The following is an 813,550-nucleotide window of genomic DNA, read 5'->3' as shown; positions in this document are numbered from 1 at the left end:
GACAGGCAAGATAATGCCAGCAACATATCCAATCCCATACGCGGCCAGAAGAGGGCCAATAAGCCGAAGAGATCTTGAGATAGCCGGAATGACAATAGTTTCTGGGAATTCAACATTGTTCCAAACAGGTGTGAAAAAACGCGCGGTCAATTTTAACCAAGGTCAAATAGCTAACATGTTGACATAGTTACTCTAAAGCAAGATATTTGTGAGATATGTCTGGAGTCTTTCGACTCATCCAGCTCTTACCGTCAACTTCAGTGCGGATGTTTCTGTCATCTCCCTTGCATAGACCACTGGCTTTGCCGAAGAGACGCCAGCTGTCCGCGTTGTCGCACCACTTTTTACCATCTGCGAGCACCTTTGGTCGAGGAGACAGCTAGCGTTGGACATTATGATGATAGGGACAGAATTTCTCCTGCTGTTATATCGCTTGTAAGGTGGTGTAAGAAGAAAATTCATGTCTCAACCGCCGAAAGTGTGGTTACTGTGAGTTCTTTTTTTTTTTTTCCTACTTCAATTGTTTGCGACTCACTTGCACATTTAATTAACATTGTTCGTCTCAAAAGCATCGCCAGTCGTCGGGGTCGTTGAGGAGATACTGAATATGACCTGGTATTTAAAGCAGAAATAATTCCAAAGTTTTCGTCGGTAAGTTATTCATATTCAAGGTATTGGCTTGAACCTACACCAGCTTATTTTCATACCGCGCATTCTCACTAATACCTTCAGGAACAGATGCCCAAGGAAAGGTATCGATATTCTCAAACAAAAAGAAACATATATCTTGATCCAACAGATAAAAAGCCGCAAGTCAGTAAGCAGGTAATTACGGCTTCATGTACAGGTTTACGATTGATGATGATGATGATGATGATGATGATGATGCTGTTTAATAACTATTTTGGTAGGAAATACATTGATTTTAGCAATAATGAACATATTGTTCCAGTATTATTTTAATGTTAAAAACTTTTATCAAATATCTGCTTTGGATTCCATCGCCATGTAGGACCATTTCCGCGTAAAATATATACCATGTACGGGCTTCATTTCAATTTGCTGATGTCCTCATTGCCTTAGCGAAGTTGATGCTGTAATTCATAGCTGAGTTGTTATCCCAATATTCCCTCCCTTCCACCATGTAAAGAATGCATAATATAAGTTCTTTGGTTTCCAAATTTGTAACTTCTGAAAGATTGATATCGAAAACAAAAAAGGCGAACCGGTCACCTATATTCTGACATTGAATTCCAGGTTCATATTCAGCTTGCACTTCGGATATTGTAACCCAATTATCTAGAGTTTATATCTATCCCTGTGCCTAACCCTTAAGGTCTAGAGGAACGTTGTCGATTTTAAAGGTTCTAGGAGATATAGAGAAGCTCTAGATGCCATCAACAGGCGTTAGATTTCAAAAAGTCGATTTTTGATTTTCCTAGCAGGGATTTCTTTATATGTAAGAAATTAGATTATTAAAATTAAAATAATATTAGATTATAGTATAATCTGTTCAAGAGAAATATATTAGTAGAGCTACATTTAAGTAATTAGATAGACCTAATCAATATATAATTTAGCAGTCTTTTTATAAGGATGGTTTGTGTGGCCCCACGATCCAAAGATTTCAACTTCGCATAGAAGGTCAAGATGAAATGATGTCTAGTTACTCTGGAATCTAGATATAGGTCTTTCAAACGTCCAGATATCATTCAATGGTGTTACTACGTGCGATTCTACTAAAGGAAAACCAAGAAAATGGTTCCCAATATCTACGCCTCCAGATATTATCTAATCTACGTTGGGGCATTATGTAATATTCTCTTCACACGCATAATATTGTGGAATACCCCTTGGAATACCCAAGTCTTGTCTATATAAGTACATCAATGTAGCATTCATCGAATTCTTCAACATCACGGTTCACGTTTTTGCGCCATGCCTTCAATCCAAGCAAGTTGTATATTCTTCCAATATTTCTCAGGATGCATTTGCATGTGTCTAACATGCCCGCTTCCTTCGTAGATCACGCCGTCTGCTTGCCAGCCTTGTTCTCGAGACATTGCAATATGCTCCTCAATGTCTGACCAAAGAATAATCTGGTCATCCTTGCTAAACAAGTATAGCCTTTTAGCACTTTTTTCTTCCATTTCCGGATCTTGGAATGTCTTTAAGGCAGTGAGAGGAGCGCTATCCCTCCCCGTTATTCTTTCCACGAGATGGTTTGCAGCGAGAAAGGTGGCCCACAGGCACTGAGTTACCAGAAATGGCCATGGAAACCATGCTGCCGTCCCCAATGTCATCGCATGCGACAGACGGGGTAATGTCCGGAGCGAAATTTCCGTAGTCCCTGGCGTCGAGTCGAGCACAACGAGCCGGTGCGGCAATGGTCTATTGTATGCTTCTCGATAGGCATGTAGAGTTGACGTGTAGAAAATAGCACCAGTGTTTGACAGCATATGTATCAACACAGACCCCTCATCGTGAGTGCCGACATCTTCATTGGGGAAAGCTGCTCTAACGACATGTGCCATATTTTTGGCCCGTTGCTCTCGGCTCTGCCACATGGCGCGAGAAATTGGCGACAAAACCATAATCTGGTTTGCGCTGGGAAACAATTGCTGGAAGCCATCGGCGTATTTGGCTACATGTTTGGCTTGACCATCTCCCCAGCCATAGATTATGACTGTTCGAGGTTGCTGTTTTGTTTTATCGGCGGGCTCAGTTGTGCTTGCAGCCCGGAAGAGAACCTGGTCAGAAAGACCAGTGAACCCCGGATATTCCAGATTTGGCATTGTACCTCAATCTAAGTGATATTAAATGTTAAAAAGGCAGGAAAAAAAGAAATCAATAGGCGATAGGCTGTTTTGCAGAACAATTTAGCCGCCAAGACCTCGGCAAAGTACAAATTTCTTTTATGCGATTATAAATCAGGTAACCAATCGTATCATGACTCAGGGGTTCATAACTATTTGGGCTTAGATTCAGGCCACAGTGGCAGGCTGGCAGCATAGATGCTACGACGCCACGATACGATAGTCACGGCCGATAAGCCGTAACGGGTTTAAGCGCGCCCCAACATGATCGGATCAGAACTGGAAATGGCTCGTTGGGCTTTTCTGTCTCGGGAGCAGTAGTATCTAGGTTATTTTTACATCAACTACCCCGTGCAATTTTTAAATGGATGCTTACGAGTTATTTCCACTGTTCACCAGTTGATGCGATGACTGGCAACGTTTTGCGACATGCAATCGTTAAAACGTTCAATGTTGCGCTAAAAATATGGTTGATTTAAATACGTCTCGAATATATATAGCTGTCTATATAGATATCAATCATGAAAGATAGAAAATGAAAGGTTCGTTTTGTCACAATATTGCCACCAATTTCGGGCCTCGTTTTCGATGTCACCCAATGGACACCTCCAATCTTCCAAAAAAGCTCGCAAACGTTTAAATCATTGGCAGCCGATTTCTACTCGTAGCGACTGAAAACACTTCTCTACCTAGTGGAAAAAAACAAACTTTCATTCAGTGACCAGTAAAGACGATATTTCAAACTCGACCAGTTGACAAGACGATCACCGGATTTCAGCCACAAACCCTGTCGGATCCAGAGATGGGTAGTCTTTCGAGTCTGCATAAGATGTTTTGAAACCCAACTCGGTGTATGCTATATGTGACCAGTTCATAATATGACACATAAGTCAAAACTTCAGATGACTGTTTGCGTCACTATGTGATGAGTTTCCAGGTCACTTGGCATACTGGCAGTACATTCTTCCGCGCATATACGAAGGCTGGTTTATTGGCAGCTGCATCAATCTGAAGGAACTGCAGACCCATGTCGATTTCACTTCAATCAACAACACGTCATGGTTTTCATCAGGGATCGTTATGCACCATCTCAGCTCGCCACGCACCCGGCCCCCTACATACTGGGACAATCTGCAATGCATTTAAAAAGCGTCGACTATGCAAGCCGCGCCAACAATGTACGTGTGGAGAATTTCCCCGCTTTGGCTAATGCTGTAGTATTAATTAGCAGCGATCAGAAGACGATCTTTACTCAACAAGCTGTTTTCTTTCGACATCTGGACTTGCCAACTTGACATATCAATGTGATAGAATCTATGCAAGTGGTTGCTGTAGGTAGCCAACGCAGAACACGGATGCTCTTTAACTCTTTACAGAAGACCTTGCTGCGACTAGATGTACATGCAGATTTCAGATGTGATTGTGTTCAATGTTCTTGACAAGCGAGTTTGGGTCTATTGTATGGTGGGCGCGACTATAAATCCAGCGGATAATCCGTCTTCCATGTAACGATTAAACAAGCATTACATACCCATTGATTTACTATTACATTGACTAGTGCAATATCACGCTGCCAACATGTCAGTTGACGAAACCGCCCACCATACCATTAGTTCCTACTTTATCGGCCCAAAGGCGGAAAACCTGGACGATTTCCAAGCCAACATCAATGTCATTCTAGAAGAACTACGAAACAGAAGACTGGCATTTTACGGTGATGATGAAGTGAGGCCTTTTTCCTTTTTATTTGAGGTCACTCGCTTATGAGTATAGAAATTTATCACGGATGAGATCCGTAACTCTCCCCGTTTCGTCGAAATTACCCGCAACTTTGGCAATGCCGTGCGGACAGCAGCAAAATTACTAGGGGAGCATTCGGTTCCCTTCTGGTCTCCACGATATGAGGGACACATGTGCACCGACATGACGATGTCTTCGCTGTTGGGTTACTTTATGACCATGATATACAACCCCAATAACGTCGCCGTTGAAGCTAGCCCGTTTACTACGGTGGCCGAACTACAGGCTGGTCAGCAACTGTGCAAGCTATTTGGTTATAACCTCAGCACCGAACGCCAACAGCGTGATGGAACCCCAGTAGCGTGGGGTCATATTACCTGTGACGGTACTGTCGCAAATCTTGAGTCTATATGGGTCGGTATGTCAAGTCTTTCTACTACTTTTCCTTTCGGGGTTTCAACTCTTCGCGTGTTTCGTCATGCTAATATATTGTAGCAAGGAACCTTAAGTTCTACCCCCTTGCACTGTTTCAGGCAATGAAAGAGGACGAACTGTCATTTATTGCCGATACCTTCAAAGTAACTACTTGTATAGGCGAGGAGAAGCTTTTTCAAAAGCTCAGCGTATGGGAGCTTCTCAACCTCCGTTCCGAGACAATTCTCGGCCTGGCGGACGCACTTTACGATCAATTTGGCATTACCTCAACCTTTTTAGAAGGTGTATTAGACCGTTATAACATCCAAACCGCTGGAAAAGAGGCACTGGAGAAGTACTTTGGTATCGACAAACCAATCAAGTATTTCCACGCTAAGACTCGTCATTACTCTTGGCCTAAGGGAGGAGCCATTGCTGGACTTGGGTCAGGCAATATGCATGGGATCGAACTTGATCTCGACGGCCATATAGACTTGGCTGATCTAGAAGTAGAGCTGGAGAGGTGTCTGCAAGAACGTCAGCCAGTGTACACCGTGGTAGCTGTCATGGGCTCAACAGAAGAAGGCGCCGTTGATCGACTGAGCGAGATCATCAAGATACGCCGCAAGTTCCAAGCGAAGGGGCTCTCATTCTTAGTTCATGCTGATGCTGCCTGGGGAGGGTATTTTGCCACAATGCTTCCTCGAGAGTTTGTTGATCCCACCTTAGGTATGCCGATAGAACTCGTGCCAGGTGCTCCTAGAAAAGCAGATGGATTCGTACCATCTTTGACGCTGAAAAAGGGCACCATGGTGGACATGCTCGCCCTGCGCGAGGCCGACTCAATCACAGTTGACCCTCATAAAGCTGGGTATATCCCATATCCAGCTGGCAGTCTGGTATACCGCGACGGTAGAATGCGATTTCTAGTAACTTGGACAAGTCCGTATCTCTCGCAAGGCTCGGCCGAAAATATTGGTGTGTATGGCGTCGAGGGTAGTAAGCCTGGCGCTGCTGCCATGTCGACCTGGCTCTCAAACAAGACCATTGGGCTCGATCCAGACGGCTATGGAAGACTGTTAGGAGAGGCTGCTTTTACTAGCGCCAGGGTGAGTTTCCACTTATGGAGTCTGGACTATTAGGGGTTATACTGACACCTTGCAGCTTTCTGCTCACTATGCAGCCATGCATATAGACGAGGAATGCTCCGATTATTTCATTTGCATCCCCTTCAATCGGCTGTCAACTGAAATTGCTGGTCACGAAACCCTCTCAGACGAAGTCAACAAGGAGAGGGAGCAAATTCGGAGAATCATGTTCCAAACCAATCGAGAAATTAGTGGAGATTCTGACAGTATGGATAAATTGCGCGAGCTAGGATCCGACTTGAATATCAATGCGTTTTCGCTTAACTGGCGGTATGAGGATGGAACGCTGAACACGGATATTGAAGAAGCAAACTACTTTATGAAACGCATCGTGGACCGATTGTCTATCACCACAACGGCAACCAACCCCGCATCAATTCCACTGTATCTAACATCAACCCTGTTTACACCAGAGCTATATGGGAAATGCGCACAGGAATTCATGAAGAGGCTCCAGGTGGATGTGTGCAAGCAGGATCTGTTTGTGATACGCAACGTCGTGATGAGCCCGTTCCCCACCGATGCCAACTTCATTAGCGAGCTGATGCAAAAGTTCCAAGAGGTCGCACGAGAGGAAGTTGAAATTTGTCGCTCCCGCAACAAACGGGGTGCGTACGAGGTTGAATTTGTTATGGCTGGCACGGAGACGCTCTTCTTGGACTTCCAGCCTTCTTTCCATCGAGCAACCCAGCGACAGCAGATCATCCTCGAAGCCTCTCTTGACTCGCAAGCTTGGGCAAAATATCAAAGACACCGGTTTGCTCATAGCGACAAGCAGTTTTTCCTGAAATCAAATGATGTCGTTGATATCCAGGGCCTGGTAGAGCAAACAGTGGCAAGTGCCATGCCTAAATTCCAGGCCACATTCTGGTTTGAAGCCGAGGGGTAAGTTAATTTAACCCCAGTAAAGCTAGAGAAGAAAAAAAGGAAAGAAGAAAGGCTAACATTTTACAGAAAACGACAAACAGAGTCCTGTGAAGTTATCTTACGGCGGGTCGTAAAGACCCTCCCGTTGAATTCAGCCAATCGTGATGAGAGCTATCCCAAGTTGTACACGCCGTTCTACCTGTACGGAACCCAGAACCAGAAGCACATATCGCACATGCTCCTGCGCGCTCCAAATGCAGTGTTGTCTGCGAGAAACGTTGATTTGAGTGACAATCTCACGGCCATCATTAATGCCGGTATTTACTACGGCCTGATTCTAACTCTGACCAACGTGCGTGAGGCGTGTGTACAACCTTTTCCGAAAAACAATGAGCAGGTTTCCAAGCAATCAAACTTTTTCTTTAAAAAAGGTCAGGTTTTTGATGTCAAGATTTGGTCCGATCCGAAGTCGACTGGCGAAGGGCCGGGACTGCTGGACAAACTCATACGGCCTATTGCGAGTGGGACTATGACTCTGAAAGATGATGTCTATGTCGATGTCGAGTCGTTGAATAAGGATCCGTTTGAAGAAAAGCAGACGCTCATCCCGTGGGAGAAGGAGCTCGAGAAGATCGAAGCTGTGTTGAATGGCAAGTATGAGTCTCCTCCTCCTTAGCGGTATTCGTGTATACAAAGTAGCGGCATTTTCATCAACGTCAACACCGAATACGTCGAGATTTCAAAGTCAATGTGTCGTCGTCACAGGGGGGATACTACTACGTAAAGTGTTTCGGTTCATATTACTTTTATTTCGGGCTAGTAAATAAAAGAAAGTAAATTATAACAGGGCACGATACTTCCATGCAAGGAATGCAAAATTAAATTAATGATGAACCAAACGCCAATCGTTTAGCTTACGATAAAAAATAAAAATAAAAAGCCCCAAATAATGCCAGCTTTCATATAATTGAAAAGGAGTTCTCTAAGAAGAACTTGGGCAATTACCACGCTGATACAATCTAACGCTCTTCACTGTCATGCCTCGAGCATCGCCGCCTCCCCAGGTGGGTTCCCAAGCCGAGGACGCATTCCAAAACTGCTCCATGGCAGTATCCGATTTGTCGACCCATGGTTTATTGCCATAACCGTCTCTAAAGAGGCACTATTAGACTAAATCCAGAAGAAGGGAAATCAAGACTCCAGAGGAACTTACGCGAAGTAACTATCCGTTGCACCGACGGCTACATTCAAAATGAGATAGAATGCCTCATCAAACGGAGTATTATAGCGACCTGTCACCGACCAGGGGTCAAGCTAAAATCATTCGATTCAGTCATAGTACAAGCGACATCATTGCTAATAATGCAGAACATACTGGGATTGATCCGTTAACGCTCATAGAGGCAAATTTGCCTCGGTCGTACATTGTCCCGTACTTTTTCCCAAAAGGGACATACAAAGATTGCTGTGATTTAAAGTTAGTAACTTATCGTAGTTTTTATAGATGGTTATTGAAATAAAACATACCGCAAGTCGACTGTCAACCCATGTATAAATGTACGAGTCGCTCCATTCCATGCCAAAAGTATGGAAATCGTCCGAATAATCCCCCCTTGTCATGTAACGAACCCCATTCGTGCGCCAGAAGGCATCAAGCTCACTATTAGGAGCCCAGTGAAGTGTTCCTCCAACTTCATTGCGACCTCCTTTATACCTGTGCATTGTTTAGCGTTTCGGGGTTGTAGTAGAATGTATCTAATAGCCCTTACTTTTCTCCGTCATTTCCTTTGGATTCCATGATGTCGATTTCACCACTAAGTGGCCATGCTCCGTAGGTATCGGTCTCCGGTAACATCCTAAAAAAGACCGCTTATTAGACCTTCCCCTGTGTAAAGAGGGAGAGATATGTCTACTTACCAGATAGCCGGCCAGAGCCAATCTCCACGAGGGAGCTTGGCAGTCACCTCTACTTTTCCGTAAGTAATGTTATGCTTTCCCCTCGTTGTCGATCTCGCACTCCTAACGGGGTTAATCATCGTCTGAGTTGTGATGTTGCTCACTCGTACACAGGAAGCGGCATCAGTGGCGGTGCACACTCCCTCCTTAGTGAGATTCAATGTATATCCATTCAGTAGCTGGTCCAGACTGATATCAGCAGAGCTACTTTGTGTCGTGAGCGTAGGAACAATATGCAGGCCATTCGTGTCTGTATAAGCATTCTCTGGGTCGTTTGTAGCCCAATCGAAAGAGCCGACGCCGAATCCACCGACTTGGAGCTCATAGTTCCAGTCGTCTGCGCCGAGGCCTTTTTGAAAATCATCCTCGAAAACTAAGCAATACTAGGATTGTATCAGAGTTATATTATACAGAAATGAAAAATGGGCTCCTGAAGATCAAAAATTTGACAAAAACTTACCGGTGGGTTCTCTACACTTTGCCAGCCGCTATATATGATATACGCCCCAATGCCCAACCCGACGATAGTGAGTGCTATGAAAAAGATCTTGTCCCATATCATTCGTGGATCTTTCTTTGCGGTCCATGGCTTTTCATAGACACCGATTAGTCGAGCTGATTTGAATTTTCTCTGCCTGAGAGGTTTTGCTTCTACAAATAATCAGTAGATAGGCCTTTCATAGTACACGACAGTGCATAGTTAGAGCGTACCAGAAAATGTGGCTGAAAATACAGCGTATGAGGAATGCTGTGCAGAAGAATTCAGCGATCTTCGGTCTTGAGGGGTGAGAAAAGGGTTGTTGCGGCCTTGCGAAGCATCCGGAACCGACCGCTCCTCAACGCTCGTGACAGATTGAGACTCATGCGTAACGTATGCAATAGACTCGTCCATATTGTTTAGTTTTAAGAAGCTGTGGGAAAAATTTCATGGTTGGGAGCCCAGGCACTGATCCAAGCAAGGAGACAGATCGAACTTTTATGAAGCGAAGAGAGTATAGCCGGTGGATTTTTAACCTTTGGAAACATTGCCGCCAACTAAGTGAAGGAAATACAAGCGAGAGGCCATTTGTGATTCGTTTGTTATTATTTCCATTGATTTTTTTTTTAGCGCGAGCAGCGATGGCTACGCCTAGAGCATGTGGACGGATAAAGCAGTAATACGCCTTGGTGGCGTTTGTACTGTGAGAACTTTCGTTTCGGGAAAATGGAACATCTTCTGAGGATTAACTTATCACTAATCTGAAAATAACTCTCAGCTATGGAAATGAAAGATTAGGCGACCACATGTGCTTATCTCTAGCGAATGCTGCTGCTTTTATAAGGAGTACGCCGCTAGGCTGGCTAACTTCTGCAGGTAGAAGACATCAGATCCACTTTGGTTCTAGACCCTTAGTCTACTCCATGCATTAATACCAATCTTTCATTGAAATACCAGTGCTTTATATTTGCTTCGCTATACGTTTACAAGCCAACTTAGGCAACATTAAAAACCACAACCATAGTAAAAATACCCACGACAAGCCCTATACCCATTCGGCATGTCGTGACATGGGTTGAGTCATTACTGCTAGAGCCATTACTGCTACTAGTAGAATTATTCAAAGTAGGTTCATTGCCTGTTGCAGAACCGCCGAGGTACCAGCTTCCTATATCCGTAAGAAGGCCATCTTGGGTCAGCATCGCAGCATTAGGGCCCACGTTAGAGACAGATGAGCGAAAAGAGCCAAAGTAAGAGTAACGCTCAATGTAGTCAATACGATCAAAGTATTCGGCCGAGATCTGGAAGAAAGATTGCGAATCTGATAGACTGGCATCAGCGAGTGCGTATTCCGTGACCCAAATGGAGGTATTTGGATATCTGTTTACCATAGTCAGAAAACCACAATCACACACCAAATCCTTTATTTCAACTCACGTTGCAACCACTTGGCCAATATAGCTTGCTAAACCTTGAAAATCCCCATACCAATGTATAGGAATAAAGTCGACGGTGCAGTTGGTATTTTGAGAGGAACAATTCCCAAAGAATTCGCTCAACCAAATAAATCCGCTCTGACTTCCTGTCACTGCAGGTGCTCCGAGTTTGACATTCAATTTTCTGAGCGGCGCAATATCATTGATCCAAATTGTCGCTGCTCTCTCGGGAGCAATATCACTTCCCCCAGCTGAGGATGATCCATCGGGTTCGTTGAATGTTAGAACCTGGGTGATATTCCGCCCTTCATTTTTAATTAGAGATTCCACATTGGATGCAAAATCGGAACTGTTTGATGATCCCCAGAGCATTGGTACGAATTCAAGGTCAGCCTGGCTCCGGTTGGAGTAGGCATCCGACGGAGTGGAATCATAATTGTAGTACCAGGTGAGATCCGTGCCATTCTCAACCCAAACCTGAGCGTCAGACGGGTGCTCTGAGGATGGAATGTAGATAAGCCCGCGTTTCGTGGATGATTGAAACTTGGTACTTCCATTCACGTCGAGACAATGGGCAATGGGGAGGTAGCTCGAGGCGAGCAGAATTGCAGCAGTCGGCATCTGCATTCTCATTTCTTCTGTCCCGACGACTACCCAAGCTTCTTTCGCTGATTTTTATTATGAAGAGTAACTGCAAGAAGTATTATTTATTTTCTATTATGACCTTTACGGCTACTTGCCATTTTCACGAGCCATAAGAGGTAAGCTGGAATAAACATCGATAAACTCGCAAATATGCTCTAATTACATGGTCGGCAAAAATGCTCGAAGATGTAATCGTAGATGGGGCTTATCAAGTTTTCCAACACAGACCACGTCAAACGTCATCAACCAAAAGCCTATCGCTGGCTGTTAGTGGCTCACTGTTGGCGCCTTTGTATGTAGTTAGGGCTAGCGGCAGCCACCCGCCGTCGGCACCAACCCTGTCTTTGACACGTCCATCGAAACTACATCTTAGTTGCTTTGCTAGCGTCCTAAGACCGATTTGCCGCTGTTACTGAGACCGCAGGGTGTGCAATGGGGGGTTATTCCGCTCACCGGTTCGGCTGTAATCAACCCACTGTTAAAGGGCTCGGTGGCTAACCACAGAGAGCTGTTCATTTCGCGCCCTGGATCCTCTTATTTCCGAGTAGACCACTCACAGTCGTGGTACTTCCTCGCTCTTCTCGACTATTTTTCAATAGTTTGCTCTGTGGCGGGGGGCGAGACCAAGCCAAATAACCCTGTGGCTACTGTTCCTGCAACGAATACAGCCACACGGCGTATCCGATAACAAACGGTACCATGCTATATGCGTTTGCTCATATGGTATCAACTCGACTTTCTTTTTGACTCGGACTGGGCTAGACTCGCTGTTTGGAGACAAAATGGGATTCAACAAGCGAGACAGGAAAGAAGGTAATATTAACAGACGGTGTCTGATTTTTGTTTTTGTTGTCGTTAGCTAGTAATTCAGCATGGTAGCTTAATCATTTATCTCATTGGATATCCAGATTATCATGGCGCCCTGACGGCTTTTCATAAACTTGGTCAACCGTCCGTTCGGTGGAAGAACAAGGGACAAAGCAAAAGCAGCCTTCTTGTAGTTTTGATTTCTCCAAGCAAGGTGAAAGCCGTAACATGGCAACTATCAATCATCCTAGTGCATCCTACAATCCGCAGCCGACATCAACTATGTCGCCGAGATATTCTCGCCATCAAGTACCAAAGAAATTGTTTGAGGGCATGGGAGATGTTGATGGCTACACACGCTCTATCACTGTAAGAGAAACATGAATCTTTACTAAACTGGACCTAACATTGTAATTTCTTTTTTAGATGTCTCAATTTCTCCATCGACGGTTTAACGAACAAGGTTGGCTCCAGCCTGATCCGGCCGCGAGACTCACCTCATCACTAGGAATGGTGATGCGTGCAGAGGACAGAGATGGCGAGGAAGAGGATGCTAGATACATCACTAAGCCCGAAACCGTGGATTCGGATCTTAGGGCCATCAGCGAACAACTTGGTCTTGCAATCGTTTTCACCATGTCCTCAGATATCACAGCACTAGTTTTCAAGCGAGTTGGTCCTAACGACTCTGAGATAACGTTGTCTCCAAATAACATCACAGTACCGGTTGTCGAGTCGTTGAAATTACTAGCTGGCGATCATAGCAATATGAGGAGAAGGGACTTTTGTTGTTTCGTTCGGCAAGAAAAAGTCGTCCTTGTATGGAGCAACTCGGCAGACGAAGTTTTGCTACATGCATCCGATGTTGAAACGAAGCTTATGAGTTCGGTATGATTCTCTCGCAATAATATATTGAGCGGAAGACAATTTATAAACTGGACATATGCTGACGAGATCCTGAAGATCTGGGGAACAATGATCACATCAGGGCAACAAACTCCTCACCATAACCTTCATCATACCGGAGGTCACTCATCCTGGCATACAGCAACACCGAGTGTTGTCTCAGGGACGCCAAGCATGATACATGGACCGATCAATGAAAAGAATCTTGTCGCTCTTGACGAAGTTGATCTGACTGCAGAAGATGAGGAATCAAAAACACCAGTGTCACGGCCGTTCCTTCTTTCTCACTCTATGATGGTTGGTCTCGCCATGTGTCTTCTCATGGTCATTGAGTGTCTCGCAGTTCGTTTGATCATCATCGAAATCAAAGCACTTGGAAGCCCGATGCTTCCTCGTCTCGCTCTTTTAGCCCCGTTGCCTATTTTCATGTTCTTCACTCTATTCTTCACCATTGTCCTAGTTGGAACAGTGTTCCAGATATTTGGTCCGATGAATGACGTGAAGCAAGGTAACTCGCGATACTACAGTTCTCAACCGCCAAATGTGAAGCGCCATCCTGATTTCCAGTTTCCTCATGTCACTATTCAGATGCCTGTGTACAAAGAAGGTTTGAAGGGAGTTATCATCCCGACGATTGAGAGTTTAATGCCCGCCATTCGACATTATGAGTCGTTGGGTGGAACTGCCAGTATATTCGTTTGTGAAGATGGTATGCAAGCAGTCACCGCAGAAGTAGCTGAAATGAGGAAGAATTTCTACAAGGCGAACAACATCGGTTGGTGTGCAAGACCGCCCCATGGTAAAATTGGGTTTAACCGAGCTGGGAAGTTCAAAAAGGCATCGAATATGAACTACTGCTTGAGTTTCAGTTTGCGAGTCGAAGATGAGCTATTGCGGCTCATGAAGGACAAGGCGGATGCTGAAAGACGAAGCCAAGAGTCTCTTTCTATCGATGAAGAAGAAGAACTGTACCAGCAAGCTCGGCAAACTATTATTGAATTAGACGAAGGAAGGACCTGGGCTGAGGGCAATGTTCGCATGGGAGAAGTTATTCTCCTCATTGACTGCGACACTCGAGTGGTGAGTACAATATCCCCCTATCTTATCACGTCTTTTTCAGGATTATTTATTTTTTTCAGCCCGTCAACTGTCTCTCCTTGGGGGCATTGGAGATGGAGGAAAGTCCTTCGGTTGCCATTATTCAACACGCGTCTGGCGTGATGCAGGTCATCAATAGTTTCTTCGAGAATGCCAGTGCGTAATTCATCATGTCTCCATGGTGCTATCATAAACTAACAGCACAGTCACTTACTTCACCAACCTCGTCTACCTGCTGATCAAATTTTCTGTCGGCAACGGTACTTTCACAATTTTTCTCTCTTCATGACAGCACATGGCTTATTCGTTGTATAGGTGATTGTGCGCCATTTGTCGGCCACAATGCGTTTCTCCGCTGGAAGGCCATTCAAAGTGTTTCTTTTATGGAAGATGGGGTGGAGAAGTTCTGGTCTGAAAGCCATGTTTCTGAGGATTTCGATATGTCTCTTCGCCTACAGACTGCTGGATTCGTAGTTAGGTTGGCCACTTACGGTACTTTCACAATTTTTTACTCTTGATAACAGCACATGGCTTATTATTCTAATAGACAAGGGAGAATTCAAGGAAGGTGTTTCTCTCACGGCCTTTGATGAGTTGCTGCGATGGGAGAAATATGCATATGGCTGCTCCGAGTTGGTATGTTCTCTCCCCTCCTTCTCATTTGGCCTTTTGTTGATTATTTACAGATCTTCCACCCTGCCTATCAATGGATCTATCGCGGTCCCTTTACCGAGCTCTTCCGTCGTTTCCTCTGGTCCAATATGAAGATCTCCGCCAAATTTACTATCTTGGGGTACATCGGCACCTATTACGCTATCGGCGCTTCCCTACCGCTTTCAGTGGTTAATTATTTTATTACTGGTTGGATTGCCGACTCCCTAGATCACAGCTACTTGCCGAGCTGGGATATGCTATGTGGCACCCTATTCATCTTCTTGCTTGTCAGCCCTATTACCTTTGCATGGTATAGACATCGTCTTGGTGATAAGAATCTATTTTGGGCGTTACTCGAATCTTTTAGGTGGATGCCATTTTTCTGTGAGTATCAAGCGAAAGCCTCCCTGCCGTCTTCCAAGCTGATAAGTGTCTGTGTATAGTTGTCTTCTTTGGAGGAATTTCCTGGCACATTTCCTACGCTCTTCTGGCTCACCTATTCTGCCTCCCTATCGAATGGTCCTCGACGGCCAAGGAACTTGAAGCTGGGGGGTTCTTCGTGGGTATGGAGAGGATTTGGCAGTCATTCAAGTATGTCTTGTTCTTCATGGCTTGTCTCACTGCTGGTGTCATCTATTTGGCCTTGTTCGCTCCCACTGGGTGGAAAATCAGTGCGTGGACGAGTATTTTCCCGGTTGCGAACCAGATTGTTGGTCACGTACTGCTGCCTGTCATGACAATATTGCTTTAGATGTTGGACATTGATGGTTATGTTGGCTATAAGCTAGATGATCTTTTCTTATTTGTGGTCTCTATGATTTTCTTTGTCTTTGTTTTGTGGGAGGACAAGGTATTTGAAAAACCAGTTTACCTCTCTAATATTAGTCGCACTAAACACTTATTACTAGTGGTCATAAGTTAATTGACAAGAAACATATCTTAACGATGGCATATCAGTCGTTTGGGCACCTCCGTTACTCAATACTTTACATTTGACCTTCTGGGTCTGCATGGCTACGAAATTGACCACTTTGGGGATAGGGCTGAGACGACCCCCTCGTATATTTCAGACCACAGACGCAACTTAAAACATTATCACTTTCGAGTAACCCGAAGAGGTATAACCAGCACTTACACCTCGAGATGACCCTACCTTGCCTGAGAATTCCAGCCGGGTAAATTAGCCATACGCCTGCCAGGAATAGCTTCGCAATTCAAACTCACACCAAAAATACTGCCCTGTTCATCCTTTACCACTCATCTATTAACTGTTGGAAGCATGCTTCTTTCTTTGTTCTTTCTTTCATCGCTGGTAACGTTCTCATTTTTTGGCTTTTCGTGCCATAAATCATTAACTGATATATGAAAGAGTATGACTACAGGAGTCACTAAATCTAAACTGATTTATGAATATTTCACTAAGGCACCGATCTGGTTGTTACTTTTTTGACAATTCGAATCCTCTTTCTTTCAGCAATTAGATAAATGCACCAACAAAGGACACAAGGAATTGTTCGTTACAGCCTATACATTGTCTATCGTTGAGAATATTCTCATAAAGATGCTTTGTTTTCATGGTGACTTTTCGTGGCATACAAAGACCCTTCGCCACAGATATAAGAAATGGAGGATTTTTCTAAATCAATGATTATAACGTCCTAAGAAAATACACTTATCTACTTAAATCATACAGTACGGATCACGATCTGCAAAATGTCAACCTCGAGGGTTACTTTTCCCACCACCTCTACTCATAATAGCAGCCGCCCTGCTGCGTCAGACACCGAAAGCATACAACCTCGTACCGCATTCACACTACTGGCACCACTTCGGATACTGCAATTCGCATTTCTAAGGGGTCTTCGTATAATATTTACCATTGCAGCCCCAGTTCTCATCGTTATCATGTTCTTCAAAGTGTGTAGTTTTTCCGTATTCATAGTGCGGTATATCTGGAACAACATAGTAAAACTGGCGCTGTAATTAACGAATGTTTCTTCTTCAAAATTGATTTTGATCCATGAGATAATGATCACATAGATCATCATTTGGTATTTTGAACTGGAAAAAACCACCTCATTCATCTCATCATTGAAAACACATGCGTCTTGGTCACCGTTTTGGAGTACTATTATCTCAATATCGATTTATGTTCTTCTTTTTCTTCATAAGATACCAATGTATAGTCAGTAGAGTCTCAAATACATAACTATTACACCAATCCATGATGATCCAGAAGGGTTGCATCAGTCGGGTGAGCCCGCGTGTCTCAAGACATGGTTTACCGCCTTTGAAATTACCATGACAACTATCCATCACCCTCCCCCAAACACTACTTGAAAACTCATTTTTTGGATCACAGTTTCCGCCCCTTGTGATATTATGTATGTTTTCATGCTCCTGTCTAGTGAAATAGCTCTAACATGCCGCGCCCCAGGCATCATGTCACAGCCTTCCTCTCGTCAGACACAACAACAAAGTTTTGATCCCTCCAGAAGGGACAGCCCAAGAATCAGCCCATGGGCGTCTGCTCCAAGACCTCCTCCTCATCAGACCACACCGTCAACAGGGCATGAACCATCTCGCGCTACAGCGTCCACCACCCGGCCTGGCGCGTCAAACAGGACTCGGTACACCAGGCAAACTCGCCGAAGCTATCGTGATAGACACAGTAACGACGTCAACACCAACAACACCGCCACCACGATCAACGACGACGACGAGAGTGGAAGTGATGATACGTCTGTTGACAAAGAGGATGACTACGAATGGATTGAACCGTTAATTCCGATTGTCGTATTTGGGCCGTTTGTTATGTTGGTCTACGGTGCGCTGTTGTTTACGTTGCTGGGTATGAAGGCATGGATAGCTGGAATTCCCCTGGAATCAATTCTGTTGTTTCTCTAGGTCTCAGCAAGGGTAATAAATCTATCGATAATGATTGAAAGGATAATATTTGAGTTTTTGCTGATGATGTTGACCACGCTTCCCGCACAAAGATTGTTTTGTCAAGATAGTAATATTTGGTAGAAAGTCCTATTCAAAGGGAGATGGTGCAATAACAAACGAATTCATTTCAACAACCTCTGTTTTTTAATCCATCCGTATTTCACAAAATCCTATGCCGAGAAAACACAACCCTCTAACATAGGCCCGTCTTTTTGTTTGTTCTCACTCACTCTGCGTCTTTGTATCCTCCCTGTCATTACAGCGCAATGACAACCCCACGAGAGTCATTATCAGGGTTATGAAAGCCCATCGCTCGTGACCATAATGGCCTCCGCGAAGCCCTGTAAAACATGTGAATTAGAACCATGATGACGAGCACTGTTGCAGCTAGTTTTATTTTCACGTCTATTGCGAATTGTATGGTCAATAAAATCTCCTGTCTCCCTGTGTTCAAATTTTCACAAGATTGTAACGGAGATGACGGTTTCGAGATGAGATTTTGAGATGTCTTCTCAATACTTGTCATCATGACATAGTATTTCAGATGATATATGGTCATGGCACCGTGATATTTCAAATGAAATATTTCTGTATTTTAGCGTCAAATGGCTAACAAAGGTATATGGAAGCGGAAGAAGGAGTTTGTATTTAGCTTTGATATCTTTTCAAATATTTGGAGGAATCGAGGATCCAAAGACACTCGTGACGCCTTTTCCTGCCTTTGTGGTTGCCAATAGCAGATGCTATGAGCATACTTGTTCAACCCAACCCAGTCAAGTTTACAGATACTTAGATGGTAGTTTAGATTCGCGTATATTTATTGCTACTTAGTGCTTGGTTCACGATGTTAAAGTTATGGTATTTTGAATACTAGTTTAAACTATATCAACCATTTTCCACTTCTTATCTAGAATTCACGTAAACCGTTTACAGCAGAAAAAGCTAGACAAACGCTACCGAGAAATACAAAAAAAGACACGAAAGAAGGATCCAGAAGCATTATTCAGCCCAGAACCCGAAAACAAGTGGTGATTGGCAAGGATACAGGCCAAGACTGTAACCACCAGGATAAATTTTCAAAGGAAACTTTTCATTCCTACTCGATGGCCTTTGTCTCTTACTCGAAGGTCCGATACCACTGAAATTGGGCGTACCCGGGGCTAGATGGAGAAAATACAGCGGTAAACACCGCCAGTATCAGGCTATATTTGTTAGGCTCTTTCTGATACGGTCTAGGCAACAAGTATCGATGGTGGAATTGGCGACTCTAGGGTGTCGCGGTTCTTGTGTAACCTCCATTTTTCCTTCCTTTTGAAGGACTCGAACTCAGTGTAAGAAGGGTTATTTTACCGTAACCCCTTTATAGCTACACCAACGACCTGTGGTGCCTTTGGGCAGTCATTCTATGGTTTACCGCGGCCGGCAACATGTAAAATTCATTAGCAACGATATACGGGAAATGTAACCTCCCGAGAAAAACGCGTGTCTTTATTTAGACTTGCATATCACCATAGCTTGCTGGCCCTGTAACGTCAAACTTGGACTCATTTGGCCCTTTCAGGGACCCCCTCGGTCTCTGCCAGCGAAACCACAATCTTGTCAAAGCCACGACGAACGTACGCCCAGATCACCCAGCAGCCAATAATCCACGGAAGCGCCATGGCCCCAACCCAGAAAGCCACACCAAAGAAACCCAGCAACAGTGTTCCGCCGAGGATGCAGACGACAAGCCCTTTCTCTCGGCCGTGGATAGTCTTCAGCTGCTGTTCGATGTCGTCGAGAAAGGCGAGAAAATATGAGAACAGAACGATGAGGCTAGCCATGACAGCGTCGCTGCTTGTGTTTTGAGGCTGTTTGTGGTTGCATTTCTCGCAGGTGATCGACGGCCTTGTGGTGGCAGGGTTGTGGCCGTTGAGAGACTGGAACGGGTTCAAGCGAAACAAAGGCATCGAGGCGATATTCTTCGTTAGTTGTCTTTTGAGTCAGCATGCATAGTAAATGATTCCAGGCTGTCACGTACCTACATGGAACTTCTGTGTTTGGATAATGTCTCGTGGGCCAAGAATACAGGCAGCGGGGTGTTGTCAAGGTCAGGTGGTGGTGATGCTCTAGATGGCTCTTTCCATTCACGCGTCGGCTATAGCCACAACAAACAGCGCGTTTGCTTTGTGGCACGAAGCGCATTTGTCACGTAATATTTATAGCAACTGAAGACTGTATCAGATTGTTTCAAGTCATCCATTATCCGCTGATAGGGACAGTTGTATCATATGAGATGTGCATACAACGTTTGCAAATTACTGCAAAATATTCAAGTTTAATACCCAGTAATTGCCAATAGGGACCAATTGACGTCGACTGTAGTACAAAGAAGAGACAACAATTTGCATATGTCTTAATAAGTTAGCTAAACTATCAATTGATACTATATATGGCATCTATATTGATGAATCTCAATTTCAGTTAGTGTCGTATCACTAAAGATAACCATACAAGTACATGTTGCATTCTATATACTTTTATCATTGTGTCCATTGTACTGACCGTTCGGCGACGTAGCGGCAACATTGGGTGGCCTGATAACAGTCATACAAGCCAAAAGTGGTACGGTTACCGGTATATCAACGATACGTTGCCGATTTATTAACGTCTAGATGTTTTTATATGTAATATAAAACCACACCGTAACAAATTTCGATACGTTACCACTTTTTACATGGCAACCGAATTTCTGCACCATATCAAAATATTGATATGCATTGAACTTTGTCTCAGTATGTAAACAGCTAACCAAAAAGCCTTTGGTATCTCAAAGTTTGGCCAGTCCTTATTATCCATCACTTTGCAACGCATTAAGAAATATAAACATATTGAATTTCTGGAACTAGCAAGCGGTTTACATTTGCAACGGTTAAATGTAGATACCATTTTTTTTTCTCCGTCGCAAAACTATATAATGTTGTAGAATCGATATCGTATATTAATATTCCAAAAGGAACCCCTCAGTGGGGATTTATTAGTAGTAACCGTCAGCAGTTGATCCACCCACGTCAAGAAACCTCATGTTGGCCAGAATCAGCCAAGCGATCTGGTTGACTTGAGTAGTCATAATGAATCATTCGACATTAGCATCTTATGATTGGCTACTCCCTGGCGGTTGCCGGGGATAGGAGATAGCGACGGCCGAAGTGCTCCGGTGCCTCGGTTTAAAGCCAGTGTATCTTCAGTGAAGAAGTTAGTAATACTTGACCATATCAAGCGATATTATTATTGTTGTTGTTATTATTATTCAGGTACATTACTCCTTTCTTTTCTCTTTCGCTCCACCATCCACCACCATCCACATGGCCCAACCCCAAAACCAGGCCGCCTGGATCACGGCCCCCAATAAAAAGCCATTCGACATCCAAGATGCTCCCTATCCGTCTCCAGGACTAGGCGAGCTCGTTATAAAAAGCGCTGCTACTGCTATTGTAGGATATTATCACTGATTTCTCACGGATATTTGACTGATCGCTTTGCGTAGAACCCTGTTGATTGGCAGATCCAGTACGTCCTGGTCGGCTTTTTAACTACTATAACAATCTAACCTCCCCGTGTTCACTATAGAGCCAGGGACCAAGGCTTTTTGAAGTATCCGTTTATCCTGGGCGAAGATGTAGCCGGTGTCGTGGTCGAAGTCGGCCCAGAGGTCACACGTTTTTCCAAGGGACAAAGAGTCCTCGCGTATGCTCCCCAACTCATTTTATAGGCAAAATAATACCGTCTAAAACGCTTTAAAAAGATACCTCGACGGCCTGGGAACGGGTAATCCCGCTCACTCGTCTTTCCAGCTGTATGTCCTAGCCAAGGAGATTTTGACAGCCGAAATCCCGGATTCTGTAGCCTTTGAACAGGCTGCCGTACTCCCCATCGCACTAGCCACCTCTGCAGCCGGTCTTTTTCAAGAAGACGCGCTCAATTTCCCTTTGCCATCGGCCGAGGAGCCCAAACCGACTGGGAAAACCGTGTTGGTCTGGGGCGGCGCGTCTTCTGTTGGCGCGACGGCAATCCAGCTTGCTGTTGCTGCTGGCTTGACGGTGATTTCGACTGCGTCATCTAAGAACTTTGAATTGGTCAAGTCGCTTGGCGTGAGCGAGGTGTATGACTACAAGTCGCCTTCCGTCATCGAGGATGTCGTCAACGCCATTTCCGGCACGGATTTCGCTGGTGTTTTTGATGCCATCTCCGAAACGTCGACATTCGATGCAGTGCGTGCCATCTTGGCTAAATTAGAGTCGAACGTCAAGGTTGTCACAACTTCGCCGTACGATAGGCCGACAGAGCAGCCAGGTCCAAAATTTGGTAAGCCTTTTCTTACCCGATCTAGCCTCTCAACATCGCTAATATCTTTTTTTTCCCTTTTCTACTAGTAATCGCTGTTACTGTTGCCCAAGACCCACATAAGCATGTAGCCAAGGCAATTTGGAACGACTTTGTCCCAAAGGCGCTTGAGAATGGGCGTCTCAAGACAAAACCGAACCCGGAAGTTGTTGGCAAAGGCCTGCATGATATTCAGCATGCTGTCGACGTTCTCAAGGAGGGTGTGTCGGCTAAAAAGATTGTTGTCAACTTTTAGTTTCTTGTGGCATGCTGACGTTGGTGGATTTCTGCTTTTGCCAGCATCTTGAATCACCTCTAGACTTATTGAGAATTCGGTTATGGTTTTTTTTTTTTTTTAATAAGCCCTTTGAATAGAGTGTAAACTATCAACCGAGTTTAGGAAAGCACTGTCCTACAGTAGGGTTGAGAAAACCACGTGATATAAATCGTCGTTTTTGGCAGTCGTGTTAACATTTTCTTGGTGCTACATTAATTGATGTACCGTTGGTTCAAACAATGTTATTGAATATATCATGGGTTAATTCATCGAGTGATGCACTAATAATTTATTGTCTACGAATGACAATCATACATATTAATACATCAATTGATATATATCACTATCCATAATATTCAACAACTCCAGTTCCAACGCCTATCCTAACCAATACACACTGCAAGAAATAACAAATTACCCATCCCACTAAAATATGCTTCGTTTTCCATAATCGACATTTTAGACATTGAACAGAACTAGCCGAAGGGTTTGCCATCAAAACCAAAGCATATAATAAACGCCAGCTATGCAAATAGGGTATAAGGACTAATCGAGAAAAAAGCTACAACATCGTACAAGTTGACAAGTCCATTGTCGTGTCTGGACTCAGCTCTTAAAGCTGTACATGCGCACGTCGCAGTCTTCGCTTCCAGTGACGAAACAGCTGTCACCGAGACCAATGCAGGTAACAGGTCCGGAATGGCCGGTAAAAGTACGCTCGCATTTTCCGGTTCGTGGGTCCCAGATCTTGACCATACGGTCCTCCGCTCCAGATACGATGCGTAGTGTGTCGGCAGACAAGGCCCAAACACCTTCCAGGTGTCCGAAATATGTGCGCAAGCATCGACCTGTGGTTGTTTCCCACAAGCGAATAGTCAGGTCAAGGCCGCTGGTAACAATGTACTTTGGTGGCGCGGGACGATCTCCTTCGAAGAATGAAGCAGTCGAGGCAAGAGAGCCATGTCTGTCGGTGGGTTCCTCGCCGTTGTCCGAAGCGCCACTATCGTCGTCACTATCCGGGTGCTCCTCTTCCAATTCAAACTCTCGCGGAAGTGGGATGACTTGCTGCACCTGACCCACATGGCCATGGAATGTCTGAATGCAGTTCTTGGAGTCAAGGTCCCAGAGTTTGACGGTACAGTCATCCGAAGCCGAGAAGACCGTCCGAGATACTGTGTCAACCCGGACTGCATTGACCCAATCCGAGTGTCCACGCAACAGGAACGTGGACTTGTCCTCGAAATTCCAGATTTTAACCGTAGTGTCGACAGATCCAGATGCAAGGATACTACCATCAAAGTGAAGGCCGATAACACCGCCAAGATGGCCCGTGTATGTGGATATACACTCCCCAGTCCTCCAGTTCCAAACTTTCAAGCTGCGATCCAAGCTACCGCTGATGAGTTTGGTGTCGTCAAACTGCAGGCAGCGAATGCCAGACGTGTGACCAGTGAGAGTTCGTAATTCCTCGCCAGTCTCAATATCCCAGATTTTAATTGTCGTATCATAAGAGCCAGTTGCAAGGATGTTGTCTTCAAATTGTAAGCACATCACGCCATTGGTGTGTCCTTTGAACATCTTGACAGAACAACGACCATATTTCCAATTTGTACCGACTTTGAAGCGATCTTTATAGACGTCCTTCCACGGTCTGAACTTGGTCTTGTAGTATTCACTATCGTCGGCGCGGCATGATGAAACTTTGGCACACTGCGGTTTCACGACCTGGGTGGGTGAATTGTCTACCTCTTCGATTTCCGGTTTTGCTTCCATAGTATTATCTTCTGGCGTTGTAACGTTCTGGGCAGAGTCCCCAGGTGCAGATTCGGAAGAGGCATCCCAAGTGAGAGCACGTTCCTCGATCTGTGCCTTCGAGGCACGCAGTCGCTTACGTTCCAGCAGCGGCAATCCCCAGCCACATTTCTTGCACTTGCGATGAATATGCTGTTCGCACATACGATGCCATACGACATCATCGTCGGCTAGAGCCCTCCAACCGCGAGATACTTGAGCGGCGCGGCACAGAGAGGCGGTATCGAGATATGACAAAATGCTGAAGGAGATTTCCGGAGGTAGGGCCGTGATAAAGTCAATTCGGATCAGCTCTCGTACGCTGGCGGAGATGAAGGACAACTGCGGGAAGCAGCATTGAGCGAGGATGCCTTGTAACATGAGCATACGTTGTTTTGCCGGGGCTGCTGAGAATAATGACCAGACGTGTGCGATGCCTTGCTGATCACTTTGTGGGAGGGTTTGGAGTTCCTGTTATTTGTCAGTGTGCCTCTCCTTGAGTTTCATCTCATGCTATACATACTTGTTGCATCTGGTCCATTGACGGCTCGCCGGCCTGTCGGCGACATTTGAGGTCGGGTCGGTGCCGGTAACAATACCTTGAGTTCAGACTAGGTGGTGGCGGGCCCTTCAGAGACCTGGAATCTGTTCCCAAAGGGGCATACTGAGTAGGTATATGTCGGGCCAGAAAAGGCGCAACATTCTCGTCTGCTAGTTTCGCCTTTGTTGCAGGTCTTTCTGGTTCGGCATGTTCTTCCGTCGAGATAGGGTAATTGGAGGCATTATTGAAAATCGATCGTCCTGATGTGTACGTGGTTGAGCCATAATCGTCCGACCGCCGACGCTTGCGGGTGATTTCGTTGGTCATGATGCTGTTGTCATTTGGCGACTTCTGTTCCTCGGTGCGCATACCGAACGAGAAAAGCACTGGAAATGGTCGAGTGAAGTAGCCGCGATGAGAAATTATGAAGCTGTCGCTGCGCTGGTGAAATTCAATATCTAAGCGGCGGGGTGTGGCGAGGCGAGGTGATTCTCATTCAGGCCCGGGAGGTCCTCAGAAACGTTTTGCCACACTGCTCGACTGTCGAGATAAGCAGCAGGGCCGATTTCATATAAGGGGCAGCAGTGGCGGTGAGAGGCGGCTCAAGGGATTCCGCAAGTAGGCTGAGAAATTGGAAATCAAAGACGCAAAAACGAGCGGTGATTATTTGATCGCAATGTCGCCGCCGCGCTGGCGTGATTGCGATCGGAGCGGTGACGCCATCACGTGCTCTGGCGCTAATCTGCCGCCATCGGGCCCGCTTAGCGCGATGTCACGCGCGGATCACGCAATTTCTGCTCAGACTAGCCTGCTTTTGGGCTAGCGTTGCCGGTGCCGCGGTTCCCCCCGGATTGGCTAGCCCTCCCGCGAGCAGGATCCACCCGTTCTCACCGCCCGAGTCCAACAACAACCAGCCAGCTTCTTCTAGCCTTCACTACTCTCCCCCGGATCTGCTGTGCTGAACCCACCGTCCCATTTGCTGGAATGATCGGCGACAGCAACGCAATAAATTAGCTATTATGAAACCGAGATTGCGAGTTCCTGCCCCCAGCTCCGTCGCCCACTTCTAGACGCCTGATCTGACGCGAGACGACACCGCGTCCTTGCTGCTGTCCACATTCCATCGAAACGACCACCAACGTGTTAACACTCTGTCCCGCCATTCATACCGTTTAGCCTGTATCACCGGATCCAGGCGGAAGTCAAGCCTACGCCTTCAACAGGCGCATCACCCTGGCCGTCTCACGCTGACGAGCAGGGAAAGGAAGGACCCTATTACGCGAGCTCCGACCACCCCCGACCCGTCCCAGCGGGTGCGGCATTTATTGAAGATAAGGACTATCGATATCATACCTGGCTATACGTAGGCGACACGTACCGCGCGATGTCGCAATTACGGTCCCCGGGGAAATCATCACCGTCAAGATCGCCGTCACTGAGGGAATCAAATTCTGCAAAGGATATTGGACGAAGCGCCCATTCATTGGCTGAGGAGCCAAAATCACATTTGGATACATTGATTGCCTATCTGGTAGCTGCAAAGAAGTCGCTGTCATCAATATACCATGTCTCCCGAGCAAACGAAATTGTAAACAGTGCTCGGTCGGCACTCGAGGAAAGTGTAGTGGTATCTGCAAGAACCGGCTTTCTACGACGCGGCGAAAAAAATCAAATTCGTTTATTATATAATGTTCGCACTGAGATTGAGAATATATCGCAACGAGGACGCGACGAATTCTCCAACGTGTTGCAAGACCTTGATCATGCCGACGAACGATTAAGGCACACGCTGAATAAGCTACAGCAGACCGTGGTTCACCCCTCCTTCCGCCCTGGAGGCGAAGAGGAAAAGAGTCTCCATGACTTTCTCGATGAGCGTGGGGTTGAGGAGTTACAAAATGGTCTAAAATCGTCCATTGACAGAATCAATGAAGCCCAGGCACAGCTTGATTCGTCCAGTTCAGCTTTTGATCAAGAACTACAGTCGCTTCAACAAGCGCTAGGGAAATACCGAACTGCAATGGAGATGGTTTCCTCACGCTCCTCATTATCAGGATCCTCGTCAGGTTCATCTAATCCGGCACTCGCATCACCCACTGCTATACCGGCGATGCTCCGATCACTAGAATCTCACGCGCAAGAAATGGCCGATTTGCTCGAATCTCTAGTCCATCATTTTGATAGATGCGTAACTGCTGTTAAACACACCGAGGGTGGTGGGGCCGCTGCCCGTTCGATTACCGGCGACATGCCAGAGGGCTTAAATGTATCTCTCGGAAAGGAAACCCAAGGTGTAGACAATGCCGCCCACGACTCGGTGGACCCCATGACAGAGTCCGACTATCAGGAGATGCTAGGTGTTCTCATCAAGGATGCTGCCGAAGCCGAAGACGTAGTCTTGGAGATTCAAGAGCGTATTAATGACATGGAAGCTACGCTAGAAAGCGTCATCGGACATCGGGATGCTGTTATTGCTATCGGCCATGCCACATATGATGTATTCGTGCATTTGTCAAGCCTTGCTTCAACCCGCTTACCAGAGTTCATTGCCCAGGCGCACAGCTTCACTCAGACATGGAACGAAGAGCACGAGCGGATACGGTCGGGAATGGCAGATATTTCCGATCTTCGCACCCTCTACGCCGGCTTCTTAGATGCTTACGATGGCCTTATCCTCGAAGTATCTCGCCGCAAGCACATGCGTCAAGGTGTCGAACGAGTTTTGCGAGAAACACGAGCTAAACTTGACCAACTCCACGACGAAGACGTCAATGCTCGCGAGGCCTTTAGAGTAGAGCAGGGCGACTACCTGCCGTCAGATATCTGGCCTGGTCTTGGCCGAGGTCCTATGAAGGTAAAGTTTGTAAGGCTACCGGGCGACAAACTCGACCCGGCAGCAGTGACCACACCAGATGACACCGCAAATGCAGACGTCTCTGTTGACGATGAGTCACCGGCAGATGGTGGCGATTACATTCCAAACTTGCCAAAACATGTTGTCGATGACGCTATCGCACGGTTAAAAGCAAGAGCTAAAGGTGACCCCTTGGGATAGGAAACATTGCGCCGAACTGTAGGATTTCGTTTTGACATTTCTCCCAACTATAAGCATTGGGGGTTTTCATGCAATAGCCTGTAATTCTTTTTCTATGCAGTAGCCTTAGAAGCACTATCTGTTTGTTGTTCCCAAATGATGAACACAATATTCTATCTTCAGTGCAGATCTCCGGCCTGTTCCTATTTGTGAAGTATACTCTTTCCTCAAGAGGAAACGATGTAAGCGAACAATTGGGATCTGGTTTCTGATATGAAGACCAAAGAGAGCTCTGATGGGATGTAATTTTGAAAGCAACTGGTGTTGTGGACGGGTGTTTATTTGAAACGCACATTGCTACATATATAATACCGTGCAAGGTGGAGATTGCCTATCCCAATCTAGTTTGTGCGGCTTGCCGCTCTGAGGAACAGTAGAATACACATGAGCCACATGAGCCAAAAGAAGCATCTTGCGTTCAGCTGTTTATATGGCTCTTTTTAATTGCATATTACAGAATCGGGGTTAGCAAAACATATCTATTATTATTACAACTTATCTCATACATATATTATTCTACCTAGCAAAAAGTCTTTTATATTCAATGTTATCTACAAAGAGCTAAGTACCCTACATGATATAAAGTAAGCGGATGCTATTTAATACTTCTCTACTAAAGCCATCAATCTCACTTCTTTAATTATTTAGCATTACTTAATTTAACATAATTCAACTTGTTAGGCTTCAACAGTATATTTGAATTATATTATGTATTCTATTAATTATGAACATTAATATAGCGATACTAATAAGAAAATATTTGACAGCTATGATTATCGTATTGATTGTTTTCAAGTATATTCCAGTTATTAGAAGTGTCTATGCATTACTGCAAGACTAGTTTTTAAGGGAAATATTAGATAATTGCTTTTCGTAGAAAGAAATGAGGTGACAGAGAGAGTAAAACACTTGAAGCAAATAAATGGCGCCGTCATACTCAACTACGGCGAGAGAGACAATACCCCTCAACAGTACTAGATGAATGGTGATAAGCAGTTATTAGTCATTTACTGCATTAACTAAACAACTCAAGGGTATGATTGGCAAAAGATATGGAAAAGAGTCACGTGCAAGCCCCCAGACTCAATAGCAAGCCATCAGACAAGGCTGTGAGTTTCAGGCAGCAATTGCACCAAGACAGCTTTTAAATACCTCTTCTACCCGATTCAATCGAGAAAAGACACATCTGTACAATCTTTGAGATTTCTCGTGCACTAAGGAAGCAAAAATCAGAGATGACTTCTGAAGTGATACCGGAAACATCGTGCCTTGGTGTCGCCATCGATCATCGAATTAGACGACTTTTTCAGCCTGTTGCCTCAGTTCCTTCCAGCGCACCTCGCGGCGGGCATGTCTCTAGAATCGGAATTCAAGGACTTACCCTTAAAAAACAAAAAGATGAAATACAGGTGACAAGGCAGTTGGCCGGGCCCAATACTACAGGGGGAATCGCGATAGCGTTGCAGCAGCCGTCGGATTATCACCCCTTCGGAGATGGTGTCAACGCTGTAGTCGACAGTTCTCCTACCCTTTCAGCTCTAGGGGATCTTTTCGCTGTCGTGTCCTGCGGTACACTAGATATTATTTCTGATATATCTGTGATTGATCTTCTCCCCTATACAACCGAGGGTGATATGGAAGAAATGGATGCTAAGATGCTCAGAAATGGTTTCCAGACATCAACTGAAGTATTTTCTGATAAGAAGCCCGATGTGCTCCTTTGTGCCGGAAAAATTTGGCTAAAGAAGCTGGAAATGTTCCAGGATGATTTCGATGCACAGAAGCAGTGCAAAGGGGACGCATGGCAATTGGAGAGTATTGGGATCGGAAAAATATTTGACAAATACGCACATGCTAAAATTCACGATGAAAATAAGAGCAATGTCCGGATTCGACGGGTTAATGGGTTCCATCCCAGCCACGCAATCAGATACAATCCACATCAGAGTTGTCTGATTCAACTCCTCTTGCTTATTGTGTCGGAAACGTGTGGTATCCTCAGAGGTGACTGGAAGGAAGAGGAATGGATGCGCTATTTACGGGTTAAATGCTCGGAATTGCCCAAGGAGAGTGGACTATACTTTCTCTCTGACTATGCGGATCACTATGGTCTAATCATAGATAAAATCCGAGAAGAAATTTCAGACATAGCGGGTTCTAATTCGGAGACCTATAATGGGCTCCTAGAAAGCGCTCTTAGTGAACAATTGAATAACGCATCCCTTGTTCTACAAGTCATGGGTAGCCAGGATGGCATTCCCTCAAAGATACTGAAACAAGCGGCCAGATATACCATATCCTTGACTACGGCGTCCTGGAAGGGAAATGGATGGCTCAGGAGCAGAGACATAAAACAATTGATTTTGAACGGAATTGAAGTCATCAGCCTTTCCGTACAAGATGTACAGAATTTGACACTAGACCCAAGAGTTACCAGTAAGGCATTTTTTGATGCAGCTGAAGCCATTGAACTGTTTTTATGGGATCAACCACAGTTTAAGAAAGACACCGCGGCAAACTACAGTCATACGGAACCAGACGATATTGCTGACAGGATCGAAACGAGTCTGAAGCTGGATGATTAGCATATGGTTTTGAGGTTCCATTATGATGGACATTATAGTTACATAGGGGTAGTTGTTAGTTAGAATGAAATTTTGACACCTTTGCCTTATTTGTTCCGATATAACACTTCGAAATTAGACAGTGTGCTCGTTTTATCGTGGTATTTTTTAGCTTTTCGGTTGAAAGTTGAAAATTAGTGCTTTCTAGGTATGCTATGTTGCAAGAACCTGGGGATTTTGATGTACCAGGCTATGTCGGCAAATTGTTGAATGTATGTTGAAACTGAATATAATATCCTAATACAGGTTGCCCAGCTGTTTTATTGGAATGATTGGGGGAATGACCCGGTCCTTTTGCAACTGATATTCCCAAAAATGTAATGATACATCATGCATTCCCTGAAGGAGTCAGGTTGAATAAATGCAATGACAGCATGCTTCTAAAGGAAGCGGGATTGAATAACGAATATAAGCCCAAGACTTGATTACCTGCATACGTCTTCCTCAAGAACTCTTTGCTGTAACATTTAGACTGGGATATCATATGGGGTAAATTTCGTCTTTAAACAAATGAAACCCCCAGACATGTTTCAAGAAACATAATGAACCTCCCCAGAAAGCTGATTTTCTGATATGTCCTCTCTAGGCCTAATGACGCCAAAAACCAGTCGTCACCCACTTTCTTCCACGTCTCAAAATAATAGCCTCCACCTCTCATCTCTACCAGTCCTGCCGAACCCTTTAGTATAATCTGGTCTTCCATTCCCCATATCGCGGTCACCTCATCATCCGCCGTTTGTTCTAGATCTCCGGGACCAAAAATATGAAGTGACTGCGCATTGGCGAAGAACTTGCTGAAGAACATTGTAAATTCTTGAGAAGAGGAAAAGGTGAGATGTCTTTTCCCGGCCTTCAGGACCGATCCATCTCGGTTGTGAAAGCTAAGTTTGGCGTTAGGTAGTGCAACTTCACTGAATTTATCCCATTGTTTGGTGTCAATATATCGGCCATATTGTGATTTTTTCCGGTAGACTGCCTGCGCAGTTTCAAGGGGAAGCGGCATCGTAATGTAGTTTATGTAACTTTTGGGCAATGACCTTAAATGATCGCGATCCGAAACCCTGGAACTTGGGTGTTTGTCGGTATTTGAATGACGAGACAATCGTTAGCAAGGTTCTACCGAGGCAGCGCCATATCTCTCTATATTGCGGGGTACACAACTGGGGTACAAAATGAATAGTTAATATTTTCGAATTCGGACATGAACCGGTTTTCAATTGGATAAATACGGGAGTGGTACTCGAACCGGATTCATTCCGCTCTAACATTTCCACAGCATGGGCTTGGCGGTTGACGTCAACTACATATTGCATCGAGGCATGAGATGATCGAATGAATTTACACTCAAAGTGGAAGACAACGGAGTCATAGAAAAGGGGATCTATTAGTAATAACAGAAGTCACCTTGAACAATAGACATCACATAGCCATTGAGACCTGACGCGGGCTAGTGGCCCTAGACGAGAGACATCCGGAATCATCCCGTAAAAGGTTGCGGATAGCAGCCGGCGAGGGTGGAGACAGTTGATTGACTGTTATTTCTTTCCACTTCCCCTTGACTCACCAAAGGACTGGACTTTGAGTGTTTGTTTTTATCTACCGAGCTAAATATCTATGGCTTCGGGTTTCGGGTGTCGGGTGTCGTCAAAGGGCTCGTAGCCCTTCATTCTCCGTATAGTATAGGAATGACTACGAAGCTTATTTTCAAAAAGAGCCGGCTTAGAATACCCTATTCGGACTTGAATTTCTTATTCTTTGATACTTTCAACAATAGGAAGACCAAATCCTGAAGAACGATTCATTAGAGTTATTTCTCCCATCTATAACTCGCTGGAGACAACAAAGTTATTAAGTTACATTGAATGACAATCACTCCGTCCTAGTGGCATAATAGATAGGCATGATCTAGGATGTCGGCACGAAATTGCCTAGGTAGGACGATAGGTGTTGAGGGTAATGTATGTAACAATCAATACTCGTACAAATCATGAATATATGTCGGACCATCCCTCGAACAACTTTGATATCATAGGTTTACATGTATACTAACGAAAATTCAATCACTCTTATTAAATCATCTTAATCTCAGAATCCAATCCAAACCTTTGCAGCTACCGACCTGTTCAAAATGCATTTTCTTTTCAGTTCTATCATGACTATCTTTTCGGTCACAATTGTCAATGCTACGAGCACTAATGTCGTAAACGCGTTAACCAACGGTGACTCTTCTGCGGCCGCGACTGGCATTCTTTCCTCTGGACAGTGTAACGTTGCAGGTATGTGTGTTGTCACTTTGAAGTTCAAAAGTTAAAAGCTGAGCAAAGTATAGCATGCGTCGAATTTTTGGAACCTATTGTCTCTGCCTGTGGAGAAGCGGTCGACGGTGAAGGAGAGGATGCAGAAGCTGACTTGGAATGCATCCTACAAGTTGTAGAAACTGTGTCTAACTCGGTAAGGACTATCGGTTCTTACTGTTTATAGTACTTATGATACGTTCTATGCTAATAAATACATCTACCTAGAGTGACCCTTGCGTCACTTGTATCGTCGATGGAATTTCCTTTATTGATTCAACTATTGGCGGTAGCTAGGCACTGGAAGTATGATGGCTATGGTGGAAAGAATATAGATATAGATGGTTATTATATTCTACATAGACAAGTCTACTTTGGGGTGTTATACTTGCATTATTGAAGCTTCGGGACTTTGGTCTCTTTCATTTCATTTTCTATTTCAATTAGTTAATACCGAACTGAACTGTAGTTTGTTACCTTTGAAACAGCGGTTGTAATGTATTGACTTTTGTTGATGAAGAGATTGAGATATTGAAGCAGCAGCCGATTATTCTCTTAGTCGTTATCAAAGTTTTAACATTCAATCGTAGCCTATCTTCGTTGTTCCTCGAGGTCTAGGGTACTAGGTTCGAGCGAAGGTTACTGGAAATGAGAGGCACATGACTTTCATTGCACAAAAAGGGGTCGAAAAATTGCTGATGAGGAGACAAAAAGAGTAATTCCAATGTCGAGGAAGGACCAAGTAAGAAGCCCCAAATCCGGAAACATATCTTTTGCGTCCTCAAGGACGTGAACATACAAGAACCTCACTATGGTCGCAATGCTTGCACTGGAAATGAGAGGTGTCATCAGCTAGATGCGATAGGGTTGGCTCAGTTAAATTTAAGAAAGACAAGCGTCGACAGTGCCATTGGATTGCTCAAATCACATTTAATAAATGTAAACCCCGGTCACGAGATTCTCGGCGAGTGGGTCTGTGTTGAGATAAGAGAATGTGGCAAGCCTCCAACTTTGACATCTAGCTATCTGCAACATCTTTGTCACAAACAAATATAAAAGATACTCGGAAATGAAGCAGAAGAATATTGTGGTGATAGGGTAATCCCGAGGAACATTTCGTGCTGATAAGCTAATTCTGACTCATACCCAGCGCGGGCGTTGCCGGTTTGACAACGGCCTTTCTCTTGTCCAAGAGATCCGGCTACAAGATTGTGGTAGCGGCCAAGCATATGCCAGGTGACTATGATATTGAATATGCTTCTCCGTGGGCTGGAGCCAATTATATGCCGTAAGTGATTGCAGACGCTGCAAATGCGATGATTAACACTAGCTGATGACTGTAGTGTGGGAGTGCGCGGAACTCAGGCAGCGGAGTGGGAAAAGGCCACTTGGGGCCCATTAGAAAACCTCGCGAAGAATAACCCTGATGCCGGTCTTCATTTCCAAGGCAAGTTTTTGACCTGTTGTTTGTAACCTGATTAGCCCGCCCTGCTGACGGAGAAACGGAAGACTGCGAGATACGGAGTCGTTCTAAGGACCTCGGATCGGCGACAGCAGACTGGTTTTCCGAGTTACTGTCTCCTAACCCGTGGTTCAAGGACGTTGTCCCAAATGTGAGTGATCTGTAATTAGAGAAATAAGCAAGCTATTCCTAACATAGGTCAAGTTCCGTGTTATCCCTAGCGATCAGCTAGCACCAGGGATCGACTCTGCCACTTCTTTTACTTCTGTTTGTATTAACACCGCGATTTATTTGCCGTGGCTGGTATCCCAGTGTCTCAAAAATGGCGTCATTTTCAAACGCAAGGTTTTCAAGCACATTTTGGACACCACTAAGCCCGACGTACACCCATCTGGTCAAACTGATCTGGTCATCAATTGTACAGGCCTGATGGCATCGCAACTCGGTGGTGTTGAAGACAAGTCCGTCTTTCCTGCTCGTGGACAGATTGTAATCGTTCGCAACGAGACTGGAGGGAAAATGCTTGATGTCTCCGGTACAGATGACGCAGATGATGAGGCGTGTTATATTATGACGAGAGCAGCCGGCGGGGGAACAATTTTGGGTGGCTCTTATCAGAAGGGGAATTGTGAGTCACAATTCGACCCAAATTTGGCAAACAGGATCATGAGGAGAGCCATCGACATGTGCCCTGAACTTACCCGTGGAAGAAAAGGAATCGAGCAGTTGGATATTGTCAGGCATGCCGTCGGATTACGACCAGTGCGTGAAGGTGGAACACGAGTCGAGAGAGAGCGGCTTGAGAATATATGGGTGGTGCACAACTATGGACATGGAGGTGCTGGATATCAATCGTCCTACGGCTGCGCGGAAACTGCAATCGACTTGGTCGAGGAGGCTTTTCAAAAACTAGCACATTTATAATTTAGAGACCATTTTTCAGGTTAACATTTAAATTGTACCGCTATTCATGAAGCTCAAGCTGCTGCCGATTATTTATGTCGCTATTGAGAAGTTGGGCTAGAGCCAACATTTAAAATGGAGTGATGATCTTTTCTACACCTCCGTGAGGAATAGCATATTAACAGAGGTTAGTTGAGATGTGAGTGTGTTTAGTGGTCCTTCGTGACTGGACACATCTGGATAACATTGCTGATGGTCTATTTTAATTTTGCAACAACCATTCGAGTGTTTTGTATGACTTTATTAACCCTAGGTGATTATAAGTTAGTTTTCACATTTTTGTGGTGCGTGACTAGCATGCCACATACTCAAGTGACTTCATTATAGCTTTTCTTGAGCACAGGCTTTTGGTTGATGTGTACACAGAATGGTAATTTCCAATCCTTTGCATCATGGTTTGGGCATTGGTCGGGAGTTTCTGGAAAGACTATATGAGGGTACCAGTTACTACTATGCGCACATTTATCCTCAGATTGATTGTTAGTATTATATTCTACTGACTAATAGAAAGGTTCCTGGTTAGATCTCCTCGCTCCATCAATTGATATCCCGGATATATACACATATATCCAGACAAGAGTGACTTCTTAACCCAACGTACAACAACATTAAAAAGAATAGAGAAGAAAAGGAAGCAATAAGACGAACCTGGTAGGTGGCAGGACTCATCTCATGACACATAGAAATTGATTGACCAGAATGAAGACAAGAGGGCTAGAAGATGCACAATTACACCTAAATCCCAAACTATCCTACTCTCACAGGGTGATCTGAATAGTGGCCGCCTCACTGGGAACCCCCTTTCCATCCAAAACAAACAACATCCAATACCCCGGCAGGGCAATGCCCCCATCATCTGGAATAGACACAGTGTAGCTATTATTACCACCAGCCGATACGAGGTTAAGAGGAATGCGTCGCTGATCCGTGTTCACGGTATGTGTCGTGGTACCATACCGAATTAGCGAGGCAGTGGCAACAGAAGATCCGGTGGTAATGCTGATTTGGCCACCAAGTCCGATCTTGGCTGAGGAAACAGACTTGATCTCTGGACGAGTAGCGCGACTACCGTTGCCCGTGAAAAGGTAAGGGGGCGTGTAGACCTGAAGGTTGTAGTGGTTGGTGGAGCAATTGGCACAGAGACCGCCACCGCCATTCATCACGGTGGCATCTGGTAGTAAGAGAGAGATGCTGTGATAGACACGAACAATGCTATTTGGCTGCTGTGTGATGAACGAATCGTCTTTCGGGATGTATCGCTCGGGGGTGAATCGATTGTCGTACTGGGGATCCTCCACAAAAGGCATACCGTGACGCTGGCCCCCTGCAATGAAGACGCTACCGTCCGGCAGCACGACTGATGTGTGGAACACGCGACTATACCGCAGGTTCTGCCCTGCCTGAACGATCTCGATGCTGTTATTAGGATCCCTGAGTGTGATCAAAGCGGCGTTGTTGACACTATCACTATCCTCGTAGTTCGGAGAGCCCCCAAACGTGAGTATCCGCCCGGCTGAAGCATCGAACATGACCGCATTCCCAGACATCTCGTCTGAGTTGCCAAGACGGCTCCCTGCAGCCGAGACAGACCCTTGCCCTTCAACCGAGTACCAGTTCATAGCCTTGCTGGGTCCGGCCTGGAAGATGCTGGTGTTCTTCCAGGCAAATAGCCAGCCATGATTGTCCGCATGGTAAGGGCCCGTCGCATCGTTGGTTAGCATGGGCTTGACCAAAGCACCATCCAGAGGACTCCATTCATCAGCAATCGGGTCATATATCTCACCATTTTTGGAGTCCGACACTTCGCCGCTCCAGGAGCCACCGATAGCAAAGATACGACCATCAGACAAGGTGGTGGTAGCCTGGTATCCACGCTCGGTGGTCATATCTGCACCGATGATCCAGGTGTCGTTGAAGGGCACGTAGATACTGGTGCGTTCCGCGTCATTGCCCCCAGTAACAACAATGTAACCGCGTGGATCCATGGAAATCCCGGGGCAAAACATATCGTGATGCGTATTGGTCACCACACGGTGGGAGACGTCGGCTGTTTTAGGATCCCAAATGGATGTCTGTGTGACTCCACCGGGAGTACCCCCAAAGCGATCCTTACCCCAGGACGACCACACGAGAACCTTGCCATTGTTGGGTTCGACAGCAGCGGCTACTGGAACGATGGGGAGATCGATCGTGGCGCCCCATTCCCCGAGGTTGGAGTTCTTTACGTTATAACTGTTGGCGCCGTAGATGTTGAGGTCGGCAATGCTGGTGGTCTGACTATCGGTGGCACCTGAGAGAGACTCCAATCGGACATAGCGAACCGGCTGAGGCTCGATGACGGCTAGCTTCTCACTGTCGTCGGAATACCAGATGCCATAAGCTACAGGTTGTCCCCAATTGTTGCCATCGGTGCTGGTGAAGACCCGGTGTTTGACGATCCATCCGTTCTGCGACCCGTCCCGTCGGGGGATCATTGCAATGCCACTTACGTTCTGTTTTGACCCTATGTCCACTGTGATGAAGTGGGGATAAGTCGTATTGCCAGCTGTCTCCCAAAAGGTGGCGTTGTTGCCATCAATCGCCTTAGAACATTCGTATCCCGTGTTTTCGCTGTCACAGGATGCTTTCCAGACTCCGCGGTCGAGTCTCTTGCTGTCATAGGGCTCGGCTTGGTATAGCCCTGGTATGCCCTCTGCGTTGGCGGGGATATCATCAGTTGGAACTCCTTCCCCTGCGAATGCGCCAACGACAGAAGAGTCAGCCTGGGCTTGTGCAAACCCAGCGAGGATGAGAGAGGACCAGGTCCACTCGGAAAACTTCATCTTTTACTGGTATCATATACCTTCAATGGTGGTTGATCTCAATGCCAGTGCTGAATATCAGGTTTGTTCGGTTCAACATCTATAGGAAACATGTTTTTACATATATTGAAAGAGAAGGACTGGAACTGCAAGGGACGTTTATATTTTATCCAGTTGGAAGACATTTTCTCTAATTACCGGAATGAAGGAGGTTGTTCCAGCTGCACGGGGTAGCTTCAAACCTTTGTGTTACATAAAAAGGTCGGTTTTGCACGATGAACAGTGTTGAGGTATGTGAGTGAGAATTTACTGTCCGCATTCGTTGTGAACAATGATAGAGCCTGTCCCTATTCACCCAATTTTTACATTGTCACGCTCGACTTGAATACCATGACAGAGTCTTTGAGGTGTGCGTATTTAGATGCTTACAGTTGAATGGTGTGCAACACGCAAACAGATTCCCGAACCTGTGACTTTGACATCCTATGAGTGGAATGATGTGTAGCCTACTACCTAGAAATTGGATACTACATTAACATTAAACCGGCCATCTAGGATGCTGGCCGATTTATCAACTGCATTCGGTAATGAAACAGATGTCAGACCATAGTTTTCGTGAATTTTGGGCTGCAAACAGGTAGTCCCTTAATGCCATATCCTGCCAGATGCAGTTCTTCAATGACAAGTACAATGATAATTGTTTCCGCATTTATGCTATCAAGCAATCTGCAAAAAAAGAAGGCTTAAAAGGATGGTGGTGTTCGTCAATGAAAGCTCATTAGCACCTTTCGATATCCACCCCCTTTCTAGATCTGTAGGTAGCAGATCACTCCATCCAAAAATATGACAGTTGAACCCGTTCCGAAGGACAATATCCAGGGTGATGTCTGGTTAGTCGAGATGGTATATCACATGAGAGATAAAACAGAAACAGCTAATCAACTCCTCCAGGCCTGGTCTCCCCAAGAAGTATGAAACTTTCTACTTCTTCGATATCCGCAATGATAAAGGGCAGGAAAAAAAGTACGAAGTGTTCAAAGGCCGTCTGAAGGACTTTATCCCCAAAATTACCACCGCTCAACAAGCCCTGGTTGCGAGAAATAAGATCAAAGACCACAACGGGAAAGTCACTGAATTGGAGGGAGACCAGGGCCACCTCCCTGAAGCTCATTCCAACATCAGTTTTGCCCAAAGAGGCCTGATCAAGGTAAATTACACCAGGTCACAGGTTCTAATTTGCCGCTGACGAGTCAACAGTTGGGTAAACTGGGTATCAAAGAGATTTCCTTTGTCCAAGGGATGTACACAGATTTGACAGCGGAAAGCCGAGATGAGCCGAGCGACTATAAACAACCATACACGTCCACTGATGGGGTATTTTTGGTCGCCGGCAGTAGTAAGGAAATTGTTGAGGCCAAGGTGAAGGAGATCGTGGCCCTTTTCGGAGACAGTATTACCAAGCAGTTCATCGAATGTGGACAGGCCAGACCCGGTGAATATGAAGGGAAAGAACAGTAGGGAACTCTGTTAATCATATATTAAATGGAGAAGGCCTCATTGCTAACTGGGTATTCCGTGCTCTCTATCTCTACAGTTTCGGCTTTCGTGATTTGATCTCCCAACCCCTGATAGAAGGTCTCGATAATCCTCCAACAGGAGAGAAAGAGCCCAAATTAGTTCTTCCAGGGTAAGTACAAAATTCATTTCTTAAAATTTGTCACCGCTGGTCAATTAATTATCTCTACAGCAAGATCTTTGTCGACCGTGAGGGCAGGTCTGCTCCACAGGACGGTGCTCCGTGGGCCAAAGACAGCAGCTTTATGGTATTCCGCAAATTACGCCAGAATGTTCTGGAATTTGATAAGTATGCTGATTTTTAATTATTCGATGCTCGTTCGCTTACAATAGTCTTCAAGGTTCTGCGAGGGAAAGAAAGACGAGTACCATATGAGTGCAGATGCGTTGGCGGCACGCATGTTTGGAAGATGGAAGAGCGGTACGTGATTCAATTGAGGTCCCCAGGAATGAGAGTTAAAGACAAGAAGAACAAAGTTAAGAATCAGTTTAGGATGTCCTGTCGATCTCTCGCCAGACAAGGACGATAAATCCCTTGCCGACTCTAATAACTTCGACTATAGACCTATCAACAACCAAGAAAAATGCCCATTTACCGCACACATCCGCAAGACTAGACCTCGTGGAGACAAGAAAGACGACGGATCCCCCATCCTTCGTCGTGGTATCCCCTATGGAGAGGAAGTTAAGGATGACGAGCGGCTAAAGCAAGAAACCCTGCACAATCGTGGATTGCTATTTGTCTGTTACCAGGGGAGTATTGTTAATTCATTCCTGAACATCCAAAAGCGTACGCTCCATCAAACCTTCGTCGGAATTACAGGGCTGATCTCTTCATAGGGTGGTGCAACATGAGAACCTTTCCCCCTGGCAAATATAGCGCCACCAACAATGAAGAACCCGGCCTGGATCCCATCATTGGCCAGCGTGGGCCCAACATCGTCTTCGACATGAGCATTGTTGATGGAAACAAGCAGACTGTTCGACTTCCTCTCGAGACCTGGGTTCTTAATCAGGGTGGCGAATATTTCTTAACCCCTTCTATATCTGCTCTTCGTTCGATCTCGGAGGTGGCATAGGCTGTTTAAACAATTGAAATTTTTCCTGCTTTAAAAATATCTATACCGATGTTCTACGTAGGCGACTTGAAGTTTCGTTTCCTCGCTCATCCTATGCTGGAAGATTATTGACAGTAACAAAAGAATGCTCCCATGTGGGGCTTTTTGATCCTGCTTCAGATATGCATTGCCTGTGGTCCTTTTTGTAGGCTTATTCCGACCTGTAATTTGGTATAACAGTTGCTCCAACTCGGGAAATGTAGCCAAATGTCATCCTCCTCCTGTTACAAAAGCATCGTTACCTCACCAAACCTCTGAAATGTATGAGCCATGTGAATCCCTTACGAGAGATTTGACATGCAAGATTTATTCACGTCGTTTCAATACTCTCTCCTGGAAGGCAAGTTGCAATGTGACATTGCATTCTTCGCTACGGGCCGTGCGTTTAAGCCTATATAGTATAGTGGAGACACGTCAACTAATCCCTTGCAGCGCTAGGCTTCCGTGCTACATGACGGCGGGAAGAATGCCTGCCCGTTCATGTCACTGAGGGTAAGAACTGAACTCGGTAATATTCCGTTTGCATAGGTGTACGAAGTAGGCTCACGCCGCATCGAGAAATTCACAGAAGGACCTGGTTTGAAGAACGCTGCGTTCCTGCTTATTACTGCCTCGAGACTTACCCCTTCTTTTCTGGCCAGAACTAGCTCACACCAATTCCACAGCCATCATGCAAGAGGAACTGCAATACCTGAAGGGTGACCCTAAGGTTATCTTTTTCACAGATTTCGATGGAACTATCACGTTGCAAGATTGTAAGACAGCTTCACTCGGGCAGACAATATCTCCGTACTAATGTTGAGAGGGGGAAATAGCCAATGATTACCTGGTACAGAACCCCGCTATCTTAACAGCGTTCCGAAAGTATCAGCTAACGGTCTTTCGCAGGTGGATAATCTTGGCTTTGGAGTTGACAAGCGCGAGGTACTGGAAGAACAACTCTCGAGTGGAGACATAACCTTTAGGTATGTGAATGCAAGTCCTGGAACAAATTGTCTAGATATTGAATAAACATTCCACCTCGTCTTAGGGAATCATTTCAGACAATGTTGGACAGCGTGCGAGCTCCATTGGATGAATGTATTCAGGCCCTCTTAGAGAACATCGAGTTCGACCCACACTTCCTGGATTTCTACCAGTGGGCGAAAGAACACAACGTCCCTATCGTAGTGCTCTCCTCCGGGATAGCGCCAGCGATACACGCGTTGTTGGAGAGGCATTTGGGCAGCAAGCCAGAAAACATTTCAGTGATAGCTAATGACATCCAGCCTCGCAATGGCAAGGGTATCAACGAGCATGGCGGTTGGCAGATTTCCTTCCGTGATAAGAGGTAAGAGAAAACGATCATACCCACGTTCCCGGTTCAATTTTGGCTTACTTCTGAATCCAATATCATTTCAGCCACTTCGGTCATGACAAATCGCATTCGATCAAACCATACGCGGCCCTTACCGGTCCATCCCGTCCAGTTCTGATGTATGCTGGAGACGGGGTCTCTGATCTGTCTGCCGCGTCTGAAACAGACCTGCTCTTTGCGAAGTGCGGGATGGGTATGTCTATTGCGTAATCAAAAAGCAAAAAATAGTATCACTGACAGACAGTCTAGGCCTCGTCCGATACTGTGAGAAGCGTTCAATTCCGTTCGTCCCATTCGATGACTGGACCTCCATCCTCGCCACTGTGCAAGATATCCACACAAAGGCATGAGCGGAGGATGAAAAAACAGCAAATTCGTGTTCGGCATGGTGGAGAGAGAAGATTATGCCGTAGGCAAATCAGGACTGGAGACCGGATACGAGTTTGAATTGTCCCCAGTGTCTTTCCTATTCTGGGCTGGAATAATGTTGGTAGTTGTTAATAGCAAAATCATACGTTACGCGAAATAGGTGTACCATGGAGTATTCTTCCACAAGTAGTAGTAACCAAGTCAATCGCAGCCACATTCGTATACTTGAGTGATGTCATCTGGGTGCAAAGAGCCGGAAATATCGAGTCTGGTGGGCTCACATCATGGCCGTTGTTCGAAAAAGGAGGCTTCTCGCTCTTTTTTCACTCTCTTCACCCACAGACAATCACAATTCTGATTTACCTCATTACTGATCAATCCTACCCTGATACCGTACTCGTCATGGCGTCCATGAACAAGGTGTTTGCGGGATACTACGCCCGCCAGGAACAGTTAGAAAAGAGTGAAAACCCGTTCGCAAAAGGCATTGCTTACATTGAAGAGGAATTTGTCAAGCCCAAGGAGGCCCGCATACCGCTTCTCGATGAAGGGTTCATGCATAGCGACCTTACCTATGATGTGACCACGCTCTGGGACGGCCGCTTCTTCCGGCTCGATGATCACCTAAAGCGGATCACTGAGAGCTGCGACAAAATGCGACTCAAGTTCCCAATTCCACTGACCAAAGTAAAGTCGATTTTGACGCAAATGGCAGTCAAGAGTGGGATTCGCGACGGCTTTGTAGAGCTAATCGTCACGCGCGGTCTCGTGGGTGTTCGAGGCTCTAAACCAGAGGATCTGTGGAAAAACAATCTATACCTGCTTATCCTTCCTTATGTCTGGGTGATGAATCCAGACGAGCAGCCTACTGGAGGTAACGCGGTGGTTGCACGCACTGTGCGCCGAACCCCTCCTGGGGCTTTTGATCCGACAATCAAGAATTTGCAGTGGGGAGACTTGACGAGAGGATTGTTTGAAGCGATGGACAGAGGCGCCACTTATCCTTTCCTTACCGATGGAGACACTAACCTCACCGAAGGATCGGGCTTCAACGTTTTTCTCGTCAAGGATGGCGTCCTCTACACGCCAGACCGGGGCGTGCTACGTGGCATTACCCGCCAGAGTGTGATAGATGTTGCGCGAACCTCCAAGATTGAGGTCCGTCTTCAGGTTGTCCCGATAGAACAGGTTTATCATTGTGATGAACTCTTTATGAGTACCACAGCTGGTGGGATCATGCCAATCACGTCGCTAGACGGCCAGCCCGTCAATGATGGTAAGGTTGGTCCCATCACCAAGAAGATCTGGGACGGTTACTGGGCCATACACTACGACTCATCATATAGTATTCCGGTTGACTATGAGTAGAACCGACTGTTTCTTGTCTTTGCCCTGTTTCAATTTTTTTTTTCTGTATGTATGTATGTATAAGTTTGAATAAAAACATGTTATGAGCACATCCAGGGTCTTCACATCCCTTGCGTTACAAGTAGTAGATGAGAATCACTGCTGTTCAACACACGAGGTTACATGGAGAACTGTCATGAAAATTGCCCTGTCAATTGCCTTGCATTAATATTAATTCCTTGGACCCCTCAAGGTTCCTCTGCTGCCATCGTTAAACTGTAGGAATAATAAAACCTAGAACAAACAACCGTTTGCGGTATTGGATGTATAGCAATATTAATGTAACCAACCCTAAAGACATCACCTACCACTTACTATGGGCTCGATGTCTTCCCAAACGCTGTTCATGACTTTCACCACCCGCGTGACGATCTCGTCCACGTCCTGCTTCTGCACGATGTAAGGCGGTGCCAAGAGAAATTGGTCTCCATTCCAACCATCTGCGGCCCCAGTAGCACTGAAAATACATATGTCATATCCCTTTTCCAGTCCCCGAGACCGGATGCGTTTGGCCAGGTTTAGTCGTGGGTCCCAAGGAGCTTTGGTGATCTTATCCTGCGTGAGCTCCACAGCCCAAAAGAGTCCTCGTCCACGGACGTCGCCCACCAGAGGGTGGTCCATCAGATGCTGCTGGAGTTCTTTTCCGAGGTATTCTCCCATGCAGCGAGCATTCTCGACTAGGTTGTTCGCCTGGATGTACTGCTGGGTAGCTAGCGCGGCTGCACAGGTCAGGGGTTGTGCCTGGTAGGTTTGGGCATGAATAAAGCTTCCATTGCCCTCTTGTAAGCCCCGAATTACCCGGTCGTTAACCAACATGGCGGATATCGCAGCGTATCCGCCTCCCAGCACCTTACCAACGGTCTGGATATCAGGGACCACCCCGTCGTGCATCCAGGCATGCTGGGCCCCGGTGCGACCGAGTCCACACATTATTTCATCGAAGATGATCAGGGCACCGTGGCGATCACAGACTTCCTTCATGGCGCGTAGATAGCCCGGCAACGCCACAACACAGCCGAGGGCCTGGAGAGTAGCAGAAATTGGCTAATTAGCATACACTCTCCGGAGATTGTCAGTCTTGAGGTGGCTAGCTTACCGTGCCAACCATCGGTTCCACGATGAAGGCGCAAACCGTTTCTGGACCGAGCCTCTGGAATTCATCTTCTAGCTCCTGTTTCAGCCGAGCCACATACGCCTCCTCGGTTTCCCCTTTCCTCATGTCGCGCCACGGATGACAGGGGGACACCTTGCTGACATTCTTCAGCAGAAGAGGCTCAAAGAGCGTGGTTCGGGACTTGATATCGCCTACGGACAGAGCACCGATGGTACAACCATGCCATGAGCCCCGTCGCGAAATAAAGTTGATTCGGGGCGACTGCGGTGTCAATTCGGCGAAGTACTGGTAGGCCAGTTTCAACGCCGCTTCAACCGCTTCAGAGCCTGTTTATTACCTCACCGACATTAGTACACATATACGGCAGCCACGAAGCAGAAAGTACACCGGAACAGAGCGAGGTAAATGGGCGAAGGGGCCACAAACCGGATCCCAGGATACAGGCCCGGGACATTTGCCCGCCAGTCGATGCGACCAGCCAGTCTGCCAGTTCCCGGGCAGGAGCGTTCGAGAAATACCCAGGATGAGCGTAAGTCACCGTATCCAGCTGACGAATGATGGCTTCTCGCACGGTTTTGTTGCCATGACCGATGGCCGAAACCGCTGCACCCCCCGTTGCATCCATGACCTTTTGGCCATCTTCCAGAGTAAAATACAGGCCTTCAGCTGACTTCGCAGTGGCAGCCTGTGGACCTCCAGTCACACATTGATACAAGTAAGTGTCCAAGTTTTCTTCGTAGGAACCCATGGTATAGGATATTCTTGACAGTCAAAGCCCGGGTACTGTAAATTCAGATTCTGGTCTCTTGCCTTGGGAATTTTGGGGAGAACGTATGTTCCCAGAGCAATGAGCTAGGCATAGCTCTAGATATAAAACATCAGGAACAAAGTTTCATCTCCTCTATACAGTAACGGTTGCATTTCACGATCATGCAATGGCGAGAAAGGTTCGAGAGAACGCCACATGATTTGGGAGAGCTGATGATGTTCGCTTTCGTCAACGTTGTGATACCAGTTGACATTGAGGTAGTATTTCCCAATATTGCCGATATGCCATTCACTGGTTTCATACAAGTAAGAATAGTGTGAACGTTACTTCTCTCTCTGAACCTTTCGATGGCTCTCACATCATCTCCACACCTATATGACAGATCTGCTCCGGATGCAGTTACATTGTCCCAATCACACCCTCTAAATCAATGGCTCTGCATGATTTACGGTAGCAACAACGCCGGGTTAGGCTGGAGCTCCAGCCCCAGCCGTCTTGATGCTCAGAGAATAAGGTCTGTCTATGGTCGGCGCAATACAATCTAGACTCAGAATCAGCAAAACCTCTCAATTCAGGATACTTTGAGGGGATATACAGAGTTTTTCCTGCTACGAACCGAACGCAGTGGCTGGTTCCTGGTTGGCTCAACCAAATCAGGGGATTCTGGCGGCCGGAGAAATCTCGACCCCGAAATTTACAAACTCACTTTCACCATCTTCAGCAGAGAGATTTCGCCTCATTCATTCCCCCAGTTGGACTGCAGGAGTTACAGCTCTAGCACAATGTCGTCTTCTACCCTTTCAGTTGATGCTACAACCCCTCTTCTACAATCGGTGAGCGAGGCAGCAGGCAGATATGTAAATGGTGAGGCCCTGCCCAAATCAGAGCCTGAACACGCAGTGCAAAAATGGCACAATCCAATCATCAATGCTTGGCGCATTCTCGCGGCCTTCTTCAGTTTTATCGTGGTCGGTGCAAATGATGCAATATATGGTGTACGTCCATGTTTACCTCTCCCCGTCCCCAAAGGTTTTGCAAGGCCTGCGCTAACATGACCGTTCCTTTTAGGCCTTGGTCCCTTACGTATGTGAAATCAATCCCCTCTCATCCTATCATATGGAGAGCCGTCCTACCCCAGAGTTTCGCCAATGACGGGATTGACTAACTGTGATATGCAGCTGTGTGATCACTACGGGTTAGACTATGCTTCTGTGTCTATGGTATTTCTTTTCCCTTGTCTAGGATATGTCGCTGCTGCTCTTGTGAGCAACTGGATTCATGCGCGATTTGGACAACGGGGGGTGGCCTTTCTGGGATCTGGATTTCACGTCCTAGCTTATACCATTGCGATACAGCATCCTCCTTACCCTGTACTGGTTGTTCTTTTTGTCCTGGCTGGATTAGGCAGTGGACTTTTAGATGCAGCATGGAACGCGTGGATCGGCGTCATGGAAGACAGTAGCCAATTGATGGGTATCCTGCATGGTTTCTATGGTCTGGGGGCAGCATTGGCCCCGTTAACTGCTACCTCGCTGATCACGCACCGTGGATGGCACTGGTATCAGTTCTACTATATCATGGCGGGTGGCTCTATCATTGAAATTCTGGCTTTAACTACTGCGTTCTGGTCGGCGCGAGGAAGCCCCGTCACAAAGGAGCTTCACACCGACAGGGACGCCGTCTCCTGGTGGAAAGCTTTGCGCGCGAGCCCGACAATCCAGTCGCTGAGCTATGGCGCCACGTGGATTATTTGCCTATTCATATTTCTCTATGCCGGCGTCGAGATCACTTTCGGAGGCTGGGTGTTTACCTTCCTAGTCCGCGAACGAGTTGTCCCTCCATTCGCAGCCGGGATAGCCAACTTTGTGTACTGGGCTGGACTCACCGTAGGCCGTGTCCTCCTCGGTTTCGTGACGAGCTATCTCAATATCGGCAAGTACACGGTACTTGTTTACGTGACCGCGTGTATCATTTGCCACATCACCTTTTGGCTAGTAAAGGAGTTCACGGTATCTGTCGTTGCAGTGGCCTTGCTCGGATTTTTCCTCGGCCCCTTGTTCCCTGAAGCCGTCATCGCGTTTGCCGACCTTTTACCAAAGCATCTGCATATTTCAGGCATTGGGATTGCCGTCGCTCTCGGGAGTGCGGGTGGCTGCGTGTTTCCTTTCATAACAGGGGCACTGGCAAAGCTTGTTGGCCTCCAAATCCTGCAACCTATGGTTTTATTGCTGCTGCTCCTGTGTTTGTCCAGTTGGGTTCTCTTTTTAATGGTTTCACGACGCCAAATTTCTTCGTGCTGAATACCGCCGTCTTGGTTATCCACTGGTTCTATATCAAATCATTCTTAGCTAATTTCTCTCGAGTTTTATTGTGCCACTGTTGAGTGTTTGTTTACAGGGGTCTTTGCTTGTTGACAATTTGACACCATCCTATTATTCACGCTTAACCGGCACTGCTGCTTTTTCTTTCCATAACCTCAGTTGGAGAACCCAGTTGTATTGTATGATGCAAGGGAGATTTCAGGGTTCAGAGGACTTGCACCGAAATAAGTGGCTAAGCTAGTGTTTCGGATGGTGAAAGTGTCCAATAGCAGCAGTCAATCAATACGTGACTATTTGATTAATCTCATACAGAACTAAAGTCAGTATTCCAATCTTTTGTCATACCAACGACATTTAACGGAGCTGGCACATACTAGGAGAAAACCCCAGCATGCTACAGGCACATTGAAGAACGACTTGTTGGGTGATATTCAGAATGTCCCCATAAAAGGCAATACAGAAACGGCATATTTTCTGAAGAAAAATCGATGTTGAATATCTTCACTGCCTGTATATAAGCCTCATTCCTTACATTCTTTACAATCCTATGATTCTGGGATAATGTCGTAGCTTTGACGCCCATTCTAGACTGCTAGTCGTGCTACAAAAAAAATGAGCTGTACATTATAATCTTTATAAAATTGCTTATACCTAGAAAACAATATTATTGCATAGTCTATTAGTCATTTGTACATATTACACAAATACGATAATACACCTAAATCTACGTTTAAAATAATAGATACTAGTATATACGCAGTCAAGTTCTCTCTTTTCATCTTAATTATGCTCTTTCTAATAGATTAATTAGAGTAAACAATATATGATTGATCAAATAAAAGGTATAAAGCTATGGTAGTTACATCCTAGATCTAGGTGAAATACGGTTAAACCCTTTATTTACTCTATATATTAACCATATACTTCATTTTTTCTATATTGGATCATCTTTATTTGTTTTTGATTTTTTTAACATATTCCAGTTGGATTTTAATAAGAGGAGGATATAGTATTACTTTATTGTTATATAATTCTTTCTGTCTTTATTCTCCGATTGGCTACTAACATTTTAAGGCTGTCAGTATGGTATCCTTTATTATATAAAGTTACTGGTTGCTATGTCACAAATTTTGCGAAAGAGTCCCGAAAATCCCGGTCACAATCACAGATCCTGCCATCCGCCAAGCCGCTATTCCAAATGAGCCTTGAGGATCCTTCTTTAGAATCCCCCACAACAATCCGAATAACAAGCTGGGAGGGAAAAAGCCAATCGCAAGAATCCAGCAAACCTTGAACCGGTCCCAGTCTTCTTTATAATATATCTCCCATGCTTCTTTAAATTCGACATGATCAGATTTGAGTTCTCCACAGGTCCTTTTCGGAAGCTGCTGAATAACCAACGTATTATTAGGCTGTAAGTCATTAGGATGGGTAAATAAGTCCATTAACATTCGCGGCCCAACCGGGGGTGACAGTTTGGGTGGTATTGGGCGACATTCATATTCTGTTCCATTTGGGTGGACAAGATTAGCTGGCGGTATACATTTGCAAAGCTCTCCATTTTCACAAATTTCCTCATGACATCGCACATCGACATATCGGTGGCCCCCGTATGTGAACTTTTTAACTCGTTATTAGAACGGCTAACCTTTATACTATCTTGATCTCGTAGGATTTCTCAAAACTGACATACCTTCATGAAATGGATACTGTCAATTGTTCTCAAAGACCAATATGGTTTTGATTTCCCTCTTTGCTCGTAATAGATGCGTTTCAATGCATGGAAAAGCTCTCGATCATCCATAACGTGTGTAATAACCTCTTGATGGAGCTTAGCACCATATCTCCCATTTTCCATACAGAGAAGAAGATGCAGTGTACTTGTACTGCCTGGAAGCTCGCCAAGCTCTATATCTTGTATAGCACAGCCATTTACAGTATTGGTGGTGGTATTGTGTAGATGGCCGACAACATCACCAGTATTAGAGATGTTTCCTGCTGCTGAACTGCTGTTGAGATTATGGAACCGGGAAGGATGAGGGGATATATAATCATTACCACTCTCGGTCGCTGTTTTTATTTTATACGCTGACGTATTCAAATAATCTTGCATTGCTTGTAGGGAGCCTTGGTCGTGTTCAATATAGTCATCATAAAGATGTTCACCTCTTGCCTTGGTTGTTTAAGCATGTGACTGGGCTTGATAAATTCTAAGAAAGGGGTACATCGAAGACACGTACATTTATCCACCTAATGCGCTGATGGCCTCGCGGTATACCTTTCTCTTTGACCCCCAGACAAGAGAGGAGCGCTTCTACTATTCGAGATATCTTCATCACTAAGCTCAAATAGGGTTCCGGTACTAACTCAGCAAAGGTTTCAAGATCAGTCTCACTTGAGGCTAGCGCACTGAGCCTAATATCTTGCTTGTGAGATGGTTGAACAAACTTTCGAAGGTCTTCAAGCAACTCTTTAAACGCATTGCTGTCCACAAGGAAGTCTCGTCCATTGGTCAATAGCGTGACAAAATGATCTTCGTCTGACTCTTCATCAATGAGGGTGGTATATTCATTTCCCTGAACAGACAGTCCGCTATCCAAGGTTGGTCCACTGTCTCTTGTGCTGGCCCCTCTTCCATATTGCTGGGCATGATGGTGTTACGGCTGTCAAGCCCCGGTTTGAGAATATGTTGGACTTTAGAAGCCACGAAACCGGCTTTTAGCGAAACAAATTTCGCCAATTCGTAATGGGATGCCTCTTGACTTTCTTTTTTTCAAATTCCTCGAGAATGCTTGGAGCAATCTCTTAAAATTGCGGACAAATCGGTCAGGGCCAATCCGTTGATCATTCATAGCCAGTTTATATAAATTATTAAGTTCATCGTTTCCCAGGAAGATATCGACGAGTTTATCAGTAGCCTTTCGTATCTCGGCTTGTGTGAAGGAACTGTTGTTAGTAACTGCAGTGGACTGCACGCTTGGTAATGAAAAGATCTCTGATTCTGAATCAGATGCACCACCAGACTTCTGATCAAAAAACATATCCCCAGGGCTTTTACTAATAAGCTCTACCGCCTCCCTTGCACTTGATGAATTTGATGCTGCTATTTTGGCAGTCTCTTCAGAGATTGGAAAGTCCACTCCTCTTTTGTCAAGAAGACGATCTATTAGGGCCACTGCATCGCGATGTGCTAATGCCATCTTAACAATCTCTTCAGAAATTGGAAAATCCGCTCCATTTTGATCCAAGAGAAGCGTCATTGTATCCAATGAGTCTATCACAGACAGTAGCTGCTTCGCATAAACTGCGGCTGATCCTGCCGCATATGGCTTCCAAGCACTATTATTGTGCGAATCAGCGTAATCACATATGCCTCGAATGTGAAGACATGGGATTATATTCATCAGATCGGCTGCGTCAATCTCAATGCAAAGGACCCCGCCTAGATGCGAGCTGAGCTTGTCCCTCACAATAGCATCCCTTATAACACGATTACTGGATGCAATCGTGCCGTAGTGAACCTTGACTTTCTCAGACCTTGGTTTCCGCTCCACCAAGTTCATTCGATCGCACCTTCGACAATCCGGCCCCCCAACATGGGGATAACCTGCTTCAAATAAGAGATCAGGTCCCGTATTTTCGCGTCTAAACATGGGAAATTCGCGGAGCCTGTACCCGAATTTCATGAACCTGTCGCTTGGCCAAACTTGGGCGGTTCGCAGGACTGAGATAGCATTTTGTAGAACGCTTGGGGGTACATGCCCAGTCTGTTTCTGTTCATTCGGTTCTTTTCCAAGGGCATATTTCACTATTCCACCATTCAATGAATTTGGCTGGCTAACAACCACGTCACCTAGACGTATGTCTGCTTTTGCTGTTGGGACACCTGCTCCGATCCCAACTATCAAGGCGAACTGAATAGACGGGAAAGAAGATCTTATTTGAGCAGCAACGGTTGCGGCTGGACGTCCTAGTTTTTCGCCTGCTGATGGAGAGACTATTACAACATTATGCTCGTCAATGCGACCGAGCGTGTATATGTTCGTATCATCTCCATCAAGTCCAAATTTCTCGTGTTCTTCATCAAGCATCGCCCGCGCTGCGACATATTCGATATCTAGCGAACAAACCCAGCCAACCAAATAAGCATTGCGTTGGGGACACCCTTTTTTTGTTTGTTTCATCATTGTTGCAGTTTGTAAAATGTTATATATTGAGGTTCAAAGTACCTATACCTTATATCAGGTTTGCGGGAGTGTTGTAGATACCCTGTCTCGCGATGTTGCATTAGAACACACTTTGCTCAGCCTCGTCGACTTGATAAACCATTAGTAAAGCGTAAGGCATCAAGGGCCGCTATGCATGATACACTATCAATTCTACGGCGCGGGGCCAATAGGAAACCCTCCGACATGGGCAACGCCGCCAACTACTGGAAAGGTGCGTCTCTTTAGCTTCCCAATCCTGGGTTACTGTCAAGGAAAGCGTAGTGCCTATGAAGCTAAAGTGACGGCTGATCTCCAATTTCCCATTCTCAACATACAAGCCAGTATTACATGGTGATCATCCATTCTTCCTGTTCAATTAGTATTGACATCACCCACTTGCTTCCTATACATATGTCCTATTTCATTGCAATGCTCATCAAATAACACTTCCATAGCATCGGCCTCTAGAGGAAGGGTACAGATCATTGCGATTTCGAATTCATCACGGGGCTGTGGAGGCATCTCCGCATAGCTTTCCTCATTCCGGATTGGAAACACTCATAGAGAACGAGCCGTATCACTGAACTTCTTTTCGCGTAGTAAGTAGCGGTAGCTATGACGGCCCTAAAATCCACCAGGTCATCTTTTGGAAGGAAATTGAGATAGGTCAAGCGGGGCATTAGGCTGAGAACAGAGCGTCGGAATTTGATTGGTGTTGGAAACACGTCAACATAGGCACGTCACGTGAAACCTCCTGGAGGTTGGACTGAGCTGTTCCTCATATCTCCCTGATACACTTCTGTGGGGTTCTCAGAGTACGTAACTTAATCGACACTTGATCTGGCCTGATCTTGAGTATATTTCTAACGCGGTATAGCGCATCACGAGGGCGCCCACGCTGTTTCCTAGGTTTCTCCAACCGTATCGTGAGATCTTAGCTGCTTAAGTTGATCTGGGTGATAGAAAGATGCATTATCTATAACGAGCACCAGCTTTAGCTCTGGATACCTCTTACAGTGCTAGAGAAGCTGGTTAATAAAGTCTTCAAAGAACTCGGCATTAGTTGAACCTTAAGAGATACAAGGCAGAACAATACCATCTCGAGCATGTAATAGCAGTTTTTGATATCGTTAACTGCAGTAGAATTCAAATATTTGATTTGGCGTGACGCCCAGTAAAGACCAACCAGATCATGAATATCCTACCCATTTATCACACGCAGACTCATCAACATACACTTAACCTCTAACTTATATGAAGCAGTAATACCTATATATTTGGAAACTTAACATTGAAATTTGCTTTTGGGTATAAAAAGGGGATTGATGCGAGAACCCATCCGTCTAGTCATCCCACATGCGACCTTAAAAAATTATCAATTTACAATATCAATTCAGTTATTTTAAAGAATGCAAACCCTTTCTAGGCCCTTAATCCTAAGTATAAGTATTGGTATTATTGAGTATCAAACTACCAGGAAATTTAATTTCGTGTGGGGCTACATCAACATTGAATTGATATGTATGGTGGAATTGGCCTAGTGGGAGTCAATCCTCTATGTTCATGTTATATATTTCCAGATGTCAATGTTGATGTGCGATGATCACAAAGTGAAAAAAATATATCCGTATTTAAATATCATAAACAAAAGGCTGTAACGAGCTGTTTACATGTAGAAATACATATATCCCTAGCCGTAAAAAGTTCGTTACAGTGTGCTAACATTGAAGGTGATAGAGGTTGTTGGAAATGTTTTTCGGGTCAGGTATGATATCCCCCTTTACATGGTGGGTCGCGGCATACCTAGGCCTCGGACAAGCTTGCTCATGAATACATTATTTTCAAAATTCCATGCCAACTACAACCGTATCAGGCATTATCACATTTGCACTGTCGACAGATATCACTTGATGCTGGTTCGGCCAAGGCCATCCCGGTTATGGCAGTGAACGCCGAGCAGGCGTATATATCCGAGCTGGTATATACTAACAAGTGGGAGCCCACCGCAGCTAAAAGTTTTATCGCAAAAGTCGCACAAAAGCCATACCTACCTTGATGTACCAGTCGTCACGCCGTACGGTTTTACCTTGATTCGATCATGTTTCCTGAGACTGCAACAAAATTTCTCAACCCCAGTGGAGTTCCGCTTTGGCGAAAGGAGTTTCAACAGAAAGAAGATAGCAGTACTAGTGACGTGTTCAGAAGCCCTGTAAGAGGAGAAACTTTGATACTTTTCCTATGAGAAGCATACTGCTAACATGCTCTCTTTACGCGACAGGAAACTTCCGTCAAACCTCAAGCAAAAAGATGGGACAGCAAGTGACACCATACTTCCACGTACCTACTTCTTGGCTGACTGGAGAGCGAGGATAGACTATTTTTCCGAGGAAGCCACGAAAAGACAGGTAGACTACATGTTCGTCGGTCGCTATTCATGCTGATTGAAACAGCCGTCTAGCATCAAAGTTGCCGCTCGGGACTCTCAAGCACCAGGTTGTTTGAAGCCCTGTGATTGTTTGAGCAATATATGCCGACTCATTATGCTAACAGTATAAATTAATGTATATAGGCATGATTTCACTTGGCGCTGGTACCCCGTCAAGTGCTTATTTCCCATTTGAGGAGATTAAAGTCAAAGTATCCAACCCTCCTCGCTTTGCAGGCGAAGTACCCGAGTCAACTCTTCACCTGGCCAAGTATGACTTTGAACCACGCGTCAGTGATTACAGTAGGTCCAAGGTTCAGCATTGGAAGCTTCGACTATTGTTAATGCATGCTCGGTTTGCTGTACTTTGTAGGCCTAGATGTTGCGCTGAACTATGGCCAAGGTACTGGTTCTGCACAGATGCTACGATTTGTCACTGAACATACTGAAGTAAGAACCATTTCTATCAAAAAAGAATGGGTGGTAATTAACTGCCCACACAGCTTGTGCATAGTCCTCCATATGGCGACTGGGAATGTTGTTTGACAGTGGGTAGCACCTCCGCATGGGATTCTACTCTACGGATCTTTTGCGAAAAAGGTGACTATATTATCGCAGAAGAATACGCTTTCTCCAGTGCCTTGGAAGCAGCTTTACCGATGGGTATTAAAGTACTGTCTGTCAAGATGGATGAACAAGGTCTAGTCCCCGAGTCTCTAGATGACCTTCTCTCTAGCTGGGACGAGGGCGAGCGAGGAGCCCGAAAGCCATTTCTCCTTTATATGGTTCCCACTGGCCAGAACCCTACAGGCGCTACACAGCTTCTTGAGCGGCGCAAGGCAATTTATGCGGTTGCCCAGAAACATGATCTTTATATCGTGGAAGATGAACCTTATTATTACCTACAACTACCGCCGTATACCCCTGGTGAAAGTTCTTCTCACGAAGGGAACAAACCCTGCGCGTTGATTCCGTCGTATTTGAGTCTTGATGTCGATGGTCGAGTTCTTCGACTAGATTCACTATCCAAGGTCCTTGCACCTGGCTCTCGCACGGGTTGGGTCACAGCCTCTCAACAGGTCGTCGAGAAGTTTGTTCGGATGAACGAGGTTTCATCCCAACATCCCAGTGGTTTCTCACAGGCGATACTTTTCAAGCTCTTGAACCACCATTGGGGTCACGGAGGTTTCTTTCAGTGGCTGGAGAAAATACAGACGGAATACACATGGAGAAGGGATACATTCCTTGATGCTTGCAACAAATTTCTCCCCAAGGATATTGCGAGCTGGAATCCGTCACGGGCCGGGATGTTTGTGAGTGAAATAATAAAGTGGCTTTCTGTCCAAGAACATTGAATTTCGCTAATGATTTGTGTTTTTCCATAGCAATGGATTGAGATCGACTGGAGATCTCATCCGTTATACAAAACTGGGGCTAACCATCGAACAATTCAACAAGTAATATTTGAATGCGCCATGCAGCAGAAGGTCTTTTTAACGCAAGGGAGTTTTTTCTGGTCCGACAGTAGTACAACAGAAAGTCGAATGTTCTTCCGCGCCACCTACGCGACAGCCTCCCAAGACGATCTCACAGAGGCGGCTAGAAGATTTGGTGAAGCACTGAAGGATCAATTCAAGTGACTGGTTGCCATATCTTAAGTAAAGCTATGTAAGGTTAGCTAGATAGTTTGAATATATTCAGTTTCGGGAAAACCTTCCCTATCGTACCAGATCAGTCTACATATGCAAATTATGATAAAGAACAACGCGTTTCTTACGATGCTAGTTAATTAGAGCATTCTGTGGTACCTGGAATGGCTTTAATATGATTTAATTTCGTCTAAATACTACCCGGCTGATCAATTCATATTTATTTCCGCTTTGTAGAGCTTACCAGCTTTTTCTTAACATGCTTTGGAATTTTCTTCGTTCTTTGTTCCCTCTTCTCCTCTTTTACCTTTTGCTTGTGTTGACGCTTTTCCTCCTTGTCTTCGTGTTTCTTGCCACGCGGCGTCCCTTTTGCGAATCTAGCTTCGTCGTCTGTTCCCTCTGACCCAGACCCGTCGAGTAATGAAACGCCGCCACTCTGATCAGAATCGTCTTCATCATCAGCTTCCGCTCCAGTGACTGGGTGTTCAGCTCCTTTTTTGGATCGTAAGGGGTTCGGTCTATCAGCAAGCAAGTCCCGGTAGACAAGGTCGGCGCCTTCGCCGAATTTGACTTTTTCTGCGTCCCGTTCCACGTCATACACCTGCTCAAGTGTCTGGGGGATATACTGCTGACGGAAAACGGCAGTGTCGACTTCGTCGCCGTCTGGAGCACCTCCTGGTTGGTTTTTAATGTCATACAGTTTCTCGATGGCTGCTGTCATGGCTTCCTTGTTGCCATCAACAAAGTCAGGCCCTTGGGCGCTGATGATAAATTCGAAAATGATACGTTCAGATAAAGTGTTGACTCCCTTGCGACTGAAAAAGTCGCTGACGTTTTTGATGTCCATTCGGAGGAATTCCAAACTGCGAGGATGGTCGTGTTCCACACTTTGACTGACATCAATGATGTAGAGTTTGTCTTTGTGGTATAGTATATTGTATTCACTCAAATCGGCGTGCACTAGTCGGCAAGTCTGATACATGGTACGCATGTAGCCGATCAACTCCATGTATAATTCCTGCCAGCGAGACTCAGGGTCCGGAACGTCGAGAGTAACATCCTTTAGCCGCGGGGCTGGAATACCTCGTGAATTGCCAATAAATCCCATGGCAAGAACGTGAAGTTTGAGATAGAGAGGTTCCGGGCTGGGAATGCCTGAAGAGTGAATGCGTCGTAGGTTCCGCATCTCTTTCTCTGCCCACACCTTGACCATGGCGCGGTTGTTGCTCTTGTTGTAGCCCTTGCGGAAGCGGAATTCACCGGTGACGTACTTGTCTCGATCTTTGAAGACCAGGATACTAGTCTTGTAGACCTTGATAGCCCGATGGATGGTTTCAACGTCACCTTCATCAGTATCCCGCAGTGTGACGGCATGGTAGACATTTGCTTCTTTTCCAGTCGACAAACATCCGTTAATCTCAGACACCACATTCCTATTTATCATCTGCAAAAGAATCATCCTTGTTCGCGGGTCGAGCACCTGTTCCGAGGTGGCACGGTCGCTCTTGTCCACTACCCTAGCATCCTTTCCTCGGAGCCCCGATTGGGAGTCATCCAGCCTGATCTTAGTGGCATGTTTTGACAGAGATTCAATTTGATCATCGACTGCGGCGCTAACGTTTGCCTTTGGTCGCTGAGGGTTCGTCTTTGGGTAAGACGACTTGGGCGCATTAGAGTCGGCGATGGCTTCGTTGAGCCGACGCTGGCGGTTGTACGATTTGGTGAAATCATTGGGGTTTGCGGCACCCAGACTGTCCTCGAGCAGTTCTTCTTCATTGTCGTCGCTGAAAATGTCATCATAGTATTCCTCCTCGTCGTTTTCCTCGCCGTTTTCTTCTGATACGGGATCAGTTGCGGGGTCGTTTGAGGTGTTGATATAGCCTGTGTTTGCGACGAATTGATGGGGAGGGACATGGCCATCTGCCACTCCATGGGCAGACGCCTCTGCACTCCCTGGTTCCATGATGGTTCGTTGTATGAGGGGTAATTTTCGTGGTTGGCACAGACTGCTGGGAAAAAACTTGATAGCGATAAAAATAATTTATACGATAAGGGTCGACCCCGCGATGTGTGATTGGCAGCCCTGTGTTAAGGCGGCGACAAATGTTGTATTTTCGGTAAGGTGAAGTGGGGGAGAAGTCTGGGTGGGCCAAGGAACTGCCGCTGCTTTAAGCAGGGCTGCCAGGGCTCGAGAAATCTACGGCTACCTTGAATTCTATAGGAAATCACAGTGAAGTATGTCTTTAACGAGATATGATATTTGATTTCCTTGCATCAAATAATCAACTTCATCGGTGCCTTGGCGTCTCTCAAGTCGTGGGCTGGTCACGTGCCACCACTCTAGCCAAATCGGGCCGCTACACGTCGAGCGGCAGGAACGCGTCGCAGGCAACTCGACGTGCGAGAAACCACTGTCACAACGTCGACCAGCTTAGTCCGTCAAGCACAGCTCGATATTCTTTCCGGCCTGGCAGCCTGCAGCTATCTGCTCTGTATCGTCAACCGGGTCATGATAGAGTCTTCTTGAAGGGATCCCTTTTCGCGCCTCGCGTGTCGCTGTCAAGATGTATATCAAACAGATCATCATCCAGGGCTTTAAGAGGTATCGCATTTTTTTCTCTTCTTGTTTCTGCATAAAAACGCTAACAAGTCAATTCTACAGTTACAAAGACCAGACGGTCATCGAACCCTTTTCCCCGAAACACAATGTTATTGTCGGCCGCAATGGTTCCGGCAAGAGTAACTTTTTCGCCGCTATTCGCTTCGTTTTGAGCGATGCCTACACGCAGATGGGACGGGAAGAGCGCCAAGCTCTGCTTCACGTATGGACCCATTGCATTCGCTTTGTTTGATCCTTAAACACAATTAACAAGACGATAGGAAGGCTCCGGTTCCGCAGTCATGTCGGCCTATGTCGAGGTGATTTTCGACAACTCGGACGAGCGATTTCCTACCGGCAAGCCAGAACTAATTCTCCGGAGAACGATTGGTTTGAAAAAGGACGAATATACCCTGGACCACAGGAACGCGACCAAGGCAGATGTCATGAACCTGCTGGAATCTGCCGGTTTCTCGCGATCTAACCCATACTATATCGTCCCTCAAGGTCGTGTCACAACATTAACAAATATGAAAGATTCGGAACGTTTGGTGCTGCTAAAGGAAGTCGCTGGTACTCAGGTCTACGAAGCCCGTCGAGCCGAGTCACTCAAAATCATGAACGAGACCAATAACAAACGAACGAAAATTGACGAATTACTTGACTATATTAACGAACGTCTCGATGAACTGGAGGAAGAAAAAGACGAGCTACGGAACTATCAGGAACAGGATCGTGAGCGTCGGTGCTTGGAATACACAATCTATTCTCGCGAACAGCAGGAGATTGCAAATGCGCTTGATAGCCTCGAGGGCCAACGTCAAACCGGTGTCGAGGACACCGATGCAAACCGGGAAAACTTTATTCAGGGTGAAAAAACCTTGACCCAAATTGATGCAGAAATCGCCGAGTGCAAGCAGCAGATTGAATTTTTGAAAGTGGACAAGGCGCAGCTGGAGGATGAACGCCGCGAGACTTCTCGCGCCCTTGCTCAGGTCGAACTACAGGAGAAGGCTCTCAAAGATGGCCAATCTGCTGCCCAGCAGTTCAAAGCTCGACATGATAACGACCTTGAATCTGTCCAGACCGCCATTAAGCAACGTGAAACAGAGCTACAGACGCTATTGCCTCAATTTAACGCTGCTAAAGAGCAAGAGGACGGCGTCAAGTCGCAATTAGATCAAGCGGAAACTGTTCGACAACGCCTCTATGCTAAACAAGGCCGAAATTCTCGCTTCAAAAACAAGTCCGAACGTGACAAGTGGATCCACAACGAGATTCAGGAGACCAAGAACTCTATTAAGGCTGTTAAGAAAGTTGAATCTCAAACCAAACAAGATATTAAGGACCTCGAGAATACTATTGAGACCTTGGAACCGGAGATTGAGAATTTACGCAAGCAGATTGATAGTAGAGGAGATACTATTCAGTCCATCGAACAAGAGGTGCAAAACGGCAAGGATGAAAGGGATCAGCTCATGGACCAACGAAAGTAGGTTTGCACGGCAATGTATTTCGATTATGAATGCTGACAATGATTTTAGGGAACTATGGCGAGAAGAGGCCCGCTTGGATTCCGTGCTGTCGAATGCTTCCCACGAAGTTGATCGTGCCGAGCGTAATCTCTCGCACATGATGGACAACAGTACCAGTCGCGGCATCGCAGCTGTCCGAAGAATCAAGCGCCAGCACAATCTAGAAGGCGTTTATGGCACACTAGCCGAGCTCCTAGATGTCAACGAGCGATATCGCACCGCAGTCGAAGTTACTGCTGGCACAAGCCTGTTTCATTATGTCGTCGATACGGACGAGACTGCCACCAAAGTCCTTGAAATTTTGCAAAAAGAGAAGGCTGGTCGAGTTACATTCATGCCACTGAATCGCTTGAAGTCTCGTCCAATGAACCTGCCCAAGGCAAGCGACACGATTCCCATGATTGAAAAACTAGAGTACGATCCCAAATTTGAGGGCGCATTTCAACAAGTGTTTGGCAAAGCAATTATTTGTCCAAATCTTCAAGTGGCTGCCCAGTACGCTCGAAGTCACGGCGTGAACGCCATCACCCCTGATGGAGATCGGTCGGATAAGCGTGGTGCATTGACTGGAGGTTTCCATGATTCCCGGCAATCTCGCCTTGAGGCTGTGAAAACCTTGACGAAGTGGCGGGACGAACATGAAACGAAGAAGAACCGTGCCACCGAGATTCGCAAAGATCTAGAAAAGCTAGATCAAGAGGTCACTCAAGCGGTTGGCGAGTTGCAAAAACTGGAGCAGCGCAAGCAACAATTCCACAGCAGCAGCGGACCGATGCGACAAGAGCTCCGAAGCAAACGTGAGTTGCTGCAGAACAAGAATGATAATCTTGATAGCAAGCAACGAGCTCTTCAGAACATTGCAAGCAACCTGACTGCCCTGGATGGCCAGGTCGGTGCATTGGAAGCGGAAGTGTCTTCGGCATTCCAAAAGGCACTCACACCAGAGGAAGAGGCACAGCTTGAATCGCTTGGATCTACCGCCCAGAAACTTCGCCGCCAATATGCAGAACTCTCTGGCCAACGCAGTGAATTTGAGGCTCGGAAGTCGGTGTTGGAAGTGGAACTTCGCGAAAACCTTTACCCACGTCTCGACCAGCTCAGCGGTAATGGGATTGATATAGGCGATGAGGGCGCACAGGGTAATCTCAAAACCGCTGAGCGGGAGATGAAGAAATTCCAGACTGCACTTGGAAAGATATCGCAACGTCTTGCCGATGTTGACAAGTCGATTACAGAAGGCAATAGTCAAGTTGGAAAGCTAGAAAGTCGCAAGGCCGAGATACGAAACGAACTTGAGGCGCTTGCCAAGTCGATTGAAAAGCACCAGAGACGAATGGAAAAGAGCATGCAGAAGAAGGCAGCGCTGACCAAGCAAGCTGCCGAGTGTAGCTCAAACATTCGTGATCTGGGTGTCTTGCCGGATGAAGCATTCACCAAGTACAACAAGACGGACTCGAATAGTGTTGTCAAAAAGCTGCACAAAGTCAACGAGTCACTGAAAAAGTATTCTCACGTCAACAAGAAGGCGTTTGAGCAGTACAACAACTTTACCAAACAACGGGAAACCTTGACAAAGCGGAGAGAAGAGCTCGACGCGTCCCAAAAGTCAATCGACGAGCTTATAACGGTGCTTGACCAGCGCAAGGATGAAGCTATTGAGCGTACATTCAAGCAGGTATCGCGCGAGTTCCACAACGTGTTTGAGAAGCTTGTACCTGCAGGCCGCGGCCGCCTAATTATTCAGCGCAAGACAGACCGAGCTCTTCGCCCGGAAGACGAGATTGAGTCCGAGGACGAAGACCGCCGAGAGAGTGTTGAGAATTACGTTGGTGTTGGAATCAGTGTTAGTTTCAACAGCAAACACGACGACCAACAACGTATTCAACAGCTCAGTGGTGGCCAAAAGAGTAAGATTCCTTCATCGCAGATATTTTTGGACTATTTAACTAATTTCTCCGAATCTAGGTTTGTGTGCACTTGCACTTGTCTTTGCCATTCAAGCCTGCGATCCTGCACCGTTTTATCTCTTTGACGAGATCGATGCCAATCTAGACGCCCAGTACCGTACCGCAGTGGCTCAAATGCTGCAGTCAATCTCGGAGGCCACCAACGGACAGTTTATCTGCACGACTTTCCGGCCGGAAATGCTGCACGTGGCGGAGAAGTGCTACGGGGTCAGCTTCCGCAACAAGGCTAGTACAATCGACGTGGTGTCGAAAGAGGAAGCACTCAAGTTTGTGGAGGAGCAAAAGAGTTGATCACATAATCGGGGGGACAATCCTCTGCGTGGTTTAGCTACGTGGAATTATGGCCAAGGCGTTATTTGCTACCGTTTGCTATTTTAATATCCCACTGTTCTCAAATAATTTTCTTCGTCAAGTCATGATCTATTTCTCGTTAGCTGTATGTATGTATATAGGCATATTCAACAAGTCTTTGCTAGTCGTCAGAAGCCTCTACTAGTATGCCTATGCCTGTATGAACAAAAATTGTGTAAAGAATCAAAGAATGACCTGCACGACACTCTCTTCTTTCGTCCACTCGGTGATGATTTCGTCTGGAATCCCCCTGACCAGCAAATGGAAATGCTCCAGACTCCTCACACTCTGCAGGGCCGCCCAATTCTTAAACCACAGGATATTCTGCTCCCGGATGGCATCCTTGGCCAACCCCGCAAAGGCCGGATCGCTCTGCAACCTGGACACAAATGTGCGGTCCACAAAGGCCTCGATCAGGGCCCTCGACTCGTCTGTCACATCGCCATTCTCGGGCTTTGTGGCAATCGGTGTTTTGGACCAGACTACGATGTGTTTAATGTCCGGGGTCAGGCCGTAGGGCCAGTCGTTTCGGAGGACTCTGTAGTCAGCCGCGTCGGCGAACGGGGTGGGATTGATGTATTTTATTTGGGCGATGTCGGGGGACGAGGCGGATGTCCAGTTTAGGCGCTTTTGGCAAATGTAGTTGGTGATGGAGCCGTAGGTGGTCTTGATTTCGGATGTCCAGGCCATGTACCGACGGAGATCGGAGGGTTTGCGGCGGAGGACAGCGAGGTCATTGCGGGCTAGTTGGATGGGGGAATATGTTAGTTATATTTATAGCAAGGTATTGTTAAATATAATAGTAGACGGGGGGTTTGCGTATTTCTGTCCCCAATAATAAATAATAACAGCAGGGCTGACACTTACCAATAATGCCACTCAGCTCCTCCCAGTCATGGTACACAAACTCGTCGTCGGTCTGGGCAAGGATCTGACGGTCAACCTCGGTGAGGTGGAATGGCGGCGGTTTCTGCATGTGGTCCTCATTTTGAATGGAGCCCATGGTCGCTAAGTTCGACGTTCCAACGACTGTGCAGATGGTGAATGGCCAGCCAGGAACACAGAGCGCGGCTGGTGGTTGAGTTGTTGTGTCGGTGATTGTGGGGTTGCCTAGCAGGTAGCAAATAGTAGAGTAGCGCGCTATCAAATGTTGAGGGCCATGTTAGTAGACCTCGGGTGTCATTCTCAACAAGAGTGAATTCCGACACGGCAATTGTACAGCGACTAGTCAGTTCAACGTAGCGTAGATCCTTGCGTGTGATTGATTGCAATAATCATAATAACAATACTAATACACAGCGAATACCTCGGAGTGAGTGTACACCTACCGAGCCCGGGATTGCCCAGCAGAAAGCGTGCTTTTCCGGCCCCTCACGGCCAGCGCGGAGGGCATTCCGCGGGGGATGCCGGTATAGCTGGTCGAAATGGGCAATAATTCCCGGCTGTGAGCTGTGTACTATGTATAACTGTATACTGTCGGTTGTTGTCGACTCCGGCTATTCGTAATAATAATAGCAGACGTCAGGCGTAAGGGTCGCCTAAGGGTTAACCAGGCTAAGGCCCGCTAATTGCCAGCACTGACCGCCAAGACACCTGCCCATGTCGCCGGAATCGCTTTCACCTAAACATCTATTTATTTCTTTTGCGCGCCCCCGGACTTGCTCTGTTCCCAACCCCGGAGACTCATTGGACCCTTTGACTGCGATCGCAGAGCCGTCACGATGAGGTGTGTTTCCGGTGCACATTCCTGTCCTGATATTTAATGCTAATTACCTTCCTCAGCATCCTATCGACCGAAACCCTGAGCGGCGTTGTGATCCCGTCGGCGTTGCTGCTTGTCGGAACGTTTGTCGCCAAGCAGGAACTGTTTCCTTACGCTGTTGCGCTGGCTGCTGTCTTCTCTGCTGTCAGACTGTCGACCAGCGGTGGTACGAATCAGGGTCAATGTTGTTGCTGTTGGTGTGTAGCTAACCGGGTTTGCAGGCTCATCACGCAAAGTCCTCAACCCCACCGATTTCCAGGACTTTGTCCTCGCGCAAAAGACCAATGTCTCGCACAATGTCGCCGTCTACCGCTTCGCCCTGCCTCGTCCCACCGACATCCTCGGTCTCCCCATCGGCCAGCACATTTCCCTGCAGGCTGAGATCCCTGGCAACCCCAAGCCCGTGGTCCGCTCCTATACCCCTATCTCCTCCGACAATGAGACTGGACACTTTGATTTGCTGGTAAAGACCTACCCTCAGGGCAACATCTCCAAGCATCTGGACAACCTCAAGGTCGGCGAGACTATGAAAGTGCGCGGCCCCAAGGGAGCCATGGTCTACACCCCCAACATGTCGCGTCGCATCGGTATGATTGCTGGCGGAACCGGCATTACCCCCATGCTGCAAGTCATCAAGGCTATTATCCGCAACCGTCCCCGCAATGGAGGCAACGACACCACCGAGATCAACCTGATCTTTGCCAACGTCAACCCTGACGACATTTTGCTGCAGAAGGAATTGGACCAGCTGGCTGCCGAGGACGACAAATTCAGCGTTTACTACGTCCTGAACAACCCGCCAGAGGGATGGACCGGCGGTGTTGGTTTCGTCACCGGGGATATGATCAAGGTATGCAAAAGCTTCCGTGGACTACTTGGTTTCGTGGACTAACTTTTTTTCAGGAACGTCTTCCGGCACCCGCTAGCGATATCCGCCTTTTCCTCTGTGGCCCTCCCCCCATGATCACGGCCATGAAGAAGACCACCGAGGCCCTGGGTTACAACAAGGCCGGCCCCGTCAGCAAGCTCCACGACCAGGTCTTTGCTTTCTAAGCTCGTGGAAGCAGAGTTGTGACTACCAACACCCTCTTGACTTTCAACGATACCTAAATTTATTCAAGACTACTATATATACTTTGGTGTCCAAAATGAGACCGGGTCGTTCCGATTTGGACACGTTCGTTTCGTCCCAAGGTTGTTGGCACGTTATAGGAATAATTCTTTATTATTTTTGTTCTTATTTCTGAAGGAGTTGTTTACGTGGGTTCGGTTGGGTGGCTCTATAAAACAAGGCAGAAGACTTTTGTAATAAGAAATTTACGTAATAATCCAATTCGCTGTGAAATTTGATATGAACTTGCTGACCCCATTATTCACCCCCATTTCCACCCATATATTCGCTTATTACATGTATTATTTTGCCAGCCTGCACTCTGGCTGATCATCTGTCAGTTCCACCAGTCCGTCGGCCATTTGCAGAAACTTCTCGCGGTACTCCTCGGCAGTGGTGGTGATAGACATGGGCCCCTTGCGTCCGACAACATTGAACGTTTGCACAACCCCCGTCATGGCCTGTGCCGGCAACTTGTGTTTAGCCCAGAAGAAATCAAGCAGCACAACGCGATACTTCCATTTCCCATCTGTCGACGTCACTCCGCGACTCCACTCACTCGACGACTCCAACGATTCTGTAGACAAGATATGTGCGGGATACCGGATAAGAAAGAGTGAGTAGTCGACCGTGTTTCCAGACTTGAGAAACATGGTATCCTGCTCGAGGAGTCTGCGCAGGTTTTGGAATTGGGTCTTGGTTACTCGCACTTTGTCCTTGAAGTGGTCGTATAGCCGGGACTTGACGGCGCGGCTAGTCAGGGGCTCGGGCACCAGGTCTCGTTCCGGGTAGAAGTAGTCAATGGGTTTCAGGTCGTATGTCTCCCATAAATTTGGTTCGGTGGATTGCTCTCTATCGTACATGATATTTTCCATGATGACGTGGTGCGACGGTGCATACCCGACCATGGTGCCGAGGACCGGGGACGGAACGCCCAAAAGGTCGGTGATGTGGACAAGCAGCGAGTCTGTGTGAGCCTTCATGTATTCATAGTATGGAACGAGCAGCTCTTCTTTGAAGAAGCGGTGCTCAGCGCTGCGCGGCAAGCTCTTGGCCAAGTACCTTGAATTGGCAGTCCGGAAGAACGCCTTGAAAACGGTCAGCAGTCTATTTCTGTAGCTAGTTTTGTTTTTCCTTCATCTTCCTTCGCAGCGTTTCTCTTTCTTTTACCACTTTGGACAGGGGATATGAAAACAAGAGAGAAATACAGATCCGGAATATCCCAAATCCCCCACAGCCACCAATCCGGTATTGGGACCCTGATGGCGAAAGGCGTTTGTGTAGTCGGTATCGTCAATCTTCCAAACCTCATTTCGAAGATGCTTAAACAGCTCGGCGGACACTCGCGAGAGCCTTACATACGATAGGGAGAAGAAGTTATATATGCACATTACCCAACTGTGGGACTGTATGCCCTGGCTGTAGGGCTCTCGCGTTAGGGCACGGTGGATGGACCGGCTGATGGCCTTTTCACGCCCGTGAGATTCCCACATTGTTTTGTTTTTTTGTTGATTTGCGAGATGTCATGAAGCAAATTAAGATGCATGTTTGACGAAGAAAAGAAAAGAAAAGAAACAGTCTGTTCCTGACGTCAGTCGCCGGTCATTGTATGCATGTCCCGAATAGGAAATGACAGCGGACACCACGTGACTCACCGCCCGGCAGTATGGAACGGGGAAGGCCCGACCAACCAGAGGCAAAGAAAAAAAAAAAACGACCCCTCGTTGCTGGTGTGAGTCAAAGGAACCTCTCGCGTCGCCCAATGCGCCGCCATCTGCTGAGCGGGGCCTGGCGACTTTCGGATTTTGTGATACAGCCTTCGCCAATAATCCCAAAGGCCAGCCATTCTTGTGTTTTTGCACTGCGAAGATACCCTTTTGCTGCTGCTGCTGCTCCCTCCTGGCTTTCTCGTCCTCTCGTCGTTGCTACCCCGCCTCGCTCTGCCCGCCGCTCTTGTCGGAACGCGCTGTATAGCACCATGGCGACCACTCTTCCTGAGGGCCAGTCACTCCCTGCTGTCGAGGGATTGAGTCTTCATTCCACCGCCGAGCAGTCCAAGTTCCCCGGCTGCTATCCCTCGCTGAACCCGGTCGATATTTACCGCCAGCACATTGCGGAAACTTTTGCCAGCATTGCGGATGTCGATCCAAAGGTGGTGTATACAAAGCTAGCATGGACCAATTCTCTGGACAAGGGTGATTTGAACCTTGCGGTATGTGCTGCATGACGGTTGGGAACTGTGTTGGAACAAACATGCTGACGGAAAGATGTATGTCGTCTAATAGGTGCCTGCTCTCCAAATCAAGGGACGAAAGCCCAACGAATTGTGCACCGAGTTCGTGGAGAAATTCCCCGCCACAGACCTGATTGAAAAGCCCGTCGCTTTCGGCGTTCACATCCAGTTCTTCTTCAAGGCAGGTCCCCTGACGAAGACGGTCCTCCACCAGATTCTGGAAAGCAAAGCTGCATATGGAACAAACGGCAACCTGGGTCTGCATGACCCTGCCGACGCTTCCAAGGGACGGAAGAAGATGATTATTGAGTTTTCGTCGCCAAACATCGCCAAACCCTTCCATGCTGGCCACTTGCGCAGTACAATTATCGGTGGTTTCCTCTCCAACCTTTACACGGTCGCTGGATGGGAGGTGATTAAAATGAACTACTTGGGTGACTGGGGAAAACAATATGGCCTTCTCGCCAACGGATTGAAACTCTACGGAAACGAAGAAGCCCTTCTTAAGGATCCCATCAACCACTTGTTCGACGTTTACGTCAAGATCAACCAGGACATGGCCGTCCAGGAAGGTCCTATTAAAGAGCTAAAAGAAACCATCAAGGCCAAAAAAGAAAAGAATGAAGATGTCTCTGCGGAGGAAACAAAGCTCCAGCAACTAGTTGACGAAAGCGAGGATGAAAAGGCTCGTCGTTACTTTAAGAGTATGGAAGATGGAGACCCAGAAGCCCTTGCTCTCTGGCGACGATGCCGTGACCTCAGTATTGTCAAATACAAGCAAACGTACGCTCGCCTTAACATCGACTTTGACGTTTATTCTGGCGAGTCCCAAGTTCTGCCAGAGAGTCTCCAGAGGGCATACGACTCGATGCAGAAGAGTGGTGCGTCGGAGGACTCGGATGGAGCCGTCATTGTTGACTTTACCAAACACGGAGCTAAGAAGCTCGGCAAGGCCATTGTCGTCCGAAAGGACGGTACTCCCTTGTACCTTACCCGAGACATTGGTGCCATTGTGGAGCGTTACGAAAAGTACCACTTTGACAAGATGATATACGTCGTTGCCTCCCAGCAAGACTTGCACTTGGCACAGCTATTCAAGGTCACCGAGATTTCGGGCCACAAGGAAATTGCAGACAAATGCCAGCACATCAACTTTGGTATGGTTCGCGGTATGAGCACTCGCAAGGGAACCGTCAAGTTCTTGGATGATATCCTGCGCGATGTGGGAGACAAGATGCACGAGGTCATGAAGAAGAACGAAGCCAAATATGAGCAAGTCGAGGACCCTCACAAGACTGCCGACACGCTTGGTATTACGGCTGTCATGGTCCAGGACATGTCAGGAAAACGGTACGTTGATATGTTTTCCTCTCTTTATTTTTTTAGGTAATCTAACAAACCGCAGTGTAAACGGATACGACTTTAACCTGGAAGCCATGACTTCTTTTGAAGGCGACACCGGTCCTTACCTCCAATACGCGCATGCCCGTCTCTGCTCCATTATTCGCAAATCGGGCATTGATTTGGAGAAACTGCCAGAGGCTGATCTGTCCATTCTCACCGAAACGCACGCCATCGACCTCGCCCGGTATCTCGCCCAGTGGCCTGACGTCGTTATCAACACGTACAAGACCCTTGAGCCAACTACTGTGCTCACCTATCTGTTCCGCATGACGCATATGCTTAGCTCGAGTTATGAAGTTTTGCGTGTTGTCGGCCGTGATGAAAAGACGGCTAATGCCCGCATGGCCCTGTATGCCGCCGCCCGACAGGTGTTGTACAACGGCATGAAGTTGCTGGGCTTGAGCCCTGTTGACCGGTATGTTCTTGTCTTTTTTTTTGCTTGCACAGACTTGCTAACATCAGATGCAGGATGTAAATTTATTTAGATTCCCACGTGTTAGGTGGCCATGGTTAAAAGGGTTAATCAACAAGGCGGATTCTTTGTTACTTTTTTCGGGAATGTTAAAAAGCATTAAAAAATCAATTTCGCACGTCTAGCCGGTATTATTCAAAAGTAAAATTGAATAATGCATTACCTAGGAGCCATTGATGTCAAGTCGTGGTGGCCAAAAATTACCCAATGAGGAGTTCCCATCACTACAAGCAATAATGCTTCTCTTCCCCCCTAGTTACATATACAACCAATTCTCCACCAACATTTAAACATTTTTACAACATTTGAAGTAAGGAACGCACACCTAATAATGATTCGGTACGGAGTATCTAACATCTCAAAACTACGTATCCGCTGAAATAACTCAATTTTGGTCTTTTACCAGATTGTCGATCCGCTTGCATTAGTGTGATCAAATCGGGGGGGCTAAAGAGACCTATGCATGTATACGCGATCGACCAGGCCATCGAGTGGTAGAGAAGTCCGAGTTGCGTTCGATTAGCACACCGGTTGATTGGCTACAAAGTAAGCAAGTTACGCCTTATTTTTGCCGGGCTGTACAGGGGGGGGGATTCACTAGTTGCCAATGGTTTCTGCAAATCACATATAAAAAAAGGTTTGCTGGACCGCGTGGTGGGGTTGAGCTAGTGGTGGATAACTAAATAGCACGATAACATGCAACTACTGCTAGTATTCTGGTAAACCGATCAATCCGGTCCGGTTGGTTGTGTTCAATTTGTCAACTCAATGTTGCATTCACATGTGGGTGGAGGGGATATTTGGCGTATGAATAGATAATAATGCCGGGCCTTTCGGTCGCCCAGTGTCTTCGGTCTGTTTTTTTTTGGATGTTGCTGTTAAATTCATACATCAATTGATTATAAAACGAGCATATCCAATATCCTTATACTCATTCATCAATATTCATATTCCCCACGGAATCAACCGATCATATCCAACATTTAAAAAAAAAAAAAAACTTCAAAATGGCAATAGAAACAAAAGAGGAATATATGCCTCCATTCGGCCTGCAATACGGCCGGAATCCCGTTCCTAATATATTTGACGCCAAAGCTAACGACCCAGCCTCACGGCCATATGCCTACATTGCCAAATCAGCGACCAACCCGGCTGACGGATTCGACGAAATCGGGTATCCGAAAATCGCCAATGCAATCAACCGAGTCTCGTGGTGGCTTGTTAACGAAGCCGGGCTTGCGGAGGGAGATACATTTGCGTATATGGGGCCGAGTGATTTGAGATATATTGCTTTTACGATTGCGGCGCTGAAGACAGGGAGGAAGGTAAGTTTTTCTTTTTTGTTTCTCTTTTGTCGCCGATTGGAGTGTTGATTGCTAAGGGTTGGGAAAGATATTACTGCCATCTTTAAGGAATACAAACGAGGCCCAGCAGATTCTGTTTGAGCGCACCGGCTGCCAGCTTGTTATATACGCTATTGAGGTGGAAAAGAGTCTACTGTCGTTATTTTCGTTTGTTCCCGGAATAAAAACAATACTCGTTCCCGGATATGACACCATTATGGATGAAACCACGAAAGCCACGCATTATCCTGCTAGAGAAATACCAGATGAAAAATACACCGATCCAATTCTTCTGCTACATACCTCCGGATCGTCAGGTTAGTTGACATAAACACAAATAGTATCCGAGCTAGCTTTAAATAGGGAAACATCTGACGAAGGAAAAATCACTAGGAAACCCTAAGCCCGTCGGACATAGCCCGGAAGTAATGCTCCGTTTCTTCGCAGCCGATGCGGTACCGACAGAGGAGGGGATTCACACCAGTGTTTTCGCATATACAAGGGAGAATTACCTGCATACTCTCCCGCCGTTTCATGTAAGCTCGTTTTTGTTTATTATAAATCCAGCACAGTCAGATACGGAAAGGTTCTAACTTGAGTAGTCTGCTGGGTGTTATCTGAGCTTGGTAACTCCACAGTTCGACGCAACGGTGGTTCTACCCCATCACAATGCAGCCATGACAAAGGACTACATGACGGGTCTGCTACAGCAAAACGTGATAACGGTGCTCTGCACGGCGCCGTCGATACTGAACGACATGTCCAAGACAGAGACAGGCATCGAAGTGCTATCCAAGCTCAACCACGTCTCTTATGGTGGCGGACCACTCCCCGAACAGGCAGGCAAGATTCTGTCTTCTCGGCTCAAGCACCTTTGGAGCATGATTGGATCCACTGAGAATGGGTTTTATAGCACCATTCCCGGTGATAGCAGCAAATGGGACTGTATAAAATTCAACACCAAGGTCGGGTATCGATTCGATGAGATCTCGCCGGGGATCTTTGAGCTGGTTATTCCATTTAATTCAACAACTCGCAAATATCATGGCTCAGTTTTGCTTTTTCCTGAAATGAAAGAATACTCAACCAAGGACTTGTGGATGAAACCCGACGGAGAAGACAGTCAAGGCTGGTGGCGATATGTCGGCAGGCGCGATGACCTGATTGTTCTCTCGAACGGTGAAAAGATCAATCCACGTCCACTAGAAGACACAATCGGCAACCATCCGGCTGTCAAAGGTGTTCTGGTTGTCGGCGAGTACCGTTTTCTGCCGAGTCTTTTGGTCGAGTTACAGGATGGATACTCTGTCACCACTAAAGAAGAACGTGAGACGATGGTGGATCTACTTTGGGATACCATCAGCCAAGCCAATCTCCAGGCCCCACGGTTTTCTCGCGTGCCAAAATCTCTCGTCTACATTATTTCGTCCACAGAAGCATTTAATCGTGCTGGGAAAGGGACAATCCAACGACAGTCCACCGTACAAAAGTTCGCTGCCCAGGTTGATGAACTATACTCGTCAGCAGAAGAGGGACTACTAGCCGATGGCTTGGAACTGAGTGATCCGTCGGATTTAACGTGTATCCTGAACATGGTTAAAGGTCTATACTCGCAAGTTCTTGAGGCCGATAAATTGGGAGACGATGATGACATCTTCGAACTTGGCATGGATTCACTACAGGTCACAATTGTGGTACAGCGATTAAAGGCCGTCTTGAGGACATGTAAATTGAATCTTGATTACGACAAGATCAACCCTCAGGTGATCTACAGCTCGGTATCAATCCGCGGGCTTGCTCACGCCATGGATACTATTATAAATGCTCATAAAGGAGAGAATGGTGTGCATACATGCGCTACTACTGTCATAAAGGAACGCAATGCCCGTCTACAAACGACAATTGACAAGTATTCGACAGGACTTGACGCGACACTACCGGCAAAGAAGGTACAACAAGACAACTTGACGGTCATTTTGACTGGGTCAACGGGCTCCCTAGGAAGCTACCTTTTGCATTTCCTTTTACTTAACCCACGAGTGGCCAAGGTTGTCTGCCTCAATCGATCCGTTGATGCCGAAGCAAGACAAACAGCGGGCAACAAATCAAGAGACCTCCCTATCCTATGGATAGCACCGGATATGCCTAAACAAGTCGAGTTTTTTACCGCGGATATGTCAAAGGCGGATCTCGGTTTGGGAGAGTCCGTGTACACCCGGCTTTTATCAGAAACTAATGCAATAATACACTCCGCGTGGAAGGTCGACTTCAACCACAGGATCGAATCATTCGAGAAAGGCCATATTGCAGGCACACGGCACCTTGTTGACTTTAGCAATAAGTGTGTCCATAAAGCGCCAATATTGTTTGTTTCTAGTATCTCCACTATCCTAAACTGGATAAATGAGAATCCAGGACAGCTGGTACCAGAGGCTATGATCCATGATCTCGCAGCCCCGGAGCTCATGGGGTATGGAGAGTCTAAATATGTTGGCGAGCGGTTGATAGAGTCCTTTAACAGGTTCTCTGGTACTCCGTGCGCCGTTTTACGAGTTGGTCAGATCGCCGGCCCGGTGCTTTCAACAGCTGGTAGTTGGAATGCACACGAGTGGTTCCCTAGTTTACTGGCTAGTTCGAAGTATTTGGGACTGTTGCCAGACTCTCTTGGGGCAATGAATACCGTTAGTTGGGTGCCGGTCGACATTCTGGCAAAGGTCATCGTGCAGCTTATGGACGTTACCTATGAGCTTATCAGCGAGACAGGGAAGTCATCAATTAAAGAGCCAGCAGTTTATAACCTTGTCAATCCACAAATTTCGGTCTGGTCTGATCTCATAAAAACTGTACAAGAGGGCATAGGAGGACCGTCGAATATCCAAGTGGTTTCGTTTGGCGAGTGGGTAGAAGCGTTGGCGAGAAGTACCAACGATAACCATGGATTCGTGGTCGAGACAAACCCGGCAACGAAATTGCTCGACTTTTTCCGGCTGATCTCGAGAAATAGTCACCAGTTGACACCTGAGAAAGGAAATGAAAAGCTAGAGTACGAAGTCGAGAGATTGAAGAAAGATAGCTCGGAAGCTGCCCAACTCGGCCCTGTCTCGCCCGAATGGGTGAAAATATGGCTCAAGCAGTGGGCTTTTTAATTGAATAGGGGATATATGATCTAACGTTGGTGTTTTGGAACGATCGGATTTCCAACGTTAAATGTTGATCAATTGTGTGGAGATTACTTATGACAGCGATTGTATAGAATACGCATAGAAATATCAAAATGCCTAATATGATGATAATAAAGAGCTAAGCATAAAGTTTGGTGCTTCGGAAGTTAATATTTATTGATGATGCTGCTTAACACTACATATCGATGTATTACTTTGTATATAATGAATTATTTGGTTACTGATGTCGTCAGCTTCAATGTTTTCCAGGTGCTCTTGGTCACTGTCTAGGAATGCCTGGATGAATATTCGAAACGACTACATACATCAACATTGACATAATATTCAATGTTAATTCATACTTGCTAGCTTACACCAGTTGACGGACCTAAAAACTACATATAACATTGGATTGATAATACATATATTAAACAATCATACATCTTCAATGTTTAATCGATGTCAATGACATCTGGATGGATGCTATCAAGCGCAATATATATTAATTGATATTTACGGTAGCGCACAGATATTGTCAAATTTGACAATGGCTTTCACGAATACAGCAAGAAAATAACTTTTTATATAGTTGACAAATAGAACTTCAACAAGCTCGGTATTTTGTTGAATGGCTTCGAATCAACCTCTATTACCAAAACATTCAGTCATCTGACTCGGGCTCAGGACTCGCATGCTCGGACAATAGCCACGGACAAACGGGCCAAGGAAATTTAATATCCTGAACAATCACGTTAGCATCCAGAAACTAGCGTCTATCCCTTGCTTCTATCGAGTTGTGGTGGACAGTGCGCACGAGGGTGTTGCAGACCGCTTCTTCACCTGTGATGACGTAGCCAATCACGGTTGAACTTGAAACTGCATGACATTATGCCGTCCATGCTGATATGGCTAGTCAAGGCCTGGATCATTGATTTGTGTTGCATTCTAATGCGAACACTAGACATTGCAGGACCTTTATTTTGGAATACCAATGCAGTTGTGCTGGTGCCTTTGATTAAACCTCGGCTATCTGCAGTCAATGGCTCAATGGCCACCAGATGGTATTAATTGATGATCTGAGACATATGCCATATTCGTCATGTTTGAAAGGAACAAAATACCGCATTTTCACGCATTGCAAGGTTCAGGGCAGAGCAGGCTCATCTCGCTATTATGGTGAACGATGTAGCAATATTGTAAAGATGTACCTAGCATTGACGGTTCCAGTTCCTAGAATTTCAAGCACCTGGACAATTGAACTTGATTAATAAAAACATTAGTAGTTCGCATGGACACGCTGGGTCTTGCAGGCCACGATTGCAGTGCCAAAAACTACGCCCCTTGCTTTAATTGCACGCGTTGCTGCGGTGAAGCAGACACGATGCCACTGCAATTATACAAGAAATCCGGTTTCTTGTGCGGAGAAAAATTGAATTTGAAACTCCGATTACATATCTGCATCTGCCAATTTCCCTTCATGTCCAAAAAGAGTATTGCACATCGTAGTGAACCAAGAGGCCGCATGAGCGAGGCGATCCTGATTTGTCAGACAGCAGTAGCGTCAACATAGCTCTTGTGGACCGATTTGCTGCAATCATAGAACCGTAGTAGCACAAGCAATGACAAGAAGCTATTGGCTCGCTGGACCCTCCACACGTGTGGTCTGCTCGAGGCGGGTGGGTGAATATCTCCGCAGCAGTGGCGAGCTGCATGTGATGTGTTTGTTGTGCGTTAGCAAGCGCGACGCTCCTGACTCAGGACACTGTAGCCTGGCAGGCAATAGTGAGAATCCCCTTATACAGTGCCAATATCAAGGGGCTTTTCTGAAACAAGAGACGGGTCGTGCATCGTGGAGTAGGGTCTGCGTGCTAGGCAAGAGTCGATCGTTGGAGAGGCCGAGGAGAGGTGAAACCCTGCTAGAGCTGTATGTTTATTCATATGTGGAGTGAAGAGAGAAACTGTAGAAACGCAGTGAAGCCGAGAAGGCGCCCAGGAGGTCCCGTGACTGTGGCCAATACTCAAGCTCCTTCCGTTGTGGCATCACAGCATCAGCCGACATCAACTGATGCGTCAACGTGCAACTCTCCTAAGTGCGACGCGTACTATCATGCAATAAGCGACGTCTCTAGTGGTTCTTGCCTGCCTGGCCACCTAGGTTGAGGCTCAGCATGCACCGCGATTCCTCATCGGTAGCACACCATGATGAGCATCTTCGTCCATTGGTTACACGATCGCCCGACTAGCCTCAATCCTAATCCGCTCAAGCCCGCACGTCTAAACAGATTCCCGAGATAGTGACACGCCTGCCGGCAATCTGCGGGCTCATTTGGGGTTGTGACGGGGCAGCTTTGACTGATGCTTGTGGTGGCTCAGCTACATCTAGCTATGTTTGTTTGTCCGTCTCCCAAGCCAATGAGGGGAAACCAAAACAACTTGCCCAGACTGCGTGATTTCTTGTGCGATGAACACTGGCTCCCTCGGCAGAATTCTGATGCGAATCCAGCTATTTGGCAGACGGTTTTCCGCATCAACAATACCCGCCAGTACAAGAACAGACAACCCGGTTGCCGATTTTACCCGATCGGGAAATCTTGTGAGATTTGCCCTACATCACTGCGGAGAAAAAAAAAAAGCCAGAGGTAGCCAGTTACGATCGTCAAGATAAACTGCTCAATAATATCTTCCAGAAGTACGTCACTCTTCTCGACTAGCCCTATTTTCAAAGAAATCAAAAAATTTCTCTTTTGGCTACGTCACAACAGGAAACTGACAGCAAGAAAAAGAAGTGTATTCAATATTGTTTGCGTGTGTCAGAGGGATTTGGCCCACCAAGGTGGATCAATATGCAGTACGGCTCTAACCTGCATCAGTGCATCCACATTGAGGCCCGATAGTGTGAGTCATTGCAGTGAGATCTTTTCACTCGACGAGACGTAAACCGTCGAGCAAATATTGCGATGATCACTTAATCACTTTGATCCATGACCCTGTTTGCTGACTGGTTGCCACAGGTCTCAATAAAAATTAAATGCCCGTGGCCTTCGGGGTCATCGAGGGCAGTTCAGCTCAAGGCGGGAAACGAAAATAGCCGCCGCAGCATCGCTGCCCAAGTCCGTTACGGTCTCATCTGAAGGAGCACAGTGGGGAATTTTTCCCGTACCGTGACATACATGCGCCTTGTACTATAGTTCGCCAATGTCCAAAGTTGCATTTATCCGTAAGATATTATTCAATTGATATTGTGATATGCGATACTGGAAGGCAGCTAGATCTTATCGTGCTGACTCGCACGATCACACTGATCTAGGACGATGACTACAACGTAGACGCGGACTTTGAGACTTGACTGCAATTAGTCAAGACAGACACACGTCCCCGTCCGAGCTCTGTGCAACTAGAGCATAAGACCTATTAGTTAAGGATTGATTCTCGACAATTATGGGAACCCTCCCTACGATCACCGATAAGCAATATCGCGTCATCACAAGATCCGGCCGTGATCTAATAATTCCCCAGTCTCAACGGGCTTTTCCGTTTCAGGAAATTTTGCACTCTCGGATCGTGTTTTCGGCCTGCTACGTACTACTTTATGCTGTATGGATAAAAGTCACTGTTGCTGTAACCAAACTTTGGCTATACGATGCTGACCTTTCTGGCTGACGACAAGACACCTGTTTGCGCCCAGCTTACGGAGTCTGATCGGAATCGCTGAAGAGCCGGCGATAACGCGGCCCCTCATTCGACGAGCAGTGCGATGCAGCATTATTTGCAGGGATGACCGCTGTTGACTAGATGCACGACAGCAAGCAGCCCAATTGCTGTCCAACACGTTCCTCCCGCTTCGGGCAGCCAACCACGATCAGCTTCCTTTGATTACATCTATGCTTGCGCCGGTTTTTTTTTTTTTTTTTCAATAACACCACCTTTTTAATGGGCGATCCAACAGGGCAATGGCCGCTCAATCAATACTATCACCCGGAAAGCACCGAGGTTGGAGCGGCCTGTGTACTCTATACGGTCCCCGACCGTTAGGGTTTCCGTGAGTAGATGGGACACACTAACGTTTCCCCGGATCCAATTCTGCTCTGTATGGAACGAATGGGTTTCAGTCTTGTCTGCCTAAGCGGCTCAACAACAGTATGTTACGCGTAAAAATAGACCGTCGGAACCCGACACACCGGCATCACTCTTTGAGAATTATTATGGGACCGAAAAAAAAAAGTTTCTCAGGCAGGCTGCATCCTGAGAGGATTGTTGCAGCCTTACGATCAACAAAATGCTAAGCGCTACGGCTTGTGGCTGGACAGAGAATAAGAACCTAAAGACGGCCCATCCGCTTTTCCAGCAATTGCGAATGATCTGGCGAGAAGAAGGAAGCGGAAAAAGGAAAAAAGAGAACAAAAGAGAAATAAAAAGAACCACATGCCCCCGAACCCGGGCATTTCATCACTGTTTCATCCAGCTCTTTTCTTACTCACCCCGTATTTCACGCTTGATTTCCACCTGAAGCGGCCCCATTTCGCCCACGACGTATTATTATTGTGGCCAGTGTGTTTCCGAAAATACCCTCGCCACAATCGTTACTACTACTATTACGACGATGCAGCCCAACGTAGTCTCAGTCTCTGCGCTTTGCTCGAGTTCGACCCGATCAATACCCCCGAGGCCGGAATTCCCCTGAAGCCGAGCTTGACAGTTGACGTAAAACGAGACTCTCCCAGAACTATCACTACATAGTCACTTGGTTCTCCTCTTTCTTTCTCGTTTTCTTTTCCCAGTGTCATCCATCTTGCAGCTTCCATCGTTTACCGCTAGGCGGGACGTAACAGCAAAGGCGATCCTGTCAGCCTGCATTGCAGAAAAAGGTACGTCTCTAGCTCTTACTATTTTGATTACTATTTTTTTTTCTTTCTTTTCCTTTTTTTCTCCCCCCCTTCTGGGCTTGCAGCCTGGAGAGCCAGCAAGCACTGCAGTCAGACTACTGCACGAGGCGGCCTATCACGACCAGGCCGGACGGGAAGCGGCAACTCCCTCGCGTCCCCTCCCCACCAGCACATCCACCCACCCGCTTTTTTCTCTTCTCTCTCGCACCCTCAAAACCATCGCCACGACGAGCACTCGCTGTCCAACCCCCAGTCAGCGTCTGTTCACGGTCAAGTCAGTCGGGCTGTCTGCATCCACCCGCAGCAACGTCGCTAGCCGTCTGTTTGCTGCCCAGCTACTAACCGCTCACCACGACACTGTTCCTCCTGCCCCTGCTGCTTGCCTGTTTTGTCTGACTCTGCCTTCACTCCATTCTTACCATTTGTCCAGCCTCAGTCGCCGAAAACTGTCAGCCTCTCCTCTCGCCCAGGCGTCTCAATTCGTCTTGGCTTCGCCCACACTCATCCGCAATTCCGGAATTTTTTTTCCCTGCCGTTGTTTACTCGACCCTTCCGATCTGCCCGCCACCACCACCACCACCAACCCTCGACTGACTGACGGACATTCACCACCTCTCTACACTTATTTCGACCAGAGCCCCTCGCTGTTTGGGCCTTGCTGCACCGTACCACTGTCGCTGTCTTCTATTTGAGACGACAAGACACACCTCCACTCTCCCAACCCCACCGCTGCTCTGTCAGTCTGCCAGATCATCCAACCGTCGACCGCTTTCTGCACGGGGATCTTTTCATACCCAGCGAACTGCCACACTTGCCCATTCACAGCTTGCCAGACTGTCAGTCTCACGCTTGACTCATCGCCCGCTGCTGTTCGCCTCGCCCAACTTGGCCTTCTAGATTCCGCCGCCGCCGTCATCATCTTCTGCCCGCCAGGTTTTCGATGGAGCACTGTTCGACTATTGTGGATATTCATCACCGATTAAGTGTATCTGCCGGTCGTTAACACAACTTTGAACCACGCCGTTGCCTGCCTCTCTACCTGCCTCTACCTGCTGATCAGCAGGTCTAGACACAGTAGGGCCCCCGCCTACGGGTCTGCTCGCAGACAGCATTGGGTAGAAAGGACAGAACCCACTTGGGGACGAATTGGGTGGCAGCCTGCTGGTGATTTCTCGTCTGTCGGGCCCTAGCCCGCACACCGTTCTCCTCCCTGCCAAATAAAACCCTGGGGGCACCGCGCCATCACCATGGCCAGGAAATCTCCCCAAAAACCTGCTGCCGCTTACGTTGAAGAATACGATGACGACGCAGGAAGTGTTATCCCTCACACTCGCCAAAGCGCTAATATTGCTGCGAAGCGATCCAAGTCCGACTTTGGGCCATTGGAACTTGTGCCAATCGACTTTGCCAGCGACTCGGGCTATTCAAGCCGTACTGCGGCGACCGGGAATAGTAGCCAGTCTCGCGCAAGTGGAAAGCCTAGCCCTCTGGCTTTGAGTCTAGATACCAATCCCAGGAGCAAGACCGCCGACGCTGTCCGAACAAAAGAAAGCCGAAGGGACAGGGACAAGGGAAAACAACGGGACGAAAAGCGTGCGTCTGCTGATATGATGTACATGAACCCTCGGACCGTTGCTCCTCATCAAAGATCTCCTTCAAAGTCCAGACGTAGGGAAAGCGTCACAATGCAACACCAGCCCCCGGAAGGTTATTGGCCCTATGGTAACAACGGATATCCCCCGGCCGCCATGCCTGCGTATCCTGTGCCTACTGTGGACCCTCGCCCCATGGATTACCACCATTATTACTCTCAGCCGCCTCCTCAGGCGAATGAAATACCTCCCCCTTCTCCCCAGGCTTCTCGATACCCTTATCCTTCTTATGGACCAGAGATGCATGTGGCCCAGTCACCTATCCGTCAGCGACGTCCAAGCCGCGTGTCAGCCTATCACTTGGATGAACGGCCTTTGAGTTACCATGCAGGAATGCCAGAAAACATGTATAACCCAGGTGCATTGCCAGCTTCTTCTCCCTTTGAACATTATGGTCCTCCTCCTGCCACGTCTGCTTATTATACCCAACCCTCAACGCCACAACACCAATACTTTGGCGAACCAGCCTCACCGTATGACACGGTTTACGAAAAGTCTCGCACATCTTCGGCGTCTCGACCGAGAGAGCAGCGTAGGCGGTCTTCGGTATATACGCGGCCCGTGATTGAGCAACCTACTCCCAAGGCTTCCTATGAAGACGGAGGCTACCTAGAACGCCATGTTTCAAGAGAGCACCGGTCTTCTCGTCGACAATCTGAGAGTCGAAGGCCTGAGAGTCGGCGGCCAGTCGAAATCGACGGCTTGGACGAAGATTACTACCGTATGCCACCGCCTCCACCGCCGGTGCCCAAGCCCAAGGCCAAGATTATTCAGAAGCGACCGGAGCACCCTCCCAAGTCGATGACCACAGGAAGTGTCCCTCCGACCGGTCGCCGCATGTCTCACTCCAGAGACTCCTGGGATCTGTCCGAGTTGAAAGAAGCGCTACCACACCAGCAGCTTCGCAAGATCGTTGGCGGGCCGGAGCGCAGCCAAAGTATGAAAGCTCCTCGAAGGATGTCTTACAATACTCCTGACGGCGCACGTCGGATTGCTATCGAAGACTCTCGTCGTCGACGTACTCTATACTACGATGACGAACCCGAACCCCGACCCGACTCGACGGTCGACATGGAGCAACAGCATCGAAATGCTGAAGAATACCAGGCTGCGAAATCTGGCCGTACCGGCGTTCCTCTGACGGCAGATGCCTTGAAACTGAAAACCCGAATTGCTCAACAACGCCAGGAAAGCGACAGCGGCAGTCAGAAGAGTCGATCTAACAGTAGCCGGGGAAGCGATGCACGCACACGGGACGGTAGCGGAGTTGGTTCACAGTTTGAAAGTGACAACACCATTTCTATGAACCTGGGTGGAATGAGTATCAGTTTCAATCCAGACACTGTTAGCGGCAAAACTATCCACATGCGGGCAGATGACGATGGTGCCTTTGGTCTCAATATTGAAGACCGTCGGCCCAAGAAGTACATCATGCCAGCGGGTTCGGAGTTTACTGCCCCTATCAGCCGGAGAGAAATCGAGGATGGTCGACGGGCTCGAGAAGACAAACGGTCTGATCGAGCTAGTCGACTGTCAAGTCGTTCCACCTTCAGTAGTCGTTAGACATTGTCGCCTTTAACAATTCTGATCCGTCTTGCGAAAAGTCGTTTACCCTTGTTAGAAGTCTCTCTGTTGTCTAGTGTTCTTGACAAAAGCAGTGACAAAAAGTTGGTCGTTTCCGTTGTTGGGTCTGCCTGGAGAAATACAAACAGCACCTCGGCTCTATCCCGACAATATTTGCATCATATCGAAAATTCAAAAAGATAAAAACACGAAGGAAGAAAAAACCGTTCGCATCGCTGTTAAAAAGTATTTTTGGGTGGGAACTTTTGTTTTCTTTTTGTTTGCAAAAGGTTAAAAAGCCTCTATTTTGTTGTCATGGCGGCATGACTGTACGATGTAATGACCATTGGAATGATGTTTTTCTGAGCGTTGCCTTTTTTTTTTTTTGAATACCTTGCATAAGTCATGTCTGTTTTTGTTAATGCCTGTATGACCTTAATGATGATGATGTTTTTTTTGGTTGATTTCCCCGTATCATGCATTGCATACACTTTGATTCCCAAATTTTACCTTTTTGTCTCCATAATAATTTCTTTCCATTTCCTTCGTGCCTGAGAAAGCGGGCTTTCGTCAACTTCAACATGATATACCCCATTGAGCCTTATATTGCTATCGCGAGTCTTACGTTTGTTGGCCTTTCATCACTGTGCCGACTTTCTCCCGCGATCAATTGATAGTTTTTTTTTTGGACTTGTGGACTGTTCGATTTGCGACTTTATGCCCCGCCCCTTTTGTCTCTTTTTCTTTTTCTATTGACGTTTTACACGTGTATACCATATATACATCTTTCCACAATATGTATTTTTTTGAGACGCGACGAAGTGAGTGGCCGTTCTGGAATTGGTCATTGTTTTGCCGTCTACGATGGATGTACTTCAAGCTTTTTTATATATACGTCATTTTATGCGAGCGATCGCTGACTACAAATTCAACTTTTTACCTGAATCTTTCGATGTTCTTTCTAGAGTCTTGAGAGAATTAAATGCTATCATAGACTCAAGTGCTGATTTAACATAGACTATCACTGAAATGTAGTAGTAGAAGGCCGATTTTCTCCAATACATGATTGATCAATCTGCGATGGTTTAGGAATATACATCCCAATATTGGTGGATAATTGACGGTACGGTAAACGTACACAGGTTGGAATGTTTAGTTCTATAAAGGTGAAAATTTACATTTGCCTTACCAAGGAACTTAGATCCCCCCTCTTGGTGTCTACAGCTTATACTAGATGGGCTGTGTTGGCGGCCAGATGAAACCAACCATTGGATCTGATTGGCTACTGGAGATCTATATCTCTTTTTGGCTTGGATGTCTCGCCCTGTCTTGGCTGGATCAATTGCTAAGTGGATCTACTGTTCCATCCGCTTATTTAGAGCGAGGAATTAGCTTTGACTGCCGAATGACTCATAGCTAGGAAACCAATCAACCGTTTCTATTGATAACCAATTTGTAGATTTACAACAAAGAATAAAGTAGGTATTACGCATTGACCCGACATATAAAATGAGATGGGTGCCAAAAACGTGGCTTTCTCTTCCCCATCCCTTTTCCCCCCTCCCTTCCTCATATTGCTAACTATTGACGATACGGGAAGAAAATGTCAGCGACGTCAGTAGTCGAGCTTCCGCAAAGAGCGGCTTTTCAGTCAGACAGAGACCACATATCTGACGTTGTCTCGTCGCCTGCTGCTTCGTTGGAGGACGCTCCCCCTCAGGGTGTGACCGTCGCAACTGTCAAGCAACGATGGAATGACCCACCAATCAACAAATACAAAGTGGCAGTGACTTTCCTCAGCTTCTTTATTGTGGGAGCTAATGATGCTGCATATGGCGTATGGTAACCTTGTAATCGTATAGTCAAGGCAGATGATAACTGACATTTTTTTTTAAGGCTTTGATTCCATCGGTATAGATTTCCAAAAACTGGCTGTCAAGGGGCTTTCTTTGCTAACAAAGAAGAAATACAGCTGCGAACACACTATAACCTTTCAACCAGCCTTGTTTCTGTAATTTTTATCACTCCTTTTGCCGGTTACACGTTGGCAACAGTTTCAGTAACGAAAATCCATATGACTCTGGGACAACGTGGAATTGCCATTATCGGGCCGTTGTGCCATTTGATTCCCTTTGCTATTTTGTCAACTAAACCGCCATTCCCTGTCGTTGTATCTGTATATGCAATCATAGGTATGGGAAACGGGCTTGTGGACGCAGCCTGGAGTGCGTGGGTTGGGGACATGGTAAACGCTAATGCAATCATGGGTTGCTTGCATGCGTGCTACGGAGCAGGGTAGGCCCTTGCCTATTTATGATTTTTTTTTCGCACGGAAGAAATACTAAATAGAGACTACAGTGGAACTGCTTCGCCTACAATTGCAACCTCCATGGTAGGTGCTGGCCTGGGCTGGTGGTCATTCTACTATCTCATGGTGGGAGCTTGCGTTCTAGAGCTTGTGGCAAGTACAATAGTGTTCTGGCGCGAAGATGGCGAAACATTCCGAAAGGCCAACGCGCGGACTGGAAGTAGCCAAGGTAGTGGTGGTAGCAGGACGACAGAGGCCATGAAAAACCGCGTTGTGTGGACTCTGGCCATCCTCTTGTTCACGTACATGGGAGTTGAAGTCGCCATCGGTGGCTGGCTCGTCGAATTTATGCGTCAGGAGCGGCATGGCGAGAACTTGGAATCCGGCTTGGTCTCGACAGGGTTCTGGTTGGGTATTACGCTCGGGAGACTGGTGCTCGGGTTTGTCAACGACCGGCTCGGTGAACGTGTCGCATTGATGTTCTACCTCGGCCTCGCTATTGTGTTTGAGCTCTTGTTCTGGTTAATTTCGCAATTCGTCGTCTCGGCTGTCATGGTTGCCTTTTTGGGGTTCTTTATCGGTCCTCTGTTCCCCGTTGCCATGGTCGTGGCTGCCAAGTTGTTGCCTAAGCATTTGCACACAGCTGGTATTGGATTCGCAGCAGCACTCGGCGGTGGAGGTGGTGCAGTGCTCCCTTTTATAGCTGGGCTGATTGCCCAGGCTAAAGGGGTGCAGAGTCTTCAGCCTTTCGCGCTGAGTTTGTTGGTTGTGCTGGCGGGGTTGTGGTTGGTGCTTCCGAGGAAGGCTCCTGAGCACGAGACGTGATTATTTGCGGAGGAGGGCGTGATATCGGTCATATTTGTATAGGACGCAACGTAAAAAGGAGTTATGTCAAATGAGCAGAATGTATATAGGGCACGTCCTGTAAAATGGAATGGGGACATTATAAGCTTAATTCGTTGAACGCATGGTTGAGTCTTATCGGGGTCTTTATCTAAGCTTTAACGCTAAGCTGTGCACGTGATCCCGAGACACATGACATATGCGGGGTTGCCGTGACAACACCCGTCCACAACAAAGCCGCCTCCCCAGCCTCTCCAATTTGCCCATTCGATCAACCACCGCAATTCCATAACGACCCTGGTGTGGCTGTAAGATGCAGCCTTTGTCATCGTGCAGCTGAGTTGACTCCCCCTGTTTACCTCTTCTCAACAAAATCGACGTTCTTTTCATCACCAGAGTCTAGGAAACCCAGTGAGCGGGTATACAAATACTCTTCTCGCATTCCTGGTCCCCGACCGCCCAAGCATCTCGACCTCATCTCCAGCTCTCCACATTCTTCGCATTTAAGCTTGCGCTCCATCTTTAATTTTTACCACGAGTCGCTGCAAAAAAGTCGTTAGATTCCGACGGTTTCGATTTACCGAGTACGAACGCCGCTTGTCGACGATATACGCCTCGACTGATCATTGCGTGTTCAGCGCCTGTCTTGAGCCCCGGCTCTTGGCTCATACACGATGGCTCCAGTGATTGTAACCCCCGATCTCGCAGGGGGTTATAGCGATCCTGTTGACATTCTACTTGACAGCGATGCCACCGGCACCCCTACTGCTATTGAAGATGTCACAAAAACTCTTGCAGCACGGTCCACCTCGTCAACAACAACAACTGGAGTATCATCATCCAAAGGAGAGGGTACTATTAGCCCTACCAGTATCAATATGCAAGGAATGTTAGCCCTGTTTGCGATTCTCGGCGCAGCCTTTGTTGTCGCTAGCATTTGGTTCTTCTTTTGGGCGAAGAATGGCGGCTTTATTTGGCGAAAAGGCGACTGGGATGACTACAAGTCTACAGTTTTACGTCGGAAGGGCCCCGATGGTCGAACTTTGAGTAATGCTACAAAGAGTACCAGGCTTGGTGGTGGAACCGTACGCGGTTATAGCGACGATGGTGGCACTGTGACGGATATGACCGAGACAGCAACTACTATCACAAACGAAAAAGCACCCCCTCGGAAAAAGAAATTCAGGGAGACTGCGAAAGAGAAACTGCTACGGAAACGCAAGGACGAGAAGTGGGAAGGCGAGGCGGATGATGATATGCGAGCTTACCGCAGAGAGAAGGCAGCGCGAGTTGGTGGTATCAATGCGGATTCCGACGGCACCTACTACGGTACTGAATACACGCCGAGTTCGCCCCCAACAGCGTCAGCATACACTGAAAGCGAAGCGTATGATCCTCACGACCGCCATCCTCGACGCTCGCAGGATCACACCCGCCGAGACACACGCAATGTTTCTGGGTTCTCATTCACAGCTGGAAATGAAGATGTCATTAGTCAATCAACGGCAGAAGAGTCTCTCATGGGAGATGCTAGGAAAAGTCGTCGTGAATCCCGACGCCCCCAGCAGCAAAGCAAAGACCGTCAATCTCGACACAACAGCCCACGCAAACGGGAGGCGCCTCGTTCTTCCATGCCTGGCGGCTACACTGAGCCATTGGATCTTTCATCTCATGCAACTAATTCAGCATACCAATATTCTACTGTCGAAAGTGAGGATGATCTTGGCACAAGGTCCTATCACCACCCTATTCCGGGTTTGACCAAGGGCTATCGTCGGGATCGTGATGGTGGCGGACGACGACGGAGGGATAGTTTAAGCGACAGCGAGTAAATTTCTTTTCTTAATTTGGGTTCTGGCGGAAACTGTATTGCAAATGATATTACGATGGGTTATGCAATGGACTGGGATTCTTCTGTGTTTGTGGTTTTGCATTTAATTTATTTGTCGTGCAACAGATTAGTATGATCATTGAGAATATTATCTAAATCTTTGACATTGTATACACAATATGAGCTCGATACTCTTCGCTATTCTATTCGCCTTGTATGAGACACCGATGGTGTCATCACGTTGTGTCCCCAACCTCAATTTCAGGTATTTTTTCTTTGAGCGCTTCCATCCACTGTCCAGATGAGATTAATATACCAGATGGTAGCTGTTTACGATTTTTTACGTATTGGTAGTATTATTAGTCTCATTGTAACCTTGTATTTTCTATTTACCTGGCCTAAGTTTACCGGTTAGGCTCTTTCCGGGTATAACCTCAATCTGAATATGTAGAAAATTGCTACGTTTAATGGCTTTTACTTTCTAGTTTCTCTTTAATACGATACTCAGGTTAGTCGTATTTGGAAAAGAAGACATGAATAAACATCCCAAGATATTCTAACGTTATAACTAGAAGTCCCATACAATTTGTTAAATAATTCCAATAAGCACTTACTCGATTGGCCTCGCCCCAGAGACATCCGGTACACCTTCGCCCTCAACTACCTTTGCACCGACGATTTCATAAACAGGCACTTCAGCTAACCGAGAGATTACATGATGAAGTGTCGGTAACTGTTCCCAATTCAGAGGGTCAATCTCGAAACTAGCCTTGGTTGTCTTGAAAATCTTCTGAGGTCTCGGCTTTGGGTCTGCTTCTGAAAAGGGGTCGAAGGTCACATGTTCCTCAGCAGCTATGCCCTTATTTACCCGACCAGCCTTCGGTATGTATTTGTAGGCAAGAATTCCGTCGTCGGAGTCTCCGGTAATACCACCCAATTCCGTAGAAGGATCCGTTTCCACAAGGTCTTCAAGAAGAAAGTTACCCCAAAAGGCACCTTGCCAACCTGTCCGGATACGGTATGATTTTTCTCGCCGATAGACATCAATAGATGCATACAACTTAGGCATGCCGAGCTCCTCGCGACCAGAGACTATCGGATCTGTGAGAGACTCGAAGAGAATGGGTAAATAAGCCCCTTTGGCAACAGATCCGTCTTTCTTCACATATTCAACACCGTGAACATACAAACCAATATGGTTGTAACCCGAGCCTCCAAGCCATTCCATTTTATTCAAAGTGGTCTGCGAAAAGGAGGCATAAGCTACCGTATCCGGAGCAGTGAATCGCCAGCCAGAGCGGGATGGCGGAAATAAGTTTTGCAATACTGTACGAGATGTCTTGAACTTGATCGACGCCGTTATGAATGTGGATTTAGTCCCATTTCGTGGAAGGCCAAAGTGCGTTTGGCGAGGACCAGGCATTGGTCCAAACGCGATGGGCATTCGCCAGTAGGTATTTGGTATGCGGCTCCAACTCCATTCACGAAGCTTCTGCGTGGAGTTATCCCATTCATCGTGGCCAAAATTGTAATTTGTGAATGCCATCACTGTAAAAGCTGTTATTAGAAAGAGGATTAATAAAAAAAAGGGAATCATTAGCTTACTGTCCAGACTTTTTCTGTCCTCTGTTTTGTCTTGACCGATTACTCGCGAGAAGTCCTGGATCTGGTGCGCCCTCTCGTATCTAATCTTGTTGTACAACTCTAGTCTCCCTGGAATTTCAGACACAGGAGTTCCCGACGGAAGAACCACAGATAGAGAAGCAGCATCCTCTATGGCGACACCGGCACCTTGTCCCTGGTGAGGCAAAAATGGGTGAGCTGCATCTCCTAGTAAGGCGAGCCGGCCTTCATTCCACTTCGGCATTCGATCCATGTCCAAGAGGTTCCAAACGTTGACACTTTTAGGATCTGCCTTGTCGAGTAGTTTGAGTAATGCTGGGTCAAAAGAAGAGAATATATGCAACATTCTTTGTGAGTTACTAGTTTTACCCCAGGTATCTCCGTCGGTCTCGTCGGCAGATTCGGATTCAGGGTGTATGGCGACAAAGTTCAGAAGGGTGTTATTCGACGTCGGGTACATGACAACCCGACGGTCTATCCCGTACCAAATACAAAGTTCACAATCATGTTTTACAAGATCTGCGGTGATAGGGTCGTCTAGGGCCGCCTGCTTCGGGACCAGAAATCGGAATGCACTTTTACCGCTGGAGAATGCTTCGAGATGGCCACCTGGGACTGCCTTTCGCGTTACGGAGTGTACACCATCAGCCCCGATAACGACGTCACCAGAGAATATAGTGCCATCCTGAAGTACAACTGATGCATTTGTGGGGTCAACACTGATGACTCTGGTCGCTGTCTTGAACTCAATAGGCGGATTTCCGTCCTGTGCAGTCGTCGCTAGTGTTTTTAATTGGTTATGAAGTTCGACACGGTGAACGAGATGCCATGGCTTAATATTGTGTCAAGATACATTTAAAATCATCGAAAAGAGTGAGTCGACATACATGTTGCCATCGCTTGTTTGGTTCTGTTGAATCCATAGACCTAAGTTTTTCACCACCAGCAGAGTACTCGGTCAACTTCAAGCCATCAGCAATTAATCCATGTCTACTGCTTTAAAAGTTTCGGGGGAAATAACGTACTCTTCTCATCAAGTTCGCCCCAAAGTTTTCTGCAAATAGCCCTAGGCGTCGCAGAATGCCATTAGCGTTGGGTGCCAGATGCATGGCTGCACCCATCTCTGTTGCAAGTCGAGATTGTTCAAAGACCTGTTCATAAATATATCAGTGTTGAAATTGACATCCATTAACTTTTTAACTTACATGTACATCGTGTCCCTGTTTTCGAAGACCAATCGCTGCCGTCAAGCCCCCGATACCGCCTCCGACAATGATGATTTTGAGAGGCCTTTTGTCGTCGGACAAGCCATTGCTAGTTGCATCTCCCATTTCGCCTAGCCTCTTTGAAGATACTGATTGCTTCGAGCAAAAATTTCGCACAACTTAACGAGCCAACAAGTAGTCTTACGCAGCGGCTAGTAAAAGCATATATGAGGCGATGCTATCTGTTTCTTATTCCGCCTCAAAATTTCTAGATAAATTCCATGCATAATAAATGCTATGGGAACTGTGTTATTACTAACTACTATGCGCCCCGCATTGTTATTGTCCGTGTGGAGGAAATCATTTCGGGACCACCTTCGGATCCGGGTATTGTTCTCCACGGAAACCACTATACGAGGGAATAATGATGATGAATACTGCGATTTTTAAGACGGAGTAGCACGAAATCCACATACTGTCACGCTTTAAGCAGTATGTACTCTCAACGACTGACCTGGGATGACAATGTGTCACATGTTTGACCATGATCACTGCTACATGAAAGATTCCACATTGGAGTAGAGGAACAATGAGAACCTGAAGTTATGTATTGTAATCAGTAGTCTTATCTAGCATATTTGCTATGCTAAATACCGAATGGTCTTAATTGAAACAACGCTGATTCTCGTTTTGGTGCTGGTGACTTGAACTCTATAGTATATTGGAGCCTTCCCATTTTGCTAGCCGAATAAAGGCAAGGAAAAAATATATTTTGGATATGGTCTGTAGCAATGGTCAAATTTCAGGAAATATTTCTCTATCTACCAATGTAAACAGGATATTATACTCTACTCTGTTTCATGGTGAGTCCAGCCAAGAATATTTTGTGCCTTGGCAATAGACCAAAACGCCTGGTTTTTGGACATATCTCCCCTCAGTTCAGCTCGGGGAAAGTATTTTTTTGCTAGACTTTCAGATGATTCCTCCTGGGTCGTTTTTGGAGCCACAATGTTGAAAATCTCGCATCCTTTCATGTTGTCTGCTTTCTCGACCGTAAGCAGACAAGCCCTCGCTACCGCTTTGGGATGAACCCAACCCCATAGCTGTTTGACAGCGGAGTTTTCCCAATCTTCCTTGTGCTTCTTTTGCACGTCTTTCAACAAAGCAACTTCATGAATCCGCAGACAACCGATTTTCATTCCAGGGAACCAGTTGACGAACGACTGGGCTTGATACTCGGCTTCTTCTTTTGCAAGTGCATATGGATCTGTCGGCCGCTGAGGTGCCTCTTCGTCAATCGGAAAGTAGTCAAACTGTAACGGCTGGTTGGAAAAAGCAAGACCAATCGCGTTTACAGATGAAGCGTAGCAAATCTTGTTGATGCCTAGCGTAGCTGCGGCATGGAAGCCGTTAAAGGCGGTATTCACATTGTTATTGTGTACTTTCCAGTGGTCCTTTTCAACAGGGTCTGGAATCGCCGCAAGATGAACTACGGCGTCGCAGCCAGTAAATGCTTTAAGAGTAGCGTTATAGTCACTTGCGACGTCAGCTGTTCTCATCTCTGACCTGGGAGTCCCGTCGTGTTTTTGTTCAGTTCGATTGATCTGGACTGTCTCGTGGCCTTCCGCGCTGCACAGCTTCACCAGCTCTCTGCCCACACCTCCCCGGGCACCGGTTACAGCAATTTTCATGTTTATAAGACGTTAAAATTCTTTTGAGCGATTCTTCTATACTTGATGTTTAAAAGAAATTGTGAATAGATGAGTAGTCTGATCGTCAACGAAAGATTCGATTCTCGTTTGAGATAAGTGGTGCTTAATCGTATCCTGAACAATAGATCGCTTTGTATTAATTTTAGCATAGAAGAGGACAATTGTGGTACTCTACAAAAAGCAAAAACAAACATTGCCACTCACGTACTGGCGGAGAACTAACCCAGAGTGCGAAACACAAAGGTCATGATGACCTAATGTTAAAGTGAAAATATATAGCATGACCCACGCTTAATTCTCTCTAAATGCGATCATTTTGACCTCTCCATAATGTAAGGGAATACAGTATGCAGTCCCTAGGTGTCGTATTTAAAGTCGCAACAGAGGGGTGTAAAACTACTACTAGATAAAACAAAATTTGATACACCAACTCACCATGTCTATCTCCACTAAATATCGCGATTCAAGGGAATGTACTTCCGGGTTAAATTGATTGAATCATTCGTTACGTCATTCATAATGAAGAGGCATCTGGGAGTTCCTAATTATACGTAACGGCACAAAACATAAGTCATGTTTGCCCGCGTGTCCCTCGTGAAATCGACAAATATATCCCATTTTCTGTTTGTTCAAATATTTCTATTAAATATAAATTTAAGAAAAACCAGAGCTCTTGCACGTTCATCTTATCAAAGGTTGATTGTTCAATGTATGTCAATGTTCTGGATGTTTACATTCCTTGGTGATTACATTGAATTTACAGACATATATATTGATCAATTGATATATTCCTCGTAACTGATGAAGGTAAAAAGGCATCTGTATCTGCCAGTAATCAATGTGGGATATAAATTGGTAAAAAAATCTCTTAATTTTGAATATTTTACTTCTAGGTGCAGTGAAATTGAAAATTAAATCTCATTAGACAAGTGCAACTGCTGGCGGTTCTCCATTAGACACAGAACACAAACCTTAACAAGGTTAGTTAGCCAATGTATGTCCTTTTAAAGCATCTTGGTCTATGTTTCGTCTTATAAATTATTATCTTTTATAGAGATTGAGTGTGTTGAGAGGGTTTATAGTCAACTAGTACATACGAGTGACGTCACGTTGATATTATAATAGTTGTATATATATTAAGATTTCCAGGGCATATTCTACTCTAAACAGTCCCAGTCTACGCTTTCGTGATTAAAAAATGGCGTATCATTCAAGACAATCTCCAACCCCATTCATTCTCTCAACAGTCTTCCTCGGCCTGGGAGGTCTACATTTTCTGGCCCCAATAACCACGTATAACATGTTCGGTCTTCCCGTCCCCCGGTACCTACCAGAAGCTGCGGCCAGTCTGAAACCCATGATGGAGCCGAAATATAGCCCATCGCCATTTGTTTACGCAAATGGGGGACGGGAAATAAGCCTAGGAATTACCTTTTTCCTTTTGGGCAGGCAAGGCAATAACGACGCAATCAAGGCATTTATGATGGCTCTAGCGGTGTGTTCGCAAACGTCCTAATTATGTGCTTGTTGAGAATATCTGACAGCGGTAGGTCGCTGCGCAAGTGGATGCGTATATTGTCTGGAAGTACGGAGGCGATCAGTACGGAGGCTGGAAAGGAAGGTGGATTATGCATATGCTAGGAGGAATAGCTACAGGCATTATTGCCTGGAGCGAATGGGGATTATACAATAGCGGGAAAGGGGGTTTCTTGAACACCAAAAGTCTGACGGTAGAAACGTTTTAAAATAGAGAGACGTTTAATACCTGTATCTACATATAAAAAATATGGTATAGAACCTCCCCCTGAAATGTATCCTAGTAGTGTTTTGACGGTATCCGGGAACCCCAAATTTCCTCTATTGTAGGTTGAGGTCAATATAACTGACCAACATTGAGGTGAGTCGCTGTATTTAAAAGTGATAGACCCAATTCTCTACAGTATTCAGAGACGAGGAATATATGAGAACCGGTTCCATCATTAACCCTATGGTGCCTATTATATAAATCTAAAGGAAATACCAGGATAATACAATACATCGGGCTGGACAACACCACTTAGCACGTAAATTACGTATGGATCTGTCTTTACGCTCACATGCCGATATTATTTCCCGCAATGAAGAACCCCCACATCGTGCGATTCGTAATTGAACGAGATAGAATAGTTGTTAGTTATCAATGCTTCTTCTTCTGATGAATTCCAACCATCACTCATTATGTTTTACCAGCCGGGGGTTACAAACCATGGCCTTCCGCACGATCCATTCAAAGTAAGAATCCTTTGCCACGAGCCAAAAAAGCTTATTAAAAGCCAAGATAGGCATGTGTTGTTCCCCGCCCCATCGGATGGATCTCAACTCAGAGCACAAAAGGCCAGGCCAACTTAGCCCCATACTCTCAGTTCAACAACTTGACCTTTGATCCGCCCTATGTCATGTTTTCCTCCAACCAGACTGCCAGTGGTCAGCGCAAAGATACTGTCATCAACGCTGAAGAAACTGGCCACTTCGTCTGGAACTTGGCAATTTGGGATTTGCGTCAAGCCGTGAATATCACGGCCGAGCAATTTCCTTATGGAGTTGATGAATTTGAGCGAGCCAAATTAACGAAAGAAAAGGCTACATTGATGGATGTGCCAATGGTGAAGGAGTCGCCTGTTAAGTTTGAGTGCGAATATCATTCAACCCTTCGCCTGCCTGGAAATCCACCCATGGGCTCAGTGGACATAGTGATTGGAAAGGTAGTTGCCGTGCATATTGATGACAATGTCCTTACCGACGGAATTCTGGATGTTAAGAAGACCAAGCCGATTGCTCGATGTGGGTACTACCAGTATGCTGTCATCGAGGATACGTTTGATATGATCATACCAAGCACATCCACATCTACAGATGTAAATTATGGCTTAGTTGGTAATGTGGAAAGCAACCGAGCTAAAAACAAGTTAAATGGTACAAATTAGAAATGTAGAATGTCATTGCTACATTTTGAGATTATATCAAAACTAGCTAAGATCTATATATGGATATTATATTGTCTGGTTAAAGGGGACTATCGGCATATTGGTCCTCAAACTAAGCACGAGCTTCAATCAAGCCAACGTTCTGGTCAACGACATCCTTGATTGTGGTCTCCAATGACACATAATCAATCCCTAGCTCCCTCTCTGCCTTGGACCCATCGATTGGTAAAGGGCTTCCTGGTGCGTTGTCTGTCAACTTGAATCGTCCGATATCCGCATAGTTCTTCTTTAATAGCCGAGCCACTTCCTTCCATGTTGTCTTCTTAGCGGCAAGGGCATAGCTAGATCCATCTGTAATGCGAGAGTCTAGGGCGTTAATATGGGCAGTGGCCACATCCCGGACATTGACGTAGCTCGACCAAAGTGACGGTTCCCCAGAAGTCAGTGCATTCCATAAAAGTGCATTTGTCCCACCAATTTCTTCAGGTGTAGTCTGTAAGAGGTCGCGGCCGTAAACGAAGGTCGGATGAATGGTCACGAGATCAAAATGAGGTTTTTTCTGTTTTTGGAAATCCCAAGTGGCGTTGTTGGCGAGGATCTTAGAGGCTCGGTACAGTGAAAACGCGGTTGCCTGGTTGGTTGGACCGGAAAAGTCCGAATTAACGTCAACGCTGAGGTCCCATCCTGATTCCTCTAATATGTAGTTCAGCAATAAGCTCTAGTCAGACAATTAAAGGGAGTGGCACATACCAGTGACAATTCCACCTTCGGGAACCCCGGCCAGAGGGATGAGAGAAAGAACTGACGAGGTGATAACCACCTTTTTAACACTTGGCACTTTTGAAGCTTCTTCAAGAATGTTCACAGTTCCTTTGATTGCAGGGTCAAAGTAATCGGTTTTGTCCAGAGTTCGAGGCATGGGTGACGCAATGTGCAGAACAAAGTCCACACCACCGAGTTTTCCCGTATACGCGTCTTCAGCGACAATTTCAGGAACGATAGTAAATTCAAGGCTGTCTGCATATTCCGAAAAAACACTTTTGATCTTTTCGATCTGTGACTCTCGGCGGATAGCGATTCGCAGACGATACCCTGCCTTTAGGGCTGCCAGGGCTGTAGCACTGCCAATAAAGCCCGTTGCGCCTGTGATGAAGACCAATCCTGATGCCATGGTTTTGTACTTTCTTTGTCGTTTTAATTTGGAATTTTAAATGAGCCTCTGAGATGATGATTTAGTTTATGGATTGGGTGTACCACTTGCTTTTATAGTATTACGTTCGTGTGTCTAAAATCATGGTTAGCCATGGAAACATATGGGTTGCAATTAATAATATCATGTAGATTAAAATCCATTAAGAGTTATATTAGTAAGTATCTGTTTTCGTGGAACTGAAATTTATGATTATCGTATAACCTACCAAATCCGATTACTGAACGCGGGTGTCTATTCAAGATCAGTAATCATTTTTGTGAGCCGGCCGTAATCAATAATCTACTTTTAGGAAACAAATCACTATTTGTAATTTGATTATTATTATGATTATTATTATTTAGAATAGCCAAAAGGGAGTCGTCTCATTGTAAATAGACCAAAAAAAGTGGTTCTACATTGGATCTATTAACAAGCCTAAATATCCTGATCTAGCTAGCTACCCGCAAATATCTTCCAACCCTCTATGGACTACATGTAGGATATACCGTACAAAAAGTTATTTCGTTATGAATAGAAAACAGAAAATAAAGGAATACAAAAATGGAGCCTGAACTGCACTAACTGAAATCCCACAATGTTGCTTTCCCAAGTGGAATAAATACTAAGGGCAAGTATAGGAAAGCTCGTGTGTATGTGTGTAAATGAATTTCACATTTTCATGTGGCTGCTTATAGCACCACCCGTTGAGTAATAGTCTCTCCCACGAATTCTCTTATCTCATCTCTACTAAGACGTGCTGCGTGAACTATTCCGCAGTGATACTGACATGATCAATGTCCAACTTCTCAGAAATGGTCGACCTGTTCTTAAATTGTTTGGTTTGGGTTCCCGGTACAATCCATGGCTCATGCGTAAAAAGATGATTCATTTCTTCCAGTGGTCGTCGAGCCGTTTCGGGCAGTACCAACCAGAAGAAAATGGCGTTTGTAAAGTTGCACACGCAAAAGAGCACATAGAATTTCCATCCTCCGATGCGTTCAATCGCCACGCTAGTGACTTGACCGATCATTGTATTGAAGGCAAATGACATCATGGTGGCAATCTACCCAGTAATGTTAGGCACCGCTTTAGAGACTGTTCACTAACTCTAGGGACTCACAGATACGCCTTTGGATCGTGTCTTCATGTCGAAGATCTCAGAGCAGATGATCCAGGTCAAGGGGCCAATGGTACAGCTAAAAGAAAAGTTGTAGCACCATGTCATGACAATGAATGCCCAACTAGCTGAGTGATTGTTTGATGCCCCAGGGGGAAATTTTGCGATGAGAATTGTCGGTATAATCTGATTTTACGTTAACTATTTGAAGGCCGAATGGTTCGCATCGGGATTACTCACGAAGAAAACACAGTTGACCAAATTGCCAATGATCTGAGGCCATCTTCTACCAGTTTTGTCAATGAACAAAAGACAGCACAGTTGGGCGACAATGGCAATTATTGAATTGATTCCCTGGTACTTCAGTGTATCGTTCGCTGCAATGCCGATCTGCTGGAATATAGTTGTACTGAAATACTGGATAGCGCTGACTCCGGTCATTTGACAAGCTGCTTGTATGGAACAAGCTAAGAATAATCTACGAAGACAAGACCGATCTGTGAAAAGTTCCATGTAAGACTTGGCCTCTGCTTCATGCTCATGTTCTATGGAAGAGCGGATCTGTTCAAATTCGATTTGGACCCAGCTGTCATTGATGTCACCGCGCGAATGTAGTTGAGCAAGAGTCTGGAGGCCTTCATCTACTTTCCCATGGTCGATTAACCAACGTGGTGATTCGGGGAAGAACAGAATTAATCCAGCCAGAAATACTGCTGGCACCATCTGAATCCCGAGTGAGATGCGCCATTGTCGGGAGTCATCGTCAGCAAAGTTGATAAAAGTTCCCCATGAAATCCAGGCGGCAACGAGAGACCCAACTCCTAACATTAATTGTTGCAGTGATGTAATCCGGCCGCGAATGTCAGGATGTGCTATTTCAGCTTGGTAGATAGGAACAATCATGACCAAAATACCAACTCTGTATATCGCGTACTTAGCGTACGAAAGCAAACGGTTCAAGGAAGACGACTTACCCAAGGCCAGCGATGGCTCTACCCGCATACAGATACGAAAGGCTCTGAGCAGCGGTTTGCAGACAGCTATAACTATTATTAGCACATCTACTGAAAAATTAAGAACTTCTCATACTCACCCTCCTAGCAAAAAAACGACTGCGCCGACAAGGATTGTTATCTTTCGACCGTAATTATCACCCATTGGACCAGCAAAAAAGGCACCAAAAAAGGCACCACCTGTGAAGACCGATGTTACGGCTCCTCGCTGAGTGGCATCGGCGTTGAATGCATTGATCAATGATGGGCTCGCAATGGCTTCAGCAATGACACCTAAATCATAGCCGTAAAGTACAGATCCCAACGACGCGAACACACACACGAGAAACTAAAAATGGTTAAGTAGAATATTTATCAAAAAGCCGTTTTCTCTCCTACCTGATACCATTTTGGGGGCAAAGCCATGGTGTTTTTAGTGCACTTTCAAGCCTCGGATCAGAGTCTTGTTCTATTCCCTAAAATAATGAGATAGAGCCCAATAAATTATCAAGGATATTTGAACATATTCATATATTTCTTGAGCCCGAAAGCCGGTAACTTTTGATTGGAGGAAATTATTTGATGCAAAAAACCGCCCACGTTGGCTAGAATTGGCTAGTGAATCACCCCCCGCAGGGTCTTTTCTATATACAGACTAGAAAACTATACGAGAAAGAGAACTATCATGCGGGGCGTTCCCCTCAAATAAAAAAGCACGTTGCTTGTTCTCTCATCTCACCAATGAAAAATACAACCCCAGCAAGGCGTTTGTCTCCGATTGGATTGGAATGCTATGCGGTCATGCCGAATGCCTAGACATCGCTTCGCTTACATGGCGTGCTATTCAATACGGACCATCTACAACCGAATAGACTAAAAGCCTAGCTTCTATTTGACCTCTGGTAGACTTTGAACTGTAGGCTCATTTTAGGAGAAAGTAAGCCCTTTTATAGTGCGTCGTGTGCCTTACCCCGAGTGGTCTAAACTAGTCTTGATTTTGCTAGAATTGGCTGCTATCCAGCCTACCCCGTTGCTCCGCCCGTGTAAAACGAGCTCATGGTAAAACATCCCAGAGTGACCCAGGATTGGCCATGATAACGGGTGCGGATACCAACGAGGAAGCATCGAGGACATAACTAGGATGCTCTAGAATAATATTTGGATTCCTTCATTACCATTGGCTGTCACTTGTGACTTATTAATCATGCAGTTCTCGAGAGGACACCGATATAGCTAGCTAGTGGAAGGGCGGATTGAGGTAGTGTGAATCGTGGTAGCATCGTTAGCAACCTTGGTGAGCCGTATTAGGTAAAGCCCGATTAAGAGCAGGGTATTTTCCCAGAGACGCGATGGTTATTTCAGCTTCTTGTTCCTTTTCATTCTTCCTTGTAGTCGTATTCATGTTAGTGAATTTGAGCTTGATTTGATATGACGAGATAAACTCCGCGTTGCCCCCGTACAAGAATGTTGACTGAATGAATACCCTTCCTTGAAACTAGTTTATCTACACAACCATGCAATTCTATCAAAACGGGTAAGTAATATCTTCCTACTTAATGTATAATGTTTAAAATTTTAATCTTCGTCTCTATGTCGTCCTAGTATTATCTTGATAAGGGTCCTGATGCTAAGCGATTATTTACAGCTTCTTCCTACCATCTTTGACAACATCGACCAGCGCCGCTACTTCATCCAAACACCTATTAGATAAATACACAATGATCTTCCTTGTCGCTGAGTCCTTCGTCTACACCGTGATATTCGTAGTATGAATTACAATAAGTCACTAGTTACTGGGATGGATTCAAGCAATACCAACTCTATGCCTATCTTCTCCAGTGTTGAAGACCAAGAAACTCGATGATTAACGTACCACGATACGGACGGGGAGATGGAGAAGAAGAAAGAAGAACCAGCCGCTGAAGCCAAGAAATTAGAAGAGGCAAGTATACCCATACGCTCCAAAAGGCACAAGTTAACCATTTAGTCTGATTCCGAGTCTGGAAACGGGTGTTATCTTGATACGATCAAATAAGACCGATGAAACGGTTCACTAATACAACTGAGATGGGCACCGAGGAGGAAAAGCCTCGTAAAATAGGCAAATACACAAAGAGCGCCACCAATGGCCAAAGAAAAGCCCAACGGGCGAGAAAAGAGGAACTGGCGGAACTTTAAAGATAGAAATGCATCTTATTATGGGAGAAAAAAATTAATTGAGAAAGGTGGAGGCGGCGATCGCTCTGCTTTTAACCGTACAAAAGTGGTAGAAGCATATCAATTATCTCCAGCGAAAAATAAAGAATATCGAGTAGTGATAGAAAGGTTTTCGTTTTCCTTTTTGAAGTACCAACCAGAAGCCGGATGGTATTGTTTTTTTTGGACTGTGTTCGAGAAAAAGTAACAAGCTAGCGCTTGAGGGTGATGGGTTACGCTGCCATCTTGGGGTATCGCATCGTGGCATATACAGCATATACAGCATATACATGTAATATTACTACGTCATTAGAACCTCGTCATACTACTGACCTTGAACATGGAGCACTAAACAACGTCCTTTGCTGACCTTTCCGTTAATCATGGAGCAGCTCGGATGATGTGGCGATTCTTATTATCGAACTATCGGCTCCACTCTACCGATTCTCCTGACGAGCAAACATATATCAATACTGGGTACCAGATGTACCTTTCTTAAAACTAATTCCAAAGATTCTGGCATATTCTTCCATCCCTATATTCGCCCGACCCTTCCTCTCAGATACCAAAATGTCGGACACTTTGGACAACGGGCTTCCGAGTATTAAAAGATTTCTCACTGACCATGACTCGCATGGCAAGACGACGTTCCACGAAAACATTACCGAAGTCATGAATTGGCAACAACTTGACAACGGGGCTCGGTTCTCCCTCGGATACGCTACGAATGAAATACCAGTCACCCTGTCAGCGGACAAAGATTTAGCCACTTATCAATCGTACCTCCAAAATCCTCCTGGAATTACCATCCCAGGGGGCACAGTCCTGCGAGTTGTGGATATGAACCCCGGTGCAATTTCACCAATGCATCGAACTATCAGTCTTGATTATGGAGTCGTGCTAGAAGGCGAAGTTGAGCTTATCCTAGATTCCGGAGAGACGAGATTGATGAAGCGAGGCGACATTTCGATCCAGAGGGGAACAAACCATGCGTGGAGGAACACAAGTACCACCAATTGGGCTCGCATGCTGTACGTGTTGCAGGAATCACAGCCGTTGGAATTCGATGGTAAACAACTCGGTGAAGACTACGGAGGAGGAATGGATGATATTAAGGCGTCGTCGAAATAAACCCAATTATATCCGTAATTGGTCTTTAGGTCATCTAAATCCAGAAAAGACATTATATAGATGCCTACTCATATTTTTTGTGCTCATATCTTTTATCTATTTACTGTTGATGTACACTATAAGCCGTTCACTGAAAAATATCCAGCACATGTGCAATGTTTAATGACTGTTTTCTTACGTAAACACATATCGCAATGAAGCCATTTCAGGCAGAATATGTCCGATAGAACACAATACAAGAATACAGTGGTTGGTAATTAATTCCATTCTCGAATTCCTCCCACGTTGATCATTAAACTGATGTGGTCCCGATAGGCTTTCTGGTTGTTGTAAGAGCCAAGTTCGCCCACTATGTCCCGATGTGGGGGATTGGAAATATACGTAAACATACGGATAGGAAAAGAATGTGAAATCCCACTGTAAAAGAAAGAGATACATATTCGTATATTGGACTATTTTTATTATTCAACCGTAACATTCATCTTTTACATTTCATTAGCAGGCTACAGACTGCTATTATCATCTAGCACCATGCCGAACGAAATCAAAGATATCCATACAGTGGACGTCACATCTTTTCCATACTTCTTCGAGCAGAATGTGACGGTCCCATTGAAATCAGGAGCAGGACTTGTTCGATGCAATGTTTACAGACCGAAAGGTGAAGATACAGACAGCACTCGTGTGCCAGTCCTCGTGACATACGGACCGTACGGAAAGGACATCCACTACAAGGAGTATATATACGAATCACTACATTTATGATGCATTCGTGAGCTAACATATCGTGACTATGTGAAAAGCTTCCACCCTGTGTCCTACTCCGAAGTCAACACAGAACATCACTCCGATCATTCTGCCTGGGAAACACCCGACCCTGGATTCTGGACAAAACATGGCTATGCCGTCGTACGTGCAGATGAAAAAGGCCTGGGGCAATCCCCTGGTGTGCTAGATACTATGTCCCGAGGTACTAGCGAGGCGTTTTTCGACGTTGTTGAATGGGCAGCCGAACAGCCATGGTCTTCTGGTAGAGTTGGACTATTAGGCATCAGGTAAACTCTTACTCCAACGCTGAAAAGGAAATAAAAATTAACCGGTTGGTAATATATAGTTACTATGCCGGAAGCCAATGGCGTGTTGCTGCCCGTCAACCCAAGGGACTCGCTGCCATTGTTCCTTGGGAGGGCATGTCCGACTATTACCGTGACCGATGCCGTCAAGGCGGTATCTTGTCCAATGGTTTCATCAAATTTTGGTGGGATCGCCAAGTCATCACCAATCAATACGGACGCCCAGGTAGAAAGGCTCGCAATTGGGGACCAGACACTATCGAGGGCGACTTACCCGAAGATGAACTTACTGCCAATCGCCGCGACCAGAATGTCGACAATTTGAATAATAAATTCAGAGATGACCCATACTACGCGTCTAAGGAGTACCACATGGGAGATATTAAGGTTCCCTTACTTAGTGTCGCTAACTGGGGCGGGATTTGTCTGCACCTTCGAGGAAATGTGGAAGGTTGGACATGGGCTGGATCAGAAATGAAATATCTTCGTTTCGTTACTGGACGCCATGACCTACCATTTTACTACCATGATGAAGTGGAGATTCAAAGAAGTTTTCTAGATGCGTTTCTTAAAGGAGAAGACAGGGAAGGATGGACCGTGAAAGGAAAGGTTCCGAAAGTCAGCGTTGTCTTACGCAAAGGCGATGTGGGCTTCAACAATGCCCAGGCTGAAAGGGCATATGTTCGCCGAAGTGAGAGCGAATGGCCTATTGCTCGAACTCAATATACCAAATTTTACCTCACGCCGCAGGGAATTCTTGATCCTTTTACAACAAGCGAGGAGTGGCAGTCAAAAGTTTCTTACAAGGCTTTGGGCACGCTTGACACACCCCAGGTACTAAAATTTGAAACAAAGCCATTTGAAGTCGAAACTGAAATTACGGGGCATGTTGTTGCTCGATTGAATGTGTCGGCAACGCCACTTTCAACCAGCGAGACTATTCCTACAGATATTGACTTATTTGTCACTCTGCGCCATATTTCAGCCGAGGGCAAAGAGGTCTTTTACACTGGGACGGCAGGTGACCCCGTTCCTTTGACTAAAGGGTGGCAGCGAGTTAGTCTACGCAAGACAGACTCTAGTCATAACAAACATCGGCCATGGTTCCCTCATCGTAACTATACCAGTGTTGATGTGCAGCCAGTTATCAACGGGGAAGTGTATCCCGTGGATATTGAAATCTGGCCTACAAATGTTGTAGTTGAAAAGGGCGGAAAGATTGTTTTTGAAGTATCGTCTGGAGACACTCAAGGATGTGGTATATTTGTGCATGATGATCCATTGGACAGGTTAGTTAAAGTATTATTCCTTTCTAGGCCACTTCGCTGACATCGTCAATATCTTAGGTCGAAAGAAAAATTTGACGGTTATAATCATATTTACTTTGGACCGGAATTTGACAATCACGTTACTCTGCCAGTCATTCCACCAAAGCTGTTTGAATAATACGCAGGCACACAGCGGAACATAGCAGACACCTCCACGATATCTTTGTTAAGTTGACCATAGAGAGCATTTATCATACATAAACCGAGTATTTCAGTGTTCTATTTTAAAATTGACTCATACGGTTATTTCAATAAATTGATATTTTGAAGTTTATAAATTTATCAACTGTCTCAGTATTCTCCGCCGACCTTGTATTTAAAGAACTCCTTTGTTATTCTTCCACCAGTAGCAACCCACAGACGATTCACCATCTCAGCTGGTCGTCAGCTTTGGAATTCTCCAAAAACAGAGAATCGAGAAAGAACCTACCACATTTGTTTCCAACCCAGTAAACATCATTGTCAAAAAAATTCGCTCACCAGTACTTGTAGCTGTACGTCTCTCAGTCTGGTCCTGATTTCGATCTATCGGTCGGTAGGTGGGAATCCGACGATAGTTTTCTGGCCAATCTGGCGGATTAATGTTTGTATCGTTACGGGTTCCACGATAATCGTTTGTCTCTGACTGCGACGGCGAACTTCCAACCGAGGGCACATCTGAATGGTGGACATCGTAGTCTGAAGGATATCCTCTAGATCTCGTTCGTACGGTCGTTGTAGTTGAAGACATTTTCAAGATTTTGTGGTATGTCTAGTCGAGGTTGCAATATGACGGCGGACAAGCCTCCCAACAAGAAAAAGAATGAGTATGTCCTAGTTGAATGGAGTTCACAGAACGCAAGCTCTGTAGTTTAGTTACTACTCTCATATCCGCCTCATCCGATCCAATGCCCAGCAAACTGGAAAATCGGGATGTGGGGGATTAGGTTTCATCGCACTCTCCCGGTACCTAGAAGTGGAGGATGATCTAAGAACCAATTCACAGGAAGCGTGCTTAATGAGTGCAAGCAAATTTTTTATTTTAAGACAAGTTTTACAAAGGCAGTTGTTTATCAATTTCACTTCTCGGATCATTTTGATTCATGCGAAGCACTCAGGAAAGTCACTATGGCCCGGAATCTCCAAGCGGTCCGCGAGGCTGCCATTGACGGGCGTATGCACAATGTCATTTGCCGACAGCTACAGCTCGAGAGTCTCCAAAGGACTCTTTTTGAACATGCTGGTGCTATTGAGAAAGCAATTTTCGAAGATAGTGGTCACAGTGCTAACGAAGTCTCCATTGAATACTTGTTGGCTATGAATAATTTGAACGCCCACTACCAATCACTGGATTTTAAAGCTACCCTGAAGGACGAATATGCCGTTCTTAGGAGCGAAGACAGAGAAGAAAGGCACGAGCCCTTTGGTATTGTGTACATTGTACCAACCAGCTATACGCTATTTTACTCTGTCATTGTGGCAGTGAGTGCTGCAATTGCAGCTGGGAACTGCATCGTCATCGAGGTATAGCAGCTATCTTCATTTCTTGATGAAAGTACAAGTACAATTACTAACCAGAACACTTTCAAGTTGCATAATACTCTGCAAGCAGTTCCTCCTTTACTGAGAAAGCTACTCAAGTCTAGTCTTGACCACAGTGTCGTCGAGTTCGTATCCAGTCGAGCATCAGACGAAGACCTAGGGCCCCATCATATTCGCCTTTATCAAGAAGAACCAAATCAACCTTTGCCTACGAGTGGTATTATTAACGTACCGCTATCATCACCCTCGTCGGCCCGCACAGTTGCAGTAGTCGACCGAACAGCCGACTTGCTCAAAGCTGCAGAAGCACTGGTCACTGCCCGCTTTAGTTTTTCAGGGAACTCTCCGTACGCCCCGGACGTTGTTTTTGTCAATGAGTTTGTGAAAGAGCCGTTCTTGGTTGCTGCTATGAATGCCGCAGTTAACCTAACGACGAATTCATCCTCCAATGATTTCGATACGCACAAGCGGAGTCATAGAATCACCCAGCAACTAGATTCCTTGGTACAAACTGAAGCTGAGAACAATGGAGTCAATGTTATTTCGTCCCTTGGAAGAGGGAAGATATTGGAGGTAACAAAAAGGTATATTCTAGGAACTCCTAACCCTCCCTAATAACGTTCTAATATTATTATCTTTAGAAAATCCCCACTGCTTGACGCCAAGATTTCGGGCTGCAATCTCGTCATCCACAGCGTTCGATCGCTTGACGAGGCAATCGACTTGTCTAACAGGTGAGGTTACCCCCAACTGCGGTAATCAAGCTTCAACTCAACTAACAATGTCGATCCAGTAACCAAACACTACTAGGATCATATCTCTTTTCAGATGCTGAATCCGCGAAATATCTTAGCCAATTCATCGACTCTCGTGTTTCTTTCATAAATCAAATTCCTGTTGAGATTTTACGTAAGTTGATTCACGTTCCTTCAAAACTCTTCTTCATCTGCTAACAATAAAAAAAGTCGGCCCCTGTTCTCCTGAGAACACCAAGTTTAACCGATCACTACGATACCCCGAGGATATTTTCTCAGTTTCACGACCAGAGTACACCACTAAGTCATCGCTGTCTGAGTCTCTCCATGAAGCAATAATCACAAGCAAACGGCGTGCTTCAATTGTTCGTCTGCAGTCACAGGTATCAAGCGCAGTAGACCTGGCTTCAAAAAGAGCGGCAAGGCGATCTGCGGAAGGACGTATTCAAGTTGGCTTTTTTGAACAGGGTATTCTGACTGGACTAACATTGTTTTCTGTCCCAATTCTGGTTGGGCTTGGAACACTGGGCTATTTTGGCGTGGGTACGTTATTGAAATACAGATGGCATGTATAGTACACATGTAGCATGGCCTGTTACATGTGTACTTGCAACAATAAGATTCACTGTACTTCATACAACATAATATCAGTGCAATGCAGACAAAGCTTTTCTCAGCTAAAGAATACCAACGATCGATATTCAACAAATAACAGCCAGGTTATTAAACCCGTACGTGTTTCTATAATTAATCGAATTTCAATACCTAGTCCCCTCACGTACTTTTTCAATTAGGTGGATCAAATTCACCACTAAGGGAGGCTTTTTGACGGATGGTTGGACGGGATAGTTGCTTTCCATGACGCTCAGCACCACATCAAGAACCGCCTTTGGATCATCTAGCAACACAAGCAGTGTTTCAGGTAGTGTACCTCGTAAAGCTGGTACTCCACGTTCAAGTGAAATGTACCGACGCACCTCTTCGGTTTCCTCCCCATCAAGCCAAGCATTTTCCTGTTCATAAATACCTGCAGCAGATGCCAGACTATCTAAACGACTCCTGTCTAGACGCGATTCATAAAGGGGGTTCGTAGCATTTCTAACCCGGAGGGATAGTCCATAAGCCCAGAGGACTAATCCAGCATGATAAAGTAGGACTGCAGTGAAATCTCGCAAAGTCTGCGGAGGGAGCAATTTCACATGTCGTATCACTTGACCAGCGTGCCATATGGCTTGCCGAGCTTCTCTCTCTTTTGACCACCGCATAATTGAGGAACATTGCTGGGTTTTAAGAGCCTTAATAGGATCATCCAAGGTAGCCAATACTTGAATCTCCTCCAAGGAAACATGCATATGCATTGATATCACCTCTAATAATATGCCACTCTGATCTTGGCATCCAATGCGGAAATAGCCAAGAAGTTTGGCAAGTTCCTGGTAGCGAGATGTCATCAAAAGACCATTGTCCCAATACCGGGAGTTGTTGCCGAGTAGGGACTTGAATCGTCGATACTCCCACACTATCGCCCACATAGTATGCAATATCGCATCACATAATATGGTAGTATCTGAAACAGACCTGTTCGATTCTAAAACGTCAAAGTTGGCGACACAGTCACTCAGCGTTGGAACTGGACCCGACGCAAAAACGGCATTATCTTGTAAATAAATCTCTTTCCATTCTTGAGCAGACGCCGCAGTCCAAAGCCGGGGAGAAGCTGGCAAGGGAACGGAAAATTCTGCATAGGAAATCAATGGGTTGATAAGAAGTGCCATAGAAGATTGCGCGTCGTGTTTCAGAACACGATATGCCAGCCGTTTCGCCGATTCCTGCTTAGCCCATGACATCCACTTCTGTTCTAAAACATCTCCATCATCACTATCGTGAACAGTAATTGCTGGGTACGAAGAATGGTGGAGCATTCCTCCGCGGCGTATCATAGTTAGTAAAGGCTGAAGAAAGCTTTCAGCAATTTCCATTTTCCGGCTATTCCCACTCCATATCGCAATTTCTAGATTCAACAAGAATGCTTCATGTAGCTCCACTTCTCGAATTAATGTATTGTCACCTTCAAAGATTATTTGAAGTTGATGGCGGACAACTTCCTGCATGGCAAACCCCAATTTCCGAAGAGTGGAATCTGGAGTCAAAACAGCCCCAGCCGCCGCCATTGCAAGCAGAAGTTCGGGCCGGACCCTTTTGGGATTAAAGCTAGCTCGATGAAACCATAAATTTCCGCTTGAAAATGGTGCAGTGAGGTAATATTGGATGAGACTGTCCAGCAATTCGAGTGAGGGAAAGGAAGACACTGCTAGAGAGATCGGTTGTTTCAATTGACTGACGGCGATACTAAGAATTTTGTCACGGGATAATAAATCAAGCCTTCCAGGTGTCGACCGGCTATCAAAATCGACTAAACTTTCAGGAGTTGGGTTAGAAACGGCTTTTGGTGGTAATAAAAGATTATCATGTTCGCAAAAGCCATGGTCCTCAGAGGTTGGAACGAAACGCCATATTCGCCGGTGTGGAGAATATGAATCCTTTGTTTCATTAATACCGTTGTCGTTCATAGTTTTATCTATGGACTCGAATAAAGGCGTATAAATCGCTAGTGTGTCGAACTCGAAGGGGTTGTGAGTATTGTAAGAGTCGAGAAGGCTGAGGTCGACCGTACTGAAGTCAAGATCTGTTTCTAGACCAAAAGTAATCATAGTTCTTGGAGTTCTATTGCCACTTATAGTTCCAAAGTTCAATGAGCCAGGAAAGAAATCCATTGGTTCTGGGGCCAGCAGTCCCCCATAATCATGGGATGAGATGGGCTCCAGATTGGGATTAGATTCCTGTTCATTACCGACAGTCATATCAGACTCATCATGTAGCCACAACTGTGGGTCGATCGATTTGTATGACGGATTTGAAAATTGACCGCCTAGCTGGTGATCAATTTCGGTCTGTAGTTGCTGGGAAGCTTCGTTTTCGCTTCCTAGAACTGTTTCATTTTCCACCGAGCTATATTGCTCCATTGATGTAGGTGTTACTATGTTAACATCCGTAAGGGATTTTTGCGGAACTTGACATGGAATTTTCCGCTTTATGCATCGCTTGCAGGGCTTTCGGTCTTCGCATCGCAGGTGGTTCTCGGCGCAGGCACCACACGCTTGTGTAACTCTAGCAACTACGCCAGCATTGCTATGACGGCGACGTTTTTTGGAAGATTTATCGCCATCCGTATTGTGAAGAGTCGCGTGTCGATTTAGAAGATCACTAGATGATGCGTTAGAATTCGTGGGGTGGAATTGTGATGACGTTGCCACCGAGTGAATTCTCCAAACAATCTTACATTCTACCGAATCGTTTACTGCATACCAAACACTCATAGGGCTTTTCTTGCGTGTCTTCCCACCCGAAAGTATTAGCGTTGCAATTAAAAAAAAAACTCAACGTCGAAGATTGTAGAGTACATACGAGACCGAATATGGCGTGTCAGATGATCCACACGCGTGTACGACTGGAAACATGTCCCGCATTGATAGAGGTGGCGGCTTGGAGGCTGGGTGTCGGGCACGGTAGGTAAGGGAGCTCGTGGAGAAGACATTGGTTTCAATTCTGTCACAGCGACGAGCTATGAGCATCCGATAGTGGAGTTTGAGGTGGAAAGAGAAACTGAGATTGCGATGTAATAAGGATTGCTTCCAGGTGCCGCTAACACAACCGAACCCCGCGTCATCACCCCGGATTAACACCCGGGGTTTGCAAATTAGGGGTACGTAGTGGATTCCGTAATTTGTATTTAGAATAAATTCCACTGGTAGAAGACTGCTTACTGCGCGATTTCTATTGGCCGCATTCGAATGGAATCAATCTATGCTTTCCCAGAATGTCTCCGGGCTGTCGAACAGCCAGTCGTACCTGTTACTCGTTTTGTCATCCCACGAAACAACCAACAAGAAGGATAAGCTGCGATAGAAGTCTGCTTTGCGAAACTGAAAATCATTACAACTACTATAGCCACCAATTGCGTTAGCTACCCCCAAGACAATAATTTGGGGTATGGGTCGTTTCGGGTGGGCTCCCTCCACCTCGGGAATTAGTGCTGCCCTAGCTATTTAGTCCAAAAGAGGACTAAACCGGGGAAAGGTTGAAATGGGAGATGTTTTGGCATATGTTCCAGAACAAATACAGTCTCTTCTTCTCTTCATCTAGCCGGTTAGATTGAAAGTGTATTGTTAGCTACCAAGATCAATATGAGTACGTGTCAAAGAATCAACCCCGGAGTGAACGATAATGACCATTTACAGCAGCGTTGACCCCGGTTCTTTTTTTATCTCATGGATCGACTATGATGCTCGGAGAAGAGTCTGAATCCGCAGACTATTGGAAAAAATGCGGCGATGATGCAAATGCCTATGGTATTAAAGGCGTGATAATGATGGTATGGGTTCCCGTCAATACATACTCGCTTGAAGCTAAATCGCTGATGGCGTATACAAAAAGGGTGCTCATTGGGACTGCGTTGGCACAAACAAAATCGAAGTCTCTATGAAACCTCACCCCGGAAAGTCACCAGTAGCGTACGTCAAATCGTCCAAGTATATGGACTATGAACTTGTTTCCGACTTGAAGACTGGCGAAAAGTGCATCGAGGCGTTGTCGGCCGAAGGTTTGGAGGTAACCGGCAATGATGAATTTGACTGGATCCACGACACATATCTAATTCTAATTCGAATGTTTCCCAACAAATGCCCACCAACAACTATTATCTCCATGAATGCTCGGTACGATCCGCACTTCCATGTGCGAGTGGGTGCGGCTCTCCGCCCTTTTCGAGAACAGGGCTATCTTCTTATCGGTACCGGAGGGGCAGTTCATAACCTGTACCGCAATGTTTGGAGTCCCATGACGAAATATCTTGACAATTTCGCCCAGGAGACGCCCCCAGGAGACTGGGCCATGGACTTCCGGCAGGCCGTCGAAGACGTGATTTCGAATAATAGTGGGCCTAGTCTACGCCGTGCAATGACGCGCTTGATGAAACATCCGAAATTCAGGGATGCTCATGGCAGTGATGATCATTTTATGGCTGCTCTGTTTGTGGCAGGGGCTGCCGGCAGTGAGGACGACAAGGACTCATATGGAAAGCTAAAAGCAGAGACGTGGGAGCTTACGAACATGTGCAATTCGCAGTACATTATTGGAAAATGGCCTCAGCAAGTGCAATCCACGGCTTGATCTCAACCTCCGAGGGAACCTGGATTATATGTAATTGTGCTGTGGGTGCAAGGGATGGCGTCTCATAAAGACGACCGCATATGGCTTGACAGGTAAAAGATATATCAATTGATACATGTAGCCAACACTTGATTTATCTGGCTCTTAGATTAGTTAATTTCAGCCGCTCCTGCTTCCGTTCTTTATTCGGCCCAACCTCGCCTTATCTTTTCAGCAACCGTGTTTTCCGAATTTTTTCGGTGTTGGCACGGTTCCAGTATCTTTTTTCTACACAATTTTCGGCATTCATAGCTAGGCAGCAATACTTAACGGAGTTCGGAGTACTTTGTTAATCGCACGCCATCTTCCTAGGGTGGACGATTAGAGGCTCAACCTTACTAGATAAGGTATAGGCTAGCCAGCAGCTTTATCGCTTATTGACAAGGTCAACAATATACTTAAACCCATGCATTCCTTCAAATGTAGTCAGAATGTTGCGGAAAGTAAATAATTCGGTCCAGTCGAAGCGTAATGGCGCACATCTTTCGAGACGTGTACAGCCCACTGTCGGTGACAGACGCAGCGCCCACCTCCGAGTGTCCCATAGGGAGTGACAATAATTTTGGGCCGCGAATTTCTGTGGGCTGTCGCTCGTTTGACTTTGCCCTGTTGTTTGAAGATTCCTTCTTTGTCCTTCTACCAGCCGCCGTCTTCTTGCTTCTCTTACCATCCCGTTGGCGTCAATTGCAGCATCAAGCGGTCAAAGTAGTGGGATATAAGCTCGCGATTCAGAAATTGGTCAGAAATTTACCAACGGTACATTTGGTTCAAAATTTGCTAACAGTCATAGATACTTCTGGCCACTTTATTCATTCTCCACGTTGTCTACACGGCTTTCCAAGCCAAATCCCCGGCCCTTCGAACAGGAGCATCTATCCCCGCTGCTGTGATCAACATTGCCGCCACTCTCGCAGCCATATGGACATCATTTCTAGAAGACCAACGCTCCATTGCGCCGTCTTATATCCTTGTGCTCTACTTTTCCTCCGCGAGTCTTCTAGCATTGCCGCGACTGCGGTCACTCTGGTTGATCGCAGGTGAGGATGGGGTCACCGTTTGCCGCGGTCTTTGGACCACAATCTTCATCGTCACGGTCCTGGTTTTATTTGCGGAGTCTGCAAGCAGGTTCACATCATTGCAGCCTCTGTATCAGCTGCGTAACAGAGAAGAGCGCAGCGGTTTCTGGGGTCGAAGCTTTTACGTTTATTTGCTTCCCTTGCTCAAAGCGGGTAATTCCAAGGTGCTCGAGGTTGATGACTTGCCAGAAGTCGATGCTGAACTTCAGGGCGAAGATTCAGGAGATAGACTACGGCGGCAATTTGCGACAAGGCGTGCATCAGGCAAGAATATACTAATTAGGGCTGCATTTGCTGCTTACAGGCCTATTTTCCTTTGGGCAATTCCGTCTCGTCTTGCTCTCAGTGCTTTTAGCTTCTCACAGCCTTTCTTAATTACTACCACTATCAATTTCATGGGGGCCTCCCCAACCCCAGAGAATAAAAATTATGGGCCATCGCTAGTTGGAGCATATATTCTCGTGTACTCTGGCATTACTGTGGGTACAATAACAAAAGGCTATAGTGCCAAGGCTCACAAAATATAGATCTCAACCGCCGTCTACTGGAGACAAACCAATCGCCTAATCTCTGTTTTGCGAGCTGGCCTAGTATCTATGATCTACGATAAAACACTTGGCCTTCAGCCTGAGGATCTAGAAAACTCGGCGGCTGTGACACTTATGGGCACTGATATCGAGCGAATTGCTTATAACCTAAGAACGGTTCATGAACTATGGGCGTCTATTGTCGAAATTGCCATAGCCCTATGGCTTCTAGGACGTCAGGTCGGCGTGGCTTGTGTTATTCCATTGGTGATTGCACTAGGTATGGACAAACCACGGCCCTCGATCGCTATGTACACGGTACTAACACTGGTTGAATTAGTCTGCGTAGGAACAATGATTCCTATCTCCTCTCGATCTGGTGTTGCTCAGAAGGAGTGGATCGAGCGTGTACAGAAGAGAGTGGCCATTACATCGACCATGGTAGGAGATATTAAAGCCATGCAAATGCTAGGCCTCTCAAAAGCCTTATCGACAATTGTGTCGAAGCTTCGACAGATTGAAGTGCAGACTTCTTTACGATTCAGAAAACTCCTTATCTGGCAAGTTGTCATTTGTATGTTTCTGGTTTGACTTTTTCCTCGATAAAATTTACTGATGCCATATTTTCAGCAAATGTACCGCTTGATTTCACTCCATTTGTGACTTTGGTAATCTACGCTGGCATTTCAGTCTCCAAGAATGACGAATCTTTACTTTCCGCTCAAGCTTTCACTTCTCTCGCTCTTATATCTCTCCTCACGTCACCTCTTCTTCAATTTTGCCAAGCCATTCCGTCGTTTAAACAAGCCATTTCCTGCTTCGATCGGATTGAAGAGTATTGCAACAAGGATTCGGACTACGACCCACAGGATCTCGCTTCTCCTAGCTCTGATTCGAGTGACCTTGAATTACATAATATCTTGACTCCTCCGCCGATCGCCTCATCATTGATCTCGTTTCAGGATGCAGCAATTTCAAGGTCTCCCACTTCGCCACCAATTCTAAACAACCTTAATTTTGAGATTCGTCGTGGCATAACTGCTATAATTGGACCAATTGCTAGTGGGAAAACAACCCTGCTTGAGGCTATGCTAGGCCGTCATGTCCTTCAAGGAAGTCCCGCGCCTATCCCCATATCTCGTGCCGCCTATACCCCACAAACTCCGTGGATTATGAATACGACAATCAGAGAAAATATTATTGGAACAAATGAGTTTGAGCAAAAGTGGTATGACTTTGTGGTATCCTCCTGCGGCCTTGAAGATGATTTGAAGAATCTCTCTGGTGGCGACCAACGATTGGCGGGAAGCAAAGGGGCATCTCTAAGTGGTGGTCAGAAACAGCGTGTGGTGAGTTTTTTTTGCTACAGAATAAGTGATAGTTTCTAAACATTGCTGACACTTGCGCTTTATTTTAATAGGCCTTGGCCCGAGCTGTCTATTCCAAACTTGACTTGCTTGTTTTTGACAGCCCGTTTAGTGGACTCGACTCTAGTGTTCTAGAAACAATTACACAGCAACTATTCAGTGAAGATGGACATTTCAAGCAAGCGGGGCGGTCAGTGGTTCTAGTGACCAACAATTGTGAGAATATTCAGTCCGTGCTGCATGCCATTACTATTCTAATCCGTGTAGACCAAATCCTCTCTCATGCAGACGACATCATTGTCTTAGATAAAGGAACGATATTCGCCCAAGGTCCATATGCTGATATAGTAACTGATATGCCTCATATCTTCAGCAAACTCCAACTGAATACACCCGAGGAGCAAGTCGAGCTCCAGCCTGCTCCTCAGCAACTAACCATTGAACGCTCGCGCGAGGAGTTGGATGAATATGAGGAAAATTTGAAGACAAAAAACTCTACATTGGCACAAAACGGCTCTTGGTCGGTTTATTCATACTATATCGGAGCCGCTGGTTGGACCTTATTTATATTCTCACAGGCAGCAATTATGGTATCGTGTTTTTCTTCTAGCTTCTCCTGTTAGTCTCTCTTCCATTCGACATGAATTGTCAACATCCTTTTTTTTCATAAACACTGACGATTTTTGAAGCTATCTGGGTCCAGTGGTGGGTCGACGCAAATACCGAGAAACCAAATCAACGCCTTGGTCTCTATATCGGGGTTTACGGAGTATTGACCTTTTCATCAATATTTGGGATCGCAGCGTGTTGCAGGTACGTTTATTTTGTTCTCCTTGAACCTTATTTCGTTCCCTATTTTTGTTACCGCAGTGGTTAATATTGGCAATGGCTAATCTCCGCATAGGCTATATATAATAGACATGCTCTCCCGAACTTCTCTGAAATTACACGCCGATTTGCTGAATGCTGTGCTAGGGTAACATTGAACTGGTCGCAAAAGTATTTGATCTCTTTCCTTGCTAACTTTCTCCAAGGGCCCCATTCGCATTCTTCCAAACTATTGATACTGGGTCAATCATAAACAGGTAACTAACCTCACTGCCCTCGGAGGGGAAAAAAAACGCCTGCTCAACCTTTTCTAGATTCAGCCAGGATTTGGAACTAATGGATTTGATGTTTCCTACATATTACCTAAACTTCATTGATGGTATGTTTTGTTAAAAGCCCCGCGCCCAGAAGCCGTTGAAATATGCTAACGATGTACAGCCCTGGGCAGTTTGACCGTTAAATTGATCATAATCTGCGTGGTTGGCAAATATCTCGCCACTTCAGTGCCTTTCGTTGCTGTTGTGGTTTATTTCATCCAGTCCTTTTATCTCCGCACCTCACGCCAGATCCGCATCATGGACATCGAGGTGAAAGCACCGCTATACACACAATTCCTTGAAACCATTGACGGAGTCGCCTGCATTCGTGCTTTTGGCTGGAGGTCTACATTCCGTGCGCGCAGTCAACACAGACTCAATGAGAGCCAGAAGGCGTTTTACATGTTTTGGAGCATTCAGCAATGGCTTCAACTTGTTATTAATTTATTGGTCGGCGCGATTGCAGTTATTTTAGTCGCAACGGTCACCTCGTTGAAATCGCAATTTAATGCGGCCAGTGTCGGAGTCGCGTTAAACTTGCTTCTATCGTTTAATGAAAATTTGACGCGGGCGATCAAGATGTGGACTATGGTTGAGATGAGTATTGGTGCCGTCACTCGCATCCAGACTTTCTCGAAGGATACGCCAAGAGAGGAAGAGCAGACAACAGGTCTTCTCGACGAATCAACAAGGGATTGGCTTCAAAAGGGCGATGTTCAGTTTCACAACATCAGTGCGGGATATAGGTATGACTACCACGCCTACAGATTATCTTCCCATTCTAATTTTCTCCCTTTAAACAGTACCTCGCCGAGCACTATTCTCAGGAACATTTCTCTTAAAATCCGGCCCGGCGAAAAAGTTGCAGTCTGCGGCCCTTCGGGTTCGGGGTGCGTTTATTTTCTCATCTAAACTTTACTTTGTCCTCACTTTTCTAACCTCTATCCACTCAACAGGAAAACATCTTTTATAATGGCCATTTTGCGCATGCTAGATATACGCGCAGGAGAAATAAAGGTGTCTGGCACTGATATTACAACAGTCCCGCGCTCACTACTCCGTAGTACCATCAATGTTATTCCGCAAGAGCCACTACTTCTTCCCGGCACCATCCGCTTCAATCTCGATCCACAAGGCCTCGCTTCCGACGACAAAATTGAATACGCATTAACAAAAGTTGACATGTGGAAACTCGTGCTGTTGAAGGGTGGCCTGGATGCGGAGTTGGAAGTCCAACATTGGTCAGTTGGACAAAAGCAGCTATTTGAATTGGCTAGGGCGATTGTCGTGCAGAGTCCTATTCTAATCCTAGACGAGGCTACGAGCAGGTATGTTAAACCACTTGCGCTTGCAGAAAGAATTTCAGCTCTTTGCACTAGTTCTCTTTATCTGACCTAACTGTGCGTCTTAGCATGGACTGGGAAACCGAATCAACAATGCAGTCTGTCATCGAAACCGAGTTTGCCGAGCAGACTGTCATTGCTGTGATCCATCGCTTTCGATACATCGATCGATTCGACCGAGTTTTACTATTGAAGCATGGCTGCCTGGTGGAAAACGGCGATCCAACCTCTCTGCTGGCTGCAGACTCGGAGTTTCGGAAATTGCATCAGGCGTGGAAGAAGGAGTAGAGCATGCATGCCTTGAAGATAGATTTTGATACCCGTCTTATACAAATATTACGACTGTCTGCATTCCACCAAGGTAGTAAATACCCAATCATAGGCGCAAACAAGAGTTGGTATTACTAGTTCCATTCGCTGGAACCGTACAGCTGGGTAGATGCAAGAAATTCGGGTTCAGCTGATCTGTAAAGTACAGCAATCGAAAAGCAAGGTGCATGGCAGCACTACCAAGCAGCTCACCTCATTCGCCAATTGAGTCATTAGTTTTATCGCTTGTTCCCGTGAGGATGTTCATGGAGGGTGACAACAAATCCTCGGCATGATAGGGCTCCTCCACGTATCCGGAACTAGCCCACCCCTCCCTCATCCGTGCATTGTCTAATCACAGCTCGGGATCTAGGACACGCTAATGCACATGCCAGTTGTAGCTCCCGTAATGTTGTACATCGATGAGGTCCAAGATTTACCTACATGACGTGCGCCATGCTGGACTCGCGATCTCAAGGCAAGGCAACTGAGCGGGGCTACCCAGCAGCTGAACTGAATGGATATTGGGGGTGGGGAAATGGAAATTAAATGTAGACTGACTAAAAGAGAAATATATACGGTTAGTGCAATGCCCAGCTATTCCCATGGCTCCGGAGCGAGGATGAGGGAATGGCGTGCCATCTGCGATTGATGAGTTGGGCGTTTAAAGAGCCGCATCAGTCGGTCAAAGGGTATTTAAGCAGAGGAGGAGAGGAGGAGAACAATGGAATTTTTCTTCTTTTCTACTTCTAATCCAAAGCGACTTTGATCACTGCTCATTTATGTGAATGGTATATATCCCATCAATCCATTCAATTAGAGCTTTCACAAACCTCAGTCATATTTCATCAACCGTACATCCCAACCCCACTCCCTCTTTCTTGATTTCCTGACACGACAATGGGTTACATCGAGGGTGCGTAGTATCTCTTCCGATTGTTAAATTCCTTAACTGACACCGATAGGCTTCACTACTCAAACAGCAAAGGCACCATATGATAATGTAGACGGAAAAGGAAACTTTTGGGTTCCGCAGTAAGTAATTTGCTCACTGATTCGGTAAAATAATTACGCGAAGCGCTTATAATTATCAGGCAGTCCCGATCTCCTGACAGCCCTCGCCCAGACCCCGAAAGTCCAGATATCGTCGAACCGTGGGGATATCCAAGGCGGCATCAAATGTTTGGACCGATTTTGTGACTGTCATAAGTATATTCAGGTCCAGGCGTCTATGCTTGTGGTAGGCGTACTCTACTATTTGTAACAATTAGAAAGCTATTCTAACACTCTCTTGCCAGACTATGCATCCCCCTACTTATAGGGTTTCACGATATTGGATTCCGTGCTGCATAACATTGAAATTGAAATTGCATTTGTTCAAATATTTATTTAATCTCGGCAGCATTCCCGGGTCTTGTTATTTGTTTCGTCTTTCATTTTGCTTTCTTCCTAGTCTGACATGACATCCTCATGAATCAGTCTGTGCATTTGGATGTCTTTATTATCTCGTTTTGGTAGTCATTCTATTTTGTTGTCAAGTAAAATTGGGGCTGAGCTCTGGTACATATGTAGCGTAAGCTGCATCTGCACATGCGGCCTCGTTCAAGACGTCAGAAACGTCCACATGTGTAGTTCGCACTAAACAGTCTTGATGACGTCGGATATATCTCGGCACTCGTTGACACCACATCAGTTCATATATGTAGTGAATCGGTTCGGCATGTACCATATGTGTCCACTGTATATTGTGCTTTTAATGAAATTACAACGCGCTTCATGAAGATGGATTTTTCTTCATAACGAAAGCTGGAAGATTATTTTCCTGTACTTACTATCAGATCTTATCGATAAGAGCGGAGCACAAAGTTTAAATGCGGGGGTGGTGGGTCTGGTAATTGCCGAAAGCGTATCGTATTGGTTGAATATCGCGGTTGGCCCCATATATTATTAAACGCTATTACAAACATGGCTAGCGTCTTATTCTCATCGCTTTTTGTTCTATAATAATTTCCGGAGGATCCAGATTGCTGGATTGGTCCAGATCCATCGGATCAGATGGAACTCTGATATTTCTATGGCGAACAGTGAATCACCCGAGCAGTTGCAGGGTAGCAACGGTGCATGTCTGTATTTGAAATAACAAAGGTTGCATTTAGGCTCAACGCCCAAAACCTACCATGACCTGGCTAGGAGAAGAAAGCTTTAATGTTCACATGTTCGTGCATGGTTGGGCACTAATCCGTAATATCCTAGTCTTATGTATGGAAGAAATTCGATTACCATGATAAGTATGAACTAATGTCAATGGCTCCGATAAAATCAAACGAACAGAAAATGATCCCACAATTCCGCTTCAACGCTCTATTCGACCACATGAGGAACAATTGTAAGTGTAAGAATTATTTTATAGCTTGGCACTTCTTTTAGCGAGTGCGTTGGTGAGGCTAAGAAGGTTGTCCTTCTCTTGTGGTGTGAACTCTCTTCTCTTGGGCCCTCCACGACTACCGTCGCCACCTTTTCGACTCTTGGTGCCTGTAAAGACGTCATCTTTCTCTTGTTTGTTGTATTCTGTATGGAATTTCCATTTCTGCAGTAGCTCAGGGGAGAGCTTTTGTTGGAATGCCCCAGCAATATACTTGCCGATTACTGGCAAGAATTTGTATGCGCTGTTTGGTATCATGTTAGCATTCAGTTATAGTAGATTCGTTCAAGACACGTACTGTCCAGTGCCACCAGTGGCAATAAATAAATTCTTGTGGTCTGGGTGATAATCAAAGACAAAGTCTCCAGTTGGCGTTTCGTTGTACCAACATATCGCCGTCTTTTCAAATCCTCTCGAAACAAGCTGCGGCAAAATCTCCCCTAGTCCAGCAAGAAGTCTTTGTCGCCCTTCTTCAGGGATAAAATTGGCGCGTGCAGAAATTGCACTACTCGGTGGGGAAGAAACATCCTCCCCTTCGACTAAGGAAGAAAGAGTGTACCCAAAACTATGGCAAGCAACCTTTAGATACCCCGAGTCTTCATGCGGCGGAAAAATGAAGAAACCGGTAGACAGGTTGAAAACGATTGGAAGGTCCTTCAGGGCCTTGACTTCCTCAGGGGTAAGTCTCAAAAATCCGACAATCTGGCCGGTGGCAACCATGGAATTCCAACTTGGAATCAAACTGGCAGTCCACGCACCAGTGGCGAAAATAAACTTGTCGCCTCGGATCAAGTTTCCTTCAGCTGTTTTCACTGCTGTAATCGTACCATCTGCTCCCTTCTGGAGGCCCGTCACTTGGCCATGCGTGCCCGTCACGAAGTTGATTCCGGCAACGATGCAGCGATCACGGAGACCAGCTATCGCAAGGCCAGCATCAGCCCATCCTGCCTCAGTATTATAGAAGCCTTCAAAGCCATCCCCAATTGGGTTCCCGCTGATTGTCGGGAATCTGGCCTTTAATGCCTCCATATTTTCAAGGCCATGCCATTCCGCCCCCATGTTAGTCAGGATCTCCTTGGTCTTTCTAATGAAGTCGGAACCACCAGACGAGACTAAATTTGCAGGCCCTGACTGTTGGGCGGTCCATACGCATGGTGTCTGATGGAATGAGTTTGCATACTCTGGTTGTGTGTTCCATAAGTCATATGCCTCCTTTCCCATTTCCGCATAAACTTTGTCGCCATAGTCGAAGCGAATTACACGTGAGATGTCATTGCTAGAGCCATCAGGTACTGGAGGCATAGACCGATCAAGCACGGTGATGGATCGGAAGCCGTCCTGGGCCAGGTTCAGGGCGGTTGACAGGCCGAACACACCCCCTCCGACAATGATGATGGTCTCACGCTTGTCCATGACCCGCGATTTCTACAGAGGAAATTGACGGCTGTGAAGAAAATTGAATCAGACTGGACAATGTCAAGACGATGGTTATAATTGACTGCATTGATACCACCACCGTATTTCGGAACAAGGGCGGGGGTTTCGCCAGCCGACCCGAACCGTGTTTCCCGCGGAGGGCGTCGCTACTGATAAACATTGACCCACGACAAACACCGAACACGTGTATGTATGAGTGACTGATAAAACATACGCGGCTAATGACCTGCAAGATCGAGCCGTTCTGGCAAGTCTTATCACCGTTCCAGCCTCCCCAGGATCTAAGCACCGCATTTGGTTTAGCCCTGGGCGAAGAGACCGCGGGAAACATGGCTACACTCCAGCTGTCCCATTACAGTATGGATCGACCTGCGTTATCGGAACCGTTGTTGTGGAACATTATTACAGACAATGGCTGGATACGAGAATATACACGGAGGCCCTAAATAACAAGGAAATCGGGCTTTTTTTTTTTTTTTTTTTTTTTTTTGGATACAGTGCTGTTGTCTTTCACCGACGTTTCATACCACAAACAACAAACCCAAAAGCTGTCAGGCAACCGATCCAGCTTGAAAACGGCTTTTTTCACATCGAAAGCCTAATAAAGCGATTATTTCCCCCCAGAACCCCATAGGAGGATCGGTAGTTGTGCTGTTCTGCTCGTAGGCGTTGATCGAAGGGGCCTCCCATACAAGGTCTACTTCCTCGGGCTTGAGCCATCTGCTGCCTTTTAACAGCTTCCATGTGACAAATAGTACAGGCGCTACTATGACCATGGTGTAATGAGTGAAAAATCCCGTTAAATCCCACGGGTGAAAGCTAGTATAACCATAGCAAGTGACAATTATAGCCATCCAAGCAAGCCCGATGTATCCACACCATGGCTGGAATCGTCCTTTGTATGGAAGAGCGCTGCGGTCGAGTCCTTGGATTTGGCATGCGCGGTAAAAACAGATATATGTCACACATATCACAATGAAGTCAATGATCCCGGCGGCTGTGCTCAGATTGATCAGCCAAGTTAATACTGTTGACGAGTTGTTGGAAAGCTGCAGGAATGAAAGGAAAGGAAACACCATCACGATGGCAAAACAGTATATCGGCACCCCGTTGTTAGTACATTTGGTGAGAAATCTGGGGGCCCGACCATCCAGTGCCATCCCGTACAATGTTCTGGTGGCGCAGTATGTGTACGTGTTACCGGCCGAAAAAATACTAGAGACCAGCAGGGCATTCACAATATGGGGCAGCACTTGAATGTTGAGGTTGGCCATGGCGATGACATACGGTGAAGCAGCTGCGGTACCTGAGCCTCCAGCTTTCCCAGAAAGGATTTTGACCAAGGTTGGGTCATTGTATGCTATGACGATACCACAGCACAGTGCACTGCCTATAAAAAAGACGCCGAATCTCCAGTACACTATGTTGAATGCACTTTTGATGTTGGTACGAGGATGCTTGGCTTCTGCAGCTACTATCGAAATATACTCAGGCCCGACACAGGCAAACGAAGCAGCCCAGAGGGCCGCTAAGAATCCTTCGAAACGCCCAGTATTACCGATACTCCGATACTCAGCAAACGCACCTGGATTTTGCCAGTAGCGGAAGCCGTAGACATCGCCCTGAGGGTTACCACCCACCATGGTGATGAATGTGAAGGAAAAAAGGATGCATATCAGGAAAACCTTGCCGCTAGAGAGCCAAAATTCGGCCTCTCCGTACGCTTTGACGGCTAGGATGTTTAGGACACTATATGGAGAGATATTTCAGCATGTATTTTTTTTATGGGTTACAGAGGTCATTGGCTTAGGGAATATAACGAAATGTGAGGTTGGAGATTAGGGTTAAAAATCGCATTGGGCAGTCTTACGCGTATAATGCGATACAAGCGCCACATACAGCAGCAACGGGAACATCATCTCTCCAAAAAGAGATCACCATGTTCACTGCTGTGATCTCAAATGGAATAAGGAAAGCTTCGTAGAAAAAAAAGTTCCATCCAGCCATGAAACCAAAGGCCTCGTCAACCCATTTTCCTGCCAGGCGTATGAATCCCCCACTAACCGGCATATACGTTGACATTTCAGCCACACAGTTGTTCACCAACGACAGCATAAAACTGCATATGAGATAAGCCAGCAGGAGGCTACCAGGGCCGCCTTGGTTGAGTCCTTCTCCAATACTCACGAACAAGGCGGTCCCGATTGAGCCCCCAATTGCGAATAGCTGAACGTGACGGTTTCCGAGTTTACGCTGCAAGCTGTCCCCATTTTCAAACACGGAGCCGGGTTTGACATCCAATTCATGATGCAACCCTCCACAATCTCGATTGTTTTCGGGCCCTTTTTCCTTGAGGTTTTCTCTGCCCAAAGGCGTGATAAAATCTTGTGTGGGCGACATAGCTAGATCCTGCATGACACTGCATTAGAGATTGCTAGTCTCTACTGATACAGAGAATGGAGGGGTTCCTATAAGGGTTACAGAAGCCATGTTTCCCCAGACGACACGAGTTCGCCTCGGGGAAGTCCTGCAGTGAACTGTTTAGACTCCTGCTTAGAACCCGATATGGTTGCATCGTGATGGATCACTTCCCCTGTTTAGGTAGACCCCTCCTGTTATCTTTCAGGACATATGGATGTATATTTTTCTAGTTGAGATCAGAGCGCACTTGGTGTTCTAGCCACTCGGCTCACGGGAGGTTAGGGTTTGAGTGAGCCGTGTCCCGCGCCACCACCGGATTTCCTTACGTTTCATTCCAGGCCGCATGGATCGGGTGACGCACCGTGGATCGTAGCAGTCACTAGTGGATACGAATAAAAATAGTCTTATCATTAAACTATCGAGCTATCAGGCCGACAACAATGAACCGCCCCGTAGAGCAAATCTCCGTTCCGGTCTTGTGATCGGCAGCGTTCCGTCTGCTCGGCAGCCACCATACGGCTTACGGGGGGCTTCTCCATGTCTCGTTGTTGTTTGACATAGTGGTGAGATAAGGAAGTCATGGGATGAATATGTATATATGAAGGTTCCCATCTTCCAGGGCAGAGAGTTTGAAGATATCAAAGAGTTTTCAAATTTCATCTCCTAGTCCCTAAGATTCTTTTTTAATTACACTACATCACAATGGCCTCGACCCTTTGGAACCTACTCGGTGTCCGAGATACCTCAAAGGCCGCTTCCACCAATGAGAACAGTCCAGTTAGGGCTCTACCTGCCTCCTGGTATACTTCTCAGGAGATGTTTGAGCTTGAAAGAAGAGGCATTTTCTGCAAGAGATGGCTCTTCACCACACACAAAGCACGTGTCCCTAATCCAGGTGACTGGGTTCGCTATGATGTGGCCGGCTTTCAATTCATTGTCGTCAAGGACCGCGAAGGAAATATCAACGCCTTTCACAACGTCTGCCGACACCGAGGTTTCCCCGTCGTCACGGGAGACGAAGGGTCATCTAAGATCTTTGCCTGCAAATACCACGGCTGGTCTTATGGCCTAAACGGCAAGCTGGCCAAAGCCCCAAGTTACCAGGGCCTGGAAGGATTTGACAAGAACAAAAACGGTCTCTTCCCTATCCATGTCCATGTTGATACCAACGGCTTTGTCTGGGTCAACCTGGATGCAGGTGAAAAGCCCGAGATCGCGTGGGAAGACGATTTCAGGGGAATCGATTTGCAGCCCCGATTCCAGAACTACAACTTCGAGGACTATGTATTTGACCACAGCTGGGAGCAGGAGGGTGATTACAACTGGAAGATCCTTGCCGACAACTATAACGAATGCTACCACTGCCCAACAACACATCCTGATATTCCGGCCGTGGCTGACCTGTCCACTTACTCGGTTTCCACAAAGGATGGAAGTATTATTCATGACGCTCACTCCACCGAGGAGCAGATTTCCAGTGGACTGCGAGTTGCCAGCACTTACTACTTCCCTAATGCATCCATGAATGTCTCGTGAGTATACCCTTTTTGAATTTGATCAATTCCCTAGCTAATGACCTCTTCTTCAAACAGGCCGAACTTTTTCTTCATGCAACGATTCGTCCCCGTGTCTCCCACTAGTGCCGTCATGAGATATGAAGTATACCGCAACAAAAACGCCACCGATGAGGACTTTGACTACGTCAACAGCATGTACAAGCGCATCATGTCGGAGGACAAGTATCTCTGTGACTTGACACAGAAGAACCTCAACAGAGGCGTTTTTGTGAACGGACTGCTACACCCCGAAAAGGAAAAGGGCCCTCTTTACTTCCAGAAGATGGTGCGCGATGTGGTGACGGAACACTACAACCGGGAGCAGAAGGCGAAGCGAGAGATATGGCCCGCTCGACAGACGTTGCCCGAACTGTCTATAGCGAGCGAGAAAGATATCGAATTCTGCTCTGGTCTATCATGCAACACGGGCAACGACTGTCCAGCCACACTTGATGAGGGCATAGCGTGGTAATTAGTTCATTCTTGTTTGTTTGTTTTTTCCCTTTCCTAATTCTTCATGACGACCCCCTAACGAGATTTTGGATTTTGTTTGATTCTTGCAAGCGCAGTTCAGAACGTTACCCTAATAAATTAGCGAAGTTTATTTTGTTTTCAGGTACTCTTTGTAGTGGTATTTAAACTGTTAAGTAACAATAAGGTTTCATAAAATATTATGCACTCGAAGTATAGAAGATAGCCGTCTGTGATTGGTGGGGAGGACAGGGATCACCCTTGTAGACAGTAACAATAATACCAGCCGTTACAAGTTACCAAAATACCAAGTTACGTACCGTGTTATCAGTTCGCACGGCCCCACAACAGCCCCTCCCTGCGATGCCCCTCAGTGGCCAGGCGGCCTATCTATAAGCCAATCTCCCAATCACGGCGTGCGGAGAGCCCAGATTGTCAGCGTAAAATGGACCAGTTGTCCAGACAAGGTTAACGAATCCCGGCACCTCCTCGCCAGTCACCTGATCAGGCCACCTGACCACCAAGACCCATACGCAGTAAGTAGGCCATTGTCTTGTCACCACACAGCAGGCCGGACTGTAAGTAGGCGATCTCGCGACTCCTTGATCTCCGTCTTTTGCTCCAGCCTCGCTAAGTGGTGCTCGCAGCGTCCCTGTCGACGATGCCGCCAGAGAGCTCTCGCCAGAGGTTGCGCTCCAATCATGCTTGTCTCAACTGCAGGTTTGCTTGTTCACTGCCTATCCCTATCGAGCTTCTAGGCGAGACCTGACATCATATTATTGCAGGAGAAAGAAGATCCGCTGCCCTGGCGAAAAGCCGGCCTGCTCGTGCTGCGTGCGCCTCAATCAGCATTGTTCTTATGCCACGGCGCCCCCACGAGCGGTGCTAGGTGAGCAGTCTGTATGTATCGCTGCCTTGCCCACCTTTCAAGTGCATCTCTTCGATGTTTTCTGACTCTCTTCACAGCGAGACAAGCTTGCCGACCTCGAAGAAAAGGTAAATCTCATCTTGAGCGGAAATATGTAGATACTCTCCCCGAAGATCTGCTATTTTGAACTTGTTCTAATCAACCTATCCAGACCCATTCAAACGACACGTCAAGAGCAAATCCTCGAGGAAATCAAGACATCGTTATCAAAGTCTATCCATCCGCCAGCATCGGGCGACAGAAGATACAGTGTCAATGATAGCACTCACCCAACCAGATTTGGACTAGAAGACTCCAATCGTGGGACATCCTCGTTGTCACTGTCTGTCCCCAAAGCCATAGATATTTACTTCAAGTATTGGCACCGTCAGCCGCTATGGTGTTTTAATCTTGACGAGCTTGAAGATCAGGACGATCTTCCAGATGAGCTGGTTTGGAGCATCCAAGCGCTGGCTGCACCCTTAACCCAAGATTCCGATCACTGGCAATACTACGCCAACAACGCCAGAGGATTGATCATGTCTCGCGTTGCTAATGGCACTGTGGAGCTATCAACCATGGAAAGCTTGTGTCTTCTTTCATACGGCTTTTTCATAAGTAAGAAGATCCTACAGTTGATGTTGTTTTATGACTAACATAAAGACAGATGGAGAAGATAACCTTGGCCGATTTCATCTCTCTCTTGCGATTCAACTCTGTCGATCTGCCATGTTGGATGTCGAGTCTACATATACCAACAATGACCCACTCACAGAGCGAAAGAAACGACTTTTCTGGAGTCTTCAATCTCTGGAGCAGACTTATGGTCGACAAACTGGGCTTCTGAGCATTTCAACCGAGACATGGCGTCCTTGGTTTTCAACATATCCAAAATCGAATAAACCCCGGCCGCCTCCTCTACCGAGAGACAATATCGGATGCACGACACCGGACGATATTGGGATCTGGAGTATGACGGTTTACTTCGGATGGATCTGGAGTAGGGTGAGAACTTATGTGTATGAATGTTCCTGCCATCGGATGAAAGAACCTTGGTTCCACGACTCTATGTACGCCATGATCCTTTCGGATTTGATGGAGATTGAGAACCGAACCCCTCTGTGTCACCGATATGAATCAGTAAAGTTCTACGAACGAAAGGCCGAGGAACTGCGATTGCATAGAGCTTACTGGGTTCCTTGGCTAAAGGCACAATTTCTGTACCATGCTATTCACACCATACTGAACCACCCATTTCTATACATCGTGTCATCACAGCATAATCAGAATCTAGCGATTCCCAACAGCTTCTGGCGGAGATCATCAGAGCTAGTTTTGTTACATGCTACGTGGATCGTTCGCCTGATTGATATGGTTCAGGATAAGCAAGTACGAATGGTGGACCCCTCCATCTGTCACATGGTTGCTATCGCAGCTACCGTTCAGCTTTATTATTGCTGTTCTGCGGATCCCAGGTTGAAGTATAAATCCAACGTGGATCTCGCAAAATGCAGACGATTTTTGAAAAATTTTGCGCCCTTGTCCCGCGCTTGTGAATATTTGGTACGCAATCGAAGAAAAATCGTCGGCTTCAGGAGGATCGTGTCCCCCTATACTAACAGCTTACAGGACCGAACCCTCGATAAACTAATGAGCATTGCATCCGGCTCCGAGAGTATGGACTATGAGGATTGGATGCCGTCAAAAATCCATCTCAACATCCCCCTGATGTGGGAAATTCTCCAATTCAGTTGTAATGATAACCAGTCGTCACAGGAGATGCTCACCAGCAATTTACTTCACTCCTCACTCACTCCCTCGACAGCAGCAGCAACCATTGACCGGGATGATGAGATGGACGAAGATAGTTTGACCCTAGAAATCATAGCAACGACTTCACCCGAAGTCAACGTCAACACTGCCGATGGGGGTCAGGCTGTGCCCATGCCATTCTACCGTCCGCAGCCAGTTCCCGCAGTGCCACCCGGAAGTAGTGCTACGTCTAGCACAGGAACGAAAAATGCCATGCAAGAAAAAATGATTGCTCCCGAAAACCTCATGTTTACCAGCAACACGCCCTGGCTATGGGCGGAGCCCACGCAGTTTGAGGATATGGAAAATATGAGCCATCTCGATTTTCAGGCCCTTACTGGCACTGCTGGTGGATCTGCCTGGTGGGACCTTGGAAACCTTTAATCGGACACTCCCTCCCTTTAGCCTTTCAAAGACTAATTGATTTTACCAATACCATCATTGTGATAAGCGTTGTCTACGTTTGTTCCCCTGCGTCTAGCGATGCTCGAACCATTTTTGCTCCTACTTGTTGAACCAAAATCATTTGAATGTATTTCAATACTGACATTATACATATCTTTCTTCGATTCTCCATGCATATTGGATCTATGGATTTTAATACCTAGGATACACATTCCAAGACCGCCTTTGCGACTGCCCAAGCGACAATTTTACGGATCCCTGTCCCTACTCAGGTTTCAGAAATATCTATGGTCCACGTCCCTATTGTCGAATCTCATAAGCCTTTCCTGGGTGTCAACGGTGCAATATTCAAATTCCCGGATTCTTCGCATATGCGCCCTTGAAGCAAAACCCCGGAGCCCATCCCTGACTATGGTAAGATAGCATCGGTAAGGTTAATTCTTTATCACTTCCAACTCGATCCACACGACACCAGTGGTCATAGCAATACTTCGATAGGCCAAAGAAATCCTCCCTTGCGACCATGCCCTGTGCGCTCCATTTTACTTTCAGCTTTTCATTACCTGCATTCTGTTTAGAAGCGGAATGAAACTACGGACTAATTATCTATCATACTTTTACCTCTAATGCACAACCACTTACAAGTGGCTATGATTCTCTAACCGACTTCTGTCAATACTGACTTGAAAGCCAAACCACGAAAATCCTAGCATTGCCTTAGGAAAGTCCCCACTTCATATAACTTTGAACTGCGCGTTAAAAGCTAACATGAAAACAGTACGCTAAATATTAAATACTATCAGAATCGTCAACAGGTCACAACGATGTGCAATCACCAAATCCAGCCAAATCGAGTATATCTACAGACCCGGGTTCCATATGATATCACAATTTCACCTTATAGACGAGCTTTAAAGCTTTGTCGAGGCTCTGATACAGTAGCTTGACTATCGTCAAGTAGGCGTCTCATTTGTGAGTCGTACAGTGGCTCCGCCGTAACTCGAGCCCTAATCGATTTACCAAAGTAAACAATGTCGACGCGCTCTCCCACGGCAATAGTGCTGGGTAGCCATGAATATGCCATAGGCTTGCCAAACGTGTAACCGAACCCAGCGCTCGTAACATATCCTACCGGCTTGCCTTCGTAGTACACAGGCTCCTTGCCCATTACTACCGAGCGGCTGTCATCAATGGTTAGGCAGCATAACTTTCGGGAAGGTGTGATTCCATCTTGATATCGACGTTGGAGAGCAATCTTGCCAACATAGTCTTCTTTTTTGTCCTTCTGAATGCCAAATTCAACACCGGCCTCATATGGATCGTGTTCGCTTGTCATATCTGTGCCCCAGATTCGGTAACCCTTCTCCAAGCGCAACGAGTTGAAAGCACTACGTCCCACTGCAATGACTCCATGTGGTTTTCCGGCTTGCCATAGAGCGTCCCACAGGTGCTGGCCGTATTCAGCGGTTGTGTAAATCTCCCATCCGAACTCGCCAACGTATGACTTGCGCATCATGACGACTGGGATTCCGGCAACAGTTGCCTTCTTAACACACATGTATGGGAGTCCGCTATTTGAAAAGTCATCGGCACTGACAACTTCGATCACGTCTCGAGCACGAGGACCCCAGAGGCCGATACAACATGTGTTTCCGGTGATGTCGCGCACTTGAACCCACTTTCGAGGGACTTGTGTGCTTTGACGACGAGCTTCCCTGGTAAGATAAGCCAGATCGACAGCAGAGTTGGCACCAATTTGAAAACCATCATTCGATAATCTCGCCACAAAGATATCACTGCGGGTACCGCCATTTTCATTGAGTAGAAGGGTATATGTTATGCTGCCTGGCTTAGTAGTAAAATCACCTGTGCTGAGCCGTTGGAGCAAGTGAACAGCCCCCGGGCCAGTCATCTCAAATTTGTGGAATGAGGCCATATCATACATCCCCACCGCATTGCGTACCTTCCAGGCTTCTGCGGCTGCAATAGGTGAGTGAAACCGCGCTGACCATGGGTCTCGCTCGGTGGGTTGCCAGTCGGCAGGGAGGCATTTGACCAGCTCCGCATTGGCCTCGTACCAATATGGAATCTCCCATCCTCCAACCTCAAGGAAGAAGGCACCCAGTTCTTGCTGTCGGTTGTAGAAGGGACTAATTCGTAAATTGCGAGGGGAGTCTTTCGGCTGAAGAGGATGTATGATGTCGTAGACTTCGACAAAGCTCTGTTGAGAAGTCTCGTTTACGTAGGGTCGGCTGAGCTGGACTTCTTCAAAGCGAGATAGATCACAGTCAGTAAGGTCAATGTCAGAGGCGCCCGTCGTAAGCACCTGTGCGACGGCGCGCGCGACACCAGCAGAGTGAGTGACCCATACTGCTTCAGCCACGTAGAAGCCATCAAGGTGAGGCGCTTGGCCCACGATAGACCCTCCATCTGGAGTAAACGAGAAGATTCCATTGAACCCATCATCGATTTCAGTTTGCTGTAGAACAGGTAACAGCTTTTGGGATTCTCTCCACGCTGGGTCGAAGTCCTCATTTGTGAATTCGAGCCGAGACGGCATATTCTTTTCATCGACATCCTTGGATGTCAAGCCCAGTGATGCTGCCACGACTGGCATGGGCCGGTGACCGTAGTACCCGATTCCATATTGATCTCCATGCTCGCGGTAGTATAGATCTTGGTCTTGGTGTCGCAAGATGGGCATAATTGCGTTTTTTCCGTTAGGTAAGGCGTTCACACTGCGGCCAGCCAGAGCTGGAACGGTAGTTGTCTTTGCGTATTGATGTGCCAGTGGAACCAAGGGAATTCGAAGGCCAACCATCTCTCCCACTTCAACGCCCCAGAAACCTGCGCATGAAACAACAATGTCCGCCGCTATCGTGCCGCTGGGAGTTATCACTCCAGTTACACGATGATCTCCCTGCGCAATACCAGTCACCGGTGTTGAGGCCAAGTAGCGAACACCGGCCTTGCTGGTACGTTCAATAAGTAATTGTGTCGCACGTGCAGCAAGTGCAAGGCCATCACTAGGAATATGTAGACCGCCAAGCACGAGGTCCTTGTTCAATAAAGGGTACATTTCGAGGCATTCTTCAGCCGTCACCAGACGTGCCTCAATTCCCCATGAATAGGCATAGCCGAGCTTTCGCTTGAGCTCTTCCAGTCGTTCTGGTGTCGTTGCTACCTCCAGGCCTCCTACTTGATTGAAGCAATTCTGGCCGTCTTTTTCTATTGATAACAACTTTTCGACTGTGTACTGCGCGAATTTGGCCATGGTTTTGGACGGATTCACCTGGAAAACGAGACCGGGCGCGTGCGATGTCGAGCCACCGGGCATGTGCAATGGTCCCTGCTCGACGACTGTAATATTTGTCCATCCTCGCGAGACCAGCTCGTCGGCAAGATTGGTGCCCACGATTCCAGCTCCTATAATGACAACGCGCTGAGCTTGTGCCATTATTATGAATTGAATTGGCCGAAGAAATAAAGATTATGGGCTGGTATTCAGCAACAAAAAGTAGTAGAACATCGGCCTGAGTCCCCGCCTCACACTCTGCGGATATATGAAATATTATAGAAGTATTAAGCAGAGCAGCTGTTGAAACCCCGCACGAGCTCATGTGGTGAGTTGGAGTAATTAGGGCTTGTAAGTTTACAATACAGGATGGGTTTACGATACACGGCAGACCCATCCATAAACTCGCCTTCTCTAAAGACAGGCAGTTATCAAGCCCATGCGGAGCCGCTATCTGACATATTGATGACCTCGTCTTGACCCACACGGTATCTCCATGTAAATTTGTAGAGATAAGTAACAAAGAGTATACGCACGGCTCGGAACCGGGGCACAAATCACGAGGCGCGGTCTCGACCCAGCACGGCTCGGCATCGGTTCCGCTTCCGTGTTGCTATCTCTTTGATACACCCATTGTCGGGCATCATCATGCTGACGAGGAGGCCTGGTCGACAAGATAAGGTCGAGACCATAATCGGCGATTTCGTCCAACTTGGGCAAATGAGCCACGATCGACAGATATCGTCAGGCATGGCGATAGTGACGGCCCGGCCTTCATCAATATTGGGGGCTAAGCTTATACTATCGATAACGGCGGGCCAAAGCTTACGAACAGTGGGGACTGGCTCTTTGGATCGGGCTATTCCAAATATAGAAAGCAATGTGTCCTGGTTGAAACTTATACCTGCAGGGTTTCATGACTCATCTTTAAAGCGGTGAAGTTATATGGTTATTAGAAGTACGAAAAGGAGATATTGGAGATTTTAGTATCATAACATAATCATATACTAAGACAATATCCGTATTCCTTCAAGTACTATAGGTACAATTTTTTATTCATTGATACTCTACTAAGAAGTAATGGCTGTGACTTTTAGCTGCTAGTGGTGGTGGTGGTGTTGTTTAGGCTTGCGACCTTCTTTATAGCATCATTTCGCTTCAAATGTCACCAAAAGTCACTCTTCTATAGAGAAAATTCCCATCACTTAGAATTACCAGAAACAAAGTTGTCGGTGGTCCTGGACATTGTTATTCGTTTCCTCCACTTGTCAAACCGCAATTGTTCTACGAGGCGACAATTTCCGGAATATGATAGGTTTCAGGCAGGTTGAAACAATCCTCCGGCCTGTAGGGGTAACTCCGCTAACTCAAGATCTGGAATCTGGTCTCCTATTCATTTACCTTTTATATAGTTATTCTTATGCATATCCTCGACAATCCCGACGCGTTGACATCATTCTATGTAAGTATTCATTAACTTTAATGGAGCAGAATGTCTCATCTGTATCATGAAGCTCTCGGGGAAATATTTTGCTTTTTATTCAAAATATTTTGAGGTGCAAGTGTCTAGCAAAGTACGATTTTTTCTTAATTTCTCCCATCTAGTCACCAACAAAACATTTACTCTGTTTTTAATAAATTGGTTCTCTTTCTCATCATTCTAACTCTGGGACCATGGATATAGCCGTCAACTTTGGGATCTCATGATTACCCTGATACAAACTAAATCTCGAAGTCTACACGTCACATCTAATGAAACGTCACAGAGTACAAGAAGTGATATAGAAATACCGTCGTTTAACAGTCCCCGTTACAAAATGGCGTCGCAAGACAAAACCGGTAAGTAGGTTTTCTAAAAATTCCACATATCGAATACAGCGTACTTACAGGTATTCTGAGAACAGAAAAAGAACTTTCCTCTTTGACTGGTGATACATTCATCAGTATCGCGGATAAGTTCACACCTTTGCCTCTTAATAAGCCGATGGCCCCTTCAAAAGCCTCATTCACGGTTACCATGATCGATACAGAAAATGCAGTATCGAGCTTGGTAGATAACATGAGCAACCTCCCGAACAATCCTCCTTCGATTTATTTAGACCTAGAGGGTGAAAACCTATCAAGGCACGGCACTCTTTCCATTATTCAAATTTACATTTCGACCACCAACGAAGCGTACCTAGTGGATGTTCATACATTGGGCAACAAGGCGTTTGTTACTCCAGGAAGTAAGGGTCAGAGCACTTTGAAGCAAATACTCGAGTCTTTTGAAATACAAAAAGCAATTTTCGATGTCAGCAAATGATTCGGATGCTCTCTACAGCCATTTTGATGTTTCCGTGGCGGGAATTCAAGACATACAGTTGATGGAGGTTGCCCGGCGACCATCGTTCAAGAAATACTTAAGCGGCTTATCCAAATGCATTGAAAAGGATGGGAAACTCTCCACGGAGGAACAACAAACCTGGCTAGCTGTGAAAGACAAGGGCCGCGGGTTGTTTGCTCCTGAACTCGGGGGCAGCTATAAAGTATTCAACCAACGACCCCTGAGTAAGGACATACAGTCCTACTGCGTCCAGGACGTGCAATACTTGGCCCGTCTCTGGAAAATATATGACGCTCAGTTAACATCCTACTAGAGAAAGCAAGTCGAAGATGCCACTATAAATAGGATCTTACTTTCACAGAGTAAACATTTCAATGGTAAGGGAAGACACATGGCAATTAGCCCCTTTTAATCAACATTGAACGTTTGCGAACGGACGGAGCCTAGAACGGTATTTTTGTTCTCAGGATATATCGATTCCATGGTCACTTGCTAATCCAAATAAGTTTGCTGCAATGGAAACCAGTCTTCCTGTGCGCTTTGGGCATCAAAATTTTCATGGGTCATTGATTTAAATGAGAATATCAACCACAATATTCTAACAGCTATCATGTGTGTTCAATGTTCTCTTAAAGTGTATTGTTATAAATTAGTTCAAAGTATACTATATCAATTGATAATGTCATAGCTACAGCCGAATATGCGTCAATTCTATGTAATCCAACTATTCAAATTTCAATTAATTGGTGCTTACCTTGAAATACTTACATATGTCAACTGCACGTGGTTCACATGTAATTGATGTTGACAACATTTGAATCGGTCAACTGGTATATTCCCAGCTGCCACAGGAAAATGCAAAAGTATTCACGAATTTTATATATCCAAGGATAGTCTATGTTTGCTACGTCAAATAGTATATGCAGGTAATTGAAGTCGGAGGTTTGATATCACAGTACATTTTGTCAAATCCCTTAAGAGCCATAATACTCCGTAGGGTGTTCCAGAGCAATCAATTTGAAACACGCATCACAATAATCGATGCGAATTACATGTCATGAATACATGTGCATGTATGCGGCAAAAAAGATGCCGATATGAGGGCGGTGAGCCGGAAAATCTAGCGGGCCGGATATGCTGATAGGGCCGAGCACCAAAACTTTTTTTTCGCGGGAGGCTTTTATCAACAACATCAGCTACCAACAAATCAAAATCTGACGCATTCAAAATGAAACGAAAGCTCGACGAAAATGATGTGCCGTCTACTGAGGTGGTGGAAGCCACAGATGAGCAAGAAATCACATTTGAGAGCCTCAATCTCGATTCGCGATTACGCCAAGCGCTTGTGAAAGAGAATTTCTCGAAGCCGACGCTCGTCCAATCCCAAGCCATTCCATTAGCCCTTGAGGGGAAAGATATATTAGGTATGACATTGTGTGAATTCATTCGTTTTCATACTGAGCGACTGACATGTTCAATATAGCCCGTGCCAAAACTGGATCTGGCAAGACAGCAGCATATGTGCTGCCCATACTGCAGTCTATCCTCCAAAGAAAAGCTGTATGAGATTTGACTTGCCTCTACTTGTGGATTGGACTAATAATAGTTGCTATTAGAATGAAACCTCGTTAAAGGCAATTTCTGCTCTCATCTTGGTTCCGACAAGAGAACTTGCCGAGCAAGTCCAACGAGTCGTCGTTTCGTTTTCGTCGTTCTGCGGAAAAGATATTCGCTCTGTTAACCTCACACAAAAGGTCTCGGATGCTGTGCAACGTGCCATGCTCGCTGATTTCCCGGATATTGTCATTTCAACACCTGCTCGTGTGCTCGCGAATGTCAACAACTCTGCACTGTCTCTCGACCAGCTCACGCACGTAGTCATCGACGAGGCGGATCTGGTGCTTTCATATGGCTATGATGATGATATCAATGCGCTATCCAAAGCTGTGCCCCGGGGCATCCAAACGTTTTTGATGAGCGCAACTCTCACGGACGAAGTCGACACTTTGAAGAGTTTATTTTGCAGGAGCCCGGTAACACTCAAATTGACCGAGGCGGAGGATGAGGGTGATGGCATCTCGCAATTTGCCGTTAAATGTGCCGAAGACGAAAAATTTCTTCTTACCTACGTCATCTTCAAGCTGCAACTCGTCAAGGGAAAGTGCATCATTTTTGTTGGTGACATCGACCGCTGTTATCGTCTGAAGCTGTTTTTGGAACAGTTTGGCATTAAGAGCTGTGTTCTCAACTCTGAATTGCCGGCCAATTCTCGTATCCATGTTGTTCAAGAGTTCAACAAGGGCGTTTACGATATCATTATTGCCGCGGATGACCAAGAAGTGCTAGGCACGAAGAAGATTAAAAAGCCCTCAACCGCAATAGAAGGGGACCCTGAAGATGCCGAAACCGAGATTGAAGATTCTAGTGACGACGAGGTCGATCAAGGGCAATTGACCAAGACCAAGAATAACAAGAAGCAAAAATTGACCGGCAAACAAAAGGATTACGGCATTTCTCGCGGTATCGATTTCCAAAATGTTGCCTGTGTCTTGAACTTCGACCTCCCCACGAACTCTAAATCTTATACCCACCGCATCGGTCGTACCGGCCGAGCTGGCCAAACCGGCATGGCCCTGTCATTTGTCGTCCCCAAAGAAGAATTCGGCAAGCACAAGCCGACCAGCCATCCGACCGCCAAACACGACGAAGCTGTCCTCGCCAAGATCGTCAAGCGTCAAGCCAAACTTGACCGCGAAGTAAAACCCTACCACTTTGAAATGAAACAGGTCGACTCCTTCCGCTACCGGATGACAGATGCTCTGCGCGCAGTCACTCGGTTGGCCGTCCAGGAAGCTCGGGCTCGTGAAATCCGCCAGGAACTGATCAAATCAGAAAAATTGCGTAGGCACTTTGAGGAAAACCCGGAGGAATTGCGACAGCTCAGACATGACGGCGAGATTCGCGCCGTCAGGATTCAACCGCATTTGAAGCATGTCCCTGAATACTTGATGCCTTCCAAGGGTAGAAAGGGCCTTGTCGCAGACGGATCGGCAGGGTATGTCGGTATTGGCAAGACGAATGAGAATAGGATTCGCAAGGCGAGAGAAAAGAATAGAAACAAAGGTAGAAAGGGCAGTGCTGGAGGACGAAAATCAGATCCATTGAAGACGTTCAATGCACGAGGACGGAAGAAGTAAATATGTTGATAGTTAATATCGTGTCGGCCGATTGGCCTGTAAATCAAAAGTCTCCAATATTACTGGAATTAAATGCATATGGATGTGACGATTGTACTGCTACTTGTGTTGGAACGTTGAAGTAGATTGGTTGATATGTAATGACATAGTCCGGTACATCAATTGGTATATGCTCGTTTGCTTCTTAGCTAGCGAAGCTTTTTAGACTGTCCAAAGATACCATTACGCACCACATATGTAGCCTACCGCCTGTCTATATTTCTCAAAGCCTTCTCCAACAGTTTCCTCTCCTCGTCACCGTCGCCGCCAAATGAAAAATGAATCCATTTCCCGCCACGTTCGCGTCTGATGGCATGGACGTGATTTTCTACTTTGCGAGCCTTGCGGAGTTCATCCTCATAGGCTTTCCATTCGTTGACTCGCTTCTGTCTTTCAATTGCTAGATTGGCTTGTCGTAAGTCGTCATCGGTCAAAATAGATGTTAGGTCGTCTGGGCCGGCACGTGGAGGTAGTGACTCTTCGACTATGAGGCGGACGCCCGGTGGGAAATTGGCGTGCATGGATGCTCCAAGTGGGAGAGCCGACGAGGCACTGTCATCATCAACGCCTTTGCATGAAGGGAGCCATCCCGGTCCCAGGCCAATCCACTCGATATCTCGCCACGATCCGTTCCATTCAGGCCATGGGGAGGCGTATGGCTGTCCACCGTCCGTAGCGCGACCATCCCAACTTAGAGCGCCGAGCCATTCACCGCAGCCTTCGAGGTCAAGCCACTTGAGGCAATAAGTGGCACGACAAAGCTTGCGAAGAATGCCCGCTGCTTCGACCCAGTTGTTCTCATCGGCTGTATACGTGTCTGTTCCACCAGCGGCAAATGTGAGAGACGGAATGGTAGGATGGCGGACGCGGGTGTGGATTGCGTTTGGAGTAAATGTTGGTATGGGCCAGTGGGCAAGAGAGAGATGGGTCAGCGTAGAAATGTGGGGAAGCATGCTGAGAAGCGACCCCCATTTAGCATTTACAGGGTTTGGATGCGCCAGCGACAAATATCTCAAGTTGGAAAACCGAAGGATATGGGATGTCGGCTTGGACAATGGTGACGATGGAAAAAGCACCGGGTCAAAGTCTTGTTCAACATCAGCAGCATCGTCCCATGACACAGGAATAACCTTCTCTTCTTGGATAGTTGCTGAATTTCTTGCCGGGGCGGGGACAAGAAGCTGGCTACTTAAGGCTTTGACGCTGATCCAAGAGCCCACTGCAGTGCTCATATCAAGACGGGTGATGTCCTTTACCATACTGATGTTGTCTTCGTTTGAGATCGCAAATAGATTGTATAGTCCATACGCCCGGAAATTCTGATGAACGTCCCGCGAGTACATGCCGATGTAGCTCAACAGTAAAATTTTGATGCGATCAGGAAGCTCCAGCAAGAATTCGCCATCATAATCCACATGCCACATCCAATTAGTCGCCATAGACTTCAAAAGCATGTGCTGTAGGCTATCTTTCGGCGGGAACGTCACCCCAGGCAGCCTTTCAAGACGGTGAAGCACTTGACTATCGCCTACAGACACACCCTCTCTTTTCCTTGTTCTTGTATCATCCGGTGTAGTATTCTCGAGCCAGCTAGACGGAGGAGGGGGACCTGGGGTCCTACGAAACCGCGCTCTCGCATTGTTTCGGGGTCGTGGTGGCGGCGTCTCTGGAACGGCAAAGATATTCCTAAGAGTCGGATGCAATGTTCGTGGAAGAGCAGTGCTCGTGTTCGTATTCGCAGAGCCCTCCCCGGGGGTATTTACCTGGGTGCGACGTAGGTGGTGGATGAGGTCGTTTACCGAGCGGTCCCCAGAGGCTGACGAGGAGCCATGTTGCCGACCAGTGGACGACCCTTGTAGCGACGGGTGGACGGTGTTAGCGGGTTTGATAGAGGCGTATTTGTTATATTTTTTGGGCATGGAGAACTAGGTATCACCGTGCAGCCAAGGCATACAGACGGTGTTGAAAGAACAGATGACGGGATGTGCGCGGAGAAGTGACTCCGTAGTGTACATAGACCCGCCACCACGCCACTTTCCGGAAAGGGAATAATTGTTACTGCCAAAAAAAAAAAAAAAAAAAAAGACAGTAGATCTCCATACGCATGTAGTTTCGAATATTGTTCGATGTTTCTGGGCTCACTTATTCTATTTGCACTGATATCATTGCCACCTATCGCGTAGGTGCAATAGACACACGTATATGCTACAAAAAATACTTCCCTGTCACCCCATGTCCTCTTCTAGAACTACCGTAAATAATACATTTTTGTACATCAAACACTCCTCGAATTTTGGTCGCTTAGGCGTCCCGCACCCAAGAGTCATCCTTCATCTTCCCCTCCTTCTTCGGCCCTTCTTGGATCCAGGTGTCGACCAAGCTTGCCTTTGGATCCTCGTCGGGGAGGCCTCTAGACCGGCGCACTTCTAATACAAGCTCGCGAACTTTTCTTGTGCATTCTTCTCGGAGCTGGACGGCCTCTTTGTCGAACATCAGCTCCTCACTTAGGACACCCAGAGGAAGCTGGGCCACAGCAGGATTGGCCTTTTCTGCCTTTTCTCGTAACTGTTTCCACCTACGCCGGAGGTCGCCAAAGATGGCTTCTCGATCTGCTTTGTTGCCAAATGTGACGCTGATCGACTTGAAGGGCCGCGGTAAAAAGCGAGGGAATTTGCGGTCTTCGTGCATGACTTCATCGGTGCCTTCTATCCAGATTGGAACGACGTCTGGGCATTCCGAAGACTCCAGAATGAGCCGAGACACTCCCCATTTAAAGTATCTCATAATCTTCTGCGGGGTTTGGTGAATTTTCCCCTCGGGGAATATATGGATCCACGAGTGCGAGTTGCAGGAGTATGCCGACGGGGCGATGGTCGCATCCTCTCCGGTGGTGGTGTATGCGGTAGGAAGCTCGGAGAATGGATCAACACAGACACTGCGAGAGCTCCAACGCTGCATATCAACTTTGGCGAAATGAGGGTCAGCCGGGAAGGGTCCCTTTGAGAGCAAGCGGATGCCTTGTGTTATGGTTGACTGGAATAGGCCGCCGTGAGGTGAATAAGCAAGACGGTGGGTAGGCAGGACTTGACCCAGTGTGAAAAATATGGCGCCAGGTCTGAATTTGGGGTGTTCGTTAGCCATCTTGTTCCTAACCCGCCCACAAAAAGCAATCGCGAGGGTCATTACCGAGTAGCAAAACAGATGTCATGACTGCCAAAGCCCCAGCGTCGATTGTACGAGGGTAGATTAAAGTGATATTTCAAGGGCAACGCCCCCCACATAAGAGGATCATCCATCCTAGAGTCATCGATCAGTCTTTTGCCGGCGTAATTTCTCGTGGGCATCGCATTCGGAATGCTCTTGTACGTACGTACACGCTTATATGGTTCGAAACTGCGAGCGAAAAAAAAAAATCAATTAGACCGTGCTCTCGTCTGGAATGGACAAACCAGGAGCCGAAAAAAACTTACCAGTAATCAATCCGCGTGTCCTCGTGGTAGGATCTCGCCTGGAATCGAGCAGCTCAGTAAACGACTCTAAGCCATTGACCTCCAACTTGCTCAGTCCCAGCAAGAAGCCGCGACATAGAGCCCCGATCTCGGCCATGGTCATTGAAGAACCGGCCCTCCACCAGGCAGAGGGCCGGTCAGCGGTTGCGCCGACAGACATTGCGATCAAGGTAGAAAAATATTTTGCGATGGGCCGCGGGCCAGAGTCACGACAAACCCATATAAAGACGCCGGCCAGGCATTGACCAATGCAGCCTAGGAATCGAGGAGGTGTGTATCAACACAGTAATGAAGATAAAGGTTGTAAAGAAAGAGGGAAAAGAAACAAGAACACGATGTCAATAATAATAATACTAGACGACGGGCCACTCACGGGCAAAAGCGCGGGCTCGTGCTGAGTGGCCAGCCGGCTCTGACCGCCCGCACGCGGCCTGGCATTTTTCTCCCGAGCCGCAACACCGAGGATGCTTGCTCTAAACATCACAAGGTACTGAAACTAGGACCACGCCATCTTCACACCATGTTCAAGCCGACGTTACCGCGGTTGGGCGGTCTGCTCTGGTACGTGATCTGACATCCATTACATTACGCTCGCTATGCACGCAAGACTGGAATGATTCCTGCGCCGCTACCATTCTATCAGCCCACACGAAAACAAGCAAACATCCTCTGGCTAACCTAACTCTCTACGCAGGAAAATCCCATGGCGTCTCTCTCCCCGACAGAAATTCCGTCAACGAAGACGACTTCGCGCAGTCGATACTGTCGTTGATACCGTGGCAGCAGCCCTCGAGCGCAATGGCATGCCAATGGCCAAAGCAATCGACCGATGGTACGACGAGATGCCACGGGAGCAGGAGATGTTGCCAAAGGACAAATACACAATCTACGATCGCAAGGAAAAGAAATACCGCAAGGGAATTCATAGTGAGTTGGTCCAAAGTCCCGCTTGAGAGATGTAGGAAGTGCTAATCAGATGTGTCAAAAGAATTGCCCAAGTGGACACGAGTCAGCCAACGTGTGAATCCTCCTGGTTTTTAAGCGCAATGCTTTTGTGCAGGAGAATCTATTGTATTTTATTTCATACGGGGTTACACTCATTCGTCCATGAACCCGTCGCGCGTCTTTTCCCCTGCGCATGACTCCTTACCAGAATCTCGCGACAATCCCGGCCGGTTCCATGCAGAGGGATTTTACCAGCAGTTGGAAGTGAAGTCAGGAGTTCCGGCATTTTTCTAATCAAAACACTTGGCGTCATTGTAATATACACAGGCACATATTAGCATGAATTATTTGAAAGTACGTGTTTGTTTCTATTGATATAACTTCTATCATAACGAATATATAAACTTCAACAAGCGCTTGAACCAGCAACTAAACGAATCTAATAATATGCGTCACTCCGTGAATGCCGAAGGAAAACCAGTTGGGATGACCAAGCTAGATTGCCCCAGACAGGGACCCTTTTTTGCCCTTGCCAGGGCAGTAACTTCAACATGTAAGATAAAATCGATATCACATCATTTGCCGTCCATCTGCCAACCCTCGAATTTTTCCCACCTACCGGCTTCGCAACAGTAATAAGCATTTTTCTGTTTCGTTGACATTGGAAACCCCTGAGGAGGACGTCGAAGAATCCAACTTGATGGGTCAATAACGCTGTCCGGGGGCTCCTCGGCCGAGCTTCCACACTGTACAATGCTTTTTATCTCCTCAATTTCACGATATCTGCGCCATTTATTCACTTGTGCCCTCCAAGAGTTGATACGAGGGCTGGTACGAGTGGTGTTTGGTCTTTCCTGGGGAACTATTGTCGATATCCTGTCGCGTGATTGATTTCTCGTCCATCCTGCTGAGTTCCTAGAATCACCGTGGAGGCGCATGAGTTCAACAGAGGCGCAACAAGGATATGTATAAACAATCGGTGGACGTTTGCTCATGCAGGTCCTAGGCAGAATCGGGAATCTGAAACCCCTGCGACCAGGTTGGCATTCACCAAGTAGCCATTCCAGTCTTCGGTCCAGTCCGTCAAGAAACCATAATTCACCATCGAGCAAACTGTCAACAGACATATTCTTTGGACTTGTTTTCTGCCTGTTATTTTTGGTCTCTTGCGTTGCTGCCGATGCGATGGTGATATTGCATTTTTGCCAAAGAGAATGTATCCCACCGTTGACTACCAAGGTCCAATCCGACCTAGCATCAAAATCAAAGGGAATATTTTCTTGATATTGCGGGACATTTCTTCTGGTCGTGCCAAAACCTGCTTTGTCCCGGTCAGGTTGTTGCAGCGAGCTCAGCTGATTCGAGCATCTACTCAAAAACTCCGACACGGGACTTCCTGGACAACCATTGAGGGAACCTTGATATGGTAACATAGAGCGAGGACGTTGAATTTGCATGTTTACAGCCCACATTCTAAGACGTTTCGCTCGTCGGTTGTTGCAAAGCGAGAATAGTTCGTTTCCTTTGCCGTTAGCATGTCGCCGCGCCCGCCATGCAATTATTCTGTATGGATCTGAACTTGTGAGACAAGCCCACTGGGCATCTGGCCTAGCTCTTTGTGGAATATTGTCAGACTCGCTGAGGCGAATGCAATCCGGTCTCGATCTTGGCGGCTTGAGGTGGAGAGGATATGTAAGATATATCGAATAATGCAACGATACTCGAACATCAGGGGTATATTTCCTAGTGACAACAGACGGGCTAGCACCTTCACTATCAAGAAGAGGAACGTGAGAGGTCTTGGTGGTTTTGACTGGGCGTGTTCTAAAAGTTTGCTTGGATGGCGTTAACCGATCATCGGAAGGAGGGAAACTCGACCTGGACTTTGGACCAGGATGCTTGTCTCTGCGTTTGAGCTTTTGGAACTGGCGACGAGATTCCCTTCGCGTCACCTTTTCCGACTTGGAGTAAGACGAATCCCACCAGACCCAGCTATAGTCGTCGTTGGAATCCGTCCAGGAAAACCACCTCCACGGCTTGCCCAGGACTCGTTTCCACGCCCTGCGTTGCGAATTGTACCGATCCTGCGGGACCCAACCGTACCATGTTTTTATATACCGAGTCTTGAAAGACTTTTGGCTTTGAAGAATGCGTCCTCGAGTGAATTGGCGTACAAAAGAACCGAGCTTCCAACACAGCACTACGACACCAAAGACAGCAGCGGTGCCTAGCAGGACGTAGAGCACCACTTTGAGACTGAGAAACTTCTGGACCGAACCCGCTAGGCGCGTCGCGGCCTTGGAGGGTGATCTGCGTGGACGAAGTCGTGGCGGTGGGGGGATTCGTTGTGGAGGGATTGGTGCCATGCCCAGGACGCAAGTAGTCCTATTAGATACTTGCCATAATGATAAGGAGCATGCTGTAGGGCAACAAAAGATGGAGATGGAAAGGAGGACACCAGAGGTAGCGAACGGTAAAGCCCCATTCAAGCCAGTTCACGTGCTTTCTTCATGTCGTACGAAACAGGAAGGTATGACACCCATCGAATCTTGATCCGACATTCCCGGTCAAAGACAATTCTCTGCAAGCCCAATGACTACAAATCGATCATATAGGTACTAGCTGAATACAACAGAAGGCTTTGGTGGGGCTCCGTATTGATATGTGAGCGGTCGTACCCCTCCTCGTATTCGCCTCTTTACTTCGTCTTCATTAGCTTTTCGCTTTTCTGCTATCAACTTGTTTGTATTCAACTCGAAACTGAAAGATATATAGCGACTTTGAAGATATCTAGGAGAAAAACCGACTGGCTCGATCAAGAATGGCATTTCTTCCAAAAGAAGCAACGACGCTAAAAGGGGGATGTTTTTGCAAAGCAATTAGGTATACCATCGACATCCCATCCATCGAGGATCGCCAGCTTGTTCCTGATGCGCTTCCTACCACTATTTCACATGATCCCACAAGTGCCGTATCAACTCGATTTCCTCTGGTTAGTTTGGATCACTGCGAATCTTGTCGGCGCACTAGCGGTGGAATTGTTCAATGCTGGGCTATATGCCCAGCAGATTGGATTCATTGGAGGTTCCTCCTCCGTGACCAGGACGATGAAATTATTTCTGGCCAGGAAACCGTGTCGAATTTTAAACACGACGAGAACGTCGAGGAAAATCCTCACATCACTCTATCTACCCTGGATGCTGTGACACCACGAACGCCTAAAAAGGGGGCTATAAAAAGGGATACCTCTAACCCCTCCTTGTCACTGACAGCACACACGTATATAACACACGTGAATTCGTCCCCGGATGCTTACCGCTCGTTTTGCGCACGTTGTGGGACGAACTTGACGTTCTTTTACGACCGGCCAGAATCAAGCCTGATGCCGCCTATCGTTGACATCACCGTTGGAAGTCTTGATCCGGAAAGTCTTGAGAAAATTCGCCCAGACCGTCATGGATGGTGGGATGATGGGACCGAATGGGTTAAAAAGTTGCTGCGAGAGGGAGACGGCGGTGTACTAATCAGACATCCTACCGGAAGAATCAACAATGCTGTTGATAGTTGACGGATGAATTGTGTTTTGTTCAACTATTTGGACATATTTTAATGAATCCAGTGTATTTTGATCACAATTGAAACCTGCCCCTAAATTATATATTATCAATATTTCGAGGTGACTCTTTGTGTCTATTTTTGGAATTAAAACGACATAACATTGGTCCACAAGCTGCACTCTAATGCTAAATGGAAAATCGGTAATACTAGTTGGCATTTCATAGCAACTAACGAATGCCTATGGACTGCTACTTTCCCGTTTCAAATGTTTATCATGAGTCATCACCATTGAAGCCATGACTATTTACAGGGGCTGTCGATAATGAGTGAATTTGGCTGGAAAAACCTCACAATTTTACCATTAGCATTAAAATTTACTTTCTCTTTTGTCTAAAACTAATTATAGAATTCTTATGTGGTTTGTTTGGTAAAACTATCTTTCAAATGTTGGTTGCTTTTATATGACTCATGGTTGATCTGAGACAAATTGTGACAATGAAAACCACCGAATATTCGTTTATGACTCCCGCAGAAAAAGGAAATGACAGGCTGATTAACAGCTAGAAAAGAATGTCCATCTTCCTCTGAGTTATTCTTTTGCCATTTCTCGCACCCTCGCACCACCAACCGACAGACTCTATCGAAACAGCTTTCTTGAAGTTAGTTTTTAATCATAAATAAGTAGGCATATTGCCTTGAAGTCTAGTGAGGTAATATCTACAAATACAGAACTACCGAGGCCAAATATGGCTGTCGTCCTCAAGAAAGACGCAAAGCCCGACTTCGAAATCACGGTTGACGTTCTCTTAAGCCCGGGGCCAAAAATTCGCCCAGGGGAACTGCCATATCCCTTCCTCCTGAGGGTCTCAGTGCCTGAAAGTAGCGGCATGCAAGATACCACCGCGCATATTCGTTGTATAATGATAGATTCCCAGGGCAGATGTGCAGAAGCGCTTGCGAATAGTTATACACGTGGTTCTGAAGTCTGTTGGTACGCTGATATTGACCTAAACATGACCTCTCTGAGAGGTACATGTGAGATGGAATTTAAGATCGAGTTCTGGGATGATTCATGCCCCGTGTATGAATTGTGTGACGCTGAATCGTTTTTCGTATCAGTCAAAGCGGGTAATCTGATCGTTGATGAGAATGCTCCTCCACCCAGTTTAAGTAAGTATAACATTCCACCTAGTTGCTACATATATATACGATTTAGTACTAACATTTTTTGAATCTACAAAAGCCGACGAACAGAAAGAAGCTTATCATAATTTCCCGCACAATTATCTGCAGCGTTGGGAGAGGGATAAATTCAACAAGTTCTTGTGATGGTGCAACTATTTTGTATGGGTTTCTCGCAGAGAAATATTCCATAGTATTTCTTATGTTATATGAGTTTCTCCTGTGTTCGAACACACCTCTTCTTTAGTATGCTGTGCTTTATAATGTACTAGATGCGGCAGGTCGGCTCATCTGACTCAATAAATGACCATCTAGTGGTATTTCTTCCTTGAATTTCCTTTTTTTTCTCCCATATATATTTGAGTAGAAATAAAGAACCCTTCTAGACAGGGAATACGAAACTAATAAAATCAAGGTCGCTGTTACACGCGCACAATTAACCCTAACATGGCAAAGCCCTAACCAATCGGAATGTTACCGTTGCAGCCTATCGCGAGATTTTCGGGCATGTGATGCGTTGGCCTGCTGACACCAACCTGCTCTCCACGAGTGCAAATCATCGAATCTAGCGCTTCCGATTGAACCGCTGTCAAAACAAGGTTCTGAGAGAGGACGTGCTGCATGCAGTGCGCCACCGCCATGATTGTTGGAACTCGGAGTGTACATGGGGGACATCCATGCTCATCTCATCTTGAAAAGCGAATCAATCCAGATGTCACGACTCTGTAGTTTGACATTTTCTTTATATCCATTACACGACTCATTATCCAACATACATACCACCGTGTTTCTCTTCTCAGTTTAAAGTTTCTGAGCGGGCTGCTTACATTCCTCGTGATGCCGAACGTGACCTCAACAAACATTCACCAAATCAAGAGAGCAGTGGTCACCCGGGCAGTCCCTTACTCAGCCTACCATCTCATGTGTGATTTGTTGCACGTGGTGGCTGTATTCGCCTCCTCGAGTGATGGCTTTTAATCTCGATCGTGGCACATTCTTTGTGTTTTATTTCTGTTGTTGTTTTACACGGGCTCTGGATGTCAATACTGTCGTATTGACATTGACAAAATTCGATTCTATAAACTTTCGTTCGCAGCTTTTTTTCTTTTTTTCTTTTTTTCGTATTTTTATTTTCTTGTTGTCTGCCTCAGTCGTTACCGAGAAGATGTTGCGAGTTCTAATCTCATAATCGATCTCACTTACCGGGAAGCCCTAATCGGCCGGACCAGTTCGCACCAACACCCGCGTTTAGGTGATTGACATACATGGACAAACAAACCCATGCATGTCTATTCATCATAAATGAAACACAGCATGTCCAGCCGTCGCCACTACTCCTGGCCGTTTAGCGGCTCTTCCAAAGCCCAGGAACTGCCTTTACCCTACCACCACCACCACCACCACCATCATCATCCTCAACAACGCCCATTCACCTCATCGCCATCATCGTCCTCATTGCAACAACACCGTCTGCAGAGAAAACGTCCTATCGGCTCGTTAAAAGATACGTTCAACCGGCCCCTCTCGCCGGATACTTTGACTTTTCCGTATAGTTCGTCGGACGAAGAAGACGTTTTTGCGTCTGCCGGGATTATCTCGTCAAAGGAGAAACCTAGACGAAGACGGAGTAAACGAAGACGTCGGTCTCGTGTTGATAGGTCTGTGGCCAAGAAGAGTCACAAAAACGAGGAAAAATTGGAAAAGTTAGAGAATAATAAAACAAAAGAAGCAAGAGGGGAACCGGAAGAAGAAGAAGAAGTCATCGTCTCCTCCATAACAGAAGCCAACCACCTCCCAAGCGCCGTGCTGCGACGCATTATTCGACCGCGCCTTGAGAAAGCGAAACAGTTTCTGATTCCTTTACATTTACATTTTTTATCATGGTCAGCGGCAACAACAACAACACCATTACCGATTAGAGGACGAGAAGAAAAGGTTGTTTTGTCTTGCGCAAGTACGCCAGTGTTATTAACCAAGTTTGATGATATGCTTATGGATGTACCGACTCCAATTATGCCCGAAGACTGGGGATTTCGCCCCGGTCGACGGCATCGTCGGTGTCATTCTGAACAGCCGCGGGCATGGAGGGAGCCGAGCCCGGGACTGTGGACGTTGGCTGAAGAGTGATTATTTACTTGCTTTTGTTATTATTTTATGCTATTTTTGGGGTTTTTGGATTCATGTCTGTTGCTAGATTGTTCCGGGGTAAAGGATTACATCTCACATGCTTCAGAGATCTGTTTCACTTCAAGTTACTTCACATTCTATTGATTTAGTAAATCAAAAATACACGCAGTCGCCGTGTTTCGCATTAAATTCTTACAAGTAAATATCGAAAAGATCAATTCTATTAACTAAAAATAGATCAATGATGAGGGTTATAAATGTCTTTGTGTTTTATCTACATGTTACGGAGCCGTATCAATATCAATTGATGTTAAATGTCTCAAGTTGAACGCTGATGCAGATGAAATGTGTTATTTTATGTTAGGTAATGGACACCCTTGTTTAAGGGGAACCTCGGTTATGATTTGCGTGGTTTTTATAGAACAAGCCGATATATTAATAGTAAGACGTAAAAAACGGGCTGCAACGTCATTTAATGACTCAATAATGATCTGCCAAGAGTATAGAATTGTCACATTCACTCGAGCCGAGATACGACACGTCCAATAGCATCAACGAATGGTTATATTGATGATGAATACAGGATATTATTCATTACTGATTGCCGTGTCGTCACCAACAGAATTGGCAGGCAAATGAATTACATTAATGGCCAATGTGTTTCAGACGGTACCCCGCAAGGCGTTTTCTATTTTGAAGTTGTCCGGAGGACGTGCCGAGAGGTTTACATAACACACACAACGTTGCCGAGTTTTCCGTGCTAGGCAGAAACTTAAGGAACAAAGGACGCAAAGTGACACACTGGGTTCAGTAGTCGGAACGCAAGGCGCACGATGAGTGGCCGTGTTTAGGACGGCTTGTACGGGGCGTAATTCTCGGACTGTTTCCGAGCACCTCTAAAAAAGAGAAAAGGCCTCGTCTTCTAGAATGACGCTAGAATGTCACGTTACCTTGGGCCGGGGGAAGGAATCGGGAAAGGTCGTGTCGGAAACAGCCAATAACAAAGCCCAGAAAACGATGGAGATGGGGCCGCTTTTGTTTTGTTGCCCCAGGCAGGGACGGTCAGCTGAGACCGGCCGAATCCACATGCGACGGCTGGGCGTTCCTCGTTTCGGCTTGTTGTGTTTCTTTCAAATGGACAGATATAGAATCCATGTCGATCTATGTCGATATATATATATATTTATAACGCATAATACACAATTGCACAATTACACAATTACAGCAGAGAGAGGAGGCTCTTCGGCCGTCGGCAAACACATCCTTCAGCGCTTCCGGCCCGGACGCCTTAATCCAGATACAGGCTAGCGCCAAGTATGAGCTGGCATCTTGGCTGGCCAACCACAGCTGGCGCGGCAGCAGGGCTGACCCACAGTTCCCCACTTCGCGACGGGCCCGGCCAGCCCGAGCGGTGAGACGGGAGCAATTGGCAGCAATTGACGCCCCGTGATTGGCCAGTAGCGCCCCGGGGGGCCCCGCACACGCCCGACGGGATGGGTGAGTCACCGACTCTCGCTCCGCCAATCAGCGGCTGCCAGTGGGGTCAGACTGTCGTCCTGATTGGCCGGAAGTGTGCCCAGCGCGATAAGGAAACGCTGACGTCGCTCACGGTCGGGACAGAATAAATACATATCTTGTTCCCCGGTCTTTCTTGTTTTCTTCTCAAACTTGTTCCTAGAAATTTGGCAGTATAGCAGACTACCCTCGTTTGACATCTCTCTGCCATTGAACAATACCAGTTCACCACTATAAACACCTGCAATTGGATGGATATGCCCGACACCCATCCCATCGAGCCGGAGCCTCAAACACAACAAGCACAAGAAGCCACAAGACAGTCCAACCCAGCGCCCTTTCAACCGGCCGCCCTCTCTCCCTCGTCCACCTTGTCTGTGTCCTCATCCAACACTTCTTCGGCCCCTTCATCTAGACAGCCGCACCACAAGCGCTTCTTCTCGCTCAGTAGTTTGGAGAGTTCGTCGACTACCATCCTCAACACCATCCGCTCGCGCTCTCCTCTACCCCGCGCGTCCACCCCGGTAGACTCCACTGAGCGTCACCAAAACCGCCGTAAATCATCTTCACCACCACCCACGGGCCCGGCAACGGAATCGCCTATTCCGCGTAGCAGCTCGCCGACAGAAATGTCGCCGACCTCGTCAGTCATCTCGCCGCGTCCGAGCTTCTCTCACAGTCGCATGCCCTCGGACGGGATCATTGGCATCTCGTCAACACGGACCAGAACCGACAGCCACAAGCGATATAGTGGTACGCTGAACCACCACGGACGGCACACTAATGATTGGCTGTTTGGCGGGTTCAGTGTCCGGGACACTTTCCGCGATGGAATCGACAGGCTGAAGGGTCATAACGACCGGGATTGATTCTTGGTCATATACATCCCTTCGCATTTTTGCCTAGATCGTTCTCACTCTCGTTTTCTCATCCATTATTTTTGATTTGGCTGGCTGGGTTCTAGCTTTTTCTGCCCTACTATTCGACTGTGTCGGATTCAATGATGCCATTCTTTTACAGAAACACGTTGTGACACACGTGAAACAAGAAAAGGAACTGGATTTCTGCGATGATTGATTCACCGCCACATGTATGCAAGCTGCACTGGTGGATTCGAGATCCACCTAGTGTTAGTTGGTTGATGATTACGAGCCCTACGAATGGTACTTAATGTCTTTTTTCCCCGGCGAGCCCGCTCGATTGTATACCTATTTGGATTTAGTTATGATTCAATGATTACAGTCGAATGCCTACTTTACTATCTTCCTTAACGTAAACACTCCGTATACCATGTATACACTGTATACTATTTACTAAAAACGATTAAAAAGCCCTAATAAGCCGGATATCATACATCAACTACTCATCCAAAAAACCCTTGAGCGGTTTTGACACACCCATTGCCGTACTGCCGCATATTGCCCAACACCGCCCTCTTCCACAGCCTGTCGATCATTTCTGGTGTCAACTCGTGACATGCCTGCTTCAGCCAGGGCATAAACACGGAAACTCGGTCCACCAATGCCGCAACTGTCGAGTCCACAAAACACTTGCTGAACTGACTACTACTCGACGTGTCCGAACCAGAGTGCTGATACTGAAGCAGCGACTGCTTAGCCGGACACAGGCTGTGAATGTGGTATGTCGCAGCACACGTTTCTGCAATATCCGTGACGAGGCGAGCCACGTGCAACAAGTCGGGCAGTGGGGTCGGATATTTCATGTCGATTCTGGCCATGAATGAATATGCTTCTTCAATAGCTGGTCGGATAATGTGCCCAAACAGGTCGTCGACGGTGCTGTATTGCGAAGATAAGACCGGATCGACAATGCCGACGCGACAGCCGCGATGGCATACTGATGACTCGAACTCAGAAGGTAGTGAGTGCAGCTTGGTCAGGAGCGCGTCCCAAATGGTTGGTGAGCATTGTGAAGATATTCCACGGACCGCGACTGCGTCTGCCCGATATGACAGATAGTAGGTGATGATTGTCAGAGGAAGTAGCCACCTCATCTTCACAATGATACACTGACAGCGTCAGCGATTGCAGCTTCTTTGTTACTTGGTGGGAAATTATTTCTTCTACGTACATGCATAAAAAGGGGTGCAGTGCAGCCTGCTACTAATATATCCCCACCTAGAATCCAGGCCAGGGCGCGCGCGCGCGCCGAAGGTTCAAATTGGAATTCCCTGGTCAGCTGAAAACAGGAAATCTCTTCCGGCCAGGGCCGAGACCAGGATCATAAGTTTCTGCATTATTGTGTGCCAAACCACGTTGTACGTACTGTCGTGTTGGGTTGGATATCGGACATGCGATAACAAGTCGGCAAGCAAGGGGTACAGGTCTATTGACAGCATTGGCAGGGAATGCAGACTTGAAATGGGCAGCGTGATACGAATAGGCATGGCTATGCCATTGTGTCAACTGAGTTTCATTGTTCCAGTGATACTTGAATGACTGTTCGTCGAGTAGATTGCATGTGGTGAAATCGAGAATGGAGACTCGAGGACATGTCCTAAAAGGGAAATTGCGGGGAGGATCCAACCCGAACGCGCTTGTCCCAAAGAGGCAATGGACCCCTGGAGCGCGTCGACGCAAGGGATCGACAGAGCGACACTTCACAACAACACTTTCCTCTTTCTCCTCCTCCTCTGCAAGACAATAATCCATTATCTACGTCTCTACGTGTGGTTTATACTCGTCACAATCGCATATTGCGATTCATCATTCCCCGAATTCGCGATCTCATCTACCACTAAGTTGCACTTACGCGGCAACTATCGCGAAATAAAAAATGTCAGAACTCAATGCCTTCGTGGCCGACACGCCCACCCTTCTCTCTATCGGCTTCGCCCTCTCCTTCATGCCAATCGCCTTCAGCCTCGGCACCTGGCTCATCCCTTCGCACCAGCTCCGCAATCGCGTGCTCTTCTTCTGGCATGCCTACGACGCGTTGACCCACCTGTTCATCGAGGGCTCGTTCCTATACGAATGCTTCTTCAGCTACGTCAACGTGCCCGTGGGTCTGCTGCGCGAACCGTTTTTCCTCGGCCACGCCGATCGTCTGTATGGCGCCAAATACGGCACTTTGCCCAGCGCTCGCTTGTGGCAAGAGTATGCCAAGGCTGACCACCGCTGGGCTACTGCTGACACTACCGTGATTTCGCTGGAGTTGCTCACGGTGTTTCTGGCGGGGCCTGCTGCTGTGTATATCTGCTATCTGCTGTACCAAATCGGTAACCCCAAATTGAGTGCCCAGGAGCATGGCGCCGCAAAGGGGAAGCTCTGGCTTGTTGCGCCCGCTGTCGCAACGGCTGAGCTGTATGGCGGATTCATGACGTTTGCGCCCGAGTGGCTGAGCGCGAACTCACAGCTAGATGGGAGTAACCCGGCGTTTCTGTGGTTGTACCTTGTTTTCTTCAATATGCTTTGGGTATTCATCCCGTTTTGGATCTTGACTGAGGCGTACAAGGAGATCAAGGCTGTTTTTGTCAAAGCCGAGGCTTCCTCTACCGGGAAGAAGAAGGCTTGAAGCTGGTATTTGTGATTTGCGTACTTGACGAAGTCTATGACAGTGATATTTAGCTTGATATTTAGTACTTAATGGCTTGTTGTCTACTGTTGAATATTGAACATATGGATAGTTTATCCAACGGATACTCAAATGACTTTGAACTAATTTTAATGTAATGTTTCTGCCGCTAGAGGCATCGTCGTGGATGTAGGTTATATTGACTACATGTATAGGTTGCAAGCTACTTTGTGGAACTTGAATTTCCTTTCCCCCTTGACGATTCCTATTGCTTCTTCTGCCAACATTGTCTGCCTATTTTGCATATAATGAATTGTTGAACTACCGACCTGAGATTGCTGCTGTGATATAGCTTTCTCTTCTAGACGCGTGTCGTATCCCTTGCCACGTGGTGAAGATCGGAAATTCACCTTCTAGCGCCATGAATCCCAGGAAATCGATGTCATCCTGTTTCAATCTCGTTGAGCATGTTCTCAAGGGCGTTAAAAGATATTGTCATTGTCCTTTGACATTGCCTCCCCTAAAACTACCGATCAAAGTTGAATCTAGGTCAAACGGACTTGCTGCGAATTGATATGGAACAGGCAACGTCACGGAACCCATCGACATCCTTATGGGACTTTCACATTTTTGACACACGAGACGGCTAACCTCATCACATTGGGCTGCTCCAGGATTTGCTAGGAGCGCAAGCAAGTGCCCTAAGTGGCTTTTGCAGCGTTGTTAAGTTTCAATATTTTTGCTGTATATCGAAATCAGGTGCTGCTGTTCTTTTCGTCTTTCGTCATTTGTGAGTTCCGCCCAATTCTTCAAAGAGTGGTTCGATAAGGTAGATCCTGATTTTGCGAATAGCCTGGACTATCACAATCATTTGTCAAAAGTTCAATTTTTTGTTTTTCAAAGCAAGGCCTTTATATTTCCCTCGCTCGTCAATAGGGGGACGGGACACATGGTACTGGATTTTCGTTAGGTCAATCGACGCTAGGATCTAGGAACTTCGATAGTTCGTGCTTCATAAACGACCCCGGTATTGTATTTGTTGGACATTCCGAAAGGGTGAATATCAAGAGAAGCTTTTGGGAGATGATTCCTTGATTTCTGCCAACCTGCCCCCGTGTTTGGTTCTATTTGCGTGTTTTTGTCTGTCGAGTCGTTATAATGGCAGGGGTGAGAGCGTTTGGCCTGTAGACTATTTCATTGGATAGCAACAGAAGGAATTGGATTTGCATCACGCCCACTGCATGGAATGTTAACTCTTTTTTTTGCGTGGAATGTTGAGAGAAATACTCACGGTCGCCATCCGGATATACACGAATCAATGTGTAGCCTTTTTTCATGTTTCCTAAAACAGGATGATTTATGAGTTTCCAAGGTTCTTCAACATTTGAAGACTCAGGAACACCGACGGTTGCTCCATCTCAAGACTGCATATGTGCGAATCCACTCGACGGAACAAATACTTGTTAACTTTGTCTCGTCGGTACTGATATTGCTATCCCAATATTGAAGTATTCTCCATTCGTTTCCTGTCGTAGGTTATCATTGAACCCAAGAATCCCAATATCCTTTACACAGTTTTCGGTGACAGTTGCAAACCGGATGCATGCCCTCTTTCGCTGGTTCGTTTCTTTCTCTCCTCAAACTGCCAAAATGAAGCATAAATGTTAATATAAGGATCGTTGTGTCCCATACAACGTGCAGTCCCCCATACATCTCATGAAGAGTACCATTTCACGAAGCACCTTCGAGATATAGTGTTGGATCAAACGGTTGCGTGTTCCTGGTCGGCTTTATCTCAGATAATTGGATTGTGATTTCGAGGTGATTATACCTTATTTCATGTTGCTTTCTTGGAACGTGTTTGTATAAATGCCTTCCAGGGTACTTCGATTTTGGCTTTCATTGACCATGACTATATCCCATTCATCTCACTGTGATTCTGTGTTTCTCGAAGTTGTGGCTGGCCTTTCGTAGAGTAAAGGCCATCTCATACTGCTACCTAGGGATTCAACTAACGTTCTGGGTGTCCAAGATTTAGAAGGCCGGTATGGGTAACCGCATATTTCTGTCCTGTGTCTCTCTTCCAATGGCATGTCAGAATTGACCGGCCATTACTTCACGCCAGCACCGCCGGATTCCAATAACGCCCAGTCCACAATCGAAAAATCTTTTATCTTCAAATGAAACGTCTGGAATATTATTTGTCTTGATGGTTCGTTCAATGCTGTCTGTGCGGATGGAGACCTTTACCAATACGGGTCCAAGTACCACGTCCCCTGGTACAATTTGAACCCCGTGTCTGTAATAATTAAAGACAGTGGGTAGGTAGAGGTTAGTATACCCCTTGTCGCATGCAGCTCGTATCTCGTATTTCTCTGTTCCATGTTCTGGTTTCACACAAGGGAGTATCTAATTGGTAGAAATGGTTCGACCACTTAATTCTCGTTCAAGGCGTGCTGCCCTTCGTCCGTCATGAAGTACATAAACACTAGATGTCGGTTCGTCGACGTTATTAATATCTGGTCACCCAAGTATGTAAAAAAAAACTCCGCCGCTGCGCCGATCTTAAAAAACATTCATCTCGGGAGGTGCCACCCAGGCATTGGATGGAAATATGAGGCATCCCTCTCCTTTCTGCCACGAGAAGGAGGTGTGTTCTTTCTCGGTCGGAAAGGAATCAGCTGTCGGCTTTGTGCTCGTGGAGTTTGTTTCCAGGAACAGAACATGCTTGTTCCTGTATCCCTAGGACAGAATGCAAGGGGCCAGGGTTTGTTGGTCATTGATAACAACGAGAAAATGTCATCGAGGTCAAGAATGACCCGGTGAGAGAGACATGGTCCAGAAATGCGGCTTTTGTTTCTGAGCAAATTGTTCCACCATTGTTTTGTTCATTTGTTGGTATTAGACGCCGGTTGGTGGTATTTATTCCCTGGTACCTCCAAGTATTGGAGCGAAAGTCACATAAACCCAAAAGTATGCCCTGGCAAATCGAAGAACACTCCCAAATCGATATATATGGCATACTAACAGGAGCCCGTGGCACCTGAGCTCATAAATCTCGCTAGAGATTGCGATGGCCATTTCCAGTTTTCAATACTCAAAGAACGATCCTCAATTTGGATCGGTGCAAGTGACGAGTAAAACGACGAGACGATAGAGAGAGCCCTGAAGCCAAGTTGCAAATTGGGTATGCGCCATGAACTCTTTTGACGGAAACCAAAAAAAAATTGCAATCCAGAAAACGCATTGCTTTACTGAAATATTTGCTGGCTGTCCTCCATTTTTGAGATGTTGATGTGCAGGGTACTGAGATCGAAGATCCCCCAACAGGGGTCTCTACCATTGCCTCAAAGTTTCTCACCAGGTTCCAGGGCCATTCATGGGCATTAAAATTGGGCTTCATTTTGGACGGGTCTCAGACGGTCAATACTCATGTATCACATTTGTAGCAGATGTCGCAGGCTCGGGGATAATCTCCGATATAACCCGGAGTTTCTAGATGTGGTGTCACTGCACGGCGTACTTCCTAAGGGCTCATGAACTTTTGGACCCTATATGGGGTGTAGAGACTGATATATTGTTGCATTAAGCGACGGAATTCTGAGTATTGAGATCATCCGCCGGCTTAGATGTCGACTAGCTAGGTGACCGCTAGTATTTTGTTGAGGAAAAGTCTCCATATGTAGATAAGGGCCGCATATGTCGTACATGCCAGCGTTGTTTATCTTTGGAGAGAAGTTCTTGGCATACTATGGAGAAAAGAATATGAAAACGACCCATCCATTGTTTTGGCCGTCGATGGTCTGAAGTTCGTTGGATATCCATAAAGTGGCCCGAGGAAGGTAGTGACAGCAGAAGTAATTTCATTCGCCAGAAATTATCAGAGACCCTGTTACGCAATCTCTTCGACCGGTGTGTGTGTGTGTGTGGATGTAGTCTTGGACCGTATTGATCTCCAAGGGTTTGACGTTTCCTGAGATGGTGATTCAAAGGGTATCTGTAGCCAGGGTTAGATAATACGTAAAAAACAGACTCAAGTCTTCGACAAGAGACTTTGGGGTGATGGAACTAACATGGCCTTGTAGAGGATTGGAAAAGACAAGTGGCGGGTTCGTCGAGGTCGAGTTAGCCGAAGGGAGGAGATCATCTTTTATGCGTACTGTAATGACAGCTCTTGAGAGGACGATAATGAGAACGAAAATGGAGCTGTAATGTAACGTTAGCATTTCTCTCACTACATCGTATTATAAGTGACGGTTTCACTTACAGTTAGCGGGAGCAGATACCGTCTAGGCATTTAATATTATTCTTCGTAGGTTTGGTCCTGTGATTGTGGTTCCACTTCTCTGATTAGGTTCTCGAAAGCCAGGGACTCGACATTGTATCTGAGTTCCAGTATACTCAGCACGATGGCGATAAATGTCAAATGGAGATCGGCAAAACCGGCGCGAGCATCCGACGATCGGCTGTAACTAAAAGTTTCATCAGTTACGTTTTTGAGAAGAAAACACTTGTCAACGCACCTGATTTTTATGTAAGGCATATCCAGGCATTAAGAACATGTTTACTCTGGAAACATTCACGTGCTCGGCACCCTTTTGCATGTTTTCGAGGTGTAGCGTAGAGAAACACATTGTTCGACCCTACTGCCAACTCAGTAACATGGAGGTATATCCAGATTTCGAAACTGACCTAATCACCAGTTGAAAATATAAATTGAGTATAACATCACTTGTATCCCGTGATCCCGATAAATTTTCCGGGGGGTTCACCGTGGTGACTTTGTCGTACGTGGGCCAAGAGCTGAAATGGTATGTTTCCTCGATTTTCACCATCGATACAAAACAAAAGGCCTGTGAAACTAGATGCTCGACAGGATTTGATGTTCCAGGCCCGACTAGCAAGATACTATGTTGGTCGAGTGAATCGTACCGGAGATGGCGTCCGCCGAACTAGAGCGTCAGATCCCGAGTCGCCGTCTCGCATCAGATAGGATTTGAGGGCTAATAAAGCAGATCGGCGTATTCGAGGTGAAACTTGCTTTAAAAACCCATTAGTGTCTGGTCGCTGAGAAATCTTGCTATGTTATACGTACTTCGTGTGAGAGTTCTGGTTCAGTGACGGATGCAGTAGCAGAAAGCCGAGAATGCTAATTAGAACACGTCGGTGTTGGTGACAAATAATAGATTGACTGCCCAAGAGACCTTTTGTCTTTCGGTACAGTTGTCAACAGAGGACATTACTCTGGGCACACATGGAGAGACGAGGTGTCTTGCGCACGGTACAAATCGGATGGGAAATATTATGAAAAGATTGACGGCATGTCAAAAGTTAGATGGTTGGGGCCTGGGTGGAGTAAATACATGTTCGAAGCATGCTAAAGTAATGCCATCCCGTCCTCAGGGAATACAGTTGAGGGGGTAGAGCAAACGGAACATGCAGCCACAGCCGCCTCCGACGTAAGACGCGTCGCCTTTTTGGAAGGTCGGGCAAAGAAATGTGGATCAAGAATAGTCGTATTTAAAACTCGCAAGATTATCTGTAACGTCGCTATACGATCTGCATAGGACTGATCTCCGGGGCTATTCAGAGCTCCCGGTCCAGGCTCTTTAGAGCTCTCACACCGCTTCTTCCGCGAGAATGGCGTTTGCTCAGGGGTCCATTTTAAGAGAGCTAGATCTCCATGAAGACCATATTTATTCCCCGGTGTGTTACACGTGTTTTTATCATATGACTTGGCACTGCAGTGTTTGTGAATCTACCAGTGCGCGTGTGGAAACAAATTACCGCATCCGGCAACCGTTTCCCTATTTGGCACCGTGCTTCCCCTGGCACCACACTAGAGGAACAAGGCTATCTGAAAAGACACGAAATAGGTTTCATTTTAAATCCAAACTATTGGAGCATCGGATATTTCACCAAGGCACAACGGGATTAGTAAGATATGCCCGTTCTGACCGAGAAAACTGCCCTGGGCCGCTCTAGTTTTCCAGACCAGATCCAAATTATTTTGGCTCGAGGAGGGACATGTATACCTTCCGAGAGCCCCTGCATGAAGATCGGAGTCACTGAGTTTATACCGAAGAAAAAAAAGTACACGCCGTGCAAAGACAACTGGTTTCGTTGTGTGGCCGCTTCATGGCCGTAGAGGGGAGCATCTTGAAAAGAGGGAAGTTTTCTACCCAGCCAGCATATCTAAATATTTTTTTTTGGGCCTCGATATTAACTATATCCAAGACATGCTAGTGCACACACCTTGACAGAGAGAAAGGACATGCCAACTAGTAGGTGATACAGCAGCAAACAGTACCAATAAAGCTCCACTAACTATCGAAAACTAAAAATATCATTGCAGATACTTGAATCGCAACCGTCTAAAATTAGCAAGGCATATGATATGACGCAAGCCCAGATGGGATGTTGGTGCCTGCGTGGTCAGGCAGACAGCGGCTGCGCCACGGTCGGTGGCTCATAGCGCGGCCCAGCCTTGTGGATCGCCTATGACGCAGCAGCTTCGCGAACCGTTCTAGGCAGGCGGGGTTCGCGTATATAGTTTGTGACTGTTTCCGCCGACGTCGCTCGTATTCTCCATTTCCTCTTCTCCAGTTCCTCTTCTACGTCGACAACCACGTCCGTTTCTACTATTTGATCCACAAACATACATACATAAACACACACAAAAGACAAAAAATGTCATACAATAGACCACCGCGTGAGTGTGCTCCTCTAGCTGTCTTTCATCCCAGTCTAACCAACAGCAGCACCGCCTGGAGGCTATCCTCAACAAGGACCTCCTCCACAAGGACACTCGCCTTATCCTCAACATCAGCCTTACGGCCCTCCTCCAGGCGCCCCTCCACCACAAGGGGGATATTATCCTCCTCAACAAGGCGGCTATCCACCCCCAGGTCCTCCTGGTGGTCCTTCCCCCGGAGCGTACGGCGGTCCTCCACAAGGCCCCCCTCAAGGTTACCCACCACAAGGCTATCCCCCCCCTCAACAAGCCTTTGGTCATCCGCCTCCTGGACCATATGGTCAACCTCCGCCAGGCGCATACGGTGCCCCCCCTGGTGCCCCCCCTTCTCGCCAGGGATATGGACCTCCCGGCTTCGGAGCTGCCCCGCAGGGACCTCCCGCGGGTCCATCGCTCGGATATGTCCCGAACCAGACCGCCCCAGGCGACTTTACCGAACAAGCAAATACTTTGCGCAAAGCGATGAAAGGATTTGGCACGGACGAGGCAACTCTGATCAATGTTCTCGCTCCCTTGGACCCGCTGCAGATGGCTTCCGTACGTGACGCATACACTCGGCATATCAACCGCGATTTATACAAGGACGTGAAGAGTGAAACGGGAGGCTATCTCAAACAAGGTCTTCTTGCTGTTATCGAGGGCCCGCTATCAAATGACGCAGAACTCGTGCGCGAAGCTGTCAAGGGCCTTGGCACCAAAGAGTGGCTGTTGAACGATATCCTACTTGGTCGATCCAATGCCGATCTCCACGAAATCAAAAACGCCTACCAGCGCAATCATAACCGCAATCTGCAACGTGATGTCGAAGACGATTTGTCGGGTGAAACCAAGAATCTCTTCACGCATGTCATCTCTGCGACCCGGCACGAAGAATCCTATCCCGTGGACCCCCAACTTGTCGATAACGAAGTCCGTAGTATACACGGTTCAACGGCAGGGCGAGTGATCAACAATGTGGCAGAGATCTGTGCAATTTTCGCCAAGAGCTCGAACAACGAGTTGCGCGCCATCAGTCACGCTTTCCACCAGCGGTATCATAGCGACCTCGACAAGCACATTGAAAAGAACATATCTGGACACATGAAAGATGCTCTGCTCCACATTCTCCGCACGGCCACTGACCCTGCTCTCCGTGACGCAATCGCATTGGAAGAAGCTATGGCTGGGGCAGGAACTAAGGACTTTAAACTGGTCACTCGGATCGTACGGTTACACTGGAACAGAGCCCACCTTGACCAAGTCAAGAAAGCTTATCAGCACCACTACCGAAAAGATCTGCGCCAGCGTGTCCAGGGCGAAGTTAGCGGCGACTACCAGAAACTGATGCTTGCGTTACTGGGTTGATTGATTCGTTGGGGTTACTGGTGGTGTGAAGTTTGTTTGATGCAACCAACATGGGAGGTTTTTATTGCTTGTATTCGTATTAATGTATATATTTTAAGTAATTCGATTGACGGATCTTTCCAAGATTCCATATTTCTCTTAACACTCCCATCACTTAGTCCTATTTGCTCCCAGCGTAGAATTGTGCTAGAGATATATTTGAGCACATGTGAATTTGATAAAAATCTGTTTATTAAAAAAAATCTCCTCATCAATGCTATGCCATGCACTATACTATAGAAATCATAATCATCATCGTCGTCGTCATCGTCATCATCATAATCAACACTTCATATCCATCCACACAACACAAATACTAACAAGAAGAATAATAATATCCCATAGACATTCATTCAATCAAGTAATTTCCTTGACCAAGACGCAATGGTTCCCTGGGAATAATCCCGTGTGTCCAGCGTAATAGCCCCAGTACCACTCATCATTGATATTTTCTGCCTCTGTGATTTCTGCGCCGCGCGGGAATGACAGCTCGTCCGTGCAATTGTCATCTGCGAAATATGACCAACTAGCATTCAAGACCAGGCCTAAGCCACCGTCAGGTGGGAAGACAGTGCCTACTACGCGACGGCCAGATGGTGGTTGAGACACATTTGGCGACGAAGCATCTGGTGTAGGTGAAGAAGCGTCGGTGTGCGTAGTGCGAACGCGACTGGCCTTTTTGCGTTTTGTATTTCCTTCTTTCCAGGACCAGTCTCCAGTACCAAGGTCGGGTGAGGCGAGTGAAGCTTGAGAGTCGGAGCGACTAGAGGGCTGCGGGATCTCGTCTTTCAGAGTATAACCGCCAACAAGATCTCGAACGATAGCCCGTCGCTGGCCTTTTTCATGGTCCTCGTATCCAACCACGATCATGCGGTGACCGTTCAAACACCGACGCCAGCCACTGTGTCCGTTTTCCTTGCTGATCTTCCCAGACGCAACCAGTTTCAGGTAGCAATTTGTACAAACATCATAATCCCCCTCGTTGCATTGAAGACAGTGAAATCGGGTCGATGATGGTGCGATGGGATATTTGCAAATGTCGCATTCAGTTGAAAATGATAACACTTGGTAAGCCGTCGAACCAGGAGATGTCAATGACGCGGGAACAATAGCTAGTCCGGTTGGTGTCGCTTCTGTAGGAGATGTAGCAGTCTCGGTTGGCAATACTCTGCGAATAGGCAGCAATGAATGGTTACAACAGCGTCCCTGGTTTACACAGCGACGACAATAGCCCCATTCTCCATCATTACAATCGCCACATTGCCAAAAGCAGTTGCTAGCCGCAGATTGGCAAATATCGCAGAACATGCCGTCTTCCAATCGAATGGCTGGATCTTCGTTGGTTATCTGCTTTCTATCGGACGTGCCACGCAGCGAACTTTCTTTCGGTTTTCGATATCGTTGTGAAGTCAAAACATGAGGTTGCTCCACTGCCAATCTAGTTGCTGGGTGATGTTGCTTCTTGAAAACAGCCTCGCCGATACTACCAACTCCATAATAGTGGGGGCATCCCTGGCCGAGGCGATAACAGTGAAAACAGACGTGATAATCGCCATCTTTGCATTTTGTACATCGCTTATGAAGACTGTATTGAATATCCGTCTTTCCACAACGTTCACATGATATAGAAGGCTCCCTGTAATGAGTAGAGGGCACACGGATTGGATGTTGTCTTGCTGTCGGACGCGATACTGCAGTTCGTCGTGCCGCAATTGGTAAATTGGGAGCACTGGAAGAAGGAGAGGGTGTATCGACTGCAGACACACCTGCTAACCCACTATTGGAACTTGAACGTGTCCGTTCCGTTTGTGTCATTACACTTGGACTGCTTGTATCCGTTGAAGCGAGCACCTGTCTTCCAGTCTGTGGCTGCTGTGAACTGTCTCTGGTTCCAGCTAGCCACATGTCCGAGGCACGACCTTCGGGCTCGGTCGATCGCCGCGAAATAGAAGCTGCCGATGACTCTCTAGTTCTAGGCTGAGATGGAGAGCCACTAGGGCGATTGTTTGTCATGTCGCTAGAGGACCGCATTGCTGGTCTAAGGGCAGTTTCAGACGTCGATGCTGGAGACACGGGAGTTGGAGATGTTCTTCGTCGTCGAGTCTCGTCCGATGCTCTTCGTTGATGCCGCAATGGAGTGGGAGTTGCTTCTAGGAGATGGGGCCGGGACACGGGAGGGCGCCTCCCAGCTTCTACCGTCGATGACACAGGGTTTCCACTCTGGGCAGTATGTGATCTAGATCGACGATGTTGCTGTGATGAAGGTGATGGACGCTCTGTGTTTTCGCTGCTCCTTCTTGACCGCTCGGGGTGTCGGCTAAGGAAAATCTGCACGAGTCGATCGCTCAGCTCTTCTTCTTGAGCCTGGTCTAATCCACTCAGGTCTATCCCATCCAACATCCCTTCTTCCATGATCAAACGGACAATTTCGTCTTGCGTTGTATCTGCGACGTCCGACGCACTTAGTAGGGAACGTAGACTCGATTGATGCTCTATCCGCCGAGCAGGATCATTATCCGGGCCGACGGTCACACCTGCTCTAGCAGCATTCATGGCAGCATTCTGCTGGGCTCGTCGTCTAGTAATACGCTCATTATTGTGGCGACTTCTGCGTTCGTCGTCCGACCTTTCTCGGTTGTCCGCGCTTCTTGTTTGTCGCCTGCTGAACGTTTCCCCTGCATGACCACTGGATGCTCTTCGTCTGTGAGCCCTAGAAACTTCGGCCAGGCTTTGCTGTCTCACGTTGTCGATCAGTTGTCGGTCTTCTTCATCAGCATCGGAACCCTCTGGCGAGACAAGCACAGAATCCCCGGGCTTGTATTTCTTCGCGATTTCCTGTTTGTCTTGCTCCGATCTCGCGTGCTCCGGATTTGCCTTCAGCACCATATCTAGCAGTGTCGTTACTGTGGCATTTGGTCTCGTTGCACGAACGCAGGCTCGACAGGACGGACAAGTGAATCGAGGAGCTGAGCTCGAAGTGCGCGGCCGCACAGCTTGCCACGAAAACCATTCTTTCAAACAAGAGCCGCAAAAAGTATGCAAACAGTCGAGCAAGGTGAGAGGCTGATACAATAGCTCTGTGCAAATCTAATTGTTTTGCGTCTCGTGTCAGCGATGGTGACGATACGGAATACCCACTTTTCCCCGCCATTTCCAGAACGAAAATATCCATGGGTTGAAAACAACGCTATTCGGGGAATATTCGACGTACCGAGCACACTAATTCTTTTTCCAAATCGCCGAGTCCAGGCTTGGGAGCGCTGGGCTGTCCCTCGGTTGTGGCCATTCCTGAGTCTGTGAGACCGGCGATTGTCATTGGAAGGAAGCGGTCGTTGCCCAAAGCTATCGGAGTCGATCGATCGGAGGATTCGGAGCCAGCGGCATCACATGACGGCGCTAAGCCGCTCCTATCAATTTGTTCTTCTCGCACTGCTCGAGTTGCCAAGTTCATTATTTAGTATCGTGTTTCGTTATTCATGGACTGATAGGCAGTCATCGACCCCTGACTTACGGCTATCTATCCCGATACAACATGAATTGGCCAACAGATGAAACGAGCCGCTAACATGAGCAGACAAACTACAAATCGACGCCGCCCTCAAAAGCATATCCTCCAGCAGCCTCGTCAATCTTGACGCTATCGTCCAGCCCACACACCCGGAATAGCTGCTGCGGTGTGAACTCTGTCTTTGGAAGGCCGGTTTCCTTTAGCTGCTCCATTGAATCGCTGATTGCTTTGTATGCTGGGGCGAGGCCTGCAAAAGGCACAATCATGATTTTGAAGCCTATTTCTTGGGCCTCTTTGGCCGAGATCGTCGGCGTAGCTCCGTGCTCGACCATGTTCAGCAAAACTGGCCATGGCTTCAGATCTTCAATCACTTGGCGGGCTTCCGTTCTAGACCTGACCCCCTCTAGAAACCCAACGTCCGCACCTGCATCTCTCGCACCACGCAGTCGGGCAAGAGCGTCGTTGTAGCCAAACTTCTGAAGTGCATCAGTTCTGGCAATGACCACAATGTCGCTTTCAAGTCGCTGCCGTGTCTGCACTGCGGCTCTGATACGGCTGACAAAGGTAGGCGTGTCGACTAGGATTTTCCCTGCTAAATGGCCACAGCGTTTCGTTTGGATCTGATCTTCGATGTGGAAACCAGCAACGCCGGAACGTGCGTACTGTTCTGTTGTGCGGGCCACCATGATGGGACCGCCGTATCCGGTGTCTGCGTCTGCAATCAACGGCACAGAAGAATCGAGATTGGCGATCATTTCCGCATTTTGACGCATGTCGTTCAATGTGGATATTGCTAGGTCTGCCTGACCATGCATTGAGGCTGTTGTGCCTGCTCCTGTCTAGAAGAGATCTTAGCACGTTTTGATCTGCCAGGAATGTTGCCATGTGTACGGTACCATGTAGAGAGCATCAAATCCAACCTGGAGAGCGATGCGGGCAGAAAAACCATCATAAACACCAGGAGCCAGAATGAACTCTCCATTTTCCAATTTCTGACGGAGAATAGTTGCTGCCGACTTGACTGACATGTTTCGATACACTAAACAAGATGGTGTGCTTTTTAGTGATGTATGGAAGAGTTGACGGTATCCAGAGAATTCAACGGCCAGCTGAAGAAGGACGTAGTGGTGCCGAGTGAATATCTGTGTAGAAAATAGAAATGAAGGCGAACAAACAAAAACCAGTTTCTCCATGCCAGTTGACGTAGAGGACTATAGGCATCGGCGACCATCGGCGCCGACTTGCCTCGGCCTGACTAAGCCGTGGCCGACACCGGAGATGTCTGTTTGATATGCAACGAGCATCATACACTTAGTACTATATGTACGGAGACTGCAACAGATCAAGTCTGCTAAACGTTTCGCTAACAAACTGACTTGCCACCTCTTGTTTCTCTTAATCGCGACCATGGAACTGCAGCGGACGACGCGAAGCTACCAAGGACGCTGTTTCTTCCACACAACTGGGCGACCACCACTACGTTCTCTCCATGATGTCAATATTCTTTCATTGACTCGTGCCTAGAACCATGAACCTGAGGAATACCATTGGTACTGGTCTGGATTAGCATGAAAGTGCTAAAAGTTACCTTTGTACCTGCTACGAAAGTACTTAACCATTCTCCTGGTTGTTGAATGAAACTCGCCAAGCGAAGACAGACTGGCATGACCGCTCCATTGTGTCGATTGTAGACCGGTAATGCTAGCCCGATGATTGAAAAAAATCACTCATGCTAGAGCAGATTGCTGTTGACTGTAAGCTACTCGGAGCTCAAGCGCGCTACGTCTGCCAGAGCCGCTTCTTCCTTCCTTTTCTTTCGCTCGTCACGACTTCATCCGCTGTTCTTCTACTCAACACTCATGTTACTTCACGGATTGATATATCACAATTGATCTTCTCGTTGTTATCTCGCTTAGACAGTCTGTCGCCAACTCATTGGACTATCGATTAACCTACGATATCATGAACAGCAGCAAGTCGGCCCAGGGAAACGAATATCTGGTGCGTCTCAAGGAAGGATGGTACACAGAATTTGCACTAATGATTGATCACTTATCAGAGTGAACCAAAACCTGACGCCTTTTGCCCCAACCTTTCGGAATTCCCTGAACTCCGGCGTCTCTGTTCGAGATTGACATTTCGACCCGATAGCTCGTTCTTGCTTATTCGTGCATCTTTCTCAATACTTAACCATCATTTTCCCCCGTCCAGAGGATTTGCCATCATCTCCGGAAAGCCGGGTGAGCACGACGGAGCACCCGAATTCGCGCTCGTTGTTAGAAATGCCCCCGAACAACCTGCCTACCATGGACTTATCATCGATCATGTGATGATCATGTTCTTGCCGGCCCAGTCGCCGAGAGATTTTGCTGCTTTACAAGACGACAGACATATTCGAACCGAATTGGAGATGAAGATAGAAAACCGCGTGTTCCCAGCTGAAGAATGTCATATTCCACATGGGTGGCCATTTTCCATGGTAATCCACGGCGTTGGTTGGTTTGGGTTCTACCAATACGACGGAAATAAGCCCCCAGGGTCTCGAGTGTTCAAATACGGAGATCTTGCCCTGCAGCTCCCTGAAGACTGGTATCATTTGGTCGACGATTGGAATCTAGTGAACAGGGTCCTCCGGCACATGGCTATAGCGAGATTTCCTTTGCACCAAGAGCCTCCTTATCCGTCAATCTTCCGCGTGCCTCAACTATTTACGATGGCCACGATGCTCATGTTGTCCGATCATCCTGCCATGCGCGCAGAAGTGGAGTCCGAATTCTTTCCTCAAGACCCTTCGGCTACTTCAATTGCGAAAACGCCCACTCCACAGCAACCGGTTGTTAGCCAGGAGTTGACGCGCCCAGAGAGTCCCGGTACGAGTTTCATCGACCCAAAGACTCTGCATCCACCGAACTGGAGAGACCCTACCCGAAAATGAGTAATTGTTCGCCGAACTTTGTATACTTTATTTTTACTCGTATAACTCTCACCGGCGATGTTATTCATGTTTTAGAAGTTGTGAAAGTTTAAATTTGTGTCAGGCAGGACTTGTTATCATTATTATTGCATACAGTACGTTTGAATGTCAATCACCTTCATATTAATGATTGGAAACGAATCACACTATTTCATCAATTCACATTTCCAGAGACTTGGACAGGCTTTTGGGGAAGCACCATATTAATCACTACATATAGACATAGGATTGGCCTTTACAGAGACGAAAGCTATTTCGACACCTGGTTGTTTTATTACCATGAGGCAAGTCCACCCCACCACTTGTTCATGTCTGCTTTTAATTACAGGGGCCAGTATTATCTCGTTTCTTCTAGCTGAAGTAGACTACATTATCCAATTTGATATTACAGTGTGTATGGAAAAGGATTTGAATCCTGGTCCAGCACCTAGAAGTTTTTCGTCAGTAATATTCATACCGCGAATGGCCTGGACTGCTCCAGAGGCTTGGTGGTTTATGATTCTTCCACAATATCTCAGACTCCCTGATTATCTGTCATGAGAGTCGACCCACCCAGCACCGAATATCAACAAACTCGCGTCTCGGTGCCCACTTTCTTTACCACTCTTACTCACCACCTCACTCATCACTCTCATTCACCACTCTTACTTACTACTCTCACTCACCACCCAGTTCCTACTTATAGTGTTTGAGTCAATATTTCCTTGGTCCAAAAAATACATCAAAGGTTTGAAACAATAATGAGATGTCCTTAGTCGCCCCTGCTAACATTTGGCTCTGTATTCATCGGTCCAGATCGACCAGTGTATCCAAATCTTGCAACAAAAATGGCTTCAGAAAAGAAACGTCCTTCCTTAACAGATTCGGCTGAGAGTGTACCTGAAACCAAGAAGCTGCTTACTGCGATATCCACGCCCAGCATGAACGGAAATGGGACTGATCGGAGCAACTCACAACCCGCAACGCTTCTATTCAGGTCACAAGCATTTTCCATCCCACAACCCACAACGGTTTTAGCCAGCTCACAAGTGCTTTCAATCCAACGTCCATCCCCTTCTGCGGGACATTATTACATGATCCGCGACTCGGTAACTAGGCGGGTTATTGCTATTCGAGAGGGCATTTTGATTGTACTCCCAGAGTCAGAGATTCGTCGTGACTTTCGCAAAGTTACCAGCCACTGGCTCTGTTACGAGCGGAGCCGCGTTTTGTGTTTTAAGAGTACAATCACTGGCTGTTATATTGATATAAAGAAGAGCAATGCCTCTTTGTTCCCCTTGAAAGCCGCCAAAGAAGTGCCACTCCAGATGACTGGGACGGGATATTATAGCTACTTCACCATTCGAGTGCAGGATGCTAGAGAGGGAACATATTCGTTGCTAATGTGGATTTCCAATGGTCTTTGGCCGGTGAAAATTAGTTCTTCCAACCATGAGCAGCTTGTTGTGTGCTCTCAAGATTACTCTGGAACAATGTGGGAGTTCATACCAGTGTAACGCTCTGTTCAAGCGTGCCATACTTGACTGTCAAGTATGTTTCGGAGCTGACGCACCCCCACGAATGTATTTTTAGAAAATTGGCCCAACAAAGATGGGAAAGTTAGCTTTTGTCGAAGAAATTAAAAGGACAGAAGTGATTTTCTCTCATGGATTTTTCATAAGTGTGCGCAAATTTCGAGTCTTCAGGGTTATGGTTTGAAGACAATATTTTCTCTATGTGTTCAGTGGGTTGTCTATTGAAAATAAGAAAAATTCATTGAATGCTACTTTCAATGTGAAACTTTTTTTCTTCGTCTACCTGAAATCGTGGAGATCGTAGAAAAACGACCTTCCTGGTCCACCAGTTGACTCTTGATAAACTAAAGAAACATGCACTCGGGCAAGAAATGCTAGTCTAATATACCAGCTAAGCGGCTGCTCATGCTAAAAATTTTCACAGATGGAAATTCCCCCGAAAGGAAAAGTGATCTGGGACGCTCAAGCTCGGTCATTAAGACACTCTGTATGTCCAGGTACAAGAATAGCAAAAGCTAGATGCACAATGGTACAAGTTGTTTAATCATGGCTACAAGTTTGAAGAGGAAATATTATTACCTTGTGTGTTTGAACGTTGCTCTCTATATACTAGACTTTGCGAGTCCGTTTTGCGCCGTGGTCACAGATTGATAATCTTACATGCCATAAAATTGAATTCACATACAACGCACTAGTGATGCCTCAAATGTTCAATGTTGCTAAAACACAACTGATTTAAATATTCGCCACACGGATTCGTAAATAATTTATATGTAGTATTTGCTCAGGGTAAACTCGAATTTATTGCACGATATGCGTCGCAATATTCCCACCTGACACTTCTACCGCTGGTGAACCAGATAGTTTGGAGTCAAACGACACCGACAATGTAATGGACTCTTCCGGAAACAATGTGACATAATTATCCGACCAATATGGGGGGTTTATATTTTCATTCGTCTTTGAGTCAATCAGCACAAGTCTGATGAAAAAGGCAGGTGTCTTGGATTTGTTGTTGAGCTGCACTTGCAATGTTGTCGTTGAATTAGAGCTTTCGGTTGTGGGTGTGACGGTCGTTTTGACATTAGCAGTTGATAGATTCTGCAAAGCAGTATAGTTCGAGTATGTTGTTATCGGTGTATAGTACCAAGTCGAGTTGTCCCACTGTAATACATCGTTCTGAGGTGTGAGCCAATAGACATTGCGGCTAAGGACGTTTTCTTCTTTATCGGAAAGAACAAGACGTAGAAAGGCGACATCATTGATTTTTTCATATGCGGTGAGGTTGGCAATCTCTTTTGAATGGTTCGGTTTTGTAGTAGTATTGAGCTGCTTGGTCGAAAGAGAAGTACCCGTTGTATCAATCAGTTCTACATAGACTGAGCGAGAGCCATCATCCCCGTCGTTCAAACCATTCAGACGGTTGATTAAGTAGATGGTATTGTTCTCATAGTTGTAGGAAACATGCTCTGGACGAGCACCGACTTTGACCCCGTAGAAGCACCCTGCGGTGTTAAGATAGTAATCAAATAGCTGCCAGTGCAGATTAGGCCAGGCGCTATTCATCATCCAGTAGATTCTATGCACATTAGATATTTGTCTGGTGGAAAAGCAAGTGGTCAAACTTACACTCCCGTGGCCGGATGATGAGCATCCTGAAGGGACGCAAATCCTTCATATTCGGCACGAGTAGCCTCATAATCCATAATCTGTGCCTTGAGAAGATAGTCCTCTAGACTAGTGGGCGCGCCATATCGGTTGTACAAGGCGTCATTATAGATCGAGCGGTCGTAGAACGAGGAGACATTGCTTGACATGTGGAAGAGACCCTTTTTCGGCTTCGTCCACAAATCGTTCAAATCGTCATCCGACAAAAACTTCTTCAAACTTCGAATCTCCGGCGTCCCCACACCAGGGCCCTCTTCAGACCCGAATCCCATAGCAGCACCGACCTGGCCGCCATACCAATAGTTGGGGGGGACATAGTCGTAGGGACCGAGCATCTTTGCTCCCGAAGAGCCAAGAATTTTGGGAGATCCTAGTTCACCGGCGGATGCAACAATTGGATTGGGCCAGTCCCAGGTTTTCAGACCGTCTACATAGATAGATGCAGCTCGATTATCGGGCCAATAATCCGATCCCACTAAAAATGCAAGAATACTGGGATGCGTCTGCATCATGGATGCCTCGTGTAGCATGGAATAGTTGGCAATCCAGTAGTCATGGTGGTCAAATCGGACATAGTCGGGAACATCAGTGTTGTACTAGAATCAATAAAATTAGAGGCGCGACAATTGCCAAATGAAGGCTTGCTTACTGTCCATCCCTCCCACCAGTCACAACACTCCCATCCTGGCATGATCATAAGACCAATTTCATCAGCCATTTCGAACAGTTCCGGGTGTTCCTGTTTCCCTTCTAGTCTGACGGTGTTCATGCCCAAATCAAGCATCAATTCAAATTTTTGCCGTACATATTCCGCATCCCATCGCATGAACATATCCGGGCCGTAGCCGCCACCCAACGGAAGGAAGCGCTCTCCGTTGACCTTAAAGGTACGGTCTCCGAAGTCGTTCAATCCTGATTCCACATAGCGAATGCCAATTTTCCGAGGCTCTGCAATGTCTGAAACTTTGTCGTTAACTGTTACCTTAACACCGACATCGTAAAGGGGTTGATCGCCCCAGAGTCGCGGCCACCAGATCTGTGGGTTCTTGACAGTCCCAGTTGCAGTCAAGACCTTTTCCTCGTTTGCATCCAAGGAAAACGGTTGAGAAAGAACAAGAACGTGGTCCGATTCAAGACTAAGTTGGGCAGAAAATGTGCCGTGGATGAGGTGGTCCTCAAAGTTGGTTGCATTAACTTTGATGGTGATATCGACTGACTCCTTGCCAGGCGTCCAGTCGTGCACAACACGAATCGGAGCCAAAGCAACGGGGCCGGTTTGGGAGATTTCAACATCTCGCCAGACGCCGGTGCCGTTGTCTGGTGGATACGGGTTCCAGTCAACAAAGCCCATGGCGGAGTCCAACAGGTAGCTGGTTTCGTGGGCTTGGACCAGGATTGCATTGGGGCCCTCCTGCAGGAGCTTGGTGACTTCATATTTGTGGCCGCCGTATGCACCCACTTGGTAACTCTTATCGGCAATCTTCTTGCCATTGACCCATATATCCGCTTTGGAGGTGATTCCATGAGTGACGACGAAATAATGCTGACCCTTCTTTGGGCGCAACGTGAACTCATCCCGGTACAGCCATGGGGAGCCGAAGACTGAGCGATCGACAACATGATTGAGGTTGTCGGAGAACCACAGCTCGGTATCATTGTACACACCGGCTTCAATAAGGCCGGCCATTACCGTCTTCCGGGAGCTCACTCGATACCATTCTGACACATCGGCGCCTGGCTGGGCCAGCGCGGTGAAGTTGTCAGGGGCATGCAAGACGGATTGTATGCTCCACCCTGGGATTGTGCCTGTTTGTCCCGACGACGAAACTATATCAGCGCCGTTGGCACCGAGAGGCGCTAAAGCACCCAGCACCAGAGTAGCGAGTGACAGAATACCCATTGCTGCTGTTATGCTCACCTGCAGGTACGATCAGGTGGGACGGGTTGTGAGGGAGCTCTCACGCAGCAGTGAGCGAGCCGGCATTAAATAACGTGGTGAGCTATTTATATCTCTTGATAAGCATGTCGTGAGGTCGCATCGTCTGCCCTGAAACTCAATTGCAGTAAAGCATCACAAGGGAATGTCCGGTCATTCAGCCGAAAAAGACCGGGTTCGCCGGTAGAGAAACAAATCGCGCGCCTCCATTGGCTACAAGTGGATCAGTCTGGGGTAGGATAGTCCAGGCTAGCCTGTTTGGGTTAGCGGATGACAACGCTGACGATTTTCTACTTTGGGAAGGTGGTAGTCACGTGCCCCCGCCATCGCTGCCTGACGGATATGGCAGCGACTCGACCGTGCTTAATCAGGGTTAGGGCTACTATCTAGGGCTTGACTCTCAAATCTTCCCCATATGCTAGCAATACACACAAACAATGCTGATATAAAAGGGAGAGCCAGAAAAGGCCCCCCTTAACATATGCCGCCATATTCATTCCCTTCGTGCTCCGATAGCCCCGGGAAGCCGTTGGATGATTGATCCGACCGAAGATAACGACATGCGCTCAGGAAAAGGTTAGAACAAACATCGCTATGAGGCAGCGAAATCGTGAGCGGCCCATGGAAGCAGTTTCATCTGCGTCGTGAATATTGAACCTCGGCCACGAATATCCTCTCTAGGATATTACTATTTAATCATATTTAACGTCTTTACCGAGCCCTAGGCTATGACAGACAGCCTAGAGAGGATAAAGTCTTGGGTTGAAAAAATAATTGCAGTCACACAAGATGGCCGACAAAGACCATATACCTCAGTACAGAGGCGACAGAATCTCACGGTATGGGTGTTTCGCTAATGAACATTTTATTCCAAGGGTTCTATGAGAGTATCGCAAGGTGGCACGGGTAATTCGACTAGCTACCTAAAGGCCTTGTAAGTCTCTGCAAGCATTCACCCAATCACAGAAACTGATTTGCAAATGCAGCCATCTCAAAGGTGTATTGACATTTCATTTCCATACCAACAAAACTTTCTTCAAATTCTGAGAGGAAATGCTATCTTTGCAGAGCATTAAATTATTTCTTCTGAGAAAGCTAATTTTGGTTTCAACCAATGTCTTTTACAAGGCATACGACCTCGAAAAAAACATTGTATTAATAAATAAGACTATACAAATTTTTAATAGAGCCATTGTGCCTACTAACTTAATTACAATCTTGAATTTGCTCTGTCCATAGCCCCGAAGGACAGCAGTCCAAATATTTCCACATTAGGAAATAAATTACGGCCGATGATCGTATCTCCGCCCAGCACGTGCAGAAAAGCCCCGCATAGGCAGCCCGAAGAGCAAACCAGCTGCGTCCAACACACTGCGTGATCATCACTTCCCACTTACAACAAGGGCCTTGAAAACCATACGATCAAGAAGCAGAATATTCACCCTGCCGTCAATAATGCCTGTCACCCATGTCGTCATGTTCAAGTTCAAGAACGACGTGCCTCCCAAAGAAATCCAGTCTGTACGTGGCAGCCTGATGCGGGGTTCTTGTGTTGCACCAGTTCTGTAAAAGTACTAATAAGAGGTTTGTATAGATAGTCAGTCGCATGCTCGATCTAAAAAACCAGTGTCTTCATCCGGGAACATCCAGGCCGTATATCATATCCTTAAAAGGAGGCCGTGAGAACTCTATCGAAGGGTTACAGGTATCAGACGATTTCATCAGCTCCTATACCGAAGTAGATGTATCTAATACTAACCGATGATTATTGCCTGTGTAGAACAGCGCGACCCATATCTTTACGATGGATTTTCAGACCTCTGAGGATCGAGATTACTACGTCAGAGCGGACCCTGCCCATTTATTATTTGTCCAGAGCATCGGATCGGTTGTGGACAAAGTTCAAGTTGTTGATTTTGCGGCGGGGGTTTGGTGATATTTCACGTGTATTCTAATTTCTAATCAGGTAATAACAGCATAAGATAATAATTTCTAGAAAGGTTCCACAACCACTCAGAAATCCTCTATCTCCCTCTCATACCCCTTTTCTTTTCACCCCCCAATCTTTTCAAAAAGCAACATTATTGTTCCTTCCTGTGAGAAGAAGAAAGGATACTTTCTCCGCAGCAAACATGCAGTGTACGACGTAATACAATACTGTATATCAAGTGAGTCGCAAATCCCTGCTTGAACGAGTTGCAAAAGTGGTCTAAGAAATCATGTATAGTGCTGGAGAGTACTTTTGTGCGATAAACTGTTTTTCTAGGAGTACCCAACTATTAAAGTCGTCGCCAACCATCTGTTACATGTTTTCATCCCAAACATGCGGATTTTCCAATCACGAATATGGCCATGGACAACAGCGAAGATCCACAATGGATGAACGCTCTCAGAATCGACTCACTTCACGATAATTACCAAACTCAAATCAATACACTTCATGGTACTTACCACGCTCAAATCGATGAGCTTCAAGAAAGGCTTGCGGCCGTAGAAAACAACAGCAAAGTGTATCGAAACCAAGCCGCCACGCTTCGAGAGGAGCTCAAACCTCTGAAAGAGAAGGTAGACTTGATCTACATTGCGGAACTTTCAACTTTCCTTCCTCGCGAGAAAGTGCCCGATCGCTTCAGCAGGAATGAAGCAATACATGGAGCTCGAGTCAGATTCGACCTCGCGTTTTTACAACGCCCTTCAGAGGCAGGTCTAAAGTTCTTAGACCGCAATGGCCTCACAAAGTCAGACATGGTGAAAGCTTTCAGGGCTCGGTACAAGTACTCCCCAAGGAGTCTTGGAGATCCTTCTAGCATTCCCGAGCACATTGCCAGCGCTATCAATATGAAAACAGACCTTGAAAATCTCAAGTCCTGGAAAGAACGTTTCGGACCCGATGACACATTTTACAGCGACATGATATCAGACTGCAAGCCTCTCATCAAACACTGGGCTCATCCTACAGAAAACCATCCGTACTCACTTGAGGAGACCGAAAAGGGTTTTGAGGACCTTAAATGTCGGTATTGGTCATAGGTACCAAGGGAATTTCAGATCTGTGCGACAGAGGGTGCTTCTATTTTCATTTCGTTGGTTTTTAGAAACACAAATTTTGTTTTGCGTTTTTGGCACGAACAAAAGAAATCAATCAGCAGGATCGCATTGCAAGACACAGCCCACAAAGAACCCCTGGATTAAAGATGAATTTCACCTCCTCGCTCTGTAATAATACACAAAAGCCACAGTAATAATAAATAGCCTACGGGTATATAAACAGATTGGTATCTCGCAATACGTGCAAGGCATCCGTATCAAGCTTTGTCTCACCACCAGATCTTCCATTCACAACACCGATTTTCAAAACGTACTTCCTCCAAAAAAGTGAGGAGTGTGGGAAACAACATTAGCCTTAAAATGATATACGACGAGAGTTACTTCAAGGCGAGAGATGCTGCATACGAAAGGAATAAGAGTTACTTCGAAACAGAAGCGACGAAACTTCAAAGACGGATGAATGAGATGAAAGAGCGGATTCTCAATATCCGCCGGGAACGAAGGAATTTCTACGCACATCGCAATGACCATGACCCATTTCAAATTCAAACCTCTGAACTTTTATGTTACCTATCTTTGTCCAAACAGCCAAGGCGTCGGACCATCAATAATGCAAATGTGAAATTTGACCTTGAGCTGTACGAGACTCTGATACTCAATGGCGAAACCAAATATGTCAAAGATAGACTTATCAAAATCTCAGACGTTGACGTAGCAATAAATGCTCGGTACGGCTTTCATCCACAAGATTTTAAATTGGAATCCTCCGAAATTCCCGATGATGTTGTGGGGCTGATAAATACAAAACAATGGCCGACCTTACTCATCTCTATTTCTGGAAAGAAGCCACAGGTGAGAAGTCCAAACTGCGCGATATTCTCAGAGACAAGTGCAGCGATCTCCTGAATCGTTGGATGGACCCAACCAATGACCGTCCATATTCGAAGAAAGAGACGGAATTATTAATGAAGGATCGTCAGTATTGGTCCATGTAGTCACTAGAAGAATTTTGGGATTACGTGACCAATGTAAGCAAAATTAAAGGGGGCGCGTTCAAATATTGTATGGATATACATTGGTATTGTTGGTTTTCTTTTCTAATGTATATGTTCATCAGTCTGATTCCTCGGTCTTCTCCTCCATATTGTTCGTGTCACTATAATGTATCCTTATACCTAGACTTGTCTCCTTTTATTTTCGATGTTACCCCAAAATAAAAAAATAAAATAAAATAGAAAAAAAAATAAAATTAAAGACCAAAAAAGACAAAACAAAACAAAGAAGACAAAAAGACGACCAAGAAACAAAGCACCGGCATTGTTGCTATTCATAGATCATGAAAGACGTATTGTTGGGCAGGTTACGCCGGATATCAACTGATGCCGGATATCAATTGATGATTACGGGTATATCCTTCAAAAATTAATGCTTCAAAGCCATAGTATTCCCCTATGGAAATAAGAATCTGACTTTTCTTTTTTAAATTCTGTTCCTGAACCGTACTATTTTCTTGGAAATATTCCTCTATCACGTAGCAATATTTATATATATCGCTAACTACGAGTGTTATAGGTCTAGTAGTCGTTGCGTTTCTTGCTTAGAATAGGGAAATCAGATCGTACACAGCGCCAGGGTCAAATATGACCTGGACTTTTACGACTGTCTATTGCCTACCGGCCAGACCTACTTGAACAATCGTCTTTATAAAACGGCAGATGCTGAACAGGCATTCCAAACCCGATACGGACATTTCCCGAAAGAACTGAGAAAGAATTACTCAGATATTCCTAGTCATGTGGTGGCCTTAACCAACCTAAGGGCAGATCTTACCCATCTAACTTGCTGGAAAGAATACCGCGGCGAAGATCTCGACTTCCGTGACACACTCATTGGAAAATGCAATGACCTCATTGACCGGTGGTTAAATCCTATCCGTATTTGACAGAACAAACACAGCAAACGGTCAATGATCTTTATCGAATGTACCTTGATGGTCTTGGTTGTTCTTAATAATCGGGGTCGAACGTCTACTTTCCTATTACATTCTATGGTCAGTTTGATCAATTGATCAATGCCCACACAGTTAGCTAGATTTCGGTAGAAGGCAATGGTTTATTTTGAATTGAAGTCTTTAGAAGCGTATGGTTCCACAGAAACTATCCCCTAATGAGTCGCTATAGCTCAATATAAAAGTACAGCCTGAAAACATAGCAGTATGATAATTAAAGTAGAAAATTACATGTAAGTAAACTTGTCTTCCAACACACATATTTGGAAGGCTCTCCCAATGCATAACAAAAGGCCGTATCTCGTTGCATATGTAGCAAATAGCAATCTATCGAATGGCCAAGCCCGAGACATCTACCAGATCAATAGCCACAGGTTCACCCGAGGATGTCGACGAGCCACCCTTGGAAGCTGACCTAAAGCTGGACGTACTAGAAAGCACAGAGGGAGTATTAGAGGTATTTCTCTTTGTCACCATTTTGGGGGTTCCTGGCGGTGGTGGAATGTCGACCTTGCTGGCATCTGACCTGAACGCGGCATGTCGCGAGGACTCGGTGTGTCTTATTTGCAGTGGGACCAGTCGTTCGCGGATCCAGGACTCAAAAGCGCCGGCGTCTTTGTTGCGTCTTTTCCATAGCTTTGAGGATTCCTGGAAAGCGTGTGTAACTTCGGATCGGCGGAGAGAATCGTATACCTCAAAAGTCTTTTGCAGAGGGAGGTCGATATACTGCGTGAGAACGCGCGAGAAGACGATGGCATCGTCGATGGCGTATGCCGCTGATTCGTCGCGCGGTAGCATCTATAAACAGTGTCAGTTTTCTTTCCTCAATTCGTCCTTCTAGATGTCTAAACATACTGCGTGAGCCGCATCACCGAGCAGTATTGCTCTTTCGGTAAACCACTTTCCCCCCAGTGGGACTTGGTATATCGGATACAACATCCAGTCAATGTCGGAGTGGGCAGCGACCTCCTTGATGCATGGAATAGAAGACTGGCCGTACCGCAGTGACACTTCATGGCTCAAGGAAGCTTTGATCATAGAACGTTTGGATTGATCGTCGTCGTCGTGCACTGTGTGTCCCTCCACCGCTTCTTCGCGACACTCCAGCATGACAGACAGAAAGAGGTCTTCATGGTGTTTGGTGCAAAAGGCCATTAAAAGCGTACCGGATTTGGAAAAATTTAATGAAGTTGCCCGGAAATGCGGCGATGTCCTCAAGCTATTCGTTTTGATTGTGCTCTGTACGAGGGAAAAGCGGCTGTACTCGGCTTCTCTGCCCGGGTCGATGAATTTCCTGCGTGTGGCCGAATGGACACCGTCACAACCGAGCAGAAGATCCCCCGTCGCCGTAGAATTGTCTTTGAAGACGAGTTCGACTTTGTTGGCTGGGTCCAGTGGAATGACCCCGGAAAGTGCCTTGCCAAAGACAATCTTGATATTCGGCCGTTTGTCGATTGCTGCTAGCATAGCCAGTGACAGATTGATCCTCAATACACGGCCGCCTTTATACTTTTTTCCGTCCTGGTTTCGTATTGTTCTCCCACTGATGCCGTGATATATGTTATCTGCACTGAACCCAGTCCCTTGTTTTCCCTTATAATCTACCTGGCCCAGACTTTTCCCCGTTCGGGCAGAAAATATCTCGATAGCGTCGACATCCGCGCCAGCGTCAGGGCCGAATCGCGCAAGTTCGTCAAGAACACCCAAATGATCGAGATGTCGGAAAGCGACAGGTGACAAGCCAATGGCTCCGCCTGATGTCGATGGCACGAAATGGCGTTCGAAGATGGTGATACGGAGATCCGGGATCAACGGTGAAAGGTGGTTAGAGAGCGAGAGGGCAGCAGACAATCCGGTAATCCCAGAGCCGATAATTAATATATCGCGAATCATTTTTACGACCCTGCCAAATGCTTCGTTTTTCTCTTTAGCTTTGGCGATGCGTGCCGGTCACCAACTTATATGATGAGTTCGCGGTGATCCCAGAAGATGAGTGAGACCCGAGATATCACAGCCAGAAGTACTGATTCAGAGCAGAATGAAAATCCAAATCCTTCACTCCATATGATTCCCATTCGATTGTTCATACAGTGGGGATTTCTTCCTGGTTTCTTTTCTTCCTTTCCCAGACACAGACAACTGCCCAAGCGAAGCGGCTATTAGTTTGGGGGTATTTCCCCAGAAAAAAGTCTGTGGTCTCCATTATTTAAGAAAACAGCAATCAGATAGTAAAAGGCAAAAAAAAAAAAAAAAAAAAAAAAAAACCAAGAAAAAAGTTTCTTTTGTCTCATGAATGTCATTACTCAAGTGCTACTGATAATCGCCAATGGGAACGCCACCCGAGTCACCCGAGGCCGAGAAAACTCAGAGCTGTGGCCGAGACACACGCAACGTTGGGCCACTAGACCCGAAATAGAGACTGAAGAAATCAACTGATTCGTTGCTGATTAGATTGATCGGCTGCATAGGTAAAACGTCCCGGTGTCAGGGTCCATGACTCTATGCAGACTACAGTGGAGAATGTGGGCTACTTTAGAATTGGCATGGAATGGCATGTCGGATTGTGAATTGCGGCCAGTGCGAGAGCCATGGTCTAGCCAGGGATGGCAATACAATGCTTTCCTTGCTTGTCCTTTATACATAATATTTTGCATTTTTTAGGGCTGTTTGGTGAATATACAGTGCGAATGACATGATTGGTCGAGTCACGTGCACCGAGCCAATCACCGCGAGAGGAATTTCGACAACAAAAGTCGATTCAACATCGATACATCGATTGATACCAGGACAGTTGTGTCCGGCCCTGCAACGAATAATCCAATATTTACGTTTTTGTGTTGTTCTCTATGCTTCCGTTATGCCATGAACGGGTAGGAGCTGAAATTTCTTTTCTCCCGCCTCTGAACTGATGATCCGGATCATCCGACGTCAACTTATCGCCATCACCACCGAACATCTTCAAGGGTCAATTAAAATCTAAGTCCAAACGGAGAGAAACAAAGGCAATGGCGTCCCTCTTCTCCTCGTCGGCGATTATCTTTCCGCTTGCTGCGCTGCTGCGCGTCGGGCTCCTTTTCTATGGCTTATACCAAGACCACAACTCGGCCATGAAGTACACGGACATTGACTACATGGTTTTCACCGATGCATCGCGCTTCATGTCCCAGGGCCAATCGCCATACTTGCGAGATACCTACCGCTACACGCCACTGCTCGCCTGGCTGTTGATTCCCACCGCATGGCAGCCTGGCTGGCTATGGTTCTCGTTTGGCAAGGTCCTGTTTGCCCTCGCCGATCTCGTGGCCGGGTGGCTGTTGCTGCTTGTCCTGCGCACAGAGCATTCGGATATGTCGGAAAAGTCCCGTCTGAAGTATGCCAGTATCTGGCTGCTGAATCCAATGGTCGCCACCATCAGCACCCGCGGCAGCTCCGAAGGTCTGCTCGGGGTCTTGGTCATGGCCCTGCTATGGGCGGTGCTGACTCGTCGGACCGTTCTCGCTGGCTTGTTGCTGGGGTTTGGAGTTCATTTCAAAATCTACCCATTCATCTATGCCCCAAGCGTGATCTGGTTTCTATCTCCTGCCAACAAGGACAAACCCCCAAGAGGAGAAAGCATCTCGTTGTTGAACCAGGTTCTCAGCTTCGTCACCCGGGAAAGAATCACCGTGACAGTTGTCTCACTACTAGCGTTTTCCGGCCTCAATCTGTGGATGTACTCTCTATACTCCCACCCGTTTCTCCAACACACATACCTCCACCATCTGACTCGTATCGACCACCGACACAACTTCTCCCCATACAACACCCTGCTATATCTGTCGTCCTCATTCGCTGGAGATTCTTCTGCCGGAGAAAGCTTGGAAATCCAATTCGAGTCATTGGCGTTTATCCCACAATTGATCCTCTCCACTATCGCTATTCCGCTCATCCTAGCGAAGAAATCGCTGGCTGGTGCCATGCTGGCACAGACCTTTGCCTTTGTGGCGTTTAACAAGGTTTGCACGAGTCAGGTAACACCTTATACTCCTCTAACTTTCCCTACACCCCACTAATTATTTTTATATTTATTCTTTCTATTAAACAGTACTTTTTGTGGTACCTCGTCTTCCTGCCCCTCTACCTGCCGTCTTCATCATTTATGAAATCTCCACTCCTAGGTATCGGTGCCTTGCTCATGTGGGTAATTTCTCAGGTACGTCAACTTCCTTCCACCTACATACCATATACTTAATTCTGAAACAACTAATCTCTTCTTTTATAAACTGTGCACAGGCACTCTGGCTCCATCAAGCGTTCCAACTTGAGTTTTTGGGTGTTTCAACCTTTGTGCCGGGTCTATGGCTTGCCTCCCTGCTCTTTTATTTGGTTAATTGCTGGATTCTGGGCGTTATTATTACTGATGTTGGCAAAGGTGGTGCCGAAACGTCTTTGGAGACGAAGAAAAGGGTTTAAAATTGGAGGGGAAAGTCGTCCGTGACACTTGTATACATGATTACATACATACATACTATTTAATAAACAATTAATTCTATTTTTCGCCATTTCAAAGGTTATTGTTCAAGTGAAATAATAATTTTGTCATTAATAATTATTATCTGGCAGGCATCAACTGACTGCCGAATTGAAATCAAAGAAAACCTAGAGGCACATCGTCTGCTTCGGCAAGCACCTAGACACTACTACCCCTATCCCGCAGTTCTTAACAAGAGATATACCGAGAAATTCAGGAATAGTGCTACAGCTCCTCCATGCTAGATCAATATCAATCGATAAATTCCATGCCACAAGCCGAAGAGGAAAAACAAGAAAACACACAGAGTAACATCAGTAAACACCGGACAGATGGGGTATTATTCGCAAAAAGTTCAATCAATCACAACCTTAAAAAACAATCATTGCAAATAAATTGCCAAATATAGCTAGGAACCACTTCACGACTTGGCCGCGTCAGAAAGAATCTTGTAATTGCTAGCGTTGATGCTGAGGGGGCGTGTGCGAGGATATAGAGCGCCGATGATGGTATGATTAGCACCAAGTTGTGGATAAATGCCATCGGACAACTGAATATAGTGGGTGGATGGCCGCACTTGCGCAAGAGTCTCGATTATCTGGATATTCCACAGCCCCGTGCATTCATAGCCCACCATTTGAAAGTATGGGTTGAGCAATGCACATGTCGAGTCGAGGTCGATGAAGCGAATTCGTATATACGACAACGACAGGTACGTTTCTAGTGACCGGACCGCACCCAAGACCAATTTCTCAAACGACTGGATGAACTTGAGATTGGTGATTCCAGATGGCTCTTCCAGAACAGGAGACGAGGGCTCGCTGCTTGCCTCTCGACAGCAGGTCTTGACAACAAGGTCGAGAGATCTGAGCCTTGCATCTTGTGGCCGATGAGATATGGCTGCGCGTGCAGCATTGAAAAAGCTCGAACAGACGTTGCCCGTGAAACTGAGATGTTCCAACCGCGGCGCGATACTCCCCAACAGTCGGCAAAGGTGGTTACGGTGGCTCACCTTGTCACCATGCCAGTGAGATTGATCGTTGCTGTGGAAGCCTTCAAGGCTAATATCGAGGTGTACCACGCTAGATGATAAGTTGGACAATGCCTTGTAAATGGTGTGGCATGCTTCCGTTTTTGGCTTGGCATATGCGCAATGCCATTCCCGCAGCGAGGGCAATGCTTCCGAAATCGTTGCCCAGTGACGATAGTCCCGCATGATATTCCACGCGCCACGCATAACAAGTGTTCTGACATTGGGGAGCGGCTCAAGATGGAACTCGCCCTTCAATCCATACGGATCACCGGCGAAATGTGTGATTAGAGGAGGTTTCTTGCAATGGCCGGCTTCAAGTGTCAAGATTTGTGCTGCGGGAAAAAATATCCCTACATGCCGGAATATGTCCTCGAGACTCGCATTGTGGCTAGCCATGTGAAATGCAAAGTTGTTTGAGGCATAACTGCCGTGTTCCTGCTCCTCCCATCTCGACACAGTCCCCTGTAGCATTGCATTGACTCCCGCCAATCCAGTGTCTTCATTCAAATGCCGTCGTCCCGCTAAAAACTCACGAGGCTGTGCGGTAATATTCTTGCGAGCCCGGTTTCCCCAGACAGGGACCCAGACTTCGATATGTCGCACGTAGGATACGAGATGGGGGTGAAGTCCAAACCAATCTTCAGTTTCCGTCAGACCATCCTTGGTCCCTTTGACCTTGACTAAATGCGAGTCAGCAAAAAGAGCACTCCCCAAAGGCAAACTATACTCACTGTGTCTAAAGATTCGCTCTTGTACCAGGGTCCTCCAAAGCGGCGATATCAAAGATAGGTCCGACAAGGCTTTCCTCCTAGGATGTCGCAACGCCTTGACCCAACTCCGAGAGGCTGGGCCTGACCCGTTGTTGCCCGAAGCTGGTGCACGTTCTCCAAACAAATGGTCGAGAATCGCTTCGTGTATTTCAATAGGCAGGTGTTCAAATTGCAGGCTTGATCGGTTGGTGGGACATGGTACGTCGGATTGGATCCCGGTATCTTCCATTTCCGCAGCCACACTGGGATGGTACTCGAACGAAACATTCAGCGACTGCGTTGAGTCCACATCGTCGTTGTGAATATCCGCGCTCGTACATCTGCTTGTGCTCTTGTGGGTGGCCGAATACGTAGACGACAGGGGAAGGATCGAGGAGTTGACCGAAATTGGTCGTGGAGGAGGTACGGCGGAAATCATGGTTGGAGATGTCGACATAAGTAAGGATGAGTGATTTTTTTTTTGGCGTGTCTTTTATGCCCAGTTCGCCAGCGCCAACAAGGTACTTTCTGTTGTGATGAAAAGCAGTAAGGTCACTCGGACTAACCAGCCTCGCTCTCTCTCTCTCTCTCTCTCTCCCTCTTTCAAGGGGTGCACGAGAAACGGCAAATGGCGCAAGATATGGACGGCTGTTAAAACAAGGGCCAGAAGTAAAGTACAACACCCGGCCAGCGGACCCCCAACGCGGGGCTGCTGGTGGGCTAGATTTTGGCAGAAGAGACTAGTCAAATAACGAGTGAAGTCGTTTGCATTGGGCGTCAAAAGGCAAATCGACGTATAAGAAGAAGCGGAGAGGGATGACGATACGCGGGCGGAGTCGGGCTTCGCTGATAAGTGCAATCGGTCAATCAGTTTCGATCGGTGGATGCTGATCAAACCGGCGTTGCAAGCCAAGCAGGACCAGACAGGTTTCGCCGGTGACTGCAAACAAGCCACTTGATGTGTGTGTTCTGACCAAGATGCAAAGAGCAAAAGAGAAGACGGCAAGGTGAAGTGTCGACGATCCGATCCCTTGATAAGCAGCGAGGGAAGGCGTGGGGACGCTGGCTCCAACGGCGGGCGGTTTCACTTGGCGCTGGATGCTTAACTATCGCAAGCCACGGCGTGAGCGTCCAGTGCATTGGGCGGCAATATCTGTGTCGTCGCCAATCAGTCGCAGATATCGCGAATTATAAACATATACTCTACTCTTCGTCTCACCGCGTTCTCGACTCAGCCTCAGCAGATTTTTTCCCTGGAACCACGTGACTTGGGCAGTCTACGACTACTATTAATAACGGGCCAATCACACGCTGTATGGCAGGGGCTGGAGTGAGATTGTCCCAGGGAAAATCTGCACAATCGTGGGCGGTTAATCAATTGATTGGTTAGTTTTATCATTGTATGTATGTGTGTGTGGGTGTGTTTATGTGTTTATCTAGAGGCTGGCATATTATCTGTATGTTTCAAATATCTTATTGCCTCATCTCCTCCGGCGAAATTTAAAGCGAAGTTCCTCCTCATCACTGCCATCTTCTCCTGCGCCTTTCGAACGAGCGTCTCTCGTCCTTTTCTGGCTCGTCCGTTGGCTCTTCTGCGTCGTCGATGCGGAGATACGCGGAGTCTCTGAACGTGCCGATGGGGCTGGGAGCGATGTAGGGGCTTCCTCAGAAACTGCGAGCGAAGCCTGGCTCTCTGCACGGCTGATGGATCGCCGGGTGCTTTGCTGCTGCTGACTTGTGCGCCGGAAAATAGGATCAGGGCTTTCTTCTCGTTCGTTGTTAGCCCAGTAATGATCGCCGATCCCGTAATCTTTGCGCTTGACTTCATCTAGAGGAACGATGACTGCTTGGATACGGGATCGAGCAGCTCCCGGTTCCCCTCTTTTGCGGAACTTTTTGAAATTCTTGCGGCCATTCCAGCGCTCGTCCCATCGATCAGTCTCTTCCGCTGTGGTCTCTTCTCTTGGGCGAATAGGAACTTGGAATTCTTCAACAATGACAAGGTTCTTCATTTCCTCAATAGCCACGCCATCAACATTCGCTTGAGCATTGAGGTCGTCCTCATGTTTTTGTTTCAGCGCGGCCGCCTCTTCTTCTTGTTCGCGTCGGCGGCGAGCTGCTGCAAGAACGTCGACCTTTTGCCGCTTCGGTTTCGGCGCATCTTCGACTTGGACGGCGTCACGATGTGAGCGAGTGCCCATCTCCGCTCGCCGTCGTTTCATGGCGTTGGCTCCTGGAAGAAGGCCGGACATGCCATCATCTTCTTCGACGGGTTGTTCCGGGGGACTCTGCGGTTTGGTTTGATGTACTGATTCGTGTGTCGAGTCGTCAACATCACCGGGTTCAGAATGGTGTATTGGAATATCTTTCATGTCAAATCCATCGTCAAACTGTTTTACTCTACTCACAAAAGGGCGACTTTGTGACCGCTTTGCCCGTTTTGCTTCTGTCTGCGTTTCTGCTTGAGACGGTTCGGATTGCACAATATCCTCAACCTGGGTGGGTGTAACATCGATATTTGAAGATAACTCCCGTACAGATGTCCGCCGGCGACGGTCCGTTTTGGGTTGAGCTTCTCGGGAAGTCATAGAGTCGTCACGAGGTAAGGAACGACAGAGTGAAGCCGCGTCATTACTCAGTATGGCATCTAAAAACTCGCTCTGCTCAATAACACGCCGGTCCATCATCAAAGCAACGTCGTTCCCTAGTTGAATAGACCAGTCCTCATAGCCCTTGGCCCGGAACCGTACAAGCACAACTCCTCCATCGCTATTAGATGTCGAACAAGCATCCTTTTCACCTGCAGCATTTCTCATGAACTGCAACAGCTCATCCGCCGTGGTCTGGCCATTGTCAACCTGATAAAAGAGGGCCTTTCCGTGGCCGTTGTTTATAGGCGGTGACAAATTGTCGAATTGACCCGCATCGCAAAAGACAAATGTGTAGCCCTCAAAAACATGGACGCGGGACGGATTAGGGGCAAAGGATTCAGCTGGTCGTTGAACTGGTTCTTTACCGGCCGGCGGAAGATGCAGGTTAGCATCAGGCCAGTTCGCATCAAAATCAACTTCCAGAGGCGATAGCGATTCTAGAGTCTCTAGATCTCCAGGCGTCGCAGCATAGACCAAGGCGTCAAGGTATGAATCTTGGACTATGTATCGTCCGTTGATGAGAGATTGTAGACCTTTTGCGGTGTTTCGTTTATTCTGTATGACATGCGTAGTCTTTTCCACAAATGGAATAATGGTTTTGATATCCAGTTCCTCCAACCGACTGCGGGCAGGACCAAGGGGGTCCTTCGCTTTTAGTTCCTTGGAAGAAAAGGAAAAGCTGAGAACGGTAGGCTGCCATCTTATCCTGTACGGATAGAACACACATGTGTCAGCCTTCCAAACACGAATTACAAGATATCGACATACCTCAGCGCCGGCGGATAGCGCCCTAATTGCAGCGTATGCTCGTCCTCCGTCAACACTTTACTGGATCCTCGAATTTGGAGGCCATCGATTGTCGTTCCGCATTTGGATCCTTGGTCGGCAACGGTGAGAATAGATTTTTTGTGCACATGCGCCTATTCGTGTTAGTAAAACTTGACCGAGGCGAACAGAAGTGTAGAAAACATACGCCATCACCGGACTGCACTGGAGACACCTCGACCACTAGATGCTTTCTTGATATGGAAACGTCCTGAATGACATGACGGACTATCCACATACAATAAAAAAACATCAGCTTCCAACTCCACCAGTTTGTAATTTTGCTCTCCATCGACTTACCGCCTGCTTGCTTGATGCGGCCAAAGAGATACTTTTTCCCAGGCTTCAACCAGACTCTTTTTCCTGGGAGAGATTCTTAGTGACTCTTCAAACTGGTGGATCACGCATGCAGTGTACCTCCAAGTAGGTCCCCATCGGACTCCAGAATCCACATGTCGAGGACCTCAGCAGGTGGACGATCATCGTCCGAAGAGTTGTTGGAGAACAAAACCGATAAGGCTGCGACGGGGGAAGCGTGTCTCCACTTTCGCACTTGTGACGCGTGGTCACGTGTCGTCGCATTTCCATATTGCTGCCTTAGGAAGTCTCGTTGCTCGATCACTGTCGTTGTTTGGCGCCATTCGCCATGGACAGTGCAGAAGAGAATGGAGACGCACCAGATGCAAATACCGAACTGGGCCCGCAGTCCTCCCAAGAACACAAAACTCTCAAATATTCATTACTAGGACCCTCGCTGCTGAAAGCGGGTCAAGACGCGGTCGACCAACGTCAAGTAAGCGACACGCGGTCTTTTTCTAGCACAAGCACAACCATTAACCACATCATTAAAAAAAAAACAGGTTTCGGAAATTATTTACAATGCCTCCAAGGGCTCAAAATTCTTCAACCATGAGGAAACCAGGGACAAAGTACTGACCCAAAAGATCGAGCAAATCATAGCACGGAAAGCGCGTTTGGACCGGTTGGATTTATCCGTCGACAGTCGCCGGGCAGATGAATACATCGCAGAGCTTGAAACGACTCGAGACCTCTCTCAGATCGTAGTTCACGTTGACTGCGATGCCTTCTTTGCTGCTGTTGAGGAGCTGGACCGGCCCGAGCTCAAAACCGTGCCGATGGCCGTGGGCAAAGGCGTGCTGACGACCTGTAACTATATTGCACGGAAATACGGCTGTCGAAGCGGCATGGCTAGCTTTGTAGCAAAAAAGCTATGCCCGCAGCTAATATGCCTACCTCAAAACTATGAAAAGTACGGCGCCAAGGCAGAAGAGATCCGATCCGTTTTCGTGGAATACGATCCCTGCTTCGAAAGCGCGTCCATCGACGAGGCATACCTCAACATCACGGCATACTGCGATGAGAATAATATAGATCCCCAGGAGGCTGTTCAGGAAATGCGAGCGAGGATATCCGAGGAAACCAAAATCACCGTTTCAGCAGGCATAGCCGCGAACGCGAAACTGGCCAAGATCGCATCAAATCAGAACAAACCCAACGGACAGTTCTACATCCCAAGTGATCGCCAGGAAATAATGACATTTGTCAAGGACCTGCCAGTTCGAAAAGTCAACGGCATAGGACGCGTATTCGAACGAGAGCTAAAAGCAATCGGCATCGAAACATGCGGCGACATCTACCCTCATCGAGCTTCGCTAAAAAAGCTTTTTGGCGAAAAGGCCTTTCAATTTTTAATGCAGTGTTATCTTGGTCTGGGACGAACAAAAATCCAACCGGCTGAAGAGTATGAACGGAAGAGCGTGGGCACCGAAAGCACGTTTTCGGAAATGAGTGACAAGGGCGCTATCCGCGCACAACTTCGATGGACGGCAGAGGAATTGGAAAGGGATCTTACACGCACGCAGTTCAAGGGGCGAACGCTGGTGCTCAAGGTAAAATTGCATACTTTCGAAGTGTATACACGACAAGTGGTGCCGCCCAAAGCACTCTCTCAGGCCGATGACTTGTATGATTACGCTTTGCCGATAATGACCAAACTCGAGAAGGAGATACCGAATATGCGCTTGCGACTGATGGGACTGCGATGCACCAACCTCGTCAGCACGAAAAAAGGAGGTCTGAACTTGTTTGGTTTTCAACCAGTTCCAAAACCTACCATATCCTCCATCGAGGATGTTCCTCCAGAGTCCGAAAATGTTATCAGCTCTCCGAGTGGCGAAACGCAGCTGATCACAGAGCAAGATTTTGAAAACGCTGCACGGCAGGAACGAGAAGATGAGCTTGACGAGCTAGAGAAACTGACCCAGGAAGACAACGACTATAATGAACCACCTGCTGGCCATTCTGCTCAACCCGATGATAACGACAATCCAACAACCCCAAAAGCCCACCCAACAGATCCACCAACAGAATACTGGACCTGCCCTATCTGCTCCCGGCCCCAACCCGCTGACGACAAGAAGTTTAACGAGCACGTCGACTATTGCTTATCAAAGGGTACAATTCTAGAGGCCGTTCAGAGCTCTGCTCCTCCCGAACCGGCAACACATTCCTCGTCGTCGACAAATTTACAGCTGCCAGCTGAGCAGTCTTCCAAAAAGCGGAAGTCGGGTGGTGAAACGGATATACGACAGCGAAGATTGTTTTTTGCTTAGGTGTTGTTTATTGTCTGCTCTTGTACATACTTTTTTTTGGCTCCTGATACCCACATTTAAAACTACGCAATGCATATATATATAAATGAAGAGATCATTTTTGACTGATTTAGAACAGTATTCAATCAATGGATTGATGCTATATATATATATATATATGTAACAATCCATAAACACACATGTTATAATGGGCAATACCAAGACATCTAATATTGCTATACACTGGTCAACCAAGATATATACATATGAAAACATTGAAAGGGTATCAATAGACAAACACGCAAAATCGAGAGAAAAGAAAAAGAAAAGAAACGAAAAGCGATAGGACAGGAGTGGCGAGAGTTTCACAGGAGGTATCATATGTATCAAAATTTAATAAAAAATCAACGCCATCAGAAGTATTCCCCAATGACAATAGAATGCTCTTCTTAGTACGCCCATGCTCCAAAATCATTGCTGAACAACCGCAGAATGCGGCTAATTGTAAGTAATAGTAAGACATTTGAGATGAGTTCATCTCCAACAAAAGAAAAGGAAGAAAGAAAGAAAAATGGTTGGTCGAAAGAATGACTGGCTCGGCCATGTCACGCAATGTATAAGAAAGAGAGGAAGCTGTCGTCACTGTTCAAGGCGGGGAAAAGGTTATAACTCGTCTGGTGAGGATACCGGGGTATGGTCTTCGCCAGCGGTATCAAAAGCGAGAGGAGCTTCGTCCATTTCAGCAGCAGGACTCAAGAGGCCTCGGCCACCTGCAAGCTCCTCTGCAATCTCCTCTGGGGCCAAGACACGACCTCCGACGTCGACATCACTAACGTGAACGTTATATTCGAGGGCCTTTTTGCCCTCGTTGATCAGCTCCTCCGTCAACCCAAGACATCGTTTTAGGCTTTGGTTGAGTTTCTGGCTATCGACAAGTAGTTCTTGATGCTTGGCGATATCGAGCATAAATCGTTTCTCGTCGCTGGCACGATGTCGTGCATCATGGTCGGCCAAGCTATTTGGACTATTCGTGCCATCGTCGGCGAAGGAATCGTTATCGCTCTCTTCGGATAGTTCGTCGTTCGAATGGACGGACGAGAACTCGCTCATATCGCCAGATTCGCTTACTATCGATAACGCGCCGCCAGAGATGGACCGGACAGAAGCCGTCATGGATAAACGACCAGACCGACTCAGACGTCGGAACCTGCGTAATTCGGTATTCTGTTTGCGTAGTTCTCGTTCAAGGGTGCGGTTGATTGCCAAGAGAGAAGAGTTGCTGATCTCCAGATCTAAAATCTTCCTCTCTGTGCGGGCATTAAGAGCACCATCCCCAAATGCGTTGGGCCCTTCCAACTTTACTGGGCTTTGAGGTACTGTATAAGGGGATTCACGGTTTGGCACGGGTTCGATCAACACGTTGGTCACGATTTGAGGGCTAGGGTGAGATGGTTGTTCTGGAGTGGCAGCAAGAACATCTGCTAGGAGCGGAGGTGACGAAATTGGCGTTACTCGACGAGTGCTTGCTCGAGGTGAGATTAATTGCGTTGTAGAATCGAGACTACAAGACTTTTGGTGAGATGGACGAGATGGGACCTGCTGCGATGGTCCAGGTGAGACCACATTGGGAGAAATAGAAAGTCTGGGTTCGGGGTTCTCTTCAATATTCGGACTGGGCTGTAGATTGCTTTCACTGGAAGATCGAGAAGCCGAGTCGACCAGCTGGGCAGTCCTGAGCCTAGGGGAAAGCATTGCCTGGCCCTTGGGAGGAAGGCGAGAAGATGACCCTGTCGAACGTCGTTTGGTCGACCCGGGTCTACTCAAGTCATCGCTTTGACTACCCTTATCAAGCGTTCCATCTGCATATAAAAATGTAGACGCTTGAAGCGGTTTTGAGAACGAGGCAGGCCGTGTCTCTGCTTCCGACGACCCGGCAGAGGAGCGTGCATCACCAGCACGGAAGAACCTGGGCGAACCGCCCAAACTTTCCGACGATGAATGCAAGAGAGCGGGCGCTCTTAAATTCGACGCATCTGACAGTACACTCTTTGCTGTTGTTGCTTTCCCTGCCTCCAGCCTCAGCCCTCCTCGCACCGGGCTTCTTTCACTGCGGACATAGGCTGTAGCAACGGGGAGCGAGGGACGGGGGAGCTGTGCCCCGGCAAGAATAGCGACTGGGGTATTATTCTCAGGGGACGGGATCGGGCCATCGCGTCGAGAGACCCGGGGACCTGAGCGCGGCGTGACATTGTTGCTGAGGGGGGTCGATACAGGAGTTGTGATGGTGGTGCTGGTGTTGGTGGCATCCTCCCTTTTCGGCGGGAGAAGAGGGGCGTTGTCGGTAGGATTTGTCTTCTTCGGCGTCTGGTAACCCCCAGCTGGGGCAAGACGAGGGGTGAGAGGGTATGAGGGTTTATTTGCCGTCCTGAATGCGGCGCTGAGGCTGGGCTTGAAGGGTTTGGCAGGCATGCCATTGCTTTGTTTATCGGAATTCATGCTCGGCGTCGGTCGGTTGACAGGAGAGCGGTGAAACTGGTCGCGCATTATGGCATTGCGGGGGGAAGCAAGACGCTGCCAGCATTGCGGGCCCTGCCTGAATCGCCGTCGAGTGCGAGGGTTATTGCTTGCATGCGTTGCTGGAGATGATGGCGAAAAGCAGCCGTTTGGGGGGCAGAGTTGATCGCCGCTTTTTTGAGGCGATTGCAGCGACATCCAAACATCGCCCCAAACGCGGTTTAGCGCCAGCCAAGATGCGCCGCGCAGCACGTGAATCTCTACATGGACAACAAATTGCATACCCTTTCTATTAATGGTCGCGTGGTATGCCCGGGCGAGAAAGATTCACATATATACAATTTCTCTAAATGAATTTGTGGAGCAGAGACATCGGTCTATCGTGTAACCCGAAAAGAAACACCAATAACAGGCGCAACAGTGACTAGGTGCAGGCAAAGGATATCGAAAAGGAATGAGATGACAATAAACATAAACAATTCATATCAACGTGGAAGACTGCGAATGTATAGTAGTAGTGCACCGACTACGGGCCATCGCAAAACACAAATTAAGTAGAAGCTGTCGGTGTCTCAGGTATAGGGCTCTTCGCACCCGCGCTCTTGTCGTCCTTTTTCTTTTTCTTGTCATCTTTGTTCTTCTTCGTTGCTGCTTCGGCCATCAATTGTTCAAAGGCCATGTAGTCACCTTCCTCGTCAGGGTCGCGATCGGCCTATAAAGGGGGTTAGTTGTTAGTGGAAGGTGGTCCGGGTCAGGGAGAAATGAGCTTGCCTTTTGATATATTGTGCCAATAAGGACCAAAGCATGCGCCCTTTCTATGCGCTTGTCGAGCTTGACGGACTTGTCATTCAGAACCTTATCACAAACTTCACGCAGAACCCCTTGGATTTCAAACTTGCTGCCTTTCCAAGCTGCCGCAAGGATTTTCCCTGTAACCTTTCTCTCATACTCAGCCTTCTTTTCGTCAGTCCACTCAGCACCACCCTTCTCTTCCATCTTGGCCATTTCTTCCATGGTCATTTGAGCATCAATTGCTGTCGAAATGGTGTTCCAAGTATCCTTGGCCAAGGTGCCCTTATCTTTCAGGCGCGAGAAGAAGCCGGAAATGCCCAAGAACTTCTGGGATTTGAGGAACGATGTGGCCTTTTGGAGGTAGCTCTGGGCAACGGCATGCAGGATCTCCAACCCGAAGGACTCCATCTTGAGATTCTCGACCTCGAGGCGGATCTTCTCTTCGAAGGCGTGCGTCACTTCAGGTCCCTTATCTGTTTCTGTCCAGACGCTAATTCTATCAATAAGCTTGCGCACCAGTGTATCAACTCTTTCCTGGCGGGCTTTTCGTCGCTCCTCTTCGTATTGAGCGAGACGCTCCTGTTGTTCCTTGGTAAGACCGCCTTTCTTCTTTTCCTTCTTACGCAGTTCCTTCTCCTCGGCTGTGAGCCCTGCGGCTTCCATCCTGGCTTCTTCTTCGGACTTGTCCATAATAGCCTGTTGTCCCCAGTTGCGTCGGGGCGTGCTGGTACCCGAAGCGGAGCCGGTTTCGGCAGAAGGCGCCGGGGTTGATGCCGACTCGGCGGGAGCAGTCGTTGACGATGCCAGTTCAGGCTCCTTGTGATCCTCGGTCGTGGCAGTCTTTGTTTCTTCCTCGTGGATATGCAGCTTCTCTTCGGCGGATTGGGCTAGTTCCTCCTCCTCCATCTGCTGCATGGTGATGTCCATAGTGGCAGTCAGATCCTTCATCAGAGAGATTTCACCAATGAGATCAACAAAGGCTTCGCCACCGAATATCATGGAGAAGAACTGCGATGGGTCCTCTGTTGCCGGGCATGAGTTATTTTTTCTTCTCTTGTTTGCATCTTCAATGAAATCTTACCAAAACCACCGCCCGGCACGGCCTGGTCCTTGCCGAATTTGTCATATTGCTTGCGGAGCTCATCGTTGCTCAACACCTGATAGGCCTCTCCAATCTAGAGAGATAGAGATAAAGAGAAACATGTCAGTCGCAACATTCAAAACATATGCAAAGAAAAACAACGCCAATCGCTAGGCAGCACACATACCGCTTGGAATCGGACGTGGGCGGTCTCGTCTCCAGGGTTTTTGTCTGGCGGCACAAAGGATCAGAGGTGAACTGCAGGCATGGGTTAGGCTGTGTGCGGCCATACCTGGGTGGGTGGTGATGGCAAGCTTCCTGTAAGCTTTTTTAATTTCTAGCTCGGTGGCCGTTGGCGGGACACCGAGCGCGTCGTAATAAGTAGTGTCGACAACCATGGTGGCGGGGAGCAGGCCACCAGCACCAGCAGAGCGGAGTATAGAGTCTTGGTAGTCTATGGACAAGGACTCCAGCAAGGATCGATGGAGATGGGTTGACAACTTTGGCTGTTGACAGCGTTCAGTCAGTCTGCAATGCCAGGATTAGGTTAGAGCCTGCACCCCACCATGTTTGCACGCTTTGCACTGCCGGGCTTGGCGGCCACGGCCACGAGGCGCTAGTACCCGCATGGTGCGTGCGTCCAACACCCCCGTGAATTTTTCCGGCCCTTCCTTCCCTTCCCTCCCCTTTAACCAACGTTGCTTCTTCTCTCCCCCCCCCCCCCCGTCTTATTATTCTTCTGCCTAGCCCGCGAGAGACGATGATGGAGAGCTGTGCTTGCCTGCCTTCAGATCCAGCTTGACCGACAATTGTCTCCTCTCGAGTAGTTTCTTCTCTCTTGCTCTCCTTGCCACTGTCCTCGTCCCCAAGTGCTGGAACACCGGATCTTGTGACGCGCCACCACCATGGGTTTGCTTTGGAATATCGCCTACTACAGCTGCCATCCCATACAGCTGAGGTCCATTCTCCAATGGTTCGTGCTACCTGCCACCTATGTACCACGGCGGCCTTGAACTGACGATGCCCGTGTAGGAAAGTATGGCACAATCCTCCGCACGAACGGGATGCGTCGCAGGACCCAGAGACACGCAAAAAGAGCTTCCACTTCCTTAAATTGACCAGCCGGAGCTTTTCGGCTGTCATCATGGAGCTGCATCCGGAGATGCTGGTTCCCATTGCTGTCTTCTACCTCGTCTTGCGTGGACTCGATACCATTGAAGATGACACCTCGGTGCCTCTGGATGTAAAAGAGCCGCTTCTACGTGATTTCAAAAATATCATCGAGAAAGACGGCTGGAACTGGAATGGCAACCGCAAAGAGGAAAAGGACCGCCAGCTCCTTGTCGAGTTTGAAAATGTTATCGCCGAGTACAAATCCCTGAAACCGGCGTACCGTGCGATCATTAAAGACATGACGAATAAAATGGGCAACGGCATGGCTGACTTTGTCGTCAAGGCTGCCAGCGATGGCATCAGCGTGCAGAAAATTGAAGAATATGATCTGTACTGCTACTATGTTGCCGGTCTTGTCGGCGAAGGCTTAACCCGCCTATTTGTCGAAGCCAAGTTCGGCAACCCCGCACTGCTGTCTCGCCCCAAACTGCACAAATCGATGGGTCTTTTCCTGCAGAAGATCAACATCATCCGTGATGTGCGTGAAGATCATGACGATAACAGGCATTTCTGGCCCAAAGAAATTTGGTCCAAGCATGTCGACCAGTTTGAAGATCTCTTCAATCCCAAGTACAAAGAAGCTGCGCTGAACTGCAACTCGGAGATGGTTTTGAATGCTCTGGAGCATGTTGAAGACTGCATTTTCTACCTTGCTGGCCTCCGCGAGCAAAGTGTGTTTAACTTTTCCGCTATTCCGCAGGCCATGGCCATTGCGACTCTGGAGCTTTGCTTCCGCAATTACTCTATGTTTCAACGCAATGTCAAAATTACCAAAGGTGATGCTTGCCAATTAATGATTGAGTCTACACAAAATTTGCAAGTGCTTTGCAACACGTTTCGCACTTATGCCCGCCGGATACACCAGAAAAACACACCCAAGGATCCCAACTTTGTGAAGATCAGTATTGCCTGTGGCAGTGTTCGTTTTTACCCTTTCTTGCTGCGTGTGTAGCTGCTAATGTTGCTTCAACAGATTGAGAAATTCGTCGAGACGCTCTTCCCATCGCAGCAGATCGAGGACGCCCAGCGAAAGGTCGCTGGAGAGGTGTCAAAGGAGGATGAGGAGGCCAAGAAACGACAACAGGAGTCCTGGGATGACATGAAAGTGATGTTCGCCATCATGGGCGCTATGGTCCTTAGTATCTCAGTAATCCTGGTACGTGTACTTTCAAACCCTCAGGTACAACCGTATACTAAACTACAAAACAGTTTTTCATTGCCTGGATGTTGGGTGCCAGATTTGATTTGGCTATTCAAGAGCTCAGGAAGGGCAACTTTAGGCCACCCAACAAAATCAAGCACTCCGAACTATAGTTTGATCGGAGATCTTTTACGCTTCTCGCCATGTATTATCTATCTACTCTGTGCATCGCTTTCTTTCAAAGATGGTGCTTCACAGATATTTATGTACAGGACCCAGTAATGCTAATTAATGACGAGCCACAGCTTCTTCCTATCTTGATAGACTTTGGTTCCTCTGGGGGGCAACTTAGCACGGATGTCAAATTGCGATTCAGCCCTTTCATGGCTGCAGTTGTGCCGAAGAAGTGCTTACATTGACGATATCATTATCAGTCGGGGACGTACTAGATGTATGTCTATTCTGCGCAAGCAGTACAGTGGCAGACATCCATTGAAGAACCTGAACATTCACGCGTAGATCATACATGCAATTTAGTCAATCAATATACTTTAAATCAAGTTTCATATCCACGGCGTTTTTAGTCCTTCGTTCTGTTAGCTCTTTGTCAAGGCTAAGACCATGCCCTCTTCTGAATTTCATAAATCGGAAAAGAAATAGACGAGTTCCAACAACCTCCCTCGAGAAAGTCACCCGTGATATTCTTCACTGCTGTCCCGTTGCCAAACTCCAGGATGAGCCCACCGTGGGCCGCGTCGGCGTCGAAAGCAGGCCAGCCGACGGTATCACTAACAGTTGAAGGATCTTTAAGAAATGCCAATATATAGTCTTGCATTGTCTCCGAGGTAGCAACCTCGAGCTCCGAGATGTCGCCCTGGTCAGTCATGTACGTGCCAAAAATCATCAACAGATCTGACCAGTGAAAGGCCCCGAGGTAGGACACGGGGCTGATGTTTGAAAAGTTTCCCGCCCACATGTATCGATAAGTGTCGAGGCCCAGGGATGACCGCAAGATGGAATCTGTGTAGGCAGTGCATATCCACTCGCCTTCGACTTCCATGGTCACGGATTCATTGGTGTTGGCTTGCTCTCTGGAGGCATCTGACCGAATCGCTGGTCCTCGGGCGACTTTGCCAGCGGTATATCGTTTTGTCTCGTTTGAGAAGATATATCTCTCGTCCGCTATATCCAGTCAGCTTAATCCACCATACAAGCATCGTGTGCCGAGACGACTAACGGATATAGTTGCTAAAGGCTATCGATGGACTGCTATTGTACCGGTTTATGTACTCCTCGATCTGAACCCATGAGACCTGGCGCATGCATTCGAGTTCGGCATCCGCATCGTCACCATAATTACATCCAAGCCCCTGTGCCACAATGTGAAAGTCTTGATAGACGTCGTCTGTCTCGGTCAGATTGATGGTCACCGATGGTGGCTGCGAGATGATGCCGAACTTGGTTGCAAGCGAATCGTGTGGGAAGGCGAGGGTGTACAGGTGAGTCAATGCGGCACCTTGGGATTGTCCCCAGAGCTATTTGAGGAAGGATAGGTTAGGTGGTAGGAAGCTGTTTGTTTAACGACCAAAGACTCACCATAATATTACCTGGATCCCCTCCAAAGGCCTCGATGTTTTCTGATACCCATTCAACTGCAGCCCGTACATCCAGCAGGGTCAGCGAGGTCTCTTTTAACGCTTTTGATTTGGGATCTAAAACATGGAATAATTCCGTTAGTACGTCCTTTTTACACGAAAGATTGTAGGGCTCTCACTTCCGAATATATTCAACCTATAGTTAATCGTCACCACAATGTGCTCCTGAGAGCGCGACACCCAGTGTGATGGTAATTGAGATTCCATCTCAATTCCACCACTAACACCGCCACCCCCAGTCACAAACAGGGCCACAGGCAGTTTCGATGCTCGTTTTGCGTCCGAGGGTGTCCAGACAGCCAGCGATAGACAGTCTTCGGCAGAAGACCAAGCCGTCGATCCCTGGTTGTCGGCTTCGCCGACACTGAGTAGTAGACTGGTTGGTTCGTACTCGGACCAGATGGCATCGCTCGAGGATACATATTGCGGGCAAGCTACGAGTACAGTCAGCACATTTCATAGCAAAGCAAATAAAGAAGATCAGTAGTGGATGACTTACCGGGCCCGTACCGAGTCGAGTCAATTCTCTTCGACGAGTTCGGCAGTCGCTGTGGAGGAAGCCATCGGAGATCACCAACTGGTGGCTAATATAAATGTATACTATCAAAATCTACACAGAACACCAGTAGAGATGAACTCGGTATCTCTCACCTGGGCAAACGGAACACGAAGGAATTGGCGGACATTAGGATAAGTATCGTTCAAGGTGCCAATGAACGTGCCAGTGCGAGTTTCTACGGTCAAATTGGACCAGTTGGACAGCGTACGAGCTGGCTGCCATGTCAAGTTGGCATAGTAGGGAGGGTTGAGCTCGCTGAGGGCTAGGGCGACAATCCCTAACAATGACAGCGTACTAGTCAGCTGGAACATGGCTGTGGTTATTTCTTGGGGGATGTAGATGCATTTTCGAGCACCCGGGATGCACCTTTAGATCATTATGTACCTGAACCCTCCATTGGTTACCCCATACAAAAAAAAAAAACATTTGAATGCAATGTGATCGGCGCCTTTTCCACTGTGGGATGGCAGGCTGGCATAACCGGATCCTCTACTTACTGTAAGATACGCGTCAGCACAGATCTAAAGCCAAAAGCTTTGATCAATGATTCGCGGTAAAAACAGCACTAGTGCAATGTAAAGAAAAGTATTATCCGGGGGTTACTTCGATGAAGCGGAGCACCGCATAAGACTTTAGCCATGTTGCAGGGTCGTTAAATAGACTCCATCCATACCAAGCTACTAGTGGTAATCGTTTTCCCCCCAGAAAAGTAGGATATGGATGGCATTCGCTATTTGGAGCGATGAATACTACTGAACAAGCGGTGCCGCCTTATGGATGATTGCCAGTCCTGATGTAGTATTACTTACTACTCGCAGATCAGGACCATGGTCTGGATGGCTTGTGCCAACAGAATTAGCACGGAAAGATAAACAACACGTAGATCAATGATTTGTTTCAAGGAAACTAGGTGACGACGCATCAGGGAAAAACAGGGGCCAAATACTACTATAAAACCCTCCCCTCGAGGATGCCCCTCTCCACTGGGCAATTGAACACAGCCATTGCTTTTGTTCCATTCAGCCAGTATGGACAAAGCCTTATCTTTCGCCGCCTTTCTCCTATTGACGAGGCTTTCTGCGGCCACTCTCTACGACACCATCATCCAGACCAAATATGGTGCTGTCCAGGGCTACCCGGCCTTTAGCAGCGAGACCGCCGGCAATCTGACTCACTGGCAAGATGTTGCTGTGTGGAGAGGTATTCCGTTTGCAGCGACAACTGCTGGTAAAAACCGTTTCAAGGAACCGCAGCCAGCCAGTCCATGGAATAGCACGCTATATGCCTCATCTTGGGGCCCTGTCTGTCCGTCCGCCACCTCAGATACCGGCAATTACACCATTAATGAGGACTGTCTCAACCTCAATATCTGGAGTGCTGCAAATTTTACCGATAGTAGGCTACCTGTGGTCATGTGGACCTACCCTGCTGCATCCACCGCTGCTGATTCCTTGTTTAACGGCGGCGGCATGGCTGACAAGGGCATCGTCTTCGTGAACTACAATTACCGATCCGGGTCCTTTGGCTGGCTGTCGCATCCAGACCTCTCAAAGGAGTTTTATAAGGTCTCGGGCTCCAACTCGTCTGGAAACTGGGCCATGCTTGATCAGTTCGCCGCTCTGGAATGGGTTTACAACAACATCGCTGCTTTTGGCGGTGATCCGGACCATATCACGGTAATGGGTCAGTCGGCTGGGTCTGCAGCCACACAGCACATGCTCAATAGTCCCTTGACCAAGGGGCTCATTGTCGGTGCAATTATTGAGAGTGGTGTGCGCGACCCACAGGATCCATTGTGCTCATCTCTGGCCGAGAACTACATAACGCTCGCCGACGCCGAGCTCCAAGGTATTGAATACCTCAAATCTTTGAATGTAAGCACCATTGAAGAGGCACGGGAGCTGCCCATGGACGATCTCATCTCCGGTTCGTCTACCCCGGGCAGCTCCTCATCATTCAGCTTTACTGCAGTACTCGACTACTACGCCATGCCGGACACTTATTACAACACTCTGGTGAAAGGATTGGCGCATAATGTGCCCGTGATCACGGGAAACACCAAGGATGAAAACGGTGCCACTTATAACCTGAGTATTACCGTTTCCGAGTATCTGTCAGACATGAACGAAACGTTCTCGGGGGTGTGGCTGGACCACTTCCTCAAGCAATATCCAGCTAACGACTCTGTTACTGCGCGAGGCGCGTACGATTCACAATGGACTGATCGTTCCAAAGTTGGCACCTGGATGTGGGCGCAGTTGTGGAACACAACGCGCACGGCGTCTGTGTATACTTATTTCTGGGACCACGCACCGCCAGGCCAAAACCAGGGTGCCCACCACGAATCGGAGATTAACTATGTTCTAAACAACCTGTATGACACGGATCTGCCCTGGGAGTCTGCGGACTACACCATTGCCGAGAAAATGAACTCCTACTGGGTTAACTTTATCAAAACGGGAGATCCTAATGGGTTAGATTCTAATGGAAATGCTCTGGTAGAATGGGCAGCAACAAACTCCTCTAAAGTGGTCCAGCACGTTGGTGACGGCTGGGGAAATATACCTATTTCGCCTCCGGCTAGGGTGGAACTGTTTGAGCAGTGGTTTGCGACTCTACCTTATTTCTAGCGCGCCAGTCATCGTTCTGTATAGTTAGGTTGTGTATAACTTTAGGGGACTAAAGCCTGTCAAAAGGGGCTAGCGTTATATAAAATTATTTCTGACGCATTCTAACACGCAGGTTGATTATTACATGTACATGTAAAAATTGAACTTGGACTTTAATTTTCAAACCGTACGCGAAGAAACACCTTTGACATACATAACCATGTAGTGCGATCTAAATGGCAACATACATACTGGTGTATTTAAAATCAATTGATAGACTTATGAAGGATATCCTATTGAAGAATGCTTGTATATAAATATTAGATTAGTAAATTTTTAATCATATGTTATTCAAATGATTTAAATTTTATATTAAAGAACTAGAGCAACATTTCAAGTTGATATCGACACATGTCCAATAGATCCCAATCAATAAATCAACATAACTGGATTATACCTCAACATGAAATGTTGGATACGTCTTTACGTCCCCCCCTCCCCCCCCTCATTCTCATTCTGCAGGAAGCTTCCAGATCTCTTCCTCTTTACCTTCCTCAGTGGGTTGGTGGTAAAGGTATTTCTCAACCTCACCCTCAAGGGTGAAATTATCTAACTCTTCCGTCAGTGGTTTGCTGTTATCGCTGGAGAGAAATGTAGCGCCGCGGGTGTGAGCCTCTTCAACTCGCCACTGACTTTTTCCAAACCAGCTATGCTTATAACGGATCTTCAAACACTGAATACCAACTACAATGTCGCTGGAATCCCCGAAGGCAGATACAGATTTGTTCTCGACCTTGGCCTCCGTTCTCGGGCCAACTTGGATATTCGATCCCACAGGAATATTCAGTCCCAGACCCAGTTTTCCCTCCACTTTAATAGCACTCTCCTGCCGCACAGAGACCCCTTTGGCAACCTTTATCCCGGTGACGAGATACACGGGCTTCTTGTACTCTGTAACCTCCAGGTATTCTTGGACGTCGGAGAGCTCCATGCACTGCGAGATGTAACTTTTCGTTGGGAAGAAAAACTCTGTATCAAGACTGTTGAATTTGTACGTGTCCGTTTCGCTGCGGTTGGCCGTCATGCTAGCCTCGCCGTTGATTCCACACCCCATAAATTTGGACCAGAAGCCAACCGCGCCGCTCTTCAGCTGGGATCCGGTGAGCTCGACTCCATCCTTGTGGTCCCGGTGAATATCGGTGTCTATTCTGATTCGTTTGTCTTTACCATACATGTCCTTGCCAGAGTTAAGCGGGCACATCTGTTTCTTGTGTTCGACGTCCCGGATAATGGTCCCCAGGTGATATGGCCCTGTAGGAGGAGGCGGCGTAGAAAAGTTCGGGGGAAGATGGTAAGTTGGCTGCATTATTGTACTGGCTGTTGTCGACATTGTAACTGCTGTATGGAAGCCACAGAGTAAGGGTACAAGTTATGATTCCTTTGCTGAAATCTGGGCAATTTCCCCTCTTGTGGGAAGATATCTGCTCAAGCATGGCCTATTGTGGGGTATAATTCAGTTGCCCCCCCCAGCCTCGTTTAAGCAGTCAAAAGTAAAATACAGAGTGCTTTGGTATAATCACCTGACAGAAAGTAGCCAAAGTTTGGGCTCATCGACTTATCATTACGTGCTGAGGTCCTAGTGTGGAAACCTCTTTCAGTATTGGAAACACGTCTTTTTTCTTTATTTTTTTACAAGTGTTTCTCACAAAGAATGTAATCACAAAATCCAATGTGTTGGCTATCTTGGGATATTCTTCAAATTAACGAGGGTACACCGAAGCGTCTAATTCAAAACCAGGGTGATTAATCTCATACGCATAGAAGCGCGAGGCTGGAATCTCAATAATTTCTTTCGTATTTTCATTAGACCTCATCCCTTTGAAAAACTGCCAAGTAAAGATCATTGCCGTATCTCAACCCTTGATATTCTAAGCATAGGCGAACCGTAGAGGTATGCCACCAAATTGCTTATATTGGTTGGCCGCGAGCAATCTTATACAACTTTCTCACAATATCCTCTTGCTCCTTCTCATCCCAGTTTATATGGAAAGGATAAACATAATCGTATTCCTGTCTTTCCTTGGCCATGAGACGTAGAATGTCACGAGCGCCAGTAAACGCGCATAGACGGCTCTTCTGCTTCTCGGTAGGATTACATATATGACTGGAAAACTCGAGTACATTTGCTACTAGAGCTGCCGCAATCGGAGTTGCAAACGAAGTGCCCGATTTCAGCACGTCGTTCCCTTTCCACTTCGATGGGACGGAGATGCCCAGGGTGGAGAAGTTATGCAACTTTCTTTCGGGCGATGGGCTAATTCCACCATTGTTTCCAAGGCCATCGCTGGCATGAACGCATATCACACCGTTAGACCTGTTGGATGGATACGGTCGGTCTCTGTTGCCACCACTGTTTGAGGCAGCGGCAAACATGGCGATGTCATCTTTGTATGCCGCATGGATAGCCTCATCGACTTCGCTGTCATACTCGATGCCGAAAGACATCGAGATGATGTTCGCATTCATCTCCCTATGAGCCCATGTTATGGCCTGGTATAGTCAGCGTACGCGAGAAGAGAAAAACAAAAGGTGCTAAGATGAAGAACTAACATGTGCTATGCGACGATACTCTGATGGTTTCATGGTTGAACCGTCAGATACCTTGGCAATAACAATCTCCGCCTCTGGGGCCACTTGTAATATTAGCCTTGCAACATGCGTGCCGTGACCATTGACATCTTTGTAATCGCCGTTGTTACCGGTGGTAAATCCGCGGCAATTTGTGATGCGACCGGAGTCTCGGGCGCCTTTGATCAAGATATCGTCTTCGTCGTCGATGCCAGTATCAATCACTGCTATCCGTATCTTCTTCCTCCGAGAATCTGAGGAATTTCTTGCTTTCTTAATTATGGTGCCGAAAAACTTAATCGCCTCCATGAAAGTTTCTGCGTTTTTGATATCTCTAACAGGTTCGCATCTGTTAGTAGAATCCCGGTTAATATGGTTCGCAATACAGAGCCACACCTATCGTCGTGTTTGTCGCAGTCGTCAAATAGAAGTGAAGTGGATTGGTTGGAGATGCTCTGCCCGGCGACGAGGGATGCATGGAGGGTGTCAGGAAATTCCTTAAACAAAGTAGAGAGATCTTGTCATGCTGCTGTGTAACAAGTCGATACAATGGTGCTAGAATGTACTTGTAGAACGTTCCAATGTCGTTCATGCGTTCGGGCAAGAGTGGATCGTAGAAGGTCTCTGACAGCTCTCGAAATCGTAAACATGCAGTAGCAACATTTATATATCTGTTATCAACTTCGCGGCCCCAATCTTGCACAATCCTGTTTAACATAGCGTCCTTGGGAGAGAGATTTGTCTCCCATCCATTGTTCCTGGCTCCTAGACCTGCAGACCGCTTTGCTTCAATCTCCATGAGAAGGATACCAAAAGATGAAATAACATCGTAGGTCTTATCGGAAAGGACTTCGTTTTTGAGGCTACACACAACGTGTGGCTTCCACCGTCTATCGAGATTCGGTGTAGCAAGAATAAAGATATTCTGGACATCCAAGTCGGTACCCAGCCATGCGCTGGCATCCAGGTTGAGCAACGAGTATGCAATAAGAAACTCGACAAATTTTTGATCCTCATGCACAAAACTGTCCGCCTTAGAGGTCAAGGTATCATCATCATCGTTTCTTTTTGGATGCAATAAATCGTAAAGTGTTGGAATGGAATCCAAGTCTGGACCTTGCCATATCGATGGCTTAAACCTCTCGCCGTTCGACAAATGGTCATTGCTGAATGCTAGGTGCATAGTTTTGGGGTTGGCTGCCCCGTATTGCTGACCAGTGCGGAGGGTATATTTGAGAGGAGGGCTGCATTTTTCAGGGGGGGTACTATAGGAACAGTTAGCGAGACATCGGGACATAAATGGGACAATGGTCTGACAATATGCAGTTAGTCGATGTCCAATCTTGCTTTTCACATTCGATAACGAATAATTCGAAATTTTCATTGCAGTCGAAACCAGAGAGATGCAACCTGGCTGGGTGCTCCCTAGAACAGCCTATGCTCTTCATAAGCATTTGAACAATGAACAAGACGTCGAGTTCAGACGGCCTGCTCTTTCGATGAAACGTATTTCATGTTCTTTGAGGTTACCAGCATCCGCCAGTTTCGCCTTCAGAGCTTCAAGCGATTCGCTCAAGAATTTGTCCTTGAGATTGTTCATCATCGCTGCCACTTGGGGAAGGTCGTTCTGTCCGGAATTTTCGGGATCGATATAGTTGATATACGTTTCAAGTCGTGTCGTCAATGGCATATTGGATTCTGAGCACCTCACCATGCTCCTCAGAATGGCTAGTTTCGGGTATTTGGCAAACAACTGTTAACAAGATCGTTAGCTGCATTTAGGACGAAAAGAAAAAAGGTCTGATGCCATTCGCACATCTGACTCCTCTTCAGAGATCGCAGCCTTATGTTTCATTTCTAGCACCTCTTCTTTGACAAGAGTTTCTAGAAATTCTAACAAAGGGACTAGGGCCGTTGAAATGGCACTATGCCTAGGATTCTCGAGATCGTAGTTTAGGTCGATTTTGGGAAGGACAAATGAAACGGAAACGAGTGTTTCACGAATGAGTTTAACATCAACATCGTGTACAGAGCCTCTGCACGTCTGGGGTAGAGCTTTCTGGAACAGAGGATGAACAGCAACAAAAACACTCCAGTGCACCCGGATGTGCATCGTTAAAACCTGAAACCGTTTCTTCCTGATCCCCTGGACGATCAAACTCGGTCGACTTCCACTCAACAAAGATAACTGCAATTGATTCGGCTTTACTTGACTGACGTCAGATATCAGACAGAAATGCGGTTATATTTGGCGTTTTTTGCCAACCTTTTTAAGTTTCTGATCAAGGCCCATAAATCCCCAGATCTTAGGGTAATCTCTTCAGAAATTAGTGGCTGGTTAGCCCACCATCTTACTGGTTGCTTGTTTCCTTTTTTCGAAAACATTTTAACCGCCGTGCCAGTAGTAATTTAGACATGCATTGATGCCCAAAGTCAACACTGAAATGGGTATAAAAGTGGAGTTGCCCTGATCTTAGGTATTTCATCATTTCCTAAATCAGCAAGTATGTAGATCGTCTAATCCCAGTATAGTTAGTCCCAGATCTCGGCTACTATCTGAACTTGTACTATTTCTCAGTATCATGCATGTGCAGGGTTCCATTATCATCTGGCCTGGTTATTTACAGAATTCTTTGATTAATACGGTTCCATTATCATCTCACCTGGTTATTTACAGAATCCTTTGATTAATACGTTTCATGGTGAAAATACACAAGATACATTGGCTAGTCAATGCATTAAAAACACCTAAGCGGATCTGAAAAGCCCAATAGGATCACACTGAGGGATATGAGAGTTCGCTGTGGTTCGCTTTATGACGCTGTTTCCTTTGTTCATTTATCATGCAGATAAGCTGACAATTTCCAGTCAGTTCCTCAATCGTGTACTCATCCTGACCTGCTCTTAACAGCTGTTCTAAGCCGTCAACACTGCTCATTACCAAGCCCGACATTTTCCAAAGCACTAATTGACGACAGTGTCAGCATGGCGGCAAAAAGCAGTCCAGAACCGAAAATTAGTTCTACCGCTATTGAGTGCAGAGCGGTTTTTGGCTCCCTGACCGAGGGGTCTATGGGCCCTGGGCACACGAGAAGCTTCATTGAAAAAATGGAAACAAGCTTTAACTACTGGGTCTACAAGACTAAGGCTCTGTCTGGTACCTATAGCTGTCTTGATGATCGCTTAGAGGATTACTCGGATGCCAAGGACTCGATCATTGATCTCCTCGAAGTGCTTGCCATAAGTCTTCAATATTGTAAGTCTCAAGCATAATCGGTGGATATGACATCGCGAATCTAATTATCAAACATTCAGTTAACGGAAAGGGTAACTATGATGAGACAGAAGAACACGCCACGTGGGCAATCGATTTTTCCGTCAGAGAGTTACACTTCATGTGGGATAGAATCGACCAGCACTTTAATCGCCCCGACAAGTATACACTCTCAATCCGTCCCAATACTGACGACGATTATTATAAGCAGTATGCCTCCACCCTCGTGAGGAACTTATTCCCGAACGCTAGACAATATCTGCGCGATCAGCTTGCTACATCTCTTGTAATACGCCGCATACGTTTTATTCAGACGGCACGGCGCTTCAAGAAAAAGTACCTCGGTCATAATCCATTTCAGGCCCTCCTGGAAAACGATGAATATTCAGCCCATCTATACTCGATGGCGTATCCCGAAATGCCCAAAATTTTTAAACGTCACGATTTCTGCGTGTGCCCATACTGCTCTGAACTGCTCGGCACTGGTATACTAAAAGGAGATAAAATGTACTGGAAGTAAGTATAATCATTCTACCCGTTTGTTTTGCTGGAATCTGCTTGACAATTTCTTAGGAACCATATAGATGGAGATACAAAGCCTTATGTCTGTCTCTCAGAGTGTTGCACGTATCCCTTGGTTTTTTTCTCCAACATGAAGGAGTGGATAGACCACATGGAGAACAGTCATTCACCTCAGTGGAACAGAAAAGTTCACACGCACACCTGGGATTGTGACACCGGTCACGACACTGTACTTCAGTTTACCGAACGTGAGAGTTTCCGGAAACACATGATGGACCCGGCCAGCCACCCCGGTCGAAAGCCTCCGACTGAGGATGAACTCGAGATGCTTTTTCTGGGATGGCAGAAATGGCCTGCCCGGGAGGATGAGTTCTGTTGCCCCATCTGCGAATGTGTTCCAGACTTTCTAAAGCCTTTGATCTCGAAGAATGACCCCAACACCAAGAAAGGCTTGTACGAGCACATTGCGTGGCACCTGAAGGATCTCGCTTTCAAGTTTATTCCGAGATTCGATTGCCCAGAGCTAAAAACAGAACCCTCTGAGACTGATGATGAAGAGAAAGACCATCTGAGGGCCGAAGGTTCTGACGCTTCATATCCAAGTGGGTTTGATGAGAGTCTACGCGAAGCACCCCTGACCTTCGATGAGAATCCAATTAGAGAGGAGCATTGTGATGTTAGGGAAACCGCTGACACGTATTTTGACGATATCGGTTTCAATGACTTTCAGAGACTTGGGAATGCTCAGGTTCGGCATTTACCAGGCGCCATTCTTGAGCCCTCCTCCCAGACCCAGCAGAGCAAACTGCGACCTAAAAGCAACGACGATTTTGCAGTCGCAATTCTCTGCGAGTCTTATATAGTGTTTGAGGCTGTGTATACATTCTTTGACGAAATATACGATGACCCCGGCAAGGTTTCTGATGAAGAACAGGGAGATCTCGACTCACTTTTGAAGGGAAGAATCGGTAACAATAATGTTCTCCTATACTACCAAGGTGAAGATGACACTGCAGAGCAATTTATCTCAGACTCACTGCCCGACTACCCTGAAATACAACTTGTCCTGATCGTGGGTACCTGCGGAGGGGCTCCATATCCACCAGGAGATAACGAAATATTTCTAGGTGATGTTATCGTCAGTAACAATATGATTAGATATCATCATGACTATAATCCTAGCAGACGGCCCTTCGAAAATTTCCCGAAAAGCTCAATTCCAGAAGTTCGAACCCTTCTTAACAGCCTGAATGAGACTGAGGACCTTGAACTATTTAATGGCCAGATATCGCGGTACCGTTACCAACTCCAGCAATCAGAGATAAAGTGGCGACACCCAGGCTTGGAAGACGAACTCTTCGGTAATGATAGGAAGCAAATTATTCGTCGTCGAGACAGCTCAGAAAAAGCCCGAGTAACTGCGCACATTGGGAAAGTTATGCCCATCGAGATAACCAGCAAGTCTGCAGAATACCGTGACAAACTTACTCAAGAATATGGCGTGATTGGTTTCATTAATAAATCAGAGAAAACATGTCACCCTCAAGGTATTAGTATCAAAGGGGTATGCGACTATGTAGACAGTCACAGGAACACGACATGGCAATACTATGCAGCAGCCAATGGCGCTTCTGCTGCCAGGGCTTTCTTGGACTATCGAGACTCGTTTACAGGCAAGGAGTAAAATCATGACCAATTTTCAGTATACTAAACATGTTTTGTAGGTCGTCTACGCCACTGGATGCTTCCTTCACGAAACACACGATTTGTGGGCCGGAGTGATGAGCTCAAAAACCTTGAAGAATGGGTCATGCAACGGAATGGACCTTGTAGGGCCATTCTGGATGGGCCAGATGGAATCGGAAAGACTCAGATTGCCCTTGAATTGGCACATCGCATCCGAGACAAACATCCTGAGTTCTCGATATTCTGGATTTCATGTACTACCTCCGATTATATTCAGCGGTCCTACAGACAGATCGCAAGGTCAATTGAGATCAAAAGGTTGCATCCTGGATTAGGAATTGAGCAAGTTCAAATCCAGTTCCACCAAAGAGCTTACGGGAAGTGGCTTTTTATTCTCGATGGTTGTGATGATATAGAGGTGTTTAATACCGCAATGTTTTCTGCGCAGTTGCAGTTCGAACCCAGCACCGAATTTCAGAGACATCTCGAGCCATTCCCTCCGTTTCATGGGCTGCGGGGTCGTTGTCTTGTTACCTCACGCAATCAAAAACTATCTATACCACTGCAGTCATTTCACAAGGTGACAGTCTTAAAACCAGATCCAGAGACTGGGATAAAAATACTCGAGACATTACTTAGAAAAAAACGCCTGCCTATTGACAGAGGTGCTGCCATTACACTTCTTGGCGAAATTGACGTTCTTCCGTCGGCAATCACCCAGGCAGCCGCTTATATGAATAGACACGGCTGTGGAATTTCGGATTATATCAAGGTTCTCGCCAGCAGAGGAGCGAGAAGGAGGGTGGAACTTCCCAGCAACTAGTCGAGGCCTAGGCGGGTATTTACAGGGTCTGAAAATTGGGAGATATCGTGATGGAATTGGAGTCTTGTCATTCGTGCCTAAAGTTTTCCTAGGGTGAAAAAAGCAACAACAGATAACAAAACTTCCTACTCTAATGAATTTGGTCTTCGTAGTTTAAAAAAATGAACCTCATTACTTTATTGTTTAATATCTATGCTCTTTAATTCCTAAGATATGGCCTTTTAATCAACTACCTATATACAACCTATGGAAAGAACTGATATAAGACAATGAAAAGCAACAGGCTATACTTGATGCTCAGGAAATATATCCATGCATGACTCATTGCCCCCATTGTGTATTCCGGCTAATTATATATATGATACGTTGAGCTGCTTTGCCTTTATAATAATCAGACATGAATTGTAAACTGTAAATCGATATCTTGTACGCATATCTGATTCGCTTGTGCCGCCCCACAACAGCCACGCCTGCCAATCAGCGTCTGGGATTAAAAATATCTTCATTATTATTAATTTCTTTGTAATCAGGTATCAGCGTTCTCAACTTAAAAAGGAAGGGGTTTTTTTTCATCTGATTATGATTTCAGATGATATAGTCGCTCAGCCATACCGACAAGAACATACATGCGTTGTTGCATTGGGCCAGCGAGCAAACTGCGAGCCATCGCCACTTGCACTCGGCAGATACTACCCTCATCAATCCCACAACGCAGGTATTTGGACTCTGTCAGGGTTGGGACGGTTGCCAAGTTATCTGCTCACAGGCATCGTATCAGTACCATGAGTACCAACCCAGATGCTCCGTCGAAAGAGACCGAGGCTCTTCCTAAGCTGTCGGCATCGGAGTTTCGGGAATATAACCGGTTGGCTGAGCATATGGAGTATTTTGTACGTCCCTTTTCATGCTTAGTGTTGGTATAATGGAAGAAATATTACTAATTCACATCAGCACAACCATTTCCGGCACACCTGGAATACACTCTACGACGCCTGCTGCGCCAATAAAAGACCATCGGGCGTCTCAATCCGCCAGTTCATGAACATGGGGATGGAGTTCACCTCGCAGCTCAACATGCATCACAGCATCGAGGAGCAACACGTCTTCCCCAACCTTGCCAAGAAGATGCCACAGTTCAAAAATGGATTGGATCTGCTTAAACAGCACAAGGAGATCCACAAGGGCATGGATCGGTTGGAGGAGTACTTGGAAGCTTGTAGGACTGGGGAGAAGGAGCTTAGGCTGTCCGAGATGAAGGGGGTCATGGATACGTTTGGTAAGGTGCTGTGGGAGCATCTGGATGACGAGGTTCGTACTCTTGGGGCGGAGAATATGAGAAAGTATTGGACAATAGACGAGATGAAGCGATTTCGTATGTAATTATTCAATTCTTAAGTTTAAAAAAAAAATCAACAAATAAACAAATCAACTTGGTCTTCATAAATTGGGCCACCTCCTTCACTGCTGGTCCAACAAAATCCGATTTATCATAAAGATCCATATGTGTGGCCTTTGGTATCGTAACCTTTGTGCTAGTACCCCCAATCAACTTGTCTAGCCTCCCTGTATGCCATCTCGACCCGGCATTCTCCCCGGCAATTAGCAACACTGGCTGCGTCAGGTACAAATCTGCCAGATGGGATGCGTCAAAATTGAACAAAGGCGGTAAACTCCGAAGAAGCATCTTGTTTGCCACCCTAGGATGCTGGGCGCGTGGCGTTAGGTAGTACTCATGGGCCTCCTGGAAGTCCTTTGGCGTGTTCTCGTCCACTTGCGGTGGCACATACGGCGCAACACCCAGCTCAGATCTGCTTCGCGACCATTTTCAGAGTGTCGATATGCTTCGAGGCATCTTCGTCGCCATACCATCCTAATCGGTACATATCGCCAATATTAACCATACTAACCGTCGCAACCGCTCTAAGGCGATGATCCGCCTTGGCCGCTGCAACAGCGTAACCACCGCCAGCGCAGATGCCCAGGATGCCGATGCGGTCTGGGTCGACAGTGTCGAGCTGTGAAAGGTAATCGATGACGCTGAAGACATCGGTAACCCGCTGCGATGGGTCTTCGAGAAAGCGTGGCTCGCCCCCGCTTTCGCCTTGGTGCGAAGCGTCGAAGCAAACAGTGATGAAGCCGGCTTCTTCAGAAAGATTGCGAGCGTAGAGACTTGCTGTTTACTCCTTGACACCACCCCCGGGGTGAACAACGACCAGCGCGGGGGCTTTTGTGGGTATGGAGGGTTTGTAGAGGAAGCCGGTTAGCTGGATGGAGCCTTTTGGGATGGAGATTGTAGACTTTTTTTTTCCTCCTTGAATGTAGTCAATACAAAGTAGATAATAGTTTAAGTCTCAATAGATTATTTTCAACAAAATTGCCAACTACACCTCTATGTTTATGGTCATCCAGCTTCAATATCTACATACTTATTGCGGCCCGAAAATCGAAGGGATTCCCGAAGGATATCGCATCGTAATCTTCGGTCTTGCACGTCATGGGCCCGCCGCTCTATTACTACTTCTTTATTGACAATACGGATATTGTAATCGAAGTGGGGCGCTATAATTTAAATTCGGTAAATGCGACATTAAGATAATTTTTAGCCTTTCTACATGTAGTTTACACGCAGAGATATGCCAAAATATAGCCCGCGGCCAAGGAGATGAACTATTCCAGTCAACTCTACACATAAATACACATAAACGCCTCGAGCTATCAATTATTTAAGAATAGATATGTAAAATAGAGAGAATACTCATTCAGTAAATTTTTGTCAAAAAAGCAATTTGAGTGAAATCCAGTGATCACCTCAAAATATATATATACACTATGAAGGGGTTTACTCTCTGACCGGACACAGCATCGAACCCAATGCCATCTACTAGTTGATCAGTGGGCATCAATTGATATGTATTGAGATTAAATAACAAAACTATACGTGTGCTATATGCATGCCACTTTTAAGGCGAAGATTTGCTGAACAAAGAAAAAACCGCGCGAAGAATGTGCGACATACCGGACCGCCTCCTAGAAACGACGGTTTCTATAGCATGTGCCGCGTGGTATGTAGGCTGGATTACAAACCTGTGGCTTAACACGTGGTTGCATCAGGGCTAAGGACGCGATTATAAGAAATCTGAAACGTTGACCAAGCTTCAAAGGTACGTAACGTATACCTCGGCGAGGTTCGCGGGTTAGGGCAAAATCACTTGTATGTCCAGCATCGGAAAGAAACTCAAGTTATCTAGCACGATCTACTTATACGAACTGGTGTATTAATAAATACTATACATGAACTTTGAAAGGTGGCGATACTAGCTTTTTCTCACCTGATCACTACGACTCGCAAAATTACTCAAAATGGAAAAGCTGGCCATGCAGTACCACACCACCAGCAATAATACACTTGAGGTAGTACGTACTACTGTAGATATGTACTAAACGCCAATAAATAATTATTGGAAATGAGGGTGCGCCACCATGTCAGCATGCGAGTCCTCGTGCCATCTGCTTGGTTACGCAGACAGACAGGCTCGTATTTGATTAGGCTCTGATTTAGCAGCGCCGATCTTTCGATCTCGTCTGACCCCTGGTCAGTGGTCACGCAGGGTCGAATGCTTGCCTGCAGCGATGTCGCTCGTAGCAGCTGGATTCCTGGATAGCTACGCTGCGACTGTTAGTCCGAGCCCCTCGAACTCATCACCTAGCTTATCCATGACCTGAGAAAGGCATGGGTAGACGTACGAAGCATTAGAGTAATAATCAAGCTCGCCTTACCTAACGGGGCGCCTTGCTGCATGTCACCAAGGGGCCGGACGCCAGCCCTAAATGCCTTTAGCCGAGGCCAAAATCACCGCCGGACGCAAAACTTTGGGATCGGTGGAATCTGGGCCTGTCTACTACTATCTCCTTAGCGGTTTCTCTTTATTTAGCCTCTATTTCGATTGGCTTCTACTGATTAACGCACGGCGGCATGCCAGCACGCCATCCCAAAAAGGCTTGCCCTAATCCACCATCTCCATGTTCCCGCTTGCGGGATGATTGGATTGACTGCGTAGTATGTACAACCCTCATTTGCGCGAAAATGCTTTTTGTTGCCGATCGCTCCGGACCTCCTGCCATGCCGGAGTAAATGCTCTCTGTACCGACAGGCGTGGTGTGTGGTATATAATGTCGCCGGGCCCTGTGGAATGTGCTCCCCCGCCAGGCTCGCTTTCCATACTGTTTGCACCTGTTTTTGCCTTGAGCAGCACAGCAGAATCGATAAACTAAACTCACATATTGAAGCTTGTGATCAAGTGTCAACATGAAGCTTTCTATTGCCGCCCAACTTCTGCTCGCAGCTTCTGCTGTTGCTGCTCCCTCTGGCCATGGCCTCACTTCTCGCGTTTCTCGCCGTACCGGACGGGGAGTCGAGCGTCTCACCCATCCCAAGATCCCTGCTCCGGCCTTGACCGGCGACGAGAAATCCAGGATTGAGCAGGCCAACCGCACTCACGTCGACTACAGTTCTAACTGGGGTGGCGCCGTCCTCACCGCGCCTCCGTCCGGCACCACCTTCACCTCGGTGAGCGCCCAGTTCACTGTGCCAACTCCCCAACTGCCCTCAGGCGCCACTGCCGACTCGTCTGCCTCTGCCTGGGTTGGAATCGACGGCGACACCTACTCTGCGGCCATTCTCCAGACCGGCGTGGACTTTACTATCTCCACGGCTGGCGATGTTTCATACGATGCCTGGTACGAGTGGTTCCCGGACTACGCCTACGACTTCTCCGGCATCGACATCAGTGCTGGTGATGTGATCCAGGTGTCCGTCTCGTCGAGCAGCAGCAGTGCCGGTACATGCGTGATCGAGAACCTGACCAGCGGTCAGCAGGTTAGTCAGGATCTGACGGCGCCTTCGTCCGACTCCAATCTCGGAGGCCAGAATGCCGAATGGATCGTCGAAGACTTTGACTCGAATGGCAGCCAGGTGCCATTTGCCAACTTTGGCACCATCCAATTCACCAACTCGGCCGCTGGAGTCTCTGACGGGTCCACCGTGGGCACCGACGGCGCCGATGTTTTGGATATTCAGCAAAACAACGTTGTGTTGACCGATGTTGAGGTCCCCAGCTCTTCCGAAGTTGACGTTACATACACCGGCCCTTGAAAAGACTCTTACCTTCATGGATGATTTACTACTACGTACTGTGTTTTCAGCCGGAGAAAGGGAGCAATTCAACCGCTTCGACAGCCGCAGGAGTAATTTATTCGATTTGTTTCTGTTTTTACTGCTGTACAAAACTCCGTTTCCTCCGACTGCCAAGTTAATGGAACCTTTGTCGTGTGTGATCTGCAACATTCCAGTACCCTGCAAATATTGTACATAGTAGTCAACAGCCAATCATAGATGTTGCTATTACTCCAGCCAAGAAAAGGCAACGCATTCCATGCAACTAGCAATTTCCCCATCGATCAATTTTTCGATCACCAGGTATATCCCGGTGACTAGTATTTGGTGCGCATGTAGATCGACATGTACTAGTAGTTACTATTAGGTGAGAAGGGAAGTAGAGAAACTCCGATGATATTGTGACGTGTCCGTTTTCTATCAACTGTCAGGTGAGCAGATTATTTGCCCTCTTTTGATTTTGAGTTTTGACTTGTTTTCTTCTTTTATCCTGTCACTGAAATTTGATTGTATCCTAATTATATGGTGCAATATTTTCTGAATGTGTATCAAAGATGCGTAGGTGTGGTTTGAGAGTCTAATTTACATGTAATCCTTCTAGCTAGAAGCACAATACATGTGATTGATGTTGGCAACGACTGGCGCATAATCAGAAATAACTGATACGGAATAATTTAAATAAAAATAATATTATTTTTACAAAACATGCATTACTACCAAGACAACTATAGTACTATACAGATTACAGAGTACAGACCAGGGAAAACACGCTATACCCGAATCGGAGCTCTCCCCGCACTCACAATTTCCTGTCCCGCACCGCATAGCTTCAATTGTTTCTTCTCTACATCCAAAGCATCACTTCTTCTTTTTTTTTTCCCCGAGTAATCTTTCACAACCCCATGGCCGGCTCTAAAAGGTCTTTGGAAGGGCACATTGTCAACCACAACTCGAATCCTAGTGTCCTAGGCACAGCCGACTCCGCCGCCAGCATGGCTGATGATAATACAGCATCCGCGTTCCAGTCTGTCTTTGAGAACTTTCGCAGCGAGCTAGATCAACATCACGATCGGCGAGAAAGAGTTATCAAGGCGTCTCGGGATATCACTGCATTGAGCAAGAAGATGTGCGTGGTCCTTTTTTTTTTTTTCCAATGTGTTGTTCAACTGCTAACTTTTGATTCGCAGTATCTTCGCACTACAACGGTAAAAAAACCCTCGACAACGTATTTTTTTTCTCTTCAAGTTGGAACATTATTTCTAACAAAAGCAAAGTCTACGAGCAGTCAACACGCAAATACCGCCATCCATCGCGAAAGAAAACAAAACGCGTCTGGACCAAATCCTAGATCTCTTCCGATCCATCGTCCCGGATATCACGGGGATAAACGCTTGGCGATACCAACGTCAGATCTCGGGGGGAATCCAAGAGTATATCGAAGCTGTATCATTTCAGCACTACATCGAAACGCAGCGATTGATTACGGTGGATGAAATCACTTCTCAGCTGCCGGCAGGAGTCATGGTTACCGAGGAGGACTATCTAATGGGCGTGTTTGATCTGACAGGGGAGATGATGCGATTCGCCGTGACGACTCTGTCGACGGGCGGGCAGATTAAGAAAGAGGAGGAAAAGGAGGAAAAGGAGGAAAAGATGGACACATCCGATGATGCAACCAACAGAGGCGACGACGCCGTGAAATCCGTCCCGACTCTACCGGCGAGTAAAGCGGGGATCGTGGTTGATCTGAGATATATGCGTGCCATGCTGGAGAATCTAAATGTTCCGCGACGACATAGAAGCCACATGATGCGTGACATGCACAAGAAGCTTGGGGTCATGCAGAACAGTGTGGAAAAGGTCGAACGCGCGGCGTACGGTATACTGGTCCGAGGCAGTGAGCGGCCGAGTGGATGGACTCCGGATCTGTCCACGGCAGCAGGCGCAGGCGCGGCCAGTGTTGAGGTTGAGAGTTATTAACCAAGTCGGATTTATTAAAGAAGAAGGTGTTTAGTTTTGTACGGCGTCCGGTTACGGGTACTGGTATGAATTTCCAGAGCAGACTCCAATAGATTTGCATCTACATGAACGAGTGACAATATGCACATTGAAAAAAAGATAAAAAAAAAAGTTTGTCAACACGTATTGCATCCCTGACAAACGAGCGTGTCCCAGTTGTTATAACTCCCCAAACGAGTGACTCGTATCCATCGTCCAAAGACAAAACTCCACAACCAATACCCCAACAAAAAATCACAATTTCAAAAGACGTAATATATAATCCTTGTCGAGTCGAGCATCTTGCTTGACATGATCCATTCTCATTTCAACAGACTACTCAGACGGTCTTCGCGGATTCTCGCGCTCATCCAAAATCCCCCGCTCAATCAAGTTCTCCGGCTCAGGACGGTCTTTGATTTTGTGTTCGAGGTTGTCGACGAGCATGTTCTTCTCCAGCTCGCGCGCGTTTGCTTGCAAAGACGGGGCCATGTCGGTGCGGCCAGTGAGAAGGATGTTTTCTGTTTAGACCCATGTACTTAGGAAAAAAGAAAGAAAAAAGAAAGTGCATACGAATAGACTCACTCTCGATAAGTTCGTCGCGTTCAGGGCGTTTCTCTAGGTGCTTTTTCAGATTGTCAGATGCCCGGTGGCGTGCAAGCTCGGCTTGGGCAGCTTGGAGGCCCCTGTTACGATTATGGTTAGCTTAAAGACTACATAATTTAAGATAGCTGATCGGGCATCAATAATAAACCAAGAAAGAAAGAAAAAAACATACGGAGCAGCAGATGTATCTAACAAAATGTGCCTGTCCTTTAGGTCCTGCAGTTCCGGACGAGTCTGCAGGTGTTTCTCCAGCGAGTCCCGGCGGGGCTGGATGGCTGTAGGACTAAGGGTAGTGTCGTCAATTGCAGAAGACATTGTTTGTTATTTTCTTGCTCAATAGTCCTGAGTTCGTACGATGGTTAATATATAAACAAGACGTCGTCGTATGGAGTGGAGTGACGCTACGAGAGACGATATGATGTTGAAAATGCGGGGAAAGCTTGGCTTTTGCGGTACGGGCTGGTTGTTGACGTCAACAACCAAAAAAAAAGGGGACTTTTGGGCGCTTTTTGAGTCCGAGAAGGAAAACTGTGGTACTTGTAGTAGTATTGTTTGGAGTGTTAATAGAAGGAATAAACACAGGGAGAACTCGTGTGATCGGGGTTGGCCCAGAGTCAAGTGACTTGATCGCCCGGTCAACTGCTTCCTGGTGACGCACGAGGTGGGGCGGCTTATCAGAGTATGTATACACAATAATAATATCAATCGCTATAACCCATTCGCTTCTAGTAATTGGTTTCTTGTTGAAACTTGACTAATCATATTTCAATCTTTTGTTGGGTTTAGGGTACTTATGTGCTTGCTGGGAGAAGACCAGACTGAGATCAATTTAGTGTCTGTCGCGTTAACTAGCTAGAAATGACAAATTCAGTAATTGACAATAAAACACAAGTCGAAAGCAGAACAAATATTGCAAAGATGACGCAAATTCACAATCAGCGCTGCTATATAATAACAAAACGATCGATGTGAATAAAAGTTTCCCGATGCCATATAGAGACCACATCGCAGGCGAGGAGACTGTAGAAGCAAAGTCGAAAGGTGACATGTTGCAAAACTGTTTCCGTTCCACGCCTCAGACGACCCTCGATCGTCCAGAAATTCCGGTACGAAAGGAGAAAAAAGGGCCAACTAAAACAGTCTCGCCGGTCTGAACACAGACGCCAAGTCAAGTTCCCAAAACAACTCGTGCAAAAGACTGGCATCTCTGAAAAGAAAAAAACCGATCTCCGGCTTTATTGAAGATGTCCGAACATTAAGTAAGGGTCCTTGAGTTCCGGCAATCACCAGGTATGGATGGCGACCACTTGATTTGCCTAGCGGCAAGATGATCCTAGTTGATAAATTTTGAACGAGATATTTCCGGCTTCATTTCTACGAATGAAACCACATCTCTCGGGGTTTATGGAACCCACAGTTTTCCGTGACCACGCCCACCACGAGACGAGTTTGCGCGAGAACCGCCAGCACGACGACCGCCTCCCTGACGCCGAGAGGAAGCCGAGAGGCCCCGAGCAGCACCGGACTGCGTGCTCAAGTCAACCACTTGTTGCTTAGATGGAGTGCCTGGGCCGAGCGAACGACTAAACGAGTTTGGATCAATCGGCTGAGAGGGGACTTCGACAGAAGCCTCGGTTGGAGCCGCCGCAGCCGCGGTGGCTGCAGCAGCCCTAGCTTTGCGACTGGTTCCTCCTCCTCGACCGCCAGCATTGCGAGAGGCGCCTTTGCCTCGTCCGCGGGGAACAAAAACCAGCTCATCCTCTTCACTGTCATTGTCGTAAGAAAAAAGAGGCTTGGGATCGGGAATGTCATGCTGGGCTTTCTCGGCATACTTGACGCGGTTCTTGTATTCCTTCTCTTCGTATTGAATAGAAGTACGTAGCTGGTGGATATTCTTGGTCAAAATTCCGAATTTCTGCGCCCAAGCCTGGGTGTCATTGTCGTTGGTTACTAGTGTCAGGCCCTGGACCGGGTGAGATTCCTTGTTGCCGTGAACACGCCAGAGCAGCGCGCTGAGCAACGGTTGAATTGCAGTAGGAATCGAAGGTATAGCGGAAGAGTTTGATGCTGAACGGCGGTGGCCGTTGGCCTTTTTGGTGCCGTTCTGCTCCGCATACTCGGGGCTTGTGCCAGAGCTGCGAGAAGACGCTCGCGAGCCCTGGTCGCTCTGGGTTCCAGTTGAAGGGAGCGATGCCGAAGATTTGAGGTCATTGTGGTGGATGCTGGTAATAGGTGCAGGTTCCTTGAAGTTGAGCTTACTCAACAGCATTTGCGATAAATCACTCGGCAGGCCGGGAAGCCCCGGGCCCTTGGGCGATTCTTTGGCGACACCATTGGCGACACCATTGGCCTTGATTTCCGTCTCTATCTTCGGAGTAGAGACACCTTCGTGGTCGTCGGTTACCTCGTTCACTTCGTCCGCCTGGTCTTCAAACTCGGGCAGGAAGAATTGTTCGGCGTCCGTCCAGTTTTCATACTGTTCCATCGGGCCTTGGAGGACAACGCGATCGGCGGGGATATTGTCTTTTCCGGACGTAACACGATCAAGAAAGCGTACAGCCTCGCGGGAGTTTATGGCGGCCTGGGAAGCGCCGCGCTTTGGGGCCTGGAGACGTTCGAGAGCTGTGTACCTTGTTAGCTAGCCAAACGAGGACACCGCGAGCGCCTCGGCGGAACGCACTGTAAAGCGGCACAAACAGGGTAATGGCGCCATTGGAGGCCCATCGTTTGACCTCGCTGATATTGGTGGTTAGGACGGTGTCGTCGACGGCGCAGTGGAAGATCTTGCGGCCGGCTGACATGGTCTCGAGGGACATTCGCAAGGGCAAACTGAGAGCGACGAGAAACGAAAGAGAGCACCACGACTTCTAGAGAAAAGTGCGGTGCGAAATCAGTGTAGCGACTGCAACCATCAAGAAACCATTAGCCAATATACAATTATATATGACAAAGGCGACTGGAGGGGGATGTGGGGGGGTCTGTCAACTGTGCGGCGTTTGGTCGAAGTCGGCGGAGAAAAGAGCGGCGGCGGAATCAGCAACTCACCGTTGGGACAAATGTGAAGTGGCGAGCGAACCTGCAGCATTTTATCATCGGCTATGTCGCTCATGGCATGGGATATAGAGGAAAAGAGACAGCGCATGGACGTGGTGAATGCAAAACGCCGTTGACGGATGGCGATTCTCGGGCCGCGATTCATGCTTGCAGCAATAGGCTTAGTTCCTGGCCGGCCCTGACTAAGCGCCGGTGGATCCGTTGACTCTTGACTGTTATTTCTTTCTAGGCCTTTGTTTTATTTTATTTTTATTTTTTCCTTCTCTTCTTCTTCTTCTTTTCCCTGTTCTATATGATTCAAAACAATATCACAGTGTGGGGGGGGTTGAGTGTGGTGAACCTTTATGCAACGGCCTATCCTGGATACAACATAGTTCTAAAAGGAGATTCTGCACGTAAAGCGTCAACTAAACAATACATTAACTAGAGTTTCTTGATCAAGCCGCTACCCTCTTTGACACGCTGAGCCCACTCCCTATTGCAAATTAGAATAAACTCTCCACCCGGGGGGGAGTCGGGATGAAACTTACGTCCAGCTGCCATCGTAAAGTCGTCTTTTGGCAGGATCCCCGAATCCAGACACATGAAGCGCGGTCTCAATCACGGCGGCCGTCACGCCGGATCCGCAAGAGCTGATGATGGTCTTTGACGGATCCACGCCCTTGCCCTCGATAACCTTGCGCAATTCGTCCGGAGAAAGGAAAGCCTTGGTCTTGGGGTCAAGCAATTCGCCAAAGGGGAGGCTCGTAGAACCTGGCATATGACCAGAGGACAGTCCAGCACGGGGCTCTGGCGCTTCACCCGACCAGCGGCCATACGGTCTCGCATCGAGAATCTCAACTTCATCCGCACCTTCCTTGCCATAGTCCTTGACAATTTCCTTCATCTCTGGGAAGAGAACAACGTGGTCGGTGTCATATGCCGGGATTGGATACTTTGTTTTCTCGACCGGTTTGGGATCTCCCGATTCCACAGGGAGTCCTTGTTCGACCCACAGACGATAGTTGTTTAGTACGTGTACATTCGGATGGCCGAAGAAACGCAACGTCCATCCGACTCGAGGAGCGCTGAGAATGCCCTGTTCGGCGGTATCGTAAACAACGATTTCGTCGTCGCGCTGTATCCCAAGCTCTCTCATGGCCTCGGCAAAGTGTTCGTTTGTTGGCAGCATGTGTGGGTATGGGGAATCCTCATCTTTGACGCCGTCAATGTCAAAGAAACGCGCATGAGGAATATGGCCCTGGCGAAAGGCTGCAATGCCAGTGCGGCCCTCGGGATCGTTCGGCATGAACCATGCCGCACAGAGGGGGATAACACGCGGGGCAGTCGAGATACTGCTTGAAGGATACTTCTTCAGCGCCGTATTCAGCTCTTGGGGCGTGACGAGGTAGGAGGAGAACGAGCTGCTGAAGCGTTGCTGCGACATCGCCATGGTCTGCACGGGCAACTGGAATCGTCGAAGGGGAGTAGGCCGGAAAGAGGATCGTAAAACGGCCAAGGCCATGATCATTAAGCACTATTAAGCATTCGGGGAATGATGGACTAATAAATCAAGGTCCGAAGAGGAGCTCGCATGATGCAGGGTCAATTGCCGTGGAAAGCGACTTGACTCATGTAATATTGCTGCGCGGGGGTGAAGCGTGATAAGAAGCTTGGACGTCGTCGTTCTCGCCGACAGCGGCTTCCTTAGTGGCTCCACCTCTCTGCTGTTGACTGAATACTTACGCAGAGACATCATTGTCAGTCGACTTCTTTGAGGTTGTTTTTCCACCTCTTTTTCGACTGGAGAGCGTAACGATGAAGGTCACAATAAAGGAATGGAACGCTGTCGCTTCGTGGCGCTGGAACATGCCCGAAGACGAGGTGTGTGGTATCTGTCGCGTACAATTTGACGGGACTTGCCCAACGTGCAAGTTTCCTGGGGACGACTGTTCGCTGTGTATGTTTTGGGCAGATTTCTATTGGGGTCTAGCTGACCTTTTTTTTTTGCCTTTAAGTGCTCGGAAAATGCGGTCATTCTTTCCACATGGTTCGTTGTCGCCTTTCTTTCTAGCTTCTCCGCACGCGTCTTTGATCTGATAAACGAGCAGCATTGCCTCTTGACATGGATCCAACAAGAGTCCTCGAAGGGGCTCTGTCCGATGTGCAGACAAAGTGGGTCACTGCTGGTCCAATGCGTTGAGAAAAAGAAGCTGACAGTGGCATGCGCTGCACAGAATTCGAATGGAAACAGAGCGATGAATCGGCATGACCCTGAAAAACGAAACCCTCGGGGTAGATATCATTATGAATCACGGTGCATGGATGGCTGGCGTTACTGGATATACACACAAGATACCTTTTCCATACAATACTTATTACTTGCGAATAATACTACGTACTCTGTACTATAATTATTGTTTGACGCGGGGTCACATGACCTCCCCGACAAGGCTCAGGGCTGATCCGGTGGAGCGTCTACTGCGACTTCTCTCCTCATCCCACCTACATGGTCCAGATCCCCAACATGTAGCCCCGTAGTAGTACTCGGAGATGTCGTCGTTGCCAAAGCAATACAACCCTGTGTTTTCGTCGTCGCCCTCTAGACACTCTCCCTTCCGCGAGGGCGCCGCTGCTACCGCCACCAACACCAACATCGCCGCCTCCGCATCGCTGCCAATCGAACGAAATGGCCAGCCTCAGATAACACAGCGCCCCTCACTAGGCACTCACGAAACGCATGGCAACTATGGTCACGATGAAGGATACGGAGATGAAGAAGAAGAAGAAGGGGACGTGAATCGTCCAGATCCCGACTTCAAGCCCTTCTTCACATTAATCGAAGACGAGAATTCGGGCGACTACCATCATCCAACCGTGCACTACATCTTTTCAGACGACGACCCGGACTTGATCACCGAAGCCTCGCTTCGCGCCCTACAGGGGGATGGCCATGATTCTCTAGGGCAGAATATACAGGGAAGCAACATTGAAGAAGGATCAGAAGACATATTACACAAGCCTTCATTCCTCCCTCCACCGATGCCGGGCGTAAAAGAGCGATTTCTCATTCTGGATGTGGAACAAACGAATAGCAGCAATAACAACCAAGGAGGCCCATCTTCAGCCCCAGATGCGCAACCCCAGTTTGCTACATCTGCAGGCACGGTGGTGTCTACCTCGCCAGCTCAGAAACAAGCAACTCACGGATATCGAATTGCATCGGCGCATAGCCTGACACCAGACTGGCAGGTGCTCAACACATCTCTCAGCCTGGCACCTACATTTGACACGCCCCAAATGACAAACGACCCGGACGCCGATCCCAATGCCTCGAGTAGCGGCGCCTTGATGCTTAGAATAGAAGGCACAGCTGGATTTCCTCGTGATGTGGCCAGTGGCAAGGACAGAGACGCAAAGTCACAAACACTGGAGGAAATGATGGAGCAGTTTGAGAAACGAATGTCTGAACTGAGACGTGTTATTGAAGCTGGTGGAGACCGTCATCGCGCACCCGATGGTGGAACAGAGGCACACGAAGCCCAACCTACAGGTGCAGGAGTTGTTGCACATGACGCAGAGCCATCGGTTCCTGAAGCAAGCCCTACATGAGTACTCAGTGCTAGCACGGGAATGCCTTGTAATGATATTATGAGAATGAAGCATTGGCTTTTTGAAAAGATTTCTTTTGCCAATATTAACTGTATTATTATGAATCCACACTCCTCCAAACAAACGACGGAATTAAACGAGGGAACAATCATATGAACATATGGGGTATCTAACACTTGTATCCAAGACACAGAATGCGAATGAAAAGAACAGGTACAACGAAACGATAAAACTTTAAAAAAAAAACTTATTTATGGTCAGCCGCTAGACTGCCTATTTCGCAAGCGCCGTCCAGTAGTACTCGCGCCGAGAGGGATGTTTTCCCTCCCATCCAAGGTAATTCCAGTTGGCGCTCGCCTAGCAAGGGCCTTTTGCGGAAGTTTGCTGTCCGAATATGTTTGTTGCTTTTTCAACGGTGGCTGGGTTGAAGAATCATTGTCGTCCTTTTCAATAGTGATTATTTTGGACACCTCCGGTGACGATAACGGATTAGAAGATTTGAGTGGTTTCGCGGCGACGTTTATATCGACCTCCCTAAGACCCGTGTTGGATGATGATGTGACTGCGGTGGTGGTAGATTCTCCTACCTCGTCCTCAGTGTCATTGTATACCCGAGTCTTTGATGGTGATCCCAGCCGGCTTTTCGATGGTGAGCCAAGTGGTGCCAGTTCGTCTCCTTCGAGGCATGTGGGAAGGAGCTGTGTTCCTTCTTGCTTTAGTTTCGAAATCAGGCTTGTATGTGGCTCCGTTTGCGGCAAGGTCTGAACGTATTCGTAACTGGTCCTAGGAGGAGTGTTTCCAGTGGGTTGGTATTCCGACATAGGAGCTCCTTGGATGTTTTTCCGTAGTTCCTCCAAAGGCTGGCGAACGTCCTTGGAAAATGGCTCCACGGATTGGTTGATGCTGTCCTTTTGCTGGGTGATCATGTTTTCGAAAGCGTGTACGCGGTCATCCAAACCATTAAACTCGCCACCCATGGAGCTATAGGATTCTTTGACATTGTTCAACAGGTCCCCAAACGTGGACATATAGGCTTCATGCTGTGCTCCATTTTGAGATCGCGCCTTGGTGACAAAATCATCCAAAGCCTCCATCTGGGTCTCCATGCCTTGCATTTGGGCGTCCACAATCCGAACTGTCTCCTGGTGTACGGATTCAGTCGCCTTTTTGATGGAAGCATTACGCTCCTCAAACACCTAAAAAAAAGATATCAGAACTGCCAACCTTATATGGTGATTACAACTTACCGCCCAGTCTTCCTGCATGCGGTTCTTAATATCATCCCTAGATGTTGCCACATCTGTCATTGTTTGCGAGTCCTTTTCAACCCACTTCTCCATTCCATTCTGGTACGCATCCGTGGCATGTTGCAGTATCTCTGTCGAGTGCGTCATATCGGACTTGACCTTATCCACGCCACCTCTGAGTCTCGACGACCGTTTCTGTCCAGACTCTTCGATCAAAAGCTTAATCTGGGAAAGCAGGTTTGCACGATCAGTCTCAGCAGCGCGTTGCTCTTCTTCAAACACCTTCTCCAGTTCTATCGACGTTGCTTGGCTTTCTTGGATGACTTGGCGATTAGAGTTCAATAGCTGATTGCGAAGTTCCTCAATTTCTGCTTTTTGTGCCCTGGATTGTTCTTCCATATTCTCAAAAACTGTTTTCAGGTCTCGGCCCAAATTGCTATAAGATGAGTGTATCTAAACTTTATTAGCAGGATGCATGGCAAAGTGATTCGCATTCAACAAACCTGAGTGTGGAAACCAGTTAATTCATTGATTACCTCCCTCGAGATACGCTCCGCAGCTGCTGATAGACCATTCAAGCCTTGACCGACTTTTTCCTTGACTTCCTCTCGGAGAACCTTGATCTCTTCGAGTACTTCGTTCATCTCATCGTGCGCCGTTGCTGATTGTCCTGTGAAAGTTTCCTCTGCTTTGTCCAGAAGAGACTGATATTTGTCTACCTGAGATTTTCCGAATCCCACGCTTCGAAGCTCTGATGAAACAAACTCGGCAATCTGACCTCCCAGAACTTGCATTAGGGCGCTATGCTGGGATTCAAACACTTCGACCCTGTCTTCAACCAACTTTGTCACATCAACAACATCGCCGGTTGAGGCCTCCCACGTCCCGCGATTAAGGCTGTGGAGATCAGACTTGCGACGCAGTTTAAGATGAAGACCATTGACATGCTCGACAGTCTGGTCCAATTTAGACAAAAGGTCTGTGCCGACTTCATGGAGTTGACCCTCAGTCTCTTGATGTGCTTTGCGCAGCACTTCCTCTTGCTTGAGCTCTCTTTTCGTGTCACGAAGGACTATTTCGGTTTGCTCCAGTACATCATTTGTCTCATCCAACGCCGCGCGGGTTTCGTCGTTATCCTTCTTTAGGTTGTTGAAATTACTTGTCAACGCAAATAATTCCTCAGTCTTGTGTTTCAAACTCGCTTCTTTGCTTTCAACCTTGGCACGCTGTTCTTCGAGGATGATTCGGCGGGATTCACTCTCGACCTTCATGTCTTCGTACGCTTCGGTGGATAGATAAACACCATTGCGATGTCTTGTTGCAATAAGGTCGCTCTTAAGTTGCTCAATTTCTATGGTATATTCTTTGAGAAGTGTCTTTTTGGGGAGCGTAGAGTTGACTTGCGGTTTGTTGCGGATGTTCTTGGCCCGGAAGGCGTAGTCAAGTGTCGAAATGGTCTCCTCCAAGTTGTTTCGAGCAGGTGAAATCGTAGCAATGATGCAAGTTTTTGTCTGGCCTCCAAGCGAATCTTGGAGTAATCGTGTGAGTTTCGACTCTCGGTACGGGATATGTGAGCCCTTATCCACCAGGGCGTTGATTACTCGGCCCAAAGTCAACAGACTTTTGTTAATAAGACCGGCCTCAGCCGCACGTTTATTGTCTGCTCCACTGCGCTGGACATTCTCGCTGCCAGCAAGATCAACCAGGTTTAGTTTTCCAGTGCTGATATACTCTTCGCCTGATTCCGTCGTACGCTTCACTGACGTGGTGATGGTGAAAACGGTATGGCTTCGCGAGCTGAGATCGTTGCACTTGGTAGCTGCCACTTGACGCTTGTGGCTGCCGCTCCGAAGAAGTTTGATTCCCGAGGTGGCAGAGTGTATGAAGTGCTCTTCCATGCCTTGCACCAAGGTACTGCCGTTGTGGCCTCTTTTCGACTCATTTTCGTAAATCTTCAAGTTCGATTTGTCGTCGAACGATAGCAAATCTCGAAGTTCTTCGTTATAGAGTTCGATGAAGGAGCATTTAACAGTGCACTCCTTTTCCTCCAGCTTCTGGAACAGAGAATATAGCACACGCGGAATGATTCCTGCATTCTCGGACAAAATTCCCAGGGTATCGGTCATGTCACCGGACATGGTATAGGTCTTTCCTGTGCCTGTTTGTCCATATGCGAAAATAGTACAGTTATACCCAGAAAGCATCTACGAAGAGCTCGTTAGTTAATATTGCGCATGCGATCTATTGAGTTGCAACATACCTCATTCAAAAGGGGAGTGACAACATCTTCGTAGAGTGTCGACTGGTCTGCTGCAGGCGAAAAGACCTTGTCAAAGCGGTATGTTTTGTTGCTCAAGGCATTTGGGCCCATGGATAAATCGATCCCATTGTCACCGTCTGCTGACACGACCACGGCACTGTTCTCTGTGATCTCGCGATCATTCCGCCCGCGGCAGCGAACAACGACATGTATGCTGGTATCTCCGATAGAACTGGGTTCAAACTCCCTTTCCTTCCGCTTTGCTCCCGCCACCACGGATTGCGAACTAGGCGATCGTTGAAGGCGCATGATGTTCGTATTGGACGGCTTGAGTGCCTCTGTCATTGAATTTGGTCTCTCGGACACAGTTGAGGCTATTCGCCGTGAGGGCTGCCGCAATGAAGGCTTTTTGGCAGCCAGGCCAGAGGCAGGCCGCGAATGCTGCACCGGCATGTTGACGGCAGCAGCAGTGTTGTGTTGATTGATACTGGTGTTGGCAGTGACTGGATGATGACTCCCGAGAAATTTCCAATGTGCAATTTCCAGAACACGCGGGGCTGGCGTCTGTACGAGTGTGCGCAGGAACTCGACTAGTTTCGCCGGGGTCTGACTGACAGAAATGTCGCTCCGGGCTTGTTTGGGTGTTGATGCACAAGGCAAAAGGTAAACAAACCCGCATGCGGACTAGCGTGCGGGAGACGATCCACAACGCCGGTTCTGCCGGCCTCACCGCCTCCGGACTCGATCCCTTATCTCCCAAAGGCGGTCGCGATAAGGCGGCAGAATGCGGCGTCATCGGTCATCGGAACGCTTCACATGACCAGCTGTCTGACTTCGATCACTTCATACAAACTGTCAGCGACCTTATCGTTTCTTTTCTCTCGATATTTGCATTTCTACTCTCCCTTTGAGCTGCGACCCATGTTTGATTTCTATAAACCCTGGTCATGAACAGGTAGTACCCTGCGTGTCCGCCATGTCTACCTCGAGGCCGCCAGCAGCTATGCAGGTATCTCCGGGAAAAGGGCTGGGGTTCTTGAGTGAGTATAATATTCTTCATACTGCGGAATGTGGGTAGCTTACATTTTATTTTCTCTTTCCAGCACTTGGAAGCTCACTGCATAATGTCCTTGGCCGGATCAAATCGCGGCCTCAGGCTTACCCCGCTATCGACGTCGCCTATTCCCCTACAGAACCGCTCAACGAACCCGTTATATTGAACTTGCCCAGTAACGGGCTGAGATTACGTTTTGATGGCCCGGATCAACGGCTCCGGCTGATAGAGATTCTAAACTTTTCAAAGGTCCCCCTGATATATAAAAGTCAAGACGTGGTCAAAGGCTCCAAGCCATCCGATCAGCCTTCTACATCGACAGGGCCGAACTTCCGGCATGTATACAACCGACTTTTTGGTCCATCCTATCCCGGCGAATATCTTCCACCGGCGGGGGACTCACCTTACGGAACTTATGTTTTGTCCTACCCTGGTGTGGCTTTCTCGTTCCCCTTGCAGGATTCAGCGTGGTCCGATAATTGTGATTTTGTCGCGCTTTTATCATCGTCTGCCGCTTCTCCTGCGACATCGATGGCCATATTTCAGGGCCCTTCGTGGACTGAAGTGCGCAATAATTTGTTTACAGCCCCACCGCAGTTTCCGCGGTCGCCAGCCTTGATCGGAAAGGGTAGAGAAGCAGTCCCGGATGAGGTCGAAGAAGTGAGAGTTCTCGGGGCTGGCAGAATCGAGCTTGCCCGGAGGTCTAGTTCTTCTTTGCTGATCACTCTTTCCGAAACTACTCCCCAAGATCTGATTGCTGAACTTGGACCCCCTGATGCAATATACCGCAAAAACGACCGTCGAATATCAATCCACGGAGCTGCTGGTCCTATACGTCGGAATATGATGAGCCCTTCTCCAGGAAGGGGTCTTGATATGTTAGAGGCCGACCACTCATCGAACAATAGTCCGACTGATGATTCTGACGATGAGACTACGCGAGGAACGGACGTCGATGCCTCATCGCTTCCAGCAGAGTGCTTTTTAAATTACTTCCACCATGGATTTGACGCTTTCATATCCTATCCCACAACATCAGGGCCAGCATTCCCAGGTTCACATGTTACAGATCTCGCCCCTCCCATTTCCTCCTCTCAACTCACAGTTACAAAGCTTATTGTTCACGGGAACGTCCCTGGATCTTATCCTTTCAACAGACACCGCCGAAGCCGATGGCAGATTATTCTTGATTCTACCGGAAATTCTTTAACCTCGGAAACAAACTACGACGAGATATCGAGACGACTGAAGAAAGTCTGGAGAGGCTCTTATTCGTCATCGGCAGAAGAGACGGCTCTTCAACGAGGCATGGTCCTGAATCGCGGCTGGGGAGATAGCCCAGAAAGCAGCGTGGAACTTCTCGGCGGCTGGGAAGAAAGCGCAGGGGGTAAGCATAGATCATCGTCTACTGGACAAGACAGCGGCCGGGGACTGGGAAATACAGAGCTGTTTGGGTTTCCGGGGCTTTTATTTGAGGTGTTGAAGAATGGGGCAGTCAGTTCGATGACTATTTATTGAGCCCTGTAACATGGGCGTTTTGGCGCATTGGAAATTTACTGTTTATTTATTGATACTCACCAGTGTTTATTATTTGTTCCCATATGAGAAGAATACCACATGCATTGTTTGGAATATTAATTGACAGGAGCGTATTATCATTACAAGGATACAGGACACCAGGGCGGACAAAGTGGAGCCAATCCCGTCCCACATGGTAATAATACCCGCAAGCTAAAACTTACCTTGCGCGATCACTTCCCTCTTTCTTTCTCTCTTGCGCTGGGAAATAGAATAACAGCAAAGCGCGCGCCTCTAAACGGGCTAGATGAGAGTAGCATGACGCGCTCCTGGGCATCAACGCTCAAGCTCCCGCGCTCGACATTCCCCGCGCGAGTTTCGGCCGCGGATCGAGCAAAATATCTGCAGCGATGTACGGACGAGTTGTACGACTGGCAACGCCGAGTCCGTCCAGCCGACAAAACAACATTTGTCTTGCATGATGGACCTCCGTATGCGAACGGCAGTCTGCATGTTGGTCATGCTCTTAATAAGATTACAAAGGATATTGTCAATCGGACACAATTAAGTCGCGGAAAGCGGGTGCATTACGTGCCTGGCTGGGACTGTCATGGGTTGCCGATTGAATTGAAGGCGCTACAATCACAGAAAGATCTCAACAATAAGGTCGATAGGACCCCCGGATCGGCCGCCGTTATTCGAAAAGCTGCGCGAGCGCTCGCGGAGAAGACAGTGCAGGAGCAAATGAAAGGGTTTCGGGATTGGGGGGTAATGGGAGACTGGGAAGGGCATTGGAAAACACTGGACAAGGGGTTCGAGATGAAACAATTGGGGATTTTTAGGGAGATGGTTGACAAGGGACTTATATACCGACGCTTTAAACCGGTATACTGGTCACCTTCGACGCGCACGGCGCTGGCAGAAGCAGAGCTGGAGTACAAGGATGACCATGTCTCGACAGCAGCTATTATTCGGTTCCCGTTGGTCAAGCTACCTGAATCCCTCGCCAATAATCCCTCGATAGATACTTCTAACTTGAGTGCTGTGATATGGACGACGACGCCATGGACCTTGCCGGCAAACGCAGCAATTGCAGCCAGTGAATCGCTGGATTATATGATTGTTCAGTCACCCACACACGGACAGCTGTTGATCGCCAACTCGAGATTGGAGTACCTCCAGGAAATGTTAAAGGAAGAGCTTACGGTTGTGGTGCCTACGATTCCGGGTTCTACACTGTGTCATCAGACCACGTATCAGCCCTTGTTCCAACGACCAGGTGTCGAGGAGCAACCTCTCATTGCGGCTGATTTTGTGAGTGCCGATTCCGGGTCTGGCCTTGTTCATTGCGCGCCTGGACACGGTATGGATGACTACGAGGTCTGTTTGAAGAATGGGATCGAGGTTTTTGCACCTGTGAATGACGAGGGTCGGTTTACAGACAAGGCCGTGCCCAGTAATCCGGGTCTGTTGAGCAGTAAGCACGTACTAGAAGACGGAAATGCCGCCGTCTTGGAGTATGTCGACTCAGTGAATCAGCTCTTGAACAGCCATAAATACCAACACAAGTATCCATACGACTGGCGATCGAAGCGGCCTGTCATTGTACGCGCGACTGAGCAGTGGTTCGCAGACGTTGCCGATATCCGGGATGCCGCTGTAGCCTCACTTGAAGATGTCAAGTTTATTCCGGCATCTGGCAAACAGCGACTAGTCAACTTTGTGAAAAATCGCACCGAGTGGTGTATCTCGCGCCAGCGAGCGTGGGGTGTTCCTATTCCGGCTTTGTACGATATCGCCACTGGTGAAGCAGTCTTGACAAAGGAAAGCGTGTCTCATATTATGGGTGTGATCGAAGAACGCGGTGTTGATGCATGGTGGACCGATAGTCTGGACGACTCTGCGTGGATTCCTGCGTCTCTACAAAACACTGCATCTAGCTATCGCCGAGGCACAGATACGATGGATGTCTGGTTCGATAGCGGTACAAGCTGGACCCAGGTAGAAAACGCTGTGGCTGAAAATGACCGTCCGGCAGATGTCTATCTTGAAGGAACAGACCAACACCGCGGCTGGTTCCAGTCCGGGCTGCTCACGTACGTAGCGCACCAGCTTGCTACAGGAAGCACAGTTATCAAGGCACCGTTTAAATACCTAATCACCCATGGGTTCACACTTGACCATCTCTCGCAGAAGATGAGCAAATCCATCGGCAATGTCCTCGACCCAGATGCGATCATGAACGGGACCCTTTTGCCCCCCATGAAGCAGAAGAAGGTCAAAGGTGCGAAGAAAGATGCACAACCACGAGGTCCTGTGTACGACGCTCTTGGACCGGATGCACTGCGTCTATGGGCTGCCAGCAGCGACTACACTCGCGATGTTGTCATTGGACCGCAAGTGCTCCAGACAGTGCATACCAGTCTGCAGAAATTCCGCGTTACTTTCCGACTCTTGTTGGGAGCACTGGAAGATTTCAACCCGGCCACGAATCTTTGCTCATATGAATCTCTTCGCAAGATCGACTGCCAGGCTTTGATGCAACTAGGCGAACTGGTGAATGCTTGCCGAAATGCCAGCGACAATTTCGAGTTCCACAAAGCCGTCACTGCCCTGAACAAATGGGTGAACCTAGATTTCTCGTCATTCTACATGGAGACTGTCAAGGACCGACTGTACACGGAAGCGGAGGATAGTCTCAATAGACGGGCAGCGCAAACGACGCTCTTTCACATCTACAACTCCCTACAAGAACTGCTCGGTCCACTCACGCCATTGTTAGTCGAAGAGTCCTGGGACCATGCCCCGGAAACGATCAAACCCCACATGGAGCACCCGCTGCGACGTATCGCGAGCGAACCCCCAGCAGAATGGCTTGACGATGTTCTGGGCCAGCATTTTGCTGACTTGATGGCCGCCAACACAGCGATCAAGGCATTGCAAGAAGAGGCCCGTTCCAAGAAGCTGATGGGCTCGTCTCTGCAATCCTTTGTACATATCGAGCTCCCGGACAGCGAATCACTGTCCGTATTTGAGCGCTATTCCAGCGAGCTCCCGGATCTCTTCGTTGTGTCTTCTGCCACACTCAATGTGAAGCCACAGCGGTCGGAAAGCATCACGGGTGCGGAATGGAGCTACAGCGCGGATTTCGAGCTGCCAAGTAACCAGGGCACCGCGACTGTGCATGTGTATGCGCCGCAGGACGCCAAATGCGTGCGATGCTGGCGATATGCTGTGCCAGCGCTTAGGGCTCACGAAGAGGATGCGCTATGCGAGCGCTGCCATGACGTCATGGGCCATGATTCCCACGATGCATAAAATCTGTAATAAATCTGTACAATACAATGTATACTACTACTACCTACTCTTATAAATAGAATCTCATGCAATAATCAATTGACTCCGTATTACATATGTGCATATATATCAATGGATGTGTGTATACTAAGAGCGTACGGCGGATCTCGCCCGATTGGATCGCTGCCCCCGGAATCGCGTTTGCGCGTAACGATGACGATGATCTGTTTGCATCCATCATCAGCATCGCGCTCTGCCAATCAGCCAGCAATCTCAAGGGATGTTCTCCCTCAACAGGCGGCAAACTACTAGTTTTCTTGGAAGGATGTGGCGTGGCGGGTGATAATCATCGACGTCAGGTGTCAGGAGATGATGCTTCTTGCAGGAAGTGAACCCAAACTTTGGCCATGAGAAGACCCAGCTGGGTTCGTTTTTCAATGACGCGTTTTTTTGGTGAGGGACTCTTGCACGGTACTATTTAAACATTATATCACCTGCAAAGCCTCAACTCTCCTCTTATCACCCGGCCTCAACTATCGTATCAGCTTCTTTATTTTACGGACTAGAAATCAGAGATAAAGCGAGAACCAGCCATGGAAGCCCTCAAGAAACACACGACATTTTCGACTCTGCCTCCTTTGCCTGTCCCTACCTCATCATCTGTTGGGCCAGTGCCCACGGTGATTCCGGGCGACTGGCCGGTTTTACAGGAAATCCACCAGACAGGGAAGCGGACATTATGGTGAGTCTATACTCGCTTCTTTTTTATACTTATTGATCTAATCGAGTGGTTCTTTAGGGTCGTCGTCGTGCTCATGGCGATTTCCTCTCTCGCGTTTTATGTCCTCGCAGCTCGGGCTCGAGTGGTAAGCAAATATATATCCACTGGAATAAGCCATGCCAATTGACAAATGATCACTAGCAAAACCGTCTCTTCCACACTATAACCGCGCTCATCGCCACAATCTCATTCCTCGCATACCTCGCCATGGCCACCGGCGACGGCGTCGTCTACAAACACTCCATCGCCCACCAGCCGCACAAGCACGTCCCGGACACCCACCAAGAGGTCCTCCGCCAAATCTTTTGGGTACGCTACGTAAACTGGTTGCTCACTACACCACTGCTACTCTTCAACATTGCCCTACTGGGCAACATGAACGGCGCGAATCTGTCGGTCGCTGTTGCTGCCGATCTGGTCATGTTTGTGGCCGGCTTGGCCGCGTCGTTTGCGCGCCATGAGCAGCGATGGGTGTGGTTTACGATTGTGTGTATTGCGTTTTTGACGGTGGGTTATCAGATTGGGGTTAATGGGTCGCGCTCGGTGTTGCGACGGTCGCAGGAGCATCGTGCGCTGTTTGGCTCGTATGTTGGCGCGACTTTGGCGGTTTTTTTGCTGTATCCAATGTGAGTTCCCTTCTTTTTTTTTTAACCTCTTGACCACGAAATATGGAAATGGAAATGAATATGTGCTAACAACTATATAGTATCCTGGCCGCATCGCCTCTCGCGCATCGCATCAGCGTCGACGCCGAGGTGGTCACTTGGGCGATTCACGATATCTTGATTCAGGGTATCTTTGGCTACTGGCTGCTAATAGGCCATGATAAAAGAGAAGCCGGGTAAGCTTGCTGTCTCTCCTTGTATTAATCCATCTATATAAACCCTCAAGTCTAATAAAACACTCATGAATAGACAACTCGTCGTCGAGGGCTTCTGGTCTCATGGCGTCAGCCAAGAAGGCGGCATTCGCGTCGGCGAGAATGAGGGAGCGTAGACACCCGGGGTATCTTACAAAACGACCATGGGAAATGTTCTTTTTTCCCCATTGACAGTCTGTGTAAGAGTGAGCCGTTAGTAGTGCTTGGGGATGGATGAAACTGCAGCATTGGGGAAACATTTGAGATTGCCAGTTTCCTTTTTGGGGTTTGAAGTATCTTTTCGGCTTCGCATAATCGATATCACCAGTTGATTATTTTGGAATGTGAGGGGGGAAAAAGCGGAGTTCATTTATATTAAAACAATTAATACTTCTTAATTTGTATATTCAATTAGTAAAACGAATGGTATCCTTTAATTGCTTAATGCTGCTGACTCCTACCATTGAATAACATTGAATAACATTGAACCCTGTCAAATGACAAAAAAAATCGACAAACCAGATTGACAACTCCATCATTAGAACATTGAATAACTGACTGAATGGCTTTGCTCAAGTAAAATAGAACCCAAATGAACTCCACCGATCCAAATTCTTGAACGGCTTGAATGACACAAATCGAAGCTGAAGAACAGTAATCCCCCGTTAATATTCCTCTTCCTCCTCTTCAATAACCGAATTGAAATCGAGCTTGCGACGACGCCACGAGAACATAGATAATCGAGCTCCTGTAGTTTTATGAGCCTGCCCTCCAAGAGTGACATGTCGGTGGGGGTTCTTTCCAGGGCTATATTGCGGCGGTGCTATGACGGCGTGACTGGTCGCAGCTTCTCTAGAAGGTAACAACACCCTTTGATGGAGACGAGATTGGATAGGGCGCTTTTCCACTATTCTGCCTTCCTTGATGGTGATGCGATTCAGCTCCTTTGGAATATGATGAACAGGGACCACCGTCGCTGGTTCGAAACCACCGACATTAATCTGAACCTCGTCAATCAAGTCTCCTGGAAGACAAAAGCCGGAATCGTAGCAGTCTGTGAATGTAATCTTCCGCAAACGGTTCTCGTCGAAACAGCTGAAGAACGGCAGAGCATCGACGACAAAACCTCGTAGCGTGAGGTGCACAATCGACAATTTTTTATTCGACCATTTATCAAAATCGCCGAGACCATCGTAATGTCTCTCTCGCGCCAGCTCGATCACGATGTTGTCAAGATATTCGGCAATCCCAAACCGCCTCGAAATACGTCCTTTGCCGTTACCACTACCACAGAATCACATTAGCTTGAATAAACAAAGACACCCACTCAAATTTATCACCTACGGGCATTGGTAATTCTGAGCTTCACGTTTTCGAGGAACCCATCCTTTCTCGATACGACGCCAGTACACCCCAGGCGAAAGCTGCGGCTCCTCAGCCATTCTCAAATCAAGATGCTCCAACGACTCCATGTTCCAAACAGCTCGAAAGATTTCTTTTTGGTACGACTTTAGCATGCCAGTGATCTTGAGATATCGAAGGCCAAGAAACGATCTCAGTGACGACAAGTACTGCGCGTCGAGGGGAATCACTTTGTCACCAGCTCTGATTGGAATCCAGAGATCAACCCACACGCTTTCCTTGTTGGGGATGTTAGGAACCTTGAGTAGGGCCGCAAAGTCTTCGCCCAAAAATAGTGGTTCATTTGGAATGTTAAGCAATGAATCACATCTTTTACCAACAACGACATCAGAGCTGACAGGCGCAACGTTGAAAGCCTGGAGAGATTTGATTGCTTTTGAATGACTCATCAGTTCGCGTTTCAAAAATTGCACTAGATGGCAACTTACTAGATTTAGAACGAAGAGGGGAATGGCCAGCGGTAAATGGGTCGTCATTTTGAGAAATGGCATTCGCCTGGTCGGGCAGGACGCGCTGTTCTTTGCCTTTGGGGCTTCTTGTTACACGCCGAGGTGTCTTGCTTGATCCAGACGAGGACGTATCCGGTTCCTTTGATGGTTTCCAGAGGCGAGTGATAGTCGATATAGGAATCATCGACTTGCCTCGAGGGCTCTCCTTCTGGACGACGCAAGTGCCTGATTGTGTTGGCGACATTTAAGATGCTCTGCTGCGGTGTGCCCAAGTTGAGATGAGATGATGAACCTCTGAGAGGGGCTGAAAGGAAAGTCACTGAGGCAGCCTAGATGGATGCATGGGTGGGGGAGAGGAGGGAAGGAAGAGGAGGAAGAGAAGTAAAGACAAGGAAACTGCCAGGCGCGCCTTCCCCAGTGACTGTTTGCCCTGGCAAGCCACACTATCAATCAGGAACACTCCTCAAAAAAGACGCATTGATCCTTTGTCGCCACACAGTGAATGCAATCCCCAGGGGCTCTGTTTTAATTCACACGAGGCTGAGACCAAAAGAGCCATATAAAAGAAATGGATTCAGCGGTCAGCTCCAACAGAATTGAGCGGCAAGTTTCTACAAAGACAATGCTTTGTACATTTACAACAAAAGAAACATCTTATCTGCCGAATCTTCAGCTGATATTGTCATTCTGAGGGATTTTGCTTGGCTAGAGGCACTTCTCTGACTATTCAGGAAAACAATGGATTGTAATTCGAAAATTCGCCGAGGAGGAATATTGAAGAGATTAAAAAGCAACAAGTATAAGCATGTAGAGTGCAGCAACATTTGAAGTTTACACATACGCGGTTCCGAGTCATACAGTCAAGATGATCTGCAAAAATATAGCATTCCGAGCGGTGGCTATTATTTTCAACCTAGCCTCGAGATCATTGACCATTGAACATCATTGTTTTCCGCAAACACCTTGAACTAAACGCAGGTGATTATCAACATCTCGAGGCTTCTTAAACATTTGTGATATTGAATTCAGCCGTGTGGTCGGTTGTCTTCGGCTGAAATCGGAGGGTAAATGGTAAGACGGCGAGCATCCAAATCCTAGATGTAGCCATATTGACGCGCTGGAATGACAAAGGACGACCAAGTCCTATAATTCAATAATCCTTCCTCACCTTTGCATGCATATATATATATATATAATATCGATGACAATTAAATGAGAATATAGCTATGCTTGTGCCTTGTGTTACCACGCCGAATTGGCGAATCAGTAACATTTGAAGGGTTGACCGGTGTCACATGCCAGGGGTTAAATGTTAAGAGTGTTTCATGTTATCAAAACAAGGCTGCTTCAATCTGTCAATGTCTTTGTCGATCCGCAGTATCCTCGATGGACAAAGGCAATGCTAAAATACCCTACAATCTTAACCCAACGAATATAGAATAGGATCGAGTAACGCTTGTATTCACAATTGATAAACTAGCATACTGATCCCCCGCCTTGCTTGACGTTTAAGAAGCAGGTCGGTGCGGAATCGTGTTTTATGGGGAATGAAAATAAAGGTGTCATGCTCCGGCCATTATAAAAAAAACAAAATGCATTTTTCTTCTCAGAAACCCAGTCGTCTAGTATCGCTTGCCCTCACGCAGAACGTCACCAAACTCCTCCAACGGGCTGCGGATGAGCTTAGTCTCCTTCCACAAGTTGGGGGTGAGGAATCCGTAAGTGTTGCCGACAGCAAGGAAAGTGGCCTTGAGAGTGTTCTCGAGGGTCTTGGTCGAACCGGCGGAGGTGGTGTAGGCATCCTGGACACCAGCAAGCTGGAGGAGACGCTTGACGGCGGGCGAGGCAACGAGACCGGTACCACGGGGAGCGGGGATAAGCTGGGATAATGGTCAATACGCATATTGTGGTAATATAGGATTGGCGATACATACTCGGACAGTGACGGAACCACACTTGCCGCTCTCCTTGGTGGGGAGAGAGTGAGGCTCACCAAGGTTGGAACCCCAGTAACCACGACGGATGGGTAGAACGCTGAGCTTGGCAATGATGATGGCAGCGCGGATGGCGGTAGCGACTTCCTTGGAGGTCTTGATACCGAGACCGACGTGACCCTCGCTGTCACCAATGATGACAATGGCCTTGAAACGGGTACGTTGACCGGCACGGGTCTGCTTCTGGACGGGCTTGATCTGTTTTCACGAAGGTTCTTGTCAGCACAATCTGATCGTTTGATATATTCCCGTCCTCCAGACTGCGTAAAAAACCCCCAAACTGTCGTGTTCCACGCTAATGCCTCCGCATTGCGATCCCCCCTCTCGCAAAGAAAAAAACAAGGTAGCCGTACCTTCATGACCTCATCCTTCAACTTGGGCAGGAAAAAGTCGACAATCTGGTACTCCTTGACGGGGAGAGAGTGCAGGTAGATCTGCTCCATCGAGGTGATCTTGCCAGCCTTGACGAGACGGCCGAGCTTGGTGACGGGCTGCCACTCCTTCTCTTCCTTGGGGCCACCGCGACGACCACGACGACCACGGCCACGGCCACGGTCACCACCGCGGTCACCGCGAGAACCAAATCCTCCACGACGGGGAGCGTCAGCCATGATTGCTGGATAGTATGGGGGGGGGAGGAGTCGACGGGGTGGTGAGGGCGAAAGGGTTGTCGTTAGGGTCGGAGGTTGTCGACTTGTGAGGTTGTCCGGCTCTATACAGAATAAGTGTGGCTACTGCGGGTCCGCCAGTAATTTTCCTCGAGGGGAAGCGTCGCCCTAAGCGAGCGGGTGCTGCAAAGCCCTAGCTGCGGAAGCCCTAAGCCCTAAGCACGATGCCGCTTTGGGGACGTCAGCGCGGCAACACGAGCCAAGCCCCCGAGACGAGCAGCGAGATCAGGTGACAGCTCACATGCAGTGCCGGGCTGCCTTATTGGGCCAGCCGCCCCCGTGACCCGCCGCCAGATTCCCCAGCGCGGCCAAATCGGGCTTGGCGCGCTTCCTGCCCCTTGTCAAGCGCTGGACGATCTTGAATCCATCTCAGGGCGGAGAAGCAGCATCGTTCTGTCGTCATGCCCGCCTGCATTTTTTAACCCCAGCGCTGTCTTCTTTTCTATCTGTCTGCATCATTCCCCTTTTCAGCTGCCATCAATCCATCTCGTCCTGGTGCCTTTTTGTTTTTCTGTTTACAGCATAGAGAACCAGCATATATAGACGGTCACTCTTTATCACAATGTTGCGATGGTGGGTCCCGGGACGAGCTGCTTGTCATAAACAAAGCTGATGGACGATTGCGTTCTTAGGTATGCGGCCAAGATGGCCCAGCGGCCACTGCTCACATCGAGTATCACCACCGGAGTACGTCGCCATTCTGCAATTGAAACGAGGCATTCGTTTATTGACTTTTGTTTTTGTCTCTAGACGCTCTTTGGAGCCGGTGACGTGCTAGCGCAACAGGTCGTCGACAAGAAAGGCTTCGACAAGCACGATTACGCTCGGACGGGTCGCATGGTTCTCTACGGCGGAGGTAGCTTCAATTCCTCGTGAATGCCACCCAATTACATATCTGACAAGCATCCTCGTACAGCAATATTTGGCCCTGCTGCTTCAGCCTGGTACGGCGTCCTCCAGCGCCATGTCGTGTTAAAGAACACGGCCACCACCGTCATCGCTCGTGTTGCCGCCGACCAATTGGTTTTCACACCTGTCAATCTGTTCTGCTTCTTGTCCTCCATGTCCATCATGGAAGGCACCGACCCCATGGAGAAGCTGCGCAAGGCTTACTGGTCCACATACAAAACCAACTTGGGGGTGTGGTCAACGGTGCAATTGGGCAACTTTGCGCTTGTTCCATTGGAATACCGTGTGCTGGTGGTTAACGTTGTCAGCTTGGGTAAGTCGATCTGTACCGGCGAGCTCAGCTGTCTCTCGGGTGTCACTAACAACTTTTCCTTGTTTGTAGGGTGGAACTGCTACCTCAGCTTTGTCAACAGCAAGGCATAAAAATTGGGAATGAATTCCGTCAAAAACTGCGGTATAGATTTCGGGTTTGGGTAGAAATGGATAGACGTTTCTGGTCGTGATGGGTTTTAGTTTTGGTAATTTTTTTTTAGCGATCGGTCTGTTGGCCTGGCATCTTTGTATTTTCTGGATATACCATCAAGTCTACTACAACTAGTGCACATAATCAGAGAATGAATAATAATGTGTAAAAGCAACGGTGTTGAAGAATTATTGTTGTCGAAAGAACTGGCCGGGCTCGCCGCTTCCGCGGAAAAGTCTTGGCGCGTAGCGATGGCGCCTTCCATTGGGCGGCCAAAAACATTAAAAGTTACAGCACTTCAAACCTCCGCCACCCCAAGCACCACAATCCCGCTACAGGCGTTTGTGGCCTCTCTCTACTCCATACAGTTTCTCGTGGTCTGCCTGGCGCAGAGACTTTCTTCTACTCAAAGCATTCAGACTGGTGCCTTTGTGCTGGTCTTTTGAGTGTGGCTGTGGAATCGCTGTCTACGCCGCAGTTAAAATCTCTCGCGAAGCGACGTCCACTTTTCTGCGCGGCGTTTGCGACCATCAACGTCTCCCGATAATTTACCCTTTTTCTGCTCGTTTTCTCTTCGGAAAAAACATTGCCCATCATGGCGACTGCTACCGAAAACGGCGCTGCTCCTGCGATCGACGAGAAGGCGACTGCTCCCACCGGAGAAAACGAAATCGTCACCGTCTTCCACGACCCTGAGAACTTCAATGTCAAACACCCCTTGATGAACGAGTGGACTCTTTGGTTCACTAAGCCTCCTAGTGGCAAGGTACGATACTGGCAGGACTTGACCAGAGTGAGATGACCGGTGAAGGCTGACTGGTGATAAAAAAAAACAAACAGGGCGATAACTGGAACGATCTTCTCAAGGAGGTCGTCACATTCAGCTCCGTCGAAGAATTCTGGGGAATCTACGTTAGTATTTTGGTGTCCCTTTGGTATTGAGTTTTCACTGATGGGTTGTGTGTAGAACAACATCACTCCGACTTCAGAACTTGGCCTCAAAGCCGACTACCACCTTTTCAAGAAGGGAATCCGTCCGGAATGGGAGGATCAGCAGAACAAGCACGGTGGCAAGTGGTCATACTCTTTCAAGGATAAGCGCGCCGTGCCCATCGATGAGCTGTGGCTGCATGCTCAGCTGGCCGCTATTGGCGAGACACTCGAAAACGACGACGACAAGGAAGTCATGGGCGTCGTTGTCAACGTTCGCAAGGGCTTCTATCGTATTGGTCTCTGGACCCGTACTGTTGGAAAGAGCCTTCCGAATGACAAGAGCACTGAGGGTCGCTCTGTCGCCAAGGGCAAGGAAGTTCTCGAGAGCATCGGTCGTCGTTTCAAGGAGGTCTTGCGTCTGAAGGAGGCTGACATTGTCGAATTTTCTGGTCACACTGACAGTGCCCACAGTGGTAGCACTCGTGCCAAGGCCAAGTACACTGTCTGAGCTGGTCGATCCATTTGACTAGTTGCGACATACATATCAAGTCAAAAAAAAAAAAAAAGAGGCCCGACAAGGGGTCAGCCCATCCGGATCTGGGGTGGAGATACCAAATATCAAATAGAACTGATGAATGACGAGGGGACTATTTAAAAAGGAGAGCGAGTCATGATACCATGCAGTGATAATGATTTCCCGTGAGGTGGATCGTTGCATTTTGTCTACATGTCTGGGAAGGACTGACTCGTGAGATATTGCAACCGGAGCAGCGTGTGTATTTTACTTTGTTGTTACGATTTTTATGTCAACATTGAACAAACTGCATAAACTTAGAGTCAACGGTCCAGCTTAACGATAGATTCAATATCCACATTAGTCGTATGTTTTGAACCTGTATTCAACCATCGAGGTTGTCTAGACTACAACGAGAAGGGACTGGTGTATCTGTTATCCAACGTGAATTATTATTTCTTCAAATTGAACCTAGATTTTTTGTTTAATTTAATTATTTTTAAATAATAATATATTCTTCATTAGGAGACTACTGCTGCTAGTAACATTGAATTGTTATATACAGCTTCCTCAGCTCGTGCACAACTCCGCCTTAAATATTCCCCACGCATCCCGGCTCTGACGTACTCTCTCCCTTCACCTTTACAACAACCACGACAATAGAGAAGCCAACAACTAGTTTGGAAGATGAACAAGGATTTCAAATTCATCGATGGCACCAAGACCGATAAATCAACCCGAAGAGTCGCACTCAGTCATGCGATGAAGGGTAAGAATACTGGCAAAACTCACCAGCGCCGTTCGAGGTTGGATCGAGGTCAGCCGCAGAAATACTATACAAAACCCCCCGTTCGATGGAATTGTCGCGACAAAAATAATATAGATATTACTACTGCCAGGCTTCTGGCATATGGCGAGCAGCCTCTGGTCTGCCAATCTCTGCCTGTCCCGCTCTTGCTTGAGACTACGCCTAGGAGCTTGGAGGTTATTAGAAATTGCAAGTGTTTTGGTATATTGACAAAGAAAGATGAAATGCTAATAATATGGACTAGACTTTACATTCGTTGTAGAAGCCGTGTATCCTTCTGTGCTCTGTCTTTCGTTAGACCGGATCAAATCATACTGGATTCAGATGATGTATATAGACAGGACTTGTGAGATAACTGTTATGATTCAATGGACAAAGATAGATATGCTAACTCAACATTCTATAGCATACCACTGCTCACTCGCCCTCATGGCTACATTGAACGGATTTGTTTTCGACCGCGAAGCCGAGTCTTTAGAGGCTGTCCACCATCTCGGCAAAGCAGTCGGTTTAATAAACCAAAAACTCGACACTGCGGAAGCCCTGTCAAACTCTAGCATTTCAGTTGTAAACTTCTTAATTATCCGAGAGATGTTTAGAGATGAACAATATAGTGCTGAGATTCATTTGAAAGGCTTGCAAAAGATGGTCAGATTACGTGGTGGTCTCTCGCGGTTAGAAGGCGACCGTACATTGGTCTTGAAAATTTCCAAGTGAGTTAGTTCCGTTGCAGTCTTCTCGGAGAATTTATAATCTCATTTTTGGGTTTCCTATAGGACTGATATCGACTATGCGTTTCGTTATGGCACACCAACTGGCTTTTACCGAGACGGCATCGCCCAAGCTGCCAAAGAAATGGCATTAAACAAGTTTATTATCATCGCTGACTACTCGGTTTGCTCTGGAACAAACTTCGATAAAATAGATCCATTTCTCTTACGAATACTACTGGACATCATCGGGCTTGCACATTGGTTCAACAGGGACGACAAGAGGCACAAAGCTGACCCAGACATGCTTCAAGAAGCCATTGTCTCAGTTTGCTATCGTCTGGTCCGATTCCATGCATTAGGGAATCCTCCACTCGAAAGCAAATTGGACGCTGCATATCATATCGGATTAATAGCCTTTATGACCACCCTGTTTCTCCAATTCGATGGTCGACGTTTTCTGAGGTATTCTCTCGTTTCTCGATGCCTAAAGGACATTATAGAGCGGGGGCTAGAAGGGTGTGATAGTGATTCACTTCTGTGGCTTCTTTTTATTGGAGGGATATCTGTTTTGGAAGCGGCAGATCAGCGCTGGGTGCTACTGGAGATAGCCCACATGGTTCAATTCCTGGGCATCGAAAGCTGGGTGCAACTGCGCCAACTGCTCATTAAATTTCCGTGGATCGGTGCCATCCATGACGAACCTGGAAAGGCTCTGTGGGAGACAGTAATGACAAGTTCCATTGAAAACAGCTGAACAGAGAGGGAAAAAAGACAACAATAAAAGATCTTGGGTTGGTTTTTCTTTAACTTTCTAGAAATTATTATCAATATTAATAGTCGTTATCTTCCGTTCCGATATACGAGAATACCCCCTACGCTATCTCTCGACCATCGGCTTTTCCCTCTCATATGCTCGGACTTTGGACTGGACTTAAAAGGACTTTGCAACTTCTCTGAGGCATTTTCTTGTGGCCCACAGGTTATTAGCACGGAAAATGTATGCTTTTTAAATTTTCGTACTACTTCAAAAGCTGATCCTGCATAGTGGGTTGAGAGGTTTTTACGTCTTTCACTTCCGTCAGCCAACGAGAGAAGCATTTCCTAATTAGGAATGTCCCCACAGTTTACCATACGAGGCTAGGCTGGTTAGTCTAGGTACAGATCGACTTCAGCCAATAGGAGAAGCCATTCCTAGATGGGAATCATGGGATATGTATTGAAAAGGGCTATTGTTGTGGATAATTATAATTATTAGGGATTTAAGCCCGACACTATATATACCGAGGGTTTTCAACATCTCCTGTCCTCTTTTTTCTACACATCACCCACCGCGATCCCAACATAGGATTCCTATACAATGACACAGCAACAAGACACCCACGATGCTCTGGAGAGTCAATTAGTTGGCGCATGTAGCAAAGAAATACCGGTAGTATATCCGCCCTTGTTGACCCGGAGCATCGTTGTTTTCAGTCTTATGTTGGCCACCTTCCTGGTAGGAACAAGCTCCTTGATACTTCAAAACACCAGCTAACTTTCCATAGATTGCACTTGACATGGTATGTCTGAATTTATAATCCAAGTTAGAGGTTCGTTCTGACAGTCGCTTTAGAGCATTATCGGTACCGCCGTCCCTATGATTACCACTGAGTTTAACAGCACGGCCGACATAGGCTGGTATGGCAGGTGAGCAATGATTCCTACACTTCATCATAGCATACAACGCATTTTACTTGCATGTTTTTGCTCTGGGAATATCATATGTGTCTGTGTACGTTACTGACTTCTTCTATGGCAGTGTCTTCTTTCTTACATTGGCTACCTTTATATCTCCCTGGGGTAAAGCTTACAAGTACTTCTCGTTACGAATTGTATATATCACAGCAATTTTCGTATTCGAAACCGGCAGCCTTATCTGTGCCGTATCACAAAACAACATCACCCTCATTGTTGGTCGTGCTATTCAGGGTGCCGGAGCCGCGGGTTTAGCTGGCGGTGGTTACACTATCACGGCTTTTATTGTGCCACTTGATGCACAACCAGTCGTTGTCGGCCTGATGGGTTCTGTTTTTACAATAGCCAGTATCGCAGGTCCGTTGTTAGGAGGCGTTTTCACATCCGACGTGAGCTGGCGATGGTGCTTTTATATCAATCTACCCATCGGAGGAGTCACAGTTCTCTGCATACTGGTTTTCTTCAGAACACCTGCTCATTCCAAAGTGAGCCATGGAGCACCCGCCAGAGAGATCATAGCAAGCTTTGATCCTATTGGATTAGTTTTGATGTTTTCAGGCGTCCTCTGTTTCTTCATTGCTGTGCAACAGGGAGGTGTGTCGAAGCCATGGAATTCGGCAGAGGAAATCGGTCTCTTGGTCGGTTGTGTACTCTTACTAACCCTGTTTGTCATCAATGAGTGGTATCAGGGAGACAGTGCTCTAATCGTGTACCGCATATTGAGCACGAGGTCGATTGGTGTATGCTCCGGCTTTATCTTCTTGTGGGTGGTCCTTCCTCCTTGCTTTACAATTTGTTTAACCATTGACATCGAAGTATAGCCTCAACGCCGGAAACATTGCACTACAATATAACCTGCCTATCTATTTCCAATCAATCCAAGGTAACTCTGCTGTAGAAAGTGGTATCAAGATGATCCCATCGATCCTAGCGACTGGTACGTTTATCATCATGATATATCATCACCTTCAGTCACATTTTCGGTGCATCTAGGAAAGACTGACATTTATTCTGCTGATAATAGCTCTTTCAACGGGAATTGGCTCGGCGGCCATCGGGAAATTGCACATCTTCCAACCTTTCCTACTGGCTGGAGCAGCCATTGCTACTGTTGGGATCGGCCTTATCTATACTTTTGATATCAATGTGGGCTTGGGTCCCATCATTGGATACCAGATATTATACGGTGTCGGCACTGGCCTCGGAGTACAGACGCCTAATCTCGTGGCAACCGTCACGAGCCGGCCGGAAGACGTGTCGATTGCCGTTGCTACTGTTTCATGTAAGTGACCACCCCATATGACACACCTTTTTTTAAAGGCTATAATGGCAAAACTGCTGCTTTTAGTGGTCTATTACAGAACTGACACTGTTGCAGTTTTCATGTTCACTGCTGGTGGCTGGGGAGTAGCGGTGGCAGACGCCATTCTGAACAATCTGCTCCTTCAAAAGTTGCCTCAGTACGTACCTGACATCGATCCCCAATCTATATTGAGCGTTGGTGCTGGGGGGATCAAAGATGTATACCATGGAGAAGTACTCAGAGGTGTGCAGCAGGCATATCTCGATGGTCTTCATGGTAGCTGGGCTCTCGGAATCGCAGCTTTTGGAGCTACGTTCCTCTGGGCTCTCGTCCCTGAGTGGCCGGGAAGGCTTCTATCGCCATCTGAAGAGAAACACGATGCTCAGGTAAATGAGGAAGACCAGAGTGACCGAGGTGTGGGAAAAGAGAGTTGAGAATCCACAGCCGGACTACCGAAGATGCGACGCAGTTCTCGGTAGGGTTTTAATTGAATACATGAAGGAGGTTTTCCGAACGATAAGGAAAATCTTACTTTTCCAATGCCCAAAAGGTAGTCACTGATCACAAGTATCAAAAGAGCGGAGTGTGAGTTGAAAATTTTCTTCTCCAAGACTTCATTTGTAATTTAGATAATCATTTTCATCCTTGGGTCCTTCTGATATGGCACATCTCGACATGTATTTAGCTACTCTATATAATGAAATTAGATTTACCTCTTCGAATCCACCTTGTAAAAACAACTAGACATTTTTTAACCAAGAGTGTTCCAGTGCTTGCTTTGCTGTTGGCCGCTTCGCAGAATCCAGTGTCAGCAAGTAGCAAATAAAGTTGACACACCCTCGCTCGACCTGCCGGTTACATAATTCTTCTTCCAGTGGTGTCATTGGAAGGGTCTTTTGCTCCACCAGCCTTTCTGCCAGGTCGAATTCCTTGGAAAATTGCGGACTCTCATGCCGGGAAATTGATCCGATGAGTTGGATGATCTTTGCAATGCTGCATGCTGCCTGGCTCGTGGCTAGTGGTACAGAGCTGACTTTAAAATTGACATCCGCGACACCGAATAGAGGCCTGCCAGAGATAAAATGCGCTAGCTGAGAGAGAGAGACGTATTAGGCCACTCGAACTGTAGTAAATATAGGGGAAGGGCTAACCAACACTAACGCCCAAAGACCACACATCACATGCTGAAGAAGGAGCATGGCCCATCCATATCTCGGGCGCTCGTATGGAAAATCCCTGAAGACGATGCTCTCTGTGTTCTCCGGCAGGTATTACTAAGTAGTTAACATTCGCTAGACTTAAAGTCAAGGTGGATGCAGTCTTACACCCCTCAAGATCTGCCAACTTCACCGAAGGAGAGGCACTAGAGGCCTCGGAAACAAGAATGTTGTTTGGGTTGACATCTAGTAAAAGGTTAACACGTTTTTACACCCTCGAATTTCAGAGAATCTTACCTGTGTGAACAGCGGCACCATTTCCGTCCATGTCTAGAAATGCTACTAGAGCGTTAAGAACAGAACTTGCGACGGTTTTCAAAAACAAAGAATTCGATGATTGCTGTTTATTTCTTAAAGACCAGAGGTCACAGCCCATCCATTCAAAAACCATGCACTGGTTGTTTTCTGTTACTTCTCGTTGCGATCGAATGTACGGTGATCGCTTGATGCAGTCGAATTCATATACGCTGGCTTCTCTCTCATACAAGACAGGATGCGCTGGAGTTTTCACCATCACCCTATGTTTCTGATCAGTAGGTTGACTGCATAAATGTGGTTTTTTTGTTCTGTTCTCATACGGAATGGACGTGCCATCAATGTGAGCCTTGAATACATTTTCCTTCAAGGATTGAGTAATCAGGTACGAGCCTCTTCGTCCGGGAATGATAATTTTCTGGCCATTCGCAAGAAGTTCATAGATTGGACGGGTCATTTTGTTGTGTTAGATAGAGGTGTTAACACTATCTTATGGAGGCTCATGTTGTAAAGGACAAAGGGAATACCGCGAGCCGCGCATGTTGGAAAATTCTTGGCGTAAGCTAATTGGATATTTTTTCTAACCCTGCTCTCGCATATTTGACTATACAACTATAGTGGAATTATATCACATGAAACCTTCTACCTCGCCGAACAACAAGGTATTGATGCTACAGGAACATATTTGGCATGAGATAACATGCTCTTGCCATTGAAAATAATTCCAATGTTCACTCTCCGCTTTCGGGTTCATTAAGGAAGCAGGGTCATCTACAAGCTTATTAAAAGACAACTGTTCTGGGAGAGATATCATGCCATGACTGAGAAGGATAGAATGGGTAGGACTTGTGATCTTCTTGTCATCTCCTGGTTTAATGGAAAGCTTAGGTAATTTTACCTTTAATACAAAGTATAAAATAGGTAGCTAAGCTAACATCAATAACCCTATAGCCCTAACTTTAGTATAGAAACTGTTTGTCGATTTGTAAAAAGCATTGTCACTTTTTATAATATCCACCCGTTGCTCTAAGCTTGGAACGTTTTCCGCCCCTAATTCCAAATCCTTGAGCCAACTGAGAATTCTAGGCATGAAAATAAGGTCGTCAGCTGCTTCAACTGCAACTCGACTCGGAAATCTTAACCCATCCTGGCTGTAGTTCTTCGCATCTCCTCGAGAAACAAGGAACGTAGCTGTGTCAGCTTATATTCGTCACGATATTCCCAATATAGCCCATTGACTTCTCTGTCTTTATCTTCCCATTGACTCTTAATTGACTCGATGTTATTTGTCTTTCCTTCCAAAAATCCAGGATACTGGCAAGCTATGGACAGAGGCATAGCAGAGACGCATTCCCAATCAACGACAGCACTGAGGGAACCGGTTTTCGTCGATGAGAATGTTGTGTTGGTTTAGGTCATCGTGGAAGATCATTGTCGGCTCGGGTTCTAGTTGTGCGCTGGGGAAGAAGTTGTCGAGCTGGTCTTGAAGTTTCGCGATGATTATGAGGGCATTCTCTAGATCTTCGGGGTCTTCTTCTTCATCCTCGTCATCTCCGTTGTCTTTTTCTTTTCTTCCTCTACCCTTTAAGTTTTTCAATCTTGGCTTTCTCAGGAACACTCGCCGCCACATATACAGGCTTTATCAGCCGCCAGGTTCTCAAAGTTGTCACTTTGGCAATCTTGATGAGATATTTGGGCCAAACGCTGGCGACAATCAATCTCTGCGATATCTAATCGCACAGATAACCATTCTTTGCTAGTTGAAAACGGACCACGGCTTATATTGGAACGAGGGTCACGGGTGATAAAAGATGTGTAGACTAGTCCCTGGACTTTGAAAGTATGAGAGTCCTGGTTGTTGAGAGGGAAGTCGATGACATCCGAATCAGGAAACAAGCTACCGATGCCGGTCAGTTGTCTTTGGAAAGTATCTGAGCATAGATCGGCAAGTTGGCGTACAATCTTTTCCTTGTCACTGAACGAAAGTTCGTGCCAAATATCGGCCGATGGCTTGCCTGGAACTTTGTCCATCATTATCCACTCAAAACCAACAGAATTTGAGCGGTCAATATTGTATGCCAAAACTTGAGGTACTGGAAGACTGCTATTCTGGGCAACCCATTGCGGGATTGCGACCTCACCGAGAGTTTTCCATTTTGGATAAATGGGCAAAGTGACCCTGACAACAACTTCCTTATCGTCAGAGGCGACAATGTAAAGTCTGTTGAACGCTCCTTTTGCTAGAAACTTAACCTCTGGGTAGGCCAAGCGCTGCCTTGGCAGCTTCTTTAATTGTGTTTTTATCGAGCTTACTGGCCCATCGAGGTTCACGACCCCATCTGGTGCGAGTCCACTTCGAACCGCGCAGATCTGGGAGTACATCCATCTCTGGTAGAAATTTCGGAGAAGAAAATGACGAGCTTAAAGAAAAGTAAAGGGAAAATGAAGGGAAGGGGGGAGAGAGCCGCAATGAGTTTTCCTCCGTGGCAGACAAATCGGTATTCGATCTAGAAAAGGGCGAGTATTGGTGACTATCACCGCGGTTTTAATTAATTTATTAATTAGCTTATATTACCGCCTCTATACCGCCTTTCTAATATTATTCGTACAGATTATAATCAATATTAGAAATGACTTCACAAAAGTCAATTATTGGGTACCGGTACCGCCCGTAGTTGCCAAAATTAGAATTTCTATTAAATAAACTGAAATAAGTCTGCTAGTAGTGACACCCAATCACGCAGTTTAGTATAAATTGGGTGTAAAAAAAGTAACCACCGTGGAAAAAGCATTCGCCCCAACAGATGGGACGTGGAGTGCTTCAGATGTCAGGAATTCCCTAATAGAGGAAACTCGTATAGGGGATTATTCAACCATATTGGAAATTTACAGGTCTTGTTTAGATTTTGACTCGCTTTATATATGTATTTAGTAGTAATTAGCAGTAAATTCCCTCCACAAAGTTTAACATCCAATCATCAACAACTAAGAACAACTTGAAGTGTATTCAAGTGGTGGCATTGCATACAGGGCTCGGGGATAGCGTTAGGCCAGGAATGATAAAGCGGGTTCAATGAAAATCAATTAGATACTAGCTAGCCAATTCTTTCCATGAAAATCTATCAATACAGCTCCATAGCCCATTTAAGAAATTACCAAGTCTGTTTTCAAATTCAGCAACATTAAAAAGACTCTAACCCTAACCCTAGCCCTAGCAGAGATCCCCACCGGCAGTTACATAAGCACGTCACGATAAGCTGATAAGCAGATGCTTATCGGCGGATTATGTATTATTCCGCGCTCTCACTTAATTTTTTTTAGGTTATGCGGAGAATGTTTCTCGCAGCTCTCAACTTCATTTTCACCGGTCAGGCATTTTTCTTCGTCTCTCTCTAGACTGGAACCTTTGGTAGGAACATATCCTCCATTTTTGGCCAGGGACCGCAACAATGACCACAGAACTTACGAAAAGTACCTCATTAGAGGATGAATCTCCCGTCGTTCAACCCGAAACCGAGACTGCTCCCGCGCAGACCTTTCGGGAATTAGGTGTTATAGATTCACTATGTGAAGCTTGCGAAAACCTTGGATTCTCAACACCAACGCCAATTCAAGCGCGCTGCATCCCCATCGCTTTACAAGGACGAGATTTGATTGGCCTCGCAGAGACCGGTAGTGGGAAAACAGCAGCATTTGTATTGCCGATACTCCAGGCGCTGATGGAAACCCCTCAACCACTTCATTCGCTTATCCTCGCACCGACTCGAGAACTTGCGCAACAGATCGCCCGTACCGTGGAAGCTTTGGGTGCTACGATCTCCGTGCGATGTACGCTATTGATTGGTGGTATGGATATGATGCCGCAAGCTATTGCTCTGGGAAAGAAACCGCACGTCGTCGTTGCGACTCCGGGACGTTTGCTGGATCATTTGGAAAACACAAAGGGGTTTTCGTTGAGGCAGATCAAATTCCTCATTCTGGATGAGGCCGACAGGCTTCTCGATCTCGATTTTGGACCAATTATAGACAAGCTTCTCCGCCTCTTACCGAAGAGAAAAACATACCTCTTTTCGGCCACCATGTCCAGCAAGGTTGAATCACTTGAGCGGGCGTCATTATCGGACCCAGTGCGAGTTTCAGTCTCAACCAAGAACCAGACAGCCTCAAAGCTATTACAGTCTTACTCATTCATCCCACACAAATTCAAAGATGTTTATCTTGTACACCTGCTCAACGAGCGTACGGGGCAAATGGGCATACTTTTCACTCGCACAGTCCACGAAACCCAGCGACTATCTTTCTTGCTACGGAATCTCGGGTTTCCTGCTATCCCGATCCATGGCCAACTGTCGCAAAGCGCTCGTTTAGCATCCTTGAACAAATTCCGCACGCGGTCTCGCAACTTACTCATTGCAACTGATGTTGCCGCCCGAGGATTGGATATCCCTGCTGTGGATTTTGTGCTCAACTATGATCTGCCTCAGGACAGCAAGACTTACATTCACCGAGTGGGAAGAACTGCCCGTGCGGGAAAGAGTGGTATAGCTATTTCATTCGTTACCCAGTATGATGTGGAATTATGGTTGCGAATTGAAGACGTTCTGGGCAAGAAAGTGGACGAGCACAAGCCTGAAAAGGACGAAGTCATGATCTTTGCCGAGCGAGTGAGCGAGGCACAGAGGAGAGCTATCATGGCGCTGAGGGATATGCAAGAAAAAGACACCAAGGGCCGGGGAGGCAGACACAAGAAGAGAACCAGAGATGACATGGACAAAGAGGATAATTAGAGTGAACCGCCGGCGAATAATATTTCCGCCTTGCATAGGCGATGACTCTCGAATTCTTCAGATGGAGAAGTCAATTTGAAAAAAAAAAACCAATTACCCTCGCCAGCCCCATGATATTCTGGAGACGGCTATTTCTACAGCCAGTTTCATTGCTGCTATAACTCCTTTGTCAATCTCGGTGGATATGATACAACTTGGAGAAACTAGCGATGTACGGACAGGTCCTTTTCCTGTGTCGAATCAACCACATCGTGCACCTTTAGTGCTCGCACAACAGGCGATGAGCAGTCAGTGATGGAGATTTTATATCATTATTTCACGAAACATTATAGGACTCCAGACGATCATTCTGCCAAGCTTGGTTCTGGCTCACGGAGATGGCCATGACGAGACCCTCAGGTCAGCCTCTTGATGGGAGACTGTCAATCTCAGGCTGGTCCCGAATTCTATATCAAAAACAGTTTCATCTTTTTTGTTGTTTCCTCGAGGTAATTATCGACTTTGGAATGCAAATAATGGCTCCTACTTTGAATGTATTGATGACTAGCATAATGATGAAAGAGCGTGCTTTTAATGGAATTAAATAGAAGTCTCGTATATTAGTTGAATTGAATGCAAACCGTCACAGTTAATGATATGTGCGGCTGTCAAGAGTATAAATAATATCAAGACAGCTCCATCCAGACATTTACACAACTAAACCACCTTTCACTTGACATCAGACATGGAGCCAGCTCAATCTAGCCTGAAAGCCACCCGCTGTAGGTCCCGACCAAACAGTTGGGTGGAATATACTGCCAGTTTGTCTGCCGCACGGTTTTTCTCGACGCGTGGACTTGACCTACCTCTTCAGTCTTTTCGGCAGGTATATAGTAAGATCGAGTTTCTGTGTAATTCAGTTTTAAAATGACTGAGCGGGAATCAAAAGGCGTAGAAGAGAGGGCATTCTATTCCTCCTGCCTTGACTCTAGCAATTCCAAGTTTGTTGGACTCAGAACCCATGTCCCCGTGCTAGCAGTGATTAGTATTTCGTTTATAGTCGCACTTTTGAAACACGATCCGTTTGAATCTGAGTCTGGTTGAGAAGGTATTGACGATAATTTCAGCGATATTTTACAGCTGGCCGTTTCCATGCTCGAGAATGACGGTCATGTGAGGATATCGTACCCTAACGTGGTTTCCGACACTTTGTTTCAACGGCGGGAGACTCGGCGGCTTCTTCGACACAGCCAATGACCCTGATAGCTGGGTTTTGCGAAATTGTCTATTTAGTGGCTATGCATTGCTGTGCGACAAGCATTAGGCGCCAAGCTATCCGTCTGTTAAAGGCGTATCCCCACAGAGAAGGGATTTGTGACACAACGTTGCTTGGAAATACGGTCGAGGCGATATTAAGAGAAGAAAGCGCCGCACGAGCGACTTGGGCCGGTGATCGGCTATTATATTCTAATAATATTAGGGATGATGGAATCAAATGCTAGAATGCTAGTGGGATTGTTAGACTTGGTGATCGTCTCGGATTTTTCCTGCTAGCCATCGATCGACATTGGATTTCAGACCGTCATTTCTTTTTGCGATCCGTGTGTATAAGGTTTTAAAAGTGAAGATACGCTGTGCAACAACAGATTCGATTGCTGCCCCGGCAGAGTTTCACTGTTTAAACTGTGACTGGTGATATTGCAATAATCTTAATGTCTTGAGAATATCTCTATAATAAAATTTACGTTTTAGACAATATTTCCCTGTCTTGCCAATAAGGCCAATCAGGATTTACTCGTATAAACAACTCGGAACTGTTGGTTGTCAATTCATTGCCTATGATTATTATTGGAAGAGATAGCATGCAGATAGTCGGGGTGCAAAAGGGAACCCTGTCCGACCATTGACGTGCCACAGCTAGCCTAATAGTGGCAAGCCTCAAGCTGTCGGGTTTCATCGGTGAATATACGACATGAGTACTAGCATTTAGTAGCGTCGCAAGATAGGGAGCCGCAGGTGGTAGTACTGCGTCGGCCAATAAAAGCCAATTCTCAGAGGATTACCATAGCATTTAGTGTTATCATTCATCCGTGCGATCACGTTTCAATAATAATAATAAGTGGCAACTTGCAAGGGCTGGACAGTGGACACGCGACATGCCCAAAGGAGCTGGGTCCAACAGCGGCTCAATGTGCACTGGCTACTAGTGTGGGATCTTTACTTTTTTCGGCAAGGCCGATGCGAGGCTCATGGACAAATAATAATAAAAGTTTAAGTAACAGCAGCAGTGAAGGGGGAAAATGTCTCACTTGGCACTGTTAAGAAATTAGAATCGGATCTCGCCGACGTGGTGATCTTCTTGCCTCCCCTTTTGATTCGCTGGCGGTACGGGATCTATCATGTAACCTGTTCAACCTCACGTATTATGTGTTATTTATTAGCAATCCAATCCCAATGCAACGAAAGGGCTGAATCAGTGAATCCGTCAAGGATTTTTTTTTTTTTTTTTTTTCCTTTTTTCTTTCTAATTTTTCTCGGTCGGCTATAGCCGTATGGACAAGTTATTGGGAGAACCACGGTAGCGACTTGGCCCACAGCCACCGAGTCTTGGCAGAGAAGCAATTTCGCCCCCGGCTGTGGTATACAGAAAACTCAGATGGTAGATGGGATGGTGTTTACCACGGAGTGCTCGTGTAGTGTAATTACATCCCCGCAAAAATAAAGGGTCAGAGAGATAAGACTCGGCTCAAAAAGGCAGGCAGAAAGAACGGCCACACGGTGGACGCGGGGAAGGTGGATTTCATTATGCAATGGAAAAATCCAAACAGGCAGCTGAGATATCAAGTATCAACGCTTCGTCTGGAGTACTAGTAGGGGAGCGGTTTCTGTTACCTATTCGGTTGGCCTCGGAGCGCATTAAGTCCCGAATAGGCTAGCGCGGCAATTTGCTTGGCGTGCGAGTCCAGTCCATGCGTTGGATGCAACATCCAAGAGACCCCGTCCCCATTTATTCTTCCAGGCGTGCTACTTTACGAGATTAAATAAATAAGAAGAATATAACAATAACCAGCTTGACAAGGTTCGCGGATTTCCCGGCTGTGGCAAATGTCCGATGCAGATATTTTCCATTTTCCATTTTTCCCCTTTCCATATTTTCCACCCGGCGGAACTCTTCTGGAAGCAGATAAAGAAGCCCGCCGGCTAATTAGCGCCAGGGTTACATCGAGGGCCGCGCTCCACCGCCGCGCCAAGACCACGGCTCCGCCAGTCACGGTGCCGCAAGCAGCGACAGCCGAGCGGGGGGTGGAACATCGGCCGTCTTGGCGCGCCTCGGCTGGGCCACTGAGCGTTGCGCAGCTTATCGAGGGTGCCATGCGCTCCTGAAAGCTTGGCGCACCAGCGGGGCCTGCTCTTGCCTCGGCCACATCAGGAACAGCGCGCCCGCATGCGTTTTGCTGTTTGTCTATAACCTCGCCTGGCCCCGTCCCATTTTTTTGTCCTTTTTTTCTTTCTCTTCCTCCTTCCATCCTCGCCTCACTTTCACCTCGTTGATCCTGCTTGCTTCCCGTCAAACTCGTCTGAAGCACGGAGCACTTCTTTCGCCATGGCCGAGCACGAGTCTGAGGTTGCCCAGTAAGTCTTGGTTTGCGCGAACATGGAAAGGAAAGAAATTTCTAACTCGCCTCGCGCTTAGGGTGCACCAGTCTACCGACAATGTCGAAAAAGTAGCTACTACTGATGTTGCCGTCTCCGATGTCGTCGACGAAAAGGCCCCCTTCGCCACCCCCGATGGAGAGGAGCCCAACGAGGAGGAGAAGCGCACGCTGAAGCGCGTCGCTGAGCACTTGCCCGCCTCTGCCTGGCTGGTCGCCGTCATCGAGCTGTCCGAGCGATTCACCTACTACGGTACCCAGGGTATCTTCCAGAACTACATTCAGCGTCCTCTCGACGGCAGCGAGGGTCGCGGTGCTCTGGGCATGGGCCACCAGGGTGCCACCGGTCTTTCCACATTTTTCCAGTTTTGGTGCTACGGTATGTAATATCCTTCTCGCGCGCAAATATATTTGTGGCTAATTATTGAAACAGTGACTCCTATTCTTGGTGCCGTTATTGCTGACCAGTACTTGGGTAAATACAAGACCATTGCTGTGTTCTGTGGTGTCTATATCGTTGGTCTTCTTATTCTGCTCCTCACCGCTCTCCCACCCGCCCTTGAACATGGCTCTGGTCTCGGCGGTTTCATTGTTGCTATCATCGTCATCGGTCTGGGTACCGGCGGTATCAAGAGTAACGTCGCTCCCCTGATTGCCGACCAGTACACGCGCAAGAAGATGGCCATCCAGACCAAGCCCAACGGCGAGCGTGTCATTCTCGACCCCGCAGTGACCGTGCAGCGGATCTACATGATTTTCTACGGTTGTATCAACGTCGGTTCGCTCTCGCTGCTCGCCACCCCTTACATGGAGCGCGACATTGGCTTTTGGTCCGCTTTCTTGCTCTGTCTGTGCATGTTCCTCGTCGGTACTGGCGCCTTAGTTCTCGGCCGCAAGTACTACGTGGTGCGCCCACCCCAAGGCCAGGTCATCACTGATGCTTTCCGCTGCATGGGTCTCATGATCAAGCACTTCAACATGGATGCCGCCAAGCCCACCTGGCAAGCTGAGAACGGCTATAACAGCGTCAGTCGCTGGGACGACCACTTTGTTGACGAGGTGAAGCGTGCCATTATTGCCTGCAAGGTCTTTGCTTTCTATCCTATCTACTGGGTTGTCTACAATCAATTCTCCAACAACTTCGTCACCCAGGCCGGCCAGATGGAGGCACATGGAATTCCCAACGATTTGATGCAAAACTTTGATCCCATCTCCATCATTGTGTTCCTTCCTATCCTTGAATTGGCCATTTACCCTGTTATGCGCAAGCTGCACATTCCCTTCAAGCCCATCACCCGTATCGCCGTGGGATTCTGCGTCGCTTCCCTCGCCATGGTCTACGCCGCCATTGTACAGCACCTGATCTACGCCGCCGGCCCTTGCTACGATTCTCCACTCTGCGATGCCTCCATAATCGATGGCGTTGCTACGGGCAATAAAGTCCACATCGCCATCCAGACCCCAGCCTACGTGTTGATCGGTCTCTCCGAGATTTTCGCTTCCGTGTCTGGCCTCGAGTACGCCTACACCAAGGCTCCTCCTTCCATGAAATCGTTTGTCCAGTCCATGTACCTGTTGACCAACGCCTTCGGATCTGCCATTGGCGAGGCCTTGACGCCTGTTGCCTACGACCCAGCCATCCTGTGGATGTTTGTCGGCTTGGCCGTTGCTTCCTTCCTTGCTGGTATTATCTTCTTCGGCTGCTTCTACAAGTTGAACGCCAAGGAAGAGGAACTGAACGCATTGGACGCTGACGAGTATGGCCCGGACCAACACGGTGTGGCTCCTGCTACTCAGGTGGGAAAATAGTTGAAGTATAGTAGTGATGATGTAAATGCTAATTAATATATGTTATTTGACGAGACTGGTTTTCAAATTACAACAACTTGTAGATTATAAACGTATTGATCGCTACACGTAATTCCTGTTTTAACCATCACTCTGTCGAGAGTTTGATGTAAATCAGTATGTCTTTGAAACAGGATTCCCGGGTAGGGTTAGGGCTAGGGCTTCGGCATTCTACCTACCGGCTTTACCAAACACTACATCTATCCTACGCATCATCAACATCCCCCAAAAAGGAGAAAAGGAATGAACAAAGACTATCCCATCGTCAAAGTTACATTCACCCCCGCCGACGCCATCTCCCCTCCATTCTCCATCAACGCAAACACATACTCCCCATCCTCCACCGTCCACTCGTAGCTTCTATCCAACACAGTCAGATACCGAGCAACATCAACATCTATTTCAACCCGCACCGCCTCATCCGGATCCAGATATACGCGCGAAAAGCCTACGAGTTGTCGGACGGGACGCGTGATGGATGAAACGCGGCCGAGCAGATAGACCTGTGCGACGTAGCTGCCTGGTAGGGTTCCGTTGTTTTTGATTTGGCAGGTGAATTGGATCGTCGATGTTGCTGAGAAGGTTTTGCTTGCGCTGCTGCTGCTGGTGGTGTTGTTGTCGCTGACACGAGCGTTGAAATTAGACACCTGGAAAGTGGTGTATGAGAGGCCGTAGCCGAATGGGTACTTGATGGTATATTCGTCAGCGAAGGCGATCGGCCAATAAGAACAATAAACATACAATTGCTGTTGACTGAATGTCGGTATAGTTTCGAGGAAACGACGGCTTATAACTGAAACACGGTTAGTATCAAGATACTTGTTAGCATGAACAGTGTCATACTTGTAATAAACAGGAATTGTGCCAGCATCGTACGGCACACTCAACGGCACTCGACCGCCGGGATTCACGACCCCAAAGATTGTATCTGAGATTGCCTGGCCGGCTGATTGACCGCCGAAGAACTACATGTAGGATCAGGAGTTAGTATGCCGGTTTCCTTCATAGCTGGGAGTAATTTGACATGCCGTATTCAAGACTGCCGCAGATTTGCTATAGTAGTCCGGGATGACGAATGGCCGGCCGCCCTCAAGAACCAAAATTACGGGCTTCCCAAGGGCATAAATTGCGTCTGCTAACACGGCTGATCGACATTATTAGAATACTAGTGTGCGGTAGTTAAAGTAGTACTCACTCTGATCCGACGACAAGCTTAGAGTAGCTCGATCCGCACTCTCGCCATCAGAGTTCCAATTTGCTCCGACAGCGAGGACAATCACATCCGAGGACTTGGATAGGTCGATTGCCTGTTAATTTTAATTAGAAGAAAACAACCCCTAAATAATACTTGAATAAAACAGGGCATTACCTTTCCAACCGGGTCGTTCCGATCCACCAAATTCCAAAACAGGATAATCTGCGCATTGAGAGAATTCATATTCTCAATCTTCTGATGGTAATTCCAAGCCTGATACTCAACCCTAATCTTATGCACGGCCCCCTTCCTAAAGGTAAACGGCGCAGAGCCAGGAGGGGCTGCAGTGCTATTCACTGCCGAGTACTCTATTCCCGGTATATTCGACAGCAGATTTCCAGAAGTTGATTTTGATGCCTCGACAAAAAGTTTCCCGTCAATGTATAACTTTGAAGTCGTGTTTGCGTACACTGCAATACCGAGCCAGCCATCAACGTCTGCGTCAACGGGACTCGACAGGCTCCCTTCCCATACCACGCTAAAATTGTTCGAAGGTAGACCACTTGGCGGATACAGACCCCAGTCTAGAGTCGGTGTTTCGATTTTCTCAATCATGGGTTCTGTAAAGTTGGGGTTTGCGTAATATGTAGCCCGTAGGCCGCCAGATGTTGTCCCGTTGTTAGTAGAAAGCAGGTAGGGCGGGATATTGTACTGCCCGTTGTACGTCCACGAATTGGCGCCCCAGCTCGTCACCATCTCCGTCTCGGGGAAATTTTCCGCAAGATATTTGGAAGTTGCCCGGCGTATTGTGGTTGCGTGCTCAACGGGGTATCCGCCAAACTGCCCAGAATAGTCTCCATAATTGAATGTGTCCACAAAGGGGCCAACCAGAGCTATTTTTTTAATATTTTGCTCGCCAGGGACGAGAGGAAGTGTTGAATTGCGGTTTTCCAGCAAAATTATACTTTTTTGAGCAGCTTCCAACGCTAGAGGTATATGAGACTGGGTGATCGCGTCCGAGTCGATATCGTCGGCAATAAAGCGGTTGTCGAAGAGGCCAAGGTCATACTTTACCCCTAGCACTCTTTTGGCGCGGGATTGCAGGGTTGATTTTTGCAGTGTGCCGTTGTTGACGAGATCTTCAATTGTCTGGATACGTTAGGTTGCCCTACTCAAGATGCTGCTTGTCTTACGGTGAGAAATGTGTCTAGCGGAAAGTCATAGTATTGGACCATGCCACCGGCGTTGAACCACTGGGTCAGGGTATCTCCAGTCGAGCTGGTGACCATATGTGTAGAGAGAAGTTCGGCTAGGCCTAGCAAATATTTAGCATTGTCTCAAACATTGTTCAACTTTATCTAACCGGTATCATCAGCAGTGATATAACCTGTTCTCAAGTCAGCTCTCAACCATCTATACTTTATAGCAGTTTTTCAGCTCACCATCAAACCCCCAATCATCCAACGCTTTGTACAGAATCGGGTTTACCGAGCACGGAACGTCATCGAGTTCATTATATGCCCTGCCCTTCAAATTAACATGTGCTTTTTCAACCCCTCGTTAAAATGCTCACATCATAACCCCCTTTGCACCACCAAGATCAACAACCGCTTTGAACGGCACCAGCATTTCTTGAAGAACCTGTCTAACTCCATATCCCATGAAAGGAGCTGCGTTGTGACCTGCCTGAGGCGAGCCATGTGCTGCAAAATGCTATAACTAATTGTTAGCAAGTTGGGATGAGTTTCATAATTTCTGGAAGAATACCTTCATCACCGGAACAACCGCATCAGGATCCGACCAAGTGCTATTTTTCGACAGGCCGGAAGCGTATGCAACGCCCATGTGCGCAGTCAGCACCATATCCTCGCCCCATGCCTCTATTTCTACAGTCAGATCTCAAAGCACACTTCCAAGTTCAAAAGCTTGTCAAACCTTGAGCCCTCCCCCACCTAGGATCCTTGCCCAAATCCAGCACGGGCGCAAAACATGCTCTAATACCAATCGAACTTGCTTCTTCGCCAATCGCCCTGCCCACGCGGTGCACAAGGCCAGTATCAAACGAGGCAGCCATGCCAATGGATTGCGGGAACATGGATTGTTTAAAGGAGCCGATGCCGTGTAGACACTCGCCTGTTTGCAGGATGGGGATGTCTATGCGGGATTTGCGTGAGTTTAGGCGTTGCATGTCATTGTATTGGGATTTGTTTGTTGGGTACCAGTCGTGCATGAATCCGATGGGGGCGTTGGGTGCGAGATGCATTCGTTCGTCTATTCGATGTCAATTTTTTATAGCCTTGTTTTTTTTTTTAAAAAAAAAAAAAAAAAAGACAGCGACGAACCCCATAGTGCATTGTCGGAGTTTGGACCAATGATACTATCGGCAAACATGAGTTGGAGCTGAAGAGCTAGAAATTTGATTCAATCAGTCGAGGTGCACTCTGTTAGCAGTCACTGGCTAAACTTACCCAGCTCTAACACAGTCATGTTCGCGACAAGTGTGTCCAAAAAGGCATCTTTCTGAAGCGCCCGCGTGTCGTACGAAACCGCTCGGTCGTTCTCTCCAATTCTTTGTCGGGGGTTGAAACTGAAGTCATTCGGAAATAGTTGGGATGCAATACATGGTCCAATGAAGAACCCCACAGTTATTGCTTTTAGGGCTAACATCTTTTTTTGTAGTTTAGACAACCACCAATCGACAGTTACACACTGCGTCTGGTGTTTCTTTCTCAAAACTTGAACTATCCTCGGGGTAAAAAGTCCTGCTTTACCCCGCGTGCAAGACTCCACATCATCTAGCTAGACACTAGGCCAATTTTCTATATTAGCAGGCGGCTAAATTGGTGATGGAAACTAACTAGTTGAAACTATTCACTAGCTTGCGACTTTGTTAGGTAGTAGTTAACTTAGGGCAGTGAAAAATGTAACATTACTTGTTAGACTTTTTGTTATATATGTATACCTTTTTGCATCCGTAAATTTGGTGTTGATTCCTGTCGATGTAAATTCAGTTGTAAGAATCCCAAATAGGCAGGTGAAAATATTTCCTAAAGCGGAATACAGGGTTGCGCAAGGTGCGCCTCAACATTTGAACGTCATCGCATGACTTGGCAACTACAAACCTCGACAACTCTCTGTTTTCTGTATGCTATAATACATACCAACATTTAAAATCCGATCTGTCTTAAACCAGCCCAGAAAATGCAAATTATTTAATTCTTACACACCTAGTTACACATGTTTTTACAACAAACCAACAGTTACAAAAGTCAACTAACCAGAAGTATGACTTCCCTTGGAACCTTCCTTTCCTTTAGGTATCCTCATTTCGACCCAAACTCATCACCTCATAACGACACAACATCTCACACAACCCCCCTCCCCCTTCATGATGATGAGTACCGTGGTGAGATGCAGACTCTTCCTTTTCAACCTCGGCAGGCGACGACACCATCGGTTCGTCATGGTCATAATTATCGCTCGTAGCCTCGCCGTCATCAGACGACGTGCTACTACTATCCCCCATTTGCGACTCTGAATACGTCGACGACTCTTCCTCTTCCTCGAGTATTTCTCTCAACCCGTCAGGCAACTCATCCCAGCGTGTTGATTCACGATTATCCTGCGTTTTCCGTATCGACCGTCGGAATATAGAAAGCACACGATTGCCGAGAATGGACCGTGTCGTGATAACCGCAAAGGCAGAGGTAAGCGCAATACAGTCAGGATCCGAAATCCGAAAAGCGCCGCGCTCAAGAAGCACAAAAAGGGCCAGGTTGACGGCATACAAAGCAAAAATGTGCGAGCGGCTCATGCCGTATTCTCTTTGGTGGATGCTGACTAGTCTTGCGATTTCACGGGCCGATGAGATGGCGATGTAGTTTGTGTTCTGGCCCTCGCCGGCGGGTGATTCGACTTTGGTGGGTTTGGATTGGTGGTTGTGTCCTCGGGGACAGTTGAACATGCTTATGAGGGTGGTGTAGTACCGTATGCTACTTTTGTTAGTTTATTCACAGTAAAAATCGTGAAAGTGGGGAGATACTGAAGTAGGAGAATATGAGGAGCAGGTTTATGCGCCGGATTCAATTCATCAGGGAGATTATCGTGCCACCTTCGAAGTCTCCGGTAGAGAGCCTCAATAGTCTGCGAGAGATGCGCTTTGTCATCATCCAGCGCTTCATCATCTGTGAAAAGGGTATGAGAGATATCCCTCGAGATCTCACTAAGAGTGCAAGATTCATCAAAGTAAGTAGTGACATAGGCCGGTCGTGGCGGTTTTTGAGCAGGATACGGCACCCAGGGCTCGGCATCGTTTTGCAGTGATATACGTGGAGGTCTCTTCAAATGAAGATGTCTGATACGATTTGGTTTCAGAAATCCAGCATGACAGACCCTAGAACTCATCAGCCTAGTATACAGGAAGAGAAAAGGGGAGTGAAACACCAACGTATCGACTTGAAATAGCCCCCAAATTAATTTTGTAATCGATGCAGTCATATCAATAGGCTTTCCGCTCAGATCTTGGTCTTCTACCTTCGGTACTTCATCTTCATCTACATATCCCATCCTGACGGCCAAATCGGTTGCCTTTTTCAGCATCGCATAGCCCAGGTCATCTTGACCAGATATAGAGTATCTGTGAAAATCCTTTAGTTAGCCATTCCCCAGAGCGAAGATTCAGCTGCGAATTACCGTTCATAAAGAATCAGAGTACCCTGGAGCGTAGCGAGCTTCAGCTTATCCGCCTCTTGCTTGTAGTGTTTCTCGGCCTCGTGAAGAAACCCTTGTCCCTTGGTAGCCACATCGCCTGGGTCTCCATATGCTTCTGAATACTCGGAAAAATGCTGTTGCAAAAAAAACGGACAACTAAGAATGTGCCTACAGAGATAGCTTCAAATGATGAATAACTTACACAAGCCTGCGCAAGTAGAGCGTTAACCAGGAACGGCGAACAATAATCCGAATCCGCGTTTCCAGCACGCATATGATCCACCAGCACATCCCTATCCAAGAATGCATTAAACGGATAATCCCAAGTAAAGTACAACGAGACCAGATGAGACACAAACGCATCTTCATCGCTCACCGTCGTCCACGGCTTGGCGGGGACCTGGATTGGCGGAGTATCACATAGAAAATTCACATCCATAACTTTTCTACGAAAAGATGGGGCAGCACCTTGCATATTGGCACTATCTCGGAGTGCTTTCAGTTGAGCTGCGGTTTCCTGCTTGTCTTTACTGGTTGGTTCTGTGGCCTGTAGCTCAGCGAGGATCTCGTCAATGAAGAGGCGGATCTCTTCTGGAGTGGCGTCGTTTCGGATGAGTTCCATTAGCTTTTGGGCCTGTGGTTCGCCCGCAGAGCGTATCACTTTGAGGAGATCATTGAGCATGTCGCGATGATACTCGAGCTCTTCTGCAGTCCGTTTTGCGGCGACGCGACGGCGCTGGTCGAGCGATTCGTCGAAGATGCATTCTCTTCGAAGCGTGCGACAGTTTTCGCACGGCGCAGTTCCTGAGCACTGGCTCACAGTTAGTTATCCAAAAAAAAAAAAAAAAAGGCGAGGATATCCCTCCCTACCTTGCGTTTTGACTTTTTGCACGCCAGGCATGCCGTTGATACCCTCTTCTTCCATCCCGGCACCAGATTCCTACCGCGACTTGTTGATGCCTCGCCGCTCGTGTGAGGAGTCGCTAGCGAGGAGCCTGGTACAATGGGCCTGAATGGTACTGAGCTGCTCATCTTTTTTCGAGACGGCGGCCTTGGTTCGGGAAAAATTTAGGATGTCTAGGGTACGAATAAGTGTATATCGTCCCAAGACGATGTCCCAGCATATCGGGACATACCAAAGCCAGGAACACAATATGACGTGAGAGAATAAAAGGGGTGACGTTGAGTTGATATCATTTTTGTTAAGCTGCCTGCGGTTCCGAACCACGGGGAAAACACGGTTGTATAAGCTGCGTGTGATGCCTCAGGCCAACAAACACCAACCACATGTACGTACAAGCTACTGACGGAATATTTAAAATGCCCATCTCCCAGAGAGACAGGATATGGAATTAATATCGTTAGCTGGAGCGTTATTTATGTAACAAAAAAAATGCGTTTCTAGGTGACACTGGAGGTCCAACGCAGCCTAGTCGTAACACCGAACTTTTCATCAAGCCTGCACTTTCGCAGCATCTACTTTCCACTTTTCACTCCATACACGTACTCATTTGTTGTAATGAAAGCAAAACACGAGATGTAGAAATGATTGATTAAAAGTCCTGATCCATATAGGTGAAGTAGTCTGCACGGAAATTCTTTGGAATGCAGCAACGAAAAATAAGAAAATTAGTGTTCCAAGATTCTCAGACTGCCTTGGACGACACAGTTCTCCAGAACAGAACCAGGGGGGACGTCGATCGTGCTGCCTTCAGTAGCAACAATGATGACGGTTCCCTTAAGAGTGACGTTGCGGCCCAGGTTCACGGGACCAGTGATTGTAAGATGGTCCAGCTCAGCAATGCGTGGGATGCTAGGAATGCGCTTCTGGAAATCAGACACCTTCTTGAAGTCAGATCCAAGCTTGATGATAGGGGCGCCGCCGAAACGGTTGGCGTCAATGACCAACTGGCCGTGCTGCAAGCTGTAAAGGTCGGATTTGACAAGCATGAGGTCAGAGCAGGTCTTGACGGGCAAGAAGCGGCGACGGGGAACGTTGACACCGTGAGCGTTGCGGAAGTGGCGGATGGCGGCACCGACGGCGGTCTCGAGCTGAATGATGGACAGGTCGGCCTCTCCCTTCTTGTCAGCGGGGATGGACTTTTCGTTGGGAATGATCTCCATCTCGAGCTCATTTTCTTCCACAACACGCTTGATGGCGCGGAGGTTCATCCAGATGTTGTTGGTGTTGAAGTACTTGAATTTCTTGATAGACTTGAATTCGTTGACGTGCTCCTTGGGCACCTGGGCAATTTCGAGCAAACGGACGCGGCCGTCGTAGTCAATGATGGTACCACCCTTGACATCAGCCTTGGTCTTGTCGGTCAATTCCATGATGTATTCAGACTTGGAGTCAACCATGTGCTGCAAAATGCGCAGATCAACAACAGCACCCAAGTTGTCGGCATTGGAAAGGAAGAGGATCTCAACACCGCGCTCGAGGAGCTTGTCGAGGGTTCCGGAGTTGTACAGAGACTCGAAGACGTCACCGTGGCCGGGAGGGTACCAGTCGGAGATCTGGGAGTCGAAGCTCTTGGGGGCTGGGAGCAATGAGTCCTTCAGCACACGGGGGTAGCGGGACTGGTTGAAAGTGATGATGTCGATGTTGTGACCCTCGTACTTCTTGATGATGCTAGAGGTATCATCATCGGTGTTGAAGGAGTTCATGAGCACAAAGGGAACGTTAACGTTGTAGGTGCGGTTGAGGTACTCGATCTGGCGGACGGACAAGTCAAGGAAGGACATGCCCTCGCGGACCTCGATGACGGACTTGGGGCCGACACAGCCCATGGAGGTACCGAGACCACCGTTGAGCTTGAGGACGGCCAGCTTGTTGAGAAACTCGACCGAGGCGGAGTTGCCAAGGTCGGCGTAATCAACGACCTGGCTGGGCTGGGGGGGAGCGATGCGGTCCCAGTTGACGGCATTGCCCTTGGCGCGGTCATTGAGGAAGCGGCGGAAGAGGGCAAAGAAGTTGTCCATCTCGGCCTCGAAGCGGTTCTTGATGTTGGGGTCCTCGACGGTTTCGGAGAGCGCATTCAAGGCATTGCGCATCTGCGAGGCCGCCACACTGGTGGAGGCATTTTCGAAGGCCTGTATTTTTGCGATGGTTAGCTCTTCGACTCCAGACAAGCCCTGGGACTGGTGACAGAATCGACCAGAACAAGGAGCACCTGCAAAGACACTACTTACCATGTGCGACTGGGACTTTCCGTGGTGTTTGCGCTCAAAAGCAGAATCGCCCTGGGAGCCAGATTCTGCTTGAGCCCTCAGGTGGGAGGGGATCGCTTTAGCGGCGGCCATGGTCAGAAGGCAGGGTTAACTTCCCGAGAAGTCGGTGGACTAGCGAGAAGCGGATTGATGGGATCTGGACCGAAACAGTGGCTTGTTAGTAGTGAACTCTTGTCTCAGCGATTCTGAGGCACAACACACAAAAGGACGACGAGAGAACGAGATTGAGGGGTTGTGAGTAAGAGGCAAAAAGGCAAGAGGGAAAAAAAAGGCTAAACGAAAAATGACAACATGGTGAGGGCGAGGACAGCAATGGCGGGCAAGTTGCGGTCGCCACGCAGAACTGTCGATCCCGTGCGGCGTGGGCGAGCAGGAGCGTCGATTGGACGGGGTGGGCACGATCGACAGCAAAAGGCACTGAGGGGCACGAAACGAAGGGGCGTTTGACTCGCAGACTTACCAGAGGCGCAATCGAATTGAGAGCGAGGAAGACGAGAGGCGAGGGGGAAGAGAGAGGAGGAGAGAGAGAGAAAAGATAGAGCGAGGTCTGGTCTAGTTATTTATTGTTGTTGTGCTTGATCGAGCTCCTTCCCTGCGTGTCGTCGCCAGGGGCCGCGGAGGCAGGCAGGTGGGGCGCCGGTCACGTTACGCCGGGACAGCTCCAGTGCCCCTCTCTCGATGTCTCTCTCCTGTCATCTACAGCTAATCGATCGATATCATTAGCACGATTACTCCGTACAGGCACGACTACGAGGCTAGCAGGTGAGGCTGTTAGTATTAGGTTTGTGCTCGCCAGTGACCTGACTGCTAGCAGTATACTCCGTTTCGCTCTGTCCAGACTCCAGGCTCAATACTCAACCACCACGTCAGATCGCCTCCGTCTCTCTATTGACTCTCTCTTATACCGTTGATTATTTCGTTGTCAAAGCAACTGGCCGGTCGTCAATAGCACACAAGACTATCGTCAAATCCTTTGTCCGATTGGTATTATCTATTATCCAAGAAAGGAGCTAATACGAACCCCCTTTTTTTTTTTTTGATCGACTACGTTTACCCTGTCAATATCCAACCAAGAACGCACGCTCGCTGATCTACTACTACGTACTTCCAACTAACTGTGTACTATTAATACCATTTCGAATTTGTCCCACGCTCTCGCTCCGTTTACCCGGCGGCTGTGCACTACTGCATTGAGGAATTGAGGAATGTGTACCCCCTTGAATGGCATTCCCCGCCGATGGACTCGGCCTTTTTCCCCTGACTCATGATTCATGACTTGCCTACTTTCTCCCTTTTTCTCTCTCACCATGGAAAAAGCCTGTAGATTCTTCACAAAAATCATCATCATATCAATTATGTACACAAACGATCGACACCGTTACACTGCCATGGCCCATTTAGTAGTATTGCCCGGGTCGTTCACCACCAGTCTAGAAAAATCGATTGAACTACATACTACTACTACCACGCTAGGAGTATAATTTTAATTCTACCCACGAAAACAAAATCGACCCTAGCCCTATTACGTCTCTGTCTCCTATCAGGCTATTTATTATTATTATTCACGGAGCAGCCAAAAAAAAAGCCCCCTTTTTTTCAATTTCATCACACGGAAGCTCCTAGCTTAATCAAATAAGATAAGCTATCCACATCGGAAACGTGTGCGTACTAATAATTCCGGGTCTAGATCTTCCAGACATGACACCCCTCGTTTAAGGTCTTCCTTTTGGTTTTTTTTTTTCCCAACCCCCCCCAGTTAAAACGGTAAGGCATGCAATGCACGTCTACGACTCTAGAATCTAGATCGATACATTTCAACATCCCGTTGCCCCACCCGGCCCTGAATACAACCACATAATCCCATCCTACCCATAATAATAAAAGAACGTTCTGCAGCTACCCGGCCCAGATCACGAATCGTAGAGGGGGGGGAGCCCCTCTAAAACAGCGCCGAATGTGGCAGTGTGTCAGCAATTAATATTAATATTTACTAGAATGAAGATCATCATCCATCCGAGAAAAAAAATTTTCTGATCGTTATCGGTCGCTTCCGGGATATTCCTCACGCTGCTACCACATAATAATTTTACCTTGGCTGTCGATCACGCTAATACTACTTACTAGTCATCGGAAGATCACGTTTTTATAAGATTTCATTCGTAGTACGACATAAAATATAAGAAAAAGGATATCACAAAACAAGACTTCCTGAGGTCATCGGACCTAGTTTTCTTTTTGTACCACTCATCTGTAGCTAAGAATATCAACAGTTCATCAATAAGTACACAATTCATCTAAACACCACTAGCGCTGCGCTTCGACAGGAAGCTACGTCGCTTCTTGTCTGGTGTTTCGCCTCCAGCGTCAAGCGCATCCCCGTTTATAGAAGTTGCAGTGCTGGGACGGCCATTGGCGATTTCATTCGGCGTAAAGCTGCTCTTAATCACCACCTTGCCTGATCCCACACCCACGGTCTTTTCTTTGCTCATAGACGATCCCTGATCATCGACAAAGAAGTGTGCCTCGCCAAGTGCCTCGTCTGCTCCGAACGTGCTGTGGTTGACCACCTTCAACAGATATTGAGCATCCGCTGTGACATTGGGGACCTTGAATGTCTCGTGTGTGCTGTCAAACTGAACAGAGCCGTCAGCGCTCTTGATCGCCTTGGTCTTGTGAATGTCCTTGGCACCCTTGGCGCCCAAAAGTCGAACAAGGCAGCGAATATTTGCCGAAGGAGGAAATCCGGTGGCTGAAACAACTGTGAATAATGCAGTTCCGCCCTCTGCAGACCCATTGCCAAATTGAGACCTGATGCTGCGAGTACGGCTATGGCGACGTTGCAGGTCCGGCGAACCTAGAGGAGAAGATGGCGATGCCGGGTCCACGACCAGTCCAGGGGCACGCGGGAGACCAGTGTCTGTCTTTGCAGGTGTCCTTGGAGGCGACTCTTCACGAGGAGGCGTTGCTACTTCCGCTTCGCCGTGATCTTTATCTTTCTGGAAGCGATTCCTCAAGCCCCGGCCAATAAACGATGCTCCCTTGACAACACCGCCACCCACGAGGCCGACGGTCTTGACAGGCGCCCCGACAATCTTGCCGGGCGTCGCAAACGTTCCCGAAAAGGTTGACTGTCCTTGACGGGCACGCGTCACGTATGATGGCTTGAAGACCAATTTCAATCGGATAGCGCCAGACTTGCCGTCCAGGTTGAGCGTTACTTCTTCCGACTGGAATGGCTCGAGCTTCTCCAAATTGATGACAGTTCCGCCCAGCAGGTCTGCCTTGTCACCAAAGTCCCAATCATATACATCCACGCGGAAGTCTCCCCCGATTCTCGATTTGATCGGCGTCTCAAAGTATTCGTTCCAGGCCGGGTGCAGGGTTTTCTTTTGCACTTTGGTCTTGTAAACGTCCTTGCCATCCACTTTGAATTTACAATACGGATCACTAAAACCGTTGCGGTCAGCGGATGGAAGGTCGGCCGCATCAAGAACGTCGACACGAAGATCGCCCGAATTGTTAATTGACTCTGTGGGATCGAGTTTCATCGACACCGGAATGAACCGCAGGCTAACCTTGACCTTGCTGATTGCACCGTTGTCCGACCGAAGCTGTAACTCGGTAGGCGTATAGAGACACTGTTGCAGCGTGGGCAGTGTTGGGCCGGTCAGCTTGGCAAGGACGTGTGTATCATCACTATCACCTTCAACAAGTCGAAGTGTGATTTGAGACGCTTCCAATTCACGCACAAATGCGTCGCCAACTACACCAAGTTGGTTAGATTTTTATTCAAATTTCGCAGTGCAGAATAACTTACTATCTTCAAATGTTGCAGTTTTCGACTTGATCTTCATTGAAGTGTACGAGGGGAACAAGTGGTCATCAATGACAACCTCAAGAAAGACGTTAGAGTGCGAGAGGTTTCCGTCGATGAATTTGAACACAATCAAACCGGATTCTGTAACAGGATTAGTAATTATTTTCTTAAGCAAGGCGTAACCAAAACTCGTAAAGACTTACCGTAGTTAGACAAGTCCTCTAGCCCGATACGAATCTTAGGAATCTCTTTGCGTATAGAAGACGATGAAGATGTTGGAAATGAGGAAGAAAGGGGAGAGATAGGACCCCCGTTACCTGTACGCTTGGATACAGCAGTGTCGAGACTGGGTCGGCCATTTGATTTGACGTCGGTGCTGGTTCTGCCCGCATCGGTGCTACGACGATCCACGCTGTTGCGTGCAGTAGAATCAACGCTATTGCGAGAGCCTTCTGCGGCCTCTGCCGCTTCTTCCTCTGCTTCTTCCGATTCTTCATCTGGGTCAACCACATTGACTGTTGGATAAAACGCGATGGTATAGTTAAGGAGGCCCTTGGCAGCGCCACGTCCGTGCATACGGAGTCCGCTCTTCGTGTCCTGCTTCTCATCGTCGACTTCGTATTCACCGTTCTCATCGTCACGGATATAATCTGCCAAGGAAATCTCGACCTCGCCAAGACTGCGATCCTTACCGAGGCTTTCTTCATCCATGACCTCCAAAGTAAGCTTCTCGCGTGCACTGTGAACGGGAACATAAATAATTTCATCCCAGTCCGGGTTAAGATTGTTCTTGAACGTAACAGTACGGCCGCTTGGGACGCCGTTTAGCAAAGGACGAGCATACGGGTCTGATTTGCCCATAGTTTCCATGTTGCGTAGATCACTGGCACCTTTGAAATGAATCCGCACAACACCAATTGGGGAAATATAACCTGCGCCACCTACGATACCTCTCAGCCCAACAGGCTTCCAGTCGAGCATCATCTTGACGCGACCGCTTTTGGCACCAGCCAAGTGGTACCATTCATGGCCCTTCTCCATCATTTTGAGCATATCATTCAACTTGATCTGGTATTTTCCAATGACAGGATCAGTCGACAAATCACGATCGTCTTTAATGACAAGGCCTAGTTTGGCGTTCTTGCGGTCCGTGATAAGGAGTTCCTTAGACGCGTCTTTGAAGATGGGGTTATTGGTACGCTTGAGCTTGCCTGTCACATGTGCTTCTTTGCCATTCACCAAGAGGACAGCATATGGGCTGAGGGATCCAACCAAGCTCTTGCTTCCATCCAGCTCTTTCGCTTGTTCAACAGTGAATCGTGCAATACCGGTGTTGAGTTCCGGTGCAGGCTCCTCGGTACCGTCCTCCAATTTGCGACCTTCCAAAACGGGGAAGAAGCGCACTTCGGCTTGCAAAACACCGCGATTACGGCCACTGAAAGAAATGTCCAAGTTAAGACCTTCATGCTCGTGTTCCGATTCGAGCTTGTCAAGGGGGAAAGTGGCAATACCCAATTCCTGGTCTTTGCGGAATTCGTTGTAGTCCCACACAGCCATGGTCAATGCATCGGTAAACGAGGTGATGATAATGTACACAGTTTCGTTCCATCGAGGATTGTTCGTGTCTTGTATAGTCTTTGTGCGTGCCAGTTCGTTGCGGCTGTTGAGGGAAAGAGAAACATAAGGATCGATAGTGTTTCCGATTCTGCCGGAACCTTTCAAGTTGGCAGCACCAGAAAGAGTGACAGCGATAACACCAATTGCGTTATCAACTGGGTTACCTGCCAGCATCTTGGCAATTTCGATCGGGAAGACATTGGGCTCGTACATCATTGGGCCAAGGTTGCCGTGGATCTGCTCCTTAATGAAGCCTTCGAGACCGGGAATGAAATTGATGTCGAAACCTAAGGTGTCTCCACCAAGAGGCTTGCAGACGTAGTCAATCTCAGGACGTCCAATAAAACAGATGTCGACACGCTCCATATGGGGGAAGGGGATCTGGAGCTTCATCTTTACTCGCATCAAGCCAGAAAAGGCGAAATCCTCGACAATGACATCCAGGCCATGGCTGACCACTCCCTTACCAACTCGTACCTCTAATACGACCTTGGGGTTAATTTTGTCCTTGACTTGGCGGGCAGTCATATCCATGGTGTCGTTGGGGGTGAAGCTAAACTTCCAGTCCATAACGACAGTGTCGACTTCGGTCTTGGGGTACGTCTTCACGTGCTCCAGGCGTGGAGGCTTGGTGCCGAGAACAAATGTCTTCATGCGCAAGCTGTCCAGGAAGGCAGGAGTCGAAGTACTCAACACTTGATCTACCGAGTTGATGATGGTGTCGCACAGGACTGGTGAGTAAATTGGCCAGAATTTAACCAGGAAGCTGTTGATCCATTCCAAACTCTCAGTGTCGGTCTCCAAACGCTGTTTGGCCATTTCTCTGTGGATGTCGTCCCGGAAGTTGCGCCGAACGCGTCGAATTGAAGTGCGATAATAAGTGCCACAAGCAGCCATCACCAAAAAGACCCAACCAAGGCCACCTCCGAGAACGGCGATGGTCCAGGATATAAGACACGCAAAGACAATAACGGCGGCATTGTGGTACCAATCTAAGTCCATTAGCTGCTAGTCCGCAGTAGCAGAACGGGACATGACAAACCTCCAAAGAACTTGTCACTTATTTTGTCTTCCAAAAATGTGCGGTGATCCAGCAATGTCTCTTCATCTTCTGGGGATGCATCGGGCTTGGCGAATTGCGGCGCCCACCCTGTACGGTCCCGTGCCCAGCGTTGTTCGTCAGTCAGTTCTCCGGGGGCGAGAGATTTCTTCTCATCATCCTTTGCCGCGGGAGCTGTTGTCACCATCTCGGTTGCTTTATTTGTTGATGGCAAGTCATAATCAGCGGGGCCCTTTGTCTACATCGATTTCAGTGAGTCGCTCGTGGATTGTAATTTGATCTGGGAAAAGCAGGTGCCTACCTGGTCTGATACTAAGGCCGCGCCGGCTAAAGCTTTAGGCTTGGGGAATTGGGGAGGTAGGGCCTGCACAGGACACGGAAAAATGTAAGCAAGACAGCGGGAGATAATGGTCTGGCGCAGCAACTCACCGATTTGGCAGCCTCTGCTTTCTCTTGAGGAGAATCATCTGGGTTGAACTGGAAAGCCGGCGCGCCTGCTTTGAGACTCTCGTCCACGAGCTTCTCCTCGGCCAATTCAGGCTGGATGTGCGATTGAGGGTCGTTTCCTGCTGCCTGGGCGGTCTCGATGATGCCCTGCTGCTTGGCCTCGGCATTGGAGGCGGGTTCTGAAGCCATGGTGGACTGGGTAAGAAGGAAAAGAAAAGGAGAAGAAATTGGCACAAGCTGCAAATGCCAGCAGCCGTCACGATCGTCGAGACAATGGGCTGTGCTGTGGCTGTTTCAGGATTTGAGTGAGTCGACGTCACTGGTTCAGCGCGGGCGGCTCCAGGGCCGCAGGACAACGAGGGAGCAATGCGATTAGCAGCTGGGCTAGCTCGCAAGAGATTGTGAGATGTCCAGGAGGAGGGGGTAGAAAATGAGGAGTAATCGGAATGGAGAAGAGAGAGAGAGAGAGAGAGAGAAAGAGGAGTGAGTGAATAATGCAAGATAGAAGAGACTGACAGGCAGGAAGGCACTGGGACCGGCGGGCTGGGCGGGCTCCTGCCTTGCCCTTGGCTCGGCCGGCACGCTAGCCGCTTCCAGCTCGAACTGGAGACACGGACCAATGATCGGCGCATAAATGGGCAAAATGCGTAATTTGCCCCACCTGCAGAGCTTGAGTGGGGCGGGCGCCTCAGCCACGCGGCAACGACTGGCGATTGGACGCCGGCCCGGAATGTGGCTGGTGCTGGGTCCTCGTCTGATTGGCGCACTACTGCGGGGCTTGCATTTTCTGTGGCGCAGTGCCTGCAATGGCGACGTTCATCTTTCTTCCTCTCTATCTCTCTCTTATCATTATTTATTTATTTATTTCAGACCCCTTGTTTTTTTCCCAGCCTGTCACTCCAGACGTATCGCCATTCGGTTGGAGCTACGCACTAGCGCCAATTCCCTCGATCGATAGACGCGCGATGGTTGGTCTTAGCACGGCTCCTATGCACGCTATCGACACTACCATCGCCCTAATCCGGCGCACTAGAAGCGAGATTGCAAAGGCTAGCAGCTACTAACCAGCTCGGCGACAACTTTCTCCCAGTTCATCGCAGATCTCCCAGTCCAATTGGTGGAGCTGCTCGCGCCCGAGATCTGGTTGGCGACTCCAGCCACGAAGTTTTTCGGATCGTGGGAAATTTCCACGTAGCATTGGCATTGGCGCGTGCATGTGAGAGCACACTTTTCTTGCTTGGAATTCTGCTGCAATGAATTATTAATTACTGAAAAAAAAAATCGACTTGTTGACCTGCAGCTACCTGGTAGGTGAATTATTATTCTGCAGTTATGCAAAGCTAATGACGCAACGACAACTCAGTCGACTCAGTGAACTCTCGGACTAGCCCCGAGCACGGCACTTGTGAGGGGGAGCCAAGGAACAGATTTTTTTTCTTACAAAACTAATCGGGACAAACCGTGGGCCCTATTGTTAAATAATATTAATTAAAAGTAATCTGGTTCATGCAGGCCATGGCCCCCCACCAATAGGAGCCTCTACATACTCTATCAAATGCATACAGAGCAGCTCGTGTCGTACAAACATAATCATGCTACATCAAAGTGATCTATCATCTGTAACAAGACGATCATGTGACACTCTAACCTTGAGCACGACATTGACCCCCGCCATTAGGGCTAGAGACAAGAAAGGTACGTGGTACTTCATCGACCGATGTATATTTCAAATACAACAATGCATGCATAAAGGCTGCAAGACTACGCAGGCATCACACCGCCCGTGTGATGCATAAAGGCGCTCACAACATCTGAAATATAAATATATATGTTGAGATGGCTACCAACTCACGGCGTGAAAAATATATTTCGACAACTGAGCTACAAGTTTTAGGTTTGCGAGAGTTTACCCCGCGTTCAATGTTGCTTTGAAACCCGACAACCTGGTTCCAAAGTTGCATCTCTCATATATATACTAACTTGTCATAACATATCGACATGTAGCTATTTTTTGGTATTAATTGACACCGTTTGAGAAAAACACAGTGTAGCACAACTGATCGGAAATGTTCTCCGCACTGGTATTTAACAACATATAGTATGGTGGTTAAATAAATCTATCTTTGCGACCATTCTGCCACCATATATTTATAATTCAATCTCTATAGGGAACATTGAAGCCTGTACCATTTTTGAATTGGTTGATCTACAACACAGATTTCCTTTTTAGTATTTACGCGTTAGCGCCTCTATCCTTACGTACAACACGTCGTATAAATTATTGAAACCGTTCCGTTGTCTGGTGGCGTTGTCTGCTAGATAGTATTTAATATTTATAAACTTCCTTTTTTTTATCTAAAAACCAGAGATCGCCGAGTATATGATATTATCAATTGATATACAAATATCAGAAGAGCCGTTGATTTGTCACCGATGACATCATTCGACGAATACCCGACTACGTACGTATTCTTTTCCCAAACTCCGAAAGAACTCAACCAACAGACAAAAAGCTCCACGGGCAAATAGAAATTCCAAATCAATGACGAAAGCAGTGATGGTGGAGTAGTATCGCAAGTTCCGGAGTAGCGGGACCTCTCCACAATGGCGATCATCGACCTGTCCTCGTGCCCCTCCTCTGATAGCGCACAATCTTTTGTCACATAAAACCCCCAAACCGCGACAATTCTATAAACCTACATTTGTAGTTTTTGTTCCTCATCAACAAAAATGGCTGAACAGAAATACAACCTCAAAGTGCTCCACGGCACGGCCCCGTCCGGCGCAGTTGCCGAAGGCACCATCGAAGCGACTCTTGGGTATGGGCAAGTTTACATTGAGACGACACACTCGGGCCTCTGCGGCACCGACCTCAGCCAGCTCACACGAGGTACCGTTTTGGGGCATGAAGGTATCGGGATCGTGCGCAAACTCGGCGAGGGCGTTACCAACTTGAGCGAGGGGGACAGAGTGGGATTTGGCTTTACGCACTCGGTGTGCGGCGCGTGCGAGAGCTGTCTGACGGGTGTCGATCAGTACTGCGTGAACCGGAGCGACTACTCGCGCAAACTCGTCAATATGGGCTCGTTTGCGTCTGGTGTGGTGTGGAGTGCAAACACTGTGTTTAAGATTCCAGAGGGCTATACGAGTGAAAACGCCGCGCCCATGCTATGCGCCGGCGCGACTATTTTTACTATCCTGAACGACTACGATGTTAGGCCGACGGATCGTGTGGGCATTATGGGTATTGGTGGACTAGGCCATTTGGCTATCAAGTTGGCTGCTGGTATAGGCTGTCATGTCGTTGTGCTGTCGAGATCAGAGGATAAGAGGGCTGAGGCGATGAGCTATGGAGCGAACGAGTTTTACGTCTTTGACCCGACCAAGGGGAAGCCCGAGGGGTGGGATGAGCGTGGGTTGAAGCATTTGATATTGACAGCCAAGGCACCAAGCGAAGGCTTTAACACGTTAGTTTTTTTCTTTCTGTTCCATATTTCCATGTTCCATGCTAACAGTTCATGCTATTCCAGACTCTTTGAACTAATGTCCGTCAACGGCGCAATCTATCCTCTCGGCGTATCCGGCGAGAACACTCCGGTCAGGCTGACCGGGATGATCACCAAGGGAATCCGAATCCAGGCCTCCCTGACGGCGTCGCGCTCGACGATCAACAAATTGCTCGACTTTGTCGCGCAACACAACATTGTGCCCACCGTGGAGACGTTTCCGATGACCGTAGAGGGTGCCGAAGAAGCGATTGAGAAGCTCAAGACGGGGAAGATGCGGTATCGTGGCGTTCTCGTGCGGTAGTCGACTATAGTTTGTTGCTCTTTTAAGTGACTAGATAATAATTATAATTAAGACCGGGGGCCTTCTTTATAGCTTACTGGATAGTTCTCTCCCTGTAAGATATTATCTTGCCCAACCCACACTATAAACGAGGATCACAAGAGCTGGAAGCCTTTATATGATGGGCTAGAGCGATGAGCAAGTTCCCTATCTAGTGATAATCGCCATCGGAGGGCCCTCGAAACTTACATGCGAGAATGGCCACGAACAAACCCTTTTATTTAATGGATAACATCTACCGCTATCTACTAATCCTCATTCCGATCAGCCTGACTCTGAACATGACTCGCCACTGATCCCTGCGCAGGCAAATCCTGAAAAGCCCTCATCTATACACAACTCAGTTTATCTGCCGCTCATAATCCCCAGGTCTCGTTCAAAAGTAGGGCAAATTCAAAACTAACCTCCTGTCGATGAATATTCTTGGCATCTTGTTTAGTTATTGCACTAGCTGGCTTTTCGTGTAGCACGTTGTTTGCAGATTCGAGCCACTGCGATTGGTTTGGGTCTCCGGGTGCTTTTCGGGAGGGGTATCGATTCAGCGCAAGTGACAAATATGTTGATAAGATGGAGAAACTCACCCGGGTCAACGCCAGCTAATTCCGTCGATTCACGAGTAATCTGGGCAACCTCTTCGTTTGAAAGAGGCTCGTTCTGGCGAGCTCGTTGATGCACGAGGTTGCGGAACTGGAGTGTTGATCGTGGTTGTTGGTGGGTCATTTTTTCTCTCTCTCAAAAATATTGCTGTGGTAGCTGTTTTAGATATCAAGTCTACGTGGTTTATAAGTACGATGGGTGGAAAGTGCCACCACCCCGTCTTATCTGGATAGCCAGTGAGGTACAGTCTCAGCGTCGCCATTGCCATCGTTGACGCAACCAAGACGTGTGGCTGTCACGCCGTTGATGCATATTTAGAGTACGCCTCAAGAAGCAATGTTTTGAATATAAAGAAATTTCGTTAATTGTCTTGTACGTAGTGAGATCCAAGTCAATTCGGGCTGTTCAGGCGGATGATCAATATGACATCATCTTATCAAAATACCATATCAGGACTAGTGCAGGCAGAATTTCTACAATGACCAATCGCTACAGCTTCTAGTTCAAGGACATCACCTTGCCTTGTATGACGCTAATACACAACTGTATAGGCTATCTTGCATTGATATAAGTTTTTAAGCTAAGCAGCGATATCATGTACCGACTTTGGGCAAGTAAAGACGGCCGAAGCCTCGCTTTTGGTACATGCGACATGATCAAGTAACGGGGCTGAGACGTGATAAGATCAATGACTCTTTTTTTTGTACGATGGAATATGGTCTCATGTACAATCTAGACTCGTTACATTCCCTAAACTAGTGGCTATCTAGTTACAACTCCTGCAAAGGTATGGCAATGAATTTTGTTTTTAATTTAGTGACGCAGCAGGGTAGTGAGGTTAACACTGATGTCGCTCGCGACACACAAAAGCTGATACTGCTTCCATGAAGATTATTGCCGTAATGGCCATGATCTTCCTGCCCACAACTGCCGTTACAGGGTCCTTTAGTATGTGTTTTCACCAGCCCTAATGCGGGTTTGGTGGTGTCGAAGCAGATTTGGGCCTTTGTTGCAATGGTTGTGCCGTTGACTGATGTACCCTCGTTGAAGATGCTTGTGTCAGTCGGGGGACCTTGAAAACTAACCGACTTTGTTAGTGGAGCATGCATAAACCTCGTAATTAACCTTGGTATACAAGCAAGAGAGCCAATTCCGAGTCAAGTATCAGCCTTTAAAACTTCACTTAGTTTCATTCCTTTATTATCGGGCGTCGTCCCAGAATTATTCAACGCTCAACACACACTTTGGAATGAAGTATAAATAGTGAGAAATTCAATCTTGTAACATTTGAACGTTTATAATACAAAAATATTAGATATATTGCAGGCCGCAAGTTTCTGAAAGCCAGTCTTCTTTTCTATACAAATCAACTTTTACAAACACATCATCTATCCTTCAACCACACCCCAACGAACCGAATAATCTCGTCCCACGCATCCGTAATCCCTTTTGGCGGCAGCCCTACCGGAAACGTATCCGTTGCCTCGCCTACTATTTCCCAATGGTGCACGGCACCACGCAGACCATCATAAACCTCATCCTCATGCAAATCAATCTGAATGACCGGCTCATCATCCGTCGACGGACGAAGCGGGTACAACTCTTCCGCTAGAGGGGTTGCTGCACGCCATGGGTCCGCAAACCCGCCAATCGCAGCTACACGGGGGAACGTAAAATTCAGACCGCCGTAGCGGTTTATGCGTTGTATATCTGGCGGGGAGGTGACATCGAACATGGCACAGGTTGTGGATTGGGAGGCGACGTTAATGAGGCGGGAAATAAGGGGACGAATGTGCTCTGGGTATCCTGCGCCGGTGTGGAAATTGCCCCATTCCGTGCATTGCTGGTATACCCAGTTGAACCCGTCGCTTCTGGGGAGGACGGTATCATTTGTTGCAGCTATTTCTCCAGAGGACGAAGAAGAAGAGGAGGAGGTTGAAGGGTTAATGAATTTGAAGAGCCGATTCTTGAAAAAGCCCGCTTGGTTGACAACCCTCGTCACCAAATCCTTGTCTGAAGCATTATACCCAGCCAGCCCAACAATCCCCTTGAAAAAGTCCTTGGTTGGGACTATATCCTCATACAACACATGATCCGAAGCCGTGATATTCCCACAAAAATCATGGAAAAACAACGATCCATTTGGCGGATTCCAATTCCGGGACTGCCACGAGGTTACACCCTGGGCCAGCTGCTGAACAAATTGCACATTGCTAGTATCATTCTTGGCGCCCACCGCAGTTTTCAGTTGCAGCGCCAGCGTCTTGTTGTCAGCGTGGTCGATTAGCACGCGGTCAAAGATATCTGCAAAGTCCTGAATCGCCGAGACACATGCTGCAGGCGCGTACTGGCGGATAGGCTCAAAGTATTTCCAGAAGTCGACAACTGCAGCAGTCGTTCCAGATGAGGAAATCGCCCCGTAGAAGGTATCCGGATAGAGCTTGCGCAGAAATGAAACAAAGCCACCGGCATACGACACGCCATAGGCAATCCACGGGGTCGACCCATTTTTACTCTGCGGTGTGATATCAACATGTTCCATACCGGGCAGAGTAACATGCTCCGCGAAATAAGCATAGTCCGCCATGGCCTGCTCCGTGGTCAAAAACCTGAGACTCTCGGGCGTGACCTGGTCGACTGGGTAACTAGTGCCGTAGTAGCGATGCTCTAGCACCAGGCCAACGCCATGGTACGTCTTCATCAGCTTCGCGAAAATGCCATGCGAGAGAACAGGCAAGATTGCAGAGGCGTCTGTCTCGCCGCCTGCCATGACAAAAACGGGGCCGCCGGGTTGGTATTGGCTAGCATCGAGCCAGTAGCGCAGGTTGAAGAAGGCGTTGGTGTGTGGTTCGTAGTGAGTCTCGTTGTGGAAATGGTCAATTGGGACGGAGAAGTTGTGCTCTGAGAAGGAGGCGCATGCTGCCAGAGGCGCGAGGCCTAGACTGAGCAGGTGTAGATACTTCATCTTGATGGTGCATGAAAAACTACCATTTGGAAAGTAGATGCGGCTGGGCTATAAGTAGCCCACCAGCCAACATCTCTAAAAATGATTATACCCCGTACTAACTTTAAATAGGCTGACAAAAAATCAGACTGAGACAAACCTTCCTGTCTCAGCTGTTATGTAACCCCAGCGTCTACACCGACTAAAACAGCAGCGCTAGATTCCCTACAAGAGTGGCTTAGTTGGGACCCCAGCTAAACTCCTATACCATGCCAAAACGGGGTTAAAACGTCAGCCCTGGGAGAGTGGTTCGCGCTTTTATTTTTATTTAATTTTTGTCTGTGATCGCCGTCTTGGCACCAGCGAACTCCATCAGCCCTGTAGAAGAAAGGGATATAGTCTTGGAAAGCTACGTACGTATTATTGGACTGAGAATTGTTGCGGGCGCCCGCCCTAAATCCAATCCGTCCAATATAGTCTTTTCTATTTAGATTTAGGGGTGTGTGCCCATAATAAACTGGGGATTCCTTCTTGCTTTTTCTTAAACTCTTCTAACCTTATTTGAACTAATAGCATAGAAGCCTTTCCTGATTAGGTTAGTGATATCCAACAATAGACAAGGTAGTCAAAACAATGTATACGATCAAGTCTACATACAATCTATTATATCGACCTGATCAATGTGTTTTTAAAAAAAGATAATAGTATTTAAATAAATAAATTCCGAATTAAGCCTAGTGCGCCTCGCTCGCCATTTTAATTCTTATCCTGAACACCCTTGAATTTTCTTCAATCCAAATCGGTAGGTAACTCCTTCTTATTTGATGTATCATCACCATCATCATCATCATCATCATCATTCTCTTCGTTGTCGTCGTCGATCTTCATCCTCAATCTTCATCTTCAGCCTGAGGTTCTTGATACTAATCGATTAGTTACAGCTTTCAATATGCAAACCTCCGCCGCCACCCAGCTGCTCTCGATGCTCTCCCTGCATCTGTTGTCCCTGGGTTGGAAATGATGAGAAGGCAATGTGTGTGCCATGTCTGGACGTTCCGCGACTAGCTGTGTTTGAATTCAGACGTTCAACCTCAACATTATAGGTCTCGACATGTTTGTAACGAACAATATGATGCTACTGCCGCATAGATACATTACTATAGCTATAACGAACGGGGTACGGTACAACATCAATGACGAGCGCATTTTCTTTTGTATCTTCACTGCGGCCAAGGGCTTCCTCAGCAACCTGACCACCACCAGTGGCCACCTAGACAATGTCTTGAGGCTGTTGGTCATCATATACATCACCATCGATACGATCAAGAAGTTGTACACTCTGGTTTTTGGTCAAGGGCCCCGAAAGCGATACTGATGGCGATTATTGCCTTCCCCAATGGGATCAAGAAGTGAGTGCTAATATTCCTTATTTATTGAAAAGACTATTGACTGAAATCTAGCAGGTTCTCCAATAGCCATCCGAAACCCGCCTCCAACAGGAGTATACTGATACTCTCCTCGACGGCAACAAGTTCGAAACGTTCGCAATTCAATACAAAGTTTACAATATCGATTGCCAATACAAGCTGTTTCGCCTAGCCCAGACCAACACTAATCCTAAGATCTTCCCTAACACAGCATAATGTCGTATCTTCAGCCCTCCTATATCCAATCAGCTTAACAGTGATAACACAGCATGACTAGCACTTCTTGCATTTTCCTTTTACCCTTTTATGCCCAGTCAGATAGACAACAAAAACGCCATCCCCTTTTTTCAGACACCAGGATTTATTACATGACTAGACGTTAGGTCATATAACATTATATCACATAACGTTATGTTACATAACATCCTCTGACGATCCCTTTATGTATATAGCAAGATAGCTACCGAACGAAGCATCTTTAATCTTCCTTCACACTGACGTATGCCTATCGCATTACAACCTGGCCAATAACCATTTATTTTTGTTCGTCTTTTATCCGTTCTTGAAGGGCTAAGTAAGTCCAGCTATGCTATCTATACTTACATACAAAGTAACATCTATAACAAGATCAATCACTCCAAACACGCCATCCTGCAGCAATTTGAAATAGGCATTAGCGATCAGCCTGTCAAAATCATGGCACGCCTTTTGCAATCCCCGACCATTCAGTTTAGAAACACAAAGGTTGAGCCGATAACCTAAGATCGCTGGAATTTTCGTGGTAAGAAATTTTGGCGGTTTTTAACTATAAGGCCCGGATGAGCAGTTTCTTTCTGAGATGTTTCCAGTTTAACCTTTTTAATCTTTATGGAGTTTGATTTAGTCTCAATACGTTCCTCGAGCTCTTCTAAATAAGCTAGTTGGGTCTATTAAATTATACTACCAAAAGCCTGTCCCTGTAAAAGACTATAGATTGAAGTAAAAGTTCTAACTTTATCTAGGACATTTCTTGAGACACTAAACATATTTAGGGAAAGAATAGTTAATGAGTTATGTTCTCTTCTGACTCTATCTGCTCTTCCAAGTGGTTCTGGGATTTATTTTGCTTTATTGGTATCAAACAAGGGGAAATTGATGTTTGGGGAGTGGTTAAAAATCATTGGCTTTATTGGCTTTATAAACCTTAGCCAGTTCCCAACAAATTTGCCCAAAACTATTCACACCTGATTTATTAGGGTGGGTGGCGAACATGAAGTCACCCTTAGCTTAATCCGGACTAGTATTATGGCAGCCTTTCCTAATTAGGTTTTTCGTGCCCAACTTCACGACAATATAGTAGAAGAAATATATTTGATCGAATGTATATGCAATTTAATATATAGATCTGATCAATGTACTTTCGAATTGAAGATAATAGCAGTTAAGTGAACGAATTCCTAGTTTGGATTAGTGCTTTCTAGAGGATTCCACACGAGAATAAAATCTCTCTCCCCTTTCCCCTTTCCCTTTCCCTCCTGTCAACCCCTGACTTGAGAAGACCCCGAGCGACTTTTGACCCCAGGACCGGTCTTCACCTTTGTCGTCAACAAGTGACGACCGACTCGATAGCAAGTACGATTCCTGTTGGGCTTTGATCACAATGTCACATGGAATTATGTCGTTCAGTGGCACAGGATGGGCGCTGAACTAACAGGTGGGAAGCCGCGCAGATGCTAGTTTTTGTTCAGGAATACTTTTCTGGTAAGTAATCCAACTCATCACTATCATCACCACCACTCATTACTATCATCTTCCTGGCCTTTTTTTTTTTCGTTGTCGTTGTTGTCGTCCTCAATTTTCATCATCATCATCACCACCTTCTTCGTTGTCGTTGCCCTTGTCGTTATCGTCGATCTTCATCCTCAATTTTGTCCCGGTACTATGTCTTGATACTAATCGATTATCTATAGACTCGAAAATGGAAGACTTCTGTGGGCCCGGCGCTCTGCCTGGCGACCCCGCTCAGCCTGTTCCCGCTCTGCCTGGTAAGTAATGAGCATGTGCTATATTTCATTCTGATGTCTCATGTTGTATCTAATGCCATGTTTGCTGTTTACTTTTCATATTGGTGGTTCAATGATTAGAGTATAAATGCTAATATTATATTTACAAGCAGACGATATCGAAATGGATGGACAATTTTAAAAGACCCTGAATATTGAAATGAATACTGCGCTCTTCACTCAAGATGTGAGTAGCAATTAGAGTATACTAGTACCTATGTATACTATTATATCACTGACGATAATTGATAGGATGATTTTGAGTTACAAATCTACGACGACAAGGACAAGCCCCCATGGAGAACCCCCCCCCCTCTTCCCCCCCCCGGCCGCGGAGAAGAAGGCCAAGAAGAACAAGAAGGAAGAAAAAATGTTCAAGCAAGTAAGTCTACTTTGTAGTTATATTTCAAAGTATTAAGCTAATCATTACTTCTAGTTTATGGCAAGAATGAAATGGGTATTGCTATTTCAAACAAAATCGATGCAAGCAATGATACGATTCAATTATATAGACAGCCGACGACAACGACAACGAAGATGCCGATAGCCCCGAGGAGGCAAAACCTCGTAAAAAAAAAAAAGCAAGTCGAACAAGAGCTCTGCCGCTCCAGCTAACGCTCGGGGTCTCCCCGGCGCTGCATTTGTTCCCGGCGCCCCCCTCACCTCCGGTTCCGTCGCCGCCCTCGGCGGCCTGACAGTGGCACAGCTGGCTAGAAAGGAAGATTAGAAGAGAATCTGAGGATCGAGACGGCTAGTATGATGGAAATAAGCAAAAATTGAAAAAATTGGAGAGATAGATTCGGAAGAAGCAAGAGACAATCAACAGCTTATATAGGAAGATCAAAAACATCCAGCGCTGGAAGATAGGTCGGCGGCCTGACGGTGATCCAGCTGGCAAGCAAGGAAGAGTATGAAGATTGAAACGGCTAGTAATATGATAGATAGTTCATAGTTTAGAACCAAAATTCAATAAGCCAGTTTCTTTTATCTCATATCTATGTTCATATCCAGTGTTCCATATCGTGTCCAGTGACACTTTTACTATTTATTTGTGTCAGTGATTGATGCTCAGAGTACAAACGCTAATTTATTAAGTTTAGATGATCAAACGAAGGGCTTATAGAAAGTTCGACAGGCCCCAGAGACCGCACTTCTCATCCCTCTCCCTAACGACTCAGAGGTAAGGGGCCATTATAAATACGCCGGTACCTGTGTTATGGCTGACGATAATTAGCAGAACGAAGAAGAAGAAGACGGGGAGAAGAAGGCCTTGAAAAGGGCCAAGGAGGGAAATCTACTCAAACAAGTAAGTATATCCATGTATTCAACTACGCAGTTATATTTCAAGGTATCGAGCTAATTATTACTTCTAGTTGATGACCAGAATGAAGCGGGTACTGTTCTATCCTATCCAAAAGAACTCGATACAAGCAATGACTAATAAAATTCAATTATGAGACATCGACAAAACACTCGCTCTCACTTCAAAACAATCAAGTCAGTTTTCCCTTGGAAGCAGTGTTGAGAATAACCCATGGCAAAAACGAACATTTAAGAAAGCAAATTTTCTACTGTTGCACGACAGCGGGTCTGTTGCTTTTCTCGCCGCAGCAGGTATTTTCTACAACTATCGAATACATAAACCAACAAGTCCATCAATCTATGAATAGGTCAAGTCATGTTTTCCTGTTCTAAGCTTCAGAATTTATACCCATCCATCTCATATCGGGTGTTGATACTGATAAATCTTATCGGCAGCCATGAGCTCCTTGCCGTCTGTAAGCTTCCAAGCTTCCTGAGTACGCTGCCAACCCCCCCCCCCCCCCCCCCCCCCTCTATATAGCCTTTTTAAATTTAGAAGGGGATTATGTAGAACAGTATTCTAAATTGCGTTCTGCGTCCCACTGGCGTTTATGCCCCCCGCAGTAAATTAGAAGTGCCCGGAACAGTTTCCTTTATGGATAATTGATTGATTTGTTCACACAGGCATATAAACCAACAAAGGTCGGCCGGTTGCAGGTGTGCTGGGTCTAGCGAAGGCTCCTATCCAATATTGTTGTTTATCGCCTCGGATCTGCTAAATACATCATGAATCTGCACAAACTATCTCTGCACTTTTGTAACCAAAAATGTTTCTTGCTCAGAAAAGAAGTAGTACATACGGAGTAGCTTGCCATCGAAAAAAATACAGAGTTAGGGCTACGAAGAGGTCACATGACGTATCGCTGCGGCTCGGCGAGCGGCGGGTGGCTGATTCCGCTCCGGGTCTTTTTCGACGTCACCACACACACCTCGCATCGCACCTACAACAAATAGTTAGTTACTTTACAAGATACGCATTCGTTGACACCGGATGATTTATTTGAACAAATAATATCTATATCCATATTTAATTGATGATTACATTCACACGATGTCGTCCGTCAACGACACGACAAAGAAACAACAAATGACAAGTGCGGTTGTCCTCTCCAAGCCCCTCGATTTACGAGACCACTTGATGAGGGCATAATAATACGAGGGAGGGGACGGGGCATACATACCTTGGACTTACCAGTGGTCCAGACCGAGGACCTGAATAAGGCGAGGAGTTAGTGAGGCAAGAGCCTCGGGAGACAAGATTCCGGATCGAAAAAAAGTTCGAAGATTTGTACCAAGTATGTCGTGAAAGAAGCTCAAAGGCGAGAGTGTGTCAAAAACATGTATCAAGAATAACCGGTGTGTATGGTATGTGTCGAATGTCGAATGTCGAATGCCGAAGATCGAGTGTCGAAAGTCAAGTGTCGAATGTGGAAGGTCGAATGCCGAAGGTCGAAAGTCGAGAGTCCAGAGAGTGACTAGACACGAGCTAGCCAAGACGAAAAGACCTATCCCAGGTCTACGGAGACACGAGCTCCAATGACCAGACACGAGCTGATCCCAGATCCTTACCAGGACTGGTGTGTATGCATGGGCCAATAGTGCAACAAAAGGGAGATGGTCGCAGACCGATCGACAACTGAGATGACATTAGCTTTTGTCCTAAGCATATGTTGAGAGTACTTACCAAGTGGAAAAACCATGCGAGCTGGGCACAGAATAAATCAGGCAACCAAAATGGAGATGGTCGCAAACCCGTTCAACAGGCTGAGACGAAATTAGAAGTTGTCATAGTCATGTCGGGTGTACTTACCAAAAGAAAACCCATGCGGGCCAGGCACAACAACAACAACAATAAATAAAAATATCCTCCGAATCTCAATATGGTTCGCTTGGTCGAGCTTAGGGAAGACAAGAAGCATCAAGACCAACGACCTGCGTCGGAGGTGCCTCCGCAATCTCAGTATGGTTCGCTTGGTTCGAGCTTAGGGGAGACAAGAAGCATCGAGACCAACGACCTGCGTCGGAGGCAAAAGCAAAGCAAAAGCAAAGCAAAGCAAAACAAACAAAAAGCCAAAAACAAAGGAGATTTTTTGGTGATTGTTTTCTGTTTTCAATTTTTTTTTGTGTTTTTCAAATTTTCTGAATGCAAAACAAAAGCAGCAAAAAAAAAAAAAAAAGACGGCATCGGCTTGGTCGGGAAGCCGACTGTCGTCAAACGAGCGGAATGGTGTAATGACCGGAATCGGCAAGCTAGGGAACAGACGACGGATCTAGACCGAGGACCACTGCCCACATAACAAGATGTGAGGGGTTTGGCACCACTAGAATTATCCAACCCATGAGGACCAGCCTCAGGTAAAGGATGCTCGAGATAGCGGCCCAACTGACGAGAAGTGCGCGGCAACTTCGGGCGGCACGCCCCTTAGCGAGGGGGTCGTCGGCGTTGGCCAAACGCTGGATCCAACGGATCATAGGCGCGATCTGCCTAGTGCCTGGAGGGTGTGCATAAAAGCACCATGGGGGTCAACAGCCGGAGCTGAGACGGAAGGAGGTGAGTCAAAAGGAGAGACGAAGGTCGGAAAGGGACTCAGAAGCACATGTGCTCGTAAACCTCGTCGTCGTCCTCACACTCCTTGATCCATCGCGAGACCTCGACGACGGTCGTGTTTTCTGCCCAGACAACGGCCTTCTTGGCGGGCTTGATGGCCTGGCACGCGGGCCGACTAGGCTTCAAGATCCCACGAAGGTGCTGGGGTGCCCGGCGGAGTTCAGGGGCGCAGGAAACATCGGGAGCAGCGGCGGAAGACAGGGCTGCTGGCGACGAGGTCGAGGATTGCAGTCGAGGGGGAGCGGAAGCCGGTCCTGGGCGGGCCCAAGGACGGTCACGCTCTTGACGAGCTCGACGGCGTGCCTCAAAGAGAGGATCACCCTTGAAAAGGCGGCGGGGGCAGAGAGAAGCGGCTGCGAGCTCGGCGGCCGAGGGTCGCACGGAGCGCGGTTTGGCAGGAGCCCAGGTCGACCTGTCGGACCAAGGTCGAGGGCGGGCATCCCGGGCAGCTCTTCTCTCATCAAGGCGCAAGGATGAGGAGGGGACGGGGGGCAAAGGAATGGCGACCCGGCGCTTGGATGGCGACTTGCAAGGAAGGGGCAAGCACGACCGAAGCTGGGGGTGATCGAAGGAAGGAATGGCAGTACGCGAGAGACAAGGCGTTACTGGAGGGCGGCTGTACAGTGTCCGGCAAGCCGGGCAAGGACAGCCAGAGAAGGGCACATGGCGACCTACATCGACGGTGCGACCAGCGCAGGGCCGAATAAGGAAGAGTACCCAGAGGGCGGAAAAGGACCAGAGGGCCACAAAGGGAAACCAGCTTGCAAGAGTAAGAAACATCCTGACGAAGCCAGCGAGGTACGGAGTACTGGGAGAGGAAAGGAAGAAGGAGGAAAAAGGAGTATTTATGGTTGCTGGAGGCAGGTGGATCACCGACTGACAGCTGCCAGATCAGCCGGAAGGCGTGCCGGATCAGCGCTGCCAGATCAGGATGCAAGTCTGGTAGCGAGCGCTAAGCGAAAGGGCCCGGCCAATGGGCGCGCAGGATCAGTGCAGAAGATCAGAGCTCCTTCCTGCTGGGCATTTGCCTGTGATGGCGCTTTGTTTACATCCATCATCCTGACGACATGCAGCGCGAGAACGGGCAGGACGGCACAGAGGACGGCAGAGGGACAGCAGCTGGAGGAAGAGGGTGGAAAGGGACTGAAAGAGAACAGAGGGAGCTGGAGTAGAAAGAGCAATGGCCGTAAAGCACGGCTGGGAACATCCAGGGGAGCAGTCAGTAAGATGTGGTGTTGCATTCAGTAACATGTGGTATTGACGTTTTGGCTTGTATCCTAGCAACGGTATCAACCTGTCTGCACATATGGACAGAACGCGAAACACCACAGACAGTAAGTACAGTATCAATTGATGGTATACACGATCAGACAGCTCCAAAAACGACTACCAATGCTTCAGAAACAAAGTTTGATATTGACAAATAGATTCTAGCAACGGTATCAATCTGTCTATGTGCAGAACGCGAAACACCACGCAGATAGTATATACGACCAGACAGTCTCGAGAAACATCAATGCTTCAAGAATACTTCAGGAATGCTTCCTTTATATCCATTAATCCACCAAAACCTCCACTATCAAACCCCTCCATACCCGTTCTGCCGCTCGCTCTCCACGCGTCCCATCAGGGGCTGCTGCTCAGCCGCCAGCTCAGCACGCGCCTGTCCCAGCACCGAGGCCTGAGTTGACACAAAAGTGACCAAGAAAAATCCAACAACAGCAACGGCTACCGTGAGTATGACATTGACCGGCGTCGGGTTGCGCTCAAACACTTTGAACGTCAGAGCATCAAGCCCCGTCTGCGCAAAGTTGCACACTCCAGCCAGCGCGATGATCAGCCCGTATACCTTTCCAAACGTCTGAAATCCAAACACCTTGGCCACGTAGTCGGACACGGCTGTGTAGTAAAAAGGGCGGTAAAGAACGAAAAGAACGATATTCGCGTAGCCAGCACCAACACTGCCAGGGATACAGCCCAGAATCCCAATCGCCGTCGAGACTATCACGAGAACAAACAACACCACGGTAGTACCAGCTCGATCGAGCGCTGTTCCAATGAAAGGTATAGCAATTAAACCGCCAATGGGCAAGGCCAGGTCAAAGGCCTCGTTGAGCTCGCGAGCCAGCACGGTCGAGCCGAGAAGGTAGTCGTATTGAGACCGGATCGTCGCCACAAAGTAGTTGATACGAAGCATCTGGAGAACTGTGAATATAGTAATCAGAATAAACCACCCGCTGCGTATTTGCTGGAAAGCAGACGCCCCGTGCATGGCTCCCCAGACGCCGCCAACCTTGTGCCTGTTATCGTTACTAGCTGGTGGAGGAGGAGGAGGAGGAGGAGGATGGTGGTCTATTTTGGGAGACGACACGCTGCCACCGCCATTGTTTGTCGGCCTGCTTCCATCAAATATGCCAGTGTGAACCATCCCTTCGTTGGTTCCATCGTCAAGCAAACCCTTGATATTGCTGACAATGCTCTTTCGACGCGTCCGCCGGGTCCGACGTTGCTCCGCCTCGCCCGGCTCCACGACAGACTCATCCACTGGGTCATTTACCTCTGCCACAATATTCTCTGCTGCCTGCAGCACCAACTCGCCAGTCGTCTTGTACGAAGTCCCCGGCATCACCAAAATCTGAGCCAGCAAGATGAAAACCGGCACGACAAGGTACGCCGTAAAGAACTTTTGCACAGTAAACCCACCATCGGTCTTTTCATTCACAAGCCGAAATATCAAAAACAGTGCACTCGAGGCATCAAACGCACCCGTCAGCAGCGAGAGAATCAGACCAGACCGCGTGGGAAAGGCATTGGACAGCTGGAACGACGAGATGAACACAAACGGTCCGCCGAGAGCGAGGAACAGGTATCCGGGGATGTACACATCAAACGAAACCTGTGGGCCGACAACAAGTAGCACAGCACCGACTGCGAGCAGGAAGCTCCCCATGATGCCGCACACGCGAGGGCCGTAGGTATCCAGCACAGTGCCGACAGGCAGAGCGCAGATGTTGGTGGCGACGGCGGCGATGGTGAACATCAGATTGAGCCTGAAAATGTCAGTCTGCTAGAAAAGAGAAAAGAAGACGAAAGGAAAAAAAAAAAAGAAAGACCTACCGCGTCTCCTGCCCATAGCACAGCCCAAACCCGCGCTGCAGCTCGTCCGGCGTGCACTGGTCGCGGTATACTCCTTCCCGGATAAAGACCGGCTTGATAGCCGCAAAGCCAAAGACCGTGCCCGCCGCCAATAGACAGTACAAAACAGCAACAACCACCTGTGCCACTCTCTTTCTGGGGCCAACTTCAAACGCCGGCGTCGTCTCTGCCAGATTCCAGTTGGGATCTTTAAACGCTACTTCTGCTGCTGCCGCTGCTACTACCTGGGGATCATCTGCACCCCTGACCGAAGCCAACTCTGACAAATTCGTTACCGACCCAATATCCGAGCGCAGCAGGGACCGAGTCTCCTCGTCTGCGGCCGCAGAACTGTGTGCCCAGCCGCGGCCGGCATACGGGTTGAAGTTCAGTTTGTGGCGGATTGCGCGTCTTGGGAAAGTTGATGGAAAAGAGGAGGACAGAAGAGCTGCCTCGGAGGTGTCATCATGGGCATGGGCACGGGAATCATAGGCCGAGTCATTGTCATTATCATTATCGTCGTTGTCGTTGTCGTTATCGTCTCCGGAGCCAAAGTCGTTAGAGTCGCGGTGCTGTCGGATAAAGGGCGGTGGTTGGTGCTCCCATGATTCGAGATAGGAGACACGACTGAGAGACATGTCGAGGAGGGATCAATATGATATACGAGATATTCAGATCACTTTTAAGGATAAGAGAGAGAGTATCGCTGCTCGTCCTATCGTTGCTCGTCCTATCGTTCTACAGCTGCGATCCAATCAGGAAGCTGCCAGCCTGCAGTGACAGAGCTGCACCGGGGCTAAGCTATATACCACACAGCTGCGTAGAAGGTAACAAGGATTATCCAGATCCAAATTATGTCTATAAAATATAGTAAAAGACAATTATTTTCCCACTCTCACCAACTCTTTCAGCATGCGACGTTGAAATAGCAGTGCGGGCGGGGATCATCGGAAGCTCCACCCGCCAAGCCGAACCAGCCTTATCGGGCAGTGATGTCATTTATAATATCAATCTGATATACGTTGATATATAAAGCAATGTTGATGATTGTACATAGTAAAACTAGAAGGACTATCGCTATCAACCTGACGCATGCATATTTACAAGTACATTATGCCGTGATTCATCATGAAAGTAGGGAGGTGAGTTCGTCATGGATAAAAGATGAGATGAGTGCAAGAGATGAGGGAAATGAGATGAGTAAATAGACGAGTAAAGAGATGGTATGATGGTATCAGTCGTACACAGGAACCTTCCTCGTTCCAGCCCGACTCGCGCTTTTCCACGGCACCCAGCTGGCCGGCCCACTGGACGAGCGAGGCCGGTCGCGATCAGAGCTGCTCGATCCGCTGCCATTGCTCAGCGTCGATCCGCGCGCAGCATCAACCGGTGTACCATCGGACCGGACATGCACCCGCGGGATCTGGCTCTCCTTGATCTCGTACGGCAGCGTGGAATTCGCGTCGCGGCTGGGACGAGCGACAGGCTCGTCAAACATGTTTTCGTAAAACTTCATTTTCGACGGTGGGTACCGGCTAGAGTCTCTTTTGTTGTTGTTGTTATTATTATTATTATTATAGTCAGTATGATAGCCTCGGTCGCGCGTCTTGTAGTAGCTTGCATCATGAGAATGCCGTCGCTGAGACTCTGCATCATTAGATGGCGAGAGATGAGATGACCTTCGCGGCCTCCGTTCATCAATCGACCCTCGCCTACGCCGGGGGAAAACTCCGTCCTCATCATCAGAAGATTCCGACAATGGCTCCGGTCGCTGTTTCCGATACGGTTGCTTCCTCTCTTTTGTCTTCTTATCCTTCTTCGCACTCGCTTTCTCAGGGTATTCCCGATTATTCCGCGGACGCGTTGTCTTGGATCGCATCGGCATTCGCGCCGCCGAGGACGATCTGGGCTGCGCAGGCGATGGATTCCGCGAGCCCGTCCACCCATCCAGATCCGTTTCGAATCTATGCAGGCGCGATCTCTGGGCATCTTGACTGCGACGTCTGTGGTGTTGACGCAGAGTCTCATCATCCGTGTCGAAATAAGTGCGTCGGTAAGACGAGGCATCTCCTCCATTCCGGCTGTTGGCTTCTGCGGGCGACGTACGCGGTTGTGGTGTGTTCCAGTGTGCATGGTCCTTTTCTAGTCGTCGACTCACTCTCTCATGCCAGCGCAGCATGTCTGCATCGGCAGTTTCGGGAAATGCAGTTCGCGGAATCACTTTTGGGAACGTGCCCCCAGCCGGATTGGGTACATCCCACCGACACAGTGCATCTTGTATGTATAGCGAGTGCTCGTCGGGACACAGGAGGATTTGGATTACCTGCCACCGGACAAAGCCCATGGGCAGCAGGGCCGGGATTGACGGGGCTTCGTATGGGTTTTTTGTTGGTTGCAAAGTGTGGAAGCAGCCCAGAGCTTGGTAGATGAACGACAGCGCAGGCCCTTTGGTTTCCAGAAACAGCGCATCGTAGTTGCCGCCCACTTGGCGATAGAATCGGGCGAGTTTGTCTGGCGTCAGGTCGCATGATGATCCGTGACTCGACTCGAACTGGACCTGCTTGATCATTAGACTAGGAAGGAAGACAATATCTAAGGATCCAAGGATCTTTACCATAAGTTGCACCAGTCCGAGACACAGCTGCTCGAGGAGCGGAGCCGCACTCTTGTCGGCGTTGATTAGCGTTCCCCAGTAATCGCCATCTTGGCTATGAGGGGCCTCCATGTGTAAAGTCTGTGTTTTCGTCCAAATGTTTTTTTTTTGGGGGGTAACACAAGGAAATCGGCTGTTAAAGAAGCAGCGACGGCGTCAGGCACAGCCGACGGCACAGAACAACAGGCAACCAGCGCGCCCGAGTCATGCAGCAAGAGGGGCAACAGCGAACGCTAAGCAGGCCCATTTCAGGGCTGCAGCCTGGAAATCGAAATCACGCTGATAACTACTAAGTAGTATAGAGTAATGGGTTGGAGCAAAGCGGGGATCTCGATTAGGTCATCCGGGGTGGGCACGTTCGATGCAAGCTTGGATCACGGGCCGGAGCGTGGTTAGTGGACCAGACTTGCTGTACTAGATAAGTAGTTAGTAACTAAATAGTAAAAGAATGAAATAGTAGTAACAGGAACATCAGTGGACTTTTAAATAAATGGGAGAAAGGGCGTGATGTGGCAGCAGTGGGGGCGGGGCTGTGATCTTTGCCTGTGATGCTCGTCGAGGCGGTGTACTTGCTTGTGCTTGTACCTTCCTGCAACCATCACGTGGAGCATCTCATCGGTTTTCTACTCTGTAACTAGTTTGCGACTCGTACGATAAAATGTCGGAAGATTCATCGACTCAATCATGGTCCCCCGATCTGGATGATCGTACACTGTGATCGCGACGATCGAGATGCGCGATTACGTCATATGTTCTTCGTGTCATTATTGACTAACTACTAACTATCTTCTATATCCTAGATATTGATTTGATACATCACTCTACCTCCAACAGCGTATACTGCGCGTTGGCCTTTTCCAGCGCTTTCTGCACCGCGGTCATGTATCCCAACACCTTCTCCTCCTCCCAGCGCCTCCCAACGACCTGCACGGCCGTCGGCAGTCCGGCCATTTTTTGCGCGTCATAGTGCATCCAGGCACCACGCGCCATCGCATGGTTGGCGCCCAGCTCCTGCAAGGCGCGTCGATACCCTCGCTTGCCGCTGTGCGCCAGGGCGTCTAGTTTCGCGTCGACGTGCCCCACGGGGATGACGCCGGCCGCATAGTCGAGCAGGTTCCAGAGGAATGTGTAGCCGCATGAGGAGACGGCATCGTGCATTGCGCCGTGAGGGAGTGCTGGGGTGGCGTTGGCCGGACACAAAATGAAGTCATATTGCTGCGGCTCTGCGTCCCACCACGAGTGCCAGCGTTTCCGGTACCCTTCTCGCTGCGCCGTGATCTGCCACAGTTGCGCCGCCGTTTTGGGTCCAAAGCCCTGGATCACCTTGGCCCATTTCACGTCTCGCCGGATGTATCGCACGTACAGGTAATACAGGTATCGGAGGGGCCTAGGAAGGTTCGCGATCCGGCTCAGTTGCGCCGCGCCAGCGTCTGTCGGTTCGCCCGAGTATCGGAAGGAGTTGAATGTCACGCATCCGTCAGAGTTGAGCAACTCAGAAGCCAAGCAGAACCCGGTGAATGGATCGGCTTCTGCCGGTGGTGTGACTTCTGTCAGCGTGTGTCCAGCCGCCGCCAGCGCCGTCACTGTAGTGTCAATGGCTCGAGAAATCGCGGGCGTGGGAGGGATGACTCCTGATATTGAAAATTAGATAAAACCCCTTCAAAATAGTAAACATACGTACCGTCCGTTCTCAAAACCCCGATTCTCAACTGCTTACTGCTCGCCTCCTTCTCCTCTTCGGCCCTCCATGCAATCGGGTGCACGGTGTAGTCGTACTTCCAGGGCTGCATGCCAATAATGCTCCTAGTAAAGTAGGCAAGATCATTCAGAGTACGCGCCATAGGGCTAAAGACACTGGGAACCCCTTCCTGGCCAGGCATACTGGTGTCCACGCCCGTCTTTGGCCAGCGACCGGTACTGCAGCGGAGAGAGTAGATTCCGCTCCAAGCAGCCGGCGCGCGCACACTGCCTGCGACGTCTGATCCAATACCTATGCGACCACCGAGTGCCAGCAACGCCCCTTCTCCGCCAGTTGAGCCGCCGGGCGAGTATTCAGGCAGGTGGGGATTGCGACAGGTTCCCCAGAGTCCATTGGCAGACTCGAAGCTGAGGAGCGTGATGGGCAGCGCCGTTTTGACGTAAGGAATTGCGCCTGAACATTTCATTATTAAACAACATCTTTAACATGTCCAAGTGTATGTACTTACCGGCGTCCTTGAGTATCTTGACAATCACTCCATCCTCATTATAAGGCTTGAGCGACTTGCTAGCATATCCAACCGAAACATCAAACCCCTTGACCTGAACCGTATCCTTCAGCGACACCGGGATACCCGCAAGAGGGCCCTTCAAGTTGACTTCAGAGGTAGCCCACTCCTCGGCCTCGGGCAGGAGCAGCTCCGTCACACAGTTGGTCTTCTCGTGCGCCTTCACCGCAACTTTGCCATATGTGTGAAGCACGTCGACAGGCGAGATGGTTTGGGTCTGGATATCGTGCACGAGTTCTTCGATGGGCTTGTTAATGAGCTCCTTGTCAGCCGCTGAGAAGGGGGCGTGGTAGGCAGGACTGAGCGAGGCAAAACGGGCTGCGCGCTGGCGCTGTTTGATGTCCCTGCATTCTTATCAGTATAAGATAACACACGCTGTCACTGCAGATATTGAGAAAACATAGAAACATACCGTATCCGGGCGTACTGGAAGTAATCAAAGGGAGGCAACATCGTTAATTGGTATCAATCGGCTGCACGCTCGAGATGTCAGCGAGTTGATGCTCAGGAGCAGAACGTGGAAGCTGGAGAGAGCTCTAGTCGTCGTTAATGCGGAGACGAACAGCTTAATAAGGGCGCTGCGGGGAGCCGCTGATAAGCGCGCTTATCCATGACTCGGGGACCACGCGATGATATCAATTGATGATAGAGACAGATTCGTGTTTATGTTGGAATTAATTCATTTATTGATTGATATTTGTTAATCTAGACATTTAAGTGCCCCATTTTATATGGTAAATATGGCATATTTGTGCATTGGTGTTGGGTTGTGGAGATTCCAATGTTGAATATATATCCGTGTATGTTTCATTACGACGTGCTGCAGTATATTTTAGTTGACACTGTAACAAATAAACTCAAATAGCTTCAAGTTGTGGATATCAATTACCAAAGACACTCTTAACCACGCCAAATTCCACTGTAATCTTATCGAATGCTCCATGACTTGCTGGCCAATTCCCAACAAGAACATTTCGTGATGTGCTCTTCGATGTTCCTAGTAATAGTATGTATCAGTGGCCGACCAGACATGCAGCAACAACAGTTGAGCTTCACACATAGGGAATACTAGAAATACCAGAACTTAATTTAATAACAAAGTTTCATAATATCCATAGAAACATTTCTAATAATAACTAGACAAGATACAAAAACACTCTTGGCGCTTCTGGAAAGCGCTAGACCAAAGCGGCTTAGTCACGACATCCGCCACCGAGATTTGGTTCGATTTGAATCTTTGAGTCGCGGACATTGCAAATTCACCTTCACCGTCACCTTATCCACGCCATTCACTGCTGCTCGTGTCTCTCATTCCGAACCAAATACAGAGATTTTCTTCGCTGCGACCCTGTGACAGTTGAGCTCCCGCTCCCTCCAACACGACACCATGGCCAACTATCTCGCCTCCATTTTCGGAACCGAGCAGGACAAGGTCAACTGCTCGTTCTACTACAAAATCGGCGCCTGTCGCCACGGAGATCGCTGCTCGCGCAAGCACGTCAAGCCATCGTACTCGCAGACCATCCTGATGCCAAATCTCTACCAGAATCCCGCCTACGACCCAAAGAACAAGATGAACCCGAGCCAGATCCAGAACCATTTCGATGCTTTTTACGAGGATATCTGGTGCGAGATGTGCAAGTATGGCGAGATTGAGGAGGTTGTCGTCTGCGATAACAACAATGACCGTACGTATCAGAAGTGAAAAAGAAGAAAAATAATAACAAGAAACTAACGTGTTGGACAGATCTGATCGGCAACGTGTATGCGCGATTCAAATACGAAGACTCTGCACAAGCCGCATGCGACGCGCTCAATTCCCGATGGCACGCCGCCCGACCCGTATACTGCGAGCTCTCCCCCGTCACGGATTTTCGAGAAGCCTGTTGTCGGCTGAACAGCGGCGAAGGCTGCGTGCGAGGCGGCTTCTGCAATTTCATTCATCGCAAAGAACCCACCCCGGAGCTGCAACGCGATCTTGACTTGGCAGTCAAGAAATGGAAGGAAGAGCGCGGTCGCGACGAACGCAGTGTCACTCGAAGCCCTAGTCCAGAGCCAACTCGCAGGAGGTTTTAAAGAACGAAAAAAATTCTCAACAACAGCAGTTGTATAATCCATCTTTTACTATTGGGATTCGGAACAAACCACCCTCCAAAAAAGGATATCCTCCGAAGCATGGCGTTATTAAGATTTTGGAATTTTATATTTATTTCTTCTTTTGTTGCGGTTATGTCTGGTATTATTTGTATAAGTAATTAGTAACCTTTGATATCCAGTTTCATCATCAATCACGTTAATTATACTGCTAGTTGCAGATTCATATATGTACATTTGAACTTGACGAAGCCCGATTCCAGCGCTTATCAACATGTGCTGGCACATAGCTTCCTATGTACAGGACACTACCGTAAACTCCAAGCCACGCGGCAAAAAAAAAGCAGTGCTGAAAAAAAGAAAAAAATCAAGAATCATCGACCGAAAACTCGACGTGAGTTTCGCAGAGGCAAAAAATCACGGCCTTTGGCCCTTTCTGAAATAGCCATTCTTGCTTAGATACCAAATAGCCACTGCGGCGCCAGCTGCAACCAGCACAATGACAAGGGCAATTAGAAACCCACAGATCTTGGAGCGACGAGTTTTCTTGCGTTGCCGTACGAGCCATGAATCTCTAGAGAATGAGATTAGCAAGGTTGGAGTCTTTTGTATCAAATTTAAGGTAGTTAGTTAGGCTTACTGTGTTTGCGTCTCCTCGGTCTCGGTTTTTGCTAGCTCTTCGTCTCGATGTACGGCCATGGAGAACCGACGCCAGAATTCGGGGTCTTTGACGAGCGAGACGTCGCTGTTGACAGAGTGGCATAGCGTGGTGTTGGTCATTGTGGCCGGGGAGATGGGTTCGGGCGTTGCTGGAAGGGCTCCGGGCATATGTGGCTTTTCCAGTTTCTCCATTGTAGTTTTCTTTCTTTCTGGGTATATCCGGATAGATCTGGATAGATCTGTGTGTCTCTGTGTCTCTCTGAGGGCGATTATGGTTGGTATTCACGTGTATATGGCGTATACTGTGTATCGAGACTGTCTGTCTGCTTCCGCTCAAGTCAAAGGGTGTGCACGCTGTATCTCATGCTGAGGATCAATCAAGTACTAAGATGATGCATGTAGCTAGAGAACAAAACTGCCCTGGCAAAGCAATTGCCGTTCACGCTGAAAAGAGAGTCTTGTGAATCAAGATCCGGTCATGTCGACCGCATCAAGGGGGAGGGAAACCGTCAACATACATCCTAAAAAAGACAAAGCCCACTACGATGCTTCCGGAAAAACAATAACAACAGAACGAGCACAAAGGAACATTAGTATTAGGTAGCTGCCTTCATTGCAAGCGGTTCTTTGAGAGCAGATGTAAACAACAAAGCCGCATCCGAAAGGGATGGAATGCTGGGTTGACCAATGGTAACGGGCCAGTGCTATAATCGGAACGCTGAACTCATCAGGAACAGGGATATATGGACGGACAATTAGAAGAAAATAATGGGTGGAATTTGACGTGGATGGAAAACGGAAAAGATGATCTATATCAATATTGGTGATTGGTTGGACTTGCGCTGGCGTTGCATTTCGCGCATGCTTGACAGATGCGTTCGCAGATTGCATGTATACAATTTGAAAAGGTCTTTGTCAGAATCCTCGAGCGACTCCAGATGTCAAAGGTTGTGCTATCATGTCCTGATCCTGTAGATAGAAAATTCAATGATTCATGATCTATACCAGTTGACGACAGTTGTACACATAGCAAACGGGAAGACTCCCCTGTCATATAGGGACTAACTCTGAGAGATTCATTTCGTATACATATCAATTTGAAATTATGTTAACGTGTTCAACTATTCTGACCGTGCTGCCTCTGCAACCGCCAAACTCCAGATTCGGAAGAAGCAAGGGGCACCTGAAATTCATTGATATGACGTACCATGATAGTAGCTTGCATGTAAACCTTGAAGCCAACGAGGGATAAACCTGTTCTTTGACAGCTGAGTATCCCTGGTAATCGACCACTGGTCTTGGCTCGTTTGTTGATAACGCCGTCAAGTCTTCATGTCGTATGAGCTGACGCGGCTTCTTATATGAAATGCTTGTTATTTGATGATATTATCGACTACCAGCATGTCATCTAGGTAATAGAGAGCAGGTGCTTGTATCGCAAAAGCATTTCTGCGACGAGGCCGGCCTCCAGCAGCGAGACCAGCAGCAGCTGCAAAAAGGCACGCCCTTCCGAGTGATACTGTCACGGACAGGAGAGCCAGGGAAAAAGATGCATCACATTGCCCAAGGAGCAACTGACCCAGGGTCAATAATCTATGGTAGAACAAGGACATCTGATAGAGGGTCCCGAGGGCAGCAGCCTGATTGGCCAGGCCCGCGGGGGGCTTTATTTGGTGATCACGAGCGACTGAATAATCCCTTTCGAGTCTCGACATGTTCGGAGCTGAACACCCGTCGTCGCCTGCTGCAGGGTTGACTTTTGTCTTCTTGCAGAATACCTTTTGCTGCCTGTGTTGACCAAACAAACCCCAAACCCCAAACCCATCATCCGTGACGCTCCGCTCGGCGTGTGGGACGTCAACAGCAGATTAAGGTGGGCTTCCGCCTTATCAGTGCCTGAAAGTGCCATCAACAACATCTTCTTCTATTTCGCCAGTGGCGCCTGTTCGAGGCTGGACAATTGATGAGCCTCATCAGGTACATGCAGAGTTGATTAGGAGCTGATCAGGGCAGTGTCCAGCCGAGTCGCTCCGTATTTGTTTTCGCTCACGTGGGCCTACCAACAACAGCACTTGCCACCGGGTGACTATAGTGACTATCGCATTCAACAAGGCTATTGCTTTTATCTTTTCCATCTCTCGATATTCGCAGACGCTTTCTATCTATCTATCGGAAACATACCATCTCGCGGCTTTACACTACAAGAAAATAACGATCCGTCATAATCCGAGCTGTCGCACTTGCAACCAAGAACACGCCTAGCCTCGCCCGTATACCATTTTCATCGAGCTTGGAAGATCGTCAATATTTGTGTGAATACCGGTACGTTGTTGATTATTTACGACGACTGCGTTGTCATAATCGGAATGATAACCCTCGCGAACACGGTTTACGGTTGATTTGATGCTGGTGGGATACCAATACTGGTATAAACCTCAAAACCGATTGGGCAGGATCATCGCTATGGATCGCAAAAGAAGATTGACTGCTACATCCCACGAGGATCGAGAACCTCCGAGGCGACAATCCGGAGTAGAGCCCTCGTCTAGCAGGGTAGAGCACAATCGGCCTCTACCCATGTTGCCTCACGACGGTCATGAAACACCACCGGGAGCTCCTGGCTCCACCCAAGAGAACGCAATAAACATTTTATCATCGCCGTCCTTCCCCGACCCAAGTCTTCACTCCTCTCGCCGGCCGAGTAACACCGTTTCCACCCCGTCGCAGCCTTCACAGAACCTCATGGAATATACATTGCCTCGCTGGCAGCCTGATTCCGAAGCTACACACTGTCCTATATGTGACACTCAGTTCAGTTTCTGGTATAGAAAGCACCATTGTCGGAAATGTGGGCGTGTGGTTTGCGCGTCGTGCTCTCCCCATAGGATCACTATTCCTCGACAGTATATCGTCAGACCGCCCGAGCCGATAGAAGAAGCAACTCCGGAAAGAGTGTCTCGTCGACACAGTTATTCAACTTCATTTGTCGATCTCACAACGGACACTGGCCATGATTCTCCCGTTGCAAGCCGGATAGATTCGATAGACTCGTATCATCCTGCCAACCCCGCCTTGGGAGGAGGCGAAGAAGTACGACTGTGCAATCCATGCGTGCCAGATCCTAACCCAGATCCGCCTTTGACATACAGTGCTGTCCGAGCTAGTTTTGACCGCCTGGCCGACCCAAACTGGGCTACGACAATGCCTTCGCTTCCAACGAGCCACCCCCTTCATCGATCGCATCGATCCGTGTCGGGGCCTTATGTATCCAGTTCGCGAACAGATACTGATAGAGATTCTGGTCGTTACCGACATAGAAATAATTACGTATGTTTCACGTGTGCTAGGGATAGATTCAAAACACTGACCGTTTATTAGGCGAGCCATCAAACAACCTCTGATGTGTCTTCTGGCCAGCATGTTTATCCTTCTCGTTATGCTTTCCCATTTGATTTCCACCCGTCGCACTCCCCTCCATCCCCTTCTTCGGCCAGAGAAATATCCTACTTTGTAAGTATCAACTATGGTGTGTTCTTAGTTTATCTGCTAATTCGAAGCAGCTCTCTGGACACCAGTCTGGGCCGGCGAGTTCGAACTTTCGAAGCGCATTCTCAACGAATCCACGCAACCGGCCAACTCATTCTCGTTCGGTGATGGATTATGATCGACCGCGCCATCTACAGCAATCTTACCGAACTCCCATCGACGAGCGAGATATGTGTCCGATTTGTAGCACGAGGCTGCCTCCACGCGGCAGCGACGGCAACGAAGATGACCGCGAAGCTCATATTCGGACCTGTATTCAAAATTCCTCTCGCATGGGTCGATCCCCCCCAGGGTCCAGCCCGCCTCAGTCACCACCGCATCCGTTGCGCATGATCTTCTATATCGCGACCGAAAAGGACTGTACCAACGAAGATGGCACGCCGCAGGAATGCACCATATGTATGGAAGAATACGAAGTCGGAGACAAACTAGCGCGGCTAGAGTGTCTCTGCAAGTTCCACAAACTCTGCATTGTAGAATGGTCTGACAGGAAGAAGGAATGCCCTGTCCACAAATTCTCCTGATATCTACACACAACTCACTCGACATTTCTCACGACATTTGATACCCTTGACATTTTTTTTAGTTGTGTGTTTCAGAGGCGTTTTATGGCTGATTGTTGATCGTCTCTTTGGGTGGCTTATGCATGTTTTATGTTGTTTACGATACCGACCAATCACCCTATATTAGCATCTAGTCGATGATAGAATTTACACAGTTTGATATGACGGTAACCATGCACACCTGTAGTCGATATTCCAATATGCGATGCGATATCATTTAATCCATGTAGTCGGACACGCAGTGCTAGCCCCATTGGGAGAAGCCGCCGCCACTTCCAGACGTCGCGATCAACCATCTGCAAGCCTGTCCAGTGTCTTGCATTAATCTTCTTTCTTTTTTTGGCCTGAACCCTGCATGCAGCCAGATTCCAACTTGGCGGCTGCTCGGCTTATCTCTCCTTGACAGCCGATAAAAGCATCCCCAACCGATCGATCGCTCGTGAAACGCGCAGGGTCGGCGTCACCGGAGAACCGACTCGCCGCTCGCCGATGCGCGTTCACTCGCTCTCCGACGTCGTGACACTCTGGTTTAGAAGACTTTTGAAGTAGCCTTGCAGGGCTGTCAACTAGTACTACTACTACTGGCCGTTGGTGCGTTGTTGTTGTTGGTTTCTTCTTCTTCCACTCCCCCATAGTAAATGGCACCGGCGCATTCCTCAATTCTGATTCTATCCACCACGCACCTCTGGTATCGTGTGCAGCCATAGCTAACATGGAGTCAATGATGGATTGGCTTTGGCAGCCGTCTTCGGTGCTAGAATTAATGTCCCTGGGGCCACACAGAAATCGGGCATCCACGGAATGGACATCGATCCGCGTTTGCAATCGGCCAACGACCGGCTGAACAAGGGCTCTGCCAGCCCAAATCGAGACCGCTATCATTCTCGCCAGCAGCAGCAGCAGCAGCAGCAGTACCAACAACATCGCCCTCTGTCGTATACGAATACTTCAAGGACAGACGACCCCGTCAAGGCGGCCAGCGACTATCACGTCTCCCCGGACTCGTCACACAGCCAAGTACCCGGATCAACGCCTTCTCCGCACGATGAAAATACGAATAATGTTGGGGAGTTTGGGAATTACTTGAATGAGATGTCGATTGGCCTCAGCGACGCCCACGACGACCCTCTTGCTGACTTGAAACGGCCGCGGGCCTGCGAAGCTTGTCGCCAACTCAAGGTTCGGTGCGAGTTGGATAATAACCATCCGTCCGGATCGTGCAAGCGCTGTGCCAAGGCGAAGCGAACATGTGTTATTACAGCGCCGTCGCGCAAGCGTCAGAAAAAGACGGACAGTCGGGTTACTGAACTTGAGAAGAAGATTGATGCTCTGACCGCCAGCTTGCAGGCTTCGAGAAGGGCAGCAAGTACTTTTTCGGACGAAGGGGCCCATGAACAAGATGTCGTTCCTCCTCGACGATGGCTGGGAGGGGGCCCTCCACCGCAGTCAACAACATCACACCCCAGCTCTGGAAATTCTCCTGCTCCGGCAACAAAGCGTACTGCCAGTGGCGACGTCAAGCCGAATTCTAGGGTAGCGACGTCTTATAATAGTGGCTTGTTTGCGGCATTTGGTCGCGACGGTGCTTCTGAAACGAATGAGGGAACTGCTTCTTGGCCGCAGGCTCAAGGACCGTTCCTAGAAAATGCCAATGAATTCGCTGATGTGATTGACCGCGGGGTGATTGATGTTGAGACTGCATCCAAGGCTTTTGATCGTTATGTCAATGAGGTTGCGCCCACCTTGCCGATTGTCGTGTTTCCCCCGGGAACGAGTATGTCATCAGTTCGACGGGACAAACCGAGTCTCTTTCTTGCCATCATGTCCGTTTCTATCAGCCCGTTCCGGCCAGAGTTGCAGATGCCTCTGACCAATGAAGTGCATCGTTTGTTTGCCGACAAGGTTGTGATACGGGGTGAGAAGACGTTAGAATTGGTGCAGGCAATTGTCCTGTCGTGTACGTGGTATAACCCGCCTGACCATTTCGAGGAACTCAAGTTCTTTCCGTTCATCTACATGGCTGTGGTAATGGCATTGGATATCGGCATGGGCCGCGTTACGCGAAGAAAAGGCAACAAGCAGCTGGGAATGCTGCGAGAGATTCTGGGCAAGAACCGCAGTTCTATGGACCCGGATTCGGTGGAAACAAGACGTACGTGGCTGGGAGCGTATTTTCTGGCCGTCAACGCCTCGATGGCTCTTCGGCGGCCCTTGCTTTGTCGGTGGCATCCGTACATGGACGAGTGTATCGATATATTGCAAACCTCGCGGGACGCACTGCCATCAGACAAGGTATTGATCCATTGGGCGAAGCTGTCTCATATTGCGGAGGAGGTTGGGTTCCAGTTCTCAATGGACGACCCATCTTGCAGTGCATTTTTGACCGATGCCAAGGTGCAATTTGCACTGAAGGGGTTCGAGAACCAACTTGACCAGTGGCGGCGCGAGATAGCGCCTGAGAATTATACCCGTAAGTAAGATCTTGGAACAATGATTTTCTGTATGGCTGACAAGACTAGTTTTATTGCGACATGCGGAGAGCATCGTCAATATATACATGCACGAAATATCAATGCACACAGAGCACAACTTTGACGATTTCAAACCTCCATACCATGATGGGTTTAGTGACGATAGCAAGATTACAAACGTAACGGCCGCCCAAGTCGATGCACTCACAGTGTGCCTGACATCAATCCACAAATCGATGGACATAATCACCTCGTTTGATTATGACGCGGTGGTTTGTCTCCCGACGGTGTATTTCGCACGCACGGCGTATGGATTCGTCGCCCTACTCAAAATGTTCTCGGCCATTTCTCAGGACAACGGGCTGGGCCAGGTGTTTTCGTCGAATGATCTCCGAGCAGAGCAATATCTGGAAAAGGTCATTACGCATCTGAAAATCAGCGGTGGCAAACCGGGCGGTCGAACGGCGGGCAAGTTCTGTATGATTCTGAACTTGCTCAAGAACTGGTTTGTCAATCGCAGGTTGGAGAAGTCGAAAACCAAGACTGGAAGTGCCCAGGCTGACAAGCCGGTAAGTAATATCTTTGCTGTAGTAGTTGATTGTTTGATGCTCATTTGAATAGTCTGTTTCGCATACTGTACTCCCACCCATCAACGAGGCTGTAGCTGGATCTCCAGAGCCATCAACTTCTACTCCGCTAGCAAGCCTTGTTGGCATTTCCTCTGGTGACGGACTATTACCCTCTACCACTGGCGAACCAACACCTGCAGCCGCATCCCAGCAATGGCCTCAATACGGCCCTGCCACATCGACGACTCCAGCATCAGCTTTCACCATGCCGCCGCAGGGCTTCGACATGACGGCGCAGCAGCAACCACCAGCCAACTTTGGCGACGCCACAAATCCGATGATGACCGGTATGATGGCCACAGCATCGCAGGCCGAATTCGCGGGGTTTGCGCCAGAGCTCGGCTTGCAAATGCCATTTGACCCGGAGGGACTGTTTTCGATTGGAAATATGCTTCATGACGGGATTTTTAATATGCCGATTGACGATGAGGGCAATTTCTACCCGGGGTAAATATCTGCACATGCAATATATGTTCCAATGGGACATTGAATATAATAGGGTTTGTATATACTTTTAAAAATTGAAGGCGTTGACTGGTATGGGGGAGGGGTACCGGGGGGGGGGGGGGAAACATATTATGGCTGCATGGTAATTAAATATAATTCTACTCATTCAACGACTAGGAAATACCCTAGACATAGTAGAATTCGATTCCAGTGTCTATTTGTAGAACTAGTTGACAAGGCTGATAACAAAAACAACATTAAATACGAGATCATGCATATCCCCCAGCCGCCCATGCATATTATTCGCTACCAGCCCGGATCGATTGTAAAATAATGCAGTAAAACCAACACTAAACAATCCGTAACTTTAGCAGATTGGTTTTTGGGTTGTATTGCATATTTAGTATGTGAGTCGAAATGAGTAATCGTTTTTGAGTGATGTGGGGGGGTATTAAAAGCTGGAAAAACTCAGAAGAATATGAATGATGTCAATACACTTCCATATACTCTATAAATATTACTTTCCGGCAAGCCAAAATTCCTTGACAATAGCATAGAAGAAAAAAAAAGGAAGAAGAAGAATATGGCAACAGACGCAGACGTCGAGGCAGCAACGTTCACTCGTCTCGCAGAGACAGGGTTGTTTGCGTGCTCAGCGCTCAAGAGGATGAATGGCGGCACAGCAAATTTCGTCTACAGCGGGAAACTGCTTCCTTCACAGGATGTTTTACAAGATGAAAGGCCAGATGTGGTTATTGTCAAGCATACGACAGATTATGTGGCGCTGAATCGGGCGTTCAAGTTGGATAGAGAGCGATGTGTGAGATTTAACCTTTTTTTCTACGTGCTCTTTTTCGTCTACGTGCCTCTATACTGATGGGTTAGTTTAGGTTTTTGAAGAGACGATGCTGAGAGCATTGAATACGTTTCCCCCCGTGCGTGACACGCTGCTGTCGCCGCCTCTCACGGTCAGAACGCCCAGGCTGTACCATTACGACCAGCAAACGTATACGCAGGTCATGGAGCATCTGGCCGACTCCAAGGATCTCAAGAGCTGGCTGCTCTCCGAGGAAGGCGGCAAAAGTGTCTCCCGGGCCTCTGCGACAGCGATTGGGCATGCACTGGGCGCGTGGATCGGAGCCTTTCATGCGTGGGGGTCCCAAGAGCAGCAGGCCGCGTTGAGGGGCAAGATGGCGCAGAATATACCGATGCAGAAGCTTAAGAATATGATCAACTATGAGAAGCTGCCGTCCATGGTCGATACATACCCGCATATTCTGGAGTCGAGTCGCGCTATCTTTGAACAGGCGCGAGATCGTGCTGCTGCGGAATTAAGTAGTAGTACTGCAGCAAGCGACACGCAAAATGAGGACTATGGACTTATCCACGGCGACTTTTGGACGGGCAATGTGCTCATTACAGACCACACGTTGTTCGTGGTCGACTGGGAACTGAGCCATATTGGTCTCCGCGCTTTGGATCTCGGACAGATGCTTGCAGAGCTGTTCGAGGCCAAACATTTCAAGGATATCGATGCGGCCGTGTGGATAATGCAGGGACTGGCCGAGAGGTATGAGCTGCTCACGCCGGACATGGCGTTTCGCGCGGCAACGCATGTTGGCGTGCATCTGGTGTGTTGGAGCGTGGTGCCGGGATGGGGCACGCAGCAGCAGATCGAGGATGTGGTGCGCATTGGCAGGGACTTTATCGTCAGGGGCTGGCAAAAAGATCGAGACTGGTTTATCAACGAGGGCACGTTGGCATCTTTGTTTGAGAGAGAGTATCGGTCGTGATTGATTGTATTTAGATTCCCAACAATGGATAGGGAAATGTCCGAGATGATTGACGAGTGACAAACCACAGTCTCGACGCCAAGCGATATAATTAAAGTCTTAAGGGTTAACGTCGCTTTGCAGCACCACAACTGCCATCGGCAAAAAACCAGTTTGTTTATCTTGAGCTGTAATTCGCCTGCTGTGGCCGCGGTGGAGAGCAGGCTGGAACGATAGGCCGAGAGCGACCAGCGACAATGGCCGAATGAGCCGGGGAACAGGCTGGGAGGCGAACTAGCATGTCTAGCGTGCTCGTTTTGTCGTAGCTGAAACGCGAAAGACTAAGTGTGTGAGACACGTCGACACGAGTCGGTGGTTAGGCTCGGTTGCTGCCTACAAAGTCGAAAGCGGAGAAAGCAGAGGCTGAGGCTGATTAATCCGGCCATCCGTATAACTGGCAGCTTTCCTCCTCTTCCCCCGCCCAGCCTCGCAACTTCATCCACCACTCTCGTTTTGTTGTTTACCTCTATACTCTGGCTGTGTTCTGACCGTGTTGACTGTCTTCATACACTGCTTTCATTTCATAAGATGGCGTCTTTTACAGTAGTCTCCAATTACCTGGCCCGGCGTGGAGACGAGCAGCCAGACCAGCCTGATGCCCCATTTCCCGTCTTGGGATTCAGCACCTTCGTGATCACGCTGATCGCCTTTTTCGTGGCTAGTGGATGTATCGACTACGTCTACGGCAAAGTCGTCGCGACCCTGGCCGCCGTTGAAGACCCGAACCCCGACGTCTACGTGCGCATCGAGAACGACCGCGATGTCGAGAACCCCATCAATGACGCCGACCTACCTCCCCCCAAGCCCATCACCAGCTCGCTCCGAAGCACCCTAGCCCATCTCAAGTCCCGTGCTGGCCGTCTGTCGCGATTCCGGGGCATCCGGCTGTACCTGTTGATTGTCATCGCCGTCAATCTGATCGCCTCTCCCCTGGCTGCCATCACCGGTAGCGGCCTGCTTGGCAATGCCCTGGGCCAGTTTGTCGCTGAAATCGTCGTGTCAAACCTCCGCGTCGGCTGGATCCATCTCGTCATCTCGGAGCCCTCGACCAAGTCGCTGTGGTCTCGCATTCCAGCCTGGCGCAAGACCACCATGAAGATTGCCCCGGCTGCCGCTATTCGCGCTGTGGCCTCGCAACTGGCGACATTTATTCCTCTCCTCGTTGCGTCTGGCACTAGCCTGATGGCTGACCCGACCAATATTGCCCCGACTGTGTTTGTTTCGGGCGGTCTGGGTCTGACTGCGCTCTACCTGGTCCTGTACGTGCTTGTTCAAATGCCGGCCGAAGTCACTTTCATCCGCGTTGCTGCGTCGATGCTGCCCGAAGACGACGAGGCTATTGTCCCCTTTGATCGCTCATTTGGCGGCAAAGTGACCCCCGAGATTGTCGGTGGACAGGGAAAAATAGGTATTGTCGATGCGTGGAGATCCTTCAACTGGGGCTCGCGCATGCGCTTCCTCAACGTCGTCGGCCGGGTCTTCCTCCTGCAGATTGCCGTGTCGCTGGTCTTTGCTCTGGCCCTAATCTCACAGGTGTTTATCTTTTTCGGCGACCGTATCCAGCAGTCTGGCTCGATTGAAATCACCATGTAATCATATATAAAAGATCACGATGTTCCTGGCTGTCGGACAACTCTTATGTTAATATAACTACTCTTTTGGTTTATCATACTGTGCTTGTAGCTCGTAATTATCGGTGGCGGTATATACATCCTCATGCGGTGGCGGTGGACGCTTTCGGCTTCACTAAACCGTAACTCTTACCCGCCCCACTCGCTTTCTCCCACTCTCCCTTTCCTTCAATAACTATCGCTGTCTGTCCTTGTCAATCTTCAACGCCTTTTTCTTTTGCTCAACCTACCAGCTTCCTTCTCTCTACGTCTCTCGTCCTGCCGATCAGCCGCCGACGTTCTCCCCCGCCGTCGATCCCAAGCGGCCAACCCCTCACCGTCACTCTCAGGTCTACACCAGACAAACACCGACAGATACACATCACAATGGCCACCTCAGCGGCTGGCCGCATGCTCTCGCGCCAACTGCAGCAAATGCAGTCGGACAAGGACATTCCCGGAATCAGCTGCGGCCTGGTCGACAGCAGCGTGTTTGAATGGGAAGTCATGCTCATGATCTCCGACGACTGCAAGTTCTACGGCGGCGGTTTCTTTCGTGCCCGACTCAGTTTCCCCTCGGAATACCCTCACATGCCCCCGAAAATGAAGTTTGAGACGCCGATTTTCCACCCGAATATTTACCCCAATGGGGATGTCTGCATTTCGATTCTGCACCCGCCAGAGGAGGACAAGTATGGGTATGAGTCCGCTGCCGAGCGATGGTCGCCCGTGCAAACGCCCGAGACGATTTTGTTGTCTGTGATTTCCATGCTGTCGAGTCCGAATGACGAGAGCCCGGCAAATGTAGAGGCTGCTCGACTGTGGAGGGATGATCCGAAGGAGTTTAAGAAACGAGTGAGGAAGTGTGTCCGAGAGAGCCTTGGAGAGGATTGATTTTTTTTTTCTCTTTCCATTTCTCTTTGCACTTTCTATTTCTCGTCGTTCTGATTTGGCCTATCCAAAAAAGCCATGATTACCCCTTCGGATCCTTTTACTCTCAACTCCACTCCGCACCTCTGATTCTCAAACGGACGCAGTGACTTTCGACATACTTTCTACAACAGCACAAAACAAGGTTTGATCCTTGATAAGTTGCATACTTGGGCTGGTTTTCTCAGCGGGTGAACCACATTCTTGCCTTTTTTTTGTTTTCTTGCCTGGATTGCATTTAGGTCGGTTTTCGGTCGGTCTCCGTGCGATGCGTGCATGCTACTTCTTTTTGATATGACTTTATGCTCATGCCCAGCGTCTTTTGTTTCGAATGGAATTACCACTCCGGTTGGAAGCTGGGGCGGCGTTATTTACTTTGTTTTCATACATGTTGATATATGGTTGGTAGTGAATAGGCATTTTCAATTTGGTCTTGTCAGTATGACTCATAAGTTGCGTAATATGTAGAAGAATATTTTCATCCACGTAATATGAACCTTTGAATACGTTCTTTCAAATATAAATTAATATTCAGGTGGTGAGTGAGTGATCTAATGTCCCAAAACGGAAGCCGCGCCAAGCCTTTTCTGATGAATGTTTTCCACGACCTTTTTTTTGATCTCTGCTCGACTCGTCGCAGGGCAAGTAAAATTATTCCAGCAAATTACAGTACAATGTGAACAAATTGCAAGAAAAATTTAATCCGACATGGGAGACGCGCTCGACCTCAACCTTTTCCCCTCTTGCTACAACTGCCTCTCATGGTCCGACGACGGCGAGCTGGCCATCGCCGCCGGTGACGCGGTGCATCTTCAGGTGCGCCCCTTCTTCTCTCTTGATATAAATACAAAGGCAGTTTGGTATTCTAACTGAATAAAGCTCCCCCAATGGAAACCCAAATGGGTGCATCCTCTCTTCGAAAAAGAAAAATCCACACCGTGGACATCTACCAAAATCCGCGCCAACGTCTTCACCCACCGCGAATGGGAAGTTAACTGGCCGTCAAACCGCGATGATTTCTCCATTGGTGCCGAGCAGTCGCTAGGCACTGTCGTCGCACTGGCCTGGTCGCCCCAGGGTCTGGGCAAGCATCGGCGCTGTGTGCTGGCTGTGCTGACGTCGAATTTGTTGCTGTCGCTGTATGAGGCCGATGGCCAGCGAAGGACTTGGTCGCGCGTCGCGATAGTTAATGATGCGATTGATGCGTATTTCCGTGTTGAAGAGAAGAAGATGAAGCAAAAAGGCGACGATTCTTCAAGTAATTTGCTGCGCAAGGGCAGGGTTAGAGCGTTTGCGTGGTGTTCGCCGTTGAAGAGTGAGGATGGTCACGATGATCATGGGGATGGTAGTGTGCGCTGGGGAGAGCAGATGCTGGCTGTGGCGACGGATGATAATGATGTCGTTCTTGTTCAGGTGAAGCGTGATGATGTGTCCTCGGTTGATAAGAGTGTCTATTCTTCCAATGTTGTCTCACATCTGGAGTTTGACCAGCAAGCCAAAAAATACCCTATGACTCCGGGGCCGTCACTGTGGGCAGATGCCTTGGAACAAAAGGCGAGAATACTGCATGTAGCATGCGGACCATGGAGGAAAATGACAGCATCTGCAGACGGCTTCGGTGCCATGATTGCGGTGGTATACGGATCTAGATTGCAGCTTGTCAATATACAAGCCGACACAGTTGCTGGAAAAAATGGCGAAAGAACAGTCAGAGCTCAGATGTCACACACCCCGGAGAAATGGCTCTCCGGGTTGGATTCGAGCAGTGTTAATTTCACCGGGCCCCTAGGATGGATTCCCTCAGTATGTTCCCTACGCTATAGTATGTGGAATTGGTGCTGATAGGAACAGGACGACAATAGAATTTTACTGGTGGTAGGATGTTTTGGTGGACGTGCCACTATCTGGTGCGATACCAGTGCCTATCTCAACCAGCCGACACCCAAAAACCAACCAGTGTTTCGCCAACTTTCCTTTCAAGAAGAAGGAAGTGGCTTCATCAGTATGGGTGCTACATACTACCAACACAACGAGCCCATGACCGGTATGTCTCGTCCACCGATACTATTTATGTCATACTGACAATGATGATAGGAATAGTAGCACTCGACAGCCCAGACACCCCCAAAGTCTACATAACCACACTGGGTCCAGTCTCCGAGACCATTGCCCTCTCTGTGATTGGAACACCCCTCGAAGAAACTGTAGCCAAGATGCGTTCTCCATGGATAGAGCACATGGAGCGCTACAGACAGCGCTACAACATCCAATACGAACTCGGCGACATGACCGTCGCGCGGACATGGGGGCTCGCCGCGTTTCGCGGCTGGCTGGCCGTTGCGTTCTCAATGCATCCTGGCGATGTTTTGGAGTATACCATCCGAGCAGAAGAAAACACCGTTGTTCTGTTTGTTCCCCCGGACGCGGACGCGGTATTCCCGACTCCGCCTGATACATCTGAAGAACATGTGGCGGCAGCCAGAGACGATATACTGAGGTTGATTCTATCCTCTGCTCACGAACTGCAGAAGAATGATACGCGATCCGCCAGACTCGTCTATGCAGCATGCATGTGTGCTATAATCACCCACCAGCCACAGGAGCAAGAACAAGACCAAAATCAAACACCGCTCCTTACTCTAACCCACAACGCGCTCACACATCTCTCCTCCAGTTTTGACCTTCCCATCACCGAAGAACTATCCTATTGCGCAGATATAGCCTCGGTTCCTATTACTACTACTACCACTACCACCGACACACAAGACATTAGAATTGAAACAACAGTCCTCACCCCCGCAAAACCAGCATTCACCCTCGAGGGCCCCGGCGGCTGGATATTCGAGTCTTGCCAGACCTGCTACCGACGGAAAAACGAGATTGTCGGGTTGAACTGGACGGGGTATGAGATGGCGGTTTGCGAGTATGGGCATCGATGGAGTAGGGCCCCATTTCTTTGTTGTCTTGGAAATAAACACTGACGGACTATAGACCGCTGCAGACTCACATTCCTCGCCATTCAAGAGCCGTATATATCACTATTCTGCTCTGTCTGTGATACAAACTGTCTCGCGCGGAATAGAGGTGTTGGATACACGTTGAACCGGGGCGATGTTGTCATGGCCGATAGTGACGAGACGAATATAATCAAGGGGGAAAATATAGAGAATGGGAACGGGCACGAAGAAGAACATGCAGAAGAGAGAGAAGAAAGAGTAGAACTGTATGAGAGGCTGTATGATCGATATGATGTTTGTGCGTATTGTGGGGGAAAGTATCAGGACGAATGACGACGACGAAGCATTAGAGACTAGTTCTAGAAATACCAATATCAAAAAGCATCTTGATTAATATACCAACGCGAGAAATATGTACAATGCTATCAATAGTAACACCCCTTATGTATCCACCGACCCATCGGTCCTTTTCTTAAATACAACACATGAACAAATCTCAAGCTATGTAATTGATGTTGTTACTACTGTATATACGGCGTCCTATTGCCAGTCCCATTCCCTACACACCAGCATTTTCCTTCACCTTCTCGCTCGACTTGCACGACGACGTCCATGTTCTTTTGGCCGAGATACTCCACGGTTCGTTTGCGCACGTCTTCGAGATCAGCGCTGCGAGAGGCGATGATGTGGATCATGCCAAAGGCTTTTGCCTCGGAGTGACCGTGGCTGTGATCATGGTCGTGGTCATGATGGTGATGGTCATGGTCATGGTCATGGTCGTGATCGTGATCGTGGGAATGAGAAGGAGAATGAGCATGGTGAACATGGCTATGGGAATGACCGTGTCCGTGACCATGGTCATGTCCATGGTCATGACCAGACGACGACGAAGTATCGTCGAGCCAGAACTTGGGAACCGTGTATCCAACCACACCCCTCAACGTACTGATTCCAGCGAGGGTGTCCCTCAAATTGTACTCGACATCAGCAGGCAACGTGAGCAGCAGCGACGACGCGGTGCTCGATACGAGCGGAACGGCAGAGGCAAAAATCAAAATGGCAATGATGCACGAGGCGATGGGATCAAAGCCCGACCATCCGTAAAAGTGGACGAGGATCGTCGAGATGACCACCGCCACGGACCCGAGTGTGTCGGCCATAATGTGCAGGAAGATGCCGTGCATGTTTTCGTTTCCGTGAGAGTGGTCATGGCCATGCGAATGACCGTGATGAGCATGGTCAAAGGCCATGATGCCGACAAGATTGACGGCAAGGCCGGCAATACTGACGATGAGCAGTTCTTGAATTCGACGCATTTCGCTGCCGGACATTAACCGCTCAATAGCCTCGTAGACGATCTCAACGCTGATGATCATGAGAAAGATCCCATTGGCAAAGCCTGAAAGGGTGTCGACTTTGCCATAGCCATAAGGGAACCGCTCGCTGGGAGGCCATCTGCTCATGACTGCGGCCGACAGGCCAACGACAAGAGCGAGGCAGTCAAAGAACATGTGAATACTGTCGCTAAGCAGGCCAAGTGAGCCGGTAACAAACCCGTACGTCAGTTGGACAAGCATGAAGCCAAAATTAAGACTAGTCTCGTTAGCATGAAACTTTCCAATTCTGAATGAAAAACATACCACATAAAGTAGAATATCCGTCGAGAGTCCTCCTCCAACAGAATGCTATGTAAAATTGGCCACGATTCTCCTTTTTGGATCAAAAATTTTGTGACAAATGACATTTCGGTCTTGAAACGCGTCGGCTCGCCTGGTTTGGGGTCGTCAAAAAGTGCCGCAAAATAGCAACCAGTCGCCAATATCGACCATGACAAATGAGCAATGCGACTGGTCTCTTCGTGTGGCGCGGCACTGGTGAGTACCATGACTAGAGCTGCCGCCACAAAACCCACTTTCTGACGAGAACGCAGTCCAAAAGGCGAGGAGAATGTGTATGACAATGCAAAGGTGCCAGCCACAGCTAGTGCTTTGATCAAGTCCAAAAACCCAAACGAAACTTGCGAATCATTAAACGGTGAGGTTAGGATGGCCAAGATGGCAACTGCTCCACCAGCAACCAAGGTGAGCTGAACATCTTCTGGAGACGCAGCCAGCGGACTGCGAAGTAAAGCCAAGGTTTGCTGATCAGCAAGGGCAGAAAAGAAATCCCCCAGCTGTGACGCCGAGTCGACACTCGGTTTCTGAGTTGCCGGGATGGAATCTCTTGCGGCAGGAAAAGGCGGACGAAGAACGAATATCGAAACTGCGAGTGCAACATATCCACGAAAAGGTTGGGTATCAATAGGAAAATCGTATCCAAGCACATTCAAGACCACAAACAACGACAAAACGAATAGCGATGCTTTTTTACTTCCGAGCCGTTCTTGCAGTGAGGCGATTTTTTCGCCCTGGTTGAATATTACCGGGATACCAGCTGCATACGTCAAGCCCAGCGCGAGAGCAACCATTGTTCCACCAATAATCATCCCAGAGTATATCGGAAGCGCAATCGACACGACATGTATCAAGGCCTTTTTCGCCGAGCCAGCGTTAATCTGTACACTCGTCATGTTCGGAAGAGCCTGCCCAGCTCGGAGGCGTCGAAGTAGGGATATACCGCCAATGAAAAGCATCGTAAAGGAAACCAGAATCAGCGTGCGCCACCATACTGTATCCACGGATGTTTCTGGGGAGTATGTCTTCATGAGCTTTTTTTTGGCAGCCGCCGACTTGAGCATTCGCCAGACTTTGTGCGATGTCGGTGCCGTGTATGCCCTTAGATACCACGATAGTACGGACCATGGCAGCGCCGTGAGAACGCCGGTTACGAGTTCATAGCTGTTAATTGTTAGCGTTATATTTTACAACAGCTCAACGCCCCAACATACCTCAGTGGAATCTGCTCCGAAGCTTGGAACGGAATTGAGTATGCGTCTGAAGCTTTGCTTGCTTGGACCGGGTTCTCCTCGGAGCCGTCTGGTTTTATCCCCAGCCCATTGCTAACCAAGGAGTGAGAGTGCCTGTGGCCGTTCGAGTGCGAGTGCGAGTGCGAATGCGAATGTGAGTGTGAGAGGGAGTGTGAATGGACATGCGAATGCGAGTGGGAATGACCATGGGCGTCCGTCGCCGGCGGACCGGAAGTCGAATTCAATTCATGTGTATGCTCCTCATGGTGCTGGACATGGCCCGGAGAGTGATGTTCATGGTCATGGTCGTGGGCATGGTGTTCTTCCTGAATGCCGCCCTCATTGATCACTGGCGATGCAAAAGTAGCCTGTGACCAGTTCCCCGAGCGCGTGTGGCCGCGCGGAGGTCTTCGACTGTGTCCGAACGAGCCGGAGGGCATGTGTGAGACGCCCGGTCTCGTGGACGAAGTTGACATTGTTCCTAGCCCTCGCCGGGTATGAGATCCAACAGCATTTATCCTGAAGCCTTTATCTGCCGAAAGACATTGGGGGGGGGGGGGGGGGGGGGGGGGGATCAAAGGTCGATAAGCGGGGGAGAGCGTCTGCGCGGCCGTCAAAGAGCAGGTTAAAAAGCGAACACCGACTCGGGCAGTCCGATTAATGGAGATTCTTGCTCTGCCGGTCTGCAACAGCGTGGCATACAGGAATTGCCAACAGAACGAGATGTCAGCCTTGGTCTGGTCACTCCGGTCGTCGTCAGTTGCAACTCTGATGAAGGCCCGCCTTGGCTGAGCGTGGCCAATCGGCGCCGACTGCGTGCGCAAAAAGGGGCGGCTTTTTCTTAGTGCACGATAAGCAGCAGCCTTGCAGCTCCCCGCATTAGTTCGCGACAATAATAATATTACGTTCGTCTTTGCTCGACTGGCAGAGCTCTGACTGCCTTGTCGTCCTATGGCTGGTTTTGGGAAGTGCCGCAGCTCGATGGTGACGTCGTGACTCATGAACACCTGGGATTATCCGCGGCAATGATCGACACTGCTATCAGCATCGCCTTTTGGGCGTCCAGCCTCCTCACCTTGGCTATTCTTCTCTTGCCGTCGCAGTACAATCCACAAAAAGCTCGCCAGAATGGGTCCGACAAGAGTCAAGTCCGCGTGCAGATTCTCGTCCTGGGGGACATTGGTCGCAGTCCGCGAATGCAGTACCATGCCTTGAGCATAGCTCGTCGCGGAGGCCACGTCGACATTATCGGCTATAACGGTTAGTTGTTGTTGTTGTTGTTGAGCTTTTTACAAGAGACGATGATGAAATATATCTAATACGCGATTACTGTAGAGTCCGATCCCCATCCTGACCTTACATCCAACGCGGCCATATCAATTGTGCCGCTTCCTCCGCATCCAGCGTTCCTCCAGACAAGCAACAAACTGTTATTCCTCGTCTTCGCACCGCTCAAAGTCCTCTTCCAAATTGCCTCTTTATGGGCCTGTCTCGCGTACCGAACAAAACCAGCGAAATGGATGCTGATCCAGAACCCGCCTTCCATACCGACCCTCGCCGTCGCATCTGTTGTCTGTTTTCTTCGCCAGACTCGGCTCGTCATCGACTGGCACAATTTTGGATACTCGATACTGGCGCTGAAACTGGGGGATGGGCATCCAGTAGTCCGGCTGTCGAAATGGTACGAACGGGTATTTTGCGGCATGGCGACTGCGCACCTGTGTGTTACAAGGGCCATGGCTCGCGTCTTGAAAGAGGACTTTGGGATCATGCAGGCCCCGATTTTGCCTCTGCATGACCGCCCGGCCAGCCACTTCAAGCCTATACTGGATAGTAAAGAAACAATACAATTCCTACAATCACTACCGGAAGCCGCAGCAGTGAAAGCCGAACTGGAAACCGGAGAAGCTCGGGTACTGGTCAGCTCGACGTCTTGGACCGCAGACGAAGATTTCTCAGTCCTGATCGATGCTCTGTGCCAATATTCAAAAATCGCATGCACCGAGAATACATCATTACCTCGGGTGCTAGCAATCATCACCGGAAAAGGCCCACAGAAAGAAATGTATCTCAACGAAATATCCGCCCGCGAAGCCGCCGGCAAGCTCGAAAAGGTCACCATTAAGACCGCATGGCTCACGACGCTGGACTATGCGAAACTCCTGGGCTGCGCGTCACTCGGCGTCAGCTTACATACCAGCAGCAGCGGCGTAGACCTGCCCATGAAAGTCGTGGATATGTTCGGTGCTGGTCTGCCCGTTGTGGGATGGAGTCGCTTCGAGGCGTGGCCAGAACTCGTCACCGAGGGCGTTAACGGGCGAGGATTCGGAAGCGCACAAGAGCTGTCCGAGCATCTTACGGATTTGTTTGGCAGCTCAGGTAAGCTTCAGACTCTAAGGGAAGGGGCTCAAAAGGAAAGCTTGCGTCGATGGGATCAAGAATGGGATCCTATTGCAGGGAAACTCTTCGGACTGGTAGATTAACTACGGACAAAATTTATGTAGAAAACAAGTCAATTGATAATGTCGTCAGTATTTACATACATCAAATACACAATATAGCCACTCATCATAATGTGAAACACGCTGTGCAGAAACCAAATCACCAAGGGTATTTTTTTTTTCTTTTTATCATGCAGAAGTTTGTTTACTCGACCTTGTCGAGTTTCTGGACAACAATAGCCGTTGCAGCGCCACCACCGTTGCAAATAGCTGCAACACCGTATTCGCCTGGCTGCAGCTGATGAAGAAGGGTGGTCAAAATACGAGAGCCGGAGCTGCCGAGAGGATGGCCGAGCGAGATGGCGCCGCCGAGTTCGTTCACACGAGCATTCTGGAGGCCGAGGATCTATAACTTTGTGTTAGTATGGGGGTATTTTTGTATGGGTAAAAGTTTCGGTAGGCATACCTTTTCATTGGCCTTGATGACTGCGGCGAAAGCTTCGTTGAACTCCCATACGGCGACCTGGTCTTTGGTGATACCGGCCCTCTCAAGGGCGATTGGCACAGCCTTGGCGGGGGCAACTGGGAAATCGACTGGGTCGATCGCCGCGTCCGCAGATGCGACAATACGTGCGAGGGCGCGGTTTCCAGCGCCATATTGCTGGGCAATCTCGCGGCTGGCGAGAACTAGCGCAGAGGCGCCGTCGTTGAGAGTGGAAGCGTTTCCAGCCGTGACGGTGCCGGTACCATCGCGAACAAAGGCAGGCTTGAGGGCCCTGAGCTTGTCGATGTTCAAAGACTCAAAACCTTCGTCCTTGGAAATGACTGTCTCACTCTTCTTGCTCTTGACGGTGACGGGGGCGATTTCTTCGGCGAACTTGTTCTCCTTCCATGCCTGCTGGGCGCGTTGGTAGGATTGGATGGCGTATTCGTCTTGCTCCTCGCGGGAGATGCTGTGCTTGGAAGCGGTCTTCTCGGCGCAGACTCCCATGTGGAATTGGTTGTAGACGTCCCAGAGACCGTCCTTGACCAGTCCATCTTCAAGCTTCAAGTTGCCGAATGCAGGCAGTTGGCTGGAACGAGGCAAGTAGTATGGAACCTGCGTCATGCTCTCCATTCCTCCAGCGACTTGAGCTTCGGCGAGACCCAGCTGGATGTTCTGGGCGGCCAACACGACTGCTTTCAAGCCGGACGCGCAGACTTTGTTGATCGTGGTGGCTTCAACTGTGTTGGCCAGACCGGCCAGAATAGCGGCTTGCCGGGCGGGTGCTTGGCCGGCATTTCCTTGGAGGACTTGTCCCATGTAGACATCTGTGATTTTCTCGAGGGGCACGTTGGACTTTTCGAGGGCGGACTTGATGGCGACAGAGCCGAGTTGAGGGGCAGACAGAGAGGCGAAAGCACCGTTGAACTGGGGAAGGTATCAGTAACACTGCGGTGTGTTTTTTTTTTGTCCCAAGGAAGGGGAAAACTCACCTTTGCAGTCGGAGTTCGAGCAGCACTCAGAATGTATGCTTCTTGGATCTCCTTTGCGAGCTTCCCAGAAGTGCTGAACTGCCGTCGGGGCAGGTGGCCCGCCTGGAGGGCGAGGCGGGCTGTTGCTCTTGATGCCTGCATCGTGGGTATTATTTTAAAGTGGCAAACCGAAGCCAGAGGCTATATGAGGCAAAGGATAAAATAGAAGAGAAGAAAAGAGAAAGATTGATGTGTGAATTGGAAAGAAGAGAGACAACTATCACGGCGTGGTTCCGCATGCATGCGTTCCGCCTTGAATATCCGAGCAGTCGGGCCGAGGCTATCCGCCGAGGCAGGGAACTGCTACTATAAATGACAAGACGAAGCCATGGCAATGCATATAAATAAATCTAGTGTAATAATAGAACCTTTAGAAACTTCAATGTTTATTTTTATTGGGCATTAGGGGGGTTTGTGACGATTGCATGCTGGTCGTCTCGACTTGCTATACTAAACTGATTTGCATGTGCTTGTCAGCATCTTATCAATCGATCCCACCACGTCTAAATTAAGCTTCGCAGCTTCAGTGATGTTGATCCAACAAACAACGTTATGATCATCGATCTCTCTAGCCTTCAAAAAGAATGACAATTAGCTATTGTGGTCACAAAAGGCATGTTTACCCGGTCACGTGAGCGTCCCCAATGTGGGCGCTGTGATTGGCGGGCGGCCCGGTTATCGGCGAGACTATCGGACGCCTCCACCGCCCGCATCACCTGGTGCCGCTGTCACCAGCTCTCCGCAGCACCTTCTCAACTGTTGTTTCTCCTAGCATTGAAATACCATCATCTCGTCTGCCCACGTCTCCAAGAGCAGTGCCTGCTGAGAGACTTGACTTTTGGGATAACCATCCCCTTTGTATCTCTTCAGCTCCCTATCTCGCTCTTCCTGATACCCACCCCGCCGAAGCAATGTCGACTTCCGCCCGCCGCCGTCTGATGCGCGACTTCAAGGTTCGTTCCCCCCGACGATGCCATGGCTCATCTCAGAGATCAAGAAGCTTTGTGCAATATCGAGTTTACTAAATACTGATTATCGGCAGCGTATGCAAACAGACCCCCCCTCCGGCGTTTCCGCGTCCCCTGTCGCCGACAATGTCATGACCTGGTACGCATTTGATTACCATAATCATCATCCACCTCTCGCAGACAGCACGATTCTAACAAATTTGCTACACAGGAATGCCGTCATCATTGGCCCCGCAGACACTCCGTTCGAAGATGGGACTTTCCGCCTCGTCATGAACTTTGAGGAGCAGTATCCCAACAAACCCCCCGGTGTCAAGTTCATCAGCCAGATGTTCCACCCCAATGTGTACGGAACCGGCGAGTTGTGTCTCGACATCTTGCAAAACCGTTGGAGCCCCACCTACGACGTGGCCGCCATCTTGACCAGCATACAGAGGTATGAGTCCTGATTAGGAATCCCCCGGAAATCACGTGCTTATGCAGATGACAGTCTTCTCAACGACCCCAACACTTCGTCACCCGCAAACGTTGAAGCGTCCAACCTCTACAAGGACAATCGCCGTGAGTATGTTAAGCGAGTGCGCGAAACGGTGGAAAAGAGCTGGGAAGACTAGCGGTCCCAGTCGACGGACTAACTGACTAACTGGCTGGCCGGATGCGCGTATTCATTCCATTTGTTCCTTTCTTTCATATCTCCTCACGATACGCGCAAGGAAGCGGTTGTGACCCGGACGGCCCCGGGGCTTTCTTGCATCTTGCACAGCGTGGAGTTCTGGCGTGATACAGGGGTTTATGATGCTGTCTGCTCTTCAACCACGACGCCGATGTTTATCTGCATTTAGCGGTTTGTGGTTTTTCTTTTATTGTTATTTTTTCTTGTTCTCGGACCATATGATAGGTAAATGGGCTACTTCCACAGACACACATAAAAAAAAATCAAATAATTCTGGCAAAACATGGATATGACTTGTAAAGCAACCCCTAGTTATCACTCACTACCCCTCCAGGCGATCACGTTTAGGCTCAAATCATGCAGTACCGTGGCGCTAAGCCCAAAGGGGACGACTCCACCCAGTAACCGGCAATCAACAAGTTGTTTACACCGAGCCCAACACAGATGCTGCAGGCAAGACTATTTTGTACATCTTTGCATTCCCGGTGACGTCTCGCTGTCATCCCTCCGTCCCTCTCTCTCTCCTTCTGTTTTACTTGTACGTCACAACTTCCGCTCTGGAGTGGATGATCTGTTTCCAGTAGCGGCGGGTGCGCGTGTTTCGAGACCTCCGCACGTGAACCCCCTGACGTTCTATCGATTTCCTATCTTCCGAATCCTGCCAAGTCGCTGCGACCAGATACCAATCCCCCAGTCTCTGCAACCGGTCCTTGTTATACTGTCTGCTGCGTCTGTATCGACTCCTTTCACGAGCTTCGCATCCCCCCGCGCTGGGGGCTAATAACCTATTCTCCGGATCTTGTGGTGTGGCCCGTGGTGGGATTGACCGATAATTCAAGATGGCGTAAGAACTCGCTCGCTTTTTTCCCTCTCGCTTTGCTGCGCCCTTTGATTCTTTTGGATTTGCACTTGCAATCTGCATACTGTCGGATTTCGTTGAAACGACTCCTATACTGACGCTATATTTTGCAATGACAGGTCCGCCGGCTCCAACTCCAACACCATCAAGGGTATGTGTCACCTGCGCTTGTCGGTAACAATCCGCTCACCTTTTCTACAATAGTCGTTGCGAGGTTTCGGCCGCAGAACAAAATCGAACTTGGATCTGGAGGGGAGCCGATCGTGGAGTTTGAATCGGAGGACACATGCAAAATCAATGTAAGGATAGCTAACAGTGAAAGAGAAAGAAAAAAAGGGCGGACGTAACTGACTTTGCGCAGTCGCGGGAGAACTCCGGCTCCTTCACTTTTGACCGGGTGTTTGGCATGAACTCGAAACAAGCAGACGTCTTCGACTTCTCTATCCGGGGCACAGTGGACGATATTCTCAATGGTTACAATGGAACCGTTTTCGCCTACGGTCAGACTGGTGCTGGTAAATCGTATACGATGATGGGAACGGACATTGATGACGACATGGGAAAAGGAATTATCCCCCGTATCGTCGAACAGATGTTTGCCTCGATTCTGACGAGCCCGAGTAATATCGAATACACCGTGCGAGTGAGCTATATGGAAATTTATATGGAGCGCATCCGCGATTTGCTCGTCCCTCAACACGACAACCTACCCGTCCACGAAGAAAAGTCGCGCGGAGTCTATGTCAAGGGTCTTTTAGAAATCTACGTTTCCAGCGTGGAGGAAGTTTACGAGGTCATGCGCCGTGGAGGAGCCGCGCGAGCCGTGTCAGCTACCAACATGAACCAAGAATCCTCTCGATCGCACTCTATCTTCGTCATCACCGTTACCCAGAAGAACGTTGAGACCGGCTCTGCAAAGAGCGGTCAGCTCTTCTTGGTCGACTTGGCAGGTAGTGAAAAGGTTGGCAAGACCGGGGCAAGCGGGCAGACGCTTGAGGAGGCCAAGAAAATCAACAAGAGTTTGAGTGCACTCGGAATGGTTATCAACGCTCTTACCGACGGAAAATCGACACATATTCCTTACCGTGACTCGAAACTTACCCGTATTCTACAAGAATCCCTGGGTGGTAACTCTCGAACGACCCTGATCATCAATTGTTCTCCCAGTAGTTACAACGATGCCGAAACGGTTTCAACATTACGATTTGGTGTGCGGGCCAAAGCAATCAAGAATAAGGCGAAGATCAATGCCGAGTTGAGTCCTGCCGAGCTGAAGCAGCTACTAAGGAAAGCCCAGGGACAGGTTACAAACTTTGAGAGCTATATTTCAAATCTAGAAGGAGAATTGAATATGTGGCGATCAGGAGAGTCAGTCCCCAAAGACCGTTGGGCGGCGCCAATATCCGATACCACCGTTGCTCCTAAACCTCCTCGTCCGGCTACACCATCACGTTTACAAACCGAAGTCATCCGCGCAGAAACACCTAGCCGGCCGGATTCAAGACTGGGAGACCGGTCCAGCACTCCAAGCATAGTGCTTGAAAAAGATGAACGAGAAGAATTCTTGAGGAGGGAAAATGAATTTCAGGATCAAATTTCGGAAAGAGAGACTTATATCAGCAACATCGAGCGCAGTCTCCACGAAGCAAAGGAAGAACTCAAGGGCATGAAGGAAACGTCGTCACGAACTGGAAAGGACAATGAGAAGCTTAATTCCGAGATAAACGAATTACGGATGCAGCTCGAAAAGGTGTCCTTTGAGAGCAAAGAAGCGGGCATTACGATGGATAGCTTGAAGGAAGCTAACTCGGAACTCACCGCTGAACTAGATGAAGTTAAGCAGCAGCTCCTTGATGCTCGTATTCGCGCCAAGGAGACAGGCGCTGCTCTCGACGAGAAGGATAAGAAGAAAGCGGAACGCATGGCGAAGATGATGGCCGGATTTGATTTGAATGTCAACGTCTTTTCGGACAACGAACAGAGATTGAAGCATTTGATCGAGCACGTGGACTCGCTTCACAAGGTCAGTGCCGCTGGAGAAGCAGTTGCACCTGATGATATCCTCGAGCTACGGGCTAGTCTTTTGGAAACTCAAGGCTTTGTGCGACAAGCCGAACTCTCGATGAGTGATCGAAGCGAGATTCACGAGCTGCAGGACAGCAAGCGAGCTGAACTTGAGAGGCGAATCGTCGAGGTCGAGGGCCAATACCAGCAGGTGCTAGAGCAGAACCTAGGCGAGGGAGATGCAAATGAGATTCGCGAGAGACTAGAGAAACTGTATATCGACCGCCGGGATGCTGAATCCAAGACCGTGGCCGACATAAAGGTGGATCTGGTTCGCAAGGAAGAAGAACTCGTCCAACTCCGTCAAAATATCGCCGACTCGCAAGTCAAAGCGGCGACCAACGGCACAGCGTCCGCCGCGGCCACAAATAAGACTCTGCAGCAGCAGATTGCAGACTTTGACAACATGAAGAAATCGCTGATGCGGGATCTCCAGAACCGCTGCGAACGGGTTGTCGAGTTGGAAATCTCGCTGGACGAAACCCGCGAGCAATACAACAATGTCCTGCGCACGTCGAATAACCGTGCCCAGCAAAAGAAGATGGCCTTTTTGGAACGCAACTTGGAGCAACTCACTCATGTCCAGCGGCAATTGGTGGAACAAAACAGCAGCCTAAAGAAAGAAGTTGCCATTGCCGAGCGCAAACTCATTGCTCGTAACGAGCGCATCGCTAGCTTGGAAAGCTTGTTGCAAGACAGCCAGGAGAAGCTTACCGCAGCCAATCATCGGTATGTAGATTCGTATGAAACCCAATACATGGAAAGTTTAGGATGATTAACAAGACGGGTCTAGATTCGAGGCTCAATTGACGGCAGTAAAGGAAAGGTTAGAGGCAGCCAAACAAGGATCGACGCGCGGGCTGGTTACATCCATGGAGGGCCCATCTGGCTTCAGCTTTGGGGGATCACGCATTGCCAAACCGCTTCGTGGTGGCGGTGGGGGCGGTACAGAGACCAATGGCTCATCAGTACAGCAGCAAGAACCATCCACAAAAAGAGGGAGTTGGTTCTTACGAGGATGATAAAGCACGGAACGCAATTTCATGGAATGGCATATCTGCATTGACTTTTTTCTTTTCCCCGCTCCCTCTCCTTGGTCTTGTTCACAATTCGTAAGCACAAACACACACACTACAGTAGAATATTATTCCCCCATTCGTCATTGTCTTTGCACTACTTGACGTGTTCATGAGATATATACTTTTTTTTTTCTCCATTGATTTGTCTTTATCTTCTTTGTCTTTCAATATCCATCCCGTCTTTTTTCCCTTAGTTTTAGACCTTTTTCTATGTGTTTCAACCCGAGGAAACATTTTGAAGGCGTTAGACAAAGTTACTGAGATGAATGAGCATAATAAGAAGAACGTGCACATGTGGAATGTTTTGAAATGATTGTCTGCTCAAGAACAATAGTAAGGATAGCCAAAGAATCCTGGAGAACAATAGGCTGGACGGGAGAAGAACAATATTAAGCTGCCGGCCGCTTAGAGCTGAGGCGTCAACTGGCGTTTTCTTTCGGAACTCGAAGAGATCGAAGAAATCGAAATAACCAAAGAGTTTGGGGCGGTCTTGAGAACAATTAACCATTATCACACGCAGGGAGATTGGCCAAGATCAAAGAAAAAAAGGAGGGCAATTGAACAGAAATTCGGTGTGTATGTGATGGTCGAGAACGACCTGTGTCAATATCCATGAAGCTTTTTGACACCAGCATTGAACATGAAAGAAGGTCATGTCTGACCTTTAGGGACTGAACAGTACTAATGAGTACGTGCTTGAGTGTAAGAATATGCTCTTTGAAGATACATAAATTGACGAGCACTGCCCTCCGATGAGAAGTGTTTCTTAATCAATTATAACACATCTGAAAGAGAAGCAGGCTTCTATATCAACAAAAAAAAAAACCAGTAAGTCATGAAATTAGAATGGTGCATCTGATACTACTTCGTTCTATAATGCTAATACAAGATAGATACCACACTACTGTATAAATTTCTCTTAGTTTAGGAGCATTTTATTTTAATCAACACAAAACAAAATGGGTCCCGAAATGTCTTCCATGTCTTCTACTACTATCACCGCCCAATACGAGGCACCTGTGAAGACCACTTGCAACATCAGCTCAACTGGTGGGTGGATTTGCACCGTTATGTGAACAACAACAACAACAACTTTCGGAATGTTGACCGAGATACCCATTGACGGGACAATATCATTACGCTTCTCCAGATGGATGTCAGGAAAGAACGGCACACGGAGGACCAATTAATATGGGGAGTAATCGGGGGAATTATTATTTGATTCCAAGCTCCCTTTTCTTTTTTTCAATTTCAATTTCAATTTCAATTGTGATTTTATTTTCTTTCTTGATTGATTCGTCTATGTCAAGTGGACATCTAGACGGATATTTTGATTCTATTTTCTTTCTTAATTGATTCGGCCATGTCAAGTGGACGGATATTTTGATTTCACTTCTCACATCCGACTTTTGATTGAATATTTTTTATATTTATTTTCTATTTGGAATGTTTCTTACTGGGCTGGTTTACCTACATGACTCATTTCATGTAATTACCTTTCATTTTACAGCCAAGGTTATCTTGAATTAACTAGTCTGTGAATTCTTAACTGGATTTTTTATTAATGGTTCTGATATTCAACTACTATTGTAATTTTTGTGAGTTGATGTAGTCTGATAGCAATTAAAGCATAACAAATACCATAGTAATAGTTTGTATGAACTCATCCAAGTCCTAGGATTAGTGCCATGTCATTCCCAAGCGTTGAACGAATGCGAACAACGACTCGTTTGAGACGTATCCATCGTAGGTTGATTGCCACCAAGAAGCAAAAGATCTCTCTGCAGCCCGCCAAAAGCATTCCTGACCAAGTGAGTTGTTACATTGCTGTCTTCGACCGTGAAGCTTTCTGGTGCGACAATCCAGTTGTAAGGGAACCCTTGTCCCTTTTGTTCATTTTTGTTAGGACCGCATGAGAGTCTCGTGCCAGTCATCCGTGTCTACATCCAGGACATACCCATTCCTATCTTGGGCTTCAAGCCAGAGACCCACACAGTATACTGTATCGTCTAGAACTGCGCGAGAATCGCTTAGACATGCAACACGAATAGTATAGCTTTCTTGTAAGTGAGCGGAGCGCACACGAGCCTGAACTTGCAGGTGCAATTCGGGATATAGCCTCATATACTTTTCTGACTTTTGCTGGCTTGGAAATGGAAACCCCCCTTTCTTCCCTCAGCTTTACATTTGTTTCAGGAAGAATCAAAGGCGGATGGGTGGTATATAGTCACTCCATTGTTGTGGAAATGACTATACTGAGTTCTTATGACAAAGAAAAATAGGTGATACAAGAGAGCATGAACCGTTTTATTGGGATATCAGCAGAAAGAAGATAATTCCATGTTACCGGTGAGAATCTACAAATTGTCGGTACCTTATTTGGTGACCGCCCACCGCACAACCGATTAATTGTTTATCATCTCAAAAAGACATCCAAATTACTTCATTCTCTGTATTTCCTGCTTCCCCATCCACCCACATCATGTCGGCAAGACCACCAGAGAACCCAGCGCTCTCTGACATGCAAGGAGAACATGATGAGCCCTCAACGCAGACGATCCAGGAATGCCTAGCATGGATGGGCAGATACACTCAGCCTGATAGGGTAGCTAATCTCGTTGAACGGAATCGCTACCTATCCATCGACGGAAATCTACTCCTTCACCTGATACAATGGATGCCCTCTCTCTTCCCGAAGGCGCAGTGGATTGAAGGGCCTGCAGTAACGACCGAGCCATCCCAGAATACGTTGGCAACAGCAATGCTCATTACCGCTTTTAAACGCGTACAAATTCCAGTTATTTCATATTTCTGTTGCAACGACCAAAGAAACCACGCACCAGTTTCTTACGGAACGGAGCTACTGAATATGGTCTTCGCCTTGATCTACCAAATCTCAACTATCATCCCGGAAGATCTTTCATCATGGTTAGATTCTGAGGATATACCTGACCTATCAGCCTCGCGGCTCAACTCTCTCCAGCCAGATCTGCAAAGTCTTCCTGCCGCGATTGAGCTACTCGGAGACATGCTAGCTATCGTCCCGTCGTCGGTATTTGCCTGCTGTATCGACGGCCTCCAATTTCTCGACAAAGAGGACGAAGGGGAAGGGTACAAAGCCTGTTTCCAACAATTTGTTAAAGTGTTGGGATATGCCCAAACAGGATACCCGCGCGTGCTGAAGATATGGCTTTCGACTGACGGGCATAGCGGGTCACTTCAAGATGCAGTGGAAGAGAGATGGATGCAGACGCGCAAAACTGTTTGTGAGAACCAGGATGAGTCGCTGAGAATCGATATGATCCAATCACTGGAGCAACTGGATATGATGTACATGATCGACGGACTTGTATTTGGGGACCACTGAGTCGAAATGATTCATTCGAGGGAATAGCTGCTGAGCAAATGGAAGCTGTTCAACAAATCTTGATGTAATCACTATGCTTGTCTCTTTACTTTTCTCGTGCTAATTGAAGGTGATATTAATCGATAATTCATCAACCTGTAAAAATATTAACGGAAAGGGGCTTATATTAACTTGTAATCGAAGTGTTAACATGTGATTTTATCCGTGACATTGAATTATCAGCGGGTTATTTTAAACGATGGCTTCAACTGGTACGGTACGGCCATCATTACATATAATGAAAAATTGAAAGCACTGTTCAACGCTGGTGATTATTTATATATGGAGCATTCAAGCTATTAAGTACATAAATGGTGTCATATGTAGGTAGATTTTACGTGTCGTAAAAGGGGGGAAAAGAGGAAAACGTTATAGGCGGCGATGGTCATTTCCTGGATAAGCCAAGTAGTGTTTCGATGCTTGCAGAGGCGCCCCCCCAACACCAAGCGCCAATTGTCTGACTTTATCATCTGGGCCCGAGATATCCCTGACCACGCCAGGTAAGTCGTCCAGGGCCGTGATTCCTCTCGTACTCTTTCCAACGAGGAATGGTAGATGTTCCTGACCAAACGCGGCGCCCATACGTAACATGGTAAAGGCGTCCAGGGTATGGGTCCAGCGAGGGGTGGCTGCAGAATAGAGTGCCAGGCACAGCAATGGGATGATATACAGTGCCAACAGTATAGAGCCGGCGATCAGACCTCCGAGGGGCATTGACGGAATAGATATCTGTTCTATGGCAGAAGAACTGTAAAATATCGTGAAATGGCCATAAGAATAAGAGTCAAACATGGCTTTGATGGCTAAAAAGCTGGCCTGTGTGAAGGCTGAAGTGGTGGCTTCCAGGTTTTGGTTGTAAGAAAAGGCCATCATCAATGTTTCGATTGCAAGGTTGCCCTCAATGGGTGGTTTGAGTCCCAGATTTTCGAGTGGAATTGGTTCATAATACGATACTCTGTCAAAATACTGGTTCCATCCAGTGTCGTTCGTATGAAGGTAATTGGTATCGGTCGCATTTTGTTGCGTGTCGGTAAATGAGCCGGGTCCAAAAAGGGCCAGAGCTATCATGGTAAGGGGGCCCGGAAGAGCTGCTTCAAAGCGGTTAACGTCCTGGCGAGGATATCCCCTCCCGTTGCAGAGATAGCCCAAGCATAGCGACGAGTTCGCATCTAGTGGACCCGATTCCTGATTTGTCATGATACTTGGCAACTTGAATGCACCTGCGGTCGTGTTCATAGTGACTATGAAGGGAGTGGCGTTGACAAAACCGTGTGCTAAGTTTTGGAAATTTGGGTTAACATATAACACCTCGGAAAAGTCCTGGCGCCCGTCAGTGCCCTTCCATGGAGACTGAGACCCGTTTACCGGCAAGCAAACTTCCAGGGTCAAGTTCAGATAGCTATTGGGGTACGTATAAAAAGCGTAGAACCAGTCTTGCATTTCGGAGCAATTGGATGGAAATTCACCCGCTGTCATATTCTGAATGCTGACGGAAGAGTTTACTCTCGGAATATATTGGTCAGGGTATAGGCCAGTGCTGAAATTGTTAGGTAGCTCTGAAAACCAGTTGGTGTCGGGGTTGATCTCGCTCAGCACACCGGTATCCCCCCAGAGCTGGCTCTGGAAGCCATTTATCCCGTCTACTTGTAGCGCATTACGCAATGACAAAATGGGGGTTATAGAGACAGGCTCGCCCAGGAATTGTTGTATGCTTTTCCCCGACAATTGGCTGGGATAATAATTGTGGTCACCCCACCCTTTAACTGGCTCAACATAGACAAGGCGATGTGAGAGAAATAGAGACTGAATCGGATAAGTAATCGCGCCGATAATATGCATAAAGATAGCCAGGACGAGTAGCGCACTGCCATAGCGCTTAAATCCGGAAGGGTGGAACAGCAAACGACACCAGGTGAGAGGATTCATCCAACCACGATCTGCTAGGGTCATGACCTGGCGCAAACGTAGACTGTGAGCATCACGCTGGTTTTGCACATAGACAGCAGAAGCCCACGCGCAAACGAGGGAAATAATCGGAATTGTTGCGACGCTTGTAATGATTTGGAAGACGCGTGCGGCTTTGTATTGAGTGAGCTTGGTGTTATGCTCATTGGTAACTAAGTCGCCTGCCTGCGAAAGAAGGCAGAAGGTCACCCAGGAATAGAGGGCCATGCACGTGTAAATTGCAGTAGGAATCAGGATATAGATATTCCGACTTAGCGGCGTAGAGTCCAATTTGACCAGATTTCTCCGCTCGTAAGGTGGAAGCGCATCCCCCCTTGTTGCGTCATACGACGGTATTTCATGTTCATCGGAATGATATGTGTTATTGGCTTCATGAAAGAGCGTCTCTCGCGAGACCGGCGAGACCGGCGAGACAGATCGAAGAGGGATATCGTTTCTGGCCTCCATGTCAAGGTTGCTTGGACTTTCGCTTCAACCTGAGGCAGACGGCGATGGCCGCGGAGGGTGCATACTTATGTATGAACAGCTCACCCAATACTCACTAATCCAAGACATCAGCCTCACTGCCAAGAAGAATAGTTTGATACAAATTTTCGTTACGGCTTGTTTGGCCCGGCGTTGGGCGTTATGGTTGCAGTGATATGCAGGCAGGCACCCCATTGGGCGGGCCGGGCGCAATCCTTTGTTGGGCAATCAGCTGCCGAGTCATACCTGTTCTGAGAGAGTTGTAACAATGTGCAAAAAAAGAGTTTAGACATGAATAAAAACAAGTACACATGCGAGAGAGAGTTCAAGAGTCACGTCGATGCGGCGGTAGAGGGAAGGAGCGAGGGGAAACGCGCTGATTGGCTAGCGGCCAAAAATAGAAGCCACCCCGCGCGCTTGCCGCTCATTGGCTGATTCATTTGACTCGGAGTAAGCTAGTACACTATAAAGACTAGCTCGTATCCACACAAGAACCAACCAATTGGAGGCGATTCACAAGGTCAGGTGACTGTAGTGTCTAAATTTACATGAAATTATTGGAATGAATGATGCAATTTAGCCAGCCTCCAAGGTACCCCAACAAAGTCACGTTCGCGGCTGCGGATTGGCTGAGATCGGGAGCTCTTATCTGACCCCGCTTATCGGCACAAGCACGCATGACCCCCCAGCGTCGTCTTAACTTGCGCTTCTTCTCTGCATCTCGCTCTTCTGTCTGTTCTTTGCAAAGCAACAGCCAGAATGGGGCAGTATCCATCAAAGCCGGAAGTCGTTGACGAAAAAGAGGCCATGGTTCGTCGCATGCGCCGCCTGAGCCTCGACAAACCTGACTACGTCTTCGTCCAAAATGAGCTGCGTGAGTTATCTTCGTGCGCTTGAGCCAGGTTTGGTCTGACGAGGTAGACCCAGCGCCGCCCCCGTACGAGAATGGCGACCGAATCAATACTCTTTCCTTGGACCAGACAAAGCGCTGGGAGCAGAAACTTCTGTCCTCGCCAAGGGTAAGGACTGCTCGATCAACAAATTAGTTCACTTCAACTGACTTGTTCAGAACCGCCTCGCGATTTCTGCGCTGAGCAACAACCCGATATCGAGTATCTTGACCAACCAGGATGCAACCATTACCGACAGCCAAGTCTTCAACATCAAGATCCCCTTCGAAGGTGCTCCCATCACCAACCAGCGTTCTTCGGGCCGATGCTGGCTATTCGCTGCCACCAATGTGTTCCGTGTGGCTATCATGAAGAAATACAACCTGAAGGAGTTCGAACTCAGCCAGTCGTATCTGTTCTACTGGGACAAGATTGAGAAGGCAAACTGGTTCCTGGAGAATGCAGTTGATACCGCCAACGAAGAACTTGAAGGCCGTCTGGTCAAGGAGCTCTTTTCCCAGCCCGTGGGAGATGGTGGCCAATGGGACTTTGTTGCTAACCTTGTCAAGAAATACGGTCTCGTGCCGCAAGTGTTGTATCCTGACTCGTACAACGCCAAGAACAGCGGCAAGATGGACTCGTTGATCACCACCAAATTGCGAGAGCAGGCGTTGACCCTGCGCAAACTGGCTACCACTGGAAAGGGTCACTTGATCGAGCAGTACAAGCAAAACTCTCTACAGGAAATCCATACTATTCTTACCATCATGCTGGGACCGCCTCCAAGCCCGGAGAAGGAATTCACTTGGACCTTCTACGACGCGAATGAGAAATACACCAAGGTTACTGCGAAGCCCACGCAGTTTGCTTCTGCCTTGTCGGAAAAGCACACGGTTCGTGCATGTGGTGGAGCAGACGTTAACCAACTTTTTAGTCTGGTGCACGACCCTCGCAACGAATTCAACCGTTTGATGACCGTGGACCGTCTTGGAAACGTTGTGGGTGGCCTCCCCGTTCGATACATCAATTTGGAAATGGACGTGAGTAAACTCTTTTCTGCACTATGGAATCGGAAAAATTAACTGTTCATAGACCATCAAAGCCGCCGCAATTTCCATGCTCCGCGCTGGAATTCCAGTTTTCTTCGGCTGCGATGTCGGCAAATTCTCTGACTCGGCCGCTGGAATTATGGACATCGATCTCTATGACTTTGATCTTGGATTCAACATTAAACTTGGGTTGACAAAAGAGCAACGCCTGAAGACCGGCGAGTCTGCCATGACCCACGCCATGGTTCTGACAGCCGTACACATTGAGGGTGGAAAGCCGGTCCGATGGAGAGTGCAGAACTCGTGGGGTGACGGTGCCGGGGACAAGGGCTGGTTCGTGATGACGGACAAATGGATGGATGAGTTTGTCTACCAAGTCGTGGCTGACCCACGCTTTGTGAGCCAAGAAACGCGGGATATTCTGAAGCAAACTCCAATTGTCCTGCCGTTGTGGGATCCCATTGGCGCGTTGGCCTGAACTTAAGAGTGCTTTTTTGTTTCGTCTGCTAGATTGTATGGCCTGTTTGGTTAAGCGTATTACGAGGATATGAGAATGAAGTAGTCACAATTGATTATCGAAATACAAGTCATCAATACATTGGCATTACTAAATATACACAGGTCCAAATTATGTCGTGTACCACCATATACATGCTAGGCGTTTTTCACCTCCTAATTCCAACAGGTCTAGCCCACAAGATAATAAAAAAAAACACCCCCTAGATATCCTTGGTTCTCTCTCGGACCGTATCCTTTACCCCATTGACGAGCCCCGTTACCTCGCCAAGCACATACCTCGCCGCCGCTTCAGACGCATCCACGATGTTTCCCTCATCAATCTGTGGCTTGGTCCTTTCCGCTGCCAGCTTCTGCTCTGCCCATGAAATAGGCCACAAGAACAGAGCACCAAGCACGCAGCCAACCGTGGCAAACAAATGCCAGAAAAATACAAGGAGTGCACCGATTCCAAAGGGCAAAAAGAACTTGACGAATTCTGTCGTTTGGTAGAGATCTTCCTGTGCAGATATCCAGTATTTTGTGTTTGTGTTTTTGTCTGCAGTAGTAGAGTCTTTGCCTTTTGATGGGTCCGAAAAGTCGTAATGGCCGCGGTATTCATTGGGGTCGGTTGTCAGAGTTAATACGGTGGTTAGAGTGACTGGGGCGGAGTAGAATGGAACGAGAAAGACCGAGAATATCTGCGAGATGGTGACGTAGAGTTTTAGATGTTCTTCATCAAAAGCTGTTTCAATTGGTCAGGAGTTAAATCATGACAAGGTACGAATAATATGAATGCACAAACCTATGGATTTGACATCAAGCTCGATCCGAGGCGACATGATCTTGTAGAATCGATAGATCATCTGGACCAGCCATCGCGACCCATTGAACGACCATGTACGGCAGAACGGATGTGAGAAGGAGGCATTCGGAGTGAAGAATTTTTCGATTGTGTATGCCTGGATGGTTGGCGGGGATTGGGTGAGGAGCTTGATGACCGTGGGGATATCGCGGACTGGTTTTGGCGTTAGTTATGCAGTATGGTGAGAGATGAGGGGGGGGTTTTAGTACCTGGGTCTTCCATGATGAGGGTGATGGATGGATTGAGTGTATTGTTGAAGTTATGGGAATTGCAAAGATTGGAATAGAAAGAGTTCTGTGTGGTTTCAATAACGTTGTGGAAGCAATCAAGATTCTGACGGACGCATGTGTTAATGATGTCATCGCATCAATGTCTCCGCCGGACGCTCCGTGGACAATCCGACAGCATAGGTTCACATCAGTCATCCTTTCTTTGATTCTGAGTTTTAGTAGTCTACTATTAGAGGCTTTGATAGGCTGAGATTTACGTTAGTCCTTCCTTTTTTTTTTAATAAACCCCTTGAAATACAGATGTCAATTGTTCTTTATCTACTTGTAGTACTTGTAGGTTTGCTTTACCTACAACGACACAGCTTCTAAAACTGGAAATTCCTATTTATACAAATAAGAAATTGGTCAATTAATTGCACACTATTCAAATCTTCTGAGGCTGGATAGGTAAGAAGTACATACATAAAAGTAGTGAGACCCAAAAGATCGGGCTCGGGCTCGGCCTCGGTGTGGGCGACAAAGCTCGGACTGGGAAAAAATACACCTAGTTCACATACATACATCTGATAATTCCACGGAAAGAGAAAACAACTATAAATATAGTAAGTAGGGCACTGCACTCTCAAATTATTTCAGATCATCAACTTCAAAGATAACAGAATATTTATTTCCTCTATCGCCCTTTGCTATCGCATTACGGAAGACCTCTCTACAACTACTGGTAACAAACCAGCATCATGTCACCCAAAATTGCTATCGTCGGCGCTGGCCCTGCTGGGTTAGCACTTGCTTCTATCCTCTGTCGTAATGGCATTACTCCCACGGTCTTTGAGAGCGATGCGTCTCCAACGGCACGTCCTCAAGGCGGTTCTCTCGACTTGCACCCCGCCACAGGTCAGGCCGCCCTCGCAGCATGCGGACTAACCCCTCAATTCGAAAAGTACGCACGCTATGATGGGCAGGACTTTATTCTGAGTGACAAAAAAGGAAATCGACTGTTCGAGATCAAGGACCAAGAAACGGGTAGACCTGAGATTGATCGTGAGCAGCTGCGAAGGATTCTGCTCGACTCGATCCCGGAAGGGGTGATTAGATGGGGCCAGCATCTTGTCTCTGCAACGCAGGATACTCTTCAGTTCAAAGAGGGCCATTCAGAAAGCGGCTTTGACCTAATCGTTGGTGCGGACGGTGCGTGGTCAAAGATTCGTCCACTATGCTGCTACGTGAATCCCTTCTACTCTGGCATCACCGGAGTAGAGATGACGCTGCGAGAAACCAGCACTAAACACCCAGAACTCTCAAAAACAGTTGGAAACGGGTCTTTTTTCGCCTTTGCTTCAGAAGACGGACGCGTATTGCAGTTCCAACGAAACGACAATGACACAATTAAATGCTATGCATTCATGCGAAAGCCAGACAACTGGGCCAAGAATTCCGGGATCGATTGGCAAGACCCCCAAAGTATTCGTGCCTCGCTCAAGTCAGACTATGCAGACTGGACCCCGGAGCTGAGCAGAGTGATTGAAGAATTTGATGGAACGGCCGCTGTGCGACCACTATACACTCTCCCTCCCATTCTCCGATGGCCTTCGCAAAAGAAAGTGACTATTATCGGGGATGCCGCGCATTTAATGACCCCGTTTGCGGGCGAGGGAGTGAATATCGCTCTGGCTGATGCTATGAATCTTGCCAAGGAAATCATTGCGCATCCGGATGATATCGCTGGCGCAATCCATGAAGCAGAGGTGAAAATGTGGGATGGGGCCAAGGATGCCGCCGCACTCGCATGGGAGAATACCCTGTTGAGATACGAACCAGGTGGATTGGAGAAGACCATGGAGCGGGTGACTACGATGCTGAAAAAATTAGATGAACACTGAAATACTTAGCGTGGCGGTGGGTGATAGTGTATATTGATATTCTCTGTGTAATTCGGCCTAACTAGTATATCAACATCTTCTTTAATCAATTTATAGCCATTTCCTCTCTCAAAAATGCTCTACTCTATGGCTCAAAAACTCCCTTTCGCATCGTCACCTTTGGCTTCTTGGTCTGCACAGCTGCGATTTCCGGACGTGTTTGCTCAAAATGAACACTTCCATATCTAAGAAGCTCGGCAAAGGTTCCCTTTTCGAAGTCCTTACCCTGATTCTCAGGCAGATCCCACAGCAAACCCAGCGCTGGGGTTTTGGTAAGATTCTTACCACGCGAAACCTTTTGCATGCTCGACTTGGTCAAGATCCTCCAAGTCATGGCATGAGCCATCTTGTACCTTTCCGAGTTTGGGTCAGCATCCAGCCTTGTGGCCAGGGCGTCAAAGACGCTCTGACCCGTAAAGCCGGCGACTGTTTCGGCAGCCCAGTCTTCTTCTAGTGCGTCAAACCACAGGATATTGTCACGCGCGTAGTCGGCGCAGCTGAATCCGTCTCCAGCATCTTCCAGCGCGCACAATCTGTCCCACGAGACGACCTGCATGACGTATTCAAAAATAACGAGCGGTTCAATCTTGAACTGCCAGCCAAACCCACGACCGGCCGATTCGGACAGGTCTTTTTTCAGAATATAGCTTACAAGGGGATTGGCAGACATGCCCTCGTACGTGTCGCGGCCTTTCCAGAGATGGATAAAGAGGTCATGCCAGCGTTTAATAAATGGATCGTTTTTGCGGGCAGCGACAAAATGATTCGCCATGGTCGTGCTGTACATCCAGGGCACACTGACCTGGCGCGGGTTCTGAGGGTCGGAGAGTATATTCCAGCACATATCGTCCATATTGCGCACAAGAATATTACCAACATCCATGAACACACCGCCGTAGAGATATAGGAGCGCACCCCTTAGGAAGTCGGCGCTGTGAGGGCCGACGTAGACGCCCGTCATTGTGCCCTTGACAAACGTCTCAGGGAGGAGTTCGGCAGGAATGTACTTCAAAGCATTGTTTGGCGAGCCTGGAACCGTGTCGAGCACTCGGACAGTCCAGGAGGGACCGCACAGTCTAGCCCAGCCCACGACGTTGCGCTGTGTCCAGCCCGGCATGCTATCGAGGCCAGAGTGCCAGAAGGCCCATATATTTTTTTCTGAAGTATCCGCAGATACTTGCGGCTCTCTGATGGAAGCCAGGATTTCCTCTTCTGACCGTGTATCACGGGCTTCGACATATCGGAGCTCGTCCTTGAATGCCGCCTCAATTTCAAATGCCATGACTATGATGATGGTATATGTTTCACAAAGTACTCAACAAAAGATATTGACATTAATTTCGCACTCTGGCTCATCCATGCGTCCATATTTATAGCTGAACACAACTCCAAAACGTCTTAAAATACATGTGGAGATTTCCTATTTCCGCCATTTCTATACGATCTGGCCAATCACACACTGGCCAACAAGTGGGCGTGGTTAAGCTCAAACAGCTCCAGCCAACCATGAGTTGATATAAGCCCCACTGCCTAATTCAACCTAGCCTTATTATTACGGCTGATATCTGGAAGGATCAGGCAACGCGTCAGAGGTATAAGCATGAGCCAGTTTTTTTGATGACTGACATGGTTAAAACTTTCCATGAACATCCGACTGGAGGGGTTCGAAGGCTAGCCTGTACCCCAGGGCCCCCTTTCCAACTACCTGGCTGCCCAGTTGATATCACTATCCCTGTGTTCTTACCTATATTCTTATCTCCGACCCGACCAGCTGATTGCTGCGCCTTGCGCAAAGTAGAAGATATGTACTGGTTTGAGGAGAATTGACTGACAAGCCTTGTCCTGTTACTGAGAGTCAGATATTATAGTTATTGTTGACCGTATAATCATGTACGTATAAAACTCACTGGAACATCCGAGTCGCACCGTTGGAATGAACGTGCGTCTGATTTTGAAAAGAACCCCTAGGCGATAATAACCTATGAGCACAGCAATTCGAACTCCCGATGTGCAACCTGCTCATCTAAGCAATGCGTAATGAGGCAAAAGCCCACTCCATCTTCTATAACACTCATCATTTCCCACATGATAAGGCATCTCCCACTTTGTGCGACGATAAACAGGTCCTCTTCAACGGTGCTAAAGCGAGCATCGTCAAGCTCTATGGGGGCACCGTTGTTGAAATCGTTGATAATCTCAATATGTGAAGATTGCAAGCACACTCGAATCGTCTTTGCGTGGCCATTCAGCGGTGCTGGGAATGCCTTTATAAGTACGAGGAAAGTTTTGTATGTTGTAACAATCCACTCGCCGTCAGGGCTGATTCTAGAACTCTGTACACGCTCCTCTTTCTCACTAGGTGAAGATGAAGACGGCTGATAAAACTGACAACGCCCGAGGTTCCAAAAGTAGGGTATTTTGGTGTCCTCACGGCGCTCATTTTGATTGTAATATGGCATTAAAGAAAGAAATGCTTGTTGAATAGCTTCTTGCGCCCATTCGGCACTAAAGAGGCTAGAGGCCATTTTCTTCGCCCAATGGATATGCTGAACCGGGTATTCGCATAACCAGTCTGTTTCCTGAAAGGCCTTGTATAGCTCTCGAGCTCTAATGCATGACGACTTCTTCGATGATTTTTCATGAAGATTAAATGGCGGAAAAGCCTTGAATAAGCCCCTCTCAAGCAGTGCGTGTAGAGACGTCGCCGACGACTTGCCGCGGACATCGAGTTCCCCCTGCGACACATACTCGCTATCATAGTTCTGACGTTTAAAATAACCCTCGTTTGGTACAAGTAGGGCGTCCATAAGGGCACTTGCTGGCAAGAATATACCACGATCAACACGACGGGTATCCAAAACGCAAATCCTGATATTGGCGCCTGCCACCAGGACATCCGACCGAAGTTTGCAAATCGCCTGGTCTATCGCGACAACAATCGAACCCGTCCACGATATGAGATTATTCTCCGTCGACTCTCGCTGCAGAAGATGCTTTTCGAGCATACACTTGGCCATCTCCCTGTCACGGCCGAGCAGGTCTCCATCGTTGCGTCCGTTCCATATCGCTGCCGAGCGGACGAAATTGTGCGAGCTTTTGCTATGCGGAGCGAGGAAATATGTTCGAAATAAAAAGGGCGGGACTTGGTCAAACTTGCTTTCCAAGAACTGTAAATCATCCTGAGGCTGAAATCGCCATTTGGAAGGGGGCGACTCCATGTGAAAACCATCGAATTCGGGGGACTCTGATGTGCATTCAAGGGAATGATCGATGCTGTACAGGTTTCGCAGTGGCAGGCATGTTTGAAATAAATATGGCCTTTAAGAGAGTCGAGGTTCATCGTACCCAGGAAAAAAAAAAGGGTATTCTATTCATGAAGGCGCGTAACATGCCTTGCGGATGTAGAGGAATGTAGACAAACGCGATCATAACAACGCTTGTATTAGGCATCAAGCTCATAGATAATTAAACTTTGGCATACAGACAACAATTGATAGTTATCAGGGGTGTTACTACGTATCAAGACAAAATTAGATGCGGCCGTTGTTTGACTATGTTGAGATTTGTAGCTTCTACTACAACAGCATCGCGACAAACCATACGTAATGGGATACTATAGGAAGAATTTTTAAGAATTTTACAACTCTCAACAAAACGTAAAGTGAAGAATTTCAAATAGGAACGAATAGTTTTGGCATCGGACGGCAGCCGAGCGAAGTGTCAGTATGCATCCGTTTCAAACAGCCAAGTTTTTGCCTTCGTTACGCAGGCAATCTTGGGATAAACACCAGTGCAACATTATCTCCGAGAATGATCAATTTGTACACACAGTCCACGCAAGCTAATAGCGTATTTTGTACGCATTTGAACAAAACGGAAAACGGTGTGCTCCCAAGTTGTCCAATCACAAACCGATAATCGTGCGTCAGGAATGCACCTATCCTGCTACGTACATCGTGATGTCCACCTGTGCCCCTCCATGATATCACATCTGGTCCATAAATCACAGTCGCTTCCTGCGAAAATACTCTGGATACTATTTTTTTGGTACATAATATACTCTTATTCAATCAATATTCGAATCTTGCAAGACATCACCGGAAATTGAAGATGACAACCACACAGTCCCAAAAAGTCTCAGACTTGATCAAGCAGCTTTCAGCCATTGAAAAGTTGTCGGAGAGTGCACTCTTTGAGAACGATAAGCTGCGTTCAGATGCTGCGCATATCGTGAGAAAGCTTTCTGTGGAGTTGGAGAAGCCCGAAGATGCGATTGCATTAAACAGTGGCCAAGCAAGTCACATACATGTTTCTAGATGTCAGGTCTATGTACTAATAAACAATTCAGCCAGCTCAAGTTGCAGCGGTGAAGGTCGGAGTCGATTTAGAACTGTTCCATCATCTCGGAGATGGACCGGGAGCAAAAACTGTTGATGAGTTGGCCGTGCGGACGGGTGCAGATGCAGAATTGCTAAGTAAATTTGACTTCTATTTCATATTTGTGGGATTAGGCTAATGTGGGGGGAAAGTTCGCATTCTTCGACTTCTCGTGGCCATAAACTGGGTCGATCAAGTGGACGAAAACTTGTTCAAACCAACACGCATTACCAACACTTTGAAAGACAGTAAGCCAATGCAAGCGTCTGTCAAGCACATGTACCAAACTGCCCATCTACTGTAACTTTTTGCTTCATTTTCTGACAAAGTAAAGGTACCTTGCTCTTCCAATCTACGCCAAACTCCCAGAATACTTGAAGAAAACCAATTACAAATCCCCAACGGATGTCCAGGACGGGCCTTTTCAATATGCATACAACGTGAAAGAACCGGCCTTTGATTATTGGGCAAAGGACCCCGTTGCAACGGATACATTCAACACGTTCATGACAGGCGTTCGCGCTGGTAGAAAGAACTGGGTTCAATGGTTTCCCATTCAAGAGCATCTAATTTCCGGATCGACTGGGAATGATGAAGATACATTGATTGTTGATGTCGGTGGTGGCAGAGGACATGATTTGAATACATTCATCAAAACTTTCCCAGGTGCCAAGGGGCGTTTTGTACTTGAGGATCTTCCAGTTGTCATTGACGACGTGAATGATAGGAATCCTCAGATTGAGGCAGTGAAGCACAACTTTTTTGACAAGCAGCCAATACATGGTTCGTTCCTTTCTTTCTTTCCTTTCGCAAGCATAAGACGCTAATTTCAAACTAGACGCTCGAGTTTATTTCATGCACCACGTCTTGCATGACTGGCCAGATGACGACGTCGTCAAGATTCTGACCAATGTCGCAAAGGCAATGAAACCGGGATATTCGAGGCTCTTACTTGGGGAAAACGTGTTGGTAGACGTAGACTGTCATCTTTACGCTACCCTCATAGACTGGGGTATGATGGTACTGCATTGCGGTATGACCCGGACGGTTGGCCGATGGAGGATGCTTTGTGAGCGGGCTGGATTAAAGCTAGTCAAGTTTTGGCCACCTCCTGGTGATGGTGATGGAATTCTCGAGGCAGTTTTGGCTGGTGATGAAGTTATGTGAGGTGTAGACGGTTGGAGATTGCACGTGGGCAGGGAAAGACATATCGGGATATAGAGATTAGGGGAAGTTAATAGGAAATGATCTGGTGTTGTAAGTGGCTTTATGGGAATAATGAACAATAGCATTAATTTTTTATAACCGATTACTTTACTTCTCATATACACCAACTATCATTACGTATTCACCACACAGGTCAACTGGGGCTTGAAGTGGTATTTTTTGAAATTCATAGACTAATCACAACAGCTGATTAGTCCGAGATCATGCAATTTCATCGTTGTCAAGCGATTTCTTAACAGCTCCATCCAAGACATCAGAGTCTACCGGAGGTTCCAATGAGAGTTTGACAGGATCAAAAATCGATTTTGACTGACGGAAAATTTGGTCAATCTGCTCGAGCGAGCGGCCCTGGGTCTCGGGATAGAAGAAATAGATACCAACTACTGCAGCGGCGCTGCAGGAGGCATAGATCACATAGTATCGCCACGTTATGCTAGCGATACCAACGGGTGTGATTTCAGCAATGAGAAAATTGAACAGCCAACTGCTGGCAGCCGCCATGCCCGCGTACGTTTGCCGCATTGCCACCGGGGATATCTCAGAGGCGTACATAAATGGGATCATAAACATGCCAATGGGTAGCAAAAGCATAGCTAGGAAGTAAAATACTAGAGCCACTTTACCAGCTGTAGGGTTTTCAAGGTCGGAAGAAAGCCCGGCCACAGCAGCCTGGCAGACAGCCATCGATCCCGTGGAGAAAAGCATTAGCTTACGACGGCCGACTCGCTCGATAAGGAGACACCCGATGATGGCCCCTATCACAAGCATAATCTGCATGCAACCAGAAACTATCCGTGCAATGCTTCCAGAGTAGCCCAGTGTTGATTCAAGAATGCTGTTAGAGTAGAATGGGATGATGTTGATACCAGTCATTTGTGTGATCATGGGAGCCGACACAGCAACAAGAGTTCGATAGAGGTGTCGATCAGGGCCAAGTGAGAAAATGCTCTGAGATGATGAGTTTTGCTGCGATTGGTGATGATCGTTAAGAGCCGAGTTTATAATGGCTACTTCCCGAGATACTTCAAAGCTATCCGAGGATTTGTCCATGAGGCGAGACATCACATTCTGCCCTTCTTCTAACCGATCCTTTTTGATCAACCAACGCGGAGATTCAGGCAGTATTGGTTGCACGACAATCATGAAAAGGGCAAATATGAGTTGAAAAGCAATGGGAAAGCGCCAATTGACGGCTCCTTTGACATAATAAAAGCCAAAGTTTAGCCATGCAGCTAGGACAATTCCGGAGAGGGCAAAGACTCCATCTAAGAGAACAAGCGGCCCACGATGCTTCGCATCTGCAGTTTCGCTAATATACATGGGGATGATGGCAGTGTAAATACCGATACCAAGGCCTAAATGCTATTAGTCACAGCTATAGGTGTGATGCAGCAAGTGACGAGCAAAACCTACCGGTGATGATCCTGCCAGCAATCAGCTGCCCCAAAGAGTACGTAGCAGCCTGAATGACCACGCCAACAATAACAATGCAGCTAGCAGTCAGAATTGACTTTGGGCGGCCAATTCGGTCACCAAAAAAGATGACCGACAGAGCACCAAAGGCACAGCCGACTTCGTAGATGGCAACAGTGGCACCTGCAGGCTGTTAGATGGCGCAAAAGCTCGATTGAAAGGATACATACCCTGCACATTCGCATTATGTTCATTTTGAGCCCCAGTCGTATGCAAGGTATCGATCTCGGGCATGGTGGAAAGAAAGGTACTCAGCGTGAGTAGCCCATTCATAATGGACTGATCGTAGCCCTGCAGTAAAAAGGCCACGGCACAGACGGTTGCTAGCACACGCTGCAGAGCGAGGCCGCGGATATTCTGAAAAGCGGCCATATTGAATGTCAGAGAGAATAGCCAAACATCGAAGGGATCAAAACAATCAGCATCAATTGAAGCAATCCCTGCGCATGGAGATCCGGGGAACTTGCCGATCTCCACTGCGGAGACCCCGATGCCGGGCTGGTATCCAGTTACATCTTGCATAAACCTGGCCTAAAATGCTTAAGTCTCTGCTGATATAGCTCTCGGAGGGTTATCGGAGTCGGTCAAGAGCTGCTTTACAATGTTTTGGTTATTAATTCATTGTGTATTATATACTGTTCTCAATATTAATTCACGTAAGGTACGGGTTGTAGAAACCCACTTAACCCTAATGCACCCTTGCCATATCTGGCACGCATATACCATGACGAGATGACTCGGAGTCGAGTGGTAACTAACTATGTAATAATAAGTAGGTAGAAAGTCCGAACTCCCCAGGATGACGCAAGGAGTGTAATTCGTCTGTTATACGCGTCATAATGCAATCTAGACAAAATCCACTTGATTGGTAGCTCCAACCAACCCAGCTTATCCTCTCTGCAGAGTCAGTGCTCAGTGCTCAGTGCCCAGTGCTCACTCAGTACGGACTCAGTAAAATGAAGCTTGTCTCGCTCGGACTCGCTCCGATTTCATCGCGGCGCAAGCCGACCTGGAGACTAAGCTCCTTTGCGGGGAATTGGGATGACCCCGGCCCCCGCAGTTTTAGCGACAATTTCAGCGAGGCGGCGAAACTGAAGGTTTGTTTATTTCCGCTGGGTTATTTCGCCGCTTTCTTTGTTCCTAGAATACTCGATCCATGTATGCAATTAATGACAGCGGGCCGGGTAGCTTTCCCCATACTTCCAGGCACATATTGCACGCCCGACGGCCATCCCGACCCAGGGAAGCTCGCCAGGGTGACATCGCGCGCGCCAAATTATCTGCAGAGACCGCACAGGCGCGCAATTAACGCTCCCACGGGCCTCAGTCAGTGTGTAGCTGTGTTTCTGGTAATTTCCGTGGTTCTCCAGAATTCTCGCTCGGTCTTTTTTTAGGCTCTCGCGTGGAGAAGTGAGGGGGCCCGCCCGGAATGCAATAATACGACAGTATAGCAGCGAAAAAACGAGCGAGCTATCACTCGATTATTTAAAGGGCAGCTCCGCCCTCTTCGCGTAGGCTGAGATTGTAGCGGCTTATTCCCAACCATCCGCCATCATGAGAAATTACTTGGCTGCGGCGGCCTGCCTCATCTTGGGTGCTGATGCTGCTGCATTGGCGACTCGCAGTGCTACAGCATCGTGCCCAGGTTACAAAGCAAGCAATGTGAAGAGACACCATGGCGCGGTTGTCAGTGCTGATCTCTCCCTTGCTGGCGAGGCTTGTAATGTCTATGGTACCGATTTGGATAATCTGAAGTTGGAAATCGAGTATCAGACCGGTAGGATAATCTCGTTGTGATTTACGACATTAGCTTCGGCTACTGACAGTCAATGCAAGATTCTCGAGTCCATGTCAAGATTTTCGATGCCGACGAACAAGTTTACCAGGTGCCAACGTCGGTTCTGCCTCGCCCCAACAGCACGGACGCCCATCCCGCAAAATCGGACTTGAAGGTCTCTATCAATGAGAATCCGTTCTCGTTCAAAGTGACACGTCGGTCCAATGGCGAAGTTCTCTTCGACACGTCCGGCCATCCGCTGATATTCGAATCGCAATATCTGGGATTGCGCACAAGTCTGCCGGACGAGCCCAATCTCTACGGTCTGGGTGAGAGCACCGACTCCTTCAGACTGCAAACCGATAACTATACCCGCACCCTCTGGTCACGAGATGCGTATCTCACACCGGAAGGCACCAACTTGTATAGCAACCACCCTATTTACTTTGATCATCGCGAAGACAAAGGCACACACGGCGTGTTTTTCCTCAATAGTGATGGAATGGACATTAAGATCAACAAGGATGCGGATGGACAATACCTCGAATACAACACCCTGGGTGGCGTGTTCGACTTTTACTTCCTGGCCGGGTCGACGCCGAAAGAGGTGTCGGTCCAGTATGCAGACACTGTCGGCAAGGCCGTCATGATGCCTTACTGGGGTTTTGGCTTCCATACTTGCCGATATGGCTACCAGGATATCTTCGAAGTGGCTGAGGTCGTTGCTAACTATAGCGCTGCCGATATCCCACTTGAGACACAGTGGACTGACATCGGTAAGCTGACCATATCTCAATTTTTCTTGATGTGGAGCTAATGAAACAATGCAGACTATATGGACTTGAGGAAAGTGTTCTCCTTGGATCCTCTCCGCTATCCCCTGCACCTCGTACAAGAACTCGTCTCGTATTTGCACAGCCATGATCAGCACTATATCGTTATGGTAGACCCTGCCGTGGCTTACAGCAATTACACTCCGTTCAACGACGGTGTCGAAGACGGTGTCTTTCTGACCAATTCAGACGGCTCCGTCTACCAAGGTGTCGTATGGCCCGGTGTTGCAGCCTTCCCGGATTGGTTTGCCCCCAAAACGCAGGACTACTGGAACGAGCAGTTTGCAAGCTTCTTTGACGCAGACAAAGGTGTTGATATCGATGCCCTCTGGATTGACATGAATGAAGCTTCGAACTTTTGCCCGTGGCCGTGCTCAGACCCCGCCGCTTTTGCACTGAAAAACGGCGATCCACCTAACCCACCGGCTGTTCGTCTGTCAGCCCCAAGACCTATTGCTGGTTTTGGATCAGACTTCCAGCCCAAGTGTGTTGCCTCGGTCTCATTTACCGTGAATGCGTCGACCTATACCGGCGAAAGCATTTACGTGCTTGGTAGCTCTCCTACTCTAGGTGGAGGAGACCCTCAGAACGCGGTTGCCATGGACTCAGACAATTACCCGGAATGGCAGATCAATGTGCAAATGCCTGTTAATGGAACCTTTTCCTACGAGTACCTCCGCAGAGAGTCAGATGGTAGCTGGATTTACGAGAAGAAGAACCGCACAATCACCACTGGTGACTGCAATGCTGGTGTGCAACAAGTCTCTGACAAAATCAGCACGAGCTCCGGGTCGCAAAAGAGATCCGAGTCTACGCATTCCTTGCCAATGGCTCGGTCTCCCATGGGTGACGCCAACATGCAGAAGCGAGACAGCCCTATGTCCGGCCTTCCTGGAAGAGATCTGATCGACCCACCGTACCAAATCAACAACACTGCCGGTTCGATCAGCAACTTGACTCTTCGCACGGATCTTACCCACGCCAATGGTCTTAAGGTTTACGACACTCACAACTTCTACGGCAGCATGATGAGCGCCGCTAGTCGAGACGCTATGCTTAACCGCCGGCCAACAGAGCGGCCATTGATGTAAGTACAGGAAACACGGCACCAAAAAGGAAAATAGTTACTGATCTCTTGACAGCATCACAAGATCCACCTATGCCGGTGCTGGCCGTCAAGTCGGTCACTGGCTAGGAGACAACAACGCCGACTGGGACCACTATCGTTGGACCATCGCCGAGCTCCAAGAATTCGCCGCACTCTACCAAATTCCGATGGTAGGCAGTGATGTCTGTGGATTTGGAGGCGACACCACCGACGCTCTCTGCTCTCGCTGGATCTTCGTCGGCGCTTTCTCGCCGTTTTTCCGCAACCATCAGAACATTGACACCGTGCCGCATGAGTTCTACCGAACCCCGGCCATTGCCGCCGCCGCTCGCGCCGCCATCGATATTCGTTACCGTCTGCTCGACTACGCCTACACGGCCTTGTGGACGCAAACTCAGACTGGAGAGCCCATGATCACCCCGATGTTCTTTGAGTACCCTCATGACAGCAACACGGCGAATCTGCCATACCAGTTCTTCTGGGGCCCCGGTATCATGGCCGCTCCTGTCACGGATGAGAATTCCACTTCGGTGTCCGTGTACCTGCCCAAGGATACATTCTACGATTTCTACACGGGTGCTACTGTCCACGGCAAGGGTGAAAACGTCAACTTGACTGACATTGGCTACGACACCATGCCATTATACTACAAGGGTGGTAACATCATCCCCCAGCGCATTTCATCTGCCAACACAACGGCACTGTTGCGTAAGCAAGACTTTGAGATCGTAATCGCCCCCGACAGAGACGGAAGGGCGTCTGGTACGTTGTATCTAGATGATGGCGACAGTGTCGACCAACCTCATACCTCTGAGATCTCGTTTGAATACCGCCACAAGAAATTCTCCGTGACTGGCAACTTTGGATATGATGCTGGCGATGTGGTGATCAGCCAGATCCGGGTGCTGGGCGACAAGGTGAAGAATCATACCGTTAACGTCAAGTTGACGAAGGAGTATCATGTACACTTGAATTAGAAATAATTTCAGCTATTTATTAGAGATACTATATAAATCAAACTTATGGAATTGCTTAGCATGGGCGTTCATACATGGTAAATCTAGCGAGATATGTCTTAAGGTGTAGCGAAAACTAAGAATACATGTAGCCTTGATGTATAGTAATAGCTAGGGATTCATAGAATCGTTTCGATTGATGATAGGGGCCTCTTTAATATTTATTGGGTTGAGCATTGGAAATTGTCGTCGGACCTTCAATTCAGAGAACCCGAGTTAGGGTTTGGTCGACACGTGCCGACTGGCTACCACGTGAGTTCCTCAAGAGCAACCAATCCAATCGCATGTAAAAATAAGGTATATTTTTGAAATCAACATTTCTCTTATCTCATGAAAACACAATATGATACTCAGATAATACATTCCAAAAAGAGCAACTCACCCTTTGAGGGCATTGGCTCGGCCACTTAAAGTGTTACATAACACACAATCGATTATTCAACAAAAAGAGGACATTTCATTCCGCCGAGAGTCACAAAAAAACTCAGCCGCTGCAGCGTGACTTTCTGCATGAATGAGTTTGGAGCCTCTCACTTTGTGTTTCCTACTTCCCGTGTTTCACGCAGTGATTGATGCACTGCATCTCGCAGTCCGGATTGATATCATCAAGGATGTATTTCAAGTTGGATGCATCATTAAGGACCAAAAAATGGTCCTTTTCTCTTCCTGCTGCACATGTGTGCAGTATGCGGGCGACGGAGCAACATATTTAATACCGATCTGGATGTCCGCTGTTTAAACGACCTAGGCATTGATACAAGTCGTCGTCACACAGTCGGACGGCATGACGGACTAACAAGCAATGCCTCGATAGAAGTCAAAGCACAAAGCGAGAGACAGAAAGGAGTAACACCTGTAAATGTAAATGCATAGGGTGATACCGGTTACACAGCACGCCCGGATGTGTAACCATATAATTGGCCCGGGTGCAGTGGAACGATATACGAGGGGTACATACGGACAAAATGCACTACAGCACATTCCGTGTAACCCATCAGGGATTTGGACGGAAGTTGGTTTCTAAATGTACAAACATTTGTCTTGGTTTCGTCGATTCGTACATGGAACTGACCAGTTATCCTCCGTAGAAGGGACTCCGATATTCGGAATGAAGTTGATTGCACAGCTAGGGGGAAAAAAGAGAGAAAAAGAAAAGAAAAGTAAAAAAGAAACATGAAAGACAAGACACGAAACAACACAACACAACACAGAGATACATGCATGGTCCAGAATATAATTAATTCGAGTCACAAGAAGGTATAATCTCAGCGAAAATCGACCACTCGCGAGAAATCGGTTGGCTGCGAGCCACTCTCCATCGACTTTCAACATGTAGGGTATTATTAATTTTCTTTTTGAGTTTATGGCTCTCGACTTGACATGAGACTCTGGCACATATCAATAAGCCACAAAAGATATTAACAAGTTTAGTGGTAGTGAGATCAAGTCATACAGGACCAGCAACAATATTTGCCTTGAGCCGCCGTTGCCGTCAATATTCCTTACCATGGTACAATAATCAAAGGCCAGAGGACTCAAATGTTCGGTTGAATGAAAATTTCAAAGTACCCTGTCCTGTTTCTCTCAAGGACTACCCCTCTGCGAATATGGAAACACATGTAGCGACTAAATCGGCCGTGTGCGAAAGATAGGATTTCCATTCTATCTAGCTCGGTACCTATTCCCAATATTTTAAAGACATATGCGATAATTTAGATGTTCTAATTGTAATATATTTGTGGATTATGTTGAAGTTCGACAATAGTATAACTCAAAAGTTGAAGTACTGGTTGACTATCCCGAGGATTTATTCTTTAAAATGAATACGGTATCTGGATGGCAAGATTATCTATTATTTGAAAGGCGTTACATAAAATAAGATTAAACGACATTAAATCTAAATTAATAGAGTTTCATCACGTAGAAAGCATATGATGATATCACTAACTAGCACTTCTGGAGGGCAACAATAAAATAAACACAGCACATGTGCAAACTTAACCACCCTTGACGAACCAAAGTTTATCTCCTAAGCTCATACGAAATCCAACTCGTCTCTCAATAGCCAGCTTCATCAAAAGCTCCTTCACAAATGGTACGAAAATGCTGTCTACAACATCGTCCGGCAAGTCTCCAAACACTTGCGTCACCAGATCCCTCGGCAGAGCACCTATACTTCCCTGGTTTCGCTTCTGGAGTGTTTTAAGACCGGCTATAATCTGGCGCTCCCGGCGCTGCTTGCGCCCAATTTCTGTCTGCATGACCAATTTCAAATCACCAATTACCTCGCCGTGACCTGGATAGCCGATCTTGCAGTTTTGTTTTTGCATAACAAAGAGGCTATTCATGTACGTGGCTAGGTCTTCAACTGCCGTAGTTCCGTGGCCAAGCATGTTGTCGCCAGTAAATAAGGCTTCCTCTTCTTCCAGCAGAAAACACATGTGATCGACGGAATGCCCGGGAGTGAAAACCGCACGAATGGTGGCCCCCTCTGTCTCGAACACCTCGCCATCGGAAATGGGGTTTTGACCAGCATCAGGTCTATTCTTGAAGATTGACCCTTCCAATTCTGGATACATTCTAACCAGGTCTGGTACACCTCCAGTATGATCCCCATGCCAGTGAGTCAAAAGAACTTTTTCGATGGTGATGCCATGTTCTTCAATGGCAGATGATATCCATTGTGCCCACTGAGGTATTCCTTGACCTGTGTCAACTAGGATACGTTTTGAACCAGTACCAACAATATACGTATTTGTTCCTTGGAGTTGCATCTGTTATTGATGTTGTTAAGATCCGAAACCAAGTCGAAGTCCGGCAGGTAACGTACGAGCCCGGGATTCCCGCCCAACACGCGGATTACCCGTGGTGAGATTTTCTTTATCTCCGGTAGATCTGGCAGTAGAGATGCCTGGGCACTGAGATATTCCTCGAATGCGTAGAGATTGACGCTCTTGTTGATAGATCGCGACAAAACATTGACCTCTTTCATTTTGGCACTTTTTTTCGCCTTCTAGCAGAAACTTAACTCCAAACTGCGTGAGACTTGGGGCGATGCGGAAGAGTTTTTCGACATGACAGAGCTGGCCTGTCCTGCATCGATGCAAACCGGTGGCAGGATGTCTACGTGCAGAAAAGAAATAGCTGCATTTGAGTGGTCACTAACATGTCGGACAACATAAAATCGGAGTCGAGTCGTATGCCTTGGGACGGATGGGGCAACAGCCAAATCCATGTAGCTTGGGGCATTTGTTCGTGTTGGAAAATTCTAGACTCGTCTGCAGTCCCATATATAATGCCTCTCATGCCATACTTTCAGCACCACTAAAAATTTGAAGGTTACAGGACGAAGATATTCCAATTTGGACGGATGCCGACATTTTCGAATCAACCTGGCTGCTTCTCAATCTATTACAGCCTCACGCATAAACCCTTGCTTTAGCCATGTTCCACGGCGTTCAAAAGATACATATATCGCAATAATCCTTGAAAAGTAGGTTTACGAATATAAGAGGCTTGCGTTGTCCTAAAATATCGGTTTAATGTGCATATGCGAGACAGGGTTCGGTGATTATCAAGGCACCGCGGCACAACGCCGGGATTTAATCTTCTAGGAAGCGCCGGTTATTAACACTTGATAAAAAAAGGGGGGGTATCAATACAATGTAGATATTATATTGACATTCAAGTGTAACAATTTTACCCAATTTACAACATTTGAAGTCGATACGTAACCACCTATGCATGCACTTCTTAATGTTACCTAAATATTATGAATGAAATGTTATTTGTTCTGTAGTCATGCACATATTCGATTTAGACTGAGATATTCGGTTTGCTCAACGCATATCCAAGGTTAGCCAGGCAGCTGCATAATCGTAGTATTACTAGACTCCAACACCAATGTTTCAATATAGATTAAAGGGTTTGATCAAGATATGGCTGAAACCTCTCCATAATATCCTCAACAGTCATCGTAGTTTTTGTTCCAAACAGCTTGACTTTTATTTTGTCCCAAATAGAAATACTGCCCTGGCCATCCTTTGTGGTACTGGCACCCAGCTTTGGTGGGAAAATAATATCATCAATTCCGTGGATCACACCATCTTGAACAACAATATCTGGCTGTGTCACATCGACTTCATCGTTGACCCGGATTTTTCCACTTCCACGCTCTCTATTGTAGTGGATGTTCGCTTTCAGCTGAAGAGGTGGTATCATCGTTGACATGTTCAACTTGAGGAGAAAATGACATTTAGAGGAACTCAGACAAGAAGGGAATCAATAATCGTTGCTTACCTCAAATCCTGGGGCTACCTCGTTATTGATTAACCCCGGTCCTCTGCCATTGGCCTTAAAATGGGAATCTGTGAAGAGGGTTTCGTTCGCAACGACATGGTACTTCAGCAAGGCTCTAAGGCATTCTCTTCCCCACGGACCAAACAAAAAATCAGTGACATCCTTACCGAGCTTGGCAAAAGCCCTGTTTGATGGAGCGAACAATGTCTGCCCGTTGTGGGTTGAGGTATCATTGACTATTACGGCAAGTCCGGTATCATCGAGACCTTTCCGGAGAAGGGTAAACTCAGGCCAATTCCTTGTAACATATGCTGTAGATATCGGCATCATCATAACACGGTCAACATAATGAAGATACCCGTTCTTCGCTTTCTGTTTGAAATATATTAGCCGTTTTCATCGTCTGAACTAGGACAGGGCTGTGCTCACCAAACTGGGTTTGACAATGGTCGCCCTATGGTTCAGTTTCACCGTATCTGAAGATAATAACTGAGTGCTTATACGCTGTCTGTAAGACATGTAGATATCCGCCCACAGAACAGCTGGTACGGTAGGTTTCGCCGCTAGGTCTTCCAGTGAGAAATTTCCTATAACATAATGATACGCTTCAAGAAACATCCAGTAAAAATTCGGGTTATCCCACTCAAATGTTTCTAGATCGTAGGCTTCATCAACGGGGGCGAAGACGGTCAATTGATCGTGTGATTCGAAATAAGCCCTGTATGCAGCAGGCATATCCGCTAAAATGCGTTGCAATCTTGACAGCCTGGTGTCGCCAAATATGAGTTCTGTGAGTGAATGGAGCGATGAATCGTTAGCAAGAATGTTGCTAGGGCTTGGTTGTGTACTAGTAGAGCCCTTCGGAACATGGCTTTCGATATCATTGACCACTGCTCTGATATAAATTTGAGTACCAAGTGCGAACAGAGCAACTGCAAAAGCAGCGCGAGTGACTTGATACAGCACACTTATTAGCTTAGGCATCGTGTTTTATCAAAGGAGATTGTTCAGTAATTTTTAAGTTTGGGACAAAAAATCTCTAGGCATATTTAAACAGTCCGTGGCTAGAAGTGTGAAACACCTTGGCATTAGGACGGCGAATGGAGACATCATGTTGCACAGCATCTCTTGGTTTTAACAAATGCTAGACCCCGGAAAAAGAAAAATATATATATATCACATGCACAACGCTGCATTTGGAAATTGGTCTTACCCTGGTCCGATAATAGCAAGAAGCTATAGTGCGAGCCAGAAACACTGGTCAAGGATAAAAGTTGTCTCTTTCACACCATCAAGTTCGGGTACGATTTTACTCCATTGTTTTTCTTTCTAGCTTCTTTTAAGACTAGATACTTCTTATCGACCAGTTTAGCATTTATAATGAATTCTCTATTTCGTGCCTTGCCCATCTTGCTACTTTGTCATGTCTCACTTTGCAAGGTAGTGCGCGAAGTTCTTACTTTGACATGGGAAGAAGGGGCGCCCAATGGCCAAGTACGAGAGATGGTGAAAATGAATGGCCAGTTTCCTGGGCCGAATTTTATATGGGAAGAGGATGATGACATAGAGGTAAGTCTATGGCCTTGGTTCCTTTCTCAGCGACAAAATTGTATACTGATTTGAAATGTGTGTGTGGCTATAGATTCTCGTTCACAACGTAATGCCTTTCAACACCAGCATTCATTGGCATGGGATTGAGTACAATGAACTTTCAATCTCATTATACGGATAGTTATTGATTCACAACAGGCAACTAGGAACACCTTGGTCAGACGGCGCCACAGGAGTGACCCAAATACCTATCGAAGTAGGAGAAAGCTTCATTTACCGATTCAAGGCGATTCCATCTGGTACGCACTGGTATGAATTCTTACACATCCTCTTATTAGGCTTCTCTAATATTTTTAATGTTTCCTACAGGTATCATGCCCACACCAGGTCGACCATTTTGGATGGGCTATACGGCGGTATTTTCATTCGGTAAAACTGCGGCTCTCTTGGGATAGTCTTTTATTACATGCACTGACAATAGAAAAGGCCAAAGGAAGATACCCCAACACCATGGCACATGGTTTCTGAGGATCCTGTTGATATCGCTGCGATCCAAAAAGCCACCGAAAAGCCTGAGTTTGTGGTAATTTCTGACTGGAGTCAATTCAAGTCCTGGGAATATCTTGAAGCCGAAGATGATGCTAACATCAATCTATTGTATGGTTGTTTCTTTCAAGTGCTTGTTACATACTGTAGTTGACAAATGATAGTTGTGTGGATAGTATTCTTATTAACGGAAAAGGTAGCTTGTTTTGCCCCGGAGAGGATTACCTTATTGAGAATACGATGAGGTTCATTAAATGGGCGATATACCCACATGAGGTTACGGATAAGGGGTACGGCATACCTGTATGACACATAATATCCGGTGAATATCTAACGTGTTTTTTCCCCTTGAATAGGTGCTTGCCTCACGTTTTCTCCACACAACGCCACTTCTTGCGTATAGCGAAGCCAGAAAAAGTACCTCTTCATTTGCACAAGGGTTGTGTTTCTACTGAGGGAAGTCGCGAAATAATTGAAGTTGACCCAATCGATGGTTGGGTCAGCTTAAATTTCATTGACGCGTCGACGTTCAAAGCAACAGTTGCCGCAATCGATGCGCATCAAATGTGGATATATGAAGTGGATGGTCATTACATTGAGCCACAAAAAGTCGATGCTATGCTGCAGTTTACCGGAGAAAGGTATGCTGCATTGATCAAACTCGATAGGCCTGGAAAAGACTACACAATCCGAGTTGCAGACGATGGTAATGCGCAGGTCATATCCGCCTTTGCGACTCTGAGATACAAGAACAGAGTCCCAGATCTCACAGAGACAAAAGGGGTCATTGATTATGGTGGGCAGAATGTCACACCGGTTATTTGGCTTGATCGCAATAATCTTCGGCCATATCCTCCCCTATATCTTGCTGACCATGCCGACACTTTGTTTGTCTTCAGGACTGCAAAATGGTCGAAGGCCTGGCAGCATACCCTAAGCGGCGGAGGAATGTGGCTGGAAGACACCACGGCATACGACCCACTGCTTCATAATCCATATTCAGACACCGCACAGAACGATAGTCTGGTTGTAACGACAAAGAACGGATCCTGGGTCGATCTTGTCATTCAAGTGGCGTCGTTTCCCGGTCAGGATAAGGATGCGCCTCACACCATACACAAGCATACTACGAAGATGTGGCAAATCGGTTCTGGGGAAGGTGACTGGAATTATTCCTCTGTTGAGGAGGCAAGATTAGCCCAGCCTGAAGCATTCAACTTCGACAACCCTAACTTTCGGGACACATTCGTTACGGGTTTCGCCGACGGACCGATATGGATCGTCATGCGGTACCAGGTTACTAACCCCGGACCGTGGATGCTCCACTGTCATGTGGAAACACATCTGGCCGCAGGTATGGCGGTGACCATACTGGATGGTATCGATGTCTGGCCGGAGGTTCCTCCCGAATACGCAAACGGACGCAACGGAATGCTTGATGGCCAAAGTATTGACTGGAAAATCTGGAAGAACGGCGTTGAGAACCCGATTAATTCTGCGGGAGTTTCTGATTCCTCAGATGGTACTACTTCCCAGGATAATGCATCTGCAGAAGCCGGCCAGAATGAAGCTACATGGAAAGGCTTTACCGAAAAGCTCACCCACTTTCTGCAAAATTGGTCCCCACAGCGCCGAGCTTAGAGAAATATCACTTCCGGTGATACTTTACTCGATTGTTCGAAAATAATTTCCAGTCCATCTGTGATCACCACGATAATTACTAGAGATTAGAGAGCGCACAACCCCAATATAGTCGTTAAGAGGGTAGGTATAGCAGAGTTTCCAGTTAATTAAAATGAATTATATACATAAAGTCTGCTATGTGCGAACCAGTGTTCAGTAAACATTGACTTTTCCCCAAATCTCGAACCATTTGTGTCCGAGACTTGACTAATCTAAGATATCACGAACCATACGAACTAACTAGATTGATGACTGACTATTTGATAACAGAAACGATATTCCTTGAGCGGACTTAACGTTCATTTGTCCGTTTACAGAGTGACCGAGCTTGTGTCGAGAGTACATATGGTACTAATGAGATTAGCGCCCCAGTTGTATCCCCAATGGCGTACATACATGGCCTAGCCCAATTGAAAATACTTCAATGTGAAACCTCGTGATCACAGAGCTCCGAAAAGCTTCCCATTTGTTCGTTCCTTTTGTGCAACTTATGTCATGTGTACCGGATGGGGTACAACAAAGTACATCTCGATGTACAACCGAAGATTGAGTAAAATTGTAGCAGGGGTTAAATGATAAGTGTAAAAAATGCGCATCATTCATTTTTCAACCCGGTCAGAATTGAGATTCTGCCGTGCTCTAGGTGAAAGTAGTATGTTGCGAAATTTCCTAAACAGGAAATAGTGGGTCGTGAGTATCTCTGAACATGACCATTCATATAATGCATCGGTCTATAATGATGCTTGTTAATTTTAATATGCAACTGTTGTGCGTATGGTAGCAGCCGGCTAACGAAATGCTAACCTTGCCATACCTACATTCAAACCTTTTCTTATCCCAGTCTTCAGCTGCACATACAATCCAACATCTAGACTGGACATCTGACTATCGGTCTTCAGCTTTTATGCATGGTACGGAAAGTACCCAGAGTTCCATTGGGTCTAGCCACCGAAAGCCTATCGGTTTTGCCTCACCTGAGGAAGTGGCTGGCTGGGAATTCATGCACACAACAATCAAATGAATGGAACGACACTACGATGATTTTTCGGTATATTGACTCAGATTATGTATGTCTTTGATCAGTTGAAAACGGGCTACTACCACTCCGAAATCCGGAGCTACCAATTGAGAAATCATCCCACTCGGGAATAACAAACACACTGGTTTCGATAGGTCAGACGATCAACGTATAAAGAACCAAAACCTTAAAATGGTTTCATGTTTATTATCACGCACTGAATCTCATTGAGCACCACTATTCGTTTTGCTTTCCATTCTTGCTTTTGATGTCGTTATGGATAGCCGTTCTTCAAGCTCTCCGTCCTCGTTTTCGATGCTTGGTGCGGAGAAGTTGAAGTTATACCATTTCCCAAACGAGCACCCAACAGAAGATGTAGGGAAAACAATGCTACTGCTGCGTCGTCGCAGCAAAAATGTTGATCATTTGTTTCTTCGCCAATTTTTGGACGCTGCCACAGTAACTCTACGGGACGAACTGCGTCAATTGCCAGATCACTTGAAGGCATGTCTGCCTCCGTTTGAACATATTCTTGACTTGGCAAATTTGCCACAGCTACGAAAATCGTCCATGGGAGCATTGTTGGACTCTTTAATGGTACTTGTGGCACAACTTGGCCTGGTCATTGGGTAAGCTTTCTTCTTGTGCCTCAATACGAGTCAACGTGAACTGATTGTGAAAAGCTATTATGACAAGAATCCCTCTGAGTTCTCCTTCACAAAGGGGCAATCATGCTTTACAGGAGTAGGACCTGGTCTCATGGTGGGCGCAGCAGTCGCCTCATCGCGAACCTTGTCAGACCTACCTGTAACAGGCGCCGAAGTCATTCGCATTGCTACACGTCTTGAAATACTCACACGTGAAGTAGCGGATGACCTCGAGGCTGTAGAACCCGGAGAGGAGCTAGCTAGCTGGGCAACTTTAATCAACGGAATGAGTGCGGAGACGGTGCAGAAGGAGCTCGATATTTTTAACTCGGAGATGGTAAGTGATCATTCTATAAAACGAATGGAAAATACCTAACTAAACTGGAAATAGCAAATTCCTCCACTTGCACGTATTTTCATAAGTCTCAAGTCAAAAGAAGTCACTCTTGTGAGCGGTCCACCATCACATCTACGCAATCTTTTCCGCTTCTCCGAGAAACTTCGATACTCTCGGTTCCTGTCAATGCCAATATATGGGGGTCCTTGTCACGCTCCGCATATTTACAATGACAGCCATGTCCAAAGGGTTATTGGAGGCATGCTAGCTTCTGTATTAGAACGTAGCATTGGCCGTGTTCCGTTCATTTCAATGGGCACTGGGAAGCCGTATCCTGCAGAAACTGCCCGCGAGCTGTTCGAGTGCGTCCTCACTGAAATATTGACGGGAACGGTTCTATGGTCGAATGTTGTCCAGTATGTGGTGGAGAGAGTCGGCTCTGCTTCAACACCTGAGCTGCAGCTACACACACTTCACTCCTATCACGCGACGCAGGAGGTTATGTCAGCCATAGAGGCAGAATACCCGACATGCACTGTGAATATTACCGACCTTCAGGGCTGGTCGATGGCAGAAGAAGATCATTCCAAGCCTATTGGAACGGCTGACTGCAAAATTGCCATTATTGGAATGTCATGCCGTTTCCCCGGGGGTGCCGATGACACTAATCTATACTGGGAGCTTCTTGCTGAGGGACGAGATGTACACCAAAAGATCCCTGCAGACAGGTACGATGTTGAAAGCCATACAGATCCAACTGGAGAAAAACGGAACACTAGCTTGACCCCATTTGGTTGCTTTATCAACGAACCAGGTCTTTTTGATGCGGGTTTTTTCAACATGTCACCACGAGAGGCTGCTGGATGCGACCCTATGCATCGGCTTGCTTTAGCCACAGCATATGAAGCCCTTGAACAATCCGGATATTCGTACAACCGCACCCCATCAACGAACCAGCGGCGTGTTGCTACATTCTACGGCCAAGCCAGTGATGATTACCGTGAAGTCAACGCTGGACAAGAAGTCGACACATATTTCATTCCAGGAGGGTGTCGGGCATTTGCGCCGGGGCGAATTAACTACTTTTTCAAATTCTCCGGGCCAAGTTTTGACTGCGATACAGCCTGTTCATCCAGCGCAGCGACGATACAAATTGCCTGCACATCACTAGAAAATGGGGACAGTGACATGATTGTTGCTGGTGGTCTTAACGTTTTGACTAATTCTGACGGTTTCGCCGGTCTAAGCCGTGGTCATTTCCTGTCCAAGACCGGAGGCTGTAAGACTTGGGACGTCAACGCAGATGGATATTGTCGTGCAGATGGAGTCGGTTCGATAATAATGAAACGGCTCCCTGACGCAGAAGCAGATAATGACAATATCCTCGGTATTATCTGCTCAGCAGCCACCAATCATTCTGCAGAGGCAATTTCAATTACCCACCCGCATGCACCGACACAGTCAGATTTGTACCGACTTGTCTTGGGACGTGCGGGCCTTGATGCTCGCGACATTGACTTTGTCGAGCTTCACGGTACAGGAACCCAGGCAGGCGACTCAACTGAAATTGAGTCTGTGACCAATGTGTTTGCTCCAAGCAATCCACGGAGGAAGACGCCGTTGACCATTGGTGCAGTTAAGGGAAATGTAGGCCATGGAGAAGCAGCAGCCGGCGTCATGGCCTTGATAAAGACATTACTGGTATTCAAACACAGTAGTATCCCGCCACATGTTGGCGTCAAAACCGGACTGAACCCTGCATTTCCAGATCTAGAGAAGCTCAATGTCCAAATCCCTTGGGAAACAGTCTCCTGGGAAAGATCCCCGAGCAGAAAAAGATATGCAGTGGTGAATAATTTCAGTGCCGCTGGAGGCAACACGACCCTTGTTCTTGAAGAGCCTTCGATCCGTGATCGTCCAGAACCAGATCCTCGAGCAGGGGCTGTTGTTGCCATTACTGCTAAGAGCAAGAAGTCTTTCAAGAGCAATATTGAGCATCTTATTGACTATCTGTCCGCTAACCTCGATTCGCCCTTGGCTGATCTGTCTTATACAACCACAGCTCGACGTATGCACCATAATCACCGTATCTCGGTTAGCGGCAGAACAATCTCAGACATCAAAAGTGCTTTGCGAACATATCTGCCATCGGCGGAAACTCAAAGACCAATTCCCAATGTTCCACCTGCCATAACCTACGTGTTCTCGGGCCAGGGAACTCTCCATTCAGGTATCGCCAAGCAGCTGTTCGAGGAACATCCTGGATTCAATTCTCAAATCCTACAGCTCGATTCCGTGAGTCAACGGCATGGATTCCCATCATTTTTACCTGTCATATTGGACACCGAAAACCAAAAATTCCCTCCCATTGTTAATCACTTGACCCTGGTGGGTGTGGGTATTGCATTGGTCCGCCTCCTTGCCACTCTCGGAATAAAGCCAAGCGCCGTGATTGGAGCCAGTCTAGGAGAATATGCCGCTCTGTATGCTGCCGGCGTTCTATCTGCAAGTGACGCACTTCTTCTCACCGGCCGGAGGGCAGCTCTTCTCCAACAAAAATGCGCCATGGATACACACGCAATGTGTGCCGTACGAGGCACTGCCGACCAAGTGGCACAGCACGCTAACGGCGGTGTGTATGATATTGCCGCCTTCAACGGCCGGAAGGAGGTATGCATCAGCAGTACTGTTGAAGAAATTGTGCGTATTAGAGGCAGTCTAGAAGCAGCTGGTCTTCAATGTCACCAGCTGAACGTTCCCTATGCGTTTCACTCTCCTCAAATGGATCCTATACTTGATGAGTTTGAGAAAACTGCCGAGGCTGCCGTCTATAAAGCCCCAACAGTCCCTATTATCTCTTCACCACTTGGAGAATGTATCTTCGATGGCAAGACTGTCAATGCAAACTATATGCGACGAGCAACCAGAGAGACAGTCCAGTTTATTCCGGCCGTGGACAAGGCCTGGGAAGACGGTATTGTGGATCCCAAGACAATATGGCTCGAAATTGGACCACAACCAACGTTTGTGCAATTCATCAAAAACGCCATCCCGGAAATTTCTACCACGGCCCCAACTCTTCGGCGCGGAATTGATAACTTCGTTAGCATGTCGGAGATGCTGTCTACGTTATACAATGCGGGTATCGATATCAACTGGCACGAATGGCATACACCGTTTGAGAAGAACGTCAGGCTGTTAAGCGACCTCCCAGCGTACAGCTGGAACAATAAGAGTTACTGGATTCAGTATGAGGGTGATTGGATGCTTAGTAAGAACCAGGTTTCCTCACAGAGTGTCGTTCCCGCAGCAGTTCCATCGACTTTGCGTACTTCGCTTGTTCATCAAGTTCTTGAAGATGAAATCGCGGATGACGCGGGATACCTTGTCATTCGATCGGACTTGATGCAACCAGAATTCTTGGAGGCCGCCAATGGACATCGTATGAATGGTCACGGAGTTGTCACATCGGTAAGTGGTTGTCCCACCTATGCACGAGTAAAAATCAATTAATACTTACTATGTTTAGTCTATCCACGCCGATGTTGGCTTTACACTAGGTAATTACCTTTGGTCACGTATTCGACCGGGCAAGAAATGCCCTGGAATGAATATGAAGAATCTGCACGTTCTCCAAGGTCTTATTGTGCGCAAGAACAAAGCAATTCCGCAGCAAATCGAGATTGTCGCAACAACCGACTTCAAAGAAAAGCTGGCCGTCAGGCTTGAGTGGTTCAACGTCGATCCAGAAACAGGCGAGCTCGATGATGGATTTGCATCTGCGGAGATCGAGTACGGCGACAACGAAGTGTGGCTCGAAGATTGGTCCAAACACACACACTTGGTGACCTCTCGGATCGAGGTTCTCGATAAACTTGCTGGTGAGGGCGTGGCTAACCGCCTATCACGCGATCTAGCATACACACTATTTGCCAATCTGGTCAATTACGCAGAACGCTACCGCGGAATGCGACAGGTTGTCTTGAACGGACTCGAGGCGTCGGCGAATGTTACTCTGACAACAGAGGCAGGGGGCTCCTGGACCGTGGCTCCACACCATATCGACAGCGTGGCCCATATTGCTGGGTTCATCCTGAATGGAGGCAACGGAGCTGATCCTCGAAACAATTTCTTCGTCACCCCGGGCTGGAAATCGATGAGGTTTGCCCGGCCCCTTGTAGGTGGTGAGAGCTACCAGTCGTACGTACGCATGGTACCTCAATCCGAGCCAGGTTTCTATGCCGGTGACGTGTACATTCTTCAAAATGGAGAGATTATTGGTTTGGTTGAAGGAATCCAGTTCCGAACCTTCCCTCGGTTGCTGCTAGGAAAGCTGTTCAATCCTACAGATTTAAACAAACCGATCAACACACAGAAGGCCGCCTCTGCAGTAACCCACCGACCTAAGAAAGAAAAGACTTTGGCTGTTGCTTCTACCCCTACTGCTACGGCCTCGCCTCCGAAAGAGATTACGCAGCCGGTTGTTGCAGAGGCTTCTGCTTCCTCACCAGCGACTACGCAAGAACATCCCAAGGAGGAACCACCCAAGACTGCCCAATCAAACGCTGCAGCAAGCGCAGAAGATGACGGTGTATTAGCTTTGATTTCTGCTGAAACATCCATGGACATCTCCGAGCTAAACGACGAGACTGAGTTCGCATCTATTGGAGTAGATTCGCTATTGTCACTTGTCCTAGCAGAGAAATTCCGCGACCAGCTAGGATTCGACATAAAGAGTTCGCTGTTCATTGAATGCGCTAATATTGGTGCTTTAAAGGCCTGGTTGGCTGACTATTGCTAGTTATCTTTCTTCGCGTTTCCGTTTTTCTTATTCAAATGTTGTGTCTTTTCTTCTTAATGATTTGTCATCCGCTTCGTTTTCTACTTGATCGCCTGTCTCTGATTCCCAAATACCAAACACATTTCGTTGACTTTAATAATTTGTCATTAGCCTAATAAAGTCGATAGTGAAGAATGAAAATTTTCCCTCTTGTTCTATAACCTAGTGCCAAGCTTGACAATTGCTTCTTCAGAGATTATTCACCAGCCGAATATAAAATGCTAGGGAAATCCTCCAGTCGCCAATAGAGAAATAGAAAACAAAACTAGCTGTACTAGACACGTGCCCTTTGGGCCCTCCCCACGTCTCCAAAGAATATAACCTGAACAGTGATATCATCCCTCTCATATCGAGAATCAGGGCTTTGCAGGCTCAGCTCACCGCAGAAATGCTCCCTGCGATTCCCTCCAAGAGCATTTCTTACCAAATGTGTTGCCACGTTCTCATCTTCCACAACGAATGTATCAGGTGAAACCTTTCCATCTGGAAATCCTACGCCCTGTGATTTGTGGATGCTCCATTCTGATAATCCACCTTTCTTCGATGATGACTCGCGATTGATCCATTTAGTCACACACCCGACAGCATCTTCGTTGGTGACGCGATCCCAAAAGCCATCACTTGCGAGAATAACAAAATCTCCCTTCTGTACTTGAGTTGTTGTAATGACTGGCTCGGCAGTCATGTAAGGAGGGGTTTGATAGTGTGGTCTGACACCACTACCAAAGAAATGCTTACTGAACCGCTCTATGGCCGCGGTTGGCCATTTCCAGCGATGGTCGCCAAATGCTCGCGTAATTGCTATTCCCATCAATCGTCCTGATTTAGGGTCGATTATTTTAGACTCTCCAGGGTGGTTCTCTGCAAGGCGTGCGCATTCGTCTGGGTTGAATCCTGTTTGGTCAGAGGAGAGTTCAATTGTTGTCCAATTGCTGCCCTCTCCTCCGGGGGGTGGTCGACGGCCAAGTACTGCACGCGAGTCTCCGGCACAAGCAACTCTTAAAATCGAGTTAACTGGGTCATGGACCGCAAGAAGTGCACATGAGCCGGCCCGAGCAGGCGCTGTTCTTGAGACAGCTTCTCCGGGTGTTTGAGAATCAGTCATAGCTTTGAGACCATCATCTATGATCTCGCCATCGAGTCTCAGGAATGCAGACGTGATTGCGGCATCAATAGCTTCGGGTGTTGCTACTCCGCCTTGCATCGTCATCAAGTCTCTTATTTCACGACCGACATAGGCAATCAAGGAATGTCGAAGGAGCGCAGAAGTCGCCCATCCTCTGTTCCGAAATGAGACAAGAAAATATCGTTGTTATATTGGAAGTAACTTACGCATGACCGTCATAAACGCCCCAAAATTGCCAATCCCGCTCTTGGCCAACATCGACGGTATCAAAAGCAAATTCATCTTCACAAGGTGAATTACTCGGGAGTCTCAAGATATCAAATCTGCTTACGGAGCTCTCCCCAAAAGCAGAATTTGCATCAGAGCTATACGATTGTTCGCTGGCTTTGAGCTTTGCATTAGCAGCGTCGAGATCTAGCACGGGATAGATAGCCTGTTTTATGTCGGATGGCTCCTTCACCTGCGCAATGGGAGGTGCGCGAGGCACAAAGTGTGAAGTTAGAGTTATTTGCCAGAAACGATTTAAAAATTCAGATCTCAGTTCGTCAAAGCGTGGTCCGACAATGGCCAGAACAACTGCCACGCTAATGCCGACAGCATAGTAGTGCCTGCGTGAGTCACTCTTCCGTCCCTCGCCAGCAGATATGTTGCTAACTTTGCGATTAAAAAATGTGGAATCAAGTCGACCTCTTGCGCCACCAATGCTGCGAGCCTTGCTCGAAAATAATAGTGGACAATCGGCTCTGTTCAATCCAGGCTGGAGTCGTCGAAATGGCCAGCTGGCCGAGTGCCGAACACCAGCGGCTACCCGAGGCAACATGTTCGTATTTCTATTGTTTCTTGAATATGAAACTAATGGAACTGACAATGTAGTAGTCGTTTCATAAACGAATTACTCGGATCTTGCAAGAGGTGAAAGGGAAATGTAAAGTGAAGCCTGTAAGTGGTGGCTGGTCGAAGCTTGGCGTGTCTAGTCCTCTTTCGGAAGTCCAAACGTCATGCTTCAATTTATCTACTTCGATGAGTCTGGAAAGCGGCAATTACCAGGTAGAACTGGAATTTACAATATCTTGGAAAGGGAAAGCTACTAATCGTGCCAATTGCGCTCCCAAAGATTAGTTGACAAGGTTCACCTTAACAGCAGCTTATGTAAAAGCGGGGATTCGGGGATTCTTCCCGCTTTCTTTGAGCATCATGAATGATTTTTCTCCAACGCTTTTCGTCAACATTCAGTAGATTTCGAATATGGAGGCCGAAACGCGAGAAATGCAAAACCTCCGGCCTGTAGATAGCCCTCCAGCCGATGATGCAAGCCAAACACCCCAATTACCACCTGTAGACGGCGGGAAGGATGCCTGGCTGTTTTTAGCAGCGTGCTTCATCATTGAGGCTCTGGTCTGGGGTAAGTCACTGTTCTCGAGAGTAGATGAATACATCCTTTTAACCTGAATGCTTCAAGGCTTTACGTTCTCCTTCGGAATCTTCCAAGATTACTACAGCAGCCATGAGCCTTTCAAGGGCTCGGGCAATATTGCCATCATCGGCACCTGTGCAATGGTAAGTGCAGTGCCGCCTTTGAAACCTGTTTACCAGCCATGACTAACACGATTGAACAGGGAGTATCCTACATTTTGGCACCTTTGGCGTTTGCGCTGTTGATCGCTGTTCCTCGATTCCGTCGCTGGGCAACTCCCGTTGGCTTTGCGATCATGTGTCTCTCGTTGGCTCTCAGTTCATTCTCGACATCTATCACCCACTTGATTCTCTCTCAAGGCATAGCCTATGGAATTGGCGCGAATATTGGATATGCGCCAACAATAATCTTTATGAACGAGTGGTTTGTCAAGAAAAAAGGTCTTGCTTTCGGCACTATGTGGGTATGTATTTCTTTCTTTCCCCCGGTTTAATACCTACCTCATTACAGCAGCTGACTGGAACTCAGGCGGGCACCGGGCTATCAGGAGTTATCCTACCCATTGTTTTACAGTGGCTCCTTAACTCCTACGGATTCAAGACCACACTTCGGATATACGCTCTTGTTCTAGCTTTCCTTTCAGCGCCATTACTATACTTTGTAAAGCCTCGACTACCAATCTCACAATCATCTCGATTCCGTCCATTCGACCTTCGGTTTCTAAAAAGCTCGACCTTTCTGGTCTATCAAGCTTGTAACGTTATCCAAGCACTCGGCTTTTTCCTGCCAACTATTTATCTACCCAGCTATGCCCGCTCCCTAGGAGCTAGCAATCTCACCTCGTCTCTCACTGTTATTCTTTTCAACCTAGCATCTGTCTTTGGATGCATCATCATGGGGCACATGACCGACCGCTATGACGCCACGACTTGCTCGCTTATCTCGCTCGTCGGAAGTGCCCTTTCTGTCTTTTTTATCTGGGGATTTTCAGTGACACTGACTCCACTATACGTATTTTGCATCACTTATGGCATCTTTGCTGGGTCGTTTACTTCTTCCTGGCCCGCCGTGACCAATGCAGTCCACCGAAAAGACCCGTTGGCTGAAAGCAGCATCATCTTTGGATTTTTGGAGACTGGTCGCGGTATCGGGAACGTGGTCAGTGGACCATTGAGCGAAGCTTTGATCAAAGGTTACCCATGGATGAATGATTTGAAGGGAGGATATGGCACTGGATATGGAACATTGATCATCTTCACCGGGGTTACGGCAACACTCAGTACACTGAGTATTATGGCGCCTCCTTTGAAACGATTGCTTAGTACTTATTTCTAGATTGCATCTAAAACTATCCGAATCGGCTCCTTTCCATCCGTCCGATTCGATAAACATGTCCTCCATGCGTGACGCTTACATGTGTTGCCGTTTAGGCCGTCGTCCGGTTTAAATTACGGCGGAAAATATCTTTACCGGTCGTTTCCTTGTCAATATTTCGATTTTATATATCAAATTGTACTTGGCTAGAGCTTCCCCACACTCAAATAACTGCGGGGGATGCTAATATGCAGAGTTTAGATAGTCAAATTTGTCATTTCTTTATGCGAGAACCTTAGTAAATGGACATATGCGTCTCAATTTAGGCTTCTTCCAGTAGTCGACTTTTCTCTTCTACAAGAGAATGTAAAAGTTCCAGATATCTACAGGATTCATAGGAATTTCCGAGTGACATCTACCACATAATCTGCAAACACCTGTGGATGAGAAACATACGGGAAATGCAAACCAGGAAGTGTGCCGAAATTGCACGAGGGTCCAATCTTAGTCGCCGTCACGATGTTATCCAGGAAAGCTCCCGTAAATGTCGAAGCGCCAACTGTCCAATCCAACGGTCGCTGTCTCAACGCTTCCAGATTCCCAATTGGTGTCGAAACTGGTATAGTGGCTGGATATCCGCGTGCCCAGCGAATGCAGTTCTTTTGAATCCTCGCATGGACCTCCTCCCCAAGGGCGTCCCATGCCTCTGGGTCCCCAGAAATATTCTCGCGAACTGGAGCTACCAGGTTACTTAAGATGAATTCTTCGTCCGCATCGCCTAGTTTCAAGAGGTTGTCCATCTTGTACGTAGGTGCCTCGTGTAATAGCCCGTTGCGAACACGGTCAGGATAGTCTACCACAAGGGCCAACACTGTTGATGCACCGGAGCTGCAGCCCCAGAAAGTAGGTTTGTCAATCTCCAATTTGTCCATCAGAGTTATGACATATCGTGCTAACTTCTGGGCGGTTACGTCTTGGTAGGTCTCTGGCGGGGCATTTTCGGATCTCGACATCCCAGGCATGTCAAAAGTGGTGACTCGGAATCCTTTGGCTGCTATGAGGGACATCGGTTTGTCGTACATTTGACATTCGCCAAACCCATCAGGTATGAGGACAATATCAGGGCCGGATCCTTCTTGTTCGCAGTACCAGTTGATACCATCTGAGGTGATAGTGGTGAATTTATTGCGCATGATTGCAATCAATTGATATTTCAGCAAATTCAAGTAGATTAATAGATCAGTTGATGTGACAGTTTAACGACTCGCTGCAGTTGGTCAAGAGGGGACATGTGGATTATATACTTGACATTTCAAAGCTAATGCCCGCCGCGACGGCGGAGTCCTGGTATAGAACACTCGAAAATAAAGATTAAGTTTTTATATTCAATGTTAATTTATAATTATTATGGAAATAACCGTAAATGTTCTCTGTCCTTTTGTATCTAACTGGCGTCTATTCTATACGGGGCCGGAATCTAGCGGAGGAGCTCGTCCGCCGCGACGGCGGAAGTACACGTATTACTATTCATGTATTCTATGAGATCGACAGCTTTGCTGGCTTTCAGCCTTTAACAACAACGCTCACGCTAAAACAAAAATCGCTTTTCCTGCTAGTCCTTCTTGGCTTCATTATTTTGATCCCACAAATCTCTCAATACCAGATCCCAAATAGCCCCCACGCCCACCTTGTGCCGGATTAGCGCGGATCGTCTTTGCACCGAGTTGTCTCGCAGCCGTACATATATCGTCCAAATCTTCACCCCACGAGGTTGGGGGATCATCGCTATAGTCGTCTTGCTTTTTTATTGTCAAAGTGAATTAAGGAGTGGTTACTGGAGAGACAGTAACCTGGATAGTCAGCGTTAATAATGGTCCGCCCGGACCGGCGGAAAATCCGCAAAGGAACAAAGAGCTGCTGGGAATGCAAACGGAGAAAAGCAAGATGCATCTCCACCACCGAGACACAGATCTGCGATGGGTGTCAACGCCGCGGAACTCGGTGTATTGGCCAGGAGCAGCCCGACCCAGGCAGCTCAAGCCAGACTAGCGATAGGCTGGGTCGGATTGAAGACCTTCTGGGGCAGTTACTTGAGAGACTATCAAATAATAGCGGTTCCTCTGGGGTGGAATTCGATACTAGCTCTTTAAGTTCTCTTGGTATTAGACTGACAGTAAGACGAAATACCGTCATTTGCACAAGAGATTGCTGATCTTCTCAAAGCCTGATGTAGCCCTACCACAACTCTCAAGAACTAGGTTCTTGCCATCGCCTTCCATCCTTCCGTCGACAATTCAGACGGCACAGCATGATCGGATACGAAATTGGTTTCTTGAGAAATGGCCTAGTCCAGGAGAACTTGAAATTCTCCTCTGCAATTCTGTCCAAGTTGAGGGCTGTACGCATGGGCTAGTTTCTCCTTTCTGTGCGCTTGACCTAGACCGCATGACACAAAAGCATCGCCTATCTCGGCAAATGCTCCAGCCTCCTCCATCAGGATCTCATCCGGTGCTATATGCACGAAAGATGATGCAGCTGGCGTCTTGCTTACAAGTTACGGCTCCTCCTGAGCCTCAGGTACAAAACCAGATTTCTGGTAGCTTCGATAACTTGATGCTCCGAGCCATAGAGACAGCTCGCAGTCTGGTTAATTCCAACGACGAAATGGTAGGATCTATTGAGGGGATAGAATGTATTGCTATGGAAAGTATATACCACAGTTATACGGGGGATCTCTGTCGCGCCTGGCTTACCCTTCGCCGGGCTATGCTGATTGCCCAGACAATGGGCCTGCACCGTGGAGTCCACCCGCCATATATGGGGATGACGACAGATGGCCATCGCCAACCTGATCCAGATCAATTGTGGTTCACTCTAGTACATCTAGATCGCTACTTCTCACTCATGAATGGGCTCCCGCAGTGCTCATCTGAGAGCAGCTTTGCGGCGCCAGCCAAGCTGGAGAACTGCACACCAGAAGAAAAGCTACGCCGTCTTGACTGTGCGGCGGCAGGAATCATTCTAAAAAACAGAGAAAACCCCGTGTGTGACTATGAGATGGTATTAGAAGCCGACAGACTCCTTCAGAAAGCAGCTGCTTGCATGCCCCCAGGATGGCGGCTACTTTACTCCTTCACAAATACGCTAGCGAAAAATACGGAGGCAGAACATTGGGCTCGGCTAAAAGAAAATGTGAGGCATTATCATCTGCTGGTTCAGTTACACTGGCCGAGTCTACTGTGCAATAATGACGACTGGGAGCATGAATACAGCAAGATTTCCGCCGTAAATGCAAGCCGCGAAGCACTTGTGCGCTGCATTGCTTTGACAGATAGCAAATATGTGACGTACCACTCGCCAGCTTTCAATCGTATAGCATTTTTTGCCAGTTTGGCTCTGTGTCTTGGATACCTGGATGTCAGCCGGCGTGACTATCAGACGGCATATGCTGCCCTCTTCAGCCACCAGCGACAGAACGATCGGGATATGATGGAGCAGGCTCTTTTTAATATGGAGCACATGAAGCTGCTCGAATATGACACTGCCTCGGCCAAGATAAAAACTATCTTTCAGCAGCTCCTCGCTATTGATGCATCGGCATCAAATGGAACCAAGTACGATTTCAGAGTATTGGCTGAAAACAATTATAATGGTGAATTTAGTAGCGAAGTGATAGATGGGAGGGGCCTCCGAGTCCATATTCCATCGCATGGCACCATCGTAATTGAGTCTTGCAAGGAGGCATATGACTCTAGGGAAACAGCTGCAACAACCTATCCCAGTGAACAAAACGCTCAGGAGACGGCTTTTTTCCCATCATTCAGTCCTATTATGACCGATGGTGTGCATTTTGGATTGGACTTTAACGCGCACGAATGGACCCTGTAAGCACGTCAAACCCCGGTATTGACAGGAAAGGGCAAGCTTCGTATGGGAAATTTGACGTGCGCCGATTTTACAGTTGAACGTCGCGTAGACGCAGACTTAGACCATGCGATGATACGCTATAATCAATACCCAGGGGATATGTTTAGTGTCTAGTGGAAAAAGTCTTTGCCGGTAGTAACGTTGCCTCACGCCACTTTATTACTCCTCTAAGACTTCTTCACTTCCATGACAAAGGGGCGTTCGCATGTAGATAAGTAGAACTAATTAGTTTATAATGAAGTATGTAGTTCTAACTAGTCGGTCTTGATGTTTTATCCGATGATAGATACTTAATACATAACATGTAACGTTTAAGTCACGGTTCCCGCCAGTTCTACATATCGGCAAAGAATATAGCCACAGTGACAACAATCTAAAGCAAATGACAGTGGAGTAGCTTACGTTGCCAGCCCCAGATCTGCCCCAAGATCAAATAAACTTGAGTTACGCTATTGTTGTTTCTAGATTGGTGAACAAATGGGAGCGGATAATTGGGAAGCTAAGTTGCCACTAGACATGCAAGCTGTTTGTCCCCTGAAAGTACTCCGTATTCATACCTAGCATCGTCTAGGCCACTGCCGATCATCAACAGATGGATAAATTGTCAATAAGCTAGGCCCTGACCTAGGCCCGGGTGACCGGAGTGAAGAAACAATTGACCTATATATTGGTCGGGTATGTCTTGTCGGGTTAATTCATTTGGTTTCGATAGCGTCCTCCAATGAGTTTTGGAGCTCATTGTTTTGCTCTTCCTCCTATATTTCACGCTTTGAGAAAGCAAATCAACAAGGAGAAAATATGATTTCTTCTCTTCCCCTGCTCGCTGCAGCATCTGTAGCATCAGCTTCTAGCAAGTCTCTAAGCGACATCTGTTCCAAGAGCATCGCCCAGGCTGCTCTGCCCTCTGATATCATCCAGGGGATTACCCTCGATTCTACTTCCGTTACTGCCGCAGTTGTCACCAACAGCTCAGTCAGCAGTGATTTCTTCCCAGATGCAATCATCGACTATTGCAATGTGACATTCGCCTATTCTCACGACGGGATTGCCGATGACCGTGTCCTGCTCGAGATATGGCTACCTGCACCGTCCGAGTTCCAAAATCGCTGGTTGTCCACCGGCGGAGGTGGTCTTGCGATCAACTCCGGCGACAGTTCTCTCCCTGGAGGCATTATCTATGGCGCGGCAGCGGGCATGACTGATGGCGGCTTTGGTAGTTTTAGCACCAACGCCGATGCCGTGATGCTTCTCGCCAACGGTACACTTAATTACGAAACTCTGTACATGTTCGGCTACAAGGCACATTGGGAGCTAAGCAAGATCGGCAAGCAATTCACCAAGAACATCTTCGGTCTTTCTGACTCCCAGAAGCTCTACTCTTACTACCAGGGCTGCTCCGAGGGTGGCCGAGAGGGATGGAGTCAAGTGCAACGCTACGCCGAAGAATGGGATGGGGCGGCAATAGGTGCTCCAGCTTTCCGCTGGTCGTTCCAGCAGACTCAGCACTTGTACTCCAATGTAGTCGAACAGACACTGGACTATTACCCACCTCCCTGTGAGCTCGAGAAGATCGTCAACGAGACCATTGCTGCGTGCGACCCGCTGGACGGGAAGACCGATGGGGTGCTTTCGAGATCTGATCTCTGCATGTTGCATTTTGATATCGAAAGCACGATTGGAAAGTTATACTATTGCGCCGCATCAACTGGACCCAGTGGCCCGTTCAAACTGTCCAAGCGTCAATCTCCAGGTGGCAGTTCCACTCCAGTCCAGAATGGTACGGTGTCGGCCAAAGGCGTAGAAGTTGCAAAGACAATCCTCAACGGACTGCATGACTCCGAGGGCCGCCGCGCATACTTTTCCTACCGTCCTGGTGCAGGATTTGATGATGCTCAGACGCAATACAACTCCACTACTGGCAAATGGGAACTGTCTATCGACCAGCTCGGTGGCGAACATATCGCGTTGTTGATCTGGAAGAACGGGACCACTTTAGACTCTCTTGACGGTGTCACGTATGACACCCTCAAGGAGTGGATGATCTCTAGCATGCAAGAGTATTACTCAACTTTACAAACCGTCTGGCCAGATCTTACTCCGTTCCACAAGGCTGGCGGAAAAGTGATTCATTTCCACGGTGAAGCCGATGCTAGTATCCCCACTGCCTCGTCAATCCGCTACTGGGAATCAGTGCGTCAGGTCATGTATCCCAACGAAAGCTACACCGATGGAGCAAACGCTCTAAAGGAATGGTATCGTGTCTACACCGTTCCGGGTGCCGCCCACTGCTCTCCTAACCCGCTCATGCCCAATGGCCCTTGGCCACAGACATCACTGGGCAATCTCATCGATTGGGTTGAGAACAATGTTACGCCGACTACACTGAATGCTACTGTTTTGCAGGGCGACAATATTGGTGACAACCAGCAGCTTTGTGCCTACCCACTTCGTCCACTCTGGAAGAACGGCACGATGGACTGTGTTTACGACCGGGCTTCTATTGATACATGGAACTATGACCTTGATGCAATCCCGGTTCCAGTTTACTAGGATTATGCTTTTAATGCTGTCTCTTCCGATTTCACTCTTTAAACAAGTCAATTATTCGACGCAATTTCTCGTGTCCTTAAGCGAAACAAATATTAGGTTCCAAACCCCCATGTAGAAATAGCAAAAAGAGAGCAACGAACGTAAACACGCAAAACGGTGGCAACTATCTTAATCAGAAGGCCGAATCGGGTAAAACAGGAATGTACTTGTATTGTCAAAAGACGACTCCAGATGCCTGTCTGTGGCTCTTTCAGGGGTCACACTTCCATCTTCACTACTCCTTTCATCTCCATCATCTTCTATCTCCTCCATTTCATCATCTGGGGAGCACTCCTGTACCTCTTCCTTTCCCTGTTCGGGGGTGGGAGTAGATTGGTGCTTCATTTTGATACTCTTCTTCAGGGCAGCCAGGTCTCTGACTAGCTCATAGGACTTTTGGAGGTATACCTCGCGTAATATGTCCACAACCTCTTGAACGAATCTTCCGTGCAGTGTCCGATTGAGTTGCGAAAAGTCTCGGAAATCTCCATCCAGCTGGTCATACTCACTTTCACATGCGGCTTTGACGCGTTCCCGAAAATGGACCTCTGACATCCATTTATCAGGGTGTGCATCATCGGAAGAGTGGACTTTGAATTTCTCCCAGTTGACATCTCCGAGAACATTGAATATCTCAGATATGGGCATCTGCGTCGCAATATCCGTCATGTGCCCCTTTGCAAGCTCTTGAAGCCCCGTAAGCTTATAATTTTTGGATACCATGTATATCTCGATGCCTCGCCGGTACTCTGTTTTCGCCATACTTGTATAATCATACGTCACCGTGGCGATCGTTTCGTAAGCTCCAGTGGCATAGTAATGGGCTATTGTATGGGCAATAGGTCCACCCACATCCCTCATTCGAATACAATTTATCCAGTCTTGAAATTGGTGGCGTGAGGTATTTTGAAAAGTAAGGTACCATTTGCTGGTGAATTCTCTCGTCCCTTCATTATGAGCTTCTTCAGGAACTATGTAACGCATCTTTTCATTACCTTCCCCAGTCATGATCATGGTATGGGAGAACTCGTATGGACTACTTATGTAACAGTTAGTAAATAAATATGTAGAAGCTAAAAGACAAAGTGTGTGAAAAGAAAAGGCATAAAACAACATACGGCCTAGTTGTCTGGTTATAGCCCAGTTTCAGATTCTCGCCCTGCTTAACGTCTGCCATGTTCAAAATTCGTAGTCAATGTTTAAAGAATTTGAAACTGAGAAAAAAACGAAGCGGGATACGATCTCGTCGATGCGAAAATATTAAGGTGGGCGATGTTAACTTTTATAATAGAACCAGGTAAGGACGAACTTCAACCAACTCCAGGCAGCGAAGCATTACACGTTGATAACATCTATCTATAGTTTCGTGGCTATTTTTAATTACCACAAATAGTGGATATATTCACAAGGTGTAATTTTGACATAATAGATAATTACACATGTTAACACCACACTAGAGCCAACATTTGAAACGCTTTATAACGCGGGAGATTTTGGATTGAAAAATCTCTATTTCTATCGCCTACAGTAGTAGCACTTAATGATATTTCACAACTACGGATTTTGACAATATTTTTAATTTTCCAATTTCTTGACCTACGTGTGCCTAAGATGGATGCCCCAAAGTCTGGTTACCACCCAACACACAGGAAATTTCGACGGCGATATACTCTCTAGTAAATAAAGAAACCAGTCATTCTCGTCAACTAGACTTAACGTTCGAGTGATCACACTAGATTCATGATAAGCCAGATAAAAGCCACTGTCCTCCCAGTCGATGATCCCGCTGACAACGTAGGCATCGCTCTCAGGATTTTTCTTCACCATGATATTCGCAGTCCTCACATCGCCATGTGTGAACACTGGATTTTCTATCAATGTCGACCTATCATGCTCCAAAAGAGAACGCAGAAAATCCACGTAATTATTGCTGCCATGATGGGGTGCGGAGAATTGCAGCTCGTTGAATTATGCGGTCGTGGTGATGTCTTTGAAAAGCGCGCATTCATCGACATTAAGCTCCTTGACCCCTTCTCCACAAACTCCTCCGAGTACACTTCCATCGTTTTTTCGAAGTGTTCTGAGTCGGTAGAAAATGACATCGAGCTCGCTCTGTATAGATAGTTTGTTCTCGTGGGACATGTTAGGCCATGCTTGGGCCAGTGTCATATCTATTATGTATGACATGAAAATGACACGAAAGGGCCCAAGCGCAATAAGCCCATGAGGTCTTGGAACGGGAATGTCGGGTGCTTCCTTTGCAAGGTATTGAAGGCTTGTGTATTCCGTATGGTCAGTGTTTCCGTTAATCACCTTGGCGACGATGTCGTTGTTACATTTGACTACTATGCCTCTAATATGACTTTCCCATAGTTTCACCGAATCCCAAAGGAACTGTTTCAAGGATGCCGTGAGCAATTTCTTTGGGTCTCTAGACTCACCCACAGGCGTCCCTGAATATTGGGAAAGCAAAGAAGTCACACTTTCAGACAATGGAAAGACAATATCAGCACTGGTAACAAGTTCCAGACGATCTCGGAAGTCAGGCTGATCGTTAGTTTCTGAACAAACTTTGTCTTTGTTTGGCTCAACCTTTGGTCCAGTCGCCAGTGTGATGCTGCGGGTATAATTCTTAGGAATTGCGGATAGTAAATTGACTTCAGGGTCGTCCCTGAATTCATTGTATAGCTCAGTTAATGTTTCAAGATTAATTTTCGCACCCTACGAGAGCGGGTGATGTTGAGTATTGTAGTGTTCACGCTGGTATGAATCGGAAAACATGAACATCAGATCCGCCGCTGGATCTTGTTGAAGAGCAGCCTCGAATTTAAACATCAAGTCTCTGTTCCACTGCGCAGCCTCATCATTGAGAAGTGAGACGACTAGTGTAGAATCACCCATGATTATGTCCTGATGCCTTGGGGCGAAATTTAAAGGCACGTCGAAGTACTTTTGTAGAAAAGTAAGAGGATATATGGGGCCGTCATTACATACAAATTGAGTTTTGTCATTGTCTTCGGTTCTGTCCGCCGTAAGTACGTATGTTTTCAGCCGGCCTGCATTTCAAATCCAAGAGTAACAACTCATATTCGAGTGAATCGGAGCATTTTTCACCATACGGTATTATTCCAACCTGTTGAGGCGGAATACTAATATGGCATCGGTGCCCTTCCAAGCGGGCCATGTCGAGCCGCTGAAGATCCATTGCGGAGTAATGAACAAAGAATTTGTTGACCGGCCGTCCCCGCTTGATCATCCGCCTACATTTTCTATCTATTGTTCCGTACAGAATATGTTAGTCACACTGTGAAGATCTTCAAAGTATCTCTACCCTCTACCCAGAGTACATGTTCTATTGGCCCTGGACCGTTTCAATGTTCTGTTTGTATTCTCTAGAAAGGCGGTGCTTGATGGGCTTCTTCAAATGGGGTTCACACTCACGCTCTTGACGCGGTCAGAATCCTCAATAAAGGATGCCCCCGCCGACGTTGAGGTTTGCGAGGTAGATTATGCTTCTGATAAATCACTTTTCAATGCATTGGGGGCCCACGATGCGGTTGTCTCTATAGTCGCCGGTGCAGCCGTCGCTGGTATCAAACACTTCAGCCCAGCCGATTACGCAATGTGTCTGAGAAGACTTGAATTGCTCATAATGTCACCGTATACGGGTGCGATTGACTGAAATGTTGTCGCCTGTGGTGGGTTTTCAGATTAGATTTTTGACTTGCCGTTTGTGATTGATCTGGGAAATCGCAAGGTAGATACTGTCAATACAGGAGACGTTCCCTTCGGTAGTTATAAATTCGGTACAGCAGCGAAAGCTGTCGCGGGCGTGCTCCAAGCCCCGGAAAAGGTGGTTGATCACTGTGTTCAGAGCCATGGTACAACAATCGTGCAAAATGAACTTTCCAAAATGTGAAGGACGAAAGCGACCTACCGCTAGACCGTCAATCATCAGGACGGTGACGTCAGTTTCAAAGGGGGGGCGACATGTTGAAGAGAGGCGAACATGGAAGCTGCTTTAACTGTGATAGCTGGAGCCATATGGAGCGGTAAGTATAATGCAGGTTTTGAGTAAACCGAAAACTGGCTGGGAGTTGGGCTGATTTCCAAGCAACGTCTCAAAGAGATTGTGAAGAGCAAGGTCCTGAATGAATTCTGAAAGGACTATTGAGGCCATATCAAAGGGTGGTTAACAAATTTAGTAGAGAGAAACAACACCTTGGGAATTTTTCTTCTTCTTAATATCGAGATTTGAAATTCCCCTGGTAAAGAATGAGACCACACTAACTAATGTTGAATTCTCATGCACAATACGTGGTATCGGATCCCCTCCCGAGCGGGCCATCTTCTGCCGCCGGAGATCTGCCGACTATAGAAAAGGGCCCTGCACAGGGCCTCGACTGTCGATACTTACTGTATTCTACCACGCTGCAACACGGTCCTTGTGTAACAGATGCGGGGTAAATATGGCAGTTGTTTGAGCGGGGAAAGCAATTTTGTCTTAGGTGGTTTGTTTCTTCTTTTTTTGAGCCTTATTACTCTCTGGTTGTGATTATCATAGTATAAAATCTAGACGAAAAATAAGGATACTCTTGGAGAGGTTCCAGTTTTTCAAATTATCATCTAAACCAGAGTGTCGATTATAAGATCTTTGCAAATACAAGCCAGTATGTCCTCTAAGCAAAGAGAGACGAAACCATCAGTCGGAGGTTCCCACCGATCCATACAAGATCTATTTCGCCTCGACGAACGAACAATCGTGGGTACGTGAACTGGCCTCACATTTGTTTCTTAAGCACAAACAGAATAACAAGCACAATGATAGTTACCGGTGGAGGTGGTGTCGTCGGGCTCGAGGCTGCACGATCTATTCTCGAAACCGGCGGCGACGTGGTTTGTCTAGACCGCCAGGATGAACCTCTTCCAGAGCCATGGAGTGCGGAACCCCTTCGAAGTATTGTAATATACCCACCTAACATTAATTTTCTGTTCTATTTTGAATAGAAATCGTCGAGAAAACTGCCGCCAAACACGGAACAAAAGCCTGGTACTATCAATGTGATATCACAAAAGAAGAGGATGTCAAGCGTGCTTTTGCCAGTGCAGTCTCCGGAGCCCGCTTCAAGCTACGTGGACTTCTCTGTTGTGCAGGAATAAGCGGCGAAGGTCCATCTTTGGACTTTCCTATTGAGCAACTGCGACGAATTGTGGACATCAATATAGCCGGAACTTTTCTATGCGCACAAGCAGCCGCTCGAGAAATACAAAAGCATGGAGAGCCCGGTAGCATCGTGCTCATTGCTAGTATGAGTGGGCATGTATACAACAAAGGAGTTGACACCACCGCGTACAACTCTTCCAAGGCCGCCATCGTCCAGATGACGCGCTCTTTGGCTGCCGAATGGGGTAGTCGGGCAGGTATTCCCCTGATCAGGGTTAACTCAATTTCACCGGGGTACATCAACACTCGGATGTCGATTGGCTCGATGTCGGAACCTGGTATGCAAGAGCTATGGACAAGTGGGAACATGTTGTTGCGGATTAGCGAGGCGCACGAATACCGCGGTGCAATCATGTACTTGCTGAGTGATGCGAGTAGCTATATGACTGGAGCTGATATGAGAGTTGATGGAGGACACACTGCTTGGTGAATTTTATCTAGGAATAAATTATATCGTGAAGTCTACAGTAATTAATTATGTCCGCTCGACTTCCTTTGTACTAGCAACACTGAGGACACTTTTCTTTAACCAGTCGTGCGCCTCTTGGTATATTTTCTCGCGCTTTTCTTTCGGCACTGCAACATCTCCCAAATCTCCAAGGCCGTGTGTAAAGCCATGGGAGCAGCCCGTGGCCAGTGTCCATTTGTAGTTTCCTTTCTCAAAACTAGTTTTCAACTGTTCCACTCGATCGTCCAACCCAGCCAAGCGGTGCATCATGAGCTGTGCTTCCAATCTCAGCATATCCCATTGTGCCCCAATTATGTAGATCCAAGGAGGAAGATCTTCCGGTTTTGCATAGCAAGGGCTCAACAGTGGGTCCCGCCGATTCTGTCCGGGAGAGACGTATCCCCAATCGAAAAACCACGCGGAATGCTCCAGCGCATCTCTTGGGCCATCGGTGTACGGCCTCGCGGCCAACTTCACGTTTGCTGGGTACCCAAAGTCCACAACAGGATAGTATGCCACCGTTGCTTTGATGATTCCCTTGAGGCCTGGCAACTGTGCCGCTGAAAGTGCCAGGTTTCCCCCTGCGCTGAAGCCGCCAATAGCTACTCTGGATTTATCGATTGGTAGCAGTTCATCTTCCAAAACGGCTGTAACAACGGCGGCGATGTCATAAGTAGCCGTGGGGAAAGGGTGTAGAGGAGCTTTGCGATAATTCAAGCTCACCACTAGCATCCCAGTTCTTTTAGCCCAGGACACACAGAATCGGTCATCAAACTGCGCGTCACAAAAAGCAAAGCCGCCGCCATGAATGTCCACGTAGAGCGGTAATAAGCCCGGAGTGCTTTTCGCATAATAATCCGGAGGAAAAAAAATTCGGGTTTCCAAATTCGGTCGACACGGATATCTTTTGGTCAGTGTGGGACGGTTTATAGCATTGGGACGAAAGAAAAACCGAGCGACGATGAAAAAAGTCCTGGCGATGGATTTGAGGAGCCATAGTCTAACAAAACAATTGATCCTGTGCAAGAGTGACGACTGCTTCTTCGGAAGAGGTGGCAGGTCTTCGGCGGTGGTTTTCTGTCTCGCTGGTTCTACGTAACCAGCTGCCGACTGCGTCGAGCCGAATGATTCTATGGCCATACTTAAAATTGGCTTTGGGCACGTTGGGTTCCCAGTGCTGAGTCTGGATCGCTAGAAAATGAAAGATGTTGCGATCAAACTCGATTTATACTATTCCACTTTCGTCGTAGTGGATTGTTCCCCTCACTTTTTGTGGGCTATCGTAACAGTTGATGCTGCGCGCATCGACAGGGCTCTAGCTTAATATATTAGGTTTGAATTAATTTTAAAAGTTTCAATGGCTCTATTATTTTTATACAAAAAACACACCTAGATACTGCATTGAACGTGGAGGATTCATAGATAGTGTAGTCTTAGATATATTCCGCTATGAAGTAATTGCTTAAACGGTCAATTGATATCACCATATTTAATTGATATGGGTTGATTGAAGGATTGAAATTGAATCTACATACAAATAAAGCACTAAACAAAGGTCTGAACTAGTTTAACAATTGTGAGAAATACTCCAATACTCGCTCCAGAACTACTGAAAACTGACGATGCGGCGCCAGTCTGGTCAGAAGCGGCCACAGTGGACGTGGGAGATAATCCGGACTGTTTGATATATATTAGTTTCGCCGTCAGATGTTCAAAAAATATCAAAGGTAATAAATAGCAGGAAAGAGGTTGTTAACGTCAAGCGAAAAGAGGGGAGACCCTTACAGAGCCGGTAGCAGACGCAGTAGAACCAGAACCCGTGGCTGACAATGCCCCCACACTAGTTGGAGTAGCAGCAGCTGTTGTTGTAGCAAGGACAGACGAGGTTAATCCGGCGGCTGTACCTGTAGAGCCAGGGCCAGTTGCCGTTGCCGCAGAAGCCGAAGAGGGGCTAGGCGTAGCACTATCACTGCATGTCTTTGCTGCACTTGCGACCTCATCTCCGTAATACTGCCAAATATCCTCTGTGAGAGCACATTCTAGACAGGCTTCCAAACCCGAAGTGAAAGTGGAATTTGAGCAGTAATTGTCTGTGCGCGAGATGAGAATTGCGTTGCCTGTCGATTGTGATGGGTTAGCAGGAAGATTCCAGATATTGATCTTCTCGTTTTCTTGAAGTATTAAGGTAAGGAATACCGCAGTTGGCGTGACACTCGTAAAGAGGAGTTCCGGGTGCCACCTCTTGGCGTCTTTCAGCGCGTAAGTTCCCTGGCAGTTTAAAAGCAACACTGCAAAGTAGAAAGGCGAAAAAGGTAAAGATTTGAGAAACCCTCATTGTGAATCTGGCGTCGGTGTTGCGTTACTTCAGTAAATAAAAAAGCGCAATATAAAACAACCCAATGCAATAAAAGGCGGGCATGTAACTGACAATGTAGAAAAGGTCGGTTATAAACCATCCACGTGAAAGCCTCCATATACTAAACACGCAAAAGGCGGCGCCGAAAGTCGGAATCTGCCGAGTCATGCTTTGACCATGGGTGGCCTCATGCGGATGCAATACTCACCGATTAGTGGATGTAAAATGTAGCGAAGGAAGTCTTTGGGGTTAAGGTTACATGGAAAACCCGGAAATGGTGCATTCTAGAGTTATCTGATCCGAAGAGACCCACCTAGAGAGACCATTTGCACTACTTATTGGCTGTGTTAAAAGAGGGGCATATATTAGCCAATAGTAGACTGTTAGATCATCTAATCTAATCTTATCTGATTCTTTCCCGAGTTCGGAATCAGCCGACTCGACTCGCCAAAAGGGAAATCCTCGCGGAATGGACATAATAGCCGGGCATCTAATGCTTAATTAGTGGCTTGACTGTTGCTACATTGACTAATAGGCTAATCGATTCAACAAGTAGCCAACGCACTACTCGTTGACCTATGCGGGTGTGTGTCTAGGCCTTGTCACATAAGTTCTACCTCCGATGTTCGCTAACTTGGAGGGGTACTAGGCGTGTATTTACAGCCAGAATTCCCGCGTACTTTTTCTATCTTTCCAAATTATAACCGAATCATGAGGACTATTCAGATTTTGCCCATTGTGTGCTTGTTGAGCACCACCGTCGTAGGCCAGATGGATGATAACATGGGCCCGGCTGCCTTTCTATGGCCTTCCGATAGAGCCTTTTCAGAAGCTAATGACAATACTGCACCATGCGGGTCAGCCGCTGGTGTGTCGAATCGAATGGATTTTCCAATGAGTATGTATTCACTCGAACGAATCTGGAGTTGAAGGATGAAAATTTGACGCAGTTAGGCAACGGTGCGGTTGCTATTGTTTTACAAGACGAGTCTTATAATATAAATTTAGCCGTCTCTTATGATAGCAGTAAGTCTCTCCGCTAGCACTAACCCTATACCTTGTCCGCTGACCACCAACCCTTGTAATCAGATCCAACCAGCGTCGACAACTTCACCACTCTCGTCTCCTCCAAGAGCTTTCCGGAGCTCGATGCTGGTCACGAATGCTACTCAGTTCCCAATGCGCCCTCGAGCGTGTCTTCAGGCTCCAACGCGACATTGCAGCTGAGCTACATTTCCGAAGGCGAAACTGATACCAACAAAACTTACTATGTCTGCGCGGACATCACTTATGTGCCATTAACAGACTTTACGACGGACATTCCGTGCTTCAATGTTTCCATTGACAATCCCACTGCAGTGACAAGTTCTCTAGCAGCTGGTGCGACGGCTACATCTACCAGCTCTGCTTCATCGTCGCCTTCGTCATCATCAACAGGTGATGGTGGAAGTAAACTCTCTGGAGGTGCAATTGCCGGTATCGTGGTGGGATCGGTAGTCGGCGGTTCTCTCATCCTGGTTGCGTTGGCCTTCTTGTGGCGGCGCAGCCAGCAGAAAGCACGGCGAGACAAGAACGTTGCGTTGAAAATGAATGAGCTCACAAGTGTGCATCGGTCGGATCATTCTGGAGAGAGGAATTAACGTTTGCATTTAACTTACGATAGCGACTGTCCAAATTAGTCAGCTCAATATATGCGTAGTTTCGTGCTGAGATTGAGTGACTAAATGTTGTACCAGTAAGCTTCAAGTGCCTAAGACCATCTTGGTATATTCCTTGAGTAACACCGTGTAAAATGGCAAACAGGTGGCTAACTAGATATGTTGGTGCGGAGGCCTCTACATACAAACCTTACCAAAACTAGTTCTCTTGAGGTTCTCTAGTCTTTGCCACAGGTATTTTCTTTAAAAACCTTTGTTCCTATTTGGGACTAGTTTCCTAATTGGGTCAGTGTTATATAAGAGGGGATACACTACTAGAAGCGATGTAAGCGATCAAGTTTATATACACCTTACCATATAAACTTGATCAATATATTCTCAATTTGAAGATAATAAAATCTAAACGAGTTAATTCTAAATTCGGCCTAGTCCTAGAGGATCCCACATTAGAATAAAAAATTCTCTTTCTCAATTTCTCTCCCTTCTCTTCCCGTCTTTCCATCTCATACCTCTATCCCAAAACCTTGTCAAATCTCATCCAAATTTTATCCTAAAACTATGAGATGTCTGTTCATTTTCTTTGCTAACACGTTTATCATTTCGTTGCACCAGAAAGTGTTGGTGTCTGCCTACCATAAATTTATTTCTCGAGCGGCCCTCCGTCTTTAAAAAAATACGATCAGGTAATCGACTTGATGGATGAGCCAACGGTTCAGTAGCGCTCTCAAGCAAATCCAAGTGAGTCTCAGAACCATTTATCCAGAGGTCGTGCAGCGATGGTTGAATACTGACGAAATGAAACAGATGATTGACACGCCCAGGGAACCGCTACTTCATCCAAGCGCCTTTTAGATAAGGATCATCAATATACTACAACGGTCCCCCTCTCGTGGCCGTTTTCTTCGTCTACTGACTCGTATCAATTACAATGAGTCGGTCAGTAGTTGGATTCTATCGAAGCCAACTATGAGTCTGGCTTCGCATGTGTTGAAAACCTGGCAACCATACCGTTGCCACCATACATGACACCCCGGGAAGAAAGGAAAGAGATCCCTGATTCTCAAGAGGGGAGTGAATTGTTCAACCAGGAATAGTCCGAGTGCGATATGGCCCTTGGCGAGAGCGATCTTGGTGATGACAAACGCCTTGTTGAATCCGCATGTCCTGGGTTGGATGGGCCAGCCTATTCATTCTTAGACGCAGTGGTTTTTTCGTCAAAGCCATGGATACCCGCTTACCCAATTACTCGGCAAGACCATGATCGCTCTGAATCCCCCGTGCCCCCTAAGAAGAAGCAGCGTACTGGTGTTGAGAGGTTCTTGGACATTGCTGCTGGCTCGGATGGGGAGTCTCAGGATGGCTCTGGAGACGATGATGATTCGATGAGCGCGTTTTTTAATAATGATGAAGATGTCAACTCCGAAGGATCTTTTGATAATAGTGATGTGAACACTGGACTCATCTTGAAATCTACTGAGGGTAGTCTTGAGTCCGAAGGAGATGAGGATAGTGATAATGAGCACGACAATGTGTCTTCCTCTGGTCTGGTGCGTGGTGAGAAGGGGGCTGTAGGGCTCCCATGTCAGCGTTGTATCCGCGCTCTGAAGACTGAGTCCACGTCCGCGTGTGTCTTCGTGAGCAATTACGAGCCTTGCCAGAGGATATGCAAGAAAGATTCTCGCCTAGCCTGTTTGCCCCAGGTCTCCATGCAAGAAGCAGCTCAAGTGGTCGCCTGGGTAAGACAGTATCCATCGGATGAGAGGCAGTAAGTTCAGTCTGCGGAAAGCCAACTTTATTTGGAGACTTATAACTGATCACCCTCATAGGCGCGTTCTCGCCGTTAGCATGCCTTTGGTAGTAGAATTATGCAGCTACGCATTCCTCGTTAGTATCGACCTGGATTCATCGATCAATTTTTGGATATGCATCTTCCAGCAATCACTAGTAACGTACAGTTACTGTTTGAAAAGGAAAGGTAGTCAGTAGACGACTTCCCCGATCTTGTTTCAGAGTTCCCGGTAGATGGAACAGCCCGATGGGCATATATGCCAATTTCTTTCTATGCGAGCAGCGGGGTGTTGAAAGAATTATGGGCTATGTCGGTTCTACATTTGATTTACATAAACAGATCCGTGAGCATCGAAGAATCACAAACTACACACTTCGGAACCTTCCTAAGGTCACAAAATCTCAGGGCATTATAAGTTCATCTGTCGCGATGATGTTTAGCCCAATACTGCGGCTATCGCCGTCTTTGAGAATTCAATCGAAAAGGAGCTACTTACTTCTTCTACTGGAAGGAATTTTTATGGCCTTTTTTTCCACTCCGGCCGCCGCCATATTAATTCTTAACCTGAAAACCCTTGAACTTTCTTTCTTCAATCCGAATGGGTAAGTCATCCCTATTCAATCTATCTATCATCATCATCTACAATCTCCCCCTCTTTCGTAGCAGAATTATAGCGATAACGATCTTGATGCTGATCAATTATTTACAGCTTTCACTGTCGAAACCCATGGCGCTGCCCCTACCCCTGACGGTACCTCTCTCGCCCCAAGTGGATCGGTTATACAACGAAGACATCCGGAGGTCCTCCGCAGGAGATCTATGATATTATCGATGGTATGGCACAATCATTGAAGAATTAAACTTCAGCTATCCAGAAATGACCTTTGAATGATCCATTTCCTCATTCTGCCTTTTCCAAAGAATCGCCATGCGTGAAATGTCAGAAAATAGCTTGGCCCAGAGCAGCGATGCACGGCTGGAGCGAAAGTCGGAACGCCTTTCTTTAAATCCGGCCGGTATCTCTGATTACTGCAGAGTAATCCAAGAGTATGCTATCTTTATTATAGACGAACTGGCTGTCTTCGCGATATATCAATCTGGACTACGTCTAGGATGCCAATGAAAGAGGCGGGCCTGTGGAGTACCATTATTACGGTGCGGTCAAGGACATTCGTGTGACAATATTTCAATGTTAGCAGGCGCAAGTCAGGAAAAGTTCCTTATTATACAAGACATGAATGTACTATGAAAGATGTGGCGCGGCGCGGCTGCAAGCCGTAATAAAAGTGAAGAGGTTTCCGGGATTTGTAGGTAATGTCGGTGTCAGTACACCATAGATTGACTGCCCAGGGAACCTTTTTTCTTTTGCTGCAGCTGCCAAGAAGTAATTTTTTAAATACAAATCAAAATTTGAGCCAAATGTGTATGTTTCTCTAAGGTTTAGTAACTAATTGTGGTCGTAAGCCACCTATATCACATCGGAGGGCTCCCCAAACTGATTAAATAGTCTGCTGGCTTAAGAATCGTGTGTAATTAGGGAGATTGGATATCGCGCTTCTCTCCGACGTTTAGCTTACTGCAAGAAAGCTTAAACCCCGGAGCTCCCCCGGATTCCCCACATTTCCGTCTGCGCGGAAACTCTACGTACGTATATAAATCGAACGGAATTGCTACCGATTTAAATCTCCATTTCTTACCAAGTACACGCGCAAACATGGCAGGCAACACTGAAAGAGACTCTTTGGATATCAAAAAGGATACAGCAACTTTAGAGTATGTACCGTTGGAGGATCCCTGGGGTTTCTCGCAAAGGTCTCAGGAATGGCACCAAGCATACAACAAAAAACTCCTTCGCAAGATTGACTTGCGAATGCTACCGTTGCTGGCCTATATGTTCTTGATGAACTATCTCGATAGGAGGTACGCTTTTCACACCAACTGCACTTCATGAGCCGGCCGAACTGACTTTTCTTCCAAGCAATCTTGCCCAAGCACAACTAGGCGGACTTAGCGAGGATATCGGCCTTCGTGGCACTCAATTCAATACGGCTACATCGATTTTGTTCGTTGGCTATCTGCTCATGCAGCTTCCATCCAACCTCATTTTCACTCGATTGCGACCGGCAATCTACTTACCAACTGTCATGATCATCTGGGGGGTAATATCAGGTTGCCAGGCGGCTACAAACAGCTTTGGCGGACTTCTGGCGACAAGATTCTTGCTTGGATTTGCTGAGGCGCCTTATTTCCCCGGTGCAGTCTATTTGATGTCAACCTGGTATACACGCAGTGAGCTATCCCAACGATTCGCCTATTTCTACGCCGGGCCTGCCTTGGCCAATATGTTCGGCGGACTAATTGCTGCGGGAGTGCTACGTGATATGCAGGGATACAAAGGCCTGCAGGCTTGGCGATGGCTTTTTATCATCGAGGCCATTATGACTGTCTCTGTTGCCGCCTTTGCCTTCTTCGTGCTCCCTAACTTTCCCCATACAACGACATGGCTGAGCGAAGAGGAGCGTGCTTATGCTGCTTGGCGGATTGCATCTGACATAGGTGAAGCCAGCGAGCACGATGCCGAGGAAGAACAAACGAAAAAATCCTTGTTTCATGCTGCTAAACTAGCGATCATGGACTACCGCACTTGGGTCTTCGTTTTGATGCAACATTGTGTGCTACTCTCGCAGACGGTGACTTTCTTTTTCCCATCCGTGGTAACCACACTAGGGTACGACAACATAAAAACCCTGCTACTCACTGCGCCCGTCTGGGTAGCAACTTTCCTGCTGAATATGTTTGTTCTATGGTCCGCTTCTCGGACAAACGAACGCTGTCTGCATCTGTGTCTGTCAATGCTTCTCACCATCATTGGCAATATCATGCTCATCACCATCCATCTCCGAGGCCCACGCTTCCTTGGAATGTTCTTTATGGCAATGGGAGCCCAGCCCGCGTTTATGATCGTCCTGACTTGGATGTCAAACACCTTTCCAAGACCACTGGGGAAACGAGCGGCCGTGACTGCGATCGTCAACATGATTGGAAACACGTCGAACATCTACGGGGCCTACTTGTACCCGTCCAGTGCCGCGCCGCAGTATGTATCTGCCGGAGCGACCATTGCTGCCGTAGGGGTTTTGTGCATTTCTCTTGCGGTGGTGATGCGGTTTATCCTCATACAGGAGAATAAGAAGCTGGATGAGATAGAGCGAGAGGGCATCTCTGCTGCGCCTGGGTTGACTGTGAAGGACCGAGAGAGGAAAGACCTGGCACGGACAGGGTTCCGGTATATATATTGATTTAGAGTTATTGATGAAAACCTTGACAACTTGATCCTTTACGGAAGAATCTCCGCGATGCATTTTGATGTAGCTCCGCCGCCGCTAGACCTAATCGGGTGGCACAATTTGGCTTACGGTATTTGAGCCAATAGCGGGTGCGGAAGGATATGTGGCTCACTCCTATCTCCGGCCCTGCACTGTCGTTATTTGCCGCACAACCATAAGCCAAGTCAAGATGAAAAGTTTTTGTGTTGGCGCCACTTCCGGTGTTAGATCGTCTAATCGATGCCCGTCAAATTACATGGAGCTGTGGAGGAGCAAGACGCTTCAAAATACTTCCAGTCACGGAATTCCGTGACGTCGTGTCTTATGTCCGCCTATCGCCGTTACATGTATAGAGGCGTGGGAAAGCTTTGCATATAAATACCTTGGATTGGCATCGAAATAAAATTGAATTATTCGGCCCAAGCAATTAAAATTGAAAAGAATAGTATCGGACCTTCTCAAGTGTCAGCATCACTTTTGTCGTTGACTATCTTTGAGACCATCAAATAAATATATCTCGTATAGAATTCAAACATGCCTCAACGACACAAGTTCAACAAACTCGAGGGCGCTCGCGTCTTGGTTCTTGGAGGAACATCAGGTATCGGTTTCGCCGTCGCTCAAGGCTCTCTCGAATATGGCGCCTCAGTCGTCATTTCTTCTTCCAACCCCCAAAAGGTTGAAAGGGCCGTATCTCGCCTCCGCGAGGGCTATCCCGAGCTCTCATCGCGCGTCTCTGGCCAGGCATGCGACCTATACAACATTCCGACAATGGAGGCCAGCATTAACTCGCTTTTTACTTTCGCCACCAAAGACGGAAAGAAGATCGACCACCTCGTCAACACAGCCGGCAGCCCTGGTTACGCCCCGTCGCTATCTGAAATCACACCTGAGCAAATCGGGACCAGTGATCGGCTTGCCGGTATTATGATGCTTGCTAAGCATGCTCCCAAATACATGGAAACCGGGCCTCAGACGAGCATCACCCTAACAACTGGGACCATGCTCTTCAAGCCGGTCAAAGATTTCGTCACCGCTATCCCATGGGCTGGTGCAGTCGATGCAGCCTCGCGCGCGCTCGCTATTTCGCTGGCACCGTTGCGTGTCAATGCAGTGGCCCCTGGCGCCATAGATACCGAGCTCTTGCAATCGATGGGCAATGGAAATGAAGAAATAAAGGAGGCTACATACAAGCTGTTCCGGGATACCAACTTGCTAGGTACCCTAGGACGGCCGGAGGATACTGCCGAGGCATATCTGTATCTGATGAAGGATCGATTTGTTACTGGTCAAACTATCCTGACCGATGGTGGAAGACTCCTCAAGTAGAAGTTCTTTGGGATGCCGGCCACGAGGATGTGTGCTGAGAGGGGAAATCATGAGTAGTAATCATAGGAGAATTCCACAAGGAAAATACAAACTATATCATTAAAACTGTGCTCCGCGTACAATTTTCACAATTTTCACATTCAGTTCCCATTTAACACGAACTAAACTGTATACGCCCTGGTTCAACTATTATTGTGTGTCGGAAGATCTCGCCGGGCATGCGGCCCGCGCGGCCCGCTACGATATGAACCGGTTCTTATTTAATATTATTTGAACCCTCCACACCAGTCGCATACTTGAATGAAAAGGGAAAACAATGATATTTATATAGTGTATAACATCATGGAAGTTAGCAAAAAAGACGAAACGACATTGCAATCACCAGCCATAAACACAGGCTTAACGAACGATGCTTCTAGAGACTTGGAGAAATCTACCGCAGAGCGGGGTGCAATTGAATCAACAAACGAACGAACCAAGCCCAAAGGATTTTTGCCATTTTTAGCATTAGTGTCAATTCCAGACAATGCAAAGAATGCGGATCGTCGATTGAAGCTTGGCCTCACTTCGATTATTTCTTTGGCGGCCATGGCAGCTCCACTAGGAAGTACAATTTTGATGCGTATGTAATCTTCCATCACAGAAATTCCATATTCCATATCTGCAGAGTAACTCTAATATACCATATAGCTGTTTTGAAAGACATTGCTAAAGACTTGGACTCAACTCCTACAGTTGTCAATTTGTCGGTTGCTTTCTACTCCCTCGCGGTAGCCTTCACACCTCTATGGTGGTCCTATCTCTCTGAGCAATATGGTCGCCGAGCCATTTATTTGATCTCCTTTTTTCTGTTAGCAATCTTCAACATTTTGGCTGCTGTCAGTGTTGATATTGGCATGTTCATCGCCACTCGTGTCTTGGCTGGTGGAGCCTGCGCCAGCGTTCAAGCTGTTGGAGCAGGTTCTATTGCGGATCTCTGGGATGTTAAAGAGAGAGGAAAGGCTATGGGAATTTTCTTCCTTGGGCCAATGCTTGGTCCCCTTATATCGCCAATAATTGGAGGTGCTGTCGCTATCAAATGGAACTGGCGCAGCACTCAATGGGTCATGGTTATCTACGGCTTTTTGGTCTTCCTTTTGGTCCTTTTCTTTCTCCCAGAGACATCAAATATGGAAAGTCGTCAACAGAAAACCACTACCACGGAGAATGAGAAGCAGCAAGGCAAATCTGCGACGCGGTGGATATTCACAGTCATAAATGTGATTATTGCTCCAGTTAAAGTGTCTCGCTTGTTACGTTTTATGCCAATCCTGATCACCGTTTTCTATACCGGCATAACCTTTGCGAGCTACTATCTTGTTAATATCACCCTACAGACGGTTTTCTCATCTTCGCCGTACTCTTATTCTCCATTGATTGTTGGTTTGCTCTATACGCCGAGCGCTTTGGGTGCAATTATTGGCTCAGTCTTGGGCGGGAGGTGGACGGATTATATTATGAATCGAGAAGCGACAAAAGTCGGTCGATATGATGAAAATGGGAATATCCAGTTTCTTCCCGAAGACCGCCTGCGAGAGAATGCTTGGATTGCAGCGTTTATATACCCCGCGGCCTTGGTATGGTTTGGATGGACGGCCGACAAGCATATCTTTTGGTTTGTACCGGTAAGTCGTTCTCGTACCAAGCACGTAAAAACAGTTAACTAAAATATATCCAAAAAAAATACAGTGTCTCGCCACGTTTTTCTACAGTTTCGGGATGATGCTAGTCTCCAACGTTATGACCACAATGCTCACAGAGTTTGTGCCCAAACGCTCGAGTACGGGAGTAGCAGTCAATAATCTCTTGCGCAATTCATTAGCTTGTATTGCGCTCGTGGTTGCTGATCCGCTGGCTAATGCTATTGGCACCGGGTGGTTGCTAACGATGGCTGCGTTCATTTGCTGGCTTAGTGGTCTTGTACTCATTCCGATGAGGTTCTATGCAGACAGATGGAGCAAAGATATGGCCGAGAAGCTTCCAGCGCTTTCGTTATAGTGTTTCATCATTCTGGTTGGCAAATTTTCATAGATGGTCTAATTAAATCAAGCTCGTTTCTGTATAGTATAAATAATGAATATCCCTACCCAATAGTATCATTGATATAGATAGTATATGATCGCACAAGCTTATTCGCGATTGGTTTACGCTTGTTGAACCGTGCGTTGCGGCTCAGGCAGCAGTCAACACTCCCAACAACAGCCAGTAAACAAACAAAACGCGTCGCAGCCACAATCAAAATAGGAGACTACAAGGCGTCTGTGGCCTCGATTTTAGTGAAGTCAGCGAACACACAGCCGCAGTTCTGTATTTCCAGCCTACTTTAACGCAATATCCCGCCCGAAATGGACAGATTTTACCTCGAAAATGCGGCTCAATACCGCAACATGGTCCAGGCGTTCAACACCACGCCGGTGCCACGGCCAAAAGAGTCAGCCTCAGAGACAACAAGCCCAGAAATGATTGTCAGTGCCAGGATCCGGCCTCTGCTGGACGAGGACATTGCTGCTGGGTTTCCATGTGCTGTCTACCCACGGTCTGCGCAAATCGGCGAGGCTGGTGTGGTAGACATTCACGATCTCTATAATCACCCGAGGGGGCGGCCTATACTCAAGGTATGATAGAATTTAAAGGGTTTATATCTGAGGCTTTACTGATCACATTGCTCAAGTCCTTTAAATACAAGGTGGACAGACTATTCAACTCACAGGCAACCACCGAAGAGATTTACGAAGATGCCGTAGAACATCTTGTTCCGTTTGCCTGGAATGGCGGTATTGGAACTTTTTTCGCCTATGGCCAGACAGGCTCCAGCAAAACTTTCACCGTCAGCCATTTAGAAAAACTCGTGACCGCATCCTTGATGGACGGCAGTCTCGAGGGCCAAAGGGAAATGTACATGACCATCATCGACCTCGCCGGAAACTCGGCCTACGACTTGCTTAGCTCCCGAAAACCCATCTCAATTCTTGAAGATTCCTTTGGAGTGACTCAACTGGCCGGGGTAACCGAGCACCCGGTAAAGGACCGAGACGAAGTGATGGATTTAATTGAACGAGCTGCATCCTTCAGACGGACTGCACCGACCCTGAAGAATGACGCTTCGTCTCGCTCACACGGTATCTGTCGCATTCGTATCAGAAACCCAGCTACAGGGTCAGATGGACTTTTGTATCTGGTTGATCTAGCCGGGTCCGAAGCTGCTCGCGACGTCGCAGTTCACGGAGCTGACCGCATGCGCGAGGCGCGTGAGATCAACATGAGCCTGTCAGTGTTGAAGGACTGCATTCGCGGTAAGGTCGAGTCAGATGCCATCGCATTGTCGGACATGCCCAAGTCAAAGCAGAAAAAGCCGCGTGTGCCGTTCCGGCAAAGCGCACTGACAAAGGTCTTGAAACACGTTTTCGACCCTACTGGCCGCCGAGCCTGCAAGACGGTTGTTATAGCCTGTGTAAATCCAAGTCTGGCTGATGTGTCGCCAAGTAAAAATACCCTGCGATATGCCGAAATGCTGCGTGTTCTGGTTCCGACGAGCACAGCTCCCAAGGAATCTAACCCAATGGCTCCCATGGCTTGGACGAATGCACAAGTAAAAGCCTGGATAAGTAGAAACGTAAGATTCTAAACTTTTTTTTTCCATTCTTTTTATGCTAACTCCTTGCTAGTCAGGTGTCCCTCCAATCGACTCTGCTGTGCTGGCTCCTACGGAGTCAGGCGCTCAACTACTTCGCCTGCCAGCCGTTAACTTTGAACGGCGATGCTTAAAGACACCCGGTGTCAGCACGCAGCAGGCAAAAGCGTTTAGGTCAAAGTTGTGGCAAATGCATGTTGACTCACAGCGTGCCGGCGACAAGTCGAATACAACGCAGTCAAACTCCAACGGGTCGACTGACCCTGACACCATACTTTCTCGGCTCGTATCGTCGAGCCGAGACTCCAATCCCACCGCCTCAGAAATACCATTCAAAGATCGCATTCGCCCGAGCATGGTTGTTAGCTGGAATGAGCAGCCTGGTCATGACTCCAAGATCGACATCCCTGGTGACATTAAATTGGCTACCATACTTTGTCCTGTTGCAGCGGTACAAGAAACCGCCAAGGGAGCCTTTGAGCAGGCATTGGATCTTACGGGAAGGGATACGAGTAATGGCACGCAGTATTTGTGCGCGCTAATAACGCCGGGGCAAACGCCAGATTCTTATGAGCTCAATCTATGGCGACAGATTATCATCGATGTGAGTATGATGGAAAATGAAGTTATCCTTGAGTATGATGCGGGGACCAGGTACTACTATATGTCTGTTTAGCCGAAGATACATGGAAGGATACACGTAATATAGTTAGATCCAAGTCTTTTCTTCAGAGTTTAGATACGGAGGATAAATTCAACATCTACAACACGAATTAGCCTATTACTATATTACATCAAGGCCCAAGGATTAAGAATAAACGAATCAAATCGTAGCTATAGATCGCTTATTTACTCTCTGCATCACGAGTCATAACATAAGGGCGCTCGGCTTGCTATCCGACAATGCGGGGAAAGATACGCAGTCTGACTGGTCAATGTAAATGCGGGGAGCGCTCCCAAAGCGGGCATCGGAGAGAAAACCTTGTCCCAAACAGGCATCGGATACCAGCCCGCATCTCGTCGCCACCCTGATTGGTAACCAAGCAATTGAACGGAGAATCCCCGTGGGGTTTATTAGTCTCCGATCTCTCTCCAAGAAATATCGATCGTTCATCTACTGCAGCTGTCTTTTACGAATTTCTTTAAGAAAAAAGACAACAATGGAAGCTCCCGAAAAACTAGATCCCTCGTGCCACATTGAGCTGTCGACAGCCGGGCTACAGGGAGTCGATGCTGAGCGACAGGCCATGTCGGTCGAGTTTGCCTCGCGCGATGCCGACTGGCACAATGCGAACACGAAGAAACTACTACGGAAGATTGATTTGCATCTGCTACCGTGGGTTGTGCTGATGTATTTGACGAATTTCCTGGATAGAAAGTATGTTTCCTCCGTGCTTATTCAAATTCGACGTGCTAATGACGGTTATAAAAATGCAGTGCACTTGCACAGGCGAGGCTGGGAACTTTGGAGCAGGATTTGGGCTTGAAGGGAACGGAGTATAACACAATTACATCGATTTTATTCATTGTGAGAGAACTCCTTCGCTATCAAGTTGGGAAAGGTGGTCTAACGAATTAGGGCTACATTCTACTTCAACTTCCTTCAAATCTCCTCCTGACCCGCGTGCGACCCTCCTTGTATCTGTGCGGAACCATGGCTGTGTGGTAAGCTACTCCTGAATAACGTATATTCGACGCCTATTTAACGCGAGCCAGGGGTATGATCTCGGCATTGCAATCAACGACTCAAAGCTTCGTCGGAGAGCTCATCTGCCGACTATTTCTCGGTGCAGCCGAAGCACCATTCTTCTCGTAAGTGCCATAATTCGATTTGAAAGATTTGGTTTATTGATATGCGAACAGAGGATGCATCTTCTTGATGTCGTCCTGGTACCGAGCCCACGAGCTGGCTCATAGAATCGGCTTGTTGTACGCCGGTGTGGCCCTGGCCAATATGTTCGGCGGTCTCATTGCTGCTGGCGTCCTTTCAGACATGGATGGCGCCCGAGGATTAGCTGCCTGGCGATGGCTTTTTATCATCGAAGGTTCCGCCACCACAGCAATTGCAGCGGTCGCAGTGTATGTCGTCTAGGTTACTTTTCTCTACAAACACAATAGCTTACAGAAGAAACAGGTGGATCATGCCGAACTATCCAAGCACCACGCGTTGGCTGTCGCTAGAACAGCGCCACTATGCCGAATGGAGACTTGCGCAAGATGCCGCTGGCGAAGTCGATGATCGATATGCAATCAGTCCGATAAAAGCGGTCAAGATGGCGTTCAAGGACTGGCGGCTGTATATGTTTATGATTATGCATCATTTAAATCTGCTGGCGCAGTCTTTTACGTATGTATCATTCCACTGTTCGAGATTGTTGTTCTAAACTGAACTAACAAATGTTAGCTACTTCTTCCCCACCATCGTCCAGTCTCTTGGGTTTCCCAATATCACCACCCTCTTACTCACCGTCCCTGTCTGGTTTGCAACTTTCCTCGTTGTCTTGATTGTGTCATACCACTCTTCGCGCACCAATGAGCGTAGCATGCATATTGCTGCGTGCATGATCGTGGGCGCAATTGGTAATATCATTGTCATTTCAACCGGAAACACAGGTGCGCGCATGTTCGCCATGTATCTGATTCCCATTGGCGTTCTACCCCCTTTCCAGATTATCCTTGCCTGGATCACGTCCAGCTTTTCGCGTCCACTGGCAAAACGGTCCGTTGTAGTGGCTATATGTGGCATGTTTGGAAATTCGGCGAGTATCTATGGCTCGTATCTCTATCCAAGCTCGCAAGGGCCGAGGTACGTGCCGGCCGGAATTACGCTGGCGTGCGTTTGTACTGCGTGTGCTGGGATGGCGATCATTATTCGGTTTGTGCTAAAGGCAGAGAATCGCAAGTTGGATGAAGAAGACGAGAGGAACGGTGTAGTTGTGAAGGGCTTCAGATACATTCTGTGATTGTGTGTATTATTAGGAGTGAAGAAGAAAAAAAGTCCCTTTCAAAGTTCAGGTTAATTTTGTGTTATCTGATTAACTAAATCTACTAAAGAATCTTCCAAGGCAATCCAATCATTCATGCTCAATACGGACTCGCAGTTGCGTGAGTCAATGTCAAACATCGGAGGCAGTTCCTGTATCTCCTCTGACGGATGCAGGCCAAGTCTCTCCTTGGCTATCTTCGCAAAAGCCGAAGGAGGAACCTTGTTCGGAGCAAGAATAAACCGCTCGCCCCTGGCTTGCGGATTCGTCAAGGCGAGGAGGTGCGCAAGAGCAACATCTCTCACATCGACCCAGTGCGGAAAGTCAATCAAGGGAAGATTATCCTTGGGACTCGACAGCGCGACACCCGAGGCAAGATGACAACTAAAGCTCAGCTTCTCGCGGGATACAGGCAGCAAATAAGGGCCGAGGATATAGGTAGGATTGACAAAGGATAGATCCCATGCTGGCTTATGTTCAGCCCACCAGTCCCATGCCCCGCGTTCTGCAACTTTCTTCGAGGTCGTGTACGTGACAAATGGACGATACCTTTCTGGCCACCTAGACAGATCAAGGGCAGGGTCGGCCGCGAGTTCGTAGGTCAATGGGTTCCAGTCCTTGGGAGTGTAGGTGTATCCAGGGCGCAGATCTTGCATAAGGTCAATGACGGACGCAAAAGAGCCTGTTATGACCACTGATTTCAGCTTATTGGCCTTTTCTGCTGATGCCAAAAGAGACAACGTTCCTCGTAGAGCGGGCTTCAGCACCTCGTCTTCGACATTGGTCGACCCAACCACCAGGGGCGACGCCACATGCGCTACATGTGTGCAATCTCGAAGTGCAGTGTCAAAGACCCCTTCCTGTGTGATGTCGGGGATTTGGATGATTTCCAATGACCCAGAGGCCACGTAATTTCCGAATACTGCTTGCAAGGCGGCTTCGGATGTAGCTGTTCGGACCGTTCCTCGAACCTTGACTGAAGGGATTCTCAGGAGTTGTTCGAGCATATGCTGAGCCACATGTCCATTGGCTCCGGTCACCAAAACGGTAGAGTTTTCTGGGAAGTTTAGAGCAGAAGACATTTTTGTAGCCTAATTGAATTTTGAAGACCGTGTCAATTAACTCCTGAGGTGATAGCCCGGTTTATATACACTCAACGTGTAAACTATGCCGGAAGCAGAATCGGAGGCAGTTCGATCATGTGAATACCTCCGTGATAAATCCGGTTCTGGTATACATGAAGTGTTCAAATGCCCAGCCACTACTATCGCCGAATTTAACTCCGTACATCACAAAGATAGATGCGGGGTGGGCCCGCACCAGACCCACACCAGATTCAGGTGTTAGGGTTAAATGTTGCATACAATGTCGAAAATACCTAATGACAGTTTTCAGTGGTATATTATTCTTAAGTCTGATTACTATAAAGTACTAGTACTCAATCTTCCCTCAGTTACTAGGGTCACACATGATTATGGTTTTGTCGTGTCATCTCTCTTGCAGAAATAGCATAATTATGCCTCCATTTGGTCATTTACCATTATCTTCTCTAGATCGATTAGTCTGATGACCCTTGCAGTGACCATCTCAATACATTGCTACCCACGACGTTTCCTATTATCAAAGGCAAATACCACAAAGTCCACCAGCCTGTGGAGACCATGAAGTCAGGATCTGTCTCTCAATGCGGGGTGGGGCCGCATGCATATCAAGGAATGGCTGGTATAAACAGCAAACACCCTCCTCAACCTTCCTCAAATTCTATTAAACTCAAAACCAGAAAATTTAAATCATGAGTCCCCCCTCTCCTAATCAAAATCTGCTCGGAAAAGTGGCTATAGTCACTGGGGCATCTCGGAGCATTGGAGCTGGAATCGCGTTGGGACTCGCAAGCAGAGGCGCCAAAGTCGCAATAACATACACCTCCTCAAAAAGCGATGCCAGTGCCAGCGACTTGGTGAAGCAAGTCGCATCAATGAGCCACCACAGTGGCTCTACAGCTGCAATCGCCATCAAGGCGGACTTGCGCATTCCATCATCAGCTGCAAGAATCGTCGAACAAACTACGAAGGCTTTTGGCCCGCATATCGACATTCTCGTGAACAATGCGGGTGTCGAGCTAGTAAAGCCGGTGCAGGATATTTCGACAGACGACTTTTCTTTTGTCTATGATTTGAACGTGCGTGCGCCAATGTTGATGCTCCAACAAGTCCTTCCGTTCCTCAGAACTCCAGGCCGAGTAATCAACATCGGCTCGGTGGGTGCGCGCTATGGATTCAAAGAGCTATCCACGTATTGTTCATCTAAAGCTGCCCTGGAGGGACTGACGCGCTGCTGGGCAGCAGAGTTGGGTGCGGCAAAGCACACTGTTAATACGGTAAACCCTGGTCCTGTGCAGAGCGAGTTGCTAGATAATATTCCTGCCGATATTGTTGATATGCAGCGCAAGAACACACCGGTTGAGAATAGGCTCGGTACAGTGGATGATATTGCTCAGGTAGTAGCTTGGCTAGCTAGTGAGGAGAGTCGCTGGGTTAGTGGTCAGGCTTTGGCAGCGAGTGGTGGATGGGTCATGTATTAAAACTGCCCATTCGTGTGTGATAAGCTCAAAGAACTAGATACGATTATACAAGATCTATATACGTATGGAGAGTAATTAATGTACAACTTCGAAAGAAACACATCCATCCATCAAGCCTTTTCGAGTACAGTGATGGCGTATCCCTGTCGCGCATCAAACACATGCACCTGTGCAATCTTCAATCCAGCCCGATCAACAATTTCATGCCACTTGCGGCTGGTTCGTTCGGCTCCTGCAAAAGCAACCATCATTGTCAAGTCTGCCAGTGTTGATTGCCAATAAGCTCCAGTATCGGGTAAAACAACCTCATCGAGCAATATCCTCGAGTCATGGCCAAGGGCATCCGCAAGCCGCATAAGAATCTTGACACAATCATTATCGGGCCAGTCGTGCAAAATGCGGCGCAAGTAGTAGAATTTAGCTCCTTGAACTGTTTGCGGTTCGAAAAAGTCTTGCGTGATGTATTCAATCCCATCCACGTGTTCAGCCTTCTCGATAGCTTCCGATAGGTCTTCCAATGTGAGCCTGCCATGGAGACCAGGGTATTTCTTAAGCAGCTGGAGGCATTGATGTCCATACCCACCACCCACGTCGACGAAAAACGGTGGCTCAGAAGGTGGTACAGTAATGGCGGATAGTGATTGGACTTGTTTCTCAAATAGATCAAACCCTTCGGCCCAGTTGCTTGACTGGAGAGATGTCATGACTACCTGCATTGAAGCGAAGAGCTTCGGGTGCTGTGGAAGCCACTCAAAGGGCTTCAGTTCGGTGTTGAATGCTTTCTGAAATGGAGTCTTGGCCGTGTCAGTGATGTTTTTGTAGCCAGTCTCCGCAAGGAAATCCGGTGTTGAATTCAGAATAGGGTTGATCAAGCAGGCCCTAATTTCCCAATGTTAGTCGGGGTTGGTCCCTGTTTTGCGGGTATAAATAAGGTAGTACTTACACATGGACTACCGCCGCTTCAACTTCATGATGGGCAAGAATATGAGTAAATTTTCCTGCGGTGTAAGTATCAATTCCTACTTCCTGGACATACCGGACGGAAGCAAGGAATCGTAGAATGCGGGCTATTCAAGATCGTAAATATTGGCAACAGTGCTCAGATAACGGCCACGTGAGAGTAAAATAAAACATACCAAGAAGTTCCGGGTCCGCACCGGTGTCCTGTGACAGCTGAACCACCGTCTTTGACGATCCCTTTTCGAGTGTAGCCAATTTGCGGAAAAGGCCGAGGTCGACGGCGATCTTGATCGATGTGACCTGAACAACCTACAATACGATTTCAGCACTTTGGCTCGTCAATGCATGCCAGTCAATAACAGGCAAGCTTACGGAGCAGTATATTCCAAAAACTTGCTCTATCGGGTCTTGCAATTCGACCTGAAGCTCATTCAGAGTGTTGAGGATCTTAAGTTGTTCCGCGGCATTGGCCTGGGCGGCGAGGCCCCGAATCTGGTCAGCGATGGAGTCCATTGTTCATACACAATATCTGGTATATCGAAAAGAGAAATCTATAGGGTGTCAATGAATGCTTTTCGACTTTATATACCTTCGCCCTTTTCCCGATGCGGACAGAATTAGGGCTAAATCCCTCCGCGGATGGAGCGGAACTTCCGCGGACTTTGCACCCGCTGATTGGCTACATTCTGCGTACCAGGAAAATTCTTACTGAGTTGGATTTCAATGGAGTTGTAAATGCTTCTGAATAAGAGTTGCTTTTCAGTACACTAATCATACACACCGAAAGGTCGCCGGTCCGGTTTCGGCTCGGGCAAGCAATCGTTTTTTTTGTTAATCTTATCAGATCTAGTGGCGACTCCGAGTGATCAGTTATTTTTAGCCGCCCCCGCGTTTTGTATCAGCGAACTTCATCGCCCGAGAAGGAGGAAAATCGAAATGGGCACTGGGGAGCGCAGGTCAGTGCCGCGTAACCGGCCAGTGTCGTGCTATTTCTGTCGTTCTCGCAAGCTTCGCTGCAGCAGACAGGCGCCCTGCTCCAATTGTTTGTCCAGGGGCATTTCCTGTACGCTGCAGCCATTCACGGCGCCAAACCCTTCGGAAAGAAGCCACATTACTTCATCCACACAGGCACCTGCTCGACCTACTTCTGATTCAGCATCAAACTCTGAGCTTCTAGCCCGCGTCCGGCTTCTAGAGGAGGTTGTTCTCCAACAAACCGAGGATACCCGTCATGGCCGTCCTAGAAAGCGTAGTCCACCAGCGCAGCCAATCCAGCGCCGGACAACTGTATCTCCCAATTACGGTGCTGCTTCTTCAGAAATAGAGGCAGACGTACTGAAAAACGTCTCTGTTAATGAAGGGCTGCTAGTAAGTTTCTCGTCACCCTTTTTTTATCAGGCCCCTTTTTTGAACAAAGGATATACCTGACAGCGTATGTTCATTTCTTAAATAACACTCCAAGACATTGCTCGGACCCATTAGAGTGACCTTTCGGGTCTGCTCCATCAAATACATCCCGGAATCACCATTGTACATATGGCCTTCCGGGGCAATACAGCAGGCCGTTGTCGAGCCAGTCAGATGTATATGGATTCCAAGACACGAAGAAGCAAAACATATGTTCGAGAAATATGCCCGAGACATAACATATATTCATCACGTCATACATACTCCGACTGTACGGGCCATGGTAGATCAGATCTACAATAAACTAGCAAAGGATGAGCCAGTGGAACCCCCTCAAATTGCATTACTTCTTAGTATCTTTGCCAGTACCACATACTCTTGGACATCTCTCGACTTGACTGCTCACCCTGGCCTTTTTGAGAACGTCGAAGAGGCGAATGCCCAGTCGCCGCTGTGGGTGAAAGGCTGTCTTGACCTGGTGGATCGCGCGGGCCGGTGTGCTTCTCGATCAGTAGAGAATATCCAGGCAATGATTATTGCTTTTTTCATGCTCGTCAATTTTGAGGGCATAACTCTTCGATACACTTCTTTGCTCAACCAAGCCATTTCAATGGCGCGCGATCTCGGTTTTCATCGCCTGGATCACTCACACCCTATAGCGAATACCGCGAGACCAACACCGGGCACCGTTGCAGAGGAAATTGGTCGCAGGATATGGTGGTATTTGTCGGCTACAGACTGGTACGCTTTCTCTGTATTTTTCTTCTCTGACATGAAGCTTTTGCTAATCATAAATAATTACAGGATGTACGTTTTTTTGTATCCTTTTTCTGGTATGAAGCTTTTGCTAATCACAAAGAACGACTAGGATGTCCAGGTACGCAAGCCCACACGAAGGCATATATACTATAATTCCACACCAGATCACCACTCGCAAACCATTTAACGCGAACGATGATGACCTATTCGATGGAATGCCAAACAGCATCAACAAACCGCTTTGTGAGCCGACTGAAATGTCCTACTTTCTTCAACGGATTCGACTGGGTGAGCTCTGTCGGGAGCTCTGCGACCGCATGCCAGTAGACGCCATGCCGGGAGAGCCAGCCTCTCATGCCCAAGTACTAGAAGTTGACGCCAAATTCAACAAGTTCATGATGGGTATTCCTGTGTTTTTCCGACTTAGTTCTTCGGAGAATAGCCCGGAGTTGACTCCCGGAATAATCATTCAACGATATATTCTAAATTCTCTACTACATTCACACCGCTGCAAAATGCACTTGCCTTACATTACTAGCAAATACGCAAATTCCGCAAGTTATGCATACTCCCGCAAGACATGTCTAGATGCGGCGAGACAGATCATCCGGACAGAGCGCCTGCTTGAGCGAGAAGCCGTGGCTTTCGTGCACACTCGCTTTCGCATATCAGGTGTTTTGCAGTCCGTTTTCATCGCCAATATTGCCTTTTTGCTCGACCTTTGCTTTCATAGTGATCACGGAGAATACGATCCAATTCGAAAGGCAGAGCTATTGGACGCATGCAGCATTCTCGAGGATGCCTGGAATCAGTCACCCATGATTTCTGGGTTAATTGAGTCTCTAAATAGTGTGGCACGTAAGTACAAGCTTCCGCTACCATTTATGGCCAACATAGATCGTTCTTCTACTGCCAATTCCTCTACTCTATCCACCGCAATGTCAGGCCTGGGGTTCACGCCGTCTCACGTTGCCGATGTGAATGCACCCTCTTCGACCAATATTACTGCTTCTTCTAATAATGACCTTTCATCGGTTCCTGGACCTGCTCAAGTCAATCTCGACATGCCTTTTTTTGACTGGGAAAGTTTCAGTGCCGAGATGGAGGTTGACTCGCTAGATTGGAATGCACTGTTGAATGAGCTAGATTCCCAGTATTTTGCTAGCTCTATGCCTTCTACTAGATGAGCATCACCTTATTGCAATTTTATGTATATTATATTAGAATTAAAACGGGAACTATGAAGAAATAGAAATTCATCGACGCTGTTTTCAACTTCCTACTAGATGTTTCTCCTACGTCTTGGATGTTAACGTATAGCATTCACAATCAACAAACCCTAGATAGATCCTTCTTTGTTATCTTCACTGTCTCTGTGAGTACTTCGCCAGTCATATCAGTCCATTCCTTGTCCTGTTCCGTAGTTGGTAACCTATAATTCTTGTTGTCAACGCTTTTTTGCATTGGCGCCTTAATATACCCTTTTAGTTTTCTCGCGATTTCATCAAACTCATTCGCAAGAAAACTCATCAGCACAGTCATTAAGCTTATATCAATTGATTAAATTGAACTTTATTTTCGTGAATGCCCCTTTCTGCCACCCAGGCCTGCTTTGCCTGCGAGGTGATTCCATCGATATTGAATTTGCACCTTTTACAATACATTCCGCCAATGATTTTAACTCCAAGTACATCTTATCTTCATTTGGGCCGATCGATGGCCAAGGTGAAAGGAGTCTCAGTAGCTTTAACATCGTTGAGGGTTTTTCTGTGTTGGTATTTTCGATAGCTACAAGTAAAATACTGAAATTTCAAACCAAGATATCAAGTGTACTACCGATGCTTTCGAGCTCTGAGCAAATTACTTGGAGGAGCTCAAGGCCTTTGCTAATCTCGAGGACAAGCAAGGCCCGTTTCTATTGGAATTTTCGTCGTTACAACACCTAAATTTAATCCATATACAAAATCAGCTTGCCTTTCGCAAATCGACTCTCTAAAGATGCATCTCCTAATGTCGGAAACCATATTTGGTCCACTTACGGCGACTAATGCATGAATATGGTAAATCTACTCTACGAGTCTACTCGAAAGGTTCGTGGCTAATTTGGCTAACAATAAACTACAAACACGACATAGTAACTGCTATCAAAAACTTTCATCAAATGTCAAACTTGTTCCAAATTCATGATTCCGGCATATTAACCCCCACGGAGAACGTTGCTAGATAGCTTTTTGCGAACATCTCGCTTTCTCAGAATTCAGGCGAGCCCATATGACTCTGCATTGCTCGGCTTTCCAGGAATCCCCGTGACAGATTACGGCCGACTCCGAGAATTGCTCCGGAAATATCTTTGGCGCAGACTTTCCTGGAGCAAAGAGGAGCGGGGTTCGAGTACAGAATCATCTCTCAGGTACGATGACAGGTTTCCGCCATACAAGTATTCGAGTTTTGTTGATCGTTTTGCGCGCTTTCTGGTTGCAATCGCCGGTAGTGTGCTTCTAGTCTGTCCGATGTTAGTAATGACATTGAACCCATCAACTACCAAAAGCCTAGTCACTGTATCAGTTTCTATGATTCTGTTTGCTTTGTCGATAAGCCTTGCATTTCGCACGGACAATAAGGAAACTTTGGTGGCTGCAGCCACATACGCAGCAGTTCTTGTTGTTTTAGTAGGTACGAGCTCTTCAACGACATGATTTGAGAAACAGGAGTCATGTGTTATAGAAATGAAGAAGATGGAGACGATATTGATTAGAGTTGTCGTCATATTGACTGTGTGATTAAGCAACACAATTTATCAATAATAGTCTCGTGACACTCGTATTCTCGTTTCTTCAAAGCTGATTGGAAGGATGTCTTGGCTGACATCCTCTATACTTTCTTAAATTCCAGCCAGGGGTTTTCTCTAGGCCCTTGTCAAAGCTTCATTCAAACTTATTTTACATGGTTTTTAGTTTACGTACATTTAAGTTTGCGTTATGCCTTTTACTGTTTGTAATGACGCGGTCTATCTTGAAATTCCCGACATTTTGACTGGAACCTTTCTTTTTGTTGTTTCAATGATGAACCGTGTGACCTGTTACAAAGTGCACGTAAGGAGCGGCATTCTTTTCTCACTTGCAAGTTGCAACTGGCTCGGCTTGAAGGGATCACATATCCGGGACCAAACATGTTCAATTCTCACGTCATATGTCCAATGACAGATTAATTTACCGGTTCCTTTTAATGATTGATTCAAACTGAGATGCATGTTTTGATTGGGTAGAATATCCACGCATATAATGCTGATGTTAACCCTTCATTCCAGTGTTCTCCTTCCTTAATCCGATATCTGGAGTGGATGTTTCCCGACACCTCCACAGACCAGTATTTGAGTTCAACGTTCATAATAATGTCTATTATTATCTTGAGCTTTAGTGGAGAGTAATTACGTTATGTCGTTGATCGCCGTTAGCACAATATTATTCAAGGGGTGGCGCCCCCTTAGGAACCACCTTTTGGCATCGGTTTATGAAGTGCATAAGTCACTGACTCCCTTGATCTATGCTATAAAGCAGGTATTATGAAGTAATGATCAACATACCCGTACTATAAATGGCAATATCACGTAAACTCATCGATAAAAAACCAGATAGATCAACATTAAAACTTTTGAAATGGCATTCTTTAACGTAAAGTCCATCCCGGTTGGTAGTTCCGGTATGCATATAGCTGCTCTTTAAGAGGCTGGTTCTACATAAGCTCAGACATTTATTCAAAAGTTTAATTACTATAAACTTTTCTTTTCTTTTTTTTCATATTAATGCTACACTACTCAAAAGAATCCTTTTCGTGTCTTTTTTGGTTTACTAGAAGGTACAGTAGTCATCAAGTTGGCAGCATCTCGACGGAAATTCTCAACACCAAGACTATTCATCTCCGATGAGGATGTTGAGCCATGCAACGCGTCTTAAAATCGGTGTTTTGATGACATTCGCGTCATCAGCATCGAGTGGATACAATCTTTGTCAGATCAATGGACTTCTGATGCTTCCAGAGTGTAAGCCCATTTCCACCGTCGTGTTCTTTTGTTGAAAGCTGATTTTTGGGGGGGGGGGAGAAAGTTGCCGTATTAGCAGATGATATGAGCAAATCTGTCTTGGGCTTAATAATCGGCGCTATAGCTCTAGGCAGTGTTTGTTCCTTCATCCCCGGTTCTCATGTGGCCGACCACTTCGGCCGAAAAACAGCTATTAGGATAGGATGCATCATCATGCTATTCGCAACAATCATCGAAGCATCTTATATAAAAATCTGGGTTATTTTTGGGACAAGGGTTATGCTCGGAATTGGTGCAGGTTTCATGCAATCTACTGCACCCAGTCTTATAACAGATGTTGCCCATCCTAGGTATCGTGCTGCCGTCACATCCCTGTACCAAACGGGGTGGTACTGGGGCGCTGTCTTGTCTGGTGTTATGACCATTGGTATGCTTTCGGTCAATGGAGAATGGTCTTTCAGATGGCCGTTTTTGTTGCAGGCCTTGTTCCCAACTATCCAGTTGATAGCCCTTTGCATTATACCCGAAAGTCCCCGATGGCTTGTGGCCAAGGGCAGACAGGAGCAAGCTTTGGCTCTGCTGGCTGATTATCATGGGAATGGAGACAAGAATAACCCACTGGTGCAGCGGGAACTGCAGGATATGGTTGCTAACATTTCACGAGAGGCCGCCATGAAAGACCATGCCGGGTGGAAGGCATTTTTCAAGACCAGAGGCAACTTGCACCGCTTCGCAATTTGCGTGTTTAGTGGTATCATAAGCGAGTGGGTTGGAAACTGTATGAAACTCCAATAACAAAGCACTATGAAGTGATTAAATACCTGCTAATACTTACCAATCACAGGTGTTATCACATTCTACCTCGCGCCAGTTCTCATATCTATCGGTGTCGACAATCCTAGGGCACAAGCATCAGTCAACCTTGGTCTACAACTTTGGAATGCAGCCACATCTGCGTGCGGCGCTTTGTTATCGACACGCTTTGGTCGCCGAACACTCTGGATGAGCTCCATCTCAGTTATGTTCTTTTTCTTCTCATTGATTACCTGCTTTTCAGGTCTTTTTATTGAGCGGCACCTGATATCGGCAGGTGTGGCTGTTTTGCCAATGCTGTTTCTCTTTTACGCAGGCTACAACTTGGCCTGTTCTACCATTTCCGTCGCCTATGCGTTGGATATATTGCCATTTTATTTACGGTCAAAAGGAGTCTCACTTTTCTTTACCGTGGATGCTGCTGCAGCCTCGCTCAGTCAATACATCAACCCAATCGCATTCAACGCTTTGAGCTGGAAATTTTACTTTGTATATCTTGGCTGTCTCTTTTCATTTCTCTGGGTTGTCTATTTCCTCTTTCCAGAAACCAAGGATTGTTTGCGGGAAGAGATTGCGGTCATTTTTGATGGTCCCAAAGCTGCGGCGGACAGCGACATGATTCTTCTCCGGAACAACAGTGTCCAAACCGAGACGGATGAAGAGAAAGGGCTTTGAGTTTAAACTTAACATCACGACCTTACTAAGTTCTATCAGTTTGAAGGCTTTGGGTTTCATATCGTTTTTATGTGAGTTCAGCAAGGCGCTACTTTTGGTTGGAGGAAAGCATTCAAGATGTTTGTATCACGACTTGTTAACTGGCACCCTGGAAATATCGCCTCTTACTACTTCTGTTTGCATAGTTATGCTTATATAAAATCGATTCTGTGACCAGTTTTGTTTCCATTATTCTTTAATGCGAACCACTACAAAACAGTAGGTAAAATGACTCCTAGTACCCCCGTACTAGCCTAAGTCTCAGTAAGCTGCTATGAAAAGATAAATACTAGCCCAAAAGAAAGAAAGAATTATATAACCAATTTTAACCATACAGTTCGAAAGTAAGACCTTTTTACTTGACAACCCATTTGTTCATGAAGGTGATATATGTATAACGCTCAGAAGCTAGTGTAATAAAGGAATAGTAGTCAAGTGTAATAACAGGACCAGGAGCGAAGGGGGTTGATGCGTAAACGCACGCTCGGACTTTACGACTAAACAGGGTAAAATGCCCTTATGAATAAATAGCAGTAAAAAGCATTCGACTGGACTATAAATTGTCGCGTATGCAATGCGATTTGATAGTCACCTCACCACCATTCGTTGAGGGGTTGTCGGCGTGCGGCTCAGCCTCGGACTAATCGATTTATAAGCTGGACTAAACACTTGAGCGAAATCAGATAAACTTGAACCAAAGTCCTGTGCAGATCGAATGGCAATCCGAAAAATGCCATCTGGCCGACAGTAGATATCGACATCTACACTACTTTTGATATAAGAGGCGCAGTTTTCCTTCGTTTTCCACTGTGGACATTCAACTCCACATCTTGAAACAACGAACAAAAATAGCCGTCGAGTACCTTTCTCGATTTTCGTTCCTACATTTCCAGAGCCAAACGTCTCATCTGCATAAAATAACAGCATACATCACGATGAAGTCGCGAAAGGACAAAGATTATATTGACCGTCGTCGGGTTCAGAATCGCATGGCTCAGCGCAGGTTTCGACGTTAGTAACCCAATTACTCTTGGAATTTTTCCCCCAAAATCTAGCTCTTCCATTTTAATATCCAACTAATTTTATTATTCATGCCTTCTAGAAAGACAGGCTCAGGTAAAAGAGTTAGCAGAGACAGAGCCCCAAAATCAGCCCACTACTCCGAGTCCGCCAAATTCATCTAATATTCACGTCGAGCAAGATGTGGATACATCAATCAATGCCACCAGTTCGGTGGAAGTCGGCGCGTCTATCGCAGATATGAGCACGAAAACCTCTACAGCCCTTAATTCTCTTCCGAAAGCTTACGGCTTTGGCGTGACATGTCTACTAAGCCGTAACAATGGCCTTTTGGGAGTTCTAGATCGTACGAATATGCATAATGTCAAGTTTTCTTCGTCGTCAGAAGTGGACTTTAATTTTACTAGCAGTGTCTCCGTCCCATTCTCTGCGGGTGGCCGAGGCTTTCCTGAAAATGGCGATACAAGAAAGTCCGAAAGTCTCGAGGCCGCTGATCGCTCTCTACCAACGTCCTGCATCGACGAACCCATGGCCTCATCACCCTCTATTTCAAGACACGCCGAGAAAGAGAAGAATGCGGATCCTAATTCAGCCTCGGGCTTTCTCACCCCTCTCCATATAGCCGCGAAGAACGGTAATGAGCGGATTGTCCGCATGTTGTTGCAGCACAACGTCGACTGCGACGAACCGGATAGCGAAGGCTTGACTGCGTTAATTCACGCCACCATCAGTGGCCATGAAGATGCCGTCTCTGTGCTTCTCGCTCATGGTGCACAAATTGGCCCCGTCGATGGTCACTACAAATCGGCGCTTCATTGGGCGGTCTTGCATAGAAGAGTATCGATACTGAGAGCTCTGTTGAAGCATTGCGCAAATGATCAGAGTCTGATAGATGGCTGCGACAGCGAGGGTATGACGCCCTTACTTAAAGCTATTGATATTGATTTTGAAGCCGGTGTGGAGTTATTATTACATGGTGGTGCTAATGCGCATTACAAAATGAAAAAGTCGCTAGTGCAGTAATGAAAATAAATTCTATGTCTATAGTATTTGAGAAATCCAGAGTTTCAATCATTACATATATTTAATCCTCCCAGTATTTAACTCTCTAGTATTATCATACTAGATTCGTCAGAATTCATGAATACTCCGATTCTAACTGAGATGCGTGCTGACCCGCTCGGGGTGATTACATGCCGACTGGGGGGTAAGCAAAGCGCTATCACAGGTGGAGTTCACTATTATTGACTCTTTGCTTATTATTTATGTCTATATTTTATCGGTCCGGATCTCGTGGTGTGTCGGAATTACCCAAGCTTTACTGAGAAATTAGCAGGTTCGCTGATATTTCAACATTTTACGCTGCTATTTATAGACTAGCAATTGGGGTTAGGGTTATAGGCATAATCGCATCCCGCGTAGATATTTATCAGTAACCAGACTACGACCTCGGTGAAACATGCCACAAAAGATAAATAACATATTCTAGAATCAGCAAGTTAACATACTTACAAACGTTCATATTATATGTAAGATTTCCCCGAAATGCGTAAGCTTTGGAACACACCATTCCCACTGGCTTTTGCGTGTAAAGTTATAAACAACTCTTGCCGCTGTCCACATGGATTCAAATAATTCTAACCTTCTAAATATTCATTACATATGTCTTCTCAACGCACCGTTCTCATAACCGGCTGTTCCGACGGCGGTCTCGGGGCTGCCCTTGCACTAGCATTCCACACCGCCGGGCTCAAAGTCTACGCTACAGCACGCAACAGTGCCAAATTAGGTCAATGTTCCTCTGCTGGTATTGAGACATTAATAATCGACGTCCTATCCTCTGAATCTATCCAAAATGCGGCCTCGAAGTTACCATATCTCGATATTTTGGTCAACAATGCAGGTGCTGAATACCTCATGCCCATTGCGGATCTTGATATCGCCGATGCCAAGAAGATATTTGATCTAAATGTGTGGAGCTACATTGAAGTGACACAGACCTTCCTCCCCCTGTTAGTGAAGAGTTCATATGGCGGGGTTGTTGTCAACCATACCTCATTGGCCTCCGTTGCCACGGTACCCTTTCAAGGGGTATATACCGCATCCAAGGCGGCCATTGCCATGTTGTCTGATACACTTCGACTTGAATTGGGAGCTTTAGGTGTTACTGTGGTGGACATAAAAAGCGGCATCGTGCTCTCCAACTTGATAAAGAATGGACGAGACGCCAAAACACCACAACTTCCCGATACCTCATTCTATAGCCCGGCCAGAGATGTCGTGGAGAAAACACTCAGCCAGGAAAAATTTGTAGGTGTTGGATCTCCGGCACCGGTATGGGCAAAGGCCGTTGTGAGAGATCTGCTTAAGAAGAAACCACCTATGATCATATATAAGGGGGAGCAGGCTTGGCTAGCCTGGCTGATTGGATTCTTACCATCTGGGGCTTTGGATGGGACAGTTAAAAAACTATCTGGATTAGACGTTGTTGAGAATATTATGAAGGTGGGTCAATAGATCAATTGATGTGAACCTGTATATTATATGAATACCGGAGGCTTGTTGCTCTTTACCGTGCAATTTTGAATCCGCCGTGTTCGTCTTCATATTCTTGTAAATGTTGGTATACGTGAGACTGGTGCTGTAGATCCTTATGAAAAGGGCCGTGTCTTTTCTCAGATAGACCTATTCGCGCGGGCGGCCACGATCTTATATGTGCCCCTGGATTAGGTAGTTCAATGTTGAGAGTATATACATGTAACCGCATAAATTGATGCATGTGGTTAGCAATAATATAAGATATAGATGGTTAAGCTTCTTTTAGTTTATTACTCGAATAGTAATACTGGATACCACTAGTTAACATGAAGATGTAAGCACATACCTGATTTCATGCTTAGAGTTATTGGCTATCATTTCAATGTTTTAGCCTTTTATCAATTAATGCAATCCATCAATTGATATTTATAGTATCTTTATAACATTGAAGATACAATCTCAACACATGATATATCAGCACTGATATAACACCCATCAACCCGAGCTTTCCTGGTACATCCACGTATCCTGCAATAGAAAATACCTATTGCCAGCCGACAATAAAAGTATAAATTGTCAGCACAGACGAATATAGCGTGTGTAGTGGTTGAAAGGCATTGCATTAAATACCAGCACGACCTCCTCCTCCTCCTCCTCCTCCCCGGCCACCGACCGTACGCACTGAAACTGTGCGTTGTTTGATATCCGTATCCTTTTCTGATGTCTAATGTCATATTTAAAGTTTACTTTGCGTGTTAGTGATTTAACAACGAGTGCTAGATTAAATTTAGACCAAGACGACGCCGCCATGATCAACGGCACCTCAGAGCAGAAGCTAGACCTACACTCAATACCCCTCTTCAACGAGGTAAGTAGCGATGAAAAATATTGTATAAAATACAGATATAATGTATATCTGATGGTGAATAAGGGAACAGAGCGGAGGTAGATAAGAAGAAGAAGAAGAAGGAAGAGAAGTACCTGATGGAAGAAGTGAGTATATCTATCTACTATTCTGTTACACTGGTTTTAAGAGACACAAGCTAATCATGCATTCTATAGTTTCTGGCCTGGAAGAGACAGGTATTATTCCAATATAATCAAACGAAACTCATAAAATCAATCACTAATACAACTCAATCATGTAGCGCAAGAGCTACGAAACCGCTGAGGATTAAAAACCTCGTTAATTTTTCAGAACAACCGCCAGTGGCCTCAGCCCGGCCCAACTAGCTCGACTTGAGGAGATTGATAGTTGTATTGGGGCTGAAATAAACCTCATTAAAATTTAAAAAGCTGCGCAGAAACAGGCTCGGCAGGAAACTGCTCGTCTGGAGCTGACAGTGAAAAACCGCCAGAGAGCGATCGATGGCTTGAGGGCGAAAAAGAGCATTCAAGATTTTTAATGCCGCTTTGATTCATTACACCAAAAACACTATTGATGCTAGGTTAAAGGAATACAAATCAATCATTTTTTTAATCTCCGTGGATGTGCCTTATTGAGAGAGCAAAACCTCTAGATGCAAGTATCACGAGTACTAAAATATTATCATACAAACGTAAAATTACTAACTGAGTGCTAACATAGTCTGCCATGAGATATTAGAGAATTAATGGAAAGCAATGCCGGGCCTGCCAAACACGGATTCCACGTTTTCTGCTACAGAAAAGCCTGTGAGAAGAGACACGAGCTTGGCGTGGTCAATAACTTCCCACAGAGGTTTCTTGCTCAGAAAGATTTGGAGCGAGGATAATCAAGCGATGCTCAGCTGTAATGAGAATGTCATATTCTTGCTTATCAGCATTTCGTTCGGCCCTTGTTGCAGCTGGAAGGTGGGCGACTCCTGTTAACCTCTCGCCGAGCAGACTGACAGCCCCCAATGTCGACACTCTTGAGCGATTCGATGCCTCAATTGTTCCAGATAGTTTGACGGTGCTCCTCCATAGGGATAGAAGGCTAGGTATTGTTGCAATTTGGTCTCCATGGCGTATCAGGATCGATTCCTCTGGAAGTGCCGCTCGTGATGAGTTGGTCTGGACAACGGATATCTCGCCATGTAGGGACGGAGCGGTCGGAGTCTGGGCCCCCCTAAACAAGATATCTTCGCGGACACGTCTCGTTGAAGGTGTCATAGGAGCAAATTTGGTTCGCTGCTCTGGAACCGCGTTGCTGGCGCCCTGGGATTTATTTGACTGAGGGCCGCCGACAATGCGGCCGCTAACTGAGAATGCCGTCAAAGAGCCGCCAGATACGCCGCGCACGCTAGATTGTCCGACAAGAGGCCCTGGTTCTGAGCCCGGACCTGCTCCTTCGACATCCCAGACTCCCCATTCACCATCAGCCAGCAGCACCATGATGGCCCTTCCAGAGAGGACCCATGAAACATCCACAATTGTCTTCCTCCGGCCAAGATCTTTTGGAGACTGTTCAAATCCAGCATACAAGGTGATAAGCCATTTTCCATCTGGCTCTGGCGCGTCATCGTCACTGATACGTCGACCCTCGTCGGAATATTGCAAGCAACCCAGAATCTTCACATAACCATCAGGAAATGAAACCAGTAGATTGGAATGGCGCGTAGAGGGATATGAGAAAGGATTAAAAGAAATCGTTTTTGCAGGGGCAGGTAAATAGTGGGTTTGAACAAGTCGCGCATCTTTTGCAGCAATTGTATTATCTTGCCCAATAGGAATACGATATAGAAGCAATGTACCAGAAGCCTCCGCAGCATGAGTAGCGACAAGTAGCTCCCAGTTGCCTGTTTCAGCATCGATGCGGTGCTGTCGCTGGCGTGTACGAATGGCGTTCCCCTCGTTGTCGTTTTCGCGCGTGAATGTAAGTGAGACGCCCCTGGGTATTTCATTATGAGAGACTGTAGCATCAAGAGTAGTTGTCTGAATATTCAGGTCGGAGTTTTTCGAGCTCGGATGCGGAGGAGAAAGCGGTAAAGTTACAACTCTCAGCTTGGAGTCGGCGCAAACTGCTGTGACGACGATTGATTCTGTCAAAACTGGTGGCACGTTATAACCCAATGAGCGAGCCTTTTCAGGGAGTAAAGATGGCACAGCTAGATCAAGTGCCTTTGAACCAAGATGAATGTCCACATAGCGGATTACCGGTTCATATGGATATGACGGGTCGATTTCAGTTTCTTGGTTCTCGAAGACCTCGAATTCGACAGCTTGTTGGGTATGCGAAGGCGCCGGGGCCGGTTCATCGTCATCTGAATCAATGATCATAATAGAATCATCATTATCTTGAACCTTGCTGGGCTTCGCCACAGGAGATTCGTTCTGCGACTCCTTTGGTATAGGCGACGGAAGAAACGGTCGACCCCCTCTCCACACGATGCGAATGCCGTTGTCGTAGCCATAAACGATTATTGTCGATCCATTTGGGGCAAGCACGGGGTAAGGCTTCGCAGCGAACACGCGATGAGGTAGAGTATAGCTGCATCACTGTGTTAATCTTTGAAAATCGCGCAGACCAAACATCAGGGTAACCTACCTCAGCTGCAATCCATTGTCCCTCCGACGTACCATGGGCTTCACGAAGGAGCTTGTCATGGTGGGCAACAGCAACTGGATAGCGGTATGTTCGAGATCGAGATCAGTGCATCGCTCTCGAGGGCCTTGATGTGAAGGGAAATGGAAGTTCAAATCGAAATTCTGCCGAAAGTCGAGGTTATTGTGATTTGGAGAAAACTAAGCTTCGGCCGCCAAGCGCGTCGTCGCCGTCACGGTCTCCGCACAGCGGGAAGGCGGGAGCTCCAGCATGAGCAAGAACAAAACAAAGCAAAAAATAAAAATAACAACAACACTGAACACGTCTTCATCCCATGGCGCGCATCATCGCCTCGACAGAGCAGCCAGTAACTACCCTACGATGAATGTTTCCCATATGGAGGGCAGCCTTGCAAACCTCATCTCGAGTCACTCTCAACAGCGTCGCCAACAATGGCATCGGTGCAATCCCTTGGCCTGCACGAACCCCCTGCATTGCCCTTCCTCATTGCTGAGGGCCTCCTCCCTCTAGAACCGTCGCAGCAACACTATACGTGGATACCGCAAGAACCGGGTCGAGATGATGATGTGGTATACACGAAGAATTGCGCCGTCTGGTCGCGAGGGGGTGTTGTGAAGCGCGTCTTCAAGGTGGACATCGAAAAAGAAGATATACGGCATGTCGTCCTCGCATCATTTCCTTCTATATGCTCTCAGGACGCCGATCAGGGTACTCGTCGTGCACCTATGCCTCATGTCCATGCGCTACCTGCATCAAAACCCCGCGAACGAACGAAAGCCAGCACGGACGATCTAGATTCGATTATGGGCACGAATGAAAGCCAGGCTAGGCGAGGACGCCTTAGCATGTTCAATGATCCGTCGAAAGCCTTGGTTGTTATTCTCAAAACTCAAGCACATATCTTTTTTCTAGCCGGAAACAGCCATGTCATACCCTTGCCGTTCGAAGTTGATTCTGTTTTCGCCTCGCCTCGGGGGCTGGTCTTCCAGAGCAGATTGCTGGACGAAGCAGAGACACTATCTGTTATAGCGCCTCCAAACTCCTTCATGTCGCAACAGTACTTTCCTGAGTCCCAGCTAAATCAGTCTTTTACGTCTTCCAGGGGCAAAGACGCTCGGCTATCCGCTACTTTGACATCTACAACTCCGTCTCGACCGCGGAAAAGGCCCAGAGAACCAGACATGCCTCGGACGTTTTCGTTGACAGATCCTCATGCAGAAATGGGCTTAGTCGTTTCGAACCAGTCAACCCGTAGTAATGGATTCGATGCTCTGGACCCCGCGGATGAAATTCTTTACGTCTCTAGCGCCAATGAACTACCAGGAGATAAATCCGATGGCCCTCCACTGATCATAGTAATAACGATGAATACGAAGACTGGTCTGTACACTATCTGGACAGCCCGCTATAAGTTGGAGGCCACCAATCAGGAGTCGAAGCAACGCAAAAAGCCAGCACATAGCGGTGCACGCTCAAACAGACGCAGCTCTCACTTTGGAATGACACCAGGTGCATCAACACCGGTTGCTCGTCCTTCCGGTATGAGAGAGAGTCTCGGCACGAATAGAAATATATCCGGCCCTTCGTTCTCACAAGCACTTCAGGACGACGACAACTCCGAAAAAGCTGATTTTGCCTCTCAAATGGGCCAAGAATTTGCAGAAATGGGTGGCCCTTCAAAGACCTCACGGCGTATAAGCTCCTTGTTGGCAAGGGCGGATCTAGGGACCAGTCAAGATAGAACAACTTTCTCAGATCTTGCTACGGGAAACCCCGGAATGGTAACGAACCACGGTAGCCTACGACAATCAATAGGTGCACACAGCAATCGAGCTAGCTTTGGTCATAATTTGAGGGGCTCTCTCGCTGGGAATGCTTCAGTGTTTAGCGCCGCAAGTGGTTTCCTAGAAGGCCCCGTCGACCGTCTCCTTGAGGAACTCAACAATGGCGGTGATTTTGAAGGATTTGAGAGTATGGGTCTGACAGGGTCGATTTCTGAACTGCCGAAAGAGATGATGCTACATAAAATTGAGAGCTTCTCTTCCGCCGTATCGAGCGGCAATCTTTCCTTCTCTGAGTTGAGGACTGCTGAGAAACCCAAGATATTTACACTGCGGTCTGATGAAACACGCCGAGCCAAAGCCAGAAACCCCATTAACATCGGGCTCTGCTTGCTTGACAAAAACTCCAAATCACTCGTCGTTGTGGATCTCAAAATTGAGAATGTGGGCCTTTCCGATAACGAGGCTATCTCTTCCCACAGGCAAAGGAAATCACAAAAGAAAAAGCCGAATACCCTGGTAGTTCAAGCAACAAGCATACGACATGCTCCTAACGTGATAGATGCTTGCAAGATTGTGGATGGAGATGTATCAAGGATATTAGCTTTATCATCTACCATAAATGGCAAAGGAGAGCTGACTTTGCAATCACCATGGAGTCCGCCGATCAAAATCGACCTTCCAACCAATCTAACAATGCATGCGCCAAGCCGCTTGTCTATCCTTCAAAGTCGAACACAGGACACAGGTTTGACAAGAACTATCAACGACCAAGATTTAAAACTGGTGGGAGTTGGACACTCCTCTTCGCGTGGTAAAGTGGATTTGTTTGACTCTGAGAATCGTCGCCACCATATTGTGATCCAGCTTCAAGCTAAAAACCCTTTCGTCAAAAAGGCTTTAGACGTCTGCCGTTTCGTGCTCAGGGACTCTCTTCGCGCTGCCGACGGCCTTTATACAGCCTGGTTGGAAGTTCTGCGGTGGTTATACTCTAGAGAGTCGGACGAAACCGATCTAGAATGGACCGCGTTCGTTGTTGTGCTCTTTACGATGGCGGTCGGTTTCATCGATTCACATTCATCCCGCACTCCCAGTGCAGGGAAACAGAGACGCAAGAAGGGCCTTTTGCGGTCCAGCAGTGGTAGCCACTCCGATCAGGAGAGCTGGGAATCCATGGTAAAATCAATGGCGGGGTCTTCCGGGGTCACATCATCGTGGATGATGAGCAACTCGTGGTCATGGCTTTCAAGTATGAACCGCGATGACGGTGACGAGTCACCTCAGCTGGAGCAGCAACAATTTATAAAACCGACCGATCAATCGAAAAACTCCTATGTGATCCGCTGCGTGGATCTTGCCCGTGAATTTTTCGAAAGCCCCCAGGGCGAGTCTGCTTCTGGCTCCGAGGGATATCTTCCCACAGCTCTGTGTCAAAGTCAGAATACACGGCGCATGGCATTGTGTAGCATTCTTGTCGGCCTTCACCTACTGCGAGAAGAGCAAAAGCTTTCCATTCACGAAAGCGAAAATTCATATAATGAGACTGGATTGCTCGCACCGATTCTGGCTCAGATCGGTAGATGGGTGGGATGGGAATCATGGACCTGGAAAGACGATAGTTACTATGGCACGGAGATGGCTACGATGTCTTGTTGGGAATTCCAGGACAATCAAATAACAAGCTTGGAAATTCCCTCCGAACCTTTCGTTCCGCCCTCTATTTTTGACCACCTACAGAACTCGATTCGCGAAACGCCAAGACGCCCCTTTTTCACTCTCCTTGATGTTGTCTCTGCCACTGATCGGAAGCCTGGTAAGGGCAGCTCGTGGAAGGATGTGTATAGACTCACCCCCAGGACTCTGGCAATCAACGGTTACATATCTGAAGTAACTCAAACGTCTACTACAGTCGACAAGGTCAAACTATTCCTCCGCTGGGGGTTGACAAATAATGTCATTGAGACGTTTCCAGAGGGTGTAAGTGCACCGTTGTCCGAAACAATTGTGCGCTGCCAAATGGAGCCTCCAGCGTCATGGACATCCGCCTTGGCGGAACTCATTGATCGAGATGACCTTCATCTGTCTATGGAAACAGAGGCTGTTTCTGTACCAGCTTCGAAGATGCACCTTACAACAACCCACAACTCTATCCGTGACGTCCATCATATCGGCGCTAACACTTTGGAGTTTGAACTTGCAAATTCATTTGAGGCTTCCGTTGAAGCGGATCGTATAGCCATCACGAGGCTGATATTCCGGGAGGACTGGCGATTTTTGGAAGCGGCGAAGCTTCTCAATCAGTCCAAGGCACCAGTGGCTCAATGCACTCCAGAGCCAGAATGGTCTGATTCTGACCTCCTTGAAGCGCAAAAAGAGGTTGTCCAGCTAGTGACTTTGAGGACTTTATCTGTTCCTGCTGGTCGAGCCATGTTTATGTTCAGTGGTCGTTCGCCTTTATTGACCGAAAAGCTACCGATACCATCGTTTTCTTTGCAGTGTGTTATGAAGCCATCGAACGTGACCATTAGTGCCGATAGGTCCGCTTTCAACGAAGAGAAAGTTTGCTGGGCCTTCTTCCATAACGGGGCTGCCACGGGCCTTGCCATATCTCGGGCTTCCCGGGGTATCGATACCTCTTGGATTCTATATAACAAACCTCAGGAACTGACCAACAGACATGCCGGGTTCCTTCTCGCTCTTGGTTTGAACGGACATCTAAAGAACCTAGCCAAGTGGGTTGCTTTTAAATACTTGACCCCCAAACATACAATGACATCAATCGGCCTTTTATTGGGCTTGTCAGCATCGTACCTAGGGACGATGGATACGCTTATCGCGCGTTTGCTCTCGGTACATGTTACACGAATGTTGCCTCAGGGCGCGGCGGAGTTGAATCTGTCGCCACTTACGCAGACAGCTGGCGTTATGGGCATTGGGCTGTTATATTGCAGTTCTCAGCATCGACGAATGAGCGAGATTCTTTTGTCCGAAATCGAGAATATTGATCAAGACGACGGCTCGATTTTGCAGGACGACCTGCGCGATGAGGGTTATCGACTAGCCGCTGGCTTCGCCCTCGGACTCATCAATCTTGGCAAGGGTAAAGACCTTCAGGGGTTACGCGATATGCAAGTGGTCGAGCGGCTTCTCACTCTGGCCGTAGGAACGAAGAATGTGGATTTGGTTCATATTTTGGACAGAGCCACTGCCGGTGCTACGGTTGCTCTCGCGATCATCTTTATGAAAACAAACGATGAGACAATTGCCCGTAAAGTCGATATCCCGGACACAACAGTACAGTTCGACTATGTACGGCCAGACTTGTTCCTGCTACGGACAATGGCTCGACATATTATTATGTGGGATTCTATTGAGCCTAGTTCCAAGTGGCTCCTCCGCAGCATTCCAGCGGCGTATAGGAAGCGTTATAAGCTTACGGAATTTCGCCGCCTGTCGAGTGATGATATGCCCTTTTTTAACATAATTGCCGGTCTCTGCTTTGCACTTGGTCTACGATATGCCGGTTCAGGTAATCCCAAAGCAAAAGACTTATTGCTGTTATATCTCGATCAATTTATTCGCATTGTTCGACTTCCCGCTTTGCACTACGATGGCCGGTTGGCGCGCAACTCTGTGCGTCACTGCCAGGATATCGTAGCAATATCTGCGGCTGCTGTTATGGCTGGCACTGGAGATTTGGCTCTTTTTCGCCGATTACGTTCTCTTCACGGCCGGGTCGATCCTGATACCCCTTACGGCAGCCATATGGCAGCACACATGGCTGTTGGGTTGCTCTTCCTAGGCGGCGGGAACTATACTTTGGGAACTTCCAATTTAGCGATTGCATCGATGATGTGTGCTTTCTACCCGATCTTCCCCATGTCTGTATTAGACAACAAATGCCATCTCCAGGCTTTCAGGCACCTCTGGGTTTTGGCCGCTGAACCGCGCTGCCTGGTTGCCAGAGATGTGGATACAAGACGGCCGATATCAACACCTGTTTCTCTCGTCATGAAAGACGGGTCCACGAAAGATACCGTCGCACCATGTTTGCTGCCTGAGTTAGATGAGCTAGCGATGGTCAAGGTAAATGGTCGAGATCACTGGCCATTGGTGCTCGATTTCGGCAGAGACGGACGTCTGCGCGACAAATTCCGACACGGCGGCCAGTCCATCTACTTACGACGGAACACAACGTACGATCCGTCTGGGAGCTCGGTCTTTGCATCGACACTATCTGGACTGAGTGAAGCACAAGATATTCTTCCAAATTCGCTGATAGGATCAGCCAAGGGACCAAGTCATCTGCCCAATGCAGTTGCACTACTTCTCTCCCAGGGCCGGCGCTACAAGACGCCCCAGTACGACCTCTGGGACTGGGTCTTTGCACTATCTTCGCTACAGGGGCTAGATGTAACAGAGCGATCGTCAGTCTTACCGCCATCAGCTTTCCAGTTCCGACCCCATCGCGGCATAGCAAGTCCACCATGGCTTCGCCTGTCCGCGGTAGATAGCCGTCTTGTGCTCGAAAGCACGGTGCAGGATGCCATTGACTCGGCATCGGGACTATGCCCTAGCTCAGACGAAGTAATAAAGGATCGTCTTTGGCAACTCCGTCTTCTTTTTGAATGGCTGGATCTCGAAAACGAGACAGGACGGCGGAAGGATGTAGAGGATACGACGCAAGACTCGTCGTTGTCGCAGGGCTCGACCGCGGAGGTCCGTAGGCGGCGCCCTGGGCTGTGGCTTAAGAGAGACGTGATCGAGGAGGCACGATGGAAGATCTGGAGTGTCCAAGTCGGGGAGATAAACGTATCGCGCAAGTGAAGAACCAACCCTTCATACCCGCCAGGTTCCCTGAAGCAGCGCGCAGGCATAGATCGCAATATTATTATTAAGTAGCTCGAATAATACATTTTAAAAAAAGTTTGAAGAAAAGAATACTCTTAAACTATAATGCCAATGTAAAGTACTATAAAGAAAGCAATGAAGACTTCAAAATGTTCTAAGCACAAGAAAAAGAATAATAACAATATGATACATGTATTGCAGGAACTTATCACTAGCCTTTCATGTCAATATTGGTTGTCAAGTTAGTTGAGGGATTGGGCTCAGGAAAAGCCTCATCAGACAGCTCTGCTTAACAACATTGAACAATACCGGTTTTTGGGGAACGCGGATATCGTTCTGCAACGTTGCAAAAAAAATCTACACATACCTTACCATTACCAAAGTCGCTACGTAGATAATTTTATGAGCGTAGTGACTTTCTGCGACGTATCAGCAATATGGTAACGTTGCGGTAACGTCGCAAAATGCGAACAGTTGCAAACCACTTGCAAGTGGCAGAAATCTGATGCGTTGCAGAAAATCGATATGTCTATATTTCTTGATACGTTGCAAATTGAATTACAATTCATATAGAAATCGCTTGTATCTTTGGTATTGTAATTACAAATTGAGAAGCTGCAGCGAGGCCAGCAGCTGCGCCCCACCGATTTGACGCGCCTGAGAAGCCTGCAAGTCGTTTAGTGAGGCCTCATAAAGGGGATCTCAACGTACTGAGGAAGCTCGCAGGGTGGCCTCTGCGCGCACTGATTAGTGAGGCCATCGGGGGTGGTTGATGTTAGTGCGCAGCCTGGTTATATATATATATATAAGAGGGTGGTGTTGAAATATATAAAGGTAAAGCGTGTACGTGGGTAAATATTGGGTTGTTCACATTATTCCTATTTAGGAAAGAGCGTTCGGGAATGCGTTAAAAAAAGACCAAAAAACTACGACACCCCTTGGAAACGTCTCAAAAAATTGAGATGTCTCTAAATTCTAATACGTTTTGTAAATACGGGTACGAATTTTAATACTTTACTTATTATTTAACATCTTTTGGAAAATATCCATATTTGCGACGTCTTTTACCCGCAGATACGGGTATTAAACGTCTCCCTATTTCAAAACGTTTCCACCACCAGGCTTTTGGTGTTCAAGAAACTGCAAGAATAATATCCCGAGATTCCCACTGATTAATTATTAAATTTTTACTAATAAAAATAAGAACTAATTCCTGGACCATTTTAAAATGAGAAAAAAAGTTAGTCACCACTCGTAATCGAAACGAGGACCCTTCGAAGGCATGAAGTCACTGCAGTCGAAAGCTCTACCGCTGAGCTATAGTGACTGTTGATGTAGTAAAGATTAAAATTATAATCTATAACTATGTTAGTAAATTGTAAATGAAGTGAGTGAATTGTGTTCGCTGCGGATGCACAAGAGAATGTCGTAGAATGTCGTGTAATCTGCAAATGCCCGCAGTTTGCTCCAGACACTGTGGGCCAATGGAAAGTGGATACAATCCACCATCTGGATAGTATTTGAGAAAGAACTGGTCGAGCAACCAAATTTCATCCCCCGGGTCAGCGGGAAGCAGTTTGAGAACTTCGGGGCGTTGGTTTTTTCGCCTTTGGGTATATGAGACATAACGCAGGGGGCGCTGCTTGCCGATCTCGAAGAACGATTTAGGAATGACCATGTTATGGCCCCCAATGCTCTCTTGCCCAGGATTGTCCAATGTATCACCAGCGGTCATGGTATCCTCCAGCGTTTTTCCTGTCTTGTGTCTCCAGAGGCTTTCGAAAGCCTTACCCCATGGGTTGTCGGCAAGCACTCTAACCAGCTGATGAGCAGGGATAGTAGCGATCTGAAGCTTGAACATAAGTGCATCGGCCTCTAAACCCAGAGTGTTGCCGAAGGTATCGCGGATGTCAATTCCGCCGGCCGTGAAGACAAAATACCGCTCATCGTCAATGTCCTCGGGTACAACATCTCGGGGGAAAGTAAAGTTGTTGAAGAAATGGCCACGGCCGAATTCATCTTGCCAGCTAGTGATGTACGTGTCATGAGAGTAGTGCTATCGACCTCCTCGGGAGTAAGGATTACTCGATACCTATTTGAAGGTTCTGAAGGTCCATCGTCCTCGGTAATTTCTATCTGTGCAAAACTAGACAGGTCTTCGATTGCAGTCTCTATGGAGAACCTGGACTTCTTTCGCATTATCCACTGATAGAGGCTTTTCCATGCGTTGCACAGGACTTCTTTGTCGTCGAGGATTTTTGAGTTCTCTTGCTTCTCTGGTGTGAGAAAGCAGCAGAGGAGGTTTGGGATTGCAGTAGTCAAGCAGAAAAGGCGAGTCGCCGCTGGTCGCACATGTGCCGAATAATACAATGAACCAGGGTCATTTGAGAGGACAATCACGGCCCAGTCGCAGTCCTGTTTCCGGTCGGGTAGAGCGTCAAAATTGCGGAGATGAATGGTACCGGGACGATGGAGGGCACCCGGGCGAGAGCGATCATAGTGGTACCTAGATCTGGCTTGATATGTGTGCCCAAAATCAGCCAGAGCCATTTTGCTCGTCTCGCCGCCGAGTGTGAGAATGACCAGGGGGTCCACGGCGTGGATCCCTCGACGGAGAAGTTCCAACGCGCTTTGCGTATCGGAAGAAGACACACGGGGCCAAGGAAACACGTCGAGAAAAGGCAGGCAATGATCCTGCACCAACTGAGTGATGATGTCGCTGTCTAACGACTCTGAAAACTCCCCAGTGGCCTCCCAAGCCGAAAAATGAGCCAGGGTATTTGCTGCGGCGTTTGGACCACGCCCTGGTGTCAAAAAGTAATCCAAGTTTTGATGGAAATGAGTCATTCCGACTTCATATACGATTGTGAGGAGAGCCGATTGGCTTCTCCTATGAATTGACCTTGGAATAGCTTGTTGAACAATTGTCCTTTGACGGCTCTCCGGGAACTCCTGGTCACGAATTCCAGTGCTTGTCTTGTTCGCGTTGGCATACTTCCGAATCGCTTCGGCGTAATCACGCACAAGTTTGGTCTTTGTGGCTGAGCATACTGACGTAGCTTGGTAAAGTAATGCTTTCGTGTTGGTCTGCAAAAGACCAAAGACACGCAAATCATCCTCTCCAAGCATAACATGTCTCTTGCCGCCAGGATCCATATTCAGAACCCCATTCCAAAAAAGTGCGACAAGTGCTTGCTCACGCTGATCTGCTATTCTATGAGAGACTATCTCACAGATAGTCGCAGGCAAGAACTCCTGGATAAGAGCCTTCCTGATAACATCTGGAAACAAAGCCCTTGTCGCCGACAGGAACTTTGTCACGAAAGAAGACACCGGAGCATAAGCGTCCCCAAAGTGGCGACGTTGTGGACAAGTTGTGGTTTGACCCACGTACCCAGGAAGGTTGCAGCGAGGCCTGCAGCAAAGCCTGCAAGCCGTTTTTTAAAGCTATATAGAGGGTGTCGACAACATATCAGGCTCAGGAAGCTTACATATTGGAGAAGTAAAGGAGATAAAATAACCCCAAAAGGAAGTTTTGTACAACGGTCAACCAATAACATTCAGGCCAAGAGGCTCCACTTTATTCTGCATTTTGACAGAAGTCAAATTCATGAACGTGATGCTCGTTTAGCATCCAACATGGCAAGAGTAGTCTTATACAGTTTCTTACATTAGTAAAGATAAAACTCCTACACTGTGAAGAAGTAAATTCATTGGATAGTTCCGTCACATAACATGTGACAAGTATCTAAGAAGCAAGGACTAGCAAAGAAATAGAAGCAATAATAATTAAGAAAGTAAGCAAGCATGCAAATAAGTAGAAGTAACAAGCAAGCAAGCTGATCAAAGGTAAATAATGAATGAATAAATAGCCATTATTTTATTTTATTTTAATTTTTTGTCAAAAAAGAACGCTAGGATCATCACTAACTACGCCGTGTTCCACCCCAACCGGAACGGCGCGAATCTAATCTCCGGAGGGTAAGGCGGATTGTGGGGATTGTGATCCTGATATAACGGGTGTTTGTTGTTTCCCTTTTCTTACTCTGTATCCTTGCTCTTCATTTTCAGTCGCAAGGTGGTGGACTTTTTGGCGGCAGTTCCTGTTGCTGTGCTGTATTATTGTATAATAATGTACGGAGTATGCTCGGCGGTGTTTGCTTGTTTGTTTAGCATGGCAGCCTGAGGCGCCAACCGCTGGACTAGGCGGTGTGTGACGACGACGCTTTCCCCATCGGGGCGCTGTCACGCCGCCATCTCCGCTTTATTATCTTCATCATCATCTTCTTCTTCTTCAAATTATCATATTATAAATTCATTGTGAGCGACATGCTTCTGATCCTTCGTATTCTGCACACCGCCTGGGAAAATCAATGCCAATGCAGCAAACTTCATCAAAAGAAGTTGCGTTTAGGCCGTCGGCTGTAAACCGTTTAGTGCTCATCTCCATGCTACATTGCTAAATTATTATTGACTAAGGGATTAGTTTCTATTTTTTGAGACGGACTCGCTATATTAATAATAATATCTTCCGCGGAAGCGCGAATCGCAGCCTAGCTTCTTCGTTTGCTGCAATCGACTGCATTAAGCTGCCGCCATGTCCACAAGGGGCAAGGATCTCGCACGCCATGAGAAGTCCAGACTCCTGATCCCTGAATGGCAGTGAATGGCGCCAAATGCAGCTTGGAGTCGCAAAGTAGCGCGGAGATAGCGAAGGCGGCATCATTAATGGCCGCTTGTTTCTCATTGCTTTTTTTAGCGCTTCGGTCACGACGCTCAGACGCCTCTTTAGACCCGAAGGGGTCCGTTATCCTGGGGCCCTGATGTCCCAGCATGGGTATGATTCACTAGCAGGTATCGCCAGTTGCCCGGTGGTGCCGGGTCAGCAGCTAAGTTGATTCCGGGGCACGCCGCGCAGGGGCGCACGGCGCACGACGTGGTGTGCGCAGAACATCTGGATGTCCAGCTGGATTGATCTGACATTAAACTTTACTGCGGCGGGCAAGGCTACCTTTGCCTGGCTCCTCCGTTCCCGTGGTTCTAGATTGAAAGCTACAATATGTCTCGCTCTCGCTTGCATGTGTGACTCTCAAAAAAAAAAGTCAATTTCAAATCTTTCAGCCTAGCTCTTAAAAGTTGAGGCGCATACTCGGGGAGCTGGCATACCACACGGGGCTAGAACCTCACTCAGCTTGAGAGGAACTAATGACTAGATCTCGATCCCCTGCCTGCCTGAGAACCTGGAACTTCGGCCTTTCGTTATATGCAAACGTCTTCGCCCGTACACCCACGAATAATTCACCCCCTCCAATACCATCCGCATGCTCTGTCGATTAATCAGCTTGTCCCATTTCAAGAGGCCCGACCACTCCAGCCAGTTACCATTGTCAGCCCTCTTGAGTCGAAGCGAAGGGGGGAGGTATGCCAAGTCGCCAGCGAAAGCAGCCTGAGAACCGAAGAAGAACTGGCTGTTTCCAATGCAAAGGTTGTCTGAATCATCCGGTAGCACATTTATCGCAATCCGGGCTGACCGATTTGAAACTAGACAAGCATGTTCAATGCACCGAAGAGAAACCCAGTTGTAGGCGATGTCAGCGACTAGGTCTTAAGTGTCAGCGGGGTATCAAACTTCTCTTTCGGGAAGACGCCATTCAGCGAGGGATTCAATTTGGGCGAGAAGGTAGTGCATATATAATCCATGTTTGCGCTTCGAATCTAGGCTAACACAAAGTGATATGTTCAGGTACTTGGTCAAAACGATGTAATCGAATCCGAAAGCCACCAGTCTTGAAACTAGACGATGACTTCACCGGCGTCCCTCTGGAAGAATATGTTGGAAGATGGATTTGGTTGAACACAACATATGACGATTTTATTGGGGGAGAAAATGGTCGAACTCTGGACATTTCAAGCGACGCCTTGCTTCAAATCGACGGAATCAAAGTCGAGAGCGGACGCTTCATCCAGGGAAACAGTTCAGCGGACAGTCACTACCTGGAAAGACGACCATTGGGAAACCCCTTCAGTCATTATACGTATAGAGAGGGGTATCTTCTTGACTACTTTATTCATGGAATTGGGCCGAGTTGCTCGCTGAGCCGATCGAACAATCCGTACATGTCCTTGGTTCCTCTACTGTCGCATACGACGCTGAGGAACACCATTCTTGCCGTTTCCGCCAACCAGCTCTTCCTGCTCGGTAATGACGTATGCTCTCAGGAAGATTTCATGTACAAGGATAGAGCGCTCCAAGGACTACAAAATGAAATCAAATCTTCCACGCTGGAATTTGGAACGGTGGCTTCCATCTTGATGATGTGTTTTCACGATGTTGGTCTTCCACTTGTCGAAAATTCACGTTATAGACATTTCTGACAAAGTTACAGATAACCGATGGAACCGATGGGTGTGCGTCTTCTTGGCTGTTCCATCTGCGCATCGGCATGCAGATGACAAGTCAACTTCCGGCATACTCGGCGCAAGCAGAGTCTTTGAAGCGTTTCTTCAACATGTATTTTGTTGCACATGATATCATGAGCCGAACTGGCCGAACTCAGTGTGAAGGCCAGTGGGATAACGATGTTCCATCTCATGTTTGGTTAGAAAATGACGATCTTGACGAGGTACGTGTTCTATTGCGTTGGCATTTCCCCAATATGCCACTTACATTGTATACGCAGATCGACAATACTATTGGCTGTTCTCGCCAATTGATGTCACTTATCAGCCAGATATCATCTCTTACTCGGAAGAAATCCAAGGTAACGAAACCAATAACATTATTGGTAACCCTAACTAATCCAAGCATTTTAGATTATCCCCTCCAAAGTTGATATTGATTTCATCTCCAGTTGTGAAGAAGTTGAAGCCGCACTCGAAAACCTTCAGCAGAATTATTCCGCACATTCATCCCCTACAGACAACTACATTCTTCAAATCGCAGAGATCAAACGTTTAACTGCGCTGCTTTATTTTAATGAAAATCTCGGAGAATTCGTTTCTTTCATACCGCCCCTCTACCGGAGCATGTCATTAACGCCTTCGTCATCGTCGTCATCGTTGTCGTCATCCTCATCTCTAAACAACACGTTAGGGGCCAAACAACGGCTCGTTTCTAGTATTATTGAGCTCATATCAGCTCTCCCCAATCCTGACACGGCCAGTGTCCTCTGGCCTCTCTACGTGATTGGAACTAGCATGGCTCTTGAAGACGAGACTCAACGACGGTTTGTCCTCGAGCGACTACACAATATCCAGCAGACACGAAATCTGGGCAGTGTGCGTGCTGCAAGAACGGCGGTGGAGCGTGCTTTTCGGACAAGAGATCTTGAATTACGTGAACAGCAGGGGAAGTGGGTTATTAGTCTGGCTTGAACTTGTTTTTCTTGTTGAAAGGAATTTGCGATGCTCTTGCTGCTGTTTCTACGGATACCCCTAATTGCGAACTGTCATACCCTTTCTTTTTTTTTTTTCTCCCTACGGTGTTCTTTAGTTACAATAGAGCGGTCAAAAGGTTGGTTTAGGTGGAGTTAGGACCGAGGTTAAGCTAATTCCGATATTATGACCGACATTTTAAATCTATCGATTATTGCCACCTGACAAGAACATTTCAAGCTCACACTTACAAAAATAGCAATACCTCGCGACCCAGCCAATGACAGACAGCATGGCTATTATTACTCAAAAAAAGGAAAAAGATACAAACCTTGCCAATCAACCCCACCTTTATCTAAAACATATTCATACGGAGTATATATATATAGAATTAATTAATTAATATAACAGCGGGAATTTATTATACCCTGAAATAAGTGCCCGCAACTAGTAAGATTCAGTTTCCACAGCTGGAGCTGCTTGTACACCGCCAGAAGGGCAAACCAACGCTTAGTCTGCAGCCTGGGTCTGTTGGTGGTTCTAGATTTGATCGATATCGCTAGTGTCTTGTTGGTGCATGTGATATTTTTTTTATTTTTATTTTTATTTTTGGTTGCTCGTATGGGTTTATTATTTTGGCTATTATTATCATCTGGATTTCCCGGATAGGAAAATCCCGACACTAGGTTACAATTATTGGTTTAACAAGCCACATTCCATAGCCATGCTGAGTCATATAGTTAAGTAACATGCAAGTTATACAGCTGACTATTAAAACCGAAAAGCCAAGGGTGAAAAAACAGTATCGGCTAATTAATAAGGTTCATATAATAGTACTATTAAAAAAAAGCAAGGAATACGTGTATCTTTATACGAAGTAACGAAGTACGGAAAAAGAAAAAAAGAAAAGAGACTGAGATCTGATCCCCAGGATTTGCTGATCACTAACACCGAATCTCCTCAGACTGGATTTTGTAATAATGTCAGATTTCGAACTAATATACACGTAATGTGTTACGAATTATACCATACGTTTTAAAAACAGCATTATTAAACAAGATATATTTTGTAAATTGTGGTTGGAGGAAAAATATATCCTCGGCTGTTATTTATGTGATTTTTTGTTATAGCGTATCTTTGCAAAACGTCTAATAATTTTTTGGCTCGTGAGGGGGAAGTTCTTGGCCAAGCCAGTAGTACAGGGATAGTACATTATTATCTTTCGGGGAGATACTACTACCAGAAAAAAAAAATAGCTCATACAAGGCACAGAAGTAACGCAAAGGGGAGGAGGAGCTATAATGGCCAACATTTTAAATTCTTGGCAGTAAAAACGCATAGACTTGGCAATGACAAGTTAGCCCACAACAATTAGATAAAAAGATAAAAAGATAAAAAAAAGCCAGCGAAAGAATAGTACTACTACGTACCCCGCTATTCGAATGATATCAAAGTTTCGGATTCTATTCATTTATATCGAGCTAAACGGGACTACGATGGTTTGAGGACAAAGCTCCGGGACTATAAACCGGGGGAATACGAGGAGGTTCAATTAATAGTACCATTATGAAATCCAAAAGTTTACTGAACATCTGGTCTTATCATGCATGTGGCCTCAGCTTTACTAGTGCTTAATTTACATAATGAATATATGCACGGCGCAGTTTACCACCGAAAACAGCAGTGAAGAACAAAGCAAAAAAAAAGGGTTATTATTAAATTCTATGTCGTATACTTGAACTCTCTCTGCTCATAGTCAGTCATATCGGCAAACGGAGATTCGGCCAGGCTATCCCCATCTGAGGAGTAATAGTTAGCCGCCGCTGTCGTCGTTGTTGATAGAGTCTCGCGTCGGGTGTTGAGGACAGCCGCCAACGCCCAGTATAGCACCATCAAGCCGATGCAGAGACAATAACAGACAAGCATGGCGGCAAAACCTGTCGTGTATTCTGGGGCTTGGTTGGCCCGAAAGGTTTGGGGGCCGATTAGGTTACCTGTTATTATATTTTATATATTATTAGGATATACATGTATATATTGGTTGGATACTGCCCGATGGGATTGGATACGTACCGACAGCGTAGCCAATGTACATGATTGAATATTGGACGTTTTTCTTGGTGTGTCCGGCCGTGTTGGCTTGTCCGAGGGAGATTCCTAGTTAAGTAATTGTTAGAGACCACTGTATAGACAGTTTAAAACGCTGACTAGGGCACTGTCTACCTAGAACATATGGCCCAAAGTATGTATACAACTATTCAAAACGAGAAATGATAATTAGCGCGGCCAAAAAGAAGAAAAATCTGAATAGAGATAATAGTACCAAGTAAATCCCCACCATCTGACCACCGATATTCGTTCTAGGTAGAATATATACCAAAATCGCACCGACAGCAGGAATACATGCTGCAATTATTGTGACGAAACACCGTCTATTCGTCCATTTGGCTGCAACCCAGGAGAACAAAAAGGCAGACAATGTCGACATGATGCCAGTGGGCATGTTCAAGAGCGAGGTTGTAACGGCGCTGAAACCGAGGTTGTTGATGATGATTCCGCTGAAGGTTATTAAGCCTATAAAGTCAGTATAAGCTAGTTAAGATATTAGATGCTGAAGAGAAAAAAAAAGCAATATCAAACCTCCATTGGGCACATTGATGGCAATGTTAAACAAAAAGATAATCCATGTTTTCGGGTCGGCGACGGCCTCGATGGCTTGCTGCCGTTTCCACGTCTTGTTGACAATGCCAGTCTTGTTCTCTGCTTGTCTCGATATCGCGTAGAATTTCTCCTGCTCACTGAGGAACCAGGCGTTCATCGGAGTGTCTGGGAGATATACTACCGCGACTAGAGACCATGCGAGGGATATGGAACCTGGAATAGAATGTTAGTTTTTAACTTTATGAAATTTCTAAATGCATGTTCATCTATCTTTGTGTGTATAAACTGGACAGGAAAAAAGGAAAAGCTTACCAGTAATCAGAAACAGATACTGCCATTTCGAAAGACTAGTAGACGACGGAATCTGTCCAACAGCCCACGACAAAAAGCCATTAATCACCGAACTAACAGCAGCAAAAGCTATTGCATTGCGAGGTGGCTGCTCGGATTTTTTATAAAAACCGGCAATGACAAGCGAAATCGATGGGACAATGATACCCTCAAGACAGCCTGAACGGGAAAAAAAAAAGAAAAGGTTAGATTGCGGAAGATTCTTCGCTTCTCTGTGTTGGATAAAGATTTTACGTACCCATCAAAAACCGCAGGACCATTAGGTCACTGAACTGACGACACGCCGGGATCAGGAGGGATAGTATAGACCAACCGATCGAGCAGCATGCGAGGTATTTTGCAGATGGCACTCTTTGAAGGACGTATGATGATGGCCACATGCCAACAATGCACTGTATATATCAGTAAACATGGAATCATACAAAAACGGTTTACTAAATTGGGTACTGGGGAAAGGTGTCTTACACCAAAATATAGAATCGAGCCTGCCCATGAGTACTGGCTGCCGGAGAGATGCAAGTCTATTCCCCAAGTCAGTAATTCAAATATTGTCACCAGTCCATTTTTTAAAAAAAACCATACCATCTCTCAAACCGTATATAGCTGCTGTGCTAATGGCAACTTTGTCTACTGCACCTAGCGTTGCTGTAGTAAGGAGCTAGCATAACGCCACCGATATTTGATAAGCTGCTGAGAAAGGAGGAGAAAATATGCTCGGAACGTAGGTTTGTACTACTAGTCAGGAGAGAGAACTCACCATTGGCACAAGAATCCAGTCCATCTTGCGTAAGAGGCGTTTTTCTTGAGTAGGGGACATAGGGGGGTATTCCCCGACTTGACTAAGGTACTCTGCAGCTTGGTCCATTATGTATATGTATGGTGTAAACTAAAATCCAAGCTGAGGTCCTGTAGGGAGGAGGGATATTAAAACGAAGGGGGAAAGATATTAGTAAAAGAGAAAATAAAACAAAAAAGAACCAGAATATTGCATGGTATATTCATTATTTAAGCTTCAGTAAATAACAAGTTAATCCATACAACGCACTGGACAGTGCTTATGCCCTCCGTCATAGGAGACGTGTAGCCGTTGCTAAATTGCCAATGGATTATTGTCCGATGGCTACTAGCGGGTAAATTATCCAGCAAGTAGGGCTGATATCTCAGTGTTGGTTGCATATCTAGAGAAAACCGGAATTATGTTCAGGCATACACGATGGATCCAGAGGTATGGATAGCCCCCTGTTCGTGATAAGAAGGCGGAAACTCGGGTCGGCACGGTCATGTGCGACCCAAAGAAGTCGGAATTATCCACTTGATCGTCAGCTCGAACGAGGGGTAAGAGGATATGTACTCCCAGAAAAATTAGTCATCGCTTTCTGCTCCATTTCAGGCTGGCTCACGGTAGCTTATTTGGCGTCTAACTACTTCGCAGTAGTCGGCTAGCTCTCCGAAATGACTCGCATGATCCGGCATAGCCCTAAGGACCGTTGATGGACACATAGCTTGCTTTGTTCGGTATATGGTCATTGAAAGATCGTCTAGTGTGGTGTCCACATACTTCTGTATATTTTTGGAAGGGCAACCGGATCGATCATATATCGAACTAAAGCAGACGCAAACTTTGGAATTGCCTCCTCAATATCAGTATCAAACCGGTGCCACCAGGGTGGCAAGCAACGCGGCTGAAGGCCAAAAAAAAAAGAAAAAAAAGACGCCATGTTCTGACTGCATCATGCAAGCTAGTCTCAGTCAGCTGGTTATCCGTTGTCCTGGTACAGGATTTCTCACTCAGCTCTTTCAGTTAGGGCTAGTCGTCATAGGCTCTGTGCGCAGCGCCGACGTTAGGCAGATATCGAGTTTTTTTTTATTAAGTTTTTTTTTTAAAAAAAATAAAATGGAAAAATCCACAGTGGAATCGGCCCGTGGTAGTAGTCGGCATCTGCTTGGCAACTCTTTCAGCATGTCGATTTTGAGCCCGAGGCTTAATTGAACGGCGTACTGAGGTCGATGGAGATGAGGGGTCAGCTTTATCACCCCGTGACCACTAGCCAACCACGACGGCGATAGCGATGAGGCAGCGCAAACTAGTAGATATGCGTGTCGCTCTCTTGGGTGAATTTAATGCGCTGGAACGTGGTACCAAGGCCAATGGCGACTTGTAGTTCGGGACCTGCTCCAGCACAGCAGGGTGCCGAGCATTTAGAACGTGATGATGGAGACTAAAAGTCGTTCCCGGCATCGTACTCGGCGGCCTAACGAATGAAAGTTCAGACGGACCGAGAATATGGGTTTGAGATACACCGATGATCAAGGCCAATGCTAGTATTCAGGCATCGAAAGACCAAAGAAACCGAGTCAGGAAAAGCCTCGCACATGATGCCTGAGCGAAACGAGTGTCGAGGATCGCGGTCAAGACAAGCAAAACATCAGACCGGGTGCTTACGTACCCCACCACATGGTCTTCTTCCGCGGTGATTATCCGCCGCGATTATTATACGTATTGAGTAAGTCTCCGATCTCCCATTAAGAGGATCGTGCATAGAGTAGCAGATGCGTCGTTACCAATAGTGCAGGTCTCGATGCTTAGTTGTCAATCGGCACGGCACGCCAGTTGGCTGTGCGGGCTTTGCTCCCTGAGGGCTCGATCGTTTAGTGCGTGGTACATGGGGCCATATTGATATTGTGAACGGTAGTGTTATAATGTTCCCGAGCCTTTGGGGTTATTCCGTTGCCGCCGTGTATTGTCAAACATTGCTAGGAATAGTAGAATGTCATCGCTGTAAACGCTAGTAATACAGTGAGACTGGACCAATGCACCAAGACATTGATAGCATTACTGAGGTCATCGGATCACATTCTTGTCTCGGCCGATTTGAGGATGCCTCGTTTGCCTCCTCCCATTTGCCATAGCCAGATGCCCTCTACTGCCCATGCCTTGGCACTGGCATGTTTTCCAATATTCGACTTGGGCCCTGTGGCCGCGATCTGAGGCTTATTCTCCTGGCTTCCGCCACCCTCCGCCTCGTCCATCATTCTAGGGACGACAGCCTCTCGTTCGATGACGGTCCATAGGCCGTCGACGAGATCTTGTTCTGGATCTCCAAATTCCCCCTTGCCCAATCGATATAAAACACGCCCGATAACTTGCCACGCTACACATCTCTGTGCAGGGAAAGTGGAACGGCTAAGTATGGAAAGTTCGGATATGGTGTACCCGGCGGCCTCGGGGTCATCGGCATGATGATGAAGTCCGAGAGAAGTAGGGAGCGACAGGGACTCGGACGGGGGTAGTATTTCGCCGCGAAGAGAAAAGCGTAGAGCGGATGGCACGATGGTAGTAGCAGAACTAGAAGAATGATATGGGGATGAGGTTGCATGATCATCCTTGTCGTTTTCGACCGGCTTCAACCATGACAGAGTAGAGGGATCATGAGGAATATCTGGAAAGTAATGCTCTTGTAGATCGGCGTAGAACGAGGGCGAGTTCGGATCGAGATTGGGCACGGGGCCTTGGCGGGGAGGAGGGGTAGGAAAATGGACGGGACCATTTGGAAATTCGGATGCCGGAAGTAGATCTGGAGGATGAGCGGCCGGGGCTCGCTCGTCGATACCAGAAGATTGTATCGCTGTCGTAATTTCCTCGCTGCCATCTAAAACAGACCGTTCTGTCGATTTTTCAGTCTCGGCTTCGGGGAGGTCGAAGGAGACTGACTTTGCCGTGCTTTTAGTTTTATTTTCTGTTAGATTAGCTCCACCGGTAGGTAAAACAGCCGAATAATGCTGGTCAGAGTTGGATGGCTCGTCAACTTTATTTGCCCTCCGCAACAACCTTTCAACCAGGGAGGGCGAGAGATTAGACATCAACTCGGCCCTTTCGCTCTCAATCTCGGCATCAGACATGGCCGCTAATCTTTGGTTGTTTTCCTCGTCAATGATTTGCTTTTCTTCATCCGCCATGCTAGATTCTCGGCCCGGCTGAGTGTTTGATGCGGCGGCTGGCCGAGCGTGGCCGACCGGGTTGGAAGCAGCAGCAGCATTGTGGCTGGCGGCGCGTCTCTGCTTGAAGGCCGAACGTCCGCGTCGATCCTTGGCGACGGGAAAGCCAGTCGAGGTCTTCGGAGTCGGGGCCGTAGCTGCCTTGGGAGTGCGTTCCTTGATCTCGCCGATGAGATCGATGAGAGGTGCGGCGGCGGCGCGGGGCTGGTCGACGGGTTGTTCGGCCTCGTCGTCGGACAGATCGAGCACAAAGCGCTCTCCGGGAATCGCCATGGAGGGTAGAGGAATAGTGTGTAGAGAGAATTTCAGGATGTTGGAGACCGCAGGAGAAGCGAGAGAGGGCAGTGAGGAAGGAAGAGAGGCAAAAAGCGGCAGGATGGGAAGGAACGACGCGACGCGAGCTTCCCGGCGGGCTGCGGCTTAAAACCCTAAAATCGGCTCATGCAGAAGCCGCCTTGCCGTAACGGGACTAGCGCATCTTTGGATAGCCGCGCACGAGCCACCTCGAATGGAGAGTCCAATCAACGCGAGCCGGACTCTACGTGGCTAGAAGTGTATCTCGGTGGTGATATGCTGCTGCGTGGTTACTGGTATCTAGTTGATGTCTCTGTTTGCCTTTCCTTTCCAAGACGGTGTCTTCCAGTGTTGGTCTTGATGCGAAACTACGGATTGCCGTACTTTTGGTCCCAGCATTATGTCTGGAAATGCGCTGTTGATGTTATTGCTTTATTTGTATTGTTTTATCTGGATTTATTTTTCATTCAAGATACAATTATATGTCAGTTTCCAAGGATGGGGCCCATGCAGGGCATCTTCCGGCAAGACCGATTGCAATGTAACAGCCGCCAATCTTGCAGCGCCAAGGGTATCAACGAATGCGGCAGACCATCTATCTCATTTTTCTCCGTGATAGAATACGCCAAGTGTCCATGCGCGTTTCAAATGTGACCAAGGTTTCACAAGGGATGTCAAGTAATTGTCATCTGGGCTGGGGTGTTCGTAGTTTGGCTGATGTGTACGAGGCAAATAATATGACCTGTAACGCGGGCTATTGGTGTTTCATTGTTAGTGACAGCGTATAATGCCAGTAACCTAAGGATGTCTACACGGGATGTCTATATATGCTTGTATTCAGGTGAAAATGGATACATTGGCACATTATTTACATATAAAATGATATAGATGGGTCAATATAACAAGACCAACTACCCTGGTTCGGGCGCGACTGCAGCAGTAGCAGCAGTATGTAGCAGATTGCAAAGAAACCCTGGCCTAGCACTAGCAAGCTGATTGCAGCCAGTCATGGCAGTTGCAGCCCCGGGTCGTCATACCCAATGGCAAATGCCTGCTCCAGATGCTCCTTCCTGCTTCTTGATGCCAGCGCGCGCCTGCCCATTTCTCCTTTCCGAGCTCCTTCCCCCGTCCGTTCCATCTTTTCTCCTTCTCCTCTGCCTCTTCTCTCTCTCTCCTTGTTTTCCCTCTTACACTCACTCTCTCCTCTCTCCATCGCGCTCCCGGCAGCGTTTCCATCGATAGATAGCCTTTTAGATTCGCGCTTGATGATTGTCGCCTGATCGATCGCCCGCCACGCCTGCGCCTAGTGTTCTCTTCTCCCGACGACAAACATTTGAAGCGTTTCCCGAGTGCTTTCGGCCACTTTGCGAGGGCCGTTATCCCTCGCCATCCAAACCCGCGTATTTTCGCTTTTTTGTCCCTTTCCAACCAACCAAGGCATCATCCAACGTTCTTTTCTCCCCCACGCTCACTGCGAGCTTGTATTGTGCACTTGTTGTGCACATGCGTTTGTTTCTTCATTAATTTCGCATGCGACGTTGTGCCTATATTTACGTTGCGTTTGATACTTGATACTTAATTATCGCATTGGCTTCTGTTTTCCGGTCGTCATTTTCGCTTTACTTCCGACTCATCTGCCATTCATCGCCATTCATCTCTACAACAATAACTCGGGGTTCGTATTCAATTTTTGACGCGGTGGTCGGATGCCGCGTACGTCTTGAACATGGCCAGTGATGCGCCGGGCAGTAATGGAGGTGTCAAGGCCGAGGCCGACACGTCAGTTGCCGCGATTGCGACCGACGTCGAGATGGCTCCTCCGCCTCCTGTAGAGCCAACCGCGACTGCAACAGCAGAAGCTCCCGAAACAATCGACAAGGAGAAAGGGAAGGAGACTCCAACAGCGCCAGGCAGAGATACCCGCACCAGACGCGCTTCCGCCGCCGCCGCCTCCAATCAGCCGAGCACGCCAGCACCTATAACCCGCCGAACGCGCCGCAAGAAGGACGAGGCCGAGCAGGAGAAGGAGAAGGAGAAGGAGAAGGAGAAGGAGAAGGAGAAGGAGAAGGAGAAGGAGAAGGAAAAGGAAAAGGAAAAGGAGAAAGAAAAGGAGAAAGAGAAAGAGAAGGAAAAACCGAAAAAGGGCAAGGCCAAGGCCAAGCCAAAGGAAGCAGACAAGGACAAGGCCAAAGACAAAAAGGAGGACAACGAGAGCAAGGAAAAGGCAAAGGACAAGCCCAAAGAAAAGGAAACGAAACCGCGCGCTTCTCGGCGCACTCGGGAAAAGTCCAATGCCTCTGCTCAGAACACGCCGCAGTCATCGCGGAAGAAGCCCAAGCTGGAACACCATGCCGAGCCGCAAAGCGTAAACAGCAAAAACAAGGATAGCCAGGGCGACAGCGTGGATAAGAAGGAGGCCACGCCCAGCAAAGTTCCCACGCCAGTCTCATTAGCTCCAGCTCCAGCTGCAGCTCCGATTGCAGCTGCTGTCGACGCGTCGCAACAGCAAAATGCCCCTTCCGCCCCTCCAACACCAGCACCTGCAGTTTCCCAAAACGGAAACCATGAAGCTATCCCAACCCCACCTTCTCATCGCTATCCTGTTCAAACTCCCGTGCAAACGCCTGTACAGACACCGGCGCCACTCTCAGCACCTTCTACTGCAGTGTCGCCGCACAGGACGTTTGGCACCTCGGCCTTGGCCCAACCACCTGTGTCTGCAGCCTCGACTCCTCCCGGCATGATGCATCCTCAGACTTTGTCTCGTTCTCATTCTTATGAAAATGGCTTGCAGGCACACTCGACACCGACATATCAGTCGCCTGCACCTACACAGCCGGCACCGCAGCCGTCCCCACACCGGTCGAGCGGGCGCAATTACGATCCCATCCGCTCCGCTTTTGACAATCCAGCACCTCCATCACCGCCTCCGCCATCGCATGGCCCATCTCCTGTCAAGAATGGTACTGCGCAATTCAGTCCACCACAACACAACACTGTGTCGCCACGTGGAGGCTACAGGGCAAGCGCATCACCTGCCATTGCTAGTATTATCGACCCTCCGGCTGCGTCGGCTCCTATGCATCAACAATTGCCCGCCCACCAGACACAGCACCAACCACAGCCTGCTGTCTATTCTAATCATGTACACAGCTACTCGCCATATGGAACGAATATCTCATTACACCACTATGGACAAACACAGCAACCGCAGCAAACACATGGTCAAATGACTCACGGGCCCCCAGCTCCTCCACAACCTGCTCAACAACATCCACAACAGTTGCACCTACAGCAGCCGCCACCTCAACCAGCGGCCCCTCATCCTCCTCAACAATTGCCTCCACAGCAAGCCCACCCAGCAGCATCTCAGCCGCAGTATTCACCGCCACAGCAAGAACAGTCGGTTCAAGCGGTCCCTCAGCAGATTACAAAGCCTGCCGAAAAGACAACTCTCCTCCAACAGCCAGTTGCAATGGAGGTTGATTCAGAGCCTACGAGTGCCCCGCCTGTAAAGGCTACGAAAGCGTCTAAGAAGGAGAAGGGCACGCCAACAGCCTCAAGCGCACCGTCTCCGAAGCCAGCACGTGCAGCGAAGGATGCCCCTCCTCCTTTGCCACAGGGATCTGGTCTCATTACAGGTGCACTGTTTGGAGTGGATGACAGCTCATCTGGGGCGTCAAAGTCTACACCCAACATTGTCTTGCACGTGCCACTTGCGGGTCAAAACAGTCAGATCATCAGTTTTGCACGCTTGGCTGAGGAGAAATACGGGTTTGCAGCACTACACCCACGACTTGCAGCGCAGAAAGAACGACTGGCTCGGGTAGCTGCAGCGGGAGCGGCTCTAGAGAAGAACGAGAAAGGAGGAGGGGCCCGTGAAAGTGCGGATGAAGATCTCAGCGTGGATATCGACCGCGATAGTGATGTTGATGGCGACGTGGCCATGGGTGGGACAGAGTTGACGGGCGCAGATGAGAAAGGGGATGGCAAAAAGAAGCGACGCAGGAAGAAAATGGAGGACTACGATCGTGACGACCCTTTTGTCGATGACAGCGAAATGGTTTGGCAGGAGCAAGCTGCGGCCAGCAAAGACGGCTTCTTCGTGTACAGTGGACCTCTTATTGCTGAAGGCGAGAAGATCCAAGTCGAAAGGTATGTATTAGTGGTCGATTTCTACTTGTTTGTTTTTATACTAACGCTATTCTTAAAACAGAGCGGATGGGACGATCAAACGCGGGCGTGGTCGTGGCCGTGGTGGCGTGAGGAGAGGCGGTGGACATCTTCATGTTCCTATTGCGTCGAATATCCCGATCTCGCCAGACACCGGACTGCCCGTTCGTGGGCCAGGCTCTCGCGGCGGAAGCTTGACTCGCAAGCCACGAAGCAACAAAGCACGACAGCAGCAGGCAGAGGACAAGCAGGATATACGCATGGTCAACATCTCGCAAGATGGCCGTGGACGAGGCGGCGGTGGTCGCGGTGGCGGCGTCAGTGGCAGCACGACCAGCAATCGCGGTGGCAAGCCAGCTACAGCAGCGACTCCAGCATTGCCTCTGGCGCCTGCTCCAGCCCCAGCGGCACCCCAGCTTGCACCAGCGCCAGCGCCAGGGCCGATGCCAAACCCGAGCATGATCATCCGGTAGCTATAGCTATATACTGGAGGGAGTTTCTCTTCTATCGACCATGTCGCCTGTGCATTTTGCCTAGACATCGACATCGGAAACGGGATTGTGGGATGGTATTTATTTGATTTACGTTCTAAGATTGATTTTGGTTGCATCGACTCTGAGTATATTGCGTTGCTAGAGTCTCAGGGTTAGGGAATGTCTGTCTGTCTTTTTTTTCTTTCTCTTTCTTTTCATCACTTTTTCCTATGACGGTCGTTCGGAGTTTATGGCAGGGCTATTCTGGTTTTCTCGATATGGTTTACTTTTAGATTGCGGTTGCTATTCTATTACTCCTACCAATCGGACATGTATTCTTTGGTTGTTGCCTTACCATGTGTCGATCAGTTAGTTGCTACTCGGCCCTCGCTCGGGCGTGCGCAATCCAGTGGATTTTACATGCATGAACATGCTGCAGTGCTACGTAGGCTTTTTAATCTCCATGTATACCGGCCGGCTGGCATTGGTCCGGGTCAGCCGACAGGGCAAATTGGCGGTCGTCTGATTGGGCGGTTCTGGCTGGGATCAGTGCGATGGTGTGTAGCGAAGGGGCACGAGCGAGACTAGTTGGCCTCTAGAAAAACGATACGTAGATGGGACTGGACTCGTCTTATTTATTTCCATGTCGTTGTTATTATTGTACAGCGTATGTAACAACAAGCAGAACAATAGCAATAGTAATCAAACAAAACAAACACAACAATGCGGGGGCGCGGTCAATACGGCGTATTCACAAATCACATGCATTGAATGCGCCCCACACTGCCGTTGCCCGCCAATTACATGGTGCGGGCGCGGCAGGTGGCTTGACCGCTTTGGGCCGTCACGTTCTGCCCTCTTTGACTTTTAGTTGTCGCCTTGTGCTGCAGACTCTCTCTCTCCCTGTCCACCAACTCACTTATCTTCTCCCTCCCTCTCTCTCTCACTTTCCTCCTTGTGATGTTCTTGTCCATCGAAATGCGCTATCTGCACCCGTCTAACCTTGCTTTATACAGACCCTCGGTGCCCATAGGATAATCACGCTCTCTCTGGAGTCTTATCGATTGCGCTGCCTTGCCTAACCTTATCTAGTGGGCTGTCTCGCGATCCATCAACCTATCGATTTGAAATCACTATACTACTCTGATCACCTTTTTTTTTCATCTCTTACTCATTTATTCAAATTTTTCTCTGATCATACATCCTCCACCATGCACGACCTCCGTCGAAAAGCCCTTTTAGAAAGCGGCAAGACCGTGTCGCGCAAAACACAGTCTCGTGAGGTCTCGCGGCAAACATCGCGGGCGGGCTCTGCCCAAAACTCTCGCCAGTCGTCGCGCGCTGCGAGTCGGTATCCCTCGGATGATGAGGATACTGGGGATTTGAGTGATGATACGACTGCTCTCAGGTATTTTTTATCTCTCCTTTTTTCATGTATCATTTTTTGCCCTTTTTTTTTGAAGGGGCATATAAATAAAAAAAAAGTTTAGTGTGCGGTTCGGGATGATGTCACTGCCACTGCCACTTTCGTCACAACAAAAAAACTTGCTAACACAAACTTTCCCACAGTACCACTTCGCTCGACGACTTGGCTGAAAACCCCGAGGCCGATAATAGTGATTGGCCCGAGGAGCTGGCCGACCGAATCCACGAGATCCTCGATCGCAAGCGCAGCAGCGTACAGGGCAGGGAGGAGTCGCTGACGGCATTCTGCCGCCTCTCGAAATTCCACTACGTCGAAGAAGAAATCCGCGCACATATACAGGACCTGCTCGAGGCCTTCTCGCGCAGCATCAAGTATGAAACGAGCGTGCGCGAGTCGACTTTGGCCCTCAAGGCACTCGAGTTTCTTGCGTTGACTGCCTACGATGATACGATTTATGGTCATGTCGAAGACCTGCTGGCCCGGACGATTCGCGACTCGACTTCGACGGCAGTCAAGACCGCGGCGATCTACTGCCTCGGCACGTGCACATACTTTGGCGGAACAAGTGAGGATGCCAAGTTGGACCAGATGACGTTTTTCCTCGACATTGTCGCGTCGGACGGGCGGTCGATTGACGCAGCAGACGATGCAGCGACAGTGACCGCGGCACTACAGCAATGGGGGTTTCTCGCAACAGAAATTGAAGACCTCGAAGGCGAAAGCGAGGAGGCGATCGACTCGTTTATAGACCAGCTCGACAGCAGCGACTCGAGCGTGCAGATTGCAGCGGGGGAAAACATTGCCCTGCTATACGAAAAGAGCTACACGCCTCAGGAGGACGACGACGACGACGCGGGATCGTCGGAAGAAGACGACGGCAATGATAACGGCTCAGTCTCGTCCAACGGCGACGGGCCGCGGCTCATCAAACGATACACGGCGTACCACAACACGCCGCAGCTCGAGCGAGTGCTATCGTCTCTAGCAACCGTGTCCGGGAAACGCATCAGCAAACGGGACAAGAAGAGCCTGCACACCAATTTTGCGTCGATTCTCACAACAGTGGAAAACCCGCGGCGCGGACCCATGTTTAGCACGGCAATCGACTACAACACCAACCGGCACTACGGCAGCAAACGGCAGGTCAAGATCGGAAATGAAGGAGTGATGAACATTGACCGATGGTGGAAATGGCTGCGGCTGGCAGCGCTGCGACGCATCTTGCAGGGGGGGTTCATGGAGCATTACTACCAGGGGAACCGCGCAGTCCTCAATAGCTTGCCGGTCATGCTGCGTGAGTCGACGCGCACAACTACGGACCGTTTGGGCTACAAAAAGGCGGCCAAGCTTCGAAATTCGACTCGCCGGATGCTGATGGGGGATGACGACTAGTTTCGTACATGTGATTGTTTCGTACATGTGATTATGTATCGGCGATATATGCTGCATTCTTTTTATAGCACTGCAAACACGAGATATTTTACATTCTATACACTACTACTCCTAGTATTACCATAGACCCATCAGCTTAAATGTATGGCATAGACAATCAGTCCACTGCAACCCCATGCGGCGGTCGACTGGCGACCAGGACCCAATAAGCACCCATCTTAAACGGCGATGAAACACGCCACCGGCCAATCCATCGACAAGCTTTTCTGGAAACTGTTTTAGAACGTAAATAACCCCAAGATTTCATCTATCGGATCGTTCTTGGGGTTTGGGGGCATATACCCAGTCGGGCGATGCGCCAAGCCTGATTGAGTGCGGGCTGTGCCTGCCGTTCTGAGAGTAGAAAACGATCGACCCGATGGAGTCAGGAACAACTGAAAATGACATTTGGGGCTCAACACAGAGGATTCTTGTATCCAGCTCTTAATTCTCTCGAGAGATGGAACAGGAATATAAATATGGGTGGATGCGCCGTGTTTTTTTTTTTGTTTGGGGCTGATCAAGCAGCTTCTTTCTATACGGATTGCTTTGAATGATCAAAGATGAGGCCCTCTCTTTCTCTCGCAGCTGCGCTTCTGGCAGCACCGCTCGTCAATGCCGCGCAGTCCTTTGCTGGATCGAACTTGTATTATGCGGCTGGTCTGACGGATGATCAGTCGACGACATTGTTCCAGGGTCTGCAGGGTGCTGGCGTCAAGGTGCTTCGCGTGTGGCTTGACGGTACGTCCTCTTCCTCCTCATATCCAAGAAAGAGAAGACTGACTGACAAAAACAAGGCCAATCCGGAAAAACAAAGGGCACAGAAATCGACTCCTTCCCCTCTCTCGAATCCGACAACCCCGGAAACTGGGACGACACTGTGCTCACACGCTACGACGACCTAATGGTGAAAGCCAACGGGTACGGAATCAAGCTGCAAATCTCGATTCACAGCTACAACGCGCTGACCGCGGATCCACCGGATATCTATGGGCAGTGGTATGGAAAGGGGGATTTTTATACGAGTGAAGATGCCATGGGATACTTTAAGAACCGCATTGCGCATGTGCTGGAGCATGTGAATCCAAACACCAACAAGACGTGGGCGGAGAGTTCCGAGTATATTTTTGCGTTTGAGGCGGAGAATGAGGCGATGCATGATCAGGTTTGTTTTTTCTACACCGGGGAAAAAAAAAAAAAAAAGAAGAAGAAGATATGCTAATTGATATGTAGGAAAACCCAGATGCGTTGACCAACTGGCAGTGCATCATGGCCGGCGCCATCAAGGACAGCCTCAATGGCAACACGGACATCCTGGTGACCACCGGCGGCGGCGCATGGCTGGACAACTCTCTGCTCGACGCATACTTTACCTGCGACAGCCTAGACATCCTGGCCATCCACGCCTACGGCACCGGCGACTTCGCCACCGACAAGATCCAGCCCTACGTTACCAAGGCACAATCCAACAACAAAAAGCTCATCATGCAAGAATGGGGCGCCTGCTACTGGGATTCGGAGAACAACAGCTGCGGAAAATCGTCGCCGCTCGACGAGGGCACACGCGAGAGTAATATCAAGACGTGGGCTGACCAGATCAGCGCCGCCGGTGTCCCGTGGTTTTACTGGCAGATTCTGCCGAATGAGGATACGCATTCGGATTGGGATTATGAGGTTGGCATTGACGGGACTGCCTGGGGTGCGCTGGAGAGTGCAGTTAATGGGACCGCTGGGTACGAGGCTGCGTTTGATTTTTCGAGCTATCTTTTGTAGTGCTCGGTACGTAGCAGTAGTATATTGTCACATATTACCCAATTACATCAAATGTAAACATACAAATATTTAGACCTTGGCCACAGACACACTCTGTCCAAACTCATGCTCATGCTCATGCTCCATGGCTGGCACCCCAACCACAATCTCCATCCCATCCACCACCAGTCTATCATGCGCCAGCCCCGTATCAATAACCCTGGGCACATTCCCTTCAAACACTTCCCCCTTATTTCCTCCCAAAACTTTCCTCGCCGTCACAAAACATATAACAGCATACGACGTCCCGCCAACAACATAACTCAAGAGCCATCCAAGCTCAAACATATGCGTCGCCGCCGCACTTACAGTTGTCGTTCCAAAACTGCCGATGAAACCGGGTAGTGGCAGTACGAACCCAATCACAAAAGCGGCAATGCCACGCAAATTGACGCCACGAGTATAAAAATACCGACCTAGTGGGGACGTAGTAAACATATCGTGAAGATACAGATTACCATTGCGCACAAAAAAGTAGTCGACGGTCATGATGGAGACAACGGAGCCTTGGAAGATGGAGTATCCGCCGAGGAAGCTGAGGAACCCGTTGGCAGAGGAGACGATGCGCCTTCAACCTTTTTGTTAGAAGTGATAGCAAGTAGGAAAGAAAAAAAAGGGACTTACCAAGGAACAATAGCAAAGGCAACAATCAAACAAATAAACTGTCCCCGAATGATATTCACATACTTTGGCGCCAAACACGTCACATCTGCCGCAAAGGGGACAATATTACACGCCACCGACGTCCCCATCGTCGCAAACGCAAACGCCGCCGCTGCAAAAAAGATGCCAGCGCGGGATTTGGACGTATACGAATGATCCAACACTGAATTCAGCAAATCATACGGATTCCAGTATAACTGGCCGTACATGTTGTGCACGGCCGAGGTAGTAATAACCCCAAACGCAGCACAAATAGTCTGCGCGATGGGCAGGCCGAGCAACTGGCCATATAGCTGCGCGTTTTTGGTCTTGGAGTAGCGCGCCAGATCGGGGACGGTGACGAGTAAAGCGGAATTAGCGCCCATGACCGAGTTGAATTGCGAGACAATGCCCCATGCGAACACGGTGCGTGACGACGAGCGTAGGGATTCGTCGACGAGTGTGTCTGAGGAGACGCCGCCGTTGGATGTGGTTGCCCAGCATACTACGCCGAGCGCGGCGAGTGGGAATATCACGGCTTTCAAAGTGAAGAGGTGTCGGATTTTGGACGTGTGGATCATCATTAGGGGCAGGGTGAAGACGAAGGCGAGGAAAAAGGCAACCATGACCTGGGTTGTGATTTCTTGGCTCTGATACAAGTTAGTTGACTTCTTTGAGAGACACTTGAATGGCTTACGGCAGGGATCTTGTTGGGAATACTCGTCCAGCTCGGAAATATGCACCGCAGGCAGATGGAGATGAACTGGCCCTCAAAGTACAGCTGTACGCCGCCTATTCAAATCAGCTGCGTCCATTTATATGAGGGCGATACATACCCCAGATAATTCCCAGAATAGCTCGCAGCACAACAAAGAAATAAGAGCCAAAAATCCCAAACGTCACGCGGGCGAGCACCGGATAGCCAACATGATACTGCGCGGCAGCACGGCCATTGAGTATAATGACCACAGAAGACAAAATATTGGCAAACAGAATCACAAGCAGAGAATCTCTGACTGACGCTCCCAGCGCAATCAGAGAAGACCCAAGACTCCAGGTCGACACGGCCCAGGACTCGCTCCACCTAGAGCTGTCAGATTTGGATCAAAGTAGTAGTAGTAGTAGTAGTACGGAGTACTATTATTGTGTCCACTTACCAATAGGCAAAAAAGTTCCACACGGTCCACGTCTGCCGCTCTGGTGGAGACGGCAACAAGTCCTCGTTGGCAAGCATCGACGACGCGCTTTTCAGGCGAATGGCATCGTGGAATGCCGACCAGGAGGTCAGGGCATGCTTGGTCTTGGACCAGCGCGAAGCACTTGGAGCGGACATTTTACTAAACTTTTGCACTTTCACTTCCTTTCACTTCCACAAAACCGACAAACCCAGGGACCCGGCCTGGTGGTAGATATACATGGCAGGCGACAAGCAGTGGCAACCAAACGAGTCATTCAAGCAGGCATAGATAGGTCCATCTCGTTATCGCGGCGGGGCCTGCGCGGGATGCGATATTGATTTCCGGGGAACTCCCCTTTGCGCGGGATGCATTATCATCTATCAACTACTACTAATATTCAGTTGAAATAATTATATCATTGAGAATAATACTTCCTTGCCAGTACTCTATCGCCGAAACATCTGAAGAAGAAGAGAGAAAAAAAATGGCCGGCCTCGAAGTCATCTCCGGCGGAAAGCCGTTCTACTACTGCCCCAAAGGACAGATGATTCTCGGCGAAGCCCCGATCTATCGCGCCAGTGACTCTACCTTGCATTGGGTTGACTGTCTGGCCGAGCCAGGCGAACTGTACATTCTCAAAGTCGACCCAGACACAGGCGATGCAGTCGGCGAAGCCCGCGTGCTGCATTTGGATGACAGCGTGACGGTGCAATTCTTCCGTAAAGGCAAACCGGGCAGCTATATTGCCGCGTATTACCAAGGGGTGTGTTTTATTGATGAAGCCACTGGCAAGATGGAGGTTGTCAAGGAGATTATCCCCACTGATCAGCGCGATAACTTGCGTTTCAATGATGGTGGTGTCGACGCCAAGGGTCGTTTTTGGCTGGCGGAAATCGATAAGAAGGCCATGGCTCATGGCCCGAATCAGCTTCCGGCGAGTTATGGCACGCCCAAGGGCCGTCTTTGGCGGTATGATCCGGATGGAAGCTTGCATTTGATGATTGAAGATGGGGTGGTTTGCGGTAATGGGCTGGGATGGAGTCCAGATAACAAGACTTGTAAGTCTCTCTCTCTCTCTCTTTTCGTCTATGTGTGTGTGAGACTTATAGATGTAGTCTACTTCCATGATTCTGTCGCCATGCTCGTTTATGCGTACGACTTTGACCTCGAGACCGGCAACATCTCAAACAAGCGTATTTTGATTGACCGCCGCGACTCCTTTGGCGAGCCAGACGGGATGGTTGTTGAGTATGTTTTTCTCTTCCCTTATACCATGAATGAAGACTAATTGTTACCAGCACAAACGGCAATCTATGGATCGCCATGTTCGATTCTCACCGTGTCATGGTATTCACCCCCGAGGGCCGGCACCTGAAGGATATCACATTTACTGCGCGCAACCCCGCCTGCACGGCCTGGGGAGGAAAGAATTACGATATTATTTTCCTGGCTAGCGGGAAATGGAGAGGCAAGAGAGAAATGCCGGGGGATGAGGGGGGGCATATGTTCAAATTCAAACCGGACGATGCTCGCGGCCAGCCCAAGCATGAGTTTGCGGGATAAGAAGTAGGTGTTGTAGATTATAGCGTGCATATAGTTGAGAATGGATTGATACTATTATTATAGATCAATTGATGTAATTACATTCAAATGTTATAGATGGTAAGTATTAAGTTTGGCCCCGGACTGGTTATTGTATTGCTGATTGTTAGTTCTGCACCAACAAGGCAACCTGTATATCACATCTTATACTATGTAGCACGTTTCACCAGCCAACCAGGCATTGGCGCAACCGTGCACTTTTAAGATCGGTAGTCACTTGTAGATGGACTTGAACTGTCTATACAGCACCCATATCCAGTCCACGTGTTGTGCTTGGGGGAACGGGGTCGGACACGGCATGCCCATTCGGCCTCGACTATCGACTATCGTAACACTGCTCCGTACTACACCGGACAATATTTAGGGGCAGGTGTTCTGTATAGGTGCAAGGCGGTTATATCTGTTAATGCTGTAGCCTGTTGATTAATGCATGAGCCAAAGCGTTCCAACTCCACCTCCCTTGTTCAACAGTTGAACCAGCTGTCTCCATATTAATATGAACGGCCAAATAATGATATACCACCCCACTTGGGGAATTGCTGGGCCGACACGTGAAATCATCCGAGGTTGTGATTACAGGAACCTCCGGCCCGTCGCTGTTAGTGTCGCCGACTGGGGCTAGTCAGGGACATGGCGCGCAAGCAACCAGACACATGAACGAGACGAGAATGGCCATGGTTTTGTTCTGATAACCAGGAAGATGACAGGCAAGGATGACTGGCGAGCCGGGGAACGAGCTGTCACGGGGGATGTCATCAGTCAGCTGCATCACACCAGTTCAGGCGCAAACGACAGGGCAGATGTTTGTGCCCCGCGCTCGACGAGGGGCATCCATCGCATCCGGATTGTTGGGATCGGTGATCAGTGACCAGTGATCACAGTACGTATCCATTATTATTAACGCAGACATACCCATGGCGATAGAGCCTCGGCTCCTGGGCGGGGATCTCGCCCTACGTCACGGCGCCAGAAACGATTGATTGGTTCGAGAAGCGTCGTTGAGAGGATTCGTCTGGTAGTAATGCCGGGCGCCGCCGGCCAGTCGGGAGTAGCAAGCGCAGGTGGTTGATCGTTTGTAGGTTGTGGTACGTAGTTTGTAAGAAGCCTTTGAGGATCTGGCCGAGCTGAGGAGTTGAGCTTGCCGCAGCTTTCCGTCCGCTCGGGTCCGCGTGCCACTGGCAGAGAACCAGCTGGCAACATCCGCGACATCCTACTAATACCGCCCTACGAACTCCTGTCAGCATCTTTTGCTCCTCCTCCTCTTCCTCCTGCTGGTTGCAAACCGTCGCCTCTGTTCATTATTCCATCCCTCTCCCTCGCCAGTCGCAGGCAGACCGCGACTGACCGGCCACCATGGCGGCAATGGAAGAGCTTGAGATCCACAGCAAGGTAGGCTACCACGAAACTGCCTGAATTCTTATTCTGGGCCTGAACCAAGAAAAAGATAAAACAAAAGAGAGAAAAAAAAACGTACTGACCGCCGAAACCAGTCCTACCTCGTCCGATGGGTCAGCGTCAAGGGCGACCACACCATCTCCTGGAGCCTGCAGCCGCACAAGAAATCGCTCAACTTTGGCATCTTCAAGCACCTCGGCCAGTCTGGCGCTGCCGGTGCCGCCTCGTCCGATGTCAACAGTGTCGAATCCTCGTCCGAAGCCCCCGCCGTGATTGACAAGCTGCGCGGCGCCGGCCTGAAGCCGATCCAGTGGGTGGGAAAATGCGAGGCCGACAAGATCTCCCAGGGCACCTACGGCGTGTCGCTGCACGAGGCAGGCAACTATGCGCTGATTTTCGATAACACATTCTCCAAAACGACCGGCAAGATGGCCACTTTTGTGCTCGTGACATACCCTACCGCTACGCCGCCGCAATCCGTACACCAGACTCACCCCTCGCAGTCGCTCGGGGGCGTCAACGCCGTGGGTGGCTCCGGCCATCGTAGCTCGCCAAAGCTTCGTACCGCAAACACCGGCTCGACCGACGAGCTGCGTCCGACAAAGGGGCGCTCTGTGTCGGGTGGAAAACGTCCCCAGAGCTCTTCCTCCGTCAACGGCGCGTCCGCATTGCTACATACCGGCGTTTTACGAAAGAGACGTCGCAAGCGACACCAGGGCTGGGCGCGCCGGTTCTTCTCGCTCGATTACACATCGTCGACCCTGTCCTACTACCACGATCGCAACTCTTCGGCCTTGCGGGGTGCCATACCCCTCCAGCTAGCAGCAGTGGCCGCCAATGCGGCTTCGCGCGAGATTTCCGTCGATTCCGGTGCCGAGATATGGCATCTCCGGGCAAGCAATGCCCAGGATTTTGCGGCATGGCGGACTGCTTTGGAAAAAGCTTCTAAACAAACAAAAGACGACAAGGTCCTTTCGCCCATGACCCCTCTTCTACAAACTCCTTCAAACTCGATGGTTCGCCACCTGCCGAACCCAGCCGAGGAACGCGAATGGGGCCAGATCGAGAGCCTGGTTAGTAAGGTTTCTGGGTCGAGAGACGCCGTGCGACGCTTGGCCAAGGATACAGACCCTAAATATCTTTCCTCTACTCCGAATACCGGCCCTGACCGACGACGCTCGCCCAGCCCACAAGCCAGTCCAGCGGATCCAGCCCAAAATGGAGACGACTATTTTGCTCAGCAGCAAAGGCGGCCGCCATTTTGGAAACGCAAGAGCAGCGCCCCCAGCATGGCCAAACGCAACAACAACAACGGCCTGGCTGCGCCAAGTCCTATAACCGATGTTTCGACCGTCCCTGAACGAAAACCGAGGAGTATCATTAGTCACCCAGACCACGACGACGAAATCCACGATCATCTCATGGCTCTCCTTGGCGATCTCGACAAGGTTGTTTCCGAGTTCTCTGGACTGATTGCGGAAAGCAAACAGCGCCGACACCCGCCCGTTGCAGTCTCGAGTTCGCGACTCAGCATGGAATCGGACGTTTCGCAAGAGTTTTTTGACGCAGAGGTTGGCCCGTCGTCCCCTCTTCTTACCATTCAGCACGACTCGGATGTTGAAGCTGAACTGGAGGATGAAGAGGACGAGGAAGACGACGCTGCCTCGACGGCTAGCGAGGGCGAAGACCACACGCGAAAGGGTGTCCGAAGCGAGAGTGCCTCTGCTTTTTTGTTTCCAGTCAAGCCAAAGTCCTTGTCTCCTCTGCCAGTGGACAAGGTGACGCGGCGAAAGACTGTTCCAGCTCCTGTTATGGCGCCACCCAGTCTGATTGGGTTCCTGCGAAAGAACGTAGGCAAGGATCTGTCAGCAATCTCAATGCCCGTGTCAGCAAACGAGCCTCTTTCGCTGCTCCAGCGGGCGACGGAATGTATGGAGTACTCGGCTCTTCTTGATAAAGCTGCTGCTGCAACCGATGTAGTAGAACGGCTGATTTATGTCACGGCGTTTGCTCTGTCCAATTTGTCGACTAATCGGGTCAAAGAACGGGCAATCCGAAAACCGTTCAACCCGCTTCTCGGAGAAACATTTGAAATGGTTCGTGAGGATCGAGGGTTCAGGATGATTGCCGAAAAGGTCTCGCATCGGCCCGTGCAGCTTGCCTACCAGGCCGACAGCAGAGACTGGAGCTTGACGCAATCGCCCAAGCCAACACAAAAATTCTGGGGCAAATCAGCAGAGATTAATACTGATGGCAAGACACGGTTAACTCTCCATGCGAGCGGGGACCATTTCAGCTGGGGCAGCGCTACTTCTTTCTTGCGGAATATCATTGCAGGAGAGAAATACGTCGAGCCCGTGGGAGAAATGAGCGTGTTTAATGAAACAACGGGGCAAAAAAGCATTGCAACTTTCAAGGCTGGAGGCATGTTTTCGGGCCGTAGCGAGGAGATTACTGTCAAAACATACGATATTCACGGCCATGAACTGCCATTGGGTCTGTCGGGCACATGGACAGGCTCGCTACAGCTTACAGAGCACGGATCGGTTACGAACAAGACCATCTGGGCAGCAGGTCCTCTAGTAGACGAAGCCGCCAAACGATACGGATTCCCTACGTTTGCCGCGTCGCTGAATGAAACCACCCCAATCGAGCAAGACAAACTGGCCCCGACCGACTCCCGACTTCGTCCTGACCAGCGCGCGCTTGAAGGCGGCGATCTGGATACAGCCGAGGATCTCAAGGCCAAACTAGAAGAAAAACAGCGTGAACGGCGTCGCGAGCTCGAAGAAACCGGCGGCGTGTATCGTCCACGCTGGTTCGCCAATGTTACAGAGTCTGCAGGCGACGAAATTGTCTGGAAGCTCAAGACTGGCAAGGATGGTTATTGGGAGGAGCGAGCCAAGGGTGGTTGGCCTGGGGTGACTCCTATTTTCAAGCTGTAATTTTTTTTTCTTCTTGGTTTATACCCTTTCATGTGTTGGTTGCATAAGCGGTGGTGTATATAGGCAAGCAATTTATTATTATCTTCACTCTATTCGCTAGTTATTCAAATGAGAGTTAGTACAGTCATGGCGCTTAGCGCTGGTGTGGCGTCCATACATGTACAATGATTACAAGCCTCTGAGCCTAGGCCCATCGGGCCTCCTGACTGAAATGCCGACGGTACTATTACTATTTAAAGATGAGAGAAGAAGCTTGTGGACGATTTTTTTTGGTTGTATATAGGGGCATTGTTTAATCTCGAAAATATCCACGTTTATTTTCTTTTGCGCTCTCGCTATAATATCGCATTTGTCGCTCGTTGATCATTACGCTCGTTAACACCAGCCTCGCTATTCCATACGATATACCCCTTCTCAAAAAAAAGAAAAAAAAGCGCAATGTTCAAATCAATCATCCTAATCGCCCTCCTCGCCACCACCACTCTCGCCCGCACCGACCTCTCCGGCTGCACCAGCAGCATCGCGGGCGCCAGCATTATCTGGTACGTGCCTGGCACCGGCGAGCTGTGCCAGTTCCTCGATTGTGGAGGAGGTAGAGCTCCGCCCAAGACGGATGTGCCGGGATGCCCATTGTATACGGGCACAGCGACCTATTCGCCGTCGTATTTGCCGGTGACGACGACTGGTACTGATACTGGTACTGATATTTGGGCGGAGGCGTCGGTGACGGGGTCGGCGACTCGTCAGGAGTTGTTTACATCTATTCCTACAACTGAAAGTTCGGGTTTGATAACGGCGACCACGGCGACCACGGCGATCACGGCGGCGCAGAGATCGTCTGTAGTCAGTTCTGCTACATCGGTATCTTCGTCAACTTCTGTGTCAGTTTCTAACTCTGAAACGCCTTTGACGAGTACGAGCACCGGGCCTGTGTCGACTGGCGCTGCGGTGGGTGTGACGATGAATGGCGACCTGGGCTTTGCTGTGGCTGTGGCTGGACTAGTTGGTGCTGCTGTGCTATAGAAGTTCATCAATGGATGATTAAGATGGATAATATCAAGTGTTATTCAATCACGAACGTGGAGCTTCGAATGTTGCAAGTGGGAATTTCCTGTTCGGGTAATTTCTACATAAATAGACAACTTTGAAGTTAGATATGATGTGCAGCATAATATGTCTACTTCAATGTTGATGCATTAAAATTTTTTTATGGAATCTCCCGAAACCTCGATCCAATATTCTTCAACACCTTTCTCTTCACGCGAATTCTCAATTTAGGCAGATTCGTCTCTTCTCCACCAGTTTGACTGCACAGGCAATTCAAAACCCCGATATACCTAGACAATACCACCCCTTCTCCTCCTCCTCCGTCTCCTCCCCCTTCTTCTTCTAACCCCTCTCGTTGAGACGATGTAGTAACCCTCAAATGCCAGTCCGACCCACACAGATACCTCTCTACATTCGTCGACGACGACGACGCAAATCCCTTATCCTTTTCATACTTTGGCGCAGCCAACAAAACATGTACCTGATCCATCGTGCCATCGCAACCGCCCAACCCCAACTCCAAAAAATCCACAGAAACAAACTACCCATCCCCTAAAAGACTGCCCTCGTCGAGGTTCCGATACCCCGATACAATACTCAGTCCCGTTGGCGCATGCACATTTGGCTGAACGCGTATTTCGCCGTAGCACGACTGTGTATGTCGATGAGCAAGGCTCTTTATGAGAGTGTATGCTGCACGTGGCGTTTCAGGCGCAAAGAAGAGTTTGTTGAAGTGCGTCGTGTAGAAGAGGCTGCTAGCTTCGGCGTGGATTTGGCGGGTTGTGAAGAGGAGTTGGATGTGTGGGTTGTATGAGGATGCAGATGTGATTCTGGCTGTAAAGTTTGTTGTGTCGTTTTGTGCCTTTTCGGTCTTGCTGAAAAACTGCGTAAAGTAGTAGTCGTATATACAGTCTCGGACTTTGCGAGGTAGAGAGATGAATGTAGCTGGAGGTTTCTGCGGTGGCTGCGGCGGCTGGGTCAGGATGTGTTTTCCGAGGTAGTCAAAGTCTTGGATGTCCATGTTTGAGTATTGATTCGAAGGTAATTTTGTTATTAAATAACTTTCTGGTATCACGTGTGGCGGAAACCCTATATCTTTCATCAACAAGTCGATCGATCGACTGAATAAAAGAGGATTCACGGGTAGATAAGCCAGTCTGTCTCTGTCCTGTCACACCAGTTGACCAGTTGACCCTGTGCTACACACATTCTTGAACCATCTCTGTCAAGGAAAGTCAAGAACTCTCACGCGGAAAGATGCATTGATGGATGTTAGCCGTATTCAAAACAGAGCCAAGACTGGATATTGCATGTGTATTCTACTAAAAGAGTGCAGAATACTCGTGCAACATACATTGATGTATTCAGGGGAACCAGTCAAGCCCTGTTCATTCACGGTGAGTATAAGACAGCACTCATAATCCAGTAATGTAATTTGATTATCCTCAACTATACTGACTGCTTTTGTTCAAATATTGAGACAGAAAAAAAAAGGCTAGAAATACAATATAATAAATCGCCCTATGCAAAACCCCAATTATGAAATGTGATTTCAACCAAATTTATAAAAACAATATTAAAAAAAAGTTATAAAAAAGTTATAAAGGGATCACCTCCGCGGTATACCCTGTCCAACCCGGCCAACCTGCATATTCGTAAACAGCAGCTTGAAACCATTACACAGCGCGCGCATATCCGGGTACGGGTTGCGCTGAAGCTCATAACCCTGTGGGATGACTTTGACATTCCAGCTCTGCAGTTCGGCGTTTTGGCCGGCTTTGAAACAGAGGAAGAAATAGCCTGGGTATTTGGGGTTGATGCAAAAGGCGTAGACGGAGCGCTTAGGGTTGGCCATGGTGTAGGTTGTGAGCCATTTTTCTGTTCAAATTAGCAAAATATACTTGTATATATAAATAAGGAAAGAAAACATACCGGTGTCGGCGCGAGTGCCGTTTTGGTACTTTTCATGCGCCATCATCTCATCTACCTTCCTCGCCATGGTCTGCACGTGGCTGACAATCAACTCGTCCAGATCGCTGTACGTGTATTTCCCGCCAATCTTCAAAATCCGGCCGACGGAATACTCGTTCTCCTTGTCCAGCTCCAGCACATCAATATGCTGGTACACACCATCCGACACCTTCCATGTGACTGTAAGATGGTCAGGCCCCTTGGAAGACGGCCTGATCACGCAGTCGCCACGGTTCTGTCCTCCCAGGTATTCTTCTGCTTGCTTGGAGCTGTACGCTCTGAACAGAGGATGTTTGATCACTCGCACAAAACGGCTCTCGGTCTTGGTCTTTTCCTGCAGCAAGTCTCTGTCCTCTTGCTCCTGCCGGTCGTCCCATTCACCACGGGGCCGCTCAATGGGTCGCTGGTAGCCTCGGCTTACTTTCTCTTCCAGGAGGCTCATATTGCAGGTAAAAGTCTTCTTGTTCAAGTAGAGAATCTTTCCCTGCACAGACTGGTGGATTTGGAAAAGAGCCTTGGGCGGGATATCATGCCGGTCTGTGATGTCCGACTCGGGCACCAACACTTCTACACCGCAGTCAAGCTTGCCCTGGATGTTGTCTGGTGCAATTCGTTTGATAGACATCGACACAATCATGCCGTCGGCCAGCGTTTCGTTGGTTTCTCCTGTGAGCATAGTGAAAATCTCATCCGTGCTCGGGAAGACAAATTGCTTTCGCAGCTCCTCATACGGTTGCTGTAATTCGGCTCGAATTGTTTCCAGTGTAGCTCGTTTGCGTTGGTTCAGATTCTTCTCGAGCTGTTCGGCATATTCTTCAAGAATCAAATCGTTGACACGGTCCTGGAGGTCGTCTTTGAGAAGCTTGCGAACAATCGCGCCGGGACCGGATTCGTCCGTTTCTGCTTTGATATCCTCTTCGTCGAGCTCCAGCGCATCAGCAGCCATCTTACGGGCGATATCGTAGTCTTCAGGGTGCACTCGAGTGTTGTCCAACGGGTCAGCATCGGTTTCGACATTCTCCCAATCGAGATAAAGAAAGCTGGCGCAGTTATTCCACACTTTGACTCCCATGGCTGGGTACTGTGCTTCGACACCGAGCAACTCGACACGGTTGTTGACAGTGCCACCATTCATATTGACAATCTTTACCAGATGTGACGCCTTTCGAGGACCGAGACCGCATACATATTGCAAGAGGTTCTGTGCTCCCGTGTCACTCACGGCGTCGTTGATGTCAACACCGCAGAGGTTGACCATGTCAACGAGTGCACTCTCCAGTTGCTTCATGACAGCCTCTTCGGCAAGATATCGTTGACCGGGGATAAACTGAATAGAAACTAAATCTTTTCCGAGTGCGGCATATTCTTTCAGTGGATTCTGCAAGTATCGAGCAATTCCACAGCAATAAGACGTAAGCCAGTCGGCCTTGACTGGAAAATCGGTGGCAGCCCTCGGGCTGTGAGCATATAGCTGAGCAGTTTCATCGTTCACCATTACAACCTCTAGCCGATCAGTAATCTCTTTTGCTTCCTTGCCCTCACCCACGCTATAGGGGGCCGTTCGCAGGTCCTTGTGCTCGACAATATCAGACAGTAACTTGTAGAGCTTCCGGGTCTCAGGCGATTTACCCGAGACCGCAATAACATCTGGAACGCGACGACGAACAAGGGCGACGAATGCAGCAACATCGAAGCCGTCTGGAACACCGCGTTCGGGGTCACCCAACTGTAATTTTGCGAGTTTTCCATGCTCTTGCGGTCGACCTTCCTCCTCAACCCATACCCAGTGGATAAAGTGGTCACCGCCGACTGGGGCATCGCCATTGGAAAAGGCGAGCACTCGGGGTACGGTGCCGAGAACCATACCCTTTGGCTTGTACGGAGACTGGTCAAGTTTGTTCGAAAAGACTTCGCGGAGGTCTTTGGCAACGTTGTTCTCGCAGTTCTGTCGAATGTTTTCTTTCACGCTGCGAGTCAACAATTTCAGTAGCCTGCCAAGGGCAGCGTCAAGGACATCGCGTCGCTCTCGGTTCCAGGCATCAGCCACATCACTCTGGCTGTCCGATTCAATGTGGCTGTATAAGCTTCGGCGGTACCGCTCAAAGTTTTGGAAGGTCACTTTGACATTGACCAAACCTTCTTCCTCGGCCTTCAACATGCTCAAGAACAGTTCTGGACGTCGTGCAATGTCTGTGAGTTGCTGGTCACGCAGGTATTTAAACTCGTAATACGGATGCTGTTCATCAATTCGTCGCAGACCTTTTTCTGTGCGGAAGCAGTCGACAACGCCGTTTCTGTAACATTGCTCGCGGATGACCTTGCGCATTCTAGGGTTGAGAACCAACTCTTCGATAAACATGGCCTTGGCAGCACGAAGAGCACTTGTCGAGTTGGAGTAGTCGGAATCCAAAACACCGTCGGCGATTTCCTCCGGCGGCTGTTCAGGATCCTCGGCGTACTGTCCACGACGATTCTGTGATGCGGCTTGCGCAAAGGCATCTGCAGTGATGCCGAAGGCACGAACAAGGTGATAGACACTGCTTTTGCGGATTCGTTCGAAGAGAGTGTTGGCACCTGCTTTCCGCCGTTGCGTGGGTTGACCATTGCCATTGCCATTCACTTCACCGTCGACATCGCCGTTTGCTTCATCGGACAGAGAAATATCCTTGATCTGAGGACCGTACTGGAAGTGCATGTACTCTTGGATATCCTGCAGCTCCTCCATGGTAGTTGCAGAGGAGAGCATCTCATCAACGATTTCGTCGTCGATTTTCATGTCTTGGAGCTTGTGGTAGGTCTTTTGCAGGGTGTGTCGTTTATCGATGTAAGCGCGAAATTTGAGGTCGTGTTCGAAAATGTCCCACAGATCGTTCATGTTCAGCAGCTTTTGGGCTCTAACCACGAATTCTGGGGCGTCGGGGTTGCCTGGGTCCGGCGACGAAGGAACCTTGGCGGCGTGAATAAGGTAGTCCTTGCGGTGTTGGAAAATAAAAGGGACCTCAAAGTCGTCGGTGACCATGAATTCCAACACTTTTGCAACCGCACGCTGGAATGGCTCTTGCAAATTGTCTTCGATTATGTGTTGCTTCCTCAGGAGCATCAAATTGGATATCCAAATAGCTTCCTCGCGGAATTCGTCATCGGTAAGAACAAGGCCCTTGTACGGCTTTCGTGCAATTTGATGGCGTTCTGGCTCGTCGGTGAAACGGATCTCGTTGTCTTCGTCCGTCAACATTTTCTCGGCCAGCAGGGTGGGTTCAAAGACGTCCTTCAGATCGAGGCGTTTTTCTTCTTCTTCCTGTTGCTCTTCCTCATCTTCTTCCATTTCGAGGGCAAAGAGATAGTCGGTACCGTCTCCAAAGGCGGCGCGCATATCTTCGAGGGAGTTTTCGTCGAGCCCGGTAGCTTCGGTGATAGCAAGCCCGGAAATTCCCTTTCGGACAGGACGGGCAATCTCTTCGTCGTCTTCTATACGCTGGCGCTCTTCATCGGAAAACTCGTCTTCTTCGATGAAACCCTCCATTTCGTCCTCGCGACGACGGTGGACAGGTCTGCCATAGTCGGCTTCTTCCTCTTCGTCCCAGTTGAAGACATCGGTGGGGGCTTCGGTTTTGTGGCCTCTCTTTAGGCGTTTGAACTTGGACTGTTTATGTTAAATATATTAGACATGCGCAATATGAGACAAAAAGAATGGACGCCTACTTCTGTAGTCGGGGGTTTGAGATTCGGATTCTGCTCGCCGATGAGATCGAGATCTTCCTGGTCGAGGTGGACGTCGTCACGCTCACGCTCTTCTCGACGGCGCTTTTTTCGTTCTCGGCGGCGTTCTGCTCGTTCTTCAATCTCTTCGTCTTCGTCGACGATGAAACCTTCCCGGACCTGATGAAATTAGCTAACCATAGAATAAAGCTGGATCTAGCAAGCATACCGCGCGAGCAGCTTCCTCGTCGTCTTCCTCTTCATCATCTTCCTCACTGGAGTCATTGTACGAGGGAACCTTGCCTGTGGACGGTCCGTGCAGAGGCTCTCCGGTTTCTTCGTCGAATTCCTCATCGTTCTCCTCGTCGTCCAGCATGGCCTCGCCTTCGATCAGGTCCCTGGTGCTCATGATGGCGGTGTTGTCAAGTTAGGTGGAAGTGGGTGAGCAGGGCCACAAGCTCAAAGCACGACAAAGCACGACAGGCAGCGACAAGCGACAAAGGCAAAGGGGGCGCCTGGCAACCGAATGGGAACAAACAGCTGGTCGTGAAGGAAGGCTGGAGTAGGCGCGATCTTGCGCTCGGCACAAAAACGCGCACCGCCTTGGATGCCAGAACGGGACTAGCTGTGGCGTAGTGTGGCGCATTAACCCAGATCACGTGATATGAAACCGTCCAAGTCTTGGCAGTGAAGCACGTGACTCCCGGTGCCTATACAGGCTATACTCCGCGCTCCACGCAAGCCGTTATGTTCTTTGTGCGCCGTTACGCCTTATTGTCTGGTCTCTCAATAATAGGATGACAACCACGGAGGATTATTGTGCAATCCCTGTACGACCGGCAATCAAACATTTAGATTATTAGTGATTCACGAGTGTCTGACCAGCCAGTAGCATCCCCACCTCTCCTGACCAGCGGGTTTCAGGCTCGGCGGCGCACGCTGTTTGGCTGCGACTGAGTGCCCAACTCCACCCTCTATTCAACTATTGATTCTTAGTGTTGCCATTCAAGTTACTCAAGGCTCTCGGTAGGATTATTTCTATTATTATCGCTGATCAGTGCTATTACTATTCTTATTATTGTCGAGCCGGTTAGCGCCTGTCACCGCCCCAAGCGCGCTGATTGGCCCCGCTGCAACGCACCTCCTGTTCTGGGACCTGAGGGACGGTGACTGACAACTTCAGTTTCCAAAAGTCTTCCACCTTCGTTTGCTCGACTTATTTCCTACGATGCGATTTCTGTAACGACCGCTCTCACGACACGGGAAGCGCAGCGCTGTGACTTTGCTAGAGGCTACGTACCGCTGAAATACCACGTCAGGGCCCAGTTTCCCCGCCGCAGCCGATAAACCAGATAAAGCTGCACCATCGTCCCCTTTTTCTCGACTCCAGTCGATAATATTGCGTACCGCTGCAGAGCAGCCAGCAGCCAGCAGCCATGGCGGACCCGTTCAAGCCCCGTACTATGAAGCGCAAAAACGTCAAGGGCCTTGCGTTGAATGGAGCTCCCAAACCCACATCAAAACCATCAGAACAAGATGCCCAGGCCCCTGGGGCCGCGGGGAACGCAGAGCCCAGCCGCTCAGACACGCTGGAAATCGGACTAGAGTTCAAGCTCGATCTGCGAAGCGAGGACCTGATCACGCTGAAGGAGGTTGGTGCCGGGAATGGCGGGACTGTTGCAAAGGTGATGCATGCCACGACGAAAGTAGTCATGGCACGGAAGGTATGAACATTTTCCCCCTCTTTTTCTTCTAGTAGTCGGTCTGACAGAGTAGATCATCCGGGTCGACGCCAAAGAAAAAGTCCGCAAGCAAATCATTCGAGAGCTACAGGTCGGCCATGACTGCAACTCGCCCAATATCGTCACATTCTACGGAGCATTCCAGAACGAGTCCCGCGATATTACGCTGTGCATGGAGTACATGGACTGCGGGTGCGTTTACACTCAACGTTTGGAGAGTGTCATACTGATTAGACAGATCGCTTGACCGCATATCGAAAGAATTCGGACCCGTGCGCATCGACGTGCTGGGCAAAATTACAGAATCTATCCTCGCCGGACTGGTATATCTCTACGAAGCCCACCGGATCATGCACCGCGACATCAAGCCGTCGAATGTGCTGGTCAACTCTCGCGGAAATATCAAGCTGTGCGACTTTGGCGTCGCCACCGAGACGGTGAATTCGGTTGCGGACACGTTTGTCGGCACATCCACATACATGGCACCCGAGCGTATCCAGGGCGGAGCCTATACTGTGCGGTCTGATGTATGGAGTGTTGGACTGACGGTGATGGAGCTGGCGGTGGGACGCTTTCCGTTTGACTCGAGCGAGGCTGCGGCCGGTGACCGGGCGAGCGCTGGACCGATGGGCATTTTGGACTTGCTGCAGCAGATTGTGCATGAACCAGCACCGAAGCTGCCCAAGAGCGACGCATTTCCTCCGATTCTGCACGATTTGGTGGCCAAGTGTTTGCTGAAGAGGCCGGACGAGCGGCCCACGCCGCGAGAGCTCTACGTATGTTGTCTCTATCTCTACCATAAGTCTTTAAATATACTAATCGTTTGCAGGACAAAGACGCCTTTTTACAAGCAGCCAAACGGACTCCGGTGGACCTGCAGAAATGGGCGCGCAAGATGATGCACGCACAGGACCGGCACTCGTACCTGGAACCCCCAGCCCCGGCGTCCCTGAAGCAGGCTACATCGCGGAGCTCGTCGCCAGATCCAGCACGAAGCACACCACGCACTGCCATTTCGACAGCTCCAACACAACATGCGCCTTCACACGGGACGCCGACGTTTGGCGAGATTCCGCTGAGGAATGATATCCCGTCGGCCAAACACCGCCAGCCTTCACCGCAACCGCCTAGTGTCTCTCAATATAGCCACGCTAGCCAACCCGGCCATCATCACACTCCCATTTCCAACTCGCACAGCTCCCGACAAGCGCCGTTCCTCTCCCTCGAGCATCTTTCTCTGGAAGGCGACGACTCGCGCGAACGTACACGGCCAATGCGCAGCTACACGGGCGAGCCACGGTCAGCAGTCGACGCGCCCTCGCGACCACATTTCCCGCGCACGCTGAGCTCGACACACCAAAGTGGACTGCATACGGCGACTCTGCCCATGGGCGCAGCAGCTCCGCCGCCGTCGGGGCCGTTGCCTGCGCCGCCAGCGTCAGCAGCTGGCGAGGCGTGGCGGAACCAGTACAGGACACAGAACATGACATGATCTATGATTACGGCCGGATTTTATTTTTCTCATTCTATTCATCTCATTCTCATTCATCTCATTTGTTCTTTTTGCATTCTTCATCGACAGTTCTCATCCCATTACCATGTACCTAGATGCTTGAGGCTATCAATCGATACATAACGTGTCTATCTATATCTATACAAACTACAGAGTACTTCTCACCCCCTCCACCATATGCGTAATAGCATCCCTTCCCGCCTGCAACACGCCATCCATAGCCAAAAACGGATGCGGCATGCCCTGCATCACATGCACCGTAGCCTCAACTCCATTTTCTTCCAGTTTCGCTGCATACGCCTCCCCTTCTCCGCGCAACACATCCAACCCGCCAACAACGACCACTGCAGGCGGCAACTTTGCCCAGTGTCCGTCTTGATTGGGATACAACAGCGGCGACGCCTCTGGATTGGCCCATTCTTTACTTTCTGGCAAATAATGGTTCCGATACCACATCATCTTTGGCGCGGGCAAGGCGGGCGTATGCTCGAATTCCTTCCATGACCAGCTTGTTTCGGTGGTTGCGGTGTTGTCGGTGACAGGCACGATGAGGATTTGTTTTGTGAATTTGATCTTTTCGGGGCATTCCAGCAGCACTTTGTGAGTGAGCACGGCTGCTAGATTTCCGCCAGCGGACGATCCACCGGTGGACAGGCTCTGCGTGTTGATGCGCAGGTTGGCAATTGTCGAGGGCAAGTGTAGCCAGAGCAGGGCTTCCCAGCAGTCGTGGACTGCCGCAGGGAATGGGTTTTCGGGGGCGAGCCTAGTCATTATCAATAAAAGTGTCTTGTTTGTAAATCCAGAAGAAAAAAAAAGGGCATATATACCGATAGTCAACAGAGACAACAACCACACCCGCACGTTTACACACGTTCGAGCACACGGTATTCTCCGTATCGATATTCCCCAAAACCCATCCACCGCCATGGAAATACAAAAACACACTCCATCCGGCTTCTGGCGCCGTTCCCTCGGGCGTGAACACGCGCACTTTTACCGCGTCGTCCCCTTTTGAGGCAACACGATCAATACTGAAATCCTCGGTTTTGCCGACAGGTAGAATCGCGCCGCCACCGGGGATGATCACGCCGCCGACACGCGATGCAGACACGGGCTGCAGGTGGACTTGCTGTTTGTCGATGATGTATTTGTTGTAGAAAGCGGCGTATTCGGGGTGGACGCGCGCGGCAACGGAGGGATGTAGGGGGTATGGGGGTTCCATCTTGCCTGTACGTATGCTACACAATTTTTTTCTTTAAAAAAAAAGGTATGTATATATATGTACGTAGAGTAAACGCAGGGCAAGGAAGAGAGAGGGTATTATTACTACTTTGTAGTAGAATACAGTAATCATCCCACATGATTCGTATAGAGTATGGATACCCCGCTTGGTACGCGGGATGCGATAAGATAAGCTTATCCTTCCTATAGAGTATAGTCCGGAGGAACTCCGATCCGATATCCAATACTGTACTAAGTAGTAAGTACTACTGTCCATATTATTCTGTTATTAATAAAAAATAATGTAGGAGCTTATATGTAACACTATCCTACCTTTTTACAAAAAAGTCTGGCTTGGCATTGATCATATGACCAGACGACCAGCGTGGGATGCATACATGCCCCTCAGAGGGGTAGGTACCTTTGGACGCAAGGGATTCATCCCACGTTCTCCCTTTTGTAACATGGAACATGACTATTATTAGAGGGGTACTACTACTGAGCTGAGCTGAGCTATTAAACTTCTTCTTCTTCTTCTGAAACTTTTTCCTACCACTCTACTCTACACTTCCTATTTCTCTTTTCTATAGCTTCTCCATCCTTCGCTCACGCCAAAATGACTACCAAAACCCCCGTCCTCACCGACAAAGCCCCCAAACCTCTACCAGGCATCTACTCACAAGCCATCATCGCCAATGGCGTCGTCTACTGCTCCGGCGCGGTCGGCATGGACCCCGTGACCGGCGCGCTTGTTGAGGGTGACGTGAAAGCGCGCACCGTAAGCTCTCCTTAAAACCTTTCAAGAAAAAAAAAAATTTCCCCTTTCAAAAAGAGCATATGTTAACTGGTAATGATGGTACAGCACCAATGCATTAAAAACCTCACAGCCGTGCTGCAAGGCGCCGGCACGAGCATCGACAAGGTCGTCAAGGTCAATGTGTTCCTGGACGACATGGCCAATTTTGCAGAGATGAATTCGGTGTATACGCAGTACTGGGGAGATGTTAAGCCGTGTCGGACGTGAGTTTTCCCTTTTTTATATCTTATATATATATAAAAAAAAAATGCAGATGTACTGATTTTGTTGTAGATGTGTCGCCGTCAAGCAGCTGCCGCTCGGCACGGACGTTGAGATTGAATGCACTGCTGTGCTATGATCTAGCTAGCAGTAGTCTAGTCTAGTCTAGTTTGGCAGAAATAAAAATAAAAAAGTTATACACATACACAAACACAAACACACACATATATATACAAGAACTATTTGATCAACCGCCCCAGCGTCTCCCACGCTTCCTGCAACAACTCCCAGCGACACCCCTCGAGGCTCTCGCGCACAGCCAGCAGCAGCTCGCTCGTCTCCTGCGCAATCACGTCGACTTGGTCCGACTCGTTGCGGAGAAGCATCAGCATGCGCACGAGATACTCTTCTGCGCTGTAGGATATTCGTTGTTGTTCGTGCTGCGGGTTGCTCCTTTCTCTCGCCATCGCGCCGTATGCCCACAATATCAGCGCGGCGTGGTATATAGACCACGGTCGTAACGCGATATTGTCGCTAGCAGCGCTATACAACTGGCCCGTAAAGATGGTTTCTTGGATGAGTAGTAAACAATGATAAAGCGCCTTTTTGGAGTCGTGTGACTGGCTCCACGCGCGGACGCGCGCCGTGGCTCGCATGCGGTCGGTGGCCGAAAGCATACTGCCTAACAACGAAGGCGCACCGGCCAGGATGTGGATGTCGTTGATGTCCGTGTAGATAGCCGCGTAGGCCATGCGGTGCAGCGGGCGCGATGCCTCGAGGGCGAGCGATGAGCTGCGCGAGACGAGCGAGAAGGACCAGATGTCCATGGCGCGCTCGACGGTTTCTTTCCATGTGTCGATTGCGTCGAGACGCGGAGAGTTTGCTGTCGACGGGCCACCACGCCCGACTCCGAGAGTGACAGAGTCGCGCGCTTTCAGATGTGCAGTCACGCTGAACAGCCCATGCAGCAAGATAAGCCGCGAGAATGCGCTGCAGTGTGGCGGGATGGGCGTGCGCGCGAGCAGGCGTTTCAGTACAGGTAAAAAACCAGGCGACTCGGGCGTCTTGCGCATCATGCGGTCCCATTCTTCGGGTCTGCTGCATTCCCAGAGAACGTCGGCGCAGGGTAAAGGAAGGCGCACGTCGTGTACTGACAGGATGCACGTGTGGCCGAACATGAACGTGTGCTGGGCGTCCATGACAAAGCCAAAAAACGCAGTCCGGTTCGAGGCTTGGATCTCAACCCACTGGTGCCACGAGCGCTCTGTCGCGGTTGAGCCGGGGGCATGTGTTGTATGTTGGTATGCCACGCCGCGCTTCATGAGCGTGATGATGGCTCCGTGGAAGATGTGCGCCAGCTGGTGGTGTTTTCGCGTGGAAAACATTTTCTCGTGGGCTTGGATGATGAGCAGAGTCTGCACGCACCAGAGGGATGCCGGCGGGTCGAAATCCGGAGTCTATATGGCCAGTCAGGAGAGACGCAATGAAATGAAACGAAGAAACGCACCCCAAAAATAATATACCGCAGCGAATCGTGTATCTTATTCGCAACATCAAAATGGCCGGCGTCGCCCGACAGCGTCGATCCCAGCGTGACTATCGCCGCCACCTGCAGCGGCGACGCGCTCACCGGATCCAGCGTCGGTTTGTGCAGGATAGGAAAATGCGGGTGGTAGTTTTCAAAATACAGATCCCAAAACCCGGCCAGGTTGTTTGGGTAGAAAAACGACGACATCAGCACGTCTTGCGTTAGACTATTCAACGCTTTTAGCAGGTTTGTGCGCACTTCGGCCCAGGGCGAGGATCCGGACGACTGCGAGGAAATTGAGTGGCGGATTCGCACTGGAGATTGGACTGCGCCAAAGGCTGGTGGAGAGATGCCTGGCAGCGACACACTGCTCTGCGGCGAGACCACCGAGGGCATTCCGCCGGGGTTGTTGAGGTCGGCAGACAGATTGTCAAACAGCCATTCAAAGTCAAGAGCCGGATCGGGTATGGTAATCGACGGGTCGAAGAAGAGCGAGGTGACTTCTTGATCGGGGAGTGCTGGGAGGAAATCGGTGTTGTTCACTTGCATATTCTCGATTTCATCCATCTGGCCGTATGTCTCTGTTGGTTCCTGCTCGCCGTATGTCTGTGTTGGTCCCTGCTCGCCGTACGTCTCTGCTGGCTCCTGCTCATACGGCAGCATCTTCACACTCTCGTCCGACATGCGCACATCGTCCTCTTGCTCGCGATCCGTAAACATGGCAGTCGACTCGAGAGCGCGCTGCGGGGATTCCTGGGTATAGCTAGTAGAGTCATGCAGTAGACTCGCCGTATCATTGTCCCCCTCAGCCACCACGCCGCCCGAATTACGAAACCACATGCCCTTTTCATGGCGGCGTTCGTGGCGGCGCAACAGGTCCTTGCGGACGAAGCGCTTGGGACATGCTGCGCACTGGAAGATTTGCTTGGGCTGGTCTTGGTTGGTAGCAAGTTAGCTTTTTGCTCACAAACACAACAGGAAGCAGGACCGTACGGTTCAGACGGTGGCGTGACAGGTGCTCAGCTCGAAGAAACTTCTTTCCGCACCCGGGCTCGGTGCACGAGTGCTCCTTGGGCATCAGGATGGGGGTCGTTTACATTGTGCTGCGACAAGCCTAGATGATGAGATGAAGTCGGGAGGATACAGTTTGGCCGCTCCGCACGGCTTATGTCATCTGATTACTAACAACACTTTTTAGTTGATGAAAAGATAAAAATACAATATCTATAATAAAAATATAAGATATATAAAATTGCTTCACTTTTGTTCCGCTCAATACCAGTCGTTGCGCTTCTCGCCACCCCTCTTGTTGTCCGGGTTCATCGAGATGATGCGCCGCCCAGGAATCGTATCGTGCGTAAACGCCGACTCGAAAATGCCCGAGATGGCACGCTTCCCCAGCCTCTTGAACGAGTCGTACTCGTCCGTCTCTCCATTGCACGCCGCCCATTCCTGCGACAAGCTTGGTGTTGAGCCGTCCCCCAAATCGCTCCAACGCGTCACCACCAGGGCATGGCGAAAGCTGACAGCGCGCGGGTCACGCCGGTCCTCGGCCAGCTTGATCTCGATCTGGTATTCAGTCGGGCAAAACGGACAGCGGCGCATGGGCTGGCACCGGCTGCACTGGCTGGGGATACCAAACGAGTTGTCGCTGCGAGTTCCGGGCCGGATGGCGTCCTTGAATTTGCCCTCGATGCCCTGCAAGCCGCCAGTGTCGCGCGGCACAGGCACATGGTCGAGCGCGCATTTGCACACGTTCATCAGCTCGCCGTCACGCCAGTGCGCGCACGCCGAGAAGAACGGCCAGTAGTCGTCGCGCGAGTAGAGTAATAAACGTTTTCCACTGGGAGGCAGCCCGCACGGGGCGAATCGCTGGCTGATGACCCGCATCAGCAGCCGGCCTTCATGCACGTAGTATCGCGTGGCCAGCGTCCACTCGTCGTGCTTCCACCGGCGGCCCAGCGAGTCGGCCGGGATGCCGTATCGCGGCGAGAAGCGATGGGCACGCGTGGTGAGCTGTACGAAAGCAAAAGGAATGTTCCGGCCGTGGGCAATGCGATGGCGCGGCGGCCGGCGTACCATGTTGCGCTCATTGGGACATGCGAAGAGCGGATTCAGCACGCGTGCTGACTGTAACTTTTCCTGGCCTTCTTGCGTGCGCCGGTGGTATTTTCCGCAGGGGAAACACAGCAGATGATGGGGCAGGTATACATCTAGCAGATTCAAAAACTCGATTTTGTAGCCGTAGTTCTCCGGAAGTTCAAGCATGGTAAACGGACGTCGGCCGAGGCGGCGATAGAGGGTTCTGCTGGCCAGCGCCAGACACACCGTCGACTTGGGATCGAGATAGTCTGTAATACAGCGCCATAATTGCCAACTGAGACTTGCAATGGCTTTGTCTCCCGGTGGCCGGTTGTCCCGCCCGGTCCGTCTCACGTCGTTGGCATCAAACGTCTCTTGCAGGCTCAGCGCGTGCAGAATCGCCGTATAATCGCGATTCTCGCCGAGCTGAGTATCAATGCGCGATGTCGCGTCTCGGTATTTCTCGCGATGGGCTTGTAAGGGTGCAATGGGCAGCGGAGGCACTGGCTCGTGCTCGTACGAGGGGCGGTAGTAGCTGGTGTGCACGCTGGCGAGCGTAGTGGTGCTGGCGGACATCAGCGACTCGGCGCCGCGCTTGCGTAGCGTCTGGCGCGACTTTTTGGGCTTCAGCCAGTTGGTGAAGCTGCGTTTGCGGCCGGGGGAATCGTTGGACATGGTGTGAAGTGTCGATGTCGAAGTCGAAGTCGATGTTCTGTTCAGATGCAAGCGGATGTCGGATGGTTGAAATGTTGCCTTATCGCTTATCTTATCTTATCGTGCCCACTACAGTTCTTCACCATATACTAACTAATGATCCTATATAGTACTACGCAGTCAATTGGTTAATTAATCAATGGGTGATCAAATTAGCACGCGACTGACAGGTCCACCCGAGTCCTGATAGATTGACACCAGTCTGACTCGATATGGATATGTAGTATGGACTCTGGAGATCTGTGAGATTTGTGATCATGCATCCACCTTCCAAGTTTCTCGTATGGCTTGTTTCAAGTTAATCGAGCTAGGCCCGTACTACAGCTAGTATAGTAGTCCAGTCCTATAAAAACAATCTAAATCTCCAATCTGCTCTGCGAAACGTGGCGGTGAACGGACTCACCGGACTCGCTAAAGGGCGCCGGCGCAACTAGTGTCTCCCCGCACTTTGAGTCGGACATTTGCACTCGAATCGTTTGTTTCTGAATAGAAAAGATCAACCAGGTTATTGGATGCTGTGAATATCAAGTCGTGTTGCACGGGGTGCCAAGTCAGCCGGGTAGCACGAAGAGCAGAGGCGAGGGCGAATATTAATAATTGAATCTTCTCCACCCAGCCTGGCGACTAACTTTACCCCGTCAACTTACCCCTCAGACTAGAGTCCACTTGGTCTGCCGAGGCTGGCATAAGCCTGGACAGGCACACACATGAGATCATGCATCGGGCGAATAGTGACTGACTAAGACTAGACGCTGTCTTCTGTCTTCTGGTCGTCCTCCCCGAGCCTCTCCCCTGAGTCTACACTAGTTGACACACACACATGTATATTGGTACATATACATCCAACTACATCACCACCACCATCACTGTCAATTGAGCAACAGCCCATGCTGAGTCGACATGCAGGTCCCCACGGGCGTGCTGGGCAATCTGACGCCTGACCAGGAAGCCCGCCTGCAGCAGCTATGGATGTTTCTGCTCAACGCCTTTGAGGGCGCCGACTCGTCGATTGCCAGTCAAAACACATTCACGTCGCGCACCAGCTTCGACGAGCTGCCGCGCTCGCCCAACAGCTTCGACACGGTGCGCACTGGCAGTCGATACAGCCTGTCCAGCCATGCAAATAATAACAACGCGGACTTGCATCTGCCTCCGACGCCGACCAGCCCAGTCTCGGGTCCCAAAAGGGCATATACGCAGCCTGTTAATAATAATTATGATAACAACAACAGCAATAACCCCAAAAAACTGCGCCGCCGCACTTCCATCCTCAGCAATGCATCCGAATCGTTCGTCGCCCGCACCGCCTCCACGCACAAGCGTGCCATGAGCTTTCATGCACAGTCCATGGGTGGCGTCAATCTGCGTCCCAGTCCGCAGAATGCGCAGGTCATGGCACGTGTCATGGCCTCGTACAAGCTGTCCCCGGACGAGCTGCGACAAACACTGCTCGGATCCGTGAAAAACGACCACCCGGACTCCATGCTCCTACGCTTTCTGCGCGCCCGGAAATGGGATGTCGGGAAAGCGTTTGTGCTGCTGGTGTCGACCATGGCCTGGCGAGCGAAGAAGATGCACGTTGACGACGACATTATCCCGAGAGGGGAGTTGTATGCGATGCAGCAGATGGCAAGCCCGAATCGGCGTGAGAAGCGCGCGGGAAATGACTTTGTGAAGCAGCTGCGTATGGGCAAGAATATTATTCATGGGGTTGATCGTGCTGGGCGGCCGATTGTCGATATCAGGGTGCGTCTGCACCATGCTGATGACCAGAGCGATGCGGTGCTGGAGCGTTATATTGTGCATACCATTGAGGTGTGCCGCTTGCTGCTGCGGCCGCCAGAGGTTGAAACTGCTGTTCGTATATTTGATTCGGTTTTGTATTTGCGTATGCTGATTCATGTAGGTCCTCATCTTCGACATGACCGACTTTTCCATGTCCAACATGGACTACACGCCCATCAGATTCATTATCAAATGCCTAGAAAACTTCTATCCAGAATGCCTCGGACTAATTATCATCCACAAAGCGCCGTGGTTTTTCTCAGGTGAGTCCATGCCACTTACTAGTAGATCACGAATATACTAACCCACTGGCGTAGCATCCTGGAAAATCATCAAAACCTGGATGAACGACTCGCTCAAGTCCAGAGTCCACTTCACCAAAACCCTCGACGACCTGGCTCAATTCATCGCCCCGGAAAACATCCCCGCCGACCTGGGCGGCCCAGACGCTTACAACTATCGCTATCTCGAGCCGGACACCAACGACAAGGCCGAAACACTCTCGAACGAGACATACTCTCCGACACGCGAGTTCCTGCAGGGCCAGCGCCAGCGCATTGCCTCGGAAATGCTCGACGCCACGCGCCTGTGGCTGCAGACGTCGGCCATGCGCGACCGCATCGGCACTGCGCTGCAGCATGATCGAAGGGTTGAGTTGATTGAGGAGTTGCGGCTGAATTACTGGCGTCTAGACCCGTTTGTGCGTGCGCGCACGCATCTTGATAGAGAAGGGGTGATTGTCGGTGACGGGGTTGGGTCGGTCAATATTTATCCGCATCGGGTTGCTGCTATCCTGGATGATATGGCTGAAGAGGACTCGGATGAGTCTGGGTCGGCGGCGTCGTCGGCGACGGCGTCGTTTGCTAATGGACTTGCCAATGGACATGACCATAGACACAGTGTGCAGAGTGTGCAGAGTGTTCAGAGTGGTAATAACGACGGCTTCGATTTCGGGCTCACAAGCCATCTCAGCGACGACACTGAAACAGAAAGCAGCATGTCCATGCGCGACAGCTTCATGCGCGAGTACGACGATAGCATGATTAGCGAGGATATGATCAGCGAAGTCGACGAGCTGCCAGCAGTCGCCCAGCAGCAACAACAGCAACAACAGCAACAACAGCTGCAAACCACCCAGCATACAACAACCCCCCCAGCACAACCCAAAACACACACCCCTATCGAAGAACCCTCAACTCATAGCCACCGCGAGAGTTATAGCCAAGACGAAGAAATGAGTGACTTTGACGACGACGATTTCGACGACGATGATGAAGACGTCGAAATCCACGACGCCGTGACGCACATGGTCGGCGGACGCGGCAGCGGTATTGTGCACCGCGCGGCTGTGCGCGTTGTCAACGTTTGATTTTGATTTTGAGTTTGATTTTTTTGCTATCTGAAGCGTTTTTTTTTTTTAAATATTCTTGTACAGTTTTTTTTCTGTTATTCGATTCATGGACACTGATTGTATTATGAGCTTGCGTTTACTTTCTTTTTTTATCTTTACTTCGATAGTCATGTTCATGGTCATATTCAATGATATAACGATGATATGTTACATACTTAGCAGCTACAATTTTATATACTACACTATACATCTACAAGGGGAAAAGAAAAAGTAACATTCAATATTCTCAATTCAATTCAACTCCCAACCCCACTTGCTTCACTTTTGTCGCGCAAATAAGGCGGTCAGCCAGTCAAGATAGTAGTAAATATATATATATATATGTAAGTAGTAAACCGGGTAGTGTGTCCACGGCAAGGCAAGTCAAAGAAAGTAATATGTGGTAAAGCATGCAAGACCGCCGATGATTTCAACAACAAAAAACAAAACAAAAAACCCTATAAGGCAAGGTAGCCATCCAACGCCGAATCAAAAGTTCATACACATAGCAGAGAAGACGGTAGCAGGAGCAGCAGCAGCAGTAGTAGTAGTAGTAGTAGTAGTAGTAGTAATAGTGTGACGACACGCGTTCAGTCGAGTTTGAATTCACGACAGTAGACAATAAAAGAAAAAAAAATAGTGAGTGTGGCGACAAAAAAGGGTATTAGTCGCAGGAAGTAGTATGCATAATATATATGTTATGTAGACGGGAAAAAATAAAAAGGAAAAATGCGGACGAATGTAGATGGTCGGTATATATATATATAGGATCTCGGAAATGTGAAAATATAGAAATTATCGCGCGGCGCGTGTCAAGGTAAAAGGATGCAAAGTGCGTTGACCGTAACGCGTCATTCGGAAAGCGGTGATATCAATCGAGACTTCAGACGTGTCGGAGCGATCGTCAACTTCGAGGATGGCGGAGTTGAGGTCGTCGGGGCTGTCGGCGCCATCGATCAACACGCCGCCTGGGCGTTTATCATCTTCGGCTTCCTTTTCTGTTGTTGCTAATTCGGATTCTTCTTTTTGTAGTCGTTCTTCCTCCTGCTCGGCCATGGTCGTCGCGGCCTCCAGGACCAGTTCATAAGCTCCGACCAACCCCTCCAGCTCGTCTAGACAATTACCCTCACGCAAGAACCGGTACGCGGCCGACTCGCAGAGATTCTGTGCGGCGTCGAGTTGCGCCTCGATAAAATCGTATGGGCTTTCCTTCTGGCGTGCGGGTCTGCGTGTGATACGAAAGTCTGGTATCTCTTCCGGTTCGGCGTTGTCGTCGTCTGGGGCGAGTGCGTTGTCATCGACTTCAATGGCCGACAGCAGGTCTGTTGACGGCGTTTCTTTTTCTTTTTCTTTTTCTTCGGTAGACGCCATTCGCATTCTCATTCGACCGCGGAGGGCGCTCTGCATTGAGGTTGAGATTCGAGATGACCGGATGCTGCTCTTGGCTGACCAGATATGTCGCACCATCTGCTCGAGGGCTTTTTGCGTGTGTCCATCATATAAAATGACTGGCTTTACTTCTTGTTCTTCCTCCTCTTCTTCTTCTTCTTCTTCCTCTGCCCCCTCCTCCTCTGCGTCCACACGGCGTCGCTTGGTGACTTCTCTGATCGACTCTCGAGACAAGATCCGTTTCAATCCACGTCTCGTCGACCTGGCTCGTAGACTCAAGGGGCGCTGGCTGTTGCAGGAAGACAGACTGGCAGTGGCGGGCTTCTTCCGTAATCCAGTTTTGGGCTTGTTCCTCGTCTCGGCGGCGAATTCTGCGCGTTTGGTGTAGACATGAACGGACAACTGGTTGGCGTCTGAGATCCACGAAGGGACGCTATCGCGGAGGTGAGCGAAGCAAGCCATTCTTCAAAAGAAAAATGGCAAATATATATATATATATAACAAGAGTATTATCTACATGGAGATAATAATAGAGTTATACAAGGGCATTGTATTGTTGAAAGGATGGGGAGAAATAAGAAGATGGGATGAGGCGAGAAGGGATGGACGGTGGAAAGTGCGGAGCCGAAGAGTGGTAAAGTCGAACAAAGGGCTGGGCCGGCGGCGGCGGGACACCTGGGGACAAAGGCGCGCGCGCGCGGACTTGGCGGATTTGGACCACAAAAAAAAAACTTAAAGAGAAAAAAAACAAAAACGGACAAATAAAGCGGAGCAGCCCGTTTGGATGGGGCGGATACTAGATAGAGAGCATAGGAAAGGGCCGATCCGCTGTTCTAAAATCCTTCGGCTGTGGTCCGGCGGTTCTTATTTGTTGATTTTCTGGTAGTGATGACTAGTGGCCACATTCAAAGCATGGCTATTGGCCCGGCGTACCGGGAGGTGGGTGCCTAGCGCCTGTGGTAGGACCAACCGCGGCACTGCGGAATGCCCACCGGGCTCCACCGTTTCGCCCCTCCTGAACCAATGGCAGTCAATAACTCACGCCACAGCCCACATTTCTGCGCTGGCCCCGGGCGAGTACCATGGGTAGACTCCGGGCTCTGCTGCAAGCGGTATGCCCGCCTTCTCCGGTCTGTCTTTGGCATCACTACATAGTACATTCATCATACTACTGTGCGGTGCGTTCTCCGTACCATCTATTTCAATTCACTACATGCGTCCGTTGCAAAATCAGAGTAAATCCTACGTACACTACTTGTAGATCACCGATCGACCCAAGGGAACCATAACTGACTCGATCCAAGGCAGGCCTGACTCGTTCAACACCATTTTTGGATCTCGGCGCGCCGCCACGGACTTTGCCCAGGCATCCTGACACATACCGGATTTCTCGCTATTTAACAAGCCGCGACCCAGCGATCTGTCTCTGATCTGCCGCGACTGAAATTATAACGTCGCACTGACAATTATTTTTTTCTCCATACAGATCGGACATCCCGTCTGCTGGGAAAGCTGAAAAGTATGAATAAAAGTATTAAAGTATAAAGTTGGGGGTCTGGAGTCTCCGGACTGCAGGAAGGGGGTTATCCGCCGTGACGGATTTGTCATGTTGCAGATCAGGTGACGCCCAACAGCCAATGGGTCGGGCTGGAACAGCTACTGATGCATCATGCATCATATTAGTAGTAGTAGTAGTAGTAGTATTCGTTTTTTTTTATTCGTACATTCTGATGATTTTACGTGGCTTCTCGTTCCCGTACTAAGGAAATCATCCAATTCATACCCTGTCATTTCGTAGTTGTTTTACCCTGTCGACCCAGCGTGTCGGTGCCGATAATACCACCGCTATAGTCTATCGGCATCAAGATTATCGGATCACCGCACAGGGCAGTCTGTTGAATCTGTCGCTGTTAAATCTGGTCGCCGTTACTGCGGGCCGCCTCAGGCGCCCACTTGGCATTCATCCACTGAGTCAATGACTAACGAGTCCATGAGTCAGCGCGGGCGTAGAGGCTTGGCATGTCATGTGACCCTTATCAGCACCTCCCCCTCACGTGACGATAGCGACTGCCGATCCCTCAGAATTTGGCCCGCGATTCTTCTTTTTGGCGCTTAATGCGTTCACCTCCAATTCAGCAGTCCGACCGAGTCAGATAGTCTGTCAGCTGCGTTGCATTTCTTTTTTTCCTCCCCTGTTTTGAGCTGACCCAACAACATGGGCATCACAATTCTCCCCCCCGTGGTGGAGGACATTCGCCGTCCGTCGAGTGACGAGCTGGACTCGGACGGCGATGTCGACATGGACGACCTGGACCAGCTGCCGACTAAACGACCGCGTCTCGCCAAAACGTCCAGCGCCAGGGGCAGCCGATCAGCCACGGGGCTTGTCGTTCCCGGTGAGTCGGTAACCAGCGATCCACAATGGATGAGGTGAGTGCCCTCTCTTGGTTCTTGATTCGCCCCTCTAACTATATCCGACAGAGGCCATGGCACCTTTACAACCCCATACTCGGCATCCATCATAGCCACCGTCGCCGGCACCGTGCAAAAGACAAACAAACTGCTCTCCGTCCATCCTCTGCGCGCCCGCTACATTCCCGAGATTGGCGATCTCGTCGTCGGACGCATCGTCGAGGTCCAGGCCCGTCGATGGAAAGTCGATGTCGCCGCGCCGCTGCTGGCCCAATTGCCCCTGTCAGCAATCAATCTGCCTGGTGGGATCCTGCGCCGACGAACCAGTGCCGATGAGCTGCAGATGCGCACGTTTTTCGTCGAGGGAGATCTTGTCGTTGCCGAGGTGCAGAGCGTGCATGCCGACGGCTCGGCAACGCTGCATACGCGCTCGCTCAAGTACGGCAAACTGCGAAACGGCGTGTTTCTTGCTGTGACAGGCACGGGCGGCAATGGCGCCACGTCGCGGACAGCCGCAACAAAGGGCAGCGTTGGAGCACACGCAGCGCCAGCGACGTCAGTCGGCGGAGTCGTCAGATCGCGCCGCCAGACGTGGACCGTCAGCACAGCCAACGGCGGCGGCGACGTCGATGTGGTGCTGGGCGTCAACGGCTACATATGGATCTCCAAGCACGCCGACGGCACGGCGGCCACGACGTCGACCACCGAGAACATCTCCATCACGCGGCTGGAAGATGTCGCACCGAGCTCGATCTATTCGAGTCAAAACGACGAGATTGCGCCGCAGACGCGGCGCGAGATTTCGCGCCTGTCGGGCTGTATTCGCGTGCTGGTTGAGGGCGGCATTCGCGTGGATGAAGACACGGTGATGCGCGCGTACGAGGCGAGTTTGCAGGCTGATTTGGAGGACGATGAGGATGATAATGAAAGTGCTGGCCAGGGGAGGGAATACCTGGGCGGAGCCAAGGGGCGGCGGGTTCTGGATGTGATGCTGGCTGTTGATTGATTGATGTATTATGTCTAGATATGCATAGATAGATACCCTCTCGTTGATTCTTGTCTTGATCGGTCTTGTATATTAAATTTGCAATCTTGTTCAAATGTTGATATGGCTTGCAGTATTAAGTCCTATGATAGCTTTGAAGGTCTGAACCTCAGTTTCAGGTGGTCAGTTGAGCACGTACTGTTGACTACATTGCATTATCATACAACTCTTTGGTGTTTATTTACCACTTGAATTCGTAAAATAATCGATACATAAACTAGTCAATTGAGTATAAAACATTGAATTAACCTTAAAATTCTTGGTTATCTCATATCGTGCCCGGACCACATGTGCATTTTAACATTTTATATATCAATTGCTGTATTTACCTGATCGATGACTTGAACCCTTGGTCAAACATTAACTGATACAAGCTTTAAGAGACTCCTAGTAATAATTGCCCAACAGACCAACGACAAGCTACTGCCAGTGAGAAGTTTTTGTTTGAGGAGTGTCAGATGTATACGATGGCAGCATTCGTCATCGCGCCCCACCGACTCCACCGCGGACGATGTATGTATCTGACGACGCATGTCTGGATCAGACAAGAAAATGCCTATTAACTCTCATATTGTATACGTATACATATATTAAAACCTCTACTCTGCTAAGCAATACCCAAAAACAGATTGAGACGCTCGAGAAATAATAGACAACCCATGGCAGATCGCATGGATCTGAAACCGATCCATCACAATTAGATTTAGCACAGCCTTCACATGCCCTTGAAATATTATTGGTGATGAAAAGTGAAACGTCACTGCACCCGCTTATTCTGGTTAAATTCAAACCAAAATAATACGTACCTCTCTGCAGTACTCGGGACCCGAGACAAGGTTTTGGCTTGTCACTGGTCTGGTCTGCCCCTCCCCTCTCTTGTGGCTTTTTTTCTCCGGCTTTTTCCAGGCACCACCCGTTTCTTTCTTCTCTTCCTGCCATCATCATCAACATAATAATGCTGTCTCGATGGACGACTGGTCGTTGATGTGGTTCGACACCTCATCGATTTCTTAGCATTTCATCACGTTCTGATCGTTCCGAAACGAAATAAAAGAAATGGCCCTCTCTGCATCCGCCGTCATCGTCATCGCCATCTGCGGCGCCGCCGTCGCAGTCACAATCCTCTTCGCCTTTGCGCGCTACTGGGGCGGACCGAATATACTCGCTGAGGAGAATTTCAATCGCTCAGAAGCGCAGGAAATGTATATGCGTCAGGTTCGGCAGCGATCGCGCGAGTACGCTTATACCGAGGCTGCTAGTGTTGCTGCTGCTTCTGGTGGTGGTGGTGGTGGGGCTGGATTTGGGCTTTCGACACGCACGTCGCAGGTTTGGTCGAATACAGGAGGAGGGCAGACGACGCCTGGGACGCCGGCTGCAGGAGGATACTGGCCACGACAGCAATATGGATATCCGTCACCCGGAGGAGGAAATGGTTATGGGAATGAGAATAGTCCTGGATATGTGAATTATTCGTCATATGACGAAGCAGGAGGCGGACAGCATTACTACGAGCAGCAGTCGCCGTACGGCAATGAGTACTATGAATACGAACAGCAGCAGCAGCAGCAACAGCAGTATCCCCCAAAACAGGCACAGGTGCAGGGACAACAGAGTACAAGTCCGGCAGGGAGTAGGCCGGTTAATGGCGAGAGTTCAAGACGGTATGTCTGACTATTTGATACCCCAGAAGAAACAAAAAAGAGATGAATGCTAATGCAGATATCTTTTTCCAGTCCGCTCGATGAACACGCGCCTCCGCCTGTTTGAGTTCTGAGTTCCGAGTTCTGAATTCATCGAGCTGTGGACGATAACCATGTCCGATTCGGGTTTCATGTATATTTATTGATTGATCTATTTATTGTTTTGATAGTGTTTGTCTGGACTGGATTGCTAGGGTTTGATGTGCTGGATGTGTAACGATTTGATGCGATTTTATCATATTATACCAGGTTCAAAATTACGGCGCGGAATTGATTGTTAAATATTGGTATATCCTATACTTTGTACATGTATATGTATTTTTACTTTATGCAAGTTGTGCTCGGACTGGACGTCGTATTGTGGACTTGCCTATTTAGGAAATATCGGGCAGCACATATGGAACATATCAACAATTTCCATGTTCACTATTGAATTGTTTATAGATAGGTAAGAAACATACGACGATGCAACAATTATCCAATTAATCTCATTATTACTAGATATACTTCCTACATGCTATGTATACTTGAATCATACATAACCCACCCACACCCACACCCACGCCTCACCCACCCCCCACACACACATTGATACGTAAGTCTTACGACTACTCCTCCTCATGAACCACAGCCCCCGACTTCTCCATCTTCAAATCCTCCACCTCAGTCGCCCCAGCCAAGCCAAGTTCCTCATAGATACGCTGCATGCGGTCGCGGTCCGCTGCCGCAATACTGCCCATATCACCACCAAAAAACACATCCAGCTCTTCGAGCGTCTTGTCCTTGGTTTCCGGGAAAAACTTCCAAATGAAGAACCCACCACCAGCACTAAAGACAGCAAAGAAGATATATGTGCCGTATTTCATCGTGTCGAGCATGTCCTTGGTGGTCAGGCCGATAATAAAATTGAACATCCAGTTTGTCGAGGCAACCAGCGAAACACCGCGGGAGCGCATGCTGGCGGGGAAGATTTCTTGGGCGAGTACCCAGGAGACAGGGCCCCAGGAGTAGGCAAAGTTGACAGCGAACAGCCAGATAAAGGCAATGGCGACCCAGCCCTGCGTGACAGCCAGGTGTTCGTTCAGGTTCCACTGGTCTTCGTAGACACCCTCGACGCTGGCGACGATGACGTGGCAAATACACATGCCAATGGCACCGATAATCAAAAACGACTTGCGACCAAACTTGTCAAGGAAAAGGACGGCAGGCAGAGTGAAAATGATTTGCAGAATGCCAGTGACACCCGTAGCCAGCAAGGTGGTCGTCGTGGACGAGAAGCCAAAGCTACTGAAAATCTGGGGCGCGTAGTACAGCACCGCGTTGATACCGGTAAACTGCTGAAACACCATCATGCCACATCCCAAGAACACACGTCTGAACATGTTGGGCGCGAAAAGTGCCTTCCACGGGGCAAAATTGCCGCCTTGGCCAATCAGTATCGCTTCTGTTTCCTCGTCAAACTGGACGGCTGCCTTGATTTCCATCAACTCGGCCTGGAGCAGAGGGTCATGGGGCTCGAGACGGCGAAGCTTGCTCAACGATGCTCGGGCTTCGTCTTCGCGGTGCTTCAACATCAACCAACGGGGGGAGAAGGGGAAGAAGAACATGCCGAAGAACACTAGGAAACAAAAATGTTAGCAAGTCTCTTACAATGCATGTTAAGACAAGACATACAAATCCAAGCTGGAATCAGCTGCAAGGCCAACGGTACACGCCAGGAAGCGTCCGTCTGACCAGTGCAAGGGTGTCCGTGGTTCTGTGCATAGTTGTACGACCCATCTGGGAGATAAGGGTTGGCGATTCCCTCGGGCTTGCACTTGTTGCTACCCACAAAGGAGAAGCCAAAGTCGAGCCAAAAGGCAATGGTAGTACCGATAGTAATAGAAAGCTGCTGCAGCGAAACCAGCGATCCACGAAGCTCCGGAGGCGCAATCTCGGCCTGGTACAGCGGAATGACCATGGAGAACATGCCAATGCCGATACCACCGATGATACGACCGGCGAAGAAGTAGGCAGGCGACTGAGCACCAGACTGCAGGCCAGTGCCGAGGGTGAAGATCAATACAGCCACCATCATACTATACTTGCGCGAGATTTTGTCGGCCAGCCATCCGTTGAAAAGAGCACCAGCCCATGCACCAAGCTCGAGCGCAGCCACGAGCCAGCCCTGGATGGTCGATCCCATCAAGCCGGGAAACTTGTTTTGGAAGCTCTCCATAACCAAGATAGGCGACATGACTCCTTGATCGTAACCATACATCATACAACCGAGAGAGGCGAACACGCAGGTCATGAAGACGTACGGGTTCTTGACCATGCCCACGATTCCGTGAGGCTTGGTGGCATTTTTGCGACCAACCAGGGACTGGCTGTTCTTTGCCTCCTTTGCACCGGCTAGGACGGCCATGTTGCTGGTTTGTCTGATAGCAAACAAGGGTAGCAGACGTAAGTACTGAACGAAAGAGGGGTGAGTAACCAAGGACAAGAGGGGAGAACGGGGCCCCCCAGGGCTCTTTATGTATTTACGCCTTTGTGCATTTGGCCGTTACCGCGTACGCCCCGTTACACCTTTTCATCTGGGATTCTGGAGCGTGGCTGAAGTCTCCCCGGTCCCCCCTCCCCCAAATGGGGTACTGCATGGCACAGAAAGGTAGGAACAGAGCATGGGGTGGTGCACTTGTGCAACTAGCGGTTGTCGACTTCAGACTGGGGTCGCCACAACTGTAAACACTAGCCTCGTATGGGCATGGATTCAATACGCTCACGGCGTGTTTCCAAACTAGCGTCATTATTAAGCATTTATTAGAGAAATCCTTTTGGCCAATCCGACGAGTGTTTGGTTCGCAGACGCTGGGGACGCGCGGCCAGAGTTAGGGCTCTGTTGTCCGGCACCGACGGCAATAAAACGCTCCGCAACATTATTGTTGCACTGGGGCCCTCCATCTGGGGTACAAAACGCCGTCCTCGTGACAAATATTCTGTGTATCCCTGGAAGCGGTGTTCGCTGGAAATAATTTAATTACCAACTCTGAAGGTGCGTTGGTTGTCTTCGCTAGCAGCCGCTTTCTTATTCGATGCCATCTGCCAGCCCGGCAATAACGTCTGTGACCGTCGCTGAGATTGACCTACTATGATTTTTAAACGAGCTGCAGATGGCTACAACCTTGCGCCGGGGTTGCAGTGGCTTGCACTAGGCGGTTACCCCGAGCGAATAGTTTGGTGGTTACCAACAGAGGTGAGACAACCTGTTGGTTTTTTAACAGCTTCTTTGAAGACAACAACGATTGACCCAACTGACCATAGTCAAACCCCAGGTTCTGACACTGCCTTTTGCCTTTCGGATTTGCCCTCGATTAGTTGTCGGTCGTACAAAGTAGCTTTATCCCAAAATCATTCCATGCGGCTTGTATCCTCAGATCATTAAATCCATCCCTTGGCAAGGCTTAACAAAGCTTGTTTTGCTGTTGATGTCTGACTGCCAAGCGGACAAACTCTGGCATTACGCCGCGTCGAAAGTTTCGGTAATGAGGACGGAAACAGGCTGAAGGTATTGGCTGTGATTGGATTAAAATTTCCGGTGGTTTGACTAGAAGTTTTTCACGTGGTTATTTCCCCCCTAGCGCTGTGCGAAAGAAAGAACCGTTGGCCACCCGGAATGTTAACTTGGAATGTTGTAACCTGATCTCAGGTACGTTGGATGTGGAGACGCGTGGTTGACACGACCGAGCGCCGAGCGGGCTCCTAGGCCGATAAGACTCCATACCTTGATCCCGATAATTCTCCATCCCGAGTAATAATTCGCCGTTGTTTCACTCATCGGTAGTTCCGAGTTGCTGCGGAGGCGGGGAAACACGAAGCAATTTGTGCTAGTGCTTTCTAGAAAAGGCTAACCTGTCAGTTGATGCGAATCTTGCGGGCTGTCAATCTGACTCATGTTTAATATAGATCCTAGATCAGGGCACTGAGCTATTGAATCTGGTACGGTCTGTGTGTTGAGGATAAAAACAGGACAAATGACGACTTGACATGAATATTGTAGAGTGACCTGCAGCCAGTGGCAGTCTTGAACTGCTGGTTGGAGTGTTGAGAGAAGGAGAGTTTGGGAGGGGGATGGCCGACCAAGGAGCAAAAAAGGCAGGCAGCCTACATGTGTAAGCGAGGACCGCCCCTTCCATCTCATTAATACATATATGTATGCATGCAAATGCGAGGATGAGCAGACTGCACGACGCAGCCGACTGACACAGTTGAATGATACAGGCATAGAGTGCATGGACACAGCTATTTGTTTTCCCAGTCACTCTATATCGTACCGTTCAAGACCCACAACTGGTTTCTGCCGCGGGAATCAGGCAACAACATCACGTGACAAGCCTGGCGCGGATGCCTGAAAAGCGAGGCAGCACTGGTCACCAAAATCACGTGACAAAAAAGAGAAAACTATTCCTGATATAGCCTAATTCTGATGCTAGCAAAATCAGGCAACAATAATCCCAAAGAGGCACTCGGTACTCACGTGACAGCACGCTATTGACGCCAAGGCAGGAGCTGTGACAAAAGTGGGGTCTCCGAACCATCCCAGCACTGCGATTGGTCCAATTAATCTGACATGGAGTGAGCGGCCCGCCAAGATCTCCGCTGCGGGGCCAGCTAACTGCCTGGCCCAATCAGCAACGCGATCCCCGAGAACAAGTCACCGCCAAGATCTCCAATAAGGTTAAATCACCTTGAAAAAAGGGACTGTTCTTAGGATTATTGAGATTTGACAGGGCTCTGTGTAGGCTTGGCTTCTGCAGCTTTTTCCTTTTATGTTTCGTGTTTATGTTGCTCGCAGCACAGCCACATCTGGCCCAGTCCATGTCATCGTGAGTGGGCATTCATCCGTCTTGCTTTTCTCGTGTGACTTGTCGCTCCGTATTATTCTTCTTTCCTTTATTCTTCTCTCCTTTATTCTCCTCTCCTTTATTCTCTTCCTCTTCTTTTTCTATCCTTTACCGGTCCTTCTCTTGCCATCTATCTATTTAATTGCAATTACGTTCATGTGGTCTTGACCCGAAAAAAGTTTTGAGTGTCAACAATGTCCTCGCTCAGCCAGCGCCGGCCTGCCAGCGCCACCGCCGACAAGATAGAACCCGAGCGCGAGCTCCCACAATACAGCTCCAACGACTCCGAAAAACAGCAACACTCTCTTGCTCTTGGGAGATTTCGCGTCGCAACGGCCGGAGAAAGTGGCCGATCAGGATTCCACCCGTGGTATTTCCTGAAAGTATGTTTCCGAAGCACATGCACCCTGTCGATGGTCGTCAACATCTTCTGGCCTGTCGTCCCTGCTGCTATCGTTCTCGGTTTCGCTCGCCCCGACCTCAAGGTCTGGGTGTTTGCGCTCAATTATATTGCTATGGTCCCGAGCGCCAATCTGATGGGCTTTGCCGGCGGCGAGCTGTCTCGGAAATTGCCCAAGGTTGCCGGAATTCTGCTAGAGACGAGTTTAACTTCGGTCGTCGAGCTGATCCTGTTTATGGTCCTGATTAAGAAAGATGTAAACAATAGTTTTATTCCTGTCATCCAGGCCGCTATCTTGGGTTCCATTTTGGCCAATCTGCTTTTGTGCCTGGGTCTGTGCTTTTTCTTTGGTGGTATAAGACGAGAAGAGCAGATTCTGCACGAAGCTGTCAGTGAAGTCGGATCTGGTCTTCTTCTGGTGGCTGGTTTCGCCCTGTTGATTCCGACTGCCTTTTATTCCGCCTTGTCTGGAACAGCTCAGGGAAATTCCACTTTTACGTCAGAGGAGCTTATTGTTAACACCCGGACAATCAGTCGGGGGACATCTATCATTCTCTTAGCCGCGTTCGGCATGTACGTGTTTCGATTCTTTTTTGTTAAACCTCGACCGACAAAACTAACCAAGCTAGGTTCCTATGGTACAATCTACGTACCCATCACGGTATTTTCGATGAAGTGCTCGAGAACGACGAGAACCAGGACGAAGATGGAGACAGAGAGCGAAGGCGGCCGAAGCTGACTTTGCTTGAGAGTCTTATCGCAACGGTCGTTGCACTGGCACTGGTCGCCATTTCGGCTGTCTTTTTGGTCGAGAACATCCCTGCCATCAGGGAGCGAGGCGTGCCGGACAACTTTATCGGTCTGATCCTGGTTCCTCTGGTTGAAAAGGCGGCAGAACATTTGACTGCAATCGATGAAGCATGGTTAGTTTTCTCTCTCTCTCTTCTAATACCGTCCGTCAACTAATATATTCCAGGGACAATCAAATCAACTTTGCCCTCTTCCACTGCCTCGGCCCTTCGATCCAGACTGCCCTGCTTAATTCTCCTCTGGTCGTCATTGTCAGCTGGGGACTCGGCAAAAACATGGATCTCAACTTTGAGATTTTCATGATTGTCCTCCTGGTCATGTCCATTCTCGTGGTAGGCAATTTCCTGCGCGACGGAAAATCAAACTACATGGAGGGCGGCCTTTGCGTGCTTGTCTATCTGATTATCGCCCTTACGACATGGTATTACCCTAACCCAGAAGAAGGCACGACAAACGTGCAGATGCCTGGGGAATGACAGGGGAAAAAGTGCTATAGATTTCATCTTTCTTTTTTCTCTCAGCATATGGACGCATGGCGAAGATTGAAATTACTGGCGCAGAATCGTTTATCCAGCATCCTCATATATATATCCTTAAGCTCTTATCATTTACCATCTGATTACATATTCGCATATATATCTATATATATCTAATTCCATTATCATCATTTCTTCAAAACATACAAAAACGAGTCTCGCTTCGACGGAGTCTTCCACTCAATCACATAATCCCCCTTTTCCATCTTCTCCTCCACAAATCCACACTTTTGTAACACTTTGATCGACCCAGCATTCTCCGTATCCACCCACGCCGTTAATCGGTCAAACTGCGGCTTTAAATGAAAATAGTGCTGCACATACACGCGCAAGGCCTCGGTTGCGTACCCATTTCCCCATGCTGAGGGGTGCAAGATGTAACTCAGTTCCACTGGGGTGGGGTTTGTTTTGTGGGTGCCGATGACGCCGATTATATCATTATTGTTATTGTTATTTTCATTTTCATTTTTATTCTGGTCTGGTTTGAGAAGGATGGCGTAGACTTCGACGTCGGGATTTGTTTCAACTAGTAGCGCAGACATCCAGGTGCGGGTGTCTTCTAGGCTTTTGCAGATGCCGCGGGAGCTATACATTCAAATCAGTTTACATGTACTTGTGTCTTTTTTTTTCAGAAGAAAAAGTGAATACCTCCATTGAGTAGCTTCTTTACTCGACCAGATGCGGTAATACCCTTCCAGATGATCGCTGGTGAAACGGGTCAATATCAATCGAGGAGTTTCCATTGCGCCGTATTATTATTTTGACTTGTATGTAGAAGGAAAGTTGGTGGGAATTGGGTTCGCAGCTTATATTTATACTCATGTGGTACCATGGTTAAAAGTGCCACAACGAGGCTGAGCCGATCCGCGAATTGCCCGTTTGGGTAATTATGACTCACCAGCTGTTGAGGTTTTTTTTTGGAATTTTTTTTTTCAGCTTTGTACTTTTATAATTCTACATTTTTATGGCTAACTAAAATGATTTGGTGCTATTTCAGTAAGCGACAAATATTCTTATTTGTCTATTTCTAAAAAGAGTACATATATTTCTCACCTTGGCGATAGCATTTTGCACATGCCTATTTCTTATTGTTGCTATTCTACTAGATTTTCGGCCTGGATCACAATGAATGCACATTCCAAATTCAGGCCAGCACTGTCAGTTCCACTGGTGATGAAAAGGATGTCGTTGCCATTGGCGTGGAGCTTTTCTTGTACGTCGCATGATGGTTTTTCTTCTTTCCAGGTTTTCAAGGAGTTGGCGATGACTTTCAGCAGAGCCTTGCAAGTAGATGAGGACATCTTGATCCAGAGATCTTATCTTGGGGTCACCTTGGACGTATTCAGTATATCCTGAAATCACATACGATGTTTCTTCTGATGTCAGCCATAACCGATTGGATGACCCAACCACCTTTGATGACAGAAGATGGTAGAATAGATAAAAATCGAAAAGAAAAAGCTAGCTATACTGGGTTTGAGAAGCTTGGTTATCGAAATCGGTTGCTCCATAGGTAGTCACGATACGGCTTCTTTAAGACACGTCTGGTGGACATGCAAACAAAGTAATACACCGAGAGAAATATAGCTCTCGGTAATGTGTAAAAGATTAGGAGAAGAATAAGAGGTGAAAAAGATGAAGTCAAAGAGACAGAAAAGCGGGGTTGACCATGTCTGGGCGAGAAATTTTCGTAGCTTGCACCATATTCGGTCGTTCCCTGCTGACCGAAAGAAAGGAAAAGCGACTGTAGTATAACCGATCACGGTTGTATTTCATACGCTTCAGGCAACTGTTTCAATTGTCTCCCATCCTTTGTCGACACTGAAATCGAGTTTGCTTGCATTGATATTACTGGCGCCGCTGTCTACATGCTTGCTATACGAACTTGCTTATAACTCATCATTGTTTAGAAAAGTTCATGGGTTAGCTCTGTCACTCAACTTCAACTTTAAAGGTCCCATTTTATTATCAATTGATATCAAGATATACATATGTTGGCTCCTTCCCTGCCCCACTTCTAAGGCTTTGTAAGATACCTTTATTATTAAGCCAACCAAAAAGTGAACCCATACCGTTGATGTCATTTGTAAAGTTTAAATATTTCCCCGTTATCATAATATCGCCTCCACCCACTGGATAGGACTTTCGCGATGGTCAGCAAAATGAGCTATCAAGAAAGCACCCAGAATAACTTCAAATGATACGTTGGCGGTCGCTTTTATCTCTTTTACGAGAGGCATGATATTTTCTAATATCAACATTGAATGCTTGGAAGGCTAATCTCTGAGTAGCGCCATGGTATATCCAAGAAACATGTACGCCACTTAAGTCTCCTAGAACACCATTCACATCATCTTCTGAAACGTGTAAGGCAGACCGACTATGCAGTAACATAAAGTTATTGAGACTCACTTCTACCAGTTCAACATTAATGTTCCCAATGGGTTTGTAGTCAAGAGTCCCGAGGCAGCTTGGGATGTCGTATACAATATCGGTGAGTTTTTGATGGAGCGACTGGGTTTGACCGTTGCGAGGAATCCAAGGTCACTTCTTCAATGCTAAGACAACTCTAGATGCACCATCAGTTTTGAAGGCTCAAATCCTCGCGGGTGGGCGTGGTAAGGGCAAGTTCAAGAGCGATGGCAAAGGTGGCGTTCGCATTGTCAAATCGTGGGTTCCTGAGAAACACCCGATGATTTACCAGCTCTGATAAACCTTTAGACCGGATGAAGCTTTTGAAAACGCGTCTCAAATGCTCGGTTCTTATCTCGTCACGAACCAAACCCCACCCGGTGGTCTTCCAGTGAAGAAACTATACATCTACAAATCTGTGGATATTTCCAAGGAATTCTACCTGGCTATTACCTTTGATCGCGAAAGGTACATGCCTGTTCTCCTAATATCTGATGAGGGGGGCGTCAATATCGAGTCAAACGTGAATAAACTTCAGCGGTTTTGGTTTCATCTCACTACTGGAATTACCCCTGAGATTATGGCCTATATCGAAGCACAGTTTGGATTTTCTGACAACGAAATGAGGGTGGTCTCACATATATTGTCTCAACTAGTAAAGTTGTTCCGGGACAAAGACGCTACTCTCCTCGAGCTGAATCCTCTCGTACGTACAACGGAAGGGACCTTTATTTGTCTAGATGCAAAATTGAACTTTGATGAATCGGCAATGTTTCGACAGACTGACTTGTTTAGCCTCGAGGAACATTTGCCGGAGGAGAAAGATGAGTATGAAGCTTCGAAGCTGGGTCTTTCCTACGTTCGTCTTGACGGTAATATTGGTGTTATTGTGAACGGTGCTGGTTTGGCAATGGCAACCAATGACTTGGTCACTTGGAACGGCGGGAAATGTGCGAACTTCTTGGATATTGGTGGTGGTGCAACCGAGGAGACATTATCAAAAGCATTTTCGATTCTACATGGCGATACCCGCGTAAAAGGGCTGCTCATAAATATATACGGCGGTGAGTGTATCGTTTTTGCCGAAAATGATCATAGCTAATTAGTAGGAATTGTTCGCTGTGATATGATTGCCGATTCGATACTTGCTGCTTCTGCTGCGACGGGAGGATTCAATATTCCAGTCGTGATTCGCCTACAGGGTACAAACTGCGAAACGGGCTCCAAATTGGTAAGTACATATCTTCTACTTCTTACTGCTTGCTAATCATTAATGCTACTGCTAGATCCGAGAATCTGGCCTGGATAATGTATTAATGGAAGCTGATTTCGAGGAAGCTACTAAAAAGATCGTCGAGCTTACAAATAATTAAGGCTTGTGTATTGGATGTTAAAAAGTCTTTAGGGGATACCTCACTAGGACTACCGGATTTGGCGCTGGTGTGAGCACCTACACAATATTTTCCCCTTTTTGCAGTCCGTGGCTATTGGTTTATTTTAGCAAGTCTCCTACTTGCAGGAGTCAATATATATTGAGGAAAAGAGTACCATTATCCCTGTAACAATTTTGGTAAGCTTTGAATATACGAATATCAATTAAGATAGCGAATTTCCCATTCAAATATGAAGAACCCTTCTTGACTTATAGCATCTGTTGATTCAAGAGCTTGGCGGGTGTCATCTCACGCTCTAAGAATCGGCATTTCATGCATACTATTCGACACCTTCGTTTGGCTTAAACAGGAGTTCGCCATTGATGTTGACGATATGTTCATCAAGATGACATTGAGCGGCTACGAATTCACTCGATTGATTTTGAAGATTGGCACGAAGTATGGGCAGTCGAGATGGTCCTTCTCTGTATAGCTGTAGATCCCGACAGGTCTGAGTCACGTTCTTTCCGCCCCAGATGAAACGCCCTAGTATGGATGTGGTTACCATGCGCCAGAAATGTTATTGAAAGAGATACATAGACCTTACCATTATCATTACCGAGAAAGTCATCAAGCAAGATATGACTGGTCAGACCTGATCCTTCCTCGTTATTGCATATAGCAACCAGAAAGGTTGTCCCTGGTTCACGCCCAGGACTCAGGTGAACATCGCAGGCGCTTTCATGAAAAGACATTGCGAGAAGGCAAGGAAATCGCTTCTTGTTCAATGTATGTTCGGATTTGATAACAGATGGCGGACATTATTGCCATGGGGTGGGTCGTAGGGTGTGCATGCCCACTTACATAGATAACGGATCGTTAACGCTGAGATTAGGTTAGGACTGCATAACTATGACGCAGCGGGTCAAGATCGCCACCGTAGGCTAAATGATATCGAAGTGATTAGTGGAACTAACAAAATGGTTGTAAGCTCACATGATACTGAGAAAACTAATGATTGAGGGAACAAGACTCGAAACGGCCGTAGAAGCTACCGTTTTTGGCCACCTGCGAACCATCATATCTTGAAATGGAGTATATCCTATACACATAATGATTGATTGGGAATATATCATATATAATATACCGAAATAATATACGACATATATATACAGAACTAGGAAGGACGGATAGATAGGTACGAGCGTTTTCATGAATCTAATTTTATTCTTCGCAGTCAATTAACCCATATTATGTTTGCGAAAATGCAGCGCAGCAACCGCCAAACTATTATATGAAGCTGTATTGACTAAAGATTTCTAGATGAAAAAGAATATTAGAAAATATCTATAAATCTAAAGATAAATAGATTAGTAAACTGATTTAATATCTAGTCAGAGCTTATAGCTAATAAGAAAAAAGTTTCTTAAAAAGGTTTTGTATATTTAGAAATTCTATATATTCTTCTGAATACATTTTTAGAAAGATTCTTATATATATAAATAGTAAAATATTCAGTAATTTATTAGTAATACTACTATCTAATTATATCGTTAGGCCATTGCTGGCCGCTCCCCACTGACATGCTCCATTCTAGGGCTCTAGAGCTAACCCAAATCAACGCCGTCAGAATCCCACACTACAGAACACTTGTGAACTTGAACTTGCTATTCCCAGCTTGCACAGACGGAGCAAGCCCAATAATACCTAACCTGATAATTAGTTAACTGGGGTTGTAGATGCGGTGGCTCAACTTACCACAAGCTAGTCTCCCTCCAGCATTTCCTGTTTTCTTAGACTCTTCGTTTCCTCCACGCCCAAGATCGTCCGTGCCAGCGTGCACAACAGTCATGCGCTATATTCGATAAAAGCATTAGATAACTTCGTCTGTGTGTGCTAGCGAACTCACCCCAATTACACTCTCGGGTCCAACCAACTTCACTAGACGATCCTCAAGGGACCCCGTAGAATCTCCCATTGAATCAGTTTGGAAGTTGCCTAGGTCGCCAACATGGCGGTCCTCATCCGTTGGGGCACCGTGTGAGCGACTGAAAGGGTTAACTATTACGCAAGACATTTCATTAGATACGTGAATGCAAACTGCGAGGATCGGAAAAAAAGTACTTACAGTGCGGACCGGCAGAAGTACACCCATTAGTATTATCCCCGAACTCATGAATGTGAAATGCCCTCTGGGAGTTGGGACTATTGCCTCGGATATGCCATGAGATGATGGTCGGTGCAGTTTCGCTTGCCTGGTCAAACGTAATCGTTCCAGTAACAGTTGAGTTACCACGAAGCAGGGCGACTGGGGGATAACTTGGTTAATGAAATGATACCGGGAGGCGTAACACAAGCACTTACTTGCTTTCACCATACTTAGTCGGACTATTGTAGTGTGTGAAAGACGAGCTCCAAGTAGTAAAGGTCCATATCGAGATCGCAGTCGTGAACCACTCGTCTTAATAAATCCATAATACAAGCAGTGGGCGCAAACTTAGGGTTTGGTATAGAGATGGGCTAGGTCTTCATTCTTGGCGGATATTGCGGATGTGTCGGCGTTAACTCCAACATATATGTAAGCCAAGATAAGAAGTCCTCACATCTCCACGCCTAAAGATCTTTACGTAATAATATCACTGGTCGTGATTTCCAGAAATTGCGTCTATTAGGCTCAGGAACCAAAGAAACAGAAGACCAGACAACGTCGTAGCACTCATGAAGCAACTAAGCCATGAGGGAGAACGAAGACGGCAGCTAGATGAAACGCATCTTTCTACGGACTACTCCGTTGGAAACTGGGCCTCGCACAATCAAAGGGGGTATTCGTTGACTGGGTTTTCAATTTGATTTGGATCTACAGGAATAGAGGAGCCATGATGACTTCATTGCCTCTGGAATGCGTTTCGAAGTCCTTGCTTGACGGATCATGCATGATGAAAATATTGCTGGCTTGAGTCCACTGGAGAGAGGCTTTTTTATTGTATAATTTCAGTAATTGGTAAATGAGCAGCCAAATCATAGTCCTCTACCGATTATTGATTGCATAAAGGAAGACGTTAGAGAATGCCTAGATTGAGCACTGCTCAGTGGCACAAGGAAAGTTGGCAAGTGACAGTCTATTGGTGTGATATCGAACTCAATTCTCCGCGGAGCTGGTCATCACATGGATAGATAACCCTTATCGGGGTATATTGTGGCGCTATAAGGGTTACCCTATACTCGAGGCAGGGAATACCGTATAACTAGTGTTGAGATGCTGAATCGGCTCATACTTTCGTAGGGGTACTTTAAAACGTTAGATCTTCTTTGCTTCTTCCCTCTCTTTTGCACGCAATTCGCGACTTCTGCTGTCTTTCTCTTCTCTCGGTAGTAGCTCGCTTTTATCTTTCTCCCTACTTCCCTCATCAAATCTCTGGGAGATCCTATAGGCTTGCTCAACCTGTGAGCTCAGAAACTGAATTTCTGTTGCACGTATGGAGTGAAATTGAACCTGAAATTCGATCCAAGATGACGTTTTCGAGCCTCTCACATGTTAAACTTGATTATCCATGGACGGCAGCTCCTCTGATTGTCTCAGCACCAATGCTTAATATCGCCACTGCGAACCTCGCGGCGGCGGTCTCCCTTGCTGGCGGACTGGGGTTCATTGCTGGCGGATACGATCTTTCGCACCTCGAAAAAGAGCTCGTGGATGCGCGACGTCTCATTAACGAGGTCACCTTCAAGACTTCATATCGCCAACAGAATCCACCACAAGAGTCACCTGTTCTACCCGTCGGTGTTGGTTTCTTGAACTGGGGCGCATCTCTGGAGACTGCGCTGCCCTTGATCAAAACCTACCGCCCGTGCGCTATCTGGCTATTTGCACCAAAAACTGGGGCGGACGATCTCTTGCCTTGGGTGCAAAGGATTCGTTCAGAAAGCCCTTACAACGTCAAGATTTGGGTGCAGCTATGCTGTGTGGTCGATGCGATGGAATGTGTCCAGAAATTGCAACCCGATGTTTTGGTCGTCCAAGGATGCGATGCCGGTGGTCACGGATATGCTAGGTCGGCGAGCGTTATCACTCTTCTTCCCGAGATAGTGGACCAGTTGGATCTGTCACGACCGCACAAGCTTCACAGGCCTTCCATTGTGGCAGCAGGGGGCATTGTCGACGGCAGAGGGGTCGCAGCGGCGGTGACTTTGGGTGCTGATGGGTGTGCTATGGGGACTCGTTTCCTGGCATCCCCCGAGGCGCAAATCTCGAAAGGCTACCAAAAGGAGATTCTTCGTGCCTCAGACGGCGGTGTTTCTACGGTACGGTCAACTGTTTACGATAAAGTCCGAGGAATCTATGGATGGCCGGGAAGATTCGATGGACGCGGCCTCATTAACCGATCGTACGAGGACATCCTCAACAAGGTAGTTACCGAAGACGAGAACAGACACTTGTACGAGAGGGAGAAATTAAAAGGGGATCATGGTTGGGGATCGCAAGGTCGAATGACTACATACGCGGGGACCGGGGTAGGGCTTATTCGCGAAGTGCTGCCTGCAGGGCAAATCGTAACAAAGACAAGGCAGGATGCGATGAAACCATTACAGCAACCATCCTTTACTGCCAGGTTATGAAAATGGTCTTTCTGTATGCTTACAATTGCGTTTAGAACAAAACATCTTCAGTTTGGGATGAGCCTGTGGCCGAGATGACTAAGAGACCCATTATTTTCTAACCAACTCAAAAACTCTCTATTTGCATAGAACAGCCCATGCCTCTTACGAGACGAAGTAACTCATCTACATCGGTGAGTCATAACCTCCCGACAGTAAATGATGTCTCTCATAACAATGGACATGGAATTCTACTAGGTGCGTGTTAGGCCTTGCTCCTCACAGTCTAGGCCCAACGTTCCTATCAACGATATGCCTCCAACTAGGTGTATATGCGGTAAGAAAGCCAGAGCTAGTGGTATATACTAAATGGACGAAAAGGGGATATTGCCAAAAGGGGGAACAACATGATAGATACTTTTTGTTTGCGTGGAGGATATGTCATGTGAGGTTCAAAGAGACACAAACAATGCTGGTAAAGTTTTCCCCATTGCATCAAAGATGTAATATCCAATTCTATTGTTGATGCAAACACGGTTTACTAAACGTGCATGGCTTTCACTTATTTGGTTCCGAAAATATCAGTTAGTCTCGTGAACCCTCCTTAGTTGGGGGTTTTTTCCTGCTCCTTTCAGGCTCGCCTGGGAGAAGTTTGACCTGTCTAGATGGAAAGGGCACGCGCCGAATAGTTCCACCTTGATACGTTCCAAACCTACCCCAAACCTCAGCAGCGTGGCTCGGGTTATCTGCATAAACGGGGAGGGGCCGCAGATATAATACTCAGTCTGCAGGTTGTTCAGGAATAAGTCGTTCTGCTCATGAAGACGCCGCAATCTAGACGTCCGACATAAGTATAATCAACGCCAGCGCGGTCACCCAGTTCAGGTTTCTCGATAAAAAAGGTGGTCTTAATATTTGGGTTCCCAGAAGCAGCCTTAGCAGCCTTCTCAATGCTCTCTCTGAAAGCGCGGGCTTTCGTGGTACGCGCTGTGTGAATGAAGTGAATCTGACGCTTCACGCTCGACGAGTTCAACGCAAGGAAATTGAACAGATATTAAAGGAGTGGGTCCGACCCCAGCAGCAACCAGGACTACTAGAAAACTCCCTCAAGGATGCACAGACCTGCTCAAATAGTCCTCTTGCCGCTTGGAAAACCTGGAGCCTATATAGAAATACTTAGATAAAAGTAAATACTAATTATCTTGCATAATCCCCACGGACTATATGCACAGAGACTCATTGAAGCCTCAATCTCCCGGAGATCGTGGCTATTGCGGATGATACGGAAGAAGTGCTACCAAGTCCGAAACAGATAGGGACAAGCAGTATTGGAGACAGCGTCATAGTAGCAACAGAAATTACCTAGATAGTAACCCAGACTCCGAGCTGATGGGTATATTAACAGACAGGCCCATTTCGTAGCAGGTCTAGTGCACATTTGATATTGCACATGCACATGCACATGTTTTCTTTTTCTTTTCACCCTACACTAAGAAGTCAAGATGCCACTCGTTAAAATTGATCTGATCAAAGGAGCACGATTCTCGAAGGAGCTAAAACAACTCGCCGACGTGGTCCAAGAAGTGATGTTGAAACATTTCAATGCCCCTGAACGAGATCGCTATCAAGTAAGTAATGCCTATTTGAGTGGCAATCTGAATTGATTCTAATAGACTTTGGTTCAAAGATTATCACCCAACACGAGCCGTACGAGTTGATTTGCGAGGATACCAATCTAGGGCTCAACCGAAGTAACAAATTAGTTATACTGCAAATCTTCCAACAAGGTCGCAATTCCGAGCAGAAGAAAGCGACATATAAAGCACTTCATGCGCGACTCTCTGAGGTGTGTGGGCTACGTGGGGAAGATCTCATCATAAGCTGTGCTGAGAATACAAAGGCGGATTGGAGCTTTGGAATGGGAGAAGCGCAATTTTTAACCGGGAAACTGTAATTAGTGGTGATGCTCAGACATGCAACATTGAGCAGTGTTGTTTCTCTTCTTCCGGCACCGAAAGGTAATAGTGGAGGTCAAGGAAGTCGTGATTTGTGTCTTAAATCTAAGTAAATTAGACTGATTGATCGCGAAAAGCTAACTACCTAAGGGATATGGATGATTGTCCTTATCTGTCCTATTCCGGTAGTCATGTAACCCTTGATGATACCTATATAAAGCTGATGTTTTCCAAAGCTCCATTTAAACTTCCGCGGGTGGATGGGACTTCTGTATGGATTGCCCATTTATCCTTTAATCTATCTATCAAAGCGCATAAAGAAATCTTAAACAAGCTAAAATAAGAAAATAAATTGATAATTATTCTATATAGCTTCTTAAAAAATCTATTAATTAAATAACTGTTATCTATCTATTATAACTATAATAATTTTAAGACTAGATTTTGAATAGCTGTTTATATGCCACTGTATTCCTATCTATCAAGAACATCAACAGTCTCTTCAACAGTAGAACTTATATCCCGGCCTTTTCTTTCCGGTCCGATGAGTGTGAGTACAATGATGTAGGAATAGACCTTGTATGATTAGTCGCAAATTGCAGTAGGGGTCAATCACGGGCAGATGCTCACAGCAGCCATAAATAAACACATCACCAATCCATAGTTATACCGATTCACGTTACCCTTGCTATCCAAAGGGAATCGTTCTCCGAGTGTAGCTTCAATTGTGGGCGATGCAGAAGATATCAGATTGCCGATTTGATAAGAGGCACCCACAACAAGAGTTCGGAAAGCAGGGGGTGCGAGTTCCATGAGGTAAATGCTAGAAAAACGTTAGCTAGACAGTCCGTGCGCATGATGATCAATAAACACTCACGGAGCAATTCCAAAGATTCCTAACACGCATCCCTGCTCAAAAAAGGCAGCCGCTGAGACTGCCTTACTGGAAACAAAGCTATATGGATAAAGCAGTGCCCCGCCCAGGACAGCGATGATAATGATTGTTAGCCTCCGCCCTATTATTTGGGAAAAATACCCCGAGGCAGTTGCTCCCGCCATCGCCCCTAAATTAGCTATTACTTGTGTGACTGTAACGTCATTTGCAGAGAATGAGTACTGCTCCCGGAGCAATGTAGGGTACAAATCTTGCGACCCATGAGCCTTATGCTAGGTTAGTACTGTGAGCTTGTCTTAAGACGAGGATAAACATACCATGAAGTTCATGCCGGCCATCAGGGCCGTCAGATAAAGAGTAGTGAGCCAATATCTGCTAAAGGCTTTCTTAGCTTGCGAGTCAAATTGATTTTTAGCATCCGGTCCAGATCTTCTGACTGTCCTCCCTCTTAAGAATGAATCGTTTTCGGGAAGGGCTAGACGAAAGATAATGATCAAAATCGGAGGTGCCGCGCAGAACCAAAAATAGGCACGCCAACTATAGCGCGTAGGGAGGAGTGCCCTGGCAAATACAGTTGCGAGAAGATAACCAAAGGCGTATCCTTGCTGGAAAATTCCCGAAAGTAAACCTCTGGCCTCAGCAGGAGCATCCTCTAACGCAGTTGCAGCCGCAAGACCGTATAATCCACCCATGCTGGAAATCGAGTCAGAGACGAACGCCATCTAGCCATTTCGATTATGCTCACCATATTCCAAATAATGCCCGGACGGCGAGAAACTGCCGATATGTCTGCACGAAACCAGTTCCCAGTTCGAGGATTATGAAAAGGATATTACACGCAATGAATGGCCACTTTCGACCATACTTATCACCCAGGAGCCCAAAAATTATGGCTCCAACTGAACGAAACATTAGAACAAGCGTTAAGCCCCAAGTAATATCGGCATTTGATTTTCCAAACGTCTTGGCTAGTTCGGTAATGGTCAATGAAACTATGATATTGTCAGCTGTAGGCATTGCAGAGCAGAAGGCCATATATACCGGAAAAGAAGTCACATGCATCCCATGACCAAGCCAGATAGCCGACCTGTTCTCTATATTTAGTGTAATCTAGCTGCAGAGAGGCGGGGATATTGGCCTTACGGTGAAGAACATCCATTGCTTGACAGTTAAACTGCGCAGCACCCTGAGCATGTTGGGAGGGCGTTCAAATGTTGGATTGAGCGTAGTGATGCGAGAGACAAGGTAAGCTCGAACATCTGATGTAACCTTCATGTTGTCTACTATGGTATTCAACTTACACCGTAAAATGATTATTACTTCGTAGGCACATTAATAACGGCTGTCATCGACCTTTTAAACCAGCACGTATTTGCTATATTCTCAATCTAATCTCTTCGACAATATGTACACTTGCAATACAAAGGACTCGAAGTACCAGTCAAAGGCTTCTCCGCGGAGACACGTGCTTTGACAAATAGTAGACCAACTAAGTTTGGTCTTATCAGCAATGAAGTGTGAATAATATGCAAACCAACTTCATGGTGGAACAATGCAGGGAGTGAAGTCCTCCAGGATGTGTTTAGTCCATTCATTCAGAGCACACTTGATAAGAAAGCACCAATCACGGAGCTTTTTATATTATGGTTTAGAGATAAGGTCTCATCGTAAATGGCCATTTTTAATTTGATAAAAGAAGTTTTTCTATAGACAGAAAATATGGATCGGGTGCATCATATCCACTAATTTTTCCCGCAATATCCGCTATATACTTGCTGTCGACAAAAGTTATCAAAGATTCTCCTGACGTAGTTATCAACTCCCCGTGGAGAAAAAAAAGAAAGAAAAAATCAGCAATATTTCCTCTATCTCACACTATTTGAGTCCCCGATAACCAAAAAATACCTTATCAATAAGCTATGCTTTACATAACTCGCGATTGCATGCTTCCTTATCACGTTTTTGTAGGGGCTTAAGACGAAAACTGATAGATATGCCGGTATAAACTGACTATATTAACAGAGAACAGATATTTACAGAACTGTTGGTGTTCTTAGTAGATAGGAATACAGTGGCATATAAATAGCCATTCAAGACCTAGTCTTAGAAGATTAAAGTCTTAAAAATGGTGTAGTTATAGTAAATATATAATAATAAATTAATTAATAAGCTTATTTTTTTATTTTTTTTAAGTTTATTTAAGGTTTCTTTATGTGTTTTAATAGATAGATTAAAGGATAAATAGGCAATCCATACAGAAGTCCTAAATGGGTAGGAGACTATCCGTTGTGCTAAGTTTGCGGATGGTCCTGGCGCGACTGTGGAGTATACTCGCAAGCATTGCCATTATCCTCGGAGGAATGTATTCAAGGGACCAGGGAACCACACCGATGAGAATGCATGGCAGTGCATATAGTGGCTTATTATCCTTTCCCTGAATATATGTGTATTTCACTATAGGTTTCGATGAAGTGCATACATATACTTCACATACAAAATAGAAAGATAGCGACTAGGGTATAGTTTAAGGTTTATACCTAGCTAGTGGGGGCCGTTAGTACTTTCTTGCGTTCTGATTGGTGGAGATCATTTCGAAAAATTCAAAAAATTTAAAATTTGCTTAATATTCCTTCCGCTTTGCCCGCAAATCCCTCTTAGATATCACTCGCTGGCTGCGCCTTCCAACTAGATGAGTGGTAGATAAAAGATAAAGAGAGTAGATAACAGTAATAAAGCAGCTAGAATAGGGGTTGGAGGTAAACTGATCTAAGCACTATAAGAGTTGACATGAGCAAAGTATAAGCTTATAGGATTTAAGGGAGTACTGATAGGAGTATAATGGGTGCTAGTAAGCCTCTTGAAGGGAGCAAAGCGGCGGGAGGCTAAGTCACATGCATCATCGACGGCGTGGCCTTTTAGGGATCAACAACCTAAGTTACTTTGATATCTACTGCAAGAGGGTCAGCAAGACAATCATACTTATAGTGGTATACTTTGGTATAACTCTATAAGGATCTCTTCTCGCCTAATCGGGTCTATCCATTAGCTACTAAGGCTCTATTAATCTATCTACCTATTACCCTCGGTTGGGAATTGGTGTGTGGCTCAACCTTCCGTATCGTAGCTAGAGACACATTTGTTATATAGGTACTACTATTTTTAGTCCTCGGCACCTAGGAGTGGCGGCTAACTCTATAATAACTCTATCCTTCATGGCAATCTGATCGCCAGTTGAATCACGACTCCGGCCTATTAGTAGAAATGCTTAACAGACAATTTGATATGGGGAATAACATGTCATCTGCCATTTGACATTATGGGGCTAAGAATCCGGGGCAGGGCGAGAATGATGGGGGCGGCGCTGTGACATTTCAGTCTTCAGTCTGGGGGTATTAATGAATAAAAAAAGAAAACAGTCAGGAAAATAACCAAGGATAGAAATAATAATAAAGTGTACATATGTATGTAACATTAATATCAAAGTCGTCAAGAGGAGGGAAAACCCGGAGTCTTTTTTTTTTATCGGGTCGTCGGCTGCAAACAGTAATACCGCGGTAAACGGGAGATACGTCATCTATATAGCCCCCGCGGCTGAAGGGATGCGATGCGGCTTACTCCCAGTCACGGCCGTTTTATTTTTATGACCGGCTTCTGGCTCGGTATATAACTAAGAGGGGGGACATACAGTAACACGGCGTGTAACCAGTCATCTTTGTGCATTATCTCGGAGTCCGAACGGGTTTAACCCGCCATTCTTTTGTCTACTCTTTATCATTCAGCCTCTTTTTGTTCTACCAGCGTGTTGGATTTACCATTTCCCATCAAATCCATGTTTCATTAAATATGCAACAGAACTGAAAAAAAAAAAAGAAAGAAAGAAAAAACCACCAAACATTTAAAGCGACAGCCATGGCGCGGCTCACCCCGCAAGTCCGGATCGTCGAGGTTGGCCCTAGAGACGGACTGCAGAGCATCAAAGACGCCATTTCAACCGAAACAAAAGTCCAACTGATTCAAAGACTGCATGGTGCCGGACTAAGAGCTATCGAGCTTACCTCGGTAGTTTCTCCTCGTCGGGTCCCGCAACTAGCAGACTGCCAGCAGGTCCTGGCAGATCCCGTCATCCGGGAATTGCTAGCTGCCGATCGAGAGGATCTTCGATTGCCCGTTCTTGTTCCTAATACAAGGGGACTCGATGTTGCAATATCACACGGCGTGAAAGAAGTGGCTGTCTTTATCAGCGCAACAGAGGGATTCAGCAAGGCAAATATAAATGGTACAGTCCAACAAGGAATTGAAAGGGCACGCAGGGTAGCTCGGAAAGCTATAGACTCTGGAATTGCAGTGAGAGGGTATGTCTTACTTCTTAGTTACTGTTTGGCCAGTACTAACGCTCTCTCGCACAGCTATGTATCCTGCATCTTCGTGGACCCATACAATGGCCCGACCGAGCCATCCAGTGTGCTGCGCTGTGCAAAGGAGCTGCTTGATATGGGTTGTTACGAAGTTAGTCTTGGTGACACAACAGGAGCTGGTACTCCGGCCAAGGTAACTAGTCTAATCCGGTATCTCGAGAAGGGTGGAATCCTCCTGGACCGGCTAGCTGGCCACTTTCACGATACTCATGGACAGGGCACCGTCAATGTTCTCCAAGCTTATCTCTGCGGAATCCGTGTCTTTGATGCAAGCGCTGGCGGACTTGGAGGGTGTCCATTTGCACCCGGTGCAAAAGGGAATGTTTCCACGGAGGATCTTGTGTTTATGTTCCACAATGCTGGTATCGATACCGGGATCAACCTAGCCGAGCTAGTCGAAACTGGCAAATGGATAGCAGATCGGCTCAGGCAGCCGGGAAGCAGAAGTAGCCAGTCAATGAGAAATATTCAGCCAAGGGGACGAGAACTACGGTTGCCCGCCTTTCGATCCATGCTATACATGAAGAAGTCGTGGCCGCGTCCCAAACCAACCACCAAAAACATTCATTTTTACCAGACCGGAGATGATATCAAGATCGTATTGAACCAACCAAATAGCGGAAACGCGCTCACAAAACTGATGATTTCGGAACTGATAGACTGCTTCAGAACTCACAATTCCAACCCCTGTGTTTCTCGCATCATCCTCACGGGTACCGGAAGATATTTCTGTGCTGGCCTGGACATTCCAAGGAGAAACGGTATTACTACACAATTCGACGATCTCATGCAACTATTTGAAACAATAGATCAATCTCCAAAGACTGTGATCGCCTGTCTCAATGGACACGCTCGCGGCGCAGGAGCTGCCCTGGCTTTTGTCTGTGACCGACGTATCATGGTCAAAGGCGCGACCATTGAGCTCGGCGAAACAAGACCAAAAAAATTCCCGGGCCTCGTATACCGATATACCGGTTTGGGATGGAATAGCAGCACGTCTGGTTTATCAGCACGGCCTATAAACGGATCAGAACTGAAGATTTTGGGCCTGGTGGGCGAGATCGCGGACGGACAGGAAGATCTACAGATAAAATTAGAAATGTACGCGAACGGACAAGATGTTTCGGAAAAGGTTCTTGTTCCGACAGCAACGAAGCTGAGTATCGAAAGGACTGGAAGTTAGCTACATACTGTCTGGACATCGTGAAGCATGTGTATATGATTTGTGAAATATATGAAATCGGTATAGAATGTTAAATTATATGATTTAATACGTGTAGTGCGGTTGAAACGCTTCTTGCTGTTTTTTGGACTGCCATTTTCATCGACAGCAACTTTTACTCTAGAACACAAGTCTTTTATACAAAGCAATCAACAAGACTGGCCAGCTTTGCTCTCAACACACTCATTCCAACAAGACATTAACCAACAGTACATTACGCATGCACTATGATCTAATGCACCCCTGACCAGACCCACTCTTTCTTTCTTAATTGTGCATGTGTAGTAGGCGCGCTCAATTCGCTGCTTTTTCACTACCATTGTTAACTGCTTGGCTCCAAGACGCGTCAATCAGTCTCCGGTATTTTCAGACGGCGTTACACAATAAATAACGGGCTACAAATGTGGCCTGGAAGTAGTGTAACTGTAGGAACTCTCATGCTGTCTATACGTATGCTAATACGAGACCTCAAGCGCAAAGATTGATATCCTTTCACGGCATGGCTCATCGCTTTGCCAACATCTACAACCCAGGCCTAGAATCCGTTGAGCTCTCTCCACCCGATGAATATATTCTCTAGTCGTTTCCAACAATAGACGAATCGCGCCCTTGCATGACTAGTAGTAATACAGCCTCACGGTACAGGGTCCGCACATCGCCAGACCAACCGTGGATATTTGATCATAAAAATAACAACAACACTGCGTCTATCAATAATAATACTATGCCTACTACTATTAGTAACTACTGCGATAAAAATACCGAAGCAAGAATCTCTCCGCATTGAGAAGTGATGCAGTAGTTGTGCCGGACATGTGTTTCGACGCTATGCGTTTGCAACAGATGCATCAAACTCCCTGATTTGGCGGGCCCAAAATAAAACATGTGGATACTAGGGTTTTTTTGATTGAATCGAATGGGCTATTACTTATGATGTCATATAATTATACAACTATACTAACTAGTACTCACTTTAAACTATTCCGACCTATAGAAGTATAAATCCTCCATACTGAATTTTACCAACGCATTGACTAATCAATTTAAAAATAAATAAAACCCTCGTAAATGCTAATAATAACAATATAGATGCACTGCAACTCGATTGACCCCGCCAACACCAATTTCGAAACTACTGCACACTATCCGTACTAACTCACCAACATACATATGCACGTTTGCGTTGTACAAATTAAAACAAAATTAGCCCAAAAAAAGCAAAAAAACGAAGCCAGAGAGTGGCAGAGACAAACTAGTACATGCATACAGATCCGCCCCGCTCCCCATGTTCATGCTGGTGCAGCAGCAGAGTTGCATTGACTATTGAATGATAATGCAATACGCAAATACCTCCTCGGGTACTCCGTAAAGGCCCCCCCCCCAAAACTAGGACGAATATGTACCTCACTCTCTTGGGAAGGGAAAGTGGAGAAGCTATATCCAGCCACGCGAATTAATAATTAATGGGGATTATTGTTATTATTATAAGAATGAGCCTTTGTTACTATTACTTTTGCATATAGATTTGCTATTATTGAATACTATTCTTTTATATTTTTTTCCTTTTTTTTTTTTTAACGACTTTGGACGATGTAATGACTGAAATACTGGGATGAACTGACGACACGAGATTTCTTTATTTAGACGCCCTAGATAATCCGGGATAATATTCTAGCGAAATCGATGGCAGTGTCTACGGAATATATTGTTATGAATTGAAGAAAATGACGACAAACAATGCCTCGCAGAGGCCGCCTTTGGCCGGGGTGAAAGGCAAGTAGCAAACCGACTAATGTGTGTATACCTGTATATGAAGTTAACAATTATGATAGTCCTCGAACTGGCTGGCACTGTTATAACACCCTTCACCGGCATGCTTCTGGCTGACCTTGGTTGTGAGGTTGTCAGAGTAGACGCGCCAGTAAAGTCGAAGCGAAGTCCGTGGGTGGACTCATTATGCCGCCGCAAAAAATCAGTGGTAATCGATTTCAAGTCGCCGCCGTCACGCCAGGCTTTCTTTGATCTGCTACAGGCCGCCGATGTCTTGATCGACCCGCATAGACCTGGTGTATCCGACCGCATGTTTGGCATGAGTGTAGATGAGATGTGTCGACGATACCCCAGGCTGATATATGCCCGCGTGACTGGCTTCGCCCGCGATGATAAGATTTATGGTCAAACCGTCGGCCATGAGAGTAATTATATGGCAGTTTCGGGTGGACTACCGGCACTACATCATGTGCACAGCAAGGCTGGTATCTTGTCCAAACCGACGACGAATTACTTGGCCAACTTTGGTGGCGGTGGTATGGCAAGTATAGTTGGCATATTGGCCGCGATTGTCCATCGGGCGGCGTCGGGCAAGGGCCAGGTTGTCGATGCTAGCGTCCAGCAGGGTACCGCCTATATGGCGACAATCCAGCTCCAGAGAAGAAACGGCCAGCCAGAAGGTGAGCCATCACTTGACATCAATGACGCTCCGTACTCGGAGGTCTACCGCACTTTGGACGGAAAGTACATGATGGTCGTCTGTGTTGAGGACGTTTACTACAATCGAATGATCCGACTGTTAGGGCTGGACCACATGGCTATCCCGAGCCGTGAAGACCGGAGTAACTGGCCCGTGTTGAAAGAGCTACTCGCTGAGAGATTTGGCTCCAACACGCAAAGGCATTGGAGAGACGTGTTCGACGGTACCCAGGCTTGTGTCAGCCCCGTCTTGGACGCTGAGGACATTAACTCTTCTCAACCATTGGTACAGCTGAGCGAGACGCCATCGCTCCCGCCGACAGACGAAGCTGGAAGGATTCCTCAACTGGAGCCAGGAGAGGGCTGCGAAGAGATTTGCCAGAGCTGGCTGGGACCAAGGAGTACATTGGAGCCGGCCGGTCTTTTAGTTGATAGCTCGAGCCGCGTCCTGAGCAGGCGGACTGTCAGCCGGGGGTCCAAGTTATGATACCCAGGTCATTTCGGAGGACGAGATGGACGATCATAATCATCAGCTTTACTTGGAGGATTTGGGTTGGGTCATCCTGCCAGCAAAAAGGGGCAAGAATCCTGGTGTTATTTCCGAAGAAATAGTATAGGCGCAATTTGATATGTGTCGAAAATGGGGTCCTGAACGCAGACGAGGCGGTGGGATCTGTATACGTCAGCGCAGAGCAGGCGGGATCGAAATAAAAATAATAATAGCAGAAAATATAGTCCGGAAAGCGCTGTATTCCTGGCTTAGAGCAGTAATAAGTTATAACGAATATAATGATAGCGTGCAACGGTCAACGGCCAACGGCAATCACACACATCGATCACAAAACTAACGAGGATGCGGAAGTAGGCTGGCCTGGCTAGCAGCAACGGGCTCTCCACCGGTCCCAGGCTGCTGGAAAAGCACACAGCAATCTTCTTCAGCACGAGTCATGACAAGGCAGGCTAAATCGACCGACTGGCCTGGCTAGTCCACAGCGGGCTTGGTCGCCGAAGAACCCTTTTACCGGATGCGGCGAAAGCCACTTGCCGGCTGCAGTCTGGAGCACACAAGTACGAAGCCACGGCTTCAAACTGAGCAAGTGATTATTGTCATAGGCGATTCGCATCCGGACTGTGTCCTCCCATGCTACGGCGTGGCACGGGCCCAAGCGCGGGGCTGAAGAATACAGCTTCATGGTTTCATCATCAGATTCTCATGCACCAGTAAGCCGGAGCCTGGCCGAGCGATCAGACGGACGAAAGAGTCGATAGGGCGGACAAAAAAGGCCCATCTCACGCAGTCATACCCTTTTTTCTTTCTCTTTCTCTTATTTTTTTCATCCGCGAGTCTCGAGAGGGTCCGGCCGAAAAGTGAATGACCAAAGCAGCTGCATGCGTCGTCCCAGCGCTGTGGTTCTGGAGACGGGGGCCCGCGCCAAGGGTTCCGGCGGCATGCTGACGGCGTAGCAGTAATAAGCACGTTGATAATGGCCCATCACAGTAATACGTCGTAATAAAGTAATAGCAATGGGCAAAAGAAGAGGATGCAATAGAAGGGATGCTAAGAACACACCACACAGCTCGAGGAGGAACGATTATCAAGAAGGAAGGTGCCGCCGGCTAATTCCCGACCCAAGACGTGCTAGCCTCTAGCCCAACCTAATAAGCTCACTAACGCTCTCGCCTCGCTACCAGCAGACAAGAGCCCAACCCAACCAGCCCCTCCTCCGTCTTTCTCGCTCTTCAAGAATCGTCTTCAATCGTCTTCAATTGCAACCCTCCAAAGACTATCGTCCAGCTCTCAGTATCCCGGGTCGACACCCGGGAGATCGCCTCACCACCTCCGCGCTCGTCCCCGTCGCATTAATTACTAAGAGTAATCATAATAACTGCCGGTCCATCTTTTTTTTTCCTTTCCCCTACGAAGCTGCCTCGATATCGCAGAGACGCCTTCAGAAGAATGCGCCTGCTGTCTTTCGCCTGAAATCGACCGATCGATGCGCGAACACAACCGTCTGGTGTGGGAGGAATTAATCGTGGCAGAGCAAAGCGACTTCTTGCTCCCAGCGTAAGGACACAAGTCACTCTTACTCGGTCATCATATTGTCCAGTATACTGCACATTTTGCGCCATACTCATACGACATATCGCCGAACATCGGCTGGCTGCATCATTCTGAGCGCGCCGCCCCCGCATACACAGTTCGCCACGGCCCCTCAATCGCCACGGCTAGGGACCCACGAAAGAAACCAGATAGCCAAGAAGAAGAGGCTTATAAAAAGAAGAACAAGAGAAAAATGAGCGGACCAAGCACGCTCGAGGTCGATGTGAGTCTAGGCCCCTGCTCGTTAATATTGTCGAGGCTGACCAATGACATACATAGAGCGGGGAGTTGTATGACGCCTCGTCGTTCATCAGCGGCGAGTCGGATAGTCGTGAGTGCAGTGCCTGTATGCGCAGTCAACTTTTGCTGAACAAGAACCCGCAGGTTATGGCGCCCCGTCATTGCAGAGCTTCAGTTACGAGAACGGCCGCCGGTACCATGCTTTTCGCCAGGGCTCGTACATGATGCCCAACGACGAGAAGGAACAAGAACGGCTCGACCTTGCTCACCACATCTTCAAGCTGGTCTTGCGCGGCCGGTTGGGACGAGCAACCTTTCCCTCGCCGCCGCGCCACGTGCTCGACTTTGGCACTGGCACCGGGTCGTGGGCGATCGAGTTTGCCGACGAACACCCAGACTCCCACGTGGTGGGAATCGATCTGTCGCTCATCCAGCCGGGATGTGCGCCGCCAAACTGCCGTTTCTTCGTCGACGATGTCGAGTCCACGTGGACGTATGACTCCAAATTCGACTATGTCCACGGACGGGGCATGGCTGGGTCCATCAAAGACTGGGCCACCCTGCTGGAACAGGCATATGCGAACCTCAACGAGGGGGGAGCCATTGAGCTGCAGGAATATGAAACGGTATACAAGTCAGACGACGACACTTTGACCAGGACGCCTGCCATTGCTACATGGCAACAGAAATTGAACGAGGCCGCCGAACAGTATGTTTTGGACTTTTTGTTTTCGCATAAGAATGATAATTAACCGTATTAGAATTAATCAACCGCTAAATATGGCTCAAACTATGAAACGACGGCTGGAAGACGCCGGTTTTGTGAATGTGCGTGATGATGCATACAAGGTAGGCTTTTCTGGCACCAGTGACTGGTTCGTAGCTAGTTTCTAACCTAGCATGAATAGGTTCCTGTTGGCCCATGGCCGAAAGATCGACGACTCAAGGAAATCGGATACATGATGCTTTTCCACTGTCTGGAGGCACTGGATGCGTTTACACTGGCACCATTCAGCCGTGTTCTGGGCTGGTCCAGAGAGGAAATGCGCCAGCTGACGGAAAGAGTCAAGGGCGAATTTGTCAATGGGAGCAATCACTTGTATGTGATTGTCCATTACATCCACGGCCGGAAGCCGGCGGCAAAATGACGAAGCGCGTTAGCGTGTACGCCTGGCAGGTCGTGATACCCCTTTTTATTATTATTAATTGATTCCCTTTGTTTTGTCCCTTTTATGGCGCCTGGGAAAAGCATGGGGTTGTAAACAAGCATTTAGGCGGATGAAAATGGGTGGCTGTCTGATATCGATTTAGTTATATACTGTTTTGCTTTTTTTTTTCCTTCTCTTTTTTTTTTTTGTGATGGATCTACTTATCGATGGACATTGTCGATAGGCTCGGTGCTGGCCTGACATCAAGGTCAGCACATGGCTCGGACACGGACTTTGATCACTCATCAGACAAAAGTCTACAGCTGGTGACTCGTGGGCGCAGTCAAAAAGGCATCCCCCGGAAAGAATCCGGGTATATCGTTCCAGCTCGAGTCGAGCGAATCGAGCTTGTCTAAATGTCTCAAAAGTCAGTCGTACGGCTGAAGAAGCAGCCGGCCACAACATTGTGGTAAGATGACACTTTCATGTGGCAAGGAAGAGCAAGGTTTCAATAGTTTTGTAGGTGAATATTTACTTATTCTCGTCACGAGGATCGTTTCTTCTGATAGTACATTGAGCATGACATTTTCCAACAAACCAACCCCTCAGCGGGGTTACTCAGTATGTAGTAATAATGTATGCTCTGACAGGATGACAGGATGGAAAATGCAATCAATCAAATCAAGTAATACCATGACACGTGTATATCAAAGCAAAAACAAAAGAAAATGAAAAGCTGGAACTTAGCTGTTTGGTCCAGCTGAATCCTTTTTTTTTTTAAGTTTAGATACAGGTCTTCTTCATCAAGCTGACAACCGTTGGAAAATCCCACTCACTGTCCAATGGCCTTTCATATCAATACACCACCAAACTCTCCTTACGCCATGAAGTCAATGCAAACGTGCATCATTCAGCCGGTGTGGGTTACACAAACCTACCTCGTTCCTGCAGTGTGCGCTAGTTAGTAGTTATCGAATTATTGGGACAAGACTTGATTGATTGAATTTTTTGGTGCATTTTTTTGTTGGTCTTTTCTTTTTTTCGTCACGAACTTGAGATGAGCGGGGGAAATGGGAGTGGTGGTGTTTACGGAGTTTCAATGTTGTCGAGTCAGGGAGCTGTTCAGCTGACGTAGAAGGAACAGTGCTGTTACATGTGTCTTCTGATTTAAAAAAAATACATATTAAAAATACAATAAAAAAAAAAAAAACAAAAAGAAAAGAAAAGAAAACGGGCTGTTTGTCAAACAAAAAAACCGGCACATACATTAACGACGTAGCCGAAATCAACAGCAGAGGTAACATACAAGCAAATGCCCGTCTATAGAACCGCATCTTACATCTTAACCAACCAACTGGTTACTGGTTACTAGTTGACTCATAACCTAGGGCCTGATAGGCCTGACCTAGTCATGTTATAATAGAGCACGCTTAGTATTATATCGCAAGCTACTAATAAAAACAAAAGCCTGTCTTATCTACGGCCCAGTGAAACGAAACATGTTAGTATAACGACCAAAATCATAAAAGGAACACCCGATACAACCTTTCATCAAGCAGTGCCAAGTCATATGAATAATAAAAGCAGTAATATAGCAATAATGAAAGGAGGGGGGGGGGGGGGATGAGGGATCCTGCTGCAACTCGACGAAAATGGTAATTCTGTGACGTCTTGGTCCTGCAGCCATGATGAGTAGAATCCACATAGATGCATAATAAACGTCTTTTTCTTTTCTTTTTCTTCTTCAACCCCTCTCTGTTGGTTTTAAGACTGAATATTGGGCAAAAATGAAAAAGCAAACCTGACAGGAAAAAAAAAACGCACCGTCGGTCCCAGCAGTCTGGTAACTGCCAACGCAAACCTGCACAATGTCACATACGGCTTCCGAGACACCGGTGCTAATTAACAGGGGTGTGCAGGACGGGACCGTTTACTGGTTAGATTTTTTTAGAAAAATTCTGGAGCTAGCTTCTGAATAGTTGGCTTTCCTTTCTTTTCCGTCAATCCTTTCGTGCTTTGTTCCCCGTGATTCCCTGCGATATAATCATATACTATATGGGCGGTAAACTCGGATATCCATCAAGAGATATGACGACTTCAGTGTATAGAATAGCCTTTTGGTGGGGGCTGCTTAATGGAGCTCACGAACCTCTCCACGACTCCGAGTCTTACTCTTGAGTGCTGAGTAATGACTCTTGACTCTTGACTAGTAATTCGGACTAGCCTGGGCCAATGTTCTGAGTACAGACTCCGGAGTAGTAATTGGTCCCATGATAAACCAGGCAATGATAAACCAGCAGGGTGTTTGCCACGAGGGCCAATAAGGGTCCGTGAACAGCTCGTTTAAGACGATCGGTATAAGGCTGTCTGTCTGGTGACAGGGGTTGCGAGATTTGATCACGGAACGTTTCTAGTCAAGATCGGCATGTACTGCGTATCTCGATACCAGCCAGCCTCTTTAATTCTGCGTTGTTATTTCGTACATATAGTACGTAGTATTAGTATATGATGCTATGTCCCATAATTCAAGTGATTATGCACTCAGTGCTAGTTACAGCCTAAAGCCACATGCAATGCTCCGTAATTCAATCCCACTTCCCATACTCCCCGGGCCTCGCTGGCTCTGTCAATCCCTGACCTCGCGTGTATGGCTCTGCTAGGGCCATGCACCAGCCTGGGCCCGGGCCCCCCGAATCCACCTGGTCTGTTGAACACGGCGCAAGTTTTAGTTTTAGGGGCCATACGTTGACTAACTGACTTCCTTCCCGGTTAGTAAAATAATATACGGATAGCTTTACCAACTACGGATAGCTAGCAGAAACAAACAAAAAAAAGAAAGGAAAAAAAAAAGAAAAATCAACACTGGAGAAAAACCCACAGCGGGACGGGACGGCTCGCAACGGGAGGGACAAAATGACGCGCGCAATTTACGGGTATGCACATGCAAGTCGAAAAGTTGAAACGTACAAGCTGACAATTGGAGACTCAGGGACGGAGTAATTTTCCCCGGCAGTTTTGGGTGATTTTGTATGGAGTATAGGCCGGGGATATTATTATTATTATCATGCGTAATGCCTTGTTTTGTTTGTGCTGCGGGTCGGAGACATCTCTGTGTATAAGCAATTTAACAGTAATAATAACACACGTAGCCTTAGATTTAAGTATTACTACTGTTTATTAAGATCAATAATATAACTGCTAAGATCACCATCTTTGGCAATCCGAGATTTGCACGCAAAGCCTCTAGAGACAGGTGGTCAACGTTCCTCGGCAGAGTCGATTCTGGCAATCATCTGATAGGCCATGGTCGCCACGTAATCGTATCATGCAAGAGAGTCTCAGCGGTCCGCTTTAGCAGCAGCAACGAGGAAACAATGCCTCATTTTGTGCCAGGGAATCTAGAAGCGCCTGGATACATTCCAAGGCTAGAATATCCAACAGCGTTACCAAACACGGAAAGCCCCGGGCGTAACCACCCGGAATAGACGGAGGGGCTCGTTAGTAAAGTCACAAGAGTCTAGAGGCGCAGGCTGCAGCAGGTTTGAGCTAAAGAGATGACCCACCGGGCTAGTTCATAGTTGATCATGCAGCGTTGTGAAGAGTCCGAGCCAAAACCAAAGAAGAAAGGGTCCCCCAGCAATTAGCAACGAGTCCCGCCAGGACGGACGCACTTGCAAGGATTATTATTTCCCTAGCCAATCCGTTCCACACGATGCCGAAAAAGTACCCGGTGGACTGGTTTCTCTATCTCTACGACGTAACTTGTAGAAAAAACAAGGCTCTTCCGGATTTCACATGAAACTGATAGAAAATTGTGTTTTGTTTCAACTTATTTCAAGCAATAATAATAAAACTAGACTAAATCCCTGCATGACCGGTACGGAGGAAAGTCGATGCCGAATGGCATGATGACTTGGCTGCGAGTCGACCGAATCAGTAAGCGAGCCATGCATATATGCATGTACTCAAGAGGGGCTCTAAAAGTTCCTAGTCATAGTACTCCTAGTAGTACTCCGTATCGTAGTTAGTCTTGGTAAATCACTTACCGATATTCTTTTTACTGCGCCGCATTACGGATACGGAGTACGTAGTACGTAGAAGAGGAAGAGGGAGGGGAAGGGGGAAAAAAAAAAAAAAAAGTGGGCAGATTTCCGAGTCAGGCCTTCCAAGTTGGAACATGTCTGAGGGGTTCCCTGGTTTTTCGTGGATTGGCAGCCAAACGATCACACACTAAGGGTCGACTGGGTTGATTTTGACAGTGGAGACGCCATGATAGAGGGGGGCCCCATGCGACCAAAAGCTTGGACGGGCGCCCATGACTAGGGAGTGATGGAATGCTGGGTACGTCGTTCTCTCTGTATTTCTGGGGGCCTCGGATTTTAGAGGAGTGAGGACGAGGGTCGAAGAATGAGGGGCAAAATCGACAGATGATAATCCCGAGTCTCTGGGTTTGTGCTGCAACAACCAGTGGATTGGCAAATTATAAATAGCCCCTAGAAATACCCACTATCTACGTTTTATATTTCCTCATCACTTTATCTTTTACTGACATTATTTATATACCCCTCATAACCTCTTTCCGGTTTATCTACTACTACTTACTAACTACCCGGTTGCTTTCCGACGTTGAACATTTTGAACAATCACCGCCTATCTTTGATCAATTGATCAACCACACATATCATTTTTGATCTTCAACCCCCACTTCACATCATATTATATTGTTCTATCTAAAGGATAGCCCCCATCATGTCGTCCGCAGACCTCGACAAGCTCCTCGGCCTCATCGGCGCTACCAAGCCACTGCCCGAAGACCCTGTCAAGAGAGCAGACATTGAAACTGTTTTGAAGGATGGCTATGTCGTCCTCGACGGACTCCTCGACGAGGAAGACGTCAAGACCCTGGCCGACGAGGTCGACCGCATGACGGGCGATGATCCCAAATTTGGCCGGAAGACCTTTGAAGGCTGGGCTACTATCCGTATCTACTCTTTGCTCAACAAGTGTGTTTCTTTCTTTCTTTCTTTTTTGACGGAAAGAAAACAAAAATGTTGACTAAAATAGGACTCGCAAGTTTGACAAATGCTGCCTTTTCGACCGCGTTCTCTCGCTGAACAACTTCTTTATGCTGGAGGGCTACGGGCTCTCGGCGACATCGAGTATCCAGATCAACCCGGGCGAGAAGGCTCAGCTGATCCACTACGGTATGTGACTTGATTAGAAAGAAAGGCAAAAATGTCATGCTGACTACTAATAGATGATGGATACACATATCTGCCTCGTCCTCGTCCTCCCATGAGCACCGCTATTATGATTGGTGCGTTATCTATGCCACGTCCGCATGCTTCAATTTTTGCCCCTAATTACTAATCTCTCAAAAGCTATCGACGAATTTACTGTAGAGAACGGCGCGACTCGTATGGTTCCCGGAAGCCACAACTGGGACTCGAAGCGGGTGCCGACTCCTGACCAGGCCGTTCCTGTGGTTGGCAAGCCCGGAACAGTGGTGTATGTCAATATATATATATACTCACACACCAGAAAGTCACATAACTAACTGGACTGGGAATAAAACAGCTTCTTTCTCGGAACAACATGGCACGGTGGTGGTCCCAACACAACCGACAAGCCTCGCCGCGCAGCCACTGTACAATACTGCCAACCATACGTACGTTTACTACCTTCTATAATCTTTCTTCATGGAAAGGGGGAAAAAAAAAGAGAGACAACGCTGACTTGTTTAGATCCGCCCCGTCGAAAACCAATTCCTCGCCGTCGACCCCCGTCGTCTTCCAGAAATCCCAGACGAGATTGTCAAGATGATGGGCTACGGAATTCTGAAGCCATTCATCGGATACGGTTCGTCCCCTTGAACCCTATTATATTGTTTAAAAAACACACAGCTAACAAAAAAACAATTATTAGTTGACGGCCTCGATCCCCTCAAAGGCGCACGACGCATGGTCGATTGGCTGCAGCAACCACTGGATGCTCAACCCCCTGCTTTTGCTACCATGACTTGAGATTTACTATAACCCTCGCCAATCTGCCCAAACCTCTCTCCCTTTTTCTTTCCTTTTCTTCGTCTAGCTTTTGATTTATCGTTTATGCGCGCAAGACACTGCTAGTGATACCTCTTTGGCCCATTTTATATCAATATATTATATAGCGTGATTACGAGTGAACACTAGTTTTGATTTTGGATTTGGATTTGGTTTGATGTGTTTATTGGACAAGTTTATTCTTGTTTACTGGTGTTTGTTTCAATGTTTCAAATGTTACTACGTAAAGTGTACGTGTACAAGAGCGTTTAGTTTCATCGACTAGTTAGTTGCCAATTGATGTTCTTGTCATTGAAAGTTATACTAGCCGACGATAGATATTGATAGAATTGAGCTATACTTACTGTGGGTGGATCCGTTAATGTATTCTAGCTTAAATAAAACACAAGAATAACCATCAATTCAATGTTGATCACTCGATAATTATATGAACGCCATTCATTCCTAATCGTACAAAACCTCACATCCAAAGTATTGCAGCGAATATCTCACCAACTTGAAAATAAAGTATAAATATAAAAAAAGAAAGATATAAGCTGACCCCCAAAACGCCGTTCTTTGTGTTCCATATTGACCCTGCCAGGTCATGTTCCAAATCAACACCTTGAACCCTTCCATGAAACGCTACCAATGGTTTTTCAGTGGGAGACCTAATTGGCCTCCACTCGAATGATGTAGTCCATCAGATGATAGCATATGATAGCCTAAAGCGAGAAAAAAAAAGCCGCATAGTCGAATAATCGAGTATTGGCATCAAATATTACAGTTGAAAGTCGAGCCGGTCAAAAGCAAATTAAGCTCCAACCCCAGATGAGCGTTTAGATCGACGACCCGAAAAGTTGGTGTTGGTGTTGGTGTTGTTGTTGCTCTCCGTCTCCTTCTTTTTGCGGCTGGTACCGCCGCTTCGTCCACCCTTGGGTCGATACCCAGTGTCTTCCTCACGCTTGCGCTTGCCCTTGGAGCTGGTGGGCTCGGGCGTATCCAGCGCAATGCCATCTTCATCGTACATGTCTTCTTCCTTGGCGGGATTGCGTACACTAGAGGCTCGCTTCGAGGTACGCAGATTGCTCGGGCGCGGGCCGCCACCGCCGCCACCACCACCCTTTTCAGACGAGTTGTCGTTGTCTTGAAGGAAAATCTGCGGTGTGTTGCGCCGCAGCCAGTTATACACCGAGCTCGGGTTTGCAAGATTTGCATCACGCATTCGCTCTGTGAAGGTGGTCGACTTGTCGGGCAATTGAGTACTGAGTTGCGCGATCGCGTTTTGATCGCCCAATTCTATATCCGTTCGGAGGAGGTACTCGGTTTCATGCTCCGGGGTCAAGTATCCCAGCTTGTACCGCAATGAAACCTCTTCTGATTCATCTTGGTAAAACTCTGAAGGATCATTGTGCGGAATCTGCCGTAATGAGGTGTATTTGACTGCCGGTTGATACGTGCTGTTTCGCTTTATACCCTCTTCCAAGCGACGGTACGAGTCCGGGGTTATCACTCCAGCTTCTAATTCGGCTCTCGCCTCTCTCAAGGCTGATTTAGCAGCCGCTGCACTGTACGTTGTCGTCGCAATGTCTTCGGATTCTGGCGATAACGGGGCGTCCTCTTCGGGAGCAGCGAGATCGTAGCGAAGGCTGGGCTTAATGTGGAGGCTGTCATTGAATTCCATGAGCACATCTAAAAGTTGACTTTGCCAAAAAAAAAATTGTCAGTTGAGTTTCGTCGCACAAGAGGATGAGCGAAACTTTACTCGTTTGTTTCTTGGATCGACTTGGAGAGATCTTCAACCCGTAGTCGCTCACGCACGAGGTTCTCGCTCTCGCGCATTTTCAATTCAAACTGGACCTTGAGCTTGACGAATTTCTTTCTATATGATTGTTAGAGTCATCCTTGGGGAATGAGATCCATGGGCAGCCTTACTTGAACGAACGATACGGCTGCTTCGGGGCAAGAGCTGAAGCATCGGGCGCATCGCCGGCCGTGGACACGGCATCCTCCTGGTCTGAAGGCATTTTCTCTTTCCGTTGCAGCAAAATCGACAGTTGTGGATGAATCCGTGGAAAGCCTTGCTTGCTGGCAAAAAAGAAGCGTGACAAAGGGAAAACAAGTGATGAGGCAGTCGCGCTCCGCCTTGTCGAAAGGGAACGAAAGGCGAACGCGGCCGGGATGCGCCAGTGCGGATCCCGCCTACCGTAAAAAGTTGCAGTCTGATGCTGCACGAGAATTTCCGCACTTGACCTACCACTCTTCAGCAGGAACCCTTCTTTAAGAAAAAAAAGATGTCAGGCTCCGAAGACGACACCAGCACAAGGAAGCGGAAATTGAACGATGGCCCCGAAATAGAAATCGACGTCGCCGCGCCTGAGCCGCCGTCCAAGAAAGCTCTGCGCAAAGCCAAAAAGAAGGGAATCGATCCTGAAAATGCCGTTGAAAGGAATGAGCCAGAACAGCCGTCGAATAAACGATCGCCTTACGGGGTTTGGATTGGAAATATGCCATTCACCACTACAAAAGAGGACGTCCGCAAGTTTTTTACAAGCAACTGCACCTTCACCGACTCTACGATTACGCGGATCCATCTCCCCCAGGGACCCTCGAAGCATGGAATGGCCCAGAACAAGGGCTTTGCCTACGTCGATTTTGCAAACCAAAAGGCCATGGACGAGGCAATTGGGCTGAGCGAACTCCTCATCTTGGGCCGGCGAGTGTTGATCAAAGGCTCGCAAAATTTCCAAGGTCGACCAGACCAGCAAGCGGGTGCATCCAAAGCATCGGCCGCTTCAGCTCACCCTCCCTCCAAGCGCATATTCGTTGGAAATCTCAGTTTCGATGCCACCAAGGAAGCACTCGAGGAGCACTTTGCGCCGTGTGGGACGGTTGTCAGTATCCATCTGGCTACGTTTGAGGATTCCGGAAAATGCAAAGGGTATGGATGGGTTGAATTTGAGACGGTGGAAGCTGCTCAGCACGCCGTCGACGGCTTTGTCAGAGTCGCAGAGGATGAGGACGAAGACGAGGAAGTTGAGGACGACGGCGACAAGGCTGCATCTGATTCAGATGAAGCCAAGCCCGCAAGGAAGAAGACAAAGCAGAAGAAAACAAAAACAAAAAAGATTTGGGTCAATCGAATCCTCGGCCGCCAATTGAGAATGGAGTTTGCAGAGGATGCAGCAACCCGGTACAAGAAGCGTTTTGGAAAGGAAAGCAAAGACCGATCTGACGATCAGACTGAGGAAGGGGGCGAGCAGAATCGCAGACCTCAACGCCCAAAGAAGGTAGACAGTACGCCGTCACGGTATTCCAAGGACACTGTGCACAGGCTTACTGGAGCCATTGTCGAGGCCAAGGGCCAAAAAGTTACTTTTGATTAGAATGTTAAAGTCGTTTTCTCGTTGCTATTGCCACCATTCTCTCCCTATTTGCAAACGGACTCGTATTCATTAGATTCTGCCGTAAGAATTTGGCAAACCAAGTAGATATAGGGATAGCGCCTATTCTCGAGTCGATGGATCGACTCACGCCGATTGTGTCTGCCCTAAGCCCTCAGGGCACGTCAGCACGCAGCACACAGCACGAAAGTCTGGGCGCCCACAAAAGCAAAACGAGGTCAATTAGCAGAGGACAGCCGAGACGTTTCGTGTAGATGCTAGTACAAAAGCCGTTGTTGGCAGCCTGGGGAAAGAGAGCAAGGAATAGAGATGCGCGCTAATCCCGATCGGGGCGGTTGACATCGCTCGGGCCGTCTTCAGATGTCATGGCTCGCAGCAATTTCGTGGACCTCACTCACCTCATCCTGGCCCGCCTGCCAACTTTTTTATCTGTTGTTCTTTTCTCTGCATCCTAATTTCTTTTCGATATTTGCTGTTGCTGCACGACTTACTACTGCCCTTTTAATCTGGAGCCCCAAGCTTCCTTGCGACCTGCCAGCGCCCCAACACAGGTGCTTCCCCGCTGAGCGACAGCCAGCTTGCTTCCCGACTCCCCCCAGCCAGCGGCATTTCGATCCCATCGTTTCCTGCAGTGCTATTCAGCTGCCTACTTCGATATTATCTCGCGGCGGAAAACAAGATCCCCAAGTCCTCGTCTGGCGACTGGGCCGCTGCGGTGTGCTCGCCGCACCCTAACTTCAACGCTTGTCAATCAAATGGCTCCTGCTCGACGTCATAGAATTGGAGCTAGCCGGCGAAGGAGGGAAGACGATGGCGAAGAAGAAGGATCTGTGGTTGGAGCCGCCGAGGATGATTCCATGAGTGATAGCTCGGCGTTGAGCCACCAGGAAGATGATGACGATGATGCCGATGAAGAGGGAAGCGATTTGAGCGAAGGTGAACGTACCACTGCCTCGCCACGCATCAACAAGACCAACGGGAATGGTGCTACTAGTCGCAAAAAACAAGGTCGCTCGGGGGAAGGCAAACTTGCTGTCCCGGTCAAGCCACAGCTGACAGCGACTGTGTCGGATACAGAGGCGATGATGAATGGATTGAGCATTGCTGATCGGGCCGGCGAAGTCACGGAAATACAGTTTGAAGATATTGGAAAGGAGGAAAGGAATGGTCTGGGCCGGGCGCCATCCGCGCCGCCTGCAGAGACCAGGAGGGACACTATTGCTGATCGGAAACGACGGGATCATGACGAATATATCAAAGCTCGAAATGAGGACCCTTCTTTTGTCCCAACACGTGGAGGCTTTTTCCTTCATGATAAACGATCTATAGGCCCAGAGTCTACCGGGAATCGGCCGCCCAACAACAAAACCAAGTCACGGCCATATGGATTGATTGTCGATGGCAATGTCGGGAGGTGAGATTATTCTTATTCTTTTTTTAACCAAATTACAATTCTAATCCCCAGTGCAGGCGCCCAAAAACCGACGCTACTGATAGCCAATGGACTCACGACCTACACGAGTCCATTGCTCGCAACGACGGCCGTAGTTCGACGGTCCTTCCCCCATCCCATCACAATGCTGCGTTAACAAACGGGTCCGTATCTGTATCGGTCGCTCCTCGCTCCTCACCTCCAAACCGCTCTTTTTCCACGACTGTTTTGATCGGAAATGTGCCGGTTAAGGTCTCCCTCCCGGGAACAGCGCCCATCCTCTTCCAGGCTGTGCCGAAACGGCAGCACACTCGTCTTCCACAACACCGACCCCCTTTGAGACGAGACAAACCCGTGCGAGTCTCGCTCCCGGGAGCCCAACCTAGATACATCCTCCCGGCGCCGGAACGGTCGTTCATTTTCATCCCACGGGCACTACGCCCCAACCAGCAGTCCTACAGGGGGCGTGGGCGCGGTGGAGGATACTACAACGGCCGAAGACCCAGCTTATACGCGGGCTCTGCCCATTCGCCAAGCTTATCGATGAGCCGTCGGTCCTCTCTCCGCGACAGCATGCATTCCCCCGCGGGATCTGTACTATCTAGACACACGTTTGTATCAGGAGAGAGTAAACCGGTTGTTCGTCTTCCACCAATGGCCCGGCCTCCAGGGCCTGGGCATCCGTCTATGCCTGGCATGGTGGCTCCTGGACCCATGATGCCTGCCCCCTCTGTTCTACCGCAGGGCTTTAGCACTGCATACCGAGAAAGTCGAGGTGGGCCAATTATCATGCACCAACCCCGACCACAAAAAACCGTCTCGGTTGCGGATATTGAAACCCCTGCCAACTTGCACTTCAACCCACCGCAGCCACAACAGGAACAACCGTTTCACCAACAGGTGCCAGTGGCGGTTGCAGGCCCAGGGTACATGCCTGAAGCAGGGCATTATCCCCACGGCCGTCACCCGTCACATGCGAGTCAGACATCTGGGACTCCGCTTTCCCAAATTCCAGAGCGTGCCATTCACGCACAACCTTTCCAGCCATACGGTTTCCCCTCTCAGCAGGGTTACTACAACACTGGATATCATCCCGGTGCGATGTACTATCCTATGCCCCACGCGGATTATCCACAGTACAATGCCCCCGCTGGCCCTGGAGGAGGTGGCGGTGCTTTTGTTGGGCCACCTCCTGGCCAACCTTATGTCATGCCAGCACCTCCTCCGCCAGCGCCTTTACCACAAAGCCAAGCCACTGGAGGAGAGCAAGCCTCGCAAGCAGGTACTGTAGCCCACGAAGCCAATGGTACGGTTTATTTCTACGATGCCGCCGAACTTTATTCCAATCCTTCATATCCCCAAGGGGGTGTTGTTGGGATGGGAGGCATGATGACGCCGCCTGGAACGACGTATTACTACCCGCAGCAATCTGGAGGCTATTATCCGGCTTAGTGACGGCGTGGCTATGAAAGAGTTTATTTTTGATGTCCGCCGGTGACAACCCATCATCATTTGTTTTGGTTACTCTCGCCGCTATCAATAGCATTCTCTTTTTGGTTTTTGGGTCATTGATGCTATTCTCTACATCTACCATTGGTTAACGCATTTTGAATTCCCAGCCTGTGTCTTGTGATGCACGTTGTCTTCCCTCAGCATGCTTTGGAGAGCCTTTTCTGTTAGATTCATGTCTTCACACCATGCATGCATTCCAGCGATCATTCTTTATTCTTTATTCTTTAATTCCTGCCTCGCTTCGTGTTGTAGCTCGGGGGGTTTTGGGCCAGTATTATTCCTTTTTTCTTTTCTTTGCCCATGTCTCTTCTTGATTGTTCTTTGGTACTTTCCCTTTTGCTTCCGTTTTTCGATATCTCAATATCATGTGGAGTAGCACGGCGCGCAGCGTTTTCAAGCGATTCCCCTATCCGCAACCAGCTCTACAGCATAGTATACGGACCGTCGGAAGCGGCCGGCCTCGGCGGACAGGGATCAGGAAAATGCAAAAGTTGTTTCAGCCATTATTGTTATTGTACCGTAACCTAAATCCACGTGTCATGTGACACCGCATTGCGTGAGTCGTATGATTTTTGTCCCACATCATCGTCATAGGAAATCTAGACCTGTCACATCAATGGACTTCCCACCAGCCAATCAGAAGCTGTGTAGCGGCCAAGCGGGGTCCGCTAGACCCTTTAGGGCTAGTTTATAGCATCACGGCCAGCAATCCCGACGATGGTTCTTGTGACTCGGCGGACACCTTGGGCCAAATTGAAGCAGTTGACGAAAGGAAAACCGGCTAAATGTACTTAGATGCGACCCGTATTGGTATATATACAAAATAGTATTTATACATGCATTTATTATACACACACATATATATATATATATATATATCTGTGGCATATACAGATGGGGAAGTAGGCGGCGGCCCCACTTTGGTATCGATCAGTGCAGTCTGATTGGCCATCCCCGCACTGCTACACTTGCCCTTAGTACGTACTTACTAACTAGGCTCCGGCGGGCCCCCTCATTAACTCCTCCCTCCCGTCCTCACCTTTTCATTGCTGCCTCCATCTCTCTCTCTCTCTCTCTCCCTCCAACATCTCTTTTTATTTCATCAGCCTGCGTGTCTCTCCATCACTTACCTCTAGCCTCTTCGCTAGCGTTGTCTTCACGATTACCATCGAATCATCGATAGATAGTTTTTTTTGCCTAGCTAGCTTATCTTCGGGCGCTTTTTACGAGTGAACTCTTCCGTCATCCTCCGCGTCCGCCATGGCGACTCCCACGCCCCCAGCTCCGCCCGTTGGCCCTGACACGCTGGTCACCATCAAGATCCTGCAGAACGAATCTGTCAACCGCCGCGTCAAGATCCCTCTGCGAGATCTGGGCGCCCGTGTCTTTCCCCAGAAGGTATGCTTTGCTGATTGCGTGGTCCTTCCTGCCCCCCTCACCGCCTTCTTATCTCGGAGCTCCCGTTCCGAGAGCCTAGCTTAGTCTTCCCCGATTAACCTCGCTCTTCTGCCTCGAGTCCTCGACTACCCTTACTAACATCACATTCTGTCCATCTAGATTCGCCAACTCCTCGCCATTCCTCCCCACTTTACCTTGTCTCTCGAGCGCTACTCGGACAGTGCTGCCAGCTACGTGCAGCTGGATAGTGAGAACCCGGCCATCTACAAACAGCTCTACCGTGCCGCCAAAGCGAAGCTCAAGCTCCGTATCAAGGTGACTTCGTCCCCGACGACACCCAGTGCCGAAGCTCCCGCAGCTTCCATCCTTGAACTCCCATCGCAGAAGGAACAAGCTTCTCAGCGTCACAGCTATCTGGATACTGTTCTCAGCTCGCCGCTTTCCAACACCATGCCTCAAGACGCCGAGGCTTCTCGCTCGCACGGCGTTGCTCCTCTGCCCTTGTCGTTCAAACCGCCACAGTCTGCATATGCCCTTCGGTTTTCCAAGGATGACACTGCAAATGGTTCGTTCTGTATAGATTGCAACCACTGTGGACGCGTGATCTCTACCGACCACTACCACTGCGCCATTTGCGATGACGGAGACTACGACTTGTGCCTTGGTTGCGTCGAGGCGGGTGTGACCTGCTCTGGCGACGAGCACTGGCTTCTTAAACGCCTGGTTCAGAATGGACTTATAAAAAATAGCACCACCGAAACCCTTGCTCCAAAGCGGGTTCAAGAGCCTTCGGTGCACAAGCCATCCAACGACCTTCAGAAATCAGGCTGCTCCAAGACAGCCCCACTAGCTAAACAAGCGGCCAATATTATCGCCCAAGCCCTTGATGTTGGCGATAAGCGCACCTGTGACGCTTGCTTCCGTGGTATGTTAAAATTTGCTTCCTTCGTGATGTATAAGTGCTAATAACTGATAGAATTCCCCGAGGCCAAGATGGTGACGTGCAACACCTGTGAAGACTATGACTTGTGCTTTGCTTGTCTTTTGAAAAACGCCCATAGCCACAGTCACAGCTTTTCGGCCATTCAATGCGGCGAATTAGCTTCGAACAACTTGCCTGCCGGCCCAGTTCGCCATCGAGCACTGTGCGATGGATGTGACAAGGTAACTTCAATCCGAGTACTGTAAAGGGATCCCAATGCTAACTATCAACAGCGCATTATAGGAGAACGCCACAAGTGCCTTGCATGTCCCGATTTTGATTATTGCTCGTCATGCATCAAGGCGGCACATCAGACTCACCCCGGCCACGGCTTCGTCCCCATCTACATGCCTCTTCCCAGCTCTATTCAGCCCCAGGAACTTCACCACAACATCTACTGCGATGGACCTCTATGCCGCAACAAGACTTCGGCGACTTGCATCATTGGCGTTCGCTACAAGTGTGCTATCTGTCACGATACTGACTTTTGCCAAGCCTGCGAAGCCCTGCCTACCAACCCACACAACCGTACCCATCCATTGATCAAGTTCCAGACTGGTGTACGCAATGTGAGTGTAAGCACGCTTGGCGATGATGGCTTTGGTGGTCGCCAAGTTGTCATGGGCGATCGTAGCGCTCCAGTGTTGCCGCCCACTTCTACGGTAGTCAGCCAAACTTCGGCTACACAGACCACCAACGAGGGTGAACAAAACGACGAGAAGGCAGAAGAAGCGGAGCAGCCTGAAACCCACCACCAGACTGCGGCATCCGTAGAGGAGCCAGAGCCTGTGACCACTGAAGAGCACGGCGCCTACTTTACGCGGGACACAGTACCCGATGGCACGCCCATCGCCCCCTCTCACGTTTTCGAACAGACATGGACGCTCTACAACCCTGGTCCGCTGTCATGGCCTGTTGGAACTAGTGTTGGCTATGTTGGTGGAGATGTCATGTTCAACATTGACTCGGACCACCCTTCCAGCACTCAGGCGCTTCGGTCGGCCATGTCCAGCAACGAATTGACTAGCCCTGTGGGCCCATCTGAGTCGGCTAACTTTACCGTTACTCTCAAGAGCCCTCAGCAAACCGGCACGGCCATTTCGTACTGGCGTTTGAAGCTGCAAGACGGAACTCCATTTGGACACAAGCTGTGGTGTGATATCAAGGTCGTTGAAGAGCCGCAAGCCGTGGAAGACCCAGTTGAAGAGCCTGCCGAAATCAAGTCTGAGACTGCTCTGACTGAGAGTAACATGATTTTCCCCAAGCTCGAAAAGGAGTCCCCAGTCTCTAGCACCCATGAGGCAATCTCGACCGCTCCCCCGGCCCCTCCGTTGTCTAGCTCGGACGAGCGGGATATTTTGGAAGATATCGAGAGTCTGAAACTCGAAGATGTCGACACCGAGGACGAGCCCGGGTTCCTCACCGATGATGAGTACGATATTTTGGATGCCAGCGACCAGGAGTGCTTAAACGGCAAACACGCCTAATTGAGGACCGTCTCGCCATGTCAAGATTAGTAATGAGAGATATGGAAGCTTTTTATTTGTTCCACCTAACCACGAATGGCTCAACTTGCACTTATTTTGTACCGAATCCTTTACTTTAGCAATAGTCGATTTCGTTTTAATTTAATCTTTTTGAGACTCATTAGACGTGGTAAATATGTAGCGATACATCAATAACTACTGCTCCTTCTACTATTCTATGTACACTTAAGTTCTATTTTGCTAGTAATAGCAGCCTACAAATCGCCTCCAGTTCCCAAGGGCTGAATATACTCAACGGATCGTCCCCGTACCATTGGGGGAGGGTGAGTGTTTTGCAGCAGGTTACTGGGGAGACAAATATGTCGTGGATGTTGTTGATATGCTAGATTTACTTACTATATTTCGATCAATTAGGCGAATGGACAGGAGGGGTTAAGAATCCTTTGGGTGTTACTACTCCTGGGGAAAGAAAAAAATAAAAAATCAACAGCGACTAAAACAAGTACATGTTCAATGTTGCAACTACTAAATCAAAAATATAAGGATTAAACAAAACCCCAGATAAATCAAATCAGTATACTTACAACAAGCCATACTCACCGGTCCGAATTCCACGTGCACTTCGTATAAAGCAAATTCAGAGTTGACACCTGCTATCCCTCCATGACTCGGACCCTTTTGTCTTCCGGGGACCCCCCTTTCGACCTTTTACTCGACGGTGGTTCTTCTTGGGTTTTCTATGAGTGTTATGTCTGCAACTTCTCTCTCAGTGCTCTCACGAGGACGTGGAGGGTTTTCATCTCTAAATCTATGACCTCAATGCTTATCTGAAGTGACGCTATTTCGACGAGTGGAAGGATTGCTATTATTACTCGATTCCTCAAAGGATGGCGCTGTCGATGGAGGGTCACTAGGGCTTGGTCAACAAGGTGTATCCGCCGAAGCTGGACTTTCAGCTTGGCTTTTGGCGACACTTTCTCCTTTTTCTCGCATTTCTCGCATGAACTCGACTCCTGCATTGTCAAGTACGGTAACGACTGGTTTGACTAGGAGGTAATCTGGTTCGGTTTCGCTTGGTGCGGTTCCTGCCTGAGATACTCCAGGAAATAAACAGCAGAAGAAGGCACCGTAAAACCCATCCAACGTGCTTAGCTCTCTCCATCTTGCCAGGTCTCTGAGAGTGAAATCACAAAACCTGTCCTCCATGACGGATCGTTCTGGTAGCTCGGGCACTGTGAAGTAGTATTTATCCGACGAACAAGCCATGTTTTGTTTGAGCTCAGTAGCTGGACCAAGCACTTCTTCTTGAAAAGTCTTGAAATACTTGTTGCAAGTTTCCAAATCGAGAGAAAATTTGTTTCGTAACAACGGCACCACAGGGGCATACGAATGGTGCTTCCAAGCCCAGAAGTACTCGAACCTCGGACACAAAGTCCACGAATGGTTTAAACTTGGTCTCTGTGATGGCTTTGAAGTGCGCCGGGCTCGAGAATCAGAGCTTATAAATAAGTACAAAAGCCAGACTGCGTTGCCTCCTGTCAAGGGCGAAGAATGCGAGAATCTTGTCGCAAACTTTCTCAGAAGCATCAAAGAGTCTGTGGACAGCTTCTTTGGTCTCAACGCAAATAAGAAACTGAAAAATTTCCCCAGAGACTATATCATCACCGTTCCAGCTCTGTGGGATCATGCTGTGCAAGATAAGACACTACGTTGCGCTGAGAGAGCTGGTATGGGTGACGGTAGCCAGCTCCAGGTCACCTCGGAGCCAGAGGCTGCATGTCTCTATGCAACCCAGACGATGGTTCGGTTGGACGAAAACGAAACATATGTAATTTGTGATGCTGATGGAGGGTAAGTTCTGTCAATTCCGGATTAGGAACAATAGTTAACAATGAGTAAACCCGACCAGCACAGTCGATGTTGCTTCTTACACTGTCAAGTTCTTGCCAACGGAGCCCCTATGTCGCAAGCTTGAAATGGCGGCAACACCGTCAGGCGGACTCTATGGCAGCATTTTTTTGAACAGGATATTTGAAAAATATCTCCAAGAAAAGTTTGCGGATTATCCTGGCTGGGAACCTTCATTTATAGAGGAATCTTTGAGAAAATTTGAGGAAGTCATTAAGCCTGAATTCACGGGCGAAAATGTAGAGGATGCATCAGTTTGGATTGAAGGCCTGGTTCCCAGCAGGCGCCATGGTGTGAAGAAGAACCTTTTTACTTTCACGACAGCAGAATTGCGTGAGAATGTTTTTGACGAGGTTATCACTAAAGTCCAGGGTCTTGTTCGTGACCAAATTTCCCACACCAAGGGGAAGGTGAACTCAGTCATTCTTGCTGGTAGATTTGGGCGGAATCTTTATCTGAAGAAAAAGATCGAAGAGACTGATAATGTCATCAAAGATGGGATAATAGTCGAACAGATTGACAACAGGTAAGGCTTCTGAGTGAACCCCCCCCCTCTTTTAACTCTCCCCAGATCCATTCTGCTAAATTTGTAAGCAGCTGCACAGCAATTGCACGCGATGCCCTGGCCGCCGGATTTGCTGGGATGGGAATTATTGGACATGATGATGGAAGCTTCAATGTCATCTCGACTATGGTGTTGTCCCGGGTTGCAGGTAGGAATTACGGCACAAAGGCCTACCATGACTTTCGTGAAGGCAGAGATCCAGAAAGTAGAAGGCAAGTGTAGTTTTTTATTGAAAATAGCTGGAAAGTTGCGGCTAATGACGGTGTAGAGAGATTCGAGAGGATGGGAATAAGATTAAGATGATCCAATGGTTCACAAGAAAGGTATGTAGATGTTACTAAAAGTACACGCTGCGGTGCAAACGCGCTTTATTTATTTGCCATACCTCTTGCTAATAACACGGAAGGGCGCAAGCATCCGGGATGGAGAGCCAATGTCGTTTGAATTTCGGCAGCTGCGACGAGTTAGGCCTGGAATCCCGGCGCACAAGGCATGTAAACCAGTTATTCACATATATGCATGTGAACAGGAGATTCCAATGAAATACGAAGATGATGAGAGTATGCCAGCCTAAACCAATTGTTATGCATTTAGCTCAAAATATTATGCGCAGATGTCAGTGAACTTGTTAGTTTTCAACTGGACCTTCATGGTCTCAATATCCCTACCATACAGATAGGATCTACGGAATTTCACCAGGCTACTTTCACTATTAAGATGTCTTTAAACTCTGCAAGTTTGTCTTTCTGCGGTGTGTACGTCAAAGGCACTCCGGATGAAAAACGGTTCCCAGCGGAGCAAGTCCAGTTTCAGTGAGGAATAAACGGGGTTATCAAAGTTGTATAGTGGCTTGTAGCATTGTATAAACTTGACATACATTTAACCCTAAAAAAACAGGAGAATATCCTAAAATAAAATTTTAATATGAAGGGCTTCTTGTATCTTTCGTCATATAGGTTGCAAAGATTAGATTTCTGCAATGTTGCGTTCAACTTCTGTTCAAACATGACTCAAGAGTGGGTCTCATACATCTATGCAAAAGAAACTAATACCTAGGACCTCCCATAAGCATTGAATAACCCAAAAACTTATTCACCAAGCAACCTTCTTATTGTCTGTTGCGTGCACTAGGCATCACATTAAATGCACCATCATCTTCATCAGTATTTTGAGCTGATCTATCACGCTTTTCGCTCTGCTTGCCAGTCACATTGGGATCACCAGTGTCAGGCACAGACACCGAATTTGAGCGAGGTGAGCGAGATGAGATAGTTGACCGAGTTGGACGTGTTGACCGAGATGAGCGAGTCGGGCGAGTTGAAGTTGTGGGAGTTGTCTGCTTCCTTGGGGCTTCTGGATGCGAAATAACTCTGCTTTTCGCTCGGGGCCGGTGTGACGGGCGGGAATTAATCTCTTGCCGAGAATTACGCTCGGAATTGGCAGTACCGCCTGATTTCGAGGAATAAATATTGGAAGATAGTGGCTCACTGATAGGGAGTCCGCGTCCACGTCTACGAAGGCACACATTTCGCCTGTGGCAGATACAGACACCAACGAGAGTACATAACGCCACAAAAAGGTTGAGAATGATAGCAATAGTGACGTTTTCTTTGGCCATGGTAGTAATGTAAAGGAGATAACGTACCAAGAGGAGAAATGTGTAGATGCCGATTTAATGTTCTGGCAAGTTTGAACAAGATCGATGCTTCAGGATCTCAACTAGTCTTCTGTCTACATATATATAACGAACAATAAGCAAATATTGTACTCGAGTTGAAAAATAATATTGCAACACATACAAACGGAAACGTTTGCCCCGAGATTGCAAGGCTGAGAGAAGGGATTCGCGATAAGAGGCCGAAAAACGAAGTATGGGGACCAGCCAATAGCAGCACGGGGATGTGCGCCCGCCCCATATCTCCGTTTGTTTGTTCCAACCTCATCTGTTCTCTTCTCGGAGAAAATTATCCCTAGCACATCAACAATTGACGTATGATGGCGTCGCCTCGACAGCACAATCCCGGCATGTCCCGGTCGCCGCCGTCCTTTCTCGAATTGTCGCCGCAGCAGGACTGGGGGGTGATGTCGACTCGCGGGCAAAGCCTGCCGGGCTTGATCAGGCGCTATTCGCTGTCCGAGGGCGCTGCGACGAGAGACACGGATGATATGGAGCAGGTTGCTGGTGCTCAGGCTGATCAGGCCTCGGGCTCGTCGATCGAGAGACCCCATCGGCGAGGCTCCATTCTGATTGGAGATACAACGTCACCTTTTCGATGGTAAGTAAGCATTAGGTTCATCTGAGGGATATCGCACTCAAGGTGATTACTAACTTGTATATCGACAGGTCAGGATATTATACGCCGCCAGTACAGTTGAAAAGCCTCCGAAAGCCAGTGTAAGTGGCCCATTTTATGCTTCTAATACCTGCGCTAAGCTCATAGCCTAGCCGCGAGTACTATGAGCGGATGAACTATTTGGTATCGCGATACAGCTACGTAGACCGTCTGTTAGACTCGTCGATTGCCCGTGATCTGCTGGAAGACTACGAGCGACATTGGGCCAAGAATCAGGGCCAGTTACATACCATTACAGAAGAGCAGTCTGCTGCTCCTTTGCAGACTTCTTCGGAAGAAAGCGCGGCTATTAATAACCAGGCAGGTTATAACCATTTGACCGAGAGAACTCCGCTTTTGGTCTCGCCAGATAACGAAGTGGAAACAGGGGGGTTTGGCCATGATCATGCATCCGACGCGCGCAGGATCGTGATGACTGCCATATACATCAATTTAACAGCAAACTGCATCTTGCTGGCTGCCAAGATTGTCGTGACCGTCATGACGAGTTCCGTGTCGGTGCTTGCCAGCTTGGTCGACGCTGCGCTGGACTTTTTAAGCACGGCGATAATATGGAGTACCACTCGGATAACCACCCGACGCGATCGATTTCGATACCCGGTCGGTCGACAGCGGCTTGAGCCAGTTGGGGTGTTGATATTTTCGGTGGTCATGATTACATCGTTCTTTCAGGTCGCCTTGGTCTCGCTGCAGCGGCTGATAGGAGATGATCACTCTTTGATCGAGCTAACTCTTCCAGCTATCATTATCATGGTGTCTACGGTTGCTATCAAGGGGCTTTGCTGGATATGGTGCCGTCGCGTCAACGATTCCAACGTACAGGCGTTAGCGCAGGATGCTATGACAGACATAGTGTTTAACATTTTCAGTATCATCTTTCCACTTGGTTCGTGTTTCCAAAATCAATCGGCCAGCTTGGGAAGCCCCTCGTGCGTATAAAGAACTAACAAACTTTTACAGTTGGCACATTTGCAAACCTCTGGTTTCTCGATCCCACAGGCGGTCTGTTCCTCTCCTTCTACGTCATTTTCAACTGGGCGAGCACAGCCAAAGAGCACATTGCCCATCTCACAGGCGCGGCCGCCAGCCTCGATGATCGCAGTGTGTTTTTGTATTTGGTCATGCGTTTTGCGGCTTGCATTCGCTGGGTCCAGAACCTCGAGGCTTACCATTCGGGCGACCGGCTGAATGTTGAGGTGGATGTGGTGCTGGACGAGACAACGACGTTGCATGATAGCCACGATATTGGCGAGAGTCTGCAGTACATGCTAGAGAATGTGACCAATGTAGATCGCGCGTTTGTGCATTTGGACTATACCGAGTATAACTTGCCGACTCATGTTGACCATACGAGATAGGTTAATAGTTTAATATAGATACTGATTTTATTAGAAGAGCCAGAATAGAATATTATGAATTGATTTTGTAGATTGGTTATATAGCAATTGCTGGCATTAAACTCTATTCACAGTCACCTAGGAGTTGCTCTATGTATTAGTAACAAACCATACATGTAAAGAGAAAATGCTCGTTCACAGAATGTGAGCACCATTATCTTCAAATGTCATTTACACATTGCATAATTTATACGATCTCCTCATCGTCAAATTAATCATTGCACAATCCTTGCACAATAGCTAGCTTAGCTAAAAATTATCACACAAATCCTTTTCTCATATTCTTCTCCTCTCACAACAACATACCCCTTGTCCAAGACAACTGTCTTTCAACACTTTTCTTTCACTCCTCTCCTCTTTCATTCTTCTCACCATAACCAAAAGGTAAAATGGAAATACATCAACCACTCCCTACAAATATTGACTACAACCCCTCCAAACACGGCAAACTCATCGGCATCCAATTCGGCTGTTTCGTCTTCCAGGACACCATGGGAAAATGGTACTGTTTCCGCCACCCACGAGAAATGCACAGGGGCGCTCAATGGGCTTTTTGCCTACACCCAGGCTTCCAGATGGACACGCCTTCTGGTATGAGCCCTGGCTCTTGGCACGCATGGGTTGATCATCAGAGAGAAGCTTTGCGGGGGAAGCCTCTAAGCAAATACCACCATGAAGAAAATGGACATGAAATTGAGGAGGAATGGACAGAGGTGAATTCGGTCACCGTTGCGAAAATGTTTCGCGTTGAACGCCCGTCGGAAACAGAGCTCTGCTACTTGCAGCAGAAGCTTGAGCAGTTTGCGAGAATGTATCCGGAGCGGGTGGTTAAGCAGGAGGAAGAAAAGGAAGAAAAATTGTGTGCGCTGGGCCAGCTGAAAATCTCAGCAGTACAGTCTGTCAACAAAGTCGACGATGGGAAGAAGCAGGAAATCGAATAATCGGCCATTTTGAGACAGATGGGTCAGGGTCTTGTTAGGTGTGATTCTTGGAATGGGTTAGGCTTCAATTTTGGTCTACCTCATATCATCTTAGCAAGACTGTCATCATTTTTCTTGTTTGGAATACGACTGGAGACTAAGTGTGGTGGTATGGATCAATTGGTACATGTATGCATGTATGAATGCAAATTCTGTTTAAACAATAACAGTCCCATGCTTAATTAACATCACAATGTCCCTTCAATCTGAAAACTCAACATCTAAAATCTATTCAAAAAAAAAAAAAAAAAAAAACAATGGACAAAACCTCACACTACTCTGCATTACCAGCTCTAGAGGCAAAGCACTGATGGCGGCTACAATCTTGCGCACTAGGTCGTTCTTGAACTTTCCAACGCAGCATATCCCGGATGAGACTCCTAACATCAGTCGTGCTGCCCTCTTCAAGATCACCCATAGCAATAGTATAATCTATGCATCGGTTAGCCCAGGCTTCATCAAAGTGCAGCGTGCCATCGTTTTCCACCGGCAAGCTTGCGTAAATTGGGTCCTCTTTCCACGGATTTCCAAAGTAGCCGGCCATCCAAGGTAGATTGTAGGAGACGAACATTTGGTAAGCGACAACTCCCAAAGACCAGATATCTACTTTTTCGTTGTATGGATGTGATTCTACCTCTGGGGCCATGTACTCTGGCGTGCCGGCTCCGCCTTGTTGGGGGGCGATATTTTCGGTACCTTGGCGCATCCAGTCAAAGTCAAGAATCACTGCCCTAGGTTTTGGGTAGAAAACAATGCCCAGGTTAGCCAACTTGATGTCTCGATGGACAAGGTCGTTGAAGTGCAGCCATTCGAGTCCCTGAATGGCATCGTGCAGTAATGAGAGCCTGTCCTCGGGCCAGGCAGCCCGCCTTGTAACCAAGTCGAAAAAGGTCTGGTTACAAAGAGGCGTGTAGATGATATGAACCTGCTCTGGGCTCTTTCCGTCCCATTCCTCTTGATCTCGGTCGTATTTTGGCTCTATCAACCTCAAAATAAAGGGACACGGCTTGTTTTTCAACAATGTCCGGACGTGGACAGCGGTTTTTATCTCATGCGAGACTACCTTGGCTGACGAATCGTCAAAACGTACCATTGTCTTAATAGCTGCAAATTGCGGAGGTGATTTCGATGCTGCTCGGACATCGCCCGTGCCTCCACTCGCAATATTTCGGTGGATTACCCAATCCTTGACTTTGGGAAAGCTAATTGTTGGGGTTGCGGACGTCCAAAAGATGGGTGGGCCAATTTTGAGCCGTTGCGAAAAGAATGCGGTTTTATCCTGTTGAAAAGGAAACTCATAGGGGCTTGTCTCCCCAAACTCGTACCGGAAAGTATATTCACAACGTCCGAATTGAAGCTTGTGGGAGTGTTCGTTGAGCAGCCGTGTGCTATTCGATGCATCGCAGTTGTCTAGAATCACACTTTTTGATGCTGGGTCACAGCGGCCTCGAAGAGTCAATATCCCACTTGGCTTGTCGAAGGCGAACTCAGCTTCATGGTATTCCTCGGGGGGTTCGTCTTTATCCCAGAGCAAAAGGTCTGAGACCGTTTCCCCTCGCTCGTACACAAATGCGTCTATATAATGCACCCCACCAATCCGCCACTTGTTGTGTCGTATAGGAGGGTCTGGTCGAAGATACAGAACGAATTCTCCGGTGTAGACCAGCCGTGCCAAATCGGGGTTTATGGAAGGTGACCAATTCACCCAGCGTTGCGAATGCCCTGGCGCCCTTCCTAGCTGTACCTGGTCCAAGTTTATCCTGACAAAATTCTTTTGGTGTCCAAGGAGCTTGAATACCATGGACTCTGCGACCTCGTGAAAGTGTTTTATGGCATGGTCGTTGCTGGGACGGATCCTGGCAAAAATCGTGTCTGGTCCTGGCTCAGTATGAATACTATTGGCAAACGCCATTGTGGTCGATGTGTGCTCGGTTATCACTGGTGACTCTGGGGGGTTTCAGGTATAAGAGCCAGAGACTTGATAACTTGTCCGAAGACGTGGGGCAAGCGCGGGAAACACAAGGAAACAATCGTTTGCGCATGTTCTTATTGAGATTGTCCGGTGTAATTTTATGCGATAACAAAGCAGTTGGTCTTTTTTCCTTATCTTTTTTTTTTTGTACCGGGACATTCGACGGTACTAGATTCAAGCCGAGAGGATCAAATAGCGCGATTTATTTTTCGGTTTCCTAATTAGGAAATAATGAGTACTGTCTGTTTGTTGCATTGTCGGCTTTGAGTTTATTGTCCACCGCGAGTGCCTTAGAATTATTAGATGAATTTGTATTCAAAGCTGTCTATTCTACCGAATTATTCCGGGTTTCGCAGATGGCATTCATTCATTCCTACATTGTCACCGTGGGGAGTTGCTGCTAGCGCCGACCTTGTTGCCACATAGCCCTAACTCGAGATAGCCAAATCTACCCCGCCAGAGCGTCGACGACATCCTGCGTAGCGAAAACATCGGCAAACTCTCCCTCCAAACTCGCTACCGAAACAGCATGGATCGTCTCTGCGTCGATCCCTCCCTTGGCAAAAGTCGCTGTCGCGTCTGCCACCAGCACAACACGGCCAAGGTCAATGTTTGTGTTTTCTGGATGTGAGCCGTCTGCATTAACCGTCACACGCTTTCCCTCTGGAAATATGTCGACGACACCCAGGTTCCTAGCCATGCGGGTCGTCGTCGACACGCAGTGGTCGGTGGTCAGACCGGCGAAGAAAACCTGACGAACGTCGTTCTGGCGGAGGTACGCCTCTAGGTTTGTTCCGATAAAGGAAGAATTGACACACTTCCACATCACGGGCTCTGACCCATCGGCCGCCGGGGCCGCAAAGTCAAACGGTTGCAAGGAGTTTGCGTTTGGGTGAAGAGCGCTGCCGGTCTCGATGGAGGAATGGAAAATGTGGATGATGTGGATGAGCCCCGGAGGCGAGCGCTGGCGAGCGGAACGGAACGCGCCCAGTAATGCGCCCATGTTAGTCTCAAAGGAGGCATTAGAGCGTGCTGGGCCCCAGTGTGTTGGATGGTTGAAGGCGACTTGGTTGTCGATGAGCACCAGCGCCGTCGGCTGCGCAAAGGACAAAGGCTGCATTGTTTTTCCTTTGTTCTTGTTTTGATCCTGTGTGATCCTGTTTGTTTATTTTTTCTTCTTTTTTTTCACTTGCTTTGTTCCAGCAATGCAACCATTTATATAGACTCCATATTATGTTCTTATTATACGAGCAGCATTTGTCAGCGTCGTTTATTTCTATCGACAATTTCTCTGCGCCCTTTTTTAGCCTTATTACAAACCCCACAATTTCCTAATCCGGAAAATCGTGACTCACTCCTCATTTCACTGCAGGATAGATTTTACTTAGATATTTTTTTATCCGATTCGAATGATTCATACCGAGCTCTGACTCAGTGTCGACAACTGGTTAGTGTCTTGTCACTGGCTGTGACGACGACTACAACAACGGCAATGTTACTCACGACATCTCGACGGAGTCAATCAAAATGACTGTTAGCTAGAGGTTGTCTTCTACCTGCAATTATAAATGACAATATCTAGGAATAACACCATTCTCTCGTTACAATCAAGCATAGAGAAGCAGAGAGTTAGCACACCCAGCCATCCTGCATATACATACAAACGTTGAAGCTAATGAAACCTATTTTGAACAGCAGTCGATCGTTATACGGCTTGTTTCTCAAAAACCATTGATCTAATTTCGACGGCCTCGTTAAGTCGTCAAGTCACCTCTCGGTCTCTTTCGCCAGAGAAGTCATCCACCATGTGCCAAGCTCATATAATCGAAGCTCGCAATATACAATGTCCTTGGCAATGTGTAAAGATTCAAAGAATTATGCTTCCCATAAACTGCCGCGAATTCCTGGCCACAGGACAATTCTGCACCGTTGCAAGCACTTCTCACATGGAAATAAAGACACCTCGCACCAGCTGTCCAGCACACAAGATCAACTAGTGTAGGCTTCGGGCGCGTCTTTGACCTGGTGCAGGCTTTTGAGATGATAGGAAGGGAATCTTTTTCTTTCGGTTTTTTTTTTTGTTTTTAAATCCTACTTGTTATGCTCGGCCTTCAGGAATTTCATGTTCTGGCAATTTAGCTCTTTAAAGGCCAAGTCCGAGGTTCGATAGACAGTTGTGATTGAGTCACTTGTCACTTTGTCCGAACTTGAGACTAATGATAGTCATTTCTAAAATTCTGGATCCAATTGCTTGGTAGATAATTTGCAAAGTAGAATAATGTAGTTGTCGTATTGTTGGGCTGACGGACTAGCGCAGAAAACCGGCAAACTTTTGTCCGCAGAAATCGCGAGACACTTCATTCCCTCCGCGCCGACAACAATCAAACCCGACTCCAACACCAAAAAACATTTCAGCGTCAAGCAATGAACTAGCACACCTAAAATGCTTCATACAATCTGTGGCCGATGCGCCGCTGCCGGTCCCCGGCCCTCCCAGCGCCAGTTACCTTCACGAAAAAGCTGGAGCTATACATCCGAGATCCGACGTCAAAAATATTCCTCGTTTCTAGCAGGCCACCAATTCGTCCAAAACCACGGCCAGGTAGTCCGTCGATATGCGTCCTCGTCCTCCTCGTATACCAAAAAGAAAACACCATTGAAAGCAAAACCGAAGCTGTCGAGCAGCCTGCCCAACGTCAACCCGTCGGCGAGCACGCGGCCTGCAGAGCTCGACCTTCCAGCCAAGCTACCGAACACCGTTCCATTTTCGCAAAAGGCTGCTTGGGTGTTCTCCATGGGTCGGAGCTATCTTCAATTCTACAAGGCGGGTTTGAAGAATGTATACCACAATTACAAGGCCTCGCTGAGCTTGCGGACTACGCTTGGGCTCCCTCGATACCTACCTACATCGCTACCACCTGCGCGAGGTCGTCATGGTCCTTCTAGCGCGGCGCTCGTCGCGCAGATGGAAAGCCTCAGTATCAGCCGCGCAGATTTCCAGCTGGTGCGCCGGTCCGCACACGATATCCGTCGCATGCTTCCTTTTGCCTTGGTACTGCTTGTCTGCGGCGAATTCACGCCGATAGCCGTGCTAGCACTCGGCAACGCAGTCACACCGCTTGCATGTCGCCTTCCCAATCAAAACAGGGCCACGAGAGAGAAACGTTTTTTGCTGAAGCGGCAGGCCCTTCAAGCCACACAGGCAGACCTGGGATCTGCCACGCCCATCCTCTCCGGCTCAAACGAGGAAATGACATGGCTGGCCCAGAACTTTGGGAATCGCGATTTGGTGGCCAGTTCGCGAACTGCGTCTGCACAGATGGCGCTCCGTGGCTGTGCCGTGTTTGGCCTGGTCAAGTCACTAAAGCGGGCGCCGTGGTGGGTGCCATTGATCTACAGGCCACGGCTCATTCGGTGGGTGGAATACCTGGAGCTCGATGATAAGATGCTACTCCGAGGCGGCGGTGTGGAAGCATTGAACGCTGAAGAAGTGCGCATTGCGGTGGAAGAGCGCGGCGGTGTTTCCTTCGAGGATTCGAACTTGGGTCCAGCTCAGAGCGTTGCTCGGGACCGGGAATGGCTTACGAGGTGGTTCGCGGCGAGGAAGAGTATACTCGGGCTTAAGGATTAGTGTAATTGTATTTCTACTATGTATGTGTAAGATACTATGTATAGATGTTTCACCGCAAGAGCAGAGTTTGGATAGATGAAAGTAGGTGGTTCTATATAGACATAACGCTCTCAAAGGTGGAGATGGTATAAAATATATGTACAATTCATGTTAAAATAAAAAATCATTATACAGATAATGATGTCCTAATCCGCTGAAACTCGTCAAAGTTTGCATTTAGCGCCTGGCCAAGGATACTGCCGTCCCCATCCCATCTTCTCGCGGCCAGCTGAAGACCAATATTCGCACTGGACATGATCTTTTGCAGCTCCGCGGTCCGCACACACTGCAATCCGACATCGTTTAGATAATTGGTGGGATCCTGAATACACAGGTGCATTGCCGCGGGCAAGTTTGACCTTTTGCTGGCGTTGGCTTTGAAGCGTAGTAACGCTCGTTGCCCGACAAGCACTGGATGAGGATGTTGAGCGGTCTCGTACTTGTGGCGGACGCTTGCGAAGTCAAAGAACTCGGCAGGATCAGCTGACACGCCTGTGGTCTGTAGGTCGAGGCTTGAGCCGTATGTATCTAGTAGGGCCAGGAGCTGCTCTCCCAGACCTTGTTGCTGGAATTGAGCATTTTGTTGCTTCAAAAAGGCGGTAACGAGTAATATGAGGCCATAAGAGCCGACAGAAGCTGTTTCCCATCCAAAGATATTTCGGCTTTCCAGTATAGACCTCAGAACCATGTACAATGGTCGGAGAGACGGAGTACCCGCCAGGCTGGTCTTGATAAAGTCGTCGGAACTAGGCGATTTATTCCCGCAAAATATATTTATCGGTAGACTTGAGGCCTTGTGGATCATGGCAAGCGTTGCGCTTTTTGCGGGGAGAATTCGAAACTCATCATAGTCCGGGTGTTGACGTATCGCAGCCTCGAGTCCTTGGATTATGCCGGTGAATGTTTTGCTGGTCATTGTATTCAATGCGCGTTGTCCAGATGCCGAGAAATTCTCGTCTCCCACGCGCACCATGAGATCAATGCCGGAAGAGCTAAAAGCTGTTTGAGTAGACCGTGAGCCGACGAGCTGGGGCGGAATCGGCACTACCCCAGAGACCTGTTCTGATATTTGGCGCACGATACGAGCGATAGCCACGTTTTCCGACGACGAGGGTTGGAGGTATTCCGCAAGAGCTGTAATCTCAGCGTCGAGACGTGCCATGCCATTTTGATCTTTGCGCCGGGACTGCACCAAGTCGAGCCAAGGATGCTGCGCAGCACGATCTCCCTGGGCACTGAGCGACACGCGACTGGCTAGTTTGGGGGTCTGTTTTTCAGGCTTCGGTTTCTTCCGTCGCGGCGTATTTGTCGTTGACTGGGCTAGAGGCAATTTCTGAATCTCTTGAAGGAGCGGTGGTCGATAGACGCCGAGGCTGGGCGAATTATAGGCGTACACGGGGCGAATAACACTGGCGCGGTTGGCGACACGGTGAGCCTCTAGCGTCTTCTTCAGGCTGGTTTTGAATATGTGCTTGTGAGAAATGGCTGATTTCAGTCGGTAGCACCGCGCCTGGGCAGCAGTCGGCAGTGTTGTTGAGATCGACCATGCTCGGCCACCATTAAGGGCCATTGTGAGATCATCCAGGACGCGACATTGCGACGGAGTGGCACGCTGCGCAAATAGCATGTGCAGCGATAGCGAGATTTCTGGTGGCGTCGCTGGGTGGACCACTGGACACACGCAAGTTCAAATAATAATGTTCGAGATCCAAGTTTCAAGCTTCAACGATAGACCAGAAACAGTTTAGCGCGACGGGGGTGGAAAAACAGTTTAGCCTATTAAGAGCTAAACCTAAAGCAGACGATGTTATATCCACCCCGTCGGCCAATCATAGCGCGATTGATACGCATCACGAATTATTGAAGAATCCATGGAGATTGATTTTTACAGTATTGCATTTCTCATATCTGTGCTTCCAACTCATGTGCAGACTACAAATAATCTACAGAAATGATACCCGAGTCACGGGCTCGTCGTATCACGTCACCGCCAGATCCACCGCCAATCAATCAATCACACACAGAAAACCAAACGTCAGAGCGTCGTCAAGAAGGCCAGTTGCCTCGAGTCAGTGCCACGCGGGTATCTTTTCCTGTACAGATACATGTATTGAAGGCTGGTATAGTATATTAGATGTCGAGTGGACGTCCTGTCCTCTAGCAAGCTGAAGATGCGAACGAAGAGTTTTGGCTGCAGACAGTAAAGACCAACAATAAATCTCTGTATTGCGTACTTCCCCAAGCAATTATTATTGCTGGACTCTGGCGAGACTCAATGGCCACAGTCTAGAATTCCACAGCCAATACTTCTCCGTACTGGTAATAATCAATAGTTCCTAGACCGTTTGGCTCTAGCATCCGCCGTGATCGCTCACTAGTTAGTTAGTTGCCAGCAAGTGACTATTTAAAAGGAACCCCAAAAGACCTCGCAGCGAGCACACGATCAAACTTCAAGGCCCTCCGAGTGTTTCCTTGCGAGTTGCGTGCGCCGGGGCAATCCTGTAATCGTATCCATCCATGGCGGGAGACAGATAAGCCAGCTCCGTCACTCGCCCCTCGGCCCTTCCTTGCCTGCTCACAGGTACCCCCCTCCACTCTCTCTCTCTCTCTTTCTCTCTTCCCCTACGCCTCAGTATTCTCTTTCCTGCGTCTTTACTTCGGGCCTCAAAATTCTCCTCTACAACAGACCATGTGCTGACCAGCTGTGCCCCCTGCTTGTGCGATCCAGTCTTTTCCCTCGAGTCGCACTCGCCGCATCCGGACCACCAGCGACCATCGAGTCGGTACCATGGCCTTTGAACAAGGTACTCCGGACAGAGTGCCCCAAGACCAGCCAAACCCTGTGATTGTCGGCCCCGGTCTGTCCGCCTTGGGCGAAGGCGCATACAAGAAAGCCTCCACTGCGACGCCCGCGGTCGTCGCCGACGGAGCGGTCAGAGACAACACCCCGTCGTACTTCTCCGACGTGCCTGGAAAGGGGACCACCAGCACCAAAGATGCCTACGTGAACTCGTCTACGAATCCCGCACATGCTGCCTCAGGCGACTCGTCAGGTCCTGCTCTTCTCCGACGACTCAGCCTGGTGGGAGGTGCCCACCTGACTCCCGCAACCCCTATGTCGAATGCCATGGCCGACCATCCTGGCCTCCAATTGACGGGCAGGATTATCAGCGCGGCTTTTTGTATTCCATACAAAGTCGTCCATCATCCGGGCGCCGATTGGGTACGAGCGAACCCTCCTCGTCCATTTGCTAGTACCATGCTAACTAATCCTCTCTCACCTGTAGGAACTCAAACCCCGTCCCGGTATGTCCGCTTTGTTCGACTCCTTTGCCCATCTCGCTTCTACCAAGTCGGTCTGGAAGCATCTTCTTGTCGGCTGGACCGGGGAGGTGGATACGGTCGCGGACGAACGCTCTCCTTTGCAGCCTATCACGGGAAACGGCGCCAGTGCTGCGCCGCTGCCTGTGAATAAAGCTGCGGCGCCTGTCCCAGTCGATTCGACCCAGACACAGCCTGCACATCCGTTGGTTGAAGGAATAAAGCTATCTATAGACGACCGGACGCGTCTCGAATCCCAATTGCAGAATACCAGATATGGCCCGATCCACCCGATCTGGGCCACAGCGGAATCCGATGAGCCCGAGGATGATATCACATTGAACGACCAGTCCCGATGGAGGCGCTATGCCGAGCGCGAGCTATATCCTCTCCTCCACTACAAGCAAAAGGGACCCTCGGATGGACGCTCTGAGCGGAAATGGTGGGCGGATTATTTGCGGTTAAATCGGCTGTTTGCCGACCAGATTGCGCAGGTTTACCAAGCTGGGGACATTGTTTGGATTCACGACTATCACCTCTTCCTTCTACCAAGTTTGTTGAGACAGCGGATTCCCAACATTTACATTGGCTTTTTCTTGCATGCGCCCTTTCCGAGCAGTGAATATCTACGTTGCCTGGCTAAGCGGAAGGAGGTCCTCACAGGCGTTCTTGGAGCAAACATGATTGGTTTCCAAACTTACTCATACTCAAGGCACTTTTCGTCTTGCTGCACCCGAGTTCTCGGGTTTGATTCAAATTCCGCTGGTGTGGATGCCTACGGAGCGCATGTGGCAGTGGACGTTTTCCCGACTGGTATAGACGCCCAGAATGTCCAAAGAGCGGCATTTGGGTCCGATGAAACGGAAAGCGTTGTTCAAGGTATCAAGAAACTCTACGGCGGCAAAAAAATCATTGTCGGCCGAGACCGGCTTGACAGTGTGCGAGGTGTGGCGCAGAAATTGCAAGCGTTTGAAACATTTCTGGAAAAGTACCCTCAATGGCGAGACGAGGTTGTTCTTATACAAGTAACCAGTCCGACGAGCATGGAGGAGCAGAAAGAGGACCCTGAAAACAAAATCGGGAGCCAGGTATCGAACCTGGTGTCGACGATAAACGGTCGATTTGGATCCCTAAGCTTCTCGCCTGTTCAATACTACCCTCAGTATATTTCTCCAAAAGAGTACTTTAGTCTGCTGCGCGTCGCCGACGTTGGGCTCATCACCAGTGTTCGTGACGGTATGAACACGACGAGTTTGGAATATGTGCTCTGCCAGCAGGGCAACCACGGGCCTCTAATTCTATCAGAGTTTTCGGGCACCGCGGCAATGCTGCCAAGTGCAATTCACATCAATCCCTGGGACATGAGTGGAGTCGCAGCGGCAATCGACCGGGCCTTGAGCATGAGCGACGAGGAAAAGGCAGACCAGCATAGCAAGCTCTACAAGCACGTCACATCCAACACAGTGTCGATGTGGTCGCAGCAATACATCCACCGCCTACTCACCAATTTGTCTTCTTTTGACCAGTCAATCGCTACCCCGGCTCTAGACCGATCCCAGGTTCTCAAGCAATACCGCAAGGCGAAGAAGAGACTCTTCATGTTTGATTACGACGGAACGCTTACTCCGATCGTCAAAGACCCTCAAGCCGCCATCCCATCAGACCGCGTTCTACGAAACATTAAAAGTCTGGCCGCTGATCCGAGGAACGCCGTGTGGATTATTAGTGGGCGAGACCAGGCCTTCTTGGACGAATGGATGGGCCACATCCCCGAACTGGGACTGAGCGCAGAACACGGCTGTTTCATCCGCAAACCGCGCAGCGACGACTGGGAGAACCTGGCCGCCCAGTTCGACATGGCGTGGCAAAAGGACGTCATGGAAGTGTTCCAGCACTACACCGAGCGTACCCAGGGCTCGTTTATCGAGCGCAAGCGCGTGGCTCTCACCTGGCACTACCGCCGGGCCGATCCAGAGTACGGCGCGTTCCAGGCCAAGGAATGCCGCAAACAGCTAGAAGACACGGTGATGAAAAAGTACGACGTCGAGGTCATGGCCGGCAAAGCCAACCTCGAAGTCCGGCCGACGTTTGTGAACAAGGGCTTTATCGCGACGCGCCTGGTGAACGAGTATGGCGTGGGGCCAGGCGAACCTCCCGAGTTTGTCTTGTGTTCAGGAGACGATTTCACAGATGAGGGTGAGTTTCTCTTTGTTTTCCTTTTGAAGGTGGTTTTTACTGATATACAAAACAGACATGTTCCGTGCCCTCCGAAACTCTGATCTTCCAACCGACCATGTCTTTTCCGTCACCGTCGGTGCCAGCTCAAAACAGACGCTGGCTAACTGGCATCTCCTTGAACCAGCAGATGTGATTGCGACGATTGGAGCGCTTAATAACAGTTCGCTCGATACGGAGTATTAAACTTTCCTTCCTAAAAACAAAAAAGAAAAGACCTCTAGAGAGAAAGACTTTTTTTAGACTTTTCATTCTTTATTTATATTTTCTCTTTGTTTTTGTTTTTTTTTTTCTCTTGTTGTTACATGTCGTTTGCCCAGATATGTTCGATTGGACTGGAGGTATGAGCCTTTATTTTTTTGTTTCTGCACGGTATTGATACAAATGTTTGAATTTTAGTTGCATTGCTCAATGCTATATATAGCTAGCACACAAACCGGAGTCGACTATTTTATATTTTTTTTATACATGTATGGTTTTTATTGTTGTTGGTGGTGGGTTGTTGCAAATGTTTATTTTTGTTATTGAATGAGAGGTATACATACATACATACAGATGAACTCATTCTTGGATAATTTTACTTCTTTCCCTTTCACTTCATGGAGCTGGTATCAGCAGATGAAGGTCAAGCTTTCATGGTGTCTTGGGGGTGGTATTATTACATGTCAATTGGTAGTGAATGATTGATTAATTCATGTACTTGAAACCTGACTTTTTAATGATAGTTGCAATTTGATATGATCTGAATTGATTTTGATTTTGATTTTGATAACCCCCCTAAAAAATGTAGTAATCGTCATGACCACTTTCCTCTCGACAAGAAAAGAGTATGTAGTAATTAAATACATAAAACAGCGTCTCGTTGTTGAAAGAACCAAGAGCGAAAGAGAAAAGGGTAGCAATTTTGAGAGTAAGAATGAAGAAATTATACAGTTAATAGTAAGAAATTCGTCACTGACAGGTTCAAAGTCGTGTTTTGCTTAAAAAAAAAAACGAACAAACCGAAAGATGAAAAAAGAAAAGAAAAACAGGTTTCCCACAGGGATAGGAGATAGGTAGAGAGGAATATAAACAGGATTCATGAAATTATTATTTACAAAAAAAAATTGATGATTCAAAAATTCGTCAGTCGTCAAGTGGAAGAAGTAATGGCAGTCAGGTCAAGTGGCAGGGGTAGGATCCTCGCGAGAAGCATACAGTTTCTCTCGCTGGCCCTTGGCCGCCTGTAAGCAGTCGATATACGTTCGAAACTTGACAATTTCTCTCAGCAAATAAGACGATTTGCGTTCCCAGTTGGCCATGGCCTTGGACGAGTTTGGATGGCGCGGCGAGAAAGCAAGCATCATGGCGGAGCGCAGTTCGTTGTGCTTTTGCAGCTCGTCTTCGACGTTCTTGACGTAAGTTTGGAGAGCGCCGAGTTGATCCGGCTCAGTCAGGCTGGATGCGCTCATTGTTTGCTGCGGTGGAGTCCAGTCGCTCAGGTGCACACGATCTGCAGGGAGCTTTGCTCTGATGCTGCCACCGCTCTGTTGGTCCAAGGAGCTGCGGATTGAGCTTTGGATGCTGGGGCGTGGTCCACCGGTGGAGTTGATGGTGGGTGAGCGTCTGTCCATCTGGACAATGGCGCTGTTGATGACGCTGTCGCCCCAGCCGTACTCCATGTTGCTGACTCCACCTACCAGGGGTTGTTTGGACAGTCGAGCACTCCAGTAATTTGCCGTCGTAACAAATTCCTTCACAATCTCGGCTGTGCCGACTTGAAACAAATGCACTGCGCCGGTAGGCAGACTAAGAGCCCACACATGCGGACGTGACTTTGAGTAGCCCGGGGGAGGTAAAGCGCTCGCAATGGTCTGGCGGAGAAGGAATTTCCAAACTTCCTCTGCGTTTTCCATCCAGTTTCCTCCTCCCACGACGCCGCCGCCTCCGTTTTGTCGCTGTTTCGACTTCATGCGCATCGACTTGCTGTTGGCATTAAACGAGAAGAGCCGCAGCCATCCGCGTTGGATGACAGCGAAACATTCGTTCCAATTGCGGTCCTTAGCACGCTTATCGACAGCCTCAAGGTGCTGCTTGTGTTTAAGACTGCCTTCTTTGGCCCATGGAGCTCCCGCAAGTTCCAATGTTTCGTCTTCGAGTAGCGGAGCATTTGTTTCAGGATCATCGTAACTCGTAATCGAGTGTGCCGAGTCCTCTCGGATAATCGCATGGCTGAGTGCATTGGCAAACCCAATAGACTGCTGATAACCACCACCGCGAGGATATTCGGAACCAAATGAGTCTACCGACATGGAAGTAAGGGTTTTCCCAAGTGAATACTTGCTCCATGTACTTGACCCTGACGGACTCCAGATAGACGATTGGTCGTCCAGGCTGGTACGACTCGAGCCTAGCGTTGATGATGGATATAATCGAGCTCTTGACCGTGGCTTCGATGCCCACCTTCCTGCAACCGCTCGTGAATCGGTAGATCGGCCACGAGGGATGATATCCGAACCGGACTTGCTGAGCACACTAGGACTGCGACGAAGAACATTACCGGTAGCCGAAGGAGGTGCAAGACCCTCTTGTTCCACGGGTGCATTATACAAGGGAAGACGTTGCTTTTGGATAGAATTGTAAAAGTCTTTCAAGACGATCTCAACTTGAACCTCCCATGCTTTGATTGTGCCTTGGAACGGCGTGTTCACCAAAGCCCCAGAGGAACCAGACTTCTCCATTAGGACGGAGCCTCTTTTGGACCTTGTCTCTCCTTCGTTCGAAGGCATCAGCTCAGATGAAGGTAGAGTAGGAGATTTGTATACTGAGCTCAATTGTCCGCGAGATTTGGTATTACTCGCTTTGATTGTCTCAAATCCGTCAGGGGCGGCATCGGACGCCACGCGATTGATCGTCGGCAATGTGTTGCGTACAAACTGGGATCTCGTCATTTTTGATTCAATATCTGCCAGGTGCAAGTCGGTATTGAGAAGGAGCAGAGAATAGCAAATGGTATGAACCACATCTATATCAAAATTAGTCACATTATTGAATCGAATATCTCAAATGGATAAACTCACCGACGGCTTTGAATCCATGATTAGGATTGCATTCACACCACCTGGTAGACAGGGCATCCAAAACTCTGTCGACCTGCTGCGTCTCTCCTTTCAAGGCGATCTTTGTACAAAGACTTCGCAGGGCGGCCAGGATATCCATATTAGTCCAATTATAAAGACTCATGTAAGCCTTTCGCACCGTGACTCGATCAACGCTTCCCAACCAGGACGCTGCAGGCTCATTGCCTGTTATTTCTTCTTGGTCCTCAAAGAGTTTTTGGGCCAGCTCTCGATCTGCAGCAGTAACTGGATCATCGGTAATTTCGACTTCAACATCAGTCGATTTTCCTGGAGATCCTTCAACTACGTCATGGAATGACTCAGTCATGATGATTGGTGTCTCAGTTAATGGAGTGTTCGATGCTGTGTGGTATTGCGATATTTCGGAGGCGGACATATTCGGGTCTACTGGTAAGTCTTCGCGCAAAGAGCCACGACTGGAAGTGGCCGAGGTATGGAGGAAGCTGGTGCCCGGGGTTTCGAGTTGTGGCAAGAGATTTTTTGACGCTTTTGGCGGTAGTTTGTCATCGATACCGAGTGCATAGGAGCTATGATCCAAAGTGCCGCGAGGAGCAGGGCTCGTCTTGGGTCTCCAATCTCGCTGGCCATCCGACTTGCTGCTAGCTTCAGTTGGACTCTTACCGACCAAAAAAGTGCCGTTATTGGGGGTCTGAAGGTTGAGACTCTGTTTGTTTTTCAAAGCACTCTTCTTGGCCGAACCATCCGCGGTGTGAGTCAGTCGAGCTGCATTGCGAGGAGGGGGGTCTCCAGGGAAAGAAGTATCTGAATCCCCAGTTCCCCTACGCCCAAAGCTTCTTGGGCTGTCATCCGGTTGGTCTTGGGAGCTTTGAAGTGTCGGGGAAGGTATAGACTCGCCCAAATAAGGGTCCATTACCTGGCGAAGGCTGCTCGCCGGGCTAGGTTGTCCTTGCATGTCGAGCGCTTTCAGCGTATTAGGGGCGAGAATCAATGGCGGAGGAGTATGGTCAACCACTGACTTCTTCCGGCGACGGAAGAAAGATGGCTTCTTAGACACTACCGGATGTTTCTCATCTTGGCGGGGCTGGTTATTCGAGGGAACGCTGGGCCTTGTTGGTACCTTTGCGGTTTCAGTCGGCGGCGTTTGATCGGGAGTGGTCTTGTCGGGAGTAGGGGTCTTGGACGACCCACCAAAAACTCGTCTGAAGAAGCCAGGCCTTTCCTTGGCCTGAGGTGACTCGGCGGATGTAGGCGTGGGCTTCTGATAAGAAACCGCGGGACTAGGCGCAGTCGGGTCAATTACATTCGACGGCAAAGGAGGTGCTGGTTCTTGGTTTCTGATAGTCGAAGTTCCAAGCGTCTCGGAATGGCCCTTTCGGGTAGCGACGCTCTTGGATGATTTGTTGCTGTTGCGGCGAGACATAGCAGGAGTTCGCGGCTGAGGGAAGTTGGCAGGTATCCCTGACAGGTCGCGTGGTAGGTCTCTTCTAGGGCCAGCAGGCACAGTTGGGGTTGGTGCCGCTTCCAGATCATCTGTTGACGGCCGTGAGTCAGTTGCGGGGTCATAATCCAAACTCGCGGAGCTTCGTTCGTTGTATTCAGTCACGTTCTCCCCGATAGTGGGTTCATAATCAGTACTAGAGACGCTATCTATACTTTGTTGCCGAGTCGAATGTCCAGAGTATAGATGCTTAGCACGAGGGCCCTCGGTGGGCTCATAGTTCCTAGAACGATAAGGGGCGCTGGTGTTTTCTCCAGTGCGTGAGCCATCATAGTGACGTTGGGGAATTTGAAAAGCGGAGCCATTGTTGCTTCGAGGGCCGGCAGAACGAGGCACCGAGGGATAATCACAAATGTCTTCGTGGTATGGTCCGGAGGATGCAGACGACGAATAGGTATGGCCCCTCAAGCGACCAGAATCGGGAAAACGATTGGCATCATAGCGATCGGGTTCGGGCGAGCCGCCAAAAAAGCGAGGCTCAGAGAACAATGGCGAGCCGGGGACGAATTGGTCTAGCGAAAGGAGCATGTTGTCAACGACGGAGGTCCGAGTGATATGCTTGGGCGACAATGCCAAATCGTGTGGATCCGGCTCGTCTCCAGACTCGCTCGGGCGGCTTGGTTCGACCGGCGTGGTATCTTCGAAGAATGTCTGAGGGTACGAGGGGCGAATATCCAAATTGAGAGACTGCGGCGATTTTTGCTTCCGGACCAAAGACGGCGGGGTGTTTGGGGGAGAGAAGCCTTCATGGCGATTACGGCCGTGCCTGGGACTCCCAGGTGCCGCTACGCCACGGCGATTTGGCGGCCGAGGGAATTCGTCCATGACCATTGATGTCGTTTTTTATGTTGTACCGAGACAGAAGAGATGCGAGCGAGAGACGTCAAAAACAGGAGACAAAGTGAAGGACCGGCGGCGATGGCGCGAGGACAAAAAAACTCAAGGCGACGAGGTGACAACGACGCATGAAGACACAGGCTGCTTATTGCATTGCTTGTCGAGGGGAGGCATGCAGCGTTTCGCCAGCATGCAACACGGAAGACAGCAGATGGCCGGCTCGTCACAAACGAAGATGATGCTGCAGACGGGTTGTTGCAGGCAGCGACAGGCTCTCGAGCGTCGGCCGAGGGAAAAACAGGGAAGACGACACGAAGGAGCGAGATGGAGACGAGAAAGACGAGGCAAAGACAAAGACGGCGATGAAGGTGAAGATGGAGACAAAGATGGAGACGGAGATGGGGAGCGAGACGAGCGCCGTCCGAGCAATGTCAAGAGTGGAGCCGCCCTTTAGTCCGCTCTCCTGGCCCACCGAGTTAATTATTCTGCAACTCCCTTATTTTTTTTTTCTCCCTCTCTAAATCCCCCCCCTCCTTTCTCTGCACTGGCTTGATTAGCCTCACGCCCCAAGCCAGCGCTAGCCAGGGATCCCATACACGCCGTATCGCAGGCTAGCAGGGGGTGTCAGCGACGCAAGGGACCACGGCCGCTACTGTCCACGTTGTCAGCGCTCAGGGGCAAATCGCAGCACACAGACGCAGTCCTGCTGCGCACAATTGGCTGCCACCGGGCCTTGCTGGATGCCTCACATCGGGGCTATTTTGACTTTGGACTCTGGTGATGACAGTTGGACTCCTCTAGGAATGCAGCCTCTGTCTTCAGACCGATCCTTTCCGGAGAATTTCCAGGGTTCTTAGTCCATACTCGGTGGGTTGATCGATAAGAATCCAAAATGTTATCTCACATCGTAGTACGACAATTCGGCCCTCGACTCCTCATGTGAGCTGTATCAATCAACTGGTCTCTGCGTGATGCAATGCAGAGCGGTGCTCAAAAATTTGCCCTCCTACATTAACCATGGCAAAACGTAATTTACCCTGCTGCTAGGAGAATTCTCATCGATTTCCTCCAACAGGCTACGTACGTTACCGATCGATCGGACGATGCGGCGCAGCGAGATATTATGATTCTAACCAACTACTAAGCAATGGTTCGTACCTACCTGCTGTGGAGTTCGTGACTCAACCACCTAGATTGAGCACGGACAATGATACACAGGATGGATGCATCACAGACCTGGATCGATCAGTGGATAACAATTCCTCAACTCCGGAAAGCTGAAAAAACGCCGACTTGCCTAAACCGGGAGCAAGCCCATGTCTAATGACCTCAATAGAATCAACATCGAGGGCTAAATTCGCGCTTGATCTGCACGATTTCACTAGATTGAAGAGATGTCTGATGGTCTCCTGCTAAAAGTACCGAGGTACTACTTAGGCTGAACTTTGTCGATGGGCTCAAGGCTGAAGACCCACCTCCAGGTATCCGGATTGGCCGATTGTGATGGATAAACCAAGCGAGCAATGAAACCAGTCAACTCGATGACTGTTACCCATGACAGTTGAAAGGAAAACCTGTACGGTGACTAGACTGATTTGATACGTATCCCTGTACTCCTCATATGCAGTGTAGAGTGAATGAGACTGGCCTGTCTTTTTTTTGGCAGCTAGGGTACATGTCGACTAATTGTGGTGTAGATCTAATTTCATTTGGTAAGAACATTTGGAGTCGCCAGCCCACACTTGTATAAAAACTACATGTACCTAGAAGTACTATCCAGCGGCCTCAAGTGTTGCATCAGACATGCAGATAAGTTGTTACCGCAGGGTGGCCTACACCTGCATCTGTGCTGACCAAAAGATCTTTCCAAACTGGGAAGAAAGAGCTGACAAAAAACCATTAATAATCAGTCCATGCTTATTATTACCACTGTTCTATTTCTCTCCTGTCCTGACTTTTCTTTCAATCGATGATTGTTAGTGTGCACACTGGACAGTCCGGACTATCCCAAAAAGGAAATTTAAAACCCGGGGGGCACCCATTGGCATTTTGCATATCCAGAAGAATCTCATCTTGCGCATTATATACAGATGGCTATGATGAATTAATTGAGCTTTTATTTTTCTAGTTCTTTCTCGTATTTACTGCCATTCAATGTTGGTTCGATTGGTATGGGAAGCCCGGCACTGTAGATATGAACACGCAGCGTGGATTATAGTTGATAGTCGGAAAATGAGTATTAAGTTCCTTTTTATAGGTAATATTATTAATAATACAAATTTAACGGTTGCAGAGGAGTTTTGAACGTGGAGATAATATCATTTATTCGATGTTGCTCGTCAATCATCCTCCGGAAAATTCATTTCCTAAACGGGAAACAATTTTCCGGTGATGAATTGCAAATCACCCAAGCTATATAAATAAACCTCCTAGCAGTATGTGACAGTTCAATTATCAAACTTTCACTAGCATCTTTCGTCACGACAAAAAAAAACAATGGCAGGGGAGAAGAGAGACGAAGAAAGTGGCCAACAACAGGTATGTCTCGCTGACATCTTTGAGATATGCCGCTAACGAGCTATAGCTATATGGACATACCACCAGTAACAGCGAGAAAACACACGATCTCGAACAAACCACGCCTTCGCCTGCCATGCCCGATGAGAATCCATCAGATCCGAATGAAGTCGACTGGGACGGGCCAGACGATCCACACAACCCACGCAATTGGCATGCTTGGAGACGGGCCATGCTCGTCGGGGTAATTACATGTGTGGTTTTCTCAACGTGAGTTAGTGGTACAGTGTCTAATTTCACGATGTCCCGATAGCTAAAGCTAGGGTCCTAGATCTATCGCCTCTTCGGCAATTGCCCCGGCCGTTCCTCGGATCTTGAAGGAGTTCAATTCGAGTAACGAAGAAATTGGGACACTGGTTGTTACAATCGAGGTTGGTTGAATGAACAAAAAATTGAGGAGAGGCCTAGTTAATAAGTCATTTCTCTAGCTGCTGGGCACCGGTGTAGGCCCTATCATCATGGGACCCATGTCCGAAGTCGTCGGCCGCCGCATCATCTACAACTGCGCGAATATAGGCTTCAGCGCATTCTCGATTGGATGTGCCCTCACGCCGTCATTGAGTGGACTAGTCGTGCTACGGTTTCTGCAGGGTTGTTCGGCGTCATGCTCTCTCAACAATGCCGGTGGAACGATTTCCGATCTTGTGCCTGTTCATCGACGAGGGTTGGCCATGTCTATGTATACAGTAGGCTTCTTGCTAGGTCCGGCGGTTGGCCCTGTTGCTGGGAGTTATTTGGCTGCGGCGGCAGGATGGCGATGGGTGTTTTGGCTATTGTTGATTGTGGTGAGTCTTCCTGATGTTCTAGGGAGACGTCTTTGTGTGTTGATTCTAATTGATACAGAACGGAACCATGGGAATACTTTGCGCCACCACATACCCAGAGACATATGCCCCCGTCATACTCGAACGCAAAGCCAAAAAGCTCCGAAAAACCACGGGCAATCCGGATCTGTATGCCAAAGGCCAGCGTCAACTCCCAGCCAGCGCTGTGCTCAAACGAGCCATCAGTCGTCCTGTCAAGATGTTCCTGTTCTGTCCCGTGGTTACAGGTCTGGCCATATACAACGCGGTCGTGTATGGATTCACGTACCTTCTCTTCTCCACCTTTTCCGTCGTTTTTCAGGGCCAGTATCACTATGGTGAGGGGAAACTTGGTCTAGTGTATTTGGGGCTGGCAATTGGGTTTTTGGTCTCGTTGAGTATTGCCGGTTTTACCAACGATAGAACACACGCGCGTTTGAGTAAGAAGCATGGCGTGGCAAAGCCAGAGTAAGTCGTTGTCCACAACATTTGAATGGCTACTAACCACAAAAAAAAAAAGATACCGCCTAGATTCGTTGATCTATGGGGCGATTGCAATTCCCATTGGGTTTTTTATCTACGGCTGGACGGCTGAAAAACACGTCAACAGTGCTGTTCCAATTGTTGCAACAGGCTTGGTCGGGTTTGGAGTCATGTTCACTTTTGTGAGTCAAATTACCACTCTATATCTCAAAGTTCACTTTATTGGCTAACTTTCTGTTGTTCTTTGAAGATTCCTTTCAATGTGTACATGATCGACGCATACACAAAGTATGCTGCTAGTGCAATCGCTGCCGGTAACATATTGCGAAGTATATCTGCGGCTCTCCTGCCCCTGGTCGGTATTCCGTTGTATGATAAGCTGGGATATGGCTGGGGGAATTCACTTCTGGCTTTTATATCGCTGGGACTGGGTGCAATGTCTCTTCTGTTTCGCAAGTATGGAGAAGAATGGCGGGAGAAGTTTTCGGTTGAGTTCGATTGAGATGTAGGCAGTGTCCTGGTGGTGTGGCTCTCGCTGTGCAATAGAAGTTTAGATCTAGAGTGAATAATTTATGCAACAAGTTCCCGCAACTGATATTGCCGGAAATGAACAAACGCGTGTGTAATCAAGACGAATCACAATCTTTCCCGTCAAAAACTCCCGTCATCAGGCAAAAGAGCTTTTTAAAACTAGCCGCTGCTTCTCGTACATAGTTTCGATTGAGCTGGTTCAAGCAGGCAGGAGAACGGTTCATCACCTTGACACCACTATTGCTCCGCGACATGAACATGTCCTCTGCAAGAGCACACACCGAGTCCAACAGCACGTTGGCTTGCTTGATAAGGTCCAAGACCAACATGCGTTTCAAAGAGGCATCGTCGGTGAGTGAGATGCAATAGGCGCCAATACCCACCTTGACAGTTCCGCCAAACCCGGATTTTGCAATGTAGTCAAAACAGGCTGCCGTCTGCTCAAAGACAGCCATTATGCAGACTAGATCCACGGGGTTTACATGGCATCCGCAGTTTGTCGACTCTTGACAGCTTCTGATGACGTCCCCGGTAACTTTGAACATGGTGTCGAGTTGCTTTTCTTGGATGGCAATTTCGAGTTTGGGGACTTGGAGCATCATGTTTGTTCGGCACTGACAGTTGTGTAAGGTGAGCTGAGTTTGGGTTTGAGATGATGAGCCTGCAGTTTCAGGCGGTGGTTCTGGGAGATCACTGTTTTCTGGCCGGACAGGAGGAAATAACTCGAGGCCATTTCGGTCCGGGTCATCAGACAGCTAATTCTTTGTTATTACAAAAGTTCTATGTATCTGTAGTAGTAACTTACGTTGAGGCTAAAGTCTGGCTCTGGAAATACCCAATTAAACTCCTCCAGCGCCTGTTGAAAGGTCTCTTCGCGCCAGTGGTCCATTGGATTAGTAGTTGTAGACTGACCAGTGCTTCCAGCATGGTCAGACATGGGAAATACATCACCGGGCACATCGACCGACATTGGATCTGACGTAGCACCAGTTACTACTATTCCCTGGCCATTTGACGGAGATTCTCCGGTTGGTGTCTGAGATGCAGGGCTTTTGCTTTTTGAATTTCTGTTGCGGGCAGCACCTGATGAGGCGCGGGAATATGTGCACCGAATGCCGCGGGTCCTGCATCGCTCGCAGCTCTGCTGTCCATTGCACTTGGCCTTTGCAAGACGACAGGTTTTGCATGCTGTCATGGGACGGCGGCGAGAAGTATGAATCTCGGGCGATTGCCATTGCAACACAGAGGTGCCGGGGATCTGTCTCTTTTTGGGAGACGAGCCGGCGGCAGGTGGCATGGTCAGTAAGGTTTTTATATGGATTTTTTTTTTTTGAATGTCTTTAGGAGGAATCGTCAAAGAATCAATATTATTACTGACCAGGGCTGGGAATGTGATGGGTTGGATTACTAATCGTCTCGTCTCACCTGCCACTAACACAAGACTCACTCCCCCCCTTTATTTTGATATAGACTCTGGAACTAAAGAGTATTACATAGACAGTATTCTTGATATAAGATGGCAGCATAACATTAGGTTCACTGCTCAATGCGGGGTACTAGAGCTCCAAATGTGTATCAAGTTATTTAGGACCTACAACCCCGAACCAAGTACAGAACTTTCATTTTTGGTGACTTGATGAATCTCACTCTAGCATACTAGGTATCTAATTAGTGAATGACACCCATATTGCAGGTAACGCCAGCGGCGGGACACCGCTTTGTACTCATTTTATCTATGAAATATAGTATGTTCTGTTATTAACAATTACAGATGATATAGGAGTTGAGTGGTCACCCAGTTGTCAAGTACTATATTATTTAGTTAGTTGTAGATCATACCCTAGTGATTAACTTAATTCCACTTTACATCTGTCGACGTTGTAGACAAAAAGTCATTGATTAGCGATAAAATAGTACTTTGCAGATTGTTGGTGACCGCGCGCGCAACTTTTTGCGAGAGAGATCTGTCACGCAAATTCCTATGTGTGGAAGAGGCGTAATATAAAAGGGGCCGTAGAGAAGGATAAAAAGGTAGGTTTAAATTGCTTTTGAACATTAGCTAGACCTCTATTCCAATATTTTCCTCCAAAGCGATGCTTAGAGCCAGGAGAGAGGCCCGACAAAACGGGCCAGCTGGGGGCGGCTACAGTGGGCGATTAGGTGCACGCCGCAGTACGACCCATATCAACAACAGCAATACGGTCCTCAGGGACATGGATCTCAGGGATATGGACCTCAAGGGTATGGAGGGGGACATGGTCCACCGCAACAGCAGTACCCCCAGCAACAATATGCCCCCCAGCAACAGCAGTATCAGCAGTACCAGCAACAATATAGCTCACCCCAGCCGCAGTACGATCATTATAGTGCATATAGCGGACAGCAAGACATCTACGCCCCAGAACCGCTCCCTCAGCTCGCAGATTACCAGTCAAGCGGACCCCGGCCCTGCGTTGTTCCTCGTGAGTACAGAAACTAGCCAGGCATTAGGACCAAAAACAACTGACTATATATACGCCATCCCAGAGGTTGGTCACCAGAGATTCAGCGATGAAAACATGAGCCCATTCGTGCGCGTGCGCGTACCAGAGATGGAGCAAAATTACGGAATCACCCCCAACGAATGGATTGTCTTTCTCGACAAATTCAACGAAGCGTGGATGGCGAACCCAGCCCTCCAAGTCGCCAACCAAGCAGGCAACATTGCCGGCATGGCCCCGTCCATGATCGCCCAGATAGTCGGTGTGGGTGTCAACGTGACTGCTAGCATTGGCTCGGCAGTTATCACCAAAGTGCGCACAAAGAAGTACCTGGCAAAGGCAAACGAAAAGCTCTTCAATCCAAAGGGCTTGCATGTCCAGGTCTGTAAGACGGAGAAGATGCTCGAGTATGTTGGCTTGAGTGGTCAAGACAATGTCTTTTCTCGGTACAAGCAGGCCTTTGAGTATACGCAGATGAGCGCTCCTATGATACAGGGAAATAACAACCCTACTTTGCAGCGCATGCAATCGCTGGGTAACCGAGTTATGACCATATCATTCGATAATGTAGAGGCTCCGACTAAGCCTGAGGGGTGGATGAAGAAGTGGGGTGCACATGAAGCTCAAAAGGCTGAACATAAGCAGGATGAAAAGAATGCCAAGGAGCAGCGGAGAGCAGGCAGGAGAGCAGGTCGGGGGGAGCTCTCGGAGGGAGGAGAGGAATGAGAAGAAGAAGGAAAAGGAGACCAAAAAAATCCGGTGGCTTGTGATTGCGCCAAAGGAACAGGTTGCTGGAAAGGATAACGATCGGGATTCGGACGAGGAGAAATCAGAGAAGAATTGATCTAAGACTTTGTTCGCTTAATAGTGTTAGTATTTATTCTAAAAGATATGCAGAATATATGAAATTTGCACGTGAGGTTATAACAACAATCGAATATATCATCACGGAACGAAGTGAAGCGATGACTGGAACTTTGCAAGTAGGGCTACAAACCAAAGTTGATATTTAGTTGGAATATATGTTGTCCAGTATTACTCCAAACATTTGAAGCTTTCCATTCAACAGCCATTAATACAACATAGATGAATCTTGCGGGTGTAGTGTTTCGAGTGATGAGTAGAAATCCATGTGTTGATATAGTTACCACGAGTGCTAGTACAGCATAACTCAAAGTACTAGAATATATTTAATTATGTATTTGAAGTCAAATTAAGCATCAAATACAAACAAACGCTCGTTCGATATGTAGAGGTGAGCCAAGACGCTAACCGCATCGGGCCTAGCAGAAAGCCAGCATCGTCATCTGTCGTGTCCACAGCTTGTTGTCCTGGACCTCGAATTCACTTTCTGCCAACGGTGCGGCTGGCGTCGCTCACGATCTACTTTATTATTCAAGGACCGGAAACTACATACACCAGTCTACACACTGCATACTCCACGACTGGCCACGATAACCCATACAGTACATCCGTACACGCCAACCTTCGCAATGAATCCACACATCTCCGTCCCCCGACAGCACAGCATTCCGACCAGTTTCGGCGCCAGCTCTGGTGCTGGGTCGGCTGGTCGAGGCGGATCCAGCCTCAGGATGCCGAGGTTCTTCAAGAGGTGCGTCAGTCTCGGGTTGATGATGGGTGTTGCGGGCATGCTGACCGGCGCCAAATAGATTGTTCAAATTTCCGCAAATGGACTTTGAAATGGCAATCTGGGAGATGACTTCGCTGCTGATTGCGCCAAAGAAGGTTTTCAAATCAATGTACTATCATGTATGTTCATCATCTGTCTCTTGTCACTCTTATGCTAACCAGAACGGACAGAAACGTACGTCCTAGCCCTAGCAACCCTCCCGAGTATACGTATGTTCAAGCTGACCGAAGCAGAAACGAAAAACACATGGCACAGACCGGACCCCTCGTTCACATACCTGCTTTCGTTTTTCCTGCTATTGACCGCATTGGCCTGGGGCCTGGCCTACTCGCCCAGATTCGGCTCGATCATTCGCATATCGTTCATGTTCATCTTTGTACATTTCATCGGGACTTCGCTGCTCATCTCCACGATAGCGTATTTCCTCATCGGCCGCATCTTTGGGCCTAATGGACCAGCAGCGAACCTGACTGGGTTTCGCGGGTCGCGAACACGGAGACGCGGCGCAGCACAGGGATTGTTTGTGCAGCCGGGCGAAAAAGAGCAGGTTGAGTTTGGATACTGCTTTGATGTTGGTTTCCCTCGGACTTTCTCAGAGCTTTTTACTAACTTGACTCTCTCAAGGTATCCAATCGTGCCTTCTTCCCGCTATATCTGCACCTCTACGTGGTGCAATTTCTTCTACTCCCGCTGCTGACGCGGAATCCGCCCAACTTCTTCACGACCTTTTTGGGCAACACGCTTTATCTGTCTGCATTGCTCTACTATACATATATCAGTTTCCTCGGATACAACGCGCTGCCATTTTTGCACAACACTGAACTGCTCCTGCTACCCATTCTCGTGCTGTCTGTTTTGTGGCTGGTCAGTCTGATTGCAGGCTGGAACGTGGTGACTCATGGCCATGGCGTCGAGGGACTGTTTTGGGGGGTTTAATAAGTACATTTCTTGTTGGGCGTATAAGCAGTTGAGGTATTTCAGTCGCATTATTTTCCTTATCTAGTTTGGGATTTTGTTTCTGCATGCATGTACTATTCGGCAACCGGCGTTGGTATAGGTTGATGATTGTTTTCTGTTGGTCGTTACACGGACTTGTACAGGTATAAAATATGAACGTTTCACATTCATAGCCCCTATGTTCTTTCTTGATATGGACCTCGATGAAATGAAGATGGGGAAAAAAAAGATCACTTCTTAGCCCCCTTCTTAGCTTTAGCAGACTTCCCCAACGCCGCCTCACGCGCCTTCTTCTCGCGCTCTTCATACTGCTGCTGCCGCTCCTTGCTCTGGGCGTCTTTCTCTTCACGCTCCGCATCGCGCCGCGCCTTTTCCGCCTCACGACGCTCGCGCACCAGCCGCAACCGCTCGAGATCGGCGCGCGCCTCGTCGGTTTTGCCTTCCATGTGCAGTTTCATATACCGCTCGCGCGCCTGCTGGGCCTCGAGGGCCTCGCGCTCACGGCGGGTTAGCTGTTCTGAGCCGCTTTTTTTACTTGCTGCTGCTGCTCCCCCTCCGTTGGCCGCTTCGTCTGCAGGTCTGGGTATGGTAGCAGCAGCGGCTTGCGAGCGCGATTTGGACGTGTGGTTCGGGTTAGCAGGCAGACCCTCTTCGCCTTCTTCTTCGTCGTCGTCGTCTTCGTCATCATCGTCTGATGATGGCATGTCGCCTGGCTGCGCGGCTGTTTGGTTGCGTTTTCTGATCGCTGCTTCCTTGCGTGCTTTGGCGGCTGCTTTGCGTTGCTCGCGCGTGAGTTCTTCGGCAGCGGCGCCGCTGCTCGATGGGCCGGCTTGGTTGTTGTTGTCGGAGGAGGATTCTTCGGAGGAGTCTTCATCAGAGTCGTCGGAGTCTTCGTCGGAGGGGACGTCGTCGGGGTCCTGTAAGCAGTTTCGCATCAGTATCTCTTCTTTTTTTTGAGGGGTGGCAAGGAATAAAAAGACGACATACCCGCCACATGCCTACTGCATTGCCATCTTTGTCGACGGGTTGCACGTCTCGACTAAAGTGTTTTCCACCTGGGAGAGTCAAGTCAGCTTTGCTTCTTCCTTTTTTGTTTTGGAACAAAAAGATGTACCTCCTCTGGTAGGTTTTGAAAACTTTCCACCACGGCCTCGAGGCGCCATATTGTCAGACTGGCAGACAGCTATTAGCAAGAGCTTTGATTTATGCGAGAGAAAATGGACGATTGACATACCTTTTTAACGGAGTAGTGGAAGTATTCAGCAAAAAAATATGCAGTGGTAGTGAACTAACTACTTCCATGGGTTAGTCGATATCTTAGCACTTCGATTTCGTAAACATACAACAGAAACCGGGCTCTTTTTGCGCAGATAGGGCTGGATAGCAGGCAGATATTGTCTCTGACTGACTCCCAAGGAACAAACCCCTCGATGCCCCTCGTCGCGTGAGGCTCCACTTGGCAGTGGGTCTGGGCGGCCAATCAGCGCGTTGATGATTGTGACAGGTCATATCTATACTATATGCTATAGTTACTATATACTACATACTATAGTATATACTGTTAAAAAGAAGATTCCATTGTTCCAATATGCATCTATATGCATCTATATATCTATATCTCTATTTACCCAACATACCCCTCATTATTACTAACGTCACAAGTCGACAAATCACCCCTTGACCACCTCAAATCCAAACCGACTCACCCTCGCCAAACCCACCAAAACCGTGCCCAGCAGAATCGAACTCCCCATAAACATCTGCATATACAAAAACCCGCCATTGTCCGCCTGCACGAGCGCGCCCGCTATGGGACTCCCCGTCAAGGCCGCAAAGCTGACAATGGTCAGCACCATGCCCATGCGCACGCCGATCTTTTTCAGGTCGGTTGTCAGCGAGCTCAGCGCGACGGGAAAAATCCCTTGAACACCCGCAGAGGTGATGCCGTAGATGATGGAGAAGCCGATTAGCCCGGGGACATTCACGACGCCGGCCCAGCCGTATGCGGTGATGGCGGTTGCGAGGCAAAACGGTATGAGCAGGTTGAGCGGACCGGTCCAGCGGTCGGATATCAGGCCTGGGATGATGCGTGCGGCGGTGCCGACGGCGCTCATGACCATGATGATATCGGTCGATGTGGAGAGCGAGGCGTGCAGGGCATTGCGCGCAAACGTGCTAACGTAAAAGAAGCCTACGTACAACCCCCAAAGGATGAGGAACATGCCTACTGCAAAACAGGTGTAGGGGATTTCCTTGAAAGCGGCTAGTTCTAAGATGGGTCCGCTCTGGCGCGGAGGCAGTCTTTGTCGGAGAAAAAACGCACTGGGAAGTAAAGTGGCGAGCGTGAAAAACCCCAGCACACGCATCGTCCATGCATAGCCGATCTTGGGGAGAAGCGAGTTGACGATACCCGGAAATATCAGTCCGCCCACGGCCGAGCCGGCAGCCACGGTGCCCATGGCGAGAGCGCGCCGACGGTCAAAGTATGTTGGGAGGAGGGAGAGGGTCGGGCAGAACATGAGTCCGCAGCCGATGCCCTGCAGGATGCCCTGGGCGAGGAATATTTGGTAGTATTTGGTGCAGAGCGAGGTCAGGAAGATGCTAACAACCTCTATGACTGCTCCCACGGTCCAGATGAACTTGAAGTATCCGGCATCGGTGGCACGACCAGAAAAAGTTCCGATGAAAAACACGAGGAAAGTTTGCACGCTCCCGATCCACGAGATATCGGACTGCGAATGGTGTAGCTGCTCGGTATAGTACGTCTGGAACACACCAAAGGCATTGATATATCCCCACGTGTTGCAAATCACCAAATGCGCTAGGCCAACCTGCAACCAAGCCGTGAAACCGCCATCGGGAGGTGGCCCGGGGTCGCGGCCAGAATCTCTGGTCCGGACCAGAGTGAGGCTCTTTGCGAGTGTTGCCTTGGCCAGACTACCGGATGTTGGGTGTTTGGTGAGCACGTTTCCGTCGGCATCTCTGGTCTGGATTGCTTCGATGAGGTCGTGAGGCGAGTTCAAATCGTTTTCGTGGAGAGTGCGCTCTGAGCACAAGGCCTTTTCCGGGTCCTCCATTTTGTGTATAAGCTCTGAATTGAGAGAAATCCAATAGAGTAGTAGCACGAGAGAAGATTAAATATCAACCCATTAGCATTAATAATCATCAATTAATAGCCAAGAGATCGTTCAGCGCTGATCATTACTGGAGAACGGTCCATGTGAAAAAAAAAAAAGAAAAACACCGACAGGACTTGCGCTGGAAAGCTTTGAATGGAAAGTATGACTGGAAATGTGCTAGAAAATGCACTGAAGAATGTGCTGGAGAAACAGCAGCTTGTCAGAAGAGGCAGAATATTTTTCGCTTATATATGTGTGATCAATTGTCTACCTGATCGACCACGCTGACAGTTCGCAGAGAAATCCGAGATGCCCAGAAAAGGATCGTCGCAGGATCTGCCCGTAGTTCGGGGGGTATTCCGACCTGATAAGCAGCGATAACGCCAACCTAACATTGAAGCATGTAGCAGAAAATATATTTTGTTTCTCGACGAATTGGAGTTTGATTTTGATTTTGAGCCCTTTTTTGGGTATGCTTATGTTTTTTTTTTTTTTTTTTTTTTTGCAATGACATGTGTGGCTGCACATTGCACCAGTTTGTACAATCACAGACAGTCGCGGTTCAAGAAGCGTTCCCAGGTCTTTCCTAACTTCCTGGAACTGCAATCTTACGCACTACCGAAGGAGTTTCCTCTCTTTGTGTTTTTGGTGTGACAGGCCTTATTGGCTCTATGGAGCCCCCTAGTAGGTTGGCGTTTTCATCGCAAATCTTGGCCATGTGAAAATCCTTTTCCGACAGCCCCGGAGGGGAGTGCGTTGTCCAGTGGATTTTGACTGAGTTAGGCGGTCTCTATATCAGAAATAAAATTAGTGCCGATGCTTTTTGTATTTGGAGTCAAGCCAAAGAAAAATAAGGGATGTCCTACAAAACTTATGTGTGGATGATGGGATTTAGCCTTGCTGTTAATGCCGACGATTTGAATAAAGTCCTGGCAACTTAGCATACAACGAAGAAGAAGAAGGAGAGAGGGAGAGAAAACTTACCAGACCCCTAGAATAAGTTTTAAAGAAGAATGTCTTGTACAAGCCGGTGCCAGCGGTAGTCAATTTCCATGCGTTCTCCGTGGTTAGAAGTTTATATTCGGCAGATAGTTTGGCGACATCACTTCCTTGGGAGAAAAAGGGCTTGCTGCGTGTATAAGACGTAAAAGACGATGGTTTGGCTTCATTGGATAGAGATTTAACTTCGTCAACGACCTTGACGATCTCTTCGAATCGCTTGCTTAGGACATCGTGTTGGTCATATAGCTCGGTGGCATCGTTCAAGGCAGTCTCTGCGCTTTTGAGACCAGACTCGATCGTGGAAGTGGAATCAGACTCTGCGGTGGACGAGAATCGTGGAGTCGCGAATCGACTGCTGGGCACACGGGGCAGGGCTGCAAGAGAGCGCACGAAACGAGGCGATTGCGTCAAGGGCCGCCGCGCAAAGGGGGCGAGCATGATTGCTGAAGGAAACGACAATAAAACTAGCGGGTGTCAATAGGCCAATGTGTGTTGGCTGTTGGCATTGGCAAGCTGTTGGTATGTTTTGTTGATGTTGTGAGATGTCGCAGTTGCCATGAGGTGCTGCGGGACGTGCACGCTAGGCCTAATCGGGAAAATTGCACACATGTCTCTTAAACAAGGTGGTGATTATTATTATTGACTGCGATTCCAAGTACTCTGTAGTATGAACCAGAAGCACCATGTCGATGTCCTGCTGCGACAGAAGCATGATGTAGATAAATAGGCTAACTGCAACAGGTTAGTTGGCAGCGCTCAAAGTGCCGGATTTGGCGACAACATGCTGATGTCATGACTCGTTATCTTTCAACATGCAATTGATACTAGTAGGCCCACTGCAGAAGTTCTTTGTACAGTGTACGGAGTACACAGTACAACTACAGACTACAGAGTACATGTTCTCTTACTCCGTATTAACGCAAATAATAATACGCGTACGAGTGCGTTATTATGAATGCATAATGAACAAGTTATGCAACATATAGCGGCCGCTCTCAAGCCGACCGCCGCGGAGCTTTCGTCCGGGCGCGCAACGACGGAGAGCGGGTCGAAGATCTCCCGCTTAGGGCGGCGACGTATTCTATTGTAAATGACCAGTACCGCTGTATAATCATGCACGCCGAATGCATCGTGTCTTCGCGTCATGGGAGAGGGAAAAAAACCCTGGACTTGATTTCCGCCTCGGCGGATGAGCAACCTTACCACTTTACACTACTTGCTGTATTTCATTTGAGTTTTCTGAATGCAACAAGCTACCTCGGCGGAGTTAAGTCTGGCTATGTCCGGGTCTCATACAAGTAATACGTACGTACGTAACTCGGTATAGGAGGGAGAAAAAAAATTATCACACAAAGAACAGAATGATCGACTGCACTGCCAAGGAGAGCACGATTTCTAAAATCCTGGCGCCAAGATTATTTTTTTTTTACCCTTCTCCATTCTGGTTCAACGGAAGCAGGAAGCCTATTCTGGAGCTGGCTGTTCGGAAAGTTGAAAAGCCGTCAGCCCGCTGGATTCTTTACTCCGAGTTTCCGATTATCCGTCGTCCGATCTGGGCAGCCGTCACAATAATACACGACAAGGATATCGTTATGAGTGAATTACGGACTGCTGAAAATGGACACAATGAACACTGCATAATGAAGCGATAAGATTTATACGAAGCGATCGATATAGTATATGCTGCTTTCTCCAAACCAAAAAATTAAAAATAAAAACAACATAAATATAAATAAAAAAAGAAGAAGAAGGCAGGGAAAGAAATCAAAGAATACAGACGGTACCGGAACCGTACCGGATACGGTATCGTACAGCGGGCTCCACAGCATGCACCAGCAAGGTAATGCAGAAAGCTGTCAGCATATGGAGCAATGAAACGAAGCATAACAAGTTCACACCTGCTGGGGCTGACTTTACCTAGCGCGCCTAGCACCCGTTAAGTTACTAATGCTGCCCCCCTCCCATCGCGCCTTGTCGTCACTATTACTACCCACTATCGAACGTATTAAAAAGACTCGTCTGCCCACTCTTGCTTTCTATACTTTATTTCTCTTCTGTCTCAATACTTCTATGCACCTCCGATCCTTCTAGCTTGCTCTAGTGCTCGTGGTCTTTTGATTGACAGAAACTCGATCTATACTCGATCTACGCACTAAAGCTCCGCACACTCTATATACTCTGGTACCAACCACATAACCATGACCGCGCGACAATCAACCCCTTCGTCAGAGCATTCGGCTCACTCCGACAGCAATGTCCGCAAAAGGGTCTGCAAGGCCTGCGATCGTTGTCGCTTGAAAAAATCCAAGGTATGTTGGTGTGTTGTTATCATAAGGAGAACAGGACTCAGCTCATGTCTGCAGTGTGATGGCTCCAGCCCCTGTGGCCGCTGTCGTGCCGACAATGCCATTTGCGTATTCGGCGAGAGGAAAAAGACGCATGACAAGGTGTATCCCAAGGGGTGAGTTTTGTCTTTGAAAAAAAAAATTTTAAAAAAAAGCTGTATTAATCATATATCCAAGATACGTCGAGATGCTCGAGCAACAGCAGGTGTGGCTGGTCAACGGGCTGCAAGAACTATACCGACGCGCTCAGGACAATGAGGGCTGGACCGGCGAAGCCCTAAAGCTCGAGCCCAACGGCCACCCTCTGACACACGATCTGCTCACACGCCTGGGCGCTCTCGACCATACCAAGGGCGAGCACTTTGAAGAAAACCCCGAGACGATGCAGCAGGACCTATGGCGACAAAACAACACGGGCTTTATGCAGCGACAAGAATCATCCGATGGCAGCTCGGACGTTGCCCATTCGCCTATCAATAATGAAACCAACAACAAAAACAATAATAATAGGGGCTCGCGCTTTGCAGATGCCTTTTCGCGACATCAACTGCCCCCGACTCCGCCTAGTTATAGCCCATCGTCGCGCACGCAGCAATTGTCTATCAAGGCCGAAGCACAGACTCCTATTATGCCAACACTCGCTCACAACAACCAGGGGTTCGCCATGCCCCAACACGGCGGCGTCAACCCCATGGCATTGCAGCAACAGGGAGGACAACAGGGCTGGACAGGAGGCAACGAGCTCAACTCCTTTGACGACATTGACATGCTCGGCAACCAGTACACGTTATTCGACGACCAAATACAGGCCACTGGTGCATCGCCCATGTACGGCCGCCAAATGTCGATAAACTGTCTACCGCCGAGTATGCTGTTTGATCCGAATGACGATTTCAATCAGTATTTCAACCCGAATACGGAAATTCCGTCTTTATAGTTTTTCTTTCTCTTTTTTTTTTAACGACGTAATGCGTGTGTACATTACCGGTCTGGTGGGGTTGTCTTCATTGTGTACAGTGGTTGGTTTCTGGGTTTGTTTGGCGCAAGGCGTTGGGGTTACGAATGATATGTATACCGATATTTATTACTATTATAATAGAGCGACGCTCTTTACTCTTCATCTACAGCCAATTTCAGTACATGTGTAGTTTCTAGTGATTCAATAACATCTGAATCAGCATTTAAAAACCATGGATATAAAAAAAACCCTGATCGCGGGGAGTATTTCCGTCTACATTTTCACCCTGACAGCACCAAACTTGAAAAGTATGAACCACCTGATCTAAAGATTTAAAATCGCGCAATAAAAAAAAAAAAAAAAAAAAAAAAAAGCGTACTAATCACGTATCAAAATCAAATCATCGATAAATAATAATGAATCATCATTGCTGCGTGCAATTAGTAAGGCGACCTAGCCAGACTACTAAACTTAGTTTGGACACTATAAAAGTGGCCGATGCCGATTCCGAACCCGAAAGCGCGAAGGTCCAGTGTTATATCCGCTTAGCCGTGGCCTGACTGGACGGGATTTGAGTCATATATCCTCGATAATAACGATAATAGTACCAATAATCATAACTAATCACAATTTACTATTACTACTACTTTACTGTTTAGAGGCTTAGACCTGGAGGCTAGTGAATCGGACTAAACCGTCCATGCCAAGCCCCGCGGACTTTGTGTGCAGAATTTAACGTTTCATGACATGACAGGAATGTTGTTTGTTCGCCTCGATATTAAAAAAATACGGAAACGAGGTGCGAGCAGAATCCTTCATATTAATTTAGTTAATTACCGCCTTCTAGAAGGCCGTTTTTTTTTTCCCTTCAGGATTAGTAATAAGGAAGGATTCCCCAGGCCGATGATTATTCATTTCGGTTTTATTCCGCATAGAGTAAGATTATTCGAGCGAGTTGTTTTAAGCATGAATCATGGCAGTGCTAGGAGTACGATCAGGCTACCCCTTTTGGCATCCGCGTATTCGTACGACTTGCCGCATTTGGAAATTATCTGCGACCTAGCCACAACGACTTGAATTGACATTTAAAAAATATTTCTGCCTGCTGGGATTATTATTAGGGCTGTGAAATGGCGATGCAAAATGAAACAATGGACACAATAATGATCATATGCTGTAAATAGACATGCAGCAAGTCTTGGCCGGCGAAATGGGCATTAATGCCGGGGTAGTGTAGTGTAATGTGACACAAACAAAACAGGCCTCGTAAGCTGTGACTTGTAAGATTAACAGAGCTGCATGCATGTCGATCATGGCCGTTTCATTGTTTTCTTGAATACTGTAGTTAATAACAAAATCCTGTAGCCAGGGGTACTCGATACAACTCGTAAATTTGGGGTACGACTAATCGGCTGCCGGAACGTGGCTGATCCGCCCGGAGATAACAGCTCCGGCCACGAGTTATAGTTGCATGTCTGTGCTCTGTGAAGGTATGAGTGTTGTTTTATGGAAATATGGAAATATGGAAATAAGAATATGTCAAGATTAACTTTTATTGCCAGTCTATTATCACTGGGACAGTTGGTATCGGTGTGTAATTGTATTCTATGTATGGTGTGTTTTGAACGTTCTATATCTGTCCACCGGGGCTCTAGCTTAACGACGCATGGTAACAAATCAGCAGACATTCATAATTAATAGTACTAACACACACAAAGTATTATTATCAGATGGTGGCACAGCGAATGCGGGGGCACGTGACTGCGCTGGGACTATTTTCTATTTAGCATTTACTGCCGAGCATGCAAGCCCACGTTTAGCCTATTAGGCTAAAACAGTATACTTTTTTTATATGTGGTTCATTTTTGCAGCGAGATATTTGATATTAATATTGCCTATTATGCTAATTGCATTTTCAGTCTATATATTTTGCCAGCCGTTGCGCTGATTGACGCGGGGTATCAGTTGGCTACTACTACACTAACCGACGTCATACCCCTCCTTCGAATCTCAACACAACTACATATATGTACATCCGTTGATACCAGTCTCACCATAACCGCAAAACCAGATCAATAGAGAGAAAGAAAAAATGTCGGACGAATCAGCCTTCACCTTCCTCCCCCTCGGAGCCATCATCCAAGAATTCAACGTGGGCGGCACCAACATTGTGCAAGGCTTCCGCACACAGGAAGACTACGTCCACCACAACACGCCCTTTTTCGGCGCCACCATTGGCCGTGTCGCAAACCGGCTCAAGAACGGCCGTCTCGAGAATGTCAATGGCCAGACGTACAGCCTTGCCATCAACGATGCGCCCAATTCGCTGCATGGCGGGGATCAAGGCTGGGGGAAACGTATCTGGGAGGGGCCCAAGGCTGTGAATCGGAATGGGAAAGAAGGCATTCTGTTCAAGTATGTGAGCAAACACGGTGAAGAAAATTACCCGGGTACGGTCGAGGTGCGTGTGTGGTATACGGCGAGTAAAGAGGATGATGGCAAGACGGTGCTGGAGACCGAGTATGAGGCCGAGTTGGTGGGCGATGAGGTTGAGGAGACGGCGGTCAACATCACCAATCACTCGTATGTTCTCTTTTTTTCTATTCCCCTGTGTTTTTTTTTTTTTTTAGCTCATTATCATCATAGATACTTCAACATCTCTGGTGGTCCCACGATCAAAGGCACCATCGCACAGCTCTCCACCGACCAGTGCCTCCCCCTCGACGAAACCAGCATCCCATACGGCCACGTCGACCGCTTCAGCAAAGTCAAAGTCGCGGAGCCATTCACGCTGGGGCTCGCCGAGAACGAGGTCGACGATTGTTTTCTTGTGGAGAGTGATCCATCCAAGGTTTCCCTCGACACGCGCGCGCAGCCTGTCACGCTGCTCGGCGCCTTTAGCCACCCGGACAGTAAACTGCATCTGGAGGTGTACAGCACCGAGCCGGCTTTCCAGTTCTACACGGGCAATGGGGTCGACGTGCCGGAGGTTAATGGTGTGCCCGCGAGAGAGAAATATGCGGGCTTTTGTGTCGAGCCGAGCCGCTATGTCAATGCGGCCAATGTGCCTGCGTGGCGGCACATGAGTGTGCTCAAGAAGGGGCAGGTTTATGGTTCCAAGATTGTCTACAAGGCGTGGAAACAGTGACGGCTATAGTACTTGGTACTAAGTACACGCCGAGTAATGGGGCGTACATATGCTAGACCCCACAAAGTAGCTCCTTGAATATCATTATGCTCATCCTTGTTGTTCACTACGTACTAAATCGTATATCGTACAGAGTCCTATATGAATCGGGAAAAGCGGCACACCGCCGCAACAGCCGATCGTCGACGGGGTTGCGGCGCTTCCAACAGCCGATCTCCGTCGGGCCGGGTTTCACTGACTATGTACTTAGTTTGATCGTTAATAATTATGTTACTTGCAGGTTGTTACTTGTTAATTGTCAACGTGGTATCGTCAATTGTAATTATTACGGGGTCCAATTGTTGTGCATGGATAAAAACAACACTGGCTGCATCCTGATTGGCGGGCTCGCATTCTATACTCTAGGCAGGGAATCAGGGGCCAACATCACCGAGTCATTGGGCTAATAATATTATTACTCCATACTGCTACTATTATTATTCCAACAGCCAAGCCCGACAGGATTCGATCTCCGTTGGTAGAACGTGGAACCTACGTACTCCTGAGTTCTGAAGCCAGGCAGCATCATTAATTCGAGGCTGGGGATGATTTATACTTTGCCCGAGCTGTATACTCTTCTAAGACCAAGTCGTACAATAATAATGTACTTGCTGCGCCTCTGCCGCGTCAGAACATCAGACATAAACATTGTCCCATTCCTGCTGGCAGCCTGGCACTGCATGTGCTGTCGATCTGGGGATTATTATTGAACAGATCGTAAAACCCGTATGTAGTAGTACTACTAAAGAAGGAAGAATGGGCCGATCAGCCAAGCTACTCCCAAAACAGGCTAGTATTTAGCGCAACGTGGTTTGTTGTGGTTTCTGCTTCTATTGAACTTGGCATCGACTTTTTTTTTATTTTTATGGAGAATTGTCGTGTTCAGCAGGTCATCAGGATATGCCGAGATGGCTGTGATCTTGGCTGTTACGTATTCATATTCTTGGCGGGATGGACCATTTTTATATACAAAGGAGTATAGAGGGGAAAACAAGCGCGACCGGCCCGTTAACGGCTGTACGTACATTTAGCCATTTACGTTTTAGCTCGCTTCCAAAAAGTAAATACACGTAATTGATAAGACTCCAAAAATGGGCTGGACCAAAATAAAGTTTCTTGGGAAAATCCCTTTTTTTATCTTTGCTGAGCCAGCCGCACGCGGTGTCGTTCCCAAAAAAACCGTGGGGTGCACGGTGCACACGTCGCGTATTGCCTATTTGAGAGATACTTGCGATCATGTAATAGAGATGTAATATCCAGTACAAGGGGTATTTTTTGAAAGAGTCCTTTGTTGATTGGAACCGAGTTATACGATAGTGGCGTATGGTATTGTAATATTGCAATATCCCACACACGAGCGATTCGTCCGTTAAAGCGGCGGCAGCAGCGACACTAGTCGATGAATAATCGATCATGAGGATTAATAATGCTGATACCAGCTGTCTTCTCTGGTCTAGATTTGCATTTTATATCTTTTCGATACGTAGAGTGATCTGGTTCGACCAAAGAACAACGTTCACTACGACTGGCAACACTCTAGAAATATGTATTGTACATGCTAACAATCCTGTACAGTACTATTCCGCTGTAACTAGTAGATAAATAATGCCTCAGGCCGACAGCCGAGCGCCGCTCCTCCCACTCGGCACGCGGCTGCCGAGCTTGTTCTTCCTTCACCCCGCATTATTCCATCTCGACATTACTGACAACCGACAAGTGACAACGTCTTGAATGTTGGCCGTGATAGACAACGTGGGGGGCTTCTAGAAACTAGCCCTTTTTTTTATCCTCTCGTACTCGTGCACATTGTCACTGCACAAAGTTCAAAGTTACAAACCGCTGGTGCCGTATGCATATGCATCCCAACACAACACACCCCTCGAGCTAACACCCATTCGAGAAAAACACCCCGAAACTAAAAACACGCAACAGTAAGAAACTGTTTATTTCCGATTCGTCAAGAAAAAAGAGAGAGGAATATGGCTTCGTCACACGGCCATCTGGCGCATCTGCTGCCCCTCAACTACAAACGTTTCATTGCAGATTGGCTCGAGGAGGACTGTCCCAGCTTTGACTACGGCGGGTTTGTCGTTGGCGAGTCGGAGGGGGAGGCCAATCTACTAGGCAAAAGCAAGGTTAGTCAAGGGGAAGGGGTATGTACCTGGAATGATATCACTGATAAACTTAGGGTGTTGTTGCCGGTGTACCGTTTTTCAACGAAGTCTTTTCCCAACTAGGATGCACGTGAGTTTTAGCTTTACTGACATGTTTGAACAAAACTTACCCATTCAAGGGTGCAATGGCACGTCCACGAAGGCCAACCCATCGAGCCCATCACAAAATGCGCTACAGTGCGAGGCCCAATCCGCAAGATTCTTCTTGGTGAGAGGGTGTCACTGAACATCCTCGCTCGCTGCTCGGGCATTGCCACCAAGTGCGTCCTTTCTTTCTTTAAAAGAAGATATATCCAGTCTAACCTCCCCCCCAGGACCAACGCCCTCGTCCAGGCCCTGCGCACTCATGGCTGGAACGGCACGCTGGCCGGCACGCGCAAGACGACGCCGGGCTTCCGCATCGTCGAAAAATACGGCATTCTCGTCGGCGGCGCAGATCCGCACAGGCACGATCTCAGCTCCATGACCATGCTCAAGGACAATCACGTCTGGGCCTGTGCCAACAACAAAGCTGCCGGAAACAACAACAGTCCAGACTCCATCGCAGCAGCAATCCCGCTCGCCGTCCACGCCGCCAAAGCCGCGGGCGGATTCTCCACAAAAGTCGAAGTCGAAGTACGCAGTATCGACGAAGCCAATGCCGCCATTGGCGCAGGCGCAGATGTCATCATGCTCGACAATTTCTCGGCAGAGGAAGTAGGCGTTGCTGCAAAGAAACTCAAGACGGAATGGGCAGCCAAGGGGAAACCAAGCGGCAGTTTTTTGATAGAGGTGAGTGGCGGCTTGACGGAGCATAATGCGCCGGCTCATGTCTGTGAGGACGTGGATATTTTGTCGACGAGTTCGATTCACCAGGGGACACCGATTGTGGATTTTTCACTCAAGGTTTCGTTGCGATGATATATTACTAGCGAACTGATATGATAGAAACGAAAAATATAAGTGTATGGTATTCCAATAATACATATTGAACATAAAAGTAAAGATGCATACATAACATTCATGACCCGAAAAACAATAACCAAACAACGCCCATGTCTATATATACCAATCCATCGTCCATTCATCATGCAAAAGCTCGAAATGTAAACACCATCATTGAAACAGGGTATCAAGCATCAATAACCAATAATCAATAAACAGCTCGCTGGATGCAACTACATCTCGATATCCACGGTTATCCCTTCGCCATACGAACTATGCGCATCCGTGTCATTGTCACTGCTGCGCTGCACATCATCTCCCGAAGACTCCACAGCTCGTCTATGAGCACTGCTGTTGTTACTGCTGCTGCTGCCAGCCTCCAAAGCCCGCTGGCCGCGACGCAGCCGTTCTCGGTCCAGTTCAGCTCGCAGCTCCATGTTCTCGGCAACGCGCTCTTCGAGTCTTTTGCGCGCGCCGTTGCGGTCGACCACGCGCGCTTCTCGCTCGGCTTTTAGCCGGCGCTCGAGTTCGCGGAGACGCTCGATCCAGCGTCGGTCTTGCTCGGCGTCGCTGAGGGTGGTGGTGGTGCTGCGTTGAGACTGGGTTGTTGCTGCTAGGGCGGTGGATGAGTGCGGAGTTCCGGGTGCGTTGCGGGTCACTATTCCCTTGCTAGTAACAGCAGCAGTAGTAGCACCAGATGATGATCGGTTAGGCGACGAACGGTCAAGGTCGTGGTCCGCAGCAACGTTGGCTGCAATAATCGCTGCACCAGCAGACCCAGAATGCCGGTTTCTCGAGTGTGGCTGCTGCATCAGGTTGAGCTCTGCTTTGAGCAGCCGGTTTTCAGTCCGCAGCTTGGAAACCTCTGGCGACGTGATCGAGGCTCGTTGCTGGGCACGGATGTTGCGCACTGCCTCCTCGACTCGGTCGAGCTTCTTGATACGCAACCCCAGATTGTGCTCGAGGGACTGGTATTCTTTCGTCAAGTCACGTTCCACCGCTCTGATGCGGTTCTTGAAGCCCGAGAGCATTCCCTCCACAGTTTTGAGGGCGAGGAGCAGGTTACGGCTGAATCCTGGCCAGAAGAGAATGTTGCCAATCACCTCTGTACTCGGTAGATTCCCGTTGATCAGGCTGTTAGAGTGTGCCCAGTCAGGGCCGCACATGGCCGATAGCCGCTTCCACAGGTTTAGGTAAAGCGTGTTGCGTTCGTTCAGCTGGTCTTTGAGCTGCTGCTCAAGAGAAGCATAGCGTTTCCGGTCCTGGCCTCGCGCATTTTCTAGGTCGGTGATGCGGGAGTTGTTTTGTGTTATTGTCCGTGATGCCTGTTGCTGAGATTTCAAAGCCTGGTCGAAAGAGTGCTTGTCGGCCCGACGAGCTTGTCGTTCACGTTCCAACAGATCCGCCAGTTTGCGAGATTCAAGCCCGTGGCTTTCCAGCAACGAGTCGCGGTTCTGTAATATCGACTCCTTCTCGTCAAGCTTCGTTCGCGTGCTTTCGAGCTCCAGCGCAGTCGACTCGAGCTCTTTCTGCAGTTTGATAATCGAGTTCAAAAGACTAGACCGCGTGCCGTTCAAGTCACCCAGGGCCTCGCGCAGCCCATTCTCAAGCTCCATGAGACGCTCTTTCCAGGTCGACGCCTCAATCTCCCGCGCAGACAGCGTCTTTTTCAACTTGCGCACCTCGTCTCTGGCCGTCGAAGACTCGCGGTTCAGGTCGTTTATAATGCGGTGCACCTCTTGCTTTTCTTTGCTCGCCACCACCTCGCGCTGGTGCCTTTCTTCGGCGAGTCGAGACTCTAGCTCCTTGGTCTTTTCGCGCTCAGCCTGGAGGTTGATCTGGTAGGTCTTTAGTTCAGAGTCAAGATCGCTGATGCGGATCTTGTCGCCATCTTGCTCTTCACGCAAGAAAGAAATTTCATTCTGGCTTGATTCGAGCTGGACGGTGAGTCGTTGGACTTTGGCGTTCGCCTCAAAGAGACTCTTCTCCAGAGAGTCAATCTCCCTGTTGGAATCCTGCAACTCTTGCTGCACTGTCTTGTATTTGCGAAGATTGTTCTGTGCGTCTTCCTCGAGTCGCAGTATGCCCTCACTTGCAGAACGCATTTCAGATTGTAGTGTCTTGAGGCTGTCTTCCTGAGTTCGAAGATCCACTTCTAGTCGTTGGCATTCATCAATTTTTTGGTCTAGTTCGTCCCCGAGCGCATCAATCTCCTCTTGGGCCTCGTGCTTGAGATCCTGCAAGGCTGCTTCACGCTCTTCGGCAATCTGATACGCTTGGTCGCGCTCCTGTTGCAGATTCTGTATTTCATCTTCAGCCTGGTCGACGTCTGCTTGATACGCCTTGTCCAACGTCTCAAGCTCGGTCGTGTATTCGTCAAGCTGGCCCCGTAGTCCTTGATTCTCTAGTTTTAGCGTAGATACTTGGTCTCGTAGCTCGCCGTTGCGTATTTCCAAGTTGTCCCGTTCGGTATCGCTAGCAGAAGTTCTTGTTCCGTTGCTGGCACGAGACGAAGAGCGGGCATGGGCTCGTGATGCCGAGCGCTCAAAAATGCTGTCGCTTGTAATCGACTTGGCTCCTTCGCGGCGTTGGAGTTTGAGATCTTCGATTTCTTGATATAGACGATCCTTCTCCCTGTTGCGAGATGTAAGCATCGACGTTTGAGCGCTAACTTCTCGGCGCAGTTCAGCGTTTTCTTGCTTTAGCAACTCGATTTCCACTAGAGTGTTGCTGGCAGAGCTGGGAACAGTCAATCGGCGGTCCTGGTCTCTCTCGGAAGTAGATGAATGTGATATAAAGGATCCCTTTCGCCCAGATCTTCCATATCGCCCAGATCTTCCATATCGCCCGGCTTCGGAACCAAAGCTGGCTTCAGCCTTCATGCGTAGAATCTCGTCACGAAGCCGTCTGTTTTCCTCGTCGGCTTGCTCGCGAGCAGCCGTCTCGGCATCAAGCATGTCTTTCCACATGTCCTGTCATATATTAATTAACATCCTGGACACCTGAAAATGAAGAAGGGAAAAAACTATAACTCACCCTCTCTTCTCGTGCACCAGTCTCCGACCCAGCCGGACGAGAATCCCCCATAGACCTAACAACCTCAGCCAGCCTGCGTTTCTCATTCTCGCCAACAAAAACCTCGGATCGCAGCCGCTCCATCTCAACTTCGTATGTCTCGATCCTCTCTCTCAAGAACACAATTTCTTCTTCTGTTGCTGCCTCGTCGTCAGTCTCGCCACCTTGGTTGGCGGAATCCTTGCCAGCCTGGCGGTCCTTGAGTCGTTTTTCCAAATCTCGAACCGTACGCTTCATTCCCTGGTTGTCCTTTTGGAGTTTAAGCTTGTCTGATTTGAGCTCGACGTTTTCCGATATCATCTCCTTGATGCCTTCTTCCGATCGTTTATTCAACGCCTCGTTCAAGAAATGAATCCGCATTTTCAGGTCAAAGTTCTCTTTGGACAGACGATCAATTGTACTGCTCTGCTCCTTTAGCGTCAGACTCCGGCCACTTCGGCCAAACGCAGGGGTTGGTGCGCCAGCAGTCCGTTTTTCAGGAGACATGCTGGTAGAAAATTTCTCTCGAAACTGGCGCGCAAAGGTTCCGGGAACCTGAATGTCCTCGACGCGGGCTGCAATCGCAGTATCCGTTGGCAAAGACACGTCTCTCGGTGCGGCTTTCGGGGTCGTGGGCACGACGTCTTCAAGATCATGGATAGGAGGCACGGAGACAGTGTCCTCCTCGTCCAAGGTATGCAATCCACCATCAGTCGCACCGCTGGCGACCCGTTTGTCAAACACATTCTCCTCGCTCACCCCGGACACCCCTGACGCCATGCTTCCCAAGCTAATAGACCGCGAGAGATCTGTTCGACTCTTGTTGGCGTTACCTGAGACTGCTCCGCCGGACTGCAAAGCAAAATCAGCCCCCAGAGTTGCGTCGCTGGTAGTAATATCTGTATTCGCACTGTTGACGGACGACATGGAAAATCGATGCGATGACTGGCGGCTCGTCAGATACCGCGGGCGAGATCGTCTTCGCTCAGACGGGGTCCGGGAAAGCTTGCTGTCGTCTTCATTCTCTATAAAAGCGTCGCGCGATGGCCTCGAGTCGGACGGGGTTGGCGATAAATTGCGTCTGCTCTTTTTAGGCGTAAGACTCAGCGGGCCTTCACCACGGGAATTACTGCTGCTGTTGTGAACAATATTCTTCGACGCAGTCGACAGGACGCGCGAGACGGTTCGCTCGGCGGCGGCAGCAGTCGGTGACGAGGTCAGCGTTTCCAGAGCCGATGTGTTTTCATAATTTCGCTGGCGGTTACGAGGGCCAGGCGTGGCATCGAGATCATTAAACTCTTCCTCTTCCTCTTCCTCGTTCGCATGTCCGTGTAAATCCCCAATCGAGTTATCCCCATACCCCCCAAATCCAGCATCAATGTCATTGAACGAGCCCCCTTCTTCTTGTTCCTCTCTACTTCGCTCCTCGCCAATGCCGACAAGATACGTATCGTCGGCACCAGCATTAGCGTTTTCCGGCGCAACGCCGATAGTCGAAGGTTCCGGCAAAAAGCTAGACTCGATATCCATTAGCTTCTGCTGCATCTCCTTCTCGTCGAGAATGGTCTGGTTGTCTCGACGGTGCGTATAGTCGGGATCGCTGGATGGATGGTGCAACAACGAGAGGCTGTTGTCGTTGTCGGCGTTGAGCGCGCTGTCGTTGTATTCGGGCAAGGGGGGGAGAGAGACTGCGGACTCGTCGTTGGGGGGTTCATGGATTGATATACTCGTGTCGGCATGTTCATTATCATTGTCGGAGTTGTGTGTCTCGCGCTCAGTGGTTGATGATTCCGTTGCCTGGCGGTCGTGATGGTCGTGATGGTCGTCGTGGTGGTGATCCTCCTCCTCCATGGTGCTGGCTCGACCGCGTCTTCAAGCGGCGGCTGAGTTTGTTGTGTCGTGTGCAGTGAGTGAGCGTCACTCAACCAGAGTCGTAAAGCCGATTGTCATGTCTTGGAGTGTTCCTGTTGACATTATTTATTCTCGGGCGAAGCAAGCGTCTTGTTTGTTTTCTCCACACGGCAGGAGGGCCCACCCGCGCCGTTGGCCAGGCCGACGCGAGGGGCCAATCACTAGCACTTCCATAGTACATATCAAATTATATTGTTGCTATATTACTATAGATAGACACACAAAAAGAAAACACTAGCGATGGGGGTATTGAAGCTAACAGCACAAAACGTTCAGAACAACATAGCAGAAATACATTTTTTAAAAAAAAATCACAGGCACAAAATGCGCCTCCACCAGGATCTGGATTCCTTCTTCGATGCTGGCATTTTTTGCGAGGTAAACTTCTCGTCTTCGTCTGTCTCTGAAATAGTGGCGGTCTTGGTCGTAGCGGTTTTGCTCCGACCCAGAAAGTTCCACCGCGAGCTTTTGCTGCTGCTCTGGCGAGCACTGCTGCTGCTGGTGTTTTGGTCGCCCACAGACAGGGCCGGAGTGCGAGCTGTCGACGATCCCATACGTGGAGGGGGCTGGTTTTGCGCGAGGTAATGCTGTCGACGGGCCTCGATTACTCGTCGAACAATCACTAGTCACACACAAGTCAGTCTTTTTCTGTTTGTCCTCGGGGCTCAGTCACATACGCGCAAAAGTCTCTTCGATATTGACCATTTCCCGCGCACTCGTTTCCATGAACCCACAGCCGTGTTTCCGCGCATACTCCAGTCCGTCGCGAGCTGGGACGACTCGGCCTTCTTTGAGATCGCATTTGTTCCCTGCCACAATCTTGACGGGCGGCGGCATGCCCACTTGGAGACCCTGGCCGTTATTATTGTTGTTGTAATTATTACTATTATAACTATTATTATCGCGACTCTCCTCCAGCAGCCGCTGCGTGTCCTCAAAGCGCTGCTCGGTCTCGATATCGATCATATCCATGAAATAATCCAGCGCTTCCAGACTGGGCTGGTTGGTGATGTCGTACACCAGCAGAAAGGCATCCGATTTCAGGTTCGACGAGGCCCAGAGCCCGCGGTATTCTTCTTGGCCGGCGGTGTCGGTGATGGAGAGGAAGTAGTCGGTGCCGTCGATGTTGCGTGTTACCGAGTACGAGTCCTCTTGGATCTTCGTTAGCGAAGGGGATTGTTATTGGGTTGTAGAAACGTAAGAGTCATACCGATGGTCGGATCATATCTAACTCGCATTAGCCTGCGTTTCTATCTGTTATAGGGCTTCGGACATACTCATGAATCCACTGGCTGCGTACAAGACGCAAGGTAATTGACGATTTTCCTGCACCACCATTTCAACTCGGTCAGTCCAGCGATTAAAAACCATAAACAAGCTGCAAAGAGCTCACCGCATCCTCCATCCCCGCATATCGTTATGGAAACTTTATCTGCCATCGTGATGGCCCGCGTGGGTGGCCTGAAGAATTGATAGATGCGGGCTTAGCCTGTGAAATCCCTGTACAATCAATCCGTGTTGGTACAGTATGATAGATGTGATATCAATTGTCAAGATTCAATGTAAACGAGTGGTCGACAGAGTGTAGCAGTGAAAAAAAAAAAAAAGGAACAAAAAAAAAAAAAAAGACAAGCAAGGAGCGTATATATGCGATCACGAGAAGAAAAAAAGACAACAAATATGTGGAACGTGGTGCAAGCCCGCCAAGCGCAGTGCCACTAATAAAAGATTGGAAGTCGACCTGCACCTAGTCCATAGCACAGCCAGCACAGCACGCGCAGTCGTTTCTTTTTCGTGTCAACCCAAGAAAAACAACAAAGTTTCAGGAATCTGGACGAAGCTTGGGCGCTAATTATTCTTCTGGCGCCCCCTTTTTAGATAGCGCTAGTGCCTGGTCCGGCATGGTCGCGCCCCACTGTGTGCCTTGTCTAGGCCTGAAGAAAGCTAGCTCCGGAGGAGATAATGAGATGATGAGGATGATATTATTGAGACATTCAAACATTATATTGCCAAAAAGATAATTGGTTGTATATCACAGCAATCCATAAGCTGTAAATAGACTCCATCTACTCCGTAATATACCCCAACTGGCCGAAATCCTTCTGAACGTATATATACAGCATCATCCTTCCTATGCAAGACATCCAAGGCTTAGCCTGAAGAAGCTTTCGTGTCGCCACTGCTGGCTGAGCGTTCGATTTCCGGTCTATCCTCCGTTACACTCCCTGGCGAAGGCTTCGCCGATGATGAGCTCGAGTTTCTGTCATTCTGATCAGGCGGCTTCCGTGGAGATATACGACCGTTCTAGAATCTGTCAGCTGTGACAACACCAAGCTGTGAAGACAAAGCTTACCTGTTTGGCCCACCTCAGCCCACAGCTATTGCAGAGATCGCGATTACCGCTAGGTCCACGCCTCCATTCTGGCGTATTTCGAGTGCTGCAATTAGTGCACGCCTTCTCCATTGGCCCCGTGCCCTTCTTCCTCTTGCGCTTTTTCCGGCGACTGATCAGCGCTTGAAGTTCTTCGGCGAGTAGTCGATTATGTCTCTCCAATTGTCGCAATTCAAACTGCCAACTAGAGCTTCGGACAGACTTCAATTCTTCAAAGATGTTGTTATCCGACACAAGCGCTTCGTCTTGGTTTCCCAAAGGCAAGCCATGAGAGCCTGCCTCCGTTGACGCACGCTGTGCGACCTGTCCGGGCCCAGGACGAGTCGTAGATTTTGTTTGTTTTGCAAAACTCGTCTGATTGCCTGGACCGGGAGATAGCGGCGTGGTGTAGCTGTTTGCGCTTGAATCCGCAGTAGAAGATGCGATCAACACCGGGTTTCGTTGTGGGAGATAGCTGGCGCGAGAAGACTTGACCAGTCGCGTTTGAGCCACAAGATACGAAGGTTTGGTTCCAGGGGCTGCGTCGCCTGGAAACAGAGTAGTCTGCGCCTGTAGCACATGTCCACGTTTATGCCTAATCTCGTGCTTGAATATTGCCTTGTGACCTGTACGCGCAATCTCCAACGCCTTCCCCAACTCTCCCCGCGACTCGTTTCGCATAAACTCCTGGATCCCTTTCCCGGTCATTTCGTCCGGCGTTCTGTCAAGAAGAACACGAGCGTTAGATGATACGAACAAGAACATGCCCGAGATCGACATCTTGGTCCACAAGTCACCCTCCCCTATGCCGCCGACTTCGAGAACACTAGGCCAATCAAGGGTGTACACGGGGCGCTCTCGGCCAACAAGTATCAAGCACTTGCGCCCCTTTCCAGGCTCAACATGCAGTGATCCATGGCTTTCAAACCACACATAGCCACTATTCTTTCGTCGAATGCGATACACCACACTCACAGACGTTCCAACCGTCGCCTGCTTGAGTTCACGGGTGACGGGGGCAATATCACTTGGGTGGCAGACAGAAGATATTGACTTCCCTACCAGCTCATTTGGTTCGTATTCCAGCAGCCGACGGCTTGACTGAGACAAGTAGAGAAAGAGGCCCTTCAACGACAAAACGTGAATGACATCGTCGGCATTTTCAAGCAACACACGATCGAGGTACCGACTTGAGATATCCTTGGTGCCTGCACCAATAGACCTCAGGGCGGAAGTGACTTCATTATGGCTGATGTTCTTGGACAAACTGTTTTGGGGCTTTCGTGAATCAGGCGCATGCAGGACATATCGAGAAAGTTGATCCCGTTGGTAATTAATTGTATAAGATCCATCTACCTCAATTATTATTAGACAAATACGACTTGAAACTCAAAGGAGTGACGTGAAGACATACCGGAATTGCGTTTGGTGACCGCCTGAGGCTGCTCGACTAGGTCGACCTGGAAGCCGACGTAGAATCGGTAGTCGGGCGAGCCCCATCGAATGGGAATCATGGTCAAAAGATTCATAAACGATTGTCCTCCTTTCCTGTAGTTTATCATGCTAACCTGGACCTCAGAACGGCTGCGGATCTTCTCTCTGAGACGGTAAACAGTCTCATCGTCTACGTATTTTCGTTTAATACCTGGGTTCACTTTGCCATCAGGGGCTTGCAAGAAACGACAGTTCCTGCCCAATATTTCATGTCTCGTGTAGCCAGTCAGCCTTTCGAATGCATCTGACACGTACGCAATCGGATCGTCGTGAGATGTGATGTCACAAAGGATGAATGCACAGGACATGTCAACGGCGCCAATATCTATCTCCGGGTTCGGCCTGGATGCTATCTTCGCCTGTGCACAAGCCACATTAATATCATTAATAAACATTCAGTCTCATGGTGGGTACTTACCAGAATACTAAACATATCGAAGCCGCTGCTAGAGTAGACGTTTAGATATTGAGAAGCGACTTTGCCTCGACCCGGTTTCGGAACAGCAGATGCGGCAATTTCTAGTTGCACGTCAGTATCACTAGTGATCCACTTTTGGATATTAGACTTACCAGGAGGAATAAATGGAGTCTGCACCGAAGGGGTGTTGTTCGGTCGAGTAGGGGGGTCGGATGTTACAAAAGAGCCCGAGTCGACGTCAGGGTTGGTATTTTGGCTCGGAGCAGCGAGATGATCCGTCTCTATCTGTAGGTTTTGGCCAGCCAAGGGCAGATTGAAGTTTGACGACATGGTCAGCCAGTTCTCCTGGTTGGGTCCGGCAGCCACTGGGCCTTGCATAGAAGGTTGTAAGGTGGGCTCATAAGTGGCAGTTGAGAATATCATGTTCATCGGGTGCTGCGAGGGCGGAGCAGGGCCGCCATATGTTAATGGTAAGCCCATAGGTGGATTCTGATAATTATGAGGGGCTGCATAGTTCCCAAAGGCAGCCATTGGGTCTAGGGCAGGCGTGAATGTAGGAGGAACATAGCCCTGTTGAAGCTGAAAGCGCTCAGCAGCGCCGTCATACATATGTCCAGACGGATGTGGGTGTTGAGGCTGCGAAGTGGCACTATTCGCAAACATCATTGCAGAATCCGGTCCGTCGTTAGGGTCGTTACCTGTTGGCGATGGACCAAAATGGTAGCCAGCAGCAGGATTGCCAGCAAAAGCCATAGAGCCGGTTGGACGACCAGAGACGTGGTCCAGCAACGGGTAATTCTGCTGGCTCATGTCATTTGCTTGAGGTGGTTGACCCGGGTTGAACCCAATGTTGATACCATGGCTGCTGCCCTGGAGCGACGACGGGGCAGCAGCCGTGGAGCTCACAGGATAAGACTGGGTCGAATCTTGCCGGTCATCGAATTGCAAGGAATTGAAGCCACCCATTTCCACCCCCAGAATCAGAGGCGTGTATTAATATATACACGAGACAATAGTCAAGGAGCTCTAGCCCCGCAACGGTGGTTTTGGCGGATCGATGCCCGCGCACAACGAGACACGTCCAAGAAAGGGAGATGTTTTCCTGTTACTTTGCCGAGAGCTGACCGCGCAAGGAATTCATGAGGATGGATAAAGCAGGCTCAATGGAAGGGGCGAGCCGAAAGGAAATGGTAGCTAGATGGCACAGTATAGTCCAACCTGACGCGGGCCTCTCGGTGGCAAATGCAAGAAGAAGCGAAGAAGGGAAAGGAAGAATAAGAATTAGAATAAAATTACGAAACGACCAAATGCAGGAGAAGCAAAAGAAGAACCAGAAGAGCGCCAGAATCACAGCGAGACGGATTTTACTTGCCTCGGGGTTAAACTTGGCGAAGACTCGCGAAGGAAGGAGCTCAGCGGGCGGGCCGTAATATAACTCTTAGGCTTCGCATACATGGCTGATACATAAAATACACACATTACCAGCCAGTCGGATACTGTGATTAGCCTTTTTAAGCGAGTTTGACGTCGTTTGGCAGGGGCTAGGCCACTCAGAGCTGACCTTGGGGGGGCTGGACCCACTGCAGCGACGCCAAAGCTTGTCACCGTTACCGTCCTGTACGTAACCAGCGTAATTTACAGAGCATTCGATCAAATTCAGTCAACGCGTGTCTAGACCCCTTTACTGCTGTAAGTCTTTGTGATTGCGCCGTATGTTGGAGAAGAAGTGGAATTCCACGTGAAAAGAAACTCTGCCAAAGACAAAAACGATCTGCACAACGCACAGATAGCATATGTACCGCCACAGAGGGATCTAAAGCATACTATTCGTTACCAGGGACAAAATCAGGTTGCATATGCATGTATCACCGCAATAATACTAATTAATTATTCCAGCTTTGTCCATTGCCGATATCAGTTGACAGCTGAGCAGATCGACCCACACTAGATCGGGCGGTTGTCCAGTCGGGGAACTTTTGGCTGGCTTAGTGTGCCGGGGAAGCTCGCAAGACTGTGCATGATGCCAACGAGGGATAGTAGTCAGGAGTCTGTGCGCTAGAAATAGGACTAGTCACATCAGACCAGTACATAGCTATCTTTTATCACTATAGTTTTATGTTCTTATAGGTCGAATTTATGGTTTAATTACTAGGACAAACAACTGTGATAATTAATATAATCTAAAAGCCTCATATAAACGCAAGTTAGCTAATGTTTGACATGCAATATCTCGCCACGCTCAACGCAGTCTAGCAAACGCCTCTATTTCTCGACGACAGAAATCTTCAATGCAAAAAAGGTGATGAAGAAAAGAAGAAGCCAATCAATCGTCAGGCCAGCCGTCAAATGACAAGAGAAAAAAAAACCACCCAGATTCAGTGCTGGTGTGCATCAATTACTGTCACCATGTTAGCCAATGTGAAACTCTTCCTTAGCTGAAGCAAAACTTACTATATTTCAATTGGCGAAATCTGATCAAGCGTATAGAGCCAATTACCTCCCTGTTCTTCCTTTTCAAGCCTGTTTTTTTTTTTTTTTTTGGTTAGCAAGTCTCATTAGTATATTTCAAAGAAAATCACCCACCAGTCATAAGGCCAGCCAATCAAATGACCTTGCACCATTTCGAGAAGCTCCTCTGCATGTCGCGAATCAAGAACACCGTCCGAAGGATGGAATCCAGCTCGCGAGCCTTTGGTCATCGTTCGCCGGCGCCGGCGCTGAGCGGGCTGAGAGGACTGCGAAACATTCATGTTGAGAGCGGCCGAATACCCAACGGTTTGCGGTTCTGTCGGATCTTTGCTTTCGGCTTCTGTAGTTGCAGCAGCATCAGCCACTCCCGTGGGCCTGTCGGTCGATTCCTTCAATGCTGCCTTTTCGTCGTCCGCTGTCGATGTTTCTGACGCCTCGTTACTTTGCTTCTGTGCATCAGTACGAGACTCTGAGCTTCCATCTGTCTCTGGTTTGGGAGCCTCAGCCGCCGTTGATTTCTCGGGATCCTGAGCGCTACCCTGGGATTTCGGCGGCGGCTTGTTGCTTTGCGCCTCTGCAAACTTTTCGCCATAAGACATGTACTCTTTGTATTCTTTCCACGATGTCACCTCGCTGTCAGGCATGCAACGGAACACCGTGCGGTAGATCTTGGTGTTGTTCTCGGCAATCGTCTGCCAGACATCGTAGTAGAACACATCGTTGATTGGATCCCTCATGCAGTGTTCATCCACAAATGGCTGTTTGATCCCGGCTGCAAGAGGATGAGAGAACTCAGATGAACCAGTTGGTTCGCGAGTTGGCAATACGGGAGCACAAATGTCAACGTCGTTTGTCTGCGGCAGCGGTGGTAGCTGGGACGGGAAACTCTCCAAGCCAGCACTGTTAGTTTCAACATTGCTAGAGGGTGGTAGAGGCAAAGATGGCTCCTGGGTTGGGACACTCTTCTGACTCTTATTTGGCTTGGCTAGAGTTCCCCTGCCCTCCGAGGCAATGTCTTTTACAAGCACCTCGGTGTCATTGGCGACAAGCTCCGAATCGCGGCCAAAACCAACGCCTGCTTCGAGGCTGGTGTTCATTTGATCAGTCCCGTTACCGTTAACATCCTTTCGGTGCTCAGTATTCTCCGTAACTCTTGGGTCTGCCGTCAGTTTGCGGCTAGATTTCAGGTTGGGGTTGTTGCCCTGTTCCCAGTCGACATCGTGGTTAAAGCTGTGCATATCTTCTGAGCGTGTCAGGAATTCGTCTTGAATTCGGTGTCGCCGTTCAATCATCTCCCGCTCGTCCTGTTTTTCCCGCTCCAGAGACTCCGTCTCGACTCGGTCACTTTCATTGCCATCCGATGCGCAGTCCTCGCTATCCCGGCCATTTGACGCCGCTTCTGTTGCCAAGTCGCGTTCGAGCAGCTCGTCCACATCGATACCCAGGTGCTCTCGCATCAGCCGCATCCGCAGGGTGTGTGGGAATCGCCCGACGAGGTACGGTTTTTGATCCATTGTAGACCAGATCATATCCGTGTCCCTAACCACCGCCGCGCATTCCGAGTCGCGTGAGCCCAGCATGGACCGCTCGTTGATATTTGCAGATCCTATAATGGCTGCTCGGTCATCCACCACCATGCATTTTGCATGTATGTAAAGCTGTTCCGTTACCAGCTGCTTGTTGGGGCCAATCTTGCCCCATGTTCGTAAGCTGAAGAATTGAATGTAGTCCTCAGGCTCGATGCCTTCAGCTCTGAGCCGTCCAAATATAGAAGTCTCACCGCGACAGATGCTACGGTATTGGCACTGCATGATCAGACGAACACTTGTGCCACCTTCGGAATCAACCGTGTTCTGGAAACCCGGCATGAGAGGGATAATGATCACCGCACGCCATGTTTCACCATTTCGCGCTGCTCGGATGATTCTTTCAACCAAAGCATCTCCGATTAAGTTCTCGACCTTTTTGCCCTCAATCTCGCAGGTACTGATGAAGAACTGGTTCTCAATGTATACAAAATGCTCAGACTGTTCAATCAGCTTGACGTATGCATTCATGATGCTGTGTTCTGTCACATCGGGAGTTCCCGTAGACCATGTGCTACTTGAACGAAGTATCTGGACTTCACAGGTGCCATTGAGGCCAAGGGCCTCCAAATCAGCGGGGTTAAAGTCTGGTGGCGGAAGCAGAAATGGTGTTGGCCGCGTTGGCTTGCGTTGGCGGAGAATATAGTTCCATCTTTGCACAAAGTGTCGCGTGAGATCACGGGCCGGCTGGCCCACTACGTGCATGGAAATGTCATGCCACGGCATTCTTGGAATGACGTTGCGGTCGTACATCTCCTCATAAGGTTTATCCAAGTCGTAAAAGTCTTGAACACGGGGGTTAGAGTAATCCTTGCCTGGCCAGAGCTGGCAGTGGTCGGCATCTTTTGGTGCCTCCGATGTTTCAAAGCCCGTGGGTTTGTCGTCAGTGAGGAGATGCTGAGGGGTGTCCCAACGACCAAAACACAGATCAATTCCTCCCACGAATGCGAGCGTATGGTCGATAATGCAGAGTTTCTCATGATGAGCCCAGAAGAATGTGTTCTGTCGGAATTGATTGGGTGATCGTTGCACAAAGACATTGGGGTGGAGATCAAGTAGCGAGAACTTTGAGTATTCGGAATCAATGGGGATGGCCGAGTTGATGTTGCGATACATAATCACGAAAACCTTGACCCCTTCATTAGCCTTCCTCTGAAGTAGCCGGTCCAACCTCCATTTCTGGCTGATGGCAGCTGGCCGCCGCATATAAAGTTCCGGACTCAACCACCAATCGTGGATATAGATGACGTCCTTTGCCTGGTTGATCGCCCGCGATACAAGCCACATGTGATCACGTCCGTCCACGAGCCACTGGGCAAAACAGCCTTTTCGTACGGGGGCAAAGCTATCGAACCGATTCGGCTTCGACCATGGTGTGTTATCAACCATGAACCGGATTGAGTCCTCAAACTGATGCAACTGTCTTTCATTGCGTGCTAGTAGTCGCAATTTCCGCTCCGAGTTTTCAAGTCTTAGTGTGTGATGCTGAGGATGGGCAGCCGACTCTTTAGCGGACCGAGCAATGTCTTTGGCGTTTTGATCTCTGAGTCTAGGCTTCTGCGACTGAATCTTGAAGAAGGAATCGACGAGAAAGACGTCGTATATATTCATCTCTTCCGGAGAGTCGACACAGACGACGTAGCTGTGGCGCACAAGGAACCATTTGGGCGAATGCCTTTTCTTGACCATAGAAGGTGTGAGAGCTTTGCGGAAATCCAAGCCCTTTGCTGACTGTATAACCAAAAACCCTTCCTTTCCGTGATAGCTTCCTTCAGCAGCCAGTCGAACTCCCAGTGCAGACAGCTCGAGAAACTTGCAAAGCCGATTACTGTTAGGTCGGAAAATTAGGAACCGAATCATCTTCTGCAAATAGCTTTCAAGTTTCTTCCGCTGCCGTTCGGTATAGGACCTCCTTTCGCCGGTAGCTGTTGCGCCGCCTTCTCCAGCAGTCGCATCGCCCTCCTGTGCAATACTAGATCGACGACGTGCCACCGCAAAGGACGAGCGTCGCTTCTTCGTTTTACGACGAGCCTCGGTCCCACTAGCTTCAGCACCAGTTTCATAGCCACCGCCGTCGTCCTCTTCCTCTTCACGTTCACTGTCGAGCCCACGAACGCCTCGTAGGTAAGGGAACGCACTTCTAGGGAAACGAGGCAGACCCTGGCCAGCATCGGCGGTCTTCAGTTGTATGTACTTTTGAGTACCGATCTGGAGTTTGTATTTCAAATGTAAATTGGCAAAGTCTCTCAGTGTGCGGTGAACTATCCATTTCATGCGAGTCATTCCGCTTCCGTATTCCAGTTCGATTCGAAAAACTAAATGACGATCTCCATGGTTTGAGTCGATTCGGCTGTCGGTAATCTGGACCTTGAGCTGTTCAAGTAAAATAGGAATACGCCTGCTCCCATGTTCATCACGCTGGAACATGCTGGCAAGGATCAGAGCAGCAGGGGTGCCGGATGTAAGTTCGGCAAGAAGCTCTGCAGATTTGACGTGGTCGACAGTATTTTCTCCCTTACGCCTCTGACCGATCAGTTTCAGTCCTGCCTTGATCTGGCGCCATTTCTGGGCGCTTAAACTCGAGCCTCTTTCGGCTTTATGCCGCCTCCACACCTCTCTGAAACCTTCCTGCTCTCCAGCCGGGCTGCCAAAGGCAGTCAGTCGCCGGAAGTTGCTAGGTCTTCTCTCGTCATTGTTGTTACTATTTTGAGTATCTTGGCGTCCTCCGTAGGTCAGCCCACGAGCAGTGGACATCCACGCATTGCTTCGTTTTCTCCAGTTTGAGTCCATATTCAACCGATCCCGACCTTCATCTTCCGAGACACCATCGCGAAGCTGCGGAGAGAAATCGGCAGTAGCTCTGCGCGGGAATATGCTCGGTCTTTGCTGCTGGTCGGGCTGGTGGTGGAACGAGTTGAACGAGAACAGGCCGGGATGGGCATTTGCTACTTTGGGGGTTGTTGGCGCGGTTTGCGGGCCTGGGGAGTCTGTATTGGCCCTGTGTGGTCGCTTGTTCTTCTTCCTTCGTCGCAATCGCAGTCGCTGTTCGCCGCCGCTTTCCTCGCCATCGGCGTCTCCTTCACTCTCCTCCTCCAACGGAGCTGGGAACCGGAATTCCTCGCGCTCCGAGCCTGGGGTTTGTAAATCGTTTGGCGGGCGAGTCTCTCCAGAAGCGGTAGCCACACTCGCAGAGCGGGAGTGCGACGGGAAAGACGGCGTGACAGCAAACGCCTTGAGCTTGGTCAAGAGAGACTGTTTCCGGTCCTTGGACAAGACATCGTTTTCATCGGGTGCAAATGAAGACGAGCGCGAGCGGTCTTGTTCGGGGATGTCGTTGTCAGACGTGTTTTGCGAGAACTGCACGTTACGAGCCGCCGTGGGTGTCAACGTTCCCGGCAATGGTGGCCGCGATTCTTCATCCTCGGCAATTCCTAGGATCTGTGGCGTGGTTAATTGACATGTTTGGCATTTCCCAAGGCATAGCCTATCAGCCAGGAAAGAAGCTCACCTCTTGTATAGGCTGATCAACCACATTGCTTCCGTATGTCGGAGAGATTGCCGGGCTTTTATCACCCTCGCCTTGGTTTACTTCAATGGACGGAGTCAAAGTCGACGAAGGTTCTGTGGAGGAGGAAGGGTCCTGGCGCAAGGGCTTTCTGGGGATATTTCCGATGCCGTTATTTTGTGACGTTGTCGCGCTAGAATCAGCCATTCTAGAAGACGGCGACGTGCCTTGGCCCTAATAACAAACAAGTAACATCATGTCAGCCATGCTATCGCTGGGTCATAACAAGCAGTGTCTTTGCTCACCGATTAATGGGACCGTGACCGTGAAAGATTCGTGTCAACTCTCTCTTCAAGCCAGCAGTACCATTCCGAAGAGCCCTCGAGACGTTTGAAAAAGACAATCAGCGATGCCGCAACTTCGGCTCTCAGCACACCAGATCCAACACGAGGTTATTTGACGAACCCAGCCAAAAAAATCAGAGAAAGGAGACAAGTAACAGGACGACAGCAAACGGGATCCAAAATAAGGAGATCCAATACCTCCATCATGCGTGTTTAACCAACCCGCTAATCCGCGCGCGGTCTAGCAGCCGCCGGGTGGAGAAGACGGCGCTCCTGCCTCGGGGAGTTTTGGGGGCCTCAGGCACCCATCTACATGTACCTGGTCGAGAGGCCTTCGAGCTTCCTCTTTGTTTCTCTACAACAACGGTTGGACAGCAGTCAATTCGCCCCTGATCAACATTTTTAGCAGGCTCATTCTCCAAACACCGGAACACCGGAAATATCACTAATTCGAAGAGGAAATAGAGCTTCAAAGTTTGTGATAGCCGAGGCATTTCAATCAACCGAGCCTCGACTCGTATGCATACTTTATAAAAGACACACCCCAACCTCCACTTCACACAATTGACAAGTCCTGATTATCATCCAAGACAAAATGGTTTCCTCGATATCCCCTTTAAACACCTACAAGGCCCCCGACTCCTTACTATCCCGCAAGACAATCCACGTCGCTGGGGTCCTAACAACCGTTTTTGGTCTTGACGAACTCCCGGACGACGCTTCCGAGGTCGTTTGTCTATGGCTGATGCATCCGCGCCTCGACACCAAGGAGGATATGGCGGGCGTGGCTACGACGATTGTGGATCACTGGAATCGCAAATCGAAGAGCAGTACTAATGGCAAACGGAGAGGACTGATAGCCGTCGCCTTTGATGCGCGGAATCATGGCACTCGTCTGGTTGATCCGCTATCGAATGAGACATGGAGAACGGGGAATGAAAGGCATGCGCAGGATATGTTTTCGGTTTACAGTGAGTCAAACTGCCCAATCTACGACGTACATATTACTAGTCTAACAGGTTCAGTGAGTACGGCACGGGATGTATCTCTCTTGATTGATTATCTTCCGGGGTATATTTTCCCTACATCTGAACGGACAATATCCACCCATTTCGTGCTCGGCGTGTCTCTCGGTGGACACGCGGCATGGAACTGTCTGCTCCACGAGCCGCGTATCACGGCCGGTGTGGTTGTCGTAGGGATGCCAGACTATGTGTATCTGATGACGGATCGAGCGCGACTGTCGAAACTGTCTTCATGGACCAAGACTGATCCTCCCGGTATCAACTTTCTGGGCTCTCAGCATTTCCCAACTAGTCTTCTAGAAACAGTTTCAAAATACGACCCAGCCGCGTTTCTCCTTGGAAACCTAGTAGGAAACGGCCCTACAAAAGCAGCGAGTTTGCCCGACCCTTCTCCACAAGAAAAAGAACAGGTTAGACCACGTCTGAATCATCTAAAAAGGAAAAGGATTTTGAATCTGTCTGGCATATCGGACAAATTAGTGCCGTATCGTACGTCAGATCCGTTCCTGTCTTGGCTGAAAAGGGCCGTTGCTCCAGACGGTTGGTTTGGTGATGGATGCGTTCACTTGGAAGATCTGCGTTTCGAGGGCGCAGCTCACGATTTCACGCCGGCAATGATGAATGAAGTACTGCGTTTCGTGGACGAGTCCATGACCGCTCTCGACGCACCGACGAATGCAGGCACCGTTCGCGAAGCAAAAATATGACCCTGTAGCGTGTTATTATCATCATTATCATTATTGCTATTGTTAATAGACTTTTTTCTGATCATGTCCCCTGAAAAAGGCTTTCAGATCATCCTGGACAGTACGCATGCCCTTTGCATTTGCACCCGTCACGAGGCTCTGCCGAATCCACGCTGGGAGCTTCCGCTGGATTCGGTCGCTTTCGTATCTCCTGTCAATCATAACGATGGCAGCGTAGTCATTTCCATGTCTGATAGCTCTTCCAATACATTGGTTCACCGCTCGCATACACGAGTTTTCGTAAAAGTCCCTTCCCGCGGCTTTGGCAACAGCTGTACTTTGTCCCTTTTCGACTGCTCGCTTCTCGATGTGGTCAATCTTGGCCTTCCATACAGCGGAATGGATGTTGGGGAATGGAAGACCAATAATTAACACTCCTCTGCCCAGCTGATCGGAGAAATTGATGCCTTCGGACAAGCGGCCGCCAACAACTGACAGGAGCAGAGCGCCCGAGCCAGACTCGACTTTGGCGGAATATTGTTGGAAAATGTTGTCGGATGCAGTGCTGTTTTCCTTTTTTTGCGATTCGTAGAATATCGGTTTCTGTTTCTCGATCAGGGAAAATATTGTAGGTCCTCTCCCGTTTCTGGGTGTCGTTTTCTTCCATTTCTCGAGAACTTGGTTCAAGTAATCATAGCTGGGGAAGAAGGCGACGACGCCGTCTGGGATTACTGCGCACAGATTGGCTATTGTCTGTCCTAGGTCGGCGATCATCGAGTCTGAGTTTCGCTTTTCAAATGTGAAGCTAAAATCAGAGCCAAGGCCGCCGTTGGTCAGTATGCGAGCAGTCAGATTGCCGGATGGGATAACATGTCCGAAGCTAAAGGTCTCTAGCTTGTCTGGCTGTACGTAAGAAAATAGATAGTCCGCGTAGTCTGACATCTAGTACGCGTTAGTATTCGTCAAATATTTATTTAAAAAAACATTATAGTCACTTACTGGAGACATAGTACCGCCTGCCAAAATAACTGCGCGTGCCTCGTCTACAATCTCTCTGAAATGGTTTGTAGGGTCCAGCAAGAGATACTTCAACAAGACCCCTTCATCGGTATTGCTAAAGAAAAGACGACCCTCAGAGGAAGGGTTCATCAGCGCGAGAATAAAGCTTTGCACCTGGAACAGAACGGGCATGGTTGTCTTTTCACGCGGCTGGGAGCTTCCACCCTTTTTTTGTTGCTCTGCGTGCTCGACATAGCCGTCTACTTTTCGTGCAAGCTTGCTTTCCTGCAAGTATCGAGACAGTTTGTACGTATTGATTTGGTCGACTGCCTTGCCTGCCACCAGTTCGGAATACTGGACAATTACTTCCGAAGATGAATGTTTTTGAGAAAGGGATTGAAGATTGTCTGCTAGTGAGCTGACCAGTCTGATGACCTGGGTGACATACACTCGGTTCTTGCCCTTGAGTCGAGTTTGGTACTTTCGAGCGTACGTGGTGAGCTGGAATAGAGCGGTGCGGAGTTGGTGGAGAGTGACGGAGATGGAGTGAATGCCGGAAATGGTGTCCATGAGGTTATGTGCCTCGTCGATGATGATAACGTGGTCCTTTAGGGACAGATCCAGTGCTTCTCTAGCGGACCGCGAAAGAAGAAGTTGATATGGAAGAGTGATTATCTATGATTTCGATTAGACTCTGCTGAAAAGGAGAGAATTGCGGTCTTACTTCGCTCTGCTTCACTACAGGCCGTGTGGCGTAATAGGGACAAACAGCAAGCTGCTTCCCGAGTTGCCCAATATCCTCAATATCCTGAACGGTAGCTAGAGCACGGTCTCGGAACTCGGATACGACATCCTCGGTCTCCTTGGACGGTAGATAGCGGCATTTCTTGTCAGCAGCGGTTCCTGGCTGTTGAAGTTCCATACACCGCTCGTTGATAGCTACCGAGTCTCCCAAGCTGGCGACTTTGGGGTTAATGCACAGCTGCTTTCGAGAGCCTAGGCTGAGGTGTTTGACGATTTCTTCCAGTTCGTCAGGTTGTTTCTCTTTTTCGTCTTCGCCTGGGGGCAAGGGAAGACTAGGTGGGAAATTCACTTTTCGCAGTTCCTGGGCAAATTGGGACAGCTGAGAGTGCGTTCGCGAGCAGTAAAATATCTTGGTTTGGTTATCCGCTTCGTCGTCATCCTCGTTGTCTTTTCGACCACCCCTGAAGCGTTCTAGCATGGCCACAGTGCTTGCAGACAGCCCTTCTACGTCGCCGTATGTATGGCCAGAGGATTTCTTTCCTGTTTCTGTGTCGCTTTCATACTCGTCCAATTCAAAGGCGCTCTCGTCGGCCTCGACATTGGCAGTCTCTGCATCCGTTTTCTGACCGAGTACAATATAAGCTGGTGCTGATCAAAGACTTTTAAGCCATACCTGTTTTTTGCGTGACCTCCAGGGATCATGTAAAGCCTCTGCCTTTTCCTTCTCGCGCCTTACCCTGGCGAGGCGTTTCTCAAGCTCTCTCCATTTCTCAGTGACGGCTTTGGTCTTTTCCTGTTTGGAAAACTCGAGCATCCAGTCGGGCTCGTCATCGTCCGCTAGAGTAGTGTTGGTTTGTATTTTTATAGTATACATTGATTGGATGGAGTCTCACCAGAAGACTGTTCTATGGAGGTTACAAAAGCCTTGCGCTTGTGGTCCCGAAGCCATGTCAGGGAGGCACATATCAGACTCAAAGATTTCCCCTTGGTGCAACAGTCAGAACGTCGTTACACTCAGTTTTAGGAAAGCATCGTATATACAGTTCCTATACATCAAATTCAGATTTTACATCCCGAACACATGTCTAGCTCAAAGTTTATACGGACCTGTAGGGGACTCGAAGATGCCCACTTTGCCAGTCTCGACGCAGTCGTACAGGGCCTGCATGAACTGCAGCTGGATGTCGTAGGGCGAATAGGGATGGAAGAAGCGCTGTCTCCGCTCGAGGCTGTCCATTGTCGACTTCAGCTCTTGCAAGGCTAGGTGGTTGTAAGATTGGAGAGTGGATATCATAATACGGATGGGCAGGCGGCAAAACGGCCCGTCAGCAAAGGCGGTGGATAGCTATTATTATTTGTTCCTGGATATTTTCCCCATACGACACGAACTGCTACATGCTGAGTTGCTAAGTCGCTAATTGATATCAGCTTGCTATCCACAAATAATAATATTCTGCTGAGAACCGTCATCGCGCTTCCGAGTCCACCAAACAGCAGCAGCAGCACCGCTAATAATAGCTACGCCCATCATAGGCCAGCTGGGGCTGGCAGTGTTGGCCACAGCCCCAATGCTACTTACATACTACAATATAATATTAAACATGGCAGTGAAAATGGTGCTGGACGGGAATAGCCCAGAAGCGTGTGAACGGTGCAAGTGAAACATTTTACGTATGACGACAGAGCTAGGCTAGCAATTGCATCGTTCATCGCGAATCCTGCAAGCCTGAACACTAACAGATTCAGCTGTGGGCCAGTCTGCTTGGCCCCTGTGCTAGCAGCAGTAGTAGAAGTGGTAATGAAGAAAAATCTACAGAGTGCGACGTACTTACTAAGGGACTAATAGGGCGTGCGTATTTATATGAATGGAGCAGCATGGCTGATTTTACGGACGCATCCACCATAATACATCTAGATACATACAGTCATCGTTGCACGGTGCCCAGGGTTTACTTGGCAACTGACCAGCGACGACAGAGTTATTATTAAGAGAGTTGATCTTATTGTCTATCCCCTGACCCAACAACCGAAGCGTCGTCCAGCTGCCCCGCGATCCATCCTTGTTAGCCGCCGCGCCCGTTTTCTGTCACTCGACAACCTTCTCCCTCCGTCACCAAGACACACTGTGTACGCACGAAGCAGTCCAGCAACGCAGAGCTCGATCTGGCATCGCTCCGTGTCACCGACAGTAGAACAGCACATCGGTCGTCGTGCTGCTGAGCATTCAGCCACCCAGGCTGGGCCTCTGACCCCATTCGTTTATTATTGCTAGTTCCTGCGACTACCACTACCACTTTATTTAGACCATGTACAGGCCTCCACAGGGTCGCGGCCAGTCAGGACCAGGAGGCACCGAAGCCACGTTCTATCCCGGTGGTACAGATGACTTCTACATGCCTGACGTGATCTCGCCGTCTCCCCAACGGTGTGTTTTCCTTTTCGCTCTCTGTCTTGTCTCTCTGCTAATGGTCCTGTTCAAGAGTAATGCCCGAAGTCCCCGAGAACATGCAGGATAATATAGCCCATCTCGAACACGAGGCCCGCGCCTCGCGAGCGCAAAACCCCAATTCGTACGCCCGCTTCCCCGACCGCTCGTCGTCGATGACTGCGCCTGTTTACAACCAGGATAACAACAGTTACAGCGGCCAGCCCGCGAGCCCATACGGCCAGCCGGCCTACGAGACCATGGAGCATCCCAATTTCTCGCCGTTCCCTGTCCTGCACAATCCGCCGCCCAATGTCCCGCCAACCGACGAGCAAAAGGAGGCCAACCTCGAAAAGGGCCGTGTCGCGGTCCTCTCGTCCAACGACCCGGACATGCAGCTCGCCTGGGCCCAGGATGCCCTCTCCTACGTCGAAATCGCGACGCAGAACGAACTCCGCATGTCGCAGATCCAGCCGTCGCGACCTCAGACCCCGCAGGTTGAGCGCCAACTCCGCACCGATGCCATGAATATCGTCTCGTTTCTGGCCGAGCAGCACCATCCGCACGCGCAGTTTATCAAGGGAATGTGGCTGGAGTTTGGCAAGTTTGGTCTACGCGTCGACAAAAAGGAGGCCTTTCGCTCGTATTCGCGCGCTGCCGAGAAGGGATATGCACGCGCAGAGTATCGCATGGGTATGCAGTTTGAGGGATCCAACGAGCCCGCCAAGGCTATTAGACATTATGAAAAGGGTGTCGCATTGCGTGACTCTGCCTCTTACTACGTGAGTCGACACGTTTTCTCCCCCCTTCTTCGTTGCTGACGTTGTGGCTACAGCGCCTCGGTATGATGATCCTTCTTGGCCAGCATGGACAACGACAGGATTACGACAAGGGCTTGGAGTATATTCGCCTCGCAGCCCAGACCTGTGACGAGAACGCGCCTCAGGGGGCCTATGTAAGTGTTTTACTCCACTTGTATGTGAATATCTGCTGAGTTCAGAAGGTTTATGGCATGCTACTTTCCCGGGAACTACCCCAGGTCACTGTGCCCGAGCAATTTCTCCCCATCGATCTCAACGGCGCTCGAGTGAACATTGAAAAGGCAGCATATCATGGATTCGCCAAAGCTCAGGTGAAGATGGGAGCAGCGTATGAATTGGGCCAGCTGGGCTGTGATTTCAACCCGGCCCTGTCCCTGCACTACAACTCTCTGGCCGCGAGGCAAGGCGAAGCCGAGGCCGAAATGGCAATCAGCAAATGGTTCTTGTGTGGGCATGAGGGCCTGTTTGAGAAGAATGACGAAACTGCTTTTACCTATGCTCAACGGGCCGCGCAAAGCGGCCTACCCACCGCAGAGTTTGCGCTTGGATACTTTTACGAGGTGGGCATCCACGTTCCAGTCGACATTCAAGAAGCCCGCAGATGGTACGCCAAGGCTGCTGCAAGTGGCAATAAAGATGCAGCCGGCCGAATCGACAGCATCTCGCGGTCCAAGACTCTTTCTCGGAAAGACCACGAGCAGGTCGCCATTGCTCGAATCAAGTCACAGTATGGTAACGGTGGACGACCGCGTCCGTCATATGGCGACAGACAGGCACAAGCACAGGCTCAAGCTCAGGCACAGGCTCAGGCACAAGCACACGCAGCCTCCATGGCGCCGCCCCAGGAGGCCCTGGAGATGCCAGACCCTTCACGTATGCGAATCAATGATGATGGATATGCATCGCCATACCAGGGTAACGCCCAGCAGGGATACGGACCGCGTCCATACGGAAGCCCCAAGATTGCCGAAGCTCGACCCAGCTCTGCGTTTGGTATCAATCCCAATATCCATTCTCCCACGTTTGGGCCGGGTAGTCCCGGCTACAACCGAGTTCCATCCGCGGGACCTGGACCCATGGGTTATAGGCAAGGCCCAGGAGCGAATTCACCCAAGATGCAACCTGGTCCAGTGGATGCCCAGGGCGTTCCCCGGTTAGACATTGGTTATTCAGCACCCATGGACCGCCGACGACTACAGCGGCCCGACGCCCAGGGTGGTGGTAGTATGGGTCGACCTCAGGACATGAATGCCGCCATTCCGCGGGACCGCATGTCGAGAACACCGGATGGACGATCACAGACAGGACATCCTCCGCGCAACGCGTCCATGCCAACCCCCAACCCAGGCCGACCTTCTCCAGCCTCAACGCCGCGACCTGGAGGGCCTCCGGGGCCTTCTAGTGCTGGTGCCCCGGCCAACGGCCCGGCCAAGGCCAGCACTGCTCCAGCCAAACCGTCGGGAGGAGGTCTTCCTGGCAAGGGACCTAAGACGTTTGAGGAGATGGGAGTTCCTCAAGCAAAACACGACAGCGAATGTGTAAGTTTGCAGTAAAACAACGAAGCAGCGAATGATGACTAACTGTTAACAGGTTCTTATGTGATTGATACCCGTAAATGGCCTTGCTTTATATATGCTGATATGCACGGCGCGTGGGAGACTCTTGGAACTCGACGGGCGCCCCAAAAATTGCCCCGAGATAGAGAATACCTTTAGTAGTCTTGTCACTCCTGCGACGTTGCGTGATGACTTTGCGCATTACTGTCGTACTTTTGTGTGTTAAAAATAAATGCCAATGAATAGCAGACCTTATTCCATGCTCAGCAGCACGTGATATTCCGCGGCCGCTCCTTCCTTCTGTCCCTGCCCCCGGCCCTTCCTGTCAAGCTTGACGCTGTTTTATCCCTCAGTACAAGAAAAGAGACAACCTGCAACCCAGTTCCTGGTGACCATCATGGCCCCACGGAAGAGGAAGAGCGAGCAAGACGCTCCGGACAGTGGTGAGCATTCTATAGCAAGTCCTGTGCTGGCTGTACCTGCAACTTACTCGCAGCCCAGGCGCTCTACTCATTCTAGACTATCTCAGTGAGTGTTCTCGGCCAGCTTAGACACTCGTCTGACTCGATCTGTCTATTTTGAAGAGAAAGAAAAGTATGATTGAAGAACAGCTACATATACCAATATATAATAGTTTAACAGACTTTACTTTTGACTTGCAGTCGTCCTTATTCGGTTTGTACTTCGCTCTGGTATGTACGTGCAAAAGGTCAGACAAGTGCTTACAGACACGGTACAGGCGACTGATGTGTCCAACAATCTCCATCAGAAGGTTTCCAAGAGTTGCGTTCTCAGTTGCGTATACTTATATCTCTCTATCTGACTTGGGCCATAGCATTCGCAGGAAAGGCTCTCAAAGAGATGCATGAGCGAAAGGAGATTGAAGGGCGAGCTGCAGGTTGTTAAAATCATTTTCCCCCTTCCTCGTATTAGGGTTAATGAGACTGGTCATAGGAAAACAACTTGTCTACCATGCCCTGCAAGATACTACCGAAGACTCGCCAACCACTGATCCATCCTACGGCCAACAGCACATCCAAGATCTCCACGACAAAGTCACCGCTCTGAAAACCTCTGAAAAACAGCTTCGCGAGAGACTGGCCGTGCTAAGCGCGCATATCCCTACAACAACGCTTCGGGATCAGGTTGCGGCTCTCGAACGGGAAAAGGCGTCATTAACTTTAACCGTTTCGGGTCTGTCTTCTACAACAGAGTGTGTCAGTGTAGAGGAAATGGACCGGGTGCAGCAGGACTGGCAGAAATGGAAGCGTCTTGTCGATTCGCGCAGAGGAATCTTTCGAGAGTTTTGGGGCAAGTGCACTGAAGTGCTGCCGCCGGATACTACGGAAGAGGAACTCAAGGTCTGTCAAACTGTGGTTTTGGTTGTGGTGTGGTAGCTGACTGTAGTAGGAGACACTGGGGTTAGAGGGATTTTGATGCACAATACAGGGCTAATCGGAATGTGTGCGCTTAATCTTTAAAATGCTGAGGTCACAGGAAGCGTTGAACCAGTCTGGTGATCGAGGCTCGATCACATGGCACAGTGTGAGCACGACAAGGTCAAGCTAAATCGGTGTGCCTTGGACGGAGATAGCGGGATGATCATGCGACAAAGGATATATCGTCATAATTATTAACAGAAGTGGTTGAAGAATTCGTGATTTGAGCTGATCTCCTCGAGGTAGCATCGCGGATGGCTATATAGTGATTCCTCATGGTATGCGATTTACTTCATCCTGCAGTATAGAAGTGGAACCAGGCACGAGACACGCAGTGCATCGCGTCATAGCAGTTAACAGTAGTACATGTGTACATGTATGTATAGTGCGCAAACTAATTTGACAGCCTGTTCCTGGAGCTGTCCAGGCTGGATTGGTCGTGGCGCTGCAGGTCCAAGTCAGCGGATCAGCCCACAGCTCGCAGCTATATATACCTTTAGTTCTTCTATCTTTTCTTACATATATTATTCTGACTCTTTTTGTTATAAAGTGTTTGATCAAGGCTGAGAAGTATTCCGTGCTTATCAGCAATCAGCCCGTCATCCTTTGCAGCTAGTGTTGGCTTTTCCCACACACCCCACCCCAATTCGCCCTCTTCTGCCCCTCCGCTTTTCTTCTATCGCCGAGACCAGCCAGATCCGACGACCAAAAAAAAACGACAAAAGTAATGTCCCAGGCCCACGCTCCAGCTCCTCTGCAGCACCGCCCAACAGCAAGCACTGCCAACCCGTCCGAGTCTGCTTCTTCTTCAAATGGCCTACTAGCTTATCCGCATCAGCGAGTGCCCAGCGAGATGAGAACGCGCAATAATACTGCTGCCAACGCCAACGGCAACAGCAACGGCCATGCTCGCAGTCTGTCAGGCGTCGCGGCCGCGCCCTTTGAGATGGCTCGCAGTCCGCCGAATTCGAGTACGAAGAGTGAGTTTTAGTTGCTGCTGCTGCGCTCTGGCTTGGGCATATGCGCTGACCTGGGTAGATACCAAGCATGTGCCGTGCAAATTCTTCCGTCAAGGAGCCTGCCAGGCTGGGCCCGCCTGTCCGTTTCTGCACTCTACCGATGCTACTATAGAGTCGGCTCCGTGTAAATACTTTACAAAGGTTTGTCGCTTTTCTTCTGGTCTTGGTGTGGTGAATACTGACCCCGCCAGGGAAACTGCAAGTTCGGCGCCAAGTGCGCATTGGCACATATCCTCCCCGATGGTCGCCGCGTGAACAGACCCAACTTTGGCGGAGGTGGAGGAAATGGAGGAGCAGGAAACGGAGGAGCAGGCGGTCATCTCAATCTCGGTGGTCGAGTGAATCCGCAGGCTTTTCATAGCCAGGACTCGGCGCTCACAAACTCGGTTCTCTCGCAGCAGCGGATGAACGGTCAAGACTCGCGATTCGCATATCAGTATGCAGGACAGGACGAATTGGCGGCCGCGGCTCATGGCCACCAGCAACAACAACAACAACAACAACAGCCGTTTGAAGACGCAGCAGGATTGATATCAGACTCCAAATACGGCTCGCCCGAGACTTCTCCTCCCCCAGCGCTGACCCTGCGCGACGTGCAACTCCCCGCGTCCTTTGACAGCCAGGGAATCTCGCACATGGCGCGGTATGGCCCCGTTGCAGCATCGGTGCCCTCGCAGTTTGGCCTGGAACTCGCCTCCCCACCGACCCAGCGCCCTCCGTCAGACGCTCTGCGGAATCTCCGGGATACTGCGTTTGCGTCTGATCTGCGACGGCCGACGTCAAATTTCGGCTCGTCGCCGCCGGCAGTTATGATGGATGAATCGTCTCAGTCTCGCTTCTTACATTCCCAGCGGATGGTGCCGCGTTCCAAGGTGTTTTCGGCAAGCGTGCCGCGCCCCAGTGCCCTGGACGATTGGGATGATAACTTTGCCATGGAGGAAGACTACCTCCCTGGTAGTCTGCACGATGACGTCCTCACACCCCAAGAAAAAATGAGACGCCTCTCACGCACCGATCACGATCTGAGCTCTAGCCAACGAGACCCCAGCGGTCTGGGTATGGCCGGCACAAGTGCCACCAAGGTCGGATCGCCGCTGGCATCCAGTCCTTCACGATTCGGCGCTCTGTTTGCGCGCCAGCGCCAGAGGAAGGAGGAAGAAGCGCTCGGTGCTCCAACATCCTCGTCGTCACTACATCATATCGGATCCCCGCTTCGAGAGTCCTCGATGCATCACCTCACATCGAGTCCCAGTCTTCGGCCCATTGGCAGCCGCTCTGTCTCGGGCGACGTGTCGCCGTTTGTATCGAGTCCTGGACGCCAGTCGTCCATGTCTATGATCTCGCAACAACTAAACAACATGTCCCTCCACCCCAGCTCTGCGCGCCAACAACAACAACAGCAACAATCTGCCTCGGGCTCAAACTTAGGCCTTGGTTTAGGCTCTACTCGCACAGCCTCGTCGCCCATGACATCCAGCCGCATCGACGAGGAACAGGGCGACCTGGTTTTCTCCATGGAAGAAGAAGAGAACAACAAACGGAACAGCCTTGCCTGGAACTCGTCAAATAAATCCACTTCGTCGACCACCGAGGAGACGCCTTTGGCAAATACATCTTCGTCGCATCTTGAATATCAGTCATAGATTTAATTTTACTTAACAAAAAATTACAGAAGATTTTGGATTTTGGATGGTAAAAGAAAAAAAAAAGAACTGTGGCCAAAACATGGCGTTTACTGCTTTTTGTTGTCTGTTTGTTTTGTTGGGTTGTGGCGCATTTGGGGGGTGGATTGGATACATATTATATTTTTCTTTTTTTCTCTTTCTTGCTGTCCTCTTTCCAGTTCATGTGAACCGGAAAAGGAATTGGGACTTCTTGTCAAATATAAACCGGGTCAATACTTGTGGATAACAAATCATGGCAAGGCGTGCAGTGCTTTTTCACTTATTTTTTACTTTCATATTCTTTTCTCTATGTACGCTACATGAATAGACCTGCTTTCTAGTATTTACTCGATATTGTCAAGTATTTTATTGTTTTAAAAAGAACACAACTAGGCTCAGTCTGCTTTCTGTATTGGCAAATTAAGAAAAAAAAGAACCGTTTGAACTAATGTTACACACTGCCTTCTAATTAACATCCTCCAGATAAACCCCAGCGCGCTTAAGATCCGCATTCCTCGGCGCCAAATCATCAACAGACTGCGCATTAATATGCGTAATGAAACTGCGCGCGTGCCGCTCAACCTGTGCGTTTCGCTCGTGTTGCTCACAGTCGGCCTGTTTGACTTTTTCTGCTCTGTGCTCTTCTCCTCCTTCTCCGTACAGGGTTTTGTATAAGTAATCTGTGCCGGAAGAGATTTGCTTGGCTAGGAGGGCAGCCGCTTTGTGGCTGAGGGTTTCGAGTCGGGAGGAGAGTGGTTGTTGATGTTGTTGATGTTCGTCTTTTGATGTGCGCGGGCGTTTTGCTTTTTGTGAATAATCGCCGTCGTTTGTAGACGTTGCTGCTTGTTCTTCTTCCCTAAGCTTCCGCTTCTTTTCCTTGGCTGCCTTGGCGGCGAGGTATTTCAGTGAATGGCTCAGTTTAGGGTTCGTGTCAGGGACAATATCCAGCGGCGGAGTGGAGAAGAAAAGCACATGGCCGCGGTCATCGCTGTGGAACTGCTGTCGGATATCTGCTGGGATTGCGGCGTTGGCAATGTCGCTCAGGTGGAACACCTCTACGGGCCGTGGAGCGTTGGGGTTATATGCCGGTGCAGCAGCCACAGGAGGGCGATTGCTGCTCGCGTATGCTGATTGCTGTGCTGAAGCATACGGGTTTGTTTGACCTGCTGGTGTTGGCTGGTAGGCGCTGGGCGGTGGCCCTGCAACAGGCGTTGAATATGTCCCTGGTCGTGCCTGGAGGGCCTGGTAGACAGGCACTGGGCTGGGTGCGGCCGGGGATTGATATTGCTGCGGAGGAACCGCGCTGGCCATGTTTGGCACTGCTGGAACAGGAGTCCCAACTGCTGGAGACCGCACTGGCGCTATAGGCATGTGTGCTCCCAAGCCAGCGTCGCCCAGGACTTCGCTGCCCGGACGCGTTGGGGGACGTGGCATGGTGGGCTGCTGAGGCAGTACAACAGGTGGATGCATGCTGGGAGGAGGCGGCGATGGAGTGGGCTCGGGGGGAGGTGATTCCTGGGCAGGATTAGTATGGATGATTCTAAATCCAAGGTCTAAAACTCACGTTCTCGTCGCGCGGACGGCAGTGCACGGCGCCCACCAGCGGCGGCGCCTTCTCGGCTCCCCAAGTCACCTTGGGTAGGTCGTCCGTCTCTTTGGCGCCCTCAGGCAGCAGGTGCTTGATCGGGCTCGGTATCTTGCGAATGCGCCGTGGCGCGTCAAACAGGTCCATTTCGTAGTCCTTTTCGCGCACCTCGTCCGGGAGGCAGCTGGCCCACGTCTTGATCTTGTTGAGCTTGTGTTTTTCTTCGTTGTACCGCGCCTCGCAGACGTACACTTCCTTGTCTGGCGGGAATCCGCGAGGTCGTCCCCGGTTGTACCGAGTGAAGAACATGACGAAACACCGGTCAACGACCTCGTCAATGCGGTGGTCTCGATACTGGCCGGTCTTGACGACTTCGTTGGGGAAAAAGTGCTTTTCATAGTGGTGGATGGTTTGTTCTGGCCGGTAGTACCAGCAGGCGTTCACCCACTTTTCCCCTTCAGCGTCCTGCCAGGTCCGGTATATCTGAGCGACAATGGGCTTCGTAACGTCGTTGGCATTCTGAATATGAATCCAGTCTCCGACCTTCCAGATCTCGCCGTTGTGCAGGATTCCTTGGGGTAGCGGCAAGCGCCCGTCTTCCATGACATATTCGCTGTCTGGCTTCTTTTTCTCTTGCTCAGCGAGTTTGTGCGCTTCGATTTGGAGGTCTTCGGCGTCCTTGAATAGCTGGCTGTTCGGCTGGTTGTATGACTTGGCGTTGTTGAACATCAGATCGAGATCGCGCATGAAATGGTCTACCGATTGGTACTTCTTGCGCTTGAATTTCCGCTTGATGAGGTCGATGGCCATTGGCTCCCTGATCTCCATAAAGTAGTCCGGGTACATGGCCTTGTCCGGGAGTCTTTCGAAGTGGAGAACCTTGAGCTGGCCGCTTGGGTCTTTGAATTTGCGGATGCCCTTCAAGACAGCTTTGATGCGAGCCTCCATTGGCGTGTCAACCCGAGGCGGCCGACCTCTCTTTTTCCGGAATTCTGGGTCGTTTGGACCTTGTAAATCGTCTTTTCTGCCTGATCGTGGACCTCGTCTGCGCCGTCGCCGGGCCCCGTCATCGGAATCATCCATATCTTCGTCATCCTCGTCGTCTTCGTCCTCGTCGTCATCTTCATCTTCCAGAGGCAAGGGGTCGGCTTCTGGGATTTCGCCTAGGTCTGGCAGCTCCGCCATCTTCGCTGTGATGACGCCGGTATCAACGAGTTTGGCGAATTCGGAGACAAACACGTCCTAACCAAGTCAGCATACTGTATTCTACGTCGCTAGACAAATAATACCTTGATGACAAGCGCGTCGTTGTAGGCTTGTGATTCCGGTCGGTTGTATGTTTGCGCATTGTGTGTGATCTGATCGGGCCGTCAGTGCTTGCTTCCTTCGTTTGCTCATCACGACAGGGGTGCCTACCAACGCGCAGTCGCGGACAAAATCTTCGAAACTGAGGTACTCGCGTTTGTTTATTTTTTGTTTGAGGATACTCAACGCCATTGGCTCCTTGATTATATCGTAGTAGTCGGGGACATGTCGTTTATTAACGCTACGCTGGAACAATCTGGAAGGATCATGGCCACTGGTAGACAACAGAAGCATTAGCAAACGCGCGAGACAAACAAACAAATCTAGGGAACCACGCACTCTTCTTCCCGATAATCGTAAATCGCAATGACAACGTCCATCATCGACCTCCACTGGTCTTCAGTGACTCCACTGGCCTTGTTCTGGGATACTACTGGGCCATCCTTCTCGTCGTCGTCGTCGCCTTCGATCGATTCGACAGGCTCCTCTGCTTGTGACTGAGAAGCGGCGGCGGAGGCCTCTGCAGCGGTGACCGGGTTGGTTCTTCCTTCTTCAGACATATTGAATGCCGATGCGCCAAAAGAAAGAGATGTCAACTGGCAAAGTTGCAGGTCGAGATGGATCGACAAGCAGCAAGAGACGCGCGCCGGGAGAATGTGGGGCCCACCAGCCACAGCGCCACTAGCCACATTCGGTCTATATAAGAGATACCTAGCATATTGATCATGGTTGCATTATTCTACGTATATAGAATATTGCTGTCAGTAGAAATTTATTCTTTTATTTGTGAGTGATAGCAGACAGAAAAATTCATAGTTGAGAAAAATTGTCTTTGTCAAATTCGTCCATAGTCATCCATGCATTTATGCACATATTATCTCATGCAAATAACTAATCCTAAACTCCACCAGAACGAATTATTCTTGTCTCTCAAAACTCTCAAAAGAGTTAAGAGATAACAGGCTCTCAGTAGAAATAGCTGGTGTCGTACTGCGGGCCGGCTCTGATGTCATGAGCGAACGCGGAGAGACCCCTCGCCGCATCTCCGCATTCTCGCATTCTCGCCGTGTATCTGTCTACAACGTTTCCTGGATAGATTGCTATCCCACAGTTACGACATATCTCTAGATTGGAGATGAGAGTAAGACTCCGGGGCCCAGACGGGCAAAGCACACTCACACTTGAAGACACTGCAACAGTGGCCGACTTGTCCGCCCTCATCACAGAGCGAACAGGCTTCGGATTGTTCGACGTCAAATATGGCTATCCACAACCGCAGCCTCTTGATCTCAGCCGATACGAGCCGAGCCAAAAACTGACAGACTTGGACGTGAAGCTCAACGGCGAACAGCTTATTGTCAACAGCAAGGAGACGCCCGCACCGGGCAGCGGCGGTGACGACGCAATTACGATACACAACAAGGCACCGTCGCCAGCAGCCAAAAATAACAAGGCCGACACTACTACAAAGCCAGAAGATGACAGTGAGGTGCCAGAAGTACCATCGCCTGAACACGGGGGCACGGTGGTGCTACGAATCATGCCCGACGACAACTCGTGTCTCTTTCGAGCAGTGGGCAGCGTCGTGGTGGGCGGTATGGACACTATGACCGAACTACGATCGATCATAGCGCAGACGATCCAAGCGCAGCCCGAGGAATACCCGGACGTGGTGCTAGAGAAGAAAGCAGACGACTACTGCCGGTGGATCCAGAGCGAGGACGCCTGGGGAGGTGCCATTGAGCTCAACATCCTCAGCAAGCACTTTGCGGTCGAGATCTGCTCGATCGATGTGCAGACGCTGCGAGTCGACCGGTTCAACGAGGGCCAGGCCAACCGATGCATTGTGGTCTACTCGGGCATCCATTACGATGCCATCGCGCTGTCGCCGTCGGATCCTCCCTTTACACACGCCTATGCACCGCCGGACTTTGACACGCGGGTTTTTGATGCGCATGATCCTGTTATTCTGGACAAGGCGCTGGACCTGTGCCGCATCCTGCAGAAGAAACACTACTACACAGACACGGCGACGTTTCGCATCAAGTGCAACACATGCGGAGGACTATTTGTGGGCGAACGGGGCGCGACAGATCATGCAGCAAAGACGGGGCACTATGATTTCGGGGAGGCAGGGTGATCTCGATATAGATGTTATAAAAGAAACATGAACATACATAGCCATATGTATGCACATCCGCATATGTATGCATACGGAACAATACATCCATGTGTAATCTGTACGGTACCGTAAGATAAACGGAGAGGGGCGATCGGCCCTCGTGCGGCGCTGATTGGGCGCGGGGCCCCGAGTGGGCAGGGCCGCCACCTTCCCGTCTCCAAAAGTCGACGATTGCTCGGCCTCAACCAGAAACATGGCATCTTTTTCACTCTCTCCTCTGCCCGCGGCCTTGCTGCTTGTTTCTATTTCTTTCGTCTCGTCTCTTCATCTTTCTCGTCCTTTTTCTTAGAGCTGCATCGCCAGATCCCGCCTGTAACGTCCACTGTTTTGCCTGTCGGGGCCCTTGAACGTCACCGCCAGAATTTAAAGGACTAGTGCAAGGACCACCGACTTTATTTCACTTGACCTGCTGGGGAGCTGGCCTCTTTCTGCTGCAACCATATCTGTCTGTTTGTATGCTTGGATCCCACCTGTTTTGCAGCTGCATCCTCTAACCTCGCGTGTCGTTGCAGGACTGCTCCTGTCTATCGTTTCAAACAAGCCATATCATCCCGAGGCAAAATGGCTGCCAGCACAGACCCCAAGTCTGGTGCTGTCGACCAGCCCCAGGACGACTCCTCCAAGCTTAAGACGTTTCTGGGTATCCTGCGCAAGTACGGCCATGACATTTCACTTTCTTAGCACACCAAAGCCACCACCAAAGTCATGTTTATACACACACACAGCATCGTATCGTTGACCGCCAGGCATATGCTAATCCCATCCGATCGATTTTCCACAGATTTGTTGGAGTCGCCGACATTGCCTCTGTTCGCTTTTCGCTTCCAGCACAGCTCATGGAACCCACTCCAAACCTTGGTACGGCCACCAGTTGAGAATGAAATCCGTCGACCTGGGCTGATCTGATTACCAGAATACTGGAACTATCTGGACCGACCTGAGACGTTTGCTAGGTAGGAGTCTCAACGTTTGAAATACAAGATCGGTCCTGCTCACATGTCATACTTCTAGCATCGGGACATCCGACGATGAGGTAGGCCGTATGCTCGAGGTTCTGCGATTCTGGTTCACAAAAGATTTGGTAAATAATAGTCTTGGTCTTACCTATGCAACGCCCCATTGACAAAACGGACCAGAAATATGTTAAGGGCAAGCCGTGCAAACCATACAACTCCACGCTGGGAGAATTCTTCAGGGTACGTTGGATGTTGAGTCTACTTTGTACATACTTTGTATGCATGTACTGTCCACTAACCATCTTTTCGTTGTAGGCTTATTGGGATATCGATGAGTTGAAGCAGCCGATACTCGAGGGAGCGGACAATAATACGAATGGGTCAGCTGCCAAACCCGAACACAATAACGTCCCCGCCAAAGTCTGTTATCTCACCGAGCAAACATCGCACCACCCGCCAGTGTCAGCATTCTATATTGATTGCCCCGAACAAGGTGTCTCGGCGCGAGGATTCGATCAGATTAGTGCGAAATTCACAGGGACGAGCATACGCGTGGGCCCGGGCCAGCACAACCTGGGCATCTTTGTGACCTTGGAAAGTCGCGATAATGAGGAGTACCAGCTTACGCACCCAGCAGCCCATCTAGGAGGCTTTTTGCGAGGCACCCTGTCGATCAGCGTCGCAGACACCTGCTACGTGACCTGCCCGAAAACTCGCATCAAGGTCATTCTCCATTATCTCGAGGAAGGCTGGGTTGGTCGAGCGCAAAACCGTGTCGAGGGTGTCATTTTCCGGTATGACCCAGCCAATGACAACAAAACCAAAATCAAAGACGTCCCTCAAAGCGATGTGCTAGCGCGCATTAGTGGATGCTGGCGCGAGCAAATATACTATACCTTGGCAGGCTCGTCGGAGCAGAAACTGATCATCGACCTTGTCCCGCTATTCCCATCTGCCAAAGTCGTTCCTCCCGAAGAGCAGCAACTCAGCAACGAATCTCGAAAGTTTTGGTCACAGGTGACCACTTCTATCTTGGATAAACAGTACGGCCAAGCAACCAAATACAAACAGGAAATCGAAGAGCGTCAACGAGAAAAAGCCGCTGCCCGAAAGGAACGCAACGAAGACTGGACGCCCAGATTCTTTACCGGCGCGGTGACACCCCTCGGGAAACCAGATCTCACCGATGAAGGGAGGAAAGTTCTAGCCTTGCTTCACAAGGGAGAGTATCAGCTCGAAGAAAGCACTACCACCGCGGCATAAGCCAGACGTTTTTACGAATCATCCATACCATTGCTGCCTTTCTTTGTGTTTTTTAAACGGTATATATGCGCTTGGACACAAGAGTCCGGCAGGTGATTGATTATTGGTTGATTACTTCGAGTTTTCCCGTGCATAGGTTTACAGGCGTATTTGTTGGTATCGTCACACCATCATTCATCATTCATCATCCCCGTCATCGTTGTTGGTTGGCTTGAACTCCATCTAGTTTCCGAGATATGCTCTTTTGTTTTTGCTTTGCTTTTGCGCGTGCTTTTTGATAGACATGAATCGAAACCTGGTTATTATAAGACCATCCTTTGGCATTTGAAATGTTACTGGATGTACTCATTCAATATTTGAATAATCATTAAAGCATAAACAGAACACAATATATACAGATCTAGCCCTGTGTCTCCCAACACCATTAATACTATAACAGATTGAATAACAATAAGCATTATAATGTCATAAAAGTAAGAAACTGAAACATTTCATGCATTCGCAGAGACAACTCGGAATCCCGCCCCGACCGTCTTAGTGATTTCTTCGTTCTTGTGTGGAAGCAACGACAGCGCGTACGCAACGTCATTCCACTGTCGTTCGGTTTCGCAGCGGGGAAGACGCGCGGCGAGTTTGTCTGCGAGTTGTTTTGCGTGTTTTTCCTGGAAAAGAACAGAATTTAGTATATTTCTAGAAGTATGTATTGATTGAGGGAAAAGCTCACCTTTTCAACAAATCCAGCAAGGAATTTGACGATGCGTTTCAATGATCCTTCTTCGAGGTTCTTCTCCGAGCTTAGGAGACTGAACATATCCACAAAGTGGTTGTAGACGGCGTTGTCCTTGGTAGCAAGCTCGGTAAAGAACATGCGCGCCAGGTCGGCAATCTTCTTATCTTCGTCTTCCAGGCACTTGGCCATTTCGCCCAGCTGGCCCTTGACTTTGACTTGTCCGGCCAGGATCAAGAATGTCAGAGCCATTAGACAGGTTCGTTTCACTGAAGCGTCCCCGTCGTTGAGACGACGGTACAGGAAATCCGTGTTCTCGTCAATGAGATGGTTGAATGACACTGCCATGTCGCCCAGCGCAATGACTGCGTTGCTGCGTACAATGGGATCTTCTGACCTCTCCATGATCGTGATGAGAAGTGGGAGATTCTTTTCACAGTACTCCGCCGAGACACACATCAGTTTGGCCATGCATAACGTGGCTGCAGCTTGAAGGTTCTGATCAGGGTATGCATTATTGTTGGCGCAAATTTCAGCCACCAGAGGCCCAAAGTTCGTCAACAGCGAGTTTTCTCCATAGAGAAGCTCGCGTTCTCGAATGTGAGCCATCGCTTCTGTGAAATCGTCTTCGGTTGTGCCACCAATCAAATCAAGTTCATTATCTTCTGTCTGATCGTTTGTCTGGGTCGTGGTCGACTTGTTCTTTTCTTGCTCTGCTTTATGTCGTTTAAAGTCAAGCTCACACAATTCAATATGAACAATTTGTTTAATAGCAACATGGCCCACGATAAAGAGTAGTTGAGAAAGCGCAGAAGATGTTGGCTTGACCTTGGCTGTCTGGCCATCACTAGATGCAGTGCCTGGTCGTTGTTCATCACCTTCTACTGTTGTCTGGTTGGGAGACGGGCGTGAGGTGGCTTGGAAAACCGATTTTGTCCTTCTTCGGACGATATCTGAGCAGAGAACATCCGGATGTTTCGATAGCGCGTAAATAGCACCAATCGCCTGTTCCGCAACCCCATACCATTCTTTGCTGTCGTCGGTGATCTCTGTGATAGAGGCTAACTTGGACAGAACCGGATGGTCATTGGTTAGCTTTGCGACGACGGTGTCCTTGCTCTTTGCCTGTCGCCCAGGGATCATCCGCCGCAAGGCAATGCAAGTGTACCTTGCGAGGACCAAGTCAGACCGCCCAAGACTGCCAAGGCCAATCCTGAGCATTGATTCTATTTCTTGTACGACGATCTCCGGATCGGCAAGAGCAAGCATCCCGAGGACAATGATTGAGCCTCGTCGCTGTGTCTTCGATATCTCTCTTCGCTGTACGCTGTATATTTGCCATAGCTTCGTAACAACCCCTTCTGGGACATGACCAGATTTCATCATGGTGCTAAGCAGTTGTTCAAGCGAAGTCAGCTCTGCGGGCGAGGAGCCAAATGTAAGACTGATCATATTGCGGGCAATATAGTTCGCAGCGTCATTGGCACTGAAACTGTCTGGGGCATCGAAGAAAAGCCCCTTGTAGCAGTCGATCAAATGAGTCTGGACGCCTTTGCCTTCGTCACTATTTCCTTTTGTCCAAATCAAACGCAACATGCGCCGGATTCCCGTTCTTGCGGTCTCAACTTTGTATGCATCGATGACCACAAAAAAGTCCATGGCCTCGATAACCTCACTCTTATTTCGAGCCGAGAGCAGTTGGCAAACGCTCTTTGAACCAGAATGTAAAACATGGATGAAGCGAATCGCTTCTAGATAGTATTTCCTGGTCAGCTGCAATCTTGCGAGTAGCTCCGAAGTTGCGGCTTCCTCGGCAGCTTTTTCCATGGCTGCAGCTTTCTGCTCGTCGGTCATCTTGGGGGCTTTGGAGGGAGTGGAAGGAGAGTCATCCTCCGGAAGTTGGGTGGCATCATCCAAGAGTTCTTCATCGATATGGGTTTCTCCCAAGCCTGGGGTTTCAGGAGGAGGCTTAAGAGCATCTAATTCAGCCTCAACAGCTTCCAACCGGGCCGCCCAATCTTTGTATGCCAGTTGACCACCATGCATGACGCTGAACGGATGAGTTGACACCAATTTAGCTAACAGCTTGATGGAATTTCTTCGCACGTTGCTGCTCCTATCTTCGAGGCTCCTCGCGGCTAGTTCGGCAGCAGTTTGTCGTCGTTTTGGAAATTTTTGATCCAAGTCACATAGTCGCATATATACCTGGATTGCTCGACAACGGCAATAAGGATTGATATCCAAGAAGCGTTCCTCGAGAACATCGAAGAATGCATTGATTTGCGATTTGGAGTTTTCGCCCCTTTCATCCTCTTTGCTGAGGTCTGCGATGAGATTGCCGCAAACTTCAATGATGGCGCATCGCACTGCGTATGACTATGACTAGTCAGTTGCGTTTGTCGTCCCACAGGTGTTGAGCAGCTTACCTCGCTATCCAATTGCTTAGCAAGAAGAGTCATTTGTTTGATAACAAGTCGAGGAGCGAGCTCCGACAATTTGACTATAAAGCTAGACACTGATTTGGGGCCTCTTGTGTCGTTAGAGTTGAATTCTTTGTTCGCAAGTTCCCTTTTACAACATTAGCAAGAAATTCGACGCAAATTCTTTGTTATGCAAACCTTAATATTTCGTCTCCTAGCTGCGTGTAGTCGTACTGCTCAGAAAGGATATGAAGAAACTCGGCCATGGGCTCCGACAAGTGCTCGAAATAAGTCAAACTTTGCACAATAGATGTTTGTGCTCCTATATATACCGTTAACACAGCTCGATCCATACTTAATCTGATATAGCATACCAAAAGCATGTCCATGGTGCTTTACTGCAATACACAAGACCTTGAAGGCGTGCATCCGAATCGGCATATTTTTAACTCGCTGCTCATTTTCCAGTAGCAGATATATGGATCGCGTGAATAGATTCACAAACGTGTCTCGATCGGAGGTCGTAAGAAATATCTTTCCCAGCTTCAATTTCAACACTTTGCACATTGTCTCCATGGATATCTGGATTTGCGCGGTCCAGTCGAAGGTGCCGTCTTTGGCGTTTTTTGATTTTCCAGATTTTCCAGCGCGACGTACGGGGGCTGCTGTTGCTGGCTTTTCGGCAGCCTTGACTTCGACGGCGGAGAGGGCCCACTGGAGGAGGAAGCCATACATCTCCAGCAATTTCTTGTGGTGCTGCACGGCCTCCGGTTCGTCTGCTTCCAGGTCGCTATGGACAACATCGGCCTGCATGGCAAGGCCGGACACAATGAGGTCCAGGATCTTGCTGAGGCTTTTCGACGGTAGGACAACACAGTATCTAGATGAAAATTAGCTCAGTCCCCGTTTTTCCCATAGACCAGGGCATGCTCACTTGAGGAGGATCTGAAGCGAGTCAAAGAAGGAAGCGCGTGTCAGCGCTTCAGGGTTCTCTGCAATCCCATCGACAATCGGGTTGATGACGCCGTCTACCAGAGACGTTGAGAGCAACTCGGTCTCATTTTCGCAATCAAATAATTCGGGATCAGCGTCGGGCGTGGGCACAGACGAAGGGTCGCTAAGATAGTATTTTAGCGATTCGTTAATGTCAAAATCTATTCTGTCCTCCATTTTGGCGAGCGCGACGGTGTGATGTGTATGCGCCAAAGGTGAAAGGTGGACGGATGGCGTAGGCGTCTTTGTCGGAGTCAGGAAATAAGCGGGGGAAAGTCCGTGTTGTGTTTGTGTTTTGCCCTTTTGGGCCGCTGAGGTCAGCCGTCTTGGCGCGAGAGGGACCTATCCAGCTATTCGGTTCTTCGCGTCAGTGCAGTCCGCTGATGATCGCATTCAATCCAGATTCCGGCTTGTAATAAACAGCAGGAGATGTAAGTCCTGCGAAGGCGATGAGAAAGAATGGTGCCCTCGTCTATTAGGATCAAGGAATGAAATGGAAGTGACGATTCCTTGTTTGGCGAGCCCGTTTGGGCGGGGTTCACCGCCTGCCGCATTCAACGGCGTCTCGATACACTCTGTAAACAACCTGGTTATCGATAATAATAAAAAACAACAATAATAAACAACATCTAGCGGCTTCCTAGGACGATGGCAATAGCAACAAACCCACACTGTCAGCCCTACCTGCCATTGCTCTTGAGAATATGTGCATAGCTAACCAATTGAAGGCCGGACATCTTATCGCCTGTACTGTTAACGCGTCACGATCGAGCACGATTGAGCTATTGCAGCCTCGTTTTCAGCCTAAGACTGCCATGAATTCTGCAACTGATCAAACCGAAGTGTATCCAGATAATCTTGAAGAAGACGAAGATACTTACAGCCACGAGAAAAAACCAGAACTATTTGAGACTGCGCGGCCGAGCGACATGCCTTCCAAAACTCGCCATACAAAACACGCCCATGATGACGAGATGGAAGGAGAGAATGTCGATGAATCCGTCAAAGAAGATATGCAGAAGTTGGAGGATACGTTCCCAGGAGTTTCAGAAAGATTTCGCCTGATCAACCGGATCGGTGAAGGTAAGAAACCATACTATTGTCACGGGGCGCTTGCTAACAATCCATTTATAGGGACATTTTCAACTGTTTACAAAGCAGAAGATCTTCTTTACGATTACTACGAGAATGATTGGGCTCAAGATACAGATCCCCACGACGACCATTGGGAAAATCCGCCTTCCAAAAAGCGCCGGCTAGGACAAAATTCCTCTGGAACAGGGCCAGCCAACGAAAAGGAAAAGCCGCGATACGTTGCGTTAAAGAAGATATACGTCACTAGCAGTCCGCTCCGCATTCAGAATGAATTGGAATTACTACATGATCTTCGAGGATGCCGGTCGGTTTGCCCGCTCATTACAGCTTTCAGGCACCAAGACCAGGTGGTCGCAGTCCTCCCTTTCTTTCGACACACAGATTTCCGCATACAATACCGCACATTCATGGTAGCTGACATGCGCCATTACTTTCGATCCCTTTTCTCTGCGCTTGCATCCGTTCACAAACATGATATCCTGCATAGGGATATTAAACCTACGTAAGAGAAACGTCTCTATTTCATCCGAACACTTGCTAACCGTCACTAGGAACTTTCTTTACGACCCCGAAAAGCGACAAGGCGTGTTGGTTGACTTTGGTCTAGCTGAGGTATGTTTTCTTGACACGTAGTACGCCCAGCAGAACAGACACTAATGCTTTTCTAATAGCGCCAAGGGTCTGACTACTCCGCTCCATGTCTATGCACCAATTCATCCCAAGTGCGAAGACAAAAACAGTTGTCCAGTTACTATACGTCTCATGCAGGCCAGCAACCAAATGGCTATCCCAAAAACGACTCTCGGCCGTCTCGCAGGGCAAACCGAGCTGGAACTCGTGGGTTCCGCGCGCCAGAAGTACTCTTCAAGTGCACCTCACAAACCACAAAGATAGATATGTGGTCAGCAGGGGTGATCCTCCTCACACTCCTTGGCCGGCGGTTTCCGTTCTTCAACTCGGCCGACGACGTTGATGCCCTGATTGAAATGTCGAGTATCTTTGGCAACCGCCGAATGAAAGCGGCCGCTGCAATGCACGGACAGATCTTCGAGACTACCATCCCGACAATCGGGGAAAAGGGCTACAGCTGGGAGAAGCTCGTTATTTGGGCCAGTTGCGTGGAAGATCTGACCGAGAGCGAAAAACAAGCGACGCGTCTGCTGGCTGGATTGATGGAGTTGGACCCTTCCAAAAGACTGAGCGCCAAGGACGCTCTTCAGCACGAATTCTTCCTAGACCCCATCGACCATGATGTTTCATGGGGTGGGGAGCCGGCCAGTGCTGATGAGGGCGGACGCTCGAGTGAGGATGGCGATAACCAGGGAGAAGGCAAGGATGAGATGACGATGCTCTGATAATGCAACACGATTAATAATTCTTCAACGAATGCCATGAACTGTCAATATTTATGCTCTTATAGATCTAGATGTTCGTAGCGAGCGATGATTGGCCCAGCCCGGGCCCCTCACGTGCAACGCGGTTCTGGCGTCATTGGCACATGATCAATGATGAAAGCGTAACGCACTTGCCTCTCTGTAGCTGCTGGAACTTTGAGCCGTGCTTTATATGAAGCAGGAGGTCTCACGGCGTACTGTGCTTTGCCCTCACCACCTGATTGCACTTGTTACTTGTCTAGAAACAAAACCAATATCATCCTCTTTTCTCGTTCAAGGTTACTATCTTTGTCGCCGTGGCTCTAGGTCGGTTCTTCAAGCGAACCTTTACGATGGCATGGTTCTGCTCCGGCACCACGAACACAGAGCTTATCGAGAATCTTTGGAGTGCGGGGTTGATACAGAATGAGCGGGTGAAACGGGCAATGCTTGGTGTGAGCATCACGAGAGCCTATCCAGTCTTCACTTTGTCTTGATCTTATACCTTTTACCTGTCTTTTCCATCCGAATCAATCTTGTTCATGGTCAGGCTCAACTATCAAACAAACGTACTAACCCAAGAATTCTGCCCGCAAGGTTGACCGGGATCATTATGCACCGTCCAGTCCATACTCAGACTCCCCTCAGCCCATAGGCTATGGTGCTACCATCTCCGCGCCCCATATGCACGGCCATGCCTGCGAATACCTGATCGACCATTTGCACCCTGGTTCGCGCGTGTTGGACGTTGGCTCCGGATCCGGCTATTTGACACATGTGCTTGCAAATCTTATCACAGACCAGACCTCACCCACCACCGAGTCCGATGGCCACGTGGTCGGCATAGACCACATCCAGGAACTCGTCGACATAGCACATGCAAACATGAGCAAATCAGAAGATGGCCGCAACTTGCTCAAGTCCAAAAAGGTCGAGTTTGTCGCTGGCGATGGCCGCTTGGGCTGGAAAGAGCGCGGGCCATACCATGCCATTCACGTCGGCGCTGCTGCTGCAACGCTTCATCCGGTCCTGATTGAACAGTTGAATGCTCCTGGTCGGTTGTTTATTCCGGTGGAGTCGGAACCTTCGGAACATGTTTTGGATCAGCTCGGCATGGGTACTGGTCAGTTTATATGGGTTGTGGACAAGAAGGCCGATGGATCAGTGCACAAGCAGAAAGTCTTTGCCGTCAACTATGTCCCTCTCACAGATGCCCCGAAGAAGAAGTGAAGAGAAATTGCTAAAGAAGTAGGTTATCCTGGAAGCAAAAATAAAATGGACCCACACTTTGAATATATCTATACCGGGTGAAACAGCAGGTTACGATACGGTTGCACAAATGCTGTTGAGGAGCTTGAAGATAAAAATTCTTATTGAAACAAAAAATACAATTATACTTTACATGTCTAAAATGGAAATCCCCCACCACCAGAAAATTTGAATTGAGGGCCCCCTTGTTGGAAGAAGAATTGCTGGCCGCCACCACCCCTTTGACCAAATGGATGTCCCTGGAAAGGATGGGATCTCTGGGCTTCCGGGTCATTGGGGTCATCGCCGTTGTCATAGCGTGTTTTCAACTCTGGATCCGAAAGGATCTCGTAGGCTTCGTTGATTGCGGCCATTTTCTTCTCGGCCTCTTCTTTGGTCACACCCTGGGAAACGGCTTTATCCGGGTGATGGATTTTGGTGAGTTGTCGATACGATCGCTTGATAGTCCTTTCATCTGCATCGCGGTTCACATTGAGGACCTTGTAGTAATCCTTTTGCTTTGATCGTTTCAACAAGACCTCGGCTTTGCGAAGCATTTCCTGGACTTCGCCGGAGCCTTGGTGGTGTTCCTTTGCAGTGTTGAGTGTGTGAACTGCTTTTTCGAACTCATCCTCGTTGATTTGAGTTTGAGCTTGATAAAGGAGACCGTGTAAAGAGTGTGGATTTGATTTGAGGGCTTCGGAGCAGTATGTAGATCCCTTTTTGAGAGAGTTCATCTGCGCGAATAACTTTTTAGCACTTATTCAGACAGAAGTAGTAAGGACAAACAAAACTTACGCCTCTATACACTTCACAAGTGGTTTCTATAAGGGAATCATAAAATTGGTTGGGAGCGTTGGGGTGGATGTGGTTTGATTCACGAGCATCCTTCACGTCTTCCTTGACATCATCAATCAAGCCGCTTTCGTCTTTATCGCCCACCAGGATGTTGGCTGCGTTGTTGAATTTGCGCTTCTTCATTAACTCATGGACCTGGTCAAGCTGCTTGGTGGTCTGTCTTTCCCTGCGGTAGAGCCGACTGCACGGTTTAGAATCCGGGTCCGAGTGAAGGCATTTTCGAATCTGAGCCAGCCCCCGCTCGGAATCGTTCAAGGCGTAGAATAACGTCGATGAAATCTGTAGGTGTGGCTCCACTGAGCCGGGGGAAATGTGCAAGACATGACCCAGGTCACTGAGGGCTTCCTGTATATCGCCCTTCTCAAACCGACATCGAGATCGAAGTTGCCGTAAGCTCAGAGTCGCGGTCGCCTTTGAAATGGCAACCCCAGCCTGATCAACACAAGTTTCCCAGTCCCCCTTTGCCCCCGCCTCTTCTGCAGCCCCCTGTGCGACTTGCGCTGCTTCTAGCTCCGCGAACTCGGGCGATGATTTCTTGCCAGCGCTGATCAGATCGTCTTTGGCGCTGTTCCAGTCGGCGACCTTGGCCTTGATCCTCGCACGTTGTACAAAGGCTCCGTCAAAGTCGGGTTTCAGTTCCAGAACTCGGTTGAAGTCATCTGTGGCTTGGGCGTCTTTGCCCAGAGACAGATAGGTCGCTCCGCGCTGGAAGATGGTTAAATAATTCGTGGGATCGCGGGCGACAGCAGCGTCAAAATAGACCAGCGCGTCTCGCGGCGAGCCTCCTGCAAGATGCGATTTGGCAGACGCCACCAGCGACAAGACTGGCAAGTCTGCCGGAATGTCAGAAGCCTGGAGGCAAGAAGCGACTCCGAGGCAGGCCAGTAGAATGGCGCTGCTTGTCTTGGTTGGCAATAACATTATGGTGTTTAAAGGATTGTCGATGTAGTAAAGTCGTATTTCAGAGGTGGCGCTGGTGAGACCTCTTCAGGGTCATGTTCACATCATTCAGATGGTTCTTTTGGGGTGCAGCAGTGATGTGGTTTCAGGAACGTCTTTATCCAGTCTGGCCTTTACAGTCCAATACGTGGTCATTACGGTAATGTATCCTTATCTCCACGTGACCTCTTTTTATCTCGCGTTTCACGAAAACAATTATCATGATGCTGCCCTCGGATCATTACAAGACGAATTGTGGTGTATACAGCAGCAAAATCATGGATTATTACTCATGATACAGACGCTTTGGTTTAAATATACCTCCAATGGTCCCTGGGAGGATGTTTGGAGCAAGCGCCATATTCTCAAGATGTGTCCGGCACTCGGTCACGAGCTCAAGGAGATACTTTCCCATCAGCCAGAGACGGTTTGAATCGTCAGGTAAGTGTGTTTCCGGGCTGCTTTACTGAAATTTCAATATCTATAACTCTGCTCTTCTAGTCGCCGGTATATCAGAAGTGCTATTCACCCGGGCTCGTTCGATCGCGAAACAACATGACGAACTTTCAGCAACCCTGAGCGAGGGTTTCGATCCCAAAGTCGCAAAGCGCGTGGGTGAACTGGCGCCTATTGTCAAGGTTTTGAAGGATTGGGACAAAGCCAATGATGTGTGTCAATAACGAGAACTGCCGAAGAGAAACAAAACCGACTGACTCACCCAGAGCATCGCAGAATTGGAAGCACTACTTGAAGACCCCGAAACTGACTCGGAACTAAAATCGCTCGCTATCGAGGATCTCGACCATACCAAATCGACACTTCCGACCGTATCGGAGGAATTGAAAAAAGCCCTTATCCCGCGACACCCTTTCGCTACTCTCCCATGTCTTTTAGAAATCAGGCCCGGTGCCGGCGGCGACGAGGCGGGACTCTTCGCTCTAGAGCTGCTGAGGATGTACACTTCGTTTTGCTCGAGCAACGGGCTGCGCGCGACTATCGTGAAGCAAGACATGGAAGATGCGGTATCGACGGCAGACGCGCGCCTCACCGAAGCCGTGGTGGAGATCGAGACGCCCGGCAGTTACGATATCCTGAGGACCGAGATTGGAGTGCATCGCGTGCAGAGAGTGCCAGCGACAGAGACCAAAGGCCGCACGCATACTAGCGCTGTCAGCGTGATGATTCTGCCCAGTTTCCCAGAGACAGCAGCAGCAAACGATGGGGCTGTGAATTTCGAAGACCCAAACAGTGACTACTATGTCGATCCGCAGGAAGTGCGGTTAGAAAAGATGCGAGCCAGTGGTGCTGGAGGTCAGCATGTAAACAAGACAGAATCTGCGATTCGATTAACCCATATTCCGACGGGGGTCACCGTCTCCATGCAAGATTCGAGATCCCAACACGCCAACCGCAAAAGCGCCTGGCAGCTGCTCCGAGCCAAGCTCGCCGAGAGGAAACGAGAGGCTCGCGAGGAAGAGATGGTCAAGCTGCGAAGAGGCGCAATGGGCGGCGTGGCTAGGATGGGCCGGGGTGACAAAGTCCGGACTTACAATTTCAGTCAGAGTCGATGCACCGACCATCGAAGCGGAGCTACAATACATGATCTATCGAATGTACTCGATGGCGGCCATGGGCTAGAAACAATCATGGACAGTGTCCGAAAGTGCCTGGGGGACCGCGATGTAGAAGACATGATCGCGGAGGAGAAGCTGAAAAAGGAGTAACCTTTTCTCTTCCACTGTATTATAATAAAGCTGTATTTCTAAGATGGTACAAATTTTATTTCCAACTCTTATTCGAAACCGAATAACCCATGCTTCACGTTCTAGACTAGACCAATCATAAATACTTACGCTCAGGGTCGAGGGAATCGAGTCCCTCCATAGTTTTTTCGTACCTTGACATCTCGGCGTCAGCATGAAACTCAATTTATCATCGGGCAAGACAAACATGGTGAACACAATTCCTCCGCTCAGAATTAACCGTGCCAGGCGTGGCATTGCCCCGGACCAGAGAGTGAAGACGCCCTCGTCTTTCACTATACTCGCGGCACAAGTAAGACTGTTCTTGTAGAGGCTCTTTGCATCGAGAGATTGCATCCTTTTTTTATTAGCAAGTGACGAGTAGAAGGGAAACATAAGATTGCGTACCTTGTTTTCACTGTGTCAAGTGGCTGTGTCACGTATCTAGTCCGGAGTATATCAATATTTTGAAGAACTGATCTGATATCAAAATCAACGAGTCACTCACACCGTGATTATACCAGCAACTCCTCCAATAGCAAAGGTACTAAGCGTCCCTAATTTCTCTCCAGGCGCAACGTAACCTTGCGCAAATTGCTTCAGGGTCGTATAACTCGAAAATCTAACTGCTGAGTTTGCGGCTTGACGTGCCGTGGTCGGGACAAGTCCTTGGAAGAACCCACGGATACCCCTCTCTTGGGCAATTATTTTGCTTCCGTGCAGAAATCCTCGCATTCTCGGGTTCGCGGATTTGCGGTCATCGATACTGTGGAGGTACAGTGTTGAATCAGTTATCAAGGTCGTAGTGCGTGATTTCGCCCAACTTACAGCTGCGTCTTAATACTTTCAAACGGCGTCACGGCAAATAGCGATTCGGTGAAACCAGCCCCAAAACCTGCAATAACCGTCTTCGGTCCGGAGATTTTACCGTCTTCATCTTGTAGAAGCGATTTGAATTTGTCAAAGGCAACGAACCCTTTTCCATATTTCATCAGTGTCGTCCCATGTGACTATAAAAAGACCGGACCTACGTATTCCAGCCTTCAAAGAGTTCCCTATTATCAATGTAGTGCAACCAGCATACCATTGACTGCCAAATGGTGGCCAGGGAAGCTTCTTCGAGTCAGGTAGTCGGTGGTTGAGCTGGGTGCGTGTCTTTGCAACTACCGGCCAACAGTTAGCACTGCTACACTAGAAGAATTGGAGAAAGAGGCGTTCACGGACATTCCGCAGGGTACGTTATCGCTATTTAATAAAAAAAACTAATTGTTAGCCAACGACACCAAAATTCTTTACACGAAACCAGGGAGAGAATGCGCAACACCTACCAACCTCGACTGCTCCGGCCGTGGATCCGGCTATAATAGAACGCAGCGCGCTGGCCTAGTTGATGAACTGGTTAGCAGACAAGAAAGAAAAGAAAGAAGAAAAGAAATTACCTTGGGTCGACGATCCTCGTCTTTGGACGCCATCTATTCAGGTCCCAATTGCAATGGGCAGCAGTGAGACTTATGCAATTATTTCTTTATTGCGGTTCGTCATCAGTCAACAGCAGCCGGACTAGGGACAGCTCGGGACTAGCGTCAACCTACATTGCGAAATCGGGGAGGACGATAAGATTAGGGTCTACTTTTGTCTACTACATACACATAGTTACTCTATACTCCATAACTAACTAGCTAACTACATAATAATGAAAGCTCTACCGTACTAAAAGTATTCGGAGGGAAAATTGGCATTTCTAGACTAACGTACAAAACTGTTCTAAGTACAGTAAGCTCTAGAACTCCTCCGGATTTTTTCTTTTTCTTTAAATCTTTCTTTTGCTTTGGCTTGTTGCATATATTGTCGCGTAGTGAAAGCGTGAGAGGTGAAGGGGTAAAATAGGGACTATTGCGAGCTCTTGTCCAGGACAAGGCCTCTTCGCTCGTATCAGCATGAAACTAGCCTTGCGGTTGTTTTCGCGAAACGAACAGGTCAAAAAAAGGCACGAGCCGGACCAGGAACAAACATGGCGATAGGCTCGTTCACTTTGGTTGTAAAAGGGGAACCAAGGAAAAGTCCTCGCCCGGGGAATAAACAAAGACACATATCAAGAAAGGAGAAGGTATGCAAGAGACCGCCACTAAAATGAACAGTAACGGTGATTAAACAGAAAGGCTGTGAGATGTGTTCAACGTGTACAACACAACAAAATACATACTCGCCGCCATAAAGATGAAAACCGTAATCTCAGAAAGAGTAGCATCCGATGCTGGGGAGTTCCTCAACGAAAAAGACTGCAATCCACCAGCCAGTTGCGCCAAACAGAACGCCACCTCTGACAAGTGAAAAAAGAGAAACAAGTCATAAAAACCATAGCCTTCTGCTCCAGAGAATATCAGGTTCGTGCGCCATGGAAAAATAATGTTGAAGACACCTTGGACGTATGATACAATTCTGGTAGCACTACCGTAAGCTCATCATTTCCCAGTCGTAAGAATACCAAACAAGCACTGAAACCATTGAAGACAACGAGAGAAAGGGGGGAGCCGGAACGCAATGCATTGACCATAATGAAAATCAGCGTCAAAGGAGCTAAGAAGCTGGAGTGGGTTGGGGTTTGTTGTCATGAGGGTAACCGCCCATCGACCTGTGGTTATCGTGATGGTTTCCGCCGCGACGTTGGCCTTGTCCGCGACCTCGGTAATGTCCTCTGCCGCGGTTTGGAGCCCCAAAGTGTCCAGCGGTATGGTAGTTTCCGTGACGACGATTTTGCTGATCATATTCGGCCTCTGCTGGACGAGGTTGTGATGCGCTAGCTATCGGGCGCGGAATAGTGTCGGGAGACTCATAGACATAGAGCTTCTTGTCAATCGCTTGAGGAATAGGCTGAATCTCGGTACCCAGTTCCTGTTCAATCTTGTAAAGATTGAATCTATCCTCCCAGTTGATCAGGTTGATTGCCAGACCCAAGTGACCGAATCGACCAGAACGACCAATACGATGGAGATAGGTTTCGGCATTCTTCGGGAAGTCGAAATTGATGACGACGTTCACTGCCTGGATATCGATACCACGAGTGAGAAGATCGGAGCAAACAAGATTTCGGCATACACCATTGCGAAAGTCGTGGAAAACACGGTTACGGTTTTGTTGAAGCATGCGGGCGTGGGAGTAGAAACAGGAGTAGCCGAGTTCCGTGATTTTCTTAGCCAAAAGCTCCACACGGTTAGTTGAGTTGCAAAAGATGATGGATTGGTTAATTTGAAGTTTCGAGAAGAGAGTGTTGAGGCAGTGGACTTTCTGCTTTTCTTCGACAAAGGCGTAGTATTGGGTAATTCCGCGAAGGGTAAGTTCATCCATGAGGTTGATCTCATACGGATTACGCATGTGTTTGTCCTGTACGGTTGTTAGGTTTTTTTTCTTTTTTTTAAAAAAAAAAAAAAGAGGCATCAACGTACCTTGAATGATTTCACAATCATAGGGAAGGTGGCACTGAACAGCATGACCTGACGGTCTTTGGGGTGAAAAGAGAGCAGCTGCTCAATGACTGGGGTAAATTCAGGAGACAGAAGCTTATCCGCTTCATCCATGACAAATGTTGGGCATTCTGACAAGTCTGCAACCCCTTTACTTGCCAGATCAAGCACTCTTCCGGGGGTTCCAACAATAATGTGAACTGCATCATTCAAACGAATGATATCGTCCATCAGCCCGGTACCACCAGTAGTTACCATAACGTTGATTCCAAGATGCTTTCCAAGAGTCTTGCAGACTTGGGAGGTCTGCAGAGCAAGCTCTCGAGTGGGGACAAGGATGAGAGCCTGCGTTTTCGTGTTCTTCGGGTTTATGCGTTCGAGAGTAGGAATGATAAAAGCAGCAGTCTTTCCTGTGCCGTTTTTTGCTCGAGCAAGAATGTCTCTCCCCGTGAGAGCAACGGGTATAGTCTCTTCTTGAATTGGGGACGGCTTTTCAAATCCAGCCTCAAAGATCCCCATCATCAGTTCTCTCTTGATGTAGAAGTCCTCGAACTCGAGGCCCTTCGTCGCAGTGACATCCTAGTATATTATCAGCATTGGAAAAATAATGTCCTCGACGGTCGAAATTAACGAACCTCGGTCTGTGTTCGTGTGTCTTTTGCGGGAATTTTCAGAGTGTCCTTCCATGCTCCTTCCGGGTTCGCATCACTAAAATCAATCCATCGATTAAACCAATGACGCATCCACGAGAGCACAGTTTATTCATACCCCAATTTTGTGTTGCTAAGTTGCGTTGCAAGTGTGTCGGCCATGGCGACAAGTCTTCGGGAAATGTAAATGCGCACGGCAAGTGGCGCGGTAAGCTTGACAAAGATAACTCTTTAAATCAAAGGTTCACGAGATGTTACGGGTCGACAGAAATAGCGGGGCCCGTTGATGTTTTATGGTGACTGAAACAGGAAAAGTCGACGACCACACACACTCTCTGTCTCTATATGTGGGGAGGAAATTGTTAGCAACTCGAAGGGGTCATCCAAGTAATAAAAAACAAGCAGTACATAGAAAAATGAAAGGAATAGTGCAACACAGAGCTTCCACAGAGGTGAAATGCAGTGCACACGGAAAAATCTCTTACATAAATCGGTGTAGGTAAGGTGAACAGAGGTCGCAATCCCAGGCGTAGAGAATATTGATTCAAGGTTGGCTTGGGTCTCTCAGGCAAGTCTCACGAGGATTCCAGGAAGGTTCAAGAAATGGCGGTATGCAGTATCAGGGCCGCGAAAGAGGTCTGTGTTTTTTGGTTAAAGTGACTTGAGGGGTGGTGAATAGAGGAGGGGAAATCGAAGCTTGTCTTGACCTTTTGAGAAGTTGTGGAAGTCAAACCGGGCGGAACCCAAACGGGCTCCACCATGGCCGCGCCCGTCATTGGCCAACCGCACGCCGCCGCATTTGGGTGGCGGCACGCCTCGGCGAGCTGTATAGTTACAAGTTATATAAAAGATTACTGCTTTTTTTGCCAGAAGATCGCAGGTAATGGGTACGTAATATATATGTATGTTGTATTTGTACAGTCGTTACTCCTTCTTAACTTGTGAGTCGCTCGAAATTAGACAAAAAATTAGACAGATATCCATAATACATTATCAGGTCTGGCGGAAAGTTAAAGTACTCTGTCCCCTCTCTGGCTCTGCAAGTCTAAGTATATAGTTAGTTTCCATACGCAAATAAAAGAGAACAATCCAAGAAACCTACTCTTTGACCCGGACATCTGGAGCAAGACTGATATCTGCTCTCGAGCCTGGTGTGATGAGGATAAACTGACGACCAATTGACCTCCTCGCTGCCAGCATCTGCAATCCTATCAGCATTCCATAGAGCTATATCAAACCACAGCTGGTTGGGACTCACAAGCATATCAATAGACATCCTTCGGTTTATTTGGTCCATGTAAACGTCACTGTTTCTCGGCGTCAGTACCCCAGTCTAATTTGCTGTCTCTGGAAATCGCTCACAATTCATCGAGGCAGCGAATGGGCGAGCCCATAGCCTCCCACAGCGACAGAAGCAGGCAGACTTGGGAGAAAGATTTCTCGCCGCCAGACAGTGTCTTTGCACCTCGGCCTGCGCTGTCCTTAGTGATGTCGGGCTCAACCTGCAAGTCCAGCATTTTATTGTCATGATCTGTCAAGAGCCGGCCACGGAAGCTTCGTTCGCTAAGCAGATATGTAAATTGGGCTTTGGCACGGGACGATATATGCGCTCTGAAGTTTCTCCATCGCTCACGTCGATAATTGATTGTATGTTTGAAGATCTAAGAGGCTAGGTGTCAGTGTACGAATTCGTGCGAAGAATCAAAAATATGCTTCAAGGAGTCATTATCTACCTGCTCAATCTTCTCAAGCTCATTAAGCTGTCTTTCGGCATCTTTGAAAGCATTGTCAACCCTCAACATATCAGCCGCAATCTCTTCTCTCGACGCTCCCATCCTAACAAAAAAGGTTAGTAGACAGTAAATAAACAAGCGAACAATGGAAACCAACTGCTGATCAAAACGATCCAAATCCTTGTAAAGTTTGTCGAGTTTCCTGTCGAGACTGTCCGGAGTCTCACCTTCACCAACGGGAACTCGCGAAGAAACTATGCTAGCCTGTTCAGTATAACTTTGAATGCGACTAACAACCTCTTCTCTGTTCTTCTCCACTTGGGCTTTTTCCTGATTAAAATCCTCGATTCGAGAAAATGCGGCATTTTTGTTGGCAAGAGCTGCACGTTTCTGCTGCTCAACATTCGCTCGTTCGTTTTCAGCGATTTTGACTTGTTCTTCTTGGGCTTTGATGTTCCGGTCTTTCTCAGCAAGTTGACGCCTAATCTGTTTCAATCTGTCCATGATAGCCTGCATCGCGGTATTTGACTCCTCTAAAGAATTAGAGTTGACCTTTTGCCCCTCCCTGGATTCTTCAAGGCTGTGCTTGAGCGTCTCCAAGCGCCCATCCTCGACACGATCCTTTTCAAGAGCATCGTTGAGCTCGTCGACCTCATTGTCAAGTCGCTGCACTGCAATTCTGAGGTCGTTATCTTCTTTTTCATGCCTCGTCAAAGCCGTTTTGCAACGTTCCACTTCGGCTCGAGATGCCAACAATGCTTGTTCCATGGTGGCTAATTGTGTTTTAAGCGCCTGGATGTTTCCTTTCTGGAGCCTAAGAGAAAGCTTAGAGATAGAACTATTCAAATTAGGGATAGGTCTAACTTACCTTATTTGTGAGTCTATATCTGTCCTCATCCGAGCTCTTCCAGTGAAAGGAGCAATGGGAGATTGGCTCGGTTCTCCCGTGCGGCCGTAGGCAAGTGTCGTACCTCGGCGTCGGTCTGTTGCGTCGATAGAAAAACAACGTTTTACGTTTCTTACGCGAGGTCCTTCGAAAAGCGTCCTCGAAGCGTCCTCTATGTTCTCTATCAAAACAATTTGCTCGATTCCATGGTTGATGATTAGCTGTCGACGAACCAAGTCGTTGTCAATCTGCAAGGTGTAAGTAAGCTGTTTCGACTTTTTCAAAAGATATTTGACGTACATCCAGGACTCGAAGGATGGTATCATATTCCGAACTTGGCTCATGTTGAGAAGTATCAAGATTGCCTTCGCTACCAATGAGTATGGGGCACACACTATTATTCCATTAGAAGATATAGACATAAAGCAGTTTAGGAGCCAAACCAGTTAACTCGTTGCATAATGTCGGAAAGGATATTCATGTCTTTTTTTGAGGTGACAATGAAGCTGCTCAGAGTGTTATTTAGTGACTGTTCCAGAACTGCAGACCATTCTGGCTTCAAAAGCCTAACATGGCGACCAACTGGTCCAACTGGACGTCGAGCAAAGGACATTTCGTGCTGAATTGCCCTTAGCAATGAAGGCATTTTGTCAGAAAAGCCCGCATCAGATTGGCCACGGTCCCTCGTGAGAGATTTGAGCAGCGTTTCTGCTTCTTCAATGTCTGCTTTACGCTGACGAATAGGAACGGACTTCTGTTTGACTACATCCTCTGCCTGTTGTATTTGTTCGTCTAGCAAACCCCGGTTGCTTTGGTGGTCTCTATGAGTCTGCTTCGCGGTTTCGGCTTCGGATTTTCGCTGATCAATTTCTTGTTGTCTTCGAGCATGATTACCACCATCAATGTCTGCGAGACGTCTATTTTCTTCCGCAATGTCTGCTTGGAGTTTCTCTATGCGATTCTCCGCTGTTTTCATATGATCATGAATTGTTCTTTGCTGAGCCTGCGTATATCCTTAGGATGAAATTCATTGATAAAGAGGAGATAAAACATACCTGCATTTCATGACGATCATTCATCTCCTCATCCTGTTTGCTTTTGATCTCTGCTCTCTCATCGGTGGCCTGTTCTAGCGCCCTCTTTGCATCCTCCAAGACCTGAGATGCGGTGTCGTATTCTCGCTCGGCTTCTTGATAAGCAGCATCGAGATCAACAATTCCAGACTCGGTGGAAGCAATATTTTCCTCGATTTTGTCTATCTCTGCCTGGATCGAATCCCGGTTCTATATTCAAATAAGTTCCAATGCCTAAAGGAAATACCAGGGGAAAAGGTTCATTACGCACTCTTTCAATCTCCTCGACTTGCGCCCAAGCCATCTGTCCTCTTAGATTCTTGACTCGTTCCCGAAGGGAAGTACGTTGATCTGAGAGCTCCAAACGTCGCTTAGCCTTGTCCCTTTCTTCTCGGAGTAGTTTAACATCATCGTTTCTCAGGCTGAGTTTTTGCTTGATCTGATCAACATATTCTTCAATAAGACGGTAGTCGTGATCCAGTTGTTCCAGCTGCACTCCTTTCACAAAAAATTTGTATTTTTCTGCAGGACTAGATGAGCTTAAAAATTGACGGGCCATATCCTGCGATAGGACATTCATGGGGTTGTCAATTTGTAAGTTAAAAAAGTCCGTGATTGCATCCAAATCTGCCTTTTTTGTTGAGACTATTCTGCCTGCCTCGTTCTTGATTTTAAAACCAGACGCGCCACTCTTTGAGAAAACCCGTTCCACAATGATAGATTTGCCGAATTCGTCGTGCATATAGGCTCCATCTCCCTGGTTCTTGATTCGTACAATAATCGTGGCCGATCTATATGGTATAAGCCGTCATCGCCAAACTCGCAAAGTCCGTGGGATAAACTTACTCTTTACCCTCCTTGATGAAACTCTTCAGATTCTGTCCTCTGTTTGTAGAAGAAGCTTTTCCTCCCAAGCACAGCGTCAGCGCTGTCAATATGGCGCTCTTCCCACTGCCATTCTTTCCCACAATGAAATTTATAAGGGGCCCGAGTTCAACCGAGAAGTGTTCATGACACATGAAATTAAAACAATCCACACGTTCGATAATGCCATGGTCGGAGGGAACATTCGATTCCTCTTCTTGAAAAGTATATCTTTCGTGAATGAACTGCGTCGCTTGGATTTCCAACTCGTCTTCGTTGACTTCTGCAGTTTCCCAGGGGAGACTAGGAACATTCTCCTCCTCTTCCTCTTCCTCCTCACTGCTTTCACTGTTGGAGCGTGATGAGGAAACACTGAGGGTTGTACGGCGTCGCTTGCTCTGTATACACGCATGCTTTTTGTCAGTCATCGTTGTACTTCTCACAAAGTCATCTGGGGAGAGGGGTAAGTTTTTTACAGCAGAATCGATGTCGGAGCCCGAATCAGAGGTGCTCTCATCATCAACATCAGGCAGCGCCCGCTTCAGCGGTGCCATCGCTGTTTATCTTGTTTTTCGTGAGCAAGGATTGCTCCTCGGTGGTATCGCTTTTGCGCACTTGTCGAAGAAGTTCGGATGATGCCGACGCGCTCATTCAACGCGTCGCGCGTGGGCAATTTTTAGATTATATAAGCATTATTAGTAAGCTATAAATTACTAAAGAATCTACTTCTTTGTATCGTCAAATTTAATTTGATATATTATTTAGTTATTTATAAGTATTACAGTTTTAATATTGAAAATATCAGCCTGTTCAATAGTTAATCCTGGTAATAATCGAGGACATTTCTCATATTCACGCTTTACTCGGGCATTCTCTTGAACCAATTACAATGCACATGAATGTAAGTGCTATAGGTAGGACTCAGGAGGCTGGGTATTATTATTTAGATCAAGTCTACATTCTCATACGATAATCTCTAGCGTCTTGGCGAAGAAGAGAACAGAATATTACAAATTCATTCATTTACTTGACACATCTAAGCATTGACGGGCTCTTCGGCAACATAGTGCAAATAAGCGCCCAGCAACTTTGTACCCTCGATATAGTTTCTCTTGTCCAGTTTTTCGTTGATGGAATGGGCGGCGTCAGTGGAACTTCCCATTGGCAACAAGAGGACATTCTTGCCCGTGGCTTGTTCAAAAGTAAGCGTAATGGGGATACTATTATCGATCGTCATGATTAGCTCGTCGACTTCGGTATTTATCAGTCTCAACGGTTTTTAAACGTACCTGCCACCCTCTCGGGTCATGTCTGGGTCTACGCCGAAAACTTGCTTGACGGCCTTGTTTGCGGCAGAAAAGTTCCAGTGCTTGGGGCTGGAGACCCACCATTTTCCATCATGCATCAGGGACACGTCCAGCTTGTTCTTGGAGTTGAGCTTAGCGGCTTCGCTGTTAATAAAATCCTTGACAAGCCTTGTAACATCCTCGCTCTCCATGTTGGGTACTGTTCTGATAGAGAACTTGCCGACAACTTTAGCCGGAATCACTGTCTTAGCACCGGGGGCGGAGAAAGCGCCTTCGACTCCGTGAATGGAGAGAGATGGATAACGCCACCTTGCCATGAGCGTTCTCTCTTTTGTCGCGTGAATACTAGTCTCGCTTCCAAGAGACTCGTGAAGGTTGTCCATCGAGTAGCTAATTGTAGGGTACAGCTTCGATTCTTCTTCAGTGACCGGAGCCACAAGGTCCATCAGCCCGGGAATCAGAATGTTACCCTGAGAGTCAACTAGTTTCGAGAAGATGGTGACGAGGTCAGTCATAGGTTCGTGAGCAGAACCTCCAAAAACTCCACTGTGAAGATCCTGGCCTGGTCCTGAAACAGTGATCGCGTAGTAGTTGCAGCCCCGTAGGCCATAGGTGAGACAAGGCTTCTCGGTTCCGAGCCAGTAGTTGTCTGAAATGCAAACTGCGTCGGCATCCTTGAAGAATTTCTTGCTTTCAGCATAAATGAAGTCCTCCAAACCCTCCGAGCCATACTCCTCCATACCCTCAAAGCAGCAGAGGAGATTCACGGGAAAGTCGACGCCGGCCTTCTGATGAGCCTCGATGACATTGAGCCAGCCAAGAACAGGGCCTTTGTCGTCTGTGCTTCCTCGTCCGTACATTCTATCCTTTTCGTCAACGGTCAACTCAAACGGCTCAGTTGCCCAGCCGTCCTCCTTCAAAGCGGGCTGGACATCGTAGTGACCATAGACTAGAATCGTCCGCTTGTTTGGGTCGTTACCGTAGCGAGCAATGACGACAGGGGGCAACTCAAGGTGTTCTTTGCCAGGCTGTTTGCCAAGGGGACGCTGGTGGACTTCGGCACCCAGTCTTTCCAACTCGGAAGCGAGGAAAGCACCCATCTAATAGACACAATCAAATGTTGGCCTCCTGCTTCACCTATTACACGCGGGCACATAAAAGCATACCTTGAAAACATCCGGGCGACGCTCTTCATCTGCGGAGACGGACGGAATGGCGACGGCAGCGCGGAGGCCTGCGACACGGTTAACAAAACAAACAGGCCGGTGGAACAAATTCCATGATCAGCACGTACGCTCGATGAATGCGCCGGACAAGTCATCGACCCTATCACAGCAGTTGGGTTAGTCAGACAACACACAGAGACGCACACGAGGCACACAAGACGAGCGTACTGTTTGAAAAAAGGTTCGAGTTGGGGAGCCATTTTTGCGTCGTCAATGTGGCCGTAAAAGAAGCGACGGTGGATGCGAGACGTTACAGGCGAGCGAGCTGCAGGTAATGCCCTATTTATAATAGACAGCGGAGATGATATTGTTGCAGTTGGCCTGCACCAGAGACGCAACCTGAGGGGTAGGGCGGGGACCATATCGCGAGCAACCTGCAGAGCCGCCTGGAGGGGAGGTGATTGGCGAATGAGGCAGGCACCGCAGGATTGACCCAAGTAACATCCGACTCCAACCGAGCCAGCCATATCACGTAATGATAACGCTTGCCCCAATCTTGCTATTATTGCCAAATAATATTAATGTAATAATAACAATAACTCTGTCTGTCTTTACGGTCTAGTTCTGATCTAGTTCGGCAAAAAAAATAACATTACATTGGTTTCAAATAATATGAATCGCTGATGGAGGATACAAGTTACAAAAAAAAAGATATATCTTTTATAATACAGGGCAGAAAAGGCAGAAAAGAGCCGTTTTGCTCACTCTTAAAGGATAAGAGTATGCCCGTTGGAAGAAATTCTCCCAGTACAGCCAACCTGCAGGCGCCTCATTCGTCTCTAACCCAGGCTTCCTTTCTGAGTTTGCGGTCTTCTCTGGCCATACGTCGCTTGGCACCCCATCTCGATGTAACTGCGTCAAGCACCTTCTTCTGGATTTCATACTTCTGAGGAATGTCTCTGCAAACCATGTTGATAAAGTAGGCCGAGCATTGGTAGCGTCTGGCAAGCTTATATTTGCTCCACGTGACCGGATCTTCAACTCGAAGTTTGCGAATCTCTTCAACGTCCTCTTTGGTCAGGTGATAGAGCTTTTCTTGCGGCTTGGTGGTTGCAGAAGGAAGCTTCTCAGGTATTAAGTTGTCCGATGCATGGCCGGTAAGGCTCTTCCGCTTATCGCCCTCGGGGAGGAATATGCTTGGAGTGTGGAACGCAGTCGGCGCGCTAGAGGGGGGATTGAAGACGATTTCATCGTGTGGCAGGCTAGACGGTCGGAACGAGGCGTCGGGCTTGACGCGTAGTCGTTGCTTTGTTCGTCGGTAAGTCGACTGATACCGTCTTCCTACTACCGCGCCCTGTTCGCTCCAGGATGGCAGCAGGAATGGAAGTGAGAGTAGGGGGCGTCGAGCGGCAAACATCATCTCCATTCAATCCAAAAGATAGTTGTGGTAAATAGCATCAATCGATGGAACGCGACGAACGAATAGCTGCAGAGTTTGGGGTTAGCAAAAAACCTTCTGGATCAGGGATGCAACAGACCACGGGGATCACTCACGAGGTGGCACCAATTATCTCCAGATAGGAAAAAAAAATCTCATAAAAACGACTAATAAAACAGAAAAAGAATTGAGAATATTTTTTTGGACGGACGCTCGCAATTAGAAAAGATTGACAGTGGGTGGAAAGTCGACGAGATCATGGACAACAGTGCAGCTAAGCCGATCCTCAAAATTTATGAGTTGTCACGTGTTACGGGGCCTGTGATTGGCCCCATCAAATGCTCCGCCGGTTAGCCCTCGAGGCTCGCGTGCATACTGTCTTGAATAGGACAAAGCAAAATGGGTGATGATAATATCTAAAATGTTACTTATGGGAAATTGAACAAAATCCATAGTTCGGACTACTATTGAGGTCGCTTGTAAAATTGAAATCATTGTACAGAAGTGCTATTACAGGATAAACACCTCATTATGCTTCTTTTCACGTTAGAAACGGAGCAATAATATCCATATTATTGAATGTATGACATTCCCGGAATTCCTGCCCGAAATATGCCGCCGTAGACTTGTTTCGTCTTGCAGAAACAATCCCGATGGATATAATGTAAGAATCCAACCGGATGGACAAGGTACAAATGTGAAGGCTAGGGTCGTAGATCCACAAGATCAATGTATCCATCGAGTTATGCCCAGCGTAGATAGCACGAGAGCAATACCTCTTGCTACTTTAAGATAATATAAAAACCAGTAAGTCCGGGCTATTCTTTGTAGAACCCTAGTCAGAGTTCTGCTTCACTGCATTTAATGCACGTCGGATTCGGCTCGCAAGGTCTTCCGGCTCTTCTAATCCGACACTAACTCGAACCAAATCGAAAGGAACATCAAAGGACTCGGCCTATAGTATGATAACTTAGTCAGTGTACATTATCAGATATCTTTTGGATGCTTACCCATGGAAGCTCGGTGTAATGAGCCAAAAGCGTGTACGGGGATCTACAAGCCACAGGGTTAGTAGTCAGAATTTCCTTTTGAACAGTGCAACAAACCCTAGTGTGAAATTTGTCCCGAGGCTGGGTCCTTTCAGGATTTCGAGAGTATCAAAGAAAGTAATAGAGTCTTTAGTCGAGTGGAATGTCACGGAAAACAAACCGCCGTATCCGCCGTCAGGGTATCGGCAAGCATCGTACAAATGCTTTGTAGGGCTGTTCTTCGGATAATAGACCTCCTTGACTAAAATGGAAGAATAAGCATTTGCTTTTGACCCGACAGGAATTAAACTCACCTAAAGGAGACGCTTTGAGAATGTCTGTGACAAATTCTGTTGTTTTATTGATCTTCTCGATCCTTACAACGAAATCGCGGCTGTTCCTCTCTAGGAAAACGGCATCTTCAACCCATATGTTATCTTCGTAGTTTGACTGGAATGTCGTCTTCAGATCTTGGTAATAGCGCCCATGAGGGTTGAGGACTGCACTCCCTCCCATGACATTGCTGTCACCACTAAAGATTTTTGTCAGGCTGCTGACCACAACATCCGCGAGCGGCAGAACGTTCACGTTGATAAAGTTGCCGACAGTCTCATCCACCACGACAGCAAAATCATACTTTTGCCCGAGCTCATGAATTCGTTTCAGGTCTGGAGATTTCAATAATGGGTTTCCTGGAAATTCCGCAAAGAGCGCCAAAAACCTCTCACCCCCTTCTAGGCGCCCTTCCAGATCCTCGAGATCTGCCTGCGAACCATGGCCGTAAAATAAGCAACCAGCGCCCCATTTCTGTAATATTTTTAATGTATCGGTATATGGGAAACCAAAACAGATGCTTTTCTTATCACCCCAAGCACTCAAAAGATTTTGATGGGTGGAGAATATGGACGTCATCCCCGTCGGGTAAAGAAACACATCGTCTTCAGTTAAGCCTTCAACCCTACCATGCGAAGGTTTGCTTTCCAACGCTTCGGAGAGATCGGCATTGGAAGTCAGTGAGCCTGCAATTCGTCTTCGTACAGCTCTCTTAGCATCATCGGCCAAGGCCGAACTGAGATTTCGGCCAAATCGTTCCTCAATGAATTGTGCATATTCCCGGCCTTCCGGTGGGTTTGACGGAGGCGACTCCTTTAAAGCAGAGCTTCGTTGTTGATACCGCCTAGGGCCTTTCGAGATAACCGAGTTCTTTCCCTCTGACGCTTCAGCAGTATCCTCGACCAGATATCCATCCTTCAAGGCGTTCAAGCAGAATTCGCCGCGACGACTAGAAATCCCATGTCCACTGTGTTGCCATACTTGTTTGGCGACGCTGGCATATTCCTTTGGGTAGATGATAGCATATAGTCGCGATATCACATCAGCGTTTCCGGCTTTGGCAGAGGGGACGAAGTTAACGATACGAAGCTTAGAGGATTGATCCGCGGGTATCTTCGATACAAGAAAGTCCTTGCATAACTGTGCTGTCTTCAAAGAAGGAAAAACCGTTGCTGATTCCGACTCTGGATTTCCAACACGTTGTATTATCTCTTTCACGAGGTTCTGGATCAACGGGTGCACCATGAACCTTGGGTAGCCGCATTCCATCTGGCCAACGACCCATTCCTCTCCTTCTTCGTAACCGACATTGCTCTTCCATGTGGGAAGAGAGACACTGACCGCCTAAAAAATTGTTAGTAAGTAAATGTTAATTCAATTAAATGCGATTGATGTGTGAAAGAACAACGCCGCGCCTGTGGGCAAAAAAAAGTCGCCGCGTCTCAAATATCGAGGGCGTGCGGGGATAAAACATACGTGATCAGTGTTTGGAGGGACGGTCCCTCCAATCGCCTGGAGCATTCTGTGGCGTTTGGGCGGGAAAAAAGAATACTGTTAAAATAAATTGTCCACTTCGAATCATCTGAAGTTCTTGAAATGCATCACGGCGCAATTATCATGGTGCTAAATGACTCTTATTGACCTCTTAATAAGCAGGCCGAAATCGGACCAGTGGGGGGAAACTCGATGTGAGTCAACGTTAACATGGTGACTCCAGCCGCGCCAAGCGGCAGCAATTATTGTTAGCTTCAGGCATCAACATGATATATCTAAATACTGCATAATAATACTAATGGGTGTATGTGGTAAAAGCCGAGTTGTTTCGATTTACAGCTTGCACAAGCCTCTAGGACAGCGCAATAAGGGCCTCAGCGTCAGAGTTGCAAACAACTCCAAACATAATCACCATAGATGCCAGTATCATGCCAAAATTATACTCACTCAACACCAAATAATAGATGAGTCAATCGCGATTCCGTGACTTGTTATTGGTAGGATACGGAGGAGTCTTGGCACGGCGTTCATGGTGGGGCTGCCACGCTAAAAAAGGCAGGCGGTGTAGAAAGTCCGGATATAATTTTTATTTTCGTTTCGACAAAAAGCACTGGTTGCATGTGAAATGCTATTCGTGTCCTTGAGCTTGGCGCACACTCGTTTCTAGGGCGAGGAAGTCTTTGAAGCCTATCAGTGATAGCATCGACTATTCGCCAAACATGCAAGACCCTCAACCCAAAAGGCGGAGGCTCAACGATATCGACGGACAAGAGCATTCAGGAAATGATCATGGCGCCAATGGCTCAGGGAAGACAACCCAATGGGACTCTTCAGGCCGACCGCAAACTCAGGAAGGAGGTGCTTCTGCAGGTCGAGCTGCAGAAGTAGGCAGAGCTGCCGGGTTATCCAAGTCCGGCCTCTTCAAACTTCAGACCGACGAGCTGCTTGCCGAGCTAAAACCGGATTACGACAATGTCATCTCACGGATTCAGACCTCCCTCCGGAAGATCAAAGACACTATCAATAATACCCCTGAACGCGGGGAAAATCAAGCACGTGCTGCCCAGAAAGAAATGCTCGATGCGCATAAAATCACGGTGCCATTCCCACACCCCGTGCCAGACGAGAACTCCAGATACCCCTTGTCATTTCTTCCTCCAGCCGACGTGAGCGTCATAGGGAATTTATACCTCCGAGCAGGAGTGCGCGCAGCAGAAGTTTTGGACATTGATCTGGCCGTTACCATGCCCAAAGCCATGTTCCAAGCGAAAGACTTTCGAAACTATCGCTTCTTCCACAAAAGAGCTTACTATATTGCATGCATTGCGGCCGCGTTGAAAAAGGCGCGTCTTCCATTCACTATTCAATACGGCTATTATGATGGAGACACTCTACGCCCCATCATTTTGATGGAGCCTACAGAAGATGCCCCCGTCGGCTCACGCTTTCGTATTCGTATCATGACAGCCCTAGAGGATGAAACCTTTCCGATTTCGCACACGCTTCCGAACAAGAACAACATCCGCTCCACAGACTTAACAGATCAAGAAACCCCTAGCGTGGAGGAGAAACCAACTTCATTCTACAATGCGGCGCTGCGATCTGAAATTGCAACTATTCAATATCAAAAATGGCTCCAATCAAAGATGAAGCAACACGAATCGATGCGGGATGCTTGTTCGCTTGGGCACATATGGCTTCGGCAACGCGGGTTTAGCTCATCTATTGAGATGGGCGGTTTTGGCAACTTCGAGTGGATAGTTCTTATCGGCCTCCTTTTTGAAAGCGGTGGCCCCAGCGGTCAACCTGTTCTTCTGTCGTCGTACAGCAGCTACCAGATCTTCAAAGCAACCTTGCAGTTCTTAGCTGGAAGAGATCTTATGCACCCTTTGTTACTTTTCGCCAACGATGTCCAATCCCCGGCTGGTGAGCCAGTCTTATATGACGGCAAGAGGGGTTTGAACATTTTGTACAAAATGGCAGCCTGGTCTTACAAAAGGCTTCGCCATGAATGCAAATTGGCTCTCTCTCTCCTCAATGATCCACTCTGTGATAACTTCAACAAAGTGTTTATTCTCCAGGCCGACAACCCGATGCTGAGATTTGATCGACTTGTGTCCATCGCTCCTCACCCGAAGCCTGTGGGTTCGCTGTCACTCCGTCAATACCAGAATCGTGTATATGATATATTAGAGAGGTCTCTAGGCGACAGAGCAGATGCCATCCACATATGGACGAATACCGTGCCGCCCTGCCCACTTTCCGCAAAGGCGTCGAGGAAGGTTGTTCACGACCATATTTATATTGGCCTAAAGCTCAACTCTGAAAATGTCAACCGCCTCGTCGATCATGGACCTCCAGTTGAGTCGCAGAGTGAGACCTTGTCGTTCCGGGAATTTTGGGGCGAGAAATCAGAGCTTAGACGATTTCGTGACGGAAGCATCCTCGAAAGTCTGGTGTGGTCTGAACAAGCATCGGTAGTGGACCAGATTATAGTCTACACGCTATGTCGTCACTTGAAAGTATCCACGGGGTCGTTAAGATGCATTGGAAACGAGTTCGACCGAGAATTACTACGGTTCTCGGGCTCACGAAGCCACATCCCTTCTCTATTCCAGAAGATCTACGATGCGTTCCAGTCTTTGCAGTCATCTCTTCAGAATATGGACGACATCCCCCTTTTGATTAGACAGCTGCAGCCTTCAAGTACTGCCTTGAGAGATACGGCAACTATATCAGAACAAGATGGCATGGTGGATAAACCGGTGGATATCGTCCTTCAGCTTGAAAGCTCTGCTAAATGGCCAGACGATCTTGTCGGTATTCAAATGACCAAGGTGGCATTTCTCGAGAGAATTGGCGATTTGTTGAGAGAAAACGGTGCCATCCATTCTTTCAAAATCGGTCTCGAAAATGAAGGCAGGCTCTTGATGAATCAAGCTTTTCTAGATATTGTACATACATCTGGGTTCGCCTTTCGATTAAGACTTCACCATGACCGAGAAGCAATCCTACTCGAACGAAAGCTCAAGGAGAGTGATCTCAATGCTCGCTCGAAAGAAAACGCCGGCGCTGCACTGTCAGAGTATAAGAAAACCTTTGTCCAATCTCCTCGCCTCACACAAACTATCAAGACTCTTTCTACACGATTTCCACTCCTATCACCAACAGTGCGTCTCATGAAATATTGGTTCGATTCCCACCTTATTTCGCAAGTCACGGAAGAGTTTGTGGAACTAGTTACCATACATACTTTTGTTTCATTGCAACCCTGGGATCCGCCATCTAGTCTAATGAGCGGGTTTTACCAAACACTTGCTTTACTTTCTAGATGGAATTGGAAACAGGAACCATTGGTTTTGAACATGGGAGATCTGAGCTCTGATGATATCAAAGCCATCGAAACCCGATTTGCGGCTTGGAGGAACATCGACCCTGCAATGAAGAAAGTCACCATGATTATTGCTTCCGACATTGACCACGACGGTGTTACATGGACACTTGATAACCACCCCCCAAAGGTAGTGGCCGGTCATATCTCGCGTTTGGCCCAAGTGGCCGTCGAGGCACTTGGAAAGAACCCCGAGGAACTCGATCTAGACAATCTTTTCAAGCCACATCTAACCTCGTACGACTTTTTGATCCATCTCGATGTTAAACAGAACAATAAGACCAGCAAAGTTGCCACCAAATTCAAGAATCTTGAACTACCTGGATCATCATCTTCTAAATCGCAAAATCTCGGCAGGTTATATGTCGATGAACTCGGCACGCTTTTTGGCAACTGCGCTCTGTTTTTCTACAGTGATGAGCAGCGTGGTATAATTGCAGGGCTTTGGAAGCCCGAATCAACTTCGGTCAAACCGTTGAGTCTGAAAGCTGCCTACTCGTCGGCTCCAGCAGGTGATTCTCGTTCTTCTGCTGAGCAGGCTCCTGGAGTTGTGCTCAACAAGAAAGCTATCTTGAATGAGATTGTCAGGCTAGGGGGGTCTCTAGTACAGAGCGTCGAATATGGAGCTCACTAAGAAAAAAGTATTACGTAAATGTACATTTGTTTATTTTTATTATTTTTTTATTATCATTTCATTTCTCTATCGCTTTCTTAACAAAACATAGAATCCACATTAAAACATTTTGTTTCTTTCAATTTTGCAAAGCTTTTGCCTGCTTCGTAACTTTTCCTGGCAGTTTCTGCGTCGAAAACGAGCAGTATTTATCCTTGATCGAGACAACTTCGTAGGTGCCTTCATCGGAGATTTTGATCGTCTTTTTGTGGTCATAAGACACGTCGTGCTTGATGTCGAGGACCTCGGGTTTTTCTCCTTTCCTAGGATTCGACGTTCGTGTGTACCTAAAAAAAATTCAGTATAATGGCAAAAAAAGAGGAAAGAAAGAAAAGTTCTCTACTTACGTGAATTCAAAAGGCGGGGTTCCCCAAAATTCAAAATTCATCTCAGCCTCTCCACCTTCGTGGATATCAACAACACTCTCGCGCCCCTTGCTGATCTTGACACTGGGCATTTCGTGGATCGTCTTGCCTATGTTCTTGCGGGCTTGACAGCGACCGCTGGCGCCGTCACTCACGGCATTGATGGTGAATTGGCCAGGTCTTTCAGCAATACGCCGGAAGGTAGTGGATGGCGAGAGTGCTCTTTTCTCGACACCTTCAAACGTATAGAATACTTCAAAGGGCGCGTGTCCGGACAGTGAGAAGGAAATGCGCTCTCCAACACAGTAGTCGGTTTGGGACTCAAGAGGTATAATCGTTGGAACGTCTGATACGGCGACTCGGACGGAAGAGGAGTCACGATCGAGCGCGCGCTGGCATCCGCGAGAATCTCCAACGCGGTTGATGCTAACCACATGCTGGCCAAGCTCCAAATGGCGACGGGGTATCGGAAGCTTATGCTTGTTGGTTGGAATAGGACCAACACGTACGACTTCGGGCTTGGAGCTCGAATGATGCTTGATGGATATGTCAAGGAAGAATGGCGGTTGGCCCTCGAGTACGATTGGAATGAGCTCATCGCCCTCACTATCCTCCTTGCAGAATGCGTAGATGTGACCTGGGGCTTCAAAGCGGGCAGAGGGCAGCGCATTCACCGTTTGAGCAACTTTGACGGAGTAGCCTCTCTTCGGGTTGAAATCATAAAGACTGTCTGAGACATCGGTGATTTCGTATTGATGATCTCCGGGTTTTTTCGTATCCAGAACCAATGACGCGACGCTGGAAGCACTCTTGAGACTATGTACTTTAACTTCAAGAGCCCCATGAGCACGGCTCTGGCGATGCTGGTATTTGACGTTAAAAGGGGGTCTGCCCACTAGTTTGAGTTCCACGATATCGTCGTCACCCTGGCAAACACTGCGTTTCATGTTGTCCTCTCCAATTCCGGTGCGCCCCGACACGGAGACTGTAGGTCGTGGAAGCCAGTCAACTTCAAAGACGCTCGCTGATTGATCAATGGTTCCCGGACAAGTCGTATCAAAGACCTCCACAAGCTCATAGCGGCCGTTATCAGAGATAGAAACGAGCCCGTTCTCGTCCCATACTCGAGTTTCCACAACTTTTGCTGAGTTCACGTCCATATTGCGGTACTTGACCACCCATGGCGGCGTTCCGCTCAACCTGAGAGGCAGCTTGACTACTGAATTTTCAAGAGCAAGGACAGACCTCTTTTCATCGATTAGACCAAACCCAGCAGATGGCTTCTTAGGGCGAACTTGAATAGTGAAGCCATCTTTCAGAGCTCGTTTGCAGCCCGACCGATCGGTCACACTATTCAATGAAAGCACATGCTCACCACCACTCAGTAATGGTCCAGTAGTAATTGAGGCTACTGTTCCATGGCTTTGCAGCTCATGTTTGACTTTCTTGCCATTGTGGGTAAGCTCATATTGCAGTGTCCAAGGAGATTCGCCGACGAAAGATACATCCACAGAAACCGATTCTCCGTAGCAACTCCGCTCTAACTTTTGTGAGCGCAAGAAATGTGCCGATGCCGGGGGCTTCACGTCTTGCTCCAATACAGGAGCTCTGTCTTTTAAGGATCGAGCAGCATATACACTATCGGAAATATCTATGAATCGATAGCGATACTTTCCCGCTTCAGTCGGAGTGAGATCCAAGCTTCCCCGAAGCCCATCCACCCGAATACTGCGAGGCTTCACGCCTTTGCCACTCTCAATATTATACCGCAAGGTAAACGGCGGAGTGCCAACTAGGTCTAGATCGACCAGAAGACCCACGGAGTTATTGGCACACTTGTCAAAGATCTTCTCGTAGCGGACAGCCAGTTCCGGTTCAGGAGGGTTGTAGAGTAGACAACTAGATGGCTCCAGAATCTCTCCTGCACAGTAACGACTCGACACGGAGTCAATGGAGTACCATCCCGGTTCTTTGATTCTCGGTCGGTGGTCTAAACTCTTTAATGACAGTTGGTTTGGCTTCAAGAGTCCGCCGGTTTGTTCGGGTTCATCGGCATTGGAGTGTGAGTAGGTTATCTGAAGGGGTGTATCACCACTGTAGTCTCTTCCAGTGGAGTGGAAATGAAGGGGTAGCTCTGTGGAGTCCCCTTTTGCGACCTGGAGGAAATTCTGAGCATTGCAACCAAGCAAAGAAAGACGGGGTCGCTCGTGGACAGAAAGCTGGTGCGACTGCAAAAGCCCTTTGCCTGATGAGCTATCAGCATCATCATAAAGACTCGAATAGTTCGCAATATTGCCGTATGCATCGTGGACCTCCTCGATGGCGTAAACCCACTGGCCCCCATTATTCAAAGACTCGTTCAATGGAATCTGCAATTTCTGACTCTGCGCCCAAGCTGGAATTGGCACTTCAGGGTCAATGAGGAGCCCAGAAAGTTTCCGGTTAGGTGCCAATGACGCGCTACCCTCAGAGTGTATGTTCTGGAACGAAAATCCGCCGTCGAGCCCATTGACCTTGCGAACATACTTGATTTTGAGAGGAGGGGCCCCCTCTACCTCAAGAACAATATCCGATAGGTCTCCTTTACATCGGTCGGTCTGGGTGTTTATAGGGCTTGCCTTGGGACAGACAGGAACCAATGCGTCAGATACCTTGGTTTGTACCTCCAAGTTTGACTCGTCTACAACTCGGCTCAGGCGGTAAATCCCGGGCTTCTTCACTGGAAGTTGCAGATCACCGCCTGTTGTAGATGCAGGCTGTTTCTTGCGCAACTGTTTCAATTGTTTGTTCGAGAAAGCGATGGTGTCGTTTTTGCCAGTGTTCAAGTCGAAGTGTAAGATTTCGATGAGAATTGGTGTAGACTGGTTGATGCGGACTGGAAGAGAAACAGACTGCTGCTGCGTGCCGAGACACAAGGGTATATGTTCGGGGTTCAAAACGGCAGACCTAGACGATCAAGATGTCAGCAATTTCAAAACTTAAGCAATATTGAGAACAACTGACCCTTCAGGAAGAATATGTATAATCTGTTTGCCCAAGATCAACGAGGCATTATGGATAATGTCGCCTGGCTTTACGCTGCGCTCCGAGATAGATAATTCGCGATCGTAAAAAGACTTGAACAGAACGGTTGCCCAGGCTCCAACAGGTAACTGGAAAATGGTGATTAGTCTTTTCAGAATATCATGAAGAAAAAGGCGTGGCTCACTGGAATACGAAACATTAGAAACACATTAGTTGCTGCATGCAGCAAAAATATCGTAAGAAAGGTTGGAAATGTCCATTCTAACCAAGGTATCCTCAAAGCTTGGATGCCGAACAAGAAAATGCCGTCAATAAAATTCCACTTCAAAAACAGCCACGTCGAATCAAGTTCATCGAAGGCGCCCAGAGAATCGTATATCCGCCATGCCCCCAGCGCGATATAGATTGCAGAAACATACAAGCGCTGCGAAGGCGCGTCGACTATTCGAAGAGGAATAAGAGGGCCGCCCGCTCCATTCTCCTGGGGTGCCTGGGTGCCCCCCATGTTCGCATCCTTCAGTTTGGGGATTTGAGGTGAACCATTGCGTCCTCGTTGTGCCTGCGGAGTTTGGGGAAAGGCAGAACGAAGTCGGGGAGTGCCATTCATTGCATTTCGCTGCCACACACAGGTGTGAGTGTGCGATTTTGAGTAGGATCGAGCGCGACAAGGGATCGATAAAGGCGATCAGAGATAGAAAAACTTGGTGTTTGCCCCGCGTGTGGACAGAAGAAAGGAAGCTTCGTGCAGCTACTGTTCGGCTCGTTTCGTTTGTTCCGCGCGGAATCGTTTCGGAAAGAAACTGGTATCTGTTTCTCCTTTTTTTTCGCTTTCCGGAAGCTGTGTTTGAGCTGATACCGCTGGGATCAGACAGCTGGTGTTGGCGTGTCGCTGCTGGGTCGACTGGGCAGGAATAATAATTTCTGAGGGAAATCGGCCGCGTTTCGTCTTTGGCCTAGAGCTCGGCCAGGCGCGTGGTGAGAAGCTTCGGCCAATCACGTGTCGCAACTGCCTTGTCTTTCAGCGTTCACCCCAACGTACCTCCTCATAGTCCTGCAAAATGCTCTTTGTTTTCTCCATGGTTCATATTAGATCAGACTTCATCTCACAGGCATGAGCTCAACCTCACAACAACAACAACGCTCAGCTTGACATCAAGGGCAGCCTCGGACGATGGGGGTTAAGAGACGCCGTTCCAGTGCTGAGACGACTGAGGATGCGAATATCAACGATATGACTGCGCCCTCTGCGGTCGCTGAGAGGAAAAATTGGAACGGGTTTTGCGAGGTTGAGTCGGAACCAGTAGGTTCACCACTCCAGAAGCTGCGAGAAGTATACTAAACGTTTCCTCGGCCCTGTTCAACGTCATGCTCCGCGAGTTCGGCGTTGAAGGCGTCAGAGTGCAGGAAGTAGTGTCACTAGACAAGAAGATCATGAATTTCTTACCGCATGTCCTACGGACCCTGTTCTCTCTCGTGTTGCTAACCTGCGCTTCGTTTACAGTAAACCGGTTTATGGTTTGATTTTTCTGTTCCACTGGAGGGAGGACAACCCTGTGAATCAAGAAGCAAGCTGTCCCGATGGGCTATGGTTTGCTAACCAGGTGTGTGCATTTGGTCGTCCCCTAGTTCTTGGTCTCGTCTAACTTTGGCCAGACGACGAGCAATGCGTGCGCCAGCGTCGCCTTGTTGAATATCGTCAACAACATCGAGGGGATTCACCTAGGAGAACATCTCGCCAACTTCAAGGATTTCACGATGCCTTTTACACCCGCTCTACGGGGCGATGCAGTAGCAAATTTTGAATTCGTAAAACGAATACACAACTCCTTCGCTCGGTATGTTTGAAACTTGTGTCTTGTTTATACTAAGTTCATACTAACTCTATTTTCAGTTCCATGGATATTTTCAGCTCGGACCTTCAGCTCAAGAATGAGGCCACTAGGAGGACACCCAAGACCCAGAATGATGACGATAGCTCGTCCTCTGAGGCAGGCTTTCACTTTATTGCGTTTGTGCCCGCACAGGGCCGGGTGTGGAAATTCGATGGTCTTGAGCGACAGCCTCAGGATCTTGGTGAGTTTGGCGTGCTTTACGGGTAAAAGACTGTGACTAATATCAGGAAAGCGCCTTGCTCGGATGAAGATTGGCTAGACGAGGTTAGAAACCACCTCATTAACAGGATTATGGAATACGAGGAAGGCAATATTGGATTTTCGGTATTGAGTCTTGTGAGAGACCCCGTTCAAGACCACATCGAGCGCTTGGCTTTGAATGTGAAGCGACTACAAGTTCTACATCCCCGCGTGACTGAGTATTCGAACGGAATGAGAGAAGGGCTCTCTAGCTGTTTGATCCTTGGGCCGACACTAGAGTTTGGTTTAACCGAGGAGATCTTGAGTCTTGTCAGGGACCAGACCAGTGAGACCGATGGGTATAAGGAATGCAGCAACGACGAACTCTCCGACGAGTATTCCCGCCTGGTCGACGAGCAGCAGGGCATACTGGGGTCCATCAACGAGGAGATCCAATCTCGCGAGATGGATGATGCATATGCTGAGGGGAGGAGGCACGATTATTCCTCTGCGGTAGAGTTTTGGGCTCGGACGTTGGTACGCAAGGGCGCCCTGGTCGACTTGCTTAATGGTTGAGTTGATACCCTAGGATGCGAGATAGCGTGTAGCGTTTAAAATCGAATATCGTTATCAGTAATACGCATTCAACTGTTGGTATTATTATTATGTGTAAAAGAAAAAAATGTCAACTGGTTGTTGTCACTGGTAGTTCGCGGTTACCATGGATATATATATAACCGACGCAACATCACACAACCCACAACATTTGAAACATCAATTGATGCTCACGACTGGTGCAGTTATACCAGACAATCCTGCCAACCTGAACAACATTAACATTTATACACACTTTTTTTTGTCGAGTCAAGGTCTAGCAACACAACAGCATGTACCATCTCATCGCACGTCTATTGAGCGAGCGCACATGCTGGTAGCTGCAACCGCAAGAACACACTCCACAGCGGCCAGAAAGCAGCAAAAGAACACTAGATCAATCATGGATCCCACCACCGAGTTTGAGATCGATACCATGATCCTAGACTACATTTGCAGCAAAGCGATACTCGAAACAATCACAAAACGAGCAGAAGAACTAGCGGGGCGACCGCCGATTGAGGAGACGAATATCCTGACTCTATTTGACAGTGCGTAAGACCTCTCAAAAAAAGAAAGAAGAAAAAGCAGGCTCCTAATCAACACATATAGCATGGAAAACACTCTCATCAACAAAACATGCAGAGAGGCAGATATCGCGCGACTTGCAGGCCAAACTACAGTTGATCACCGTCGCAGTGCTATTTGTTTACCGTTTTCGCAAGTCGAAATGGAGCGCTCCGCGACCACAGCGCGACGAGCAGCACGGCGACACAGCATCAGTAGAAGTAGAGGACACGGATTTCCAAGTCTTGCTAAACAACGTCGAAATACCACTGCAAGAACGTGCCGCAGACAGATATCAAATGACATCATTATTAGACATACTACCAGACTTCAAAAAACTTTGCGCGATGCTATCAAACATTCTGTCACCAGAGACTTGCATGCACCTCGCTGCGAGATTCATGCTCCAATCCGTCCTCGAACAGCATGTTGTTTTCGGAAAAGTCTCGACCGATCTTATTGAAGACTCATTTTCATGGCAATCTGCCGACCACCCGTGGTCAAATGTGAGATCATCCTATCTTGCGATACTGCAACCGCCCGCCGAAGAAGAGTCGCGTCTAGAAGCGCATATTGCGCGCGTTGCGCAGCAGTTTCCGGCCTTCGAGTTTGAAGCCATGATCATAGCCCGTCTCCGTGAGATCCTTGATGAGCTGGAAACGCCGATGCTTGTGAAACTGGAGACGGGGCAGTTGGGGGATTGGGATCCTTCTTCTTTCAGGTTGAGTAATATTGGGCCGTTAACGCAGCTGCAGCGAGAGTCGTCGACGAGTAGACAGGATAGTTGTTAATACAACAACAATAATGATAATTACAGTTTTACTCATACATGTGAAATGTGTATTTAATTGAAACATATTTCTACAAATATCACCTCTAAACAGACAAAAATAGCACACATACACATACACACACATCGCACAGGCAAATTCAAAGAGAAAATTACTTGGCCGGTGTTTTTTAATGAGCGGGCCTTTACCATCGTGCTTGTCCGAAATGGTACGTATGCATCAAGATCACGACGAAAGAACTCTAACCCAACAGCATTCGTCGGGGGTCTTCGATGTATTCCTTGACCTGGAGTAAAACAGATATTAGCAAATATGTCGCTTGTGGGTTAGATAATATTGAGAAACAAACCTTCACAAGGAATGTGACTGCTTCTCGGCCGTCGAGGAGACGGTGGTCGTAGGTCAGGGCCAGGTACATCATCTGCCAATACATGTCAGCATACGAACGAACAAGAACTTGCGTTTGAACAAACCGGTCGGATTTCGATCTTTCCATTGATTGCCACGGGCTTTTCCTTGATAGCGTGAAGTCCGAGGACAGCTGGTACAGATTAGCGAAATGTTGCAAATAATTTCAGACAATACATACCAGTTTGAGGCAAGTTGATGATAGGCGTGCCCATGAGCGAGCCAAAGACGCCACCCTGTAACAGTAAGTACAAGTAACATGCGTGTTTTTTTTTTTTTTTTTCACAAGAGATACTCACGTTGCTGATAGTAAAGGTTCCGCCAGCCATGTCCTCAATAGTCAATTTGTTGTCGCGAGCCTAGTAGACTTGTCAGAAAATGCCCCAGCAACATAGCCTTTAAACTCGTACCTTCTTGCCAAGATCGGCGATGGCCTTCTCGATGCCGACGAGATCCATGTTCTCAGTGTTGCGGACAACCGGGGTAACCAGACCCTTCTCAGTCGCGACAGCTACACTGATATCCACATAGTCTCGGTACACGATGGTGTCGCCTCCGTTAGGACCCTCGATTGATGCATTGACGGCCGGCAGGTCCTTCATGGCGAGAACACAAGCGCGGGAGAAGGCGCTCATAAATCCAAGCTTCACGCCGGTTTTCTTCAAGATGTCGTCCTTGTACAGCTTGCGGAATTCCATCAGAGATGACATGTCGACCTCATTGAACGTGGTAAGGGAAGCGGCAGTGTTCTGGGATTGCTTGAGACGCTCGGCAATGCGCAAGCGCATCCGGTTCATTTTAACCTGCAAACATTAGCTATTAAAGACCCAAACTTTGTTCAGACTTTGACATACGCGACGCTCTTCACGGGCTCCGGCTTTGGCAGGCTCAGTCGGCTGAGGTCCTGATGGCTTGGAAGCCGCGGGCTTGGGAGGTTGCTTTTGTTCTTGCTTTGGTGCTTGAGGCTCCTCCTTGGGCTTGGCCGGGGCCTCTGGCTCTGGGGCTTTTTTCTCCTCGGCTTTGGGTTTCTCCTCTGCGGATTCCTTTGGTGCTTCCGAGCTCTTGGAGCCGCCACCCGTTCCAGGTTCGAGCTTGATGAGATCTTGTCCCACGGTGACGGTGTCTTCTTCGCTGACGAGGAATTCCTTGATAGTACCGGACTCTGGGGCGTTGACGGAGACATCGATCTATAAAATGACCATACGTCAGCTAAGAAGCATTAAGTGAAGATACAACGAGATCTTTTTACCTTGTCGGTTTCGATAGTTGCGATTTCTTCGTCGCGCTCGACAAAGTCACCGATCTCTATAAAAACGGGTTAGATACCTCCAAAAAAACACTGGCGAGGGAATGCATACGTTTTGAAAACTGCTTCAAAGTACCCTCTGTAATCGATTCGGCCATTTCTGGGACCTTGACAATCGAATCCGCTAGAATCAAAGGTTAGGTATATAGTTCACAGGGCAGGCAGGGCCAAGACAAACTATAGAAGCGGACCTGTTTCCTCCCAAGGCCATTCAGATTTGACTGGACAGAGGACGGTATGCTGCAAGCGCGTACTCAGTCAGATAACCACGACTCAAGAAAAAAAGAGGAGCAAGTGTCGATAAATACCTCGTGAGAAGGCTCAGGGACTTGCGGGAAAGGACAGGAGTTCTTTGCGACCCCAATGCACTGGATGACAGAGCGCGCGACGACTGCCACAGCATGCAAGACCTCTTCGAGTTGAAAGCAGCTCTCCGAAGGCTTTGCTCTGGCAAACGGACCAAGTGAGACCGGGAGGCCATTGTGGACATCTGGCGGCTAAGAGCTTGTTCGGCTTGAATGCGCGATGCGAAAAAAAGATAGGCGACCCTTGGAGATTGCCAGTAGGCAGTGCGTTCAACAGGAGAACACAGAAAGACAAAAATAAAAAGGATGTCTTGAGGTGTAGAAGCGCAATGGGTTGCGGAAAAGAGATGCGGCAAATACTGGAATGAGCTTGATCCAAAAGCTGGCTACCCGGGCAGCCGGACCCGGCGTCCCTGCCCGTCCCGTCGTAGTCCCGGCTACGGCGGCCTGTTGCGGCACACCCTGCAATACTACATACAACTCACTAGAGTCACCACGCTTCGTCCTGCACATCGATCGCGACGACGTCAACCCGACGACCACACGCCACATACTATCCAGCACAGTCGAATTCCGGTGGGTGGCTCTCAGTTGCTTTGTTTCTGCTGCAATTATCTTGCAATTCGCTCACACTCAATGCACAGATATCGTTCGATTGGCGTGCAACGATGTCGCTCCAACCCGCAGCGTATGTGCTAGTCTTCTTCGACCACCCTGATATTGCGCTGCAGCCCAGCTAAAACGTCACCAGGTCGTTATACCGTCGATGCTTGAAGCTATCTCTGGACTGGGCCGTGCATAGGCACATCTGGCGCGGCCAGGCCGTGTACATTCGATCGCTCTTCGACGCCAACCGGGACGTGCGAGATCCTCGCAAGCAAAAGGTAGGATTTTCTACAGAGGGAGATTCTCTTTATTTTCAAGCGGAAGAGAATGTGTAGCTAAAGGGCAAAATAGCTTCTGCTTCGCGAGACAGAGAAGCTTTTGGAAAACTGGAAGCACCCCGATCCATACCGTGCTCCCACGGCCCCTGGAGGTATGAGCTCAATTACACCATGACAGAATGGACCGACCTATCTAACGCTTTCGCAGGCTCGAAATACGAAAGAAACCTTCCGGCGCGCGATTTACCCTGTAAGCTGCTGCAATTGCTATCACCTTTCAATCGTTCCTCTGCAGCTTGCTGGATCGTATGCTGACTATTTCATTTCTAGACGCAGATGCACCCGCTCCTCATTGATAGACGAGTTTGTAATTATAGCAAAAATATCAAGAGCTTCGTTTAAATATCGTTGTTTTAAGAGTAGCATAGCGTTCGAGTTTAAACCAGATAAACTATTTCATGCTGCTACTAATTGTTTGCTACGAGTTGATTGCAGAAGAGCAAAAAGCGAGTAAAGTAAAAGTAAAGCTCAGAGTAGTTGTATTTAAGGGCTAATTTATGATCGCACCAGATACGGTGCGAATACTCCCTCGAGCTGCCAGAGACCATGTCCGCGGACATAATGTACAACCATTGAAAATAAAGCAGAAAACAAGAGCCATGAATGTGTCCCGTCCAGAACCCCATTACCTCGTCAATAATCCAAACCACGCCGAACGAAAAGAAAAAACTAATGAAATGAAACCGTTTACAATTCTTGACTTGGGTTCTTCCCGCTCTTGGGAGTCTTCTTGGGGAGAAGGTCTGCGACGCGTTAGAATGAGTTTGAAACCAAAACTCGAAAAGAGAGCACGTACTCTGGTGAATGTTGGGGAGGACACCACCCTGGGCGATGGTGACGTGACCCAGAAGCTTGTTCAACTCCTCATCGTTACGGATGGCGAGCTGCAAGTGACGGGGAATGATACGGGTCTTCTTGTTGTCACGAGCGGCGTTTCCGGCCAACTCGAGAATTTCGGCAGCGAGGTACTCAAGAACGGCAGCCAGGTAGACGGGGGCACCTTGGATAATAAGTTAGATATACGAAAACGACGCGTCTTGGACGGCAATCCGGAGCTTACCGGCACCAACACGCTGAGCGTAGTTGCCCTTGCGCAAAAGACGGTGAACACGACCGACGGGGAAGGCAAGACCAGCCTTGGACGAACGCCTGTGAGAGAAATTAGCAAGATTGATCGACCCAGAAAGTATATATAAAACAAAAACACGTACGACTGCGAGTTCTTGCTGCCGCTGGCCTTGCCACCAGATTTGCCTCCAGTCATTTTGATGGATTGGGGTATGAAATGGGTTGTTGGGAAAAGTAGAAGGTGGTAATTGACGCGTGAAGTAGGCGAAGATGGACGTGGGAGAAGATAGCAAAGCAGAAGAGAGAGAGATGGGCGGGATGGAGGCGATGGGGGGAGACGTTTATAAGAATGCGCCTTGGGTGACGTGCACGCCAGGAGCCGCCTTCCAGATCACTTCTCGCTTAGGTCAGCTGGCCAATCAACCGGCGGATCAGACGCGTCAACGCGCAAGAACAACAAGCCGCCCGCGTGCTGTGACTGGCTGGCCGGGCTCCACTCCGTGGCTAGTGCGTTACGGGCGCCGGTTACCAGCCATTACGGGCTCGACGGCGGGGTCGGCTGCCCGCCGCGCAGCTTAAAGCGGCTTCTTGCGCGAATGATCATACGGATCATACGGCGCCGTGACGGTATTGAAATTCTGGCTCCCTGGATCACCCAGCCATTTCGCAGGCCACTATAAGAGCACACCACTCCCCGGCATCTGCGCAGCCCTCTCCCAAACTCCTGTTCTCTCTCATCCCACGCTTTACTCCTGTCTCATCCCATCGCCATTCTTCAGTCTTTCTGAATTAATTCTTTATCTCACATTTTACGATTTTCACCATGCCTCCCAAGACTGCCGAAAAGAAGCCCAGCACTGGTGGCAAGGCCCCAGCTGGCAAGGCTCCTGCTGAGAAGAAGGAGGCTGGCAAGAAGACTGCCACCGCTGCCACTGGCGAGAAGAAGAAGCGTGGCAAGACCCGCAAGGAGACCTACTCCTCGTACATCTACAAGGGTATGTCTCTCGGTCGCGTTTTTGCGCCGTTTGTTGTTTCGCGTCCTTTATTTACTAACGCGTCGCGTTCTCTAGTCCTCAAGCAAGTCCACCCCGATACTGGTATCTCGACCCGTGCCATGTCGATTCTGAACTCGTTTGTCAACGGTAAGTCGCGTCTTGTTCGCTGTCGACGCGTCGCAGAAGGCTAATTTCCGATTCAGATATCTTCGAGCGCGTTGCCACTGAAGCCTCCAAGCTTGCCTCATACAACAAGAAGTCCACCATCTCTTCTCGGGAAATCCAGACCTCTGTCCGCCTCATCCTGCCTGGTGAATTGGCTAAGCACGCCGTGTCGGAAGGCACAAAGGCCGTCACCAAGTACTCTTCCTCTGCTAAATAAACGGGTTGTCGATGAACGTTTTTTTTAAACCTTTTTGCTCTTTTTTTTATTGTACTTTTTAGCTGCTTCGGGCTGTCAAATCGAGGCAGCGGGTATGGGTGTTAGTGGGTTTCTAATGCGTCATGGGATGGTTCTTTTTTCTTTACTTGGCCGGATGAATTTTACGGTTGCAATTCACATGTGGTGAACGTGGGCTATCGTACCGCGGGATTGGGCTTGATCGGACAGTCTCATTCTAGAAATTCAACACAAACTTCAGTGCACATTTTACTTATTCTTATTTCCTCTTATTCCTAGTTGTATTGCGAGAAGTCGCGTCTACTTAATCTTCGTCTAGCTCGCTATCGTCCAGTGCTTCAACCTCATCCAGCGCAGTCGCTCTTTCGTGCGTCGGGCTGGGTGCTGCGTCAGAGCTAGCAGCGTGAACATGAACAATGGCTTTTCCGGATTCTTGGGGTGTTTGAATGCGCCTCTTCCAGTCGCTCCAGTCATCTTCATCCTTGATAAGGAATCCGACGAGCATGCTGGGATCCATGTCATCGATATGCAACCGCCGGAGCCTGCGGGTATGATAGCTGTCCAGCTCCTCTTGTGTATACGTCTGTCCCCTTTCCCTGGGCGGCAGTGCAGGTCGAGTATGATGGGGGTCAAGGTAAAAGAAATACGGGTTCTGGACGCCTACAAAGTAATGCGAAGCTGACGGTCGGCCCCTGTACATTTTATTAGTGCGTTTTGTTTGGCATATCTCGTAGGAATGACTTACCCTGCGATTCCTATCGACTGTGGCATCGTCAGTGCCGCCTCGAGGCTTTTGCGATATACCGGCGTGACGCGGTCGATTCCGAGTCTAATACCGAGCAGGATCAAGGTCGGTCGCATGTGGCCTGACTTGTCGAGAGCGACTGCTCTGAATCGATCTTCGTAGACGTCTGAACTATCGTTGGTCACGTAGACATTCAGTCCCGCGTCTGGATGATCTTGGCAGAGGGCTCTGCCAGTTCGTCAGTTATGGGTCTGGGTGTTTGGGATGAGTCTTCGTACTCTATGCATCTAGACGTTGCAGAAGGACCGAACCATTCTCCGGGGTGCTTTCCACAGTATAACGACCCATGATTCACGAATCGGTGTATGGAAAAGGGCGCATCGGGCTCGTCGGCGAACATAGATAGCAGTCTGCCCTCGTCTTCCTCTCTCGTTCCTCGGCGCCAGTCTGTAGCTATCAGCATTTGAATATTCTAGACGTAATCACGTGAAGATCATGTAAATATGCCCTACCTCGACCCAGTTGTGAGACAAATATCGCGTTGGCAAGAAGACTCTGGCCCGAACGTATCATACAGCCCCAGCCAGTATCTGACGTAAACCCTTCGATGAGATGACTGCGCAGTCGAACGCCCAACGACATTGTTTGCGACGCATTTTGGTCTTCGGATTTGGCAATGGTTGGAAAGTTGGATCTGTATGTCATCCATACTTTTGACTCGAAATCGTCCAGAAATGCCTTGGGCCAGCCAAGAGTGGTGGTAGTAGTAGTGTCTAGCCTCTTCTCCGCCAGCGGCTTGTTGGAGCTCTGGTAGTCTGTGCTTGGTTCGTCTGGCGATGTCTGGTTGTTTTTCTGCTGTGTTTCGGTTTCTGTTTCGAGTGAGGTTTGTGTTGTCGTTTCTTTGGAGGCTGCTGGGTCTAGTAGAACAAAGTCCTCGTCTTGCGTGACATACTGGCTCCCGAGACACCACAGTCGAGAACCGGGCCCTTCGTCGTTCTTGGGTTCGGGGTCCCAGAAATATTGGACGATACGCTTGTAGCGACCGATATCAATATTATTCATGACTTGTGGTCTTGGTTTGCTTCTGTGGTGAAGCTTCCCGGGTTGGTTGTGAGCAAGAGTGGAGTGGTAATGTTGATGTGGTGCGGGGTGTTTGTTGATGCGGAGGTTGTATTATATATATAGCTCTACCGTGGTAGTAGTCGAATAAACATGCGAGTATAGGCGTGACTTGATGATATCAAGTATACACCAAGTGTCAACTAGCCAAAGATAAAAACTCGCAACAAGAACAAAATGCCATTAAACAGAAACACTTGTCTTGGTTGCATGTCCTGCTCAAGAGGGAGTGACGCACTGCACGCGGACAGGCCTCAGGCAGCATCGCGGTGGGGATCCGCGCCCAGCCAATAGATAAGGCTGGAGCTCCTTTGACGCTCAAGTACTCGATCAACCTCAAAGCTGTGGAATCGGGTTAATTTTTTACAAATATTCCGTAAATAGACATATTTCTAAAACAAAATACACATAGAAATAAAGACTCATCACTCGCACCATGCAGAGATCAGAAACAACAGAGGCGGCCTGTGAGGGTGGCCAGCCCGCACAATGACTAAGCCGGCGATAAACCCGTTATCTCGAATTGAGGCTGAACTTTTGAAGAGTTCAATCAAACACAACACCCGCGAGACGAAACGCGACAAACACCGCATATCTCATCGACCACAACACAGACCGAAGACAGATAAACACCACACACGCAGCAATGTCTCGGTAAATCGCTACCCCGTGAAAGACACCCCAAGAGCCTGGGCATGAGTCAGCCACACTCTGTACTACCACCAAATCACTCATCAGAGGTCAGCTGGTCCCAATGCATTTCCATACAGAGAGCAGCACAGCACACGCTGCAACAACAGATGGCAACCTATTCTTCACAGACGTAAACGGTGAAGACCCAACAGCCCCTGCAGAGCTCGTCGACTACACCCCGCCGAACCTTGAAACGTCCAGCACCATTGATAGCAGCGAAGACGAGGTTATATTCAACGGGCGGGGCGGCACTCGAAGCACCGGAACCAATCTTGAAAACAGCCGCGTGCGTGCAAAAGACGTACCAGCACCAGTGCAGGTCAGAACATTTGAAGAAAGCACCCTGGTCGCAAATGGGCCGTTCACCAGAGAAACCATCGACCCCGCTCCAATAACACTGCGAGGTGTAACCGGTGCTCAGAAAAAGAGACACTCGCGCCAACGATTCCAACAGGCATTTTTTGCCCAAAATGACGATGCGATACTGGCCGACTATGTCGAAAACATGGATTCCCAATATGCCATGCCCGACGACTCGTCTACTAGTGACGACCAGTCAGATTTATCAGACGAAAACCCAGTGAAGATGCGCAGGGCAGTGGCCTTTAAGCAGAAACATAACAGCCATTCCGCTTCTCGAAAACCCAAAGGCGCATTTCCCGAGAACGAGTTACCTGACCCGATCAACAGTGAACCCGTAGGAAAAGAAGTGATGGAATCACAGGATGACTCTACGGATGAGGAGTACGACGATAGTGAGGTGTCAGTATCGATAAGTGACCTCATATCGTACTCCCAACGTCGGCCTCCCCAGGACTCGAAAGCGAAAAACATGACACAAAAACTTCCCCGTACAAACGCATACGACGATTTCCTTGACTACGAGAAATTTGCCGATTTCGATATTATGGACATTGAACGTGACAGTCTCCACAAGAAGAAGAAGAAAAAGAAAGGCCGCAAGCTTGATTTTGACCTTAGCGACAGTGATCTCGAGATGCAACTACAGGCAGGCTGGGAGAGAGACAGGAACAAAAAGAAAGCCAAGAAGCAAGAAAGAGAACAACTCCGTGCTCAGGGCCTGCTTGGAAAACGGCCAAAACTACCCGCAGATGGAGCTGGCATTACTATGGAAGAGGTGAAAACGCAAATCAAGGGCTTTCTTCTGTCTTCTGCTGACACGTATGTTTGTCTTAACCCAATTCAATGTACCACACTAATTATTTTCTGTAGCTTGGATCTGCCACCCATGGACAAGAAGCAAAGGAGGGTGGTACATGAACTTGCAAATGCCGTGTCCCTCAAGTCACAATCGAGAGGCAAAGGGTCTACCAGATATCCTGTCATGTACAAGACTGTCAGGACCCCCAATTTCAATGGCAAGCATAGTGTGAAGCTCGACAAGATCCTGTCCCAGCCTCGGTTCGTCAAGATTGGGAATATGCGGCCACGCAACTACGACAAAGAGCCAAAGAAAGGGAAAAATCTACAGCGCAGCAAAGGCGATTTCGGGTACATTGAAGGGGACGTCGTGGGAGGCGCTGCTCCAGAAATCGCAGCCAATAACAAGGGTCGGGCAATGCTGGAAAAGATGGGCTGGAGTTCTGGAACAGCTCTGGGTGCTACGAACAACAAGGGTATCCTGCAACCGGTGACTCAAGTCATGAAGAATTCCCGTGCAGGTCTGGGTTAAGATATACTGCACCAACATTTCTTTTTTTCTTTCTTTCTCACTAGATCTGAGCCGGATCATGGTACATGGTCATAACATTTTCGTAGACATAGATTCTAGATTCGAAATTCTATTTCTTCTTACCCTTCTTCTGTGAAGGCTGTGCCTTTGGAACTGCCTGAGCATGTCCCTCCTCTCTTATATGCGAGAACAACTGTGTTCGAGAGGGAAACACGTCATGGCACTGCGAGCAGCTATGCTGGGATCCTGTCGCCTGTGCTGCTGCCTTTTTGGCCCTCTTTTGTTTGGCCTTTCCTATTTTTGGTATTGGAGCGTCTATATTATCGCTAGGAGATGGCTCTTTCAGAGGATCTGGTGCTTCAACATCAGAGTTCCCTTGATTTGAATGGTCAGCATTTATTCTGGACTGCACTTCTTCTCGGGCTGTGTAGTCGTCATCATCGTCCGAAGCAGATGATGGCGAGGCCGTTTGGGGTAGGGAGTCTTGATTAGGGTCATTCGGATCCTTGGAAGCTTGCAATGGTGTTTGTATCTCCTCTGCTATCGTATCTGGTCCGGTAGTAGCTGAATCATTGGGTTCTCGTTCCCCGGACTTTTCCTCCACCTTCAAATCTTCAAAGAGCTGTAGTTCTTCATCTTGAAACCTCATTTCCATGCGGAGCTGCTTGACTGCCTTTGTATGCTTCTTGCTGCGCTCGTGAGCCTCGAATTGCTTTTCGCTTTTGAATGTTTTGTCGCAGACGATGCATTCAAAGTGTTCCACTTCGGATTCCGAGCTGTCATTCTCTTCGTCTTCGACTTCTTCCACCCGAGCCCAGTCTGGCGTAACGTGCTCTTGTAGCTTGGCTTGATTAGCGGCGCGAGACCGGGCAGCCTGCGCAGCGGCGGCTTCACGTAACGTACGCTGTCGCTCAGCCTCACTTTGCATATTCGACTTGTACCGCGGGTCGCGCTTTTTCACAAACGCGACAAGTGAGCGCACAGCGTCATTGTATTCCCGTATCGCATCGTCTCGGAGCTTCCTGTTTTCCTTCTCCATCAACCGCCGGATTCGACGGTCCGGGGCTTCGTTCAATTTGTACGTGTCCTTCCACGCAAAGGACTTGCTCGTTGAGAAATTGGCCCAGACTGCGTAGAATGGACGCACCACATCGTCAAAGGAATCGTCCTTGTGGCCGAAACTCGGATAGTCTTCGGGTTGTGCATTCTCCCACCGGCACGCGAGCTCCTCTTCGCGTGCGATCTGATCGAAAACGTCTCTCAGGCCGCCGAAAAACCCGTTGGGGGAATCTGAAAAGTCCATGCGAGGGTTGAACCTCAACAACAGATTTGTGATTTCAGATGTTGTCATTCGAAACCGTCCTGGTGTGCCCCCTTCATCACCACCTTGCGATCCATCTTCCGTGAAAATAACATCTCGGTGCGAATCGTACCATGCCCTTTCTTGGGGATCGGATAGAACTTCGTATGCACATTGCACTTCGGCGAATAATTTGGTTGCAGCTTCTACATTGTCATAGTTTCTGTCAGGATGCAGTTCCAAAGCTTTCCTTCGATAAGCTTTTTTGATACTGCGACAAAGTCAGTCAGCAAGAAAAAAACAAGAATGATAGCGATCAAAGACTTGCTCTTCCTCTGATGCGTCGCGTTCCAAATCCAGCAACTTGTAGTAGTCAGCTCGATGGTCACTCCCATCCTCGGCTTGGCTGTCGCCTTTACGAGTATTGGTTGACTGACTCTGTCCCATATTCTTTTTTGAATATTCCTCCTCAAAGGCAGATCAAGATCATAGTGGGGTGGGTTGGGTGGTGAGATCGGCGTGGTGGATTGTGGGTGTGTGGAGTGTGGACGGACATTGTGGCGGGCGGGTCGCGGAACAACGTGCTCGAGCTCGAACTTCTTCCACCTCGCGAAACTCGTTTTTGTCAATATTTGCCGTAGGATCAGACAACAAAGGCACATTAAAAGAAAAAAGGAAAAAATCTTCACACACCGTACTTCCTGAATCGTGGCCGACTATGCGTAATAGTCTGACTTCTCTTCCTGACGAAGTTCTACAGCTCATATTGCAATACCTCGACCCGCATGGATGTCTGGCACTCGAGAGGACTGCTCGGAGGTTCACCAGCGTTGCGAATGAGCAAGCAGTATGGCGATACTATTGCAAGACGCTGTTCCATTACTGGGACAGAAAGCATGATGTCGAGAACAAAATGAAGCAGCCTCCTTCCTCTATCGACTGGAAAGCGATATTCGTCCAGAGGCACAGAGTTGATAGCAAAACCACCAAGGTTTTGAATAATATTCTCTCGAGCCAATGCGGCCGTATCCAAAAGGTCCAATCGATTATGGATCTTGGCTACGATGTGAAAGATACGCTCACGCGCCATGCACACGCTCGAAATGACCAAGATGATCACTTAGCTCGAAGGTGTGTGGATACTTGCACATACTTACTGTATACAGCGGTTTCTGACTTTGCTTGTGCTTTTAAGATACTATAGTAATACCATTATGGACTGTCTCAATCGGAACATGGCTGTATCCGAGTGGGCTAAACTGAGAGAAGAAGGCGAGACCGTGTCTCTTGAACGTGCCTTGGGATGCTTTGATCTCTTTGTTTCTCAAGGCCATATTGAAAGCTTAGAAGAGGTATATTGGATATTTCCATTATTCAATTTGATTTGAATGCTAAAAGGTCACAGGTTAGTAACATGCTCAATGCTGTGGCAGAGGACCTTTCAAATCGGAACCCGGACATTGAAAGCCTCTCTCCCCGCCAGAGAGCATCACATATTGCATCTTTTTTGAGACTAAATAATTTCACCGGAATTGCACCTGGTAGAGAGTACCACAGCCTTGAACATAACTTTCTTGGCTTTGCCCTCAAGGACCAAGAGCACAATTCTTTGCCGTTAATATCCGCCTCGATATTTTGCTATATTGCTCGGCACTTTGGCCTCAACGCTCACCCATGCGGATTTCCCTTCCACGTTCTGGTTATTATCTTTCCCTCGCCAGGCCTTGACATGGACGGCTTTTCTCTAAACGGAGACAACGTCGGCGTGCCCATGTATATGGACCCATTTCGATCTGGGGAAGAAACATGTGTTGCTGACTTGCAGAGTCAGCTGAATCTTCTGGGTGCGTCACCGACAGAGCAATCTACGTTTCTTGGAGAGTCTCAGACATCAGAAATCGTGTTGCGATGCGGAAGGAATGTAATGAATTCAGTGCGTGTCATACTGGGTTCCGAATTTTCAAAAGTGGATATCGAAAGTGCTGGGTATGCCGGCCTTTGGTCGTTTATGCTTGTTAATCCGTACGGAAGATTGATGGAGATCCGGCGACATCTTCCCTGGTTTATGGACGTTTTCGCTTCGGAATTTCCCTGGGATATATATTTAGTTGAAAAACACGTCCTCCCTCTGTTTGAGGGGCTCCTGGAACTTAGACATCTGATGGAGAGTCTCCACGCTATACGTGCTGCTGATGAAACACCGAGGAGTGTACGACGGCGCAAGGATGTACAAAAGACTATCGAATATCAGGTTGGAGAAATTTTTCGTCACCGGCGTTATAATTACACGGCAATGATCATAGGCTGGGACCCAGAGTGCGGAGCTGGAGAACATTGGATGAGACGGATGAATGTTGATCAGCTCCAGGCTGGCAGACACCAAAGTTTTTATCATGTTCAGTGGGTTTTTTGATCTGTTTTTGTTTTATTATCGACGCGCTGACTAGGATTCGCAGTGTCGAGGATAAAAGCGTGCGATACGTTGCAGAGGAGAATATAGAGGTTATCAAGCCTACGTTATCGCAGCTTCCGGGCAGTCTTTTAGCTATTGCTGGGAAACACTTCAAAAGATGGGACGAGGAGGAGAGAAGGTTTGTAAGCAACATACAGGATGAGTATCCTGATGGGTGAAACTCTTATTTTTCAGTGCATATTTAATTTATTAGTGGTAGTAGTAGTCGTGGTTCTTATCGACCTAGTATAATAACGAGGTGTAATGCGTACGTTAGGGCTAGGTCCCTGACGTTGAAGCTCTATTTTTGTAACAACAGCCTATTATTTAATTTTCAAAGGGAATAAATCTGGCTCGGACCATGTTCTTGTTTGCCCATTTCCAAAGCGATTAATCCGGATCTGTCGGATTGATTAAAGAATCTTTTGCTTTTATCCAATATTCTTGGTCTGCCATGGGAAAAGTGATTAGGCAAATGTTTTTTTTTTCTCTGTTTAAAGTCTTCTCTCTGCGCCGTAAAATCGTAGCTGTTAGTAACCAAGCTATGAGGCCCGGAAGTACGCCTCGGCTCCCTTGTTTTTTTCATTGGGGGTGTTATGGGCTATGTGTTACGGGCTAGGTCCCGTCTTACTGGCCTTATGTAGGTCCAGGAATTAAGTAAATTCAAACGTGAGAAAGAGAAGGAAAAGATTCGTAGAGATTCACATTATCGAATGTCAATACAGGCGAGTATAGATCCCAAAGGCACCCTAGCGAATCTAATATAGTATCAGAGGATTCTTCTATAACAAACCAGGTGCGGACTAGATGTGGTTATTCTATAAAAACAAAGCCTGAGTATTCTAAGGATTAAGATCCTAACATTACTCCCCCCCTTTGATAAAGACATTGTAATGTTAAAGCCAGTAATTGAGTACTTTAGTGTCTTTTATAGATTAGGCAGATTCTTATATAGATCGCGCATATCTGGTCTAACAGATAAGGTATTACTTTATATATCTGCGGCCCTAATATATAGTCTATTTATTAAGTATATTATTAACTAGGTACTCTTTATTACCTTTTACTAGATACACTGGTGGCTAGTAATCATGTTAGGTCTGTAAAGGGAGCGGACGTGTGTCTATAAGATAAAAAAATATTATATAAAAAATATTATAAATAGTTCCAAGGACATTGAGTTGATATATATAGAATCCTACTTTCTTTAGTATAGTATATTTCATATATTGGATGTTCAGCTTCTTTGAAGGTTATTCAGTCTGAATATTCTAAAGATCTAACTATATCTTTTATCCTATTTTATACTTTAGAGGAGTTTCTTAATAATAGTTTGCACTATCTTCTATTTGCTGCTATACTAAAATAAACTTAGTCTACATTATATCAAAGACCTGCCGTAGCTTAGTAACTATATTATTTACATATTTAACAGCGGGTCTTTACTGCTTAGATGTAGGGATAGCTTTATCTAACTAGAGTGGTTCAACATTGTATCTATAGGTTAGGAAGAAAAAACTAATACTAGTTACAGTAGCGTCATGCCTGTTTATTACAAGTTACACAATTATAGTTAGTAGGCTCCAGTCAATTTAAAAATAGATATAGAAGTTCTATAAGTATTCTTCCACCACAGAGTTAGTATATTCTATCTATCTATTAGTTTAGAGATAATACGTAGTTAATAATTATCTTATAATTTTTAGATATTTATATATGTCTTTCTAAAGATCATTAACAAATTGTGTGTCTTAATCTGATATAATACTGCTAGGCGGTCTATATTCATGTATAAATCGGTCAACAAACTTTAATATCACTATTTTAGTATCTATGTGTTTGCATAGTACTAATATAATTCCTTTTCCCAGTCAGTCAACGATTACTATGAGATTTGTATTCTTATTAGACATTAAAAGTTTCTCTATAAAATCTATATTAATATCTCACCACATTCGCGAGGAAACAAAGAGTGGTTTTAATAACCCTTATCAGTATTGTCTCCATACAGTATTTACACCACATTTGTTGTAGTTATTTATAAACCTTTAGATATCCTCAGATAGATTTAGCCAATATAGTTGTTGGGCTATAATAGCATAGGTCATGTTTCAGTCTGGGTATCCAGTAAGATAGGAGTCATACATATCTTATATAATACGAGTACGGAATAGTTTGCTATTTAGTACCTATTATCAGTTTTAAAATAGTAATCAGTCCACTGTATTAATCATGTATTCAGATACTATAGTGTAAAGTTATAGGTCTTAAAGGAACCACAGAAGCTTTTAGTATATAGCCTCTTTAATTCATTTATAATTCTTATCCTTAGCTTTAGCTAATTACTACTATTCTCTAATTAACATTAAATGCTCTATATAAGTAGCGTAGACATGGGGTTTAAGTGTAGTATTTGATAAGTGACCTTAGGGAGGTTGTTCTAGATAGTCTCTCTATACCTTGTTAAGATTAATAAGACACTTATTTTGGTATGCTAGGCGTTTATTATTAATTCTATCAGATATATCTTATAAGTATTATGATAGTGTATCAGGTCTAGTAGCTAGTTGCCTTAGCCAGTATTAAAGCTTATAGTTGAAGCGTAAGAGTATACCAGCCTATCTTATTTATCTTTTATTCAACTATTAGAGCTGCATAAAGTATTTAAGATTCTGATAGTTAGTTAGAATAATAAACTCTTTAATACTAATTAGTTTAGATTTCTATTGCTTTAGATATGCTATTATCGCCAATAGCTTTTTATCATGGATCTTATAATTATACTCCGCGGGTATACACTTTCAGAAGAAGTAGGCGTAGATTTATAAAAGTCCTTTGTTATTATACTATAATAATGTCCCCTCTATAATATATCTTAAAGAGTTGGTTTCCATAATTATATTCTGCTTGGGGTTAAATTATACTAGTATTGAGTTACTTATAAATATTTATTTTAATTATTCAAAAGCTTCATTAACAGCTTTAGTCTAAATAAAGATAGTTTCTTTTTTAATCAGTTCTGTCAGCAGATAGATTATATTAGAATATTCTTAGATAAACTATCAATAGAAATTTATGAACTTTAAGAATAATTATATATCTTTTATATATATTAAGACTTTCTATTCCAAAATGGTAGAGATTTTCGCAAGGTCTATTTAGATCTCTTTTCTAGCTTTTAATATAAATCTGAGGTATTTTATTGTTTATACCTCAAACTCACATTTATTGATATCTAGCTGTAGTCCTGCAGTGCGCAGGTGTTCTAGCATCTTTATTATCTATTTCCGATGGTGCGCGTGGCTACCTTCTATAAAAATAAGCATGTTGTTTAGATAGACAGATATAAAATTATTTAGAAACTCGCGAAGGGTCCAATTAATATATTATTGAAATATGCTCGGTATATTAATAAGGCTAAAAGATGTTACTAATCATTTATAGAGTCCAAACCTGGTTCAAAAAGCTGTTTTCTACTTATCTTCTTTGATAATGTATATCTTATGGAAGGCCACTGTAACATCAAGCTTTATAAACCATCAGGCTTTAGATATTTATTATAAAGTCTTATGTATTAATGGTAATAGATATTAATTTCTTTTTATCATAGCGTTAAGCGCCTAATAATCGATATAGAAGCGTAATTCTCCTCTAGGTTTCCTTATAAATAGTATCGGCACTGTAGTAGGCGAGTTGCTTACATATATAAAGTCCTTCAACAGTAAGTTATAAAAAGTTTTCTATAGAACTAGCAATTCTTTCTATAATATATTATAAAGAGGGTCCTATAATATTTCTAACTTACACCCCTTCGCATTGACATTAATTAGTTTAATCTAATAGTCGATATTTGGATATAACAATGATAGCTTATCAGCTTCCTTTAAATTAAATAGTTTTAAAAACTCGTGGTAATGCTTAAATAGCTTATTCTCTAGGTCTGTCTATAGTTTCAGAGCTAGAGCTTTTTTAATATCCTATATAGAGACTATAAATATATTAACCTCCTTTTTCTTACTTTATATCCTTTTTAAAGCGTTTACTACAGCTATACTGATCTATTAAGAGACATACTCAGATTATAATAGATTCTTTTTATTAACAGATATTCCATTCCTGAATTCTAGTCGGCCTCTAGCAGCGTCAATTCTTATATATTGATATTCCATCTATAAAAGACCCAATATCATATCATATTCGCACTTTAGAACCATATAAAAGTAGGCTTTCTTCTATATATTTCCCCTGATATCTAATATCACGCATACAATTTCTTTGATATATTGAGATACCAAACCATTATATCCCTTAATAGATCTAGATTTAATAATATTATAATTCAGCTTTTTCTTTCAAGCAAAGGTCTCTTTGATGATTCCATAGGTGAGGCACCCACTATTAATTAAAACATTAGCATTGGTTCTACAGTCTAACCATATATCTATATTGAATAGAGGTCTATCAAACCTTTCAACCATCTTCTTAAAATTCTCAAAGTCATAAGCTGTTTTATATTTTAGCTTCTACAAGCAACTTTGCGCAGAAGCTACTCTTTTAACTTTGATATACTATCTAAACCTATATTAGATTCAGTTTCATTCTCCTTTACTCTGATGTTAGATATTCTTATAAATGTATCATGTTTCTTCTTGCCATAGTTCCTTAGAGATAGTGTCTAACAAAATAGCACAGATTTAAGACAATATTAAACAATATAACCTAGTTTTCTATATTAAAAACAGTTGTCCATTCTAACAGTATTAATTAGCAGATCTATAAATGTCTAGTCCATGACTTAAGACTATTCTCTATTAAGGAAGATTCCTTTTATAAGCAGACAGAAAGTGTTCTATTTATATTAGAACTAGATATTGTCAATCCTTTTCAGCTTTTTAAAATCATTCACTACTCAGTATAAATATTCATAAAAAGCTTTATACTACTTTAGTATATCGCTCCTAACAATCACATATCTTATTTCTTAGTTAATCATAGTTTTCAGTTATAAGATTTTTACGTCATCAGTCTATAATTGACCTTCTATAAAAAGTAATATCTGTTCAAATTCACTAATAAAGTCCTAGAAAAAGATGCACCCCTGTTATATACAGTTAAATTCAAGATTCGCCTTCTCCACAAGTTGATAATCTTCAAACAGCATATTAAAATGCGTAAAAAAAGCTTCTAGTGTAACAAAGGTGACTATATTTACATTCCCATAAAGCCGCATCTAGAGATAGACCTTCGTCTAGGCCTTTCCTGCTAACCATCCATAGGCATACCACAGTTACTCATACAGTCCTCCAATCACTGGTGCATCAACCATCAATTTTGTATATAGAATTGCCACGAACTACATATATCATGAATGATCAGAATTATCATATTTATTGGGATAGTTAAAGGAGTGACACGGTTTATTCACACTATATATAGAGATTACCAATGATATGGCATCAGTAGGGATCTCAGGCATAGATAGTTCAGTTATATTATTAACTTATCCTTTAACATGCAATAGATAAGTGGATATATTCATTAGAAGAAATTCCATTTATTATATTTATTCTAATAATAGCTAGTTTAATTCCAAAGATATACCCCTTCAGTCCAGGCTATTCCTCAGTAAGCTATTCATTATAATAGAGAAATTTCTCAATACTCAACTCAGTCATCGAGAAACGGCGATATAATAATTCAATCCTCTAAATAAAAAGAGTTAATATAGTTCTCAGAGGCTTAACTTAAACGAACAAAGAGTAATTATATAGCTTAACCCTTTAGGTAAAAAGAATGGCGCATTCTCAACCCTTTAAATAAAGAAGAGGGGTTTAGATATTTAAATCTAATATTATAGACTAGATCCTATCTTACTGGCCTTATGTAGGTCTAGGAATTAAATAAATTCAAATATAAGAAAGAAAAGGAAAAGGTTTATAAAAATTTATATTATCAAATATCAATACAGGTGAGTGTAGATCCCGAGGGCGCTCTAACAAATCTGGTATAGCATCAAAAGATTCTTCTATAACAAACCAGATGCGGACCAGGTACAGTTATTCTACGAGAGCAAAGCCTGAGTATCCCAGGGGCTAAGACCCTAACACTATGTGTGGGATGGTGAAAAGGATACCATTCATAACTAACTATGCCATATAGCGTGTACTAACTATAGCCACCAGATAAGTCTATAGTATAGCTATATTACCTAGATTATATAACTTTACAAAACCTAGTAACGTATTTTATAAGCACCCCGGGACACATAAGCGTCCCGGGACACCCTCTCAATTTCCTCCCACTTTCAACCAACCATACATTTGAAAATCGCATAACCACACCAATATGCCTTAGAACGCTGCAAAAATCCCTTCAAATAATAAAAGAAGACTTCTGCTTACTATAAACGCGTTAAAAAAAGGTCAAATAACTAATGTGCGTGAAACAGCACGTGTTTACTGTATATCAAAGTCAATACTTTATGTGCGAATACAGGATCATATGTACCACTTATATAAACGTTCTAAAAACATTAAATTATTAAAAACTAAGGAAATTATACTATATAATTAGATTTTTTTAATAAATAAATATAGCTGCTCTGTCAGACTCTTAATAGTAGAGTAAATAGCTAATTACTTACTTATAAAATATAATTCTATTATTTTACTATTAATTGTTAGTAAGTGCTAGATGAGTAATTATTTAAAGCGCTAGTAAGACCTATAGATCTATTATATTTATAAATATAATTATAAGCGCGCTTTATATAAAGATTTAATAATTATTAGTGGCTTTTTTAATGATTTTAAGCATATTTTTATTAAATATAGAATTACTAAGAAAGATATTTAGAATTTTAATAAGACTAGATTTGCTATAAATATTATTTCTATTATAAAAGTTGTATACAGCTCTAATTATAAAAAGAAACCTTATCTACTGCAGCCTAGAAATCAAGAATAGGTTACAGCTATTTATTTATTTATTTAATCAAATTTAACGTCTATACCGAGCCCTAGGCTATGACAGACAGCGATTCGTGTGGATTAGGCCTGCTTATAGGGGTTGCCCCCTATAAACCGGTGCCTCTACCCCCATTGGATCCATACTTTCAAGGTATCTTACACTTTCCTCACCCCAAGCCACTTATATGCGCAGGACAATTCGGAGGCTTATAATAAATAGCAACCACTATCCCCTCCTTATGGCCACTAACGTTTGGGCGTTGCCTATAATAGCAGGCCGCCTCTATCCACTATCCTTCCCCCTCTTGCTCTCCCTCATCCAAGGCCTCAATACCCTAATTATCAGTCTTATAAACCTGCTCCTAGGCCTGTTAGTTATCCTCTCGCTCCCTAATAGCCCCTATAAACGCCAGTAGCGCTGTAGTGGCTTTTGGGTCCTAGAATAGACATGCTTCGGGGCACTGCTCGCTATCCTGTAAGGCCTTTACCCTCACTTCGGCCAAGCCGGTATATAGTTTTTCCCGCTAGTGGCACCACTGTTGACAGTTTATAAGAAGGTGTCTTACCGTCTCAGTCCCCCTAGAGCACCCTAAGCAATTAGGGAAGTCTTGGGCCTTAATTCGGTGCAAATAGGCCCTAATTAGTATATGGCCAGTCTTGAACTGGTAATATTGCCGCGCTAGGTGCTTGGGGGTGTTCGCTAACATTGGGTCAAGCTTCCATCCCTAGGGAGGATAGTAGGCCTGGCTTGCCCGCTAGACACGCTTTGCAAGCTTTGCAGCAAGCCAGTTGGCCCTAGCAGCTCTATAAGCTTCGGTACAGGCCTGTTGAGCATGTGCCAGTGAGATGCCCAAGTATTTGCCTGTTCAGGGCTTCTCTGCAGCTTTCTTGGCGGCTTTATTGGCCTCTTTGTTGTCTGGGATCCCCTTATGGCCTGGCACCCAGCATATAGTAACCCTGCGGCCGGTGGCCTGCAGTTCTTTGGCTAGATTATGTGCCCGCAGCGCTAGGGCTTGGCTAGGGCCTGGCTGGGTATGCTGAAGCCTGCCTATAGCGGCTTGAGCATCGAGAAATACCCTAATTAGTTTTCTAAGATTCTCTGCTAGCGCCTACTCTAGGGCTTTGATTACTCCTATTAGTTCTGTATTAAAGACTTCGAAGCCTATACTTAGAAAAGCTAGATATAATCTTCAGAGGCTAATAAATAGCTTATAAGCTATTACAGCGTCTACATGCTGATTATCTAATCTGGAACTGTCTGAGTAAAGGTCAATGTTCTCTATCCTATTTAAAAGGTCTGAGGCTAATTGTATAGTGGTTTCAGGGGAGTTTATTCTGAAATCTAATAGTATAGACCTATTATTAGGCTTTATTATATGCTTAAAGCTTTGGGAGGGATTAGCAGTTAAGGCCTCTTGTAGCCTACAGACTAGACCCATGCCCAGCTTCTAGAGGCCTTGGTGGGTTGATATTGCCTAAGCTCAGTTTTCTAATAGCTGCTCTCTAGGCTGTGTATAGGCGTCTCCCTCTCTAAGCATTATAAGAAGTATTTTGTGAGGCCGTGAGACCTTCGGGACGCACCAGATGCCGCACCTCGCTACACTAGCCTCACAGAGGGTTGCCAAGCCACTAATGAAGCGGCATATATATACTGACCTTCGCACAGGGGTTGCCGAAGGTCAGCAATCAGTTTGACTACCTAGCGAACCATAGCTTTACTATCGAATCCAACTCTTGCCTGCTCTCTATATAATATCCTCACATTCTGATTGCTCTTTACCTTCGGGAAGAGGGCTAGCAAGTTTCGGAATTATGGTTACTACCAGGAGCACCCCTATTCCCACTGATACCACCGAACGTTCCGTACCGGCGGCAGAAATCCAACCCAGCATGTCGGAAACACTGGATGGACATGGTAATAGGGAAGAACCGGCGGTAGAACTGGAAGGGAATCACCCCACCAGTGAAGACCTGGACCTAGGGATGGTGCGGCCACCCCCGGAACAGGAACTGGAGGACATGTCGATGGAAGAACTCGAAGCCATGAAAACCCAGCTAGACCAAGAGCTCCATATCGCGAACCTGAAACGGCAGATCCTACAAACCCGAGCGCAGCTACGTGGCGCACCGGCGCACGAGAACCAAGACACCGGAACCCCCGACAGCAGCGCTCATGGGGAAAAGAGACCCCGAACCGATACGATTCCTGCGGAGAAGCGCCCCTCGAGATTCAAAATGAAGGACCCCTACAGTGGGAAATCCCTGACCGAACTCGAGACATTCATAGGACGTGCGGAATCATGGTTCGGTAGATATCCAGAGTGGTATAGCCAATATCCACACCATAAAGTTGGCGAAGCTTCGGACAACCTGAGCTCCAAGCAATTTCTCAACTTCAATATGTACCGGAAGGAGAAGGAACCAGAACCTATCACTTGGGAAGACTTCAAAGCGCACCTGCGGCGACTGTTTCATGATCCTGAGCTCCTTCGCATTGCTGCCACACGAGATCATAATGATGCCAGGCAGTTGGAGGGTCAATCGGTATGGGAATTTGCCCGCTACCTGCGAACCCTCGAAGACCAGATGGACATGCAGTATAGCGAGGAACAGCGTATGAAGCTTCTCATGGTAAAGGTCCTGCGGCCCATCCAAGATGAGTCGCAGAAGTATCCAGAGAAACCCCGAACGTACGAGGGCACCGTGCAATTCCTGCAGAAGCTGGAAGATGCCATGCCCGAACGTCAAAAGACAAGAAATTCCCGACGGCGGGATGGTCACGGCAGCAGCGGTAACGAATACCGGGCAGCCCCGAACCATCGCCGCGCTGGAGCGAGACCCCCCATGGACAAACGTGGGAAGGATGACCAGTTCCCCCGAAGGGACGAGGCCGCTGCGGGCAGAAGCAGTGGCGGAAACCCGAAGGGAAAGGAACGTGGGAAGCCTAAAGGGGATCGGACCGGGTCCACCTGCAACTATTGTGGCAAGGTAGGACACTGGGAAAGGGAATGCTACAAAAAGGGGTTCGATGAAGCGCGAAAGGCGTCCGAACCGTCAAAAAACTAGGACCCCGGTGCTTGCATGTAGCGGCCGCGCTGGGGATAGCCCATGAGGGGGATATGGGGGAAGAGCAACTGTTGATAATAGAAACAGAACTCCCCAAGCTACTGGGAACCGCGAAGGTGCGGACCCTTATTGATAGTGGTGCCCAGGGCAATTTCGTAAGCCGGGAACTCGCTGAGAAGTTCACCGGGACTACTGGAAAAGCCCCCAGGCTAGTAAAAGCCATTGACGGGCGAGTTGTCCGAACGTACGGGCAACGCCACACAGATATAAGAGTCACGGACTCCGAGGGGCTGACCCGAATGAGCGGGCACCCCCTTTATACAGTGGATATCGATGGATATGACATAATCCTCGGTATGCCCTGGTTAAAAAAGACAAATCCCGACATAGATTGGGTCGCAGGGCGGTTTAGATACCGGGACCGTGCGTTGGCCGAAGGGATAGAGACTATGTCTCCCCATGAAGCATATGAAAGCCTGGTAGCCGGGTGCGCGGCATACTGGATAGACCCCCAAGACGCACCAGAATTGGGCTTGCGCTTATATGCCGCTCGTATCCCGCAAGGGGCTGACGGGGCGCGCATCTGGGAAGCACCGTCGGACACAGAGATGTCTGGAACGGATGAGCTTCGACTGCCAGATTATCTATCCGACTATGCGGATGTATTCTCAGAGAGAGCTGCCGGTATGCTGCCCGAACATGCGGAGCATGACCATGCTATAGACTTAGAACCGGGGACAGCTCCCCCTTACAAACCTATATACGGGCTCACGGAAACCGAACGTGAGGTCCTAAAGAACTACCTGAGTAAAGCACAGGAAAAAGGTTGGATTAAACCATCCAAAAGCCCAGCAGGAGCCCCTATCCTTTTCGTACCGAAAAAAGATGGTGAGCTCCGACTGTGCGTAGACTATCGGGGACTTAATGCAATCACGGTAAAGAACCGTTACCCAATTCCCCTGGTCCGAGAGACGTTGGACCGCTTTGCTGGCGCGAAGTATTTTACCAAGCTGGATCTGAAAGATGCATACCATCGTATCAGAATCCGAACGGGGGACGAGTGGAAGACCGCTTTCCGAACCCGTTATGGCCACTTCGAATACCAGGTGATGCCATTCGGCCTTGCAAATGCACCGGCCACATTCCAGGCATATGTCAATAAGGCAATGTCGAACCTATTGGACACCTGTGTGGTAGTATATCTAGACGATATAGTCATATATTCAGCCGACCTGCAGGTACATGAAGCCCAGGTGCGGGAAGTTATGAGCCGATTGAGAAGCCATAGCTTATACTGCAAGCGAAGCAAGTGTAGCTTCGGAGTGGACACCATAGAATATCTTGGGTTCATTATAAGCCCACAAGGAATAACGATGGACCCGGACCGGGTTCGTACCATCGCAGAATGGCCCGAACCGCGGACGGTTAAGGAGGTCCAGTCGTTCTTGGGGTTTGCAAATTTCTACCGTAATTTCATACATCAGTTCTCGCGCATGTCAGCGCCGCTATCCGAGGTGACCAAGGGTCCTGCGGGGAGAACAAAGCGCAATAGCCGAAAGGGCAGCGCCATCCAAGGATTTAATATAACCTCGGAAGCCAGAGAATCCTTCTTGAGCTTGAAGCAAGCGTTCCAGTGCGAACCTGTGCTAAGACATTATGACCCAGCGCTCCCGATTCGCATAGAAACAGATGCTTCGGGCGGAGCCCTAGGAGCGGTAATCACTCAGCTGTTTGAGGATTCCCAATGGCATCCGATAGCCTTCTGGTCCCGGAAGCTCAAGGGACCAGAGGTGCGCTATGAAGTGCATGATTCGGAACTTCTAGCGGTAGTAGAAGCTTTCAAGCACTGGCGGCAATACCTAGAAGGTAGCCGACATACAATTAGGGTCCTGACAGATCACAGTAACCTGCGGTACTTCGCTACCACTAAGGAACTCAGCAGGCGTCAGGCCCGATGGGCAGAATATCTATCGGCATTTGATTTTAATATAGAATACCGCCCGGGTTCAAAGAACCCCGCAGATGCGCCAAGTCGTCGTCCGGACTATATGGACAGTGTTGAAGAAGACACAACGACGCTCCCGACCCTGCAGGAAAAGCTGCGAAGGGGTTACTTTGGGAAACAAGAACAAAACCTAATCTCCCCACATAACCAAGAATTATCTGCGAATGTGCTGGCGCAAGTACGGAAGGCTCAGGGGACGTCTTTTACCGTCGACGAAGAAAATGCCCGCAGGCCCGAAGAGGGGAATGCCCCTGCGGATGAGAACACCACCGCTGGCGATACAGGGGGTCTAGAACTCCTGGTGCCACGGTCCCTAGCGACCGAAGCTATGAGGACTGAGACGGCCTATTCAGAAATGAAACCCGACATGGAGAGTCTCCTTCGAACATGCCAACAAGGGGACGCCTTTGTATGGAAGAAGTCGAAAGAACTCCGTGCGGGACAGGCCGAGGGTTCGGTATGGAGTATCGGGGAGCGTGATCTTCTCCGGTACAAGGGGGCCGCATATGTGCCACCCGATAAGGCCTTGCAGTCGGAAATCATGAAGAATAACCATGACGATGCGCAGGGAGGCCATTTCGGAAAAGCCCGCACTGTAGCGGCTATCCGTCGGAAATACTATTGGCCGGCATTAGAAGCCGACGTAGACTACTACATCCGAACCTGTTCTACCTGCCAACGGGTCAAGGTACACAGGCACCGGCAGTATGGGCTACTCAAGCCGTTGCCAGTTCCATCGGAACCGTTTGAAACGGTAACCATGGACTTTATAACAGGATTGCCACCTGCGGGATGGCAGGGAGCGACGGTTGACGCTATACTGGTCATCGTCGACCCATTCTCAAAATACACTATCTACTTGCCGACGCAGAAAGCGTTATCGGCCGAAGGACTAGCGAAGCTACTCCTAGAGAACCTAGTGCAGTGGATTACCTTCCCGCAGTATATCGTCTCAGATCGGGATAAGCTGTTCACCAGCGAATTCTGGCAAACCATGTGCTTCTACCTGGGGATAACCCGGAAACTGTCGACGACAGCCCATCCACAAACGGATGGACAGACGGAGCGCCAGAATCAGACGGTGGAACACTTCCTCCGATGCTACGCGAACTATGAGCAGACGGACTGGCCACGGTGGATCCCACTGGCGCAGAATGTGTACAACAACAGTCGGCATAGTGTCACAGGGCAATCTCCAATGGAAACCCTCATGGGATTCCAGGGAGACCTGAGAATAGATGTTCCCAAGGACGCTCCCTCAAGTCCGAAGGATTGGGAGCCACGTGCCATAAACCGGATAGAAGAGCTCCGTACCAAACGGGCAAACATTCGGGAACGCTTGGAAGAAGCTAAGGAAGCACAAGCGAAGTACTATAACCGGGGAAAGATTCATCGGGAATTCAAAATCGGAGAACAAGTCATGCTTCGGGCAAAGAATATAGCTTCGCTCCGATATAATGAAAAACTAGCCGATAGATATCTAGGCCCATTCCGAATAGTAGATACATGGGGGTCAAACGCATACAAACTTGACCTTACTCCAAGATATAGAGGAATCCATCCAGTTTTCCATGTCTCTCTACTGGAGCCGCACTACACCAACGCTGGGAACCATACTTCTCCAGGACCGGTACTAGTAGATGGCGAACCTGAGTATACTATTCAAGGAATAGTTCGGGACCGGAAGAGAGGCAGGGGAACGGAATATATGGTCCAATGGAAAGGGTGGCCGATTGAGGAAGCCACCTGGGAACCAGAAGAAACTGTCGGAGAAACCGAAGCCCTTGACGTCTATCTGCAAAAGAAAGCCGAAGGGCAAACTACGTTGGAACTACGCCAGCGAACTAAAGGGAAGAGGAACGAAAGGGACTTTCCATTGAGGGCCCGAAGGCCGCGCATGCTGCGCAAAAAAGACAAAGAACAAAACGAACCCGAACCACCCAGGGGTATCTAAACATAAGCCCCGCAGGGCACCGCACCAGAACACCAGGATATTCATAAAAAGCCCCGAAGGGCAAGCAAACACATTTCAATTCAGGCCCGAAGGCCGCGGCATCGCCGCACAAGAAGGAATTTTTCAGACATACCCCCGATAGTGGAGGTAGTCACCAAGGGCGCGAGTTGCCTCGTGCACCCCAGCCAGCAGGCGCGCGAGTTCGGGATCGAACCCGGCGCCATAACCACCAAAGGGTTCCCTGTAACCAGGGGCGGGTAACCCGCGCTGCATGTAGGGCGACATAGTCGGCCCATACGGGGCAGCAACACCCAACATGGGGCCGCCGAAGGGGGCAGGGTATCGGCTCATGGACTGCTGGGCAGCAGCCGGGGGATCCGCCGTCATAACGGCGGGCGAATCACCCTGCGTCGCCGCAGCAGGAGCAGAACTACCCACACCGGTTGGGGGCTTAGCCGAACGAGGATCAGACCGACGACGCATCGCCATGTCCAATGCCTTGACGGCATCCTCCCAACCGGCAGCACGGGTCGCCACCAGTTCCACGGTCGCGGCAGCCTGGTCGAGCTGCTCCGCGGGAACCTAGCGAACGTCAACACCTGCGGAAACACATAGGCGAAAGGGGAACTCACCGGGCAGCACTCGGCCGCAGACTTTTTCAACCCCTTGCACCGGGGGCAGGGTTCGTCGCCGGGGCCGGGGCACTCCAGGTCAGGGTCGCGGCCCAACGACCGCAGGCACCGCTGGCAAGGCAGGAAATGCGCCTCCAGGAGACGCGCACGAGGCCTGCGACGGGGCGAGGGGGTCGGCGTGCTGGGCGGCGCAGCATCGGCTTCGTCGTCTTCATCATCGTCGTCGTCTTCGTCCTCGACGTCGTCCCCATCGGCATTGGCAGGGGAGGGGGAGCGCACGCGCTTCTTCGCAGAGGGGGGAGCAGCGGCGGACTTGCCCTTCTTCGAGGGTGACTTCTTCGACGATTTCTTCTGCACTGCAGACCGCAGCGCACCAGCGGCCACACCACCAGCAGTACGTGTTGGCCGGGTACGGCCCGACGCAGAGATATCCCCGCCAGAGGACGAGGTGATCAGCGAAGTAGCTGGGAGGCGGCGGGGGGTCTTCTTTTTTGGAGCCATTCTGCAAACCGTCAGCGAACAACGAACCGAGCAAACGTTCGAACAGGCATCGCAATCGACATGAGACAACCAGCAGAGGACATATCACTTACGTTCGGACAGCACAAACGAACGAGAGAGCAGGGGGGACAAGCACAGGGTCGGCAGCAGCGCGATAGACTGTTTGGTGGTGAGGAAGAAGAAACAAACGACGGCCCGACCCACAAACGATATATCAACAACACGCGTGGGTGGGTCCACACACCACACGCGCTGGTCCCCGTAACAACGGCGCCTGAGCTTATTTACACCTCCTACAAGAACCTGCGCGAAGAACACCGGCGCAGCTTCTAAGAAAAGGGGGGGTAATGTGAGGCCGTGAGACCTTCGGGACGCACCAGATGCCGCACCTCGCTACACTAGCCTCACAGAGGGTTGCCAAGCCACTAATGAAGCGGCATATATATACTGACCTTCGCACAGGGGTTGCCGAAGGTCAGCAATCAGTTTGACTACCTAGCGAACCATAGCTTTACTATCGAATCCAACTCTTGCCTGCTCTCTATATAATATCCTCACATATTTCTGCTGCTAGATGCCCCTAGGAAAGTCTTAGAAGTCTTAGGGTATACCATCACTATTTATTATTTAATAGGGCCTTTGCTGGTTTCAAAGCTATCTCTTTTATAAGTGGTCTTAATAGGGTAGACTTTAGCATGTCTGTAACTGCCTAGGTCTGGTTATTAATTAAGCCTTATAGTTCTTTTAGATAGTTCTTTTGCCTATATTACCAAAGCTTAGCCTTATAAAGCGCCACTGACTGCGTGGTGGCCTTTTAGATTCACTATACCAGGTCTAGGAGGAGCCTCTGGGCCTTGTACAGTGCCTGCACTCGTCTTTTAGTATTTTAACCTTTTTGTAGGTGGTACTTATAGTGGGCTTTAAGGATAAGCTTTGGATCTAGTAAGACCCTTAATTACTGAATGGCTGTTGGGGAGAATGTTATTAAAGCGTCTTTTATCTGCACCCTAGCTTTCTGGATTTGATTTTTATGTTCTCTGCTGGTGGTCCTAGAGAATAGGATGGCCTCTGTCTTTTTAGGGTTGAATTTAATGCTATTTGTCAGTCCTTACTTAATAGCAGCTTTTGCTGCTGCTTCTAGCTGTTTGCAGATTTTAAAAACTGAGTTTCCCTGGGCTATTAGGTCTATGTTATCGGTATAGGACAGGGTCTTGATCTCTGGTATCTGCTGTTCCATAGCCTGAAATATACCCTGGATATAGATAAGAAAGAGGATTAGGGAGACTGGTGAGCCCTGGGGTAGCTCTGAGTCAATAGGCTGTTTAGGGGCTTTATAACTGTTAATTATAAGGCTGATCCTTCTATTTGTAAGGAAGGATAAGGTCTATCTTATAAAGTCATTATCTAGGCCTGCAGCTTCTATAGCTTTACTAAGCTTATAGGGGTCAACATGGTCGAAGGCCTCTATAACGTTAATAAAGATAGTGCCTGTGAGAAGCTTTTGAGTCTATCTTTTGTGTACTGTTTGCACAAGGCAGGCCACCGCGTCAATAGCCTCACGGCCCTGCCTGTATCCTATTTGTCCAGGGTGTAAAGCCCCCTGGGTCTCATACTAGTCCGCTATAAGGCCTGTAGCTAGCTTCTTAACAACCTTGCCTAGGCAGCTAAGCAAGCTTATTACTTTTTAGGTCTTTATCTAGGTATAATCAGGCTTCCCTGGCTTCTGAAGTAGGATGTCTTTAGTGGTCTTCTAGGCCCCTGGGTGCATTTGTGAGGATATTATATAGAGAGCAGGCAAGAGTTGGATTCGATAGTAAAGCTATGGTTCGCTAGGTAGTCAAACTGATTGCTGACCTTCGGCAACCCCTATGCGAAGGTCAGTATATATATGCCGCTTCATTAGTGGCTTGGCAACCCTCTATAAGGCTAGTATAGCGAGATACGGCATCTAGTACATCCTGAAGGTCTCATGGCCTCATATTATCCCCCCTTTTCTTAGAAGCTGCGCTGGTGTTCTTTATGCAGGTTCTTATAGAAGATATAAATAAGCTTAGGCGCTGTTATTACAGGGACCAGCGCGTATAGTATATAGACCCACCCACGCGTATTATTGATATATCGTTTATAGATCAGGCCATTATTTATTTCTTCTTCCTCATCACTAAACAGTCTATCATATTACTACTGATCCTGTACTTATCCTTTCTACTCTCTCGTTCGTTTATGCTATCCAAACGTAAATGATATATCTTCTACTAGTTATCTTATATTGATTATAATATCTGTTTGAATATTTGCTTAGTTTGTTATTCACTAATAGTTTATAGAATAACTTTAAAAAAGAAGACTCTCTACCATCTCCCAGCTACTTTACTGATTACCTCATCCTCTGGCAGGGATATCTCTGTATCAGGCTATACCTGGCCAACATATACTGTTAATAGTATAGCCACTAATACATTATGGTCTATAGTATAGAAAAAATCATTAAAGAAATCATTCTTAAAGAAAAACAAGTCCACCACTACTCCCTTCTCTATAAAGAAGCGCGTGTGCTTCTCCTCCCCTATTAATACTGATAAAGACGACGTCGAGGATAAAAACAACAATAATAATAAAGATAACAAAGCTAATACTACGCTACCCAGCACACCAACCTCCTCACCCCATCACAGGCCTTGTGCGCGTCTCTTAGAGGTGTATTTCCTACCTTGCCAACAGTGCCTGCAATTGTTAGGCCGTGACCCTAACCTAGAGTACCTCGGCCTTAACAACAAACCCTGCCTCTGGTGCAAGGGGTTGAAAAAGTCTGCAGCCAAGTACTATCTAATAAGTTTTCCTTTCGCTTATATATTTCCGCAGATATTGATATTCGCTAGGTTCCTATAGAGCAGCTCGACCAGGCTGCTGTAACTATAGAATTAGTAGCGATCTATGCTGCTGGTTAGGAGGATGTTATCAAGGTATTAGATATAGTAATACATTATTGATCTAATCCTTATTCAGCTAAGTCCCTAATTAGTATGGGTAGTTCTGCTTTTACTATAGTGATGTAGAGTGATTCGCCTATTATTATGACAGTAGATCCCTTGGCTACTGCTCAGCAGTCTATAAACCAATATCCTGTCCTCTTTGGCGGTTCTATATTGGGTGTTGCTGCTTTGTATAGGCCGACTATGTCGCTCTACATACAGCGTAGATTATCTGCCCCTGGTTACAGGGAATCCTTTAGTAGTTATAGCGCTGGGTTTGATCCTGAACTCGTGCGCCTGCTGGCTGGGGTGCATAAGGTAACTCATATCCTTGGTAACTATCTCTACTATTGGGGGTATATCTGAAAAATTCCTTCTTATATAGTGATGCCGCAGTCTTTAGGCCTGAATTAAAATGTGTTTGCTTGCTCTTTGGGGTTTTTTATAAATATCCTGGTGTTTTAATGCGGTGTCCTGCAGGGCTTATATTTAGATACCCTTGGGTGGTTCGGGTTTGTTTTGTTTTTTGTCTTTTTTACGCAGTATACGTGGTCTTTGGACCCTTAATAAAAAATCTCTTTTATTCCTCTTCCCTTTAGTTTGCTGGCATAGTTCCAATATAGTTTGCCCTTCGGCTTTCTTTTATAAATAGATGTCAAGGGCTTTAGTTTCTCTGATAGTTTCTTCTAATTCCTAAATAGTTTCCTCAATCAGCCATCCTTTCCATTAAACCATATATTCCATTCCCCTGTCTTTTTTCTGGTCCTAAACTATTCCTTAAATAGTATACTCAGATTCACCATCTACTAGTATTAATTCTAGGGAAGTATAGTTCCTAGTATTGGTATAGTGCGGCTCCAGTAGAGAGATATAGAAAACTAGATAGATTCTTCTATATCTTGGAGTAAGGTCAAGTTTGTATACATTTAACCCCTATATATCTACTATTTAGAATAAACTTAGATATCTATTGGCTAGTTTTTTATTATATTAGAGCAAAGCTATATTCTTTGTTTAAAGTATAACTTGTTCTCTAATTTTAAATTTCTAATAGATTTTTTCTTAGTTATAGTATTTTATTTATACTTTTTTAGCTTTTTTTAAATATTTCTAAATGTTTGCCTGTTTGATATAGAGCTCTTTTATCTGGTTTATGGCATGTAACTCTTAATCCTTCGGACTTGAGGAAGCGTCCTTAGGAATATCTATTCTTAAGTCTCCCTGGAATCCTATAAGGGTTTCTATTGGAGATTATCTTGTAATACTATACTAACTATTATTATATATATTCTATACCAATGGGATCTACTGTGGTCAGTCTGTCTGCTTATAGTTTATATAACATTAGAGGAAGTATTCTACTGTCTAATTCTAGTACTTTGTCTGTCCATCTATTTATAGATAGACTGTTATTGATAATTTCTAGATTATCCTTAGATAGAAGCATATAGTTTGCTAGAATTTACTGGTGAATAGTTTATCTTAATCTAAGACGATATACTGTAGAAAAGTAATCTACTATACTAGGTTTTTTAAAAATAGCTTCACTGTGACGTGCCTTTTCCAAAGATATTCGATTCCTATCTAGGGGTGCGATTCTCTAAAACAACAAGCATGGGAAAGGAATCTAACTACCAGGACCTGCGGGAAGGTTTTATCTTGTGTGCTTAGGTAACCAGCTTGACCCCTTATGGCCCCGGGGTGAGGCTATCCCCAGATCTGGCACCGCGGGTTAGGGTTGATGCCCTTCCTGCCTGAGGCCTCCCATCCGGCCACGAGGCCGCTCCTACCCTTGGGGATAGCCTCAGGCTCAGCCGTCACATCACCCCCCCCTTCGGAAACGCTTGCCCTCAAGCGTTGGTTGCCGGTCTGTCATCATCTGCATGCTCTTCAACAAATCGATCCTCCTCCATGGCTTTCATCCACGCATCCAACCGGCGCGGCGGACCTGGCTTCTCGGGGTTGGCATCATGGAACGATTTCAGCGCCAGTGGAGCGTTCGAAAAGTACCCTGCTGGATACCATACTGGATCTGGGTCCCTGCCTAGCCAGCTTACTCGATAGCACAGCTTCTTCCAGCGCATCCGGGAGTCCAGGATCCTGTCGACTTCCCATTCCGAATTTCCGTTGACCTGGAGCTCAGGACATTCCTCCTCCAGTTGACCAGCGAGGGGCTCGGTCGAAGCGGCGCGGCGGAGCTTGTCCGGGGAAAAGATACGGTGCACTCGTACGCCCTGCGGCAAATCCAATTCAAAGGCATGTCCTATCTTACGCAGTATCTTGTATGGCCCTTCGGACTGATGGCCCAGCTTCCTGCCTGGTCGTCCTGTATCCCATCCTTCGTTACTGACGTAGACGTGGTCACCAACTCCGAAGTCTATCTCCCGTCTGCGCTTGTTCGCTTGCCGTTGCTGTCTGCCTTGTGCTTCCGCAATATTATTGCGGGCGTGGTCCCATATGCGCTCTAAACGCTGTACCCATGCTCGGGCTTCCTTCTCGTTCAGTGTGTAGCTTCTAGGCGGCGTTGGTGGCGCCCAATCAAACGACATCCGAGGAGCATAACCTTTTTCTATCTCAAATGGGGACATCCCTGTAGATTCCTGTGGCAGTGACGCAGCTGCAAAGTCGATGATTGGTAGGTACTCCGACCAGTCGTCCATTGCAAAGTTAACATATGGCCGCAGCCGCTGCTGAAGATACTGATTCGCTATCTCTGTTTGTCCATCTGTCTGGGCATGCCGTGCTGTCGACAGCTTTACCTTGATGTGAAGGATTCGGCACGCCTCTCCCCAGAACTCAGAGATGAACTGGCCTCCTCGGTCTGATACAATGCTGTCTGGCAGGCCTGTCCACGGGAAGATATACCGAATCCATAACTTTGCCATGTCTCTAGCTGTCACCCCCTTGTGGCACGGTATGGAGACCGGTCTTTTGGTCAAGCGGTCGACGGTGACAAAAACGTTATCGAATCCCCGTTTGTCCTGGGGCAGCTCCATGAAGTCCATCGACAAATGCTGCCAAGGTCGTACTGGGATAGGTAACGGTTGGAGGAGTCCAGGGGCCCTGTCCCTGCGCGTGTTCGTCCTCTTGCATGTCTTGCAATTGTCCACATACCGGTTCACATCATTGCTCCATGCCTCCCAGTAGAACCGTTCTCGGACTAGCTTCAGCATCTTTGTACGTCCTGGGTGCGCTGTTGCGGGTTGTCGATGTACTTCGTCTAGCAGTCGTGCTCGTAAATCGTCCTTCTTGGGAACATAGAGTCGTTCATTAAAGAAAAGTCGTCCTTCAATCACCCTATGGCTCTCCCCTTTCCCTGAGAGTAAGACTTCGGCACCTTTCTCGGCCACATATTCCTCGTTGGCCGCCAACACCTTGGTGACAATATCATCCTCTGCAGTTAGGGTGACCAGTTCTGCATATGCCATCTCAAGTGCGATCTTATCGTCGATTTTATGCCGCGGCAGTAGCGTTCGGTTCCGGTGGTCGAGGTTTTTCGCCTTTTCATCTTCTCTCCGGGTGAGGGTGTCCGCCAATACATTCGCTTTTCCTGGTCGGTATCTGAGTACAAAGTGGTATTCCTCCAAGAACTCGCACCATCGGGCTTGTCGGGCGTTCAGAGCTTTGGTAGTCATAAAGTACTCAAGAGCCCGGTGATCCGATAGGACATCAAAGGACTCCTGTCCTCTCAGTCCGACCAATTCGGACTTCCATTCCCTCAGAGCCTTTATTACTGCCAGTAGTTCCTTGTCATGGATGTCGTAATTATGCTCGGCTGGGGTCATCGATGCGGAGTAGTACGCGACCGGATGCCATTCCTCATCCTCACACAGTTGAGATAGGACTGCGGCCACTACTCCGTCTGACGCGTCCGTTTCCACGCGGGTTTGGCGATTGGGGTCGTAATGGGCTAGCACCGGGGCTTCCGATAATTTCTTTTTCAGACTTTCAAATGCTTCTTCGCACTCCTTACTCCATATAAATGGAACGTCAGTTCGAGTGAGGTAATGCAATGGCCTTGCAGTTCGGCTGTAGGCCTTTATGAACTTCCGATAGAAGTTGCAGAAACCAAGGAATGACTGTACTCCCAAAACTGTCATTGGCGTCTTCCAGGAAAGGATAACCTCAATCTTTGCTGGGTCGACCTCTATCCCCTCTGAGGTAATGATAAAGCCCAGATACTTGGTCGATGTGACATGGAACTCGCATTTTTTGATACTGGCTTGCAGTCCTGCCTCTCGGAGTCTCTCCAACACCTGTCGCACATGCATCTCATGCTCTAGCTCGTTCTCGCTGTATATCAATAGATCGTCGATGAACGCAATCACGAACTGGTCAAGGTAGTCCATGAAGATATCGTTGATCAGTCGTTGAAACGTCGCTGGTCCATTGGTGAGGCCAAACGGCATTACCTCATACTTAAAAGTGCCATACCGACAACGGAAGGTGGTCAGATCTGTGGAGACTGGGTGCATTCGGATTCGGTGGAACCCCTGCCTAATGTCCAGCTTAGTGAAGATCTTTGCCTTACTCAAGCGCTCAAAGACTTCCTCGATAAGTGGCAGTGGATATCGGTCCTTTCTGGTCAAAGCGTTCAGCTTGCGGTAATCAACACAGAAGCGGAATCCGCCATCGGCTTTCTTGGCCATGAGGATTGGAGACGCGAATGGTGCATTGCTAGGGACGATAAATCCTTTATCCAGGTTATCAATAATATAGTCTCGGGCTGCTTGGAGCTGTTCCTCTGACATTCGATATAAAGGACTATAACCCAACTCTAGGTCCTGATTCAACTCGATCTTGTGGTCATACTTCTGGTGAACTGGCAACTCGTCTGAGCGGATCTTCGAGAAGACGTCGGCGAACTCGCGATACTGATCCGGCAGCTGCTGCTTGATCTCCTCGCTTTCAGTCGACTTGGCCGTTCTTTCCTTCTCAGTTTCCAGCGCCTGCTCTATCTCGCAAAGACTAGTCATGAAGACATCTGTAGTCTTGCTTTTCACACAACGATGGAATCCGGCAGCTCCGATGATTGCTATGTCCATTCCATACGTCCTTCTTTCTGAGCGTTGGCGATGTGGGTTTCTCGTCGGACTGACAACTGGTGACGCTTCCTTGGTACTGCCAAAGGGTCCTGTGGCGTTCTCTGATCGTAAGGCTTTCTCCATTTTCTGCAGTTCCATCCTTGATTGCGTCCTTTGCGTTCTTCCTGTAACTGCAGGCGCTTTCCTTTGGGGTTCTGGTTGTAGGAGTGGGACAGGTTCTTCCATCAACCGATCTCGGCGCTCCATATCAGCTTGGTGCTCGAGATTGACTGGTCCATTTCTCCTTAGTATTGTCTTTGGCATGCGGATGAACTGCTCTCTCTCCATTTGATCTTTGAGAGACACATCCTCCGGCCATAAAAGGCGACGGTTTCTGCAATCCACCAACACATTGTACTTCTCCAGCCACATACGACCCAAAATGACATCGTGACGGCCTAGTCGCACTAAGAGAAAGGGTAGATGCCGCTGCATCCGGCCATCAACAACCAGTGTTAAGATCATGAGGTGCGTGACCGGTTCCACTGTCTTCCCATCATACCCTCTCACCCCACAGGGTTCAGAAACGGGTACTGTGTATGTCTGAAAGTGTCGTGCAAGCTTCTCCGCTAAAAATACATCTAAAAAGGCAAATCCGTTGGCTCCAGTATCGGCCAAAGCTTTGGTGCAAATTGAATATCCATTCTTAGCTAGCTGAATAGATACAGTCATGCTATCCTTCTCTCTCCCCATCAGCTGTGAGAGATCCAAAGCTTCGTTGTCCGTACTTGATGCGCCTAAGAAGGAGACTTCTCCTAGGCGTGGGCGTTTTCCGACTCCTTGCCTGCGTCATCCTCCAAGGCCTTCAGATCCGGAGCCTTCTTCTTGAGGGGGCACTTGTCAGCACGGTGACCGCTCAGTTTGCAATTGAAGCACTTGTCCTCGCTCATTAGCTTCTTCTTTTCTTCCCAGGAGAGCTGCGGTTGAGGGGCTTCATTCTTCGGCTTCGATCCTCCGGAGGTATTCGACTGGTGGCCTCCCTGGCTGTGGCCTTTGCTGCTCCCAATCCCACGGCTGCGGGCGCGTCGTTCCCCTTCAGCGATCTGCTCGAGGCGGTTGGCAGTAGTGTGGCATCCTTGTACAAAGGTCTGGTACGACACCATTGGGTCGGTGCTTTCCTTGATCATGGCGCGCTGCATGTCGAACGAGAGTTTGTGGTAGAGTTCCTCCTTCCATTCTGATAGGGCGAGGCCAGCTTCCTGGGCAAGAAGCGTGAATTTCGACAAAAAGATCTGAAACTTCGAATCTCTCATTGCTAGGCGACGGAGTTCCATCTTCGCATTGATCACGCGGTTCTCGTCCATGTAGATTGTTCTCAGATGCTCGAAGATGTCACCGACATCCTGGTAACGTTGTGCTGAGTCCTTCCGGAATCGTGGGAGCAAGTGGTTGGCCGCTTCTCCCTTACACATCCCCTTCACGTACGCCATACGGGCCAGGGCTGTTGGGTAATGGTCGGCGTTGGCTTCCAACTTGTTCTCGACGTCGATCTCCCATGATTCGTACTTGGGATCGATTCCATCCGATAGCAGCTGGCCATCTGGCAGCTTGGTGGTCTTCTTCTTGTGGTCTCCCCCGGCTGGAGAGGTATTGGCGATTGCGGCATCACGCTCCGTGATCAGTTCGACATGGCCTGGCGATGGTCGGCCAGGTTGCTCTTGAGGTTCTGAATCTCCTCTCTCATAGAGTCGATTTCCTCTGTGTCGTTGTTGCTAGACTCAGCGAGAGCCTCTTCTAGTCGTTTCTCCTGCATGGAGAGGTGTTGGAATAAACCTTCAAACAGGCCTCCAGGGTCGCTTCTGCAAAGCTCAAGGAATTCATCCTTATTGAGTGGTCCCTCAGGAACATCTCCAAGCTTCAGTTCTTCGAGGTTAACGGTCAAGCGGCGACTGGGCTCTCCCACATCGTCGTTGCTGGCGCTCTCGCCATGCTGACGTCCGTCAGCGGTACTTGGTCTTGCCATCGTGCTGGCTCACAAGATTTCCAGGTTTCGAATGAAGGTAAATGAAGGTTCAGGGTCAGAGCGCTGACAAGGCGTTTGTCGTGGCTGTACGGACCGTGCTGAACACAAAGAGGTTGAGATAAAGAAAAGTCTACCCCCGACCAGAGCGCTGACTGCAGCTGAGTGCTGGCTGTGCTAGTCGTGAGAAAGACAAAGATAAAGTGTAGCGATGCTTGTTGTAATGTGACGTGCCTTTTCCAAAGATATTCGATTCCTATCTAGGGGTGCGATTCTCTAAAACAACAAGCATGGGAAAGGAATCTAACTACCAGGACCTGCGGGAAGGTTTTATCTTGTGTGCTTAGGTAACCAGCTTGACCCCTTATGGCCCCGGGGTGAGGCTATCCCCAGATCTGGCACCGCGGGTTAGGGTTGATGCCCTTCCTGCCTGAGGCCTCCCATCCGGCCACGAGGCCGCTCCTACCCTTGGGGATAGCCTCAGGCTCAGCCGTCACATTCACTAGTTTTTCAGCTAATAACGCTTTCTGTATCAACAAGTAGATAGTGTATTTTAAGAATAGGTTAATAATAACTAGTATAGTATTAACTATTGCTTTTTACCATCCCACAGATAGCAATCTTGTTATAAAGTCTATAGTTACCGTTTCAAACAGTTTTAATGGAATTAGCAATAGCTTAAGTAGCCTATACTACTAGTGTCTGTGTACCTTGACCTATTAGCAGGTAGAATAGGTTTAAATGTAATAGTCTATGTTGGTTTCTAATATTAACTAATAGTATTTCTAACAGATAGCTGCTATAGTATAGGCTTTTCTGAAATAGCCTCCCTGTGTATTATTATGGTTATTCTTTATAATTTCCGATTGTAAGGCCTTATTGGGTGGCATATATGCGGCCTCTTTGTATTGGAGAAGATCACGCTCCCTGATACTCTATACTGAATCCTTGGCCTGTCCTGTACAGAGTTCTTTTAATTTCTTCCATACAAAGGTGTCCCCTTGTTAGTATTTTTGAAGGAGACTCTCTATATCGGGTTTTATTTCTGAATAGGCTGTCTCAGTCCTTATAGTTTTAGTTGTTAAGGACTGTGGCACTAGAAGTTCTAGACCCCCTATATCGCTAGTGGTGGTATTCTTATCTATAAAGATATTCTTCTCTTTGAGTCTGTGGGTATTTTCTTTATTAATGGTAAAAGATATTCCCTGAGTCTTCTGTATTTGCGTTAGCATATTTATAGATAATTCTTGGTTATATGGGGAGATTAGATTTTATTCTTGTTTTTTAAAGTAACCTTTTCACAGCTTTTCTTATAGAGTCGAGAGCATTATTATGTCTTCTTTAATATTATCTATATAGTCTAGACAATGATTTAATATATCTGTGAGGTTCTTTGAATCTGGGTGGTATTCTATATTAAAATTAAATACTAATAGATATTCTATCTATTGGGCCTAACGTCTGCTAAGTTCTTTAGTAATAATAAAGTACTGTAGGTTACTATAATCTATCAGGACTCTAATTATATATTAGCTATTTTCTAGGTATTACTATTAATACTTGAAAGCTTCTACTACTACTAGAAGTTCTAAATTATATACTTTATAGCGCATCTCTGGTCCCTTAAATTTCTAGGACCAGAAGGCTATTAAATACCATTAGAAATCCTTAAATAGCTGAGTGATTACTGCTCCTAAGGCTTTATTCAAAGCATTTGTTTCTATGCAAATTGGGAGTACTAGATTATAATATCTTAGCACAGGTTTATATTAGAATGCTTGCTTTAAGCTTAAAAAAGATTCTTTAGCTTTTAAGATTATATTAAATCTTTAAATAGCACTGTTTTTTTAGCTATTATACTTTATTCTTTCTATAGAATCTTTAATTATCTTAGATAGTAGTGCTGATATGTGCAAGAATTAATATATAAAATTATAATAGAAATTTATAAACCCTAAGAATAACTAGACCTCCTTAACTATCTATAATTTAGGTTATTCTGTGATAATACAAATTTAGTCTAGGTCTATTATTATTTTTTATAGATTTATAATGAATTTAAGATATTTTATAGTGTCTACTCTGAAGCTATACTTGCTTCACTTATAGTATAAGCTATAGCTTTTTAATTAGCTTATAACTTTCTATATCTAGGCTTTATATATCTGTAGGTTGGCTGAATATATAACTATATTATCTAGATATACTACTATATAGGTGTCTAATAGGTTTGATATTGCCTTATTGATATATACTTGGAATGTGGCTGGTGTATTTATAAGGCTAAATAGCATTATCTGGTATTTAAAGTGGCTATAATAGATTTAGAAAACGGTCTTCTACTTGTTCTTTATTCAGATTCTGATACAATAGTATGTATCTTTCAGATCTAGCTTGGTAAAATACTTTATGTTAGCAAAGCAGTCCAATATCTCTTAGACTAGGGGAATTGGGTAATGATTCTTTACTATGATTGCATTAAGTCTCTGATAGCCTATATATAGTCAGAGCTTATTATCTTTTTTTGGTATGAAAAGGATAAAGGCTCCTGCTAGGCTTTTAAATAGTTTAATCTAATTTTTTTCCTGTGCTTTACTTAGGTAGTTCTTTAGAATCTTATATTTAGTTTTTGTGAGCCTATATATAGGTTTGTAAGGAAAAGCTGTTTCTAATTCTAAATCTATAGTATAGTTATACTCTGTATGTTTAGGTAGTATATTAGTAGCTTTCTCTAAGAATATATCCACATAGTTAGATAGATAATCTAATAGTTAAAGCTTATTTATTTTAGATATCTCTATATTCAATAGTACTTTCTAAATACACACCCTATTATCTCTTTATAGAATACAAACGGTATATAAATATAAGCCTAATTCTGGTACATCTTAGAAGTCTATCCAGTATGCTGTGTACCTAGCTATTAGACTTTCATATACTTCATAGAAAAACATAGTCTCTATCTCTTCAGCCAATGCACAGTCCCAGTATCTAAACCACCCTACAACCCAATCTATATTAAAATTTATCTTTTTTAACCAGAACATACCAAGGATTATGTTATATCCATCAATATCTACTATATAAAAGGGATGCCCACTCATTTAGATCAGCCTCTCAAAGTCTATAACTCTTATATCTGTGTAGTATTACCCATATATTTAGACAACTCGCCTATCAATAGCTTTTACTAGCCTAAAGGCTTTTCTAATAATTCTAGTAAACTTCTCAGCAAATTCCTAACTTACAAAATTACCCTAGGCATCACTATTAATAAGGATCCACACCTTTACAGTTCCCAGTAGCTTAAGAAGTTCTATTTCTATTATTAATAGTTACTCTTCCCCCATATCCTTTTTATAAGCTATTCCTAGCATAGCCGCTACATACAAGCACCAAAATCCTAGTTTTTTAATAATTCAAACACCTTTCATGCTTCATCAAACCCCTTTTTGTAGCATTTCCTTTCCCAATATCCTACCTTACCACAATAGTTGCAGGTGGATCTAGTCCAATCCCCTTTAGACTTCCCATATTCCTTTCCCTTCAAATTTCTACTACTACTTCTGCCCACAGCGGCCTCATCCTTTTAAAAGAACTGGTCATCCTTCCTATATTTATCCATAGAGGGTCTCATTCTAGCGCAGTAATAGTTCAGGGCTGTCCAGTATTCATTACCACTACTACCGTGACCATCCCACTGTTAGAAATTTCTTATCTTTTAATATTCAGATATAACATCTTCCAGCTTCTATAGGAATTACACAGTGTCCTTATATATTCAAGGTTTCTCTGAATACTTCTATGACTTATTTTAGATAGGCTGCAGGACCTTTACTATAAGAAGCTTCATATGCTATTCCTTACTATACTATATATCTATCTAGTCTTTAAAGATTCACAGGTAGCAGACAAATTCCTATACCAATTAACTCTCTAACTACCTGGCATCATTATAATCTTATATAGCAGCAATACAAAAGAGCTTAGGATTATAAAACAGTCATTACAGATATGCTTTGAAGTCTTTCTAAGTAATAGATTCTGGTTCCTTCTCCTTCTGGTACATATTGAAGTTAAGAAATTACTTAGAGCTTAGGTTGTTTAAAGCTTTACTAACTTTATAATATAGATATTGACTATACCACTCTAGATATCTACTGAACCATGATTCCATATATTCTATAAATGTCTCAAGTTCGGTCAGAGATTTCTTACTATAAAAATCCTTCATTTTGAATCTTAAAGGGCGCTTCTCCACAGGAATCATATTGGTTTAGGGTCTTTTTTCCCTATAAGCATTGCTATTAAGGATTCTGGTATCTTAGTTCTTATGCGCCAGTGCACTATATAGCTATACTTAGATTTATAGAATCTACTATTTTAGATTTGTGATATAGAGCTCTTGGTCTAGCTAGGTTTTTATGGTTTCGAGTTCTTTTATTGATATATCCTCTAGTTCCTATTCTAAGAATAGCTACATCATCCCTAGGTCCAGGTCTTCACTGGTGGAATAATTTCCTTCCAGTTCTATCGCTGGTTCTTCCTTATTACTATATCTATCCAGTGTTTCCAACATGCTAGATTAGATTTCTACTACCAGTACGGAATATTCAGTAGTATTAGTAGGAATAAGGATGCTCCTAGTAATAACTATAATTCCAAAACTTGCTAGCTCTCTTCCCAAAGGTAAAAAACAATCAGAATGTAAGGATATTATATAAAGAGTAGATAAGAGTTAGATTTAATAGTAAAGCTATGGTTCGCTAGGTAGTTAAACTAATTACTGACCTTCAGTAATCTCTGTGTGAAGGTCAGTATATATATACCACTTCATTAGTGGCTTGGCAACCCTCTGTGAGGCTAGTGTAGCGAGGTGCGGCATCTGGTGCGTCCCGAAGGTCTCACGGCCTCACAGCATTTTAAGCTGAAAGTACTGCTTAGCCATCCTTATGATTTGGGGTGAGTCTAGTGTCTAGAGTAGCCGGCATGCTTTAAAATTGAGTCTGTTGGCCCCTAGAGCTTTTTTAATACTCTGGCTGAATAGGGCCTGATGCACCCGCTTTGGTGTTATAAGTATATAGGCCTGTCCATCTAGCAGCTTTTTAGGAGGGGAGCTATAGGAGGTGTTAAGAAATGCTATTTCCCTGATTAGGGCTTCTTTATTGGCTATGGTAATGGTAGGGAGAGCCTTTAGATCTGGGCTTTAGAGTGCTAAAGTGGTAGGATTAATCCATGGCTTAGTGTACTGTAAAGCTATTCAATATCTATTAAGATCTCCTGGAGAAGGCTTTTCTAGGCTATTCCTAGGGCCTTTAGGAAAAGGGTTCCTAATAGGGTTTAAATCTTTTTTCTACTCTTCCTTCCCTCTAGGGCCTTTCTTAGTAAGGAAGACCTTCCAGCAGGTCTTTTTAGCCGCCTTTATTTTATAGTAATAAGCGGTTCTTGTAGTTTTGAATTCGGTGTTAGTATAGGCATAGGCCTGTCACTGCTTATGGGCTGTAGCTTATAAACTTTGGGCTTGCCGTAGCTCTGGCTTCTATTACTACTTAGAGCGTGTATAAAGCTGTACTGCTTTAGCATGCCTATTGAGTATGCTAGTTAGAGTGTTCTATACCTAATTGGCTTTTCTAACAAGGTCTTTCTCGGTGTATTGATTACTAAGAGGAGGGTGGTCTACAGTCTTTGAAGTTTAAGCTGCTATAGCCAGTTTTAGGGCTTCTTTGTTTACCTGTAGAGCTTCTATCTGCCATCTAGTAATCTCCCTAGAGATTCTTCTTGGGGAGGGTTCTAGGGCTTTCTAGGCTAGGACGATAAGCTTATGGTTAGATGTTATAGGCTTATCTTTATCCATCTCCCAGGCTTGCAGAGGCCCTAGGGTTGGCAAGGATAACGCTAAATTAATAATTAATATCCCCTCGGTCTTCTTATAGCGTGTGGCCTCTCTCAGTGGGTTATTAATATATAGTGAGTGCCGCTTTATAAGCTGTTCTAAGGGCTTAGTGTTAATCTGGCCCTTGGCCAGTGGGTTCCATGAAGGGCTATAGGCGTTGAAATTATCTACTAATAGGTATTTATCTACTATAAATAGGTCCCAGTCTGTGTCCTTGATGGTTTGGTGTTGTCTAGGGAAGGCCTCTTGCCATCAGTAACTGGCTTTAATCTATATATTATAGTAGTGTCAATCGGTTCAACAACTCGTCACCAAGATGTGAATCGGGGTAGGTATTCTGCTAACAGAAGGCAAGATGAGAAGTTTGTATAAAGCAATCCTAGGATAAGTAGAATACTATCACAATGATAGGCTGCAAAGTATGTTGAAGAGTAATAGTAGTATGCTATTTACTTAAGAGAATAAAATATAATAAGCTAGATATATAATAGTAAATGAGTGTCTTTATATAGCTGATCCTAAATATAGTAAGTATAGTCAAGCTTTACTTGACTATATTAGTATATAGTTCCTTAGTATAGTTTTACTATGTTGACTATACAGTTATATACCTAAGTCTATAAAGTAGATCTTTTTATATAGAGACTTTTTTTATATAGAGATCTTTTCTATATAGGATCTCTTTTTGTATAGAGTCTATTTTTGTATAGAAACTATTTCTATATGATACAGGCTTCTATTCGATGAGTTATTCTATGCAGGAGTATAAGTGTAGGTGTTTCTTCTTTCTCAGGTACAATCAGAGATTCTATCCCACGAGAATATCTAATAACCTTTGCTTATGTAACTAGCGTCCGCTGTCACATCTATTGGCTGAGTGTTATCGATTCTTATGACAAGTATATATAAAATATTTAGTATTATTAAAATCTATTTTTATTAATTTTTAATCTTCTAATATCTTTAACAGTTTAGGTTAAAATATAATGTTTAGTTTATTTTAGTATAGATATTTTCTCTACAGCTTAAGTAATATTTATATATACAGTTCTGAATATATCTTTAAGCTTTATTATATAGACTTATTTTTTTTAACTATAATAATTTTTTATATTCTTTTACTATTTCTATATTACTTTTTCTATATATTAAATATTTATTATATATCTATTTATAATATTTTAAACAGCTTTAAATATATTATTACTATATTTATATAGATTCTTCTCAATATATTACTTTTAATAACTAATAGTTATATTTATTAACTTCTTCTTATTCTTTTTTATCATTATATTCTAATATTTTATAGATTTCTTTTCTTATTTTATTAAGTCTATTAACTATATTGCTTTCTTAATTCAGATTTTTATAATTTATTTAATCTTTATTGTCCTATACTGTCATACCTTCTAGGATACTTTAGTATAATAAAGAATTATTAATATTCTGTGAATACTAGTCTTTTTTATAAAGTTTTTCTATTTTAGTATTAATACCTTATCTAGAATATTTTTCCTAAGCTAATTTTTCTTTAAAACTCTGTTATAAGTGTTCTTCTAATAACTTAGAATAAGATTCTTCTTCTATAAAGATTCTTATAAATTCTTTTTTAATAATTCTTTAGTATTATTTTTTATCTAATAGTTCTTTTTAACTATTATTGTCTTTAGTAATACTATCCTTAGATATTTATAGATTTTCTATAATTATTATAATTTTTTCTATTAAATTCTAGTTAGCTTTTTTATCACTTAAGCTTTATCTATATTATTTTATAAAATAGTTTTTTTTTCTATACTTATAGTATACTTTTTCTTTTTTTTTTTTTTTTTTTTTTTTTTTTTTAGTAATAATAGTATTAAGTTATATTTTAATATCTTTATTTTTATTATACTAAAAGTATTTAGGTTAAGAAGTATTTAATTAATATCTTTTTTAATAGCTACTCTTCTTCTTAAGTTATCTATTATATTATTATAAGTTAATATAAAATACTACTTCCATCATATTATAGAATATTTCTAGTTAAAGCTATATCATTATAATTATATCCTTAACGCTTTTTTTAAAGTCTTTATAGAACTAGTTTTAATATCTTTAGTTGCTGTACTTCAGATTATTAAATATCTAAAGATATTTTAATATATATTCTCTAACAGACCTAACTTATCAGATATTTTATATTTTATAGATAATAACTAGTTCTTTATTAATAATTCTATATAGTTGCTTAAGCTTATCTTTAAAATATTTAAAATTTATAAATAGCTAAATTATTTTTAATAAAGCTTATTCAGTATTATTATTCAGCTAGCTCTCTATATACAGAATAAATCACTTCATAACATCTCTAATTAAGAAACTAGAAACTATTAAGACTTTATCAGATTCTTCTCTAATACATATAAGATTGTTCATAAAATAGATTCTTATCTAAGTAAAGAATTAATTAAAGATTCTAGATTCTTTTAAAAAAGGTTCGACTTTTCTAATTCATAGAGTTCCACTATTTATAGCAACTTATTAGATAACTAGCCATTTAAGCTGCTTAATTCTTTTCTGTAACTGCTGCTGAGATATTCTAATAGAATCTATTTCAGTACTTCTATTTAAAGTAGTAATATTTCCTGCCATTATTAATATATTTCTAAAGAATAACTATACCTTCTTTAATATCTTAATCATTAAGGTGTTTTATTATCAAAATATATTAACCATTTTTTACCAGAATAAGTGTTCATTGATAGTATTCTATTAAATAAGATAAAGACATAGGTAACTAAAATTAAAAGAAAAATATCTCTTGTAAACAAAAGGATATTTAAGAGTAACTTATTAATAAGCTAGATAAAATATAGATCTAATTTAGTATAAGAATAAAATACAATCAAACTAAATACATATTAGTAAATAAATGTCTTTATATAATAAATCCTTATTATAACCATCAGAGCCTTTGTTTAGATAGCTATAATATCTTTATCATGTCTATTATATTAATCACTCTAATCACTCTAATAGTTATGTAACTCTATAGTCTAATCTTTCTATAACTACCTGTATAAGTTCTAAGATACTATAATCTTTTCCTATTACTTTAAAGCATCATCTAATAATAGACTTTGCTATAAAGTAATATCTATTGCTTCTATTATCTACTATTCCTGTAGTAGTAACACTTTCTTATCTATAATAAGATTATTACTTGCAGGCATAACTTGTCTCGAGGATATCCTAAACAGATAGCCTGGTTGCTTATGTAAGTAGCGTCCGCTACTTCCATTGATTGGCTGAGCGTTATCGATTCTTGTGACAATCTTATAAAGAAGATCAATATAGTAAAATTACTAGATAATATATTGATGACTTTTTATTAGAAAGTAAAAGCCAACATTCCCTAATATTTTAAGATAATGAAAAAGATAACGAAGTTGACTATAAAGATTTAGATTAAGAATCAGATATCCTGCAACAATCATAGTTAGTAAGAATAACTAATTTTAGAAAAAACATTGTAAGAGTAATTAACTAAATAAATAAAATAATTAGATTATTCTAGAAATGACTATTAATTATAAAAAAAGAATAGGATTCAGTCCTAGGAATTAGTATAATTATTATTATTATTATTTAATCAAATTTAACGTCTATACCGAGCCCTAGGCTATGACAGACAGCGATTCGTGTGGATTAGGCCTACTTATAGGGGTTGCCCCCCATAAGCCGGTGCCTCTACCCCCATTGGATCCAGGCTTTCAAGGTATCTTGCACTTTCCTCACCCCATGCCGCTTATATGCGCAGGACGATTCGGGGGCTTATAGTGGGTGGCAACCACTACCCCCTCCTTATAGCCACTAACGTTTGGGCGTTGCCTACAATAGCGGGCCGCCCCTGCCCGCTATCCTTCCCCCTCTCGCTCTCCCTCATCCAGGACCTCAATGCCCCAATTATCAGTCTTATAGGCCTACTCCCAGGCCTATTAGTTATCCTCTCGCTCTCTAATGGCCCCTATAAACGCCAGCAGCGCTGTAATGGCCTTTGGGTCCTAGAATAGACATGCTTCGGGGCACTGCTCGCTATCCTATGGGGCCTTTACCCCCGCTTCGGCCAAGCCGGCATATAGTTTTTCCCACTAATGGCACCACTGTCGACAGTTTATAAGAAGATGTCTTACCATCTCAATCCCCCTAGAGCACCCCAAGCAATTAAAGGAGTCTCGGGCCTTGATTCAGTGCAGATAGGCCCCAATTAGGGTGTGGCCGGTCTTGAATTGGTAATACCGCCGCGCCAGGTACTTAGGAATGCTTGCCACTATTAGATCAAGCTTCCATCCCCAAGGGGGTTGATAGGCCTGGCCTACCTGTTAAATACATCTTACAAGCTTTGCAGTGAGCCAGTTGGCCTTAATAACGCTATAAGTCTCAGTGCATACCCACCAGGCATAGGCCAGTGAGATGCCTAAGTACTTACCTGTACAAGGCCTCCCTACAACTTTCTTAGCGGCCTTATCGGCCTCCTTATTGCCTAGGACCCCTTTATAGCCTGATACCCAGCATATGATAACCCTACAGCCGGTGGCCTGTAGTTCCCCAGCTAGATCGTGTGCCTGCAGCGCTAGGGCTTGCCTTGGGCCAGGCCAGATATACTGGAGCCTGCTTATAGCGGCCTAAGCATCTAAAAACATCCTAATTAGCTCTATAAAATTCTCTACTAATACCTATTCTAAGGCTTTGACTACTCCTATTAGTTCTGTATCAAAGACTTTGAAGCCTACGCCTAAAGAAGCTAGGCGCAACCTTTAGGAGCTAATAAGTAGCTTATAAACTATTGTAGCGTCTATACACTAATCATCTAATCTAGAACTGTTTAAATAAAGATCAATATTTTCTATCCCATTTAAAGAATCTAAGACTAATTATATAACAATTTTAGAGGAGTCTATCCTAAAATCTAATGATATAGACTTATTACTAGGCTCTATTATACACTTAAAGTCCTAGAAGGAGTTGGTGGTCAAGGCCTCTCATAGCCTACAGACCAGGCCTATGCCCAGCTTCTAAGGGCCTTAGTAGGTTGATATTACCTAAGCTCAGTCTTCTAGCGGCTGCTCTCCAGGCTGTGCATAGACATCTCCCTTTCTAAATATTATAAAGAGTATTTCTACTGCTAGATACCCCTAGAGAAGTCCTAGAAGTCTCAGGGTATACTGCTGCTATTTACTATCTAATAAGGCCTCTGTTGGTTCTAAAGCTGTCTCCTTTATAAGTGGTCTTAATAAGGTGGACTTCAGTATATCTATGACTGCTCAGGCCTAGTTATTAATTAGACCCTGCAGTCCTTCTAAGCAGTTTTTTTATCTATACCACTAAAGCTCGGCCCTATAAAGCACCACTAACTGCATAATAGCCTTTTAGATTCACTATACCAGGCCTGGGAAGAGCTCCTGAGTCTTACACAGTGCCTATACTCATCTTTCAGTATTTTAACCTTTTTACAGGCAGTACTTATAGTAGGCTTTAAGGATAAGCTTTGGATCTAGTAAAACCCCTAACCACCAAATAGCTGTTAGAGAGAATACCACTAAAGTGTCTCCTACCTGCACCCTAGCTTCCTAAACCTGATTTTTATGTTCCCTGCTAGTAGCCCTAGAGAATAGGATAGCCTCTATCTTTTTAAGGTCGAATTTAACACTATCTACCAATCCCTACTCAATAGCAGCTTTTACCACTACTTCTAGCTGCCTACAGATCTCAGAAACCAAGCTTCCCTAGACTACCAGACCTATGTCATCAGTATAGGACAGAGCCTTGATTCCTAGTATCTACTATTCTATAGCCTAAAACACACCCCAGATATAGATAAGAAAAAGGATTAGAGAGACCAGTAAATCTTAGAGCAGCCCTAAGTCAATAAGCTATTTAAAGACTTTATAACTATTAATTACAAGACTAACCCTTCTATTTATAAGAAAAGATAAAGTCCACTTTATAAAATTATTATCTAGGCCTACAGCTTCTATAGCCTTACTAAGCTTATAGAAGTTAACATAGTCGAAGGCTCCTATAATATCAATAAAGATAGTGCCTATAAAAAGCTTTTAAGTCTATCTCTTATGTACTATTTACACGAGGCAGGCTACTATATTAATAGCCCTATGGCCCTACCTGCACTCTATTTATCTAGGGTGTAAAGCTTTTTAGACTTTACACCAATCTGTTATAAAGCCTGCAGCTAGCTTCTCAACAATCTTGTCCAGGCAGCTAAGCAAACTTATTATCCTCTAGGTCTTTATCTGGGTGTAATTAGGCTTCTCTAGCTTCTGAAATAAGATGCCTTTAGTGGTTTTCTAGGCCCCTAGGTGCACCCTAAGCTGAAAGTACTGCCTAGCTATCCCTATAATTTGGGATGAGTCTAGTGCCCAGAGTAGCTAGTATACTTTAAAATTAAGCCTATTGGCCCCCGGAGCTTTCTTGATGTTCTGGCTGAATAAGGCCTAATACACCCGCTTTAGTGTTATAAATATATGGGCCTATCCACCTAGCAGCTCCCTAGGAAAAGAGCTATAGGGGGTATTAGAAAATACTGTTTCCCTAATTAAAGCTTCTTTATCGGCTATAATAATGGCAGGAAAAGCCTCTAGATCCAGGCCTTAAAATACTGAAGTAGTGGAATTAGTCCGTGGCTTAGTATACTGTAGGGCTATCTAACATCTATTAAAATCTTCTAGAGAAGACTTTTCTAGGCCATCCCTAGAGCCTTTAGGAAAAGGGTTCCCAGTGGGATTCAAACCTTTTTTCTACTTTTCTTTCCCCCCAAGGCCTTCCTCAATAAGGAAGACCTCCCAGCAGGTCCTTTTAGCCACCTTTATTTTATAGTAATAAGCGGTTCTTATAGTTTTAAATTCAATGTCAATACAGGCATAGGCCTGCTACTACTTGTGGGCTATAGCCTATAAACTCCAGGCTTGCCATAGCTCTAGCTTTTATTACTACTTAAAGCATGTATAAAGCCATATTGTTTTAGTATGCTTATTAAGTATACTGGTTAAGATGTCCTACACCCAATTAGTCTTTTTAATAAGGTCTTCCTTAGTACATTGATCACTAAAAGAAGAATAGCCTACAGCCTCTAAGGTGTCATAAGAATCGATAACGCTCAGCCAATAGATGTGACAGCGGACGCTAGTTACATAAGCAAAGGTTATTGGATATTCTCGTGGGGTAGAATCTCTGATTGTACCCGAGAAGGAAGAAACGCCTACACTTATACTCCCGCATGGAATGACTCATCGAACGGAAGCCTGTGTCGTATGGAAATGGTTTCCATACGAAAACAGACTCCGTACGAAAAGAGATCCCGTACGGAAAGGATCTCCACGCGAAAAGAGTCTCCATACGAAAAGACCCACCTTACGGACTTAGGCACGTGACTGCATAGTCAACATAGTGAGACTATGCTAAGGAACTATGTACTGACATAGTCAAGCAGAGCTTGACTATGCTCGCTATGTTTAGGATCAGCTATATAAGGACACTCATTTACCATCATGTATCTAGCTTATTGTGTTTTATTCTCTCAAGCAAATAGCATACTACTATTACTCTTCAACATACTTTGCAGCCTATCATTGCGATAGTACTCTACTTATTCTAGGATTGCCTTACACAAACTTCTCATCTTGCCTTCTGTTAGCAGAATACCCACCCCGATTCACATCTTGGTGACGAGTTGTTGAAACGATTGACATAAGGCCTAAGCTACTGTAGTCAGCTTTAAGGCTTCTTTATTTATCTATAAAGCTTCTATCTGCTACCTAGTAATCTCCCTAGAGATTCCTCCTAGAGGGGGTTCTAAGGCTTTCCAGGCTAGAACAATAAGCTCATAGTCAGATGTTGTAGGCTTATCCTTATCCATCTCCCAGGCTTACAGAGGCCCTAGGGTTAGCAAAGATAACGCTAAATCAATAATTAACACCCCCTCAGTCTTCTTATAGCATATGGCCTCCCCTAGTGGGTTATTAACATATAGTGAGTGCCGCTCTATAAGCTATTCCAAGGGCTCAGCGTTAACCCAGCCCTTGGCCAGTAGGTTCCACAAAGAGCTATAAATATTAAAATCACCCACTAATAGGCATCTATTCACTATAAATAGGTCCTAGTCTGCGTCCTCAATAGCCTGGCGTTGTCTAGGAAAGGCCCCTTACCATCAGTAACTAGCCCCAATCCACACATCATAGCAGTTGACTATTCTAGTGCATTAGGAGGCATGCCCGCTAATTATTAATACTTCCCATATGTCCAGAGCCTGTAAATAGGGGTAGTCTACTAAATCAGTACAGTTCTCGACCCTAACTGCCCCTATAAGGTCTTTATGGATAGCCATAAGCACCTATTAATCCCACTTCTCCTCCCCTGGCCAGTACAGTAGATAGCCTAGGTAGAAAAAGTTATAAGTAATATAAAGCTCTTGCAAGCATATAATACCTATTTACCACTTTATCCCCACTTCTAGAGCCCCTAAGATTATAGGATAAGTACAGCCGCAATTATATTAAATAATCAACATTAATAGAGGCTGCAGCTCCAGGCATTAATATTAGACACGGGGATGAATACGGTAGAGATAATATCCCTAGGGCATCTTCTATAGCATCATCAACCTCCCTAAGCTTTAGGGCTTAGAGAACATCCTAAATAGTGGTTAAAGAAGAAGCCTCCTCAACAACATCTTTCTATTCAGTCTATTCAGGAGAGGAAGGAGGCATAACAACCTCTATACCAGGAAAACACTTATAGAGTCGCCGGCAGACCTTCCAAAGCTTAGAGCACCCCAGGGAATCAGCCTAGTGCTTCCCTCTATAGTTACTGCATTTAATGGGTGCATACAGACATAGATGGCCTGTTTAGGCCCTATAGTCTAGTATGTTGCAGATATACTCTTAGGCTTCATAGACACCAGTACACACAGTACAGAGTGGTAATCAGGTGCTATAGCCTCTATAAGTTCAGTAACTAATGCTGTAGCATCAGATGCAAACAGTATCTTTACCTACTTCATGATAGAGACTGGTAGGGTGCCTGTTGTCTCCAAAGCATACACCCTGGGTGAGTAGCCTACAGGCGTCATTTAGGCCTCCTACTGTTATAACAATAGTAAAGAAACGCTGTTTATTAGTCTAGATAGCTACTATTAGCTTAATCTAGATAAGGTTTTTTATTAGAGTGCATATACCCTCTAATTTAATTTCTTCTCTAGCTAGATCTAGCCCTAAGACGCTATAGCAGGCTACTAGCACTGCATGCACTTTAATCTTGTGCCATTATTGGTCTACTTCCACTAAGATGACTATAGGGTCAATCCAATAGCAGACAGCCACTAATAGGTCCTTATAAGCTAGTAATAATGAGCCTACAGTGCTTCCTTAGTTTAATAGGGCTGAGATAGCCCCTAATTCAGTGTAATTAGCGTCTATTATCCTGGTAAAGTTCAGGAAGCCTATCTGGGCTAGGCAGCGGTTAAGCTGCAAGATAACATTAGCTTTAGACTTTCTAAAGGCAGTGTGGCCATTTTCACGTCTAAATATAAGCCTGTAGTCTTTTTTATTGCTTCTACAAATAGGCTTCAGGCTTCTTAGATCCATTTAGACTTTTAAAGGCTGGTTCAGGGAGTAAGCCTATTTTTTTGTAATAATTTGCCACTCCTAGACATTGCTAGCCACTATATTGGCCCACTAGGGGCCTGCTGCAGGCTTTATCTTAGAGAGTGGTTTTAATATCAGAGGTAAGGCTCTGCGTGGCTCTATAGGCTTAGTAGCTCTATTCAGATTAGCTTAGAGGCCATAGGTGATCTCTATAAATATCATCTTCTAGGATGGTAGAGACTGTCATGGGCCCTAGTGGTCGCCCTTTGACGATAAAAACTTTAGGGGGTGGTTTGGGGCGTTCAAGGAGGCTTATTGAGCTTTTAAGATTAAGAAACAACGCTCTAGAGCGCCTAATTAGCCTATAAGACGCTGCTTTATAGCCTCTATCAAAGAGGTTATATAGGCCTTTATAGCGGCTATCTCTATATATAGTGTACTATTACTGCTTACAAAGTGGTCTAATAAGGCCTGTTTTATGTCTTTGTAGACTAGGCCAATTAAGGCCTTCATAGGAGCTCTTTCTGCCTTATTAGGGCTATGTTCCTGTAGTCTCTTCCCTAGAGTTTTAGGTGCTTCCTGGGAGCCTAGCACACTACTTAGAGGGGAAAACAACTCTCTAGAGTTGATTTCCAGGCTAGGCAAGAAGCCCTCGCTCTGAGGGACTGTTGCACTTGCCTTAGGGGACGCTGGTGGTGCTGTCCCCGCTGGGGTGTCTATATAGGCCCCTACGGGGTTCACCAGACCTAGCGCCTGCCCCCCTGGGTCTAGGGGGTGGTTGTCGATATTAGGGAGTCCAGGGGCCATAGCGAAGCTCTGGATGCCTTCCAGTAGCATTGAATTTCAAAAGGTTGATTTTTGATTTTCCCGGCGGGTTGAATTAGTATAATAGTTCTAAGAATAAAAATTAAGACTCTAGAAACAAGCAAAGAAGAATTAGAAATAGATAATAAAGACTTTAAAATAATAGAGGAATTCCTTAAAATTAATTATAAAGAACTAAAATAAGAATATAGTTATAAACTATTTAAACTAGTATATTAAAAAGACTTTATTTAAATATACTAATAATATATTCTTAAATACAAAAAATACTATAAGTAGATATTTTATAAATATAATATATATAGAAAAAAGAATATTATATTTATAAATAAATTTAAATATATCTTATTTACTAAAAGAATATAGTTATATTATCTAATATTTAGATATATTAAAAGATATTTATATATATACTATCTATAATATAAAAAATATTATCATAAGAAGATATACTAGATGCAATACTATAAGTCAAAATATCTGACTTATTTTAAAGAAAAAAAAAAAAAAAAATAGAAGCTAATAGTACTAATAATTATCTATTAATCTATTCTAGACTATTTAAAAGATTAGAACGAATATTAATATTATATAGAAGAAATCTAATATCTTTTCTATAATAGTATTGAAACTGACTAATACTATATAAAAAAATATCTATACTATAAAGAATAAGTCATTTATACCAATAAAAATTAGATTAAAATTATTCTATTATAGAAATAATACCTTAAAAGATATAAAAAGGGATATTATTTTATTACTATAACTATCAAGATAGAAGAAACTATAATTATTATTAAAGAAATAGCCCGCCGGGAAAATCAAAAATCAACCTTTTGAAATTCAGTGCTACTGGAAGGCATCCAGGGCTTCGCTATGGCCCCTGGACTCCCCAATATCGACAACCACCCCCTAGACCCAGGGGGGCAGGCGCTAGGTCTGGTGAACCCCGTAGGGGCCTATATAGGCACCCCAGCGGGGACAGCACCACCAGCGCCCCCCGAGGCAAGTGCAACAGTCCCTCAGAGCGAGGGCTTCTTGCCTAGCCTGGAAATCAACCCTAGGGAGTTGTTTCCCCCCCTAAGCAGCGTGCCAGGCTCCCAGGAAGCACCTAAAACTCTAGGGAAGAGACTACAGGAACACAGCCCTGACGGGGCAGAAAGAGCCCCCATGAAGGCCCTAATCGGCCCAGCCTACAAGGACATGGAACAGGCCTTATTAGGCCACTTTGCAAGCAGCAATAGCGCGCTGCACGCGGAGATGGCCGCTATGAAGGCCTATATGACCTCTCTGGTAGAGGCTATGGAGCAGCGCCTCACAGGCCAATTGGGCGCTCTGGAGCGCCGTTTCTCAACCCTAGAAGCTCAACAGGCCTCCCCGAACGCCCCAAACCACCCCCTAAAGCCCCTATCGTCAGGGGGCGACCGCCAGGGCCCACGACAGCCTCTGCCATCCCAGGGGACGACGTTTGCAGAGGTCGCCCATGGCCCCCAAGCTAACCCGAATAGGGCCGCTAAGCCCATAGAGCCACGCAGAGCCTCACCCCCGATATCAAAACCACCCCCTGGGGTGAAGCCCGCAGCAGGCCCCCAGTGGGCCGATATAGCGGCCAGCAATGCCCAGGAGTGGCAAATCGTTACAAAAAAACGGGCTTACTCCCCGAACCAGCCCCCAAAAGTCCAAATGGACCCAGGGAGCCTGAAGCCTATTCGCGGAAGCAACAAGGGAGACCGCAGGCTTATATTTAGGCGTGAAAATGGCCGCACCGCCCCTAGAAAGTCTAAAGCCGATGTCATCTTGCAGCTTAACCGCTGCCTAGCCCAGGCAGGCTTCCCGAACTTCGCCAGGGTAATAGACGCCAATTACACCGAATCAGGGGCTATCTCAGCCCTATTGGACCAAGGAAGCACCGTAGGCTCGCTATTACCAGCCTATAAGGACCTATTAGTGGCTGCCTGCCACCGGGTCGACCCCGCAGTCATCTCAGTGGAAGCAGACCAACAGTGGCACAAGATTAAGGTGCATGCGGTGCCGGTAGCCCGCTATAGCGCCTCAGGGCTAGGCCTAGCCAGGGAAGAAATTGAATTAGGGGGCACATGCACCCTAATGAGAAACCCTACCTGGATCAAGCCGATAGCGGCTATCCAGACTAATAAGCAGCGTTTCTCTACTATCGTTATAACAGTAGGAGGCCTAGATGACGCCCGCAGGCTACTCGCCCGGGGCGTACGCTTCGGGGGCAACAGGCACCCTACCAGCCCCTATCACGAAGTGGGTAAAGACACCGTTTGCACCCGATGCTGCGGCATTGGCCACCGAACTTATAGAGGCTGCGGCACCCGACCACCACTCTGCACCGTGTGTGCTGGCGCCCATGAAGCCCAAGAGCACACCTGCAACGTGCTAGACTGCAGGGCCCAAACAGGCCACCCATGCCTGCATGCACCCACTAAATGCGGCAACTGTGGGGGGAAGCACCAGGCTGATTCCCCGGGGTGCCCCAAGCTTCGGGAGGCCCGCCGGCGACTCCATAAGCGCTTCCCTGGCGTAGAGGTCGTTATGCCCCCTCCCCCCCCTGAATGGACTGAATGGGAAGGCGTTGCTGAGGAGGCTTCTCCCCCAACCACTACCCAGGACGCCCCCCAAGCCCCAAAGCTTAGGGAGGTCGATGACGCTATGGAAGATGCCCCAGGGACATCACCCCTACCGTACTCATCCCCGTGTCCAACACCAACGCCTGGAGCTGCAGCCCCTATTAATGTTGATTATTCAACATAATTGCGGCCGTACCTACCCCGCAACCTTAGGGACTCTAGAAGCGGGGATAGAGCGGCAAATAGGCATTATATGCCTGCAAGAGCCTTATATTGCCTATGACTTCTCCCACCCAGGCTATCTGCTGTACTGGCCAGGGGGGGAGAAGCGGGATCAACGGGTGCTTATGGCCATCCGTAAAGACCTTATAGGAGCGGTTAGGGTCGAGAACCGCACTGATTTAGTAGACCACCCCTATTTACAGGCCCTGGACATATGGGAAGCACCAATAATTAGCGGGCATGCCCCCCGACGCACTAGAATAGTCAACTGCTATGATGTGTGGATTGGGGCCAGTTACCGGTGGCAAGGGGCCTTCCCTAGACGACGCCGGGCCATCGAGGACGCAGACTGGGACCTGCTTATAGTGGGTAGGTGCCTATTAGTGGGTGATTTCAACGCCCATAGCCCTTCGTGGAACCCACTGGCCAAGGGCCGGGTTAACGCTGAGCCCTTGGAACAGCTTATAGAGCGGCACTCACTATATGTTAATAACCCACTGGGGGAGGCCACACGCTATAAGAAGACCGAGGGGGTGTCAATTATTGATTTAGCGTTATCCTCGCCAACCCTAGGGCCTCTGCAAGCCTGGGAGGTGGATAAGGATAAGCCTACAACATCTGACCATGAGCTTATCGTCCTAGCCTGGGAAGCCCTAGAACCCCCCCCAGGAGGAATCTCCGGGGAGATTACTGGGTGGCAGATAGAAGCTCTGCAGGTAAACGAGGAAGCCCTAAAGCTGGCCACAGCAGCTTGGGCCTCAGAGGCTGTAGGCCACCCCCCTCTTAGTGATCAATGCACCGAGGAAGACCTTGCTAGAGAGGCCAATTGGGTGCAGGACACCCTAACCAGCGTACTCGATAGGCATGCCAAAGCAGTACGGCTTTGTGCACGCTCTAAGCGGTGGTGGAAGCCAGAGCTGCGGCAAGCCCGGAGCTTATGGGCTGCAGCCCGCAAGCGGTGGCAGGCCCATGCCTGTACCGACACCGAATTCAAGGCTGCAAGAACCGCTTATTACCATGAAATAAAGGCGGCTAAAAGGACCTGCTGGGAGGCCTTCCTTGCTGAGGGAGGCCCTGGGGGGAAGGAAGAGTGGAAAAAAGGTTCTAACCCCACTGGGAACCCTTTTCCCAAAGGCCCTAGGGATGGCCTGGAAAAGCCTTCTCCAGGAGATCCTAATAGGTGTTGGATAGCCCTACAGTACACTAAGCCACGGACTAATCCCACCACCCCAGCACTCCAAGGCCCGGATCTAGGGGCTCCCCCTGCCACTACCATGGCCGATAAAGAAGCCCTAATCAGGGAAATGGCATTTCCTAACGCCCCCCGTAGCTCCCCTCCTGGGGAGCTGCCAGGTGGACAGGCCCACATGCTTATAACGCCAGAGCGGGTGCATCAGGCCCTATTCAGCCAGAGCATTAAGAAAGCTCCGGGGGCCGACAGGCTCAATTTTAAAGCATGCCGGCTACTCTGGGCACTAGACTCACCCCGAATCATAGGGATGGCTAGGCAGTGCTTTCGGCTTGGGGTACACCCAGGGGCCTGGAAGACCGCTAAAGGCATCCTACTTCGGAAGCCAGGGAAGCCTGATTACACCCAGGTGAAGGCCTGGAGGGTGATAAGCTTGCTTAGCTGCCTGGGCAAGGTTGTTGAGAAGCTGGCTGCAGGCCTTATAGCGGACTGGTGTGAGGCCCAGGGGGCTTTACACCCTGGACAAATGGGGTGCAGGCGGGGCCGTGGGGCTATTGACGCGGTGGCCTGCCTCGTGCAAACAGTGCACGAGGGATGGACTCAAAAGCTTCTCACAGGCACTATCTTTATTGACGTTATGGGGGCCTTCGACCATGTTGACCCCTATAAGCTTAGTGAGGCTATGGAAGCTGCAGGCCTGGATAATGACCTTATAAGGTGGACCTTATCCTTCCTTACAAATAGAAGGGTCAGCCTCGTAATTGACGGTTATAAAGCCCCTGAACAGCCTATTGACTCAGGGCTGCCCCAGGGCTCACCGGTCTCCCCAATCCTCTTTCTTATCTATATCCGGGGTGTGTTTCAGGCTATGGAACAGCAGGTGCCAGGGATCAAGGCCCTGTCCTATGCCGATGACATAGGCCTGGTAGCCCAGGGAAGCTCGGTCTCTGAGATCTGCAGGCAGCTAGAAGCAGCGGCAAAAGCTGCTATTGAGTGGGGACTGGCAAATAGCGTCAAATTCGACCCTAAAAAGACAGAGGCCATCCTATTCTCTAGGGCCACCAGCAGGGAACATAAAAATCAGGTCCAGGAAGCTAGGGTGCAGGTAGGAGACGCTTTAGTGGCATTCTCCCCAACAGCCATCCGGTGGTTAGGGGTCTTACTAGATCCAAAGCTTACCCTCAAAGCCCACTATAAGTACCGCCTGCAAAAAGGTCAAAATACTGAAAGACGAGTGCGGGCACTGTGCAAGGCCCAGGGGCTCCCCCCAGGCCTGGCATGGCGAATCCAAAAGGCCACCGCGCAGTCAGTGGCGCTTTATGGGGCCGAGCTTTGGTGGCATGGGCAAAAGAACTGCCTAGAAGGACTGCAGGGCCTAATTAATAACCAGGCCCGGGCAGTCACAGGCATGCTGAAGTCCACCCCATTAGGACCGCTTATAAGGGAGGCAGCTTTGGAACCAGCAGAGGCCCTATTAGATAGTAAACAGCGGCGGTATGCCCTGAGACTCCTAGGACTTCCCCAGGGGCATCCAGCAGCAGAAATACTCCCCATAACGCTTAGGGAGGGAGACGCCCATGCACAGCCTGGAGAGCAGCCGCTAGAAGACCGAGCTTGGGCAACACCAACCCGCCGAGGCCCCTGGAAGCTGGGCATGGGCCTGGCCCGCAGGCTACGAGAGGCCTTGACCGCCGACCCCTCCCAGGGCTTTGAGCGTACAATAGAGCCTGGTAATAGGTCTATACCACTAGATTTCAGGATAGACTCCCCTGAAACCGCTATGCAATTAGCCTCAGACCCCCTAAGTGGGATAGGGAACACTGACCTTTACTCAGACGGTTCCAGGTTAGACGATCAGCGCGTAGGCGCTGCGGTAGCTTATAAGCCACTTATTGGCCCCTGGAGGTCGCGCCTAGCTCCCCTGGGCGCAGGCTTCGAAGTCTTTGATGCAGAACTAATAGGAGTAGTCGAAGCCCTAGAGTGGGCGCTGGCAGAGAATCTTAGAGGGCCAATTAGGGTGTTTCTCGATGCTCAAGCCGCTATAGGCAGGCTTCAGCATACCCAGCCAGGCCCTGGCCAAGCCCTGGCGCTGCGGGCACATGATCTAGCCAAGGAACTGCAGGCCACCGGCCGCAGGGTTACTATATGCTGGGTGCCAGGCCATAAGGGGGTCCCAGGCAACGAAGAGGCCGATAAAGCCGCCAAGAAAGCTGCGGGGAAGCCCCGAACAGGCAAATACTCGGGCATCTCACTGGCACATGCTCAACGGGCCTGTACCGAAGCTTATAGAGCTGCCAGGGCCAACTGGCTTGCTGCAAAGCTTGCAAAGCGTGCCCAGCGGGCAAGCCAGGCCTACTATCCCCCCCGGGGATGGAAGCTTGACCCAATGTTGGCGAACACCCCCAAGCACCTAGCGCGGCGATATTACCAGTTCAAGACTGGCCACGCACCAATTGGGGCCTATTTGCACCGAATTAAGGCCCGAGACTTCCCTAATTGCTTGGGGTGCTCTAGAGGGACTGAGACGGTAAGACACCTTCTTACAAACTGTCGACAGTGGTGCCACCAGCGGGAAAAACTATATGCCGGCTTGGCCGAAGCGGGGGTAAAGGCCCTGCAGGATAGCGAGCAGTGCCCCGAAGCACGCCTATTCCAGGACCCAAAGGCCACTACAGCGCTGCTGGCGTTTATAGGGGCCATTAGGGAGCGAGAGGATAACCAACAGGCCTGGGAGCAGGCCTATAAGACTGATAATTGGGGCATTGAGGCCCTGGATGAGGGAGAGCGAGAGGGGGAAGGATAGCGGGCAGGGGCGGCCCGCTATTGTAGGCAACGCCCAAACGTTAGTGGCCATAAGGAGGGGGTAGTGGTTGCCACCCACTATAAGCCCCCGAATCGTCCTGCGCATATAAGTGGCTTGGGGCGAGGAAAGTGCAAGATACCTTGAAAGCATGGATCCAATGGGGGTAGAGGCACCGGTTTATAGGGGGCAACCCCTATAAGCAGGCCTAATCCACACGAATCGCTGTCTGTCATAGCCTAGGGCTCGGTATAGACGTTAAATTTGATTAAATAATAATAATAATATTAAAGAAATAATTAATAAATATAAAGCTAAACTACTCTTTAACTTAGAAGTATTAACAAATTATATTAGTGAGGTATATATTAGGAAAAATAGGATCTAAATATATAAAATAAACCTATAATATACTATACAAAATTTTAAAGGATAAATCATAATTAAAGGATTTATATAATAAACTAAAAATATTATAATTAAATTAGAAAAATATAAAAAAAGTATTTAATTAGATTTAAATCTGTTTAAGTGAAAAGATTTTAATATTATACTTAGAATAATATAGCTATAAAGATATAATCCTATTATTAACTAAAAATATAAGATAATATTAATAGACCTGAAGATACTATAAACAGAGTAAATAAAGATTAAACTAAATTAATAGTTAAAGATGAAATATACTAAAGAAATAAATAAAATAAATTAATAGATTAAAATATAAAGAAAACTAAAAAAAATCTATAAAAAAGAACTAAAAAAAGTATTTAACAAGCTACTAAAAAAATATTAAAACTTTACTAAATTATTTATAAAAAAAGAATACCAATTACTATAATATAAAAAAAAATATAAAGTAGAGATATTTTTTAAACTAAAAATATAGATACTATAAATAAAATAATAATAAATCTTATAAAATAAACTCTAAATTATTAAAGAATTTATTAAAAAATTCTTAGTAGCTAGTTATATTAGAGAATTAAAAGTAAAAGTTTTTATATAAGTAATATTTATATTAAAATATAATAAATCGCCATAAATAGTTATTAACTACTGAAAATTAAATAATATAACTAAAAATAATATAAATAAAGCGTTATACTAAGAATAGAAAAAAGATTTATTATAAAGCACAAAAATTATAATAATATTCAATATTAAATAAGGATACTATAATCTATAAATAAAAAATAATAATATCTAGAAAACAGTATTCTTTATAGATTTAGAATTATATAAATAGCTAGTAGCATCTATAGGACTTAAAAGGCTATTGGTAAAATTTATAAAATTTATAATCTATATTCTATAAGAATATCTTAACCTCTTTATTACAGTATACTTTAATAATATTATAATTTATTTAAAAAATCTAAAAGAATATAATAACTATATATAACTAGTTATAACAAAATTTATAAAAGCAGGATTAACTCTTAAAATTAAAAAATATAAATTTAATACTATATAAGTCAATTATCTAGGAATAATATATATAATAAACAAACTAGAAATACTAAAAGAAAAATTAGATACTATTTTTGAATAATTAACTCTAATAAATATCTACAATATATAATCTTTTCTTAGAGCTAGTAAATATATTTAATAATATCTTAAGAAATATTTAAATATTATAACACTAATAACAGAATTATTAAAAAAAAATAAATTATTTAATTAAATAATAAGAAGATAATAATCTTTTAAAAATATTAAAGAACTTATTAAAATTATACTAATTTTATAATTATTTAATCTAGAATTATAAAATATTCTATAAATAGATATATCTAGATATGCTCTTAGAGTAATCTATAAATAAATTAATAAAAAAAAATAAATATAGATTATTGTATTCTATTTAAAAAAATTTATATTAGTAGAAATTAATTATAATATCTATAATTAAAAATTACTTATAATAGTTTAAGTATTCTAATAATAATAACATTATCTTTAAGAAGTAAAATATAAAGTAATTATTAAAAATAATTATTATAATTTAAAATACTTTATGATAATAAAAGAATTATCTAGAAAATAAATATAATAGGCTAAAGAACTAGCTAAATTTAATTATAGGATTAAACATATTCTAAGAAAATAAAATATAGCTATAGATGTATTAAGTAGACAACTAGATTATATAATTAAAATAAAATCTTCTAAGATAAATATTCTATAAGAAGAATTAGGAATTCTATACTATAATTATAATATAATTATTGTAACTATAATAAAAGTTATTAATAATAATCTATTTTATAAATAACTATATTAAGAAATAAATAAAGATTAAAAAATTTAAAAAGAATTATAAGCTAAATAAGTTATAAAAGATATCTAGAAGAGCTTAGTGATATAGAATAGAATAAACAGAGTACTGTAGAATATAACTATAGAAGTTATTCAGTACTACTATGATCTTCTAACAAAAGAACATCAAGGAGTTGAAAAGATAATTAAAATAATTATCTAAATATTTTACTTTCTTTATATCTAAAAAAGGGTTAAGAATTATATTAAAAACTGTAACAAATATAATAAAAATAAAATAATATACTATAAACTCTTTAGAAAAATACAAATACTAAAAGTATTAAAAAAAATATAGAAAAGTATCTGTCAATCGGTTCAACAACTCGTCACCAAGATGTGAATCGGGGTGGGTATTCTGCTAATAGAAGACAAGATAAGAATGTTATGTAAAGCAATCCTAGAATAAATAAAATACTATTATAATAATAGACTATAAAGTATATTAAAAAGTAATAGTAGTATATTATTTACTTAAAAGAATAAAATACAATAAACTAGATATATAATAGTAAATGGGTGTTCCTATATAGTTCCCAATATCAAAGTATTACTTTGATATCTAGCAGCACTGCTTTATTATATAGAATTGCTGATTCTATATCTAGAAGCACTATTTTTAGCTTATCTTAGCTTACTGAGCGTGCCCAGAGTACTAAACTAATCCTAGTTAATATTATACATATATATTATATATATACTGTGTATGTAGTGTCATTTCAGCGGCTGCTGACATAAGTGGCATAATTGGCTGTGAGTTATCCATTCTTCTGTTACGGGCTAGGTCCCGTCTTACTGGCCTTATGTAGGTCCAGGAATTGAATAGATTTGAATGTGAGAAAGAGAAGGAAAAGGTTTGCAGAGATTCACATTGTCGAATGTTGATACAGGCGAGTATGGATCCCAGGGGCGCCCTAACGAATCTGGTGTAGTGTTAGGAAGTTCTTTTATAATGAACCAGGTGCGGACTAGATGCAGTTATTCTATAAAAGCAAAGCCTAAGTATTTTAGGGACTAAGATCCTAATATTACTCCCCTCCTTTAGCAAGGGCATTATAGTGTTAAAGCTAATAATTAAGTACTTCAATATCTTCTATAGACTGGGCAGATTCCTATATAGATTGCGCATATCTAGTCTAACAGACAAGGTATTATTTTATATGTCCGCGGCCCTGATATATAATCCATTTGTTAAGTATATTATCAACTAGGTACTCTTTATTGCCTTCTACTAGATATGCTAGTAGTTGGTAATTATGTCAGGTCTGTAAAAAAAACAGACATATATCTATAGAATAGAGAAATATTATATAAAAAATATTATAAATAGTTCTAAAAACATCAAGTCAATATATATAGGATCCTACTTTCTTTAGTATAGTATATTTCATATATCAAACATCTAGTTTTTTTAAAAATTATTTAGTCTGAATATTCTAAAGGTCTAATCATATCTTCTATCCTATTTTATACTCTAGAGGAGTCTTTTGGTAATAATTCATACTATTTTTTATTCGCTATTGTACTAAGACAAGCTTAGTCTATGTTATATCAAAGGCCTACTATAGCTTAATAACTATATTGTTTGTATATTTAGCGACGGATCTTTACTATTTAAATGTAGGGATAGCTTTATCTAATTAGAGTGGTTTAATATTGTATCTATAGGTCAGAAAGAAGGAGTTAATACTAGTTATAGTAGTATTATATCTATTTATTACAAGTTACGTAATTGTGGTTAGTAGGCTCTAGTTGATTTAGAAATAGATATAGAAGTTCTGTAGGTATTCTTCTATCATAGAGTTAGCATGTTCTGTCTGTCCATCAGTTTGGGAATAATATATAGTTGACAATCGTCTTATAATCTTTAGACATTTATATATGTTTTTTTAAAGATTATTAATAAATTACATGTCCTAATCTAATATAATGCTGCTAGGCGGCCCATGTTTGTGTATGAATCAGTCAATAAACTTCAATATCACTGTCTTAGTATCTATATGTTTGCATGATATCAATATAATCTCTTTTCCTAGTCGGTCAATGATTACTATGAGATTTGTATTTCCGTCGGACATTAGGAGTTTCTCTATAAAATCCATACTAATATCTCACTACATTCGCGAGGGAACAGAGAGCGGTTTTAATAACCCTTATTAGTATTGTCTCTATACAGTGTTCATACCATATTTGTTACAGTTATTTATAAACCTTCAAATATCCTTAGATAGATTCAGTCAATATAGTTATCGGGCTATGATAGCATAGATCATGTTTTAGCCTGGGTATCCAGTGAAATAAGAGTCGTGTATATCTTATATAATATAAATACAGAGTGATTTACTATTTAGTACCTATTATCAGTTTTAAAATAGTAATTAGTTTACTGTATTAATTATGCATTTAAATACTATAATACAAAGTTATAGATTTTAAGAGAACTATAGGAACTTTTAGTATATAGCTTCTTTAATTTATTTATAATTCTTATCTTTGGCTTTAGCTAGTTATCACTGTTCTCTAATTAATATTAAATGCTCTATGTAGATAGTGTGGACATGGGGTTTAGATACAGTGTTTGATAAGTAACCCTGAGGAGGTTGTTCTGGATAGTCTCTCTATACCTTGTTAGGGTTGATAAGACATTTATTTTAGTATACTAGGCGTTTATCGTTAATTCTATCAGGCATATCTTGTGAGTGTTGCAATAGTGTATCAGGTCTGGCAGCTAGTTGCCCTGGCTGGTATTAGAATTTATAGTTAAAGTATAAGAATATACTGGTCTATTTTATTTATTTTTTATTCAACTATTGGAGCTGTATGAAGTATTTAAGATTCTAATAGTTGATTAGAATAGTAAATTCCTTAGTATTAATTAGTTTAGGTTCTTATTACTTTAAATATGCTATTATTGCCAATAGCTTCTTATTATGGATCTTGTAATTACACTCTGCAAACATACATTTTCAAAAGAAGTAGGCGTAGGTTTATAGAAGTCCTTTGTTATTATACTATGATAATGTCCTCTCTATAATATATCCTAAAGAGTTGGCTTCCATAATTATATCCTGTTTAAGATTGAATTGTACTAGTATTAGATCATTTATAAATATTTACTTTAGTTGTTTGAAGACTTTATTGATGGCCTTGGTCTGAATAAAGGTAGTTCCCTTTTTAGTCAGTTCTGTTAGCAGATAGATTATGTTAGAATATCCTCAGATAAACTATCAATAGAAATTTACGAACTTTAAGAATGATTACACATTTTTTATATATATTAAGACTTTCTATTCCAAAATAGCAGAGACTTTTGTGGGATCTATTCAGATCCCTTTTCCAGCTTCTAATATAAATCTAAAATATTTTATTGTCTACACCTTAAACTCACATTTATTGATATCTAGCTGTAGTCCTATAATACACAGACGTTCTAACACCCTCATTACTTATTTCTAATGGTACACGCAGCTACCTTCTATAAAGATAAGCATATTATCCAGATAAGCAGATAAAAAGTCGTCTAGAAACTCACAAAGGATCCAATTAATATATCATTAAAACATGCTCGGCATATTGATAAAGCTGAAAGATATTACTAACCATTCATAGAGTCCAAACCTAGTTTAGAAAGCTATCTTCTATTCATCTCCTTCAGCGATGTATATCTTATAGAAGGCCACTATAACATCAAGCTTTATAAACCATCAGGCTTTAAATATTCGTTATAAGGTCTCATATATTAACAGTAGTAGATATTAATCCCTTTTTATCATAGTGTTAAGCGCCTAATAATCAATATAGAAACACAGTCCTCCTCTAGGTTTCCTTATAAACAGTACCGGCACTACAACAGGTGAGTTACTCATACATATAAAATCCTTCAATAGTAAGTCATAAAGAGTTTTCTATAAAACCAGCAGTTCTTCCCATAACATGTTATAAAAAAGGCCCTATAGTATCTCTGGCTTATATCTCTTCACATCAGTATTAATTAGTTCAATCTAATAGTTGATATTTAGATGTAACAATAATAGCTTATCAGCTTCCTTCAGGTTAAATAGTTCCAGGAACTCGTAGTAATGCTTAGATAGCTTGTTTCCTGGGTCTATCTATAGTTTCAAAGTCAGAACTTTCTTAATATCCTATATAGAAACTACAAATATGTTAACCTTCTTTTTTCTACTTCACATCCTTTTTAAAGCGTTTACCACAGTTATACTAATCTGTCAGGGAACATACTCAGATCATAACAGGTTCTTTTTATCAATGGATATTCTATTCCTAAATTCTAATCAGCCTTTAACAGCGTCAATTCTTACATATTAGTGTTCCATCCATAAAAGACCCAATATTATATCATATTCGCACTTCAGAACCATATAAAAGTAGGCTTTCTTCTGTATATTTCCTTTAATATCTAATATCATATATACAATTTCTTTGATATATTAAGATACCAAATTATCATATCTCTTAATAGGTCTAGATTTAATAGCACTACAATTCAGCTTTTTCTTTCAAGCGAAGGTCTCTTTAATAATCCCATAGATAAGGCATCCACTATTAATTAAAGCATTGGCATTGGTTCTACAATCTAACTATACATCTATATTAAATAGAGGTCTATTAAACCTTCCAACCATCTTTTTAAAATTCTTAAAGTTATAAGCTATTTTATATTTTAGCTCCTACAGACAACTTTATGTAAAAGCTACTCTTTTAACTCTAATATACTATCTAAACCTATATTAAATTTAGTTTTATTCTTTTTTACTCTGGTATTAGATATTCTTATAAATATATTATATTTCTTCTTGCCATAATTCCTTAAAAATAACGCCTAACAGAGTAGCACAGATTTAAGACAGTATTAAACAATATAACCTGATTTTCTATATTAAAAATAGTTGTCTATTCTAACAGTATTAATTAACAGATCCACAGATATCCAGTCTATAACTTAGGACTGTCCTCTATCAGAGGAGGTTCCTTTTATAAATAGACAGAAAATATTCCACTTATATCAGAACTAGATATTATTAATCCTTTTCAGCTCTTCAAGATTATTCACTACTCAATATAAACATTCACAGAAAACTTTATACTACTTCAACATATCATTCCTAATAGTCATATACCTTATTTCTTAGTTAATCACAGTTTTCAATTATGAGATTTTTATGTTATCAGTCTATAATTAACCTCCTATAAAAAGTAATATCTATTTAAATTCACTGATAAAGTCCTGGAAAGGGGTATGCTTTTATTGTATACAGTTAAGTTTAAGGTTCGCCTTTTCTATAAATTGATAATCTTTGAATAGCATGTTAAGATGTGCAAAAAAAGCTTCTAGTGTAGTAGGGATAACCATATTTATATTCCTATGAAGCTGTATTTAGAGATAGACCTTTGTTTAGGCCTTTCCTATCAACTATCTATAGGCGTACTACAGTTGCTTGTATAGTCCTCCAATCACTAGTATATCGACCATCAATTTTATATATAGGATTGCCACGAACTATATATATCGTAAATGATTAGAGTCGTCATATTTATCAGGATAGTTAAGAGAATAACGCGGTTTATTCGCACTATACATAAGGATTACTAATGATATGGCATTAGTAGAGACCTTAGACATAGATAGTTCAATTATATTATTAACTTATCCTTTAATATACGATAGATAAATAGATATATTCATTAAAAAAAGTTCTATTCATTATATTTATTCTAATAATAGCTGGTTTAATTCTAAAAGTATACCTCTTTGGTCCAGACCATCTCTCAATAAGCTATTTATCATAATAAAGAAATTTCTCAATACTTAACTCAGTCATCAAAAAGCGGCAATATAATAATTTAATCCTCTAAATAAGAAGAGTTAGTACAGTTCTTAGAGACTTAACTCAAATAAATAAAGAGCAATTATATAGCTTAATCCTTTGGATAAGAAGAGTGACGCGTTCTTAACCCTTTAAATAGAGAAGAGGGGTAAGATGTTTAAATCTAATATTATAGACTAGGTCCTATCTTACTGGCCTTATGTAGATCCAGGAATTAAATAGATTTAAATATAAGAAAAAGAAGGAAAAGGTTTATAAAAATTTATATTGTTAAATATTAATATAGATGAGTATAGATTCTAAAGGCGCTCTAGTGAATCTGATGTAGCGTCAGAGAGTTCTTCTATGGCGAACCAGGTGTAGACCAGGTGTGGTTATTCTACAAGAGCGAAGCCTGAGTATCCCAGGGGCTAAGACCCTAACACTTCTGACAGTATCACTATTAATTTTATCTAAGGACTACTATAGTCTAAGGATCTAATAACAGGAATTATCTATATCAATACTATAATAATAATTAACCAACTTACAAAATATATTATCTTAGAATCAATATTAAAGGATATTTATTTATTTATTTATTTAATCAAATTTAACGTCTATACCGAGCCCTAGGCTATGATATACAGCGATTTGTGTGGATTAGGCCTGCTTATAGAGATTGTCCTTTATAAGCTGGTGCCTCTATTTCTATTAGATTTAGGCTTTTAAGGTATTTTATACTTTTCTTACCCTATACTATTTATATATGTAGAATAATTTAGAGGCTTATAGTAATGTCAATCGGTTCAACAACTTGTCACCAAGATGTGAATCGGGGTGGGTATTCTGCTAACAGAAGGCAAGATGAGAAGTTTATGTAAGGCAATCCTAAAATAAATAGAGTACTATTACAATAATAGACTACAAAGTATATTAAAAAGTAATAGTAGTATACTATTTACTTAAAAGAATAAAACACAATAAGCTAGATATATAATAATAAATAAATATCTTTATATAACTAATCCTAAATATAGTAAATATAATTAAGCTTTGCTTAACTATATCAGTATATAGTTCCTTAGTATAATCTCACTATGTTAACTATATAATCATATATCTAAGTCTATAAAATAGGTCTTTTTATATAAAGACTCTTTTTATATAAAGATTCTTTCTATACAGAATCTTTTTTCATACAGAGTCTATTTTTATATAGAAACTATTTCTATACAACACAAGCTTCTATTTAATAAGTCATTCTATATAAGAGTATAAGTGTAGGCGTTTCTTCCTTCTCAGATATAATCAGAGATTCTACCCCACGAGAATATCCAATAACCTTTGCTTATATAACTAGCGTCCGCTGTCACATCTAACGTAATCCACACCCGAGCGGCCACCACAAACGAGCGGCCACTTCCCTTCCAAAACGCGTCGCATTACAAGTCCACACAGTTCAATGCGTCAATATACCACCAATTCGCAATAAAAATCAAAGAAATTCAGTCAATCAAGAAGGCTAAATCTTATTAGCTATATCCGATTTACAAAATCAAAATATCTCAAATATTGGACAAGCGGCAAAGATTTACAATATTCCGCATACAACGCTCCAGCACAGATTACATGGCACTCAAGAAAGATCTCAAACACGCGCCAATAGACATAAATTATCCCAATTTAAGAAGGAATCACTTATTAAATAGATATTAGATCTAGATAAACAAGAACTACCTCCCCAGCCTACTCTTATACAAGAAATAGCCAATTATCTTCTTTCTCAACATAGAAATCAACAAGTTGAAGAGAATTAGATATACAACCTAGTTCAACGTCGCTCAGAGCTCAAATCGCGATATTCCCAGAGATATAACTACAAGCATGCTAAATGTGAAAATCCAAAGATAATCCAAGAATATTTTGACAGCATACAAGAGGCTATGTTAGAATATAGTATCTTACCAGAAGATATTTACAACTTTAATAAGACTGGCTTTACTATAGATCTCTATACAACTACAAAGGTTATTACAGAAATTAACCATATCTATTACAACCTAATAATCGAGAATGGGTAACTGCAATTAAAGCAGTTAATTCTACTGAATAGGCTCTACCTTCGTACATGATTTTCAAAGCGACAAAATACTCTCAAGAAGGCTGGTTTAAGACTCTTCCAGATGATTAAAGAATCAATATTAGCGACAATAGATAGACCACAGATAAGATTAGAATGGATTAGCTCATTAATCACTTCATTCCTCTTACTAATGGCTGTACGATAGGAAGATATCAAATATTGATTCTTAATGGCCATAGAAGTCATTTAACTGCTGAATTTGACCGAACCTGCACTAAGAACAATATTATTCCAGTTTACATGCCACCACATTCTTCACATCTTTTACAGCCTCTTGATGTTAGCTGTTTTACAGTTTTAAAGCAACAATATAGACAGCTTATTGAACAGCAGATAAAGCTTGGATTCAACCATATTAACAAAATCGACTTTCTCACTACATTTCCAGAGGCGCGTACAATGGCATATAAAGCTAACACTATTCGGAATGGCTTCAGAGCATCTGGATTAATACCATTTGATCCAGATCAAGTATATCAGCAACTTACTATCTGACTAAAGACTCCAATACCTCCTCCAAGTCGATCAAACAATACCCAATCATCATGCTTATAAACACCTCAAAATCCACATCAATTCAAGCGTCAATTGACTACGATTAAAAAGCGTATAAGCCAGCATACAAGAAGTCCATCTAAAGTCATTAATAAAACAATTATCCAGATATCAAAGGCTTATAAAATAGCTGTAAATAATCTTCTACTTATACAAAAAGAAAATCATAATTTACAGGCTGCACATGAGAAGAAGAAGCAAAAACGTTGACAATCTAAAAAGCAGATATCCCATGAGCAAGGAATTACTAGAGAAAAAGCTCAGACACTTATACAAAGTCAGGTTAAGACATCTCAAACTATTACTACTGCCCCAGCTGAGCCTGAGCTTCCAGTCTCTCAACCACCTATACGACGTCAATTTCGCTATAATAGATATGGCATTGCAGGGCATAAAATAACCGGATGTCCTAATCACACCAGTAATTAATTTTTCATATATAATTATTATTTTGGGTTAGAAATTGAGATTTGAAATTCATATAGAGCGTATTTCCGGGCCGAAGTGGCCGCTCGCTTGTGGTGGCCGCTCGGGTGTGGATTACGTTATTAACTGAGCATTATCGATTCTTATGACAATCCCCTCCTTTGAAGGCTGGCGTCCCGACAGTCACATAAATAGTCGCAGGTCCCCATCACACAGATAGGCTGATTCCTTTTTATTAACATTCTTGGTAGTAATATTCTAACTATATTATCAAAACAAAATATTAATAAAAACAATTTGTTCACCTATATTGTTAAAACTAGGATTGTTCTTCTTTTCTTTTACCACAAGTATACTCTCTTAGAGAAATTATATATTAAATTAGAAATTTCAAAACATTACAGTAAGTATATTCATAGCGGTCACAGTCACTATATTAAAATAACATCTTTAGATTTAGCATAAAAAAAGTTGTTAACTATTTAAAAGAAAATTAAAGAAAATAAGAAAGTAACTCTAATAAAACTTCTTTATCTTAAGAAACAGTAAAAGCTACTTTAAAAGTATACTAGTCAGTTTATTTAGATAGATATTAAGGATATAGAAAAGTTAGAGCATTTAGAAGAGAAAGAGAAGAAAGAATAAAAACAAAAAGCTAAACTATAAAAATTAAATAAGATAATTACAGCTACCATCTAAGAGTTTCCTATATTATTTAATAATAAATTCAACTATATTCTTTCTAAGTTTTTTTTTAACAAAATACTTGAATCTTTTCAGAACAGTTTAAATATCTAACTGATTCCTATAAATTATATTTAGATCTGTATTCTTTCTAGCTAATTAAATAAAAGATTTTTTCTTTTACTAACTTTCTTTTTAGAATATTTTTAATTTTATATTTATTCTTAATTACTTTATTATTACTGTTTTCTAGGTTTTCAGTTAGTTCTAATAATAAGATATAAAATATTAGGTATACTTTTATTCTTACTAATAATCAGAATTTATAATTATTATTAGCAAGTTTTTCTTAAATTATAAAAAATCTATATTTAATAACATCAAGTTTATTACTTAGTCTCTTACTTAAAATATTAAAATTTTTCTATTTAATTATTTATCATAATAAGTAAACTTTTTTTCTCTTTTTAAGGATTAGTATATCCTTACACTTTTTATTATAGTAGATCTTTATTCAGTTTTTAGTCTACTTAATGTCTTTTAATATTGTCTAATAAAGTATCTATAGTTTATTAGTTTATATTATTACAGCTTTAGATAATCCTTCTTATAGTACTTCAGACTATGTTATTCTTAGATGTTGTTTAAGATTTATAAAATATAGAACTTATTTCATTATAATATTTTCTATATTATTTAATATAAACTATGCTAATAGTAATAGTTCTATCCAGTTATCTTGTTCCCAGTCTAAATAGTATTAAAAATACTATTTAACTATTTAAATTATTCTTTCAGACTAGCCATTAGTCTATTGGTGATTTATAATTGATAATTTGTGATATATTCCACATGCTTTTGTAATTATCTGCCAATATTTAGATATAAATAACTTGTCTTGGTCTATAATAAGTTTATTTAGTAATCTAATCTATACAAAAACTTTTTATAATATAAGTTTTACATATTATTCTGCTATTATATCCTTTAGTATTGGTTCTAAAATAATATATTTTATAAGTTAGTTGACTATTATTATGGTATTAATATAGATAACTCCTATTACTAGGTCCTTAGACTATAATAGTCCTTAGATAAAGTCAATAATAATACTTTTCTATACTTCTTCTAGTACTTCTAGTATTTACATTTTTCTAAAGAGTTTATAGTATACTGCCTTATTTCTATTATATTCATTATAATTTCTAATATAATTCTTAACCCTTTTTCAGACATAAAGAAAATAGAATATTCAGATAATTATTTTAATTATCTTTTCAACTCTTTAGTGTCCTTTTGTTAAAGGATCATAGTAATACTAAATAACTTCCATAGTTATATTCTACAGTACTCTAATCATTCCATTCTATATCACTAAATCTTTCTAAACATTTTTTATAACTTGTCCAGCTTATAATTCTTCTTATATTTTTTAATCCTTATTAGTTTCCTGATGCATTTATTTGTAGAATAAATTATTATTAACAACTCTTATTACAGTCACAATAATTACATTATAATTATAGTATAGAACTCCTAATTCTTCTTGCAGAATGTTTATCTTAAAGAATTCTATTTTAATTATATAATCTAGTCATCTACTTAATATGTCTACAGCTATATTTTATTTTCCTAGAATATATTCAATCCTATAATTAAATTTAGCTAGTTCTTCAGCCTATCATATTTATCTTCCAGATAATTCTTTTATTATTATAAAGTACTTCAAATTATAATAATCATTTTTAATAATTACTTCATATTTCACTCCTTAGAGATAGTATTACTATTATTAAAATACTTAAACTATCGCGAGTAATTCTTAGTTATAGACATTATAGTTAACTTCCACCAATATAAACTTTCTCAAATAGAATATAATAATCTACATTTCTTTTTTTTTATTGATTTGTTCATAGATTGCTCCAAGAGCATATCCAGATACATCTATTTATAGAATACTTTATAATTCTAGGTTAAATAGTTATAAGATTAGCATAATTTTAACAAATTCTTTAACATTTTCAAAAGATCATTATCTCTTTACTATCCAATCAAATGGTTCATCTTTTTTCAGCAATTCTGTCATTAGTATTATAACATCTAAATATTTCTCAAGATATCGTCAAACATATCTGCTGGTTCCAAGAAAAGATTATACATTATAAACGTTCATTAGAGTTGGCTATTCAAAGATAGCATCTAATTTTTCTTTCAGTATCTCTAGTCTATTTGTTATATATACTATTCCTAGGTAGTTAACTCATATAATATCAAATTCATACTTCTTAATTTTAAAAGTCAATCTTATTTCTATAAATTTTGTTATAACCAGTTATATATAGTTATTATATTCCTTTAGATCTTTTAAGTAGACTATAACATCATTAAAATATACTACAACAAAGAGGTTAAAGTATTCTTATAAGATATAGATCATAAACCTCATAAATTCTACTAATAGTCATTTAAGTCCTATAGACGCTACTAGCCATTCATACAGTCCCAAGTCTATAAGGAATACTGTTTTCTAGATATCATCATTTTTCATTCATAGGTTATAATATCCCTATTCAACATTAAACATTGTCATAATTTTTACACCTTACAATAAATCTCTCTTCTATTCCTGATATAACACTTTGTTTACGTCATCTTCAATTATATTATTTAATTTTCAGTAGTCAATAACCATTCATAGTAATCCATCACGTTTTAGTACAAACATTGCTTATACAAAAGCCTTTACTTTTAATTCTCTAATATAACCAGCTACTAAGAATTTCTTAATAAATTCCTTAGTAGTTCGAAGTTCATCTTATAAGATTTGTCGTTACTTTACTTATAGCACCTATACTCCTGCTTTAAGAGATATCTCTGCTTCATATTCTTTTTTATATTATAATAGTCGATATTCTTTTTTTATAAATAATTTAGTAAAGTTTTGATATTTTTCTAATAGCTTGTTAAACACTTCTTTCAGTTCCTTTTTATAGATTTCTTTTGATTTTCTTTATATTTCAATTTATCAGCTTATTTTATTTATTTCTTTAGTATGTTTCACTCTTAACTACTGATCCAGTTTGATCCCTATTTACTCTATTTATAGTATTTTTAGATCTATTAATACTATCTTATATTTCTAGTTAATAACAGGATTATATTTCTGTAGCTATATCATTTTAAGTATAATATTAAAATCTTTTTATTTAAATAGACTTAAATCTAGTTAGATATCTTCTTTATATTCTTTTAATTTAATTATGATATTTTCAGTTCGTTATATGAATCCTTTGATTATGATTTGTTCTTTAAAATTTTATATAGTATATTATAGGTTTATTTTATATATTTAAATTTTATTTTTTCTAACATATGCTTCGCTAATATAATTTATTAATATTTCTAAGTTAAGAAGTAGTTTAGCTTTATATCTATTAATTATTCTTTTAATAATAATTACAGTTTCTTCTATTTTGATGGTTGTAGTAATAAGATAATATCCCTTTCTATATCTTTTAAGATATTATTTCTATGATAGAATAATTTCGGTCCAATCTTTATTAGTGTAGATAACTCGTTCTTTATAGTATAGACATTTTTTTGTATAGCACTGATCAGTTTCAATACTATTATAGAAAGAATACTAAATTTCTTCTATATAGTATCAATATTTATTTCAGCCCTTCGGACAATCCAGGATAGATTAATAGATAATTATTAGTATTATTAGCTTCTATTTATTCTTTTTCTTTTCTTTAAGATAAATTAGATATTTTAACTTATAGCATTACATCCAGTATATTTTCTTATAATAGTGTCTTCTATATTATAGATAGTATATACATGAACATCTTTTAATATACCCAAGCATTGGGTAGCATAACCATATTCTTTTAGTGAGTAAGACATATTCAAATTTATTTATAAGTATAATGTTCTTTTTTCTGTATATATTGTATTTGTAAAATATCTATTTATAGCATTCTTTGTATTCAAGGATGTATTATTAGTATGTCTGAATAGAGTCTTTCCAATATACTGGTTTAGGTAGTTTATAACTGTATTCTCGTTTTAGTTCTTCATAGTCGATTTTAGGGAATTCCTCTATTATTTCAGAGTCTTTACTATCTATTTCCAGTTCTTCTTTACTTATTTCTAGAATCTCAATTCTTGTTCCTAGAACCATCATATTAGTTTCTAAGACTGAATCCTATTCTTTCTTTATAATTAGTAATTATTTCTAGAACAGTCTAATTATTTTATTTGCTTGGTTGATCGCTCTTATAACATTTTTTCTAAGATTAGTTATTCTTGTTAACTGTGATTGTTATAGGGTGTCTAATTCTTAATCCAAATCCTTATGGTCAATTTCCTTGTTTTTTCTACTGTCTTAAAATGTTAGAGAGTGTTGGCTTTCACTTTCTGATAAAAGGTTATCAATATACTATCCAGTAGTTTTACTATATTAGTCTTCTCTATAAGATTCTCTAATTAGTTCTTTCTCTTGACTTTATCATAGATAAGGTTATGCTTCTTCTGGGTTAGCATCTTCTTCCTGGGATGGTTCCTTTTCTAAACTCTATCTAAGGCATTCCTTAGATTATCCAAGGCTATCTTCTGGCTTAAAATTCTTAAGCGCGTTGTATATTTCTTTTTCTAATATTAATCCCTAAAAGTCCTTGACTTTATTGACCTATTTATTTTCTAACTCTTTCTCTTTACTATCTAAAGAAGTCACAATTGTCTGATATATAACTGTAATTTATTAATAGACTATTATTATCTTCTAAAGGCTGACATTACCATTCTATTTGTTTTGCCCTGATTAGCACTGTTATACAAAATGTCCTTTTCATCCATATTTATAACAAGCTTTGTTTTCCTTGCACTTGGCCATTTCTTCCTTACTGATCATATTGTTAAGCTGTATCTTAACATCACTATCCTTATCATATTAGATTCCTCACTTTACCAATATGTTAGCATACTAAAAGAATCTTCTAACTTTCTTCTATCTCTAAAACTTCTATTGCTTCTATTTGATCTTAAACAGTTTATTGTTAATCTTGACCGCCATCTTAATGAATCTATTAATATTATTAGGTCAATCAAATTTAATAAATTCTATCTAGACTTCTTTCTTAAGCATATTCTCAAAGGTTACAATTTAAATAGTATTATTATAGTGCAGTAGTATTACTATCTATTAGAATTTAGTTGCTAACTACTAAGCGGATCTAGTTTATTATAAATATCTTAGTTATCTTTCTATAGTCTATAGCTCATCAATATTTCCAAACACTTCTCCAAGTTTCTGTTTAAACATGCCATAGTTCGAAAACAGTTCCCTAATAATAGTTCCCTAACTATCTTTATTAATAGTGTATAATTCACTTAGCATAGGCTGTATCCATTCTACTGCTATATCAGTAAAGCATAATACCATAAAGATCATTTTCTTTTTATTATTAGTGATCTAGTTGACTTTGATATACATTTCTATATTAACCAAGAATATCTTTAACTTAGATCTAGTTCCATCAAAGGTCATAGATTTTAATAGCTTAACCCTATTACTAGCTATTCCAGCTTCGCTAGATAATATAGCTATGACTTAAGCTTCAAGTTAGTTAATATAATCATCTCTTTTAGTGACCGCAGCTTACAGTCTTTGAATATATTTATTCATTTAATTGATAACTCTTTCTAATATAATAAATCTTTGCTAAGTTTATTTATTGAGTTTATTATTACTATCTTAATTAACTAATCTTATTTGTCTTACAGATAGGCATGGAGTTGCTAGTTCTACTACTAGTATATTACTATTTCCTACTATGATTAGCTTATTAATAAGATTTAATTGCTTATCTAGTTCTTAAAACTTTATATTATAAAGATATTTTATTATTAATTAATTCAACAACTCATTACCAAGATGTGAATCAGAGTAGGTATTCTGCTAACAGAAGATAAAATAAGAAGTTTGTGTAAAGTAATTCTAGAATAAGTAGAGTACTATTATAATAATAGGCTGCAAAGTATATTAAAAAATAATAATAATATACTATTTACTTAAAAGAATAAAATATAATAAGCTAGATATATAATAATAAATAAATATTTTTATATAACTAATCCTAAATATAGCAAGTATAGTCAAGCTTTGCTTAACTATATTAATATATAGTTCCTTAGTATAATTTTACTATATTAACTATATAGTCACATACCTAAGTCCATAAAATAGGTTTTTTCGTATAAAGACTTTTTTCACGTAAAGATCCTTTCTATATAGGATCTCTTTTCATACAGAGTCTATTTTTATATAGAAACTATTTCTATACAACATAGGCTTCTGTTTAATAAGTCATTCCATACAGAAATATAAATATAGGCATTTCTTCCTTCTTGAATACAATCAGAGATTCTACCCCACAAGAATATCCAATAACCTTTGCTTATGTAACTAGCATCCACTGTCACATCTATTGGCTGAGCATTATCGATTCTTATGACAAGTAAGTAGTAATCACTACTTCTTTTTTATGGTTATTAATATTTGGGTATTGCTTATAATAGTAGATTATCTTTATCTGCTATTCTTTCCTCTTTTGCTCTTTCTTATCCAGAGCCTTAATGCCCTAATTATTAGTTTTATAGATCTGTTTCTAGGTTTATTAGTTATCTTTTTGCTCTTTAATAGCTTCTATAAATGTTAGCAGTGTTATAGTAATTTTTAAATCCTAGAATAAGTGTGTTTTAAGGTATTGTTTGTTATTCTATAAGGTCTTTATCCTTATTTTGACTAAATCAGTATATAGTTTTTTTTGCTAGTAATACCACTGTTAATAGTTTATAAGAAGATATTTTACTATTTTAGTCTTTTTAAAGTATTCTAAGTAATTAGAAGAGTCTTAGACCTTAATTTAATATAGATAGACTTTAATTGGGGTGTAGTTAGTCTTGAATTGGTAATATTACTATATTAAATACTTAGGAGTGCTTGCTATTATTAGATTAAGCTTCTATCCTTAGGAAAATTAGTAGACTTAGTCTATTTGTTAGATATATCTTATAAGCTTTATAATAAGCTAGTTAATTTTAATAGCACTATAAGTCTTAGTATATATCTACTAGGTATAGATTAGTAAGATATCTAAGTACTTATCTATATAAAGCCTCTCTATAGCTTTTTTAGTAGCTTTATTGACTTTTTTATTATTTAGGACCTCTTTATAACCTAGCATCTAGTATATAATAACTTTATAGCTAATAGCCTGTAGTTCCTTAGCTAGATTATATACCTGCAGTATTAAAGCTTATTCTAAGCTAGATTAGGTATACTAAAGCTTACTTATAGCAGCTTAAATATCTAAAAATATTCTAATTAGCTCTATAAGATTTTCTATCAATATCTACTCTAAGGCTTTAACTATTTCTATTAGTTCTATATTAAAGACTTTAAAGCCTACGTTTAAAGAAACTAAGTATAATCTTTAAAAACTAATAAATAGTTTATAAGCTATTACAGTATCTATATACTAATTATTTAATCTAGAACTATTTAAATAAAGATTAATATTCTTTATTCTATTTAAAAGATTTAAAGTTAATTATATAACAGTTTCAAGGAAGTCTATCTTAAAATCTAATAATATAAATCTATTATTAGATTTTATTATACATTTAAAACTTTAGAAAAGATTAGTAGTTAAAATCTTTTATAGTCTATAGACTAGATCTATACCCAGTTTTTAAAAGCTTTAGTAGATTAATATTATCTAAGCTTAGTCTTCTAATAGCTATTTTCTAGACTATATATAGATATCTCTCTTTTTAAATATTATAGAAAGTATTTCTGCTACTAAATACTCTTAAAGAAGTCTTAGAAGTCTTAAGATATACTATTACTATTTATTATCTAATAAGGCTTTTATTAGTTCTAGAGCTGTTTTCTTTATAAATAATTCTAATAAAATAAATTTTAGCATGTCTATAACTATCTAGATCTAATTATTAATTAGGCTTTATAGTCTTTCTAGGCAGTTCTTTTATTTATATTATTAAAGTTTAGCTTTATAAAATACCACTAACTATATAGTAGTCTTTTAGATTTATTATATTAGGCTTAGAAAAAGTTTCTAGGCTTTATATAGTGTTTGTATTTATTTTTTAGTATTTTAATCTTTTTATAGATAGTATTTATAGTAAGCTTTAAAAGTAGTAAGATTCTTAATTACTGAATAGCTATTAAAGAGAATATTATTAAAGTGTTTTTTATTTATATTCTAGCTTTTTAGATCTAATTTTTATATTCCTTGCTAGTGGCCTTAAAGAATAGGATAGTCTTTATCTTTTTAAGATTAAATTTAATATTATCTACTAGTTTTTACTTAATAGTAGCTTTTACTACTGCTTTTAGCTATTTATAGATCTTAGAGATTAAGCTTTTCTAGGCTATTAAGTCTATATTATTAATATAGAATAAGATTTTAATCTTTAGTATCTACTATTCTATAGTCTAAAATACATCTCAGATATAGATAAGAAAAAGGATTAAAAAGATTAGTAAATTTTAGAATAGTTTTAAATTAATAAACTATTTAGAGATTTTATAACTATTAATTATAAGATTAATCTTTCTATTTATAAAGAAGAATAAGGTTTATTTTATAAAGTTATTATCTAAGTCTATAGTTTCTATAGCCTTATTAAGCTTATAAAGATTAATATAGTTAAAGGTTTTTATAATATTAATAAAGATAATATCTATAAAAAGCTTTTAAATCTATCTTTTATATACTATTTATATAAAGTAGACTACTATATTAATAACTTTATAGTTCTATCTGTATCTTATTTATCTAGAATATAAAATTTTCTAAGTCTTATACTAGTTTACTATAAAGTTTATAGCTAGCTTTTTAATAACTTTATCTAGACAGTTAAATAAGCTTATTATCTTTTAGGCCTTTATCTAGGTATAATTAGGCTTTTTTAGCTTTTAAAGTAGGATATCTTTAGTAGTCTTTTAGATCTTTAGATATATTCTAAGCTAAAAGTACTGTCTAGCTATCTCTATAATTTAGAGTAAATCTAATACCTAAAGTAACTAGCATGCTTTAAAATTAAGTCTATTAATTTCTAAAGCTTTTTTAATACTTTAACTGAATAGGGCCTAATATACCCGCTCTAGCATTATAAATATATAGGTCTGTCCATCTAATAGCTCTTTAGAAAGAGAGCTATAGGGAATATTAAGAAATACTATTTCCCTAATTAAAGCTTCTTTATTGGTTATGATAGTGGTAGGAGAAGCCTCTAGATCTAGGCCTTAGAATACTAGGATAGTAGGATTAATCTGTGGCTTAGTATACTATAAGGCTATTTAATATCTATTAAGATTTTCTAGAGAAGGTTTTTCTAAGCTATTCTTAGGGCTTTTGAGAAAAGGATTCTTAGTAGGGTTAGAATTCTTTTTCTACTCTTTTTTCTCTCTAAGGCCTTTCTTAGTAAAGAAAACCTTCTAACAGGTCTTTTTAGCTGCTTTTATTTTATAATAATAAGCGGTTCTTATAGCTTTGAATTTAGTATTAATATAAGTATAGGCTTGCTATTATTTATAGACTATAGCCTATAAGCTTTAGGCTTACTATAGCTCTAGCTTCTATTACTATTTAGAGCGTATATAAAGTTATACTATTTTAGTATATTTATTAAGTATGCTGGTTAAAGTGTTTTATATCTAATTAGTTTTTCTAGTAAGGTCTTTCTTGGTGTATTAATCACTAAAAAAAGATAGTCTACAGCCTCTAAGGCCTAAGCTGCTGTAGCTAGCTTTAGAACTTTTTTATTTATCTATAAAGCTTCTATCTACTATCTAGTAATCTTTCTAGAGATTTTTTTTAAAGGAAGTTTTTCTAAAGCTTTCTAAGCTAAGACAATAAGCTTATAGTTAGATATTATAGATTTATTTTTATTTATCTCTTAGGCTTACAGAGGCCCTAGAGCTAGTAAAAATAATATTAAATTAATAATTAGTATCCTTTTAGTTTTTTTATAGTATATAATCTTTCTTAATAGGTTATTAATATATAGTAAATACTGCTCTATAAGCTATTCCAAGAGCTTAATATTAATTCAGCCTTTAATTAGTAGATTCTATAAAGAGTTATAGATATTAAAATTATCTACTAATAAATATCTATTTATTATAAATAAGTCCTAGTCTATATCTTTAATAGCCTAGCATTGTCTAAAGAAGGTTTTTTACTATTAATAACTAGTCTTAATCTATATATTATAACAGTTAACTATTTTAATATATTAAAAAATATATCTATTAATTATTAGTGCTTCTTATATATTTAGAACCTATAAATAGAGATAGTCTACTAAATCAATATAGTTTTTAATCTTAACCATCTCTATAAAGTCTTTATAGATAGTTATAAATATTTATTAATCCTATTTCTCTCTCTTTAGCCAGTATAGTAGATAGCCTAGATAGAAAAAGTCATAGACAATATAAGATTTTTATAAATATATAATATTTATTTACTACTCTATCTCTATTTTTAGAGCTTTTAAGATTATAGGATAAGTATAGCCGTAATTATATTAAATAATTAATATTAATAGAGACTATAGCTCCAGGCATTAGTATTAGATATAAAAATAAGTATAGTAAGGATAATATTCTTAAGATATTTTCTATAGTATTATCAACTTCTTTAAGCTCTAGAGCTTAGGAGGTATCCTAGATAGTAATTAAGAAAAAAGCCTTTTTAATAACACCTTCCCATTCAGTCTATTTAGAGAAAGAAGGGGGCATAATAATCTCTATACTAGGGAAGTGCTTATAAAGTCGTTGGCAGGCCTTCTAAAGCTTAGGACATTCTAGAGAATTAGCCTGGTATTTCTCTTTATAGTTACTATATTTAGTGGGTGTATATAGGTATAAATAGTTTATTTAGACTTTACAGTCTAGCATATTATAGATATACTTTTAGACTTTATAGGTATTAGCATATATAATATAGAGTAATAATTAAATACTATAGTCTCTATAAATTTAATAGTTAATACTACAATATTAAGTATAAATAATATCTTTATCTATTTTATAATAGAGATTAATAGGATATCTATTATCTTTAAAATGTATATTCTAGACTAGTAGTCTATAAATATCATCTAGGCCTTCTACTATTATAATAATAGTAAAAAAATACTATTTATTAATTTAAATAGCTATTATTAGCTTAATTTAGATAAAATTTCTTATTAGGGTGTATATATCCCTTAATTCAATTTTTTCTCTAGCTAAACCTAGCTTTAAAATATTATAACAGGCTATTAATACTATATATATCTTAATCTTATACTATTATTAATCTGTTTTTACTAAGATAACTATAAAGTCAACTTAATAGCAGATAGCTACTAATAAATTCTTATAGACTAATAATAGTGAGCCTATAATACTTTTTTAGTCTAATAGAGCTGAGATAACCTCTGATTTAGTATAATTAGCGTCTATTATCTTAGTGAAGTTCAGAAAGTCTATCTAAACTAGATAGTGGTTAAGCTATAAGATAATATTGGCTTTAGATTTTCTAGAGATGGTATGGCTATTTTTATATCTAAATATAAATCTATAATCTTTTTTATTATTTTTATAAATAGACTTTAGACTCTCTAGATCTATTTAGACTTTTAAAGGCTGGTTTAGAGAGTAAGCCTGTTTTTTTATAATAATTTACCACTTTTAGGCATTACTAACCACTATATTAATCTATTAAAGACTTACTGCGGGCTTTATTCTAAAAAATAGTTTTAATATTAGAGATAAGGTTTTATATAGCTCTATAGATTTAACAGCCCTATTTAGATTAGCTTGGGGGCCATAGGCGATCTTTATAAATATCATCCCCTAGAATAATAGAGACTATTGTAGGCCCTAGTGGTTATTTTCTAATGATAGGGGCTTTAAAAGGTAGTTTAAGGTATTTAAAAAAATCTGTTAAGCTTCTAAGATTAAGAAATAGTACTTTAGAGCGTCTAATTAATCTATAAAATACTGCTTTATAGCTTCTATTAAAGAGATTATATAAGTCTTTATAGCGGCTATCTCTATATATAATATACTATTACTATTTATAAAGTGGTCTAATAAGGCCTATTCTATATCTTTATAGATTAGGCTAAATAAGATCTTTATAGAGGTTTTATCAACTTTATTAGAGCTATAGTCCTATTATCTCTTTTCTAGAACTTTAAAAGCTTCCTGGAGGTATAAGAAAGGAAATAATTCTCTAGATTTAATTTTTAGATTAAACATGAAGCCTTTATTCTAGAAAATCATTATACTGGCCTCAGAGAGTGCTAGCAGTGCTGTCTCTATTAGGGTATCTATATAGGTATCCTCAGGGTTCACTAGGCCTAGCGCCTGCCCCCCTAGGTCTAGGGGGGCGTTGTCGCTATTGGGGGGTCCTTAGGCCATAGCGAGGCCCTGGACACCGTCAAAAGGCATTGAATTTCAAAAGGTTGATTTTTGATTTTCCCGGCGGGTGAGTTATATTAAAGGATATAATAGTAGAACAATATATAAAATTTATATTATAAAAAGTTTTTATATAGACTAGATTACTAAATAAACTTATTATAGACTAAGATAAGTTATTTATATCTAAATATTAACAGGTAATTATAAAAATATATAGAATATATTATAAATTATTAATTATAAATTACTAATAGACTGATAACTAGTCTAAAAAAATAATTTAAATAGTTAAATAATATTTTCAATATTATTTAGATTAGAAATAAGATAATTAGATAAAACTATTACTATTAATATAATTTATATTAAATAATATAGAAAACACTATAATAAAATAAGTTTTATATTTTATAAATCTTAGACAATATCTAAGAATAATATAGTCTGAAGTACTATAAGAAGAATTATCTAAAGCTATAATAATATAAATTAATAAACTACAGATACTCTATTAAACAATATTAAAAAACATTAAGTAAGTTAAAAATTAAATAAAGACTTACTATGATAAAAAGTATAAAAATATATTAATCTTTTAAAAAAAAAAAAAAGTTTACTTATTATAATAAATAATTAAATAGAAAAAATTTAATATTCTAAATAAAAGATTAAGTAATAAATTTAATATTATTAAATATAGATTTTTTATAATTTAAAAAAAACTTGTTAATGATAATTATAAACTTTAATTATTAGTAAGAATAAAAATACATCTAGTATTTTATATTTTATTATTAGAATTAATAGAAAATCTAGGAAATAATAATAATAAAATAATAGAAAATAAATATAAAGTTAATAGAATTTTAAAAAAAAAGTTAGTAGATAGAAGAATCTTTTATCTAGTTAGCTAGAAAAAGTATAGATCTAAATATAATTTATAGGAACTAGTTAGGTATTTAAACTGTCCTGAAAAGATTTAAGTATTTTATTAGAAAGAAAGTTAGAAAGGATATGATTAAATTTATTATTAGGTAATATAGGAAACTTTTGAATAGTAGTAGTAATTATCTTATTTGATTTTTGCTGTTTGGCCTTTTGTTTCTGTTCCTTTTTCTTTTTTTTTTTTAAATGCTCTAACTTTTTTATTTTCTTTATATTTCTTGCTATGAAATCACTGGTATGCTTGCGAAGAAGATCGTCTTGCTTCTTTAAGTAATCTATTTTTGTCATTATTCAAGCAAGCTCTAAGTGAGCATCCTTTTGTTAGGAATGAATTTGATTTTGAACTGTAACAAGCCTCTGTTACTCCTTATCAGAAAGCGTTATAGGAGAATCTATGTATTTTTGATTTGAACGAGAACACTTGCTGTAATAAGAATTGATATATTTAATATAAGATTTATTTAATTAAGTGCAATAAGTATAAGGAATAACTATTTTAAAATTTTTCTCTGTGAGTTGATGAGCTAGCTTATTTTTGCGAATATCTAAAATCTTTGAAGATATAATTAGACCATCACTACAAGTATAAAGAAATAAGGAAAACAACAGTTACTTATCAAGGACGTGGATACTCATGATTATTTATTACACTGTCGGGATGCTAGCCTTGAAAAAAAGGATTATTAGAAAAATAAATAACTTACAGTTAATTATATTCTTTATATCAGTAGCTACTAAAATAACGCTATATACACGGTATATATATAATATATATATGCGACACTAACCAGGATTGATTTAATGCTCTGGGCACGCTCAGTGAGCTAAGATAAGCTAGAAGCAAGTGCTTTGATATAATGAAGCAGGTGCTACAATATATTGAATCATCCGATTCAATATAGGAACTATATAGGAACGCTCGTTTATTATCATGTATCTAGCTTATTATGTTTTATTCTCTTAAACAAATAATATACTACTATTACTCTTTAATATACTTTGCAGCCTATTATTGCGATAGTACTCTACTTATCTTAGGATTGCCTTACACAACGTTCTCATCTTGCCTTCTGTTAGCAGAATACCCATCCCAATTCACATCTTGGTGACGAGTTGTTGAACCGATTGACAGACGTACTAATACAGATATAGCTAGGATACTACTGCTACAGCAGATAAACAGACAGAAAACGCGCACGCAATACACCAAAAAGCAGGATTAAGAATAGGAACAGCAGCAGCAAGAGTGAGATTAAGATTAAGCCTGAAGATGGCCACAGATATGTAGCAAAACAGGTCTTAATATAAGAACTACAGTGAGTAAAGAAAGTAGAAGAGGAAGCTATAGAGGACCAGTAAAGTTATATTAGTATTAATATTCTAGATTTTATTTGTTTATATAGTTTGCTGTGTTTAATAGCTTTATATTACTTTTCTTAGTATTTTATTTCTTAGTGTTCTATTTCTGTGATGTGCCTCCCGAGCTGCACTACTAGTGGCTGTGCCATCCGTTATCCTATATTCTACCAGATTAGGGCCCCAACCCTGCATAGCGGCGATAGTACAGAAGCTAGCTACATCAGGTTAATGAGATCTACTACTACTACTACTACTACTACTATAAATAAATAGATTAAATTAATATTCTCAATTATTCAATCTAGAAGCCAATTAGTACCAGAAGAACCAAGCTAATCATAATAGTGCTCAGCCTAAAAAGAAGCTGCTATAGCTGCTATAATAAATGACTCTGAATATATTTTTAGGATTATTAAGCCTATAAAGTGTGTACGCTTATTGATTAGTAAGGAATTATAGCAGTCAGCAGCTTCTAAGCTAAGGCTAAAGCCAGAGCTTCCTTTAATATCACTAATTACTATGATAGTCAATATTAATAACTTCCTAGTACTGAATAGTGAAGCAAGCTTCTGGAAGCTTGACCCTGAGAGACTCTTAGAGGGAGACTACTAATAGTTTCTAAATAGATTCATAAATTACTACTCCTCGCAGAACTATATGGTCTTTATTTAGAAAGACCGGTCTCTGTAGGCAGACGTCCTGGCCGAAGCCGAAGCTGGGCTTGACAAGATAGCTCTTGTTGAGACTGAGAAGGCTGAAAAAACAGCTAGAACCTAAAAGCTAAGTATATCAGAATTAGAATAGAGCTCTAACGCCATATTAGAATCTGAATTAGAATCCGAATTTATGGAGGAGCTTGAGAAATCTATCCCTAGATCTAAGTAAGCAAGCTGATATATAAGAGTCTTTTCTTAATAAAAGGCTTCTAAATTATCTAATATAATGTGTACAAATTAAGAGATAGGGTTATAGCTATGTTTCTAAGAGACTTTTAGATGTTCTAAGCTGATATTATAGCAGTACAAGAGCCCTAGAAAAATGAATTCAATAAAACTATATACTAACCAACATCAACAACCTATTAATTACTCTACTCTAAGGCTAGAGAGTATAGTAGTAGCAGTCTAACCTATATGGCCCTATATGCTTCTAAATAAATAGATCTAGGAAAATAGATCTATTCTATTATATCAAAAGACTACCAGATTCTTGAAATTTACTAAGAATCTAATTATAATCTATTTATCTACAATATATATAATAAACCAAATAGTGATACTATTAACTAAATCAAGACTAAGCTACACCGACTTAGCAAATCTATATCTAAGGCTAAGCACCTTCTTGTAGGCGACTTTAATACTTATTATCTTGTTTAAGATAGCCTAGGCACAAAGATTAACCCTAAAAAGAAGCAAATTCTTAAGATTATAGACCACTACTATATAGAACTAACTACTAAAGAAGGAGTGCCTATATAGAAAAAAAGCAACCTTAAAATAATAATTAATTTAATCTTAATCTTGACTAATCTAGTTAACTAGTTTATAAGCTGCGAGCGTGCTAACAATCTTAGATATAACTTGGATCACTATCTTATAAGAATACTAATTAACATAGAAACATCACTAAATAAGGTATTAAAACAGTAGAATTAGAAGGCTATGGACAATAAGATCTTTCTTAATAAAGTAGAGAAGCTGGCTATGCCCCTATTTGCAGAGACTTTAAAGCAATGAATTAAGCTGGTTACTACCTTATTTCTAGCCACTATCCACTATATAATTAAAAAATCCATGCTATAGGTAAAGCCCAGTCAATAGGCTAACCCTGATCTGACAGAGAAATACAAACAGGTAATTAAGACCTGCTGCTATCTATAGTGCTAACACACATATACCCACAACCTATTTAACTAGTTACTATATAAAGTAGTTCAGAATAAGAAAAAATATATTATAAGCAAGGCCCTATATTAAAAGCACTATAGGCACGTCTAGTAAGTTACTGAAGAAGGCCTCCAGGGCTTATAGTAGTTAGTAAGATAGGTATATACATAAATAGGCTTATATAAATTAGGAATTACCCTAATACTCCACAGCCCTAATAGCTAGTTAATAGAAACTGTTAAGATTAAGACTATTCTATTCCAAGAGACCTTCTTCTTAATAATCCCAGTGATTAACTTATCTGATATCCTAAATACTACTTATCTAAACTAGCTTAGCTTTCCCCAGATTAAGCTGTATAAGATTATGGCTATAGTCTATGCTGCGTTACTGGATAAGGCTTTTAGAAAGGATAGTATCTCTAACAACATATAATATAAGGTAATTAATGTATCTAAGGCTCTAGAGATCCTATATAAGATTTTCAACACCTACATAGAAGTAGACTATAATCTAACCCACTTTCAGCGCTTAATAACTATTATTCTTTATAAAGCTAGAGAAGACCAAGATTATTATATATCTAAAGTCTATTAGCTAGTGACACTATTTAATATATTAAAGAAGCTTTTAGAGTTAATTATTACTAAGCGCCTTAGCTATATAATTAAGATCTAAGATCTGTTTCCTTTTATGCACTTTAATAGCTATAAAAGTGTTTCTACTAACTATATAATTTAATTAATTATTAAATAGATTTAGAAAGCCTAGAGATAAGGATTACTAGTAGTCTTAATACTCCTACTAGACATAGTTAGAGTATATAATAACACTTATTATAACTAATTACTGTATAATCTATATAGAAAATAACTAGGGCACTTTACTCCATAGATCTAGGCCTTTCTAAGTAAATAAACTATATAAATTTATATATCTAAGAGTATATCAAAATATATTCTAATTATCACCAGCATCCCTTAGAAAAGCCTAATCTTGCTAATTCTTTACCTTATCTATAATACTAATTTACTAAGCGACTGTATTAAATCTACTGAGAGAATCATTATCAGCAGCTAAGTCGACAATATCGGTTTTCTAACCACAGAGGCCTTAGAGCAGGCCAATATTCAGAGGCTTAATAAAGCCTACAGTAAAACTAATAAATAGACTAAGAAGCATGCTTCTATTTTTAATATAAAAAAGTATAAATTAGTATATTTTATTAATCTCCATAGCTCTATAAAGCCTTAATATATACTAATCACTCTATCTGATAGTATAGTTATTAATATTTCCTATAAAGCAAAGTGTTATCTTGGTTTCTAGTTAGACCTAAGCCTAATATTTAAAGCTTACTGTATCAAAGCTCTTACTAAAGCTAGCACCAGCTTATTGTCAGAAGAATGGATAACTCACAGCCAATTATGCCACTTATGTCAGCAGCCGCTGAAATAACGCTACATACGCGGTATATATATAATATATATATACAATGTTAATCAGGATTAGTTTAATGCTCTGGGCACGCTTAGTGAGCTAGGATAAGCTAGAAGCAGTGCTTCTAGATATAGAATTAGCAATTCTATATAATAAAGCGGTGTTGTTAGATATCAAAGCAATACTTTAATATTAGGAATTATATAAGAATATCTGTTTATTATTATATATCTAGCTTATTATATTTTATTCTTTTAAGTAAATAGTATACTACTATTATTCTTCAACATACTTTACAGCCTATTATTGTGATAGTACTCTACTTATCCTAGGATTGTCTTATATAACATTCTTATCTTGTCTTTTATTAGTAGAATATCTATCTTAATTTATATCTTGATAACAAGTTATTAAAGTATAACTACCCGCCGGGAAAATCAAAAATCAACCTTTTGAAATTCAATACTACTGGAAGGCATCCAGGGCTTCGCTATGGCCCCTGGACTCCCCAATATCGACAACCACCCCCTAGACCCAGGGGGGCAGGCGCTAGGTCTAGTGAACCCTATAGAGGCCTATATAGGCACCCCAGCGGGGACAGCACTACCAACGCCCCCTGAGGCAAGTACAACAGTCCCTCAGAGTGAGGGCTTCTTACCTAGCCTAGAAATTAATCCTAGAGAATTGTTTCTCCCCCTAAGCAGTGTGCCAGGCTCCCAGGAAGCATTTAAAACTCTAGGGAAAAGACTACAGGAACACAGCCCTAACGGGATAGAAAAAGCCTTTATAAAGATCCTAATCAGCCTAGCCTACAAGGACATAGAATAGGCCTTATTAAGCCATTTTACAAGTAGTAATAGCGTGCTACATATAGAGATAGCTACTATAAAGGCCTATATAACTTCTTTAGTAAAGGCTATGAAGCAGCATCTTACAGGCTAATTAGGCGCTCTGGAGCGTTGTTTCTTAATCTTAGAAGCTTAATAGGCCTCCCCGAACGCTCTAAACCATCCTCTAAAGCCCCTATTATCAGGGGGCGACCACCAGGGCCTACAACAGCCTCTGCCATCCCAGGGGACGACGTTTACAGAAGTCGCCTATGGCCCCTAAGCTAACCCGAATAGGGCCACTAAGCCCATAGAGCCACGTAGAGCCTTACCCCCGATATCAAAACCACCCCCTAGGGTGAAGCCCACAGCAGGCTTTTAGTGGGCTAATATAATGGCCAGCAATGTCTAGGAGTGGTAAATTGTTACAAAAAAATAGGTTTACTCCCTGAATCAGCCCCTAAAAGTCTAAATGGACCTAGGGAGCCTGAAGTCTATTTATAGAAGCAACAAGGAAGACCACAGGCTTATATTTAGGTGTGAAAATGGCCGTACCACCCCTAGAAAGTCTAAAGCCAATGTTATCTTGCAGCTTAACCGCTGTCTAGCCTAGGTAGACTTTCTAAACTTTGTCAGAGTAATAGACGCCAATTATACTGAATCAGAGGCTATCTCAGCTCTATTAGACTAAAAAAGTATTATAAGCTCGTTATTACCAGTCTATAAAGATCTATTAATGGCTGTTTGCCACTAAATTAACCCCGTAATTATTTTAATAGAAGCAGATTAACAGTAGCACAAAATTAAAGTGCATATAGTGTTGGTAGCCCGCTATAGCGCTTCAAGACTAGGCCTAGCTAGGGAAGAAATTGAATTAGAGGATATATACACTCTAATAAGAAACTCTATCTAGATCAAGCTAATAGCAGCTATCCAGACTAATAAATAGCATTTCTTTATTATTATTATAATAATAGAAGGCCTAGATAACGCCCACAGGCTACTCACCCAAGGCATATACTTTAAGAGCAATAGACATCCTATTAACCCCTATTACAAAGTAGATAAAGACATTATTTATATCTAATACTGCGGCATTAGCCACCAAACTTATAGAGACTATGGCACCTAACCACCACTCTGCACTGTGTGTACTGGCGCCCATAAAGCCCAAGAGCATACCTGCAATATACTAGACTGCAGAGCCTAAATAGGCCACCCATACCTGCATGCACCCACTAAATGCGGCAACTGTGGGGGGAAGCACCAGGCTGATTCCCCAGGGTACCCCAAGCTTCAGAAGGCCCACCGGCGACTCCATAAGCGCTTCCCTGGCGTAGAGATCGTTATGCCCCCTCCCCCCCCTGAATAGACTGAATAGGAAGGCGTTACTGAGGAGGCTTCTCCCCTAATCACTACCCAGAACGCCCCCCAAGCCTCAAAGCTTAGGAAGGTCGATGACGCTATAGAAGATGCCCCAGGGACATCACCCCTACCATATTCATCCCCATGTTCAACACCAATGCCTGGAGCTGCAGCCCCTATTAATATTGATTATTCAACATAATTGCGGCCGTATCTACCCCGCAACCTTAGGGGCTCTAGAAGCAGGAATAAAGCGGTAAATAGATATTATATACCTGCAAGAGCCTTATATTGCTTATAACTTCTCCCACCCAGGCTATCTGCTATACTGGCCAGGGAGGGAGAAGCGGGATCAACAGATACTTATGGCCATCCGTAAAGACTTTATAGGGGTGGTTAGGGTTGAGAACCACACTGATTTAGTAGACCACCCCTATTTACAGGCCCTGGACATATGGGAAGCACTAATAATTAGCAGGTATGCCCCCCAACGCACTAGAATAGTCAACTGCTATGATATGTAGATTAGGGCTAGTTACTGGTAGCAAGAGGCCTTTCCTAGACGATGCCAGGCTATTGAGGACACAGACTAGGACCTGTTTATAATAGATAGATATCTATTAGTAGGTGATTTCAACGCCTATAGCCCTTTATAGAACCTACTGACTAAGGGCCGGGTTAATACTAAGTCCTTGGAATAGCTTATAGAGTGGCACTCATTATATGTTAATAATCTATTAAGGGAGGCCACACGCTATAAGAAGACTGAGGGGATGTTAATTATTGATTTAGTATTATCCTTGTTAACCCTAGGGCCTCTGCAAGTCTGGAAGATGGATAAAGATAAGCCTATAATATCTAATCATAAGCTTATTGTTCTAGTTTGGAAAGCCCTAGAACCCTTTTTAGGAGGAATCTCTAGGGAGATTACTAGGTAGTAGATAGAAGCTTTATAGGTAAATAAGGAAGCCTTAAAGCTGGCTACAGTAGCTTAGGCTTTAGAAACTGTAGGCCATCCTCTTTTTAGTGATCAATACACCAAGGAAGACCTTGCTAGAGAGGCTAATTGGGTATAGGACATCCTAACCAGCATATTTAATAGACATGCTAAAGCAGTACAGCTTTATACACGCTCTAAATAGTGGTAGAAGCCAGAGCTACGACAAGCCTAAAGCTTATAGACTGTAGTCTATAAGTAGTAGTAGATCTATGCCTGTATCGACACTGAATTCAAAGCTATAAAAACCGCTTATTACTATAAAATAAAGGCAGCTAAAAAGATCTGCTAGGAGGTCTTCCTTACTGAGGAAAGCCCTGGGGAGAAGGAAGAGTGGAAAAAAGGTTCGAACCCCACTAGGAACCCTTTTTCTAAAGGCCCTAGGGATGGCTTGGAAAAGCCTTCTCTAGAAGATTTTAATAGGTATTAAATAGCCCTACAGTATACTAAGCCATGGACTAATTTTATTATTTTAGCACTCTAAGGCCTGGATCTAAAGGCTCTTCCTATCACTATTATAACTGATAAAGAAGCTTTAATCAAGGAAACAGCATTTCTTAATACCCCTTATAGCTCTCTTTCTAAAGAGCTATCAGATGGACAAACCTACATACTTATAATATTAAAGCGGGTGCATCAGGCCCTATTCAACTAGAATATCAAGAAAGCTCTGGGGGCCAATAGGCTCAATTTTAAAGTATACCAGCTACTCTGGGCATTAGACTTATCCTAAATTATAGGGATAGCTAGGCAGTGCTTTCGGCTTAGGGTGTACCCAAGGGCCTGAAAAATTGCTAAAGGCATTCTACTTCAGAAGCCAGGAAAGCCTAATTATATCTAGATAAAGGCCTGAAGGATGATAAGCTTGCTTAGCTGTCTGGGTAAGGTTATTAAAAAGCTGGCTGTAGGCTTTATAACGGACTGATATAAGATTTAAAAAGTTTTATATCTTAGATAAATGGAGTGCAGGTGGGGTTGTAGGACTATTAACGCGGTGGCCTGTCTTGTATAAATAGTACACAAAAGATAGACTTAAAAGCTTCTTATAGGTACTATCTTTATTGATATTATAGAGGCCTTCGACTATGTTAACCCCTATAAGCTTAGTAAGGCTATAGAAGCTGCAGATCTAGATAATAATCTTATAAGGTGGACCTTATTCTTCCTTATAAATAGAAGGGTTAGCCTTGTAATTAATAGTTATAAAGCCCCTGAACAGCCTATTAACTCAGGGCTGCTCTAAGACTCACTGGTCTCTCTAATCCTCTTTCTTATCTATATCTAGGGTGTGTTTCAGGCTATAGAACAGTAAATACCAGGAATCAAGACCCTATCCTATACCGATGACATAGGCCTAGTAGCCTAGAGAAGCTCAGTCTCTAAGATCTACAGACAGCTAGAAGCAGCAGTAAAAGCTGCTATTGAGTAAGGACTGGCAGATAACATCAAATTCAATCTTAAAAAGATAGAGACCATCCTATTCTCTAGGGCCACCAGCAGGAAACATAAAAATCAGGTCTAGGAAACTAAGATACAGATAGGAGATGCTTTAATGGTATTCTCCCTAATAGCCATCCAGTGGTTAGGGGTCTTACTAGATCTAAAGCTTACCCTTAAAGCCCACTATAAATACTATCTACAAAAAGATTAAAATACTAAAAGATAAATACAGGCACTATATAAGGCCTAGGAGCTCTTTCTAGGCCTAACATAACAAATCTAAAAGGTCACCATATAGTTAGTAGCACTTTATAAAACCAAGCTTTAGTAATATAAGCAAAAAAACTGCCTAGAAAGACTACAGGGTCTAATTAATAACCAGACCTAGGTAGTCACAGGCATACTAAAGTCCATCCTATTAGGACCGCTTATAAAGAAGGCAGCTTTAGAACTAACAGAGGCCTTATTAGATAATAAACAGCAACAGTATATCTTGAGACTTCTAAGACTTCTCTAAAAGTATCTAGCAGCAGAAATATTCTCTATAACACTTAAGAAAGGAGATGCCTATGCACAGCCTAAAGAACAGCTACTAGAAGACTAAGCTTAGGTAACACCAATTCACTAAAGCCTCTGAAAGCTAGGCATAGGCCTGGCCTATAGGCTATAAAAGGTCTTGACCGCCAACTCCTCCTAAAACTTTAAGCGTACAATAGAGTTTAGTAATAAATCTATATCACTAGATTTTAGGATAGACTCCTCTGAAACTATTATACAATTAGCCTTAGACCCTTTAAATAGGATAAAGAACACTGACCTTTACTCAAACAGTTCTAGATTAAATAATCAGTGTATAAGCACTATAGTAGCTTATAAGCTACTTATTAACCTCTAAAGATTGCGTCTAGCTTCTCTAGGCGTAGGCTTCAAAGTCTTTAATACAGAATTAATAGGAGTAGTTAAAGCCTTAAAGTAAATACTGACAGAGAATCTTAGAGAACTAATTAGGATGTTTCTCAATACTTAAGCTGCTATAGACAAGCTTCAGTATACCTAGCCAGGCCCTAGCTAAGCCCTGGCGCTGCGGGCACATGATCTAGCTAAAGAACTGCAGGCCACCAGCTGCAGAATTATTATATACTGGGTACCAGGCTATAAAGGGGTCCCAGGCAACGAAAAGGCCGATAAAGCTACTAAGAAAGCTATAGGGAAGCCCTAAACAGGCAAATACTCGGGCATCTCACTGACATATACTCAATGGGCCTGTACCGAAGCTTATAGAGCTGCCAGGGCTAACTAGCTTGCTATAAAGCTTGCAAAGCGTGTCTAGCAGGCAAGCCAGGCCTACTATCCCCCTTGGAGATGGAAGCTTGACCCAATGTTAGCGAATACCCCCAAGCACCTAGCGCAGCGATATTACCAGTTCAAGACTAGCCACGCACCAATTAGGGCCTATTTGCACCGAATTAAGGCCTAAGACTTCCCTAATTGCTTAGGGTGCTCTAGAGAGACTGAGACAGTAAGACACCTTCTTACAAACTGTCGACAGTAGTACCACCAGCGAGAAAAACTATATACCAGCTTGGCCGAAACAAGGGTAAAGGCCCTACAGGATAGCGAGCAGTGCCCCAAAGCACGCTTATTCCAGGACCCAAAGGCCACTACAGCGCTGCTGGCGTTTATAGAGGCCATTAGAAAGCAAAAAGATAACCAACAGGCCTAGGAGCAGGCCTATAAGACTGATAATTGGGGCATTAAAGCCCTGGATGAGGGAGAGCGAGAGGGGGAAGGATAGCGGACAGGGGCGGCCCGCTATTATAAGCAACGCCCAAACATTAATAGCCATAAAGAGGGGGTAGTAGTTGCCACCCACTATAAGCCCCTGAATCATCCTGCGCATATAAGCGGCATAGGGTAAAGAAAGTGCAAGATACCTTGAAAGCCTGGATCCAATAGGGGTAGAGACACCGGCTTATGGGGGGCAACCCCTATAAGCAGGCCTAATCCACACGAATCGCTGTCTGTCATAGCCTAGGGCTCGGTATAGACGTTAAATTTGATTAAATAATAATAATAATAACAAGTTATTAAACTGATTAACAATAAAATATCCTTATAATATAAAGTTTTAAGAATTAGATAAGCAATTAAACCTTATTAATAAGCTAATTATAGCAGGAAATAGTAATATACTAGTAGCAGAACTAGTAACTCCATATTTATCTATAAAATAAATAAGATTAATTGATTAAAATAGTGATAATAAACCTGATAAGTAAACCTAGTAAAGATTTATTATATTAGAAAAAGTTATTGATTAAATAAATAAATATATTTAAAGACTATAAGCTGTAATTACTAAAAGAGATAATTATATTAACTAATTTAAAGTTTAAGTTATAGCTATACTATTTAATAAAGTTGGAACAGCTAGTAATAGAGTTAAGTTATTAAAATTTATAATCTTCAATAGAACTAGGTCTAAGTTAAAGATATTTTTGATTAATATAGAAATGTATATTAAAGCTAACTAGATTATTAATAATAAAAAGAAAATAATCTTTATAATATTATATTTTATTAATATAGTAGCTGAATAGATATAATCTATATTAAGTAAATTATATACTATTAATAAAGGTAGTTAAAGAACTATTATTAAAGAATTGTTTTTAAACTATAGTATATTTAAATAGAAATTTAAAGAAATATTTAGAAATATTAATAAGCTATAGACTATAGAAAGATAATTAAGATATTTATAATAGATTAGATCTGTTTAGTAGTTAATAACTAAATTTGAATAGATAATAATATTACTATACTATAATAATACTATTTAAATTGTAATCTTTAAGAATATATTTAAGAAAGAAGTCTAGATAGAATTTATTAAATTTAACTAATCTAATAATATTGATAGATTTATTAAGATGATAGTTAAGATTAATAATAAACTGTTCAAGATTAAATAGAAATAATAAAAGTTTCAGAGATAGAAGAAAGTTAAAAGATTTCTTTAGTATGCTAATATATTAGTAAAATAAAGAATTTAATATAATAAAGATAATGATATTAAGATATAACTTAACAATGTGATCAATAAAGAAGAAATAGCTAAGTATAAAGAAAATAAAGCTTATTATAAATATAGATAAAAAAAATATTTTATATAATAATATCAATCAGGGTAAAATAAATAGAATAATAATATTAGTCTTTAGAAAATAATAATAGTTTATTAATAAATTATAGTTATATACTAGATAATTATAATTTCTTTAGATAGTAAAAAGAAAAAGTTAAAAAATAAATAAATTAATAAAGTTAAGGATTTTTAAAGATTAATATTAGAAAAAGAATTTTATAATATGTTTAAGAATTTTAAGTAAGAAAATAGCTTTAGACAATCTAAAAGATATTTTAGATAGAGTTTAGAAAAGGAACTATCTTAGGAAGAAGATATTAAACTAGAAGAAGTATAATCCTATCTATAATAAGATTAAGAGAAAGAACTAATTAAAGAATTTTATAGAGAAGATTAATATAGTAAACGCGGGACCTGTGAATTCCCGCATCCCGTTTAGCGCGGCCGATCCTTGCCGGGCCGGGCCTGGTCCGCCCGTACGCCGTATCGTCACGGGGGCCCGCGCCCGCCGTGCGACTATAAAGAGCCTGTCCCTCGCCGTTTTAACCTCGTCGCTGTCCACGTCTGCATTTTCCCCCGAGTCGCTCGTCCCTCTTCCCTCTCCCGTCGGTTGGTCCTGCCGCCTTCCTGCCAGTGGCCGATCTCCACCTCGTTGACGCCACGCTCGGAAATTGCGCCCATGCCCTCGCGCGGTCTTCGCGCCACTTACTGTCTAGTGTTTACTCGATCCCGTCTGCATGAGCGAGAGTGGTCGCGAGTGCAGCAGATCCTCTCTCTGTACTATCTCTCCATCTCACAGTGAATTGTCCTTTCAGTCTAGGGTTCATTTCTGCTCTGCGGTCCCGAATGTTCACCTTTGATGCTTGATCTCGCGGCTTCTAGCCGCTCTCTCGAGTGATCCATCCCTTCGATTTCCATGTCCTGAGAGACCCACGGCTCCTTCTCTCAGCCCGCAGCAGGCATCACAGGCTGATGCTAGTGGACGCATCTCCGTTACGCCCCATGCCAGTCGTGCCGATCTCGTATGCCGTGTCCACGGGCAAAATGTCCAGCTGATGACGACGATATGGCTTTAGGGTGAAACATCGCCAATAGCATAAATCCCTCATGGACGATCGGTGACTTGTATTGCAACTAGTGACCGCCATCTTTCTCTTCTTACGGTCATCGGGAGTGGGCGCACCGGTTCTACTTCGTGATGCAGCGCTATCGCTCTCAGCTTCCAGCCTCGGTGTCCAGCGACGACCCTGTCGTATCGAATAGCGTAGAGTCCACTGCTTTGACTGACGCATTCCAACGTGGAAGAGACCAATGGCAAAAATACCGCATTATCCGAGTGGAGTGTGTGATGGCAGTGATGGCTGCTGACTCCGCCTGCATCAAGGAAATACTCGAGCTTTGATCCACTGTCGGCACCAATGGGACGGTCTATTTCATGTACAACGGCAGCTGAATGTTGGAGCAAACGACAGTGAAGCCACAGATTTGGCCCGCACTGTCCCAATGATGGACCAACAGGGAAGTTGAGAGCCAGGATGAACAGTACCAGACGTGCCATCGGACCAGGTCTTATTTTCAGGGTGGAATTGGTGTCTTTCGATTGGAGATCGTCTAGCTCCTGGGTGACGACTATGACGACGGCGACGCTACATCGGCGATAGTGCGGTCTGATTTCTATTGAAGGCGCGAGAGGAATGAGGGGGCCGTGGCGGGAGCAGCATTCGAGGGGAAAAGCGAGTGTCGCTCACAGCCGCTGTAAATGTGTCAAAAAAGATATATAAATCCCCCTCCGAGTCGCAGCGGAGGAAGAGGAATGTGTTGACCAGGACTCAGTTCATTTTTCCACAATCCTCAGTTTCCACCTCCGCAATCATGGCTGTTACCTTAACAAAGATCCCATGCTCTTCTTCTACACCTGCACTCCCTGCACTCCCTGCACTCCCAAGAAAGAATACCCCTTCTAATGATCATTCCAAAGGAGCCAATTCACTATCTTCCCTTCACTCAAACTTGCTCCCCTACCCTTTCTCCCAGCCAGTAATACACCACTCCCTTCCGCCACGTCCACCCGCCGTTTTTCCCTCCAGCACAACAAACAGGAACGATGACCATACCTCGTACCCGAACAATTTTGACCGAGCATTTGACGGTCTCGTTTCTGCCACGGGAGCGACAAAAGACCAGGATGATGGAGTCTCCTTGATTTGTGTACCTGCCAAAGGTTCACCTCCCCGCTGTCCATGTGGTTCGTTCTTTCTCAGCTGACATGACACAGAAAACAGCGGTAGAACCTACTCTCATGTAACCTTGCCTGATCAACCCAGCCCATGGCGAACGACGCCGATAGCAGCATCTAGGGATCCCACGCCGTCATACACTCGAGAACAATCGTGGCCACGAGATCAGCTTGATCCAACACTGGAATTCGGCAAGGCTGAGCCGCGTGCAGTGCATGCTGACCGTAATCTTGATTCAGTCGACCCAGAAATAGAGCCCTCTGGGCAGCCACTATCTCCTGTTAATCGAGAGCATCCGCTGGTGACTCCGCCGGCCGCGAGTTCTAATCCGTCTTGCTCCGTCTCGTTGCGGATGTCATCTACTCGGACGGACTTGACTCCGCCGGACTGTAGCCAATCTCACTACCCAGATCATATCGCCCGAGACGCGTATGAATCTTTAGGTATGCTGTCATTTCCTATGACCCGGTCTCATTATCCTAATGGGGTGCTGGCAGCTGAAAATCGAGTCGTCCACCACCATCACTCCCAAGACCGTTTCGTCAATGGTAAGGGCCAAGCATTCTCGTCTCGCCTGTCGACGATTGGAAGTGTATACGACGATAATAAAAGCTCTACGGGTGATGCTGATTCCGCCATTGCTCTGGATAGTATCTTCTCGCATCTGTCAGAGGAACAATCCTCTAGCAGCATCATCAGCGAGGATCCTTCGCCTGATAATAGGGTAGACCCTGCTGTTAGAGACCTGTCCCTTTTCAGTAGAGAAGCGGTAGGCCAGTCGCGCGAGAACCTACAAGCTGGGTCGGATAGGTATTACATGGGACGAAATAGCCACACGCGTGCTAAGTCCCCGACTATGGCGTCTGGATCGGAGCAGCCCAGACTGTGTACTGAGGATTCCGAGTCTGTCTTTGATACAGATGACGATGCTCCAGGTTTTGGAACCCGATGGGAGTACCGGCGTATTAAGGCGCGTCGGCTCGATTCTTCGGGTCGCAGGATGGCAAGGGTTGAGTGGAAGGATACCTGGGAACCAGAGGATGAGCTGGATGGATTGAAGGAGGCGTTGCGGCGGTACGCACGGGAACGGCGAGCGAAGCGAGACTCAGAAGGAACATGTCCGAAATGCGGAGCAAAAAAACGCAAGTGTCCTGTGTAAAATTGTCTTGAATTTCTCCGTCTAAATCTGTTCTGTATTTGAATGAAGGACCTTGATTGTTAAGTGTGTTGCTCGAATAAGGACAAGGACAGAGTCCTGATCACATAATTTCTCTAGTCCACCCATCAATAGGAGATAGATGAAGCATCGGTATCGGAATTTTATATATAAAAAAAAATTCAATTGATAGGCCAGCCAGAAGAGGCAGAGCTAATTAAGCGCTAGGCTATATAACTTGTTTCGGTTTGGCTTCTGACGACTATTAGGAATCAACGCTAACGTAGCCTTTGATTAAAGGCAACTCTACCTACCTTACGTGCTTGATATGCGAAAAAATGTGGCGTTCATCACTGCCAAGCATTGATTGATCACTTTGATCATGGGTTGTCAGTGATTCACGGGTAGGCACTGCTTTTGATTGGCGATATAACTAACACCGCATGGACCCTGTGGCTGTGGTAGTAAATTTTCATTGGATGACACTGACCCCTTTGCATAAACGCATGCGATTACTAATAGCTAACCTAGCTGAAGCAACATAATCGAGGGTGGTGTGATCAACCTCTGCTTATTTACCCCTCGCGACTCCAGATCCCACGGCCATTCTCCACATACGAAAAATCCGTCTCTTGCGTACCTTCCGCACTCGCTGCAATGTACTTATCTGATAGTGAAGTAATAATCGACGTCCTGTCCAAAGCACGTCGCAAAGCTGGAATAAATGAAAGAATAGATGTCGATGCGTTACTCTCCGAACCAAAGGTAAGGCCCCCTCATAAAGTCGCAACATAGGCTAAGATCAATCAGTTTGTGCGTTCTCTTCGGGAGCTATGGGCACAAATTCCTGAGAAGACCAGGCGAAGCATTGGCCGAAAGCCACAAAAAGCTGGTCAAAAAACTGGGAGTAGACGCTCCCGAGAATCAAATACGTCAATGATAACTGTTTCACAGGCTGTAGAAGCTATCGTACCGCAATGCAGCCAAAATCCATTATCCTTTTTCATGGAGAGTGACAATGCGCTAGATCTGGAATCTTCGCCTGTTAGTCAAGTCTACCAATATCTTCAGCAATTAGACTGCAGAATGATCATCAACACTATTCGTGCCCGCTTCCTGAAAATCGCATTCCATCGGTTAAAAGAAAGATTAAACCTGCGTTATATGCGTTCAAATAATGTCGACAATATGGCACAGATAATATCAAGGTCAGGCGTGGTAGATTGTGACTTGGATAGCATCAAACGCAAGATTGCCCAGTGGACAGATCTAGGTGGGAGGATTGAAGCACTGTGCCGAAGTATCGGAAGTTGCACTACCTATGAGGACTCGCATCTAGGCAATCTGTTTTGTCTCCCTGCGGACTGCCATGATGAGTTGTATGTTTACTTGGATGCAAGGCCGTGGTTCAAAATCGCTGACAACTATGAAGTATACGGGTTTTAAAATACACTGGAACAGGCAGGGACCAAGAAATCCAGAGGATCAAAAATCGCGGCATTCTAGACGTGCAAGGTAAAGCTGGCTTAGAAAAACTTGCAGCCGACGTGTTCGGCGTTTTATGGGCCAAAATTTGGATGTCAATCGAGGATTTCATTCAAGACTCGGATTCAGAATTTTGTGAATAATATTGTCCCAAGTCACGTTATTTGGAGCAATGACTGACCGGAGATTGCAGGCCAAAATATACAGTATACGCAATACTTCCGTGTGGAACAGCGTGGGTCGGCGCCACAGTCAAACAAGTTGACGACAGCCGTGTCAGGTTCACGAAATAATGTTCAGCAAGACGGTACAAATCATCCAAGTGACGAGGCAAGACGGGGAGGCTCTAGTTTCGTTCCACAGGACAACAGCCAGACAGTACTCCCTTTACATACCCCTGGTCTGCAAGAACAAGATGACATGGCATGGATGGGGAGCACATTCAACATACATGAGAACCCACAGTCGATGTTGCCACTACACCCCACTGGCCTGCAAGAACAAGATGACATGGCATGGATGGGGAGCACATTCAACATACATGAGAACCCACAGTCGATGTTGCCACTACACCCCACTGGCCTGCAAGGACAAGATGCCATGGCACGGATGGGGAGCACATTCAATATACACGAGAACCCACAGTCGATGTTGCCACTACAATCTCTTAGTCTGCAAGAAAGACAATCCATGGCACGGGTAGGGAGTACATTTAACATACACGAAAACCCTCAGACACTGCTCCCTTGTCAGTCCTTTGGCTTACAAGACGGACAAAACATCATGAGAATTGGAAGTACATTCAACATACACGAGAACCCACAGTCGATGTTGCCACTACAATCTCTTGGTCTGCAAGATAGACAATCCATGGCACGGGTAGGGAGTACATTTAACATCCACGAAAAACCCCAGACACTGCTCCCTTGTCATTCCTTTGACTTACAAAATGGAGAAGCGGCAAGGACGGAGAGCTTGTTCGGGACACACGAGCACCCCCAGTCAGAATTGCCGGTGCAATCCGTTGGCCGGCAAGATGCATCAAACAACCCTATAAATTCGACTGGGAGCCAGGATCCGGCACAAATATTATCCAATGCACCCTGTAGTACAGCGACATATTTGGATCAGCAGCAAAACCTTTCCGGCCAGTCATTCATACCTTCTGTTTTGGTGGCTTAAAAAATCTTTATACTAGCAAGCCTTACGACAGGACGAAGATATACACGAAGTGAGCATAATATTCAAAATCTATGGATGTGGATATATTGTATTTATAAGAAAATAAACGAACATATGACCTCAGCGTTCCTACTTCCGCTCACTGGCGGGGAACAATAAATATAATAGTCGCTCCCGAATTGACTACCGGCTCCGTTGCAATCTTCGTGTAAAAGCCTTCTTTTAATATCCCCCCAGGTGTCAAGGTGATTTGTTCAGAGAGTGGAATCAGAAATCCTTGCTTCCGATCATTCCTAAGTTCGGTGGTGTTTGAAAAATAGACCAGGTGCCAACCCCAGTTCTAATCCTCAATCAGTTCAACGTCTCTAACTCTAGAATATACCAGATGTGCGTACATCACCAATGAGCATTTCTTTCGTGAGGAGAGATATCTTTTTCGCAAGTAGCTTTCCCACAGGCGATTCTCCCAGGTAAGTCTTGTTCCCATCATCACGTATTTCCGCTGTTATCTCAGGTAGGTTATTCGGAGAAGTTGCTGTCTCAGGTATCATCTCTTTTATGCCCTTGCGAACTTCTTCGGCGGCGGTAGGAAGCTGGATAGGATTCATCCCGGCAAAAACGGGCAGCTACCGAGTAATGCAATCGGCGGCGGATGCCTGAAACGAATCTTGTCAGCAAAGAGAACTTTCAAAAACATTAGATTTTGTAAAAATACCCTCAGCACGATGTATGAATCAACCATGAGTTAGAGGGGAATGTTGGAGGGGGAAAGCTTGTAGAGAGGCATTGGGCACGAAATTGCATCACGAGGATCAGACCCCACTTTTCATCACGTGTATTGATACTAATGTCGGAAAAAATTTACCTTACTAATCCAAAATGAACCAATCACATAACAATGGGCCGTGGTCCCCCAGACGAATTTATAGGGAAACTTTCATGTAACTGAGTCTTGGGCTATTCCATACAGGGACACCTGCCAAACAACATACCGGGCAGCAGCTTCACGCCACCTGCAGCCGCAAAAAGTCTGAAGAGCCAAACAACCAACCCTGAAACATTCTACAGTGGGCAAAGACTTCATACACCCATTTTTGTAGTAAGTTAACCCGAGATGGAATCATCAAGCAGGGAGAAACGAGCTCCAGAGCGGCAGGTTGTGTCAATTCGCCCGGTCCGTCAAGGAAACGTGCAAGTGCGGTAAAAGAGATAAGTCTATACAACGCTTCGTACTAGTTCGCCCTCATAAACCGATTTGTTAAACATTACCCTGCCTCACGTACAGTAAATATCTATCGCAGTTTTTTCCCTGTTTTATCGACAGAATTCCTTCCTTGTACACTGACTTTACAAATGCAAACGATAACTACTCACACATTGACCAAGCCTTAGCAAAAACATATCTCGGGCAATTCTACAGTGTTCATTTCCAAGTAATTATGTTAGGTTGAGAAACGTGCATTTTCCAAAGGAATCATATAAGGAAATAAGTCAAAAAGTAATACAGAAGCCACGTAAAGTAAAAAATAACTTTTTCCCAGCAAATAGAGTGCACGCTATCACGCCTAACACGCCAAGAATAGTCGAAATCGGTCGCTGTCTGATATATTTTTTGATTGAAAAAAGAAATTGGATGGTGCGCGATCGAGAGATCGGAGACGAGGAGCGTAAATCGACGGCATTCAATGCTTGCAGAAGACTGTGGGCACTTTGAAATTCACCATTCCAGCAGCCTTCGATAATAAACCCAAGCCAGATACCATGTGTGCTTGGTAAAAACTTCCTCTCTGGCCAATAGGCTCGGCCATCAGTGGGATCGTTATCTTTAAAGAGGTCGATTTCACACTTATTACCAGTCACAACTTCATACATGACCGTTCCAAGGAGGCCAATATCAATTTGTGTTGTAAATCCATTGTCATCCACACCCTCCATGTCGGAATCCAAAGGGAGGAGAGAAGCTTCCGAAAAATCGCAAAATTTTAGACATAGATCGGGATCGAGAAGAAAATTTCGGCTGGCAATGTCTGCGACAAGTACACGTCTATCATGGATATAACTAAGTGTATCAGCCATCTCTTGGAACCATGTGAGTTGGAGCTGATGAGGAGGGCAATGCTTTGCAAGATAAGCCCGAAGATCTCCATTAGCCATATAAGCAAGCTGTGTAGCTTCGGTTGAAAACTCAATGCAACGGACAACTCCGCTAGAACGGTAATCTCCAGAGACTTGCAAGCGACGATAAATATCTTGTTCACGCCTAAGGCTTTCAATGTTGGCTTGGACATCGGAGTCTGAGCTCCAGATATATCTTAAAGGGGTTTTGACAGCTACCCCATTTTGCAGCAGAACAACTGCAGTAGCTCCACTCCCGAGAACATTTTCCTGAGGAATAGTATTGCCTTTATTATCGACGAAAGGGGACGACATCATAGGAATAGAAAACAGCAACTGGATTGGATAATTTATAAACCAAGAGGTAGGCGCGGATACTTAAATAATGCAGAAGATGCAAACAAAACAAACATCGATCTGAGATAGCAGGTGGTTTATTTCCGGAATATATAAGAGACCTAAAGAATTTATGGCTTGAAAAATAGTAAACTATTAGCCAGCTGCATTTAGTGAATTTGCCACTGTATATACATGTTGAGCCAAGAGTCATGAGTATGGTGTGTTGGGATGTTACTAAAACAGGCATTCGGACTGTTCTCACGATCACGTGATTGTATTCTCTTGTCAAACTGCGGGATCTTGGCACTGCTTAATAATAAGGCGGACTTGACGCGAATTTGGGGTAATAACGTGTGTCAAATTGATGTAATCTATGAGCATACTATTCTAATTTACATGGTTATTGTATCGATTTATATAGGGGTTTCCTCACTAATTTGATCCACTCGAATAATCCCAATAATATATGGGGATCACGTTTGACGTCCCTAAGCAGGATAAGCTGCGCAGAACTGAACTAGTGGCCGATTCGGTTAGTAAGCACCCTACCGGTCGACATATCTTGCGGGAATTTATCAGGTACAGGATGCAAACAATACAAACATCAAATTCAAACTATGGAGTCTGCCGGTCTAAAACTATATATATAAAAACAACAACAAAGTTATACTCGAAACATGAGTAATCTTTCACTAGATCACCCAGCAAGATCCCGAAGCATGGCTTCCATTCTAGACGGATCTAAGGCTATGCGGAACGATTTTAATCCCGGGGTATTGGCCGCTTTGGAAGGTGTAGATTGACTGTTTATGACTGACTTTGAACGATATATCGCACGAAGATTTGTTACTTAGTTCATACGTAAAAAGCTAAGAAACTGATCCAGCATCCTATAGTCTGAATGACATCGTCCCGAAACTTGTTTTTAACACCTCATCTTCCGTCACACTAATAGCCCACAAGACTTCTTTCAAATGGAACCTGCGACGAGATAACAATTGCTACTTGACTCATTTATTGCGATGGGCTGGACAATTCACGCCGCGCCTCGTCGAACTCGCTTGCGATGTTGGAGTCACGGGGTTGCAAATGCTGCCCCTTTTCTCGGCCTCCTCACACCATTGAATGTGGTCATGCGTGGGATCGAATAAGACACAAGTTCCTTTGCTCTTCTCTTTGCAGTCAGGGAACATGGCGCGGGTTTTCTTTCTTTCCCAGCACATTTTTGCTATTTAACAGTTAGTAATTACTGAAAAGTGAACGATATAATATTAGTACCAGAGAATGTTCTATAGATGGTTCAACGTCTTTCAAATCAGGTGTAAGCGGATTGCTGGATATCAAGTTAGGATTAGGGACATCTTGACACGTCTTTATAGCCAGGTGCGGGATTATCTCATGGAGGAAAGGCGCATTTAGACTAATCACTCCCGAAGCGGACAAAGCGGGTGTGGCTAAGCCGCTAAACCCACCTAACTATCCCCTAGTTAAGTAAATCTCTTTGGCAACAAAGAGATTTTCCCAAAGCGGAAATGCGCATACCTTCGCATAAAAAAATTGCGGAGCATGCATAAGGTTCAGTTTTCCTGGACCTCCCGTTTATTGCTCGGTTATGCGACGTATTTTTACTTTACTTGGGTGGAGCAGATAGAATAAATGAAACAATCTAAACCTCTTGCTCCTCCCAACCCAATGAGTTATCGCTAAGGGGCATCATCTTGGATATCATAGCTGCATTTATTTTAGCCACGTGCTTTAATCTAAATGTGAACTGGAATTACTCTCATGTGGATCTCATTTGTTTTACGAATTTTACACTATGAAGCATGTTAGTTACCATTAATGATAGCTTACTCGCCGGGTCCATCGCCTGCTCTTCTCTAAGCGACGTATTGCTAAAATAGGCAATATGAAGCTCATCACCAGGAGTACGATGTGTATAAAAATGTCAGCCTTGTCCCAAGTTCAACGCAATTCAACACAGACCACCTCAGCTCGCCTTCGTTTCTTTTGCTGGATAATGAGCAGAGGATCATACGATATTACTGGTGTAAAGAAGCCCGGCGCTCCTCCTCCTCCTCCGAGTTAAACACGAACACCAACGCCCTTCAGCCTTGCATTATTTCAATCCGGACTACTTAGGCTGTACATCGAAAGCTGTTTTCGAATCCTTGTTTCATTCCTCAATTATAGGGCTCCACTTCCTACCAGAAGCCCGAGCCAACCACTTCGCAAGCGATATGGCTTCCTTGTCAGAGATTTTTGCGTGTTTAGGCTGGCTCCAGTCCAGTAATAGCTCTCAATCGCAAGGCGATGACGATGATCAAAAAGACAATGAGCTAGGGACATCTAGCTCTTCCAAATACGAGGTAAGACCTATCCTCACCGCGTCCATACTATCACTTACAATTGACTCTTCATTAGGGAACTACCTTTATTGAAGTCATATTTGCCCATACGGACTTAGTAGTTACGATTTTTGATCGGAAGCAGTGGGCCCTCAATTGTCATTCTTGGCGCAAGTTTACAGAAATTCCCGATGCTGTTAATGCCGCGACAGAGGCTGGATATAGCTACGAGCAGCTGCAGAACGCCTCAAATGCGGTGTACGAAGGAAGATACAAAAATGGTACCGTGGAAAAGCTCTGTGCTGCTGCGCAACAGAAGCGGTCAGAGCGCAGACATGCAGAGAGAAGTAGATTAATGGTGCAGTATCCTGTTAGCGAGCTCAGATAGGACGATTAATATTATTATCATAGCTTAGCATACAATCAATAAACTCTAAAAGTCCTAGAATAAAAGTTTCAGTAACGAGCACAGACATTGCTAATCCTCGTTGTATACAGCCTGGATGCACTAAATATTACACGAGCTTTTGCGCCTGCATGTTCGGTCCACTTACAGGCTTTAGTCTGTTAGTGGCGCTGACCTTGCATTGAGTCTCGGCCTGCATTTATTTCAAGCTCTTTAAACTAATCCCGCTATCGATGGTGGCTTTGGAAGCTTTTTTGGTAAGTCGGAATTTCCTATCTGAGTCAATGATTGGCATAACCACTTAGTTGTATCTGCATGCCGTAGCAAGGATTCTACCCATCTCCTTTGCGTTTTCAGCTTTCGTCGCTAGTGTTAATCACCAGACGGTGATGAGCTGGCCAGGATGATAGCGTATTGTACCCTGTACGGGAGCAAGGATTCTTGTCAGCACACTAAGTTAGATCAGTCAAGAAGGCTAAAACAGAGACAAAGTTAAAGAGATTAGTTATATAATAGGAACCAGCCTACAGACAAGTTTTTTCTGTACATTATTTTGTGCGTCTGTTTGCCTGTTCAATATACAAGTCCAGCCGAATGGGACTAACAAGATTACCGTCGGGCCCGCCTAGTGGGAATGGGAGACGACCAAAACAAGGCGACACAGTGGTCATATGGGCATGTTGGTATAGAAATAACGAAGAACACCGTCCTGTGGAGAGGTTAGTTAAGAATTTTTAACTTGAACTTGAAGTGACTCGTTTTTAGCGTTCATTCAGTCGATTACAAGCCTATTCGCCTTGGGGTCGATGACCCGAGTATGACCGATCTTTTAGAGCAGATGGAACAGGGTGAGAGAGGCGTCTGGTTAATGGATGGGTTTGTTCCTTTCTATTAAGCAGTAAATACTCCTTCTGATTTATATCAGTGTCATGGCAAAAATCTTTTGGGACACTCTTGAAGGCAATAAGGTAGTTTCGTCCGATAAAAGGCTTGGTGACCCAAGCGTTACAATGTAAGTTAACGAAACCAACTGTTTTATAATAAACACTAATTAGTTCAGCAAAGTGAGGATCAGGAGTATTCAGGGTACCTAATGCGGGTACGAAACCGTCTCTGTTTGATAATGCAATCTTTTGAATTATGAATGCCAAATAATTTCTCTCAGTAGCTTCCCTGTAATGGTTCGGTCATTAATTACACATGTACCAACGGCAACAGAATAAACTCAGGATAGTGCTCGTCGGACACAGTATTTACCAGCTGCAGCTGATATGCAAGTGGCTTAGTGCTAGCGGCAACGCATACACATAGAAGCTGGTTGTCATGGAGTCCACCCTGGCCTACTTAGACTCTGTACGAGGCGGCTTTGGAAGGTTTCCAGGCACGTCAGCATTTCCTATCCGAGCCAAGGTTTGACGCAAACATTGAGTGGCATCTGCATGTTGCAGCAAGGCAGCGAGTGCAGATGCCCCCCTGTTGCCACGGCTGAATCCAAGCGATCGACACAAATGACTATATTTGCATTCTGCAGCAGGGATCTAAGTCTTTGAATAGTTGACACATACGCTCATTCTCACCGGTTCAGCTAGCTTGGTCGGAAACCCCGAAAGCTAGACAAGAACGCAGAGAAAAAGAGTTTCTCGACAGTTGGACCCAACGGATATAAAAACTCCAATACCCTTCTGTCTCGCTGTGGACAAAAGCCCGCGGACAGAAAGCAAAGACAACATCTTCAACGAAAAAATGTGAGCTTGTCATCCTGAGTACAATGAGTCTTACTAACTAGGTGAATAGGGCCGATCGCCGCCGTCAGGAAATAGGTAACTTGAAAAAGGGGATTGCTGAAGAGAATGAAGATCCCCAAGGTCCAGTCTCCAGATACCAAAGCCTTGATACAGCGACAATCGTGGAATTAGATTTCGAACATTCTGTTCTAGAGATACGGCTCCGAGGTATTCTTATTAGCAAATTGAAAAACACATCCGGATGGAAGCGAGAAATGGAGTTACTCCCACTTATCCGGTTGCAAAGCATGCGTGCTAGTAATCGTTCGGCTCTGTTTACGATTGGTGATGCATCCGAGAGTGAGGTAATTACGGACAAGAGGCAGACTCGCTAGATTGGTACGATGTTCCGTCACAGATCAGGATCATACATATAACTGACTTTGTTTCAGCAGGATCCGATAGGCCCAATTTCTAGGTGGAAGCACCGCAGAGCAGACCGAGGTCGAGGAGCTCCGAACGAGGGAATCTAGGTTATATTTTTCGGTTGTTATTTTTCGGTTGTTCTTCACTAAACATGTTTTGTGATTATTAAATGGCTTTACTATTAAATGGCTTTACCTGGGCAGTTTTCTGTCATATTTTAGTAATGTTTATGCTTCAAAGCGGTTTAGAGGAGCTGTAAAGTTGCAGTAATGTCCTGGATAATCGGTATTTACCAGCTGCAGCTGATATGCAAGTGGCTGAGTGCTAGCGGCAACGAATACACGTAGAATCTGGTTGTTGCGGAGTCCACCTTGGTCTACTTAGACTCTGTACGATGCGGCTTTGGAAGGTTTCCTGGTACGTCAGCATTTCCTATCTGAGCCAAGGTTCGACGTAAACATTGAGTGGTATCTGCATGCTGCAGCAAGGATTCATGGTGTGGCTTGCGTACCGAACTGCAATGTCTACAGAAATGAATTTGGCCAGGCTTGGAGCACCGACCTCGGGGCTGATCACATGCGGCCAGAGGCTGACCACTAAGGTTTGGGAGCACTTCTGCGCTTGTATGCTCTGTGTAAGAGTTGGAACGGCACTGCTCTGCTAGGAGGCATGCAGTAAACGATGAGCGATCCCTGTCAACTTTCCTCGGATACCTAGCTTGGAGGTTATGAGCTATATAAGGCAGTCTCCTGTCTTTTGGCCACCACGATCATAGACAAAACAAGTGCAATCTTTTGTGGAAAGCCAACATTATCTCTTTCCTGATATGGCATCACCACAGGATGACCTTCTTGGCGCTTTTGATGATCCTTTTCCCTCCCAGCACATCAGTATTCTAACTAGCAATCCCGAAGTACGAGAGCGAGTCAAATACGAAGAACGCGAATATCGAGGCTATGCAATATTTGATTTACCTGAGCAATTTTCCCATGGCGAACTGTCGATAGATCCCGCGGAATTCCTCCAAATTTGGTTACCTTCTTCCCTCGTCTTTTCTGTGAACATGCAGAATGCAGAAAATCCAAGGCATGTGTGGTTTGTTTTCCACCAACAAGAACACGACCAGAAAGCCGTGGAGTTCTTTGGATGGGTGCTTGGGGAACACAGCCGTAGTATCCGCCCGGATATCAGTACCGCTCTGAGTGCCGAACCACAAACGGAATCGATGATCAACAAAATTTGTGGCAGGGCATATGTGAAATGTTTCTGTCACAAACAGTATTGGCCACTATATCCCAAATTCGTCTACTTCTTGATTCTTCTGCAGGAAGAACTTCGTGCCGGCGAAAATCAAAGTGAATCTGATGATGACGAAATGTCCGAAATATGAGAATAAATCGAGTGAGAATGCAAAGAGAGGGCCGGGGGATATCCATCTTTGGGAGAACAATGTATCTATTCGAGTGTGCGGGTGGAGCTTGTGACAGGAGTTACCTTGTGATAGTGACGGTAGAGTTTGGCAAGGTATTATTGACATGGGCCAATTCTTGGTGGCAGTTTCAGGAGCATGTATGCGGAGAAGACGCTTGGTTTGTTTTTGGGGCCTACAAAACCGGTTGAATAGATCCCGTCGACCGTACAGACGTGCCTGGATTTGTGGAAGACTCCCAAGTCACTCCGTTCATGCGTCTGAACCGTGAAGGCAAATATAGATATGCACTAAGGCGTTCGAATAAAACCTGATTTGGGAAAAAGTGAGAATCAATGACTTCGTTGCCATCCAGAGAGCTTTTTCATAGCGAGCCCCATCATACTCGGCGAATATCCGATCATATTGAATTTTCCTGGCGCTAGCCGCGTCCAATTTTATTGAGACGTATGAGTAAACAAGCAGCCACCCATCATGACATCCAATCAATGGTCTTGGTTGTACACAGTACAATTTGGGATAGGATCTACTGCAGCATTGTCTAGCTGCAGCCATCATGCATGTGGCTACATCCTAGAAAAAGTCAACTTAGCCTGGTAGTATCAAGCCACAGCGGAGCTCGCGTCGGCCCCAAATATCGATTCAGAGTGCCTGTCATAGTTCTCCTGATCGGCCGCTCTCTGTGTACCTCGACATGCCACGCTAATTTCTTGTGTGCGGTATCTGCGGGGTGGGAGGTACGCGAAGGCGATCTCTCTTGACATAAGAGGGAGCGAAGTTCCCGTCGCGTTCCGTTTTCTTTCACCATGCTATTCAAGTATTTTGCCAACTTGTCAATACGGTCGTGTCTTCTTCCACTCTCATAAGCTTTGGAAATGGTCACAAGGTCGCAGGGAAACGAGACATGTTCGTTTCTCCCTATCCAGGTAGCTGTGCCCCCCTGAAAATTTCTCAACGGCTCGAATGGCTTGAGTCTTTGACATCAAGGACCAAAAGGAGCGCGAAGATCAGCGGACAAAAACGATTGACTAACTGCTTGCAGGGAACTCCCCAAGTGTGGGTTGCCATGTACTCAGACGAGCATGGGCAGGTGCGACAAGCATCCAACACTGGGGCCGAGTTTTTCGATCTCCAAGTTCAGACACGTTTCCTTGATTTCGCTCTGGCCCATCAGAATGAATCCATGCAGCCAGTCCCGTTGAATATTAGCAACAAGGATGAGGTGAACACGTTTTATTTTGATGCTTTCGATCGCTTACAGCAGTCAAATTGCCGTGGGATCGCCGTGGAGTTAATCAAAGCCGTTGAACCGCGGAAACAAGCCATGCACCCTTACAGATCAGGCGAGGAAACAAAGCCTGGCTGGTGGCCTGCTGATGTTCCACATAAAGAACCAGCTCATCTTCGCAAAGAACGTAGGTTCAGCCCCCATTTGAAAGCCTATTCACTTACAGATCTAGATCGAATGAAATTGCTTCTTCACATCATGCAGGATCTTTATCTCCCCAACATCAATGCAGAAATACTCCACGAAGCTGCTAAACGGGCTGTAATTCAACCCCCGGAGAAATCGAAATTACTCGATCAAGTTTTTCGCGTTCGAAAAAAGGCGGAAGAGTTGATGATGTGTCAGAGTGGTACGGATCAGCCCTGAATACTCAAGATTATTGGCGTTAATCCAACTTAGATCCGACTGTCTTCGATGGAAGTGAAGCAAAGCCGAAACATCTAAAGAGAGAATACTCAGAGGATCCCGCACTGCAACCAAGTTCTTATACGTCCGAGGACACGAACTATAAGAGGCGACGGTGGCAAACAAGCCAATTGGATCATGCCAATTCAATAACCAGCACACCCGGAGAAATAGTTGTCTTTCCCCAAAGAGCTTTTGAATACGGGAACAATGCATCTTCCAGGCTTGTGAATCTCAACGAACAAGCTCCTCTCCGCCATTCAATGCAATCGCTATCGTGTTCCCAAGATACTGTGCCCCAGCCAACCAGCTACCATACATTCACACCATTTTATAGTTCTCAGTACTGCACTTACAGTGCATCTCAAGCGCTGCTTCCCACAGGGCCATCCGTGGACTTTTACCAGCATGCGCATGCACAGCCATAAAGTAGACCCACTGCCTCTTCCTGTCTGGTACAACAAATGCGGAAGTGATTCATTTCACTTGGCCCGGATCAATACCGTTCAAACTTGTCGATAGGGATTGCTTGTATTTACTGATCCAATGTCTTAGATCAATAGTATCATTTCCGCTGGTCACGCCTTGGCGACGGTGAAGAAGGAACAGTTGGGGCACGGTCATATTGAGAAAGCAGTTAAATTTAGCCAGAAATTCATGGAGTAGGTCGAAGGAACTGAACAACTCAACGGTTATTCCAATTAATGATCCTGACCCCCCCTCATTATTAGTGTAGTATGACCTTGGAGAGCCTAGGGCTTAGCATTGTATGGCTAGACGAAGGCGCCATGGTAAACCTCTGTTAGTTACCCATTGGAACCAAGATAGCCAACACGACAGTGATCACTCAACTTTGATGAACTGAGCTGAAGATTGTGATCGTATATAGTCGAATAAAAGGAATAATTAGCACGACGTAGGAGCTAGACTTGAGTTCGGAAGGAGGTTGATTTGCAATGAGAACACTGGGTAGATCCCAGGTATATATAACCAATAGTGTCCTCAATTTATTGTATGTATATCCACCTCAACCAGGACACCAGCCTGAAGCCCAATCAGCGCTCGGCACAATAAGCAACAATCCTTGTGAAACAGAAACAGAGGCACGCTTGTGGGGTATACCTGGCCAATCATCTCTCCTAAATCCAAGAAAGTCTATACAATAGGCTGTTCTCGCTCCACATGAAACTCTACTTTGTTAAGAGGCCCTTATAGACTCGAGGTACCAACAAATATGAACCAATCATTTACTAACTCAAAGTGATTACTTATCAGTCAGTCTCTCGGTGGGTTGTCCCAACTGAGCAAGAAACCTATCTTCTCGAGCCTTCTATTCCGCTAATTGTTGCTGTCAGAAAATGGGCGACTCTGCATGGCAGACCGTGGGCTTGGCCATGCATGTTTTCATGCTTTGGTAAGTGGGTGGGTGACCACCACCACCCTGTAACTGCTCAAGTCTCTTTCTCTTTGATATCATGACTTATTTCACGTCGTGGCCTCTCCTTTGCCTTGACTTGTCTCACTCCGTGGGCTGTTTCATAGCATGACCTGTTTCACGAGCGTGAGCTGTTCTACGGCGTGATCTATTTCACGTCGTAGGCTCTCGTTTTCCTTGACTTGTCACGCCGTGAGTTGTCCATTCCATAATCTCTTTCACACTGTGCATGCTGTGATCTGTCTCATTCTTATGACCTGTTTTACACTGTTGCCTCTCCTTTGCCAGGACAATAACGGAAGCAAGCCAACTCATAACGAAGGATCTGTGGCGTACGAACAAACATGACCAATCATATAACTCCTCTCAGTGTTTACTTCTCAATCAGCTTCCGGGTGAGTTGTTCTAGCTGAGCCAGAAGCCTGTCTTCTCGCGCCTTCTGTTCTCTCTGCTCTGCTAGTAATCTTTCTTCTCGCTCTCTCTGCTCTGCTAGCAGTCTTTCTTCTCGCTCTCTCTGCTCCGCTAGTAACTTCTCTTCCCGCACCTTCTGTTCTGCTTCTCGCTTGTCTTCTCGCTCCCGCTGCTCGGCTAATTGTTGTTGCAATGACTGCACCATCATGCGAAGCTCGGGTTGTAAGCCTCGGCCTTGTGAGGATGCGGTTCGGCGTATCCCGGGACGTTCCTGCGACCCAGTCCGTGACAACTGGGACTCGATCTCAACATCGACCCCTAAAGAGGATTCCCCTACGTCAGGCACATCGGCGAGCAATCGCATCAACCGGTCGGTATGAATCAGGAGAAATTCGCGGTCCAGGTTCTCGATAAACCGATAGCAGGTCCATTTATCCCCCTTCGTCCAGATATTGAACTACGAAACGGGCCAACAGAAATACGAGGTATTCTCGCCATCAATATCCGGATAGTAGCCGTAGATTCGGAGTCCGTCTAGGTCGTGAGACACGGAGAAACCGAGGATCCTCCGATAGACCCATTTGGGGCAACCGGCCATCCAAGAGAGAGACACCACTGCTCGTAGAGCGATACACATGCTGTGCATGTTCTGCCAGTCCGCAAAGTCTAATGCCTGATTCCCGCATTTAATCTCCGCCGTCAAATATAGGAAGTATATGTCTTCCCGAGCGGTATATAGAGATTTCTTATCTAATTCGATTCCCAGTCTTCACCGTTGACTCTCGGAAAATGTCGACCATTTCAAACCTCGCGCGTGATCCGGTTGTGGCTTCGGGCCATATATTGGCTCCATCTTGACCCACAGATCATTATATCCATCAATGACATCCTTCAGTCTTGCTTTTCCCTGGATAAATTGATTCTCAGCGGATGGTATAAGAAGAGGGTGTAGGTCCATAAAAAGACGCGTTTCCGACCGATTCTGCAATACATTGTGAAAGTCTGTAATGTATTCATCATCGAATAATGTGCCTTAGGGGGGTTCGATCGGTTGATAGAGAAGTCACTCATAGAGCACAATATTGTTGGGGTGAGGACCAGAGGATAACTATCGTATAAAGCAATCTTTAGTCTTAAGAATTGTAATATAGTTGACAGCCTTATACGCGGATGACTTAGCATCTCGAGCCGAGCTCCTGTCACTATCTAATAAGAGGGATCGCGCCCGCCCACGATCAGTAGAGATTGACCGCGATTGCGATCTTTTCGATGCCGGTTGGCTCATATCATCCAACTCACCGATCTCCGATGGTGCGGGTATCCAGTCAAAGATTTCATCAGTATGTTCTGTTGCCGTATTCGTGAGGAAAGGCCTAGTCGTTGCTTGACGTTCCAAATTGACCGGATTCTAAGACTCAGTCAATTACTTCAACACTGCGAGAGGGAATCGTAACCAACCTCACTGTCAGGATTGGGAGAGAAGGGTGAAGGCGGATGTTGTACTTTGATCTGCTCTTCTTGCTCTCTCTTCAGTGATCCTGAAGGGGTGCTCAAACTCTCCTGCCGTCGCACTTTGGCCGGTCGCTCGTCATGGCCGCTGTCATGTAAACAGGGAGATTGCGCACGTTTCATAGTGAACTTATTCCCATTCAGAGAAGCGCAAATCTGGCGCTCGCAGAAGGTAGAAGACACGGATAATCGTAGGACATTGTTTCATCTGTGTGGTAAGGAGTCGGTTCTTTGGTCGTAGAGCGATCCCGTTGGCGCCGAGCCCAGCGACCTAATCATGGTGGGGCGTCCGCGGACGTCCAATCAAGAACAAGCATCGTGCCGCAGGCAGTGATACTGTACTAAGTATTTGCATGAACTACGCCAAGAAATATATGAGATATATTATTAGTTAGCTCACATTACAGCCAATCAAAAGCAACCAATCGACCCATTTTTAATTACGCAATTTTGTCAAATCTGTCAGGTTTGACAATGATAGGCCTCGTTACGAAACACTAGGTGATACATCTTGCCCCCGACATACTGCCTAAAAATAGAAGGTGATACGTATTTACTATGTGATATTTATCTTTACAAGATAGTGCAGGGATGACGGCCCCTTTTTATCTCTGATAAATTATTTCCCATCCGGTGTTTGTCAAAACAAAGAAGCTCCTTGGATATTATTATCACCGATGATCACGCCTCGATTGGTCGAGGTAATTCTCTTTGTCATTACACAGACAGCAAGTCGGCATCATCTCTCGCGGGAACATGTTGGAAATTAGATGAAAATTTCCAAGCAGAGTAGCTCTGTTTACTTCTGCAGGCACCAGAGCAACCCATGATGACTACCTCAGAAACAAAGAGATGACGTCAATGGCGGTGTTTTATTTGGGCTGTTGCCTAAGGAGCCGGAGCCAAAATGTCAAGCCACGTCCCCAGATTGTATGTCGATCCGGATCTCCGTCGCATACCGTTCCTGGCAAGATAAGGAGGATCATGCGTGGACCGGAAATTACCCCTCATTCAGGAAAGAGCATTATAAGACACATGGTTATCTTCCGCATGTCTTCCGGAATCCATAAATCGCGTTCCTGCACCTTACTTCCTCTATTTCGTGGTAAGAGATTCTGTGAAGCGGTTTCCTTTCGATTCTACTCGATTCGATTTGACAGTCAAGGCCATGCGCCCCGCAGCTGGACTGCCTTGTTTGTTACAATCAACCGGAAGGACTGATGAACTTGGAGCTTAGTTTTTCTCGGGCATAATGACCATCGTGAGTCACTCACCAAAACGAAGTACCTGAAAAGTGCATTCGTTTTTAGTCCTCACGGGTTTCATCACGTTGATTTTCGTCACGCCGACCCACTACCGTCGGCAACGGGTTTGCTCTTTCTCGCCTTTGCGCCTTTCTGCTCACCTCATTTCGAGACCATCACTTTCTTGAGGTGCTGAAAATGGCCGCCTTTAAAAATCCGGCGCTCGCCCTCCCGTGGCCGGCAGTCGCCTGCTCTCTTCCCCAACTTTCCTCACCACGACAGCTTCATTTATCTCCCCTCACTGTCATTACCTTTTGGAAAACGATATGCTGGTCATTATTCGTTCTTACTCTTCCTTTTAAAAATAGCTTTTGCTTCCCCCTCTCCCCCGTGTCTGGCTAAGTTCAGCGAGCCCGAGGAGGGGTCGCACGACTTTTGGTCTCTCGTGGCCATCTCTCATCCTTACTTGAAGATGACTTCGGGAGAGATTCGCCGCTCTTTTCCCTTTACATCGATTATGGTAGACGCGTCGGTAGGATTCGAGAGCCCTCTCTGATTTTCTGGTTTTAATATGATTTGAAATCAGAGAACATTGTATAACCCAGCTCTGCATGACTATGCCAAAAGTCCACAGGTGAGGGTGTCGTGTTAGACGAATAAATCCGTCGCTGATGGCTCGCCAGTACTGTGAAATTCTAGCGTCCAATTTGGTGGCTCTCCTAACATTAGAGCCTACCTTGTTGCAAGAAACACTCGCCAGGATGAAAAGTCTCCTGCCACCTGCAGTCAATGCATTATATGTTCCTGGATCTAATATCCCGAACGGAGTCGAATCGTTCCCCATGATACCTTATTTCTCTCATCAAGGTACTCCTTTCCCCGAAATATGATTGTTTCCCCATTTCTCCCAGATCGTGCTGCTAATGTGCGTGACTCTTATAGGAACTGAGAGCGAGAAGACACCGTACCTAAATGACATAATGCCAACTGGGAGCGAGGGACTTCTTGAAATTGATTGGTTGAAGCACGATGCGTCCGCAAACCACGATCTGCGCGAGGGAGGTCACCAGGGTCTCGTTAATAATGCTCAGTCTAGGTTGGGCTTTACTTCCGAGTCAAGAGTACCGGATATTGGTGAAGATCCAAAAAGGAGCACCAGACATGACGATGACTTGGCCATTGACGTCGCGGCTGCGTCGTATCCATCTCCCAAGTCAAACCCTTCTCACACCCCAAAGTTCACAAATAGTGCACTTAAAAGAAAGGTTCGCATATCAGAAAAGTCTAGAAAAAGAACGAAAAGCCAAACAGCATCAACGTCTGCAAATCAGATAGCATTGAGCCCATCAGAGATGCCGTGCAGTGGTGATCCCAATGAAAATGGCCAGCTTTCGTTGCCGGACGAGGCAGTGCGGTTAAATCTGCTTAGGTTTCTTGCCAAACGTGCCAAACGACCTATTAATGATAAGAAGTTGCACATTATTTATCAAGCAGGTGATAAAATAATTAGTGACACAGGTATCCTTTTGAATGACTTAAAAGGGTGGCTCTTGGAAGATTACCGAACTCATGGGATTTCCCTTCCACCTTGTCACAATTTCCCTTCAGCAGAAATTGTTACCACCATGTTTAGGTTTCTAATGGAAACCAAAAATGACGAACAACAAAAATCGGTGCATCGTCGCCTGGCACAAGTTATATTTTTCATCTTTGTCAATATTGGCGTGGAACGGCTCAAGACAAGAGATCAAAATGGGGAAACTATCCCGCGTTCCGGTAATGATTTGACAGCTGTATACCACAAGTCAATATTAGCCAACGTTGGTGAGTTGGAGGTAAATGGCAAGAAGTGCGACGGGGGCCATGTCTCGGACTGCAAAAATTACGGCAAACGATGGTGGAAACTTGCAAGTAGTATTGGAATCATTACTGTTCTAACCTGTGGACTAGCTGAGGCGATTCATATGTATGTCATGACCCCTAAGTTGACAAACTGGATGCTTACGCTATACCAGTGACAATCGCTCTAATTTCCCGGATAGCTCACTGGAGCTCTTGATCAGCTACATGAGAAACGCGTATCCAGACGCTATTGCTCATTTCCAGTCACTGGACCCATTCATGCAACCACTTTTTGCTAATCTACCGATGTCTACAAATCAAGTTGTAGAGTTGACCGGCCATATAGACCCCTTATACTTGAAGTTCAGCGTTCCACTTGAAAACCCCGATCCGGTTGATACAAAGACCGCAATGGACACTGCAACAAAGAGCTTACTACAATACTTGGGGCATCGTGACTAAGTTACGGACCGGTTGTTAGTTGCAGATCAGTTGTTAATTACAGATTGGTTTCTCGTTACCGACTGGTTTCTCGTTACCGATTGGTTTGTCAATTGCAGATCGGTTGTTAGTTGTTGATTGGTTGATCTGCGGGTACATTCTCGTGGCTGCAGGCGGCTACTTCGTTTTTCTTTTTCTTGCTTAATGCCATTAGCTCTCTTAATATGTTACCACAGTTTGATTTTATTATGTTTCCTATGTTGGGCATATTTTCAATTGTTTATAGTCAATAGATATTAACGGGAAGACAGATGCTGAGAGATTCTGTGGTGTTGTAAAGAACAGCAACATGATTGCCGGTGCCGGCACGATCACTTGGTCCCTCCGTTTACTCATACTCAATACGATATTATAAGTTGCTGGTCACAAATCAGACGGATGACGTAAGAAGAGATCCCTGACAGACAGTACCACCGCATCCTCCGAGTCTCAGCAACATAAGAAAATAGGACTTGCCAAACTTAGACGGCTCTATCTAGATGATAAGCTTTGCTACAGTAACTAACCACTCATTCATATATAGCAGACTAAAACATGAAATATACAGCCACCAGTCTCGGACTTCAACACGAACTTTCAGGTTCCATGTCTAGGCTGGCGTGGTCATGCTCTTGCGTCCGTCCTTTGGTGATGTAACGCATTTATTAATATAGTCCTTTGAGGTCGTTTTCGACGGTCTCTGCCAGTGGTACTCCTGCTACACTTAGGATCTTACAGTAACAGGATTCTAAATGAGAAGGGTTGCGTACCAGATCTCGGAGAGACGGGCTGAATCCGTCAGTAGAGTCAGACTGAAAAGTAAAGATCCGACCGGATCCTTTTAGCCGCAGGACCATATAGACATCTGCATCACACTCGATGCTGTAATGGTGACATTTCTTGAAAAGAGTCTTCCTGAGTCGAGCTCTTTGCTGGCACCTGGCTTTGGGAGTATCCAGGCGACGTTTCTTGGAAAGTGGATCACTGGCCATTATGTAGCACGGTTTAGCTTGATCTGAAGGCTATTATTTAGTCTCTTTTTGAGAAGGGGAATCATGGTTCATTTATATTTCCGAGTCAATGTATTTTAGGCTTTGTTTTGGTGCTCTGTTTTACTGCTATGTTTCAACAGAACCCGACCAGAGTGCTAATGCAATACCTAAGTTTCGGTATGTTCAACTATTTATAAAGAACTTGGCACCGCTCCGTGGAACATTCCTATCTACCGCACTAATTGCAACACGGATACTGCAACTGAAGCTGATCTACGATGGATGCGATTAACATCTCTGGGGTCGCCGCTGGAGGTATTCTTTTACTACTCTTTGTGCTTCGAGCTAGACCATCTTTCACTCGTTTGACTCATCCGATCTCTGTATGGATGTCAAGGCATCTCCTTTACCCATATTTTCTTAATCGCCATCGATGGTTTGGGCCATGGACTAGAGCAGGTATCATCATATGTCTGGTCTATGGAGCTCTTAACCTGTTCCTTATGTTGTTCCAAGTCCAGTCCTGGGACGAAGCCAACCTTAAAACAGGAAGGCTCGCTCTAATCAATATGATTCCCTTGTTTATGACTGTCCATCAGAGTTTACTGGCAGACATCCTTGGAATTTCCTTGCAGACCTGCCAGTGGATCCATCGTGCGTCAGGATGGATGGTCAGTAGTTTGGTGGCACTCCACGTCTTGGTCGCCTTATCAATACAGCAAAACCTATCGCTCAAGAGACAAGAAAATGTGTTTGCTATCGTTGTATGTCAACTTTCCCATCATAAATCTCTATCTGCTAATCGTTCCAAGGGCGCGGCCACTCTGGGAACAATCATGATATTTTCCATTCCAATATTCCGCAAACACGTTTACGAATTATTCTTGCGAACTCATCAGGGACTCGCAGCCGTCTCCTTTTACGCCATCTGGAAGCACATACCATCTGATTCCGCCTTCCCTCGGCTGTATCTCTATGTTCCGTTGGCGATTCTCGGATCGACCACGCTTTACCAGTGTGGAAAATTATTATATCAAAACGGCTTCATGTCGTCGCGGCCAAACCCCCGAGCGATGGTTATATGTAAAAAAGCAGAGCCTAATAAAACCAATAAGGAACTCGCAAAACAAGGAGACAGCGAAAACGTTGAACAGGTCGTCAAGATGACTGTTACCCTGGGGAGACCGCTTGAGATCAGAGCCGGACAGTATATTCAGTTATGGATGCCCTCGGTAAGCTTTTCTTCCTGGTTGCAGTCCCACCCTTTTGTGGTTACCTCTTGGTCCCCAGGGAAGCAAGATACGTTGGAACTTTTTGTTCAAGTCCGTCGAGGTTTCACCTCTAGAATATACAAACACGCCTCTCCCAGTGGTTCAGCTTCGTTTTCTGCACTCGTGACTGGCCCCTTCGGTCTCAGCTACGCAGTAGATCAATATGAAACAGTTCTCGTTATTGCTAGCGGCTTCGGGATAGCTGGCGTGGTACCCTATATCAAACAGCTTCTATATGGTTACAATACATCGACAGCGCGAATACGTCGCGTGCATTTGCTGTGGGAAACCAAAACTTTAGGTAAACAGCCGATGATGTACTGCTGAAGATATGGAGCTAAACAGCACAGATCTCGTTCGCGAAGCCCAACCCTTGCTTAATAGTCTCTTGACGGACGACATTCTCGACAATGGTTATGTGTGTTAGCTCATATCCCTTTGTATATCCGATACTAACGGACATGTAGATATTGGAAATGTCATTCTACGTGGAATCGACCGAAGATGACAAACGATCTTTCGGGAAGCACAATCGTGCGTTCCTGTACAAGGGGAAGCCCAGCTACGACCAAATAATATCTGCAGAAGCATCGGGGGATTATATTGAACGAGTTTCCAATACCCAAGAAGAAATAGGGGACATGCTTGTACTAGGTGAGATTTTCAGTAGAATGGATGTTTTCACATCATGCTAAAGTGTCGTAGCTTGTGTTTCAGATGGATTGAGGGATGATTTGAGAAAAATTGTCCGCGAATATCTAGACAAGAAAGTGGAAATGCGAGAAGTAGAATACCAGCCAGTTGAAATTGTTGCATAGGTATTGCGCTGGTGTGGTCACGATTGATACCTTGGGCCTTGCACATGATATCGCTAGATATCAACGCCCATTGCATGCACTGCACTGTTTTCTTGCTTTCCCTCTCGTCCGTGTCTCGTTATTTTCATGTCATGCAGCCTAGGTAGGAATTCATATTGATTTTATTGTTGGATAGTAGGTGTACGGCTTTTCATAGCATTAATTAGGTTCGTGTAAAATGAAACATCGAACTAAGCAGCCGTGAGGTCATGATCTTAGCCAACTATTCTAGAATGTTCTTTTCGGAAAAAGGCAGATCGAGATCTAGGCACACGAGTTTCTGTCCTCCGAACCTTATTTTGCGAGACCCACCTCGAAAACAGATTGATGACATCATCGCTAAGTTTTGAGTTAAAAATTCCGTCACAGAATTGCAGACGAGACTTGGTGCTGTAGAAATTATTGTCTCAGGGTCCGATGTTTTCTTTATTGGATATGGAGATATTCTTTATTTATGCGTGGAATACATGTGGTTGTAATATTATCTAACTGAATAAACTAACAATCTAGACAGATATATATAACCATGAAAATTACTGACAGTTGTTGCGAGGAACTTCAAGGCTTCGGCGGGTAGGAATAAGATGTCCGCGCAGAAATTAGCGTGAAGCGAGCCAACCCAGCCAGGACTTCCTTTGAATATTTCCCAGACGCAAGAATATACTATAATATGGTTAAAGACTCTAATTCTGGTGCAATACAGTCCTGACATACCTCTTTTAAATCGTCGACAGTCTCAACATTATCCGTTTCTTGTAGGAATTGAAAGGCTTGAGAATCGATAGGCCAGCGCTCAATATCACCTATCCCTTTTGAACCGCTTGACTTTTCATATTTCTGCATCAGTAAGGTGGCTATCGTTGCGACGGATTCGATGGAGTCCGACTGGTTCGGGCTACTCTTCACACAGAACTCCAGGCCCGCTACCGAAATCCGTCAGCTATTTATCTAATAAAAGAAGGATAGATTACCAATTTGAACAGTGCCATCCATGCCGAGCAGGATATTGGAGCATGTCAGCGACTGATGATCAAATCCGTGTGTATGTAAATAAGATAGACCGCTGAGAATCTTTTACTGGTTAGCACATATGATTGGTTTCAGGGACCACGACGGTACCTGTGCAAGGATAGCGGACACTTCGTGATCGTTTGGATAATAATCACAAGCGACCACTTGCTTCAAGGTAAGAGGAAGATCATCAAATACTACATAGACCGAATTCCCATAGTTGTAGTATTCGCGGGCAAGATGAACGTTTTCCTGTCGCAGAATCTTGAGCTTTTCCAACATTATGTCGGCTTCATCTTTCTTGAAGGTTCGTATCGCCCTTAATCGAGATGGGTGAGTACGGAAGTTTACTATGGAAACCGAGCCAGCGAGGTCACAACTGAATACGTGATGGAAGGTTTTCCACGGCGATTCGTCCCAGCCAAGTAAGAGATCGTTGCTTTTCCCTCGGAGAGTGACCTGCGGTAGGCCTAATCTTTTTAATCCTCCAGTGAGCTTCGTAGCAACGTTTTGTTCTGTAGTCATATTGGTATCTCTTGAAGTGAGGATTTGGCTTAGGTGTGGGGAGGTTGAGATAAGGGATCTGCTGAGGAGAGTGTAAAATCCAAGTATCTATGAAAACTGCAAAGGAGCAGGGATGCGAAGTTATGACGATATAGAAGAGACCAGAGGAGAATCGAGAGGAATCTTGTAGACGTAGTGGGTAGCAGGAACACTCCTCTGTTTTGGCTGCTCTGTTTTGGCTGCTCTGTTTTGGCTGCTCTGGTTCGGCTGCTCTGGTTCGGCTGCTCTGGTTCGGCTGCTCTGGTTCGGCTGCTCTGGTTCGGCTGCTCTAGTTCGGCTGCTCTGGTTCGGCTGCTTAGTTCGTGCCGCCGCAAGGATAAATACCCATGTATCCCCCTCCCCCTTTCTTCTTCCAAATTTCTATCAACCAGTTAGACTAGAAATCCACTCTAATTGCAACATGGATCGGTCTATGTTTACAAGTGCAGAGGTAATATTGGCAAAAGAACGACACCTGAAATACCAGGGCACTGCAAAAATCAAAATCAGCCAAATATCTCTACCTTTGGAATACAAACCTGATAATGTCGACAGACTTTGTGGCATTTTCGAGAAAGAAAACTGTGACAGAATTGCACTAAGAAATCATGTCGTTGCAACTATCTCGAAAGAAAATCTCATGCGTGCCTTGAGTGACCAGCAGACGAACCTGAGCTCCCTGATGGGTCAGCAGTCTGACCGTCATGTTCATCTGGATTTCCCCGTGGGCCAGATAGTCTGCCTCCATGGACAGCATCGCCTTAGGGCAGGCAACGAGTTCTTGGCACCCTATGAGCGATGGTGGACGGTTGATCTATATTTGAACGGTACATTGTATTTCGCTATCTCGTTTAGGTTGGGGCTGATCATTCAACAGACATGAGCAGTGAGCTACAAACAGAATTGACCGAGGAATATTCTAATGAAGCTCAACCCAACGATGGCGAAGTGTATCGCAAGGTGCGCCAGTATCAGTATGAAGCCAGTAGCCGCTTTGAAGACCGATGGCTGGCCCGATTATCACCGAATAAACAAAAGCGGATGCGACAGCTGTCGCAACCAGAAAATGCTTCTATTCGCTCCGCCTTTGATGCATTGTTACCGATTCCCGGTCTGTGGAAAGTGATGAGCATTGGGAATTTACCTCGAATCATTGCCCTCAAGTGCGACGAGGTTGGTCTTTCCCCCGTACCTATATCTCCATGCTGACTGCGAAGGAAATTGTCCACTACCTACAATACGTCAAAGATTTTTGGTCGTCTCTCGTCCGTGACGACCGAAACCAAATGGAGAAGATCGATTATGCTACAATTAAGGAACTCCAGCTTCTGGTCCCCGGAGGGCTGGATCGCAGAAAAGTCAAAGGTCTCGTATTAAGTGGCGAGGCATTCAGTAAGTTTGACCGCTCTGAAAGAAAGGCTATCTGGAGGAAGTTACGGGGTCGAAAAGAACTCATCCCCTCGCTGTACACCTTTTTTAAAGATATTTCCTACTTGGAGGCTTGTGCGAGTTGCTTAAAACGATTAGTGGATCTGGCCGGACTCCGTCGTCCCACGATGTATTCTGCCATGAAACACATGTATAACCCAAATGAACATGTTCGCGGTCATTACCGAGTCCAAGAGTCGGAAACGGGGTTTCGAGAATGTTCTGGGACGGCTGAGGAAGCCAGAGACGCTGGATATCGACAACTCTGGCTGTTTGCCTTCCGACATTATCCTAAGATGCCCAACGCTGTTCAGAAAGGTAAGCGTCTGGTGAAGGCCAAATTCCAGGGTGCCGACCAACGTACTGTCCATCGGATGGCCGTCCTGGCTAGCCAGCTGGGTTTCACATCTCCACAAATCTTGCAGATTAATCGGGAATCACCGGACCGTCAGCTTGCTCGTACAGCTCTCCTGGAGGCGCGAGAACGTGACGACTATCGCTATCGTTCTATTGAGTCCCTTATTGACCGTATGCTTGAATTGTTTCAAGAAGCCATTCCTACCGACTCCCAGCCCTCATACCATCAACGTGCCTTTCCGACCGTCCCTCGCCGGCGTCGGTGCGGACAGCCCTGCATAGAGGCTCATGAGCAAGAGAGGAAATTCCTTTTCTTCGATCATATGGAAGGCCCGTCCTCCGATAATGAGGTGTCTGCGTTGTTTGTCAGACGATGTGTGTATTTCGCCTTTTTTGGTAAGCCTTCCGAGCCGTCGCAGATTCCGCTGGATGAAGACGTCTCGAGCCACCACTCCCCTCGCTCACATTCGTCATCCTTGTCCTTTCCTGAAGAACATAACCTATTTGATGAACGCGAAATGGCAGATATCTCAGACCATGCTACCGGTCGACCTGATCATCGAACAGATGAGCGCGATCAGCAAGATCAGGGGGACCACAGGCGAGAGGAGCGGCGGCGGCAGCGGCAAGCTCGAGAAGTACGCCGAAGTCAGAGGCGGGAACAGAAGCGGGAACGGAGGCAGCAGAGACAACTTCGCCGTCAGCAAAGACGAACTAGGGGCGAGGGTGGAGAAGGATCTACCGCTGGAACTGAGTTGGTGGATCAAGACGGGATGAGTCTCTCTGATGGCAGGGCCTCCACACTAGGAGATATGAACGAGTTAGACATCTTCAACGAGTACGAACGCAGTCCAACGCAGCCCGATCATGGTATAGCCAATGATACTGAAGAAGGAAATACTGAAATGATAGCTGCTACTAACACTGATCAACAACACCCCGATGCATCAACTCACCCAGGAGCGCTGTTGGAAACTGTCCAGCATACTGCAACTGAACAGTTCATAGCAGCACCAGTCGGCCAACCCCAAACACCAAACCAATCGAGCGCGGATTCTACGGAGAATACAACAAGACAAGAAGCGGTCACAGAACCGAGTCCTGACAATTATGTGGAAAGAATCATCGATGACAACGTTGGATCAAATCAACCGGTGCAAGGAGTTGCAGTTTCCCCTCCACTCAATCAGGGTAAAGATGACGTCTCAGTCGAAGAAGCTGACACCCTTCCAGAGCTTCCATCAGACGACCGGATAGCGAATCACCGGTTAACGCTAGGTCCGAGGAAGAAGCAAATGGCTGATCGACGACCATTGAAGACCGCAGCGTCTAAGCGACGGGCTGCGGAAAGGTCTCGTCTTGCAGCTGTTGATGCAGTCCCTGCTGAATCACCCATCTTTGCAGAGAATCGAGGCACACAGTTGGATGTTGATCGGATTCCAGGGTCCACGGAACAGGAAAGCTCTCAACTAGAAGATCCGTCAGCCGGTCCTGGACTAGAACTCCCGACAGAAGAGCTGGTGGCACAGCAGAGAGCCAACACGCTCTCCCAATTAGAAAATGGCCAGAGTGCCCCACCGCCGGTGTTAATAGAGCAACAGGCCTCATCTGAACCCGTTCCCTCATCTTCTATGCAAAACTTCATTACCCGGTTGCGCGAGTCACCAAATTCGGAAGAGGATAACTGTGAAACGATTCTAGAAACTGGTAAGGCCCAATTCGAGTTTTCCCATGGTGATCAATTGGAACACTACGTTGAAAAACAACCAGCAGAAAGGACAGCACCAGCAACAGTGGAGTCAGCGCCAGTCGCAGACACGCCTGTTGGAAGAGATAAGCCCCGAAGCCCTCCGCCTGGGGAATCCCGTCGGGAATTACCAGCCGAGCAGAAAGCTGCCGACGAAGCATCGCGTCAACAGAAAGCAACGACACAAGTGGAAAGCGCCCAGCGATCCGTAGAGGAATCCGAAGATAGTTTTACCAGGACTCGGGCTGCAGGTAATCTCTTTAGTGACGAAGACGACGACGATGAAGATCATATCTCACCCGACGAAGGCCGATCTTTAGAGCCGCTCGCCGGACTGGCGAGCCATTCTACTCCAGCACATGGCGAAAATGATGCAGATTCTTTAACCCACCCTCTTGGCAGGACTAACCGAAAGCGTTTTGCTCGAACAGCTCGCCACGCCCCATATCAACGGCCCCCTACCAAAGGTCGCCAAAAACCAGCTAGGCGTGATACTCAAATCGACGTTGACAACTCGCCTTCGGACAACATTAGCGAGCTTTTTCATCAGCCGCCTCCAGAGGTCCCTCCCACTGACCTGGTGCCAGACAACGAGACGGCGGACACCGGTCTTCGCGTTCCCGATGGTCGTAGCAATGATCGTAGAAAAAAAGCGGCCAACAGGATTCGACAGCAACGATCACCCAGCACACCAATTTCTCACGAGCAATCAAATCGTGTCATTATTTTCCGGGTTTGGACGGGACTCCGGTGGAGTGAGAGGACCAAAGTCGATCTCGGTGCGTCAGATCCGCTACAGGTGGAGCGGGAAGCCCGCCGTTTCGTTGAACACTACTACGCAAACCTTCGAGACGCACGGATGCGTTCAATGACCCCAGTGGAGTGTCTTCAGTCAGCTCGGGATGATGGGAGCAACTCGATCTTCGTGATTTTTCCTGAGGACGGGGAGGTCACCGACGCGATGGAGCAGGCTGCTGCAAAATTCATCATTCGAAGGGCGAGCCAACAGATCTTGTCTAGAAGGTAGTTTTCTTAATAACCGTAAGCTTCACGGTCCAGCCGGGCAAGGGGCGCTGTCTCCATGGCTTGCTGGGCTGCATGGCTTGCTGTGGTATCGGTCGGTAGCCATCTGGCTGGATGGGCTCTGTGGCCCCGGCCATATGGCCCAGTGAGATGTTGGACTGTAGCCGTGTCGACCCGGCTTTGTGCGTCTGGCTGCCCGTCTGCAGCAATGGGGCTACTGCCTCCTGTCCATGTCCGTTCGGGCCGGGCTCCGTATCCACTACTCTATGCCTACTTCCTCTTGGCCCCGTCAGACATACAAAGCCCTTCGTGGAGCCCAACCAGACGCGAAGCTATCGACTACTGCCCCTTGACGACGTATGGCCACTACGGCGATGTATACAACGATATAGAACTAGCGAGACCCCAGGGCCATCGGCATCCCCTCACATGTTAGGAAATGTATCGATAATTAGAGAACATCCTTAAATATTAGCTGGCTTGACTTATCTTTAAGACTAGCAAGTTACTGATTAGTGGGCCATGATTAGGAATAGTGATCAATACTTTAAAGGTGTGCCATCTTGGATGTAGAGTTGAAAAAGCCCAAAAGACTATACAAAGACAATTTAATAAGTCCTTCAAGAAATCGGCCACCTGATCTTGATATACTGTTAAAGTGACTGCAGAGTGGGCTTAGAGTATCCTCGACCATTGTCGTTAGTTAACTAACTAGTTAACCTAATCTAACCTAGAGGACTTAGTCATCTAGCCTAGGATTGAATTTCGGAATAGCCGTTATGCTGGATTTATGAGCGGAGTGTACGGATTTAACGTGTTTCGAATATCCGCTACTTCAGCCAATAGAGAACAATAGAGTCAAGCTAGACAGTTGTGTCAGGTTAGAGTACAGCCAAAAAATGGGTTGGGTCTTCCAATAGACCTTCGACAGCAAGTGGGACTGGTCTGGTTGACATCTCCACTGTTCCAGAGGAATGACTAAGCACTGTATTTTACGATTAACGTATTTCACAAGTAAGCCGCGCACACAAGTAAACCGCGCACCCCACCAAAATCTTTCGACTTTTCAACCCACCACTCACTTCAAAACTTCGTTTTCATCAAAAAATGGTCCAAAATCATAGAAAAAAAGACCCAAATCATGATGGGCGACTTCTACTTGCTATTGACGCGTTGAAAAACAAAAAAATCACGAGTCTTCGCAAAGCTGCGCGTCTTTTTGAAGTGCCTGAGTCAACGCTTCGTGATCGAGTCAACGGCAGTACTGAAATGTCAATTGTCGCTTCAACTTGACGAAAATTATCATCTACTGAAGAAGAATCGCTTCGTACATGGATTCTATCTATGGAATCACGTGGATGTCCTATCCGACCTCAAATACTTCAGGTTATGGCCAATATTCTCCTTGCAAAACGAGGAAACACTACCACACCAGCTACTGTTGGTATAAATTGGGTGAGCAACTTTTTAAAACGCCAAACCGACCTTAAAACGCGATTCGCACGTCGATTGAATTATTCCCGCGCCAAATGTGAAGATCCAAAGCTTATAGGCCCTTTTTTTGACACTCTTAAACGTATTCGAACAGAGTACGGCATTGCAGACGAAGATATTTACAATTTTAATGAGACTGGATTTGCTCTTGGGATCATTGCCACTGCAAAAGTTATATGCAGCCGTGATAGATCGAATAAACCAAGCCTCATCCAACCTGGAAATCGCGAATGGGTCACCGCCGTGGAATGTATAAGCACATAAGGATGGGTGCTTCCTCCCTTGATTATATTCAAATCCAAGTATAAACAGACTGATTGGTATACAAATCTGACTTTACCTCTTGATTGGTCAATTACTCAATCACCAAATGGATGGACATTAGATAAAATTGGATTATTTTAGCTTCAAAATGTGTTTGATAAATTTACGAGGCATCATATAATTGGAAAATACCGGCTATTGATATTAGATGGCCACAGCAGCCATTTAACACCAGAATGGGATCAATATTGTCATAACTATGACATTATTTCTGTATGTATGCCTCCTCATTCCTCGCATCTATTACAGTCACTTGATGTGGATGTTTTTGCAGTTCTTAAGCACCGCTTCGGACGCGCAGTTGAGGATTGGATGCGCTGTGGTATTAACCATATTGATAAGCATGATTTTCTCACAATGCTGCTAGGGATACGCGAGGAGGTCTATACTATAAGAAATATTATGAGTGGATTCTCGCATACAGGCATCTTACCATTCAATCCTGAATCAGTTCTATCTCAATTACAAATTACTGTGAAAACACCAACTCCAGAGCCTTCAAGACCAGGCACCTCGTCAACCAACAGCAGTACACTTATAACACCTCATAATATTCGGACTTTAGAGCGCCAGGCCAATTCTATAAAGCGGCTTTTAAAGCGACATACTACAAGCCCTCCTTCTCCTACAAATCAGGCCTTTAATCAGTTGATAAAGGGATGCTTATTGGCAATGCATTCTGCAGCGCTTTTGGCGAAGGAAAATCACGATCTACGAGCAGCAAATGAACATAAAAAGAAGAGACAGGATCGTCGGTCAAAAGCGCTTTATAATGAAGGTATTTTGACTGTAGCTGAAGGTCAGATGCTTGCTACAGGGCTTCAAGAAGCTAGTTTGCCTGTTGAAGCGACTGATCAGGCTGAGGCTTCGCAGTCTCGCAGGCGCGCGCCACCTACATGTACGAATTGCTGGCAAGTAGGCCATAAGCGCACATCATGTCCCGATAATTCTATATAGAAATATAAGCGATTTTATGGTGTTGAGTACAAATCCGAATTACTTCAATATATGAAGGGGTGGGTGGGTGCGCGGTTTACTTGTGTGCGCGGCTTACTTGTGAAATACGTTAAAACGGAGGCTAGTTAACACGGGACGCGACATATGCATTTTTATTCTATATCAAGCGGGATATCTACAGGCTGGGCCCCCTAACAAATCAACGAAAGATCCAAAACATCAAGCACACACATGTTAAGAGAACAAAGTATGGGCTGTCACGAGTTCATGCCAAAACTGTGGGGAAATGATTATGTAATTAGCTCACTAGTGCCCTCTAGGTTAGCACCTCCGGGCGTAATACAAACATCATCATCATCATCATCTACAGGCTCACTAAGTACATTTTAGAGAAAGTTGACTGCACATATGCAATTGAGCAACGAGAACGCACCGCGTCAGCCAATGACAGGTCTCCGGGCTCAGCAGCAGTTATAATAAATCTAAGTACGTATTTACACCCGAATATTTTAGCAAGAGAATACAGTGCTCTTACTACAGTAGCAATAATCCAACTTTCAGCACCAAAGGGAAAGAGATATTGATTCGTATTTATTTGCAGTAGCTTGAAAACTTTCAGTTTCATCTTTGTTGTCCGATTCGCTATCTTCCGGTTGCTGGCTTGATCACCCCTATTCGAGTTTATAGGCCCGTTCGCCGCGAAAATACACCGACTGTAGCCTTTCAGCCCCTTAGCCTGTATGCCACACCGAGCTACGAGCTGATTCGCGGAAAACAAATTTAATGGACTAGACCAATCACTGCGTCGTAATCACATGACAATTATGTTGGCACCTAAGTTAATGTTACATTCAAGAAATGAGGCTCTGGCATCTGAATGTGGAGCTTTCAGTTTTCATTTCACCATCGATATCGAACAAACTCCGCTAGTTTGACTACCGCCAACGGAAGTCTGAGTCTCTAGTCTAACGCCCGAAATTCTTTTCGCTCGTTCATTCCGGGTTATGGAGGTCGCACTCTCATTGGTAATTTGCTTCGTGGGGTTGTCATGGAGCTCTCTAATAGCCCCTTACCGCTCTTTGTCCCTGAGACAAGCTGACAGCTTCGTCACGAGCTCAGCTTTTTTGCGGAGAGGACATCATGCTTGTAAGGATTCTGATGAGAACCTCTAAAGCGCTGGTTGTATCATAACTGACATGGTCAGCTGCCGTCTTGGATGGGTTTGTGTACATCGATGGCGGTGAGTTCTCATATACTGCAGGAGGCGAAACTGTCTGGCAATACTGTGAGTATATAATTTTAGCAGCCCACCCAGCTATCCTTGCAGACTTTAAAACAACTAACCAAAAACAAAGCCGATACTCTAGTCTCCGTTAGCCTTACTCAGAATTGGACGAACAAGACAGTCCCGATGAACTCCATCGCAAAGCGGAGCGGAGTTCCGAATCTTGTTCGCGGCGGGCTCTGGGTCGATCACGTAAATAAGACATTATACACTGGTTTCTGTGGCACACCGTCCTCATTTGGTGACAAACCGTTCGTTCCGAACGGTCTTTGGCAATATACGCCGGATAGGGAAGGAAGCAGTGGCAAGTGGGAAAATCTCAATGATACAGTGTCAAGTTCGTTTCAGAATGAAATCCGGCCCAATGGCTGTCTAGTAGCCAGCGGGAAAGGGTTCGGCTACTCTCTTGGGGGTCGGTCGCCATACTCTGGACATATGTTTTCTGTTAAGCTAGCTGACATTTTCAAGGCTTGGTTGGAGGTTATGACCCGAACGATGATTACAATGCCAGCGGTCTCATCAGTTACGATTACACAACGGGTGATATGACGCACACGACTGTCGTTGGAGGGTCGACGCGAGGCGTGGTCCAGAATGGTGGTCTGATATTTGTGCCAAACTTTGGCCCTGCTGGCGTGATGGTTTCCATCGGTGGCGATCAGCTGGGAAAAATAACCAAGGGGGCCCTTGATCTTGTCTCTATGAATACTGTCCAGCTGTTCGACCCGGCGACCGGAAATTGGTACGAGCAGGCGGTGACTGGCAACATACCTGAAATTCGCAAAGACTTCTGCGTAGCAGGCGTCGCGTCAGACAACCAAACATTCGAGATATTCTTGTATGGTGGGTGGGCCGGACAATATGGCTCAGCAGCGCTGCCATATGATTCCATCTACGTGCTTACACTGCCGGGGTTTAACTGGGTCAAGGCTGACTACCCAGCTCGGAACCCGCGTACTGGCCTGACCTGTGAGGCAGTCGGAGGGGGCCAGATTCTCACCATTGGAGGTCTAGATCCAACCCATAAGGATCCGAATAATAGATACATGGGCACTTACGAAACCTCCGACCCTATGACCCATGGCCTAGGGCTTTTTGATATGGGTTCTATGGAGTGGAAGGGTTCTTTTATAGCGAACGCCTCTGTTTATACACCTTCTGATGTGGTTATGGAGTTCTATAAAACGCAGTAAGTTTGTCTACGGACGGCTCGGACCGCCTGACCGCCTAGTCAGATGATCAATTAACCGTTTATCCCAGCTCTCGGCTCTCGGCTCTTAACTCCACTGAGCTCACAGCTCTATTCTCAGTGCAGAACTTCACCGGGACATCAACCGTAAACACCGTGTCTTCTCCATCGCCATCTTCATCTAGTCCGATCAATAAGCGGATTAACAAGGGCGCTATCATCGGCGGTGTAGTCGGCGGTATCGCCGGATTGGCGCTGACTGTGGTTGCTGCACTCTATTTTTTCACCCGCAGCCGACGCCTACAGCCTACTACCAACGTAGCGCAACCAAGCTACGATGGATACGAACATATGCCGGAACTGGAAACAGCTGGTGCAAATGCCTGCAATTTGGTCCCGAAAACTGAGATGCCAACGAACGAGGTGTACGAGCTTGCAGGGGGGCCATCACAGTCTAATTTAAACATTTTGGATACTGTTGAGAATAGAGCGACTAAATGAAAATTGAATACGAAACTGGCTATGTCTATATTCATGAGTTACGAATATGAATACAATGTAAATCTATCAACTCGAGGACATAGACTATACGAAAAGGAAGACTTGGGAGGACTATCGGTTCGTCTCGAACTGAACATGTAATAAATTTTTTTTAAAAAAGCTACACTAGTTTAATTTTAATTTTAAATAATTTGGACCATAGAAATAATGTATAATTTATATATAATATCTGTTTTTTATTTCTTAGTAACTCTAAGATATTTCTAGTTTTATTATAATATTAATTGGTATTCTTTTAAATTTTATAAGATAGATATTTTTTTTATATTTAAAGCTATATAGAGCTAAGTTACTTAATTCTACTTAAAATTCTAGTTTAGTGGCTATGAATCATGATAACGCATGGTTCTGTATAGCAACTATAGTGTCAGAAGAATCGGTAACTAACTCACGGCCAATGGATAACTTAGTTACTTCATCGATTGGCTGAGCGTTATCGATTTCCTGTGACAAATAGATAGTATTTAAGCTTTAGTTATATATATGTGAGGCCGTGAGAACTTCGGAGCGCACCAGATGGCGCACCTCGCTACACTAGCCTCACAGAGGCTAGTGTACCATAGTGGGCGCCCGATATGGTGAAAATGCAGAATGTAGGAAAGGTAGGCAGTCTGTCTCAAAAGCGTCTAGCGAACATATTTATTGAAGTAGACGGATTATCTCTAGTCTGACCTCGGCATTTGTTATTCAGGGTCTAGGGTTTGAGAACGAGATACTTCGTTGACACAGGGAACTTCCGCCGTTGTATCGAAGGTGAGGTCATTGTTGCTCCACCCGCGGGGCCTCGGTACCTGAGTACATGGAGAAGCGACAGGTTAATCCGCAGCTACTGCAGCTATTACGGGGTTCAGACAAAGTCGGATGAATGTTACGCCGCAAAGTCATCTGGCATTGCTTGCGAGCCTTCGGCCCCACATAGTTCGCAAGATTCATTCTGCCGCAGCTAATTAGTACGGCCTTTCCTAGCAAAAGCTGAAGCCATATTGTAAGGGGATAGCCGAGGGATCACTCAGGACACATGTCGTAGTGGACAGAAAAACCTGAGAACCGCCGTCTCCCTTCTGAGAGCATAGAACGAGAAGAGGAGAATATTGCAACATGGCCGTTGCAGGGATCCAACGTCGTATGGATATCCGAATTGCTTCATGCTCAAAGGACTTCATGTGCGGATGGCTCTACCCATCTCAAATATTTACCTCATCGAACCCGGGACCAGCCATCGTTTTGGCCCACGGCCTGGGCGGCACGACGGAACTCAAGCTCGATGTATACGCGGATATTTTCAATCAGATGGGATACACGTCTGTTGTCTTCGACTACCGTTGCACCGGAGGATCAGAGGGCCTCCCAAGAGGGCTGATTGACTGGCGTAAGCAGCAAGAGGACTGGAAATCTGCAATTAAATATACGCGACAACTAGAGATCGTCGATCCGAACCAAGTCGGCCTTTTTGGAACATCGTTCAGCGGAGGGCATGTTATCGAGATGGCTGCTACTGACAAGAATGTCAAAGCAGTCATCTCCCAGTGTCCCTTTACTTCTGGTTGGCAGAGTTCTCTTTGCACGGGGGTTGCGGCTGGCTTGAGGCTTGGTGGGCTTGGTCTGTTGGACACTCTCTTTGGCTCAGACGAAGCGCCAGTAACTGTATCGCTGACTGGCAAACCGGGTGAGAGTAAGTGAAATCTTTGATGTCCTGCCGACGAAGAAAATATTACGGGAGCTAAAATTCACAATAGCGTGATGTATGTCAGCCGTCTTTCCCCCATTGAGCTCTTGATTCGTGTCTGCTTTAAATGCCACCATGCTCTCAATATAGGTCAGATGTTGCGCAGACATGGAATCCTGGCGATCCAAGGTCTCCATGGCCTTGGTATCGATCGTGATCCCTGCCAGTTGGCATTCCAAGTCGATCACGGACTGTTCGTCCCGATAACGCTGCAGGTTCTCTCGGATCCGGCGGTTCCGCTGTCGTTGCTTCTCGTTGCGCAGTTCACGAACAGCCCGGTCATATCTCTGCTTCGCTTCCTTGGCTTGTGCCTGGAAACGTTGCAGTTTCTCCCATAACGGACGGTGGTATTGGGAAAGCGTCACTTCGTCCAGGGAGCCAAAGCGAGCGTGACAGGCCATGCAGGCGCGCTCGAACTTGGCTTTTCGGTCGTTCCATTTCTGTTTCCGTCTGGTGACGGTATCCGTCGTGCGCAAACCTCTGGAAGCATATTGAGGGATCTGGATTCTTCTGGAGACAGCCAAAAAGGTCGGTTTGGGTCAATCGACGCGCTTAATGAACGAGCAAACCGTACCAACTCCGTTTAAGAACCGGTCTTACGCACGATGTCCTGGGCGTCAACATCGACGTCGTAGTGTCGGACAGATGTAGAGATATCACGGTGCTGCAACATAACATTTTGGAGGGCCTCTGAGACTTCCTCTATCCAGAAGGTTAGCTGCGGTCTGCCACACAAAAGAACGAAAAAGGTACTGACCGCTGTTATTGAACGCCTTCGCTCCAACATACCGAAGACAGTAGGGCTTAACAATAACTTCAAAACCAGTGATTTCTACTCGGCGCATTTGAGATCCTAAGGTCGACGCGGTCATCCTCTTCCCCAGGACAATTCGATATTCCGTCGTCTCCCAGTCCACCTGACAGAACACATATTTATCCAGGAGTACGTCTTTGAGTTTCACCTTTTATTGCCCTTTGCCATCAGGAACGCGAAGACTATAGAGTTTCGCCACAGAGTCCAGCACAGGGCCCGTCTTAGAGATTCTCTTAAAGCCCTAGATGTGAAATAGCATACTCAATAGACACACATGCGGACTCAGGGATAGAGTTGGATCGAATATGATTTCGGGGATTTTTAACTCATTCCTGTTCAGTTAGCGTGTGAGACAGATAAATACTTAGAAAGATCCGTATGTAGCCGTGTTGACCCGGCTTTGTGTGTGTCTGACTGCCCGTCTGCAACGATGTGTCTCCTGCCTCCTGACCTTGTCCGTTCTGGCCGGGCTTGGTGTGTACTGCTCTATGCCTACTTCTTCTCGGCCCCGTCAGACATACAAATCCCTTCGTGGGGCCCAAACAGACTCAAGGCTATCGACTATTGCCCTTTGTTGTTACATTTCGTTTAGAGAGAAATATATATCTTTCCTTATAGGCGAAACATAACTTTTTATTGTTTCTATGGGTACACTTCTTGCACATGTGCATACAAGTAGACTAGTAACCAGCTGATAAAGTCATATTATTCGATTCTGTTCTAATTGAAGCTATTCGACACTGACGCGGTAAAGGATCTCTCGCGTGGTGTCGATTTGATTTGATTATGTCATATAACCGACCCAGCCGCCCCACAGGCAGCTATGCGGCACGTGTCCTAATCATGACCGCCAGCTCCGGTCCTGTGTACATGAAGTAACAGTGTATCTAAATGATGAAAAGATTAATGAAATAATAAGCTGGTGTGTATATGCTAGAGCGTTTTCCTGCTGCCCTAGCTGTTGTAGTGGCCGTGATACCCTTAAGGACTCATCGCTCAGCTAGTGAGCCGCAGATATACTCCCAAATTGTCCCAGGAGCTTCGTTTCCAACACGAATCTGGCTGCTCGGGCAGCCAAACTCTCGCGTGGTGTCAACCGTCAGGGTGCTTATTAACCGAATCGGTCCCAATTCGTCACTAGGCAGCTTATCCTGCTTGGGAACGTAATTTGCTGATCCCCCTGAATTAATTGGAATTATGCGATTGGATCAAACTACTGAGGAAACGCCTATATAAACCGATACAATTGCCATGTAAATTAGAATCCCATGCTCGTAGATTTTACCAATTTGACACATATTTTTACCCCCAATTTGCATCATTTCCGCGCTATTATTAAGCAAGTGCCAAGATCCCGAAGTTTGACAAGTTAGGTCACATGGATTGCAGGGTCTACAGCATCAATGGAGCAAAAAATTTCGTTTGCAACCCTGGGCCATGATGATCGCCGTCTCCACCCCCATCTTTTGAACTACGGCCGATGGGGTGTTAACCAATGATGTCTTGGATTTTAATATAATAGCATATACAATGTTGGCTGATCAATGTGATTTGGCTAAGCTCATATAACCAATAATGATGTCCTGGATTGGGGCTATTGACCCGCGTATGTTTCAGAACGTGCAAAATGAGTCACTGCTTACTAATGGCTCAGCAACAAGTTAACCGTGCACTACCAGGGAAAAGGCACCCAGTCCAGACAACGCATCCACCTTGTCTACCGTCAACAACCTTGGGAATCTCTATTCTGATCAGAGGAAAAATGAAGGAGGCAGAGATAGTAAATCAGCGAGTACTAGCAGGCAAAGAGAAGGCACTCGGTCCAGGTCATGTATCCACTTTAAATACTGTCAACAATCTTGGTATTCTCTACTCTAATCAGGGGAAGCTGAAAGAGGCAGAGATAATGTATCAGCGAGCATTAGCAGGCAGAGAAAAGGCACTTGGTCCAGATCACACATCTACTCTGAATACTCTCAACAATCTTGGGAATCTCTACTCTAAGCAGGGACAGCTGAAAGAGGCAGAGATAATGTATCAGCGAGCATTAGCAGGCAAAGAAAAGGCACTTGGTCCAGATCACGCATCTACTTTGACTACTGTCAATAACCTTGGAAATCTCTACTCGGGAAAGTTAGAAGAGGCAGAGATGATGTACCAACGAGCACTAGCAGGCGGAGAAAAAGCCCTTGGTCCGGACTATCATGGTTTGGCAGGATGATTCCGGCAAGAAATATATTTCTGCCAGAGAAATCCTGTGGAGTCTCCTTTCAGCACGAATCCTGTTGGAATTAGCTTTGATATAGAGGTTGGTGCGAAATATCAAATACGTCACGAATGCAGACCAGATCCCTGTATTGTCTCTGTATGGAGCGGTGCGCTATTTGGACAAAGTACTTGTCAATTTCTCTAGCAGATATTATTGTAGGGTAATGAAGAACAAGCGTACTCCCAGAGACACTTTGGATCCTAACAGACTAGCATGTATCTGGATTATAAGTTGATTGCGTGCTACACAGCAACAAGAACAATCGCCGATAAGAAGACATATTAAATAAGTGCCTTGTGCAATACTGATGTTTGTCTTGTTATTCGGATTAGAGATACTAGCCGAATTATGACTTTTTGTGCCGACAATACAGGGATCTGGTCTGCGTTCGTGACGTACAGAATATATTTCCAGATAATCACCACACCAAACGAAGACTTTGGCGGGAATATCTTCCTCACGCTTTAGCCCTTGTACACGACAATCACTTTGTGTCACAGGAGAACAATTACCTGGATTTGACTAATTATATACAAAAAATTAATTACTAGTACGATTAGGGCATTGAGGCCTTCTATGCCCAAGAATATTACACTCACTACACCGAAATTGGCGGCGTACGAGTGCTTGCGAAGCTGGTAGCTCAGGCTCAGCTGGAGCAGTGGTTATAGATTGAGATACCTCAATTTGACCTTGTATAAGCGCCTGAGCTTCCTCTCTAGTAATTCCTTGCTCATGAGATATCTGTTTCCTAGATCGTCCACGTTTTTGCTTCTCTTTCTCATGTGCAGCCCGTAAATCATGAACTTCCTTTCGTACAATTAGAAGCTCATTAATGCTCATTTCATAAGCTTTTGACATGCGATTGATTGCCTTATCAATGACTTCAGAAGGACTCCTTGTACGCCGGCTTATTCGCTGTTTAATTGTGCTTAATTGGCGCTTAAATTGACGTGGATTTTGAGGTGTTTGCAAGCAAGAAGACTGTGAGTTACTGCCTCGACTCCTAGGGGGGGTTGGAGTCCTTAATCGGACAGTAAGCTGTTGATGAACTCGATTTGGATCAAATGGCACTAATCCAGTTGCTGCGAAGCCATTCCGAATAGTCTCAGCTTTATATGACATTGTGCGGGCCTTTGGAAATGCAGTAAGAAAGTCGATTTTGTCAATATGATTGAATCCAAGCCTCATCCGCTGCTCAACAAGCTGTCCATATTGTCGTTTAAAACAGCAAAACAACTGACATCGAGAGGCTGCAAAAGATGAGAAGAATGCGGAGGCATGCAGATTGGGATAATATGATTTTCAGTGCATGTACGGTCAAATTCAGCAGTTAAATGGCTTCCATGGCCATCGAGAATAAGCATTCGATATCTTCCCATTACACGGCCATTCGTATGAGGAATGAAGTGATTAATGAGCCAATCCATACCAATCTTATCTGTTGTCCATCCATTATCGCTAATATTGATTTTCCAATCATCTGGAAGAGTCTCAAACCAGGCTTCTTGTAAGTATTTTGTTGCCTTGAAAATCACATACGAAGGTAAAGCCCAACCAGTAGAGTTGACTGCCTCAATTGCAGTCACCCATTCTCGATTGCCAGGCTGTAATAGATGTGGTCTGCTATATCGATCGCTTCCAGTAATAACCTTTGCAGTTGCACAAAGTCCCATAGCGAAGCCAGTCTCATCGAAGTTGTAGATATCTTCCGGTAAGATGCCATATTCTAATATAGCCTCTCGTACGCGGTCAAAATACTCTTGGATTATCTTGGAATCCTCGCATTTAGCACGCTCGTAGTTGTATCTTCGTGAAAATCTAGATTTGAGCTCTGAGCGACGCTGAACCAGTTTGTATACCCAATTCTTTCCAACCTGTTGATTTCCATGTTGTGTAAGAAGAATATTGGCCATTTCTTGTACAAGAGATGGCCGAGGAGGTAATCCACGCTTATCCAGATCCAATATCCATTTAACAAGCGATTCCTCTTCATATTCAGTTAATTTATGGCCATTGGCGCGTGTTTGAGATCTTTGTTGAGTGCCTTTTAGTCGATCTTGCAGAGTTGTTCGAGGAACATTGTAAATTTTTGCAGCTCGTCCAATATTAGGAATCTTTTCATTTTTCAAATCAGAAATGGCTAATAAGATTCGGCCTTCTTGTTCCTGAGAATTTTTATGATTTTTATTGCGAATTGGTGGCATATTGACGCGTTGAATTATATAGAATTGTTATGGAACGCGTTTTTGGGCGGAAGTGCCGGCTCGGCGGTGGTGACGGTTCGGGGGTGGATTACGTTAGTGAATCAAAGAGCTTAGTCATTACTCTGTTCACCGTTGCCCGCCAGCTGGACACAACTTCTACGTGGCATAAGCGGCAGCTTGATTTGCTATTTATCTTGCCTGCTGAGGCCCGAGACGATTATGCCGGGCCCTAAATGAGTGCAGAGACTGCTCCCCTATAAGATATTGGCATGAAAATACAAGAAATTGCAGAAGCATAAGAATACCGAGGTAAAATATGGTATACTAAGATCTAGGGTAACATATACTTGAAACAAAGCAAGTTGGTGCAGAGAACAGACCGAAACACACGTATAAAAGCGGACATTATCGATCTCGCATCTCAGTAGCAATAGGCGTATTTTACGGAGACGTTTTAATTCTCTTTGACCGGCGCAGTGAAAATTTCGTGGGAGGGGCGGGGTTTGATTTGAGCAAGCGAGGGTCGATATTCGCCACTTCGGAGCTGACGGAGGAAGCGGGAGTGTCTATGCCGGAATGGCGATCGGATTCGGAAAGATACTTTGAATCATCCAGAGATGAATGCTCACTGCCGTCGACGGGATGCCTTGCCGGAAGATGTTTCTCCTGCACCCCGACGTCGTATGCGTGCACGTATAGAGCATGGGCCATGAAATCCGTGATCTCGACGAACTTGGGAACGTCACGGCAGACCTCCCAGGTGCAGCGGATTCCGCTGTGCGCATTGGCGAGGTGACAGTCAATGAGATGACGACGGAGAGAATCTTGTCGCTTAGGAGGAAATCTATGTGCAGGCGGGTTGGATGCTGAACGGCGCGATAGACCGTAACAGATGATGCAAACATCCGTTGGACAGTCGAGAGTCTCTTCTTCAGTGATCAATGACTGTTCCGATATCTCTGGCTCGTCATCATCGAAATTCCAGTTGACCCGATTGCCCCGCCGATTCGGCTCACAGAGCTTACTGAACGCAACCATATCTTTGGTCGTCTGGATACGTCTTGCAAGAAGCTTGTCGCCGTCAAAGTTCTCTGCATCCGGCCCATAAAAATTCTCAACAAGCCGTGCCCGCTCGGGAAAGACGTATTTAGGGACAGGTAGTTCCCACTTCTTATGGTCGGGACTGTCATCATCACTGTCCTCAGGGTCGGCCTGACCAAGGAGTTGGTTAATCTGTCTGTCGACCTCGAATATGGGCGCATTATAAAAATAATCCTTCCTGGTGGTCTCCTTGGTTTCCTTGGCTAAAGTTTTCCTCAGTTGGGAAAGCTCTTTCGACAGCGATTCGTGCTGCTGATAGAGATGAGGGAAAAGGTCTTTCGCTTTAGTCTTTGTACCAGCCAGGCTTCGCATTTCTTCCATCACCTCTCTCTTGGTTCGCCGGAGCTCCAAGATTCGGGGGTCCTGGCAGATCGTGCGACGCTGCACCTCAGTCAGTTCAGGGGAGGGAGCAGACGGATCCCATTTCCTGAGCATGCTCCCACCAACCTGGTGGAGACTTTCCTGAGACGGCCGGAGCAGGACCACATGTTGCAGATCGCGTTGGATATATTGAGATTGGTAGTGCCTTTCGAAAACCCCGTCACCCGACTGGCCGAGCACTCTTTGTCGCTCCTGACTGGTGAAATTCCCTGTGAATCGCACGTTAGATACAAAGTATATTTATAGCATCCAAATTAGAATTCCGCCATGTTAGAGACGTACGATTCACCTCGTTTGCAGCCCAGCGCCGATAAATGTAGTGGGTAACATCGTCCTCAAATTTTGCGTCCCGACCCAACTCCCGCAGGGCATCTCGGCTAGAGGCATATGCCATCGGTACAGATGGGTCGACTTCGTAGCCGTATTCGGTTCGGTGGACATGCCGTAGGAGGGGGGTATCTAGCAACTCTGGCTTCCACCGCAGCGGAAGACAAGTAAGCCGGCCCGGAACTTTGATCCGCCATATGATGTCCGGTGATAGCGTAGTATTGACGAAGGCGTTGTCACGAAAGGCGTACGAGACGATTTGCAGGATTGGGCAATAGGACAGCTGATAATCACCATGCATGAAAAACTTGGTTCTATCAACAGGCGTTAATATTGTCGGGGTCTGGACGTGACAAGGCATAGTCCTTACCCATCAGCGCCTTCAGGCCGACCTTTCAGGTTGCGAAACTCGATGATGGCACAGAGGACATCACGGTTGCTGTCCGGATCCTTGAGATAGAAGAGTTCGATATCACGATAACACACTGAGTCTGGAAGGTCATTGGTCGAAATGTATTGGGGAAGGTCACTTTTCATAGTCAGGTCCCGTTTTCGTTTGCCCAGGGACATGTTGTTGGGGAGAAAGGCTTTCTGCGGGAGCAGAACACCTGGCCGGGTCCCAGTAATAGAAGACCAGAGTTGGATCGTGGCAAACTGGAGTACCATGCTCCCATGACGGAAAAATCTCGAATGTACCCAGTGGTGGCGGTACAAAACACAGAAGGCACCCACATCCAGTGTGTTCTTTTTCTTCATCCGTCGAGAGATCTTGTGTTCAGCGGGAAACCGTTGGTTGAGAAACTATGATCCGTGTTAGTTGGGTATCTAGTCAGGACGAAGGAGAACCGCATACTCGTCGCATCTGTTCGTGGACGTCATTATTCATCGGGCGTTCGGCGAACAAGATAAAATACTGACCCAGACGCCGCCAATATTCGTCGTACGACTGGAGAAGCTTCTTACGGGAAGTATTATGCATCCAGTCAAAGAAGTTCATATAGATGGTTTGGTCCTCAGAGAGAAGATAGTCGACATATTCTTCCTTGGATTGGATGCAATATCTGTTGGCTGTCAGTTATCTGAATGACCTGCAGAGAGGTTGAGTGTGAAATGCTTACTTTCGCCAGTACCGTTCAACAACGGCAATACCTTCAAGAGTCTTCGGCTTGTAGTTGGGGGGAAGCCGCCCCAAACTTCGAAAGTATTCGAGCCTGGCTCGGGTTTCTTCACAGAGAATTGGGTCCGTCCAGTATTGATGGTCTTGAGGATTTGCCGGAGGAAGGGAGGGTGGTGGCATGGAGAAGGTAGTACTGCCAAGGGTCTGAGGAAAGTAGGGAATGGAAGTGATTCACGCTACGAATTACTAGCGATCTGGGAACGGATGGGGGTTGGGTGAGGGAAGGGGAGAGAGGAGCCGGTGAGAGGGTAGATGGGACGGCAGATGGGGGGAAACCGGTGCCATCTTATACAGCGAGCGACCAGACCGGTCGCAGTTGCTCTGTTGCGATGCAGAAGCAAACGACCACGACGACGGTCCAGGACGAGGATCGAACTGACCACTGACTAACCCTAACCCTAGCGAATCAGGTACGGCACACGTGACGCGACCTTAAAGCGGCGGGCGTTCCATGGGAGGGACGGGGTGGAAATGCCGCCGTAACAGGCCGCCGTAGCGGTCATTTTGGGCGTCGATTCCGCAGGTCCAACTATTCTAGTAGTAAAATTACTAGATAGTATATTAATAACTTTTTATTAAAAAGTAAAAGCTAATACTTTCTAATATTTTAAGATAATAGAAAAGATAAAAAAGTTAACTATAAGGATTCAGATTAAGAATTAGATATTTTATAATAATTATAGTTAGTAAAAATAATTAATCTTAGAAAAGATGCTGTAAGAGTAATTAACTAAGTAAATAAAATAATTAGACTATTCTAGAAATAATTATTAATTATAAAAAAAGAATAGGATTTAGTTCTAGAAACTAGTATAATAATTCTAGAAATAAAAATTAAGATTCTAGAAATAAATAAAAAAGAACTAGAAATAGATAGTAAAGACTCTAAAATAATAAAAAAATTCTCTAAAATTGACTATAAAAAATTAAAATAAGAATATAGTTATAAACTATTTAAATTAGTATATTAAAAAGACTTTATTTAGATATATTAATAATATATCCTTAAATACAAAAAATACTATAAGTAGATATTTTATAAATATAATATATATAAAAAAAAGAATATTATATTTATAAATAAATTCAAATATATCTTACTTATTAAAAGAATATAGTTATACTATTTAATACTTAAGTATATTAAAAAATGTTTATATATATATTATCTATAATATAGAGAATATTATTATAAGAAGATATACTAGATGTAATATTATAAATTAAAATATCTAACTTACCTTAAAGAAAAGAAAAAAAATAAATAAAAGCTAATAATATTAATAATTATTTATTAATCTATTCTAGACTATCTAAAGGGCTAGAATAAATGTTAATATTATATAGAAGAAATTTAGTATTTTTTCTATAATAGCATTAAAACTGACCAATGCTATATAGAAAAATGTCTATATTATAAAGAATAAATTATCTATACTGATAAAGATTAGACTAAAATTATTCTATTATAGAAATAATATTTTAAAAAATATAGAAAGAGATACTATCTTATTATTATAACTATTAAGATAGAAAAAATTATAATTATTATTAAAAGATTAATTAATAGATATAAAACTAAATTACTCCTTGACTTAAAAATATTAATAAATTATATTAGTGAAACATATATTAGGAAAAACAGAATCTAAATATATAAAATAAATCTATAGTATACTATATAAAATTTTAAAGAATAAATTATAATCAAAGAATTTATATAATAAACTGAAAATATTATAATTAAATTAGAAGAATATAAAGAAAGTATTTAACTAGATTTAAGTCTGTTTAAATAAAAGGATTTTAATGTAATACTTAGAATAACCTAGCTATAGAAATATAATCTTGTTATTAACTAGAAATATAAGATAGTATTAATAGATTAGAAGATATTATAAATAGAGCAAATAAGGATTAAACTAAACCAGTAGTTGAAGGTAAAATATACTAAAAAAATAAATAAAATAAGCTAATAAATTGAAATATAAAAGAAACTAAAAGAAATCTATAAAAAAGAATTAAAGAAAGTACTTAATAAATTATTAAAAAAATATTAAGACTTTACTAAATTATTTATAAAAAAAGAATATTAACTATTATAATATAAAAAAGAATATAAAATAGAGATATTATTTAAGAAAAAAGTATAGATACTATAAGTAAAGTAATAATAAATCTTATAAGATAAATTCTAAACTACTAAAAAATTTATTAAGAAATTTTTAGCAGCTAATTATATTAGAGAATTAAAAGTAAAGACTTCTATATAAGCAATATTTATATTAAAATATAATAAATTATTATAAATAGTTATCAACTACTAAAAATTAAATAATATAACTAAAAATAATATAAATAAAGTACTATACTAGGAATAAAAAAAAGATTTATTATAAGATATAAAAATTATAATAATATTTAATATTAAATAGAGATACTATAATCTATAAATAAAAAATAATATCTAGAAAATAATATTCTTTATAGATTTAAGACTATATAAATAGCTAGTAATATCTATAGAACTTAAATAGCTACTAGTAGAATTTGTAAGATTTATAATCTATATTTTATAAAAATATCTTAACTTCTTTGTTATAATATATTTTAATAATATTATAGTCTACTTAAAAGATCTTAAAGAATATAATAACTATATATAACTAGTTATAATAAAATTTATAGAAATAAGATTAATTTTTAAAATTAAAAAATATAAATTTAATATTATATAAATTAACTATTTAGAAATAATATATATAATAAATAGACTAGAAATACTAAAAAAAAAATTAGATATTATCCTTGAATAGCTAACTTTAATAAATATCTATAATATATAATCTTTTCTTAGAACTAGTAGATATGTTTGATAATATCTTAAGAAATATTTAAATATTATAACACCAATGACAGAATTACTAAAAAAAGATGAATTATTTGATTAGATAGTAAGAAAATAATAATTTTTTAAAAATATTAAAGAACTTATTAAAATTACACTAATCTTATAACTATTTAATCTAGAGTTATAAAGTATTCTATAAATAGATGTATCTAGATATATTCTTAAAGTAATTTATAAATAAATTAATAAAAAGAAAGAAATATAGATTATTATATTCTATTTAAGAAAATTTATATTGATAAAAGTTAACTATAATATTTATAATTAAGAATTACTTATGATAGTTTAAGTATTTTAATAATAGTAATATTATCTTTAAGAAGTAAAATATAAAGTAATTATTAAAAGTAATTATTATAATTTAAAATACTTTATAACAACAAAAGAATTATCTAAAAGATAAATATAATAGGCCAAAGAACTAGCTAAATTTAATTATAAGATTAAATATATTCTAGGAAAATAGAATGCAGCTATAGACATATTAAGTAGATAACCAGATTATATAATCAAGATAGAAATCCTAAAAATAAACATTCTATAAGAAGAATTAGGAGTTCTATATTATAATTATAATATAATTATTATAATCATAATAAGAATTATTAATAATAATCTATTCTATAAATAGATATATTAGAAAACTAATAAAGATTAGAAAATATAAAAAGAATTATAAGTTAGATAAATTATAAAAGATATCTAAAAGAGCTTAATAATATAGAATAGAATGATTAAAGTACTATAAAATATGACTATAAAAATTATTTAGTACTACTATAATTCTCTAATAAAAGAATACTAAGGAGTTAAAAAAATAATTAAAATAATTATTTAAATATTTTATTTTTTTTATGTCTAAAAAGGGATTAAAAATTATATTAGAAACTATAATAAATATAATAGAAATAAAGTAATATACTATAAATCTTTTAAAAAAATATAAATACTAGAAATACTAAAAAAAGTATAGAAAAGTATTATTATTAACTTTATCTAAAGACTATTATAGTCTAAGAATCTAGTAATAAAAATTATCTATATTAATATTATAATAATAATTAACTAACTTATAAAATATATTATCTTAGAACTAATATTAAAAAATATAATAGTAGAATAATATATAAAACTTATATTATAAAAATTTTTTATATAGACTAGATTATTAAATAAACTTATTATAGACTAAGATAAGTTATTTATATTTAAATATTAGTAGATAATTATAAAAGTATATAGAATATATTATAAATTATTAATAAACTAATAGCTAGTCTAAGAGAATAATTTAAATAATTAAATAGTATTTTTAATATTATTTAAATTAAGAATAAAATAATTAGGTAGAACTATTATTATTAGTATAGTTTATATTAAATAATATAGAAAATACTATAATAAAATAAGTTCTATATTTTATAAATTTTAGATAATATCTAAAAATAACATAGTCTGAAGTACTATAAAAAAGATTATTTAAAGCTATAATAATATAAGCTAAAAAATTATAGATATTCTATTAAATAATCTTAAAAGATATTAAGTAGTCTAAAAACTAAATAAAGATTTATTATAATAAAAAGTATAAAGACATATTAATCTTTAAAAAAAAAAAAAAAGTTTATTTACTATAATAAATAATTAAATAGAAAAAATTTAATATTCTAAGTAAAAGACTAAATAATAAACTTAATATTATTAAATATAGATTTTTTATAATTTAAAAAAAACTTATTAATAATAATTATAAACTCTAATTATTAATAAAAATAAAAATATATCTAGTATTTTATATCTTATTATTAAAACTAATTAAAAATCTAAAAAATAATAATAATAAAATAATTAAAGATAAATATAAAGTTAAAAATATTCTAAAAAGAAAATTAATAGACAGAAGAATCTTTTATTTAATTAATTAGAAAGAATACAGACCTAAATATAATTTATAGGAATTTATTAGATATTTAAACTGCTCTGAAAAGATTTAAGTATTTTATTAAAAAGAAAGTTAAAAAGAATATAATTAAATTCGTTATTAAGTAATATAGAAAACTCTTAAATAGTAGTAGTAATTATCTTATTTAATTTTTATTATTTAATCTTTTATTTCTACTTTTTTTCTTCTTTTTTTTCTAAATACTTTAACTTTTTTATTTCTTTTATATTTTTTATTATAAAATTATTAGTATATTTCTGAAGTAATTTATTCTATATCTCTAAATATTAAAGCTTTGCGAATATTTCTTTTTTTTGAATATAGATTTGTTTTTAAGCTGTAATCAATCTCTACTACTCCTTATTAGAAAAAATTGTAGAAGAATCTATATATTTTTGATTTAAACGAGCATATTTACTATAATAAAAAGAATTAATATATTTAATGCAAGATTTATTTAGTTAAGTGTAATAAGTATAAGAAATAACTATTTTAAAATTTTTCTTTATAAGTTAATAAGCTAGTTTATTTTTACAAATACCTAAAATTTTTAAAGATATAATTAGACTATCACTATAAATATAGAAAAATATGAATAATAGTTAATCTATTAAAGATATAGAAAGACTTAACTATTTATTATACTATTAGGACACTAGCCTTGAAAAAAAAGATTATTAGAAGAATAAATAACTTATAATTAATTATACTACTTATATTAATAGCTACTGAAATAATACTATATACATAGTATATATATAATATATATATATAATGCTAATCAGAATTAATTTAATGCTCTGGACACGCTTAGTAAGCTAGGATAAGCTAGAAATGATATTTCTAGATATAGAATTAATAATTCTATATAATAAAGCAGTACTGCTAAATATTAAAGCGATACTTTGATATTAAGAACTATATAGAAATATCTGTTTACTATTATATATCTAGCTTATTATATTTTATTTTTTTAAATAAATAGTATACTACTATTACTTTTTAATATACTTTGTAGCCTATCATTGCGATAGTACTCTACTTATCCTAGGATTACCTTATATAACATTCTTATCTTGTCTTCTGTTAGCAGAATACCCACCCCGATTCACATCTTGGTGACGAGTTGTTGAACCGATTGACATTAACAAAGATAAAGCTACTCTAGTATTGGTTAAGTCTATACCGCATTATATAGATTAATAAGCAGAGATCCTACTATATTATAGAATTAGACGGCTCTAAAACACGAGGCATTTATAATAGTGATAGATTAAAGAAGTATTTTGCCAGAATAGCTTCTAAATCAGGGAAAGACCCCCCCTCCTAGGAAAAGAGGAGTGAGGAAAGGATTATAGATATAGACTATAATAACATTTTAATAGAATAGGATTTTGTAGTAATTATGCCACTATCCTAGTAAAATTATAATTAAGAAACTATTAAAGATATATATTATAAGTATACTAGCAATATTAAAGCACCTACTTTTCCTTTCTTTCTTTATTTAATTTTTATAAATTTTTATTTTAAAAATTTCTTTTCTTTCTTTTATTTTTAAATTAAAAAAAAGAAGTTAGATCTATAAGCTCTAAGTTTATTCCTTTTTTCTATTTTCTTTTTTCTCTTTTTTTTTAATAATTAGTAAATACTAATATATTTTATCCCTATTAAGAAATCCAGCCAGTAGCAGAGAGATAGCAGAGTCAAGAACCTCTTATTATTGTACTATCTAGTAGAAATTTAAACCTTATACTAAGTAATATCTTATTTTAAAATCAAAGAAATCTTACAGTAGTTATTTATTATATTTAATAATTATTATAAAAAGATAGATACTAAAAACAGATTATAGTGCTAAGATAGTTAATAATAATAAAAAAATAGACAGAGAACTATATCTTTTTTTTAATAAAATATACTATAGTAGTAAAAGATTATAGAGCCTTATAAAAAGTTAGAAAAAAAGACTTCTATTTATTGTAGAAACAGCCTGTTCAGATTATAGAAAAGGTTAAGAATTATTATCACTATATAGAAGGGATAAAGAGAATAGCTATAGATATCTAAGATATAAATAAAGCTAAACTTATATTCAAGTATATAATATCTAAATAAATAGCCTAAAAATTTAGAGAGCTTTATAATCTATAAGCACTATATAATATCCTCTAACTATATAAAACCCGCCGGGAAAATCAAAAATCAACCTTTTGAAATTCAATGCCTTTTGACGGTGTCCAGGGCCTCGCTATGGCCTAAGGACCCCCTAATATCGACAACGCCCCCCTAGACCCAGGGGGGCAGGCGCTAGGCCTGGTAAACCCTGAGGGTACCTATATAGGCACCTTAGTAAGAATAGCACTGCTAGCGCCCTCTAAGGCCAGTATAATGTTTCTCTAGAGCAAAGGCTTTACGCTTAACCTAGAAATCGAATCTAAAGAACTATTCCTCCCCTTATATTCCTAAAAAGCCTCTAAAGCTCTAAAGAAGAGGCGATAGGACTATAGCCTTAATAAAGCTGATAGAGCCTCTATAAAAGCCCTACTTAATCTAATTTATAAGGATATAAAATAGGCCTTATTAGACTACTTTATAAATAGCAATAGCACGCTATATATAAAGATAGTCACTATAAAAGCCTATATAATCTCTCTAGTAGAGGTTATAGAATAATATCTCACAGACTAATTAGATACTCTAGAGTGCTATTTTTCAATTCTAAAAGCTTAACAGGCCTTTTTAAATATCCTAAACCACCCCCTAAAGTCTCTATTATTAAGAGGTGACTACCAAAGCCTATAACAGCCTCTACTATTCCAAGGAATAATATTTACAAAGGTCGTCTATAGTCCCTAAATTAACCTAAATAAGGCCACTAAACCTATAGAGCTATATAGAGCTTTACCCCTGATATTAAAACCATTTTTTAAGATAAAGCCTATAGTAGGCCCTTAATAGGCCGATATAGTGGCCAGCAATACCTAAAAATAATAAATTATTATAAAAAAATAGACTTACTCCCTGAATTAGTCTTTAAAAATCTAAATAGATCTAAGAAGTCTAAAGCCTATTTATAAAAATAATAAAAAAAATTATAGATTTATATTTAAATGTAAAAATAGCTATACTATCTCTAAAAAGTCTAAAGTTAATATTATTTTATAGCTTAACTATTGTTTAGCCTAGATAGGCTTCCTGAACTTTATTAAGATAATAAACGTTAATTATACTGAATTAAAGATTATCTTAGCCTTATTAGACTAAAGAAGCACTATAGGCTTGTTATTATCAGACTATAAAGACCTATTAGTAGTTATTTACTACCAGGTCAACTCTATAGTCATCTTAATGGAAGCAGATCAATAATAATATAAGATTAAGGTGTATATGGTGTCAATAGCCTGCTATAGCACCTTAAAGCTAGGCCTAGCTAGAGAAGAAATTGAATTAAAGAGCATATACATCTTAATAAGAAATCTTATCTAGATCAAGCTAATAGTAATTATCTAGATTAATAAGCAGTATTTCTCTACTATTATTATAATAATAGAAGGCTTAGATAATATTTATAGGCTACTCATCTGGGATATACACTTTAGAGGCAATAGATATCTTACTAGCCTCTATTATAAAGTAGATAAAGATACTATTTATATCTAATACTATGATATTAACTACTAAACTTATAGAGGCTGTAATACCTGATTACTATTTTATATTATATATACTGGCGCCTATAAAGTCTAAGAGTATATCTGTAATATACTAGACTATAGAACTTAAATAAGCTATCTATACCTATATACACCTACTAAATGCAGTAATTATAGAGAAAAATACTAGGCTGATTCTTTAAGATGCTCTAAGCTTTAGGAGGCCTATTAATAACTCTATAAACGCTTCCTTAATATAGAGATTATTATGTCCCCTCCCTCCTCTAAATAGACTAAATAAAAAGATATTACTAAAGAGACTTCTTCTCTAATTACTATCTAGAATACCCTCTAAGTCCTAAAGCTTAGAGAGATCAATAACACTATAGAAGATATCCTAGGGATATCACTTTTACTATATTTATTTCTATGTCTAATACTAACACCTAGAACTGTAGTCTCTATTAATATTAATTATTCAATATAATTATGGCTATATCTATCCTATAATCTTAGAGATTCTAAAAGCGGGGATAGAATAGTAAATAGATATTATATATCTATAAGAGTCTTATATTATTTATAATTTTTTTTATCCAGGCTATCTGTTGTACTGGCTAAAAGGGAAGAAATGGGATTAATAGATGCTTATAGCTATTTATAATTTATTTATTTATTTATTTAATCAAATTTAACGTCTATACCGAGCCCTAGGCTATGACAGACAGCGATTCGTGTGGATTAGGCCTGCTTATAGGGGTTGCCCCCTATAAACCGGTGCCTCTACCCCCATTGGATCCATGCTTTCAAGGTATCTTGCACTTTCCTCGCCCCAAGCCACTTATATGCGCAGGACGATTCGGGGGCTTATAGTGGGTGGCAACCACTACCCCCTCCTTATGGCCACTAACGTTTGGGCGTTGCCTACAATAGCGGGCCGCCCCTGCCCGCTATCCTTCCCCCTCTCGCTCTCCCTCATCCAGGGCCTCAATGCCCCAATTATCAGTCTTATAGGCCTGCTCCCAGGCCTGTTGGTTATCCTCTCGCTCCCTAATGGCCCCTATAAACGCCAGCAGCGCTGTAGTGGCCTTTGGGTCCTGGAATAGGCGTGCTTCGGGGCACTGCTCGCTATCCTGCAGGGCCTTTACCCCCGCTTCGGCCAAGCCGGCATATAGTTTTTCCCGCTGGTGGCACCACTGTCGACAGTTTGTAAGAAGGTGTCTTACCGTCTCAGTCCCCCTAGAGCACCCCAAGCAATTAGGGAAGTCTCGGGCCTTAATTCGGTGCAAATAGGCCCCAATTGGTGCGTGGCCAGTCTTGAACTGGTAATATCGCCGCGCTAGGTGCTTGGGGGTGTTCGCCAACATTGGGTCAAGCTTCCATCCCCGGGGGGGATAGTAGGCCTGGCTTGCCCGCTGGGCACGCTTTGCAAGCTTTGCAGCAAGCCAGTTGGCCCTGGCAGCTCTATAAGCTTCGGTACAGGCCCGTTGAGCATGTGCCAGTGAGATGCCCGAGTATTTGCCTGTTCGGGGCTTCCCCGCAGCTTTCTTGGCGGCTTTATCGGCCTCTTCGTTGCCTGGGACCCCCTTATGGCCTGGCACCCAGCATATAGTAACCCTGCGGCCGGTGGCCTGCAGTTCCTTGGCTAGATCATGTGCCCGCAGCGCCAGGGCTTGGCCAGGGCCTGGCTGGGTATGCTGAAGCCTGCCTATAGCGGCTTGAGCATCGAGAAACACCCTAATTGGCCCTCTAAGATTCTCTGCCAGCGCCCACTCTAGGGCTTCGACTACTCCTATTAGTTCTGCATCAAAGACTTCGAAGCCTGCGCCCAGGGGAGCTAGGCGCGACCTCCAGGGGCCAATAAGTGGCTTATAAGCTACCGCAGCGCCTACGCGCTGATCGTCTAACCTGGAACCGTCTGAGTAAAGGTCAGTGTTCCCTATCCCACTTAGGGGGTCTGAGGCTAATTGCATAGCGGTTTCAGGGGAGTCTATCCTGAAATCTAGTGGTATAGACCTATTACCAGGCTCTATTGTACGCTCAAAGCCCTGGGAGGGGTCGGCGGTCAAGGCCTCTCGTAGCCTGCGGGCCAGGCCCATGCCCAGCTTCCAGGGGCCTCGGCGGGTTGGTGTTGCCCAAGCTCGGTCTTCTAGCGGCTGCTCTCCAGGCTGTGCATGGGCGTCTCCCTCCCTAAGCGTTATGGGGAGTATTTCTGCTGCTGGATGCCCCTGGGGAAGTCCTAGGAGTCTCAGGGCATACCGCCGCTGTTTACTATCTAATAGGGCCTCTGCTGGTTCCAAAGCTGCCTCCCTTATAAGCGGTCCTAATGGGGTGGACTTCAGCATGCCTGTGACTGCCCGGGCCTGGTTATTAATTAGGCCCTGCAGTCCTTCTAGGCAGTTCTTTTGCCCATGCCACCAAAGCTCGGCCCCATAAAGCGCCACTGACTGCGCGGTGGCCTTTTGGATTCGCCATGCCAGGCCTGGGGGGAGCCCCTGGGCCTTGCACAGTGCCCGCACTCGTCTTTCAGTATTTTGACCTTTTTGCAGGCGGTACTTATAGTGGGCTTTGAGGGTAAGCTTTGGATCTAGTAAGACCCCTAACCACCGGATGGCTGTTGGGGAGAATGCCACTAAAGCGTCTCCTACCTGCACCCTAGCTTCCTGGACCTGATTTTTATGTTCCCTGCTGGTGGCCCTAGAGAATAGGATGGCCTCTGTCTTTTTAGGGTCGAATTTGACGCTATCTGCCAGTCCCCACTCAATAGCAGCTTTTGCCGCTGCTTCTAGCTGCCTGCAGATCTCAGAGACCGAGCTTCCCTGGGCTACCAGGCCTATGTCATCGGCATAGGACAGGGCCTTGATCCCTGGCACCTGCTGTTCCATAGCCTGAAACACACCCCGGATATAGATAAGAAAGAGGATTGGGGAGACCGGTGAGCCCTGGGGCAGCCCTGAGTCAATAGGCTGTTCAGGAGCTTTATAACCGTCAATTACGAGGCTGACCCTTCTATTTGTAAGGAAGGATAAGGTCCACCTTATAAGGTCATTGTCCAGGCCTGCAGCTTCCATAGCCTCACTAAGCTTATAGGGGTCAACATGGTCGAAGGCCCCCATAACGTCAATAAAGATAGTGCCTGTGAGAAGCTTTTGAGTCCATCCCTCGTGCACTGTTTGCACGAGGCAGGCCACCGCGTCAATAGCCCCACGGCCCCGCCTGCACCCCATTTGTCCAGGGTGTAAAGCCCCCTGGGCCTCACACCAGTCCGCTATAAGGCCTGCAGCCAGCTTCTCAACAACCTTGCCCAGGCAGCTAAGCAAGCTTATCACCCTCCAGGCCTTCACCTGGGTGTAATCAGGCTTCCCTGGCTTCCGAAGTAGGATGCCTTTAGCGGTCTTCCAGGCCCCTGGGTGCACCCCAAGCCGAAAGCACTGCCTAGCCATCCCTATGATTCGGGGTGAGTCTAGTGCCCAGAGTAGCCGGCATGCTTTAAAATTGAGCCTGTCGGCCCCCGGAGCTTTCTTAATGCTCTGGCTGAATAAAGCCTGATGCACCCGCTCTGGCGTTATAAGCATGTGGGCCTGTCCACCTGGCAGCTCCCCAGGAGGGGAGCTACGGGGGGCGTTAGGAAATGCCATTTCCCTGATTAGGGCTTCTTTATCGGCCATGGTAGTGGCAGGGGGAGCCCCTAGATCCGGGCCTTGGAGTGCTGGGGTGGTGGGATTAGTCCGTGGCTTAGTGTACTGTAGGGCTATCCAACACCTATTAGGATCTCCTGGAGAAGGCTTTTCCAGGCCATCCCTAGGGCCTTTGGGAAAAGGGTTCCCAGTGGGGTTCGAACCTTTTTTCCACTCTTCCTTCCCCCCAGGGCCTCCCTCAGCAAGGAAGACCTCCCAGCAGGTCCTTTTAGCCGCCTTTATTTCATGGTAATAAGCGTAGCTATTTATAAAGATCTTATAGAGATAGTTAAGATTAAGAACTATACTGATTTAGTAGACTATCTCTATTTATAGGCCTTAGATATATAGAAAGCATTAATAATTAATAGATATATTCTCTAATGTACTAGAATAGTTAACTGCTATGATATATAGATTAAGATTAGTTATTAGTGATAAGAAGCTTTTTCTAGATAATATTAGGCTATTAAGAATACAGACTAGGATTTACTTATAATAGATAAATACCTATTAACAGATAATTTTAATATCTATAGTTCTTTATAGAATTTACTGGCTAAGGACTGAGTTAATATTAAGTCCTTAGAACAGTTTATAGAACAGCACTTACTATATATTAATAATCTACTAAGAGAAGCCATACACTATAAAAAGACTAAAAAAATATTAATTATTAATTTAATATTATTTTTATTAACTCTAGAGCCTCTATAAGCCTAGGAGATAGATAAAGATAAACCTATAATATCTAACTATAAGCTTATTATCCTAGCTTAGAAAGCCTTAGAAAAGCCTTTTCTAGAAAGAATCTCTAAGAAGATTATTAGATAATAGATAGAAGCTCTATAAATAAATAAAAAAGCTCTAAAGCTAGTTATAGCAGCTTAGGCCTTAGAAACTATAGGCTATTCCTCTTTTGATGATTAATATACTGAGGAAAACCTTACTAAAAAAACTAATTAGATGTAGGATATTCTAATCAGTATACTTAATAAGCATATTAAAGCAATACAGCTTTACATATATTCTAAATAATAATAGAAGCTAGAGCTATAGTAAGCCTAAAGCTTATAAGCTGCAGCTTATAAATAATAATAGGTCTATACCTATACTAACATTAAATTTAAAACTGTAAGAACTATTTATTACTATAAAATAAAAACAGTTAAAAAGACCTATTAAGAGGCCTTTCTTACTAAGAAAGGCTCTGGAGAGAAGAAAGAGTAAAAAAAGGGTTCTAATCCTACTAGGAACTCTTTTCTTAAAGGCTTTAAAGATAGCTTAGAAAAGCTTTCTCTAGAAGATTTTAATAGATATTAAATAGCTCTATAGTATACTAAGCT

General features: G+C 46.4%; 270 protein-coding genes and 1 non-coding gene across 271 annotated transcripts; 149 read left to right on the top strand and 122 right to left on the bottom strand.

Moving 5' to 3' along the window:
* Nucleotides 1–1,916: 1,916 nt before the first annotated feature.
* TRUGW13939_11814 (uncharacterized protein) lies at nucleotides 1,917–2,795 on the bottom strand (the record flags this gene model as incomplete). The annotated part of the gene is made up of 1 exon (XM_035494919.1): nucleotides 1,917–2,795. One exon carries the CDS (start codon nucleotides 2,793–2,795, stop codon nucleotides 1,917–1,919), a length of 879 nt encoding a protein of 292 aa, XP_035350812.1.
* Nucleotides 2,796–4,394: 1,599 nt separating this feature from the next.
* TRUGW13939_11813 (uncharacterized protein) lies at nucleotides 4,395–7,661 on the top strand (the record flags this gene model as incomplete). Its single annotated transcript, XM_035494918.1, has 5 exons — nucleotides 4,395–4,541; nucleotides 4,590–4,974; nucleotides 5,052–6,079; nucleotides 6,135–7,003; nucleotides 7,073–7,661. 5 exons carry the CDS (start codon nucleotides 4,395–4,397, stop codon nucleotides 7,659–7,661), a joined length of 3,018 nt encoding a protein of 1,005 aa, XP_035350811.1.
* Nucleotides 7,662–7,967: 306 nt separating this feature from the next.
* TRUGW13939_11812 (uncharacterized protein) lies at nucleotides 7,968–11,482 on the bottom strand (the record flags this gene model as incomplete). Its single annotated transcript, XM_035494917.1, has 10 exons — nucleotides 7,968–8,136; nucleotides 8,199–8,299; nucleotides 8,361–8,450; nucleotides 8,513–8,699; nucleotides 8,755–8,841; nucleotides 8,903–9,324; nucleotides 9,402–9,592; nucleotides 9,653–9,852; nucleotides 10,581–10,799; nucleotides 10,857–11,482. 10 exons carry the CDS (start codon nucleotides 11,480–11,482, stop codon nucleotides 7,968–7,970), a joined length of 2,292 nt encoding a protein of 763 aa, XP_035350810.1.
* Nucleotides 11,483–12,589: 1,107 nt separating this feature from the next.
* TRUGW13939_11811 (uncharacterized protein) lies at nucleotides 12,590–15,716 on the top strand (the record flags this gene model as incomplete). Its single annotated transcript, XM_035494916.1, has 9 exons — nucleotides 12,590–12,676; nucleotides 12,734–13,195; nucleotides 13,271–14,293; nucleotides 14,353–14,467; nucleotides 14,518–14,571; nucleotides 14,627–14,803; nucleotides 14,859–14,947; nucleotides 14,998–15,349; nucleotides 15,409–15,716. The coding sequence occupies 9 exons, from the start codon at nucleotides 12,590–12,592 to the stop codon at nucleotides 15,714–15,716; spliced, it is 2,667 nt and encodes an 888-aa protein (XP_035350809.1).
* Nucleotides 15,717–17,407: 1,691 nt separating this feature from the next.
* On the top strand, nucleotides 17,408–17,872 carry TRUGW13939_11810 (uncharacterized protein; the record flags this gene model as incomplete). The annotated part of the gene is made up of 1 exon (XM_035494915.1): nucleotides 17,408–17,872. The coding sequence occupies one exon, from the start codon at nucleotides 17,408–17,410 to the stop codon at nucleotides 17,870–17,872; it is 465 nt and encodes a 154-aa protein (XP_035350808.1).
* Nucleotides 17,873–19,458: 1,586 nt separating this feature from the next.
* Nucleotides 19,459–19,863, bottom strand: TRUGW13939_11809 (uncharacterized protein; the record flags this gene model as incomplete). The annotated part of the gene is made up of 1 exon (XM_035494914.1): nucleotides 19,459–19,863. The coding sequence occupies one exon, from the start codon at nucleotides 19,861–19,863 to the stop codon at nucleotides 19,459–19,461; it is 405 nt and encodes a 134-aa protein (XP_035350807.1).
* Nucleotides 19,864–21,258: 1,395 nt separating this feature from the next.
* On the top strand, nucleotides 21,259–22,532 carry TRUGW13939_11808 (uncharacterized protein; the record flags this gene model as incomplete). Its single annotated transcript, XM_035494913.1, has 5 exons — nucleotides 21,259–21,387; nucleotides 21,441–21,463; nucleotides 21,524–21,640; nucleotides 21,699–22,258; nucleotides 22,327–22,532. 5 exons carry the CDS (start codon nucleotides 21,259–21,261, stop codon nucleotides 22,530–22,532), a joined length of 1,035 nt encoding a protein of 344 aa, XP_035350806.1.
* A 627-nt stretch (nucleotides 22,533–23,159) lies between these two features.
* Nucleotides 23,160–25,254, bottom strand: TRUGW13939_11807 (uncharacterized protein; the record flags this gene model as incomplete). Its single annotated transcript, XM_035494912.1, has 2 exons — nucleotides 23,160–24,815; nucleotides 24,868–25,254. 2 exons carry the CDS (start codon nucleotides 25,252–25,254, stop codon nucleotides 23,160–23,162), a joined length of 2,043 nt encoding a protein of 680 aa, XP_035350805.1.
* A 1,015-nt stretch (nucleotides 25,255–26,269) lies between these two features.
* TRUGW13939_11806 (uncharacterized protein) lies at nucleotides 26,270–27,940 on the top strand (the record flags this gene model as incomplete). The annotated part of the gene is made up of 1 exon (XM_035494911.1): nucleotides 26,270–27,940. The coding sequence occupies one exon, from the start codon at nucleotides 26,270–26,272 to the stop codon at nucleotides 27,938–27,940; it is 1,671 nt and encodes a 556-aa protein (XP_035350804.1).
* Nucleotides 27,941–29,214: 1,274 nt separating this feature from the next.
* On the top strand, nucleotides 29,215–30,564 carry TRUGW13939_11805 (uncharacterized protein; the record flags this gene model as incomplete). The annotated part of the gene is made up of 1 exon (XM_035494910.1): nucleotides 29,215–30,564. One exon carries the CDS (start codon nucleotides 29,215–29,217, stop codon nucleotides 30,562–30,564), a length of 1,350 nt encoding a protein of 449 aa, XP_035350803.1.
* Nucleotides 30,565–31,105: 541 nt separating this feature from the next.
* TRUGW13939_11804 (uncharacterized protein) lies at nucleotides 31,106–31,606 on the bottom strand (the record flags this gene model as incomplete). Its single annotated transcript, XM_035494909.1, has 1 exon — nucleotides 31,106–31,606. The coding sequence occupies one exon, from the start codon at nucleotides 31,604–31,606 to the stop codon at nucleotides 31,106–31,108; it is 501 nt and encodes a 166-aa protein (XP_035350802.1).
* A 2,360-nt stretch (nucleotides 31,607–33,966) lies between these two features.
* Nucleotides 33,967–35,283, top strand: TRUGW13939_11803 (uncharacterized protein; the record flags this gene model as incomplete). The annotated part of the gene is made up of 5 exons (XM_035494908.1): nucleotides 33,967–33,995; nucleotides 34,048–34,185; nucleotides 34,241–34,329; nucleotides 34,380–34,510; nucleotides 34,558–35,283. 5 exons carry the CDS (start codon nucleotides 33,967–33,969, stop codon nucleotides 35,281–35,283), a joined length of 1,113 nt encoding a protein of 370 aa, XP_035350801.1.
* A 797-nt stretch (nucleotides 35,284–36,080) lies between these two features.
* TRUGW13939_11802 (uncharacterized protein) lies at nucleotides 36,081–38,144 on the bottom strand (the record flags this gene model as incomplete). The annotated part of the gene is made up of 1 exon (XM_035494907.1): nucleotides 36,081–38,144. One exon carries the CDS (start codon nucleotides 38,142–38,144, stop codon nucleotides 36,081–36,083), a length of 2,064 nt encoding a protein of 687 aa, XP_035350800.1.
* Nucleotides 38,145–38,966: 822 nt separating this feature from the next.
* Nucleotides 38,967–40,777, top strand: TRUGW13939_11801 (uncharacterized protein; the record flags this gene model as incomplete). The annotated part of the gene is made up of 8 exons (XM_035494906.1): nucleotides 38,967–39,013; nucleotides 39,075–39,330; nucleotides 39,381–39,637; nucleotides 39,718–39,810; nucleotides 39,871–39,987; nucleotides 40,040–40,119; nucleotides 40,192–40,488; nucleotides 40,539–40,777. 8 exons carry the CDS (start codon nucleotides 38,967–38,969, stop codon nucleotides 40,775–40,777), a joined length of 1,386 nt encoding a protein of 461 aa, XP_035350799.1.
* Nucleotides 40,778–42,944: 2,167 nt separating this feature from the next.
* TRUGW13939_11800 (uncharacterized protein) lies at nucleotides 42,945–43,910 on the top strand (the record flags this gene model as incomplete). Its single annotated transcript, XM_035494905.1, has 1 exon — nucleotides 42,945–43,910. The coding sequence occupies one exon, from the start codon at nucleotides 42,945–42,947 to the stop codon at nucleotides 43,908–43,910; it is 966 nt and encodes a 321-aa protein (XP_035350798.1).
* A 339-nt stretch (nucleotides 43,911–44,249) lies between these two features.
* On the bottom strand, nucleotides 44,250–45,811 carry TRUGW13939_11799 (uncharacterized protein; the record flags this gene model as incomplete). The annotated part of the gene is made up of 3 exons (XM_035494904.1): nucleotides 44,250–44,972; nucleotides 45,046–45,389; nucleotides 45,490–45,811. 3 exons carry the CDS (start codon nucleotides 45,809–45,811, stop codon nucleotides 44,250–44,252), a joined length of 1,389 nt encoding a protein of 462 aa, XP_035350797.1.
* An 803-nt stretch (nucleotides 45,812–46,614) lies between these two features.
* On the top strand, nucleotides 46,615–48,132 carry TRUGW13939_11798 (uncharacterized protein; the record flags this gene model as incomplete). The annotated part of the gene is made up of 3 exons (XM_035494903.1): nucleotides 46,615–46,827; nucleotides 46,901–46,915; nucleotides 47,011–48,132. 3 exons carry the CDS (start codon nucleotides 46,615–46,617, stop codon nucleotides 48,130–48,132), a joined length of 1,350 nt encoding a protein of 449 aa, XP_035350796.1.
* A 2,717-nt stretch (nucleotides 48,133–50,849) lies between these two features.
* Nucleotides 50,850–52,244, bottom strand: TRUGW13939_11797 (uncharacterized protein; the record flags this gene model as incomplete). The annotated part of the gene is made up of 1 exon (XM_035494902.1): nucleotides 50,850–52,244. The coding sequence occupies one exon, from the start codon at nucleotides 52,242–52,244 to the stop codon at nucleotides 50,850–50,852; it is 1,395 nt and encodes a 464-aa protein (XP_035350795.1).
* Nucleotides 52,245–54,459: 2,215 nt separating this feature from the next.
* TRUGW13939_11796 (uncharacterized protein) lies at nucleotides 54,460–56,426 on the top strand (the record flags this gene model as incomplete). The annotated part of the gene is made up of 6 exons (XM_035494901.1): nucleotides 54,460–54,570; nucleotides 54,812–54,869; nucleotides 54,931–55,089; nucleotides 55,160–55,236; nucleotides 55,290–56,099; nucleotides 56,172–56,426. 6 exons carry the CDS (start codon nucleotides 54,460–54,462, stop codon nucleotides 56,424–56,426), a joined length of 1,470 nt encoding a protein of 489 aa, XP_035350794.1.
* A 229-nt stretch (nucleotides 56,427–56,655) lies between these two features.
* TRUGW13939_11795 (uncharacterized protein) lies at nucleotides 56,656–58,398 on the bottom strand (the record flags this gene model as incomplete). The annotated part of the gene is made up of 1 exon (XM_035494900.1): nucleotides 56,656–58,398. The coding sequence occupies one exon, from the start codon at nucleotides 58,396–58,398 to the stop codon at nucleotides 56,656–56,658; it is 1,743 nt and encodes a 580-aa protein (XP_035350793.1).
* A 601-nt stretch (nucleotides 58,399–58,999) lies between these two features.
* Nucleotides 59,000–62,827, top strand: TRUGW13939_11794 (uncharacterized protein; the record flags this gene model as incomplete). The annotated part of the gene is made up of 5 exons (XM_035494899.1): nucleotides 59,000–59,037; nucleotides 59,098–59,257; nucleotides 59,316–60,526; nucleotides 60,579–62,476; nucleotides 62,535–62,827. The coding sequence occupies 5 exons, from the start codon at nucleotides 59,000–59,002 to the stop codon at nucleotides 62,825–62,827; spliced, it is 3,600 nt and encodes a 1,199-aa protein (XP_035350792.1).
* Nucleotides 62,828–63,070: 243 nt separating this feature from the next.
* Nucleotides 63,071–63,890, bottom strand: TRUGW13939_11793 (uncharacterized protein; the record flags this gene model as incomplete). The annotated part of the gene is made up of 2 exons (XM_035494898.1): nucleotides 63,071–63,630; nucleotides 63,755–63,890. 2 exons carry the CDS (start codon nucleotides 63,888–63,890, stop codon nucleotides 63,071–63,073), a joined length of 696 nt encoding a protein of 231 aa, XP_035350791.1.
* A 296-nt stretch (nucleotides 63,891–64,186) lies between these two features.
* Nucleotides 64,187–65,702, top strand: TRUGW13939_11792 (uncharacterized protein; the record flags this gene model as incomplete). Its single annotated transcript, XM_035494897.1, has 5 exons — nucleotides 64,187–64,362; nucleotides 64,599–64,613; nucleotides 64,670–64,815; nucleotides 64,871–65,499; nucleotides 65,553–65,702. Coding segments are annotated over 5 exons (1,116 nt in total), but the record flags the coding sequence as incomplete, so codon positions are not given.
* Nucleotides 65,703–66,062: 360 nt separating this feature from the next.
* On the bottom strand, nucleotides 66,063–67,253 carry TRUGW13939_11791 (uncharacterized protein; the record flags this gene model as incomplete). Its single annotated transcript, XM_035494896.1, has 2 exons — nucleotides 66,063–66,848; nucleotides 66,969–67,253. 2 exons carry the CDS (start codon nucleotides 67,251–67,253, stop codon nucleotides 66,063–66,065), a joined length of 1,071 nt encoding a protein of 356 aa, XP_035350789.1.
* A 269-nt stretch (nucleotides 67,254–67,522) lies between these two features.
* On the top strand, nucleotides 67,523–74,358 carry TRUGW13939_11790 (uncharacterized protein; the record flags this gene model as incomplete). Its single annotated transcript, XM_035494895.1, has 7 exons — nucleotides 67,523–67,972; nucleotides 68,046–69,343; nucleotides 69,399–69,868; nucleotides 70,977–71,194; nucleotides 71,262–71,529; nucleotides 71,576–71,748; nucleotides 71,815–74,358. 7 exons carry the CDS (start codon nucleotides 67,523–67,525, stop codon nucleotides 74,356–74,358), a joined length of 5,421 nt encoding a protein of 1,806 aa, XP_035350788.1.
* A 6,145-nt stretch (nucleotides 74,359–80,503) lies between these two features.
* TRUGW13939_11789 (uncharacterized protein) lies at nucleotides 80,504–82,471 on the top strand (the record flags this gene model as incomplete). Its single annotated transcript, XM_035494894.1, has 1 exon — nucleotides 80,504–82,471. One exon carries the CDS (start codon nucleotides 80,504–80,506, stop codon nucleotides 82,469–82,471), a length of 1,968 nt encoding a protein of 655 aa, XP_035350787.1.
* Nucleotides 82,472–84,074: 1,603 nt separating this feature from the next.
* Nucleotides 84,075–85,604, top strand: TRUGW13939_11788 (uncharacterized protein; the record flags this gene model as incomplete). Its single annotated transcript, XM_035494893.1, has 4 exons — nucleotides 84,075–84,308; nucleotides 84,368–84,382; nucleotides 84,444–84,766; nucleotides 84,830–85,604. The coding sequence occupies 4 exons, from the start codon at nucleotides 84,075–84,077 to the stop codon at nucleotides 85,602–85,604; spliced, it is 1,347 nt and encodes a 448-aa protein (XP_035350786.1).
* A 692-nt stretch (nucleotides 85,605–86,296) lies between these two features.
* Nucleotides 86,297–87,454, top strand: TRUGW13939_11787 (uncharacterized protein; the record flags this gene model as incomplete). Its single annotated transcript, XM_035494892.1, has 1 exon — nucleotides 86,297–87,454. One exon carries the CDS (start codon nucleotides 86,297–86,299, stop codon nucleotides 87,452–87,454), a length of 1,158 nt encoding a protein of 385 aa, XP_035350785.1.
* Nucleotides 87,455–88,063: 609 nt separating this feature from the next.
* Nucleotides 88,064–90,407, bottom strand: TRUGW13939_11786 (uncharacterized protein; the record flags this gene model as incomplete). The annotated part of the gene is made up of 5 exons (XM_035494891.1): nucleotides 88,064–89,001; nucleotides 89,059–89,908; nucleotides 89,964–90,038; nucleotides 90,102–90,227; nucleotides 90,282–90,407. The coding sequence occupies 5 exons, from the start codon at nucleotides 90,405–90,407 to the stop codon at nucleotides 88,064–88,066; spliced, it is 2,115 nt and encodes a 704-aa protein (XP_035350784.1).
* A 722-nt stretch (nucleotides 90,408–91,129) lies between these two features.
* Nucleotides 91,130–91,972, bottom strand: TRUGW13939_11785 (uncharacterized protein; the record flags this gene model as incomplete). The annotated part of the gene is made up of 1 exon (XM_035494890.1): nucleotides 91,130–91,972. The coding sequence occupies one exon, from the start codon at nucleotides 91,970–91,972 to the stop codon at nucleotides 91,130–91,132; it is 843 nt and encodes a 280-aa protein (XP_035350783.1).
* A 2,238-nt stretch (nucleotides 91,973–94,210) lies between these two features.
* On the top strand, nucleotides 94,211–94,956 carry TRUGW13939_11784 (uncharacterized protein; the record flags this gene model as incomplete). The annotated part of the gene is made up of 2 exons (XM_035494889.1): nucleotides 94,211–94,264; nucleotides 94,315–94,956. The coding sequence occupies 2 exons, from the start codon at nucleotides 94,211–94,213 to the stop codon at nucleotides 94,954–94,956; spliced, it is 696 nt and encodes a 231-aa protein (XP_035350782.1).
* Nucleotides 94,957–95,068: 112 nt separating this feature from the next.
* TRUGW13939_11783 (uncharacterized protein) lies at nucleotides 95,069–96,127 on the bottom strand (the record flags this gene model as incomplete). The annotated part of the gene is made up of 2 exons (XM_035494888.1): nucleotides 95,069–95,649; nucleotides 95,707–96,127. 2 exons carry the CDS (start codon nucleotides 96,125–96,127, stop codon nucleotides 95,069–95,071), a joined length of 1,002 nt encoding a protein of 333 aa, XP_035350781.1.
* Nucleotides 96,128–96,914: 787 nt separating this feature from the next.
* On the bottom strand, nucleotides 96,915–98,683 carry TRUGW13939_11782 (uncharacterized protein; the record flags this gene model as incomplete). Its single annotated transcript, XM_035494887.1, has 6 exons — nucleotides 96,915–97,211; nucleotides 97,269–97,451; nucleotides 97,506–98,184; nucleotides 98,240–98,305; nucleotides 98,359–98,606; nucleotides 98,657–98,683. The coding sequence occupies 6 exons, from the start codon at nucleotides 98,681–98,683 to the stop codon at nucleotides 96,915–96,917; spliced, it is 1,500 nt and encodes a 499-aa protein (XP_035350780.1).
* Nucleotides 98,684–101,023: 2,340 nt separating this feature from the next.
* Nucleotides 101,024–101,584, top strand: TRUGW13939_11781 (uncharacterized protein; the record flags this gene model as incomplete). The annotated part of the gene is made up of 1 exon (XM_035494886.1): nucleotides 101,024–101,584. One exon carries the CDS (start codon nucleotides 101,024–101,026, stop codon nucleotides 101,582–101,584), a length of 561 nt encoding a protein of 186 aa, XP_035350779.1.
* A 531-nt stretch (nucleotides 101,585–102,115) lies between these two features.
* On the top strand, nucleotides 102,116–106,459 carry TRUGW13939_11780 (uncharacterized protein; the record flags this gene model as incomplete). The annotated part of the gene is made up of 8 exons (XM_035494885.1): nucleotides 102,116–102,321; nucleotides 102,388–102,639; nucleotides 102,699–103,946; nucleotides 104,741–104,791; nucleotides 105,017–105,488; nucleotides 105,555–106,090; nucleotides 106,148–106,240; nucleotides 106,300–106,459. 8 exons carry the CDS (start codon nucleotides 102,116–102,118, stop codon nucleotides 106,457–106,459), a joined length of 3,018 nt encoding a protein of 1,005 aa, XP_035350778.1.
* Nucleotides 106,460–107,019: 560 nt separating this feature from the next.
* On the bottom strand, nucleotides 107,020–109,284 carry TRUGW13939_11779 (uncharacterized protein; the record flags this gene model as incomplete). Its single annotated transcript, XM_035494884.1, has 1 exon — nucleotides 107,020–109,284. One exon carries the CDS (start codon nucleotides 109,282–109,284, stop codon nucleotides 107,020–107,022), a length of 2,265 nt encoding a protein of 754 aa, XP_035350777.1.
* A 1,316-nt stretch (nucleotides 109,285–110,600) lies between these two features.
* Nucleotides 110,601–117,275, top strand: TRUGW13939_11778 (uncharacterized protein; the record flags this gene model as incomplete). The annotated part of the gene is made up of 15 exons (XM_035494883.1): nucleotides 110,601–110,693; nucleotides 110,756–111,444; nucleotides 112,030–112,267; nucleotides 112,320–113,084; nucleotides 113,133–113,412; nucleotides 113,473–113,706; nucleotides 113,763–114,481; nucleotides 114,553–115,121; nucleotides 115,189–115,312; nucleotides 115,404–115,498; nucleotides 115,642–115,706; nucleotides 115,766–116,390; nucleotides 116,448–116,534; nucleotides 116,601–116,972; nucleotides 117,056–117,275. 15 exons carry the CDS (start codon nucleotides 110,601–110,603, stop codon nucleotides 117,273–117,275), a joined length of 5,175 nt encoding a protein of 1,724 aa, XP_035350776.1.
* Nucleotides 117,276–118,196: 921 nt separating this feature from the next.
* On the top strand, nucleotides 118,197–118,560 carry TRUGW13939_11777 (uncharacterized protein; the record flags this gene model as incomplete). Its single annotated transcript, XM_035494882.1, has 3 exons — nucleotides 118,197–118,212; nucleotides 118,262–118,331; nucleotides 118,395–118,560. 3 exons carry the CDS (start codon nucleotides 118,197–118,199, stop codon nucleotides 118,558–118,560), a joined length of 252 nt encoding a protein of 83 aa, XP_035350775.1.
* Nucleotides 118,561–119,700: 1,140 nt separating this feature from the next.
* On the bottom strand, nucleotides 119,701–121,131 carry TRUGW13939_11776 (uncharacterized protein; the record flags this gene model as incomplete). Its single annotated transcript, XM_035494881.1, has 2 exons — nucleotides 119,701–119,962; nucleotides 120,017–121,131. The coding sequence occupies 2 exons, from the start codon at nucleotides 121,129–121,131 to the stop codon at nucleotides 119,701–119,703; spliced, it is 1,377 nt and encodes a 458-aa protein (XP_035350774.1).
* Nucleotides 121,132–121,706: 575 nt separating this feature from the next.
* Nucleotides 121,707–123,555, bottom strand: TRUGW13939_11775 (uncharacterized protein; the record flags this gene model as incomplete). The annotated part of the gene is made up of 2 exons (XM_035494880.1): nucleotides 121,707–122,904; nucleotides 123,026–123,555. 2 exons carry the CDS (start codon nucleotides 123,553–123,555, stop codon nucleotides 121,707–121,709), a joined length of 1,728 nt encoding a protein of 575 aa, XP_035350773.1.
* A 723-nt stretch (nucleotides 123,556–124,278) lies between these two features.
* On the top strand, nucleotides 124,279–128,706 carry TRUGW13939_11774 (uncharacterized protein; the record flags this gene model as incomplete). The annotated part of the gene is made up of 8 exons (XM_035494879.1): nucleotides 124,279–125,108; nucleotides 125,169–125,600; nucleotides 126,251–126,323; nucleotides 126,389–126,492; nucleotides 126,570–126,599; nucleotides 126,683–127,128; nucleotides 127,178–128,073; nucleotides 128,140–128,706. The coding sequence occupies 8 exons, from the start codon at nucleotides 124,279–124,281 to the stop codon at nucleotides 128,704–128,706; spliced, it is 3,378 nt and encodes a 1,125-aa protein (XP_035350772.1).
* A 919-nt stretch (nucleotides 128,707–129,625) lies between these two features.
* On the bottom strand, nucleotides 129,626–132,184 carry TRUGW13939_11773 (uncharacterized protein; the record flags this gene model as incomplete). Its single annotated transcript, XM_035494878.1, has 1 exon — nucleotides 129,626–132,184. The coding sequence occupies one exon, from the start codon at nucleotides 132,182–132,184 to the stop codon at nucleotides 129,626–129,628; it is 2,559 nt and encodes an 852-aa protein (XP_035350771.1).
* Nucleotides 132,185–133,839: 1,655 nt separating this feature from the next.
* On the top strand, nucleotides 133,840–134,661 carry TRUGW13939_11772 (uncharacterized protein; the record flags this gene model as incomplete). Its single annotated transcript, XM_035494877.1, has 3 exons — nucleotides 133,840–133,861; nucleotides 133,927–134,250; nucleotides 134,321–134,661. The coding sequence occupies 3 exons, from the start codon at nucleotides 133,840–133,842 to the stop codon at nucleotides 134,659–134,661; spliced, it is 687 nt and encodes a 228-aa protein (XP_035350770.1).
* Nucleotides 134,662–135,576: 915 nt separating this feature from the next.
* Nucleotides 135,577–137,545, top strand: TRUGW13939_11771 (uncharacterized protein; the record flags this gene model as incomplete). The annotated part of the gene is made up of 3 exons (XM_035494876.1): nucleotides 135,577–135,772; nucleotides 135,832–135,908; nucleotides 135,965–137,545. 3 exons carry the CDS (start codon nucleotides 135,577–135,579, stop codon nucleotides 137,543–137,545), a joined length of 1,854 nt encoding a protein of 617 aa, XP_035350769.1.
* A 242-nt stretch (nucleotides 137,546–137,787) lies between these two features.
* Nucleotides 137,788–141,253, bottom strand: TRUGW13939_11770 (uncharacterized protein; the record flags this gene model as incomplete). Its single annotated transcript, XM_035494875.1, has 5 exons — nucleotides 137,788–139,509; nucleotides 139,901–140,699; nucleotides 140,771–140,881; nucleotides 140,959–140,977; nucleotides 141,055–141,253. The coding sequence occupies 5 exons, from the start codon at nucleotides 141,251–141,253 to the stop codon at nucleotides 137,788–137,790; spliced, it is 2,850 nt and encodes a 949-aa protein (XP_035350768.1).
* Nucleotides 141,254–141,613: 360 nt separating this feature from the next.
* On the top strand, nucleotides 141,614–142,134 carry TRUGW13939_11769 (uncharacterized protein; the record flags this gene model as incomplete). The annotated part of the gene is made up of 3 exons (XM_035494874.1): nucleotides 141,614–141,654; nucleotides 141,788–142,020; nucleotides 142,082–142,134. 3 exons carry the CDS (start codon nucleotides 141,614–141,616, stop codon nucleotides 142,132–142,134), a joined length of 327 nt encoding a protein of 108 aa, XP_035350767.1.
* A 479-nt stretch (nucleotides 142,135–142,613) lies between these two features.
* On the bottom strand, nucleotides 142,614–144,404 carry TRUGW13939_11768 (uncharacterized protein; the record flags this gene model as incomplete). The annotated part of the gene is made up of 1 exon (XM_035494873.1): nucleotides 142,614–144,404. The coding sequence occupies one exon, from the start codon at nucleotides 144,402–144,404 to the stop codon at nucleotides 142,614–142,616; it is 1,791 nt and encodes a 596-aa protein (XP_035350766.1).
* Nucleotides 144,405–144,859: 455 nt separating this feature from the next.
* TRUGW13939_11767 (uncharacterized protein) lies at nucleotides 144,860–145,606 on the top strand (the record flags this gene model as incomplete). The annotated part of the gene is made up of 1 exon (XM_035494872.1): nucleotides 144,860–145,606. One exon carries the CDS (start codon nucleotides 144,860–144,862, stop codon nucleotides 145,604–145,606), a length of 747 nt encoding a protein of 248 aa, XP_035350765.1.
* Nucleotides 145,607–148,092: 2,486 nt separating this feature from the next.
* Nucleotides 148,093–148,905, top strand: TRUGW13939_11766 (uncharacterized protein; the record flags this gene model as incomplete). Its single annotated transcript, XM_035494871.1, has 1 exon — nucleotides 148,093–148,905. One exon carries the CDS (start codon nucleotides 148,093–148,095, stop codon nucleotides 148,903–148,905), a length of 813 nt encoding a protein of 270 aa, XP_035350764.1.
* Nucleotides 148,906–150,677: 1,772 nt separating this feature from the next.
* On the top strand, nucleotides 150,678–151,289 carry TRUGW13939_11765 (uncharacterized protein; the record flags this gene model as incomplete). The annotated part of the gene is made up of 1 exon (XM_035494870.1): nucleotides 150,678–151,289. One exon carries the CDS (start codon nucleotides 150,678–150,680, stop codon nucleotides 151,287–151,289), a length of 612 nt encoding a protein of 203 aa, XP_035350763.1.
* Nucleotides 151,290–151,783: 494 nt separating this feature from the next.
* TRUGW13939_11764 (uncharacterized protein) lies at nucleotides 151,784–152,434 on the bottom strand (the record flags this gene model as incomplete). The annotated part of the gene is made up of 1 exon (XM_035494869.1): nucleotides 151,784–152,434. The coding sequence occupies one exon, from the start codon at nucleotides 152,432–152,434 to the stop codon at nucleotides 151,784–151,786; it is 651 nt and encodes a 216-aa protein (XP_035350762.1).
* Nucleotides 152,435–153,216: 782 nt separating this feature from the next.
* TRUGW13939_11763 (uncharacterized protein) lies at nucleotides 153,217–153,954 on the top strand (the record flags this gene model as incomplete). Its single annotated transcript, XM_035494868.1, has 1 exon — nucleotides 153,217–153,954. One exon carries the CDS (start codon nucleotides 153,217–153,219, stop codon nucleotides 153,952–153,954), a length of 738 nt encoding a protein of 245 aa, XP_035350761.1.
* A 6,690-nt stretch (nucleotides 153,955–160,644) lies between these two features.
* TRUGW13939_11762 (uncharacterized protein) lies at nucleotides 160,645–162,052 on the top strand (the record flags this gene model as incomplete). Its single annotated transcript, XM_035494867.1, has 2 exons — nucleotides 160,645–160,666; nucleotides 160,716–162,052. The coding sequence occupies 2 exons, from the start codon at nucleotides 160,645–160,647 to the stop codon at nucleotides 162,050–162,052; spliced, it is 1,359 nt and encodes a 452-aa protein (XP_035350760.1).
* A 396-nt stretch (nucleotides 162,053–162,448) lies between these two features.
* Nucleotides 162,449–165,542, bottom strand: TRUGW13939_11761 (uncharacterized protein; the record flags this gene model as incomplete). Its single annotated transcript, XM_035494866.1, has 2 exons — nucleotides 162,449–165,178; nucleotides 165,303–165,542. The coding sequence occupies 2 exons, from the start codon at nucleotides 165,540–165,542 to the stop codon at nucleotides 162,449–162,451; spliced, it is 2,970 nt and encodes a 989-aa protein (XP_035350759.1).
* A 128-nt stretch (nucleotides 165,543–165,670) lies between these two features.
* On the bottom strand, nucleotides 165,671–166,627 carry TRUGW13939_11760 (uncharacterized protein; the record flags this gene model as incomplete). Its single annotated transcript, XM_035494865.1, has 2 exons — nucleotides 165,671–166,438; nucleotides 166,496–166,627. 2 exons carry the CDS (start codon nucleotides 166,625–166,627, stop codon nucleotides 165,671–165,673), a joined length of 900 nt encoding a protein of 299 aa, XP_035350758.1.
* Nucleotides 166,628–167,561: 934 nt separating this feature from the next.
* On the top strand, nucleotides 167,562–168,534 carry TRUGW13939_11759 (uncharacterized protein; the record flags this gene model as incomplete). Its single annotated transcript, XM_035494864.1, has 2 exons — nucleotides 167,562–167,600; nucleotides 167,659–168,534. The coding sequence occupies 2 exons, from the start codon at nucleotides 167,562–167,564 to the stop codon at nucleotides 168,532–168,534; spliced, it is 915 nt and encodes a 304-aa protein (XP_035350757.1).
* An 866-nt stretch (nucleotides 168,535–169,400) lies between these two features.
* Nucleotides 169,401–170,069, top strand: TRUGW13939_11758 (uncharacterized protein; the record flags this gene model as incomplete). The annotated part of the gene is made up of 1 exon (XM_035494863.1): nucleotides 169,401–170,069. One exon carries the CDS (start codon nucleotides 169,401–169,403, stop codon nucleotides 170,067–170,069), a length of 669 nt encoding a protein of 222 aa, XP_035350756.1.
* An 819-nt stretch (nucleotides 170,070–170,888) lies between these two features.
* TRUGW13939_11757 (uncharacterized protein) lies at nucleotides 170,889–173,655 on the bottom strand (the record flags this gene model as incomplete). The annotated part of the gene is made up of 3 exons (XM_035494862.1): nucleotides 170,889–171,666; nucleotides 171,717–172,351; nucleotides 172,405–173,655. The coding sequence occupies 3 exons, from the start codon at nucleotides 173,653–173,655 to the stop codon at nucleotides 170,889–170,891; spliced, it is 2,664 nt and encodes an 887-aa protein (XP_035350755.1).
* Nucleotides 173,656–175,146: 1,491 nt separating this feature from the next.
* Nucleotides 175,147–175,627, top strand: TRUGW13939_11756 (uncharacterized protein; the record flags this gene model as incomplete). Its single annotated transcript, XM_035494861.1, has 3 exons — nucleotides 175,147–175,212; nucleotides 175,286–175,429; nucleotides 175,472–175,627. 3 exons carry the CDS (start codon nucleotides 175,147–175,149, stop codon nucleotides 175,625–175,627), a joined length of 366 nt encoding a protein of 121 aa, XP_035350754.1.
* A 410-nt stretch (nucleotides 175,628–176,037) lies between these two features.
* Nucleotides 176,038–176,721, top strand: TRUGW13939_11755 (uncharacterized protein; the record flags this gene model as incomplete). The annotated part of the gene is made up of 1 exon (XM_035494860.1): nucleotides 176,038–176,721. The coding sequence occupies one exon, from the start codon at nucleotides 176,038–176,040 to the stop codon at nucleotides 176,719–176,721; it is 684 nt and encodes a 227-aa protein (XP_035350753.1).
* A 378-nt stretch (nucleotides 176,722–177,099) lies between these two features.
* On the top strand, nucleotides 177,100–177,645 carry TRUGW13939_11754 (uncharacterized protein; the record flags this gene model as incomplete). Its single annotated transcript, XM_035494859.1, has 1 exon — nucleotides 177,100–177,645. One exon carries the CDS (start codon nucleotides 177,100–177,102, stop codon nucleotides 177,643–177,645), a length of 546 nt encoding a protein of 181 aa, XP_035350752.1.
* Nucleotides 177,646–179,074: 1,429 nt separating this feature from the next.
* On the bottom strand, nucleotides 179,075–180,640 carry TRUGW13939_11753 (uncharacterized protein; the record flags this gene model as incomplete). Its single annotated transcript, XM_035494858.1, has 2 exons — nucleotides 179,075–179,545; nucleotides 179,603–180,640. The coding sequence occupies 2 exons, from the start codon at nucleotides 180,638–180,640 to the stop codon at nucleotides 179,075–179,077; spliced, it is 1,509 nt and encodes a 502-aa protein (XP_035350751.1).
* Nucleotides 180,641–181,752: 1,112 nt separating this feature from the next.
* On the top strand, nucleotides 181,753–183,199 carry TRUGW13939_11752 (uncharacterized protein; the record flags this gene model as incomplete). The annotated part of the gene is made up of 3 exons (XM_035494857.1): nucleotides 181,753–182,757; nucleotides 182,832–182,939; nucleotides 183,020–183,199. The coding sequence occupies 3 exons, from the start codon at nucleotides 181,753–181,755 to the stop codon at nucleotides 183,197–183,199; spliced, it is 1,293 nt and encodes a 430-aa protein (XP_035350750.1).
* Nucleotides 183,200–183,678: 479 nt separating this feature from the next.
* Nucleotides 183,679–185,478, bottom strand: TRUGW13939_11751 (uncharacterized protein; the record flags this gene model as incomplete). Its single annotated transcript, XM_035494856.1, has 2 exons — nucleotides 183,679–184,970; nucleotides 185,022–185,478. The coding sequence occupies 2 exons, from the start codon at nucleotides 185,476–185,478 to the stop codon at nucleotides 183,679–183,681; spliced, it is 1,749 nt and encodes a 582-aa protein (XP_035350749.1).
* Nucleotides 185,479–186,520: 1,042 nt separating this feature from the next.
* TRUGW13939_11750 (uncharacterized protein) lies at nucleotides 186,521–188,969 on the bottom strand (the record flags this gene model as incomplete). Its single annotated transcript, XM_035494855.1, has 5 exons — nucleotides 186,521–188,396; nucleotides 188,459–188,610; nucleotides 188,664–188,743; nucleotides 188,816–188,878; nucleotides 188,933–188,969. 5 exons carry the CDS (start codon nucleotides 188,967–188,969, stop codon nucleotides 186,521–186,523), a joined length of 2,208 nt encoding a protein of 735 aa, XP_035350748.1.
* Nucleotides 188,970–189,161: 192 nt separating this feature from the next.
* TRUGW13939_11749 (uncharacterized protein) lies at nucleotides 189,162–191,148 on the top strand (the record flags this gene model as incomplete). Its single annotated transcript, XM_035494854.1, has 2 exons — nucleotides 189,162–189,308; nucleotides 189,376–191,148. 2 exons carry the CDS (start codon nucleotides 189,162–189,164, stop codon nucleotides 191,146–191,148), a joined length of 1,920 nt encoding a protein of 639 aa, XP_035350747.1.
* A 642-nt stretch (nucleotides 191,149–191,790) lies between these two features.
* On the bottom strand, nucleotides 191,791–193,671 carry TRUGW13939_11748 (uncharacterized protein; the record flags this gene model as incomplete). The annotated part of the gene is made up of 1 exon (XM_035494853.1): nucleotides 191,791–193,671. One exon carries the CDS (start codon nucleotides 193,669–193,671, stop codon nucleotides 191,791–191,793), a length of 1,881 nt encoding a protein of 626 aa, XP_035350746.1.
* Nucleotides 193,672–194,191: 520 nt separating this feature from the next.
* TRUGW13939_11747 (uncharacterized protein) lies at nucleotides 194,192–195,912 on the bottom strand (the record flags this gene model as incomplete). The annotated part of the gene is made up of 5 exons (XM_035494852.1): nucleotides 194,192–194,353; nucleotides 194,440–195,455; nucleotides 195,515–195,608; nucleotides 195,702–195,745; nucleotides 195,807–195,912. 5 exons carry the CDS (start codon nucleotides 195,910–195,912, stop codon nucleotides 194,192–194,194), a joined length of 1,422 nt encoding a protein of 473 aa, XP_035350745.1.
* Nucleotides 195,913–196,419: 507 nt separating this feature from the next.
* Nucleotides 196,420–198,001, top strand: TRUGW13939_11746 (uncharacterized protein; the record flags this gene model as incomplete). The annotated part of the gene is made up of 4 exons (XM_035494851.1): nucleotides 196,420–196,487; nucleotides 196,547–197,606; nucleotides 197,661–197,843; nucleotides 197,897–198,001. The coding sequence occupies 4 exons, from the start codon at nucleotides 196,420–196,422 to the stop codon at nucleotides 197,999–198,001; spliced, it is 1,416 nt and encodes a 471-aa protein (XP_035350744.1).
* Nucleotides 198,002–198,441: 440 nt separating this feature from the next.
* Nucleotides 198,442–200,353, bottom strand: TRUGW13939_11745 (uncharacterized protein; the record flags this gene model as incomplete). Its single annotated transcript, XM_035494850.1, has 6 exons — nucleotides 198,442–199,010; nucleotides 199,066–199,363; nucleotides 199,425–199,540; nucleotides 199,603–199,917; nucleotides 199,983–200,067; nucleotides 200,135–200,353. 6 exons carry the CDS (start codon nucleotides 200,351–200,353, stop codon nucleotides 198,442–198,444), a joined length of 1,602 nt encoding a protein of 533 aa, XP_035350743.1.
* Nucleotides 200,354–201,070: 717 nt separating this feature from the next.
* TRUGW13939_11744 (uncharacterized protein) lies at nucleotides 201,071–202,672 on the top strand (the record flags this gene model as incomplete). Its single annotated transcript, XM_035494849.1, has 1 exon — nucleotides 201,071–202,672. One exon carries the CDS (start codon nucleotides 201,071–201,073, stop codon nucleotides 202,670–202,672), a length of 1,602 nt encoding a protein of 533 aa, XP_035350742.1.
* Nucleotides 202,673–203,162: 490 nt separating this feature from the next.
* TRUGW13939_11743 (uncharacterized protein) lies at nucleotides 203,163–204,017 on the bottom strand (the record flags this gene model as incomplete). Its single annotated transcript, XM_035494848.1, has 1 exon — nucleotides 203,163–204,017. The coding sequence occupies one exon, from the start codon at nucleotides 204,015–204,017 to the stop codon at nucleotides 203,163–203,165; it is 855 nt and encodes a 284-aa protein (XP_035350741.1).
* Nucleotides 204,018–204,619: 602 nt separating this feature from the next.
* Nucleotides 204,620–207,392, bottom strand: TRUGW13939_11742 (uncharacterized protein; the record flags this gene model as incomplete). The annotated part of the gene is made up of 5 exons (XM_035494847.1): nucleotides 204,620–205,201; nucleotides 205,262–205,613; nucleotides 205,666–206,544; nucleotides 206,752–207,032; nucleotides 207,096–207,392. The coding sequence occupies 5 exons, from the start codon at nucleotides 207,390–207,392 to the stop codon at nucleotides 204,620–204,622; spliced, it is 2,391 nt and encodes a 796-aa protein (XP_035350740.1).
* Nucleotides 207,393–208,387: 995 nt separating this feature from the next.
* On the top strand, nucleotides 208,388–211,584 carry TRUGW13939_11741 (uncharacterized protein; the record flags this gene model as incomplete). The annotated part of the gene is made up of 4 exons (XM_035494846.1): nucleotides 208,388–208,535; nucleotides 208,595–209,069; nucleotides 209,127–210,622; nucleotides 210,800–211,584. The coding sequence occupies 4 exons, from the start codon at nucleotides 208,388–208,390 to the stop codon at nucleotides 211,582–211,584; spliced, it is 2,904 nt and encodes a 967-aa protein (XP_035350739.1).
* A 782-nt stretch (nucleotides 211,585–212,366) lies between these two features.
* On the top strand, nucleotides 212,367–212,964 carry TRUGW13939_11740 (uncharacterized protein; the record flags this gene model as incomplete). The annotated part of the gene is made up of 2 exons (XM_035494845.1): nucleotides 212,367–212,474; nucleotides 212,536–212,964. The coding sequence occupies 2 exons, from the start codon at nucleotides 212,367–212,369 to the stop codon at nucleotides 212,962–212,964; spliced, it is 537 nt and encodes a 178-aa protein (XP_035350738.1).
* A 422-nt stretch (nucleotides 212,965–213,386) lies between these two features.
* Nucleotides 213,387–214,080, bottom strand: TRUGW13939_11739 (uncharacterized protein; the record flags this gene model as incomplete). Its single annotated transcript, XM_035494844.1, has 2 exons — nucleotides 213,387–213,757; nucleotides 214,011–214,080. 2 exons carry the CDS (start codon nucleotides 214,078–214,080, stop codon nucleotides 213,387–213,389), a joined length of 441 nt encoding a protein of 146 aa, XP_035350737.1.
* A 1,810-nt stretch (nucleotides 214,081–215,890) lies between these two features.
* TRUGW13939_11738 (uncharacterized protein) lies at nucleotides 215,891–216,736 on the top strand (the record flags this gene model as incomplete). The annotated part of the gene is made up of 1 exon (XM_035494843.1): nucleotides 215,891–216,736. One exon carries the CDS (start codon nucleotides 215,891–215,893, stop codon nucleotides 216,734–216,736), a length of 846 nt encoding a protein of 281 aa, XP_035350736.1.
* Nucleotides 216,737–217,659: 923 nt separating this feature from the next.
* On the top strand, nucleotides 217,660–218,737 carry TRUGW13939_11737 (uncharacterized protein; the record flags this gene model as incomplete). Its single annotated transcript, XM_035494842.1, has 3 exons — nucleotides 217,660–217,883; nucleotides 217,945–217,962; nucleotides 218,032–218,737. 3 exons carry the CDS (start codon nucleotides 217,660–217,662, stop codon nucleotides 218,735–218,737), a joined length of 948 nt encoding a protein of 315 aa, XP_035350735.1.
* Nucleotides 218,738–219,091: 354 nt separating this feature from the next.
* TRUGW13939_11736 (uncharacterized protein) lies at nucleotides 219,092–219,676 on the bottom strand (the record flags this gene model as incomplete). Its single annotated transcript, XM_035494841.1, has 3 exons — nucleotides 219,092–219,276; nucleotides 219,341–219,441; nucleotides 219,534–219,676. 3 exons carry the CDS (start codon nucleotides 219,674–219,676, stop codon nucleotides 219,092–219,094), a joined length of 429 nt encoding a protein of 142 aa, XP_035350734.1.
* Nucleotides 219,677–220,763: 1,087 nt separating this feature from the next.
* Nucleotides 220,764–222,162, bottom strand: TRUGW13939_11735 (uncharacterized protein; the record flags this gene model as incomplete). Its single annotated transcript, XM_035494840.1, has 2 exons — nucleotides 220,764–221,983; nucleotides 222,042–222,162. The coding sequence occupies 2 exons, from the start codon at nucleotides 222,160–222,162 to the stop codon at nucleotides 220,764–220,766; spliced, it is 1,341 nt and encodes a 446-aa protein (XP_035350733.1).
* Nucleotides 222,163–222,838: 676 nt separating this feature from the next.
* Nucleotides 222,839–223,919, bottom strand: TRUGW13939_11734 (uncharacterized protein; the record flags this gene model as incomplete). Its single annotated transcript, XM_035494839.1, has 2 exons — nucleotides 222,839–222,890; nucleotides 222,946–223,919. The coding sequence occupies 2 exons, from the start codon at nucleotides 223,917–223,919 to the stop codon at nucleotides 222,839–222,841; spliced, it is 1,026 nt and encodes a 341-aa protein (XP_035350732.1).
* Nucleotides 223,920–224,212: 293 nt separating this feature from the next.
* On the top strand, nucleotides 224,213–226,006 carry TRUGW13939_11733 (uncharacterized protein; the record flags this gene model as incomplete). Its single annotated transcript, XM_035494838.1, has 3 exons — nucleotides 224,213–224,444; nucleotides 224,506–224,573; nucleotides 224,939–226,006. 3 exons carry the CDS (start codon nucleotides 224,213–224,215, stop codon nucleotides 226,004–226,006), a joined length of 1,368 nt encoding a protein of 455 aa, XP_035350731.1.
* Nucleotides 226,007–226,263: 257 nt separating this feature from the next.
* TRUGW13939_11732 (uncharacterized protein) lies at nucleotides 226,264–229,966 on the bottom strand (the record flags this gene model as incomplete). The annotated part of the gene is made up of 4 exons (XM_035494837.1): nucleotides 226,264–227,202; nucleotides 227,254–227,706; nucleotides 227,757–229,457; nucleotides 229,514–229,966. The coding sequence occupies 4 exons, from the start codon at nucleotides 229,964–229,966 to the stop codon at nucleotides 226,264–226,266; spliced, it is 3,546 nt and encodes a 1,181-aa protein (XP_035350730.1).
* A 523-nt stretch (nucleotides 229,967–230,489) lies between these two features.
* Nucleotides 230,490–235,403, top strand: TRUGW13939_11731 (uncharacterized protein; the record flags this gene model as incomplete). The annotated part of the gene is made up of 3 exons (XM_035494836.1): nucleotides 230,490–230,553; nucleotides 230,617–231,954; nucleotides 232,213–235,403. The coding sequence occupies 3 exons, from the start codon at nucleotides 230,490–230,492 to the stop codon at nucleotides 235,401–235,403; spliced, it is 4,593 nt and encodes a 1,530-aa protein (XP_035350729.1).
* Nucleotides 235,404–235,975: 572 nt separating this feature from the next.
* On the top strand, nucleotides 235,976–237,159 carry TRUGW13939_11730 (uncharacterized protein; the record flags this gene model as incomplete). Its single annotated transcript, XM_035494835.1, has 5 exons — nucleotides 235,976–236,124; nucleotides 236,182–236,248; nucleotides 236,305–236,789; nucleotides 236,870–237,004; nucleotides 237,078–237,159. The coding sequence occupies 5 exons, from the start codon at nucleotides 235,976–235,978 to the stop codon at nucleotides 237,157–237,159; spliced, it is 918 nt and encodes a 305-aa protein (XP_035350728.1).
* Nucleotides 237,160–237,687: 528 nt separating this feature from the next.
* TRUGW13939_11729 (uncharacterized protein) lies at nucleotides 237,688–239,137 on the bottom strand (the record flags this gene model as incomplete). The annotated part of the gene is made up of 3 exons (XM_035494834.1): nucleotides 237,688–238,306; nucleotides 238,367–238,817; nucleotides 238,873–239,137. 3 exons carry the CDS (start codon nucleotides 239,135–239,137, stop codon nucleotides 237,688–237,690), a joined length of 1,335 nt encoding a protein of 444 aa, XP_035350727.1.
* A 1,378-nt stretch (nucleotides 239,138–240,515) lies between these two features.
* TRUGW13939_11728 (uncharacterized protein) lies at nucleotides 240,516–241,498 on the bottom strand (the record flags this gene model as incomplete). Its single annotated transcript, XM_035494833.1, has 3 exons — nucleotides 240,516–240,773; nucleotides 240,828–241,085; nucleotides 241,241–241,498. 3 exons carry the CDS (start codon nucleotides 241,496–241,498, stop codon nucleotides 240,516–240,518), a joined length of 774 nt encoding a protein of 257 aa, XP_035350726.1.
* Nucleotides 241,499–242,200: 702 nt separating this feature from the next.
* Nucleotides 242,201–242,887, top strand: TRUGW13939_11727 (uncharacterized protein; the record flags this gene model as incomplete). The annotated part of the gene is made up of 4 exons (XM_035494832.1): nucleotides 242,201–242,242; nucleotides 242,306–242,411; nucleotides 242,472–242,777; nucleotides 242,847–242,887. 4 exons carry the CDS (start codon nucleotides 242,201–242,203, stop codon nucleotides 242,885–242,887), a joined length of 495 nt encoding a protein of 164 aa, XP_035350725.1.
* A 635-nt stretch (nucleotides 242,888–243,522) lies between these two features.
* Nucleotides 243,523–244,368, top strand: TRUGW13939_11726 (uncharacterized protein; the record flags this gene model as incomplete). The annotated part of the gene is made up of 3 exons (XM_035494831.1): nucleotides 243,523–243,693; nucleotides 243,768–243,839; nucleotides 243,895–244,368. 3 exons carry the CDS (start codon nucleotides 243,523–243,525, stop codon nucleotides 244,366–244,368), a joined length of 717 nt encoding a protein of 238 aa, XP_035350724.1.
* Nucleotides 244,369–245,061: 693 nt separating this feature from the next.
* On the top strand, nucleotides 245,062–246,649 carry TRUGW13939_11725 (uncharacterized protein; the record flags this gene model as incomplete). The annotated part of the gene is made up of 4 exons (XM_035494830.1): nucleotides 245,062–245,191; nucleotides 245,427–245,528; nucleotides 245,589–245,895; nucleotides 245,959–246,649. 4 exons carry the CDS (start codon nucleotides 245,062–245,064, stop codon nucleotides 246,647–246,649), a joined length of 1,230 nt encoding a protein of 409 aa, XP_035350723.1.
* A 603-nt stretch (nucleotides 246,650–247,252) lies between these two features.
* Nucleotides 247,253–249,366, top strand: TRUGW13939_11724 (uncharacterized protein; the record flags this gene model as incomplete). The annotated part of the gene is made up of 7 exons (XM_035494829.1): nucleotides 247,253–247,390; nucleotides 247,440–247,454; nucleotides 247,508–247,581; nucleotides 247,694–248,392; nucleotides 248,451–248,566; nucleotides 248,654–248,911; nucleotides 249,008–249,366. The coding sequence occupies 7 exons, from the start codon at nucleotides 247,253–247,255 to the stop codon at nucleotides 249,364–249,366; spliced, it is 1,659 nt and encodes a 552-aa protein (XP_035350722.1).
* Nucleotides 249,367–249,683: 317 nt separating this feature from the next.
* On the bottom strand, nucleotides 249,684–250,861 carry TRUGW13939_11723 (uncharacterized protein; the record flags this gene model as incomplete). The annotated part of the gene is made up of 6 exons (XM_035494828.1): nucleotides 249,684–249,723; nucleotides 249,770–250,023; nucleotides 250,094–250,206; nucleotides 250,258–250,335; nucleotides 250,387–250,667; nucleotides 250,728–250,861. The coding sequence occupies 6 exons, from the start codon at nucleotides 250,859–250,861 to the stop codon at nucleotides 249,684–249,686; spliced, it is 900 nt and encodes a 299-aa protein (XP_035350721.1).
* Nucleotides 250,862–251,761: 900 nt separating this feature from the next.
* TRUGW13939_11722 (uncharacterized protein) lies at nucleotides 251,762–252,790 on the bottom strand (the record flags this gene model as incomplete). Its single annotated transcript, XM_035494827.1, has 3 exons — nucleotides 251,762–251,964; nucleotides 252,039–252,659; nucleotides 252,718–252,790. The coding sequence occupies 3 exons, from the start codon at nucleotides 252,788–252,790 to the stop codon at nucleotides 251,762–251,764; spliced, it is 897 nt and encodes a 298-aa protein (XP_035350720.1).
* A 1,063-nt stretch (nucleotides 252,791–253,853) lies between these two features.
* TRUGW13939_11721 (uncharacterized protein) lies at nucleotides 253,854–255,191 on the top strand (the record flags this gene model as incomplete). The annotated part of the gene is made up of 1 exon (XM_035494826.1): nucleotides 253,854–255,191. The coding sequence occupies one exon, from the start codon at nucleotides 253,854–253,856 to the stop codon at nucleotides 255,189–255,191; it is 1,338 nt and encodes a 445-aa protein (XP_035350719.1).
* Nucleotides 255,192–258,774: 3,583 nt separating this feature from the next.
* Nucleotides 258,775–260,632, top strand: TRUGW13939_11720 (uncharacterized protein; the record flags this gene model as incomplete). The annotated part of the gene is made up of 3 exons (XM_035494825.1): nucleotides 258,775–258,803; nucleotides 258,865–259,202; nucleotides 259,257–260,632. The coding sequence occupies 3 exons, from the start codon at nucleotides 258,775–258,777 to the stop codon at nucleotides 260,630–260,632; spliced, it is 1,743 nt and encodes a 580-aa protein (XP_035350718.1).
* Nucleotides 260,633–260,925: 293 nt separating this feature from the next.
* Nucleotides 260,926–264,533, bottom strand: TRUGW13939_11719 (uncharacterized protein; the record flags this gene model as incomplete). The annotated part of the gene is made up of 14 exons (XM_035494824.1): nucleotides 260,926–261,357; nucleotides 261,413–261,464; nucleotides 261,515–261,636; nucleotides 261,712–261,815; nucleotides 261,867–261,978; nucleotides 262,041–263,015; nucleotides 263,060–263,181; nucleotides 263,230–263,253; nucleotides 263,309–263,388; nucleotides 263,440–263,579; nucleotides 263,634–263,746; nucleotides 263,802–264,137; nucleotides 264,209–264,274; nucleotides 264,335–264,533. 14 exons carry the CDS (start codon nucleotides 264,531–264,533, stop codon nucleotides 260,926–260,928), a joined length of 2,877 nt encoding a protein of 958 aa, XP_035350717.1.
* A 646-nt stretch (nucleotides 264,534–265,179) lies between these two features.
* Nucleotides 265,180–267,608, bottom strand: TRUGW13939_11718 (uncharacterized protein; the record flags this gene model as incomplete). Its single annotated transcript, XM_035494823.1, has 6 exons — nucleotides 265,180–265,858; nucleotides 265,909–266,259; nucleotides 266,314–266,502; nucleotides 266,559–266,710; nucleotides 266,779–267,387; nucleotides 267,447–267,608. The coding sequence occupies 6 exons, from the start codon at nucleotides 267,606–267,608 to the stop codon at nucleotides 265,180–265,182; spliced, it is 2,142 nt and encodes a 713-aa protein (XP_035350716.1).
* A 597-nt stretch (nucleotides 267,609–268,205) lies between these two features.
* Nucleotides 268,206–269,879, bottom strand: TRUGW13939_11717 (uncharacterized protein; the record flags this gene model as incomplete). The annotated part of the gene is made up of 2 exons (XM_035494822.1): nucleotides 268,206–269,669; nucleotides 269,769–269,879. The coding sequence occupies 2 exons, from the start codon at nucleotides 269,877–269,879 to the stop codon at nucleotides 268,206–268,208; spliced, it is 1,575 nt and encodes a 524-aa protein (XP_035350715.1).
* A 2,222-nt stretch (nucleotides 269,880–272,101) lies between these two features.
* On the bottom strand, nucleotides 272,102–276,937 carry TRUGW13939_11716 (uncharacterized protein; the record flags this gene model as incomplete). The annotated part of the gene is made up of 6 exons (XM_035494821.1): nucleotides 272,102–273,570; nucleotides 273,625–273,765; nucleotides 273,828–276,233; nucleotides 276,284–276,539; nucleotides 276,603–276,665; nucleotides 276,731–276,937. 6 exons carry the CDS (start codon nucleotides 276,935–276,937, stop codon nucleotides 272,102–272,104), a joined length of 4,542 nt encoding a protein of 1,513 aa, XP_035350714.1.
* Nucleotides 276,938–279,478: 2,541 nt separating this feature from the next.
* On the top strand, nucleotides 279,479–280,558 carry TRUGW13939_11715 (uncharacterized protein; the record flags this gene model as incomplete). The annotated part of the gene is made up of 2 exons (XM_035494820.1): nucleotides 279,479–280,215; nucleotides 280,279–280,558. The coding sequence occupies 2 exons, from the start codon at nucleotides 279,479–279,481 to the stop codon at nucleotides 280,556–280,558; spliced, it is 1,017 nt and encodes a 338-aa protein (XP_035350713.1).
* Nucleotides 280,559–280,953: 395 nt separating this feature from the next.
* Nucleotides 280,954–281,317, bottom strand: TRUGW13939_11714 (uncharacterized protein; the record flags this gene model as incomplete). Its single annotated transcript, XM_035494819.1, has 2 exons — nucleotides 280,954–281,114; nucleotides 281,179–281,317. 2 exons carry the CDS (start codon nucleotides 281,315–281,317, stop codon nucleotides 280,954–280,956), a joined length of 300 nt encoding a protein of 99 aa, XP_035350712.1.
* A 1,261-nt stretch (nucleotides 281,318–282,578) lies between these two features.
* On the bottom strand, nucleotides 282,579–284,159 carry TRUGW13939_11713 (uncharacterized protein; the record flags this gene model as incomplete). Its single annotated transcript, XM_035494818.1, has 1 exon — nucleotides 282,579–284,159. The coding sequence occupies one exon, from the start codon at nucleotides 284,157–284,159 to the stop codon at nucleotides 282,579–282,581; it is 1,581 nt and encodes a 526-aa protein (XP_035350711.1).
* A 3,608-nt stretch (nucleotides 284,160–287,767) lies between these two features.
* On the top strand, nucleotides 287,768–289,048 carry TRUGW13939_11712 (uncharacterized protein; the record flags this gene model as incomplete). The annotated part of the gene is made up of 6 exons (XM_035494817.1): nucleotides 287,768–287,794; nucleotides 287,860–287,989; nucleotides 288,044–288,174; nucleotides 288,731–288,787; nucleotides 288,845–288,917; nucleotides 288,981–289,048. The coding sequence occupies 6 exons, from the start codon at nucleotides 287,768–287,770 to the stop codon at nucleotides 289,046–289,048; spliced, it is 486 nt and encodes a 161-aa protein (XP_035350710.1).
* A 2,508-nt stretch (nucleotides 289,049–291,556) lies between these two features.
* TRUGW13939_11711 (uncharacterized protein) lies at nucleotides 291,557–292,357 on the bottom strand (the record flags this gene model as incomplete). Its single annotated transcript, XM_035494816.1, has 1 exon — nucleotides 291,557–292,357. The coding sequence occupies one exon, from the start codon at nucleotides 292,355–292,357 to the stop codon at nucleotides 291,557–291,559; it is 801 nt and encodes a 266-aa protein (XP_035350709.1).
* Nucleotides 292,358–293,156: 799 nt separating this feature from the next.
* Nucleotides 293,157–295,350, bottom strand: TRUGW13939_11710 (uncharacterized protein; the record flags this gene model as incomplete). Its single annotated transcript, XM_035494815.1, has 2 exons — nucleotides 293,157–294,627; nucleotides 294,695–295,350. 2 exons carry the CDS (start codon nucleotides 295,348–295,350, stop codon nucleotides 293,157–293,159), a joined length of 2,127 nt encoding a protein of 708 aa, XP_035350708.1.
* A 596-nt stretch (nucleotides 295,351–295,946) lies between these two features.
* On the bottom strand, nucleotides 295,947–297,437 carry TRUGW13939_11709 (uncharacterized protein; the record flags this gene model as incomplete). Its single annotated transcript, XM_035494814.1, has 1 exon — nucleotides 295,947–297,437. The coding sequence occupies one exon, from the start codon at nucleotides 297,435–297,437 to the stop codon at nucleotides 295,947–295,949; it is 1,491 nt and encodes a 496-aa protein (XP_035350707.1).
* Nucleotides 297,438–298,181: 744 nt separating this feature from the next.
* On the bottom strand, nucleotides 298,182–300,085 carry TRUGW13939_11708 (uncharacterized protein; the record flags this gene model as incomplete). The annotated part of the gene is made up of 4 exons (XM_035494813.1): nucleotides 298,182–298,996; nucleotides 299,047–299,517; nucleotides 299,573–299,976; nucleotides 300,045–300,085. The coding sequence occupies 4 exons, from the start codon at nucleotides 300,083–300,085 to the stop codon at nucleotides 298,182–298,184; spliced, it is 1,731 nt and encodes a 576-aa protein (XP_035350706.1).
* Nucleotides 300,086–301,019: 934 nt separating this feature from the next.
* TRUGW13939_11707 (uncharacterized protein) lies at nucleotides 301,020–301,708 on the top strand (the record flags this gene model as incomplete). The annotated part of the gene is made up of 2 exons (XM_035494812.1): nucleotides 301,020–301,320; nucleotides 301,380–301,708. 2 exons carry the CDS (start codon nucleotides 301,020–301,022, stop codon nucleotides 301,706–301,708), a joined length of 630 nt encoding a protein of 209 aa, XP_035350705.1.
* A 435-nt stretch (nucleotides 301,709–302,143) lies between these two features.
* On the bottom strand, nucleotides 302,144–302,578 carry TRUGW13939_11706 (uncharacterized protein; the record flags this gene model as incomplete). Its single annotated transcript, XM_035494811.1, has 2 exons — nucleotides 302,144–302,300; nucleotides 302,367–302,578. 2 exons carry the CDS (start codon nucleotides 302,576–302,578, stop codon nucleotides 302,144–302,146), a joined length of 369 nt encoding a protein of 122 aa, XP_035350704.1.
* A 2,385-nt stretch (nucleotides 302,579–304,963) lies between these two features.
* TRUGW13939_11705 (uncharacterized protein) lies at nucleotides 304,964–306,456 on the top strand (the record flags this gene model as incomplete). The annotated part of the gene is made up of 4 exons (XM_035494810.1): nucleotides 304,964–305,208; nucleotides 305,272–305,713; nucleotides 305,765–305,896; nucleotides 305,947–306,456. The coding sequence occupies 4 exons, from the start codon at nucleotides 304,964–304,966 to the stop codon at nucleotides 306,454–306,456; spliced, it is 1,329 nt and encodes a 442-aa protein (XP_035350703.1).
* An 840-nt stretch (nucleotides 306,457–307,296) lies between these two features.
* TRUGW13939_11704 (uncharacterized protein) lies at nucleotides 307,297–311,835 on the top strand (the record flags this gene model as incomplete). Its single annotated transcript, XM_035494809.1, has 5 exons — nucleotides 307,297–308,965; nucleotides 309,015–309,535; nucleotides 309,588–310,042; nucleotides 310,595–310,862; nucleotides 310,933–311,835. The coding sequence occupies 5 exons, from the start codon at nucleotides 307,297–307,299 to the stop codon at nucleotides 311,833–311,835; spliced, it is 3,816 nt and encodes a 1,271-aa protein (XP_035350702.1).
* A 567-nt stretch (nucleotides 311,836–312,402) lies between these two features.
* On the top strand, nucleotides 312,403–313,467 carry TRUGW13939_11703 (uncharacterized protein; the record flags this gene model as incomplete). Its single annotated transcript, XM_035494808.1, has 1 exon — nucleotides 312,403–313,467. One exon carries the CDS (start codon nucleotides 312,403–312,405, stop codon nucleotides 313,465–313,467), a length of 1,065 nt encoding a protein of 354 aa, XP_035350701.1.
* Nucleotides 313,468–313,871: 404 nt separating this feature from the next.
* On the top strand, nucleotides 313,872–314,378 carry TRUGW13939_11702 (uncharacterized protein; the record flags this gene model as incomplete). Its single annotated transcript, XM_035494807.1, has 1 exon — nucleotides 313,872–314,378. One exon carries the CDS (start codon nucleotides 313,872–313,874, stop codon nucleotides 314,376–314,378), a length of 507 nt encoding a protein of 168 aa, XP_035350700.1.
* Nucleotides 314,379–315,122: 744 nt separating this feature from the next.
* TRUGW13939_11701 (uncharacterized protein) lies at nucleotides 315,123–317,704 on the top strand (the record flags this gene model as incomplete). Its single annotated transcript, XM_035494806.1, has 5 exons — nucleotides 315,123–315,230; nucleotides 315,294–316,217; nucleotides 316,266–316,458; nucleotides 316,509–317,354; nucleotides 317,406–317,704. The coding sequence occupies 5 exons, from the start codon at nucleotides 315,123–315,125 to the stop codon at nucleotides 317,702–317,704; spliced, it is 2,370 nt and encodes a 789-aa protein (XP_035350699.1).
* A 188-nt stretch (nucleotides 317,705–317,892) lies between these two features.
* On the bottom strand, nucleotides 317,893–320,752 carry TRUGW13939_11700 (uncharacterized protein; the record flags this gene model as incomplete). Its single annotated transcript, XM_035494805.1, has 3 exons — nucleotides 317,893–318,964; nucleotides 319,012–320,208; nucleotides 320,259–320,752. 3 exons carry the CDS (start codon nucleotides 320,750–320,752, stop codon nucleotides 317,893–317,895), a joined length of 2,763 nt encoding a protein of 920 aa, XP_035350698.1.
* Nucleotides 320,753–321,301: 549 nt separating this feature from the next.
* On the top strand, nucleotides 321,302–322,759 carry TRUGW13939_11699 (uncharacterized protein; the record flags this gene model as incomplete). The annotated part of the gene is made up of 2 exons (XM_035494804.1): nucleotides 321,302–321,536; nucleotides 321,612–322,759. 2 exons carry the CDS (start codon nucleotides 321,302–321,304, stop codon nucleotides 322,757–322,759), a joined length of 1,383 nt encoding a protein of 460 aa, XP_035350697.1.
* A 163-nt stretch (nucleotides 322,760–322,922) lies between these two features.
* TRUGW13939_11698 (uncharacterized protein) lies at nucleotides 322,923–324,334 on the bottom strand (the record flags this gene model as incomplete). Its single annotated transcript, XM_035494803.1, has 3 exons — nucleotides 322,923–323,123; nucleotides 323,184–324,128; nucleotides 324,194–324,334. The coding sequence occupies 3 exons, from the start codon at nucleotides 324,332–324,334 to the stop codon at nucleotides 322,923–322,925; spliced, it is 1,287 nt and encodes a 428-aa protein (XP_035350696.1).
* An 809-nt stretch (nucleotides 324,335–325,143) lies between these two features.
* Nucleotides 325,144–329,818, top strand: TRUGW13939_11697 (uncharacterized protein; the record flags this gene model as incomplete). Its single annotated transcript, XM_035494802.1, has 8 exons — nucleotides 325,144–325,185; nucleotides 325,275–325,339; nucleotides 325,412–325,636; nucleotides 325,691–325,765; nucleotides 326,852–326,883; nucleotides 326,937–327,031; nucleotides 327,094–329,525; nucleotides 329,590–329,818. The coding sequence occupies 8 exons, from the start codon at nucleotides 325,144–325,146 to the stop codon at nucleotides 329,816–329,818; spliced, it is 3,195 nt and encodes a 1,064-aa protein (XP_035350695.1).
* A 2,539-nt stretch (nucleotides 329,819–332,357) lies between these two features.
* On the top strand, nucleotides 332,358–333,242 carry TRUGW13939_11696 (uncharacterized protein; the record flags this gene model as incomplete). Its single annotated transcript, XM_035494801.1, has 1 exon — nucleotides 332,358–333,242. The coding sequence occupies one exon, from the start codon at nucleotides 332,358–332,360 to the stop codon at nucleotides 333,240–333,242; it is 885 nt and encodes a 294-aa protein (XP_035350694.1).
* Nucleotides 333,243–333,650: 408 nt separating this feature from the next.
* Nucleotides 333,651–335,693, bottom strand: TRUGW13939_11695 (uncharacterized protein; the record flags this gene model as incomplete). Its single annotated transcript, XM_035494800.1, has 1 exon — nucleotides 333,651–335,693. The coding sequence occupies one exon, from the start codon at nucleotides 335,691–335,693 to the stop codon at nucleotides 333,651–333,653; it is 2,043 nt and encodes a 680-aa protein (XP_035350693.1).
* A 777-nt stretch (nucleotides 335,694–336,470) lies between these two features.
* On the top strand, nucleotides 336,471–338,128 carry TRUGW13939_11694 (uncharacterized protein; the record flags this gene model as incomplete). Its single annotated transcript, XM_035494799.1, has 4 exons — nucleotides 336,471–336,585; nucleotides 336,633–336,730; nucleotides 336,781–337,641; nucleotides 337,694–338,128. 4 exons carry the CDS (start codon nucleotides 336,471–336,473, stop codon nucleotides 338,126–338,128), a joined length of 1,509 nt encoding a protein of 502 aa, XP_035350692.1.
* A 241-nt stretch (nucleotides 338,129–338,369) lies between these two features.
* On the bottom strand, nucleotides 338,370–339,232 carry TRUGW13939_11693 (uncharacterized protein; the record flags this gene model as incomplete). Its single annotated transcript, XM_035494798.1, has 3 exons — nucleotides 338,370–338,890; nucleotides 338,951–339,163; nucleotides 339,220–339,232. The coding sequence occupies 3 exons, from the start codon at nucleotides 339,230–339,232 to the stop codon at nucleotides 338,370–338,372; spliced, it is 747 nt and encodes a 248-aa protein (XP_035350691.1).
* A 745-nt stretch (nucleotides 339,233–339,977) lies between these two features.
* Nucleotides 339,978–341,120, top strand: TRUGW13939_11692 (uncharacterized protein; the record flags this gene model as incomplete). Its single annotated transcript, XM_035494797.1, has 1 exon — nucleotides 339,978–341,120. The coding sequence occupies one exon, from the start codon at nucleotides 339,978–339,980 to the stop codon at nucleotides 341,118–341,120; it is 1,143 nt and encodes a 380-aa protein (XP_035350690.1).
* A 124-nt stretch (nucleotides 341,121–341,244) lies between these two features.
* TRUGW13939_11691 (uncharacterized protein) lies at nucleotides 341,245–342,441 on the bottom strand (the record flags this gene model as incomplete). The annotated part of the gene is made up of 1 exon (XM_035494796.1): nucleotides 341,245–342,441. One exon carries the CDS (start codon nucleotides 342,439–342,441, stop codon nucleotides 341,245–341,247), a length of 1,197 nt encoding a protein of 398 aa, XP_035350689.1.
* Nucleotides 342,442–343,138: 697 nt separating this feature from the next.
* TRUGW13939_11690 (uncharacterized protein) lies at nucleotides 343,139–344,377 on the bottom strand (the record flags this gene model as incomplete). Its single annotated transcript, XM_035494795.1, has 1 exon — nucleotides 343,139–344,377. The coding sequence occupies one exon, from the start codon at nucleotides 344,375–344,377 to the stop codon at nucleotides 343,139–343,141; it is 1,239 nt and encodes a 412-aa protein (XP_035350688.1).
* An 892-nt stretch (nucleotides 344,378–345,269) lies between these two features.
* TRUGW13939_11689 (uncharacterized protein) lies at nucleotides 345,270–346,703 on the top strand (the record flags this gene model as incomplete). Its single annotated transcript, XM_035494794.1, has 5 exons — nucleotides 345,270–345,444; nucleotides 345,512–345,634; nucleotides 345,689–345,815; nucleotides 345,871–346,319; nucleotides 346,375–346,703. 5 exons carry the CDS (start codon nucleotides 345,270–345,272, stop codon nucleotides 346,701–346,703), a joined length of 1,203 nt encoding a protein of 400 aa, XP_035350687.1.
* Nucleotides 346,704–346,964: 261 nt separating this feature from the next.
* Nucleotides 346,965–348,608, bottom strand: TRUGW13939_11688 (uncharacterized protein; the record flags this gene model as incomplete). The annotated part of the gene is made up of 3 exons (XM_035494793.1): nucleotides 346,965–348,118; nucleotides 348,177–348,359; nucleotides 348,407–348,608. 3 exons carry the CDS (start codon nucleotides 348,606–348,608, stop codon nucleotides 346,965–346,967), a joined length of 1,539 nt encoding a protein of 512 aa, XP_035350686.1.
* Nucleotides 348,609–349,790: 1,182 nt separating this feature from the next.
* Nucleotides 349,791–352,931, top strand: TRUGW13939_11687 (uncharacterized protein; the record flags this gene model as incomplete). The annotated part of the gene is made up of 4 exons (XM_035494792.1): nucleotides 349,791–350,013; nucleotides 350,073–350,789; nucleotides 350,844–351,933; nucleotides 351,989–352,931. 4 exons carry the CDS (start codon nucleotides 349,791–349,793, stop codon nucleotides 352,929–352,931), a joined length of 2,973 nt encoding a protein of 990 aa, XP_035350685.1.
* Nucleotides 352,932–354,967: 2,036 nt separating this feature from the next.
* TRUGW13939_11686 (uncharacterized protein) lies at nucleotides 354,968–355,962 on the bottom strand (the record flags this gene model as incomplete). The annotated part of the gene is made up of 2 exons (XM_035494791.1): nucleotides 354,968–355,744; nucleotides 355,801–355,962. The coding sequence occupies 2 exons, from the start codon at nucleotides 355,960–355,962 to the stop codon at nucleotides 354,968–354,970; spliced, it is 939 nt and encodes a 312-aa protein (XP_035350684.1).
* Nucleotides 355,963–356,888: 926 nt separating this feature from the next.
* On the bottom strand, nucleotides 356,889–358,253 carry TRUGW13939_11685 (uncharacterized protein; the record flags this gene model as incomplete). Its single annotated transcript, XM_035494790.1, has 3 exons — nucleotides 356,889–357,206; nucleotides 357,270–357,641; nucleotides 357,699–358,253. The coding sequence occupies 3 exons, from the start codon at nucleotides 358,251–358,253 to the stop codon at nucleotides 356,889–356,891; spliced, it is 1,245 nt and encodes a 414-aa protein (XP_035350683.1).
* A 396-nt stretch (nucleotides 358,254–358,649) lies between these two features.
* On the top strand, nucleotides 358,650–361,007 carry TRUGW13939_11684 (uncharacterized protein; the record flags this gene model as incomplete). Its single annotated transcript, XM_035494789.1, has 7 exons — nucleotides 358,650–358,838; nucleotides 358,912–358,967; nucleotides 359,019–359,129; nucleotides 359,190–359,249; nucleotides 359,307–359,477; nucleotides 359,531–359,656; nucleotides 359,723–361,007. The coding sequence occupies 7 exons, from the start codon at nucleotides 358,650–358,652 to the stop codon at nucleotides 361,005–361,007; spliced, it is 1,998 nt and encodes a 665-aa protein (XP_035350682.1).
* A 1,336-nt stretch (nucleotides 361,008–362,343) lies between these two features.
* TRUGW13939_11683 (uncharacterized protein) lies at nucleotides 362,344–367,852 on the top strand (the record flags this gene model as incomplete). Its single annotated transcript, XM_035494788.1, has 4 exons — nucleotides 362,344–362,696; nucleotides 362,751–363,051; nucleotides 363,106–366,522; nucleotides 366,581–367,852. The coding sequence occupies 4 exons, from the start codon at nucleotides 362,344–362,346 to the stop codon at nucleotides 367,850–367,852; spliced, it is 5,343 nt and encodes a 1,780-aa protein (XP_035350681.1).
* A 313-nt stretch (nucleotides 367,853–368,165) lies between these two features.
* On the bottom strand, nucleotides 368,166–369,837 carry TRUGW13939_11682 (uncharacterized protein; the record flags this gene model as incomplete). Its single annotated transcript, XM_035494787.1, has 2 exons — nucleotides 368,166–369,171; nucleotides 369,224–369,837. The coding sequence occupies 2 exons, from the start codon at nucleotides 369,835–369,837 to the stop codon at nucleotides 368,166–368,168; spliced, it is 1,620 nt and encodes a 539-aa protein (XP_035350680.1).
* A 425-nt stretch (nucleotides 369,838–370,262) lies between these two features.
* Nucleotides 370,263–371,766, top strand: TRUGW13939_11681 (uncharacterized protein; the record flags this gene model as incomplete). The annotated part of the gene is made up of 4 exons (XM_035494786.1): nucleotides 370,263–370,419; nucleotides 370,477–370,574; nucleotides 370,634–370,894; nucleotides 370,960–371,766. The coding sequence occupies 4 exons, from the start codon at nucleotides 370,263–370,265 to the stop codon at nucleotides 371,764–371,766; spliced, it is 1,323 nt and encodes a 440-aa protein (XP_035350679.1).
* Nucleotides 371,767–372,137: 371 nt separating this feature from the next.
* On the bottom strand, nucleotides 372,138–372,938 carry TRUGW13939_11680 (uncharacterized protein; the record flags this gene model as incomplete). The annotated part of the gene is made up of 1 exon (XM_035494785.1): nucleotides 372,138–372,938. The coding sequence occupies one exon, from the start codon at nucleotides 372,936–372,938 to the stop codon at nucleotides 372,138–372,140; it is 801 nt and encodes a 266-aa protein (XP_035350678.1).
* A 1,282-nt stretch (nucleotides 372,939–374,220) lies between these two features.
* Nucleotides 374,221–375,633, top strand: TRUGW13939_11679 (uncharacterized protein; the record flags this gene model as incomplete). Its single annotated transcript, XM_035494784.1, has 1 exon — nucleotides 374,221–375,633. The coding sequence occupies one exon, from the start codon at nucleotides 374,221–374,223 to the stop codon at nucleotides 375,631–375,633; it is 1,413 nt and encodes a 470-aa protein (XP_035350677.1).
* Nucleotides 375,634–376,470: 837 nt separating this feature from the next.
* On the top strand, nucleotides 376,471–378,222 carry TRUGW13939_11678 (uncharacterized protein; the record flags this gene model as incomplete). The annotated part of the gene is made up of 1 exon (XM_035494783.1): nucleotides 376,471–378,222. One exon carries the CDS (start codon nucleotides 376,471–376,473, stop codon nucleotides 378,220–378,222), a length of 1,752 nt encoding a protein of 583 aa, XP_035350676.1.
* A 168-nt stretch (nucleotides 378,223–378,390) lies between these two features.
* On the bottom strand, nucleotides 378,391–379,438 carry TRUGW13939_11677 (uncharacterized protein; the record flags this gene model as incomplete). The annotated part of the gene is made up of 2 exons (XM_035494782.1): nucleotides 378,391–379,297; nucleotides 379,380–379,438. 2 exons carry the CDS (start codon nucleotides 379,436–379,438, stop codon nucleotides 378,391–378,393), a joined length of 966 nt encoding a protein of 321 aa, XP_035350675.1.
* A 791-nt stretch (nucleotides 379,439–380,229) lies between these two features.
* TRUGW13939_11676 (uncharacterized protein) lies at nucleotides 380,230–381,162 on the bottom strand (the record flags this gene model as incomplete). The annotated part of the gene is made up of 2 exons (XM_035494781.1): nucleotides 380,230–380,932; nucleotides 380,987–381,162. 2 exons carry the CDS (start codon nucleotides 381,160–381,162, stop codon nucleotides 380,230–380,232), a joined length of 879 nt encoding a protein of 292 aa, XP_035350674.1.
* Nucleotides 381,163–382,933: 1,771 nt separating this feature from the next.
* On the top strand, nucleotides 382,934–383,915 carry TRUGW13939_11675 (uncharacterized protein; the record flags this gene model as incomplete). Its single annotated transcript, XM_035494780.1, has 3 exons — nucleotides 382,934–383,027; nucleotides 383,090–383,200; nucleotides 383,269–383,915. 3 exons carry the CDS (start codon nucleotides 382,934–382,936, stop codon nucleotides 383,913–383,915), a joined length of 852 nt encoding a protein of 283 aa, XP_035350673.1.
* Nucleotides 383,916–383,960: 45 nt separating this feature from the next.
* TRUGW13939_11674 (uncharacterized protein) lies at nucleotides 383,961–385,073 on the bottom strand (the record flags this gene model as incomplete). Its single annotated transcript, XM_035494779.1, has 1 exon — nucleotides 383,961–385,073. The coding sequence occupies one exon, from the start codon at nucleotides 385,071–385,073 to the stop codon at nucleotides 383,961–383,963; it is 1,113 nt and encodes a 370-aa protein (XP_035350672.1).
* A 405-nt stretch (nucleotides 385,074–385,478) lies between these two features.
* TRUGW13939_11673 (uncharacterized protein) lies at nucleotides 385,479–386,268 on the bottom strand (the record flags this gene model as incomplete). The annotated part of the gene is made up of 3 exons (XM_035494778.1): nucleotides 385,479–385,610; nucleotides 385,719–386,050; nucleotides 386,130–386,268. The coding sequence occupies 3 exons, from the start codon at nucleotides 386,266–386,268 to the stop codon at nucleotides 385,479–385,481; spliced, it is 603 nt and encodes a 200-aa protein (XP_035350671.1).
* Nucleotides 386,269–387,000: 732 nt separating this feature from the next.
* On the top strand, nucleotides 387,001–387,929 carry TRUGW13939_11672 (uncharacterized protein; the record flags this gene model as incomplete). The annotated part of the gene is made up of 3 exons (XM_035494777.1): nucleotides 387,001–387,187; nucleotides 387,244–387,315; nucleotides 387,379–387,929. The coding sequence occupies 3 exons, from the start codon at nucleotides 387,001–387,003 to the stop codon at nucleotides 387,927–387,929; spliced, it is 810 nt and encodes a 269-aa protein (XP_035350670.1).
* Nucleotides 387,930–389,053: 1,124 nt separating this feature from the next.
* Nucleotides 389,054–389,716, top strand: TRUGW13939_11671 (uncharacterized protein; the record flags this gene model as incomplete). The annotated part of the gene is made up of 1 exon (XM_035494776.1): nucleotides 389,054–389,716. One exon carries the CDS (start codon nucleotides 389,054–389,056, stop codon nucleotides 389,714–389,716), a length of 663 nt encoding a protein of 220 aa, XP_035350669.1.
* Nucleotides 389,717–391,450: 1,734 nt separating this feature from the next.
* Nucleotides 391,451–393,035, top strand: TRUGW13939_11670 (uncharacterized protein; the record flags this gene model as incomplete). Its single annotated transcript, XM_035494775.1, has 2 exons — nucleotides 391,451–391,656; nucleotides 391,715–393,035. 2 exons carry the CDS (start codon nucleotides 391,451–391,453, stop codon nucleotides 393,033–393,035), a joined length of 1,527 nt encoding a protein of 508 aa, XP_035350668.1.
* Nucleotides 393,036–393,596: 561 nt separating this feature from the next.
* Nucleotides 393,597–394,391, top strand: TRUGW13939_11669 (uncharacterized protein; the record flags this gene model as incomplete). Its single annotated transcript, XM_035494774.1, has 1 exon — nucleotides 393,597–394,391. One exon carries the CDS (start codon nucleotides 393,597–393,599, stop codon nucleotides 394,389–394,391), a length of 795 nt encoding a protein of 264 aa, XP_035350667.1.
* Nucleotides 394,392–394,733: 342 nt separating this feature from the next.
* Nucleotides 394,734–396,428, top strand: TRUGW13939_11668 (uncharacterized protein; the record flags this gene model as incomplete). Its single annotated transcript, XM_035494773.1, has 3 exons — nucleotides 394,734–395,013; nucleotides 395,082–396,055; nucleotides 396,120–396,428. 3 exons carry the CDS (start codon nucleotides 394,734–394,736, stop codon nucleotides 396,426–396,428), a joined length of 1,563 nt encoding a protein of 520 aa, XP_035350666.1.
* A 347-nt stretch (nucleotides 396,429–396,775) lies between these two features.
* On the top strand, nucleotides 396,776–398,737 carry TRUGW13939_11667 (uncharacterized protein; the record flags this gene model as incomplete). The annotated part of the gene is made up of 3 exons (XM_035494772.1): nucleotides 396,776–397,045; nucleotides 397,102–398,043; nucleotides 398,096–398,737. The coding sequence occupies 3 exons, from the start codon at nucleotides 396,776–396,778 to the stop codon at nucleotides 398,735–398,737; spliced, it is 1,854 nt and encodes a 617-aa protein (XP_035350665.1).
* Nucleotides 398,738–399,221: 484 nt separating this feature from the next.
* Nucleotides 399,222–401,024, top strand: TRUGW13939_11666 (uncharacterized protein; the record flags this gene model as incomplete). Its single annotated transcript, XM_035494771.1, has 7 exons — nucleotides 399,222–399,439; nucleotides 399,499–399,589; nucleotides 399,641–399,726; nucleotides 399,778–399,873; nucleotides 399,925–400,140; nucleotides 400,196–400,408; nucleotides 400,466–401,024. 7 exons carry the CDS (start codon nucleotides 399,222–399,224, stop codon nucleotides 401,022–401,024), a joined length of 1,479 nt encoding a protein of 492 aa, XP_035350664.1.
* A 53-nt stretch (nucleotides 401,025–401,077) lies between these two features.
* Nucleotides 401,078–402,127, bottom strand: TRUGW13939_11665 (uncharacterized protein; the record flags this gene model as incomplete). The annotated part of the gene is made up of 1 exon (XM_035494770.1): nucleotides 401,078–402,127. The coding sequence occupies one exon, from the start codon at nucleotides 402,125–402,127 to the stop codon at nucleotides 401,078–401,080; it is 1,050 nt and encodes a 349-aa protein (XP_035350663.1).
* A 710-nt stretch (nucleotides 402,128–402,837) lies between these two features.
* On the top strand, nucleotides 402,838–403,626 carry TRUGW13939_11664 (uncharacterized protein; the record flags this gene model as incomplete). The annotated part of the gene is made up of 1 exon (XM_035494769.1): nucleotides 402,838–403,626. One exon carries the CDS (start codon nucleotides 402,838–402,840, stop codon nucleotides 403,624–403,626), a length of 789 nt encoding a protein of 262 aa, XP_035350662.1.
* Nucleotides 403,627–403,736: 110 nt separating this feature from the next.
* Nucleotides 403,737–405,099, bottom strand: TRUGW13939_11663 (uncharacterized protein; the record flags this gene model as incomplete). The annotated part of the gene is made up of 4 exons (XM_035494768.1): nucleotides 403,737–404,505; nucleotides 404,570–404,693; nucleotides 404,763–404,895; nucleotides 404,959–405,099. The coding sequence occupies 4 exons, from the start codon at nucleotides 405,097–405,099 to the stop codon at nucleotides 403,737–403,739; spliced, it is 1,167 nt and encodes a 388-aa protein (XP_035350661.1).
* Nucleotides 405,100–406,273: 1,174 nt separating this feature from the next.
* TRUGW13939_11662 (uncharacterized protein) lies at nucleotides 406,274–407,939 on the top strand (the record flags this gene model as incomplete). Its single annotated transcript, XM_035494767.1, has 2 exons — nucleotides 406,274–406,734; nucleotides 406,862–407,939. The coding sequence occupies 2 exons, from the start codon at nucleotides 406,274–406,276 to the stop codon at nucleotides 407,937–407,939; spliced, it is 1,539 nt and encodes a 512-aa protein (XP_035350660.1).
* Nucleotides 407,940–411,004: 3,065 nt separating this feature from the next.
* Nucleotides 411,005–412,279, top strand: TRUGW13939_11661 (uncharacterized protein; the record flags this gene model as incomplete). The annotated part of the gene is made up of 2 exons (XM_035494766.1): nucleotides 411,005–411,569; nucleotides 411,636–412,279. 2 exons carry the CDS (start codon nucleotides 411,005–411,007, stop codon nucleotides 412,277–412,279), a joined length of 1,209 nt encoding a protein of 402 aa, XP_035350659.1.
* A 974-nt stretch (nucleotides 412,280–413,253) lies between these two features.
* Nucleotides 413,254–414,361, top strand: TRUGW13939_11660 (uncharacterized protein; the record flags this gene model as incomplete). The annotated part of the gene is made up of 2 exons (XM_035494765.1): nucleotides 413,254–413,329; nucleotides 413,421–414,361. The coding sequence occupies 2 exons, from the start codon at nucleotides 413,254–413,256 to the stop codon at nucleotides 414,359–414,361; spliced, it is 1,017 nt and encodes a 338-aa protein (XP_035350658.1).
* A 639-nt stretch (nucleotides 414,362–415,000) lies between these two features.
* TRUGW13939_11659 (uncharacterized protein) lies at nucleotides 415,001–415,855 on the top strand (the record flags this gene model as incomplete). The annotated part of the gene is made up of 1 exon (XM_035494764.1): nucleotides 415,001–415,855. The coding sequence occupies one exon, from the start codon at nucleotides 415,001–415,003 to the stop codon at nucleotides 415,853–415,855; it is 855 nt and encodes a 284-aa protein (XP_035350657.1).
* A 1,722-nt stretch (nucleotides 415,856–417,577) lies between these two features.
* On the bottom strand, nucleotides 417,578–419,443 carry TRUGW13939_11658 (uncharacterized protein; the record flags this gene model as incomplete). The annotated part of the gene is made up of 2 exons (XM_035494763.1): nucleotides 417,578–419,327; nucleotides 419,385–419,443. 2 exons carry the CDS (start codon nucleotides 419,441–419,443, stop codon nucleotides 417,578–417,580), a joined length of 1,809 nt encoding a protein of 602 aa, XP_035350656.1.
* Nucleotides 419,444–419,833: 390 nt separating this feature from the next.
* Nucleotides 419,834–426,010, top strand: TRUGW13939_11657 (uncharacterized protein; the record flags this gene model as incomplete). Its single annotated transcript, XM_035494762.1, has 1 exon — nucleotides 419,834–426,010. One exon carries the CDS (start codon nucleotides 419,834–419,836, stop codon nucleotides 426,008–426,010), a length of 6,177 nt encoding a protein of 2,058 aa, XP_035350655.1.
* Nucleotides 426,011–427,277: 1,267 nt separating this feature from the next.
* Nucleotides 427,278–427,361, bottom strand: TRUGW13939_11656. The gene has a single exon. It is a non-coding gene; the product is annotated as a tRNA-Cys (tRNA).
* Nucleotides 427,362–427,909: 548 nt separating this feature from the next.
* On the bottom strand, nucleotides 427,910–429,190 carry TRUGW13939_11655 (uncharacterized protein; the record flags this gene model as incomplete). Its single annotated transcript, XM_035494761.1, has 1 exon — nucleotides 427,910–429,190. The coding sequence occupies one exon, from the start codon at nucleotides 429,188–429,190 to the stop codon at nucleotides 427,910–427,912; it is 1,281 nt and encodes a 426-aa protein (XP_035350654.1).
* Nucleotides 429,191–431,455: 2,265 nt separating this feature from the next.
* Nucleotides 431,456–433,408, top strand: TRUGW13939_11654 (uncharacterized protein; the record flags this gene model as incomplete). The annotated part of the gene is made up of 5 exons (XM_035494760.1): nucleotides 431,456–431,519; nucleotides 431,778–432,364; nucleotides 432,421–432,657; nucleotides 432,715–432,795; nucleotides 432,848–433,408. The coding sequence occupies 5 exons, from the start codon at nucleotides 431,456–431,458 to the stop codon at nucleotides 433,406–433,408; spliced, it is 1,530 nt and encodes a 509-aa protein (XP_035350653.1).
* Nucleotides 433,409–435,130: 1,722 nt separating this feature from the next.
* On the bottom strand, nucleotides 435,131–437,285 carry TRUGW13939_11653 (uncharacterized protein; the record flags this gene model as incomplete). The annotated part of the gene is made up of 9 exons (XM_035494759.1): nucleotides 435,131–435,402; nucleotides 435,482–435,565; nucleotides 435,797–435,982; nucleotides 436,049–436,282; nucleotides 436,382–436,579; nucleotides 436,659–436,812; nucleotides 436,886–436,941; nucleotides 437,003–437,078; nucleotides 437,178–437,285. 9 exons carry the CDS (start codon nucleotides 437,283–437,285, stop codon nucleotides 435,131–435,133), a joined length of 1,368 nt encoding a protein of 455 aa, XP_035350652.1.
* A 1,985-nt stretch (nucleotides 437,286–439,270) lies between these two features.
* TRUGW13939_11652 (uncharacterized protein) lies at nucleotides 439,271–440,689 on the bottom strand (the record flags this gene model as incomplete). Its single annotated transcript, XM_035494758.1, has 1 exon — nucleotides 439,271–440,689. One exon carries the CDS (start codon nucleotides 440,687–440,689, stop codon nucleotides 439,271–439,273), a length of 1,419 nt encoding a protein of 472 aa, XP_035350651.1.
* A 1,747-nt stretch (nucleotides 440,690–442,436) lies between these two features.
* On the top strand, nucleotides 442,437–445,356 carry TRUGW13939_11651 (uncharacterized protein; the record flags this gene model as incomplete). The annotated part of the gene is made up of 2 exons (XM_035494757.1): nucleotides 442,437–444,865; nucleotides 444,927–445,356. 2 exons carry the CDS (start codon nucleotides 442,437–442,439, stop codon nucleotides 445,354–445,356), a joined length of 2,859 nt encoding a protein of 952 aa, XP_035350650.1.
* Nucleotides 445,357–446,567: 1,211 nt separating this feature from the next.
* TRUGW13939_11650 (uncharacterized protein) lies at nucleotides 446,568–448,174 on the top strand (the record flags this gene model as incomplete). Its single annotated transcript, XM_035494756.1, has 2 exons — nucleotides 446,568–446,764; nucleotides 446,926–448,174. 2 exons carry the CDS (start codon nucleotides 446,568–446,570, stop codon nucleotides 448,172–448,174), a joined length of 1,446 nt encoding a protein of 481 aa, XP_035350649.1.
* Nucleotides 448,175–448,776: 602 nt separating this feature from the next.
* Nucleotides 448,777–449,986, top strand: TRUGW13939_11649 (uncharacterized protein; the record flags this gene model as incomplete). Its single annotated transcript, XM_035494755.1, has 3 exons — nucleotides 448,777–448,954; nucleotides 449,011–449,378; nucleotides 449,447–449,986. The coding sequence occupies 3 exons, from the start codon at nucleotides 448,777–448,779 to the stop codon at nucleotides 449,984–449,986; spliced, it is 1,086 nt and encodes a 361-aa protein (XP_035350648.1).
* Nucleotides 449,987–450,055: 69 nt separating this feature from the next.
* Nucleotides 450,056–452,000, bottom strand: TRUGW13939_11648 (uncharacterized protein; the record flags this gene model as incomplete). Its single annotated transcript, XM_035494754.1, has 5 exons — nucleotides 450,056–450,593; nucleotides 450,650–451,317; nucleotides 451,365–451,459; nucleotides 451,504–451,751; nucleotides 451,825–452,000. The coding sequence occupies 5 exons, from the start codon at nucleotides 451,998–452,000 to the stop codon at nucleotides 450,056–450,058; spliced, it is 1,725 nt and encodes a 574-aa protein (XP_035350647.1).
* Nucleotides 452,001–452,329: 329 nt separating this feature from the next.
* Nucleotides 452,330–453,408, top strand: TRUGW13939_11647 (uncharacterized protein; the record flags this gene model as incomplete). The annotated part of the gene is made up of 3 exons (XM_035494753.1): nucleotides 452,330–452,903; nucleotides 452,961–453,093; nucleotides 453,144–453,408. 3 exons carry the CDS (start codon nucleotides 452,330–452,332, stop codon nucleotides 453,406–453,408), a joined length of 972 nt encoding a protein of 323 aa, XP_035350646.1.
* A 1,392-nt stretch (nucleotides 453,409–454,800) lies between these two features.
* On the top strand, nucleotides 454,801–457,787 carry TRUGW13939_11646 (uncharacterized protein; the record flags this gene model as incomplete). Its single annotated transcript, XM_035494752.1, has 2 exons — nucleotides 454,801–454,836; nucleotides 454,938–457,787. 2 exons carry the CDS (start codon nucleotides 454,801–454,803, stop codon nucleotides 457,785–457,787), a joined length of 2,886 nt encoding a protein of 961 aa, XP_035350645.1.
* A 438-nt stretch (nucleotides 457,788–458,225) lies between these two features.
* Nucleotides 458,226–458,810, top strand: TRUGW13939_11645 (uncharacterized protein; the record flags this gene model as incomplete). The annotated part of the gene is made up of 1 exon (XM_035494751.1): nucleotides 458,226–458,810. The coding sequence occupies one exon, from the start codon at nucleotides 458,226–458,228 to the stop codon at nucleotides 458,808–458,810; it is 585 nt and encodes a 194-aa protein (XP_035350644.1).
* A 565-nt stretch (nucleotides 458,811–459,375) lies between these two features.
* TRUGW13939_11644 (uncharacterized protein) lies at nucleotides 459,376–459,855 on the bottom strand (the record flags this gene model as incomplete). The annotated part of the gene is made up of 1 exon (XM_035494750.1): nucleotides 459,376–459,855. The coding sequence occupies one exon, from the start codon at nucleotides 459,853–459,855 to the stop codon at nucleotides 459,376–459,378; it is 480 nt and encodes a 159-aa protein (XP_035350643.1).
* Nucleotides 459,856–460,443: 588 nt separating this feature from the next.
* Nucleotides 460,444–464,913, bottom strand: TRUGW13939_11643 (uncharacterized protein; the record flags this gene model as incomplete). Its single annotated transcript, XM_035494749.1, has 4 exons — nucleotides 460,444–460,712; nucleotides 460,767–464,448; nucleotides 464,508–464,684; nucleotides 464,734–464,913. The coding sequence occupies 4 exons, from the start codon at nucleotides 464,911–464,913 to the stop codon at nucleotides 460,444–460,446; spliced, it is 4,308 nt and encodes a 1,435-aa protein (XP_035350642.1).
* A 1,027-nt stretch (nucleotides 464,914–465,940) lies between these two features.
* On the top strand, nucleotides 465,941–467,738 carry TRUGW13939_11642 (uncharacterized protein; the record flags this gene model as incomplete). Its single annotated transcript, XM_035494748.1, has 4 exons — nucleotides 465,941–466,228; nucleotides 466,281–466,438; nucleotides 466,485–467,022; nucleotides 467,076–467,738. 4 exons carry the CDS (start codon nucleotides 465,941–465,943, stop codon nucleotides 467,736–467,738), a joined length of 1,647 nt encoding a protein of 548 aa, XP_035350641.1.
* Nucleotides 467,739–467,906: 168 nt separating this feature from the next.
* On the bottom strand, nucleotides 467,907–468,981 carry TRUGW13939_11641 (uncharacterized protein; the record flags this gene model as incomplete). Its single annotated transcript, XM_035494747.1, has 2 exons — nucleotides 467,907–468,522; nucleotides 468,587–468,981. The coding sequence occupies 2 exons, from the start codon at nucleotides 468,979–468,981 to the stop codon at nucleotides 467,907–467,909; spliced, it is 1,011 nt and encodes a 336-aa protein (XP_035350640.1).
* A 615-nt stretch (nucleotides 468,982–469,596) lies between these two features.
* TRUGW13939_11640 (uncharacterized protein) lies at nucleotides 469,597–470,137 on the top strand (the record flags this gene model as incomplete). The annotated part of the gene is made up of 3 exons (XM_035494746.1): nucleotides 469,597–469,758; nucleotides 469,843–470,000; nucleotides 470,071–470,137. 3 exons carry the CDS (start codon nucleotides 469,597–469,599, stop codon nucleotides 470,135–470,137), a joined length of 387 nt encoding a protein of 128 aa, XP_035350639.1.
* A 100-nt stretch (nucleotides 470,138–470,237) lies between these two features.
* Nucleotides 470,238–472,604, bottom strand: TRUGW13939_11639 (uncharacterized protein; the record flags this gene model as incomplete). Its single annotated transcript, XM_035494745.1, has 3 exons — nucleotides 470,238–471,455; nucleotides 471,506–472,461; nucleotides 472,520–472,604. 3 exons carry the CDS (start codon nucleotides 472,602–472,604, stop codon nucleotides 470,238–470,240), a joined length of 2,259 nt encoding a protein of 752 aa, XP_035350638.1.
* Nucleotides 472,605–472,798: 194 nt separating this feature from the next.
* Nucleotides 472,799–474,283, bottom strand: TRUGW13939_11638 (uncharacterized protein; the record flags this gene model as incomplete). Its single annotated transcript, XM_035494744.1, has 1 exon — nucleotides 472,799–474,283. One exon carries the CDS (start codon nucleotides 474,281–474,283, stop codon nucleotides 472,799–472,801), a length of 1,485 nt encoding a protein of 494 aa, XP_035350637.1.
* A 939-nt stretch (nucleotides 474,284–475,222) lies between these two features.
* Nucleotides 475,223–477,476, top strand: TRUGW13939_11637 (uncharacterized protein; the record flags this gene model as incomplete). Its single annotated transcript, XM_035494743.1, has 3 exons — nucleotides 475,223–476,179; nucleotides 476,229–476,370; nucleotides 476,425–477,476. The coding sequence occupies 3 exons, from the start codon at nucleotides 475,223–475,225 to the stop codon at nucleotides 477,474–477,476; spliced, it is 2,151 nt and encodes a 716-aa protein (XP_035350636.1).
* An 816-nt stretch (nucleotides 477,477–478,292) lies between these two features.
* TRUGW13939_11636 (uncharacterized protein) lies at nucleotides 478,293–479,348 on the bottom strand (the record flags this gene model as incomplete). The annotated part of the gene is made up of 1 exon (XM_035494742.1): nucleotides 478,293–479,348. The coding sequence occupies one exon, from the start codon at nucleotides 479,346–479,348 to the stop codon at nucleotides 478,293–478,295; it is 1,056 nt and encodes a 351-aa protein (XP_035350635.1).
* A 1,753-nt stretch (nucleotides 479,349–481,101) lies between these two features.
* Nucleotides 481,102–482,304, top strand: TRUGW13939_11635 (uncharacterized protein; the record flags this gene model as incomplete). The annotated part of the gene is made up of 2 exons (XM_035494741.1): nucleotides 481,102–481,316; nucleotides 481,368–482,304. The coding sequence occupies 2 exons, from the start codon at nucleotides 481,102–481,104 to the stop codon at nucleotides 482,302–482,304; spliced, it is 1,152 nt and encodes a 383-aa protein (XP_035350634.1).
* Nucleotides 482,305–483,399: 1,095 nt separating this feature from the next.
* Nucleotides 483,400–484,110, top strand: TRUGW13939_11634 (uncharacterized protein; the record flags this gene model as incomplete). Its single annotated transcript, XM_035494740.1, has 2 exons — nucleotides 483,400–484,004; nucleotides 484,077–484,110. The coding sequence occupies 2 exons, from the start codon at nucleotides 483,400–483,402 to the stop codon at nucleotides 484,108–484,110; spliced, it is 639 nt and encodes a 212-aa protein (XP_035350633.1).
* A 541-nt stretch (nucleotides 484,111–484,651) lies between these two features.
* On the bottom strand, nucleotides 484,652–486,450 carry TRUGW13939_11633 (uncharacterized protein; the record flags this gene model as incomplete). Its single annotated transcript, XM_035494739.1, has 2 exons — nucleotides 484,652–485,661; nucleotides 485,718–486,450. The coding sequence occupies 2 exons, from the start codon at nucleotides 486,448–486,450 to the stop codon at nucleotides 484,652–484,654; spliced, it is 1,743 nt and encodes a 580-aa protein (XP_035350632.1).
* Nucleotides 486,451–489,120: 2,670 nt separating this feature from the next.
* TRUGW13939_11632 (uncharacterized protein) lies at nucleotides 489,121–490,612 on the top strand (the record flags this gene model as incomplete). Its single annotated transcript, XM_035494738.1, has 3 exons — nucleotides 489,121–489,899; nucleotides 489,956–490,249; nucleotides 490,303–490,612. The coding sequence occupies 3 exons, from the start codon at nucleotides 489,121–489,123 to the stop codon at nucleotides 490,610–490,612; spliced, it is 1,383 nt and encodes a 460-aa protein (XP_035350631.1).
* A 188-nt stretch (nucleotides 490,613–490,800) lies between these two features.
* Nucleotides 490,801–491,415, bottom strand: TRUGW13939_11631 (uncharacterized protein; the record flags this gene model as incomplete). The annotated part of the gene is made up of 2 exons (XM_035494737.1): nucleotides 490,801–491,257; nucleotides 491,321–491,415. 2 exons carry the CDS (start codon nucleotides 491,413–491,415, stop codon nucleotides 490,801–490,803), a joined length of 552 nt encoding a protein of 183 aa, XP_035350630.1.
* Nucleotides 491,416–493,103: 1,688 nt separating this feature from the next.
* TRUGW13939_11630 (uncharacterized protein) lies at nucleotides 493,104–494,457 on the top strand (the record flags this gene model as incomplete). The annotated part of the gene is made up of 6 exons (XM_035494736.1): nucleotides 493,104–493,116; nucleotides 493,246–493,342; nucleotides 493,394–493,790; nucleotides 493,866–494,148; nucleotides 494,194–494,315; nucleotides 494,371–494,457. 6 exons carry the CDS (start codon nucleotides 493,104–493,106, stop codon nucleotides 494,455–494,457), a joined length of 999 nt encoding a protein of 332 aa, XP_035350629.1.
* Nucleotides 494,458–496,096: 1,639 nt separating this feature from the next.
* TRUGW13939_11629 (uncharacterized protein) lies at nucleotides 496,097–496,775 on the bottom strand (the record flags this gene model as incomplete). The annotated part of the gene is made up of 4 exons (XM_035494735.1): nucleotides 496,097–496,164; nucleotides 496,216–496,312; nucleotides 496,367–496,518; nucleotides 496,586–496,775. Coding segments are annotated over 4 exons (507 nt in total), but the record flags the coding sequence as incomplete, so codon positions are not given.
* A 1,192-nt stretch (nucleotides 496,776–497,967) lies between these two features.
* Nucleotides 497,968–499,074, top strand: TRUGW13939_11628 (uncharacterized protein; the record flags this gene model as incomplete). Its single annotated transcript, XM_035494734.1, has 1 exon — nucleotides 497,968–499,074. The coding sequence occupies one exon, from the start codon at nucleotides 497,968–497,970 to the stop codon at nucleotides 499,072–499,074; it is 1,107 nt and encodes a 368-aa protein (XP_035350627.1).
* A 1,481-nt stretch (nucleotides 499,075–500,555) lies between these two features.
* On the top strand, nucleotides 500,556–501,007 carry TRUGW13939_11627 (uncharacterized protein; the record flags this gene model as incomplete). Its single annotated transcript, XM_035494733.1, has 2 exons — nucleotides 500,556–500,681; nucleotides 500,741–501,007. 2 exons carry the CDS (start codon nucleotides 500,556–500,558, stop codon nucleotides 501,005–501,007), a joined length of 393 nt encoding a protein of 130 aa, XP_035350626.1.
* Nucleotides 501,008–501,620: 613 nt separating this feature from the next.
* Nucleotides 501,621–503,178, bottom strand: TRUGW13939_11626 (uncharacterized protein; the record flags this gene model as incomplete). The annotated part of the gene is made up of 6 exons (XM_035494732.1): nucleotides 501,621–501,831; nucleotides 501,886–502,169; nucleotides 502,221–502,596; nucleotides 502,649–502,895; nucleotides 502,945–502,990; nucleotides 503,047–503,178. 6 exons carry the CDS (start codon nucleotides 503,176–503,178, stop codon nucleotides 501,621–501,623), a joined length of 1,296 nt encoding a protein of 431 aa, XP_035350625.1.
* A 2,634-nt stretch (nucleotides 503,179–505,812) lies between these two features.
* On the top strand, nucleotides 505,813–507,501 carry TRUGW13939_11625 (uncharacterized protein; the record flags this gene model as incomplete). Its single annotated transcript, XM_035494731.1, has 2 exons — nucleotides 505,813–506,255; nucleotides 506,310–507,501. The coding sequence occupies 2 exons, from the start codon at nucleotides 505,813–505,815 to the stop codon at nucleotides 507,499–507,501; spliced, it is 1,635 nt and encodes a 544-aa protein (XP_035350624.1).
* A 1,762-nt stretch (nucleotides 507,502–509,263) lies between these two features.
* Nucleotides 509,264–513,498, top strand: TRUGW13939_11624 (uncharacterized protein; the record flags this gene model as incomplete). Its single annotated transcript, XM_035494730.1, has 6 exons — nucleotides 509,264–510,472; nucleotides 510,996–511,160; nucleotides 512,118–512,333; nucleotides 512,452–513,059; nucleotides 513,112–513,199; nucleotides 513,259–513,498. Coding segments are annotated over 6 exons (2,526 nt in total), but the record flags the coding sequence as incomplete, so codon positions are not given.
* Nucleotides 513,499–518,247: 4,749 nt separating this feature from the next.
* TRUGW13939_11623 (uncharacterized protein) lies at nucleotides 518,248–519,521 on the top strand (the record flags this gene model as incomplete). Its single annotated transcript, XM_035494729.1, has 7 exons — nucleotides 518,248–518,501; nucleotides 518,563–518,702; nucleotides 518,756–518,815; nucleotides 518,880–519,006; nucleotides 519,076–519,166; nucleotides 519,243–519,357; nucleotides 519,424–519,521. The coding sequence occupies 7 exons, from the start codon at nucleotides 518,248–518,250 to the stop codon at nucleotides 519,519–519,521; spliced, it is 885 nt and encodes a 294-aa protein (XP_035350622.1).
* An 832-nt stretch (nucleotides 519,522–520,353) lies between these two features.
* On the bottom strand, nucleotides 520,354–521,566 carry TRUGW13939_11622 (uncharacterized protein; the record flags this gene model as incomplete). Its single annotated transcript, XM_035494728.1, has 3 exons — nucleotides 520,354–521,242; nucleotides 521,305–521,421; nucleotides 521,475–521,566. 3 exons carry the CDS (start codon nucleotides 521,564–521,566, stop codon nucleotides 520,354–520,356), a joined length of 1,098 nt encoding a protein of 365 aa, XP_035350621.1.
* Nucleotides 521,567–521,833: 267 nt separating this feature from the next.
* On the top strand, nucleotides 521,834–522,925 carry TRUGW13939_11621 (uncharacterized protein; the record flags this gene model as incomplete). Its single annotated transcript, XM_035494727.1, has 1 exon — nucleotides 521,834–522,925. One exon carries the CDS (start codon nucleotides 521,834–521,836, stop codon nucleotides 522,923–522,925), a length of 1,092 nt encoding a protein of 363 aa, XP_035350620.1.
* A 773-nt stretch (nucleotides 522,926–523,698) lies between these two features.
* Nucleotides 523,699–525,827, top strand: TRUGW13939_11620 (uncharacterized protein; the record flags this gene model as incomplete). Its single annotated transcript, XM_035494726.1, has 2 exons — nucleotides 523,699–524,357; nucleotides 524,414–525,827. The coding sequence occupies 2 exons, from the start codon at nucleotides 523,699–523,701 to the stop codon at nucleotides 525,825–525,827; spliced, it is 2,073 nt and encodes a 690-aa protein (XP_035350619.1).
* A 1,320-nt stretch (nucleotides 525,828–527,147) lies between these two features.
* On the top strand, nucleotides 527,148–529,754 carry TRUGW13939_11619 (uncharacterized protein; the record flags this gene model as incomplete). The annotated part of the gene is made up of 4 exons (XM_035494725.1): nucleotides 527,148–527,285; nucleotides 527,445–528,210; nucleotides 528,262–528,449; nucleotides 528,501–529,754. 4 exons carry the CDS (start codon nucleotides 527,148–527,150, stop codon nucleotides 529,752–529,754), a joined length of 2,346 nt encoding a protein of 781 aa, XP_035350618.1.
* Nucleotides 529,755–530,754: 1,000 nt separating this feature from the next.
* On the top strand, nucleotides 530,755–533,043 carry TRUGW13939_11618 (uncharacterized protein; the record flags this gene model as incomplete). Its single annotated transcript, XM_035494724.1, has 7 exons — nucleotides 530,755–530,779; nucleotides 531,134–531,605; nucleotides 531,664–532,188; nucleotides 532,260–532,445; nucleotides 532,496–532,550; nucleotides 532,634–532,787; nucleotides 532,841–533,043. 7 exons carry the CDS (start codon nucleotides 530,755–530,757, stop codon nucleotides 533,041–533,043), a joined length of 1,620 nt encoding a protein of 539 aa, XP_035350617.1.
* Nucleotides 533,044–534,219: 1,176 nt separating this feature from the next.
* TRUGW13939_11617 (uncharacterized protein) lies at nucleotides 534,220–535,939 on the top strand (the record flags this gene model as incomplete). Its single annotated transcript, XM_035494723.1, has 4 exons — nucleotides 534,220–534,503; nucleotides 534,572–534,622; nucleotides 534,674–535,467; nucleotides 535,542–535,939. 4 exons carry the CDS (start codon nucleotides 534,220–534,222, stop codon nucleotides 535,937–535,939), a joined length of 1,527 nt encoding a protein of 508 aa, XP_035350616.1.
* Nucleotides 535,940–536,367: 428 nt separating this feature from the next.
* Nucleotides 536,368–536,919, top strand: TRUGW13939_11616 (uncharacterized protein; the record flags this gene model as incomplete). The annotated part of the gene is made up of 1 exon (XM_035494722.1): nucleotides 536,368–536,919. One exon carries the CDS (start codon nucleotides 536,368–536,370, stop codon nucleotides 536,917–536,919), a length of 552 nt encoding a protein of 183 aa, XP_035350615.1.
* A 313-nt stretch (nucleotides 536,920–537,232) lies between these two features.
* On the bottom strand, nucleotides 537,233–538,870 carry TRUGW13939_11615 (uncharacterized protein; the record flags this gene model as incomplete). Its single annotated transcript, XM_035494721.1, has 1 exon — nucleotides 537,233–538,870. The coding sequence occupies one exon, from the start codon at nucleotides 538,868–538,870 to the stop codon at nucleotides 537,233–537,235; it is 1,638 nt and encodes a 545-aa protein (XP_035350614.1).
* A 508-nt stretch (nucleotides 538,871–539,378) lies between these two features.
* TRUGW13939_11614 (uncharacterized protein) lies at nucleotides 539,379–540,050 on the bottom strand (the record flags this gene model as incomplete). The annotated part of the gene is made up of 1 exon (XM_035494720.1): nucleotides 539,379–540,050. The coding sequence occupies one exon, from the start codon at nucleotides 540,048–540,050 to the stop codon at nucleotides 539,379–539,381; it is 672 nt and encodes a 223-aa protein (XP_035350613.1).
* Nucleotides 540,051–541,373: 1,323 nt separating this feature from the next.
* Nucleotides 541,374–542,561, top strand: TRUGW13939_11613 (uncharacterized protein; the record flags this gene model as incomplete). Its single annotated transcript, XM_035494719.1, has 1 exon — nucleotides 541,374–542,561. The coding sequence occupies one exon, from the start codon at nucleotides 541,374–541,376 to the stop codon at nucleotides 542,559–542,561; it is 1,188 nt and encodes a 395-aa protein (XP_035350612.1).
* Nucleotides 542,562–542,727: 166 nt separating this feature from the next.
* On the bottom strand, nucleotides 542,728–544,227 carry TRUGW13939_11612 (uncharacterized protein; the record flags this gene model as incomplete). The annotated part of the gene is made up of 1 exon (XM_035494718.1): nucleotides 542,728–544,227. The coding sequence occupies one exon, from the start codon at nucleotides 544,225–544,227 to the stop codon at nucleotides 542,728–542,730; it is 1,500 nt and encodes a 499-aa protein (XP_035350611.1).
* Nucleotides 544,228–545,388: 1,161 nt separating this feature from the next.
* TRUGW13939_11611 (uncharacterized protein) lies at nucleotides 545,389–548,342 on the top strand (the record flags this gene model as incomplete). The annotated part of the gene is made up of 3 exons (XM_035494717.1): nucleotides 545,389–545,823; nucleotides 545,888–548,117; nucleotides 548,173–548,342. The coding sequence occupies 3 exons, from the start codon at nucleotides 545,389–545,391 to the stop codon at nucleotides 548,340–548,342; spliced, it is 2,835 nt and encodes a 944-aa protein (XP_035350610.1).
* A 974-nt stretch (nucleotides 548,343–549,316) lies between these two features.
* On the bottom strand, nucleotides 549,317–553,565 carry TRUGW13939_11610 (uncharacterized protein; the record flags this gene model as incomplete). Its single annotated transcript, XM_035494716.1, has 2 exons — nucleotides 549,317–551,160; nucleotides 551,216–553,565. 2 exons carry the CDS (start codon nucleotides 553,563–553,565, stop codon nucleotides 549,317–549,319), a joined length of 4,194 nt encoding a protein of 1,397 aa, XP_035350609.1.
* A 217-nt stretch (nucleotides 553,566–553,782) lies between these two features.
* Nucleotides 553,783–554,025, top strand: TRUGW13939_11609 (uncharacterized protein; the record flags this gene model as incomplete). Its single annotated transcript, XM_035494715.1, has 1 exon — nucleotides 553,783–554,025. One exon carries the CDS (start codon nucleotides 553,783–553,785, stop codon nucleotides 554,023–554,025), a length of 243 nt encoding a protein of 80 aa, XP_035350608.1.
* Nucleotides 554,026–556,067: 2,042 nt separating this feature from the next.
* TRUGW13939_11608 (uncharacterized protein) lies at nucleotides 556,068–557,936 on the top strand (the record flags this gene model as incomplete). The annotated part of the gene is made up of 7 exons (XM_035494714.1): nucleotides 556,068–556,109; nucleotides 556,156–556,358; nucleotides 556,420–556,519; nucleotides 556,577–556,933; nucleotides 556,992–557,419; nucleotides 557,472–557,616; nucleotides 557,685–557,936. 7 exons carry the CDS (start codon nucleotides 556,068–556,070, stop codon nucleotides 557,934–557,936), a joined length of 1,527 nt encoding a protein of 508 aa, XP_035350607.1.
* A 124-nt stretch (nucleotides 557,937–558,060) lies between these two features.
* On the bottom strand, nucleotides 558,061–559,262 carry TRUGW13939_11607 (uncharacterized protein; the record flags this gene model as incomplete). Its single annotated transcript, XM_035494713.1, has 2 exons — nucleotides 558,061–558,720; nucleotides 558,771–559,262. 2 exons carry the CDS (start codon nucleotides 559,260–559,262, stop codon nucleotides 558,061–558,063), a joined length of 1,152 nt encoding a protein of 383 aa, XP_035350606.1.
* Nucleotides 559,263–560,523: 1,261 nt separating this feature from the next.
* TRUGW13939_11606 (uncharacterized protein) lies at nucleotides 560,524–561,289 on the top strand (the record flags this gene model as incomplete). The annotated part of the gene is made up of 2 exons (XM_035494712.1): nucleotides 560,524–561,038; nucleotides 561,091–561,289. The coding sequence occupies 2 exons, from the start codon at nucleotides 560,524–560,526 to the stop codon at nucleotides 561,287–561,289; spliced, it is 714 nt and encodes a 237-aa protein (XP_035350605.1).
* A 649-nt stretch (nucleotides 561,290–561,938) lies between these two features.
* Nucleotides 561,939–563,035, top strand: TRUGW13939_11605 (uncharacterized protein; the record flags this gene model as incomplete). Its single annotated transcript, XM_035494711.1, has 5 exons — nucleotides 561,939–562,060; nucleotides 562,119–562,218; nucleotides 562,261–562,273; nucleotides 562,333–562,670; nucleotides 562,724–563,035. The coding sequence occupies 5 exons, from the start codon at nucleotides 561,939–561,941 to the stop codon at nucleotides 563,033–563,035; spliced, it is 885 nt and encodes a 294-aa protein (XP_035350604.1).
* A 251-nt stretch (nucleotides 563,036–563,286) lies between these two features.
* Nucleotides 563,287–566,133, bottom strand: TRUGW13939_11604 (uncharacterized protein; the record flags this gene model as incomplete). Its single annotated transcript, XM_035494710.1, has 5 exons — nucleotides 563,287–563,973; nucleotides 564,044–564,111; nucleotides 564,171–564,228; nucleotides 564,291–564,344; nucleotides 564,763–566,133. The coding sequence occupies 5 exons, from the start codon at nucleotides 566,131–566,133 to the stop codon at nucleotides 563,287–563,289; spliced, it is 2,238 nt and encodes a 745-aa protein (XP_035350603.1).
* Nucleotides 566,134–566,761: 628 nt separating this feature from the next.
* Nucleotides 566,762–567,615, bottom strand: TRUGW13939_11603 (uncharacterized protein; the record flags this gene model as incomplete). Its single annotated transcript, XM_035494709.1, has 3 exons — nucleotides 566,762–566,965; nucleotides 567,042–567,104; nucleotides 567,160–567,615. 3 exons carry the CDS (start codon nucleotides 567,613–567,615, stop codon nucleotides 566,762–566,764), a joined length of 723 nt encoding a protein of 240 aa, XP_035350602.1.
* A 1,760-nt stretch (nucleotides 567,616–569,375) lies between these two features.
* Nucleotides 569,376–570,459, top strand: TRUGW13939_11602 (uncharacterized protein; the record flags this gene model as incomplete). The annotated part of the gene is made up of 3 exons (XM_035494708.1): nucleotides 569,376–569,486; nucleotides 569,541–569,638; nucleotides 569,700–570,459. The coding sequence occupies 3 exons, from the start codon at nucleotides 569,376–569,378 to the stop codon at nucleotides 570,457–570,459; spliced, it is 969 nt and encodes a 322-aa protein (XP_035350601.1).
* Nucleotides 570,460–572,572: 2,113 nt separating this feature from the next.
* On the top strand, nucleotides 572,573–573,628 carry TRUGW13939_11601 (uncharacterized protein; the record flags this gene model as incomplete). The annotated part of the gene is made up of 2 exons (XM_035494707.1): nucleotides 572,573–573,063; nucleotides 573,127–573,628. The coding sequence occupies 2 exons, from the start codon at nucleotides 572,573–572,575 to the stop codon at nucleotides 573,626–573,628; spliced, it is 993 nt and encodes a 330-aa protein (XP_035350600.1).
* Nucleotides 573,629–575,646: 2,018 nt separating this feature from the next.
* TRUGW13939_11600 (uncharacterized protein) lies at nucleotides 575,647–576,741 on the top strand (the record flags this gene model as incomplete). The annotated part of the gene is made up of 4 exons (XM_035494706.1): nucleotides 575,647–575,802; nucleotides 575,856–575,911; nucleotides 575,961–576,101; nucleotides 576,156–576,741. The coding sequence occupies 4 exons, from the start codon at nucleotides 575,647–575,649 to the stop codon at nucleotides 576,739–576,741; spliced, it is 939 nt and encodes a 312-aa protein (XP_035350599.1).
* A 257-nt stretch (nucleotides 576,742–576,998) lies between these two features.
* TRUGW13939_11599 (uncharacterized protein) lies at nucleotides 576,999–581,670 on the bottom strand (the record flags this gene model as incomplete). Its single annotated transcript, XM_035494705.1, has 2 exons — nucleotides 576,999–579,737; nucleotides 579,802–581,670. 2 exons carry the CDS (start codon nucleotides 581,668–581,670, stop codon nucleotides 576,999–577,001), a joined length of 4,608 nt encoding a protein of 1,535 aa, XP_035350598.1.
* A 371-nt stretch (nucleotides 581,671–582,041) lies between these two features.
* Nucleotides 582,042–583,169, bottom strand: TRUGW13939_11598 (uncharacterized protein; the record flags this gene model as incomplete). The annotated part of the gene is made up of 5 exons (XM_035494704.1): nucleotides 582,042–582,352; nucleotides 582,408–582,881; nucleotides 582,941–582,957; nucleotides 583,008–583,056; nucleotides 583,124–583,169. The coding sequence occupies 5 exons, from the start codon at nucleotides 583,167–583,169 to the stop codon at nucleotides 582,042–582,044; spliced, it is 897 nt and encodes a 298-aa protein (XP_035350597.1).
* A 712-nt stretch (nucleotides 583,170–583,881) lies between these two features.
* Nucleotides 583,882–586,979, bottom strand: TRUGW13939_11597 (uncharacterized protein; the record flags this gene model as incomplete). Its single annotated transcript, XM_035494703.1, has 5 exons — nucleotides 583,882–584,034; nucleotides 584,084–585,453; nucleotides 585,516–585,954; nucleotides 586,014–586,114; nucleotides 586,166–586,979. The coding sequence occupies 5 exons, from the start codon at nucleotides 586,977–586,979 to the stop codon at nucleotides 583,882–583,884; spliced, it is 2,877 nt and encodes a 958-aa protein (XP_035350596.1).
* Nucleotides 586,980–588,404: 1,425 nt separating this feature from the next.
* Nucleotides 588,405–593,780, bottom strand: TRUGW13939_11596 (uncharacterized protein; the record flags this gene model as incomplete). Its single annotated transcript, XM_035494702.1, has 4 exons — nucleotides 588,405–588,411; nucleotides 588,465–588,533; nucleotides 588,597–593,506; nucleotides 593,577–593,780. The coding sequence occupies 4 exons, from the start codon at nucleotides 593,778–593,780 to the stop codon at nucleotides 588,405–588,407; spliced, it is 5,190 nt and encodes a 1,729-aa protein (XP_035350595.1).
* A 732-nt stretch (nucleotides 593,781–594,512) lies between these two features.
* TRUGW13939_11595 (uncharacterized protein) lies at nucleotides 594,513–595,649 on the top strand (the record flags this gene model as incomplete). Its single annotated transcript, XM_035494701.1, has 2 exons — nucleotides 594,513–594,888; nucleotides 594,943–595,649. The coding sequence occupies 2 exons, from the start codon at nucleotides 594,513–594,515 to the stop codon at nucleotides 595,647–595,649; spliced, it is 1,083 nt and encodes a 360-aa protein (XP_035350594.1).
* Nucleotides 595,650–595,691: 42 nt separating this feature from the next.
* TRUGW13939_11594 (uncharacterized protein) lies at nucleotides 595,692–598,608 on the bottom strand (the record flags this gene model as incomplete). The annotated part of the gene is made up of 7 exons (XM_035494700.1): nucleotides 595,692–596,570; nucleotides 596,628–597,302; nucleotides 597,352–597,993; nucleotides 598,045–598,208; nucleotides 598,265–598,355; nucleotides 598,384–598,417; nucleotides 598,475–598,608. 7 exons carry the CDS (start codon nucleotides 598,606–598,608, stop codon nucleotides 595,692–595,694), a joined length of 2,619 nt encoding a protein of 872 aa, XP_035350593.1.
* Nucleotides 598,609–599,677: 1,069 nt separating this feature from the next.
* Nucleotides 599,678–606,274, top strand: TRUGW13939_11593 (uncharacterized protein; the record flags this gene model as incomplete). Its single annotated transcript, XM_035494699.1, has 11 exons — nucleotides 599,678–599,796; nucleotides 599,852–600,578; nucleotides 600,632–600,751; nucleotides 600,800–602,159; nucleotides 602,527–602,616; nucleotides 602,836–602,955; nucleotides 603,009–603,071; nucleotides 603,128–603,561; nucleotides 604,229–604,592; nucleotides 604,651–604,772; nucleotides 604,823–606,274. The coding sequence occupies 11 exons, from the start codon at nucleotides 599,678–599,680 to the stop codon at nucleotides 606,272–606,274; spliced, it is 4,971 nt and encodes a 1,656-aa protein (XP_035350592.1).
* A 486-nt stretch (nucleotides 606,275–606,760) lies between these two features.
* Nucleotides 606,761–609,745, bottom strand: TRUGW13939_11592 (uncharacterized protein; the record flags this gene model as incomplete). Its single annotated transcript, XM_035494698.1, has 5 exons — nucleotides 606,761–607,810; nucleotides 607,860–609,122; nucleotides 609,170–609,238; nucleotides 609,297–609,459; nucleotides 609,525–609,745. 5 exons carry the CDS (start codon nucleotides 609,743–609,745, stop codon nucleotides 606,761–606,763), a joined length of 2,766 nt encoding a protein of 921 aa, XP_035350591.1.
* Nucleotides 609,746–610,320: 575 nt separating this feature from the next.
* On the top strand, nucleotides 610,321–611,325 carry TRUGW13939_11591 (uncharacterized protein; the record flags this gene model as incomplete). Its single annotated transcript, XM_035494697.1, has 1 exon — nucleotides 610,321–611,325. The coding sequence occupies one exon, from the start codon at nucleotides 610,321–610,323 to the stop codon at nucleotides 611,323–611,325; it is 1,005 nt and encodes a 334-aa protein (XP_035350590.1).
* Nucleotides 611,326–611,928: 603 nt separating this feature from the next.
* Nucleotides 611,929–613,586, top strand: TRUGW13939_11590 (uncharacterized protein; the record flags this gene model as incomplete). The annotated part of the gene is made up of 6 exons (XM_035494696.1): nucleotides 611,929–612,020; nucleotides 612,149–612,225; nucleotides 612,281–612,320; nucleotides 612,379–612,448; nucleotides 612,504–612,563; nucleotides 612,639–613,586. 6 exons carry the CDS (start codon nucleotides 611,929–611,931, stop codon nucleotides 613,584–613,586), a joined length of 1,287 nt encoding a protein of 428 aa, XP_035350589.1.
* A 491-nt stretch (nucleotides 613,587–614,077) lies between these two features.
* TRUGW13939_11589 (uncharacterized protein) lies at nucleotides 614,078–617,903 on the bottom strand (the record flags this gene model as incomplete). The annotated part of the gene is made up of 6 exons (XM_035494695.1): nucleotides 614,078–614,248; nucleotides 614,311–616,689; nucleotides 616,740–616,881; nucleotides 616,932–617,055; nucleotides 617,108–617,613; nucleotides 617,668–617,903. The coding sequence occupies 6 exons, from the start codon at nucleotides 617,901–617,903 to the stop codon at nucleotides 614,078–614,080; spliced, it is 3,558 nt and encodes a 1,185-aa protein (XP_035350588.1).
* Nucleotides 617,904–618,541: 638 nt separating this feature from the next.
* TRUGW13939_11588 (uncharacterized protein) lies at nucleotides 618,542–621,424 on the top strand (the record flags this gene model as incomplete). Its single annotated transcript, XM_035494694.1, has 6 exons — nucleotides 618,542–618,809; nucleotides 618,861–619,323; nucleotides 619,373–619,433; nucleotides 619,493–620,123; nucleotides 620,522–620,673; nucleotides 620,777–621,424. 6 exons carry the CDS (start codon nucleotides 618,542–618,544, stop codon nucleotides 621,422–621,424), a joined length of 2,223 nt encoding a protein of 740 aa, XP_035350587.1.
* A 176-nt stretch (nucleotides 621,425–621,600) lies between these two features.
* On the bottom strand, nucleotides 621,601–623,221 carry TRUGW13939_11587 (uncharacterized protein; the record flags this gene model as incomplete). The annotated part of the gene is made up of 2 exons (XM_035494693.1): nucleotides 621,601–622,179; nucleotides 622,241–623,221. 2 exons carry the CDS (start codon nucleotides 623,219–623,221, stop codon nucleotides 621,601–621,603), a joined length of 1,560 nt encoding a protein of 519 aa, XP_035350586.1.
* Nucleotides 623,222–623,565: 344 nt separating this feature from the next.
* Nucleotides 623,566–624,963, top strand: TRUGW13939_11586 (uncharacterized protein; the record flags this gene model as incomplete). The annotated part of the gene is made up of 3 exons (XM_035494692.1): nucleotides 623,566–623,680; nucleotides 623,741–623,907; nucleotides 623,962–624,963. 3 exons carry the CDS (start codon nucleotides 623,566–623,568, stop codon nucleotides 624,961–624,963), a joined length of 1,284 nt encoding a protein of 427 aa, XP_035350585.1.
* A 115-nt stretch (nucleotides 624,964–625,078) lies between these two features.
* On the bottom strand, nucleotides 625,079–626,453 carry TRUGW13939_11585 (uncharacterized protein; the record flags this gene model as incomplete). The annotated part of the gene is made up of 9 exons (XM_035494691.1): nucleotides 625,079–625,136; nucleotides 625,190–625,339; nucleotides 625,390–625,425; nucleotides 625,490–625,747; nucleotides 625,810–625,957; nucleotides 626,013–626,144; nucleotides 626,206–626,226; nucleotides 626,310–626,364; nucleotides 626,421–626,453. 9 exons carry the CDS (start codon nucleotides 626,451–626,453, stop codon nucleotides 625,079–625,081), a joined length of 891 nt encoding a protein of 296 aa, XP_035350584.1.
* A 1,105-nt stretch (nucleotides 626,454–627,558) lies between these two features.
* TRUGW13939_11584 (uncharacterized protein) lies at nucleotides 627,559–629,254 on the bottom strand (the record flags this gene model as incomplete). The annotated part of the gene is made up of 4 exons (XM_035494690.1): nucleotides 627,559–628,362; nucleotides 628,425–629,021; nucleotides 629,078–629,150; nucleotides 629,211–629,254. The coding sequence occupies 4 exons, from the start codon at nucleotides 629,252–629,254 to the stop codon at nucleotides 627,559–627,561; spliced, it is 1,518 nt and encodes a 505-aa protein (XP_035350583.1).
* Nucleotides 629,255–630,085: 831 nt separating this feature from the next.
* Nucleotides 630,086–634,202, bottom strand: TRUGW13939_11583 (uncharacterized protein; the record flags this gene model as incomplete). The annotated part of the gene is made up of 12 exons (XM_035494689.1): nucleotides 630,086–630,137; nucleotides 630,195–630,292; nucleotides 630,351–630,399; nucleotides 630,455–630,753; nucleotides 630,826–630,928; nucleotides 630,983–631,639; nucleotides 631,694–631,959; nucleotides 632,012–632,105; nucleotides 632,155–632,714; nucleotides 632,767–632,994; nucleotides 633,056–633,575; nucleotides 633,631–634,202. The coding sequence occupies 12 exons, from the start codon at nucleotides 634,200–634,202 to the stop codon at nucleotides 630,086–630,088; spliced, it is 3,498 nt and encodes a 1,165-aa protein (XP_035350582.1).
* Nucleotides 634,203–634,684: 482 nt separating this feature from the next.
* Nucleotides 634,685–636,381, bottom strand: TRUGW13939_11582 (uncharacterized protein; the record flags this gene model as incomplete). Its single annotated transcript, XM_035494688.1, has 5 exons — nucleotides 634,685–634,868; nucleotides 634,938–636,055; nucleotides 636,122–636,189; nucleotides 636,250–636,281; nucleotides 636,350–636,381. 5 exons carry the CDS (start codon nucleotides 636,379–636,381, stop codon nucleotides 634,685–634,687), a joined length of 1,434 nt encoding a protein of 477 aa, XP_035350581.1.
* Nucleotides 636,382–636,950: 569 nt separating this feature from the next.
* On the bottom strand, nucleotides 636,951–637,538 carry TRUGW13939_11581 (uncharacterized protein; the record flags this gene model as incomplete). The annotated part of the gene is made up of 1 exon (XM_035494687.1): nucleotides 636,951–637,538. One exon carries the CDS (start codon nucleotides 637,536–637,538, stop codon nucleotides 636,951–636,953), a length of 588 nt encoding a protein of 195 aa, XP_035350580.1.
* An 856-nt stretch (nucleotides 637,539–638,394) lies between these two features.
* On the bottom strand, nucleotides 638,395–640,441 carry TRUGW13939_11580 (uncharacterized protein; the record flags this gene model as incomplete). The annotated part of the gene is made up of 5 exons (XM_035494686.1): nucleotides 638,395–638,514; nucleotides 638,570–638,612; nucleotides 638,666–638,849; nucleotides 638,902–640,264; nucleotides 640,397–640,441. The coding sequence occupies 5 exons, from the start codon at nucleotides 640,439–640,441 to the stop codon at nucleotides 638,395–638,397; spliced, it is 1,755 nt and encodes a 584-aa protein (XP_035350579.1).
* Nucleotides 640,442–641,133: 692 nt separating this feature from the next.
* Nucleotides 641,134–644,439, top strand: TRUGW13939_11579 (uncharacterized protein; the record flags this gene model as incomplete). Its single annotated transcript, XM_035494685.1, has 1 exon — nucleotides 641,134–644,439. One exon carries the CDS (start codon nucleotides 641,134–641,136, stop codon nucleotides 644,437–644,439), a length of 3,306 nt encoding a protein of 1,101 aa, XP_035350578.1.
* Nucleotides 644,440–644,557: 118 nt separating this feature from the next.
* On the bottom strand, nucleotides 644,558–648,474 carry TRUGW13939_11578 (uncharacterized protein; the record flags this gene model as incomplete). Its single annotated transcript, XM_035494684.1, has 4 exons — nucleotides 644,558–644,765; nucleotides 644,826–647,789; nucleotides 647,847–647,995; nucleotides 648,052–648,474. The coding sequence occupies 4 exons, from the start codon at nucleotides 648,472–648,474 to the stop codon at nucleotides 644,558–644,560; spliced, it is 3,744 nt and encodes a 1,247-aa protein (XP_035350577.1).
* Nucleotides 648,475–649,232: 758 nt separating this feature from the next.
* On the top strand, nucleotides 649,233–650,515 carry TRUGW13939_11577 (uncharacterized protein; the record flags this gene model as incomplete). Its single annotated transcript, XM_035494683.1, has 5 exons — nucleotides 649,233–649,330; nucleotides 649,369–649,468; nucleotides 649,521–649,702; nucleotides 649,759–649,940; nucleotides 649,992–650,515. 5 exons carry the CDS (start codon nucleotides 649,233–649,235, stop codon nucleotides 650,513–650,515), a joined length of 1,086 nt encoding a protein of 361 aa, XP_035350576.1.
* A 421-nt stretch (nucleotides 650,516–650,936) lies between these two features.
* On the top strand, nucleotides 650,937–651,891 carry TRUGW13939_11576 (uncharacterized protein; the record flags this gene model as incomplete). The annotated part of the gene is made up of 2 exons (XM_035494682.1): nucleotides 650,937–651,084; nucleotides 651,146–651,891. 2 exons carry the CDS (start codon nucleotides 650,937–650,939, stop codon nucleotides 651,889–651,891), a joined length of 894 nt encoding a protein of 297 aa, XP_035350575.1.
* A 241-nt stretch (nucleotides 651,892–652,132) lies between these two features.
* Nucleotides 652,133–654,086, bottom strand: TRUGW13939_11575 (uncharacterized protein; the record flags this gene model as incomplete). The annotated part of the gene is made up of 11 exons (XM_035494681.1): nucleotides 652,133–652,177; nucleotides 652,241–652,312; nucleotides 652,365–652,432; nucleotides 652,481–652,535; nucleotides 652,599–652,658; nucleotides 652,710–653,102; nucleotides 653,154–653,486; nucleotides 653,549–653,604; nucleotides 653,658–653,729; nucleotides 653,784–653,845; nucleotides 653,914–654,086. 11 exons carry the CDS (start codon nucleotides 654,084–654,086, stop codon nucleotides 652,133–652,135), a joined length of 1,389 nt encoding a protein of 462 aa, XP_035350574.1.
* A 492-nt stretch (nucleotides 654,087–654,578) lies between these two features.
* On the top strand, nucleotides 654,579–655,150 carry TRUGW13939_11574 (uncharacterized protein; the record flags this gene model as incomplete). The annotated part of the gene is made up of 5 exons (XM_035494680.1): nucleotides 654,579–654,598; nucleotides 654,662–654,794; nucleotides 654,868–654,946; nucleotides 655,003–655,044; nucleotides 655,125–655,150. 5 exons carry the CDS (start codon nucleotides 654,579–654,581, stop codon nucleotides 655,148–655,150), a joined length of 300 nt encoding a protein of 99 aa, XP_035350573.1.
* Nucleotides 655,151–655,541: 391 nt separating this feature from the next.
* Nucleotides 655,542–656,118, bottom strand: TRUGW13939_11573 (uncharacterized protein; the record flags this gene model as incomplete). The annotated part of the gene is made up of 4 exons (XM_035494679.1): nucleotides 655,542–655,597; nucleotides 655,651–655,854; nucleotides 655,915–656,003; nucleotides 656,066–656,118. The coding sequence occupies 4 exons, from the start codon at nucleotides 656,116–656,118 to the stop codon at nucleotides 655,542–655,544; spliced, it is 402 nt and encodes a 133-aa protein (XP_035350572.1).
* Nucleotides 656,119–656,745: 627 nt separating this feature from the next.
* On the top strand, nucleotides 656,746–657,299 carry TRUGW13939_11572 (uncharacterized protein; the record flags this gene model as incomplete). Its single annotated transcript, XM_035494678.1, has 3 exons — nucleotides 656,746–656,917; nucleotides 656,993–657,064; nucleotides 657,121–657,299. 3 exons carry the CDS (start codon nucleotides 656,746–656,748, stop codon nucleotides 657,297–657,299), a joined length of 423 nt encoding a protein of 140 aa, XP_035350571.1.
* A 322-nt stretch (nucleotides 657,300–657,621) lies between these two features.
* On the bottom strand, nucleotides 657,622–659,124 carry TRUGW13939_11571 (uncharacterized protein; the record flags this gene model as incomplete). Its single annotated transcript, XM_035494677.1, has 4 exons — nucleotides 657,622–658,009; nucleotides 658,063–658,290; nucleotides 658,341–658,509; nucleotides 658,575–659,124. The coding sequence occupies 4 exons, from the start codon at nucleotides 659,122–659,124 to the stop codon at nucleotides 657,622–657,624; spliced, it is 1,335 nt and encodes a 444-aa protein (XP_035350570.1).
* An 811-nt stretch (nucleotides 659,125–659,935) lies between these two features.
* Nucleotides 659,936–661,567, top strand: TRUGW13939_11570 (uncharacterized protein; the record flags this gene model as incomplete). Its single annotated transcript, XM_035494676.1, has 2 exons — nucleotides 659,936–661,056; nucleotides 661,108–661,567. The coding sequence occupies 2 exons, from the start codon at nucleotides 659,936–659,938 to the stop codon at nucleotides 661,565–661,567; spliced, it is 1,581 nt and encodes a 526-aa protein (XP_035350569.1).
* A 109-nt stretch (nucleotides 661,568–661,676) lies between these two features.
* TRUGW13939_11569 (uncharacterized protein) lies at nucleotides 661,677–663,314 on the bottom strand (the record flags this gene model as incomplete). The annotated part of the gene is made up of 2 exons (XM_035494675.1): nucleotides 661,677–663,112; nucleotides 663,170–663,314. 2 exons carry the CDS (start codon nucleotides 663,312–663,314, stop codon nucleotides 661,677–661,679), a joined length of 1,581 nt encoding a protein of 526 aa, XP_035350568.1.
* A 271-nt stretch (nucleotides 663,315–663,585) lies between these two features.
* On the top strand, nucleotides 663,586–665,456 carry TRUGW13939_11568 (uncharacterized protein; the record flags this gene model as incomplete). The annotated part of the gene is made up of 4 exons (XM_035494674.1): nucleotides 663,586–663,998; nucleotides 664,072–664,219; nucleotides 664,273–665,267; nucleotides 665,324–665,456. Coding segments are annotated over 4 exons (1,689 nt in total), but the record flags the coding sequence as incomplete, so codon positions are not given.
* An 8,643-nt stretch (nucleotides 665,457–674,099) lies between these two features.
* Nucleotides 674,100–675,353, top strand: TRUGW13939_11567 (uncharacterized protein; the record flags this gene model as incomplete). Its single annotated transcript, XM_035494673.1, has 1 exon — nucleotides 674,100–675,353. The coding sequence occupies one exon, from the start codon at nucleotides 674,100–674,102 to the stop codon at nucleotides 675,351–675,353; it is 1,254 nt and encodes a 417-aa protein (XP_035350566.1).
* Nucleotides 675,354–679,435: 4,082 nt separating this feature from the next.
* TRUGW13939_11566 (uncharacterized protein) lies at nucleotides 679,436–680,445 on the bottom strand (the record flags this gene model as incomplete). Its single annotated transcript, XM_035494672.1, has 2 exons — nucleotides 679,436–679,894; nucleotides 679,945–680,445. 2 exons carry the CDS (start codon nucleotides 680,443–680,445, stop codon nucleotides 679,436–679,438), a joined length of 960 nt encoding a protein of 319 aa, XP_035350565.1.
* Nucleotides 680,446–684,527: 4,082 nt separating this feature from the next.
* TRUGW13939_11565 (uncharacterized protein) lies at nucleotides 684,528–693,995 on the bottom strand (the record flags this gene model as incomplete). The annotated part of the gene is made up of 6 exons (XM_035494671.1): nucleotides 684,528–684,563; nucleotides 685,475–685,549; nucleotides 688,517–689,174; nucleotides 689,378–690,167; nucleotides 690,275–690,431; nucleotides 693,948–693,995. The coding sequence occupies 6 exons, from the start codon at nucleotides 693,993–693,995 to the stop codon at nucleotides 684,528–684,530; spliced, it is 1,764 nt and encodes a 587-aa protein (XP_035350564.1).
* A 6,261-nt stretch (nucleotides 693,996–700,256) lies between these two features.
* Nucleotides 700,257–700,416, bottom strand: TRUGW13939_11564 (uncharacterized protein; the record flags this gene model as incomplete). The annotated part of the gene is made up of 2 exons (XM_035494670.1): nucleotides 700,257–700,322; nucleotides 700,375–700,416. 2 exons carry the CDS (start codon nucleotides 700,414–700,416, stop codon nucleotides 700,257–700,259), a joined length of 108 nt encoding a protein of 35 aa, XP_035350563.1.
* A 7,286-nt stretch (nucleotides 700,417–707,702) lies between these two features.
* TRUGW13939_11563 (uncharacterized protein) lies at nucleotides 707,703–709,604 on the top strand (the record flags this gene model as incomplete). Its single annotated transcript, XM_035494669.1, has 1 exon — nucleotides 707,703–709,604. One exon carries the CDS (start codon nucleotides 707,703–707,705, stop codon nucleotides 709,602–709,604), a length of 1,902 nt encoding a protein of 633 aa, XP_035350562.1.
* Nucleotides 709,605–709,767: 163 nt separating this feature from the next.
* TRUGW13939_11562 (uncharacterized protein) lies at nucleotides 709,768–713,634 on the top strand (the record flags this gene model as incomplete). The annotated part of the gene is made up of 1 exon (XM_035494668.1): nucleotides 709,768–713,634. One exon carries the CDS (start codon nucleotides 709,768–709,770, stop codon nucleotides 713,632–713,634), a length of 3,867 nt encoding a protein of 1,288 aa, XP_035350561.1.
* Nucleotides 713,635–753,388: 39,754 nt separating this feature from the next.
* TRUGW13939_11561 (uncharacterized protein) lies at nucleotides 753,389–754,912 on the top strand (the record flags this gene model as incomplete). Its single annotated transcript, XM_035494667.1, has 3 exons — nucleotides 753,389–753,737; nucleotides 753,792–754,196; nucleotides 754,251–754,912. 3 exons carry the CDS (start codon nucleotides 753,389–753,391, stop codon nucleotides 754,910–754,912), a joined length of 1,416 nt encoding a protein of 471 aa, XP_035350560.1.
* Nucleotides 754,913–755,566: 654 nt separating this feature from the next.
* Nucleotides 755,567–757,576, top strand: TRUGW13939_11560 (uncharacterized protein; the record flags this gene model as incomplete). Its single annotated transcript, XM_035494666.1, has 4 exons — nucleotides 755,567–755,674; nucleotides 755,720–756,288; nucleotides 756,342–756,529; nucleotides 756,588–757,576. 4 exons carry the CDS (start codon nucleotides 755,567–755,569, stop codon nucleotides 757,574–757,576), a joined length of 1,854 nt encoding a protein of 617 aa, XP_035350559.1.
* A 1,491-nt stretch (nucleotides 757,577–759,067) lies between these two features.
* TRUGW13939_11559 (uncharacterized protein) lies at nucleotides 759,068–760,009 on the bottom strand (the record flags this gene model as incomplete). Its single annotated transcript, XM_035494665.1, has 1 exon — nucleotides 759,068–760,009. One exon carries the CDS (start codon nucleotides 760,007–760,009, stop codon nucleotides 759,068–759,070), a length of 942 nt encoding a protein of 313 aa, XP_035350558.1.
* A 2,261-nt stretch (nucleotides 760,010–762,270) lies between these two features.
* Nucleotides 762,271–762,766, top strand: TRUGW13939_11558 (uncharacterized protein; the record flags this gene model as incomplete). The annotated part of the gene is made up of 2 exons (XM_035494664.1): nucleotides 762,271–762,399; nucleotides 762,455–762,766. The coding sequence occupies 2 exons, from the start codon at nucleotides 762,271–762,273 to the stop codon at nucleotides 762,764–762,766; spliced, it is 441 nt and encodes a 146-aa protein (XP_035350557.1).
* A 652-nt stretch (nucleotides 762,767–763,418) lies between these two features.
* Nucleotides 763,419–764,903, top strand: TRUGW13939_11557 (uncharacterized protein; the record flags this gene model as incomplete). The annotated part of the gene is made up of 4 exons (XM_035494663.1): nucleotides 763,419–763,503; nucleotides 763,561–763,660; nucleotides 763,710–763,796; nucleotides 764,579–764,903. 4 exons carry the CDS (start codon nucleotides 763,419–763,421, stop codon nucleotides 764,901–764,903), a joined length of 597 nt encoding a protein of 198 aa, XP_035350556.1.
* Nucleotides 764,904–765,760: 857 nt separating this feature from the next.
* On the top strand, nucleotides 765,761–766,324 carry TRUGW13939_11556 (uncharacterized protein; the record flags this gene model as incomplete). The annotated part of the gene is made up of 1 exon (XM_035494662.1): nucleotides 765,761–766,324. One exon carries the CDS (start codon nucleotides 765,761–765,763, stop codon nucleotides 766,322–766,324), a length of 564 nt encoding a protein of 187 aa, XP_035350555.1.
* Nucleotides 766,325–767,238: 914 nt separating this feature from the next.
* TRUGW13939_11555 (uncharacterized protein) lies at nucleotides 767,239–768,484 on the top strand (the record flags this gene model as incomplete). Its single annotated transcript, XM_035494661.1, has 3 exons — nucleotides 767,239–767,289; nucleotides 767,406–768,000; nucleotides 768,051–768,484. The coding sequence occupies 3 exons, from the start codon at nucleotides 767,239–767,241 to the stop codon at nucleotides 768,482–768,484; spliced, it is 1,080 nt and encodes a 359-aa protein (XP_035350554.1).
* A 1,380-nt stretch (nucleotides 768,485–769,864) lies between these two features.
* On the bottom strand, nucleotides 769,865–771,534 carry TRUGW13939_11554 (uncharacterized protein; the record flags this gene model as incomplete). Its single annotated transcript, XM_035494660.1, has 5 exons — nucleotides 769,865–770,220; nucleotides 770,377–770,652; nucleotides 770,710–770,904; nucleotides 771,202–771,310; nucleotides 771,361–771,534. The coding sequence occupies 5 exons, from the start codon at nucleotides 771,532–771,534 to the stop codon at nucleotides 769,865–769,867; spliced, it is 1,110 nt and encodes a 369-aa protein (XP_035350553.1).
* A 1,638-nt stretch (nucleotides 771,535–773,172) lies between these two features.
* TRUGW13939_11553 (uncharacterized protein) lies at nucleotides 773,173–774,959 on the top strand (the record flags this gene model as incomplete). The annotated part of the gene is made up of 5 exons (XM_035494659.1): nucleotides 773,173–773,187; nucleotides 773,242–773,289; nucleotides 773,339–773,522; nucleotides 773,598–774,621; nucleotides 774,671–774,959. The coding sequence occupies 5 exons, from the start codon at nucleotides 773,173–773,175 to the stop codon at nucleotides 774,957–774,959; spliced, it is 1,560 nt and encodes a 519-aa protein (XP_035350552.1).
* Nucleotides 774,960–776,472: 1,513 nt separating this feature from the next.
* On the top strand, nucleotides 776,473–778,058 carry TRUGW13939_11552 (uncharacterized protein; the record flags this gene model as incomplete). The annotated part of the gene is made up of 5 exons (XM_035494658.1): nucleotides 776,473–776,733; nucleotides 776,782–777,541; nucleotides 777,591–777,658; nucleotides 777,708–777,894; nucleotides 777,946–778,058. 5 exons carry the CDS (start codon nucleotides 776,473–776,475, stop codon nucleotides 778,056–778,058), a joined length of 1,389 nt encoding a protein of 462 aa, XP_035350551.1.
* Nucleotides 778,059–778,655: 597 nt separating this feature from the next.
* TRUGW13939_11551 (uncharacterized protein) lies at nucleotides 778,656–779,633 on the bottom strand (the record flags this gene model as incomplete). Its single annotated transcript, XM_035494657.1, has 4 exons — nucleotides 778,656–778,760; nucleotides 778,812–779,020; nucleotides 779,069–779,168; nucleotides 779,217–779,633. 4 exons carry the CDS (start codon nucleotides 779,631–779,633, stop codon nucleotides 778,656–778,658), a joined length of 831 nt encoding a protein of 276 aa, XP_035350550.1.
* A 439-nt stretch (nucleotides 779,634–780,072) lies between these two features.
* TRUGW13939_11550 (uncharacterized protein) lies at nucleotides 780,073–784,204 on the top strand (the record flags this gene model as incomplete). The annotated part of the gene is made up of 3 exons (XM_035494656.1): nucleotides 780,073–780,478; nucleotides 780,529–780,824; nucleotides 780,869–784,204. Coding segments are annotated over 3 exons (4,038 nt in total), but the record flags the coding sequence as incomplete, so codon positions are not given.
* Nucleotides 784,205–787,985: 3,781 nt separating this feature from the next.
* On the top strand, nucleotides 787,986–789,956 carry TRUGW13939_11549 (uncharacterized protein; the record flags this gene model as incomplete). Its single annotated transcript, XM_035494655.1, has 5 exons — nucleotides 787,986–788,127; nucleotides 788,186–788,266; nucleotides 788,337–788,678; nucleotides 788,735–789,455; nucleotides 789,527–789,956. 5 exons carry the CDS (start codon nucleotides 787,986–787,988, stop codon nucleotides 789,954–789,956), a joined length of 1,716 nt encoding a protein of 571 aa, XP_035350548.1.
* A 1,158-nt stretch (nucleotides 789,957–791,114) lies between these two features.
* TRUGW13939_11548 (uncharacterized protein) lies at nucleotides 791,115–791,757 on the top strand (the record flags this gene model as incomplete). The annotated part of the gene is made up of 2 exons (XM_035494654.1): nucleotides 791,115–791,688; nucleotides 791,753–791,757. 2 exons carry the CDS (start codon nucleotides 791,115–791,117, stop codon nucleotides 791,755–791,757), a joined length of 579 nt encoding a protein of 192 aa, XP_035350547.1.
* On the bottom strand, nucleotides 791,728–792,614 carry TRUGW13939_11547 (uncharacterized protein; the record flags this gene model as incomplete). Its single annotated transcript, XM_035494653.1, has 4 exons — nucleotides 791,728–791,736; nucleotides 791,817–792,242; nucleotides 792,347–792,444; nucleotides 792,500–792,614. The coding sequence occupies 4 exons, from the start codon at nucleotides 792,612–792,614 to the stop codon at nucleotides 791,728–791,730; spliced, it is 648 nt and encodes a 215-aa protein (XP_035350546.1).
* Nucleotides 792,615–794,318: 1,704 nt separating this feature from the next.
* Nucleotides 794,319–794,777, top strand: TRUGW13939_11546 (uncharacterized protein; the record flags this gene model as incomplete). Its single annotated transcript, XM_035494652.1, has 1 exon — nucleotides 794,319–794,777. The coding sequence occupies one exon, from the start codon at nucleotides 794,319–794,321 to the stop codon at nucleotides 794,775–794,777; it is 459 nt and encodes a 152-aa protein (XP_035350545.1).
* Nucleotides 794,778–797,473: 2,696 nt separating this feature from the next.
* TRUGW13939_11545 (uncharacterized protein) lies at nucleotides 797,474–800,138 on the bottom strand (the record flags this gene model as incomplete). The annotated part of the gene is made up of 5 exons (XM_035494651.1): nucleotides 797,474–798,723; nucleotides 798,797–799,155; nucleotides 799,212–799,642; nucleotides 799,695–799,902; nucleotides 799,960–800,138. 5 exons carry the CDS (start codon nucleotides 800,136–800,138, stop codon nucleotides 797,474–797,476), a joined length of 2,427 nt encoding a protein of 808 aa, XP_035350544.1.
* A 9,339-nt stretch (nucleotides 800,139–809,477) lies between these two features.
* Nucleotides 809,478–812,195, bottom strand: TRUGW13939_11544 (uncharacterized protein; the record flags this gene model as incomplete). The annotated part of the gene is made up of 1 exon (XM_035494650.1): nucleotides 809,478–812,195. The coding sequence occupies one exon, from the start codon at nucleotides 812,193–812,195 to the stop codon at nucleotides 809,478–809,480; it is 2,718 nt and encodes a 905-aa protein (XP_035350543.1).
* Nucleotides 812,196–813,550: the final 1,355 nt, after the last annotated feature.

Source organism: Talaromyces rugulosus, chromosome VI, assembly GCF_013368755.1.
Source record: "Talaromyces rugulosus chromosome VI, complete sequence".
Classification (NCBI taxonomy): Eukaryota; Fungi; Ascomycota; class Eurotiomycetes; order Eurotiales; family Trichocomaceae; genus Talaromyces; species Talaromyces rugulosus.
The sequence above is the reverse complement of the archived record's forward strand: the minus strand, read 5'-3'. Positions and strand labels throughout refer to the sequence as shown.